The sequence below is a fragment of the Ambystoma mexicanum genome, chromosome 7q, assembly GCF_040938575.1.
Source record: "Ambystoma mexicanum isolate Mex_15411 chromosome 7q, UKY_AmexF1_1, whole genome shotgun sequence".
NCBI classification, from domain to species: Eukaryota; Metazoa; Chordata; class Amphibia; order Caudata; family Ambystomatidae; genus Ambystoma; species Ambystoma mexicanum.
In genome coordinates this window covers 1,024,645,374-1,025,676,082 of record NC_090941.1, presented here as the reverse complement: position 1 = coordinate 1,025,676,082, position 1,030,709 = coordinate 1,024,645,374, and the positions used below count along the sequence as shown (strand labels likewise).

Genomic DNA, 1,030,709 nt, shown 5'->3' with positions numbered 1-1,030,709 from the left:
TTCGGAATATTGCATTCGCTTATCTTACACCATGTATCACACATTTTCATTGTATACTGGCTTTACAGTCTCCCCTTTTGCAATATTTCCTTTGTGTTAGTAAGATAAATAATTTGTTTCGGCGAGTTGCATTTATCCTTTATAACTTTCCTAACTTGAGTAAGCCCTCGTGGTAAGCAAAGAGTGAACTAATGGGTACCTTGATTAGCTACAGGACCGATATCCATGGAAGTCCCTCAGCCAGACCTCCGCAGACCCACGAAAGATACATCAAAGTAGAGTAAGTGCAGGTGATGAGTCCTATGAAAGCACGTGCGAGTGTGGCTTGCCGTGTGTGTGGTAAGCGATCTAGAAATGACGATACAGGGAATATTCGCCAAGAGATTGTTGGATGAGCTGAATTTTGGGAGCAGGATGTTAAGTTGAGAAGTTAGATTGAAGAGTGACATTGTGTATGCCAGGCTGTTTGAAAATGATTAATATTTACGAGCATGATCTATGCTGTCCTTCCACTCAACAAAATGTTTTTTTAGGGTGGGGAAAGGATGTTTAATTGTATATCTATCTGTGATTTTGTATTTATTTTTTTGTATTACTGTTTTTTTATTCCTCACTTGCACTACTGTTTTCCATGCATTACACCTAAATGAAGACTCCTAGAGCGCATGATTCCTCGTCATAAGGACCTCCAGATGTTTTACACTACAGCTCCCATGATCCTTTACCATGGACTGCGCTGCCAAAGGTTCAAGAGTGTTGGAGCTGAATGCATCCCTACCTCATATCAATTATAGCTACTCTCACAACACATGGTCTGATATATATATGCTATTCACTTCACCCTAAATGCAGTGCACCCTAAAATATGCTCCCGAACCATAAAGCAACTTAAACACCCCACTATCGATGGGGGTGGGGTCATTTTGACTATTTAATGGGATTGGGGACAGGAGTGAAGTGATTTTTTTTCCCCAGAGGGTCCACCTCACAGAAGATCATTAAAGAATGAAACATGCCTGTGTTGATGCTGTAACATATCTGGATGCTAATGAAAGGAAAATTATGTCATGATTCTGTTAATGAAAGATGGCAGCTCTAGCCACGCAAAGAATGGCACGGATAGTTGGAGCCAGGAGCATGGACGAGGGAAGTTCTGTGTGGTCGCATACACGGCCTAACGTGATTTTGAATTCTGAAGCGCCTCATGCTACCGTCTTTTCCCATTTTCATTGATACTGTCCCATACCTCTGAAGTATGGGATGTAGAAATAATGGGGTTCCTCGGAAGACCACAACATGTTTGTTGTCTCTCCCAAGTGATTGATTTGGCACATTTAAATAGTGCACGATTAATCAATTGTCACCGTTTACATAATTATTCTTAAAGGTGACAATAGAGTTCCCCTGGATCCCATAGTAGGAAACAGTTAGCCCCTTCATTCTGAGTATCAAAAGCACACTGAGCCATAGTAGAAGTGTCATTGATCCATTGTGATTCCATAGTGACAAAGGGAGGAATGGATCCCGTTCTACTCATTCACGCCCCTCATAGAATAGAATTGAAATGCTCCAGATCTCACTTCCTTTGCTTTCCAAAATAGCTTCAATTGCTAGATTTGCTATCTCCGTTTCATATCATGGGGCCATGGACCTCAGCAGATTTCACAGTCTTGCCAAAAAGCTGCCAATTTAATGGCATATGGCAAGGCTTTCAAACATGCGTGCAAAAGGCAATTCATCTCGACTGGGGCGCAAAACTGCAAGACTGTCTCCAATCTTGTAGGCCTCTGCTAGAGGGTCTTAGGAAAACAAAAAAAAGCACATACCCCTCAAGCAGAGATTTAAATAAAAGCCAACTACTTGACTGTATTAAGAAAAGAATACAGTACACATCGAACAGATCAGAACCGTGGATATCCCATGCTAAATTAGGAATACCTAAAATAAATAAATAAAGCAAAAAAAAAAAAAGATCAATGGTCCTGGCCTTGAAGGAGGATCAAGGATCTGTGCGCACTGAAACATCGGACATAACTGCTTCTGTAAATTGTTGCTGAACCAAAATAGTCTGTTTGAAAATACTTTAAACAATATAACGGGATCAAAATTCTCCTGAGATGCAAATCCCAAAGTAGACTGACCAGGTGTTGGGCAAGAAATTGAATTGGCTATGCGTTCCCTTAAAATGGGCAAAGCATAAGCCCTGGTGGATTTTCCAAAAAGGTATAAAGAACAACTTGTTTGTAAACTTCTTGCGACATTGAGTGTACTTATTGTAAACAAAGCAACTCTCGGGACAGTGCCAGCAATGGTTATAGTCATCCGTGTGGCACGCTGCAAATCCCTGTCCCAAGTCTGTTTTTCATGCCTGACACCATGTTACAGGGCTCGAAGAGCAGCAGGCCTTTCTAAAATCAGAGTGAGCGAGAGGTGAAGGTGGAGGAACGCCGGCCAGGAGGAGGAAGGAAGCTGCCAACACGAGATCCATTAGAAAAAGACTGCAAGATCCTTACTGCTGATTGAGTTCCCTGAGCAGGAGATGCTGATGAGCAAAGAAAGACTATTTGGAGGAAGCGCTGTGGGGGAAGGGAATTATACAGGGTGGCTTTGTTACTCAAACTTAGTTATACTTAAAATAGTTAAAGTTGATTGTAATAAGTAGTCCAGAACTAGATCGATTGAACTGACCTTGTTGCCATATGCGTCTGCATCTTCAAGATTTCACTTCGGTCGCAGGTGTTAATGTTTAAAGGTATTTGTGCCGCGCACCATCACCACCAAAGAGATCCCCAGGCGCTCTGGTCGATCTGAAAAGGATAGTGTGGGAAAAGGGGGTTTGGAGGAGGGTTACTAGGGTGTAGTTGGAAATAGAAAAGTGAGATTTGTGATGTTGTGTAGGCAGCTCCAGTTCGGTTTGCACTGTTCGCTGAGCTTAAGTGTAGTTAACGGGTCTGTGCAAACTCCCATGTGCTGTGTGCCCGGTTATATGTTGTTATTCTGTTGTTGCAATTTGGCGAAGTGCGTGTGGATTGCTGTGCACAGAGGTGGTTGTCTGCTTTTCTGTATGAGAGTTGTATGAGAAACATTGAGAGTTGGCTTAGTGGGTTTTTAAATTTTATTTTATATTGTAATATTTTTTTTTTCCTTTTTTTAGTTTATTTTCCTTTTTTGGTTTTTGTCTCTCTCCCTCTTATACCTGTCTTTGCTTTTCTGTGCTCCCTCTTCCTGGGTCAGTGATGTTTTGGTTAGTCGACTCCAGTCCCTCCCTACCTGTCTCGTGTGGTGATCTCACCTACCTAGGTTTCTTCTGTGGGTTCGCATAAAAGCAGTCTGTCTGAGTCTTTAAAAGTAATATATAAGAAAGATGTGCAGTCTCTGGACCCTACACTTAAAACGGCTTTGCTTCCTATCTTGATCTTTTTTTTCACTGTCTCCCATTGCTTGTACAGTTAGGCAAGTGGTACTTATTGATTTCATGCTAACTATTACATAGTGCTTGATTGGTTTTCAATGTGTCAGCCACTATGCTGGTCAAAGGGTGTAGCAACTGACCACTCAGCAGAGGAAATCAAATCAAGATGGAGTACACGCAGTGGGAACAGCCCCATTTGTATTGCCTTCTTAAAGCACAAATGGACCTCACACAACCAGATAATCCTGAGTCAGCAGCAGCCACAATGCAGGTCCTTCCACACTCCGCCCCCACTCTTCCAATGCACCCGATTGTAGGCATTGCCAACTGTTTGGCTTTAGCAGGTATATGCGTGTGGACCAGAGGGTATGGTCGGAACCATGCAGACAGATGGAGTGAATCCCCTCAACCTCACCGCCCCCGCCCCCGCTTGCACCTTGTGGATCATACAGAGTGCTTGAATTGTACTCTCTCCTTTTAGAACCGATGACAGCGTAGGTAGTCCGACAAGGCATATTTGTGATCTCCTTGAATTGCTCCAGAAATAGTGTTGTAAAGGAATGTTGCAATTGCCATTCAATGTAGTGCATATATGATGTCTAAATATGAATGATAAAAAGATGAATTTGAAACAAAGCACATATTAAACAGTAAAACCATGCTTCTCTCATTTAATGTACTAGTACTTTGTCAGCCTTATCCTTTCATTACCCTACTTGTTCCCTGCAGATGTGCTGCTAGAGGAGCCACGAATTGGCGTGAAGGCTATTAAGCATACAGCAGATGGAAAGGTGATCACCCAGTCGATACGTTTGAACAACAACACCCTGACAGAGTTGTCTGGCTTCAGGGACATGATTGCGAAAGTTCTGGCAGACCCAACCCAACTCCGCTGGATCGACCTGTCCTTTAATGACTTGTCCACCATTGATACCGTAAGTTGGCAGTCCTCCAGTACTCTGGAGAATGTGTGGACTGTGTGAGAGTATAGAATGTGTAGGATCCGCCTTTCATTAAAACATATATTTGGGTCTTTGTGATTTGGGCCTCGAGGATCTCACCACAGGCTCTGTGGATTTAATTTGTCCTGGGATTTATTTCATCCAAAACAAAACGCTATCAATGCGGCCCAATTCATTGTGGCAAAGAGTTGGGCTGTATAAAGATGTGATAAGACTGCAAAATAGTCAGATGCTGCGTAAATCTATACAATGTCAGAATTGCAGCTTTTGATCACAGTAGCTTCACTCATATTTCGTACTTCTGTGGCCAATAAAATGAAAACAGTTGCATGATTTAAAAGTAACCCATTTTATTTATCAGTGTGACGGGGTAACCTGCCACCAATAATCACTCTGGGGACTGTAATACAGTCCAGAGTCTTTATTGGAACTTAACAACAGAATGACTGGGTGTTCAATGGGGACTTTTAGGATCTAACTGGTTTGTAAGCGGAATTGGTGGTAGGGACGTCCCTCTCTATCTTCGTCCATCGGTTTACCTCCCTGCCCTAGCCCAGGCATCCTTAACAGGGGTGTTAGTATGCTACTGACCGGTGACCCCTGTCAGTCGATCTTCTACCTTGGTCTATTGGTGGAATCCGTAAGACACTGGCTGTCTCTCTGCCTAGGGATCTTCTAACTATCCCTAACCTACCCCCACGTAGTGTTTTAGGGTTGTTGGGGATGGTGCTTCCTTTCGCGCAGTTCCACCGACACGTCGTTTACACCCTTTCTCACCTGACCTTTCACTACCCTGTGTCACAAGAGGTTCATCTCCCACCACATCACTATCCCTCCAATCTCTGACTCCTTCTTTCCACCTCCACCCTTTGATCTTCTTACTCCTGATCTTACTGTTAATCTTTACCTCCAACTACCTCTCTATCTCCCTCCGTTGTCATCTTCTGTTATAATCTCCCTCTCTGCTCCTCCTACTACTCTTAGTCTCCCACTCCCTGTCATTCCTGCTGCTCTCGCTCTACTACTACTCCTACTCCATTTTGAACACTATCCCTCTGCTACCTTTCTTCCCTCTAGTCTTATTCTTCACAGCCGTTACAACTACTACTACTTTTCTCTCTCTCACACTCGCTACTCCTCTTCTCCCATTACCACTATCAAGACTCCCAGCTACTACTACCTCCACGGTATTACCCAATTTGACCGAATATTATTGATCAAATGGGACATCTGAACAAATTCGGCCAGTACCATTCGCTTTGATTCGATCAAATTGGGTAATAAATACCGAACATAGGGAGCGGGGTGTGCCCCGCTCCCCATGTTCGGTATTTTTGGCCTTGGGTGGTTGCAAGGGTGTCCCACGCATCCGGAAGATTGGAGCCTAGGGTGGAATTTTTTTTTAAATTAAAGTGGACCCTGCAGCGTTGGATCTGACCCGCGTTAAAGGAACGGAACTGATGCTGCTGGGTCAGGAGAGGCGGTGGATGTGGAAAAGGGGGTGTATTGGGGGGATGGGGGACATACATTTGTTGAGTTGGGCCGCAGTAAACTTGTATTTGTGGCTAAATTTACTACGGTCAATTCCGCTGCAAACAATTCTGCCACCTCCAAACAACCCAGATCCACCTCCGCCACTACTACCACTAACACTCTGCTACTCCTACTCTACTTCTATTCCTCAACTCTCCACACTCACACACAAATGCTCAAACAGACCCCCTCTTTCCAATAGCCTCTGCACCCCAATCGCTCTCGCCTCCTCTGGTGTCTCAGACGTCCTCCACCACCTCCTCTCCTCACCCAACTAACCCACCCTACACACTTGCACACACCTCCTTAAATACCCCACCCCTCTCCCAGGTTTGGATACTCGCTTTGCCCAATCACTTTCTTGCTCCAGGTTTAGGACAGGGAAAAGGATTGGACACTTCACAAGGGCTTGTAAGCACCACCCCCTTCTTGCACCATGTTGTAATGTTCAGGGCAGCCCTCCCCCATGGTTTTTGGGCTTGTTCTTGGCCTCTTATCCCTGGTGGGCTGTTGGGTTTATAATGGTCTTTATGGAGGCCTTTATTTAATGAATGCACATTTCTATGGTGGCTTAGTGTATTATCCCCTTTCTTGTGCTCCAGCAGACATACACTGTCTGCTGGAGCTGCGTTTACCTTTGGGATGCTGCACCGGTGTAGTTGTGCTCTTGGCCTCCCTCTGTTTTTCTGCGTCCCGCTCTGCTCCAGCCAACATCGTGCAGGCTGATGTTGTGGCGCTCCTCACCTTTGGTTTGGTCGCAGCCTCCCTGATTGCAGCAGGGTTCCCAGCGGTTCCGCACCCAGTGTCCTCTCTCTGCATTCTCCCTCTGCCTCCAATGTTCCCCATGGCTCTGACGGTCTTCTGCCTGGTGGCTTCTCCTTCCAGCCCCGGAGCTGCTGATCTCTTCTCGCGGACGTTTCTCTGCAGGAGCCCAGTTTGGCGCAAAGACGCTATGACGCCAGTATGTTTTGGCTTGAAGACTGTCATTATAAAAACATGTTATGATAGTATAGCGCCAAAACATACTGACATATGTAACTGGGGTTAAGGGGCTCGGAGTGAGGTACTCGGCAGACAGATCCTGGCACAGGGTTAAGGGGCTCTGTGTGAGGTACTCAGAAAACCAACCCACATACACAATTCTTTTCGAATGCAACACGTTAACAGGCACAGTACCGGTCAACGTGCTGCATTTGAAAAGAATTATGAAGGTGCGCTACTATTGCACTCTCGGCTGGTGGATGGGGTGCCACGATTGAACATCGTGCAGCGCAGGATGTCAGCCGACAGATGTATACAAGTGCTGCAATGTTAGCCACGTCCAAACGTCCCTCGCGCCAAATCGCCTGTGCCAGAAAGGCTCCTGTGCCAAAATGGGCGTGCCAAATCGGCTCCTGCAGCGAACTGGCTGCGCCGAACTGGCCCATGTCGAAACGGCAGTGCCCAAAGAGGGTGTACCGCTCTTCGGAGCATGATGTACTGGCATGTCCGGTTCGGCGCGGGGACGTTACGACGCCAGTATGGTTTGGCGCAAAGACTGTCATTCTAATTATTTTTATGACTGTATCGCGCCAAAACATACTGACATATATAACTTGGAGTTAAGGGCTCAGCGTGAGGTACTCGGGAGACAGATCCAGCCCACACCCACACCCACACCCACAATTCTTTTCGAATGCAACACGTTAACAGGCACAGTACCTATCAACGTGCTGCATTTGAAAAGTCTGTTGCACTCTCGGCTGGTGGATGGGGTGCCGCAATTGCACGTTCTGTGGACCAAATGTGCCTATAATTCCTTCAGATCTACTGGCCATCTTAATTTTTCCTGTGGATGAGCCCACGGTTTCCATGTCCCAGTTTGAGCAGGACTCGCATGTATGCTTGCGGAATGCACTCTCCATCTCATATGTGCTCGCTCTCGCTCTCGCTCTCGCTCTCTCACTCTCTCACTCTCTCACTCTCTCTCACTCACTCACACTCCCCCTCTTGCTCGCTCTCTCGCACTCTCTGGCTTGTGCACCGTGGGGACTGCTTCAACAGCACCCAGTGTGCCAGTTGTCATAGTTCATATTTCTAAGGGTGCCTGTGCCGTTTTGAGGGTGATTGCAGGGGGGAATTCTATGAGTGTAATCGGTGCATGTTGAATCTCTATTGTTAAATGGGGTAAAAGCGAGGGATGAATAAGGCACTATGTGAAATAGCAATGCAAATAATGTAAGAAAATGGGGCGAGGGAAATATAGAAGGAAAAAGCACAGAGGGACGACGGGATAAAGATAAAGAGGGAGAACAAAGTTTAAACCAACCTACACCCACAGTTCTTTTGAACTACAAGACGTTAACGGGCACAGTACCTGTCAACGTACTGCATTTGAAAATAATTATGCTTTTGAATTTGGTGTGAGGGAGTTTAGACGTGGCTGCAATGTCAGCCATGTCTAAACGTCCCTCGTGCTAAATTGCCCGTGCCAGAAAGCTCCTGTGCCAGAATGGGTGCGCCAAATCGGCCGTTGCGGTGAACTGGCCACGCCACACCGGCCCACGGTGAAACAGCGGTACCAAAACAGAGTGTACCGAGGCTCCTTCCTTGCCTACACTCGACTCTAGGACGTTTTACAACAGTACTATCTAGACTGAAGAAAATAAAATATGGATTTAAATTACAACCATCACCCACGCAGCATGCGGCTTTATGCAGCCTCCCTTTACCATTCACCCACCCATTCGCACCTCCTAAAGGGCATGCCCATGACTGAAGCCAAACACACTGTTAGGGAGAATTCTCAGAAATTTGCTAATTCCCTTCGTCCTTAGAGACCCCCAGAGCTTTTGCTGGACTTTTGGACTTTTAATTTTTTATCCTGAAGAGAGTGAGACCTTTTTCCCACTCTCTTGTGCATGTTTGTTTGATTTTAAACTCTGTTTCTTTTGGTTTTGGAGTCTGACAAACTCCACAGGCATCCTCTTTTTACATTGCGACACACAGCACCCTAAGTGCAGTGTCACAGAGAAGTCCTTTGGATTTCTGCAAAGGTTTAAATACCTTCTCTGGGATAAACTACTGTTTTCAAGAGTAGTAGAATGAAATTGACTTTACTTACATTTTCCTCTTTATAGACCCAGCGCACACTATCTTACAATAGGGTGCTGGAGGTGTTACTTAGTATCCCCTTTGTCTAACTTCTCATGTAACATTTTTCAATTAATGGCTGGTGGCAGTGGTTTATATTTTTCCTAACATTGTTTGTTTTTACAGAGGGCTGCGTTCGCAGCTGCAGTATAGCACCCATGGCTGCCCATTTTGTCAAAATGGCCCCAGTCTTCTTTTTTCGCCATTTTTTGTTGGAAAGGTCCTTCTTGAGATTTACTCTGCGCGACAAACCAGGTTTGGTCCCTTTGTTGGTTTTGTCTTCGGCGGGATTCACTGGTGAAGTCTGCCTCTGGCTCCAGCATGTCTGGCAGGGCAGAAATTGTAATGGGTTCCCAAGGAGGTTCTCGAAACTCCTGGTGCTTAGTCTCCTTGGTTACAGGAATGCACCCAAAGGTGATTGGTCGTCTGGCTGTACTTGGAGGACAGCTATCCTGCTGTGTGAGTGACAGCTAGGCTGTGAATGAATGGGAGAAACTTGCATAAAAGGTGAGGTCTTTTGCAAGGAAGGCAGAGTCGACCACTGGATGAAGGAACCGGAGAAAGAAACTGGAAGGGAAGCTTGCTGCACCTCCCGGACCGTTGGTTTGCCTGGTAAAGCCCTGCTGCAGTGCTGAAGGTCCTATTTCGGCATCGACTAGAGAAGCCAGGAAAGGACAACTTCTCCCCTTTGGGTTGATGGGACCAATTGACCCAAAGGCGAACTCAACTGAAACCCCTCTCTCTGCTGGCTGTACTTCCATTGCTGCTGCAGGAACCGTGTATCAGGGGACAGGAACACCAGAATCGAGTGCATCATTTTTAAGCCGGACCCGAGCTCCCGGAAGATCCTCCGGACTCCTACCAAACAGGGCTGACCAAGCCTGAGCTACCTCAATAGAGTGCTGGACCCTAGAAGCAAGGAAAGACCACAAGGTGTCAAAGAACTGTGGTGGTGCTATTAGCAAGAAGCTGAAACCGTGAAGTGCCGCTGATCTGAACTGTGCCCATTGCTGCCGCCGACCTTCGAATCATAGTGCAGGAGTCCCCAGACATCCTCCCACTTATCCCCATGACTGAGGTCCAGGAACAACATGATCTGCAGGAACTACAACCGGAACAGAAGCCAGCTGGAACCATTTCTTCAGACCTAAGGTACTGTGAACTAAGGCGTATGTACCTCTTGTTGGTGTTTCTTGCTTGCTCTCAGTTGAGACTTGCGTTTGCTGCCCTTTGCAGAGTTTCTTGCAGCTTTGCCCTTCACAAGCCTCCCAGCATGTGGCCCAACAGTGATATATTTTTCAACAAAACTCTCTATAACATTGTGCACAACTTTTTACCTACCTTCAAGAAGTTCCTCAGCTCCCCTAGACTTTGCTCAAGTGACATTGGCTGTCTTGGCTCCCTGAAGACTCTTCTAACCTCTGACTTTGTGTTTTAACTATCCCTCCAAAAAATCATACATACTTTACTTGTATAGCTGGGAAAGTGTTCATCTACATTGCATTGGGGGGTTCAAAAGTGCTGACCTGTTTGAGAAACTTTTCTTTTCAGTTTTCATTGATTTGAACATAAATGCCATACTGTGCACCCACAGGGATGCATTTCAATTCACAAGTACATTTTCATAATATTTATCCCACCCTTCCCGAGCCTAACACCAACCTTAGCCTTCCTCTACTCCTCCTACGGGCATCTCTCCCTCCTCACCCCCCGAAGAGTTGTCTTCCTGAGGGCCAACCTGGTCAGACCCAGAAAATGTAGCTACTAAATGCTTCTAGGTTATCCACGTGTCTGCCTACTCTTCCCCACCTCTGTTTGCTGCTTCGTTCCATACCACTGTCTCGGCTTCCGCTCACTTCACGAGATCACTCCACCAGGTTTCTACTCTTGGTCTATTGCTTGCTTTCCAGCTCATTGCTATCCTGCGTTTAGCCAGTATATATGCCAGGTCTTTGAGTTTACTCACGTGTTTAAGCTTGTGCGGCCTGGGGAACCCCCCCTACCATGTGCGCCCACAGGGAGTTCACATCCAGACTAATCCCTTTTCCCGCCAGAAGGTGGGCTACCTCCCTCCAGAATCTCACTATTTCGGGGCATGCCCAGAACATATGTACCAATCCTGCGTTCACCTCCCCACATTTTGGACATGTCTGCGTTCTGGTGTTATTAAACTTGGCTGTCCTCTTCGGGGTCTTGTATGCGGGTGACATACAACTGGATCTGTTGCAACCTTACGTTCCGCGATAGTTTCTTATGATATCCCTGTACTCTGACCCACAGCCCATCCCCCATCGGTTCCCAAGCCTCTTCCTCCCATTCTCGTCTCATTTGGATTGCCTCCTTTCCTACTTTGGACATCATTAGTTCGTATATTCGGGAGACCTCATGGCCCCCATCTGACACATCACAAAATGTTTCTATGATGGTGTCGGGCTGTCGGGTCAACTCTGCTTCTGTCCACATGTCTTTAATCATTTTTGCCGCATATGTGATATATTGACCGCAATGTAGTCCTGCGTCCTCCCCAAGTGTCACAAACTCCACCAATTCCCCATCTCGCCACATATCCCCAAGGGTCGCTATGCCCACTGGTTCCCATTGCTTGGTCCTCCTCATTTGGTCATCTACCCCTTTCAGTGGCACCAGCGGCATCTGTGGGGAACATGTAAGCGGACTCCCCATCACTTGACAGGCTCTCCGCCACATTTTCTAACCCAGATCCAGCAGTCCGGTCCCTTTTTTCACACTGCGATTCTGAAACACACATCCATCCATTCATTCAAAAAATAAGGAGTGCACCCAGCCCTCAGCAATTTGGACTCCAGTGTGGGATCCTCCGATAACCACCTTGCCACATATTGAAGTTGGCTAGCCAAATAGTACACTTCAAAGTTAGGCAATCTGATGCCCCCTAGTTCGTATGGGTTTTGTAATTTCCATTGTGCTATTCCATTCCTGGTGTTATGCCATATGAACCCCCTACATATACTTTGAACTTTGGTGAAGAATAGTTTGGGTATCATTTATGGATGTTCGCAAAGAAGTGCAATAACACTGGCAGCACCACCATCTTTAGCAGTGCACTCTCCCCATCATGGTCAGAGGTAACTTGGCCCAGAACCTCATACTGTATTCAATTTTAGTCACCGCTTTCTCTGTGTTATGCTTGTGTCAACTTCAACACCATGGTCTACATCTTAGGTACATCATGACCTTATTTTGCTTGATATAATTATTTAACCCTCTCATGTTCCAGGTCACTATCTTAAGGTCTCCCATCACATCCATTTCTCATGCCACCCGGTTCCCTCCCCACCCCCCTTTCCTTGTAAAATGGCTTATGATTGTAGGCTCTTCCCCCTTTAACATCCCAGATTCCCCTACCCTCCCATCCCTTCCTTTAAACACCCCAGCTGTCTTGCCTCCCCCCTAACCCCTCTCCCCAAACTGATGCCCAGCTCCATCGCTTGATCTCAGGATACCCCACATCTAGCCCTTTTCTCGGGCCTAGTCGATACTCGGAACTCTGCAGGGGGATGCCAGTATCCAGACTAAACTAACTACTGGGGGTACTAACGCGCCTCCTCAACGACTCCCGTTCCCTCCTTACAGTCGACTTAGGCTTTATTTGTGAAACACTTGTCCTGGCCCAACATTCTACGGTCTATTTTCTAGTCCACAGTTAATGTCATTGCATTGGGTAACTTACACCCTCACCCAGGTCACAGTACTTCTCTGCAGGGCCCAAGTTCACTTCACCATGCTGTGGATCCATTGTTACTGCTCAATCTTTGTCCGATACGCTCGTTTAGCCTTCGGATCTGCAATGGATCCACGGGAGCTCTGGGATACGCGTATTCCTATGTGGTCATGTAGCTCCATCCCCCCACCCCCTTTGACAAACGTGTTAACCATTGTTTCCTTCCCGAACCTTTTCCTCTTTTCCACAACTTCAGTATTACCATTTAAGTGTGAAAAGTGATATCTTAATGCCCACAGTGTCCTAGCTATTGAAGTCACCTCAGGGTGTAGGAAATGGTTTATAGTCAAAAAGTCGAAAACAAAAATGTCGAATTTTTTTTTTTTGGTTGCTTTTTTTTTCGAAATGGGGTGTCCCCCCCGCCCCCCAACCCCCTTTTTTTTAATTTTTTTTTTTGTTTTACCCCTTTTTTTTTTTTTACCCCCGGAGCCCAAAAAAATATATAAATAAAAATTCGACATTTTTGTTTTCGACTTTTTGGATTCGACATTTTTGTAATTCGACATTATGACTGGACACCGTAGGAAATCTGTGTGCCATCCAAAAAGGATATCAACTTAATTTATTGAAATGAAGGAGTGTATTTTGAAGTGTATTATTATTGTTGCCAATTGCTCCCTTCTAAAGAAGGCTTATTTTAAAACGGACTGTTAAATTAATACATCAATATTTAATCAAGATACCTTGAGTGTAAGTGTTATTTGAATACCCTACAGCTCACATTGACCACTCTTGAGATAAGCCTGGCTGCTCAGTCACTCTACCAACTTGTGTAGTACAGGCCTATACCAAAGGTTGGGTTCCCTATTGCCAAGAGGACAAGGCTGGTGTAGTCTCCCACACGTTTACTGCATACAGTCTTGCCTAACACACGCACATCCCTCCCATTACCTGCATAGACCACTGCGATTAGCAAATCAAAGGCAGATAGCTGACAAACTAGACTTTTTGGTGCCTTGGGAATGGGAGTTAGAACTATGCCCCAAGCAGCAGATTCAAATAAACCGAGGGAACCCAACACCTGGGAGATAACGCATTGCAATGTGACAGTGAATTGTAACCGTTAGTTCTCTGGTTCGAATCCCCAGCTGATAAAAAGTTAAAAACAAAAACACAGAAAGTAAGGGAACGATGATAGATACTGCCGAAAAGTAAGGAGCCAAACAGCTGAACATAGCTCAGAACATTGGGTAGATTTATAGCTGAATGCCTTGGGGACCCCCCCCTACATCGCTGGTGCTGGATCTGAGGACGTGGAGGCGGGGAGCGGGGGTGGCTTCCAACATCTAGTACCACAATGGAGTATTGGGACAAATCTGATACCCCACAACTTCTTTCCCCTCACCTATGACAGGGGTATGAGGAAATAGTGAATTTCCCTCTAGGTTAAGCATAGGTCGTTTCCTTCGGTGATCTGAGGGTGGGTTATACAGGCTGGGGCAGATGTTTACAGACAAGCTCCCTCTCACATTTGAACGATGTAGGCCAGCCTTTATGGTTAACAACTCTGACAGATATGGATATATACAGCTACGGCATTGGGTGACCCGGGTAAACTTAGCTGCTCAGGGGAAGTGGGACGCTACCCACTTTGAGGATTGTTTCATAGGCTAACCCTCAGTAGCTAGGCCCGCATCTCTATACAAGGTGCTGAACTCTAGCAGGTTCAAAGTCCCCCTCATGGATACATGTCCAGATGGGAAGAGGACTTGGGGAGACCCATAGACGACTTGACCTGGTACAACATTTCGATAAGGGCAGATAAGTCGTCCCAAGCAGTGCAGCTCAAGGAGAATTGTTTTAAGTTGTTGTGCCGTTGGTACCTGACCCCGGTTGCACAAGATGAACCCTGAGCTCTCTCCCCAATGCTGGATGGGACGTCCCGGGCTCCTTTTTCCATATGTGCTGGGTTTGTCCTCAGACCCAGGGGTTCTGGAAGGAAGTGGTTGCCAAGATTAAGGAAATCTGTGGGTTTGAGTTGGAAATTGACCCCTTTATGCTGCTTTTGGGAAGCGAGGACTCGCAGGGTCACTACACATTGGGAGCCAAAAGGTTGAGGCTGATTACCCACTTTTTGGTTGCGGCGGGACTGGTGATAGCAAAGCTTTGGAAGGCCCAAGAAGCACCTGACATTAAGGAGTGGTGGGCGCAAGTGTGGTATGTGGGTGCCATGAGCAAAATAGACGGGGCAATGCAGGAGCGGATGGTGCATTTTTTGACTTGATTAGAGCCCATTAATCACGTTCATAAGTGATCATGACAACCCCAATATCCATCATAAACCACATGGCATCATTTTCACTGATATAAATTACCGGCTGATACCCGTGCCGTATGCTGACACCAATGTGATACAATGTGTACACTGTGTTATGCACCTGAAATTGTTCTTGACTTGGTTCATATTTTTTAACTTTATTTTGGTAAATTGTTTTAATGTTTATTATCTGCAGTATTGTCGCAAGAGTGTTGGGACGGCCTCTAGTAGAGACGTCTCGGAAGTAAGGAAATGTTGTTCTTTGTTTTCTGTCTTGCTTCCCATTAAAGGAAAACAATCGTTGTAACTGTTTTTGGTACAATGAGAACTGTGCTTTTAATAAAGTTTAAATGGCAAAAAAAAGAATTCCCCCTATTTTCTTCCAACTGTAGTGTCTGATGTCCACATTAACTAAGCAACAGATAGTCCCCTTCATTGGGCTGTTACTGAAAAGTTAACAACCCCATCCTTGGAGGGGCCTGGGCCCCTGTGCGCGATGGAAGGCTTCCAATGCCCCACTTCCCATTTGTAAAGTCTCCAACGTGGGGACATGGAAAAAGTCAATATTTTTGCCTGACTCAACTGCTTGGACTCTGAGGCTCAGAGGGGGGCAAAGCTTCTTGAGATATCTATTTAAGCTGATTCATTTGGTTTCCTGTTTCTTTTCACTCTATTTCCTGTTTTCCACCCCCCCCCCATTCAATGGGGATGTTTTTCCTATTCTGTTAATTATAACACATTTCCCCATCCTACCCCGTAGGATATGCAGAAGTACTACAACCCGCCCCCCCTTTTCTGACACAAAAACCTTCTTACACCATGAAAGACAACGAACTTGCACCAGGGCCATTTACCTGACATGTCCCAACACAAGGGCCAGGCAATTGACAGTAACTACACACACCTGACGGCCCTTTCCCTTCCCCACAGGGATGAAAAGTGGAGCCCGAGAGGACACTCTGAGCATAGCCGAATACACGAGGAAGCAGCTATTCTGTACCGGCAGCTCAAATGGAGGAGAAATGCGGTGAGACCTGGAGGGAAGAAGAGGCAACTGCCCGTGCCCTTTTCAACTCAGACCGGCGAAGCCTCCAAAAGGGAAATCATAAGACCGGGAAGTTCAGCTTGTGTGTGGTGTGACAGTGTGTCAGGGCCCCATGTGCCATTGACACCTGATAGCCAAAGCGGGGAGAAGCGCTTGCCGCCGTGGTGCTGTCTTTGACTCCCGAGACAAGAAACTCTAACAGTTCAGCACAGCCGGTGAGTTGGAGAGGACTGATAGGAAACCAAACTTTGCTGGGCCCAAGGTTGCAGGTGGCAACATTGTTTAACAAATACCTTGTTTAATTGAACTTTAAAAGAAACCCCAGTAAAGGTCCAGTGGCAGAGTGGTCCGGCACCGCAGGGTTGCTCATTCGAAGGACTCTGACTGGAATCCTTTTACTTTGCTTTGTTGAAACTACAAGAACCAAGAGGCCTTAGGGGAGGCCGACAGAGTGTCAATGTTCATACGAGGGTCTGGCAAAACCCATCATACACTCGAAAGTCTTTATTTTTTAAAACAAATGTTTTAAAACTTTTTATTAATTTCAACCAAACAATACAAACCAAACAGGCAGTGTATATATCAACAGTTCCATTGTACATTACTTACTTCTAGCAACTGCTTCCCTTATCCCACCCCCCATTTCAAGCATATTACTTTACACATTCCATTTCTGCATCCTGTGATAGGATCTCTCCTTCCATGGGTTCCGCTGGGTCTCGTATTGACCCAAACAGCTCTGCTATTAATGATTTCCAGGCCATCAGGGACTCTGTCTCCTCCTCCCCCCAGCATTGCTCGTTTCTTGCCATACCATGGTTTCTGCCTCCGCCCATTTCTGCAAATCTTTCCACCACACCTCCACTCGCGGTCTATGGCATGTCTTCCACCCCATAGCAATTCTCCTCTTTGCAAGCAGATATGACAAATCCCTTAGTTTACTCACATGCTTGAGCTTCTGTGATCTTGGGAACCCCCCCAACAAACAGGCCCACACTGTGTCCACTACAATCTTGACCCCCTCCGCTAGTTTTCGCTCCACTTCGCTCCAAAAGTGTTCAATGACCGGACATGACCAGAACATATGCACCATGCCCGCGTTCTCCTTATCACACTTGGGGCATGCTTGCCGTCCCGCATTCTCAAACCTCGATATTCTCTGGGGTTTCATATATGCCTTGTGCGTAATATACAGTTGTATCTATTTCAATCTCGCATTTCTAGATACCTTCTTATGATACCCCTGAGCCCGTTCCCACATCCCGTCCTCCATCGGGGCTCCTACTTCCGTTTCCCAATCTAGTCTCAACTGTGTGACCTCCTTCCCCACTTTCAACATCTCATATATTCTAGATATCTCCTGGCCCTCTTCCGCTATGTCGTATATCATATCTATGGTGGCATCTGGCTCTTAATTCTCTGCACCATTCTATGGTGTGTAATATACTGCCCCGCGTGCAACCCAGTTTCTTCCCGCAGCCCCTCAAAGGTAATAATAGATCCCTCCTGCCAAATATCTCCCATTGTTGCCAATCCATCCGGTTCCCAGTGGTTTCTGATTATCATCCTTGGCTGTTCATGTGCACCTGTTAATGCAACCAGTGGTACCTGCGGAGAGCATGGAGACATGTTCTCCATCATCTGGCATGCCCTACGCCACATCTTCCACCCCAATAACATCACCTTGGGGTGCCCTTTCATTTCTGCCTTGGGTACCCACATCATCTCTTTCAAATAAAATGGTGCACAATCTTGTCCAAACAGCCTGGATTCAGAGATCTCTTCATCGGAGAGCCATTTGGCAAAATACTGTAGTTGGCTCGCTACATAATAAACCTCATAGTTAAGCAGTTTTATGTCCCCTTTTTCATAGAAATTCTGTAGCTTCCATAGCGCCACTCTGTTCCGCGTGCCATGCCACAGGAAATCCCTGCACATACTGTTCAGTTTGGTAAAGAACTTCTTAGGTATCAGGTATGGTATGTTCCCAAAGAAGTCCAGGAGCCTAGGCAGGACCACCATCTTGAGCATTGCTCCACGCTCCATCATTGCTAAGGGCAACCTCACCCAAAATCGCATGAAATTTTGAATTTCTTAATGGCCACCTCCGTGTTGCGCCTATGCGCCTCTTCCACTGTGTTGTATATGTCTATCCCTAAGTACCGAAATGTACTGACTGCCCATGGTACCTGCAATACGGGTAACTGCTCCAATGGAATCCCTTTATACCCACCTAATGGGAACATGCTAGACTTCTGGGGGTCCACCGCTATACCAGACAACCCCGCATCTCTCCATTTCTTCTAGAATATATTGGAGATTTTCTTCCGGGTGCCGCAAGTACAGCAGCATATCATCTGCGTATAGGGAGATCAGATGTCATTTCCCTTTCACCTCAATGCCTATGGTATCATATTGTTGTCTCAAGTATATTGCTAGAGGTTCCAGGGCCAGTATGTAGAGCATTGGAGACCACGGACATCCCTGTCTGGTGCCCCTGCGAAGCTGCCATCTTTCCGATATCACTGATCCTGTCTCTACTCTAGGCAGCGGTTCACTATACAGTATTTTCGCCCAGCGTACATATCCAGGCCCCAACCCATAGCCCTCCAGGGCCGCCAGCAGCCATGGCCACTTGACCGAATCAAAGGCCTTTATTGCGTCCAAGTACACAATTGCCACTTCACCTGCGTTTTCGCTTCCACACGCAATGATTTGTTGGAGTCGTCTATGATTATTAGACATGTTCCTATTTGGGACATAACTCATCTGATCAGGGTGTATCAGTCTACCAATAACCCTCTTCAATCTATTTGCCAAGACAGCCGTCAATATCTTGCTGTCTTGATTCAGCATTGACAAAGGTCGATAGGAGCTACAGCTATGCCCAGGCTCATTAGGTTTGGGAAGCGGTATTCTAATCACTTCTCTCAGTGACTCTGGCAAGCATCCCGTCTCAAACGCTTCATTTAACATTTCTAACAGTGGGGGGAGAATCTCTTCCATGTATACATTATAAAATTCACTTGGGAGTCCATCTGCCCCGGGGTCTCGCTAGTAGGCAACTGTCTCACCACTTCCCCCAGTTCTTCTAGGGTAATTGGTGCATCTAGTTCCTCTTTCTCCTCCGCACTTATCTTTGGCAATCCTATATCCTCCAATGTTTCTATTATCGTAGCGTGACTGCTCATACTGTCGTCTCCATATAATGACTTCTAATAGTCTGCAAACTCTTGGTTGACTCCCTTTTGGGTGCCTGCCACACTACCGTCATCCCTAGTTATAGTTCTAATTGTAACTCTGGGGGTTTCGCTCTTATATAGCCACGCCAAGAGTCTTCCTGGTTTATACCCTCCCGCATGCTGTCTCATGCTGTCTCTCTACATATTTTTTATAATTGAGGTTACACAATCTATCCCAGTGATCCGCACATTTTTGCTGTAGCTTGATTATCAATTCCAATTCCCCCTTAGTGCCATCTTCGCCCCTTAAAGCCTCTTCTAGTTTCTCCTCCGTCTCTCATAGATCAGCTAGAATCCCACCCTGCAGACCTTTAGATTTTGCTATGGCTACCCCTCTCATCACAACTTTGAAGGCCTCCCACAGTGTTCCTGCCGAGTCCACACTACCAGTATTCGTCTCGAAATAGTTTACAATCTCCTCCCTCATGTCCTCCCTAAAAAAGGGATCTCTCAGTGCTTCCACTCGTAGGCGCCATGTCGGGATCCTTGCTCTCAGGGAGGTGGGGGGGTTCAGTATTGCCATCCGAGGATCAGGGGTGAGTGGTCCGAAAGGACCCTTGCTTTATACATTATTTGTGTAATCTCTGTTATTACTTCAGGTGTAGTAAAGACTTAGTCCAACCTCGTGTGTAACTGCTGCGGGGCAGAATAATGTGAATATTGCCTCTCCTGGGGGTGTCTCATTCTCCATGCATCTTCTAGACCAAAGTCACCCAGTAATGCCTGCAGCGCTTTAGCAGCAGGGGCGGGTCTATCCATCTTCCTATCCGACCTGTCCAACCTTGGGTTAAGTACACAGTTTAAGTCCCCTCCCCAAATCACCGCGCTCCCCACACACATGTTCAGATTAGTACACAATGTTCTGATGTACGCCACTGTGTTCTGGTTCGGGGCGTACGTGTTTACTATGCTTATCTCCCTATTTTCCACCAATCCCCTCAATATAACAATTTTCCCATCGGTCTCAGCTACCTCTTGCAACCATTGAAATAGGACATGTGGCACCACCCAAATAAGCACTCCCCTGGCATAAGCAGAATATGATGAGCCCACCATCACTCCCTTCCACTTCCCAGCAACCATATCCATTTTCTCCCGTGTCAGGTGGGTCTCTTGTAGCAGTGCAATGTCTATTTTTTGCCTACACAGGTACAACATGACCTTATTTCTCTTTAGATAACCGTTGAGCCCCCTTACATTCCATGTAAATATTTTAAGGTCCCCCATGGCTTATTGGAGTTCCATTCCACCTCCCACAGGAGCAGTCCAAATCTAAGTTCCATTCCATTCTGTATAGGCTTGTTCCCCGGTTTAAACTCCCCTTAACCAAAAACACATCAAACTCCCCGTTCTTCCCCCCTCCCATCTCCCTTCCCATCCCCAACATCACTCCCCTCAACTGTTGCCCAGTTCCATCCCTGGATCTCAGGCACCCCCGCATCTAGCTCTTTCTGGCTATCGCCTGTACTCGAAGCTCCGCAGGGTGAGGTCGCCCTAATGGCTAACTTCCTGCTACTACTACTATTGCACGGGGATTTGGTGCTTTCGTCCTGCCGCTCCTGTTTTCTTCAGTTCAACCACACATTGCTACTCAATTTACGTATGTATACGAACTGCTATATTCCAGTCCCTTAAAATCGACACAGACAAAGGTATCGCAGCCAAATCTCAACTTTACTCGGTCGCACCCCTTTATCTTAAACTCTATCATAGTCACTGCTGGAGTACCCGCTCTGCGTCATATCAATATACATGCAATATCCCAATCACTTATCGTGTTCCTCTTGAGCCTGCTCCGTATCTCGTTCTGGGCACCCTTGTAGGTCCAGCCATGTCGCTGCTTCTTCCGGAGTGTCAAAAAAGTACTTCCTGCTTTTGTGCAACACTTTCAATTTCGCGGGGTACAGAAGCATGTATTTGATTCCGGACATGCGTAATCTCCTTTTGATTGCCACATAGCTGTACCGTTGCCTCTGGACCAACATTGTATAGTCAGGATATGCCATGATGGTGCTTGAAGCCCTTTCAATCTTTCCCCCTTTACGAAAGTACTCCAAAATCTTCTTGCAATCTTTATAGTTCAGTATCTTTGCAATTATCGCCCGGGGAGGGGCCCCAGGCTTCGGCTTCCTCATATGGGCTCTGTGCGCGCCCTCCACTGCAAATCCTTGTGAGTTTTTCGGCCCCTATTTCTTGTAAGATTAGGTTCTCAACATAGTCTGTAGGGTCTTGGCCTTCCTCCCCCTCCGGCAGTCCGACCACGAGGATATTGTTTCTTCTTGCTCTCCCTTCCGCTTCCTCCGCACGATTCTCCAGGTTAGCTACCTGTTGCTTCAGTACGTGAACCTCCTTTGCATTGTTGGTGCTAGTATCCATGTTGGTTTTTACCACACTCTCCAGGCTGCTCGTTCTCTCTGCCAACGCCCTAACATCTTGTCGCAGCAGGGTGACTTCTATGCCTACTGCATCTATTTTAGCCTCCAGGGAAGTGCGCAAGTCCGCCATCGCTATCCCCCAGGAGTCCCTCAGCTCCATAATAGCCGCTAATATCTGGTGATTTTCAGTTGCTACGGTGCTCTCCACAGGTGCTGTTGCGCCTCTGGGCACTGTGGTCGCGGGAGATTGCTGCGTTTTGGCAAATGCTACCATTGTGGATTGTTTGTTTTTTTCTTGCTTACGGCGCCTCGCCCTTCCATCTTGCAGCCTCAGTTATGTGTCTGAGGCTGCTTGGTCTGTGGTGTATCAATCCTGCTCCTCTGTTTTGATGCGGCACCAGTGTATCACTCCAAGCCTGGGGCAATTATCCTAGAGGCACCCCTGTATAAGTTTGTGTTCGTTGAGCTATTTCTCCGAGTGGGTTGTGTCCTCCCACGTTTCAAATTATCTTGCTGCGTCTTGGAGACTACTCTTTTCCCCTCTCATAAACACCCAGCTTTTGGGCACTTTGCGCTCCTCACTTCACTGCTTATATCCGCAGCAGTCTCTCTTGTATCAATGTGCCTCTGCGTATTTCGTTGTTTAGACTGGTGCAGTAATGCTGCATTGGGCACTTTCACTGGCCATTCACCCATACTGGGTAGTGTCCACCGTACAACGGGTGCATCCAAAATATTCTCCCTTTTATAATGCTACACACTCTGCCACCCAGGCTCGGACCAACAACATCCAGGTGCTCTTCACAACCTGTCCTGAGTAATCTCGCCACGCCGTGCATCCAACTCTCTCTCCGTTTTGACATAAGAAACAATACACCTCACCGTTCGCCGGGCTTCTTCAGTGTCGCGGCCCAGCCTGGTTAAGGTAGTCTCCGATACTAATGTATCACTTTTGTCTTCATCGCTTGTTCTGCTCTCGGGATCCGGAGCGTCGGTTATCTGGCTCGCCCGCTATGCATTGTTACTGTTGCAATGCCTCCCCGTTCGGGCCCAGCTTCTTCGCCGTGTCAGCTGTGCCTTTATTACGATTTGTCTGTAGGGCTCAGCAAGTGCGCGTTCTTCAGCAATTACAGGCAGCCCCTCATCGACTTCAGGCATTCCGGTCTCTGCCCCGGGTGCTCATCTCCAGTCCCCTCCAGCAGCTTTCCTGGGCGACACCGTGCTTCGTCCTTGATACGGTTCTTGTCAAGGGCTCCGCCGTCACGGGGTATCTCACTGTCTCACTGCAGACGGACACGCAATTCGCCAAAGTCGGGTTCATCTATCATGGGACCGGTCTCTGTCTTCAGGCGGCCGCCATTTTCCCTTCTGCACTTGATCCTCTGCTGTCTTCTTCAGTTATTCTAGTATTAGTTGCGCCTTTTCTCAGGTGCAACAATGCATCAGCCTGCGCCCAGGAGCATCATACACACATTCCTTCAACTATAGTGGCTTAGGGTGCATTTTTATTGTGGGTTTATGCCGGATTATAATCGGATCTGCAGGAGCCTCAGTGAAAGCCCGTCCTCCTACATGGCTCCAAAGCCAAGCCCCCTACACTCGAAAGTCTTTGATACATTGAGGAAAACTGAGAGAAATGTGAACCCGACTGAGGGATGCTTGCAAATTGGGGGTAAACGGGGATTTAACTGTGAACACTGGTGACAAATGTGTACCCGGCTGAGGGATGTTCCCAGTGAATAGTTGTTCAAAAAGACATTGAGACTTTTGAATGTTATGTTTTGAGTGAATGGCCGTAGTGAACCCGACTGAGGGAAGCTAACACTGAGAGAACAAGGATCGGAACCCGGTTGAGGGGGATCCAAGGGTGAAGAGAAATCGCCCAACATGAAGACTTATTGATGATACTTTTTGTTGTTTATGGTTCATCAGGCCTTCTAAAGCAAGATACTTTGTTTCTACAGAGACTTTACCTCAGAACATCCTGTATCATTGCAAGGAACTATAACCTTGTGCTGGCGAGGCCCAGGAGTGTGCTGTGCTCAAGAGTCCCGCCTTGTCCCGTGCTAAAAACAGGGGAAGAGAGACTCCAGCCATACCATCCTGACTTATTATTTGGTGAACACTTCTTTCTTTTCTGGTGAACATTATCCCACACTATTTTGTAACTTAGAGGTAAGGATTGGTAATTGTTTTTTTTTTAGTATAGGCCCTTTTTATTTGACAAGACACCACTAGGACTGCCTTATTATTTGATGGCCGTAGCTTGCTCCCATCTTAGATTTAGGTTTAGATTAGGGGTTTTTATCACCCATTTATACAGTTTAATAAACACACTTGAACTGTGATCTCTTTTATCTGTCTTTACTGTTGCCACCATGAGTTCCTTGCAACCCAGACACATTACAGGAGGGTAAGAGAATATGTGCTGCCTGAAAAGGGCCACAAATTAGGGAGGGATATCCATTAAATCCTGAGGAACCCAAGATCCATTAGGGATCTGCTGTGCATCCTTGAAACTCACGGTACAGGAGAGACCTATTGTGCATCATTGGAAACCCAAGGTTCAGGAAGGCCTTGTTGTAAATCCTTAGCAGCCCATGGGCCAAAAGGGACCAATTGTGCATTCCTGAGAAATCCACAGTCCAAGAAGGACCTATTGTGCATCCTGGGAACCCAAGGGACCAGGAGGGACCTGCTGTACATCCTGAGAAACACAAGATCTTTTTTTTAAACTTTATTTTCAATTTAAATACAACAATACGTGAAATGTCAACAAGATTACAAAAACTGTATACATAATTACAAAACAGTATATAAACATACCCCCCAAAGTCACACGGTTCACATCATATAATATACAAATGTCAGATTCAATAGATGCTAGAAATGTTCACCAAATCTTCATAAATAACCCATTCTTGCCTTGTTTCCTATACAAAAATCTTTCCACATCCGCCAGGTTATGCATTTCATTCAACCATACCTCCTTCTCTAAAGTAATATCAGATTTCCAATGCTTAAGGATTATTTTTTTTTTCCACCATGGCACCTCTAAATAACCACCTCTTTTGGCATCGAGTGAGCTCCTCCAAGGTTGCATCATTTCCCAATATCAATGTTTCAAAATCAAACCAATCTGTTAATTCAAGACCTTCTCCAAGATTACACCTATGTCTCTCCAAAATCCTCGCACGTTTCTGCAATCCCACATCATATGTTCCAGTGTACCTGTTTCATGAACACAAGCCCAACATTCCGGAGCATCCTTGAAACCTCTCTTCCATAATCTATCCGGGGTCCAATAAACCCTGTTTATGATCTTAATTTGTCTCGTTCTTTCATTTAAACCCAAGGAACAAAGTTTGACATTTGCACACATCCTTGTCCATGTCTCTACTGTAATGTCAGGGCCAATCCTTCGACTCCATTAATCTCTCAGCAAATCATTGCCCTTATATTCATTCACAATCTGTTTGTATACCCGGCTAGCTAGGCCACCCTCTCCTACCAATGACTCTCTTCTAAGAAAATCCAGATTTACCTAGCCTGAAAATCGATTTTACCAATAGCAATCTTTAATTTCCTGTAATCTGAAAATCTGAAGTTTTCAATATTAAATTGTTGTTGACTGAGAAACCCAAGATCTAATATGAATCTGGTATACATCCTTAAAAAGGCAGGAGGCAGGGAAGGCCTACAAGTGACTGTTGAGAGGCTGAGGGGAGAGACCAGCAGCCAGAAAACTGGCAGAGGACTTGAGATGCAAGGTGCAGGCACTTGGTCCTGAAGAAGAGACCAGACTGCAAGTAACTGTTTCAAGAACTGCTCCAGTGGAATGTTTTTGTTGTGTTAGAATAGCATTGGACTTTTAAAGAGTAGGTTTGCAGACTTTTGCTTGAGGCCAAAACCTTGAAACATTTGTGTTATTATTTTAGGTTAGCCTGGAGGCTAAAAGACATTTTAAGGTTGGAATTTTACATTGGAAATCCATTCTGAGACTTTGTCTCTACATGAGATTCCCTAGTCTAGAAAGTAAAGGGCCTCATCATGAGTTGGGCGGAACGGGAAATCCCCATTCCCCATTGAGCCATGCCCCATTCCTCATTGGGCTCAATGGGGAAATTTTGCGCTTTTACCGCCGGCGGTAAACGTGCCGAAAAATGGCAAAATCTCAGCGGAAATCAGCCGAAGCTGTGATTTGGCAGACCCTTAAATCCGGCAGTAACAGCGCTACCACCGGATTTAAGGGCTACCACCAAACTCGTGATGAGGCCCATAGACTGCTAAGAGTAGGTTTCAAATGTTCATGTGTTATTACTTCGCCCTGCACATTGCTTACTTGTAGAACTCGTATGCGTTTATCTAGCTACAAAATCTTGAAGATACTAACGTAACCATTTCTGTTCAATCACCAAATGTCAGTGTCACTTGAGTTGTTCCTCGGCCTCACCCCATAACCAATGGGCATTGACAATTCAAACAGTGCGATCAGTTTTCCCCACAGGGATCCCTTTTTCATGGTGCTAGGGAGGTGCAGTGGCTACCCAATAGTCCCCCTAGGGGTGGTTTAAAGCGGGAGGACCCCATGTACAGGGACTAACTCCTCTGGGGATAAGGGTGATCACCTGGGGTACAGCCCAATGCATTTTGGCACTATCCAACTTTCCTTAGCCCTCCCTAATGTCCAGAGCCACTGCATTGAGAACAAGCCTATGTATTGTTGTAACATAGGGCCTAAGACCAAAAGCACAAGGACGATGAAGAACACAGGATACATAAAGATCTTGGACTATGATAACATTGGTAGGAGGTGGCCCCAAGTAGGCACGAGGATCAGTCACGAAGAAACAATAAAGAAGGACTTATGCATTCCACATGGGAGGAAATGGATACACAGTATAAAAGTAACAAAAGACTGTTAGATCAAAGAAGCTTGGCTGTGGAGCCGAACGCAGACGTAACGAGAAGCACTGTGGTGGCAGGAGCTGTGATATCCAGTCCTGTTGGAGAAAGCAGCCGGCACCAGAAGTCTCCAGTGCAAGAGATTTGAACTTCAACCAAAAGCTGTAGAGAAGCAGAGAGCAGCAGGAGGACGCAAAGGAAGTTCTCTGCCCGTGAAGGCAGACTTTATCCCGAAGCCAGGAAGATGTTGCGAAGCCTTGAGTGCAGAGGAGAGAAGCCCACAGAGCCGGAGAAGTGTTCCACCGGTCGCAGGAAGTCGAGGCAAGGTACCAAAGCCCTGTGACAGGTAAGAGGAGGCACATGAAAACCATAGTGGACGCAGGGGTTGACACAGAGGCTAAGGTGGCTTTTCTCAGCCCAGTATTAGCAAGGAAGTGTGAGAAACCAAAGGGTGTCTCACCTGCTTGTCCCCAGGGAGATATATATATATATGTGTCTGTCTGTCTCTCTCTCTCTCTCTCTCTCTCTGTCTCTCTCTGTCTCTCTGTCTCTGTCTCTCTCTCTCTCTCTCTCTCTCTCTCTCTCTCTCTCTTTCTCTCTCTCTCTCTCTCTCTCTCTCTCTCTCTCTCTCTCTCTCTCTCTCTCTCTCTCTCGTGGCCAGGGCACGACCATCGCCTTTGGATCCTGACCCTGGAGGCGGACGAGTGCAGGAGGATCACCTGGGTTAGGGTGGGGGTGAGGTAGCCAGTGGGGAGATGCAGTATTCCTTCCTTTCCCGTACCCATGATCCCTCCTATTTCATAGGATTTGCCAATATCCCAACCCCCCCTTTCCACACAAACACTGCACCGTGGAAGAGGGGCGACAGAGTAATAATGCTAACTCTGACACATCGCATTGGACATGTCCCTCTAATTGGGTCCGGCAAAGTCAGACACTTGTCTCTAAGTGCATATATCTGACACTAATTCGCTCTCCTCACATGGATAAAAGGCGGAACGTAGAGACACACTCTGAGCAAGGTGGGACGTGAGTAAGAGCAGAACTTCTTGGGCGAAGACAAACCTACTGGAACAGAGACACGGACCGAGGGTTGAGAGCCACAGGTGGAGAACCCCAGGAGGTTGTTGCCTCCAAAAGGCTGCAAAAGGCACGTGTAGAGTCCCAAACTAGAAGGCTGCATTGTGTTTCAAGGATGCCAGCGACCCTCCCTGTTGAACGGCAGAGTTGGGGAGGCGAGGCCAAGCTTGTGGTACTAACCTTGACACGTAAACTGGAAGACAGTAAAGACAAGAAACACACACAGCCAGTGAGTTGGCAAGCGACATGAGAGACCGGTGTGTGCTAAAGAAAGCTTGAAGTGGCAACAATATATCGCACAATTAAAGGCTGCACGTATGTGGATGAGATGCAAAGAAAGGCAGACCTGCGAATGAAACTTGAAGTAAATGATAGCTGTAAAGTTAGCAATACTGAGTAACTGAGTGGTCCAGCGAAGTGAAGTAGCCCTCTCAAAGGTTTCTGTGAAAGGTGAAAAGTTTGTAGCGATAAAGTGAATGAACTGTAAAAGCGAGGCGATTGAAATTGACCCAGAGAAAAGGGGAGAGTAAGAAGGGGAACTTTGGTGCATAATACAGTGAACTACCAAGACCAGCAAGCACTGGGGCAAATAACATAGGAGTGGGAGTTGAAAGCTGGAAAGTCAAATTGGTCCTGCAGAGGTCTGTAGAAAGAAATCCATGCTCATTTGAAGACATCAGGAAACGGTCTGGGACCGACTGAGGCAGACCAAAAGTGTAATAAGCTAGGAGAAGGGAACCCCAAATGGAGGTGAATTAGGTTTGGGTAAGGGAGCCCCTGCAAGTGTTGTTGAACCTTTGTTTTGAAAGGTCTGAGCCCGACAGAGGTGGACCACTGAGAACATTTTGGTGAACTGTGTTTTGGAAATTGGAAAGTAAGACTTTAACGTCGAAGGCCAGGCAGGCCTCGATCCACATCTTGAACTGCCTTTGTGTTAAGAGCCTGAACCAGAGTGTGTCATCTTGCATACAGGGACCGCCTCACTCTGTGCTGTCCAACGTGGGGAGGAGAGCTGACTCAGCCACATTTATTCTTTATATCTAAAGACTGACTTTCCTTTGCATACATATTCTCCTGTTCACAGGATATAGGGCAGGCATTAGGATTTTGTTATTATAGGCCATTTTGATTTGACGGACTCAACTAGGACGGTTTGATTTATCATTGGATGGTCAAATCTACTCCCATCTTAGCTATAGGGCAAAGTAGGAGTTTCTCCAACCCCATTGAAACTTCAATAAAGGTTTTTACGAATTGTACCTTTTGTGTCAGTGTCATATTTGTGATACCATGCCTCCCTACAGAAGTTGATGGGCATAGTGACAGGAGGGTGTGGGGCCCCAAGAGCAAGAAGAAAAGCATCAGAGGAAATGTTCCTCGGTGTAGTGGTAGTGAGGAAACCACTGAGCACCAGAGAAGGGTCTAAGACCCCAAGAGCAAAAAGAAAAGCATCCGAGAAGTCTTCCTCAGCACAGTATTAGTGAGAAAACCACTGGCCTCCCGAGAAGGGTCTGGAACCCCAACACTGAGAAAGAACTGTATTAAACAATACCAATCATTCTGCTAGTATCGGACAAAGAGCTGTGATAAAGATGTCAGGGGAAGGCCATGGCCAGTGACACGAATGCCATCCAGGTCTCCTGTCCATGCAGTAACCAGGAAGGACAGACCCTGCTTGGCTTCAAAGTGAGGAAGGGGCCACCATCCTCAGACCATGTTGCATTATTTTTTCCTGATTGTGGCTGCTTGCCAGGGCACCGGTAAAGGACACATGTGGGTGTAGAGCGTAACTTATTTTCAGAGGGTGGTCGCAACACATGGGTTTTTTTGAGGTTGGCAAGCTTGCTCATTTGGCTACCAGGATTTTATACAGGTTGTCACGTTCCCAGTTCAGACACTTACTCACAAGACCACAAGCACTTGGCTCGTATTGGGATTTTGTTTACCAGGGAATATTTCATGACGGATTGCTGGGTTTAAAAGGTAAGCCCAGCATATTTATTGGAACATTTCCACTAAGGTTATTTTTCTGGTGTTCATTTTGTTTTTTTAAAAGTCCAATGCCATTTTGTCTTGCACACTTACTTCTAAGGGGAAGGTCAAATTTAACTTCATATATATATATATATATTTCACTTTAAGATATATGTTAACTTACTGTGCATATATTAATGGGTGCCAGCTTTTTGATTTTCGCTGTGGGTGCAGAAAGTGTCTGGGCATATTTATTCTTGCAGCTGGTCATTTATTTCCCATTTCCGTGCTGCTTAAATGTGGTTAGTTGGGGGTCATGTGCTATATCACAACAGTCCTCAAGAGATCGACCATAAAACAAGGGGCTTTGGAGCACGCTGCTTACCTAAAGTGTGTGGTCCATGGCAAACAATTTTATCTCACTGCGCATTACCTAAAAACATTGTGAGTTCTCAAAGCCTGTACTCTTTTATACATGACAATACCACTTTCCAAACAGGACTAAATCAGTTTGTGATTGATGAACGTCTTTGAGCAATGGGTTGCAAGGATTTTAAAATGTAGAGTGGCCGTGGACACCGGCCATGGCCAAAGGTCACGGCTAGTGGCTTGCTAGTGTTCGGCCATGCCCACCAGTTGCAGGGAGATTAAGGTCAGTGGTCAAAGTGAGCGGGAACGGCCCAGAGCAGAGCTTGTCCACTTTTATTTTTTATTGTTAACAGTTCCTCTATTTTTTGCAACCATTTTCACCATTCCGTAACTCTTCTCTGTTTAAGTCAAAGCACACTTCTCCACTTTACCATCAGATAGCAGTTACAGGTAAACTGAAATCTGTTTAAACTTAATTGGCTGACAACCAGCGTGGCTGCAACCCTTTAAATGTTTTGCGCATTACTCCCTCCCTGCCTACTCTGTGCCCCACAGGGGCACATTTCTGCTACATTTTTTGGTACACTTTTACCACTGATTGAGGTGAGAACATAATGCAGCACAACTCCTGAAATTCAGCTAAAGCCAGCTTAACTTGGCGCCCCTTGTTTCGTAGCCTACGACCACAACGATGACATCACAAATCACATCACTGATGACATCACTCATTACATTACAACAGTAACTGGCATTAAGCATGGCCTTCAGCCATGGTCAGTGTGCATGGCCAAATATATTTTAACACATAAAATATGTTTCATGGCCTTCAGTTATGGACAGTGGTCACAACCTTCACCCACGTGCACTGAATATTTTAAAATACTAACAGGCTACCAACCATAGGTTTTGACCTTTACCAGTGGATGCAGCTTTCAACCATGTCCACTGTATATTATATTAAATGATCAGGCACTAGCCATGGACTTTAGCACAATACTGAGCAGTTTGTACATATTTTGGCCATGTCCACTGTATATTTTAAAATAATAAAATGCAATAAGCTATGTCCTATGGCCGTGCCCACTTTGTATTACACAACACTAAACGGCCACTAGCTATGGATTTCGCTGTGCCCACTGTATATTATATACACTAACCAGCCACCAGCCATGGTCTTCAACCCAATACTAGCTAGTGACCACAGCCTTTGACTGTGTCGACTGGATATTCCAACATATTAATGGGCACTAGCTATGGCCTTTAGCCATGGACACTGACTACAGCCTTCAACGTTGCCCACTGTATATTTTAAAACTGTGATGGGCTACTAGGCATGGCTTTTGACCATGCACATTGGTATTTTTTAACGCTAACCAACCACTAGCTATGGCCTTCAGTGCTGGCCAGTGATCACAGCCTTTGTCATGGCCAAGTCCACGGCCTAAATTGTTATTAAGGTAATCAAAGTTTTTATGTGCTAACTTATAAAGGATGTTATGCCTAATTCGATCATTGAAGTAATCAGTTATATACAAGGAAATTAGTGTTGTCACCACTGATGGCATCACTGATGTGATTTGTAATGTGTTCTCATACAACATGTAATTAGCGATGTCATCATTGTGGTTAAAGGCTGTGCAACAGAGGGCGGAGGAGCGAAATTAAGTGTGTGTGTGTGTGTGTGTGTGTGTCTGTCTGTCTAACCTTTCCCTCTTGCATTTGGAATTCATTTGGTTTAAGTACATACACATTACACAAGGATGAGATATATTTGTTGTTTTATTGTATTTAAAAGTGTGTATTTGGCCCTATAACATTTATTTACAGTCCATTTCCCCACATTTATTTACTGCAAAATATGTGGGGGGGCGGGATGCCCACCCCACATTCCTCAACTGCCCACACACCACCTTTCTAAATACTTTACCCCAACTTGGGCCGGGAGGATAACTCTGGGGCTATGCATTTCTCTTGGATGCAAGACAACGCATAGAGACACAGGTTCGAATCCTGGTCTCCAGTAATAAGCACGTTATTAAGGAACAATTATAATTTCCCCTCCAACCCCCAGTACATTGTTTTGTGGTAAAATAGAGTAAAAACAATTGAGGGGAAACAGGATTTTGGGCCGGGATTAGAGGGATTAGAGGAAATGGTCTGCGAGAAAAATGGGTAATACCTGTAATTGACCATGAGGTGCACTGGAGTGCAGTAAAATAAAAGTGATACATTGAGTAATATGCAGAAAACCTTAGAGGCCGTACAGCATTGAAAGTATATATTGTTTCGTCTGAGTTTTATATTTTGGGATATTTTTTGGGCAATCATATTGGTTTCAGCACACCACAAGGAAAACTGAAGCTGAAGCATCCATATATTTACAATGTCAATCGTGTTGGGTACAAGGCTGTGCCTTTACTGCTTTGCTTTCAATTGGTCTTTGGGAAGGGCAAACACTCGAGTTGCAAGTGGTAGTGTAACTCTTCTGAGTGCAAAAGCAATGTGTTGCATAGCCACTTCCACTAGGAATCGTGCCTCAAGATGGTACTGCCTAGAGATGCTTGCCAATCAGTGGTGGATCAGACGTCAGTCACGTCACCCAACTCATCAGTGAGGCAATTAGGCTCTTGCTATATGCCCTTCTAGAGTTCATCAGGTGCCGTCAGGAGTCATCCAAATATATTGTTGAACCCAGCTATGCTCCCTGTTCCACTGGCCTCTTGCTGCTGGTCGACCAGAAGGTAAAGCGCCATTCCTCTGAAAGCCCAACGTTGTCTTGATGTTCTGGTAGTTAAGTGGTACTTGTCGATTTACAAAAGTATTTGCTGCCATTTGAATCCTTTGAATGGTACTCTATTTATTGCCCCTGTCACACTGTCCTTTATGCTTCTTCTCATTAGCATAAGGGGTTTAAGGATTGATTGCTTCACTCAAATTCTGATAGGGTTATTGTTCCCTTCAGAGTGGACACAATTAGCCATTTGTTGGTTGTGCATTCTGTAGTGGGTGCCAACTAGCAGTACAAGGTGCCTGTCTATGTACAGTGTCTCCTGTATATTCACTGTGGGTCAACCCCATCAATGTGTATCCTACTAAATTAGGGGTATAGTATAGTCAAACGCCCCACCTTACCATGTGTGTCTACAAGGGTACTCGAGATTAGTGCTAAATAAAAGGCTCAGCAATGTTAACTACTTTCAACATCCTATTCAATTTTGCGTTTAGATTTACTTCTCATCACTTCATTACAAAAACACAGTAGAAATGTTTTTACATTAAAAAAAAAAAAAGACTATCGTAATAAAGTGCCTAGGGGTTATTAGTGTTCATGTGTAAAAATACATTGTAACAAAAGCATCTCGAATTTCCAGTGTGTTATCTGAGAAAGAGACTTTTTAAAAAAACATATTGGATTTCTTAAACAATCCTATATGTATACTAACAAACCACAAAAGGTTTTCAGACTGTCCACATCTAGTGCCACAGACTCTTCGTTGATCAAACTGTGACACATATGAATGTCATTTATAAAATTCTATACTCTGCAATGTCGACACTTTTTCGGCCTAGTATGATGGGATACACGTTTCTACTGAGTGTCACTCGGTTTTATTCATACTCATGGCCTTCATCAGGACTCCAGGAGCTATTTCTTAAGAGAGCTCCTCATATATTCCATCCCTGTTTGTTCTGCGGTGTCACTTTATCTTGGTTTCTCACACATGATATCTGGTGTCTATTCATGATGCTTCTTTCATGAATAGTACTTTTGCTTCCAGCTCCTATATTTAGTTCATAAGGCAAGCTTTTCTTTTTGCCGTCTGGAGGCCTCTGTGTACCTATAGATGAAAACGGCATCTAATAACTCATCATGCAGGTGACGTGTAGCGCTACAGTTCACCGGCATGACAAGCTTTTAGACATGCAGAACAGACCACGATGGAATATGAGGTGCTCTCTGTGTTTATGCTTATTCTATGTCAAGTCAGGGAAAGGGTTGGAAAACAAGCCTGTAGAAACTAGAGAAAGATCTACAAATCATAGATAAGTTCCTAATAAACAGTGTCAGGGATGGGACAACACAAAGTGGCATATCTTTGGTGTAGCCAACACCTTATGTTCGGTTTTCCCAAAATCATAAAGTATGTAACCTTGTCTTAAAGGGTCATTGCCACTATGGTGACACTCAATCCTACAAATCAATGTTCCATAGATGGGCCAACAGAAAGATCAGAAATCTAATCTTTACAAGGCCTTCACCTCCAGGCTAACCCACAGTGTTCCAAGGCCTGATCAACTAAAGACTTCACAAATTATATTCTTAAACGTCCAGCCCTAGTCTAAACAGAGCATAAGAAAAGTTCCCCTGGGAAGGCTCTCCCAGATGTTGTTCAGTTTTTAACTTTCTTCATTTTTCCTGGTTTCACGGCACACCTGTTATACCTCTCCCAGGCCTCTGAGTTTTCAGGCTTTGGCTTCTTGTCCCCTAGCTTTTACCGGGTTTTCTTTCTGTGCTTCTCGATGCATCGTTGGATGACATCCCAATGTCTGCTACTCCACAATACAAGCTAGGTCTCTTGCAGACCTCATGATTCTTAGACTAGGTTTCCAGTAGATCTCATATTCTCAGCATTAATGCATTCTGGTCTTTCCTAGTCCTCCTCAACATCAGGCATTTCTAAGACGTCTGGTTTGTCAGCTTTCACTTGTTCCCATCTTACATCAACCTCAGGTTCCTCGGCATTCAGTTTCAGGCCTCTCATAAACATTTTGTTTCTCAGTATTAGATTGTTTAGGTCTAACATAGACCTCTGATTTCTCTGTTGTCTGTTTCAGGTCTCTTATAGTCCTCTGGTTTGTCGGTCTTCATGTTCAGGTCTCTCATAGATCTCAGACTTCTCAGCATTCAGTTTCGGGTCTCTCATAGACCTGAAACTGAATCATCGCACCGTTATTGCAGGTCGGGGTAGCAAGTGAGGAATCAAGCAAAGTGGCCAGCTTGTACCAAGTATCAGTCTCCCTGTCTCTGAAGAAAGCAGCGAGAAACCTGTCTTTCTCCCAATCTGCCGCTATCTGTGCTGGGCTCATCCAGTGCCTTAGTAATGTGTTTATTTGTGCGAGCCCTTGTGACTGGCTCGAACTGCAAGGGCTTTGTGTTGTGTATCGGCATTGGGCATTTCCCCTTGTTTCCTTTAGTTGTCTCTTAAACGCATAGCAAGCAACTTCTATGCATTGGCTAATTGTTGCACTACTCTCATCTGGCAGTTCCGCAGCTTTATAGCTGCATTGCAACCTCGGTGCCACCTTCGATTCTCACGAGTAGCCATTCTCTGTTTTACTGTGTCCTGCATTCTCCCAGGTTTGGTGACCATAGTGTCATGGTTTCGCTGTTCGACCAGGTGGTTCAGATCAGTGTGCTTTCTAGTCCTCCTCTGCGGCTATGTTCGGGACATGTTCCCATCAGTCTCTGAGGGTTGTGTAAGTCCGAGAATGGACATGGTACTCTTCATTGCAGTCTTCGGTTTTATAACACAGATGGTGTCTGCATTGCCCGAAGGAGTGTTAAATGCATACTCCAAAGATGTGGTTTAAGAAGAGGAATTATTAACCCGCCTGGGACGTCCACATGGTTTTAGGTGGGGTGCTGGGTCTGCTGGACCCCACTCTGTCCACTTCTGGGAGGCAATTGGGTGGTGGCTGGAAGAGCCAGATCCCTAGTGGCCTGCCCCCTCACCTAAAAGGATTGGGATTCTGACCAACTCACCACGGTAACTGTCTCTTAGTTGAGGTTTCCTGTTCCAACCCACCAGCATAAGGTCCTTGCTCTTCCTCCGTGATTGGCACATTCCCCATTGATGGAGAAAGGTACCTCTTCGTCCTCCTTTAACTCTGTTAAAGACTATGGTGTCCAACCCTGACCAGCAGTGGACTCCAGCATGGTGTATTGTATGATGCAGTACTGACGCATAGCGCGCCAGGCTTTATCAGTTAAGTATGTTATGTTCCTGTATGCCTAATATGCACTTCAGATCTCTGATAATGATGCAATTTGTACAAACTAGCTCTAGTATAGATCGAATGTCAAGGCAGTATATAGAACCCGGCTGCCTCTGGCATAACCTATGCCCATCTAGCAAATTCAGTATTGCGTCTGTTCCTACTGCCAATGCTTTACATGTAACCACACTCCAACCTAGTGGGGAATGTTTATTCTTCAACCAACTGCCACAGATATCCTTGGACCATTTCCTTTTTGGATCTATGTAATCACTGCGACCACACACAATTGCAATGGCCGAAAATGCCGAATTTCTTTTTCTTTTTCATTAAACCCCCTTTACATCACATAGATATGTGGGGGAGGCCCCCACAGCACCCCTATATTAATAGAATATCCCATACCCCCCACATATATATGTAGTGTAAAGGGGGTGTTTAAAAAAAAATTAAAAATTGGGCATTTCGGCCATCGCAATTGTGAGGGCGACATTTTGGGCCATTTCCTTTTTTTATATCTATATCCATAGATATAGATCTTGCAGATAAAATAATTCACCATATATATGTAGTGCAAGGGCACATTTTAAATTGTGTTGCTTGTAATGTATGTGAGAGAGATGGATTGTTTGAAAATGTGTTTTTCCTAGGTTATATCACGATTATAAATCTAAATATGTCAACACCAGAGCGGTGTATGAGGTTCATCGTCACTGGATCCTGGGAATCGTAAATCTTAGAATGTGGGACAACAGAGCACTGCACTTAATAGACATATATGAGTACTTGCATGCTGTCTTATTAAGAAATAATTGGAAAAAAAATCTAATATATTTCTGTTCTGTTATCCAGGTTATTACTCGGTATCAAAATATGTATGTTCTCAATCTCCATGCCAACAGCATTAAAGAGCTTTCTGAGGTTGATAAACTGGCATATCTGCCCAATCTGAAGAGCCTAACTCTCCATGGAAACCCAATTGAATCGGAGAAAGGGTACAGGTACGTCCGAAAGGTCATACAGCCATGAATTTGAAAAGGGCACCTAAAGAACCTGAATGATAGGCTGATCCAAGCTTTTATTTGGGCTGCAATGTATCCGGGAATGTAAAACCAGTAGTAAACAGATGAGCTGTGTTAACTATTTGTTGCTTATCATACAGAGGACAACCTTGGTACAGGGAAGGATCGGGCAGAACACCAAGGAAGTATTGTTGATACCATACAGAAAGATTTATCTGTTATTTTACACTAATCTGCAACTACATGGTGACCTCTGCTAGTAGGGACTGGTTCAATTAATACAGTATCCTAGGCACTGCATGCCCTGAGACTTGGTTCAGAGAAGCTCTTAACCCAACCAGTCTGGGCATGTGTAGCTACTTCTGGCCCCACTTGGAAAACCTTTTGACTCACGCCTTATAGAGCAAAGGAACTCATTCTCTATACCGCTGACACCAAATTTTTCTTTTGTCATTTCTATTTAATACTTTTCATGTACATTACATGCTTGCCATTTTGCCACAGAAGCTTACAATTTTTTGTATCCTTTCAATTACATCACGGTGTAAGTAACTTTTCCAGTGACTCTTAGGCAATAAGCCCTGAGCCGTGGGTGGGCATTACCTCAAGCGGTAATGTCCCCCCCATCGAGGGGCTTGTAGCAAGTTGCGTTACGCCTAAAAAAAAAAAAAATAAAAAAAAAAGTTGCTTTGCAAATTAAAAAAAACAAATAGCTGGCCACCATGGATTGGGGAGAAGGGGCTATGCATAGTCCCTTCTCCCTTTCCATTGCAGGTTTGCTGACATCGGAGCTGCTCCGGGAACACTACCGTTCCTGGCGCAACCAACGGGTCATGGACGCAGAAGGTAAATGGGGAGGGGGCTGCCTTGTTGTGTGGAAAAAGGGGGCTGGGAATGGGATGCAGGGGCGTGAGGGTAACACACCTGCAGAACCCGACGAGAGAAGATGGCGGCCTCTCGCTCTTAGGAGGCTCAGAGTAGGAGCTGTGCCGTGTGGTAAAGCCTCTTGTCTGCGCCTTCTCATTGGCTGGGAGGCCACCCCCCTACCTCTGCGCTGGGGTACTAATAGTTAAAATCACCTCCTTTTGTAATAATTCCCCATAAGAGACCTTCATGCTTTTAACATTGAACTTTATGCTTGGCCTTGGCAAGTCTATTCATCTAGACCTTTTAAAAAAGACACGACCCATCCATTGGGAGGACCCTGGTCAACCAAGCCAACAATATACTAAGGATACCCCAAGCACATCTCAAGTCCCTCATGCACCCAAACTGTACATATATATATTTAATATGCAGAAATCTCTACCTATTGATCACCTGCTTACATAATTTGCCACGCTCAGCCCCATTATTTTACTTTTACACATCTTTCTCTTCTTATATTGCACCGGCCCCTGCAGGCATGGTTTTCACCAAAAGCACTGCGCCGTTAGCAACGGTGCCAGCACTTCTGTGTCCCCATTACCATGGAGTCCTATTGGACTCCACAGGAATTGAGACTTAGTTTCCGCCGCCTGACCCAACACGATTTCCACACAAGGGATTCAAGAAACACCAAAATTTGGCAGTATCCTTCTAGATATAATCAGGAGTTTGACCATTTTGGATCACGCTGTGGCAAAACTACAATGCGAGAGAAGTAGGACACCTCCAGTTCCATTTTCTTCTTGTCCTGATGAAGGCCAACCACATGCCAGCTTTACGAATCAGCTAATGAATGGCCAAAGCACTGTTGTGTCGACTCCCCTTCCCCCAGTGTGTAGTGTCAACACTGTAAATATTGTACTGCTATGTACCATGTTCACATGTTATTTGTTCAACAAAATCCCTAGATTCTGTAAGGGATTATACATGTCCACTTGTACTTAGATCCAGTTACTTTTACTGGAAAAACATCAATGTATTGTCTACAAATATTGTTATGTTATCAATTTTTGTGCCCTGTTGAAAAACAACCTTGAAAGCAAAGTTTTATGCATTAAAAGAATTGGGCAAAAAGCCAAATTGCCTATACTTCAATCTAGAGCAACGCCTTTCATTATGTAGGTTCGAATTTGTGAGTGTACATATGTTCAGTCACCCTGATCATTTCTTTGTATAGTATCAACCCACCTGGGGTACATCAGGGCCAAGCCAGGAGCCCTTATTTTCACTACTTCCTGTCAAGCCGTCATTGTGGCTAATGTTCTATAATGCTCGCCTTGGTGGCTGGACTGCAGCTGCTGCTGCTGCTCTTTTGGCCTATTGCTGGAAGGTCAACCCCACCAGAGTGCTGTCTGTCTCTTGTAAATAAAAGGTCAATTGGTGTGCTGGACATTTACCTTGCATGCTGTTGAGGCTTTACAATTGCTCCTCCTGAATGTGGCTTGGTGTTTGCATTCCTTCCAATGCTTCAAATAATGGGAGAGGATGCAGGGGTCGCCCACCTAATAGTGACTTTATCTGTGTAGGGGACATGAGCGCTCGCCCTTAAAGGTCTCCCCTCAGCCTGGGAAAGAAGTTGAGCACTCTCCAGATGTCCGGTTGCTGCATGGGTGAGGGACGTGCTTCCTGTGCCTCTCTGAGTATTGTATGTAAGCCTGTTTTCATGGCTGTCCTCTTTGGGTGATGGAAGCATTCCTTTGTAAGCCTGTCCCCAGATCCGTAACTGTGCTTCCATGATCAAGTTTTCTACTTTAGAGGAGAGGGATACTGGAAGAGTTAGTCCTCTTCTAGGTTTTGTGGCAGAATATAGGTAACCTGGGTTAGAAACCCGTTCTCGTTCTCTGGCATCTGAGCTGGTCGAAACGTGTTGGGGAAGGCGAAGGGATTACTGTTTTTGTGTTTTTGCTAGTGGCTAGAACAAAGCCACCTATGTATTGGTACTGTAAATGTTACCAGCTGTTTTTGGGTTATTTGTTCACCATTACCACAGGTGGCAGAATCCACGCAACCATCTGATTAAGTTTTGGTATTTATTTGATTTATTGAGCTTAAGGCAACAAGATTGTCCTCACATTTGGTGAGATCTATGTAATATTGAAACACATGATATTCTGGCAAAGCTTTGGATTAAAACCTGGTTTTTTTTGTACTTGATTGGAGTAGCGCAAATTATTCTGGCATACCAACTCATACAATATGAAGCTTTATAAATTGCATTGTAACGTTGGTAGCTTTGGCGAGTGCTCCTTTTGCATCGCCTAATCTATCTAGATATAGTTTGAACATGTTTTTAAAAAATCCACCAAATATGACACGAGTCGAGCAATTCACTCAATTTCCATAATAAATGTCAAAGTATTCAGGAACTTTATAATTCATTATGTAGGCATTCACTACATCCCTGTTAACCATGTCTCATTTCAGGAGCCTACATATCATTTTTAAAAAATGACCTATTTCGTCCAATACGGTCTTAATCTCTGCCTAAAGCATGAGATTATAAGAAGGAGAATGAAACCCACCTGGCCAACATCTAGCAACAGTCTCTGATAGTTGTGTCCCTTGTAGCAAAGTCAGTTTAACATCACGCCTGCTCGGTTAAGCAAAAAGCTTCCTTGTTCTAGCATAATTGATTAAGGACCCTTACGTTATAAAAAAAGCATGTTTAAAATTATTTATGCTTTTTGGGCTTACGTCCTTTTTGAAGGGAAACGTGTTGAGGGTATGTGAAATAGGTTCCAAGTGGATGAGAATAGGTATTGACCCGGTATGTCTGGGATTTATATGGTGCAGATCGAGCTAGCAAGCATTGGAGCCAGGGATATGATGCTCGATCTTCGGGGCTTCGCCAGGATGTTGTCCCAACGGGTGTTGAAGGCGACACATACAAGCCAGTAAAGTGTTCCAAAGTTTGGGAGATGAAACCAGGACTTCTATCTGGTTACCCACCTTGGTGTTGCATTCAACGCAACATGAAGAAAGGAGATTTTATGTTTTGCTAGGCAGAGGTACAATAAGTTGAAGTATCATCAACCGTATGTGGTAGTGTCCACTATTATGATGCAGCCCTTCGGGGGAATGAGAGCGAGGATCATTTTAATTGGGTAGAGGAACTAGTGAGAAGATGACGGCTTAGGCTTTTCACCTTGGTGTTGTGGGTGACTGACTGCCCCAGGGTGAGTGCAAAGTTTGGATAGATAGGATAAGGTTGATTTTGTATTTGACATTGTGAAATAGTACATCAGTGTGGACCTATGGAGTATTAGGACGCTTTGATTTGATGGCAAACAGGCAAGTTTCTAGTATCGGGTATTGGTTTGCGCTGTTGGAAATACACAGGTAATTTTGAGTATATTTAGCATGGGAGTGGTGGGGGGGGTTGTGGTCTCCTTTGATCACCATTAGAGAAGGAAATCCACACAAGGCCCACCATATGTCGGACAAAAAAAAGGGCAGCATTTAAGATATTGATATGGGCTCTAGAGTAAAGGAAGGACATGAACCAAGGTAATGAGAATTCAGATGCTCCTGCATCAACACTTCCGACAGGCCACAAAGCAAGATCTGGTTGGCTTGGGTGTAACTTGTGATGAGCTCTAGAAATAGTAGAATTTATGTTGTCTTCATGAACTACATCATGGGCTCTGAACTGGTGCAGGGATGTTTTGATATGATGTTCTAGCAATAAGCCAGATTGTAATTGGTCAGAGGGTCATGATTGGCTAGATGTGCCTGGAGCAATGTTCTCAAGGATCATGAATGCATTGGAGAGGCTGATAATTGGCCTTTCATGGTTTGGGATGGCCAGGTAAATTGTGGCTCTCTTGAGCTGCTAAATGAAAATAGCTTTTTTTTTGAGGATTCATTTCTTTTTTCAAAGAAGGGCTGTATGATGTGAATTATGGGACGAGCCACGATGTCTGAACGATTTAGCTACACATTGAACTGTTGTAGACTTCAACACAGCCTTTGGTGCTTTATTTGGGGATTGGTGTGTAATAAAACATAGGCACCAGTTTCTGATTTATTTTATCAAGCATTTTGTGGGTGTTTTTGGAAAAGCATATGAAGTGCTGGTGTGAGTAGTTGATGTACAAAGTTGATACTTCATTGCAGAATTGTTGGGATTCAGTCACTTCTTCATGTAGACGGGTGAGATTTGGACAGTATTATGTATTTCTGAATTGTTTATTGAATAGTGTGCAAGCTGTCAGCAAGCACCTGTGGTACAACATAAATGACCAAAATGGGTTTCATTTGCACTAGCTAGATTTTATTAAGGACATTTTCAATACAGTCAAGGTTTAGCTGGGGCATGCGAGAATACATTCAATCAAATAGTAGGGCAGTCAAACAAAAAAATTAATGGCTTCTCCCAAAACTGGGTCCTCTCCATAAACCCCTCTCTCATAAGCTTAGTTGTTACCAAACCCCTGATTGAATGGGTTCATTTCTCATTAAAGAGACCTACTACGATGACACTCAGCTCCTTGATCTTTGGGGTTTTTAACATTGTGTCTCAAATTCTAGGTCTTCGATCTCTTAGCACAATGTTTCTCAAATACCTTCCTGGTCTTCCCAGCATCACACAGTCTCTCAAAGGTGGTGTGATCCCCCTAAATATAGGCTTATGACTTCTTTGATATGGGCTCCTGCGTGGCACGGTTGAAGTCCTCCCCTTTTCTCATCTTTCAGTGTTCTCATCAATATGGGTGGCCTGCTGGATCTTGAGTAAAGACGACACTAAGCCCTCATTTCCCATCAAGGAAGAAGCTGCCACTTAGCTTCACTAGGTGGGGTGGCCTGTTCTGAACTATAGGTTGGTCAAATCTGAGGCAGTGGAAACTTGCTACCCAAGAACTCTCTGACCCATGGGTCCTGATCCTATAGGGGCCTGGCCATTCTCTATTTCCTCCACAACTGCAGGCTCTTTCTAACCCAACAACGTGTTCCTTACTTCTAGATAACTTCTGGTGGACCTCCTCTGGGTTATGCCATGTACTCGTTCTCGTTCCTCCTCCTTCTCCCCCCTCACATACCTCTTAGATGTGCAGTATGTGTTCCTCTATGCTTTGCCTCTTCTCGTCTTCTCCAGACTCCTCTTCCTTCTTTCACTGTTTTCTCCTTGACTCTCTTGATCACCCTCCTTACTGCATTTTTTCTGTTGGTCGTATTGCCATCTTCTTCTCCTACTTTTCTTATCACCACTGCTTCATTTGATCTTCCAAGTCTCTCCTCTGACTTTCCTCTTGCCATCTTCTCTGCTCCTCGTTGTAACACCTCGTCCTCGGTCTTCTCCACAGCACCTCCTACGCTGATTTTATGCTACCTCCTCCTTCTCTGCACTACTCTTCTCTGTCTTCTTCTCCCTCTTTGATCATATTACCACCTCATCTGCTGTTCCCTTTACCCCCACCTCCTTTGGTCTCTGGTCACCTCCAACCTCCTCTATACCAGAAGCCTCTCTTTTCTCCAGTTACCTCCAAACAGGCAGTGTCTTCTTCTCTAAACAGGGTATTGTGGGTGAATGTTGCATCCCCAGGGGTCATGCCTTCTTTGAGAGTCTGCACCTGTGTGTGGTTGTCTCTCCCGACGTGGGATTGGGTGGACATGTACACATATTTTTTACTTGGTTCAGGAGTGATTGGTTGGGGAAGGCAGCTTTCCCATGCTAGGCAGACCATAGCTGTTAAGGCAGGGTCTGTCTTCTTGCCTTTCAGACACTCTCCACAGTTGTGCGTGGAAGCGCAAGTTCATGTCATACCAGGAGGGCTTGCATTGTACCCCTCTCTTGCCACATGGTAGTGTGCCACATGTGGGGGGGGCCAGCCCCTTGACTGGGGATCTGTGCGGGGCAACTAACCTGGACCCTGCATAACTGAGCGGGCATTGGATCATTTTGCTGAATTACTGCCGGCTGCTTTATGGATGGGGAAACAAAGTATGCAGTTTAATGGAAGGCATTTATTTGCATTTATAAAGCACACAAACAGCCCGGAGGCATTGTGGCGCTGTTGCATGGAATTGGCTTAGTTACAGGTGGGTTTACATACTTTGGTACATAATGTGTTGCATGGATAGCGATATGGTTACATAGGGTTACATAGTGTGATGTATCTCGTGACATTGAAAATTACATATAGCTAGTTTGGCATGAGTGCACATCTTGACATAGCATGGAGACGCTGCAGGTTTAGCTGGAGCAGTTTAAGAAAATAGCCTGGTTTTGATGGCCTTGTGAAAGGCATGGTGTGAGGGGTCCGATCTGAGGGAGAGCGACAGGGAGTTCCATTACCTATCAGCAATGAAGGCGAACGTTTGTTTAGCAAAGGTAATTTTTAGAAAAAGTTCTTTAGGCATCTGCTTTACATGTGTTGTTTGTAGCTGAGTTTCGACAGGTTGATGATGAATAAGGTGGCTCGTGGTCCGTACCTTGACAAGTTCTGCATTTCAAATGAGTGATTACTGAGTTCAAAGGAAACTTCAGATGAAGGGTGTGTCCATTAGTAAGCTTGGTCTTTGATCAGTTAGTTCATTGAAATGGATTTTAGTTAAACAATGCAGTATGAGGAGGTGCAATTTAAGGGGGGGTTGGCCCCGAGGCTGAAGACTATAGGCAGTGGAAATCAGTTTGTCTTCAAGTATGGAAGGAAATCCGGGAAGATTGTCAAATGCATTTATGTCCCCACCCACAAAGCTACTGGGAGGAAGCAGGAAGCAGAAACATTTCTGAGGATTCTTGCATCAAATTTAAAAAATGGTGAGAAACCTAATTTGTTTTATCACGGGTGCGTTTTTAAGGTACACCTGCCATCTATATTGATGGGGGGGGGGGGGGCTTTCCCCCCACACACTTTTTTTTAATTCTTCCATCCAAATTCCAAAGGCCATATTTTGTTTGTAAGGCAGTTTTGCTAATTATTTTATCAAGGTTATGTTTACATCCCAACCCACTGTTAAAGTTTTGTATAGAATAGCTGTTTTGTTATACGCATGTGCTGATACGCTTTGTTCTGTCATGCTTTTTTTGGTTATGTCATGTTTGCAATGTCATGTCTTTGCTCAAGGCCGACAAGGGCTATGAAGCAGCAGGAAGGCAATGTGTAGCACTACACACACGCATACGCACACACCTACACGTAATACATCTTAGCGGCACTCAGTTTAACAGAAAACAACCCTTCTGCACCTACGATAATCCTCCTGTCCTCTATTAACAGGACTAGGTAAATGTAGGTAGACAATGCTGAATTATGCAGATCAACTCCCAAAGGAGGCCGGCATAAGGCTAAGAGTAACTGTCAAATCCTACAACTTCCCCTTTCACTTTGCCCAAATCCTCCTCACCTGAGTCTACGGTCGAGCTAGTAGAAGTTGCCCAATCCTGTCTTCTTCTGTACTTCTTTGGTTCCTTTTTTCTTTTTGGTTCTCCTTTGGCGTAAATAAGCACGTGGCTCCTCGGAGGCCACCGTGAGCGGATGGGAACCAAATCCGGTGATCTCCCAGGAGCTAGTCCCAAAACTCCAGGGGGGAAAAAAAGCCGTTGGCTAAAAAAAAAAAACCCTGTGTGGCAGATGTTCTTGAGAGACTGCCGGAATGGATAGTACCAATAGGAACGTTCCTAAGATGAAGGCCAATCTGTTAACTGTGGTTCCCGCTTGTGGTAAAAAAAAAAAGGGCTTGGAGTAGTAGATCTGCTGAAGTTAGTTATGCGATCAGATGACAAGAATCGACTTTGGAGTAGGGAAGAAACTGCAGGTTCTAGCTAGTACTGCAGGAGGCAGGCGGTATGTTGGACTAGCGGCTCCTTAGCCAGCGGCTCCGTAGGAAACCGGCGGCACCAAGAACCTCGGTACCGAGATAAATGGTAAACGGGAAATGTGAACGCTGGCAGGAGAACTGGAAGCAAACAGCACCTATGAAACACGGAAGACAGAACACGAAAGGAATAAGAAAAGGGTAAGTAGAAATGGCAGAATCAGGAAGTAAGAAAAGGATAGAAGGGTGTAGAATGGAAAAAACTAGTAATACGCAAGTAGAAACGAAAGAAGATGGGATAGGAACCGAAGGAGGGATAGAAGGAAACTCCTGTGATCTTACCAGAAAATACCGCTGAACAAGAAATACACCTGGAAGAGATGACACCGCGGGTGATTGCAGAAAGGGAAAAAGGCCGAAGGCAAGGAAGCAGTAAGGTTATCTGTTAAACAGAGTAATACAAGCAAAGGGGCAATGAACAAAGTTAATAGTTAACGATGATACAACGCACCGTTGTTACTGTGCGTGATGCGTATATACGCTCCGGCCGCCTTCTTGGTGGAAGACTAGACTGTAACCGGACGTTAAAGGCATCCACGTTAGGTGTATCTCCACCTATACCATAACTTCCATGGCTGGTGCATAACAGTAACTCAACGTCCCACACCTCCATTCCATTACAATCCAAGAAAGCTGCTAGTACGTCTCAAGAACTTCCAGGCAACATGATCCAGAGCCTTGCTGCCGTTGGAGACTGTGTTGAATCCAATAGAGTCATCACGGAATCCCTGGCAGGATTCTTCTCCCATTTGGCCAGGGGACGGCAGCTGCTACGTGATCCTGATCCTGACGGTGGCTTTATGAGGGAGGATCACATGGGAGGAGATAACTACCGGGGCAATGTAATGACTTCAAAGTTCAAAAGCCAAGTTTATTTGCATGAAGACAAGACAAGGTATAAACTCAATAAGAAGAATGTTTGAATTCCAACAAGACAAAGTGTGAAAGCAAAGCCCAATCAAGTATAGACGCATGAGATGCCAATGTGGGGAAAAGATTGAATAAAGATTTCCATAGAACAATGTACCATTGGGGGGGCGTGGCTAACTAGCCATGGACTAGGTCGTGTTCCTGTGTCATGCTCCTGATGATCTGACTTTCATACGAGGAACTACGCTAAAATAGGCTGTTCGAGCCTTGAAACTGAAGGACCAGGCGTCGGAATGTATCCATTGCAAGAACCTTGAAAGCCAAGTCATGCGAATCTGCAGATCGGCAGATAATTGACTTTAAAAGCTGCGGCCGGGTGAATACGTTGTTTGCCAAGATGGCGGACAACAAAGGGAGCGTCATCGAGGCCCCGCTACAGATCGAGACTCGCTGATAATTCGGAACGCTGTTGGCTCACTTGCTTTGTGTCGTAACAGCAGATCGGCACCCCCAAGCCCGGACATATGTAGCAACCGGAGTTGGCTACACTTACAACTCCGGCTGCCAACGCGGCTCTCTGCGGTCTACAGAGGCTGCAGGACCCAGCTGAACCCGTGCGGTGCGCGAGAACGCTCGCCTACAGCAGCAGGAGTCGAAAGCTCAGATTGTGAGAAAAAGAAAGCAGCGCCCCCGGGCCTGCATGAGAGAAGCGCCCGCAGACTGATACAGTGTATCAACAAGCGTTGTACACTGGCGCGGCTCTCAGCTATTCAGCGAGGCTGAGTGGAGTGTGACCACCGCCGGGTGCTGCCTGAAGAGAAGTGTGCGAAGGCGGAGGATGCAGAGAGAGTAGAACGAGAGGCTGCATGAGCTGTAAGATAGTGTGGCCCGGAGGGACATGGCCAGCAGCAACATGACCATGCATGTGGCATATGGAACAGCGCACTGATGAGACCGTGACGAACAGAGCAGGGAGACGGATTGAGTCCCCCTGCACAGTAACTGGGCATTGTGTGCACATGGCTGGGCGTTGCGTGCACCGATTGCATCAGAACACCCGCCCGACATTGGGACAGCAACGGATTGAAGCGTGCTGGGAGCTGGCCCTGGGGCATTACGCATTTGGAAACTATCCCCACCCACGGCTGACACATTCAGCAAATGCAAATGCAGATGCTGAGCTACATGGTGGAACTTGACCACTGCAGCGCAACGCAAAGCGCACTTGAGGTGGATACCCATGGACTGCCAAGCACAGGCGGCCTCAGCAGAAGATTGGGCTCCCTGTGCATGTTGGTCTCAAAGTGTCACGCTGCTTAGGGGAAAGGAGGGGGGGAAAGAGGCAAGGAAATACGGGCCCCTGTACTTTGCAATCAAATAAAGCTTGCGGAGGAGACGTGGGAGGACACAGCCCATTCCGGGTTTTGCTCTTGCGGGCCGCCCCATAGCATGGTCTACTGAGAGCCCCCAGACAAGATACGGAATATACTGGCATATAGAAGGGCTGATACAGGACTCAAAGTGGTATTGCAAGATGTCAGTGAAGGGGCCGAAAGCCAGGAGTAAACAACCCACTATGGACACCTTTGCCAAGGTACAGCGGACCCCTCTGACCCAAGAACAAAAAACGGGGGAGGCATCTCGAGATGATGCCCCTGCAGGGGAAAATCAACAAGTCCTAGCGGCAATAACGGACCTAAGCACCAGGTGGGGCACGGCAATGGCAGAATTACGGACGGCCCTGGAGAACAAAATAGATGCCGTGGGAATTGAAGTTACCCTCCTGCGGCAGGGCGCTGGCGGAAAGAACTAGTGGCCTAGAGAGCGCTGTGAAGACTAACACGGACGTGAGCACAAACAACGCGAAGGAGGTCCATGTGCTCAAAAAGGTGCCAACCTTGAGAACAGGGTGGAGGAAGCAGAAGGACGGGCGAGACGGAACAACATCCGGGTGGTTGGCCTGCCGGAAGGAGAAGAAGGCCAAGACCCTACAAATTACGTGGAGAACATGATCCTGCAGGAGGTGGGAGCGGACAAACTCTCTCAGGGGTTCACGGTAGAGCGAGCACACCGAGCCCTGATGAGAAAACCAAGGCCCGGAGCCCCCACACGGCCGATAATCGCGAAAATCTTGAATTGCAGAGATAGGGAGAAGATCCTGGAGATTTTTCGCAATGGCGGAACGATAGAGAGCCTCCTCTATGATCACAGCATACCCTGACTACACCATGCTGGTACAAAGACAGAGACAGTTATGTGGCGGTCAAGAGAAGGTTGCGTGCAACGGACATTAGGTACATGTTATTGTACCCAGCCAAGTTGAAAGTTTTGCACAAGGGTAGAGCACTGTTCTTTTACACCCCGGAGGAAACGGTGGTGTGGTTGGACTCGCAGGGCTGCCAGGCACCAGATGACAGTCAAGACGGCCAAGAGCACGATAAGTGAAGACATAGTATTATGTAAACTGCAAAGATAGAAGGGAGGGCATTCACATAGAGCTTTATACACTTGATGGATGGGGTGCGGCCCTCGAACTTAATGACTTTGGCGCACTATAATGTGGGATATATTGGCGCACGTAAACATGGGAGCGTTAGGTGTAGCGACTTTAAACAAATAGGGGCAGCAGGATTGCGGTTACCTACCCCCGGGGATTGGTAACAAGGTAGCCAGTAGGGCTGCCTCACCCTACTGAGCTGCGAGTATGGTTTTTACCAGAAAGAGCTAGATGCGGGGATGCCTAAGATCCACGGATGGAGCTGGGCAACAGTTGGGGAGGGCTTTGTTAGGGAAGGGAAGGGAGGCGGGAGGGCAGAGGGAAGGGGTGTGTGGAGAGTTTGTAGTAGTAGGGAGTTTGAATTGGGGGGGTTTGGGAGGGGAGGGAGGTGGGGAGTTTGGTGTGCACATAGTTATGTTTGTGGAAGTGGGATCTGGACTGCATCGGTGTGAGGGGGAGGGGGATTCTAATGGGTCATGGGGGACCTTAAAATAATTACGTGGAATGTCAGGGGACTTAATAGTTATCTAAAAAGGAACAAGGTCATGTTGTACTTGCGCAGACAAAAGATAGATATTGCACTGTTGCAGGAGACACATCTGACAAGGGAAAAGATGGAAACGGTGGTGAAAAAATGGAAAGGGGTTGTGGTGGGCTCGACATACTCCGCCTATGCTAGAGGAGTACTCATCTGAGTGGCGCTGCACGTCCCATTCCAAAAGCTGCAGGAAGTGGCGGAAAAGGATGGGAGGATGGTCATATTGAGGGGATTAGTGGAGAATAAAGAGAAGCATTGTGAATACATACGCCCCCAACCAAAATACGGCAGCATATTTTAGAACTCTGTGCCATAACCTGAGCATATGCATGGGTGGGGCGGTGATCTGGGGAGGGGATTTTAACTGTGTATTAGACCCCAAGGTAGACAGATCGGATGGGAAGATTGATAGACCTGACCCAGCGGCTAAAGCGCTGCAGACTCTACTGGACGACTTTGGTTTAGCGGATGTGTGGAGAACGAGACACCCCCAAGATAGGCAATACTCGCACTACTCTGCCCCGTAACAATTGCATACGAGGCTGGACTACGTCTTTGCTACGTCAGATGTGGTGATGGAGTGTACTCAAGCAGAATATAAAGTGAGGGTCCTTTCGGACCACTCACCCCTGGCTATTGGGGGGCAATACTGCCCCCCGAGGGCAAGGGTTCCGACATGGCGCCTTCGGGCAGAGGCACTGAAGGATCCCGTCTTCAGGGAAGATATAAGGGAGGAGATTATAAATTACTTGAGACAAATACGGGTAGCGTGGACTCGGCTAGCACGTTATGGGAAGCCTTCAAGGTAGTGATGAGAGGGGTAGCCATAGCAAAATCGAAAGGCCTACAAGGTGGGATTTTGGCTGACATACACGAAACGGAGAGGGAACTGGAAAAGGCATTGAAGGAGGGAGGTGCAGACATGGAACTGATACTGAAGCTGCAGCAGAAATGTGCGGAGCAATGGGAAAGATTATGTAACCTCAACTATAAAAAATACATAGAGAGACAGCATGCGGGAGGGGATAAAACAGGAAGGCTTCTGGCGTGGCTGTAGAAGAGCGAAACACCCTGACCCACGATTAGAACGATTGCGAGAGAAGATGGTAGTGTAGCTGACACCCAGGAAGGAGTTAATCAGGAGTTTGCAGAATATTACAAGTTACTATATGGGGATAAGGGGCGTAGTAGTCTTGGGGAGATCACAGAAACACTGGAGGACATAGGACTGCCTAGGAAAAGTGGGGAGGAAAGAGAGGAGCTGGATGCACCGATTACCTTGGAGGAGTTGGAGGAAGTGGTAAGGCAGCTGCATACCAGTAAGACCCCTGGGTCAGACGGGTTCCCGAGTGAATTTTATAAAGTATATAAGGAGGATGTGCTCCCCCCAATGCTAGAAATGTTAAATGAAGCGTTTGAGGTGGGACGGCTGCCGGAATCACTCATAGTTGTGGCATAGTTGTGGCTCCTATAGACCATTGTCAATGTTGAACCAGGACAGCAAGATATTGACGGCTGTCCTAGAGAATAGACTGTGCAGAGTTTTTGGCAAACTAATACACCCCGACCAGACGGGCTATGTCCCGAATAGAAATATAACTCACAATCATAGACGACTCCATCAGGTGGTCGAGTTGGGGAGCGAGAACGAGGGCGAAATGGCAATTGTGTCTTTAGACGCGGTTAAGGCCTTTGATTCGGTCAAGTGGCCATGGCTGCTTGCCGCCTTTAGCGAGCTACGGAATGGGGCCTGGATACATAAGGTGGGCAAAGATGCTATATAGTGAACCGTTAGCCAGGGTCAGAACAGGATCGGTGATATCTGAAAGGTGGCAACTAAGTAGAGGCACCAGACAAGGGTGCCCATGGTCCCCAATGCTCTATATACTAGCCTTGGAGCCCTTAGCGATATACCTTAGGCAACAATATGACACGATGGGTATCGAGATGGGGAGAGAACGACACCTGATTTACTTGTATGCCGATGACTTGCTGCTGTACCTGAGGTATCCGGAGGACAATCTCCAGTACATACTAGAAGTGATGGATAAATATGCGGGGCTATCTGGCATAGCGGTGAATCCCCAAAAATCTAGTATCTTTCCGCTGGGTAGTTATAAGGGAATCCCTATGGGGAGGTTACCGGTGCTACAAATACCATGGGCGGTTAGCACATTTAGGTATCTTGGGATAGATGTTTACCACACGGTGGAAGAGGAGCACAGACACAATACCGAAAGGGGTGGCCTAGGTCTGCCTCCCATTGTGCCATGGAACGGGAGTTGGAGGTGAGAAAGTCTTTCTGGAGGCGCTTGTATAGCACCGAGATCTTGCCTCAGGTTGGTAGGTTGTTGAGTGTTAGTTCTATAGGGGTGGGCGGGCGAGTCGCTACTTGGTGCGTCTGTGGGTGGGTGCACCAGTGGTGCAACTGGAGACATGTAAACTTGTCTTTTTCTTGGAGGTGGAAGGTTTCCTTGCATTGTTCGTAAGAAAGTGGTTGTCCTCCTTCAAAAAGCTGCCCCACTGTCTCCAGTCCCCCCCTTGATCCAGTTTTGGGGCGCTGTTCCGGGTGAGAAAGCTGGGTTCAGAAAAACCAATCTTTTGCTTCAGAGTTTTGTCCCAGATGGCAGTGGTGTGTTTGGTGGCTAATAATAATTCCTGCCATTGCTGCCTCATCGTTGGTGGGATCTGGGGTAGAAAGCGTAGGGGGAGAGCTAAGCGTGATTTTTCCATGTCCACCCATCTGGGGCGATTAGTGATCGTTTGCCATGCTTGGATACAAGCTAGTTGGGTTGCCATCTGGTATTTCTGTAGGTCTGGGACCCCCAGGCCACCAAGTTATGCATTCCCCAGCATTGTATCTCTAGGGATTCTGGCCTTCCTCCCCCTCCAGATAAATTGCACCAATTTCCTCTGTAGATTCTGGAGTGCTGGAGCCAGAATCATCACAGGGAGGGCGGAACATGCGTATAAGAATCTCGGAAGTAAGTTGATCTTACACGCTGTGATCCGGCCCATCAGGGAGATCTCTTGGGTCGTCCAGCGTTTCAGGTCTGATTCCAATTCTTTGAAGAGCGGAGGGAAGTTCACGCAGTAAATGTCTGTTGGGCTGGCTGGGAACTGAACCCCCAGGTAGCCGATAGCCTTCGTCTTCCATTTTATCTGGCACATTGGGATTAGATCCTCTCACTCGCTTGACAATATCCCTATCCCCAGCGCTGTTGACTTGTTGAAGTTAATGGTAAATCCTGTGACTCTTCCATAGCTGTTTAGTTCCGCTAAAGCGTGTGCCAGAGAGACGCGGGGGTTTTGTCATAGTCAGCAGGGCGTTGTCCGCGTAAAGGGCCAGTTTATGCTGCGAGGGGCCCACTTGGAGACCCCTGACTAGGTGATTCAGCCTAATCCGTTGGCCGAAAGGCTGTCATGAGTCCTCCCCCTCATGTCCCCAGCCCTCCAAGATGTCAGGCTGGAGCCAGGCCACAATCCCCTACATGGCCCTCAAGGGCCTCTCCATCCCTCCAAAGACCAACTTGGAGTCAGACTTGGCACTTGAGGCACCAGACTCACTCACTCCCATAGGATAACATTGGGGATTGGACTTGTAGTGCATTGATGGGGACAAGATGGATGCCCCCACATATTTTGGTTCCCAGAACTGCATGTGCGGTCTAGTCTTTTGGGTGTGGTTCAGCCCAGAGACACCTGGGATACCCAGAGACTATTTAAGCCACACCCAGGTTGAGAAACATGCTTTGCGTTTTCTGCAACTGCAGTGTGACACTCGCTGTGTTCGGATCGGTCTCCAGTAGGCCTGCATCTTTCTTCTGCGCTCAGCTCCTGCAATAACAAGAACACCGTTAGGAACAGCCTTACCTTGTGGCGCATCTGCCCATCATTCATTGCTCCTTCTGTTCTGTGGGCATCTTCGGCGGTGTCATTCCCATCCCGGCACGCCGCTTCCTAGGGAAAAGAACAGAAAAAAGGCATTAGTAAGCATTCTGCAAATCTTCGCTATTTTTTTAAATACTGTACGAGCTTCAAACGCTTACCTGAATCCCAGCCGCTCTGGGGGAACTCTGTCTCCGGAACTTCTCATCCATCTGCAAGAGGGAAAAGACACTCCAGGTTAGCGTGGAAACATCTAGAGGTGCTACATACCGCGCTTACCCTCCGCATTTGTTCTTCATAACCGGCATCCACGCTGAAAACGTTGTGGCACCTAAAATACACAGAAAAATAACTCAGTTCATTGCAAATACGAAAGGGGTGCATCGCGCATCACGCTCTCACGCACCTTCAGTGCTACTCATCTCAGCAGCACGCCGCCATCCCCGGACGCCGGCCATCATCTAAGGAAGGAAAGGAATGAAGTTGTAGAACTGTTCAAAAGACTCATTATACTTACCTGTCGCACTCTTGCCAGTGAAGTAACTAGGCAGCAACGAGCCCGCATCAATCAACGCGCCCTTGCGCTGAAAGCAGGACGGAGAGCACACTATCCAAGAAAAGAAGGTGAGCTATGGATCAAAGGGAAGTGTTGGACCCCGGGGAAGAAGGGGTTCAAGCACACAGAGATAATAGGGAGTTAAACTCTACCAATCCTGTGTTTCAGGCCCAGTCTCCAGTCGAATAGCCTCCAGGGAAGGGTTTGAGGTCGTAAGAGGTCAGAACAGGCTGAGTGACGGAGGGGGTTAGGATGCCAGTGTCCAGGGGCGTTGCTAGGGGGGGGGGGGCTAATGGGGCTGTAGCCCCTGATCTTTTGGTTGTAGCCCTGGATAGAATCTCAAGAGCTACAGCCAAATGACTAGCTAGCCCCTAGTCCCAACAGTTCTGACATCAGCTTAGCCCCGGGTCTTTTCCAGACCTAGCAACTCCCCTGCCAGTGCCCCTAAAGCAGTTGAACAGCTGTACCAGTGGGACGAGTAGTTGAGGCTTGAAGATCTTGTAAAATCTGGTTGTGTAGCCATTTGGGGTCAGGGTCCCGGGTTTTAAGGGATTTTATGGCTTCATCTACCTCCTCACTAGAGATTGGAGCGTCTAAGAAGTCTCGGGTTGAGTCCGAGATTTGGGGGAGTGCTGATTTTCGTAGATACTCTCTTTGTTCACCCATGTCTCGTGGCTGGGTGGTCATTACCTGTACCACATTCTCTGCTGCTAGGCGCAGTGTCTTGCTCTGCGTATTGCGTTCTGCCTTGCGCATCCCGGAGACTGATGATCATATTGTTTCATTTCGCCTTGGCCAGTTCAGCTACCAGCAATTTGTTTGCTTTGTTGTTTTTAGCATAATAGAATTGCTTGGCCTTTGCCAGCTGGTGTGCTGTATATTCGGCATAGTGGGCTTTGATCTTTTTCTGTGCTGTGCGAATGGCACATTGAGTTCTCGGGGACCACTCTTTCTTTATGGGTTTGCTCTGCTTTCCGGAGATCATCTTCGAGGGCCAGGCGGACCTGACGCCTAGCCTTGTGGAAAGCTACGCCCTGAGCTATCAGTTCCCTCCTGTACCACTGCTTTCATAGCATCCCAGGTGTTGGCAGGTGAAGTGTCAGCTGTAGGGTTTTCCTGGAAGAAGTTCCTGATCATAGTTGCGATCGAGTCCCTAAGCGGCATTTCATTGAGGATTGGATCATAGTGTCCATCTGCGCTGGGTTGGGCGGGATGGTTCCTGTATCCGGATTTCTAGGGTTACCCGGCCATGGTCAGACAGAATCCTTGGGCCTATGGTAACATCATTGGCCAACGAGAGGATCTGGGGGGGAAACCAAGAGGAGATCTACTCTAGAAAATGTTATATGGATGTAGGAATAGAAAGAAAAGTATTTTTCTGAGGGTTGGAGAACCCTCCATGCGTCTACCACCTCCAATGTTCTGAATAGCTGTAGAAGTGCCAGGGCCTAGGTGAAGGCTTCTGCTGATGGAGGGTGGGATTTGTCTTTTGTGGGGTCCGGGACTCCGTTAAAGTCGCCGCCAATGATGATTTATCCCTCCAGGAAGGAGGGAAGGGTAGAGCATAGGGCTTCATAGAAAGCGGCTTGGGCTGTATTCGGAGCATATATAGATACAATGGAGTATAATTGTCCAAGTAGCAGGCACTTCACAACCACAAATCGGCCATCCGGGCAGAGTTTTGTGACCAGTATCTGGGGATCCAACCCCTTCCTAAAGAGAATAGCAGTGCCCCCTTTCTTGGTGTTCCCAGATGCGCAAAACTGTTTTGGGAAAAGGCGGGAGCGTAACCACCCGAAGTTGGCTGGCAATAAATGGGTATCCTGTAACATGGCCACCGCTGCATTGTTGTCTTGAAGTTTTTTCACTATGGATTTGCGTTTGGCTGGAGAGTTTAGTCCTCTAACATTCAGCGAGATGAATCTTAGGGTAGAGTGATCTGGAGTGAGGAGCGAAGGTATCGCTGTGTCTGGGGAAGAGGCGTGAGATGTAGATGCGTCAACCGGCATCCCGTAAGTTATGTGGTCGCGTTCTCTCCTGCCATTGAAGTTTTTGCTCCGACCTCCAATGGGAGGGCGGAGATTTAACTGGGGGGGGGGGGCAGATTTGTGGGTCTGGCATCCCCCCTGGCCAACGTGGAAAAGTAACTATTTGTAGCCAACATGGCTAAAATTGTAGATATGTTCTTCCAAGGACTTAGTTGAATTGTACCTCAGAAGTGGGCCTAGGCCGTGGGTTAAGGCCCGCCGTCTTGATCGTCAAGGCATCCTTTCGCTTGCTGTGAACGACTGGGTTCCCTCGGGTGAGGCTATTTCTTCCTTCTGAACCTCGGGACTCTTGGCCAGGGATTTGGTTGAGACTTGGGAGATGTCGAGAGGCTTGTGTCGGTAGTGTTATCAGGATTCAGGGGCCACTGAGCTCCAGGCGGAGTCAGGTTCCACTACTCTCTTTTTCAACAGAAGCCTATCTGGTATTTCTCAGGGTGGGTAAGATCCTTATTTCAAGCTCTCATTTTGTGTCCTCCAGCACTTATTCTGCACACAGCCAATTTCTGGCTCCGACACCTTCGTCAGTGGGCTATATTATATCAGAACCCCCTTCAGGCTTTCAACAGGAGGGAATCCAATGGGATTATCTGGTTAGTAGCACCCACAACATTCCATCACCACCAAACTAGTACTGGCCTCATGAAGGTTCTTTTGGCCAGGATGAGAAGCTCTGGTCCCTACTGTTGCTTACATTTTCTTCTGGTCAAAACAATGAAAACTATACATTAATCCCAACTATCACTAGCACTCATCCGTATGATTTTATTTCCAGACATGTGAATTAAATGTCTTCCATTGTTGTCCCCCTGACTTTTCTCACTGTTCCCCTTTCCAGCTCTCCTTGGCCCGTTTCCTTTTCTCCCCAAAGAACAGAATCTTACTGCCACCCTAGGGGGGGGCCACAATATGCTGCTACACGATCAAGGCTCTGCACTTTAACATCACTCTGATAGTGCTACACAGTATAAAGACAAATAATATAACGTGACACTATGATGGATTTCCCACCGACCATAGATATTGATGGATGGTATTGACAAAACAGTAACGGTCGGAAAATATGTGAATAATAAGGTAGAAAGGGCAAGGAGGAGTGTGAAAGAGGTATGAGCAAAGTGTTGCTTGGAGGTGCGGTTCGAGAAGGGTACAAGCCCTACAGAGAAATAAATATACAACTTCCAAAGTAGAAACCCAAAAGGTTCTAATTTTTCAGTGATTTTCGAAACTAGTCAACTCGCCTGTCTGATGTACAACCAATCCTGCCTGTTATTAAAAGTGATCCCAGGCGACTAAAGACAGTTTAGTGCTGTACATAATTAGGTTGTCCAATAAACGAAGTTGTTTTTCATTTCACCCTACTGCCACTTGTTAACCTAACTAGCAACTGCAGCTAAGCAAAGTGGTTGGAAAGGTGTGGTTTTCATACATATTATTCCAAGAGAGGCCTAGTCTTCAAAATGTCCCAGGATTCTTCAAAGGTTTGCTGGCTCTGCTCAATGACCGCTCTGGCAGAAACCTCAGTCCTATATCCTCGGCAGGTCCCTTTCATCCTGAAAGCTGCCCTTACCCTTACCTTCGGGGTCAGCTACTTCTTTCTACTATATATCTTTTAGGGCCGAGTGGCCCGTCTTAAATCAGTATACTTCATTCACTTATATTGATGTTAACTTGCAAGTGCATTTCCCACCAACTTTCTTTATACATTAATTTGCCTATAGCTGCATGTTTTCTCCATGCAAGCAACAGGCGTGCAATAGCCTTAAATGGTACATCCATGTATCACATGCAGCCCCTACCACAGGATCAATGAGTTGTGAAGCGACTGCACTCTTTTACAATATATTATCAGAGTTTCATGCTATTATTCCCTCTTTCAGAGTCCCAGGCTTTCAGCATAAACTAGAATGAGTCTGCAGGTCCATACCAGTCCACCTTACCCTTTTGTTCTCCAACTACATTCAACTTTCATGCAGTGTATTTTAGACTGGTTCACATCAGCCTCCCTTCTTAGCAGCCCTGAATTACTCATACAGAGTTCTTCCCATGGAAACATGTCAAAGGTAATTCTGGATCAAAACGCCACCATGATTTAAATAGGCAGCCAGAGCCCATCATGCAACTGGACACCTTGTGTTATGAAATATTACTCCTCTAAAATGCTGCACGTAGACATGCCACTTGATGCCAAGCCCGCTTAGACCACACCATTCTTTCAACAGTTCTGATCAATGGTCCACTCTAATGGATCCACATGCAGCCAAGTTATCACAAAACATTCCTTTTCCCCTTCTACATGACCCCATCCTTGCATTTGTTCCATGTCACTGATTTCCCATCCTCATATCTTCTCCCTACTTCTTTTCCGCCTCAAACTAATGTCTGGATACCCGGGCCGGAGCCACAGTAGCCCAGACGCCAGACAAGCTAGGTGTCTGGCACCACTCCGATTGTGATTTGACATAATGTAAAAGTCTTGTAAGATAACGTTCTGCTTCCATATATTGAGGTTCTTTGTCTTGAGGGTAGCGTGTCAATATCTGGATTGCTGTAGTGATTGTATGTGGCAACGTTAACCTGTACTAGAAATATATACCATGTTCCTCTTCTCAGATGCCAATGTTCTGTTAATAGTGTGATTTTTTTTTTAGGCCCCAGCGTCACCAATAATGCAGTAGTTAATCATTATCTGAGCATCGATCAACAGGGATACTTTCAGGGCAAACTGTATCCTATACATTGAGGCTTCAAGGTGACCTTCAAAGTTTGGAGTCCTTACCAGCAGCATAATCACATGTATCATTTGCTCTTCCTGGCCACTGTTGCCAGAATAAAGTTTGTTTTTTGCGTTGTGATTCTTCAAACTGTGAATCACCTTAACTTTGTTTCATGGAATGTTAATAGCTTAAAGACTGTTGTGAAACTGACCAATGTCTTCTCTCATCTGAGGACATCTTCCTGCCTGTGACATTGCTCTCCTCTAGCAGACACATCTGGAATGTAATGAGGCAGAGAAGCTTCAACTGGGATGGGTCGGTCAAACCTTTTTTCTCAACATATTCATCCAACAAAAGAGGTGCTTCAATACTCGTCAAGAAAAATCTGCCCAAATCAATCATCTCAAGTAAGGCGGATAAAGGACGGGTAGTTTTGTGTTGGCCAGTGATTTCAACCAGGTATTGGATCCAGCCTTAGATCGCTCGAATGGCGACAGTACACACATTCCAAAAAAGAGCAGGTCTTTAGAGTGTCTGATGAATGAATTCAACTTGGCGAACATATGGCGCTTAGAACACCCGTCTGATCGAGACTACAGTTTTCACTCACTGTGTCATGATACCTGCTCCCGGATTGACTTTTTCTTGACCTCTGGACAAGTGACTTCAAGTTGTTATGATTCAAATATCGGTCTCATTGCCATATCAGACCACACGCCTGTATCCCTGCGTCTTTCATTGCAACATACTCCAATCAAATCATCAAGATGGAGAATGAATTCTAACATTCTGAAAAATGAACATATTCGAGATGAAGTTGTGGAAGAAATTGAAAGCTTTATTCAAACTAATAAGACTGGTGATGTTGCAGTCTCCACAGTCTAGAAGCAATTAAATGCTTTATCCGTGGTGTGCTGATGTCAAAAACTGGTAAGCAAAGGAGATTGAAGGCTAAAGAAGTCCAAAGGTTGTCTGCTGATGCAAAGCATCTAGACAAACACTTTGCTGCAAGCCGGTATGAAACTAAGACTGAGTTGAGGAATGCAAAATTTGAATTGAACAAGCCAATAACCGACCAGGTAGACTCTCTGCCTGAATAGGGCATAATCAACTACTTTGGAAATGGTGAGAAAGCAGGCAAACGCTTGGCGCACAGACTAAAAATGGCCAAAAGTGATCGCTTTATTACTGCAGTTAGAGGGCCAAACAATATCCTGAAGACACAATAAAAAGAGATAAACATGTTATTTCATAAATTCTATGAAAGGCTCTACAGATCTGACCTGACATGTGAAGATGTTGCGATGGAAAACTTCCTGAACTCATTAAACTTGTCTCAACTGTCAGATGACCAGGTGGCAAGTCTTGAAGGAGGATTTGATATAGAGGATATTCGCCTGGCCATTTCAAAACTAACTGTGGTAAATCACCTGGTACGGATGGACTGCCTACTGAATTTTACAAGATCCTGCCTGATTCTGCCTTAAAGCTTCTATTTGATGTTTACAACAACGCTTTTGATACTGGCTCATTGCCAGATACGACGCGCCATTCTTTAATAACGGTTCTGAAGATGAAAGATAGATCGGTTACCAGATGCGAAAACTACAGGCCAATCAGCCTAATAAATACTGACTGCAAGATTTTAGCAAAATCTTTAGCTGTGTGATTGGAAACAGTTATAACATCATTTGTCCATAAAAACCCGATCGGTTTTTTGTCGCAGGGAGGGCAGTGGCTGACAACATGAAGCGCCTCTTGCTATCAATTGAGAAGGGACACAGTCAATTGCCAATGCAGTGATCTCGTTAGACGCGGATAAGGCGTTTGACCGTGTGGAGTGGGCCTTCTTGTTCTCGTGTCTAGCTAGAATGAAATTTGGACAGGATTTTAAGCGTTGGGTACGGCTATTATACACTAATCCATCTGCAAGTGTGCTGACGAATGGCCTCATTTCAGATGCTTTCCAACTTCACAGGGGTACTCGACAAGGATGCTCGCTCTCGCCTCTAATATTAATTTTATCAATGGAGCCATTGGCAGTACTATTGAGAGCTGATGTCAATCTTCAACCAATAATTAGGAGTGATCGTGAGAACCAAATCTGGCTCTACGCAGATGATCTTCTGTTTGCCGTTCAGGAACCTGCAAATTGCATACTTCATATGATGTGAGATATCCAGCAATATTCTGAAGCTCTGGTTATAAGGTGAATTGGATTAAGTCAGAAATTATCCCAGTAAATAATCTCTGCCAGCGGTACACATGTGCTCAATTTCAGTTCACTTGGTGCCCGGAAAGGATGAAATATCTGGGCATCTGGATCGGTCAACAGGTGGTAAAGTTACCATCAATGAATTTTGCAATGTTTTTACCAAAACTCAAATCTGACCTGGATAGATGGGGACTTTTGAAATTGTCCACGTGGGGGAAGATCAATTGTATAAAAATGAATCTGGCACCACGGGTGAATTATATTTTATCTATGCTCCTGATCAAAATATCAGGTCAACATTTCAAAGAAATCGACAGAATCGTGCAAAAGTTCATTTGGGATGGAAAACCGCCAAGGCTTGCAATGTGGAAAATGCAACTCCTCTTAAAGCAAGGGGGAATGAACTTGCCAAACTTCGCTGATTACCATCTGTCATTTGCTACTCGCCATCTATGCAAGATCATCGACACAGACAAGGAGCAACCACATTATTTAACTTGGGAGTGCTATACAGTGTTGCAGCTGGATCCCAAAGCTCTACTGACGATCAAGAAAAATGCATCAAAAGGGAGTAATCCATTGACCGGATTCTTGCAGGACTGTTGGCATGGTATTTCTAAACGCATGCATGCAGAGCCTTATTTATTCCCCGATGCCTCCATCTGGCTTAATCCGGCACTGAAATATTGAAATATCAAGGTAATGTCCTTTTTTGGCCAAAATGGTTTATTACGGGCATAAAATATCTTAAAGATCTGTTTGAGGAGGGCAATTGGATCTCATATGCACAGCTGAGTCTGTCATTTAACATGTCAGAATGCACGTTTGCAGAATACAGGAGATTAAAGAACATTATTACAGCAAGTTTGGATGTGTCTCAACTGACAACTCAGAATGCCGCCTGGTCAGACCTGCAGACCAGCAGCTACAATGTATGGATTTCTAAAAGCTTGCCATAAGGGAGACCCGAGGTTGCCAGTCATATGGACTGGAGAACTGGGAGAAGATGTTGATCTAAGATGTTGGCAACGGTGCTGTGGGCATACACGCCTGATGAGTCTGGACTGGAGCCTTAGAGCCTAGCAGACAAAGCTGCTCTTTAGATCTTACTGGACGCCCGTAAGTGTATTCAAAAGACAACTCTTGGAGAACGAGCTTTGATGGAAGTGCAAAAAACGTGAGAGGCACCCTCAATCACTTAATCTGGGTTTGTCCAAAGACCTACTACTTTCTGGGAGGGTGTATGTGAGAGATTAGGTTTGGTTCTATGCTCTACTGTCCCCACGGTTGCCTCACTGTTGCTTCTGGGTGATGTGTCTTTGGTGGAAGAAGACTCATTCAGCAATAAAAATGTGGTTACTCTGAGCTTGCATGGTCGCTAACAAGATGACTTTGCGATCCTGGAAATCAAGCAGCTCCTTCTGTATCTCTGACTGGGTGGAAGAGCTGCTGACTATTTCTACCTACGAGAAAGCCGTCCATCAAAATGCAGGTGACATTGACAAGTTCTGGGACATATGGGGAAGCTTCCTTGATTTATATGGGTGATGTATGATTACATTTAAACATTCACTTTTCATGCACTTTATCGCTACCATTGCTTTAGGAATCATTATGCTCCTTCCAAGTTGCTGTGTGATGCTTCACAAAATCCTTATGTCTGATTATTGAAATTAATTGAAATTGGATTCATTGTTTATGAACTCTTACTGACTTTTATTCTTTTCTTTTTCCTTTGTTTTTCTCTTCTTTCCCTTACCTTCAGTAGTTAAATGTTGTTGGACCATCCATTACTGTTATTTCCCAGTTGTTTGGAATGCTTATGTTTTATTCTTATGTCAAGTATTTGACTGGCTGTTATACTTTGTTTCTGTTTGCTGTATTGAAAATAAAACTTTTAATGCCGATCTTTGCATCTTGCCTCAACAGTTGCACCTGTTCCTTCTGAGTCCCAAAGCTGCCAAGTTGCTATACCATGTGCACCAATCTTTTTATCCAACGACACTTTCCAGTGCAGGATTTGTAAGCCTGTATGTGTTTTTGGGAAAAGTAGTCCAAACGGGAAATGCTCTTAGCTGAAAAGCCAGGACTGTCTGACAGTGTTGCAAGTGATCTGATCTGTCCACTATAGAGAATCTGTTGTCCTGACAACCCCTTGAGCACAGTAGAAGGCTGGACAGTGCCACTAAAGTATTTTTGTATGGAGAATATCTTCCTATCCTTGGTTCTATATTCTCTTTGCCTTTTGTTTTTAATTGTTCAATATGGATTTCTGCTGAGGTACGATTCTTTGTTTTTGGTGAACGTTTAGGATACGCACCAAACTATCACCACTACCTCAGTAAAATGTATAGTGGAGGCAAACCCTATCAAAATGTTGAAGTACAACTTATTGGCCTTCATTACGAGTTCGGCGGTAAGTGGGAAAAGTGGCAGTAATGGAATTTCTGCCACTTTTACCACCCCGCCGAATTATGATTTCCAGAAACTTGTTAATTCCACCAGCGAAATTATCACTGAGATTCACTGGAATTAGTGTTGGGGCTAATTCCGCCAGCAGAATTAGCACCACTACCATAAATGGTTTTACAAGGGGGGGTTCTGGGAGTCCCTCTACTAGCACGAACACGGCCCATTGACCTGTTCTTGGGTGGATGGCCCCCGGGAGAGTCTCAAACAAGTCTTGAGCTCACTGTCCCTTTCACAGAGGAGAATTATCCCTGCAGATCAGTCTTTGTGCTGACCAAGGGCAGTCCAGCACTGAAATGATCCTTTTGTAGGGGTGGCAGACACAGAGCTCACTGACTCACTGCCTCGGAAGTATTGCATGGTCATATTGATGCCCTTGTCCATGGTTTCATGTGAGGCTGAGATTTGTTCTGCAAGTTCCCTCACCCTCTGTCTGACAAGGGTTTTAGTGGCATTTGAATGTACTGCATGCCGGTACAGAAGGTCAATTCAAGTGGCCACCCGCCTGGAGGCACCCTGAATTTCATTGCGTATGGCCTGCGTATGGCCTGCGAATGGCCCAATTGCTCCTGGGCGACGGCATGCATTTCTGCCTTCCGCTGCTCAATCCTGCCCAGCCACTCCCAAATGGCTTGCAATGTGTGCCCTGCACTGGCCCAGGAGATGGTCGGATCCCCATACCCTCGTTGCTGGATGCCCGGCCTGAGTGCTCCGTGTGGTCATCAGTGTCGTTTGAGTGGTCGAAGTGATGGGCACGGTGAGATGACAAGGAGGAGGAGGAGGGGGAGGACTGCATGGGCGAGATGTTGCTTATGGGGGGCGGGAGGGAAGTCCAGTGAGAAGTGCCTCTCAGTTGAACCAGCAGGACTGGAGTCAGTGGAGACATACTCAGATTGCATGATGGCAGTGGCTCCATGCATGGATGACGTCAGCACTTGAGCGGGTGTGTTGTACCCCTGAGACCGCAGCAGTGAGGGGGTTAGGGGCACCTCAGTTGCGGGTGGAGCTGCAACCGCCATCATTGCCAGAGTAGATGGTGGAATTGTGGCCGGTGTGCCAGTGCCCATGGAGGTGCCAGCTATTTTCCCTTGGACTGGGGTGTTTTTATGACACTCCCATTCCTGGCTGAGGCATGGCCTGTGGCCTTTGCAGCACTTGCTGGTGCAGGTGTGCCAGAAGTACTGGTACCTTACAAGGGTTCCTGGGTGTCTTGTGTGCCTGTTGGGAGACATGAAAGTGTGCATCAATACCTTGATGGACATGTGTAAGGTATGTTGTCATGTAGTGTTGTGTGTAGCATGGTGTTGCAGGGTGCTAGGCCTCCAGGGGGGCATACTGCATGTGTCTGACAGTATGGAAGTTTACTTCATTGATTGATCTGCATGCATTTGGTCAGTGTGGGGTTCTTCCTTGCTTGACAGTGCAGTCATGTGCATCATTTACTTACGGGGTCACGTGTGCACAAGTAGGGCAGGACAGCTGTTGCTTGTGTATCCTGTAGTACTATCAGCTGAGGCATGCCCTGCTAGGTGTGATAACTACATTAGGTTGGACACAGTCTCCATGGGGGCCTCCCAGCTACTGGTCTGTTGCAGTGATTGCTAGTTTGAGACACGTCAAGTGGTGTTCATTGCTTGACATGCGCTACATGTTTGGAACCAGTTTGGTTGAGGTGTCTGTGCATGGGCGACTGGTGTGCGGTCAAGGGGTGTTTGTGATGTATCATTCAGATGTGTGACATTCCTGGTTACTTGCAGTTCGATGGTGGTTGTGTTCTACGTCATGCCCTAGTCATCCTACTTGGTGGGAGTTTAAGGGGGGGGTTTCACGCTTTATTGACTCATGTAATGGCATGTGCTGTCACATAGATGGGTCATGCATTGTCAGGGTTACTGTCACCTGGATGCATGGAAGTGTGTATATGTCAAGATGCTATTGGGGTCGTTTGTTCTGCAATAGGTCCATCATTCACTCATGTACTCACCAGGTTCCCCCTAGCTGCTGGCTCAGACCTCTGCCGAATCTAAGCCCACCATTTGGAGAATGCTGCTGACTGTCTCCTCCCATGGGGTCAGCTGCAGCAGGTTTACTGTTCCTCCACCTATGACAGCTGGCTCCCTACAATGAAAGGAAATGAAGGTGTGGACACATGCCTTGAGGTTGTTCCACCTCTTCGTGTCCTCGGTGTCCAGTGGGATATGGCCTACTGCCACGACTATGTCCCTTATGTCCGCCCAGATGGCATTCTTCTGCTGCTGGTTGGTCATCCGCTGTTGGGACCCATACAACTCCTCTGAATGGGTAATGTGACGAATTGAGGGAATTTGTCACTTTTCCCAAAAGGGGAGCCCCCTTATAGTGGTAGTCATTTAGCTTAGTTGTCATGATCACCTCAAGAATTAAATATTTAAAGCCCCTTCAGGTGCAGGCCATTAGAAGAAGTGGCCGGCGTCAGTCGGAGCATCAGAGGCAGAGAAACAAAGACACCCGAAACGCTGCTATGTTTGAAACGGATTGCGGTCCTGAGAGGGTCTTTGAAGTTGGAAACCTGAAGTGCAGAGGTCCCAAAGCAGGAAGCAGTGCTTTGACAGGCTGTTTTGTGGGAGAGAGTTCTCCTTATGTGTGCCCTGTTCCGGTGGCTGGCGAGCACCAGAGTGCACAAGGAGCAAGGCAGGCTCCTTTCCTGAACGTTCAGGAACCGACAGAAGAAGGAGAAGGTGCAGCAGCAGATCGAGCGGACGCGTAAAATAATGACTGGTGGGTTTGGCCGTTGTTAGGTAACCCCGGGACGCTCTGTAGTCGACCGCTGACTGCTTCCAAACATTTTTAATACCGAACTAATGAAAGAAAGCTATACTGGTGTTATACTCATTTTGAAAGAAAGCAAGAGAAGAAAGGTCACAACTATCATTACCAAAGCAAAGCGGGGCCAATATTGAATATTAAACCAAGATAGTAACCCTCATTGTCAAAGTAAAGAGAGCAACACTTAAGGAGGACTGTTACCATCATTAACAAAGTAAAGAAGAGGAAATATTTGAGCAAGACAACAACCAGCATTGCCTAAGCAGAAGGTTTGAGGGGGTCAGAAATGTGGGGTGGACAACTTGGTAAAGGCTTTCCATAAGATGCCATTTTATTAACTCAAAAGGGTTTGATAAATGCGTCACTAGCCTTACCCTGAAGAGGATTTGCCTGCCTATCAAAATAAACTAAACAAAACACTAACAAAAGGAATCTGTCCCTCACACTTATTCATAGAACAAACTTATAAAGGGAATATATGGCAATTCAAATATAACAACAATAATAGTTATGTCCAACATAAACTTAACTGTTTCTCCCTGTAACCTGGGTGAGATCCCCTTCCCCAGATTCAAAACAGGCTTTTCAACCAACAGTTAAAAATAGAAAAGATCCATTTTGCAACTAATTTTTTATTATAAAGTTCTTCTCGCTGCAAAAGTCTTTCACTTGGACTTTGACCAACAGTTCAACTAGACAACAAGTCTTTGACTCTCCCCTTGTAGCAAAGAGTTCAACACAACTTCTTCTTTGAAAACAAAATACTTCCACAATTCATCAGTATCGACAACAAGGTTTTGTCAGGATGATGCCACAACAGTTCACAAAATACTTTAGTGGTCTTGCCACTTCCTCTTCTTCTTCACAGACTTTAACCACAACACAGTACTACAATGACATCTCCCTGATCCACTCACCTGCCAGGACTACCACTACAAAGTCCGTGCCCTGGTATACTCGCTTGCCAGGTCAAAAAGCTCCTAACACTGCTACAAGTTCTTCTGTGGTAAAGTGTACTTCAATTAGTTTAGTAGTCTTCTGACTTTAAACAACATCAGTACTGACTACTACTTCTGGCAAGACATGATGCACACTGGTGCTGTTTGTTCCACTCTTCTGATTGCCACGTGCAATTCAGGTTATACTCCTCTCCTCCTGAATGCTTTCTATCAGGACGGCTGCTCTTCTGCCACTCTTGTTTTCTCACTCTTACATCGACCAAATGCTGATAATGACTTTCTCTCACCCTTGTTTTTTGGCCTAGACAATGATGTTTAGGTCTTTTCCAACTATTGCCTCTTTCTCACTCTGGCAATAGGGGTTGCAATCAGCTTGCTTCTTAATTGCCTTCTCTTGGTTTTGATAATGATGGTGATTCTTGTTAACTTGCTTTAGTATTGCCCTCTCTTGGCTTTGGCAATGATGGTTATTGTCAACTTGCTTTAACATTGCCCTTTCTTGGATTTGGCAATGGTGATTATTGTTACCTTCTTTTAATATTGCTGTCTTTTGGCTTCGGCAATTACTTCAACTTTTTATAAGTACAATAATAACCTTCTTGTCTGTTTCCAGATTTCTTATTCTGCCACTTAAACTTTTTTATATCAGTTTGGTATTCAAAACTAGCATTTATGACTGCGGGCGATTATGGAGGGTTCCAGGTTTACACAATATTAGTGAACTCACTTGTTGCTGCAGATGCGTCCGCTTGCTCAGCGTACCGTAGTGCCTACTGCTTCCTCCAGTGCGTTCTGCACGGCAACCTGCTTCCTTTCACTTCCCGTGGCCCGTGCCGGTCGGAAGAGGAGCGTTCCTCGCTCCAAGAACACTCCGGTGCTCGCCTGCCACCAGAGTACAAGTTAAAATGGGGAAAGCTTTTCAAATTGACGCTTCCCGCCACAAATCCTCTGCATTCAAGGCCATCAAAGAGGCAAAAGCTTTTCACAGCAAATCTTCCTACCATGCAACCTCTGCATGCAAGGCCATCGAAGTGAGAGACTCTCTCTGGACCATTGTCTGCTCTGCAAATAGCGTCTCTGGCGTATCTGCTTTTCTTCTTCTTCTGCTGTCACTGCAACATGGAGTCTCTGCAAGCATTCCACCTTCCACAACGTCCCCTACTGCTGCTACTACTCCTCCTCCTCTTCCTGATGGCCTCCACCTGAGGGGGGTCTTAGATAGATTTATCATTCTCCTGTTGACTACAAGAGCTTTTATCACTATAGACGTGGGCAACTTTATAAAGGAGAGCCTTACTCCTGATAAATGATTGACAGTTTTCACAACCCCCAGGATGGATAGTTTTGACAACAAGCCATTACATATTCCTGCATTGCAGAAATCTCTCCCTCTGAGGAAGACAAATACTGCGTCTTTCCCAACAAAGACCTCCTATTTCTGTGGGGCCATTCTCCTCCCAGGTGATCCTCCTGGCTAATACCAACCCAAGGGTTAAGATCTGGTAGTGGCTGCCTTCCTCTGGTCACCTGGGAGGAGACTTTAGGTAGGGTCTTTGTGAGGATTGGTGTGAAAGTAGGAAATCAAAAATGGCAGGAGAGAAGCCCTCCTTGTGTAAAGTATCAAGGAGGATAGGAACATAACTTACATTGCATGTGGCAAACAAATCAGTGGAACAAACATAACCAAAGTGTATTGCATCCTCACAGAAGAAGTTGTGAATTTCAGTGTTGTTGAAAGTCAAAGACCCTTCTAAAGTTTGAAGCAAGCCTCACCACAGAGTACTTGTATTTATTTAAAATGCGCATTGACAAGGCCTGTAGGCATTAGAGTGCAAGGACACACATATAAGAACAAAAAAGATTAGGACGAGCAGGCGAGGCAGGTGTGGGACGAGGTAACTAGCAGAAAAGAAGTGTCTTAAGTGCTAAGAATTTCAGAAAGCTGCTACAAGCCCTCAGGTCAGGCGGAAGGTAATTCCATAGCCTGGGAGCTGTGTGGGCAAAGGAGTTCTGTGCAACCATGGCCAATCTTACCTTGGGAATGAGCAGGAGATTGGAGTTGTTAGATCTCTCTGGCAATCGGGCCAATTTCTGGGCGAGATGACTTGGAATGTTTCTGTGGAGACTTTGATGTACAAGACCGAATGTACGGAAGATCACTTTCTTTTCCACTGGGAGCCAGTGGAGATTTATCCTGGCAGTGGAGACGTGATCTGATTGTTTGAGACCCTCCACCACTCTCACTGTGTTATTCTGGATGACCTGGAGTCTTGCAAGTTGCCCTTTTCCAATGCCTTGAAGAAGGCTAGGGCAGTAGTCAATGCGGGCCCCAACAATCGCTCTCGCGATTGCTGTTCAGTTGGATTTACTAAGGAATGGTCTAATTTGGGCCAACAACTTTGACAAAAGCTTGATATTCATCCCCCAGTTTCTTTGTCTGGCCGGCAGTCCCTACAATCATCATCATCATCATCAACTCAGTCTTCTTGCCGTTAAGTGCTAGCCCATTATTCTTCATCCAGGATTCAATGAGACCAAACACCTGGTTAAAGGAGATTGTGTCTTTGGTATTGTCCTCAGTCAGGCGGATCAGACACTGGGTGTCGTCAGCGTAGTTGGCAAACAGGGCGAACTCCCTATCCAACATGTTAAAAAGGGGAATAGTAAAGACGTTAAACCGAGCGGGGAAGATGCACGCACCCTCTGGCACCACGCATGTCACCAGTTAACTCTCTACAAGGGCCTTGTTACAGTATACTTTAGCCATCCGGCCAGAGAGGAAGAATTTGACCCATTTTGGTGCGTTGGGGGAGAAAACCGCAGTGTCACAGAGTCTCTGTATCAGTATGTCGTGGCCCACTACATCAAAAGCAGATGATAGATCTAATAACATGAGCATAACTGTACTGCCTTTCTCAAAGGATTGTGGGATATTTGATTTCAGATCCAAGAGGGTGGATTCAGTGGCATGTGATTTTCGTAGGTCTGACTGTCTGTGGCCAAGAAGGTTATGCGTTTCCAGAAAGTCCTTAATCTGAATAAATGCCACCCTATTCAGAATTTTGAGGAGAAAAGGGATGTTTGTAATCGGGCGATAGTTCTCTGGTAAAGCTTGGTCAAGAGATGGTTTCTTCAGCAGCGGGAGATCCATGCCTATTTGATAACCCCAGGTACATCATCCTCTTAAAAGGAGCAGTTGACAAACTTGGTTATTATAGGCAGTAGCTGAGCTACACAGGCTTTAACCGTCACTGCTGGGCAGATAGCTCCCTTGCAAGTAGTAGGCTTAAGACTGGCCAGAATGGCTGCCATTTCCGTTACTCCCTGAAAGGAAAAAGGTGTGGCAATATTTGGGGGTAGATCATAAGACATAGGGCCTTGCAAAGAGTAGTAGTAGTAGTAGTGTTAGGGGGTTTTGTCCTGGCAGTCGAGTATACCAGGAAAAGGATTATTAGTGGTAGTCCTGACAGGTTAGTGGACCAGGAGGAAGACACTGAAGTACTGAATTGTGGTGGAAAGAAAATGGAAAGGCCATTACTTTGTTATGATGAATGGTGGTAAAACCATCCTGACAAAACATTGTTGTTGATGAAGAAGAATTGTGAAAGTATTTGTTTTTCAAAGAAAAGAAGATATATTGAAATATTGACTATAAGTATAAAGACAAAGGGCCTCATTACGAGTCACCCGGTATGGAAATAACGGTGGTGGTAGACCTGCGGCCACCGTTGTTTCCATACCGGGTGATCTCGAGTTCTGCAGGCGTAGGTGTCATTCCCGCCAGGTCTGACCTGGCGGGTTTAACACCACCCGCCTGCAGGCGGACGTGGAAACACCGGCACCATCACGAGATGGCACTCAATGGGAATGGGGATTTACTGAATTCTGCCTCTGGAATTCCTGGGTCACCGGGGTCGTAATGCCCCAGTAATTCTGGGAATCACGGAGGCGGAATGGTAATACGAGTCCGGCGGTAACCTGCCTGTTTTTCCGGCTCAGTTACCGCCGGACTCGTAATGAGGCCCAAAGTCTTTTTTGTTGTGTGGAATCTTTGGACAGTCCTTTTGAAGAGTGATGCATTGTGTTCAAGCAGAAGATAATCTAAATGCCAAGTGAGACTTTTGGAGTGAGAAGAACTTTGTGTTGTATTCAGAGCAGAGCTTGACTACTAAAAATAACTTTCTTATTTGGAACCTGGATTTGGAAAATCCTGCTTTAAACCTGGCGAAGGGGATCCGCCCCTGGTTACAAGGATACATGGTTAGAAATGTTATCTTTGAATATAACTGTTATTTTTGTTTAACCTGAATGGCCATATTCTACCTTTATAAGTTTAATGTATGTATAAGAGTGAGGGACAGATTCCTTTAGTCTTAGTTTGATAGGCAGGGAAACCCTGTTTAGGTTAGGGATAGTGAGGCGTTTATCACACCCTTGTTATTTAATAAAATGGCTACTTGTGAAAATCCTATATCTACTTGTCCGCCTCGCATTTCTGACTCCTCACAGTAGGTAACACCCCCATAGAAATAGGGAGAGATAGACCTCATTCTTATTCTTTAACAAAAACCCTTGAACATGTCCAAACAGTGTCTGTGTCCTTCTTCTGACCCACCACAGACACCACCTGCTGCATTAGGACAGTCCGCTCCTGGTCATTAAATGTAGGCTTCCTCATCCGCATTTCTGGCACCTTCCCCTTGCCTTTCCCTCCAGACATGATTCGCCTTTCCTCTGGGGATTGGTGGCACTCCTACAGATAAATATTGAATGGATTGTGTTTTTAATGAGGGCCGCCACAGTGCTTCCTTTTCCAGCGATGACGCTGTTTCCGCTGGCGCTAATATTCCTCTTGCAGAATTAGCGGCAAATAAACAACGGTAACTGTAATTCTGTGCGTACCCACTTACTCGTGATTCGGTGGCCATACCGCCGAACACCACAGCAGTAACAGTAATTTGACAAGAAAAAATTACCACCATCTTTACCGCCAAACTTGTAATGAGGGTCATTGTCTTCTATAGGATAACAGCAGACCAAGACTATGGGCCTCATTACGAGTTGGGAAGTATTCAAGCAGTAAATCTGCCGGAATACCACACAACGGAATTACCGTTACCACCACTTGGTCTGGCAGAATTACCGCTGGATTACAAGTGGCAGTTTATCCCCATTTTTATAGAGTCCATTGGACTCTATGGGACATTTTTGGTGGAATTAAAACGGCATTCATTCCTCCGGTTTTCAGCAGGAGGATTTACCTCCACCATGATGCTGGAGGTAAATCCCTGACTCCAGGGCCATATAGTATGGCAGTGCTGGAAAAGTGGCAGTAATTCCACTACCGCCAATTTCTTCCTGCACCGTCATACTTGTAATTAGGCCCAATATATTGACATTGAGTACACATTTTGAATACTTGTTGCATCATGTAATATAAACCATATTTATATTCTATATAGCACACATCTTTAGCATTTTGAAACTCTCCGTTTGCTCCTTGAGGCCTTTCCAAAGGAATTTCTGCATGTTACCATAATGCCTTAGAGGGCCATACACGCTCCAAAAGTGGTACTCTGATGCTAATCTGTTATAGAAACATGGTTCGCCAGTACACAACTGCATCTCAACAATCAACGTTTTGTGATGGTGGACACTGTTCATTAGATTGATATACTGTTAAAGCTGCATTTTATAGTTGACATGGATTGCAAATGTACTCAAAGCAGGATAGCCAAGGCCATTGTGAGACAAGATGAAATGTACAGAAAGATAAGGCTACGTTAATCGGTAGCTGAAACCTGGGTACCTACTAACAGATCATCAATAACAAATACATTAGCAGAAAGGGAATGACTTAATGGGAATAAAGATGTGATGCTTTCATAAATACTTTGTTAACCTGTAAATTATCCCCCCACACATAACTGCTTTTCATACCCATCTGTCCCTTTCAAGTTTCCCATGCATACTAGCAAGCAAACATTGAATTTGATCAAATGTTATTTTAGCTACATTTATAAAGAGTTTGAGCATCCTTGTTTGCTATCATGACAAATTGTTAAAACAGATACAACAGTGGCAGGTCTGGTCCCAATGTGCTAATGTTGACCCCTCTTTTCGTTTTAGAAGTTACGTCATCAGTCTGCTTCCAGGCCTGAAATCCTTCGACTTCAGTGGGGTAACTAAACAGGACCGGGCCAACGCAGAGGCTTGGAAACGAATGACTACGAAATCAAAACGTATGAAGAAAAAGAAGAAAGACTAATTGTGTGCGTCGCATAAGGCAATAAGGATATTCCAAACAATCCAGCAGTGTGCCTCTTATCACATTGTGATCATTTAGGAATAAACGGACAACTGTTTCATAGAACAAGACTGCGAAAATAAGGTTTACCAAGGTTAAGTTCTACCCTGCTACACAGGCTTTTATTCCTCCCACTTTAAAACCCTCCTAATCATGAGACTCTTCCACCCGACCCCAGGAGCCTCTACATAGAAAGGCGAGATTGGTATTGCTTTTAACTGACATCGATCCAGTGTAGGGACATGGGGCAACTTGGGCATGAACCCCAAGATGCATGTCGTTTTTTAGAATTAAAAAGGTATACTATGGAAAATGCTCCGAGTGCTTAGAGATGGCAAAGTAGAACATAAAGGATCATTGAAATTTGTTCTTAGGGTTAGTAATGATAACATTTAAATTGTGTGAAAAAGAAGATCAAATGTAAACCTGTTCTTACAATCTAAGGGTGCACTTTCCTGCAGCACCCCATTAGTACATTTATTTTCTTCTACTTTGGTTCAATGGATTTTTATAACCGGAATGTTACTAACACCATGATTTTTTACTAGGGTTCCTGCATCTGTGATTCTTTCCCTTTTTGCTTGTGGCAGCCATCTTGGGTCCTTTCCATTCTCTTGGCCAGATCATTGTGTATCCACTGTATCTTCTCCTCATGACTGGAGAACCAAGACCTCTCCCAACCGAAGTAGCAACTCCCTAAATTGCGAAGAAAAAAAAAATGATGTCTTAAGACCAAGCAATATTCAGACATTGTGAGGGGAGGGTATAGAAGGACAGTTTGAACTTTTTGTTTAATGCTCCACTACGTATGTATAATCTGCTTTTCTTCTAATCAACATTTATACTTTCTGACAGAAGTAAGTGCTGACAATGGTTCTGTTGCAGGGAATATAACCGTGAAAAGGCTAAGAGGTACTGGATCAAGTAAAACCACAGGAAGAGCCTCATTGGTGGTCGAAAAACCATAGCTAATCGTGTGCAAAAAGAATAATTCCTTTTTTACGTCACTCTTGTTGAATAATAAAGATTGCCCACGCCGATAGCTCAGGAAGTCTTCGTTCTATAAAAGACAAGGAGGTGAGCATTGTGCTATACGTTCTTTATTACTGCATTAACCTTTAAACTGAGAATTTATGGTTTTTACTACATGCCTTCGTGGAAAAATCAAACAGACATGTTTAAAGTTCGAATGCAAAGTTTAGGAAATGTTTAAGAAAAGTTCCAAGGGAACCACAAGCCCTATTATCCTCTGTGCTTTGGTAGTCCTGACCTTCCCCTCTCCACCTATCAGTACTCTGCCTGAGGTATAAGAGTCTTCAGCCCCAGGTCCCTTCCTCTTTCTTTGTCATTGATCCTGAACGTCAACAGTACTTGCAAACAAATGATCCCCACAATTGGATCTGTGAACTGCTCCTTAGAAGCAAAGTACTCTTTGGTCCAACGGGACAACTTGTAACCACACGTCTCCATTCTCCATCCTTTAAGTGCATCCAAGCTGCTTTCTGGTCGTCTGCTGCGAGGAATGGAAAGAAAACGATGCGGGTGGGAATGTACTAAAGCTTGCACATAATACTTTGCATGACCAGTCAAGTCTATTGCCATTCTGGGTGGGATATAATGCTCGTCTCCTTGTCTTTAATAGAATGAAGACTTCTTGAGCTGTAAGCGTGGGCAATCTTTATTCTATGGCAAGACAGGAGGCTTGCATTATACTTCATAGCTTGCTACCACCCTATTATTTATATCTTATATAGGCTTGAAATAAAATGTCTTAAAGGTCGACTCAGAAGACCAATCTGCAGATTTAATTATGTCTAGTAGCGAGACACTTGCTGCGAAAGCTCTAGAAGCCATTGCGCCCCTAGCGGAATGCGCACCAAACAAGGACAAGTCTATCCCCGCCCACTGCATCACTTCTCGCACCCACCTAACAATAGTCACTGTTGCTACGGCATGATGGGGCTTCCTGCGGGCTATAAGTAGTTGGGTCACCTCTTGCGGTCTAAGATGGGCTGTCACCTCCTCATAATCTTTAATGCATTGCGTCGCACATAACTTCCTATTCTCTGTAAAGTAAGGGTAGGAAATAACTTTCGAATCAGTTTTCGTTCTTTTGGCAATAGTAAAAGCTACTCCTTCTGGGTAGAAAATCTTCCTATCCATTTCTAAGGCTTTGATGTCCGACACTCTACGGCATGCTGCTAGACACAACAACAATGCCAGCTTCCCTGACAGTTGCGATCGGGAGAGGCTCTTGTTCTCTGGCCATCACACATCCCACAAAACCGCGTACTTGGGTTTTGGCGGTCTCTTCAACTTCTTTTTTTTTTAATTTCTTTTATTGATTTTATGCAAACAAAACAACACAAACCAGCATAATCATAATGGTTCCGTTACACATCAATTTATCTTAATCGCTGCTCCTACAACACCCCCCCCCCCCCCCCCCATGAGCCTATTTGTCAATCTCATTCAATGTCTGGCACATGCAGCCAGGTTTTGTTCTCTTCGGAGTCTGTTGGATCTGATATTACTCCAAACAATTCTGCTATTAGCGATTTCCAAGCCAACAAGGTGCCCGCCTCCCCTTCTCCAGCCAGGCTACTCGCCTCTTGCCATGCCACCGTTTCAGCTTCCGCCCATTTCTGCAAGTCCTTCCACCATACATCCACCTTAGGCTTGTGGCATTTCTTCCACCCCATGGCAATCCTACGTTTTGCAAGAACATACGCTAGATTTCTCAGTTTCTCAATATGCTTGAGTTTCCGTGGCCTAGGGAACCCGCCCAGTAAGCAGGCCCAGGCCGTGTCTATAACAAGAGTAACCCCCTTATCAGCCAGTTTCTGCGCCACTTCTCCCCAAAAACACCCAGTGGTCGGGCACGACCAAAACATATGTACCATGTCAGCGTGTTCTAGGTTACATTTAGGACACGCTTGTCTTCCAGTGTTTCGGAACTTAGATATCCTCAAGGGGGTCATGTATGCCCTATGCGTTACATACAGCTGTATTTGTTTTAATCTGGCATTTCTAGACACTTTTTTGTGATAGCCCAGGGCACGCTCCCACACCCCATCCTCCATTGGGGCCCCCACTTCCGCCTCCCAGTCCAGTCTCAGATGTGTCGATTCTTTCCCCACCTTAGCCATCACCATCTCGTACAGTCTCGAGATCTCATGCCCTCCTTTGGATATATCATATATTGCTCCCAAAACTGCATCTGGTTCTTCTATCAAAACTGTCTCTGGCCAGGTGTTCCTAATCATCCGCACCAACCTAATGTACGTGACATATTGGCCCGTATGTCGCCACGCCTCTTCGTTGAGTTCTGTAAACTCCTTAATGGACCCCTCTTGCCAAACATCGCCTAGCGTTGCCAGCCCCACCGATTCCCAGTAGGTCCTAATAATCACCCTCAGCTGATTATCCCCTCCTGTCAAAGCAACCAGCGGTATCTGTGGGAGGCACCGGCATGGGACCTCCATCAAACGACAAGCCCTACGCCAAGTTTTCCACCCAAGCCTCAACATAGCAGGACGCCCCCTCACTTCAGTTTAAGGCAGCCAAATCATTTCTTTCAAATAACACGGGGCGCAGTCCTGTCCAAGCACCCTGTGCTCAGGGGTCACTTCATCGGAGAGCCACTTAGCCACATACTGTAGCTGTCCCGCCAAATAGTAAACCTCAAAATGAGGCAGTCTGATACCTCCGTTTTCATAAAAGTTCTGCAATTTCCAAAACGCCACTCTATTTCGGGTACCATGCCACAGGAAGTCTCTACACATGCTGTTCAATTTACTGAAAAACTTCTTGGGTATCATGTATGGGATATTAATAAAGTAATGCAGGAGCCTGGGCAGAACTACCATCTTGAGCATAGCCCCCCCCCCGCCCCATCATCGCCAAGGGCAGCTTTGCCCAGAACTGCATGCTGTTCCTAATTTTCTCGACGGCTACTTCTGTATTATGTCTGTGTTCTTCTTCCACCGTGTGATATACATCTACGCCCAAGTAACGAAAAGAGCTAGTTGCCCATGGTACCTGTAGTACCGGTAGTCTATCTACAGGGGAATATGACAGACTTTTGGGGGTTCACCGATATGCCCGACAAATCTGCATACCTTTCCATCACTTCAAGTATGTATAGGAGATTTTCTTCTGGGTATTGCAAGTACAGTAACAATTCATCTGCGTACAAGGATATCAAGTGTCGTTCCCCTCCTACCTCAATGCCTATCACATCATACTGTGCCCTAAGGCATATTGCCAGAGGCTCCAGGGCTAAAATGTAAAGCATCGGGGACCAGGGGCACCCTTGTCTGGTGCCTCTACCAAGTTGCCATCTCTCGGATATCACCGCTCCAGTTCGGACCCTTGCAAGCGGCTCACTATATAACATCTTAGCCCACCTGATATAGCCCAGCCCCATTCCATACCCTCCCAAGGCAGCCAATAGCCATGACCACTTGACCAAATCAAAAGCTTTAACTGCATCTAGGGACACTATCGCCATCTCACCTTCATTCCTGCTACCCCATTCGACCACCCGGTGAAGTCGCCTATGATTGTGTGTTATATTCCTATTTGGGACATAACCCGTTTGATCAGGATGTATGAGTCTACCAATCACTTTCTGCAATCGATTGGCTAGGACAGCCGTTAGAATCTTGCTGTCCTGATTTAGCATCGACAAAGGCCTATAGGAACCACATCTATGCTCCGGTTTATTGGGCTTGGGCAGCGGTATTATGATCGCCTCTCTGAGCGACCCAGGCAACCGTCCTCTCTCAAACGCTTCATTAAGCATGTCCAGCATTGGGGGGAGAATTTCCTCTCTGTATACTTTATAGAATTTGCTGGGGAACCCATCTGCTCCCGGGGTCTTACAGGTAGGCAACTGCTGCACAACCGCCTCAAACTCCTCTAATGTGATTGGCCCATTTAGCTCCTCCCTCTCTTCTTCACTTATTTTGGGCAGCCCTATGTCTTCTAACGTTTCAATTATCTTGTGTTGGTAACCCGTCTCATCATCTCCGTACAGTACTCTGTAATAATCCGCAAATTCCTTGTTAACCCCCTCTTGCGTGGCCACCTCATCCCAGTCCTCCCAAATAATGGTCCTAATCGGAGGCCTAGGGGTCTCGCTTTTGTATAGCCAGGCCAAAAGGCGGCCTGTCTTATCTCCCCCCGCGTGCTGCCTCTCAACATATTTCCTATAATTGAGATTGCAGAGTCTTTCCCAATGCCCTGCACATTGTTGCTGTAGTTAGAGTACTAGCTCCGTGTCTACGTCACCGCTCTTCAATGCTGTTTCTAGCTCAGTTTCCATCCTCTGTAGGTCAGCCAAGACCCCACCCTGTAACCCTCTTGACTTAGCAATGGCCGCCCCCCCGCATCACCACCTTAAAAGCTTCCCATAATGTGCCCGTGGAATCAACACTGGCAGTATTCTCCTCAAAGAAGTTAGTAATCTCTTCCCTAAAGACTGGATCTTTAAGCGCCTCTGCTCGGAGGCGCCATGTAGGAATCCTCGCCCTCGGGGGGCAATATTGCCATCCGAGGATCAGGGGCGAGTGATCTGAGAGGACCCTAGCCTTATATTCGATTTGAGTAATCTCAGACATCACCTCTGCTGTAGCAAAGACATAATCGAGCCTAGTGTGCAGTTGATGCGGGGCTGAATAGTGCGAGTATTGCCTCTCAGTGGGATGTTTCATCCTCCACGCATCTGTAAAACCAAAATCAACTAGCAGTGTCTGCAACGCTCTTGCCGCCAGGCTAGGTTTACCCACCCTGCCATCAGATCTGTCCACCACAGGATTCAACACACAATTAAAGTCCTGTCACGCTCACCTGATTCCCACAGAGGCGCAGGTCTGGCTTCGAGTGCTGATGCTTCTTCTATGGTGAAGCGCAGGACTCTGAAGATGGACTCACTGGCTCGCAGGAATGTTCCCCTGTGCGTGAGAAGGGAGTATTACCTACTGACGGAATAATGCTCAAGCCTCCCACTCCCTTCCAACCCTCCACGATACCCTTCCTCGATTCCCCGTGAAGTCTCACCTTAGGGTCTGGAAGGATGAGTTCTCCATCCTGCTTCTGATGCAGGGGCGCGTTGAAACCCAGTTACTTCACTGGATTGAGGTTTGATGGGAGTTCAAATAAGCTTGACTATTCAGGTAAGGCGCTGCAAGAGTTCTGTAGCAAGTTCAAAAGTTCAAGCTTAATAATAATGTTCATTGTCTTATTGCAGCAAGCGCTAGCGCTTATGTCTTTTTCCCCTTAGGGGCCGGGGTTCGGAATGCCGGAGATATGGCGCCGACCCGAAGTGAAACGTGCTGTTCCAGTAAATGACATGTAATTTCTGGATGAGCGTTCGGGTAATGTCTTTGCATTCGCTCATTCAATGTCTTTGTCTTTTTTCCCCATAGGGGCCGGGGTCCGGAATGCCAGGAAGCGGCAGGACCCGAAATGAAATGGGAATGACCCAACAGGTAAGTCTTAGAAGGAAACAGAGCTTTTCCTATTCCCTTCCTTCTCTCACCTTGTGTTCTTGTCTTTTTCTCTCTAGGCTCTGGGAAGTGGCTGCGGATCCGGATGATCGCTGCTGAAGATGGAGGTGCCCAGGAAAGGCGAGTGAAATGCAGCGCTGTAGCGATCGAAGCAAAATGCTTTTAAAAGGATGTCTTCCCTTTCAGGATCGTCGTTGTGAAGTCTCCGTGATGCAGCTTTAGCAGGTAAGGTCTTCTTTTTCTCCAATTCTCTCTTAGCAGGTGACCCAGGATGCTGACAGGCGTGGCTGAAGTCCAGATGCAGGAGCTGACACGGTGAGCGTCCAGCTGCGAGGAACAGAACAACGCGAAGCGTGAGTTGCTGATCAGGCGTGGTTTAAATAGCTTTGGTAGAAGTTCCAGGTATGTATCCTTCCACCGATCAGGTATGTATCCTTCCCCGACCACACCCAGGGGAAAGTAGGTCCACAGGTAAAGTAGTTCTATTCAGGCCTCAAGAGGGCCTGGATGTAGCAGCATGGTCTGCATCAGGTAAGTGCACCTTAAAACACTTGAACACATGTCTAGCTTTATGAGCCTGGCACCTAAGTCGCCAGGATAGGGGTCCAACATGAGCCTGGCGCCAGGACTGTGTCCAAAGGGCCCCAGCTTTGGCCCGCTGGCACTTCCCTGGGGGAAATGATGCCTGCCTCTGGGGTTGCTGGGTCGGCCCTGGCTCCTTGGAGGTAGGCATCATGGCAAGTCCCCACCCCAGATCACTGCGCTCCCTATACACATACTAAGGTTGGTACACAGGGCTCTGAAATATGCTGCTGTGTTTTGGTTGGGGGCATACGTGTTTACTATGCATACCTCCCTGCTCTCCACCAGCCCTCGCAATATGGCCATCCTTCCATCAGTTTCAACTACCTCTTGTATCGATTGGAACGGGACATGCGGTGCCACCCAGATTAACACACCCCGGGCGTATGCAGAGTATGGCGAGCCCACCGCAGTCCCTCTCCACTTTCTCTTAACCAGGTCCAACTTCTCTCGCGTCAAGTACGTCTCCTGTAGTAGTGCAATATCTATTTTCTGCCTTTTCAGATACATCATGATTTTATTTCTTTTCAGATAACTGTTAAGGCCCCTTACGTTCCACGTTATTATCCTGAGGTCTCCCATAAGTCGTTGGTAAGCCCCCCCCGATCTTCCGCCGATTCCGCCCCCTCATGCACCGCAAGTGCAACATGCTAATTCCTCCAAATAGGCTTGAAACAAAACTTAAACTCCCCATAACCACACACACACACACTCAACTCCCCATCCCCCTACCCATCCCTTCCCCAACAACACCCTCCCCAACTGTTGCCCAGCTCCATTCCTGGATCTCAGGCACTCCCACATCTAGCCCTGCCTAGCACAAGCTTCTACTCAGGGCTCAGTAGGGTAAAGCTGCCCTAATGGCCGCTGAAACTAATAATCTATTGGGGTAGGTCGTCCACGTTCTGTTGCTCCTTTTTTAAAAAATATTACGCATACAGATGCCAGACAGTTACCAATTGCAGTTACACTCACTATATTCCAGTCCATGTCGAGCACCAGTCTCGGATTGTGCTCAAAGTTCAGCCAGTTACAATTTCTCTGAACAATCAGGATCCTCCTCCCACTCACCCTCACAATGTCCGTATTACAAAATCTTCATTCGGTATGCTCCTGCCGATCACGATCCGCTTCTTGTTCCGGGCAACCCTGCAGGTCTAGCCATGTGACAACAATCTCCGGGGTATCAAAAAATAGCGCTTTGTTCTTATGTAGCACCTTCAATCGTGCCGGATACAGCAGCATATATTTGACTCCTGCCGCCCTGAGCCTTCTTTTGACGGCGACGTAACTATACCTCTGCCTTTGTACCAGTATCGTATAGTCCGGGTATGCTGTGATGTTGGTGGATACTCTCTCTATCGTACCGCCCTTACGAAAATATTCGAGGATCTTTTCTATGTCCCTGTAATTCAGGATCCTCTCGATGATCGGCCTTGGCGGGGCCTCCGGCTGGGGTTTCCTCATTAGGGTGCGATGCGCCCGCTCCACCGTGAATCCTTGTGAAAGATTCCCTGCTCTGATCCCTTGTAGGATCATGTTTTCCACATAGTTTGTGGGGTCCTGGCCTTCTTCCCCCTCCGGCAGGCCAACCACACGAATGTTGTTCCTCCTTGCCCTTCCTACCACCTCTTCCACACGATTTTCCAGGTTGGCAACCTGTTGTTTTAAGACATGAATCTCCTTCGCATTGTTCGTGCTAACGTAGGTATTAATCTTCACCCCACTTTCCAGACCACTGGTTCTTTCTGCAAGTGCCCTGACATCTTGACATGACAGGGTGAGTTCCGTACCCACAGCATCAATCTTGTTCTCCAGAGCTGTGCGTAGGTCCGCCATTGCCAAGTCCCATTTAGCACTCAGTCCCGTTATAGCCTCCAGGATCTGGTGCTTATCCGCTTCAGGGGCGTCTTCCGCGGGAGTCACGACTATGCTCTGCACCGATGTTGAGGGGGTCCTCTGCGTTTTCGTAAAAGCCTCCATCGTGGGTTGCTTGGTCTTGACTCTCAACCCTTTCGCCGACATGGCGCTGCCCTCCACTCCTCTACGGCTCCGTCTTGGTGCAGCTGCTGCACTGTCCTTGGTCCGACAATTGTCTGGCTCCCAGGTCTCCTAACTCACATTTAAGATGGCACTTTGAATTGTCTTACGGGTGGGCTATGGCCTCGCACTCCTCATTCAACTTCTGTAGGCCTTGTCGCCCAAGCATCCAATGTTATCTCCTCCTGCAGTCAGATCGCCAAGGCTCCATTAGCCTATGCCAGGCCGCGCACTCTCACGGTGCTATCTCGAACACTTTTCCATATTTCCCTGTTGTACTCTTCCTGCAGGCAATCGTCCGCAGCCATGTCCTGCAGTTCCGGGGAATCAGTTTCGTTTCTCCTCGGAGGCCTCTCCTTTGTTAGCCGCCATCTTGGCGCCGAAGCGGCCACACAGCCGTGCCAACAAAAACATATATATCTCATGATTCCCTGGGACCATGGACTTCTCCCACGAACTCCACTTAGCGTGCAGCTTCCGACGCCCGATCCCCAAAGTTCTAGGTCCTCGTTGCAGTTTCAACGAGTAACTTTGGCAAAAATAAAGTTGGATCATCAGGAGCTCCTCACGAAGCACGTCCTATTCCATGGCCAGATAGCCACGCCCCACGGTCTCTTCAACTTTATCCCTCTTGGAAGCCGCAGGAGCGCTGAGTGTTCCCCTAATGCACTTCCTTCTACCTTGTTGTGACCCGCTCAAATTGCTCACCTCAAGACTCCTACCGTTCTGTAGGTGCAACCTTCCTGAAACGTACTTGCTAGGAAATTGAAGACATGTACTACAGGGGCTGAAATGGGATCCAAACTATGTTCTGTACACCATTGAGCCCAACTCTTCCATGCGGCGCCATAGCTCTTGATGGTGGAAGGCGCCCAGGAGTCTCTGATACAGTCTGTATCTGTAGTGAGCTGCGAAATTCCTGGCAACTCCCATCTCTTCCTGAAAATGCTGCAGGGCGATCAAGTGCAGCGTGCCTGCCGCTATCAACGGGTGAGTCTGGCCACTCGGCCCGAGAAGAAGGTCCAGCCGATTTGGAACTATCCTCGGAAAATCAGAAGAAAGTTCCATCGCTACTTGAAACCATGCCTGTGACTTCCAAAATGTTAGACCCATCACAACCTCTGCTTCCTCTCTGCAAACATTTGCTAGGGCTCTGGTGATTAATCAAGGCATAATGCACCGCCCGCTCCACAGATGCAGAAATGCACCTGTACCCGGGTCTATCCTCCAACTGAAGTACTTCTGCGTTTGAGCGTTCAGTCTGGATGCAGATAGATCTGTCTCTAGCGGACTCCATATTTCCTGTAATCGTTTGAATACTTGAAGATTTAACTTCCAATCGCTGGAGTCTACAAGATACCGTGAGTTCCAGTCTGCCACACTGTTCTGTGTCCCCGGTAGATACTCTGCAGTTACCCCAATTCGGTTTTGCAGGCAATAGTGCCAGAAATCCTTTGCTAGTTCTGCTAGCATCTTGGATTTCGTTCGACCTAACTTGTTTATATTCCGTATGGCTGAGAGGTTGTCCATCTTGAGTAGTACACAACACCTTATCTTGTCTTTCATGAAAGCACGAACTGCAAAATAACCTGCTAGCAGTTCGAGACAGTTTGTGTAAACTCAATTCATCTTCCGACCATTTTCCTCCTGTCTCCAATCGCTCGCACCTGGCTGCCCAGCCTGATCTGCTTGCATCTGACTCTATAACCAGGTCTGGAACATCTCCGAAGATTGCTTGACCGTTCCAAACTGCCATATTCTGCAACCACCGTTGAAGCTCTATGGGAGCTTTGTGATCTGGATTCACTAGCTGGTGGTGGTAACCTATACCTCCCTGTAGGTGTCTGATCTTGAGTCTCTGGAACGCTAGATAATGGAGCGGTCTGGGAAATATCACTTGAATGGGAGCTGCTAGCAGACCCACTATCCTGGTTCGACTCTGAAGCAAAATAATGTTCTTCGGTATCACTGTTCTGAGTTCTTTCTTGATTGCTCTCACTTTGTGTCCTGGAAGCTTGAGGGTTGCTCTTACGGTATCTATTGTGAAACCTAAGAACTCTATTCTCTGAACTCTTAGGAGCTGCGACTTGTCTAGGTTTACTAGAAAGCCGAGCGAGGATAGGAGTCTGAAAACCCACTGTACATTCTTGCTGAGCGTTACTTTGTCTGAACCCAACATGAGGATGTCGTCTAGGTAAATGATAATGCAAATTCCTTTCTCTCGTTTGGCTGCGGCCACAGGTCTCATTAATTTGGTGAATGCCCAAGGTGCAGATGCTAGTCTGAATGGGAGGCACGTGAAGCACCATATCTCTCCAGTCCACCGGAAGCGGAGATGCCACCGAAAAGCTGTCGCTATCGGAATCGTGAGATAAGCATCCTTGAGATCCAGGCATGCCAGCCAGTCTCCTGCAGGCCGGAGGTCCCGGAGCAGGTGGATACATTCCATCTTGAAATGGTTGTACGCGAGCCATTCGTTTAAGCTCTTTAATTATGATGGGTCTTAGCTTGTGAGGAAAGCCACTCCTCCTTTTGTATCGTACTCTATCGCGTTCTTGTCTACTAGTTTTAGCAATTTGCTCTGCAAAAGCACTGCTTCTTGCGGCATGTGAATGCGGTGAGGTTCTACTCTCTGAATGGGGTTGCTCGCGACAAAGCTTGCCATTCGCTTACAAAATGGAGAGTTCCCCCCCCCCCACTCGCATGCTTGGTGTACTCCCTCTGCAACCGCTAGGGAATCTCGCTTTGGCCGGGAAGAAAGTGTCCTGCTGTCTTCCCTCCAAATATTGGGCATGCAGCCCCTGGGGTCTATGCTGGACATTGTACCGACCGGACGAGCAACCCCTGTGACGTCCGGTCCCAGCAAAAACTTGCCCCGGAAATATTTTTCTTATGGAGCTCAGTTTTCTCCAGTGCAGAGTAAGTTCTGACAAACTTGGACATCTCCTTTGCAAATGCTTCTCCAAACAGGAGCTCTTTAGCGCCTTCTCCCGCCTCATAGGAGGCCAGGTTGCTGACCTTGCCATCTATCTTTAGTAAGACGCCCCTCCTCCTCTCCAAATAGAGGGCGCAGTTGGCATTACCAAGGAGGCACAATGCGCATTGCGCCCAGTTACCCAATGCATGGGCATCTACTGGGGTCCCTGTGTCTTTTGCTTTTTCGGCTAAATCCATAATTTAAGACAGTGGCCCTGCTAGATCAAGGACCTTGTCCTGACATCCCCTCCAAGCGTGATTGACACCGTTTCTGATGTCCCGTGCTGCTTTGGTCATGAAGGTGAACATCTTGGGATCGAGGTCCGGTGTTTCTGCCAGATCAGATCTTGAACATTCTGATCTTATACGAGATTGCATCTCTCTGTCTAGGGGTGTTCTAATATGCTGTGCCATATATAGTGCCACTCTGGGCGACGGCACGCATTCTGAGGACTTCGGGTGCCTAATGGCAACTCTGGGCGACGGCACGCATTCCGAGGACTTCGGGTGCCTAATGGCCTCTGGATCGAACAGGTCCCCTGTGTTCTCATCTTCCTCGGGAGCAATGCTCTCCACCGTGGGCTTTCTGGTGTCCTCTTCTTCTCCCCCTTCATCATCGGGCGAGTAGCCCTCGTCGTAATCCCCTGAATTATTCACCCCCGAGGGGTTCGTGGGGGGGTCTTTCTTGGCGTTCTGCCTTTTTTTGCCAGGAAGGCTTTTTTCAATCTGCCGACAGGGTCGTCTTGTCCTTGGGGAACAGTATTTTCCCTTTCCACAGGGCTCAGGGGATGGGGGGGGGTCAAAGAACCTCTGCTCTTCCAAGCTACTTTACACCCCTTTTTCTCAACCCCTTCTGACGGATGTCCAGCTGACGTCCCCTCCCCAGGGCTGTCTGCCCGTCTTTTCCTGGCTGCTACTTGCTCCTGCTGCTCAGCCATCCGAGCCTCTAGCATATCTAGCCTGTGGGCTATAGGTTGGACCCCTTGTGAGACTGCCTGTGTAAGGGAGTCTCCCAGTACTTTTTTTAAACTGAGGGATAACTGTGTCCTGCTGTGTGGGCTCTTCTTCCCACTCCTCCTCACTCCACTCAGGGGTGGTGGACTGTGATCTTCTGGGGTGTGAATAGTGAGCCATTTTCCTTGTGTTAGCAAGGCTAACCTTTGGGGAGTCAGCTAATTAAACGCGGCTCTGAAGCAGAGTTAATTGGTAAATGAGCGTGTGAGTAAATCTCTTCTTTCTTATTATATTATTTTTTTCTTTTCACTTGCTGGGGCTTCTCTTTGCTCTGCGTCGTTACGAAAAACGAATGCAAGAACGTTAGGCAGACCCGGAGGATGCTGGCACGCTTGGCAGGCTCCCACTCCCCCGGGTCTTAGAGACCGCTGTATTTGCTGGCGCGCCGAAACGAGTGAAGACTGAGGACCAGGGCCAGCTGCCTGATGCGGGCGGGATCGCTCGCGGCTCCGGCCCCGACACTTTACAACTAATTGTTACTCTGGGTATTCGCTTGTGTGCGCACTGTCAGCTGATCCGACAGCACAATCACCACACTTGCGTAGCCTCAGGAAGCGCCCTATGCACTTACGAGTGTACGAGCATGCGGTAACATTTTCATTTTTTTAAAAGCTGACCAAGCTAGCTGCACACCGCCTTGCTTGTATCTAGTACAATCGTGACAGAAACTACTGTCGTTATCACTGTATCTCTAAGAATAAAACGGACATATAAAAGTGCACTTAATCTTGTTTAGGCAGCAAAAAGAAAGGGAGTAAGGGACCTGGGGCTGAAGGCTCTTATACCTCAGGTGGAGAGGGGAAGATCAGGACTACCAAAGCCCAGAGGGTCATGGGGCTCGTAGTTCCCTTGGAACTTTTCTTAAACATTTCCTACACTTTGGATTTGAACTTTAAACGTGTCTGTTTTGATTTTTCCCCGAAGGCATGGAGTAAAAACCATAAATGCCCAGTTAAAGGTTCATGTTTTAAAGTGCTGATATGGCAGTAAAAAAGAAAGTGTAGCATAATGTGAGCCCCCTGTCTTGCCATAGAATGTGCCCAAAGGAGCGCAACCTTACGAAAATACACAAGAGATTCAATATTCAGTATTGAATGGTGTGTTTAGATGTCCGTAATAGAAATATCATCCGAAAACAGTTAAGTTTAATGGCCACTATACTTGAAATGAACAGTGAACAGTAAACCAGAGCACTGAGAACACCATCTTTGGCTGAAAACAAGATTATCAAAGAATGAGCCTGGATTCAGATATGATGTAATATGTGAGAGTGAAACAAATGGGATGACAAGCTATTAGAAAGTCAAAAATAGCAAGCAGGGAAGTAGTGAACATTAAGCATTGTGCAAGATAAAAAAAATGTAAAAAAGCTTGAATAAAGTGATGTACGAAGTATGTAAAAAGATAACCAGTATTGACAAAGCCGCTACCTCTGCCTTATTTTAAGTCACACAATCTCAGTAGCACAAAGGTCAGCCCATGTGCATACTCAGAAGCCCTGGTACATATCTGTGTCCCCAAATACAGCGATTCCATGTCAGGTGCAGTTTTATATTTATTTAGTGGTTCCTTAAAAATTCCCTGAATGTACTGCAATATAGCAGTACATTCAGGGAATGTGACCGAGATTATCTGAAATCCATAGAAGAAAAAGGTTTAAAAGTGAGTGAAAAACTTAGTTTCAATGGATCTTTATAATACGGTTTATCTTCCCTACTCTTACGTCCGGTCTTCTTTCCTCCATACTTTTGGGATGCCCCCATGGAACAGGTATGGAACCTGTTGCACCTGTTGCACAGCAGCATTTTTGGGTTTTTTCCGTCATGACCCGGTCAGACACATGCGTCACCTCCTCTGCGTGCTCTCCGTCCCTTTATCACATCAGACTTAGAGACTTATTATAGAGGGGAAGGCAGCATGGCACATGGAAGAAAGGGGACTTTGGACAGAGTACAGTTGTTACTATAGCGAGTGATTTTTTGTTGTTGTCCAACATTGGGTCTTTCATAGATTCACATGCTTGAACACTGACGTGCAGTTTGATTGTCAGGACCTCTTCGGGACGAAAACCCACAAACAACTCAAAGGCATGAAGACTGACACCAACCTTGGAGAACCAAAAACAAAGACTGTGTCACTCCTTTCAAGGGAGCCCCGGTACATTTCACACCTCCACGAGCAAAAGCTACCTCATGCATTCCCCATTTTCCACACATTCGCCATTGTCGAGATACCAATTAACCACCACTAAATACACCACCCAGAGGAGTAGACAAGGACCTGGCTGCTCCCGCCCTCAGACATCCAAACAAACTTGACTCACTCTCGCCCAGCACCCCTGTGGGAGGCAGGGTCAGCCGGTACATAAATTAGTGGCAAGAAACAACTTCAGACAACTGGGTGCTCAATGTGGTGTCCAAAGGGCACATGCTGAAATTCGTCAAATCAACACCAGAATATCAACTGCAAAAAAAGAACTCCCCACCTCAACCAACTTCAACTGGAAGTGGCCAAACTGCTAAAGAAGGTGGCTGTAGAAAGAGTGCCTCCCTGGCCAAGAGGAAAAGGTTTCTACACCCTGCATTTTCTGGTGAGGAAGAAGAGCAGAGAATGGCACCCCATTCTAGACCTGCACCGCCTCAACAAAGACATCAAACCCTCAAATTCAAAATGACCCCTGTGACGAATCCAGGGAATTCGTCCCTTCTCCCCAGTGGGGAACCACCCCTGTGAGACTAGGGAGGTGAGCCCATTAGGCAAACCCCTAAATAGGGGTTCTGGCAAGTGGGAGTCCACTGAGAGTGGCTCCCCTTAAGGGACAAGAACTCCCATTTGAAAGTTATAAGACCTCCCTTAGTCCCAATGCCCCACATATGTTCTGCATACATGAGAGCTGATGTTAGTAATTATGTATTGGGGCACTCACATATGCTTGGTTTGGCTGCTGGCCCCTCCCTAAAGAAGAAGCCCCAGTACCAATGGGACCGTATTCCCCAATCTAGAGATCGACATAGAAGAGACAAAGCCCTTACCTGGAGGAAGAGACTTGAATACAGCCAACCTAAAGTAAGCCGCACACAACAGATGTCGCCGATACAGTGCAGAGCTGATGCAGCATGGAGGCTAAACCATAACAGCTCCATGGTGGGCAGAGAGCCTATGCAACGCAGCCGAGCCGAGGTGTGCCTGGGAACCACAGATCCATGGTCTCTGCTGATGAGCAACCAACGCAAGTGAGCAAGAGTCTTCTGCCGCAGACAGAGCCACGGTTTACCCCGGAGGAGTCAGCAGCACAGCCTTTATGAAGCATACTATAAGAAGAGGGCGGTTGAGCTCTGCAGCACTATGCATGAGACGCTGGGTAACAAAGTCATTCAAGTAGCTCACCGGACACGGGGGCCTAACGAAGAAGAGAAAATAAACTTCAGCGAAGGGTTCAAAATTCCCAAACATAAAAGTGGATAACTGAAAGCCAGGAGATAAAGGAATGCCTAAAAGTGAATGAATGGAAAACCTATGCCCTAAAAGGGGAAGAGTGAAGACGAGAGAATGTTTGGAAAACGATTTATCTGAAAAACGTAATCTTCCTGAAGAAGACACATACCCGAGGGGGGAAAAGAGTGGATCGGCCAGAGGGCCATAGCCACAGACGGTGGCTAGAGAACCAGAAGTGATTAACTGAATTTGAATCCACAGGTCCATGTGGCACCACCAAACGTCATCCCATCCAGGGAGTGTGACAGACCCAAAGCGGTGGGCCAAAGCGAACCTTTGACCAAATCGAAGTATATTTCAAGCCAAGTCCTTCACACAGGGGGAAAAAGTTGAAAAGTTTGCATCGACTTGTGTGGAGGGGCATCAAAACCTTGAGGAACTATATGGTTTAGTAAGACTGTAAAAGGAAGACCGGTCCGAGAAAGACAAGAGGAACATATTTATTTTTGTTTGCATAAAGAACCTTTGTGATTCATTAGAACTGTGAAAGCAACAGAAAACCTGGGACATCGAGAAGGGCAATTTTCAAAGACATTGGTTCGGGATTTATGTCTGACGTCCTTTGCTTTTTTCTTTTATTTTCATAAAACATTTTATTGTTTTGGTTATAAAACAAACTTGATTGGTTACAATGTATAATAAGTTCTAAAGAAATATACATTCAGCAAGGGTATCCACCACATCACAAAATGCACAGCCCCCAGCGGCCAGATTGGGGCTTTCTGGTAATCCCCAGTTCATGGCGATGTTACGCTTTATAAGACCAATTGCCGTGGATACAAATAGTTTTTCATAACGTTTGTATGAGGTCTCACTCCATATCCCCAGTAGTGGCAGTTTCGGTTCACATGGTATCCCCATCCCCATAGTTGTCACCAATCCATCAAGGCATGCACCCCAGAAGTGGCAAATTCGCGGACAGTCAGAGAATATGAAAGAAGGTGCCCTCCTCCCCTCGCCCCACATCTTAAACAATTTGAGTTTTCAGTACAACCCAGTTTATAGAGCAAGGTAATACACCCAACGTAGTACTTTAAATTTCACAAGTCGGAATCTTGATAAGATCACAATTTCCCTGGGAAACATCAGTGGCTCCGCCCAGTCATCCAGTTCAATGAGTCCCACATCTGATTCTTGTCTAGTTTTAAGGTTGGATAGATCAGGTGTCGCAAATGAGGATATTGATATTTTATTTCTATCGCGCTCAAACACAAGTGTTTCAGAGCGCGAGATATAATGTAGAGGTGACCTTACTTATAATACGCTGTCATGACTGTGCCACTGGCACCCCAATTGGCACCCATTGTGGACTATTTGGGATTCATTCATCTACATAATCCTCCCTGGACAATATCTATTCATATTTTTATCTTTACTTTTCATTTACAAGACTTTGGCAATTATTTCAAAACTACATGTCCCATAATGCACCTTGTGGCAGTTCCCATTTCCTGGCTATTCCTATGCAGCAGTTTTAAAACTACAATCCCCAGAAGCCTTAGAGATCAGTGCTGCTTTCACTTTCCCAGGACCAGAGAGGGAGGAGGCAAATTACCTTCAGGTGTGCTGCTCCAAGTGCTGCTAATTAGCCTGCTTCAGCACAGGGCAGGTCAGTATTTAAGCAGCTGCCTGCAGGAGCATTGGTCTCTGGAATTGAGCTTGCTACCAGCTATTTCTTGCCTTGATCCTTGGATTTCTGTCGTGTCCTGTTGTTTCCAGAACCTGCTCCTGTTCCAGAGCCCTGCGCTCTCTGCCTTGCTGCCCTGCTACTCTGCCTTCACTTGCCTACCTTTTGCCCTGCACCTTTGTTTCCTGTACTGCAGACCTGGTCCCCTGCTTGCCGTCCTCTGTTCCCTCTGAAGGCAAGCGTCCCCAGCCAGCACGATCCTCCCCGCAATGAGAGACAATGAAGGACTCTCCCAAATCGGGAATGAAGCCAAGACAGAGTGCGGGTGAGCTTAAATGGGAGTTTATCAATCAGAATAGGGCATGCAAAGAACTCTGCAAACTCCGAGAGCGCTCTGTCTGACAATAGCAAAGACAGGCGTATATATTTACAAAAAACGTCATAAGAACCTACATACTATAGGGGGCACAAGTTTGATGGGATTGGGTGGCGATGACTAACTATAGGTGCTGCTGCGATGTGGTTGGTCTTTGGCTGGAGAACGTCACTGGTCAGCCTCGTGGGTTGGGCTGGGCCTGGCAGGTTGGCTGAGTTCATCCGGGCGGTGTTGTTGTGCCATCGCGGCCAGTGTCAGAGATGAATGTCTTTTCCTGACTTATTTGCCCTAGGCCATGCACACCGCAGTCATTCAGTCATTGCAATATTATCTTCTTTAGTAAATCTTCCAATAGGTTATTCTACAGGTTAATGCAACACAGGAGGAATGCACCTTGTGAGGGGTCTGATGGTAATACGTCAGGACATGGTTACCAGTGTCCTGTTGACCGGGGCCATAGGTCAAGGTGCTAAGCTTCAGGGCCTGGGACGGGCGGTACAGGTCTTTCTGTCTTGTTAGAAGTTGTTATGGATGTGCCGCTGTGTGTTGTCAAAGTGTTGGGTGTCCTGATTGCACAGGTCCATAAGTCTAAGATGATCCGGTGGGTTATGGGGTTTACGAGGGGGCGCCTTTGAAAGTGTGTGTTCAGGCAGAGGTTTACTGCGGTGCTGTAAATAATGCAGGTGGCGGGCCGCGGCCTTGGGTGCTGCAGAGGGGGCTACAAATCTTTGAAGCGGCTCCAGTCTGGTTGGGGGAGGTGGAGCAGCGTGGCGCGGGCCTCTGCTTTCATGTTTTGGCAGCCTTCGCAGGGTGGGAGGGGGAATGGCCTTGCACGTATTCACAAAGGTATCTCCCTCGTGTGTTGCCGACTCTAGGTAAAAACATCACACACATTTGAACACTCTATAATACTTATTCAAATCACTTTAAAACATGCATTTCAACTTTGCTGGATGTGTCTCGATTATACCCAGTCTGAGCACCTTATTCGTACACTATGCTTTAACAACTACAGTATTTGGTTATATGCATATACATTTGCAGTAAGTGAGGTAGTAGAGTAAGGTTGGTGGAGTACATAGAAAATGACCCGCCACTGTACGTGACGGTGGTGGCACATAAGGGGCTTAGACATACACACATGACCCGTGCATTCTCGCGCATCTTTCACATGAGCCCTCTGTATGGTTACATTCGTCTCCTCATGTACTCTAGCAGCATTAGTTCGGTTATGGCGCAAAACCATGGAGTGTAAGTTTCCCAGTGATACACGTACCAAATAGATCCCTGGAACGCTCCTTCATTATTAGTACCCAACTGCAGTGGTGTGGGCTCGCCATTGCTTATATCATGGAGGCATGCTTTCGATGTTTATACATTTTACAGATTTTTGTAATATAAGAGATTTTGTGGAGGAAAGCATACTTTGCAAGTGGTCTTGGCATTCATATGTAAAGGCTTTCTGCCATCTGAGGACCATTTCACTGTTCTCTTCATCGCCCTGGCCCACTGGCCGGGTCATGCTGGGAGCGATGATACACTGCGGAAGGTGAAATGTTACAATGTTAATGTATTATGCTAGCTCATGTCCGTCTTGTTCGTGGGAACGGGCTCGCAGCGGATCTGCCAGGGTGCTGCGGCGACAGGGATAACTGGAACTCTCCGAGGGTGGGGGCCGCGCTACAGTGCGCTGAGCTCACACCATCTTTAGTAGACAAAATGGTTTCTGAGGCCTAGATAAATTCAATACATGCGGGCAATGTCTTCAGCAGGTGAGCCATCCACCACCTGGGCCCTGGTGGTAAGGAGGGGACGCCCGATGAGCCATGGCCCTCACCTGGGGTGGAGATGTGGGCAAGGGGGGTCTTTTGGACCACTCCTCCCCTACATTTCCCCCCTTTCGTTACTTAAGTAACGAATACTTTAAGTCCTCCAGCCTTCTACACTCTGCTTCGTCCATCACTGCCTCGTCCCATGCAGGTGTGCCTTTTATGGGCATCCATGCTCTGCACACCCCCCGTAAGCTCTCCCCTCTTCTGGCATATTCATCTGGGGTACAAGTCAGGTATATACATCCGCCATCTCCCGCCAAATCTACCCACACCTCCTGGTACCATTCTAGTACACGGGGCTCTCTAATGGTGGTGTGCCATGCTTTATCTATGATATCTTTGTCGTGATAGATAGGCACTAGCTGATATCTTGGTGTGTCATCTGTTCCTGTTTGTACCTGCACTTCCTGCATGTTTTGTATTGTCCCACGGGTGTTGCCCATTGTCACCATCATCATTGCACCATTTGGTACTGCGTTAGCACAAACTCGAAGACCCACCTGGCACAGGCAAAAAATTAAAAGGAGGAACACCACAAGTGGCATCAAAAATTTCACAGTTGTTCCAAGCCATGAGGGGACCCAGGAGAAGATGTTATCGAACCATGTACTGTCTTCTGCTCCAGCTTCCATTTTCATTTTTTCTCCTAGGTTGTGGACTGCTTCGATCACATGGGACAGGGAGCCATTTTCTGCGTCTTCAGAAGGTACGAACGTGCAGCAGGCACTTCCTATTTTTCGGCAAACACCTCCATCCATTGCCGTCAACAGGTCCAGGACATACCTGTTTTGCATGGTCATCAGTCGTAAAGCCCTTAGTTCCACTTTTATTACGTTGAACCCTTCTTCAGTGTCGTTCGCCAGCTGAATCAATTCCCAGCGTGTTATCTGGAGCCATTTTGCATTTGCTCTTGCTTGGACACTTGAGACGAGTGAGGCAAAGAATGTTTCTGCTGAGCTGAATAATCGATACTTATCTGGGATCTGAGCCAATAGTTCTGATGATTCCTTTGATATGTAGTTTGATGCACGTCTGTTACGGGTCAGCACTTCTCCCTTGTTTCCGGAAGACAGGACGTACATTTGTGACTCCGCAGTTGGCTGGGCTGCACTTTGTTGCAGGCGTTCCTGTGTCTTTTTGCTCCCGTCGATGTGGCTTTCTGGTATTACCATTAGGGCTGAGTGCAGAGTGGCCATTGAGCAGCTGCCACTCCATGACGGGGGGGAAGGTGTAGGTATGCCTGGTTGCCGCATACCCAGTACGTGTCCATAAGGGCCGCTGTCCCTTTTCTCAGATCTGGGATGGTGAGGGTCTTGTTACAGTTCTTGTTTGTTCCCATGGAGGTCTTCCCCTCTCTTTTAAAGCATAGTTCATAGTTTATTTCGTTCTGTAGTTTGAAGGGTCTTTCAATGGCGGTTACCCAAGTTAGTTTTGAAATGTGTTCCTTCCATACTGGTGTGCATGTTTCTTCTATCCACTGCAATTTCTCTGGTGCCACACCTCTCAGTGCTTCAGCTTTACACATTACTTCTTCATCCTTCCATTTGTTGTCCGAAAAAAGTGTCCCTTGTATTACAAAAAACGGTTCTTTCAAACATACCACCCCTGCCGTCTTTGGATAGCACGTTTTCTCGTTCTGCAGCATTTGAAAAGTAACTTCATGTGCCTGGAAGATGTTCTTAATCCTGCATAACGTGAGATGAAGGAGACATTGGGCATCTATAATTGGCAACTCTTTGGGTAGCAATACTTTGGGTGTACCTGAAGCGTGAGGGATGAGGGAGCAGACATAACAGCTCTCGTTTGTTGTTTGTTTAGCTGTGGCACTCATATCCGCATACCATTTATTTGTTTGGTGGGGGTGTCGTGGGTCTTCCATCTTATCTAGACCTAACCCATAGTACTCATCATACTTCCTCCTCCCTGCTTCCCTCTTCCGACTGTTGTTCTTGTTCCTCATGTACTTTCCAACTTCCTGGGCGAGGGATAAAATAGACCCCCCTTTCTCATTCCCGCCCCCCGTGGTCCATGCATCATATAATATTTCGTGTATTGCTAGCAGCCTTTCCTTTTCGTCCCTGACGTTATCTTGCAGGTTGTTTTTTAGTATGGGGGCATGCTGGCTGGTGGGGGTGTTATACAACCATGATATGGCAGACGGGTTTCGGTCATTTAAACTTCGGGCATTGTAATTAGATATCCCTGGTGGAGGCACTGTGTTGTTTTGCATTCCACCCTGTGGCTCTTTCTTTTGTGAGATGACAGCATTGGATGGTGTGGTATGATAACCCCATACAAGTTTAGTTCCGTCCCATACCAAAAAATCACCCTCCCTAGTATTGACACTTGCAGTTGTATTGGTCCCAGTAGTGCTGTTAATCCCAGTACTGTTAATCCCTCCCCCCTCGTTCAGAGCGTTCTCACACACCACTGTGTCCTCCCCTCTTTCTCCTGTGTAGGTTGCGCAATCGTGGTCCTGCATGTCCTCTAGTGTGCACGCTTCTGTAATGAATGTGGCGGGGTTCACTGTCTTGCATCTCACCACATGGATGTTGGCGCTAGACAATATAATCTCGTAGGCTGTCGCCCGCTGTGTTGTCAGTGTGCTTTTTGACCTCTCAAGTATTGCAAATAATGAATGTTCCACAAACAATGTCACAGGGCAACCCATTACTATTGTGGCACTTTCTCACTTTTCGAACGCAGCTGCAGCGAGCGATTGCTCGCACGCGAAATGGCCTTGCATCACGGCATCCAAAGTACCACTATAGTAAGCCAATGGCTTGTGTCCTAGGGACGTCTTTTGTGTCAGTACAGCTGTCATGAGTGTTCCCTTGCAGTGTGAGAATAGGTAAAATTTGCGTCCATAATCAGGGTTTGCAAGCACTGGAGCGCTTGAAATTAGCTCTTTTAACGATTGAAATGATGTGCTCATTTCTTCTGACCATTCTATTTTTTTGTTCTCCTGTTGTGCTTCCTTGAGTGCTTGTAGGAGGGGCCTCGTGTATGCTGCATAATCTAATATCCATGCTCGGCAATAGTTGCACATCCCCAAGAATTTCTGCATGTCTTTCACTGTTGTGGGTTCTCCTACTGATCTTATTGCTTCTACCCTGTCGGGAATTATTCTTTTTCCATCTTTTGATATCAGCTGTCCCAAGTATAAGACCTCTGTCAGGCAGTACTGTAACTTCTCCTTGTCTACCTTGTACCCCTTGTTGGCCAGTAGAGTCAGGAGCGTTGTTGAATCCTTTCTACATGTTACTTCGTCTTGTGCACACACTAATAAATCGTCTACATACTGAATAATCGTACTCTCAACTGATAGGTTTCCCAAGTCTTCATGCAATATGCGGTTGAATATGCTCGGGCTTTCACAGTATCCCTGTGGTAGTCTGCAGTGTTCATATCTTTTACCCCCCAGTGTAAATGCTGTAAGGTATCTACTCTCTTCAGCCAGGGGTATTGAGAAAAATGCGTTTTTCAAGTCTACTACTGTGAAATGTGATGCCACTTTCGGGATGCTGCATAGTATTGATGCAGGGTTCGGGACCAGAGGGAACTCCTTCTGAATTACATCATTTAGGGGGTGTAAGTCCTGTATCATCCTCCAAGACCCTCCCTTCGCTTTTTTGATTGGATAAATACATGTGTTACATGGGGAGTTTGAAGGCACTATTATCCCTTCTGCTAGTAGTGCATTTATTGTCTCTTTTATCCCTTCTTCAGCTTCACGGGACAATGGATACTGTTTAACTCGGGGTAAAATTGCTCCTTGCTTTAGTTTTATTACCACAGGTTGTACTCCGTGCAACAGCCCTACATCATGGGGGCCTGTTGTCCACAGATTATTTGGTATGAGCCTCATGTCGTCATCAAAAAATGACGGCGGTGCTCCCACCACTGCCATCAATTGGACGGGGGTTTCCCTGGCTTGAATCAAAATGTCACAGGGCATCGCTATTTCCATTACTATCTCACCATCCCCTTCTGTGTCTGAAAAGAGATCCTCATCTGTTAACTCTCGTAGGGCGATGTTTTTTGTGCACAGCACTGTACGCCACTCACATCCTTCCCTATCCATTCCGATCGCAGCGATCCTTTTCGCTGACACCTGTACAGCGTGCAAGTCTAATTATACCACTGATCCTGGGGCTGTGTCGGGACACACTATGGGGCGGAAGAGGAACTCCGCTGGAATCCTCCAGTCCATTCTTCTTAGTTCTGGAATTATGAGGGCCAAAGTCTTTAGCCCTTCAATAAACATTTCCTCATTTTCCGGCAGCCCTCGTACTTCCTGTGTGATTGTGTAGGCTTGCACTACCAACATCGCACGCAAGGGGCATATCCCGGGTGTAGAACACACTATTCCTTTCTCGGTAAATGATATGGTCATGTTAAGTTTACTCAGGAGATCCCTCCCTAACAAATTTATTGGTGAGTGTTCATAATACAGTAAGGGTGTCTTTACAGTTTTACCCCCCACTGTTACATCCAAAGCTTCTGTGTAAGGAACTTCAATTACAGCCCCAGAGAACCCCTGCGTCTCTAACTTCCGGTTAGATAACGGGAACTGGCCCTCTCTGATACATGATTTCTCCGCTCCCGAATCAACCATGAATATGAACTGCTTGTCTCCCATCTGCGCCCCTACCAATGGTTCCTCTGCTGCATTGTAGGTGGTAGATAGAACTGGACACGCAAGTGTTCTCTGTGGGCTGTCCTATGCGGGGTGTCTCGTCGCCCCCCCTTGATTAAAGACACTCCCTGAAACCACTGATACGCCGCTATAGGGTGCTGGTGCGGGGGCCCCGTTTGCTGTTGTCGTAAAAGGGTTGCCTGGCGCATACTGCATATTGTCATTGTTTTGTAGGTGGCTCTGTGTTCTATACTGGTGTCTCTGTTGTTCATTATTTCCTTGGCCTGGGTTTATCGGTTGCTGTTGTCCCATCGGAAGACCATATGGGCTCCCCGGGTGAGGATGACCATAATGTTCTACCTCTTGGAACCCGTTGTTGGGTCTGCTTCTACACTCCCTAGAGTAATGCCCCATCTCCCGCAGTTCCAGCAGCTTCCTTGTGCACCTCTAGGACCCTGCCATCCACTTCCTCCCATTCCCCCGTACCCTGGTCCAACTCCTCTTCGGCCCCTGTACCCACCTCGTCCCCCTCGAGGGGTCAACTCTTGCCACTGCTGACTTCCGCCTTGCTCCTGCTCGTTCCACTGCCGCTGTCCTGTTCCCGCCCAATTAGTTGCCATCCTTCCTTGTATTGCTATCAGCCCCTCCTCCTCATCATCTCCCTCCCTGCTGTGTGGGAGCGCGGCTACTGCTGCTGCAACCTTCACCAACTTTGTCTGTACTAATTTCGCTTCGTCTGCCAATCTTTTCTGCGCCACCTCCTTCTCCCTTTCCTTTATTCGCTTACAATGGTGTACTATTATGCTCTGAATCTCAGGCCATCCCTTTGCTTCAATACCTGCTATCTTGTCGAGCGCCTTTTGCACTTCCTTTGGGAGCCCTCTTTTTATAATGAAGTAAAATAAAGATGTCGATTGATACCAGGGCGTGCCCGTTTCTGCTCTCCACATCTCTTGGACCCGGAAAATGTAATCCATAGCCTCCTCCCCGTCATTCATTGTACACTGCATTACTGACTGTAAGTCTGGCGTGTCTGGGAATGTTTCGCGTAAGGCATCCCACACCCTGGCACGCACTGTGTTAAAGGAGGCCCCATCATGGCGGTCACAGTCTAATGTTACTCCCGGGAAACCGGCCTTAACCCATACTCTCTCAGCCTGATCTCCGACTGCTGATACAAGCAAGCTCTTCACATCCCCTATTGCTAGGGGTACCCCGGCAGTGTGCTTCTCGAAGGCGTATATCCACTTACTTGCCCCTCCTGATAACGGGGGCAATAGCTTTAATAAATTGGCTTTATCCATCTGAGCCAATGGGATATAATTCGGCCTCCCTCCTCCCCTATGTATCAATGGGAGCTGTAGCCTTCCTTTTGTCGTTGCATCTACACCTGTTTTGGCTGCTGATGTTCCCAGTGATGCCATTTTTCCCACCCTGTTCCTTAATCGCCCCGTCCACTCATCCAGTGTTCTCAGTGAACATGTACCATCCACCCCTTCACTTCCCCCTCCCATTGCCATGCTCAACCTGTCGCTTTCTTCTACATCGTCCCTTATATCACATAGTAGTTCCTCTCTGTCCCCTATAGGCCTTTCTTCATTATCGATACCTCCCTCTCGTGCCCCTACTTCAGTTATTCGTGTTGGTTCTTCCTCAATTCTGAACAGTATCTCACCTTTTTTCCACCCGTCTTCAAGTGTTCTATTCTCACTCGGCGCTCTAGACGTGCGCCCTGATCTTGCAGCATTAAGTGCTGTTTGTTCACATATGTCTTTTATCCTTGAGAGCTCATCTTTCGCTATTGAGAGCCTTGATTGTAAATCATCTGTTAGCTTTTCTATGTCCACCCTTTGTGTACTTGTCTGGGCTCGCTCCCTTGTACTTTCATATGGTGGGGGTGCCGTTGGTCGGTGGGGTGTAGTAGTTGTCGGGGGAGGCACATAAGTGGGGTCACTGTACCCCTCTGCGGGCACAGGTTTGTTCAATATCGGGTACAAACTTATTACCTCTATTGGTGGCTCTACTTTTGACAATTCTTTAGCATCTTTCTGTATCATCAGTGGGTTGTCTGTGGTGGATGGTAGGTGAGGGTTTACTGCTGGCGCTTTAGGCGGTGGTATCTCTTCAAATAACCTCCAGAGATCCAATATTTCCCTCCTATTATGCAAGTGCTTCCCCTTGTATTTCAAACAGATGCATGTGGCCACCATATCCAGAACACTTTTATCCTCCCTCTGGCCATATCTGGGGTAGCCCCTCTCCCTTCAGCTCTGTTATCCATTGGTCGTGATATTTCTTAATCCGCTCCGCGTACCCTGGTAGATTCTTACAAATATGTGATAAGGGTGTTTCGGCCCCCATCTTTGTGTCCTCCTAGTACTTGTGTGTCCGCTACTATAATGTAGATGTATTACCAATATTATTTTTCGTTTTCTACTTCACATTCAATAATGGACTCCTTTGTGTTCTTCCCGCTGCCTGCACAATACAAAACTGGCTGTACACAGTTTCTATTCTATTCTATTTGGGGGGGGGGGGCACATACAAGAGCAAACCATCATTTATTTTGACAATATCAACCCGGAAATCAAAAAGGTACCCACTCACTTCACCGTGTCATTTTTGTCTTCAAAAGGTTCTATCCGGTCACACTTACCATGACCATTTAACTACTATACATTTATAGCCGTTTTACACATTCACAACATCAAATTGTCGTCTGACACATACGAGGTGCACACACCTCTTGGTAACACCCTATTCACAATTCAAGCTCCCCTCCCTTTCCTCCCTAGCCGGCTGTCCCTGTCCGTTTTACTTGGATATATGGATGCGCATATATATATATATATATATATATATATATATATTGGTCTGCTCTTCCCTCTTCTAGTAGGACTCTTTCTCTCTTATTTTCTCCCTAAGTTTGTGCTGACCTCACTTTTTATTTTCCCCCTAACCCTAAAGAAAAGAAAAGAAAGAAGTAATAGCGGTCACTAATATATTCTCAGTGCCCCCTTTTGCTGAACACTTTTATCTTATATTCCACTTCTTCATATATTCCCAGTACTAGTCAAGATAGCACTATGCGGCGCCGCCTTCCACCCCCTTTCGGAGCTAGGTTCCCGTCACTTTTATCTCTTAGTCACCTCTTAATCCTAATGGCCATATGCAAAGAAAAAGCAAGGAAATTTTAGAATGATCCTTAGTAGATCTGCGTACCCCCTCTTCGTTCCCTGTCCTACACTTCTTTCCCCACTCCCTTTACGCACTCAATACTCACGTGCCCGTCTTGAACCGATCGTCTCCGAAACTGGGTCCGTCCAGGCAGTGTTGCCGTCAGCTCAACAGTCAGCCCCGGCGAGCGGTACTCAAAGGGGATTTTTCAACCGGGATCCCGTACCCTCTCTCTATTGAGTGCGCACTTCTTAGTGTACCGGTCGCCGTTGGCGGCCAGCCTCCCGGAGCCGGCTCACCGTGCGTATCCCTTTTCGACCGGAGATTCTCGTGCCAAAAGGGGACAGTAATGTTAGGTCGGGACAAAATAATAATAGTAATAATCACGCTTTCGGGGTCACCACTGAAGGCAAGCGTCCCCAGCCAGCACGATCCTCCCCGCAATGAGAGACAATGAAGGACTCTCCCAAATCGGGAATGAAGCCAAGACAGAGTGCGGGTGAGCTTAAATGGGAGTTTATCAATCAGAATAGGGCATGCAAAGAACTCTGCAAACTCCGAGAGCGCTCTGTCTGACAATAGCAAAGACAGGCGTATATATTTACAAAAAACGTCATAAGAACCTACATACTATAGGGGGCACAAGTTTGATGGGATTGGGTGGCGATGACTGACTATAGGTGCTGCTGCGATGCGGTTGGTCTTTGGCTGGAGAACGTCACTGGTCAGCCTCGTGGGTTGGGCTGGGCCTGGCAGGTTGGCTGAGTTCATCCGGGCGGTGTTGTTGTGCCATCGCGGCCAGTGTCAGAGATGAATGTCTTTTCCTGACTTATTTGCCCTAGGCCATGCACACCGCAGTCATTCAGTCATTGCAATATTATCTTCTTTAGTAAATCGTCCAATAGGTTATTCTACAGGTTAATGCAACACAGGAGGAATGCACCTTGTGAGGGGTCTGATGGTAATACGTCAGGACATGGTTACCAGTGTCCTGTTGACCGGGGCCATAGGTCGAGGTGCTAAGCTTCAGGGCCTGGGACGGGCGGTACAGGTCTTTCTGTCTTGTTAGAAGTTGTTATGGATGTGCCGCTGTGTGTTGTCAAAGTGTTGGGTGTCCTGATTGCACAGGTCCATAAGTCTAAGATGATCCGGTGGGTTATGGGGTTTACGAGGGGGCGCCTTTGAAAGTGTGTGTTCAGGCAGAGGTTTACTGCGGTGCTGTAAATAATGCAGGTGGCGGGCCGCGGCCTTGGGTGCTGCAGAGGGGGCTACAAATCTTTGAAGCGGCTCCAGTCTGGTTGGGGGAGGTGGAGCAGCGCGGCGCGGGCCTCTGCTTTCATGTTTTGGCAGCCTTCGCAGGGTGGGAGGGGGAATGGCCTTGCACGTATTCACAAAGGTATCTCCCTCGTGTGTTGCCGACTCTAGGTAAAAACATCACACACATTTGAACACTCTATAATACTTATTCAAATCACTTTAAAACATGCATTTCAACTTTGCTGGATGTGTCTCGATTATACCCAGTCTGAGCACCTTATTCGTACACTATGCTTTAACAACTACAGTATTTGGTTATATGCATATACATTTGCAGTAAGTGAGGTAGTAGAGTAAGGTTGGTGGCGTACATAGAAAATGACCCGCCACTGTACGTGACGGTGGTGGCACATAAGGGGCTTAGACATACACACATGACCCGTGCATTCTCGCGCATCTTTCACATGAGCCCTCTGTATGGTTACATTCGTCTCCTCATGTACTCTAGCAGCATTAGTTCGGTTATGGCGCAAAACCATGGAGTGTAAGTTTCCCAGTGATACACGTACCAAATAGATCCCTGGAACGCTCCTTCATTATTAGTACCCAACTGCAGTGGTGTGGGCTCGCCATTGCTTATATCATGGAGGCATGCTTTCTATGTTTATACATTTTACAGATTTTTGTAATATAAGAGATTTTGTGGAGGAAAGCATACTTTGCAAATGGTCTTGGCATTCATATGTAAAGGCTTTCTGCCATCTGATGACCATTTCACCGTTCTCTTCATCGCCCAGGCCCGCTGGGCGGGTCATGCTGGGAGCGATGATACACTGCGGAAGGTGAAATGTTACAATGTTAATGTATTATGCTAGCTCATGTCCGTCTTGTTCGTGGGAACGGGCTCGCAGCGGATTTGCCAGGGTGCTGCGGCGACAGGGATAACTGGAACTCTCCGAGGGTGGGGGCCGCGCTACAGTGCGCTGAGCTCACACCATCTTTAGTAGACAAAATGGTTTCTGAGGCCTAGCTAAATTCAATACATGCGGGCAATGTCTTCAGCAGGTGAGCCATCCACCACCTGGGCCCTGGTGGTAAGGAGGGGACGCCCGATGAGCCATGGCCCTCACCTGGGGTGGAGATGTGGGCAAGGGGGGTCTTTTGGACCACTCCTCCCCTACACCTCTCTACGGCCCCTTGCTCTCTACCACCAATTATCTTGTTCCCTACAATCCCATTGCCAGTGTTACCTGTCTTTAGTTCCTGGAGTCATCAGTTCTGCCCTTGTTATCCCACTTCAGAGCTACAGTTTCCTTGTTTTCTCTCTGCAGCCCTACCCTTGTTATGCCAGTCCAGAGTTACTGTTCCTTGTTACCAGTGTGTAGTTTCCAGTCTCCTTACCCCTGCACTTAGATTCTAGTTTTCTTGCTTTTCTTCTTTCTTCCAGTTCTCTGTACTGGACCCTGCTCACTTTGACATCCCTTTTCCCTGGATATTTCGGTTACAGTTCTTGTCTTCAGTTGTGCCTTGTGTATTTCCTTTGTTCAGAGATTGGCTGCTGGGTTTCCAGCAGGCAATCTCTGCCCCCTTTCCTTTGTCGCGTTTCAGTATTGTGCCTTGTGTCATTGTTAAAGGTGTACTGGTTCCTGTTTCAGGAGGCAGTCATTGTTCAGTTCCTGCTGGACCCATATAGGTTTCAGTCTTGAGAGTACTGTTTCCTTGTTCGTGCCTAGGGTCCATACACAGACACCCACTGCTGTTGCTCCTTTCCATGAGCATTCAGAGTGGGGCCCTGTAATAGTAGCCAGCTCAGAAGGCTGGAGTTTCCCTGGTTCTGTGGGAAACTCTTCCCCCATTCTGCATACATCCCAAGAGGGGACTTCAAGTGTTTGTTTTACTTGTACTCTCTGCCTCTTTCTGTTCACTGCTTTGTTGCCTATCCGTTCTTGTCTGCAGGTCTCCTTGTACTCCTGCTTCTTGTGTACTTTTCTTCCTTCGGCCTTGTGGGCATGTCTCTGCCCGCAAGCCCCTCTGACAGAATGCAAGAGCCACGTTATTCTGCTTTCCTAGTAAGGGTAGGCCCACTTAAGCCTTAGGTACCTTATACCTGAAAAAGAAACCCATGCCTAAGACTGTAGGTTCACTCACCTTTGCCAAGAGAACTGCTAATCTTAGAGAGACATATAATCAAGAGAATGGCTTTTTGTATGTCGCTTATTATACACAGTGGCTCAGAGATCCAACAATGTTAGATTACAATGACCTATATGAGTATGACCCTGAGTTATTATCTACAGATGAAATGCTAGATGAGAATCACTTTTTTACAAACATTACTAGACCAGCCCATGAAGAATCCCCATAATATCTTTAATGCTGCCAATACACACATCAATTCAGACCCTCATGCCAATGCTGTACTAACCTCTCAGAGCCTGCATTCCACTGTGCCTTTCTCAGAGCACACCACTCCCAATTTAAATCTACTTGTTACTCCTTTTTCAGACACTTCTCATATCTCAGAAGGCATGCCGCAGGAATACATTAACGGGATCCCTGTTGCCAAAATGATTTGCTCTTGATCAGCTTGGCTAGCTACACAACCTTCCCAGACTGCTAATAACACTCATTTAACAGGACAAAGACATTCAGTGTCCCAGGGTTAGTGCAGCTGGTCCTGGCTACAAAAGACCAATCCAGACCATAGGATTTCTTAACGTTTGCCCAATGACTACTAACCATGATAACACAAAAGTCAGTCTTCACATTTCAACACCTTGCTCTTCTGCTACGCCAGAGTCTGACATTGTAGGTCTGAGAAATATTACAGGAACATACCAGTTACAGAAACAGTTCTTTTGCCTTAAAAGACAAACTGGAGACCTCTATGATGAGTTTGTCTGCTTGCATTATAAGAATCTTGCAACGGGCCACAATTTCCCAGACCATATGACACTATGCCAAACACCAGACATTCTGTCTTTAAATATCGACATGATAAGGCCTGGAATGGTAACAAAGAATCAGATACAGACCTATACAGAGCAGATGGAAGACCTGAACTTGGCATATGCATACCAGCTAAAGCTTGACACCGCCCGTTCACTTACCAGCCAAAGTAACTCAGACTGTTGTACAGCTAATGAAGAATTCACTCCTCCTGTTGGCAAACCAGCTCTAACTGCCATTAGATCACAAACCAAGTGTAATCTTCTGAGTGAAGATCCTGCTGAGTCAAATGATTGTCCAGTGTCTGCCCTTGATGTCTGTCCTTTACTCGCACTTACAGCCTCTACTGAAGTGACCAAGTCCGATATGTACTCTGCTTCTATGGACCTTCCTGCACCAGACCATGAGTCAGTCATTGAGACCAATCCTGAACTTAACCCAGTTCCTGTATGGAGTCCAGTTTTGACATCAGTCAATACCCCAGATCCATCAATCAACATTAGGAGACAAGACTTTGAAGTACAGCAAACTGAAAGCCTGCCCTTGCCCGATACTACTCAAACAACAGGGAAGACATGAACTTGAAAAAAGAGGACAGCAAACTCAAAGCCTGCCCTTGCCTGATACTACTCGGACAACTTTTTTCACGTTCATGTCTTCCCTGTTGTTTAAGATCTACTGTTAAGCTCAGTCATTGGTGTCATGCGTCTTGAAGACTTTCCTCCCATTCACAAACACTGTAGTATTCTTCACGGGAATCCTGATCTACATCCATCAAATTACTCTGTAGTGGAGACAGTTTCTATTGTATCTACTGAGGAAACCGAGTGCCAAGTGGATACTGTCCCTTTCAAGAACCCTTCCAGGTACTTGATGTCAGTGAAGATTCATTTGTGAACAAAGATGCACCCCTATTTACTCTAAGCAATGACATTCCTGTCTTGCCTGATTTGCCTTCCAATAAACGAATCAGACTGACTATTAATACTTTTGAAGATTTGGAAGACCTCCCTGAAGCAACCAATTCAGCTGAAGGCTTGGTTCCACCTTTCAGTACTGTACAATTGCCAGCCCTAAGGAAAACCTCTCTCTTCAGAAAAGAAGAAACCATGGAGCATACAGCAGAGCTTCACAGTTCCCCAGTCCATGAATGTATTGCAGTGTTTTGTGCCTCTGAAACCTTCTCTTTCCTGGATTCAAACACAAAAGTTCTAAAAGATACTGTGTTGCCTCCTTTACAGAATCTCACCTTGAACCCTTAAACAGGTTCTGGACCTTCATGATGGGCTACTATTACAATATTAGACCCTTCTGCAGTCAGACAGGCCTTGGACTTAGTCTTCCTTTTGGTCTACATACATGGGGCCTGGGAGGGGCATACTGTCACGACTGTGCCACTGGTGCATCAATTGGTACCCACCATGGACTATTTGGGACTCATTCATCTACACAATCCTCCCTGGAAAATACCTATTCATATTTCTGTCTTTACTTTTCATTTGCAAGACTTTGGAACTTTCTAATTTAATTTCACAAACTACATGTCCCATAATGCACTGTGTGGCAGTTCCCATTTCATCGCTATTCCTATGCAGCAGTCTTAGAACTACACTCCCCAGAAACCTTAGAGATCAGTGCTGCTCTCACTTTCCCAGGACCAGAGAGGGAGGAGGCCAATTACCTCCAGGTGTGCTGCTCCAGGTGCTGCTAATCAGCCTGCTTCAGCACAGGGCAGGCCAGCATTTAAGCAGCTGCCTGCAGGAGCACACGTCTCTTGCATTGAGCTCACTTCCAGCCCTTTGTTGCCTTGATCCTTGGATTTCTGCTGTGTCCTGTTGTTTCCAGAACCTGCTCCTGTTCCAGAGCCCTGTGCTCCCGGCCTTGCAGCCCTGCAGCTCTGTGCTTCCTGTACTGCAGCCCTGCTCCCCTGATTGCAGTCCTCTGTTACCTGTCTACAGCCCCTTGCTCTCTACCACCAATTATCTTGTTTCCTGCCTGCAGATCCTTGTGCTCCCATTGCCTGTGTTACCTGTCTTTAGATTCCTTGAGTCTTCAGTCCTGCCCTTGTTATCCCACTTCAGAGATAGTTTCCTTGTTTCTCTCTACAGTCCTACCCTTGTTTCATTTGATTTGATTTGTTTAATTTGTAAACACGCTCCTGACAAAATGGATCGGATCTGGGCGCAGGTTTAACATGCAGTAGAGTAATCTCCCGTCTATAAAAATCTGATCAGTTCAGAGGTTTCACAGGCCAGTGAGAAAACAACAATATTCCAATTAACAGAATAGGTAGGTCTTCAGAGCCTTTAAGAAAATTCAATAAGGGTTTTTTGTTCTCGAATAACTCTTGGGAGGCTAGTCCAAAGTTTTGGGCCATAAATTCCAAACCTTCGGTTCCCTTTATTCAAATATCTTGATCGTGGCACTTGCAGCAACATCTTATCTCAGGAGCGTAGTTGACGACCTGGAATGTAAATCTTAATTTTATCCGACAGATAGCTTGGTGCTAGTTGATACAGACATTTAAAGACAACGCAAAGGATTTTGAAGTCTATGCGTTCTTTCACGGCTAGCCAATGCAATGACCGCCTTAGGTTAGAGATAGGGGAAGATTTAGCCATCTTAAACACCAGTCTCACTGCAGCATTTTGGACTACTTGCAGTCTCCGAATAATCCCTACGACTGTTACCCGCTCCTTGTCTGCTATGAATGGCAAAATCTGTCTTTAACATGCTTTGGGTATAAAATACAGATTGAACTTTAGCACTAACCTGTGCCTTACTTTCCATGTCTTCTTCCCAGATACAACCCATGTTTTTATCTTCGGGGAGAAGTCCAGTTGTTATCCCAAAAAGCATGGTGACTGTAACCGTTTATGTTGCAATTGGTGTTTTGGACCAAGCAATGTTACCTCGGTCTTATTAGCGTTAATCAACAACTGATTTGCATACATCCATGTTTGTACCTCCTTTAAGCATTGTTCCACTAATTCGAACGTCTCTTCCGTTCTCTCTACTCTCAGAAATACTTGAATATCATCAGCGTATGAGTGGAATTTAACTTGATGTCTCCTCAAGATATCCATAAGGGGTTTTATATATAGGTTAAAAATGAGAGGAGAGAATGAAGAGCCCTGAGGAACACCACAGATCTGCATAAAAGAGTCCGAAAGGAAACCTCCAAATTTAACCTTTGTTCTCGGTCAGTTAAAAAAGACCTAAACCATTCTAAAGCTTGTGCAGAGACCTATCCGACCTTCTCAAGGCGTCTCAGCAGGATATTAAGATCTACTGTATGAAACGCGGCAGACAGGTCAAGCATAATCAAAAGTGATATAGCCCCCTGGTCTGCCGTCTCAAGAAGATCATCCCAACCTGTTAGTAACGCCGTTTCTGTACCGGATCCCGGTTGGAAACCAGATTGTAAAGGGCCCATTAGTCCCCCCTCCTCCTCCACATAATCCTGTAACTGACGTAACTATTTTCTATAGAATTTGTCCAGGCCATGGCAATCCTGCCACTAGCCTGTAGTTCTACAGGTTCGTGGCATCTAGTTTTGCTTTCTTCAAAAATGGAGTGACTATTGTTTTTTTCAGATTTGCCGGTACAATGCCTGTAGTTAGGGATTCATTTACAAATTCTCTGATAAAGGGAGAGATATCGGACGCCAGTTGCTACGGATGATGGAATCACAAATAAAGTGTCATTAGTGGGTTTCAAATTGGAGAGCAAGGAATATATGGTTTCCTCGGAGGCTCTTGTAAATGTAAAAGATTTTTGGGTTAATGGGCCCTCTGACTTGATGACATCATGGTCATCATTGTCTTGTTATTCCAGTCCAGAGTTACTGTTCCTTGTTACCAGTCTGCAGTTTCCAGTCTCCTTATCCCTGCACTTAGATTCTAGTTCTCTTGCTTTTCTTCTTTCTTCCTTCCTGTTCTCTGTACTGGACCCTGCTCACTTTGACTTTCCTTTTTCCCCTGGATATTTCTGTTACAGTTCTTGTCTTCAGTTGTGCCTTGTGTATTTCCTTTGTTCAGAGATTGGCTGCTGGCTTTCCAGCAGGCAATCTCTGCCCCCTTTCCTTTGTCGCGTTTCAGTATTGTGCCTTGTGTCATTGTTAAAGGTGTACTGGTTCCTGTTTCAGGAGGCAGTCATTGTTCAGTTCCTGCTGGACCCATACAGGCTTCAGTCTTATGAGTACTGGTTCCTTGTTCGTGCCTTAGGGTCCAGACACAGACACCCACTGCTGTTGCTCCTTTCCATGAGAATTCAGAGTGGGGCCCGGTAATAGTAGCCAGCTCAGAAGGCTGGAGTTTCCCTGGTTCTGTGGGAAACTCTTCCCTCATTCTGCATACACCCCAAGAGTTACTTGAACTTTCTGCCCCTTTCTGTTCACTGCCTTTGTTGCCTATCCTTTCTTGTCTGCAGGATTCCTTGTACTCCTGCTTCCTGTGTACTTTTCTCCCTTCAGCTTTGTGGGCACATTTCTGCCCGCAAGACCCTCTGACATATGCTCTCGTAGGACATTCCTTTGCAACGGGGAGCATTGTGAGATCTCCTATTTGTGTGTATAGGGCATGAGATCTCTGTAAGTAGTAATAATGTTCGGTGTCGGATAGACCATGGGTATGTTGTAACTCTGAAGGGTGTAATCTTACCCTTTTTGACCACATCATTAAGTGTCTGGATATTGGCATCAACCCATACCATAAATACATTGAATTGGTTTATTTCAGGCATCTTTGCAGGTTTATAGTCATTCCATCGACAGCCAAAGCATCTAATGCCATACCATCTAATAAAAAAGCATCTAATGCATTTTAAAAACGTTTTTTTAATGGGTGCCCCCCAAACACCTCTTTTTTAACCTTTAAAACCCATTTTTATTCAACTAAACCCTTTACCATCTAAAAAAAAAATGCATTAGATGCTTTATTTTAGATGGTATGGATGTCGATGCTTTGGTTGTCGATGCAATGACCAGATACCTCTGTTGCATTATCCCATAGTTGCTGTGCCAATGTGAGCCTGTTACCCCCCACCAATATGCTTATGTACCTCTTTCCATATCTGTAGCGTATGTTGGGTAATTTCTAGGAGGGATGTTTTCAAATATTTCCTGTTTAGGATGTGAATCGGTTTGGCTCCCTCAATTCGTGCTATTTCGGGCCTAATGCGAGGCAATTTGGGATCACCATGAAGTTAATCATTCATCCTCACCAGTTGGCTCACCCAGTAATAACATCGAACATGTGGCAACCCAATGCCTCCCTCCTATACCGAACGCGGTAGGGTAGTAAAGGCAGTCCGTGGTTGTTTACCACCCCACAGTAGTTCCCTTAGGGCCGTATCGATCTTGTTGAATTCTTGTCTAGGGATCACCAGGGGAAGGGGGGGCTTTTTGAAGGATATATATGTATTTGGGCAGCATCAGCATTTTAAACAATGCTGCTCTCCTTAACAAAGTCAGTGGGAGGGATTTCCAGTGTTTGACGTCATGTTGGAAGCGTTCTGTAACAGGGAGAAGATTATGAGAGGGAAAACCTGAGTGGTCTGTGCCAATGTGTATGCCTAAATACTTCTGTCTCTATCAGGTATGGGCAGCCGGGAAGGGTAGCTTGGTCATTGCCCTGAATTGGGAAGAGTATGGATTTGTGCCAGTTGACCTGCAATTCACTGAATGCTTCATATTCCTGAAGACATTTTGTCACAACCGGGCAGGAGTGAGCTGGATTGCCCAGATATATTAGTAGATCGTTGGCATATAGTGGGGCCCTGTCCTTCCATCCTGATGTACCAGCAAAAACCTACTCATGTCGGATCCATTCTAAGTTGTGTTGCTAGTGGTTCAATGGCTAGGGTGAATAGTAGGAGGGATAGTGGGCCCCTTTGCCTAGTACCATGGCCCACTGGGAAAGATCTGGAAGTCGTCCCGTTCGGCTGGACATCCGCTACCAGCGATTCATAGAGGAAGCAAACCTATTTAATAAAACTGCCCCCAAATCCCATTTTCCCCAAGATTTCCCATATGCTGTTCCACAACTCTGAATCAAATGCTTTTTCGAAGTCAACCTAAGGGCCAGCGGTTCCTGCAAAGCAGAGGCCTGCTCAATCGCCAGATGCAAGCACCGGATGTTCATGCGCATGGACGTATCCGGCATAAATCCACATGGATCTGGGTGAATCAGAGACGATATAACCATCAATAAGCAGTTGGCAAGTCCTTTGGCGAGTATCTTGGCCTCCCCATAAATAAGTGAAATAGGTCAATAAGAGGAGCAAAGCTCGGGAGTTTTTCTTTCTCTGGGAAAACCACAATACTGGCTCATCGGACATACAGCAGTAGAATACTGGTGTCCCTGCTGTAGCAGAAGTGATTGAACAAGGGCGTAACCAATTTTGTGCCCAGTTTCTTCCACACCTCCATGGGAAAGCCATTAGCGCCCAGAGTTTTCCCCAGAGTTGAGTTGAGTGATAGCATCAATCATTTCTTCCTCTATGATTTCAGCCTCTAATTGTAGGTTTTGTTGGTCTTCGAAGCAAGGGAGAGAGGCTGCAGCGCACAGTGGTGTCCGGTGGACCAAAGGAACCTAGTGGGGCATGATCTCGCTCCTCATAGTAGTCAGTGAGAGCTGCTGAAATGCTTTAGTCTTCCCTGATCATAGCCTTGCAGTGCCCATTAGTTCCCTGATCTGCCCATGACCCTCGCCCCTCTTTTCCAACAATGCAAGCATTTACCCAGCTTTGTCACCTGCATCATAGATGTGACTGCGTTTCTCCCAGTGGGCTTATCCTGCATTATCCAGGGAGACATTCCGAAGTACCTCCCTCGCTGTCAGAAGTGCTCTGTGACTCAGGGAGCCTGTACAAAGGAAATCTGCCTCAAGCCTGGCGTCCTCACACTCTGCCTTTTTTACCGTGAGAAGTTGGGTTTTTCTTTTTAGTCAAAATCCACGAAAATATTCCCCCCCTCCCCACTAGAGTACAGTTTTGTATCCCTCCCATGTCACTGGCTTTCCACCGTTCCATTATTGAGATTGAAATATTCCTCAGTTTAGGATGCTATGCTCTCGAAAAATTTGGGGAACCCAAAATAATATCCTTTTAGGCAACATCATGGGGTATGCCTAACCCTGTTACTTTTAACCTCTATCAGCAGCAGTGAGTGATCTGAAATCCCCCCTGGCCAGAAACCTCACTGAAATCACTTTGTGTGCATCTGGTCGGGGAAGGAAGAAATAATCAATCCGAGACTGGAATGCACGAGCCCCAGAGTGGAATGACAAACTGGGCTCTAATAAGTGCAGGTCCTGTCAGGCATCACTCAGGCCTAATGCTGTTGAGAAAGTGGATATGTGTGTCAGTGTGTTGCGATTCCTGCCTCGTAAGTGTGTGCGGTCTCGGGTTATGTCCAAAGTCCACCCCTGCCCCTATGACCTAAAGGTGAGCGTGGTGATGTAAGAGCAAACTTTGTATGCTGTCCAAATGTTCCATGAAAAGTGGTGGAGGGTTGTAAATTGCCAGTTTACCCAATGTAGCTCCCCAAAATTCACTGATCAAGAGTACTGCGAGGAGCCAGGAATGAGACATGGGCACAGAAGTCACGTTTGTGGTCATAGACTTTTATTAAAAAATAAGGGTTTGGAAAATGCCTCACTATCCCTACTTCTAAGAAGTATTTTCCTACCTCAAACAAAACTAAGGGTCTTTCCAATGTCAAGATGTCCAAAGCAAAACTGTCCTCTGTCTGAAATCCTGTCCTTGCCCATACATCATTCCAAAGTAACTCTAATGTTTAAAGGGGTAATGCCTTTATTCTTGAAAGGTGCACACATGTTCAAAGGAAATGTAAAGGTACTCCAACACAAAGGTTCCCAATGGATAAGGTTTACAGTTCCATGGGACGGCTCCCTTTCCCCAGATTGCTGTTCAGGGTTTCTCCCAACTCAGATAGGCATGATATGATGTGTTATTTATAACGCGCTTAATACCCAGAGGTTTCTAAGCGCGGACTCAGGGATCGAACCTGTGTTGCTCCGTGTCGTCTTACTTCCAAGTCGAGCACGTTGCCCCTGAGCTATCCTCCCGAGGCCATGTCCTTGGAGGTTTCCTAATAACAAAAATACTTTGTGTTCGAACAACACAGTTTTAGATATCAGTTCCAACTATACATAAAACCTGGTGTATTGCCCTGCCAGGTTATTTTCCCCTCCAATGTCTCTTTACTCTCTGTTTTGGGGTTTACCTGGTGTACTCCTGTGACAGGACTTCTTTGCATGGCTTGTTTTCTACGATTTGCAAACTTGAGCTTTGGCCTACTATATTCTCCTACCAGGGCTTTTAATGTGTTTCACCTTACACACACTTGCAGACTTATGGTTGCCTGGTATACTCTCCTGCCAGGGCTTTTAACGTGCACTTGCAGACTAGGGCTTTCCTGGCATACTCTCCTGCCATGGCTTTTAACGTGTTGCACTTTACACACACACACACACACACTTACAGACTTATGCTTACTGGGTATACACTCCTGCCAGGGCTTTTAATGTCCTGCACTTTGACAAATACATAAGTGTGTGTAAAGTTCACAAGGTGAGGGTCTTTCTTTCTATCCCCATAACCTCTCTTGGGTTTTACTCCCCTGGGTCATGGGCCCCATATTCATAACTGTTACAACTTTGCAAACGTTCATAAGGTGAGGTTTTCTTGCCACCCCTTGACCTCTCTGGGGGATCGCTTCCAAAAAATGATTCTCGTTACAGCTTTGCAAAAGTTCACAAGGTGAGGGGTTTTCTCCCCCCTAAACGTTTTGGGCTTTGCTACCCAAAAACTATTCTCTTTCATTCAATTCTCAATTATAATTCTTTGGTATCGTTGCCAAAGCAACCCAGTGTGCCTCTCTTTCTCTGCAGGACTCACCAGATTTCTGAAGCACTCCTTCTCCTCAAGGTAAACCAGGGCTGGCATCCAGGTGCTCCGCCTCCTGTTTGTGGGTCCACTGTTGTCTCTCACCGGCCTTCATGTCCTTTGCGTCTCCTGCCTGGTGTTGTCGCCTCTCTGTTTTCCTGGGGCTGAGGTGCTGTTCTCCAGATCCAACGACCACTGACCAGACTCGCCTTCTTTCTCTGATGCAGTCCCAGCGAAGCACAGCGGTTATTGTAGCCTTCCTCCCTCTACCATGAGCCGGTCGGCTCCACAGACTTCTCGACAGCAGCTCACCAGTCCCTCGCTCAATCTCAAGTGAACACGGGTCACCCAAGTAGCTTCTCTCCTGCTCATTCAGGTTCTGCCTTTGAAATCTTCCGGGACCTGTCAAACGCTCGTAACTACTAGAGTGCATTCTGCAGTTCTCTGCATTGTGGATCTGCATTACTGCCTTCAGCCTCATTGTCTCCGTATTTTTATATGTACTGACATGTATTTTCTTAGGTTTTCTCTCTACACGATACTGGAAGAGATCTTTAACAGGTTGTGTGGATAATGGAACTTTTACAATAAGCCATAAAAGCTTGGGATACAGAGGGAACATCCCTAAAAGGTAAAGGGGGTATGTGCCTTCACCTGACGAGGATCACTCCCCCCACCCATGTGGCCATTCCTCATATAACCACCACAAAGGTCAAGATCAGGTAGTGGCTGCCATCCCCTGGCCACATGGGGGAAGCCCCGCCCCAGGGAATGAAGGGAATACATCGCCAGATACATCACAGTACATATTGGCCTCTTGGGTCTTGTTGAACTGCCAGCATTTATGTAGAAGGACCAGAAACCCCTGAACACCCATTGAGAATCCTAAACGGATGGAGGTCTTATAATTTGATCTACGACAAAGTGTACATTCTGAACCCGCCATGTGCGTTTCAGTGAGTAGGACAATATCTTTGGAGTGTCTATTAAGAAATTGTAACACTAGCCATCGCTTAATACTAGAGCTCTGGCCATTTACATCCCATGTAAGAAACTTGAGGAGTTTCTCTGTGACTTTAGCTTCCATATGGGTCCGATTGTAGGCTTCAGAGGATATTGCCCGTCTGTCCAGTGGCCCCCATGGGGACCACATAAGCCATGTAGTGTGGTCTAGTGAATGTAATGAACCAATCGAAACACTTAAGTACCCCAAGTTCCCAAACTCCCCCCACCCAATACTCCATCCTAATCTGAAGTACCTGTCGCTCGAACATTCAATCTAGGTAATTACTACTAACCAATAAATGGGGGTCGGGGGAGAGGTGAGAGTACTTCCACGCACTGGCCCGATAGTCAAGCACAGCCTAAGCATGGAAAGAGTAAACCATACAGTACATTGTTGTGTCCTATTGTGGAGCGGGAAAGGAGCTTGTACCACAGTCTTGGGCCATCAGTCATCGTCCGTGGACGCACAGGGCGTCTCCTCTGCATTGATCGCATCTAGTTCTCGCGATCTCTCTGGCCGTGTGGGCTTCCTCTGTTGTCACGGCAACAAGAAGTTGTCCCTATGCCCTTTGGGATTAGTGTCCATCTCAATGTGTTTTTCAAACCAGTTCCAGGTCTCATGCGTGTCTATCAAGTGATGGGTAGCCCCCTTATAGTATATCTTGAGTTGAGCCAGGAAAAGCAGTCTGTATTGAATACCTGGGGTCTGCAGCAGTTTCTTGATCAAGCCGAAGGACTGCCTGGCTTCTTGTATCTCTCGAGTATAGTCAGGGAAAAAGCAATTTTGGAGCCTCAAAGGTGATCCATACACTTGCGCATGCCATCTGCAGTAGCGCATTGCGCTCACAGTAGTTTAGTCATTTTCCGTGCACGGTGCCGCACAGGCCGACTTGTAGGCATTTGATGCGCACTCTCTATTTAAAAAAAATATTGGAGAATTCTTTAGGCGCTACCGGGTCGGCAAGCCATTGTTCAAGAAAGAGCTCCATGCTGGGGCCTTCCGATTTCCCCGGGAGGCCCAGGCTGCGAATATTATTGCGCTGGGATTGGCCTTCGCTTTCATCCACTTGGCTTTCCATTACCTTGAGTTGTTGCGAGACTGTCGCCATTTGACATTCTAGTATCTTGATGGCATCTTCAGAGTCTGATATGCGCAGCTCGGCTTCCCCCACTCGTGAGGACAACGTATGTAGATCATGCCGTAGTAGCGACATCTCTGAGCCAAGGCCTTCTATCTTCCCTTCCATAGATCTAGAAGCTGCGATGGCACTCATCACATCCTAGAGAGAGAGAGGGAATTCCCCGTAGTCCCGCTCTTTTCCATCACATCACTAGGTGTCTGGACTCTGGGTGTAATGGGAGCATTCACAGTATATTGCCCTGTATGCCACTTTCTTAAGGTTATGTTTCACCATGGTCAGGATGCAGCCAGTGGAGGGGGAACCCGGCTTCGGCTGATGTCTCTTATAATGCGGGTTATCTAAAAGGCCTACACTGTGGGCATTTCGTTGCCTAGATGCGCCTGCGCCCCCCCCTCCCCCCCGGTCTCCAGGGAGAGCACAGGGAGGTTGTCAGTATCCCAGTGATAGTAGCTGCAGTTCAATATGGGTAGAATGGGGTCTCTCTAACAATTGAGGCTGGTGCCATTGTTGACGGGAGGACACACAGAATAATGGTTATTAAGTGCAAGAAATTAGTCCTTGGGTTATATAACGCTTACCTCTGGTGCCCTGCGGGAGTGTCTGGTCCGGATTCCCTTCTGCGTGACTTCTAATGATGTGCTGCGTGCCCAAACCACTCCCTATCCACTGTTGGGCTGAAAAGGCTAATTGCCCAGCGTACGGGTTAGTTAGGAGTGATTTGGAGGTCTGGAATATGATGGTTATGGTTCAGGCCTCTCGGGTGGTATCTATAGGTGGACAGATAAGAGAAGGTAAGTGCTGTGTTTTCTGCCTTCACCCCCACCCCCACGACTCTCGCCAGGGTGCACTGACTGGTTGATGGCCATGCAAGGGTTATTGCTCACCTTTATGTTCAAGTGGATGCAGAACGTCATATGGTCGTCTGTCTGCTAGTTGCTTCACTAGGTATGGAGGCCCAGACCTACTGCGGCGCTCGTGATGCCCAAGTTAAGTGTTCTGCCTTGCACGTTGTAAAACAAAGTCTGCGCGCATAATTTTAGACGTTCTGCTTTGCGCGTTATATGAATAGACACCGCGCGTAGTTTCGAGTGTTCTGCTGCTTCAGATCAAAGTTGTAATGCGAAGCAATGCACGGTATGGAAACGTCCTTAAACGGTCCGTTCTGCCTGCAGCTCCTGGTCTTCGATGGTGCCCCACGGTGAGGAATCAGCTGGAGCGTTGCAGAACGCCACTGCACTTCGGTCAGAGGTAAGCAGGAATGTGGGGGGGGCATACTGGAAAGGCTCTGAATGCTGGCAGGTGCTTACCGAGTGTTTCTTCTCTCGCAGGTGATGCTGTGCTGGAATAGAGCTCCGGAGCGGATTCGGGATCTCCTACTAGCTGGAGCGGCTTCAGAGTCCTGATCAGGGAAGCAATGATAGAACAGCCAAGCCGCAAAGCACATGGAGGTTCTGTGGACAGCAAGCGTTATGCTGCTTGAACTCCACAGCCAGAGAAAACGCCAAGCACTGGGTGTGTCCCAGGCTTATATGGCCCTGGGCTGCACCCAGCACCACTAGACACCAAGGATACTGTAGATGAGGATTGCCTGAGGCCATCTTGGTTTCCATATGGCATCCTACTCCGGGGGCCATTTTGGAATTGGCAGTTGCCCATATAAACAGACTGCAGCCTGCACTTGCGCCAGCCCGCAACCCTCAATGTCCAGGCACTGCCTACACTGCGCATTTGTTTTCTCGGGGTCCTGCTAGGGATCATGACATTTATCCCCTACGCAATTTCCACCATCTGTGGCCTGCCAAGCCTGCAATCCGGTTAGCTGATAAATGGTGTCAGTAGAGGGGGATCCATCTGGGTTGCCACCAAGACCCGGTCCGGTTGGAGGATCACAAGGCTGGTCTTTCCCATTGATCCAGCAGGGCCATCCTGTCTCCAGCACGCTGTCATCGGTCCCTGGGGTCCGGCACTGGTGTCATTAGCAAATCTCCCTCTGCGATGACAGGCAAATGAGTCCCAGCGTTCTCTATCACGGCAGGGAGAACATCTCCTTGGCTGGCTACTGTTGGTGCCTCTGTCCTCGATCAGGAAGGTGTTGTCCGGTGCACTGTGGGTCACCTAGACACTCAATCTGGTGCTCTAGGAGTTACCCGGCTGCCGATCCTGCACAATCATATTGCTGGCGCTGCTGGGTAGATTAGGATGTCTCGGCGCGCTAAGAGCAGAGAGGCTGGCAGCTCGATCTTCAACATGGTGCCTGGTTGAAAGATTGCTTCACAGCGTTCTCCCGTTCCTCAGCTCTCTGACCTGGACATCAATCACAACCAGGATGTACAGTGGGTGTTCCCCGACCCTCCGAGTCCTGTGAACTTCAGTTTACATGCAGGTTTACCAGGATATGTATTTATAGGATTATGTAGCCGTGGCAGAGCAGGCGGGTCTCACGTCTACATGCTGTAGCTGCTGGCCACGCCCCGCCCAAACACCTTTGATTTGATTTATTAGATAGCAATTGTCTCCCATAGCAATAGGTCTTGGTGAGGGATTTTCTTGTATTTTAATACAGTTTGAGGTGTATCTTAACATGCCCAGTTGTCCCAAGTCCTAGCTCTGATCCACCACACCACCCAACACCAGGTCACCCCATGGGTGCAGGAAGGGGACTTCCTAGAGACCATAGACATGAAGCATGCATACTTAACATCCTCATCCACCCAGCCCACAGGTGTTATCTAAGATTCACAGTAGGTGCTCACCACTATCAGTTCCAGGTGCTCCACTTCAGCCTCAAGTCTGCATGGAGGGTCTTTACAAAATACCTAGCGCCGGTGGCGGCACATCTATGAAGGTCCACGGTGGAAGTCTATTCATATTTGGACTTCTGACCGTTTGGTCCTGAACACAGAGAATAGGGCATGCAGAAGGAATGTGGGGGGGAGGGCACCTTTCAGATCTCCTGCAAGGGAACATGCTTCTGGAATGCAACCTAAGGTAACTTTGCCTTCAATAGATGAGCATGCAACACCCCTCGTGGGCTTTGTCCCATCAAACTGTAGGCCTCGACAATCAAGATGACCAGCCACCAAGCAATCATTGCCTTCAACGCCAGAGAACCACGTGTCTGTCCTTTAATAAAAAGCAGTTAAACTTTTCCGATTCCCTTTGTTCATCCAAGGTAGAAATTCAGGGCCCTGGCTACCTCCAGGGTGTGTAAGGCTCTAATAGAATCTCTATTCAGAGCCGTAATATAAAAAAAAACTCGTAAGGTTATCTCCTTGTTGATATGAAAACTAGAAACCACCTTTACCAGAAAACGTGAGCAGGTTCTTAGGACTATGTTATCTTTGTGAAAAACTATGTACGGTTCCTCCATACTAAGTGCCTGTAATTCACCAATCCAGCCTGCTGATGTCTTGGAAGGACGTTTCATTTTCACTCAATATACATCCATTCTGGCCATGGGCTCAAAGGCATTTATGTAAGAACCATGAGAACCACCTTGGAGGCCCACGTGGCGCAGGGGAATCTCCTGGGTGGGTAGAACCTCAGCAGGTCATTCCTCTTTGCTGCTGGATTCGCCATAGAGACTGACCATAATCTCCTATTAGTTAGGCCCCTAGTGAGGTCAAGTAGGTCCTGCAAGAGTCTACTGAGATGTTGCTCTCAGCTAATTATGTAATGAAGGAGAGTACATCGTCCAGACCTTCCTCTGTTAGATTCAGATTGCCGCCGAGGCACCAGTGCCAGCTCTAGTCCACTTACTGGCATACTGGGATCTTCTGTTCTTCCTTGCTGCCTTGATTATTTCCGTGTTCCTATCGGAGAGTAAACTAGATCCTTGGGTGCCAAGCCACTAAGGCAAGCGCTCATGGGTCAGGGTGCAAGACCATACGCTCAGTTATTGCACAGCCACTGTGGTAGGACCATGGTTCCTCTGTCCTGAGCGACTCAAGATCCGAAAACCATGTTCCGTTTGGCCACAGTCGGCCACTTAGTAGAAGGTGGCTATTTGCTGCCACTTTCAGTTTGTGCAAGACCTTTGTCAGCAAAGGAATGGGCAGCAGTGCAAAAAGCATCTGCCTGTCCCATGGGGGCAAGAATGCATCCCTGTGTGATGCATTCCCCTCCGCCTTACATGATGCATACAGCACAAACTTCTTGTTGTGTTGCAAAGTGGTCGAACCGTGGTGTTTCCCGAACCCTGGTGCAACACCTCCCTGTGAAGTTCCCACTCGTAAGGGGCCCGAGACTTCCAGCACAGTGCATTTGCCCCGATATTTTTCACTCCTGCATCATGCCCAAAGGGTCCCCTTCCCTCCATACTGTAGGAACATCCTATGGGATGGGGACAGTACTGGAGCATTTTGCACAGCAGCATTTTCTAGATTTCTCTGTCATGGGGTGCATCCGTCGCCACCCCGCCATCCCCAAGTGGCACCTACATGCACAGCCCCTCACTCAATCATCAGTCCCTTTCCCCACTTTGGACAGAACAGAACCGACCATAGCAGCTATGCCTTGTTGCAACTACATGCTTTTACATCTATCCAATCTCATGCCCAAGGGGTTCCGGCAATGTGCAGGTTTCCCGGGTACTTTTCTTCTGCCGACCCACACTGTTACTGTCTAACCTGATTGAGAAGAAGGGTCATGTGCCAAAACTGCAGTGTGTGCAGGTCATTTTTGAGACACTGTCTTCCTCTGGCTAGATCACGGGGAGGAAACTTTCTGATCACCTCTGCCACATGGATAGAATCAAGCCCTTCATGATAGGAGGAGCTTATTCAGGGACATAATGAAGGAGCTGCTCCCTTCCACTCAGAGTCACCAAATAAGCCACAGGACACTGGTACCTACAGGGTGTGACGAATCACCGGATGTTGTCACTTCTCCCTAGAGGGGAACCCTTTACCACGAGGCCAGGGAGGTGAGGCTGCTACCAATAGTCCCCCTGGTGGTGGTATAATGCGGGAGGATCTCATGGGGAGGCACTCTCACTGCCAACCCCAGGGAGAAGGACAATCTTCAAATGGATTGTGTCCCACCCCCCCATGTATTCCTCATCTTTAGATACCTTTCCCTTCCAGCTTCAGTAAAAAAAAAATCAGAGGGCACCAAGATGTCCCTCACAGATCCTCATTGTGCGTCTGTGGTGGCTTGCTTGCGCTTGCTCTCAGCAGTGTAGGAAAAACGGACCACTCAGCTCCCCTGCCATTGGCTGCCCTTGGTGCAACAGGCAACAGTACGCCTCGCTCGGTGCGCTCGCCTGGTGACCGCGCTGCATCACTTCTCCCCTTAGTAAAAGGTATAATTGCAACACTGGTACAATAATAATAATCCCAATATAAATACACAATTTTAGCCTTTTCCTCAAATCCGTGATAAAAAAGAAAGCTGCTTTTACCTCGGTATGACAATGCATTACTTACCGTAAAAGCATTTCTGATGGTTGTATCTGCTTAGATTCACATGCTGTGCATATTCCGACATCCAGTGGTCACTGCGGAGTATTGCATTTTGTTTTCGTAGTCGAAGAGGGAACGTTGACAAGGCGTGTCTGTAACACTATCCCTATAGTGACGTGCAGTGTACCCACAATCCCTCACGCGTCGAGGTCCCTCTGTTTGTATTTTTTCTGCCCTGAGGGAGCCTATTAGACGTGAGTGAGTACAGAAAAGAGAGAAAAGGTAAGGATGTCTATGTTCCTTCCATCCGAGCAGGGAGGAAGGGTGGGCGGATGTGAATCTAAGCAGATATAACCATCAGAAATGCTTTTACGGTAAGTAATGCATTGTCTTCTGATGTTTGTTAATCTGCTTAGAATCACATGCTATGCATAGACTAGCAAGCAGTACCCAGAGTTGGAGGTGGGTTGTGAGAAGGAACAGTAGAAAATGGATGTCTTAACACTGCTTGCCCCACCTGGGAATCAAATCTAGAGTGGGCATCTAGACAGTAGTGTTTTGTAAAGGTGTGTACAGAACTCCAGGTTGCCGCTTTGCAAATGGACTCCAGAGGGACATTTGCAATGAATGCTATGGAAGCCCCAGTGCCTCTAGTAGAATGTGCTCTTGGCTTGAAGGGTAGTTCTCTCTTAGCAAGAGCGTAAGAGAGTGATACATTGGACAATCCATCTAGATATAGTGGATTTTGAAACTGCATCTCCTTCTCTTCCTGCTGCCACCGAGACAAAGAACGGATTAGTCTTTCTCAGAGGTCTAGTTCTTTCCATGCAAAACATGACAGCCCTGCGTACATCTAGTGTATGCAGGCTTTTTTCTCCCAAACTTGACGGGTTCTGAAAGAACATTGGTAGTTCTATAGATTGGTTGACATGGAATTTAGAAATGAATTTTGGTGCAAACCTAGGGTGTGTGCGTAGAACCACCTTATCCTTGTGAACTGTTACAAATGGGTATAGAGAGCGCTTGTAGTTCACTCACTCTCCTAATGGAGGTGATAGCTATTAGGAAAGCAGTTTTAAGAGTGAGGTTCTTAAGGGATGCTTTGTGCATGGGTTCAAAGGGTGAGCCCATAAGCTTGGTAAGTACCACATTTAGGTCCCATTCGGGAGCTGGGTTAGCTATAGGAGGGTGTATTCCCTTTACTCCCTCCATGAATGCCTTAATAACTGGGACTTTCCACCATGACATTGTTTGGGAAGTGGTGTATGCGGAAAGTGCAGCTAGATGAACTTTAATGGAATTAAAGACCAGACCTGAGTCTAATAAGTGAGTCAGGAAAAGAACAATCTGTATGGGAGAGCAGTCAACTGGGTTGATGTGCTTATCTCTACACCAGATGACAAATCTTTTCCATTTGCTGGAATAGCAGAAACGAGTGTTAGGTTTTCTAGCCTCCTTAAGCATGTCCATGCATCTTTGAGGGAGTTGTAAATGTCCAAATTCTATGGCCTCTGGAGCCAGGCTGCTAAGTTCAGGGTCTGTGGGCATGGGTGTAGTGTTCTGCCCTTGTCCTGTGACAGCATGTTGTACAGGCAGGGAAGTTTCACTGGAGGAGATAGAGACATTTCCATCAAGTGAGCGAGGGCTCACATAGGGGCCACTAGTATCATGGTAACTGGTTCCTGGGGCATCTTGTGCACCATCTTGTTGAGAAGGGGAGTCGGGGGGGAAAAGCGTAAACAAATTTCCCTGACCATGCTATCGATAGACCATTCCCCTTGGATTGGTTCTGGGGGTACCTGGAGGCGTAATCTTGGCATTGGACTTCTCCAGAGTTGCGAACAGATCCATTTCTGGGAATCCCCATTGTGTGAAGACGTCGAAGACGATGTCTTCTTGTAACCGCCATTTGTACTCTGCGGGCAGAGGGCAGTCTCTGCTGAGTTCGTCTGCCAGCAGATTGAGTTCCCCTGGTACATGTTGTGACAACAGGAACATGTTTTGTTTGAGAGCCCACTTCCAGATGTTCTGGGACAGCTTGGACAGTCCTGGAGAGTGAGTGCCCCTCTACTTGTTCAGATAGTACATGGCTGTGGTGCTGTCTGTGAGGACCCCGTCTTCCCATGCAGGTGTGCCTGGAAAGCCTTCGGTGCTTTGAAGACCGCTAGCAGTTCCAGCAAGTGTATGTGTTTGGACGCAACGCTCAGAGTCCAAACTCTGTGTGCAGTCTGATGGGATAGGTGAGCCCCCCATCCTGTGAGGGATGCGTCTGTGGTTAGAGTGGCCTCCACTGCGAGGGTGGCAAATGGTTTCCCTATTACAAGGCTTTTCTTTGACCACCACCGCAGCGAGAGAACCAAGGCCTGCGAGATCACCACTAGATCGCCCCATTGTCCGCTGGCCTGACACCACTGGCTGTTGAGCCAATCTAGCATTGGGCGCATGCGCAGTTGCGCGTGAGGTACCAGATATATACATGACGCCATAATTCCTAGCAAACGCATTGCTTTGCACACCCTCACCTCTCGACCGGCCACATATTGAGGGATCTGAAACAGCATATTTTGGACCCTCTCGTTGGAGGGGAAGACGAGGCCGTCCTTTGTTCGAATTAGAGCCCCTAGGAATTGTTTGATCTGGCTGTGGTCTAGGCTGGACTTCTTCTCGTTGATGGAGAAGACCAGTTAGAACAAAAGGTCTACAGTCTTTTGGGCATTTGAGAAGCATGTTTCGTAAGACTCCCCTGTTATGAGCCAATCGTCGAGGTAAGGCTATACTGGGTTGGACAATCTACGCAGGTGGGCCGCTGTCACTGCCAGTACTTTCGTGAATACCCTCGGCGCTGACGCTATGCCGAAGGGTAGCACTCTGAACTGGTAGTGTTTGCCCTCTATCATGAACCCGAGGTATTTTCTGTGCGCTGGCAACATTAAAATATGAAAGTATGCATCTTTCATGTCCAGTGTTGTCATGTAATCTCCCTGCGAAAGTAGGGGGATTACTTCCTGTAGGGTCACCATGCAAAATTTTGAGATTTGACAAATTTGTTCGCTGGGCACAGATCTAGTACAGGGCGCATGGTTAAGTTTTGGGTACAATGAAGTACACTGAATAAATACCTTCCGTTACCTGTGATAGAGGCACGACCTCTATTGCTCCTTTTAGTAGCAGTAGTTCCACTTCTTAAAGAAGAATGGCGAGGTGTTCCGATGACAGGCGTCGTCCCCTTGGGTGTCTGTACTTGGGGGACCGACTGAATTCTATACAGTACCCGTGGGCTATAGTTGACAATACCCATCGGTCTGATGTTATTCCCTCCCATGCTGGTAGGAAAGATGTTAACCGGCCCCCGACCGGTGATGCATGGGAGGGGACCCGGATCTTCGGGTCATTTGGTTTTGGTAGCCGGGGAACCTCTGGGAGTGGGGCCCCGACCTTTGCCCTTGCCACGGCGCTGTCCTCTTTGCGTGTACTGGCCACTAGTTCCCTGAGTAGAGGACCAGTTGCCGGTAGTGTACTGCTGTTGTTGCTGCTGCTGTTGTTGGCGTTGCCCTCGAAAAAGGCATTTGTTGCCAAATCCTCGCTTATTGGGAGGCCTTGAGATTTGGTCTAAGGTCTTGAGGGTGTTGAACTCGTTCTTTGCAGTCTCCAGTGCGTCGTCCACTGCCTTCTCAAAGAGTTTAGACTCCTCTATTGGTTTGTTAATGAGTGCAACTGTGTTTCTGGCTTAAAACCGGCATACATGACTGGAATCTCTCAACAGTCCAGTATGGTAAACCAGAACTGTCTGGAGGCGAAAAAGGAGGTCCCTCTGCCTCTATCCATCTAGGTCTGTCCCATAACGTTGAGGATAAGGTCCCTTCGCCTTCTGAGAAACCTTCTCGCAGGCTAGGGCCTTCTTTCGACGGCGGGAGCGGTTCCTGCCTTCCTTCCGGCATCCTCTGCGCTTCCCTGGCACCTTGTGAGCGGTTTTCGGCATGTCACTCACCATCCGTTTCTGGCCATCTTTGGAAACTATACGCGCCAAGCTCTCGACGATTAGTTTCTCCATCGAGGGTTTGTCTGGCGTCGTGCTGGGCGGTGCAGTGTCTTTTTCAGCAACGATAGCGCTCTTACGCGGCACGTCACCTGATGTTTTGGTGGTAGCGCCCTTGTCTGCGGGTAGCCCAGTCGCTAGTCACGGTGGCGGGGAGGGCTTGCGACCCTTACGGTCGGTGGAGGTCACCGGTAGGCCTGGCGTCTCCGTTGGCGCTAGGGCTGACATGCCGTGGGTTGTGTGCTTGTGTTTTCTGTGTTCGTCAGTGTCACCGGGGTGTTCATCCCCATAAGCAGGGCGTGAGCCGAGCTTTGCGGGGCCAGGGACAGACGAGGAGCGGGAACGCTCCCTAGAGAGGTCTACAGCCTCCGACGCGGAGGTCGGGTTATCACTATCCTCGTCACACTCGGCGGCGGCGGGTGAGGAATGAGATCTAGACATAGCGTAGGCTGCCCACCTTTTGACCCTTACAGCTTACAGGCCGCACAGCCGTCCACTTTGTGGTCGAGGGTCAAGCAACAGATACACCGTTTGTGCTTGTCTTTCCAAGTGAATTTGCCCTTGCAGCGCGGGCAAAATCTAAAGGGAGTCCTCTCCATAGCTGAGGATACAGTTAAACATGATAACGAAACCAAAGGATATGGAGTGTAAAGAGAAAGGCATTCTCAGAAAGAACAAGAAATGTCCCACGACCCCACTCTCCCTACTGTCTTAGGCCGGCGAGGCCAGGCCACGTGTTCGGCAGCGCCGAAGGATCTCCTCCGTCAAAGTCACCACCATCGAAGTTCTTATTCGGCGGTGAAACAGCTTCTCAGCTACGACATCAAAGGAGTGTTCTAATGTATATGTTCTTAAATAACGACCAAAGCGTCGAGTAAATGTCTTTGCAATTTCTCTCGAGGAGCTCCGCGTAAAGGCGACCAATATCTGGGCAGAAAAAAACAATCTGAGGGACTTCGACGCGTGAGGGCTTGTGAGTACAATGCACGTCACTATAGGGATAGTGTTACAGACACGCCTCGTCGACGTCCCCTTTTCGACTACAAAAAACAAAATGCAATACTCCGCAGTGACCACTGGATGTCGGAATATGCACAGCATGTGATTCTAAGCAGATTAACAAACATCAGAAATATAATCACGCCCATCGCCCGTTTGCTTCATTTCTGTTTTAACGTCAGTAAGTCCCAGACTTTGAAAAAGCGTAATCTTTAATGGCTGGAAATTCTACAGTGGGGGTAGTCTGGGAGGGGCGATGAGGAACACATGGGAGGAACATCCATTCGAAAGAAAGTTACAGTTGGTAAATAACTTGTTCTTCAAATGGATTTTGTCCTCCCACATATTCCTAATCTTTAGATAGACTCCCAAAGCCGTGTTAGGTCTTGGAGAAGTGAGTAAGAATGTTCAGATTTACGATGTCATGGGCTGAATGTAGGACAGCTTTCCCAAATCCTCCTTCCTGGTAAGAGGATGAGTTCAGACAGTAATGCTTAGTAAATGTATGAATTGTAGACCAAGTGGCTGCCACACAAATGCCCTGAAGTGCAGCGGTATAGACTTCTGCCGAGGTGTGGTTCCTTTTATTCCATAAAAGCCAAAGAAGGACTCCCTATCGGGGAGATGCAGCCAACCAGGACACGAGACCGTGAAGCCCAGGAAGCACGAAGGAGAGGTGGTATGGCCAGAAAAGAGCTGAGAGCATTCAAGGGGACTCCTTTGCTCAGCGGCTTCCAGACGGTAATGGAAGGTTGGCAGACGGTGACACAAACTCAAGAAGCAGCATCCATACCATCAGTCCAAGGGTCAGGCAGGAGGTGAAGGCACAAGACACAGATGCCCGCGCAGCACACAGTTACGGTGAGAGACCCCAGGAAGTACTTGCCCCGCATCCCAGGAACAGGCAAGGTAACGGGAGAGGCACATGGACCGGTCAGGGATGGAAGGTACAGGAGGCAAAAACCCTGTACGGACATAATGAGCAGGACTAACCCCCTTGTGTCAGTACTAGGCAAGCAAGGCAGCCAAGGATACATAAGGAGAGAAACCAGGGTCGGGGACCCAAACCAAGAGAGTGATACAAGCCATCTTCCTCGTGGCCGTCCTTGCCAGTGATGTGAACCAAGTGGGCCAATCAAAGAAGGAGAGGCCTGGGCCACAGACCCTCATAACACTCAGAGTTGGAGAAGTCATTCCCCCTGCTTATAAGAGATTGTTTTATGATTACCAGGCGAAGACAGTCATTTTCCTGGTAACACGGACCAGGAGGAATGTCCAACAGGCCTGGGGAAGAAAGTAATTCCCCCAGGTTGTTTGAGAATGAACGCCAGGAGAAGGGAGGTATTCTCCTGCCCCACCAAGGAAACATTGTGTGGAACTTTAACCATGACCTAGGAGAAGGGAGGCATTCTCTTCGATCAGAATATTTCTGCTTTATTCCTTAGTTTATACTGTAAGGACCAGAGGTAGGGCTTTCTTGACATAGGACGGCGAACACTTTAACAGACATCCTGATAGTCACCTTAGATTTTTAGTTGAGGCAGGGAAACCTCTTAGGAATAGGGAAATATATATATTCTCTTGCTTTATTACTTAATAAAACTCTTTGGCCCCATACTTGCCACCTTTGTGCCAGAGTACTTTTTCTGCACCCTTACGTGGCCCACTGATGCCCACAGTACTAGAGGGTACCCAAAGGGCCTTAAATTCCTGCAGGACCTCTGCTGCCCTCAGAGCCAATGGAAAAAGATGACAAAAGATGACGTTACATGTGCGCATGGCACAAATAATGGAATACTTGGACCAGCCCATACCTAAGACACCACCAGCTGAAATAGAAGTGCATTTGGGTACATGAACAATGTTGAAGCACCTGTATCCATAAAGACAATCACTGGCTGAAGTTTGAATGGCTGACAGAGAATATCTTGCTGCATACGTATCGGTCACTGGTCCTCCTGCGGCCTGCCGAATAGTGAGTGACTTTGTGCGTTTTTGACTCTTCAGGCAGTCATATTCATAAAGATGAGGGGGCATTCCAGGGACCCTCATCAATCTCCAGAGGTCTGTGATCCACCAGAAGTAAGGAAATGTGCAGACTAATTACGACAGTGCAGGAAGTAAAGACTCAGAAGACAGGCCCTCTCGGTCTACGGTCCAAGCCTCTGGAACCTCCTACCCATCAACATCAGACTTGCCCCATCACTTCTACAGTTCAGGAAATCGCTAGAGACCTTCCTCCTCAAGAAATGGCCCCTCCTCAAAACCTAGGTCCACACACCCTGCAATCCCCACCCTACTGGGGACTCAGTGAACTGCTCCCCACGGTCTCCCCCACATGCTGCCAATTGCCCACCCTCCCATTAGCTCCCAGCTCCCTTTTTCTCTGCTTTCCGCAGTGTTCCTCCCTCTATGATTGTAAAGCTCTCTGCTGCTTCCTGAAGCTAGGTCCATGCACAATAAATACCCTAAAAATAATAATAAAGGGTTGGTAAATGCTTTGGAATCTGGATGCAAATCCAGGCTGAAATGCCTAAAATTTGACATCTTCAGGGCTCAGCAGCATTCCGCACTTGTCGGTGGTCCGGTCAGCCTCCACCTTTCATCGTGGTGAGAGAGAGATAACAGCCGACCCTTGGATATTGTCGGTTGTGAGAAGCACATTCAGAGTTCCAGTCCCTTACCTTCACTTCCCCAAGAATTTTCATCAAACCTCTCAGAGGGTTTGTAGAAACTGCTCTGTTTAGATTCCACAGATAAGGTGAACTTACCGAATCAGACATGGAGTTGCTATTGACCTTTCTTTGCCTTTCTGAATAAAGGCAAGGCAGGTTGGAGGACAATCTTTGATCTGTCTGGATTCAATGATTACCTCCCCCACAGAGAGGATCAAAATGGTTACATTGTGGCAGATTCTGACATCTTTGATGGAGGGAGACTGGCTGTGTGTGCTGGGTCTACAAGATGTTTATATGCACATTTCTGCGTTTGTTTGTAAGGCGCTCCTCACCCGACAGTATCTGGGCGTGACAAGGGTATGCAGTATTTAAATACAATACAGGTTATTACAGAATATTATTATTTACAGTACGTGCAAATTACAAGTAGGCACAACACAGTATAGTACAAGAGGTAATAGCAGTACATGAAGTAATAGTAGAACAGTGAGGTTACATTCTGATGTCATTTGAGATAAGCCAAGATTTCATATTCTTCCAGAAACTTTGGAAGGTCTGGTCTGTTCGGAGGTGCAGTGGAAGTGCATTCCAATGTTGGGCAGCTTGGACTGAGAAGCTGTTACCCCTGCTCTTTTCAGGTTAAATCTGGGCTCTATAATGCAGCAGGATTGGGCAGCTCTCGTAGGACGGGATGAGTGTTTTCTGATGATTTTATATTGTAAATACTGTGGGGCGGCATTGTTTAGGCATTTATGTGTGATAGAAAATAGTTTGAATTGAATCCTGTCCTTGATTGATAACCAGTTAGTTTCTCTTCTGGCCGCAGAGATGTGTACTCTCTTTGGAATGCTCAAGGCGGTCCTCAATGCATTATTTTGTAATATTTGTAGTTTATTGGTGATCTGTTTGCTAGCTCCCCACATAGAGGGCGTTGCAATAGTAGAGTTTCAACAATATTAAGGTTCTTGCTAGAGTAGTGCAACTCTTGGCGGATAGGTAGGGCTTACAGGCCTGGATCAGCTTACATGTGTACGCTGTAGCGGACAACGTGGCGTTCACTTGTTTGCCCGTGTGCAAGGTGGAGTCTAAGAAGAAGCCGAATGTTTTGGTCTCTTTGGCCACTTTGATACTAATGCCATCAATGATAAATTCCAAATATTGTGCATAGAGTTTATTAAGATAGGCTGGGGCACGTAGGATTAAAATTTCTGTTTTGTCGTCATTCAGGCATAATCCATGCTCTGCCATCCATGCCTGAATGACTGGCTATATTGTGTTCAGGAAAGCTAGATCTAAGTCATAGTCACCAGAGAGGGGTAGTAGTATTTGGGTATCATCTGCATAGTTGGTGTACATGATACCCAGGAGGTACATGGTGGGGGACGCACATGAACCCTGGGGGGACACCATATGTGATCAGAGATGGATCAGTGGCTGCTGATTGGGAGAAGACCCTCGATCTGTTCAGAAAGTATTTAATCCAGTCAGAGGCTTCCTGCAAGAAGTTGACCGCTGTAGATAGGTGGCTGCAGTGTGGTCCACCAAATCAAAGGCGGCCAATAGGACGAGTAAGAGGAGCAAGGTGCATTTCCTTTTGTCCTTAAGTGAGTCAATTTGCATTTTCAAGTCTATCAGTGCGGTTTCAGTACCATGGAGTGGTCTGAAACCAGATTGTCTTAGTCCTAGTAGCTTATTCGTCTCGAGAGTGCTGGATCTTGAGGCAAGCTGCCTTATCTATAATTTTTAGGAGGAATGGTACCGTGATAGGCCTGTAGTTCATTGGGATGGTAGGGTCTAGTGAGGCTTTCTTTAGCAGGGGAAGAACCCATGCATCCATTAGGTTAGTTGGGACTCTACAACTGCGAAATGATGCATTTATTAATTTAATAATAAAAGGAGCCAGGAATCTAGCAGCTTCTTTAATTATTTTGGCTGGGCATATGTCGCCTTGGCATCCTGAAGGCTTGAGAGATGCAATCATATTTTCCACCTCCGCAGTAGCGATTTGTGAGACTCTGAATTTAGGAAGGCCTTTAAGGTGATGTTCTTGAGGCTCTTGGTGCAAGTCTGGTTTGGATATATTGAGTCTTTTGGCTGCAATTTTGTTTTGGAGGTTGGCAGTTTTGTTTGACAGGGCATTTTGTATGTCGGTGCACTATGCTTTATCCTTGATGCAAGGATCTTCGGGGCTATGGGTGATTCCAGTTCTCATTGGATTACGAAAAGTTCCTTGGTACTGGAACTAGCTCGATTAATCCTGTCATTGTAAGTTTTTTTAGTTCGCAAGATTTCATTTTTGTATTGATTCGTCATTTCGATCTGGTTAAGTTTGTTTTCTTTGGTCGGGAGATTTCTCCATAGAACTTCTGGTTTTCTTTTTTCAGCATGCATGGTTTTTAACTCCGGGGCGTTGGGGGGTAAACCAAGTGTTGAGATGGGATTTTGGTTTACTTGTTCACATTTTAAGTGGCGCGATAGCATCTAGGGCTAGTGTCATGGAGGAGTTGTACCGTTCAACTAGCTCAGTTGGTGAAGCATTCAAGAAAGGTAATATGAGGGGAAGAGCTTGTCTGTGGTAATGTTGCGTTTGCTTCTTGTAGGGAGGGGAGGTGCTCTCTGGTTAATTTTGGTGTCTATTCGTTTGGTCTGAGTGGTGAAAGATATAAGATAATGGTCAGTCCAAGTTAGGGGTTGGATAGATGAAATTGAAGTGTCGGAATTGAGGTCAGCTACCCAATCTAGTATTCTGCCTTTCTAGTCTGTTGGTCTTAGAGCCCTGATAGCCTAAGTTGAAATCGCCTAGCAGCATAATTTGCAGTGTAGGCTTGATGTTGTCAGAGAGCAAGGTCATAAGGTCTTCTTCAAAGGAGCCAATCAGGCCTGGAGGTCTATAGATTAAATGCATGGTTAAAGTACTTGTCTTGGACATAGACATTTTAGCTGTGAGTAATTCGCAGGATTTGTAGACCGGCAATGAAGTTATTCTGAGCCCCAGACTGGTCCTGGCAATGAAGGCATTGCCGCCCCTTTCAATGTGACTGTCAGCTCTCACAGTAGTATAACTGTCGGGGATGGCCAATAGGAGAGATGGTCCTGCAGCCTCATGTAGCCAAGTCTCAGATACAGCTAGGAAGTCTAGGTCTCCTGTGGTAATTAAGTCAGCAATCTCTCTGACATGGGCCATGGGCGATATGGCATTAACTAAAGCACCTTTTAGGTGGGGGGTAGTTGCATCCCTAGGGTTAGTTTGAAGCTTTCCTGGGTTTTCTTGAGGGATGTTAAGGTTGAGTTGTTAGTCCTTCTCGGGTTATGAGGTGTGTCATTTGACTTCTTCTGTGGAGAAAGGTTTCTGTTAAGTCTCGAACCAAGCCTGGCATTTCTGTCCCTAATAGTGCAAGGTTGGTTAGGTGTGGGTTTCCCGGCATATGGGTTAATCCACTGTGAGGGAGTTAGGGTTTCTGTGGTAACCGAGTTAATGCTTATGTCGGTACTGGATGCCTTGAAGGTTTGGCTAAATTCGGGTAGGAATATCGTAGGTCTGATATTTATGTGGAGGGGTTAAGGGATGGCAGACATTTTTAGGGTGTAATCCCCGTTACTGGAGATGAGGTCATGTTTATGATTGTTTTTGATAACTCTAGAAGTGGGTGACTGGCAACTATAACAAAGGAGAGCGTGTGCTAGGCTAAACAGGGTGGCAGCTAGGAGGAGGCTAACAGCATACATGATAAGGTCAGGAGGCTGTTAAAGTACATAAGGCAGATGTGCAGGTGACATAGGGGAGTGGGGAGACTATGAAAATAGCAGGTAGTGGAGGCAGCAAGGCAGACTAATGCAGCATGACAGAGGCGCAGTAGAAGCATTTCAGGCCCCTTCGCCAAGGGTTAGTAAGATAGGCACATAAACAATATGGGCACTGGCAGTTGCAAGACGAACATGAGGCACATCAGGTCAGGCTAATACAGGTGCAGTTAGTTAAGGCACACAGCAATGTTGTAGGGCAGTTGACATCAAGTAGTGCGTTTGTGGATGGAACATGGCAATTCCTTCGTGCAATTCACATCAACACAGTGCATTATTTCATAGTAGGTAATATGCTATGATAATACATAAAGTGGTGTGGGGGCAACGCGCGTCGGCACTATCGGTTACAATGCAGTCATGTAGCAAATCGGTCAGGCTAATAGGAGTGCAATTGGGTATGGCAAGCGGCAGTATAATAAGGAAGTTCACATCAATGCAGTGGGGTAATATGTCAAATAGTGCGCTTGGGTACAGGGCGGCGCAGAACAGAAGGGCAGTTCTGATGCGCGAATTGCGTAAGGTAGTGCAATTGTAATATGGTGGTTGTAGCCAAAGAGTGTTAGTGGTAAGACTGGAGAACAAGCAGCATGGGTGATTGCATTATCGAAACTCTTACCCTTTATGGGCTGTAATGATCGTAGTTGACCCTCGTCCCTCCCGGCACTGATGGGCACGGACAGGTGAACCCTTAGTCTAAGGCCCTTTGACATGCAGGGCCAGCTTCCGCATCCGGTCTCTGCCATTGGTTAAGGTGGCTCCCCTGCACTGGTTGCTAGGCAATCCAAGTAAACAAAGCAGCAGTCCTCATGCGGCAGCCATTTTACGCATGGGGAAATGAAGAACAATGGGCCGCGGAGCGCAACTCGGCGTGGTTGCGGGTTGATCCAGTGGTAGCGACTTCTGGATAAGGGCTTAATATCCCTCGTTCTCAGAGATGTGCTGGCAAGCGGATGATGAAGCTAGCGGATGATTGCTAGTAATGGGGGAGCGCAGATCACGCTGCCGGTGTAGCTCCGGTGCTGTCTGGATGGTGGAGCTGCTTCCGCAGCTGTTGGGCGGGGGGGCTCCTGTCCAAGCGACGGTGCGCGGGGGAAATTGCATGGACAGTTCCTTCATTTCTTGATCCAAAACAATCACTACCATTACAAAGTTCTATCCCACGTTCAGTGCCGAAGGTTTTCAACAAGGTTATGGACCCAGTTATGTCACACCTGCGTCTCAGAGGGATCCACATATACCGTGCCTGGACAAATGGATGATTCAGGCTGCCACCCCCGAGTGGGTGGTTCAGTTAGTCAATAAGGTCACCTGACTGGCTTTTTTGCGCTGGGCCTCAATATGGCAAAAAGCGATGCCGATCCCCACACAAATGCTGCAGTTCATCTTTCCAGTTTGGGATTGTGCACAGAGAAGGGTATTCCAGCAAAAGAATTTGGAGCCTACGTTTGATGTGGAAAGAATTCCCACGGAATACAAAACTCCTAACATTTCAATGATTGCTGGATCAGAAGACTTCCTGTGTTATGGTTGTCCGCAAAGGAAGGATGCACACGAGACTGACAAAACGGTACTAAACTAAATTTTCGTTTTTAAAAGAATGAGGGACAAAAATTGATTTAGAAAGACTGCTTGGAGACTACTGCCAGTGGTCTCTCTAAATCAAACTGTCATGCTCCTGCCCCACGCGCAGGGTCTGACGGACGCAGCCAGGCGAGAGAAGTCACAGGAGTTAGTTAAAGGTTATTTCTTATTTGTGTGTCTATATGTGTGTGTATGCCTGTGTGGGAGATAAGGGAGAATGTTTGTGTTGGGGAATGGGGGATAGGGTGTGTGAAGTGGTGCGTCAGGGGACCAAAGTGGCAGTTCGGGGGTGAACCCCCCAAGATTTCATAGAAATCTCACCGGAGAGGGAGGGGATGGGGTGAGATCACCTTCCACGTTCTTTGCATATGGATCTCCTCTGGTAGATGCAGGAGGAGAACCTGATGGAAGGGGTCCCCGTTACACCTGCACCCTCTACCAGAACTCTCGCCACAGACTCAAGCCTTTTGCTGTGGGGAGCAGTCATTGAGCAGTGGGATTTCCATGACCTTTAGAAACAAGAGGAATGGCTTTGCTACACAGACAACACTATTGCCATGCTCTACCTGAAAAAACGGGGTGGGGCGAGATGAGTGGCCTTGTATGGACTAGACATTCATGCTTGTGAAACACCACCGTTAGATCTCTTCAGAATACAACACAGTAACTAGTGTGTACTACACGCATCATGGAAGGGAGAGGGGTCTCAAAAGGGGGATACATTTTTGATGCAATGGGGCGGGTAGATGCTTTATTCATTACCTCCCCCCCCCCCATTCCTTTGGTCTTGCACAAACTGAAAAGGTCATCTAACAGTGGCCTTATACTAAGGAACTATTATCCATCCCAGGGGTCTGGTGCATTCTGGTCTCTAAAGTCTCTCAAGAATGACATGGAAGACAAGAAAAAGGGACCTTGCCAAGAAAAAGGCTAGTGGGCATCTGGTCAGAGAAAGTGACAACAATGTGCATACACTGCCCCATGCATGCTGGGGGAAGGGGCCCACATCAACTCTGGGGTAGATTCGGATCTGGTATTGTACTGGTAGGCTGCCTACTTCAGATTGGAGGTGTCCTTGGGCCCTCTTGGCGTGGTCACACCCATGATCCCATCACCTTTTAAAATATTACCATTTGGGTTAACCTCTACACTTTGGGTATTTACTAAATTACTTGTCCCTTGAAAGGAAGTCTACATGGGAAAGAGACCCCTACTTGGGGTTAGCAGATGTTCAGTTGGTGATATCAGCTTCACATGAGTGTGGATTCCTAATCTACTTGAAGAAATCCAGATCAATTGCAGGAAAGAAACTTCCACCAGAGCTCTATGTGCCATGGACCAGGGGACGATCGTATCACTCGAGCACAGGGTCCACCTACAATCACACTTGTCAAGCAATAGAAACATGGCCGTAAGCCAACCTGTGGCGTTTTACGGCTACAGCAATATATCTAGAATGAGCTTGCAGAGCAATTGAATAAAGTCTTTTGATCAACTCAAGACCTTGGTCTGCACCTGAGAATATTCCATCGCATTTGTGAAAGGTGGGATTTCCCCCATGATCAGTGTTTTGCTCTCCCAAATCTCAGTGCTAAGATATATATTTTACGTATGAGTTTCCTTCCATGCACTACAAAAGCAGGAAAGCAATGTGCGTTTTGGAACACAAGAACTCACGCTCTCAATTAGATTATACAACCGGCCATTTATTAACTTAGATAAATGTTCTAGAATAAAAATACAGGATTAAAGAATTAGTCACATCACCGTTAGCCTTTGTTTGTACCACTTCATCTTTTGCCAAGAGCTTCACTGGGCAGCTTTCAAAACCCCAGGTTGGAAAAGACACTCGCCAAGGGAATGGACTGGAGAAGAAGGCACGTCTACCCCTAAGCCCGTACGTCGGGCCCCAGCCACTTAGTCGCTGCGTACGCTATATCGCCGGGGCACTAGATTTGTAAGCACTGCACGAGCCTTCATGGGCGACCCCTAGCCAGAGTGGAGCCTGGCATATGTTTCCTGCCCAGAAGGATCCAGTGTTAATGGATGTGATCCCCCCTGTGTCTCGCCAACTCCCGTTCGTGGGGGGAAGAGGTCAGGACTGCAGGGGAGCCTTTCGAGGCAACCAGTGGTGTTCCAGCACCCCCCAACCGACGCGCAGGTGAGGGCTCAGCGACATTTCAGGGATCAGGCGATTTTGTTTGCAGCGCCAATGATGTCTGGTTTTGGTGCCAGGTCCGTTTGCCTGTGGGGGAGGCCTCTTCATGTGTTGTCAGATCCACACCGAGGCCAGTCCCAGAGTTGTGCGCAGATCTTGTATTTTGTGGGGTTCCAAAGGTCTGAGCAAGTTTCCACTTGGTCACCGGATGTTCCTCTGCCTCAGTGACCGGGACTCAGGTCGCCAACTGCTGCAGTATACAGGATATTGGGCCAGATAGTAGAGCCTCAGACAGAGCGCTCTCAGGTTGTGGCCATTTCTTAAACCGCACAACAGCTCCCTCCGCCCAGTGGTCATCTTCATAGCTGTGATCTTGTCCACTGAGGGGGAAGATGCTCTTGGTCCTCATGTCACATATAAGACCTAGGAAGGTCAGACTCTGCATGGGCAATAACGGACTTCTCGAGATGGATAGAAAATCCCAGATCATGTCCATGAGGGCAGAGGCCATGTGCCGCACTGCCTCCGGAGATCTCACCCAGACTAGCCAGTCGTCTAGGGTGATGTGATATAAATGTGATGGCCCTGTGCCCCGAGTAGGGCTGCCACTGTGTTCATTAGTCTTGTAAAGACCCTAGGGGCTGAACTGAGTCCAAAGGGTAGAACCCTGTATTGAAAGTGAAAACCCATGATCCTGAACCTCAGGGAGGACCGATAGGGTTCCTATATTGGGACATGTAGGTAGGCATCCTTCAGATCCAGTACCACACCAGTCTCCCACACACACACAAGGTCCCCCCAATGCAGGTTCTGACCAGCCTTGTTCTTTTTGTGTATGGCGAAAATGTGTGAATAGTTGCTGTACCAATCTGCAGAGGGGACAAAGAAGGAGGAGGAATCAGAAGCAGGTGAATACCACTGAGAGGATCCACGGTTCTGTGAACTTTGCCCGCCAGTAGTGTACGTGAAGGGCAAGCCTGCCCCCCACCAGAGACTAGTGGATCCGGATGGACATGTCAACTTTTTCCCCCTCCGAGGCTGGTGCTGAGGAGGGGGACTGGAAAAAGCCCTTGTTAGCCACCTTGTACTGCTTGCGTCCGTGCTGGCTAGGGGGATCTGTCCGGTTGTCTGGACCATCTCTCTTGGAAGTCCCTAAAGCCTCCAAGGGCCCGACCTTTATCCGAGCACTGGCGTGCTTGGCTGTAGGTCTTGGGTGTGGACTTAGAATAGATAAAGATTTTGCGGCCTGGGAGCTATTATCAAGTTCCTCATCCGTTCTCGAATGGAATAAGTCGCCCCCTTCGAAAGGCAGGTCGAGTATGCGCTCTTGCATGTAAGGTTGAATTTTGTCACCTTGAGCCAGGTCATCCTTCTCATGTCTGTGGCAATACAAATGGCTCGGCCCAATGTGTCAATGTAGGCCACAGTGGACTCCATTATATCCTGGGCCACGATTTTGGCCACCGCCAACCCAGCCTTGATGCGTGCCTGGCTGTGGGCTGGGTGCTCTGGAAGGAAGTCTGCAATCCCCGGCCACAGTTTCTCTATTGACAGCCCCTAACATGGCATCAGCATTGGCCTGGCGCAGGCGGAGAGTGGCGTTTGAGTACATTTTCTTTCCAAGCGCTCCCAGGAACTTTTCCTCCTTGCCCAGGAGTGCAAACATCAAAGCTGCTGAGGAAGATGGTGGCTTGGAGTATAGTGATGCTGCTGCCATCACAGAGGAGTGCGGTTGGGGGTGTGCCGACAATAGGGAGGGAATCACCTTCTGCTTGCCTGTACTTAGTGTTGTGACGCTTGTTGGTAGGCTGGGTAGAGTGTGGCTTGACCCAGCCTTTTTTGGCTAAGACTTCGACATCCTTTCGAAGTGGAATTCCAGTTCTAGTAGGACGTAGTAACGTAAGTACTTCAGCCAGGACCCCCGCATCAGGTGGTTCCACCTGTGGCTGTGGGATGACTAGGTATTCAGCCAGACCCGCCAGTCTCTCATGGAATGCTTTGGCTGATGATGCGGTGTCCGGGTCTTCCTCCTCGTCTGTGTCCACTGTTGCATGCTGCAGATATGGGGAGCCGGAGAAATGCTGGACACAAGCAGATGTGGTGTGCCGATTATCAGTACCAGAGGCGGCTGAGCTGGAGCTGCCGTGATTGGGACGGGCATGGGAGCCAGGGGATGTAACTAGACCCAGGGGTGGTCCTGCAGTGGGTGCTTGTGGCTGTCCCAGAGGGAGCATGTCCTTGAGGATGGTACCCATCTGTGGTGATCTCATGAGGGCAAAGAACTTCTTGAAGAATCTGTCCTCGCACACAAGAGGTGTGCCTAATGGGATAGGAGCAGCTATGGGCATAGGGGTAAGGCCCTAAGGCTGCAGTGTCCTGGGCGTGCCCTGTCTCTCCAAGTTAGGGGATGTGTACCTTCCCTGTGAAGCTGAGGGCTAGGATGTGGACCAGTTGACAGGTGTTGCCCAATCCCACCTGGAAGCATGCTCCCCTGCCTGATCTCCGAATGGGAAGGGCACCGGGTGAGCCACCATTTTTGGCTGGCCTCTGCAGCCATCTCGTCTTGCTCTGCGCCGCGTGCCAGAGCCGTGGTGCTTGCTGAGCTGGGTCCGGCCTCCACCAATACGCTGAGCAGCGGTGGTGGCGACCTTCTCTGCACCTCAGATCGAGACCTGGTAGGCGGAGTGCCCTCAGCCATGGTGCCGGTAGTGCTGCCTACAGGCGCCCCCTCAGACATGGGTTTGGCACTAGGGCAGAGCACCACAGGTTGGGACCCCTCACCGGTAGGATCTTGCGACCCTCGACAGGTAGACCAGTAGCTGGGGCAGCCTCAGTATTCCTGCTTGTTTTAGAACCTGAAAGGTCCCTCCCATTTCGGCACTTCCCTGGGAAGGAGTCGCCCTTGCCGGGTGCAGATGAGAACAGGGCACCTACCTTGGGCCTGGTCTTCCGTTTCACGTATGCTTCAAGGTCCTCTGGAGGCAATCTTTCTAAGAGCACCTGCCTAGATGATTCATCAGTACGCTCGGAGTCTAGGCCTTGCATGCGGTACAGCCTTCCCAGCCGTGGTCTGGGCCAAGGCACCGCAGGCAGAGTGCTTGAGGGTCGGACGTTGGTAAGGGACCCTCGCAGGCTGGACACCTGCTGAAGCCTGCCGTCGTCGAAATGCGCCGGGGAGGAGCATTGCGCCAGAGGAGTACAATTTTCACGATGAGCAAATTTTTAAGCCAAGGCTAAAGGTTATTTGGGATAATATATTTCTGTATGTAATACAGTTGAGATTTTTAATTAATCCTAATGAAATGTGAAGATTTATGCATCTAATGAATCTAGTACTTTGGTATATTTATTTTTTACACCATGATACAGTGTAAGGTTTCTTTTAACAACCATAGACGATACAAAATTAAAAGAATTATCCAATAATGCAATGTCTCTCCGTCCCTGAAATCCCTACACTGGCTCCAGGTAGCTGCAAGGATCAAGTGTAAGACTCTCTGCATCATCTACAAGGCCTTCTGGGGCCGTGGCACTCACTACTGTAAACTCTCTCTTCCTACGTACCCTCCTCCTAGAGCCCTTCACTAGTCTACTTCCAACTCTCTGTGGGTGAGTCGCTTCTCACCGCCTTGAGCCGGATCTCCTTAGGTTCCGGAAGTTCCTCCCTTTTCTTGCTCCCTCTCCACCAGCCCACCACCCCCTGACCAGTCCCCCTGCCCTTGCTGCCTGACCCAACTTGCACAGCCACCTGAATAACCTTGCACTACCGGGCTGGGATTGCTCCCTGTAGTCCGAGCCTTCCTTGCACTTAACTCAGGGCCCTGCTTCTCTGGGTGCACTACTTCCTGTACCCTCCCCCTGCACATATATGATTGTTGTCATGTCCTCCCTTTGTTCCCCCTCCATTGCCTTGTTGCGCCTTAAAACACTTGTGTATAAATAAATCAACACCCCATAGTGTAGGGAAAGCTAGGCCTTATTCTTTAATAAACACCATTCTGAAATGTCCTTTACGTCATCCTCCTGACCCGCCACAACAGCTGTGCTGCTCCGAGGCAGTCACCAAAAGGAAGGTCACATCCATGAGATGTTATACCTGCTGCTTAGATAGAGCTAAATGCACTAGCAGCAGTCATGTGCTCACTGCGAGATTTCCCCAATTTGCTTTAAACAATTTTGAAAAGGTGACAGGGAATGCAAGTTGGTACCAAGAAAGGTGGGGCAAGGAACAAGTTACTTACCTGTAACTGTTGTTCTCCAGCATGGGTCTGGCATGGATTCACATGCTCATGAATATTCCCCGTCGTCAGGCTGGGAATCCTCGGTAAAGAAAAAACCAGTATCAGTTTCGTTTCTGATCTGTCTTTCGTAGTAGTAACCAATCACTGGTCTCTGCGTCATACTGACCATAGCCAATGACTGCCCTCTACCTAAGCACCGCCTCTGGCAGCCATCTTCAGATTTGGAAGCACGTGAAGTGGCAGTATGACCAAGTGAAGAGCCGCAGAGGGGTAGGCGGGAGGGTTCGCATGTGAATCCATGCCAGACCCATGCTGGAGAACAACAGTTACAGGTAAGTAACTTGTTCCTTCTCCAGCATGGGGTCTGGCATGGATTCACATGCTCATGAATAAAGAATACATAGCAGTACACACATGCACAACCACGGGAGGTGGCAAAGGCTCAACATTAAGCATTACATCAAACTCAACATTAAGCATCTTACCTCCTCACCAGGCTCACCTCAGGCGAACAGGTTGCGTAGCACTGCTTGGCCGACCCTGGACTCCACCCTGGAATCCCGATCGACGCAGTAGAATTTCGTGAAGGTGTGCGTCGACCTCCACGTAGCAGCCCTGCATATGTCCAGCAGGGGCACACCAGAAAGGAACGCCGTGGTAGCTGCAATCGCTCAGGTGGAATGGGCTCTCGGACGGCCAGGCAGCGGTCGGTTTGCCAACCGATGACAGTACATGATATAGCCGGAGAGCCATCTGGAAATGGAAGCCTTCGAGAGAGCCTTCCCCTGATTGACAGGTCCAAAGTTCACAAAGAGTTGTGACGTCTTCCGAAAACACTTCGTGCGGTCCACGTATAACTTCAGCGCTCTAGCCACATCCAGCGAGTGCAAAGTCCTCTCAGCCGGCGACGAAGGCGACGGGAAGAACACAGGCAACACCAAGGGTTCGTTGCGATGGAAGTCCGACGGTACCTTGGGCATGAAGGAGGGGTGCGTCCTGAGCACTACCCTCGTGTCGTGAAAAGTCAAGTACGGGGCCTTGCAGGAAAGGGCCTGGATCTCTCCCACACGTCGTGCGGAGGTGATGGCCACAAGAAACGCTGTTTTCCACGACAGAAACTTCAACGGGGCCGAGTGCAGAGGCTCGAACGGAGGTCCCATGAGCTTGGTCAGCACCACGTTGAGCTCCCATGCCGGGGCCGGGGCCGGAGCCTTCACCGGCGGGAACGATCTGAACAGTCCCTTCTTGAACTCTTTCACCAGACGATGAGACCACAAGGACGTCCGCCCCATGGTTCTGGTGTATCGGGAGATCGCAGCAAGATGAATCTTGATGGACGCGTGTGCCAGTCCAGCTTTGGCCAGCGTCAGCAGGTACGGCAGTACCTGGGGAGCCGTAATCCGTAGAGGGTTAATCTTCTGTGCGTGGCACCAGACAGAGAACCTCTTCCATTTGTGTCGGTAGCATTTAAGAGTCGAGGACGCCCTGGCCTTTGCAAAAACCTCTCTGCAGTCGGCCGGTATGTCGTATCCTCCAAACTCTAGCGCTGCAGGAGCCAGGCCTACAAGTTCAGCGATTTTGGATCGTAGTGGAGGATGGCGCCTCCTTCCCTGGAGAGTAGATCCACGTCCACCGGCAGCTTGATTGGCGGGGACGTTGACAAGTCCAGAAGGTCCGGGAACCATATCTGCCTCGGCCACGCAGGTGCGACGAGGATCATCCTGCACCGTGACCTCTTGAGCTGGTTGACGAGCCGGATTAGCAGTGGCAAAGGAGGGAACGCGTAGAGGAACAGGCCCTCCCAGGGGAACGAGAAAGCATCGCCCATGCTCCTCGCCTGGGGAAACCTGCTGGCGAATCTCCGGCACTTGGAGTTCGTCGCCGTCGCGAACAGGTCGATCTGGGGTGTGCCCCACCGTCGGAAGAGGCGATCCACTAGATCCTGCCGTAGTTCCCACTCGTGGCACGAGCGCAGCTCCCTGCTGAGTGAGTCGGCGATGGTGTTTTTTTTTCCCTGCCAGGTGAAACGGCACCAGAAACATCCTTTGGGCGACGGCCCAATGCCACAGGTCCTGCGCCTCCTTGGACAGTGCTGGGGACCTGGTTCCGCCCTGTTTCCTGATGTAAAACATGGTGGTGGTGTTGTCGGTGAAGATCCTCACCACCTTGCCCTTGAGGGACGGAAGGAAGGACCTGAGGGCCCAGAACACTGCACGGAGCTCCAGGACGTTGATATGGAGGGACTTCTCCGTCGGGAGCCAAAGGCCTCTCGCGTGCAGATTTTCGGTGTGCGCTCCCCACCCTTCCAGGGAGGCATCCGTGGTCACTGTCTCCTGGTGGTCTGGGGTCCGGAAGTCCATGCCCGCCGTCAGATGCGCGCGGGTGCCCCACCACCGGACCGCTCGGCGGAAACTCTCGTCGAGTGTGATCCTCTCCTCGAAGCCGCCCGTAGTTTGGATCCAGCGCGCGTCCAGGAACTCCTGCAACGGGCGCATCCGGAGCCTGCACATGGGAATGAGGTAGATGCAAGAAGACATCATTCCGAGGAGGGACTTGATGGACCTCACCTTGGCCGCGTCGGAAGCCAACATCCGCTGTACCTTGCCCAGGATGGACCTGGTCCTTTCCTCCGACGGGGAGGCCAGAAGGGACACTGTGTCGAGCTTCGCTCCCAGAAACAGTGCGTTTTGCGCGGGTACCAGGTGGGACTTGGCGTAGTTCACGGAGAATCCCAGGTCCGTGAGAAGTTGGACGGTCCTTGCCGTGTGCTCCACGGCAAGCTCCCTCGTCTTGGCTCGGATGAGCCAGTCGTCCAGGTAGGGGTAGACGTGGATCCCCTCGCGGCGCAGCTGCGCCGCCACCGGTGCAAGGCACTTGGTGAATACCCTGGGTGCCGACCGTAGTCCGAAGGGGAGGGCTTTGAACTGGTAGTGACGCCCTTGGACCACAAACCTGAGGAATTTTCGGTGCCCCTTTAGGATGGGAATATGGAAGTAGGCATCCTCCAAATCCAACGACGACAGGAAGTCTCCTTCCTCCAGCTGACCCAGGACGTGCTGGAGGGTGACCATCCGGAACTTCTGCGCCTTGATGAATTTGTTCAGACGTCGCAGGTCTAGGATGGGGCGCCATCCTCCCGTCGTCTTCTTCACGAGGAAGTATCTCGAGTAAACTCCGGAGCCCCGAAGCCTCTTTGGGACGAGTTCGATGGCGCCCTTCCTGAGCATCGCCCTTACCTCCAGGAGAAGCTGAGGGACGTGGTTGAAGGTGCGGGGGAGGGTGCGCCCTGCCTGGCGCCCGTAGAGCCCGACCGTTCGGCGCTCCCGGTGCCAGCGGACTCGCGGTGCTTGGCCTTGTGTTGGACCCCCGTCGCCGGGGCGTCCTCAAAGGTCTTAGAAGACCGCTCGGATTTCTTCCTCTTCTTCTCGCCTGACGGGCTCTTCCCTTCCAGCCAGTTGGCGAGACGTTGATGGCGGTCCTTCATGGTCCCCTCCGACATATTGCCGCAAAACGCACAGTCCTTCTCCACGTGCGTCTTGTCCTCATGTAAGCAGTAGAGACAAAAGGAGTGTTCGTCCTCCTTAAAGACGTTCTGCAGCTAGCATCCAGGGCAGACCCTGAACAGCTTTCCGGGCGTCGAGCTTCCCTTCTCCTGGGCCATGTCCGGGCCTGAGAAGCTTCTGGAGTCCTCCAAAGCGTAGCTCGACGAAATCTTCACCCTTGAGGGGCGCAGACGAATCCGACACGGGCCCCCGTTGATCGGATGGAGAGTCGGTGGAGCTTGAGGCTCTTTTGACCGAAAAAACGAAGTTTTTGAGCAAAAAACATGAAACAAATAGCACTAACGCTCGAGAGCAATACACATGAACGTGCGGTAAAAATCTGAAGATGGCTGCCAGAGGCGGTGCTTAGGTAGAGGGCAGTCATTGGCTGTGGTCAGTATGACGCAGAGACCAGTGATTGGTTACTACTATGAAAGACAGATCAGAAACAAAACTGATACTGGTTTTTTCTTTACCGAGGATTCCCAGCCTGACGACGGGGAATATTCATGAGCATGTGAATCCATGCCAGACCCCATGCTGGAGAAATGCATTGCCCCCTTATTGAGAGTGGAGAGGTATGCAACCCACTGTACATATTTCCAGTAAAAAATGATTTTAGGGAAGTCGGACTGCAATGCAGAAACCGTCAGAAATCCCATACCTTGAAATCATGCCCATACTAAGTGAGCTGAATGCAGAAAGCACTCTTGAATAGAGAAGCACATTGGATCCCTGAAAGTAGGCTGAATGTGGAAAGCCCTGGTGAATTTAGAGTGCTCCGATCCCTGAATGTGAAAATGTCATGGATCCTGAAATTGCACTTAAAGAAAACATGGGATATGCAGTGAACCTGAACAAAAATGTGAATCCCGAGAGGCGCTATGAATTCTTAAGCTCACCCTGTACACCAAGAAACTAGCATTCCCATAATTAGGGAGAAAACCAACGACCTTCTTTAAAGACTAGAGAAGATGGGGAAACCTTGAACCTCAAGACAAGGAGCCGATCCCACGGGGGCAACCCCGTGGCCAGAACATGGGGGCCAGGGAGAAACTCCTCAACAACCTTGCCACCAGGGAGGAATCAGCCACAGAAAACCCACAATGGCTACAAAAAGCCTGAAATGCTACTCACTGAGCCCTGGAAGTGGACACAGACAACCCCATAATCAAACCATACCATATTGATTAGTAAAATAAAATGCAAATAACTCATTTATTTTCTATCTCGTCATAATTCCATATTTAACAAACTTGAGGACCATCTATAATTTGTATGCTCTCTTTTTAGAACCTAGGGTGCTGTAGCTGATCCTAATCTACTTAACAATTCTTCTGCCCAAGCCTCCGTTACGTACTACCAATTTAATACATTGCTAGTTTTTTGCATTTTCTTGTTTGAAATAAAAAACATTTTTTAAAAAAAACACCCTCTCCCACTAGCTTTGACATTTAGAAATTAGTTTGCCAAGCTGCCAATGTCAAACATAAAATGCTTAATACCGGAGACCAGTTTCTAAGCGCAAGAACCAGATTTGAACTTGTGTTGCCATGCATTGCCTTGCTTTGCTTTCAAGACAAACGCTTTGTCCCTGAGCTATACTCCCGGCATGACTTCTTGGTTAATATTTGACCTGAAGACACAGGTGGGGAAAATAAATCAAATTGAAAAGATATCCGAGCACCTACATTTTGTGGTTGATGAGGATTTGCTGATGGTTTCAGTTATCCCCTACAGGCAAAGCGCAAGGTCAATTCACAGCAATCTATTTTTACTCAATTTTCATTTGCTGGTCCTTAAGTGTTGATGGCTATCCAGAAGCAGTTGCTTCTGTTTCAGCAACTCTAGTTTCCAGGTCTTTCATCCTAGAGTTCATCTGTGAGATTGGGTCAGTTGGCTTTCAGAGGGCAAAGTCCATGAAGCTTCTCTTTCATCTCAACATTCCTTTAATTTCTTCATCTTTTGTAGATTTATAATGTGGACAAACTCGAAACCACGTATCGCGATCCTATGTGTTACCCTGGTTCTTCCATTGCATACCGCCCATGTGTCTCGACTCTTAATTCTAATCAATAGGATACAATTGACAGAAATCTGAAGCACAGCGAAGATGGGAATTGTTGGAAGAGTCACATAGGGCGCACTGTGCTTACACAGTGTCTTGTTTGCCCTCCTTTCAAAGTTGCTTCAAAGTTTGATTCTCTGGTTTCCCTCATGAATTTTCACAGGTTGTGAATGTAAAGAAGCCAGATGAATGAGAAGGAATTTGGTAAAATGCAGAAACTAAACACAATTTCATAGCAGTCAGTGCAAAGAACAAGAAGGCCAAGAAAAGGGCTGGCATTGGTTGGGTGGATTGAGACTGATCTATCACATTTATTCCTTAAATGAACACATTTTTGGCAACCATCTCAGTTGCACCTTATCACAATCATTTTCACCCAATCAGGATTTGTCTTCACTTGCCCCCTACAGACAAAGGTTTAGTATTCACGACAGCTGGACTGCCTACAATGGCCATACACACAACTTACCCACGTTACCCATTCTGGAGAAATTATCTTCTGGGAATGGTCAATTTCAGAAGGTAGCAAAAAACGAAAAAAACAAAAAAAAACAGTGCTCTTGTGCTGTGCCCTAAATACCGGAACTCTCACCTGCTGAAGAAGTGTCTAGATCCAGATGATAAATCCATCGTCAATGTGACCACTTGTAAAGCTTGTCGCAGCCGAAAAATCAAAAGGCTACTCAACCATATTAAGTTTCCTTTCATCATTTATAAAAAAACAAAATAGGAATTGGGTTTTGACAGAGCCCACGGTATGTATTTTCACAAATATTAGTTGGGTTTTCTTCAGGAACTGGTCCTCAGTTTTCCCCTCTCCCAAACTCCAGGTACTCCTCCTTTGTGGTGAACAGCCACTCAAAGTCTAACAAGTTTATAATGCCATGCACTTCAATGGCCTTTACTTTGACATGGTCATCTCTGAAGTCTATGGGTAATGTGTGGATTACCCCCGCCCCCTTTGACTCTCCGACCAGGTACTCTTAGGGTCAGTGGTCTACAACCAAGGTCTACAGATTCATTTATTTTTTAAGACTAGAGTCCCCATGATCCCTCGCTATGGACTATGCAGGTTAGGGCTGACGGTAGTTGTAGTTCAAAACTGTATGTAGCAATTTGAGTGCTGAAAACAAATCGTTGCGTAAACAACCTTTTTTCGGTCCCTAGCCAACACTTTCCCACGTATTGTAGGAGTATAGTTTGTTCATAAATTTGCACCAGTCCTAAAATATGTTGGGAAGGGTGTTAAGTGGGTGAAAATAAATATCGTTAACCCACCAATGCTTATTTTCAGTAGTGAAAACACATAGAACCGTTCAAAACACACAAGCATCGAATGGCTGCAGACCTCTGCCTTATGTCTTCGCATGGAGGACACGCAAATGCACATATGGTAAGGCCTCCTTTCCTAGTGGCAATGAGTATTCTCGCTCTGCAGGCTGTCACTTCAAAGTATTCGGTTATAATCTTAAGCCTCTCACCAAGGTATGCTCTTTCTTAGGGCTGAGATCCTTGCAATTTTCTAAGCTTCCACCTGTGCCTTCTTCCACCTCTTTCTTCATTCTTTCCTCCCCTTCACCTCCTCTGCTCTTCTGCTTCCTGCCTCCATCCTCATCTCACCTCACCTCCTTCTCTTCCATCCATTCTCAGTTTCACCTCCTGTATCATTCCTCCTCTGTTCTCCAACTCCCCTTGTCCTCTGATTCCCTTAACACTCTTGTCTTTTCCTTTTTATGGCCACTCGGCCTCTCACCTTCGCCACCCCTTTGCCCTCTCCTTCCACTTCAAGGAAACTCCAATCCTTCTCCTTTCCACCGCCTGACCACTCAGTCAAGTCATGCTCTAATCTGTCATCCACACCAACTGCTCTGCACTCCAAACACCCACACCACCCCTCCAATGGGACCGGTTTAAAATAGCTCAGTGATGCAAGGGCAGGCCATATAATTGTATAATTGGGCTGAGGTGGGTAAGTAGTGCAAGCATGTCTGTAGATGTTTTTCCTGACTGAAACTGACAACTCCCCATGTGGTTTGTATTGGGCTCAACCCTAGCACCCCTTCAAGTGACTGCAGACTACATGTCCACCATCACAAACAGTTTGACAGCAAGCCTTAATCCGACAACCATTCTTGACGGCTACTGGTGCCATCCCCGTTGGAAACTGCAGATTCCTGCCATTATCAACAGGAGGTCGGGAGTATTACCAGGCAATTGCCTATGAGTGGGGCCCAAGGCAAGCTGTGTGAGTGGCACATACAAATACCTTACATTTTGCCAATGGATACTTTATAGGACCATAAAGCAGCCCACAGACAGCCATGCTAGCAGGTCTGAAAGCAGCTTGCTTCCACATTGAATTTTCTTTCAGGATTACACATCTACTCAGATATTACAATGGTTCTCAAGGACGTGGGACTTCCTAGGACTTCATATACACATGAGGTTAGGTAGCTACACCCACAAAAACAACCTTGCATCGCAGAGTGGGTTGCAGTCCCCAGGGTCACTCCACTGCCTTTTCCTAGCTTCATGCATCCTCTGAAGCAAAACCATGATCTTGTTAAGGCCCATCTACAAAGATGCTGCCAACACCCTGTACTCTAAACCCAAAACTAATATAATGGTCATATAGAGGTGTATTTTGAATCTGCTGGTCCATGATATCAAAATTATATGTGCCACCTTCAGGGTAACCTTCACACATCTCCCTGTAGCCACTGTATGTTCCGACCTTCTGCCATATTCCCAGACCACATGATGCCTCGTGTACATTCAACATACACCATTCTAGTGTAGATGCATACTAAATAAAAATAATTGTGTTGATTGGTTAGAAGTAACTCACTGATTGACTTGCTGTGTCATACAGCATAAAGGGCAAAAACTGAAACCCACAGTGCTCACACTGACATGGTTTTCTGCAAGTGACTCTGCTCACCCATTTTGTGTCTTGTGTTACACGTGTACACACACATACTCATTTTACCAGAGTTACTACTGAAAGGGCTGCTTGATATCATGGGAAATTCTATTGTATTAAAAGATCCACGCAACTCAACAGTTCAATGTGTGTACTACTTCATGCCATATAGAATGCAAATCTACAATGCCAACTAATAGCCCTCAAAGCGGTCAGTCTTCCTCATTCCATGGCATCGTCCACTTGTAACTGCAGAAATATATGTATATATATATACATACATACATACACACACACACACACACACCATGCCCTAGAATGATCTCAATCCATTTCTTCCAAATGTTGTGTGTTGCTCTATTGCCATGTTTTTTTCAGTTTGTGTCCAGACATATTCAACTTGTTTTGAGAACTTTTCTTTCTTGTTGCAAGTGCATTTTAATCCTTTATTATACAGAGATCTAGTCAATACAGTAAATGGACATCATGGTGGGATTGCCATTCAAAGGGAACCGTGGCTACCTACTGAACATTTAAGGCACGACCGGAAAAAATATTTAATTGCTGGGATTTGCAGGAATTCTTGTGCGTGCTTGACGCCATAAGATGAAACTGTCCCCAGATGCAACTCCATCAAACAAAGCACTGCCCACAGGGACCCATGCTATGCTGTACATCCATAAGGAGACATTTTATTTGTGGGCATCTCTACAGTTCGTATCAAGTTGCCATCAGAAGTAGGCATGGCGTCACAGAAAACAGCTAAGGTCGACGAGCGTGTGGGGGAAAGAAAAAAAAAAACTGAGGTCACGGGACGCAGTGCCACTATATATACTGGCCCCGACACGGGGCATGTAGAGGCGGACAGAGCAGCGCAGTGACCCTTTGCACTGGAAACCTTTCTGGAGAACAGCTGATGACAGATCAGGAATCCATGGGAGGAAGTAATCCATTATAAGGCCTGATGTATTGTTGCTGTACATTAGCATCATCACTGCTCTCTTTCTCAAGCCTTCAAACAGAACTGGCTTTTCTGTGCTTTTTCTCCAAACCAAGACAATTACGTCAAGTAACGAATCGTATTCTTAGAACCCCTTTCTCACATGAGAGCGTTCAATTCACATGTTCATGTGATTTTAGAAGCAGTCTGAAGCATCTATGATGGCTCAGGTGGTGCTTTCATTGGAGGAGTTTGTCATGCTATAGCTACACAAACTGATCAGCGTCATATGGTCAGGGTTCACACATTAAGGATATAAAAGACCTAGTAGTTATGTTTGGATAATTTAAGCCATTTGTTTAAAAAAGGCTCTGATACAAATCGTGTGTGCTGGGAGAACTAGATTCAAGCCATCAGCATCTTCTTAAAATGTTAACAAATGGGAGCAACCTGCTTTCACCAATTTTTTAAATTACTTTCAGAATAGCAAGAACATGGTTTAGTAATTGGAACATAACAATATTTCTTCATTTTAGGGATCAAGGAAAGTCAATCATTACCTTGTGGTCCAAGAAACCCTTTCTAATTATCAGCTTGATATTTAATTATATCTAGGGCTGTATATTTCTATTTCAATATTGGTGCATTTTCTTTGTTTTTTGCACCCAGGGAGGAAGCCACATCCAATCAGGTTGTTTGGGCCACAGGTTATCCCTACCAGTAGAAGTCTGCTTTCGAGCCAAGCAGTCAACTGGTCACATCCCCCGTTGGTCTCCCCCACGCTTCATGCTGCACTCACCAGTTCCCTCTCAAATTATCCCATTGCACAAATCAAGAAATTAGATCACTTAACTGCTCCTGTCCCACAACTCTCCACCAACACCCCATTCCGCTCCTTGCAGCCCTCACAGAAATGGAAAAGCTGCTTCTCCCGGAGACCAAGCCAGGAACAATAGATTTCCAGCCAGATACCTTTTCTGGGAAGCGTGATAAAATTAGCCATAGTAATTTAAACAGTAGCCTATTATCATTACAGACTTCCCGAACATCTGTCAGCTATTGTTGTCAATCTTTGAATGACTATCGCTAGGACAGGGTGCAAAATGTGCCAGCTAGTTTTAGACACTTGACGCTACTGTATGTATTTGTAGAATTGAGTTAGCAAGTGACTTTTTATATATGGCTAGTTGATTTCAACTTTACATTTTTATCGTCAAATAAAATCCAGATGCTTCCTATCAAGATTGTGTTTGGGCTTGTTTTGCTGTTCATGACATACTGTGACCGGGGCAAATGAAGCCCACAAAGTATTTAACATCTACATTTATACCAATGAACAAGCAACATTAGGTACACCATAGCACTCCAACATGCTATTACTGACGTTTAAGCAGACGGACAATGGAGCTTCCTCAAAGTACAGAACGAAGACAGACACGGGTAAACAAAAAGAAAACAGGAAAAAGACAAGGTATTGATGAATATATTTATCTACAGTGACGGAAAACAACCCAACCATTCAAAATCTAAAAAACAGGTGTGTTAGAAAGTACAAGCTTTCTGCCCATTTCGATTACTCTTACATACACACACACTAGTCTCAATTATTGGCGGTGTTCAGTTAAAAAACAAAAAAACAATAATCTGTCTCCAGGCCATTATATTTTTTTGACCGTTTACTGGTAAACTGCAGGTGCAAATGTATAGCCCGGTCCCAGGAGCAGGAACGTTATTACATTTAATAAAATAGAAATTCTTGCAATCCAATCTAAGTCAGGGGCTCCAAGTGCCGCCACTGGGGTCCACCAACAGATTTTGTCAACATGTTTCAACAGATCAGAAACAAAGGTCGCAAGTGATCTAAAATTGGGTATATGTGCATTTCTGCTGGCCATACATGATGGCTTGGACTGGTCAGTGGCTTTTAGGACACGTGCTCAGAACCCCCTATATAAGAAATCTTGCAACTTCCATCTCTCAAAAACATATTTCAGTTGGCTGCCCTCCAAGAGGTTTGCAAAAGAAATTTGACAGTTATGTTAATACGATAAATGGGAAGTAAAACAGTGAACCACCCTTTGAAGAAGCAAATAGGTGAGACTGGATTGACATTTGCTCCTTGCTCAGATTTGAAGTCTTTGGATAGAAGGACTACAAACAACTTAAATGGAAACCATACTCAAGTGACCCCCACTCTAATTAGCAATAGGGATGCAAAGCCGTTTGTATTCAACATAAGGTTCTCTGAATTGTAAAATCCCCCGACCCCCTGAGAGGTGAGGAATAAAGCTCCAACTAACTACGCATCACGTGGGCTAAGAACCAAGCAACATGGGTGCAACTGTATTTTTTATTAAGAGCTGAAGGTTCAACCTTATAGTTTGTTTTCATGGGTGAAAAAATGACTCCATGATTATTGTTCTTCCAAGTTCATGGTCCCCATTTTCTCCAAGCCCCTAGGAGTCCAGCATCTTCTGTGCACGAATTCCCATGAATTGTTAAGAGAAAAGTGGATCAGGACACGGCAGAACACCATTTTACAACTGTGTGTGTAGGGTTGTGATGGGCTGTGTATATACAAGCAATCGTGAACTGAAAACGTTTTCTGAAGGAAGTTGCAAGAGTTCTACTTTAAATACCTAATTTGTCCAATAGGAAAGTTGAACCATTCCACGAAGGCAGCAGGAGCCTAATGAAATCCTTGGTTACAACCGTAACATATGTTCTCAAGTGTAGCAGTGATGCCACGTAAGTTTTCTTCACATGTGGACGTTTGAGTCTGCCTTTCAAACTCCATACACTGGAACGGCAAGCACTTGAGGGATTACGTAACTCAGTAGGCTCCCATCAGACTGCTTAATTTTATGATTAGTAGTAAATCTTGCTATCTGTACAAGTTCCCTACTGATGACAAGGTGCCAATGTAGGAGAACAATTGAGAAAGGTTAAGAGTGGGGGAGAGAGAGCAGGGAATTGACAACGCCGATGGGACTCATGGGATCCCAAACTGTACAACCAAGTCTTCTTTTGCATCCACACGGATCTGTGAAAGCGCACTAAAGGCGTAAGCTGCAATCTTTGACACCTGAAAGAGAAAGATGCCGGGGTCAGTGAGTATTAATATTCATGCCAGACTTTGCATCCAAAATATATCACAGGACATATCAACCGGTACAAAATCGAAGGATAAAATACATAGTGATTTTTCTCTCAAACACTATTTTACAATTTATAAAGAGAAGGGTCCAAGGAAGCAATTTCTCAAATATGAAGGTTCACAGGGTCATTCTAAAACGTTAAGTAGCTGATAAACACACTTCAAATGAATGGATCAAGTTCTTGGAAGTTGGCAAACTAAAAAGACCCGATTGTAGGGTTTCGACCCCCATTAACACAAAGAGCACGAGCTGTAGCAAAAAAATAAAATTACCATTTGCATTAGAAAAACCTCAGATTTTATAGAAGCTTTTTTCACACAGTACATGAAGGAATATTTCTGACCATAGTCCCAATAGTAATTGTTCTCGTAATTTCCTCGCTCTCTCTCTGCTTTGCTGGCATATTCCTGCATAGTCAGACAGAGCTGGAAACATTTCTAAAAAAAATGTGATTTCACCTAAATGCTTTTAAAGTCGCCTCCTTGCACCACATCCTCTGGCGTGCCTACCCTCCAAATACATAGCGTCCAACCGTCACTCTGTTACGTAAAAGTTCTTTACGCTATACATTGCAGGTGGGTCATGGTATATATGCTTATGAGGGCACGACTGGTGGTTGTTGTGAAGGAGAGCTGGGATTAAAATTCAAACTCCGCACAAAGGTGGTTTCTCTGATCCCTTTCGGCCCACTCCCTTCTCCTCAAAGTGATAGGGTAGCAGATTAAACTGATGCTATACCCGGGATGTGTGTGAACGCATATATAAACAAGTTGCAATCGAACATGCTGCACATGATCTCTAGGGGAAGCAGCAAAGGAATAATACTTGCAAAAAAAGCATGGTAGGGCCCAGCTGGTTGCCCTACAATTTCCCAAGAACAGGACAGCCCTCAAAATTGTAGGCAGTGGATACACGGCTACATTTTGAAGGTCAACCAAATGTGTGAGGGAGAGCCCGGGTGAGGGTAGGGAGGGGAGAGAAGAGGATTTTCCTGGACAGAGCAGGATTAAGTCTACTGAGAATGTCTTGCATGACATTACTCTTCCAAATAAACTGCCAGAAGCATCAATCTATGCAGATGAGCTGGATCACAACTCTCTGTATCTAGTTTGTAGAGACTAAGGTAACGAGCATGCCACCCTTGCTTGTTCAGGTATGTGGGTGATTAGGACCTAGAAGACCTGGTTATGAAGCTGGAAACAAAGGACTTGGGTGCAAGCAAAATTGCAGTGTCCATGCTTTTAGGATCGGTGAATGAAGGGGGTTTGGTTTTCCAGATTTAAGAAAGTATCAGGCTGCCTTTTCTCGAAGAAGCCTGCATCACTGGATCAATGACGTTTCATAAAGGACCTCTATGTGGTTGTGCATAGAGAGGGAATCATTGTTCCCAGTGCCATTGGATTGCCTCCTTACCATGTCGCCTTCAAATGGATAAAACTTCCCCTACATTACATGCCATAACACAATGGAAATATGCATACTGCACTTTTGGGTCTAAATATTTGCTATCTTAGGAGTCGTGTATTTTTAAGAACCCAGCCTTTACAATTTGTTACAGTGCCATTTCCGGCTGCGTGTGGGCATTCGGAAACTCAAACATGTCCTTGACAGCAATGCATTAGTGGACTTTACGCTTTCTGAAATTTAAATACAAGCGTTATGGCTGTAGTAATGTCAAGATTCAATGCCCAATGAGGGATATTCGCAACCATCCCCTATTAACTCCAAAATTAATTACCCTCCTGGCTTATATACTATGGCAAAGAGCCACTCTCTTTCTGTAATTTACAGCCTACTTTGAGGTCTTTGAATCACCTCAGGAACGACTGAACGGGAATCCTGGGAGTCCGAGATGAACATAATTTCTGACTCTGATTGGCTGCTAATATGTAAAAGTATGAAAAGGTTTAAGTTGGACCTGGATTCACGCTATACACAACAGAGAATAATCCACTGTATTGGTCACCGTGGAGGCTGAAGGTGTAAACCTTCTTAGTCGGACACTTGTTGGTCTTGTAGAAAAAAAAAAGAAAGTGGCTGGTTCCAAAGCTCACATGTTCTGGTATTGTGGAAAAGTGTCAATATTGGGACGAGGTCCTTTTCCCAGATGGAGTTGGTGACTCAGTCAGCCTTACCACGTACTTCTGTATACTGGAGTTATTTCAGAGCGATTTAAGATTATCCACTGGAACCAAAACCTGGCTATGTCAAGCTTTAAATGTTGGCTCAGAAACAGATTCTTAAGTGGAAGGCCAGCCGAAAATCTAAGCTTGAAAACTGGATTCCAAGTTTGTTACTGCTTTTAGCTAGGGAGAAAGTCATATGTGAGAAGAGATTTGTTTGAAGAATACCAGTTGATCTGGCACACATTGAACACTTTATATGCCTAGATTCACTTATAATGGTCACGTTATAATTTGTGTTTAATTTGAAATGTCAAGGTTGCGCTCACCCTTATTTCCCATCTCGTACTCATGCTTAACTTCGTGTTGGGTTATGTTTGTTATGTTCCCCCTGTGGGTTGTATGACCTTTACAGTTAATCAAACTAGCTTTTAAGTTTATTAAGTGCGGATCGGCAATTCCCTCCTATGGCAATGCTGGGAAGTGTGGTTATACGTGTTGACTTCCTTCTGCTGTGTTGCTTATATCTTCTCGTTATTACTTTTGTTGTTCTGACAGTTAATACTGATAAATACAATTTCTTTAAAAAGTAAAACAAATAATTACTTTTGGCTTCAGGTATTCCATCTGATGGTGCATGCGTTTGGGTTCGGAGAGGGGAAAGGGTTTTCCATTGTTAACACTCAGGGACCACAACGATGGAATTTATCTGAGCATGGCAGAAAATCGACTGGTATGGTTATTGAAAATCTCACTTCCACTAGGTTAGAACACCCCTGTGTAGACTTACCTTTGCCTGGTTGTAAGATGAGGCCAGAATCAGCCAGTTTCCAACCTAGGGCTAAAGCTATACATCTTCCCGATGAATGTATGCACTGCTACCGCTGACATGACTTTTGAGAAGACTAAGATGTACTCAGTCTGTAGGGAAAGTACCTGATTCTGCAACGGACTCCGCCTGTGGCAAGGCCCATGCATTTTCTTTTAGCTCCTCCAGGATTGGGTTATGAAAATGCAATACATCCTAAAGGACCACTTAGCACGCCCAGTTGTCTAGCTGCAACACCACAACAATCAGAGCCAGAGGCACTATGTGAACACTTTCACTGACAAGAAAGGATTTAGGTGCTAGATTCAAAATAGGTTTGAGACTACTATTACTTTTTTGAACCAGGAACGGTCTGGAGTACAGCCTCTGACCTTTTTCGGATGTTCCAGAACCAGTTTAGCTGGACAAGCCAGTCAGTCCATAAAGCAACACTGGTGAAGATTTTTAAAATGTGGGCAATGATGACGATTAAGGGATTAATATCAGGCCCAGGAAGTTCTTGATGTTAAGAATCCAGGAGTCCAGAATTAGAGTCCACTGACAGGTGGCATATTTTTTGTCCCTTCACTAACAGCGATGACTTCTTGATGGAAGATGTGGCACATATCAAACAGACTTCTTTGATGACTCTGGAACAGTCGGTTTGCAGATTTTGGTTTTGCATGGGACTTGTTCCTCTTCCAGCTAATGGCAGATTTGTCCTTTAGTTCCCCACCCCCACAGGCTTTGATATTCTTTGATAACTTAAAAGCTTCATAGGGCAGAAACAGATTCCTAGATTGTGGAATAAAAGTCTAAGATATCATGGTTACTACCTCTATTTAAGCACTACTGCAAGCCTTCATCAATTGTACGAGCGAAAAGAGAATATTACCATTAAATGGAAGGCCTAGAACCATCTCCTACTATCCTGGCGCACGAAAGAAGCCAGGACAGGCATTTCTTATCTTTACCACTGAATGAACGCCAGCGCAAGAGAAGTGTGAAATTCCTGTCGACTTGGTGTTCCATAAAATGCAGCCTCCTTCCCTTTGGTGTTGAGTAGCAAGCCCACTCCCCCCTCTAATGATGCCCCACACCGACAGGAGGCATGTCTGGGGGTAAGATCTCCAAAGCCTGCATGGCTTTTCCAGGGACAAAGTAAAATCAGCAGAATCTGGAATTGGCACAGCTAGAGTTGGTGCCAGAACCAAAGGAGACAGTATTCAGGTGCTGAAAAATGATACTCCACAGGAGCTACCAAGAGTCCAGGAACTTGTCAGAGAGCCCTGTCTGCCACACTGTTACCCTCCACACATATGCCCGGTGAAAGTGAACAGACAGACTAAACAGGGTCAGGTATTGGTTTGAGTGTTGTAGGAGCATGTTTGTGAAAAACTTTGAAGACAGGTGGCCTCAGTACCTGAACATTAGTAAAGAACAGACTGAGAAGGAGGATGTTGATCTAGAGTGGGAAAATACTCTTGGTTTGGAGATAACCAGTTTGGTTTAGGAAAAAGCTCAGAATACCAAACATTCTGTTCCAGAAGAACAGGGAAATACTGCCAAGAGTTGAAATAATGCTCCTCTACAATACTTAATCTCAGTTCCAAGGGTTCATCAACCGAAGTTAACTCTGCAACAATCTGGATCGAAACCACTAGCAAAATATTTTCGGTTAGCCCTTAAGAGCTTTTCACACTTAACACTCCACTCCCTCTAGAGGGAACTGGGGCAGATTAATCTAAAACCAGTACACAGGATTACAAAGCCTGCTTAATCTGTAAGCCATCATGAACATTTCAACCTTTTTAAGGACTAAGGAAGCTTTATGAACAGTTAGAGATAATTTGGGAGCAGGATCCTCCGAGGAACACATTTCTTGTTTGAGAGTATTCCGTTTAAAAAGACACCTGATCAACTTAAGGCAGCCCCATGCTTAAAATATGGTTTGTAAAAGCTTAGGATACCTCTGCAGCACTTACCAAACCTTATTGGGCTTTACTAGGTCATTAGGTCTCACAAGAACCATGGTCTGAGAACCAGATGTTTTCACTTTGAGAGGGTACGTGCCTGCACCTAGTGTGGGTCACCCTAAATTAGGTGGACCAAGGCCCTGGAGTGGAGCTTGAATTCTTTGTAAAAGCACCAAAAGACACAGCCAGATTCAGTACCAAACCACCATTGTAATCAGATGGCATGCAACCTTTCACAAATGTGACAGTTGGTTCTGGTACCCGCCCCTCTTAGACATGAGCTACAGTCTTGCCTCCAGAGACCATCAAAGCCAAATCACAGCAACATTCACAGGAACACACCGAATTAAAGTTTCAAAAGACAAGGTGCAGGCTCAGCTGCAGAAAAACGCCAGCCACAGCCGAAATAGGTCTCAAATGGTGTTAAATATGGCAGGCAAAGAGGTGGCAACATTCGCAGTATCACACAGCAGTGTAAAACATCTTTAAGAGCACTAGGAAAAGAGGGTGTTTGAGGAAAAGGATACGCCAATCTCCCCTACAAAAGCATCAAGGATGGTAACAGTCACCATAGAAGACAAGTAAGTCCTGTCCGGTCAAAGGCAGAAAAAACAGGAACCAAGGAGAATAATTGGATGCTCTATTTCTAGAGGTAGCGCGCAAGGGGACAAGATGCGCAGAGCTCATTCTAAAAGCTTTAAATTTATAACACATCTTTAAACGTTTAGAAGCTTGCATTGTGGTGCTGGCAGTCAGATTGTGAGCAGGTCACAGAAACATAGGCAAGATTGCCTGGTTGATTAAAACATCTTAGGAAGGGATTAATATTCAAACAAGGCATTAGTAATTCATAGCAAGATCGCGCAGTAACAATATAATGCTTTCACATTGCCAGTCTGGTTTCACAGCACCCCCCAAGCACCTCTACACCTACCCCAGTACGGAGAATAGTTCTGAAAAGTGTAGGAGTTCTTCCTTGATGTCAAAGCCTCACTCCATATCACATACAAATAATTCCAGTAGCTGGGCGGAAAAAAACAATCTGAGGGACCTCGACGCGTGAGGGATTGTGGGTACAACACAAGTCACTATAGGGATAGTATTTCAGACACGCCCTGTCGACGTCCCTTTTCGACTGCGAAAAACAAAATGCAATACTCCGCAGTGACCACTGGATGTCGGACCATTGCACAGCATGTGATTCTAAGCAGATTAACAAGCATCAGAAATACATTTACTATGAAAGAAATTATTCATTTTTACATATGTAATGTTTTTTTCTTAACATTAAATATGTAGTGAAACAAGTAATAACTTTAAGAGAAGAGGTAACCACTTGATTAGAGCGCAGGAGGTTTAACAAGGAATCAGTTGTGGTTATCCTCATTATTGGAAACCCGAAATTGCTCTACATGGCCATTCCCAATGTGAGCTTTGAAAGAAGCTCACAAAAAAGCTTGAAGGGGTGTGTATGGGATTATTCCGGCATTCACATCATAGGAGTTTGTTCACAAAAATGCCCAAAATCGATTTTCTGTGGTAACCAGCACTGATTGGCTGCCTAGCAAGTGGCAGAATAATACACACGTATGTGATTGGTGGATGGGATCCCTCGAGCCTATGGTTTGACAATATACTGATGCAGAATGCCAGCTTATGGACCCCAACACTGGGACTTGCTTTCGAAGCACCAAGAAGGAAAATGAACCTGAAGATGGTGCTGAAAGCTCTGCTCCAGCATCACTTCAGTTCGAAAAAAAAGTCAATGGAGAAGTCCTGCACTGCTGCAAACCATAAGGTACCCCTCTCAGAGGCACTCCTTCCCCTTGATCCAGCATGGCCACACACCTCTGCAATGCATTTATGTGCTTTATGAACATCTAGGACTTGCCTGGGGCCGTTGACCCCAAAGTTGCAGCACTGCATCCTTGAAGGCCTAGCATGAGCTTTGCACCTTCCTAACACTGTTCATTGGGTGAATCATGTGGGGGTCCCTGGCACCAGCATGGAGACCTTTAGTAGTGGGTCCTGCTTCATTTGATCCTAAAGGTGACGTCATCCTGCACAGGCCACGCTCCGACATTCTGTACTCCGATGTTACAGAAACACCGTTTTTTCACCATGCCTCAGTGGGTGCCTCTGACTGGATGTGAAGATCTCTTGGTCCATTTGTTCATGCTTGAGGTCTCATTTGCTGGCCTGGTCTATCGGGATGGTAAACTGGTACATCTGCTGATGCTTCAAGGACCTCTGCAGGTAGATCTTTGAGAACCCCAGATGTGGTGCTCATGGGATGCGGTTCTGAACCTTGGATGCTATGGATCTCCGATGCTGAACACTCTCCACCTTGCAGACAGGCTCGATATCTGCGCCTGGAACTAACAACAGTGCTGCTTTTTCAGGTCTCTATTCTTGGGGTATCTAAACTCATTTCAGGACTGTGGTTCTGTTGGTATATTGCTACATGGCATCTGTGCGACCCTACCCATCTGGACCAGAACCACAGATCTCCTGCTTGTGAAGACATACACACTCTGCAATCTGCCTTGCTAAAGAGGGGTCAGTCGAACCAGACCACTGCATCGCTTCCTTAAGGTCCTCTTAGGTGCTGTGAGCAAGCCCCTCAACGTTCACACCAAAAAAAAAAACAAAATACAAAATAAAAAAAAACAACCCACTAAGGAAAAAGGCCCAAGACACCTCTTGCAAAGGTAAAGAATAGGGCTATCGGCAAAGAGCTCTGCTGCTGCCAAACGTTCTGCCAAAATCTGTATGAACAGCACTTTAAGAAGGTGCATCGGAACATCATTACATACAGTAGAAACCTGCGCAGCTGGTTGGTGAGACCCTATACAGAGTCCGTCTGCCTCATAGGGGATGCCAGGCCATTTGCCCCAGCCCCTTCTGTCCTTCCACATGGGTGATGCTGCAGTCGTCCTTGGTCATGAGGTGGCGACCAATTGGCAATTATGTACACAAACAATACATCTATCTATGAGGCAGTGCACCCGGTACAAGCAGACAGGGGCCAGAGGGAAAAGCGGAGGTCCTACTAATCCACAAACTTCATTTGATTCCAGACAGGCCGGCACCGTTCCAAATTCCCCCACCCTCATTCTGGGCTATAATTATATCCTTCCCTGCACCTCGCAGCACAAACCACATGACCCAGAAGTGAAGTCAGAAAGCCCTGCTTTCTGATCCGGGTTCCAACAGGTTTATGATCAGTGGTCTGTAGCTGGTAGGTAACTTGGAATTCAGGAGTCTTAAGGCATTTGGGTCGTGGGATTGTGTTGCACAAAGACGCTCAACCTTCCTCTCGTGGCCTTGCAAGGCACATTCTTTCCCAGAGCACGAAGGCTGTCAACTTTTAAGACAATGAAGGGTTTATAGATCTCTGTGGCTCTGGCCTCTCATCAGTGCCCGGAATACAACCTATTCCTGTCTTCATGTTTGCAGCCTAGACCTGTGATGCTGGATGCTGGCTACTGCGCCGTATTTGCACCTTGTGTTCCAATATGGCTGCTAATATCTCAGATGGCGTTTGTTTCCCATATGTGCACTATGTCTACGAAGTATGCAATAATATGATTGTATAAAGGACTTTAGGTAAAACCCCCGTCCACCTCGCAACCCCCCCCCCCCAGTCTCTTACATTACACTACATTGGTCATCTTGGCTGTCTGTCCATCATACAATTTGGAGAGTACGGATGACTCTTGAGGAGACATAATATAAGCGAGCCTAGCATAATATGAGTCTAGGATCTAGAAAAGAGATCCAAAAGAAATCTCCCTAACAAGTTAGGTAAGATTTTCTTCTAGTTGCTTTCCGGCCATAGACTTCAATGAGACAGCCTATCTTTTTGAAGCAGTCTGCATCCTGACATGACTTTTTGGAAGTAAGCAAATCCCTCAACTTTACTTGCTTTTACTCACTTTTTATGGGGAGACTTGAGCCGTCCTCCAAGACTATCAGTATTAGGAGACCCCAGTCTCCTTTAGTGGAATTCTTGTTATTTTTAAAGTGCATACAACATCTGTGAAGTGTGATAGGGACACTGTTCCTAAAACTTTCTTTCGCAACTTTGATGTGGCAGGAACAATGTGTCCAGGATGGGCTGGTGGTAGCAGATATATTTCTACTGTGTGTTTTACTTTTCTCTCGTGCACTTTTGCATTTTAACCGATAATGCCATTAAGAGTGCGATACACTCTTACATCACCGTGCCACGAGAGCTTCGCAAGTTCTTTGCCAATTTTGTGCCTTTGCTTTCTTCCTGCCCTTTCGGATCTGGAATTGCCATGCATAGAAAGCACTTTCCGGGGTAAGCCTCTGTTTTCATGGTCAAAGAAGCAGTGTGTGTGTGTGTGGCCAGATGCGAGGGCTGGGTCCGTCTAGACCCAGTCCACATCCAAGCCAAGGTGTGTCGGTTGCTTGGCAGGTGTGTTGGCCAGAGGCAGCCCATGCCAGTTTGAATGGTGCAGATTCTTACCATTGGTAGGCTTATGGGAGACTAGTCATAAACTGGCTAAAAGGAGGGAGAACAATTGTAGCCATTTTCGACAGATCATTGGTTAAGCTCAGAGCCCTACAAAGAAGTGCAGTCTGATGACGACCAGAGGACTGCCGCTGCAGTCAACTAGCACTGCCTCCAGCAAAATCCTGGTGAAGCCATGCTGCGCTCTACAGATCTCCAGAAGGCCCTAGTCTGTGCTTCGACCCCCAACCTGAGGGGAACCACAGGTCCTGACCTGTTTGAGGATCTGTGACTGTTCAGCCTTTTGACGTGTCCCTGGACCACCCAGCTAGACAGACTAGCTCCATTCCTGGGCTTCCTCGCTGCACCAGTTGCTGTTCATGTTCAGCCCTGGAACACTGCAAGAACTCCTCAGCTCTCCACTTGTGGAACAGTTGATCCCCTCAAAGTCAGTTAAGACCAGTCTGTCAAAGGCTGTGTGCTAGTCTGTATAGGTAGAAAGTTGCCCGCGTCACCTTGCACAGCAAAATGCTTAGCAAAATGCTGCAGAAGGGCTCGTCTCCCATGGGGTCGAGGAGGATGAAGATCTAAATTACACTACTTAAATCAGCTGCAAGTGCAGCAAAACGCAGCAGTCCGTCTGGCAAAGGGTGTTCCCTACAGCATGTCAGTCTCCTTCGCCTGACAAAACTTGCATTGGTTGCCAGTCGGGGCCCAGATCCAGTTCAAATACCGGTCCATTATACACCAGGCACTTCAAGGTAGGGACCGTTTGACAATGCAGTAGAAAGTTACTCCCTACTGTCCAAATAATTTTCTACGTTCTGCCTCGCAATCCCTTTTGAAAGTCCCACACTATCGTCTGGAGCGATGTGGTGGGCATGCCTTTTCTGTAGCTGGTCCTAAACTATGGAACAACCTTTTGCTCTCCTTATGAAAGATCCAGTATTTTGATCTCTCTAAAAGGAAATTGAACACCCATCTGCTGGCTTAGGTTTCTTTCAGTTCTCATCCCTGCATTTTTTCAGATTTTTATGAGCTATATAAGTGACTGGCCGATTGACATGAAGGATGCTGACCGCCACCTATAGGTGCTGTGTCCCAATCTATGTTTTAGGGACTTCAAACTCTGCCCAGGAACATAGGTGTTTCGGTTCTACGTAGTTACATCGAAGTAAATAACCTAGCCATCTTTCTTTCATAAAGGTCCCCCCATTCTTACTCTACCCAACCCCTTGCACATATACCTTCCTCCACCCCTTAAATACATACCTTTTTTTAAAACAATGTAATTTTGACAAAGTTAATTACCACAATACAATTTGCTCCGAAGAAACTGTACGGTTTTTCCTGCAGATTTATCTTTAACCCTTTTGTCTGAAAGATTATGCTGGCACTGCTTTGCAATGACTTGCTGTACTGAGACAAGTTTCACGGTCATAGTGCAGTGTTATTGGCCGTCTGACAGTGTGGAAATACAGGCAGAGTCTGTGAGATGGTGCTGAGTGGGATGAGCAGGAGGCAAAGGTTGAAACAGTGCAAGAGCGAGAGCTTTCAAGCCAATCCAAAAGGAGTCAACTGAGCTGCTGTATTTGCTCCTTTAAGCCCCCCGCCCCCCAGGTGAGGTCCAGGTGTGAGATCCTGTTGGTAATCCAAAATTGAACTGAACCTTGGTCAGAGGAACAGTGTTAAATTGCCAATGTGACTTGACGTTAGTCTGTCACTGAGCTAGGCCATTGGGGGTGTCTTGGGATCAACCACAGTAAATGTCACCCTACAGTAAAAGGGTACATTTCAGAGCTCCTTCTGCTCCAAGACATGCTATAGACTGGGTTTTCAGGCCTGGGCACCATTGCAAAAGTCCCTCTGAGATTTCTAACAAAGGGCGTTTTCCCACCATATGAGCAATACCTACAAAGTCCAAAACGAAAGTGTGTGACAAAACAAGCAGAGCTCCTTCAGCTGTTCAACAAATGCCACTGTAAAGAAAGAGTGAGGGTCTTGGCAGTAACTGGCTACACTTGCTGCTCTTTATGTGGTAAACCTGAGACCCAGGGCATTAGCTGGAGAAGCCATAAAATTAAATACTACTAGTGATCAATTGAAACTGCCACATGGAGCATCAGTCCCCTCCGCACAAAAAAAAATACTGACAGGGCAGGGAGCAGGCGCAAGAGTTGGGTCCTGTGAGATGGGGTTGTCGGCGAATGCATCCCAGAATGTTTTTCTGAAATATCTTCTGCACATCGCGCTTCTAATTTCGTTCTGGAGAACAACATCCCGAAAAAAATGGAAAAGGGCGAATGGGGAGGACGACATGTATTTCAACACACATGCCATTCAAGACTCTGCTGTGTTTATAGATAGATGACGGTGTTAAAAGGACAGCAAATGGCAGTGGAACATGGATCCCTTTCCACAGGAAACAAATCACTAAACCAATGTCAATGTAGGATACCCACACAGAACATTGTGGATTTTCATAGGATGATAAAGCTTTTTCCTCAAAAGAAAAAAAACGTGGGTCCATGCCAACTCTATGGAACAGTCATTTCCCAAAAAATGATTGTAATCAAGCAGAGGAAGCTACATGCACAGACATAGTTGGGAATCTTATCAAACACTTATCAAAACATTTTTTTTTAAAAAAAGACCAAAGCGGATCTCCACCTCTCTGCTGGTGGCATGTAAAAACATGCCAGCCATTAAGTAATGGAAGCTGTTCCGGATCATAAGGTGAACGCGAATGGAGGTTTATTGGGTGTCCTTTGATAAGTGTATATTATGACCTTCCCATCAACATGCTGCATTTAATGAATGACAGTTTAATACCAACTTTTCGGTCTCCTACTGCATATAAGAACGGCTTCTATTTTCCAACTCAAAGTTAATCACATGTATTTCCATTTTTACCTTTTCATTCAACACTACAGCCCAACAAATGAGGGAGCCTACAGGAACCATACAGTCCCTTAAAACTGAATAATAATATTCGTTAAGAAATCAACATTTTCAAATTTAAAAATGGATAAGAGGAAGAATGAACAATGAGCGACTACAATGCAGTCACTAACACTGCAGAATGGAAATGTGAATTGGCCAGTGAGAGAAAGGAGGATGCAAAATGGTTGAAACTGAAGGCGTAAAATACTATGTATTGAGGAAAGCTAGTTAAGGTGCTAATCTAAACCGATAACTAGCATACCTGTAAATTAACCAAAGCCCTTGGAAATTAAATGCAAAACAAATGCCCCAAGTAGTGCCATGGCTGTGTACTAGGAGTGCAAAGGCACAGTGGAGGCAGGGAGCACCTAAGCAGAGGTTGCCTGCAATTATGAGAACTGCTTGGTGACCTCAGGTCAGAGGCACGATTTGGGTTAAGCAGGAATTAATGTCAGTAAGTGCCATAAGAGGAAACAAAGGGCTGAATAAGAGCGGAAGCTTCTTTTCGCCATTCTATGCATTTCTCCTACTATTGCTTTGTGGGATCTAAAAGATTAGGCTATCACAATAGTTCAGTATTTTAAGCAGACACTAGTAACCCCAACTGTGCAGCTTGTTTAGAGTTTGGAAACATTCCTCACCCACTTTTAGTAAACTTACATAAGTGAGTTTACAGCTAAGAAGAGGCTTCCACATAACTTCCCCTTTTTAAATTTGCATGCCTTTAATTCTTCTTGTGGTCAGTGTTTTATTCACCCCCAGAGATGTAAACTGAGGAACAAAAAGATAATTTGATTAGCCTACCATCAAAACAATTTTGGTCGGGTGAATTCTGGTCTGGGCTCAGGTCTCCAGGCTGTAAAGTTTCTTGCTCCTCCTACAACAACATCTGACATCAGAATGCATTATTGTCTCTTCACTATTCCAACACAGTGTGGACAGATTATAATCTAAAAGAGTGAAGTCCTCTTTCTAGAGGAGCCCAGTGCCAACCCAACCCTGTCATCCCAAATCCTATTGCCACCTCATGCCGTCCCTAAAGCTTGTAACTACAGGGTCCTCATCCAAAGAATTCACACTACATCACTGAGGCCAAGCTAAACATTGGGAACACACTCCACTCTTTCAAAACTGCCCCCGTCAGCACTATTGTCATCAGAAAATATGACTAACGGTCCAGCCCACTGTGACAGTCAGTAAGCAAACCTTGTCAAGGAGGGACGGAGAAGAGAAAAAACTAAAACAAAAAAAAATAAGAAAAAAAAAAAGACAAAATAAAAATAAAAAAGAAAATCGCTCACAGTCAGGAGTGGTATTCATTTGACTCGATATCCAAAGGCCGTCCCCTTAAGGAGCAACACCAGCAAAGCAAAAGCAGTCCTCAAGGTACTCATATCTTACTTCAACTGGGAAGGCTTACCGGTGCAAATCCTGACCGCCCGGGAAGCAGTTCCATGCCAAAGCTGATGGAAGGACATTAAATCCTTGATGAACACAAACCACCTGGACCTCAATCTACCATCCTCCAGACGGATGGCCTCATGGAGTGGTTTAATATAACACTACAACGTATGCGAAGAAAGCTTGTTTTCGAAGATGGGAGAAACTGACAATTTGATCCATTTGGCTCTGCTCACCATCTGGAAAAAACAGCACAAACCTCTAATGATTTCTCTCCATTCACATTGGTGTATGGCTGGAATACTCACGATGCACTGGATATGCGGAAGGAGTGGGAAGTGCCAGGCAGTCGACAGACCACCAACCACCCAATGGTGCAGAATACACATGAATAGATGTAGAAAGTGAGGAGTCTGGCCAGGGCCCACCAGCAAGATGCTAAAGTCTGGCAAGGATAATTTAATAAAGATTCCAAGCTAGGTACCTTCCAGATAGGGGAACAAATGATATTACTGCTGTCCACCAACACAAACTACTAGGTACGGGGCACTGTCACAGAAGTTGTATCAATTTCAATTCAGCCTTATTCGACTTCCATCATTCGCATAACAATCTCTATATACAAAGCAGAAAATCTGTTAGTTTGTTCCTTATACAATTCTACACTGTTTCACCAATCTGCACCAAATTTGACAGTGACCAGTTAGGGCCCTCTGGACATTACTGCCTACATGACATTTGGACCTCCAACCCCTTTCCTTGGATTTCAGCCCCTTCTCACATGAGATGGAAGCCTGAAATTTGGCGAAACATCAACGCGGTCGTAGGATCGCATAAAGCTTTTTTAGCATCTCGATGCGAGGAACAAACCCTGAAGGCCTAAAAAAGCCACCTTTCAAGACCCTAGGAAACAGTTTGAGATATATGCACCACAATGCACTGCACACATTTTAATTTTGGGTCAAGATAGCCTTCGAGCCAATCACTTGTTCGCTCGTCAAATACGTCTGACCACGTACATTGTATAAGGCAGGAATCCTCCAACCTTTTCCAGGAGAACTGGTTCACTGCTTTAGATACTTCAATCTCATTTCCCCTACCCATAGAGGCCGGATCAGGCCATAAGCTACTCAAATTCAACACCGATAAATAACCACAGGAGAGAACAGCTCCCCCCCGCACCCCACCTCCCCCCGGAAGTGTGATAAACCTGGTGGAGTCATCACCGAGTTATCGGCTGCAACATCCTCCCATGTGACAGCAGTCGTAACCTGCTCCTGACCCTGGTGGCAGCTATACGAGGGATTATCACATGGGAGGAGACAATCTGCGGGAGATGTCATGGCTTCATTGGGTGAGACATGGTATCTCTATTTTCCCTTGAAGATAACCTTCCCAAGTCTAATACCCTAAAGGCCTAATGTCATACATCACCCATTTTCATCTAGAAAATAGGGAAACCGTTTGCCTCAAACCTATAGACCAGTTCTCCACCTCTGGTTTACCTTGTGAAACCTTTGAAAATACTCAAGTTGCCATAATCAATTTGCAACAATGGATTTCATGTCCCAGAATTCTCAAAATACTGGCACAAGAAGATCAAAGAATGCAGATTGAAGGAGGCTCAAAGTCCAGCAAGCTCTGTAGTGTTCACTCTTGTACATCTGAGCCCTGGAAGTTCAAAGGTCAGAGGCAATGAGACTGCAATGTCAGCTGCTAGCAGGAAAGAGCTGAGAAGGGGGAGGGCTGGGGCCAGCGTGGTTGAGCCAGGTGGCTTGCTGACGAAACAAAGGAAACTGCTGCACCGGAACACTGTGGAAACGCCAAGAACCGGTGAGGGACTCCTGAGCATTAGCAAGTGTCTCAATTTACCAGAGCCAAGAAGGAAGCAGACCAGACTTGTGGAGGCCGCGAGAGACAGAAGAAAGAAGCACAAGCGGTCGCAACAAGGAGACTAACAGAAATCCTTTACCAGCTAACCACGGGAGAATCCAGGGACTCAATTCAGAGCTGGGGAGTCTGCCCAAAGACAGCAGCGACCCTGCAGCGTATCGGCGACCAGGCCGAATGCAGATAATTGTACTCCGAGAGCAAATCGACATATTAAAAGGGAAAAGAACCACCAACATAACCCCTTATATATGAATGGGTGCAATGCAAGCAAATACAAAAACCAAAATAAGATAATATATCAAGAGGATACATTACCCAACACAGTTGATATGCAATTCTGGAGAAGGGCAGAGGCCCATGATTAAAAGTGTGTGAGAACAAGAAGCCCTGGCAGGAGAGTATACCAGGCCATAACAAGAAGCGTACAAAATCCAAATAGCATGAGTAAACAAAGTATTGTGCTAACTAGAAGAAGAGCAATCACCCTGGTAGAGAGTTATACCAGGAACCTTGAAAGAGACAAAGTTACAAAGTGTGATGTTTTGGAGCCATTTATTCTTTCTTGATGAACACCTTTTACCCACCATCCATGGTTAAGACATTACCCCTTAACTTTAATGTTAAGTGTATAGTACGAGGGTCAGAATAGAACTTTGGACACAAGACAATGTAATTTGGACATTCAGACAGGCAGATCCTTAGTTTTGGTTTAGGTAGGGAAATTCCTCCTACCAGAAGTTGAGATGCCTTTTCACAACCCCTTTTATTTGTAATAAAAACCTTTACCCAAAAACATAGCAAACATGTGTCAGACTTCATTCTGGACTCACAGAAGCCAGAACATGGGTTAGAGCATGCCTGTACTTCCCCAGTTCAGGAGTACTTCATATTCTTAACTAAAACACTGGTCTAAACAGGGCCCTCAAGTATTGGGCAAATACCACACTCCAAATGGAAAGGAGCATTAGGGGAGCTCATTGCAAGCATCAGCAGTGACTTTCATAATGCATTCTCGATCGTTAAAATTGATTGGCAATCTGCATAGGTGTAAATTGCAACACCATAAAGTACCGAAGATAGGGTCTGCAAATTTGTAAATCTCGAGCGCTGGAGTCATTGCTCCACTTCCATGACTGGCTACAAACTTTCACAGGTCCCCACTGTTCTTTTCTAAGGATGCACATGCTTCAGTAAGCTAGGCTTTCCATGGGCCATTCTCTTGAAATCTAATACCTAAATAGTAGTAAGAGACGACTTGCTCTAGCCTTTGGCCGTCCACCACCACAGCCAAGCTACACGACACCCCTAGGGGGGTCATTTGTGGAATGTCGCAATATGGAATCGTTAACGGCCTTGAACCAACATGGGGCCCCACACCCTCTCCTATTGGCTACTTTACGCTGCAGGGGATTTACATAGCCCAAAGCAGAGGGTGTCCCAGTGACATTCTTTTTTGGCACCACATCCAACTTGATTCTGCAGGGTTCAGGAGCTTTCGTGGACAAGGTGAAAGATTTTGAGGCGATTTGGAGGCTAGCAAAGCATCGGTATCCAACATATCCAGCGTGCCAACAGGTAAATCAACAATCCCAGTTAGGTCCTTCATTTCATTCAACAATGCATTATAAGGAGCTCCTTTACAGTAATTACACTACGGGACATCCATGACACAGGCACCGCTAACTGTCCAGATGGTAATTGGCTTGGTTGTCAGCTACCATTTTAACAGGTGAGATTCCAACGCTACCTACAAAGGATGGACTACTCAATTTGGCTACCCCCATTAGATCTTAGTTTGTAGCCTCCCGCTCCAGAAAATCTATTAGACAAGGGAATATCTGGTACAACAATGGTTGTAACAAGAGAAGTAGTACCAGGTGTAGGAGCAGGATCATTTGGTGAGGTAGAACAACCACCTACTTGTATCCTTCAATATTGGACTTGCCTGGATCTTGTAATGTAGGCACATAATCCTGGCTACTGCCTTTGGGGGGTATGTACTTCGATAACACTACATGCTACAAGACTGCCAGAGCCAGCAATCAATGCAGGGATCTTAAAATTCCTCCCCCTCCTACTTGTCCAGATATTTTCTCCACTTCAAATGCATCTAGCAGATCTTTTTTTACCTGCCTCTTGAGATCGTTTGTGTGGTTAAAGGTCTGGATAGATCGATTGTCTGTCCCCTCAATTGATATGGAATCCAAACGGCAAGAATGTACTGCCCTAACAGTACAATTATTTTTATTGGGCATTTCTAAGACGCTTATACATTAAGAAATTGTGTTTCAAAGCACCCACATGTCAAAGGGAAGAGAACATGGGAAAGCAAGACAATGGAATATGATCACAGCAATGAGCAAAATACAATAGCGCTCCTACTAGGTCTTGTGAACATTTAGAGCGTGCAAGTGCGGAGAGAGAAGGGACAGGGGAGGGGGCAAGAGCTAGAGATTCCACAGAAGGGGGGGTGCAAGAGAGCCAGTTGCAAATGCAACCGTTAAGTGCCAGGTAGGGACAACTTGGTGGAAGAGGGGTGACCAGCCAATAAAATAGTGAAGGCCTGTAAGACATCACAGGCCAGTTGGTGCTCGAAGGCAAGTGCAGGGGGAGAGTGGATGCTGCGGACGATTGTACATAAGGCCAGGATGCAGAAGGACATAAGGGCCAAAGCCACCAATCACATCGACTGGGGTTGGGAGGGGGGTTTGTTTAGTACGGGAGGAGAGAGGGACAGAGAAGGTGGTCTTAAAGTGCTTGGGGAACTTGAGGAGATTCAGTTCAAGTCAGAAAGAGGGAGGCTGTTCCAGAGGAGGGAGCTAGCCGAAGAAAGAGAACGGCCACCAGCTCTCTGCTTAGAGAAGCGCTTGTCAAGCAGAGAGCTGGAGCCGGAGGATCGGAGGGATCTGGAAGGAGAGTATTTGGTGAGAGCAAAATGCAGTTAGCATGGTCCCTGGCCCCTGACAGCCTTATGGATGATGCAGAGGGATTTAAATTTGATCCTTGCAGCAACCAGGAGCCAGTGGAGAGATTTTAGGGCTGGAGAGATACAGTCCCTGAGTTTGAGGCCAAGGATAAATCTTGCAGCCGTATTCTGGATTAGCTGGAGGGGGCGGCGAGAAGGTAGATTAAGGAAGAGGCTGTTACAATAGTCCAGCCTGAAGACTACCAGAGCTCTGGAGACATTAAGCTTCTGGGGAAAGGTGAGGAAAGGAAGAATGCCGCTGAGGAGGTAGAGTTGGAAATGGACCTTCTTGACAAGGTCCAAGATGTGAGGAATGAAAGAGAAAGGAGTTGACTCCCAGGTTTCTGGTTTCAGAGAAAGGGGAGGTGGGGGAAGAGTCCATAGAGGGTGGCTAGAGTCAAGGGAGAAAAGAGGGACCAGGAGTCCAGATAGGAAGAATCTCAATCTTGCTGGCATTGAGACAGATCCAAGTTGGAAGAGATGCAGAGGGTAGTTTGAAGAAGAGTTGGGCATCATCTGTAGAACACTGGAAGTGGAGGGAAAACATGGCGATAGGGTGAGCAATATGGGAGAGATAGATGTTAAAGAGCCAAGGCCAAAGGATAGAGCCCTGAGGAACATCACAGGTGGAAGGGAGATAGAAGTGGGTGAGGAGAAAGAACCCAGGATAACCTGGGGACGGACGGTCAGTAAGGAAAGTGGTCAGCCAGTCCGGTGCCCGCTCCAAGATACCAAGGGTATCATGGAGCTGCTTTATGAGGATGGAGTGGTTCACCGGTAACCAACAATCTCAGTATGTTGGGTCAGTGGGGGGTGGGGGGGTACCAACCTCTCCAGAAGTATCCCAAGGAAGGGAGTGAGAGATGGGGCGGAGGTTAGATGGACACGAGGGGTCGGCAGAAGGCTTTTCTAGGAGGGGACACACAGGAGTGGTTGTGGGAAGCGTGGAAAGACCCAGTGGCACGAGTGATTACAGAAATCAGCAAGTGCAGGGGCAAGGTAGCCGATGTGGTCCTTAATAGTTCTGGAAGAACAGGGGGAGACCCTTTTGGAAGAGGCCTTCATGGAGCGGACCTCATTCGATGTGATAGAGATGGAGGAACGAGTGGGAGGGGCTGCAGGTGGCAGGTGGATGGGAGGGCAGTGGGGGAAGCGACAACTCGATGTCCTGAGTTAAAGCAATGAAGTGGGTGGCCAGTGCAGTGCAGAGGGCCTGGGAGGGAAGAGGCGAGGTAGAGACTGTAGCTGGATTTGTTAGTTCCTAGAAGATTTTAAAGAGTTCAGTCGTGCTCTTCGAAACTCCAGAGATGCCGGTCTGGATGGAAGCCCTCTTTTTGGAGCGAACGAAGAGACTATCTTGCTTTTGGAGAAGGTGACATGTCAGTTTATCAGAGGATGAGCTCGAGGTCTGCCACTTCCGTTCAGCAGCTCTGCACTTGCGCTTCAGGGGTGCTAGATCAGAATTGTACCGAAAGTTATGTTTGGTGACAGGTTTCAGACGAATCCTCATGACAGGGGTAAGAGTATCGAGAGTGATCGCGAGATGGAGAATGTTGAGTCGGTAGTGGGAGGAAGGGGGGGGAGATGAAGGTGGAAGCAAATGCAGCAACTGACGCTCGTTTCATCGGACGGAGAGGCTGGCAGAGCTGGGGGAGGTTTGGTCAGAGGGCCGAGAGGTCCCAGGTGGGAAGAAAGATGGAAGTGGTCAGACCAGAAGAGGGGTAGAGAGCAAAAGGCATCAAGAGTGTGCCCAGCCAAGTGGGTAGGACCAGAGGGGAGAATAGAGAGGGAGAGAGGTACAGAGGTCACAGAAGAGAGTGGAGGCTGTGACCGAAGAATCAAGGTGAATGTTAAAGTCACCCAGAAGGAGGAGTTTAGAGGTGGAAGTTGGGAGAGAGGAGGAGAAATCAGCCCATTCTGAAAGGAAAGAGGAGCTAGGGCCTGTAGCTAGTGGCAATGGTCAAAAAGTAGGAGAGATGCCAAGCTTGCAGACTAGGATTTCAAAGGAGTAGAGCTGGGTGGGTATGAGGGGAGATGGGACCCACTCAGGGAAGATCAAGGCTACTCCACTGCCAGTGCGGTTGGGACGAGGCTTTGAGATGATCTTGATGATCTTGTAGCCATCAGGAAGAATGGAGCCAAAAGCAGTGACTGAGCTGCTTTTTGGCGAGAGTGAGGATATCAAGATCAAAGTCTTGAAGGAGGAGGCAGATGTCGGAAGAATGTTTGATAGCGGACCAAGCATTAAGTGTGGTTAAGTGAAGCCGCAAATTATGTTAAAACCCCTTTGACCGTTGGCCTTTTTTACTACTTTTCTTCCCATCTATGTCATATAAAAAGGTCCTTTATCTCAGTAATTAATACATTAACATTGTTGATCGTTTCAAAGAGTTTATAAACCTTCGGGCCTTCCCTAAGGAAGATAGCCATAGTGGCCTTCCTCCTGGCCATACCAATAGGAAAAATCACAGACACTTGAGTTAATGCAGTGGAATAAATAGCAATACCTAGAACCATGTAAAAATAAAAAAGTTGCATCTATTCTCATCTACAAGGTAAAAGAAAGCCGATGGACAAATGCAGTCCGTTATATCATGTCAACAAAGTGGAATGAAGGGAGACCAGTAATCACCAACTCCTGCTTCTGTATGCTACTAATCATTCATGGGGGTCTTCTTCATTTACAACTTCAGGTTTTTTTTATAGGTTCTGGGACTTAAAATTATCCATTTGACGCTACTGCATCCTTTTATACCTAGACATAAGTGCAGTGATATTCGAAACGTGTACCGGATATGCAAATGAGATTGCCCCCCACCCCTCCAAAGTGTATAATTCTTGCTTTCTTCATCCAGGGGATACTCATTTGTTGACAAAGTTGCCTCACCTTGCTTGTGTGTTGTTGTAACAACCAACAAATCTGGAGTTCATTGACTATTAATGTATATGGCGTCACTGGGTCAGCCTTGTATTTTCTCTCAACCATAGGGTCAACGGCGTTAGTGAGAACTGGGTGTGCGAGCAAAGGTGTTCTTTCCTTCATGCTGGACTTCAAGAGCAGAATGCATTGAGCAATCTTTCTTTTCTTGCCGGATGTCTTCAATGATATTAGAGTCTTCCTCCAATTCATTGGTCTCAATTCTGAATGTGTAAGCAGCCCTTCTTAAAAGGTTGCTGTAGAGGCACTGATCATCAGCGTGAGAGGACTTTCTGGGTGGTCTACTATATCAGATGAAGGTAGTGCCCGTTCTTCAAGCACCCTGGCAGGCTTCTTGCACAAAGCCTACAAAGTTTCTAGTGTGTGAGAGCTGGAATTAAGTCGGTAGGGGGCTTACAGCCCCCTCCAAGTTTAAATGTTGCAAGTGTCCTTAACATTTTTTTTTTAATTTATTGTGCACTAGCCAATTTGACTTTTAACACATTTCAGCGAATAATAAAATATACAGTCCACATTTTTTTTTTTTACATATTCTGAATACAGTAGCAACAAGCATCCTAAGTAAAAAACAAGAAAACAAGAATTCAAATCACTAGTAACAATTCAATCTAAAACTAACTTCAGTTCCCTTAAACACCTTCCAACCTCAATTGATAACGCCGACTCATTCCCAGAAGATAGTCTAGCCCAAAAATCATCGGAATTGATATAGGACTCATCAAGAAGAAATCTATTAAAATGTCCAGCCCTCATACTCCAGGTCCCAGAGCAACTAGATAACAAATGCTTGATAGACTGGAGTTCGTTACTAGGGCACTTAGCACAGATAGGTAAAGTCACCCCTTCCTTATCTCTAATAGCTAGTAATTCTAAGGTGGGAAGTAAATTTAAACAAAATATCAAGAAAGTTGACCTAAACCGAGGATTTGGGGACTTCTTTAAATAAGTCGGCAAGGTTGAAAGACGTTTATCTAATGCTGTCAGAGAGGCTGATCTTTTCGTTTTTCGCATATCATCAATAGTGTCTATCCAATCATTCAATTTAATTTTTTCTTTCACTTTTAAAGGGTTCTGTAAAAGGAACTCAGCATCGCAGTCACAGCCAGACAAGAGTTCTAAACATTTTTGCCCCAATCTACATAAGAAGACATTGTTCCCTAGTTGGTACTCTATAGCAGTTTCCTCAAATAAGGAATTCTTTGGAGGATCCAAGATTAGTCTGTAAAGAGTCAGCCACTTCCATTCTCCCCATGATCTAAGTGAGGAAAGACCAAGTTCATAGCGCAAACTAACAATTGGAACACAATCTGGTAGACCTAAAGTGCCCTTCCAGATCCTAGACTCTATTACATCCCAATCTATCTCCAAGGCTATATTGCTATAATCTAATCCATAAAGAATTATGGGAACTACCTTCCCTATGTAGAATCTTATAAGTGGGAGAATAGAGAATTTGCCGAATTTAGAATTGATTTTTTTCATCTGAGCACATAATTTCACTACTTTTAGATCAATGGATGACACCAAATTACTCTTTGTAGGAAAAGATCTTAATACAACTCTCAGATATGTTAATTCTGAAACAACCTCTACCGGACACTGATCCAACTTCCAAGCAAAATTCTTTACTATTTTGTTTGGTCTCTTGAAGAATAGGATCTTAGATTTTGAAGGGTTAATATTTAGTTTATTGCTCCTTGCATAGGATTCTAAAGCGGTTAGCAGTCGTTGTAGCCCCACTTTGGAATAAACCAGGACTACTATGTCATCCGCATAAGCTAACCAATTTATTTTAATGTTACCGATATATGGAGATATTAAACCAATATCATGCAACCAATTAGTTAGATCCGCCATAAAGAGGATGAAAAGCAAAGGAGCAAGTAAACAACCTTGTCGTACCCATCTAGTTATCCTAATTGGATTAGAGAGTAAACCCGATCTACCTAATCTGACCCGCATATAGTTATTAGAATGCAACTCTCTCAATATAGAAAGTAAGCCAGGAGGGATTCCCCAGGCATCAAGTTTTTTCCAAAGTAAATTCCTATCGACCAAATCAAAAGCCTGGGAAAGGTCAATCCAGGCTCCAAAAAGGGTAGGGCCACCCTTGGTAAATGACTTTACAGCCAGGCAATTTAGAACAAGCCCATTCAATGAAGTAGATAGACCCTTCCTAAAACCAGATTGCTGCTTTGGGATAATTCCCTTTGTTTTAGCCCAGGCTTCCAATTCCCCTAAGATGATGCCCAAAATAATTTTACTATCTGCATCTAACAAAGAGATAGGGCGGTAATTAGAGGCCAGGGACCTATCACCCTTTTTGTAGATGGGTATGACTATGGAATGTTTCCAGGAGTCTGGAAATCTCTTCTGTATAATGACATTATCAAAGAGTATTTTAGGACCTTCGCCCAGGTGATTGAATCCATTTTCAAAATCGAATTACTCAAACCATTCGGACCAGATGCTCTAGAGGCTGAAGATTTCTTAATTAACAATTCTAGGTCCAGGACATTGAAATCCAAATCCCAATTAGGTGTTAGAATCTTCATCCCACACTCTGGGGCCTCCGAATCATAAACCTTGGTAAAATGATCAAGCCACACCCCCTCCTGAATTACGGAGTCCTGTTTCTGATGGTGAACTACCTCATTCATTCCCACCATTAACCAGAAGTTACGGGAATTCCTATGAGAGAGAGCAGAGAGCATTCTCTCAGCATCCTGCTGTAGCACCATATGCTTATGGGCACGAAGCCAATTCCTATAGTTGTTCTTTAACTTAACTACTTCTGCCCTATAGGCTTCCATACATAAACCCGAATTCTTTAGGATAGATCTTTGATGCCTCATTTCAAGCTTTTGGGTACTGATTTGAATATTAAAAGAATGTTTATAGATCTTATGGGGTTTCTGTGAGACAGACTCCACTGGAGTCAGATCAGATAAAAAATTCATAAAGAGCCCTGGCATGCACGACTCGGATAATTGCTGAAACAATAGATCACTCACCCTATTTCTCAGGTCCTCATTTAATAGTTGACCCCCTTTGGGAAACCTTCTAATTACATTCCCAGCATTATTAATGAGGAGCTCTTGACCATAGCGGGGGACCTCCAAAGCACACTCCTAGACTAAAGCCACCTTCAACACAGCATGGTCATCAATATTACCATCCCCAACAGTCAAACTACGACAACTCAAAAATATTTCTCGATGCAAAAAGATAATCAATCGTAGAGAAGGAGGAGCCTCTATGCCAAGTAGCAGAATTTGGGATGTCCCCCCTGATGTTACCATTTAGCATAAAAAGGTTCCAGTCCTTCATAAACTCTGACCATAGTTTGCCATTACTGGACTTCTGTTTAAGCTTTCCCGACCTAGGGTCCAGTGTAGCGATACATTGAGAATTTAGATCCCCGGCAATAAAGATGTCATCTGCCGGGAAACTCTGATAGCGGGCAGGCATCATGATTCCAATATAGATTTACCACTATCCAATTAAAGCAATCTGAGGGACCTCTTCTTGACAGTCTCACAATTAGAATCCCCTGGAAACGTCTGCAATAATAACAGAGGATTTAAAAACTTCATTACTAGAGGAGTGTCCTTAATGAAGTTCTGTGTTGCCCCCAGCCGAACTCTGGAATTAGGGAGAGGAGCTCGATACAGAAATGAAGTTGACCACTGGAGCTAAGAAGGACGGACAACCAGAATTGCTCAGACTGCATCGCAAAACACAACCTTGTGTCGAGCCAGGTAGTCCTCTGCTTGGCGAGTTCCTTTGTGACTGGTGGTACCAACCAGTGAGCTGTCCTGCTTAGGGGCCATTGCCTGTTTTCGGTCATTCAAGTAAGCATCTTTGCGGGCCCGGATACATCTGTGCTTCACTGAAGAACTTCCGTCTGGGTTAACAGCGGTTAGCCCGAAGTGGTGCTGCCAAGGGCCTCGTGACCCTGATAGCCAGGAATCTGCAGTGAAGGTGCCGATTCAGCGCTGCCAACAGAGGAGGGGGGGCGTACCTACCAGCTGCAGGAATGATGGGAGCAGGGTCTTGACACACCTAAATGGGTGGGTATAGAATATAATTGAAAGCTGTAATAAAGGTGTTCTGGGCATACATGCAGCTTGAGAAGTCTGGGGACAAGACTGGAGTAGGGAGCGCAAGAGGGAGAATGGGGGGCTTTGGGTGTCTGGGGTGGAAGTACAAGGTAAAAACAGTAAGATAACAAGGGGAATCACCTAGACGCCATTATGGGCCGAGAACCACAGGTAAGTAAATCATTTGGGTTAACACTGACAGGCCCTGCATAGCGGGCAATCAAATTTCACAAGCACTCCGAAGCAACGTGGTGCTAGAGGAATGTATCAAGCTGGCTGTTCCCAGGAGACAGCAGTCGCTGGGAAAAGGGACCAGCATATAGATACAAGGTTGGCGAGCCAGGCTCTTGTGCAATTGCTGGGACCAAGGACAAATTAAACATGTTTCCGGTAGATACAGGCACAGATGGGCCTGCAGTTTCAAATAGCCCCTTGGCAGGTTGGCCTGGGAAGAAGGATGTGGGACGAGGGGATGACAAGGGAAGGAGCAAATCAGCAGGTGAGTTTTGGTGTCCCTGAAAGGCAACAAGTATATTGCATTTTCGCTGATGTCTGAGGCAACTCATTGGTTGGATGCCGTGTGAATGTCTCTCTTCCCATAGGCTCAGGCTATCTCGTGTCATGTGTGCTGACCAATGGCAGAATAATAAAGTTCCAGATGTAAGCGCAATTGCGTACTGCAAATAAGTCAATCTTGTGGCAGAGTGGAAAAGAATGTGGCGCCACAGGGGTGGTGATGAACAGGGGGGTCCAGATTGTTTGCTCCAAGCATCTCTGATAAACCTATGTCTAGCTATAGGGGACTGATGTTGTCCCGACTATCAGCTCTGTTGGATGTTTATTATTTTGCAACCTTAATCGCAACTGTTAACGACTATGCAAACAACGTTTAACCATATAAAAGATCTGACCGCAGTGGGTGGCGTTGTCAGCTCCTATACATCAGTTCTGTTCCACTGTGCGGTTTAATTTGTGCTTGCCCAGCTGTAATAAACAGCATTACTTCTTGCTTGGTGTATGCTCCTTTTTGGATTACCTCTGGTATTCCAGTGATGGACCCCTGATACACATCCATCAAGTCAACACCGAGGGACACTTATGGGACAAAATCTGGGTGCCCCTTCGACCGTCTGAGGTTTCCTGAGGAACTGCGAGATGAAAGGCAGCAAACAAACAACCCTGTGCAATGATCACGAAGGTGAGGCACCTGTGATTTGCTGTTGCCTGGGACGGTTTCTAACTTCCTAGGGGCTCCAGGTTTGAGATCACTTTCCTTGAACCGTTCCTCTCCCCACTGGGTTTGCATTGGGCACAAGCCCAAAGTCCTGCTAGCCTTAGCGCTATCCAGGGTGATGGTGCCTGGGTCAGTACTTCTCTGGGTTGTTCCTTAGGACCCCAGAGGTAGCAGCTGCTTCTCTGAGCTTTACAAACTGACTAAAGACTCTAAACTCCCTATTTCGCTCATTGCTTTTGCTCTTCACTGCCTGCCAGAGTTTTTCCTACCAATGCCTAGTGAGCTCCCCTAGACTACTTACCTCAAGAATCTTTGTGGGGCATCTAAAGTCGCCAAGAGACTGTAGGTTAGGGCTGGACTTCTGACGACTAAATATTTGGTGCAGAGTGCCTTATACGTATAAGGCCTATGTTCCGATGTGTGTGGAACAATATTTCTCCCCACTTTGAAGAATGCATTTACTGTCTGAATAGCAGCTTTTAATACAAAGGCAGTGTGTAACACCATAGTCGGTTACCAAACTAGGAGCTGTACCTTGATATAGTAGTGCCTCAGTGCAGTACTATAATACATTAGTTTTAATGTTATGCTTACAAGTGTGGGTCTTTTTACTTACCATTTCTGCTAAGTGATAAGTCTCTTCCTCCGTAGCTCTGCCTTAATGCTTGGTCTACACTATGACCGTGTTTAGCCCAACTGTGAAATAAACTTGCTACCCTTATGTTGTCTCCAAGTCATTTCACACGTATTGACATTGAAAAACCCACCCAACACGTGCCTTATCCGTTTTGGGGTACTCTTCTTTGTTGCCCAAATACTGCTGGAAGTAGGTTTAGGTAGCATCATGAGCAGGGCATATCAGTAGTAAAGTTATGGCTGCTGTTAGCACTGATCTAAACCGAACTGTAGAACTGCATGGGTAAGAGCAGGGAGCAGAAACCTGTTGGTTTCCTATTTTTTGCTGGTCTTTACTTTTTTATGCTGGGAGCATCAGCCTGTTCTTTTTAGGGTTTAAAAGTGTCAGTTATGCCACTTGTCCGGCTGATGGCGGCAAGTCAGTATCCCTTAATAAACCATAACTGACAACGTGTTAGTCTTATTTTGCAATGCAATTAGAAAAGCCTTTCAAGAATCTTTTGTTCTCGGTTTGTATGGTCTTTTGAAGGATTCTTTATTTTTAAATGCTATAAATATCAACCAGTCATTAAGAGACCCATGCACCCCCAAGTCAAACAAAGGGCTCATTACAATATCCCTAAAACCTAATGACAGCTGTGACTCGCCCACATAGCAGCCAAAAGGCTGGTCTAATTTCACCAATCTTTCTACCGCCTGTTGAAGGAAGGGCTCATATTGGTCACACACATGGCTGTGAGTAAGATACAGACCAGCTTTACAAGGTCAAAGGAGTGATCAGCACTCTTCGCTTCCTCTTTCTCTCAGACCACGAGTTGCACTGTTCATGATCTCACTCCACCTTTGAAAGGGCAGGCATGACCGGAGCAGCTCTAACACACAAACAACTTTTCCCTAAAACACATGCCCCCTTAAAAGAGGAAATAAATAGAATCAATTGGCTCTTTTCTAAAGATGGCCTGCTCTTTTTTTCCTTCTGCTTTATTAGTAATGTCTTAAAACACTTAGTAAACAGAAAGGAATATGGTCATTTACATATCCTTCTGGTGAAGGAAACCACAAATTCTTGGACTCAGTGAAAGGTCAAGAAAGACGACACGTGCCATTGCAGACAACAGTTGTACCAGTGAATTTGGAATAACTAAAGGTAAGGCAATTAAGAAAGGTTCTTCTTTTGTAACAAAGGCTGCAAATCCTTGTGCTAAATGACCCAAACTGTTTACAGGTTTGTCTCAAATTCTATATCGAGAACATTAGGGAACACGTTGCACTCAGAAGCAACATCCATCTCAGAAAAAGTACGCCAGGAATCATTCAATAATTTTGCCATTGGTCTCATCCATTATCACAAGTAAAGATTCTGGCCCAACTTAATGACTTGTCACGTTAAAAAGGGATTCTTTGGCCCATTTTCATCCCTTCAGGTTCATGCATCAGGGTAGATTGCCATATGAATTCCTGGTGGGGGCAGTCACAGGATTACTGCTCTAGCCAGTACAAAAGTTCTCTCCAAAAGTAATGTTTTGCAAGCTTGACCAAAATGATCAAGTCCAAAGGCGATGAGAGCAGTGATACTTTACCAAACTTCCAATCGCTTGGACAAAGCAGAGTGTGTTTTGCTCTTTGAGAGACAATCAGGTCAGGTATTCCAAAAAGTAAATTTGTAATGATGAGTGTTACGCTCACCTGGTATCCACGGGGACGCCACCCAGCCAGTTGGTCGTTGGTGCCCTTCCCAATGATTCCCTGGTGTGGTCTCGGTGTCGATGGGATTCCGCCTGGAAATGAAGACTATATTAGGACTGGGCGACCAAGGTATGTTTTCCCCCACCTCCCTTGTGTTTTCAGCCCCTCCAGGTTCTCTCTTCTCACCTGGTTGTCGGAATCGGTGGGCTCTCTGTCCTGCTCTCTGGGCAGGGGCGCGTTGTCTTTTGTGGGCGCAGGCGGTCTAGTTACTTCACTCACTGCTGCCCTTGTAGTGTCTTTCAGGTAGGTCGTATTGCGATTGATGGCATCGTAATTCTTACATGCCTTTTCTCTGTTCTAAATGTCTCCTTTTTTTTATCTCCCTAGGAGTGCAGAGTGCCCGCTTGGAGAACTGGATATGCTGGTTCTCACCAGGAGATGGTGCGCTATAGCGCTATGATGCGGTAAGGAGGCGTTTTGCATAGCGCAACAATGTATTGTCCTCACTGACCTGTGCTTTTCTCTTTTCGTGGGTCGCGGTGCGTTCCCAGCACAGATGGAGTTCCGGAGCTATGCCGGCCGAAAAGCAACCAACCAGGTAAGTCTTTTTGCGCTTTGTGGTTGTAATGTCTCCACTACCTCCTTTAATGATGTCTTCCTCCTTTTCTCAGGTCCTTCGATCCGGGCAGTGAACTCCACCAACAGAGCTGCTCAGGCGCTGTGAGCAGTGAAGGATGATGAATGCAGGTAAGATTCTGCTGCTAACGATGTTCTTGGTTTTTCTGCAGGTTCGGAATTTACCAGGCTCGTGAGAAAGCTGGACACTGTGAGCAAAGTAACGCGAAGCGTGTTGTCTTGTTCGGGTGTGGTTTAAATAGCCACTGTAAAGTATTGCAAGTAAAGTAGTCCCTAGACCACCACACCCAAAACACTAGACCGCATAGCTTGGTTCTAGGAATCAAGCTATGTGGATGCCTCCATGTTGGCTGAAAGCCTAAATAAAGTATTTCTTCAAGCAGATGTGTTTACTTACTGATGAGCCTGGAGCCAAAGGCGCCAGGGCTGGCCCCAAGAGGGCCTGAGAAGTGGATGCCAGGCCTTATTAGTGATCCGAGCCCTGATTCTACCTGGCCAATGGGCTTGCCAGTGGGGATCAGGGCTGAGGGTCGTGACAGTAAGTGAGTGGGTCTCACCAAAAGAGTGAGACAACCATGTTCTGGGAACCCTCTAACCCCCAGTTGTGCTGAAATGGTTTGGTGGGTGTGTTCAACAGAAACGAGAGCAGAATCAGGTCAGCTAGGAAGCATGAGAACAGAATATGATGTAGCATCCTGAGCAAAATGCTAAGTATTAAGGATTCAGAGTCGCCCAGAGGACATGGTTTGGAATTCTAATGGATTTGTAAACCACGTCTTCAGTGGAGATTGTGATGAAAGGAATTATAAAGAAAACTATTTCTAAAGGATACATTTCCTCAACAGCCTTCTCACCTTGACCAGCAGGAGTATCGAAAGATTTTCAATTTTTTGTGGTGCCTTGGAGAATCAGACTTTTCCAACAGTTCGCGGTAGTACAATGGCACCTTAGAGGCAGGATTTCAGGAGATCTCGTGAAGGGATGTGACCTGGCAGTTCAGGCTGAACTGCTCCTACTGGTGTGAGGCCAAGGCCTATTTGCATATGGTCTTTCCTCTTCTGCAAAGGCATGGCAGGCTGAAAAAAGATACTCTTGAGGGTTTTCCTCAGCAATGCAAGCATATTTTGATTCATTCAAAACCTTTCAGACATCACCTTCCAAGTTTTTTAACAGTCTAACCAAGTGGGAAGTTTACCCAAATGAAGGTCCAGAGGTTACTGTTCATAGAGACCCAAGCTACACCTCACTAATAACACTCAATAAGGCTGAAGCATGTCTAAGATTGCTTGTGGTCGCATGCAGAAGGGATGTGACCCAGCAGTTTGGGCTGTACTGCCCATTTGGAGTGGGACCAAGGCTAATTTGCACGGTCTTTCCTCTTCAATAATGGCATAGCAGGGTGAAAAGCGATGGGCTGAATGCTTGCCCTGAGCAAAGCCAGTGGTTTCCGATTCATTCAATACCTTTCCTAAATTCTTCAGTTTTGTTCCAGGGACAGCATACATGACCACACATGTTCCCAGTTTGTTTTCATAATTAAGACAATGGGGTTACAGACATGCAAATATAATGGTTTCCTATGAATTATTGCTTATTTAATTTGTTCTTACAAGAGAAGTTTCAAAGACATCCAATTTTAAATGTGGTAGATGTTGCTGCACCATGTTGGTGAAAAATATTGCTGACACTACTGCATGTAGTGTTGAGAAACAATCCTGACAGCGTCAACAAGCCTTTTTTACAGTAGGACAGCTTTGCCAGGGACAGTGAGAACGATGTACCATTGGGGACTCCAATTCCCATCTAGCTGAAGGGCAGATTTCTCAGAGCCCTGCCCGAGAGGGAATCACATATCAGAGCCTAAATGGTGTATGAGGAACCACAAGTTTTAGTTGCCAGCCTCTGGTGAGCGTGATCGCAGGGATCTCAAGCCTAGGCGTTTCTTACTCGGTTATATAAAATCAAGGCATTTCGATTTACTGAGTCTAAAAAAAAAAAGGTGTTTCCCCCTCCAGCACTGTGTGCCTGTTCTAGGGGCCTTCGTACTGCTCCTATGTTAAAAATCTAGGTGTTCTTCACTTAAACGCTTTATCCCACTTCCAAGTGTCTCTCCAATTACTGTTACATCCAGGTGTTATCCCCTCTAGCACCGTTTCAGCTCCATTTGTTCCTTTACCACAGCTGTGTCCCAGTTCTAGTTTTTCCTACGACAAAAAAAAAAAAATAATCCTTCTGCATACACCACTCAAACTCTGAACTAAACACAACCACACCTCTACAGCACAACAAACTGCACGCACTTCACTACACCACAACGAAACAAACCACAGACTCTCCCAACAGCATTAATGGCAGGTACCAACCGAAAAACACACCTACACTCACACTGAAGCTGCCAATAGCACATCACAGCTCTCTTGCTCTTTTCTCCAGTTTTGCCCTACCAAATTACCCCCCCCCCCCTCACTGTGCCAGTTGCTTTGCAGATCCGTCAGAGCACCAAGGTGCCACGCAACGGTTTGCGGTAGAAGTACCTTTAACATAACATAACAAGCATAAAATGAAAATCAAACTGTTAGGGCGGAATTCAATATTTGGGGGTTCTTTTGTCCCATTATATGGGGCACCTAAAAGGTTTGATGTCCCCCTCCACCTTTAGATTTTAGGATATATGGCTTATTTTTGTGGTGAGCAGGACTTCTACTGAAGCCCCTTTGTCATTGCCACAGTTTAGCATATGGTCCTACAATAGCCAAGATGGCTCACATGACAGGGGTGCCTTCTTAGGCCTTTGTGATTTTATCACCAGGCAAGAGTTTTGTAGAGTAGGCAAGTGGCATTTGTAATTTAATTTGTTTGGGCTTCCCCAGTGGGACAGCTGTTCTTACACATTAGCAACTTAATTTACACCTTTTGGTAGCCATTGAGGAACTAATGTATTTGTAAGTTGTGCTCGGATATTTCGTTATTACGAAGCTTCTTTTGTTTGTGGAAATCACAAGGCAGGCCCAAAATGGCCCTCCCCTCCAATGGTTTGGACTGGTTTATACTGACCTCTTGTCCTAGACAGGCCAATACACAAAGTGTGTAGGTGGATCCAAATGTTTAGCGATTTTTATGTACAGCCTAATTAGCTGGCCACCAAAACATGTGTGGGACTAACCGTTTGTGTGAATTTGTGAATTGAGGGCTACCTTAGGACTGCCCTCAAGTGTTTTGGCAGATATAGGTGAAGACCCTAATCCAAGTCTGCTGGAGTGATCTACATACTGCTGGAATCTTTACAGGTGAACTTACCTGCTGGGAGTATTTGTAGCTACGAAGCGGCTGCTGGAATCTTTGGACAAGGTTTGCCTAACTGGGTCATGTGTTACTGTTTTGGCTCCTCTATGTCCTTCCAAAGAGATCCTGGTCTTTCTCACTTGATGGCACATCCATACATGGGAAGATTTTTGAGTCGTCTTACCTCAGTCTTCCCAGATTAGACTCCTAGTCATGTGTGATGTAGGTAGCTGAAGTCATCCATCAGAGTGCGGGACCACCACTACCCTGTTTCGGCTGTTTGTTTGGCCCGTCCAAGCTCATCTCCACCATGGTTTCTGACGTCGGTCTGGTTTCTGCTGGCTGCCCAGTCTTGGCCTCCAAGCCATCTGGATCCCCTTGGATGCATTCCTCCGCCCTCTGGTGTATTCCTCACCATTGTTTTTGCTCCTGGCTGGTGGGTCTCCTACGTGGGAATGCACATTGCTGTTCATTTGGGTTGTGATTGGTCCAGGGTTCAAGTGCCTGGGTGAATGGATCCTAGAACTCGACCTGCAAGAGAAAATTTGCAATCACCAGGTTGTTTTGCTATTCCTGAAACAGGTTATCCAGACCTGCCACAGCGGGTATTTGCTGTGTCCCGGGCATGTGGGCGATTGGAGTACCCCAAGTCCGTGGTCATGGATTACTGCAGGCCCCTTTCTACCACTGTTTGCCACAGACATATATTGAGCCGAGTCCTGGTTTACTTCTCTTCTCCCTGGGGTTCGAGGGTCTTGAACCTGGAACTACAACTCTTTGTGAGTGTCTCTTCTGGCATCCCATGTGGTAGGTTGCTACCTTCTCCGCACCTGTAGGATAGAGATTAGACTTCAGTGAATTTTTCATAGAGCCATGGCCGTGCCTACAGACCTTGTTGCATTCTATCCTTTGTGGAACCTTTTTTGGATCCTTTATTGCCTTTCAAAACTCCACCTAAAGGACTTAACACTGGCATCGTTCCCGAATCCCCCTAAAGTCAATGGTGATTCCTTCAATGGAATTTTAGCTTGCACTATTAATTTTCTCTGTAGTTTGAAAGACTATTTTTTTACAGTCCTGTTAATTAAAACGATTCTTCAAGTTACGTTGTATAACTTAGTTCTGAATGTATCTTTTTTTGCTAGGATTGCAATTAGTGCTTCTGGGTCTGGTACTTTATCACTAATCTAATCCTAAATTATGATCGCTGTCCAGGGATGGCTGTTACACGTTAACCTTCTCCCTCGAGGAGGTATGTCTAATGTATGGTATGTATTTTTATCATTTATTCCATTTTGTACTTGAAGTATAGTATCTGTATTTTGAATCCCAATTATCATGTTTATTGTTTCATAGGGTTCCGTTCTCTACAAATCCATTAACCTTCTAAGTATTGTGGCTAAAACAAGTAGTGGGCAACAAATGTGGTGTTTTACTACGCGATTCTCTTTCCCTCAAAGTACTTATTTGACTTTACAGCTATTCCATATGTGAAATTACAATCATCAAATCAATCTCATACAGCATTAGCCGCCCCCCACACTCTTGCACTCCAGAGATGCACACTGCCCCTGTGGACTGAATTCTCTCCTCCAATTGCTTCCCTCAAACCCACTTCCTACTCGGACAATATCATCCCAGCCTCCATCATTAAACAATTGATGGGTCTGGCGCTCAACGCACTCCTCAGCATCATTAATGCCTCCCTAACAGAAGACACCAATGCACCCTCAAGAGTGGTCTCATAAAACTTTTTGAAAAAAACGACCCTAGACCCAGATGACCAGGCCAAACTAGTGGCCCATTATGAAACTTGCATTTATTGGCAAAATCTTGGGGTGGGGAGTGGGGGCAATATATTTAAAAAAAAAAAGTAGAAGTTTTCCCTACACAACTACTTGCCAGAATTGAACTACACCACTTCCCAAACTACTGTCAGTCGGGGTTCTGCCTCAAGTATAGCACTGCAACAGCCACTGTCCAGGTGCTGGATGATTCCCGCCCCCCATATCATGGATAAGGGCAACTCCTGCAGCCTCATCCTCCTCAGCCTATCGGCTGCATTTGACACAGGCTACCACATCCTGTTCTCCCCTCCTCGCCAACAACATGGGATTCCTCTGGCAATTGGTTTACCGCTTACCTCTCAGGCAGACGGCAGGCATTGCCTTTTAACGAACTCTCAGTCTCTTGCATAACCCCCAAGGCTCCATCCTCTCACCAATCCTTTTGCACCTTAACATGGAGCCTCTGGACACACTCCTCAAAGATCCTGATGTAGCCATCCATCAATACACAGACGATACTCAGTTGTGCATGAGATTAAAAAGCCCACAGGGCATCAGTCACCTCCGTGATTACCTAGCCATCATCCAGTCCTGGATGTCAACTGGCTACCTCAAACTTAACCCATCCAAGACCGACTTCATCCGTATCGGACCCGCTACTAAACAAATTGTCCAAAGGTGCTCCATTTTATGCACCTAAAAGGATTTTGGAGACTAGGTCCTAGACCCCTCAAACTGAATGCAGGTAATATGCCGGGCTGATCAATGGTTCCAGTATTACAAAAATCAGTGGCAGTATTTTACCATGGTTAATGTCAGGGACTGTTTCAGCAGTTATATAGACACTTGGGAAACAGGTGGGAATGGAAACAAGGTCATGGGAAAAGATGCAGTTGACTATCGCACATTATTAACCTCTTTAGTGCCAAGGACGAGATATCTCGTCCTTGGAAGTGCATACGCAGTGCCAAGGACGAGATAGCTTGTCCTTTTTGGCACCTTGTTTTGTGCGATCCATGCAAAGCAGGGATCACACAAAACTGTAATCCAACCCCCGGGCTATGTGAGGGGGAGGTCCCCCCTCACTGCCAGGGGGCTGGATTACCTTCAGTTTCACGTCGGCGTGCGTACTGAAAGTAAAATCACTGCAGCAGCCATTTTCGGCTGCTGCAGTGAAGAGACAAGGTAAGAGCCCTTCTTTCTCCGCATCGATCTCCGGATATATTTCAAGCCGGAGATCGAGGCGGGTATCGTTGGAAAGGGGAGATTCTCCCCTTTCCAACTATACCCATTATGTGGCATTTCTGTTCACGGATTGGGCGCGGGGCTTGCGATCCGTAAGCAGCAATGTCACAGGATCAATCCGTTTGTGACGCGGGGGAGGGAGGCTGCTTACTAGGTAAGTGGCCCCTTTCCCCCCATGGCCCCAAAGCGCTGGAGACCCTTGGGGGTAGATGATCACTGCCCCCTGGGGTGAAAAAGAAAAAAAAAATTGGGGGAGGTGGGAGGGGATTTGGAGCCCTGGGGCCCACTAGACCACCAGGGATATAGGAAAAAGTGGTGTCCTTGGAAAGGGGATGTTCTCCCCTTTCTTTTTTTTTTAAACTTTTGTTTATTCATTCAGCTTGGTAACACAGATACAGGTGAATAACAATAGAGCCTTCAGAAGCAAAACAGGGCAATCGGCACATTACATGCAATACATATCAATGGAATACATAAAGGAAAGGGTATCGACATATGCACCTGGGGGGCCCATAGAAGGTCGAAACGAAGGTAAATGAAAGATAGCTCAGGGGCCACCTGAGGCTGGGTTAGGAGAGGGAGCTGGGGATACGGAATCTGAGTCGGTGTCAGTGGAGGACATGAACGAGCGGAACTTCTGCCATATATCTCTAGGTCTGGAGCAGGCGGGTTGTTGAACCGCCCAGGATTCTTCAGTGTCGGAGGCCCACGTAACTGCTCTGAGCCACTGCGCGTGGGTGGGGGGGATAGGCCGTAACCAGCAAAGTAGAATTGTACGCACCGCTAGTAGCATACAGAGACCAGCCAGTTTCCTGGAGTCGCGGTGGAGTTCAGGGAAATCATGAAATAGGCATTTCATTGGAGATGGAAGGAAGGGGGATTCGAGGATGGTCGATGTAGTGGAGCACACTGAGGTCCAGAATTGGGTGAGTCGAGGACATGACCAGATCATGTGGATGTAATCAGCATCCTCATAGCTGCATCTAGGGCACCTGGGGGAGGAGTCGCTAGAGATGCGATGTAGCCTGGTCGGGGTGTAGTGGTACCTGTGGATCACCTTAAATTGGATCAATTTGAACCGGGAGTTGAAGGACACCCCATGGATCCGTGCACACATGTGGGACCAACGTTCATCGGTTATCTCGAGGCCGAGATCTGTCTCCCAGGAGCGCCTTAGTTTGGGGAATGTAGGGGGTGTCCTGGTTTGAAGTAAGGTGTATAGTCTGGAGATTTTGCCCCTCATTGGGTCAGGTGAGGAAAGTTCGGTGATTGCAGGTTCATCAGGCGGCAGTGTTGGGAAGTATGTGTACTTGTGCTTGAGTACTCTACGTAGGGATGAATACTGAAGCCAGACGGAAGGTTTCCGTCTAAGGGGGGCCGGGAGGTCAGGCCATTCTATAAAATTACCTTGTTCAAATATATCGCGCAGCAGTTCATAACCCGCCTCGGCCCATGTGCGAACCACGGAGGGAGGGACTCGTGGGACCCCAGGGAGGAAATTCCAAATTGGAAAGTTACCGTGAAAAGGATGGGTGATGCCCAATATTTGCCAAGATTTGGACAAGGCCAAGGATGTGCATGTCGCTGGGTCCAGTGAGTCTGATACCGCCGGGATTGGCATGATCACCAGAGATCGGATGTCGCGATCGCTGACTGACAGCCTTTCCAGTCTAACGTGGGGTGGGGGGTCCGATATGTTGAACCAGTGTGCAGTATGTTGGAGTTGAGCCGCCAGCCAGTACTTGAGGAAGTCTGGTGCCCCAAAGCCACCAGCTTCCATTGGGGCAGAGAGGGTCTTAAGCTTAAGGCGGACCGCACCGGAATGCCAGAGGAAGGAATAAAGAGAGTGTGTCAATGTCTGAAAGAATTCAACTCCCGGCCACAGCGGAATATTAGCAAATCTGTACAGGAGTTGGGGAAGTACCACCATCTTCAGTACCCCTATCCGGCCTGCAAGTGAGATCGGAAGTTTGTTCCAGCCCTGTATTTTTATCATAAGGTTTGTGAGGTATGACTGAAAATTATCTTCCAAGACCCGTTCAGTATGACGTGACACTACTACGCCCAGGTAAGTGAATCTAGATTGGGCCCATGCGAATCCCATGGCATCGGGAGGGGGGAGCGTGCTGGGTGTGAGCGGAAAAAGGGTTGATTTAGAGCAGTTCACTGTAAGACCAGAGATCCGTCCGAAGAGAGCGACGTCTGCAAGTATTGGGGCTAGATTAGTTTCAGGGGAGCGGATATAGAGAAGAGCATCATAGGCATATAGAGAGACTATATCTGAGCAACCGGCAGTACGTAGACCCCTATGCGCATGGTTCTGGCGAAGCATGTCCGCAAACGGCTCCATTGCCACAGTGAAGATTAAGGGCGAAAAGGGACAGCCTTGTCTGGTGCCCCTAGCTATTTGGAATAGGGGGAGCAGCGGTCCTCAGTGCGAACTCTGGCGACGGGGTTGGAGTAAAGTAGCCTGATCCAGGATACAAAGGTGGGACCAAATTTGCATTTATCGAGTACCCGCCAAAGGTAGTTCCACGAGACGGAATCAAAAGCTTTTTGCATGTCTAGGGTCGCGGCCACCGCGTGTACGCCAGGGTTCACTCTGCTTATAATGTTGAAAAGACGTCTCAGATTTAAGGAGGTGGAGCGGCCCGGGATGAACCCCGCTTGGTCAGGGTGGATGATATGTGGCATGTAAGGGACCAGTCGTAGAGCGAGTAATTTTGCGAAAATTTTAACGTCACAATTGATCAGTGAGAGCGGGCGGTAAGAGCCGCATTGAGTGGGGGATTTATTAGGTTTTAGTAGGACTGTTATGGTGGCTTCGCGGAGTGAAGGGGGGAACTGGCCCGCCTCCAACGATTCCTCCCAAAGAGCCACCAGGCGGGGGAGCAGGAGTGATTTGAAATGTTTATAAAACTCGACAGGGATACCATCTGAACCTGGGGCCTTACCCGAGGATAGAGAGTCTATAGCATCCGAGAACTCCTCAGGGGTGAATGGATTCTCGAGGGATCCGATGGTGTCGGGAGAGAGGACCGAGAGTGGGAGTCCATTCAGGTAAGCATCGATCTCTGCATCGGTGGCACTGTCAGAGTGTGCATATAGGGATTGGTAGAAGGAAAGGAATTCCGCATTGATATCTCCAGGGGAGGTGGCCATGGATCCATCGGGTCTCTGGATTCCGGGAATGGGTGGGGAGCCAAACTCATGGCGGAGGAGTCTAGCTAGGAGACGGCCAGGGCGCTCGCCCTCACCATACCTCCTCGCCCGCCCGGGATTATCAAGAAACCTCAGCTCGCGGTCCGCGAGGGCGCGGAAGGTGTCCAATTCAGTGCCGATTAACGCGAGGGTTACAGGGGTTGGATCTAGGGAATACTGAGCTTCCAGTGAAGATAACGTGGCCTCGCTCTCGGCGATCTCCTTGCGAATAGATTTGAGGATACCATTTTCCTTGGAGAGGGCAATGCCTCTGATGTAGACCTTAAAGGATTCCCAGAGGGTGGCCTGCGAGGACACGGAGTTGGTATTGATCTCAAAAAACTCCTCGATCGCCGACTCCATCTCAGAGCTAAATACCGAATCGAGTAGAGAATGCGGCTTCATTTTCCAGTATCTGGATCGATCCCGATCCGGGCCCCAGCATAGTGTAACGGTTACAGGGGAGTGATCGGATAGGGTCCTGCGGAGGATTGTCATGCCAGATACACTCCTTATTAGCCCGTCAGACACCAGCCATCTGTCAATCCGAGAGAAGGAGTCGTGAACCGTAGAGTAGAAGGAATAAGAGCGGGAATCAGGGTAGAGAAGCCTCCATGCGTCAAATAAGGACAAGCGGGGAAGAGAGGAGAGTGTAGTGTAAGCCGCTCTGGAGAGTTGACGGGGTCTGGAACCAGATCTGTCCAGATCCACGTCGAATATTGTGTTGAAATCGCCTCCCCAGAGAATCGGTATCAGAGGGAAGCCATCTAAGAGAGTTATAAGATCAGAATAGAATCCGGGATCATCAATATTGGGGCCGTATATATTCAACAGGACTACTTCCTTATTCTGTAGGATACCATGGAGTAGAACGTATCTGCCCAGGGGGTCGATAATCGTGGCGATGGGGTTGTATCTGAGACTTCTGTGAATAAGGGTCATAACTCCGCGGCTCTGGGTAGAATAGGTGGTAAAGTACCTTTGGGGACCCCATGTTTTAGCAAATTTTTCGCAGTATTCTGTGCATGCATGTGTCTCCTGAAGGAAGAGGATTTTAGTCCCATGTCGCTCGGCTTGAAGTTGTAGTAACCTCATTTTCTTATAATTACCCAATCCCCGTACGTTCCAGCTCATAAATGTCAGGGTTTCCTCACTCGACCCTCCAGGGATAGTCAGAGAAATACGGGTGGGTGGAAATGTGCTCCCCATTGACGGTGCTCAATGCGGATCAATTTAAAACGCCGACGGGGCCATGATGCTTCGGGCTCTGCCCTTTCTGCGAATACCAAGCTGCTTTTAACATTTAACCCCGATCCCCCCTCCCCCTCCCACATCCCTCCCCCAAACGAAGGGATGAACAACCCACACCCAAACAACCAGAACAAGCACGATGGCATCAACGCCTGGGGGGCCTGTGTACCGGCCTGGCGGCGATGCTCCGAACCATAAGGCAATTTTAGGATAAACATAGTGCCCACTAATATTCCCCGTTCCCACCCAGGGGAGGGTCCATGGGTGACGGTGGGGGGAATGGACAGCAGGTGGTGAAACAAGAGAACTGGAATGAAAAAGTATGTATAACCGATCCACTGGACCGAGAATCGTATTAGCTCAACTACGAGAACTGAGAGAAAATCCTAAGGAGAGATGAACAAGGGGGAGAAAAGCATTTGACGGGCATCCAGAGCCTATCAGGGAGGGGGGTGGGCCGAGCAGGAGATTGCCCAGCAACCCGGCCATATTGTGATAGGCCAGTGAAACTGGAGGCAACAATCACAGTGAGAAACAACAACAGTGATACCAACATTTTTGTCAAAAATGTGAACGAGGCAGTACACGGGAGACTCATCAGGTAATAGCGGAATGACAAAAATTCAGCCAAGAATTAAGGCAGGATTAAACGGTGTCAATTCAACAATTAGGGCGATCCGTTGCGGGCCAGTGTCAGTGACTGTCACAGGAACATTTCAGCCGGGAAAGCGTTCATCAATGAACCTGGATGCCTCCTCGGGCAGCGTGAAAAAGTAAACCTGGTTTGTGTGTTCGATACGCAGTTTAGCGGGGTATAACATTGCATATTTAACCTGGAGGTCGCGCAGCCTCTTCTTCACTGCCAGGAAGGTTTTTCGCTCACGTTGAACTGCCACAGAGAAGTCTGGATATAGGTGGATCCTGGCTGCGCCTAGACGAAGGTCCCCCTTGGCCCTCGCCGCCCTGAGGAGTGCATCGCGGTCGCGAAAGTTTAAGACCCTGGCTATGATCGGGTGTGGGGGTGCTCCAGGTTTGGGTTTTGCCATAAGTGAGCGGTGGGCCCTCTCGATCGCGAACTGCGGGGAAAGTTTAGGGGAGTCAAGGAGTTGGAGTAGCATGCCTTCCACGTAGTCTTCCATGGGTTCATGTATATCATCCTCTGGCACCCCGATTATGCGGAGGTTGTTGCGCCTCGAGCGGGATTCGAGGTCCTCGTTCTTCTTCTCTACCTCCGTAACGCGGGCAGATAGCGTGGAGACCTCCGCACGGAGGGAACCCAGACCGTCCTCGGCGGTGCCCACTCGTGTCTCGATCTCGGCAACACGACTATCAGTCCTCTCCATGTGTACTTTGATGGATGAAATCGTGCCGTTCATGTCATCGAGTTTACTATGAATTGTGGTGAACCCCTCTCGGATAAACTCCATCATCTTCTGGTAGTCGGATGGTTCCAGTACCGGTGAGGGGGAAGGTTCCAGTGATGACGCCTCAGCTCCGGGGGTCCCCGAGGGTTTCGTGAAAATATTGATCGAGGATTGTTTCTTGCCGGTTCGTGTTGACATGTTGCCGGCAGGGGGGGAAACTTAAGTACAGAAGAGAGAGGGCAGGGCCACAAGGGGAGACGCCAGGATCGTCAGGGAGACGTGTGAACGGGAGGCCCAAGCAGAGCACCAGGAAGGAAGGGGTATGGCGTCTCCGATGGGGGGGGCCCCGCCGGAGCACGAGGGAGCCGATGATCTCCGGGCGGACCCGAACACCTCACCGGAAAGTCTGTAGGGGTGGTCAGGGTCCGAGTGGTATTGAACAGTAGTAGAGGCAGTAGTAGCCGGAGTCGCAGGTGTTAATGTGGTGTAGGAGACCACCACAATACAATGCAGTGAGGCGGGTGGTGCACGGTGCAGATCACTGAAGGCGAGTGAAGGGCCCCCAGAACCCCCTTGGAGATTAGGCCCACCAGTCGGGAGATTCGGTGGGAAACCGTTGATGATGTCTCCGTGTAGATAAGCGTGCCGGGTACCACCTCCTGAAGGCTTGAGGGGGGGTTGGTGACTGGGGGAGAAACCACTGGAGAGGAATGCCACTGTGAGAGGCAGTAAGGCGGTCAGTGGAAGGAGGGAATCAAGGGCAACTAGGGACCAGGAGCAGTGGCACTTGGAACGTTGGTGGTTGGTGACCACAGCACACTCCGGTGCGGGAGGAAAAGCAGCCGAAAGGGGCTTGGCTAGGGTAAACTCCACGGAGTGTCTCAGAGATAGGTTATCAGGTCGGCGAGATCTGCCTCCGCAGGCCACGGATCCGGGAAGAAACGTTTATGGTGCGGCACAGTTGAAATGGAGCGGGCCCGGGGTGCACTCACCTCGTGCCAGGGGGCCCGAGAGATACCCGTGGCACCTGAGGTATAAGAGTCGTGGGGCCGGGGTCCGGGGGAAGGGGGCAACTCACCGCCCGGAGCAGGAACACCAGAGTCCCAATGGTGTGCAGCACGCCCCCCAGGATGGGGCAGCGGAGCGAAGCGCTCTGGAATCCGGAGTAGGGGGGCACCTTGGTGTAGAGGATGAGGCCAGCGGTGCCCGTAGCCGGTGGGGGGGGAGCGACCGCACAGAGCAATCAGAGCGCCCAACCCCCACAGTAGGCCGCAAGCCGCTTGTCACCGGTGCGGTCCCCCGAAGTCAGGAGCGGGGCCGGGGGAGCACCCGCCTCCGCCCAGCCCACGATGGAAGTTCGGCAGCACGCCGCCCAGGATGGGGCAGCGGAGCGGAGCGCTCTGGAGTCCGGACAAGGTGTCCACAGGATTCAGAAAACGGGGCCAGCTGCCCTCGTAGCAAGTGGGGGAGGGCGAGCGCGCAACCGAGTGAAGCGCCCCTCCCCCTCGGCAGGCCTCAAGCCGCGGGACTCCAGCGCGATCCCATGGATCCGAGTGCGGGGTCAGGGAGGCACCCGTTCCCGCTCAGCCCGCGGCGGGTCGTATCTCCGCAGCAGGAGCGGCACCGTGGGCGGCGGTTGGACTGTGGGTGCCCGGACTCCTCAGCAGCCCCTCTGGAGTGTCGGATGGTCGTGGTGCAGGGGCAGACAGGATAATTCCGACGAGAAGGTGCCTCACAGAACGGAGCCGAAAATCAGGCGGCCATCTTCGCTGAGCGCAACAGCGCCCCCCCAGGTTCTCCCCTTTCCAAGGATACCATCTACATGAGGCATTGCTGATCCGTGACCAGCAACCCACTGGACCACCAGGGAAATGTTTGTGACGTGGGGGAGAGGGGGGCTGCTTAAAGTAAGCAGCCCTCTTCCCCCCCCACCCCCCAAAGCATGGGGGCACATATGTGCACAACCCTGGGGGCAGATGGCTGATCATCTGCCCCCAGGTAAGGGGGGGCAAAAAAAAAAAAAGATAGAACGGGGATGGTGTGGGGGTGGGGGGCATGGGATTTTGTTTGCCCCTATGAAATGGTGGTGGCCCACACTAAGTGGAAAGGGGGGGGTACCTCTTGTAGCCCTCCCTGGGGGCAAATATTTTTGAGTGGGATGGGGGGCCACTAGCCACCAGCGATATATTTTAAAGAAATTGGGGGTGGCCCTCTCCCCCTCACCACAAGGGGAAATGGGGCACCCCTTGTAGCCCTCCCTGGGGGAATATATCTGCTCCTATGAAGGGGCATCTGCCCCCAAGGAGGGCTGAATGAGATGCCCCCCCTGCATTTGGTGTTGGGGGTAGAGGGTCACTCCCCAGTACATTAGAAAATTACCTGGCGGTTTAGGGTGCCCCTCAGCCCGCCCTAAAGTGTAGTGTACCTTTTCCATATTTTTTTATTTACGAAACTTGCCTTGGCGCAGAGGGGCACATTGGTGTGCCAATCTGGTGCCGGGGTGCCAAAACCTTACTGCCCCACCTACTGGGGGGCCTGGTCCACCATTTTTGGGGGCCCTCTCCCCCCACCCCAAATGGAGGGGGGTGTACCTCACGCAGCTGTTTGTAGGAGGCCAAGGGAGGCCTGCATGAGGTGCCCCCGCCACCCATTTGGGGTGAGGGAGGAGAGGGCCCCCAAAAATGGTGGGACAGGCCCCCCAGTAGGTGGGGCAGTAAGGTTTTGGCACCCCGGCGCCAGATTGGCACATCAATGTGCCTCTCTGCACCAAGGGGAGTTGGGTTACCAAAGGAAAAAAGTGAAAATGGTGGAACGCTTTTTAGGGGGGGCTGTGGGGCACCCCAAAGGGTCTGGGAATTTTCTAATGGGATGGGGCGTTATGGAGTGGGTGCCATGTCATGCAGCCCTCCCTGGGACCAGATATCTGCTCCTCGGAACGGACGCCTGAGCCCAGGGAGGAGTGCAGGACTCCCCCTTAACTGCCCCTGGGGAGGGCTACATGAGATGGGCCGCCCCTCCAATTTGGCCATGTGTGGATTCCCACGGGTGTCCTCTTTTTGGAAATGCATTGGGTTCCCCGTTTTCCTTGGTGGCTTGGACACCCGAGGCCCATATCTGTATGTTGTGCTTGTCTGGAGAAAGTGTCAAATTCAGGTGTCGAAACAGACTTGGCGTTACCTACGTTTTAGGCTTTCCCCTTGGCGCCCAGGTAGGTGCACCCACACATGTGAGGTATTGTTTTCATCAGGACACCTGTTGGGACGCGGGACGGTAGGCCATGTGTTGTTGGCAGCGTGTTTCGATGGGTGCGCTGAGTGAAATGTGCAGAACATGCGTTCTCCCCCACCCCCACATTTTGGACTTTGCAAGGGTGTCTGGGTAATAAATTCTGGGCCGATTTGCGCAAATCATACCTCTGCGGATTCCCACGGGTGTCCTCTTTTCGGAAATGCATGGGGTTCCCTGTTTTCCTTGGTGGCTTGGACACCTGAGGCCCATATCTGTATGTTGTGCTTGTCTGGAGAAAGTGACAAATTCAGGTGTCGAAACAGACTTTGGGTTACCTGTTTTAGGCTTTCCCCTTGGCGCCCAGGTAGGTGCACCCACACATGTGAGGTACCGTTTTCATCGGCACACTTGTGGGAACGCGGGAAGGTATAACATTTGTTGCATTTATTTGGTTTTCATAACGTTTTGTCCCATTTGCTGGTGCCCTTTGTCACACAACCCTTTCATTTCCCAAATGTGACCTACATTTAGTCGCTGCTTTAGGCACCCTACACTTTTGTAACCTGCACAAGTCACCTACCCTTGAAAAGGTCTGCCTGTGCTCTTTCAAAAAATGTGTGCTTGCCGTTCCTCACCACATTGGTTTTCCCGATTTACACATGCTATATGCGTCTGTTCAGGCTGTGAGCGTAAAACTCTCTGTACCATGGCTCAGTGTTTGGCTTGTGGTTATAGCTTGTTTTGTAAAACCCTACAAAAAATGTGTGCTTTCCTAACTGCAAGAGTCATGGGAATGTAGCGGAGCATTGCTTTTCTCACATTCATAGAAGCCATTGCCGTACCAAGCCAACCATACCTTTTTTTGGTCATTTTGACGCTTTTCCCCCCAATCTATGGCATTTTCCCCTACCTAGTGTTTGCCTGACCTACGCAAATCACACCTTCCTAAACTTGGAATTTTGTCTACTTTTCATAAATATATGCCTCCAATTCGGCTTTCCTACCCTTTTCTCCCATTCCGTCCATGCATGTCCAATTGGCAAAAATGGCCAAAATCGCCTCTCACAAAACTGTTGATAACCACATCAAAATAATTTTCTTTCGCTTCCACTCACCCTGTTCTTGAAAGCCAGGAAATTGGGGAATTCAGCACAGCAAACCATTCATTCCTAGCTCTTACAAAGAAAAGAACACAGGCTTCTTTGTACATCATTTTATTGGCATTTTTTTTTTTTTTAAACCCAAATTTTCCCCCTTTTTGCTTATTTTCTCTCACCCCCTACAGCAACCTAGGATTCCTGGGTAGCGTTATGACCGCCTACATATGGGGAAAAAAGGAGCCAAATTTGGCCGGGATACCTCATGTAACAAAAAAAGTTACAAGACATTGAATGGCCACATACCGAAATCACCAAAAAAGGCCCTGGCACTGGGGGGAAATACACATGGCACTTAAAGGGTTAAAGGCAGCTGCAAAGAAGAATAAAAAGAAAAAACAATGCTACGAAAACTTGAGTAAGCCAAGTGCCAAGTTAGTTTAAAAAGGAATTGTCAAAATATGCCATAGAAGGGGCAATATTGACGAGTGGAGGAGGACTGGGAATGCGGCAAGCAGTGGGTACATCACAGGCAAACGCCAAGTAGATCAAGGAGGAATGGGTTTCAGAGGAAGAGGCGGTTTTCAGAATAATCGAGGGCGACTAGTTAGAAGGGCTCTTCTGCTATATAAAATGTATGGGATGACAGCACATTATGTGCACATGCAAAAGCCAAGGATATGTATTCGATGGATCATTCTCAAGAGGGCGTGGGGGGTGGGCAGCGTATCCTCCTGTATATAGTTCACAAACTGGGGAAGAATTTGCCCAGGATAAGACATTGTATCAGAAATGAGCGCTGAGAGTGCAACAGGTACAAAGCAGCTAGAGCAAGTGCAAAATAAATTCACTACAGGGGAAATTGCAGCAAGACCCCATGCAGATACAATAATATGTAAACATAGGACAGGTATTGACACCCAGGATAGGAGGTGCCACTATGGTAGGAGGAAATCCTTTCACAGGAAAGGGGTATGCCTGTACCCACAATAAGGTAGCCCACAGGGCGACTTGATGTGCTCAGAATTATTAGTGGCACTAAGCCCCAAGAGGAGCCAAGTGTTAATGTGGCGATACGAGGCGAAATATTTGTTCTACTGGTAGACACTGGGACTACATGTCCATGAATGAAGGAAAGGTGTTAAATGGTGGGAATTATCAGAAGATTGAGGGTTCTTTGGAGCTACAAGTTGAGTTCCTTTTTATTGATGAATTATCAGTCTCTGTAGGAGATAATGGATCTTTGTTATATTTGCGACAAACACTAGTTAAACGTTTTTGGGAAGGGATTGGATGACAAAACATGATGATTTTATTTATTTGATCAAGGGCTAGTGTGTCCCACTCTTGGGATACACCATTTGAACGCAGGTGGAGGTATATTGGCATGCACAGGGCAAGTGGCTCTGCGAGTCGTTTTAGTAGAGCCAGAGGTCTTTTTATTATGAGGTGATCATTTTGATAAACATGGCTATTTGGCCTAGTGGAGAAAAGGGTGAGAATATTTGATGAATTCTTATTCAGACTACGGATACCTATGGATAAAGAGGGGGGGGGGGAGACAGACAATACCTATGGAATTGTAAGCAGCGCATAGTACAAAGGGAAATGGCAATGTTCAAAGGAATGGAAAATGAGAGTAGACCATGGAGAACAATGATAGCTCAAGAAAGCTTCTAGGTTTATTGCCGTCACTGATAATATATTTAGAGAAGACTATCCAATATGTGGAGATCCTAAAGGACCATCACTTCATCATTTGTTTTTAAACAGAATAGGGGAAATCCTACAGCGAATGATAAAAATACAGCAGCACCCAGTATATTTTCAGGAAGATTTGGAGAGCATGCCAAATGTCCTGTGGCCCATATGGCATAGGTCTAGTGCAATAAATAGGGAAACTAAATAAATAAACATGCATGCAAGTGATCGTAATATGACAAATATGAAGGTTTGTGTTATGATTAAACTAATTAGTGTAAGATAATAAACAGTTGACCTTCACAGCACAGGAATAAGAAACAAACCTAAGCGGTTGATGACAATTCAGGGAGTGAAGTAAATAAATAACACGAACGAACGCAAGATGCAGAAGGTAATAGAAGGTGCAACTAAGCGAACAAAGAGCAATTTAATGAGACAAGGGTCATGAAGATGATATGATATGGCATTTGTAACGCGCCTATACACAAGTGTTTCAAGGCGCGATGAGGCAGGGAGGGGGAACAAGGGGAAGACAGACAACGATCCTACGAGGCCAGATGTCATTTAGATCGCGCAGGGGTAAGGGGAAGGGAAAAAGTGCAAGGGGAAGGGGAGGGGGGGGGGGGAGTGCAGTACAAGGTAAGTAGTATAAAATAAATAAAATGGGGCCAGCTGGTGGCAAGTGCAAGGTAAGTGCAGACAAGTGCTGGGAGGGGGTGCTGTAGGGATACAGAGACAGTCCCGCAGTGCAGGGGTTGCCAGGGAGGCAGTGCAAGTGGAGAGTGGCTGGGCCCAGTACCGAGGTCGGTGAGAGTGGCCCAGTTGCAGATTCAGTGCAGTTTAGTGAAGAATTTAGCAGGGGAGAGGGAGAGAGAAAGCAGAAGCAAAGAGGAAGGTTTTGAGGTGCTTCCGGAACCGGAGATGGTTCTCCTCAAGTTTCAGGGAGGCAGGAAGGCTGTTCCAGAGGGAGGCCCCTGCCGCAGAGAGAGATCTACACCCAGCTCGTTGCTTCGAGAAGCGGCTGACCTTGAGGGAGTTGGAGACGTATGAGCGAAGGGCTCGGGAAGGAAGATATTTAGGAAGAGAGTTGAAGGTATTCAGGCCCCAGCAGGCCTTGTGGACAATGCAGAGGGTTTTGAACTTAATCCTCTCAGCCACTGGGAGCCAGTGCAGAGATTTCAGTCCTGGAGAGATACGCTCCCTGGCCTTGAGGCCAAGGACAAGTCTCGCAGTCCTGTTCTGGATGAGTTGCAGAGGGCGTATAGTGGATGCAGGCAGATTAAGATAGAGGCTTCCCTGAAGGAAGGACTGGATAAGGAATCCAGATTTGTAAACAAAAGAGCACAATGGCTGGTGCTAGCAATAACTGAATAAGTAGTGTTTTCTAATTTAAAAAAATTAAATGTGTTTTTATTAGTTTGCTCAAGAAACAACATGACAAGAAATAGCCAACTAGAGACCCAAATACCCACCCCTCACCCCACCGATTTACATCCACTATATTCATCACGTAACATTCCGCTTAGCGTCCTTCAGGCTCCGATTAAAGAGCTCAGTTCCATTGATCACCATACATCAAGGAATTAAGACCTCATCCCAGTAGTGTCCTGTCCCGCGATCTTGCCACTTGCTATCCCATACTAAGGAGATCATAGTGCTGCAGACCCAGGTGGCAAGCCTCCTGACGTGTCCAAGGCATCCTGCATCTCCGCTTCATCTGCCAGCTCCATGTCCCTGGAAATAAAGCTCTGAAAGGGTACCCAGTAGTCCTTGGGTCTGCTAGCCAAGTTGATCGTTATTATAAAGAGCGTCTCCCTACGTTCACAACTCTTCATAAGGTTTAACCAATGTTGATATGTTGGCTGCCCCCAAAGCCTGTGCCACCAGGGACCTGGCCACCACTGACGCCATACCCATCAGCCTCTTCTCACTGAGATTCAGATTCGTCCACTGCTAGCAACCAAATTTCAGGGGAGACCAGCACAGGTTTATATACCATCTCAGACACTGCCTCAGATACCCTCCCACAGTGGTCGCACCTGCAGGCAGAGCCATGCCATGTGAAAGAAATCTGCCGATATCTGTTGGCACCCCCTACAATTAAGGGATTTAAGTGGATACAACTTATGGTGACTGAGGGGCCAATAGTACAGTTGGCGCAAAAATTTGAAATGGATCAGGCGGAACCTATTATTAGATATGGATTAAGTCCGTGCACGGTTCCATTATTCGTCTGTTAATGAGTACCCCAGGCAGCCCTGCTATGATCTAGAACCGGAGGCTGAAGAGTACGGGCCATTCCATATAGATACGAAATTAACCATTTGGTAAAGGTTGGGTTGGTTATGTATTCCAACAGTGGGGAAGTAGGAGGAGCACGTGGGAAATCCAGCCATTTAGACCTCATCACTTCCCCGAGACGAAAATAAAGAAGCTGCGAAATAGGATTCCATTCCCCCTTAGCCTTGAGAAACGCCCATGAGATAAACCCCCCCTCTGGAGCGATATCAGCCAATGTATGTATCTGCATCTTAGTGAAGTGCTGTATGAAGATCGGTTTGTGAGTAAGAGGTAAGCCACGGGCACGATATAAGGACATAGCGGGGGGGGAGCCCCCGAGTACCATTGCCCCTGTCCCACCCACTTTGCGAGGCGATCCCAAGCCCTAAGTGTATCTTCCAGCGGTTGCACTTCGGACTTTGCGTGACGTTGCAGCGCAGCCCACAAAAACGCCCTGAGATCATCAGGGTTGGTGATCGCCCTCTCCAAGCCTGTGTGGGGAAGGTCCTCAGTGGGGGACAACCACCAGCCCACATACTGAGCTTGGGCCACTGGATAATACAAAAAATAGTCAGGAACGTCCATTCCCCCCTGAGAGCTCGGGCGACATATTGAGAGCTCTCCCGTTTCCGAGCTAATATCAGCCTATTCATCATGCTCCTTAAGTGGTCCCAAAAAGTAAGAGGGGGCCATATTGGGACATTATTAAAGACATAAAGCAATGTAAGTAGTATCACCGTCTTAGATAATGATATGCGGGCTGCCTGAAAGATCGGGAGCCGCTCCCAGGGGTCCACCCTATGTTCCAAGTATTGTAATGCTGCCAAGTAGTTATCCTCGTACAGCCTAACGGGGGATGTGGACACCCGGATGCCCAGGTAAAGGATGCCTTGTGGGCACCACGCGAAAGAATCGCCAATATCAAGCGGGAAGACTCTGGCGGTAAGGGGGGGTGGGGGGGCTGGCGGAGTACCTCCGATTTTGACAAATTAATACGTAGACCTGATATGTTTCCGATGTTCGTGATCTCCACCACCACTGGGCTCAGGTTATCTTGTGGGTGTTTAACGTATACCAACATATCAGCATACAACGAGATGACAGACTGGTGCTTACCAAGTGTCACTCCCCTCTGGGCATGATACTCCCTCAGTGCGCAAGCCACCGGCTCTATTGCTAGGGCAAACAGGATCGGGGAGAAGGGCAGGACTGTCTACCATTGGTACACACCATCGCAGAGGAGCCGTATACCACATTCGCACCCAGTGTAGATACAAGGTACCCAGGCCTGTACGATAGAGGACTTCAAACAAAAAAGGCCACTCCACGGAATTGAAGGCCTTCTCGGCGTCCAAAGTGACCACCACGATTGGGACCTCCGGATTCATGTTATGCATCATGGTAAACAGTCTCCACAGATTCTTTTGCGAAGAGCGACCGGGTATAAATCCTGCTTGGTCAGGAAGGACCAGGGCTGGCATATGGGGCAAAAGCCTATCGGCTAGAAGTTCAGCGATAATTTTATTGTCGGTGTTCACCAACGACAGGGGTCTGTACGATACCACCGCTTAGGGTCTTTACCAGGTTTAAGCAAGATGGTAACAAGGGTGGTTCTAGTACACTCAAGGAGAACACCCGCTGTACTAGCCTCCTTAAACATCCTACGCAGATGAGGTATAAGTAGGGGTGGAAAGGCTTTATATAGTTCAGCAGTAATACCATCTATTCCCGGGGCCTTGCCATTGGGGAGGGAGCAGATCACCCTAAGGCAATCCTAGTCTGTAGGGGGATGTTTAGCCGCGCTCCTTCCTCAGGATCTAACCACCCCAGTGCAACTCTAACACCCAATTTTATCGTGTCCAACCATACACTGGGCCGTATAGAGATTCTCATAATATTGACCGAATCCCCCATTTATTAACTCCGTGTCTCTGGTATACTCCTCCGCCGATGACTCCACTTCCAGTATAAGTTCTAAATACTTTTCTTGCCCAACCACCCATGTTAGGGTTCTACTTGGCCGTTCTCCCTCCCCATGTTGTGCAGCCACGACTGTCACAAATATTGTTATTGTTGAACACAGGAGGAGTGTGTCTACATTGCCTCAGCAGGGAATAGCAAATAGAATGGGAAGAATCATATTATGACAACAGTAAGTATTTAGTGAACAGGTAGAGAAGAAAGAGGCATCAGTTCACACCACAAGTGTGTGAACAGACTGTTGATCATCATTAGGGGTAAGAGGACCCAGGTGAGTACAGAAAAAAGGTAATAAGGGATACAGTCTTTCAAATAAATAGCATTTCCCCAAGATTGGTGCAAACAGGTGTGAGCTTAGAACAGCATGTATATGCAAGTATGGCCATATCTAACGACAAGGACAAAGACTTTGGATAAAAGGTGGAGTAACCTTTTTCAAATTCTGATAAATGGTGAGATGCCAAAAGGTTACATTTGGCAAAAGTATAGAAATGTTTAGAATAAGCAAAACAATGTATTACTTATGTGTCACATTTGCATACATTTAATAAGAACAGATGATACGGTCCAAATAACAGGGCTAGGTAAGATTAGTGTAGGTGGAGCGGTAAGTGGCGAAATTTGTCAATTATATCTCAACAGAATGAAAGACACAGCAAAGAAAGAAGATGACCACGGTCACACGCTAGCAGAATGAGGATTTAAAGCACAGAAAATGTTCGGCATGGCAGAAAAAACTAACAAGAAAGACAGGCCTGATTGCTACACTAATGATGCATCTTTTATGTGCACCAACGTTTTTTTCATGCATTCTGAAAAAGTGAGCCCATATTTAAGTAGGCTAAAAGGATCCATAAATGACTGCAGTAAAAAAAGAGAGGAAGGAGCAAGGGTCTATGCTGGGGAAAAAGCGTGACCACCTTGCCAGACTCAAATATGACTGCCTCTATTTTGGTTGTACAGAAAGCAAGAACCCATACCAGTGTTTTCTTCAGCTACGGATGCGCCAAGAAGACAGAAGAGGAACTATTGAAGACATCCTTTTTTGAAGTGTTTTGAATTTGTTATGTTGTCCCTTTATTATAATTTATTATAAAGGACTGAGAAAGTTGACCACAGGGGAAAAAAGGTTTCCTTTAAAATATTATGCAGTTTTTGAAAATAAAAGCCCATAAGAAAGTAGGACAATGCCAGACACAGATCTGTATAAATCCAGATCATAAGCCAAGTCCCCAATATCAGCCAGCATGTATTTAAATATAAGTTAAAGATGTGCGAAAAGAAAGAAAGGAGCAGCCATCTTGTTATATTAGAAATGAAGAAAAATGCAGTAGAGATTGTTGAGGAGGAAGGAATTTTCAAAAGAAACAAAAGTAGCTTTTGAAGGGTTGGGTTTGCAGAGGAAGTACTGACAAAAGAGACACTTATTTTTCAAAGCAAACTCATTCAGTTTTATATTACGGATGGATGGGAGAGACTTCTACACCAGGAGATTGACGGCAACCGATCCTGCGAGCAGAGAGTATATTGCTCACCAGCCCCTAGCGGCGTGTTGAATTTTGTATGCCTCACCAGCCCCTAGCGGCGTGTTGAATTTTGTATACCTCACCAGCCCCTAGCAGCCCCGTGACTACTGCATTTACTGCCCATCCAGTACCATACTAGCATTCAAGAGCATGGTTTACAAATGTTTCCCCCAGCTACCCACCCCACAGCACATACACCTTTCCGCTCCCTTTCCGCCATTTTCCTCTTTACTCTTTCTCTCTGGGCCCTCCCCACCTTGCTCCCTGCACACCTAGCCCTTACACCACCACAGAACATCATGCCTCACTCTACCTCATCCACAACGCCACACAACACACCCAATCACTGCGCCTTTAACCCACCTAGACACCTCTTTAGGCGTCAGACTAAGAACCCGCACTAAACCGGCGCTCTCGCTCCGCAGCTACCCGCCTTCTATTCTCAGCAGGAACCACAAGCTTAGCTATCACACCCACACAACATTCTCACACTCGCATCTTCATGTACACACACTAATCCCCCCACCCCCTATCGACCAAACATACACCCCGTCCTCCCTCACCCTTACGTGCCCCCGCCACCTTGCTTACCATGAACACCAGCAACCATGATCCATCACCAGCCAATCTGATCCTAAAATGTGCAATCAATGCACGCTCAATCCATGCCAATGCTATAGAGATAAATGACCTCATCACCACCCACAAACTAGACATACTAGCCATGGCTCCATGAGGCGTCCAACCCATCCATACACCTCGCCCTGCCCCAGGACTAAAACATCCTTAGACAGGACCGCAAAACCTCTAAAGGTGGGGGCGTCGCCCTCATCTATAAAAACTCACTTGACATCAGGATGTATAACCAACAACAGGACAACACTGCTGACCTTCTCTATGCTAAACTAGCTCTTTCCCCCAACTGCACCATTAACCTCGTAGTCACATACAGACCACCAGGCTCTCCCCCTGACTACCATAAATGACTCCTCCAAATCATAGGCAACAACCTAAAAAGCTCCACCAAAACCATTCTACTTGGCGACCTTAACCTTGGCTTAGATGACCCAAGGATAAGACTGCCGCACACTTAGCCAAGGATATGTCCCATATGGGGTTTGAACACAATCACCAGACCTACCCACTGCAAAGGCTGGTCCATCAACTGGCTAGCAGATCACAACTGCTCTTCGACCATCACCTCCATCTCAACCCTTCCCTTGACGGATCACTATCTCATCCAATTCTCCATCCCGACCACACCCACTCATAAATCCCTTACTCCTGCACCCCCCCCCGCCAAAGTCAGAAGCACCAATAAACTCACTGCGACCAACCTCGCTCCTCTTCTTGATATCCTTGAACTCAAGCATCCCTTTAACCGAGACTCCACCTCTCTCGCCAACATCTATAACAATACCCTCGCCCAAGCCATTGATTCAATTGCCCCGCTGGAAGATAAAGGGAAAAAATCCATGCACTGTAACTCTTGGTTCTCAGAAGAACTATCTGCACTGCGCACCAAGAAACGCAAAGCCCTATCCAACTGGCAATCTACGCCTAACCACTCCTCTCTTAATGAGTTCAAAGAAATCTCACGGACCTACAAAAATGCCATTTTTAAAGCCAAATTTGAATCATATAACCACAGGATTACCAAAGCCAACTCCAAATCCAGAGAAATATTCTCTATATTCAAAGAACTCACTAACACGAGTCCAGCCCTGACGAAATCAAAGATGAAGCATGGTGCACAGGCATTCAGACAGCCTTCCTTAAAGTCAAAACACTCCAAGACAAAATTGCATCCTAACGCAAAGCACTCAACACCCTCCCCATGCCCCCATCACTGCACCCCCACAACCCGCAAATACCCCTCTTTGTCTTCAGAGAAGTCACAGAGTTAGAAGTCTCCACCCTACTCAAAAATATCAAACCCTCCACATGCAAAGGGGATATATGCCCACCCTCCATCATCAAGGAGTGCTCAGAAGCTCTCACCCCGATCACCACAGCTTTCATAAATGCATCCTTCTCGTCCGGAAACCGTACCTCAATGCCTAAAAGAAGCTTGGGTTCGCCCGCTCCTAAAAAAACCCACTCTGGATCCCACCTCCCCTAGCAACTACCGTCCTATCACTACCGTCCCCTTCCTCCTCAAAATCCTAGATAAAGCCGCCCATAACCAAATGCAGCAATACCTCGAAACCCATGCCATTCTAGGCAGAAGACAATCAGGCTTCCGCAAAGGCCATGGGACAGAAACTGCCTTATTAGATTTAAAGAATCAAATCACCAAAATAATGGACACAGGCAAACCTGCCCTCCTCCTGCTACTCGGCCTCTCGGCAGCATTTGACCTAGTGGACCATGGCACCCTCACTTCTCACCTTTCCAATGCAGCCCACTTCTCTCACAAAGCAACCTCGTGGATCTCCTCTTTTCTAGAAGGCCGAGTCATGAAGGGTCATGAAGGTGTACTCTGACCAGGCCAATGCTCCACCGACTACTATAAGCTGTGGGGTCCCACAAGGGTCATGCACTGCACAGACTCTCTACAACCTCTTCACTAAACCCCTCTTTGACCTACTGGACTCCCTCGACATAGACTACACCAACTATGCCCATGACACGCAAGTCCTCCTCCCCCTCACTGGAGACTACGCCAAAGACACAGAAGCCCTCCTTAACATCTACTCCACGATCTAAACCTGGATGGCCATCAATGGTCTCTGCCTTAACGGGGACAAAATGGAGATCATCATCCTGGCCCCCAGTGAAATCCTTTCCAAGCTCAGCCAAGACTACTCACACAACAATTGACAACACTAACATACCTGTCTCCACCGCCGTGAAGACTCTAGGAGTCTACCTAGATGCTACACTCTCCGTGACTAGACAAGTCAGCGCCATCTCCTCCTCTTCCGCACTGACCACCAAACTAATCTATGCCATAAAGCCCTTCCTTACCACTCCCAACTGCCTCTCCATCGCTAGAGCCACTATAGGAGCCAGAGTAGATTACTGCAACGCCCTCCTAGCCGGCACATCAGCCAAAAATCTAAACAAGCTCCAAATAGTGCAAAACAACGCGCTACGTGCTGCTCTGCATATCCCCAAATTTGACCATGTATCACAGGCCCGAAGAAATGCTCACTGGCTCCCAGTCAAGGAAAGAATCAACTTCAAAATACTCGCCCTCGCACACAAATGCATCAATTTCAACGCTCCTTCCTGCTCATCAGAAACCTTAACCAGGAAATCCGCCCTTCGTCCAAAAAGAAGCCACCATGACAACCAACTCCAAGTACATAAGAAGAGCTAAAGCTGGTGGCATTGGCTTCCCTCAATAACCTCCCCAATTCTCTCAGCCGAACGTCTTCCGGAAGTCCCTCAAAACCACCGTCTTTACGTAATCTATTCACTCCCCTGCCCTCCGACATGTTCGACATGAACTACACCTTTAACGCCCGATGTCTGTACTGCAAACGTATGTAACCAAGAAAAAATGCCCCTGTAAATCAAAAATTGCATTGTAACCTTAACTAGCTTCCTTCTTGTAACCAGCCAAATGTTATACCTGTAACAGCGCCATGATGCCCACGGGCTGATTGTGCGCATTAAAAATACAAATAAATGAGAGAAAAGATCGAGAGACCCAACCAGATGCCCAGCCACAATTGTTTATACTTTGTGTTTCTAAAGAAAAGATTTCCTTGAGAAACTCCCCCATCCTTGTGTTCCCCAGAGACAATCGAGTGCCTCCCACCATTGCCTATCTGATTTTAAAAAGACTAAGAGTCTGAGTAATCGGAGACAAAAAACAATGGACTATTGGCCTATGTATAAAGGGCCCCTGAACTTGGACGAAAATTACCAGATCATGAAAAAGGTCAGTGGATGCTAAACCAAGATGAATTGGATGGAAGAAGAGTCAAAGGAAGAAAAATTAAAGGAAAACAGACAATTGGAATGTGCATGGGGAAGAGAATGGGAAACCAGGAAATGTTGTCGTGGGGTGCGAGGAAGGAAAAAGTGTGCAGTAAAATCGCACATGGACAATTTATTAAATGGGCTGGTGGGTTCCCTGAAAGGATGATTTCTCTCAATTCTCGTAGTGGCTATAATTGCCTGTTGTATATAATGTGTATTTAATTAAGTAATAGAGGTGGGATCCAGACAGAAGCAAACAAAGGTATTCTTTAAGGATACACGCATGTGTTAGACTACAAGAATGTACTATGATCGAAATGACTGTTGATTTTGTAGAAATGTTTTTATAATAGCTCCCATGTCGAAACAAAACACCACACTGAGGGGGGTGATTGAGACAGGGATGCATAGGTACACTGAATATGGGGGCGGGTGGACATTGGGTGTAGTGGTCGTGTGTTAAATAAGTGCCTAAATACAGACCAGAGGGGGGAGTGTAGACAAGGTCCAAGACCCCTCCCCCTTCAAACTGAATGCAGGTAATATGCCGGGCTGATCAATGGCTCCAGTATTACAAAAATCAGAATTAGAGCTTATTGAAGACAAAAATACATATTTGGGGCGGCATATATTTTTGGGGTCAGAATGACCCAGGTGATGGAGGGTGTCTCCGGTATTACACGTACATCATGAATATCGAAAATGTAATCTGTAAACTGAATAGAAAATGAGTTATGCTTAAAAGTAGATTGTTTTTTTGTTCGGTAGTGTGGCTGAGTCTAGGCTAAGCAAGTTCAATTAAATTCTAAGATGGATGCCGAATTTAAAATTGTGGCCTCCAAGCAGATGTCATAATAGCTGAATCATTCTGATGTTTAATATTTTTAGGCAGACGGCTGGAAATTGTATATTTAGAATTTCTTGGCAGTCAAGGCTGACAGTGATGGATCATAAATCCGGCTAAAAGCCTGTTAACACAATCAATTACAGCAAGTAGCTGCTTAACTAGCAACAAATATGCTGCGCTCATGAGGGGTTTTCACGGTATAGCCTGCCAAGTGAACTTGCAGGTCTCAGCGATCAGATATAAGGATGCTTTTTGGCAGGCGATAAAGGGTTTATAATGAGTTCCGGCTGAGTCTCACGCAAGCATATCAAGATTATGTGTCAGTCAAATAATGCTTGCCAAGATAAGTTATGTAGGCTTGGTGAGTGGCAGTTAAGTCACCCAATAATAAGACAAGTAGGGGTTTACTTTTGGCTGCAGGGACAAATGCAATCATATGTAATGTTGCATAAGCCGTAAAAATGTATAAAAGTACAATGGTTTTAGGAGCCCAGTGCTGCCGTTTCTGCTGTCTGGTGAACATGCATTAAAGATGACTTTTGAAGCAAACGCCCGGCATCCATCTCCCTGCTTGTCCAGCCTCCAGTGTTTAAGTCCACAGATGTCAAACTCCAAGGAGGGCGGAGGGTCCTCTTGTTCAATTTGATCTACAGCTCTCGGATTAAGCAAAATCTTTATGCTTCACCATTGACAGCGGCCTGTCCTTTCAGAAATAGATAGCCAAGTAGACACAAATGTCTTGGTTCCAATTGTCCACCCTTTGCAAAATCAAACCATTCATTCTGCTAGAGTTTTTCCAGACTGTAGTGCAGGCCCTTGTGGTCTTGCACATGGATGGGTGAAATACCCCTCCAACAGCTGCTCACTTGGCTCCCCTAAAAGTAGCCCACAACACTGCAGCACGTCTTACTACATTGATTTCGTGAAGTGGCACAACCTACAACAGTGGTATTGCCTTATTCCACACTGAGCCACTATATTTGCCAACGCAGTCAATGGCCACACTTCCATTTCACTATCCCACATTACTAACCTGCCTAGCAGCAGCCCCGGCCTCGGATTGGCCGCACTGCACTATACCCGCCCCCCGTCTTCACCGGTAGGCACAAGCCGAAGGGACAAGCAAAAGGGCCTGTGTGTCTGTCCATGGCTGGACGTCAGCCGGACCCGCTGGCCATTAACCCTCTCGCCACGACTAAGTACTCTTGCCTCCCAGAACCTCCTGCGCTGCCCAGCAGCATCCTGATCATTCCCTTATTGGGGCGGTATTGCACTGTATTTGGGCCAATATTGCAACTATTGAGCACAGTATTCTATGCCCATGCACCCAATCCCTCGCCACACACGCTACATGTACTTTGTCTTACCTACCACCCATGGCTGTCCAATCTCTCCCTGGAGCCCCTGCTCTCAGCAGCACAGTCAAACCTACTGCAAACTCCGACTCAGCCTACTCTACAGTTACTTAGTCCACATGCCTGCCCTTTCCAAGTAAACTCTGAGGTACATAGGCCGCATGTTACATTGATACGGTTATGCTCACATTGTATTTTAGTACTGTATTGATGATTAGCCCTCTGTGCAGCCCACTATATTGTTGTACACCAGCCTACGCTCGACTAGCCTACCCTGCTGATTTGCACTAGCCTATGCCCGACTAGCCCATCCTGCCGATTTGCACTAGCCTATGCCCACCTTGCTGATTTGTACTAGCCTATGCCTACGCTTAACTAGCCTACCTCACTGGCCTGCACCTACTCATGGATATGCCCATTCCCGACTAGCCAGTGGCGTGCAATTATACTTGCCAGCTCAGAATTAGGTTCCCTAGAAATACCCAGATGACCCTTTTACTGTTTTTCTACCATTAATCTACGAACAGATCACAGTTACAACAATGCCCCATGCTAGGCACTCAACCTGTCCTCTATCCGACAAACAACAGACTCCGAACCAGACTACCCTGTCTCTACGAGACCAGGATTAGTATTAATATGAATGCCTGCCTTCGTTACAACAAAACAGCCCTGTGCCGCGAATCGGCACCTAGACCAGACCATGAGGCATTGCCCAGAACTTTGAACCCTGCCTCCCATCCTCCCTTCAAACCCAAATCTACAACTAAACAACCCAGACCTGCTTCTAACAGACCTCCTGAGCCTAAAAAACATGACCACCATCTCCAGAGCTCTAATCAATGCTAGACCTATTATCCACAGATGACCTTGACATTCTAGCTGTCGCTAAATCGTGGCTGCATGATGCAGCAGGCCCAGCCCTTACGCTAGCAATACCCAACAATTACCAAATACTCCAAGTGGATAGACCCAACACCATTATAGCGAAAGCTAACCTCGCCATACGACTGACTCCACCTCCACTCAAATCTTGCAAAAACTGTCCATCTCTAGTTGCCGCACCTTAACCATCTACCCGCTATACAGACCTCTGGGGTACATCGTCACGAGGAGGAAATTTCTAGCCTTCTTGCCAACACTAAAGACTCCTCGCAAATATTAATACTGGGGGATTTTAACCTTGGATTTAATGATCCAGAGGACAAACATGCTCAGGCACTAGCTACTATCCTCTCAGAACATGGACTGACCCAAAAGGTCTATGCACTGACCCACATCAAAGGAAGGACCCGAACACTGAGTGGCTGACCTGAACTGCAAAACTTCGATTACTAAAGTAACTGTGGAGCGACCACCACCTGATTGTGTATTGCTAGAGGAAAATAGCCAAAGTTAAAGTCATGGCACCACCCCTTCCAACTAGGAGCAAAAACATTACGTCAGACAAGTTACTATCACATCTCCTTCCTTCCCTCCCTCAACTCTCTCCCAAGCAACTACAGACCTAACCACCTTGTTGAGGTAATTAATAATACCATGTCTAAGGCATTAACACATTATTGCACCGGTCAAACTGCGTTACAGTAAACAGTGTGCTCCCCTCAATGCCTGGTTTACACCCCACCTCAAAGACCTCAGACTACACAAAAGAAAACTAGAATCCCTTTGGCGCCACACCCCCTCGGATGAAAAGTTGCAACTGACTCACTTTGCAAATAATTACCAAAACGAAATAATTTGTACACAAAAAGACCTCTATAATGAAAGAATAACCAAGGCTACCTCTAATACTAAGAAACATTTTGTGATCCTCCGGGAATTGGACTCCCCCATTCCTCCCCTAGACAATGCACCGAAGGACAAACAATGGTGCACTAGTATTCTGAATGCCCGAACCAACAAAATAATCTCCCTCCAAAATAAGATTGCCAATAAAAAAAGCCTCCTTGCTCCCCACCGAGCCACAATCCACCAGCCCCATTGAATCCTCCAGCCCTTTAGAACCAGTTTCACCAAAGTATCTATCCAGGAAACTGATAAAATAATTCTGTCCCTGAAACCATCCAACTGCCAGGGTGACAACTGTCCCGCCCAAATCAAAGATGCAGCGAGAGACCTAGAGCCTCATTCATGACCAACACTGTCCCAAGTAACAAAAGAGTCCTGGGTTTTACCTCAGTTAATAAAACGGAGTCTGGACCCTTCCATCCCAACAAATTACAGGCCCATCACTACAGTTTTTCTCCTGAAATTAATCGACAGATTAGCGTACTTGCAAATGCAGAACTACCTTGAAGCGAACCACCTCCTAGGCTCCCGCCAATCCGGTTTGGGTTTGGTGCGACCTACAAATCAACAAACATACAGGTGTGCGGAAATTTGACCGAATCACCCACATCCTATGCCAACTACATTGGCTTCCTCTCCAGGCCTTGATACGGTTCTAGACTGCATGCATCATCTACAAAGTAGTCACGAGTAGCACCCCAGCTTACCTGCCAGTCGACTCCAGATGTATAGTGGCACACACTTTGTGCAACAACAAAAAAAATTAAAAAAAATCAACCAATCGGTTTGAAACACTACTCGCCCGCAAAGAGGACATGCAAAGAATCCTTTTGTCACGCACCCAGTATCTGTTCGGCATGCAACCACAATTCTCCAATTTCCCAAATCTCTCAAAACGTGGCTTTTTCAACACCTGGTCAAGGACTAATCCCAATGGATGTACAGACCGGCACACAAACCCCGACAGTGCTGTTAGATGCCAGCCCATATGCAACCTACCCACACACTGTACAGCTCTCCACTGCTCTTGAGCTAGGTGTACGCTTTAAACAAAATAATACATTTCAATAAAGTGTAGATTTGTCAGTATACCAGTGTTGTGTATTCTGTAGGGGCAACTATGGGGAATAACTTCACTAGCAGCTTGCCTCCTCCGTCCAGTTAAGTCTGACTGGCCTGACATATCCATCAAAGTTTGATCTTTCCTTTTCGCATCAGAGGGCTGTGAAGAAATCTCCCCAACAGACCCAAATCTAATCTCACAGGCACTGCAGTCTTTTAATGTACATTTCTGAAGAATAAATGGAAAGACTAAGTTTATGAAGAAAATACCTAACAGGAAATAACTTCAGTAGGCAGGGTGTATTCGTTCTGATGGGGGGTGAAAAAAACACTGAGAAAGGATGTCGAGGTAGACGTGATAGAGCGCTGAACATGCAGCAATGGCTTCCATTGCCATATCTATCATTTTCTCAGTCCTCCAGATAAGTGGCATACCTGTTTTACACCATAAAAGTACACAAATCCCAAGAAAAATATATTCATAACACATTAACAGCATTAACAGCACATTCCACAAAGAGGAGATCGTGTAGTCTGCTCAAAGTTTTTTAAAAGACAAAAACACAAATCTTCATTTGTAGTGAATACTGGGCACGAAGCTTTTCAAATTTGTATTTTCACTTGCCAGAAAATACCCTAGTCAGCAATCAGAACGACTGGTTTACACCCTGAAAAATAATTTGACCCCAAATTAAATAAGTAGCGAATAAAATGATGCGCCGACCTCAAATGCACATCTGGAGCCCTGGTTCGCTTAAAGAGACTGGTGTCCCAGCCCAAGTATGGCTGAGAAATTAATAGTTACTCAGCGTAGTGACTAAGGTACTCTTAGTCCATAGTCCCCTTTCCTCCATACTGCATGTCATGGGCGTCCCTCACTAGGGATGGGAGACGGAAACCTTTTCACCCTTCCTCCCCTTTAAATTAAGAGGGGCGCGGCTCTGGGAGCATACGCTCCCCTGACTCCGCCCACCGGTGCCATTCCTCAGTCCCTATTGATGTGTCAATATTTAACATTGACTAATGACATCAGTATGTGGGACGTATGGAGGAAAGGGGACTATGGACTAAGAGTATGTTAGTCACTACGGTGAGTAACTATTAATTTCCTCCATACTGCATGGGCGATTACAACTGAATGTAGCCCTAGGGTGGAGAGGAGAACCTCTCTAAGAAAACAGATTCCTTGGAACCGCCTGTTTGAAAGCTGCGCCCGACTTAGAGCCGGCATCCAAAGAGTAATGCTTACAGAAAGCGGGCGTGGTGGCCGCCCTGCTGAGGACCTGACATTGGAATGCAACGGCTGTGGCATTGGCTCCGACAGCGTCGGCATGCAGGTTAGCTAGAAGTGGCTTGTGCTGCCCCTCATAGGCCTCCTTGATGGCCAGAACCATCCATTGTGCTATGGAGACCTTGGGTGCCTAATACCTTGGCCCTTGACCTGTCCAGATAAAATTTCAGAGCGCGTCCGACATCCATACAGTGCAAAACCCTCTGAAACGTAGGTAAGACTATTTCCTCGTTTCGATGGAAAGCGGTGGGCACCTTAGGTAGGAATGCAGGGTAGTATAGGGTTCTGAAGCCACCAGAGCCTGGATCTCGCCGAATCTGCGAGTCAAGGGGAGGCCCCTAACAGAGCTGTCTTTTTTAAAAAACGATTGGTTTTACAACATGTTAAACATTTCCCCAACCAGAGACCCCCCCCCTCACCCCGAGAGGCGAATCCAAGACACTCCCTGGTCCATTCTTTTCACGGACGGCTCGTTGTGGTTTATTGCAGATCCAAAAGTTTCAGGTGCTGTGGGCACCATGCAATTCGAAAATCGTCCTTGAGAAAGGATAGAGTTTCTCCTCAGTCTTTGGCGAAGTTGTGCATGTTATTGTTCATGGCGTACATTGCCCATTCTAGGGCTACGAGTTCACCTATTTTCCGCAGCCAATCCTGTAACGTGGGTTCATGTGTGCTTTTCCATCTCTGCGTTATTATTGTCATAGCTGCTAGTGTTCGAACCACTCCCGCTTTTTCCTGGTATCTGGGTTCTCCAGTTGCCCCCTTCGAGTCATAGTAAGATCTGTTCCGGTGGTCTGCTTCTCCCTGGCCCATAGGCCTGTTCCTGCGGCCGCTGCAACTCCTTCCAGAACAGCTGGATTTTTGGGCACCTCCACCAGATGTGATCTGTTTTGTCCTTCCCGCACCCCCTCCAGCACTCCCCTGACGTTCCGGGGTATATCCTGTGGAGACGGGCTGGTGTGTAGTGGCAGCCTTCGATTATTTTATACCATGCTTCTTGCAGCTGGGATGCTCTTGAAAGCTTGGGAATTTTCCACCACAGTCTCTCCCATTCTTCCCTTTCAATGTCCCTTCCCAGAGTCTGCTCCCATCTCTGCATGTATGGCCACTGTTGCCTGTGGGTAGCGTTGTCAAATATCCTGTACAAATTGGATATCAAACCTTTGGCTCCATCATGGGTCAGCAGGAATTTTTCAAACTGCGTCGCCTTTCTAACTGCTGCCGCTTTAATTTCAGGACTCATTACCCAGTGTTGCATTTGCGTGTACCTAAGCCTCTCCCCTTCCTTCACTGCGAATTCCCATTTGCATTCCCCAAATGTGAGTATTTCCTCTCCCCGGAACATATCCCGCAGCTCCCTGCATCCTCCTTCTTGCCATTGTGTAAAGGCCCCCTTCTAAAGCCCAGGCGTGAAGTCCCCATTGTTAAATATAGGCATGAAGGGCGACGGGAAGGTTGTGATTTCTCTAGTTCCCACCAGTTTGTCCCAATTATCTGCTACTAGCTTAGTGATAGTGCCTTCATACATGTGCTACGGTCTATGCTGTTTTGGTAGCCACAGCACTTTTTTCAGGTCGTGTTGTACGACTGCTCTATCCATCGTTACCCATTGCTTATTCTGTGTGTTCTCCCCTCCTGGAGCCACTCCCTAATTACCCTTAGTTGCGTGGCCTCGTAGTACTGCTGGAAGTTGGGTAGAGCCAACCTTCCCTCCCTTCTAGGTGCCATGAGTAGGTGTCTGCTGATCCTAGCTCCCTTTTCCTCCCAGGGAATTCGTTGGTCAGGGCCTTTTCTCCCTGAAAAATGTTGCTGGCACCATCTGCGGGATAGCCTGGAATAGGTACTGCAGTCTCGGGAGTGTAACCATTTTTATTGCTGCCAGTCTGCCCATCCAGGAGACCCAGAGGTTCCTCCACTTGTGGAAGTCCTGCTTAATGCCTTTCAGTAGGGGGGAGGGAGGTAGTTGGCTGCAAACCACCATGCGAGGGTCGCCATGATCCTCACCCCTAGATACCCGATTGCCCACGGGGCCCACACAAATGTGGTGGCTGCTCTCAGTCTGTTGTCCCCTGCCCCCAGGGTGAGGGGCAATAGTTCAGACTTACAGACATTGATTCGCAAGCCCGATACCTCCCCGAACTCCTCTAGCAGGTCCCTGATTGATGTACTCCAGTGGTTTTGTTAGTGTGAGTAGCATGTTGTCGGCAAATGCTGCGACCTTATGTTGCTGTCCCCTGGATCTTGTCTGCCTCCCTAATTGCCTGTAAGAGGGGTTCCAGGTAGATTGCGTAAAGCACTGGGGATAATGGGCACCCTTGTTTATCCCCCTGCCGAGCCAAAATGGTTGTGACATGGCCCTGTTCACTGCCACTCTTATTAGTGGTGCCTGGTAGTTGGCTTGCACCATTTTTTTAAAATCCCCAACCAGGCCCATTTACGTTGGCTTGCACCATTTTTTTTAAAAATCCCCACCCAGGCCCATTTTCTCCATGACCCGAAATAGGAAGGACCACTAAACGCGGTCAAATGCTTTCTCTGCGTCTAGTGATCAGAACCGCGGGAGTGTCCGTCTTCCGTACTTTTTCCAGTAGGTGTGCTAACCTCCTGATGTTATCTGCCGTTTGTCTGCCTCTTATAAATCCCGCCTGGTCCGGGTGGACCAGGTCCAGTAGAAGGCACTATTTGCTAAGATCTTGGTGTAGATTTTGGCATCCACATTTATTAGCGCAACAGGCCTATAGGATGTCCTTTCTGTGGGATCCTTGTTGGGTTTGAGAATGAATGTCAGACTGGCCTCTTCCATAGATGGGGTTATGCTGCCTGTGGTTTTGAATGTGTTGAAGAGGTGTGTCACGTATTGAGTTAGTATGGGTGTAAACGTTTCGTAAAAGTCTGTTGTGAAGCCGTCTGGGCCTGGTGCCTTATTCAGTGGTAAATTCCCCACCATCCTCCTTACTATGTCATCTGATATCCCGATTTAGGGTATCCCCGAGCCTCCCTGCCGATTTCATCCATCTTCACCCACTCCAGAAATTCCACCTGTAAGTGGTCCTGGGGGTTTTGCGATGTATATAGGGTCTCGTAAAACTTGGCTATGGTTTCTTGGATGTACCCCGCCCGTGTGACCCGTTCCCCAGTTTGTTTTCAATGCCGTGATTGTCTTTTTTGTCTTCGCTCCCCCTCAATAGGCACGCCAACAGCACGTCTGCCTTGTTTGCTTTGGCGTAGTATTTTTGTCGGACGGTGGGCAGTGCACCTTACGCCCTTTTCGTTCGAAGGACCTCTAACTGCCTTATTGCCCGTCTGCACTCTCATGGAAGATCTGGACGGGGTTGCTCCCACTGTCTGCCTTGCTGCTTCTACCTCCACTTCCAGCTGTGTCTCCAATATCTTTAGTTGCCTTTCCCGCTGTTCCTTTGCTATCAGTCCCCCCTCCGAGTGTGGCTTTGAATGCGTCCCATCTTATGTCTTCTCTCTTGTCCCCCCTCCTGTTGGACTCGAAGAATTCTTTGATTCTCTTCTATTTCCTCTCCGATTACTGGGTCTCTCAGCAGAGACCTTGGGTATTTCCATCCCCACACTCCTCTTTCCTTGAGCCCTAGATTCATTTGTGTGGAGACTGCTATTCCGATGGAACACGTCTTCACTTCCCTGACTTGTCCCAATAAGCCTGCTGAAACCCATATATAGTCAATCCTAGATTGTGTCCCGTGCATGCCTGATAAGAACGTGTAGCCTTCTTAATCGCCCTTCAGCTCCTGCCAACCATCCAGTAGGCCTGCCCCCTTGATCCCGTCCCTTAACTCTGCTGAAATTACTGCTCACCCTCCCCTCCTTGCACCCCCTGACCAATCCCGCTCCCTGTGCGCAGTCTTCCAGTACGCCTCAGAATTTCCTCAGAAACAGCTCTTGGCCCCTCTTTCCTCGTAAATTGCTCTAACTTTCTCCTCAGGGGGGAATCGAGCCCCCTGACATGAGTCAGCCACCTGAATGGTTATTGCTTTGTCTACTTCCCATGCCTGCTGGTGATCCTCTTTCTCCCCTCCACCTGTGGCCCCACCCGTGCTCCCTCTAGGCGGCTTCCTCACCTTGTGCTTCCCATTGTTTGTCCCTACCTGCCTCTCTCCTCAATTCATTCCCTCCCCCCCGTCTACTCTGCCCCCCAGAGGGGTTCTCGCCGCCCCCCCCTCCCTCCCTCCGATCTCACGGGGCCTCACCGCCCTTACTAATCCCATGTTTCGCTCCGCCCCCCGTCCTTATTCTCCTTTTTGTGTCCACCACCCCTTTTCCATGTTGCCTATTCAGGGCTCCCCCCCATTAGATGCTCCCTCTCCATTTGTCTTTTCGCTCCTTTCCTTGTGCGGCGGGCCACGTAACTTGGTTCTTCTCCTGTTTTCGACTGTGGTCCATTCCCATGGTTTGGATCTTGTTCCATTTGCCGCACTTGGCGAACTATCGGGCTGTTCTCCCTTTGTTCCTGGCCCAGGTCGAGGTGTAGTATATCTGCTCCCTCTTGTAGTGTAGTTATTAGTCTCCCACCCCCCTGCCCACTCAGAGAAGTCTTAAGGGAAAAGTCAATTTGTATCTGACCCCTTTATCCTTAAGTATCGCCAGGACCGGACCCATCTGACGCTGTTTAATTAGGGTGCTGCTTGCTAGGTCCTGATGAAGCTCGATTTGTCGGGCCTGATAATCGGTTCCTGTTGTCTTACCGCTCTCAGAACTGTTTCCTTTTGGCCATATTTTGTGAATGCTGCGAGCACACCTCTCGGTCGGGCGTTCGTGCTTCTGTTGAGGCGTCCCACTCTGTAGACGCCATTATCCAGTTCCACTGCACTTGAAGTTGCTTCCCCTATAAGGTCAGCAAAGATGCTATGGATGACCCCCCCCCCTTCCGCTCCTTGTCCGCTACTGTTTCCGAGAGCATTTTCAGCCTTCGGTTGACTCTCCAGGACCTATCCTCAATATCTTCCATTTGGAGCTCCAGATTCCATGTTGCCACATCCAGTGTCTCAATCGCCTCGCTATTCGCCGTTGTGTCTGTCCAATTCCTGTAGGCCCCTCTCCAGGAAGTCTGTCCTCTCTCCCAGTAGACCCAATTTCTGTTTTACTTCCCCCAGGGCCGAGTTGAAGACCACTCATAGCAGCTGGAATTGGTTCTGAAATGCCTTAACTAGGTTAGCCTGTAGGGAGAGCATTCCCCCATGGAAGTCCTGGTGTGATATCGGGGCCAATAGATCCATCTCCTCCGGTGCGCCACGCCCTGTTGCTCCCTCCTGAGTGCCCCCAAGTGTTTTGTTAGGTTCTCTGGCCATCCACATTGTTGGTAGTGTTCGGGGATGTCTCCCTGGGTGGGCTCACCTCTATTTGACTTGCCTTTGGATTTGGAGTGCTTGTGGTGTCCCTTTGCCTCCAGATGTGTCTCTGGTTTGATCCTCGCCCCCGGCTTTCTGTTCTGATGGGAGCCCCTGCGCAAGTGGGCTCTCGCTGTGGCCCCTTCCTACCGTCAGTTCTCTAAGTGGTATTCCTCGTCTCCTGCGCCCCAATCCACGCTTGATGCAGTTCCCCCTGCTGCGAGTGTCTGCCTCGTATTTCCCCCTCCCTTTGCTAATCTTCTCCCTTCCTGTGACCGCAAGTGTTGCTTCGCGGATACTTATAGCGTCTTTCCCCTCTGTTCCTTCTCTGGGTCTCCTCTGCTTCTGCTGGGGGCCCGGGGCAGGGAAGCTGTACTCCCCCCCCCCCCCCCCCACCCCTTGCTGAGTGGCCCAGGGCAGGGGCAGCCCCCCGCAGGGCCAATTTGCTGGGGTTCTCGCCCCCTCTCTGGGGCCTTCGATGATGTTTATTTATTGTCCTCCGCCTGGTCTAGGGCCTGTGTCGGTCTCCTTTCGCCGTTTCCGAGGGCCGCAAACACCCCCCCCGGCCCCCGCCACAAATGTCGCCTGGTATACTTTCCTGGTGCTATTTTTCCCCAGGCGTCGTGTCTTGCACCTTCCCCTCAGGGTTTTGCACCTCTGCCACTACGGCTGTGCACCATATCGAACTTTGTGTAGTCCTAGCTTTTGCGGGGTGGGTCGCTTCACTTTGGGAGCCTGTTGGTGATGGGGAGCCTGGGTGTTGCGCTTTCACTCCTGTCCTCTGCCTCCAGTGGGGTGCCTCCGAGAGCAGCTATACGGCGATCAGTATTACAGGGGGAGGGGAGAAGGGGCTTACCCCAAGCTCCGACCCCGGATACCTTCTGTTCTGCAGTGGTATTCCTGCCCTTATGTCGGGCTGATTGTCTCTGAGGTGGGGGCCCAGCTCCTGATTATTGTATTTGGGGTGGGAGGGCCTGGGTGGGGGCAGGGGCTTCCACTAACCCCCTTCACTCCCCCCACCGACCCGCCTCGTATGTCTCCGACAGGCCCCCAAGCCTCCCGCTGTACCGGGTCTCCTCCACCTCCACGTGCCGCCCCTGGGGCCTCTGGACTAACCACTTGGCCCTCTGGTCTATGGGTGGCTCCCTAGTCAGTCCTGGGGAGGCACCTTCAGCTCCCTCCACTCTTTGCAGGCCTCCGCTTGCAGGCTTGATTCACCTCTCCTGTTGTGGCCTCAGCTCCTAGTCTCCTCCGGTCCCGGATTGGGCAGCTCCGCCTCCGTGACCTCTCCGGGTCCCAGTGCCCCCTGGACACCACTGCTGAGGTGATCCGGGTCTCCGTTGCTGTCCGCTTCTCCCCCAGCTGTCCCTTACTTGCGGCCGGCGTGGGGCACTGCTTCTGGTGTGGCTTTCCTGGCCGGGGCAAGCCGGCACACACAGCCACCCCTACACTCCGTGTACTGTCCCTTCTTGGGTCACCTTGGGGGGGGGGGGGGGGGTAAGAGCTCCCTCCGCTCCTCTTCAAATGGCGAGTGGTCTCCAGGATCTCCCCTCATTTGTGGTGGGCTGCCTTCTGCTGGGCGTGTTTCCCCTCTCTTCCTCCGCTCGGGCCGCGATCTGCCTGGGAGCCCCACCTCCCATAGGCCGACAAAACCTCTTTGCGCCCTTAGTTTGTTGTGCGCTCCGCTTTCTCCCTTCGTGGGGGCCCTTTTCGTCCCGTTTGTCGGTAAGCTTGTGGGGTGGTGGGCACCTTACACCGGCCGGGGACTGAAGAGCGCCGTCAGCACATCTATTCTGTGCTGGCGGCCATCTTGGAATCCAACAGAGCGGTCTTAATGGTGACCAGCCCAATGTCCGCGGATGCCATTGGCTCGAAGGGCTTGTGCGCCAAGGCGCCCAACACATTGAAGTCCCACACAGGGTGTGGTTTCTTGATGGGTGGGTAGAGCCTGGACTACCGGGTTGACTACCGGGTCCTTGACTACCGGGTTGAAAGAGGAGAATACCTACTCCTCCGAATTTCTGTAGGCCCCTATGGCTGGCAAATATGTGCGGCATGGGTCCACCTGCACGCCTGAGTGAGCAAGGTGAGCAGAGAAGGCGAGTACTGTTAGAGAGAATTCTCATTTTATGGCTAATTTCCCTCACCTAGTGAGTCCCCAGCAGCTTTGCTGGATTTCTGGAGTTACTTTTTTTCACTTGGTAATAGTGTGCCTCTTTTTCTCACTCTTACCTGTGTTTTTGCCATGTGTATTTCCTCTGCTTTTGTGATTGCGGACTCTGGAGTACACCACTTCAGTAGCCCCCTTTTGTGTGTTACACAGCACCTTCAGTGCAGTGACACAGTTGTCTCTTAGACTTCCAACCAACTCCATTTCTGAGGCCCACAGAAAAGGGTAAAGTTGACATTAACTTTACATAGTCATTTAACCACAGATCCAGTACACCCCATTTTACGTGGAGTACTGGAAAGGGTTAATCCTTAGCCCTTTGTATCTGTACCTCCTAGAGCACTGTTTCGCTCTTAACATTTAGACTTGGCTGGTGGCAGTGGTATCTACCCTAACTTTTCTACCGCGATTATACTATATTAACGTGGTATTGTTTTAGGCTATTATATTAGCCTCAAACTTAAGCCTGCTTGAACAAATACTTTTTCTTTTGGCTCCGGTCGGGTTTAGTCACCATTTTTTTTTGTTAAAGTCCTTCTTGTGTTTTACTTTGCACAGCAAACCAGGTTTGCCTCCTTTGTTCACTGTCTTTTGGCGGGCTTCTGCCAAGAAGCCCTCTAGGCACCTGGGTGTCTAGGCGGGCTGAATGTGAGGGAGGGGTGTAGTCACCCCCTGCACAGGGTATCCTAGGAAACCCAAGTTGCACTTTGCCATGATTGGCTGAGGTGGTTGTCCGGGCTGGACAATCCCCCTGCTGCGTGATTGACAGCCAGGCTGTGTGAATGGGGGATTTTCGCATAAAAGGCAGGTCTCTTGGGCTAGAAGTCAGAGTCACCACTGGAACTACAAGAGAAGACTGGAGAAGACTGCTGCTGCTGCTGCAACTACCCCGTCCCGGTGAAGCCCTGCTGCAGTCCTGAGCTATCTACCCTTCGACGACCAGAGAAGATCCAGTCCAGAGTCTTCTTCCCTTGAGCCTGGTGGGGATAACCAGCTTATCTTCCACAGCCAGAGGATCCTCTTCTTGGTCGAAATCGCTGCACACCACTGTAGTTCTCTGGATAGCCATCTGAAGAGCCGCTCCTGTTTTTAAGGCGCGCACCTTTTATTCACCGTCGCTGCTGCTGGCCTCATCCCTGTGTGGTGCAGACCCCTCCAGACGCAGGAAACTACCAGGAACAACTTCCGTGGCACCAGCTTCTTCATTGAATAAGGTACTGTGTTCCGCTTGAAGAATTAGGGTGAACCCCTTTTCTTCACCCCCAGGGCTTGCCCTTGTTTTCCTTCCTCCGTATAACTTTTGTTTCTTCTGTTGACAATATCTAAGTACTCCTGGCAACGTTGAATCTTGAACTGTCCGACTGTGTGATCCTCGACAACAGGAACCCGGCTCCACTCGACACTGGCTCCGGCCTATTGACTCTTGAATTTCCGTCTATGAGTGTTCTCTGATTCTGTCTGCCTTGACAAAAGTATTGCCTATGATTTTTGCCCCCAACTCTCTCTGGTTAACTCAGGTGCTAAGTGTGTTTTTGCCCCGGTAACATTTCTTGCCGCGGATACGCGTTTCCTTAGTAAGACCAAACTGTCATTACTGTCAAAAAGTGATTGCAAGTGTATTCCCGGTAATGTCTTTTGTTTCACAACACCGGTCCGTTAAAACATAGGGTACCTACCTTGAGTTAGAGTGTACCAAAGTGAATTGGTTGGTTGTAGTGTATTTTACGTGTGATTTTGAATTAATAGAAGTGTTGCGTTTATAACAAATGGTTTAAAAATAAATGTACTTATATTTTGTACCTGAAACCTTGAGTAAGTATTTGCTTGAATCATAGTAATTGTGGTCACTTTGTGTAATCTCAGCTACTGCTCATATACTCAAGATAAGCATGGCTGCTCTGCTACTGCTAGCACTTTAACATAGTAGTTGTACCTCACACAAGCCTCAAGATGAGGAGATTACACCTGCACTTTGCAGCCTCATGGAATCAGGAGCGGGGCTCCTAAGGTAAAACTTGTATTGTGTAACGGTCACCTGGTATCCACGGGGACGTCACTCAGCCTGTTCTGACCTCTTACGACCTCGAACCCTTTCCTGGAGGCTATTCGACTGGGCCTGAAACACAGGATTGGTAGAGTTTAACTCCCTATTGTCTGTGTGCTTGAACCCCTTCTTACCCGGGGTCCAACCCTTCCCTTTGATCCACAGCTCACCTTGTTTTGTTGGTTAGAGTGCTCTCCGTCCAGCCTTCAGCGCACGGGCGCGTTGATTGATGCGGGCTCGTTGCTGCCTAGTTACTTCAATAGCAAGTGTCCGACAGGTAAGTATAATGAGTCTTTAGAACAGTTCTCTAACTTCGTTGCTTTCCTTCCTTAGATGATGGCCGGCGTCTGGGGATGGCGGCGTGCTGCTGAGATGAGTAGCGCTGAAGGTGAGAGCGCGATGCACCCCTTTCGTATTTGCATTGAACTGACCTTTTTCTGTGTCTTAGGTGCCGCGACGTTTTCAGCGTGGATGCCGGTCATGAAGAACAAATGCAGTGGGTAAGCGGCGCCTCTAGATGTTTCCACGCTAACCTGGAGTGTCTTTTCCCTCTTGCAGATGGATGAGAAGTTCCGGAGACAGAGATCCCCCAGAGCGGCTGGGATTCAGGTAAGCGTTTGAAGCTTGTACAGTATTTAAAAATAAGCAAAGGTTTGCAGAATGCTTACTAATGCCTTTTTTCTGTTCTTTTCCCTTTTCCTTAGGAAGCGGCATGCCGGGATGGGAATGACTCCGGCGAAGATGCCCGCAGAACAGAAGGCGTGTTGACTGATGGGCAGAAGCGCCGCAAGGTAAGGCTGTTCCCAACAGTTTTCTTGTCGAAGCGGAGCGCAGAAGAAAGATGCAGGCCTACTGGAGACCGATCCGAACACATAGTCACGCTGCAGGTGCAGAAAACGCAAAGCATGTTTCTCAGCCTGGGTGTGGCTTAAATAGTCTCTGGGTATCCGAGGTGCCTCTGGGCTGAACCATACCCCAAAAGACTAGACCGCACATGCAGTTCTGGGAACCGAAATATGTGGGGGCATCCATCTTGTCCCCATCAATGCACTACAAGTCCAATCCCCAATGTTATTCTATGGGAGTGAGCGAGTCTGGTGCCACAAAGCCAAGTCTGACCCCAAGTGGGTCTTTGGAGGGATGGAGAGGCCCATGTAGGTGATTCAGGCTGGAGCCAGGCCACACATCTTGGAGGGCTGGGGACATGAGGGGCAGGAATCATGACATATTGCCACCTGTAGTCTTAATTGTGTGTAGTGGTCCCTAAGGGCACTGCACAGGATTCTGCCTAACAAGTACATCATCCAACGTGCACGTAAGAGGGTCGATCTCCTTAGAGTCCACTCAGTGACGGAACTTAGTCCATTTACTCTTGTACTGGCTCCTGGTAGCCTAGCACCCTGAATGATTTCTAGATTAGCCTTTGATAGACTCAGGTGCTTCAGTGGCACCTGTTCAGGAGCCACGCTGCGATGGCTAATTTCTGTGGGGCAGGGTGGATTTTGCTACCCCCCCTGCTGCGCCAGAAGATGAGCTGAGCCCATCGGAAGGTAAATGGGTGGCCTGTCCGGGAGGCTGAGAAGCTGCGAGAACCATGGTCTCGCCGGCGACCACGGAGCTATCAGAATGATGCTGAGGTGACAAGATTCCTTTATCTTGCATATCACCCTGTGGATCAGGGGTGTGGGAGGGAAGGCATACGCTGTGATGCTGTTCTATCTGGAATGTGTCGAGCTGGGGCCTTGCCCCTGCCAGGACGCAAACTGCTGGCACTTCTTGTTGTCCTAGGAGGCAAAAAGAGCAACTTGAGTGTGCCCTCATCTGCTGAAGATCTCCATCAGCACCTGATCGTTCAATTGCCACTCGTAATTGTCTGCTCCTGGTCTGCTGAGCCTGTCCACCTCCAAGTTGGACTCCTCCGGAAGGTGAACGGCCGTGAGGTAGATGTTGCTCTTCAGGGTCCATTCCCAAATGCTGAAAGCTAGGCTGCACAGTGGAAGGGACCTGTTACCCCCCCCCCCCCTGCTTGTTGACATAGTACATGCTGGTGGAATTGTCGGTCCGGATGAAGACGACCTTGCCCCCAATGAGTGTAAGGAAAGTTTTGAGAGCTAGCCAGATGGCTTTGAGCTCCAGCCAGTTGATATGCGACTCCTGCTCCTGTTGGGTCTATACTCCATGGACAGTGGATGTCCAGTGTGGCCCCCCAGCCCTCGATAGAGGAGTCGGTAGTGATGGTGACCTGTGGGGCCGGCTGCCGGAAGGGCTTGCCATTCCGCACGTTGCAGTCCCTGGACCACCATGTGAGGTCCGAGTGGAGAGAGTGAGAAATGTTCACAAGCTCCGCTCGGGAGCCCCGCTCCTGATTCCATGAGGCTGCAAAGTGCAGGTGTAATCTCCTCATCTTGAGGCTAGTGTGAGGTACAGCCAGTAGTACCGCTGCCATACCACCTAATAAATGTTGGTACCACCAGGTGAGGAAGTGAGTAGTGGCCCTCTTGATGGCTGCGATCTTGTCTTCCGAGGGGAAAAACTCAGAGCTTGTCTCCCAGATGAGGCCCAGGAAGGTCAGTCTCTGCGTAGGCTGCAGCTGAGACTTGAAGTTGAGCAAAAATCCCAGCTCATGGAGTGTGATCATAAGGGCGGCGGAAGTGTGAACTGCCTCCGGAGATCTCACCCCGACAAGCCAATCGTCCAGGTACGGGTAGACATGGTGGTCCTGGGCCCTGAGGAGGCCTGCCACTGCATTCATGAGTCTGGTAAACACCCTGGGGGCCGGGTTGAGACAGAAGGGTAGCACGTTGTATTGGAAATGACAGCACATGACCCTGAAATCGCATAAAGGAGTGATGCGGCTGCCAAATCGGGACATGTAGATAAGTGTCCTTCAGATCCAGGGAGCACATCCAGTCTCCCTTGCACAATGTCTCCGCTATGAGTGCTGGCATACCCATCTTGACTTTTTGAAGAGGGAGGAGGTTGAGGGTGGAAAGGTCCAACACAACTCTCAGGCCAGGCCGGTTCTTTTGTATGGTGAAAATCCTGGAGTAGAAGCCCAATCCTTACTGGGAGGCTGGTACTTCTTCCACTGCCTGACTCTGGATGACAGAGTTGCTGTGCCAATCTGGGGGAGGGGAGGTGGGAGGAGAGGGAGGGTGGGATCAGTAGGTGGTACCCCGTGAATACTACCGAGTGGATCGAGGGGTCTGCAAACCTCAGACGCCGAAACTGTGCGTGAAAGGCAAGCCTGCCCCCTCACCGGAGACACGTGGACCCAAAGGGACTCATCATGCCTTCTTTCCCTCTAAGACTGTTGCAGAGGGGGGGGGGGACTGAAAAAGCCCTTACCCCCTACCCTCCTTATGTTGTTTGCACCGGTGTGGACTCTGCAAACGGTCAGGCTGCCTGGACCTCCATTCCTGGAAGCCGCGGAACCCTCCAGTCATCTGCCCCTTGCTGGAGCTTTGATGTGACTCTGGTTGTTCGACTTTGTTTTGAGGAAGGCCCAAGTACTCTGCCAGACCTGCCAGTCGTTTGTGGAAGGCCTTAGCTGACAATGGTGTGTCGGGGTCTTCTTCCTCGTCTGTATCTACCAAGGGGTCTGTCTGGTCCGAAGCGGGTGGATGGGGGCTGAGGTGTGGATACCAGAGTCGGAGGCTGCAGCGGAGACTGGTACGGAACTGCCTGAACTGTGGGAGGCATGGGAGCTGGAATCGAAGGAGCCGGCGTGGGCAGCAAGGGCTGCCCGTGGGCCTGCAGAGCTGGAGCCATACGAGGAAGGACTGTAGGCACAGGCAGAGGGGCCGGAAAGAGCACATCCCGAAGGGTGACTCCCATCTGAGGAGATCTTATGAGCATGAGGAACTTGTCAAAAAACCTGGCCTTGCAGGCTGGTGGGGTGGCAGGTGATATTGATGGGGTAGCGGGCGGCTGCTGGGGTGGGTGCATACCCGATCTAGCTGTTTGCGGAGTAAACATGCGCTGCTGATGAATAAGCTATAGGCCACGTACCTGGTTGACACCAGTCCCCACCTTGTAACTCGTTCTTCCACCTGCTCAGTTCCTCAGGGGTGGTATCGGAAGAGCGGCCATCTTGTCTGGCACGGCAGCCATCTTGTCACACTGCATGCCACGTGCCGAAGTCGTGGTGCTTGGCTCACTGGGCCCGGCCTCCTCCAGGACTCTTGGCGATGGAGCAGGAGACATACACTGCACCTCAGGTTGAGGTATGGTAGGCGTCTCGCCCTCTGCAGCATTGCCGGCAGTGCTGCATGCAGGCGCCCCCCCTTGGCCATGTTGCCGGTACAACGGCGTAGCCCCTCGGGTGTATACCCAGTAAAAGAACCTTTTGGTCCCTCAGCACCATCTCCGGAAGGATCTACAGACCCCTCGGCCTGGCGGCCGTAAACTGAATTAGCCTCGGTACCTCTGCTGGTGCTCGGTAGCCCTGAGAGGATCCTCCCATCCGGATGTTTCCTTGGGAAGGAGTCGCCCTTGCAGGGTGCGCTGGAAAAGAGCAGCCCTCCCTTGGGCCTCGACTTATGTCTGACAAAGTCCTCCAAGTCCTCTGGAGGAGACTTCTCAAAGAGCTCCCTGCACCTAGCTAGTCTTTTCTTCAAAGCACGCGAAGAAAGTGCGTTGGACACGGTGCAACAATCCCATCCATGGTTGGGGCCAAGGCAACGGAGGCAAAGAGTGTGGGGATCTGATGTATGGAAGAGCCCCTATCAGGCTGGACACCTGCTGAAGCCTGCTGCATCGGCATGCGCCAGGGAGGAGCGTGGCACCAGAGGACTGAGAACCTGATTGATAAAAGAAGATACAAAAAGATAAAAAAGACAGAAGAAAGTGTCTGGGGAAAAGCGTGTGGTTTTACATGGCCAAAGTCAGCCTGTTCCCATCGACGCGGAAAAGGGGACTAAGGAGTGGCACCGGTACACGAGTCAGGGGAGCGCATGCTCCTAGGGCCACACCCCCCGCACGCCCCTAAATTTACAGGGGAAGAAAGCTTTTTCTGGAGAAAAAGGTTTCGTCTCCCGACCCTAGTGAGGGACGCCCATGCCATGCAGTATGGAAGAAAGGGGACGGGACGTAGGAGTATGCAAGTTTACGCTGGAGAACAAGGTTAAATTCAAGAACAAATGGTCCAGAGACAAGAATTGTCCTGCAGAAGGCGCATGGTCAAAATCATGATAATTATAAAGGACAGAAGGCATGAAGGCGCACACACGCATCATTTGACATTGTAAGAAAAGAGCTTGAGAGAATACTAGGAGTGTTCTAGCAGGAAGGGAAATATCTAGACTATACGGGCCTACAGAATTCTTGGCTACTAGCATTTTCTTACTGGCCATCAGTATCTATGCCAGTTATGAAGGTTTAAACAGATAACCCTTGAAATTAATTGTAATGAAATACATTTAAATTCTGGAAATTCTCATTAATATGAATCCAGTAAAATATGATAAAAGCGTGGCCCCTCCCATAACATTAAAAATGTACAAACGCCATAAGCACATCATTTATGAAACCCGAAGAGCCTACTCTTAGCCAAGAGGGCAAAAATAAACATGTGGCTTTGCAATGTTGCAATTGATGCAACTTTGCAATTGATGCATGCTGATGAAGTATAGCACCAGGCCAGGTTTGTCAGAATGAGAATACATTTGGAAAAACGAATTCTTCTGAATGGACAAAACTTAAAAAAGTAAGTCAGAAGTTGTGATGCAGTCAGCTTGGCTGGGCATCTGGACCACAATGGCCACTTATGATTTTCCCTCCAAATACATTGTGAAACTACCCGTTTTTGAAATTATGTAACCTCACTTCAATCAGATTCTGATAAAATGTACACATTACCTCAAGCCCAGCACCCTGTCTACTCATATCTAGTAGCCTGAAGAGAGCAACTGAAGCAGTCTAGTAAAAAGAAATCAGAAATAACGTCTGGTCAGTAAGCTCTTGGGTTTCAGTTGTGGTGCATCTTCCACTTTATGAAATTGCCAAATTGGCCTTTATTTTGGCTCAACCTTTTCTTCCTGATATTTAAGATGATCGGAGACCGCAACAAGGTAGCCACAAGCATAATAGTTGTGGATATCATCACATTCCTATGTAGTATTTCCCTGTGATAGTAGCGGTGGAAAAGCAAACAAACATTCTTGAAATATTGTTTTCCTTGCTCAAAAAAAGCACTTTCCGCATTCTAGGACTGTTAATTTACTAATCCAAATCCAGTCCCATATTATTTGGGGAACATGCTGAATGGTGGTCAGTGACCAGCTAGGAATAAAGATATATTTGAAAGAATGCCATTTCGTCCACCAGTGTTAACACTGGAATACGTGTCAACCATATCTTCTCCCCACCATGTCATGCCACATTGCGTCACTGGAATCTTGCAAGGATGTTGCATTATCCCCAAAAGTGGTTATTAGAAAAAGAATTTCAGAATATTTGTACAAGAATTCGCAATTCCTTTTGCCATTAATGGCCCAAAGGCACAGAGCCCAACGGAGTGTCAAACGGGTGAAGCCCCCCCGTTTCAAATCTTCCCATATTTCAAGAAGATGCCCCACACACCACTCAGACATTTTTCCACATATTAGAACAGTCCAAGTCCAGCAATCGCTTAACTCGCTGCCAGTAGAATTCTAGGGAAGAGCTCACTTCCCTTACAGGACGAACACACTGATAGTGATCTATCCTAAGGGCAACCTGCAGGATCTAAGAGGATCTTTATAGCAGACAATCCATGTGAGCTCATTAACAAAGTCATCCGAGTATATTTCCAGTTAACACAAACTTGGTTGCAATGCCCTAAAAGTCTCCACTCTATTGGAGACCCCAGTATAGTTCTCCTCTGCCATTTGTGAAGGCTGAGAGGCTTTATACTCCCTCGGCCGGAAATGCCGGTTTCTTCATTAAGATACTCTTCCCCCCTCTACCAGGGTACTTAAGAAAGTATGTTATGGATAGAGAAGGCCCTTCATCATGGGGGAAGAGAACGTCCATGTTTCAATTGATGTTAAATGTTTTATATCTCCCTCTTTCATAATGCAGCCAAACAGCCAGTGGTGGAGCTTGAAGAAAAACACACTAGCATGCGATCAGGTTGAAAGTCCTATGCCTCCATTCTCCTGCTTGTTTGAGGACCCAACATTGAGATTCCCCTGTACTTGTGTTGGCCTGGGAATGTCAGGTCTTTGACAGCCATTTCATCCTACACTAGTCGGTGTTCAGTCATTTTTTCAACACCACAAAATGTCGAATGTCAATAATGTCGAAAATATAATGTCGAGAAAAAAAAAGTTGAATTCCTTTTTTTTAAAATTATATATTTATTTTGGGGTCCGGGAATTAAAAAAATGGGTAAAACAAAAAAAATATGAAAAGGGGTTTGGGGGAACCCCCCCCCCCCATTTCGAATAAAAAACTGACTTTTTTCAACATCATTTTTTCCCAAAAATGACTTTCGACATTTTTTTCTTCGAAAAAATGACTATGAACCACACTAGTCACTATAGGTTTATGGCTGGATACACATACACAAGAAACAGCATTTCTTGTTTGGGGAGCATCAAAATGTAGGGCAGTTTGTTTCCAGATCTCATTTGCAGGACACCATCACTCCATACCTGAAGCTGGGTTAAACAACTTGGTGATGGAACAAAGCGGAGGTGCCTTGTGTAACCAGCCACTTTGGGACATGCCATCCTTTAGAAGAACAAGTTACTTACCAAACTGGTAGCGTTCTTGCGATTGGATGTTCCTCCACCGTATTCCACATCTTTGATATGTAATGTCCACAGCTGTGCACTTCGGAAAATTTTTCGGCAAAGGGCGTCCTGCGTCAATGACGTTGGGTGGATGTCCCTCGAAAGCCTCTGTCACAGGATGTTATAAATAGGACACACGGCGCCGGTAGCCTCAGTTTAAGTTTTTTGCCTCAGAACGTGTGGCACCAGTCTCATGTCTGCTTGACTGCACTTAGCCTTGCGGGAATGGAAGCTGCAATCGCATAGGAAATTCTCCAGAGGGGCAGGCTGGGAGGGCGATGTGGAATACGTTGGAGTAATATCCAGTCGAAAGAACGTTACCCGTTTGGTAAGTAACTTTTTCTCCTAATGGATTGTGCCCTCCAACGTATTCCACATCTTTGACAGACTCCCAAAGCCGTACCAGTAAATGGAGGAGGGAAAAGAATTTAGAGTACCCAATTAGATTGCAGAATAAAGAACTGCCTTCCCAAAGGCCTTATCCTGACCATGGATTGTATCCAGGGAATAATGTTTAACAAAAAGGTGTGTATTGAAGCCCATGTAGCGGCATCACAAATATTCCTAATAGGAACACCCCACTGGAGGGCGGTGGAAGTAGCCACGCCCCTAGTGAAATGAGCTTGCAACTCTTCAGGAGTGTCCTTACCCGCCAATCGGTAATACTCCGTAATGGTGAGGATAATCCATCTGGACAAGGTCTGTTTGGTAACAGCCTGGCCCAATCGGTGTCCAGCATATCCCACAAAGAGTTGATCGTCCACTCTGACCCTGGACAACCTAGAAATGTAAAAGCTCAGAGCTCTCCTAGGATCCAACTGATGGAGTCGCTCCTCTTCCTTGCCAGGACGAGGGTAGAAATATGGAAGAACCACCTTTTGACTCAAATGATATTCAGAAACTACTTTAGGTAGAAAAGAGGGGCGTACTCGCAGTACAACCCAGTCCTTGTGAAACACAAAGGGTGGATTACATGAAAGTGCCTGCAATTCACTCACTCTGCGAGCGGAAGTAACCGCAACCAAGCACACAGTCTTCAAGGACAATAATCTCAAAGGACAAGAGTGCAAAGGTTCAAACGGAGCACCAATGAGAAATTTCAAAACCAAATTCAAATCCAAAACCGGCACCTGGAAAGGGGACAGCGGGAAAACATTAGTCAGCCCCTTAAGAACCTGAGAAATCAAAGGAATCTTAAAGTAAGAACATTCTTCGGACGAGTGCTTAAAGATAGACAGCGCCGCCAGGTAACCTTTAATGGTACCCACTTGAAGGCCCCTGTGGGCCAAAGAAAGTAAGAAAGACAAAACCATAGGAATGGAGCACTGAAAAGGATCACCATCTGCACCAGTCACAGAATTTACGCCACCGGTACAGGGATTTTGTTTCAGGCTGCCTGGCCGAAAGCAACACCTCCATCACATCATCCGGGAGGTCTCAATCCTTATACCTCAACCTTTCAGATACCAAGCGAGAAGGTTCAGAGTCTTGACCTCTGGATGGAGAACCTGAAGCCATCCCCCCACCCCCTTAATGCATGGCCACTGTGTTGTCCGTCATGATCAGGACACTCTTCCCCCATTCAGAGGGCAGGAGCGCCTTCAGGGCTAGCCTGATGGCCCTCAGCTCTAACAAATTGATGTGGAGTCTGGACTCCGACAGAGACCAACAACCACTGGTGGTCAAGTCTTTGGCATGAGCGCCCCATCCTGTGATGGAAGCATCTGTCACTACCGTCACCCCTGGTCAGGGTTGCCAAAACTGTTCCCCCCGCTCATCAGGTGCCCTTCATTGGCCCACCACAGAAGATCATGGGAGACCGAGAGTGGAATCTTGCCTGAGAACTGACCACTGCATCTGGGAGCCCACTGCAGGGAAATCATCCGCAGCCGTGCCTCTGGCACCAGAAAAATGCAGGATGCCATGAGGCCGAGCAACCTTAAGAGTTCAAAAGCCGGGAGACTCTGGGCAGTTGAAACTGGTCCACCATCTGCGCAATGCGATGAGCCCTTACCTTGGGAGGCGAACACTTCCCCAAGGACGTGTCCAACACAGCCCCGATGTACTGGAGCTGCTGAGAAGGTGTCAGATGCAACTTCTTGAAATTCAGGGAGAAGCCCAGCCTGTGGAGGGTGCGGCAGATGACACCGAGATGATCCAACGCTAGCTCGGAAGAGCGCGCCCAGATCAGCCTGTCGTCCGGGTAGGGGTAGACGTGAATCCCCCATCCCCCCCCCTCGCCTGAGGTACGCTGCCACCACCACTGAGCTTGGTGAAGACCCTCGGGTGGAGGTCAATCCGAGCGGCAGAACCCGAAACTGAAAGTGTGAGTCACCAGCCGCAAACCTCCGGTACTTCCTGTGTGCGGGATGGATCGCCACATGAAAGTAAGCATCCTTGAGGTCCAGAGACACCAACCAATCTTTGAGGTTGAAGGGCCTGGAGGACTTGAGAAAGAGTGACCATCATGAATTTGTCCTTCCGGAGAAGTTTGTTCAACCAACGCAAGTCCATGATGGGTCTCAATCCCCAGGCTTTCTTTGGGATCCAAAAATAAGGGGAATACCATCCCTTTTTCCTCTCCGCTACAGGCACTAGTTCTGTCGCGCCTTTCTCCAGCAGGGACAAGATTTCCTGCGTAAGGAGCGGATCCGGAAGCTTCAAAGAGTTTCCCCAGTGGATTGTCGGGAGGCAGCTGAAGGAAGGGAAGGCAGTAGCCGTGGGCTACGGTATCCAGAACCCACACTTCTGAAGTAATGCCCACCACTCTTCGAGATGCTCAGACAGTCTGCCCCCAACCAGCGAACCATGGGACATGGCCTCATGACTGTTTGGAAGCGGCTGCGGCAGTGCCTGAAGGCAAGTTGCTTTGGCACCACAATTTCCCTGACCACCAAAGGGACATTTTCGCTGGCCCCCTTGACTGGCAGTCCCTCTCCTACCAAAGGAGGAGTAGTAACGAAAATAACCTCCCCTCCACTGCTGTCCCCTAGGACGTAAAGGCGGAGGTTGACGCACCGCATCGCTTAAAGATTTCGCCACAGCTCTTGAGGTCTGCAACCTCTCAAGGCTCTAGTCAGCCTTGCTGCCAAACTAATGTGCGCCATCAAAGGGCATGTTCAGAAGACGGGCCTGCACATCCGGAGGAAACCCCAACTTCCGCAATAACGCAAATCTGCGTATAACGGTGCTCGCAGCCATGGATCGGCTAACGCTGTCGGCCGTATCCAAACCCGACTGAAGGGATTCGAACATGGCATCCTTGCCTTCCTGCACAAGAGCAAGGAATCCATCCCTTTCTTCCCCCTCGAGAATATGCTCAGCCGCCAAAGAAACAATTCCACAGAGCGTGTGAAAACCTTGCGTTTGCCCGATTTCAAGGCCATGCTCTCAGCAGAAAATATCTTCCGGGTCCAACCGTCGAAGTGCTTGTTGTCCCTATCCGGAGGGATAGTAGGGGACGCCGCCTGCCTCGAGGTGGCCGTAGCCGCCTGAACCACCAAACTCTCGTGAGTGGGGCGAGTAGATTAATAGCTGGGTCGCTAATGGAAGGGCGGTATTTCTTTGTCAAAGATTTATTAACAGCCAGAAGAGATTCCGGGACTACCAAGCAGCTGCCACCCTTTGCTGCAAGGTAAGATGAAAAAACAGGGTCAGGAGACGGACCTTGATCCAAGATGTCCGTTAGATCATCCTGCACAAAGTCTTCAGGAGGACTGGACCAGCCCAGATACTCTGAGACCTGCGGCATGAGCCTCCTGTATGAAGACTCTGTATAAGCCCCAGGCTCAGGTCTACCAAATTCCACTTCCGGGGAAGTGTCCAACCCACTGGCATCATGGAGGGTCTGCCTCAACTCCTCCAAATGACTGTCTCCAGAAAAAAGTGGAGCCTCATCAAAGTCACCAAGGTCTTCAACCTCAGACCTTTCTTCCTCTTCATAAATGCCATCCAGAGGGAGTTGAAACCCAGGTCTGGGGACAAGAGGTCCTGGAGGCCAAAACTGGCCGCACAGACTTCCCAGTAGGCTTCCTTGGAGGATCCACGATATCCGGGTACTCCAAAGGCAAATTTTGAGAAAAAAATCCCCAAAGGCGCCGAGGGCGCTGAAGGCTTCAACGTCGAGAGTAGACAACCTCGACGTCAGCACAGTGGGCTGTACGAGGGTAAAGTGTTGACATCTGAGTCAGACAGACGGCGCTGACCGAGTCGACACCGGCACCTCAGTAGGTAACTGCAGACACGCTGGGGACGAGGACCGAGACCCAGAGACACGTCTCTTGCAACTCTTCGAATCCTTGTCCGTACGGGACCTCGAAGGCTCCCGATGCGAGTTGCATTGTGGTCCAATGCCCGAAGGCGTGCGAGCCACGGTACGAGACAGATCCTGGCTGGCTTCATGTGAAGGCGTGACCGGACCCGTGCCCTGCAATTGAAAAATCGCCAATATAGATTGTTTAAACGCAGCCCATTCCTCCGGAGTCGAGGACTTTGTTGGGCATGTAACCTTCCTCCGAGGACAGGGAAGGCAACCAGTGACCACGCTTCCTAGATTGCCGGGACGAGAAACATGAGTGGCGGGAACCACTCTGGGACCGAGATCCCCGGGACTCTTAGCGCGGAGAGTCGCCCCTCGAGTCGTCGGTGGAAACCCCCTTGGACTTTGAAGTCCGGGACTTAACAAGCTTAGAGCCCCTACCTACCTGGAGACTGCGGAGCCAGAGGGGTCGTAGAGAAATTCATTATCATGATGAACACACGAGGCGCACCGAGTCTCACGAAGTTAACACGTTTACGGAAAAAACAGTACTGAGGCTACAGGCGCCGTGCGTCCTATTTATAACATCCTGTGACGTCGCCCTCGATGGAGGCCTTCGAGAGACATCGACCCGACGTCATCGATGCAGGACACCCTCTGCCGAAAAAGTTTCCCCAAGTGCACAGCTGTAGACATTACATGTCAAAGATGTGGAATACATTGGGAGGACACAATCCATTGGAAATCCTAGTATATACAAAAATCTAGGGCAGAATTGGTACTTTATCCAGATAGAAAGGTATCTGTGGGTCAACGTAGAGGCACCACCCCTCTCCACAGTCCAGCCATTTGCATATATATATATATATATATATATATATATATATATATATATATATATATATATATATATATATATATATATATATATAGACTGCATACACCCATTAAAATAAAAAAAACAATGTCATGGAGGGCATAAACAGAAACTGTCTCGCCTCTGCATTGAGGTGTATTGTAGTGAAAGAATAACATCTAAACTGCAGGTACAATGGAACAGATGTCGCAAGACTCGAGGGTGGGGCTGGCAATCAAATAAGAGCCAGGGTCCCTGTCTCGTGTTGCTTGGTGTGAGCATTAAGAGCTATAATTGCAAATGGCTGGACAGTGGAGATGGTCAGAGCTTCGAGGTTGGCCCACAGAGACCTTTATCTGTATAAAGTACCATTTCTGGCCTAGATTTCTGAACATATGTGAGTTTGGCAATGCACAACTGTTTTTAATATCGGTATAATTTTTAGGGTGCCATCTGGGACATGGATCGGTAGCGTTAGGAATAAATACACTACTCTATGTAGAATGTTTAATTTTCATGGACACTAACTTGCCTATTCACACAATCACCAGATGTTGCCAACGCTAGATGAACTTTTATCTGTTGAACGAATTCAGGCTAGTTTGCGAACTATAGACAAAATTCCTCTTCAAAAGGGATAACAGTTCAATATTTTAAGTGAGCAGAGACCTGTCTGAATAGTGTGTTTACCTGGCGTTTAACAAGGTCATTGGTGTTCCAGATAGGTGAATAACATCAGTTTTGGCACAATACATTCCTTAACTAGGTGCTTCTCTAAACTCAGTTTGTGCCTATATCAGTTGCTGATCAATAGCATTAGGCTGTTGGCAAACAGAAGGATTGAATGCAATTCTCTTGCATCTTCAATGCTCCAGGTTGAGCTAGAAGAGAAGTAACCATCCCTTCTGACACATGCGGTAGGTGTCACAGATAGCCATGACGACTTTCATACATTAGGGCATATGTATTTCACTGTTTGGATGCCTGGTGACAACAGTACTGCAGGAGTGTTGTACTAACCACAAGATTGAGTATTCGGAGGACAGTGTCTGAAGCCTATCTGTTCAGAAACATCCTGGTATGATATCTTCACTTTTGAAATTGGGAACGTTTCTAATCTATTTGCCAGGACCCTAGTTAGGTGTAAGCTTTGGCATATATACTCAGGATGGCAACTGGCATATGAGGGCACAGGGAGAGGATTTTCAGGGCCTTCACCAAATCTAACATGGTTGCTCATCTTACTGTGGTGGCGACGGCCCCCTTCAATAGATGTTAAAACAAGTCTACCGTGGGTGCCAGGATAGGCATTATGAAATGTCTTCTAGAAACCACCAGTGAAGCAGCCTGGACCAGCTGACTTCCCTAGTTTGTCAGAAGGCATTTACAACTTTTTCCTTAAATATTGGAGATTTTATTTGCACTTCCCAGGTCTCGGATATATTTGGAGATGGGCCTTATTAAAAATGAGAAAACTGCATGAACTCTTCATCCCTTCAAATATCTACATAGAGTGTCAAACAATGCCTTAAAGAAGTGAATTTATGTTTTGACACTTCAAGCTGCACTCTTCCCCCTTGTTTTTAAGTGGAGTGGTTTGAATAGCCTTGGCAAAGACTAAGTTTGAATGCCAAAATGCGACCAGGTGTATTGCCTTTTTCATAAAACAGTTGCTTGGTCTTCAGCAGGAAGCATACTGCTTTTTTGTCTTTATAGTATTGTGTTGGCTCCTAGCCAAATGAAGGTAGCAGTAGACTTTCAGATGTGCTCCCTCTGTATCGGGAGGGAGCCACAGCAGGGCTAGGCACATTTTCCAGTATCTCTACTGGGGAATCAAATTTCACTTTAAACCGGTGATTGATCGGAATGGATGATTGGCCCTAGGGATACACCAGATAGCAGTACACCTCTGCCTTGGTCATGATATCTATTTTTAGTAGGAACATTTGGTCACCAAGAACACGAAGACTCATCTATCCCAAATACCTCTGCACAAAAAAAGTTGCAAATTAGTTCATACCAAATCAAGTAAAAAACACATTCCTCAGATTCTTTTAACAAAACCAGCATTTTCCTACGTTGAGGCAATTGGTTACTGTACTTAAGATAATGAGAACTCAAGGAACCAGGTTTCTACTGTTCAGTCACATCCAATTAAGACAATAGTCAGTCACATTTCAATCTAAAAACCTGTTGGGCTAGAGAGGTGCCAATCCGCAGCAAGACACTGCAGGATTCAGAAGCACTGACAGTTTCATGAGCAGCCCTAAGTCTTCCAACTGTAACAGCATTTAAGGTGCAGACCTCAAACAACATAACAGCCATTTTAGACTGTGGCCAGCTACACCCAATCTTTTTTATACCAAAGCACCTCAAGATATTTGGAGACTCCAACTATTTACGGACACTTAAAATCCGCTTTAGATTTCACACGTTCTGTGGTCCACAACCATCGTGGGCACTGGCAATATGTTTGAGAAGAAGCTTTGTTTTCAGTGGACGTGGCCCACATGAAAAATCTATAATCACAATTTAGAGTAGGGCGTGCCAAAAGGTGGTCAAGTACACAGGGGCCAATAGAGTAATGATTGTAGACACCCTCAATACGATTACTTTGAAGTTTGAGGGGCTCTTCAAAAGGTTGCAGAGAGCTTATTCAACCCATCATACAATTACTCAATGACCATCACACAGTGCTGCACAGATGCCATATCTTGAGGCAGCAACCAAATCCACAGTCGATTATTGGAGGTAGGTTACTTCTTGGAAACAGTTTCGTTTTGGTCAGAGGAAAATCCAGTTTGACAACATATTCCCTTTGGTGATAAATTCCTACTTTACATGCGCTTTTACTCTGGACTATGTTGAGCAGACCTCTAGAGTCTACCACACATCCCTCCCTCTTGTAAGCATATACAGTCAATATTAGACAGGGGGGGATATGGCTAAAGTGCTGGGAGCAGGACCGTGGGATGCTTACCTGCTGTATGTCTGCAAACAGGACTTGATCGCTGGCGAGCACTTGGTGTGGTTGGTTTGTTAGCGAAGGCAGGGGCGGCAACTTTTTCCAAATTGTCAGGGTATTACTCAATACTGCCAACCTTGTGCTGCAGAGGAAACCGATAACACAAGGAAACTGTTAAACGGAAGGAAGGCTGCTATTACAGAACATTGAAGCATGTCGAAATAAACACATCCTAGTGCTGCCCAATCACTTTGTGCATGACCCTTCCTATCACATGTACAAATCTCAGAAAAGCAGCAGGATCCTTTGGTGCAGCTCTGATCAGCCATTCTGCTGAATATTTCACAGAGTAGGCTTGTACTCATCAACCAGCATTTCTTGGCAGTAGATGTCCAGCTAGCAAATCTTACATTACTACCAGGGATTATGAAGCCGCTTCCTGGTAAACTACTCCCATTGCAGTTTTTTAAAAGTACAATTTAATCTCTCAGAAATGCAAGTGTTACAAAGATAAAAAAAGATGTATTGTGTGTTACAGGAATCAATTGTAGAAAAGTTTTTTTTTTAAAACTTTATTTTATATAACTTAGAAGACAGCTTCAAGAATATGCGGAATAGTGATAATGCATCAACATAATATTGCTTCATATTATTTGTTATCATACAGCAGTGGTCTTCAAACTTTTTTGGATAGGGGCCCCCCCTGAGAAAAATGTGGGCAGGCCGGCCCCCCCTCCCCAAAAATGCCAAATGGACAGTAGGTATTGCACGCCATCACCGTACCCTACTCCCAGTATAGCCACTGGGCTCACCCACCTGCTCCCATCACAGTTGCTGGGCTCCCTCATCCCACTCTTAGCCAGTCCTTGGGCTCTCCCCACCCCATCACACAACCTGGGCTCTCCCCGCCCTGCTCCCACCACTAGGCCTTGGTTGCCGCCCATCCTGTTCCCACCACAGTCCCTGGGTTCCCCCGTCCCATTCCCAACACAGTCTGAGGGACAGTGGCGGCTGGTGAATTTTTTTAAGTGGAGGGGCATAACTATTTCCTCCAAAAATGCCATAACTTTCGAGCGCAGCCAGGAAGACTGAACCAATCAAGGGGGGTTCGGAGGGGGTTCCCCCCGTGAATTTTTTTAAAAATAATGTTTTAAAATGTTGCATTGTAGAGCATACTTTAAATAAAAAAAATGGGTAAAAAAACCAAACAGTTTGCAATTGGTGCTGGGGGGTTAGGGGGCAGGCATGACTTTTTTATTGGACATCTATGATAGATGTCCAGTAAAAAGATACCATCCCTGTCCCCTGGGCCCCACTGGACCCAACCCAAACAACATGATTATGTGTGTATGATGCAAGGTGCTGGGGGTGCCAAGGGGGGAAAGCATGGTATTTTTTGACTGGACAAAAATTCGAGAAATCCAGTAAAGAAATACCCTCCCTGTCCCCTGGGCTCCACAACGCCTCAGGAGAGCTGATTTTGGTAGGTGGGTAGGAGGATTGTGCAACAAAGCCATTTATGCATTTTTAAAATGCCTTTGTTGTACAACCCTCCTTCCCTCCCTCTCCTGAACATCCGTGAAGACCTGCTCTCCAACCTTGATTCCAACACCCCCTGTGGCCTCATCTTGCAAGATCTCTTCTGCCTTTGACACAGTCAACCATGCCATCCTGCTCAACTGTCTGTGATAGCCTGGGTATCACTGGTCAGGCCCTGGCCTGGCCGACTTCTTTCCTCTCTGACCGACCCTCCCAGGTCCAACTTGGGTCCTTCCTCTCTGCTATCTTTTTCTCGAACTGTAGTGTCCCCCAGGGGTCTGAACTCTCTCCCTGGCTGTTCAACCTATACCTGGCACTTCTTGCCCACCGCTTTGCTGCTCTCTGCCCCAACTTTCAGTGCTATGGGGATGACACTCGGCTCATTTGCAGGCTACCTTCGGCCAGCTCTTCTTCTCTCATCACTGACTGTCTGCTATACAGGAGTGGTGTGCCGCCAATGACCTCTGCCTTAATGCCAGTAAGACTGAGATTCACCTCATCGGTACACCCGCTCCCTCCTTTCCGGGCGCTCTCTGGCCAGCCTCTTGGCCCTCCTCCTTCTGCAAGGCTAGAAACCTTGTGGTCATATTCGACTCGACACTCTCCTTACATCTCAGACGTCTCTAAGAAGTCACACTACCAGCTGAATCTCCTCAGGGGTATTCTACCTTTCCTCTCCTTCCCCCAGAAGCTGTCTCCAGAGCTCTGGTTCTCTCTAGACTGGACTACTGCAACAGCCTCTTTCTAAATCTGCCGGCCTCTACTCTCCGCCCTCTGCAACTCATCCAGAACAGGACTGCGAGACTTGTCCTTGGCCACAAGCCCAGGGATTGCATCTCTCCAGGACTGAAATCTCTGCACTGGCTCCCAGTGGCTGCGAGGATCAAGTTCAAAACCCTCTGCATTGTCCACAAGGCCTTCTGGGGCCCCAATACCTTCAACTCTTTCTAAATATCTTCCCTCTCGAGTTCTTCGCTCATCCACCTCCAACTCCCTTAAGGTCAGTCACTTCTCCAAGCATGAGTTGGTGGTAGATCTCTTTCTTCAGCTGGAGCCTCCCTCTGGAACAGCCTCCCTGAAACATGAGAACCATCTCCAGAAGCACCTCAAACCTTTCTCTTTGCTTCTGCCTTTTCTCATCCTCTCCCCTGCCCTGCTGACCTCCTGGCTGAAACTGAATCTGCACTGGTTACCTGGCCACCCTCTGTTCTCGGGCTCAGGTCCCTCCGCCTCCAGTCACACACACCTGCACTGCCTGCCTGGCACCCCCCCGCACCTGGGGACTGTTTCTGTATCCCTACAGTCCCACGACCAGCTCTTTACACCAGATGTCTGCACTTACCTTTGCACTTGCCACCTGCTGGCTGTTACCTTTACTTATTGTTATTCTATGCACATGTACTGCACTGTCCCTCTCCCTCCCCCCCGCACTTTCCCCCTTCCCATGCAATTGCGCAATCTGAATGACACCTGGCCTAGTAGGATCGTTGTCTGTCCTCCCTTTGTTCCTCCTCCCTTGCCTCGTCGCGCCTTGAAACACTTGTGTATAGGCACGTTATGAATGCCATATCATTCAGTTCCAGAAATTTGTTGAAACTAATAAGATCTTGGCTAATGAACAGTCTGGTTTCAGAATCAATCATGGAACAGAGACAGCGCTCCTGGATCTGAAGGCCAGTATTATAGAAATTATAGAGGAAGGTAGTCCTGCTCTTTTGCTTCTACTAGACTTATCCTCTGCATTTGATTTAGTTGATCATAATCTCCTGGCAGACAGACTTCTGAGCATAGGCCACTGCTCTCCTTAAGCAATATTAGGGCTAAAGTCATTTCTTGGTCCTAGAAGCACTTGTGTAGCCAAGGGATCCTCGAAATCCAAGAACGTTCCTGTTGAGTGTGGTGTCCCCCAAGGATCATGCCTGTCACCACTATTGTTTAATATATATATATATATATATATATTAAATGTCTATGTGAAATGTAAAAATACATGGGCATACTATTTGCAAACTACGCCGATGACACCCAGATAGTTATTAAACTATCTGGGGTCTATTAAGATGATCTTTTAACTATTAATAGAATCTATGAAGCAATCCAGAAATGGATGGCCCCGAAATTCTCTTGCTCTTAATGACAAGAAAACATCAGCACACCCCGTAGGCTAAAAAAATCTAGACGACTCTTACAAGACCTTTGAGATAGATGGCAACAAGATTGCTGTATCTGAATATGTAAAAACCTTTGGAGTGTTCTTTGATGCCCCCTTGACCTTCCAAAAGCACGTGGCCCATCTTAAATCATCCTGTGCTTTTCTTACACATCTTCTTTGGCAAATACGTCCCTATTTATCTGAAGCTAATAGAGCATCAATCGCAGCTGCGATTGTAAATACTAAACTGGACTATTGTAATAGTATCTTCCATTGACACTACCAAATCCAATATAAAGTGTCTTCAAAACAATTCAAAATGGAGCAGTTCGGGCGGTTTGTGGATTGAGTAGTCAATCCCACATTACAGAACCCCCGAAAAGGACTACACTGGCTCTCTATTGAGCAACGACTGACCTTTAAGGGGCTAGTCATAGTCTTTAAATGTTTATTAGGTAGTGCCCCTGAATATCTCACGGCAAGATTAAAAATGGTAACACCCAAAAGTAGCTTACGTTCAAATAATCAGATGTTATTTCAACCACGCACGATCACAAAAAAAACTAAGCAGAGCAAGTTTTGCAGCCTGGGGTCCAAGAAATTGGAATGTGATCCCAATTCATCTGAAACAATGTGCAACGCTGCAACAGTTCAGGAAATGGCTGAAGACGTTCCTGTTTGAAGGCTAAAAAAGAAACTGACATATGCTCCCAAAAAAAACCCTGCCTCTCCTTATGACACTGCCTGTCATTTGATTAAGAATGACTTCTGAACCCCACCTGCATTTATCTTGTTTTTTGTTATGTTTTTGTCCATGTGAGTGCCCTGAGACCTTTGGGTGAGAGTTGCGCTATACAAGAAAATACTTAGTTAGATAGATATCCACCACTTGCCAAAATCAGCTCAACGGACCAAAAAAAACTAACATACACATTCATACAGCAATAACTATCATTCACACGAGCATCCATCATCATACACTCACTCATAACAAGCATACACAGATTTAAATTAATTGAACAATAAACGTACCTTCTGCATTGGCCTGCGTGTGGGTGCTGAAACACCCTGCTCCAGGCTGCTCTGCCCGTATGTGCGAGGAGGCACAGGAGCTCCCCCTCGCACAGACATGCAGTGCCCCAGCCAGCATATCCAATGAGCTATGCAAGGCTGGCGAAGCAAAACGCCCCAGCCTTGCATGCTCAGTGAGCATGTGCTGCTGGGGAACTGAACTGTCAAAAAGGGAAATGGTGTTTCCCTCTGACAGTTCAGCCAGCCCAGGAGCACTCCCTCAGATGGAAAAAGCAGCTGAGGGGTGCATTGTTTCACTGGGCTGGCTCATTGGCTCCTCCATAATGGATCAGGGGGCCACTGGGCGGGTGCCCTCTCGCCATTATGGATGAGCCGCCAGGCTTGGATTGGCCTATAGGGCAATAGGGCAATGCCTGTACCAAAAATGCAAAATGGGAGTGCCAGTTAAAATGGGCCATCTTTTTGGCCAATGTGGGCCAGTTTGAGTAACTTCACTATGCAGTTAGTAATTAGGACCATTGTTGCTCAATAGTCTTTAAATATCACAATTTACTTTTTAACACAAAGCACCCCCTTGGGTACTATTCAAACGGTCTGACTAAAGGAATGAATATCCATTTACAACATGCTTCAGCCCACCCATTTGAGCCTCCCCTGCCCATTTCTTCCAATGTAAAAAATTAAATTATTATTATTATTTTATTTTTTTTTACATTTCTTGCTGGACTCTCGCGCCCCCCAGGGGGCGCGCCCCACAGTTTGAATACCGCTGCATTACACACAGCACTGCTGTAAGTGTACACATGCATTAATTTGGTTTCCTTCAAATGGTGCTGAAATGAATAGTTTCAAAAGCATTGAATTTTGTCATTTTTCATGGCATGCTTTAGTAACATACATGCAGTTTTCGTTTTGAGTGTTCATTGTGGGAGTTTTAGTGCAGCTTTGTAAGTGGGAAGAGTGGTTTTAAAAGTGAAAGAAGAAAATAACACATTGCACATTAGAATGGGTGATATGGCGAAGCATGCATGTTGTGGTAATATATTGAAGTGTCACATAGAATCTGGCACTTAAACATGCTGTGGAAAAGTTTCAAATGTGTTTTTATTTCTTTCACAAAAAATCAGAGTGCTGCTGAAATTGAAATGTGTTTTGAAACTGTTGAAACTGCCCATTAAAAGAAAACCTAAGCACACGGCATTGTAAGTAACTGCCACTTGATGTCAGATGGGACAAATGAGAGTATGATGGAGTAGGTTATGCAGGGTAAGGAGCAGGATCCCGGTTAATATGCAGTTGTAAAAGAGTTGGAAATGTACTTTACCAAATATATGCATACCTGTACTTTGTGTTGATGGATGCAGATCTAGTTGAATCTGGAAATCGAAATGCCATAGCTGTGTCTTTCAGGAGGCAGAGTGTGGATTTTGGGGGACTCGTGGATCCATTGGTTGCAGGTATATGCAGAGCAATGTGGAGTGGCTGCACATCTTGGATTTGATCATTTTGATGTGAAATGGTATGGAGTGCATGGCATCAAGTGGGTGGACTTTCTCCCATTTTGTGTCTATTTGGTCACACTCCAACAGCCTGATATTATCATTGTTCATTGTGGCGGGAACAGTTATGCCATGTAACTGGAATTTCACTGCAGTTTGCAATGATGGAGACATTTGGCAAAATGATGCACATGTTCCTGAACTCCTGAGTAATGTTTTCGCGCATTGCCCAGAGACAGATGTGGCTGCACTCCAGTTCATTTGGTCCACAAATGGAGAAAGCGAGTCGCAACGTCAACAAGGCTGTTTTTGCATTTTTGAGAGATGTTTGCATGATGTCTTTCGATAAGGAAAACATTACATTTCACGCCAAGATTTTTCGCAGAGATGGAATACATCTTACTGATGCTGGTAATCAGCTTTTTTATGCAAAATATCCTATATGCTTTGCAGCCCTTTTTGCAAATAAAGCAAACGTTTGCTGTAGGTGTTGCCTACCTTAAAACTTGAAAAACACTAATACAAAAGGTTCTTTTCAGAGCCTCCACTTTCCCCACGCAAAAGAGTGCAATGGTTTTGATGCCGCCACCACCTCCATTTTTTAGATGTCCACGGACTACAGCACTGTATGCAGACTTCGCAGGCTGCGTAGGGCCCTGCACCTTCTTTTGGTACTTCTATTTTTGAACTGTTAAAGGTGGATCTGAAACGAACGTTTTTTTTGTGGATGTTTTGTGTTATGATTTTTCTAGCTTTTTTTTTCTTTTTTTTTTTTACACAGGACACACAAGGTAGGGAAGGGGCACCAAATACAGGGACGAAGGGACAGGTAGGGAGAGGAAGAGGTTGGGTTGGCCTTACTTAGGTATGGGGCACTATTTCTTGCGTTCCCGGACCACAGCCTCGAAAGCACTTCCAAACTGCTCCCCCCTGCAGAATAGTGTCACAGTGCATACAGAGCAGTCCCCCTCGAAAGGCAAGGCTCTACTGCGTCATGTATGGCCTCCGATGCATCCGCAGGGATCCTCTGCCCCACACGAGTGCCTCTTGTGGTGTCAGGAGCAGATGAAGAGGATGTGACAGTGGATGTCAACCTGCTCACCCCTTTGAAAGGTACGATGCTCCGCACTGCTGCCTTGTGGTTCAACCTTAGGTGTCGCTGCATGGCGGTGGTCCCGTAGCTATACAGCCCAGGCTTTCTGCGACAGAGTACAACGTTGCACTCGGTGAATCGAACCTTGGCCGGACGTGCCTTGGGTACCCCCCAATGGTGATAAAAAGCCTCCACACCCAAGATTTACGCCGGCAACTGGTGACTGGGATTTCCACTGCCTCATTCTCTTAGTGTTCTTGATTTCCCCCCCCCCCCCCTCCCTCTGCATCACCACACCAGTCCCCCCCCTCCCCTCTCCAGGCCCTCCAGATGAAGATGGTGGTGATGGTGGTGGTGGGGGGGGGGGGGGCAGATGCAGCAGCCCTGGATGCCATTCTGTACCAACAGCACACGACCTTAAATGGCCATCTGCAGCAGGTGCTCTGTCCTGGACAGCCAGAAACACAAAGGAGCAGCAGTGGGGTGTGGCCTTTTATATAGGGTTGGTGTCGACGGACCGTGTGACTGAGACCTTCCTGAGACTCGAAGTGTCCGTGGACAAAGTACAAAATGTCACTAGATTGACCAGGACATGGTCTGGGAGGTCTGCAGGGGTGAGGTTTCAGCTTAAAACAACCTAGATTGGCCATAAATGCACTTCTAAACTATCCGGGGGTAAGGACAGTGTCCGGATACTTCTGACGCGCAGCGCAGGTGCAGTCACATGATGACGTCCCCGGACATCCGTGGATTGGACGGCTGTCCGTAAGAGACCTGTTGCACGAGATGTAGCGCGTGCATGCACCTAGGTGTCCACAGGATAGGGCTGGGGCGCCCGAATTAAAAGTGCGTCACAACTTTACGGACATCTCAGGACAGGCCCGGTGTTTGGAGGGCACAGGGGATTAAGATGCACATGCGCCCAGGTGTCTGCAGGACAGACCCAGGGCCCCTAAACTATATAAAAGGTGCGTCATGCGGACATATCCGGATAGGCGGGCTGTTCGGGGGCACCTCCATTTTGGTTACGGACAGTCGCGCCGTCTGCAGACTCCAAATGGGGCTATTTAAAAAAATAAAAAAAACTTTTTTTTAAAAAAAACACACACCACCAGTACATACATAGATATTTATTAACACTCAGAAATGCACTTAATTAGGGAACGGGTAGCAGAATGGTCAACATATATGGGGGAATTGGGGTTTTCCACAGATTGTTCATGAGGGGAGCATGGGATTGAGGTTTCATCATAGCGTCATTGATTGAAGGAATTTGGTGGGGTTGATTGGCTGGGAGAGGGGGAAGGGGAACAGGTACAAGTGAGGCAGTGGTGTTGTACATTGTCTGCAATATGCCTTTTGACAAATGTCATTAACTGTGCAAAATTAGCGTTCAGTTTGTACATTTTTTCAGACAGACATTTGCACTTTGGGGCTGTCTGTGGCCATCTTCTTCCTCATTTAGTGTGAACTCAGGGACCCTTTCTTCATATGAACTATGTACTGTTCAACAGAAAACCATGTTTTAGTGTCATGTGCAACAATTTACAATACTTTTTCCACTTTAACAATTGTATTCTGTACCATTAGAGGGATTTCCTTTGCTCATTTACTCATGGGGGACATTTTCTTCTAACCACTCCAGGGTGCTTGCCATTTCTGTAAGAAGAAAACAATACTGCTATGTCTTACAAGTCATGTGCATACAACAAACTGTTTCAGGACGAAATATAGTGCACTCACTGCTTTTTGTAAGGGTTTCTTCTGAGTAGCTTGCAGTTGCTTCTGAGTGTGTACGCAAGGTTGCACTGATAAAATACTGTTAGATGTACAGTTCACTTTTGTACTTGGTGCATTACATTATGTTGCGCAACCCATCATATTGTACTTATGGTTTTATAAGTGTGGAATTTGTATACATATTTAATTTTTAAAAGTGCTAAATGTATCTATTGTAGTTTAAAGTACATGTCTTTGTTCGTTGCAGGATATAATGTAAGGTAACCTCTATGCTTTTGGGCAGTGTGAATGCGGTCCATAGTCCGTGGACCGTGCGACTGTCCGCAGACCCTGCTGCTGTCACAATGGGGGAATAGGGGGAGGGGGCAGTATGATGTAAGGGACATATAGAAAAAATAAGGGTATCCTGGTAAAAACCCATGAAATTCAGTGAAAAACGTTAAAAAGGGACGTTATTGTTAAGTTGCACTAATAAAAACCTATGACATTTAGTGGCAAAAACTTTGTTAAAGGAATATTATGGTTACAAGTACAACTGAAAACCCCCAGAAATTCGCTTAGTTATGGTAAACTATCCCCTGTCTGGGCCAGGTGATTTTGTTCATGGACAGTTATAATATTAAAATTCAAAAAGGTGCTATGTAGCTGGACCTTACCTTTGTCATATGTTCTTACAGTACTTTCTTTAAGGTTTGGTCTCAGCTCATGGTGCATATACATGGGGCAATAAGCAGGCCTCAAACACACAAATCATGTGTATACCTGAAGATAACATTTTGTGTTATTAGTTTCTGATTCTGCTTCTTTTTTTGCTTACTTTAGTTTCCCTGGATGTGCCTCTGATTTGTATGCATTGTGGTCTTCATATGTATTGTTTGTAGTAGCACAAGAGTGTAGTAAGTCTTGAATTGTTACCTAGTTATAGCATGTTTAACTTTACTCAAACCTCTGATAAGGTAGCATTCATTATTTTACTATCCAACATTGCACGATTAGGACTATTGTACCTCTATGGTGCATGCTGCAACGATTACCTATGTTTATGAATGATTAGGTTCCTGTATTAAGAACAACACTGCAATAGAATTTTGTTTAGACAAGTACATTCTTCAATAGTTTAGGTAGTTCATGATAGGTCTCCCGATCACCCCTAACATCTTGTTACCAACATTATAAACACAACCCCTAGGGACTTTTCATGAAAAATACATTTCACATGTGATGTCATCAGTGATGTCAATGACAGTTGTGATGTCATCTTTAATGTCCTGGGTGTTATTCCTAGCAGTGCACAGTGGTGGTGTGAGTAATGGTTGCTTAGCTTACCTAACTGGCAAATTTCTGGGTTTTGGGTTGTACTTGTAACCATAATGCCGCTTTAAAAGTTTTTTCACTGAAAAAAAATGGTATATAGAGAGAATACATTACTCACCGTAATCGTTTTTCTGGTGCTTATATCTGCTTAGATTCACATGCTTTGCATAGGCCGACATCTAGTGGAAGCTGCAGAGTATTACAGTTTTCGAAACTCAAAAATGGACGTCGAAATAGGGCGTGCCAGTAATACTATCCCTAGTGTGACGTCCCCTGTACCCATGATCCCTCACGCGTGTAGGTCTCTCAGATTGTATTTTTCCTGACATGAGGTAGCATGAGGTGTAGCGCGAGTACAGAGTTCCCAAGCAGATACTTATCAGACAAGCTCATAAGCATCCACGCGCCTTCTCTCCAAGGGGAGGAAGGGTGGGGCACATGTGAATCTAAGCAGATACAAGCATCACAACTACGATTACAGTGAGTAATGTATCCCTTCTGAAGCTTGTGGAATCTGCTTAGATCACATGCTGTGCATAGATTAGCAAGCAGTGGGAGGAGGAGGTGGGATGTGAGAAGGTTCATGAGCGAATAAAATGTCTTAGAACCGCTTGTCATACTTGTGTATCTGTCTTGGAATAAGTCTCAATGCAGTAGTGCTGAGTGAAAGTATGTATTGAGCTCCATGTAGCTGCTTTGCAAATACTGTCTAAGAGGACATTTGCAATGGAAGCCAGAGTGGCTCCAGTACCTCTTGTGGAGTGGGCCCTTGGCGTAAAGGCAGTGTTTTATCTGATAGGGAATAGTACAGTTGGATACATCTGACTATCCACCTAGAGATGGCATTTTTAGAAATGCAGTCACCTTCTCTGCCTGGCGCTATGGAGACAAACAGTTGATCTGTCTTTCTTAGGGGGACTGCTCTTGTCTACCTAGTAGAGGACCACTCTCCTCACATCTAGTGTGTGGAGTTTTACCTCACCAGAGCTTTTGGGCTCCTGGAAGAAAGCCGGTAGCTCAATAGACTGGTTTGCATGAAATTTGGAGATGAATTTAGGTAAGAACCTAGGGTGAGTACATAAAACCAGCTAGTCCTTATGTATAATAAAGAAAGGATCCTGCACTGACAATGCTTGGATTTCAATAACCCTTCTTATGGAAGTGATAGCTACTAAGAAGCCAGTTTTAGAAGTCAAGTGTTTGAGACTAGACTTGGGCATAGGTGTCACGATAAATGCACCTGACCCCCTCAGATTATAACAGCCCCCTGGCAGCAGTGGGGCTAAAACCCTTAACACTGGCCCCAGAGGCCATAAAACTCCATCAGAAAAATACATGGAGTCAGTCCTGGCGCCAGGCTCATTATCAGGAATAAAGCAATACCAGTTTTGGATTAATCCAACATGGAGGCCTAATACACAGCTCAGTTCTTTAGAGCCAAGCCATGTAGTCTAGTGTTTTCGGTGTGGCTGGGCCTGGAACTACTTGGCCTGGGCTATTTAAACCACACCCAAACAGAACATGCTTTGCGTTATTCTGCACTCCTGCAGCGTAACGCTCACCGTGACCAGCTCCTACCCATCTGCTTCTCCGGCGGGCCGAGCCTGAAACCCTAGATGCGGATTCCATTAATAACCTGGAACAACAAGAACAGCATTAGCGAGCAAGAACACATACCTGGGAAGTAACCGGCCTTGAATCCATCCTGCGCTTTGCTTACCTCGCCCATCTCCGGAGTTCGCCGCAACCTGCAAAGGTAAAGAAACAAGGACAGCATCAACAACAATTCTTACCTGGGCAAGCAGCGAGTCCTGGCAGCACCCTGTGATTCTCTTACCGCACCCATCTCTGGGTTTCACCGCAACCTGCAAGGGAGAAGGAACAAGGTCAGCATTAACAAAGCACTTACCTGGGCAAGCAGTGCTTCGATCGCTCACCACTCCGGAACATCACCGCAACCTGTAGAAAGAAGAGAACACAGGTTCGCAATTACCACCAACAAACAGTACAGCGCTCCGCGCATCCATAACCCACTGTGGTCTTCGCCATCGGCGCAGCAACTCCGAGATCGCAACAATCCCTGTGAAAACAAAGACATTGTTAGGAAACAGCGTAGTGGAGCAAGATGCCGAGAAGACAGAAAACAGAGGGAAAGAAAGAGAAGGCAGAAAAGACATTATAACTCACCTGGAAGACAGCAAGCAGTGTCAAGTCACAACCGGTCTGGACCCGACATAAGGGCGCACGGCCCAGTGAAGCAACTAGGTCCACGGAACATCCGCACCAACCACGCCACGCACCCCTGCACAGAGACGCAGGACAGAGTTCAACGCACAAAAACCTAAGGTGAGCAATAACCCCAAGGGAGGGGATTTGGACCGGTGGGAGTCCATCCATCACAGAACCAGTATCTTAACCCTCCAGTCTCCTGTTTATAGGCGCTACCCAACGTCTGGCACATAACCAAGCAGAGAGGGGTCCGGGATAGCGCTTAGACCTCCATCCAGTATTGTGTGGCGCCACCGTGGATACAAGGTGAGCGTAACAATAGGCTCGAATGGGGTCCCATGAGCTTAGCGAGTACTAAATTGAGGTCCCAACCTGGTGCTGGGTTAGACATTGGAGGGTGGAGTCTCTTTAACCCTTCCATAAATGCTTTCATGACTGGTACCTTTCACCATTAGACCTTACTATGGGAAGTGGTGTAGGCTGACAAGGCCGCCGAGTGGACTTTTAGGGAGTTGGACGCTAACCCTGCATCTAGTAAGTGGAGCATGGTTAGAATGTTAGATGGAGTACAATCTATGGGGTTGATCTGCTTAGTCTGGCACCAAATTACGAATCGTCTCCATTTGTCATAATAACAGTGCCTAGTGTTTGGTTTTCTTGATTCTTTCAAGATATCCATGCATCTTTGCCGTAGATTGAGATGCCCGAACTCTGACTTCAGGAGCAATGCTGCCAAGCTCAGAGTGTGGTTGTGGGTGCACTGTTAGTCCCTCATGCTAGGCGAGTAGGTTGTACTGGCACCGGTGCTTGATGGGATCGCACATCGCCAGTCTGCATAGATATGGATACCACGGTTGTCTTGCCCACATAGGAGCAACTAGGATAAGCGTCATCGGTTCCTTTTGTAACTTGTTCAGCACCTCCCTCATGAGAGGATTTGGGGGAACAGCGTAAGCAAATTTCCCTGACAAGCTCATCCATAGGGCGTTCCCCTTGGAGCCTGGCTGGGGGAACCTGGACGCAAAGTCTGGGCATTGACTGCTAGAGCGTTGAGTTGCCCTGGAACATGTGATGACAGGAACATCTTCCGTCTGAGTGCCCCTTTCCAGATTTCTGTGCAATTCTGGATAGATTTGGAGAACGTGTACCCCCCTGTTTGTTGATATAAAACATTGCTGTGGTGCTGTCTGTTAGGATCTGAACCGACAGTTTTGTTAAATGGGGTTTGAATGTCCGAAGGGCTTTGAATACTGCCAGAAGTTCAAGCACATTGATGTGGTTCTGAGCTGCAGTGTGAGACCACAGACCCTGAGCTGTGTGGTGAAGGTAGTGAGCCCCCCCCCTACCCTGCCAGTGAGGCATCCGTTGTGACTACTGCCTGTATCTGTGTCGCAGAAGGGTTTCCCTCTCGTTAGGTTTTCTCTCGTCCACCAGCGAAGATTTTATACAAATGTTGGCGAAACAACCACTAGATCGTCCCCACTGACCGCTTGCCTGAGACCAGTCGCCAACCACTCCTGTATGGGACGCAGGCGCGCATGAGGAACCAGGTTATTGCAAGATGCCATCATGCCTATTAAATGCATTTCTTTGCGCTCCCTTATCTGGCGGCCAGCCTGATAATGTGGTTTTTGCAGTAACACATTTTTTACTCTTTCCTCTGAAGGAAAGACCAATCCTTCCTCTGTGTTTAAGACAGCTCCTAGGAACTGTTTTGAAGTGCTTGGCACTAGGCTTGATTTTTTCTTGATGGAGAAGCCGAATTGAAAGGAGGAGGTTGATTGTTGTCTGGATGTTTTGTCTGCAAATCAGAGGTGATTCCCCTGTTATGAGCCAGTCGTCCAGGTAGGGGTACACTGGGATTGCTCCCCTGTGCAGGCGTGCGCTGTCACTACCGCCAGTACCTTTGTGAAAATACCCTTGAAAGGATGGGGTTGACGAGGACCCAGAGGCAGACCAGGAGGCTAACATGTACTCCATAGATTCCCCTCTTAATCACAACATTCCAGTGGTCGATTCCTGTCAATAATCAACCCCTAATCAATGAAGTCTTAGCCAAAGCGGCGGAACACTTCCAAATTGACACAGGAGGTACAGGAGGATAGAGACATTGCATAACAAATACTGGGGGACAAAAAGACAGTAGGCCAGTTTATCCCGCTACTAAAAATCAGTCCAACGCAGGATACAGCCATCCTTAGAAGCACCCAATCTCATACGGGCCGTTAACCCGCATGCAGAAAAATTATTCAGCCCTGCACCATCAGACCCTTTATATACAAGAGGCCAAAGACCAGACTCATTGGTTGTTGCCACAATTAGAAAAAGAGCAGGCACACCACAAGACGCACTGAAGACAGCAAAGGACGAGTTTGACACTCTAAAATCTTTTGGGGCAAAATTCACAAAGGTAATCTGGCTACAATCAAGGCCAAGGTTCCTCCTATGGGAATAATCAAGGACAAGACTTCCAAGGTCGTCGTCTGGGCAGAGGCCCTGCTCGAGGTGGCACCCCACCTCAGAGCAAGTGACATTCCGATCCAGTTACCCTCCCATACATCTCCAATAGGACGACGCATTTCCAACTTCACCCACGCATGGGAGGGTATCACCTCAGACAGATGGGAGCTGTCCACGGTAGCAGGGGGCTACTGTGTAGAAGAAGTTACTTCTTACCTTGTAACGTTCTTTCGATGGGATGTTCCTCCGACGTATTCCTTACCTATGATATTTGTATCTCCAGCTTGCTGGCCTCGGAAAATTTTTTCCCAGTAGAGGGTGCTGTGCGTCGACGTCCGTCGAGTAGGTGCTCCTCGACGGCCACCGTATCGACGCCGACGTCATCATGCCTATAAATGGCCACACGCAGCGTCCGTTGCTCAGTTCCGTTTTGTAGAGTAAAGTAGTTATTGTATGAATGGTTACTACCCTTGAAGGAGCGTAAGCTGCAACCACAAGGGAAATGTTACTGCAGGGATGGATGGGAGGGGGGATAAGGAATACGTCGGAGGAACATCCCATCGAAAGAACGTTACAAGGTAAGAAGTAACTTGTTCTTCGAAGGGATTGTGTCCTCCGACGTATTCCTTATCTATGATAGACTCCCATAGCAGTGGTATGTGATTGGAGGCGGGAGTAAGAGATGCCATATTACCCTTTAAGAATGAACAGAGTGGAATGCAGCTTTGCCAAATCTAGTCTCTTGACTAGAGGAGGAATCCAGGCTATAAAATTTGGTAAAGGTATGTGCGGACGACCATGTGGCAGCCGCACATATGTCTCTAATTGGTACCCCTCTTTGAAGAGCTGAGGATGCTGCGATACCCCTGGTCGAATGAGCCCTTAGATTTTGAGGGGGCTCTTTCCCTGCCAGTTTGTAGCATTCCAGAATGGCTAAAATAATCCACCTGGAGATGGTTTGTTTGGTTATTGGTAATCCTAATTTATGTCCTGCGTAACCTACAAAGAGTTGGTCTGCTTGTCTAATTTTAGCAAGTCTACTGATATAAAAACTCAAGGCTCGCTTAGGGTCCAGCCTGTGTAGTCTCTCTTCCTCTTTCCCCGGATGGGGAGGAGGATAGAATGAAGGTAGAGTAATCTTCTGAGTAATGTGAAATTCCGAAACTACCTTTGGGAGGAAGTTAGGCTTCACCTGTAGCACTACTTTGTCCTTGTGAAAAGTTGTATGAGGAGGTTTACAAGACAGGGCTTGTATCTCGCTAACCCTTCTAGCAGATGTTAATGCTACCAATAAAACAGTTTTGAGGGTGAGAAACTTCACGAACAAGAATGGAGTGGTTCAAAAGGAGCACCCTTTAGGAGGTTTAAAACTAGATTTAAGTCCCATAAGGGAACTTGGAATGGTCTTGGAGGGTAAACATTAGTTAGACCTTTCAGATATTGTATTACCAATGGAATTTTGAAATACGATGGCTCCTCTGCAGTGCGCTTAAAGATAGATAGCGCTGCGAGCTAGCCCTTAATAGTGCCAATTTGAAGGCCCGAATTTGCCAAATAAAGTAAGAAGGATAACACCGCAGGTGTACCACATGAAAAGGGTTCGATATTCTTTTCTCTGCACCAGCTGCAAAATGTATTCCAACGGCAGTAGTATAGAGTCTTAGTTGCCGGTCTTCTGGCCGAAAGCAACACCTCCATGACGTCATCTGGAAGGTCCCAATCCTTGTACCTCAACATTTCAGATACCAAGCGTGAAGGTTGAGGGTCTTGATGGCTGGATGGAGAACCCGACCTTCATTCTGCGAGAGAAGATCCTCTCTGTACGGTAGACGCATTGGAGGACAGATGGACATGTCCAGAAGGTCCGGGTACCACGTTCTCCTGGCCCAATCCGGGGCAATTAGGATCATGGTCTTCCGAAACCTTCTCAACCTCCTGATCATTTGAGGAATGACAGGGACCGGAGGAAACGCGTACAGAAGTGGGAACTCCCAGTCCACTACGAACGCATCTCCTAGAGCTCCTCTCGGGGGAAATTCCCTTGAGCAAAATCTGTCGCACTTCCTGTTGATACTGGTGGCGAACAGATCCACTTGAGGGGTTCCACAAAGGGCGAAGATCTCTTGAAGGACTTCCTGAGCTAGCTCCCATTCGTGGGAGACTGTTCTGCCTGCTCAGAGCGTCCGCTGTCAAGTTCTTCTCTCCGGCTAGGTGAATTGCCGATGGAGAGATTCCTTCCTGAATTGCCCAAAACCAGAGCTGCATCGCCTCTCTGCACAGTGGCAGTGACCCTACGCCTCCTCTTTTGTTGAGGTAGTGCATGGCCACTGTATTGTCCATCATTATCAGGACGTTTCTCCCCTGTAAAGACGGCAGAAAAGCCTTCAGTGCCAGTCTGATGGCTCTCAACTCCAACAGGTTGATATGTAGTCTGGACTCCGATGGAGACCAACGACCGCTGATGGTCAAGTCGTTGGCATGGGCTCCCCACCCCGTGAGTGAGGCGTCTGACTACTGTTATCTCCGGCCATGGTTGCCAAAACAGTTCTCCTTTCAAGATGTTCTCTGGAGAGGCCCACCATTGAAGGTCGTGGGCTACCTTGTCCGGAATCCGGAGGAGATCTGTCATCCTCCCTGAGAATTGTGACCACTGAGTCCTCAGTGCCCACTGAAGAGATCTCATTCTCAGGCGAGCCTCTGGCACAAGGAATATGCAGGATGCCATGAGGCCTAGCAACCTCAAAAAGTCGTAGGCTGGGAGAGGTTGGGCATTTTGAAACCTGGTGACCATCTGCAGAATATCTTGAGCCCTCACCTCTGGTGGCGAGGCTTTTCCCAGGTAAGTGTCCAGGACCGCTCCAATGAACTGGAGTCTCTGATGGTATCATCTGTGACTTCTTTAAATTGAGGGAGAAGCCCAGCCTGTGAAGGAAGTGGCAGACATAATCTAGTTGGATCTGAGCTTGTTCCGAAGAAACTGCTCTGATCAACCAATCGTCCAGGAAGGGGTAGACGTGAATCCCTTCCCTCCTTAGACTTGCAGCCACAACCGACATTAGCTTGGTGAAGACCCTCGGGGCGGAGGTCAGCCCAAATGGCAGAACTCGAACTTGATAATGAGAGTTGCCAATTGCGAACCTCAGGTACTTCCTGTGCTTGGGATGGATAGGCACATGGAAATAAGCATCCTGAAGGTCCAGAGATACCAACCAGTCCTGAAGCTGGAGGGCCTGAAGGATCTGAGAGAGCGTTACCATCTTGAACTTGTCCTTCCAGAGGAACTTGTTCAATTCTCGTAAGCCCAGGATGGGTCTCAGTCCTCAGTCTTTCTTTGGTATGAGAAAGTAGGGGGAGTACCAGCCCTTGTTCCTGTCAGCTACAGGTACCGGTTCTATGGCACCTTTCTCTAGCAGGTCTAAAACTTCCTGCAAGAGGAGCGGATCCGGCACTTTCAGAGAGCTGTTCCCCGGTGGATGTCTCTGAGGGATGCGTAGAAAAGGCAGGCAGTAAACTTGGGCAACTGTCTCCAATGCCCAAGCATCTGACGTAATAGCCTGCCATTCCGTCAGATGTTGAGTTAACCTGCCCCCTACAGGTGTCTTGTGATGGGAGACCTCAGAGTGGTTTGGGAGCGGCTGATTCAGTTGCCGAAGGTAAAGCGGCTCCTGCGGCTTTCTTTCCTTTACCCCGTCCACCACGGGTAAATTTTCCTTGGCCTCTGAGTCAGCCGTCCTCTGCCTCTTCCATATGAGGAATAATAGCGAAAGGACCTTCCTCTCCAAGAGGATCCTGAGGGACGAAAATTAGTTTGTCGGATTGCAGCTCCTAGTGACTTACCTGCTGCTTTAGATGTTTGTAGTTTTTCCAAACTGTCATCCGCCTTTTTACCAAATAGGGAAGAACTGTCAAAGGGCATATTTAAAAGTCTGGCCTGTACGTCAGAAGCAAAGCCGGACTTTCTCAACCACGCATGCCTGCGGATTGTGGTACTTGCCGCCATTGCCCTGCTGATACTGTCAGCAGAATCAATGCCAGTTTGAAGGGACTCACACATTGCATCTTTACCATCTCTGATGATATTTAAAAATGCGTCCCTTTCTTCTCCTTCCGGTATGCAGTCAGCCGTCGATGAAGCACACTCCCAAAGAGTGTGGCTGAACCTAGCGAGCGTACAAGTTGCATTAATAGATTTTAAAGCCATGCTACAGGCTGAGAAGACTTTCTTAGCCATGGCATCATATTTTTTATCATCCCTATCCCGAGGAGCAGTGGGGTAAGCAGAAGTACTGCCTGATGAAGTTGCAGCCTGGACCACAAGACTCTCTGGAGTAGGGTGCTTAGATAGGTATTCAGGGTCAGCAGCAGATATCCTTTATTTCGCTGACAACTTCTTGTTAACCGCAGGGACAACTTCAGGAGTTTCCCAGTTAGTTAAAATCTTTCTTTGTAAAGCAGAATGAAAGGGAACCACAGGATCCTCCTGTGGACCTTTATCCAGAATATCTGTGAGGTCATCCTGTTGAAAAACAGGTGAAGGCGCAGACCAACCCATGAACTCCATAATTCTTGACATTAGGGTTCTATAAGGGGTATCAGCATGTTCCCCAGGGTCTGGTTTGACAAATTCCACTTCTGGGGAAGTGTCTAGGCCACTTGCTTCCTGTAATGCATCCTGAAGGTCTTTCAACCTTCTTTACTCAGAGGCAAAAGTCTCTGGTTCAGGTAATGTGGTCCTCTGCAGTCCAAAAGGCCTTTCTTGGTCAGAATCTTCCCTTTCTTCAAAAATTGAAGTTAAGGGGGGATGCTCTGGTCTGTGAAATGGTATAAAACCCATCTCTAAGGCAGAGGGAGCCATCATCAGAGGCCTTGAAAAGGTCAATGTCGTCGACGCCGATGTAAAAATCCTCGAAGGCGCAGACAAAGGCGTTGAGAAAACTGGAAAGAGGCCTCGAAGAACTCGAGAGGATTGGAATCCTGCTCGAGGATGTCGACGATGTTCTCGACGTCGTGTCGGAGGCTCTCGGTGTAACCGTTGGCTGTTGTCATGATCTCTGCTTCCAAAAGGTCAGGGTTTTCCCAACTCCCTTGGAAGCAGATCCATAACCCAGGTTCCGAGTGCCAACCAGTCCCAATTGGGACCTTTTGGACCCAGTCCTGGCGCCAGTGGCACCAGGCTCATAAATATGCCCAGTCCCAGCGCTGGAAGCGCCGGGCTCATAATGCTTGGGTGGACTTACCTTCAGCAGACCATGCTGCTTACTTGCCTGCCAGTTGAGCCTCTGATCCTCTTCTGTTTGGAACTACTTTTCCTGTTGGGTGGGGCTGGAGCCACTCCCTAGATTCAGAACACTGGAACTCTTCTGGAAGGCAGGAACTCTTTTCTTACCAGGAACTCTTTTCTTACTTAGGCGTGGCTGTGGAAGGAGATACCTAAGCACTACAGGAGGCTATTTAAACCACACCCGGTGGATGAATCTTGCTTTGCGTTATTCTGCAACCTCTGCAGCAGAACGCTCATCGTGTCTTCTGCATCCGGTCCTGGGCCTAAGGAAAAAGGCTTACCATCCTGAATCCAGTCTTCAGCAACACCTATAAAGACAAGAAAGAACAGGTTAGCATTCCGGCATCTGAAAGGCAAAGGCTTACCATCCTGAATCCAGTCTTCAGCAACACCTATAAAGACAAGAAAGAACAGGTTAGCATTCCGGCATCTGAAAGGCAAAGGCTTACCAACTCTTCGCACGCTCCGGAGGCCTTCGGCGCTGCATCCCGCATCTGAAAGACAAAACAAGGTGCGTTTAAAGACATTGGGGAACTTTAATACTCACGTGCCATTACTCCTTTCCACATCTAATCCAGTGGGTATTCCGGCACCCTGCAGCCGCTCCGAACTCGTACCTGCAAAATAAAAAGACAGTTAGAGCGCATAGTGAAGCAGGCAACAAGCGCTTACTTACGTGCTTCCAGGCGCTTCTATTCATCACACGGGCTCCATCTTCAACTCATTTCAGCCCGTCATCCGCCATCGCCGGAACCCTGCAAAACAAGAGGCATCATTACTAAAGACTTTAAAGACATTTGAATGACTCGAAACTTACGGTTCGTGCAGTAAACGACGGACAGCAGTCCTCTGAAGTCAAGAGGCCTGCGCTACCTATCCAGTGAAGAAACTGGTTACAGCACCCTGCCCCGAGGCAGATGGAGAGCTCGGCATTCACTTACCTAAGGTGAGAGCGTTAACCTTTGGGGGTCTACAGGAGAGGAGAAGAGGAAAGAGATAGGGACACCCCAATAACCCCAGTTCATTAACCCCATATTTTCTATCTGCAGACATCTTACTCTACACGTCAGGCATACAGTGCACAGAGGTCCAGCCCAAAGAGCCAACCGGGCGCTACACATCACCTTTGAAGATACGGTAGTCGCCCAGTCAAGACCGGCGCCTCTGCGAGAATCAGGTGAGCGTTACAGCTGTGGAGTAGCCGTGGGTCTTTCTTTTATCGGCGTCGACTCGATTGACGGATGCGTCGAAGAACCCTTCGATAACGGTGTCGATGGCGCCGATCTATGCTTCGAAGGGGCTTTCGAAGGGGCTTTCGACGATGGCGTCGAAGATGCTTTACTTCCCGATGGCTCATGGCGCTTTTGGGTCGACACTTTCGCCGGGTGCTTCGACTCGCAGCGTTTAGATTTTTTGGGCTTTTCACCCGGGGTATCACCCTAAGCTGACTTCGAGGGGGACAAGGCCGCTTTCTCGAAGACGCTTAGCATCTTTTTTCTGAATTCCTCCCACTCAGCTTGAGAGCTGTGTTTTGTGGGGCAATTTACTCTTTCAGGGGAACTAGAAGACGACGATAAAGGGGATCTTCTTCGTCTTTTTTTCGTGTCTCTAGACCTCGACGAGTGGTGGGAGCCACTTCGAGACCGAGAATGCTTTCGACGGTGAGGAGACGAATGTCTCGACTCTACCGCAGAAACTTTTGAGGAAGTTAAAATTTACTTACCTCTCTCGAGCTTCCCCTTACGCTCCTTCAAGGCTTTCGCCGTCATGGATAGGCATTCCTCACACTCCGAACACTGGTGTTCGATTCCCAGACACCACAAACAGATCCTGCGAGGATCCGTCAACGACATTTTCTTCCCACAGTCTCAGCATTTTTTGAAACCGGACCGAGGAGTCATCGGATCGGAGGAGGAAGCCATCGAGTACGAGTTGGTTTTCTCGAGGAAATATGAATATATATCGACTGATGAACTGAGCAACGGTATTCCGAGGCACACGAAGCGTGGAAAAACGGAACTGAGCAACGGACGCTGCGTGTGGCAATTTATAGGCATGATGACGTCGGCGTCGATACGGTGGCCGTCGAGGAGCACCTACTCGACGGACGTCGACGCACAGCGCCCTCTACTGGGGAAAAATTTCCGAGGCCAGCAAGCTGGAGATAAATATCATAGATAAGGAATACGTCGAAGGACACAATCCCTTCGAACGACTTCAACGTCCTCACGACCACCCCCACGACAGAAAATCCACTCCGAAGATCGGCGGATCCTTCGGAAGAAATAACTACACTTCTATTAAAGGACACCATAGAAGTTGTCCCAACCAACCAGGTAAACAAGGGTATTTGTGCCAAAGAAAGAACTAATGTGCCCTGTATTAGATTTACGCCCTGCAAACAAGTATGCCAAGCCACAAAAGTTCTGAATGACTACGCTACAAGAGGTAATCCTGCTACTAAAAAAGGGGTATTACGTGGCAACACTGGATATGAAAGATGCCGGTTTTGGAAGATTCTTGCGTTTCAAGATGGCAAACAAACACTACCAATTCAAAGTGCTGCCCTTTGGAATAGGGGGGCGCGGCTGCATCCCAGGCAGGGGGGTGGCGCGAGAGCCCAGCATGAAATTGGCAGGGGCAGCTCATATGGTCAGGCTGGACCATAAAACGGCCTTAGGCACCAATGAAAAAGTGGCCAGCAGTTGCAAATGGATTCAGTCCTTTAGTCACTGTTTGAATAGTACCCAAGGGGGTGTTTTTTGTTAAAAAGTAAACAAATTGAGATATTAAAAAATATTTATTCACCAACAATGGTCATAACCATAGTTAAGTAACTCCTCAAACTGGCCACATTGGCCAAAAAAGTGGCCATTTTGGACTGGCCTACACTAGCATTTTTGGTACGGTCATCGCCCTATTGGCCAGTCCAAGCCTGGCGGCTCATCCATAATGGCCGAGGGGGGCGTCCACCCACTGGCCCCCTCACCCATTATGGAGGAGCCGAGGAGCCAGCCCAGTGAAAGACTGAACACTCCCTCCGCTGCTTTTTCCGGCTGAGATAGTGCTCCTGGGCTGGCTGAACTGTCAAAGGGAAACACTGTTTGCCTTTGACAGTTCAGTTCCCCAGCCGCTCATGATCACTGAGCCATGCAAGGCTGGGGTGTTTTGCTTCACCAGCCTTGCACAGCTCATTGGAAATGCTTGCTGGGGCACTGGCTGTATGTATGTGCGAGGGGGTGCTCCTGCGCCCCCTTGCACATACGGGCAGAGCAACATGGAGCGGGTAATTTTAACAACCACGCGCCGTCTCCTGCAAAAGGTACATTTATGGTGATTTATGTTTTATTTAAATGTGTATGGATGCATTTAAGCTTGTGTTATGGGACTGTGGTGGGAGCAGGATGGGCGGGAGCACTGGGATAGTGGTGGGAGCAGGGTGGGGAGAGCCCAGTGTCTATTGGGAGTAGGGTGCGGTGACGGCACGCAATAGTTCATAGCCATTTCTACATACTGTCCATATGGCAATTTTGGGGGGGGGCCGGCCTGCTCAAATTTTACTCAGGGGGGGCCCAGGCCAAAAAAGTTTGAAGACCACTGCCCTAGGCCGAGGAGGGTTGCAGCAGAAAGATAGGATAGCATGGTCACTATGAATATTCATCGTCACGTTGAGATACATAGCCCACTCCATCACCTTTTTGCAAACAGACAATCAATGATAGACACCTTGCCATTGCTCCATGTAGGTGCAGCAGGCACATCTCACAGCCAACCAGTTAACATGAATACCTCCATCTTTTAAAAAATGAACCATTCACTTAAGCTCTTAATTTTCATGGCATTACGTGAAAAGGAACATTTCTTGAGCCTCAACTTTGCATCAACATCAGCAGATACAGTAGGTATTGAGGTCTCCACACAGAACAAAACAGACATTGGGGTTTAATAGAAGCTGTTCTCACACACCATTTCATATATACATTGCTGGACATATCTCCAGGAGGGCCACATATATTCACCACCAAAATTATATCTTTGACCAGAGATCCACGGAAATCACCAGAACATTATTACCATCTTCTAAGAATCTTCTCCTAAAAGATTTTAAAATCATTAGATGTAAATGTAAGCAGACCGCCAAATGGATGACACTTTTTGCCTTTTTTGCAGATTTAAAAAAGCTTGAATAGCCATCTCATGTGGTGGCTTCCTGCAGCCAAGCCTCTTGCAGCATGATTATATCTGCAGGCATTAAGAGATCAATAGCACCATCCTCCTGAATAGTAGGTAGTTATGAGCCCTGGTGTTCTAAGATTTAATTACAAGGGTAGATCAAGCTCTAGTAAACGCAGGTGGAAGAAAGGAACACAACCACTCCCAATGGCCTTCACTGAGGGATCACATTATAGTGGTACTGATAAAAGATTCACCACAACCACTTAATTCCTCAACATCTTGTCAGGCACTACCCTAGTTTCAATTTATTTCTGGGGGAACACACAACCGAGGTCAACAGCACACTTTCATAAGGAGTCAACGTTCGTTCTAATCAAAGTTGCAACCTTCGTAGTATTACAATGTACTCTAGATACATGAATTTCAAAACTGTTAGCTTGCTCTACATATATAAAGTCGTTACTTGTGACTACTCTCAGAGCCGGCACATTAGTAAAAATAGAAAGCCATCGGCTCCAATTTATAGCCAAGTCAGAATTAGAGAACAGACTAGTTAGCGTGAATTGCGTTGCTGAAGCGAACTTTGCATCTATTTGCAGGGCAGAATTTTTCCATTGGCCCACACTGGTGGCAATATTTGCCTTAGGGACCTGTATAGAACATTACATTCGCAGTTTATTATTCACCAAATGATTTATCTACTTTGTTTGAACAATCATTGGGACCATGACCTCTAGCCGGCTTTCTTCTTTAGATGATTCCAATACTTCATTTACGACTGCTTGATGCCTGTCCGCTGGTCGCTTTTTCTTTCTATTAGTAAGCAACCAGCTTGTCAAATTGCCCCCTCTTTGGAGGACCTTATTTTTCCTGTCAGCCCTTCACCATGCTTTTTTAAAAATTGGCAAGGGTTTTCCTTGTCCCCGTTTGTACTAGCATCCCCATGAACAATTATAATGCATCTTCCGATCTAAATCTCATGGACTTTGCTTTTTTCTTTTTCCTCCATTGCTCCTCGAAAGATGCACCTCCAACTCTTCATCCTTGTCACTGCCAAGTAGAATTTCTACTTTTGTAAACTCCAAATGTTCAATATTTGGAGCCCCAGGTGCAGTGACCACCAGAGAAACATTATGTGATGCTTTAGGAATCACTGAGGTAGAAGAAATTCCACCAACTTGACATTTTACTCAATATTTTCTAAAATCATACAATGTTTTTGCACCAAGCAATGAGTATTTCAGGTTATTTTCAGGAGAATTTGTAATGCAAAGCTCGTTGCCATCTTATGTGCATCTAATGAACAGATCTCATTTAGACAATCAATAGTCTTTTGATCAATACCAAGCTCTTCCTCCATCTGTAGTTCTGCCAGTGAGGGGGTTGACGTAAAGGAAGAACATCGGAACTGTCAGGCAAGAAGGTGATGACGACCACGGCGAGCGAACCCCAACATATATGTTAAATGGGACTTTTTAGGAGCCTTACTTCCGATAGAAAGAGACACTGATGGTGAAGCTAATTGGGCACAATCTGCTTGTATGGAAAAGCAGAGGTTTAGCAATGAGTTATTGTTATCCAGCTCTGCTCTAGCAGTGGCCCCGGGGTTGCTAGCAATTCCACACAAGCTGGGTATAGAATGATCATCAACTATCCCCACAGAATTGCCCTTGAAATATTCAGTAATTGTCCCATGTTTCCCTGTGGTGTCAGGCAGCAGCTGTTTACTGAGTTGATCAGCCGCGAACAGTCTTGCCTTTCCGAGCTCCATTGACTGCCCCCTTGTTCCTGATTCTCAAGTTGTAAACTTTATGGCCTGCCTAGCAAGGCATAACGATTACAAGAAAAATGTGCCTTACCTGAATAAAGATCTAGCAGGCTTTATATATGGAAATGTATTCAGCAATACGATGCACCAGAGCACCTGAGGCACACTGACACCACACTTCTGCCAATGTAGAGGCAAATAAAAGCTTTAGCTCACCACCCCAAGCAATTGTTCAAAGTTAGCTCTAATTAACACTTATCAATTCGTTAATGCTGGCTTTTGCCTCATGCCTTTAACTGCCCTTCCCGCGATTTGCGCCAGCACCATGTATTTAAGAGCAGTGCAGAGTCTCCTCTTCCTCCACAGGTGATTTTAGTTTTAGAGATCGATGAGGGACCACAAAGTGCAGGAGTCCAAACGCACAACAGAAATTATTTTCCCAGAGGTCGTATCTCCTGCCTTAACTGTCCTTAAGCGTCCTCCACCATCTGTACCATCTTCAGAGACAGAGGAGTTGGAAAAAGACATAGGGACCACCATGAGAGAAACCAGACGAACAGAAGTGCGAGTGTAAAGAGAGACAGATCAAAGAAGGGGACCTCAGGCAGAGCAGTAAAGGGGACCTGCAAGGCACACATTAGTGCTCAGCGAGGCAGGTCGGTTTGAGAGGGAAGCCCTCAGTCACAGGTGAGTGAGCACAAACTATTACACACAGGTGAAAGAGACGCAACTGAAGAATCTAATTATGAGCAAAATGCTTCTATATTTTGCATAAGGAAATCCAAAATTCATTACACTACTTTTTTTCCTCCATGGTTAGAAAAGTGCATCAACGCCTCTTTTCTTCAAATTACTCTCGTCATTCTGTGGTTTTTCATAATTGCTTTCACATAATAACATGAAGTTGAGAATGACAATATCGCACAAGGGTGCGATATTAAAAACACTAGTGTAGAAAACTGCCAGCACTGAGAAACCAAGAGGTTATCGATTGTGCATTGACTAAGCAAAAGGTTTACAGACACGACTGAGATCTCAAAGTGCTAGCCCTCTAAAAGGAAGATGATCAAGAGACGGATCAGAGCGAGCTCTCAAGACGAGACCATTCCGGGAAAGCGAGCGCTAAGCAGGCGCCAAAGCTGGGAAGCAAGGAAACTATCACGCCTAGAAACACTTGTGTACAGCCGCCTTATAAATGTCATTAGACTCGCAACGTCTTTGGGGCAGCGACCAGGTTGCAGCCCCGCCCGCCCCGAAATGTTAGCCGAGGGGCGTGGCTTTGTAGCCTTTAACAGTTCTAAGGAACAGGAACATGCTTCTGGGCGCATTTTGTTTTTTTCCGAGGCAAATATACCATCTGCTCAGCTCGAATTATCAGGCACGGCCTGTTTCACGGAGTCGCAGCCCCCCCCTGAGATACACAGGCTGCGTCCCTGGCTCTGCAGCCAGTGCCGAAATGAGCTGGACAATACATTTGTTGCCATCAACAGCATAGCCTAATGCATGATGGTGAATTTCCAACTGAAAGATCTCCAGTCACCTTCCAAATCTGAGAGAATTAAGGCGAGCAAACCAAGTACTCCTTTAAAATGTGTTCATACCCAGAACATCTAATAGCTTGATATGCTAATAAAGTTTGCTTTCATGTGCTTAGTTGAATTTTCTTAAAACCATACAGAACACCCCGGAGGTTACCGACGAATCTCCAAACCTATTTTAGTTTATGACAATTTCATTGTGCGTCTTAAAGCGCTGAAAATAAAGTAGGTAAATAGATTTGTTTACCTTTTGCATCTTATAGTTTTCCATTCAGGATGTGGAAAATAAGGTACACTGATGATATTTTGGCATTTACATGTCATGATGTTTTACTATACAATGTGTATTTTGCAAGTAAACTCTATATGACAGTATTATTTTAGGTCTTGACACCCAAAACTTAAATATTTGTTCCAAATAAAGCGTGGAAGAAGGTGCCCAAATTGCATAGTGGGTTAAAATCCCTGCTTCGCTATTAAGCTTAAGTGTGTGATCCCAGACAAAATAATGTAATCGCACACCGACTTCAACTGCAAAAATTGGAGTGCTTTTAAGTGAATACGTTTACACCCTTACAATAAGACAGTTTTAATACAATAGGACAGTTTTAATAAGTGTAGGGACAAATTGTGTATCCTGGTGCTACTCTGCTAGTGGCTCCAATACAGTCACCTAGAATTGCATTATTGCCGCACTGGCCCTCCCCCAGTCTCTTAACACTTGATTTGACAAGCAGACACAGTCTGACCAGCCAGTCAGTGCACCACAGATTCTCGTATAGCGGACTAACTGCGGTAGAACCAATATTACATTTTCTCCCCCTGCTGCTCCCAGCCACTGAGGTTTCTTGGGACGCCCAGAGTACTGCCCAACACTCTGCTATGTCCTGTTATGCTGTGATATGGAGTCTTTCTTTTCACACCATCTGCCATTTTCACACTTTATAGGACCTTCATTATCTGCAAGAAGTGGGCGCTTTCAAACTTAAGGATAGAGTTAATGGATTGTAACATTGAAGATGCACTAGAATAGTCTCATTACAATGAGTAAAGAAGTTAAATACCCCTACACAAGTAAGTTTGCCACTCCAACGTCTCTGAAGTTAGGGACCCAACATTTGAAGGTTTAGCCCCCTGACCCCCATCTAAATTTAAGCCTATGTGCACCTCTGGATGGGCGCACTTGCATTTTGTTAGGCAGAGAGGTGAGGGAAGCCTTTCCCCGAAAGTGGCGGTGTTAAAGTTTTACTGTGTTTGTTCAGAAAAATGTACTTGAACAAACGCAGTAAACCTTTAAAGCTGCTACTTTCAAGAAAGAATTCCATCACCTCTTTGTATATTGAGCTTTAAAATATACCATTTGATAGTTGGACCCCACACCAGTCCATGGTTGGGGGGTGGAGTTTGGACCGTGGGGTATCGGAGCCTCCAGGTTTGCCCGCCTATTTTCTGAAGTGGCCCCCCTCATCACCACTTAGCCCCCCTCAAATGTAGGTTTCGTTGCGCCCCTGCAGTTCATATATCATATATGGAGACATAAGCAGAGGCTGGGGCTGGTGTAAAAACAGGGTGGCAATCATGCACATTGTCGAGGCCCAGTGAGATTCAAAGTGAGAAAATGAGGAAACAAAGAGCGGGCTGAGGCATCTGAAGATGACAAATACGGGAAGAGCAAGAACCACATTGATTGTCTGGGGAAGTACAGGAGGGAGAAGTGTGAGCAACGCAGCAAGGGAAGGGACACACAACCCTGCCTAAACCACCAGCCCCAGAGCTCACACCAGGGGCGCAACAAAACCTAAACTGCAGGGAAGGGCAGGTCTGGTGTGCGGCCCATCAATCAAATAGTACATTTTAAAGCGCAATATGCAGAGGCGCTACTAATGCCTTTTTTGAAAGCAGCAGCTGTAAAGCTGTACTGCGTTTGACTGAATACATTCACCTAGGCTAAAATGAAGAGGCACCAACTTCCAGAGACTGGGGGAGGGGCAAACTTACTGCTGTGAGAATGAGCCGTCTCCTGTCCCACATACCGTTCCAATCACTCCTCTGGCATAAAAGTACTAAAGCAAATTTAAAAGCAGAAGGACATTATGGACAGTGGAACGAATGCTCAAAACCTGACCCGAGGGTATCTGGGTGCCTTTAGCACAGAGGATACAAGTATACTTTTAGCTTGGTTACAGTAGATGCAATATACAATAGGAAACAGATATACATTTTATACAGGAAGAGCATTTCTACATACTATGCAAGGAGTAATACAGTGGAGATCTATATACAACGGCAGCCATGGAAAGGTGTGCCAGGTAAGGTAAATGGTACAGGATAAGGGAAAGGGAGAATACATATAATGTATCCGGGCAAGGTTAGCCAGTCATAATCAGAATACGTAATAGGCAAGTCAGGAGGACATGTAACCTAGTATAGGGCAGGGGTTATCCCGAATGTTTGGTAACCAACCAGTTTATGGTGTTCCGCCTGAACATATGGAATGGTTGGTTGGTTCTCAGTGAGATGGGTAAAGAGTTCCAGGCTAGTGCTGCCTTGACAGGGAAGCTACTTCCTCCTGCTTTTTTGAGTTTAAATCTAGGATGAGTGGATTGTCCTTGTAGGTTGCGAGGAGGATTTTTTCATGATTCTCTCGGTGAGGTAAGTAGGGGCAGCTTGGTTGAGGTGTGTTAGAGATACCATTTGAAGCATGATTTTGTCCTTGGTAGAAAACCATGTGATCTGTTTTCTCAGGTGAGATATGTGGTCTCTCTTGGGGATACCATGGGCAGCTCTAAGGGCATTATTTTGCAGGATTTGGATTTTGTTGGTGATATAGTTATTTGCTCCCAAATACAAAGCATTACAATAATCCGATTTGGAGAGGATGAGGGCTCTGGCTAAGGTAGTGCAATTATCTTTTGAAAGGAAGGGTCTACATGCCCTGATCAGTTTACAAGTGTACGCAGTGGAGGAAGCCAAGGCGCCGACTTGTTTATTGAATGTAAAGGTGGAATCAAGGTAAAAACCTATGGTTTTTACTTCTTTGCCCACTTTGATGCTGTTACCGTCTATATTAAAGGCTGTGTAGTTCGGTCTTAATTTGTTGAGGTTGGCTGTGTTTCCAAGTATTAGCAGTTTGGTCTTGTCATCATTCAGGCATAGGCCGTGTGTGGCCAGTCAGGCCGGAATGATGAGGTATATTCTATTCACCTGGGCCACGTCCTAATCTCCCCTGAGTGGAATGAGGATCTGGGTGTCATCCACATAATTAGGGTAGGTGACACCCAGATCATCGAACAAGGGCTTGGTGAATATATTATACATGGTCGGGGATACACACGAACCTTGTGGCACACCACAGGTTATCGGGATTGGATCAGCCACTGCTAGGAGAGACGACTCATGGTCCTTTTGTTGAGAAACTATTTCATCCAGATGATTGAGTCTTGTGAGAACTGTGCCACCGATGCAAGGTGTTTTCAGAGAATATGGTGGTCAACGAGGTCAAAGGCAGCCGAGAGATTGAGTAGCAGCAGTGCTACTTTGCCTTGGTCCTTGAGTGAGTCAATTTGTGTTTTTAAGTCTATTAGGGCAGTCTCAGTGCCATGACACAGTCTGAAGCCGGATTGGCGGTCACAGAGGAGGTGGTTCTCTAGGTAATCCTGAATTTGGATGTAGACAACTCTCGAGTGTCTTAAGTAAAAAAAGGTACCGTGGTAATCAGTCTGTAGTTAGTTGGGATAGTCGGGTCCAGTGATTGTTTTTTCAGTAGAGGTAAGACCCAGGATTCCTTCAAGTTGCTAGGTACAAACCAGAGGTGAAAGAGGAGTTGATTAATTTGGTTATGAATGGTGACGGGTCTCTGGCGGCATCTTTGGTTATCTGTGCTGAGCAGCTATCTCCTTGACATCTTGAGTTTGAGGGCTGAGATGATTTTTTCTACCATGAGGGGGATTGTGTTGTGCAAAGTCTACCAGTGCCTTAAAATAATCTTTAGATAACCAAGTAATTAAATACTAACATAAATGGAATATAATTTCCAACGCTGCCGCCGCTGCTGCAGCAGCAAAACCCACTCCATAAATCTAGAGCCAGCCAGGTCTGAAGAGGCACGTCTCCTTTGTAACTATTGCAAGTGTGAACATATAGGGTTCTTGTGCTTCCGGCCGACCTACAGAGCCGTGGCTGGAAAGAACAGGACAACAAAGTCAAACGGCTGACGTAGTGCATGTGTGGTATGTATTTATTCTAACACTAACATACTTCCTCCCTCCACCATACAGAATTACTCAAGCCGCAAAAAAATTAATAAATACATTTCAAAAAAATTAGTACAACCACACGGCTAATCTGTGCAAATGATTGTGGGTGATCTAAATTTGTGAGCGAAGGGATCGAACTGCTACATTCATCCATCCATTTTACAAACATGAACAAGGGTTATCCAAGGGAAATGCTCTGGCACTGATGGAGTGCCCATAAATAAAGTGAGTTACCTTCAAACCGGAGTTACATTGACATTCTTGCTCCAGGATGTAGTGCCTTCATGTGGGGGCTTCCACAAACAGAACGGACAAACCCCGAGGCGGCTGATCTGGTTTATATCACCTGACTTGCACCAGTCACGTGTCCGTGATCAAAAAGAAGCGCATCATAGGAAATGAGAGAGCAAACATTCGGAATCAACAAATTGCAAAATGGGATGATAATTATTTAACAGTTATTTACTCAAAGTACAACAAAATAAGAAGAGACAATTGGGAGGTAGAACACTAACCTACTAGGTCTTGGGAGTGTTCAGAACATGCAAGTGCAAAGTGTATGGGAAGGTGCTGTGGTGCTCATGGAGAGCAGCAGGTTAAGTGCTATGGAGAAATAAATGCAACCTCCAGTGGTGGTGGGTGAGCTGAGGCACGAGCAGAGGATATACAGCAGCTGGGATGATCAGATGTGGTAGGTCAGGGCCCCGATGATGCGCAAGGGCCCTGCACACCAGTAAAGCTACTGTGTGATTAGCAGGAGAGAGAGGGAGGGGAGGAGGCAAAGAGGAAGGTTTTGAGGTATTTCCGCAACTTAAGCAGGTCCTGCTCAAGACAGAGGAAGGGGGAGGCTGTTCCAAAGAAGGGAGCCAGCTCAGAAAAGAGATCGACACCCCTGCTCACTGTTTAGCAAACCGCTTGCCAGAGGAACTCCGGTGTCTAGAGAGAGTATTTGATGAGAAAGGGTGGTCCCCAGCCCCAGACAGCTTTGTGGATGATGCAGAGGGATTTGAATTTAAATCCGTGCTGCGATCAGGAACCAGTGAATACTTTGTAGGGGAGGAGAGATGCAATCGCTGTGCTTGAGGCCAAGCATAAGTCTTGCTGCCGTATTCTGGATTAGCTGGAGGGGTCGCAGACTGGACGAAGGTAGATTAAGGTGGAGGCTATTGCAATAGTCAAGCCTAGAGAGAACCAGAGCCCGGGTAATATGGAGTCTCTGGGGGAAGGTGAGGAAAGAAAGAATTCCTTTCAGAAGGAAAAGCTCCTCCTTCTAGAACTGTCAGCTCCAGAGATGGCAGCTTAACTTCTGTGCTTTATTTTCCCTGATAGGATACGTTAATATCCTGCAAATGTCAGCTCCTACTACTCCAGATGCTAAAAAACAAAAAAGTGGAGAGAAAGAAGATAATGGGGAGAGTAGAGAAGAAACTCTTTGATATGCTGAGCAAAATGACGTTGGACATTGGAGAGATAAAAAGGCAGCTCTTTTGAAGTCAGAAGAAAAATTTACCACGGTTGTCAGAAGAGTGGACTCTGTTGAGGAACAATTGAATGTGGTGGATGAAAAGACTTTAAAGCTGATGGATCAAATCAGAGAATTGAAGGTGGTTAATGAGAAGATTACCTTGAAGCTATCAGCACAAGAACATTTTTCACAGAGGAATAATCTTCGTTTTGCTGGCTTGCCAGAAAATGTAGAAAGAGGTAATACCATTGACTTTCTGAATAAGAACTTGCCTAAGTTGCTGAATATAGATATGGCTATTTCATTGGAAATGGAGAGCTCATCGGTCTCTTGGACCTAAACCAGCCCTGGGAGAGAGGCCAAGACATATTATTGTAACATTCCTAATAAGATTCCCTGTGAAGGAGTTAGTGTTCAGGAAAGCTTCGGGGCTGAAAGATCTTGCCTGGCGAGGCAATAAAATAACGGTGTTTGCGGACTTGAGTAAAGGTGTAATGGATAAGAAAACATTAATGGAGGCAAAAATAAAAGCCTGAGAAAAAAACCTAATATACTACATGATTTATCCAGCAATTTTGAAGATAGTAGTGGAAGGTCGATTGCATTCTTTCACTGAGAGCAAACTGGCAGAGACCTTTCTGACTGATTTAGATCTGGACCCAATGGAAGGTACTTCATCAGGTTTGGAGCCCAAAGATAGGCTGAGGAAGAAAAAGGGAAGACCTGATTCACATTAGACTGTTGTCCTGTACAGTTGCTCTGTTGAACGTGTTCTTTTTTAAAAATTTTATTTCAATGTTTTACATTTGCAATTGTTTTTACATTGAAGAAAATGGCTGCCGCATGTACTCTGTTAATCGCAACAGATTTGGAATGTTTATATCCTTGAAGGTAAACCATGACTGCCTGAGCATTCCGTGTTGATACTAAGGAAAGCAACTTGTTGATTTGTTACGTTACGTGAGACGTAACGGAGGAGAAGCAGCCTTCGCATTTACTTCCAGATTGTCATGCCCCCTTCGTTTACTGAGAGCGATCCGAAACGGTAAATCTGGAGCGGAGCATAATCAGATCATTCTGCGAGCCTGCACCATCATGAGCGGCGAACGCGTGCTTTCGATAAGTTCAAATTCCTGCAGGAAATGCTTAAGGCGGTGTTCGAGGCTTCAATGTGTTCATGGCTTCGTCCAAACATGCAGTGTGTGCTGTCCCCGTCCGCTCCTCTGGGACAGGGGTAAGCTTGATGAAGCCGCTGCCTCGAATGGTATTGTGCCCACGGTTGTGCTCCGCATGCTTTCCCCTTGGCTACCCTGACAAGCGCTGGTTCCACCTTATTATATGTGGTCTCCAATGCTCCGAACATCCTGTTGTCGATTAGCCGAGTGAACTGCCTCCTCCTAATTTGCATGTTTGCTTTTGTGGACAGTGCTAGGTCTCGCTGCAAGGGAGATGCAAAAACAGCTGTATGGGGCTTTGGAACATTGGACCGGTATTAAGAGTTGGTGTTTGAGTACGAACCTGGAGCTGTTTCTGATTTTTTGGGGATGCAGACATTGGTTGAGATTTGTTCTACCCGAAAACATCTTGATATTTGGAATTCCAAAATTCTAACAAGAACGGTATTGAAAACAGCTTTTTGACTCTATGTGTTTGCAGCAGTATGCGCTCCACTCTGTGCATACATGTTCCCTTTCTGTTAAAACCGCTAATGCTATATCCTCTGCTGTGCGGACTTCAAACATTTGGGTGAGGTGCTACTGTGAAAGTTAATTTACATATAGACTTGGGAGAGGATTGATGTTATATATTAAGGGAAAGAAATGTAAGGACAACCTTGCAATGTCATTGCCCCTGTGACTGGACGTGGAACTGTCTGACTGATGTGACTTTTACAGTCATGATGTAATTAGAAGAAACCTCATCTGGTTGGTCCAAAAGGTCACAGTTGTTTCAGGGGGACTTCACCTTGCTTTTAATGGTTGCGGAAGGATATTGAACACATAAGTCTTCAATAATCCATGGTTCATTTTCCATGCTTTCATGGGGGATGGCTCTATGGTTACATCTGCTGTTTTTCTTCAGTTCTCCATCCCTCCCTTTTTTTATTTTTTCCACGTTTGAGTTCCTATGGCAGGGGTGTGGGGTCAGTTGAAGTTCTATTTCTTGAATCCTGACACTGAAGTGGACAGAGATTGTTTACTATGTTGCGGTTTTTTTGTGGCCTTGCCAGGGCGATGGGGTTATGCGTAAATGGTGAATGGTGCGTTTTGGTTGCGTCATATGTAGAGCGGATCTATTTAAGGGATACTGGCCTTTCTATCTTCTTTATATATTGTAAGTTTCCATTGACGCGTAACATGCCCTCATTAGTTACATGCTATTATATGTTTAGCTCATTAGGTCTCTTTGTATTTGATCTAAAGAGGTGAAGTCATTATATACATGGCGTGTCTGCTTATCATTAGTTGAGACTGTATAAGTTAGTCGGGGGTTTCTCAGATAATTCTTTCTATGTTTGATTAGTGGAGCTAACATGTTTTCCTGTACGGGAATGAATGCGGGAGATTTGATGTACAGGGGGTGTCAATTTTTTTATTTTACTATTTTTTTTCGATATTGGGAATGTTTGGATTATTTGGGTACAGTGGGAGGGTGGGTGTACATGGGGGCTAGGTTTGCTGGTAGTTAGGGTACAATAGGGTTTAGTATCGAGTGGTTTGCTGGGTGACGTGTTGATTAGATTGAATCCTTGTCTCGAATTGCTTATGGGGTTAGGGGCAATCTTCGCTGATTTTATTTGATGGGAGGTGGATTTGTAGGATATTTCAATAGGAATGTAGCTATGAGAGTCTTTGAAGGGCTCCCCCGAGCTGGCGTAGTGGGAGAAGGCACAGCAGGTGCCCTTTTGTTGTTGGCTGTGCCTGCAGCAATGGGGCACGTTTGATAACAATAGGGTGCTGATTATTCACATGATTACCTCCCCAGTCCGACGCGGGAGCGGGCGGTTTTCATTGGAATAGGGGGAGGCAGGCGCCTTTTTTAAAAAATGTTAAATTTTTTATTTTTAACCTGTAGCATATTAGTGGTTAAATTAGTATAGGCCCTCAGATTAGTGGTTTGAGTTTGTATACATCTATGGTTAATGTTCTGGAAGGTGAGGGGTTCAGGTTAGGCATTAGAGGCGTTTGTATTTAATAGTTAAATAGATAGTTGTGAGGTGAGTTGTAAGGTCGTGATTGATGTGGAGTATTACATTTTAGGTATGTTCCATGAGTATGTATTTACTTGGCATGGACATATAGAGTTAGTAGAGAAGGAAATTCACATGATTCATACTAATATCAAAGGGACAATATTATTGTAATATTTATAAGGTTTGGGCATAGAGTTTCGTTTCTGGTGGGTATAGTTCAGAATATGGTACTTGTATATATTTATGCGTATGTTAAGTCTGATGTTTATCAGACTGGATGATTTGTGCAATACTTTTGCTTTATGTTTGTTTGCATATATGTGTCTTTTGTTGTTGTGTCTGTACTTTCCTTACTTGTTACTTTTCACTTTTTGGAGCCCTGCCTTTGACCTTGATGGTTGCTGCATTCATTGTACTGACCTGAATTGGGAGGTTAGGTTGCGTTGACTTTTGTCTCATGGAATGTTTAGGGAATTGGGAATGTTGTGAAAAGACGCAAGGTTTTGGCAAGGTTGTGGAGAAGTAGAGCTGACGTGGTTTTCCTTCAAGAAACTCATCTTGATGAACCAACTGAAAAATACTTAGCCAATTCAAAGTATTCTAGGGTTGTCTCGAATTGCTATGATTCTAGATCTAGGGGGGTAAGTATTTTGTTTAGGAAAGGCCTGCTGATTAAGATTGAAAAGACGGTTGCGGATGAGGAAGGTAGATTCCTATTGCTTGATGTACTCCTTGATGGGGAAAAAAATGACGATTGGTTCTGTGTATGCACTGTGCTCGCCAGCTGTATCTTTTCTCAGTCAATTAGGAGTTTTGCTGGATGGTATGGAGGGTGAATCATTTGTGTTAGGTGGTGACTTTAATTTAGTGATGAATAGTAGGTTGGATCGAAAATCGGAATGTAGATATGAGAAGTTTAGTGAGGAATTGAAGGCGTTTGTATTTGAGTACAATCTTATAGATATATGGAGGGAACTTCATCACGATGAAGATTTCTCCTTTCATTCACCTGTTCATGACTCTTTCTCCAGAATTGATTATTTCTTTATTAGTGATACCTTGAGTAGTCAGACAGTACCGACGAATATACTGGAAAGGGGTATCTCTGATCATGCTTTATTGGATCTGCAGTTGAAAGATGGGGAATGCAAGCCAACGCACTAAAGGATAACTTGGTTACAGAGGGCTTTGAAATATTAATTGTACATTACTTTGAGGAAAATATAGGCTCGGCCAGTATTAAGTCTGTTTGGGATTGTTTTAAGGCAGTCTTAAGGGGAGAACTGATAAGTAGGTCTGCCCATGCAAAGAAGAATAATCAGAAATTGATCAGTAATCTGGAGGCAGAGATCAATGAGTTGGAGGGTTTGTGCTAATGATTGTTTAGGTCAAAACAAGCTAAAATTGCATAAATTAGAAGCGGAATTGAGGATTCATTCAAAACTTGACATGTAAAAGTTTGTTTTATTCAAAAACAGAAGTTTTGGGAATCTGGTGATCGGAATGGCAAACTATTGGCATATAAACTTAAGGGGTTGGTGACTGATACCTGTGTCCCTTCTATTAAAACTGATGATGGCACTACTTTACATAGGAATAGAGACATGTGGATATTTCAAGGATTTTTATGAATCACTGTATTGGGAAGACAGTGACCCTACTGTTGATAGATTGGAAAGGTTTTTTGAGAAAATTTCACTCTCCAAACTGGCTCTAGAGAAGCAGACTTTACTTGATTCTGCAATTGAGGTTGCTGAAGTTAGTATGGCCATATCACAAATGAAAGATGGAAAAATTGCCGGATCCTGAAGGTATTGTCTCGGAATTTTATAAAAATGTGATGTTCAATCGGCACCTATTTTGTGTGATCTTAATGAGTTTATAGCATCGGGAATGATGTGTGATTCAATGAAAGAAGCATTGATTGTGATCCCGAAACCTAATAAAGATCACACTAGGTGTGGAAATGACAGACCTATTTCAATGTTGAATGTGGATCTTAAAATTTTCACTAAAATTTGGCCCAACAGATTGAGATTATGTGTGGGGGATCCTATTGATGGTCTCAGGTGGGTTTCATTCCAAGGTGATATGGCTATGACAATATCAGAACTGTGTTAAATGTGGTTGGTGAATGTTTTGGAAAGGACGCGAATTAAGTCATTGGGTTTTTTGATGCTGAAAAAGCCTTCGATAGCGTTAACTGGAAGTTTTTGGAATATACTTTACTGAAAATGGGATTTGGCCCTATTCTCATGAAAATGGTAGAGTATTCATAGTGATGTTAGGGCCCGAACATTGGTTAATGGGGTAGTTCAGATTCATTTCAGTTATTGAGTGGCACGAGACAAGGTTGTCCGTTGTCACCTTTAGGTCCAAGTAGAAACCTAGGGTTTTTACTTCCTTAGCAACTTAGATCTTGATGCCGTCAATAGTGATGGAGTTGTATTGGAGGGGGAGTTTGTTAGTGGACACTATGATTAGGAGTTCGGTCTTTTCGTCATGTGTGGCCATCCAAGTTTATATAATTTGGTAAATTTTGTTGATAAGCCCTACATCTTTGTTGTAGTCTCTTTAAATAGGGATAAGGATCTGGGTGTCATCAGCATAGTTAGTATATGAGACACCCAAGTTGTCCAGTATATCGAAAAGAGGCTTTGTAAATATATTATACAAAGAGGGGGAGACGCAAGACCCCTGCGGTACACCACATGTGATAGGTACTGGGTCTGCTGAAGAAGAAGGCGAGAAGACTCTTATAGTCAGTTATCTAAGGAGTTTATCCATGTGGAGGCCTCTTTGGAAAGGTTGGCGCCGGACTTGAGGTGGTTGCATAAGACTTTATGGTCAACCAAATCAAGTGCGGCTGAGAGGTCTAGGAGTAGGAGAATGGAGATTTCTCCTTTGTCTTTTCGGTCAATCAGTTGGTTCTTGGGATCGAGGAGGGCCGTCTCTGTACCATGCCTAGGCTTGAAGCCGGATTGTCGGGTGCCTAATAGGTTGTTGATCTCCAGATCGGATTGAATCTGGAGATCGGCAGCTCCATCTAAGATTTTAAAAGGTGAAACGGTACTGTTGTAATTGACCTGTAGTTGGTCGTAACGCTGGGGTCTAGGTTTTTAAAAAATATTTTTTTTAGGAGGGGTAGTACCCAGGCATTTTTGAGGTTGGTGGGAACAGAACAGGATTTGAAGGAGGAGTTGACGAAGGTAGTGACAAAGGGGGCAAGGTGCTTTGCAGCTTCCTTGATAATGGGTGCTGGGCAGGTGTCCCCAAGACACCGGGAGTGTTTGAGTGATCCAATGATAGTTTCTGCCTCAGTGATCGAGATTGACCTAAATTTAAATTGGTTGGGTGGTTTAGTTAAGATTGTTGGCCAGTTCCTGGCAAGAGCCATCTTGTGGATGGAAGTTTTTTTGGCTGATATTTTGTTTTGGAGCGTGGTTATTTTATTGCAGAGGGCATTTTGTATATTTGTGCACCATATTTTGTTTTTCTTGCATGAGTCGTTGGGGGCAGGAGGGATTCTAGTTCTCTGAGAATAGAGAAGATTTCCCTGGTACTTGAGTTAGCTTTTTTGATTCTGTCGTAAGTTTCTTTTTTTCGTTTTGATTTCTTTTTTGTATCCGTCTGCAGGGGAGGTAAGGTGATATTTGTTTTGAGTTGAGGGGTTCTTTTCCCATCTAGCTTCTGTCTGTCTTTTTTCTTTGCGAAGGGCTTTTAGACTACGGGTAAACCAAGAGTTGAGATGGGCTGCCAGTTTTCCTTTGCTCAGTTTTAATGGGGCGATGGGGTCTATGGCTGCGTTGATAGTGTTATTATACAGGTCGACCAGTTCTGTGGTATCATTGGGAAGGTGGGTGTGACTGGTGATAGGTTGAATCAAAGGTAAGAGGTTGGTGACAGTTATGTTCTTTTTCCATCTAGTTAAGGCTGGTGGAGCCATGAGCTTAGATATGTTAGTTAGGGGTCTGTCTTGGATGGTAAGTGAGATCAGGTAGTGGTCTGTCCATACACGGTTCAATGGCAGTGCTGCACGAGGTGCAATTGAGATCTGCAACCCAGTCCAGGGTGCGGTCTTTGGTGCGAGTGGATCCAGTGTTCCTAATAGTAAGGCCGGCTTCAGCAATAGTGTTGGCTAGGATAGTGGCATTCTGGTCTTTACGGTCGTTAAGGGCAAGGTTAAATTCTCCAAGTATGAGGATTTGGGAACCAGGTTTAGCATTGGTATTCAGAAGAGTTAGGTCTTCTTCGAAAGATCCTAGTGGGCTTGGAAGTCTGTAGATCACGTGTATGGTGATGGTACGTGAGGGAGATATTCCCAATTTGAGAGTAACTCCGCTGATGGGAGGGACATGCATTCTATTTCTTTTATAGCTAGGTCTGATTTGCAGATGAAAGCTGGGCCACCCCCTTTGGATGTTTCTCTGTCTCTTCTAATGATTGAAAAGTTTACTGGGACAGCTATAGCAATGGCAGTTCCGCCTGCTTTGTGGAGCCATGTCTCAATAACAACTAAGAAGTCAAGTTGGTTACAGGTAATATCAGCAATTTCTGAGGCATGGGCAACAAGGGAGCGAACGTTGATGAGGGCTCCTTTGATTGTGATTTTCCTTGGAAAGGCCTAAGCTGGTAGTCTTAGTGGTCCACACGGCTCTAAGGGTGCTGGTCAGGCATTTAGAGTTAGGAGAGAGCTCAGGTTTGGGCATGTTGTGGCAGGGCAGATTTGGAGGTGATAGAGTGTGTCCTTTTATATAAGAGGGTGAGGGCTTAGTTAGTCTAGATCCAAGTCTATGGTTTCTCTATTTGGTGGAGCATGGTTGGCTAGGTTTGGGTTTGTTGGCTGAACAAGGGAGCCATTGGGGTTCTGAGGTTTGTTGTATGTGGTCACTCTTGGTGCCAATTGTTTTATGACTGGAAATAGTTAGGGGATGAGTGAGCAGGCGAGTGTTAGGGTTATTGGGTTTCAAACCAGTTACCGTCAACTGTGGTAGGAAGGTGGTTGGTGGGACGTTTTGGTTTAGGGGTAGTTTGGTAGCCATGGATAAGTTCAAACGGCCTAAACGTGTTTACATTCCTGTTCAACACAATGACATCAGGCTAAGGAATATGCCTGTGATGGTAGTAGAAGGTACGAGCATGGCTAGATACAAGCGGAAAGGCCGCCAAACAGCGCGGTGGGCTATGTGGTACAGTGGTCTATAGTTCTGACTAACTACTTGGTATGGTTGCCGTGAAGCAAGGTAATACTGAGTGCTAGTATGAATGGAAAAAGCGAAGTAATTACATAGTAGAGGGGGTAAGTACTGGAGCTAGTACATGGTGCTGGTTTGCCAACGCAAGGGTACTGCTAATAGCTGTCCCAGTACGATTGCAATGGTAGTTGCATATGAGGTAAAGAATCATATAAGATGCTAGCAGCAGGTGCAAAGTGGGCCTACTAGGTACAGTGGTAGTAACGTACTGGCGACATACAATACTGGTTGGACATTTTGTTACAGTGGCAGTCAAGTAATGATACCAGCATAAATGAAAGTGATCACAAATTACATAGGAGATGCAAACTTACGTATAAGGTGGCAATAGGTGCAGAATGGGCCTATTATGAAAAGGAGGCATCCGCACACTGGTTGCGTAAGGTAGCCGCGTACTGGCGACTATGTAGGCGAGTGCAAAGGCAACCACTGAGTAATGCAAAGTCAGGTACAGGTTCGGAGTGCAATTGTGAAAGGCAGAGTGCGGAGGAATGATTCACGTGCAGGGACCAAATACAGAAAGGCACGGTTTGTTCCAAGTAGAATATATACAATCCATGTTATTTAAATGATGTTGGTATGTCATTGATTTGGTCACAGGGTGAGATAATTGCAGAATGAAGGTACGGACACAACCAGGGGCTAAGGCAGCATGGTACAAGGCCACGTTGTTGCTCTGATTGTGCCGTGGCTGACGAAACAATATAGTAAGCAATAATACAAGGTAAATGCATACTTTTAGTCCTATCAAACAATGTTAATGTTACTGGTTACATAGGGCTCAAAATGATTAGTAAGTGCCCCAAGTAGGCAGGGCAACAACAATGGGGGGAAAGATGCTCACGTTTTCTGGCAGTTGGTAAATTCGGGAGACATGGGACACTTTTAAACAGCTGAATGCAGTGTCAGACCAGCAATGGGTAGCCTTTTTGAAGAGTTGTATGGGAGTAGGGAGGAGACACATGGAGGGACTGAGGATGCAGTAATCGAAGGTTGGGTGGATGAGCAATATCTGCCAATTGATATGAGGAGATTACGGCCTTGATTGGGGCATGTAGTAACTCCCGAGCAGCAGGTCCACACCTTATACAAGGCCGACTCAGTAATCTGGGGGAAGATTCAGAGGTATTATAAGATCTGGGGTGTTCCCATCTTCCTGGGAAATGGCTAATGTAGTTCCCATCTACAAGAGGGGGCCCAGAAATGACCCCAATAACTATAGACCTATCTCGCTGATTGACGCAAATTGTTTTCCACAGTACTCTTGGGCCATTTAAATGAATGGGTCAAGACGGGCTTTGGAAAGGCAGTAGAACCCTCCAGCAGTCTGCTTGGGCGTCAAAGGAAGGGTCGATTTTTGTACCATAAATAGACCTATCAAATGCATTTGATAGGGTTGACCGTAAGATACTTGGACCAAGTTGCAAGACTGAGGGCTGCCTTGTGATCTACTGAAGATACTGATGAAACTATATTGCAACTCCGCAATTAGAATAAGATTAAATAAAGATGGGGATCTATCCAGGCGTGTTGAAGTACAAAAGGGGGTATGGCAGGTGTGCATTCTAGCTCTGTGCATCTTCAGTCTGTACATTTCAGACGCCTGGGAATACCTGGAGAAGTATGGTTTTGTGTCACCAAAAATAGGCAATGTGAGAGTTCAGTGTTCTTACACGGATGACTTCCTGCCATTTGAGGTTACAAAAATGGGTCTGCAAGGACTCATGAATGGTTTTATGAAGGATGCTGAGGAAAATGGTTTAAACATTAACCCAGCAGAGGCCACCAGGGTGCGCAGGAAGATGGCTGCCTGAGTGCTCAGCTCCCTCCCCTACCCTGGCAAACTTGTGGAGGAGACATGTGGATAAACAGCAGTTGCTTCCCCATGGGACTGCCTCCCTGGACGGGGGTGGGGGGTGGTGCAGCGGTTTAATTGAGCCCCTGGGTCTGATGTGCATTGGGTCCGACCCTGTTGGCGGGGGCCAGTCCTTGTGGTGGCGAGCCCTGTCGGTTCAGAGGAGCTTGGTGGAGACTGCCCCGAAAAAGGAAAAAAAAAGACATTTTAAAAAAAGAGGCCGGACGGGGACGCCTGACAACGGGCCCGGACCCGCGTTGCTGCTGGGTGCAGGCCTTGCACCTGTAAGGTGAGAGGAAATCACCCACCCGCCTGGAGGTCGCTGCGGGTGCGCGCTGTCCTCTTCCATGGGAGGGGCGGCTCTGTGGCTCTGCAGCTGCGGGAATGCCGAGACGGACACCGGCGGCTGGAGAAAGGGAGGTACACGGCGGGCCCAGGGAAGTGCCAAGACTTGCGCAGCCGACGGGTCCTTGCTCGCCACTAGCAGGAAGAGGAGGCATCCACCCACCAGGGGGACGCAACGGGTGGGCGATTTGTGCTCCAACCACCCCGGCCTGCTTTACTACGGTGCCGGCATAGACAATGTAGAGAAGAACCTGAGGGGAGATAGCCGCAGGTGGGTCATGGAGTGCGGGGGCCCGCCAAGATTTTGAGGCCCCTGAGCCCTCAACTGAGTGATGTAAGGGGGGGGGGGGGGACTGTCAAAGGGATCTACGGCAGCCGTCGGGAGCTGCAGCAACCCTGAAGCTGCACCCATACAGCTTCCTGACCACGAGAGAGCGGTGTGACGGAAGGAGGAACAAAAGAAGCCTGTTGAAAGGTGGGCGACTCCCCTACTGTGTGGAGGGTGAAACAAGGAAAAGAGGGGGCCTCACGCAGGTGGAGAGACGAGACAGGAGAGGCCTCGGGGTGGGGGGGGGGGCCTGCAGCGAGGCTCACTCCACTGGATGCTAACACAGGAGCACACAGGGGCCTATTCTTAGAGTATTGAGGGGCCATGAGGGGCACCCCTGGAGCAACAAGGACCCTGGACCAGGAGGGACAGAGGCCAGTCCACAGGAGGATCACATAAATCCCCAGTTCCCAACACTGGTGGTGCTGGGTTGCGAATATAATTGAACATTCCAGGCCCTCATGTGGAGACTTGCGAGTCTGGTGATACCTAAAGCTGGAGCAGAGCCTACGATTCCCCCCAACCACCTCCCAGGGACACCAGAGGGAGCGAACAAGGACACTTATGAGCTAGCGGTATACCTTGACGCGCTCCCACTATCAAGGCACAGAAACAATGGCAGAGGCCACTGGAGTCACAGGGCCAGCACCAGCGAAACTCGGATCCATCAAGAGCAATATACAAACCATCCTAGAAGAGATTAGAAGGATGAGGACGGACATGAGGGTGAAGTTGGCAGACTTTTCAGCTAAGGTGGGCACTCTGGAGGACAGAATGGATGGAGTGTAAGGTAAGGTCTTGGAGACACAAATGGAGGCACGCTTCATGGAAATGGAGAGACGTGAAGGAGTGTCGCCTTAAGGTTCACAACATTGGGAATAGGGAGAGGCAGAATAACCTCCGATTTTTCGGACTGCAGGAGGTGGATGGTGAGACCCCAGTGGGCCTGGAACAAAAGATTCAAGAAATAATAGGGATGGTCCTTGGTTCCAGGGTAGGAGAACGGTTCACCATAGACATGGTGCACCAAGCCGGAGGAGGATCCAGAGGCACGCACTCAGTCCTGGCGCGCATGCATTATTACAGGGACAAGGCGAGGATCCTCGAAAAAGCAAAGCGCATGAAGGAGGTGAACTATGCTGACTCCAAGGTGGCTATTTGCCAAGACCCATCAGCCCAGACGTTATTGAGGCCAAAGAAGGGTATTACCCAAATTGACCTTTTGCACAATTGACCCAATTATAGTGGTCCTAATTAACCTTCACAATTGACCTTTATGTTATTTTAGTTATTTTATGTATGTATTCGGTTGGTTTGGATTATACCCCAAAGACCTCCTGGGGGTGTCCTCAGAGCTGGAAGGTCTGAAGGGTGATCCCTGGTGGCTGCTGGTAGGACGGTCTGCTGTTGTGATTGTTTGACATTGAGTTAGTGGAAGGGGGGTGAGGGGTTTAGGTGTAAGAGGTTTACAGGGGGAGGAGGGGGATCCTGGAGTTGGTTGATTGTTTCACATAGAGACGGGGTGGGGGGGTTTCTCCCCCCACGCGGGTTGACAGGAGATGGAAGGGGATAGCAGGGCTGCTTAATATGGGGACATGGGTAGGGGCGGCAACCTTGGCAGTTCGACAAACGTGCCCAACATGATGGGAGCACAGGATTGAGCGCTTCAGATTGGGGTGGGGAGGTTGGAGGGGCGAGTGGGTTAGGTGTGGGAAGGGAGATTGGAGAGGGTAAGGTACTTTATGCAGCAAATCACATGCGCAACAGAGGTCAGGTACAATATAAGGAACATAAAGAGCGTCCAGCGAAGGGTGAAGAAGGGGTATGACTGAGGTGGCGATAGGTATGCTGAACGTGAAGGGGTTGAACTCACAGAATAAGAGATCTTTAACTAGCAACATGTTCAGGAAGCAGAAACTCACGATCCTCTTATTGCAAGAAACCCACTACAAGCGGAGGTCGGAATCACTAATAAAGGGCAAGGAGATGGGCAGGAGCCTCGGGGCATCCCATAAATACCCCAAGAAGAAAGGGGTGGTGTCATGAATGCACTAGAAAGCACCCAGGAAATATCGCGACAGACATTGGCTCTGACAATACCCCCAGCATAAGCAGGTTAAACAGTGCAGCAAAGGGTTAAATGTTCCTGGTAGAGGGGGAGGATAATTGACAGTGTTTTCTAACCAATCACAGCAGGGATTCAGGCTGTTGTCTTTTTCTCTTGTTTTGTGGTTGCTAGGGAACGGAGGAGCTGGAGGAGGAAAACGACGGTTACGTTTGGGCTTACTAACAAGAAGCCGGACGAAACGAAACCAGACACGGAAGTAGAGATATATGTAAATATATAAAAATAGAAGCGAGCAGAAGTTGCACCGTTGCAGTGTTTGTTAAGTTAAGAATATATTTAAAGAAGCGTCCCACGGAAACGCCGTAGAAGAAAACTCGAAGCAGCAAAATTCCCCGACTGAGTGTCGGAGCGACTGTAGAGGTGAGAGCTCTTTGAGGGGAGAGAAGCAGAAAACGAACCTGCGTAGCTACTCCGAAGACACTGCAGAAACTCCCGAGTTGTGTGACAGGCGGATCACAACAACGGGAAAAGGGGGCAGAGTTTACTCGGAGTCGCCGAGAAGGGAGAGAACAGCTGCAAAGTGAGGCGGGACTCTTCTAGTCGTCGCCCGAAGTAGGAAGCTGAAGAAAGGGGCGGAGAGCAGCCGCCGAAGCCGACGCAGCACACAGCTGATCGGAGACGAGAGACGCTTCGTAATTGATGAGGTGAGAGGAATGAAGCCGGCAAAGGGCGGGGCCGCTAAAAGTGTTCATTACATGCTCGAGCAGTTTAACGAAATACAGGGGGAAGCTTGATATACAGCAGAAGTGGAAAGACAGCGAACACATCCGAGTGTAATAGAGAGGGATTATAAACAAGGACTGAGAAGTGAGGTACAAGTGGTGAAAAGACAAAGAAGCTTTACAAAAGCCAAGTTAAAAAGCCAATTGTTCCAAAGTCAAGAATGAACTAGAGAGTATCAAGCCATAGCCCAAAGGCCCTTGGGGAATAACATGAGTGCTACTTGAAGAGAACGTAACAAACAGCCAAAACAGAGAAAGATAGTAATACAGGAAAAGAGACTATGAGGTGTTTGTGAGAACAGAGACTGTGAGAAAGATCTTAAGAACTTGAGAGAATAAATTTAAGAGGACTACCTGAATTATCCAGCGGCGGTACCTGAAATAATTATAAGCCGAGGTCACCAAAAGAGTTAAAGACGTATCCTTTTATCTCTAAACCAAGAGAAGTAAAGTTAATAAAAAAGTGTGTTTGAAATAGAATAACTTCTACTTCCGGCCTCAGTGTCATTATTACAGAACTTGCAAAGTACCGTCTTACAAATTGGGTGGGCATTCTGCTGCACTAGTCCTTTTGATTGACAGGAACCCAGGTCAAGAGGATGTTTGGGGGAAGGTTCTTAGGTGTAAAGGGTATCCACGAGGGGACACAGATCACGCTAGCTACGCACCTAACACTGGGCAGGTGGGCTTCCTGCGCCAGGTTTTCAGGATGATGGAAGGTTGGGTGGAAGGGACAACTCTTTTGGGGGGTTGAGGGAACTTCAATCTGGTGGTTGACCCCACGCTAGACTGGTGGTCAGCAAAGGAGGCAGGTACTAAGGCAGTGACCAAGGATAACCTGGCCTTTCGGGATCATTTCTGGGTGGACGTCTGACGGAAGCAGTGGCCGGGACTGAGAGGTTACATGTTTCACCCACCATCCCCCCACATCAGACCTATACGAGGTTGGACCTCTTCCTGGTCCCGAGGGAATGGAAGGGTGAAGTGGAGACACCTAGGGTCTAGGTGTCACACGGTCCAACCATGAGCTGTTGGTGGCGAAGTGGCAGCTACCAGATGCTTTAGATGGAGGTGAAATGACACCCCGGCTAGGTACCGAGATACAGGCCCATTTCAAAATTAATAACGGTGAGACGGGCAGGGCTACGGTTTGAGAGGCTGCTAAGGCACCTCTTAGGGGGTTACTCATCACTGAGGGGTCTTGTAAGAAAAGGGAGAGGGGGCTAATTGAAAGTGTGCTCCAAGAAGAATTGAAAGGGTTAAGGTCCCAAATAATCCAACCGGATGCAGACAGGGAGAAGCTCCTGGGTTTCATGAGAGAGAAGAGACATGGACTCCACACGATCTTGATAGAGGAGGTTGTGAAGAAAATTAGATACACCCGACAGCAGTTATATATAACGATTCAGTTGGGACCCTCCTGGGGAACAGGGAGAGAGGTTGTAGCGTGGACAGGAGGACAGAGGGGATACGGAAAGGAGACAAGGGAGCCTGTACAGTTGAAAGTGACACAGGGGTAGTTGTGAGGGAGGTGTTTAGGTTAGAAGGATGCAAGGAAGCCAAGGTGAGCATAGATGGCAAGGGAGCCAGTAAGGAGGAAAGAGGAAAGTTGATAAGGCGAGGAAGGAGCCTATCAAAAATGTAAGAGGTTGGGTTGAGGCCCTTGTATCAGGATGGTACAATTTGATTGACATTTATGATGGCCCCGGAGGTGGAAAAGGAGGCAAGCAGGGCCTCCCAGCGGGTGCCACCATTTGTGTGTGAGGAAGAGTGAGAGAGCAAAGTGGCCAGATGAGTCGATAGGTCAGGAGAAAGAACGACAGGATGTTAGTGAGAGTCTCTCTGGTGGAGGAACTGACGTAGGTGTCAGCGATGGGAAGGCATGGGCTGGTGGCCAGTATGTGCTTCTTGAGTTTCTTCCTGCCTGACGCAGTGAGAGGTGAAGGATAGGAGATGGAGAAGCAGTTAGAGCAGATGGGGAAGATAGAAAGTGCCATAGTGAGGGGCACAGAGTGTGGTACACTTACCCAAACAGAGCAGTTGAGTTATTTGGGAGGTGGTATGCGAGGCGGGAGCATGCGCACAGGGTGACACAAACAGGATAGGAAAGAAACAATGGGAAATAAGAGGGTAATGGAACAGATAAAAGACCGGATAGAAGGCATAGGGGGCAACCAGTCAGCACATTTCCATGAAAAGCAGGATGTGCGCACAGCTAAAAAAACATTTTTAAACAGCAGAAAACAATGCAGAATCTGCACCCAGTTAAAACAATTTTTTAAAAGTCCAGGAGGAAAGTAAGTGTTTTGGCCTGGTGCTTGGAACAAACAAGAAGAGAAGAGGTGCATTCTGAGATAGTATAGCGATTGTCAGGAGAGGCACAAAGTCCAGAGGATGATGCAGGCAAGTATAGCAATAGGCCACACTTCTGTGATAGCTGGGGGGAAGGGGGATTCCATAGCCCAAGTACACCTGGATGAGGTACCAATCCCCCGGGTGCATAGCGTATGTCCCCGGACATATAGGGGCCCTTAGAGGTGGCCCGGCTGAAGTCTGCCGGCTTCGGGATTGACTCAGATGAGGAGCCACGAGCCAATCACTACTGGAACAGCCGACACATCAATGTCCACACCAGTGCTGATCCCTGGGACAGCCATGTTGAAAAGCCTGCGAAGTTGAAGTAAACGGAGGTGCACAAAAACGAGAAGCACACTCCTTGGTGTGCTTCAGCAATTTCAAAGTTCGATTTATATTTAAATCGCTATGTGGTCAGTTTGCAAGAATGGAAAAGCACCCTCAATTACTGAAAGCCTGTGGGGCCTACCTGTGCCTCTGTAAATGTTCATAGTGGTCCCGGGGGCACTCGGGAGACTCGTGGTGGGGAGAGGCTTTCTTGTGATGCTACAGATGTGTATGTCACAATATTTGGGAGTGCATTACTCCAGATGGGCAGTCACGGGGTGACATGCCCCAATTTGGAGTGCGATCTAAAGCACTTGGAGGAGACAATCATCTGTACTGTGGAAGGTTTATTGAGTAAGAAACCAGAGGGCACACCTCTAGTGTGTATGTGTGTGCGTGCATGCATGGGGGGGTATCAAAATTATAGGGGGATCCCAAAATGTGTGGAAATCCTCAAATGCAAAGGAAAAGAGAATGTGCTTGCGCCTACATCCCAAACGGCTGGGCGGATTTTCACAAAATCTGCGCCAGTAGTGGAGATTTAGTCCCAAAAGCGTGCTTTTGTATATTTGATGTGAACCAGTCAAGTAATTCATTTAAAAAAGGGCAAAAATTAGGTAAAACAAATGTGTGATAGCTGGGTCCGGTCCGCAGATTCACTTCCCGATTCAAGGTCCGTTGACACATCTGGAACAATCAGGTAGCAGCGTGCGGTTCATGCACATCGTAAACACTCGATTGGATGGCGAAAAAATTGAGGTGCACAATATTTTTGGAAACGGTCACTATGTTGGATCGGCAGACATCTGCCAGTGTCCTAGGATAGCCCAGTGGGGAAAAAGTATGTGAAACACATTTGATGTTATTTGGTGGCCGAAAGAGGGCCTAGAAAGGGAGCAAAGTGGAAAAAAGTTGATAAGGAGCTGTTTTTAAAAAGGTGAAAAAAAGGCTCTGCAGGTGGCGCCATGTCCACAGAGACTACAGTAGTCTGCGGACACATCGGGTCTTTTAAGGGGGATTAGCCAATAAGGTTTTGTGGGTCTGGAGGAGGAATTTAAGTATACAGGAGTACGGGGGAGGAAGTGTTTTCTTTATTGTGTGTAGTGAAGATTGCTATGCTGTGAAGAAGCAGAGCGTGTGGATGGTGGGATATTCCTGGATCCATTTCATTGAAGCATTATAGTGAATCTCATGGCATCTCTGCTACTATTGCTTCTGACGTAGTGGAAGCTTTGCGGTATGCAGATTGTGGGTTAAACTGGGTAAGGAACAAGTTGCTTACCTGTAACTGTTGTTCTCCAGCATGGGTCTGGCATGGATTCACATGCTCTTGAATATTCCCAGTCAGGCCGGGAATCCTCGGTATAAAAAAAATCAGTATCAGTTTCGTTTCTGATCGGTCTTTCTCAGTAGTAACTAATCACTGGTCTCTGGGTCATACTGCCCCCAGCCAATGAATGCCCTCTCCCTAAGCCCCGCCCCTGGCAGCCATCCTCAGATTTGGTAGCACGTGAAGTGGCAGTATGACCAAGTGAAGGGTTCGCATGTGAATCCATGCCAGACCCATGCTCGAGAACAACAGTTACAGGTAAGTAGCTTGTTCCTTCTCCAGCATGGGGTCTGGCATGGATTCACATGCTCATGAATATAAGAATACATAGCAGTATACACATGCACAACCACGGGAGGTGGCAAAAGGCTCAACATCAAGCAATACAACAACTCAACATTAAGCATCTCTTACCTCCGCACCAGGCTCACCTTAAGCAAACAGGTTGCGCAGCACTGCCTGGCTGACTCTGGACTCCTCCCTGGAATCCCGGTCGACGCAGTAGAATCTCGTGAAGGTGTGCGTCGACCTCCACGTAGCAGCCCTGCAGATGTCGAGCAGGGGCACACCAGACAGGAACGCCATAGTAGCAGCGATCGCTCTGGTCGAATGGGCCCTCGGAAGGCCTGGCAACGGTCGGTTTGCCAACCGGTGACAGTGCATGATGCAGCCGGAGAGCCATCTGGAAATGGAAGTCTTCGAGAGAGCCTTCCCTTGATTCACAGGTCCAAAGTTCACAAACAGCTGTGATGTCCTCTGAAAACTCTTCGTGCGGTCCTTCAGCGCTCTAGCTACATCCAGCGAGTGCAGAGTCCTCTCAGCTGGCGACGAAGGCAACGGGAAGAAAACTGGCAACACCAAGGGCTCGTTGAGGTGGAAGTCCGACGGCACCTTGGGCATGGAAGAGGGGTGCGTCCTCAGCACCACCCTCGTGTCGTGAAAAGTCAAGTATGGAGGCTTGCAAGACGGCCTGGATCTCTCCCGCTCGTCGTGCAGAGGTGATGGCCACGAGGAATGCTGTCTTCCACGACAAAGTTCAACGGCACTGAATGCATAGGCTCGAATGGGGCCCCCATGAGCCTAGTTAGCACAACGTTGAGCTCCCACGCCGGGGCAGGGGCCTTCACCGGCGGGAATGATCAGAACAGTCCTTTCATAAATTCCTTCACCAGACGATGAGACCACAAGGACGCCCGTCCTGTAGCTCTGGTGTAACGTGAGACGGCAGGCAGATGTACCTTGATGGAAGCGTGAGATAGGCCAGCCTTGGCCAAAGACAATAGGTACGGCAATACTTGAGGGGCTGCAATCTGCAGAGGGTTAATCTTCTGTGCACGGCACAGAGAACCTCTTCCATTTGTGTCCATAGCACTTGAGTTGAGGATGCCCTGGCCTTCGCAAGAACCTCTCTGCAGTCGGCCGGGATGTCGTATCCTCCAAACTCTAGTGCTGCAGGAGCCAGGCCTGCAAGTTCAGCGACTGTGGGTCGTGATGGAGAATGGCGCCTCCTTCTCTGGAGAAAAGATCCGCGTCCGTCGGCAGCTTGACTGGTGTGGACGCTGACAAGTCCAAAAGGTCCGGGAACCAGATCTTCCTCGGCCACGCCGGTGTGACGAGGATCATCCTGCACCGGGACCTTTTGAGCTGGTTGACGAGCCGGAGTAGCAACGGCGGGAACGCATAAAGGAACAGGTCGTCCCAGGGGAACGAGAAAGCATCGCCCATGCTCCTCGGTTGGGGAAACCTGCTGGCGAACCTCCGGCACTTGGAGTTCGCCGCCGTCGCGAAGAGATCGATCTGGGGTTCGCCCCATCGTAGGAAGAGTCGGTCCACTTGATCCTAGCGCAGTTCCCACTCGTGGCACGAGCGCAGCTCTCTGCTGAGTGAGTCGGCGATTGTGTTTTTTATCCCTGCCAGATGAAAGGGTACCAGAAACATCCCTTGGGTGACGGCCCAATGCCACAGATCCTGGGCTTCCTTGGATAGGGCAGGGGATCTGGTTCCGCCCTGCTTCCAAATGTTAAACATCGTGGTGGTGTCGTCGGTGAAGATCCTCACCACCTTGCACTTGAGGGACGGAAGGAAGGACCCGAGGGCCCAGAACACTGCACGGAGCTCCAAGATGTTTATGTGGAGTGTCTTCTCCTCCGACAGTGAGGCCAAAGGCCTCTCGCGTGGAGACCCCCGGTGTCTGCTCCCCAACCTTCCAGGGAGGCATCCGTCGTCACCGTCACCTGGTGGGCTGGGGCTAGGAAACCTGTTCCTGCCGTCAGATGAGAGCGGATACCCCACCATCGTATCGCCTGACGGAACGCTTTGTCGAGCGGGATCCTGTCCTCGAAGCTGAACGTCGGCTAGATCCAGTGGGCGTCGAGGAATTCTTGCAAGGGCCGCATCCGAAGTCTGCAGTGGCGCACGAGATAAATGCAGGAGGCCATCATTCCGAGGAGGGACTTGATAGACCTCACTCTGGCCACGTCCGTGGCCAGCAGACGTTGCACCTTTCCCAGGATGCTCCTTATCCTTTCCTCCGACGGTGAGGCCCGCCGCGCCACTGTCGAGCTGTGCTCCCAGAAACAGGGCGACTTGCGATGGGACCAGGTGGGATTTTGGAAAGTTGATTGAGAACCCCAGGTCCGTGAGCAGCTGCACGGTCTTCGCAGTGTGTTCCACAGCGAGCTCCCTTGTCCTTGCCCGTATGAGCCAGTCGTCCAGGTAGGGGTAGACGTGGATCCCCTGCAGGCGCACCGCGCCGCCACCGGTGCTAGGCACTTGGTGAACACCCTGGGTGCCGATTTTAATCCGAATGGGAGGGCCTTGAACTGGTAGTGCCGCCCTTTGACCACGAACCTGAGGAACTTTCGGTGTCTCTTCAGAATAGGGATGTGGAAGTATGCATCCTCCAAGTCCGACGACAGGAAATCGCCCTCCTCCAGCTGTCCCAGCACGTACTGGAGGGTGACCATCCGGAACTTCTGTGCCTTGATGTATTTGTTCAGTCGTCGCAGGTCCAGAATTGGACGCCATCCTCCTGTCTTCTTCTTTACGAGGAAGTATCTTGAGTAAACTCCAGAGCCCCGAAGCCTCTTTGGAACAAGCTCGATGGCACCTTTCCTGAGCATCGCCCTTACTTCCAAAAGCAGTTGAGGGACGTGATTTTCCTTCCTGGCCACGGGAGGAATGCGGGGGCACTTCTTCTAGAACTCGAGGGCATGTCCCAGGGCCAGGGCGTCCAGCACCCAACAGTCGGTGGAGATGGACTCCCACACGCCGACGAACTTCGTCAGCTGGCCTCCCACCGGGGTGCTTCGGCGGGGGGCCCTACCCAACGGTCGGTTCAATCTTGCTTGGAGGCAGCTTTGCCTCCTTGACCACCTTGGCGACGACGGCGGGATCCACCCTGTCTGCCTCCGGAGCTCCGAAAGGACGGCCGTCGCTCTTGAAGCGCACCCAGTGCACGGGTCATCTCCGTGTCCGTCTTGATCGGGACTCATCAACCGCCTTGCCAAAAAGGTTGTTCCCATCGAAGGGCATGTCCAAAACCTTGGTCTGTACGTCCTGGCGGAAATACATCGCCTTGAGCCATCCTCGTCGTCTCAGGCAAACGCCGTTGCCCAACTGACGGAAACCGGTGTCGGCGATGTCTGCAGCCACCGTAATGGCGTGGTCCGAGGCAATCTCACCTTCCTGTAAGATTGCCAGGGCCTCAGCCCCCTTGGCGTCCGGAAGGAAGTCCAACAGAGGGGCGATCTTGAACCACAACTCCCTGTCGTAGCAAGCTTGATGGTCGTCGCTGCAGATGAGATGACCCGTCGTCCCATCGCATCCAGCTTCCTACCCTTGCCGTCTGGCGGGGAGGTTGAAGTAGAGGCCCATGCCCCCCCCCCGCTTTCTTCTTTGCCGCCGCCGAAATGACAGAATCCTGGGTAGGTTGCGCCCTAAGGCACAAGGGGGCAGCGTCGGGGACCCGGTACTTCTTCTCGTACCGGTCCCTCTTCGCAGGAGCCGTGGCAGGGTTGAGGAGGGCGAGCCCCTCATCCCAGATGTCATCAAGAAGCGGTACAGCGAGGACCGTCTTCCTTTTAGCCTCGTGCCGTTGGTAAAGGAACCCTTCATTCTTTTCTTCGGGGCAGAGCTGGAAGAGCTCGGATGCCCTGGAAATCATAGCATGGAAGGATCCAATCTCGTCGGGCGGGGACGCCCGGGCAGGGGGCGACCGGGGACACGTCCCGTCGTCGCCTCCGTCGTCATCCGTACCCGTCGTAGTCATGTCCATGCCTGTATCATCCCCGTGGGTAGTGGACCGGGGGGAAGGCAGATAAGGCCGCAGAGGCGGGAGAGGAGGCCTAGGATGCGTCGTCGTCCTCTTAAGTGGTGGGCTCTCCGAAGGTCCTGGCTCCGGTTCCCCCGTCGGGTCTGGCTCAGGTACCTCCGTCGGGGAAGGGGCAACCTAGTCCTTACCTCCGAGCATAAGGACTGGATGGCTGACAAAATGGCCGCCGAGGTGTCCTGCGGCGCCGGAAACAACGGGAGCGAGGGCTCTTGAGGAGCCTCGTCTGCGACACCGTCGCTCTCGTCGTCACCCTCGTCGGGATCCCTCCCGATGGGCTGGGCCTCTTCCACAACTTGGATGAGCTCCTCTTCAGAGGTCGTGTCCGTATCCACGATGGCCACCAGCCCCTCCTCACCCTTTCCAACTAGGACTTTGTGGGGGTCTTCTCGATGGGCCTGAAAGACTCCTCCCTCCGCGGTGGCAGGGAGACTCTGGTACCCGAGGGCGCCTCCACTGGTGTAGCCTCCATAGGCTGAGCCAGGGCAGCCGCGACATTCTCAATCGAAGTATAGCAGGGTGAATTAAGGCCAACGTCACCTTCTGTACGCCTGGGGCCTTCACCTTGGGGGGAGGGTCCGAGCCTCGCTCCCCCTCTGCCGGAATCTTCGAGATCGACCGGGGCCTCTCCAGAACTCCAGAAGCTTCGGCGGGTTCTCGGACTTACTCTTACCCAAGCCAGAGCGTTGGCTCGTGGTTGATGGCGCCGGGGAGGATGCGCCCTGCCTGGCAGCCAAGGAGCCCGACCGTTCGGCGCTCCCGATGCCCGTGGACTCGCGGTGCTTAGCCTTTTGTTGGGCCCCCGTCGCCGGGGCGCCCTCACAGGACTTAGAAGACCGCTCGGACTTCTTTTTCTTCTCGCCCGACGGGCTCTTCCCTTCCAGCCAGTTGGCGAGAACATGTTCCCACAAAACGCGCAGTCCTTTTCCTTGTGAGTCTTGTCCACATGGAGACAGTAGAGGCATAACGAATGCTCGACCTCTGAAAACGTTCTGAAGCTGGCATCCAGGGCAGGTCCTGAACAGCTTCCCGGGCGTCGAGCTTCCATTCTCCTGGGCCATGACCGGGGTAGGCCTCGGAACTTCTGGAATCCTCCAAAAGCGTAACTCGATGAAATGTTCACCCTTGAGGGGCGCAGAAACTCCGAAACGGATCCCCGTTGATCGGATGTAGACACGGTGGAACTTGAGGCTCTATTTAACCGAAAAAATGAGAAAATGTCCGGAAAAAGGCACGAAAACGCAGCAAAAGCTCAAAAGCTACAGCACGAGGACTCCCAACACTTGAACGTGCGGTAAAAATCTGAGGATGGCTGCCAGGGGCGGGGCTTAGGGAGAGGGCAGTATGACCCAGAGACCAGTGATTGGTTACTACTGAGAAACAGATCAGAAACTAAACTGATACTGATTTTTTTCTATACCGAGGATTCCCAGCCTGACGACGGGGAATATTCATGAGCATGTGAATCCATGCCAGACCCCATGCTGGAGAAGTGTATTTGTAAAATGGGAGCGGGCACGCCACCAGCGGCCTCTCCAGCAGTCCATCTAATTGCGATCCCTGGGTTTTTGAAAATGATATAGCCATGTATTTAAGCTAATGTGTTGATGCACACAAGATGACAATACTAAAACATTGTCCCTTGGCCCCTAGGTCTCAGGCCGCCATTTACCCGCCGTGCACAACCAGCAACATGGACAGGGTAAGAGCCCTCTTCCTTCATTTACCCAATTTGCTTTATGTGATAGAATTACCACATTAGAGGTTGTAACCTCCCTGTCTCTCTTCCCCCCCTCCCTTCCTGTCATCCCCACAGGTAGAGGAGTATTATCTATGCAGATTAATGCTGCACCAGTAAAGGAGAGGGCTTGTACTTACCAGCCCACAACTAAAGCCCTGATGAATGTGGTCTAACCAGCTTTCACCACAGAAACCGGTCGGCTATAAAATGACCTGACCCAAGAGTACAACAAGACTACCTGGAGTCAGTGCATTTGGTTCTTTGGATCCCCAATATGAACAACTCTCTGGATCCTCATGTTTTTAACGAAAATATTGAGAGAAATAATTGAAAAAATTGAGAAATTGATTGAATAGACAACCATCCTTCTCGTTTCTTGTTCTTAACATTAGCACCCGCTTAATAGAGAAAACCAATTAAAATGATGTTTCTATTCATCTAGCAAGCGGCAAACACCTGATCCACTATGATCAACTAAGTTTTTTAGCACGGCACAGTGCATTCACACATGCTTTTAAGGTTACTTGGAGACATGTTGCTCTTCCAAAACTTATACTTCAACAAAAAACTGTGTTTCTTAAGTGTGAACATCAAACTGGGTAACCCACAGTAGGCAACCCCGAAAAGGTCCTGATTGTTATATACAGCTCCTTCCCCTACACCAGAAGACAAATCTTTTCCATTTGATAGAATAACAGTGACAAGGCTTTCTAGCCTTCCTGAGAATGTCCATGCATCTCTGCGGGGGTTATAAATGTCCAAATTCTATGATCTCAGGAGCCAGGCTGCTAAATTCATGGTCTGAGGGCATGGATGTAGTGTCCTGCCCTTGTCCTATGACAGCATGTTGTACGGGCGGGGAAGTTTCACTGGAGGAGATAGGGACATCTCCATCAAGTGAGCGAACCAAGGCTGTCTGGCCCACATAGGGGCCACCAGTATCATGGTAACTTGTTCCTGGTGCATCTTGTGCACTATCTTGTTGAGAAGGGGAGTCGGGGGGGGGGGGAGGGGGCATAAACAAATTTCTCTGACCATGGTATCAATAGACCATTCCCCTTGGATTGGTTCTGGGGGTACCTGGAGGCGTAATCTTGGCATTTTGAGTTCTCCAGAGTTTTCGAACAGATCCATTTCTGGGAATCCCCATTGTGTGAAGACGTTGAAGACTATGTCTTCGTGTAACCGCCATTCATACTCTGAGGGCAGAGGGAAGTCTCTGCTGAGTTCGTCTGCTAGCAGCTCGAGTTCCCCTGGTACATGTTGTGACAGTAGGAACATGTGTTTGAGAGCCCACTTCCAGATGTTCTGGGACAGCTTGGACAGTCCTGGAGAGCGAGTGCCCCCCTGCTTGTTGAGGTAGTACATGGCTGTGGTGCTGTCCCTGAGGACCATCACTGTCTTCCCTTGAAGGTGTGCCTGGAAGGCTTTCAGTGCATTGAACACAGCTAGTAGCTCCAGTAAGTTTATGTGCTTGGATGCTACGCTCCGTGAGCAGTCTGATGGGATAGGTGAGCCCCCCATCCTGTGAGGGATGCGTCTGTGGTTAGAGTGGCTTCCACTGCGGGGGTGGTGAATGGTTTCCCTATTACCAGGTTTTCCTTTGACCACCACCGTAGCGAGAGAGCCAAGGCCTGCGAGACCACCACTAGATCGTCCCATTGTCCGCTGGCCTGACACCACTGGCCGTTGAGCCACTCTTGCATTGGGCGCATGCGCAGGCTCACGTGAGGTACCAGATAAATACATGATGCCATCATTCCTAGTAAGCGCATTGCTTTGCGTACCTTCACCTCTCGACCGACCACATATTGAGGGATTTGAAACAGCATGTTTTGGACCCTCTAGTTGGAGGGGAAGACAAGGCCGTCCTTTGTTCGAATTAGAGCCCCTAGGAATTGTTTGATCTGGCTTGGGTCTAAGCTGGACTTCTTCTCGTTGATGGAGAAGCCCAGTTGAAACAAAAGGTCTACAGTCTTTTGGGTATTTGAGAAGCATGTTTCGTAAAAATCCCCCGTTATTAACGAATCATCGAGGTAAGGGTATACTGGGATGGACAACCTGCGCAGGTGGGCCGCTGCCACTACCTTCGTGAATACTCTCGGCGCTGATGCTATGCCAAAGGGTAGCACACTGAACTGGTAGTGTGTGCCCTCTATCATGAACCTGAGGTATTTCCTCTGCGCTGGCAACATTAAAATATGAAGTATGCATTTTTCATGTCCAGTGTTGTCATGTGATCTCCCTGTGAAAGCAGGGGATTACCTCCTGTAGAGTCACCATACGACACTTTTGAGGTTTGACAAATTTGTTCGCTGGGCGCAAATCTTGTACAGGGCGCATGGTTAAGTCCTTTTTGGGTACAAGGAAGTACACTGAATAAATACCTTCCGTTACCTGGGATAGAGGCACGACCTCTATAGCTCCTTTTTCTAGTAGTTGGTCCACTTCTTGAAGAAGGATGGCGAGGTGTTCTGGTGACATGCGTCGTCCCCTTGGGGTTCTGTACGTAGGGGAACTATTGAATTCTATGCAGTAGCTGCGGGCTATGGTTGATAGTACCCAGCGGTCTGATGTTATACCCTCCCATGCTGGAAGAAAGGATGTTAACTGGCCCCCGACCGGCGAAGCATGGGAAGGGACCCGAATCTTTGAGTCATTTGGTGTTGGTGGCTTGGGAACCTCTAGGGGTGGAACCCGACTTCTTCCCTTGCCACGATGTTGTCCTCTTTGGTTGTATTGTCCACTGGCGCCTTGGTTAGAGGACCAGTTACCTGCAGAGTGTTGCTGCTAGCGTTGGCCTTGAAAAAGTTTGTTGCCATAACCACGTTTGTTGGGAGGCCTTGAAATTTGGTCTAGCGTCTTGATTGTGTCAAATTCCTTCTTTGCGGTCTCTAGTGCCTCATCCACCGCCTTACCAAAGCGGTTTGCATCTTCTATAGGTTTGTTAATAAGAGATGCTTGTGTTTCAGGTTTAAAGCCTGAATTACGTAGCCATACATGGCGTTTCGAGTAGGATTCCTTGGACTAGGGAACGCCCAGCTGTCTCTGCAGCATCCAGAGTATTTTTAATGATGTTTTGGTTGACCAAGGTCCCTTCAGTCACCGTGACTAGAAGGCGAGTATGTAGGGGTTCCGGTACCTCCTCAATGTCCTTACGTAGTTTGCTCCATTGTGCATCTGCGTAACTTGCCAGCAAAGAGTTGTTGTTGGCAATTCTTGCGGAAAAGGCAGCTGAGGCTGTAATCCTCTTTCCTAGGGCATACAATTTTTTAGCCTCTTTATCTGGTGGTGCCTCGCTAGTTGACAGCGGGACCCCTGCTCTCTTCCTGGTATTTGTCACCAATAAGGAGTCTGGTACAGAGTGGCCCCTGATGTATAACGGGTCCGATGGAGGACTACATTTTTCTATCCTCGGGTTCACTCCTCTGATCAACGCGGGAGTGGATAGTGAAGGAATAATTTGTCTCTTTACTGAGGCGAGGAGGGGAATGGTTTGGCTGACGGGGGGTTTCTCCTTAATGATCTTTTCTACAAAGTCGATGTCAGGAGAAGTTTCCCCGGTCTCGATCTCGAAATGCACTGCTGCCTTGCGTAGGAGTGCATTAAAGGTAGGTTGATCGTCTATAGGTGATGCATTCCTAATAGGTGAGTCTTTGGGTGGGGACAGGTTTATGGTTTCAGCGTCTGCAAACGCTGATGGGACTGCCAGGGCTGTGAAGCACCTTCTTCTGGGTCTTCTCCGAAGCCCCCCATCACCCATATCCGGGTTGTCTTCAAAACCTTCCTGCTCTAGGTTTTGTTCCCCTTCATTGCCTAAGAATTCATCATCCTCCTGAAAGTGGGGGTCCTCTCCAGTGAGGTCATAAATCTACATCCTCTTCGGGGGGGGGGGTTCAAACAGCCTGGGGTACTTGGCCCTGGGATCCTCCTGAGGTCCCCCTCTTGATCTCTTGGGTGTTGGAAGGTTTTGAGTCTCAATAAACCTCTCCATTTTGTCCATACAGAACTGGAGCCTAGGGTTTCTTGAGGTACCCCGGAACGGTCAGGGGGAGAAAAGGGAGGGCCTTCCGCTAGAAAACACTTCGACCCATCCCAGAACATCGAAGAGATGTTCCCCTCGCCTTCTGAAAAGACTTCTGGTAGGCTAGGAGTCCCTCTCGACGGAGCGGGCGGTTCCTGCCTTCCTTCTGACCTTATCAGCGTCTCCCGGGCCTTATGAGCGGTAACCGACGTCTCTGGCTATCGGTGGAAATAATCTGCGCCAGTCTCTCGACAACCAAACTGTCCGTCGAGGGTACCTCTGGCGTCGACGTTACAGGCGTTGCTTGCTCTACGCCGACGGGTGCTCTCTGGCGGTGCGTGTCGTCTGGCGGTTTAGTGATAGCACCCTTATCTGGGGGTAGCCCAGTCGCTAGTCGTGTTTGCAGTTGCGAGGGGGGCTTCAGGCTCTTACGGTCTGAGGACGCCGCCGGTAGGACCTGCGTCTCCGTTGGCGCTAATGCTCTCTTCGTCTTCGACGAGGAAGAGCCGTGGGTTGTGTGTTTATGGGAGTTTTTTCTGCGTGCGTCCTTGTCGCCGGGGTGTTCATCCCCATAAGCAGGGCGTGAGCCGAGCTTGTCGGGGCCGGGGACAGACGAGGAGCATGAACGCTCCTTATAGAGGTCTATGACTTCCGAAACGGACGTCGGGTTGTCACATTCGTCGTCACTTTCGGCAGCGGCGGGTGATGAATCAGACCTAGACATGGCGTAGGCTGCCCACCTCTTGACCCTACGGTCTTTTAAAGTCTTCGGCTTAAGGAGCTGACAGGCCGCACAGCCGTCTACTTTGTGATCGAGGGGCAAGCAACGGTTAAACCGTTTATGCTCGTCTTTCCAGGTAAATTTGCCTTTGCAATGCGGGCAAAACCTAAAGGGTGTCCTTTCCATAGCTGAGGATCAGATTGCATGTGCCGAACAACCTCCTCCGTCGAAGGCACCGCCGTCGGAGATCTTGATCGGCGGTGAACAGCTTTGCAGCTACGACGCCGAAGGAGGGATGCAAATAATAATATAAGTTAAGGCCGACCAAAGGTCGAATAAAGTTTTTTGCAATGTCTCTCGAGGAGCTCTGCGTATAGGCAACCAATATCTGGGCGGAAAAAAAACAATCTGAGGGACCTCGACACGTGAGGGATTGTGGGTACACTGCACGTCACTATAGGGATAGTGTTACAGACACGCCTTGTTGACGCCCCCTTTTCGACTACGAAAAACAAAATGCAATACTCCGCAGTGAGCACTGGATGTCGGACTCTGCACAGCATGTGATTCTAAGCAGATTAAAAAACATCAGAAATATGGATACATACTCACCGCAATAGTAATTCTGATGCTTTTATCTGCTTCGAATCAGATGCTATGCAGAGTATTACAGTTGAAAATCGAAAAGGGCAGTCGGTAGGTCATGCCAGTAATACTATCCCTAGTGCGACATCCACATCTTCATGCGTCAAGGTCCCTCAGATTGTTTTGTTCAGACATAAGGTTGCATGAAGTGTAGCGTGAGACCAAGCAGATCGATAACAGAAAAGCTCATATAACATCAATGCACCTTCTCTCAGGGGAGGAAGGGTGGGCGCATGTGAATCTAAGCAAAATACAAGCATCAGAAATACGATTACGGTGAGTAATGTATCCCTTCTGAGGCTTGTGGAATCTGCTTAGATCACATGCTATGCATAGATTTGAGAGCAGTGTTAGGAGAAGGTGGTGGATCGTGAGAAGCAGCAGCAGCAAATAGATGTTTTAGAACCACTTGTCCCACCTGTGCATCTGCTTTGGAATAGGTGTCAATGGAGTAGTGCTGAGTGAAAGTGTTTCCCGAGCTCCATGAAGCTACTTTGCAAATGCTGTCTAAGGGGATATTTGCGATAAAAGCCAGAGGAGCTCCTGTGCTCCGTGTGGAGTGAGCTCTTGGTGTAAAAGGCAGTGTCTTGTTTGATAATAGATAGCATAATTGTATACATCCGACTATCCATCTGGAGATGGCATTCTTGGAAATGCAGTCTCCTTCTCTGCCTGGTGCTACGGAGACAAACAGTTGGTCTGTTTTCCTAACATGGTCTTGTTTACGTAGTAACGGACCGCCCCCCCCTCACATCCAGGGTGTGGAGTTTTACCTCAGCCGAGCTAAAAGAAAGCCGGAATCTCAATGGATTGGTTCACATAGAATTTGGAAATTAATTTAGGGGAGAACCTAGGATGAGTACGTAAAAACAATTTATCTTTATGGGTGATAAAGAAAGGGGCCTGCACTGACAATGTTTGCAATTCAGTAACTCTTCTTATGGAACTAATATACACTAAAAAGGCAGTCTTGTATGTCAGGTGTTTAAGACTTGACTTATGCATAGGCTCGAATGGTTTGGAAATTCAGGGCTGGGGGGAGGGGGTGGAGTCTTTTTTACTCCCTCCATGAATGCCTTAATGAAATGACTGGAATGTTCCACCACAATACCTTACTTTGAGAGGTGGTATATGCTGATAAAGCCGCCAGGAGCGCTTTATGGAGTTGAATACTAACCCTGAATCTAACAAGTGGAGCACATAATTTAGAATGTGTGATGGAGTACATTCTATGGGGTTTATTTGTTTAGACTGGCACCAAATTACAAATCTCCTCCACTTGTCGAAATAACAGTGTCAAGTGTTCGGTTTTCGTGCATCCTTGAGGATATCCATACACTGCTGTGGTCGATTAAGGTGTCCGAACTCTGACTTCAGGAGCCATCCTGCCAAATTTATTGAGTGTGGTTGAGCGTGTACTGTTGCCCTCCCCACCCCCATGTTGGGTTAACAGGTTTGTCATGGGAGTTTGATCGGATCGCACATCGCCAGCGTGCGCAGATATGGATACCACGGTTTTGTCTCGCCCACATGGGAACTAGGATGAGCGTCATCTGTTGCCTGAATCTTGTTCACTGTTCTGCTCATTAATGGAGTCGGGGGGTAAATTTCTCTGACTAGTTCATCCATGGGGCTTTCCCCTTGGAGTCTGGCTGGGGGAACCTGGACGCAAAGTCTGGGCATTGCTTGTTTTCTCCTTTAGAGACCAAGTCTAGTGGGGGGTAACCCCACAGAGAAGATGTGGTCTACGACAATTGGCCTAGTTGCCTCTTGTGTTCCTCTGGTAGGGGATCTCTGCTCAGAGAGTCTTCTAGATTGTCGAGTATCCCTGGAACATGTTGAGAGGATAGGGATATCCCCCTGTCTGAGTGCCCATTTCCATATTTTCTGCACCAACTTGGACACACTTGGAGACTGTGTGACCCTCCCACCCCCCCCAGTTTGACATAGAACATTGCAGTGGTGCTGTCAGATTTTGAACCGACTGGTTCGTCAGTTGCACTTCGAATGCTTGAAGGTCTTTGAATACTGCTAGTAGTTCCAGCAGGTTGATATTGTTCTGTGCCATGATGCGAGTCCACAGACCATGTGCTCTGTGGTGAAAGTAATGAGCCCCCCACCCAGAGTGATGAATCTTGTAATGATCGCTTGCGCTTCCGGATCGTGGAAGGGTTTTCCCTTTGACAGGTTCTCTCTTGACCACCAGTGTAGGTTCTGAACTAGTGTTGGCGAAACGACCACTAGATCGTCCCACTGACAAATTGCCTGAGACCACTGTTTCGCCAACCACTTCTGCATCGGTCGTATGCGCAGAAGTGCGTGTGGGACTAGACATATGTACGATGCCATCGTGCCTAGCAAACGCATTGCTTTGCGTATGCTTATCTGGAGACCGGCTTGATACTGGGGTATTTGCCGAAGCATGTTTTTAACTCCATGGATGGAAAGGCCAAGCCTGCTCTTGTGTCTAAGACAGCTCCTAGGAACTGTTTTGTTGTGTTTGGTACAAGACTTGACTTCTTCTCGTTTATTGAAAAACCCAATTGGAAGAGGAGGAATTGGAAGAGGTGGATTATGGTTCTTTGCATATTTTGGTTGCAAAGATGGGGTGTTTCTCATGTGATCAGCAAGTCGTCCAGGTAGGGGTACACTGGGATTGCCTCCCTGTGCAGGTGCGCCGCCACCACCACCACCGCCAGTACCTTGGTGAATACTCTTGGAGCTGAAGCTATTCCGAAGTGTAGCACCTTGAATTGGTAGTGCTGGTTTGCTAACTTGAAGCGCAAGAGACTTATGTGCGCTGGGAACATTGAAATATGAAAATAGGCATCTTTCATATGCAGTGTTGCCATGTAATCCCCTCCCCCGCGCTTTAGCAGGGGGATTACCGCTTGTAGCGTGGTCATGCAGAATTTATGTGGCTTTACATAAGTGTTTGCAGGGCGTAAGTCTAATACTGGGCGCATAGTTTAGCTATTTCTTTGGCACAAGGAAGTATGTTGAATAAATACCCTTGTTTGCCTCGTTGGATGGCACAATCTCAATGGTGTCTTTGAGGAGCAGCGCATGGACTTCTTCCATCAGGTAGAGCTGTTCTTCCTTTGTTGTCTTCCTTAGGCGTGGGGGATGGTTCGATTGTTTTTCGAGGAGCTCCACACAATAACCTACCTCTACTGTTAGCACCCACTTGTCTGTGGTTATTCCCTCCCATGTGTGGGTGAAGTATGAAATCCGTCCCCCTACTGGGGAGGAATGGGAGGAGACCTGTAGCAGGATGTCATTGTTTGGGAGGTGTTCCTCTACATCTAGATGTGGAGGTTCTCCCCCGGCCGTGGGATCTGCGCTGGCCTTTTGGGTAACCTTGGAATGCTTGACCCTGGTTGTTCCATAATTAATTTTGACTTTGTCCGTATCTAGAGCCACTTGGGAATTTTGGCCACGAAAACGGCGAAAACTGTTCCCGCCCATCTGGCCAGGTTATTAGTCTGTTGCCCAAGGGATTTGAGGGTATCATATTCCTCGTTGGCTGATTTCAAAGCATCCTCTACCGCTTTGCTGAAAAGCACAGTCGGTTCCACTGGCATGTTGAGTAACGTTGCCTGGGTCTCAAGCTTAAAGCCAGACTGGAGTAGCCAAGTGTGGCGCTTGATAATGGTTCCTTCCGCAATAATACAGGCTGCATTATCTGCAGCGTCAAGGTTGTTCTTGAGAATGCAGCTGGCAGTGGCTTTGCCTTCCGCTGCGACTAGGGCAAGTCTAGTCTTTAAGGTCTCTGGAGCAGGGTCAATGAGGGCAGTAATCTCATCCCATTTATGGCAATCATAGCTCGCCAACAGTGTGGAATTGTTGACGATCCTAGTTTGAAACGCTGCCAAAGTCGCCACTTTCCTTCCCATGGTGTAGAGCTTCTTGCTCTGCTTATCTGGGGATCCTCTAAGAGGCTAGTGTTGTACCTGCCCTCTTTCGGGTAGTTGTGACAATTAGCAAATCAGGCTCAAGTTGTCCCAGGATATATATTAAAAAGGGTCAGATGGCGCTGGGCGGAACATTTTTTCTACCCGCGGGTTTACTTCCTGTGTTTGATTGGGTGTCTACAGTGAGGGTTGGATTCTTCTCTGGATCGACTTTAAGATGGAGATTAGGTGACAGCTTTTTTGTCTCCCTAAAGATCTTCGACAAAATCTTTGTCTTGCCGAGTCTCCTGTGTTTGAATACCGAAGTGCTCAGCTGCTTTGATTAATATGTCGTTGAATAGGGGCTGATCATCTACCAGAGAATCGGGCACAGAGGAATCCTGCTGAACAGGTGAAGACATAGTATACACACCTCTGCCTCTTCATCATCATCATCATCATAATATTGATCAGAGTTTTGGTAGTCCTCATTGGCCCCTTCAGTGTCTGTATAAATGTCAAAGGTCAGCAGTAGTACGAGGCCCTTTTCGCTTTTGGCTGGGATGAAGACAGTGGCTGAGTAGTGGAAGACAGGGGCTGAGAGTAGGAGGTGTAATCTGAAAATGCTCTACAGCCCGAGGGTTTGTCCTTGAAGAAATTTGCAAAAAAAGTCATTCTCAACATCACCCTATCTATGTCCTCCACCGTCCATAGGGCTGAACTGGGGGGGCAACTGGGGGGGGGGGATTAGACTTTACATCCAATTTCGACGAGATGTGTCAACTTCCGGAATTGGAAAAGGCCTCCGCCTCATCTGCAGATGTAGATGTAGATGTAGTTTTATGGGCGTCATTTTTCAGTTTACGGGGCCTATCATGGGGCGACCAGGATCTCGAGTGCCCAGAGGACAGGGAATCTACAGATCTCCCCCTAGACGCTGTATTTGGGACGTTTGGTCGGCGGCGCCGACAACGCCTCGGGGTGTGCGCTTGGTAGCGTGTGAAGTGGAAGTACTCTTGCCGCTGGGTGTTGTCCTCTTAACAGAGCCGCCGGCCTGTCTACAAGGGTCAGGGGCTTGCACTTGGGAACTTGGCTGTTCCCTGTCGCCCTCGCCATCTAGATTTTTTTATTACATGTGGGGCAGAATTTAAAGGGTGTTTTATCCATGTCTGGGAAAGAAAGCCAATGACTGCCTCCCCCTCCCCCCCCACCCACTTTCCCTGCTATAAGGGCAGCGGCCTTCCAAGGCCGAAAGGGTCTGTTGAATCTTGACTTCGTCCATCGGCACTGTCTTGTCTTTTCCACCGTGATGAATTTTTCGATGACATAAGGGAAAGGACAGAAAGAGTAACTATATTTAAACTTATAAGCAAATGGTGTCAGCAGAAATGTGGACTCCGCGAGAAGCAACAGCTCACAATGGCAGAAAAATACAATCAGAGGGAGCTCGATGCGTGAAGGACCATGGGTACAGTGGACATTACACTAGAGATAGTATTAGTGGCACGCCCTGTCGACGTCAATTTTCGAGTTTCGAAAACAACTGTAATACTCTGCAGCTTCCACTAGATGTCAGCCTATGCATAGCATGTGATCTAAGCAGATTCCACAAGCCTCAGTATATATATACACATACACACACACACACACCTTGATATTTCTACTTCCCTTTGAATTTTTAAAGTGTGCCTTAGTGTAGTATTGTAAAAAAAAAAGTTACTTACTTTTATATTTACCTGTGTGGATCTTTTTCTTTATGATTTCTGTTAACTGAGTGCATAACAGTGTCCCCTTCCTCCTTCCTTGTTGCTTGGTTTACGGTAATCAAGAGTTGTTTAGCACAACTGGGGGGAGGGGGTCCATGCTACTGTTGGCTTTTCCAAGTTCTGCAACAGGTAGTCACTTCGAAAACTCTCCTTTGTGCAAAACAGATCAGGGTAAAAGGTAATCTTAGTACATTTCATGAGAAGCCAACATCATTCCTCTCCCATCCCGTACCCCAGTGCCATCTCCACCATCTCAGGATTTCCAGCCGGACAATTAGGAGGTGAAAGAATTGGCACTGCCACCCATAAGCCCCATTAAGGCCGGCAACAAATGAAAATGCAAAATAAATCGTGGGAACCAAGGGGCCACATGACCTGGACCAAAGGCCCAATACGTGAACACACAAAGTCCAGGCATGTACTACTTACTTAAGTTTATAAGTTAGAGTATTAGCTATTCTGGCCCTCCAACAGGTATCCCTTGTGTGGTAGCTTACCCTAGCAAGTGCTGGTGTGCTGCTTATCTAGGGTTAGGGGATAGAAGCAGCTATTCCTGTGGAGATCATCTTCTACACTCCGACCATAATGCTACTTCCTCATTATACTGTGCACCGGACAGGTTTTAAGACTGGTAAAAGATAGTTTCTGGGGCACTCTGACCTACACACACACACATTTCACTCCCTCCCTCCTTCCATCCATCCCTCTAACGCCATCCGGCTCCAAGGTCTCCACCCACATTTTGAACTATAATTTATTCCTCCCAGCACCCTGTGATACAAATCATATCATTGTAGTTCAAAGACGTGCAATGTCAGTTCTCTTTCAACATTCAGGACCAGTTACTTTGGGGTTGGTGGTCAGAGGTCACCTGGTGCCATGGAATTCAAGGATCTTGCGGCTTACTCAGTTATACAGGCTTTAACTTGTAATCGCCTGGGGGTGAGCCAGGTCATGCTTTGGCCAGTGTGAGATAACATGCACACCAGGCACCGGTCTATGTTGGCGGCCTTGCAGGGTACATTCCTTTCGGGTAAAAAAACATCTCTGCCACACTGTTAGAACAATTAATGAGCTTGTAGCGGTTGGGGTTGTGGGTTGCCCTCATGGAAGCTCTGGTATGGCATGGCTGGAGTTTCCCCTCGTCCTGCAATTAGGACGTAGTGCATGAAATGCTTCGTTTGCCATGCAGGCTTCGTCTCCCAACTATGATTACTAATATCTAAGCAAAAAGGCAATCTTGCTCATGCCCTGCCCTACATTATGTGGGTCGATTATAGTGTGGTGAGGCCCTACCACCGTCCCTCCTCCCTCCAAGCCCATCATAGTGCTTCGAAAGCAGCTCGCCTTACTCTAGGGGGGTGGGACAGGGTCGCACCTTCCCAACATCCCCCGCTTCATTATTTCTACAGTAACAAACTCCTTAATACCCCTGTGCACCTGCCGTCTCCTCTCCGCTTATGGCTGTGTTCCCTGCATACTGACCGCAAACTCCTCCCCTCCCCCACATGCATTCCTCAGGTGAGCAAATCGTAAATGCTTGCCTATACCGCACCAGGTCCACCCAAACCATTGTGTAGTAGTTCTCTAGATCCGGGGGTAGAGTAATAATAGTGTGGTATAGGCTGTCAACTTCATCACCATACGGGATGTGGAGCATTTCATACTTCGGCCCACACTGTGGGATATCAGTCTGTACTTCACCATCTTTTGTCTCGCTACGTGCTTTTGAAACCCTAATTGATACCATCATTCTTACACTTTGGTGCTGCATTGGCCCAACATCGGAGGCCCAGTTGGCAGGTGCAGAAGATAACTAGGGTGAACACGATAATGGGCATCAACATCTTCATGATCGCTCAGATCCAAGACGGGCCAAGTTAAATGCTATGGTGAACCAGTCACTCTCCTGCGCTCCTACCTTGTCCCTTCTCCCTCCTTCATGCGAACACCCAGGCTATGCACGGCTGCAATGAGGTGGTGCAAACCCTTCCTTCCACTGCTGTTAACATGTCCAGCACGTAGCGGTTTTGCATCGTCATAAGTCTCAATGCACACAACTCAACATTGATCACACTAAACCCATTCTCTGTCATTTGCAAGCTGGACCAGCTCCCAGCACACAATCTGCAGCCATTTGGCGTTTGCTGCGACCTGCACTCCGGGCAACAGTAGAGATGCAAAAACGGATTCTGTTGAGCTGAAGAGTTAGAACTCCTGTGGTATTTCAGCAAGCAATGCGCAGGAATCTTTGGATATGTAATTCAATATTTTCATCCTCTTTAGTTGCTGCAACTGTCCTTCACAGGCATGATGCCAAGCTCGTGTTTGACAGCGGGTTCCTTTCTTTTTCAAATACAGGGGTGGGGGGCAGGTGGACTAATTGGCGCCTCGGCAGGCAGTGCAGCGTGACTAGCGAACAATAGCCCCTCCATGATGGTGGGAGGTGCAAGTATGCTTGTTTGCCACAGACCCAGTAATAATACATCACGGCTGCCATTCCCTTCTTCATGTCTGGAATCAGGTGAGAATTATTGCAATGTTCTTTCAAGCCGACAGACTGTGCCCTTACTGGGGAAACAACGTTCATATGCTTCTTCCCTGTGCACTCACACCAGCTTTTCCATTGTTGCAATCCACGTCAGCTTTGTAATATGTTTTGTCCTTAATTGTGACCGAAATTTTCCACCAGCGCTATAACTTCCTTGTCATATTTTACCAGTCCTTCTGCCAGGCAAGTTATTGTGGTTTCATGCCATTTGTTATTGACATATTTACGCCCTTTCACCACCAAATAGGATAGCTCCACACACTTGATCGTTGTTGCACTTCACAAGATCTGGACCCACCATTTGCAGTTGCACACTGTGTGCCTGGAACGTTCCTTTTATAGTCATTGTGCCTCTATAATTGGGACTGCTTGCGGTACTAACACCTTGGGAGAGCCCGGCGCAGGTGGAATGAGTGAACACACAATGGCTTCCATTCACGTTGTTTCTTGCCACACCACTCATGTCTGTATACCAACTGTTGGTAAACTCTGGGTGCCGTATATCCTCAATCGCATCGAAACCCATCTCTTGAAACATACTTCTGTGGTGCATTCATTTTCTTTCTTCTATGCACGCTCTCAGGGGTGCCGGCCTCAACATTGCTATCAAAAATGTCAGTTTTGAATTATTTAACAGTCCTCATATTGGGAATCGTACCATAAGTCGCCACGATTGTGGCGACATTACTAAAACTGCACCGTAGCGCAGTACAAAAATCCCGACCCCCATTACTGTGTCGAAGCAGAGCAGGGGTTGCAGGGGTGTTTACCGCTCTCCTTGGATGCAGTAACAGGGGTCGGGGGTTGCGGGGGTGTCCCCCACTTCCATTGCACTAAGCAGGAGATAAGATTTTTTTTTTTTAAAATAAAGGACCCTGCAGCTTCAGTACTGCCCCACGTACGTGGGAGGAGCCGATGCCACGGGGTTACAAGGATGTAGGCGTGCACACAGGAGTGCGCTGCAGTAAAGGTAAGTTTGGTGCTGGGGGAATTGCGGTTTTCAGGATTGGGGGCCGGGGCAGGCGTGCAGAAGTGATCTGTCTGATTACTGCGCTGCGCCGTAATTGCTGTCGACATTTTCTTCGTCGGAATTACGGGGGCGCAGCAGTGATCGCATAGATTTCTCGAATTGATGAAAACTATTTACTATTACCCTCATTGCCAATTGTGCACACACGCTTGCCGTCGGTCCTCCTATAAACATCACCAATACTTTTATCATAATTATTGCTACTCCTATATGTATTACCATTATTATTATTGTTAACATTCATGTTGCTACGAATAGGACATGCATTACTCACCATAATAGCATTGATGATTCTGTCGGCTTAGATTCACATGCTGTGCATATAATCCGACATCTAGTGGTAATCGCAGAGTATTGCATCTTTCTTTCAAAGATGCAAAGGGGAAATCGACATAGGAGTGACTAAAACTAGTGATGTGTAGTGTACCCGATATCCCTCATGCGTCGAGGTCCCTTCGATTGTGTTTTTTCTGCCGTAAGGGAGTCTTCTACTCACCGTGAGTAAGATGTCTATGTTCCTTCTAATCCATGAGGGGAGGAAGGGTTGGAGCATGTGAATCTAAGCAGATACAATCATCAGAAATACTATTACGATGAGTAATGCATGTCTTGATGGTTGTTAATCTGCATAGAATCACATGCTGTGCATAGACTAGCAAGCAGTATCCAGAAATGGTGGTGGGATGCGAGAAGGAACTGTAGCAAAGATGTCTTAGCACTGCTTGTCCCACCGAGACTCAGACCTAGAGTGTGTATTCAGGCAGTAGTGTTGTGTAAAGGTGTGTACAGAACTCCAGGTTGCTGCTTTACAAATTAACTCAAGAGGATCATTTGCAATGAATGCTATGGTAGCCCCTGTGCCCCGAGTAGTGTGCGCTCTAGGCGTGAAGGGCATATCTCTCTTGGCAAAAGGGTAGCACAGTGTGATGCAGTTTACGATCCACTTTGAAATAGCTGATTTAGAGACAGGATCCCCCTTCTATACCAGCTGTCACAAACGGAAAACTGGTTTGTTTTCCTTAGTGTCTTTGTCTTTTCCAGGTAGTAGATAACTGCTCTCCTCACACCTAGTGTGTGGAGGCTACTCTCTGCCACGTTAGTGGGGTTCTGGAAAAAAAGGTGGGTAGTTCTATGGACTGGTTTACATGGACCTTTGAAATAAATGTAGGCGCAAATCGTGGGCAAGTGCGCAGACCTCTTTGTGAATGCGACGAATGGGTCCTGAACTGAAAGGGCCTGCAGTTCACCATCTGTCCTCATCGATATGATCACCACCAGGAAGGCGGGCGTGTAGGTAAGTGCTTTAAGGCTAGCCTTATGCATTGGTTGAAAGGCCCCATTAGTCTGGTAAGTACAACCTTCAGGTCCCAGGGTGATGAAGCCTCTTTACTCCTTCCATAAATGCTTTAATTACTGGATTTTTCCACCACAAAACCACCTTCTGGGACGTGGTGTATGCTGAAAGCACAACTAAGTGGCCCTTTAGGGAATTGAAAACCAGGCCTGAATCTATCAAGTGGGTTAGGCACAGGACAATATGTGTTGGTGTGCATGCAATATGATTGATGCTTTTGCCATTACACCAGATGACAAAGCGTTTCCATTTGCTGGAGTAGCAATACCTGGTGTTAGGTGTCCGTGCTTCCCTGAGTATGTCCATACATCTTTGAGGGAGTTGGAGATGCCTGAGCTCTTTGACCTCAGGAGCCAGGCTGCTAAGTTGAGTTTGAGGGCATGGGTGCAGTGTCTCCCCCTGGTCTTGCTACAGCATGTTGTAAGGGTATGGCAGCTTCCCATGAGATGGGAGAACATCGGGACTACAAAATCATCCGGACTGGCTCTTGAGCTGGTCCAGCTTGCAAATGACAGAGAATGGCTTTAATGTGATCAATGTGGGGGTGGGGGGGGTATTTGTGGACAGGGGGGCCTAAACAAATTTCCCTGACCATGTTATCCAGAGACCGTTCTCCTTGGAGCGGTTCGGAGGGTACCTGGAGGCGTAATCTAGGCATTGTGCGTTCTCCAGAGTTGTGAACATGTCGATCTCTGGGAAGACCCAGTCTGTGAAGACGGGAGTACAATGTCCTTGTGTAGTCGCCACTCGTACTCTGCGGGTATGGGGAAGTCTCTGCTGTGTATGTCCGCCAGAAGATTGAGTTCCCCTGGAACGTGTTTAGACGGGAGGAACATCTTGTTCCTCAAGAGCCCATTTCCATATGTTCTGTGACAGTTTGGACAGCCCTAGAGAGTGAGTGCCCCTTCATTTAAGGAATACATGGCCGTAGTACTGTCTGAGAGGACTAGAACTGTCTTCCCCTGGAGGTGTGTTTGGAAAGCCTTCAGGTCTTTGAACACTGCTAGCAGTTCCAAAAAGTTTATGTGATTGGATGCTACTGCTGGGGACCACACACCGTACACCGTCTGATGAAGAAGGTGACCCCCCCCCCCCCCCCCCCCCCCCCCCATCAGAGATGCGTCTGTGGTGAGTGTGGCTTCTACTGCGGGGCTGGTGAAGGTTTACCCCTGCAGAAGGTTTTCCCTTGACCACCACTGCAGAGACTGAACGAGGGCTGCCGAGACAACCACATCATCCCACTGGCCGCTGTCCTGATAACATTGGCTCGAGAGCTACTCTTGCATAGGGCACATGTGCAGACATGCGCGTGGAACTAGGTACATGCAGGAGGCCATCATTCCTAAAAGTCGCATTGTTTTGCGTACAGTCACCTCATGACTGGCTACATAGCCAGGGATCTGGAACAGCATGTTTGAACCCTCTTGGAGGGGAAAGATTAGGCAGTCTTTGGTCCGTATTAGAGCACCCAGAAACTGTTTGACTTGGCTGAAGTCTAGACTGGACTTTCTCTCATTGATCGAGAACCCTAGGTTGAAGAGATCTACCGTCTTCTGGGTATTTGTTTGGCATGTTTCCGTACGAATCCCCCGTTATTAGACAGTCATCGGGTTAAGGATATACTGGGCTGCACTGCCTGCGCAGGCGAGCAGCTACTATCGCCAGTACCTTCATGAACACCCGTGGAGCTGAGGCAATGCCGAAGGGAAGAACCTTGAACTGATAGTGGGTGTCCTCTATCATGAACCTTTAGTGCTTTCTGTGTGCTGGCAACATTGAAATAGGAAAGTATGCATCTTTCATATCCAATGTGGCCATGCAATCCCCAGGCTGCAACAGTGGGATTACCTCCTGCAATGTTGCAATTCTGAGCAATTCTGAATATTTGCAGTTAGACTTGCGCCCATCAAACAAGTGTGTCAAATACAGGGCGCATGGTGAGATCCTTTTTGGGTACAAGGAAGTACACTGAATAAATACCCTTGTTTACCTGGTGAATGCGGACGAATTCTACGCTGCCCTTTTCCTGCAGGATTTGCAGGTGTGCTGGTGCTAGGCGTCTGCTCTTCGGTGGGTGGTATCGAGGTGGCCGTTGGAACTCTATGCAGTAAGCGAGGGTGTTAGTCTTTAACACCCACTGGTCTGATGTGATCCCCTCCCATGCGTCAATGAATGACAAGCGTCCCCCGACTGGGGAGGCATGGGAGGGGACCCGAACCGGCGAGACGCTTTGCAGTGGAGGCCGGGGAGCCTCTTGGAGTAGAGTTCCTGCCTCTACCCTTTCCTCAGCTTTGACCTCTCTGCTAGTATTGGCGGTTTCCAGAGGAGCCTTGGCCGGACCACCACAGGGTACTTCCAGGGCCATATTGACCATGGGGAGACCGGGAGAAAGATTGACCACGAAAGGAACGGCAAGAATTAAAGCCTCCTCGCTGGTTTATTTATAAATATATAGCACGCAAACAGCCCAGGGGCATTGAGGCGCTGTTACTTGTAAGAGCTTAGTTACAGAGGTACAGGAATGGTAGCAGTCGTTGGTACATTATAAATACTACAGACATAATTCTATACTTACAACTAATGCAATTGGTCATTACATTACAGCTTATGCAGTGGGTCATATGTATAGTATTCATGCTGATACAAGGGACCTTATGTGAAGAGGATGGTTTTCATAGCTTTACGGAAAGCGATGAGGGAGGCCTCACCTCAGGTTGTGGGAGGTAGGGCATTCCAGTGAGTGGGTGCAAGATATGGGAAGCTGGAACCACTCGCTCTCTCTTTTTACTAGTGGCACATACAGCATGTTGGTATAGGGTGATCTGATTGGCCTTGTAGAGGAGACGGGGTGGATCCTTTGTGAGAGGTAAACAGGAGCAGTGAGGTGAATGCACTTGTGGGTCAGGGTCAGAGCTTTGAAGACTATTCTTTCCTCTATTGGGAGCCAGTGGGCTAGTTCGAGCCTCAGAGAGGCGTTCTCTTTTAGCAATGACTTGGGCTGCACGGAGAGCACTATTCTGTATGACTTGTAGCCTCTCCAGGTTTTTATTGGATGTTCCTAGAAAGAGTACATTGCAGTAGTCTAGACTGGAGCCAGTGATGGCTCTGGCTATGTTTGTGCAGTTCTCTTTGGAGAGAAAGGGCCTAACTGTGTTAGTTTAGCGTGATATGCAGCTAAGGAGGCTATTGCGTTGACTTGTCTGTCCATGGATGGGTTGGAATCCAAATAGACTCCAAGAATTTGGACTGAGTCAAAGACCGGTATTTTGATGGTGTCGATGGTGAAGTGACTGAATTGGGAGTCTAGATTTTTTAGTGTGTCGGGGGAACCTATCAGGAGGAGTTTGGTTTTTGTCGGAGTTGTGGCATAGTCCATTGTCTGTCATCCAGGCTTGGATGGTGTTGTAGAGGTTGTTGAGGGTCAAGGAGTCAGTGTCGTAGTTACCAGTGAGGGTAAGGAGGATCTGGGTATCGTCAGCATAGTTGGTGTAGAAAATACCCATAGCGTCGAGGATGAGGCAGAGGGGTCGTGTGAAGATGTTGTAAAGAGTGGGGGAGAGGCAAGAGCCTTGGGGCACACCACAGAGTATGGTGAGAGTAGAGTATGAAGGTGGGTGAGGCGGAGGCTAGGTCAGAGAATACTTGCATGGTTCCGTCTTGTAGGAAGGAGGTGATCCATGCAGTGGCGTCAGGGGAGAACTTGGCAGTGGAGGAGAGGTGGTGACATATGGTTAAAGGGCTTGGCCGTGATTTTTCAGCATCTCATGCTCTTTCTTAGCATTCTCCAGGGCGTCATCGACAGCCTTGCCAAATAAGTTGGAGTCTTCGTCAGGTTGGTTTATCAGAGAGGCCAGTGTTCTTCAGCCAAGCGTGTCACTTAAGAAGAGTCCCCTGGGCTAGAGTAGCCCCACCTGTTACTATAGGAACTAACCTACTGCATAAAGTATACCATGTCCTCCTTCCATAGAGCCACGTGGCCCTTGCCTACCACTAGTTCACTCAGTCACACCCTTCGCTCTGCCATCACCTTCCCCACCTACACCCAACAGTAGTCCAACCATTGCAGCAACTCTAAACACTGTCAACAAAGCTTCACTTAGCCCCCTTGAATGGTTACACCGCTTCACCTCACGTCCTACACCACTCATCCCACACTCACTCCACACTAGGAACCAATGACTAGGCACTCGCTTCCACAACCATAAAGTCACCATCAAACCCAAAAACTCTCCTCTCAACACCAGCAGCGCCACAGCTCAACCCCCTTCTTAATGTGATGCTCAAAGACCCTATCTCCCCGTCAGCAGTGGCCAATATCAATGGAGCCCTCGTCAATGCACGCTCCCTCGTGGCCCACGCCACTGAAATTTCTGACCTCGTTATCTCAAACAGTTTAGACTTCCTGGCCGTTACAGAAACCTGGCTTCATCAGGCAGCAGGACCCGCACTCTCTCTAGCCCCACTGGAAGGCTAAACCATCATCAGAGCTGACAGATCCTCAGGCAAAGGTGGAGTGGCCTTTATTGCCAAATCCCATCTAGCCCCTAGAACCTTGCCCCACATAAGCCTCCCATCAGTAGAGCTTATCAGTGAAACTAACCTTGACGCTGTGCCACACAATACTCATGCATCTTCTCTACTGGCCCCCTGGTCCCTCGCCCTCCTTTGACAACGATATCCTGGACTTCCTATCCACTCATACCAAACTTGGATCCAAGACAATCCTCCTAGGAGACCTCAATTTCCAGGACCCCAATGATTCTCATGCCTTAGCAGTGGACAATACCATCTCTGACCTAGGCTTTATACATAGAATCACTACACCCACTCATTCCAAAGGCAGTATATGGTGGACTGGGTCTATGACCTTAACTGTTCCATCTCCATCACCCAAAATTAACCTGTTGCATGGTTAGACCATCACCTCATCCTGTTCTCCATCCCCGGACCTCCTTCGACCAAAACCACTCCAGTACCCCCATCGCTATCCAGGAACTGTCGTGACATCACCATAGAGAGCTTCCAACCCCTCATTAGCGACCTCCTTAACGAGACTAAATGCCTTAATCTCGACCCTCCAAACTTAGTAGACCTCTACGAAAGTACACTCAAATCTGCTCTATATACTGTAGCCCCTCTCAAACTCAGTTAAGCCAAACCACTGGCTCATCTCAACAAATGGTTCACCCCCGAACTAAAAGATCTCAGAAACGTAGAAAGATCAGCAGAAGCCACCTGGCGCAAAGCACCTTCCATATCTAACAAAACTGCTTTCACGTCAGCTTCGCATTCTACAAATCGGCCATCCTATATGCTAAAAAAGACACTTACAACTCCAGAATCCAGAATGCCAATTCCAGAACCAAGGAACTTTTCAGCATACTAAAAGAACTCGAATCGCCTGCACCACCCACACAAGACTAACAAAAATGCAGAATGGTGTACACAAATCCAAGAAGCCCTTGCAGATAAAATTACCTTACTCCAAAATAAAATCAAAGCTAAAAAGGCAAGTCTCACTGCGGATTCCCAGCCCTCCCACCACAACCCAGACAGAACCTCCCACCCCTGCACTCCTTTCTCCCTTTCGCAAGTAACTCCCAAGGAAGTTGAAGACATCATAAAAAGCCTCAAACCATCCCACTGACAAGGCGATGTCTGCCCTGCCACCAACATCACCAAGGACGGAGCAAAAAAACTAGCCCCTTTCACCACCACCCTGGTTAACTCCTCATTCGCTTCTAACCAGGTACCTAATAACCTCAAGGAAGCCTAGGTTATGCCATTACTAAAATAATAAAACCTTGACCCGAACACCAATTATAGACCTATCGCCACCGTCCCGTTCCTTGTAAAAATTCTGGATCACGTAGCTTACCTACAAATCCAGAAACATTTAGAGGAGAACAACCTCTTAGGACTTATACAATCTGGTTTCCGACCCAGACATGGAACTGAGAATGCCCTCCTAGATTTAAAGATACAAATGGGCGAGAAGGACAAAGGCAAATTAGCAATCCTACTACTACTTCACCTATCTGCAGCCTTCGACCTCGTCGACCACCAAATCCTCACCAAACACCTGGCCGCAGCAGCCTTCTCCAGCGATGCCTCCGATTGGGTTGAATCCTTCCTATCAAACTAGACCACCAGAATCTTCTCACCCTCTGCCTCAGCTGACCCAACTCCGATATTGTGTGGTGTCCCACAGGGATCCTGTCTCTCACCCACACTATACAATATCTTTACGAAGTTCCTATTCGACCGCTTGGACAACTTGGGTGTCGTCTACAACTACGCAGAGGACACTCAAGTCCTCATACCCCTCACTGGCTGCTATGACCATGATTCCAAACTGCTTAACAATATCTATTTGGAAATCCAAGCCTGGATGGCCACCAACAGCCTTTGTCTCAATGATGATAAAACAGAGTTGATGATTGTGGGTACTCAGGCACGCCTGAACAAACTTGATACCAGATACTCCTCCTTCGTCATTGATAGCAACATAATCAAAGTATCCAAAGAGATAAAAACATTGGGGGGTTTACCTCAATTCAACTCTTAAAAAACAGGTCAACAGTGTTGCATCCTCCAAGGCCTACACCAATAAATTGATCTACAGCTGCAAATCTTTTCTATCCCCAAGTAGTTGTCTAACACTGGCCAGAGCACTTGCGCTTTCAAAAAATCGACTACTGTAACACTTTTCCTCGGCTCCTCGTGACATAACCTAAACAAATTCCAGGTGCTACAGAATAACTCACTCGGAGCAGCACTTAGTCTCCCTAAATCATGCCATATCTCCACACACAGATATAACGCCAACTGGTTACCCATCCGTGATAGAATCACGCTATGCACCCTGGCCATTACCCACAAATGCCTCACCAACACAGCCCCGAAATACCTAGTTGACAAAATCTGCTTACACCAACCTTCGCGCACTACCAGATCATCGCACTCACACAACCTAGTGGTCCCAAGATATAATCTAAAAACAGCAGGAGGGGCCAGCTTCCCAGTCCATGCTGGCAAACGATGGAACTCTATTCCCATCCCCCTCAGACAGGAACCCTCCTTCCTTATTTTTAAAGCTAGGGTAAAAAACTGGCTGAGTAACAAACCTCCCCAGTAAGAAGTACTCACTAGGCCTGCCACACACTGTCTTTACTCTGGCCAATCGCCTGTTAGCCTATCGCTGTATCTCGTTTCCTGCACCCCAGATTTCGACCCATATGTAACCAGGGTCCATTCTGGTCTATGTATTTATTCTTGTTTCTAAACTGTATGCTCATCCATGTCTGTAACCTTAAGTTTTTTAAGCGCCCAGTTACCTCAGGGTTAGGTGCGCGATACAAATATTCAATACAAAAAAATACAAAATACATCCTGCAGTCTCGGCAGCATCTAGAGTGTTCTTTAAAATATTATGGGTCACCTGCCTGCCTTCAGTCACGACCGCCAGCAGGTGTTATCAACTGTGTTCTGGGACCTCTTGAAGGCCTTCCTGTAGCAGGCCCCATTGGACGTTTCTGTAACTAGCGAGGAGAGTGGTATTGTTCGCTATTCTGGTAGAATAAGCCGCAGAAGTAGTAATCCACTTCACTAGGGCATAAAGTTTTTTGCAATATTTACCTGAGGGAGCTTCCGCTATGGATAGTGGAACTCCAGCCCTTTTTCTTGTGGTTTTAACAACCAGGAAGGCTGGTGTGGCATGAAGCAGGCTGGAACAATCTCAACCCGAGGGTTGACTGCCATTGGAGGGAGGGTGACAAAGAAGGAGTTAGGCTATTCCGCTACTCAACTCAATAAATGCCTGTAGTGGGAGGGTTCTCCTTGAGAATATTCTCAACAAAAGAGCCATCAAAAGAGCCATCCTGTGTAGCGATCTCAAAATGGTCTGCAGCTCTTTTTAGGATGGCATTAAATAGCATATGATCATCTACAGCCGATGACTCGCTTTGCTGAGGTGAAGGTGGGTCTAGGATCCTGCTTCCAGTCCTGGTCAGCTGTATCCCGATCAAAAGGTTTGTACTCATATATATCCTCCTGTTCTGAGTAAAATACCTCCTCTTGGTGGGCTTGTTTAGGAATGGGAAGCTTACGCAACTTTTGTGGAATGGGGCAGGAGTCTTCCTCTCTAGGTCTCCTGGAAGTAATGCATTTATCAGAGAAATCTATAAATTTGGACATCTTATGCATGTAATTCTCAAATCTGACTGGTCCACAGGGAAGATGCAGAGGATTCTGGAGGTGGAAAAGGCTGCTCAGAAGGGGAAGATTTTCCGGACAAAGCCTTTGAGAGATACCATTCGTGAATTGTTCAGCCTTACAACAACTTGTGGCGATTGCTTAATATTTGTTATTTAATTCTGCACTGAGTATTTCAGTTATCTTTTCGAATGTGGCTGCATATGGATTCCGGATTCTGAGGCTGACCAGTATCCTTGAAATTCAATAAAAATAAGAAGATTGACATGTGTTTCTCTGCCTAAGAATAACAGCGGCTCATCAGGAGGGTTTTGGTCATAATTCTGACTTTAAATCTGAAAATGCGTATTGATTTATGTAGATTAGTAGTTACAGTAATACAAAATTTGTGGTAACTACTCTCTAGCTATTAGGTTAGTGCAATTGCAAGTTAAGGGCAGTACTTACAGATTGGTGCATTTATGACATCCAATTCTGATTTGCAATGTTCTGCCGTTTCAATTCAGAGCCTCTACGTTTTTTTCTCTTTTTAGAAGGGTCTCGTGATTCTAAGAATGAATATACATATGTTTTCAGTTTCCCTCAACTCCTATTCTTTCCTCAATTATATACAAAATTATGTATTAAATACTTGTTGCTCAAATTGCACTTATTTCTCAATCTCCCCGTTTACCATGGCAGAGTGGCAGTATTCGGTCTTCAGCTTCCCGTAGTGGCAGATAGACGCGCAGCATGATAACCAGCGTGTCTATTCATAATGGGCGCTTATTTGTATGCGTGATGATGTGATCAAGTGTTTCCACGCGATTGCGTCACCACGCTGCCGCCATCTTTGGTTGGGCTTGGTTTCCATCGGCATGATATATTTTATTTGTATCGCACTCGTACACAAGTGTTTCAGAGTGCGACTAGGCAAAGGAGGGGGAACAGGAGAGAACACAACACGACGACGACGATCTTACTAGGCCCAGTAACATTAAGAATGTGCAAGTGCATGGGAAATGAAAAGGGAAAAAGTGCATGGAAGGGGGAGAGTAGATAAAGAATAATAAACACAAATAAATAGAAAATGGAGGCAATAAACAGTGGTAGTGCAGCCAGCAAGTGGCAAGTGATGTGTTTAAGGCTGCAGACTGGGTAAGTCTGATAAGTGCAGAAAAAGAAGAACCATGGGGGGTGGGGCTGTATGGGTACAGATACAGTCCCCAGTGCAAGGAGTGGCCAGGAGGCAGTGCAGGAGGGTGGCAGGGTGAGCAGGTACCTGGGCCAAAGGGACACAAGGTGGGCAGGTGCACAGTGCCAAGAGAGCAGATCAGCAGGGGAGAGTGGGAGCAAAGGCAGAAGCAAAGAGGCAGGTCTTTAGTTTCTTCCAGAACCGGAGATGGTTCTCCTCAAGTTTTAGATTGGCAGGGAGGCTGTTCCAGAGGGAGGCCCCAGCCGAAGAGAGATCTACCCCGAGCTAGTTTCTTTGAAAAACGATTGAACCGGAGGGAGTTAGAGGTGCGAGGAGCTCGAGAGGGGAGTTATTTGCAGAGGGATAGCTGAAGGTATCAGTTGCCATAATAGATCCATACGCAACTGTGTTTCTATTTCACCCTAATTTTGAGTATTTCGATTTCTCTTTGATATACATAATGCATTCAAAAATATCATTTTAGGTCAAACTAGAGTCTAGTAATTACCCATGTTTGACACAATAGTACTGCAATGATTTTGTTCTACTAATACAATTGTTAGAAGGCGACTGAAACTACCAATACATTTCATTGTACAGTTATACACATGCTTTAAAGCAAATTGTTCATCTCTGTGTCTTCGTTTAGGCCACTTTGGCATGTGTCCAGCAGACATATATATAGTGCCTCTCTGCATCTCAAAATCTTCTCAATGTTGCCTCCTCGTGGCGGCATGCATATTTTTTACTAGCATTTGAGAGAGGCTGGGGGGCTTCTGAATATTCTTCTCGACGAGAGGTGGTGCCCCTTTGTACTCCTGCTGCGGAAATAGTCGTGAGACTCTCGCATATTTTTGGCAGTTGAATACTAGATTTTGACGCACCTTGCAGCACTGTTGCGGTGGACGCCTCTACCGAAGCCTTAGGTGCCTGTGCGCCCTTGGACAGTGAATCAGTGACTGTATTTGGGGGGGGGGTGGGCCCTTGTGAGTAGGAAGCCCAGTTGCGTACCGAGAAAGCGGTACGCAACTGGGCCGAGGGAGGGGAAGTGGTGCACCAAACTGCAAGCTTCGTAAGACATTGAAGTTTGACGGGACTGTTGGCGTTACACGCTTTGTCATGTCCGTCGAGGAGGTCTTGGGGGGTTGTATTTTTGGGCTTAGGTGGTGCCCTTGTCGCCGGGGTGTGAACTCCCCATAATAGCGCCAGTGGCCTGTCTGTCGCGGATGGGCATCTGGGAACGAGAGGGTTCCGCAGAAAGGTCTATGGCTTCCAGGTCTGAGCCATGGCTGCGGCTGGAGTCCTCATCATCAGAAGCGACAGCGCCAACTGGGGAACAACTTTTGGCCTGCATTGCGTAGGCCGCCCACCTTTTTGTCTGCCTGTCTTTTAACGTCTTGGGATGAAAAAGCTTGCAAGAACACTCATCGTGGTCACAAGGTAAACACCTATTGCAACGGCGATGGGTGTCCTTCCAAGGGAATTTGCAGTTATACGACGGACAAAATTTAAAGTGCATCCTCTCCATAGCAGAGGAAGATGGCAGCCAGACCAAATAAGGAAAGAAGAGAAAAGGAAATGCATTCTCGAAAAAGAATAAACCCAAGGCCCCACTCGCCCTACTTTAAGGGCCTGGCCGGAGGACCGATGCCACGCGGTCGACACGTTGATCGGTACACCAGTGGCTGAGCTGTAGTGGATGTCTTCGGCGGCAGGTAGTCCATGAAGTAGTCATCGAAAAGAAGTAGTCACGAGACTAGACGACCATAGGTCCTGGGACAAGTAACAATATTGAGCAATCTCAACTCTTGCGAGCTCCGCATAAGGCGACCAACTAGTTGGGCAGAAAAATACAATTGGGGGACCGACGGGCGAGGGATTTTGGGTACACTACACGTCACATTAGAGATAGTGTTACAGTCACAGCCATGTCGATGTCCCCTTTCGATCTTCGAAAGCAAGATGCAATACTCTGCGATTACCACTAGATGTCGGACTATATGCCTAGCATGTGATTCTGAACAAATTAAGCATCAGAAATGTAAATACACTAATATTGCTAACATGAATATGTACTGTCCCTTTAAGTATACAGTGAATGACCTCCCCATATAACATGCTCTCCCCAATAATGCCCCAGGAATACCATCAATATAATACATATACATAAACCAATAATGGTCATTGCACGGTAATAGGCCCGCGTATGATCATTTGTGCATTTACACTTCAAATCCCTACTTAATAAACAGTTATTTATTTTGGTGAGGTTCATCTTCTCTCCTGAAAGGGATGCACAATGTGTAAGGGTGAGTGCGAGAGTGAGAGAGGAGAGAAAAGAAAAGTGTGGAGCTAGCCAATGAGCTTTGGCCTGTTAGAGTGTGACACTGCACACTCACTGTGCCTGAACAGGCCGGTGAGATAGATAGGGTGCAGGTACTACTGCCACTGCTTTAAGATGACTGAAATGCCAACGTGCTGTTTGAAGGTGCCCTGCGGACAGAGAGGTACACCCAATATCGCAAGCCCTTTACCTTCACAGTGAGGGGAGTGCAAAACACCACTTCGTATTGCCCGTGGAACAAAGGGTTGTTCCACCTATGCACATAATTGCGAATGTACACAAAGTCACCAGGCAGCGGCGGTTGTGTGGTCATGCACTCAAGATCTGTCGCCATCGTGGTTGCTACATTCGGTTTGTCTGCCGTCTCAATTCTGGGAGGTGCAGCAATCTGTCGGGAGACATTTAATTATTGGCGTTAGTGTGGTCAAATAATCTTTGCACTCATCACCCAACACCGTTGCTACCATATGTGCGCCTGAAGCTCTTCTTACAGGAGATATGGGGGTGTGCATAGGCCGAATAGTGACCACCTCATGAGGTGACAAATAGTGGTCTTTGCGGGGCTGTGTGCGTAGAATGAAGACTACCTGTGGCAAGCAGTGCACCCATTTCTTTTTCAACATGGTACACAGTTCGACAATTTGCTTTTGAGGAGCCTGTTCATCCTCTCCATAACGCTGTTGGCCTGTGGGTGGTAAATTGAACACATTCGGTGCCTAATGGTAAGTAGTGCTGTGACGTGCTGAAACCGTGCATTGAAAAAATATGTGCGTCATTGTCTGACCTTAAAACCTCCACACATCCCATCGAGGGAAAACCTTGTGTACCAAGAATCTGCTTCCACCCACCTTGAGAAAGGGCAAACCACTACTATGAGGTACCTGGAGCCATTGCAACGCTACACGTCGGCCTAATCTGTGCAATTCACGGAAACGGCCCAGTTGGGCGGGGAAATGTGCCCCGTAAACGTCCTTGGTGTTATCCATGTACTGATATTTTGACATGTTGTGCAATGTACAAGCATTTCTGTGATGTACTCTTGAATATTTGGTATGAACCAGTCATCCTGTATATCTACTGCGATGTACTGCTTTGAACTGTGGGATGGGTAGTCTAACCGTTCAAATGCTCTTAGAAGCTCCTGCTGCATTATTGTCTTCCCAGAGCTCTCTTGTCTTCACAATAGATCTGTTGGAACCTCAATTTCTTTAACTGAGGCCAGTGTGGGGGTGGCGCGTACTGACGCCGTCGTAGTATTCTTTTACCATTTTCTGATATGAACTTCCCCAGATAGAACACCTCCTGTTAACAGTACTACTACTTAGCCTTGTCGACTCTGTACCCCTTATGGGCCAGCAATTGTAGGAGTATAATGAAATCCCTTTGGACTTGCTGCTCACTGTCACTACACGCTAGACTGGGTAATCATGCTGGGTACCTGAATGTTCCCTAAATCAGTGTGCAGCATTCAGTTAAAGATGCTCAGGCTCTCACAGTACTCCTGAGGCAACCCTAGTGAAACGCATTTGGCCCAGTGTACATGCTGGGAGGTACCTTGACTCAAGATGCAATGGAATCGAGAAGAATGCATTCTTCAAATCCACGACAGTGAAGAATGTGGCTTCTTTGGGGATACTGTGTAGAATTGTCACAGGATTTGTAACAACGGGAAATTCTTTCTGTACCACATCGTTGAGGGGGGCCAAGTCCTGAATCATTCTCCAATTGCCCCCTGTTGATTTCTTGACAAGCTACATCGCTGTGTTACGCAGACGTGGATGGCACAATGATCCACTGGTCCAGTAGGGCCTGTATTGCATTTCTGATACCCTCCTCCGCCTCCCTTGATAACGGATATTGTTTAACCCTGGGTAGCACCGCACCTGGCTTCAGCTTTATATGCACAGGAGTCACCTCTTTCTGTAGTCCCACATCATGTGGATTAGTAATCCACAAATGCAGAGGCACGTGTTGTAAGTCTTCGTCAAGTCATAGAGGTGAAGTTAGTACTGCCATCAGGGGGCACTGCACCCTTTGATACTGTAGCATTATGTCACAAGAGATAGAAATCTCTAATCTCTCTCCTTTTTTGTCATTGTTCTCAAACAGCTCATCTGTCTCTTCCTTGAACTGTACTGTGATCTATACAGAGCACTGTGCGCCACTCACACACGTGCGTGTCTATTCCTAGCTTGACAACCCTCTTGTCAGAGACCATCAATCCATGAAAATCCAGCAACACTATTGTTCCTGCCATCACCTCAGGTGACAACTGGACGAAAGAAAATCTGTAGGCACTCGCCAGCACTGCTTAGCAATCTGAGGCACCACCTCCACGAGCACAGTAATACCATAAATGAACATGTCCAGGTCCACAGAAATCCATCAAACCACCACCTCTTTTGTCAGTGTGAATTATCAAAATTGCCCTTATTGTGCACATCCCAGGTGTGGAGCAAACTATACATTGATCTGTGAATGATGTTGTCATGTTTAAATTTTTTCAGCAGGTCCCTGCCCAGAAAATTAACACAGGAACTTTTGGAATATAGTAAGGGAGCCTGCACCACCTTCCCTCAAACCTTTACGTACAGCTCCTCAGTGTATGGAACTGTGGAAATAGCCCCAGAGAATCCCTGCAGGTCAAGAAATGTGTCTAATAGTGGGAAATTCCCCTCCATGATGCATGATTTTGTTGCACCCGAGTCCATCATAAATATGAACTGCTTTTGTTTCCTATCTCCACCCCCACCAAGGGTTCCTCTTCAGGGTGGATGGTCGTTGACAAGACCGGACATGCGAGTGCTCTCTGTGGGCTGTCCTAATCGGGATGTGTGTTCGTTCTGGGGACCCTTGAGGGGTTACCCCCATCCCCCAGACCCCATCACAGTTGTTCCTCCAAAGGGTGGCGGTGGTCACGCTCGGTACCCTATTGACCGGGGGTAAGACTGCCCTGCTGTTGCATGTGCCACATTTGTATGTCAGATGCTTGAGGCTGCTGGTTATATGTTTGATGTTGCCCCTGTACATAACCTTGATTCCGATACCCTTGACCCTGTTGAGGATACCCTGGCCCTTGGCCCTGCTGCTGTGGCCAGTCATTATACCCCATTGCAGACATGCTCCTGCATTCCATTGTGAAATGCCCCCACCTCAAACAATTCCAACATTGTGATGGTCCAAACCCACCCCCTCTGGGTTCAAATCACCCCCGCTCGGAAGCCCCATCTTCTTCACTGCCACTTTGGGCTCGGATACTGTTGCCCCCCGCCCCACTGTCCTTGTCCTCCTTCAGGCCAGAGCTCAGCAGAGCTCTCTGTCCCCACCACCTGTACTGGCGTCGACACAGGTGCCTGGACAACAACATTTGCCAATTTATTTTCTACCAGTTTCGCTTCCCCGTTTGACGCCTTTGGGCTGTTTCCCTGCCCCGCTCCTTGATTCATTTGCAATGGTGCACTATTATTTCTATATTTTTTCTATTATACTATCTCCAGTCATCCCTTTCCTTTAATATCCACAATCTTATTAACGTCTTCTGCACTTCCTTTGGCAAGCCCCTCTTTACAATAAAATAGAAAATGATATTGAACGATCCCACAGCCCTCCCATTTCAGCTATCCACATCTCTTGTAATTTACAAATTACTTTAGCTGGGTCATCGCCCATTATACACTGCATCAGGGACTGTAAATCGGGTGCATCTGGGAAAGCCCTTCGTAATGTATCCCACACCTGTGCTCCAATTAAGTTGAACGATGCTCCATTGTGTGCATCATCCCCCAGGAAACGCAGCTTTTACCCACACATCCCCAGCCTAGTCCCCAATTACAGCAACCATCAAGATCTTGATATCACCCACTGCCAGGGGAACCCCTGCTGTTTCCTTTTCAAACTCATCCACTTATTCGCTCCTGCTGGGAGAGAGCCTTTTTTATCCATCTGGTGCCAGGGCACCTACTATGTCCTCCCTGCCCCATTATACTCCCTGCCCCACATACTATGTCCTCCCTGCCCCACTGTCCACAACCTTCTTCATAATCCCCTTTTCCTTGCCAACGCCATCCGGCCAACCCTATTCTTCAACCTGCCCCCCCCACGAGTCTTATACTTTTGGGGGAGGGGGGTAGAGGGCAGAATGGGGTGGGATATCCTCAGCCGCCTCTTCACCCGGTCCCATTCCAAACGTGCTATTGTCGGACCAGATGCAACTCAGTTTCCTGTGGTTTGGAAGGGTTCTGCCTGACTGCCTCATTTCCGCTCTGACCTTTGCGACGAAGGGAGTGAGTTTTACTGCTGCTGCTTGCATTTGTGCCTTTAAGAGGCTGGACCATAAAGCCCACTTCCCAAGCGAAGCTGTTTGGAAGTGGTTTGCCGTGTAAGCGAGTGGACGTGCTTTCCATCAATCAACTAAATCTAAAACACTGCATTGCTAAGCTCCCTTCAACATCCTATAAGGTGAGCTAAAACTTCAATAACGATGCACTCATCTGAACGTAATTGAAAAGCCTCAGCAGTTTAATATATAAATTACATTTTAAAAGTAGCTCTATTTCCTGTTGTCCCGCACTTCTGGCGGCGACTGGTGGCTACTCTCTGCCTTCAAATACATTGTCTATGACGTAAGGAAATGCTCTCTATAACACCTGAAACTCCTTTTCCAAACATTTTAGTTACTGATGTAAACGTCGCAAGCGCTACAGATTCTACAACTGTTTCAGATGATTGTAGGCAGACAGCCTTCAAACCCTAATACCTGCAACAGAGGGAAATACATTCCTGCTTTTTGAAGCTTTTGAAAAAAGCTATCCCTTGAAATCCCTGCTCATGTAGCGTTGATCTTTTCACTGCGTTAAGGGCGACTGTGGGATGCCTGCCTTTGAACCTTTACACGTGTGATGCAAGAAACACGTGCTGCTTTTTGAAAACGTAGCACAAGAACCGTTCACGGAATTACAGCTGCACTTACTACTGATTTCGCCATTGCACGCGGGTTGACTGTTGGCTGATAGCCTTTGAGCCCCTATATGCACGCAACCAAGAAATGACTGTACAATTCGATATTCACTGCAATAATTGACCCAGCGAAGCAGCAGACAAATGGAGTTCTGGAGCCCACTGAGGTGCGCAGAGGAAAGTGCAGATAAGAAATACATCAAGGCAGTGGCGAATGTCTTCTGCTTTAAACCCCCCAGGTACTCGAACACATTTGCAGGTATGATGAGGAGTGAACGTTGTGTGCATGGCGGACCCTGTGGGGGTACAGTTGCTGGGTGGGAAATTGCTAACTGACAGGTCTCTCTACCCCTTCCTTATGGAAAGTGTAACATTCCCAGAGAGTTCACCAAATAAGAGGCAGGTGGAGGAGACTCAATGAATGCACGGATCAGCAGCTGCAGATTGTACTAGAGCCAGTAATGGAAAAGCACAGGAGGAGAGGAAAGGCGCCCCGCGTGGACAAGCTTCAAATAACATGGCAATCAGGAACGCTGGTGCAAAATCCAAAGGAAAGGAGCACAATCTAATAAAGGCAAATGGAACCTTAACTGAACCAGGGCATAGTCCTCGTCATAGCTCCATAGTTTGGAAATAGGGCAGTGCAGTAGTTTTGAATTGTCGTCCTCCCTCTAGTTTTCGCCAACACCATTCTCTCCTGTCCCAAGAGTATCCACTCAATCCCTCTCTTCCCTCCTTCTCAATGAACAAGTTACTTACCTTATCTGGTAAACTTTCGATAGGATGTTCCTCCGATGTATTCCACATCTATGACAGGTAATGACCACATCTGTGCTGCTTCAGAATTTTTTTCGGCATAGGCGTCCTGCGTCGACACTTTGTCCCTCAAGGGCCTCAGTCGAGGGTCGACATCACCGGATGTTCTATATAGGACGCACGGTGCCCATAGCCTCAGTTGTAGTTTTTTCCCAGAACGTGTGGCACCAATCTCCTGCCAGTATGACTGCAGAAAGCCTTGCGGAAACGTAGGCTACAATCGCATAAGAATTATCTATAGAGAGGCAGGCTGGGAGGGTACGAAGTGGAATACATCAGAGGAACATCCCATCGAAAGAACGTTACCAGATAAGGTAAGTAACTTGTTCTTCGATGGGATTGTGTCCTCCAACGTATTCCACATCTATGCCAGACTCCCAAAGCAGTACCAACGTATGGAGGTGGGAAAAGAATTTACAAATTTAGAATATTAGAATGCCCAATCAAATTGCTGAATAGAGGACTGCCTTACCAAAGGCCAAATCCTGCCCATGGATGGAGTCCAAGGAATAGTGTCTCACAAAAGTATGTACAGAGGCCCATGTGGCTGCTTCGCAAATATTGCGAATCGGAACTCCCCCTCTGTAGAGCAGTGGAGGCAGCCACACCCCTAGTAGGGTGAGCCCGTAAGCCTACTGGAGGGTCCTTTCCCGCCAAACGTTAACACTCAGATCGTCAAAATGATCCATCTGGACAAGGTCTGCTTGGAAACAGCCTGACCTAACCGCCTTCCAGCATAACCAACAAAGAGCTGATGGTCCACTCTGACCCAGGACATCCATGAGAGATAGAAACTCAAAGCTCTCCTAGGATCAAACCTATGGAGCCTCTCCTCTTCCTTATCACAACCTTCGGAGGTAAAGAAGGCCGCACCCCAAGGACAACCCTGTCCTTATGGAACACAGTGAAGGGTGGCTGTGCCTGCAACTCACTCACTCTGCGTGCGGAAGTAACCACAACTAAAAACAGTTTTAAAGGATAACAGTCGCAATGGACAAGAATTTAAGGGCTCAAACTGAGCTCCCATGAGGAACTTTAAAACCAAAATAAAATCCCATCCCGGCACCTGGAAAGGCGACGGTGGAAAAACATTAGGTAGCCCTTTTAACTGTGAAATCAAAGTAACCTTAAAATAAGAACATTCCTCAGACGAGCGCTTAAATAAAGACAGCGCCAGGTAACCCTTAATGGTACCCATTTGCAGGCTCTTGTGGGCTAAAGAAAGCAAAAAAAGAAAACCAATGGAATGGAACATTGGAAAGGATCCACATTCTGTACCCTGCACCAGTCGCAGAACCTTCTCCAATGGCAACGGTACAGGGATTTCGTTGAGGGCTGTCTGGCCAAAAGCACCACCTCCATCACGTCTTCGGGGAGGTCCCAATCCTTATACCTCAACCTTTCAGATTCCAAGCATGAAGGCTGAGACACTTGACCTCTGGATGGAGAACCCAACCCCCCTCCCATGAGAGCAGAGCGTCTCGGTAGGGAAGACGGTGCGGAAGGCAGATGGACATGTCTAGAAGGTCCAGGTACCACGCTCTCCTGGCCCATGCCAGAGCAATGAGGATCATCCGGGAACCGAAACACTGTAACCTCCTCAACACTTGCGGCATGACAGGGACTGGAGGCTCCTCTTGGAGGGAGGAAATTCCCGCGTTCAGAATCTTCCACACTTCCAGTTGGCACTGGTGGCGAAGAGATCCACTTGTCGGGTTCCCCAAAGGGCAAAGATCTCCAACAGAACTTCCTGAGCCAGCTCCCACTCGTGAGAAACCGTGCTCTGCCTGCTTAGAGCATCCGCCGTCATGTTTTCGTCTCCGGCCAGATGAACTGCCGAGATCGACATTTCCTGCTGGATGGCCCAGAACCAGAGCTGCATCGCCTCCCTGCACAATGGCAGTGACCCTGCCCCCACCCTTTTTTGTTGAGGTAGTGCATGGCCACCGTATTGTCCGTCATAATCAGGACTTTCTTCCCCCGCACAGACGGCAGAAAAGCCTTCAGGGATGGCCTGACAGCCCGCAGCTCTAACAGATTGATGTGGAGTCTGGACTCGGACAGAGACCAACGGCCGCTGGCTTGCAACTCGTTGGCATGAGCTCCCCAACCCATGAGGGATGCGTCCGTCACGATCGTCACCTCCGGCCACGGTTGCCAAAACGGAGCTCCCTTCATCAGATTTCCTTCGACGGCCCACCACAGAAGATCCTGGGTGACCGAGGGCAGAATCTAAACGGGATCCGACATCCTGCCGGAGAACTGCGACCACTGCGTCTTGAGAGCCCACTGCAGAGATCTCATTTGCAGCCTGGCCTCTGGCACCAGGAAAATGCAGGATGCCATGAGGCCAAGCAACCTCAAGAACGCGAACGCCGGGAGACTCTGGGCATGCTGAAACTTAACCACCATTTGCAGAATGTGATGAGCCCCCACCTGGGGAGGCGAACACTGTCCCAGGGATTGTCGAGCACTGCTCCGATGTATTGGAGCCGCTGGGTAGGTGTCAAATGAGACGAGGGAGAAGCCCAACTTGTGGAGGGAGTGGCAAGTGACGGACAGATGATCCAGGGCTTGCTCGGGAGAATGCGCCATGATCAACAAATTGTCCAGGTAGGGGTAGACGTGAATCCCCCCTTTCAGTGATACGCTGCCACCGCCACCATCAGTTTGGTGAAGACCCTCGGGACGGAGGTCAATCCGAACGGCAGGACTCGAAACTGAAAATGCGATTCGCCAGCTGCGAACCTCAGGTACTTCCTGTGCTTGGGATGAATCAGCACATGAAAGTAAGCCTCCTTGAGGTCGAGAGACACAAACCAATCCTGAAGTTGAAGGGCCTGGAGGACTTGAGAAAGAGTTACCATCTTGAACTTGTCCTTTCTGAGGAGCTTGTTCAACCAACGTAAGTCCATGATGGGTCTTCCTCCGTCCTTTTTCGGGATAAAAAAATAAGGGGAATACCATCCCTTGTTCCTCTCCGCTACAAGGACCAATTCTATGGCACCTTTCTCCAGCAGGGATACGATTTCCTGCTCAAGGAGCGGATCCGGACGCTTCAAAGAGCTTCCCCGGTGGATTGTCGTGATAGTAGCCGTGAGCTATGATCTCCAGAACCCACACATCTGAAGTAATGGCTCGCCATTCTCCAAGATGCTGCGCAAGTCTGCCCCCGACCGGTGAACCATGGGACATGGCCTCATGACTGACCGGACGCGGCTGCGGCAGTGCCCGAGGGCAAAGAGGCAACTGCCCGAGCGGCTTTGGTACCTCGAGTACCTTGCTTTCCACCTCTGGTACTTCTACGGTGGCCCCTTTAACTGGCAGCTCCTCTCGATCTACCAAAGGTAGAGTAGTTCCGAAAGGAACCTCCCCTCCACTGCTGTCCCCTAGGACGAAAAGGCAGAGGTTGATGGACTGCAGCGCTCAAAGACTTTGCTGCAGCTTTGGAGGTCTGCAACCTCTCAAGGCTCTCGTCAGCCAAACAGATGGACATCATCAAAGGGCATGTTGAGAAGCCGGGATTGCACGTCAGGAGCAAACCCCGACTTCCGCAACCACGCAAACCTGCACATCACGGTGCTCGCAGCCATGGACCGGCTGACCCAGTCTGCCATATCCAGACCCAACTGAACGGATTCACACATTGCATCCTTGCCATCTTGCACGAGGGCTAGAAAACCCTCCCTTTCGGGAATATGTTCAGCCGCCAAAGATGCACAATTCCATACACCAGAAGAAAACACCTTCGCCCAACCATCAAAGCGCTTATCGTCCCCATCAGGAGGGATGGTAGGATACACCGCCTGCTTTGCTGGGGCCATAGCCGCCTGCACCACCAAACTCTCCGGAGTAGGGTTTGGTGACAAGTAGCAGGGGTCACTACTGGCTGGGCGCTATTTTATTCAGAAGCGACTTACCAACTGCCGGGAGACTCTGGAGCAGTCCAAGCCGCCGCCACCCTTCTTTGCAACGCTATGTGAAATGGCAACACCGGGTCAGCGGGTGGACCTTGGTCCAGGATGTCCGTCAGATCATCCTGATCAAAATCAACAGGTGGAGCAGACCACCCCAAGTATTCAGTCACCCTGGACATGAGACGCCTATAGGAGGATTCGGCATGTGTACCTGGCTCAGGCCTGCCAAACTCCACCTCCGGAGAGGTGTCAAGACCACTGGTGTCATGCAAGGACTGACGGAGTTCCTCCATCTGACTGCCCAGACAAAAGGTCATCAGGGACAGCACGAGGCACAACCATCTCCCCATCAGACCCTTCCTCCACCTCTGAAATATAACCCAAAGGTTGGAACAAATCCAATCTGGGAGGAGGAACAGAGTAGGGCTCAAAAACAGGCCTCACAGACTTACTGAGAGCCTTCCTCAGAGTTTCCACAGCCCTCCGGGGCACCTCCAGCAAATCCTCCACAAACGGCAAAGGCGCCCAGGGAATCGGCAGCGACAACTTCTTTGAGGGCAGAGCCCCGAGAGCATCCCTCGACGGACACGGCGCTAATGGCGTCGACGCTTCCTCGAAGGCTTCACAGGTTTTGACGGTCTCGATGGCGTCGAGGACCGGGACCTGGCACAGCTACGGCGATCTTCCTTGTCTGATCGGGACTTCTACGGCTCCCGACGATCACGCCAACTGAGCGAGCCCGAAGGCGTACGAGTGGTGGAACGAGCCCATTCCTTGCCGGCTTCTTTCAAAAAGGCGCGGATGGAACAGTTCCAATGCGATTCGAAAATCATCATCTGCTGGCGGAATGTAGCCCATTCGGCCGGCGACGAAGACTTGATGGAACAAGTCAACCGTCTGGCGGAGTCGTCCTCTGTCGAGGACGGGGAAGGCGAATGGTGACTGCACATCCTAGAATGCCTCTAAGAGGCAAAGGAATGGCGGGAACCACTCCGAGACTGAGACTCTGTACTTTTGCCGATGCAGAGAGTAGCCCCTCGAGTTGACGGTCGAAAGCCCAGCGGAATTTAAACTTATGGGGCTGGCAGTCATCGGTAGGTTGGCTTTCGCCGAGGCACCAGAGGCAGATGTCGTGCAGGTCCGTGATGGACATTTTCGAACCGCAATCCTGACATTTTTTAAAGCCCGACTTCGGGGTAGTAGAAGAAGACATTGCTATTGAAGAGAAGAATAGAGCGTGCCGAGATTCTAAAGCAAACACGTTTGCGGGATAAAAACGGAACTGAGGCTACGGGCACCGTGCGTCCTATATAACATCCGGTGACGTCGACCCTCGACGGAGGCCCTCAAGGGACAACGTGTCAACGTCGACGCAAGACGTGTACGCCGAAAAATTTTCCCAAGCAGCACAGCGGTGGTCATTACCTGCCATAGATGTGGAATACGTCGGAGGAGACAATCCCCTCGAAAAATACATTTCTTATTCCGTCATTATCCATCCTGAGCAAGAAGTCCCCCGAGTTCCAGTCTTCTGTTCCTTTTTCCGACACCCTTACATCCCTCACTTCTCTTGATACCAGCACCCTGTTCAGCTCTGCTCGCAACTCTGCCAACATTTCTTCTAACTCTCTTTGACACCCGTGTGTGCCGATACTTCAGGCGGGTGTGCATATGGGGGTGGGGGAGTGGTAGACTGGTGTTACAGATGCTCAAGTGGTCCCTATAACAGTGGGTATGTAGGTTGGATTTGTGTACCTTTCTGTGGGACACGCTGTGAAGGGATAAGATTCCCTGCGCTCCGCTGGCACCACACCTCTACTTCCATAAGCACTTTCCATCTTTCTGCATCCGTGCCCGCGCTCCGTCCCCTTGGTAGTCTGTGTCCTCAAACATTTGCCAGAGGTCCAAAATGTCTTCTGTAGCTGTTTGCCCTTATACTTCGCTACCAAGAATGTGAACAAATGTTCCAAGAAGCTCTTATTGTGGGAGCCCTGCTCTGGCCACGGGCAGGGTATCTCCTGTCTCCGCCATCCAATGCTTATGGAATTTTTCCACCCTGTCACGACACAGTGGAAGGGCCTCGTACTCTATTGGTGTTTCTCCCCCCATGCTGGTGAGGTCCATGTTTTACTGACCACTGCTGCTTGTGACAAAAGGAAAATCAAACGCATGCTTTTGTGCCCCTCAAAATCGCACACACCTAACATGGTGTTGTGTGTATGTAAACCACTATACAGTGTCCTATCTTATGCCTCCATAACGTTTAGAGGCTTGGGTTAGGCAGTCTCTACTTGACCGAACAAACCAACACGTTCATACCGTATACCCAGCAGTGGCATATTTAGGCATTCTGCTGCCCTCTGCCCAAATAAGTGTCTGCACCCTCCCTCCACGCCCCCAGTTTTACTGCACTTTCACCAGATTCCGCCCCTTCAACAAACTCTTCGTTGTCAAAACTACATCCCTTCACTCCCATTGTGTCCCTCATTTTGGCTCCATAACATTATAAGGATGTTTTTAAGGTTGCAGGGATTAGAAAGTTATTGCTTCCTCCCTATTAATTCAAGCCTGTCATCTTCTATGTTATGTTAGTTGAAAAAGTGTTTTCAGATCTCTGCTGCTCAAGATTTGGAGAAGGCAATGTGTTCTACAATGAGTGCACTAGAGGTAATTGTTTACTGCTAATAGTCTACTTTCGGTAAGTCCGAAAATAATCTTTTAGAGGAAGTGTTAAGAACTAAAGCTGTCTGCCAACTGGACACCACTGAGTAGGTTAGAATGAGGAATTTAGCTTTCAATCCTAATACCTAATTTCTCTCACAAATTGCCTGCTGTCACTCTACGAGAAGCACCTAGACTGGTCTGTAATATTAAGGCAACATAACATTTCTACATCTGGTCATGTCAAATGGTAAACTTTACATATGAAATATAGGCAAGTGGTACAGGCACATCTATCAAAAATGTTGACTAAAAATAACTCAACCCCCTTTTCAAGGTTACAGCTCTGGAATTAGTAGGAGGGAAAATGGAAATGAGGCAAGCTACTTGCTACAGCCAATGTACCTCCAATCCCTCGGGGTGGAACGCCATTAAAATATGGCAAAAATCACAATTTGTAAACTCTGCCTGGGCATAAACACCCCAGTAGACCAAAGACAGTTGGAGAACGTTTTTGGAATCTTTGGCTGTGCATTATCACAGTGGAATAATGGATAAGGGCGACCTTCGGTTCTATGTCATATTTCTGCTTTTTGTAGGTGGCCTAACAAAAAGACTGATCTTTTGCAGCTGATTTTATTCGGCACGCAAAAAGCAAAAATATGACATTGCTTTGCCTCCTACCCCCACCCTCTCTGGCTAGATGTCCTTGTAATCAGGAGGGGGGGGGGGGTTCACCCCCAAATCCACCTTCCACAGACGCCGCCTCCCTCCCCACCCAAGAAGTCCCAGAAACATAAAACACAAACAAGCAACACACAGACGCACACGCCATCACTTACCTGTTCTCCCGCAACGGCTCTTCCGGGTCCTGACGTGCTAGTCAGTCCTTGTGCGCACTCGTGTGTGGAAGAGGCATCACAGTTTATTTTAGAAAGACCGCTCTGGGCGGTCACAGAGCGGTCTTTCTAAATCGATAATTTTTTTGATAACTAACTTGATTAAATGACATGCTTAAATATGAAATTAAGATGCTTGGAAATGTTCACTTCGGACCTAACATTCATGTGTGGGAGGCAACAGTATTTTTCAGATGCACAATGCAGACACCTTTTATAATAAATGAAGTGGTACACTGAGTTTACATCATTGCTGTTTGTGCAATTGTTCAAAATACCCCAAACCTCAAGAGTAAAACAGAGCAATGGATCGGGCGTTCCAGCACAATATTACCTTTGTGGGTGTGGTTTAGACTATGGGTCTTGCCACCTTGCGTTTAAGGTAATTTACAATGTTTATCAACTCTGTAGAGTTGGTTGGACGGTACAATAGATAGGAACATTTTGAGATGTGTGGGTATAGATATCCTGCTGTCGTTGTTCAACAGTAAAAGTTCTACCTTGTATTTAAAATAATTTACAGATTACTTATAGGCATAATAGTTAAGCATTGTGTGACATGCTTTGCAGTTTGTTCTCCTGATAGTACTGAGCGTGCAGCAGAATGTGAACAAAGACACAAACCCAGCAGGGCTGCCATTTGCCCGCTTAGCACTGAGCAGCTTCTGTAAAGATGGCAGAATGGATATCTTTATGGGACCCCTTTACAGCTGTGAAACAGTGTGTACCTTTGGCACACAGTTTTTCTTCCCACCCTTCTATGGCTATGGGGATCCTTTTCCATCATTTCTAACCTTTAGTTTTCGGACGGGAAGCAGTCTAAAAAAATGCATGTCTTGTATTGGAATATGAAAAAGATTGCTTAACTGTGTATGTGTGTATTGATTAGAAAGAACTCCAAAGATAACGTGAAGTGGCACCAATAAAACCAATTAAAGAGCATTTTGTGAAGAGAAGAATGAACAAAGCTATATTATCGGTCATATATAACTCTGTGAGAGTTGTATGACTGCATCACTAGATGCCTAAAGCACGCTGGGTTTGGGTCCACATTTCCTTTTTTAAAAAAAGGAAAGTCACCCTAAAAATAAAGTTTTTGCAAATATCAAGCATATGGGATACATTACTCACCGTAATCGTATTTCTGATGCTTGTATCTGCTGTGCATAGGCCGACATCTAGTGGAAGCTGCAGAGTATTACAGTTTGTTTTTCGAAACTCTAAAAGGGGTGTCAATAAAATGCTGCTCCTCTAGTAATCTGCCGCCCTAGGCCTGGGCATATTCGACCTTGCTGTAAATAAGTCTATGGTACCCCATGTTGACCTTAGTCCCATTACAATAAGTGTAGCACTGCCGTTCACTGCGTGAAATCCTTAGAACAGAACCTAAAAGTACAAAGTGCCAGAGAACGCATCTGTGGCTTGGAAAGAAAGAGGAGAGGATATTTGCAGGAAAAGTCACAGTGGTTAGGCGGGCAATACATGCATGGGGCTATTTCACAACGACAAGAATACAGGGATGACTGTGCCCTACAGAAAACACCATACTTGGTGTCTACATATGCAGAGTGAGGAGCAGGAGAAAGGAAGTTTATTTTTCCGCAAAGCGGTCAATTCATTTTAGTCAGATTGCCATAGAACATCATTTTTTGTGGAAACAATCCCCTAAACTGGGAGTGCGCAAACCTTGTCTATATTAAATATGAAATTAAGATGCTTGGAAAGGGCTGCAGCCGTGTGGTAAGTTACGTGATCTATCACCTATAATAAATGCATAGATTAGTAGGAGCTGACCTCACTGACTGCACTCAACAACCTACTGAAACATTACACCGTGCTAGTAATTGATAAGTACTTGTTTTATTCAGTGATTAATATCAATAGATATGAAAACAGAGGTTTGATCCTCCTAGGAAATTAAACATGTATATGATTATAAACACATTGAAGTTTTGTACCTCATGTACTTTAAACATTCATCAGTGAAGTAATCCCTGTCACACCTATATACAACAGTATTGAAGTCATACTTCATATTAATTGTGAAAATAATCATATACATGTTTAATTTTCTAGGAGGATCAAACCTATGTGTTTTCATATCTATTGATATTAATCATTGAATTAAAAAAGCACTTATAAATTACTAGCACGGTATAATAATGTTTCAGTAGGTTGTTGAGCGCAGTCAGTGAGGTCAGCTCCTGTTAATCTTGCCATAGGACATGCAGGTCCTTGCAAAACACATGCTGGACATGCTTGGGGTCTCTACATGGTAGGTTACTTTTTTGCATGTCCCAACCACAAGACAGAATGCCTCCAAACTTCACGAAAGGGATGTGGTTTTCTGTGGCAGCAATATATGATATGATATATGGCATTTGTAACGCGCCTATACACAAGTGTTTCAAGGCGCGACGAGGCAAGGGAGGGGGGAACAAAGGGAAGACAGACAACGATCCTACTAGGCCAGGTGTCATTCAGATCCCGCAAGTGCAGGGGTAGAGGGGAAGGGGAAAAGTGCAAGAGGAAAGGGTGAGGGGAAAGTGCAGCACAGGGGTAGAAGAATGACAAGATCAATAATAAGGGCCAGCTGGTGGCAAGTGCAAGGTAAGTGCAGACAAGTGCTGGGAGGGGGGCTGTAGGGATACAGAGACAGTCCCGCAGTGCAGGGGTTGCCAGGGAGGCAGTGCAAGGGGAGAGTGGCCGGGCTAAGGACCGAGACCGGTGAGAGTGGCCCAGTTGCAGAATCAGTGCAGTTTCAGTAGGAATTTAGCAGGGGAGAGGAGGAGAGAAAGCAGAAGCAAAGAGGAAGGTTTTGAGGTGCTTCCGGAACCGGAGATGTTTCTCCTCAAGTTTCAGGGATGCAGGAAGGCTGTTCCAGAGGGAGGCCCCTGCCGCAGAGAGAGAGATCTACCCCCAACTCATTGCTTGGAGAAGCGGCTGACCCTGAGGGAGTTGGAGGCGAATGAGCGAAGAGCTCGAGAAGGAAGATATTTAGGGAGAGAGAGTTGAAGGTATTTTGGCCCCAGCCCCCAGAAGGCCTTTTGGACAAAGCAGAGGGTTTACAAATACATACACAAAGCCAATCCAGGTTGTGGCCTACAAAATAGAGGTGGTACCTGCTGCCCCCCCCCCCCATGTAAAAAAACAGACCTAGTATTAGTGGGAAATCAAACACACAACTCTTATTCCATCACAATCTACACTTGCACCCCTCAGGTACAACTACTACACATTATGAGTTGTGAAAATAAGAAATATAGTCGGTACTGTATTGCGATGAAATGACAATGACCCAGTGGCCAACTCAAGCATGCTACTGTGAAGGCTTCTTTGCTGACACCCACCCCTTCCTTACCTGTACTGTCTCGCCCGGTCCATATATTCGTGCTGTTCCATGCCCTGGGAGTCAGCAGCTGAAACATCGATTATATTACTGTGAACAAAAACAGACAAAATGATCAGTGCCTTAATTCATACAAGCTGACATGTGTGATAAGCAATGCCCGCAGTGCAATATACATATCATTAATGTGGGTACTCAAAATAACCTTGCCATTACTCCAAGAGCAACTACGGGTAAGACTGGTGGCTCTCGTTTCTTTACAACTGGATAACAAAAAGTCCAGTTTTTTAAAACATTTATATTTTACTAAGCCGACATATTTAAAGGCTGATGAGCCACTGTATAGTAGGTGAACCCCCACCTTCCTAATCCATATGCAATCTGCACAAACAGTCACACCCCTCGACAAGAGAAACTTGCACAGGAATCAGAACTCACTTTGCTGAAAATGACCACCTTTCAACTGTACGTTATTTGTTTTACACACTGTAAAATGATTTAACAATGAACAGCGTAAGCACACCCACATACAACTCCCGGGAGAATTACACAGCCACAGTAGTGGCTGTGTAGTTATGGTTAAGTTGCTGTTTCCATAGGAAGAGCACATTTTGGGCGGCTTATAACTCCGCTCGCCCTGGACGAATCCACACCAAACTTGCAAAAAAAAGTATATGGCCCACTGTGAATTATTTTGCACCATTAGATGCGGTTTGGTCCGGGGTTGGCGGTGGGGTTTGGGGGTTTGTGGGGCTAGAGTTACAAGGGGGGTCCCAAAACATCTTTTTTTCCCCATAGACTGAATGGGGGAAAAATCTTTGCGCACGCCTACAGCCCAAACCGCTGGACGGATTTTCACCACATTTGCAGCAGGAGCAGCGGCTTGGTCCCAAAGGCGTGCTTTTGTAAATTTGGTGCCAATCCGTCCAGTAGTTTTCTTTAAAACGACCAGAAAGTGTGTAAGTGTGTCTCAAAAAATTAGTGATATCTATGTTCGCTCTGCGGACACTTCCCTGTTCGCTCCACGGACAAGATACCGATTGGCTAATCCATAGCGTCATGTCTGCGGACATGTGGCGCCTTCACTGATTGGATGTTGAACGGCGTGAAGTGCGTCTGATTCTTTCGCTACGCCCGCCACCTTTCATGCGTGTCTTGGTGTACACGAACATCACTGCTAACACATAAAACAATACACCATTGCACTTGTTAACTTTAGGAAATACTGTTTCAGAAGGTGAGGATTAATGAGGCTGGGATGGGGTGTGGCAGCAGGAAGTCAAAAAGTGGGGTTTATTGTCACCAAAGTCATACGGTAAATTGGAAGATGCTGCTCCATATAGTGTCCACTAAGTACAGGCGAAGGATTACTGCATCTGTGTTATAATGTATTTAAAATAATATTGCAGACAGACTGGCGTCCTAGAGTTTGAAATCTGAGGCAGCCACCTGCACGGTTTGATGGAAATAGCGGGTCTGCAAGTGTATGGGAGTACCAGTTCTCATGCATGCATTCAGATATGTTGTTGCAAAATCAGAATGTATTTTCACTCTGAGTGAAGGTCACTTGGTTTGATTTTTTGGTTGCGAGCTCAGTAGGCCCACGCATGGGACTGAACCCATAACGGTCAATTGTTTTCTGACCTTGAGCCAGAGGGAAAATTCCGTAAGAATGCAGGGAGTGAAAGTTTGGAAAAAATACCATTTGATAAGGTTGCGTATTGAAAACGTTTGTAAGACTCATGTAATATCAGTTTAAGAAAATTCTTTGGTGCACGCACATTGCTGTCTGGGTTTAACGAAGACAATGGAGACGGTAAATATCGTCTAAGTTTATTTTTGATGACTCTACACCGGTACGAGTTTACATTTTTTATTACCACAACAACAATATGGCATTGTAACTGAGGTACTATCTTTCTGGGTAGTTGGCCTTTTTTTTCCTCGCCGTTTGTAGACGATCAGTAGGTTCATCCATGTTCACCACTATTATTTCTTTAATATGTCATGTATGACCACATCGATTTGTGTAGCAGTTTCCACGTTATTTTTGTCTTTTTTGAAATTGTATGATGAAGGTTGGGTATTGATACGCATTTTCTGTTACGTTTTCCGAACAGCTACATTCTGCCGTACTGTGATTGCCATGGATTCCAAATGCCAAGTGATGGTTTCTTTCCACACCAGATGCACATACTCGTGACCGGCTGCCTAACCGTTAAGGTTTTGTGGGACGACAGGCCCGGACCCATTTGTCCATACGCTGGAGTGGCCATTAGGAGTAACATAACATATGGTGGTGTAGGCCGATGTTCATGCCGACGTCTTGGAAATCACTGTGCAGCCGAAGCAGTTGCTTTATCGAAAACAAAGTCTTGGCGTATGCGAAATGAACAACGTGTGCATCACGATTAACATTTTCAAAGGCAACCCACGAAACAAAGTTAATATTTGATTGAAAATGGGAATAGTCAGATGGTGTCGAACAGTTTATTGTGAAATAAAAGTACTTTACAAAATCTAAAATGTTAATGTTTTCTTTTACAAAGCAATTATTTCAAAATGTAATGTGCTACATTGTACGTCACTGTGTGTTCATTTTCAGGTTCTGCGTCACGGCACGTATTTTTGCTTTTTGCAGGCTGCCATGGAAAGCAAAGAGGGGCCATGTATGGAACAACCGCCTTCCCTTTCTATGGTGGCCATCTTGGAAAAGGATTTTTTTTTGTAATACAGGACGCCACAGGCATCTCGAATTATAACGCGAAACACTTTTTTAGTAGCACACCTTACTGCTTTGCAAATCTAGATTGTTAATGGCAAATCTTCTTGTGTCTATGTCCTTTACTGAGAAATATAAATTAGATGGAGTGTATGTGACTTTTAAAAAAATATATATTTTTACACTGTGAAAGGTGGTACTTACAGAAACATTTACAGAAACATTTACTTTGTTTACAGATGGATTTTTTTTTAAAGAACAGCTAATAAGGAAATTTACGAACGGAAATGAGGAAAGAGGCACCAAAGAGTAATATGGGGGTTAGGTGGACGGGGAAAAATGTTGTGCGTTTGTTACTTGTAAGGTAGTGGCAGTGTTTCTCATGCTCCTTCATTAAGCTGTGGTGCTGTTTCTTGGGTAAGAGGGATGCCCTTAGCTCCTGTCGTTTTCAGTAACTAGTACTTTTGCTAAAAGTATGTACTGTGTACTATATTATTAATGGCTGACTATGAATAAGTAATCGAGCTGTGCAAGGGAAATGTTGAAGGTGGAAGGTTCCTACATCAGTAAAAAATGTATTCCCACACTGTCCACGAGGCATACATCTTATTGTTAAGTGTGTACAGATTCTCGTGCATGTCACAGTGCTGTGCGCCAGCATATGGTCATGTGGCATTCTCCGCAAGGTATGCAATGAAGTCAGATGTTACTTTACATTATGGTTACGTGCTACTACTACAAACCGATCAACTTTAGCAAAAAAACTTTGTTAAAGGGATGTTATGATTAAGTAGCGCTACAAAAAACTATGAAATTCAGTAAAAAAAAAACATTAACGGGACGTTATGGTGCGAAGAAAAACTGAAAAACCCTTGAAATTCGCCAGTTATGGTAAGCTAAGCAACCATAACTCGCGCCACCACTGTGCACTGCTAACACTAACACCCACAACATCAAAGATGACATCAGAAATGTCATTGATGACATCACATGTCTGGCTCCCCCATTTTTCCTTTACTAACATTTCTAGGCCACATGTTTTTCATCAGTAACAGTCAGGAATTAAAAATATAAAAAAGGTACTATATTTGTAGACTTATCCTTCAAGTATGTTCTTACAGTAATTCCCTTAGGGTCCAGTCAAATCATGCAATACATATGCATAGGGTAAGTAGCACCTTTGAAACAGAGCAATCATTTCTCTGCATAAAGATAATCAGTTTAGGTTATGAACACTTACTGCTACTACCGCCGTTTTTTCCTTACTTCAATTTTCGTGTATATACTCATATTTGTATTTGATGTCTTTATGTTTTGTCTATAATAATGCCATTATGTAGTAAGTGGTTTTCATTACCTACTTATCACATGTTTCACAGTAGCCAAAACTCTAATAAGAAAACAGTTCAACATGGCAAGTTACACTGTTCAACATGGCAAGTTTATGAATATTGCACCTCCATCATGTATGCTGCACACAATGCCTATGTTTCTACATGAGTACCTTAGTATACTGCATAGAACGCTACATATATCAATGCATTGCTTAATGCACTAATTAGCACTTCATATTCATTCCAATGATCCTTGACACTTTTTGGTCAACATTATAATAAAAATACCTTCTACAGAGTTTTCATTCAAAGTAAATGTACATGTGATGTCATCAGTGATGTCATCAATGGCATTTCTGATGTCATCTTTGATGTCCTGGGTGTTAATGTTAGCAGTGCACAGTGGTGGCGCGAGTTATGGCTGCTTAGCTTACCATAAATGGCAAATTTCAAGGGTTTTTCGGTTTTACTTCGAACCATAACGTCCCTTTAACAAATTTCTTCTTAATATATATATGATACATTACTCACCGTAATCGTATTTCTGATGCTTGTATCTGCTTAGATTCACATGTTGTGCATAGGCCGACATCTAGTGGAAGCTGCGGAGTATTACAGTTTGTTTTTCGAAATTCGAAAATGGGAGTCGACACAGGGCGTGCCAGTAATACTATCCCTAGTGTGACGTCCACTGTACCCAAGATCCCTTACGCGTCTAGGATCCTCAGATTGCATTTTTTCTGACATGAGGTAGCATGAGGAGTAGCGCGAGTACAGATAATCCAAGCAGATAGACAGAAAGGTAAGACTACAAGCAATCATGCGCCTTCTCTCAGAGGGGAGGCAGGGTGGGTCGCATGTGAATCTAAGCAGATACAAGCATCAGAAATACGATTACGGTGAGTAATGTATCCCTTCTGAGGCTTGTGGAATCTGCTTAAATCACATGCTGTGCATAGATTAGCGAGCAGTACCTGAAGGAGGAGGAGGTGGAATGTGAGAAGGGTCATGAGCAAATAAGTGTCTTAGAACCACTTATCTGCCTTGGAATGGGTGTCAATGCAGTAATGGCGAGTAAAAGTGTGAATAGAGCTCCAAGTAGCTGCTTTGCAAATGGTGTCAAGGGGTACATTTTCAATGAAAGCCAGAGTGGCCCCAATGCCTCTAGTAGAGTGGGCTCTTGGCGTGAAAGGCAGAGTTCTTTCAGAGAGTGAGTAACACAGCTGGATACAGTTAATAATCCACTTCGGGAGTGGCACCTTTAGAGACGCGATCCCCCTCTCTGCCTGTAGCTACGGAGACAAACAGTTGATCTGTTTTTCTTAGCGGTCTGGTTTTATTTACATAGTAGAGGACCGCCCTACGCACATCTAGGGTGTGTAGTTTCACCTCAGCCGAGCTTTGCGGGTCCTGGAAGAAAGCCGGAAGCTCGATGGACTGGTTTACATGGAATTTTGATATAAATTTAGGTGAGAACCTAGGATGTGTGCGTGAAACCAGTTTGTCTTTATGGACAGTAAAGAAGGGATCCTGCACTGGCAGAGCCTGAATTTCACTGACCCTTCTTATAGAAGTAATAGCTACTAAGAAGGCCGTTTTATAAGTCAGGTGTTTGAGACTGCTTTTATGCATGGGTTCGAAAGGGGGGCCCATGAGCTTGGCTAGCACCACATTAAGGTCCCACCCTGCTGGTGGGTTTGAAATAGGAGGGTGAAGTCTCTTTACTCCTTCCATGAAGGCTTTAACTACTGGTACTTTCCACCACGAAACCTTGCTATGGGAAGTGGTGTAAGCCGACAGGGCTGCCAGGTGTACTTTCAGTGAGTTAAAAACCAATCCTGCATCTAGCAGGTGGAGCATTTATGTAACAATAGTGGAAGGAGTGCAATCAATCGGGTTGATTTGTCTACTCTGGCACCAGATAACAAACCTCTTCCACTTGTCAAAGTAACAGTGCCTTGTGTTTGGTTTACTAGATTTCTTTAGGATGTCCATACACCTCTGTGGCAAATTGAGATGTCCAAACTATGACCTCAGGAGCCATGCTGCCAAGTTCATTGAGTTGGGTTGCTGGTGCACTGTTTGACCTTGGTGCTGGGACAGTAGGTTGTACCAGGCTGGAAGTTTGATGGGCTCGCACGCCGCCATCCTGCGTAGGTGTGGGAACCACGGTTGTCTTGCCCACATGGGAGCAACTAGGACGAGTGTCATCGACTCTCTGTTCATCTTGTTCACCACTTTCCTGATGAGGAGTTGGTGGAAAAGCGTACGCAAACATCCCTGACCAGTTCTTCCACATGGCGTTCCCCTGGGAGTCTGGTTGGGGGAACCTGGATGCAAATCCTGGGCATTGTCTGTTTTCGCTTGTGGCGAATAAGTCTATAGTGGGGAAACCCCACTGAGAGAAGATATCTTCTACAACCTCTATGTGTAGAACCCATTCGTGTTCCTCTGGGAGGGAGTCTCTGCTCAGAGCATCTGCTAGGGAATTGAGCTCCCCTGGAACATGTTGTGATGACAGGAAGATGTTCCGTCTGAGTGCCCATATCCAAATTTTCTGGGCAAGCTTGGACAGATTTGGCGATCGAGTCCCTCCTTGCTTGTTCAGGTAGAACATGGCTGTAGTGCTGTCCGTCCGGATTTGCACTGACAGGTTTAGTAGGTGGGGCTCGAACGCCTGAAGCGCTCTGAATCCTGCCAGAAGCTCTAGCAGGTTGATGTGGTTCTTGGCCACTGAGTGAGACCAGAGACCCTGATCTGTGTGGTGGAGATGGTGAGCTCCCCACCCCGTCAGACATGCATCTGTAGTGACTACTGCCTGTACTTCGGGATCGTAAAAGGGTTTCCCCTGTGCGAGATTCTCTTGTCCACCAGTGAAGGCTTTGTACCAGTGTTGGCGAAACGACCACTAGATCGTCCCACTGACCACTTGCCTGAGACCACTGTTTCGCCAACCATTCCTGCATGGGACGCAGGCGCGCGTGGGGGACCAGGTAAATACATGACGCCATCATGCCCAGTAGACGCATTGCTTTGCGTACCGTTATTAGTTGACCGGACTGAATGCGGAATTTGCAGTAGTATATTGCGAATTCTTTCTTCTGAAGGAAAGGTCAACCCCTCTTGAGTATCTAGGATTGCTCCTAGGAATTGTTTGGAGGTGCTTGGCAACAGGCTTGACTTTTTCTCGTTGATTGAGAAGCCTAACTCGTGGAGGAGGTCGATAGTCCTTTGAATGTTTGTCCTGCAAATTCCTGGGGTTTCCCCCGTTATGAGCCAGTCGTCCAGATAAGGGTACACTGGGATTGCCTCCCTGCGTAGGTGTGCAGCCGCCACCGCCAGTACCTTGGTGAATACCCTTGGTGCCGAAACTATCCCGAAGGGCAGTACCTTGAATTGGTAGTGTCGGCTGTCCACCTTGAAGCGCAAATACTCTGTGCGCTGGGAACATGGAAATATGAAAATAAGCATCTTTCATATCCAAGGTTGCCATGTAATCCCCCTTTTTTAGGAGGGGGATTACCTCTTGTAGCGTGGTCATACGAAACTTTTGGGGCTTGACATACTTGTTGGCAGGCCGTAAGTCCAATACTGGGCGCATTGTCAAATCTTTCTTTGGCACAAGGAAGTAAGTTGAATAAATACCCTTGTTTACCTGGTGTCCCGGGACGAGTTCTATCGCGTCCTTGTCTAGCAGAATGGTGATCTCCTCGAGGAGAATCTTCTGATGTTCTAAAGAGCGTACTCTTTGTCGTGGAGGATGGTTCCGGGGACGCTGCAGTAGCTCTATACAATATCCCGTGGATACTGTTGACAGCACCCATCTGTCTGATGTGATCCCTTCCCAAGCCTGGGTGAAGTTGGAAATGCGTCCCCCTACTGGGGTTGCGTGAGAAGGGACCCTGAACTGAGCGTCACTGCTTTGGTGGAGGCGTGCCGCCTCCCTTGCTAGGACTGCCTCTGCCTTCATCACGACCTCTCCTATTACCCCTGCCGTAACCCTGGGTAGACTGTTGGTTGTTGTTCCACTGTGTACCCTGCCCCTGGGAATAGTTAGATCCTCTCTGGGAATTTTGGCCAAATGGGCGACAAAAATTACTATTCCCTCTTTGGCTAGGGGATTTATTGATTAACTGGCCAAGGGACTTGAGTGTTTCGTATTCGTCCCTGGCATTCTTCAGTGCGTCTTCGACCGCCTTACCAAACAGATCGGTTTCCACCGGTTTGTCCAACAATGATGCCTGGGTTTCTGCCTTAAAACCAGACTGCCGTAACCACGCATGTCTTTTGATAACAGTGCCTTCTGCTATCAATCTGCCTGCGTTGTCCGCAGCGTCGAAAGTTGCTTTCAAAATGCAACCAGACACGGCTCTACCCTCTGCGGAAATCCGAGCTAACTGGCCCTTTAAAAGTTCAGGATCAGAGGCTATGAGTGCCGCGACTTCTTCCCACTGATGGCAGTTGTAGCTGGCCAACAGGGTACGGAGTTTGCAATCCTTGCTTGATAGGCGGACGTTGAGGCTACTTTCCTGCCAAAACCGTATAGTTTTTTGCTCTCCTTGTCGGGAGGAGCTTCGGACGATAAGGGTGTTCCTGCCCTCTTATGAGTGTTGGTGACAACTAGGGAGTCTGGCTTCAGATGTCCTCTTATATAGAGAGGGTCAGACTGGGCCGCCCTGAAAAGTTTTTCAACCCTGGGATTGACTGCTCTGGTGAGGTTCGGGTTCACCAGGGACGGGTCTATTCTTCGCTGAATGGACTTAAGGATAGGGATGGTCTGGGCAACAGGCCTCCTTTCTCCCACTAACTCTTCTGCGAAGTCCCTCTCCTCCTGGACACCGTGGGTGTCAATATGGAAATGTTCTGCTGCGCGTGCGAGAACCTCGTTTAGGAGGGGTTGGTTATCAACCGGGGAGTCGGTAACCGGGACTTCGTTCTCTACCGGGGAATCTACTCTGTATGTTTCCGGGTCCTCCTCTCCCTCTTCCTGGTCCTCATCATCCCCATAGTAGCCCGTCCCGGTTTGTTCTTCTACCATGCCAAATTCTTGGTCCTCACCAAAGGAAGCCTCTCCTTGATACAGCGAGTATGGTCTTGAGTAAGGTTGTACCTCGAAGGGGTCCGACCTCATTGGTGTTTCAAACCGGGGCTTTTTACTCGGGGGGGGATAGGATCATTAGAGCCTGAGGGTGTCGCCCCTTGTGGATCATAGGAGAGGAAATGTTCTGGATTTTTATCATAAAAATCAGCCAAAGAAGACATCCTTGAATTGACCCCATCTATGTCTTCACTCGACCATTTTCTGGAACTGGGAATGACTCTCAGCAAGTCTATGGGATTCATCTTGAGTAGATTTACTGGTTTTACACATATCAGCAGACCTGGTTTTGTCTGTCTGTTTAGGGGGAGTGGTGTGTTTCACAGGTGTAGAAGAGAGCAAAGGCTGCTTCTTCTGCTGTTTTCCCCCCTCCCCGTGAGTGGAAAAAGGTTTTCCCTGTCCTTTAGTGGCTCCGGAGGTTCGACACCTGGCGTCGAGGATCGGGTCCCTGTCCTTCGAGCGTGGGGCCGCGCTGATTTTGACTGCGGGCTCTGACTCTTGGAGCGCGCCCTGGGGGTGGAAGTCGTCTTCGTCTTCCGACGATCGAACTTCTGTTAGCCTAGGGAGCGAGGCACTCTTGGCAAGAGTGGATGATTGCCTGGAGTCATGCGGCGATCTTGATCGCGAGCGCCCAGAGGACACCGAATCGGACCGTTCTGTTTGTGCCTCTTTCCAAGAACTCGACGTTGTCGAGTCTCGGTTGGACTTTGTGTGTGTAGTGTGTGTAGTGTGTGTAGTGTGTGAAGCGCTTGTGTCGCCGGGGGTCTTCCCCATAGCCGCCCTGCCGGACGACCTTCCGAGGTCGGGGACCTGCGCTCGGCTGTCTTTCGACACCGTAATGCCCTCGCCGTCCGAAAGTACGGCGTCGCTGAAGGCGCCCTCCGCTGCCATGGCATCCTGCCTGGCGTGGTGGGCCCAACGCTTCGAACGGTCCTTAAGTGTCTTAGGTTTAAACCTACGACACGCTCTGCAGTTCACTTCGGAGTGGTCCCTCGGCAAGCAGAGATTGCAAGTGGCGTGCCTGTCGACCCAAGGGTATTTGCGATTGCACTTGGGGCAGAATTGAAAAGGGGTACCCTCCATACGCACCTTGAGGCAGCGGGCTGTTAAGTGTAGGAAATGTATAAGGTGTACCTATATACCACGAGTAGAGTATGTACAACCCCCCACTCTCCCTACTTGCAGGGCCGAGGCCAGAGGCCTTCCAGGGCCCGGGCCGAGGCCAGAGGCCTTCCGAGGCCCAAATCCGTCGTGCAGCAGCCGACGGTCGATTTCTTCTCCAGCCGGCGCCGAGTGTCGAAGTTAGACGTTAGACGTTGGGGTGGGGAAGGATGTCAATAGATTAATATTTTAAATATTTTAGCAAAAGTATGGCTAAGGCCAGGGGACTCCGCAAAATGCTTCCGACCAGTATGGCGGAAAAAAACAATCTGAGGATCCTAGACGCGCGAGGGATCTTGGGTACAGTGGCCGTCACACTAGGGATAGTATTACTGGCGCGCCCTGTGTCGACGCCCATTTTCGAATTTCAAAAAACAAACTAATACTCCGCAGCTTCCACTAGATGTCGGCCTATGCACAGCATGTGATCTAAGCAGATTCCACAAGCCTCAGAAATATATATATTTTTTTATATATATATGTGGGCACAGAATGCCTTCGCTCAAGCCCACTGTCAAATATATAGGGAGCTTCAATGTAGCCCTGATCAATGGGCTGTGATTGTCTATTATGAAGGTCTCCCTCTTTTTTTAATGTATATTCGCAAAAATTATAATTCTCAGAGCTAATCCTGCTCCTGACACTGGCAATCACAAAACCGTTATGAAGAGGATAACCGAAATGCGCTCGTGAGCGCTAGGATGCAGAGATCCAGAGAAAGGAACCTGCAGAGCAGAAGTTCCCTCTTTTGACCGCGGATGGTGCCACGGTCACACGAGAGCTCCGAGCTGCTTTCCCGGGCTCAGGTGACTCGAGCTGAGTCGGGGGAAGTGAAACGAGGGACACGCGAGGGATCACAGAAGCGAACCCTCGCGTTACACGTGTCGGGGCTCAGAGAAGCCAAATCAAGCAATTCTAGAAGCGCGTAGTATTCTCCAACGCCAGCAGGAAGCAGCTGGAGTCAGAGAGGAAATCACGGAGGCCGAGAGGACGCAATGAGTTCCTCAGAAACGTATAAAAGCATTCAACATAATGGAATTGAAACGCACACACAAATCAATACAATGACTTAAAAATAAGTGAAACACGACAATACAAAGAATATAAAAGAGTTCCAGAACATGATGCACTTATCTCTTGATGTGAGCAGCAAAGAAAAAGGGAGTTGCATCATGTTAAAGACTGTTTATCTGGGGACACAGACACTCATTGAAGGACCCAGGTCACGTGTTGGTGGCCTCGAAATGAACTTTCCACAAGCCTTCTGAGAAATTGAGTTTAATGTTGTTTCAAGGGCTTAAGGACATATGAGATTTTCTACTTGTTATATTGGTTATATATGTTTTTCTAGTGCGCCTTTCTCTATGCATATGTTATATGGTACTCTGCACTGTAAGAAAAAAATATCTTGCTGCTGAGCTTTTTCTTTATATATTTAAAGAAAGAAAGAAGCATAATGTGAGCCTCCGGTCTCGACATAGAATGGAGGAACTACCCAAGGATATATCTACGGAAGCATCCAAACCTAAGGGGAACATAATGGGGGGGGACGATAATAAAAAAGGTGCTAACCTGATCACACACTTTCTTAAACCGCAAGTGTAAAAAATCTGAACTCGAAGTGTCTGACGTGGAACTAGATCTAAGCTCGTTGACGGAACACTTGTGAACTGGTGGAAGAAACAGTTACGCTTGGGAGTACGGTTAGGACGACAACACAGGTTGAGATCTCTGACAGCAGGTATTGGCTAAGATGCATCCGTCCTGTGCAGGGGTTACGTAGCTAGCTAATCTGGGCCAACAAGGCATGGGGATAAAGGTCTATATGTGAATATGAGGGGTGTAGGAGGGAATTCCTGTGGCCCGCAGCCATCTTGTTTGGAGGACAGGAGGCCAGAGGCTCGGGCTACTAATGTAGAACCTAGGAGGGTAAATATATTAGAAGGTGAACACTCTGGACACCACAGGAGGTCTAAGCATACATTCGACAGTTAGAAATAGTAGCTGGGTTCCTGCTCCGTCACCTATAGTGTGCCCACTAAATATAGAGCATCTGGTTTCCCACACCTTTAATAAAAAAACCTGCTAGTGTATATATATGGTCTATTTGGACAGACTAATGATGATCAGAATACCCCACTAAATAGGCAAAATGTTTTAGCACTCTACAATGAGTTACAACACCTGCCCCCTAGAGCTGCAACGGATACAATACAGGTGGAATTTGTCATTGATCAATGTCTGGGTTTGGTCAAAATCTATTTTGCTTCCAACATAATTAAAACCATGGTGCTAGATGAAGGAGCATCACTTTTATCCATGGGATTTCATATCTTCTTATCCCTGGGATTAAACCACAGATGGCAACAAGGGAAAAGTGAGAGGCCCGTCCAAAAGATACAATTAAAAAATAGGTCTGAGCCACTGATCATACATGTGAGCTCGGACAAGTGTGCAGAGTGTTTGACGACATCTGCAATGGAGTGATCTGTTCAGAAGAAAGGGTCAGAGATTGGGATACTATTGTCAACTCCTTACACTCAAATAATCCCAAATTGAGTTCAGGGAATTGAGATTCATCTTTTGAGTTTCATCTACGGGAACTCCACAGGTGTTTTACATCTGCTACAGTCCACGGTTAGTGACATCTTTGGAAATATGGTGTCTTATCTGCCTACAAGAAACAAGGCTAGTGGCGGTACCAATCTTCTATGGATTTGTTAAATCTGCTAGAGCCAAGAAAGGCTCAATTGGGAGACCCTTTGATGGCCTCAAGGGCGCTGTGCGTGCCAATATTGGAGTGGTGGTTGAGGAATGGGAGACAGGGTGCCACGACAGAGTTGGATTGAGAATAAGATGGTTCCACAAGACAGCTACCCTCCTTCACATGTACAAGGTGTGAATATCCACACTAGACACAGATAGACAACTGTCCTATTTTATTTAGTCAGAAGTACACATTTCATAAAATATATTTTTTAATTATATACAAAATGTTTTTTCAACATACTAAAACACATAAAAATACAGAGTTTAATGTCCACAGGCAATCTTGATCAAAAAGAGACAATGATACCCAAGTCAGGTGGTGTTGTCAAGCTGAAAGTGAGATTAGTAAGGGAGGTGAGGGGTATAGTTTTAACAATGCATTAACCCTCTTGATTTTCTTTACCATTGACAAAAAGATGTGGAACTTATTAAAGACATTCAGAATTATAAAGAGTAAACTATATAACCACATCTGATAGAGTTTTTATCAGCAAATCAGTTTAAACCAGGGATCTAATAAGGGGACGAAAAATTCAATTCAACATTGAAGAAATTTGTGACGTTTTCCAACTCGTCAAACAGTAGTGACTATGGGTCGAACAATAATCTACCGACCAATAGAGGTGGCAATTCACAAAGGGGCTCATTTTTTCAAGGGCGGGGCAGACGAGGCAAAACCCGCCAGTCAGGTAATCACGGCATGCGGACATGCCAATGGCAGACGAACCCCCCCCTTAAGCTTGGTTATCATCTTTAATTTAAGTAACCACAATTTAATATCGATTGAAACTAGTGTGCTAAGCAAAGGGCTTACTTTTGTCCCTGTTGCAAAGGCAGACCGTTTCATAACTGAAATGCAAAAATGTTTCCGCATTCGAAGACTAAAATACTTTTTTAGAGATGCTCAAGAGAAAGACCCAAGGACACAGAGCATATCTGGGCTAAAATCCCTTCATCTTTTACACCTTTATCTTCAATGGTTTCTCTGGAAATAGTTTGTTTTGCTAATAGAATATTACAGGAAATTAATAATTTGTTCAGTACCAAAAAATCACTGCAGGGTCAACCTCTCAAGAGAAGAAAGTGCACTAAAAAATCTAGAAGACAGTATATGGTTTGTAACAAAGCCGGCTGATAAAGGCGGGAGCTTGGTGCTCTGGAGCACACAACTTTACAATGCAGAAGTCAAAAGACAACTTGAGGATAGAAAATTCCATAAACAACTTGCTGGCAATCCCACAAATAGGATCCTTGAAGAAATTGTCAGTCTTATGACTCATGCGTTCAATGAGGGTTGGATAAATTAGGACGAAAAGTCCTTTTTGGTTAAACATAACCCCATAATACCTGCCTTCTATTGCCTTCCAAAAATGCACAAACATGCCACTACACCACCAGGACGTCCGATTGTAGCCGCAATCGGATCAATACTTGAACCGCTATCGATGTATGTGGACATTTTCTTGAGACCGTTTGTCGAAAGAATACAATCATACGTTCAGGACAACACAAGTATGATCAAAATCTTAAATAATCTTGAGATAGATGCTGAAGACACCCTGGTAATGCTAGATGTACAATCATTATACACTAGTATTCCACAGACGCTGTGTATTCAAATCATGTATACTTACCTTGAAAAAAAATTGATAAAACAGTTCCATCTGAATGTATTGCCGAATGCATCAGGCTGGCTTTAATCAATAATTTCTTTATTGTTGGAGGAGTATTTTACCAACAAAAGCACGAAACAAGTATGGGTGCAACTTTTGCCCCAGACTTGGCAAATTTGTTCCTACACATTAAACGTAACTGCAGTACTAAAAAGGACTATGACATCAATAGTAAACTTACTGCCAGATTAAAAGAAAGTGGGTTTCCGGCCCACACCATTAGCAGATCCATGAAATGTGCCCGTAGTGTAAACAGAGAAGACTGCCTTGTCAAACAAACAAAACTGAAAGAGGACAAAATTACATGTGTATGACATGCATTACTTACCGTAAAAGCATTTCTGATGGTTGTATCTGCTTAGATTCACATGCTGTGCATATGGTCCGACATCCAGTGGTAACCGCAGAGTATTGCTTGTCTTTCGAGAATCGAAAGGGGACGTTGACATGGGCGTGCCTGTAACACTATCCCTACGTGATGTGTAGTGTACCCAAGATCCCTCACGCGTCGAGGTCCCCCCAATTGTATTTTTTCTGCCGAGAGGGAGCCTTATGACTATCGTGAGTAAGTACAGAAAAGAGAAAAGTAGTAAGATGTCTATGTTCCTTCCATCCGAACAGGGAGGAAGGGTGGGCGCATGTAAATCTACACAGATAAAACCATCAGAAATGCTTTTACGGGAAGTAATGCATGTCTTCTGATGTTTTTTAATCTGCTTAGAATCACATGCTGTGTATAGACTAGCGAGCAGTACCCGGAGTTGGAGGTGGGTTGTGAGAAGGAACAGTAGTGAAAAGAGGTCTTAGTACTGCCTGTCCCACCTGAGAATCAGATCTAGAATGAGCGTCTAGGTAATAGTGTTTTGTAAAGGTGTGTACAGAACTCCAGGTTGCCGCTTTGCAAATAGACTCAAGGGGAACATTTGTAATGACTGCCATGGACGCCTCAGTGCCTCGAATAGAATGTGCTCTAGGCTAGAAGGGCAGCTCTCTCTTAGCAAGAGTGTAACAGTGTGTTGCATTTGACAATCCACCTAGGGTGAGGGCGCAGAACCACCTTATCTTTGTGAACTGTTACAAAGGGATCTAGGATTGAGAGCGTGTGTAGTTCACTTACTCTCCAAATGGAGTTAATAGCTATTAAAAAAGCAGTCTTATAGGTGAGGTCTTTAAGACTTGCTTTTTGCATGGGCACGAAAGGAGCCTCCGTAAACCAAGTCAACACCACGTATAGGTCTCATCCGGGAGCCGGATTAGAAATGGGAGAGTGAATTCTCTTCACTCCCTCCATGAAAGCTTTAATAATTGGTATTTTCCACCATGACACTTTCTGTTGTGATGTAGTGTAGGCTGAAAGCGCAGCTAAGTGCACCTTTATAGAGTTAAAGACCAGGCCTGAGTCAGGTAAATTAGTTTGGTTTAAAACAATGTGTGTGGGAGAGCAGTTAATTGGGTTAATGCTCTTTGAGTTGCACCAGATGACAAACCGTTTCAATTTACTGGAATAGCAATACCTGGTTTTCGTTTTTTTTGCCTCCCTGAGAATGTCCATACATCTCTGAGGGAGCTGCAGGTGTCCAAACTCTATGACCTCAGGAGCCAGGGCGCTAAGTTCAATGTCTGCGGGCATGGGTGAAGCATCTCCCCTCTGTCTTGCGACATGTTGTACGGGCAAGGCAGTTTGACTGGAGGAGATAGGGACATCTTCATCAGATGAGCAAACCAGGGTTAGCGGGCCCACATGGGGGCCACCAGTATCACCGTGACTGGTTGCTGGTGCATCTTGTGCACAAACTTGTTGAAAAGGGGAGTCGGGGAGTCCGGGGGGGGGGAGGGCAGCGTAGACATTTCCCTGACCATGTTATCCAGAGTCCGTTCCCCTTGGAATGGTTCTGGGGGTACCTGGAGACGTAATCTTGGCATTGAGCGTTATCCAGAGTTGCGATCAAATGGATCTCTGGGAAGCCCCATTCTGCGAAAACATTGGAGATGATGTCTGTGTAATCGCCATTCGTACTCCATGGGCAACGGAAAGTCTCTGCCAAATACGTCTGCCAGAAGATTGAGTTCCCCTGGAACATGTTGTGATAACAGGAACATGTTGCGTTTGAGAGCCCATTTTCAAATGTTCTGGGACAGTTTGGACAGCCCTGGAGAGTGAGTGTCCCCTTGTTTGTTCAGATAGTACATCGCTGTGGTGCTGTGAGGATCAGGATCGTCTTCCCCTGCAGTTGTGTCTGGAAAGCTTTTAGTGCTTTGAACACTGCCCACAGTTCCAACAGGTTTATGTGGTTGGATGCTATGTCTGACGACCAAACTCTGTGCGCTGTTTGTTGAAACAGGTGAGCTCCCCACCCTGTAAGAGACGCGTCTGTGGTTAGAGTGGCTTTCACTGCGGGGGTGGAGAAGGATTTCCCCTTCAAGAGGTTGTCCCTCAACCACCACTGCAGCGATAGAACGAGGGCTGGCGAGACAACCACTAGATCGTCCCACTGTCCGCCGGCCTGACACCACTGGCTGTTGAGCCACTCTTGCATTGGGAGCAGGCGCGCGTGAGGAACAAAGTAGATACATGACGCCATCATTCCTAGCAGTCGCATAGCCTTGCATACCGTCACCTTTCGACTGGCTATATACTGAGGGATTTGAAACATGTTTTGAACCCTCTCGGAGAGGAATATGAGGCCGTCCTTTGTTCGAATTAGAGCCCCTAGGAACTTTTTCACCTGACTGGGGTCTAGGCTGGATTTTTTCTCGTTGATCGAGAACTCCAGACTGAATAAAAGATCTATCGTCTTTTGGGTATTTGACAGACATGTTTCATAAGAGTCCCCTGTTATGAGCCAGTCGTTGAGGTAAGGATAGACCGGGATGGATTGCCTGCGCAGATGTGCTGCTGCTACCGCCAGTACCTTTGTCAATACCCTTGGTGCAGATGCTATGCTGAAGGGTAGACCCTTGAACTGATAATGCTCGTCTTGTAACATAAATCTGAGGTATTTTCTGTGCGCTGGCAACATTGAAATATGAAAGTATGCATCTTGTATGTCCAGTGTTGCCATGTAATCCCCCTGTGATAGCAGTGGAATTACTGTCTGCAGAGTGACCATGCAGAACTTTTGTGGCTTTATAAATTTGTTCGCTGGGCGCATGGTTAGATCCTTTTTGGGTACAAGGAAGTACACTGAATAAATAACTTCTTTTCCTGTGACTGAGGTACGATGGCTCCTTTCTCTTGCAGTGTTTCGACTTCCTGAAGAAGTATCCGAAGATGGTCTGGTGTCAGTTGTCTTGCTCGTGGAGGTCTGAATGTTGGGGACCGGTTGAACTCTATACAGTACCCGTGGGCCACGGTCTTTAGCACCCACTGGTCTGTAGTTATCCCCTCCCATGCCTGAAGGAACGATGTTAGCCAGCCCCGGACTGGGGAGGCATGGGAGGGGACCCATATCTTCCGGTCATTTAGAACCTGAGGCCGGGGAGCCTCTAGGGGTAGAGATCCGTCCCCTTCCTCTGCCACGATGCTGACCCCTTTGGGGATACAGGGTGGTGTATCCGCCGTTTCCCTGTGGAGAGTTCCAATTGTTTCCAGAGGAGTATTGTTGAGGGAAGCGTTGGCCACGAAAAAGACTTTTGGACCAGATCCTCATCTTGTAGAGGGTCTTTGTGTAATTTGGTCCAGTGTTTTCAGGGCGTCATGCTCCTTTTTTGCAGTCTCGAGGGCCTTATCGACTGCCTTCCCAAACAGGTTGGATTCTTCCACGTGTTTATTTATAAGTGACGCTTGCGTCTCTGGCTTGAATCCAGAGTTCCGTAGCCACGCATGTCTCTTCAGCAGTGTGCCCTGAGCCAGGGATCGACCAGACGTTTCGGCAGAATCCAAAGTGTTCTTAAGTATGCTTTGGTTCACTTGCCTTTCCTCAGTGACACTGGTGAGGAGAAGAGTATGTAGAGGTTCGGGAACCTCCTGTATGCCTTCCTGTAGTAAGGCCCACTGGGCATCGGCGCAACTGGCCAACAAGGTTGTATTGTTAGCAATACGTGTTAAAACGCTGCTGCGATCGTGATCCTCTTCCCAAGGGTATAGAGTCTTTTACCTTCCTAATCGGGGGTTGCCTCGCCGGTTGAAAAAGGGACCCGTGTCCTCTTTCTTGTGGTAGTCACCACCAGAGTCTGGGGTGGAGTGACCGCCGATCTACAGAGGTTCTGAGGGAGAAGGACGAATGTTTTTCTATTCTTGGGTTAACACCTCTTGGGAGAGCAGGTGTTGATAAGGAGGGCGCCAAATGTTGCAATCATAAAGGAGGAAAAATCAAGAGGGTTAATACATTGTTACTATACCCCTCATGTTCTTTACTAATCTCACTTTCATCTCGACAACACCTGACATGGGTAGAATTGGCTCCTTTTGATCAAAATTGTCAGTGGACATTAAGCTGTGTATTTTTATGTGTTTTAGTATGTTGAAAAAACTTTTTGTATATAAGGATTTAAAAATGTATTTTATGAAAATGTGTAGTTCGGTCTAAATAAAATAGGACAGCTCTCTATATCTGTGTCTAGTGTGGATATTCAGACCTTGTGCATGTGAAGGAGGGTAGCTGTCTTGTGTAACCTTTCTATGTATTACATGATTTTGGTCCTCATCCACAAAGCCCCCGAAAAAAAGGACCACCCAGCTCCCTTGTAGCTTAGTTTAGTTTTTTTGAGAATAAGATGGGCCAGGTAATTAACTGCTTGTCCTTAAATATTTATTTGAATCCGGCTTAAGTAGAAGTGTGTCATTTATGTCAGCAGTACTGGAAAAATGTCATGGGGAAATATGCAGGATATGTTACGGTGCTGGGAGATTTTATTAGCGTGTGTTCGGGTGGTTTTTCTTACACGACAGTCCCGTTCTGATGCTTGGAAGAAATTAAGAGATTGAGCCAAGTATATTAGTGGAATTTTGGAGGAATGGGATGCCTAACCCTTGAATGGATGTATCGCAGGATATAGACCACCCCAGGCCATTATACATGGCAGATTGAAAACAAATACTCTGGATTACATACTTGTGACTACAGATTTATTCCGAGGTGTTCTAGTTTAAAAATATTATTTGTATTATTTATTTTGGATGGTTTCAAAAAAAACCTTTACAAAAAAAGAAGCACAGAATAGTCAAAGATAAAAGAACATGAATCGACAATACTAAAACTGCAAAATACAAATTCCAATACATCAGTACATCAATTCATCACATTCATAGTCTTGATAAAAACCGGCCACCGCTAGGCCCTCTGACACAGAATTTAGATTTATGCAACACATCCAGTAATAAATCAGTTGTATAACTTCATTGCATCATTCTGATCAGAAAAATGTAAAATACATTTCTAGACATAATTAGTGCATCGCATTCAAGTAGTAAATGTCGAAGTTTCCATTGGTCCCTTATCACAGAATCTACAATTGGTCTCCTGTTAAGTGATAATGTGTCTCCTAAGTAAAATTTCTTTTGTTAATAACAAGTAATCTCAGTAGGATTGTTCTATAGTACTGATTTGGGAATTGAGACAGGATAAACAATGGAATTCCATGGCTTTAATGTTCGAGTGCCAAGTCGTTCAGGTAGGGGTAGGAGTTGAATAGATCCCTGGTACTCACCCAATCTTGATTTTAGGGCTTTCCTGACTTTCTCTGGATTCGCCAGAAACGTATCCCTGTCCCTTTGCACCCTCCTTAAAATGTGACAGCACCTGACTTCCAATGAGGAAAGAAAAGCCACTGCTCATCCTTAACTTGTAATTGAGCATCCAAGTCCTTGTATAGGGAATTCAGACTTGGGGCGATCATTTGAGAATAATGGCAGGAACCGCCATTGCACCGGAACTCCCATTGAAATGTTCCCCAATTTGAATCCGATTGCTGCCAACGGGATGCCGTTTGGAACCTTCAAAATGTTACGCCATCATTAAGCCTCAATGATTTCTAATACCTTAAAAATAGATCCATCCACCAACTCCAAACCGTGAATCAGCTTGGGAATTATGTTACCTTCAAAGAAATTTAGCACTGGTCTGATCGAGAATCGGCCATATTTCCTTATCAACTTTCAAGTCTTGATTGGTTAACAATTTCCCTTTATTCATAATAGACCATCTAATATTCTTCAACGCTGGCTGTGCACCTATCAGAAAGCCCAGATAAATAAGGGGATCAATCATGCAATAGGCTTATTTCCCAACTACCAGAATTTGGATTTATACTTTTTCCCCCCAGTGAGATTGCCAAGACCCAGGTCTTTCCAGAGTTAAGACCATTATCTTTGGCAAATTGGGTACATTTTGAAAGCAAATTTTGAAGACCAACTCGGAAATTATCAAATAAAAAGGGAATAGTCTGTGTATGCCAGCCATTCCACTTTCATCGTCCCAATCTCCGGAACAATCAGACGCCCCGGTCAGATACTTCGCTGCGTCTGACACATAGGTTTAAAAAGGCACAGCGCCAGGGTACATCCTTGCTGTAAGCCAATAAAAGTCCTAATAAGTCTTGATAGGACAACCTCTTTATTAAGCCTAACACATACCTGAATTGTCATAAAGCCCCATAAAATGTTTTAACAGCCTCCCAGGCAGGCCCCAATTTACAGATTTTCCCCAAAGTCCATTTCTTGGAACTTTATCAAAGGCCATTGAGAGGTCTCTAGTGGCCAAATTAGCTCACCGCTTTGGATTACCCCAGCCCAATTCTTTAGGTTAGTAGCGAGACCCTTACGGAAACCTGTCTGAAAATTACTAAGTCTCCGCATTGACTTTGCCCATACCTCCAGATAGGCCAATAAATCAGAAGCAAATATTTTACAGTCTGCATCTAATAAGGAGATGGGGTGATTTTCTAAAAACATTTTCTTTATCAGAATCCCAATGTCTTCAAGCTTTAACTCTGGATTCCATAGTCAGATAAAAGATTGGTTTCCCACCAACGGCACGTCATACGTCACAGTTAAGGAACCGCCATAGATATCCATAAAAAAGTAAATCCATTGAGTTTCCGTAATCAGATTTAGTTCGCCGATTTGAAACATGGGCTCCAAATTATTTATCAAAGCCCAAAAGGCCCGAACATCGTGAGTTTTCAGCATGCGTTCCGCATCCAACTGGAGGAGGGCAGCCTTTTTAGATTTACAGAAATAACTTTGTTTTAGCTTTTTCAATTCCTGTAAAATATTGAAATTTCCAGAATGTTTTAAGGTCCTAATTTCACTTCGCAATTCCCTCTTAGCAGCCACCATTTGTACATCATACAAATGTGTAGTCTTACCCGCTACTCGGGTAGAGAATTTGGGGTTAGATTTCACACTCCCATTCAATTCTCCCATAAATTATCAAAATTCGAGGAATCAAAAACCTTGAACTTACAGTCTAAGGAAGTCCCTCTAATAACATGGTCCAACTCGGTATTCATGATCTCAATTTTTCGATTAGATCATTGAATGGATTTTCCTGCACAGTTATTAGTCACATGCTGCATAGAACCCTGTGGTTTAAAGTCCACTAGACAATTAAATTCAGCGCTCAGCATCACATGGTCACTCCAGTTGTTGAATTCAATTTTAAACTCGGCACATGGGTTTAAAAGACAGGAATCTATAAAAATGTAGTCCAAAGTAGAAGAGCTCTGACACTGCTGCTAGGTTGATTGTACCTGCGCCTTCCCCTGGATAATTCCGTTAATCAGGAATAGGCCCATTACTTCCATATATGACCACCAAAGCCACCATTACGGTCCTTGGGGACCTTAGATATATCCTCGGTCACATCCCAGTTATCCTCTAATGTTACTGGCCTGAAACAATTAGAATTAAAATCCCCTGCAATAATTCTTCCCTCTGGAAGGAGTTTGACAATGCATTTATTGAGCCCCAAAATAACCTCCACATATAGTTCAGCCCCTCCACTATGTCATTAGACATTTAGTATTAATAGGCTCTTATATAGATCTTTAGTTGTCAGGGTGACTGCCAGCAATCCCCAAACAAAGTTTGGAAGTAAACCCCTCCCCCATCCAACCTAGAGGAGCCTCGACAGCAGCAATCAGACCCCCTGAGGCTCGCCCCCCCCTTTTCTAGGTTTAGCAAACAATTGATAGCCATCGAGGAGAGGAGCATCCAAAGACCAAGTCTCCTGAATTAAAATAACATTAGCCAGCTTTAGTGCTTTCATAGCCTCAGTATTTCCGAACAAGTTTTGTCTCTCTCCAACTCCCTCAGGGTCGGTCGCTTCTCCAAACAACGAGTTGGTGGTAGATCTCCTTCTTCGCCTGGGGCCTCCCTCTGGAACAGCCTCCCTGCCTCTCAAACCTGAGGAGAACAATCTCTGGTTCCGGAAGCACCTCAAGACCTTCATCTTTGCTTCTGCCTTCTCTCTTCCTCTTCCCCGCTGAATTCCTGTCCGATACTGCAATGGCCACCTGGGTACCCTCTGATCTCTGGCCCAGGTCCCTGCCCGCCCAGTTGAACACCTACACTGCCTCCTGGCAATCCTTGCACTTAGGTCTGTATCTGTAACCCTACAGTCCGCTTACCTGCACTTTTAGACACCTGCTGTCTGCACTTACCCTTGCACCTGCACTTCTTGTTTGATCCCACATGTAGAACTTCACCCCTCCCCTTTCCCCTGCCACTTCTCCCCTCCAACTCACCCGCACTTGCGCAATCTCAATGTCACTGGGCTAGTTAAATTGTTGTCTTTGTCCTCCCTCCGTTCCCCCTCCCTTGCCTTGTTGTGCCTTGAAACACTGGTGTATAGGCACATTATAAATGCCAAATCATATCATCTCATATCATATCTCTAGAATTCCAAGAGACACGTTTCATAGGTACTTCTTGGGAGCTCTAAACCAAATTCACCATGGGAGTTTACTTTCCCCCAAAGCGGATGGGGCCATGTTCAAATTGGACTTGCCATCCTTTTGCTCCACAAGTAACTTCATTCATCTTGAGCCAGGATTATTGGAGTCAATCCTAATGTGAAGTTCTCCCCCTCCAGGCAAATTGTTGCCTTCGATTTCCCTTTCCGATACAATTTGGATATCAAATCCCAGGTCTTTCAATTGTGATCTTTCAGAGAAGACCAGTTCTTTAACCAGGTGCGATCCAAAATAGAGATGACAACTATTCAAGTCTTCTGTCATGATGTCTACACCCCCGGGCATCCAGACCAAGTCCAACCCCGGAAGCAGGCATCATGTTACCTGGAGCAAACCCAGCAACCCATGTTAGGGGCTATCTGGGTACAGTCCTGGTGCCATAGGCACCAGGCTCATATGTTAAAACTTACCTGATGCAGACACCATGCTGCAAGGGATCCAAGCCCATGTGAGGCTTGAAGGGACTATTTTATCTTGGGGACTATTTTGTTACTCGGGTGTGGCTGTGGAGGAATACTTACCCGGGACTACTTTGAAGGTTACCTAAACCACACCCGAAGAGCAGCACATGCTTCACATTATTCTGCATCCGCCAGCGCAACGCTCACCGTGTCTGCAGTCAGCATCCAGCATCCTGCCACGCCCGCCTCGAGTCCAGAGTGCCTAGAAAGAAGGGAAAGAAGAAGAAAGGTTAGAACAAGAACTTAACTGGATTTCTTACCCGATTTCAGATTCAGCGCATCTTCGAACCAGAAACAGACTTCATTTTATACGCGTCGCATCGCCAGCAGCAGCGCCGCGCCATAAACACCGTTCCTCGCAGCATCTCTACGATCCGGTGCGGTCTCCATCACCTGGTTGCCGCATTCCAGCGCCTAAGGGGGACAAGAAAACAACAAGGTGAGCCAAGGGAACAAACAAGGACAATCTCTTGCCACCATATGCTTACCTGATTTTACCGCAGGATGTATTATCCACCAGCACGCCAAATCTTCCTACGCTGCACCTGCAAGGAAAGAAAGCAGTGAGTTAAACCTTGGCATCATTTACCGGACAGTGTTACAAAACACAGACTCTTACCTGAACGCTTTCAGCTGCCACAAGACGATCATCTTTTGGGTCTAAGCTGCAAAAGAAACAAGGAATTGGACAAGAGTGATTAATCGGACATTTTGAACTCATTAGAACTATATACTTACGGCCTTTCGCCCGGAGGTTTGGAGCCAAGATTTGTCCAGAACTCTTCCAATATCCTCAAGCCAGTGAAGTAACTGGCCATCAACGCGCCTCTGCATTCTTCGCAGGATGGAGAGCTCATCATACAAAACTATAAGGTGAGCTTTGTGAAAGGGAATGTCAGAAGTGATAAGTGGGGACGCAGTGAGGTGTTAATACTCAAATCCACAGGTGGCTAATTCCCTTTCCCCGTCTTTAGGAGACTACTTCTACGGGTCAAGCAGACGAAGCTAGGTGGGCCAGTCCAGTCCGTCATCTCTGCACTACGCATCACGTTGGTGGAGACCGTGGCTGTCCAGTTCCGCTCGACACCCCTGTGGGAGCCAGTTGAGCGTAACATCTGCTCAATTGGGGAATTCCACTCGGTCAATATCGAGTGATAATAGGTTCAATGACGAGATTTCTCCAAAGATAGCGAGAACATTCCCTCTAGTCAAGCAAACAGGAACTTCTGTGCCCAGAAGACTGCTCAGTGAGTTTTGGCGGATTATTACTTTGTCTGCAAGTGGAGGGTATGATTGGAGGCCCGATTGCTCAGTTGTCACTTTTCTCCACCTCTCACTACGCTCACTCCTAAATCCTCCCCTCCAGAGCCCTGAATTACACCACTCATCCGCACCCTGAAAAAAACAATGCAGAAAAAGCTTCACACTTGGTAACTGTCAAGACAATTCTTTGATCTCCAACTCTCTCACAACTCTTCAAATGTATTTCTCTACTCTGCCAAATGGGACTTCTAACTTGCTGTCTTTTCATCTCAATCCTCCCAACCTAGGTGCCTCCAAAAACCTCAACACAATTCTCTCTGCCCCAAAACCCACTTCCATCTCCTATACTCTGTCTGGAAATTATCTTGCTCTCTACTTGGAGTCTTTAATTTCTACCTTTCACAGTACCCTTGCTAAGTACCTTCTATACCCTCCTCCTGCTCACTTTTCTCCACCACTCCTACCCTTTTCTCCCACTACTATATCTTCCTTTGACCCCCCCACCAACCCAGATGTGATTATTGCCCTACTCAAGGTCAACCTTTCTTGTGCCCCCCACTGTCCCTGCACATTTCAACGTACATAGCTCCCAGTGATGGTATCATCTTCCTTATATCTTCAACGCTCCTCTCTGGATAATGCCACTTTTCCTTCCTCCTATAAGACATCTACCATCTTCCCTCTCCTTAAGAAACCTGGTCTAGAGCCTAACTGTCCTGGCAACTTTTGCCCTTTCTCTTCTACCACATCATTCCAAAAACAGAGTACAAATTCCTCACACTTTTCAACCTTTCTTGCTTTTCCTCTACCTCCTCTGCCTGCCACCAGATTGGGTGGGTAGCTAGCTATGAAACAAAGGGCTAAGTATAACCATCATCTTGAAAACTATCCATGGACTCACCTCACCCTACCTATTTTCTCAGATCACTCCCTACTCCTTTTCTTCCTCCTCTCTCATTAAGATCATCCTCAGCTCACCTTACCACCACTCGAGCCCCCACTCTCTGTCTCCCCTGGAATGTTCTTCCTCTCCCTACCACAGCAACTCTATCACTTTAAATCCAAACATAAAACTTCTCCTTTCTGAAGAACAGGTTTCCTAGCACTCCAAGCTAGTGCATCACCCCATTTTCCACACTCCCTACCATTCATGGCCACCCCTATAGCACTTTTCCATCACCACTCCATCCTTAATTCAGCAGTTTATTCACCATTCCATTTCTGTGGCATTCTGTCCTGTCCTCACATCCATGGTTTATGCTTCCACCTTCCCCTGCAATATCTGGTCCTCAAGTCACATTCTCTCAACCCGTTGAAAAAGGCACATGTCCTCCGCTCTTATCAAATGGTACATTGTGTAAGCATTTGTGCCAAAAATACATTGCTTTCCTTGTGATTTTTATAAATAAATCACAAGCATAACCCAATTTGTTACATACAGGCATCAATGGATTACTTAAACCCGTGTTTCAGTCTGTCTTAATTCTGAATGCATTTGCCTTGAAAACTCAAGTCCAAAATGTATACTAATGTAAAGTATGCAGATTCCAATCTCAATGATTTGTGGAGGACATGCATGTACTGTGAACGCCAAACATAGTTGTGGCTTCAGCCTGTTCTCGAAATGTTAGGTTCTGCTCTAAATTTCTTGTTGCTCAAATGTACATAAAACATTACTGATAAACCAACTACGCTCCCAAGATGTTCTGTGGTTGTGACAAGAGTGTCAGAGCACAGGTACACATGCTTAGATAACTGCTGGTTTTCATCATCTTCTCATTTCTATTGGCGAATAAAAGAAAAGGACTCTTAAAGCCTACAAATGAGTTGCTTGACAACCCATTTGTCTTGCGACTTAAAAACATGCATTGTGTCATACAAGGCATCAGGATCTATGTATTGTGGGCTGGCTTAATGAGGTGCCACACCCACCTTTGAGAGCAGTGCTTATGATGGTGTACATTGACAATCCTATTCAATCTTGGCAGGTTTTTACAAACTGTATAATTGGAATAATCAGTCTTAATTACCACTTGGATTGAGCCGTCCTGTACTGTGTGATCGCTTAGCTGGAGCTGAATGAGAACAATCCAATATATTATGTGTTACTACTGACTTCTGCAATTGTATTCGCTCTCCACTCTTGCTTCTCCACTCTTTTTGACTGCTTACTCTCTGTTCTCTCCTCCTTTCCCTTCTCCCTTTTCCTATCTCCTCCCTTTACTTTCTTTTATGCACTTACTCTATCATAATTGTCCCAGGACCTAATATGATAGCAACCTTGTCCGTTTCCTCCACCCTCCCATTACTGTTTTTTTCCTCCCCACCACCCCTCCAGTACTATCTGAATGTCGTCAGGCCTAGTGTGATAGTCGCTTGTTTTGTTCCTCCCCTCCCTTTCTGCACCCCTCTCCCTCACCTTTTGTTTTTCTCCGGCTCTACCAGAAATGTCGTCGGGCCTAGTACGGTAGTCGCCTGTCTGTTTCCATTTCCTTACCACTCTCCCCCTCCCCCTCCCTTCCTTATCTATGTCTTAGCTCTTGCACTATCTGAAATGTCGTCAGGCCGAGTACGATAGTTAATTTCACATCCTTACTGTTCATGGCCTGCAAGAATGTGGTTGTATTTTCCCTTGTTCCCTCCCTTGCCTTGAAGTGCTTTGAAACATTGTGTATAGGCGCTATATAAATAAACGATCATATCATATAGCGGACTGACGTTGCAAATCTGGACCTTGTCAGTGTAATCTTACTCATGGCTACAGATAGGAAATAGCAAACACGTCTCATACTGTAGATCACATCTTATCTACTGAAGTATGGGAAAACTCTGAGGTTAATTCATGGATTATATGCGCCGAAAAAAAACGGGATTTGTGCGCCATTCTGCCTGCAAATACCCATTTGTTAAACAAGGGATTTGCGGGCAGAATGGCGCACAAATCCCGTTTTTTTCTGCGCAAATAATCCATGAATTACCCCCTTTATGTCTAAAAGAAAAAAAGACATGGGTGGAGGTTTGTTAGGGGTAATTCTCATTTATGGCTAATTTCCCTTACCTAGTGAGTCCCTCAGCAGCTTTGCTGGATTTCTGGGGTTATTTTTTCCACAAAGTAAGTGTGTGAGCCTTTTTCTCCACTCTTATAGTGTATTTTTTTTTGTGTATGTTGCATTGTTTGTGCTCATGGGCTATGGAGTGTCACCAACTCCCTAGGCATCATCTTTTTACTTATGTCACACAGCACCTTTAGTGCAGTGAGGCAGGGATGTCTTTTAGACTTCCCTTCTGAACTCCATTTCTGGGGATGACTACTGTCCCCCAGAAACATGTAAAGTCACCATTGGCTTTACTAGTCCTTTTAAAATACAGATCCAGTACAAGCCATCTTACAATGGAGTACTTGAGGGGAATATCTTTCCCATGTCCTTCTGTAACTCAAGGGGCACTTTGTGTCCCCCTTCCCGACTCGTGACAAACGTGAACATAAAACCCGCTACCCCATATCGTTTTTATCGTGGGTCCTAGTGTGGTTTTTTGCCATTTCGTGTTGGAAAGGACTTTCTTGTTTGCTTTTCACGGCAAACCAGGTTTGGTTTCCTTGTTCCCCGTCCTTAGGCTGGCTTCTGCAAAGAAGAACAAGTTACTTTCTTACCTGGTAACGTTCTTTCGATGGGATGTTCCTCCGATGTATTCCACATCTATGACAGTATTCACAACAGCTGTGCTGCCTCAGAAACATTTTCGGCATAGGCATCCTGCGCCGACGTCGATACACTGTCCTCGAGGGCCTCCATTGAGGGTCGAAGTTACCGGATGTTATATATAGGACGCACAGCGCCCGTAGCCTCACTCTTTTTTCCCCAGAACGTGTGGCACCAATCTCCTGCCAGTATGAATGCAGAAAACCTTGCAGAAACGTAAGCTGCAATCACATAAGAAATTCTGTAGAGGGGCAGGCTGGGAGGGTGCAATGTGGAATACGTCGGAGGAACATCCCATCGAAAGAAAGTTACCAGGTAAGTAACTTGTTCTTCGAGGGGATTATGTCCTCCGACGTATTCCACATCTATGACAGACTCCCAAAGCAGTACCCACGTATGCAGGTGGGAAAAAGAATTTAGAATTTTAGAATGCCCAATCAATTGCTGAATAGAGGACTGCCTTACCAAAGGTCAAATCCTGCCCATGGATGGAGTCCAGGGAATAGAGTTTTACCAAAGTATGGACAGAGGCCCATGTGGCTGCTTCACAAATATTACGAATGGGAACACCCCTCTGCAGAGCAGTGGAGGCAGTCACACCCCTAGTAGAATGGGCCCGTAAGCCTATTGGAGGGTCCTTTCCTGCCAAACGGTAGCATTCAGAGATCGTCAAAATGATCCATCTGGACAAGATCTGCTTAGCAACAGCTTGACCTAAACGCCTTCCAACGTATCCCACAAATAGCTGATCGTCCACTCTGACCCGAGACATCCGTGAGAGATAAAAGCTCAAAGCTCTCCTAGGATCCAACCTATGGAGCCTCTCCTCTTCCTTACCAGGATGTGGAGGAGAATAGAACGCCGGAAGAATTACCTTCTGGCTCAAATGAAATTTCGACACAACCTTCGGAAGAATAGAAGGACGAACCCCAAGGACAATCCTGTCCTTATGGAACACTGAAAGGTGGCTTGGCGGAAAGTGCCTGCAACTCACTCACTCTGCGAGCAGAAGTAACTGCAACTAAAATTACATTCTTAAATGTCAACAGTCTCAATGGACAAGAATGTAAGGGCTCAAACGGAGCTCCCATTAGGAATTTTAGAACTAAGTTCAAATCCCATCCCGGCACCTGGAAAGAGGACGGTGGAAACACATTAGTTAGCCCTTTCAGAAACTGAGAAATCAAAGGAATCTTAAAATAAGAACACTCCTCAGCCGCGAGCTTAAATATTGACAGCGCCGCCAGGTAACCTTTAATGGTACCCACTTGCAGGCCCTTGTGAGCTAATGAAAGCAAAAAAGACAGAACCACAGGAATTGAACATTGAAAATGATCCACATTCTGAACCCTGCACCAGTCATAGAACTCGCCAACGGTACAGGGATTTTGTTGCTGGCCTTCTGGCCGAAAGAAACACCTCCATCACGTCTTCAGGGAGGTCCCAATCCTTATACCTCAACCTTTCAGATACCAAGCATGAAGGCTGAGAAACTTGACCTTGGGATGGAGAACCCGACCCCCCTCCCATGAGAGCAGATCGTCTCGATAGGGAAGACGGCGTGGAGGGCAGATGGACATGTCGAAAAGGTCCGGGTACTACGCTCTCCTGGCCGATGCCGGAGCAATGAGGTTTATTCGGGAACCGAACCTCCGTAACCTACGCAACACTTGCGGAATGACGGGGACTGGAGGAAACGCGTACAGCAGTGGGAAGGACCACTACGAACGCGTCCCCTAAGGCTCCTCTTAGAGGAAATTCTCGCGAGCAGAATCTTTCGCACTTCCGGTTGACACTGGTGGCAAAGAGATCCACTTGCGGGATCCCCCAAAGGGCGAAGATATCCAAGAGAACTTCCTGAGCCAGCTCCCACTCGTGAGTGACCGTGCTCTGCCTGCTCAGAGTCCGCCGCCGCGTTTTCGTTGCCGGCCAGATGAATTGCCGCCATTGAAATTAACTGCTGATGGCCCAGAACCAGAGCTGCATCGTCTCTGCACAGTGGGAGTGACCCTGCCCCCCCCTTTTTTTTTTTGAGGTAGTGCATGGCCACTGTATTGTCTGTCATAATCAGGACATTCTTCCCCCGCACAGACAGCAGAAAATCCTTCAGGGCTAGCCTGCCAGCCCGCAGCTCAAACAGATTGATGTGGAGTCTGGAGTCCGACAGAGACCAACGACCGCTGACTGTCAACTTGTTGGCATGAGCTCCCCACCACGTGAGGCGACCGAGGGCAGCACCTGAACGGGAACCGACATCCTGCCGGAGGACTGCGACCACTGCATCTTGAGAGCCCACTGCAGAGATCTCATCCGCAGTGTGGCCTCTGGCACCAATAAAATGCAGGATGTCATGAGGCAGAGCAACCCCAAGAACTCTAACGCCGGGAGACTCTGGGAATGTTGAAACTTGTCCACCATCTGCAGAATGTGATGAGCCCTCACCCAGGGAGGCGAACATTGCCCCAGGGATGTGTCGAGCACTGCTCTGATGTACTGGAGCCACTGGGTAGGTGTCAAGTGGGCCTTCTTTAAGTTGAGGAGAAACCCAGCTTGTACAGGGAGTGGCAGGTGACGGACAGATGATCCAGGACTTACTCTGGAGAGCACGCCCTGATCGACCAATCGTCCAGGTAGGGGTAGACATGAATCCCCCCTTTCCTGAGATAAGCTGCCACCACCACCATTAGCTTGGTGAAGACGCTCTGGGCGGAGGTCAATCCGAACGGCAGGTCCTGAAACTGAAAATGCAAGTCGCCAACCGCAAACCTCAGGTACTTCCTGTGCTTGGGATGAATCGGCACATGAAAGTAAGCATCCTTGAGGTTGAGACACCAACCAGTCCTGAAGTTGAAGGGCCTGGAGGACATGAGAAAGAGTAACCATCTTGAACTTGTCCTTCCTGAGGAGCTTGTTCAAACCACGCAAGTCCATGATGGGTCTCAATCCCCAGTCTTTTTTCGGGATCAAAAAATATGGGGAATACCATCCCTTGTTCTTCCCCGCTACAGGCACCAGTTCTATGGCGCCTTTCTCCAGTAGGGATTTGATTTCCTGCGCAAGGAGCAGATCCGGACTCTTCAAAGAGCTTCCCCGGCGGATTGTCGCGAGGCCTCTGCCAGAAAGGAAGACTCTAGCCGTGGGCTATGATCTCCAGAACCCCCACATCTGAAGTAATGGCACGCCATTCTACAAGATGCTGCACCAGCCTCTCTCCCCCCCCCCCCCCCCCCCAACCGGTGAACCATGGGACATGTCCTCATGACTGAGTGGAAGCAGCTGCGGCAGTGCCTGAGGGCAGATTCAACTGCCCGAGCGGCTTTGGCACCTCGGGTACCTTGTTTTCCACCTCTGGTACTCCTACGTTGGCCCCTTTGACTGGCAGATCCCCTCCATCTACCAAAGGAAGAGTAGCATCGAAAGGAACCTCCCAACCATTGCTGTCCCCTAGGACAAAAAGGCGCAGGTTGACGGACTGCAGCGCTCAACGACTTCGTCTGCAACCTCTAAAGGCTCTCGTCAGCCTTGCTGCCAAAAATATGGACACCATCAAAGGGCATGTGGAGAAGACGGGACTGCACATCAGGAGCAAACCCAGACTTCCGCAACCACGCAAACCTGCGCATCACGGTGCTCAACGCCATGGACCGCCTGACAGTCTGCTACTTCCAGACCCGACTGAACGGTTTCACACATGGCATCCTTGCCATCCTGCACGAGGACTAGAAAGCCATCCCGTTCCTCCCCTTCAGGAAGATGTACAGCCGCTAAAGATACACAATACCACAGAGTGCGAGTGAATCTTGCTAAGGCACAAACGGAGTTGCTGCCTTTAAAGCCATACCTTGTTGTCCCTATCCGGAGGGATGTAGGGTACACAGCCTGCTTCACTTGGGGCCGTAGCCGCCTTCACCACCAAACTCTCCGGAGTGGGGTGCGTAGACAAGTAGCAGGGGTCACCACTGGATGGATGGTATTTTTTCAAAAGCGACTTACCCACTGCTGGGAGACTCTCCGAAGCAGTCCTAGCCGCCGCCACCCTTCTTTGTAAGGCTATATGAAATGGCAGCACCGGGTCAGTGGGCGGACCTTGGTCCAATATATCTGTCGGGTCAGAAGAACAGGTGGCGCAGACCACCCCAAGTACTCAGGCCTGCCAAACAACCTCAGGAGAGGTGTCCAGACCACTGGCGTCATGTAAAGACCGACGTAGGTCTTCCATTTGGCTGTGACCAGACAACAGGTCATCAGGAACCTCAGGAGACACAACCCCCTCATCTGAACCTTCCTCCACCTCTGAGATGTAGTCCAAAGGCTGGAATAAATTAAGCCCGGGGGAGGGGGATTGGGGAGGGGTGGTGGGAGGGGGGGGGGGGGTGATGACCAGAGAAGGGATCAAAAACAGGCCTCACTGACTTGCAGAGGGCCTTCCTCAGAGTTTCCAACGCCCTACAGGGCACCTCTGGCAAATTCTCCTCGAAAGGCATTGAGGGCACCGATGGAATAGTCGTCGACGACCGAGGCTTCCTTGGAGCCTGAAATGGCACAGACTAGGACCGGGACCTCGACCTGGCACGGCTATTCCGATCAACCTTGTCCAATCGGGACCTCGACGGCTCCCGATCGCGCCGACAACCCGAGCCCGTAGGCGTGGGAGCGGTGGCCCTAGCTCGTTCCTTGCCGGCTTCTCTCGAAGGCGCGGACGGAACAGTGCCCTGCGATTCGAAAATCGCCATCATCTCCTTGCGGAACACATCCCATTCTGCTAGTGATGAATTCTTGTTGGGACAAGCCACCCGCCGTCTGGCGGAGTCCTCTGACGAGGACGGGGAAGGTGACCAGTGACGGCACTTCTTTGAGTGCCTAGAAGAGGCAGAGGAATGGCGGGACCTACTCCGCGACCGAGACCCCCCCTGGACATACGCCGACGCGGAGAGTTGCCCCTCGAGTCATCGGTCGAAAGCCCAGCAGATTTCGACTAATGGGGTTTAGAAACCCTACCTACCGTTAACGTCTTCGGCAAAGCCTTCGAAGTCAGGGACTGGCAGTCATCGCAGTAGTCAGTGGCGTGGCTCTCGCCAAGGCACCAGAGGCAGATGTTGTGCGGGTCCGTAATAGACATTTTAGCACCGCAGTCCCGACACTTTTTGATGCCCGACTTCGGGGTAGAAGACGAAGACATATTCCCAAACTTTTCACAAACGAAGTAGAAGAATCGAGCGTGCTGAGATTCTGAGGCAAATATGTTTGCGGAAGAAACGGAACTGAGGCTACGGGCGCCGTGCGTCCTATATATAACATCCGGTGATGTAGACCCTCGACGGAGGCCCTCGAGGACAGCGTATCGATGTCAGACGCAGGACGCCAAAAGAAATTCTGAGGCAGCACAGCTGTGGTGATTACTGTCAGATGTGGAATACGTCGGAGGACAATCCCCTCGAAGCCCTCCTTTGTCGTCTGGGTGTATAGGTGGGCTGAATGTGAGGGTGGGGTTGAGTAACCACCTGCACAGGGTCTCCTTGGAGACCCAAGTCACACTTTGTGTCGATTGGCTGAGGTGGTTGTCTGGGCTGGACAACCCCCCTGCTGTGTGATTGACAGCCAGGCTGTATGAATGGGGGATTTTGGCATAAAAGGCAGGACTCTTGTGCTGGAAGTCAGTCGCCACTGGAACTACAAGAACCGAAGAGAAGTGGAGAAGAAGACAGTTGCTGCAACTCCTGGATCCCGGTGAAGCCCTTCTGCAGTCCTGAGCCATCTACCCTTCAACGACAGAAGATCCAGTCCGGAGTCTTCTTCCCTTGAGCCTGATGGGATCAACCTTTCACCTTCTACAGCCAGAGAATCCTCTTCTGGGTCGAAATCGCTGTACTGAGTTGTAGTGGTCTGGATAGCCATCAGAAGAGCCCTCTCCTGTTTTGAAGGAGCGGACCTTTTATTCATCGTTGCTTTGCTGCTGCTGGCTTCATCCCTGGGTAGTGCAGATCGCTCCAGACGTCCTCCTTGTCCCCACGATTGAAGCATCAGGAACCCCGAGTCTGCAGGAACAACTGCCGTAGTACCAGCTTTCTTCATCCGAATAAGGTACTGCGTCTCTCCGTCTGACCTTGAGGAATCGGGGTGAACCCTTTCCGAAGGCTTTTCCTTTCTTCCTTCAATTTTATAACTTTTGCTTCCCTTTGAAAATATCCAGTACTCCTGACAACTTTAATCTTGAACTATTCTAACTGTGTGATCCTCGACAACAGAGCCCCTGCTCCATTTGACACTGGCACAGGCCTATTGACTTATCGGCCTCATCGAAAACATCCTCCGATTCTATTGCCTTGACAAAAGTATTGCCTATGATTTTTATCCACCATTCCCTTGTTTTAATTCCATGTGCTAAGTATGTTTGACTTAGAGTGCATTTCTTCTCACGGGTACGCTTTATTTTCGTAAGACCGAACTGTCATTACTGTCAAAAAGTGATAGCGTATTAACCCACGGTAACATCTTCGTTTCAAAACACTGGTCTGTCAAATCCTAATGTACTTATCTTGAATTGACCTGAACAAGAGGAATTGGTTGTGTGTAGTATATTTAAAGTGTGGTTCTCTTGAATAGAAGTGAAGTGTTTTGTGAACAGATGGTTCAAAAATAAATGTCAGTGTTTGCTTGAGTCACAGTAATTGTAGTCCTTTGTGTAATCCCCATCACTGCTCATTTGCTCTTGAGATAAGTCTGGCTGCTCAGCCATCGCTACCACTTTACTGTGTAGTACAGGCTTGTACCAAAGGTGAAATTGTACTATCACTTGTAGTCTTAATTGTATGTAGTGTTCCCTAAGGGTACTGCATATGATTCTGCCTAACAAGGTCAACTGTGCAGAAACATGCTGAATTTCAGATTGGCGAGTTACACACAAAGGTTTGGTCAATTCTGATTCCAAATTCTGCTATAACCTAAATGTGCATGCAGAAAAGGGGCTTGTGTCCAGGTTGGCTAGCTGGGAAATATTGTGAAAATCCAGTGAAGACCGGTTTTATTTTATTTTTTCCCCACAGCACCAGCTGGCAGTCTAATAAATTGACTTCCCTAACTGGTGTCCTGCAAAGAAATGAAAAAGGACCACTACAAAACAGGAGAGCAGCGGTCTTCTTAAGATGCAGTCTCTTCCCTTTAATCGCCCACAGAGATGCCACTCACCCAAGAGCACCAATTGGTACAAATTATGCTTCAAATAGTTCTGTCGAATAACCCTTATGCTGCTGCGACAGAGGGGGAATGTTTTAACACAAAAAGTTAAGCCACCCCCACACCCTTGCCATGCCTCTGTGGTATCCGTGTAAACAGAGAACTGTTACATTTGGTACATTTCACAGCCGAGGGTCGCAGATACTTGCAAAAACGCTAACAATGTACAGGCAGTTGGTTTCAGTGTAGGCATTTTCCAGGTACTGTCATTATGGTACTACCCGCCACAAGATGGCAACAGCTGGAAGATGGTATTAGTATCTACGATTATTACTGAAGGTTTGATTTTGCCAATGATTTTTTTAACAGGAAAAAAGTGCAATGAATGGAATGAATAGATGCCAAGACACAAGTGGCAGAAGGACAACCTGGTTAAGATTTCCTTTTTGTTGTTGTTTTCTTTACACAAGGAACAGGTTTGCAACTGCAGATAAGACATTACCTTACAGTAGACTACCTAGAAATAACACTGATATTATACATCTTACCAACAATAATTCGATTAGTCTTGTCGGCTGTGCTAGCCAGACACTATCAAACAATAAAATACAAGAATCGATGACGATACAAATAATCTTCTCATACGGAGCACTGTCAACCGATAACCTGGACATTTCACATGAACAACTCTAAGACCGGTTGTTCATGTTCAATACATTTAAAGAACCTAACAAAATACAATAACCCTATCCCAGAAAGTAGTTGGATTAGTTTTGTTCAATCCAACTTAATACCAAAAAAACTCCAATCTTCCACAAGCAGTAATTGACACAATGTATACATGAGTTCCTTGAAGATGATATTACCGTCTTGATTATACAAAGGAATGCCTCTCGTGCTCGGGGACCTCACAGTTTTGGTAGAAAAGTTAGAAAGCAAGTATTGTTCCAAGCATTTCATATAGTCTTGATACTTATATCAACAGTAACCTTAAAATGGTTGGACGTGTTAAGAGGAGATGTTGTGGAAACATGTGCTTGGCTGTCCTCAAAGTCTTTAAATACAGACCATAAGACTTTAACTGGGCTTGATTTCTTAACACGCCATGTTGAAAATGAGATGCATTGCTCACTATTTCAAGTTGTATTTTGCCCCTGAGGATACCCTTCCTAGTTTAATTGGTAAGCTTTTTGTACAGCCAAATTGCACAAATATTCCCGTTTCCGTTTGCTAGACTGTTCCGATTTTCATAATGAAATTGGCCTTCAATTTGATCCATTGCAAATGCACCAATTGACAAAACTAAAATGAATAAAAAGGCTTTTGGATTGAAGTTCAAAAGCAGCCTATTTAGCAAGTAAAATAAACTAGGCAGAATTTTCAAGACAAGGTTTTTTTAAGCACCCGCAATGTTATATTACAAAGACCGCGTAATTTTAGACTGTCGATTCATTGCCTGGTTACATTTTAATTAACTTCCCTCATATATGGTAGTTGGACCTATGTCACAAATTCCTAGGCAAGAAAGATTCTATAGACTCAATTTGCGGAATTTGGAACCCAAAAGGCACTTACTCACCTAATGTTTTATCTTGAAGCCCTTATATGTTAAACTGCTGTCTAACTATCTACAATAGGAACTAGGAGCAGGAAAGCATGATTTATTAGGCCTTTAAAATTCACACAAATCAAATTAAACGTAGGCACATATGATTGCACACTTACTGTAAAACTGATATATAATTTGACTGTTGGGAGAAGTATATCAGTAGCCAGTGTAAAACAGTGTAGCCGGATGCATGAAGTTCAATAATGATACTTTAAAATAACAATAGAACAGTTTCCCAAACATGCAGCAAGTCCAGGGCTAAGATGGTGTGGGGCCTTATGCCCTAAAGTCATCTGTACCGAAGTTCTTATTAGGTAGGTTTAGAATGTGATTAGGTAGTGCCACTGGTTATGATGCAAAGGATCAAAAAGATAAGATCCTTGGACAATAGCTGCTTAAGTAGGGAAAAAGGGAGGCAAAAAAAGGTACCAAGAGATTAGCAGCGATTGACAGGTGGGTAGGTGAAAAGAACGGTAGTTCTGAAATAGAGTTATCAGAGCAAAATGTATACAAAGAACAAGTTACTTACCTATAACTGTTGTTCAGCATGGATTCACATGCTCATGAATATTCCCCGTCGTCAGGCTTGGAATCCTCGGTAAAGAAAAAATCAGCATCAGCTTAGTTTCTGAACTGCCTTTCTTGTAGTAACCAATCACTGGTCTCTGGGTCATAGTGCCCCCAGCCAATGACTGCCCTCTCCCTAAGCCCCTCCCCAGGCAGTCATCCTCAGATTTGGTAGCACATAAAGTGGCAGTATGACCAAGTGAAGAGCTGCAGAGGGGAAGGAGGGAGGGTTCGCATGTGAATCCATGCCAGACCCATGCTGGAGAACAACAGTTACAGGTAAGTAACTTGTTCCTTCTCCAGCATGAGGTCTGGCATGGATTCACATGCTCATGAATATAAGAATACATAGCAGTACACGCATGCACAACCACGGGAGGTGGCAAAAGGCTCAACATTAAGCATTACATAAACTCAACATTAAGCAACTCTTACCTCCTCACCAGGCCCACCTTCAGGCGAACAGGTTGCGCAGCACTGCTTGACCGACTCTGGACTCCTCCCTGGAATCCCGGTCGACGCAGTAGAATCTCGTGAAGGTGTGCGTCGACCTCCACATAGCAGCCCTGCAGATGTCCAGCAGGGGCACACCAGACAAGAACGCCGTAGTAGCAGCGATCGCTCTGGTCGAATGGGCTCTCGGACGGCCGGGCAATGGTCGGTTGGCCAACCGATGACAGTGCATGATGCAGCCGGAGAGCCATCTGGAAATGGAAGCCTTCGAGAAAGCCTTCCCTTGGTTCACAGGTCCATAGTTCACAAACAGCTGTGATGTCTTCCGAAAACTCTTCGTTCGGTCCACATAGAACTTAAGCGCTCTAGCTACATCCAGCGAGTGCAAAGTCCTCTCAGCCGGTGACAAAGGCGACGGAAAGAAAACTGCCAACACCAAGGGCTCGTTAAGATGGAAGTCCGACGGCACCTTGGGCATGAAAGAGCGGTGCGTCCTCAGCACCACCCTCGTATCGTGAGAAGTCAAGCATGGAGGCTTGCAGGATGGGGCCTGAATCTCTCCCAAGCGTCGTGCGGAGGTGATGGCCACAAGGAACGCTTCCACGACAGGAACTTCAACGGAGCCGAATGCAAAGGCTCGAATGGTGGCCCCATGAGCCTGGTCAGCACCACGTTGAGCGCCCACGCCGGGGCTTGAGCCTTCACCAGCGGGAACGATCCGAACAGTCCCTTCATAAATTCCTACACCAGTCGATGAGACCACAAGGACGGCCGTCCTGCAGTTCTGGTGTATCGGGAGATCGCTGTCAGATGCATCTTGATGGAAGCGTGAGCTAGTCCAGCTTTGGCCAGCGACAGTATGTATGGTAGCACTTTAGGTGCTGTAATCCGTAGAGGGTTGATCTGTGCACGGCACCAGACAGAGAACCTCTTCCGCTTATGTCCGTAGCACTTGAGAGTTGAGGATGCCCTGGCCTTTGCAAGAACCTCTCTGCAGTCAGCCAGGATATCGTACCCTCCAAACTCTCGTGCTGCAAGAGCCAGGCCTGCAAGTTCAACGATTCTGGGTCGTGATGAAGAATGGCGCCTCCCTCTCTGGAGAGAAGATCTGCGTCCGCAGACAGCTTGACTGGTGGGGATCCTCAGAAGTCCAGAAGGTCCGGGAACCAGATCTGTCTCGGCCACGCTGGTGCGACAAGGATCATCCTGCACTGAGACCTCCTGAGCTGGCTGATGAGTCGTGGCAACGGAGGAAACGCATACAGAACGGGCCGTCCCAGGGGAACGAGAAAGCATCGCCCATGCTCCTCGGTTGGGGAACCTGCTGGCGAACCTCTGGCACTTGGAGTTCGCCGCCGTCGCAAACCGGTCGATCTGGGGGTTTGCCCCATCGTTGGAAGAGCCGATCCACTTGATCCTGGCGTAGTTCCCACTCGTGGCACGAGCGCAGCTCCCTGCTGAGTGAGTCGGCGATGTTTTTTTTTATTCCTGCCAGATGGAAGGGAACCAGAAACATCCCCTGGGCGACGGCCCAGTGCCACAGATCCTGGGCCTCCTTGGATAGGGCTGGCGATCTGGCGCATCCCTGCTTACGGATGTAGAACATCGTGGTGGTGTTGTCAGTGAAGATCCTCACAACCTTGCCCTTGAGGGACGGGAGGAACGACTTGAGCGCCCAGAACACGGCACAGAGCACCAAGATGTTGATGTGGAGAGACCTCTCCTCCGGGAGCCAAAGGCCTCTTGTGTGGAGATCTCCAGTGTGTGCACCCCATCCCTTCAGGGAGGCGTCCGTCGTCAGTCTCCTGATGTGCCGGGGTCTGGAAGTCCGTGTCCGCCGTGAGGTGTGAACGGGTGCCCCACCACTGAATCGCCCGACGGAAAACCTTGTTGAGCGGGATCTTGTCTTTGAAGCTGCCCGCCGCTTGCATCCAGCGGGTGTCGAGGAACTCCTGTAGAGGACGCATCTGTGGGCCTGCACAGGAGCACTAGATCGATGCATAAGGATATCATACCGAGGAGGGACTTGATGGATCTCACCCTGGCCACTTCCGTGGCTAGCAGGCGCTGCACCTTGCCTAAGATGGCCTTCGTCCTTTCCTCTGACGGAGACGCCAATCGTTCCACTGTATCAAGCTTCGCTCCCAGAAACAGTGCCACCTGCGACGGAACCAAATGGGATTTCGTGTAGTCGATGGAGAAACCCAGCTCCGTGAGTAAGCGGACGGTCTCCGCCGTGTGCTCAAAAGGCGAGTTCTCTTGTCCTTGCACGGATGAGCCAGTCGTCCAGGTAGGGGTAGACTTGAATCCCCTGTAGGCACTTGGTGAACACCCTGTGTGCCGACTTCAATCCGAATGGCAGAGCTCTGAATTGGTAGTGGCGTCCTTGGACTACGAATCTGAGGAACTTTCGGTGTCCTTTTAGGATGGGGAAGTAAGCATCCTCCAAGTCCAACGACGATGGGAAGTCGCTCTCCTCCAGCTGTCCCAGCACGTGCTGGAGAGTGACCATCCTGAACTTCTGTGCCTTGATGTATTTGTTCAACCCACGTAGATCCAGGATGGAGCGCCAACCGCCCATCTTCTTTCTGACGAGGAAGTATCTTGAGTATACTCCGGAGCCCCGGAGCCTCTTGGGGACGAGCTTGATGGCACCTTTCTTGAGCATTGCCTTTACCTCCAACAGCAGTTGAGGGACGTGATTTTCCTTCAGGCCACGGGAGGAATGCAAGGACACTTCTTTCGGAATTCGAGAGAGTGCCCGTGGGCCAGGGCATCCAGCACCCAACGGTCGGTGGAGATGGACTCCCACACGCTGACGAACTTCGCCAGCCAGCCTCCCACCGGGGTGCTGTGGGGGCCCCGACGATACGGCCGGTTCAATCTTGCTTGGAGGCGGCCTTGCCGCCTTGGCCTCCGTGGCGACGACGCCGAGATCCTCCTTGCTTGCCGCAACCTCTGTAAGCCTCCTGGGACGAGGAGCGGGCCGCCTGGTGGTTCGTAGAGGAGCCACCGCCTGACCCCTTGGAGGCCCCATGTCTGCCTTCATTGCTGAAGTACTCCCAGGGCTCGGGCCGTCTGTGTCGGCCTTGATGGCCTGCAGCGACTCATCCACCGTTTTCCCAAACAGGTTGTTGCCATCGAACGGCATGTCCAAAACCCTGGTCTGCACGTCCTGACGGAAGTCTGTCGCCTTGAGCCAGCCACGTCGTCAAAGGCAAACACCGTTGCCTAACTGGCAAAACCCAGTGTCAGCAATGTCCATTGCCACCATTATGGCGTGATCCGACGCCACCTCACCTTCCTGCAGAATCTCCAGGGCCTCCACCCTCTTGTCCTCTGGTAGGAAGTCCAGTAGGGGAGCTATCTTGTACCATAGCTCCCTGTCATAACGGGCCACAATCGCTAAGGCGTTGGCCGCCTTAGTTGTCGTTGCTGCCAACGAGATGACCCGTCGCCCCATGGCGTCCAATTTCTTACCCTCGCCGTCAGGTGGGGAAGTAGAGGTTGAGGCTGTCGCCCCCGCCGCCTTCTTGGCTGCCGCTGAGATGACCGAATCTGGTGTAGGTTGAGCCCTGAGGCACAAAGGGGCGGCGTCGGGGACCCGGTACTTCTTCTCGTACCTGTCCCTCTTGGCAGGCGTCGTGGACTGGTTCTTCCGGATCGCAAGTCCCTCGTCCCAGATATCGTCAAGTAACGGTACCGCGAGGACTGTCTTTCTCTTGGCCTCTCGCCGTTGGTAGAGGAAACTCCTTCTGTTCCTCGGGGCAGAGCAGGAAGAGCTCGGATGCCCTGGCGATCATGGCGTAAAAAGGAGCCAATTTCGTCGGGCGGGGAAGCCCGAGGGAGTGGTGATGGAAGGTCCGTCCCGTCGTCACCAACGTTGTCATCATCCGTCCCCGTCGTATCGGTCACCGTGTCATCCCTGGGGTCTGGTGAGGGGGATGAGGGCTCCACAGGTCGTGGGGGCATGAAGGGCGGGGAGGGATGAACTCTCCTCTGCTTCTTCGGAGGGATTCCTGACGGGCCCGGTTCTGGATCGTCCACCGGGGTTCGTGGTAATCTCGTCCTCATCTCCGTGCATACGGTTTGGATCAATATCAAAATGGCCGTTGAGTTGTCCTGAGGCTCGGGCAATGGCTGCGATGGGAGGGAAGGCTGCTCCTCCACTGGGGCCTCGTCGGCGCCACCGTCGTTTTCTCTTCGGGATCCCTGCCGTGGGATCGTACCTTCTCGAACCTCTCGTTGAGGTTCTTCACGGTTTCCACAAGCTCCTCCTCAGAGGCTGAATCCGTGTCCGTAACGGCAACCGCCCCCCCCTCTTTTTCCGCGGGGGTCTTGTCGATGGGCTGGAAAGAGGATTCCCTCCGTGGTGGCAGGGAAACTCTGGGCCCCGAGGTCACCTCCACAGGTGTAGCCTCCACAGGCTTCACCAGGGTCGCCGCGACTCCCTCGATAGAGGCCTTAGCCGGGTGAATCAAGGCCTTCACCACCTTGGGCACGCTTGAGGCCTTCACCTTGGGGGGAGGGTCACCGCCTCGCTCCCTCTCGGCTGAATCCTTCGAGATAGACCGGGGCCTCTCCAGAAGCTTACCCGGGTTCTCGGATTTCCTCTTCCCTGAACCAGAGCGTTGGCTCGTGGTTGATGGTGCTGGGGAAGGCGCGCCCTGCCTGACAGTCGAAGAGCCCGACCGTTTGGCGCTCCCGGTGCCCGCGGACTCGCGGTGCTTAGCCTTCTGTTGGGCCCCCGTCGCCGGAGGCGCCCCCACAGGACGTAGAAGACCACTCGGACCTTTTCTTCTCACCTGCTGTGCCCTTCTCCAGCCAGCTGGCGAGGTGGGTATGACGATCCCTCATGGTCCGTTCCGATAAGTTCTTGCAGAACGCACAGTCCTTCTCCAGGTGCGTCTTGTTCTCATGAAGGCAGTAGAGACATCTCGAATGCTCGTCCTCCTTGAAAACATTCTGTAACCCGCATCCAGGGCAGTTCCTGAACAGCTTGGATCCGGGCGTCGAGCTTCCCTTGTCCTGGGCCATGTCCATGGTAGGCCTCAGATCTTCTGGAATCCTCCAAGAAGCGTAACTCGACGAAAACTACACCCTTGAGGGGCGTAGAAAATTCCGAAACTGGTCCCCGTTGATCGGAAGTATAACGGTGGAGCTTGAGCCTCGATTTAACCGAAAAATGAGAAAATCTACTTGAAAAAAGCGCGAAAAACGCAATAAAAGCTTGAGAGCTATAGCATGAGGACTCCCAACACTTGAACGGGTGGTAAAAATCTGGGGATAGCTGCCATGGGAGGGGCTTAGGGAGAGGGCAGTCATTGGCTGGGGGCAGTATGACCCAGAGACCAGTGATTGGTTACTACAAGAAAGACAGTTCAGAAACAAAACTGATACTGATGTTTTCTTTACCGAGGATTCCCAGCCTGACGACGGGGAATATTCATGAGCATGTGAATCCATGCCAGACCCCATGCTGGAGAAATATATGTACTTGAAAAATAGAGGGAAGGCAGTCGAAAGGAAAAAAAAAACATCATGGAAAAAATCTACCAAATACATTATGGAAGTTACCAAACCTATTTGCCACGACTGTTACGTGAAAAAATACAGCAGCAAGACTGAAAATCTATTCAGCTTGGGGATTGGTCCAGGAAGGAAAGGCAGACAACAGTGCGATACAAGACTTGGTGCTGGTAGGGGACAAAACATAGGCAGGGAAGTGCAGTGATATTCAAATAAAGAAAGCAAATGTATTAACAGTAAAGGCCACCCTTGCATTTGCAAACACATACGTGTATGTGAGGATTGCCTCTGTAGAAAGACGGGTGCTTGGACTGGTCACTTGATCAACTAAAAGACCAGTCAAGGAGAAAATCCCTGTTGCACATAGTTGTAGATTGATCCAGCGGAAAGAATACTTCGGACCAGCAAGGTTAACCTTTTTGGTTTAAAACACACATTTGAAAGCCACACCCCAAGCGCCACCTTCTCTGCCTCACAGAATCCTGGTTCACTGAAAATATTTAAATGCTCCGTTAGCCCCTGATACAAAATCATCCATTAAAACCGGAAGCAGAGTATTTCTGGCATATACTAATGACAATATATTTATTGTGATCTTCGGAAGACCTGGGCCTTTGAATAGCAGTGTAATAAAGTAAAACTCCTCCTTCACCATTACAGCGATATACTGAAATTCAGGTTTCGACCCTGAATTCTTAAAGGAAAACCCAGAGCGTTCCCATTTATAGCTCACCCTTCCTACCACTCAAGCACTTACCAGAAACAGTTTGCCTGACACAGCTGATCAGGAACCCTGACCTCGAGATCAAAACAGCAATACTCATCCTTTAAGCAAGGCACCATCAGCAAAACACTCACAAAATAGATTGACACCATTACTGAAACTGAAGAAGGCCCCCTGCACGGAATAAAGGAACAGCACACTCAGTGCTCTAGATAAGATTTGGAAGTGGGAGTATTTTAATCCCTATAAAGTTGTGAGTAAAATGATTTTTTTTTTTAAAATTAGGAAGTTCAATTCCCAATCGGAGTATTTAAAAAAGGGTAAAAATATGTTTTAACTGGACATGAAAAAGTAGCAAATACACCATTTATCTGTAGGGCTGAGGGCTCCCATCTAATAAATGCAAAAGCCAAGTAAAATCCTTGAATGCAAACTTATAAAACCAACAAAGGAATGCATGAAAGCACACAACTTTTCCCCATTGATTGATTTAGGATACTGTGATGCTAGAAATGTATCGGAGGGACAGGGCCTCTGTATCCTTGTCCTTTACTGCTTTTTATCGTGTGTTCCGTCATGTTTTCCGCGCAGGTGTTCATGTGGGACTCCTGGCGGTGCAGCTCTCGTTTGGTGAACGGACCCATGGGATACCCTTATGGCACCCATGGGTGGGGGTACAACCCTGTGCCCCTAGGGTATGTTTTTGGGCACCAGTGGGTGGCCCGCAGAGCAGGGTATGGGCTGGTGGCAGCTGCATGCTGAATTTGACAGGTGCGCGGAGTATCCTCCATTTTGGGATACCCCGGCCCTGCCATTGGGATCCGTTGATTCCTGATGGAAAACAAGATGGCCCCGGTGGCCTCTTGCTTTCTATTACCCATTAGCTTGTTTTCCCAAAGTCCTGGGAAGCCCCGACTCGGTCCCTTCCCCCTGACTGGCTGTTGGGTGGAAATGCCATATATGGTGTTGTTGTGAAGGCCCGGCTAGACTAGCTGGAGCCTTCCCGGTGATGTATGTTGTGGGTACCTCCTGTGGGTGGGACCTGGGTGAATAGAATGTGTGACGAATATGCATTCTGTGTTGTGGGTGTCTAGTATCTGGTGGTTGACACAATGACCGAGACAGCCCTGCCCGAAACCGGTATGAATGCAGCTTGGAGTGTTGAATGGCTCTGTACTTGTCCCAATACACATAACTTGTTGCGAGTGTCTGGAGAGAAGTGAATGGCCTGAATACCTTGTGTGCCCGATTGGCTGCCTGGCTGCCTGAATGCCCGTAGTCGTGATTGGATGCTTGAGTGTGACCCAGCGGAATGAATGGGAGATCAACAGTATATCTGGGGACCTCTCACTGCTAGGAATCGTGTTCAGAAGCTGAAGTCCACTACGACGAGTAACTGGATTAACTGACGCTTGACCTTGAAGCCCTGCTGGATGAGAAGAATTGCTGTTGCTCTCCTTCACAATCTGAAAGCTTCTGTGCCTCCAAGGACAGACCCAGAGAGGACCTGGTAAGGCGCCCTCTTCCCGAGCTACGAGGGACCATCGTGCACAGCTGATCTTTGCCAACGCTCCCTGGTAGACAGACCTTCGACAGGCTGCCGACCCGATACGGGGACTGCTGCGGAACTCCAAGAAGAAGCACTCTGTTGTCCGCCACTGTCGACGACCGGCGTCGCCGACCGGAGCCGCCGTGCTCCCGTTTGCCTAAGAACTTCCATTGATCGACGCTCTCGTCTGTATCGTCACCCACTTGTCTCCCGCTGGAGAACGCCTGACCGTCGAAGCGCCGAGGAGCATCCACCGGTGGGTTTCCCGCCACCTAAGGACCACAGAGATGCCAACGACTCGACGCCCTTGCTGGGCCACAGTTCTTCATCATCTCTTTGCGGTCCAGAACTATCGTCACCGAGGTGCCCCTTGTTAGGCAGAAACCTGTGCAGTTCCCTCTGGGACCACTGCAAAAGATTTAAGACTACAGTCGTTTGGCAGTAAACCCACTTGGTAGCAGTCTGTTCCACACAGATTCACTTGGTAGCTGTGGCTGAGCAGTCAGACTTCCCTCAAAAAGAACACAGTAGAACAAGCAAACACTGACCAGAGCTTGGTGTAAAAGAGATATAATAATTTATTTAAAACCACATCTAATAAAACACACATGCACTAATATTAAGCAGTTCAAAAACACGGTCCCTAAAAGATATACACTCCCTTAAAAGAATATTAGACAAGTCTTAAGTAAAGCCCCACTTATTTTCAGACAGCGGCGAGCGCTTAACGCAGATGGCACTCTAATAATTCGGTTTAAAAAGGGAGAGAAAGGCAGAGTATAAATTGAAACAGATCCCAACACTTTCACAAGAACACAGCAAGAGAGGAAGGCAGAATCAAACCGTGAAATTAGAGTTCAGAAAGCCGGATCCACTTTAAGAGGATCAGAACGAAATGTGTCCAAGGTCACACGGTTGAAAAGTGCACAAAAGTCTCGAAAAGGTTCAGAAAGATTTGGACCAAAAGAGATGGACTAGTTAGATGGTCAAGGCGGCCAGCCCAGTCCAGAAGGTTAAGGGATTATTATTACCTTGTAGCTATCTTTAGAAAGGGAGGCCTGGCGGACACAGTACCTTAAAGTGGTGAGAATACTCCAGCGGGGGCAGTTGTTCCTGGCAGCGGATGCAAGTCGGTGCTTCGTCCGGGGGAAGAGAGGATCTCATCGGGGATGAAGACAGGAGTCCATTGCACTGCCAGGGAAGAAACCAGCCACGGAGTTCTCAGTTAGAAGGAGCAGTCCTTTTATTCGCGGTCCAGTGTTAAGTGGCTATCCGGTTGCCGGGGTGCTTGGCACGGGCAATTCGACCACAAGACGTCCTGGGATGCAAGGAAAAGAAGGTAAACTGGTTGTGCCCACCAGTCAGGGGAAGAAGACTCTCCAACCGGGAGATCTGCTCCGTCGTCGGTAAGTGGTAAGTCGGTTCCGCAGGGCTCCACCGGTGGCGTCGTCGTAGCAGGTCGGCTCAGCTTCTGCCTCGTCGGATTCTCAGGTCCTGTGGCGAATTCTAAAGTTCCAGTCCCAAAAGCCCTGCTTTTATGCAGCACACCCCCCATTCACTCAGCCTAGCTGTCAATCAAACATGCTAAGTGGGCCAATCACACAAGAGTGCGACTTGAGTTACCAAGGTAACTCAGTCCAGGGTGCCTAAACCCCCTCCCACAACCCCTGTGGTACCCAGACAGAGTGGCACCACTTTTGGAGGCTTCTGTGGAGAAGCCCGACAAAAAGTGGAACAAAGGGCTCGACTTGGGTTGGAGTCACAGAAGAGAACACAAACGCCATTTTAGAATCGAGTTCTGGCAAAAAATACCAACCGGCGAATGAATATTAAATAAATAAACCGGCGGTATGTTCGAGGCTATGAGAATTAAATAATTAAAGTTGGTAGCCTTGAACAATGGGAAAATCCCATAGAGATATATTCGCGGTCGAATATAAAAAGTAGTATCCACTGCCACCAGCCAAAACTCGATCAGGGGGGACGGAGACGTGCCCCCTCGACTAACAGACCCCAGAGCAATCGAATTGCCCTGACCAGTACATCCACAATATAATGGTTTGTACTGGTTTCTGTTCATAATTTGGGACTAGTAAAGCCAATGGTGACTTTACATGCCCTGGGAGTCAGTAGTCAGTCCCAGGGTATGGAGTCTATGGTGGGGTGTCACTATGATACCCCTGTGTCACTGCACGGAGGGTGCTGTGTAACACACATAGTAAAAACACTTGAGACCCTATGGAGTAAAGGACCCCATAGCCCATAAAACACAAACAGTCAAAGGAACACCACAAATCCTGTCCAAGAGTGGGAGAAAAAGTCTCACTCTTGGCAGGAGAAAAAAAACAAACTCCAGAAATCCAGCAAAGCTGCTGGGGGACTGACTAGGTTAGGAAATTCAGCCTAAACAGAGAATTCTCCCTAACACCCCGCACGCCTCTTCCTTGCAGGACGCCAATGCTCTGTCGTCGACGAGCACCGCTAGGAACGAAGCTGCCACTTCCCTGCGTAGTTCACCCTGTTCACCGTCGGACGTTCGACGACCCCCGACTCCCGCCTTAAAGGGAGGGCACTCAAGAAGGGCCGTCGATTCCCCGACACCGAACGCCAAGTTCCGACACCTCTCGACGGTCCGTGGCTCCCGCCTGAAAGGGAGGCACTCAAGAAGGATCGGTCGACACATCGTCGGAGAACTCTACTCCACCAGGTACATTGGAGGGGGTAAAACCTTAATAGGAAGGAGTAAGATTATCGAACACTATATGGACTGGGCTTGTGCTATATATCTTTATTTACAGGTTGCCCAGGTTGGGGGGTGGGGGGGAGCGATCTCCACACAGAACTGTGCCTAGTGGTAGGGGTCAGTATTCTGCCTATTGTTTCAACCATCTTACGTTCCTGCCTATCTCTATTGCTGGTTTCCTCGTTATTAATCTGTGTGACATTTTAAACCGTACAGTTGATGCACTTTAATGAGATTTGATAACATTAGTGGTACCACTTTAGAATTGTAGATATTTATCATTATTGGCTTCCGAGTACAAAGTGCGTTATTGTGATCGTGTACATACCTTTGAATATTAATTGTATAAAGACTTTTCAGTAATACAGTGTGTGGACATTCCTTTGTGGGGGTTCGGGGACTACACTGTACTTAAGAACCAGCCTGCATCACCTCCTGGGAAGCTAGGCCTTGATTGCTCGTCCATTGCTACTGTAATGGAGAATCTTGGCTGGGGTCTTCTGTGCCTCTCCTCTACCATATATAGAGCGGAAGTACAGACACCCCCTACCAGTCTTTACAGATACAAGCATAGGACACACAAACCCCATGCCCACCAAACTGCTGTGGGCCCATATGAGGGTCAAAGAACGCTGGCCAATGTCGTAGCACCTCCATTAAGAAGGTCCATGTGGCAATGGGGATCCTACCAGAGATATCTGTAGCAAACAGATCGAGCACCATTTGATGTAAGCTTTTTGCAGACATGCCAACTTTTCTGAACAGCGAGTTGCATGCACTATTCACACATGCATGTTGCCAGTGCGTCCAGAACAGGAAGTGAATGGGTCAGGTAGCATGGGAAGGAGAGAATGGTACAGATGAGGGACATCATCATGGGCGAGGGAGAAGGGCAGGGTGCAAATAAGGTCAAGAGGATAAGGTGATGGCAGATGGAGTGCAGGGGTGTCCCCCCACACTTGGAGTCAGAGTGAGGGCCAAGATAGGACAGCGTTTGCAGGGTTGTCTACCAAAGACACAGGCAATTGGATCCTTGGTGTGCCGGATGTTGCTGGAGTGTCCCTTTGCTGTGATGCCTTTCTGCAGTGCTGAAATCGGGCCCAGGAAGGAAGGCAAGGCATTCGAAAAAAAATAAAAAGGAGCTAATCGACACGGCATACAGTCTACCATAAAACCTTTACCGAGAACGGACAAGACTGGTTTGGGGTGCCCAGGGATTAAGGCACTGCTCTGGGCAACTGAACACATGAATCAGATTGCCCTTTCTTCAAGATTAAAAGTATCCCTACTGTTCTCCCAGTAATCCTTTTTCACATCAATATCTACTTGTGATCCCACCCCAGACCACCCCCAATTTCTCTTTACGGATAATGTTCTTTCAAATTCTTAGGACTAGACTAAGATTTACCTGCAATTGTAGAAACTATCTGAAATTTAAAGTAACTGAGGAAACGCTACAGACTGCCTCAAGATTACGGGTTGATAGAAAGCAACCTAATGTTTGTGCATGTAGCACTTTTGCAAAGCTCCTTAATATAACATTTCATAGTATGTGAGGCATAAATGAACCACATATGACAGCACAGTTCATCGTTACAACTGAAAAGCAGACCGCATATTAACCGGGTTAGCTGTTCCACATTCTGCTCAAGTGGGCACTGGAATTACCATACTAGTGGCTATAAGTCAATGGTGCACATCTGTGGCCCCAAAGATCAAACCTTTTGGGTTTTCAGTATATATACACACACTGAACATGTCAACTATTTCCCAGTTGGAACCACTGTTTGCAAATTGATCACATGGACATTCATAAGACACCCTGAAAAGCAACCCTAGAAGGCTCAGTTGTAAGACTTACACCAAAATTAGGTGCAAACGCATGAAACCTTTGTTCGAGAACTCTCCAAGATGTGCCTGTTAAACAAGATTGGATGCAGTAATTCTGTGGGAAACTACACCAGCCTTGACCTCTTGACAATAGGTAAGCCACCTATTGGTATAGGTCTGTACTACACAAGTTGGTAGATTGACTGAGCAGCCAGACTTCACTCAAGAGGGGTAAATGTGAGCTGTAGGGAGGCCACACAGATTCACAGTTACAAGTATACAAATAACACTTACTCTCAAGGTTTTCTGTAAAATATTTAACGGTCAATTTTAATTGAGCCTTCTTTAAAAAGGGCAATATGCAACAATAAAAATACACTTCGTGACATGTTCTCAGATCTAAGATAAACAAGTAGATACTCTTTTGGGATGCCTTACAAACACTTCGTACACAAGGAGGGGACTTCAATTGTTAGGACAATGTTTGGCATTAATATATCACTGTTTGAAATATACAGAGGTTGTGGAAAAGGAGAAAGTAAGCTCGGAAAAGGTTAACAGATTCTCAGAACATGTGAATACTTTTCAATCTCCCAATGAAGTCTAGATTAGGTATTGCTGGGAAAGATCAGTTATACTTATGTACCCCCTATGAGGGACAGTTAGAACCAAAGTCAATGGGTAAGAAGAGTCTGCAGGGAGCCAGGACAGCCAACGTCATTTTGAACAATGTCTATGGAGCTATGGCACTTTAGATCGCACAAATGTCTTGCACAATGTTTTTAGAGAGTTTGTAGTAACAGTTGGTCCACAAGCTGGGAGGCTTGCGAAGGGCAGAGCTGGAATCAACTCTGCAGAATGCAGCTACAGCAAGTCTCCAGTGAGAGCAAGCAAGCTACAGACACAAGAGGCAAGTACCCCTTTCCTCAAGACAGTACCTTAGGTTGGAAAAAGAGGATCCAGCTGGCTTCTGTTCCTGTTGCAGTCCTGCAGATCCTGGGTTCCTGGGCCTCAGTTGTGGGGACAAGAGGGAGGACGTCTGGGGACTCCTGCACTGGGTTTGAAGGTCGGCAGCAGCTACCGGCTCTTTCCAATTCAGCGGCACTTCGTGGTTTCAGCTATCGATCAATAGCACCACTGCGGATCTTGGACACTTGATGGACTTCTGGAATCCAGCACCCTTATGAGGTGACTCTGGATTGGGTCATCTTGCTTCAGGAGGGTCCTCAGGATCTTCCTGAAGTTCTGGTCCAGCTTAAAGACGATGCACTTGTTTGTTTTCCTGACGCCTGGCACTCGATTCCAGCAGCAGCAAAGAAGTAAAGCCAGCAGGGAGTGGTTTTCCAGCAAAGTTAGTCTAAGGATTAGTTGGTCCCACCAACCCAAGGGAAGAAGTCGTCTGTTCTGGGCTTCTCTAGTCGATACGAAATTAGAGCTTCAGCACTGCAGCAGGGCTTCACCGGGGAGTTCAATGGTCCAGGAGGGTACAGCAAGCTTCTCTTCCAGTTTTTCGTCAGATGTTTCTTCCAGTGGGCAGCTGCCATCTGTTCAAGAGAACTCACCTTTTATGCAGGTTTCTCCCATTCATGCACATCCTAGCTGTCACTCACAGCAGGGTGGCTGTCCTATAAGGACAGCCAGCCAGCCAATCACCACTGGGTGCTTTCAGGTAACTGAGGAGACTAATGACAGGGGGTTTCTGGCACCTCCCTCGCTTCCTGCCCTGCCAGGCACACTGGAGCCAGAGGCGGGTTTCAGCACTGAAGCCCGCCAAAGGCAAAACAAATAAAAAGGGTTCAACCTGTTTTGGCACGCAGAGTAAAACCCAAGAAAGACCTCACAAGCAAGAAATGGCGAAAAGAAGACCGGGCCAATTTTGACAAAATGGGCACCCATGAGTGCAACACTGCAGCTGAGGATTCAGCCTGCTGTAAAAACGCATAATGGTAGGAAAATTAAACCAGTGCCACCAGCCATTAAAAGTGGGGAGGGCAACATAAAAAATGTTACTTGAGTAAGTAGACAAAAGGTGCTATTAAGTAACCCCCCACCTCCCCCAGCACTCCACATAGGATGGTGTTTGTTTGTTTTATTATTTATAATGCGCGAGTGTACCCGGAGGTATCAGGGCGCAGCCTTTACAAGAATTTTCGAAGCTTAGTTACAGTACACATAGAACATACATAGTAAGAAAAGAGATAAATCAAAATTATTTACAAAGTAGCAGTGGGGCCAACAGGCAGATATATACATGGAGCAGAGGGGCACACGTGGTTACAGTGTGTGCGGGTAGCGCTGGGCATTTAAATGACTTGGCGGGTGTCCCGTTTCAGCCATGAGATTACCTTGGTACGGAAGCTCTGAAAGGGCAGGTCCATTCTAAGATTGGGAGGTAGGGAGTTCCAGAGTTTGGCTGCTTTTACCGCGAAGCTTTTGCCCTCAATGGTGGCACGTTTGTATTGGGGGACGGATAAGCAGTATTTGTAGGCACTTCTAACGGGTCTTGAGGCAGCCTGTCTGTGGAATCTATTAATCGGGTAGGTGGGGGCTGCATTATTGAGAGACTTATGAGTGAGGGATGCTGTTTTTAAGAGAATGTTATCTCTGGTGGAGAGCCATTTGTTCTGTAGGCTAACTCCTGTATGTTCTCTTCTGGAGATGCCTAGAGCTGCTCTAAGAGCGTTCTGTAAGGTTTGCAGTTTATGGGTAGTGGCATTGGAGGATCCCAGGTAAAGGGCGTTACAATAGTCAAGGCGAGACAATATGAGGGCTCTGCCGAGTGTAAGGCAGCTAGTCTGACAGGAATGGTTTGGCTGCACGGATTAATTTACACGTGTAGGCGGTGGAGGATGCCAAGGAGCTCACTTGTCTTTTGAAGGAGAAATTGGAATCTAAATAGAAACCCAATGTTTTGACCTCCTGACCGACTTTAATGTTGTTCCCATCGCTCATGAAGGAGTTGTAGGCCGGGCCAAGTTTCTTTAGGCTGAATGAAGTACCTAGGATGATAAGTTCTGTTTTATCATCATTCAGGCATAGTCCATGAGTGGCCATTCATGCCTGGATGATGATGTACACCCTATTTAGCAAGGCCAAATCATTTCCATAATCTCCAGAAAGCAGGAGGATGATCTGAGCATCATCTGCATAGTTGATGTAGGTGATACCCAGATGATCCAGATCATCGAAAAGGGGCTTGGTAAATATGTTGTACAATGTAGGGGTGACGCAGGAACACTGAGGTACACCACAAGTGATAGGTATGGGGTCTGCTGCCGCGGTAGGGGAGAAGACCCTCATGGTCCTGCCGTTAAGGAAGGAGGTAATCCAGGTGATGGCTTCAGCAGAGAAGTGAGCTGATGTGTGGAGGTGTGAGCAAAGGACCGAGTGATCGACCAGATCGAAGGCTGCAGATAGGTCAAGGAGGAGTAGGGCGGCTTGCCCGTTGTCTCGGAGCGTGTCGATCTGTGCCTTCAGGACAATAAGTGCCGTTTCAGTCCCGTGTAGGGGACGGAACCCCGATTGTCTGGAGCCTAAGAGTTTATGTTCTTCCAGGTGCTTCCATATTTGGACATAGGCAACCTTGTCCAGAATTTTTAGTAGAAAGGGAACGGTTGTTATGGGTCGGTAGTTTGTGGGTATGGTCGGGTCCAGAGTAGTTTTTTTCAGAAGTGGGAGTACCCAGGATTGTTTTAGGTTAGAGGGGATGGAGCCGGTGGCGAAAGAGGCATTAATCAATTTCGTAATGAAGGGGGAAGAGGTCGCGGGCAGAGTCTTTGATGAGCTGTGCTGGGCATAGATCTCCCTGGCAATTGGAAGGTTTCAAAGTCAGAATTATTTTTTCGACTTCAAGTGTATTGACTTTGGAGAATTGGAAACGGGCGAGATATGTAGGCAAGAGCTTATCCAGTGTTTTAGAAGGTAGAGTGTTGTTCAAGGAAGCTCTTTTGCTGGAGATTTTGCTTTGAAGGGTCGCAATCTTATTTGCTAAAGCTTTTTGTATTTCTGAACACCTGTTTTTATCTTTGGTAGGATGGAGAAGAGTTGGATTTTGAATGGGTTATGCGGGAATCAAAGGAGGCTCGTTTGGCCTGGTAGATTTCTTTTTTATAAAGAGCAGCTGATTTGGAAAGTTTGATTTTATTTGCAACTGAGAGGGATTTTTTCCAAGTAGCCTCACAGTTTCTTTTTTGCTGCCTTAAGTTTAAGGAATGGTGTGTACCATTTGTTAAGGTGCGATTACGGTTTGCTGGATCTGGGTTTAAGGGGCGGCGATATGGTCCAGCGAGGTAGTCATGATCTTGTTATAATCTTCAACCAAGGACTCTGGGTTCAGGTTGTCAGGGAGTGTATTGAGTGTAGGAAGTAGGTTCGGGATGAGTCTTTCAGCTGTCATGTTGTTCTTATTTCTAGTAAGCGTGGGTGGGGCCCTGATGGTAGGCGTGGGCGGTGGTCTGTCAGTAGAGAGCGTGAAAGATACCAGGTGGTGGTCGGTCCAGGACAGTGGTGTGCGCTGGGTCTACAGAGAGAAAAGGTAAGTGAAGTCAATTTCACTTTTCTACTCTTGGAAACAGTAGTTTATCCAAGAGAAGGTATTTAAACTTTATGAGAAATCCAAGGGACCTCTCTCCGTGGCACTGCACAGAAGGTGCTGTGTCACAATCCAAAAGTAGATTCCTATGGAGTTTGTCAGACTCCAAAAACAAAGCATACAGAATCCAAATCAGAGCAAAAATACATGAGAGAAGAAAAAGGTCTCACTCACTAAAAGATAAAAATTAAAAGTGCTAAAGTCCAGCAAAAGAGCTGGGGATCTCCAAGGTGGGAGGAATTTAGCACTAAAATGAAGATTCTCCCCAACAGTGCCCGCGGCCTGCCAACCAGAATTTCACAAGAACAGTTATAATGTAGAGGGTCGATTAGCACAGCAAGGTCTATGCGTGCATACTCAAAATTGAAAAACTGCTAAAACACAGTCGGACATCCTGATGTGTACTGAACAAATTTCACCAGATTGCCAAATTTCACCAGATTGCATATCCCTTCTCTTTCGCCAACTAGAGGGCAGAGTAATATTAAAATCCTTCATATGCCAGACAGAGACCTTTCTGTGGATGGCCCTCATCAGCTCCAGGAGTTAGCACCACACTAGCCACCACTTACACACCATCAATGTTATCCTTTGACCCACTAGACCAAATTCAAGCTTCACAAACATTGGTGAAAATCTGCCAGCGCCAATAACCCAGATCTATGAATGCAATCAAACCATTGTTGGGGGGTTTAGGGGGTGGGAGGGGGGGTTGAGGGGTGGGGGGGTGGGGGTAACGGAACCATGCAACATTTAGAATGTCGTGAAAACTCCATTGCTCCAACAAACCCCAGGACCCTAACTGCAGACAACTGGGAATTTAATGTAGACATTCAAAAAGCAAAACACTGGACGAGCCCAGAGGACTACAGCCCTCAACTTCCACTACCCCACTGGGACTGGACAGCCAGGATTGTACATTTCCATTCAGCTTTCTGGAGGGATTACTCCAAAATAGATGTACATTATAGACCATCGGTGCTTTAACATGGCTAGGTGTCCTTTTTCAACAAAACATACATGAATATACTGTTGCCATTATGGACGCCCTGGTGTTCTTTTATTGGTGTAAATCTGCAAAATATTGTATACATTAAAAAATAATTCATGTTTACGGTCTAGAGGTATCCATTTGTGTAACCAAGGGACAAAGATTGATGGGACATAACGTGTTCTCTAGAATGGAAGACTGGACAGCATTAGCAGGCAAGGTGTTAACTGGATTAACCTGCCCATTCTTCGACTATAATGCAAAGAGGTTTCTTTCAATTTCAATCTGTACTCTGACGGGAAGCTTGGTCAGTGACCATATCCATACAGTGCACACTGCCAATCGAATTACTGCTAGGGCCTTGTACGCGAGCAGCAGAAAGTAAAGAGCAGGGAAAGGAATTTATTGCAACAGATGGGCATTCAGCTGGGTGCACAAAGGGGTAGTGTACAGTTTCTCAGTGGACGAGCATTCCATGCTTGGGAACCAACAGAAAGAATCTTTAGTCAAATCTGGCAGAGCAAAGAAAAAGAAGGAGGCAGCCAACGGTGTATTAGGACTGGAATGGCACAGTGGAGCTGTACAAATTTCATTTTGAATTATTAACAAACATGCTGGTGCTGAATATCAAGCACTATAACGAAACAGGCAAAGTTTTAAAGCAGATGTGGCTATGAACAGACAGAGGGGAAAGAAAACGCTCAATGCTCGTAAGGCATGGGCGAGGGGATCTAAGCAATTTCATATTCCAAGTGAAGAATATGACCAAAGCCTGGATACACCACTACAATGGCCTATGTTGAAACAGTTGCAATCAGCGACACTGCCAAGACGCATATCCTAAGATTACGCTATGGTTCCAAGGAAGGATTTGGGCCAACACAATTGCTCTGGTTTTTGCAATAGAACACAAGTGGTCCTTAAATTTATGTCCGTCACTTTTTCAATCTGTTGATCCACTCCAACCCGGACAAGACATTTAATATTCCATGCAAGGTCATCACCATTCACTAACTGAAGACGCTTGCAATAATGGGGAACATTGTGCCTCGTGTCCCTGGAAGCTAATCTCAGATTAAGGAACTCACCAGATTCATAAGATTCACCCTAGTAACCAGCCAGAAGTCTAAAACCAAGGCAAAAAACAAAATCAAACCAATTGAAAAATTGCATGCAAATTGGGATCTCAAAAGCTCAGCTACAAGGTTAGATTAGATGCCTGTCCGAGTGGGGAGAATACCATTGCTGGAGAAATACTGTTCAGGTAAATAATTTCTTCCTTCGCAAGAGATACTCTTTGAATTCATAAACTCTGAATTATGTATTTAGCAAAAGCTGAAAATATTTGAAAAAAGTGCTTGACCAACTTTCGGGCGTATCCTCGCATGACATTATTATTAGGGTATTCGAGTATGGACCTAGCTTTTGGAAGCAACGGAGCCCTTCACACCCCATGGGGATTGGGGGGCAGAATACACAGCGAGGGAAGATTAGAAACCAGGGAGATTGGAGAATAGGGAACGAGTGGGCAATTTGGCTACAAGGAATCTACTAACAACCAGCCTCAAGTCCAATTTCAGTGGGGAATGGACAGTTTGCGGACTTGGGTGCTAGAGAGGAACCATTGTTTGAAGAGGAGGGCTGTGTGTTTCTTCCTGAAATGCAGACGCGATGCAGTTAGTCTGGTCTTGAAGGGGAGTATTTATGTATTCATTTAATTAATTTGGAAGGCGCTGAAAGCCTGTGGCCATCGGGCTGCCCATAATACTCACATGGCAGGACGACAAAGGAACAGGACAAAAAGGGACCGTACACTTCAGGGGGTTGGGGTAATCACTTGAAAATACACATTTTCTAAGCTTTTCTGAAAGTTCCCAGTGTCTCTTCCGACCTCAAGGTAATGGGGAGAAAGTTCCAAAAGATTGCTGCATTAACTGGAAAAGATCTGCCAAGTCCATTAGTACGTCTATAACCAGGGCAGATAATCTGCTTCTTTCCATTACAGTGCAGATTTCTTGGCGGACAAAATTGTGGATTGGATGATTTTAAAATAAGCACCGGCTTGTCCAGACATACATTTTAAAACCATAGTTTCGGTCTTAAACAGGATTCGTTCCTTGACAGGAAGCCAGTGAAGGTTATGTCGGTGATTGGAGACGTTAGCATGCCTAGCAACCTTTTTGCCGATACGTACAGCACCGTTTTGCAGAACCGGACTTTTTATTTGTCATGAGTTTGAGGCTCCAATCAGTAGGGAGTTACGGTTGCAGAGTCAAGCAGAGTCTTTGGAGTCTCTGGAGACTCCGAGTCCGGAGTCCCAGTGAGTCTATGGTCGTCCCCAGTGTTCGCACTAAACTGAATGGCTCACTTCATCCGATGCCTGCTTCTACTCAACTAAAGACGTGCGCACAAGCGTGTTGAGACCTCGAATTGGGAGAGGAAACACAGAGCTCGAGTACGACTGAAACGGAGGAAACCGCTAAGAGTGCACCGCAAGCGTCAGAGGTTAAGTGTTGTCAGTGCTCGACGTCATTAACATTGCCTTCACAGGCAACTCAAGTAAGTCTATCTCGGCCTCTGAGTGCACCTCCTTGCGGCCGATTTAGGCCACTGCAGCTACCGTGGTCTTTCATGGCAAGCCTAATGAGTTTATTAACTTTGAAACAAACTTTGCAGCTGAAGCAGCCCCTTTCTTTTCTTCTTCTATTGTCACTTGCTCTGACCTGTTACCCGAGTGCTCATCTGTGACGTCCTTGGGCGCCGGCTTGCACACCCTTAATGCTGTGCGCGGCCTGGTGGACACTCAGCAACGCATTGGACTGGTCGAAATCACAGGGAATCTTGAGAGCGCATACGCAGAGGACTTGACTCGAGCAACCCAGACCTGTATAATTACGACCCAGTCCAATGGCGGACACACTATAAAGATAGAGAGGTACTCACTGAGTTCCCACGCCGCGGGTCCTTGCCTGACTTGCCGGCGGTCTGGCAGCTTGCGTGGGTTCTGCAGTTCCAAGGCAACCTAATAACAAGCTTGTGAACACTGATCACCCTGCTTTTGAACACAGCTCTCAGGGCTCACCATCTCTCACAGCCCGGAATTCTTTAACTAAAGTGCAGGAATTTTTGGGCATTGGTCTTTTCTGTGCAACGTAACGCTGAGCCTGAAATTGATGACGTCTTTCATGCACCACTGTTCGATGCATATGAACCTCGCATGCCCTTTGAAAATGACGTGCTGCTCACTGAAGGTTCATCTGAGCCCCCACCAGCTTATGTCATGAATCCAATTGCGATAGAAGAAACTCACTTAACATAGTGAACACAATTTTACAAGTTCTTTCGCACTTAAATACAACAAATAAAATGGCCAAACATTAAGAAGCGTGTCTTGACACTGGAAAACGAAATTCGACCAAAATCTCCAAAAGATGGCATTCCTGAAATACCATCTAAAACAAGATGGATACGTGGCCCTAACAAACAAAGAAGAGTCAACTCAAGCCCCTCACCACACCGGCTATGCTCATAACGACATTTGAGGAAATCAATAACACACCAAAAAGCATCTGTGCTTATAAAAGTGCAGCCTATCGGGCATAGCGACAACTTTTCCAGCTTAACAACATCTAACTCTACTGACTCAATTATGGAGCGCGAATATCCTGAAATTCGAAGAACCAGTGCAGGACTCGTACAACGCAAGTTGAACGAACAGATGACATAACAGATGACATAACAGATGACATAACAAAAAAGGTCTTACAGGATGTGCAACTAATCTTAATGTCTACCTTGGCAATAACATTCTCGCCATTCATTAAACTATATGAACAAATAAATGACAACATCAAAGACTTGTCAGAATTGGTGGCCCTGATGAATTCTAAAGTGGTAAACCTTGAAAGTGACACTATTCAAATACACCTACCACGAAATGAACACCAGGATTGAAAATTCGCTCATCAGTCTAACGGATCAGAAAAAAAACCTGCAATGTGGAAAAAAGATTGTTTGCTTAAGTGGCAAAAGAAGCCCTAGCACTGCTTGGAATGAAAGAGCACACAGTGGGAAATAAAAGCAAACAGACTAATCAAAAGCCGTCATTTCAGCTAAACAACAAAGAATTAACGTCACAAGAGGCCCTGATAACAACTGAAAAAGAGCAGATCCCAGATTTGCAAACAAATAATGAAGCCCAGGTCCAGTCTTCGAAGAAAAGAAGTAGTGGAACTATGTTCCCTGCTAGCCTGCCCCGCTCCTCGCAAACCCCATCGCCCTACCCCCTCCTACACACAATAAAACCCCCCAAACACATTTGCCTGCTGTTTAAGGGAATGTCCAGTGCAGTGCACTGAAAGTCCACGTTTCAACCTCTTACTACACTGTTATTTTAAATCGAAACCATCCCGGTACGGTTTCTTTTTAAAATATAAAGTATGGGAGCTGTAAAACGATTTTCAAAATTAGAGGAGCACCGCTCCCAACCGCTCCCGCTCACTTCGACCACTGCCCAGGTCACACGGACAATAAGCAGTCCTGTGGTACCTATAATGCAAACATCTAACAAGATGGTTATTGACCTTAATGAACATCACGACTGTCCAAAGAAAAATAAAGTAAAAGATGCCACCAAAAATAAAACCAATGTGGCCGGAGTTCTGTCACCAACTCAGACGGGACTGAGAGACAAACCAGATGGAACTAGCCTCTAACACATTGGATGACCCAATCGTAGCATTGGCCAACACTGAAGCCTTAACCATGAACTCTTCATTTGCCAGTGCCGTGCAAAGTTGCAATGAGATCAAGAATCCTGCTTTACCTGACCATCAAACGTCAAACACCTCAGGAAATCTAGTGGGACCTAATAAAGCCAACCTTGAAGTCGATGGCTTGTGTTCCTCAGAGGGCAAAAACACGCCTGAAAGCTACTCAATTTTCAACAAACGTGCTTTACCTTTAAAGCAAGCTATGACAAGAAACCCTGAACAATAAAAAACTAAGAACCAACGCTCACAAAATCTTCTAAATTGTAATAGCTCGAGGAAATGTTTGCGCAACTTAAAAACCATTAACCTCACGGTAAACACAAATGGTGTTGCCAAACAAAGGCCCAATCAAACAGTTAATGTTGCAAAAACACTGCATAACTGCCCAAATGAGGAGACTTAATTGTGAAGACTCCATAAACGATTTGACGAACATGTCTATATATGATGATGATGACTGGCTCCTCAGGAAAAACTGCCACTGGTTGAGACAAAAGCTGATCCAAAAATCAAAACTTTGGCTCCTCTGAATACAGATGCTGATAAAAACGAATGCACAAACAAAAAAGTCCTCAATTGCATTTGAAGTTCAGAATAAACCAACACAAACAATGATAGCAATTGAGCAGGGTCCTACTACAAAAGTTGTCCCTTCACGCTGGTCCGACTAACGCCTGATGTACCAACTACAGAAGCCAAAAGCAATCAAAGTTTTGTGACCCTGAATGAAAGATGGAGCAGGCTCGACCAACGACATGGACTCCTGCACAACGACACCTCAAAAACAACAGCATCTGCTATAGAGGCACCGACTAATCTAGCCACACCAGAACAATCACTAGCGGACCAACCAGATAACTACAAAGGCGTCGCAGACGGAAGAATTTGCACTTTGACTCAACCGGTGTCTTTCGCTATTAACACCATTGCAAAACCCAATTTTACACTTATGACGTTGAGTGAGAGATGGAATAAACTTGACCAACAGCACGGATGTACACAACAGGATGGTTCAAGAGCTTGCTTTACCATGGCTTTACCTAACACGGCAGCGAGACCAATGTCTCCCTGTACAAATAGATCTAAAGTAAACCTCCATCAACTCGCAAAAGCGGTCTTTAAAGTGTGAAGTTGAAGCTCACCGGGCAGGAAGTGATGGCAAAAACCACGATCCTGCATATTGCAAAAAAAAGACAACAAAAATTAGAACGTAGGTCACATTCTACTTTTAAACTAGGCCTACCAACAATCTATTTCTAAATCGACAGAACGTGCTATGTCTACTCCATCACATTCCCAGCCTTAGAACGATTGTATCTGACGACCTGAAAATCGTAGAATTTATTGGAGAAGCCGAAAATGACAAAGTGATACTTCACTTAAACTCTAAAATAGTTTATAGCATACTGCTTGATGCAACTGGGGCCTTATTATAACTGGGCTTTGACATCTTTGAAATCAGTGATAGACCTATCGGCTCGAAAGACTGCAATCAAAACTCTCACATTGTGAGAAGTGACCGGAGTCAAAGTCCCAAATCACTCACACAAACTAACCTCAAGACTTAAACTCAACTCTAAGCCTGTAACCCTAACAAAAAACAATAACTGTCTAGCAAATGAGTGCGAAAACGCAAACAATTATGTGACAAATTAAAATAACGGTTGGATGTGATATAAGTTCTAAAGCATTTGATGTAGACTCAACTACAAGTTCTGAACAAAAGTTTGAAGATTGGCATTGGCTTGCTGAAGCCTTTGAAGAATCCCAAAAACACTGCACTATAATGCAAAGCCTTTATGGAAGAGTCTTTGCTCAAGTTTGGAACGTGGAATACAAGAGGCTTCAAACACTTATTTTAAAACAACTGGATGGGAGAGCAATCGATGCGGTGGCCACAATGGCCACTAGACACCAGGGATGTGTTACAGAGGTGGGGGGAGGAGAGCAGCTTACGAGGTAAGCCCCACATTTCCCCCCCCCGTGGCCCCAAAGCATGGGGCCACATGTATGGAAACCCCTGGGTGCGGATGGGTGACCATCTGCCCCCAGGGGTGGGGGGCCAAAAAAAAAAGAAAAAACTAAAAAGCTGCACAAAAAAAGGGAAGGGGGAGGGTGTGGGGTCCTCTAGGCAAAAGGGATTTTTTTTGTGTGGATGTGTCCTTGGAAAGGGGAGATTCTCCCCTTTCTAACAACACCCTGTTTGTAAGCATTGCTGCTCCCAGAATCGGGCACAGGGAGACAGCATCCCTGACAAATTTGCACAAGTCAGACCTTTGCGGATTCTCACGGGTGTCCTCTATTCGGAAATGCATGTGGTTCCCTGTTTTCCTTGGTGGCTTGGACACCCGAGCCCCATATCTGTATGATGTGCCAGTCTGGAAAAATCGTGAAATTCAGATGTCGGAAAAGACTTGGGGTTAGGGGTGTGTTCGGCTTTCCCCTTGGCGCCCAGGTAGGTGCACCCACACATGTGAGGTACCATTTTCATCGGGACATGTGTGGGAATGCTGGAAGGTATGACATTTGTTGTGTTTGCGTGGTTTTCATAACGTTTTGACCCATTTGCTGGTGCCCTTTGACACACAACCCTTTCATTTCCCAAATGTGCCCTACATTTAGTCGCTGCTTTAGGCACCATACACTTTTGTAACCTACCCTTGAAAAGGTCTGCCTGTGCTCTTTCAAAAAATGCGTGCTTGCTGTTCCTCACCACATTGATTTTCCTGATTTACACATGCTAAGTACGTCTGGTCAGGCCGTAAGCATAAAACTCCTGTGTACCATGGCTCAGTGTTTGGCTTGTGGTATTGCTTGTTTTGTGAAACACTACAAAAAATGCGTGCTTTCCTAACTGCAAGAGCCGGGGGAATGTAGCGGAGCATTGTTTTTCTCAAAATTCATAGAAGCCATTGCCGTACCAAGCCAACCATGCCCACCACATACCTTTTTTTCAGTCATTTTCCTGCTTTTTCCTAAATCTATGGCATTTTCCCCTACCTAGTTGTTGCCCGACCTGCGCAAATCACCCCTTCCTTTGTCTACTTTTCAGAAATGTATGTCTTTCTGTCCACCAATTCAGCTTTCCTACCCTTTTCTTCCATTCCGTCCATGAATGTCCAATTGGCAAAAATTGCCAAAATCGCCTACCTCACAAAATGGTTGATAACCACATGAAAATATTTTTTTTTCGTTTCCACTCAACCTGTTCTTGAAAGCCAGGAAACTGGGAAATTCAGCACAGCAAACCATTTGTTCCTAGCTCTTACAAGGAAACAACCACAGGCTTCTTTGTACATCATTTTATTGGAATTTTTTGAAAAAAAACAACATTTTTGCCCTTTTTGGTTATTTTCTCTCACCTCCCTACAGCAACCTAGGATTCCTGAGTGGTGTTACGACCGCCTACATGGGGGAAAACAAGGGGCCAAATTTGACCGAGATATCTTGTGACAAAAAAGTTGCAAGGCATTGAATGGGCACATACCGAAGTCACCAAAAAAGGCCTTGGCACTGGGGGAAATACCCATGGCACTTAAAGGGTTCAATACTTTTGCAGCAGTTCATGCACCTCTTGCTTCAATGATTAATATGTCAGGATGATTCTGCATTAATCCACAAAGAAATTTAAGTGGTTCTTCAAGTTCTAGACTTTTAACCAAACCACAGTACTTCCATAGCTTCCACCTGGTCATCTCACCTCCCAGACTTAAGGCAAAGTTCTCTGAACTGATGTACTCACCTGCCTGGCCAGAATCAACTACTGATTGCAAGTACTTCTGTCGTAAAGGTTGAACTCAAAACATCAAATATAAGAAGCACTTAATGGGGAAACGAGAATCACGCTGGTGCTGTTTGTTACACCTGCGTGACGGCCACACTCTGCAGGTTATGCTCCACTCCCTTTGAGCCTCTTCTTTCAGAAGGGGAGCCTTACTGCCACTCTTGTTTCTCCCATTTTCCACTAACCAACTTCTGATAAGTTTTCTGTTTTAATTTCACACTTCTTTTGCAATGTGGGTTTAAGCCCTGCTCTCTTAGGACCTCCTTTTCTTAAGGGCAATAGTTTTTACCAAGAGTACAAAGTATCAATGCCTTCTTTTGGCTTTGGCAATTCATGTTCTTTAATTGCCTGGTTATGTTTTTCTTTTGACTTTTCTGTGCTCTTCTAAAATCAGCTTTTTTGGATAATAGAAGAATTAACTTACTGCTTCAGTATTCAAATTGATTCTTCTTTACTTGTTTTACTTAGTTTACCATGCTTCTAGGGTTAAGGCCCCTGGACTTGGCCAGCAGGCGGTTATGGAGCGCTCCGTGGTCACCTACTAGTGGACTCACCAGGTATTGCATGCGCATACATTTGCCTTGCTGCCTCCGGGTCCTCTGCTTCGGTTCCCCGTGCGGTCCGGGAATATCACAGTCTTCTGCGACAGGCGTCTGTCACCAGCAGGGCTCTTCTGGCTCCTACAACATGTCAGTGTTCACCTGCGACCAGTGCTTGTAAGACAGGGGGTGGGGGTACGTTTACAGAAAGGTGCGCTTCCGCTGCACGAGCTCTGCAATTACAGTCTTGAGCATACAACACTCAGGACCGGCATCTACTTTACATGCCACTGTGGTCCCGATATGTCTGCTCACACAGGACCTCTGCTTCTGTTACCACGTGGAGGTAGGAAAACTACTCCACCTTGTACTACTGCTCCTTTTCATGACCTGCAACCGAGGGGGCTTTTTTATCTCAGGCCTCCTCAGGTGTAGATCATTATTCCCAATTGACTGCAACTTGCAGTCTTGTGCCTCTGCAGTTCTCTTCTGTATTACTGGCACGCCCTGTGTCGACGCCCATTTTCGAGTTTCGAAAAACAAACTTTAATACTCTGCAGCTTCCACTAGATGTCGGCCTATGCACAGCATGTGATCTAAGCAGATTCCACAAGATATATATATATATGGGATACATTACTCACCGTAATCGTATTTCTGATGCTTGTATCTGCTTAGATTCACATGCTGTGCATAGGCCGACATCTAGTGGAAGCTGCAGAGTATTACAGTTTGTTTTTCGAAACTCGAAAATGGGCGTCGACACAGGCGTGCCAGTAATACTATCCCTAGTGTGACGTCCACTGTACCCAAGATCCCTCACGCGTCTGGGATCCTCAGATTGTATTTTTTCTGACATGAGGAAGCATGAGGAGTAGCGCGAGTACAGATAATCCAAGCAGATAGACAGAAAGGTAAGACTACAAGCAATCATGCACCTTCTCTCGGAGGGGAGGAAGGGTGGGTCGCATGTGAATCTAAGCAGATACAAGCATCAGAAATACGATTACGGTGAGTAATGTATCCCTTCTGAGGCTTGTGGAATCTGCTTAGATCACATGCTGTGCATAGATTAGCGAGCAGTACCCGAAGAAGGAGGTGGGATGTGAGAAGGGTCATGAGCAAACAGGTGTCTTAGAACCGCTTGTCCCACTTGTGTATCTGTCTTGGAATGAGTGTCAATGCAGTAATGCTGAGTAAAAGTGTGAATAGAGCTCCAAGTAGCTGCTTTGCAAATGGTGTCGAGGGGAACATTTGCAATGAAAGCCAGAGTGGCCCCAATGCCTCTAGTAGAATGGGCCCTTGGCGTAAAAGGCAGAGTTTTTTCAGAAAGAGAGTAACAGCTGTATACAGTTGATAATCCACTTCGAGATCGCGCCTTTAGAGACGCGATTCCCCTCTCTGCCTGTAGCTACGGAGACAAACAGTTGATCTGTTTTCCTTAGCGGTCTGGTTTTATTTACATAGTAGAGGACCGCCCTACGCACATCAAGGGTGTGTAGTTTCACCTCAGCTGAGCTTTGCGGGTTCTGGAAGAAAGCCGGAAGCTCGATGGACTGGTTTACATGGAATTTAGATATAAATTTAGGTGAGAACCTAGGGTGTGTGCGTAAAACCAGTTTGTCTTTGTGGATAGTAAAGAAAGGATCCTGCACTGACAGAGCCTGAATTTCACTGACCCTTCTTATAGAGGTAATGGCTACTAAGAAGGCCGTTTTATAAGTCAGGTGTTTGAGACTACTTTTATGCATGGGTTCGAAAGGGGGGCCCATGAGCTTAGCTAGCACCACATTGAGGTCCCATCCTGGCGGTGGGTTCGAAATAGGAGGGTGAAGTCTCTTTACTCCTTCCATGAAGGCTTTAACTACTGGTACTTTCCACCACGATACTTTGTTATGGGATGTGGTGTAAGCCGAGAGGGCTGCCAGGTGTACTTTCAGAGAGTTAAAAACCAAACCTGCGTCCAGCAGGTGGAGCATGTATGTTACAACGTTGGAAGGAGTGCAATCAACTGGGTTGATTTGTTTATTCTGGCACCAAATAACGAATCTCTTCCACTTACAAAGTAACAGTGCCTTGTGTTTGGTTTCCTGGATTCTTTTAGGATGTCCATACACCTCTGTGGTAAATTGAGATGCCCAAACTCTATGACCTCAGGAGCCATGCTGCCAGGTTCATTGAGTTGGGTTCCTGGTGCACTGTTTGACCTTGTTGCTGGGACAGTAGGTTGTACCAGGCTGGGAGTTTGATGGGCTCGCACACCGCCATCCTGTGTAGGTGTAGAAACCATGGTTGTCTCGCCCACATGGGAGCAACTAGGATGAGCGTCATCGATTCCTTGTTCATCTTGTACACCACCTTCCTGATGAGAGGAGTTGGTGGAAAAGCGTACGCAAACATCCCTGACCAGTTCATCCACAGGGCGTTCCCTTGGGAGTCTGGCTGGGGGAACCTGGATGCAAATCCTGGGCATTGTTTGTTTTCGCTTGTGGCGAATAGGTCTATAGTGGGGAAACCCCACAGAGAAGAGATCTTCTACGATATCTCTGTGAAGGACCCATTCGTGTTCCTCTGGGAGGGAGTCTCTGCTTAGGGCATCCGCTAGGGAATTGAGCTCCCCTGGAACATGTTGTGATGACAGGAAGATGTTCCGTCTGAGTGCCCATATCCAGATTTTCTGGGCAAGCTTGGACAGATTTGGCGAACGAGTCCCTCCTTGTTTGTTCAGATAGAACATGGCTGTCGTGCTGTCCGTCCGGATCTGCACCGACAAGTTTCGCAGATGGGGCTCGAACGCCCGAAGCGCTCGGAATACTGCCAGAAGCTCTAGCAGGTTGATGTGGTTCTTGGCTACTGAGTGAGACCAGAGACCCTGAGCTGTGTGGTGGAGATGGTGAGCTCCCCACCCAGTCAGGCATGCATCTGTAGTCACCACTGCCTGTACTTCGGGATCGTAAAAGGGTTTTCCCCTTGCGAGATTCTCTCTTGTCCACCAGTGTAAGCTTTGTACGAGTGTTGGCGAAACGACCACTAGATCGTCCCACTGACCACTTGCCTGAGACCACTGTTTCGCCAACCATTCCTGCATGGGACGCATGCGCAGACGCGCGTGGGGGACCAGGTAAATGCATGACGCCATCATGCCCAGTAACCGCATTGCTTTGCGTACCGTTATTTGTTGACCTGACTGATAATGTGGAATTTGCAGTAGTATATTCTGAATTCTCTCTTCCGAAGGGAAGGTCAACCCTTTTTGAGTATCTAGGATTGCTCCTAGGAACTGTTTTGAGGTGCTTGGCACCAGACTTGACTTCTTCTCGTTGATAGAGAAGCCTAATTCGTGGAGGAGGTCGATAGTCCTCTGAATGTTTGACCTGCAAATTCCTGGGGTTTCCCCCGTTATGAGCCAGTCGTCCAGATAAGGGTACACTGGGATTGCCTCCCTGCGTAGGTGTGCAGCTGCCACCGCCAGTACCTTGGTGAATACCCTTGGTGCTGAAGCTATCCCGAAGGGCAGTACCTTGAATTGGTAGTGGCGACTGTCCACCTTGAAGCGCAAGTATTTTCTGTGCGCTGGGAGCATGGAAATATGAAAATAAGCATCTTTCATATCCAAGGTTGCCATGTAATCCCCCTTTTTTAGGAGGGGGATTACCTCTTGTAGCGTGGTCATACGGAATTTTTGGGGCTTGACATACTTGTTGGCAGGCCGTAAGTCCAATACTGGGCGCATTGTCAAATCTTTCTTTGGCACAAGGAAGTAAGTTGAATAGATACCCTTGTTTACCTGGTGTCCTGGGACGAGTTCTATCGCGTCCTTTTGTAGCAGAATGGCGATCTCCTCGAGAAGGATCTTCTGATGTTCTAAGGAGTGTATTCTTTGTCGTGGAGGGTGGTTCCGGGGACGCTGCAGTAATTCTATACAATATCATGTGGACACTGTTGACAGCACCCATCTGTCTGAGGTGATCCCTTCCCAAGCCTGGGTGAAGTTGGAAATGCGTCCCCCTACTGGGGTTGCGTGAGAAGGGACCCTGAACTGAGCGTCACTGCTTTGGTGGAGGCGTGCCGCCTCCCTTGTTGGGGCTGCCTCTGCCTCTTCCACGACCTCTCTTGTTACCCTTGCCGTAACTTTGGGTAGACTGCTGGTTGTTGTTCCATTGTGTACCCTGTCCTTGGGCATAGTTGCCTCTTTGTGAATTTTGGCCGCGTGGGCGACGAAAATTACTGTTCCCCCTCTGGTTAGGGGGTTTGTTGGTAAGCTGGCCAAGGGATTTGAGAGTCTCGTACTCGTCCTTGGCATTCTTAAGTGCGTCTTCGACCGCTTTCCCAAACAATAGATCGGGTTCCACCGGCTTGTCTATTAATGAAGCCTGGGTTTCTGTTTTGAACCCCGACTGCCGTAACCACGCATGTCTCTTGATAACAGTACCTTCTGCTATCAATCTTCCTGCGTTGTCCGCGGCGTCGAAAGTTGCTTTTAATATGCAACCAGACACGGCTCTCCCTTCTGCCGAGATCCGAGCCAACTGGCCCTTTAACGGTTCAGGAGCAGAGGCTATGAGCGCCGCGACCTCTTCCCATTGATGGCAGTTGTAACTTGCCAACAGGGTGGTGGAGTTTGCAATCCTTGCTTGGTAGGCGGACGTTGAGGCTACCTTCCTGCCAAACCCGTACAGTCTTTTGCTCTCCTTGTCGGGAGGAGCTTCTGACGACGATAAGGGTGTCCCAGCCCTCTTCCGAGTGTTGGTAACCACTAGGGAGTCTGGTTTAAGATGTCCTCTTATATAAAGAGGGTCAGACTGGGCTGCCCGAAAAAGTTTTTCGACTCTGGGGTTGACGGCTCTGGTGGTTAGGATTCACCAGGGATGGATCTATTCTACGTTGGATGGATTTAAGGATAGGGATGGTCTGAGCGACCGGCCTCCTCTCTCCCACCAACTCTTCTGCGAAGTCCCTTTCCTCCTGTACACCGTGGGTGTCGATGTGAAAATGTTCTGCTGCGCGAGCGAGAACTTCATTAAGGAGGGGCTGTTTATCAACTGGCGAGTCGGTAACTGGGGCTTCGCTCTCTACCGGGGAATCTACTCTGTAAATTTCCTGCTCATCTTCTACCTCCTCCAGGTCCTCATCATCCGCATAGTATTCAGTCCCGGTTTGTTCCTCCATAATTGTAAACTCCTGGTCCCCTTCAGGGAAAGGCTGTCCTTGGTATCTGGGGTGTGGAGTAGAGTATGGAGTAGAGTAAGGCTGCACCTCGAAGGGTTCAGGTCTTTCGAACCGGGCCTTTTTACTTAGGGGGATAGGATCAGAGGAGCCTGAGGGTGTGGCCCCTTGAGGGTCATACGAAAGGAAATGTTCTGGGTTTTTGTCATAAAAATCAGCTAAGGAAGACATCCTTGACATGACCCTGTCTATGTCTTCACTGGACCATTCTTTGGAACAGGGTATGACTTTAGTAGGCAACTTAGAGGACTTATCAAGGGTACCCTTGCTGGATGTTGATGTCCCAGTAGATTTATGTTTGCCTGTCTGCTTAGGGTGGAAGGATGGTCTTACAGGAGTGGAAGGCTGTGCTTTCCGCTGTTTCCCCCCCTCCCCGTGCGTGGAAAAATGTTTTCCCTGCCCTTTGGAGGCCCCAGAGACTTTCGACGCCTGGCGTCGAGGGTCGGGAGAGGTATCTTGTTTCGAGCGTGGGGCCTCGCTGGTGTTAACTGCGGCCTCGGTCTCCTGGAGCGCGGCCTGGGGGTGGAAGTCGTCTTCGTCTTCCGACGATCGAACTTCCGTTAATCTAGGGAGCGAGGCACTCTTGGCAAGAGTGGATGATTGCCTTGCGTCATGAGGCGATCTCGATCGAGAGCGCCCAGAGGACACCGAGTCGGACCGTTCTATCTGTGCCTCTTTCCGAGAAGTCGACGTCGTCGAGGTTCGGTTGGACTTAGTGTGCTTAGTGTGTGTAGGGTGTGTAGCGCTTGCGTCGCCGGGGGTCTTCCCCATAGCCGCCCTGCCGACAACCTTCCGAGGTCGGGGACCTGCGCTCGGCAGTCTTTCGACGCTGTAATGCCCTTGCCGTCCGAAAGTACGGCGTCGCTGCCATCGCTGAAGGCGCCCTCCGCTGCCATGGCCGCCTGCCTGGCGTGGTGGGCCCAACGCTTTGTTGAACGGTCCTTAAGTGTCTTAGGCTTAAACCTACTACACACTCTGCAGTTCGCTTCGGGGTGGTCCCTCGGCAAGCAGAGATTGCACGTGGCGTGCCTGTCGACCCAAGGGTATTTGCGGTTGCACTTGGGGCAGAATTGGAAAGGGGTACCCTCCATACGCACCTTGAGGCAGCGGGCTGGTAAGTGTAGGAAATATATAAGGTGTACCTAGATACCAAGAGTGAAGAGTATGTACCACCCCCCACTCTCCCTACTTGCAGGGCCGAGGCCAGCGGCCTACTAGGCCCGGGCCGAGGCCAGCGGCCTACTAGGCCCGGGCCGAGGCCAGCGGCCTACTAGGCCAGGGCCGAGGCCAGCGGCCTTCCGAGGCCCAGATCCGTCGTGCAGCAGCCGACGGTCGATGTCTTCTCCAGCCGTCGTCGAGTGTCGAGGGTCGACGTTGGGGTGGGGAAGGATGTCAAATAATTTTAAACTTCAATAATTAACAAAAGTACGGCTAAGGCCAGGGGACTCTGCAAGATGCTTCCGACCAGTATGGCGGAAAAAAACAATCTGAGGATCCCAGACGCGTGAGGGATCTTGGGTACAGTGGACGTCACACTAGGGATAGTATTACTGGCACGCCTGTGTCGACGCCCATTTTCGAGTTTCGAAAAACAAACTAATACTCCGCAGCTTCCACTAGATGTCGGCCTATGCACAGCATGTGATCTAAGCAGATTCCACAAGCCTCAGAAATATGAGAATGCATTACTTACCGTAAAAGCATTTCTGATGGTTGTATCTGCTTAGATTCACATGCTGTGCATAGGTCCGACATCCAGTGGTCACTGCGGAGTATTGCATCTTGTTTTTCGTAGTCGAAAAGGGGACGTCGACCAGGCGTGTCTGAAACACTATCCCTATAGTGACGTGCGTTGTACCCACAATCCCTCACGCGTCGAGGTCCCTCTGTTTGTATTTTTTCTGCCCTGAGGGAGCCTTCTAGACGTGAGTGAGTACAGAAAGAGAGAGAGATATATAAAGGAAGTCTATGTTCCTTCCATCCGAGCGGGGAGGAAGGGTGGGCGCATGTGAATCTAAGCAGATACAACCATCAGAAATGCTTTTACGGTAAGTAATGCATTCTCTTCTGATGTTTGTTAATCTGCTTAGAATCACATGCTGTGCATAGACTAGCGAGCAGTACCCGGAGTTGGCGGTGGGTTATGAGAAGGAACAGTAGAGAAAAGGTGTCGTAATACTGCCTGTCCCACCTGGGAGTCAGATCTAGAGTGTGTATCTAGACAGTAGTGTTTTGTAAAGGTGTGCACAGAACTCCAGGTAGCCGCTTTGCAGATGGACTCAAGGGGAACATTTGCAATGAATGCTATGGATGCCCCCGTGCCTCGAGTAGAGTGTGCTCTTGGCTTAAAGGGTAGTTCTCTCTTAGCAAGAGTATAGCAGAGAGTGATGCATTGAACAATCCATCTAGAAATAGTGGATTTTGAAACCGCATCTCCTTCTCTTCCTGCTGCCACCGAGACGAAGAACTGATTAGTCTTCCTCAATGGTCTGGTTCTTTCCATGTAGAACATGACCGCCCTGCGTACATCAAGTGTGTGCAGAGTCCTTTCTCCCAAATTGGAAGGATTTTGAAAGAACGTTGGTAGTTCTATAGACTGGTTTACGTGGAATTTAGAAATAAATTTCGGAGCAAACCTAGGGTGAGTGCGTAGAACCACTGTAACAAAGGGGTCTAGAATAGAAAGAGCCTGAAGTTCACTTACTCTCCTGATGGAGGTGATAGCTATTAAAAAAGCAGTCTTAAGAGTAAGATGTTTAAGGGATGCTTTGTGCATGGGTTCGAATGGAGAGCCCATGAGTCTGGTAAGTACCACATTAAGGTCCCATCCGGGAGCAGGGTCAGCTATCGGTGGGTGTATTCTTTTTACTCCCTCCATGAATGCCTTTATAACTGGGATCCTCCACCACGACACTTTGAGTTGGGAGGTGGTGTATGCAGAAAGTGCCGCTAGGTGGACTTTAATGGAGTTAAACACTAGGCCTGAATCCAAGAGATGGGTCAGGTATAGTACCACATGTGTGGGAGAGCAGTCAATAGGGTTGATGCTTTTACTCCTGCACCAGATGACAAATCTCTTCCACTTGCTAGAATAGCAGTGGCGAGTGTTCGGTTTTCTGGCTTCCCTGAGGATGTCCATGCATCTTTGCGGGAGTTGTAGGTGTCCGAACTCTATGACCTCAGGAGCCAAGCTGCTAAATTCATGTTCTGGGGGCATGGGTGCAGAGTCCTGCCCTTGTTCTGAGATAGCATGTTGTACGGGCAGGGGAGTTTTACTGGGGGAGATAGAGACATCTCCATCAAGTGAGCGAACCATGGCTGTCGGGCCCACATTGGGGCCACCAGTATCATGGTCACTTGTTCCTGGTGCATCTTGTGCACCACCTTGTTGAGAAGGGGAGTCGGGGGAAAAGCGTAAACAAATTTCCCTGACCATTGCATCGATAGACCGTTCCCCTTGGATTGGTTCTGGGGGTACCTGGAGGCGTAACTTAGGCATTGAGAGTTCTCCAGGGTTGCGAACAGGTCTATTTCTGGGAATCCCCATTGTGTGAAGACGTCGAAGACGATGTCTTCGTGCAGACGCCATTCGTACTCTTCGGGCAGGGGGAAATCTCTGCTGAGTCTGTCTGCCAGCAGATTGAGTTCCCCGGGTACATGTAGTGATAGTAGGAACATGTTCTGTTTGAGAGCCCACTTCCATATATTCTGGGCCAGTTTGGACAAGCCTGGAGAGTGGGTGCCCCCCTGCTTGTTGATGTAGTACATGGCTGTAGTGCTGTCCGTAAGGACCATTACTGTCTTGCCTTGTAGGTGTTCTTGGAAGGCTTTTAGCGCCTTGAATACCGCTAGTAGCTCCAGTAGATTGATGTGTTTGGATGCTACGTTCGGAGTCCACACTCCGTGAGCAGTCTGATGGTACAGGTGAGCACCCCATCCTGTGAGGGATGCGTCTGTGGTTAGAGTGGCTTCCGCCGCGGGTGTGGCAAAGGGTTTTCCTTTTTCCATGTTCCCCTTTGTCCACCACTGTAGCGAGAGAACCAAGGCCTGCGAGACCACCACTAGATCGTCCCATTGTCCGCTGGCCTGACACCACTGGCTGTTGAGCCACTCTTGCATTGGGCGCATGCGCAGGCGCGCGTGAGGTACCAAATAAATACACGACGCCATCATTCCTAGCAAGCGCATTGCTTTGCGTACCGTCACCTCTCGGCCGGTCACATATTGGGGGATCTTAAACAGCATGTTTTGGACCCTCTCTTTGGAGGGGAAGACGAGGCCGTCCCTTGTTTGAATTAGAGCCCCTAGAAATTGTTTGATTTGACTGGGGTCTAGACTGGACTTCTTTTCGTTGATGGAGAAGCCCAGTTGGAACAAAAGGTCTACCGTCTTTTGGGTATTGGAGAAACATGTTTCGTAGGAGTCCCCTGTTATGAGCCAGTCGTCGAGGTAAGGGTAAACTGGGATGGACAACCTGCGCAGGTGGGCCGCAGCCACTGCCAGTACCTTTGTGAATACCCTTGGTGCTGAAGCTATACCGAAGGGTAGCACCTTGAACTGGTAGTGTTTGCCCTCTATCATGAACCTTAGGTATTTTCTGTGCGCTGGCAACATTGAAATATGAAAGTATGCATCTTTCATGTCCAATGTTGTCATGTAATCTCCCTGTGAAAGCAGCGGGATCACGTCCTGTAAGGTCACCATACGAAACTTTTGGGGTTTGATAAACTTGTTCGCTGGGCGCAGATCTAATACAGGGCGCATGGTTAGATCCTTTTTGGGTACAAGGAAGTACACTGAATAAATACCTTCCGTTACCTGAGATAGAGGCACGACCTCTATGGCTCCTTTTTCCAGCAGTTGTTGTACTTCTTGAAGAAGGATGGAAAGATGTTCCGGCGTCAACCGCCGTCCCCTCGGGGGTCTGTAGGATGGGGAACTGTTGAATTCGATACAGTATCCGTGGGCTACGGTGGAAAGTACCCAACGGTCTGACGTTATCTCCTCCCATGCAGGAAGAAAGGATGTTATCCGGCCCCCGACCGGTGTTGCATGGGAGGGGACGCGAATCTTCGCGTCACTTGGAGTTGTTGGGGGCTTGGGAGCCTCTGGGGGTGGATCCCCGACCTCTCCCTTTGCCCCGGCGTTGGCCTCTTTGGCTGTACTGGCCACTATTGGCTTGGTAATTGGTGGCAGGGTATTGCTGATGGTGACCTTGTTGTTGTTGCCGTTGGCCACGAAAAAAGCGCTTGTTGCCATAGCCGCGTCTGGTAGTGGGCTTAGAGATCTGGTCAAGAGTCTTGATAGTGTCGAACTCTTTTTTGGCCATCTCTAGGGCTTCATCTACCGCTTTTCCGAAGAGGTTGGCGTCCTCGACAGGTTTATTTATTAAAGACGCCTGTGTCTCCGGTTTAAAGCCTGAGTTGCGCAGCCATACATGGCGCTTTAGGAGTATTCCTTGTACCAGGGAACGTCCTGCTGTTTCTGCCGCGTCCAGAGAGTTTTTTACAATGCTCTGGTTCACTTGTGTTCCTTCGCCAATAGTCGACAGTAGGCGTGTACGTAAAGGCTCCGGTGCTTCCTCTGCGTCTTTGCGCAGTTTGGCCCACTGCGCGTCTGCGTAGCTCGCAAGCAAGGAATTGTTGTTGGCAATTCTTGCTGAGAAGGCAGCCGAGGAAGTAACTCTTTTTGCAAGGGCATATAGCCTCTTGCCCTCCTGGTCAGGGGGTGCCTCACTGGTGGAAAGTGGTACCCCTGCCCTCTTTCTAGTATTAGATACAACTAGGGAGTCCGGTATGGAATGTCCCCTAATGTAGAGCGGGTCTGAGGGTGAAGGAGCGAAAAGTTTCTCAATCCGTGGATTGACCCCTCTGATCAATGCGGGAGTGGACAGCGACGGGGTGATCCTCCTTTTAACTGAGGCGAGGAGTGGAATGGTCTGGCTGACCGGGGGTTTTTCTTTAATGACTCTTTCTACAAAGTCTAATTCTGGAGAGAGTTCTCCCGTGTCCAGTTCGAAATGCGCTGCTGCTCTGCGCAACAGTGCATTGAAAGTAGGCTGATCGTCAATTGGAGACGTGTTCCTAACTGGAGAATTATCCGGAGGAGTTAGATTTAGGGCATCAGTGTCGGAACACACTGATGGTGATTGCCAGGGGTGCGAAGGTCCTTCTCCTGGGCTAATCCCGAAGCCTTCTTCTATAATGTCTGTTCTGTCTTCTAGACATTCCTCCTGGTTCTGTCCTTCGTTGTCCATGAAATCATCTTCTTCCTCGAAGTATTGTTCCTCCCCAGTGAGGTCATATACATCTTGGAAGTCTGAGGCTGTGTCCAGCAGGGGATCGACCAGCCTCGGTTTTTTGGCTCTGGGGTCGTCTTGAGGCCCTTCTCTAGTTCTTCTGAGAGTTAGAGGGGCTTGGGTACTCATAAACTTTTGCATCCTCTCCATACAGAGGTGGAGTCTCTCCATAGTTTCATGGGGTACCCCAGAGCGGTCTAGCGGGGGAAAACTCGAGTTGTCTACCTCGAAATGGCTCGACCTCTCCCAAAGCGTCGAGGAAAGTGTCCCGTCGCCCTCCTCAAAACCCTCAGGTGTGTCGGGAGACTCCCTGACTGAAGGGGGTAGTCCCTGCTTTCCTTCGGGTGTTTTCGGCGTATCCTTTGCTCTATGCGTAACGCTCGACGAAATCTTCGGCGTACGCTTTTGGGCGTCGGCTACAACGATCCTGGCTAAGCTATCGGCGACATTCTTGTCGGCGGAAGCTTGAGTTTTCGACGCTATGGATATCGAGCGCTGTACGGCGGTCTGCGCCTTCTGTTGATGCGCACCGGCCGATGGTTTGGTGGTGGCGCCCTTGTTTGCCGAAAGCCCAGTCGCAGGTCGCGGCTGCGGTTGCGAGAGGGGCTTCGAACCCGAACGGTCCGAGGAGGCCGCCGGTGGAACCTGCGTCTCCTTGGGCGCCGAAGCTCTCTTCGACTTAGACGAAGAAGAGCCATGGGTTGTGTGCTTATCTTTATGTGAATCTTTGTGTGCGTCAGTGTCGCCGGGGTGTTCATCCCCATAAGCAGGGCGTGAGCCGAGCCCGTCGGGGCCGGGGACAGACGACGAAGCGCGTAAGCGCTCCTTAGAGGGGGTTACGACTTCCGTGGCGGAGGTCGTGTCATCGCGTTCCTCGTCACTGTCGGTGGTAGCAGCGGCGGATGAACCTTCGGCCTTCGACATCGCGTAGGCCGCCCACCTTTTAACCCTACGGTCTTTTAGAGTTTTAGGCTTCAGAAGCCGACAAGCCGCGCACCCTTCCTCTTTGTGATCGAGGGGCAAGCAGCGGTTACACCGTGAGTGCTGGTCCTTCCAAGTGAATTTGCCTTTACAAAGTGGGTAAAACCTAAATGGTGTCCTCTCCATAGCAGAGGCAATAAATCGCGATAAACACCCCCAGGGAAAGGAAGGGGAAAGGGAAAGGCATTCTCAGAAAGACCCAGAGATGTCCCACGACCCCACTCTCCCTACTGTATGTGGCCAGCGAGGCCAGGCCACGTGTTCGGCAGCGCCGAAGATTTCCTCCGCTCGACCCTCCGTCGACGATTTTGCTCGGCGGAGAACAGCTACACTGCGTCGAGGGAGTGCTGTATTAATCTTCGTAGAAGAAACGACCAAAGGTCGAGGGTTGCAATGTCTCTCGAGGAGCTCCGCGTGAAGGCGACCAGAAGCTGGGCGGAAAAAAACAATCTGAGGGACCTCGACGCGTGAGGGATTGTGGGTACAACGCACGTCACTATAGGGATAGTGTTTCAGACACGCCTGGTCGACGTCCCCTTTTCGACTACGAAAAACAAGATGCAATACTCCGCAGTGACCACTGGATGTCGGACCTATGCACAGCATGTGATTCTAAGCAGATTAACAAACATCAGAAATATATATATATATATATATATATATATATATATATATATATATATATATATAAAAAAAAATAAGGGGTTTTGTGTTGGGTAGGTGGGCTACGGGGGGTTTCCCCCCACATACGTTACAATTGACCTTCACAATTCGGTCAATTGTGAAAACGTCAATTGTAATTCGAGCAATTGTAACTCAAACAATTCGTATACAACCGTATGGTCAGTGTGTGGCGAGAGTGGAGAGTGGTTGAGTAGGGAATCATCAATAGCTTCCAGGTATCGTTTTGTGGATAGCCACAATGTGAAGTGCAGTTGTGCGATTTGTCTTTCTTGGGTCATCCACCTTAATACGGAAACTTGGAGTGGTAAGATCGAGCTTGTCAGGGCATGGAGAAACAGAACGCTGTGGTGAACCAAAATAAGTGCTCAGGCTACGTTGGGTCCTATTATAAAAGATATTTAAATCAAAAGAAAACAACTAGCCCTATCGCTAGGAGGGAAGTCGCCTACCTAGAACAACTAAAGCTAAGGCTGCACGTCAAGCCCAAACTAAAAGTCTTCTGTCCAAATCCTAAACAGCTAACTGGCCCTACCACTTTATAAAACAGCCAACTAAAAGAATTAACAGTGGAGACTTGCACACTAGCCTCAGTATGGGCTTCTGCCTGGCCCCACTTGAATTAAACTTCTTCTCAATCGCAAGGTTCCTTGAGAACACAATGACAGTCTTTACAATCTTGTCTGTGAACGCTGATGAACCCCGTAAGGGGGTGGGGGGGATACGATTCATGCTGCAAATGAAACCATAAAGGCAATAAGATGACTGCGATAATAAAGGAGACTGATGGTGTGATTTCGAATGATGTGTCCAAGAGTTTGTCCTTTTTATTATTATAGCAGACAATGGATAGGAAAATCACTACTATTTGGCTTTAGGTATCACTTGTCCCGAGAGCTCCCTAAAATAGACATGCACGGAAAGACTGCTGAATCAGCGCTTTGGAAGACTCCGGTGCACTGGGTGAAGGCCACTTGGTCCTCCATCTTGGATTACACTGGATTAAACCAGCTCGACCAATGGAACCTTATTCGCGACCGGAAGCGCATCAGGGGGCATTGGTCCCACATGCCTCACCTGAATAGGACTATGCCAGATATTGTCAGACTAGAACGACTGACTCGGAAACGGAGGATCTTATGAGGACCGAAAACAGAAGATGGCAATGGATCTATAGAACGCACTTTATTGGTATAACTTGAGGGGTGGGGCAGGCCAAACAGATGACATTTATTAGGAGGGAACAGACCATGAGGAAATATTAGGAGACTTGGAGGCGAGTTTGGTTAGTTTGGGCAGTGGTTTGATGGGGTGCTATTTGTTTGGATGGTTTGCAAACCAGCAATAAACATCTTGCTTTGTCCATTTCCAATGAGACTACCAAGTGCTTTTGTCTGATTTTCCATTCATAGATGGTGCCGACCGCCAGACCCCATGAGCCTCCAGCCAGACAGCTCCACGAGTGCTCGAAATGACAAGGGAGGAGACCAACTTGAAAATGTCTATAGGGTGCTCCTGGAGGAGATGATCAGGGATGGTAGGATTGCATGTGAAGCCGCACAGGGAACTGAAGGTCCTGTTAAGGACCAGAGAATGGACAACGCAGGAGGGGATGTGTTTACGGAAAATTCTACAATGGGATTGAGATTTTGGGCTGGTTCCTGGTTATGGTGACAAATGTGTCCTTTCTCCCCAATGGGGAGCCTCCCCCTTTGATGTTAGGGAGGTGAACCCACTGCCCAAGAACCTCCCTAGGGGAGGTGACAAGTGGGACCTCACTGGGAGAGGCTCCCCCTTTGGGGACAATGACTCATTCCACTGAGGTACTCCCTCCGCCATTGCCCATGATGGCCTACATGAGACTGTCCTTCCCTTGTGGTCGCAATTCCAGGGTATGCTGGGGGTTGCGACATCCGACTCTGCTCCTATCTTCTGCACAGTGCCACAGGGGGCTTGTTTATCCTAGTCTTTATTTAATCATTACATCAAGCCCCTAGGTGTTCAAATTGAAAAATTGGAAGTCTCTCACTAACTACGCCGATGACTTCCAGCTAGCTATGAAGCGGAGTGGACATTATGAAGCAGATCAGGAGAAGCTGGACAAAATCTACATTTTTATTAAAGCATGGATGACCACAAATTGGCTATGCTTGAACGCGGCCAAGACTGAAGTTCTGGTCTATGGATTTAAACAGGCCAGAGAAGCTTTGTGCCCAGTTTATAAGAGAGCTTCAACATGGATGGGGGATGCATCTCTGTTGACAAAGTTATAACTCTGGGCATATATATGGAGGCTTCGCTTAATGTGGATGCATACCTCAACTATGTATTGAACAATTCCAACTACTACCAGTGGGTTCTCAGACAGGTGTGCCCCCCTGGTAACCCAGAATAATCACAAGAAATTGGTCTACACAATTGTCCTACCCAGACTTGATTACTGCAACTCCTTACTGGGTGGGGCAAGCAAGGACTGTTTAGGCAAGCTGCAAAAAAATTTAAAATGATGCAGGCTGGGCTGTTTTAATTATTGCTCGGAGAGACCCGGTATAAGGGGCACATGGAGAGCTTCATTGGCTCCCTGTCACTGCCAGAATCCAGTTTAAAATACAATCCCATGGCCAAAAATTTCTGTTTGGTATGCACCATCATAGCTAAAGGAGAAACTGGAGGTTTACAAACCTGCTGCCTTACCGTCCCAAGTAGGGGAAAAGGTCGATCTTTCCCGGTCCGGCTGGCTCAAGCCTGGAATAAACTGCCTGAATGTCTGGAGAAAGAAAAAAAAAATCTTGCTTTTAGGAAAAATATATAAACCAGATTTGCTTAGGTTGGCTTTTTTTCTGCCCCTCCATCTTTTCCTTTGTTCAGTTTGTCATCTCCGAGTAGCGGCTTGATGCCTATGGGCTTTGGTGCTCAATAAATACATAGATAGAAGAGAAAGCTAACTTGTACCAGAAGCAAGAAAGAATCTATCCCTTTAAAAGGAAAATATCCAATTAACTGCAACAAAGAGGTTGAAGAAGTGCAGCACAAACGAAGGCGAGCGTGAGAACTGCATACGCAGTCAAGGGAAGGCCCCTGGAAGTGTAACACCGGAAGGAGGTGGTGCTAGAGAGAACCGCAAAGTCTGAAGTTCAGAACTGCGTATGCTTTGCGAAAAGCAAATGCGAGAGCCGGCGGATGCAGATTCTGAGAATCAGAGGAAACGGTAAAGCCAATATCCGGTGGGGGCGTGACCACGAGACAGTTGTGGGGGCAGGTTGCCTGCATAAAAATGCTGATACCACAATGCTGAAGCCAACCGTCCCGTTGCCAGAAGGTATACCCAGCTGCTGAGAGAGCGTGGAAAGACGCTACCAAGGGCTAACCAAGAGGGAAACAGAACAGAAGAAGGTCCCAGAACACTACAGGCCCCAGAGACATTCCACTGCAATATTGGAGATAACGCAGAGAACAGAAGGCTGCCGAGGACTAATCCGAGAGACTCTGGACAGTATAAATGACAAAAAAAAAGTTGATGAACTTGAACTATAGTATTGAAAGCAAATTCCATACCTCAACTAACAGAGGGATCAGTAAAGGTTGGGTAAAACTACCCTGTGAAGAGGGGAAGGTAACCAGTCATTCAAGAAGCACAGAGCAGAACATTTCAGGGACAGAATACTATCAAAGAAAGACAAAGGCAGTCCATGGGATAAAAGACATTAGTACCCAGCGTGCACTGTACACCGAGAATACTACGTGTGGATTGGCTCTTTTCCGAGCCATACCACACAGTATTCGTGTGTACGTTAGTGCGTCCCTCACGTGCCGGGTACTCTGTTCCCGGCGAGGGGCATGGCAGCTCCTTGGCAGCTCCTTGGCCAATGAGGCGGCTCGATACGGGGCAATCCCCGCTCCGAGCCTCCCCATGGCTGGAGGCTGCCTTCATCCCCCGTCGGGGACGTTTTTTTCCTCCACCCGCCTCCTCCGCAAACTATCACCTCCCCGCCCTCCCAACCCCACTTACCTTCTTTTTTCTTCTTTTCTTGGGCGTGAACATGCTGGAAACACTTATGTTCCCAGCACGTCAGCTCCCAATGGCCGCCATGGAAAGGGAAAACTGACTATCTTTTCCCTTTTCCGGCAGCCATTTTTTTTTTCTGTTTCAAAACGCAGCAGCGTTTCGAAACAGAATAAAAATGTCATTAGTACCCCGATCGATAAGCCCCCTTGGGGATTCGCTACGATTGGGCGTTGAACTTACCTGGGGCGGTACTGGCCCGCCGCCTCGGGTCTTATTGCCACACTAGAGACAGCAAGGCAGAAAAGAGTGAACTAGGATTACACAGGAAACAAAATACAAATAGGAAGTAATACTTCATAATACTACAAAGGACCCCTTTACTTGGGTAAAAGGATACAACAAATATCAAGAAGGGAAGTATAGAAAGCAATCCTCAAAGAGGAGGGAAACACCAAAAGCCTTGTAAGAGTTAGAAGAATTGATGCAGAAGGTGACCAGAGACGATCTGAAAATTATTTATTAACAAGAAAGTAAGGGAGACTAGCAGAAGAAGCAACCATCAGTAGAAGGGAGCCATTCTCATGACCTTAGCTTGTTAAAATAGTGGTAGGTTCAGTTAGTACTAGTTTTGGACAGCAGACTTATTCATTTGGACATTTCCTGACGATCACCTTAGTTATTTATATAAGAAGGGACACCCCGCATAGCGATGGGGAAATAGAGGCCTTACTATTATTCTTTAATCATTTTTGGAAATGTCATCCTCATGTCCGCGTCCTCCCGACTCACCACAATATGTAGTATTGGTAGTAATTTTTGCCTTGTAGTCCTCACTTTTATCCAGAGATTATCCCAGCAAAATATCAAGGTCAGGGACTGAGCACAGGTTAGAGCAACAGGTTGGGTTGGAGGAGGTGGGGGAGAGGGGGGGTCAGGGAGGGTTGACTTAAAGCCTGCAAGTAAATGGGGACAGGTGGACAAGTGTATGACGACTCTTTATCCTTGTCAGGGTCACTCTGCTGGGTCTTTGGTTGATCTGAACCCTTTTTCACTCCAAGTACCACAAAGGAATGCTGTCAAAGGAAGGTATGGCGCAGGAGTGTCTGGTTAACTGGGCAAGTCACAAGTGATCGTAGAGTTAAAAAAGAAAGAAAATGGGCCAACAGCAATCAAAACAGGCGGAGGAACCCCCAAAGGGGTCCCCCATCCACTATATGTTTAGGTAGTTAAGTGATTTGTCTTGTGGCTATTTGGATTCATGGCACTATCGGACATAGCAAAACAGACAAGACAATCCTTGATTGAAGGAACATTTAATATAGACAAAATGGGTTCCCTTAGAACGGTGCTTGAGAAGGAAGGGACTAAGATACCAGCAATACAGTGGGGAGCGTTCGCCATGTGGCTGGAAGAAGCCACAACTAGGAGCGGCGACTGAAAAGGACTGAAGGACATGAATGACTGGATAAGGGGTGGTACGAGAGATGGGACTCGGTTATGCCCCCAGATGCTGGCAAAGGAAAGGCCAACAGAGCCAGGACAGGCAGACGCCAGAAGATTGGGATACATTACTCACCGTAATCGTATTTCTGATGCTTGCATCTGCTTAGATTCACATGCTGTGCATAGGCCGACATCTAATGGAAGCTGTGGAGCACAACCAGGGTTACCTACTGGTGGAGTTGCCTCACCAGGGGCCTGACAGGGCTGACCAAAGTGGGGTCTGCAGGAGCATACATGCCCAGGGGGGCCGCCACCATCGTACAACCCCTGCAATATATCGGGCCTTGCACATTCTTAAAAATGCCACTAGTCCTGCAGGTCGAGTTCCTTAGTTTTTTTTACTGGACCTAACCGAAATGCACTTGCCCCATAATTAATGGTGAGAAAATGTACACCTGCTTTCTGTGAAATGGCACATATTTTGGCAAGTCTTTTGGGGGTTGGACATTTAGGTGCAGCACTGTGGCCTCAAATCCCCTTTTTTTTATGTGCCCACGGTGACACGAAAGCCAACTCTGCGATTTGGGTGCAGCTGCAAACCTTTGCAGCCTATTTCTAAACTGCACTCGCACCTAATGAGCGACAGCAATTTGCTGCATCTTTACTAGTTTCAAAAAGCAGGATTGTGGAAAGTGTTCCACTAATGCCTCCAATGTCGCTCACATGCATGGCACAGTTTGCAATAATTCTAGTGAGGCAACAGCGATTACTACTGCCACCACACTAGGAATGTTCCCTTCTGCGCCATCTTCCCTCGCACTTAACCAATATTAAAAGGATTTTCATTTAGTGGGACAGCACCTCCACTACCAAGTAGGGCTACTTTATATCAGTGTTTTATTACTGCCTCTTTGCTGAGAGCTGCTGTACTTTTAATGGTACAGAACCCCTCAAAGGCACTGCTATACTTAATGAGACCGTACTAATCCTTTTCAGTATAATATGTCAGCACTCAACAGGGCAGTTATGCTTTCAATGGGACAGAACATCCATTTCTTAGAAGGTGCACTATACTGTTTGGGTGTCATACTGTACAAAGCTCTGCACTTGCAGACAACTGCAGGTTTTTACACAGGAGGTACTTTGTGCTCATTGTATGCAACACTGTACACCGGAACACTCATGAGGGTATGTCTTGAAATACAGGGTACCATCTTTAAACTGCTGTACATTCGTGTGCGGCAAAGGCCTGATCTGAATATAAAAACACTAAAGTGCAGCAGAAAGCCGGATTTTGAGCTCCATGTAAAATCACGAAAGTGGGGTTCCCTGATGGAGCGACACTTTTCTTATTTGCCCCATAGGTTTATAGTTTAGAATGTGGAGCAAATAAGTCGTCTCCCCCCCCCCAGACAGTTTTCAAGTTGCATGTAGTGCTGTACACTAGAGTACTCCAAGAAATGCCCACAGTTGTATAGCTAGGTTGCAGCAGATGGTTTATATAGACCCACTGAGTGATAACAATATGCATGGTGCAGTACAATACAAATAAAGTGACGCAATTATACATCATTCAATGTGCAGCTGTACACTGGAGTGCAGCTGGCCATTTATCCCGCCATACTGAGTGTACGCCTAAAGTACACAGTGATGGGTTTAGTTTTTAAGATGGAACACATTATTTTCCACTTCTGTGCACGCAATATCTAAATTTCATTTTTACCTTTGGATTTTATTGCAGTGCCACTAAGTCAGCATGTGCCTTCATGATGGAGGAATCCGAGAAGAGACATGGTTATGTGCGTACGGATTATCATGGGACATTTTTATTGTTCTGTGTGCACTACTTTCCAATTACTACTGTAGCTGGCTACTGTGTAATAAATGGTGCCAACTGCCTCTCTCCTAACCCCATACCCGGATATGGTTTCTCTTCATGCACGCTACTGGCATGGTCGCACTTTAACACCTTGTGCCAGTGGTAGACTGCCTTACCAGAGTGCCCCATGAGGCAGCAGCAAGGAGTGCCGGTCCACCCAGGGGTGCCTCACTGGCTACTGCAGACGAGAGGCAGGCAGCTTGTTGATTTCTGAAGGCAGTCTGTGTCCTTCCAGGGTGACACTGGGCTCACAGACTCCAAGGCTTGTGAAACGTGTAGCTCAACGCTAAATCAGAGTGCTGAGTACATTTATTTTATTTATTCATTCACATTTTTAGAGCACTCATCAGCCCGAGGGCATCGTGGCAATGTTACATATATAAGACATAGCTGGATACAAAGGCAGGCTTAGTAATTACATAGACAGTTGCATTTAAGGTTCCTCTTGGAGTTACATGGTACAGATGATGGGGTATAATTTACATTTACGGTTCATCTTGGTGTTACAGACAGGGTAAAGTGGATAGTATATATTCACATATATGTTTCATCTTGGGGGTTGCAGAATGCATAGCGGTAAGCGTGTAGCATGTAGGTAAAGTGGCTCAAGTGTTAGCAGGGCGGGGCATGCTATGGCGCTAGAGTGTTGTGGAGGTTAAATGAATAGCGTGGTTGAGGGATTAGCAAAATGCGAGTAAGGAACAAGTTACTTACCTGTAACTGTTGTTCTCCAGCATGGGTCTGGCATGGATTCACATGCTCATGAATATTCCCCGTCGTCAGGCTGGGAATCCTCGGTAAAGAAAAAAACAGTATCAGTTTCGTTTCTGATCTGTCTTTCGTAGTAATAACCAATCACTGGTCTCTGCGTCATACTGACCACAGCCAATGACTGCCCTCTACCTAAGCACCGCCTCTGGCAGCCATCTTCAGATTTGGAAGCACGTGAAGTGGCAGTATGACCAAGTGAAGAGCCGCAGAGGGGTAGGCGGGAGGGTTCGCATGTGAATCCATGCCAGACCCATGCTGGAGAACAACAGTTACAGGTAAGTAACTTGTTCCTTCTCCAGCATGGGGTCTGGCATGGATTCACATGCTCATGAATAAAGAATACATAGCAGTACACACATGCACAACCACGGGAGGTGGCAAAGGCTCAACATTAAGCAGTACATCAAACTCAACATTAAGCATCTTACCTCTTCACCAGGCTCACCTCAGGCGAACAGGTTGCGCAGCAATGCTTGGCCGACCCTGGACTCCTCCCTGGAAGCCCGATCGACGCAGTAGAATTTCGTGAAGGTGTGCGTCAACCTCCACGTAGCAGCCCTGCATATGTCCAGCAGGGGCACACCAGAAAGGAACGCCGTGGTAGCTGCGATCGCTCTGGTGGAATGGGCTCTCGGACGGCCAGGCAGCGGTCGGTTTGCCAACCGATGACAGTACATGATACAGCCGGAGAGCCATCTGGAAATGGAAGCCTTCGAGAGAGCCTTCCCCTGATTGACAGGTCCAAAGTTCACAAAGAGTTGCGACGTCTTCCGAAAACACTTCGTGCGGTCCACGTAGAACTTCAGCGCTCTAACCACATCCAGCGAGTGCAAAGTCCTCTCAGCCGGCGACAAAGGCGACGGGAAGAACACAGGCAACACCAAGGGTTCGTTGAGATGGAAGTCCGACGGTACCTTGGGCATGAAGGAGGGGTGCGTCCTGAGCACTACCCTCGTCTTGTGAAAAGTCAAGTACGGGGCCTTGCAGGAAAGGGCCTGGATCTCTCCCACCCGTCGTGCGGAGGTGATGGCCACAAGAAACGCTGTTTTCCACGACAGAAACTTCAACGGGGCCGAGTGCAGAGGCTCGAACGGAGGTCCCATGAGCTTGGTCAGCACCACGTTGAGCTCCCACGCCGGGGCCGGAGCCTTCACCGGCGGGAACGATCTGAACAGTCCCTTCATGAACTCTTTCACCAGACGATGAGACCACAAGGACGTCCGGCCCGTGGTTCTAGTGTATCGGGAGATCTCAGCAAGATGAATCTTGATGGACGCGTGTGCCAGTCCAGCTTTGGCCAGCGTCAGCAGGTACGGCAGTACCTGGGGAGCCGTAATCCGTAGAGGGTTAATCTTCTGTGCGTGGCACCAGACAGAGAACCTCTTCCATTTGTGTCCGTAGCATTTAAGAGTCGAGGACGCCCTGGCCTTTGCAAGAACCTCTCTGCAGTCGGCCGGTATGTCGTATCCTCCAAACTCTAGCGCTGCAGGAGCCAGGCCTGCAAGTTCAGCGATTTCGGGTTGTGGTGGAGGATGGCGCCTCCTTCCCTGGAGAGTAGATCCGCGTCCACCGGCAGCTTGATTGGCGGGGACGCTGACAAGTGCAGAAGGTCCGGGAACCATATCTGCCTCGGCCACGCAGGTGCGACGAGGATCATCCTGCACCGTGACCTCTTGAGCTGGTTGACGAGCCGGATTAGCAGTGGCAAAGGAGGGAACGCGTAGAGGAACAGGCCCTCCCAGGGGAACGAGAAAGCATCGCCCATGCTCCTCGCCTGGGGAAACCTGCTGGCGAACCTCCGGCACTTGGAGTTTGTCGCCGTCGCGAACAGGTCGATCTGGGGTATGCCCCACCGTCGGAAGAGGCGATCCACTAGATCCTGCCTTAGTTCCCACTCGTGGCACGAGCGCAGCTCCCTGCTGAGTGAGTCGGCGATGGTGTTTTTTATCCCTGCCAGATGAAACGGCACCAGAAACATCCTTTGGGCGACGGCCCAATGCCACAGGTCCTGCGCCTCCTTGGACAGCGCTGGGGACCTGGTTCCGCCCTGTTTCCTGATGTAAAACATGGTGGTGGTGTTGTCGGTGAAGATCCTCACCACCTTGCCCTTGAGGGACGGAAGGAAGGACCTGAGGGCCCAGAACACTGCACGGAGCTCCAGGACGTTGATATGGAGGGACTTCTCCGTCGGGAGCCAAAGGCCTCTCGAGTGCAGATTTTCGGTGTGCGCTCCCCACCCTTCCAGGGAGGCATCCGTGGTCACTGTCTCCTGGTGGTCTGGGGTCTGGAAGTCCATGCCCGCCGTCAGATGCGCGCGGTTGCCCCACCACCGGACCGCTCGGCGGAAACTCTCGTCGAGTGTGATCCTCTCCTCGAAGCCGCCCGTCGTTTGGATCCAGCGCGCGTCCAGGAACTCCTGCAACGGGCGCATCCGGAGCCTGCACATGGGAATGAGGTAGATGCAAGAAGACATCATTCCGAGGAGGGACTTGATGGACCTCACCTTGGCCGCGTCGGAAACCAACATCCGCTGTACCTTGCCCAGGATGGACCTGGTCCTTTCCTCCGACGGGGAGGCCAGAAGGGACACTGTCGAGCTTCGCTCCCAGAAACAGTGCATTTTGCGCGGGTACCAGGTGGGACTTGGCGTAGTTCACGGAGAATCCCAGGTCCGTGAGAAGTTGGACGGTCCTTGCCGTGTGCTCCACGGCGAGCTCCCTCGTCTTGGCTCGGATGAGCCAGTCGTCCAGGTAGGGGTAGACGTGGATCCCATCGCGGCGCAGCTGCGCCGCCACCGGTGCAAGGCACTTGGTGAATACCCTGGGTGCCGACCGTAGTCCGAAGGGGAGGGCTTTGAACTGGTAGTGACGCCCTTGGACCACAAACCTGAGGAATTTTCGGTGCCCCTTTAGGATGGGAATATGGAAGTAGGCATCCTCCAAATCCAACGACGACAGGAAGTCTCCTTCCTCCAGCTGCCCCAGGACGTGCTGGAGGGTGACCATCCGGAACTTCTGCGCCTTGATGAACTTGTTCAGACGTCGCAGGTCTAGGATGGGGCGCCATCCTCCTGTCTTCTTCTTCACAAGGAAGTATCTCGAGTAAACTCCGGAGCCCCGAAGCCTCTTTGGGACGAGTTCGATGGCGCCCTTCCTGAGCATCGCCCTTACCTCCAGGAGAAGCTGAGGGACGTGAAGCTCTTTCCTGGCCACGGGGGGGACGCGCGGGCACCTTCTTTGAAACTCGAGCGCGTGGCCCCGGGCTAAGGCGTCCAGCACCCAACGGTCGGTGGAGATGGACTCCCACACGCTGACGAAGCTCGCCAGCCGGCCTCCCACCGGGGTGCTTCGGTGGGGGCCCGACCCCACGGCCGGTTCAATCCTGTTTCGACGAGGCTTTGCCGCCTTGACCTCCTTGGCGACGACGGCGGGGTCCGCCAGACTTGCCTCGTCCTCTGTAGGCCTCCTGAGACGACGAGCGGGCCGCTTGACGGTAGGTGGAGAAACCGCCGCCGGAACCTTTGGAGGCGCTCTTGCCTCCGCTGCTCCGAAAGGGCGTCCGTCGTTGCTGCAGAACCCCAAGGGCCCAGGCCGTCTCAGTGTCCGCTTTAATGGCCTGAAGGGAATCGTCCACTGTTTTCCCAAACAGGTTGTTCCCCTCGAACGGCATGTCCAGGACTCTGGTCTGTACGTCTTGACGGAAGTCCGTAGCCTTGAGCCATCCACGCCGCCTAAGGCACACGCCGTTGCCCAACTGGCGAAACCCAGTGTCGGCGATGTCCGTCGCAATAGTGATGGCGTGGTCCGACGCCACCTCACCTTCCTGTAGGATCTCCAGGGCATCCGCCCTCTTGTCGTCCGGTAGGAAGTCCAGCAGGGGAGCCAGTTTGTACCATAGCTCCGTCGTAGCGGGCCACGATAGCCAAGGCGTTGGCCGCTTTAATCGTCGTCGCTGCAGACGAGATGACCCTGCGTCCCATAGCGTCCAATTTCTTTCCCTCGCCGTCCGGTGGGGAAGTCGATGTGGAGGCAGCACCCCCCCCCCCGCTTTCTTCCTGGCCGCCGCAGAGACGACGGAGTCCGGGGTAGGCTGCGCCCAGAGGCACAGGGGGGCCGCGTCCGGGACCCGGTACTTCTTCTCGTACCGGTCTCTTCTAGCTGGCGTCGTGGAAGGGTTCTTGAGGAGGGCGAGGCCCTCATCCCAAATGTCGTCCAGTAGAGGCACCGCGAGGACCGTCTTCCTCTTGGCCTCGCGCCGTTGATAAAGGAATCCTTCCTTTTTCTTCTCCTCAGGGCAGAGTTGGAAAAGCTCGGATGCCCTGGCGATCATGGAGTGGAACGATCCAATCTCGTCGGGCGGAGAAGCCCTGGTGGGAGGTGACGACGGTAGATACTCGTCGTATACCTCGTCGTCCGTACCCGTCGCTGCCGTGTCAGTCCCCATATCATCCCCTCGGGTGGACGGGGAGGAGGGCTGGACGGGGCGCGACGGCTGAAAAGGAGGTGGAGGGTGAATCCTTTTCTTGGGCGGGGGAACACCAGAAGGTCCCGGTTCAGGATCCCCCGACAGGAGAGGTTCCTCCGTCGGCAACGGTAGTCTCGTCCTTATCTCTGAGCATAAGGACTGTATAGCCAACAAAATGGCCGCCGAGTTGTCTTGCGGCGCTGGCAGAGGGGAATCTGACTGGCGATCAGGGGCCCCGTCGGCACCCTCGACGATGTCGTCGTCACCTGCGTCGGGATCCATCCCGACGGGCCGGTCTTCTTCCACGCCAAGGCCGTGGCTTAAGACCTCGATCAGCTCTTCCTCCGAGGTTGAGGCCGAATCTACGACAACGCCCTGCCCCCCCTTTTTCTTCCCCGCCGGAGATTTCACGAGGGCCATATCGATGGGCACAAAAGAGAACTCCCTCCGAGGTGGCAGGGAGACCGAGCCCCGAGGTCGCCACCACTGGTGTAGCCTCCACAGGCTGAGCCAGGGCCGCCACGACAGTATCGATAGAGGGCTTGGCCGGATGGATTAAGGCCTTCACCACCTTAGGTGCGCTCACCGCCTTATCCTTGAGGGGGGGGACACTGCCTCGCTCCCCCTCCGATGGGGCCTTCGAGCTCGACCGGGGCCTCTCCAGGAGCTTCGCCGGGTGCTCGCCTTTCCTCTTACCCGACCCAGAGCGTTGGCTCGTGGCTGATGGTGCCGGGGAGGGTGCGCCCTGCCTGGCGCCCGTAGAGCCCGACCGTTCGGCACTCCCGGTGCCAGCGGACTCGCGGTGCTTGGCCTTGTGTTGGACCCCCATCGCCGGGGCGTCCTCAAAGGTCTTAGAAGACCGCTCAGATTTCTTCCTCTTCTTCTCGCCTGACGGGCTCTTCCCTTCCAGCCAGTTGGCGAGACGTTGATGGCAGTCCTTCATGGTCCGCTCCGACATATTGCCGCAAAACGTACAGTCCTTCTCCACGTGCGTCTTGTCCTCATATAAGCAGTAGAGACAAAAGGAGTGTTCGTCCTCCTTAAAGACGTTCTGCAGCTGGCATCCAGGGCAGATCCTGAACAGCTTTCCGGGCGTCGAGCTTCCCTTCTCCTGGGCCATGTCCAGGCCTGAGAAGCTTCTGGAGTCCCTCAAAAGCGTAGCTCGACGAAATCTTCACCCTTGAGGGGCGCAGACGAATCCGACACGGGTCCCCGTTGATCGGATGGAGAGTCGGTGGAGCTTGAGGCTCTTTTGACCGAAAAAACAAGGTTTTTGAGAAAAAACGTGAAAAAAATAGCACTAACGCTCAAGAGCAATAGCACGAGGATCCCAACACATGAACGTGCGGTAAAAATCTGAAGATGGCTGCCAGAGGCAGTGCTTAGGTAGAGGGCAGTCATTGGCTGTGGTCAGTATGACGCAGAGACCAGTGATTGGTTGTTACTACGAAAGACAGATCAGAAACGAAACTGATACTGGTTTTTTCTTTACCGAGGATTCCCAGCCTGACGACGGGGAATATTCATGAGCATGTGAATCCATGCCAGACCCCATGCTGGAGAATTAAGGTTCTGCTCCGAGTGCATTGGGGAGGGCATTCCTGAGTTCAGGAGCTATGTAGGGGAAACCAATGCCACCGGCGTTGCCTCTTTTTAGGAGTTGGTTAGCATGGTGTCTCCTAGTCTCCTAGTGGGGCGGGCAGAGATGTTTTTAGATATGATATATGATATTTGTAACGCGCCTATACACAAGTGTTTCAAGGCGCGACGAGGCAGGGAGGGGGAACAAAGGGAAGACCGACAACAATCCTACTAGGCCAGGTGTCATTCAGATTGCGCAAGTGCATGGGTAGAGGGGAAGGGAAAAGTGCAAGGGGAAAGGGAGAGGGGAAAGTGCGGTAGAGGGGTAGTAGAATAACAAGATAAATAAAAGGGCCAGCTGGTGGTAAGTGCAGACAAGTGCTGGGAAGGGGGGCTGCAGGGATACAGAGACAGTCCCGCAGTGCAGGGGTTGCCAGGGAGGCAGTGCAGGGGAGAGCGGCTGGGCCAAGGACCGAGATCGGTGAGAGTGGCCCAGTTGCAAGATTCAGTGCAATTTCAGTCAGGAATTTAGCGGGGGAGATGGGGAGAGAAAGCAGAAACAATGCGGAAGGTTTTGATGTGCGTCCGGAACCGGAGCTGGTTCTCCTCAAGTTTCAGGGAGGCAGGAAGGCTGTTCCAGAGGGAGGCCCCTGCCGTGGAGAAAGATCTACCCCCAACTCGTTGCTTGGAGAAGCGGCTGACCCTGAGGGAGTTGGAGGTGTATGAGCGAAGAGCTCGAGAAGGAAGATATCTAGAAAGTGAGAGTTGAAGGTATTTTGGCCCCAGCCACCAGAAGGCCTTGTGTACAATGCAGAGGGTTTTGAACTTAATCCTCACAGCCACTGGGAGCCAGTGTAGAGATTTCAGCCTTGGAGAGATACGGTCCCTGGGCTTGAGACCAAGGACAAGTGTCGCAATCCTGTTCTGGATGAGTTGCAGAGGGCAGAGAGTAGAGGCAGGCAGATTTAGATAGAGGCTGTTACAGTAGTCCAGCTTAGAGAGAACCAGGGCTCTGGAGACAGTGAGCTTCTGGGGGAAGGAGAGGAAAGGAAGAATACCTCTGAGGAGGTGCAGCTGGTAGTGTGACCTCTTAGAGACGTCAGATATGTGAGGAGAGAAGGGGAGTGAGGAGTTGAAGATGACCATGAGGTTTTTGGCCTTGCAGGTAGGAGCAGGAAGAGGGCCAAGAGAGGCCGGCCAGAGGGCTGCAGGGAAGGAGGGAGTGGGTGTGCTGATGAGTAGAATCTCAGTCTTGCTGGCATTAAGGCAGAGGTCATTGGCGGCACACCATTCCTGGATAGCAGACAGACAGACAGATGAGGGAATGAGAGGAGGCTGAGGGTAGCCTGAAAATGAGCTGGGTATCATCCGCATAGCACTGAAAGTTCGGGCAGAGAGCAGCGATGCGGTGGGAAAGGAGTGCCAGATACTGGTTGAACAGCCAGGGAGAGAGGTTAGATCCCTGGGGGACACCACAGGTAGAGAAAAAGATGTCAGAGGAAGGACCCCAGTTGGACCTGGGAGGGTCGATTGGAGAGGAAAGAGGTCAGCCACGCCAGGGCCTGACCAGTGATACCCAGGTTATCACAGAAACGGTTGAGCAGGATGGCATGGTTGACAGTATCAAAGGCAGAAGAGAGATCGAGCAAAAGGAGAACACACGGAGTGTTAGAGTCAAGGTTGGAGAGCAAGTCTTCACAGATGTTCAGGAGAGCAGTTTCCGTGCTTCTGGCAGCTCTGAAGCCAGACTGATGGTCATGAAGACTACTAACAGATTCAGCATGGAGATTAAGCTGGGAGATGGCCAGTTTCTCCAGGAGCTTGCCCAAGAAGGGAGTGATGGAGATTGGGCGATAGTTAGCCGGGCAGGAGGGGTCGGAAGAGGGTTTCTTCAGAGGGTGCACAAGGGAGTGTTTAAGGGGGGATGGGAAGAACCCAGAGGCGAAGGAGTGATTGCAGAAGTCAGCCAGGGCAGGTGCCAGGGAGTCGATGTGGTCCTTGATAGTTGGAGGAACAGGGGTGAACCTGTTTTGACGAGACTTTCATAGATCGGACTTGTCTGGAAACCTCGTCAGCGGAAAAAAGGGGAAGGCAGAGAAGGAGGGAGGAGTGGCTGCAGAAGGGCCAGAGGAAGAGCAGGGAATAGAAGGAGGGAGGTGATAGGAGGAGAGAGAGGACAGTATGTCCTGAGTTTTTGAAATAAAATGAGGCCAGTGGCATGCAGAGGTCCTGGGAGGGGACAGGCGAGGTAGAGACAGCAGCAGGGTTGGCCAGTTCCTTGCAGACTTTAAAAAGTTCAGCCGAATTGTTAGATGCCGCAGAGATGCACGCTTGGATAAGGGCTCTCTTCTTGGTGAGAACTGCGAGCCGGCATTGCCTTTGGAGCATGCGGCAGGCCAGTTTGTCAGAGGATGAACATGAAGCACCCCATTTCCTCTCAGCCACCCTGCACTTGCGTTTTAGGATGACAAGATCCGAGTCATACCAGGAGTTACATTTGGCTTTGGGCTTCAGGTGGATTCTCATAACAGGGGCAAGGATATCAAGCGTATCAGATATAGCAGAGTGGAGATATGGTTTCTGATAGGTAAGATGGGGCTGAGAGATTAATGCATTTGTGCGCAAGGGTGAGAATTTTTAAATTGATCCTTTCCTTGACTGGGAGTCAATGGGCTTCACGTCTGGCCTGGGATATAATGGTCCATTTTTGGAATGTGAAGGGCTACGCAGAGCACGTTATTTTGCATTTGTTACTTCCATGGTAAAAAAAAAAAACATGCGAAGCTCCACGAGTCCCAGTAAATATTTCGAGCAGATGGCGCGCGTCTGTGTTGTAAAATCCTAAATGCCATCTATTTGAAATTAAAACCACTTTCTCTCTTCACATACAGCCCATGTCCACGGAGGCGGGGGGGTGGGGAGGCTAAATAACACTGTTCGAAGTTAAATGTGCCCTTATTTACAGAGAACACAATCTGCCCTGTCCATATCTCGAGGCTTTCACCCTAGAACGTCTGCTTAGGCCATTTTCTGTGATATTGTTCGCAAGTAGTTAATGCATTGTGGGTGCAATCATGTTGTGCGGAAATGCACACAAGTGTCGTGTTGCCAGCGTCTAATGGTGTACCCCAACATGCCAGCTCCGATTGGACCATATTTATTAAAAATCTATGGTCAACCTACCAAACGTATCTGTTGCTGAATGAGAGTTTAAAACAATGGATAAATATAAAAAAAAACTCTCCAGAGTAGATGGAATATTTCCAAAGTCCCCCGGCTCCCATACGCACTGCTCAATAGCCCTCTGAAAACTGTTTCTTTTTTCTATCGGCATACATCACATAGCTACCTGTTCATTATTAACGTTTTTAAAGAACTTGTATGCGGACTTAAACGTGTCTTTCATGTAGGTTCGAGAAAGCTAAAGTTTCAGATTAGCTTTTTTGAGGTGTTGGCATGCCAGCGCTTGCAGGTGTTCTTTCCCCTACAGAAACCTGCTACAGGAACGTAAAGGGCATCCCCGGCGAGGAGAGGGCTCTCAGAAGAGCAAGCAAACTCGTGATCTCTCTGCCGTCCTGTATCTAGATCAGACAGATGGCACAACTGCAAGATTTATTTTCAAACTGTTCAAATTGAAGGTGGAGGAAATGAACCCCGATAACGCCAGTGCCACTTTCCACAGGACTGGTGGGAAAGGGGAAGTGCGAGTTTGTCAGTTCTCACAGCTGAGCGAATACGTTTCAGTCTTTCCCAAAATGTTAAGGAGTCTATTTTTACAACAGTTTACCTTCTTACCATAATCTTTGCCTTATTTTCCATTTGTGCGCTGAAATGTACCTGTGTGAGGTCCAGGTCCCCGACACTCTTCTGGCTGCGGGCAACCCGGCACTCAGCCCATGGATCTGCGGCCGTGCTTGCAGTAGCCAACCACTTTAAATGCAATGCCACCCACACCCCTCACCCCCAGTGGCCAGCCACGCACGGTTTGCCATTGAATGCAAACAAACGTACTCACATTAAATGTCAAATCGCCCCTCCTCTCTCGTCAGCAAGGACAAGCACCATCTAAACGCAGTGGCGTCGCCAAGAATCATTTAGAAGGGGCACAGTCGGGGGCCCACAGACAAAAGTAGGGGGGCGCCTATGAAAGGTAATCTGTGACATCAAAACACTCCTACAGAGGCTTTTGTGCACACCAACTACCCACACCCCACCTGCCTCCCATCCCCCAATCAGAATGCAGACACAAAACCATTCAGGGACTAATGGCTCATCATTAGCAGTTATGTGCTCTACATCCTGATGGGAGGGGCTGCAAGCTGCCCTGCACACTATGGAGGTCGCTGTGCAGAAGCCGGGCAGGAACAGCTGAGAAGTGGCTCGTGCTCATGCCGATGCCAGAATGCAGGCCAAGATGTAGAGGCACAGGATAACGTCAGATGGGTCAGCAGATATATCATATGCCACAGGGAGGCTATGGGGACAACAGCAGCAACCAAGACAGTGGGATCAACAGGCATGAGGAAAAACATGGTCAGCAGGTACAGGAAAATTTGAATAATCAGGCTCCTACAGCCATGGTACCGAACTTGTTAATTTGTAATTATTGTAAACAGGAGGGATATTGGAAAAATGAGAATCCGCTTAGACGCCTAAGACAACAGCAAACAAGGTGCAAACGTCCAGAGGCCAAAACTGGGATGTCAGAGCCAGAAGCAGAGTGCTCCCGCAGGGCCAATGCCCCAGTTTCTGAACCCAAATACTAATCCCTTTGTTGCTGGACATCCGAGACGGTAAGGGGGAGGGAGGCAACCAGAAGCGGAAGAGACTAAGCATCAACGATCCCAGTTGATCAAGAAGGACAGTATGTACCATTTAAGGTTCAGTGCCTACCGATAGCAGGTTTGGTAGATACTGGGCAAACTGATCCTCTTAGTTTATTCGCAATCTCTCTCTCATGTCTCTACATAAGGGGAGACCGCAAGAGCAATAGGCATATTGAATACCACGGTCATACACCCGGTGTCAGAGCCTCTTACAGTTATGCTACAGCCCATTGCTGATCAACATGCTTTTCTTTTAAGTGCCACATCGCCCGTGAATTTATTGGGTAGAGATTTACTGTGCAAAATGAAGTACACTATTTATTGCACCCTGAATTGAGCGTTTTTGAATATCATCTCAGACAATGCGGTAACAATGGCTACATTTAGGAAAGACCGCAGGGGATGGGGGAGGGGGGAACGGAAGTCGAGGATTGGTCGGAGGATAAATGGGAATTGACCGATTATATACCAGGGTGTATGGGAGCCACTTATGATAACGAGCTAGGAGATTATATCTCAGAACCTGTAAAAGTAGATCAGTTAAAAAAATTGCACCAGAAACCCATGTGGCAGGAATCACTCACCCACCACCACCACCACCACCACCACCACCACCACCACCACCACCACACCCACACCCCCCTCCTCTCCAGTCAGTGCATCTTTCCCGAGTCAGGGAATAGTAGTTCAAGCCAGCAGAATATTCAATACTCCTATTTTTCCAATGAACAAACCAGGGAAGGCGGTATACCGTATTGTCCAGGACTGACGTGCTATTAATGGCGTGGGAAGAACTGGTGCCAAATGCGGCAACCGTACTGCCATGCATTCCACCGGAGGCCACACATTTTACGGTGGTTAACTTCTGTTCTGCTTTTTTCTCTATTACGATACATAAGGATAGTCTGTAGCAGTTTGCATTCTCACATGGGAGGAGGGGTTGGGGGCAGGGGACCAGTACACGTGGACATGTTTGCCCCAGGGCTTTACAGAGCCGCCAAACCCACATTTCACAACACTGCAAGAAAGATTTAGAGGATATAAAAATTGCCAGGGAAGTCAGTATTGATACAATATACGTTGATTTGTTAATGGCCTCTCCCTCATATGAGGCTTGTAAAGATACCAAGGTCCTGCTAACAGCATTGGCAGAGCAAAGGCATAAAGCTTTGAAAAAGAAACTACAGTTATGCTCCGCAGGGTGCATTATCTGGGCCATGACATTATGAAGGGATGCTGGCTGATATCCACTTCTCGGAAAGAGACAGTTTATAATATACCTAAACCTCAGAATGAACAAGTTACTTACCAACTGGTAATGTTCTTTCGACTGGATGTTCCTCCAACGTATTCCTCATCTTAGATATTCATGACCAGCTTTAGCTGCTTCGGAAAAAATTTCTCGGCAGAGGGCGCCGTGCGTCGATGGCGTCAAGTTGAGGTCCCTCGAAGGCCTCCGTCGAGGGTGACGTCATCAGGTATATAAGTAGCTTGCACGGCACCCGTTGGCCTCAGTTCTGTTTTTCCCCTTGCTCGTGGTGATAGTCAGTGTAGGTCAACATGGTTCGGCCTTGCAAGAGTTGAAGTAGAGATCACCTTGGAAATTCTACAGAGGGGTAGGCTGGGAGGGCGATGAGGAATACGTTGGAGGAACATCCAGTCGAAAGAACGTTACCAGTTGGTAAGTAACTTGTTCTTCGAATTGATTGTGTCCTCCAACGTATTCCTCATCTTAGACTCCCAAAGCAGTGTAAGAATTTGGAGGAGGAGGGAGTAGAATTTTAATTTCTTTTTACAGTGCTGAATATAGTACTGCCTTACCAAAGGCAATTTCCTTAGAGTGGGAAGTGTCTAAACTGTAAAAAACTTTGTGAAAGTATGTTTGGAGGACCAAGTCGCTGCATCACAGATCGACTTAACGTGGACACCCCTTTGAAGGGCTGTCGATGAGGCTATACCTCTGGTTAAGTGGGCCCTCAAGCCTTCCGGCGGGTCCTTACCAGCAAATCTGTAGCATTCAGTACTGCAAAATACAATCCATCTAGAGAAGGTTTGTTTAGAAACCGCTTGACCCAATTTCCTTCCAGTGTAGCCAATAAAAAGTTGATCATCAACTCTGAGCTTGGAATATAAAAGCTTAACGCTCTTCTAGGTTCCAGCCTGTGGAGTCTGGAGTCTTTCCTCCTCCTTACCGGGATGCGGGGGAGGATAGAAAGCCAATAGAATGATTTTCTGATTCAGATGAGAATCTTGACAACTTTAGGCAAAAAGGGGGTTTAACCCTTAAAACAACCCAGTCTTTGTGCAATACAGTATAGGGGGCTTGGAAGATCGTGCCTGCAACTTGCTCAATCTTCGTGCAGATGTTAATGTGACCAATAAAATGGTTTTGAAGGTTAAGAACCTATGTGTGCAAGGGTTCAAATGGGGCACACATTAAGCATGTTAGAACCAAATGAAGGTCCCAAACTGGGACTTGGAATGAAGAAGGTGGGAACACATTTGTGAGCCCTTTTAGGATTTGGATTACCAAAAGAATTTTAAAATATGAACACTCTTCCGAAGAGCGCTTAAAAATGGAAAGCGCTGCCAAATAACCTTTAACGGTCCCAACATTGAGACCCTTATGTGCCAGTGATTAAGTGGAAAGATAACACCTCTGGGATTGAACATAGAAAAGGATCAACATTCTTTTCCCTGCCCCAGTTGCAAAACATTTTCCAACTGCAACGCTACAGAGACTTTGTTGCTGGCCTCCTTGCCTAAAGCAACACCTCCATGACGTCATCCGGGAGTTCCCAATCCATGTATCTCAGCCTTTCAGATACCAAGCATGAAGGTTGAGAGTGTTGCCCTGTGGAAGGAGAACCTGACCGTCCCTTTGTGAGAGAAGATTCTCTCTGAGGAGGACAGATAAGGTCCGGGTACCACGTTCTCCTGGCCCAATCCGGTACCATGTTCTCCTGGCCCAATCCGGGGCAATTAGGATCATGCGGCTTCCGAACCGTCTCAACCTCCTGATTACTTGAGTAATGACGGGGGATCGGTGGAAACGCGTAAAGTAGTCGGAATTCCCAGTCCACCGCGAACGTGTCTCCTAGAGCTCCTCTCAGAGTAAATTCCCTTGAGCAATACCTTTCGCACTTCCGGTTGACTTCGGTACCAAACAGGTAAACTTGAGGGGTCCCCCAAAGAGCGAAGATCTCTTGAAGGACTTCTTGAGCTAGCTCCCACTTGTGGGAGACTGTGCCCTGCCTGCTCAGAGCATCCGCCGTAGTGTTCTTCTCTCTGGCTAGGTGAACTGCCGATAAGGAGATTCCTTCTTGAATTGCCCAGTACCAGAGCCGCACTGCCTCTCTGCACAGAGGTAGTAACGCTACACCCCCTCTTGTTGAGGTAATGCACGTCCAGTGTTATCCGTCATTATCAGGACATTTTATCCTCTGACCGAGGGCAGAAAAGCCTTCACAGCTAGTCCGATTGCCCTCAGCTCTAAAAAGGTTGTGTAGTTTGGACTTCTGATGGAGACCAACGACCGCTGACTGTCAGATTGTGGGCATGGACTCCCCACCCCATGAGTGAGGCGTCCGTCACTACTGTAATCTCCGCCCATGGTTGCCAAAAATGTTCTCCTTTCAGAATATTGTTCTCACAGGTCCACCATAGAAGGCCTTGTTGAACTCCGCTCGGAACCTGAAGTAGATCGGTCATCTTTCCTGATAACTGGGACTATTGAGTCTTTAGAGCCCATTGACGGGATCTCATTTTCAGGCGAGCCTCTGGCACTAGGAAGATGCAGGATGCTATGAGGCCAAGCAACCTCAAAAAGTCGTAGGCCGGAAGATTTTGGGCATTCTGAAATGTGGACCATCTGAAGAATGTCTTGAGCTCCCATTTTAGGAAGCGAGCGCTTTCCCAAGGATGTATCCAATACTGCTCCTATGTAATGGAGCTGTTGAGGTGTCATTTGTGACTCTTTTAAATTGAGGGAGAAGACCAGTCTGAAGGGAGTGGCAGGTGACTTCCAGATGATCCAGGGCTTTCGGGAGAACACGCCCCGACCAACCAATCATCCAGGTAGGGGTAGACATGGATCCCCCCCTCTGATACGCTGCCACTACCACCATCAGTTTGGTGGAAACCCTTGGGCGGAGGTCAACCCGAATGGCAGGATTCGAAACTGATAGTGCGAGCCACCAACAGCAAACCTCAGGTATTTTCTCAGCTTGTGATGTATTGACACATGAAAATAAGCGTTCTGAAGGTCCAATGACACCAACCAATGCTGAAGTTGAAGGGCCTGAAGTATCTGAGAAAGAGTGACCATCTTGAACTTGTCCTTCCTGAGGAACTTGTTCAAGTATCTCAAGTCCAAGATGGGTCTCAGTCCTCCGTCCTTTTTGGGAATCAAAAAATATGGAGTGTACCAACCCTTGTTCCTCTCCGCTACAGGTACTTATTCTATAGCACCTTTCTCTAGCAGGGTTAAAAATCTCCTGCTGTAGGAGCGGCTCTGGAAATTTCAAAGAGTGTCTCCCTGGTGGATTGTTTTGAGGCTGCGTTAAGAATGGAAGGCACTAACCTTGGGCTATTGTTTCCAGAGCCCAAGCATCTGAAGTAATGGCTTGCCATTCTTGCAGATGCTGAGAGAGTATGCCCCCCCCATTGGTGTTACATGATGCAAGTCCTCAAAGCGGTTTTAGGGAGGATGCTGCGGTTGCTGATGGCAAGGAAGCTGGAGCCGACACTGCGCTTTTACCTTGTCCACCACGAGGGATTTTCCTTTGGCCTCTTTGACATGCCATTCCTCTCGCCTTTCCATTTCAGTAGTAACAATATGATCGAAGAATTTCCTGATGAACGAAAGGGCTGAGGTTGCCAGAAAGCAGCTCCCAAAGACTTGACAGCTGCTTTTGAGGTCTGCAACCTCTTAAGGCTCTCGTCAGCCTTGCTGCCAAAAAGGGGAGACCCGTCAAAAGGCATGTTCAGGAGATGGGACTGCACATCGGGTGCGAAACCAGACTTCCGCAACCACGCAAATCTGCGCATAACTGCACTAGTAGCCATGCACCTGCTGACGCTGTCTGCAGTGTCCAAACCAGATAGAAAGGAAGCCTTGCAAGAATCCCTTCAATCTCTAACAAACACCAGGAATCCTTCCCTTTCCTCCCCTTCTGGTATATGCTCCGCTGCCATGGAGATGCACTCCGAGAGTGTACGAGAATTTTGCCAAGGCACATGTGGAGTTGGCTGATTTTAAGGCCATACTCCCTGCTGAAAATACCTTACGTGCCCATCCATCCACACGCCTGTCGTCCCTATCTGGAGGGATAGAAGGGTATGCTGCTTTAGAGGTGGCTGCCTGGACAACCAGACTCTTGTGAGTGGGGTGGTGTTAGGCAGAATTATATGCAGTACCCTTTGGGACCACCACACACAATTAAGACTACAAGTGACAGTACAAATTCACCTTTGGTACAAGCCTGCACTACACAGTAAAGTGGTAGCGATGGTTGAGCAGCCAGACTGATCGCAAGAGCAAGTGAGCAGTATCCAATAGTTACACAAAGGACAGCAACTACTATGATTCAAACAAACACGGACTCAAGGTTTCCATGTAAAAGAATATACATTTACTCTTTAGTTATATAACATTTGACTATCATGAAGCAGTTTAAAAATCACTATCGTAATACACCACACCACTCCCAATAAGTTCCAGACAAGTTAAGCTCACAAAATGAAGTGGGAGCAAAATGGCACTCCAGCAATTTAAAAAGGAGGGAAAGACAAAGTTAATAGAAATTGAACCACACCAACGGGTAAGTACTGAGGGCAATGGAGCAAGAGGAGCTACAGCGATTGAATCAGGTAGAAAAGGCTTAGGGCCAAAGTCAATGGGTCAAAAGTCTTTTGCTCAAGATCACACGGTTCAGCGTAGTTTGCGGTAAAGTTCATGCCACGGATTCCGGACAAGGTTGGTTGGCAGAAAAGTTAGTTCAAAGAGAAGAGAAGGACAAGCCCTCGCATTGGAGAAAGATTTCACACACTTTCACCACGGTTGAACGAAACAAACAACTGGATTTGCACATTACCTCAAAACGGAGAAAAAGCTGTAGCTGACGTGGACGTTCCTGGTAGTTACTGCAGGCTCATGGTTCCTGAAGCGACTGTCGGACTGCCAAGAAGTAGTTAGAATGGAGGGTCCTGCACTACCCAGGGAAGAAACCAGCAGCAGAGCGAAACAACTAATAAAAGGTGCGCTCCTTAAAACCCAAGCAGGGTCCGACCTTCCTGGCTATCCGGCCCACTGTAGCTCTGTACAGCGAATTCGACTAGAGGAGGGGTCCTGGCTTGCAGTTTGGACGAACTGGTTGGTCCCACCAGATCAAGGGGAGAGGTTTCCTGGAGGATCTTCTCTGTCGTCGGATTCTGAAGATTCGGACCTGCAGCAGGGCTTCACCGAGCGATTCAGTCGTCGTAGAGGTCCTCTTCCATCAGCTCCCCGTTGGTTCTTTCGTTATAGTGGCGACTCTGCCTTTCCAGTCCCAGAGACCTGCTTTTTATGCCGTTTTCCTCCATTCACACAGCCTGGCTGTCAATCACACAGCAGGGTGGCTGTCCTGGTAAGGACAGTCACCAAGCCAATCAAACAGGAGTGCGACTTGTGTTACCAAGGGAACCCATGGCAGGGGTCTTAAGACCCCTCCCTCACATCCTGCCTACCCAGACTTTCAGGCGCCTTAAGGAGGGCTTCTATGCAGAAGCCCGCGAAAAGACGGCGAACAAAGGGACCAAACCTGGTTTAGCGCGCAGAGTAAAACACGAGAAAGACATTTACAAAAGAAATGGCGAATAAACCCAGCCGGAACCGAAATAAAATATATTTGGTCAAGCGGGTTTAAGTTCGAGGCTAATAAAATAGCCTAAAACAATACCATGGTTACATAAGATAACCGCGGTATGAAAAATAGGGTATTTACCACTGCCACCAGCCAAGTCTTGATGAAAAGGGAGCTAAACAGTGCTCCAAGAGAAACAGACAAAAAGGGGTAAGAATTAACCATTTACAATACTCCATGTAAGATGGGTTGTACTGGGTCTGTGATTTAAAGAGACTACATAACGGTAATGGAAACTTTACATGTACTTGGGAGACAGTAGTCCGTCCCAGAAACATGGAGTCAGTGGGAAGTCTAAAAGACAACCCTGTATCACTGCAGTGAAGGTGCTGTGTAACACAAGAATGATGCTCATGGATATGTGAGGCTCCAGAGCCCAAGATCACACAAATGGTAAAAACACACACAGCAAAACACATGTAAGAGTGGGAAAAAGGCTCACACTCTTACCAGGTGAAAAAAAGAAACCCTAGAAATCCAGCAAAGCTGCTGAGGGACTCATTAGGTAAGGGAAATCTGCCATTTATGAGAATTCTCCCTAACAGGTGTTTGGACAGATAGCCGAAGTTGCTACCGGAAGGGCGGTATTTTGATGTAAGGGACTTAGTCACAGCAGGAAGAGAGTCCAGGTTCTCCCAATTCCTGACCACCCTATTTTGCAAGGCCATGTGGAAAGGTAAAACTGGATCAGTGGGTGGGCCTTGATCTAGAAGGACCGTCAGATCATCCTGGACAAATTGAGTCTGGTCTAATCCAAACTAAACGATCAACCACCTTTGTCATTAGTTGACGGAATGCCTCAGGTGATGTATCCAGACCACTAGCATTGTGTAATGTGTCTGTGAGATCCCTCATTCTACTCTCTTCAGAGAGGAGACCTTCTGGGACATTTGGAGTGCCATATCCCAAGCCAAATGGGACCTCCTCATCCTCAGACCTTTCCTGCTCTTCAAAAATGGAGGATAAGGATTTAAAGTATTATTTCCTGGGCAGAGGAGTGAAAGTCTTCTCTGTAGGAACTGTTTTTGAAGAGGTTGTAGGCTTTGCAGCTTTTTCTTTTGCTGCAACCTGTTCAGATGACTGAACTGGAACCTTAGGAATTTTCGGCACCGAAGGCTTCCGAATCAAAGGAGTCGATGAAATGGGAGCAGTCGACTGAATCGGTCTCGAAGGCATCGAGGCGCTCTTCGAGACTTTGTCCTTCGAGCTATGCAGGACCTTGAATGGCGTCGATGACCTTCGAACGGTCATCTCGACTCGAGCGGTCTTTCTTGCTTGGGATCCTCAAGGGTACCCGATAAGCTCTTCTTCGATCACCCAGGCTCGAGAGCGTGCGAGTGTCGGTACGCTCCCGGCCGGCTTCAGAGGAAGGCGCGGTCCGAGGCTTAGCCTTTTCAAATACTCTCATCATTTTCACCCTGAAAGCTTCCCACTCTTTGGAAGAAAGTGTTTTGTGGGGCATTTCATTCTTTTGGGAGAGTCGTCTGACGACGAAGTGGATGAGGAACGGTGGTGTCTCTTTGACCTTTTCGTCGAAGACTAGGGGTGGTGGGATACATTTCGGGATCTTGACCTATGTGTCCCATCACGTCGAGGAGATTCTTTATGAGTTCTCGACTCGCCGTTCAAGGATTTTGTTTGTCACCCACCTGCACTTTTCCCTTCCTCTCTTGCAAGGCCTTACTGGTCATCGCCTGACGCAGGCCTCCATGTCATGATCTTCACAGAGGCACCACAAACACAATCAGTGTGGGTCAGTTATCGACTTCTTTGAATTGCAATCTTTGCACTTCTTGAACGCTGAACGCGGGGTAGTCAGGGTCAATGAAGATGACATCTTTGATTCGATTTTCTTTCGAAAAAGATAGCTTTGTCACAGAAGTTGAGGCGCACAGAGTCTCCGATAGCAAAACGTACTGCGGAAAAACGGGACTGAGGCCAACGGGCGCCGCGCAAGCTACTTGTATACCTGATGACGTCACCCTCAACGGAGGCCTTTCGAGGGACCTTGACATGACGCCATCGACGCACGGAGCCCTCTGCCGAGAAACATTTTCAGAAGTAGCTAAAGCTAGACATGAATATCTAAGATGAGGAATATATTGGAGGACACAATCCATTCGAAATATATTTCATTTATTTACTTTGTTTATAAAGCCAGCAATATGAGCCCGGAGGCATAAAGGCGCTTAACAGGACAAGCAACAATCAACATAAGAAGGGAGGACTAGAGTCTGAGGTAGTGGGAATTAGAAGAATAGAATACTTTTCAGTACTCGTTTGTAGCTAGAGGATGATGCACACGCTCTCAATAAAATGCAAATGTGAGCTTTCCTTAGGGCAGTAGGCTACTGCCAGCAACAGATCACTGGATTTGCCAAAATAGGTAAAACCACTTCAAGACTATACTCGATTGAGCACTATCGAACTATTGCAGTGGACAGCAGAAGAGGCATTCACAAGAATAAAATGGCTGTTGGCGGAGGCACCCGCAATGAGTCTGCCCATTACAACAACAAAAAAAATGATTTTCTTTGTATTGCCATGAGAGAAAGGGATTTGCTTTGGCTGCGCTTACCCAGAAGCATGGGATCCATCATAGACCAGTAGCAACAAGAGTTGAACCCGGTTGCGGCAGGAATGCCACCCCGCCTGCGATCAGTAGCAGATGCAGCTCTGGTAGTCGAACAAAGTGATAATATTGTATTTGGGTCACCACTAGAGTTGGCTGTTCCCCATGCATTGATATCTTTATTACTGAAGACAGAAATTCAGCACAGGTCAGTCTAAAGAGTTAGCAAATTCGAAATACTTTCACTTAAAATTCTTCAAATATAGCTTTGACTAGATGCTCTGTTCTGAACCCAGCATCACGGTTAGCCACCCCACAGGAGGGAAAGCTGCACCATTCCACCCCACATGATTGTGTCATGCCAGATTGTCTAGTAATGCCCCACACTGACATCTCCAATGTACCAATGCCAGACCCAGATATCCAGTACACCGACAGGTCACGTTTTAGAAATCAGAATGGCAGGTGGTTTTGGGATATACGAATATGCACCGAACAAGAGGTGGAGCGTGGCAAACTGCCCCAGGGGACATCAGCAAAGGTGGTTGAATTAGCGGCCCTTTACTGAGCCTGCCGGTTGGCAGCTCTTTGATGCTGCCAATGCATTGGAGGGACAGGGCCTCCATGTCCTTGTCCTGTACTGCCTTATGTGTGTTCTATGTTTACTGCACAGGAGTCCAGTTGGGACTCCTGGCAGTGCAGCTCTTCCTCTTTTCGGTTGTGGTGAATAGAGACCCTTGGGATACCCTTATGGCACACATCGCTGGGGGGTGCAGCCCTGTAATCCTAGTGTATGTTTTTGGGCACCTTTGTGTGGCCCACAGAGCAGGGTATAGGCTGGTGGCAGCTCCATGCTGAATTTGACAGGTGCTCTGAGTATCCTCCATTTTGGGATACCCAGGCCCCGCCATAGGATTCAGTGGATTCCCAATAGGAGACAAGAGGGCCCCTGAGGCCTCTTGCTTTCTATTGCACGTTACCTTGTTCTACTAAAGCGCTGTCCCTTCCCCTGACAGGCTGTTGGGCGGAAGAAACATGGTATTGTGGGGGAGTCAAGGCCAGACTGGCTGGAGCCTTCCCAGGGACTATGTTGTGGGTACACCATTGGGGTGGGACCTGTGTGAATAGAGAGTGTGACCAATATGCATTCTATGTGGTTTCTGTGTGTGACACAATGAGATAGCCTTGCCTGAAAAGAACATGAATGCAGTGTGGTGTGCTGAAAGGGTGGGTGCCTGCCCCAATCCACATTCCTGGTTATGGGTGTCTGGGTGGAAGTAAATAGCCTGAATGCCTGTGAGCCCGATTTGCTGCCTCTATGAATGCCCTTCTGTCTGAGCTCTGCTCAGCAGAGTGAATGAGGGACAGATGTGTATATCTGGGGATCTCTCACTTCACAATTTGTTTAGAAGCAGAAGTTGATACTTGAAGCTGCTTATCCTTGAAGTTCAGCTGGAAGAAGAATTGCTGCTGCTTTACTTCGACCAAATCTAAAAGCTGTCAAGACTGTCCAGGAAAGATCTACGAGAGGACCTGGCTAGGAGACCTCTCCCCGAACTACGAGGGAACAACGCGCTCCCTGGAAGCTTGTCACGAAAGGATGTCAACCGGAGAAGGGGTTCACCGAGAATCTTGAAGTAAAGCACCCAGACATCGAGGCCATCGAAATCCATTGCCGTCGACCGGGGGTTCGGATGATATCCATAACTGCTGAAAGCCAAACAAGTCGCGTTGCCCAGAAGCGGGGACAGCTTGATGCCGTGCTGCTCAACGACCAGAGCCTCAACGCTCCACCTTTGCCCAAGAACATTTGAGTGAAGGGCTCCCTTGTCATCACTGTTGCCCGCTTTGTCCCGCCAGAGAAAGTCAGGGGGTCCTAGGAGCTTAGCAAGTACTACATTTAGGTCCCACCCTGGAGGCGGGTTGGAAATAGGAGGGTGGAGTCTTTTTACTCCCTTCATGAATGCCTCAATGGCCATGATTTTCCATCAGGACACCTTATGTTGAGAAGTGGTGTACGTGGATAGAACATGGAGGTAAAAACTAGCCCCCAGTCTAGTAGGTGGAGCATGTAATGAAGAATGTGTGATGGAGTACATTTCATAGGATTGATTTCTTTTGACTGGCACCATATTACAAATCTTTTCCACTTGTTAAAGTAACAATGCTTCGTGTTTGGTTTACATGCTTCTTTGAGAATGTCCATCTATCTTTGAGGTAGTTTTAAGTGTCCAAATTCTCTGATTTCAGGGTGTAAAATTGTGTCTCCCCCCCCCCCCCTGTGCTGTGAATGCATGTTGTAGGGGCAAAGGAGTTTCATTGGATCGCACATCGCCAGTTTGCATGTGGAAACCAATGTTGTCTCGCCCACATAGGGGCAACTAGGATTAGTGTTTATTGTTCCTTGGGGATTTTGTGGACTACTTTGCTCATTAGTGTAGTTGGGGGTCAGGGCAGCGTAGGCAAATTTCCCTGACACGTTCATCCATAAGGTGCTCCCCTTGGAATTGTGTTGGGGAAACCTGGATGCGAAGTTTGGGCATTGCAGTCTCCCCATAGTGCAAAGATCTTGTCTACAATATTTTTGTTGTGCTGCCACTCGTGCTCTTCTGGTAGAGGATCTCTGCTTAGCGAGTCTGCCAGAGAATCGAGACCCCCTGAAACATGTTGCGATGTTAGCAACATGCCCACTTGCAAATTCTGTGCGCTAACCTGGACAGACTTTGAGAGTGTGTGCCCTCCTGCTTTATGTAAAACATGGCAGTGGTGCTGTCCCTGATGACTTGAACTGTCTGGCCCGACGGGTGCACTTGGAAAGCTAGAAGGGCTTTGAGCACCGCTAGTAGTTCCAGAAGACTTATGTGATCTGCGTCCACAGCCCATGCGCTGTGTGCTGAAGGTAATGAGCTCCCCACCCGCGGAGCGATGCATCTGTAGTGACAACTGCCTACACTGAAGGACTGTGTAAAGGTTTTCCTTTTAACATATTCTCCTTTGTCCAGCAGCGTGGAGCTTGTACTAGGGTTAGCAAAACTACCACTAGATCGTCCCAATGACCACTTGCTTGAGACCACTGTTTCACTAACCATTCTTGCATTGAACGCATGCGCAGTCGTGCGTGTGGGACCAGGTAAAAGCATGATGCCATCATCCCGAGCAAACGGATTGCTTTGTGTACGGTTATTTGGCGACCGGATACAGAGGCATTTGCAGCAGTATGTTTTGCACTCTTTCGTTTGATGGAAAGACTAGACCCTCTCCTGTTTTTATGACAGCTCCTAGGAACTCTCTGGTCTTGTTTGGAACGAGACTTAATTTCTTCTCGTTGATTGAGAACCCCAATTTGAACAAGAGATTGATTGTTCTCTGGGTATTTATCTTACTAATTTGGGGGGATTCCCCCGTTATCAGCCAGTCCAGATAAGGGTACATTGGGATGGATTCCCTGCGTAGGTATGCTGCCACTACCGCTAGTACTTTGGTAAATAACCTTGGAGCGGAGGCTATGCCAAAGGGTCGTACCATGAACTGGTAGTGTTAGTTCACCATTTTGAAACGCAAGAAACCTCTGTGCGCTGGGAACATTGAAATATGAAAGTATCCATCTTTCATATCCAAGGTTGACATGTAGGCCCCCTGCTTCAGCAGTGTGATTATCTCCTGTAGTGTTGTCATGCAGAACTTTTGTGGCTTGACATAGGTGTTCGCCAGGCGCAGGTCTAGGGCAAGGAAGTACATTGAATAAATACCCTTGTTTACCTGGTTTGCCAGAACTATTTCTATGGCGTCATTTAGAAGCAGCGCCTTCACCTCTTCCAACAGCATAAGTTGTTCTTGATGGGAGGTGTGCCTTTGTCTTGGCGGGTGGTTGAATTGTTGTTGGATCAGCGCTATACAATAACTGCCCACTACGGTTGAAAGTACCCACTGGTCTGAAGTGATCCCCTCCCATGCGTGGGTAAAGTGTGATTAACGGCCTCGTACTCGAGTGGCATGGGAGGGAACCTGTAGCGGGTGGTCATTGCTTGGGAGGGTGTGTGGGGGAGGGGTGGACAGTTGAGCCCCCTCGAGGAGGGTCTGCCCCTACTTCGTGACCTTCTCTGGCCTCTTTGAAACCCCTGTAGTGAGGACTGTCCCTGTGATGAACCCCAGGACGAGCTTTGGCGACCTTGATTATAATTTGATGCCCGTTGAGTTTCGACCTCTAAAACGGTGAGAGTTCAAATGGTTTGTAGTTGAGCTGCCATAATGATTTGAGGGTGTCCTATTCCTCTCTTGCGCTTTTAAGAACGTCCTCCACCAATTTGCCAAACAAAGCATCGGGTTCAATGGGCATGTTAAAGAGGGCTGCCTCCGTTTCAAACTTGAGGCCGGAGTGGCGTAGCCACGCATGGCGTTTAATCAGTGTGCCTTCTGCCACAATTCTTCCTGCATTGTCCACTGCATCCAAGTTGTTTTTGAGGATGCAGTTGGCTACTTGTTTCCTCTCTGCAATGGTGAGCGACAGTGGTGTTTGAGGGGCTCTGGGACCAATTCGATTTGTTCGGCGATCTGATCCTACTTTTAACAAATGTAACTGGCTAATAAGGTTGCGTTATTAGCAATTCCAGTTTGGTACGCTGCCAATAAGGCCACCTTCCTTCCAAAGGTGTAAATCTTCTTACTCTCCTTATCAGTAGGGGCTTTGCTCTTTCTTTCTTGTTGTAGTCAACACCAAAGAGTCGGGTTTTCACTGTCCCTAATGTATAAGGTTCTGTGGGGGCCAGTCTGAACATCTCGCGTTGACTGCCCGTGTTAAATTTGGTGCGAGCAGAGAGGGTTGGATGCTTCTCTGCACCGATGGCAACAGGGGGATACATTGGGGTACTGATTTTTTTATCCCGAGGATGTCTTCAACAAAGTCCTTGATGACCTGGGATTCTTGTGTGTATCTTGAAGTGCTCTGTAGCACTCAGGAGCAGGTCATTATATTGCAATTGGTCACTGTGATCTGGTGACTGGTTGACAAACGTCATCGTAATACTGATCCACGTCCACCGTGTCCCCTTGGTCGTCTGTCTGTATAAGTGCCAGGGTCCTGGGGTTCTTGCATGTTATACCTTGTTCCTAGGGCCTGATGTGAGGGGGAAACCTGTGTGAAGTTTAGGCAGGCTTTTTTGGCGGTAGGCTGGGTGGCTGGTGCCCCGCTCTGAGTAGTTTGTGGCGTTGTGCAGGACCTCGGGTGAAATTAATAAAAACATGACATCCACCTCATTACCTTATCAAATTGCTCAGTTGTCCATTAAGAGGAGCTTGGCAGGGCAGAGGTGCCAGGAGTAGGAGTGGTGGGTGCAGGTGATGGGTCTGGGGTAGGGTTTTTTTTTTTTTTGATGGTGCATAGCGCCTGACAGAGTGGCCTCTGTTGTACTGAAAATCCTGCTTTCCGTAGTTTGGGCTTTTTCCCCTTGTGGCGACGAAGACGTACAGCCCTTTAACAGGGTATCAGGCAAGTTTTTTTTGATTAACATGCTCTTTTTCGAGCTCCGGGTGCCTTTCTTGGAGGCAGTCGATGCGTCTTTCGATGCCTGGTTGTCTGCGCCAGAGGATTTAGAGGGTTTAGACACTGTCAGAAACAGACTTTACTGTCTGTTTCAAGGGCCTGTCGTGTGGTGATCGCGATGGCCCAGAGGACAGGGACATTTCGGACCTCCCCCTAGACGCTGTGTGTGGCCTTTCGGTCGGCAGCATGGTCGACTCATTCGGCCTTGGGATGTGTGCTTTGTGTGGTGAGACTTGGTCGTGCTACTGCTGCTGGGTGTCGTCCCCGTAGCAGAACCGCCGGCCTGACTGTTTGGGTCGGGGCTTGCACGCGGGCATCCGATGGATCCCGATCGACCTTGGCGTCACTGTAAAGGTCGATGCTGCCATCGCTGGAGGCTTCCACAATGTCCAGGCGGCCACGGCCTGCATGGCGTGGCATGGTGGCCCCAGTGTTTGGTTGTGTGGTCCTTGAGTGTTCTCAGCCTCAACAGTTTGCACAACTTGCACTGTTCCTCTGCGTGATCCCTGGGTAGACAGATTGCACACCCGGAGCAATTCTTTCCATGGGAATTTTTCTATTACAAGAAGGGCAAAACTAAAAGGTGTGTTTTCCATTATGTATGGGGGTTGAGGGGGTGGCAGCCTGGCGAAATATGCGAGAGTCAAGGGGGGAAAATGCATTCTCTTAGTGAGACTAAAGTATGAAGCTCCCCCCACCCTCCCTACTGTGAGGGCCGAGGACCGTTGAGGCCTTCTGAGGCCGCGACAAGGATTGTTAAGATGGGCTGTTGTCGTCAACGATAGTAATTTGTCATATCGAAGCAGTCGCCGAAGATCTTGCGGTAGAAAGAGTATCGAAAGGACAGAAATAAATACTATAGTTAAAACTTTTTCTAAATAACGGAGACAGCCAAGGAGGAACTCTGCAATAGGCATCCGAGGAAGGCAGAAAAAAACAATCTGAGGGACCTCGACGCGTAAAGCACCATGGGTAAGGTAGATGTCAAACTAGGGATAGTACTACTGGCACGCATGGTCGATGTCCCTTTTTGAGTTTCGAAAACAAAAACTAATACTCGCAGCTACCACTAGACGCCGGCTATGGTTACAGGTAAAACAGAAAACTCAGAAATTCGACAGTAATGGTAAGCTAAGCATCCATAACTCACGCCACCAGTGTGCACTGCAAGGACTAACACCCATGACATCAAAGATGCCATCACAAATCTCACTCATGACATCACATGTGTGGCTCCCTCCGTTTGGTTCACTACCATAAGAAGGCAAGGTGCTTTTCTTCGCCAACAGTCAGGAACAAACCATTCAAAAGGTTCTACATTTTTGTACGGCACCCTGCTCATATGTTCTTACACTACTTTCCTTACAGTTCACTCACATAATTTATACATACACATGTACGGGAAGAGGAAGCGTAAAACACAGCACTGGTTTCTGTGTATGAAGATAATCAGTTATGTTATGAACAGTTTCTGGTAATACTGCTCCTTTTTAGCTTAATTCCCTTGTACATGATCATGTTTATAAGCATTGAGGTGTCTTCATGGTTTCTGTGCAGTAGTGCAATTATGTAGTTATAAAGGCAATGGTAGCTACTTACATGTTTCACAGTACATGACGCTCTAAAACCAATGCATTCATGATTTCACTATGAAACATGGAAAGATTTTGAAGGTTACACTTCCATGAGGCATGGTGTAGGCAATGGCTATGTTTGCACATAAGTTCCTTCATGTACAGTGAAGAAGTGTGTAATACAATGGTGTCTATAGCAATGCATTCCTCCATTTCCTACTTATCTCATGATAGTTCTTGCAATAATCTTCATAGTTTTCTGCCACCATTACAATAACAATCCCTTGCTTCCTATTAAAACTACATGCACATGTGATGTCATGAATGAGATTTGTGATGGCATCTTTGATGTCATGGGTGTTAGTCCTTGCAGTTCACACTGGTGGTACGAGTTATGGTTGCTTAGCTTATCATAACTGATGAATTTCGGTTTTACCTGTAACCATAACGTCCCTTGAACAATGTTTGTTAGTGAATTTCATAATTTTTTAGTAGGGCACTGTAAGCATAACGTTCCTTTAGCATAGTGTTTTCGGTAAAGAGGATAAGTATTTGGTACGGCAACCGAACCATAATGTCCTGTTAACCGTTTGTTACAGAATCCTTGGCTGCCCTCATGATAAACGTGTGGAAAGAGCAAATTGTCTGGTGTATGCATCCATTTGCGCTACCCCTTACTTTTCCGAATACTGTTTGTGTATTGTAGCAATTACAGATGTACATAGTAAATGTTGTGTCAGTAGGCTCTCTTTTTGTATTAACAGTCCATGATAAATCTGTGCCGCACACTACTAAACGAGAGGACTACAGATGAGCAATATGGATGTTTCCTACGGAGACTGCACCTGGTTGGCGTATGTGCAATAAACACTGCAAATATCCGTAGCACTCCATTAGTGAATGCATGTCCACATCTTTGAAAGCACTTTTAAGTAGTTGTGGATGCGCACGTGTTTCCGTTCCACACTTGGACCCATGCATAGGTCATCCACTGTATGCTGGTCACCTTGCCGCTGCCACCAGCCCTACGGATTCTTGCAGTAGGCTACCGCTTTTAAAGAACTGCTGACAACTTCGTGGGAGGCTCTGCAAACGTACTAATTTGTGACTAAAGCATGCCTAACTGTATTACAGCCACTGCTAAACAAGGCACAGCAACCTGTAGTGTGACGTGGGAGTGTTAAAAGTTGCATTACTTTATTTATCTGCCGCTTGCCTTTCCATGACCCATGAAACAGATACATTTTTTCTGTACTTAGCAGTATGACGGAATGTATCAAGAGGTCACCTGCCGGTCGTACAGTTGAAGAAAACATGTAACTGCAGGTGGGACAGTTTGTAGTAAGTCTGCAAAATGGCAAAGCTGGTGCACCTGCCTCACGCACATACTAGTGCATGTAAAGGCAAGTAAGGAAACAGCACAATATGCAGAGCGCAAACAATCTTCGTGGTGGTTACAAAAGCACTGTGGCTGCCTGGATCGCACACAAATTGCTTCCTGCTGCATGTAATGAAGCGCTGTTTCACGTTGTTGTAAACATGCTTGTATTCCACAATGTTTGTAGATCCGTGATTGCTACCCCCAACACTAATGGTGTACCATAAAACTTTCGTAGTGCATGTCACGACAACTGAAATTAAAGGACAAGGGACCAGTGGGCAGGCTACCGCCCTTCTAACAATTACATAGGGTACTTTCATATACAGCATTTGCCACATCTGCTCCGGACAACAAGAGGGGCACTCCTGTAGGGCAGTGGAGCTGTAAAACCACCTTTTCAAACCATATGCCACGCTACAGACCATTAACAGCAAAGGGCATTGTATTGTGCATAGACTGCAACGCGCTACTGTGCAGAGGGAAAGTACTTGGAAGTGCGTGGGAACGGTCCTTACGGGAGCATTACAATGACTGCCGCCTATGTAGGTGACGGCCACCCAATAATTCTGTCTCCCGGCACATGCCCTATAGTATCCATACAGGTGCTACCCCTGCTGTACCTGACCTTTCCTGCCGTTCCATCTGTGTCGTGTGAGAGAACACCATAATAAATTAAAATGAACTGGGAAAGGAAAAAAGGTAAATCAAAGCACCTTTCACAGATCAACACTAAATTGGCAATGCACGCATGCAATCCGGGGCGGGAGGCATGGCAGTGTGGTAAACACTGTAGTTCAATCGGTTAGAAGGGGGGGGGATTGCTGTACAAAGTTTTCTTTACGTGTTGCAGAGCGTTTTCAAGAGAGTCAGTGCGCAACACGAACTACAAAAAAATATCACCACTTTCAAGAAGGGCACCAAGCCAATTTAGATGGGGTGTGCAGAAATCAGGATGGCAGGCATAGTAAGATGAATGTTTTAGCCGGGGAAAGGTATTCGTGCTGTCAAACGTCATATTCCCATGGGCGAAGTATGCCATAGGCACATGTCGAACAAAGGCACAAACACACTTCTTTGCAATGTACCGCATTGTCTGCATTCACGAACCAAATAGGAAAAGACGCTGCCACATCAGTGGCTGCACAATGCGATCGAAACGTATACAAGACATCGGAAACAAACGCATGAACTGGGCAAGTGCCTCCATCGCAAACGACACTGAAACTTGTGTAACATGTGGTTTAATTTTCCCTCTACAATGAACAATAATGTCGGCATGATTGTGCGTCACCAAGAGTCACACAGAGAAACCAAAATCAGGTCCTTCATTGTAGGTACTCCATAGCACTTCACATGCACATTATAGATTGCAAAATGAGTGGCCACTGCACAGTTTTTTCCATTCACTTTCAGTCAATGTATGTCGGAATCCCCTAAAACCTGCATGCTGTGCCTCGTGAAAAACACAGCCATAACCGCACCATCAGCATTTCTGTCGAGAAATACACTGTGTAGCAGTCTGTCTGTACACACCACACCCACAAACCTTATTGCCCAATCCCATAGCCCCTGCAGGCCCATTTCTATGGACGTCATCTTCAAAGGGGGCGTATGTGACACGTGCCACCCTGCAACTAACGTGATATTCGCTTACTTTACGTGCTGAGCGCATGCGGGAGTGGGGGAATAACTTTCAACCAGGCGATAGTACGTCCTTCGTTGTGGTGGCTCTTAAAAGAGCCTTAGGGGGGGCTTTTATTTTTTAAAGGTGCTTCCCTGGAAACACTGCGATTTTCATACGTAAATGTGTGATTTCAACATAGGGTCACATTCTTACAATAGGGTCTTCAGTGCAGTTTGTAGATTGTGAAACGTTTCATTGCCACTATCCGACAAAAACATGCCATTTGCCTTTAAAAGGTGCATGTAACGCGAACCAATGTTCTCATTCTCACAGGAGAACATCCTAGCAGCACTCAAGAAGTCGCACATGCTTCTGTTGAGACCCCTTCCGACTTCTGGCCGACGACAAGAATCATTGCAATACTTCCACACTATTCTCGGGGGGTATACATGAGAAAAGCACCTTGGCAGTAGAAAAAACGCGCTGCACTGCTTTCATCATAATCTTCAGTTGGCTAAACACATGGGAACAAGGCACGTAACCCAAAAACAAGCTCGAAAGTGCACGATCACAAAATGTACAGTTGCCGAAGAGGCCACGTGTCGACATTCTACAAGCAGTCTGCCGAAACAGCACGATGCGACACTACACCACAAAGCGTTCACTTCCTCCAAACCGAAATGGCCAGACAAGTCTTCTTAGAGGGCGTACACGAAAGATCTTCCACAAAGCCATCACCCACGACAAAAACTGTGCATCTTGCCATGTTTGCCAGCCACAGTATACAAAGTAATTGAAAAAGTGAATGCCGCCCTTTCCTGTGACGCACACCCAGAACGCCTGATTGGCCAAAGGCCATAGTCCCATTCCCATTGGCCACCATGGTAAGAAGCACAAAATGTGCCACGTGCCTTTCCCTAATGACCGCGAGGGCCGCGCCTCGGGGAAGCAGGAGACTATTTCTCCCCATTGGTGCCGTTTCCTGTGACATACACCCTGAGCACCTGATTCTGGTGCAGATTCTGGCACGTGCGCCTCCCAAAGCAGGGCTAGGTCCGCACACCTGTAAAGTTGGAACAGTTCTCCTTCCCTTTGTATCTTCTCTGCAGCACTGCTTCATTGGGTTGCGTGTAAATTGGTGCACATGCATCCACCAATCGCATCGAAGCTGCCATCACCCAACACGGTCACTCCTGTACAATACTTGAAATGTGCCACTACACATTTACAGTACAAATAACTTACCATTCCAAAGCACGTCCACTACAAAGTTCAATGAAAGTATGCACAATTTCTCCATGCGCACACATCCACATAACCACGAGTAATCCTGAAAGTATCGCATAATGCACTACCTTTTCGTGATAGTGAGGGGATGGGGTAAACAATATCAAACTGGGTAGGGGTTGCAGTCTTCCAGCGCACATGTATAAAGGTCTTTTATTTTTGACGTGCATGCGAGCACATTATTTTGTATTTTCCCTTTATATGCATTTGTTTGCTTCTCCTCACATTTTTCCTACATTCTGGTCAATGCTTCTTGCAGTGTAAAAGAAAACGGCATTGCCAATGGCACTCAAATGCCATTTCTACGGAACCACTACATATTTTGCGACCTCATGATCTCAGTGGGTGGAGAACATGCCAGCAGTCTGCATAAACTCACGCATAATTCTGTTTATAGCACACCTTCTGACCTCTGGCTGGGGACAAATTACACCATCATGGACCCACACACCTCTTGGCGTTATGCTTGAGAAAAGGACCATGGCAGTAGGAAAAATACGCATCACTGCGGTCAGCAACCTCTTCAGGTGACGGACTAATCGTCCACACGACATGTAACCCAAATGTAGACTTCCATAGTGCAGCACGACAAAGTCAACGTTCGTGACAGACGCCACATATCTGCACAGGCGAACCATCCCGCCGAAACTGCAGTCACCCTGACAAGCCCAGAAAGCATCCACTCCTTCCAACCCGGAATTACCAGCAACGCCACTTTGCACACAACACCTGTGCAGATGGCGCACAAAGGTATCACTGACGATAAGCACTGGGTGTCTCTCCATCTCGACCACCCTCACGACACAGTATTGGGACGAAATGGTACCACCTCTTCGTGTCAACTAGGCCCTAAGTTCCTATTGGCCCATTTCCCACAATTCCATTTGCCTTTCCACCCTGCTCAAAATGGCAGGATTTGCACGTGCGCTTCCCCCCCCCCGCCCCATCTACAATGAGGGCCGTGGCCCAGTAAAGCTCACTCAATACTTCTTCCCATTGCACGGTCACTTTTTGCAGCACTTCCCCATTGGGTGCTGTCAAATTTTCAAACACGCATGCAGCAATCACATACAAAACCTCTGCATTGCACACAGTCATTTCTATACACCACTCCATATTTACTATTAAACACTTTCAGTACACATTCCCTTTGATTGCAAAGCCCCTCCGCCACAAACCTCTGCTAAATAATGCACGATTGTAGCATCCACAAAGATCCTAAGACTCACCAGCACACCTTTGGCCATGCACACACCATTGCAGCCCTTTCCACACCCTCCACAATACACTACACTCAAGCAAGCAACCATGTGGGCACCTAACATTATGCACGAATGAAACATACATAGCAGCACTTACACCAAACTTCCGCCACACCATAAAACACCCATTCACAAAAACGTCTGACTTAGCAGAATCCACAAACATACCACAGCCTGCACCACCTCTACACACTGACATTCAAAGTATCGTGTCACTGCCAACGTAACCACAAAATGTTTACAACATTGCCCATACTGCAAGCATTGTGCACACAGCACACTATCCAAGCACATATAAGCTGCCCTTCAACCATACCCTCTGCCATACTGACAATATGCAAACACTACACCCAGTGCCCACACTGCATGACTTTTCACTGCAGCATCTCCAACCACAGCGCACCGCCATAGAGCTATGCAGCAACAAATAGCAACAGTTACCATAATGTACAAAACAAAACAAAACACTCCCTCCTGCCTCCCTGTGCACTTTCAATCACATTGTTAGGCAGAAACCTGTGCAGTTCCCTTGGGGAACACTGCAAAAGATTTAAGTCTACAGGTATAGCAGTAAACCCACTTGGTAGCAGTCTGCACCACCCAGATTTACCTGGTAGCTGTGGCTGAGCAGTCAGACTTCCCTCAAGAAGAGTTAGGCAGTATGCAAAGTATACACAATATGTACTCAGACGCAATAGCACAAGCAAACACTGACCAGAGCTTGGTTTCAAAAGTATATAGTTATTTTTTTTTTTTTTTAAGAACACATAAGTTGAAAACACTCTAGCAAAGTATAGTAAAAACACTTAAAACACAGTTATAATGAAAGCAGTTTCAACCCTTACTCCTATCTAGACAACTCTAAGTTAACTCCACATAATTAAAACAGAGGTGAGCGCTTAACGTTAGATGACACTCTAGTAGGTTTAAGGAAGGGATAAAAAGAAACAGAAATGGGTTAAACACACCACTCTAAGGTCCAGAACACTTGCAATAGGCTCAAAGAAGCACAAAGTCACAGGTGAGCAAAAGTCACTAGGCAGGGCCCACTCTTAGAGTAGCCGGAGCGAAAATGTGCCCAAGATCACACCGTTATTAGGGATTCAAAGTCTTGCAAAGAGTTAGAAAAGGGTTTAGAGTGGCTTAGAAGTTTAGCCAGGGTATTCCAGGCACTCCCAGGTTCGAAAGCCGGGGGCTAAATCTACCCCGTACAGTCGGTGGCAAGGGAAGCCAGGCGGAACACGGTACCTTAAGCGGAAAGGATCCTCCAGCGGTGGCAGTTGTTCCAGGCAGTGGCAGCAAGGCTCGACGTCGGTCAGGGGAGAAGAAGTTCTCGCAGAAGAGCAGAAGAAGAAGGTCGTTGCACTGCCCGGGAAGAAACCAGCCGCGGAGTCCTCCGGTCAAAGGGTTGTACCGACTTTCGTGGTTGGGGTAAAAGTGGTGGGGTTCCGGTTGCCGGGGTGCTTAGCACTGGCAAGGCGGCCACGAGATACCTCGAGAAGCGAAAAGAAGGCGAAAACTGGTTGTCCCCACCAGTCAAGGGAAGGAGCCACTCCGTTAAGAGTTCTCCTCGGTCGTCGGGAAAAGTGGTGAGACGGTTCAGCAGGGCTCCACCGGGTGGTGTCGTCGAAGCAGGTCGGCTCAGCTCTTCCCTCGTCGGATTCTTGGTCCTGTGGCGACTTCTGAAGTTCCAGTCCCCAAAGCCCTGCTTTTATGCAGCAAACCCCCATTCACCCAGCCTAGCTGTCACTCAAACATGCTAAGTGGTGAGCCGGCCGGCTCACCACTTGGGCCAATCAGGACGGAGTGCGACTTGAGTTACCAAGGTAACTCAGTCCAGGGTGCCTAAATCCCCCTCCACCCCTCCTAAGTACCCCAGACAGAGTGGCACCACTTTGGAGGGCTTCTGTGGAGAAGCCCGCCAAAAGTGGAACAAAGGGCTCCACTTTGGGTCAGAGTTACAGAGGCGAACACCAACGCCATTTTAGAATCAAGTTTTGGCAAAAAGTCCCAACCGGAGTTATAAAAATAAATATATAAACCGGCGGTATGTTTAAGGCTACCGTAAATAAATAATTAAATGTGTTAGCCTAAAACAATGGGAAATCCCATAGGAAAATATTCGCGGTCGAATATAAAAAGTAGTTTCCACTGCCACCAGCCAAAACTCGATCAGGGGGGACGGAGACGCGCCCCCTCGACTAACAGACCCTGGGGCAATCGAATTGCCCCAGCCAGTACGTCCACAATATGATGGTTTGTACTGGTTCTGTTCAGGATTCAAGACTAGCAAAGTCTTTGGTGACTTTACATGCCCTGGGAGACAGTAGTCAGTCCCAGGGTATGGAGTCTATGTTGGGGAGTCCCTAGGACACCCCTGGGTCACGGCACAGAGGGTGCTGTGTAACCCACATCACAAAAATACATGAGGCCCTATGGAGTAAAAGACCCCATAGCCCATTCAACACAAGGTTTAACCAAGAAAACACACTTCAACATGTCCAAGAGTGAGGGTAAAAGAGTCTCACTCTTGGCAGGAGAAAAAAAGAAACCCCAGAAATCCAGCAAAGCTGCTGGGGGACTCACTAGGTAGGGAAATTCAGCCTAAACAGAGAATTCTCCCTAACACACATACTATAAGCGTACTCACTTCCATTCACAAAGTATTGTGCTGCTGCCAACCTACCCACATTCTGTTTGCAACACTGGCCTATAATGGCTCAAATGTGCTCCACAACCATTCCTTAAATGTCACCACCTCTAACTCATGCACACAAAATAAAATACATTATTGCCGTGGGTGGCCTCAATGCCTAGGCTCTTGAGTGCATGGCCTACGGCCTTCGCACATGCACCCAATAGTCTAGGCCTTGTACACACCCACAGCAACGTAATGCCACCATGCATGTCACTGTGTCAGCAACTACAACAATCCACATACACACCACTGCCACCAGCACTCCTGCCCAACCTGTACACCGCCATGCAGCAACAAATTGCAACAGTTAACATAACACCGATGTGGGCAGCCAACATTATGCACATACATAACATATGTAGGTAGCAGCCCTTCACCCCCAACTCCCCCACACCATAAAACACCCATTCACGAAAACAGGTCGGAAGTACCAGAATCCAAAATCATAACAGCCTCCACCACCCCTACGCACTGCCATTCACAAAGTATTGGGTCACTGGCAACCTCTGCACAACAGCTTCATAACATTGGACCTACTTCAATAAATCTGCACACAGCAGAGTAACCAACCACATATAAGCTGCACTTCAACCATACCCACTAACATACTCGCATTACGTACATATTGCACCCTGTGGCCACACTACACAACTTCTCATTGCACCATATCCTGCCGCACACCAAATACTGTAGCATTTTGCAACTATCACCACAACCATGGAATGCACAATACACGCTTTGCAACTCACTTGTGGTGCTGTAGCAGGTCGACAATGTGCTCCACACCCATTCTCCAAAGACCACCCTGTGCCTCATGCACTGTCAAACCTGCATTGCTCCAGTGGGTATGCTCCTTCTGCACATTCATCGTATCATAATGCAACCATGCATGTCAGCATGTTACCAACTACCACTATACACATCAGCACCACTGGCACCAGCACTCGATCAGATGGATGAAATCAAAGACAAAGGTAATGCCGTGATCCTACTCCTTTTAGACCTCTCAGCGGCCTTCAACCTGGTCGACGATAATATCCTCTGTAGCAACTTAGCCACCGCAGCTCACTTCTCCCCCTCGGCAGTCACATGGATACAATCCTTTCTGGCAAACAGAACCATGTGGGTTTTCTCTACAAAAGCTGCAGCAGACCCCATCCCCATCTCATGCGGGGTCCCTCAAGGCTCCTGTGTCTCCCCCACTTTATATAAAGTATGTACAAAGCCCCTATTTGACCAACTGGACCGTCTGGGTGTCACCTACACGAATTACGCAGATGACACCCAGATACTCCTCACCATCACAGGCAACTACCATGCAGATGTCATCCGGAACAACGAAATATTCTCCATCATTCAGGCATGGATGGCCTCTCACGGCCTTTGCCTGAATGATGAGAAGACCAAGCTCCTCCTTATCGGCTCCCCCAGCAACCTATCTAAACTTAATCCCAACTACAAAAACATCATTATCGATGGTCACACCATCCCTATTGCCAAAAACGTGAAAACTCTCGGTTTTTACCTTGATGCCAACTCTAACCTCACCGAACAAACTAACATGATTGCCTCAGCCTACACTGGCAAGCTTATTAGGGCCTATCGATCCTTCCTATCATCTAATAGCTGCCTCACTCTTGCTAGAGCCCTCATACAGTCCAAACTGGACCATTGTAACAGACTGTACCTAGGTGCTAACGAATCTATAATTAACAAACTACAGGTACTGCAAAATAACACTACGTGCAGCACTTAACATCCCTAGTCGAGAGCACATCTCCACTGCAAGGAAATCGTGCAAATGGCTCTCCATACGACAAAAATTGACTTGAAAACCATTTGCCTCACATACAAGGCATTAAACCACCTAGCCCCACCATATCTCACCAATAAATTTACCATAAAACCCGCCACCAGAACCATTAGATCCTCCAACACCCTATGCTTGACAGTGCCCAGATTCTCCTTAAAAAGAGCTGGAGGGACGAGCTTCACAATACTTGCCTCCCAACTCTGGAACACCCTACCACTCAACATTAGAACTATTGAGTCCTTCCAGATTTTCAGGAAACATGTTATAGGTTGGCTCCTAAACAAAGTGTAGCACCTCAGATATGTGGGCACAACTCCCTCTGCTTAACTATGTCTGCAAACTCTATAAACTGTTGCATTTTGAAACTATAGTCCCACCCACTGCTCAACTATGTTTGTATACTCTGTAAACTGCTGTATATTGAATTTGCTTATGTCACACTATGTAACCATCTTCTTTAAGCGCCCTTCTACCTCTGGGTTTGGAGCGCTATACAAATAAATAAAACAAGCAAACTCCTAACCAACCTCCACACCGCAATGGACATGCACAGCGTTACATGCAACAGTTACCATAATGTATAAACATTACACTGTCTCCGGCACCCCTACGCCCTTCTATTCACATACTATTGTTGTACCCACTTCCACTCACAAAGTATTGGGTCACTGCCAACTTAACCACAAAATGTTTACAACATTGGCTGTACTGCAATTATTGTGCACACAGCACACTATCCAAGTGTTGGAATTGAAATAATATTATGCCTCCTATCGCAGTAATTGAATGTGTATTGGCCTACGCCAAGTTGTCTAAAATATCATGTGAATAGACTCCGCGGCAAGGTCTTGACCTTAACGAAAAGTAATGTAAGTCGCCATCTTGGATTTAGCCGCCATTTTAGGTTCTCTTGTAATGTGGAAGTCACCCTGAACATCAAAATGGAGGCTGAAATAACATTCTGAGTGAGATTCTGGCCGTTGTGACCTCCGCACACACGAATAATTAATATGCCTGCAGGCCACTTGTCGGGGTCGCGAACTGAGACCTTGTCCTATCACTGACCTATGTGTTAATGAACAACTGTATCAGCGGAACTGATCAAAATGCATACATTATAGGATTGACCTGGCAAGGAACCCTAGGCCTGATCCCAAGAATAGTTAACCCGCGAGGGGGTTGGCCAATGGCTGGATAAAGGATATAAAAGCCCAAGTATTCCAATGTACGGTCTCTCTACTAATGCATCGAACCCTCGTTGAAGTTTGTTACGTTACTCTGAGAGCCGAATAGCTATCCATTTGTCAATTGACTTTGGTAACTGTTGTAGCTTTTTAATAAAGCACGTGTATGTCCTTTGTAACCTGTGTTGGTGTGTTTCTTTTGGGCTTCCCAGCCTCATATCAATTTTTATGTTTTCACACAAGTACATATAAGCTGCCCTTCAACCATTCCCGCTGCCATATTGACAGTATGCAAACACTGCACCCAGTGCCCACGCTGCATGACTTCACTGCAGCATTTCCAACCACAGCGCACCGCCATCGAGCAATGCAGCAACAAATTGCAACAGTTACCATAATGTACAAACAAAACACTCTATGCTGCCTCCCTGTGCACTTTCAAACACATACTATGGGCTTACTCACTTCCATCCACAAAGTATGGTGCCACTGGCAACCTACACATTCTGTTTGCAACACAGGCCCTACTGCAACCAATCTGCACACACCACACTATGCCAGCACCACCCTCTACCGAATGCAGAGTCAAACATGCGCTCCTGCGGTTGGTATGTTGCAGCCCTACGCTCTTCAGTGCATCCCCTAGACCCTTCGGCCATGCACCCAATAGCCTATTGCTACCACAGATCCACCTTCATTCACCCATGCATACCACCATGTGCCCAACTACTGCATTCCATTTGCAGCGCACAGCAACCTGCGCTCCCACCCAACCTATGTCATGTGCAATTCAGTCCCCTCCTGCAATCGACCTGCCACCACTCCCTATGAAAAGAGGTCGGTGCAAACAGCTTGCGGCAGAAGCTATGGGGCTATTAGGACAGCTGCCCCGAATCATCACACAAAGTACTTGCTTACATATGTCACATTAACTACTTCTCACTCTCCCACCCGTTCCCTCCCTTATTGCCGCCAACGCATTCTATACGGTACATTTTCCAGACCCTTCCGCCGCGCACTGTCCTCCGATACACCATGGCGGCTTTCCCAAAAAAATGAGGACTACCGGCCACATCCAAACTTCTCCGACAGCACGCTGTACTGCCAACCAATGACACTTCTGTCTGTAGAGAACAGGCAAATGGGTCCGCAAAGCGGACCCAGGTATCGCTAATTTTTTGGGACGTGCATTTCAGTTCTTTGCAACAAAGGTACTGGTCAGATTTCCACCAAACACACAAAAGCACGCTTTCTGACCCAAGACCCCGCTCCTGCCACACATTTGGTGAAAATCTGTCCAGCCTTTCGGCCTGTAGCCATGCAGAAAGTTTTTCCCCATTCAGTCTATGGAAAAAAAAAAAAGTTTGTCCCCCCCATAACTTTGACCCCAACCCCTCCCCCCCCACCCCCCCCCCCCCCCCCCCAATTTAGAGCTGGTCATACTTTTTTGCAAAGTTTGGTGAAGATTCGTCCAGGGGAAGCGAAGTTATAAGCCGCCAAAAAAGTGCTCTTCCTAGGAGTTTAGCAACTTAACCATTACTATCCATTACTGAAATGAGGCGTCGGAAAGAGCTTGCAACCGAGTCTGACAGTGCTGGGCTCCAACATCACAATCTGCTGCAACTTCGCCCGAGGAGCAGAGCCCCGAGAAAACATAGCGGCCGCTGTGTAAACGCGAAAGACTGGGTGTGGAGGGGGAACCGGAACGTGCTGCTGGACGGGGCCTGCGAGCTGCAGAGGTGGGGAACGAGGGCCACAACAAGCTGAGGAGAATCCCCCTGTGGGCAGCGTCGGCTGCGGGAAGCTGTCGAGAACTGGAGCACAAGAGACACACCCGGCCCAGAGCCACGTAAGAGCCAAAACCGCACCAGAGGGACAGTACTGCAGCTGTGCAATCTAGAGCATGGCTCAATGAGTGGGGGATACATTGAAGCCCTCAGGTGCTGTGAGGAGACACAGCACGGCCCCCTGAGCACCTGCCAGGACAACTTGAGAGTCTGAAACACAGACTGCAGGAAACACATCCGTCGTGGCCTGGCCTGGGTGTGGAGCGAGGTAAGGGTGCTGCTGCTGGTCTCCTACTCGCTTGTGGCTTCCAGTGGCACTGATCGGGTAAAATAAGTTTAAGGCCAATCAGAGCGTGAGGCTAAGCTGGCTCAATTGCTTAGCAACATAAAAAGGAGGCGGCCATGGTCTTGGTAATAAGTGTCTTGCACTAGGTCCTGATGTGACGAGGTTGTAGCCTGCAAGGCGTTTTAGGCGGGCTTTCTTGGCAGCAGGCTTTCTTGCAGTGGGCTGAGACTGCTGCCCCACTCTGTGGGTTCCCCTGAAAATTATGCAGGACTTCAGGGTGGTAGTCAAAGAAATGTATAAAACATGACATTCTCCTCATAACCTGATCGAATTGTTCTGTGGTTCATTGTGAGGAGCTTGGCAATACAGAGGGAGTAGGAGAGGCAGGTGTGGGCTCTGGGACAGGGGTTTTCGTACGGTGCATAGCCCCTGAAAGGGTACCCTCTAGGGCAGTGTAATCCCTGCTTTTAGTAGCTTGAAATTCTTTAACCTGGGGCGTCGAAGACGTATGGTTTTTCAACATTCTGGCCTTTAATAATGTATCTAAAACATGCTTTTTAACCAACTCGCTCATTTATTTTAGCTCGTGGTGCTTTTTCTCAAAGCTGTCGATGCGTCCTTCGACGCCCGATTGTCAGCGCCCGAAGACATTGCGGTTTTACATGCAGTGTCGGAAACTAACTTTACCATCTGCTTTGGGGGCCTGTTGTGTGGTGATCGTGATGGCCCAGAGGACAGGGAAAGTTCGGCCCTCCCCAGCGACGCTCTGTGTGGCCCATCGGTCAATCACGTGGTCGTCTTTTGGCCGTGGGGGGGTGTGCTTGGTGTGATGCAACTTGGTAGTGCCTAAGCCACCGTGTGTCGTCCCTGTAGCAGAACCGGCCTGCCTGCCTGTTGGGGTCAGGCACTCGCAAACGGGAATCTGATGGATCTCAATCGCCCTCATCGATGCTGCCAACGCTGGAGGCGGCCTCGATGTCCATGTCGGCCACTGCCTGCATGGCGTGGTGGGCCCAGCGTTTGGTCTTGCGGTCCTTTAGGCTTTTTGCCCTGAACAAGACTTGCACTGTCCCTTAGCGCGGCAACATTTAGAAGGGTGTTTTCCATGCTATATGGGGATGGCAGCCTGGCGAAATAGATGGGAGTAAAGGGGAATATACATTCTCTTAACGAGACTAGATATGAACCCCCCCCCCCCGCTCTCCCTGGGGCCTTCAGAGGCTGTAGACAAAGGATCATCGAGACAGGAGTTGCTGTCATCGAATGAAAATGGTCCTTGAAGCCACCGCCGAAGATCTTGCGGTAAACGGTTACTGAAAGGACAAAAAGAAATACTAGAATTAAACATTATTAAGTAATGGCATCACCCAAAAGGAACTCTGATATGTGTCCAACTACGATGGTGGAAAAAAAACAATCTGAGGGACCTCGACGCGTGAAGGGCCATTGGAATGTGTACACACACTTTACAGAACGTGTTGGAGAAAAAGTGTGCCGATTAAACCAGTGGCACATCCTCCACCGTATGGCCCATTTGTGGGGTTACAGATTTATTTTGTACAACTTCCATAATTTAATCCGTGGCAATACCTGCTAGTAATAGTGGATGTTATTTCAGGGTTGGTGCAGTCCAACCCTTGTAGAAAGGCTAATGCACCAACAGTGACAAAAATAGTGATTCAGGAATTTGTATCCCTATTTGGCATACCTGTATGCATTAACAGCGATCAGGGAACTCATGTCAATAACATCATTAAAACACTGTTGTCCTCTTTGAAGGTTCAGCATAATTTACATTGCCCTCACCAGCCCCAGTCAGCAGGGGCAGTAGAGGGACGTAACAGGGTTTTGAAAAATAAACTGGCCAATTTGCAACAGGAAACAGGGTTGAAGTGGCTAGAAGCCCTCACACCAACTGTTTAGCAGTAGGAGTAGACCAGCCAAGAAAACTGGTTTAAATCCATAAGAAATCCTCTATGGAAGACCTACGAGATTGCCTGTAGCACACCAGTGAAAACGGTACCAGATCATTTGCAATTAACCGATGTTAAACTGTTGTAATGTGTCAAGACGTTAATGTCTTCTGTCAGTTTCATTCACAATCCGGTTCCAGCTGCACTGCCAAGGGAACCAGACTCCAGGTCACTCCTTACAGCACAGTGAGTCTCCTGATAAAAGGTTCACCAAAGAGACTGCACTGGCCCCCATGTGGAAAGGGTCCTACCTCGTCCTGCTCGCCTCCAACTCAACTGTAAAAGTTCAGGGGCACCCAACATGGGTGCACGTGAGACACTCCAAACAGGCGATAGCCCCCGCAGTGTAGTTCTTATTAGCTGGCAGATGTGTTCATGTGCATTTGCTTTCGCTAATCTAATTGTTGGAGAACAGGGCTCCATGTTACGCTCACCTGGCTCCCACAGAGCCGTCGATCTGAGCTGGACAGCTGCGGTCTCCACCAGTGTGACGCGTAGGGCCGAGATGACGGACTGGACTGGCCCATCTAGCTTCGTTTGCTTGGCCCGTAGGAATATTCTTCTGTAAATGGAGAAAGGGAATTAACCACCCGTGGGGTTGCGCGTAAATCCCCCCCAACCCCGCTGTTCTCCCCACAGATCACCTTTGATGTCCCCTCATAGTCTCACCTGATGGTTTGAAAAGATGAGCTCTCCATCCTGCATTGAGCGCAGGGGCGCATTGATAACCAGTTACTTCACTGGCTCGAAGGAATTGGCGAGTTCCAGAACAATATTGACTCCGAAAAGTATGTAGTTCATAAGAGTTCACATGTCTGACTTTCACTCTTGTCCGATTACTTGCAGTTTGCAGCTTGGCCCCAGCGAAGAGTTCCTCGTGGTAGCTGATGAAGTTCAGGTAAGGATTTGGCTTCTCCTACACAGTTCAATAAAATAAGGCCAGAATGTAACCTGTGGCTTGCTCCCTTATTCAGGTGTGGAGAGAAAATATGAAGTTCGGGGAATAATGCCTCTGGCGGTAAAATTAGGTAAGTCTATTGTGGTGAGAAGAGTTCCCCTCGTTTGTCCCTTCGTCTCACCTTGTTGTCCTTTTGTTCCCCTTAGGGGCTGGGGTACGGTGAGGATGCAATGGAGACTGCGCCGACCCGTGAAGAGGAATAGTACCCCCGGCGGTAATCGGGTAAGTCTATGGGGGTAGTTACTATTGCCTCTGTTTATTCCCTTGGCTCACCTTTGCTGTTCTTGTGTTCCCCTTAGGTGCCAGAGTGCGGCGGGAACGTGCAGAAGGATGCAGTAGATCGTGAGGATGCTGCGAAGGCCAGTGAGTTCAGCGCGGCGCTGCAGCAGGCGAGGTGGCGCGCGTAAAATGCTTCTTCCAGCTCGAAGGCGCTGTGGATCCGGAATTCAGGTAAGGATCGAAGGTTTTGCTCTTATTCTAACCTCTTCTCCTTCTGTTCCCCCCTTTTTCTAGGAGCTGCAGACTCGAGGCGGGCGTGGCAGAAGACTGGATGCAGGCTTGCAGACACGGTGAGCGTTACGCTGCTGGATGCAGAATAACGCGAAGCGTGTGCTGCTCTTCGGGCGTGGTTTAAATAGCCTCCAAAGTAGTCCCAGGTAAGTATTCCTCCCCAGCCCCACCAGAGTAAAAAAAATAGCCCCTAGGTAAAATTGTCCCTTCCAAGCCTCATTTGGCTTGGAGCTCTGCAGCATGGTCTGCATCAGGTAAGTTCTACTCTATGAGCCTAGCGCCTATGGCGCCAGGACTGACTCTCTATATGAGCCTAGCGCCATAGGTGTCAGGACCGCACCCAAACAACCCCTAGCAGGGGTTTTTGGGCTTGCTCAAAATAACTTCATGCCTGCTTCCGGGGTTGCTGGACCTGGTCTGGTTCCCCGGGGGTAGGCATCATGACACTCCATTGTACAAACTATTCTAACAAAGAAAATCTTGACGAACATTGTGACATCGGCTGATGTCAGGGCCTGGCCATGGTATGAGAAGGGATGGATTGTACATTGGCCAAAAGGAACTTGTGATCGAAATGGATCGTGAGAATGCGGGGTGGATCCTTGGTTGGGATTTATACCACGGCCAGCCGAACTTCCGGTGGGGGTAGTCCCATCTCCCTGTGAGGCTCTACCGAATTGGATGAGTGAGGAAGATTATTTTAAAGTCCTGAACTCCAAATGGGAGGAGCCCAAAGCGAGACGCCAACCTGGCCTTAGAAATAGAGAAACAAACTCAACTACTAAAATGCCTACTACTGGAACACTGATTGTGTTGAATCCAGAGCCTTCACATGTTTCCGATTTAAACTATTACTGCCATTCTGTTCTTTTTACTAGGAGGAGAACCAACATCATTTAAAAAATCATCTATTGGTATAAACAATGGACAGGAACCATGGTAAGGACAGCTGAGCAAGAACTGGGCGGTAATAGAAGCGTTGTTCACGATTTGTTAAATTTGCCCATTGATATTATCATTAAAGGTTTATAGTTGGACAAGATTTCAGCCCGAGCCGAATAGTTGCTTTTTTAAATAAAGTTATGTAGACAAGAAAAAAACACTTGTAAATTAAAAATTCACTTCTAAAAATATGAATTTCTATTCTTTATTGCATTTTCTTTTCTTTGTTTTCTACAGAGAAGGTTTGTGTAAACCATGTAAGGAACACATTATGAGAAAATAAAAAACTTTCAATAACCGCACAGGTTGCATTTTTGTGCATTCATAGGTGTCACTTGTTGGGTAGGGCCAGAGTAACTAAGACTAGCCCAAAAGTATAGGATGCATGTATGCAATCACTGTGAAGGTGAAGGGAGACTGGGATGTGTCTACTTGAACTTTCAAATGTTCATTTTGGGCTTGCCCGTCTTTAGCCTTCTAGCTCTAGCAAGGCACTGAAACACAAAAGAAGTGATTACATCAATTAGAAGTGCTGAAGTGCTTATGAATACAAACCTTATGGATGCTAAAACAATGCTTTCTGCCTGTGGTATTGAGTGGGGATGAGGCATTTGAAAAATGTGTTCATTAATAGATAGTATTTTTCTTTCTTTTTCGGGTGGGGTATGTTTGTGGTGTTTTGGGGCATGGTTCTCGGCTGACCAGATAGGAAAGGTACAGTGCTAATTTCACTTGGCATGTGCATGCTTATTTTACTCGTTTGTTTCACTTTCACATCCTTTTGGTCCAATGTTTATAAATTGGAAGCGTGCATCTCATTGTCTTCGTTACACAAATCTCCCTCTTTAACTATTGTTGGGAGGAATATTTCTGCTGTCACAGAGTGGCGTTTTGGTTAAAAAAAAAAAAGGAAAAATAAAATAAAAATAGCCACGTACTTTATTAACATCTGTCACTTTAACTGGCAACAGGAGAAGTTGGAGGGAAGTTATTGTAATCTATGTTTCAATATTACAAGCACATCACTGCCGCGGGCACACTTACCACTAAGCCATCTCGCTTGCTTTATAAACTTGGCCTGCAGGCTGAATGTAGTTTTTTTGCTGCAGTCACACTACCTCCTGAGCTATTTTATTACATGTTTGTAACTTGCTGGGATTCTGCAACAGCTAAAATAATCCACTTAATTATATTATTGGAATTGGTGGAAATGGAACCTGTAACTTTCAGATTTCACACACAGGTCATCAGCACAGCAATAGGCTCCTAAAGAAAATACAATTTTCGAAAATACCATTTTCCAATAGTGGCTTCATGAACTATTGTTCCAGCTTACTGGTTTTCAACTGCAAAATACAAAGAGACCAAAGATGCATGTAAAATGTTAAGAAATTTGCTTCAGCTCAGCCCTCCCCAGCAAATCACCCGATGAAAGTCTGTCTGTCCAGCACACGTAGGGCAGGGATATTGTTTGCACTTTCACACCTCTGCTCTGTCTGTATTCAATCAAAGAAATGACTGCAGCATTTGTTTAATTATCCTTTTAAAAAGGACAAACATGACATGCCCGAATGATTCCAGGCACACAGTCAAGAAGTACTTAATATTTTCTGATACGGGGAACTATTCGGCTCTCGAGTGATAAGTATTCGGCTGAAGTCGAATCTCTCACTTTCAGCCGGAATTCGGCCGCACACATACTTGAAGCCAAATTTCGGTACACCCCTAATAAAATCAGTGATTGTGGTAAAACCTAGTGTCAAGTTGGACAGAACCGGATACACATTTATGGTATTAAATGCAACTCTAGCAACGGTTTGGTTTACTGTTCCTTTGTCTGCTTTCCAGGTGACTACACATTACCCAAACTGCCAGGCAAATGTTGAGTGGGGCTAATACCGCACTTGCAACGTGGGAGAGAATATATACGATACATTACTCACTGTGATCATATTTCTGAGGCTTGTGGAATCTGTTTAGATCACATGCTGTGCATAGGCCGACATCTAGTGGAAGCTGCAGAGTATTACAGTATTACAGTTGGGGTTAAATTGAATGACTTGAGAAGGCCAGGGGCGCTATTTTCTGAGGCAGAGCTGATGGGTACTGAGCAACCAGCACGTGATCTGGTTGTTGAGTCAGCTTGCCCAAGGGGCCCTGCAGTAACAGATGGAGTGCTGGAAGTCGGAAGAAACCTGGAATGGGATATGGAATGTTAAGAGTTGCAAGATTATCTGCACAACCAATTGATATAAAAGATCAGTAACAAAACAGCTGGATACGGGTTAAGAAGGATTCTGGGATACCTAAACGCCATTGGCCATGGTGAAACTTTGGGAAGTACAGCGGTTGGTACTGTGAAGATAAAGAGTGCTCATTTACAGCACATGGGCCACTAAAAGGCCACCGGTCAGCGGAATACTGCCTGGACCATGGGCAGTATGCAACTGGGAGTGTGTGATGCACCACAAACTACCCAACAATGCTGCTAGATACTGGATTGCTGCCCCGGAGAGGACACTTGAGCTTTAGTTCATTATTGGTTTAACTTGGGAGTTATGGCCTTTACAGCCCCCGCCGTTGAAATGCTTGAGCAAATGCAGTGAGGGTCAAATAGTGTTGGTTGGAAATAGTGGGTGTTGGGAGGGCGAGGAACAAGATATAGTTTGGTAGGGAGAAGGTTGTTTCGAGGAAAGAACCAGTGTGTAGAATTGGTAGCTTCACCAGAATCGGATGTGCATTTCACCATCCATACAGGTACCAAGAAGTTTGCTGTTTTCTGGCCAGCTAGAGAGGAGGATGATGAAGACAGGGTTGGAAATTGAGCGGAGCTTTGAGCTATTTGGCTGCTGCTTGTAGCCTAGAGGAGACTAGTTAACTTGACACCAACAGCTACCCGGAGCTACATTTGGCTCCACGGGCCAACTGATGCTGAACAAACACCTATGTGAATTTAGCTCTGTGCATTTAAGACAATCTATAAAATAAACATTAGGATACATGTATATGGCATTTGGGGTCATAAATAAATGGACAAAATGAGTCTACATCTTATGTGGAAGTTAGACTTGTGAAAAGCTATTTACTAGCTCCTCGTTCCCTAGACATAGCGCCTGGTCACTGCTTAGCACTTGATATCCAAGAGCTGCTTTTAGCTCTAGCTTCCAATCTTAATTTCGATTCTGTGAAGGTCTATGCAGAGTTTTTGAAAAGGGTGGCTAAAACTGGGGCCACAGAGATTCAAGGATTTAGAGAAAGTACAAACTGCAGCAAGACATTTAACAGATGTGACCAAGAGCTTGCAGGTGCTCCAGACTGTAGAATAGAGAAGTGGACCGTCGAACAGCCACCATGTGTAGTGAGGGAGATGTTTTGTCCAGTTAAAGAAGTGTCTGAACAACTTCACATTACCACCACAGTATGTCTCACAGCATTAACTCTTCTACAGGTGGGGGTAATCTGGTGTTGCCCACAGTGCTGTAGCTAGCCAGGAGCTGTGGTAATACAAACCCATTCAGCTCGCCTCCTCCTGTGTTTGGCCCAGACCTCAGTCCCTATTTTGTCCTGCTTGAAATGCAGCAAGAAAGTGAAGTGCTGCAGCAGGAGCTGGGAAGATTGTTGCCAGCACCTGCGAACTATGAGGTCGATGGTGTATATTATGGAAAAGGTAGATGGTTTACCCGCACAAACGAAAAGCAGGAATGGACCATAGTCAGGGGTAAATTAGAACAGAATTCCCTGTGCAAATGAAAAAAAGGTGAATTAGGGAATGTAGCACAGGGGTATAGAAAGACTAGCTAAATTAGTTGCACAGTAAGCAGAAAAGGAGGTTCTGTGAACACTGGGGGAGGGGGAATATATGTGATTCATGGTGTAAACGTAGCCATAATGTCAATAAGATGACTGCGATCATAAAGGAGACTGGTAGTGTTATTTCAGATGATATATGTGCCTGGGAGTTAGTCATTTTTCTTATTATTATTGTAGCAGATAATGAATAGGGAAATCCCCACCATTTGGCCTTGGGTAACACTTGCCCCGAGAGCTCCCTAAAACGGACATGCGCGTAATGACTGCTGAAACAGCACTTTGGAAGACTCTCCGTTGCACTGGGTGAAGGCCACGTTGGCCTCAATCTTGGATTACGATGGATCAAACAAGTTCGAACAATGGATCCTTATCGACAACCAAAGTGCGTCAAGAAGCTATGGTCCCACACCCCCCACACGAGAGGAAACCATACCAGATATCGTGAGAGTAGAGCGACTGAGCCAGAAACAATGGATCGCGTGAGGAGGGGAAACTAACAGGAAACAAAAGACAGACTATGTATGTATGCATGCATGCATGCATGCAATGACCTTCGTTATACCCGAGGCATAGGGAAGGCGAAACTGATATGACATGTATTATAAGGGACCAGACCATGAGGGAATATAAGGAGAAGGCGGCTTGGAGGGGGGGTTGGGTTAGATTGGGCAATGGGCTGATTGGGTGCCAATTGTTTGGATGGTTTGTAAACCAGCAATAAACATATTCTTACTTTGTCCATTTCCAATAAGAGCCGAGACCTTTTGTCAGAATTTACATACATACGACTCACTAGGGTATAGCGCTAGCCCTACTGGCATTATGCAGTTCATCTGTGCTCCTCATAAGTGCATCTAATTGAATGCCTCCAACTGGCTTGAGCGTTGAATGCGTAAGATGTGAAATGCCCCTAAAGAGGGGTGATCGATATAGGATAATTAGTCTGCTTCTACTCCACAAGGTTGAATAGCTAGGTTTTTAGTGGTTTCTGTAAAGTCAGATGGTATTCAGTCATCCTGATTTCTTTGGGAATCAAGTACCATAGTTTGGTTATGAGGGTAGAGAAGGCTCTTCTTCCTAATTTAGTTCTCATATAGGGTCTAGTTTTAATGAGCATATTCATGCTTTATCTCGGAGATTAATTCCTCCAATCAAAAACCACCAAATAACAGCCAAGGAGAAATAATTCTGTGTAATGCTCTGTGGTCCATGCATAAAGCTTTGAAATGGATTACTTTTGGAGATTGGTAACCAATGAAGACTTCTCAGGTTTGGGGTGACGTGTTTGTTGCTGGTTAGTCACAGAAGGCTCTTGCTGATGCGTTGTAATTTCCTGGTGAGGTAGGCTGGCATTTCCAGGTATATGTTATACTAGCAGGGAGATGACACGTGTTTGGTGTGGGAAGTTTAGGTATGAGAGGATGCCTTCTGGTTAGGCATAGGTGGTAGAAGCATTTCCTTACTATTGTGTTGACCTGTGGTTGTAGGGTGTATATGCAGATTCCCATTATTTATTTATTTGGATTTGTATAGCGCACATCTGCCCAGGGGCATCATGGCGCTGAAGGCAATCTTACTTGTTACAGGCGTACATGGAGTAAATACAGATACAGTGCAGAGCATTTACGCATATTTACTTACAGTTATGCTTATTTAAGTACCGTTGAGTGGTTACAGTAGGATAGGTTGGAGTTAATTAAACAGTGTGGTTTTAAGTACTTTACGGAAGGCGTGGTAAGAGTTTTCGTTCCTTAGCGCGATAGGGAGTACGTTCCAGTTTTTGGGTGCTAGGTGTTGAAAGCTAGACCCACCGGCTTTGCTTCTTTTGAATGTGGGTACATAGGTCTGGTTCGTCAAATGTGACCTAGTGGGTCTGATGGATGAGTTAAGAGTGATTCTTTCAGAAAGATAGGGGGGAGTCTTGGCGGAAAAGCATCTGTGGGTGATGGCCATGGATTTGAATAGTATCCTTTCTTTTATGGGTAGCCAGTGGGCTTCTTTCCTGGCTTGAGAGAAGTGCTCCCTTTTAGGGATGCTTAAGGCTGCTCTTAGGGCATTGTTTTGTGCGACTTGCATTTTATTTTAGGTTTTGTGCAGTCGCGCCCAGGAAGAGAGCGTTGCAGTAATCCAATTTGGTGTCTACTGTGGCTATGGCCAGGCAGTTTTTTGTGGATAGGAAGGGTTTAACAGCGTTCATCACTTTAGTGGTAAGTGCAGCAGAGGAGGCTATGGCATTGACTTGATGTGTCATGGAGAGAGTAGAGTCAAGGTATACTCCTAACGTTTTAACTGCAGTGGAGACTGTGATGGTGGAGTTGTCTATGTTAAAGGATTTGTACCGTGGTGGGAGTTTGTTTAGAGTTTCTTTGGTGCCAACTAGTAGGATCTCTATTTTGTCCCCGTTTAGGCAGAGGTCATTGGCTGCCATCCAGGTTTGGATGGCTGTATAGATCTTGGTTAATGCCGCTGCGTCTTGTTCATAGATCCCTGTGAGAGGGAGCAGGACTTGCGTGTCGTCAGCATAATTTGTGTAAGCTATGTGACGACGGTCCAGGTCATTGAACAGTGGGAGGGTGAAGATGTTGTATAAGGTGGGGGCAGTGCAGGACCCTTGTGGGACGCCACAATGGATAGTGGTAGGGGTAGCGCTCGCCGAGTCAGAAAAGACCTTCATGAGTCGACCCTCGAGGAATGATTTGACCCAGGAGATGGCTTCTGGCGAGAAGTGGGCTTCACTTTTGAGTTGCGTGCCTAGAATATCGTGATTGACCAGGTCAAAGGCGGCAGATAGGTCTAGCAGGAACAGGAGTGCAGGTTTGCCTTTGTCCATGATGTCATTTAGATGGATTTTGAGATCTAGTATGGCCGATTCGGTCCCATGTCCCTGGCGGAAACCCGATTGCCTTTTTCCTAATATGCGATTTTCTTCCAGGTATTGCTGTATTTGTGCGTACGCAACTTTGTCGAGGATCTTAAGCAGGAAGGGAACGGTTGTGATGGGTCTATAGTTATTGGCGTTTTCAGGATCTAGAGTGGGTTTTTTGAGAAGGGGGCGCACCCAGGCTTCTTTTAGGCTGGTCGGGACTGAGTTTGTGTTGAAGGATGCATTGATGAAGGTCCATTTGTATTATTACAGTTGAGGGGTCCGGTTGCGTTACCACTCCTTGGGGCCAGATGAGTGAAATCTATGTTTGGTTGCCTGTTCATGGGGGTGATCAATATTTCTGTCGGGTTCAGTTTTAGATTATGTGTCATCCAGGCGTTTATTCTCGCTCATGAAGGCATTTACTGTGAGCGGGGTCATTGATGGTTGTCATACTAAAAAGAAGCCAGGTATTCTGCCATTTGCCAGAAAGACTTGGTTCATGACAGAAGGTGCACCCATCATAAATAATCCCCTCCCCTTCCTCTATTCCCACCCCAGCTGAAAATGTCACTCATTCCTCATTAGCACTCGAATGGGGGGTTCGGGAGGAGGAGCCAGCTAATCAGATGGCTAGGAACGCGGCCTTGAACCGCCGGTACAAGTCACCGTTCCATGCCACCTGACGGCCGGCTCCCCCACCGCCATCTTCCCCCACCCTCCGTTCCAGTTTTTTGTTTATTTATTTTTGTTTGCCTCCCCCCCCCACTTACCTTATTGCAGCAGTGAGCGTCGCCACCGCCACATCCGCTTCTTCCCCTTTCCTCCAGCAGGCTGCCATGGAAAGGGAAGAGGGGATCTGTACAGAGCCTGACTTCCCTTTCCATGGCAGCCATCTTTGTACAGTACTTTCATTCATTGAATAGAATGCGCAAAGCGTTCTGTTTAATGAATGAAAATGCTTTTTTATTTTTAGCATCCCGGGTTACCAAAGCGGTAACCTGGAGTGCTAATGGCGTTAAGCCCCCGTTCCAGCCCTTGGAAATTGCTTGCATCCTTCTCCTTCAGCAGGGGATGAGCCACAAACAATACACAGCCAAAGAAATGTTGGCAGTCACAAACGGGTCTGCCTGACGCTTGTTTTAACCTGTACTATACGATGTTCATTTTGGGTATGTATTAAACAAATCTGGAAGCAGAAAGCAATGATCACCGTCTTTCAGTACGAGTTTGGGTCAACGAGGATAGTCCTTACAAAAACAGATCTAGGCCCATTTAAAAGTAATCAAAAATCCCATGTGTAAAATGCTATGGTGATACAAAAGTATACTCATTGGACTGCACTGGAAGGTGCTGTGTGCAATTGTAAAAATACAAGAATTCAAAAAGGGCAACAAAGTTTACCAGTACTGATAGTCTGAAGGACTGGTCAGTCTCCCCATAACAAATGAGCAAAAGGCTAGCGAAGCTGAAGGATTTAACCTCCCTTCAAAAGGTCAGTAGAAGAGGAAAAAATTGAATTCAAAAAGAAGGGTGTGCCATTGGAAACTGTGGAGGGGAAAGATGCAAATAAAAAAATCTTTATTAACATTTTGCGCAACACCTAGACCATCAAAGCTATGGTAGTGTTCCTCCAGCATAGAGACCCGCATGGAGCCCCAGTGACTTGTCATGCAGCTCTTATGTCCAGACTGTGAACCTAGCCATGGCTCACCGTTGTGCTATCTTTATTACGAAGCAGAATTCATCCCAGGTAGGTTTCGCATTCCTCTGGAGCCTTTTCTGGATTATCTTGCCCAACCTGGCAAGTAACCACAACCTCTCGGGCTGCGAAGTTTGGACACCCCTCAAGTTTTCAACAGGGCAAGACTGACACTTTTTGCACCTTTTCCTCCTCATCCTTGGGGTTCCCTGGGTGATGTTGGTTCCACTCCTTCTGGTGCTGGCCCTGCCCATACGGAAGACAACCACATCTCCAGATGTTGTCCCAGGAACCAACCTTTGTATGCTCAGCATGCATTGCTTTACAGCTTGTTCGACTTGACCCCTTCCTTGAAGTCCATGGACTCGCCTTGGGGCTTTGGTTCTAATGATCCAGTGTTAGGGGGCTTCAGCTATCAGAAAACAAGTCTGCAATCTCCAGGCTGAGGTGCGGTGAATGGTGTTCAGTGATTGGATAGCTTCATTGTAGTCCCCTCATCCTAGTCTCCTTGGCCATCTGAGCTATTCCATTGGTCATGCTCCATGTGCAGACAGGATATCTTGACTCCGGCTTGAATTGGGCCTCAAGCTCGTCTCTGCAGGGACGGAGGATGGGTGGAATTTAAACCCTAAGGAGTCTTGTATCTCAAAAGGTCCTGTTGAAATTTGTGGGACTAACATTATGACCCCGTGTTCACATTGTCTGAAATCAACATCCATATCATAAAAGTACAATATCTATCCATCAATCCTTTTTGTTCAGTGTTTCTATAAAGACATTTTTTTTTTTTTTTTTTTTTTTTTTTAACAAGTGTGGGTCTTCCCCATTGTTTTTATTTTATGTGCTCACTTAACTTTTTAACCAATATTTGCGTTCTAAAGATTTTTGCCTCGACAGTTCAGTCATAGGTTGAAATATATATACATATATTTCAACATAGAAAAGCGCACTGAGGCACCCGGGCAGCTCTCCACAGTTCCACTCCAATCATGAGAATAATGATGTCCCAAAACACGAAAAAGTTCAAAATACCATGTAATTTTATTAAAAGGCACAGAAATAGAATGCATAAAACCACAAGCAACGCGTTAGGCCTAAAACGACAGTATTTTTAACTTTTCTGTGCTTTGGGACATTATTCTCATGATTCGAATGGGACTGTGGAGTGCTGCCCCAGCGCTTCAGTGCGGTTTTCTATGTTTAATACACACACACACACACTTATAGGGCCGCACTACATTTAAGTGAGACGGACTGCCATAGGATTCCACTGTAGAGTTTCTTTATTTTCCTTTGGTTAACTCACAGTTAACAAGGCAGGGGGATACTTTTTATCCTACCTGTATTTTCTTAGGCGAGATCAGCACACCCAACCTTATGTAGAGTGCTGAGGGGATTGCATGCATACCTTTTCTTGACTCTCCTGTAACTCTTTGGTAAGTGGGACAAGCTCTCTGGTCAGGCTGGTATCAGTATACATTATTGAACGACTTTTGTCGCAGACGGTCTTCAGAGCTGCGTTAAAGGGACTCAAAGGTCACCATTTACCCAAAATTGTGACTGTACTTTAAGCCCTGAACAAGAGGACATGTCCTTTCTGATCTCTTCTTCTACCTTTCTGGTTGGGTGCAGGATTCTCTCGTTCCCCTTGTTGTCTTTGACAGACTAGCCAAGGAAAGCCTGCAAAGGGTCTCGGAGTGACTGGCAGGACAGGAAGTGGGGGTGGGGACCTAATCTCCCCTGCCCTTTGTCCAGCAGTGTGGCTGACTGAAACCAGTTCAGAGTGGGAGGATGGCTCACCCCTCCCCCACCGGCTTCCCTGTCGCCCCCCACCGAAGTTTAAATGGTGCATGGGTCTTGATTGGTGTACTCTGTTCTTTTCTTGGATACATTCCGTGGTCCTGGAGCTGAAACTCAGTCGACCACTGAAACAGAACATTTTGAAGGACGCCACCAGCAACTTCAAACGACTGCCAGAACCTGCCAAGTAACCGCTGCCGTCATGACCTCAACTTCTAAGTGACAGGGAAGATCTGAACACATTGACTTCCTCCCTTGGACTGGTGGGCCTAACCAGTCCCAAGACTAAATACAATTTGCGCCATCCTTGAAGAGCTGCAACCTCCTCAGCCTGCAATTCACCAATACCTTGCTGTACATCGTCGCCTGAAGCACGGTTTTGCCTGGAACTTTGTGAGCATCTTCCTAAGCTTGCAGTGACTCAAGCCAGCTCACCAAAGTCCCCTCACCAGAGACGAGGACCAAGAATGTATTAGAGTGTACCACCACGAACAAAGTTCCCCCCTGCCTCCCCCCCCCCCCCCAAGCCTGAAAAAGGCACCAACTAGCGCAAAATATGAAGATCCTTTGCTGGGCATCCATCTGCACGAGAGCCGTCGCCAGATCCACTGAAGTCCCTTTCTTCTGTTACCAAGACAGTCACCAATGGCCGGGTCTGCAGTCGCCTCACTGCTGGGTCAGTCATGCAGCAACGGTTATCTTCACTTGAAGGTATGGTCCAGCTCTAGGTAAAACTTACCTGGAGTTTTCTTGTACCCTCCTGGGAGCTGCAGATAGCCTGTATCTCGCACCCCTCCAAATCTCCATATTGTTAGATTGGGTGGACAACCCACTGTACTCCAAGTGTGCCTTAGGACATCGGTCCTTGGGTTAACCCTTCAAGGAAATATCTCAACTTCCTTGACCTGTGAAACAATTACTTCCCTGCAAAACGAAGAAGAGATCCTGATAGTCTGCCACTCTGAACTGTGTACTCTTGTTTTCCCGCCTTTTCTGCCCATCCCCAGTCACAGGTAGCCCAGTGTCCCCTCTGAGCATTATGAGACGTTCATAAGATTGGGTTGGACTCTTTAAAACCGGCTGCAACAGAGTTACTAAAAGCTATGAGTTTGGACAAGTTTGCATGTATATTTCAGATGGTTTTACTTCGTGATTTGTTACTGATAAATCTATTCTGTGGTTTATTCTACAGAGAATATTTCAAGTGTTTTTATATGATTTTACTGCGTTATAGTACTTACTTTAAAGTTACAGTGTGCCTCAACGTACATATTAAATAACTAAATACGAAACATGAAGATGGGCATGCATGTTGGAGGGGCGGGGGGGGGGATTTGCTAGACCACGTAATTTAAAACACATTAGCAAACTTAAAGACCTGGCTTACATCCTGGCCAAACGGAAAATAGCTATGGGCTGGAAAGCAGCCCAAAGACCCAGACTAGAGGTCTGGTGGAATGACCTCCTGAAGTGGGCAGAGGCTGAGACGATGGCATGGTACGAAGCAGTCAGCAGGGGAGGGGAGGTGAGGAGGAAACGGGACCCCTGGTAACAAGGAGGCAAATGGTAACTGCGATGTCGGGACTTCCCGAGGTCGAACCCAGTGAAGACAATACGCCTGAAAACAATAAAGGAGATAAACCCTAAGTAACGAACCTTAAACCATTGAAGTAGGAGCTCGAGTTAAGGGGGTCGGAGGACTGTGAAGCGTAACGTGTGAATGTAAGACAAGATGTGCATTTATGGAAATGTCCTATATGTTGGTTAAGTTTGATGTGTTTAAAATAATAAAAAAAAATGTTTTTAAAAATTCGAAACATGAAGGACCATCTAAAATTCTGACGAATTCTGAAAACCAGGCTCTTCAACGGAGAACCGGACGAACACGAATGAGCAACACACTCCCCCAACACCCCCTGGACTGATCAAGACGGAGGAATAGACCCTACCACGACAAAGTGCAGGGAGGTGGAGAGAAGTTGGAGTGGGAGATAGTCACAGGTAGACCCACTCCCTTGGAGGGATCGACAGGGAGGCTAGGGAGAGAAATAGGAGCATCCTAGGTTGAAAGACAGACAGAGGGCATTAGAGCTGAAAGAGAAAGAGAAACGACCCAACAAATAAACTACAGGGCCCAGGGAGCTCAAGGACACAGGGAAGAGGTCCTCCCGCTACCCTTCAAGGGGCCCATGGAGGCCTTTGCGGCTACACAGCAGGATACGCCAGGGTCAAAGTGGTCCAGACATCCATTAGTCTGAACACGGGGGGGAGGGAGAGTGAAGGAGATTTCACCACAAAAAAAGTCCTGCAGACGGCCCACAACTCTGCACAGAATACAGGAGGGAGACCCACCCCAGCACACCACAATGGCCGACACTTGGGTAAGATGGAGCGCCACCACTAGCCAACCCACACAAAAAAAAAACTCCACTTACACCTCTCAAACTTTAAACAAAATACAACCGTACCTATACAGCACAACAAAGCGCAAGCACTTTACTACACTGCAAAAACTAAACAAACCACACAGCCTCGCACAACAGCACATGACAACTACCGACAGAAAAATCAAACTCCAGCTCAGCGAACTGTGTAAACTTAACTGAAGCTGCCTACATCACAGCTCTCCTGCGCTTTCCCACTCAGTCCTACTAATGTACCCTAACCTCTTGCTTTTCAGATCCGCCAGGGGACCGCTCCGGAGGTGACAGTGCATGGTATAAATATCCTTCAACATAACTTCTAAGTGTATAAGTGTTTTCTTAGACTAAGTGCATGCATGCTCCTAGTACTTTGCATCTCATTATAGCCCTCCTGTATCCTTAGACTAGGCCTGGCTGCTCACCATTCTACAAAAACCTTCTGTGGTTCTGGCTAAACCAAATTAGTGTAACCCTGATCACCCAAGGTGGGCTTTCCTAAGTGCCGCCTCAGACAGTACTTTTGTTAAAAAACACAAAAACGACAGTTGCAATTGCTAGTCAGACAACTTGTGCGTTTCGCTCTCCCCTGCTTCTCAAATATTTAAGGGTTCCTTTGCCAGTCTGAACTAAAAAATAGAGCTCCCACGAAAAAGGTTTCAGAGATTAACTAATTTTGAGGGATTGTCCTTACCATAGAGCTAAAATAATAATTATTAAAAAATTCTTATAATGCGCAGTATGCCCTTGGGCCTCAGTGCACACAACAAAAAACAGTACATACAATACACTAAAGTGAGAAGGCAGAGTCAGATGAGCGTGAGAACTATTATCCGAGAAGGGTAATCTAGTCTTTGGAATTAAAGAGAAAGGTCTTAGTGGCTCTTAAAATTAGGGAGGCCTGAGACTTCTCAAGTCAGGCGGGATGGAGTTCCAAAGACCAGCTGACTTGTGCCACCAAAGTTCTTTTATCTGGGCGGATGTGGTTTATTAAGTCCGTTAGTACAGACAGGGTCTGTGGTCTGGGCCTTCTGTAGCCTCTGCATCAGATAGACAGGCACGTTCCATGCAAGACGCATGTTAAAGATAAGATTTTATGGGAGATGCGGTGGTGGCCAGGCTGCCAGTGCAAGATCTCCTAGCCTGGGTAACGTGATCTGTTCCGGCCAGTCCACACACAGCTCCATTTTGAGCCACGTGTAACATTCCTCTGAAATGATGAAAACGCATGGTGGCAAGTATTTTTAGCTATTATTAAAGACTAAGTTATGTTTGCAAGGAAAGATGCTGTATTCTTCTAGAAGAATACTTGAAAGATGCAGCACTTTTAAATGTTGTGCAACTAAAAATTAAAGTATAGATATTGTAAAATAAACAGGATGCTGTAACGGAAACGTGATGCATCAGAGGAAAGTGCGATTAGACATAGGAAAAAATAAAATTTTACCAACACACATGGCTATATGATTTCTCTAAACTAGTGGATAATAAAACTACTCGGATCGTAGGGCAAATTTGAGAATTTTGGGTAGCCGCTGAAGAATTCACAACACAAGCAATACAAATGTTAATAATGGGAAGTTGATAATACTCAAGAGGGAAATTGCAATGCCTCAGCAGCAGCTAACGTAGACGATTGGAAATGGTTTCGACACCAATACAGATGAAGGGCGAAACTTGAGCACTGGCTCACTTAAAATTAATGGATACAAGTAAATCTTAAAGAACGCTTCTGCCCTTGAGTTTTTGTCGTGACCTGGTTTATTCCAAGGGATTTATTTGCTCCTCTCGCCCTGCCGACACTCAAAATTTCCCCCGCAGCACTTTTAATACTGGTTGTTCCAAAGAGGCTGACAAGCAGCAGCACTAATGAAACATCAACCAGTAAGTCAGTGCACAGAGACCAGGATGACATTTAAGCGGAGCTGGAGGCAATGAAGGTTTTTACAGCTTTACAATGAAGACCATCAAGTAGTCTGCACAATTACGGGTGTCAGAAATTGGATGTTTGCTGTCTCTCAAAATTGTCACGGCCATGCCACAGAGTTTACAGACCAAATCAAACTGGAGAGCACCGCTGGACAAAGTTAAGTGGAGTGGATCAGTGCTTATGGTAACTGCATTCTTTAAAATTAAAAACACAGTATTTTGTTGGGAATTTTGCCACTTGATTCATTTCTGCTTTGCATGTGCATACGACTATGGGGAACTGATAAAGTAGACACTGCTTGTTATTGCTATGCTGGACCTGCAGTTATGTTATTTCCGCAAAAGCATTACATCAACAACAAAAAACACACCTCCTTAGATTACAACACAGTGGTCATAGGCCCTGCGCCCATCTGATCCTAGATGTCAGAGCATGACAATACTTACAGTGCCGTTTTGGCAAGGATGGATGACAGCATAGCCTGCTCATCTGTCCGTGTGGAGGTGATGGTGTAATTTTGCTCTGATCCATTGGTTGCCTTGTTGAGCAAGTTGGATGGAGGAAGTAATCGCTTTGTTTCATCATCGTCCTGAGGAACAGACGACCAATTAATGGGGTTAATGCTCTAAATAAAGTCATCACCAAGGTCACAAAACGCATGCAATGCATCACGATCGGCACTAGGAGGCTTTTTAACAGATTCCATGTTACACTGGTTAAAACATAACTGGAAGACAAGAGCATTACACTGGCATATGACAAAACAGCAAAGGTTGCTTAAGAAGTCTCGGACGGCTTTCTAGCGCAAACGCAGACCACCCACGATATGCACTTATTTATTGGTGTATTCATTTACGATTTAGTAGGTCACAAACTGCAGATCTCTCTACAACATTCACTGTTAGTTCATTATACAGCAGACCCTTGATTGGTCTGGGTTTTGAAAAGACATGGTTATGTGCAGCTTTTTTTATTTTCACATTTTTGACACATTATTGAACATAATAAACAAATAGAACAAATTAAGAAGGAAAATAAACCGATAATGAACCCTTGTGTAATGTGTCTTGGAGGAAAACTAAATAAGGGTACATGGGCACCGAATGAAAATGAATATATTCTGCTAAATTGAGATACATCATGAAAAGAACATGAGTAAGCAGTAGAAATAGATGGACTTTAATGTGGGGTTCAGAGACTTTCAGATCTCAAGCCGCATCAAATCAACTGTCCCCATCAGACAAAATGAATTGTCAAAACGTGTTCAGTTAGCTCAGCGTTTTAATAGCAGAAGCAAATCAGATTTCAGGAAATGTTTGAGGGATGGCCTGTCCTGTCGAGCAATTGGAGAAGATGTTGTCCCAGAGAGGTAGAGGCCATGGTGAATGTCAGTGACTGATCATGTGTCCGAGGCTTCATGCAGTGGGATAACCTACGTTTCATATCTAGCCATCAACCTGTAGTTACTCTTCCATGCTTTCGCCTCTAGGTCTATTAAGTCGTTTCCACTGTGCATCCAACTAAATACACACATTTAACGGGAACCATGTAACTAGCTACCAATAAATCTTTATTACAAATCTTGTTTTTCTTTGCACACTCAGAAGTGGAGCCTATCGGCATTGTTCTTGTCCCGTGGAGCTTTGGACACAGGTTAATAGCAACATTTACTCAGGTAAAAACAAGAGTTTTCTTCTGGTCTCATCAGTGCCCACAGCCAAAAGACATGTCACTGACTAAACGAGGGGCCTGCAATCTTTCGCTCCCCGGAAGTAGTACTTGACTAGTTCCCATCAGTCATAACTGGCATTGTAAAACATTTCAGGTGTACACCCCAGCGGTTGACCAAAAGCACTGAACAGGAAACTAAAAAGTGGAAGGAGTGGAACAGTCAAATGAAGCTCAGAGGAGTTGAGCAAGAAATGCGACGTTTGCTTCCCTCAACTTGTTTGAGAACTTACTGGGTACATTACAAGACAACATCTTTGAGAATTCTGAAAATGCACAGCATCTTAGAGTAGAAGGGAGGATAAGGGATCTAATGCAGGCCAGGAGTTGTTTATCAAGTGTCCAATTGAACCAAATTATTTTCTTATACATTAAAATATACAGTCTAAGACCCATCACTTCACAGTGAGACTTATTGCCCTGAACAAATTGTTCCAAGAGTAGAAGGCACCTTTCAGAAAGTCACTTTTCAGTGAGAACATACAGTTATGCATTACTGTCATGCAACTACATTAGACCTATGAGATTATGGGAGTGCTAGAAGAGTTGCGACGGGACTCGATTTTGGGATCGGGTCGCGGCAAAACCCAGAAGGGGTTTTAAATAAATAAATACACAAATAAATAACCTCCTGGGACTGAGGGGGATTTCCCAAGACTGTCCCAGGAAAACCGGGACGTCTGCTCACCCTAATGCTAGGGAGTGTGCAAGTGGTTGTACGTTTCTATGCTAGGAGGTGTCTGCAAGTGCACATCTGGGAATGAATGCAGTGTGAATGGTGTACATGGGTGTGACTGCGCATGTGAATGAGCGCACAGACTAAATGCTATGGGTGCTCCTGTGTGAATGTGTCTACATCTCTGTATCTGTGTATATGCAAGCTTGGGCCTGGGGAGGGGCAATGGAGCATGACAATCTTTTGACTAGAGCATGGCATGTTTTAAGGCGTTTTTTGGGCAAAGGAAAGCCAACTTGAGTGTTTTTAAGTGATGGTGAGGCTGGAGTGGGGGGTGAGGGTGAGATGAATATTACAGTGGGGCTGGCCTGGCTGGGTCTTACTGTGGCATGGAATGTTGTACTTGCATTAAGGTCAAAGTCATCATGAGCGTTCTTACATGGGGAGGGCACGTTTCCTTATTTTGACTTGGCTTTTTATTTTACTGGTGTTAACGTCAAAGGCAACTTTGTTATATGGGGGTGGGGGGATTTGTGTAATGACATGCTATTTATATAGCGCTTTCGCCAAAGCACTGTACAGAGAACATATTTACAAAAAAGTATTACACATCCGAAGTTTGCACTCATTTAATGACCTTTATTTATTGACGGAGCCTCACATCGCTCTTACAACTTGGTGAGCAGGCTAAACAATAGAGTAAGAGAGATAACAAGGTGCAAAAGCAACACAATAGTAGAAGGTCCGTAGAGGAGGGTAGAGATCGGGGGCGGGAGGGTGTCACTACGAAGTATGAAAGGCTGTATTAGCCTTGCCAGGATTTGAACCTGCGAATCATGATTACAAGAGCATTTTTTCTTACTGTGGCATTGCATTACTGGTGTTAAGGACAAAGGCAACAAAAGTAATCTTGCATTGGTGTGGGGGCATTCGTGCAGCCTGCAAGGCAAGGTTTTTTTTTTTTTTTTACTGTGGCAGGCATTTTTTATTGCTGTTAGGGAGCAAATACAACATGATTAGAGTTCTTATATGGGAAATGGGGGATTTGTGTAGCAAGGATATATTTTCTTACTTTGGCATGGCTTTTTTTCACTGGCATTAATGAAAAATCAATAGGAATAGGTTCTTACAAGGGGATACTGGCATGAATTGACAGAGCCAGCATAGACCTGCTTTGTTATAGTATCGTTACTGGCATTATGAACAAAGAAAACATGAACATTTACCTATGTGGGAATAGTGGCATATATAGATGCACCAGAATGTACATGTGTGAGCACAATCGATGTGAACATGCCTTTTTACACTTGCAGAGTACTAGCATATAGTGGGCAAAGGCATTATGAAAAGGTGTTTGAAAATGCTCCTATGTATATTGTTGGTGGCTTGGCTTTTAACATACTTTTTGTGTCTTACCCTGCAAAACCGATTGTAAAGTGTGTGGCTTTTTACCTTATTCATCACAGAAAGTGTACTGTAAAAAGCACTATTTTAGTCCATTATTTAAAAACCTCTCTCAAGGGGAACCTCCCCACCCCCCCTGATTGGTTTGCCCTCCCTCGCTACTGTCACTCCTATGCATTTGGCTGGGGACAGAACAAGTGCCCTTCCTTCTGCGGGCTCTTCTTAGTGTGGGCGCTACTACATTAGCTCCAGGCCCCAGAATCAAGGCTACACCCTCTGGTGAGTTGGGGTGAAAGATGGATCTAATGGGCCAAAGGAAGGCGTAATATCTACTCAGCCTCCTGGTCGTGGGGAGAGGCGGGGGGAATCAGTAGCAAAATAGGTGTAATGTCCCGTCTCACTAACAGTTTTCAAAACTGCCATCCAGCCCCCCACCCCCCAAAATTTTGAGGCCGGCTCCGCCCCTGGCTGCGTACAAAGTTTAATAAAAAACGGAACGCACCACCAAAGCGCGAACAGAATTCACCCGTTTTTCTCCTTTCGCACTACATTTTGCATAAGTTAAAAATTGCAAGTAGGGGATGCAACAGCACGTAAGGGCCAAAATTGGCACTTAACTTGCATGCAATTTCCACTTTACAAAACGACTCCCCTACGTGTCACCTTTCATGGTGTTACGTGCATTCATTGTACGTTACAGTACCATCTAAACCTGACATTTGTGGAGCACATTTAACAGTGGACTCGGCTGCTTGGCTGGCCAAGTTAATTTGCTAAATCCCCACAAATACATATTGAATTTCTGGCCTGCAGTTTACAGTAGCAACCCATATAACATTCAAAGGAGGACAGCTGCATGGAAAGAAACATGACTTGTGCCAAACCTACGTGAACAAGCTAGCACAGTTTGCTTCTGAAACAAAACAAGTACTCTCCTGGCTTTTTATTGTCACTTGTAGCCTCGTACGTCCAGGGACAGCGTCACACGAACAGTAACACCTTTATATGTCAAATACAAACTACTATGCCAGAGAGTGCCAAATAGTAGTATATTTATTTTAATTTGTGTATATGTCACCACACACCAAGGTCTCAGGGAGCCAGGACATATAAACAAACTAATAATGAAGAGGGGAAAGGATGAGCTCAATCAATACCTTTATTGAAAAGCAAGGTTTTCAGATCTTTTTAGAATTTTAGTACAAGAGAGATTTCGGAGGTCAGCTGGAAATGTATTCCAAATTCTTGGAGCACAAGTGTCAAAATCAGAGATCCCACACTTGACAAGTTTGTAACCAGGTTGTCACAACAAAATGCTATTAGAGCGAAGAGTTCTAGTGATTGGTTTCACATGCGGTGAACTCAAATAGCTGGGAGCACCACCATAAACGCATTTCTGTGTTAAAGACATGACTTTATGTTGAATGCGATGAGTGTTCGAGCCAGAGAACGCCTGAACGAGGTGATGCTCGGTTTTCCCAGTGCATAAGTACCTCCATTTTGAAGAACTTGCAGCTTGCTCAAGTTCTTCTTGAAGATGCCAATAAACAGACAATTGCAATAGTCGAGCCTAGAGTTTACAAGCGCGGTGGCTAGGAGGGCTCCATTTTCGAATGATAGACATGGATGGATTTGACGTACCCACACGTGGAAACACGCTGAGCAACATGATTGGGAAAAAAGCAGCTGGGAGTCGAATAGACTCCCAGTGTTTCCACGCAGGATGCAACCTTCATACGGGTGGCAGCAATAAAGTACTCGTATCTAGAGTCCAGTTTATTTGGACCTACTCCCATTCATTTCCACATAGAGCAGAAGTCAGAATTTCGGCGCAACGCACAGCAAAAACCGCTGGACGGAATAGGACCTGGTATGAAACCACTTGGGCACAAACCATAGACTCTATTTCCGTGAGGTATCTGGGGTTATTCCGTCCTTAAGTAGCTAAAATATTTGATGGGGAAGAGGGCGCTTTATCTCCAACGGTGCTTTGCAGCAGCGAGGCTTTTCAGAAATGAAAAAGACGCAATTTTTCTTTTGTTTGATGCAAGAGATGACCAGGGTTATTTCCAAAATAACGGTTCTCAGGTTGCCAGAAAAGAAAAGTGAAAAAAAAAAGCGACATTTGGAAGAGGAAAATAGGATGAAATGGCATTAGGCTAGAGGTAGGGGACCAAGTTCAGAGCTCAAAGCTTTTCTCAAAACCGGGGTTATGGTAGAAAACGGGATCGTGGCTATACTAACCGCAGTTATGTGAAAAAGGTTTTTTTTTACAAAGCGAGTTAAAATGCGATTAATACAACAACAAAAAAGTAATGTTACAGATACAGTGAGGTGGGGTAATTGGTATATGGCTTAAGACTATGGCTACTAGATTACTTTAAGGAACCGAATGGTGCAATATGGAAAGTGGGCCCAAACAAAACCTATTGGGGCAACTGGTCAAGGAACCACAGCGAAAGGTCATGGCAAATGTGGCCAAATGTAACCTAGTGGTGTGACCATGACCAAAAGCCTGGGCCACTGGCCATAGCTAGTCTGCCCGTTTAAGATGCCTATTGGAGCAAAATGTAGAGTGGCCACCACCAAAGGCCGTGGGCACTGGCGGTAGGCCATGGCTAATGGGACTGTAAGAAAGCTACTGGGGTAACATGTAAAGGGGCCATGGCTAACGGTCATGGGCGAAAGCCATGGCTAGTGAGCGGGAAAGAATTAGTATTTTAAAAGATCCAGTGGGCACAGCCAGTGACAAAGGCCCTGGCTAGTGGGCCCGAAAGACATGCAGAGTGGCCACGGCCGGAGGCAGAGGCCACCTAATGGTTCCAAATGAAACATTGCGGGGTGGGAGGGGAAGACATGTACAGGGGACATGGCCGAAGGGTGTGTCCACTGGCCTGTAAACAAAGGATGGTATAACAAAACACTTGAAATTCACAGAAAAATCCTTAGTTAAGGTGCACTGAACGTCTGTAGATCCAATGCAATAAAACCCTTGAAATTTAGCAGATGTCAGAAATGATGACAGGCTCAGCTCGGCACATTTCGGCTGCAAAGCCTACAAGTAAATACATATTACAAAAGAAGGGATTCACAACGACATACAAAATGACATTATGGGCACATCAACGGGAGCATAGCGAGTTAAGCTGGTCATGGCTTCCCACATCCGTTGAATTTCAAGGGTTTTGTTGAGTTAACTTATCTGCTTAAGTATATAGGGCACAGCACAGTGGGCGATAGACACCCCCTCAATAGTATTACAAACATACATTATGGCGAGTTCTTAAGAGCAAGGTGGTATGGTTTTCAAGATTTGGATTTCATTCAGACTAGTAAAGAAATGAGCTCCGGTTTGTAGAGGCTACGCTAAAAACAATATTACTCAAGCATTCAAGAAACCCAGAGTAGAACTCTTCCTAAAATTGTCTCTGAATCCAATACAATGAGATTCATCACCACTTATGGTCTACAGACCAATAAAACCAAAGGCATCAGAACACACAAGCATCTCCTGATCCAACATTTGCTCTTAAATGCCATCCATGAAGAGAACACTTAATTTCTCCTCCCGAAGAGGTACAAATCTAGGAGATGTATTTATCAGTTATTTCCTGTCGGACAACCACTCTAAAAGCACAATTATTACAATTCTATCTACTTCTTCTGGATCCTGCTCCACTTGTAAAAAATAAATAAAAGAATATTGCTGTCGCTGTATTTCAGATAATGTGCATTGGAAGCACTATTAGAAATTGTACAGATGAATATAGATTATGTAGTGTATGGACGCCTCTGCACATGTCCAGAATTATATATAGGAAGCACTGTGTACATTGAAAATATACGTTTTGGACCACATTGGGGCAATTAACATTGACAATAACTACTCAGTGGCTATGCATTTCCACAAGCACCATAACCACAATAGTAATTTACTCAAATGGGTGGGTCTAAGCAAAGCAGCATCATCTTCACGAGAAGGTTATCGAGAATCCTTGCAGAGGCAACTGGAAAGTAAACAAATTATCTGATTTAATAGCAAAACAATATGAGCTTAACATCTGAGAGGGATATCACGCTTTCCTTTAATCTGCAATCCAGTCATTTGCAATTATTCTGATAGGGTATATGTAATATTTATTCCAAGTGATTTTATTTAAAGCATTATGCTGTATAGGTTATCTCCGTGGTGGGGATGGATAAAGAGACGTGTTGCAGAGACAACAGACACGTAAACTCAAAAAAGTATTTAATAGCAGAATAGCATATAGTCAACCTCCAATTGCAATACTATGTTTATCCATCTACTATAGTACTTCACAATCTTTTACTTTTCAAATTTGTATGTAAATGTAGCTACCAAGAAAACTAATTTTGACATGTAAATAACTAACCCATACACTTTTTTTCATGTGAAATATTTATTGAACTATTTTGCTAGACCGGTTAATGGTATTGAATCCTTCTATGTATGCCAAAATACAGACTGCATTAATAACCTTTTCTGCCATCGTCGTACCTTATATTCCCTATTTTCAATGAGGTATCTGGAATAGGCTGGTAAATAATGATTATGGATTAGGAACTATTCTTTAATGTGTATTACTATAAACTGATTTTACTTTTATAAGCAATTTGCACTTCATAATCCTTTTTCATGTACGATTTGTAATTTAATTGTATTTTCTTCTACATCTAGCAGTGTGTACACAAGTCTTGTTTAGATATTGTTTTTAAGGCTGCAACCATGAAAAAGCTCCAGAGGCAGCAAAACGTTGGTCGCCCGATTTGAATTAACTAAAATCAATAAAGGAAGCATCTTTTTTTGAAACAGAGGTGTACGTTGGCATCATTTGCTTCAATGCCCACTTGGCTGACAGATCTAGAATCTGTGCAAGTGTGCCCGCCCTCTTCCTTCACATAGCCAGCATCTGGATTTATATATATTCACTGACAAAACAGTGCAGTTCAGTTCACCAGATTTAATGCAACAAAATCCTTGAAATTTAACAGATGTGGGAAGCCATGAGCAGAGCATTCCCGTTGATGACCCCTCATAATGCCATGTCACCCATATTGCCCCATTGTTTGTCATTGTTCTGTGCTCATGGGCTTTACAACAGGTATGCACAAGTTAAGCTAGTTATGACTTCCCACATCGGCTGAATTTCATCGGTTTTGTCGCATTCAACATTTAACTGCACTTTAAAGTTTTTCGGAGACTTTCAAGGGTTTTGTTATACCATAGTTTTTTTAATCTTATTTTTTTTAAGGGCCACTAGCCATGGTCTTCAGCTGTGTCTTTGTATAGGTCCCCCAATAGGTTTCTATTACACCCACTAGGTGGCTATGGCCTTTGGCAGGGGCCACTATACATATTTCTTTTAGGCTCAGTACCCAGGGCGCTCAGCCGTGCCCACTGTATATTGTAAAACACTACCTGGCCACTAGCCATGGCCTTCGGCCGTGTCCATTGTACATGTTCTCCACCCCCCAATAGGTTTCTTTTGGACCCACTAGGTAGCCACAGTTTCGGCCGTGGCCTCTATATACATGCCGTGGATACTATACATTATAAACTATTCTAACCATTCTTAATAACACTTTCATTTTTCTAAGAATTGTTCCCAAACTTTCCATTTGAGATGGTGACCCTTGACAATCGCTTGGTTAAGAAAATGACATACAAACCCATACAACAAACCTCTCCACTGTAAAGCACAAATATGGATATAAAGGTTTTAAGGTGCAGGGGTACCCAGTTATCTGTTTAATATTTTAAAAACTACGCTTTGTGCCCAAATTGCTCCTTATTTGGTCCACATATGCCCAGCAGCCGTCCAAAAACCCGGCACTTTTTTGCTGTGGGAAAATTAATGGGCTGAAAACATGTGTTTGTTATTAAGAAAACATTTTTATTCTATATTCAAGATTTGCAGTTTGGCGGGAGGGGTCCCTTGACATACTCTTTTGAACATTTCATCCAAATCCATCAAGCAAGTCAAAAGTTATTAGCAATAGAATTTTCGGGAAAAATGGCTGCTTTTTCATTTCTGAAAATCTAGTCGGCATCTCTGCTGCAATAGCACCATGGGAGATATAGCAATAATTTTGGGAGAGGGGGCACCCCCTTCTCCTTCAAATATTTTAAAAACTAATGGACACAATAACCACAGACTCTACCCAGAAATCGAGCCAACACTTCGTGCCCAAGTTGTTTCATATCTGGTTCAATTCCATAGTGTGGTTTTGGCTGTGCACTTGAGCACACATTTAACGTTTCCTCTATGAGAAAGTTAAGAAACAGCCTTTAATATATATATTTTTTTTTACACTGTAATACCTCTTATTTTTGTTTAATGGATCTTTCCCAAAATGTTCAGTCAGGAAGGAGGGGGGTGAAGGAGAAAGTCAGTGAGTACAATTTATGTTTGTTTATTCACTTTTTTGGTGCAAAATTTCAGCCAAATCCATTTTAAGAGTGAAACCTTATTAGCAATATTCATTTTTCGGGTTTTCTATGGAATATATTTTAGACAACAGTCTCCACTGTCGCACTGCCTACTTAGCAGTTTAAGATGGGAGCCATCCTCCGACTTCTAAACACCATATTGCTTCCAAACCAGTGTTCATCAACAACAAAGTCCAGAAACAAAGGAACCCACAGGCACTCGTTTCTGTTTAGTACAGTAAGCATCAATTCCAAGATCATCTCAAAAACAAAAGGTGCAGCCATTAGTAAAAAAGAAAACGTAAAACTATGCCACACATTCCGTTCTAACACAGGACTTTATCAAGCAAATCCATAGTCTTGTTCTTAGCGCCACAGAATGTAGGCAAAATGACTTATTTGCTGTTAGTCGTGTAGATCATAGGATTAGAGGGACTATGCCGTGCACCAGAGAGCACAGCAATTTGAGTTAACAGGGTCAAGCATCCACTGATCAGTGGTGGGGCGAACAACGTAGCACCTTCCATGAGAACGTGTTGTGAGAGCGTTAAGCTCAACTCCAAAGAATGGGAGTTCAAACAAGAAGTATGCATTTACTGGGAATACTGACACTGCGATTGAGGGTGGGGGGGGATCTGGTGGGTAGAGACCATTCCATATACTCCAAAGTGCAATAACCAGCATTGTATGAGGGGAATGAGGATAAGCCGATACTCATCAGTACAGGAAAGACAGCTAGAGCAACAAACTGTTGCATTGTGGTCAAAGGTATTAAACTCAGCTACACCACTCAGGAATCCTCAGGAAGACAAGAGTGATCGAGCAGTGGAATCTATCTCAAGCCACTCCATGATACACATACTTTCTGCCCTGAATTCTACTTTGAATGTCTGGCAGAGTCAAGCCATATAAGAGAAACGTATGTAAGTTGAGCTAAGACAAATATAGCGTGGCAAACGAGTCTAGGTGATCAACGCTATGAGTAAACCGGTTACAGCGACTTGTGTTAAGTACTTAATTGTGTATTAGTTGGGGGGCGGGGGAGTGGCTTGCAGCCATCGTGTAGGGCTACCTTGAGGAGAGCTCCTGCCTGATCATTTTATCCGGCTGATACAAGGCAGAAATACTGAGTTCCAAGGGCCTAAGTGGCTACAGAACCTGCATGAGTGCTGGTGGAACAAGCTCCTGGCCTGAGAAGGCACCAGCTGATGCGGATCACTTGCGGAAGGCTGTCTGTGCGGAGAGACTGGCTCCTGGAATCGAAAACAAAATGGTGACCGGAGCGATGCTGTGGCAAGCACTGTAATATGAACTGCAGGGCGTGACCAGGGCCACTTGAGTCCCACACTTGTGGTGGGACCCGATGGGAGGGATTAGTGAGGCGATGCTCCATGGAATAGCAGAGGGCCACCGAAGTGAAAATGTGAGGGCATAAGTGGCAGTAACAGTCTTTTTGGTGGCGTGGGGAGCCGAGACCGGGCAGAACCTCCGGCAGTGCAGAAGAAATATTGGAGGGAAGTGGTTCTGAGAGTACTGGCCTGCTCAGGGGTGGGGGAAGAGTAGAGTGCAAAGGGGAGCCATCCGCTTACACGGATGGAGCAGCAGCATGCGTGATGCGAAAAAGCAGAGAAATAGCAGGCGAACAAACCCTCCCGGGATAGTGCACTCCACCCATGCTACACATGCCCCTAGTTGTTGGGAGAGGGCGCACACCCCTGCCACCCAATAAGGAAGACTACATGCAATACGCCCTGATATGGCAATAACAAGAACACAGAGTCCGTGAACCAGCAGTATCAAAGGGTGCAATAAAACGAAGGGAAGTAACAATGGTGGGTCTCAACTGACTTTATAAGGCTCTCACCGCTGGGTAGCCTCGGTCTCCTAGCGCTACCTTCAACAGAAGCTCTGATCCAAGGGTACACTGGTACTCATCCCCAGCACTGCAATAAGAACCTTGCGTCAAGGGTCCCCTGCTGGCAGTACCCTAGTAGGTTGACTGAGGCTTTCAGCTTTGCATGGCGACAAACGCTGGGCCTGACCACCTAAGCTGGTAGCCAGCCCAGGTGTGCACCAATCTGGACAAGGAAGCGAGAAGGGGGCTGCTGCAAGAAAGACCTACCCTGCTTGGCAACCTAACCATCTCCCGCCACCACTGAAAGGGTGCTGCCTCATTTGAACACAGACGCTTGCGCGCTAAGATGTAATAGCTGGACCTAAGGGGTGCGTATCCTTTGCATGCTGACTCACTTAAAAACATAGAAACCCACCCGAATCTGTCTAAAGAGGGCATTCCTGGGAGAATCCATGCTTGCATCCCCCTCTCCCGCCCCGAGACGGGGATGAGGCAGTTGAGCCACGACCAGAGTTGTGGGGGCACATCGCCACCCCAGGATACTCCTAAGAAGCTGCCGTCTAAGATACAGTCGAGGAGTGGGCCACCTAGGAACAATACCACAGCGTACTAAAACTGCTGAATGCCTTCAAGAGCAACCAGACGACACTTGACGGCTACACTGCTATCCAGCTGCAAAAGACCGGACAACATGGCAACGGCATGGGACAGGCCCAAGGAAGCCGGAGATGGACAGACAAATTCTGCTGGCTATAGCGGAGCTGAAGGCCTCGCTAGGCTCCACAATAGATGCAGTCATAGTTTCGGTGGGACTGTTTGTTCTACCCCTCCGACGATAAGCCCCCATGAGCCGACATGAACCCACTATAAGAAGATCCATAGACTAAATGGGAGCCCCGGAAGCGGTCGCTTTTGGCCGCTTGTAGTCCCGACCCGAAGCCCCACCCTTCCCTTGGGGTTTAACCCCCCCTTTACGCCCCCATTTGACACCGGATTCTCAGGAAACAGAAACTGGAGATAGTTAATGTTTTAATGTTTTAATGTTTTAATGTTAAAGTTGCTAATGTTATTGATCCGAGATGCTATGCAAGTTATCCTCTAATGGCAGCTGAGATAACTGCCCTGTGGTTGTACTTAATAACAAATGCCAATAAACAAATTTTAAAATAAATAGTTTCGGTGGGACTGTTGAGTCAAGACGTGACGAAATTGTCCAAGAGGACTACTACCCTGGACAAACAACTGAAGGAAAACACTGCAATGATGCGGGACGACGACATCCAGATTCATATCCTGCGACAAAAGGTCAATGTACTAGCGAACAGAGTGGAAGACGCGGAGGGAAGAGCTTGACTGAACAATGTACGCATCGTTGACCTACCAGAAGGAGAGGAAGGTACAGATGCCACAACGTGCTTTGAGAACATGTTCTTGCAAGACATTGAACCAGGGAACCTCTCGCAGGGGTTCACAATAAAGAGGGTGCATAGGGCCTGCACCAGAAAACCGCCATCTGTAGCCCCCCCCACACCCTATTATTGCAAAGGTCCTGAATTACAGGGACTGGGAGAAGATCTTATCCTACTCAAGGCAAGGAGGTGTATTACGAAGAGGGTCGGCTGACTTTGCGGTATACCCGGATGACACCTTTCAAGTTCAGAAAAACAGGGCGCAATTTCCATTGGCCAAAATAAGGCTTTGCAACGCTGGCTTGAAGTAGATGTTAATGTACCCTGAACGCCTCAAGGTCCCATACAAAAAACGTGCCCTATTCTTCGACCACCCCAAATAGGCTCAAGAATGATATATGATGATAGGTTATTTAGAACACACCGAATACCCAGAGGTTTCTAAGCGCGGACCAGAGGATCAAACCAGTGTTGCTCCGTGTCGTCTTGCTTCCAAGGCAAGCACGTTGCCACTGAGCTATCCTCCCGAGATAGACAGGGAGAGGATCAACCCACAGATACTTCAAACACAGACGTAACCACAGAGGAATAACCGGGCTGCGGATAACCGCACATCGCCCAGCCACCGTTCCTTGGAACTAAAGCAGATCCGGTAAAGGCCTTTGGACTCACCGATTTTTGCCTAGATGGCTCAAATGACAGAATTCACATTCCAGTTTTACTCTGCAACACTGAACGAGAAGACCTCTCCTACAGCTGCCACAAACTCAACCACAAAGTTGTTCTTTTTTGCCATTGCTTTTCTTGGACGCTTGTTTCTGCACCCAACCACTGCGCACAAACCTTGGGACTCTCCCGGGAGGGAGTTGAAGAGCAGATACGCCCACGCACGGGCATCTACGCGGGGCAATTGTTAGTTAGGAAAGTTGGAGGAGCTAAAAAGGAATTGGGATTGCTGGTAATAGAAATTGTAATGCATATGTCCATGGAGCCAGCATTTTTCTTATGGGGTTCTGTGAACAGATGGCCGGGGGAGCTAGACGACATGTTACATTTGCTAAAAGTTTTTGATGGTGGCTAAAGGGATACAAATGTTGACCCGGAATGTATGGGGGCTAAACAATTTTGTGAAAAGGAACAGTGTTCTCTTATCTTCGAAGGCATAACGTTGATATAGCACTGTTACAGGAGACCCACCTTACAGTAGAGAAGCAAGCCTTGCTAGACAGAAAATGGGGTGGATGGATGGTAGGCGCCACGTATTCTGCATATGCTCGTGTAGTATTGACCTTGATTGCGCCGACGGTGCCCTTTAAAGTAACACTGTTCAAAACAGAATGAGGGCAGACTGGTGCGTACACAGGGGCTTTTATAGAATGTGGACATCTGCTTGGTAAACACACATGCACCTAATCACAACACAGCAGCCTTCTTCCAGACATTGTACACAAGACTCTGCCCGTATAGAAACTAATGTCATCAGGGGGCAAGGGGGACCACATTAAAGACAACATAAGTGAATATCTCTTGCATAATAACGGCAGCGTGAACAGTGCAGGAACTCTGTGGAAAGCCCTAAAAGGTGGTCAAAGGCAATGCAATCACCAAGTCAGGGAGGCATACAAGCCACGCTTTGCCGGGAACCGTCTTCCGCTGAAGACGCACTGCAAGCACTAATGCAGTCTCATATTGCCCATGGAGATAGGCAGGCAAGGAAAAATAAATAGCTTTGTGTCAGCAATTCCTGTGCTGCTGGGAAAGTTTGGGCCTAAACAGTTATACCAAATATATTAGAGGCAACACGCGGCCGGGGATAAACCGGCCAGACTTTTAGCATGGCCAAGTAAAAAAAAAAAAAAAAAGACGCCCATCTACCTCAGTCCACACAAAATCGGGCGACACATGTAACACCCAGGAGGGCATCAATGCAGTTTTCTAGGACTACTTCTGCAGCCTATATCGAGACACTCCCAAGCACACCTCCATAAATATAGACAAAGTCTTGGGAGAAATAGGTGTCCCAAGATTGAGTGAAGATGCAGTTAACGATCTAGACACCCCGATCACGGCTGAGGAATTGATGAACACAATAAGGTCGCCACCCACCCGGAAAACTACACACACACAGCCCCCCCCCCCCATCTTCTAAACATCCCGACAGAGGCTTATGATCTCGGTATCCACCTGCCCAGCCTAAGGCAATCAATAATAGTACCCTTGTTAAAACCGAACAAACCGCCACAGGATTGCAGCTCATACAGACACTCATCTATGCTTAATAAGGCAAGCAAAATCTTGATGAGAACATTAGCTAACAGATTGAAAAAGGCAATGCACACGCTGGTACAGCCCGACCAAATGGAATATGTACTGGCAAAATGTCCTGGACTCAGACGATTACAGCATAATATGTACAGTACAGCCTCTTTGGATACACTGGGCGCCATAGCAGCTTTGGACGCTATAAAATCTTTTGATTCCATCAAATGGATCTGGTTATACGCCACTTTACGCAAGTTAGGCTTCCGCCTGTACAATTCCCGGTGGGTGGGAATAATATACAAAGACCCAGTGGCGAGAGTCAGGACAGGCAGGCACTTCTTCAAGACCTGGGTGCTGGAGAAGGGTTCTAGGCAGGGCTGCCCATTGTCCCCCTCTGCTGTATGTTCTGGCAATGGAACCGGTGGCTGCGTATCTTCGGTCAGAGTATATAACAGCGGGTATACCAGTTTTAGGGATGTACCACCCGATCTCCATGTTTGCCGACGACACACACACTCATATGTGCAAAATCCGGAAGATAATCTGGAATTTATAATCCAAGCACTGGCCTGCTTCCCTAAAATCTCAGGCATTACAGTCAGTATGGACAAATCGTCCCTGTTCCCACTGGCTTGATTAGCTAAAACGCAACCTTGTAAACACCCTGTGTTGGCCCTAAAAATGGAGCACCACCACATTTCAGTACTTAAGGTTAAAAAACATATTCCATGACCCGGCCAGGGAACACACAAAAAGCCCTATTAGGTGTTAAGAACTCTATGGCATTCTGGACCAAATGTCCCCTTTCATTGATGGGCAGAGCGGCTCTGTTAAAAATGGTGGTCCTCCTGCGACTCCTACATTACTTTGTAGTCCCATATAATATACCCAAATCCTCCTTTAAGACGGTAGATACCTTGTGCAGGGAATTTTTGTGGCATAATGGCAGATGCAGAATAGCACTTGCTTCACTACAAAGACCCTACGAGGAAGGCGGTCTTAGAGTACCTCATTTTGAACTGTCTTACATCGCTGGGCAACTGCAATTTAAGGTAGCTTTGTCCACCAGCCATCCTACCACAGACACTAAGTTACTTCAACCCGAAGTGCCGTGTGTCTTCCTGAGGGAGGTGTTGTGGAGCAGGCGGTAGCAATCGGATGGTCACCCTTATTTGAGAACATTTGGCGTTCACTTATGGGATAGGGCAATGGCATCTCGGCACAGATCCCTTTGGCCTCACTTGTCTCAGACATGACCCAAGCGCATCGGGGCATTCGAACACACTGGGAACCAAAGGGTGTTGCCACGTTAGGCGACCTGCTCACAGGCACTGCCTTCACATCCTTTCGTGAGCTAGTAGACAATACAGGCCAACATCATGGCCAATTCCTGCTACATCGATTCGTAACAAGTATGACTGTAAGCAGATGGGCCATGTTTGGGGAAATAGTGTAAGCACACCCCATAATAGACACCTTGTATGACATTGCGGAAGGCACACAAACATCTCCAGGTTGTATGCATTTCTTCTTGCAAACAGACCCTCGACAGAGGCCACTATAAGAGCTAAGTGCGGGAAGGACATGGGAACTCTGAAGACACGCAGTGGGCACAGATACTGCGCTACCACAGGGTATCCCGAAAAGCGAGATTGCAATTGACCCAACTTTACGTATCACACCGGGGATACCTGACCCCCCCCCTCAAGATTTCTAAATTCCCTGGAGCATTTGCACAATGCCCTAGATGTGCAGCCCAGGACACTGGCATGTCACACATGTTCTGGTCCTGCCCTATTATAGGGCAGGACTGGGAGAGACTAGCAGACAGAATGCACAGAGTTAACCTGAATATACGCCCACTAACCGCCACAGCCTGCATGCTTGGTTGCTTTACACATCCCATACATTTAAGTCCAGCTTCTAGGATGAAAGACTTGGCATTTGAACTAGCTAAACGGAGGATAGCCATGACATGTAAGACCCCGACGGGTCCCCACATAGAAGATTGGTGGCGTGATCTCAAAAAATGGGCCCTGGCGGATGCAACCGCTTGGCGGCGAGCAGTGCACATAAGCCTCTCGGACACCAATGCTGATATAGCAACATGGAACACGCTTACTCAATCCCAGTTTACGTCGACAACACTAGAAACAGAGACGGAATAGGCAACCCGAACGTCCACTAACAGACTAATCATAACATGGGAGTAGAGAGCTGAACACCAGTATTACAGGCAACAGGAAGGAGGGTGTTTTGAGGGAAGGAGGGAATGTTGGGGACCAACAGATGGAATTTGGGTACTCTCACACGATATCACTAATGATATACAAAGATGCTCTGTAATCTATAAGATTCTCTTTCCTGTGTGTACTATGTAAATGTACAATGTTAAAATCAGTACGTTTTTATTTTTTTTAATGGTGTATTCGTTTTATACTAATCGATGTAATATTTGATGTATGGTTTTTTTAATTTCTATATTGACGTGTAGTGTGGTATATCATTGTTTTTATTAGTTGTATAATCAAATGTAGTGTGGTCAAGCCGTGAGTCTCCAGAGCGAGAGGGGCTCCTTAAATGTGTGGCTGGACCAGAGACACCCGCAGTGAGGAAGGGTGTGGGTCCCCGTGAAGCCAGAAGCAGCAGAAGTTGCGTGACCCCCACAGAGCAAGGATTACATAAGCTGATGCGCAAAACCTGGCGTTCAAATTCATTGTGCGAGCACGGCCGGCAACTGTATCCAGTTTCCTATTCACTCGTGTATAGTCAGAAGCGAGCTGAAATAATTTGTCCACCTTTTATGGAAAAAGTAGCACTCACGTGTACTGGATAATTCCTTTCTACTTGCGTGAAGAGCAAACACTGCTAACACATTGTTAAACCATTAAAGACTGTAAACCTTATGAAGAAGTGGTCACGTGTCTCTTATTAAGAGTGAATGTTGCAAAGGCCATTGCTGAATACCAAACGTTGATAAGACCATTGTTTAAAACTTTAATCTTTGTAAAGATTAAAAGTGGTCGCACGTGCCCAATTGTGATTCCTGAAGGAAGACTGAACTCTATACTTTACGTTCACGCCGTCATGATCCTACTCATCTGCCACCCAGCACCGCTACATACACACATTCAGAGTCTGACTTGCAAAGTTAAAACCTGCAAACTGCCCCTGCATTTATTCGTTTTACCACTGCAGTTTTGGACAAATCTAATTGCATGTTCCATTCCGGCTTTTGGGTTAAACCAGCAGATGCATTCTGGGTCATGTATGCTGTCGAAAAGGCAGAGGGCTGGAGGAGGCATACTAAATACATTTGTTTGCAGCAAGCTACTAAGAGCTGCAGAGGGCCTGATTGCATTCACCTGTTCCAAGCTACTGCAGGCTAGGCTGCAGAGAGCTGGAGAGGCCTTAATTAGAAACCACTGCTGCAGGCTACTGAAGCCAGGGCTGGGCCGAATTGAACACAGCTGCCAGAGTCTGCAATCAGCTGCACCCTGCTGGCCTGCTGGCTGGGAGGGTCTTTATAAGCTCACTTTGAACAGAACTGGGAGTTTGTTCTTGTGCTCCTGTTACCAGTTTTTGACCTTTCCTGGAAATCCTCTTTTTGCCTTTGAATCCTGTTCCAGTTGATGCTTGCAGCGCCCTCTCCAGTCTGCTGCTGCCTTTTACCCTGCTCCTCTGAGCGTCTGCTTGACTGCTCTACCGCACTCGGTTGCCTTCTGCCCGGCTCCTCTGGGCTCCTTTCCTTGCAACTTGCCTGTTCTAACTTCTGATATCTTTCTGTCTTGCTTTTCTCTCTTCTTTGTTCAAACTCAGTCTGTTGAATTTACCCTGTTTGTTCCTCGCCTACGATATTTCCAGACTTCAGTCCTTAGTTCTAGTGTCTGTATCCTATGCCTTCCTGTACCTGGTTATTTCTTTCAACGCTGCTTTCTACTTTTATTACATCATGGTCCACTGTGGTGCCTCCACTTGAATCCATTTTCCAGTGTAGTGTAACCCTGGGTTGGTCTCAGTTCAGATCCGATAAGGGAAAGACTTCTGTTGCCTTCGCCTAGTCCGTTGAAGTCGCACCTGCCTCAGTATATGGTCTTCAGCTTTACCCTTGCACCGAGTACAACTGTTTCCTCGGCACGCCTAAGTCATGACGCTGCTGTATGACTGTTGTTAAGAGTAACCTGCTGGTACCCATCCCAAGGGCTTTCCTTAATCGCTGGAGACCCCTCATCATAATCCAGTACACCCTTATTTCTGGAATTACCATTGAGGCTGTTCTGAGGAAGTGGAAAGTCCATCTTTCACCAAGGAGAAAAGATTTGCTATTGTTGGAACCTGGGTTAACAAAACTTTGCTTAGACATTGAATCATCGAGAACTGACTAAAGACCATCTTATCTACAAGGATTTTCCGATTTCTCTATATTGGTTGAACATAGATGCAGAATTCACTGAATCCTGGGAAGGGAATGCACCCACGTTACTTAGAGGTTATCAAGAAACTATGAATGTTGTCTGCCATTTGAATCGCCATATATTTTCTTTGTGTATGTGTTCCTTAGTGTGAGGCCCAGCCATCCTGAGTGTTAACCTTTAGCTTTGGTTAGGCAGGGAAATCCTCAGCAGACTAGAGACAATGAGGCATTTCTTTATTTGTTTAATAAAAATGTTATGTTTTGAAGAAAGTTATCGGCCTTGCATTGCAGACACCTCACACGTATAAACACCATATCGCTTCCAAACCAGCATTCACCATCATCAACGAAGTCCATAAACAAGTAAAGACCTTGGCACTCATTTCTGTGCTGCGTGCAGTAAATTGCAAAGGTATTTTATTGCATCAGTCACATCAATTCCGAGATCATCTTAAAAACAATAGTCCAGTCATGGGTAACAAAGAAACCCCAAAACAATTTTAAAAAATGCCATGCGTTCCGTCCTAACACAGGACTTAAACAGGGTAATTCACCGTCTTGTTCTTAGCGCCACATAATTTAGACAAAAGGACTTAATTTCCCTTTTACTCGTGTAAATCACGCGATTAGAGCGAGGAGTAAGTAATGAAGTCTTTACAAAATACTTTACCACAATATATGTGCATTACAATCCTATGTGCATTACAATCCTATCTATTTGAAAAGGGAAAATGTGCTTGTGGCGGCATCTGTAGCGAAGCATTGTTCCTTGTACAATTCCACATCGTTTCACCAATCTGCACCAAATTTTGCAAAGTTAGCCGTTAGGACCCTTCGGACATTACTAGCTACATGACATTTGGACACCCCACCCCTTTCCCCAGACTTCAGCGCCTTCACACACACAAGAGGGTTTCCTGAAATCAGCTAAACATCAATGTGGTCGTAGAAGGACCGGTCCCGACACGAGAACAAAATTCGAGGTCCAGACCCCAGGATCAGATTCAGGATATGCTTCCAGACACAGGAGTACAACAATCAATTGATACAGTGGTGGATGCTGATGAATCAGTTAACTATCCAACACAATTCCTCAACTCCCTCAACCCACCCCCCCCGGGAACTCCACCACATCACCTACGACTCAAAGTTGGGTCACCCATCATGCTGCTTCACAATCTTGACCCAGCTAGGCTGTGTAATGGCATAAGGCTATGCTTTACAAAAGCGTAATTGAAGCAAAAGTGTACACCGAGAAAGGTAACAAAAAGGTTTATAAACGAGCCTTACAATGAATATGTATATTAGTAATATTGAACTTCGGTCCATAGCTGTTGGCACAGTCGGCATCATGCTGCTCAGAAATCCCCATGTTCTCACATAGTTCTACGTTTCATACTTTAAGAATACTTTGTGTTGTGTTTATGACAAAACATTTTTAAAATTGAAATAAATCGAAAAAGTTTAGTACATTTTCTTCATCTTTCTTATAGAAGCTTTCCAAAAAGCAGCTATTTCTAACAAATAGTACCTATAAGAAAATAGAATCCTGAGCAACGCCGGGTATATCAGCTAGTTTACACTAAACATTGAGTAGAAAACATACAGAAACTATAGTACAATATTAATTTGATTAAAACACCATTTATGAAGATCTACATGAAAGTGCAAATTTAGGGGAAAAAAAGTGGTTTCTGATCAAATGTATAATACGCGACTTTTAAAAAGTTTCAGAGACCAATATCAGAGAAATGCACAACAGGGGGGTGCATAGTTCAGCTGGACCTACTTGAAATGCAATTGCTGAACTTCAGGGGTTTGTTGCATTAAATATGATCACCTTAACTCTCTTAACCAAGGATTTTTAAACAAATGTCAAGGTTTTGTTCTTATGTATTTTTCACATTAAATCTGATTACCATAACCCTCTCCCAACCAAAGTTTTTTTCACTGACTTAGGATTTTTTTATATCGTTTCTTCTGGGTCCATTAGCCATGGCCTTCGGCCGTGGCCACTGTACATGTTGCACCAATAGGCTTCTCTGGTGCCCACTAGCCATGATCTTCGGCACAGAAACCCATTACCCCCTGCCTAGGAGATGTGATCATGACAGATGTAAAATTATGTTTTTCTCCCCATGCCCACAGGATTCACCCAATAATGGCAACAAACCACACATACAGTGTCATTGAACTAGCCATGCCTGCGTGATTCCCCCGGTATTTCCTCCCCATCCCGATAACGTTCACCAGAACACACTAAGTCTCTCCTCCTCCTCCTCCTCCTCCTCCTCCTTCTCCTCCTCCTCCCACCAACGTCCCACCACTCCGTTGCTTTTTTCCTCTGTGCCCATTACCCCTCAGCGGTCGACCTGATTGAAATGGGAACAGCTGAATTTCAGGGGTTTAGTTTCGCTACATCCGATACCTTAACTCTCTCTTAAATGGTTTTTCACGGGTTTTGCTATACCTTGGTTTCCTCAGGGCCCACTAGCCACGGCCTTCAGCCATGACCAGTGGCTATTGGCGAACATGTTGCATAGTTTAAGGTCTCACTAGTTACAGCCTCTGTACGCGTTTCACAAATGGCTCTCTTTTGGGACCACTAGCCATGGCCACTTCGCACCATTAATGTGTTACCAAACACCTATTGCCCCTGCCCAGTAGATAGAAAAATATCTGCAGTGCTTACATAGAACTCCTTATTCACGCAATTGTACGGTAATCATTTCCATAACAGAAATTCATGCGGTAGTGTGGCGGGTCACAGATTCCCACGATAATGGGACAAATTGCTCAGAATTAAAAAAGTCTTCCAAGTTCTCACAGGCACTCAACATATGTGCCTTCGATTTTCCAGGTACCCTCACTCAATTGCTTTTCCCCCCTACCTAACCCTCTCCCATTACACCCATTACATCCCTTCATGCAACGCACATTTATTTCTGAGCTCCTTTTGCAGCGTTACCGCTAATCTTGTGAGATTCACGCAGTCTTCACTTGATCAATCGAAAATGTTCTAACCGTAACTAGCTGTCCAACCCATCCACAAATCTGGAACTTCACATGGGGTCTTCCTTCCCACTCCTGACCTCTAGCCTGATATTAGTACTATTGGTATTTATATAGTACCTACAGCCAGGCCATCCGCATGCTGTCAATCAAAACAATCAGTGTTCCCTTTGGAGCGACTACATAAACGGAAGAGTTTTGAGTCTCATTCTGATCTTGACAATGTTAGCCTCTGTAAGGTCGCGGGAGAGTTCATTCCAAAGTTCTTTGGCATCCATTTTCCTCCTCCAAAAAGAGTTTTGAGTGCCTTCATTTGCAGTTTCATCAAGCAAAAATAAATAAATTTAAAACATGTTTTGACTTCATTTCTGAAAAGCTTCTCAGCCTCTCTACTGCAAAGCACCATGGTTGAGCGAGATTACATAGTGCGACAGTCACCACACTATAGTTAGGTTGCATGTTGAGTACCATAGGACTTTGACTTGTACGACGGTTTGGGATGAAATTATGCAGACAAAAATTGTATGAACGACATTTTTCTTTTTTTTGATCTGAGTAATAACCGCGCTACCTGATAACAAAAAAGGCAGAAAAATGCCATTTGGAGGAGGATAAATGATTAAATGGCAGCAGGCTAGAGGGGGGAGGGCTGCAGGGGAGAGGACACCATGTGCAATTAGGGAGCAGGAGGGGGCCACGAAAGAAGTTTAGAGCATGAACGATTTCATGTAGCCATGGTTATGTGTAATGATAACCGTGGGTACATAAGAAAACGCAAACAGAAATGAAAGTGCATCACACGGAAACAAGTGTTTGGGGGGGGGGGGTGAGAGGGCTGGCGAGGTGAAGAGGCCTTGAGGGGAGAGGGAGAGCAGGCACAGATGAAGGGGCAATGCCCCCCCTCCTGGATAACCATAACAGCTACAAATAACCGCAGCTATTGGTAGTACATCATGGCTATTACACCTGCCGTTATGGGGAAAAAAGTAACAAAGATATATATTTGTACAGCTACAGTCAGGTAGAGGGTGAAAAACAACTAGCCATAGCTAGTGTGCTGGGTAGTGTTTTAAACAATAGAGTGGGCACAGGAAAAGGCTGGTAGTGTTGTAAAATAAACAGTGGGCCCGGCCGAAGGCCGTGACCACTGCTATGGCCAAAGGTCATGGATAGTGGCCTGGTAAGGTTGTAAAATATACAGTGGACAAGGCCGAAGGCCATGGCTAGTGACCTGGTAGTGTTAATATACACTGGGCACAGCCAAAGAGCTTGCTCCCTAGCTGGGGGGGGGCTGAGGGGGACCGTGGCTTATTGTCCCAATACACATGTAAAGTGGCCTTGGCTAATACCGGGTAGTGTTCTGAATCATACAATGGCCACGGCCGAAGGCAATGACTAGGGCCATAGTAGTGTTGTAAAATATACAGTGCAGAATGTTCTGATTGCCTATAGATCTAATATATATATATATATATATATATATATATATATATATATATATATATATATATATATATATATATATATATATATATATATATATATATATATATATATATATATATATATATATATATATATATATATATATATATATATGCTCCATCACATTGCCGGAATCAGGCTTCGCCAGATTATCTGCTAAGTAGGCTCGGGAGGATAGCTCAGGTGAAACGTGCTCGCCTTGGAAGCAAGACGACACTGAACACAGGTTTGTTCCCCGGGTCCGTGCTTAGAAACCTGTGGGTATTAAGCGCGATATAAACATCAGATCATATTTAGCACGACCATTGTGGAGCAAATGACTCCCACGCACTCTCTAAATGTGCACTTGCCACTAGCCATTGCCTAGTTATTACCCCCACTGTGACGATCAAACCTGGCCCCCTCTTGATAACCTTTTTCCATTTCAAGCTCTCCCCAATAAAAACGCTTTCGTTTCCAATCGCATCTTGTGATTTTCCTGCGGGAATACTATGGCACGATGAAAGTGATCTCGGACTCAACTGTCTTCAGACCACTCTAAAATGCCCAATTAACCATGTGGTCCTCTCTTCGCCCTACCAGCCCCCAGTCTAATGTTAACTCGTTCCATTCCCCGCTCCAAATATTTTAGTACTTTTCTTTTTTTGCATTCGAACGGGAAACGCTTGCACCGAAAGAAAACAATGTTTTTTTTCATTCCCGAAAAGTCTCAATGTTGCAATGCACCCTGGACTGGGAGTGCTCGACCGGGGGGTGGAGGGGGGTCTTTCAACGTCCCGTTTTTAAAAAAACCGAATAGAATAGACGGATTTACACTAACACCCCCCCCCCCCCCCCACCCAACATATTTGTAAAGGATTAGCTGCGATAATTAAACATTCTCCTGACAGCACTTCTATCAAATACTGAATCGGAATACATTCTAAGCCGGACAAACGGAGGGGAAGCAATAATGCAATCTGTGTCCACAGAAAAGTTTGCATTTTTCCAGAATCTTTGCGATTGGATCAGATCATTCAAGTCAATGGTTACAGAATGTCTGCCAGCAATGAGGCAGCGTAGCCAGAAGAATGGCTGATGGGTTGGGAGTTAGCCTCCATCCGATCAGTTCGTGGAATAGAATATCATTTTTATCAGATCAACTAAACAGAATAAGTGCGAAACCATTGGCAGTACTCCACGTAATGGCCAAGGTATTTTACAGGCACCACCTAACCTGTTACTTAGGCTTGCAAATGGTTCCAGGATACGGTTTTACACAGGAGTGGAGGTCTGTACGCCCTGCAGTGATCTGCCCAGGAACTTAAGACGTGGCAAATGGTCTTCTTTTGGCAACCATGGTACTTACTTTAAAAAGGGTCAGAGAGATACATTTGGACGTCAAATATGCAAAATGGTATAAATGTGGAGCAAGCAAGAGCAGACTTTCCTGAAAAAGGCTACACTTGCACAGGTGAAGGCAGAGTGCTGCACTTGCACAGGAGTGCTTAAAGCTAGATATGTCACAGATCCCGAAAGTGAAGGGGTGGGAGAAAGGCTTTCCACATCCTCGACCAATTCTCACTTCTGTAAATAGCACTGAAGTAATAAAGTGCTGCGAGGTGAGTGTGCCCCATAACACGCATTACTTGGCACCACGAAAATCTAAGATTAGGCATGGGTAGGTTACAAGTGCCAATATTCCGTGCATACGAGGGATGCAATAAGTTGTACTTCCTCATAAGAAACTTTCCGGAACAGCTGATGTTTTACCAACTTTAAATAGCATGGAGGTCTTCCGGAAAGCATTAAATGGAAAGAGTGGTAACCAAATTGTTGAGGGGAAAATAGGGTCGCATCAACTAACATTTGACCCAACTTAAGAAAAATGCATTATAAAAAAAAATACATGTACGGTCTTACATCTCTCCATCTAATGAGGGCAAACTACTAAATGCTCGGGGCAGAGCCCTATCCCATGGATGCTGCAAATTGGCGAGTCAGTGGCAACACAGATTTTCTTTAACTCTGGCAATCCATCCATTGACCATTAACAATCTCTTTGAGCAAGCCTACTCCCACCACACCGTGGCCCATCTTCGCGAACTGATAACACGAGCTCTCCCACCGACCTCCCTAGACCATACATTGCATTTTTTCCATATTAATTACCTGAGCCCTCACGTTTCATCCGTTTTCCAGACTCTATTCTTTCATCCATTTCTTCATTTGGTTTCCTTTCTTTTTCTATTTAACATTTTTTGTGCAATCCTTTCCCTAGGTTACACTCATATTTTGTATCATCAACCTTCCGAAAGTGCACCTCTCCCCCACACCTCCCCATGCATTCCTTTCCACTGCTCACCCCTTTTCTCCTCTCAGCCTTAAGTGACTCCCCATTTAACATGTGCCTAGCATTTTCTCTGGCGCTTTTCCCCTGAAGTGGAACTGGCTGCATATTTGCAGAAAACATCCTTCCCCATTGGCTCTCCCCAATCATGCTTTATGATGGCTGCATTCCTGAGCTCTTAATACTCACACCACCAACAGGCGACAGGGACCCATTATCCGATTGTCACCCTCACACTTATGGAAGGAGAAATATGTACCCTTCCCCGTTGTGCAGTTAAGATTTTGCTCTTCGCTTCAATACAGAAGGTTAAAAGCATTTACTGTTGTCCATAATATCAGTTTATTTTTAATGGGTGTATGCAGTGCGTGGATGTATGTGAACAGCTGGACTGTGGAGATGGGCTGAGCCTCTACGTTGGCCTACAGAGACCTTTATGTGGATAAAGTACCAATTCTGCCCTATGCTTCTGTATGCATGAGTTTGGCACTGCAGAACTGTTTATGCAGAGAGGGCATGAGGAAGACACAACAGCAGTACTCTAGATTTTGAAGTGAGTATTTTACTATCTGAACTCAGGGGTCGAAATTGGGATTTGTTCACCAGGAGCAAAAAGCAGATCCAGGGTATCAGGCATAACCAGCTGGGCAGGAGCTACCTGTGGGAAACCAGGAGCTAGTATGTAGCGCACAGCAAATCTAATTTTGCACTAGATGCGCAAACTAACTTTTTACCCATTTTAGATTATCCACTATGCTCTGAATGTCCCTTAGGGGAGTTCTTTATTCTCCTCAATATAGATACCCAAACTTACACAGTTAATATCACATAGCTAGGTTTGTATGGCATCACGTGCCACAGGAGTCAAAAGCAGCATCTGGTAGTTGGTGGTCTCAAGCTAACCATGCTCCCCTTGGCTATAACCAGGAGCTACATAGCTCCCAGCTCCTGGCAATTTCGAAACCTGTGAACTTCTTGGGAGTACACATTTAAGTGTCTACTAAAGTGAGTATTTCATCCAAGTAAAAATAGGTTTAAACTGTAAAATAAAAGTGTAATAATAAATAAATGTATATTTCTTTGCAACAAGCTACTTCTTCATTACAAGCAAAACCGATCATTTGCAAACCGATCTGTGATGGGATGCAAATTGTGTCCCACATAATCGGTGAGGTCTGATATGGACAGTTCTGGGGGGAACCAGTCTCTGCCCCTTGGAGGGGAAAAAGGATGGGTTTATCCCAGTTCACCCGCAGGCCACTTGCCCCATGACATTCTTGCAGGGTGCAGTGAACCCACCTGCGACTTCCTGTGGTCTGCGGATGTAAATCAAAAGATCATCTGCATATAGTGAGACCCTACCCCCCCCCCCGACCCCCATGCCTCCAACAGAAGCCTGACCAAGTCGGATCAGTTCTTAGGCGGATGGCCAACGGCTCAATAGCCAGTGTGATTAGAAGGGGAGACAGAGGGCACCCCTGTCTAGTCCCTCTCTGTAGGATAAAGGTCCGGAGATTTCCCCCCCCCCTCCATACACCCACAGCTCCGCCATCGGAGACGACTATAAATGCTGCACCCACCTCAGGAAATTCCCTCCGAAACCTATGCAAGCCATCACTTCCCATAGGAACCCCCACTTCACTGAATCAAAAGCTTTCTCCAATGGTTCCTTCAGTGTATGCACCTGTGATGGCCATAAATAACCTACGGATAATCATCCTTGTGGACTTATCAGGCATAAAGCCACATTGGTCCAGGTGGACCAGAGAGGAAATAACTGAGGCGCTCCGCCAATACCTTCGCTAAGATCTTGGCCTCCCCATTAATGAGGGAGATAGGCCTGTAGGAGGCACAGGAGTCCGGGGGCCTACCAGCGATTCGGATTGCGACAATGCGGGCTCTGCGAAGGTTTGGATGCAACAGGCCAATATCCCCAGCATGAGTGAATAACCTGTGTAGATGCAGGAGCATTGTCTCAGCTAGGTTTTTCCAGACCTCGACGGGGAATCTGTTGGGTCCGGTAGCCTTCCTGGATTTAAGATGAATTAGGTCCACTGCCACCTCTTCCACCATGATGTCCGCCTCCAGGGTGTCTCTAGGCATCACCTCTCCCAGGAAGCGGGTGACCTCAGTTGACCCCCCCAGCCCCCAGTCTGCCTGGAGAGGTATAGCTCTTCATATGTGGCGAACACCTCTCCTATCTCAACACCCTCCATGACCAGATTCCCACCCGGGCCTATCACTTCCCTCACATGCCTGTGTCTGTCTTCTCTCCGCTCCAGCCAGGACAGCATTTTCCCAGCGCGACCCCCAGACTCATAGATCTGACTCCTTTTAGGCCAGTGTGCATGCCTAGCCGTGTCCACTGTAGTATTCCAAAGTACCTCCTGGGCCCTGAAAAGCTCCTCTCGCCGAACCCAAGTCCCCCATTCCAAGTATGCCTCCTCTGCCGCCCTCTCTTGTGCCTCTGCCGCCCTCACCACTTGTTGGACAGCTTTATGAGCTGTAACTAGGGAGATTATCTGCCCCCGAAGGACTGTCTTGTAGCCCTCCCATAGCTCCTCTGGGCTGTGCACTGTACCCATGTTTATGTCAAAATATTAACTTGTCTTGGAGACCAACCCGTCCAGGTACCCTGGAAAGCTTAAACAATAGCTGTTCATACGCCACGGCACCCTTGCTTTCGTCCTCACAGTTTCCAGCTCCACAACCAAGGGGGAGTGGTCAGCGATACCCCTGGCCAGGAAAGTCGCTGCCCTAAACTTATGCATGTCTCCTGTTTGGATGAAAAGGTAATCTAACCTAGAGCTTAACTACCATGTTCACAACGCCTCCAGTCGTCCCCTCACAATGGACATCCTGCCCAAACCCTCACACACCCCACACAACATATCAGACACACTGGTGCCTAACCTGAGCCTGAGATTGGTCAGACTCAGATCCCGTACCCTCCCCATCCACTACCATGCCACCCCTACACTCATACCACATAGAAACTGCCGACTTAGCTCACGCACCATCAAAGTGAACACACACCACAACTGCTACAATACCTCGAAATGCCACAACACAAAGCTAACATGCCACACTTAGCGGCAACTCCTACACTCATCGTACCGCCACACCCAAGTCAGACCCTCTTACCATACCTATAAAGAACCTGTGCCCCACGATATACAAGTGCGCTTTAATCAATGTACGTTCTCTCAATGCGCACGCTCTAGAAGTTAATGACTTAATAACCACCCAAGACTTAGACATTCTCGCTATCACAGAGACCTGGCTTAACGAAGCATCCGGCCCAGCCATCACGCTAGCCCTACCGCAAGGGTATGCCATCCTTAGATAAGACAGGAGCGCCAAATTAGGAGGGGGGGTAGCTCTTATTTACAAAGAAACACCATCTATCAGAACCATACCCCACCAAAAAAATATTCATATCATATACCACCCACCTGGCTCCACTGTCAATTTCATAGGTCAAGTCAATCACCTCCTAGGAAGCAATATTAGGAAATCCACTAAATCACTACTTATAGGAGACCTAAACCTAGGAAACGACCCCATGGACAAAACTGCCATCTCTCTAGCCGAAGACCTCCACGACTTAGGCTTCTCACAAAAAATCACATCGCCTACTCACACTAAAGGATGCATTCTAGATTGGATCATAGACCATAATTGTAACACAGCCATCACTTCCAATATTAGCCTCCCTTGGACAGACCACAACTATCTCCAATTCGACATCCCAGTCTCAGTATGCACTAAAGTGCCTACCACAGCATCGGCAACCTTAACCAGAAGTGCCAAAAAACTCACTGCGGATAATGTCAGCGCACACCTCAATCTGCCATGCCTAGCGCCCCGTTCTCCTCGGACCCTAACATCCTAGCAGAAATATTCAAAGACACCATTACTATGGCTGCTAACTCCGTTGCCCCACTGGAAAACAAAAAAGAGAAAAAATCCTTCCACTCCAATTCCTGGTTCACAGAAGAACTCCAGACTCTGCGCAAAGACAAACGCCAGGCGCTCAAAAACTGGCAGCGCAATCCTTGTGACACCACTAAAGATAACTTTAAATCCATAGCCAAAAAATACAAAGACGCCAACTTCATTGCTAAATCTGAAGCCTACAACCACCGTATCTCCGCTGCCAACTCCCACTCTAAAGAACTCTTCAGTATCTTTAAAGAATTAACTGTACCACCCACATGCCCCGATGAGATCGTCAAAGACGAAGCATTGTGCACAGGCAGACAATCAGCCATGCTTGCAAAAATAAACCTCCTCCAAAATAAGATGTCTCACCACTACAAAACCTTACCTAAGCAAAGCCCTCATGTACAGACACAACCTAATGTAAAAACAAGCAACCTGCCCAAATGCTCATTCACCGAAATCTCAGAAACCGATGTCATTGACATCCTCAGACACCTCAAACCTTCGCAATGTAAGGGTGATGTGTGCCCCCCCAAAAATCATCAAGGACTGCGTAGAACCGCTCGCCCCTCTTCTCACAGCATTCATCAATGCTTCATTCAAAATGGGCATAGTCCCAGACAGCCTTAAAGAGGCCTGGATGCGCCCTCTTTTAAAAAAAAACACAACGCTAGACCCCGCTAATCCCAATAACTACCGACCCATAACAACAGTTCCATTCCTCCTGAAAATACTAGACAAGGCCGCCCACAAACAGATTCAACTATACCTTGAATCGAACGCGATCCTAGGAAAAAGACAATCTGGGTTCCGCAAGGGGCACGGGACCGAAACCGCCCTTCTAGACCTAAAAAAACGAAATCACTAACATCCTGGACAAAGGCAAGCCCGCTCTCCTCCTCCTCCTTGACCTTTCAGCAGCGTTTGATCCGGTAGATCATATCACACTTACCAGTCATCTTACGCATGCAGCGCACTTCTCCAAGGACGCAGCGTCATGGGTGACCGCTTTCCTAGAGGGCAGAGCTTTGAAAGTCTTCTCTAACACAGCTCATGCAGCACCCTCCATCATCCACTGCGATGTCCCACAAGGTTCATGTACTGCCCCCACGCTCTATAATCTTTTTACCAAGCCTTTCTTTGATAAACTGGACGAACTTGGGATCACATACACAAATTACGCTGATGACACTCAGGTTCTCCTTCGCTGACGGGGCACTATCATCAAGATGCCACTACCCTACATACAAGCATGGATGGCTACTAACGGCCTCTGCCTGAACGGGGACAAGACCGAAATCCTCATTCTAGGACAGAAATCCACACTCTACAACCTCAACCCGCTGTACCTCAATTTCAACATAGATAACTGCGTCATCCCAGTATTATCTTCAGTCAAAACTCTGGGCGTTCACATAGACGCTACCCTATCTATGGACAAACAAGTCCGCGCCATAGTCTCGGCCTCCGCACTGAGTACTAAACTCATCAATGCAATAAAACCATTCCTAACTAAGGACAACTGCCTCTCCATCGCTAGAGCAACCATAGGAGCCAAATTAGATTACTGTAATGCTCTCTTAGCCGGCACCTCCAAAAAAAAAAAACTATCTAGGCTCCAAACAACTCAAAACGACGCTCTTAGAGCAGCCCTCAGCATACCGAAAAGAGACCACATCACACAAGCCAGGAAGACAGCTCACTGGCTCCCAGTCAAGGACCGCATCTCCTTCAAAATTCTCACAACCACTCAAATGCATCAACCTCTCAGCACCCTCATACCCATCTGACACCTTATGTAGATCTCAATCCACCAGACCGACCAGACGACAATATACCAACCAACTAACAATACCTCACATCAACAGGACTAAGGCAAGAGGTATAGGCTTCCCCTTCCTTGCACCTAAGCTGTGGAATTCCCTCCCCACTGACCAAACATCTCTCTTCTCCTTCCACAAAAAAAACTACACTCTTGAACTAACCATGCGTTCCCAGTTATCTGCCTCTCTATGTATGTAAAAAAAAAAAAGAATAATCTCGTCCAATGTAACACAGACGGACCTGAATTTTATGTAACTAAGTATAACACTAACAAGCGCCACGATGCCATCGGTCTGCTGTGCGCTCAACAAATGTGAATGAATAAATAAAGAAATAAGCAGTTATAATAGAACAGTTGCTTCCTGTGGCACTAGGTATACTACTAATCAGAACCATGGAGCTGAGTGGATGAAAGCAGGAGAACAGGCTCCTATGTACCAGTTTCCTTTTTTTGTTGGGATTATTTTTAGTCCGTCTTTATTTTTGGGAGTATTTGCCTATGCCTAAGGACTAAAAGTGGCTGTTACACCTCGTATGCATGCTTTTGGTGCTCCCTCTCAAGTTCACCTCATCCCATGTGAACACTTTTGCACTCGGCCGTACTGCCCCCCCCTCCCCTAGTCCCCCACCTCAAAAACAAACTAACACTATGCATGCTTCTCTAGTCCCGCCCCACCCCCCACCCGCCCTATCATCTCGCCACCCCCAACTATTCCCCAGCCTTATGTCATCCTTTACTCAGTGTGCCTTGCTCTGTACAGCCATTTAGGCTTTATGGGGGTTAAGCATCAGAGGATGCAAACATCACTTGAACTAGTGCGTTCCACGCTGTGACATCATTGCTAACCGCCCTCTGTCCCCTGTACACTGTCCTATGCAACACCACGGTCTCTGCCTCCGTCCATTTTCCCAAACCCCCCCCCCACCATGCCTCTACCCAGGGTCCTTCCACTGACTTCCACGCCAGTGCAATATTACGCCTGGTCAAGATACAGATAAGGTCTTTCATCCTCACTGTGTGGGCCTCATTGCGCTTACGTGGAACAACTCCTGCGAGCATGCCTCAGGTGGCCATTCATGCAGGACAATCCCTCCCCTCGAGACTTTATGTAATGTCTTGCCAAAACCTCCTGCCTTCCGGACATGACAAGAACATGTGCAGCATATCTGCCACTTCACTTGCACATCTCAGTTCTCCCGCCCCAGGAACTGTGAGATGGCCTGTAGGGGACATGCACGCCCTATGTGTAACCTGTATCCATTTAAATTGGGTGTTCGTTGACACTTTCCGTGTACATAGCAACTGGTCCTTCCCCATCCGCAAAGGCTCGTTCTACACCCTTCTCCCACTTGGCTCTTACTTCGAATTCTGGTCTTTTTTTGTATTTATATGGCAGATTATAAAACATCAGCCTTTCAATAACATGAATCAATTTGTCACGCAACATGAATAAGAATCTACGTAATATAAACATAAAAGGAAAGTCATCTACAAATACAAAAAGTCACTCAATTATGATGTAAGACAAGTCATAGCATATGAGAAACCATCAAAAAAGATGGCAATAATGTTTGAAGATTGTGTCAATTGTTTAACATGTCATCAACATTCATCAAACGATAATTCTTTCGGTAGAAAATAAATCCTCCCAGAAGTATCTAGAGTCATAATAGTGAAATTTTTCAAATGAGCTTTGAAATAAAATGTTCTCACCGAAAATAGCTAGGGACAAACAGTGATTAAATGTCTTAGGGTTTCAGATTCTTGTAGGCAGAAGCTGCACATGCAATCCGAATTTGGGATGAGTTGCCATTTTTACCAGGACTTCCTTTGTGCGCCACAAGTTAAATCTGAATCGCAGGAAGGCCCGTCTGTGGATTGGCCCTGGAAATTGTACCAGATATGAAGGTAACGTACCATGCTTCTTCTGAGCAAATGAGTGATCTTAAAATCTAGTTCTGATCCAGTCTTGACGCCATAGTTGCTCTTTTGCACATGCTGGGTTTGTCAGGAGGTTAAATCGAGGTGTCAGTCGCATTCAGGATTTTTTCTTTTTTGGTCTTCCATGACATTTAAACTGGTGGTTTGAAGAGTTCACATAACCAGCTAGCATAGATAATAAAGATGTAGAGGTGGATGGAAGTTGGCATTTCCTATACAATGAGCAAAATTTCCAAGCATACATGCTATATAAAAAGTAAAGCAGGCCTAATTGATAACCAATGATGGGCATGGGTTGGCAACGGGGAAGCATTAGAACACTTCCAGAAGCTCCCTTCAAGTTTCAGCAAGAATGATTAAGGCTTCCAGGACTTGGTCTCTGCTCTGTATAATATAGTTGGAATTACTTTATAAAATGTCAAGTTAGGAATGCACAAAAAGTTCCCATATTTGGTGTGAATTATTCGATCTTGAGATATGGCTGTAGACATCTTGGATCTAAGTTCTGCAACGCAAGTCAGATGGATGAGCGTTTATGTTGAGGCCCAAGTATCGATATTCATCTATCACCTGAATGTTAGTGTTTTGCAGGTGCCATTTCTAAGAAGCCTTAGTATTTTGCCTCTTCTCATGATGCAAAATTTGAGTTTTACCATGTTGATTGTCAGCTGTTTATCTTGGGCATATTCATCAATTGCTGTTAAGAGTCTAAGCCTTTCAGGGTCTTAGACAGCAGGACTAAGTCATAATCATAGGAGCCATGTGATTGTATGCACACGCAATTTTGGTGAATCTGAAATAAGTCCTATGAACTTTTTATTAAGGTCTGACATGAAAAAATAAAGAGGGCAGAGGCAAGTATACAACCTTGTTTCAGCCCTTGAAAGGTGGGAATTGGAAGTGATAATTTTCCATCCAAAGAAAGAAATTTTAACTGAGGTATTGGTATGAAACTGATTAAAGTAAAAATAGAAGGAGGGGCAATCATGGTATAATTGTTTACGAAATAGCAATTCTCTAGGCACGGAGTCAAAAGCAGTTTTAAAATCTACGAACAACCTATATATTGGCTGCTTTCGTAGAAGTCCATGGGCTTTAATAGCACTGATGGTAAGTAAGTGGGCAGCGGTGCCACGGCCAGGAATGAAACCTGACGGAAAGGATCTGTAGTTTCTGGTCCCTTACCCACAGATTAAAATCTCTCCGAAGGATTCTGGCAAAGATCTTACCAGGGGCGTCAAGGAGAACAATGGGTTTCTAATTGGATGGATTTTGCCTGTCCCCTTTTTTAAAAATTGGAATGATTATGGACTTTAACCTTGAGGCTGAAATGGTCTTTGTGATCAATATATGCTCGAATATCGATAGGATGTTGTTTGAACATGCAGTTGTTAAGACAGTCTGGACCTGGGGTTCTATAAGAGCTTGATTTGGAAATAAAGAATAAGTCGTCATCCTTGTCAAATTTCAATTCAATATGAACTAGGTGTCATGATGCCTGCCCCCGGAAGACCAGACTAGGCCCAGCAGCCCCAGAATCAGGCATCATGCCACTTGGAGCATGCCCAAAAGCCCCAGTTAGGGGCTGTTTGGGTACAGTCCTGGCGCCTATGGCGCCAGGCTCATTATTGATAACTTACCTGAAGCAGACCATGCTGCATACTCACCTGAGGCAGACCATGCTGCATGAAAACTCAAGCCAAATGAGGCTTAGGAGGGACTATTTTACTGAAGGGACTATTTTGTTACTTGGGTGGGGCTGTGGAAGAATACTTACCTGGATCTTCTCCCAAGGCTATTTAAACCACGTCCGGACAGCCACACGTGCTTTGCGTTATTCTGCTTGCTGCAGCGTAACGCTCACCCTGTTTTCAGCAGCTCCAGTCTTCAGCCACGCCCGCTTCAGTCCTGGGACTCCTGAAACAAGAAGACAAAAAGGATAAAGTTTAGAACAGGAGTTTTAACTTTAATCCTTACCTGAATCCTGATCCATTTCGCCACGGAACTGAAAGACAGAAGTCTTTGAAGCATCGCTTCGCATTCCTACGGCGCCGCGCTGAACTCACCTGCTTGGTGGTACTTCAGCATTCCATCACGCTCTCTCCATCTCGCGGCCGCCCTCCGACACCTAAGGAGACAAAGACAGCAAGGTGAGCAAGGGGACTCTCAAGGCCATACAAGCTACCCCCAAGGACTTACCTGATTTACCACGGGAGGTACTCACCTCATTTCGGGTCGGCTCAGTCAACTCTGCTTCATCGCCGTACCCCGGCCCCTAAGTGGAGAAAGCAAGGACAATACCAGTTACCCCCCCCCAAAACTTACCTGATTTACCACGGGGGTCTCACCTCATCTCGGATCGGCACAGTCAACTCTGCTTCATCGCCGTACCCCGGCCCCTAAGGGGAAAAACACAATAGACTTACCTGAATCTTACCGAGTGCCATTTGGAAATCTTCGGGTGGATTAATCGGCAACCTGCAAGGAATCAGACAGAGTGAAGAGCAGACATTTGAACTCTTATGAACAATTGGACTTTAGAGTCAATACTGGAACTCACCAATTCCTCTACGCCAGTGAAGTAACTGGTCATCAACGCGCCCCTGCGGTCGACGCAGGATGGAGAGCTCATCCTTCCAAACCATCAGGTGAGACTAAGGAGGGGACATCAAGAGTGATCAGTGGGAAAACAACGGGAGTGGGGAAGGTGGGTTGACACTCAATTCGACGGGTGGTTAATTCCTCTTCTCCTTTGCAGAAGAATATTCTTGCGAGCCAGACAAACTAGGCTGAGCGGGCCAGTCCAGTCAGTCATCTCGGCGCTACACGTCACGCTGGTGGAAATAACAGCGGCCCAGTTCCGGTCGACGCCCCCGTGGGAACCAGGTGAGCGTAACACTAGGATAGGCTTGAGACGGGTTTGTGTATTCACTAAGGGTGAAGTATATAGAGCAGTGTAATTATTATGCCATTGTTGCTCAGTGACAGCATTTATTTGGATTGTTTTATGAATTGCCGTATTCAATAGGGACCATATTCCAGTAGAGGTTTTAGTTGCTATGGCTTTAAGCATAGATTCCCGATCTTTGTGCAGTAGCAGCACCTTTCTTGCTCGTGTCCAGTTCTTATATTTGGTGTTAAACTGTCTGATCTGGTTAAATCAGAGTCGAGTGGGTAGCATAGAAGCTCTTCTAATAGCTTGCCTAAGAGCAGTATTCCTTCCTTGTATTTCCTGATCAAAGGTATGTGTGTTTATAGAAAATGTGTGGAGGTAGATCACAGTTGTGTAAACATTTGTAAGGCTGTAACGTAGCATCCTGCAGCCGTTGGTGTAATCAACGGGTAATGTAAGGTTAAACTATTAGCGGTTTTAAAGAATTCTCTGACCATTTAAAAGGTTTTTTTCATTGGACACTAGGAGGTTGCCATCATAAGGGAGTAAAGTTGGATTATATGGCTGGTTAAGTCAAGTCCAAGTGAGGCATAGTTGTTCATGCTAACAGATATAGTGATCCTTTACTTCCAGAGAATCTGCAAGAGCAAATACCTCTTCATCATATATCGTATATATGTAGTCAATAATGGCCTCGGGGGGTGGGGCGGGGGTATGATCGCAGACTCAAGGTTGACCAAATCTAAGGTAGCTTCTAGTTGTTGAAAGACTACGTTGATATCCAGGGCAGCATGACTCCAAAATATGTAAATTAAAGCAATTGAATGCATGTGGCTCTTCATCTTAACTAGCTGGATGTAATCACTCGGCGTAACCCAAGGTTCTAATATAAGTTCTTGTGAGGTTTTTGTGGTGACAAAAAGGCCTGCCATTGGAGTTTTGGCTGGCACAATTACAAGATCAAAAACATCACAGATCGGGGGAGAGGAGAGAAATGTCTCGAAGAGCTACGATATCGAATTCATTGAGGTTGCTCCTCGATGTATTCATGGGGTGCATGAAACCCCAGGTAATCCAACTAACAAGCTTCTAAGTGTGGGCACTGAGGGATTGTTACGCATGAGTCATGGAAGCACTATTAGAAGAGTTAAAGATAAACAAAGAAGCCTGTGAGTAATGAACAAAGCGAGAATCTGACGGCAAGCAGGTAATTTTAAGTGGCAGAAGGGAAAGTGGTTGTTGCTGGGAGCAGTCAGGAGGAGCTGAAACATTGGGAGTCAAGGCCAAATGATCGGCTTTTAATTCATACAGACATGCTCAAGCTTTCCACACGGTGTGGTGGACTACACCAGAACAAATCCATAATCTTTCTGCTGATAGATCAGTCTCTTAGGAATTCTACCCTATCTATATCTGATCAGGATATATCTTCCAGACTAAGAACATCCATGAATATATTAAAGATGCTAGACCTACTAAGGTCATAAGTTGGATATGGAGTGGCCGACACTGAATAACTAAATGATGGAACAGTCTGGGGTGCAGTTGCTCTTTAGCTTGAGAGTTTCCACTGATGTACATGATTTTAGCTTATTATGCGGTAAGGCGATGGTATTATGCCTACACATTCAGGGATTTGAGTCAGAGGCGGCCACTTTTGTTGCAAGATGACCCAGACTTTGTAAAGTCGGAGCATATGATGCATTTGAAGCTATTTGATTGTTTGAGGTTTGTTTTGTGTAAAACTCAAAGAGTAACTGACTTCTGTATTTCTTTTAGTCTCTGATCGAGAGTAAGAAACTCAATTTTCTCATAGAACTGGTGCTGCGATTTCAGAGTCCAAGCTACAGATTTAGATGGCTGCAATGGAAGAATAAGAGATGATTTGGGTTGGTGCTGTTTGAATGCAATTGCTACTAGGTCATCAAGTGGTTGATATTGTAATTTTTTCCTGCAGAGGTTTACAAGCTACTAAGCTTTTTATTAGCAGCTAATGCTGAATATTTCACGATGACTGTTGTCTTGGCTAGTTAAGTTTGTTTATTAGGAATTGATAACGAGCGAATAAAATGCTTTTTTGTAGTTGTGAAGAAGTCGAGGATATATTTGTTTTTTTTAAAGAAATTGATGATTTCGCTGGCTTCTTCTCGTTAGTCGCAAAAATGTTGAACGTCGGCTTGGCCAAGATTGAGTCAGAAGATACAACTTGGACAGACGAAATGGTTAATTCTTGTGTAGATTCTAGCGAATCAGGTGCAAAATTGATCACAGTAGATTCACGCACGGAAGGCTGTGTAACCCCAATTGGTATCTGTTGTATAGAGTCCACTGAAACCTGTGAAATGCCATCAGGAGTATGAAGGAGTTCTATACTTGGAGGTGATGTTTCAGAGCTGCAAGATTTTAGCATAGGATTGAAAGTAGGCAAGACCGGTGTTAAAAGGACTTGAGGTGGTTTGGAACATTGAGAAGAAGGAGCGTCATTAGGTATAAGCTGTGCGATAAGGGGTGATTGATTATTTTTTGATCCAAGTTCTCAGATAGCGGTGTTAAAGACATTAAGGCGGCATTCATGGCGCTGCGGGTGATGTCCAAAAAAGAGGTAGTTGGCAATTGAGACAGATTTATTTGATGAACAGAAGAGGGAATGACAAGCCTTCTGGGGATCGGGTGAGTAAAGTATAAGGAGAGAGCTGATGAGTGATGCGAATATGAGTGATTGCAATAGGTTAGAGACGCACGGAAGGGTATGGGAGCATACGCTTTGGGGTACATTTAAAGCACTTTCTTTGTGCATGTTCATTGGAGTGTCGCAACTAGGCAATACGAGGGCAGAAGTCGATATGTGTTTGAGGATGTCCGAGTTGGAGTGTAAAAATACAACCTCTTCGTGATCGACTGTGACCCCTGCTAACAGATTCGAAGAAGTGCAGACAAAATGTTCAGTGTGTATGGCACCAGCTGTTGTAAGGGCTTCCTGTTGGATAGACGCTGGTGGTTCACGCGTGATGCGAACAGGAGTAGGCACTCAAGGTGTCACAACGACTGAGGCGGTAAGACTTCAAGAGTCAAAAGGAAACCAACCGCCAATATAGAGTCGGGCAGGGACTGCCAGTCGTGTGCAGTGGCCGTTGCAGACAGTCTTTTCAGATGCATTAATCACGGATGGTTGGATGTGGTCTTTCACTAGTCGATTTATTGACTAGAGTATCACAGGGATAAAATGCACGAATGTCTGTTGTCAGTGACTGTGCTCTGGGACAAGACACTAAAGAACAGTTCTTGATAGCAAGGAACCAAGGGATTCCTGGGGGCGTGTATTTGCGCGAACGTTGGGGGTAGTAATTACTATTTTCTCGGACGGCATAGCCGTCTTGAGTGAGTAGACCCCCAAAGACATGCTAGAGTTCACTATTATGTGTGATAGTGAAACAAGTGTCAAATTTAGACACTAAAAAATGAATTGGATTGGTCAGTTTTTGTTAAAGAGATTTTCTTTTTCTGGTGAAGAAGAACATCCTTCGGCATCATCTTCGGCACAGTCTTTGTTTGACAAGATTAGATAGTTTCATGTATGCCATAAAACTTACTGGTTAAGGGAGTTCCTCATAGGAACTGAGTCCATGTCCCCAAAGAGGAGTCTCTCCCAGCAAGATCCCATTTGCCTTCGACCCCTATGGAGGGCGATACGAGCAGGCTCACTTCCCCAGCCTCGGGGGCTCCCCCTTGGAGAAGGGACAAATTCCCTCCCAAAACTGTCCCTGGATACACAGGGACCACGCTACCCGAGAAGGGTAGTACAAGCCATGGCCAGCATGAGCAGGGCCAATAAATGTTACACAGAATGGGATGCTTGTGAATGCTAGTTTAATTCTAGTGTTATTGAAAACCTTCAAGGAAGTGTGCAGTTGTTTTGCACGATTTCCTGATACATCGTCATTTATAAATCAATTGTGGATTACATAACTTGTCAAATAGTTTCCTAGGGTCCCTTGAAATTTGAAGGACCCTGCAAAAGATACTTGTTCAGACCTTGAGAGCTGGTCTCCCGGAGGTCGTGATCGCTATATATTTACATACCTCCTGCAACAATAAATGTTTACTTGGTGAGACAGGAATCCAAAAGCCATCTGTGCGGTTTGCCTAGAGCAAGGTATAAATAGGTTTCCTAACACCGTGAGTGGGTTTACCGAGCCGGAGCGCTTTAGGTGTCCAACTCTGTTGTTAGCCTGCGTGGCATTTAGAAGGGATTTGTACTGGGCATCAGCTGACTCGAGGATTCAAGCTTAATATGGCTGCTATGCTCCAATGTAGCAGAGATGGCACCCAAGCTAACTGTGTTGCGTTTTTGAGTATGGTGATTATGCTCCGCCTTGGTTGAACAGGAACTTTTGGGTAACAAATGTCAGAACGTAAGGGCAAGAACAACTAGCTAAACATGGTGTGTTGCAGCAGCACAGGCAGGGCATGGTTTTAATGTTTTTACAGATGAAACTTGTAGGCAGGCCTACACCAGTTTTCTAGCAGGATAAGTAAACGTACAAGCGCCAGCATGCAAAAAGATAATGGCTGAAAACCAGGAGTAGTTGATCTTATGACGTGACCTACTGGCAACTAGAAGTCCTCAAATAACCTCAATTGCTGCTGTGCCAATAAGAAATCTTGGCCTAAATAACAGACATTCAGCAAGCTTGCATGTGGATCGACCTGGTAAGTGAATACTAGTGCGCCCGGTGTGTAAATGTTAAGATGGGCTGAATGGGGATAGCTAGAGCACACGCAGCTGTTCTGGCGCCCTGACAGGAATCTGTTGGATTCGTTCCAAGTGTGCACACTATTCATTTCAGAGAGACTGACATGGGACACAAGGACAAACTGTAATGTCTAATTTCAAATCTTGTACTGTTCATCAAACTCAAGCGTCAACATACAAGATATTACCCACCTCGAGACTTGATTGGAGCTTGAAATTGTTCTATTGAAGGCTATGAGGTTCCTCCTAGGGATCCCTTCACCTCCCGCTCCAAGAGCCAGGACGCAAAGGAGCCCCCAGGGAAAACCCCCAAATGGGGGGAAAAACCCTGTGTTGGGCTGCTAGGGTCCGTAGAATCCTGAGGACAGCTAGGGTGATGTTCCTCAGCCAATTGGTGATGGTCAGTGGAACAGGAAACTGGGTGTAATAATACAAAAGGTAACAGGCTAGTAAATACGAGAGTAGAAAGGATAAGGAATGAGAATAGAGTGGAAACAAGGATTACCTGGGTGTTATTCGGTCAATCCTAAATGTAAGAAAAAAGGCGGGAAGAGGCTCACTCCTAATCTAAATGAATTAAAGAAGGATAAGGTTATAAATCTTCAAGTCTTGTGCAAGTGGCTTTGTCTTGAAATACAAAATGCTTCCCTTACCGCCTGAGCCAATAAACCAAAGGGAAATCCCTTTCCTGTACTTCCAGGTAGGATCTCCTACTTCTTCTGGTGCTGTGGCTAGAATCAGAAGTGCTACGGGGAAAATAGGATTAGAAAAATGATAAAGAATCTCCAGAGAATGATTGACAAAAGTAAAGGGCCGTAAGAATAAGTACGTAGTAACGCACCTGATAGAGTCGCTGAAGAGGCTAGCAGACCCCGTAAGGGTGGAGAGACCATTGGCTGGAAGCCCGGTGGGTTTCACTAAGAAGAAAATAAAGAACGTCACAGCTTATTAGAGATAACAGCGTAAAGAAGTGAGGAAAGTAAGTAGTAGGAGCAGATTTAAATCTACACTCTACAGTTTACGGAGCGTACAGCTACTCAGAAGGAGAGAAGCAACGTGCCTTGCCACAGGTTGAGTGTCCGGATATACTGTGCGGAAGTCTGGGGGCGTGGCCAACCTTCGGTTGAGATCCGGTAAAAACGCTAGAGCGTTACAGCTCGTTCCGCAAACACCCAGAACAGCTTGCGCCGCGTACGAGAGTCGGGATATAGAACCGACAACCATATTAGGTGTAACTTGTAGGCAGGCCTACACCAGGTTTCATAACAGGATAAGTAAACGTACAAGTGCCAGCATGCAAGAAAATAATGGCTGAAAAACAGGAGTAGTTGATCTTATGACTTGTGACCTACTGGCAACTATGTGGTCCTAGAAGTCTTCAAATAACCTCAATTGCTGCTGTGCCAATTAAAAATCTTGGCCTAAATAGCAGACATTCAGCAAGCTTGCATGTGGATCGACCTGGTAAGTGAATACTAGTGCGCCCGGTGTGTAAATGTTAAGATGGGCTGAAAGGGGATAGCTAGAGCACACGCAGCTGTTCTGGCAGCCCGACAGGAATCTGTTGGATTCGTTCCAAGTGTGCACACTATTCATTTCAGAGAGACTGACATGGGACACAAGGACAAAACATACTCCCATGCACTAAAGAACACAGGCCCACATTGACAAATCACAAATGTTTACGGGAAATCTTTCGAGTAGTACCAAGGAGACAATGGTTTGGAGAAACTTGTGTAGCAGGGTCTTTGCATACTGGGATAGTATAATGCGTTTGACAACCCGCTGCAAAGTACACCACTCATTATGCACGTTGGCCTAAACATACCCAAAGTAACCTGTATGTCCACCATTTCGGACACCGCCCTATGAGCTTGGCTGGGCACCTTGGCTGGGCATGTGCCAACGGCAGAAGTGGGATCTGAAAGGCAACGCGCTGCTGGAACACCATACTAGGAGTGCACGTTCACAGGACCAAAATTGCAAAGTCTTCCTTCAAACTAGGACACTTTCACAGGCCAAACATCTCTAAAATAAATGTTCCGACTTTTTTTCAGAGAGAGAGAAAAAAACTTTAACAAGACTCAATTTTTAAAACCACGCACCTCGCAGAGTGCATGGGTCATGCTGCAAGAGAATGGCCACGGATGCTTAGTTCTATAAAATGTAGGCCAAACAAGTGCCATGCTTCGAGAAGAACAGTCTTTCAATGCGAACCTGAAGCAGCATCAAGAAAGTGTACCTTTTATATTTTGTTGCTCACCCGAAGAACCAAAAAGAGAACCAAACTGAGAGCCTATTTCGGGTGCCCGCACATACACGGAGTATGTGTGTGGGAGGGCAAGTTTAGCAGGAGGCTGGCATGGATAATTAAAAAGGGTGACATGGGTCTATATAAGCAGTGTTTGCACATTTTGGTGCAAAGACAATTACTACAAGAATACATATTTACATAATGAACATGGAACCAGTAAAGCGGCATGCCCAGCCCTCTCCAGGTTCACCCTGGCATCTTAATACCTTAAATGTTAATTAATATGCATTCCCCAAATGACCCCTCATGCCCTCCCTAAATCACTCATCTCTTCAGCCAGTTTCTTTAAACGTTTATTATGTAAATATGTATTCTTGTAATAATTGTCTTTGCACTAAAATGGTTCCATGTAATGTCCCCTCAAAAATATCGCCATGCAAAAATAATTGCCGAAAAATTGCCGTTTTTTTGTGGGGACATTACTACATGGAACATGCGGGGGTCACCAATGCACGCTTTTTTTTTTCTTCATGGAGAGCGGGGGACCCCCGCAACCCCGGTCCCTATATATATATATGGTCAACCATATAATATCGCCACAACCTTTTCCCGGCGATATATACGGCGACCATATATATGGGGATAATATTACCCGATACAGCTTTACTTGCTGAAAAAACGGATCTCGGGTCTATTGACTTGAATAACTACCGATTTAATGCATGCAACTGGTGGAAGCAAGCGTGAATAAGCGCAGGGTGCAAGACGTGGGACAGAGTTTCTGGAGCATTTAAGAGTCGAGAGATTGTAGGGTAGAGGGATGCAGCCACAGTGTGGCGGGGATAGGCCATGGATACATTTACACACAAGGAATAGAAAGAAAAATGGACCTATTTTGCTTAGAGTGCCACCCAGCTGGGTGATGAAAGTACAACAAGATGGGAGGAGAATCTAGGCAGGTTGTAGAGGGTGCTTTATTTGAGCAGGGTTCGAAATTACTGGAGGCTGGGAGCTATTTAACTCCTGGATATAACCTACAAGAGCTGTTACTACCAGAATCTACTTTTGGCTCCCAAAGTCCACTAGTGCCATACAAACATACATGCAAGATTAAATGTGTGTTTGTGAGTGTGTATAATGGAGCTTTATGACAGGCCTAGAAGCATAGTAATGGACTCACGTGTCTGCATCTCATGTGGAATTTATGATTTGTAGCACACTTTGCATTATCTCCGCATTCTGCACCAGCAGCAGAGAAAGAACAAGCAAGGTGGCATCACAGAAAAAGGAGGTGGCGTCGGATATGAAAAGGCGTTGTGGCAGTAAAGAGGAAGAAAGACTGATGCAGTAACAGTTGTTAACGTAATGGCACAGACCGAAAAATTGACAGGTATTAAATGCAAAGAGGAAATGCAAAGCGAAGGACTGCAACGAGGCCTGAAAGGAGACTAAGAAATCAACAGGAATACTGTGAAAGACAGCAACATTTCGTATGAAAAGAAAGGGGTTAATAGCATTTGCATTTAAGGATGAATGCCAAAGTTTGGGAATAAAATGACAAGTTACGATGTCTTTCAGGACCTGTGGAGTGGCCATTTCTGGCAGGTGTGCATATCTTCAGGTTAAATTAATTACAAAAGTAGCATTTTTCAAACCTCCCAATGTTATTGAATATTCTTGTCGTACTCATTAAATCTTACTGTTCTACTCAATTATTTTAAGCTATTTATTAAAAGTTACACCATCCTAAGAACACACTCACGAGACTTTAATAACTACAGCTGAACTCCTGGTCAGACGAAATCCCGACACCCTAGAGCTACTTCATGCCCTGGTCCAGGAATACATCGACTCATGTTCACAGAAGCAAAAGAGAAGAAGCAAAGCCCAGGAGTAGGCTGTGGCAGTAGTCTAGTCACAGAGGACTAGGGTGGAGATTTGTTTAGGAGGTTAATGCCAGCTGCATTTGCTGTAATGAAATTATGTAGCTTAGAGTGAACCACAAGGTTTCTAGAATTGCCTGAAGGAGTGAGAGTCGGGAGCCAATATGGCAGGCAATGGGAGAGGGTTTTAGCATTGGGATGTCATAATGGCATTAAAGAATGGCCACCAGGCAACCTGAGACAATGACCAGCAGACTGATTCAAAGTAATAGCTTTGGACAGAAATATCCATCAAGCACAGTTAGTCTACTAACTATGCACACGATCATTATGACTAAGAATCTGTGTGATTTTTCCGCGGCTGATTTTCCCACGACAGAAATGACCGCAAGGGATATGTACGCAACACAAAAATGTTTGTGCATTTCCCATGCGGACATCCATTGAAAAAAATAAAAAAAATAAAGAAAATAAAAAAAGCCTCACAGATTCAAACATACCCTCACTCACACCCCCAACATACCCTCACACACACCCCCACCCCTCCTACCTACCTTTCCTTCCGATGCGCTGTGTCCCTGCGGTGCCAGTTCCCTTTCACTTCCATGATCTGGAACCGGCACTGCAGGGTCTTTTTTTGTTTTGCTTGGGTGAGCTGCAGGAGTGTCCCCCGCAACCCACGCCTTCTATAGTGTATAGTATAGTTAGCGGGGCGTTGCGGGGGACAGCCCTGCAGCCTGTGCGTTTAATTTATTTTTTTATTTACCGACCCCACTGACAAACATACCAAAGTTCGAACTTTTGGTAGTTTGAACTTTTGGTGGTATGTGTTTTAGGTCTTTTTGTAAGGCCGGTAAATTATATTCAGTCATTTTGGCCTATTCCTAGAATAACTATTCTATGGAATTTTTTATATTGAGCCAACATGCCAGAAGGCCTCAGGGCGCTCACAAGACATACGACGAAAAACATAGCATTCGGGGGGGGTGGAGTGAGGGGGGGAAATCACCTCACTCGTAATTAGTCAGTCCCTATATCAAAAATAAGGGTTTTCAATTTCCCCATACAGAACCCACAGCTGGCGGCATCGATCGTAAATTTGCAACCTCCTTAACTGGATTTCTCTAGTCGGAAGGAGATTCCATCGTGCCCCAAGCAATGTTCCCCGATGAGATTTATTCGTGAACTGAGCCAGAATCTTAGATAATGAGCCTCTGCGTCTATGTTCATGAACGAGATAGTTAAGAGGGATAGGAATGGAAGGCATCAATAGTCTGGTTCCAATCAGTCAGTCAAATAAGGCCTTTTCGACCCCAATTGGATTACAGACCAAAGTCTCCAGCTTCATACCGATATGACAAAGGATAAGCTCAGATCTCTCTCAAAGAAGATAACACAGTACAGTGAGTCACATTAGGGGTGGGAGCCATAATTTGAGTGAAAGAAGCCCACTGTACCCTTACCCAGAGAGATGAAAAACCCAGCTTGAATCGTATAGCTGGTAGTGGGACAGAATTAGGAAGGCCAAGGATTCTATGCCACAATCTGCCCTCGATTGTATTCATAATTTTATGCATTCTGTCCGATCTCAATTCCAATCCATATGTCAATTTCGGTACGATTTTCCCCCCTCAAAAAACAGAGCAGGTTTGAGGGAAACAAAAAAAAAAAGAAAAAAGAAAAAATAAAACACCCACGACCAAACCTATGGTCGATCTTAATCATCTGTGCTTCCAAAACCTTTGCCTTGTGGAGCAAAACCTCAGTAGCTATGTTGGGCCCTTTATTGGCAGCAAAGTTAAAGCCCAGATATCTGGTAGTCGCAGATAGTTTCAGGGGCATTCCACCAACAGTGCTAACGTGCCCTTTGCTTTTCTGGAGGAAAGGACCTTAGTTTTATTAGGGTTAATAAGGAGCCCATTCAATTTAGCATAGCTCTCAAGGTTTTTTAATGACCTCTACAATCGCACCCTAGTTAGGTTGAAAATCAGAAAATCTGCATATGTGAGCCAGACAATTTTTGCCTGTCCCACCTTTGGTGCAATTAACCCTCCCTTCCCAAGGGACAATGCAACATCCGAGAAATATTGGTTGAACAGCCAGGTGGCCAGAACACATCCCTTTCTAACACCCTGAGATCAGACCGTTTGGGTAACATCGCCCCTTTGGCAAGGCAAACTTGTATTCCTCAATTCTCATAGACCCTGCTGATAAGTTTCAAGGGGCCCCCCCTGGCAGCCCCCACTTAAGCAGTTTGGCCCATAGTCTGCCTCTATCCACACAGTTGAACGCGGCCGAGAGATTGATTGAGGCCATATACGTGCAGCCCTTTGGTGACCTCCAAGCCTCTTCCTGCACACACTTGAGGACAAGCCCGTTAATGTTGGTTGAGTGACCCTTCCAAAATCCGCTTGACCAATTTCAGACTGGATGTACCAATCGGGTCCAACCTTCTAAGTGTGAGAGCTGGAAGGCCGAAAAGATCTTGCAGTCGGCGTCAATCAGCGAAATAGCCAGATAGTTGGTTGGATCAGACCTGCTCGCACACTTGAAGATGGTACCACATGAGCGGTACTACAGGAGTCAGGTGTCACCCCAGTGGAAAGTGTGTCCTTAAATTCCAAGTACAATAGATTTGCCCAGATATTTGGATCTTCCTTAAAAGTGTTGTTAGTGAGGCCATTAGGCCCCGGTACTCTAGATCTTTTACTCTTAGAAATCAAGGAGTAGATGACATTAATGTCCAATTGGGGATCCCACAAGGGGTGATCAACCAACTCGGCTACTTCCTCAGATATAATAGTAGGATGCCCAAACCTTTTCTCAAAAAAAATGTACCCATTCTTGTTCCGCAATGGAGTTCAGTTGGGAGACTACATATTTTGGGTCCTGCCCATTTACTAAGTGCCAAAAGGCACGAACCTCTGCATTTATCAAGATCCCCAAGATTTCAGCATCTTGCTGTACAAAATTGTGCTTCAGCGACTTACATAAGTTCTTATATGACTGCTCGATATTTCTGGCCAAGTCAGAGAGTTCTCGTCTAAGTTGGTACGGTGAATAGGTGTCAATTGCCTCCTCAGTGTTTTTTGCAACAGCAAGCTACTCATTGCAGCAGTGGGTATGGCTAGCGGGTCCCTTTCCAGTACTGCTAGCTCCAGATGAAAACCCAGAGACAAGACAGCCAATAAGTGACTGAAATTCACTCGCATTAAAGCAGCATTAATTTTCAGTCTAGAGTGGATAGGTCAAGTACATCCCTTAGTTTCTGGTTCAAGAAACCGATATTAATATCAGTCCATTTTACTGAATTCCCGGATACACTGGCAACAACCCGGGGTTGCAGGCAAGATTCCTTGGAGTTCATTAGCCAATCAAAGGTTGGCGTTAGGATACAATGGTCACTCCAGGTATTTGCCAACACATCAAAAGATGTACAACAATTCATTAAAAACAGATCTAGATAGATATATCTAGAAGGGAGGAGCAAATGACCCTACGCCAAGTATGCCAATCAGATTCAAGGAGATGTTCAGATTTCTTCCCCACTAATGGCTGAAGGCCTCTTGCCCCCCGCCCCCCCAACCCCTCCCAGGCCCACCAGCCAAGTTTGCCCCAGCTGTCGCTTCTCAGTTAGGCCAACGGTGATCCCAAGTGGAGTGTTGAAAATCACAGTCTGCATTCAGATCTCACACCAACAGAATTCTCCCATTCATGAACCTCCCTCCCAGTCCAGTCATTAATAATATGAAATACCTTCTCCACAAACCCATTCACCAGACCAATGCCCTGGTGCCAATATATGTTAATGACTAAAAAGTTTACCTTACCATCCACAGATGAGAAATCAACCCCCAGCACTCCAAAAGGGCAGGTTATCAATTATAAGCCCACTCAGACCCAAGGAATTTGGGCCAATTGTGCAAAAATACTATAACCATCCAAAATAGGTATAGAGGTCAACCAGGATTCTTGCAAGCATATAAAATGGGCTGATCTCAAATTATCCAAACAAAGCGGGTTAGAGAAAAGATGGATATTTCCCAGAGTGTTACATGATTTTAACACAACCGCACATCTCCCCATGTGGTACCCACACATCCTGAGATTCTACGGGACCAGTTCCTGCCACAATGAGGAGATTATGGTAGACCAATCAATATCTTTCCCTCCACAGTACCCAGTCCCAGAGCCCACCTTGTCAGCATCTGCTTGCAAGTGTACAGAGTTTTGTTTATCCTTTTTAGGGCAGGAACCCCCTTTCTCCCCATCCAGTAACTCCACTGCAAACCCAAGATTTAGTAAACCTTCACCTTCAGGAAGAATCAACTCCTTAACTAGTGGAGACTTTAAGTAGAGTACAGATGTCAAGGCGGTCCTTCGCAGGGAAGGCCACACTCTGTGTCAACCGATGCCACCAATGCCAGAGGAGCAATCTGGGCGAAAATGGATAAGATATTTGTGCAATTGATGCATACCTGGTAATTAGAGCCCAACATACAGGTCATTTTAACTTGATGGAGCCCCTGATTGACACATTTATCCATCAACCTCAGACCCAATGCTCCTCTTGATTTAAAACTCTGTGGGTCTGTCGTATGTAGATTTAATGGATTCATAAGGGGCCCACCCACATTTGGTATATGGTCGTTGGGGTGTCCCTCGGGACATAGATAGTGGGGTAGTATAGTCTCTGTAGCAAGTCATTCATCCCAGAGGCTACTCTCGGGTAATTAGACCATGGTGGAATATCTGCTAACTCCGCCAATACCCTTGACTTGCCACTCCCACAACCCATCCCAGAGTTTAAAGGAGCCTACTTCAATGTCAGCATTGGCGATACGTTTTATAGACTTACTTGCCCCCGGATTCTTTGATAGGGCCAACCGGCTAAGTAACACAACTGGTCCTATCCCAATTGGTCTCTGGATAGGTTGTTTCATCCCCTTGGTTCCCCCAGGGGCAGGCAGTTTCGTACACCGGGGCCCCGCCCTGGCAGGGCCGAAGTTGATGCACCTTCCGGTGGGCCCCAGATGGATTCAGTCCGAACAGGTATGGCCCCCACATTACACAATTTATCAGGTTCCCCGACCGAGAGATCTGGGGGTTGGGAAAATACAAATGTATCCCTTGGTTCATGACCAACCCCCGCCCCCCTCCGACCCCACCCATTGTCCAGTACACAAAGAACAAGCCCCGCTGATACCTATATTCATAGAAACCTTAGGCGGGGGGCAGAAGCCATCTGAGTTACACCAGGGTCAAACGGTCCATAAGATTGCGGTCAATTTGGGCATTAGGGTGAACATACGCAGCTTTAGGTAAGGCCTCCAGATTTAGGGGTCCATGTCCGACAACCGGAGACAGTCTGGAGCGAAATAAAGTTCTGTGGGCCGCTCTAATGCAGAGTATACGGTTCCTTTTAGCCCCCTGTTTGCGCTTCACAAACTTGACCTTTTTGACTTTACTTGCATTGGAAGGTGGTAGAGGGCCCATAGATTGTGGTACTGCCACTGAATCATACACCATCCCCACAATCCCCCCTCCCCCCTCCCACCGGACATAATTCATTGGTTAAAATCAATCAGTGGGGAGGTGGGCCCAGAGCTCCAAGGGGGCTAGAGCTTATTGAATATAGGCTCAAAATAGGACCCACATTTGAGGATGGGATGGTGGACAAGTCAGGAAGTCAATGCAATTAATGCGAGCCTGTTGATCCAATCCACAGACTGTGCAATCTTCTCAGTTTTGGATCACATGAAGCCTTTTTAAATTAGCTTGACGATTACAATCGGCAAGTTTGGTATTTATTTTTGCTGCTACAATTAAGGCCCTATTTTTCTCTGACAAATAAGAGCGAATTTGCCATAGCAGATGAGTCATATAGGCACATGAGGAGCTCAAATATGCAACATGCTTCTTAAAAGTTAATTGAGGGTAAAAAGAGACCGAGTGTTTTGACATGTTCTGAGACAATATTATTGCCTTCAATCGAAAAGCAACCATATTGGGGGGGGGGAGGGGGCCATTTTTTCAATTTAGCACCAGGATTTCTGTTTTTTGTCATTTAAGACCTGTGAGTTTTTTGCCACCCAACTTTTGATGGCGCCAAAGACCTCCCTTACCCCAACTAGATCCCTTGAATATGACTCGGATTGTTCCATGATGATCTGGTTGTCGTCTGCGTAATTTGCAAACTGCACACCCAGACCATCCAGGAGAGCACACAAAGGTCCTGAGTAGATATTAAATAAGGGTGACGGGCACGAGGCCTGCGGAACCCCAAAATTAAGAGGAATCGGCTGTGATTGACAGTCATCTTTTACCACTCATGCCACCCTAGAGCCAAGAAAAGATTTAAACCACTTTGCTTCATTTGAGCACTTTCCCAACCTGACCCGCCTATCTGTCAACATCTCGTGATTCACCAAATCAAACGTGGCCGAGAGGTCGAGAAATAAGAGTACTGCTTGGCTGCCCCTGTCAATGACTCCAGCAATATCAGATTTCAACCCAAAAGGTAGCATTGAACTCCCGCTTTAAGCAAATCCATTTCAATTACTTACACCAAATGTATTACACCCCAGTCAATAGATGCAAGCATCACCCGAAGATAGTAGCAACTCGTGACAGGTGTGGAGCACCAGCAGCCGATTTCCTCCACCTTGCCTGGAGCTGCCCAGCAGTAGCCCCATTCTTGTCACAGGTACTCCAAGAAACAGAAGCAATAATCGGAGAACAACTAAGACCTATACCCACAGTAGCATTACTCGGGATGACGAAACATCCATCGCCTGAAACATGGAAACTAGCGAATGTCCTGCTCGTACTAGCACGCAGGAGAATTGCCATGACATGGGTTCAGGGACCAGTCCCGACAATAACAAAATGACAGAAGGACATACTCTATTGCCAAGATGTGGAATCAGAGTTCATCAAGACACTGCCCCTACATGCACGCCCCTCGGACATCTGGGGCCCATATGTTGCATATCTGATCTCCAACACAGGCGACAACTTCTTCCTCAACCCCAATGCAACCAGACAGTCGAGAAAGAACATATGTCTCTACAAACTCAGAGTGTAGAAACCGACAAACCACCATGGGAAAAAAAAAAAATAAAGACTCGGCACGGTCCAACGGTGGGTTGGGGGAGGAGGGGTTTGAATCGAGGGGAGGGACTGGGGGGGAAAAGAAAAAAAAAAGAAAAAAAAAATAAATCGGACTGGCGCAAGTTGACTGACACGATGTTGGGTAGTCCAGTTTGTAACTGTAAAGTTGAAATTGCAAAAATAAAGTTTAAAAAAAACATATATATATATATATATATTAGATTTCAAATCCAGAAGTCTCAGTGCCATGATTCATACGAAAACCTGATTGTCCTATAACAAGAATTCCTTGTTCTACGAAATCCCGATATTGTAGACCTGCCACTTTGTCAATGATCTTCAAATGGGAACATTTGTTATTGGCCTATAACTTGGCCGGTCACCAGGATTTCCTCTTTCCACAGGAGCGTTATCCGCACTTCTTTTAGACAATCTGGGACAATACCTTCCGAAAAAGAGCGGTTTATAAAACCAGTAACTCAAGAACAAAAGAAGGCAGGAATTATTTAAAAAGAGGCCAGGAACACTTCATCCCCCCGACCCTCCTTAGGAGGTAGGCTTCATTTTATGTACAATTTTCATGACATCAGCTTCTGATACTTGCTTAAATACCAATAATGTGTAGGGGTCTGAAACCATCTTTGTGCAAGAATCGGGGGTTAAAGATGGTGGGTCTGGCAACCCATGTAAACAATCTGCGATACATATTTAATGTAAGATTTCCTGTATGAAGCCATCATTAATTTTTCGGCACCAATTGTTATCAATAGCAACCTGCGAGTCATTCAATATGCCTTTTAATTCTTGTAAAATAGAAAATAATTCTCTACAATTTGATTTGACTGAACTAATCAGTTCATTTAGTTTCTCCTTAGTTTTGCTGTGGACTTATAGACCCTCAACGTACAGTCAGAGGGATTTTTCCTCCAACTACGTTAAGCCATTCATTTAATTTTCCTAGCTTCCAACACCTCTGCTGAAAACCATTGATAATTATTAGTTTTCTTTTTGCACATCATGTGCAATGGTGCCAAGGTAGGCATAGTCCTAAAACAACTAAGTGATAGCTGAGGAACTACTAAGGACTCAAAAGGCCTCACGGGTGACATTGTGAAGACTCCTTGATAAAGTAGCTTTCATCCCTGGCTGACCATCTTTAATTGGCCAATATGTTAGTGGAATATCAAACTGTAGGAAGACATGATCTGACCAAATACCGTTTAGAACATCTATGGTGAGATTCAGCAATGATAGTGAGCTTGGTCCAGGTAATCATGGGCCTCCAAGAAACAAGAAAGGAGAAGAGGGTTTAACAAATGGCCCCAGAACTGCCAATAGTTGTTCTTCAAATACCAGTAGGGGGGGGGGGGGTCGTAAAGTATACAAATATTAAATGTAGTTGCTGAGTTTGAAACCAATTTAAAGAACAGATTCACTGTTTGAGGAATGGGATGCTGGATATAAATATATTTAAGAATTCAATCAATGTGTCGCCACCACCACCTCTTGAGCGAACACGATTAGAGTGCAGAATTTTATATTCTGCAGCAGTTGCTATCTGGGCAGCGTGTAAACATGCATCCTGTAAACATGTTCCAGTTAAAACAATCAAATCTGCCTTAAATTCGGCTACAAAATCAGTTAACTCAGCTGCATGACATCCTAACAAGCGTGTATTAAGAAGTACTGCTTTTACTGTTAGGGAGGAGGCTGTTCTAAATGACTTTCTGAAAAATCCACTTTTTCCTTAATCATGTGGGAATGATTTATAATAGCTATATTAGCCACTTGACTGACAGCCAGCGGACATGCTGTCTGACTAATTCCCAGCAAGGGCTGATTTTGAGTTACTACAAGAGTAACTTGTAATAAAAAACATTAGGCAGAATTAACAAAGCAGCTAGGAGATTCACAATAATAGCTAGCTAGCAGGCGCTTATTCCCAAAGACTCAGAATTCTGGTCTGACTGTATTGCGGAGGCACTTCTACAATTGCTACTACATGCATAGTCCCACCTACTAATCCCACAGAGGCAGCTACACTACCTGCATCGTCATCAATCACGATGGGCATATTGTCACATCAAATCTAAACCACCACAGACAATCTGACCTTCCAGCCATAACCCCAATTACTGCATTACATTTGCGCGCGAGGCACATAAGACTTCCAGCTATTATGCATTTAAATTCTTTATCCCATTTTAAACACAGCATCCTCAGTACCCGTTAACGAGCAACTGGAAACCTCTCTGCATTAAGTTGGAGAGATGTAAAGTCAGCATTTCATATCAGTCATGAACAAGGAGGAGTGGGCATATGAACCAGTGAAGGAAATATCAGCTTGCTAGGTTGCATGTCTGTTTGATTGATTAGACAGATTATTTAATGTGAATTTCATTGTGCCAGGCCTGTTCTCCCTGGAAACCTGCAAACCAGGAAGTGACGAGCATTAAAACATTTCCCACAAGGTGTAGAACTTTCATTTTAAAAAAAAGTTGGTGGTTGGGAAGAACCTGGCCACATATCCAGTACCCAAAATAAGCATTTTATGTAGAATCTTATTGACTGCAACTCTGCAGTATTCAGAGGTTAAAAAGCATGGGCTCAAACATTTCTGACAGCTTTTGGGTTTCTTAAAGAGTGTATAGGTCCAGAGCTTGCCATCTATAGGTAATTCATCTGCACCCTTCAGTGATTATCCCACTTACATCTCATATCTCTGGTGCAGCGTCTGCTAAAGTAGAGTCATTACGTGGGTTAGCAGTTCGAGTAGAGCCCTTTGAGGCTGGAAGATTGCATTGAAGGTGGCTGGTGTAAATCTATAATGGCATAGTCCTGCTAGAAAAAACACTAATACAATAAAACCCAGTGCAACTTCCAGTGGTCAAAAAGAGCTTGCTTATGAATTTCGATCTTGGACGGATTTGATGTTCTGACCTTTTGGTAAAAGCAGAGTCATCCTACCCATGTATGGCCCAGCCCCATAAAAAGAAGAGGCCTGCTGTTTGTAACACACGTTTTAGACTATTGCTGTGTTGCCCGCCGATCCCAAGGGTTTATGCTCCAAAGAGTAGGCTCTGTGGCCAGCACAACTGAAAGGGCTCCCATCCTCTCCAAATAACGGCAGATTACGGTCAAACGTTTCACATGTTCACCAGCAAAGCTTCCCAAGAAATATTTTTGGTTCCATTTTCGAGTTTATGGAGGAGAAAGAAAAGGGAGGTGTCTCAGGGTGTCAAAACTGAGGAACCAAGGTGGAAAGCCTGCACCAGACACCCGGAAACCCTGCCTCTATATTCTACGCCACAGTCAAATGGGTCATGATCCTTGCCACACTGAGAATTGAACTTGGGAGGCTGGAGCCTCCGGTGTGCGATACTTTCTTCCCAAAACTAATCCCAGGTTTGGACTGTTCCTTCAGTGGCTGGCAGCAGAAATCAGCCGTTCACATAGCTTCTTGCCCCACGGTCACTTAATGCGGTGATAGATGCGCCCTCATGCACTGGGCAAGTCAGGCTGCATTCTTTCTTGAACATGGTGGAGTCATGTCTTGGCATCTACTGAAGCAGCTTCTGCTCTTTTTCGCTACTTGCCCTGGAGTCATTGGACCATGACAATGGTTGACTGCCACTTTGTGGGGAACACCACCTCTGTGAAGAACCTTTTCTTTTCAGGTTCACCTAGACATTTCACATTTTTTACTATTGTTTTTAAATCAGCGCATCTTCACTCCATTTCTTCATCTCTAATGTAAAGAAGTTCCTCTTTTACATAATCGCACTCAAAGGCTCCTCAAGGCAAACAAGGAATCTTTACAAAATGAACTCATTCCTACATATAGTCTGTTAAGTGCCCTCATGCATGGAGATCCTTTACCTGAGACTTACACGGCTCCAGCCCTTCTCTTCTTTCCGCTAGTTTATATCCATGCAACGGGGTAGAGGTGAGGAGGTCATCCGTCTGGCAATCAGGTGAGGTCTTACTGGTAGCATATAAGGGGCTTACACAATCTTCATTTGCGCCCTGCCCCTTTGCCCCAAAACACCCACATTTTAGTTAAATTTCTCCTTGTGCATTTGGGGGTTCCTTAAAATTAAGAATACGTGTGACCACAGAGCATGGCCGTCATATATCTGTTGTGTCAGTCCACACAAAAGAGAATGGCCACTGCCCATTTATATTCTATTTCCCATACAATATCATACTGTAGTCCAGTGACTCTTATGCAATGAACACTGAGCAAGGTGCATCTCTGAACCCCTGGCATGCAATCCTTTAGGTAGCACATACATGCAACCACACCAATGCCTGCAACATATTGGCTTTTTACACTTCGAAATTCCATCCATCCATCCATCCATCCATCCCTGTCGCTGTACAATTTGGAAATTCGATTTCAGGAAATCATTAATAGTGAGAAACTATAATCTAGTTTGGTAGGGAATGACCCATTGAGCATGGCACCTCAAAGTCCGACTCCTCCTCCTGGTTCTACACAGTGTGCAATGTTGCCTTGCTACTTCAGCTCCCATTTCCACCGCAGGACTCCTCTTTTCTGAAGGACACTGGGCTTGATTACTGTTGTCGGCCCCTCTTTACTGTAGTAAAGTTCTTAGCCAGCAATTTCTGCCAAAACATTTCACAATGGTCTCCATACTCCCACAGTTACTCAATTGCTCAAATAGGTTTCCCCCCCACACCCCCTTTGTGAAAAAAGCAGTTTTCTATTCATATATTCCGGTCTCCATTATGGTCTTCTGCTGCTTCACAGCCCCACAAGGGTGCTCGGGAACTGTTGGGAGGCGAATGGCCCAGTAGTTCATAGGTGGAGGGGCATGGACAAACTTCCACTTGCTCTGCTACAACACTCCGTCACTCATTGAATGCCTATTGCTTATTACCTTCCATTAAGTCTCCGCCATGACAGATCTGTGGAAAACTAGCAGGAGCCATTTTGCTCAAAGGCCTGGTGCTTGACTGAATCAATTTTCTCCTTGGATTCTTAACTTTTCTGTGAGTGGATCATAGTTGGGAGAGAGGTTAACATTTCATGTTGCAAGCTACTAGCCATGCATAAAAAATAAATCTATTGCCACTTCAATTCCTACATGAACACAGCACACCATTTCTTACTAGACAAGAGCGAATTAACAAAGGCTAATTGTGAGGCCTGGTTGAGGTGCTTAATTTTTCATTTCCAATACGGGCCGATTTAACCTTTCGGAACTAGTGGACAAAAAGCCTGGAGTGGTCTAATCAAGCAGTCAAGGACTGACTAGAGCCAACAATAAGTTCAATCATATACACGTCTGTTCACTGAACGCAATCGATCGTCTGTACGTTTTTATTTGCTAATAGATACATTCATAGTATGGTTATTAATCATCAAGTGCGCACACAAAAATGAAAACATCTACTATATGTATTCATTCAAACACTTCAATAATTTCATAAAACAATTTTAAAAACAACTCCTCTTTCAGATTCAGATTCTTTCAATGAATTGCATGGGATCGGGTCTCAGTGGCATCCAACAAAACCAATGAAACTTTTCTCTTCAATCAATTCTTGCTATATGTGCCTCTGAATTAAAGAGTTTCAGATCCCATAATTTTTGTTTTATTTTTATAGCACTCCTGGCCCGAATGCATCTGGGCGCATATCTTCGGTTACAGTACATCAAGAACAATAGAACTCAGGAAGAACATGGAGGGAATCATACAGAATATACATTACAACATACTTAAAGAATCCTTTACACTGTATTTACAATGAGAATGCACGGAAATAGGACGTAATCATGGAAGGCGAGTTTAATGTTGAAGTGGATGGCAAAGGTTGTGGGCATCTTGAACCAGGAGCTATAGTTTAGCTTTGCTCTTCAAGTGGAAGGGTCTGTTTTGAGTGAATGGGGGAGCGGGTTCCGCAGTTTGGTGGCAAGGACCGGGAAGCTGGCACCCCCCTTCCCCCCACTGTCTGAAGTTTAAATCTGGGTAGAGAGAGGCAGTGCGCTTGGGCTGCTCTCCAAGGCGACTGGTAGTGTGTGGGGTGAAGCGGCTGGCCAGGTAGCTGGGTGCCTGATTGGCCAAGCATTTCTGTGTGAGAGCAAGGGTTTTGAGGGAGACTCTCTGGGTTACAGAGCCAATGTAGGCTGTGTCTGGTGTCTGATATATGCTGGTTCCTGGGGATATTTAATGCAGCCCGAATGGCATTATTTTGGGTGACTTGGAGCTTGTTGAGATTACGTTGACTCGTTCCCAAGTTGTCATGATCTCTGCTTCCAAAAGGTCAGGGTTTTCCCAACTCCCTTGGAAGCAGATCCATAACCCAGGTTCCGAGTGCCAACCAGTCCCAATTGGGACCTTTTGGACCCAGTCCTGGCGCCAGTGGCACCAGGCTCATAAATATGCCCAGTCCCAGCGCTGGAAGCGCCGGGCTCATAATGCTTGGGTGGACTTACCTGCAGCAGACTATGCTGCTTACTTGCCTGCCAGTTGAGCCTCTGATCCTCTTCTGTTTGGAACTACTTTTCCTGTTGGGTGGGGCAGGAGCCACTCCCTAGATTCAGAACACTGGAACTCTTCTGGAAAGCAGGAACTCTTTTCTTACCTAGGCGTGGCTGTGGAAGGAGACACCTAAGCACTACAGGAGGCTATTTAAACCACACCCGATGGATGAATCTTGCTTTGCGTTATTCTGCATCCTCTGCAGCAGAACGCTCATCGTGTCTTCTGCATCCGATCCTGGGCCTAAGGAAAAAGGCTTACCATCCTGAATCCAGTCTTCAGCAACACCTATAAAGACAAGAAAGAACAGGTTAGCATTACGGTCTTCAGTGACAGCTCTTCACTTACCTGGTCCATCGGCTGTCACCAACGCCTCGCGCTGCATTCCGGCATCTGAAAGACAAAAGCTTACCAACTCTTCGCACGCTCCGGAGGCCTTCGGCGCTGCATCCCGCATCTGAAAGACAAAACAAGGTGCGTTTAAAGACATTGGGGAACTTTAATACTCACGTGCCATTACTCCTTTCCACATCCAACCCAGTGGGTATTCCGGCATCCTGCAGCCGCTCCGAACTTGTACCTGCAAAATAAAAAGACAGTTAGAGCGCATCGTGAAGCAGGCAACAAGCGCTTACTTACGTGCTTCCAGGCGCTTCTATTCATCACACGGGCTCCATCTTCAACTCACTTCAGCCCGTCATCCGCCATCGCCGGAACCCTGCAAAACAAGAGACATCATTACTAAAGACATTAGTATTACTCGAAACTTACCGTTCGTGCAGTAAACGACAGACAGCAGTCCTCTGAAGTCAAGAGGCCTGGCTCCCCTTATCCAGTGAAGAAACTGGTTACAGCACCCTGCCCCGAGGCAGATGGAGAGCACGGCGTTCACTTACCTAAGACATCTTACCCTTCGAGTCAGACATACAGTGCACAGAGGTCCAGCCCAAAGAGCCAGCCGTGTGTTACACATCACCTTTGAAGATACGGTATACGCCCAGTCAAGACCGGCGCCTCTACGGGAATCAGGTGAGCGTTACACAAGTAGAGCATGTTGCAATAGTCCAGTTTGGACATGACAAGGGTTCTGCCAAGGATGGTGCAATTGGAAGTGGAGAGGAATGGAAGGCAGGCTATGATAAGTAAGCACGTGTAGGCAGATACTGAGATGACGGCATTGGTTTGTCTAGAGAGAGATAAGGAGGAGTCGAGATCAATGCCTAAGGTTTTAGTATTGTTGGAGACCTTAATGGCATTGCCATCGATGATAAAAGATTTGAAGATGGAGTTAAGTTTGCTAAGTCTGTGATTAGAGCCCAGGATGAGAAGCTCTATTTTCTCATCCTTCAGACAGAGCTCGTGTTGTGCCATCCATGCCTGGATAACTTGATAAAAATCATTTAAGGCCTTGGTATCAACTAGATGGTCACCGTTGATAGGGATGAGTATCTGGGTGTCATCTGCGTAGTTGGTGTAGAGGACACCCAGAGTCAAGAATATCGAAGAGCGGCTTTGTGAACACGTTATATAGTGTAGGTGAAACGTACGATCCTCGAGGTACCCCACATGGTACTGGAGATGGTTCAGCGGAAGCAGAAGGGGAGAAGACCCTCATAGATCTATTGGACAAGAAAGATCTTAATCCAAGTGGTAGCATTGTCCGAAAAGTGGGCTGCCGATGTAAGGTGCTGACAGAGAATTTGATGGTTCACCAAGTCAAAAGCTGCCGAGAAATCTAGTAGTACTAGGAGGGCAAGCTTTCCATTGTGTTTCAGGTCCTCAATTTGGGTTTTAAGGTCGATCAGGGCAGTTTCTGTTACGTGATTCGGACGGAAGCCCGATTGTCTTCAGCATATTCTTCTATTTATTCTTTTAGAAGCCAAGAAGTAAGTATAAAGATGTAGACAGCGCTTGTAACCAAAGAGGTCGCTTGCCAAACCGATTTCACATTGGAGCAACTAATCTCAGGCGCAGCGTGGCACAGTCAACAAGCAGACTAGTGATGCATTTGTCAAGTGATCGGAAAATGAATGGAATGTCATACGCGACCCTTACAAAGTCAGCCTGGACCATTGCTACTTTGTGTCAGGTCGAACACCTGAAAATGAAGAAAGTGATTATGCATTGCAACCGCTTGCCTTGTTGCCGACCCCTTCACACAATCTACACCCGCTAAAAACATTCCAAGTTAGCCGTTTCTCCAATTCATGTTGAATTATCACATCATGAACTGACAGAGGTTGAAGCTTCAACGAAATTGACCGATTATCTTGCACAAGATCTCGACTTCAGTTTCCAAAGTCTTGAGGATTTGTCTACCAACGTGGACTCACAAAAATCAGTACTGCAGGACGATTGGCTACTAAAGGAGCAAAAGTACATTGTGTTTGATAGCTGCCTGTTAGAGACTGTACACATGCTCGAATGTGAACATACATTCAGGGCCAAGATATGCAGGGAGCCTTTGGTGAATGTGTCTCGCGTATTACAAGGCACCAGCCTGAAAATCCAAGCAACCTGTGTCCACCTCGATAATACATTTACATGGTCTGCTCAACCGATGCTCGGCAAAGTGCCAGCTGGGAATCTACTTTGTTCAGCAGCTTTACTGTTCAGCGGATCGACTTTCAGCAAGATTTCTAGTTTGTCATGTCAGTTTGTGGGTCTCGAGTTCCTTGCTAAAACTCAATACTACAAATACCAAAAGGGAATTCTTATTCCCTGCTATTAGTCATGCTTGGAATGTTGAATAGAGGTCAATGGACAGTACATTCTCTGGCAAACGTTTCTGGCTAGCTGGTGACAGTGTGACAGTCCACGATTTTTCACATAGTACTGCACTTACAACTTTCAAGACATGGAAAGTAGAGAACAAGATTAGTTGTACTTGCCCATAACAATAACGTAGCTAGGGATCAAGTGAGAACCTCAGGAAAAGTGGGGGTGCCACGTTACTAAAAGGCCTTTACAAAACGAAGCAAACAATGGGTGGCCAAGCCAATATACAAGCAAATGGATTTTGAATCTGTCAAAGATCTGACATTGACTGTGTTGGCCATGAATACTCATGAACTGGAAGCGGATTTTGCTCCCAGGACCCAAACAATGCCACAATGTACTCCAAAATCCCAACTTGCCATAATGCGTAGTTCTAGATTCAAATGATTTGTAGCTCTGTAAAATGTGTTCACATTCACATCTGGAGGGGTTATCGATGCCAAATCATAAATGGCAAAAAATACATTTTGAATTCAAAAGAAACTGCAATTGAATATTACACCCCTTGCTCAAGCTCCTCTATATTAAATGTGTTATCCTGCATCGGAGTTAGTGGTTTATACTGTGCCGAGTATATGAGTTTCACTAGATCATACAAATATGCTGTCCAGTTCATTCTATTATGTGATTTAGTACAGAAAAGAAAGTCACGAAAGTTCTCTGTAAGGAGTGAATGTTGGTGCCTTTGGAAAGGTCAAGACAGAACCAGTGCTCTAGACACAATGAGGATCTGGGCGAGGGTGAGATCATTAAATGCACAAGGCTCTGGGATAGCAGACAGTCAGTGACATTCAATGTTGGCTTTGTTAGCCTGTGCCACCTAGGTATGCTCAGACTTCTGAAAACTGCTCTGTTGGCTAGGGCACACCCTGCTCAAATAGTGGGAACCAATTCTTCCAACACCTCATGCCCCTTCTTGACTTGACACAGACATCCCAAGAAGAACCGTTTTTTTCATTCAGCAGCAAGATCATTCACTTTCACCAGTTACCGCCATTGTAAAAACATGTTGACACTGCTCAGGGATGTGCTATGTCACCTGTGTTGCATGATGGTTACAGAGAGGGCTGACCCAGGCGCCTTTTGGAAGGCCACAGCGCCAGTAATGAGATAACGCAGTGTCTGAACATGCACCGTTCATTTGTAAGAGTGTACATAACAGTATTACATTGGGCGGGACGCTACAATTGTTTTTTGCTCATCCGTCCATTGATTGCAGCGTTTGTAAGCTAGGATCATCTCTCCACATAGGCAATGCTAAGGTCTATATAACTCTCACAAGTTACATTGCGAAAGACAATAATATGCTAGAGCCGGCTACTCCATCAACAGGTAATCAGCTTGATTGAATGAAACAGTTCTGGAGGAAGGTGAGGTTAGCTTTATTTGGAATTTGCTTTGAGGGATGATAGACACTTGTGCATTGCACCAACACACAATTTGTGAATGTAGACACGTTAACGTGGCGCAACGTATCTTTACATGACTGTTTCAAGCTGTGCTTCCTGTTCTGAAACACTACCACCTCAATGCATTTATTTCCCTGCATTCTTTGCCGAAATCGAAAGCTGAACGTCTGCCTTTGAATCGGACAAGTGCCTTAATGTAATTTGGCCTTGAACGCTAGGCAGCAATTGCACGATGGACATACATTGTGGGGAATACATTTTAAAAAAAATAAAATAAATATCTTCAACTATATTGAGAGCAGATATGTACCGCCAAGTTAGTGTGAAAGTGTGGGATACATTGTACAGAGCGGTTGCTCGTGGACTAACCATGGAATTTCCAGAAATTATGTAAATTCAAGTTTACATAACATTTTTATTGGGATTAAAAACGAATAGAGTGCGGTGCTGTATGCATAATAATTGATGATGGGTAAACATTGGTGCGTATGCACTGATTGCTTTTCGAACAGTTATCTTGCAAGCTTTGTTACAATGACATCGCTCCAGGGTTCAAGCTGAATGGTTGCTACGTTCGCTCTTCGTTTTCTCCATGTGGTTCTCCATCCCCTTGGGAGATACCTACTTCACAGCGCTCAAATTGTGTGCAACTTGTGGTCTCAAGTAGTACACCTTGTTTTCATTTGTGTGTTAAATATTGGTTGTGTTGTGCTTATGATTAGGTTTCAAACAAACAATGATGAGTTATACAGTAACTTGTTATATTAAAATAAAGAACAGCTACTGAAAGGTATTTTTATTGCGTTTTGTTCGCAGATACTTTGTACCGTACTGTCCGTGCTATGGCTTCCAGGTGCCAGCAGATGGCTTCTGGAATCAGCACCGGACGATTACCATAAGCAGTGTTTTTTTCAATCAGCATTATGTGGGACGATCGATATGGCCGTATATGTCCATTTGCGTTTCCGGTAATAAGGAGCAACATGTCGGGGGGCGTGGCTAGGAAGCCATGTAGGAGGACGTGTCCATACTGGAGCTCCTGCAGATCCGTACAATATCCGGCTGAAAACCGCACAATGACTGAAATAAATCTGCTACAACTAGAAGGATCGTGCATCTCTAAGCTTAGGAGCACGCGTGGATACTCTGTGGCACGGACCCGTGCATTAAGAACATTGCCGGAGGCTGCGGAAGATTTTGGGCGAGATTGCTACGAAGAAAAAGATGGCCGCCGCCTGACAGACAAAGAGAACAAAGACATGGCTGGATCGGGTGCCTATCTACTTGACTCCATGCGCGATTGCAGTAAAGGTGCACGGAATGAATAAAGTGTTGGCCGTGGGGGGTAAAGACATTGTGTACATCCAACAGACACCCTGTTCGGGGCTCAAGAGGTGTGCAGCCTACATGAGGAAGCGGCTCCGGGACCCGACTTGTCACTGAAGCAGCCGGTAGCTGGGGCGCTGCATCAGACACACTGTTTGGAGCTCTGGAAGAGTGCAGCCAGTGGGAGAGAGTGGCGCTGTGGCTCCAGGGCTTGAACTGGCACTGAAGCAGCCTGCAGCTGGGACGTGCGAAGAGCGGGGATGAGACCTAGCCGGGCCTGATCGGTGATAGAGTGTATTGTGTGTGCAACGGGGGGGGGGGGTCGACAAGAGTGAGCCTTGTAATTGACAGAAGGCTCCGGTCTTTAGCAACAGCAGGGGCGGAGGACTGCTGGGACACTGAGCCCTGACACCGACACGGGTCTTCCCGGAGGGCTACAAATGTATCGGGTGCTCTTAACACCAAGCGCGACCTATGATACACTGTAGCTTCAGTGCCCGTGCACTCAATTGAAGTGTGGCTGTGTGTGAACATAAAGCTTGACAGGAGGGGAGAGCCGGCAACACTTTATTGGATTTATGGTCTGCTGGAAGCCATGGTGCAGCCCATACGCTGTGTTGAAGGGTGCCTATTGTAAGGTGGATTCATGATGGGATGCTCAGACTAGCGGGGATAATAAACTGCACTACAGAGACAGTACGGCAGGGTTCACAGGTGCAGTGCCGAGTCCAGTACGAGGAGCGTGAATGAGCAGTCAGCACCCAACCTGAAGCGCCCACCAGAGAGCCCATAAGCCAAGAACCACGATTCACTAACCCAGGGGCAGTTATTGCGCAGCCAGCCGAGACAGCACTCCTGCCCTAAGGAGTGCTATAACAAAAGCCACAACACTACTCAGAGAGCTCCTGAAATCTGGATTTAACCTGCAGTAACAAGATGCCTGCTCCTTCACAGGGGGCCCACGGACAGATCCAACACGGTGGGCTACAAGCAGCCGAGGCCTAAGTGAGGAGGCGGGCCTAGTGCTCTCACGCTGCTGGCTGTCATAGATGCTCGAGGGTGATGAGACCCTAGGGGCCGGAACGGGCAACAAGAGGGTCCATCCTGGACAGAGGATGGATGTCAGCACACTAATGGAAAGAGGCGGTTGGTAATGGAGCGTATGTGTTGTTTTGACACGCTGTTGGCCCGAGCTGCACTGATGGTGCATGCGTGGGAGTGCCTGGTGACACAGTGACATATGTAACCGGGGTGCAGATCACCACAGCCAAGACGGTACGTGGGAGGGCACGACCCACTTGAAGTATATATTGTGTTTTTTGCTAAGTGGCAGGCGGCGCGAGAGCGGCCTCAGCGGACATTGACAGTGGTGCGCAGAGTATAAGGAGCACAAGAGGCAGGCGGTCCGACCGTGGCCAGCAGCAACTTGCAAGAAACAGTAAGGACAAACTGAAACGTGGGACGACACAACCCACCCGTGGATATAGCTCAACGCAAGTGTATCCATATGGGGCACCTCGAGGATATTGATCCGAGTCTGGTTTGGATCGTGGGTGACGTGGTGGGATAGCGACGCAGAATTGCCGTGCCATGAACGAATAGCCTTGGATATTCGACCGGGACCGCAATATGACGGGGAGAGTAATCAAGGGCAAAAGCAAACAACCCCTGATGGAAGCGTTTACTAAAACACAGCAGTCTCCAGCGGCGTCAGCACATAGCGGCGCAAATGCACCCACGGAAAGTCCCCCAGGGATTGAAAACCAACAGATACTTACGGCTATAACGGAGCTAAGAGCCTCATGGGGGATGGCAATGGCAGACCTGCGAACCTCCTTAGAGGCCGGGATAGATGTCAACCTGCTACGGCAGGACATCAGGGCACTGGCGGACAGGATGAGCAGTCTGGAGAGTGCGGTCAAAACCAACACGGACACCAGCACAAGTAATGCTAAGGAGGTCCACATATTAAAACAGCCAAGTGGCCAACCTAGAGAATCGTGTGGAAGAAGCGGAAGGTTGTGCGAGACGGAACATCCGTGTGGTGGGCCTACCGGAAGGAGAGGAAGGCCAAGACCCCACTGATTATGTCGAGTACATGATCCTGCAAGAAATAGGGGCCGACAAACTCTCGCAAGGATTCACAGTGGAGCGAGCCCACAGAGCCCTCATGGGAAAACCGAAGCCTGGAGCCCCTCCGCGCGCAATAATTGCCAAGATACTGAATTACAGAGATCGCGAGAAGATTTTGGAGTACTTTCGAAAAGGTGGAATGATCGAAAGAGCTTCGGCTACTATAACAGCTTACCCTGATTATATCATGCTGGTCCAGAGGCAGCAGTATAGCTATGTGGCTGTAAAGAGGAGACTGCACACGGCAGGCATCAAATATATGCTTCTGTACCCTGCCAGACTGAAAGTACTGCACAAGAGTAGAATGTTGTTCTTTGACACCCCGGAGGAAGCAGTGACATGGCTGGACTTGCAAGGCTGTCCAAACGAGATGCGGAACGGGCCCAAGAAGAGCACGATAAGTGATTGGGATGTTACATGTATATTGGGGTATCACATAGCAGGGTACCCCAGTAGAGACTTGCTTAAGACATATAGATGGGAATGGATGGGTAGCATTGTAACCAAGATATGGCATCCTTGTTTTCGCTGAAGCTTGACGGACTGGAATACAGAGTATTGAACACATGAGCAAAATGTATAGCGATGCGTGGTTAAATTGAAGTTAATGGGAGCAGCAGGACACAGGCGCCTTACACACAGACACACACCCCCCCCCCCACACCCCCCCCCCCACACCCCCCCCCCCCCCCCCCGAGTAGTAGTAGTAGCAGGAGAGCCATTAGGGCGACCTCACCCTGCGGAGCTTCGAGTACAGGCTATTGCCGGAAAGAGCTAGAGGCGGGGCAGCCTGAGATCCAGGGATGGAGCTGGGCAACAGTTGGGGGGGTAATGCTGGGGAGGGGAAGGGAGGGAGACTAAAGGGGTGTTTGTAGTTAAGGGGAGTTTTAGTTGGGAACTGAGCCTATATAGAGATGGAGGCTAGATTTGGACTGCACTGGTGGAGGACGGGGGGGAATTCTGATAGGCCATGGGAGATCTTAAAATAATCAAATGAAATGTCAGGGGGCTTAACAGCTATTTAAAGCGGAACAAGGTGATGCTGTACCCGCTTAGACAAAAGATAGACATCGCACTGTTACAAGAAACTCACCTATCACGGGAAAAGATGGATACGGTTGCTAAAAAATGGAAAGGGGTGGTTGCGGGTTCGTCATACTCTGCTTATGCAAGGGGAGTGCGTATCTGGGTGGCGCCACATGTCCCGTTTCAACTGTTGCATGAAATAGCGGAGACGGATGGAAGGATGGTTATAATGAGAGGACTGGTAGAGAATAGGGTGATAAGCATTGTACACATATGCCCCGAATCGTGGCATATTTCAGAACGCTGTGTACCAACCTAAGCGTATGCATGGGGAGTGCGGTGATCTGGGGAGGGGGCTTTAATTGTGTGTTAAACCCAAGAGTGGATAGATCAGACGGGAAGATAGATAGACCCACCCCAGCTGCCAGAGCGTTGCAGACATTACTGGATGACTTTGGCCTGGGAGAAGTGTGGAGAGCAAGACACCCCCAAGAGAGGCAATACTCGCATTATGCAGCCCCGCAGCAGCTACATACGAGGCTGGATTATGTCTTTGCTACGTCAGAGGTAATTGCAGAGATCATGCAAGCAGAATACAAAGCTAGGGTCCTTTCTGACCAATCACCTCTGGTTCTCGGATGGCAATATTGCCCCCCCCCCCCACCCACTGAGAGCAAGGATTCCGACGTGGTGCCTCCATGCGGAGGCACTTAAGGATCCCTTTTTCAGGGAGGATATGAGGGAGGAGATTATACATTATTTTGAATTGAATACTGGTAGCGTGGATTCGGCAGGTACATTATGGGAAGCCTTCAAAATTGTGGAGAGGGGTAGCCATTGCAAAATCTAAAGGCCTGCAAGGGGGGGGGGGGGGGATCTTGGCTGACCTACAAGAAACAAAGGGAACTGGAAGTGGCATTGAAGAAAGGAGGTAATACTAAGGCAGATATGGAACTAATACTCAAACTGCAGCATGAATGTGAGGGGCTCTGGGAAAGACTAACCTCAACTATAAAAGATATATAGAAAGACAGCATGCGGGAGGGGATAAAACAGGGAGACTCCTGGCGTGGTTATACAAGAGCGAAACCCCTAGACCCATGATTAGAACGATAAAAAGGGAAGACGGGAGCACAGCTGACACTTAAGAGGGAGTTAATCAGGAGTTTGCAGATTATTACAGGGTACTATATGGGGATGACCACGCAACGGTAATAGAAACATTGTAGGATATAGGACTGCCCAAGATGAGCGCTGAGGAAAGAGAGGAGCTGGACGCACCAATCACTCTGGAGGAGTTCGAAGAAGTGGTGAGGCAGCTGCCCACTAGCAAAGCTCCGGGGGCTGATGGACTCCCAAGTGAATTCTACGTAGAGTGATTCGCAAACTAATACATCTAGACCAGACAGGCTATGTACCAAATAGGAATATAACTCAGAACCATAGACGACTCCAACCGGTTATTGAATTGGGGAGCGGGATTGAAGGCGAAATGGCAGTTGTGTCTTTGGACGCGGTAAAGGCCTTTGATTCGGTCAAGTGGCAATGGCTGTTGGCGACCCTGGCGGGCTATGGATTAGGGCCTGGATACATAAGGTGGGCGAATATGCTATATAGTGAACCGCTGGCCAGGGTCAGAACAGGATCGGTGATATCAGAAAGATGGCAACTTAGCAGAGGCACCAGGCAGGGATGCCCATGGTCCCCAATGCTCTATATATTAGCCCTGGAGCCCCTCGCAATATATCTCAGGCAACAATACAATACTATAGGTATCGAGATGGGAGGAGAACGTCACTTGATCTCCTTATATGCAGATGACTTGCTGCTGTACTTGAGGCACCCGGTGGAGAATCTCCAGTATATCCTGGAAGTGATGGAGAGATATGTGGGGCTGTCTGGTATAGCAGTGAATCTTCAAAAATCTAGCATCTTCCCATTAGGCAGTTATAGGTAATCCCTGAGGGACGGTTACCGGTAGTACAAATACCATGGACTGTTAGTACCTTCCGGTATCTTGGGATAGACGTGTACCACCACACAGTGCAAGAGGACCACAGGCACAATACCGGAGGTAGCCATTGAGAAAATCGAGAAGGGCATGAAATTCTGGGTGAAGTTGCCCCTAGCAACGATGGGACGAGGGGCAATGCTTAAGATGGTGGTACTACCTAGGCTCCTGCACTATTTTGGGAATATTCCATACCTGATACCCAAGAAGTTCTTCACTAAACTGAACAGCATGTGTAGGGACTTCCTGTGGCATGGTACCCGGAATAGGGTGGCACTATGGAAGCTGCAGAACTTTTATGATAAAGGGGGGATAAAACTGCCTAATTATGAGGTCTATTATGTAGCGAGCCAACTGCAGTATATCGCCAAATGGCTCTCAGGTGGATGATACCACCCCCAAAACCAGGTTGTTTGGACACGATTGTAGCCCATTCTACTTAAAAGAGATGATTTGGCTGCCCAAGACGGAAATGGAAGAGCGCCCCAAGATGATGCTTGGGTGGAAGATGTGGCGCCGGGCAGGCCAGATGTAAAATCCATACCCATGCTCCCCGCAGGTGCCACTAGTGGCACTAGCAGGCGGAGAAGAGAAGCTAAAGATGACAATAAGGAACCATTGGGAACCGGTTGGGCTAGTAACAATGGGGATGTATGGCAAGAGGGGACCATCATAGACTTTGAAGCGCTGGGGGAGGAAACGGGGTTGCATACGGGCCAGTACATTACGTATCACAGAACGGTGCAGAGAATTAGGAGAACATGGCCCAAAACAGTATTGAAGAAGAACCAGATGATGCCATAGATACAATTTATGATATAACGGAGGGGGGGCACGAGATCTCCAGACTGTATGAGATGATGATGGCTAAGGTGGGGAAGGAATTAACACAACAGAGTAGACTGGGAAGCGGAGGTGGGAGCCCAGATGGAGGACGGGATGTGGGAACGTACCCAAGGGTACCATAAAAAGGTGTGGAGAAATGCGAGATTGAAACAGATACAATTGTATATTACACGTAGGGCATACATGACACCCCAAAGGATATCCAGGTTTGAGAACGCAGGACGACAAGCATTTTCTAAATGCGATGAAGAAAATGCGGGCATGGTACATGTTAGGAAAGATTTCGTAATTGTAGGTAATTTTCCTTCCATGTGGCAACCCCTAAACTTTTTGCTGTTGTTTTTCACCTTGTTCTTGACTTTGCCAGAGAAGTGCAGCCTTCTGCCGCACTCCTCTGGGCTTTCGCTCCTTTCTTACGGGGAAACTGACATGCCCTTAAGACAGTCAGTACCGGGGAACGCTGTTTCCCGTAGTTTCTTTCATCATGTTGCGGCTTTCATGCAACATGACACAAGAGGGCACTGTAAGCTAAGTTACAGCTCTCTTGGGTCTCTTGCCTTCTACAGGCCCTAGATACTCGTTTAGGATTGTATCTGATTGGTGCAAGTGATTCAGGGACGGGAATGGTGGCAGCGATCGTTTGTGTTTTGAGCTCCTTTTGGCGTTCTAAGCGCGTTTTCCGCGCTTAACCCAAAATGGTGGCCTGGCTCCCAAAATGGCCAGACCAGGAGGCTCCTTTGTCCTGTCCGCTGACCGTCTTGCTCCCTTCACCTTCCCCAGGTCGAGCCGACCCGGGGCCTTCCTTATTTGGGCATGTACTTTCCCGCAAAACACGGATGCTTTCGCGGGCTTCTACATGTCTTGTGTGTGCCTCCAGGATGTGGGCTGGGATGTCTGGTCCCAATACACATCCTGGGTGCCAGAGAGTCTAGGGTGGTGTGAATGCCTGGGACCACCGTGGTCCGTGATTGGTCCACGAATGGTGTGAGTGTTGATGAGCGGATCTCCCATTGGGTCCCCTCCGTTTTGGCGCGAAGGGAACAGTGGATAAGAGGGGGCTGGAAACACCACTACCATGTCGATCTCCTGAGTTATCACGAACGGAGGAATACAGGAGCCAAGTATCCTGCAACCAAGAGGCTGGACCGAGGAATCGCTGGTGACCCGCTGAAGGACTTCTCCTCTGCACTGCTGTCGCCTTGTGAAACCCTTTTCACCTTTGATCGAACCAGAAGGCCTGTACTGGTACTTCGTCCCTTGGAATAGCGGGAACAGCTATTCTCGGCATCTTCACCATCTCCTGCCAGTAAGCCTTCGGAAGCGTCTCTGGGCCATCCAGCTGACTGACCAGCTTACACGGGAGTCTTGCTCTGTAACCGCCGGCAGGTTGTGTAGTATTTCGAGTCCTTGTCACTCTCACACGCTTCGTACACTTGGCGTTCCCAGGTCTGAAGTGAGTAGTGTACATTTGGCTCAGATACACACGGCCGCTCCGTTGCCCTGCTGTGGTAACAAACGGTGCGGGTTTCTTCGATTGGGACGTCTTTTTACTCAACACGACGAGGCGTTCCCTGTTCTTCTGAACCTGCCAGCTGCTGAAACTGACGCGGAGAAGCCTGGGTCTGCTTGCATCGGGGACCGGTGAGTAGCATAGCTAGGATCTGGTCGCCCTCCTGCAGGAGCCCATTGCTTTTCCCCGCTGTGTCAAACAGCACCCTTTTCCGTACTCGCGCTCTGCTTCTGCCCACTGTGGAGGCTACGCTTGAGTCGCGGAACTTGTTCCTCTTCTTTTGTGCACTAAACTGAACTGCCTGATTTCCCCTCGAAGAGCTTCTCCTTTTGCCCGTTGGCACCAGCGTGTACAGGTACTTTTGAGCACAAGGCTCCACTCTTCGCAGGGCTCGGACTTCCATCTAGTTAGGTGCCTCTGAAGGCGAACTGGGTCTAAGCATTATTTCGCACTGCCTGTCTTCCTTCCCTTTTAGGTGGACTACCCATTTCGTGCATCTAACGCTTGAGACTGTCGTATTTGTATATATATTGTGTTGGTTTACTATCGTTATATTGTGATTTTCTCGCTACGGTCATTGTTTTAAAGGCCTTGGAATAAATGTGTATATATTTTTAATATAACAACTGTTTGGAGTAGTTTGTAAGTGATCTTGCTTTGTGTGCTCATTGCGGGCTTTCAGTCACCCTCACCCCTCTTGAGACCTAGTCTTGACCGCCGCGATCGCTACCTTGATTGGTCTGGCTCGTCCAGAGGTTACCCTGTTCCAAGTAATTAGGTTGGCCTTCTGAACTTCTGCGCCACCAGGACAGAGTTCAGAAATCCGTCTTAACAGTACACATGTTTTGGTCATGCCCGGTCATTGAGCGTTTCTGGGGAGAAGTAGCTCAAAAACGAGGAGACGGGGGGCGTCAAGATTGTGGTGGGTACAGTATGGGCCTGTTTGCTGGGGGGTTTCCCCAGATCGCAGAAACTCAGACATGTGAGTAAATTGAAAGATCTAGCATATGCGCTCGCGAAAAGGAGAACTGCCATGGGGTGGAAGACATGGCACAGACCGCAGGTGGAGGTGTGGTGGAGGGAGCTACAGAAATGGGCGATGCGGAAACCATGTTTTGGCAAGAAGCGAGCAATGTAGGAGGAGAGGAGGAGGCGGAGACCCTGATGGCCTGGAAACTATTGATAGCAGAGTTGTTTGGGCCAATACAAGGCCTGGAAGAACCTATGCAAGGGGAGACCCTACCACAAGATGCAGGAACGGAATAAGGATAGTAATAGGCTCGGTATGGGGGGGGTGGGATAAGGGAAGCAGTGACCGTAATTAAGCATTGTATAACTGAGCTGTTGATATGAACACTGCACGTTTGGTTTGTATTGTTTGTATAAACAAATAAAAAAAAAAAAATTAAAAAAAAAAAAGGAGCAACATGTCAGCATTCATGATGTAAGAAAGCGGAGAAGCGAGGGCATTGCGTTTTGAAAGCGCAAAAAAGACATGTCTTCTCCCACACAGAGCACCCAGGGTGGTTATTGAATTGTTTTGCTGTTGTGCCATATGGCACGCCAAGGACACAAAAGGACAAAGAACATTGAGCGTTCATCGTAATCTGCGTAGCTCAAGTGTCATGCGATTTTTGCCAACTCTAACTTGCCTGCAAAAATGTTAAAAATCGTTTGGGTCCAGGGGTTTATAATTTCACGTGAACATTCTTTGAAAAATAAAAGAACTTGCAACATTGCAGACTATTGTTGATGTATCATTGAAATATTCTATACGGAAATGCCATTTAGGGCGAGCCAGAGAAGGTACGCTTTGTGTGTGGATGTCTGTGATTATCTTGGGTTTATCTTCCTGTTTCTGCAGGCGTGGAAGATGACGTGGCACATTAGGCTACGCTAGCCACGAACGTAATGAAAATAGGTGGAGCAGATTGTTGGGACAAGTGATGTCAGCTTTGGGGGCGGGGCGGGCGTTTTGATTTATTGACACAAGCGCACTTGAACTTAGGGCGATCGATCCACGGATAAGATGAGCACAATATGGCCACGCACAACACGTTGCTTTAGCATGTGTAAAAGTGAGGAAAACTAAGGTAAAATGCATTAAAAAAAAATGTACGATCGATCACCGTATGCTTATAACGATTTGAACGAACAATCGGGACAATAACATTTTTGAGCGCACTATTCCTTTAAATGCCAACTCAGTATTCATCAGCTGAAAACAATTCTCATGTTACATTCCTATACACAAAGTGAACTATTGGTTGATTATTCATGCAAATTATAACAATTACAGCATACCACACAAATGTAATAGGCCAATAGTTACAGTTACATGACCATATATCTATGCAAACATGAAACTTGTGCTTTACAACTTGTCAAATCGTGCATAAACATTAAATACACTGCTTCCATAATACACTGCTTCCATAATGCAATTGAATTTCTGTAAAACCATTGAATGTACAGGACATTTTGAAAGACTTCAGTAAAAAATGTTAATCTTAAACATTCATCTCTTGAAAATAACAAATTGCTCCATTCAACACAGGTATTCAAATCACAGTTGACTGTCAGAATAACGTATCCATTTGGGTTCTAGCTTCATCAAATAACAGTCTAAATCTCACCAAGGTGTGGATGTACCCGTTGTACTAACCATTCCAAGTCTGTCAATATTTGACTCTTTGCAACCCTGCTGTAGATACATGATATATGTTCCATGATCCTCAGTTTAATCCGTTTAGAGTAGAGAAACATGTAGCAATCAAAATGAGCATCACTGCACCACACAGACTATGCTCAGGCCCAATGCCCACGAGAAAGGTTCAAAGAACGCTAGGTGCCCTCAAACAAAGTACAATCAATTGAGTGTTCACTTTAATTTGTACGTTTGACAGAGTGCTCTGGTCTGGCCTTGCGCTACTCTTCATACAGCAAATCTTGGCTCTCCAATGTCCGTTTAGGGGTCCAATGATGGTAAATAGACAGAACCTGCCACCACTTATGGCCTTCCAGAAATGCACTGACTGCATATACAATTCGATGCGTTGAGCAACTTCCCGCCAAGAAAAGGGGGCAGCAGGGTGAACCTATGAGAATGAGTTAATTATTGAAGAATGACTAGGTGAACAGCTGGGCCGGAAGCCTGATGGGTTATCAGGATATTCCTCGTGAATATTCATGAGAAAAATCCATTGCATCATTTAGAAACATTGCAGAAAGGAAGGCATAGGAACCAACAAGCACTTTTAGCGAATAGGCGAGTACCAGCAATTGTCAGCAGGTCGGCCGTGCCTTTAATAATACAGTATTGCCATTTATTAGCAGACTCAACAGAGGCAAAGAATTATAAAAGACCCGGAGTCAGAACTCCCATTTTACACCGTGTGCAGGTGCGATGCACACTAGTATGCTGTACACAAGGCACTATTCATGACCTCTCCTGTTCCAAACATACCTTGCTCCCGCCTTTTAGAAACATCCCGTATTTTACAACAGAAGGCTGTTTTACTGGTAGTATATTGCAGCATTCCGAACAAGGAGGGATAGAAATATAGCTTTACTACTACCCTGGATAAACAATCCAGGCTGTTTTCTTTGGGATCCCTTGACTATACTCTTAAAATTCAGAACAAGGACCGATTTATGGTGTGTTCTGCCAGGTCTTGATTTGCCTGGACATTCGATTTCCATAACGCACAGGACGTACAAATGACCAGAACCTTTTTCTGGAAAGAACAGCTTAAAAACAAATATGAAAATCAATGCTATTTAGCATACAAGACCTAAACTGCACCTCTAGCAAGAGACCTTCGTTGGTTCACTTTTCCTAACTTGTTAACCCACAATTCTTCAGGTTAGCCCTCTTCCAGTGCTGCATTACGGACACAAACCTAGAATGTACCGAAGACAGACCCTAAGCTTCTCAAGTTAGCTCCAGTGATTGATGCCAACTTGTGTACGATTCCAGTAAGCACAGCCTTTTTTACATCTATACAGAGTCCAACAGCCTGGCACTGTGTCCTGGGATAGGGCATAGCATGCATATCATTAAGGACTATGCCTGCCCCAGAGAGCAAGGGGCAACCAAGGTCTCTAGAACTAGATGTCGCCAAATGCTTTGGTTTCTGGATAGGAAGACACTGTCTGCCTGTGGTAACCTCTAGGAGGAGACTGGATTGTGAGCACTGCCAGCAAATATTCGCAACATCTCAAGACACACTGCTCGGAGATGTCTGTATGTGATCCCTGCGCTGGATTTGGACTGGAGAAGGTGGGTACACCAGTCAGATAGCACAGTGTCAAGAAAAATAAATAAATAACTGACCCAAACATCCACACCACAGAGCGGGCACCTACTCCATTTTGCTGTATTCATGCTGCAAAATGTGATTCTGTAGACCACTACACAGGGCACTGATTGTGATTAAACACTGTGAATGATTTGCCAATCTCACTTTCCTACTACAGCGACACAGTCTAGATACATAGAGCTGGTCAGACAAATCAATACAAGTACAGACGCAATGTTCCAAAACGTAGCATTGGGCTTTTTCAGGACAACAGGCCCACACATCAAATTGCAGCATCCACCAGTCATAGAGACTGCCGTTTACATACCTTACAGTACTTAGCTTCTAAAACGTAAAGTATATGTTGCTGCCTCCGTGGGGGCATTGTATTGATTCGAAGATAATGAGTGTTATACTGGTGCACCAAATACCCTTCTAAGAGTTATAGGGCTGCACTGTTTTGGGCGACCTTTATAGTAGATATGTTTAAAGGAGCTAGGAGGGAGGTGGAGAGTCATAATTACTACTTCCCATACTGCAATTCCATGTAAAGTGCCGGAGCGTGCGCACCCAGCAAGCAAGTACATCAAGTACTGTTTACTGTCCCGAAAGACTTCGTGGGGTTTGTGCTGCTGTTGCCTGAAAATTTCACATTGGAGTTGGGAGCGTTGTGCTTCTGCCGCCGCGTTGCTGTTTGTCCACAGGGAGGACGTCCTTTACAGCAACACCGGATTGCCTAGACCACAGAAACAGAAAAAGGTGACTGTCTGTGCACGTTGCTAACACGAGTTGTGTTGGGCACGTTGCCAACAACGGGTTGTGAGGGGATGAGACAAGAACATTAATTGACAGTGCGTAATACTTACTTTTCTTTTGCTGTTCAAAGGTTCTAACCCGCTGTCCCCGCGCACGCCACCAAATAAAATCACCTGCATCAGCGCACCCGCACCCGCACCCAGCAAGCAAGTACATCAAGTAAGGTTTACTGTTCACGGTGCGGGGTCTGTTAAAACAAGTGTGTCATCGAAGGTCAGACCAATATTTGATGCGTATGATGGAGGTATAAATTGCAAATTGTATGCGTTAAGGTGCTCAAAACAGTGCTGATCTGACTCACAAGTGGGAAATTGTATAAGGATATTGTTGAGTGGTTGGGGGGAAGTTCAACACATGATACTTATAGCACCATTGGAAAGCTTTGTGTCTAACTGATTGGGTGCGTATTTGGTAATATCTGTAATCAATAGGTACTTGTGTTTTGAGGTTGACCAGCATGGTTAAAAAGCTGCGAAATGGGAAAAGGTGTCTAAATGGGTCTCCCTCTATGTTAAGTGAAGGAAACATGTCAGAGGATGAGATATCTCAAGACACTATAAAATCAAAAAAAAAAAAAAAAGGGAGAAGTGCTAGCAAGACTTCAAGCGATAAGGAACTAGCTGTAGTCCCTTCAAATATACCTAGTTCACACCATCGTTTGATTTGGCAAATTGCAATGACGCATCAAACAAAACAGATACACTGGCTCAAATTCACATGAAGAGTACTGATGGGCTCACATATCCACTACATCCTATATGTAACATAGCCATCACAGATAGCTCGTTGCTGGGTGCGGTAGGCGATGGATATAGTCTGCCTACTGATGATACTTCACTGGTAGCACCAGTAGTTCTTGCTGAACTACACAGCAGAACCCGTCTATCAAATGGTCCCTCGACCCCCGCAGCCAGCTTACGTGGATTGAGAGAACAAGTACACTTTCATGCAGCAATTGCGGCCAATCTCAATCAACTAAAAGAAACAAGGAAAAACGAGATGGGTTGGGGAGAGACACAAAACAAAATGCAAGCTCGCCTGCCCCTGACTTGGTGAGCAATCCATCTGATATAATGTATCCGCACTCACCTGTTCTAGGGTCTGACCCACTTCTATCTAAACGACTCTGATACAATCCGCCAACCAAATTCATCCCTACCACTCTTCCCACTTGAAGATACGCTGGTTGATCTTAATCAACAAGAGCTACAAAATGTCCTGGTATTGGCAAGGATTTTAAATTTGCTGGACAAAGGGCATGAATACACCCATGGAGCAATTGGTGCCCTTAGTACAGCTACCTCTGATATTGCCTCTAGATTGACTAGAATAGAAGGCTTTATGATGGCACAGGAAAAATGCCATACATTCTGGGCCGAACAACTTCTTAGAGGCACTCCAAAAAACGACATCAAATTGTTGGAGCCGATAGGAGTGGCAACCAACTGCATTGAGTCTGTGTTAAAATCACAATCTACCCAAACTAACCTTGGGGATATTCCCAATACTTTGGAAATAAATATAGATTCTTGCTCACTTGATAATAAAATAAACCAGCTGCCGCCTTATGCAGAAATTGCAAAACTTCAACACGATAGAATTTTGGTATTGGAATAAAATTGTTCTAGCTGCAAATTTCGTCCCTGTTGAGGTTCTCTGTGGAGAACAGCCTGTACACGGGGATAAATATGCTCCTCTATCCCACATCGGTCTTGATAGTCCTTCGGCTCTTACGGATCTGATTGACTTAAATGAAGGACCTAATCTGAAAGCACATGATCCTACTAAAACCACATCTGCAGAGCCGAATGAAAACCAAACACCATTTTTTATGTCCCGCAAAGCAAAAAACTTCATGCCAGAGCGAAAAAGAGACAAGCCCATACAGGAGCACAAAATGGTATAACACAGGCGGGGCTCACTTCAACAGAAAAAAATGGGAACGAAAAAAAAAAAAAAGTTGTTTATGTTAGGAGAAACATTTAAAAAAAAAATGTAACCAAAACAAAGGATGAAACGATCATTGACTTAACCCAACTAAATATGGAAAGCCAGGTACTTTTGGCGGTCAATGAATGTAATGTTAAGGGGAAGTCTGCATCCGCACTAGTAAAGGGGTCCAATAAAACACTAGAACAGAGGTGTAGTGAAGACATCTTGGAAGATGTTAAAGATGCTGGCAATATATCTACACCCCTTCTTATACAAACACATATCCAACGCTTTTTTGAAAAAATGGATAAGAAAATAACTTCTCTAACTCAACCATCTCATGGTACTGTGATCAACACTGAATACACTGATCTGACCACAAACGCATTGAATGTTAATGATACTAGTCACACACAAAATGAGAAAAAAGAAATGGACTCAGCTATGGCATCTGGGCCTGGTAATAAACAGGCAACTACGATACGACTAGATGCCCACGTCAAAGAGAAATCCATTAAAGATATTCCGACACATGATGGACATGGTCTAAATAGTACGAACAGTCATAAAGAAGTGTCATCTGAGATGAAATTGGTGATGGGCTGGACGGTAGACCAGTCAAAGGTCGATAAACCAAACCTAAATCGGGCCTCTCTGATGGAAGTGTTTCATCAAATTCCAAACCTACGAAACCTGGCATCAAATGATATTGATTGGATTAGGCTCCCATATGTCCCCAATTGTAGGATGCTGTGTAAATATCAAAACATAATAATTGCTTCTCTAATATGGCAACATGTTAAAGACTTTGAAATGTTGGGTTATGAACTATCGATGTATTATTCAATGGAAGATGCAAGTAGTTTTGTTGACTATCAGGCTCCACTGTGCCAAAATGAACCTAATGTTGAAGTTGAGAGAGAATGAACTTGTAAGCATGCATGAAAAAAATAAGAGTACAATCGGAGGCAGTGGCTCAAATTGTCACAAGTCTTGCATGGCTTGAACCATTAATGAAAACTCCAATTGGTGAGTTGCCAGGAAAAGTAAATTTATAAAATGATGTATTGTTTATAAATTCATGGATTTGCTGTGGACTGAAGAATTTGAATGCATGGTTTCAGAAATTAAAACATAGTAAATTACCTGCTATAATTATTGTACAGGAAACCATGGCACTCCAGGACATTTACCTAGAAGGCTACACGGCATTCTGTGCACACGCCATGAGAGGTGTATCTGGGCGTCCATCGGGTGGACTTGCAATTTTTGTAAAACACATATATTCTGTCAAGGCACGGCAAGTGTTTACTGCTACTGACATACTCGCAATAGAAATTACACTAAGCACTATAATGAATCCACCCATACTTTTAATTTCTCTATACTGGAATCCAACTGCAACCACTGTAGATACCATAATGGAAAAACTAAATCATGTAATGACTGAAGCTGTAGAAGACTCTCCTAATGTTATGATCATTATAGGTGGTGATTTTAATTCTAATCTCAGTGCAAGTAGTGTGGCCCAAGCAACATCTAACTATGGATATGCTACAGCCTCTTTTGAAAGGGGACAAATATGGTCAAATTATTTCGATCAATGGGACATGCAAATAATACCATATCCTGATAAGGATTTACTATTCACTTGGTCTCGTGGTCCTAAAAATTCTACTATTGACTATATTGTGATATCTGGACCTCTAGCTAACACTGCATCCTTGTGTAACATCATAAACTCCCACCTAAGTGATCACTGCATTTTGGAGTGTTCCTTTGAATGTACTCATCCAGTATATAACTTTTTACCTGCCTTGTCTTTACTGGAAATTGATCGGCTAGCTTTATCCATACGTTGGAACACGAGATTGTATAGGAAATTGAATTTCTTGGTGAACAGGGACAATGTTAAAATGAATCCTCAGTTAATGACTATATCCGAGGTAAAGACCTACGAATTGCAAAATGCTAACATGATACATAGGCATATTGAATGGTTGGCAGCACAAAAAGGAAATGATACACAGAAAAATCAAAAGGGATTGTACAATGCTGAAATTGCTATTAGGAAAAAGAAGAAGAACTTAGCACTGCGTACTCTGCTGAAATTCCATAATGGTAAACCATCTTATTGCACAGAAAAAAAGGCTATTTTGACAACTTATAAACACGATATTAAACTAAAGCTTGATAAATATCAAAAGTCTAACCAGAAAATGATTTATAATCTCATACAAAAAAACAAGAGAACTTTGGGCAATGCTAAGAAATCCCTTAATGAAAGAAACATCACCTTTGTCCTCGGCTGTTAGTGGGGAAGTCTGGACAGATATTTATCGTAACAAATATGCACTGCCACCCAAATTCAGACATCAGCAGACTTCGGTTAATATGTCAGATTTGCCATCAAAATGCCCATGGGGAGTGGATGACATTGAAACTATAATAGGGAATTTGAAACCTTCAAAGGCTGTCGGCCCGGATGGCATTCTCTCCCCCCCCCCCCCCATGTGTTTTAAAATTGATCCCAAGTTGTGGCTGGTATTATTTTGAGGAGCATAGAATGTGTGTTTCAAACCAAGAGAGTACCGGTGTCCTGGTTATCGGCTATTGTGATTCCTATACATAAAAAAGGTCCACTCAACGATCTATCAAACTTTAGACCGATAGCCCTTATAGATGCAACAGCAAAGGTATTTGCTGCCCTAATCTTAAAAGATCTAAATACATTTATTGTAAAAACAGAAGATCCTGTCTCGTTTCCAAACAGGTTTTAGGAAAGGAATGGGCAAGCAACTAAACGCTAACATACTGGCTCATCTATTAAAGCTAACCAGGATGAAAGATCATGGCCCGATTTATATGGCTCTTCTGGATATATCTGGAGCATTCGACTCAGTAATAAGACAAATTCTCTGGAGAAGAATGCAAGAGCTTAAAATACCATCTCAAATTATAGCCATGAATGTACTATTACATACCAACACGAACTAAAAGATCAAAGTGGATCTCTTACTTCCTAAATTGACACATATAGGAGTTAAGCAGGGATGCAACCTTGCAGCTACCCTGTTTACTATTGGTGCCCTATGGTCAAGATGTAACTCTTTCGCGGTCAAATTGGGGGTTCTGCGTTTGGATTGGATGGCTTTTGCCGATCTAATACTATTCGATCTCACCCCATTCGGACTGCAAAACAAATTGTCATGTTTGGTTGAATTTTGTGACAATCACAACTTGAAATTAAATACAAAGAAATAGAATATTATGGTTTTTACCAACAAGAAAAAGCTAATTAATTACCAATGGAACATCAAAGGGCTGTCTATTCCTCGGACACTAGTCTTGTTATATTTAGGGTACAATCTAACAAATGCTGACTCACTCGCAAAATGTAAGCTGGAAATCATTACCAAAGCTTCTCCACTAATTTCCCAAATGAGACTAATACACATGAAGCTTTGTCAATTTTCACTAATTCCACTGATTGAATACTATACACTTAAAGTGGAACCGATAATCATCTATGGGCTAGACTTATGTTCACTTGAAATTGGCATAATTCTTATCAAGACGCAAGGTAAAATATGGCAGCAAGTTTTGCATTTACCTATGTCACTTCCAAACTCCATAATTATTCACGAATTGGGACTTACCTCCCTAGCTAGGAAATACGGAGTAAAATGGACAGTTATGCAAAAATGCTAGATCCAGTTTCAAATTCCTTGTACGAAGACCTGGGATACATGTTAAAACAGGGTAGCCCAAAATCTGTATATGATGTTGAACAACAATGTGGAAAAACACTAGAAAAAATTGCTATGGATACAGATTATTTAATCAAATGGCCACAAATTGTGAAGCTGAAACTACAACAATATGATTGGGCAGTTACAGCAGACAATTGGTTCCTACACATTATATAAAGAATATGCCAAATTTCGTCATAGTCAAAAACCCGTACTTGAATCTATCAAGCAGGTACCCTGTCAAAAGATCTGCGCATTATATATGCGATTTAAATTCAACCTTTTCAGAACAACAGCACGGATGAAAAGTTGGCAGCATATCCCACAACTATCGGTAGAAGGTTGTAGATTTTGTAAAACACCATTAAATGAGACTCTGGAACATCTGGTAGTATACTGTCTCTACTTTGGAAAAGATAGGCAAATACATCTAGGGAAATATGTGGATGAAGAAGCCATCTATGATTTGGAATTCCTGTGGATACAATGTATGTGGGGACACAGGAAATCCTTGATTATCGACTTGTATCATTTTTTAACTATCCTTGAGAGAAAGCTGGAAAAAGATAAATAATCATGGACTAACATAGCTGAAGTGGCCACCAAAAGTTACATTGTAACTGAGTGCAAATCGATCTAAACACTCTAAGGTTTGATCATGATGTCGATAGACAGGTCACAATTATGATTCACTGATATTTTGACACCCATTTTTATCTCCCTTTGCTATCTTTGATTAGTACCATGTAATTATTACAAAATGTCTAATTCGAGCAAGGAAAAGAAATAAGAATATTGGTTTTACGTTGCTTTTATAAAATGTGTTTTCTCTTATTTACCAATGTTGTAAAGATATATTATCGAAAAACAACAAATAAAATAAAGAAAAGAAAAAAAAAAGTGCCGAAGCTCTAGTCAATTCTATATTTCATGGCACTTTCTGGTATGGCGTGATTTGCAACAGCGTGTGAAATTTGACATGTGTTTTGTTGGCCAGCTCGTGAATTTGCAGGGTAAATTACGTTTCAGGATTCTGGCCGACACCAAGGTTTTTCTCGCGGGGTGCCCAGGGCGTCTGGCCAATTGAAGGGGAGCGTTTTTACCTTGAGTTGCCAAACATAAGATTTCTATTTTAGAATAGTTGTGACCTAGGTTATCAAAGGCAAGCCACTCAATCTCTGAAGGCCTTTGGCCAATTCGGAATTAAAGGACGGGTAACGTCTGTCCATGTTGAGGCGAATCTGTGTATCATCTGCATGAAGTCGGAATCTCTTCAAGAACGGTTTCAAAAGTGGGATTAGCAGCTTTAATATATGCATTATATAGCGGGGAAATGGGCTAACCCAGATGGGACCTATACTTTTGCTGGGTTTCGGTTTAAACATGCCCATCTTTGCATGGATAGTGCGATTCTTGAGGAAAGATGTAATAATCCACACTGACATCCTTTGATGCTTACTGTGAACGTTTCAGCAGAGAATGGTACACCGTGCTGTGTGCGTTGCTATCCAGTGCTTTGAGAATCACCATAACTGGTTAACATATAGTAAATCAAACAATTCAGTGCATCCCTTCAGTTTGGCAAGAAGGATGTCAAGCTTATGTTGTGTATATGCAGTTCTGGTAATTTCTCTTTGCGCTTTCCCCGACTCAGCTGTGGTGGTGGCAATATCGACCCACAAGACCACCAGGGAGGAGCTCTCTGGGTTCTTCTGGGCCACCTCCCCAAACCAAAATAGGGCTTCTCTTCATTTACGTGGTACAGGGACAGTGCAAAGCACTGACAGGAGAGCATTGCAGGCGTTGGTCTTAACTGCTGGTTCCACGTATGATCTATGATATTGCGTTTATAACGCACCTGTACACAAATGTTTCTAGGGGCCACAAGACAAGGGAGGGAAGACAAAAGATCTTACAAGGCCTTGTGACATTCAGATTCTACAAGTGCAAAACGACAGTTGAAGGGAGAAGGGGGGAGGGAGGACGGGGGGGAATAGTGTAAGGGAGAGAGTTGGGATGAGGGGAGGTGGTCAGTGCCAATAAGGCTCTGGTTAAGTGCGACCAGGGCAGCGTGGCTCTGTGTAAATTCAGCAGGGGGGCAGTGGAAGTAACAGATTACAGGTATCCAGTCATTTCATCGAATGACAATGCATCTAACAGCAAACAATCAAATTCTTTTCGCCAAAATACCATTGCATAGAATGGCCGTTTAATTGAAAAAAATGTGATGGTTCCATCGAAATGTAAAGTTATGATTAGGGTTAGATTAGAGGATACATTAGGGTTGGGGCTAGGTTTAGATTAAGGGTTACATTAGGGTTAGGGGTGGGTCTAGGGTTAGATTAAGGTTACGATAGGGTTAAGGTTGGGGGTTGGTGCTGGGGTTAGCTTAGGGTAACGTTAGGGTTGAGGCTAGGGTTATTTTAAGGGTTACATTAGGGCTAGGGTGGGGGGTGGGGGAACACCCCAATATACAGAAAAACTTTAAAATGGTACAAGGAGCAGGCAAGTTCTGACATTTCAGCACTGGACAGCGCCATGTAACGTAAGTTGCAAAAAAAGCATGGAAATGCTACTTTTTACATGTTAAGTGCATTTCCATTGAAACCAGTCCATGTATGTTGTCAATGGAATTGCACTTTTACATGTAAAATATAGGTTGTGGATGCTTTTGCATTCAACGGTTTGTATTCAATGCTATTTTTTCGACGTGATCACTATAAGCCCAGATTACAGCCTCTAAGTGCGCAGTAGGCCAGGCAGGAGTGCAAGGAGACTTGTCAGAGGAGCCTGGTACCCAATGAGACTCCGATTGTACCAAGCAACTAGTCGGCGCAGCAGACAGGAAGGTTAGCAGGGGAGCGAGAGAGAAGGCAGGTGAAACAAACAAACAAACAAACAAACAAACAAACAAACAAACAAACAAACAAACAAGGGTCTTGGGCTGCTTTCTGGAACTTCAAGTGGTCTGGCTCAAGTCTGAGAGGGGCAGAGGGAAACACCTGCAGAAGAGAGGTCTACCCCCACCCCCCAGTTTCTGTCTGGAGAAGCGTCTGACCCTTATAGAGTCAAAGATGACACCAATGCCTTTTGCCTCACAGGAAGGCAAGGGTAGAGGGCCCAAGGAGGGTGGCCAGAGTGAGGTAAAGCGCAAGCAGGGGTGCCAATGAGAAGGATCTCTGTCTTACTGGCATTAAGACAGATCATTGGAAGAGCACCAATCCTCTATCGCGGTTAGAGAGTCAAGAATGAGCGAGACAGGAGAGGCAGCTGAGAGAAGCCTGAAAGAGAGCGGGGTGTCATCTGCATAACACCGAAAGTTGGAAGAGAAGGTGGAGATCAGGTTGGCCAAAGGGGCCAGATATACGAACCAGGGTGATCAAGCCCTGGGGGACACCACATTTAGAGAGAATGGTCGTGGAGAGGACGGACCCAAGTTGGACCTGGGAGGGTCAGTCCAAGAGGAAGGAGGTCAGCCACGCCAGAGCCAGATTCTTGATGCCCAGGTTCTCACAAAGTCGATTAATAAGGGTGGAGTGATTGACCATGTCAAAAGCAGAAGAACGGCCAAGGTGGAGGAGGACAGAAGGAGCGCTAGAGTCAAGATTAGAGAGATCGTCATGTGTGTTCAGGAGAGCACTTCCCATGCCTCTGGCTGCTCTGAAGCAGACTAATGGTCGAGGAGGCAACCAACAGATTCAGTGTGGAGAGTGAGCTGGGAGATGGGCAACCTTTCTAGGAGTTTGCCCAGGAAAGGAGTGATAGAAATCAGGCGATAGTTTGCCAGACAGGTAGGATCTGCAGACAGCTTTTTTTTTTTTTTTTTTTTTTTTTTAGGAGGGGGTGCACAAGGGAGTGCTTGAAGAGAGAAGGGGAAAGATCCAGTGGTGAAAGTGAGATTGCAGAAATCGGCCAAGGCTGTAGCGAGAGTGTCAATGTGGTCCTTGATGGTTCTCGAAGGGCAGGAAAGCACCTGTTTAGGCTAAACTTTCATAGATCGAACTTTTCTCAAAACATTGTCAGGTGTCGAGAGAGAAAAGGAGGAGAAAGGAAGAGGAGAGGTGGCCAAGAGGGGGCCCCCCCCCCCCAAGAGATATTGAGGGAGAGTAAAGTGAGGAGTGTATGTCCTGGTTTTAGTGGTGAAATGAGAAGCCAGCGCCGAGCACAAGGCCTGGGGGGAGACAGGAGAGGGGGAAACTGCAGTAGGATTGGCCAGCTTGTTCAGCCATGTTGTTAGAGGCCCCATTGACAAAGGCTTGGATGTGGACGCACTTCTTGGAGAAGACAGTCTGTATTGCCTTTGGAGCAGGCGCCAGGCCAGTTCGTCAAAGGATGCGCCTGAAGCCCTTCACTTCCTCACAGGCACCCTGCACTTGTGTTTCAGGGCTGCAGGATCAAAGTCATAACAAGATTTGCACTTGAAGTAAGGATAACAAGATTTGCACTTGAAGTAAGGATATCCAGAGTGTTGGAGATAGAGAGATGCAGGTTAGAGGGCTGTGTCAGGGTGTGAGTCAGCCATGGGAGTAGGAGGAGCAGAGAAAAATAGAGGCAAACGCGTCCCACTGACACTTGCTTCAAGGGCCGAATGACCGAGAAGGAAGGTGGCAGTGCTGTGGTAGGCTTTGCATGTGGGACACGAAGTGCCAGGTGGGAGGAGAGCAGACAGTTGTCAGTCCTTGAGAGAGAAGTGGTGAGACGGTTAGAGAAAGGTGGGGGGGGGGGGGGCAGTTGTCCAAGATGTGGCCGGCAGACTGTTGAACATGAAGCAATTATGGAATGAGAAAGTCGCAGAGGTTGCCGAAGAGCCCAGAGGAGGGATAAGAAGCATCCAGGTGAGAATGTTTAAGTCTCTGAGGAGGAGAAGCTGAGAGGTAGAGGAGAGGTCAGCCCATTTGGAGAGGAAGAGGGTGGCCTAGCCAGGTGGCCTGTAGATGGTGGCCACAGTCAGTGAGGCCAGGACAGATAGAGAGCCTGCAGATCAGGCATTCAAAAGGAGGAGTAGGCCTGCGTAGGAATGACAGAATGGGCTCGCTCAGAGGATTTTGTATCCCTGCGGGAAGAGAGCATAAAGGCTTGTGACGGAGCTGGCTGCGAACCATGTCTCAGTGAGAGCAAGAACAGCCAGGTCAAGGTCTTCAAGGAGGTGGCAGATGTTAGGTGAGTGTTTGATAGCACAGCAAGAGTTGAGAGTAGTGACATGGAGCAGGTTGCCACATTTGAAAGAATTCTGGGGGTGGGGTACAGGAGAGTGGGTACACCCAGCGGAGGTTGTAGAGGGGCCCTAGAGTGGGCAGAAGCAATAGACTGTGGTGGCATAGGGGTCAGAGAGGAGGAGGTAGGTGCCAGAGAGGCAACAGAGGAAGGCAGTGGCAAATGAGCCAGAGAGGTGTTAGAAGGAGTAGCAGGAGAAGAGAGTAAGTTGATGAGATGCGGGAAGGACCTATTGAAAAGGAGGAGATTGGACTGAGGGCCCTGTACCAAGACGGTCTCATTCATATAGCCATTAATTATGGTTTTGGAGGAGTGGAAGGAGACCAAGAGGGTCACTAACCGGGTGCCACCATTAATGAGAGCAGAGGAGATAGAGAGAACATGAGGGGCCCATGAGGGGTCCCATTTGTCAGGAGAAGGACGACAAAGAGGATGTCGGTAAGAGTCTGTCTGGAGGAAGTTCTAATTTGGGCATCGGCGATAGGGAGGCCTGGGTAGGAGACCAGGATATCCCCGCTTGACCTTTTTCTTGCAGTCTTAGCAAGAGGATGGGGTAGTCGATAGAGTAGAAGTTAAAGAAATAGAGGGCACCATAGGGGGTACGAGGAAGACAGTTGGAGGAGGTGGGTGAGAAAGAGCACAGCACAGTGCTGCGCACCACAGGGAAACAAGAAGCAAGACAGGGCACACAACAACAGGGAACGAGGCACAGTAACAGCAGTAACCACAGAGTGGGAGAGAGCCTAGTGTAATAACAGACAGTAACAGTGTGGATTTCAGAGCCGAGATACAATCCCAGGGCTTGAGGCCAAGGACAAGTCTAGCAGTCCTGTTCTGGATTAGTTGTAAAGGTTAGAGATTGGAGGCAGGTAGATTTAAAAAGAGGCTGTTGCAATAGTCCAACCTTGAGAGAATCAGAGCTTGGGAGACTAAGCTTCTGCGGGAAGGAGAGGAAAGGCAGAGTACCCCTAAGGAGGAGCAGTAAGAAATTTGACTTTTTAAGAGATGTCAGAGATGTGTGCAGAGAAGGAGAGTGTGGAGTCAAAGATGACCCCAACATTCTTAGCCTTGCAGGTATTGCAGGAGGAGGGCCAAGGGAGGCTAGCCAGATAGTGAGGGGAAAGGATGGCGACGGTGTGCGAATGAGGAGGATCTCAGTCTTGTTGGCATTTAAACAAAGATCATTGGCGGCACACCAATTTGTAATGGCGATTAGGAAGTCGGAGATGAGGGAAGGAGAGGAGGTGGCTGAAGGAAGCTTGAAAATGAGTTGGGTGTCATCAGCATAGCACTGGAAATTTGAGCAGAAAATAGAAATGCAGTAGGCGAGAGTTACCAGGTATTGGTTGAAAAGCCAGGGTGAGAGGTTGGACCCCTGGGGAACACCACAGGTAGAGAGGGAGACAGAGGATAGGAAGGACCCAAGTTGTACCTGGGAGGGTCGATCAGAGAGGAAAGGGGTCAGCCAGGCCAGAGCTTGATCGGTGATACCCAGGTTGTCACAGAGACGATTGAGCAGGGTAGTATGGTTGAACATATCGAAAGCAGAGGAGAGATCAAGTAGTATGAGGACATAGGGAATTTTAGAGTCAGGGTTGAGAGCAGGTCTTCATGGATATTCAAGGGAACAGTTTGTGCTTCTGGCAGCTCTGAAGCCAGATTGGTGGTTGTGGAGAGAGCAATGAATGTTAAGCTGAGAGATGGCAAGCTTTTACAGGAGCTTACCCAAAAAGCAAGTAATGGAAACTGGGCGATAGGTAGCCAGACAAGAAGGATCAGTGGTGGGTTTCTTGAGGAGAGGATGCACAAGGTAGTGCTTCAAAGGGGAGGGGAAAGATCCAGAAGCAAAAAGGAGAGGTTGCAGAAATCAGCAAGGGCCGGAGCAAGGGTATCGATGTGGTCCTTAATGGTTTTAGATGAACATGGATGGACCTGTTTTGATGAGGCTTTCATAGATGGGACTTGTCTAGCGACCTCATCAGGGTAGAAAAGGGCAAAGGAGGAGAAAGAGGGTGCGAGGGTGGTAGCTGAAGGTGGGTCAGCAGGCAGAGAAGGAGAGGAGGAGAGGGTGGACAAGATGTCCTGGGTTTTAGAGATAAAGTGAGAGGCAAGGGCATTGCAAAGAGCCAGGGAGGCGAGAAGAGGGGTGGAGACTGCAGCAGGGTTGGCCAGCTCCTTGCAGATTTTAAAGAGTACGGCCGAGTTGTTAGGTGTCGCAGAGAGAGGGGCTTGAACGTGGACTCGCTTCTTGGTGCATACAGAGTCAGTATTGCCTTTGGCGCAGGCAAGTTTGTCGGAGGATGAGCAAGAAGCCCTCCATTTCCTCTCGGCCGCCCTACACTTACGTTTAAGTGTAGCTAGGTCAGAGTCATAAGAATTACACTTGGCTTTGGACTTCAAGCAGATCCTCATGACAGGAGCAAGAGCATCAAGAGTAGCAGAAAGAGAGGAGTAGAGCAGAGACAGGGCTGTGTCAGGGTGTGAGTCAGCCTGGGGTGGAGGATGGGGGCGGGGGGTTGCAACGAACGCCTCAACTGAGACACGCTTCGTGAGCCGGATGTCCGAGAAGGTGGGTGGCAATCTTGGGGTAGGCTTGGCTTGAGGAGAGGAGATGGAAAGATGAGGAGAGGAGGCAGTGATCATTCCAGGAGAGAGGAGTGGTAAGGGGGGATTGATAGGGGGAAGACCAGAGGAGAGCAAGACATCAAGTGTGTGACCAGCAGAGTGAGTAGGGCCGGAGGGGAGAATAGAGAGGGAGAGTGAATCGCAGAGGTCACGAAAGAGCACAGATGAGGAACAGGGAGAACCAAGATGGATGTGGAAGTCACCAATGAGGCGGAGTTGAGTGGTAGATGCCAGGAGGGAGGAGGAGAGGTCTGCGCACTTGGAGAGAAAAGAGGTGATTTGACCAGGGGGCAGGAAGAGAGTAGCAACAGTAAAGAGTGGCTAGGAGCAAGAGAGGGTCTGCAGATAAGGCATTCGAAAGAGGAGTAAGTCTGAGTGGAGATGATAGAGGCAGGAATCCATTCAGGGAAGATCAGGGCTACAGCCCCCCCCCCCCCCTCCGGGGCGGGTGGATCTGGGGGCGGAGAGGATCTTGTAGCAGTCAGGGAGGAGAGTGTCAAAACTTGTGACAGAGCTGGACGTGAAGCATGTCTCGGTAAGACCGAGGACATCAAAGCCAGTTCTTCTAGGAGGTGGCAAATGTCAGAGGAGTGTTTGACAGCAGAGCAAGAGTTGAGGGTGGCAAGATGAAGAACGTTGCCTGTCTTAAAGACCTTCCAGGGAGGGGTACAAATCAGAGGTACACCCTGCGGAGGTGTGAAGGGAGCTTGAGATGGGGCAGTGGAGGAAGGAAAAAAGGGCAAGGTAGCCAAGGGAGAAGAGTAGGAGCCAGCTGGAGATGAGAGAAGTTGAGGCGAGGGAACTGCCTATTAAAGAGAAGGAGATTACATCGGCCACCAGGGGACGCACAGATGACTACTGCCTCTGTGAGCTCTGCCTCCATGGTGCGGGAAGCGGATTGAGCCCCCACTTCTGGATCCCCCTCCAACAGGGAAGAAAGTGGTATAAAAGTTGTATGAGAGGGCCCCCCCCCCGGGGAAAACCCAGCGAAAAACGGCAGAGATTTCCCAGAGAAATCACTGACTGAAGAGGTCGGTCACTCAAGCTGCGACACTGTGAAAGTGAAACTAAATCAGCCAAACAGTGCCCGCGACTCCCATAGACTATTGAGACGCTGCGTTGGACTCAGCCCCCGACCGGTCCCCCGAACACAGAGAAGAACCCCCCTCTTGAATGCAGGCAGACGCGGAGAGCTTGCTGGACTTCCAATTCCCCACACTGCGCTGACGGACCCCGGTCACGCACCCGTTGGACTCATCGACCCGCATCAATGTGCCCACAGACTTGAGGACACCTAGACGACCACAGGACGCTTGAGTGTACCACAGCGCTGCGGCGCAAGAGTAATCAAAAGAACGGTGAGCTACTGCCGCCAGCCCCTGGGGGTGAGATTAAAGACCATAGAGCCCGTCGGAAGTCACTGGACCAACAGAGCCCTCCAGATCTGCCCTACACCGTACACCCGGGCGGGGCCGGGCGGAAGCCCATATGTGACAGATAAAAACTGCAATTTCGGTGAATGCCTAGCTGAAACTCAGTGTGGAACCTGGCATCCTACCCACTACACGTGCACAACGAGCAAAGTATCTCCAGGTGCATCCTGAAGCCGTACCAAGTCTGCCCAGTTCATATTCCACGCGATCAACACCACCGCAAACAGTATTGTCCCCAGCACACACAGGTCTCTGATTAGCCAGGTTAGAGAGAGGGGTGAGGAAAACAGGACAATTCTGTTCCCTACTCACAGGGAAGAGTCACTGAGTCGGTAGTCTGTTGGATGCAACTATCGCTCTGTTCTCGCACGCAAAAGGAGAACCCTACCCATAGGATCCCTTGAAATGCAATGTATACTCTGCCCTCGACACCCCTGATGTCAGGATATACTGGGGAATCCCCATGAATACAGGAGTCAACGTAGAGTCCCCGCTCCTAAGAGATCTGGATGGAACACTGCAACGCTTCTACGTTGCGGAGGCCCCCAACCTGCCCGAGTGTTGCATGTCTCAAGCTCCTCTCTCCTGGAATCACTCTGGATACATCCACTTTCATTCTGGAGCATTGATATAGTTGTCATTCGGCCGAAGACCACCCCACAATTGGTAAAACGAGATCCTCTGTGTGCAGAGCCCAACAACGGACAATAAGCGAAACTCACAACGGTTTGGCTTCTCGCTCAGAGATACAAGCATCCTCACGCTGCCACAAGAAATTGGCAAGAGCCATGACGCTCCCAAAGGCAGTCAGCAGAGCACTAAATAAAACCCAATAACAACCCGATGACTGGGACAGTTTAAGAGGTTCCCCATTCGAACCACCTGATGAGGTCCGCCCCCGGCCCTTTAACAGATACGCTCTCCCTCCAATTAGTACTGTGGACTGATCAGAACCCTGCTGGCGATCCACAGTGGCATTAACGAACCTCACCTCCTACCTTCCTACCAAACTAATGTATGCTCCCTGAAGTGCAAAGGTTAAACACGAAGACCTCCAGCTAACTTCACAAATACAGTTCCCTAAGGGAAATGCCTTGTTGTCTTTGAATATATGCCTCTTCGAGAAGGTTGGGCCCCCTTTCAGTAGGGGCGTGTGCCCTCTTCTCTCCACACAGAAGGAGGACAGACTAGATTGGGCAGTACTCCCGTACACCTCTCTGAATATCACCTCCTTAAGTGCCTTGAGCCCTGTGCACATGGACATCAAAGAAAAGCTTGCATCATATAAATGTTGCCAGCACTGCACTCCTAGCACTCCCCCTCTTAACGTCGCTATGGCATCTTCGGGACCGGAAGCAGCCGCAACCAAAGCGGACGTAGTGGATCCATGATCCAAAATGAAGAGTAGGAGAGCTGACATAAGTGGGAAAACAGACAAAATAACTAATAGGATCGACAAAATGGAGGAACGGCTGGAAGAAGTGGAGCATAATCAGACCTCCCTATCCACACTTGAAATGTCACCCGTTTAACCCACCTTGCTCCCTACACTCAATGCATACTGTGCACACCCCCCTGTGCACACTCACCTGCGCATGTAACCACGCATACTAACATCACTCACTGTTGATACACCCTGTAACCTTCCTGAAATGTGTAACTAACATGTAAGCTTAAAGTATCCTTGAACACGCGCCCAGATACCCTCGGGTCTGGCGCGCGCTATAAATAAACAAGCAAATGGATGCCAGGATCACAGATATTGAAACGAGGCAAGAGGAATTTCGCCTGGAGGTCAATGACTTGGAGAACCACAAGCGACGCAATGATATGAGAATGCATTACTTACCGTAAAAGCATTTCTGATGATTGTATCTGCTTAGATTCACATGCTGTGCATAGGTCCGACATCCAGTGGTCACTGCGGAGTATTGCATTTTGTTTTTCGTAGTCGAAAAGGGGACGTCGACAAGGCGTGTCTGAAACACTATCCCTATAGTGACGTGCGTTGTACCCACAATCCCTCACGCGTCGAGGTCCCTCTGTTTGTATTTTTCTGCCCTGAGGGAGCCTTCTAGACGTGAGTGAGTACAGAAAAGAGAGAGATATATATAGGAAGTCTATGTTTCTTCCATCCGAGCGGGGAGGAAGGGCGGGCGCATGTGAATCTAAGCAGATACAATCATCAGAAATGCTTTTACGGTAAGTAATGCATTCTCTTCTGATGTTTGTTAATCTGCTTACAATCACATGCTGTGCATAGACTAGCGAGCAGTACCCGGAGTTGGCGGTGGGTTATGAGAAGGAACAGTAGAGAAAAGGTGTCGTAATACTGCCTGTCCCACCTGGGAGTCAGATCTAGAGTGTGTATCTAGACAGTAGTGTTTTGTAAAGGTGTGCACAGAACTCCAGGTAGCCGCTTTGCAGATGGACTCAAGGGGAACATTTGCAATGAATGCTATGGATGCCCCCGTGCCTCGAGTAGAGTGTGCTCTTGGCCTAAAGGGCAGTTCTCTCTTAGCAAGAGTATAGCAGAGAGTGATGCATTGAACAATCCATCTAGAAATAGTGGATTTTGAAACTGCATCTCCTTCTCTTCCTGCTGCCACCGAGACGAAGAACTGATTAGTCTTCCTCAGTGGTCTGGTTCTTTCCATGTAGAACATGACCGCTCTGCGTACATCTAGTGTGTGCAGAGTCCTTTCTCCCAAATTGGAAGGATTTTGAAAGAACGTTGGTAGTTCTATAGATTGGTTTACGTGGAATTTAGAAATAAATTTAGGAGCAAACCTAGGGTGAGTGCGTAGAACCACTTTATCTTTGTGAACTGTAACGAAGGGGTCTAGAATAGAAAGAGCCTGAAGTTCACTTACTCTCCTGATGGAGGTGATAGCTATTAAAAAAGCAGTCTTAAGCGTGAGGTGTTTAAGAGATGCTTTGTGCATGGGTTCGAATGGAGAGCCCATGAGTCTGGTAAGTACCACATTAAGGTCCCATCCGGGAGCTGGGTCAGCTATCGGGGGGTGTATTCTCTTTACTCCCTCCATGAAGGCCTTTATAACAGGGATCCTCCACCACGACACTTTGAGTTGGGAAGTGGTGTATGCAGAAAGTGCAGCTAGGTGGATTTTAATGGAGTTAAACACTAGACCTGAATCCAATAGGTGGGTTAGGTATAGGACCACATGTGTGGGAGAGCAGTCAATAGGGTTGATGCTTTTACTCCTGCACCAGATGACAAATCTTTTCCACTTGCTAGAATAGCAGTGGCGAGTGTTCGGTTTTCGGGCTTCCCTGAGGATGTCCATGCATCTTTGCGGGAGTTGTAAATGTCCGAACTCTATGATCTCAGGAGCCAAGCTGCTAAGTTCATGTTCTGGGGGCATGGATGCAGAGTCCTGCCTTTGTCCTGAGACAGCATGTTGTACGGGCAGGGGAGTTTTACTGGGGGGGATAGAGACATCTCCATCAAGTGAGCGAACCATGGTTGTCGTGCCCACATTGGGGCCACTAGTATCATGGTCACTTGTTCCTGGTGCATCTTGTGCACCACTTTGTTGAGAAGGGGAGTCGGGGGAAAAGCGTAAACAAATTTCCCTGACCATTGCATCGACAGACCGTTCCCCTTGGATTGGTTCTGGGGGTACCTGGAGGCGTAACTTAGGCATTGTGAGTTTTCCAGGATTGCGAACAGGTCTATTTCTGGGAATCCCCATTGTGTGAAGACGTCGAAGACGATGTCTTCGTGCAGGCGCCATTCGTACTCTTTGGGCAGGGGGAAATCTCTGCTGAGACTGTCTGCTAGCAGATTGAGTTCCCCGGGTACATGTAGTGATAGTAGGAACATGTCCTGTTTGAGAGCCCACTTCCATATATTCTGGGCCAGCTTGGACAGGCCTGGAGAGTGGGTGCCCCCTTGCTTGTTGATGTAGTACATGGCTGTAGTGCTGTCTGTAAGGACCATTACTGTTTTGCCTTGTAGGTGTTCCTGGAAGGCTCTTAGCGCCTTGAACACAGCTAGTAGCTCCAGTAGATTTATGTGTTTGGATGCTACGTTCGGAGTCCACACTCCGTGAGCAGTCTGATGGGATAGGTGCGCCCCCCATCCTGTGAGGGATGCGTCTGTGGTTAGAGTGGCTTCCGCCGCGGGTGTGGCAAAGGGTTTCCCTTTTTCCATGTTTTCCTTTGTCCACCACCGTAGCGAGAGAACTAAGGCCTGCGAGACCACAACTAGATCCTCCCATAGTCCGCTGGCCTGACACCACTGGCTGTTGAGCCACTCTTGCATTGGGCGCATGCGCAGGCGCGCGTGAGGTACCAAATAAATACACGACGCCATCATTCCTAGCAAGCGCATTGCTTTGCGTACCGTCACCTCTCGACCGGTTACATATTGAGGGATTTGAAACAGCATGTTTTGGACCCTCTCTTTGGAGGGGAAGACGAGGCCGTCCTTTGTTTGAATTAGAGCCCCTAGGAATTGTTTGATTTGACTGGGGTCTAAACTGGACTTCTTTTCGTTGATGGAGAAGCCCAACTGGAACAAAAGGTCTACTGTCTTTTGGGTATTGGAGAAGCATGTTTCGTAAGAATCCCCTGTTATGAGCCAGTCGTCGAGGTAAGGGTAAACTGGGATGGACAACCTGCGCAGGTGGGCCGCTGCCACTGCCAGCACCTTCGTGAATACCCTTGGTGCTGATGCTATGCCGAAGGGTAGCACTTTGAACTGGTAGTGTTTGCCCTCTATCATGAACCTGAGGTATTTTCTGTGCGCTGGCAACATTAAAATATGAAAGTATGCATCTTTCATGTCCAATGTTGTCATGTAATCTCCCTGAGAAAGCAGTGGGATTACTTCCTGTAAGGTTACCATACGAAACTTTTGGGGTTTGATAAACTTGTTCGCTGGGCGCAGATCTAATACAGGGCGCATGGTTAGATCCTTTTTGGGTACAAGGAAGTACACTGAATAAATACCTTCCGTTACCTGAGATAGAGGCACGACCTCTATGGCTCCTTTTTCCAGCAGTAGTTGTACTTCTTGGAGAAGGATGGCAAGATGTTCCGGTGTCATGCGACGTCCCCTCGGGGGTCTGTAGGATGGGGAACTGTTGAATTCGATACAGTATCCGTGGGCTACGGTGGACAGTACCCAACGGTCTGACGTTATCTCCTCCCATGCAGGAAGAAAGGATGTTATCCGGCCCCCGACCGGTGTTGCATGGGAGGGGACGCGAATCTTCGCGTCACTTGGAGTTGTTGGGGGCTTGGGAGCCTCTGGGGGTGGATCCCCGACCCCTCCCTTTGCCCCGGCGTTGGCCTCTTTGGCTGTACTGCCCACTATTGGTTTGGTAATTGGTGGCAGGGTATTGCTGATGTTGATTTTGTTGTTGGTGTTGGCGTTGGCCACGAAAAAAGCGTTTGTAGCCATAGCCGCGCCTGGTAGTGGGCTTAGAGATTTGGTCAAGAGTCTTGATAGTGTCGAACTCTTTTTTAGCCATCTCTAGGGCTTCATCTACCGCTTTTCCGAAGAGGTTAGCGTCCTCGACAGGTTTATTTATCAAAGACGCCTGTGTCTCTGGTTTAAAGCCTGAGTTGCGCAGCCATACATGGCGCTTTAGGAGTATTCCTTGTACCAAGGAACGTCCTGCTGTTTCTGCCGCGTCCAGAGAGTTTTTAACAATGCTCTGGTTCACTTGGGTTCCTTCGCCAATAGTTGACAGTAGGCGCGTACGTAAAGGCTCCGGTGCTTCCTCGGCGTCTTTTCGCAGTTTGGCCCACTGCGCGTCTGCGTAGCTTGCAAGCAAGGAATTGTTGTTGGCAATTCTTGCTGAGAAGGCAGCCGAGGAAGTAACTCTTTTTGCAAGGGCATATAGCCTCTTGCCCTCCTTGTCCGGGGGTGCCTCACTGGTGGAAAGTGGTACCCCTGCCCTCTTTCTAGTATTAGATGCCACTAGGGAATCCGGAATGGAATGTCCCCTAATGTAGAGGGGGTCTGAGGGTGAAGGAGTGAAAAGTTTTTCAATCCGTGGATTGACCCCTCTGATCATTGCGGGAGTGGACAGCGAAGGTATGATCCTTCTCTTCACTGAAGCGAGGAGTGGAATGGTCTGGCTGACCGGGGGTTTTTCTTTAATCACTCTTTCTACAAAGTCCAATTCTGGAGAGAGTTCCCCGGTGTCGAGTTCGAAATGCGCTGCTGCTCTGCGCAACAGTGCATTGAACGTGGGCTGATCGTCAATTGGAGACGTGTTCCCAACTGGAGAATTGTCCGGAGGAGTTAGGTTTAGGACATCAGTGTCGGAATACACTGATGGTGATTGCCAGGGGTGTGAAGGTCCCTCTTCTGGGTTACCCCCGAAGCCTTCTTCTATAATGTCTGTTCTGTCTTCCAGACATTCCTCCTGGTTCTGTTCTTCATTGTCCATGAAATCATCTTCTTCCTCGAAGTCTTGTTCCTCCCCAGTGAGGTCATATACATCTTGGAAGTCTGAGGCTGTGTCCTGCTGGGGATCGACTAGCCTCGGATTTTTGGCCCTGGGGTCCTCCTGAGGCCCTTCTCTGGTCCTCTTGTGAGTTTGAGAGGCCTGGGTGCTCATGAACCTTTCCATCCTCTCCATACAGAGGTGGAGTCTTTCCATTGTTTCATGGGGTACCCCAGAGCGGTCTGGCGGGGGAAACATAGGGTTATCTAACTGGAAATGGCTCGACCTCTCCCAAAGCGTCGAGGAAAGTGTCCCGTCGCCCTCCGAAAAACCTTCAGGTGTGTCGGGAGACTCCCTGACTGAAGGGGGTAGTCCCTGCTTCCCTTCGGGCTTTTTCGGCGTATCCTTTAACTTATGCGTAACGCTTGACGAAATCTTCGGCGTACGCTTTTGGGCGTCGGCTACAGCGATCCTTGCTAAGCTATCGGCGACTCGCTTGTCGGCGACTAGTTTGTCGGCGGAAGCTTGAGTTTTCGACGCTATGGGTATCGAACGCTCTACGGCGGTCTGCGCTTTCTGTTGATGCGCATTGGCCGATGGTTTGGTGGCAGCGCCCTTGTTTGCCGAAAACCCAGTCGCAGGTCGCGGCTGCGGTTGCGAGAGGGGCTTCGAACCCGAACGGTCCGAGGAGGCCGCTGGTGGAACCTGCGTCTCCTTGGGCGCCGAAGGTCTTTTCGACTTCGTCGAAGAAGAGCCGTGGGTTGTGTGTTTATGTGGATCTTTGTGTGCGTCTGTGTCGCCGGGGTGTTCATCCCCATAAGCAGGGCGTGAGCCGAGCCCGTCGGGGCCGGGGACAGACGACGAAGCGCGTAAGCGCTCCTTAGAGGGGGTTTCGACTTCCGTAGCGGAGGTCGTGTTATCGCGTTCCTCGTCACTGTCGGTGGTAGCAGCGGCGGGTGAACCTTCGGCCTTCGACATCGCGTAGGCCGCCCACCTTTTAACCCTTCGGTCTTTTAGAGTTTTAGGCTTAAGAAGCCGACAAGCCGCGCACCTTTCCTCCTTGTGATCGAGGGGCAAGCAGCGGTTACACCGTGAGTGCTTGTCCTTCCAAGTGAATTTGCCTTTACAAAGTGGGCAAAACCTAAACGGTGTCCTCTCCATAGCCGAGGCAATAAATCGCGATAAACACCCCAAGGGAAAGGAAGGGGAAAGGGAAAGGCATTCTCAGAAAAGACCCAGAGATGTCCCACGACCCCACTCTCCCTACTGTATATGGCCTGCGAGGCCAGGCCACGTGTTCGGCAGCGCCGAAGGATTTCTTCCGCTCGACCCTCCGTCGAAGATTCTTTTCGGCGGAGAACAGCTTACAACTGCGTCGAGGGAGGGATTATTAATATTAGAGAAAAAACGACGAGGTCGAGGAGTTGCAATGTCTCTCGAGGAGCTCCGCGTGAAGGCGACCAGAAGCTGGGCGGAAAAAAACAATCTGAGGGACCTCGACGCGCGAGGGATTGTGGGTACAACGCACGTCACTATAGGGATAGTGTTTCAGACACGCCTTGTCGACGTCCCCTTTTCGACTACGAAAAACAAAATGCAATACTCCGCAGTGACCACTGGATGTCGGACCTATGCACAGCATGTGATTCTAAGCAGATTAACAAACATCAGAAACACATTTTTGGTGTTCCGGAAAAGGAGGGGGGAAACAGAAATCGATCTGACGAGAACCTTGCACACTGATGAAACTACTATTTTAAGATGATCCGTAGATTAACCCAAACTCTAACACATCCATCGTGCAGGCGGTTCGGGCAGTGGCCCGAGGACAATATTGGCCCGATTTCACAATTATGCAGATATATGATATGGCATTTGTAACGCGCCTATACACAAGTGTTTCAATGCAGACAAATCACGGGTCATCGACAAGGCCAGGTGAGGCACGCAGATCCCCTTGGGCACAGCAAGTGTATCCATTTATCAAGATCTCTCCTCTCTCACATTCGAAAGGAGACGGAAATGCTTCCCACTCACTAGATTCCTGTAAGACAAAGCAATGAGATATCGATGGGGTTATCCCTTCTCGCTGACATTTGAATAGGAGGGGAGCGCGGTAAAGCTGAAAACCGAAAGGGACATTGGCAGCTGCATAAAAGACCTGGTCGGTTAACAGGAAGGAGGGACAGATTAAGGACAGAGTGGAAGGTCAAAGGACCAAGGTGAAGAAAGATTCCAGGCTCAAGAAAGTTTAGGAGGATGAATGCATCCCCGGATATTGAACATTGAACTCTGCTTTACAGACCAATACCGCTGTTTGGAGATTGACCCGAGAGAACACTTCACTGCCCTTCCATAAAAGGAAACCTGCTTGGTCGATATTGTGTATATCTCCAACCAATGGGCAACAAGGATGAAGACGCCAAAATCTGTAGGTGAAAACTTCTGGTATGAAAAGGGGGGGCCTATAGGGGGCTCCATTTTTTATTAGTGGTGTTATGTTAAAGGACCAAAAGGGGTAAGAATTTGGTAGTCCGAGACCGACTGGATGACATTAACCCAGCAGGATCAGACGCCGCAGAGGGACGATGGGTGCCTGGGGGAAGAGGGGGCGATTGAAACAGGTAAATACAGTGCTACATGCAAATTCATAGCTTGGATGTTGAACACTTACTGGTTTGGGCCGAAGATTGGACATTTGGACACAGACTAGGTCCATGATAACTGACAATTTAGTGGGCAAATCCAGATTTCTAAGGGCTGGCACCTTAAAAGTTAAGGGTCTCAATTGCCCCACTAAAAAATCACTAGTCTCTCGTGAATTTAAGGGCTAATCTGGACATACTCTTCCTGCAAGAGACCAGATACGTACAGGGGAGGAACGGAAGGTTTTTTATGCCAAGATCTGAACTAAATACTAGGGGTCGGGCCCGTTACGAAAAGCTGGAGTTGGTATCTTGATTAGGAAATGGCTCAAATTTGAAATCTCAAAAACATGGTCAGATCCCGGAGGGAGAGCCATTGTCCTGGTGGGCAGACTCCACAACACTACCCTCACGTTAGCAGCTCTTTACGCATCCAATACGGGACAGCCCAGTTTCCTACAACATATGGTCCCAAGGATTATGCTTGAGGCCGGGGGAGAGGGATTATCATCCTGGCAGGAGATTTTAACATGTGGGCAGAACCCGCACTTGATAAGTAGGCCAGCAACCCAGATTCAAATGAACCGCACAATGGCGGCCGAACTGAAGTGACCAAAATGATGGACCTATACGGGTTACACGACATATGGCACTACCTCCACCCTCACCAAGCAGGTTATACGTTCTTCTCAGCTCCACACTTGCAAGAATAGATTATATATACACACCTCATCTCCAGAATAAGTGACGCTGCATCTGCCTCAGAGATTTCCCCGATCTCCTGCTAGTATAAACCTTCTTGCTCTCACGCACAAGAACTCGAAATGGCAGTGCAATGAGTCGCTGTGGAAAGACCTTGTCTTTCGAGAACAGCTAGCAAAGGAGATCAGAGCATTTTTGATTGGAACGATACAGGGGAAGTATCCAAAAACACAGTTTGGGAGGCTGGGAAGGCGACCTGGAGAGGCATACTGATTAAGGAGGGAGCCGATAAAAAAAAAAAGGGAAAGAGCATTGATAGAAAATAGGCTCAGAACAGAGATAGCTCAAATAGATCTTCGGGCGCAATCCAACGAAGGGGGGGGGGGGGGGGGGGGGGGAAGAGAGTAAAAAAGATAGCTGAGGCTGTCCAAAAGAGAACTCCACCGCTTAGAGGAAGGTCTAGTCATACGTAAGCTCCAATTTCTCAGGCAGAAACACTATGAAAAAGGAGACAAGGCTGGCGCACTCCTTGCAGCTAGATTAAGAGGGCAACGAGCTGAGCAATGGGTTGCGACTATAGTGTGTGGAAATGAAGCCCAACCAACCAGCAACAGAAACATTCCCGAGGCCTTTGCTGACTTATGAACACCTCTACAAGTCCGAGTCCAAACAGGAGGGAGGATGAAATAAACCATTATACAGTGGAGAAGCTTTGCTGAAAATGTTGGGAGGGTGGGGGACATGACCTCTGAAGAAAAGGTGCCCCAAGGTGCCCCATTCAAATGAATGGGGACAAAATAGTGTGCCATGAAAGTTGGGAGGGGGGACAAACACCCCCATACCCCCTAAAATTACACCCATGCCGTTATATAAATGAGGTTGACATGCCCAAACTAGCACCAGATAAAGCTGAATCTCTTGAATCCCCCATAACGGCCGATTGAGGTAGAAAATGCCATAAAAAGATTACCAATAGGAAAGGCACCCGGAAATGATGGGTATACTGCAGGGTTCTACAAGACCTTCCTTGGACCCCTACTCCCCTTCATGGTTGACCTATTTAATCATATCCTGCAGACAGGCATAGCACCCGAATCCTTTCCACAGGAGCTGATCTCTGTAATCCCAAAAGACGGCAAAGACCCAAAGCACTGTGCATCGTATCGCCCCATATACCTCCTTAATATTGATGCAAAAATGTACACAAGTGCTAGCAGCGAGGCTGGAAACCCATATGCCATCACTGACACATTCTGACCAGGTCTTGTTTATCATCGGCCGACAAGGTGCTGTCACAACACGCAAGACCCTACACTTAATACATGAAGCGCAAAACATGCCGAATGTCCCCTCACTTCTGTCTATCGATGCTGAGAAAGCGTCTGACAGAGTGGAATGGGACTTCCTCGAGGCAGTGTTACGCAAAACAGGGCGCGGCCCGACACTCAGGAGAGGGGTTAAATCGGTCTACACTTCGCCCCAAGCGTCTGTCATGGTGAACTCGAAATACTCTAGGTGGTTCACCATCGAAAGGGGTACGCGTCAGGGTTGTCCCCTCAGCAATATGGTTTGTGCTTTTCCTCGAACCCCTTGCCCAAACACTCAGAGCAGATAGCCAAGTGGAAGGCCTGAGAGTACACGGAAGAGAATACAAACTAGCACTATATGCTGATGACATCCTGCTCCATATACAGAACCCCCTGACCTCAGTGCCCAGGACTATACAACTTACTGAGACCTACGGCTCATTGTCAGGGTTTTAAATCAACTAGTCAAAGTCTATCCTTTTCCCCCTACAAGAACCCGCTCCCAACTTGGCCGGAGAACTCCGTCAATTGGGCCTGGTGATGGGAGGCTCAACGCTACGATACTTAGGGATAAACTTAACAAGAAACCTAGACGAAATGTACAAGGCCAACTTCCCGCAGCTCCCCTCTGCGTTCCACGTCGATTTGACAAAATGGCGGCCCCTCACAATTTCTTGGATGGGTCCATTGAACGCTATCAAAATGGTGTCTCCCTTGTTTCTTATATCCCTTCCAGGTCCTTCCCTTGTAAGTTCCAGATGGGTTTTTTTAAGAGGCAAAGAGTGCGATGCTACGTTTCCTCTGGGAAGGAAAGAAACCGAGAATAGCATATGAAGTCCTTATACTCCCTAAGATGAAAGGTGAGGTGGGATTCCCTGATCTCAAGTTATACGATCAAGCAGCCCAATTGCGAGTGCTGATCCCACACTTAAGAGATAGGAAGGATCTGCAATGGGTCCAACTAGATAACGATTAACTAACCTCGGACACACTGTCAGAATGGTTATGGGTTTCAAGACCCAGGGGGGCGTGGCTTGAGCCCATGGAGTGAGGCAGCCTTTGGACGGAGCTCCCGTCGTGATCCTAAAGCAGATCCTGTTAAAGTGTGGCTTATCATGAAATACTGCCACTATACACATCGCTAGACGCATGAAGCGACCCCGTCACCTCCGAGAGAGATCCTGACAAAAATCGGAGTATATTTGAGGCAAAACGGAAGGCTGAAAACAACGGCCCTGTGGCACAAAAATGGCGGACTGAGCCGCGACCTGATCCTGGAGGAGGAGCTGTGCGCGCTGGGTTGCCCTGCTGTGCCTATGAGCTTTTGGGGGAGCTGGTCCTTCTGAAAAGGGTGTCTCCCTGGAGCACGGGGGGGGGCAGAAGTGGCATCTGGCATCGGTGTGGGGGCCTCCGGACACCCGGTGTGTGACCCGCTGGTGCACAGGGGGCTCAGGGAATTGGCGCCGCTCTGACCCGCGTGTACTGAAGCGAGTTGGCCATCATAAGCAGGCGAGCGGACCCTGCGAAAGGACAGGCGGACCCAGATCGAGGTGGAGAGGTCGCGCTGCGCTGCCCGTTTGTGGTGCCAACGGACTGGCTGGACACTAACCACACTGAGGACCCGTTACGCTGTGGGTGATGCTGCGGGACCCACGACCCACTGAACCCTGGCAAACGCAGTGCTGCAGACACTGAGACCCACCGGCTGCTAGGTACGTCTGCTAGGTACGTGTTGCAAGGGAGACAAAGCAGCTGAGCACCCGCAAGAGGAGGGGCGCGAAGGGTGGCCATATAACCATCGAACCACCCAGCCCGGACCCAGGAAACAGGGCCCCGCCGACTGACTGGTGAAGTCAGGCCCCTACAGACTAAACACATGAGGGCTATGCCGCACTCCCAGATATTGACCTGATACCAGATCAGCAGCGCAGAGGAGCGGACCCAGCCCCGACACGGAGCACAATAGTGCGCGAAATGATCCCCCACAGCACAACTGGATTGCCCCTTAGAATGCGCATTCCAGAAAGTGGCAACGTAATAGGAGGACTTTCATCAGGGGGCAGGAATCAGAAGGGCCCCTCCAGAGCTCAGGAGACCGAACGCCTTCCAAAGCGAGTATGGTTAACATTGAGACCGTGCACGCTGCAAGCCGACCCCTTCCTGCTATATCCGAGGGCCGAATCAGCGGAGACAGGAACATCCAATCCGCCGGGCACTCGGGCAGCATCCTACACAAGCGAAGTGTGACTCAAGCAGCAACTAAGGGACACCCACAACCGGAGCTCCCATTAAGGTACGCAGGCCCCTGCGGAGAACCCCCAACCACCGCACAAACTCTTAGATCGGGGCGGATAGGCCTGACCCTGCGTGCCCGGGCTGGCCTTGCCAGCTCTACTACACTCCACCTAACAGACGCCAGCAACACTGGAGCTGGACACAAGGACACACCTGTTAGGGCCCCCCCCCCCGACCCAACCAATACTCCTAAGCTTCCAGGTGCCAACTCCAACCTCGGGCTCCCACCTCCTTTCCGACCTTATGTCCTAAACCAAGGATACTACACAGAGGTTCGCTGCGTTTCCGGCTCCCGGCGTGGCCCCACCCTGGAAGCAGGGGCAACACCCACTGCCCTGAGAAGCTAGTTGATAAAGCATGAAGGCGTGGGAAACTCACAGCGCCCAGACCTAACCGAGCCGCTGGTAACGCGTTGGTGTGCCCTCGCCTGCCAATAGGAGAGCTATCTTTGGGATGCTAGGATTTCCCTCGACACCTGCACCACTCAAAGCCGTCTTCTTAAGCTACCCATCCGAATCAAATGCTCCTCGGGACGCCGACCACCACAATAAAAGAGCCCGACCTACTGAAGCACTGACCACTTCACAGTCACGACCGACTAGGAATTCGGCGATTGCATCACCCCACAGGTGAAGAGGCCTGCCCCACAACCCGGCTCGCACTATGACACAACAATACCAACTCCAAGTAGACGCTGCAGAAGCGACCCAAGAGAGACACAGTGGGATGTCCTCCACACGGAATAAACCCAAGTCGACAACAATAATGGACTCCTTCACATCGGCCAGACCCAAGCAGCAACTGCACCACGAGACCAATACAGTCAGTGACCCCCACCCGAAGATCATCCTAAGGACGCGCAAGTACTGCAGGCCATCGCTGCGCTCAGAACGTTCATTGACACTAAAATAGACAAGGTCAAATCTGACATGCAGTTAATGCGCCAGGATGCCTGCAATCTCGCCGAAAGAGTGACCACGGCGGAAGCAAGCCTTCAAGACACTGCGGAGACCACCTCGGATCTAAAAGCTAAGGTCCGTGAACTTGAAAAACAGGTCACACGACTGGAAGCAAGATCAGGAGGCGGCGGAGGGGAGGGCCCACCGCAACAATATACGCATACTAGGAATTCCGGAAGACATGGAAGGAACAAACCTGGCGCTACCCCCTTTACGCAAATCGATAGGTTTTTGGTCCAAGCGCCCTCTGTCTATGATGGGTAGAGCGTCCATCATTAAAATGATTGTCCTCCCCAGGTTCCTCTATGGATTCCAAAATGTACATTATTATATTAAAGCCCCCTTCTTTTGCTTACTCGAAACGATATTCAGGGACTTCCTATGGGGTAAAGGCAGACACAAGATGGCGCTAACCACACTAACTCTCCCATGCAGACAGGGCGGTATTCAACTCCCTGACTTAAAGAAATACTACTTGGCAGCCCAGCTCAGCTTCGTAGCCAAATGGTTGGCTGACGAAGCCACTTCCGAAACAGCATTACTACAGCACCCAATCGCCCCAGTGTGGCTGAAGGAACTCATCTGGGCACCCAAACACCTTCTGAGCGAAGCATCTTTACTGGTCACCCTGGGAAGGCACATATGGTACAGGGCAAAGTTGTCCCTTTACTTGGGACACATATGCCCCAGATAGTCCGTTGATCTCAGATCTATGTAAGACCAGTGTCAACTTAGCGACAGATACTGGGAAAGGAAAGGGGTCTACACGTGGGGAAACTTATACAGGGAAGGCTCATTCCATGACTTCTCTTCCCTGCAATCTGAAGATGGCATACCCAGCGACCAATTCCTGCGTTATCAGAGGATTCGCAAACTGGCACGAGCCAAATGGGATGAATGGCCCGAGGAACCCGATGCCAACCCCTTTGTAACACTATTGTATAACCTGGGAGAGGGCTGGAAACCGGTGTCCCAAATATACAGCCATTTAATGGACAAGCCTAATCCCTGCAGCTCCGACCTGAAATCCAAGTGGGACAAGGAACTGGGGTGCGAAATGACCGACAAGGAATGGGAGAGAGCCCTGGCATTCCCCAAAGAGGTATCCAGGAATTCCAGGTTTAGATTAATCCAATTGAACGTGCTATACTGCACCTACCTAACTCCATATAGACTGGCGAAGTTCAATAAACAACCTCACCACAACTGCCCCTGGTGCAGCAGAGACAAGGCAGATCTCCTACACATGTTCTGTGAATGCACCAAGGTCCGGCGGCTTTGGACCAAGGTGGAGCAAACCTGCAGGAGGACAGGCATGTCCAGATACAAATGGACCCCCAGTGAATGCCTCTTGGGAACCTACCCTAGACTCGCTAAAATCAAACACACTGAAGCGCATGGACATGGCGTGCATTCTAACTAAAAGGACCATTGCAATGGCATGGAAACAACCAGGTGGCCCACAATTCCAAGCATGGTATGGGGAGTTGGAGCGCTGGGTGGGGGCAGAAACTACAGCTTGAGAAGACAGCGTTGCTAAATCCCCCGAAAATGCGAGTCATGCACTAGACGCTTGGAAAGCTCTGACGTGGGCGATGTTCCACCCTTCTGATGGAGAAACCTCCTTGAACGATTTACTTCTATATTGCCTGAATTTGCTACCCCCAGTGGCACCTATATGCTACTGCCTGAAACAGAACCGGACACCCACTTCCACATTCCTCCCCCTGCCCTACCTTCCCCTTGCCCCTCCTGCTCTACCCTCCTATGATCCTCCCACTCTGAACTGTTCATCAAATCACATGGAGACAATCACTGTTATTGTTAAATATTTATGTTGATTTATCGTTTATACCTGGTTATACATTATTCAAGACACGCTTTGTCGCAGTTGGCCACCAGCGCCATACTGCTGTTGTACCCGTGAAGTCCCGTCAAGTCCCGCTTTGCAGCGGATTTTTGGAGCTCATTTACTTCTCTTGGATTACCTTCAAATCAACGTGAAAGCAACGTTTTCTGGTCAAACTACGAGCCCCAGCAGGTGAAGATACGCTGTTAGAAGCCATACATAACAGCTACTAGTATAATTACATGCTGATACAACTTTGTTTCTCTGTGTTTAGGCTTTCTGTGTAACACCCACTGGGAGGGGCCATAAATACGAGGTTGCGCGCGTACCGCGCGCACTCGTGAAGCCCTGTCAAGTCCCGCTTTGCCGTGGTGAGGGTCTAAGACTGTGGGCTTACTACCCAAACAATTGCTCTTTCCATACTTGCATAGGTTTAATCCTATTGAGTTCACTGACCCAATTTCACTATGAAACGAGGCATTACCTCTTTAAAATCGGGGATGCCCACTGTAACTGCTTTGCACTGTACAAATGGCGAAAGCCTCCCTCATAATTCCCCATCCTCCTTAACTAAAAAACCTTGTCTAAGCTCTACACATCGCATGGGCATTATGAAACTCAAACTAAAAAGTAAAGCTGAACTATTGTTAGGGATGGCCATTCGTCCGTTTTGTCGTGATTCAAGTCATGTGGACTCTTTTGATCTGAAAAATGGGAACATCTCATCAGCAGTCCCTGACTGTCTGGACAAAATACCTGCTGGATCAAAAAAAGACTCTTCACATGGACATACTACCAGGTTCAATGCAGTGGATGATGTAATAACTGGTGAGACACCAAAGTCCATGCCATCGACCGTTTCTACGGTTACTTTTGCAAAGGAAAATGTGTCCCTTACAGACAGCATTTTGCTAAATAACACGTTAACTGGTTCAGTTGTGCCATCTGCCAAAGTACCCAACACCTCTGCCTTGTCTGCCAATGACATTTCTAATTCTAAATTGTCTACCATGTCGAATACTAGAGATATGGCTGTAATTGACCTTGATACAAATGCTTCTTGTTTTTCAGCACACACCATTTCTGAAAATTTGTCCAAGTCTCCAATTTTATTCACAAACATTAGTGCTGCCAATTCTGTGGACAAACTTATTTATTGCTCCAACACCTCGAAAAATGGGGGGAAAAAAATGTACTGATGTTGGTTTGGTTGAAACCCAAAATGTAAATACTGGCATTGCTCTGACTTCCATGAACACTGCTATTCTTGCTTTAGCCAAATTGTTTGATGTATTAGCGAACAAGGCTGACTTGCATTCTAATCAGCTTAATCAGTTATTATCTGAGCAACTCACGATTTCCAATAAGCTTCTAAGTCAATATGCTACATTACCTATTATCCAAAGGTCAGTAGTCTCCCAGACTTCTTTTCAATCTGATGCTTCTGTGCAGTGTTATCAGACCATTCCATGTATACCAAATCCTATAATCGATCGGATGAATGTTGTAAATGAAGCCTCAGAAGACCAGCAAAAAAAAAAAGAAAAAAAAAAAATTACTCGCTTTTTGGTGATGCAAATACAAATCCTTCTGATGCAGTGAAGTTGGGGCCCAAGAAGGGTCTTCATCCAAAAAAATCTAAAAACATCAAATCTGTGGCCAAACGAGCAACTCAAACTAAATCTTTCAAATCCAGTAATAACTACCGCAAGTACTTCTAAAGCTATAGCAAAAAAATATTGCCTTCAATCGCTGGTAAAGGAGGCAAAGCTATTGCAAGCTCCAGCTGCCTCTGTTATTGCTTATAGCCCTTTAAGTGATTTGATAAGTGCTGCTGCTGATATTTCCACCTAACCTCCAATGCTCTGCCCAATCCATCTAAGCAAAAACCTTCGACTGCAGGTCCCAAGCGCCCTGCAGTTCATTCACCGACACTCAGTTGCAGACCTTGCAGCTAAGCAATATAATCTTAACCGTGCCTCTGTGTTGTCTATTTTTAGTGAAATTCCCAAGCTCGATGACATTGGCACCATCGACATTGAGCTAGTGGAGTTTATTGATTATTCAAAACGGTCCTCTGTGATTCTCTGGATCAATTCGAGGGTCGTAGTTAATGCAATCTGGGCTGTCAAGTCTCACCTTTTTGAGCTTGGCTTCATCCTTTTGACAACTTCTGACTCCTCAGATTGCCCATTAACACAACAGGATACATATTCAAAGCAAGACACAAACAAAAATCAAGGTACCTCCTCCCACACATACAATTGTGACCCCAAAAGTAGCCAATGTTAGCATTCTAAATCTTTAGAATCTGCTTTGTCTTTGATAAGTTGGAATTCCAGGGGGCATAGGCATATATTGAATAATCAGGCCTTGCAGTTCCTAGACCATGATGTAATTCTGAAAACAAGAATCTTGGCTTACCAGCGTTCCATCATGGAACAATTATGATGTTCTTTTGATACCTGCAGTCAAAGGTCGTACGGGGCGTCCCGCCTCTGGTTTGTTAACCGCTGTCAAGCAGTCTTCCACCTTAAAGGTCGAACCTTGGTTTTCGCCAAATGCATTTTTACAAATGACTAGTGGACAAAATTACTCATGTGCTGCCATCAATGTTTATTGGAATCCTTTGGATATTTCTGATGATCGGTTTCTCGAATCTGTGAACAAAGCCATTGATATTATAATTCTCGATGGACTTTCGGACTCCATCATTTTAGCTGGTGACTTGAATCTTCACTGCTTGGGTCCGAATTGTAAATCTGAAACACATTGTCTTGCTAAGTGGACAAGCTTTGTTGAATCCTGAAACCTGTTCATCCTAAATGGTGCATTTCCTCGGGATATCCGGCCTAGATCTACTTGGCATCGTGCTCGTAGCCAGGGAATTATTGATTTCATATATGTCAATGCACGTATGTTAAATAAAATAAAATCTTACCAAATAATCGACACAGAAATGAGCGATCACAATGTGCTAAATGCAATTTGGCTCTTAAATTCTAAAACAGCACAAGAGAAAGCCTCTTATCTTATGGGTTCTTACAAAGTAAACTCAGCCAGAAATCGACTAACATGGACCGAGTCATCTCTGGAAGCCTTTAGGTCTTGCTATGACGCTGAGCTGAAGAGCAAAGCTGTGCGCAAACATAACCCAGATGTAGTGTATTATGATCTCATGCAGCTATTTCAACCAGCCTCAATCAGACAAACAAAAACTAACACCGCATCTGCACATCTTTAACCATGAAATCAGAATTAGGAAATCCCTGGATCGGACTGAAAAGAGGGAAGCCCTCAAGCTCCCTGTAGATATACAATTAGCTGCCCTAACCCTTATCAAAACCAGATATAGAAATTGGGTAAGAGGCATGAAGGCCAAACTTGATCAAACTGATGGAAGCAATATGGTGAAACTATTGGCATCTAAAAACTCTGCTCAGTCATGGATCATTATTAATCAAGCTACGGCAGGCCACCAATTTGCTATCCAAACTAATGATGTGACCGAGGAGAGGTGGGTCCAATATTATTCTAAACTATTTGCTCCACCCCCGGCACATTCAAGTCTATCTATGCCTGACTCACAACTTTCTTTCCATTTATCTTTTGACAAAGACGACATCTTGTATTTCATCAAATAAGCAAGTAACTCCAGAGCACCTGGCCCGGATGGCTTGTCAAATACACAAATGAAGCAATTCCCGGACATCTGGGCAGATATATTATACCTTATTTTTGAGAACATTAATGTTTCTCAGAAAATCCGGATGTCTTGGAAACAATCCATTGTTATCCCCATCTATAAAAAGGGTGATTGGGCAAATCCGGCTAGCTACAGGCCCATTTCCTTGCTTGATGTGCCTGGGAAGATCTTCTGTCGCCTAATCCTGAGAGAGTTGAATACTTGGACTAAAAACTACTTTAAGAGAGATCCCTTACAAATCAGGATTCGTCAGTGGTCTGGGCACTCTTCCCAACATCATTACCATTAATTTGCTTTAGTCACAATATGCTTGTCGGAAACAATCTCTATACTTTGCATTTATTGATTTCCGATCAGCATTTGATTCCATAAACCGTGACCTCTTATTCAATAAGTTAAAATTGCTTGGTTGTCCATCATCCCTCTTGGCACTAGTTATTCAGCTACATACGGATACCTCCATGCGAGTTAGGCTATCTTTAGAAGGTCTCTTGTCTTCCTCCTTTCCCACTTTTTTGGGACTTAAGCAGGGTTGCATTTTCGCTTCAATACTGTTTAACTTATTTATCTTTGATATGGGCCCATCTTTTCACGGAATTGTGTCAGATGCTCCTGAATTGGGAGGTCAGCGTATACCTTGGCTGCTGTACGCTGATGACCTAGTTTTAATATCTCAAACTCCCAAGGGACTCCAGAATTTGTTATCCGCCCTTTCTGATTATGTTGAGAGGAATCGGCTCATAGTAAATTTGAACAAATCCCAGATTTTGGTTTGTAGACCACAAGGAAAATCCAACTTGGCGGATGCAACAGGAACCCATGGAATTAGTTTTGGAATACAAACATTTGGGGCTTTTTATACAAAATAGTGCTGGTGATAAATATTTGATTACCTTACAGTCAAAACTTCTGTCTCTGACCTCACAGGCTAAGACACTTCTGTAGAAGTACGGGAAATTTACTTTAAAGCATCTCCTAATGTTCTATGAGCAAAACGTCATCCCTATTCTTCTTTATGGTGTTGAATCAAAGCTGTATTCAAATGACAAAATGTGGAACAAATTGGAGGCGGGTTTTTGGAAAAGGGTCTTACATTTACCGAACTGTTCACCTATGCCTACATTACGATTCGAATTAGGTTTGAATTCATTATCCAGTAGAGTCAAGAGGAGAAAGTGTTCCTTCTTTCGTAAGTGCTTGCTTGGCGTGGAAAATAATAACATAATGAGTACGGTTGCCCGCCACTTGTCCTCTTCCACTCTCGCTTTTCCTTTAAAATGGCGAAATCTAGTATTGAATACCTTGGTAGAAGCGGATATCCAATTACAGCTCCTAATTGAAAATCCAGCCCGTGCTAAAACAAAGTATTACCTTTGGGATTGGATACAAAATTATGATTTTTGTATAAAATACTAAGATTTCAACAATAATCATTTTGGAAATAAGCGGCTGGGTCAAGTGGCAGGTTATTTAATGAAATGTCCTTCCGCAAATGTACGGAATACATTTCTGCACTTGAGACTAAATTTATGGACTACTAGGGAAGTATTGGTGAGGCGTAAAATCATTACTGCGGACTTAAACTTTTGTCGTTTTGTGAATCCCATTTTGTTAGGGAAACCTTACAACATTTGATAATATCCTGTCCTAATTTGAAGGACATGCGGGATACATTTTTTACTAATTTGTTGAATTTGCATGAGGAACTGGATGAAAACCAGATATGGTGTATTTTACTTAATAGCACAAGATTTTCGGTCATAAAGTCTCTGGTGCACTTCCTGGAAGCCATTTTGCCTGATGAAATTTATTTACAAAAATAATTTTGAATTGTGAACATTATTTGTAAATATTTAAAGTTATTTTTCTTCTTTTTTTCCTTTTCTATGCTTTGTTTTTGTGCTTTTTGAGAAATGAATTGAAATGTAGAAGATTTTAATTTTTAAATTGTTCCACATTGTTTACTATTGTTAAAATTATTGTTATTTATAATGTTGAATGAATTTCGAAATGTACACGTTTGATCATTTTGAAAAGTTGACTTGTTCAGCTGTTTTTTTTTTTAAAGTACCTACAACAAATGGCAATAAAGAAATTTAAAAAAAAAATGGGTGCCACGATCCAAACTCTTGCGAATACTTTGAGACCACCCCATCCTCAGTACTATATGGAATGAAGGAGCAGACATGGCAGATGTCACAACTTGGCCTTCTCCCTTAAGCCATGTATGGTCCCCAGGGATTCGGGAAGAGATTCCAGAACACTCACGATACCAATCCTGGTTTGACGCAGGCTTGGAGAGGGTGGGCAACTGTGGAGGGAGGGGGTATTTTTGACAGTCCAAGTTAGAGGAGGCCCTCCAAATGAACCCGATGTCGGTCTTCCTTTATTTAAGGCGTAATGTCTAGAGAAGACTGGTGAACAAAGACAGAGGGACCTCACACCGTTTGAGAAGCTTCTCGATACAATGACTGAGACTAAGGGTTTGATTACGCACATGTACCGAGCATTACTAGAAACCGGCTTGAATTCAATCACAAAGCTCAAACAAAGGTGGGAGCTAGATTTCAGAAGAGAATTTGACCTACACACATGGGCAAAGATATGTAAAACACCCTCACAGGTATCAATTGCTGCACAGTACAAATTGCATGCTATTAAATTATTGCATAGGTGGCAATATGATCCCTATAGACTGTCCAAAATGTGCCAGACTACTAGCCCTAGGTGCTGGCGAGAATGTGGAAATAGAGCCAATTACTGGCACATGTGTTGGGAATGCCCTCGGATACAGGTGTACTGGGAATGCCCTTGGATACAGGTGTACTAGAATGAGGTCCTGGGCTGGATTAAGCAGGTGTAGGGTATCTCTAGAGAAAGAACATCTCTCCTAGTATTGTTTGGTATAGAAGAGGAGGTGGAGGGAGTATCTAGAGTAAGGGGAATAGCGGCCCCCTTACTTTTAGCAGCACGAGCCGGACTGGTGATCAGATGGAAGGCACAACAATCCCCCCGCCATCTAAAACATAGCAAAAAAAACAAAAACAAAAAACAACAATTGTTTTTTAAAAAAACAGTGGAACTGTCAGAAATAGGGTATGGGGCAAGCCCAGGAGACAGTATATTAGAAAATGAGGAGAAAACTACAGTTCCCAGCATGTTTAGGGGCGAGTTGTAGTCTATGGAATTCGCGCCGTGAGACAGCTGAAGCCATTAGGAGAGTATTTAGCCGTTGACCGCCCGTGCACAGGTGCTGATAATTGAGGTTGTGCAGCACGGGCGATCACGACAGCGTGTGAGGAACGTTGAACGATCTGATGGCGAGCTGGTGAGAAACATTCACGGAGGCGCAGGCAACACGACAGTAAGAGCGAGAGTTGCCGGCCCGCACATGCAGATCCTTGCTGGCGGACTCTGGAGGCCACGCGAGTCACGCGGCAGCCTCCCCCTCTGGGCCACGGCGGTGAACTTCTTCATACCGCTGCCTTCAGAGTATGCACGGCAGTAGCTCCCAGAGGCTACGGCGTTTCACGGTCGGCATGTCCTGATGTCCGGGTGTACTCTCGAGGCACCCGGACCCTAAGATAAGTAAAGTATTCATGTGAATTTTGCGAGCTTCATGTTATGTGCTAAGTATTCAGAGACTTCACGAGTTATTGATGTTAGGTAAACCAGTGTGAGTAGCACGGGTTATACCCGGAGCATGAGGCAATACTCGCAGGACAGAGAGGAAATCTTACTAATGGGAAGGGGCAAGGTTGTTCAGTCCTACCACAACGGGAAAGTCACGATTTCTGTTTTTGCTTCTGTTTGCTCATGTTAAAATGTCAGCCCACGGGGCCATAGGTCATGTTGAATTCATGTAGGAAAGATTCCCTTTAATGTGCCATACAGTTTGTGTTGCTTCATGTCTGCTATATGTGATACCCACATGGTCAGGGTCAGGGGTATGGTGTAGGGTAATTAAGAACCCTAATCCTTACATGGGTGTACTCAGGAGTTGGACAGGCTAGGCAGGCGTTTCAGTACTAGGTGTCTGATATATATATATATATATATATATGTGCGCATGTTCTCTCTTCCCTGCCTTCCCTTTGTCATTCCACCCACTTTCCTTAACTCCGTCTTCCCCCCCATTGGCTGCCACGTGGTTATCTGTGCATTTACATCCAGACGCCCGTGCAAACCACGCTGGGAGGGTCGATCTATTCGGCTTCTGTGGTTCGGGAGAGGGGGTTGAAACCCTTGCATCCCTCATTAGACTTGACAGGATCGGTATAGCTACAAACATATGCACAATGGAAAGGATCACAGCTGCTCTACATGACAAATCAGCCCAACATGAACTAATGTGGAATGACTTTGTGGAAGAACACGCTCCTAACCCTGTACAAAACTCTATATAAAATGCGTCTCTGAAGGAAGATGGAGCCCATAGCTCTTCCAAGTGTACTTGTACCGTGACTAGCCCAGTGATTTGAGAAGAACCCTGCTAATAACATTGTAACTGCCCGTAAGATTAAGCAAGTCGACCAGGTCAGAAAGATGGCACCAAATGGGATACATATGCATGAATGATGTACTTCAACTGTACGCATGACCTGTTCTGGGTGGTTGGGGGGGATTGGCTTTAAACAATGTACGATGGCACAGTATCTCTTGAGAATAGTATGAAGCAAGCTTTGGAAAATTTAAATTGATACAATAATTATGCCAAATAGATGTTATTTTTTTTTCTTATGTACAAAACTAATCAAATCAAATTTGAAAAAGAAAATGAAAAAAAATAAAAAGGAGTTTGGCCTAAGGGCCTTGCACCATGACAATTCCATATAGGTACACATAAATGATAACTCTGGAGGAGTCAAAGAGTCCACAAGGACTTCCCAGTTGGTGCCACCATTAAAGGGAGATGTCAGAGCACAGAGACCATATGAGGGGTCCAGAGATCTGGCAAAGGAACGAAAAAGAGTATGTCCGTGAAGGTTTGTCTGGCAGAAGCACTGGAATAGGGATCATCAATGGGGAGACCTGGGTTGGACGCCAGGATATCCTTTTTAAATGTCTTCTTACCAGACTTGGTGAGAAGGGAAGGAAAGTTGACAGTGAAGCAGTTTCAGTAGATAGGAGGGACAGAAAGTGCAATGTGGAGGTAGACAGGGGAGAACTATACAAGCGCAGCGGTATGGAACAGTCACTGGGCTGGCAGTTACAATTGAGGGTCAAAGTAAAAATGGAAAACACACCCAAATTTAACTTTCTAACAAACACCCACATTTGACTTTCAATGGCAAATGCTAAAGCACCATAAATAAAACAAGAGGTAAAAGAAAGAGGTGAATGCTGAAGTGAGAGCAATAAGCGAGCATAACAGGTAGACCAGTAGAAATAGGCAGAGGGGAGTGTGAAGGTTCAGGAAGGGAAGAGAAACGGTAAAAAGTAGGACGGAGCTAAACCCATGGAGAAGAAAGTAAGGAGTCTTGGTAGTCCAGTTACTTGGCTAAATGAGCTGGCAGCCCCAGGGAGGGTCTGGCTGTTGTAGTAGCGTCATGTAGCGGCCCGGTAAGTGGACAGGGAAGCTGACAGGGGCCTTCGAGGTAGTGGACCAGCTAAATCCTGCCGGTCCCCTATTGGATGTTTAGTAGGTCCACACAGCCAATCACGGACCACAGAGGCAAGAAGGCAGCTCCCCCGCTCTGAAATCACAGAACAAACAAAGATGTCAGCCATCTTAGACATCAGCCCTGTAGATCGATGAGGCAGTCCCCAAGTGCCATCAGGCCTAGCAATTTCGGGCAAAAAGGCAGTTGCAGAGTGGTGATGAAATTTCTATGCAGCGCGGTCTTCAATGCAGCAAAAATAAAGGGATTGCCCACCTTTAGAAGATTTTCCCAAAATTTCGCTTTTACACATTAAATTGCTGAAAACCTATCATAAGGCCTAAATCAGTTTTCAAAAATTGACTAGCAGAGTTTGCTAATTAATTTTATCTTGATTAGCAAATAACCCCATTTGATTAGCAATTTCAGTCTAATGTTTTTAATGCCACCAGAAGATACTTGTACCCAAGATATAAAATGAGCAACAATACAGCAATTTTGTGTTCCTGCTGGAGACATTGGTGAGGTAAGTCAGGCCTTGCAAATTCTTTAAAATTCCACTACACCTGCAGGTTGAGTAACTTAGTTTAACCACTCGACTGAAGAGACATGCACTAGACCCATGTCAACGGATGACAAATTTAAATTAACTTTCTGTAAAATGGTTCATGTCACCACAAACCCACTTTAGTTTGGCACACCGCTGCCACCCAAAGGCCAACCACACACACAGGTAAAACTCATTTACTGCAAAGTAAAGTTCATTTAAATGTTTCCAACATCCCCTGCAAATGGTACTGTCCCTTCTTAAAATCTACTTGACTATGCAAGTGGGTGAAAATACTTTGCGAGCCCTGGATGAGTGTCTGTAAAAAGGGTAGCTGCATGAATGGACACAAATAGATATGATAAAAAGGCACTGAAAACAGTTTGGCCAGCCCTCTACTGTGGGTGCAAATATATAATGCAATCATAATCAGAGCAAAGTGAGCGCTGGAGGACAACTACAGTGTACAGTTTTGCAGTAAGTCTGTAGATGTACAGACTGGATGAAACTATTGATCACTACTTTAAGTAAATATCAAGTTAGCTTTGTGTATTCATTATGAAAAAGATTAAGCAGAGCGGATGGCGTAGCAGGCAGAGAACTGGGCAAACTAGGCAGAATATTGTATGCAGCAATCTCACTTTCAGGGTAGCGGGTATAAAGCATGTGTGATATTTTGACCCATTCCGATATGCCCCACTGCACCACTTTACAAATGGGGAAAGAAGCAGGCAAAAATGGATGCACCAACCCATGTGCGCGCTAAAATCTGCAAAACTGCGTATGGGTCACAATCACAAAAGGCTGCATACCCCTGCCACACACAAAGTGGGGGTGAAAACAGATTTCTTAATACAGGTGCATACCAGTGGGCTCTGTTTCATTTAACATGAAGCAAGGCCACATAATTGGGCTAAAAAACGAAAATGCAGCTTTGCAACCTTCAAAGTGCTGTTTTGGCGCTCGATCCATTCATTTCCAGTGAATCATTGAAATTAAACCGGTACTGAAATTACAGATCATCCAGGTGGCTCAGAGGAGCCGGGCCTCACTGACTGACAGCAGCTAAGAAATGTATTTCATGAAAAAGGCAGCCCAGAAATATTTGTTTTCAGTTCCACAGGAAAAATGCAGCTAAAAATGGAAACATGTAACAATTTCAGCTGTGCAGAGAGAACTCCAAGCAAAGGCTGGATACATAGATCTAGACTGCAAACAAATCCCAGCACTTAAGGGAAGAACTGGTGCTGAATAAAATGTATGTGCTGCAGAGGAAAAGCTGATGTAAAGGACTCCGTTTTATGTGCTTTTTCAGAAAGGAAGTGCAAAATCGCCTGTATAAAAGCATGTTTTTGTTGAAAGGCCTAATTCTTTAAATGTCAGAATCCAACTATAAGCTGTGTTCATGTATATGTTTTAATGAAAGATGTAGGTAACAAAGTCAAAACCCAGTCTTGAGTTAATTAAATATTTAATTCTGAACAGACAGCCTCAGCCTGGGATTGGCTAACACCTCACTACTGGCAGGAAAGGACTAATTACTGCTGGGAGGTTTTCACATGCTCGTCACAAAGAACTCAGACTTTTGTCTGGGACTCAGCTAAAGACAATGGCAGGCTTGAAAACTCATCCCTACAGGGGAGGAGTAGTAAACTTCACTCTCAAGGAGGAGGACCCCCCCCCACCCCGATCAAAGGAATTTGAAAGCTGTTGCCAGCTGAAAGACAAGTAAAAAAAACTGCTAAGGATTTTTGGTGGTTAAATGCCCATTTGTAATCAAGCTTTAAAAATCTGTAACTTTGCCACATGAAGGAGGACAAATCTAAAAGTTGGTAGTTGTAAATCTAATTTTATGCTCTTTTTTTGAAGACGTCATTGAACCCTGTACTACATAAGGAAAGAAAGTTATACCGAAATACTAATTGTGCCAAGACTATTGATGTTGCAATTCTAATATTGTATACCCATGTTCTAGGGTCGATTGCACAGATATGTACTGAATTAGGAATTGTTAGGCCAAACCTTCATGATTAAAATTAACAAAATTCCACAGAGACACAAATCCAGCTCTCACTGACGTGGGAATTGGATGTAAAGGTAACCCACAAAATATGTAATGTATGTGTCAATTTTTATTAGAGGGCATAATTATAGAAATATTTTATGATGTGACTTGGGAACTCACAGTTATTTGGATCACAATTTAACTTTCCCACAAATACAAATGACAGCTCTTTCTGGCTGCCAACCAGAAAAAGGCAAGTGCTTTTGACCTATCACAGCCTTGTGGGTGTGGATTGTAATTCTGCCCCTCCAATAAACTGAGTGATGTCACTTGGCAGGATAAATAAGGGAACTTCACCACACAGACACTGAATCCTGACTACATCCCGATTCGGCGCGACACGATGTTCCAGAATTCTTCATCTTGTCCTGATCCAGACTACTTTGCAAAACCAACGCCATCAGCATTTACTGAACTCTTTCCAGCTAGGCCCTAACCCTGAAGCCATCCCAAAAAGCTTCAGAGAAATAATTCTGATCCAGTTTGGCTTGCTACTATTCATGCTTGCCTGCTGAAACTCACCCTCCCGCTAATCTACAGTGTCCAGTGACCAGAAGGGCCAATCCAATCTGAGGTGCAGTCCAATTGACCAGCACTGCCCAGATGACCATCCCACCAGAAGTGCCCTGCTGCCTGTAGACCCGATCCGTGATGACCAGAACCAGGCAGTCCAATCTTAATTTACAGTGGACTAAGTATAAACAGGAATCATAGTCACCCATTGTATATTTGCCTTGTGCTACCCCAATCTCAACCCATCGCCTCTTTATCTTAAGAACTTGTAATAGTGTCCCACCAGTCTGAAACCTTGCTTTGATTTCTTGTAATAGTGATAATTTCTTCAAAATCCTTTTGTCTTGTGAAAATCCCAAACCCTTAAAATCATCCCACGGGTAATCAGACTGAGTCCTCCAAGGCGGACACGGAGGTGCTGGGGTTGGTTTCCGCGGACCACTCTGGAGCTTACTGTGTTTCAAACTGGTAACCAGCATGAATACCCAAGTTTAGAGCAGAATTGTCATTCATTTTCGAGCCTTTATTTTAAAAAACGCCTCCCATTCAAATCAGCATAACTTCCTCAATTTTATAGCCAATCTCACAGAGTCTTTGAACTGTTTTTTCTTTTTTTTTTTATAAAAAAAAATAAAAATAAAAAAATTAAAAACAAATTGCATAGCAACAATTTGGCGGGATTTCGCAAAAGTTTTACATGAGTATTTTCCCATTCAAAGTATTTCCAAACTCCCATTCTGATTTAAAGTTCTGTTGCACATCTTGTAGCTCATATTTGTTAGAACCTGTTCAGTATTGCTCCCATAAGAATTGATATCAATTTAAGGATTTTTGCACACTTTTCATTGTTTCACAAAGCCATTTTCAACTGTCATTTTAAAAAGTGTAAAAGTTCCAAAATGTTTCTCTCTTGTTTGGGGAGGGAAGATTGCATTCAAACCCTATACACTCTTCTTTATTCCCGAACACCTGCTGCTTACTTACCTCCGTGTCGAACTGCTCATTTGTGAATTAAGAACTTTGCAGGGGGAAATCCTAACCTAAGCGCCATCTTTTCACAAGCCAAAACTGTTCGTTTCTCAGCGTTTTATATTCTGGGTTCCTAAAAGTGAAGTCAATTGCCTTACTTTCCGATTTGTCTTGTCACCATATTGGTGTTTGCTGCCCCATATATTAAAATGTGTGCTTGATTTGAATTTTAAATAATAAATATTTACCTTTACCAACCAGCCCGATTACTGGTCCAGTGTGACCTGGGGGTATTTTGAGAAGGGTGTGATATGAGTGGTATATCACTCATAATATTGAACCTATAGACACAATAAAGAAGTATTTCAGCTGTGCATTACATTCTAGGCGAGACCCAGGTGTATTGCCCGATTGAAATCCTTAACAAGCAATATGGTAAGATAGAATGTCAAGGAGTATGTGATCAGCTCATGGGTTGAGCACCGGTTGCAAGTGATATGTAACCAGCAGGCCACAGAACTAGGTTTGCCCTCAAAGCATTTGGCTGCGTGGTCATGTACATTTTCAAAAGCGCCCACTTGTCATATGATGCATCTTCCCCACCAAAATGAAATCAAGCTGACACAGATTTAGATGCACTTAACTGTAAAGCATGGAGAAGATGCAGTGTTTTACAGTACCAATACTGTAATTATGCATTTTGTAACCAGCTACATTTTTAGAATAGGAAATGATAGCATTTTTTAAAAAAAAACTAACATACTGGTCTTCGGCAGACAGAAGACAGCTTATTAAACAGTATTATCCAGATTATTTCTGGTTTGCAATTATTTGAAAATGAAAATGTGCAAAGCACTCCCACACAGGCCTTTTGGCACATGAGCGAAGGGGATGATTACTGCTGCACTCTCTATCATTTAGCCCCTTTGAACTTGCAGTCAGAGAATCAAGGGCGGAGAGAGCTCTGAAGGCAAGAGAGGAATCCTGGGTGAGCTGTGCTTTCATTGAACAGGGTATTTCAAATTTAATTAGCAAACCTACAGAATTGCATAGCAAATTGCTCCGCGACACTGCTTATTTGATGCCTTGTATAACAAGGAGGAGCGGTGGCCTTGAGCTGCACCCACCTTCAGCAGCAAGATCCGCAGCAGCGCGGAAACAACGCTCCGAGAGAAGCAGTAGAAAGTAAAGTCAGGGCACGCTGGGTCCGACGAGCGGGGATGTGGAATAGAAGAGAAGCAAACAGTGTAATAGCCAGCTTGAATGTGAGGGGCCCGGCAAGCCTGCCGGTCCCCTATTGGCTGTTTAGTAGGTCCACACAGCCAATGGAGATGGGGAACCAGAGGCAAGTAGGACAAAGTAAAGAGACTTAAACCCATTAAAATGTCTTCATCCTTGGCTTCCACCACTCTATATGAGGTTTAGCTGCTGGCCCGACACCTCCTTAAACGTGAGCAGACATTGCGCAAAAAGGTCAGCATCCCTTATTCTGGTTAGAAGTAGCTTCAATTTGCCTATTTTCATTTTGAGCCAAATTAGCCAGGTTTTATACTACCAATTCAGTGCAAGCTTTCTTGATATCCATGACATAAGAGGGCTGTGCTGCACTTCCCGCTCTCCACACTCTTAACTGCATACTTAAGAGAAGTAAGTCTAAAATTGCTTTCCACAAGTGGACTAAACCAGATGTAACTACATCTATACTCAAACAAGGTCTGTGTTAACGGAAGAAAATTAAAGTCTTGAGCAGGGTAACTCAAATGCAAGCGTCCAGTTCAAGTTCCTTCTTTAATGGAGGCACATCACTATTAACAGTCTGCAACACGATAGGCAGAGGGCAAGTGCTGACAAAAGCTTATTCAGATTGCCAGTTCTGAAGGGAATGGCCCTCTATGGTGGTTCCTTAAAGTCAAGAGTGGTATAAATGACACCTCAATCATTGTTTTATCTGACATTTCAAATGAGTGGCTTTCCACAAGCGACTCTTCAGCCCTTTTTCCCAACCAACACACATGCAGACATTACCACATTGCATAGCCGTTTCCTTGCTTTAAATTGACCAAACTTCCATTTATTGGTTTAGATATAAGAGCCGTTTGGGGGTGAGCAAAAGGTGAAGGGAATCTCTAGTGGCATCATTTAGAGAGTGAATTATGCTCTGTATCGGTTGCTAAAAACTGGGTAGAATGTTGCAGTAGCCAACTTACATAATTATTGGCGTTGCACCGAGATGGGCTGTACATATACATCCTGAGGAACACTAGGATTAGCAGTAGCAGAGCTAAGAAGCTCAATTAATGAGGTCTACATTTTCTCAGTTAGGCTCTGACATATGCAAAGAGGTTGTTGGAAGGGTCCACGAGTTCTGTATATGAGCTGTTGCTTTTTTGACTAAGTTTCCAATCTCACAGGCAAGGCGGCCTATGGCATCTGAAATTCAGACTGAGTAATGGTGGTTTATTAGTACTCTGGTCCATGATGTAGTACTCCACCAATTGATTAAACTCTGATTTAACTGTTGGTAAACCCAAGAGTTTTTCAGAAGAACTCTACGTCACAGATCACCTTCCACACACACCTCTTTTCTGTTTACCTATTCCTAATGGACCCGCAACAACCGCTGCTTTAGTGTTCCTTCCCTTACATCTCTAGTCTCTTCACATTTGTTCCCTCTATCACCTCTCTCCTTGTCATGCTGCGTCCTCCCCCATGCAGCCAACACAGTGTTCGGACCAAATCTACAGATCTCAGATTCTCACTTTTGGATGGGTATTTAGGAGGAGCTGGCGCAGCAGAAATAAACGAACGCCACACACACACGCACGCACGTCTGGTTTCTGAATTATGCGCATTCATTGTCCCATGGCAAACATATACCAAACAAGCAAATAATGTGTACATATTTCATTGCATGTTCCCTTATCTTTGATCATTAACAATATCTAGACATCCTTATTACGATTATTCCAGGGCTCACTAAGGAGTGAGGATCTAAGGAGAGCCACTATAATAGTACCACCGAAAGCAAACAAACTGCCTGATAAATGCAGCTCCTACAGACCCATTTCCCTTATAAATAGCAAAGCTAAACTACTAGCAAAGGTGTTGGCTAACCGACTACAACAGGTTATACACTCATTGATACATCCGGATCAGTGCGGATTTATGCCGCATTGGTCCACCAGGCAGAATATACACAGACTACATAAGGCGCTAGTGAAACTATCCGAGCTTCGAGGTCCCTTAGCCTTGCTTGCATTAGACTTTGAGAAGGCCTTTGACTCGTCTATTGGGAGGCAATCTGGGAAATTATGCGTCGTATGGGTATCGGCCCGCAATTCATACGCTGGGTCAAACTGCTTTATAACTCCCCAGAGGCAATAACAAAAGGTGAATGGGTATGTATCGAACCCCTTTAAACTGGGGAAAGGAACGAGACAAGGCTGTCCCCTGTCGGCCTTAATCTTTGCGTTAGCAATCGAACACCTGGCAGTACTACGGAGAACTACACAGACATGGAGTGGCTTCAACTGGTCACATGGCTGGGAAGATAAGGTGTCCTTGTATGCGGACAACATGCTGATATACTTAAAAAAGACCCATAAGGCCAACAAACTCTTGGTGAACAAACTGGCAAAGGTGAAGAGTAGGAATGACATCCTGGGCCTCTGATCCGCAGGGGGTGATCCACTACGCGGACCACGAGAAAGTACGCTTGGCGACCACCCACCACCTGGAAATAATGATGGCGGCCCTGAGGGATCCGACCAAACAACGTTCATACATTCGAGAAGCGGCCCTCCCGCACCTGTCCTCGGCGGCCAGGGAAGACCTTGAAGTGCCGATTACGACCGAGGAGGTGGAGGCAGCCATTAAGAGCCTAAAACCTAGAGCCCCGGGCCCGGATGGATTCTCCACCCGCTTCTACAAAATCCTTTGGCCCCAATTAGTGGCCCCCCTGGCCCGCCTCTATAACTCATTCGTGGCCACTGGAACGGTCACCCCAACAATGCAAGAATCTATCACAGGCCTTATCCCCAAGCCTGGGAAGGACCCCCATGACATTAGCTCGTATAGACCCATTGCCTTGCTGAATCTGGACGCCAATACATACTCCAAGATCCTGGCCAATCGTCTATCCTCCCGAACATCATAGACCCGGATCAAACGGGCTTCATTCACCATAGGTCGACGAAAGACAACATCTGCAGAGCTCTGGACCTAATTGAAATAGCCACTCGGGACTCCCAACAACTAGCTTTACTGGCACTTGGCGCAACCAAAGCATTTGACAAGGTGGACTGGTTTTATCTGAGCCTCACTCTAGAGGCCTTTAGCTTTGGCCGGACTACCAGCCCCCTAGGACTAGGCTGAGAATCAACGGCCGCTTATCGGACTCGATCTCCCTCACGTGGGGAACGAGACAGGGATGTCCTCTGTCCCCCTTGCTCTTTGCTTTGGCCATGGAGCCGTTGGTTCAACCCCTGAATCAGTGGCTTGAGTGCTGGCTCTGCGCAACATAAAGTGGCCCTCTATGCGGATGATGTTCTGCTCACCATTACAAACATTGAGGGATCCATGAGGGAGGCCTTAACTGAAATCCACAACTTTGGGATGGTCTCAGGATTCGCGATTAACTTCCAAAAGTCACCGGCGCTGGGGGTGGGTTTAACCCCGGCTGAACGAGAGTCCTTGGAAGAGAGAGGTCCTTTCCAGTGGAGCATCAAATCGATACCCTACCTTGGGGTTCAGATCCCCGCACATCCAACGAAAGTCTATCGGGCTAACTTCCCGTCACTCTTCGAGGAACTAGAAAAGGATCTGACGCGCTAGCAATCACAAGAGATCTCCCTCCTAGGCTGCATCACGGCATGCAAAATGAACTTACTTCCTCGCTTCCTCTATGCCTGTGCCGCCCTCCCGATCACCATTCCGCTCCCCCCCTACAGCGGCTCCAAAGAAAGATGGTGGACTTCATCTGGAGGGGGAAGAAAGCACGCTTCCCACGGAGGACAATGATGGCCAGCACGAGACTGGGAGGCCTGGGGTACCCGACCTCCGTAAATACCAAATGGTGGCGCAACTAGCCCACCTCCAAGCATGGGGGCTTGCTACAGGTCGGCCAAATTGGGTGGAAATCAAACAATCCTGCCTCTCTCTGCCCCTTCGCTTCCTCCCGTTCCTACCTACATACTTACGTCGAAGCTGGCCAGGCACTCTAACAGCCACAAAACAAACGATAAAGGCTTGGGAGTGGGCTCGCAGACACCGGGGTGTCCCAGGAGACCCGAGTGCACTCTCACCAATCTTCCTCAACCCAGCCTTTTCCCCCGGGGCCCATCCCAAAAACTTTAGAAACTGGGTCGCAGGGGGCCTCACCACTCTGGGACAACTCTTCGAGGGGAATTCCCCCCTAACCTTTGAACGCTGCAAGATGACATTCCAGTTAGCAGAAACGGATAGGTATTCCTACGCCCAACTTAGGCACTGGTGCTCCCACCCGCAGACCCGTGCGGTGGCCACGAGACCCCTCACCTCACTAGAGCCGACGGTGAACGACCTACCGGTCCGGGGAAGGATCTTTGCCCTACATAGACTGCTGCAGGAGGACCCCCTCCAATTTAGGCCTTCCAACATGTCTCAATGGGAAACGGACCTTGGACACACCATTGAGGATCACAGGTAGGTGGACTACTGGACAAGAACGCGGACGACATCCCGCTGCATTACCAACCGGGAGTGTGCACATAAGCTACTCCTGCGCTGGTACTACCCCCCTCTACGCTTCACCACTTCCAACCGGCACTAGACCCCCACTGTTGGCGACTTTGCGGCCTTCCAGGATCCTACTTCCACATGTGGTGGACCTGCCCCCGAGTGAAGGAGTTCTGGACTCTCTGCTTAGCTGCCATAAAGGATGCCACCCAGGTGACCATTCCGCTCACGCCCTCCTAGGGATTCCACTGCCAGGCTCATACCCTTGGTCGGGGAGAAGAGCTGCCCTGGTGTCCCAGTTCTCGTTAGCGGCTAAGATCAAGGTGGCCCGCACCTGGAAGTCTGCTGACGGACCCTTGATGGCCCTTTGCTGGGTTAAACTCTGGGATATTTTGATAGCCGAGAGGGTCACAGCGGCCAAAGCGGGACTGCTTCACCGATTTCGAGACATCTGGGCGCCAGTACTGGACTATGACCTGAACTACCCGGCCATGACCCACAAACCGCACGTGATTGCAAAAGCCCTTCACGCTATGGACGACCCGCTACCGCCACCAGACCAGTCTGATTAAGGCCTGAGAACTATGTTTGTTGGGGAACGCAGGGGATGGGAGAGGGGGACTCTGGGTTTGCACGATTTGAGAAGCTACATGTAATGCATTTGTATAATTTCTCCTGTGTGTTGATGTACAAATAAACACATTTTTTTTAAAAAAAAGACCCACGTTAATCTTGCCCCACTGTGACGCGTTTATTGAAAGATATAGTATTTTCAGTGGTCTCCGTGTCAACTGGTCTAAATCCACATTGTTTCCATTGAGGCAAGCGGAAAACATAGTGCCAGCTGACTGCCCATACCTCGTAGAAAAAGAAAAATGTAGGTACTTAGGCATACAGATCACGAATAATCTTACAGACTATGTGCCTAAAAACCTACACCCAGTGACGGTGAGATTCAAAGAAGATGTCCGACATTGGATGTCCCTACCACTGACACTGTTAGGACGAGCAGTGCTTTTCAAGATGGCTCTTCCCCGCTTTCTCTATATACTGCAAACCGCTCTGCTACCCATAGCGCCAAGTGAATTTAATAAAATAGACCCAACATTTAGGAAATTACTATGTAGCGGAGGTCACCCACGTTTAGCACTCGCCACCCTTCAAAGATCCATATCGGAGGGTGGGATTGGACTTCCCCGTCTACAAACCTACTATTGGGCCAGTCACACGACAGTAGTGAATGACAAACTTCATGGGGACACCACACTACTGCACAATAGAATATCTATATAATCCCATTTTTTTGGCGCAAATAATCCATGAATCAGGGTAAAAATGTTTTTGTTGTTTTTTTTTTTTTAAAAACGATGTCTAGACATAGCCTCAAATTCTCAGATAAATCAGTCCTTGCATGCAATTTATTACCTAGTGGAAAGTTTACATAGCCTTGCTTCTCAGGACACAAATTACCTTGGCTTGTTGACAAGATAAGCCTCCCGCCTTATTTCTTCCTTGATGAATAGACCCGTCCAACACTCACAGGTGACTTTGAAGGATTAATACGCCCATATTGGTTATGTGCAATGTGAAACTTCATTCCCAGCACGAACACTTTCCCAACCCGAGTATTCATCCAGCTTTGCCAACAAGCTAAAATGGTTGAGCTTCTGATACAACGTTGAAGACAAAATGGCACCCAACAGTCATCCACACAAGTTCCTCTTCCAGTTCAAATGCTGCCTCACATGGACAGCAGCTCAGGCGCGCTTTGCCACCATGCGAGGCCACTGAATTAGAACCTTGGTACTGCCAAACCACTTACCACCTTTACCGGGGCAATATTTGCAATAAAACTGTGCCATGTGCGCAGTGCTATACCATTTGCTTGCTGCCATTTTTCTCACGTTGCAACCATGGCCCTCCATCAATCACTTCATTACACCTCTTAGGTCTTTAGGGGTGATGAAGCGGGTGTGGTGTGTAAGCAATTTCCTTTACTCCCTAGATGCTATCCTCTGGTCTTCTCTTCTCCCTTCAATACAAGGAGCTGCAACCCGGTTTACACATATTTATTACTCATTTCTCCAACAATCTGGCTTCTAGTTCTATGTTCTTTTGAGTAAGTTAGATAGAATTGGCCTCTCTCCTAACAAACCTCCATGGGGAGTTGGGTGCCGTTTTTCCCTTATTAATCGTGTCCTTTGTTAAGTATTTCAGCAAGCCTTCGGCCAAGCACAGTTACGTCATCTCAGGTTTTGCTTAATGCCTTCCCAGGCAAAGAACGGTATACGTTAAGGTCACCATAGCAACGTAAACATGTCTAGTTAGTGCTCATGCACTATCTGATAAACCGTGGTCTGCCTTTCACAGCAGATCTCTCGACTCGAGCAACGCGTGCGATATAGCACATCAGGGACGTGCCACATCACCTCTAAGTACCATGCACAATATACCATATTAGTGATGTACTCAAACTAACCCATTTTGCACAAAATATTGACGCACACTTTTTGGTGTGCTTTCATTCCCACATGCAGCGTCATTACTTATGTGAACCGAGCATTCAACAGGTCCCTTGAGTTTCCAGCCCAGGATTCACCCCATCTCCTTACGTCATCGCCGCTGGGCGTTTGCATCCATTGCATACCCATGGTAAGCAACTATACAACAGGTTTCCATGTATTTACTGAACACCTTTTTGGTGAACCGTTGCCTTTCAGCCTCATCATGCGCCCAGTGCAATATGCCCTCTGTCATAAACAGTTTATTGGGTTACAGGAACGGAGCAGATATGTCCTCATCAACTCCCAGTTTATAGCCAACCTGACCTGCCTACAGCTTCCTTGTAGATGGCCAGGGATCGCTACATCGACTACAACCTCTTAAACCCCAGGTACATACCGATAATTGTGATTGGATATCTTAAAACATCACCTTGTCTGAAGATCAAAGAGTTGTCAGATATGAACATCTAAAAGTGATACACTGTTGTAATGATCATGTATTCATAGAGCCCACCCTGAAGGATACTGTCCGAAATGCATTGGGAAAGGGTCTCTGCACAGCATTAATGAAAAATTAAAGCGAAGACTTCTTTCACAACATTATGGGTCTACTTAATTTTGTACGACAACATGAATATTTATAATATGCAGTAGTTTTCACTACACCCACTAGCGTCTTCAGGTCTGGTGATAATTTCACTGGATTTAAGCTGTTCTCAACATCTGCATTTCATCTTTAATTTATAAGTAGGCGGCAAAACCAACAGCCCCTTTAAGCCCAACAACTTGTCAACACACCAAGGATAGATGTAGTTGCATGAATTATGGGGACCCAAGGTGGACATTGGATGTGGCTGGTTTTAGGAGTAGCCTGGATCCGAGAATGTATCGGGAGGAAGTCAAATGATTGGTTGGGCCACGCAAAGATGCAGCGCGAATCAGCACAAAGTTTTTTTGGGTCGGTGTGACAAAGCAGTTTACATATGAATTTTCTTCAAATTGCTCCGTGGGTTGCAAAATGAATTTCTGTGCACTCCAAACTGAATTCTTTCACACAGGGGGAAACATTTCAAGTTGCAAGCTACTAGCCAACCTTAACTATACATAAAAGCAGCACACCATTTCTTATTTGCCAAGTGCAAGTCACTACGAACCAATGGCGAGAGCAAAATTTGCACCCTGAAAGTCTCATTCCACAGAAGTCATCCCCAGTGAAGAGATGAGGACATGAAGTTGCCAAAAACTGCCATCTAGATTAAATAGCAGAGAAAACCATCAATTAAAGAGCAATGACTGGAAGGGGTTGAATTAACTGGTGGCACTGCTCTCGTTACCCATCTAGATCATAATTGTTCATCCAACATGCCATTACATAAGATGAAAGGCAAATCATGCTTGGTTTCATCCCAAAAGGGACATTGCAGCCGAAACCGCTAGGTCACATCCCTTCTACACAAGACCACAAGCAACCCCAGACATGTTTCAGTCTTTCTGGGCATCGTCAGTGAGGTGCCCCCCACCAGCCTCAACCTATTATTTGCCATGCTGGTGCCCTACCGACAGCAGGGGAAGCAATTTACGTGTGCTTCAGACACCGCTGTTTTATTTCCTAGAATATTATCTGCCAAAAACAGCCGAAAGGTTGGGGATACTTCCTTATTTACACAAGAGACGGAGGGTATTTATCAGAATTGGAAGCTTCATTAAGTGAAATTAAGAAAACAAAAGTGTGGACACGGCTACAGGTCAGAGTGTTGCTCAGGCAGATGACTACCCAAAGCGCTTAATTTTCCTGTGGTATGTGTAGGGTACTATAGCTGTGGCACTATATCTATAGCTGTGGCACTGTCTAGCGATAGTATGCCTTCAAAAGCGTGAAAGGTATAATGGGTCACACCTCCAGGGACATTGTTATCTCCCTGGAGCTTGTGGCAGGAGCCACGTGACTATTCTTAATAAAAAGTAATTAGCGTATTCCCGCTCGGCAGTCCTTGTGTAACTAACCATGGTTTGTATGGAAGCCAGTGCCCCTGCTGGGCAACACCAGCGTCATATGGTCCTACAGGCCTGGGTGCCACCAGGTCATGGAGGATCCTGTGTTTCCACAGGCTAACTGGGTGCCCCCAGTCTTGGAGCTGGCTGTTGGCTGCCATGTTGGATGCTCCCAACATATGCAGGGTGATCCCTGCATATCAACATGCTGCGTGACCGCAGCCCATGGTCCGCTGGGTGCCCCAAGCCTTGGTCTGCCCGGCCTGGGTGCCCCCAGGCCAGGACATAACAAAAGGGTGTTGAGCACGAACCATAGTTCAGACTTGGCCAGTAGACAAAAGTAGCAGATAACTATGCTATTAAATTGTGCCATAGCTTGGTTTCTATTATTAATTGTACTACTATGCCAATAGAAATACCTCTGGTGGTATCTGTGAGACTCTCCGCTATGGCTAGGTCTGAACTATTTAAGTCTCTTTACCGAGTTTCTAAAGATGACATTTAAGCCGTGCTGTTTAGCCCTACATAGGTTGAATTATGTAAATCAAATTAAGCAGGAGAACGTTAACTAAATGTGTCATTCACTGCCCGAATTTACAGTGGAATTCCTAGCGTTATGACAAAAGCAGGAGTAAGTAACCCCGACGGCTTTCGCACAAGCGTGAGAAATACAACAGACGAGGAGGAAGTCCGGAGTTTCGGATCACAAAAGAAGCAGCCAGCCAAATAAAGTGAAACTTTGGGCAACAGAAAAAGAGGGAGCTCAACTACCCACCTGCAGCCCATTAAGATAATGGTTCTTCGGAATACTTTATAATCACAGCTTGTGGGAAACAGAGACTGGGTGTCATGGTAGGCTCCAGCCTCCATCACATCACTCCCAAACACACCGCTTACCGTTCCACAACTTCAGTGTGAGCCTAGTTGTAGAGCAAGCAGGGGTATGCAGCTACCGTGCCGTCCAGAAAATGCATGTCCCTTCCACCTCAATTACTACATCCATTACTGTGCTCACCAACTCTCCATAAATGATTTCACCTATTCCTACCTCTCCCTCAACTCCAGCCGTCTTCTGCCACTGCCTGTTGACTGATACTCGACCCACCTCCCCCTTGCCTACTTACACACGACCGCCCCCCCCTTACATGCAACGATTCATAAAGTACATCATTTCCCTCTCTCGCCTCCTATTCCCCAGCTACCCCATCATCGTGGCTAGCAGCACTAAACCCGAATAAAATCTACCTTGTACACCCCCAACCCTAACAGGGCCCACTATGCCATGGCCCACTTGTTATCTTCCCCTCCTGTCACTTCCAAAATTCCTGACATCACAACAGTCAGCCCCCCCCATCAACCCACAGTTCCCCTGCTTGCCTGGTTTCACTCTGCTACACCTGACTCTCCTCTCCCGCATGACCATCCCCCTCACCTGAGCGTTGCCCTCGTTCTCACTGCTGTAGCAGCACCCCATGGCGACTCTGCCTCTTCCCCCTCTCTAGCTGGGGCCGCTCGCCACCTCCCGAACTTCAAGTCCCGCAGCGCAGCTGGCAGCAGGAGGGCAACATCACATGACCCGCATCGGCCGCAGGGACAACACTCATCAGCGGAACTTCCGGCACCAGCACCACCACAGCCTGGGCTACAACGCTCTGGCCTCACGAGGTCCCTGTAGAAGAACCCGCCAACGCGGCGGCCATCTTGGAACGGCAATGCTTTTCATTATTAACCGCAATATTATTCCTAAAGAGGAATAAAAAGAACACAAAAGATTTGAAAATTATCATTTAATTCTCCATGCAACTTAGTAACGATATTATGAAGGGAACAATGTTACAAATACGATCTAACTTTAAATACAGGTTAACTTTCACACTTACGACTTTACGTTTTCTGGATAACTGTTATCACAAAACTGTTAACAAAATTCAGATATTTTACACGTTTTCAAAGGTCACTTTTAGTCAATTAGTTGGTTTGCACCGCAAGGCAAATGTCACATGGGTTATATGGCTGCCAGCTATTATGGCTTATTTCGAGTTGTGCAACTATTGTCTGCCTTTCCCAACAATCAGAAATAAGACAGTTATAATACCACAAGTCCTGTAAGTCATGTGGTGGCCTCCCTTGACTTCCTTGGTACTTGGTGGCATAGGGCATGTTTGAAAAGAATGCCCAAACAATAGAGCTGATTTACTTTCTTCAGTGGTCGAAGTGTACAAAAGAAGTAGTGGAACTATATTCCCGGCTGCTGGTCTGCCCCACTCCCCACAAATCCCCTCCCTGCAGCGCCTCCCACACACAATCCAAACCCCAAACCAACATACCTGCTATTTATGGCAATGTGCAGTGGAGTGCACTGAAATGCAAGCTACAACTTCTTCCTACACTTTTATTTTAAAACTAAATCTTTCCAGAACGGTTGCATTTTAAAACAAAAGTATAGGAACAGTGAAACTTAAAAATAAAAAGTATGGAAACACCGCTCCCGACCGCTCCTGTTCACTTCGACCCCTGACTTTCTTGGTCTGCAAAAAATGGTAAAACATAAAACATGCAGGCTCTTTTTCGGCATCAAGCTGTTAGTGGTGCAAACCCCCCTTTTAAATGTCTGCCCACCCCTGTAGCCCTCTGCCCCCAGAGGCAATGTGGTGTAACTGCATTCTAGCATCACTTATTGGGGAGCCCACCGCACGTTATGTTACTTGCCATTTACATACATGCCAACATTCTCGACCACCTGGGAGGGAGATTTTGAAACAGAAAGCGGGAGACAGGAATTTGCCCATAGGATTGTATTGGGGATTTAATTATTTTAGGCGGGTGTAAGTAAAAAAATAGCACTATTTTTCATCAAAAAATCGGGAGTCTCCCGCCTAAATCGGGAGGGTTGGCATGTATGCATTTATATAGCGCTCTATATATCATTGGTATGACCTCAAAGCGCTGGCAGGTTGAACGCCCTCGGGAACCGTAGTTCTGGTCAGTAGAGAGAGATAGTGTTGTAGGGTGCGTGGGTGCACCATATGTGTGCAGCTGATGTAATTGCCGGATGGTAGCTGCATACATGCCAACCCTCCTGATTTAGGCGGGAGACTCCCGACTTTTCCGTGAAAAATATAGCTATTTTTCACGTTCTCCCGCCAATAATTATTCTATCCCCAATGTAATACTATGGGGAAATTTACATCTCACGATTTCCATGACGTAATCTCCCTCTCTGGTACTTCGGCATGTTGGCATGTATGTAGCTGCATCCTAGTGTTAGGTGTGGTGCTGAAGTTATCAGTTGGATGTGTGCAGTCTGGTGGGTGGACACCCAGACTGGGCTCTGGCTGCGTTAGGACTGAAGGACGCATATGTGAGCAACTAGGCCGGAATGTGCTCAGCTAGCAGCGTTTTAGTAGGGTGATGAGGTGTTCATGGGGTTGTATTCGTATGTGAACAGCTAGGCCGAATTAGTCAGGGGTATACCTGTGTTCTAGTTGAATGATGGTGTAAAGTAGAGAGTAAGCGTAGTGATGTGATATGATGGTTATCTTTCAAGCACCTCAGACCAGGCACGTAAACAGGATGGCAGGGAACAGGGCGACACACAGACACATAGAGACATGGGGCTGGGCTTACAGTGACAGGAGGGGGGATACGGAGATATAGCAACAGTATGGGAAGCAGGAAAGCAGGGTACACAGTTATACACGTGTGGGGCATGTTAACCATACATGCCAACCCTCCCGATTTAGGCAGGAGACTCTCGATTTTTTCATTAAAAACAGTGCTATTTTTTACTGTCTCCCACCTAAAATAACAATATACCCAATGCATTCCTATGGGGAAATTGCACTCTCCCGATTTCGGTGCTGAAATCTCCCTCTGAGGGACTTTGGAATGTTGGCATGTCTGATTTTAACCTTTACATTCTGTTCTAACTTGATGGGTCCGACTTGATGGTCGTGCAGTTATGTAATACCTCCGTCCCCAAGTACCGCTCGAGCAGAATGTAAAATACTGCCCTAGCAATCTTTGAGGCCACAGGTGGGAATGTCGTCGTCAGCCTGGTATCGGGAACGCCAGAAGGACCCCTGAGTACTGTAAGGCAAAGGGTTATAATCAAAGAAACACTCAAAAAGGCACTTGGCAATTGGCAGAAGGAGTAAACAAGATGCAGTGACACCAGCTTACCTAAAAGGGGTGGAGTGTAGGTAAGGAACCTATGCAGGGGAACCCACAGCAGGCTGGGATGATGTAATCGACACTCCTGAAAGCACCTGGTGGAGCAAGACTGGATCCGTGGCACAACGTGAAGCAATCCGAGGGTTGCAAAAACAGAAGGGCAATCCAAAAGCAAGTCCAGAGTACAAATAGGTGTCAGATGTCCGGGAAATCAGAGAGCACGCCAGAGTCCAAGGGTAATCCAAGAGCAGTTCCAAGAAGCGTTTCAGGGTCGAAGCAAGGAGAGAAAACAAGAAGCAAAGGTAACGCCTGGCAGTCCTCCGTAGAAGTAGCTGTGAAGCAAAGAGTCTTGTTTGCCGGCTTCTTTTGAAGAGGCGAGCGGTATCACGTGACGCATCACGTGACTGCTCGCGCACGTTGCGTGGAGCGCAACGCGGCCAGCGATTGGGGCTGTCGGTACGTCCTGGTATCCTGGCGTCGCCGGCTGTGCAGGAGGCGCCATGGCAACCGCCAACGCGGAAAAGGGCGAAAAGAGGCAGGTCCGCCCAACATGGTATTCCGCCTGCCGTGTTTCCCCCGCTGGTGTGAATGGGAAATACGACGGCGAGAAGCACCTGATGAGGGAGACAGGTGTGAGGGGGGAAGTGAGAAATGGGTTGTGTGAGAGGGCGTGACAGAGCCCCCCCCTCAAAGGCCCACGACCGCGTGGGCTGGAAGGATGCTCCCGGTGAAACCGGGCCACCAGGCGAGGAGCGTGAACATCCCGGGAAGCAACCCAGGAGCGGTCCTCAGGGCCGTACCCCCGCCAGTCCACTAGATACTGTAATCCGCCCCTGTGCATACGGGAACCCAGAATAGTCCGCACCTCAAATACATCGGAGGACGAGACAGAGACCGGGGCAGGAGGGGCAGCCAATCGGGTAGGGCCAGGGCATGGTTTAAGCAGGGAGACGTGAAAAACTGGGTGGATCCGCCAGGCGGGGGGCACCGCCAGGCGCATAGCCACCGGGTTCAGGACTTTGACCACCTCATACGGACCCACAAAGCGAGGGAGAAGTTTGCGACACCCAGGGATGTGTAAATGGCGGGTAGAGAGCCAAACCCGATCCCCCACCTTGTATGCAGGTGCATCCGCCCTCCTCCTGTCAGCAGTGGTTTTCATGGAGGATTGGGCCTCACGCAGGTGGACCAATGTTTGGGCATGGACCGAGACCAAATCCCGAGCGCAGGCCGAAGCGGCGGGGGTATCAGAGGAGGAGAAGTCCAGAATAGGAAGAGTACGGGGATGTTGGCCATAGAGGGCGAAGAAAGGTGAGAACCCAGTAGCAGAGTGCAATGTATTGTTATAAGCAAACTCGGCGAGATGCAAGAGGTTAAGCCAAGTGTCCTGATACTGTAACGTTAGGCAGCGTAGATACTGCTCCAATGACTGATTGACCCTCTCGGTTTGCCCGTCGCTCTCTGGATGGTAAGCAGAGGAATAACGAGCATCAATACCCAACAGAGAGGTGAGGGCCCGCCAGAATCGGGAGGTGAACTGTGTGCCTCGATCGGACACCAAAACATGGGGCAGGCCAAAGAGACAGAAGACAGACCTAAAGAAATGCTTGGCTAAGACCGGGGCTTAGGGTACCCCCTTGCATGGTACAAAACGGGCCAGTTTGGTATAGGAGTCGACAACGACCCAAATAGTATCGAAACCCTGTGTACGTGGCAGGTCGGTAATCAGGTCCATGGAGACCGTGTGCCAGGGACGTGGAGGAACCGGGAGGGGAAGAAGAAGACCCAAAGGTCGGCCCCTGCGTGACTTGCCCTGGGCACAGACTGAGCAGGTATTGACGTAATTTTGTACGTCGCGTTTCATAGTCGGCCACCAACACCAGCGTTTGAGTAATTCCAGAGTACGATGCTGCCCGGGGTGACCATTAATGGCAGCATCATGAGACCACTCCAACGCCAGGTTCCTGGTTTCACTTGTGGGAAGAAAAAGCTTCCCGTGTACAAAGGGCAGCCCATCCTGCATGACCGGATCCCATTCTGTTAGTGACTGTGGATAGCGAGAGACCCACTGCCGTATGGTGGACTGTAATGAAGGTGATGGTGTGCAGACACAAACTACATGAGTCTCACTCAACAAGGTTTCAGGGAAGGATGGGAGAACCTCCCCCCCAGGGGAACGAGACAGAGCGTCTGCTTTCCCATGCCCGACACCTGGTCTATGTTTGACCACGAAGTCGAACGCGGCAAAGAAGAGATGCCAACGTACTTGTCGGCTGTTTGTACATTTCAGAGAGGCCAGGTCTTGGAGATTCTTATGATCGGAGAACACCACCGTCTGGTGTTTTGCGCCCAGAAGGTGGTGTCTCCAGGTCTGTAGGGCGTCCTTAATGGCCAATAGTTCTTTTTCTGTGACTGTGTAGTGCAATTCGCTTGCCGTGAACTTACGAGAGTGAAAGGCAACCGGATGCAAACAACCAGTGGCAGGACATGGTTGGGACAGTACAGCTCCTAGTGCATAAGAGGATGCGTCTGCCTCGAGGACAAACGGGAGTTCAGGGTCAGGGTGTTGTAACACCGGAGCAGTGGTAAACATAGTTTTCAGGGAGTCAAAGGCGTTTTGTTGTGTCACGGACCAGACATAGGGGACTGAAGGGCTAGTGAGCGCAGTGAGTGGTGCTACAATAGAGGAGAACCCAGCTATGAATCGTCGGTAAAAGTTGGCGAAACCCAAAAATGATTGCAGTTGCTTGAGCGTGGTCGGAATTGGCCATTCGTTAATTGCCCGGACTTTGGACTGATTCATAGAGAGACCCCTAGGAGAGATATGGAACCCCAAGAACTCAACCTGACTGGTGTGGAAAATGCACTTCTCGGGTTTAGCAAATAGTGTGTTGGCTTGAAGACGCAACAACACTTCCTTGACATGCGTGATGTGTTCATCAAGGGAGGAAGAGAAAACCAATATGTCATCCAAGTACACTACCTTGAAGCGTTCAGGATATCGCAAAATATGTCATCCATGAAGCGCTGAAACGTAGCAGGAGCATTACAGAGGCCAAACGGCATAACTGTATACTAAAACAACCCTTGTCGTGAGCAGAAGGCCGTCTTCCATTCATCACCCTCCCGCATGCGTATGAGATTGTATGCTCCCCGCAGATCCAGTTTGGTGTAGATTGTGGCATGAGTGAGTTTGTCTAACAATGGGGTAATGAGAGGTATAGGATAGCGGTTTTTTACCGTGATGGCGTTCAAACGCCTGTAATCAATGCAAGGACGGAGATCCCCTTCCTTCTTTGGCACAAAGAAGATAGGACTCGCAGCTGGGGATGTTGATGGGCGAATGTGACCCAGACGCAGGGCCTGCTGTATGTATTCTTGCAGGACTCGCTCTTCTGTCTGGGTTAGGGAGTAGATCCGCCCCTTTGGGATGGGGGCGTCCAGGACTAAATCAATGGGGCAGTCGTAGGATCGATGCTGAGGAAGACCTTCCGCAGAGCCTTTGTCAAACACAGCCCGAAATTCAGAATACTCAGGAGGCATGTTGGTCGTGACCGCCCCTATCATCTGAGTGCCCTGGGCGTCAGATCTGTCTTCTATGGTTAAAGAAGCGACTACCCCTAGAATGTCTGCAGGACCGGAAACCCGAGGTGACTCGAGCAGACAGTAGTATTGGCATGTTTCTGATTCAAAGGAGACCTGACCCGTGCCCCAGTTTATCAGAGGATTGTGCCTCTTTAGCCAAGGAATGCCCAGGATAACACCAAACTGAGGCGTGGCTATGAGATCAAATGACATGGTCTCTCTATGGACTTCCTGTATAACTAATTCCATAGGGGCTGTCTGTTGTAAGATTGGTCCAGAGGCTAAGGATGTCCCGTCTACTGCATGAACTGGTTCGGGGTGTTTCTTTTTGATCAGAGGTAAGTTTAGCGAACTGGCTAGCGCTATATCTATAAAGCAGCCTGTAGCTCCAGAGTCGATCACTATTTGTACTGCATGGGAGACTCCTGCAGCTGGGTTTAAGGAAGCTTGTACCACCACAGGTCGGACGGGGCCAAAAGCTGGATCAGAGGTATTTTGTATAGGACTCGCCCCAACCCCTGATCTCAAGGGCGAGTCTTCGGAAAACCCGGAACTTTGTTCCTTGGCCGGCGGGGACATTCCTTTACAAAATGCCCGTTGAGACCGCAGTAGAAGCAAGCGTTGTCCGCCCTTCTGCGCTCTCGTTCGGCATGAGTAATAGGACTGCGTACCCCGCCGATCTGCATGGGTTCAGGTAAGGTGCCAGATGAGGTTGAAGGTGAGGTATGGGATAATCCTGCTTCCCCCTTACGTTCTGCCCGCCTGGCGTCGATTTGCAAGGTCAAATCGACTAGGTCGATATAAAGTGAGGGAAGATAAGGCACCACAGATAAAGCATCCTTCATGGAACCACACAATCCCCGATAATAGATCACTGCTTTCTTGTTCTCTGGCCAGGAAGTCTCAGTAGCGAGTTGGTTGAACTTGGTAATATATTCAATGAGGGTGGATCGGCCTTGAGTAAGATCTAAGAGTTCCATGTCTCTGGATTGGGCTTTATATCTAGTGTCAAAAACCTTGGCCATTTCTTGGGTCAATAACTCGAAATCATACAGAGCAGGATGGTTGCCCTCCAACAATGGGTTAGCCCATGTGGTTGCCACACCCGACAAATGGGATAGAAGAAAAGCCGCCTTAGAGACTGGATCAGAGAAAGCCTGGGGTCGGCATAAGAAATGCAGTTTGCACTGATTTATGAAGGTGCGATATTTCAAGGGATCCCCCTGATACCTCTCAGGGGCTGCTAGAGGAAATGGGGTCTGAACCACCACAGACGGGGCTGGCAGAGTGGGTGGTGTGACGGGAATCGTGTTTTGGGATGGGGCAGCATCGCCGAACTCACCGTCAACAGGTAAGGGATGTCGTGTGCTTTGCATGGCATCAAGACGGTGGTTCAGTGCAGTGGTGGCAGAGGCCAAGTCAGTGCGGAGGGCAGTGGTGGCAGCTGCCATATCTGTCCTAAGCGATGTCACTGCTTGCATTAAAGCAATCACAGGGTCCCCGGCTGAAACATCCATAACTGGACGACCATAAGGCTTCACAGTCTGTTCTAACTTGATGGGTCCGACTTGATGGTCGTGCAGTTATGTAATGCCTCCGTCCCCAAGTACTGCTCGAGCAGAATGTAAAATACTGCCCTAGCAATCTTTGAGGCCACAGGTGGGAATGTCGTCGTCAGCCTGGTATCGGGAACGCCAGAAGGACCCGTGAGTACTGTAAGGCAAAGGGTTATAATCAAAGAAACACTCAAAAAGGCACTTGGCAATTGGCAGAAGGAGTAAACAAGATGCAGTGACACAAGCTTACATAAAAGGGGTGGAGTGTAGGTAAGGAACCTATGCAGGGGAACCCACAGCAGGCTGGGATGATGTAATCGACACTCCTGAAAGCACCTGGTGGAGCAAGACTGGATCCGTGGCACAACGTGAAGCAATCCGAGGGTTGCAAAAACAGAAGGGCAATCCAAAAGCAAGTCCAGAGTACAAATAGGTGTCAGATGTCCGGGAAATCAGAGAGCACGCCAGAGTCCAAGGGTAATCCAAGAGCAGTTCCAAGAAGCGTTCCAGGGTCGAAGCAAGGAGAGAAAACAAGAAGCAAAGGTAACGCCTGGCAGTCCTCCGTAGAAGTAGCTGTGAAGCAAAGAGTCTTGTTTGCCGGCTTCTTTTGAAGAGGCGAGCGGTATCACGTGACTCATCACGTGACTGCTCGCGCACGTTGCGTGGAGCGCAACGCGGCCAGCGATTGGGGCTGTCGGTACGTCCTGGTATTCTGGCGTCGCCAGCTGTGCAGGAGGCGCCATGGCAACCGCCAACGCGGAAAAGGGCGAAAAGAGGCAGGTCCGCCCAACATGGTATTCCGCCTGCCGTGTTTCCCCCGCTGGTGTGAATGGGAAATACGACGGCGAGAAGCGCCTGATGAGGGAGACAGGTGTGAGGGGGGAAGTGAGAAATGGGTTGTGTGAGAGGGCGTGACACATTCCCATTTCTATCCAGATGCGATTCAGGCTAATGTTCACAGCTCGTGGAGGAAAGTAAAATAAAGAAGGTACGTGCGCCGGCAACGGCGCAGTGCCAGTAAGATACCCGGCATGAGCGTACATGTGGTTCCTGCATGTCAACAGACATGAGGCCTGTAAAATCCTCCCCACAAGCAGGTGGTAAGGTAAACACCACATTGACGACGAGGATTTGAAACATCTCCCACGCGGAGAGCCCAGCTTCTGCTCCAACTCACTGAGCGTATCACCCATGCAACGCCATGTGCCGGCAAGGCACGGTGGCACTTGCAGCGAGCGGCCATGCCCGCCAACAAGCCCCAGGCAGTGCATGCAATCACAGGGTTCTGTGCGAAGATGACACCAGCAACAAACAACACATTGCCAGGAGCAGGAAGAGGCCGTATGACACTCAGCGAGTGAGAAACAAGTCCCGCTGATCGCGCCAGAGCAGACCGGGAGCCACGGCAAGCCCCGTCCACACCCAACAAGGAAGCACTGAACACGGTCAGCAAACTCTCCAAATCAAGCAAGTCTGCCCCAGTGACACTGCGACTTCAGCCGCATCAAATACACCAACAACACAGACAACAGGAGCACATACAGCGCACATGGCAGCACACTTCCATTAATGGACACAAGGAAAGTGCGCAGTCCTGTATTTCACTGCCAATCTCACCAGGCATACAGCATCTGGAGCCCCCAGACCAAGACCATCTGAGCAGGGCCTGGAGGAGAGCAAAAAACAAAGGACACCAGCCAAGCACACCAGCAGGACACGCCCGCCTAGTGCGCTAAACAGTGAACACTCACAAGACACGCTGAAGACGGGGCAGGAAGATGGAAATCCCACAAGGTGGCTCAAATGAAAGGGGCACCCCCAGAAGCACTAGTAGAGACACTGCAAGACAGGAAGGGCCCATGCCCGGTTTGGATGCCACCCATGGCGCATTTATGAGGCCGTTTGACCGTTATGCCACAGGGGCAGCACTACTATGGGAATTGTGGCTCCAGCAAATTTACCTCAACGTCGGGGCTAAGAAAACCACAGACGCAGAAGAACAGTAATGTTGCTCATGCTCAAACTCATCACAGTCACACTGAGACTTTGCAACACCCTACGTGACAGAGGACCAGCTGATGACTACGAAGCAGCAAAGAATGGGAAATTCAAACCAGAATTGAACCCAGACTACAAACTTTTCCAACTAAGTATGGCCCGGCAAAGATTTGGGGAGAAGATCGATAATTTTTACACCAACATCATGGAGATGACCCTGAGGTGAGTTCCCAGATGAAAAGTTCACAATGCGCCAGCAGATCATCCATGGGATTTCCTCTGAGAAACTGCAAAGAGCCATTAACTCAGAAAAGAATATCCACCTGAACCGGATCCTGGCAATGGGTCTACAGAGAGAATGCACCGACGAGCAGGTTGCAGCGATGGAAGCAGCCATTAGCAGACTCCCAATCTACAACCTCAAGGAGGAAGAGAATATAGCAGCCATCAGGCCGAAGCCGGAAGGGAGAAGATCCGCAAATGGCCCGCCATGCCGGCATAATAGACGACAAGAATCCTGCAGATGGTGTGGGGGCCCATGGCAGAGAGGAGAACCCTGTCCAGCACTGGGGTTCACATGCCGAAAATGCAAACGACAGAATCACTTTGCAGCTGTCTGCCTGAACCCATCCCCCCAAAAAGAAACAGAGCAGTCAAGCACCAACACACCTCGAGGGCGAGTGAAAGGGAAGGCGATAGCCGCAGCGGCAGGTCTAGGGCAATTCAGCAACAGTGAAGAGGATGATACATCCGAAGAAGAGTCATCCCGGAAAGGCCACCAAGTCAGCCCAAGAAGTGCACCAAACAAATTCACATGATCTCAGCCATAAAACCGGGCAAGAGAAGCCAAAACAAGAGGAAAACCGCTCAACCAACCTGTCAAGCTTATAAGGGAATAGGGGTCTCAATCCCCTCTTCCGAATCCACAGAAGCCAAATAGATTGACCCCTCCACCCGTGGTTTGCACGGGCGCCTGAAGACTGATATCACAGGAAGCCACGTGGCAGCCAATGGGGGGAAGATGGAGTTAGGGAAAAGGGGATGCAGTGACAAAGGAAAGGAGGGGAACATACACAAGCAAATACATACAATACAGCAATATTCCTGAACCTGTACCTCTTTTTCCTGAACACCTAACCTGACCTCCTATACCTGTAATGGCCTTGTTACATTGTTACATACGAATCATAAGAGCTTCTTTAAACTCCACTTTGCACCTCACAGAACATAAGCGGATAACCTAGAACATGGACTTTGAACATAACATAGGGATTGAACATCACGTAGGACTTGGACAGTCATTTCTTGAACACACATAGATTGGCTTACAAGCTAAATGGCACAAACAAAAGGGTGTCCCTTTTTATGAAGACACGAGACACATGGCCCGTCGGGCACAATGAAGCCACAAACATTGATTTAGGAAAAAAGACACACACGAACATGCCCTTGTGCTGAGCGGACCCATGCGTGTTCTTTACATAGTCTCTATATCTTTCCCAGTGCCCAGTTTTATCCGTTCAGAGTTTTATAGCATGTTTTCTCCACATGGCGTGTCTAATGAATGGCATGTATCTTAGGGCGTGTTACCTCACACACCCACTACAGCGTTGAAGTAGTCAATTAATAAACAAGTAAGCATATAGCAACTCAGAATATGAACACTGGGGTCAAAAACACTTAACTGATGGTCCGGATGCCTCACAAGGACATCCGGACCCTGAAGAGCAAAGCCCGAAGCTTATGGGAGCCTGCTTCACTGCCGCGGCCCGTGGTTATTCAGCTGTTCGTCACCGTCGCGGCCCGGGGAAGCTCCAAGAGTCCTTCGGCGTCTGAGAATTTCTGCATGCCTGCTCCTAAACTGCCGCCGCCCGTGCTGAAAATCATTAATTACCTGCACCGAGGCATGGGCGGCGGCGAGTTTTAACAGTTGCTGCTAATGAGCAGCTGTTGTAGCGCGCGATAGGAGAACTACACACCTCCCAACGCCTCATGGGAAATGTAATTTATCACCTCTTCCAAAGTAAGAAGCGCTGACCTGAAGCTTTCTTCAGATTCCTGACAGTACCTCCTCTCTCAGGGCCCCTTCCAAGTTTTGCCTTCTCTGGATGTTGCAGATGAAATTGTCGCATCAATCTGGGTGCATGAATCGCACTAGCCGGTTCCCAAGAACAATCCTCTAGTCCATATCCTACCCACTGGATGAGATACCATAAACAATTCTGTCTCCATCTTGAGTCCAGTATCTTCTTTACTTCATGTTCTGCCTGTCCATCCTTGATAATTGCTGGAGGTCTCTGTACTCGCGTTCCCGGAGCTGCAGGTTTAAGCAAAGACACATATAACACTGGATGTATCTTTAACGTATTAGGCAACTTTAATTTGCATGCCCCCGTAGATATACATTTCACAATTTCATAGGGTCCAATAAACCTGGGGGCAAATTTACGGGGTCCCTTTAAAGGCAAATTGTGTGTTGAAAGCCAGACCTTATCCCCCACTTTATACTGAGGAGCAACTCTCCTATTTCGGTCTGCATATTTTGTATATTGTTCCTTAGCCTGGTCTAAATTGGCTCGTGCTTTCTGTCTGAGGTGTAATAGTACCTCTTTTCTATCTTGAAGCATAGGAATATTCTCCATATCAGGTAGATGTTCTGGTAACATATTTTGTGTGTGACCATACAAACACACATTTGGAGACATACCCAATGAAGCGTGTTCAGTGTTATTATAAGTAAACTCAGCCAACCACAAAGACTGTACCCAAGATTCACGACCCTCACTTAAATAACACCGTAAATATTGTTCCAGCGTCTGATTGACTCTCTCTGTTTGTCCATCCGTCTGTGGGTGATAACTGGTGGACAGCGCACACTCAATGCCTTACATTTTACAAAAGGCACGCCAAAATTTGGAAGTAAATTGAGGGCCTCTATCAGATACAATACTATGAGGTAGCCCATGTAATCTGACCACATGTTGCAACAACAATTCCGCCAATCTCCCTGCTCCTGGGATTCCTTTACAAGGTATGAAATGGGCTTGTTTAGAGAGATAATCCACCACCACCCAGATTGTGTCATACTGATCATCCGGAGGCAAATCAGTAATGAAATCCATGGATATATGTGTCCAAATCTTCTCCGTGGTGGGTAGTGGCATGAGTAACCCTGCCTTTTTTTATGGTCTGACTTACTGCGTACACATGTTTCAGACTCTTGAATGTACTTCATAGAATCTTGTCTTAACCCTGGCCACCAGAAATATTTCTCCAACAACCCTTGGGTCTTTTTGCTTCCTGAATGTCCTGCTAAAGGTGAATTATGACACCAATGCATCGCCTTCCTCTGCAAGGCGAGCGTTGGTAAAAACAATTTCCCTGCATAATAAGGAAGCCCATTGTGGAATTTGTCTGCAGGATTTTTTCCCCAATTCAATTGGACCTTTCCTTTCATTTCTTGTTTTACTTGTCTCAGTAATTGAGTCATTACTGCTCCTACAACCTTTTCCACAGGAATGATAGTCTTCACTTCGGTTACACTGCTTTCCATATTTTGCTGCCTAGATAAAGCGTCCGCCTTACCATTTTTTCTCCCTGGTCTAAAAGTGACTACAAAATTAAACTCATTAAAGTACTGTGACCATTTTAACTGCCTTGGGCTTAATGTATGAGCTGTCTTGAAGTATTGTAAGTTTTTATGATCAGTGACCACTGTAACCTGATATTTGGCCCCCAACAAGTAATGTCGCCACTCCAGAAATGCTGCTCTAATCGCCAATAACTCTTTATCAGTGATTGAATAGTTTTGTTCGCAGCTAGTAAGCTTGCGAGAGTAGAAAGCTACTGGATGCCATACTCCTTCTTCATCCCTTTGAGACAATATTGCTCCAACAGCCACGTTAGAAGCATCTGTTTCCACTTGGAAAGGTTTTTCTGGGTTAGGGTATACAGGAGCTGATGTAAATGCTTTCTTTAACTCTTGAAAAGCTACTTCTGCCTCGGTGTTCCAATCAAACTTAGTGGCTTTCCTCAATAATTTGGTAATGGGGGTAACGATTTGTGAAAAATTTGATATAAAGCGCCTATAAAAGTTTGCAAAACCCAAAAAGGACTGGATATCTTTAATGCACTGAGGCGCTGGCCATTCCGTAACTGCTTGTACTTTTTTCTTGTCCATCACAATACCAGAGGGAGTCAAAATAAAACCAAGAAATTCCACTTGAGTGGTATGAATGGCACATTTTTCCAGTTTTACATACAACTGATGGTCTTGTAATTTTGTTAACACTGCTCTCACATGCTCTATGTGTTGCTTTCCAGAAGAGGAATAAATTAAAATGTCATCAATATAAACCATAACAAACTGATCTAGAAACTCACTCAACACCTCCTGCATAAAGTATTGAAATGCTGCCGGAGCATTACACAAACCAAAAGGCATCACAAGATATTCAAACAAACCAAACTTAGTCCTGAAGGCTGTCTTCCACTCATCCCCCTCTTTCACTCAGATTAAATGGTAAGCCCCTCTCAAATCTAATTTGGTATAAACCACTGCTGTTTTTACTTGATCCAATAATACTGAAATCAAAGGCAATGGGTACCTGTTCTTCACTGTCACCTTATTCAATGCTCTATAATCAATGCATGTCCTAAGTGTTCCCTCTTTCTTTGGGACAAAGAACAAAGGTGACGACACAGGTGAGGTGGAATGTCTAATAAATCCCTTACTTAACATGTCATCCAGTATTCACGTAAATGCTGGTTTTCTGTTTCAGTCGAGGCGTAGATTCTGCTACAAGGTAATTTCGCCCCTGGTTCCAATTCAATTACGCAATCATAAGATCTATGGGGTGGTAACCTGTCTGCTCCCCCTTTGTCAAATACTTTAGCTAAATCTTGGTACTGATTTGGAATACTCCCAGCCATTGCTCCCACCATTTGTGGTTCTGCCACCTTGTCTGCCAAATATAATGCGGGTCTCACCTCCTCCTCCATGTGACCCTCACATTCCACTCCTGCAAATACCACCTCCCGCTTAATCCAATCAATCCTGGGATTGTGTTTAAGTAACCAAGGCATGCCCAGAATGAGCCCGAATTGAGGTGCCGCTATTAAATCAAATACAATTTCCTCTATATGTCCAGACTCACACCTCATTAGAATGGGTTTAGTTTGTTGACATATGGGTTCTGAAACCAATGGTGATCCATCCACTGATTGCACCCCCTCAACCTGAGCTTTTTCCCTTAAAGGTAAACCCAATCTTTTCGCCAATCCAATGTCAATGAAATTACCGGTGGCGCCTGAGTCCACCATTGCAGACACTAGCTGCTTAGTACAGGCAAAAAGTAAAGTCACCAAAATGTACAAATGGGAATTTCTTTTCCCTGTCGTATTTGCACTCCAATTGGGGAACCTATTAATTTCTGGGCCTGTCGCCTGCGTTCCCCCTAAGGCCGGCCCAGTCCTTTTCCCGTCTCAACCTTGCTTCTATCCACCCCTGCTCCTTTCTTGGGAGTATTCGGGCAAGTTCTAATAAAGTGTCCTGGTTGTCCACAATAAAGGCACAAGTTATTAGCCTTCCGTTGCTCTTTTTCTGCAACAGACAAGGGCCCCCTTATTCCACCAATTTGCATAGGTTCTCCTTCTGTATTCCTGTTTCCCTTACCCCGATCCAACCTAGCAAAAGACAACACTTCTGGTTTTTTCTTCTCCCCCTTGCGTTCTCCAATACGATGATCCAATCTTAGGGCTAAGTCAATCATGGCGGTACATGTACTAGGCTGAGGTTCTACTTGAGCAATAGCATCCTTCAATTCCTCTTTGAGCCCTTGATAAAATAACACAGTCTGTTTATGCTCAGGCCAATCATTTTCAAACACCAACCTGTTAAATTGGGTAACATACGAAACCAAGTCACGTGTTCCTTGTCTTAAAGCTAACAATTCTTTGTCTTGCGCCAAAGACACCTCTCGGCGATCAAATAACCTACCAAACTCCACTAGAAAACCATCCCAATTATATAATAATGGATCATCCTTTTGCACCAAAGGCATAGCCCATGCTGCCGCATCTCCAGTTAAATCGGAAATAACAAATGCTGTTCTAGCTTGTGTTGTCTCAAACGCCTTAGGTTTGCACAAAAAATGAAGTCTGCATTGTGTTAAAAAGGTAATGTATTTCTTAGGGTCTCCTGTGAATCTTTCTGGTGCGGCTAATGGCACACTATTAGAGGGCTGCACAATTACCGTAGGCGGGACTCTACCAGTTTGCCCTCCCGTAGAAGTTCCAGCCCCATCCAGCGGGGTGCCTTGTGCGACCAACCCCTGTACCTGAGCTTTCAATATACTAGACTCTTGCCTAGCTTGTACCAATTCTACTTGTATGTCTTGTAGTGCTTTTAGCACATCTGCTAAAGGGGGAGGATTCGTATCCATTTGGCCTGGGTGGTTCAATTACCCCGAAATCGGGGGCAGGTAATTCTGTCAAGCTTATAAGGGAATAGGGGTCTCATTCCCCTCTTCCGAACCACAGAAGCCAAATAGATTGACCATTCCACCCGTGGTTGGCACGGGCGCCTGAAGACTGATATCACAGGAAGCCACGTGGCAGCCAATGGGGGGAAGATGGAGTTAGGGAAAAGGGGATGGAGTGACAAAGGAAAGGAGGGGAACATACACAAGCAAATACATACAATACAGCGATATTCCTGAACCTGTACCTCTTTTTCCTGAACACCTAACCTGACCTCCTATACCTGTAATGGCCTTGTTACATTGTTACATACGAATCATAAGGGCTTCTTTAAACTCCACTTTGCACCTCAGAGAACATAAGCGGATAACCTAGAACATGGACTTTGAACATAACATAGGGATTGAACATCACGTAGGACTTGGACAGTCATTTCTTGAACACACATAGATTGGCTTACAAGCTAAATGGCACAAACAAAAGGGTGTCCCTTTTTATGAAGACACAAGACACATGGCCCGTCGGGCACAATGAAGCCACAAACAATGATTTAGGAAAAAAGACACACATGAACATGCCCTTGTGCTGTGTGGACCCATGCGTGTTCTTTACATAGTCTCTATATCTTTCCCAGTGCCCAGTTTTATCCGTTCAGAGTTTTATAGCATGTTTTCTCCACATGGCGTGTCTAATGAATGGCGTGTTACCTCACACACCCACTACAGCGTTGAAGTAGTCAATTAATAAACAAGTAAGCATATAGCAACTCAGAATATGAACACTGGTGTCAAAAACACTTAACTGATGGTCCGGATGCCTCACAAGGACATCCGGACCCTGAAGAGCAAAGCCCGAAGCTTATGGGAGCCTGCTTCACCGCCGCGGCCCGGGGAAGCTCCAAGAGTCCTTCGGCGTCTGAGAATTTCTGCATGCCTGCTCCTAAGCTGCCGCCGCCCGTGCTGAAAATCATTAATTACCTGCACCGAGGCATGGGCGGCGGCGAGTTTTAACAGTTGCTGCTAATGAACAGCTGTTGTAGCGCGCAATAGGAGAACTACACACCTCCCAACGCCTCATGAGAAATGTAGTTTATCGCCTCTTGCAAAGTAAGAAGCGCCGACCTGAAGCTTTCTTCAGATTCCTGACACAACCTGTCGAGTCCTGGCAGCCGGGATCCCCACCAAGGTAGTGATAGACTCTGGAGCGACTGTAAATGTCATGCTGCTGGCAGAATTCAGGGCACCAAAACCACTGTCTCCGCTCCAGAACAAATCAGTACAAGTCTTTGCATACAGCTGCAAAACGTCTCTGCCGATAGTAGGATTGTTCCAATCAGACTTGACCCACAATGCGACCACCTGCAGGACCCGCATATATGTGGTTGTCGTCCTAATTGAGACCCACATGAGCTGCAAGACAGCTGAAAGGCTCAAATCGATCCATTTCTCATTCAGTGTCAACCAGCCAGACATCGATAGACTCCTGGAGAAACACACCAAATTATTTCAAGGAATCGGGTGCCTGAAGGGGCGGAGAGTTAAGCTGCACATTGACCCGACCGTTGAATCCAGAGTAGTAAGATGCTGCTGAGAAGCTGCTGAGCTGCTGAGAAGCAGTTGAAGCTGGACTCGAAAAGCTTGAAGATCTAGGGATCATTGAGAAAACATCTGGTCCCACCCCATCGGTGTCCCCTATGCTAGTGATGCAGAAACCCAAACAACCCAAGCCATCCGCATATTTATAGATATGCGACTACCAAACGTAGCAATACGGTGTGAACGTAACACAATGCCAACCATTGACAAACTAATCATAGACCTGACAGGAGCGACAGTATTTAGCAAGCTCGACCTACTCTCTGGCTATCATCAAATACGCCTAGCAAGTGAATCAAGATACATCACGACTTTCTCATCCCATCTTAGCATCCAGGGGAATAGCAGGCTCAACTTCAGGATATCCTCAGCGGCCGAGGTCTTCCAGAATGAGATCCAAAGGGTGCTGCTCGACCTAGCTGGCACAACGAATGTCGGTGACGACATCTTAGTCTATGGTAAAACTCCATGAGAAACAAGTCAGAAGCTTTCTGGGCATGGCTACATACAGTGCCAAGTTCATCCCTGACCTGGCCACAGTCGCGGCCCCGCTCAGGGAACTGGCCCGAACAGAAGCTCCGTGGAGTGGGGTGAAAAACAGGAAAAAGCCTTTTAACAAATCAAAGACTCACTATCAGGGAAAGCAAAAATGGCATTTTCAGACACGGACTGAAGCACAGAAATATTAGTGGATGCCAGCCCAATAGTCCATGGGGGCAGTGTTGACCTAAGTGGACCAAGAAGGTACCATATTCCCCATTGGGTTCACAAGCCGCAAGCTCACCAAAACGGAAAGAAACTATGCCCGTAATTCCGCCGACGAAAATGTCGATGACCATTATGGCACGGCAAAGTAATCAAATAGCTCACTGTGGCCGCATCCCCCTACCCCGCTCCCCCCAGACACTTACCTTAACCGCGGGACACACAGAAGTGTGCAGCTGACTCCCCTTGATCCTGCCGACCGCCATTGCCAAGACTAAGAGGAGCGGGAGACACCCCCACTTCGATTAGTCGCAGTAATGGGGATCAGCATTTCTTTACTGTGCAAAAGTGTAGTTTTAGTCCGGGGCAACATTCTAGAGTCGCAGTAAATGTATAGTTCCCATAGAAAAGGAAGCTGTGGCGATATTATGGGGGTGCCGAAATATCCAGGTGTACCTTCTGGGTCAGCCAGCTAAAATATTTGATCCCGACCTTCAAAGGTTCAGTACTATACCCGCCAACTAGATTGGAAAAATTGATGCTACACTTGCACCCATTTGACATAGAGGTCAAATACCGAACATGAGCAGATAACCCCGGAGAGTGCTTGTCCCGGCACCCACGACCGGCAACAAGACAAGAGCGAGAACACGCACATGAGACTGAGAAACACGTATGCCATGTAGTAGTGTGCGCCCGCCCGAAAGCACTGACCCTGCCAGAGATAGTAGAAGAAACAGAAAAGGACTTGTGTTTACAATGAGCGAGAGAGACAATACAGTCAGGTGACTGGAGAAACCTCCTGTCGGCCATGACCAACCACACCACAGCAGCACAGGAGAAATTGCAAGCCCCATTCGGGATGAGAAATGAGCTATCCATATCCGCAGAAGGGGTCATCCTAAATGGGCACCGCATCGTACTGCCTGAGGTGCTGAAAGAACGGCACTCCTGTTGGCACATGAAGGGCACCAGGGAATAGTAAAGACTCAGGCGTACCTGAAATCCTGTGTCTGGATGGCAACAATCCAACAGAGGGTCCTGAACCTTGTTTAAGTCTGTGTAGCGTGTCAGGCCTCACAGCGGCATATGGCACTGGAACCTATAGCCAGTGCCCCTACAAGCACAGCATTTTGGGAATCAATCAGCGTGGACTTTTGCATAGTAGCGGCTGAAAGCTATCTACTCGTGCCTGTATATGAATTCAGACGATATCCAGAAGTCTAACCTGTCAAGTCCACCGACGTTGCGTCGGTCATAACTGCCATGGAAAAGATGTTTGCAGTGCATTTTATTTTTATTTAGTTATTTTATTTATTTGTTACATGCTGCAACCAGAAGGCATCAGAGTGCACTAAGTAAAAACCTAGCAAAATGAAGAGTGACAATGGACCACCATTCACCAACCGAGAGCTGAGGAATGTTCTGGAGAAACTCAACATTCAACAACACTGAATCACTCCGTGCCGGCCTCAAGCTAACAGTGATGTAGAAAGGTTCATGGGATCCCGCAACAAAACCACATGAATCACCAAGGACCAACAACAGCTGTGGCTGCCAGTGGTATATCGGTTCCTACGAAAATTAAAATCATAACAATTATACAGATACAAGCAAAGGAATAGCGCAAAGTCCCTCCAATATCTGGAATCCAGGAAAACAGCCAATCCCAGCAATTCCCAGTGTGTTATTGTGATTACCTTTTTCATCAAGTCCTTCAAACATTGAATGTGGTTTTCCACAGACTGGGATTGGTCACTCAAGTTAAAACAAGACATTCCTACGATATCCTCCTATTCCTGAGGGAAACAAAACGATTGCTACCAAGAGTGATAAAAAGATTACGGGAATTCGCTGAGGCCTTGGGATTTACAATTAACTTTAATAAGTCCAAAGCCCTCAACCTAACAGATAATCAAGAGGAAATCCGTGAACTAAGCAAGGCATTTCCACGAATCTGTGAAGAGCAAACATTACAATATTTGGGAATAAAATTAACAAGGAATTATGAGACACTATATGGAGCAAACATCCCCCCATTATGGAAGAAACCTAGAGAGGATTTACAGAGATGTGACACGCAAGAACTCTCGTGGTCCGCTAGAATAGTCGCAGTTAAAATGACAATCATTCCTCGACTGCTATACATTGTTAGTTCACTTCCAATAAACATACTGGCCAAAATGATAAAAACACTACAAGACGAGATTATCACATTTATTTCGAATAAAAGGAAACCCAGGATTTGGAAGAATATGCTACTCTGGCCGCCGTGGACCCGGGAATTGCACCCATACTACGGTGGTCAGATTTAGGCTCACAAAATGCTTGGAGGAAAATAGAGCAAGGGGTCACTAGCATTCCATTACATATGTTACAATCAATACGAGCATAGAATAGGGGGTCAGGGGGTCAGATGCTGAAGACAACAAAGGAGTCGCTACTAAAGTGGGACTCCACACTGAAATGAGGGGGTGGTCATTCCGGGATTGGGACCACACAGTCCAATGTGCCACAATTCGGACTTCTCCCCAGGTATAAAATGCGCCTATTGGAAAAGGTGGGAGGGAGACGATACATTGAAACTAGAAGACTTTTACAAGGACGGTATGCCGCTTTTATTTGAGGAATGTGAACGTAAATTTCACATAGGGGAAACAGAAAGATATAAATATATCAAATCGTACACTGGCTCACCCAAAGAGAGGCAAAGAAAGCGGTACCCGAACGCCAATGGGATTGGAACTGACTATGCGAGTAGGAGTGCCAGCGAAAGGGATCTCGAGGTTATACAGACTGCTTGATAGAACACAATACACACCGGATCTACCATACATGAACAAATGGGAGAAGGACCTGGGTATTGCCATCACAGAAGAGGAATGGGGACAGATCTGGAGGAGGGCACAGAGACTGTCCAAATGCACTGCTATAAAGGAGTCGGCCTATGAAATTTGCCATAGGTGGTACCTGACACACCAGAGACTGAATGCAATGAACAAGGACCAGTCCCCACTATGTTGGAGACAATGCAGGGAAATAGGGTCACTGGGTCATACGTGGTGGACATGTCCTAACCAAAAACCTTTTGCAAAGAAATTTTAGGCCACATCAAAGAGATTACAGGGACGCACTTACCTGAATCGCCAGTAGTGACACTCCTAGGTGCAGACGTAGATGGGATATACGCAGCAACAGATGGGAATGCTGCACTTATCATGCAGCTCTTGGCGGCTGGCACAAAACTGGAAAGCACCAGAAGGCCACATAATTGCATGTTGGTGGGTTAAAATTTGGGGAGTATTAGCAATGGAGAAGGTATGCGCTCTCAAAGCAGGGACCTATAGAACATTCCTGAAAATCTGGCTCCCTTTTTATGAACATGCACACATTTGAATCACAGTCTGGGGATAGCCCTATAAATTAAAAAATGGACCTTCTCATTCGATGTAATGGTGGCCACAAAGGAAAACCAAGCCATGTTAAAGCACATGGTCCTCTAGAAATGTTAGCTGGAATGTAAGTAAATGTAATGTTAGTGCACGAAAAAACAATCAGAAGTTTTACATGGTTAAAATGACAAGCAGCTTCAACTATGTGATTACAGAACATAGTATAAACGTTGGTGCATGTGCTTGAAGTGCGTGAACACAACTGGAGGCATTGGGAGCCTGTGGGGGCTGTGGGGCGGCATTTCACTCTAAACATGCGGCAATGCAGAGAGATTAGCATTCTAATGGGATGCACTGAAGGAGGCCTGGCCAGAATTTGTTTGATTGTCCTGGACAATGATCTATGCCCCATAGCCATGAAAGCACAAATGACCACAAAGATGAAGGGCCATTCACACCTCTAGGTGAGGTAGCGCTTACTCAAGAAGGCTGCATACAACTATTTTCTCAAGGCTAAAGTCGCAAAGTTGGTTTCTGTAATTTAAAGTATGTTTATTTTTTGTGGGAATATATAATTTTTTCACATCATGCTTAATAAAATGGTTAACTATGTCAAAGAATAAATGGCAGGTGATGTTGATTGCACACAGATGTCTGCAGAAAGTGCATCAACTGACTGGGGACCCTTACAAATATATTCTGCTGCATTAACTAATTGAGTATAAGCGAAAAATAAGGTTGGTAGTAACAAAAATGTAATTCTGGAGGGGAAAGCAGTACAGTGAAAAGGTGATGGATACAAGGCTTTGAATTAATTGTTTTTCTTTTTTTATTAGCATTAGCTTCAAAAGAAGCTTTTTACCAGTGACAGTTTAGATCCAAGAGAAAAAAAAGCAAAAAAATGACTAAAATTCCATAACAATAAAAGCATGTGATACAACCATTTAAACAAATTGCTACCGAAAGAAAAGAAGGAGGAAGATAAGAGAAGAACAAAAGAAGGAAAAAGACTCCAACCGAACAGGATTAGCGGCTCCTGCTGTCCAATTATACAAAAGTAAACTTCTTTGTCACTTCTCTCCTTCAAGCTTTTTGAAGATGATTGATACCATCTCTAACAAGGCAAAGGTTACAGATAGCCTTGAACCCTGTAGAAATTGAATTAAACATTACCACTATAATTTCTTTGCACAACATTTTATGCTATAATTCTCTAGTATATCTGTTAGAGAAGGGGACAAGCCATTAGCAGATGACTCTTGGTCCTATCCCCAAAATGTGCAGATTAGTTTCAGTTGTTAGGCCATGTACCCTCTGCACTGGAACACAGGGAACCACAGGCCATTTGTGGGCTTGTGGTCTAGCTGTCTAGCAGTTTAGGCAGGGCTGCACACATTAATGGCAGGGCCAAGGCTGATTTGCAGACAATGTCATGGAAGGCTGACCAGAACAATGCCAGTGGTTATGATTGATTCAGAGACAAACATACATCCTTTTTTAGTTTTGCTTACTAGGTGTAAGTCAGAACTCTTGCAGTGGAACACAGATGGGATGGAGATAGGATGTGAGAAGAAGCACACATCCTATGGGTGTGTGTGGTCATTTACCCACCCAATGACTAGCAATGGCTATGTGAATGCCTTTGGCATTACTACTAAGTACCTGCCCCTCACTGCCAAAACATACTCTTTGGCAACTCTCTGTGCAAGTTCTATCACAAAGTAACACCAATCTTTGTGCTGTATAGGACCTGCCAGTGTGTTACAATTAGGTACTCACGAATGTCCGGAAACAGCAGAGGAGTAGAATAGCTCTGAGGTATATAGGTAATTCCCCCAAAGTGTTCAGAGGCCAGAGAACTGGACTCAGTGCACTCCGGGGGCAGTACCCTTGGGAAACCCTCGTGGGGAAGAAAACCCAATTGTGTCTCGTAGAGGATGGTGTCTTCCGAGTAGCTGTGGAAGAATGGTAAGTACTGCAGGCTGATGGAGGAACGATTCCAGGAATCCGCTCGGGAAGAAGGGTCGAGCAGCAATGTAGAGGAAGTCGAGTGCAGCAGGCTTGTGGACGGAACGGTTCAGGAATCCGCTCGGCGAAAAGGAACTCGAGCAGCAACGTGGAAGGAAGTCCGGTTGAGCTCTATGTAGTAGGCAAGGAGAAAAGTAAGAAGGAAGCGAGAAAGGAAGTAGAGTAGAAATGAACCGCACACGAGTGCACGGGGAACGAAGGCAAGAGGAGAAACGGGGAAAAAGTAAGGTAAGGAAAAGTAGAATAAGTTGAGACGGAACTCAGACAAAGTGCGCAGAGTGCAAAAGAGAGGATGAGAGGCTTTGAAAACCTCAGCGGTAGTATTGCAGAAAGTTAGAAAAAGCACCAGCGCGAAGCGAGGTGAAGCGAACAGAAGCGACGCGTCTGGCCCAACCATAGAGAGGAAGCTATAGAATGGGCAGACGCGGTCGCCATGTTGGAAACAACTAGAACGGTAATCGTCGTGTGGTAATAGCGCTGATGAGCCGCCATCTTGAGTTCCATTGTTGGTATCGTGAATGACTCATTCTCCATTTCCGCCATGTGTGTCGAGCTGAATTCCTGACACAGTGTTATATCTAAGCAGTCTTTTGAATGTTTAATTACTTAATTGCCACTGTAAACGAGCTCCTGGTGTGATAGAAATCTCTTAATGTGTGTCTTCAGCCAGTTGATTTTATAAGCAACTAGCAAATGGTGCCCGTACTTCGCACGGGTTCTGTAGACAGACACGATAGCACTGTCATCAATTGTTGACAATCGCAGAGCAGATGTGGAGTGGAGCAGCATAATGGGACCTTCTGTGTGCTCTCCCACCTGTCGCCTCACCCTGGCATGGTGCAGTATGTTGCAGTGCATTGCGGTGCAGATATTTCGTAAACTGAGCGTCCTAGGGACTTGAAACGTGGGTTTTGAGCCTTTGGGTTTGTTCCTGGCATTGAGACGGTTAAAATGAGCTTTGTCCGGTAGTCCAATGACCACATTGATGTTTTGCACGTTGCGGTGCATATATCTCGGAAACCGTGCATCCTAGGGCCTGGAAATGTGGTTTACCTTGAACTTCTGTTCCTCGCGCCCAGAGACTTGAAATTAGCTCTGCTTGGTCCTTCTACGACCACCTTGATGTTTTGCCGCTTCCAGCCAACCGCCTCACGTGGCACAGGCTTAAATCCAGGGATATCCACATATAATGTAGCCAGTGACATCCGGAGAGTCCTAACAGGTAACTGTGCAAAATATGGTCCCAATTGGCTGACGGTGTGGAATTGTATGAGGAACAAACAAACACACAGATTTTCCATTTTATATATATATGTAAATATATGTGTCAATGCCTCTGTTCCTTGCACTGGAGTCCTCTCTAAAACAAGCATTTTCAAAGCCAACAGTTTTGGCTTGCGCATAGGTATTAGACAGATATTTTCCAGGCAATGACATCATATGCCCAGGTACTCGCAAAGTTTCCCAGCTGTTCCCATATCATGCCCAGGTGTTACCCTTATGGCAGTGACTGGCAACTGCCTATCCATGCCTAATCAAAACCCCAAGCTGTTGGCTTTGTCAATGCGTTTTGGTTTCAGTTTGTCTCCCTAAGTAAACGTGTGTATGCCCGGATGTGGGTGTCTTGTTTGCTATGCCTAGGGAATCAAGCTGCACCTCACTGGTTGATCCAACAAGGCCCTACCTGAAATTGACAAGGCTAGGGTGGCAAGTATGGACCACTTTCAGATCTTCTTCTCAAGCGTGCTTACCAGTGGGGTTCCGACCTATGTAGAATGTATCTTTTTCTGTGTGTAAGGGTTCCCTGAACTGCCAGGACTTTTCATGATTCAAACTGATAAGTACTGAATTGATAACCTCATACTGTTTGAGTAACTTAACAGTGTTTATATGCAAACAGAATATATCATGTGTATTGTGAGTCTTGTTTGGAAAGTATGATGAAAGTCCTGCGTGCTGGGTGTTTAGGCAGTGCCGGAAATAGAAATGATTTGCTGTGGGACTCCATCAGTGATTGTGGGAGGGGGATGGGAGGATTGCTCCCACCCCCCACTAAACCTTTGCCTCTCAGAAAATTAATCATGGACACTTGGAAAATAACACAGGAGCGAGGCCGTTCCCTATAATGTTGCTGGAAAAATATAAAATATTAACATCTTTTAAAACAAAAATACAGTATTTAAATATTTCCTGAAGAGTGCAATCAGAGGTGGATTTCACATTTGGACAAGGGACAAATGGCCATGCCCCTTCTCCCTGCTCTGCCCCTCTCCCCTCAAACACAGTCCGTGCTGCAAATGTCCTCCCAGTGAGGACTTATCTTTTTAATGTGTCTCAGAGGCAGATTATTTACAACAGGAAGTGATTAGAGATGGAAAAAGGTAACTGGCAGTGACCATTGCTGTGGCACTTTTTTCTTAAAATTATATAAGGTGTGATTGTTGGGTGATTAGAAATTAAGGTGATACAGAACAAGCTGTGTGAAACAATGACCTTGTATGGGATTTTTTGTAAATTATCATACATCTCTATGCTGGAACTTGTAGGCTTCCATTCAGGATGAGGAAAATAAATCTACAATCATAGGGTGTAATTTTCCAAGTCAAGCAGAGTGGAAAAGTGGTGATAAAAGCATTTATAGACACTTTTTATGTGCTGAAGGATTTTGTATGTTTTGGCAGTCGAAGTTGGAAAGCAGGTCGGACTTAATAAGTTTGCCTGCTCTTACAGGTCCCCCTGCCCAATCCGATTGGTTTTTCACAAGCATATATTTTTATGTTGGCTGAAAACCAATGGATTCCTTTGGAATCAGACTGACTTTTACACCTGGTAAAAGCAGGCAGATTCCAAAAGAAACCATTGTGGAGTGCTCCAACAATCATTAATTGTGCTAGGGATTTGCACTTTTCCAGACACCTAGTAGAAAAGTGACACTCAAAGGCGATATTTGCCAGTGTTTTATTCTTGACTTTTCCAGTACTTGGTGGAAACACTTAAAATTGCATGGAGGAGCCCTTTTGCAAAAAACTGCAAACACGAGTGGTCCCCTCTGTGCAATTTAGGGTACAAAACAAAATGACTCCCTTACTGTTTTTCATTAACACATTTCCGCAATGTTGCATACATTGTGAGGTTGGTTTATCATGTGACTTTTTAAAGTCATCTGTATAAAATTGAGTATTATTTTAGGTATTGAAAACCAAACTTCAACACATATTTGTACCAACTTGAGCTTGGAAGATGCGTGGTCAAGTTTCTGAATTTTAGGATAGGCTCAAATTCTGGCTTTACCACTTTACCAAATTGTGTGATCCTGGGCAAATCATTTAATCACACTGTGTCTTACCTGCCAACATTAGGTGCCCCTAGAAGTTCACAGTATAAGCTATTTAAAAAAAGTCTCACTCATGGTTTAAGTGATGGGCAGCGCATGTGTCAGGACCTGCCAAGAACACACACACACATCTTTCTTAGAAAATATCAGGCCACATTTATTGAACAAAATTGTTACATTCAATAGCAAATCAAAGTTAACACATCAAACAAAAAACCTTAATGGACAATTGCATATAATAACCAGTAAGTAAACAGTTTGTAGCAGACAATGACGTATAAGGAAGTTGCAGGGGAGCAAGGGCCCCTACTCCCTGCCAAGCCCCACCGGAAACGATACCAGGAAGACAGAAAACCCTCCACCTGCACCATCAGCCTCTTGACCCCAAGTCTCCCACCCTGGCCCTCTTTCCTGCATGCTAGCACTCTCTTGTGCACTCAACTGAATTAAAATGTTTTGCAAAAATGCAACAAAAAAATAAATTGTGCTTCAAAATGTTATTTTTTAAGAAACAAATTTCTTGCTTCAGTATACTGGAGGGGTAGGGGATTGTCTTTCACAACAAGGTGGCGGAACGGAAAGCACCTCCTCCAAGGCCTACTTGGAGTAACCACAGTGTTAAGGGAGGCATTGTTGGGAGTACACCATCTGAGATGGAACAAACACTGGTGTCTTGCTCCTCAGCCCTCGCAGAGGAGGAAGCATCACCCTTGATTCTCCCCAGCCAGGCCAAGAAAGACATGGTGAGGGTTTTTGGGGGTAGTTGGGAGTGGAGATAAATGGAAATAGTGGTCAGGGGGAGATGATGCAAGGTGACTGGGGGGGGTGAAAGGTGAAGGAGAAGTAGATATAATATAATATAAAAGGGAGAACAGATAGCCAGGGAATATAGGTAGATTGATGTTGTAACACTTGATTGTCTTTTGCTTTATGCTGTATTTTATAGAGCTGTGCAAATGCATTTTTCTGGATCTGGGAAGACATTTTATTACTGAATCAAGGATCTGGGAAATCTGGATTAATGTCAACACTTTGTTTAGGGTACTCCTACACCTGCACCCAATGGAAATTGGGCGCCCATGATCACAGACCTGGCCCACTCAGATGCAAATTCCTGGAGCCGGGCCTGGTACACACCCTGAATATTGCTGGAGGCCAGGAAATCGCCTTTCCTTCCCAGGGAAATTATTCTCTGCAGCATCTCAATCTTGCATCATAATCTGGCCACATCTCGGTTGAGATTCCTTAAATCCACCAACAGCCAGAATGTGCCTGATCCCTTGGGGACTAGAAACATAATGAAAAAGGACCCCAGACCCTAACAGTATGTGGGCATAATCCTGATAGCCCTCTTTTCCAACAACTACTGGACCCTCTGATGAAAAGTTAATCTCTTGAGCCGGTCCTTGGAATAAGGAGTGATGATACGCCCAACAGTGTGGTATGGGGGGTCAGTAATTCCATCTTGTATCGTAGTGTCACCATCCGGTGGCGCATGGGGCCAGAAATATTGCAACAGGCCTTCTGCTGTCCGTCAGGACCTCTGCGCATCTTGATCCCGACGGAACATGGTAGGATTCGGATCAAACCTCTGCTTAAACCTCTGCCTGCTCCATGGCTGTTAAGAATACAGAAACTTGCCAGAATTCTGAAGAACTGTGCATCTGGATCTATAAGACAGCTTGGCGTTTCACCGGACACGTATCTACATGCTTGTCTGCCTTAAAGTCCTTATGTATTTTTTCCTCCCATAAATCCCGAAACAACTTGCCACCACCAAAAGGAAGCTTCAAGGTTGTAGCCTTATGAGATCCCCGAGAGTGGCAGTCCCTGAGATGGAGATGATGTCTGCTGGAGACCTTCAACACCATGGCCTATCCTGCACCCCATCAAAGGCCAAGTCAGATAAGAATTTCACCTGAAAAAGTGCATAGCCACAAGGAAAAGAGCACAGTCACCCTTTTCCACAATTGCCATGGCCAGCTTCTGAAATCTACTCCCCTCCCCCGCATCACCCCCTCAATACTCTCTTCTCTGGGCCTTTTAGGACCCATACATACTCCCTCTCAAAGCCAATTCGGTCCCAGCATAAGACTTCGTAAAGGCTGCTTCTGCCTTCTGGTCTACTGGATCTCGCACAGCTGCCTCTTCAGCCACCATGGACGACCTTCCCCCTAGCCAAATTTGCCAATAAAATAACAGATCAATCTCCTCACCCAAAGATGACCCCTCTTATCTCGACAGATACAATTACACTATGAAGCATGGCAGTGCAATCCCCTCACATTGTCCTCGATATCCAAAATGAGGTAACCCAAGTTTGGGGGACTTTCTAAATTGCATCACCTTTGGGTACGCCGAGGTATCATTGGCCATGTGCAGTAGCCATCTTGCCAGGGCCTCCTTATCTAGTGTCATGAGGTCACCCCTTGGCAGTATCTCTGGGCACGTTTTCGTTTTGTGGTGCTTTGCGCACCGAACCACATTCCCATGAGCGTGCGACGCTGCATGAACGCCAGCTCATCATGTGACTGATGCACACGCTACTGGACCCAGGGCTGGAAACGCAATTGTAACAAATACAGCAAAAGAAGAGGGGGGTCAATGCTGGACAGTGCAGGTTAGTGTCCTGTTGCACCGTCTCCTCTTTTCCTTTACGTTTCTGATTTTCCTGACCTTTTGACCCTGGATACTGTTCTATGGATTGGCTCTGCTTATCCTTCTATTCGGGTTTAGGATTTGTGACAAAGCTTTCTCTCAGACTCTGGCACTGTACCTGGACTTCTTTTGGATCCTCCATCCTTCTGTTCTGTTGTCTCGGTTCCTTGCCTGTAGCACCCGCGGACTTCCTGAACTGGTGTTCCCAGTGCTCAAGATTTTGAAGTGCAAGTATTTTACAGTTGGGAGTAGAATGATTTTTTAGAGAGTAAAAAAGTAAGTCCCATTCCTAATGAGAGTATTTTCTAAGCAAGTAAAATATGTTTTAACAGCAAAATAGAAACATGTTTTAATAAATCTGTTTGCACCAAGTCATTCATGCACATTAAAAGATACTTTTTTACTGCTTCAGATCAGGCTGTAATAACAGTGTTTTCTTCCTGAAGCACAACATGTACTATTATTTCAAACATATCCACAGAGCTTTGATGGTGAAAGCAGAGAGTACAGGCACCTTATGTGTCCATTTCCTATTTTTTTGTTGGGTGTATTTCTACTCCCTATTTTTATTTTTGGGGGATATTTGCCTATTTTTAGGGAGTAAAAGTGGCTGACACTCCCCTTATCTGAAGGGCTGGGTGTTCCTCTAGAGAATTGCTTGCACTACCTGTGTGATATGATATGATATTTGATTTGTATCGTGCTCATACACAAGTGTTTCAGAGCGCGACCAAGCAAAGGGAGGGGAACAGGGGAGAACAAAAATAGCGATCTTACTAGGCCCAGTGACATTAAGAACGCGCAAGAGCATGGAAAAGGGAAATGGGGAAAGTGCGTGGAAGGGGGAGAAGTGGAAAGTGCAGACAGAGGAGAGACAAGAATAAATAATAAGTGAAATAAATAAATAAATAAAACCGATGAACAGTGTCAGTGCAGCCAGCAAGTGGCAAGTGCATGATTAGTCAGATGGGGTATATCTGATAAGTGCAGAAGAAGAGTGGGGGACTGTATGGGTACAGATCCCAGTGCAACGGGTGGCCCGGAGGCAGTGCAGGAGGGAGGCAGGGTGAGCAGGTGTCTGGCCCTGAGGGAAGCCAGATGCACGGTGCCGCGAGAGAGAGAAAGATTAACAGCGTTGAACAGTGTTGGAACTGTACACCCCGGGTGTGGACCTTGATGGAATTGCTGAACTCACTCTAGGGTCCTTCCTCCCCACTGGAACTATGGACCTTGCCTGGACTTGTACCTTGTAGTTGCGCTCTCGTGCAGGCTGAGTTAAGTTCACCCTATACTGATTTTTCTTTGGGTCCTTGTTCCTTTTGGGTAGTATCCTGGTCTATTGACTCTCCCTGGCATCTCCTTATGTGACTCTTGTCTTTGGTAATGTATCCACACAACTCCCATCATTATCTAGCTACTGGCTGTTAGCTGCAGGGGGCTTTGGATAGGTGTCCATCTAAACCTGGTGATCATTCTGTTCACCTTTCCCCCTGAAGATGCCCAATGCGTTACCTCTACCCGGGGTGGGTTCTCCCCTGCAAGGTGACACCTTAGCTCTTGGTGGTGCGGTGTACTCCTATGGTTTTGTAGGGGCTATCCTAATGGCAAGCCTCTATTGCCCATGTCTTCAAGATATTTGCTGGGTGCACTACCACTGTTTGTTGCTTTTTATTATTTATTTATTTATTTATCTGTATTCCTTTGTCAGGCACTTTTCCCCTTTTCCTCTCCCATGCACTTGCGCGTTCTCAATGTCACTGGGCCTAGTAAGATAGTTGTATTTGTTCTCCCTTGTTCCCATCCCTTGCCTCGTCGCGCACTGAAACACTTGTGTACGAGCGCGATACAAATAAAATGTCAATATCAATATCAATATGTGCCTTTGGGTTCCCTGTCCTCCTTGCAAGAGCTTGTGTGATGAGAGAGGAAGACAGAACTCTTGATCATCGGCTCCCCAGCACGCCTCGCCAAGCTTGACAAGTCCTTCAGCTCCGTCACCATTGATGGCCACCACATCCCCGTGGTATCTGCTGTACAAACCTTGGGGTCTACCTGGATGCCTCGCTCAACATGTCGCAGCAGGTGAATCACATTAAATCCACTTCAGCATACGCTACCGAGCTGATCAACGCCAGAAAACTGTTCTTCTCCCCCGACAACCGCACCAATATTGCCCGAGCTCTTGTTGGATCGCAACTGGACTACTGTAACTCCCTACTTTGTGGCACCTTAGAGAAAAGCATGCGTAAACAGTAAGTAGTCCAAAACAATGCCCGCCGAGCTGCCACTGACTTGTGCAAGCATGACCACGTATCTGAAACACGGAGATCCCGCCACTGGCTCCCAGTTAGAGAAAGAATACAATTCAAAACGCTTTCTATCACTCACCTAGGCAGCCAAGTAGCAACATACCTTAACCAAAAGTTCAAAAGACATGCCCCCTCAAGACCTCAGCGCTTGGCCTACAAATACTGCCTGCGGACCCCGTGATACAACCGCAAAAGAGCAGGAGGAGCAAGCCTCCTACTTTGCGCTACCACCATCTGGAACAACCTTCCTCCCCATCTGCGGGCTGAACCTTCTTACCTGACCTTCAGAAAGAAACTGAAAATCCACCTTTTTAACTGATCAACACTGCACTACTTCTCCTCCTGGACACAGTAACTGCGCTGAGATGCCCCTGGTCTGTGTTCGCTGCTATACATGTATAAATAAATAAATAACTAACAACCAGACGAAGAGTAAGACTGTGGAAGAAGACATCACTTTCTGGCTGACTTCTTGCACTCTTAAGCCTCCTTTAATGCTTGCTGCACAATCTTCAAAATCCTCCTCTCAAACATAGAATGCTGGCGCTTACGGTTCCTCTGCCTCTTCAAAGCACACAAGGAGAACCAGAGGACTTGGGCCCATCTACAGAAGGCCCGTAGGCCTTCTTCCTCTCAGAGTAGCTGTGCTCATCCTGCAACTTTGGCCTCAGCCACCCAACATGCCAAGAATCAGCAGCAGAATTCTCAAGAAAACCCACGCCAGCTGATACTGACACAGGAGAGCTCTGTTAGAACATTGACACAACCGCGACCTCGCCAAATAGACTCCTCTGCCCGCCACCCCATCAGTAGGGGTGGCAACCAGTGATAAGGGAGCGTTACCAACGTCGTGCCCTGGCAACAACTGAAAATCCAGAGTGCCACCAACACCCACAAGTCTCATAGACCAGCAAACCATGCATGCAATGATCTAAGTAGGCCCACTTCTCGGCCTGGACCAATAGCAGCCAAAGCACAAGCTGCCCAGGCAGTTCCAACACTGGCACAAGTTCTACCAGAGCTTACCTCTCTTACCCTACCTATTTCGTTCCACCCACCAGAGGCACAGAGTCATTCTCGATCCAGGGCCGCTGTTCTAGCCACACTTTACAGTGCTGTTATTTTTCCAGCGAGGAGTGTGTAGAGGACCTCAACCGGTCACCCACACCACGTATTGGATGCAGGAGATTGGTTCACACTTTTTTGCCATACCGTCGCCCAAGTACAAGGGATGGCACTGGCATGTGCCCTCCAATATTTCCCTATAAAGCCCTGCAGCAAGTAAATAAAGGCCCCTTTCTAGAGGACAGGAACATTTTAAAACTGGCTGGATTGTGATTGGGGCGAGATGTGATATCTCCAGGAGAGAGTAGCAGAAGGCTCTTAATTGGGAGTAGCGTTTCCTGCCTCCAAAATAAGTACTGCAACCATGTGATGTCACTTCCTGTGATGTCACTTCCTGTGATATGCGCAAATTCAGGGCTGCCGCAATCAATTTGCCACACTTCGCCCCACAATTCGTATGGGCCGGCCCTGGCAACCAGGAAGAGGCATGTGGAAGTAATGGAACTTTATGCCGCAATCCCATTTCTAATTACCCACCATTGGCACGCTCTAAGGGGCAATCACCCACTCATGAGTAGGCCTGCAGGCATCTCAGGTTAATCGCATCTCAATGTGCCTAATGCAAAACAAAGAGAAACTGGAGCTCCAAGCCTGGGGACATCTAATCGCTACCAGGGTGGTGTGCGTGCCTCCTTCGAATCCCACTGTTTTGCTGGTTTCCCTTTCCGGGGGAAATCGCGCCGAATTCCAGCTCTGGGCAGCATACAGCAGATGTACCCACCAACCTACCAGCCATGCTCATCTTTATGAGGACAGAGGGTAGAAAGTCATCTGACATCTGTGTTGACAGCAGTAGGGGCGAGAGATCACATAGACGGGCATCACGGTACAGGTGCTGTATGGCCCACGGGGATACTCCTGCCTATCGGATACAGTTGGGCGGTAGATCTGAGGCCTTTGCCAGCCAGGCGCCCCAATTTCAAATGCATACCTTACACCTCAACTATTTACCAGTTTATTTGAAACCTGAAGACCTGTTTTTTTACCCACACGTTTTTATTAAAACTCATATTATCTTCTTTGGTTTCATCGTAGAATGAGGCTGCTAGGAAGAGTAGGACGTTGTGATGGCTGCTGTAAACAAATTGCTGTGATGCAAGACCCACAACTGCCAGTTCTTTCTTGATGAGCCCGGCAGGAATGTCCTGTGACTATGCTCACAATGTTATAGGGGTGGGAATTCCAACTAACCCCATATTTGCATTTTTGCTTTATGGCTCCAGCCCAGAAGCATTACTTGGACTGCTGGTAGCGGCGCGCAGTCTTGGCGAGTCTTGTTACATCTTTCATTCTTTAAAGTTACCACTGTAGCTATCTATGAAGCTCCTTCCATTTGTTGTTTGAGTTGTTTGATGTAATTTAGATATCCTTCATGTCCTTAAAAGGAAGAGACACAAAGCCTATTTTATTGACGGTGACGACTAGATTCATGTTAACCCAAAGGATACTTGGGTTCTAACTGGAACTGCGTTCAAAATGTTTAAGGAGACTTCTTAATAAATAAATTGCTGTCAGCAGCAGGGCACCAGGCAAGAGCTTGAAGTGGGAGTATTTTATTCCCTATTTTTTGAAGTTGGGAGTTCAATATTCTTGTATGAATTTCCAATCCCAATGGGGCTATTTTGTAGGCCAGTACAAACACTCTAAAACAGATCTTTGTGCAATATATCCTTCTTTGCATCTAGTAATTGATGCACATTAAGATGCATCTTTACCTCAACGTTCTATTCTGATCAGGCAGTAATTTTAGAGCTGCTTACTGTGGCACTGCTCTGCTGGTGCCAATGATCCGCACATACCCATGCATGTGTGTGAGGGCGGAAGCAGGGGGCAGGTTCCCATGTGTCCATGGTGTACCATTTTCCTTTGCAAGCATTTTTACCCCCGGCTTATTTTTTTGTTGGGAGTATTTGCCTATTATTAGGGAATAAAAGTAATTGACACGTTGTAGGGCTTGTCAGCCAGGCCACACCCGAGCACAACTGCTCACAAGAGAGCATTAAGCATTATCTGACCCACGCAACCACTAAGGGAACTTTACACCTTATGTTAGGATTGTCCACCTCCTAACCTTAAGCCTCTCAGGCTTATGCACAAACTCACTCTAACCAAAGAGTGAAACTACTCTTACAATCTGTATCCTATCTCAACACAACTCCAAATCAAAATTATCCTTATTAACCGTATATCCAAAGAGAACACACAAAAGTTTGAAATAGCGTAAAGAGACTAACACAACAAAGAGTCTTTTATATATCTAAATGCAAATAATTGTATAATGCGCATGTTGCAACACAGATTCTCCAGGAATTGAGGGTTGTCCTAGATGCATATTGAACCCACGCCCGGAATGGCCAGAACTGAATCTGTGGATGGGAAAGAAAATGGGGTGTGGGAAAGGGTGGAGGGGGAAAGGTAGGGTAGGTAGCACAGAGGCAGGGTACATGAGTAGAACTGGAGGCTTGGGAGAACGCTTAGTTCTTCAATGTATGGACTCTCAGTCAGTGGATTTCTTGGAGAAGAAATTGGATGAACAGTAATGAGCTCCTAGCAGGGAGGTGCTTTGGCATGTCCAGGTACCTAAGGTACAATTGAGGTGTCTATGGATGAATGGTTGACTCGAGCTGTGCTCAAGCAGTCCCTTGAAGTGTGGAAGCACTTGAGTTGTGGAATGTCCTATCTCTTTTCCCAACTCACCAACCGGGTTGGCTCATCATGGCACTGCACTGTCTTGTGCTTTCTATCACAGTTGAGCCAATGGCTGACTCTGTATGTAGAGATGTGGCTGGAGGGAACCAGAAGTAGAGAGGCAGACCACTGTGGAACGGCAAGTCAAATCCTTGCGCTCCAAACATGCTTGACAACAGTCCAGTAATGAATTGGGTGTCAAAGGGCAAAAGGAATACATTTCCTGCCTGCATAATGTCCCATCCTTAGGCCAGGAGGGCTGTGAATAAGGCAAACCCGACAGCAAGGTAGTAACATCAATATTTCTAGTGCCAGTAGACTGCCCATGTCTGTTCCACCACGTAGATAGGTTACTATAAAAAACAAGAACAACAATGCTTAACTTCCTTTTTAGATGTTAAAGTAACAATGATACGAAAATGAGTTTTCTTGCTGTGCTATCCTATACGTGGCTGTCATTTCTCCCCCTATAGTGACAATATTCCGAAAGATTTCAGAAAAACAGTGTTATGAAATAAACTTCAATTCGGGGTGCAGCACCATGTTCTTAAGGCAAGTCCTGCTCTATAGGATAAATCAGAATCCAGAGACGGACAAAGGTGGCATTTTGGGTTGAGAATTTCTTTATTGGAACAGCCAAAACCTAAGCTGTCTCTAAGTTTCTCAGCCCTACTCTAAAAGAAAAAAAGGGGTCTAAAATGGTGCTCGTCGGATATGCCTGACAAAGTAAGCAAGGTCTACCATTGTATTACTGTGTAGTGCCCTATAGACCACTGTGATATTGTGTAGTGCCTCATGGTCGCCCAGAGACCACTGTGATATTGTGTTGCGTCTTAGGGTCGCTTGAGACTTTACTCGCTAACTTATCTCAACATGTACAGCTGCCACACACTGTACCTCTTCACAGGTATAGTCTACACCTTACTGACTAGTACTACTGACTACCCCGTGCCCTCAGGGCAACCCAACAGCCACTCCATGGATCTCAGACACACCACCACACACGCCACTCCTCCCGAGATCTTACTCAGACAGTACAGACTTAGAACACGCACACCCCCTCTAGCTCTCCTCTCCACACCTATGCAGGTTACACCTAGAAACTCACGCCTAGGCTCTCGCACTCACGCCAAGACCTGCTGCCCACCATACACCACAACCCGCAAGCACCGTATCAGGTCCCCTAAGCTCGCTCCAACCCCACACAACCAATGTGAAGTCAGACATCACTCGAATAACAAGCCTACTCACACTACCAAAAACCGTACCCCCAGTACCAACCTCAAGCCACCACTACCAAATAAGCTCCAACACCTTAAATGTGCTCTATTAAATGTACGCTCACTCAATGCCCACGCCTTAGAAGTCAATGACATCATCACCAACCAAGACCTAGACATATTAGCCATAACAGAAACATGGCTGCACCCTGCCTCTGGCCCGACTATCAGTTTAGCTGTACCATCAGGTTACACGATCCTAAGACAAGACAGATCAGCTAAAATGGGAGGTGGAGTCGCACTAATCTTTAAAGACACCCTAGCCTTAAGACAGACTCCTACCACAGGGGAAGACCTCATTGACATCCTCTCAGCCAAACTCACCCTCTCCCCCAAAGACACAGTAAACATTCATGTCATATACAGACCCCCAGGACCCACCAATAACTTTAAAGGCATAGTCAACCATCTTCTTGGAAAAAACATTAAACAAACTTCCAAAACATTGTTTTTAGGAGACCTTAACCTTGGATATAATGATAAACTTGACAAAGAAGCCATCACCCTCACCAGAAACCTCACAGATCTAGGATTCACACAGATAGTCACTGCCCCGACCCACAACAAAGGCTGTATCCTAGACTGGGTAGCTGATCACAACTGTGGCTCCACCCTCAGCTCCAACACAGCCCTTCCATGGACTGATCACAACTGCCTTCAATTCTGCATTCCCATAACCTCCTACTCCACTCCTCTTATACCAGCACCGGCCATGCTAGCCAGAAGTGCAAAAAAACTTACAGCAGAAAATATACGTCCCCTTCTCAACATCCCTTGCCTAGCGCCACCGTTCTCCTCTGACCCCAGCATACTAGCAGAGATCCTCAAAGACACACTCACCCATGCCATCAACACCGCAGCCCCTCTTGAAAACAAAAAAGAAAAAAAAATCATTTCACTCCAACTCATTGTTCACGGAGGACTTATCAAATCTACGCCAATGCAAGCGCCAAGCCCTCAAAACATGGCAGGCCAATCCATGTGACGCCACCAAAGTAGACTTTCTCAGTATCGCTAAAAAATACAAACATGCCATATTCCAGGCGAAATCAGAAACCTACAATAAACGTATTTTGGAAGCCAACTCCCACTCAAAAGAGCTTTTCACCATCTTTAAAGAGCTCACCATCCCCCCAATTTGCACAGATGAGATTGTTAAGGATGAGACCTGGTGTAACAGCATTCAAACAGCAATGTTAAATAAAATAGACCTTCTTCAAAATAAAATAGCAGAACACTCTAAGGCACTGCACGCCCAACAAACCCTCTCCGTCAATAACACCAAAGACGAGCACACCTCCAAATTCGATTTCTCCCCAATCACCGAGTCAGACACTCTCCACATCCTCAAACAGCTCAAACCATCTCGATGCAAAGGAGATATATGCCCCCCTAATATCATCAAAGAATGTGCCACTCCCCTCGCACCAATCATCACAGCATTCATTAACGCCTCATTCAAGACTGGCAAAGTCCCTGACAGCCTTAAAGAGGCATGGGTGCGCCCACTCTTAAAGAAACCAACCCTGGACCCTGCTCAACCTAACAATTATCGGCCTATTACTACCGTTCCATTTCTCTTAAAAATCCTAGATAAAGCTGCACATATGCAGATACAGGCCTACCTAGAAAACAACTCTGTCCTAGGCAAAAGGCAGTCTGGATTCCGCAAAGGTCATGGCACTGAAACCGCCCTACTAGATCTTAAAAATCAAATTACCCTCATCCTAGACAAAGGCAAGCCGGCCCTTCTGCTCCTCCTAGACCTCTCAGCGGCATTTGATCTAGTCGACCACGCCATCCTCTCCAACCATCTCACACAGGCCGCACATTTCTCTAAACAAGCCACAAACTGGATCACCTCCTTCCTCGAAGGTAGAGTGATGAAAGTGTATTCCAATACAGCCAACGCAGAGCCTACCACCATCAGGTATGGAGTCCCTCAGGGCTCATGTACGGCTCCTACCCTCTATAATCTTTTCACCAAACCTCTCTTTGATAAACTGGACGCACTTGGGATCACATACACCAACTACGCTGACGATACCCAAGTACTCCTCCCGCTCACAGGACTCTACCACCAGGACGCAGCCACTCTCCAGAATATATACGCAACCATCCAAGCATGGATGGCCACAAACGGTCTATGTCTTAACGGAGACAAGACCGAAATCCTCATCCTCGGCCAAAAACCCACTCTCACAAACCTCGACCCCCTCTTCACCAACTTCTGCATTGACGATTGTGTCATCCCAGTTCTACCTTCGGTTAAAACACTAGGAGTCCACATTGACGCATCACTCTCCATGGAAAAGCAAGTCAACTCCATTGTCTCTGCTTCCGCCCTGAGTACCAAGCTCATCAATGCAATCAAACCATTCCTAACTAAAGATAACTGCCTATCCATTGCCAGAGCCACCATTGGAGCCAAACTAGATTACTGTAATGCGCTACTGGCGGGCACCTCCAACTCCAATCTCAATAAACTTCAAATAACACAAAATAATGCACTAAGAGCAGCCCTCAATATACCTAAAAGAGACCACATCGCGAAAGCCAGAAGGGAAGCACATTGGCTACCTGTTAAAGAGCGCATTACATTCAAAATACTTACCACCGCACACAAATGTATTAACCTGACTGCACCTTCATACCTGTCCGACACGCTAGTTAGATCTCACACCAATAGGCCAATGAGACAATGCCACACTAACCAACTTAGGGTCCCACGCATCAAGCGAGCTAAAGCAGGTGGAATAAGCTTCCCCTACATCGCACCTAAACTATGGAACGCATTACCTAGCACGCTCAGAGCAGAAACCTCTCTCACCACCTTCCGAAAAAAACTGAAAACCACCTTGTTCAACTAATTCCCCCAACATGTGTATGCTCACCCTCTCCTCTCTTCTCCTCCTCACCTATAGCTATACACCTATAGCTACTACTTTTCTCTTGCAACTAAGTTATGACCTCTATGTATGTATAACAAGTCATGTTCATATCTGTAAACTTTTCTATTGCAACTAAGTTATGACTTCTCGGTATGTATAACAAGTCATGTTCATATCTGTAACCAGCGCCATGATGCCCTATGGGCTGCCTGTGCGCTTAACAAATGTGAATAAATAAATAAATAAATAAATAAATAAATAAATAAATAAATACCATCCAGAAACCTGTTCTTCAAGCCTGATTTCTATCCCCACCGCTATAAAACAAAATAAGCCTAAATTAGGCATTTGCCCAAACAAAAGAATTGTGGATGGTTTCCGACCCTGATGTCTCTTTACCAGAAAAGAGGTTCCTTGCCCCGTGGCACAGTTCAAGTAAAGACACCAAATGTCTCTTCAACCTTCCCCATCTCACGGTGCATGTACGTCTTTGGATAGTCTCTTTCTCCCTGGGTTACCAGGGTTTTTGTCTCAGTCTCCGGTCTACTTTCACCCTTGTGAACCTCCTGGTTTGCAAGCCCACACCAAGTACCATCCTTGGGCTCACTACCAAGGAATCACTGTCTACTTTCCACAGTTAGTTGCATCCTGGTTTTTACCCCTCCCTGGGGTTGGATCTCAAACCCCGCCTTGGGACCTGCTTTCTCCCATCCCACCTAGGAAATCTGGTTTCTCCCACCCCGCATGGGGGGGGGGTCTGTTTTCTCCACACCGGCTAGTGGACTGGTTTCTGCCACCCCGCCATGGGGTTTGGTTGGGCTTTTCTGTCCTCCTCCAGGTTCCCTGAAGCTACCCTGCACCTTCTGTCTCTGTGTAGTGCTCCTCCGGGCAGATGCTCCACTAGGTTGACATGGCTTCTTCCTTCCGACTTCTTTTTGGTGTTTCGCGTTTAAAAGAGCTGGCGCTTCCTTCCCGATGTCTTCATGCGCTGATTCTGTGTCAGTTCCTTGGTGCGTCGCTCATTTGCCACTCGGGTGGTTTTCACTGCTTGGGAGACTTCTGGGACGGACTTCTCCGATTCGTATCTCAGCACGATCGCTGAGCATTCCACAGGCTAGGCCGCATCTAAATCCACCACACTTGCAGGGTGCTCCCTTCTTTCAGACTTGGATCTCACGTGTGGTCTGTTTGAAGTCTTGGTATTGTACTGAAGGTGCTGAATCAGCGCCTGATAGGAGGGCAAATCTACAACCTACGGCAGTAAGTACGGTGGGATAGGGCACCCAAAAGGGGTGGAGAAAACTCGGGACAATCAAAATACAGACATAACATAAGAAAAGATCAAACAGGGGAATAGGGGGAGTGCGGTTGTCTCACGTATATTAACAGCTCAAAGGGCCCATTTATAATAGGGACTCAATAAAAACAGCCTATCCTAAAATAGACCATATATAACAGGGGAAATCCCCCCACTGTCTGGGAAACCCTGCTCCAAACACATGATCTCCTATTCATGGGCCAGAGGGGGCAGGGGACAGAGCTCACGCTGCGCATCACCGGCAAACTGAATCAGCTGCAACCTCACTAGGTGATGTCAACGCGAGGCAGCAAGCCCAATCCAGCAGGCACTCAGGGATGGAGGGGAGTGGGACCCGAGCCAGCGATCCTTTCACATGGCCACGAATGCCTATTGGCAGGTGATTATGTGAAAGGAAGCCGAACGGAGTGGCGTTCCTGGAAGAATCAATCAAACGTTTAGTTCTGTGTCCCTGGGAGGTGGCTAACGTTCAGAGTATCCACTACAAGCCCTGCAAAGGTCAATATTTGGAAGGTACTGTGTGATTGTCTCCCTTCCCACCAGCAGCAGAGTGTCTTGTGTCTTTACCCCAATGGTGCTGACTAATAGCAGATTAATACAGCCCCAGCAGTCAGCACAAATGCTATATTACTAATTGCGAACTGTTTCTGGGTGCGGTGAAAATCGGTGTGGCGCCACACAAGAAGGATGTCTTGGTATACTATTGCTCTGGCTGCTCCAGGCACGTTCCATAAACATGCGTATAGCACTAAGGATATGACATAACCAGTGGTCGAAGTGGGCATGGATCGGTCGGGAGCGGTGCTCCTCTACTTCTTTTAATTAGGTTTTACCGTTCCTATACTTTTATTTTAAAAAGAAACCGTTCCTGAACGGTTTCGTTTTAAAATAAAGGTGTAGGAAGAAGTTGACACTTGCACTTTCAGTGCACTACACTGAACGTTCCCTTAAACATCAGCTGCATGTGTTTTGGGGTTTGTATTGTGCATGGGAGGGGGCGCATCAATGGAGTTTGTGGGGAGCGGTGCAAGCCAGTAGGGAACATAGTTCCACTACTTCTTTTCGTACACTTCGACCACTGGACATAACCCAGCCAATGATTGTCCTTGGTGTAAAGACTGGAGGGGGGTTATCTGTACTCCTGCCCTCTATATGGCATAGTAGAAGCACAGAGCACCCCAGACAAGATTCTCTAAGCGGTAGCAATGGAGGAGCAATCAAGGCTTAAGCTCTCAGGAGGTGATGCGGCTGGTTCTTAAGAACAGTGTAGTCCCCAAGCCCCCACAAAGGAATGTCCACACACTGTTAGTGATAACACAGTTCTTTTTATAAAAAGGTTCAGAATATATACATACACAATAACACACTTTGTGCTCAGGCATTACTATAATGATAAATATGTACAATATCTATGTGGTACCACAGTTGACTCTTGACTCCTTTAAATTGCACCAACTGCTGACAGTTGTAAATGACATACAAGTTTAATACAATGTGAACCAACACTAGTGTCACAACCTGAGATGATACACAATCTAAGGCGCTACAGATACAACTCCCACTTTGGGTGTTCCTTCACTCTGCGAAAGTCTTGAACGCGATGTAAATAAAGACTTTCCCCCCAAGAGCACAGCCTGCAGGAACTTAATACACCTGTCAGGCCGGGGGCGTGTGTGAAAAGGCACTACTTCTCTATCCCACTACAACCAGATTCAAGGTACCTGACCGCGTTTACGTATTCGTGGACCAGATTCAAACACACTTCAGTGCCCCAAGGGCACTATGAGTCGCCCAGCATCTTCAACAGCGTGATCCAAATGGATCTGAGTAATGTACACATGTACAGCACAGTGACCCAGTATGTTGACGATTTGTTGATATGCAGCAAGAGAGAGGAATAGTGTAGAACGGATTCAATGTATCTTTTGACTTTGTTAGCAGACAAGAGATATAAGCTTGACAATGCAAAAATACAATAATGTCAGGAAGAGGTTGCGTACCTGGGACAGATAATATCCATAAAAGGGCGCAGGATAACACCAGAAACAGTGCAAGCCATCCATTCTACCACATGCCCTTGCACAGTGAAAGAAATGCAGTCATTCTTGGGGCTATGTAACTACTGTAGGGCATGGGTTTTGAGTATTCCATATGCACAAAACCATTACTACAGGGACTCAAAGTGGCACAAAAAGAGAAGAGAGAGCTTTAATGGACAGCATAAATGAATGAGAGCTTTAAATAGCTAAAAGACGCATTGCCTCATGCGCCAGTGCTGGCAACCCCAAACTACAGAGAGAAATGTTATTTGTTGTCACACTCAGATGTCTCAGTGATGACGGTGGTCCCCACACAAAAGAAGCCACAGAGACACAAGCATGTAGCATACTACAGTGGTTCCTTAGATCCTGTATTGCATGGTCACTTCCCCTGCGAAAAACAGCTTGTGACTGCAATGTTTGTCATTGAAAAGGCAGCCACAATTGCACTGGGGTGCCCTGTAGTATTGTAAGTGGAGCATGCATTAGTTGACGTCCTCGAGAAATCCAAGAGTACACTAACCACACAAAGGGCACCAGGTTACGAGGTAATACTGACTAACCCTGCCATTGAAGTATTGTGGTGCAGAGCGGTCAACCCAGCTACCTTCAGCACAGAGCCCATAGAAGAAGGAGATTACATACATGACTGTGTAGCACACATGGACCGACTAGAAGGGAACATACAGGTAAAGAAAGGAAGAAGAGATAGCAGGAGCATACATGGTTTATATCGACGGGTCATTGAGTATAGACCCGGAGACAGGGTGAATACATACTGGAGCAGCATTGGTGTGCACTATAAATGGGGAAAATGTAATAGCATCTCAACTGTGATTACTATCACACTATTCGGCGCAAGCAGCAGAATTGGTGGCAATGATCCATTCATTAAAAATGGTGAAAGGACATGCCACCAACATTTTTTCTGATTCTGCTTATGTTACCTCAACAATACATTCAGGATTAACACGATGGGAGAGAATGGGGTTCAAAAGAAGTGATGGGTCCCCTGCACAACATACATAATTGCTTAAACAGTTAATTGAGGCACTAAAAGCACCCGCGGAGGTGGCCATCATAAAATGCACCGCCCAGACAGGTAAACAGGACCAAATATCATTGGGGAACAAAATGCGAGACAGGGCAGTGAAAGAAGCAGCGTACTTACCGGAAGGGTGTGTGAAAAGATACCCAGGAGCGAAATAAAGGGCCCCACTAATGGCGACAGAAAGAGAAGTGAGTGAGAAGGAAGGAGGGATGAGAATTACAATAAAATACCAATCCTTTAAATTATCAAGCTACAGGGAGAGGCACCAAAAGGGGAAAAAGAGCTATGGATAAAGCACAGGTGTTCATTGTCCCCAACTGATCTGATATGGTGGCAGAATAGCACCAGGAAACCAGCAATGCACTGGAAATAGCTAAGGTGGCATTGTAGCAGCTGCATTTCCCCACCCATACCTCCAAGGCAAGTATACAGCAGAAATAAATGAGGGGTGGTACGTCCCTAACCTGCATTAGAGAGTGGCAGAGTTTGTTGGGAATTCTGTGAAGTGTCAAGAGTATCTGTGTGGTGTGAGAAACCTGAGGGTATTCTCCCAAGTAGATCTCGGGAATCCCCTATTCAGGTGGCCATGGCAGAAACAGGTCTCTCAAAGTCCAGCCCTAGTCGTAGAGGAAGGGGAGAGGATTACCTGGGTACGGGAACCCATGGTTTATGCTCAGGGGAATGCCCCCGGTGAGATGAAGTACTATGCCGAGGAAGAAGGAGAGGCGGACGATATCCCGGAGGCCTTTGTAGGCTATAGTATATCTGCCTCACTTCCTGCCATTAAATCTCTCCTGCCCTCTACTAATGACCCCTCGGTACAGAGCAAGTCCCCTAAAATCTTAAACCCGGTTGCACCCAAAGATTATTTATCCCAGAATCCCGATTTTCCTACGTCCTACCGGAATACTTCCAAATATTCGCTTCCACATCCCTCTAGTTATTCTTTCCCCAACACCCAGTCTACTTGGACTAGACACTACCATTGTAGTGGGAAGAATTCTTCTTCTACACTATGGGGTCAAGCCATTGAAGGAGAATTCTGACATAATCAGAAGCCTCACATAATGGACCTCAACGAGACATTGGCTAGTATTCTCAAGTTGGTGGCAGATCTTCGTTCTAACATGGCCACGGCACATGCTGCCACTCAACAACAAATTAACGCATTACAGGCCGGTGTGCAACCTACTTCCATGCCTGGGCCATTGCCTACGGCTGCTTCCAGTTCTGGTATTGAGCCATCGAGATCAGATACTGGTCCTGTGTATGTTACATTGCAGTTTCCTTTGGCTCCGCCCGAGAGATTCCATGGGGATCCAAAAAAATGTAGGACATTCTTGACCCAGTGTCGGTTGCATTTCTTGTGCCGACCTGGATCCTTTCCTGACTCTACTACTAAGGCCGCCTTTTTATTGTCCAACTTAAAGGGTACTCCAGCAGCTAGGGCTAAACCTCTGCTAGAGGAGGGTAGTCATCTTTTGTATAACTGTGATGCTTTAATCGATGCTATGAGCAAGGTATTTGACACCCGCTATAAGGCACAAACTATGGAATTGGACTTGTTGAGCTTACAACAAGGTGACTTAACGCTCCTGGCTTATTTAGGCAAGTTTAATTAATTAGCCGCCAAAACAGGGTGGCTGGATGACAAGAAAGCCTTGTTGTATTACAATGGCTTATCTGACTCTCTTAAATACACCCGTGCTATGGTTCCTGTTGACCCTGTTACATTTACGGAGTAACTGGATTTGGTATTGCAAATAGATGCCCTGAAAGGCAGCAAGGAAAGGCAAAAGAAGGGGCTTCCCTCCTGCTGCTCTCTTGGCATCAACCCTGACTGTGGGGAAACAGGGATCCATGCAGATAAGGGCCGCCACACGTGGTCCGTTGTCTTCTGAAGAAAGATAACATCGGAAGCGAAACAATCTTCGTTTCTACTGAGGTTCCTCTGAACATTTTTTGAAGTTATGCACCAAGACACCTACAAAGACGCAGGGAAACTGGAAAGCTCTGCAATAAAGGGAGTCCCATTGCCGGGCTATTTCCCAACAGTGGACTCTCAAACTGTGATACCATTCACTATCGAAGTGTGTTTTCTTAATGTTCAGAGTAGTCCCTCTTTGGCTACTGTGGTGCTGGATTCAGATGCCACAGGGAACTATATTGATAGTCAATACGCTAAGGATCTGGGGATGCCCATTGATGTTAAAGAAAACCCTGTGATCATCAATGCCGTGGATGGCACCACCTTGTTATCGGGTTTGGTGACTGAACAGACTGCGGATTTGTTTATGGAAATCGCGCAGGGACATACCAAAGTAATTTCCTTTCATCTCATTACAGCTCCCCAGTTTAAGCTGATACTTGATATACCATGGCTTAGGGTGCACAATCCTGTGATTGATTGGTACACAGGAAGCATTGAATTCTTGTCCGAGTACTGCGAAAAGAACTGTTGGGGTTCTAATGCACAGATCAAGAGTCCTTGTTGGCCTTCATTGGACTTCGCCCCAACTATTGGGGCAGTGATCACCGGAATCCTACCTAAGGAATACCTGGAGTACCACAATGTTTTTGACGAGGGTGGTGCTGCGGTCTTACCTCCCCACAGACTATATGATTGCCCCATCGATCTTGTCCCAGGAGCTAAGATCGCTTCAGGGAGAATCTATTCTTTAACACAAAAAGAGGACTTCATTCTTAAAGATTACATAGACAAGTCCCTAAAGTCTGGGTTCCTTCATCCATCACGTTCCCCTGCGGCTTCTCCCCCGTTTATTGTCCCCAAGAAGGAGGGAGACCTCCGCCCTTGTATTGATTACAGAGCTCTCAATGCTCTAACTGTTCGGAACCAGTATCCTATACCACTGATCTCGGTTTTAATGGATCAGTTGGGCTCTTCAATTGTTATTCACTAAATTGGATCTCAGAGGTGCTTATAATCTGGTCTGAATCTGTAGCCATGACGAATGGAAAACCGCTTTCAAAACTAAGTATGGGCTATTTGAGTATTGTGTAATGCCCTTCGGACTCTGCAGTGCACCCGCAACTTTTCAGTACAATGATGTCTTTCATGACATGATGGCCCAATTTTTAGTCGTTTATTTGGATTTCATTTTGATTTACTCTCCATCCTATGATGTTCATGTGCTTCATGTTACCAAGGTCCTACAAAGGCTACGAGACAATAAGCTCTTTGCCAAATTGGAGAAGTGCACATTTCATGCCACTGAGGTGGAGTTTCTTGGCTACGAAATCACTAGCAAAGGAATCCAGATGAGCAAATCTAAGGTTTCGGCAGTTCTGGAATTGCAAGTGCCTACGTCCTTGAAATCCCTTCAATCATTCCTGGGATTCGCAAACTTTTATAGAAGGTTTATCAAGGATTTCTCCACTGTAGTGGCTCCATTAACGGCTCTTACAAGCAGTAAAAAACTCTTCAGGTGGGATGAGGAGGCCAACCATGCATTCCTCACTCTCAAAACCACCTTCACCACATAGCCCCTGTTCTTCAACACCAGGATTCCTCTCTTCCTTTCGTTGTGGAAGCAGATGCCTCAGACATTGCCCTTAGAGCTATTCTTTCGCAACGATGTCCAGAGACTAGTGGTTTGCATCTTGTTGAATATCATTCAAGAAAACTAAATTCCTATGAATGGAATTACACGATCACGGAGAGAGAGCTCTTGGCAGTGCGAGATGCCATTCTGGCCTGACGACATCATTTGCTGGGTACTGCTTTTTCCTGTCCAAGTGAATACTGACCACAGGAATTTGTTGGCTTTGCAGTCGGTGAAGTGTACCACAGCTCGTCATGCAAGATGGCATGAATTCTTCTCCATGTTCCACTTTGTCATCACATACAGACCTGGTTCCCTGCACACTAAAGCTGATGTTCTGTCACGTATGCATGGCATCTCGTCCATTAAAAGAACAGATGGTCCGCTCCTCTTGCCTCATCAGGTGGTCTGTAGTTGTACATTACAGCCCTCTCTACATACTGATATCCAAGAATGGATGAATTCAAATCCATCGGAGATCCAGGAACTCAAGATAGACATCATACGTTCCATGCCGTATGCACATGGTCTATTGTATATACCAGACTATGCTACACGTTGTAAAGCAATGCAATGGTGCCATGATTCCATGGTCGCGGCACATCCCGGCATCAAGAAAACCTTGGACCTCCTTCACCGTTGGCGCTGGTGGCTAACCATGCAAAAGGATGTCACCAAATACATTGCTGCGTGCTTTGTCTGCGCTCAGTGCAAGAGTTCATATACTAAACCTGTTGGATTGCTTCGCTCTCTACCAATACCCAACCTCCCTTAATATATGATATCCATGGATTTTGCGGTCGAGTTGCCCCCGGTCTCTGGTTATGGTACTATATGGCTGATTATTGATTACCTGACCAAGATGGCGCTGTTTGTGCACTGTCGGGGGCTACCATCAGCGCCTGTTCTGGCTAATTTATTCTTGAAGAACGTTTTCCGGTTCTTTGGTCTCCCCTCTGTTATCATTATGGACAGGGGATTGCAATTTACTTCGCACTTCTGGCGGTCTCTCATGGTGTTATTTGGTATTGACGATAGGTATTCCAGCTCCTATCATCCTCAGACTGATGGACAGACAGAGCGTTTGAACTCCACCATGGAGCAATACCTCAGATGTCTAACTCATCAATACAAAGAATCACGACTCTCTGTTCTATGTATGGCAGAATTTGCTTATACCAATTCACTCCACTCTTCCACCCAGTCCTCTCCGTTTTTTGCCCTTTATGGCTGCCATCCAAGGTCCTTGCCTTTGTCACCTGTCTTGCCTGCAAAAAATCCGGCTGCTACATTATGTGTCCACCATTTGGTTGCCCTCCAGAGGGGTGTTAAAAAACATTTGGGGCATGCACAGGAACACACCAAATAATATGCTGACGTTCACCGATCCCCTGCTCCTGACTACTCGGTGGGCATTAAAGTGTGGTTGTCAACTAAGAACTTACATTTCTGGATGGAAGGTGCTTTTACCATGCTTTCTCGGTCCTTATGAGATTTTGGCCCTGATCAACCTGGTTGCTGTACGCCTGAATCGCCCTGCCAAGTGGAGAGTGCACCTGGTCTTTCACATCTCACTTCTCAAGCCCTTTCATCCAGCCACCAGGCTTCCCTCGCGGCCACCTCCCGTACAGGTGCAGGGTGAAGATGAGTACGAGGTCAACAACATCCTCGATGATAAGGTCTCCAAGGGAGTATGAGTATATTTTGTGGATTGGAAAGGCTATGGTCCTGAGGACCAGACATGGGAGCTTGTCAGTACCATCCATGCACCCTGGTTGATTGCCGAGTTTTAGGCCTCTCGGAAGGGGGATCTATCTTTGGGAGAGGGAACTGTCATGGTTAAAGGTCCTGAGCGCTGTGTGCCGAAATCAAGACCCGTGGTTATTATTAACCGTCATCATATTAATGTGTGCAATAAGCAGCTCAGTAAACGTTTGCCAGTCACAAACAATCATACTCATCAGCGTTCACGATTCTGGAAGACGCTTTTCCATGTTAGCTGGAAGCTACCATGGAAACTGTGGCATCCGTTGTTAGGGGGAAGGTCCCGACATCTTGAATTCAGATGGCAGGCTCACGTGATCAAGCCTTCATTAGTCCCGCCCTACACTTGCATTCTGCTTCTGATTAACTTTGTTTCTGGTTGTTACAAAGTTTATGCTGCCAAACCTTGCTCTGTTTCCTGACTTGCCTTTTGCCCGCTCCTTGTCTGCTTTGGTAACTAGTTTTGCACTTCTTGGTTTTCGGACCTACCTGCTACGCTATCTTGACCACACTCTGCTTACTCCTTGGTACTGTCTTGACCCGCCTGCTCTACGACCCGGATTACCTTACTGGACCGCGCTCTGCTTACTCCTTGGTACTGTCTTGACCCGCCTGCTCTACGACCCGGATTACGTAATTGGACTGCACTCTGCTTACTCCTTGGTACTGTCTTGACCTGCATCCATGTCGACACAGATTTCACACGAAATTTAAGAACCGCCTTTCTCCACGGAACTTTACATTGGACTGCCTACTGATCTAGCGTTCAACACATGGAGTAGAGACTCCTGTGGGTGTATTGAGGTATTAGGCGTACTCGTTTCATCGGTATAGGGTGTTTTGGACACTAGGCGTCTGCGTGCTGTGGGATAGATTTTGGGATTGCCTTACCTGTCACAAACTTCCTTCATTTTTGAAAATTCAAGAACTCATGGATTCATCCTGGTAAGCCTGATTTCCCCTCTTGTTACTTTTTCTGTTCTTATATTCTTTTGTGCACTAAAATACTGTTTCCGCTTGTCTTATTTTCAGACCACCTGATACCATAATGTGCATCCTTAGACCTGACCTCTTGATTGACCTGCCATAGTAGCACAGGTCAGTTGAAATCTCTGCCTTGTGCCGTGAGTGTCACTAGGTAATTATAAACATTAATCATACGTGTTTTCTTTGCAGCCATTGGTGTCTCGGGGGAATACAGTCTTTCAATTAATTGATCCCTCTGCATGTTACTCGGTACATCCAGGGGGATACATTAGTGGGAAGAATTCTTCTTCTACACTACGGGGTCAGCCAATTGAAGGAGAATTCTGACAACCGGGTACCCATCCGTAACATGGTTATAAAGTGGAAGGTGCCACGATTCTGTGGTCTATTCGAGGTGGTGCACTCGAATAGACTGCCAACTGCACTTTAGTTTAGTTTAGTTTATTTTCTTATATAGCGCGCCTACCAGAAGGGTATCTGGGCGCTTAAGCTTAGGTATACATGGTGGGTTACAGATCACCACATAAACAGTCACAGAATATAATTACAAGTCAAGGGTGAAGTCATATATTTACATGTACAAATGCAGGCATATAAGGCAAGTAACAATCTAGGTATCGGGATGAGGCATATGAACACATTTACAATATAATTTACAATCTTTACATAAGTAAGCTTTAGAGTAGCAGAGTGTGCAGGTTCACTATACAATGGAGTGTAGGGTGTTGTGAAGGAGTGCTGTTTAGGGTGCAGATTGGGTGAGGAGCCAGGATTTGGTCTTGGCTCTGAAGGTCCAGAAGGAGGGTGCTGCTCTTATGTCAGGGGGCAAGGAATTCCAACATTTGGCCGCTAACACTGGGAAAATGGAGCCTCCTGCTGTTTTTAAGATAAAGGAGTGACGAGCATGGGTCCACTTATCCGGCGTTCGCAAAGACAACTGCAGCGCACCGGAACCACCAAGCGTCACCTGATGGGAAGTATCCATTAAAGTCCTTGGACATTTTGTGCTGCACTTAGGTTGTATATGAGACCCACCAATGGACAAGATGATGGGCAAACAAGTAGTAGGGAAAAAAGAGAATTATTGTAAATACAATGGGAACTGCAATACTGGGTGTATTTGTCTTCTCCTTCTTCTTTCCTTCTGGCTCCTAATACAAAGGAAGAGTAAGATTACACCTGCTTATTGTGAAAGGGAGACACACACTAAAAGAAGTGTACATACAAATGAAGACTTGTATAACGCAATTGGGGAAGGAGAGGACTTAGCTTCCAAAAGCAACTGGTATAGGGAGATGAAGATGGTGGGGCAAAGGAGCTCTAATAGCACTTGCTATGTGTGCTGCCTCATCCCACACATGGCAGGGACACCAAAAGAATACTTGCTGTAAGAGGTGACTGTAAAGGAAGGGGGGATGCATTTGTCTCTAAGCAAAACGAGGGACTATTCCAGGGACATGGAGTAGATGTAAAATGGAGTGATGAGGGGGAACAGATTTTCGAGGATAACTTCATACAATTAGAAAGCATGATCCTTATAAAACATCCTAATATATGGTATTGGAATACAAAACAGTAGGACCCCAGAAAGGCAAACAGTTGCCAGCTACCCATTAAAGAAAATGGTGCAAAACAACACTGGGGCAGGACATACCCCGGTGCCACATGTGAAATACCACAGGGTGTTCCACCCCCTAGACCCTGGGGATCACTTATTCGGGTGGCCAGGGAACGGCCATCATCTTTGGATCCAGACCCTGGGGGTAGATGAGTGTGGGAGCATCACCAGGGTGAGGGGTCTTCTGGGAGTGGGGACGAACGCCTGATGGCGAGACATGGTATCCCCTCTAAGGAACTCATGGTGGCAACAAGTAAGGCAGACACAAGTGATCACAGTTCAAGGGTGTTTATTGAACAATGAATGCGGTATGCAAGTTGGAGAAATGCCTATGCTAAACCTAAATTTAAGGTGGGAGCAAGCGTCTACCATCAAATGAAAAATAAGGCAGTCCTAGTAGCGTCATATCAAATAAAAAGGGCGTATACTAAGAAATCTATTGCCAAACCGTACAAAAAGGGTGTGGGATAGTTTTCAAGAAGAAAGAAAGAAGTGTTCTCAAATGAAATGTCAGGATGCGGTAGCCTGGGTGTCCCTTCCCCACGTTTGAGCATGGGGTAAAGTGGGTTCTTGGAGCACAGCACACACTCGAGCTTTCCTAGCACGACAGTCGACATTTCTGTGCCAGACTATTAGGAGCATCGATGGCCAAGTCTCGTTTCCTTGAAAAGTCTCTTGCTTTCAAGGGCATGACATATTCAAACAACAAAACAAAAGTTCCTTTAACAAAATGAAAGTTCTTCAAGGTGATACTGGTTCACTTCTGGGTCCCCCTATTCTGGGCGCTGACCCTTTCTCAATTGTTAACCACAGTTTCACGTAGGGTGACGACTTCACCCCTGGTTTACCCTCTTCTGGGCGCTGACCCTTTCTCAATTGTTAACCACCGTTTTACATAGGATGATGGCTTCAATCCTGGGTCCCCCTCTTCTGGGCGCTGACCCTTCACGTGTCGTACTCTACGAATTATATAACAGTTCTTTTTTCTCAATATCTTTGCAAACAGTTCATAGTGGACATCCCTCGGCCGGGTTCACATCTGTCAACACACGGATTCTTGAGACTTTAGATTTTGCCCCTTCTCACTGGCATCCCTCGGTCAGGTTCACTCTTGCCTTCTCTTTTACTCACTGGCATCCCTCTGTCGGGTTCACTCTTGCCAACTTCACATTTTCTCTTGTCTTTCAATAATTGCTGGATTCACTTCCCTTACTTTCACCACTCTTTGGGGTGACAACTTTTCACCCTTGGATCCCCATCTGCCGGACTCCGACCCCTCTCAATTGTTGGCTTCCCTTTACTGGGTTCACTGTGGCTCTCGATTATGGTGATAGTGCCCCAACCCTCTTGACTTTCAATTATGGTGGCATTCATGTCCCTTACTTGCTCACAGTTTGTAGAGCCAAGTCTTTTGATTGTACAGGGATTTTACTAGACCTCCTGTATGACCACTTTGGGTGACTCTCTTATGGTCTTCTGGTACATGTAGTTTCACTCAGATAGGGGTCGACCAGAGTCTCTTGAGTTAGCACCTACATGGTGCCGGTTTCCCACTACAGCAGGTCTCCCATCAACACTTTTCACAATTCATTCACATTCATGGAACTTGGTTCAAACTTGCCACTTTGCGCTTCTCATTCAACACAGCCTGGTTCTTATCGGTTCTCCCCTCGACTCACTGGCTGTGATGAACCGCTTGGCTTTCGGCTTCAGTGGAGTCAAGGCCAGTGCCACGGTTGCTTTCTTGTTCCACCTTTTATCCATGTGGGGAAGGGAAAGGGACGTCAGGTGTGTGTGTGATTCAAGTTAATTGCCTGACTTTGCCAGATGTTGGGTTTGTGTGTCATGTCAGGTGAATAGGTTGTATGATAGTACGTTGTCTGTGCTGTCGCGCGAAAGAGTTTGTGTCGGAAAAGGGAAAGGTTGGAATGTCAGAGTATGCTACAGGGTCGGAAGGGGAGGAGGTGTTACATGGAATTATAGCCTTGGTATTTGGGTTTGGGGTGATCTCAGCAGGGTAGGTATTGGTGGGTTTTCCCAGGTGATCCTCCCTTGCTCGCCCCGCCCCCCCCAGGGTTGGGATCTGAGATTGCCAGCCCTCCCAGGCCACCTGAATAAGGGTTTACCGAGGTCTACTCTGGGTATTTCCTCCTGGTTTCTCACACCCCTCTTTACAAATACCCCGTCCCATCCTATATTACAGGATATTCCAACTTCCCAGATCCCCCTTTCCTACACATACACTGAGCTGAGGAAGAGGAGGTCTGAGGCTGAAAGGAGTACCACCCATGCAATACATTGGACATGTCCCACTAATAAGATCAAGCAGGGTCAAGTACTTGATCTTAATTACAAACACCTGGTACCTATTAGCTCTCCCCACATGGTTAAAAGGTGGAACACTGAGACACTTAGACATACTCTGGGCAAGGCAATGCAAGAGAAGGAGCAGTTCTTCCAGGGTGACAGCAAACCAGGCAGAGCAGAGCGACAGGCCGAGGGACGGTACCAAGGTACGGAGAAACCTTGGAACCCTGGCAAGAGATCATTACCTCTGAAGGGCCTTGAAGGTTGTGCAAGGAAGTCCAGCAGGAGAGAAGAGACAAACCTCTTTTGTGTTTCAAGGATACCAGCCAGCCATCCCAGGTGAACGGCAGAGTTGGAGAGGTGCAGCAACAGTTCTGGTATCAGCCTTGACTTCAGGATCAAATCCGCGAAAGACGAAAATGAATTAACAGAGCTGGTGAGTTGATGAAAGCAATGAAAGTCTGGTCTGTGTTAAATGAAATTTGACGGCAACAGTATCCGATTAATGAAGGTTGCGCATTTGCCGATAAGATGCGAGTGAAAGCAACGCATTGTAAAGAACTGTAAATTAAAGATACAAAGTAACAGTGGTCCTGCGAAAGAAGATTGCCCAATCGAAAGTCTCTGTGAAATGTCTGATGCCGTACAAGCAGCGGGAAGAGAAAGAAACTGAGATGCAAGATTTGAACTGTTGTTAGGTTTGATCCTGGCAGCGGGAAACCTGGATGTGAGAGATGTCTTTGAACTAAGTATTGTGATCGAAAAAACATTTACCAAGAGCCTTGCTGTAGGAAAGAAAAAGTGACATTTCAGGAAAGAAGGTCGAAGTGGTCATGCCGAGGTAAGAGCAAAAGTCTTGCAGTTTCGAATGTCTTCGACAGCGGAAGGAAAGTGAAAGGAATCTTGATCCTGACAGAAGGAAGCCGATAAAGGTGTGATTGACGCTTGGGGAAGGTAACCCCCACGAATTGTGATTGAAAGGTTTCAGCCCGGCAGAGGGAAACCTGTGCTGAATTGTGGTGACCAGAAGGAAACAAACTTTTGTTGAACTGTATTGACTTTTTGTGGAAGGCCAAGTGGGCCCTGGTCCACAAAACAAACTGCATCTTTGTGTCTGAAGCCAGAGTGTGTCGCAAGGTCCAAGGGTGCCACCTTCCGTGATACAAAATGTGGGGAATGGAGTTTATTCAGCCATTCTGACATTTCCTTTGAACACTGATTTTTCTTTTTGCATTACACAGTCACTTTACACATGTATTGTATTATAAAGAGGGCAGGCATTAGGTTTATTAGCATAGGCCATATTATTTTGACTAAGGACTGACTAGGACTGTATTTTCTTTTCGTTTGATGGTCTAGAATACTCCCATCTTAGTTATAGGGCAAGATAGGAGTTTTCCAACCCCTTTTAAACCATCAATAAAAGTTTTGAAACTTGCAGCTCTTGTGTCAGTGCCTACTTGTGATATCATGCCTCCCTCACACACACCAAACCCCTCATGCAAATAAGAGGTTCAGTGTATTACAATGAGAAATGGGAAAGGCAGATGGTGCAATAGTGTGCAGAGGGATTGGTGGGGTTTGAGGAAAGGGTGGTAAAGAGGGTGAATGGAGAATGTGGGGAGATATGAAAAAGAAATATTCATGCCTTATCCTGGATAGATGAAAAACAGCACACCGTTAATATAAAACCACTCACACAGTATAATTTATGCTTCAGGGGGAATGGAAAAGTGTCGCTAGGGATGAACACCGGTTGTGAGAAGGTGATGAGGGTCGCAGCGTTGGAGAGAGAGACTGCTGCATTGACGGACTACTGGTGGGTCTGTGCAACAAAAGCACATGCCCAGCTGTCACCTGACTGGGGTGGAGTGTGTGCGCTGGTAACCTTACACAGCCCTGCATTGGTGGTGCTTCGTGCAGATTTGGTACCATTTGGTAACTTTTTGGCCTGAAAAAGAAAGAAGGCGAGTACTGGGCTTCACGAGACGCAAGAAGAGCGGCTGAAGGTAAGATGGAAGAGGGCGAGCAACTAATTCTCAGCGGAGTCCACCAATAATTTGAATGTCATCCTGCCACATTTTAGATTCTTCAATAAGGCATCTGTCTTCTTTACCTCCCTCCTTTTGCCCGGGGTGCAAACAGCCACCAATGCAAAATGGATACAGATTACCAGGTATGAATTGCTTCAATTGGCTAATGCAACAGAAAAAGGATTGAACGCTGTGCGAGAGGAGTTACAAGCTCTGCTTCTAATGACGTACAGAACCGCTTCATATTAGACCTCATGACAGCAATGGAAGGGGGTGTGTGCCACAAGATTGGCAGCACCTGTGTCATGATGCCTACCCCCGGAGCACCAGGCCAGGCCCAGCACCCCCGGGAGCAGGCATCATGCCCCCGGGTAAAAGCCCAGCGGCCCCTTATAGGGGCTCTTTGGACTCTGTCCTGGCGCCTTTGGCGCCAGGCTCATGTTGGACATCAGTCCTGGCGCCATAGGTGCCAGGCTCATAAAGGAAAGTGTTTGGTGCACTTACCTGATGCAGACCATGCTGCATACTCACCTGATGCAGACCATGCTGCATGAAGACCCAAGCCAAATGTGGTTTAGGAGGGACTATTTTACTGAAGGGACTATTTTGTTACTTGGGTGGGGCTGTGGAAGAATACTTACCTAGGACTTCTTCCAAGGCTATTTAAGCCACGCCCGGACAGCCACACGTGCTTCGCGTTGTTCTGCATCCCAGCAGCTGAACGCTCACCGTGTCTGCTCCTGCACCTGGACTCCAGCCACGCCCGCCTCGAACCTGGAACACCTGTAAGGAAAGAAGAGAAGAGAAAGGTGAAAACCAAGAACTTATTCAAACTTCTTACATGCATCCGGAATCTTCACGTCAGCATTCTTGAAGAAAGACTTCCATTTAAAAGCATTGCGTTGCTCGCTGCAGCACCGCGCTTCACTCACATGTCCTCGAGACATCTCCCGGCTCCATCGCGGCTGTCAGCACCGGTCGCCACATCTCTGCACCTAGGGGAGAGAAGAAGAGACAAAAGGTGAGCAGAGGGAACACAGGAGGAAAGCCGAATTTTCAGCCATAATACTTACCGGCTTTTCTTGGTGAACCATTCCACATTTCGGGTCGGCGCCGCTTCGTTGGCAGGTACCACACCCCGGCCCCTATGGGGAAAGGACAAAAGACATTACTGGGGAATTATAAAGACATTTAGGCCCTCATTACGACCCTGGCGGAAATCGGAAAACGATGGCGGAAATGCAATACCGCCATCGAATAGCGCTCGGTGCGACTATGACCCGTCACCGCAAAGTACGAAGCCATTAGCGACACCGTAGTGAACGCCAACGCTAACTGCATCAAGTACGCGCGCGCCATGCCAAACCGTAAATACCACCATGGCGCAAGGGTACGCGAATTCCGACCCTAGCGGACATGTACCTAACGCCATCAAGCATGGCGGAAAGCACCATTCCGCCATGGTGAGAAGTACGGCATCGCGAATCAACCGTAAACGGCCCCACTGAGTGCCTGTACACCGCTCCCTGCCCACAAAGTCCCCGTAGGTGCAATGAAGTCACAATGCAACCAGTGAAATGTACAAGTCACCCATGCATGCCAACGAACAAAAGATTCACAAGAGGGGCCAATGGGAGCTGCAGGGCACAGATGGCACGAATACAGAAGCCATTCCAATGGACATGACCACAGTCCCCCCCCCCCCGAAACGCACGCAAACACAGGCACCTGTGACCAGCAATATTCCGAAAATCACAACATTCCACCAGTCCACCTGGCTGACCGGCGTCTGTTACACAAAACCCAATCCCCCGCCCCTGAGCATGACAACATTCAAACAGTCATATTGGCAGCCCCCATCCCTGACCTCACTGGGCTCCGTAGGCAAACGCGCCCAGCACAGTACCACGCGACTATACTCCGAAGCCTGAACCCAATGCAGATCTCCTCACAATACATCGCTCCCCAAATAGGAATATGCCACATCACTCGCAAAGAAGAACGCTACACGGCCCATATCAGAATAGAAATTTAATGCACAACTAAATCACCAAGCTCATACAGCCATTAGTCCATGAACTCCAAAACACATATCACCATCGTGGGCTGCATCCGCAAGGAATGACCAGCTACTACTTGTGTGACGCCCTGTTCCATCATGGTACACAGAGCCACATTCACGTACGAAAAGGCAACATGGAAGCGCACAGAACCGCAGGCCCGTCCCAATGGGGAGGCACTAGTCCAGCTGAAAGGCCGAAATGTTGCTCCGAGCCACTAGTACTGCGTAAGGGCATGTGGCCCATTGGCGATCGTCCCATAAGATCGTAATGCTGCTCCACTGATTAACACGAAGCAGCAGGTGTCGGGAATAAACGCCATCTGCAGGAGTGGCATACAGATGGCAGTGGCAAAAGGGGAGGAGATACCTGTCAACCAAAAGAAAAGAAAAAGAACAGAATGGCCATCAGAACTACATTCGAACAACTCACTTCAATGATCACACTAAATCCACAGCCATATGCATGCTAGCCCACTCCAAAGGATCATCACCACCCCAAAACCACTTGCGACTCATAACTATCTATATCGAGGTGTAAACACCATCACAAACGAGTGTACCTGTGCATGCGTCTGTCAAAACAGATTCCATCAGATGGGAATGTTAACGTGCATGGACACAAGTGTCTGAAGGCGCGTCGAGACAGGGAGGGCTCAACAAGGCCAGATAGACGATGGTCCCACTATGGCAGCCCTGCATCACATAGCGCAGGGGAGGCGGATAGATTCCAAGAAGCCCTGTACATGGCAAACCCTGTATCAAATCACCTGCCCATGCATCCATTCATCATTCCCTCATCCTGTCATTAAAACGCCTGAATATATACTCACAAAACATTCGAAATTTCCATTGAGTCTGTGCGTTATGCAGCCTGCAAAATCCACAGTGCCCCAGCCCGTAATTCCAGTGTTGTGGAGTTACATGTATTTGGGAACGTCCGGCCTCATCGGCCACGTCACTATTGCGCATCCCAAACTATTCATATCAATCATTGCTTCCTCGCCATGGCCCCTGTCTCAAGGACATTTAACAATAGAACGTTATATTTGCAGTCAGACCTGTGGGCATCTCCTCTCCGCTAGCTGAATACCGAAAGCGCCGGCCTTCGAATTCCTCATTTGCAACATCACGTCGAAAAGGCATCTGTGGCCGTTTGAAATCACAAATTATTCCAGCTAGTGCGGCTGTGTGTGAAAATGGCAACTGCCATCACACACTAATGGGACGCCCCGCCCGTCGTTGCAACTCGGTACAGTGATGCATGAGGGCCCACCGTTACTCGAGTACTACGTTCCACTGACCCATCACAAGTCTGTTCGCGACTGCAAAGATTGTATGTGAAACAATGGGACCATAGCCGAATGTACATATCAACAAATGTTACACGGCCATCGGGTACAAATACATGATTGCAATAGCAAGATGCCATTCCTCGATTCGCAGCGTTGTGTGCGGGACGTGCTCGCCCAAAGGGGAGAGCAGCTTGCACAGGTGGAATGATTCACCACAGGTGGAGGCCATACAGCCTAAAAACACATAAATTGCACACCCAGTCTCCTCCCACAACCACACCCACTCCGAAATGCTACCGGCAGGACTCGCGATGTTGGCCCTGGGGGACCTGATAGCACTGCAAGTACTCCAACTCCAAGAAGAAGACGAACACCAACTACAACCGGCCGCACGGAGGAGACGCAGGAGGAGGAGGAGGCCAAGGCAGGGCCAGCAAGGGCCGCCAGCACAGCCACTACCACCACGCAGGCAGCCCGCAATCCCACGCCTCCGAGCACATCCGTTCAACCTCACTGATGAGCAGATCCACACCCTCTACCGTTTGGACCGGGACACCATAGCCGCCATTGTGGACATGACACAGGCTGACCTTGTCAGCATGATAGATAGCCCAACCGCCATCCCACCCCTACTGAAGGTGGTGTCTGTACTCCACTTCCTGGGCACAGGCACCTACCAGCACACAGTCGGACAGTTGCATGGCATTTCTCAGCCACTGTTCTCACGGACACTATCGCAAGTGCTCGATGCCCTCCTGCAGCACGCAGACGACTACATCTCTCTACCACGCTCGGAGCAGGAAATTACCAACACAAAAGTGGGATTCCATGCACTTGCCGGCATACCGGGTTGCATTGGTGCCATCGACTGCACCCATGTGGAATTGGTCGTCCCACATGCCATGGAGGCCCAGTACCGCAACCGAAAACAATTTCATTCCCTGAATGTACAGATGGTGTGTGACTCCAACAGGATCATTACACATTGTTGTGCCAGATTCCCTGGATCAACCCATGATTCTATGGTCTTGAGGAACTCTACTATACCACGCTACATGGAGCGACACGCAGGGAACAGATCCTGGCTACTCGGTGAGTCTCTTTTCATGCATGATGATGTGGGGTATGTGATGCGGCAATGACCTGGCAGGAAGGGGGGGGGGGTGTGCGTACGTAGCAATGGCATTCCACATCATACGTTTATCGTCCACATACAGGTGATGCTGGGTATCCACTGAAGAGATGGCTCCTCACACCAGTCCGGAACCCACGGGACCAGCAAGAGGAGGACTACAACCATGCCCACTCACGTACCCGTGTAGTCATTGAACAGGCATTCGGCCTACTGAAGACTCGTTTCCGCTGCCTCAGCAGGTCTGGCGGGCACTCCTGTACCGCCATGAGAAGGTTGCTAAGATGGTCATGGCATGTGTCATGCTCCACAACATGTGCGTACGTAGAAATGTGCCCATGCCCCCTGACGCAGAACTGCAAGCACCTGATGATGGTCATGATGAGGGTGGGGATGTGGCAGCACCTCAAGGAGCGTGCGAGGCACCGGAGGGCCGTGACATTCGTCAGCATCTCATTGATGCATGCTTCTAGCACTCACGCCTGGTGGCTGATACATGGACACGGGACTCGTGGCACTGTGTGTGTCTGGTACATGCACAATATGGACTGTACGCCTATGATGGCCTAGTACACAAAGATCATTGTCCACACATCTCATTGGTTGATCGTGCACTGTTTATGGCATATGTGATATCATGTTGAACACCCTATCGACCCGCCACCCTAGTGAGCCCAACACACCCCCTCCACCCTCCTACCTCCCCCCCGAACACCAGTGTCCAAAGATGCTCATTGTCAGTGGGCTGTCGCTATTGCAAGCCCCCTCTGCGGGTGTCAGGGGCACCCCTGCCTGTGGAGCGCAGGTTCCTCCCAGATCTACGTTGGGGGCTGCCCTGGACGGAACTTGCAACGGATGATGTCTCTGCCTGCTCACGTCCATGCATGTCCCTAAGGGTTTGTGAGAGCTCAGTGAGCACACGGCGCACTGCGGCAAGTTCGGCGCATACGTCTTTGGACGTCGCATGCAGTTCCCCCCTCAGGCTCTCGGTGCTACTCTCCATTTGTGCCCTTAGTGTCTCTGTGCTTCTCTCCATTTCTGCCCTGAGTGTCTCAGTTGATGTTTCTATGTCTGCCTTAGTGCGCCCACATTCATCGGCATGGTCCTTGAGGAGCGTGGCCAGTTGCTGCTGTTGCACGATTAACTGGTCGAGGGACTGTTGCCTCTGCTGGGCCATGGCCATTTGCGGGGGTGTCACAGAGGGGCTGTTGACCTCATGTTGCCTTGCCACAGGGCTTGTGGGGGATGGCCAGTCGTCGTCTTGTGGGTGCCCCTGCGTGGTATCCTCATGTTGTATGGGATGGGACAGACAGGGGGAATGGGACAGGTCATGGATGGATCTGACTTCGACATCCCCGTCTTCTGTGTCGGAGCATGCTGCCATCATTGGGGTGTCACCTATGGTGCTGCTGCCACCAGAGGCAGTGCCTTCTGTGGCATCCGTTGGGGGGACCTGTGGTGGTGGTGTTGTGGGCATGCTGGCTGCTGGGGTGCCTGTTGATGTTCCCTCCTCTGTGCTGCCACCCGATGTGTGCTGCTGCCGTGTCTTGATGCGTGCAGCTGAGGTGGAGGGTCTTTGGCCGTTGGTCTTGGCCCTCTTTGCAGGTGCGCTGGTAGGGGTGTCCTGATGCTCGTCGTTTGGATCAGACCCTGTGGTGGAGTAAAGGAGGGCGAGGGTTAATAATGGGTCTATGGGTATTGGAATGGCATTGTATCACATGCATTGGGGTGGTACCTGAGGGTGATTTGGGTCAGGGCCTTGGAGGTGCTTTCATTTGTGTGTGGAGTGAGGGTGCAGTTGTTTGGCAGCCTGCAGTTAGGGTGTGCCTGCTGCACGTGTAGTGGGTGTTTTAGGGGTTTTTAATTATTTATGTATTTATTGTGAGTTTTAAAGTGCGCTATCAGGGCGATGTGTGTGGACGTTCTCCTGGACATGTGTTTGTGTTGCACTATGTGGACACATGGTAGTTCACATGATTGGACATTGTGGATTTAGCATTGTTTTATCTGGCCCACCTACCTGAATCTTCGGATGTCTGCACTCCTTTCTCCATCCCTCCGACTCCCTCTATGCTCTCCATTCCGATGGTGGAGGCACAGATTTCTTCCCAGGGGGTCAACTTGATGGGTGATTCTGGACCTCCCCCGGTGGCTGTGGCAATGTTGCGGTTGGCAGAGAGTATGCTGCGGACGCGTATCCGCAGGTCGTCCCATCGCTTTCGGCATTGCTGTGGGGTGCGGGGTGCGGTCCCCACCGCACTTACCCGCTGTCCCACCAGAGCCCATATGGCCTTCTTGTTCGCAAGTGCCGTCCTGGTCATTTGCGTGGAGAAGACGACGGCAGCATTCTCCTGGAGGGTCTCTGTTAGCACGGTGAGTTCCTCACGGGAGAAGTGGACCTGCCGCTTGCGGTCGCACGCTTTCTTCGCTACTTTTCCCATTTTTCTTGGTTTCGCTAGGGTGGATGACGGGTTGGGGTGTGTCTCGGGGTAGTGTTCTTAGTGGTTGTGTGGTTTTTGTGGTTTTATAGGTGTACGGCGGGATGTTTCCCGTTCCGGGCCCATGTTTTTACTTCCGTTTCCGTATGTTTCCGGTCACCGTACTTTCCGGTAGGCGCACTCTGCGGTGTCCGCTGTGATGGGTGGCGGTATTGCACCTAGGGCGACGTACGGCGGCGGTGTGGCCCGTTTTGGGGTCATTTCCGCCATCGCGGACTTTGCACTTCCGCCATGCCGTGGTGCTCGTGCCCGATGGGTCGGAATGGCCCGCACTTTGCTCCTTCGTGCAATGGCGGAAACGCTATTTACGCTGTTGCGGTCCGGTCAGTCACTTTCCGCCAGGGTCGTAATGAGGGCCTTAGAGGGGTCGCCCTCCTCACTAACTCACCTGATTTTACCATCGGCAATTTAACCCCTCAACGCATCGCCTTCGTTCTGCACCTGAAATAAAGGACAGATCACAGGTTAGGAAGACAACATAAAAAGAGGCTCACACTTGAACTTTTGAATCTTCATACTTACGGCGTATCGGTCAGAAAAGTCAAGGGGATTTTGCCAGCGCCATTCTGAAAACCAGTGAAGTAACTGGACGAACGCGCGCCCCTGCTCCAGAAGCAGGATGGAGAGTTCATCCTTCCAAACCATAAGGTGAGCTTAAACCGGGGGTTTCGGAGGAAGTCGGAGAAGAACGAAGGGGGAAAGGGGGGAGAAAGCACACTATTCTGCAGACAGTTAGTCCCCTTTCTCATCTGCAGAAGGATATTCCTACGGGCCAGACAAGCAAGATTTGGGGGTCCTGTTCAATCGGTGGTCCGAGTTCTGCGCATCACGCTTGAAGAGGCCACAACAACACAGACTAGACCAGCGCCTCCGTGGGAGCCAGGTGAGCGTTACAGAATGCGAAGCCTTCCTACAAATTCCCACCCAGGCGCTATGGAAACTTCTGAGACTGACCAGTTGGCCCAACTACTGGGGGAATTACAGGCCGAAGTACACGCCGCTCGTCAAGAGACTAATGCTCTCAGGAGGGAAGTGATTGTAACAAAGGAAAGAGCTGATGACCTGGCTAGACAGCTTTTGCAAGGTCAAGCTGGACAAACTCCTTTACCCGGTTCCGGAGGGAACCCCGCTCCTGTGCTATCCAGTAACCCGGTGCAGATTAATCTACCTGGAAACATGCCGCTGGCCCCACCCGAACGCTTTGCTGGGGACCCCAAACGATTCGCCGTATTCATGAATCAGTGTCGTTTGCATTTCCTATGCAGACCTCGGGCCTTCCCTAATGACTAGACCAAGGTAGCCTTTGTATTGTCATATCTCAGCGGCAGTGCTGCGATTGGTCAGTTCCACTGGTAACTCAAGATGACCCGATTCTTCGTGATTTTCAAGGATTTCAAGCAAGCATGGAAAGGTTATTTGCTCGTCACTCCCAGGGGCAGGCTCTGGATGACGAACTTCTATCTCTGCGACAGGGCAATCAAGACCTCCTATCCTACATTGCAACCTTTAATAGACTAATTGTGGAAACTGGGTGACCAGAGGATAAAAGAATGACGTTATTTTATCGAGGTCTACGCGGAGAACTTAAAGATGTCCTGGCCCAAGTTGTAAATCCGCCCCAAGAATGCTCAGAATATATAGACTTAGTGGTCCAATTGGATCACAGACTGCAAAACAGAAAAGCAGATTGTTCCAAGTTTGAGACCCGGGTGTTGGTCAAGACCCACGCTAACCTCAAGGGGGCTGAAGCCTCTGAGCCAATGCAAATCGGAGGGGTTAAAGGACCTCTAACTCCAAAGGAACGTGAAAGAAGACAGCAGATGCAATTATGTCTTTATTGTGGGTCCTCTGGACACTTTCTATGAGATTGCCCGGCAAAGCCGCCCAAGAAGGTGGTAGGAGCCGCTGATAAAATCCATGAAAACTCTGTATCGGGAAACGACCACGCCCGACAAGCGTAGGGGTCCGCTTGCCGAGCTTGAAAACTAACTCTCAGACCTCGCATTTCATTGTGCCAATGGTCCTCGTAGATCCGGAACAGCCTAACCGGTTGCATGCAATAAAGGCATACATCGATAGTGGGGCTATAGGAAACTATGTGGATCGTGAATTGGTCTCCAGGATTAACCTCCCTCTGCGTCCTAAAACCAGCAAAGATGTCATAACCACAGTTGATGGAACCGAAATTGCCTCTTGACCAGTAACACATTCCACAGCTGAGGTGACACTTGTAGGTCCGGACGGCCATCGGGAGGCAGTTGTGTTTGATGTAATCAAGGTTCCACAGTTTCAGGTTATTCTCGGAATCCCTTGGTTAGAGACACATAATCCTCGAATTGATTGGCGAGCGAAGAGAATAACCTTCCCGGATTGTGCACAAACCTGCTACCCAGAAAATCTAAAGATCAGTCTGGCATCAGTAACCTCTGTCTCCATGCAACTACCTCCGGAATACCAAGACTTTCAGGACGTCTTCCAAAAGAAACAGGCCAACACGTTACCTCCTCACAGATCGTACGATTGCCAAATCGATCTGGTGCCCGATGCACAACCCCCTTGTAGCAGGATTTATGCCCTTACTGAACTGGAGAATCTGCATTTGAGACAATATTTAGATCAATACCTAGCCTTTGGTTTCATTCGCCCGTCAAAGTCTCCGGCATCCTCGGCTTTGTTCTTCGTGCCAAAAAAAGAAGGCGACCTTAGAACTTGTATCGATTACCGCGCATTGAACCAGATAACTGTTAAAAATCGTTACCCTCTGCCTTTGATCCCTGAACTCCTTGACCAGGTGAAGGACGCTTGCGTATACACCAAGTTAGATCTCCAGGGGCTTATCATCTGGTACGAGTAAAAGAAGGCGACAAATGGAAAGCGGCCTTCCGTACAAAATATGAACTATTCGAATACCAGGTGATGCCTTTCGGGTTGTGCAACGTGCCTGCTGCCTTCCCATTCTTCATGAACGATGTCCTTCGGGAACTCATCGATGTCTGTGTTGTCGTGTATATCGATGACATTCTGGTGTACTCCTCTTCGGAATCAGATCACAGAAAACATGTCAGGGCCCTCCTAGAGAAATTGCGCCAGCACAAACTGTTTGCAAAGCTGGAAAAATGCGTTTTCCATACCACCGAGGTTGAGTTTCTTGGATTCCTCCTGACACCTAAAGGGGTCCGAATGGACTCACGGAAAGTGGATGCCATCCTCAAATGGCCATCACCTAGTTCGGTGAAAGGTGTCCAAAGCATGCTTGGCTTTGGCAATTTTTATCGCAGGTTTATCCCGGAATTTTCACGTGTGGTGCAACCCATCACTACACTCTTGCGGAAAAATAAACGTTTTGAATGGACTGAGGAAGCTGAACAGGCCTTTCAGGAATTGAAAGCTAAATTTACGTCTGCACCTATTTTGAAACACCCGCGTCCCGATCTCCCATATATAGTCGAAACCGACGTGTCCAGTTTAGCCATGGGAGCTGTCCTGTCTCAGAGAGACCCCGAAACCAACCAACTGCACCCCGTAGCATTTTGGTCCAGAAAGTTCTCGCCGCCGGAGATAAATTATGCAATCACCGATAAGGAATTATTAGCCATTAAGTCCGCCTTTAAGGCTTGGCGGCATTATCTTCTAGGCGCCAGGCATACCATCACCGTGATCACTGATCACCGAAATTTACAATATTTAAAAACTGCCAAGGCTCAGTCTTCACGACAGCTCCGATGGGCTTTATTCTTTGCTGAGTTCGATTTTGTAATCACTTACCGTCCCGGCTGTAAGAATGGCAAAGCGGACGCGCTATCTCGAATTGGAATGGGAGAAATGGACACAAACTCAGAACCTGTGCCGATAATTCCGGAACAAAGAATTTTGGGGATAACCACTTTACAAACCCTTGAAGACATTCAAGCATGGGTAAAACTATTCCTGGACTCTTCAGCCTTGCAGGATTGGATCAAAAGGGGGTTTGACTTTTCAATCAACGATGGCTTACCTTACTTCCAAGGACATTTTTTTTTTTTTAATACAACGTTTTTTATTGTTTTTTACACATAAAGAAAACATACATCTCGCGCAGCGAGGTAACGGTTATGTCCCTTTCCCACCCACCAACAAATGCATTCCACGTACCCATTACAATGAAGCTTCTTAGCACTGCCAATTGCATTTGTTTTGCCATTAGTATGTGATTTTCGATCTCTGTGCATGTCCTTGGATGTTAGCCCAATTCCTGACGGGGGCTACCTCTCAGTATGCGTCTTCCCACTTTTGCCAAATTTTTGGGCCTTTCTCAGGACAGCCCCTGGCTGTGTAGACTCTCTTCTCCATTGCAATACAAATGTTCACATCCGTGGTCCATTGCTCATAGCTTGGTGCCGTTTCAGAGCCCCAGAGTTGCGCTATATTTCTCTTGATTAACGCAGTGGTTGTGAATAAGAGCAGTTTTTCGTAGCGTGACAGTTCGACCTCATCTTCTATCCCCAGCAGTAACAGTTTTGCATTTCTATGGATCGTTCTACCCAGTACCCTTGAGAGATCATCGCAGCACTGCTGCCAGTATTGTTGGATTATGGTACAGTCCCATAGTATGTGATAGTATGAGCCCTCTTCTCGTTTGCATCTCAGACAGGCTGAAGAGGTGATCTTACCCCATTTGAATAGTGCTACCCTCGGGTAATATATTCTATGCAGTACTTTAAGTTGGATCAATCTTAGCCTGGAGGAGATCGCCGTTTCTCTGGGGAACATCAGGGCAGTTACCCATTCCTCTGGGAGTATGTCACCCACGTCCCCCTCCCACTTGGCTTTCAGGCTCGACAGCTCCCCGGTGGCAAAGGATGTTATGGCACTGTACATGATGGATGTGACTTTGTTTTTAATCATATCCAGAAATAGGTTACGTTCTAGAGGGGTATAATCAGGCATGTCAATCATCTCAGGGAGATGGGCCTGTAGTGCATGCTTGAGTTGTGTGTAGTGATACTGCTCATTTATCGGCAGAGCGAAGGTAGTGATTAGGTCTGCAAATGGTATTATTTCGTTCCCTTTCACTACGTCGCCAATTTTAGTGATGCCCAATTGGGTCCAAGAGTGCCATTTTGGAAGTTTATTCACTTCCGGGAGTAGTTTGTTATTCCACAACGGTGGAGCTGGGGTCAACTTTTTGTCCCAGCCTAAGTATTTGTGGGTGTCTGTCCATGTTAGGGATATGTGTGACAGCATGGAAGGGGCAGCAGATCAGTCTTTTTTCCGGTAGAGGTATCTTAATACGGATCGTTCATATCGGTTGGGATCTTGTTCTCTGTTGTGTGGTAATGTGGTGTCCGCATGGAGTCTGTCGTTCACTATTGCCATCTGACTAGCCCAGTAGTAGGTTTGCAATCGGGGCAGTCCAATTCCGCCTTCCCATATAGATCTTTGTAGTGTGGTTAATGCTAAGCGAGGGTGACCTCCAATCCATAGCAGTTTTCTGAGCGTCTGATCTATTTTATGGAATTCGTTGGGCGCTATAGGTAGTGGTGCGTTTTGAAGTATGTAGAGGAAACGGGGGAGCGCCATCATCTTAAAGAGTGCGGCTCTGCCTAGTAGTGTTAGTGGTAGGGACATCCAGTGACGGACGTCTTCCTTGAATCTCGTCATTATTGGGTACAGGTTTTTGGGCACATATTCTGTTAGGTTATTCGTAATTTGGATGCCTAGGTATCTGAATTGGTCCTTTTCCACACAGTATGTGGGAATAGTATGGATTTAGTCCAGTTGACGCGAAGGCCGCTAAACGCACCGTATTTTATTAGTAATCGCGTCACTATGGGGCAGGATTTGTGTGGGTCTTTCAGATATACTAACAAGTCGTCTGCATATAGGGATACCCTGTCCTCCCAGTCGTCTGACCATCTGAAGCCACTCCATGTTTGTGTAGATCTTAATAGAATTGCTAATGGCTCAATTGCTATTGCAAAGATTAGGGAGGACAGGGGGCAACCCTGTCTCGTGCCCTTGCCTAGTTGAAAGGGATTGGAGACGTGCCCGTTTACCTTTGTGACTGCTTCGGGGCGGTTGTATAGCAGTTTGACCCAACTCATGAAGTACGGTCCTATGCCCATGCGTTGCATAATAGCCCATATTGCCTCCCAGTAGATAGAGTCGAACGCCTTCTCGAAGTCTATGGCAAGTAAGCCAGGGGGTCCTGTATCTCAGGTAGCTTCTCCAGTGCTGTGTGTAGCCTGTATATGTTTTGTCTAGTGGATCTCTGTGGCATGAATCCACACTGGTCTGGATGTATTAGTGTGTGTATGACCTGTTGCAGGCGGTTGGCTAGTGCCTTTGCCAATATTTTGGCCTCGCAGTTTATGAGAGAGATGGGCCTGTAGGAGCTACATTTATCGGGTGGCTTATCTGCTTTGGGCAGGACTATAATTGTGGCTTTCCTTATGTCAGGAGGGAGACAGCCCTGTGAGTGTGAGTGTTGTAGTAAACGAAGTAAGTGTGGGGAGATTACATTTGCGCCTATTTTTTTCCATGTTTCAATGGGGAAGCCGTTCCGGCCTGGGGTCTTGCCCGATTGGAGTTCTGACATGGCTTGGGTTAGTTCTTCCTCAGTGATTACCTGTTCTAGTAGAGTAGACTGCTCTGTGTTTAGGGTGAGGAGAGTGATCTCCTCCAGGATGTCCATTACGGGTGGTGAGGTTGGTGCTTTGTATACTCAGTGTAGTATTTTGCAAAACCCTCCGCTATGTCTACGTCTGTCACTAATAGTTCTGATTCTTCTGTTGTCAGTTGCCTGACCTGGCTGAAACCCAGGTCTCTACGTTCCAGCCATGCCAGCATTTTCCCGGCTTTGTCCCCTGTTTCGTATATCTTTGCGCGCATCGCAGTATGTGCCTGCTTTGCATTGTCTAGGGCTATGTGTTGAAGTTGTGTCTGCGCTAGTTGTAGTGCGCGATGCGTTTCCGAATTGTCACGGGTTAGGTGATCAGTCTCTGCTTTTTGCACTTTCGCTTCGGCATGGCGTATTGCTTCTAATTGTTTTTTCTTATGGGCTGTGGTCCAGGCTATTATTTCCCCTCTGAGCACTGTCTTGAATGCCTCCCATAACGTTACCGGATTATCCACTGAGTCAGTATTCATCTCAAAATATTCTTCAGTGGTCTTTTGGACATGTTCAACTAGCTCTGGGAAGGCTAGGTAGTAGCTGTTCAATCGCCAGCTGGGTGGGGGGAATCGACCTGCTGGTGTTAAGTGTTATTATAAGTGGGGAATGATCCGATATACCTCTGGGGAGAAATTGTGCCTCACGTGCTTCGTGCATGTTATTTAGTGGCAGCAGAAAATGGTCCAGCCTAGACAGCGAGGCGTGTGCACCAGAATGGTATGAGTATTCCCTTGTGACAGGGTGCAGCATTCTCCATACGTCTTGCAGCCCCAATGCGCTAGTGAATGTGGCAAGTTTTGTACGTGTGTTCGGGTTTCTGGATCTTCTATGCGTTCTATCAAGGTCCACGTTCATTACCTCATTAAAGTCTTCCCCAATCAATGTAAGGTCTGCAAGATTATTCATAATTAGAGGCGTAATGTCATTAGTCAGGGGGGTTAGTAGGTTAGGAGGTGCATACACCGCCAGCATAGTCACAGAACGTTCCCCAATTGTACCTGTCGTGAGCACAAACCTCCCTCCCGTGTCTTGCGTAATAGATGCGGGCACAAAGGGGAGTCTTTTGTGTACTAGGATCAGTACCCCTCGTGACCCCATGGTAAAACCGGCGTGGAATGCTAGTCTGTAGTTGGTGCGTCTAAAGAATGAGCAATTGGTACCGGCTAGATGTGTCTCCGACAGGAATGCCACATCCGGGGAGTGTCTATTCAGTGTTTGCAGTACTAGACGTCTTTTAATACAATTGCCGAGCCCATTTACATTTCATGTCATCACTCGGATTGTCCTGTTTTTGTTCACGTTAGTGATTCCCGCCATTTGACACGTGTATGGATGACAACTGTGTGCGTCGGGCCCTTGATAGTATTGTGGTGTTTCATACTATAATAATATCTGCCATGGCTAAGGGCAGGCTGGTTTCCTGTCAGGACATGTGTTTCCATTTGTGTTGTGTGGACTGCTGGCAAGAGTGGAGTGACAATTGGTGTGCTAGGGATGGTATGCTTCTTAACATTATAGATGGTGTGGGTTCCTGGAACATAACTAACATAAAACAAATACCCACCCTCCCTCCCTATACTCCTCCCCAACATGAAGTATCTGTCGCCCTAACTCTACTGGCGCCAAACAACTATATCGCCAGATTAACTTAGTGTGAACTGTTTACACCTCCCTCTCGACTTACTGTTCTTTAGCAAGTCTGGTGTTTCGAGTCTCAAGTCTTGAGGTGAGGGCGTGGCTTTGGCCGATACAATAGGTACTTCGGTGCCTCGCGGGCCGCATGCCGTATTTATATTGGTGTGGCATGATAGATGTGTCTCCGACAGGAATGCCACATCCGGGGAGTGTCTATTCAGTGTTTGCAGTACTAGACGTCTTTTAATACAATTGCCGAGCCCATTTACATTTCATGTCATCACTCGGATTGTCCTGTTTTTGTTCACGTTAGTGATTCCCGCCATTTGACACGTGTATGGATGACAACTGTGTGCGTCGGGCCCTTGATAGTATTGTGGTGTTTCATACTATAATAATATCTGCCATGGCTAAGGGCAGGCTGGTTTCCTGTCAGGACATGTGTTTCCATTTGTGTTGTGTGGACTGCTGGCAAGAGTGGAGTGACAATTGGTGTGCTAGGGATGGTATGCTTCTTAACATTATAGATGGTGTGGGTTCCTGGAACATAACTAACATAAAACAAATACCCACCCTCCCTCCCTATACTCCTCCCCAACATGAAGTATCTGTCGCCCTAACTCTACTGGCGCCAAACAACTATATCGCCAGATTAACTTAGTGTGAACTGTTTACACCTCCCTCTCGACTTACTGTTCTTTAGCAAGTCTGGTGTTTCGAGTCTCAAGTCTTGAGGTGAGGGCGTGGCTTTGGCCGATACAATAGGTACTTCGGTGCCTCGCGGGCCGCATGACGTATTTATATTGGTGTGGCATGATAGCCCATTAAATGGGCCGTGACGGAGTAGTATTTCATGTTAGTGTCACTGTTTCAGCCCATTTCCTCTTGTTGTGGTGGTTCCTGCATCGGAGGTTGTGGAGCTGGGCGCCTTCTGTCTAGTGGCTCACGCCGGTTCCTGTTTCTGCTTCTGTTGCTTGCAAGTCTGCAGTCGCCTTCAATGTGTTTCTCTGCCCAGTTCCCCGCTTCTTTTGGGTCAGTGAAGTGTACCGTTGTCCCGCCGTGATAGATCTTGAGCTGGGCCGGAAATAGCAAGCCGTATTTCACGTGTAGGGTCTGGAGTTGTCTTTTGAGGTGATCAAAAGACTGCCTGGCTCTCTGAACCTCCCTTGTGTAGTCAGGGAAGAATGTCACCTTGGATCCATTGAAGGTCAGTGTGCCTTTGGCCCGTGCCGTCTGGAGTAACGCATCTCTATCTCTATAATTCAACAGTTTTGCAACTATGGTGTGTGGAGGTGCTCCAGGTATCGGTCTTCCAGTGGGCACACGGTGCGCGCGTTCGATTGAAAAGAATTTCGAGAATGTCTGGGGCTCGAACATATCAGTTATCCATTGTTCAAGGAACAGTTCCATGGAAGGGCCTTCTGTTTTTTCCGGTACGCCCAGGATGCGAACGTTATTTCGTCTTGATCGGCCTTCACTGTCCTCTGCTTTCTCCTCCAGTGTTTTCAGACGTGCCACTACCCCAGCCATCCTTTGTTCCATAGTGCGCAGCCCATCCTCAGTCCCAGAGATCCGCTGTTCCGCTTCCCCTGTGCGGGAGGACAGTTTCTGAAGATCATGGCGGAGGAGCGAAACGTCTGTGCTGATGCTATCCATCTTTTGTTCCATGGAGGTTCTGGAGTTTGTTATTGCAGCCATGATATCCTTCAGGGATATGTTATGCTCTGTTTCTAACATGGTGTCTGATTGTTCGTGATCCAATTGTGTGCTCGCCGTGGCCGTGGTGAATTGGTCCATTTTGCTTTGACTTGTCAATTTTCTTGTTTTATCCTTCCCCATAGCAGCTGGCATGGTCTGTAACGTTAATCGGTGGGCAGGTTGTTGCGGATTCCGCCTATTTATCCGAGGTGGGTTGCGACCGTTCTGGGAGCGACTGTTCCGCTATAGAGCTTTTTTCCCTGGTCTGGTTGTAATCTGCCGGATACTGTGTTAGGGTTGATGTGTAGCTTGTTTTGGCCTTCAGGGGGCTTGTGTCTTGTCCTTTGGAGTGTTCACGGGTCTTTACCGGCACAATATGGGTAGTGTTTTGTTTCCTGGTCCTCTTTGTTTTCCTGCGTGAAGGCTGGTGTATCGTATCGTCTCTGGCACTGTCGCAACGCGCCAGAAGCCGGGTTTGGTGACACCTTGGGATTACACGACGTTCCACACCGCACCCTCCAGCACGTCTTTGGCGTAACTGTATCAGCGTTCCCACACAGGCAGGTGCGTCGTAAAACAGTGTCACCGTGCACTACTATGTTCTGATCGCCTTGCCCAGTGTTGCTTATTTTGTCGAAATTTGGTCGCTTCCGTTATGCTCGGTGGGAAGGTGGTGGTAAGTCCAGCAAGTGTGGTTCTATTGGGGCCACAACAATGATTTCTCTTGGTCAGTGGGGGGGATGAAGATGCAGGTTACTCGGGGTCCGTTGAAGTCAGCCCGCGTTCGCCCTCGTTGAGGATGAAAGATATTTGTGCGTCTCAATATGACATATCTCTGTAGTGGGCCCACCGGCAGCGAGGGGGGAGCACGTAAGTGTGTTGCCTGCTCTCCCGCCCCCCCTTCTCCTTACCGCAAGATTGAGGTAGTAGCTGTCCGACAGCGAGCGGGGGTCACCTCAGGAGTCTGGTAGGCGCTCAACGCTAAGTGGAGCGCTTGTGGAGCCCCGGCGGCTCTGGGCGTCCCGACGGCGCCAGCAGGCAGAAGTAGTGTACGGGCGCGTACGTCGTTGCGTTAGTGCGAATCTAACTACCTGTGAACGACAGCCACCGGTGCCGCTTCAAAGGGTGTATCTCTTCCGCCCTTCGATCTGCCGTTGGAGAGAACTTTCACGGCTCCAAGGGTTTCACCGGCGGGAGGCGGGGAGGCACCCAGCGGGGTCCCGCTCCCCGCAGTCCGGGAGCGGCACTGGGGGTGGTTCGGTTCTATTTTGGGGTCCTTTGCCCGCCGTGTAGGTCAACACAGTACCCCACACTCCACTCGCAAGCCGCCGGTACTCGGGCAGGGTTTGGTGGTGGCGCACGGTGTCCTCCGTTCATCCGCGGTCTGCAGCGGCCATTTTGTGTGCTCTGTGGGGCGCAAGCTTGCTTTCTTGAAAATCTCGCTAAGTGGGTCTTCCGACACCGATTTTCACCAGGAGCAGGTAGGGACGTGCAGCAGAAGTTCCCACATCGAGTAGGCACTTTGGGTACTTTTAGTCTTGCAGGAAAAACAGGATTGTTTCAGGATCTGGCTGGCGGCCCGGGAGCGATGCAAGCTCACGTCCTCATCGCTCGGCTGCTGGCCCAAGGACGTTTATTTTTGCCAGAAAAGGAATTGCAAGAACTGGTTATTTCCCGTCATCACGATACTCTGATGGAAGGACATCCTGGCATTGCCAAAACAGAGGAAAAAATTAAACGACAATTCTGGTGGCCGTCCTGGCGAAAGGATATTAAATCTTTTGTGATGTCCTGTGGAGTTTGCGTCCAAAACAAAGGTAAAAAAACAAAACCCGCCGGTCTTCTTCAACCCTTAGACATTCCACCAGCACCTTGGCACACCTTGTCACTAGATTTTATCACGGACCTGCCCTCTTGTAATGGATACAATACTATTCTGGTTGTGGTGGATTTATTTTCCAAGATGGCCCATTTTATTCCGTTGAAAGGATTACCTTCAGCTTTTGTTCTTGCCAAGGAATTCCTCGAAAATATCATCCGTCTGCATGGATTCCCGTCCATACTAATCTCCGATCAGGGAAGCCAGTTTATTTCTCATTTTTGGAAAAAGTGTTGTCAACTGGCACAAATCGACGTAAGACTCTCAACCAGCCACCACCCACAGACCGATGGTCAGACGGAGAGAACGAACCAGACAGTTGAACAATATCTACGATATATGTTGCACCAATCGGAGGGTAATTCGAAGGATATTTTATGGGTGGCTGAATATGCATACAATAACTCGATACACTCTGGAACTGGTCAGAGCCCCTTTTATACCCTATATGGACATCACCCTCATACTTCAGACTTGGACTCACCTTTGAGCCTCGAAATGCCCGCAGTGGACCATTTGCATTCTACGATTACTCAAGCCTTCAAGGATGCTACTGCACACTTACAACATGCGAAAGGGAAATACAAAAAGAATGCGGATCTGCATCGAAAGGAGGCGCCTCCATACCAAATAGGGGATCAAGTATGGTTGGCTACCAAAACCTTATCGCTCAAGGGACCTCAGACTTTTAATCCAAGGTATTTAGGCCCTTACTTGATCAAAGCTATAATTAACCCAGTGGCAGTCAAGCTAGATCTACCAGCTAACATGCGGATTCACCCCGTTTTTCATGTGTCGCTTTTGAAACCAGTGCAACCAGGAACCAGATTAATAAAGCCACCAGAACCAATCCAGATAGATGGGGAGCCTGAATTCGAGGTGAAGAACATTTTGGACTCTAAGATCTCAAAATCAAAACTTTTCTATCTAATTGATTGGAAGGGGTACGGGCCTCAGGAAAGATCTTGGGAACCCAGCGACCACGTACATGCACCTCGGCTAGTAAAAAGGTCCCATCGGAATTTCCCGAACAAATCGAAACCTCCTGAGGGAACGACCTTGGGAGGGGCCTTGGGGGGGAGTGCTGTCATGATGCCTACCCCCGGAGCACCAGGCCAGGCCCAGCACCCCCGGGAGCAGGCATCACGCCCCCGGGTAAAAGCCCAGCGGCCCTTTATAGGGGCTCTTTGGACTCTGTCTTGGCGCCATTGGCGCCAGGCTCATGTTGGACATCAGTCCTGGCGCCATAGGCGCCAGGCTCATAAGGGGAAATGTTTGGTGCACTTACCTGAAGCAGACCATGCTGCACACTCACCTGATGCAGACCATGCTGCATGAAGAACCAAGCCAAATGAGGCTTAGGAGGGACTATTTTTCTGAAGGAACTATTTTGTTACTTGGGTGGGGCTGTGGAAGAATACTCACCTGGAACTTCTTCCAAGGCTATTTAAGCCACGCCCGGACAGCCACACGTGCTTCGCGTTGTTCTGCATCCCAGCAGCTGAACGCTCATCGTGTCTGCTCCTGCACCTGGACTCCAGCCACGCCCGCCTCGAACCTGGAACACCTGAAGGAAAGAAGAGAAGAGAAAGGTGAAAACCAAGAACTTATTCAACCTTCTTACCTGCATCCGGAATCTTCACGCCAGCATTTCTGAAGGAAGACTTCCATTTAAAAGCACTGCGTTGCTCGCTGCAGCGCCGCGCTTCACTCACCTGTTCCCGAGACGCCGCCCGGCTCCATCGCGGCTCTCAGCACCGGTCGCCACATCTCTGCACGTAGGGGAGAGAAGAAGAGACAAAAGGTGAGCAAGGGAACACAAGAGGAAGGCCGAATTCCAGCCATATTACTTACCGGCTTTTCTTGGTGAACCATTCCACATCTCAGGTCGGCGCCGCATCTTTGGCAGGTACCGCACCCCGGCCCCTATGGGGAAAGGACAAAAGACATTACTGGGGAATTATAAAGACATTTAGAGGGGTCGCCCTCATCACTAACTCACCTGATTTTACCACCGGCAATTTAACCCCTCAACGCATCGCCTTTGTTCTGCACCTGAAATAAAGGACAGATCACAGGTTAGGAAAAACAACATAAAAGGAGGCTCACACTTGAACTTTTGCATCTTCATACTTACGGCGTATCGCTCAGAAAAGTCAAGTGGATTTGCCAGCGCCATTCTGAAAACCAGTGAAGTAACTGGACGAGCGCGCGCCCCTGCACCAGAAGCAGGATGGAGAGTTCATCCTTCCAAACCATAAGGTGAGCTTAAACCGGGGGTTTTGGAGGAAGTCAGAGAAGAACCAAGGGGGAGAGGGGGGAGCAAGCACACTATTCAGCAGACAGTTAATCCCCTTTCTCATCTGCAGAAGGATATTCCTACGGGCCAGACAAGCAAGATTTTGGGGGTCCTGTTCAATCGGTGGTCCGAATTCTGCGCATCACGCTTGAAGAGGCCACAGCAACCCAGACCAGACCAGCGCCTCCGTGGGAGCCAGGTGAGCGTTACAGTTGTCCTGTGCACCTGATACAAATCATCAGAGGTATTGTTCCAAAGTCTGATTTGTTCTCTCCGTCAATCCGTTTGACTGCGGATGGTATCCTGAGGACATGTTTCAGTAAATGCCTAGATTAGAACAGAGAGCTGAAATGTAGAGGTGTATTGAGAGTCTCGATCTGATATAATGTTGGTGGGTAATCCGTGCATTCTGAAAACAGTGGTAAAAAATATGTAAGCGATCTCAGAAGCAGTCGGAAGAGACTTAGAAGGTGTAAACTGGGCCATTTTAGAAAAGGCATCCACCGTGACCATGATTGATCACAGTGCATTTTTCAGAAGGAGGCAGTTCTACAATGAAATCAGTGGCTATAGTGTGCCGCGGCCGAATAGGCAAGGTAGGTTGTGTCAGTTTACCATTTGGCCTGTTCATAGGCGTCTTTGTGCACAGACTTCACAGGTTTGACAGAATAAGGCTATATCCCGACTCATCCTAGGCTACCAGAAATATCATCGTACCAAATGAAGAGTAGATAGAACACAACAATGTCCTGGTATTTTAGAATTATGAGACAAGGCCTATACTTATTTCCTCAAGGATTCTGTATGGACAAAGAGATGTGAGAAACCTGAGGCGTTTGTCCCAGGCTATTCCCGGGGATCCTTTGTTCAGGTGGCCAGGGGAGGGCCATTGCTCTTGGATCCCAACCCTGAGGGCGGACGAGCGAGGGAGGAACACCTGGGCAGGGGGTCCTTGGGGACTATGAGAGACACGCCCTCAGACGAGAAATGCCACTCCTCCCATTCCAATACACCCCAACCCGATATTCCCTCAGTTGCCATGGGATATTGTCAACACAGTCCCATCATACCCCAGTACCTTTCTGTAAGGAAAAGGTGAAACCCTCAGGGAACACAAAGACCATCCCTAAATTCCAACATGAGTTTTACCCCTCTTTCATGAAAACCCACTTTTCAACAACCATACATTCAAAGCCCTTTTCCTGTCAAAAATCTACAACATCTTTATCCCTTTTTTGTAGAACACCACAATTGCTATTATCCCATTGCCCTATTGAAATACCCAGGGACTGGGACGTAGAAGAGGCAGATGGGAGTCATGAGGGTTACCCATAGGAATCAATGGGCTATGGATTCTTATTGGCAGTCCCCATGTTGTCCGGGTAATGAGGTCAGACAGAGTCAGGCAGGCAGGGGCAACTACTCACACCTGACTCCAATCAACTCTAGCTGGGAGTATAAAAGCAGCAGCCAGAAACAGCATTTTGACCCAGCTGGGGAGCTGAAGGATGCAGAGAAGCCAGAGGGAGACCATTCGTGCTGGAGAGAACCTGGAAGGCCTGGAGGAGGAAGAGCTGCCCAGACACTGGACCTGTGAGCACAAGTGAGGCTGCAGAGTGGAGTGGAAGCTGTGTCTCAAGGGAGCTAAACCAAGGGCAGCTGGGGTTACCTGGTGGTACCCATATCAGAGGTCCAACCCTGGGCCATAAAAGAGAACCCATGCCTTTTTTTATAAAAAAAATAATAATTGTGTTTTGATTCCTACAAACAAAAATGAGATAGAACCTTTCTCACAAGTACAAAATACAATTTAGAAGAAATAAACCACAAAAGAAGAAAAAGAAAATCAAAGAAAAGAAAAGGTAAAAAGAAAAATAAGAATTACATAATAAAATTCATCCATTTCATCACATCACATGATACAAGGTCCAATTTTGTCTATTTTAGTTTTGTTTCCTCTTTGCCACGTGTTACCATTTCTAATCTTTTCAGTATTATAGAGAGAAAACCAAATAATGGTAAAATCAAACCCTGCGATTGGCCACCGAACAGACTACACCACCAGTCATCATTTCCTACAATCATGTCTAAATGTTTCCCCCCAACTTCCTTCAGGGCAGTACAACCCATCACCAGATGTTTCGTGGTTTCTCTCATTTTTCCCATTCCACACAATCTACAACTCATATTCCCCTCCGAGTCCTTCCACCTGCTCACTCTTTCCAATGTCGGTAGCTGGTTTAATCGAAAGTGGAGGTTTAAAATCCACTTTTTTGGACAAGGAAAGATGAGTATGTATTTTGGCATGTGCCCTTTTAATTGATGAGCTTGGCATATTGCTTATAATGGATATATTTTGCCAACTCATCAATGGTTTTTCCCCAGTTGTGTTGGAATAAAAAGGAATTCGCCCTTGCAGGATCTTTGGCGAGTTCCTCTTTAGAGGAGCCTACTTCAATCGACAAAGCCTTCATTTGATCCTTTAATTTAGTAATTGTTAAACCTGAGATACGCGTTTGGCCTTCACCCCATTTTTCATAGAATGATGAAGTGGCGGATTGATCAACTTGCTGTATTCCATCATCTTCCTCCATATAGCTATGTTGGCCAGAGAAACAAGCCCAAACTTGTGTCTTATCACTGAGTTTGGTACAGAGCTAGCTAGCCCTAGTGTGATTTTCCAGAGAATACCCTGAACTGTATTCAAGTTATCACCCACATCGTTTAAGTTGATGTCTAATCCGCAAAGTATCGTTGGTTCCACTTGCATCATGAAGAATTGGATCAGAGGTTTCAAGGAAAAGAAACACAGCTGTGCGTACACCCGTTTCAATTTTGTTAGTAAGGGGCTATATTTTGCATTGGTGTGCTGTATCCCCCCTTGTTTTGAGGTGGTATTTGAGACCTCATAGTCCAAATAAGTCAATGAGTTTACCCGCTCAAGTGCATCATCCCCCACCCACCAGGTCAATGTTTTCGGGCATCTTTTTGTTGACAAAAGAAGAACTCTCGATTTCTGGCCTTTACTTTTAGGTTATTTTCTGCTGAGTATTTATGGAACAGTGTAAGTTTCCGCTGGAGGCCAATTGGAGTAAGATCAAAAAGGACTATATCGTCCACAAACGCTATCCAGTCCAGGGACACTGCACCCAGCCTGACTGGATTTGTGAGGACCCCCTCCCATATTTTTCCTATGTCAGTGGTGTATAGGTTGTACAGAGTAGGGGCCACTAAGCAGCCCTGCCTTAGCCCAACAAAGGTCTTGATGGGATCAGTCATTGCCCCCTCCCTGTCCAAACTCACTCTCAACATTGTACCCTTGTGCAGAAGTGCCAACAGTTGCACCAGATTGACTGGAACACCCATCGCTCATTGCCAAAAAGCTTATACCAGAGCCGTCCTCTACTAACTGTATGAAATGCGTTTGATATATCGATCGATGCCATGTAGACGGTACCTACTGTTTTTTCTTTTACTGCAGCCCTCATGTGGGCCATAGTAAATGCATTTAATGGAGTGCCCATCCCAGCAAGGAAACCAATTTGAAAATCAGATAGAAGTTTACATTTTGTGATCTGAGATTTTAGTTCTTTTAGGAGCAGGGTTCCAAAGATTTTACTGGACGAATCCAGTAGTGCAATTGGTCTAATATTTCTGGGTTTTAATTTATCCCCTTCTTATAAATGGGGACAACAAGAGATTGTGTCCATGTTTCTGGGACCTTATAAGTAAGACAGACATGTTTGAATAGGACCCAGAGGGGAGAGCCCAAATCTCCAGGTTATTTTTTTTAATTATCGGAGGAATGTTATCCGGCCCTGGAGCTCTCGAGGGTTTAGCTTTGCTGATTGCCCATCGGACATCCTCCACATCCCAAAGGTATACTTTGTCCATTCGTATGCGGCTTCATTTCCGGGTAAAGAATACTTTTCCCGTAGTTATTGTTCCCAGGCCTTCGCTTTAATCACGCAGGCCCCTGCTATTGGGAGTTTTTTTTGTGGCGCCCCCAAGAAGGACCAAAAGTTGGCTGCATCATTCCCAATCAATGACCCAACCGTCTCCTGATTTCTCTTAATTAGCGTTTCACGTCTCAGTCACTTCAGTGCCTGTTTATAGTCTTTTATGATTTTTCTCTTTCCATCAAGAAATCCTGTTTGAGTAATGGCCGTTCTACGGTATGCTCTAATGGCAGATCTTTTACTGGCTTTTGCCTTCTGGACTCTTGTGTCATAATTATTGGAGTAGAGAGGACTCCTCTGAATTTGGCCCCTGACAGAGAGTAGCTTAATGCAGATTTGGAGTTTTCTGGTATAGTTACATACATTTTTCCCCCTGATTCTAACATGGCCTCCAGTTCTTTTCCTAATATGGTCATGAAAGATCTGCATGCCTTTGCGTAGCACCTTATGGCCACCCTCCCTAGTTATCATAGTAAAGGCTAAGGAAGGCTCAAAATGGTAAGTGCCCAAAGGCATGTGTATAGTAAGATTAATGGGAAAGTGATCACTCCGTAGGGTATCTTCCCTAGTTAAGGAATCACATGTTTTGCCCAAATCTGCAGATAGGAACATGTGGTCGATCCAGGAGCTTTTCTCTCTTCCAAGTGTGGAACTCCTCCATGATTTCTTCAGCTGGGGTGCAGAGACACAGATCCCAGCCCACCATAAAGTTGTACCAGATTAATCCCGATTGTTCACTCCTGGATCTGATGTTACCTCTTTGGGCAGGCCTTTGTTCCGCTTCAGTTCTTAAACAGGCTGTGCAAATGTCTCCTGCTACAATGATGTTTGAATTTCTGTATCTCCCCAAACAATCTGTAACCAGCACCTCCAGGGAACCATGTAGGGCCATAATTTGAGTTTTTTCTTGATTTCCGTAGACATTCACTATCAGCAAGTTTACTTGGATCTGAGGGATGAAGATGTTAATAGCCATCAAGTCATCGGAGGTCACTTCTACCTCATGATGTGTACATTCCCAACTTAAGTCTACTGCTATTGCCAGCCAACCTTTAGGTCGACCCTCGTCCCCTCGAGTTGCCGCTTTACAGTAGGTTGAGAATCTTATCAAGTCAAATTTGTCAACGGCCATGGTTTCCTGCAGTGCTATCACATTTGCCAGTCTAATACCAGTCATGGTATTTCCTGTTAGTTTATGAAAATTACACTTATGTTTGATCTCTCAAAGTTGCTGCTGATTTGACTTCACTCTTTTGAACATTTCAATTGCTCTTTCTAGCCAAGCCCATTCATCCTGTCTACTCTGTACATCCCTTTTTCCTCCTACCATCTCCTGTATTCATTGTGATGTTGTTTCCATCAGTTGGATAGGATTTAGAAAAATCTCTGTTTCTTCGTGCGATGGTAGTTCCTCCAAATGGAGGCCCAAGGTCTTTAGGGCCTCTCAGTTATTCCAAACCAATTGGGCAATCACATTTGAGGCAAAGTAACAGACCGACCTCTCAGCACCCTTCTTTGGGATGGCCCCTCTTAAGATGTCATCTGAACGTAATGCTTTAAGCTGAGGAATGGCCTGAAAACCTCTGATTATTTGTCCCCTATTGATATGTGGAGATTCACTTTCAGTTGGTTCAGCTTTCCAGCCCATTTCTGTTCCTTCGAAGATGTTTTTGTCCGTGTTATTGGGGTCTTGAGCCATTTCCGAGTCTCAAGCAGATTTAGGTTCTCCTCTGCTATTTGGAATAGGTGACAATTGGTCGAGGGCACTATTCCTTCCTCCCTCCATGCTCGGAACAGGTTGCGGTTGACATTCACCTGCTTCTGAGGCCCCTTGCTCCAATTTAGAGGTTTCTTCTATAGGTGTCTGTAGCATCTGGAGCAATGGAAGCGCGAGACAACTGAAGGCTCGAGAGAGAGAGAGAGAGAGACGCAAGGAATGGAACACACGGACCGGGGAGAACGACGGTTGGAGAGAGGAAGATGGAGAAGCAGATGAAGGATGCGCCCATTCCCCACTCCACGTTACGCCCCTTTAGAAATAGTTATGTTTAAATAGAATAATAATATGGACCGTTGTAAAGCTACTACTGTTACCTTCCCAATATAACTATATGGCAATTAAAATACCTCCCATTTACTTACCTGCGTGAGCCCCTACTTCAGTGGCGACGAGGAAGTTCCAGGGCCATTGAGAAGGATCTCCAGCCGACTACAGGTAGGGACGGAGGAACGTATGGTGAAAGGCACCATCAAAATAAAAGGAAAAGAAATAGAAATGATTGCACGCATGCGCATTGAATAAGCAAAGTTTTGTAATTGACAGCACTGAGAAGCAAATCACGCGTCAGCTGACTCGCCGGCCATCATAAGGTCAGGCATCTATCAATTAAGGGGTAATCATCACACGCTCCTCTTCCTACTTGCAGCAGTACATTAAGGTCAGGCATCTACCAATTAAGAGGTACTCGTCACACGCTCCTCTTCATACTCGCAGCAGTACATTATTGAAATATTGGGTAATCATCTGGCGATCATCCTCATCCTCGCAGCAGTATTTACAGAAATCCTCATTAGATCACCCTCATACTCGCAGCAGTACTTCTATAACAGAGTTACTGGATACAATTGCAAATTAGCAGTGAGCAACTACTACTCATCATCCTTGTTCAGTGGATGACAATAGGTACAGTGCAAGGGAGAAATTCAGATAGTACCATACATCACATAGAAATAACATTAAAAGTAAGAATAAAGCAACACGGCTCACAGAGGCAGTGGAGACATGTCCATGCATGGTGTACCAGTCCCTCAAATGTTCATGCCTGATATAGGAGAACCCATATTACCTTGGAAAAAGTAGCTTAAAGTATTTGAAAACTATGCCAGTGTGGTGTGTGAAACCAATTACAGTGTAGAGAGAAATAAATCATTATTGCTGCACTGTCTCGGTCCAGCTGGTCAAGAGAAGTATGAAGATTTGCCGGATTTGTCAGCAGGTGAAAGTGGTGACATGAATGAATATGAGAAAGCAATTCAAAAATTGAACAAACATTATGAAAAAAAATCAGTACAATTCTGGAGAGGTACACATTTGGGAAGAGAGTTCAAGAAGAGGGTGAATCAGTGGAACAGTATGCTACAGCATTGAGAAAGTTAGCAAGAACATGTAAATTTGATCAACAGTTGGAAAAAAGGATAATAGATCAGTTCATGTTAGAGTGTGGGAGCAGTAAAGTCAGAAAAAAACTGTGGGTGGAGGATGATCCCTGATTAAATGAAGTTTTGAAAATGGCTAAAGAAGTAGAACATACAGAAAAATGTGTGAAGACTTTAGAAAGCAGACTAAAAGAAATGTCGATCAAAGCAGTGGTCAGTGCTGTACAACCAGATGTGGAAAACAGTTACAGCTGTTGAAAATTAGATCAAAGGAGCAAACACCTACCGTCAAATGGATAGGAAGGTTTGAAAACAGGTCAATCTCTGAAAAGAGAGATGTCCTTTACAGAAATAGAAGAAAAGAAATAGAACACCAAAATAGAGGTGGATATGCTCAGAGAGGAAGAGGGAGGACTCTGGCAAGAACTTGCTATAGATGAGGGAGCCCGTCACATTGGGCAAGTAGTGTGACATGTCCTGCGTTGAAGGTTATCTGCAGAAACTGCAGAGGAAGAGGTCATTTTGCCAGGTGTTATAGAGGCAAGCAAGTTTCATCAAATACAAACTGGGTTTGTGGTGACTATGAAGATGAGGAAGAAGAATGTTTCTTTATGGTTTCAGATGAAGGTGAAGAAATTCATAGCCGAGAGCAACCATAGAAGTGAATTGACATCCCATAGTGATGATGGTAGACTCAGGAGCCAAATATTCGTTGATTTCAGAAAAAATATAGAGTTGTGGACCAGAATATCTGAATGAGGTAGATATCAAACCAAGGGCATGTGGTGGAGCAAAAATAGAGTTGATAGGTTGGTTCAGTGCAGTATTCATTTTCAAAGGAAGACAGGCGGAAGGTCGCATCTATGTTTCAAAGAATGGGACATCTTCGTTGTTGAGTTGGACTCATCAACAACGTTTAAAAGTTCAAAGAATGGGACATCTTCGTTGTTGAGTTGGACTCATCAAAAACTTTTAAAAGTTTGTTTGGGTCCGAACGCGAGTGATTCAGTGTTATTAGTGGAAGATACAGGAGCTAAAGTGGGTTTGGAGAAAATGCAAGATGAAATATTCAGAGAAAATGTTATTGGATGTGTGAAAGGAGTAACCCATCACATCTTGCTCAAATCAGGCACTAGACCAGTTGCTCAGAAATTACGCAATATACCACTATCACTTAGAGAAGAAGTTAAACTTGAACTAAAAAAGTTGGAGGATCAAGGGATAATTGAATGCATAGATGCTTCTGAATGGGTGTGTCACACGCCGCGGGAGATGGCGGCTCTGGCAAACGCCATCGCGTTTGAGCCGCCATTGATCTGAGCCGCCATGCTCTCATGCACAGTGTGCTGTGGTCCAGTCTTCCGATGTTAGTTGACGTTGGAAGCCCTTTTTCCCTAGTCTCAACCCGGAAGCCTACGCGTTGTAACCTTCGCGCGTTAGGCTTTCGGGTTGACATGCTGCTGTTTTCTCTTGTCCTGGCTCCCCTGCCTGCCCTTCTATTTAGCATCTTTACCCTGCCCATGTTACACCCAGATTTCAGCGTCCTACTCTCTGGCATCGTTGGCGGTTACAGCCGCGGATGCGATTTTATACCACCAACAGGGAGCCCCCAGCTCAGAGGAGCGGTCTAGTGGTTTGTGAGAAGGACGAGAGCGAGACTCCTCCTTCTATTCCGGAAGTACGATATGAACGAGAGTTGCCAAGAGTACTACGTGTTGCTACGATTCATCACAGCTCCGCTCCGTGAGTTACTGAAACTGCGATACATGCCTCTCATTGAGTTAGATTTGGGGAAGCCTTTCTTCACTTTGCTTACATTTCCTACAGGACTTTCCTCTATATATCCCTATTCAGTCCGACCCAGCCGCTCCACCCGGCTCAGTCTTACGGACGAAATACTCAGTGGTCCTCTTACCCTTTGGTCGATCCCGTCTTGACACTACCCCCGAACTCCCAAGATTCAACACACGATCTCTGCATCCTGGCCTACCCAACAGGTAGGGATCTAAACATTCAGGCTTTGTCCCCCTTCACTTCTCTTCTCACAAATTCTTATGCAAACACTTCCCTTCTGTTTTTTCTTTAACCAATAGTAGACCGGACCGCATCATCAGCCATCAGAGACTCTCCATAACATTCCTTGGGATTCTCCCACAGGTACATCTCACTCATGCAACCTTGAGTACCATAAGGCGAAGGGTGTTATAACTATCTAATTCTATCTATCCTATTCCCACAGAAGAGTCTCACCTTAGCCAATTCATCGCGACTCCATCTGGTTAAGCTTTCTACTCCAACCGTGAGGGAACTACGCGAACCACCTACGGGACTACACCCACACCGGGTTTTTGTCCCTCTAAGAGGGTTTCCCGGAGAACCCCTTTTTTGATACCTGTGTTGGAATGTTCAGGAAGGGGTCTCCGGTAAACTTTCACTCCTTCCGGATAGACCGAAGACAAGGTAGGACTTTTCCATTGTTGCTTGCAAAGTGCTTCTGATTTGTATCGGCAGTTATTACAGATAGCAACGCCCAAAGAAAGATAGAGTACGTTTTTAAATTTATTTGAACAAGCTTTTTGGCTGGCAACAATGGAACAACAGATACAGCAATTAGTCGCAGCGATGCAGAACATGTCTGCTGAGGTGCAATTACTGAAACAGGAGAACGCCGCTCTTAAACAACAGGTAGGGCGTTCTGCCCAAAGTTCAGAGGTACCCCCGGGGCCTTTACCAGGAGGGCGCTTTGACGGCAATCCACATGCCGTAAAGGAGTTCCTGGAATCTTGTACGGTCCAATTTACTTTCAAACCAGCCTTTTTTCCTACTGATAGAGATAAAGTAGGGCACATGATTGCCCAGATGACCGGAGCCGCACCCCATTAGTCACCAACAACAATCCAATCCTTGATTCATACCCTGCTTTTTGTAATAGTATTCGAAGCATGTTCAGCCGACAGGAAGTAGTAGTTGCTTCCCAAGAGAAACTGTTGGATTTAAAACAGGGTAGTCAGGATATACTTACGTACATAACAGCATTCAAAAGAATGGCCGCAGATACCTCCTGGGCCGATGACGCCTTAATTACACTATTTAGACGTGGTCTGTCAGAAGACTTAAAGGACGAACTGTCCCGTGTTTCCAAGACCAACAAACCTCGCAGAATATATTGCCTTGGTTATGCAAATGGATTACCGTCTTCAGGAGAGGAACAGAGAAAGATGCAAGGGAAAAGGGTCTCAAGCTCATCTAGAGGTATTTACCTCCCCTAAGTCAGGCCCTTCAGACAAACCCATGCAATTAGGCACAGCTAGAGGTCCATTAACCCCAGAAGAGCGAGCCCGAAGAAGAACACTAGGCTTATGCATGTATTGCGGGTCTAATAGCCATACTATTAGAGAATGTACTCTGATCCCTCCCCGGAAACCGGGGCAGGGAAACGCCAGTACCCGACCGTAAAAGGGACGACGGCATCGGGTCCTTTCACCATATCTAGTCCCTCTTCTCACATATCTGGTGGTTTTTCCGCCCATTCATCAGAGAGCATCATGATCAGTTTGAAAATCTCTTTGTCCTGGAACAACACTTCTTTACTTAATGTTCCTGCCCTCATTGATAGTGGAGCTGCAGGAAACTTCGTAGATGATACCTGGGCACTCTCTCATAACTTTCCCCATACCGCAAAAGAAATGGCCATACCTGTGGAAAGCGTGGACGGGAGTCCGCTTACATCAGGACCCATTAAGGATCAAACCTTGCCCTTGTTGATGGTGGTTGCTTCACATCAAGAGAATATAGAGTTTGACATAATCAAAACAGCCCATTACCCAATCATCTTAGGGCTGCCCTGGCTAAGACACCATAATCCCTATATTAACTGGGCAGCAGGCACAATTTTCTTGGGTTCTGAACGATGTGTACAACATCATCAATTGGTAAACTCCCCCAAGGTAGAGCAAATGCCAGATCCCGGGGTCTCGACTACTGTAGTCAACGAGGTCTCTTCCTTGCCTCCAGAATACGAACGTTTTCGTCCCGTATTTTCTCACCCAGTGTTTTCAGAACTCCCACCTCACAGAAGAGATGATTGTGCCATAGACTTGGTCCCAGACACCCCCCTTCCTTTTGGCAGGATGTATATTCTGTCGGCAAGAGAGAAAGAAGTTTTAAAGGAGTACTTACACACCCATCTCAAGAACGGATTGATTACAGAATCCACATCCCCGGCAGCCGCTTCGCTTTTTTTTATTCCGAAAAAAGACACATCGGAACTTCGTCCTTGCATAGACTTCAGAGGGTTGAACAAAATAACCATCCCGGACAAGTATCCAATGCCTCTTATTCCAGACATACTAGAAGCAGTGCAAGGGGCCAAATTCTACACCAAATTATACCTAAGGGGAGCGTATCATCTGATTCGCATCAAAGCTGGCGACGAGTGGAAAACGGCATTCAGAACACCCTTTGGTAATTTCCAGTATAAAGTCATGCCCTTTGGACTTATGAACGCTCCAGCAGTTTTTCAAAGATTTATGGACCACATCTTTTCAGATATTAGTCTTCATTACGTTATAGTTTACTAAGATGACATTTTAATTTTTTCTTCCTCTTTGAAAGAACATCAGTCCCAAGTGAAGGAGGTCTTACACCGATTGCAGGAAAACCATTTGTATTGCAAATTATAGAAATGTGCGTTTCACAAGACCACCATAGCATTTCTGGGTTATATTCTCTCCCAAGAAGGGATTGCTATGGATCCTGCAAAAGTTTCCGCAATCACGGAATGGCCTCCTCCTCGTTCTATCAAGGAGATACAAAGATTTCTAGGCTTTGCCAATTTTTACAGGCATTTCATTCCACACTTCTCTTCTTATAATAAACCCATCACTCAATTGCTAAAAAAAGACACCCCATATCTTTGGAACTCCGAGACACAGGAAGCATTTGACCACCTGAAGATCCTCTTTACCCAGACTCCGATACTTAAAGTCCCAGATCAACAGCGTCCTTTTATTGTGGAATCGGATGCTTCGAAACATGCCCTTGGAGCGGTTCTACTTCAATCGGACAGTCATAACATCGAAAGACCTGTAGCCTTCTTATCCAAGACCCTCTCACCGGCAGAGATCAACTATACAGTCTTAGAAAAAGAACTTCTAGCCATCAAGCGGGCCTTTGAAGAATGGCAACATCTCCTTTTAGGAGCACGATACCCTATCGAAGTAAGAACTGATCACCACAACCTCCGTTCTCTCCAGTATGTACAAACCTGCAACAGCCGACAGGCACGATGGGCGCATTTTTTCTCGCCCTATCAAATCAAATTTTCCTTCATCCCGGGAAATACCAATCTCCGGGCCGACGCTTTATCCCGCAAAGATCCTGCAGGGAAGATCCCCTTCCGAGCAGAACCTATGTTTCCAAAGGCAGTTTTTGTTCCTGTAGTCCATCACTTCTTGCAGACACTGGAGGACAAGACTGAGGAACTGCTGACAGCAGAACCAGAAAATTGTCTCATTAGGGGATTGACAAGCAGCAGAGGACTCCTTTTTAAAGGGGAACAAGTTTATGTCCCGGATATAACTCTCCAGAAAGAAGTATTGAGACTTTGTCACGATTCACTTGCAGCTGGTCACCGAGGAATCTTCAACACTCTCGAGTTGGTTCAGAGGCATTTTTGGTGGCCCTCTGTCCGTACTGATGTCCGGGATTATATTGCGTCATGCACGATATGTCTTCAGACTAAATCTCCCCGGAGACCACCTATGGGAAAACTGGTCACGACCCCTATTCCGGGAGAGACCATGGCAAATAATTACAACAGATTTCATTGTGGATCTACCGAGATCGGAAGATTGTACCGCTATCATGGTAACCATAGATACATTGACCAAAATGGCTCATTTTATACCTTTGCCCGAAGTTCCTTCAGCAGCCCAGATGGCTCACATATTTTTGGAACGCATTTTCTCTCTACATGGCCTTCCGGATACCATAATTTCGAACAGGGGTCCACAGTATACTTCCAGATATTGGAAACAACTATGCTCCCTTCTAGGGATATCCCGAGCATTGAGTTCTGGGTTCCACCCGCAGACCAATGGTCAGACGGAACGCCTCAACCAGACGCTGGAAGGGTATCTTCGGTGTTATGTCTCCTCTGCGCAGGACAATTGGAAACGTCAACTACCGTTGGCTGAATTTGCTTATAATAATGCGGCTCATTCGGCTATCAAAGCAAGCCCTTTTTTTGCACCTATGGCTTTCATCCTACGGTCTTCCCAGTTGCCACATCACCGGACGCACAATTCCCGGCTCTTGAGAGACTGGTAGACTCCATCCAACTAGGACATCGGACTGCTCGCCTGGCTCTTCACAAAGCCCAGACTTGCAGTAAAACTCAAGCAGATAAACATCGTTCTCCAACTCCACAATTCCAAATTGGTGGACGGGTCTGGTTGGCGAGCAAATTTGTACCGAGAAGGCTTGTCCCGTCCAAACTGTCTCCCAGATATTTTGGTCCATTTTCCATAGTGGCAAAACAGGGTCCTGTGGCCTATACCTGGCAGCTACCCAGATCTTGGAGCCGTATGAATCCGACTTTTCACGTCTCCCAATTGAAGCCAGACATACAGAACCGCTTTCATCCTACGGCGGTATCCGCCCCTCCGCCGGTGATGACCGATACGGGTCCCGAATACAAGGTCTCGGGTATCTGTGACTCTCGGTATCATCGTGGTGTCCTTCAATACCTGGTGGACTGGAAGGGTTATTCTCCTTCTGAAAGGTCGTGGGAGCCGGCTTCGGCCGTCCATGGTTCCCGATTGATTCGCTCCTTTCATCTTCTTCATCCTGGCAAGCCTGGTTTCGCTTCTTTGGGAAGGGGGTATACTGTTACACTCAGATTTCGGCGTCTTACTCTCTGGCATCGTTGGCGGTTACAGCCGCGGATGCGATTTCATACCACCAACAGGGAGCCCCCAGCTCAGAGGAGCGGTCTAGTGGTTCGTGAGAAGGACGAGAGCGAGACTCCTCCTTCTACTCCGGAAGTACGATATGAACGAGAGTTGCCAGGAGTACTACGCGTTGCTACGATTCATCACAGCTCTGCTCGGTGAGTTACCGAAACTGCGATACACGCCTCTCATTGAGTTAGATTTGGGGAAGCCTTTCTTCACTTTACTTTGCTTACATTTCCTACAGGACTTTCCTCTATATATCCCTATTCAGTCCGACCCAGCTGCACCACCCGGCTCAGTCTTACGGACGAAATACTCAGTGGTCCTCTTACCCTTTGGTCGATCCCGTCTCGACACTACCCCCGAACTCCCAAGATTCAACACACAATCTCTGCATCCTGGCCTACCCAACAGGTAGGGATCTAAACATTCAGGCGTTGTCCCCCTTCACTTCTCTTCTCACAAATTCTTATGCAAACACTTCCCTTCTGTTTTTTCTTTAACCAATAGTAGACCGGACCGCATCATCAGCCATCAGAGACTCTCCATAACATTCCTTGGGATTCTCCCACAGGTACATCTCACTCATGCAACCTTGAGTACCATAAGGCGAAGGGTGTTATAACTATCTAATTCTATCTATCCTATTCCCACAGAAGAGTCTCACCTTAGCCAATTCATCGCGACTCCTTCTGGTTAAGTTTTCTACTCCAACCGTGAGGGAACTACGCGAACGACCTACAGGACTACACCCACACCGGGTTTTTGTCCCTCTTAGAGGGTTTCCCGGAGAACCCCTTTTTTCATACCTGTGTTGGAAGGTTCAGGAAGGGGTCTCCGGTAAACTTTCACTCCTTCAGGATAGACCGAAGACAAGGTAGGACTTTTCAATTGTTGCTTGCAAAGTGCTTCTGATTTGTATCGGCAGTTATTACAGCCCAGCCCTAGCTGTTTATCCGTCCTCCCTGGGTCCTGCCTATTCCTCCCTTCAGTCCTTACTCTCTGTCCTTATTTGAGTAGTTACCTTCCTCGCTTTTTCCTCATCATTGGAACTGCTTCCCAGTACTTTTCCCCTTGCTACACCGCTTGCCACTATTCAGCCTGACATAGTGTTCCCTTTACTCCAGATCTTACCCACGCTTGCTGGATTTTACCACCTTGATTCATCTGCTGAAGATCTGTGGGTCACAGCCTGAGAGGGTTTTTTTATGCCATCCGGCTTTTTCCCCTGGACTAGTTTGCTTCGGAAGAGGGGGCCCCCCTAGACAGCTTATTCAAGGGTCAGGGTGGCTTCCTTCCGAGGTAGACCCTACCATCACTCAAACAAAAAAAAGGAGGCGCTGTGGAAGAGGAGGTTCGGGGAAGAACTGGATTTCGACACAACAGGTGAGGAGGCGGAAGGGGAGAGGGGCGGACAGGAGGAGATCAAGTTGAAGAGTGAAAGTTTGCAACGCCAAAGTATAACAATGGCCACTCCTGGACAGATTCAAGAACTGGTGAATGCTGTTCAAGCCATGAATCTCGAATTACAGAATGTTAAGGCTGATAACGCCGCTCTGAGGCAAACTATAGCCAATCGCGAAACTCGTGACTCGGATTTGCCGCCCATGAAGTTGTCTTCAAGAAAGTTTGATTGAACTTCAAAGAAATTGGAAGAATTCCTTGAAGCCTGTTCCATATACTTTGCATTTCGTACCCAGACCTTTTCCACGGACCGTACTAAGGTAAGCTTCATGGTATCCAACATGATCGGTAATGGCTTAGCGTGGGCTACGCCTTTGGTTATAAACAACAACCCGGTCATTCAGGACTACGGGGCTTTTGTAACCCTACTCAAAGAAACGTTTGAGCAACCCGAGATCACCCATTTTGCGGCAGAGGAACTGCTTGATGTACAACAGGGGACTTGTGACTTGCTTACCTATATTACTACCTTTAAACGCCTGGCTACGGAAGCAGGATGGCCTGAACATGCACAATATACCATATTTCGTCGTGGCTTGAAGGAGGAAATTAAGGATGAACTAGCTCGTATAGCTCGCCCAACCACCCTGTCGGATTTAATGTCCCTTGTTCTCCAAATTGACTATCGCCTGAACGAACGAAGGTTAGAAAAGAGAAAACACAAGACACCAGTAGTACATCCTTCTAGTGCCCATTCTCTGCCTCCTCTGCCTGCTCAGGGAAACAAGGAGGAACCAATGCAGATAGGAACGGCACAGGGCCCTCTGACTCTGGAATAAAGGAGGAGACGTAGGGAGTCCGGCCTCTGCATGTATTGTGGGTCCAGTGCTCATCTGCTGCGAAGTTGCCCGGATGTTCCACCAATGAGAGCGGGAAACGAACAACCTCGGACCTAATGAGGACGAGTGTCCGAGGTTTATCTTACAGTCCCTATGTGACTGTTGCATCGTCTACTGAGACAATGGATTCATGCCTTATGGTGGTTGCCGTCCAGCTAGAAACCCCAACTATGCTTCTCTCTACCATGGCTCTCCTTGACTGCAGAGCTGCAGGCATTTTTATGGATAACCAGTGGGCACACCAACAAGGTCTCTCCCTTCTGAAACGTGAAGATGTCCAAAAGGTCGAAGGAGTCGGCGGCTCCCCTCTCTCTTCTGGGCCCATAACGCATTCTACTGAGCAGTTAAGAGTACCCATACTCCAACATTCAGAGCAGTTACAGTTCGACCTGATCTGGGCTGCTCATTTCCCCATCATCATTGGTATTCCATGGTTCAGAAAACATAATCCGCTCATCGATTGGACCCATAACACCATGGCTTTCCAATCCGAATTTTGCAAGCAACATTGCTTATCACAGATGCAAGGGGAAATGGTACATGTCATGACCACGGAATGTAAGGAGGCTCGGGATATCTGTAGCATCCCTCCCGAATTGGCGGACTTCCAGGAAGTCTTTAGCAACAACCCAATTCTTGAGCTACCTCCACATCGTCCGGAAGACTGTGCCATTGAACTAGTTCCTGATGCCGTGGTGCCTTTCGGGCGCATGTTTCCTTTATCCGTGACAGAAAAACAAGTCCTACGCCACTATTTGGATTCCCACTTAACTAACGGTTTGATTCAACCATCAAGAATCCCTGCTGGAGCCTCACTGTTCTTTATACCCAAACGCAATTCATCTGAATTAAGACCCTGTATTGATTACAGAGGCTTGAATAAGGTCACCATTCGAGATCGCTACCCGATGCCCCTCATCTCCGATATACTGGAAGCCATGGAAGGTGCAGCCGTTTTCTCAAAATTGGATCTGCGGAGTGCATATCATCTCCTCCGAGTTCGCAAGGGAGACGAATGGAAGACTGCGTTCAGAACTCCCTTTGGACTATACGAATACAGGGTGATGCCTTTCAGCCTAGTCAACGCCCGGCCATTTTTCAACGTTTTATGGACCAGTTGCTCTCCGACCTACCTTACGTTAGTACCATTGTTTACCTCGATGACATTCTGGTCTTTTCCTCTACCCAACAAGAACACACTCAGCATCTCAGAAATGTCCTCCTTTGTCTCCAATCTCAACACCTCCTGGTAAAACCGGAAAAATGCTTATTCAATGTAACCTCGGTCCCCTATCTGGGTTACATTCTCTCCCAGGAAGGCATAAAAATGGACCCCAGAAAGGTGTCTGCCATCGTGGATTGGCTGACACCCACTTTGTTAAAGGAAGTCCAATGGTTTTTGGGTCTGGCCAACTTCTATAGAAAATTCATCAGCCAGTTTTCACAACTAGTGCTACCCATCATAGCCTTACTCAAGAAGGAGGCTAGGCCTTTCGTCTGGACTGACCAAGCTAACCAAGCGTTCCAGAGTCTTAAGAGGATGTTCTGTACCGCTCCCGTCTTGTGCCAGCTGGATCAGTCGCTACCCCTCATTGTTGAAGCAGATGCCTCAGCAGGCGCTATGGGAGCTGCACTCTTACAAGTCAAGAATGGTAAAGAACATCCAGTAGCCTACCTCTCCAAGACTTTTTCCCCTAGTCAACGAAACTATTCCGTAATCGAAAAGGAATTGTTGGCCCTTAAGACCGCGTGCAAAGAGTGGAGACACCTTTTACAAGGCAGTGCACATCAGTTCATACTTCCCATCGATCACAAGAACTTACAGGTCCTTAGAAGCATGGAACGCGTAAATTCCACACAGGCTCGCTGGGCCCATTTCTTTAGCCAATATGACTTCACGATCACATACATACCGGGTACTCATAACGGCCTAGCTGATGCCCTCTCCAGACGAGACACCCTTGAGGCACAATCAGCTCCGTCCTCAAAGTATATGTTTCCCCAGAACAGAATTGTGGGAGTGGTAACTTCCTTTCTCCAGGAGGTAAAATCCAACACCACTCCTGATCTGGAAACAAAGTTGTGCAGTCATCAACAGCGATTAGTCAGATGGTCTGATGGTTTGTTATTGGTTAATCAGAGGTTATATATCCCTTCTAAAACCTTACAGTTAAAGATCCTGAGATAGGGCCACGATCACGTTATTTCAGGTCATCGAGGCTCGCAAGGCACACTGGAAATTATCTCACGTTCTTTCTTCTGGCCTTCTCTCTCTCGGGACATAAAGAAATATTGCAGAACCTGTCAAACCTGTGCCAAGAACAAGAATTCTATCCTTAAGCCGTATGGCCTACTCGAACAGCCCAAATTACCGGTTCGACCATGGTCCCAAATCTCAACCAATTTTATCGTTGACTTACCCCCGCCTCAGGGTTTCTCCTGCCTAATGGTTACTGTGGATTCTTTTTCCAAACTCGCTCACTTTACTCCTTTCCCTGGTGTACCGTCTGCTTCTGAAAAGGCTGAGGCGTTTCTGAAGGATATCTTCAGGTTACACGGTCTTCCCGATAAGATCATATTCAACCGTGGTAGTCAATATACATCCCGCTTCTAGGGAACCCTGTGCCAGTGGTTAGGCATTGAGCGGGCCCTCTCATCTGGGTTTCATCCTCAAACTAATGGCCAGACCGAATGACTCAATGCCTCCCTGGAACAATACCTCAGGTGTTATACCAACAGGTTACAAAATAACTGGGTAGCCCTTTTCCCCACGGCAGAATTTGCATATAACAATGCCATGCACACGGCTACTGGCCTCAGTCCTTTTTTTTGTACTTTTGGTATACATCCAAATGGCATAGTTTTCGGTGCATAACCTTCCCACCAACACACCTACTATTGAATCCACTTTAGCAGACATTGCTTCAGCTCACAAGATCGCTCAGCAGAGCCTCCTCACAGCACGTAAGTGGTACAAGGTGCTAGCAGACCAGTCCCGTTTGCCCTGTCCCAGGTGGAAGGAGGGGGATCGAGTCTGGTTGTCGACTAAGTTTCTGACCCGGTGGCTTCATCCCACCAAATTAACCCCCCGGTATATAGGACCCTTTAGGATCACAAAGAGGGTGAACCCTGTCACCTTTAGATTATTCCTTCCTAAGAGTATGAGTCGTATTCACCCGGTGTTCCACTCTTCCCTTCTTCGCCCGGTAGATCCTGACACCCCGTCCTCTAGGAACAGGGGGCTAACGGGTTGTCTTCCGTCCACCCCTGAGGAACATGAGGTAGCAGGTATTTTGGATTCCTGTTATAGAAGGGGCTGGCTGGAGTATCTAGTGAATTGGAAGAGGTACCCCCGATCAGAGGATTCCTGGGAACCTGAAACATCCGGGCAAACCAGGTAGCGTGGGTAGGGGAGAGGGGCATAATGTCACACGCCGCGGGAGCTGGCGGCTCTGGCCCCAATGGCGTTTGAGCCGCCATTGACCTGAGCTGCCACGCTCTCACGCACCGTGTGCTGCGGTCCAGTCTTCCGATGTTAGTTGACGTCGGAAGCCCTTTTTCCCTAGTCTCAACCCGGAAGCCTACGCGTTGCAACCTTCGCGCGTTAGGCTTTCGGGTTGACACGCTGCTGTTTTCTCTTGTTGTGGCTCCCTTGCCTGCCCTTCTATTTAGCATCTTTACCCTGCCCAGCCCTAGCTGTTTATCCGTCCTCCCTGGGTCCTGCCTATTCCTCCCTCCAGTCCTTACTCTCTCTCCTTATTTGGGTAGTTACCTTCCTCGCTTTTTCCCCATCATTGGAACTACTTCCCAGTACTTTTCCCCTTGCTACACCGCTTGCCACTATTCAGCCTGACATAGTGTACCCTTTACTCCGGTTCTTACCCACGGTCGCTGGATTTTACCACCTTGATTCATCTGCTGAAGATCTGTGGGTCACAACCTGACAGGGGTTTTTTATGCCATCCGGCTTTTTCCCCTGGACTAGTTTGCTTCAGAAGAAGGGCCCCCCTAAACCGCTTATTCAAGGGTCAGGCTGGCTTCCTTCCGAGATAGACCCTACCATCACTCAAACAAAAAAAAGGAGGCGCTGTGGAAGAAGAGGTTCGGGGAAGAACTGGATTTCGACACAACAGGTGAGGAGGCGGAAGGGGAGAGGGGCGGACAGGAGGAGATCAAGTTGAAGAGTGAAAGGGTGTCACCAATGGTGGTAGTCAAGAAAAGCTCAGGAAAGATTAGGTTGTGCATCGACATGAGAATGTTGAACAAGTGTATTATCCTGTAAAGGCATCCACTACCAAATATACAGGAATGAATTTCTACAATAGGTCCAGCCAAAAAAAATATGACGTTGGATTTAACAGCTGCATATCATCAAGTGAAATTGCATAAAGACTCTAAACAGTTAACAACATTTATTACCCCGGAAGGGTTATATCAGTTTCGGCAGATGCCTTTCAGATTGATATCAGTAGCCTCGGTTTTCCAGAAAGTCATGTACAGAATTCTAGATGGAGAGAATTGTGTAATATTTTTCCAAGATGCCATACTGGTCTATGGAATCAAGGAGGAAGAGCATAACAAAAGATTGGAAAGAGTTTTCAGAAAACTACACGAGGCAGGTATGATATTGAGTAACGAGAAATCGAAAATCAAAAGGAAAGAGATTGAATACTTGGGACATGTCATATATGGAGAAGGGATTGCACCTAAAAAATAGTTAGCAGAATGAATAAAATCGATGGCAACCCCTGAGAGCAAAGAACAACTCAGAACATTCCTTGGCATGGTGGAATACTATGCTAAATTCATGAAAGTATTTTCAAATCATAAAGTTAATTTGAGAAACATGCTGAAAATCAATAACAAGTTTGAATGGGATGAAGAGTGCGAAAGTGAGTTTTCTTTCATTAAAGCAGCTTTAACTAAAGCTCCAACACTCCAAAACAATGTGAGGGGAAGGAGAATAGTGATCACCACGGATGCCAGCAATGTGGGGCTGGGTGCAACTTCAGTACAGTATCATGGAGGAAAGGAATTGGTGATAGCCTTTGCATCACTTTTACTCAAAGGTGCGGAGCAGGCATATGCCACCATAGAGAAAGTGGCTCTGGTGATTAAATGGGCTACGGAGAAATTTAGGAGTTTTATTTGGGGTGTCAAGTTTGAAATTCGCACCGACCATAAGACCCTTGTTAAAGTATTTGCCATGAAACGGTTAGACAAAGTGTCAAGTAGGTTTCGCAGATGGGTGTCTAGACTGCAAGAATTTAATTTCAGCATGGTCTATATTCCAGGTGTAAAGAACTGCTCGGCGGACTGCTTATCAAGAGTAACCAGCTATGATGATATGAGTGAGGATATAGATGAACAAGAAATGATATGAGGAGTGGTTGATGCGGATATATCCAAACAAGAATGGGATGAGGAAATTACCAGGGACAATGCTCTTCAGCAAGTAATGAAAAATGTGGAAGAAGCTAATTGGAATAAACACAAAATAACAGAGGATGGAGTGCTGTTGTTCTGGAATGTCAGACATGAACTATATGTCCAAAGTGGATGTTTAATGAGAAGCGATAAGTTGGTCCCACCGGAGGGCCTCAGAGACAAAATCATCCAGTTGGGACATGAAGGTCATCAAGGAATGATGAAAACGAAGGAAAGGATAAGAAACACGTATTGGTGGCATGGATGTGATCTACAAGTGGAAATAAGAATAAGGAACTGTATCCTTTGCATGAATAGTGACAAAGTGTGTGTGGGAGCAAGTTATCCAATAGGTTTGAGGGACATCCCTGAGAGGGTCTGGAAGACAGTTGCATTTTGGGTCCAGTTTGGAGTGATGGAGGTGCTTCATATTGTATTGTTATGATTGATATGTTGATGAGATGGGCGGAAGTTACCATAGTGCCTCATTTTACGACCCGAATTGTTATTGAGTTTGTGGAGAAAGTTTGTGAGCGTGAGGAGTATCCTGAGGAGATACTATCCGACAATGGACCTCAGTTTAAATCCAAAGAGATGAAGAAATATTTGGATGAGAGGTCGATTGTTCACAAAAGTGTGTGCTAGCTATCATCCTCAGTCTAATGGGGTGGTTGAGAGATATAATAGAGTAATAAAGGATGCTATAAAGTTAGCATGGTCTAATGGGAGAGATTGGAGAATAGAAGTAAAGAAAACGGTGTTAGCTCATAGATATACCACACATTGTACCACGGGTGTCTCCCCATTTGAGTTAAGCAGAGGAAGGAGAGCGAACACCAAGTTGTATCCGGGATGGATGAATGCAGTAGCTGGTACGGGTGTTGATCTGAGCGATGTGACAGAGAATATTCAGAAAAGACAAGTTGTCAACAAAGAACAATATGAGAATAAGAGATACAAGAAATGTGAGTTGCCAGAAGTAGGAAGTTGGGTTAGAATCAAACTTCCAGTAGTACTGAGAGAAAGTGGTTGTTGTTGGTCAAAACCCGTGGAAGTAGTGGAAGTGTTTAAACATGTGTTGAGGACTAGTGATGGAAGAGTATGGAACAATGAGAGAGTGATGTTTTGAAGGAAAGAGTAAAAGGAAATTAGTTGTATGGAATGGATGGAGGGTTTAAGTCTGCTGAGCATAAATTTGATTGAAGTTTTGGGAGGAATGATGAAGTTAAGAACCTTTCCTTGGCATAAGATACAGATATGCAACAGAGGTGGATGTTATCCAGAGAAGTTATGAAGAAGTCATCGAGTGCTGGCAGAGCATATAGTAGACCTAGACACTTATTAGATTATGAAGAATTTTAAGTGTGGAGATGTTCTAGATTAAAGAGAGGGGATGTGTAGCATCTGGAGCAATGGAAGCGTGAGACAGCTGGAGACTTAAGAGAGAGAGAGACGCGAGGAGAACGACGGTTGGAGAGAGGAAGACAGAGAAGCAGATGAAGGATGCGCCCATTCCCTACTCCAGGTTACGCCCTTTAGAAATAGTTATGTTTACATAGAATAATAATAAGAACTGTTATAAAGCTACTACTGTTACCTTCCCAATATAACTATATGACAATTAAAATACTTCCCATTTACTTACCTGCGTGAGCCCCTACTTCAGTGTCACATCCACAGAAGACTTGTTTGCCCCATTTCCAAAGGTTGTGCATCCACCGTAGGAGCTTCTTGGTTTCCAAGAAAGGTAGTGATTTTTTATTGCTTTTCTCGGATAGCCCTTTCGCTTCTTTTCCTTTAGCACCTACGTGGGCTTTCAGCGCTCTTTTGTGATGCATATTTGTTTCACATTCCCCCAAAGTAAGGGCATCCAGAAACTGTCTTGAATTATTCTGCTTATTCACGTTTGGTGCTGGTAGATTTTTCTCTTTTTTTCTTTTGAGCTTTGATTTTCCTCTTTTGTCTGCTGACTTTCACCCAACCTTCTTGCTCCAGATGTTGGTTTGATGTATCTGTTTGCAAGTGTGTTGAAGGTTCCAACAGCTCCTCCTCTTGTCCCGTTACCTCAGTCCTAGCTCCGTCTAACTGGCCACATAGATCAGCAAGTGGCGAAGGAGAATCAGGTGGGTCAAGAGCTTCTATAGGGTCGCGGACCTCCAGTTCGGGTTCACACCATCCTGATCTGTCTCCACCCATAGACTTGCCTGGGTGTGAAGTAGGCCTGGCTCCAGGAGTTTTACCTGATCTTCTTCCACACCTCCTTATCTCCCGTTTCTCCTTTTTAACGAGGGATACCTAGTTACTTGTCAATTCCAGCAGTGTCAGCAACTTGTTCAAGCCCTGCTCCACTATGTTAAGTTTAAGCGCATTTCCCTGGACGACCTCTTTAACATTGTCATATAGAGGCAGTAATGATTCTAACACCAAGTGCAGAGCTGAGATGGAAGCTGGATCCAATGTGTCCATTTGTTTATTGGATTCCCTTCTCATGGTCATATTTTTGGGTGTGAAGTAGTTATCATTTATTGTTTGTCTCTGTACCTAAGGTAGAGACATACGTTCCATGCTGTCATCTTGCATTGAGATATTTAGGGGACTTGACCGAAGCTCTAGGTCGCTCAGAGGCCTTGCAAACAAGCTACAAATTGTCCAAAACAATGCGATCAGAGCGGCCCTTAACATTCCTAGGCGCCAGCATATATCTGACACCAGGCGCAACCTGCACTGGCTCTCTATCCCACATCGCATCTCCTTGAAGTCCCTGGCTCTCACACACAAATGCCTCCACAACCAAGCCCCTCGCTACCTGGCAAACAGATTCTCTTTCCACAATTCCACCAGACCTCGCAGAGCGGCCCAAGCCAACTGCCTTGACATCCCGCGTTTTAATCTCCAAAGATCTGGTGGAACCAGCTTCCCCATCCTGGCAGCCAAACTTTGGAACTCACTCCCCAATGACCTTAGAGCAGAACCTTCCTTCCTGAAATTCAAATACCTTACCAAAGCTTGGCTATCCGCCCAAGACTGCTAACACCAGCTTACTGCCCTACTTGCACTTTGACCTACTCTGCATCCCTTATTAACTATCCTGTAAATCACTGCCTTATCGATATTCGTTTGAATGTATATTTTGTAAATTTTGTAAATCTTCCTGTAATAATCCTGTAATACTCTGTCACATTGCCTTGTCATGCTTTCATCTTGTTGTAACTAAGTTAAGCGCCCGGTTGCCCCTGGGCCTGGTGCGCTATAGAAATAAATAAAATACTAAATACTAAATACTAAATGCACAAATGTGTTCCTTTCTTTGGTCTTTTGTACTATTTTGTTGTTGACTGTCTTTTGTGTTTGGTTCGGGTCCCGCACTGTCTCTCCTGAACCTTCCACAATGTCAGTACAATAAGAACAAGTCGCCCTTCTGTGGGTATCCGATGTTAGTTCTGGGCTTGAAAAGGTTACGTGGGCTTTGCCTACTTTAGTAGACAAACTTGACAGGTCCCTCATTGGCTGGATATTGGGACTGCCCACTACCACTGAGTATGAAATTGAAGTGCTTGATGGAGGACCTCTCTCTCAATTTGCACGTTTCCCCTTATTTCAGTATTATTTCCAGTGGACAGTTGATTTACATGTTGACTCTTTGTGGTGGCTGATGTATTTAAAGACACCCCAAGAGTCCTATTTTGCAAAAAATCACCATTAATCAGAGGGTCCAGGGCTTCCTCCCTCTTCCCTCCACGTTCCTCATGGGTGTTCAAGGCTGCCCTTTTCTAGTATTGTCAATTTGTCGCTCCTTAGCTTTGAAGTCATTTCAGCAATCGTCATGCACGTGACTATGCAAGAGAGCGGTCTCCACTGATTAAGGGAAAAGAATAGTCAAGCATTACAGACCTGTTTTGCAGGGAGTTATTCTGAGGGTCTGGTTTCCACCTCCTCACGCAGACCTTCTTTTCCTGTAGTATCAGAGCTGCCACAAGCAGAAACGGGGCCTGATGCGGCGACGGAGGGACGAAGAACATAGAAACCGTGCCGACGCCCGCTTCTTGCTGCGGACTGCCATAGACTGTCCTTTGCTGGTACTTCGTGCCGGCGCTTTGCGCCACCAGCGTTTACACGCCTTCTATTTGTTAAAGGCACAGGGCAGTGCTTCCAAAGCTTGCACCCACTGAGGAAGATAAAAGCAGCTCCTCTGCTCTCAAGAAGGACTGCTGTAGACTGTCCTTTGCCGGCGGCACTTCGCGGCACCAGCCTTTAAATACACACACACACACGCGCCTTCTATTTGTTAAAGGCACAGGGGAGTGCTTCGAAAGCTTGCACCCACTGAGGAAGATAAAAGCAGCTCCTCTGCTCTCAACAAGGACTGCTGTAGACTGTCCTTTGCCGGCGGCACTTCGCGGCACCAGCCTTTTAAATACACACACACACGCGCCTTCTATTTGTTAAAGGCACAGGGGAGTGCTTCGAAAGCTTGCACCCACTGAGGAAAACAAAAGGCAGCTCCTCTGTTCTCCCCAAGGACTGCCGTAGACTGTCCTTTGCCGGTCCTTTGTCCTTGCTGCTCCCAAACCACGAGGATGCCATTATCAGGGAGTTAGCAAAGTGGGAGCAAAATACACCACAATGCATTCTGGGACTGGAAGTCCAAAACTGGTTCTTTGTGAAAACGGAGAAGGGTCCGAGCCCAGCTGAGGGAAACCTTTGTGTAAAACATTAAGGAGGGGTCCAAAGCTGGTGGACGGAAAACCCTAAGAACTTTTGGGAGAAGTCGGGAACACGGAGAGGACCCGGAAAGCCAGAGTGCATAAAAAGAAGCCTTGAGAGACCGGGGAAGAACGTGCAGCGAAGATGCCAATTCAGTGCGAGAGAGAGGCTGTGGCATGGCAAGGGAGACGTATCTCCAGGCAGCCGGTGAGTTGAGAGAAATTGTGCAAGGCCGAACTGTGTTGAACAAAGGTTACTGTAACGCTTACCTGGTATTCACGGGGACGTCATTCAGCCTCTTCTGACCTCTGATGACCTCGAACCCTTCCCTGCAGTCTACTCGACTGGAGACTGGGCCTGAAACACAGGATTGGTAGAGTTTAACTCCCTATTGTCTCTGCGTGCTTGAACCCCTTCTTCCCCGGGGTCCAACCCTTCCCTTTGATCCACAGGTCACCTTGGTTTCTTGGAAAGTGTGCTCTCCGTCCTGCTTTCAGCGCAGGGGCACGTTGATTGATGCAGGCCCGTTGCTGCCTAGTTACTTCACTGGCAAGTGTCCGACAGGTAAGTATAATGAGTCTTTTGAACAGTTCTCTAACTTCGTTCCTTTCCTTCCTTAGATGATTGCCAGCGTCCGGGGATGGCGACGTGCTGCTGAGATGAGTAGCGCCGATGGTGAGTGAGAGCGCGATGAGCGATGCAACCCTTTCGTATTTGTATTGAACTGAGTTCTTTTTCTGTGTCTTTTAGGTGCCGCAACGTTTTCTGCGTGGATGCCGGTTATGAAGAAGAAATGCGGTGAGTAAGCGCGGCGCCTCAAGATGTTTCCACGCTAACTTGGAGTGTCTTTTCCCTCTCGCAGATGGATGAGAAGTTCCGGAGACAGAGTTCCCCCAGAGCGGCTGGGATTCAGGTAAGCGTTTGAAGCTCGTACAGTCTTTAAAAATAAGCGAAGATTTGCTGAATGCTTACTAATGCCTTTTTCTGGTCTTTTCCCTTTTTCTTAGGAAGCGGCGTGCCGGGATGGGAATGACACTGCCGAAGATGCCCGCAGAACAGAGGGAGCGATGAATGAAGGGCAGAAGCGCCGCAAGGTAAGGCTATTCCTAACAGTGTTCTTGTTCTTGCAGGAGCTGAGCGGAGAAGAAAGATGCAGGCCTACTGGAGACCGATCCGAACACGGTGAGTGCAGAAAACGCTGCAGGTGCAGAAAACACAAAGCATGTTTCTCAGCCTGGGCGTAGTTTAAATAGTCTCTGGGTATCTCAGGTGTCCCTGGGCTGAACCACACCCAAAAGACTAGACTGCACATGTAGTTCTGGGAACCGAAATATGTGGGGGCATCCATCTTGTCCCCATCAATGCACTACAAGTCCAATCCCCAATGTTATCCTATGGGAGTGAGTGAGTCTGGTGCCACAAGCGCCAAGTCTGATTCCAAGTGGGTTTTTGGAGGGATGGAGAGGCCCTTGAGGGCCATGTGGGTGATCGTGGCCTGGCTCCATCCTGACATCCTGGAGGGATGGGGACATGAGGGACAGGAATCATGACAGTTAAAAGTGGCGAGAGTGTCACTGATGAATGATTGGTGAAACCGTGAGTGAGGTGATCCAGATAAAAGTGGAACATTGGGGAAGACAGGATGAAAGACCCCCTTTTCTACAAAATAGCAGAGTGGTCCGGCACCACATAGGTGCCCAGTCGAAAGAGCTCTGCCAGGAAGTTATACTGCAAATAGAACTTTTGAGATTGAATAGAAAGATTGAAGTGGTTCTGCGAGGGTTTAAGAAAAATCCGTAGCACAATCGAAAGTCTTCTATCCGAAGAGAATGAAAGATAGGCTTGCGCTCCTTAGGGGGAAGCCTACAACAGTGACAAACATATAGCACTGAAGTTACTCAAGTCAAGGGACATTATAATACGTGAAAGGAAGGTATGAGCCTGAACGAGGGGGGGAGGGGCTATGGTGTCTTTGAAAGCAAAGGGAGTCCAAGCCCAGCAGAGGCAGACCTCAGGGTGAATGATCCACCCGATATGTGCTATGAGCGAAAGGAAGAGAACTTTAAGTTGCTAGCTCTTTGTTGAACAAGACTTTCTTCGAGCAAGAGACTATTTGTGCTGTTGAGAGACTCTGGGCTTCATTACATTACGGTCCGGAATCAATGTTGCTGGTAGAACCGTACCGGCACCGTTTTCCAGACCGCCACATTCTGACCCGCCATGGCGGAAACACCATCAAAGCAAAGTGATCCCCACGGTGCTACCGCACCCGGTAGCACACTGACCGCAAACAGTGGGATGACTCAGCAGAGCTCCCTGAATTACCGGCACGGCATAATACTGGGTACATTACGAGTACCACGTACACGGAAGCACTGCCATAAAATTGACGGTAGCACTGTGAACACCACGCCTGTAATACCGGCACAGCTGTCTAGGCGCTAAACAGTCCCAGGTGAGCTGCAACAAGCCCCAGGTGTGCACAATTAGGCCAACTGCACACCAAAGGCGACTGGGAACCTACAAAAAGGCCACACCCAACCCAGCTTCGAACACAACCATGCTGGTAGTCCACCTAGCAGCAATTGGGATAGGGAACCTGCAAGCAGCAGTAGAGTTAGAAGCAGCACTGAGGCAGAGGAGGAGGCAGCGTAGGCACACGAGGCAAATGAGTAACCCGGTGGCCATTCCAAACATCAATGTACAGCAAGTACCACCCCGCAGGCAGCCACCAATACTCTGCATCAGGGGCTCACCCTGGAACCTGACCCCAAGTCAAATACACACATTATACTGGCTTGACAGGGCCACAATATTATCAATTGTCACTCTCATCGAAGAAGACATCAGCAGCAGCATCAACATCCGGACTGCTATCCCACCCCTGCTGAAGGTAGTCTCGGTACTGCACTTTCCTGCCACTGGAAGCTGTCAGCACACTGTTGGGGAGCTGCTCAGGCTGCCAAAACCCTGTTTTACAAGGATACTCTTCCAGGTACTGGACGCGCTGCTGCGCCATGAGTCACAACACATTGCCCTACCCTGGACCCCTGAACAGGTCAATGCAACCAAAGTGGCCTTCCATGCCCTTGCTGGCATGCCCAATGTCATTGGCGCATTAGATTGTACGCATGTGGAGTTGACTGCCAAACATGCAATTGAGGCGGTGTATCGCAATCAGAAGCAATTTCACTCACTCAACGTGCAGATGGTCTGTGATGCACAACAACTCATCACGCGTTGCTGTGCACATTTCCCGGGGTCCACAGACGACTCAATGGTTTTGCAGAACTCCACGTTGCTTGTGTACATGGCACGTTATGCGGAAGAGAGGACCTGGCTGTTGGGTGAGTAGAACTACCAATGCATGACCTGTGTGTATTGGGGGGGAGGGGCAATACACAACCACCACAGTGCCCCTGGCTTTTGGATGAGTAGAACTACCAATGCATGACCTGTGTATATGGGGGAGGGGCAATAGACAACCACAGTAGTCCACCCAGCTTACCGCTGCAACAGGCAAATGGTAGTATGCCATGTCACGGGAATACATACCCTGGCTAATTTAAATAATACCTTAGCCATGGAGTGGCACAACATACAATGCCAACATGTGGGTGCGAGTATCTCCACTGATGAATTAGTAGTTATACCCATGTGCACGATGGCTACACATCGTTCAGTGCGCAGTAGTCACCTCAGTCATGTGGGCTGCGTCGGCCTGACGCAGATCTTGCCAGCGCCTTACAATACATGAGGCACCTACTACATCTGAACACAGCATCGTGTAAATTGCAATGAATGAGACATATAGTTGCCTAGCAGCACATCACGAATTGAGACATCAGATGAAACAGACCCTGCAGGAATGTGTGACCAAAGGGGGCAGAGTAGAAATGTCCTTCAAAGTCATACCAGATCATCATCTGTGGGTTGTACTGAGTTGTGTGCTGATCTCATACAGTCTGTACATGCAATCATTTGGAAAGAAATAGCACAAACATGTCTCCTTACTGTCACTCCCATGCAGGTGATGCCAGATATTCACTCACGCCATGGCTCATGGCACCAATCCGACGGCCACGGAACAGGCATGAGGAGGCCTACAACCGGGCACACATAAGGACACGGGCCGTGATCGAGCTGAACTTTGGACTGCTGAAGGCCAGGTTCCACTGCCTCAGCCGATCCGGCGGGGCATTACTGTACAGCCCTGTGAAGGTAGGCAACATTGTTCTGGCATGTGCCATGCTGCACAATATGTGGATACGCAGGAACATTCCACTTCCCCCGGACATGAAGCCAGAAGATGAGGATGAAGAGGATGATGACGATGGTGATGGGATGGGTGTACAACCAGGACGGGGTGCCACTGATGGACTACATGCACGGTGACCACTTATTGACAATTATTTCTGATGAACTTCAAATGCACATGGTACACACCAGTTTGTTACACTTACATTAAATGAATGATACACACACGGAAGAAGATTGTCCACCCGTAATTCACATTTGCAAACCACTGTATTGAGAAAAAGAGTAACTAGGAACAGGTGCAATAAGAGCAAATGCCCACACGTGACCTCCCCAACGTACCCACCCACTGGCCAGGCCCCAACTAGCTATCCCCACTATGGACCACCCCCACCTCCCCAATGTACCCACCCACTGTCCAGGTCCCAACTAGCTATCCCCACTATGGACCACCCCCATCTCCCCAATGTACCCACCCACCGTCCAGGTCCCAACTAGCTATCCCCACTATGGACCACCCGAACCCCCTCAACAAACTCGCCCACCGCCCCAGCCCCAACTAGCTATCCCCACTATGGACCACCCCCACATCCCCAACGTACCCACCCAGCACCCAGGCCCCAACTAGCTATCCCCCCTATGGACCACCCCCACTTCCCCAACGTACCCACCCACCGCCCAGCCCCAAGACACAATGGTATCATGTCTAACTTCAGTGTTTCAGGGTGCACCCTATTTTTTTCCATGCTTCGGCCCACAAATGTCCCTTGGTGTTGGGCCAGACAGCCGCGTGGACCTCCTCCTTGCAGGAGGCCCATTCGGCTGAATGTGCCCAGTTGATCGGGAGTGGAAGTGTACACCTCATTTCCTGACCCTGGTGCCTCACTGGAATGATGGTCTCTTGGGGTTTCCGCAACAATCAGATTCGGGCAGGTCTGGAGGTGCTGCTGCACTGGAAGGTGTACTTGGAGTGGCAGCAGGGGGTATTTCCTGTGATGCCGGCAGGTTTGCAGGCTTTGCAGGGGGGATTTCTTGTGGTGCCGGCAGGTTTGCAGGTGCTGCAGGGGGATTTTCCAGCACTGCCGGCAGGTTTGCAGGTGCTGCAGGGGTGGTGGTCTCCTGAGCACGGTGTACCGGGACCGTAGTTTCACCACGGGTGTCGGAGGTGCCTGCGCCGGATGCCAATGGTCGTCTTCGACGATGGGCACGTCCAGTCCCCCTTGACGTCCCCTGATGACCCCTGTCAGTGTCAGATGATGGCCCTGTAGGGGATTGTGAGGCATGCTGTTAGTACAGTACACAGGATGTGTACTGTACAGTCACATGCAAAAAACTCCTCAAGCATTATTTGACTGTGGTTACATGCATTGATGTGTGCGGCGGCCATGTGTGTGTGTCAGGGGTTCCACTTTGGTGCATGCCATCTGGCTGGATGCGGGGGGCACACAGGGGTACTTGGTGTGCTAAGCTTGATGGGGAATTTGATATGTGGCTCTCTGGGCATTGCTGGGGGCACATGGGGGTACTGGGTGTGCTAGGCTTGATGGGGAATGTGATATGTAGCTCTCTGTGCATTGCTGGGGGGGCACTTGGGGGTACTAGATGTCCTAGGTTTCATGGGGAATGTGATGTGTGGCTCTCTGTGCATTGCTGGGGGGGCACATGGGGGTACTGGGTGTGCTAGGCTTAATGGGGAATGTGATGTGTGGCTCTCTGTGCATTACTGGGAGGGCACATGGGGGTACTAGGTGTCCTAGGTTTCATGGGGAATGTTAAATGTGGCTCTCTGTGCATTGCTGTGGGAGGCACATGGGGGTACTGAGTGTGCTAAGCTTGATGGGCAATGTGATATGTGGCTCTCTGTGCATTGGTGGGGGGGCACATGGGGGTACTAGGTGTCCTAGGTTTCATGGGGAATGTTATATGTGGCTCTCTGTGCATTGCTGATGGGGCACATGGGGGTACTGGGTGTGCTAAACTTGATGGGCAATGTGATATGTGGCTCTCTGTGCATTGCTGGGGGGGCACATGGGGGTACTAGGTGTCCTAGGTTTCATGGGGAATGTTATATGTGGCTCTCTGTGCATTGCTGGGGGGGCACATGGGGGTACTGGGTGTGCTAAGCTTGATGGGCAATGTGATATGTGGCTCTCTGTGCATTGCTGGGGGGGCACATGGGGGTACTGGGTGTGCTACACTTGATGGGCAATGTGATATGTGGCTCTCTGTGCATTGCTGGGGGGCACATGGGGGTACTGGGTGTGCTAAACTTCATGGGCAATGTGATATGTGGCTCTCTGTGCATTGCTGGGGGGGGCACTTGGGGGTACTAGATGTCCTAGGTTTCATGGGGAATGTGATGTGTGGCTCTCTGTGCATTGCTGGGGGGGCACATGGGGGTATTAGGTGTCCTAGGTTTCATGGGGAATGTTATATGTGGCTCTCTGTGCATTGCTGGGGGGGCACATGGGGGTACTGGGTGTGCTAAGCTTGATGGGCAATGTGATATGTGGCTCTCTGTGCATTGTTGGGGGGGCAGGTATAACTTGATTCACATTCATGGGTTTGCACTTTCTGTACTTACCAGCCTCGCCAGTTGTCACTGCTCAGGCCTCGGCTCTGCCGACTCTCTCTATTCCTTCGAGGTGCAGCACGCTGGCTCACCTCTCCTCCCACGGTAGCAGCTTCCGTTGTGAATGTGGTCCGCCTCCTGTGGCACTGCATTGCTGTCTGTGGGCTGACAGTATGTTCCGGCCCTCAGCCGCAGGTCGTCTCACCTCTTGTGGCAGTTTTTTACCGAACGGGGGTCACACCTACGGCTGATACCTTCTGGGCAGCCTCTGGAGCATGGGCATTACATTGATTGAGGCACCTGTGTCGATCAGTACCTGCGTGAATAGGAATGATACTTCACAGCCTGGTTGCCTTCTTTTTTGGTGTCACCCTAGGGCCAACGCCAAGATGAAGAATACTTCTACATTGCTGTCATCGATAGTCGCAATCTCTGCATCTTGATGCCATCTGCTTCCCCCACCGATTGTGCGCCTTGGACTTCTTCTGACAGTGTTGCCACTCTGACGCGTTGCCCTTCCTGCTGGGGTTGCAGCATGGGTCCCAGCATTATCGTTCAGTGGGAGCTGCAGACATTGGCAAAGTGCCCCATCTTGTTGCACCTTCCACACTTGCGGCCAGCTGCTGGACATGCCTCGTCGTGAGGTAGTGTGCCTCCACAGAACTCACATGGGTGCCTGATCTGAGTTCTTGGGCCCTTCCAGCTCAAATATTCTCATTAGGAATATCCCAGGATCTTTAATATTTTGTTTTCACAGTTGGCTTGCGCTGCATTTTTGGATTATTTGTCCACGCAACTCAACTTCCTCATCAGGAAATGCGCACGTCATTACTCTGGCATGTGAAGAATCTGTCGATTGATTCGTTGGGGCCTTGAGCCTCTAGCCCCAGCTGAAAGCTCTCGTAGTCGATGTTGACCATTAGCATGAAGTAGTTTATTAGTGTCCTGCCTGCGTCGCTGTACGATCCAACATTCTGAGGGAGGGTTTTGAACAGTTTATGTACATCGCTCCCTGCATAGAAGAGTTCACTGCGAACCGTTGGCCCTGCTACATGCCTGGGGTTTTGTGGTACCAGTCTCACTGCCATTTTTTGTGGGGCAGGGTGTGTGGCTGCCGTGTACTTTGTTGGTAGGTGACACTATGAGACCAGCGGCTGTGGTGTCTCGAGAGATCAGGCATCCCTGCGCTCTCTGGCGGACTGGGGCTGTACCTTATGCCTCCCACTGTGTGGTGATTTCCCGGGTCTTCCCTTCCCTGGCCTGGCCGCACAAGCACTCTCCTTTAAGAGAGCCGCGGCCAGATGAATGTCACTCTGGTGGTGGCAAGGCCAGGTACATGTTCAGGATTTAATTAGTGATTGAAGTAGGTCAGCCGACACCTGTTTCGACCCATCAGGGTCTTTCTCAAGGCTAAATTGATTCTTGGCTGCCCATGGTTCATCGGTGACTGGCTTGCTGGTCACTATCCAGAGACCAGCCAAAGGGAACAGCAGCCGAAAGGCACAGCAGCCCACCAGGGCCAACTTCTATAGGATCGCCCAGCCACAGATACCTTTGGCTCGCTGAAAAACACTCAACTGAGCCAAAGAACTGGCTGCCTTTTGCCAACAGGATCGTCCAACCAGCAAGCCAAGCACCCATTAACCATGGGCAGCCAAGAATCAATTTAGCCTTGAGAAAGACCCTGATGGGTCAAAACATGCGTTTACTGACCTACTTAAATCACTAATTAAATCCTGAATATGAAAAATTAGAAAAACTTCATCTTCCGTTTTATCAGCGCAAGCATTACCGGGGTCCAACCCTTTCATACTATTTGTCAGAATTTTGTAGAACTTAAATTGGCAAGGAAAAAGGTACAGCCTATGTAAAGTTTCATGTACACTTAACCAGGGGTTCTCTAATGTAATATCATATCAGCATGTGTTCTTTGTGTGTATCACACATTCACTCCCAGGGCAACCCCCCATTACATAAAAGGCACCCACCATGGGTGTCCCTGATGTCTATACTGACAAGCCTAACTGGTGACCGGATGATTTCGTCTCAGTTGGACCCCACTTATAAAAAGTTGAAGGATCTCATGTAGTGAGGCAATGCATTCTGAAAGTTGTAGTCTTGGCTGACTGCAATTGAACAAATAGGGCGTAGGCATCCGATGCCAACGAGGACTGGAACAGTTGCCCTCCACCTGGTCACCCTACCAACAGGGCCAAGTGGGTCTCCGCCACCTTGAGATATTGGTCAATCTTTTCAGGCATGCATGTAGAAAGGAAAGAATGTTTCGATGAGTACTGGATATTATTCTTAGGACTAGACACATCCTACTTGTAGGGCTGAACGGGACCCCCGCCACGAGCTCACACCCCCTGCTTTTTACTGCCCCACAATTCTCCCTATTATGAAAGGATATGCCTCACTTTTTAGCCACAAATTTGAATATTTCACAACAGCCTTTAACTTTCTCCCGTCTAAAATGTACTTTTCTGATCCAAGTAAATTGGGGCGTGGGCATGCTTCCTTTTCCAGGTGCAAACTCTCCCTCTAAAGTGTCCTCCTACTTTGGACCGCCTGCTCGCAATTTAGCGAATTTGAAACACTTTTATATAGGCGCGTTCTACATGCCATAACATATCAATGCGGGAGGATACGGGTGGGTCCACAGGGACTGGTACACGGGGGGGGGGTGGGCAAGCCAAGAAACACAGTGCTCCCACTGTCCACATTTTAGGTTCCGTATTTCCTCGGGTTAAGTTCCGTATTTTTTCCTTTAAGCAGTGTAACTTCCCCACATTCTAAGTCAAAGGGTGAATTGTAGCAATACATTGGAATTCGAGTTAAAGTTTTTTGTGTTGTTTTTTTTCAGATTTCGAGCTTTTTCACTTAGCAGCTGCCTGGAGGGGCAGGCCCCGCAGCTGTAAAATAGGTCCCTTCCCCTATAGAGCTAATTACAGTCCAGCTTTACTGCAGGAATCTCAGGCAGGCTTATGGAGGGGGGCTGTAAAGCTCACAAAGCCCAGTGTCCCGACAGCTCCCCAACACCAGTGCTGGAACATGCCCTTTCCCGGCGTAGCCTAAACAACCCAGCGAGGAAAACACCTCTGCACTGGCTCGGCGACCAGGTGGACTTTACTGCGGGCCGGAAGTAGCCCCACACACCGACCCCAAGGGAGGTACCGCGGCTGAACAACACGCCTATGTTTCGGAATATTTGGGGGAAGCATGCCAAGAGAAAGCAAGCAGCGCGGGCTTTTGTAACTCGGGCTGCGGCGCTGAAGCCATTCCGAAGCCTGGCCTGTGTAGGCCCCCAGGGCCTGACTGTGGGCTTGGAGCCATGGCCGGCCCCTCCCGCAGCTGGAGGAGAGCACAGGGGGAGCCTGTTTAAAGCCTCAGACCTCCAGCGAGCCCCTGGCGAGGTAGCCTGTGGCCATCCATCTGCAGCTGCTGGCCTGGGGGTGCGGAAGGCGTGGAACGGCCTACCTGAGTTTCCAGGGAGACACTGCAAAAAAGGTCCCAGTGAAGGCAGCTACAGAAAGAGCGACAACACGGAAAGGTTCACAACGCCCCTTGCTGCACAAGCCTTGGTGCAAAGCAGCGCGAATTTAGGTCCACCAAGGACTGTGATTGAACGGTAAGGCAACTTAAAACTCTTTACGATTCAAATTTAACTTAAGTCGACCTGAATTGGTAGCAATTAAGGGCGAAGGCAGTTGCTGCCAACTGATCACCCGCAGTCCCATGCTTGGAATCCTTTTTTCCTGTCTGGATGTTGGGCAGACAAGGCAACGAGCTACATCCTGTGTGATTTTAACATTCTGGATTGGAAACAGCAAGGATTTCGTTTCAACGCCCAGGGGGGAACAACAAATGCTGAATGACTCAGTGCCCTGACTCAGCATAAAAAAACTGCTCTCTTGCTTTTATTGAAATCTGGGATCATTCTGTCTGTGACCGCCTTCTGGATACTTGTCGGGATCCCATCCTTTTGTCGGATTGGCGCTGTTGGCAGGTGAGGCGCCAGCATCTCCCCCCATCATGGGCATTGCAACTATCCTCTCGTTGGCCCTTCTGGGCAGCCTGCTGGCACCGGCCACCAGCTTCCCCTTCATCCTGACCCAGCTCAGCACGAGGAAGACCAGCTGCAAGGCGATCCCCAGTAGCATGACCCTGTGCCATGCTGTGGGCTACAACGAGATGCGGCTGCCCAACCTCCTCGGCCACGACAGCATGAAGGAGGCGCTCCAGCAAGCAGGGTCATGGGTGCCACTGCTCTCTAAGCAGTGCCACAAGGACACCAAGAAGTTCCTGTGCTCCCTCTTCGCCCCGGTGTGCATCAGCGAACTGGACATGCCCGTGTTCCCCTGCAGAACCCTCTGCGAGGAGGTGCGGGGTGGGTGCTTGCCCGTCATGGCTGCCTTCGGCTTTCCGTGGCCAGACATGTTTAACTGCAGTCAATTTCCACCTGGCAATGAGCTGTGCATCCCACCAGCTGACTCTGAGGACCAGATGCCACCAGCGAAGGATGGTGAGTGAGGGTGCCTGGCACTGTTCATTGGTTACCGCACATGACACCACCTCTCATGTTAATGTATTAACTGGGTAGTAACCCATCCAAACAAAATGTAGTAGGGTCTAATTCTCTGCTTATAATGGGGGGATTGTGTTCCTTCGTGGGTTCCTGTAAGCAGTATGGTCATGGGGATTCCAGTGTTTCTTACGACCCCCGGCAGCAGTGTTCAAGGCATGCTCCTTGCTAGGGACCTCCAGCTCCAAAGCAATTGGAACACGAGCTGTGGTGATCTGGCGGGAGTTGGATTCCCCTAGATCTGACTGTTTGCATCCTGTGGCTCTCCAGGTGTGTTGGAGTATGACTCTCGCAACACTTTTGCCGTGGCTTCGCTGGCTAGGGCTAATGGGAGTTGTCCAAAACATCGGTAGAGCGAAAGTTTGCCAACCCCTGTCATGAATCCAGCCGAACGGTGTACTAAATCTAACCACTTTATATTCCATTTCATTTACTCATGGAGCGGCATTGGGCGCACCTCTCATTCCTAAAGTCATCTGGAGTCTCTAGTAGATGTTCCAGTAGGTTGAAGACCCACCATAAATTCCTGTAGAGGATTGTCTCAAAAGAGGCATGATTGGAATTGCCTCAATAGCAAAGTACTTCTTGTGTAGGTGGAAGGCCTGCGAGCTCCATAGAGATGACACTGTCACATAGTCTTGGGAGGATAGCTCAGGGGAAACGTGCTCGCCTTGGAAGCAAGATGACACGGAGCAGCATCTGGTTCGTTCCCCGGGTCCGGGCTTTGAAACCTCTGGGTATTAAGCGCATTATAAATAACCTAATGTATCATATCACGGGGCCAGAAATGGTGCTACCTGCCCGTGTGCAACTGGAAGGCGCGCTGGTGATTACTTGGTTATCTGCACTGATATCATGTCTAGAAAAGAGGATGCCAGCAGCTGCAGCAAAGGTTAGGAAGGGTCCCCTGAGGCACGTTACATGCACTGGGTTCTCCCTCAGGACTTGTGTCCACACAGGGTTGTCCAAATCCAGGCCTCGAGGGCCGGGATCCTGATGGGTTTTCAGGATATCACTCATTAATTTTCATGAGGAAAAATGTGCATTCATTTAGAATGATTGTATGCAAAATTATCTCTCGAATGTTAATGAGGGTTATACTGGAAACCCGATGTGGATCTGACCCTCGAGGCCTGGAGTTGGCCAACCCCGGCCGCCTGGAATTTTTACAGACACTCGAGGATTTAAAAGGGCCTGCGATATTGGGCATTTCGTTTACATCTTTTATTCAATTCGGAAGGCACCGCTTCTCATTATTTACATCTGTTTCGGGGGGTTAAGGGGTGAATGTTCCCCTTTCAAGGCGCTCTGGAGTTGAGCTAGTGTCTTCGTTCACTGAAGTTTGATGTAAGAATGTGAACGTGATGCCAATTAGAGTTTGGAGTCTTCTCCATTGGAGCAAACACAAAAGGCAAAAAACAGCATATGCTGGCGCAAGTACCCAAGGAACCAGGTGAAGCAGAAACAGCCTAGCTCCTGCTCACTTACAATGCCCTTTCAAGGAGGGGCGTGTGTAGGAAGAGCCACGCCAGGCTAGTCACCACCAGAGTTCTGGAAAGGTCTTAAAACAGGCATCCAATGAGATTTATACATTCGACCAGAGATCTGCCACTTACTCTATCTAAGCTGCCTCACCTTGACCCCTCCAAGGATTAAGCTTATTACAGGTCATAGAGTTGCTGGACCATCAGTAACGCATCTCTCCCCCCAGAGCCTTCCCTTCCCAGGTGAATTCCTGCTAAGCTACAGTTCTCACTGTCCAGGAATTTACAGGAGTGCAGTTTTGGGGGATTTGCACCAAATCTTGCTTTAATAGAAACCAAGAAAGGATGCTTTGCAGGTGCGAGACTCTGTTAAAGGGAAGGTAGAGTATAGACTTGCCAAGAGTGGGCCTGCCCCAAGCAGAGGAGTAAGATTGGAATAGGTCCTAGTTCAGGTACTGAAAATGGTCCCATCCCCATTTGCACACCTGCCTTGCAGTCGCCTGGGGCCGAATGACAATACCAGCCCCTGCTGTGCACACATGCATCACGTCCCACTGTATCTTATGACATGTTGGTAGCAGAATGATTAAAACAACCATTGCCAAAGTCAACAGTTATGAATTTTGTGTAGCCAATGTATTGGCATTTGGCTGGCGCCCCCATAATGATACAACATGACCATAAGGATGGGCGAAATTGTATAGACACATTCCACTTTTGACTGGGCCACGAAAATGAAATGCATGCAGAGAGAGTTGCCGAACAAAAGGCACTGGTCTATGGAGAATTGCACTTTTAAGTGCTGGAATATTATTTTTCCCACAAATAAAGTACAGGTAGGGTATATTGGGTGAATTACACTTGCAGCAACTTCATAGCCTATGTAGCCTTCCAACCATAACTAACACTCGCCTCAGTGATGTTCTTTCCATAGACCTCGGTGGTGGGCCTCCTCCCTAGGGTGAGGGGACAGAAAGAGGCTGACCCTATTTTAAGCTATGATACGTTACAAAATCAGGGAAATCAAACGCTGGATGCCCGAATTGGGAGTTGTAGCAGGAAGCCAATATTATTTTAATACTCCTGCTCTTTGAACTCAAAATCAGAATTTTTACAACCTCAAACAAACAATACATATAATATTAGAACAGGGCGTCCAGTTACTAGTTGGACATCCCTTCTTTTCTCTAGTAAAAATAGGGTCTGCTTCTCCCTGTCTCCTCACCCTAGAGAGGCGGCCCACCACAGAGGTCCAGGGAAGGAACATCACTGAGGCGAGTGTTAGTTATGATTGGAGGGCTACATAGGCTATGAAGCAGCACAAAATGTAATTCACCTAGTAAGCCCTACCTGCAGTTTATTTGTGTGACCAAACGTTTGAGGGTACCTACAGGGTTCAATAACCTGCTGTATGGTCCCCTTATGTGTACCCATCAACATAGTTTCCACAGCTATCCGCGCTTGATCACCACTGTATCACTAAATGCTAGCAGGCAGTGGGTGACATGCAATGAACGCTTTAAGGGTGTGTAGTTTGAACTAGCTGTAGGAAGACATTACTTCTAAATCGAGTCACAGAAGATGCACTTGGTTAAGACATTTCCATTACACCAGGAGCCGAGTTGGAACTGCAGTTAAACCATTACCTTAAAGAAGATTGCTTCAAAAGACAAAGCGCAACCCCATAACAGCACCCTGTAGTGTGATATCCCTGCACGACAGAGCTAGCTCAAAGAGATTCGAGGGTGTGTGTGCGTATTTTGGGCTGGGAGGGGCAAGTGGGGGGTGGGAATGACCATATGTTTTAGCATGCCCTGGGGCAGTTAACGGGTTGGTAAAAAGCCAAACACCCAGAGGCTTTGTGTTCCTCTTTGCATCCCATCTGTACTCCTATGCCAAAAGTTTTGGCTAATAGGTGGCACTAGAACTCCACTAAAACTTCACCCAATAGCCAAACAAACGATTGGCATTTTATTTGGAGGAGATAGGGCTTCTTAAAGATGGAAACATGTGTCAAAAAAATCTCACTGATCTGCTGCATGGCTGTGTGCAACACGGAGGCCAGAAGTTAGTCTTGGCAAGGCTGGCTGAGTCTTCCAGCCTTCCATGGTTAATCTAAATGCATGGCCTTGAATAGGAATGAGGGATAACTGTAACCGCTATCAACACTAAGAGTAAGCATTACACACAAAAATCCTAAAAATCTTTTAAGGGACTTAGGAGTTTGCATTGCACACAAACTGCACAAAAAATAAGGCAACCCTAAACTCTTTCTAAATGCGGTCTCCCTTTGTAGGGAATGTGGCAATTTAAAAGAGAGCAGAATTAGCCATTTCAGCCAAGTCACACAAAGCACAGCGCCAACCAGTGGCCATCACTGGATGCTCACCTCCAGTTTGGAGCCAGATGTCATGCCTTTGCGCCTTTGTGTATATGGTAGTGCTGTTTTATATGTACCATTCCGCTCTCAAGGATGTAGACCACTGCATACATGTTTCACTTCCCAACCGGTTCTCCCAGCAATGACTAAGAGGCTGCTTAGGGACGGGTGCAGAGAGCGATAAGGATGAGTGCTCCCGCCCAATTTCCCCCACCCTTGCACCCAGAGCATCCACTGTTAGAATCAGAAGAAGGAACAAGAGGTGAGACCAGCAACAACAAAATAAATATGGCTCGTAGAGCGAAGTGCCCATTGAGATGCAACCTTTTGGACTACTTTTCACCAGGGTAGCGATGGCCATGGTTTGGTGGTGTTTGATCGTCTGATAATTGATTGCGGCAAACTGTCCAAAAAAAAAGAGAAAAATGCCTGCATGCGATCAATTATCAGAGGATCACACGCGCTCACACCAATCCAACCCCACCAGCCCCTTCCCCCTCCCCTACTTACCTGTTTGCTTGCCGCCTGGTCCCCTTCACCCCCGCTGCATCAGATCCTTCCCTCTAACGTGGGTCGGATCCGACGCCACAGGGTCCCTTTTTTCTTTATTTGTTTTTCTGGTCTCCCATCTGCAGTGTTGAGGAAGCGGGGGACACTCCTGCAACCCCCCCTAGGATAATACATACTGATGATAGGGAGTGGGGGATACCCCGCACCACATGTTTGGTGTGTATTAGCCCAATTGTTCGCTTTTAATCGATCAAATGGTACTGGCCAAATTCAGTCAAATGTACCATCAATTATAAACAATTATGCTAATTCCGATGGCCGTAGCACAAGTGGAGCCAAGTAAAGCAGCTGCGACCCATGGCAACTCCCAAATTGTATTCAATGCCACTCCCGTGTCTATTCGAGTACAAAGGATTTCCTATACTCCTTTCCTTCAACGTTGCATCTACCTTTTTATAAATGCAAAGTGTGGCGGCTGGTGACTTTTTTAACTGGAGGGGCATAAATATTTCTCCCAGATAGCGATAGCGATCAGGCATAGCCAGTGAGCCCGAACCAATCAAGTGGGGTTTGGCGGATTGTCCCCCGAGAAACGTTTTAAAATAATGGGTTAAAAAGGTGGATTTTTAGAGTACACTTTTTAGAAAGATTGCGTGAAAAGCCAAACAGTTTGCAATTGGTTTTGTAGGGTAACTCATGAAAAAATCCAATAGATGTAAGTCACAAACAGTGCACAGGAGCATTTATCCAACACATTTTTATGATGCCTTTGCCCACAATATGTGCCAGTATAAAACATGTTCAGACTGGCTGTGCCCATACATTTCCATGTTGACTGCACCATTATACCCTATTATTCACATATAAAAACATACTCGTGTTTGCTTTGCGCATAGTGCCAATAATGATACTATAAGAAAACATGCCCATGTTTGTTCTGCCGATATATTTATTTATTTGATTTATTTGTATTTGTAAAGCACACTAACAGCCCACAGGCATCAAGGCGCTGTTGCAGAGATTGTCTTGTTTGCACATATTTGTTTTAGTTACGTAGGTATGCTTGGCTCTTGGTTACAGTGAGCATGAAAACAATGCTGCCTTGGTTGCGTGGGGAGATATTAGTACAGGAACAAGATTTAGCTCTTGGTTACAGTGAGCGTGATATCTTTCTAGTGTACTGTACAAACGTAGGCTGATATGAGAAACAGCAACATTCATAGGGTGAGGGGTTTAGGTGAACAGCAGGGTTTTGATTATTTTCCTAAAAGCAAGGTGAGATTCAACCTTTCTGGCTTGGGGAGGGAGGGCATTGCAATGTGTCGCTGGCAATACTGGAAAGCTAGATCCTCCTGCTCGCACTCCTAGTTTTAGGAACAGAGATCGTATTGGCATAGGCCATTCTGGAGGGTCTGGTGGGTACCTGCTTGACAACCCTTTGCACCAGGTATAGGGGTGCCCAGTTGTGAACACATTTGTGTGTTAGGGCGGGGGCTTTAAAGACTATCCTCTCTTTGATGGGGAGCCAATGAACTTGCTTTCTGGTCTCGGAAATGTGTTCCTTTTTGGAGATGCCAGTGGCTGCCCTAAGGTCATTATTCTGACTGTCTGGAGTTTGGAGAGGTTTTTGTTGGAGGTCCCTAGGAAGAGGGCATTGCAGTAATCTAATCTGGATACGATTATGGCTCTTGCAATGGTAAGACAATTTAGCTTCGAGAGATATGTTCTTCCAGCGTTGATAAGTTTGGAGTGATAGGCAGAGGTCGAGGCAATGGCATTGACCTGCCTGTTCATAGAGAGGTCCGAGTCCAGGTAGACACCCAAGGTCTATACAGCTTGTAATACCCGGATAGACGAGTAGTCAATTTTAAAGGAGCTGTATTGTTTGTCCATTTTCTTGAGCGTGACCGGTGATCCAATTATCAGAAGCTCGGTTTTATCCCCATTGAGGCATAACCAGTTTTCTGCCATCCAAGTTTGGATAGTGGAGTAGATGGACTTGAGGGTAGCCGAATCGGCTTCATAGTCTCCTGTAAGGGGAATGAGGACCTGTGTGTCATCATCATAGTTGGTATATGTGATGCCCAAGGCGTCCAGGATCTGGAACAAACAGGTTATAGAGGGTGGGAGATATGCAGGATCCCTGTGGGACTCCACATTTAATGAAGCTTGGGTGGGCACAGGCTGAGTCAGAAAATACTTTCATAACCCTTTCCTGAAGAAACGAGGTGATCCAAGCTATGGAAGTGGGGGAGAAGTTAGCGGCAGTGGACAGATGGTGACAGAGAGTATTGTGATCCACTAGGTCAAATGCCGCTGATAAATCAAGGAGCAGAAGGAGAGCAGGTTTGCCTGCATCTCTCAGATCGCCCATTCGATTTTTTAAATCTAGGAGAGCAGTTTTGGTGCCGTGCCCTGGACGGAGTCCCGACTGCCTAAGGCCAAGCACATTGTTTGCCTCCAGGAACTTTTGGATTTGCAGGTAAGCTGCCTTGTCAAGAATTTCTAGAAGGAAAGGGACTGTCGTAACGGGTCTATAGTTTCCCGGGACAGTCGGGTCAAGGGTAGGCTTCCTTGAGACTAGTGGGACATAACCAGATTGAAAGGAGGTGTTAATGAACGCTGTGAGGAGAGGGGCAAGGGGAGGGCCTAATCTTTAATAAATTGAGCTGGGCAGGAATCCCCCTTGCAAGCGGATGGTTTAATTGAGTTCAGGAGAGTGATAACCTCTTGTTCTCTCATGTCCTTAAAACTCAAATGATGGGGAATCACTGCTAGCACTGGTCTGTGATTGGGATATCTGGTGACTAAGGGCTTGTTGATGGGCTAGGATTTTGTTCTAGAACAAGTTTGTCCAGCATAGCCGTTTGGATTTTATTGCACCATTCTTCATCCTTGTGGAGTGTTGGTGGAGGGGTAGTGGGTGTATGGCAGTATCCTCACGTAAGAACACACGCCAGTTGACATTACCATTAAAAATGCATGCCACAGTATGAAAACATGTCCAAACTGGCTGCACTAAAATGCCAGTTGAGCTACAAAGATGCCCAATAAAAAATGTGATACCACAATAAGAAATGGCTAGACTGGTTGCATAAAAATGCCAGTCTTGCTTTGTAATAACACTGACCATGCATGCGTTAGCCAAGATGCCCAATGCAAAATGTCCTATACACAATAAGAAATTACTAGACTGGCTGCATTGGAATGCCAGTCTAGCTACATATTAACACTTATCATGCTTGCTTTATCAACCATGCCCAGTAAATAAAATGCCATGCCTGCCCTGTGGTGCACCAGCGCCTTGCACTCAGACATAATCACATAAATTATTAATGCAATTATGTGTGAGTGAGAGACGCTGGGAGGTCCAGGGGGCAGATGCGTGTCTGGTGCTGGGGTCCCAGGGTACAGCCATGGCATTTTTCTACTGGGCTTGCATGCTGTAAGGAAGGCATTGTATCAACCGTAAGACAGACACAAGTGGCCACAGTTCAAGGGTGTTTATTGAACATGAAAAACGCCTATCTAATCCTAAATTTACAGATAGGATCAAGCTACGACCATCAAATAATAACGCAGTCCTAGTGATGTCTTGTCAAAATAAAAAGGCCTATACTAATAAACCTATTGCCAATCCTTACCTCTAAATACAGATAGAGTGGCAAACAATGTTACAAAAAGAAAGGAGTGTCCACAAAATGATATGTCGGGATGTTCAGACTGTCGGCCTCCCTTCCCCACGTTTTCCGCACGGGATAAGGTGGTACACTCGAGCTTAGCACAGTCTCTGACTTATCTAGCAGAAGGGTGCATTACAAACATTAGCATCAGGGACTCCTGTGCACAAGTCACTTTGCCTTTCAAAGTCTCTTCTTTCAGAGGGCCTTATGCGACAAACAAACAATACGTTATTTTCCTCTCAGAACTTCACACATACTCACTTTCTCAGGTGAGTCACTATTCACCTCAGATCCCCTCAATACAAACTTCGTAGGATTTTCATGTGTCTAATTTCTCAGGTGTTTCACTATCCACCCCGGATCCCCCTCAGCTGGGCTCAGATCCTCAGCCGGGCTCAAAATGCTCAATCAGTCTCCCTCCGCCGGGCTCGGACTAATTTAATTCACTTTTAACACAAACTATCTTTATCCCAATAGCTTTCGGGCTTAGTCCAACTTTCTCTGTTTTGATATCAACTTGTTTGGCAGTATTAAGATTGAAGACTTTCGATTGTGCACAGGATTTTGCCAGACACGTCGGAGGACCACTTTGATGTACAGTTCTTTGCCACTCTTTCACCTTTCTCCACTCTCAATTGGATACCTTACAGAGACCTTTGAATGAGCACACACGCAGTGCCGGACCACTTGTCAAGGATATCGTATCTTGGTTTCAAAGTTCAATCACTCATCTATTGCTCAACTTTTACTTATGCTGGTTATCACATGCGTTTCATACACTGTTCGCTTCAGCATTCACCATACAATGCTGCTGCTTGCAACCTTGGCTTCACCCAGTAAAAATATGCCACGCCTGCCCTCTGGGCGCCCCAGTACCTCATACACACACAATGACTGTGATTGTGTGTATGCGAGGCGCTCGGGGCCCAGAGGGCAGGCATGGTATTTTCTTTAAAAGACATCTATAAGTGTCCATTAAAAAAATGCAATCGCTGTCCCATGTGCCCTGCAGTACCTCAGACGGAGAGCTGATTTTGGCCGGCAGGGAGGGGGATTGTGCAAGCACCCCCACCCCCACTTGCCAAAATCAGCTCCACTTACCAGCACAAACGCATGCACACACATTCACACAACATTCACACAGGAAGCCCTTTCTCATTCACTCGAGCACCCATCATCATGCACTCACTCATACAAACACACACATTTACACAACATACACACAGTAAGCGCTCTCCTTCACAAGAGCACCTATAATCATACACTCATTCATAACACAAGCATACACGCATCCATAGACACATTTAAATAATACATCAATTATGAACATACAAAAACACACACATTTACACAACATTAACAAAGCAAGCACTCTCTCATTCACACGAACACCTATCATCGTTCACTCACAAAACAAGCATACACGCATCCATACACATATTTAAATAATAAATAAATGATGAACATACAGACGCACACATTTACACATCATACACAAAGTAAGCACTCTCATTAATGCGAGCATCCATCACCATATAACCGCTCATAACAACCCAAGCATACAGGAATCCACAAACATATTTAAATAATAAATACATGAAATTCTGCCGCTGGTCCTGAAGTTTCCCCCCGAGCGCTCCAGCCCCTGCTTGAATGAACAGGAATCGGGAAGTTTCCTGTACATGCGTGCAGGGGCCTGAGCGTGAGTGACGATTTTCCCACTCCAGCCTGCTCTGTCTGTATGTGCGAGGAGTTGCAGGAGCTCCCCCTCGCACATGCAGACATGCAGTTCCCCAGCCAGCATATCCAGTGAGCTATGCAAGGCTGGGGAAGCAGAACGCTCCTCGTTGAGCTAGAGCGGCAGCCCAGGAGCACTCCCTCAGCTGGAAAAAGTAGCTGAGGGAGCGCTCAGTGTTTCACTGGGCTGGCTCCTCGGATGTCGCCTCCTCCATAATGGGCGAGAGAGGGCCAAGACGTGGTGGGTCGACACACCCTCAAACGAGTCGCAAACAACACTTCAAAATGCCATTCTAATCATGACACAAAATAGTAATTGAACTCCCTGTAGGGCGCACAAGACAGATTTATTTATTTATTTTATTTATTGAGTATTTATAAGGCACCTATACAGCAAATGGTGTTTCCAGGCACCACAAGACAAAAAAGAGGGGGAGGGACAAGGTTGATAATAACAATAATGGTCCTACTAGGCCTTGTGACATTCGGATCGTGCAAGTGCAGTAACGAGAAGTGCAAAAAAGGGAGTTGGAGGGGGGGAACTGCATATAATGTGTGGGGGGCAAAAGGGAGGACCCAGGGATTAGGCAAGTGCAGAGGGGAGCAAAGGGGGGGGGTAAGTGCCAAGGGGTGCGTGGGTGAGGACCACTGATTAAGTGCGAGGACAGGGGTGTACCAGACTCAGGAAAGGATGCCCAACCAACCACGCTAGTCAGGGAGGGCGCCCAGAAGGGCAGTGCTGATTTGGGGGAGTGCTGGTATAGACTGGTCAATGGGGCCTGGTAACCTGTAAGACTCATAATGGACCAGGCTGCCAGTCGCAGCGGCAGATGGGGACATTAGCAAGGAATGGAGACAGGGAAGGAAGTAGAGAAAAGCAGGGTCTTGAGAAAGTTCTGGAACTTAAGCATGTCCGGCTCAAGTCTGAGAGGGGCAGGGCGGCCATTCCAGAGTTAGACACCTGCCGAAGAGGGAGATTTACCCCCCACTCTCTGCTATGAAAAATGTCTGATCTGCAGAGACTTGGAACTAGAGGACCGAAGGGCTCTAGCAGGGACGTATTTAGGGACAGAGAGTTGGATATAGTGGGGTCCCAGGCCCCAAAAAGCCTTGTGGATGACGGAGAGGGTCTTGAATTTGATCCTCGCTGCCATCAGGAGCCAATTTAAGAGCTGGAGAGATGCAGTGCCTGGGCTTCATGCCAAGGATAAATCTTGCAGTCAACTGGATTAGTTGAAGGGGCAAATGAAAGAAAGAGGCAGATTGAGGAAGAGGCTGTTACAGTAGTCCAGCCTAGAGCGGACCGGAGCTCTAGAGACATTGGGCCTCATTATAAATGTGGTGGTCATGGTATCAACGGTGCCGGTAAGGCACCGGCACCGTTCATACCGGACCGCCGCATTACGAGTTATGCTTGCGGGTTCCTGACAGCACGCCAGGTCTTACCTGGAGGGCTGTGCGGCACCTGCGAGCAGAACTCGTGATTGCACCGGCACCGTTATAAACGGTTCCCGGTGCAACCTTGCTCCCCACCCCCATTCTACCCTACGGGGCAGAATGGGGATCAGTAGCCCGGCATTACCGCCACCTGCGAATGGACAATTACCGGTCCATTCATCTCGTAATATGGCCCAGTCCCGTGAGGCAGTGCCAGAAGCGACCATGGCTGTAACCGTGCCTGCCATACAGGCATGGCTACCGCAATGATCTTAATGAGGCCCATTGAGTTTCTGGGGGAAGTTGAGGAAGGGGAGAATGCTTCTAAGGAGGTGGCGCTGAAAGTGGGCCTTCTTGGCAAGGTCCATGATGTGAGGAGAGAAAGGAGTCAATGATGACGCCAAGGTTTTTGGCATCACAAGATGGTGAGGGGAGAGGACCCAAGGAGGGTGGCCAGAGAGTGGGGGGGAAACTGGGAGCAGAGTTCCCAATGGGTAGGATCTCAGTCTTACTGGCTTTAAGACAGAGATCATTAGCCATGCACCATGCCTGAATAGCAGTGAGACAATCAGAAATGAGAGAGGAAGAAGAGGAGGTAGTGGAGGGGAGCTTGAAGGAGAGCTGTGTACCATCAGCATAACACTGGAAATGCGAGGAGGAGATCAAGTGGGCAAGAGGGGCAAGATAGATGGTGAAGAGCCACGGCGATAGGACAGAGCAAGCTGTAGGTAGAGAGTGAGGTGGAGGAGAAAAAAATGGCCCAGTTGCACCTGGGAAGGACGATTTGATAGGAAGGAGGTCAGCCAGTCCAGTGCCAGGTCCATGATGCCACGGTTATAGCGGAGCCTTTTATGAGGATGAAATGACTGACCATGTCAAAGGCAGAGGAAAGATCGAGGAGAATGAGAACAGAAGGAGAATTGGAATCAAGATGTTAAAAGAGGTCTTCACGGGTGTTCAGGAGAGCAGTTTCCATGCCTCTGAATGCTCTAAAGCCAGACTGGTGGTCATGGAGACAGCCAACAAGTTTGGTGTGGTGGATTATTTTGGAGATTACCAACTTCTCTAAGAGTTTGCCCAGGAAGGAGGTACTGGAGATAGTTAGAAGGGCAGGCTGATGGCTTTTTTAGGAGGGGGTGCAAAAGGGAGTGCTTGAGGGGTAGAGGGAAGGAGCCAGTGGCAAAGGAGCGGTTGCAGAAATCGGCTAAGGCAGGGGCTAGAGAAGGAATATTGTCCTTTGATAGTTCTGGAAGAGCAGGGGAGCACCTGTTTGGATGGGACATTCATAGAATGGACAACTTTAGATACCTCGTCCGGTGCTATGGGCAAGAAGGAGGAGAGTGTGTGGGAGGGGATGAGGGGGGTCAAAGGAGGCCTGCAAGAAGGCGAGGCAGTAGGGAGGGGTAGAGGAGAGTGAGGAGAGGATGTCCTGTGTTTTGGTTGTGAAATGGGAGGCCAGTGCAGTAATGGGGGCCTGTGAGGGAAGAGGAGAGGTGGAAACTGCAGTAGGATTGGAGAGTTCCTTGCAGATTTTGAACAATTCAGCCGTGTTATTGGAGGCTCCAGAGATGCAGGCTTGGATATGGCCCCTCTTCTTGGAGCAGATTGAGAAACGGTTTTGCCTTTTGGAGCAGGCGACAGGCCAGTTTGTCAGTGGATGTGCCCGAAGGCTGCCCCTTCCGTTAAGCATATCTGCACTTTCGATTCAGTGAGGCTAGGTCGGAGTCATGCCAGCTGTTGCACTTCGAGGCAGGCTTCAAGACCGGGGCAAGGGTGGAAAGGGTGTTGGAGATGGAAAGGTGAAGGTTGGTTAGCAAGGGCTGTGTCAGTGGGGGAGTCAATAGCAGGGGTTGAAGGGGGGATGAAAGTGAAAGCGAAAGCAGCGACTTGACACTCGCTTCATCTATCGAATGATGGAGAAGGAGACTGGCAGTGTGGGCAGCAGCTCAGCCAGGGAGTACAGGAGCTCCAGGGGGGAGGAGAGCATGGTCAGACCAAGAGAGCGGTGTAGTGAGAGGGTTAGAGAAACGGATGTCTGCTGAGATGAGTGCATCCAAGGTGTGTTCGGCTGAGTGGGTCTGACCGGAGGGGATCATAGTGAGGGAGAGAGAGAGTCACAAAGGTCACGCAAAAAGAACAGTGGCCTCTTCAGGAGAATCAAGGTGGATGTTAAAGTCTCTGAGGAGGAGAAGCTTGGTGGTAGAAGTCAGGAGAGAAGAGGTGACGTCTGTCCATTCAGAAAAGAACAGGGAGATGGGGCCGGGGGGCCTGTAGATGGTGGCGAGAGTAAGTGAGAGGGTAGGAGAGACACCAAGCCTGCAAAGGATTGAGTGGGTATGATAGTACCAGGGACCCATTCAGGGACGATCAGGCCCACTCCGCCTCCAGACCGGTTGGGCCTGGGCTTGGAGAGGATCTTATAGCCCTCAGGAAGAAGATTGTCAAGAGCCGTGACAGAGCTGGCATTCAACCACGTCTCGGTAGGGGTGAGGACGTCAAGGTCCAGGTCTTCAAGAAGGAGACAGATACCAGAATATCTTGAGTGTTCAACAGCAGAGCAAACATTCAGGGTAGTTAAGTGAGGCTGATTGTCCCCTTTGAAGGTTTTCCGAGGAGGGGGTACAAGGGTGTGGTACGCTCGTCGATGGTGGCGAAGAGGCCAGAGGGAAGGTGGCAGGAGAAGGGAGGAAGTTAATGAGAGACAGGAGACGCTGATCAAGAAGGAGGAGGTTGGGTTGAGAACCCTGGGCCATGACAGTTCCATTGTGATAGACATTAAAGATACACCTAGAGAATGGGAATGGCACAGCAGTGCTCCTACCCCAAGAATGTTACTCAAAAATTAAAAGGTGATGTGTTGTTAGCTGAATGATACTGATGGATTCCACAGCCTAAAAGTTCCTGCTGTCATTAGCTCAAGGTGAGCCCCTTCAGTGATTCTGTACCTCTTTACATGTCTCCCCGCCTCCCAAACACAGGCCTGCATCCTAGGATCCTAGGACAGTACACATTGTCTTGCATGGTACCTTAGCCACACCATCCCCAGTGCTGCCCAGCACACCCAGCATCATTGTGAAAAAGAAACACAAACAACTACCAAGAAACATGGTGTCCAATTCACAAGTTCCTATGCAGCAAAATACAAACTAATCATTGAGTATCTCTGATATAAAGAGACTGCCGTATAGTATGTTCTGAAATACTTTGACTGGAGATGACCACAGTAACCTCAATATGCACTTGTGCGCATCTTTTTGTGCATTCCATTTGCACACAAGTATATGGAAGAGGTTCCACATGTCCACATTTCCTAGAAATCTTTGTGTGGATGTGTGGCTCACTCCTATTCTCAAGAAGGACTCCCTTGATCCGGAGGTTGCAGGTAGTTTTCACCCAATTGCAAATGTCCCTTTCCTCCTCAGAATTCTAGATAAGACAGCGTGTTTGCAATTCCAGGACTATATTGATACCAATCACCTGCTTAGTGGTGGGCAATCAGGCTTTCGTTCCTGGCAAATTGGCCTAACATGGTGGCACCGAAACCACCATGTTAGGCCAATTTGGTCAAGATTGTTGATGGCGGCAGGGTTTCCATGCTTCTGCTTCTCGACCACTTGGCAGCATTATGATATGATATGATAGGTCATTTATAATGCTCTTAATACCCAGAGGTTTCTAAGCATGGACCCGGGGATCGAACATGTGTTGCTCCGTGTCATCTTGCTTCCAAGGCGAGCACGTTGCCGCTGAGCTATCCTCCCGTTCTATTTAGTAAATCAATCTTTGCTGCTGGAGATGTTAAATGAGATTGCCAACTGTTCAGAATCCTCCATTTCTTGGATGGCCTCTTTCCTTGACCCTCGGACAGCGAGGGTTTCTGTTGGCGAATTCAAGGCACCCCCCAGTGCTAATGTCTTATTGTGTACCCCAGGGTGCCTGTCCTTCCCTTACTCTCTTAAATATATACACCCCCCCCTTTTGACCTAATGGATAACGTCTCGGTTAAGTATAACAACTATGTCGACGACATCCAATTGGTCTTTCAACTGACGGGAATCATGACTTGACACCAACCACATCAAATATATATATGTATAGTTTGATTCAAGACTGGATGGCCATACATTCCCTAGAACTTAGTGATATGATATGATATGATAGTTTATTTATATAGCGCCTATACACAATGTGTTTCAAAGCGCTTCAAGGAGGGAGGGGACATAGGAAAAATACAGTTACATTCAGCAAAAGTCCTTGAAACAATACAGAATGTGAAAAAACTATCATATTAGCCCTGTCGACATTTCTGATAGTGCAAGTGCATAGAACGAGTAAGGCAAGAGGTAATGGAAAGGAAGGAAAACAGAGCAAGCAGTAACATTACTAAGTCTGACGACAATTTACGCAGTGCAGGTGGTAACAAGAGGCGGGGTGGGGGGGGCAAGTGGAAGGAGGGGGGAAGGAGAACAAGACACGCTACTGAGCAAAAAGTCAGTGACAAATTGAAAAGTAGGGGAGGGGGGAGGGGGAGAACAACAGGGGGGGGACAGACAAGCTGCTATCAAGAGTCACGGGACAGATGATAGGAGTAAGTGCTAGGAGGCGGAGTCTAAGAGGGGGGAGAAAGGAGGGGGGAGTAGGAGGGAAGTTGAAGAGGATGGAGATGAGGAGGGGGTGGAGCGCAGAGCAAGAGGGGGGGCAAGCAGGGTGAGGGCACACAGATACTCACGGGGGGGCAAACAGAATCTCCGGGGGGGGGCAAACAGACACTCACGGGGGGCAGGGGGGTGTAAACAGATACTCAAGGGGGGCAGGGGCAGAGGGGGGGCACACAGATACTCAAAGGGGGCAGGGGGGCAAAACAGAGTTGATGCTCGTGGACTCTGCTTCCAGTTTAGGATAGTCGATTCTGTGATTACAGTTGCCCCACTTGTGAAAACATTGGCAGTCTATCTTGACTCTTGACTTACCATGAAAAAACAGGTTGCCCATGCCAAGGCCCCTTGTGCCTATACTACCGAGTTGCTCCGACAAATCAAGCCAAATCTGACTAAAACCAACAAGTTCCTTGTAGCATGTGCCTTAATTAATTCTAACCTCTACTATTTTCACAGCCTTTTAGTGGGCACCTTAAAAGCCAACTTAAAAACATGCATTTTGCTCTAAATGGAGCGATTAGAGCTGTTTGTTATGTTAACATGATTTGTAAAGTGCGATGAACGCCCAAAGGCACCTTGGCGCTACTAGAGAAACGAAGAAACAGTCTAAAAAAGATGAGTTTTCAGTACTTGGCAAAAAAGGAGATGGGAGGGAATGGCCGGCATGGAGCAGGGAAGGGAGATCCATGAAGTGGCTACTGCAACCGAAAAAGAGTGTTCACCAACCTGGCTCAGCTTAACCCTATGGATGGGAACCAGAAGAGCATTAGTCGAGCAAAGAGCTCGCCCAGGGACATGAGGGCGGAATTTTGCCTGTAGGTATTCAGCTCCTTGACCATAAAAGGCCTGATGGGCAAGGCAAAGAGCCTTGAACTGAAGACGCTGGGCTACAGTGGAGCTCACGCAGCACAGGAGTAATGTGGGCACCACGAGGTGTAGAGGTGGCCCCTTGGGCAGCTGGGTTTTGGAGGACTTTGTTGGCTGGTGAGGGTTGATCATGTCTCTGTGACTAGAATATCCCAACACTGGCTGCCGTTTCATCATCGAAGATCTCATCAAATTCTATCCTTTATGCACAAGTACCTCCTTGGAAGAGCTGCTGATTATCTGGTGACGGCTGCACAAGTCTACCAATTTAAGAACTCTTCCTTCAAATTGTAGCAACAAACGTATTCCCCCCCCTCAACTAAAACAAAAGAATATTGGCGACACAGGTTTGGTGCTTGCACGCCAGGTTTATGGAACCCCCTTCCGGCAATTATACAGGCCATTCCATGACCCCTGAGTTTCCGAAAGGCCATAAAAACCTACTTCTTTAATTACAAGATTAGTCTGCTTTTTTCACTTATGCTTTCCTGGTTCTTTTCCTCTCTTCCATGATTTGTTTGTTTCTGTGTGGGCACTGAGGCCTATGGGCGTATTGCACGTTAATAGAATATAACTGTAATAATAGTATGGCAAGACAGCTGGTGGAAATCTGGAAAGTCCGTCCATAGCCTCTCTATGTAACCAAAAGTCCCGGAGAAGATGTCGGAATCAAACCTTTTCATTTATCACATTCATTTGATCAAAATTAATATTCTGCTTAAATGTCTATTAGTGTGTATGTGTTACCATGTTACACCCATATTATATTTTGCTGACCTTTTCTCACTGTTGATGAGCCTCATTTGGGCCAGCAAATCTCTCACGTGGGCATACAAAGGCCCTATTCTCTCAGGAGAGGGGACAGGGGGTAGGCACTGCCAGTTTTCTTACTTTATTTTTGGGCTTTGATAGGCAATTGATTATTAAAGGAAATGGATTCATATATCCACATACCCAGTATCTAGTGTGATGGACAGCCCCTGGAATGGAAGCGGTGTCTGCATCATTAAAAGTCTGTCTTCTCTTTTGGTTACCATGTGACCTGGTGAGCCGAAAAGTCAGAGATGGAGGAGGAGGAAGTAGGAGGGCGGCCGATGGTGGATGAGGACCCACTCTGTTAAGAGCTCAGAGCACAGTCCCCATCTCAACAGAGCATTGCAGTCAATGGAAGCCAGATCATGGGGTGCCATCTCCATCTCCAAAGAAGAGACTTTGTCAGCACAGAAACTCATGCAAAGTGAACACCGTCAGACGTAGTGACTCCACAGCTTCAGAACCGGGTTTGCAAAGATGAACGAAAGGAAAGATTAGAACTATTGTGGGTGCCTCGGGGGGCACCGAGGGTCAACAGACAATTGCTACATAAATCATGGCTGCCTCGGTCGCGGCAAAGACAGCTGCAGTAGGCACCCTGTGCAGACCCTCAGTTCCTTGATCACACGGCTGAAGGGGGATATCTGGGATCACCCAGATGCAGCAAAGCACATGGGCCATCTATACACATAGGCCAGGGGCACTCGGCACAAACCAAATAATGAGCCGAACACCAGAGTTGCCACGCAGGGAGTCTGCCAACATACTGCCGCACGTGCCGGGTCGAGTTCCTTTTATTCAGAGCGTGTCATGACATAGTCATGACATGACATCTTAAAGGGGACAATGCCACACTCATCCTTTTTCATGACAAAGAAAACAACAAAAACCATGAAGATCAAACATGTGAGCTAACATTACAACCGTGGATGCATTTCAGTCTGGGCAAACAGTCCTCTCATTAACTGGTGATCCTAGATCCCTGGATCAAACTCCTCACTCTGTGGAGTCTTACTTCAGTCCTCCCTCGACTGCTAGTGACACTCCTGATCATCTTCCTGGATGCAAAATAGGAAGAAAGCATACTCCTCTTCTTCCATTACGGCCCCTCTTTCTTCTGGTGGTGCCGGCTGAGCCACAGATGGTCTGGCCGGTTGCCTTCCTGCTCCTTGTCGGGTATACTCCTTTTGAGATGGTGCTTGGTTATGGAGCTAATGGTGCAGCTGGTGATGGTGCCTGACAGACGCTCGCAAAGTGGACGGCCTTTCTGCACCTCCCACATGTGTGTCCTTTGGCTGGACACTCATGTGTGTGCGGCAGGTCCTATTCACACTGTGGGCAGAGTGAGGCACCTCCTACCACCAACATCAGTGCCATGTGCCTCAGCCTTCCATGGAACGCATCCAGCCTTTCTCCTTCGTCCTACCTTGCTGACCTTAGCCTCATGGGCATGTAGTACTCATTCAGTACCTCGATGGTGGCTGCATATGAGAGATCCCTAGGCCGCAGTGTCTTAAACAGTTTTTGGACTGCGGGAGTATAGCAAGGTGGGCCGTTTTGCCCTCTCACTGACCTCAACAGCCTTTCAACCCATGGGATCCATCGAGGTCCAAGGCTCGATGCGGGCCCCACGATGTCAAATTCATTCAACGGTGCCAGTTATCCCCGTTGACGGTGCGCTTTATCAGCCACTAGAGCTCCATCCCGTTGTCTCCCATGGCGATAGCAGGTGTTTATCCCCCCGAGCCGTCGGTGAGTTCCTCAAAGTATGTGGACCTTGTGTATGGTTGGGCACACCTTTTGACCATTCTTCGCTATCGGGGCGCTGGTACAGCCTTTCCGTTGGAGGCAAACATACACCCAAAACCCAGGGCACATAGGCCGGGGGCACCCAGCACAAACCAAATAATTAATCGGACACCAGAGTTGCCACGCAGGGAGTCTGCCACCGTACTGCTGCATGTGCCGGCTCGAGCTCTTTTTATTGAGCGCGTCATGACACATCCTAAAGAGGACAACACCACAAGAACCATTAACTACGGAACATACTCTGATATGGAGAGTCTATCTGAGGTTGAGGTGGATGAGGCAAGCGGACAGAGTCAAGCAAGGTGGGAACACCATGGAGCTTAGTGCGATAATAGAAACGCATGCTGCTAACGGAGTTGAATAAGCACCGTGAGGCAGTGAAAGAGAGGCTCATGTCAAGTGGAGAGCCAGCAAAGGCGCTGTAGAGAAACATTGACAGTGAAAGGGACTGATGCATGCTGGGAAATAAATCTGCTGTTCTTCAGAGAGGTCAATTATAATCCTTTCACACGTGTGTGTGTGTGTGCGCGCGCGTTCTCTGGGGAGGTGTCACTCTTCTTATGACACCTCCACTTTGTGTGGAATGCCAAGGCTTTCACAGTGATCTATGGCTCACACCCCTGCCTGTATAAGCATGTGTTTTGAGCATGCCCACAGTGTTCCACTATGAGCTTCCGATAAACCATACAAGCAATGCAAATAAGAGATGACCACGCCACATTGATGATGGGATATTAACCGCTTAAGTGCCAAGGACGAGTATGCTCCTCTTTATGAATAGACTTGCATAATAGCCTGGCAGTTCAAGCTTGCGGGCTTTATTAATGTAATTGGTATTTTACAGGTGATCCAGCCATCGTCAGCAATGATGCTTCTAAGAAAATGTGGGCCTTCAACTCGGGCCGATTGATAGATTCAGCCCTTAATAAAGGGATAGCGGGCTGCCCGCCCAATTCCCAACCCCCTTATGCACCCAAGAAACCTGGAAAAGGAGGATCTGGGTGGAAGCGAGGGAAGAAAAGCAAAAGGGAACAGTCTTCTGTGGGGGTCACCACGAAGGTACCCTCTTCCCCCCTGTTCTCCTTTGGTGAGCGGGGCTGGGCTGCGCTGGTGACAAAGACCACAGGACGTGTTCAGTATGGTAAGAACTTGAAACTTGGGTGGCAGATCACACTGGCTCTGGCATTTGAGATGGTGACTTTGCACTTCTGGCTGTGAAAGAGGCCTCATGGCCTGAGAGCTAGGCCAAAGCCTCCAAACAGTTGATCCACATGTATGACTAGTCATCATGTCTGATGGGGAAGGCTATTGATAAGTCCCAGTTATGTAGCTTTTGGTATGGTACTGCGGCAAGACGTTATTACAACGGCAGGCTTTTTTCACAGTGTTCTTTTGCTGAAAATCTACAGCTGAAAAACTCATTCGAAAATATGGGCGTTGGGTGGGTAAGGTGTGAGGTATAGGGACTACAAAATAGAGAAGCGGGTTTAGAGGGTACCCCCCCAAATATAGAAGCTTGTATGGTGCACTAAGTCCTGATACAGAGAGCTGCAGTCCTTTAGTTCAAGGGTACAGCTCTGGCCCGGCGGTTCATTGACTGTTGTAGGTTCCTAAACGGTCTCTGATGCAAAGGGATTGGTGTGACTGGAATAACCCAAGACTCAGATGTCAGCATAGCAGTGCCGCAAGGACTGTGAGCAGCAATACTGTGCTAAATCTGGAGGAACCTAAAAGTTTAGCTCTTAACCAGATGTCTATATTCAATTCTGAAGCAGGACTTTATCACTATGCCCTTCAAATCAATCACTGAAGGTTCCCACTGATTCTAGGTAGGGAACGAGTTGTGGGCAGGTTCCTATGCCGGTGCATGTCCAACTCCGGCAGATATAGGTTTCAGCTTTCGCTGTGTAGAGACCCCCTACTCCAGAAGCCTGAGGCACAAAAAGCTGTGCACAAAAGGAGAGGTGCCATGCAGCGGAGAGTATTGCGGGTGGGGGTGGGGGGGAAGACTCCCAAAAGGGACCGGGAGCGGGACAGGAACAAAAGGCTGCCCTTGCAGATGAGGCCTTCTCTGCCTGGAATCTGCAAGGATGGCCTTTTGTAGCTGCCCTTTAGACCATGCACCAGGTTTCAGGATAAACGTAGACAACAACGTAACCCGAGAAAATGAACAAGAGCATCCGATTGTGGGTGTGAGCTGGCACGTGCCGGCCACTCTCTGGATGCGAATGCTCTTTCATTCTCACACAATCCACAATGGCCTTCTAGAGCAGAATCCATCGTTTTGATTTCTGCAACTGATAAGTCCTGGTTTACTCATTCTTTTCAGTGCCACTATCGAGCCGAGGCATCCAAGTATATCAATGATTACAATACTATCGTTGTCCTCTTGTGGCATTCAAATATAGACATTCAATACATGTGACGATGAGACTTTTAGGAACTGATAACAAGGTGCAGACAGGAGAATCCAATGTATAAGCTTTCAAAGAGTTTCACAAACCAATGCATATTAATTATTCACCAGCTATACCTTTAACGATTTTGACTGGTATTGCTTTGGTAATAACGAAAAACAAATAAAGATGGAATTGTATTTATCTCTGGTGCACTACGCCCATTGGGTGCACGGGCGCTACACATGGTTTAAAAATCTCGTCCCAGGCTCAGATGCACTCTTATGTTCTTCCAGTTGCACTTGTGCCAAAAGGAAAAACATCTGTGGAAGCGAGATAAAAGCTCTTTATGTCTCGCATGTGCTACCACATTGCTGTGCATTGATATGATATGGCATTTATAACGCGCCTAGACACAAGTGTTTCAATGCGCGATTCTAAGACCTTTTACTCTAGAAACTGTTTTTGTCCCGCTAAGGGGTGCAGGCGAGGCATGTACCCCAACGATGTGGTTGTTAAGTAGTCTTCAATAAAAGAGGGAGGCGTCCAGTAGGGTGTGTTCTTGTAGTGACCATGAAAACGGAGTTTAGATTTGACATCTATAGTACCCCCTGACTGCACCAAACTTTACAGACAATTTAAATTCCTTTTTCTGCCATTTCTTTTACAATCGTACACATCTTTTCACTAATGAAGATCCAGTAATTGAATTAGGAAGCATTTTCTCAAGCAGTGATGTCTGTTTTTTCTGTGTCTCTCATAAGTGGGATGCGTGTGTCCAGTATTTATGCAAAACTGAAGAGTGATGGCTGGAAGCTTTGGAATGAATCATTGCCTCTTCTCAGCACCCATCCACCTGCCTGATCTTTGTGGGTTGTTTGCGCCGGAGCCTGGCCAGCCTGCTAAGCCTTATCATGGCCAAATGGACACACGCATTCTAATCCTACTCTGTGATCTCCAACACTCTGAACTTGGGTCCACCGAGGGCGTCCCCACTACCAGCGCTTTGAGAATGCTATATAAATGACAATTACAATACGATACAATAACCAGTGACCTTTCTCTAGCAAACCATCCAGGGCTTCATTTTTCAGCCTGCATAGACGTTATAGAAGGGGCCCAAATGTATCAGGCATGGCCCCACCCAAGAAAGAAGCCGTGTAGACAATACCCCAACCACAGCACCATGTTCGTGGGAAGTTTTATACATTGGAGAGATATTTCACACAGTGCTAAGGGTTCAACATTTCTGGGAGCTATTTAGATCATAGTTGTTCCATAGAAGAGCCTGGTTGTCTGGCTTCAGATCTATCTCCCCCATCTCCTCACCTGATTCTTCGGAGGTTGGCTTCTTAAGAGCAGCTTCAGTCTTTCTACAGTCCTTCTTCTTCTTAGGAGTCTTGGCCTTGGGTGTCCGAACCTTCCGCTCGTGTAAATAAGGTCTGGCCCCTTCGGAGGCCACCTTGGCAGAGATGGAAACCTGTCCTCGGGGGGCGGGGGGGTGAGGGACCGCAGGGGGCCAGCCTCAATACCAGGGAAAAAGCACAAAGGCAGAAAAAACCCTGGTAACAAGATGGGTTCAAATGAGATGGTGCAGGTTTCCAAAGATAAAAGTCCAGCGGATGAAACAAATCCGTACTGCTAGATTCCCAATCCTAGTTAGTTAGAAAGTTCCCAGGTAAGCAAAAAAGAAAGGGGGGGAAAAAATATACACCAGGAAGGCAGAAAAGGGAAATCTATAAAGAGGAAAGAGAGTAGTATACTGTAAATGACAAAAAAATAGAAGAGGTATAAAAGTCAAATAAGTAAAGTGCGTAACCTAGGAGCAGTGAATAGTGTGTCTAAAAATACAGAGAAAGGAAAGACTTGCCGCACGAGTATAAGTACGAGCAAGATACGAGCGGCGAATGGAAGGCGCCGCAAAGGAAGAAACTGAAGTCGCTGGAGGAGCGCGTAGCCGTTCACGACCAAAGCGGGAAGTCAGTAAGCAAAGATGGCAAGTGCCACAAGAGAGAGAGGCCGAAGAAATCCGGCAGAGCGAGGTAAGTTTATAAGAGGAGGAAGGAGGAGTTTGCAGTACGCGATCTAGGCGGCGCCGGCTGCCTAGGGCAGAGAAGGCCGACCCCGAGAAAAGGCAGACAAAAGGAAACGAGCCGAGGTAGAGCAGTTGCCGCAAAGAAGTGGAACGCGGCTCAATAGAGAGAGAGAGGAGTAGGAAATGGGGGAAGGAACAAAAGGCAAGGGAGAGTACACGGCACAGTAGGAAAACCTCAGGAGGAAACAAGAAGGTACGCAACACAAGCAACGGAGCGATGAAGCTGGAAAACACAGATACAATGCACCGGCTAGTGGGCGGGGTCGGAATTTATAGGAACAGGGGCTATGTTGAATGAGGACTAGAATGCAGCACAGAGAAAGTCAATGTCTCCAACGGTTCCATATCTTCCACCCCCTGTTCCTGACACAGGTTGGCTTGACACAAACGGAAAGCAGGAGATACTATTGACTCCTGGTGCCATTTAAAACTTAGTGAGTGTGTGTTATTATTTGTGGGTGTGTCACTGTGCATAAAGGAGCATTAGGCCACTTTTAGAAGCAAGTGAAAGAATAATGGGTCACATGTAAAGGACAAAAACTGATCATTTGTATCTCGTGCGGATGTTAGATTCGCAAACGCATGTGTACTCACTACTGGTTCGTCAGTGGTAGCTCCTGCCTATTGAATGATGCCTGATACCCACAAGCTACTTTTAGCTCAACAAATCTTTAATTCCAATCCCTGTTGTGGGAAATGTTTCTTGCTTACTGACTCTTAGCTAACAGAGTCCCGATGAGCCCAAGCCTGTATTGGTATTACCCAAATTGATGAAAACAAATTGAACGAATTGTACATTTGATCGAATTTGGTCACTACCATTAGTTCAAATTTTTTGTCCCCCGCATCCTTAACATTGGTAGCAGGGGACAAAAATTGATCAGGTCCCTGTTTGTAATGAACAGTCAAAGTGGTGGGGGCGCGAGCAGTTTCACTGTGGGCAGTCCACCCGCGACCAAAGGTTTTGCGGGCAGACAACCCAGATCCCTTGGATTGAGGTGTGAATAAATCAGTCTTTACTTGATTTAGTCTCGGGAGGATAGCTCTGGGTGAACGCACTCGTCTTGGAAGCAAGACGACGCAGAGCAACACTGGTTGGATTCCCGGGTCCGTGCTTAGAAACCTCTGGGTATTAAGTGCGTTATAAACAACCCATTACAATAACAATTACAATGAATCAAATAAAGAAATGAATAGCAGCCTGGCTATGGGAGCATCAGTTGTGAGACCTGGGCTTACTCTACTCAGCATGCCCCTGCACCTAGACTGTGACAGATGAGAAAGGCAGGCTCTAGCCACCGAAGGCATTCATACGTCGAGATGGGATAAGGAAACTAAAGCACAAAGAGATGAGGGATTTGCCCAAGATCAAGCCAAGTAGTGAAGCTCAGATTGGGCTGCAGATCTACTGCAAAAGTCGTAAACTTGTGCGTCACTTCCGTTTCCTCACCCTGTTTTCTTTTTAATTTGATAGCACTTCATACGGTTGTCAAGTTTATTTATTTCTTACATTTGTCAGGTGAGAGACCTGAAGCAAATTGAGAAAGGTATTTGCCCAAGATCACACAGTCCTTTCTGACGTTATTGCTCTTTAAGGAGCAGTCATGTAGGGATTATTGATCAGGTCACTTTAGAAAAATGCGCTTGCAGTGTAAATTCTAGGTTTGCTGGATGAATTGCCTTAAAATGGTAAAGCTTGCTTTCTTGGTAACTGCATACTCTGTCTCAAAGTGAAAGTTGATTCACAGTGATCCATGGTTTGTGGGAAAGGTTTTGCTTATGGAAAGATTTTGCGGGGCTGGCTTGAAATGATAAGGCATATCCCATCTGCATGAGACCACAATCGGCATTATCAGTTAGACATAGCTTGTATCTCTAGGCAGAGCCCTTTCTAGACCCATGTCTGGGCTTAGGCGTCCCAAGAGGCAAGCCCATTTGTAAATCAGGTTTTGCCCCCTCCTAAAAGGGCCAGCCTAGCCTTAACTGCTAGGCCACATCCCTTTTGCACGAGAGACAGCAAGCAACCCGAGGCATGTCTCAGTCTCTTTGGGCATAGTCAGTGAGATGTAGCTTGGGTCTCTATACGCAGCAGGTGTAGGACCCACATCTGGGCGTACCTGGGTCATTCCACTCGGCGGGGGGAGCTTTAGGCAAAACTGAAGCGGGAAGGCTTGACACCTTTCCCTTATCATTGCCCATCTTTCAACAGATGATTTTTCTGCAGAATAGTGACCCTTCACACCATCTCCCAACCATCTGCCTGACCCTTTTGCTGCCATGTCCATCACCAGAAGTGCTCTCTGTGGCCCTCCCCCACCTTAAGTGTGCATGTCTGGGCCCCCTTTCCCCATTGTATTAGTGCTTCTTCTTCTTCTTCTTCTTCCCTGAAGAGATGATGTTTGCCGTTAGTCACCCTTGTCAATCACGCAACTCTGCTAAAGCGCGTAACACATTGAAAGAGGAACCTGCACTGCGTATCCTCCGACCCCCTTTTGAGGTGAAGCAAGTCCAATATACTCTTCACTGCCACCCCGATGCTACTCATCCTGGCTATTAGCAATTCCCTCTGCAGTCTGAACTTGGTGCATCCCATCATTTAGTGATCTACCGTTTCCGGGCTTCTGCACGGCTCACAATTCGCAGATGTGACTCTACCCATATTAAACTTCCATCCTTTCCAACCTGCATGGCCCTACTCTTAGCTGTTCAGATTGGGCAACTCACTCCACAGTAAAGCACTGGAGCAGCGGTAACTTTGTCCACAGCAGCCTCTAGGCAAACTCATGACTCATCCCTGAGACAGCTACCCAGCTGTAAAGCATGTCATTTGTTTAAAAACAGAACCAAAGACTCCTCCCACCCACTGATTAAGCACTATTAATCCCCCTGCATATTCCTGTTTTCGTCTTTCTCAGAGGACAGACTCCTTTCCCTCCTTAAAGGCCCGCCGTAGAGGTGCTTGAGGTGCCCCTTCCATAAACCTCTCCGAGGCTGCAGGAGCCTATCCTGTTCTTAAAAAGCATCTTCTTTTCCCTACCTAGAAATGTCAGACACCCTGCAACAGAGAGCACTTCAATTCGTGCCGCGCTACCCAGAATGCACTGCTCCATGGTGGCATGCACAGAGCGGTGCAAGCAGCGGGCGTGGCAGCACCAATGGCGCCCACAGCATGCAGAAGCGCCTGTGAAGGGAACACATGAAAAAGATTTCACCATGACAGGGGTATCTGGAAAATGTCAATTAAGAGAGCATACAGAAGAGTCCCTACCTCCACTTTCTCTTCCCCTGCAGTAGCACCTGCAGCTGCTGTTCCCACCTCTTCCCCTGCAATAAAGCGCCCGCCAGTAGCACCTGCGGCTGCTGCTCCCACCTCTAGCCAGTAGTGCCTGTGGCTGCTGCTCCCACCTCTTCCCCTGCAATGAAGCGCCAGCCAGTAGCGCCTGCGGCTGCTGCTCCCACCTCTTCCCCTGCAATGAAGCGCCAGCCAGTAGCGCCTGTGGCTGCTGCTCCCACCTCTTCCCCTGCAATGAAGCGCCAGCCAGTAGCGCCTGCGGCTGCTGCTCCCACCTCTTCCCCTGCAATGAAGCGCCAGCCAGTAGCGCCTGCGGCTGCTGCTCCCACCTCTTCCCCTCCAATGAAGCGCCAGCCAGTAGCGCCTGCGGCTGCTGCTCCCACCTCTTCCCCTGCAATGAACCGCCAGCCAGTAGCGCCTGCGGCTGCTGCTCCCATCTCTTCCCCTGCAATGAAGCACCACCAGCCAGTAGCACCTGCAGCTGCTGCTCCCACCTCTTCCCCTCCGATGAAGCGCCAGCCAGTAGCACCTGCGGCTGCTGCTCCCACCTCTTCCCCTGCAATGAAGTGCCAGCCAGTAGCACCTGCGGCCGCTGCTCCCACCTCTTCCCCCTCCAATGAAGCACCAGCGGCCGCTGCTCCCACCTCTTCCCCTGCAATGAAGCGCCAGCCAGTAGCGCCTGCGGCCGCTGCTCCCACCTCTTCCCCTGCAATGAAGCGCCAGCCAGTAGCGCCTGCGGCTGCTGCTCCCATCTCTTCCCCTGCGATGAAGCACCACCAGCCAGTAGCACCTGCAGCTGCTGCTCCCACCTCTTCCCCTCCGATGAAGCACCAGCCAGTAGCACCTGCAGCTGCTGCTCCCACCTCTTCCCCTCCGATGAAGCACCACCAGCAAGTAGCACCTGCGGCTGCTGCTCCCACCTCTTCCCCCTCCAATGAAGCACCAGCCAGTAGCACCTGCGGCCGCTGCTCCCACCTCTTCCCCCTCCGATGAAGCACCAGCCAGTAGCACTTGCGGCCGCTGCTCCCACCTCTTCCCCCTCCGATGAAGCACCAGCCAGTAGCGCTTGCGGCCGCTGCTCCCACCTCTTCCCCCTCCGATGAAGCACCAGCCAGTAGTGCCTGCGGCCGCTGCTCCCACCTCTTCCCCTCCGATGAAGCACCAGCCAGTAGCGCCTGCGGCCGCTGCTCCCACCTCTTCCCCTCCGATGAAGCACCAGCCAGTAGCGCCTGCGGCCGCTGCTCCCACCTCTTCCCCTCCGATGAAGCACCAGCCAGTAGCACCTGCGGCCGCTGCTCCCACCTCTTCCCCTCCGATGAAGCACCAGCCAGTAGCGCCTGCTGCTGCTGCTCCCACCTCTTCCCCTCCGATGAAGCACCAGCCAGTAGCACCTGCAGCTGCTGCTCCCACCTCTTCCCCTCCGATGAAGCACCACCAGCCAGTGGCACCTGCAGCTGCTGCTCCCACCTCTTCCCCTTTTGCACCGTGCTCTACCTACTGCTCTACCTACAGCTTTTGTCCCAGTACCCCCTTAGCACCCGATCCCCTCCCTCTAGCTGAGTGAAATACCGTGGAGGTTATTTTGGGCGGGGCTGTGAAGAGGTGGGTATGATTGCTTTGACTAGTTCATACTCCATCACGCTCCAAAACCCCTCCTTTCACGTTCCAAGAATTGCTCCAAGTCTCAGCGACGGTTTAAGGGTTTTTATTGATTTTGTTGGGCCCTATGGCCACCCCACTCTCTCACATCTTGTTTAGCACCTACCCACTAAGCCCCAGTTAGAATGTAGCCAAAGTTAACCCCCACTATCGAATCTCTTGATTTACACTGGATGTGATGGCCTAAGGTCAGGGTGCCTTTTCTGCCTAGTCTCCCTGAGGGACTTCTTAACTGCCCCTACTCTATCCAGTGGTTAGTGTTATACAGGGATAGGGATTTGTGACTTTCACACACCCTGCTTGAGTCGGTCACCTCATGCCACGCTCTCAATCTCCTCTCCCGCTCTCCTTCTTGCACTATTCTCCCCACTCCAACTCTTCCAACTTCTAGTCTTGGGTCTTTCGCTCCCTCTAGGCCTCACCTCCACCCTCCTATGTAAACTCCTCCCTACTATTCCCTTCCCCATAATTCTACTCTTGCCTCCGTTGCACAACTCCCTCTTCCACACTTGAACTACTCCACTTCTGCCCAGCTCCTACTCATTTACACTTCTGTCAATCAGTTGCAAACACTTCATAAACACTATTTGCTCTAGCGCACCTAGTCACACTTGCCACACATATCACGCACTCTCGCACTGCAGTACCACTTGCACTCACTAGCCAATAACTCACCTTTTCCAGAACTCTCCTCCACACGCCGCTTCACCTTCCTTCTTTCCTCCTGCTGGTCTCTTGATACACCACCTCCTCTGCCCTCACCCTAGAAGACCATAACTTCCTGTCCTTTTTTATATGTCCCCCTTGTCCTTTCATTTGTCTGTTTTCCCTGTCCAATCTAGCTGTGTGTTGCCCTGTTAGGGGGGTGTTACAAATGGTGAAAACATGACATTGGGGGCTAGGCCTCACCCAACTTGCTCCATGCAGGCTTTCCGCGGTGTAGCAATGGTGGCCCGAAGGTGTAAGGGAGCATGTGTCCATGCACCTCTAATGTAAGCACAGTTTGTATCATTGGTTGTATGTTGCTGTTTACTCCCTGATGGTCTAGAGAGCCTATTGCCAATTTCATGCATTTGCCACCGGTGAAGGGATCACTGCGCGTTCGCTCTCCTGATCACGTAGGCCGCTCTCTGTGCTGTGTCCCCGATAGCTGGACTTGGCTCAGGACACCAGAGGGTTGTGCACACTGGGGTGGGTGCAAATATCTGCTCTCTTGCTGCGTGGGACGTGCACCGCTGAAAGGGGACTCTTTGTCTGCTGTTGTTCCTCTGGGCTCAGCTCAGGTTCATGGCTTTTGAGCAGCTGGTCAACTGCTGGTCAACTGTTTTTCTATAACGCAGCTCTCTACCATCCAAAGTAAGAGTCAAACTGAAACAGTCTAAGATGAACATAGTCCCTGTAATGTCCTGCTATTTTTTGTCATGTTTTGTATAAGCAATAAACCCTAGTTTTGGAGTCCTCTTTGATAGTGTGTATACATGGACTAATGGTCTGTGTGGTTGCGCCCCCTCGCTGACTGCTCCCACTTTCCAGGGCAGGGAATCGTTGGGTGCGAGTCCTCTGCTGTCTTCTGCACTCGGCAGGGCTTCTGGGCAAGGGGTAAGTGTTTCTTGGAAAATGAGGATCTGCGGTCTCGCGATTGTTGGCCTCCCGCTCTTTCTCCAGGTGTCTGCAAGGGCCGCCGGCTCGCTGTTCCCTTCTTTCTGTGAGAATCTTGCCATTAGATCCGGGTCTCAAATAGTTCCCCAGGTCCATAACTCTGACTCGGTGGCCCATCTAAAGATTCCAGGAAAAAATAAAGAGTTTCCAAAACAAGACATCGACTGCTCTTTTGCTAAATGGGAAATTACTTTCTACAGTGGAGTTCGGTGTTTCCTGCAACAACACTATGGTTCCATGTCCAGAGGCGTCGCTAGAGGGGAGTGGGGCAGCTATAGTCCCAGGTCTTTTGGGTGTAGCCCCGGATAGAAGCTCAGGTGCTACAACCAAAAGGCTAGCTAGCCCCGAGTCCCGACAATCCCGACATTGGCGTATCCCGGATCTTTTCCAGACCTGGCAACACTCCTGTCCATGTCCCTACCTTGGAGGTATTTACTGCACAGGCCTTTCCCGTGCAGCAAATGCCACAGGGCATTTTTCCTCGTACCTATTTTCGTGGTTTTTTTTAGCAAGGCATTCTGCATTATAAAAATACATAATTATGTACGGCTAAAATGACATTTCACTAAATTATATACCAGACATGTTTTGACCTAGAAAAGATGAAAAGCTGAGCTGGTTCTGACCAAATTGGTTCCGGCGACTATAAAGCTGTTCGGATTTTAACAAGATGTGTAATAACCCACTTGGATCATCTCGCCAGGCCAATAGATGACACTGATCACTACGTTTCTGAAAATGTTATTAGTTCTTAAAGCAGCTGTAAAAACAGTCCTTCAAGATTAATTTTAAGCTTTGAAAGCCAGTGAATCCTTGGAATAGCTCGGTGGGTTAAGAGTTGCAGCTGAGCTGCAGGTGCAGGTTTCACATAAATCATTGCAGCAGGCGCGTTAACCCACCAACCCGACATTCTAAAAGCATCTCACGTGGAGAAAAGTTGACAGCGATTCTTTAACCGTTTATAAAGTGTACATCAATACCAGAATACTCTGTTGCAAATTTTAAGAAGCGTTGCCATTATTGCCAAACCAAATAAATGCCATGCGGGCAAGAAAGTTTAACAGCTGGTTTAGGCATATCTAGTATTAAGCTGGCTCTTCTGTATTCATTTTGTCAGATGACATAAGCGGCTGGCTTGCAACGGATTTCTCTCCGTTTCCCCTAGCCTTTCATAGATACAGGCCTGTTATTACATCTGCCCAGTTCATCTTTGTTGCTGCACTTGTTCAGCAGATCACACAGCAACATTATGGCTATCTAGCACACTTACGCAGTAATCAGACCCCCAGTCTGTAGCCATTTCGTGATCTCTTAAAATGCTACGAAGGTATAGATATATATTTTTTAAATGGCAAAATGTGCTGTTTTTGCAAAAACACCCAAAAACGGTTGTTTAAACTCCATTTACAATAAGAAAAATCATAGGTGGGCCAGAGGGAGCACAATGAGCAGGGGTGGACGGGGATCCAAGAGGCCCTGGAAATAAGTGGCCCCATATTGCACATTTTCAGCAAGCTCAACCCCTTTCCTTTGGAAAATGTGAAAATGCAATATATTACCATAAAGAGGAGGCCCGGGTGCAGAGGCCTAGCAGCCAATCTCCAGAGTTCCCAATAGGCCTGGCCGCCCCTTCCAGCAGGGCTTTGCAGGCTGGAGGTCATTCCCCACTCCCATCCTGTTTCTTTTAAGCCACCTATTTGGCTGGTCAGATAGCACAGTGAGCTAAGCGCTCGCCCTCGACATTTGTGTGCTTACTGCTGTGGCAGGTTCGAATCCTGGCAGGATCAACTCATACTTTCATCCTTCCAAGGTCTATAAGTTAGGTACCACCGTGTGGGATAAACATGTCTTCTGGTATTACAGCGCTCCGAGAGCTATGGGTGTGTAGCGCCATATAAGAAATGCCTTATTGTTATCATGGCAGGTGCACGTGTGTAATTAGGAGTGGGAACAGTTCCTTTCTCTGGCACCTTACAGCTCGCTCGGAGGGGGCCCGTTACAGCATAAACCTTGCTTTTAAACTTAACAATTGAATAGTCTGCGCTGTGTGCTATTGGTTGCCATAAAAACAACGTGTTCAACTTTTTTCCACAACTGCACTTTTTATTCACCTCCTGCCTAAATGGGAAGATCGCTCATGGGCAAGGCGCGCACCTTTTGAAAGGGATGATTTTGTACAACATGGGTTCGAGCGCTTAGATGCTAGGAGAAGCGCTACATAAATTACTAATAATAATGAAAAACAAGATACATTGCAGTGTCAAACAATGACTAAAAGACTTTTCTTGTGAGGTTGGAAATAATCAGCCAGTCCTGGCTGTTAGGTTCACATCATATGCATTCTGGGCATTGTAGGCACAACTTTATAATGTCAAAAACTAGAAATATACAGGAAGGCTAAATGGCACACACTCAAGAACATAGGACTTAAGAGTGATAACGGTATGTTAGGTGAGAAAAGTGTGCTGCGCTTTATCTACGCTACAAGCTTAAGAGGGCTTTCCCATGTGTAGTCTGGACTATTGGGTGTCGCTTGCGCCACCTATAAGCCGAAACTATTGCATTGGAGTACAGCTAGGGAGAAATTAATTAATTGGAGCTGTAAACATGCTACTGGTGTAATAAAAATGTCTTACCAGGCCTGCCTTCAGCCACTCTATTTATAAGCACTCTGTGTGTCCTTCACGGAAGCCCTGTTAAAAACAAGCATTGGCAAAGCCACTGAAGTCCTGTTTAAAGGGATGGTCTAGTAAAACATTTTATTTAAAAAATAGATAGGCCACATAAAAAAAAAATATACTAGCATCCTCCGTTTTAAAACTTCCTATGTAAAAGTTTGAGCTATTCAAGCTCAAAATTCGAAAAAGCAAGCACAGGGGCGCAGCCATTTTGTGAAATGGAGGCCCTCCTGTGCTGGCTTTTGCGGCACTAATGAAGGAAAAGCCAGCCAGCTGTAGTAAACAAAAGCTACCGCTGGGTGGCTTTCCCTTCATTAGTGCCGGGACTTGGAGGACGCGGACCGGAGACCAGAGCAGGAAAGCTGCAGCTGAATCTCGGTAAGTGCTGTTTATTTTTTTTACAAAAAATAAGCACTAGCTGCGTTTTTTTTTCTAAGTTTTCCGGGCTGGAGGAGCCCGGAAAACTTAGAAATAAAACCGCAGCTTTAAAAACGTTGTATTTATGTTTGCGGTCGCTTTTGAAGCAACCGCAAACATAAATACAACGTTATTGTGTTGGAAAACGCTGCGGTTTTAAAACCGCAGCGTTTTCCAACACAACCGCGTTGTGTCTGCCTGAATCTGCTTTACCATTTGGGGCTCTCGGGCTCCCCATGGGGAGCCCGAGAGCCCCAAATGGAAAAGCAGATTCAGGCAGACACAACGCGGCATTGCGGAAAACAACCGCGTTGTGTCTGCCTGAATCTGCTTTCCCATTTGGGGCTCTCGGGCTCGGGGAGCCCGAGAGCCCCAAATGGGAAAGCAGATTTAGGCAGACAACGCAGCATTTAGCATTTCCCATTTGGGGCTCTTGGGCTCCCCACGGGGAGCCCGAGAGCCCCAAATGGGAAATCAGCTGCAGGTAGAAACACTATGCGGCATGTAAACATAACCGCGTGTGTTTCTGCCTGCTGTGGCTTTCACTTTGGGTCTCCGGTGCTCCCTGGGAGCACCGGAGACCCAAAGTGATAGCCACAGCAGGCAGAAACACACGCGGTTGTGTTGGAAAACGCTGCGGTTTTTCTTTCCGAGTTTCTCAGGCTCCTCCGAGCCGGAGGAGCCTGAGAAACTTGGAAAGAAAAGACGCAGCGTTTTCCGACACAATAACGTTGTATTTATGTTTGCGGTCGCTTCAAAAGCGACCGTAAACATAAATACAACGTTTTTAAAGCTGCGGTTTTATTTCTAAGTTTTCCGGGCTCCTCCAGCCCGGAAAACTTAGAAAAAAAAAACGCAGCTAGTGCTTATTTTTTGTAAAAAAAATAAATAGCACTTACCGAGATTCAGCTGCAGCTTTCCTGCTCTGGTCTCCGGTCCGCGTCCTCCGAGTCCCGGCACTAATGAAGGGAAAGCCACCCAGCGGTAGCTTTTGTTTACTACAGCTGGCTGGCTTTTCCTTCATTAGTGCCGCAAAAGCCAGCACAGGAGGGCCTCCATTTCACAAAATGGCTGCGCCCCTGTGCTTGCTTTTTCGAATTTTGAGCTTGAATAGCTCAAAATTTTACATAGGAAGTTTTAAAACGGAGGATGCTAGTATATTTTTTTTTATGTGGCCTATCTATTTTTTAAATAAAAATTTTTACTAGACCATCCCTTTAAAACAAGCATTGGCAAAGACAACATTTTTGGCTTGTGCATAGGTTTGAAGCTTTTGCTAGGCACTGCTATTAGATGCCTAGTTACTCGAGCCCTTTTGTCCCTGCTACCAACAAAGGGTCGTTAATACCACTACGGCGGTGCCTGGCAAGGGCCTTTCCCATGCCTACACAAAAGGCCAAACTGTTGGCATTGCCAATGCTTGCTTAAAAGTTTGCTGGAAAGGCCCTCTTTACACCATTGCTAATGTCCCTGGAGTATCTCTTGCTCTGAAGTCTTGGTGCAGAGAAGGCATCCTGGCACAGAGGTCCGCTTCCATTGAAAGGAATAGGCAGGAATGTGTCCTGTCTGGGATTCCTTTTCGTGAGAAAGAAGGAGGACTCTTGGAGGCTAAGTGGTGGCAATCTGCAGCCTCGAGCGTATGGGTGATGAATGGACTTTCCTGGCTCCTTGCTTTTGGATGTAAGAGGGGGCAAAATGAGTATCAAACAGGGAAAAGGAGTGCTTTAACAAATGAGCATGGGTGCTGCTTTAGACTTGAGAGTGGTTTCCTACGCTGGCAGCTTGGCACTGAGCATGGGCGTCCGGTTTTATAGCACAGTACCCCACGCTAAATAGAGCCACCTGGCTAGTGCTTCACAGCATCAGGCTGCCCCCTCCCCTTGCTGGATTGATGCCCCAGACAGACAATGGTGGGCCACATTAGGAGCATTATGATTGCAACTCCTCAGAGATCACCAAAGACACCGGACTACCTGCTCCCATTCCCAAACCCTGACTTTATCAGCCATCCATGGACAGATGGCTGGCCTGCCGGCTGCCACGCTTCTTTTGCTTAACATGTTTTTATAATGATTTATATTTTAGAAGGTTGGTTTGTTATGTGATTTGTGTATTTTTGTTATGTAATCTTTAAAAAGAAAGATATAATGTTAGGCCTGGGATGACACTGTTTTAACACATCAGTATTCACTGGAGATGGTTAGATATGTGATTAAGTGCCTAAATTGCAGATCAAATCCTGGCTTCACCACTTACCCAAAGTGCGTGACCCTGGCATTGTAGTGCTGGGTTTACATTATGGGGCATGTTCTAGAGTTTCACCCTTAGTGCTATATTATCTGCAAACTACCTTGGAAAGAGCATACATAATGAGTGAGGTAGGGAGTGTTTTATTTAACTAATCATACTGCATACTGATGTTTGTACTGGGTGGTAATGGCCAGAAGAAAGGGGCATCATAGTTATTATCATCACCTGCTAAACGCCCCGGGTGGGGTAATAGATGGAACACATGGGATTCTGCAAGCTTGCGACCGCTGGATCCTGTTTATGTGAAAACATGGAAAGTAGGCCACCATGCATTTGGGAGCCAAGGTCCCAAGCGGATTCTCTCTTCCATTTCCAGGGCGGAGCGAGGGGGCGTAGGGGGGATTGGAAAGGGGCAGGTATGGGATGGAAGAGTCCATGGCAGAGCCCCTTTCGGCATGGCCACAGTGGCGTGACAGCCAATTTGGAACCTCTCCTTCGGCGAGAGGGTGATTTAGGCGCAGCCGCTGATATTTATCGCACTTGCGCCAAATGGGCACATAACTCTGACATATATAACAAGCATTGGCACATTGGCAATGCCAACAGTTTAGGCTTTTGTGTCAGCAAAGGCACTTGCCAGGCACACCCGTGGTGGTATTAATTGATGGTAGCAGGTGCAAAATGGTGCAAGTACCTGGGCATCTAACAGCAGTGCCTGGCAAATGACTAATACTTATTCACAAACCAAAACTGCTGGCTTTGCCAATGCTTGTTTTGAGTGCAAAGTTTGATGGTAAGGTTTCATTGAAGCCAGCTCAAAGAGTTTCCTGTTATGCCCAAACCTTGCCCGTAAATCCCATAGCGTGAGTCTTTCCCTTTGGAATTTCTGAAACACTACATTATAAACCGCTGATAGGATCCTCTCAGGTGTAAGAACTTGGTTTTTGTGGTATGGCTCTGCACACATTGCGAACAAAACCACCTCTTTTTTAAAAAAATAAACCAGCATCTTTACAGATCGTGTGCACGAGTTCCAAAACACATCTCACCAGCTTATGTTAACACAGTCCCACTCGCAACCATCACACTCTGGCATGTTAGGCAGAAAACCAGTCAGGACGAGTGCTCTACAAATCCCCTATGGGTAACCTAAGATGATTGGTTAAACCACTGACCATGCGCAATACTGTAGCATCAAATCACCCTTAGGCTGCCTCCTGTTGAAGGAACGCTCAACCAACATAAACTATGTGCACACAAAACCTGTGTCTGGGCGCTTCCTCTGCTAATCATCTTTGATTTGCAGAGCGCACAGTGCCCGACAGCCGACACTTCTCTGGAAAAAAATATACATCTGACTTGCATAACTATTGAGACCTTAGGACCAGTGCAGTGAGTACCTTGCACTCATAGAGGGATAATGACATTTATAAATACTATGATTTGTATAAACGGAGAGTGTCCCACGTCAAGTAGTTCTGCACATTTCAGGCAACCGCGCTTTGCGGTTTTAGTAGTTTTGTTTATCACCATTATATTTACAAAACAAGCGTACGTTAACCCGAGTTAGAAAAACGATATTATCATTTGTTGTCGCTGAATAAGCTCGTGTGGGCAGGCCCCGCTGTGTGTATCCTACATGCCCGCAGCATTGAGGAAGGCCGGGGAGGGTAAGTTGCGAGGGAGGGAACCGTTGAGTTGAATGTCTTCCTTCCAGACCCTCCGACCACTCATCCATTCTCTTGTGATGCTGCATTCTGGGAGTGGCGAATGAGCAAACCACCACACACTGTAGCCTTTTCATACCTAATGTGTCTCGCAATAAAACAGCACAACATGAGTGCTGCTGTACCAACATCAGCATTTTTCCATGTTCAGGCTTACAAATGCTTTCCCCTGTTAGTAATGAAATCCTTACGAATGCCAGTTGGGCTCACTCAGGCTGACAATAAAGACTGGCATGCTGTCACTCAAAGGCACCCATCTGCTGATGGGAGCTAATTAATATAGTGACTACGGGAACTTAATGGAGGATCAGGCCAGGGGAGTTATTTACTCGAGGCACGAGATCCTCGAGCAAATGATCACACAATCTCGAGATAAAGTTCCTTCATTGATAGTCATATTGTAACGACGTTCAGCGTCTTGCTTACCTGACAGTCAATAGACATCGATCTTGCGGCTTGCCAAGGCCTCATGCAGCCTGCCCTGCTGACCTGCCTGGTTGCCAATGTGTGCACTGTGCGCGCAGACTGGGCTGCAGCAGGGCACGTGTGATGCCAATCTGCTGCCCAGCCCAGGTGGCCCTCAGGCTCAGGCGCAAGCCCAGCCCGGCTGCTGGGAAGAATAAAAATCATTACGGTGCCTGCCTCGGTGGTGGCAGCCAATTCAAGGCAAACAACCCAGGCGGAGCGGGGTTGAAATCATGCGATGTGCTTAATGTTGTGTGCATGTGTATCCTTCCGCTCAAAGGAGGCCCTACAGGCCGGAGGCCTACCTAGGGATGTCCCGGTGGGGCAGTCCATCCCTGACAATGAGCCTGGGAGGAAGAGGTGGGCCAGAAAGCAGATGGGGAGTGGTGAGCTAGAGAGCAGAGTAAGCAGTGGGCCTGAGAGCGGGCGAGCGGTGGGCCAGAATGTAGAGAGTGGGCCAGAAGCCGAGCGGGAGGGGTGGGGCAGAGGGCGAGCAGTGGGCCAGGGAGCGGACGAGCAGGGAGCCAGAAGCCGAGCGGGAGGGGTGGGCCAGAATGTAGAGAGTGGGCCAGAAGCCGAGCGGGGGGAATGGGACAGAGGGTGAGCAGTGGGCCAGAAGCCGAGCGGGGGGAGTGGGACAGAGGGTGAGCAGTGGGCCAGAAGCCGAGCGGGGGGAGTGGGACAGAGGGTGAGCAGTGGGCCAGAAGCTGAGCAGGGGGAGTGGGACAGAGGGCGAGCAGTGGGCCAGAAGCCGAGCGGGGGAGTGGGACAGAGGGCGAGCAGTGGGCCAGAAGCCGAGCGGGGGGAGTGGGACAGAGGGTGAGCAGTGGGCCAGAAGCCGAGCGGGGGTAGTGGGACAGAGGGTGAGCAGTGGGCCAGAAGCCGAGCGGGGGGAGTGGGACAGAGGGCGAGCAGTGGGCCAGAAGCTGAGCGGGGGGGTGGGGCAGAGGGCGAGCAGTGGGCCAGAAGCCCAGCGGGGGAGTGGGACAGAGGGTGAGCAGTGGGCCAGAAGCCGAGCGGGGGTAGTGGGACAGAGGGTGAGCAGTGGGCCAGAAGCCGAGCGGGGGGAGTGGGACAGAGGGCGAGCAGTGGGCCAGAAGCTGAGTGGGGGGGTGGGGCAGAGGGCGAGCAGTGGGCCAGAAGCCGAGCGGGGGAGTGGGACAGAGGGTGAGCAGTGGGCCAGAAGCCGAGCGGGGGTAGTGGGACAGAGGGTGAGCAGTGGGCCAGAAGCCGAGCGGGGGGAGTGGGACAGAGGGTGAGCAGTGGGCCAGAAGCCGAGCGGGGGGAGTGGGACAGAGGGCGAGCAGTGGGCCAGAAGCTGAGCGGGGGGGGGGTGGGGCAGAGGGCGAGCAGTGGGCCAGAAGCCGAGCGGGGGAGTGGGACAGAGGGCGAGCAGTGGGCCAGAAGCCGAGCGGGGGTAGTGGGACAGAAGGTGAGCAGTGGGCCGGAAAGAGCAGGAGCGGTGGGCCGAAGGTAGGGAGCAATCTGCAAATTGGGAGTAAGGATGGGGAAAGAGTACGATAGACTGTGAGAAAGGTTGCAAGATGGATCAGGCATGAGAAAGAATAAAGGACTAGATTGCAGCAGGATCTGGAGCGCATATGGTGTGAGTTGGGAACACGGTGGGAGTGGCAGGGACAGAGAAGAGTGGTGGCTTAGCAGTGTGATTGAGCAAGTAAGTATGGGCAGTACAGGCAGAGGCAGTGGTTTAGTTGTTTAAGATATGATGGAGGATTCTTTGAGTGAGGGGTGGTATGGCGTGCAGTTGCTTGGGGGACAACGACAAGTTAATTATATAAAATAGGCTTGAACAATAAACAAAAACAGTAGAGCAAAGCAAACACTACTTTCAAAGTGTGGACATCTGGGACTCTATTTAACTTGATAGCAGAAACTACATTAAAAAAAGTGCAAATAATGACAACCTGGATCTTTTGCAGCCTCACACACACACCGCATCTTTTTTGCAACCTGTTTCTCATACACCCTGTCGGTTTAGCACCCTCCAGTCAAAAAGAAATGTCATGAACAAAAACTGCAATAAATCCAGTTTTGTGGCCCAAACTGTGCTTTTTTATGTATCGCAAAATGTTGAATTTCATGGTGCATTGTTTTTGTGTGTCTGAATAATGGCGTTTTATGTTCCCTTTGGGAATGCAGATCTGGCAATAACGGGCTGTAAGGATGATTTGGGCCTGGAGACCATGAGTGGGGGTAACTCTCACTGGAAACTGGTTAGCTAGAATGTTCTGAGAGGGGGCTACATTCCAGAAACGCTTCAAGTGTAGAGAAATGATCCCATAGCATGTCTGACACTTCCCATCCAGCCCTGGCTGTACATTCAGGGGTGGTTTGCATTCTGGGATTTGCAGTTTAGCTTTCCCCAAATGTGTGGACCGCAAAGCAAATGCAGATTGGCATTGCCTTTTAGCCAATTACTGACCACTAGTCTGGTTCTGTCCCACAAGTGCCACCTTACTCTATATATTGGTTGTAAAGCAGGGAGGTATATTCCCTCCGTTCCTGCTGGTCAGGTGGGAGTGGTTCATTATGTGGTAAATGTTGCTATGCATTCTGGTAGTCATAGTTTTACTTTTAATTCATCATTGCAGTGCTGTAAGGGACAGAATGCAGAAAAGGAGGCAGGCTTGGATCCCCTATTCACACAAGCTATTGCAATAACTTTTTAGATTTCTGAACTCTCCTATGGGTTAGTTGTATTAGTAATAAACCTTGCTTGTTTTTTTCATTGTTGAAAACAGGCATACAGCATATTACTTATGCATTCAGGGCTCGCAAAATCTACTAGCCTACTAGCATTGGCAAGTAGTTTTTATGAAGGGCAAGTACCATTTGCATGATACGCGACCTTGCTGGCGAGTATGGGGATGTTAGAAACTTATTTTCATTTACTTCAAACACACTATTCAGTAAATAGCAAATACAAGTTTCACTGTGCATGCTGGACAGCATTGCAGCAAATATGAAGCGTGCTTATGGCGAGATGCACCATTTTACAAAAAGCACTGGTAAATATTGTGTCACCAGTCACCTTGAGGCAAGTGAAGGTCGAGTATGCAAACTAAAGAACTCGCCCAGCAGGTCTAGTGGGACCTTTAAGAACTTCAAAGCCTGGCATTGGTGTAAATAAAAAGTGCAGTTTGGGGAAAAAGTATTTTTTTTCCTTTCAAACAAGCAAGCAACTTTTTACTTATATATACAGTTTACATAGTCTCTCACAAATAAACCTAATAGCTGGTGAGACCTGTTGTGTGGGGTTTGCTTTAAAATGTATATATGGCCCATCAAAATGAACAACTCTAACAGTAGCACTTTGTATGAAGAGTTGGAATTTTGCACATGAAAGGGTCACTGACAAGGAACTTGCCCCATGTCACTTTTGCTTTAATCATTGCCTACTGGCCAGGGGTTGTAAATCCAAGGAACACCACAGAATTAAAATGCAATTGACCAGCCTGACAGGCTGCCCCTCCCACCTTAAACCCACAGAGACGGCTTCTGCTGCTGCACCGTTGGCTTCTGAGTCTTTAAACTCAGATTGCCGACCTATGGGAGAGAGAAAATCCAGATCAATTGTCTGTAAATTGGCCACGGGCAGTCCGGAATAAAGCCATATGGGTGACCACTCTATTTCTAGACCGCACTTGAACCACTAACATGACAACTAGGTATTTTGAGATTTTTGTTTAACTGTCTTGCAATGTCAGGTCCACATTGTTTACTTGGGCATTGCTGCCACAGAGCAGGTGGAGTGTTCCCCAAACTGGAGGCATGTGCAGTCTTCAAGGGACCCTTGTCCCCATGCGCAGTGCTGCAACTGATAGGCGCTATAGTCTCCAGAACCCCCCTGTCATTATTAAGCGTTCCCCTAACAGTACCGGCTGGCAGAAAACTTGCCAACCTTACAGATTTTAAGCAGTCCTACGGCCTACAGATTTGGGTGACAGATCCTACTGCTTTTTACAGTGGCAAGTAGTTTGTGACTCGAAGGCAGGTTCCAGGAGAGAGCATGCAACACATTAATTAGTCTGTCTGTACAGTGGGCTGGTAGGTGATTACTTTGATTGGGTGAACCACCTGTGAAGGCAAGTGGCAGAGCGTTACACAGTATCTGTCTTTCAGACTGAGGGGGTATCAGTCTCCATGTCATTCAGTGTTCAACTTGCACTGCAGGAATACATATGTGTTGCCCAGACTGCTGCTGTGGCAAACGTTGCTTACCAGCTCTGTGTGATTACCTTCAGATAAATTAGGTAATTCAATTTCGTGTTAATTTACCATACGGAATTATACATTTTTAACATGTGAACATCTTCCCATGTGCTGTTTGGTGGGTTGTATATTTTAAAATGATTCAATGGTGCCAACAATATATGTTTTGTATTTTCCTGTGATGTCTTTGTTATGCAAATTATTATTTATGAAACTTGAAAAATCCTCCATCTTTTTGGTCACAGAATGTTGGCAAGTATGGAACGTTGTGCAACGGGCATCGAGGAAGCTCTGCCAGCAATACACATTGCTGTAGTGTACAATTAATCTGTTACAGATTCACATGCCCTGCATTATCCTGCCATCTAGTGGTTAGATATCAAATAGCTTTCTTAATAGCAAAAAGCAGCCTATGTTCCCGTTAATCTGAATGTTTGTGCCTCATTCCGAGTGGGGCGGTCGGGTAAGAAAGTGCTGGAAGTAGACCAGGTGCCCTACCTGCCAAAAAAGTGTAATGACGGAAAAACCTCTCCACGAATGGGGATTTACACTGTTCCCCGGCACTCGTAATCCGGCGGCAAAAGGTGCTGGTAAAGGTAAGTACCAAATGCCAGTATCCTGGCGGCTCTACTGCCAGGGTACCAGCATACTCAGAATGAGGCCATTTGTCCGGTATCCCAAAATTCCCCTGCCTCTGTGCCATCCACCAAATCCTCAGTTTAGTGTATGCGGTTAGACAGGAAGTTGACTGGAAGACACTGCGATTGTGGCAAACTGCATGTTGCCCAGTGCTTAATTTGTAAAAAAATAAGTGCCAGTGCCCAAAAAATATTGGCCCCCTAATGCTGTACCCGGGGCCGGCGGGCGGCGTCTGCAGAGTGGGCGCCAGGTGGCCCGTGACGGCTCAGTGCTAGACCTTGTTAAGCAAAATACATGCAAACGTCATTTGATACTTGGAGGCAACCATGGAAGTGACTTTAGAATAAGTTGCCACGATTAAGCCAAGTATCAAATATAACTGTGGTGCAAAATATCTAAATTGCACTTTTGAGCAACTATATAGTATTTGTTTTTATAATAACATGATGTATAAACATAAGTTGTGAAGTAAATCACTTATGGAGTTGCAGATAAGACAATTGTGATTAAATGATTTGCCAGGATCACACACTTTAGATAAAAGTGAAACCGGGATGTGGACAATTTAAGCAAATGAGCACCTCTTCCCAGGTTTAGTTAAGGTTTTGCAATTCCATGAGCTTAAATTATACTTTAAATACATTTATTGGAAGCGAACCACTTTACATAATTCAATTTACACTATATATGTCCAATAGACTGAAGCACCTACACCTCTGAGAGAAACAGAACTGCCTGTGAGCAAGCTGAGCTAAAAATATGTTGAGCGCAGGTGATGCAGACAGGAACAGCAGAGCAGTCACATGACCACGTTCGCAGGAGAACACCTCCACTCCAAAGATCAAGGTATCAGTCAAAGAACAGAATTTGCAAGTAATGTGCTGAGGGAAGCACCCCAACTCTATTCAAACAGACCCCAAGCGAATAAACCCGAGCAACAGACAAGGCGTCCCTTAACTATTGAAGCATTGTAGACGTGCTCCTCCCCGCCCTGAAAAAATAAATCAATTTGTAATCGGAAAAAGCAAGAACATAAAACATAAGAATGACACCCCTTTCCTTCGTTTCAGGACACAATTCCAAACATAACACATGAAACTGAGGACAACTAGTATAACTGGAGACTTTAGGAGCATTCACTGATCTTGCACACCTGCACGTTTCAATGATTGTCATACCAGCACATGTTGGGACAGTTTCATGTGCACATTCTGAGCTGCTTAATGCGCACATGTATCTGCTCCCAAAGCACTCCCCACTATCGCGTTATGTTTAAGCACTGTCCTGTAGACTTCACAGCGCTAGTCTACGCCTCGGCATACAAAACAGGGTTGAGTACCATCTTTATGTTGCTGCCTAAATCAACAATTATGCAATAACAGCGCCTTTTCTTAAAGCATTAGGCGCTGGTGGGACACGTGGGGAAGTGCCACATCAAAACGTGCTGTGGTTATTAGTATTCTTTTATTATATGTGCTAGCTCGATGGAGTTCCTTTTCATGAGCCTGTTGAGTGTCTGGTGTGGAGCCTGCCTAGATATTGAAAAATACTGCCTGATTTAACTGTCACCACCAGACTCCTAATGAGCTCCTAAGGAGGGGGGGGGGTGGGGAGCGTATTAAACACAACTGCAAAGACACAGGTGTGTGACTAGCTTTCTCTCGGCCCTGTTCTCTGCAAAACAGTCTCTAGACAATTGTCTGCTGTTCATTCGAGTGTCTTTCTTCTTTCATTTGTCCTTCTAGCTAGGTCTTTCATCACCATAATAGGCTTCTTCTTAAGTTTCCTTATCTCAGTCACAGGGGGTCGAGGGGCGCAAGTTCGCAACATGTACATTATTATTGCGGCGGCGGGCCAAAATGCACGGCAGCCGCCGCAATAATAATGACTAGGCAGGCACTAGGCACTAGCCTAGGCAGTGAGTAGGCAGCACGCCACGCATTTGGCAAGCAAGGCCACCTCGCGGCCTGCTGCCAACTCGGACCATCCTGGCCTGCAGCGGGTGGCTGTGCACGCACCACCGTGACTGCGGTCAAAGTGGGGAGGGGGGGGACAGTCATAGCCAGCCAGGGCGTCGAGGGGCACAAGCCACGCAACAAGGGCCAAGGTTCGTCTTAGCCCAGTGCTGTGCTTGTTGTTACCGTACATTATTATTGCAGCGAGCCACCATATCCACAGCGGCCGCCGCAATAATAATGTAACTAAGTATTTGTGCTGACAGCCCCCCCCCCCCCCACAACATTGCATGAATGACACATCAGTTATCACGCAGTCCATCCGACACCGGGCAGAAGAAACTAGACTGTCTCTGAAACTTACTTAGAGTGACGCATTGAAGCAGGGCCCAGGCCAGGCTGCCCCTAGGAAATTAGGCCGCACAGACCTTCACAAGGTTTCACTTCAAGCAGCTGCTAGCTAGGCCGCAAATCAATGCGCACAGGACTGCACATGCAGGTAGGGAGGGGGCTCTGAGTCTGCTGTCACGAGCCGACTAGTCTGCAACCATGCCTTATCAAGAAGTGAAGGTGGCGCCAGGCTGCCTCCAACAGACCCACGTGACCCCACCCCACGTCACCATGTCATTTCACTGGCTCACGAGAACAGCCAATGAAAACTTGTACATTCTGTGTTACCATGCAATATTTGATACATTCTTTCTGTATAGTAACAACAGAATGTTGGTTTTCATTGGCTGTTCGTTGTTGTGCTCCCAGCCCCAGCCAGGCCCTGCAAGCTCTCTGAACGATTTATGATATTCGAATACATTTGCAAACTGAAACGTTAAAAAAAAAAGAACGCAATTACACGTGGGCCAGCCGGCCCAATGAGTTCCGGTGCCCAAAATAAAGTTCCGGTGTTGACCGCCGCCAAACGCCGGCACAAATTAAGCACTGATGTTGCCTAAACTCCAGCTGGCGGAAGTCTTTGCCATTGCAGTTGAAGAGATAGATTTGAATATCGTCGATTGAAGGGCAGGTGGGTGTTGTGAAGAATGTAGTGTTACATTTTTGTGATGTAGATAAAAAATGTTCTAGGCAGTGGTCGAAGTGTTAGAAAATAAACAGTGGAAGGATGTCGCCCCGCCCTCTTATCTGCCCCAATTCCCAAACCCCCAAACTCACTCTGACCCCCCCCTCCCAGAATTCAAACCCCATACCTGGATCCTTCCTTTCCACGACTCCACCCTGTAGCCCTCAAGCCTGTGTTTTACAAAAGTTGTAGCAAAACTGAAGAAAACAGTTAAAGAAAATGCATTTAAATGATCCCCATTAGTGTGTCATTGTCCCCCCACAGCATGCAGCTTTGTGCAGCCCCCCCGTTCCAATCACCCACCATTTGCACCTCTTAAAGTCCTGGACATGCCCAGGACTATAGCCATATTCACACCCTCCTCCCATCACCTGCAGACAACGCTGCACCTACAACCATTCATATGCGGATGCCGAGCTGAGCTTTTTGCCTGCTTGTGAATGGGTTTCAGGTCCCAAGCAGTTTATTGAAGTAAACAAGTGCCTGCAAGCTAGCACAGTGAGGTGTTACACTGGCCCTCAATGTAACTTTGCTGGTCCGCTAACAACGGTACCGGTAAGCTTGCTGGTACCGTTGCTACTGGACCGGCAAAGTACGAGTTATACTCGCGGGTGCCTTCCCGCCCACCTGGTCAGAACTGGCGGGCATAGCGGCATCCGCGAGCACATCATGTCGGATGCACCGGCCAGGGGATCCGACCTCCCCATATAGGGCTCAATGGGAATGGGGACCATTTTTTTTTCCGGTGCCCACGGATGGGCAATTACTGGGTCCGGTGGGGTCGTAATGACCCGATAATTGCCCATTCGCACGGAGGAGCTACATTTGGCTTTCCAGGCCAGTTGATGCTGTACGGACACATCTATGTGAATTTAACTCTGTGTGTTTTGGGACAATCTATAAATACACATTAGGGCACATCTGTACCATATTTAAAGCATAATCGGTCCGAAATAATGGAGAAAAGTATATGTTTACATCTTATGTGGGAGTTGGATTTGCAGAACGCTATTTAGTAGCTTTTTATTCCTCAGTGGTTAATGCTGGATACCCAGGAGCTGCTATTAGTACCTGCTTATGAAATCTTAATGTTGATCCCTGTTTAATATGCCATTACAGAAGCTCTGTTGTGAAATTCAGGACTAAGTCCCTTTTCCATGTCTATGCAGCAGACAGACGGGAGGAGCACCAGGACCGGAGCGTAATGCTCCGGTTCTGCATGTAAATGGAGGATGTGGGGAGGCAACAGGGAAAGGCTCCCTGTTGCCTCCCTGCAATGAAAAAAGAAAAAAAAAATCCCCACCCAGAGAAGGGCCTCGGTTGGCTGGGACAGCGTGCAGGGATTGTGTATTCTCGCCTGCTGTTACAGCTACCTGATTGGTTGAGGGCCCTTCCCTTCAAAAGCTCAGAGCAGTTTAGCTCAGAAATTGCCACACTGTGCCTAAATATATAACACAACTTTTGAAAAGTAATGGTTCAATCATTCCCCCCAAAAGTATATACAGTGCGGATAAGAAGTGTAGCTCCTGTCCATTTAAAAATGTCCAGCTACTTCTGCTAGGAGGGGTTAAGAAATGCTGGTACAGTTTCACATTTTCCAACTCTTTTCATTATAGCTTGATTGGAGGGCAGGGGGGCGGGAGGGTTTAAAGTAAATTTCAGACCACATGACCAGCCATTCTTCGTTCTCTACTGAGCCTACTATCAATACTGACTGGGCACTTACACGCAGGTGCACACAAACCCAAGCAAGCTTTTAAAAATCTTAAAACGCATCTGTATATTTCACACCAAAAACCTTCACAACTCCCAAACAATAATTGCTAGCTGGGACGCTTTCATAAAACTTAAACATATTTTAAACCTCAAGCTATTTAAGGCCTAATGAGATTCTGAAATGTAGCGAAAACACAATATGAAATGCCCATGAAGTTCACTGCTAAACCCGGAACCTGCATCAGTTTTGTACTTTGCAAACTTAGACCATAGAATCTGTTAGCAGAGCAGAGTGTTTAACAGAGCATGACTCACCCCAGTTGGCTGTCAGCAGTGGACATCAGGATTTATGGGGGTGCTGCGATTAGTCAGCGTAACTGATACACATAGGAAAAAGAGAATTGTCGTTTTCACCAGCTTTAGGTCCATAGGAAGGCCTCATATTCGCCTTATCTGGAGGGCTGACTGTGGTATGTAAGCTGGCTGCAGAGGTGTAGGGTTCTGATGTCTGTTGGGATGGATGTTCAATTGACATGTTGGTTGGCTTAGTTATTAGGTATATTGTATGTTGAATCTTAGAATGTTGGCGTGCTAGTGCGGGGAACAGCCCAACATCTCGATGGGCAGGATGGTGAGCGGTGCACACAAGCATGATCATCACCTGGCATGGCATAGCAAGGCATGTACGCCATCACAAAGCATTAGAAGTCATAGCAATACGTGAAAGAGGCCTAACCAGGTAAACACCTGGTTTCCTCTCTGCACACCTCTCAGTTTGTGTAACATTACCACGCTCTGCCCCAGCTTAACCAAAACCCTCACTCAGAAAGTAGTCGACTGAAAGTGCAATTAGGGCTGCATTCTTCTGGTAGGCCTTATCGCTTGCCCCCAATCGCCTGACCAAGGTCCTCACCTTTTCCTCAAAGTTACTCTCTAGAGCCATTATTGTTACTCAGAGTGATAGTGTGGTGGCTTTGGCACCCGCTTTTTAGTTCATAACTGGTGGAACATGCTCCAGGTCTGAGTCTCTTTCGAGGGCTAGGTGGGCAATTGTCATAGTCTCGTAGACACTGCCGGTGCGTTTCATCTGTTGGACCTGCAGGGACTTTGTTGCTGATACAATGGGACTCATTACGATTTGGCCAGTAAACGGTAAACGTGCCGGTAATAACACATGTATCTACACTTTTACCGGACCGGCCAACTACAACTTTGCCGGTAGGAGTTAAGGATTTACCTCCAGCTAACAGCTGGAGGTAAATCTGACTCTTACCAGCAAAAACTGCCCATATTACTGGCACGGCAGGTAATAGAGGAAAAATCCCTCCATCGAATCCTATGTGACTCCATGCAATGGGGATTTACTGCCGGAATACCAGCAGACTTGTTATGAGGCTCAAAGCTCCAGCATTACCAGTTCAGTTTTACAAACTTTGAATTCCTCTTTAAATGAATGAACCATGGCAAGCTCAAGATGATGCACCACCAAGGTCTGTTTCTTCACTTTTGGTTCTTTCCAAGCTACCATAACATAAGGCCCCCTCCCGCAACCCTCCCTCCCACTGCTCCACGTTGAGTCTTGGCACACCTGTATTTCTCTTTGCATCTTCAACTTCAGTAGCGTTCTTGTTTTCTCCTGTAACCCTGTACCTCTTTCCTCCCATCACCATCCTGTTAGCCTTGTGCCCCACTTGGTCTCTTCTGGTTTTTCGATGCTCTTCTGACGCCTTGTAAACCAGTGCCCATTCCCTTCCATCTTTGTCTCCTCCTCATTTTTTGGATCTTTTGTTGCTGAGTACTCTTCTACCTCAGAACGCTCTTCATTTCCATAAATCTTCTACTTCAGAACACCCTTCATTCGCACCCGGGTAAGGGCGCTCATCCAGTCAGGTGGCTGGAAACACGGGCGAGAATACACAGTAAACCGCCCGCATTTTCCCAGTCGCCCAAGACTCTTCCCCAGCGGCTGCCATCTTGATTGTAGGGAGGTAACAGGGAGTCTTGATGCTGAGGGATAGCCATATTCATAGGCCTCCTCTTCATAGCAAGATGCCTCTATCCCAGACTATCCTTCATGCCCAGGAATCTTCGGTTTCATATCATCCTTCTTGCCCAAGACTCTTGACCAGAGTTTAATCCAAATCTATGCGAAACTTTGTGAAAATCTGCAGAAATATTTTTCATACTTCTATGTAGTCGGAAATTCAAAAAGTATGGAGGGAAAATCTGGAACTGTCTGTACATTTCAAAACCTGCAGGTGATTTCTAAAATCTGCAGAGAATTTTTAAATTCTTTGATCATAAGAAATATGTATTATCTGCAGACCTACCGATTTGCATTGTCTACTCTTGATTCTTCTATCTCAGAACATGCTTCTGCCCAGGAATCTTCTGTTGTAGAACGTACTTCTGCCGAGGAATACTCTGATTCAGAACATGCTTCTGCCTATGAATACTCTGTTTTAGAACATATTTCTACTTCTGCCCAGGAATCCTCTGTTTTAGAACATATTTCTACTTCTGACCAGGAATCCTCTGTTTCAGAATATACTTCTGGCAGGAATCTTCCATTTCAGAACATGCTTCTGCCCAGGAATCTTCCATTTCAGAACATGCTTCTGCCCAGGAATCTTCCATTTCAGAACATGATTCTGCCCAGGAATCTTCCATTTCAGACCATGCTTCTGCCCAGGAATCGTCTTCCATTTCAGAACATCCTTCTGCCCAGGAATCGTCTTCCATTTCAGAACATGCTACTGCCCAGGAATCGTCTTCCATTTCAGAACCTGCTTCTGCCCAGGAATCTTCCGTTTCAGAACCTGCTTCTGCCCAGGAACCTTCTGTTTCAGAACATACTTCTGCTCAAGAATCCTCTGAGTGAGGACTGCTTACACAGGGCGGTTGGTGCCGGCCCCCCGGAGTGTGCAGATAGCATTAAGGTTCTCTCTCTGTTCTGCAGCGCTGTGGCTGCAAATCAATGTTGCAGAATGGCAGATTAATTATTTATTTACACTGTAAATTTACACTGTAAATAATCTGTCGCTTTACAATGTAGAGTCTTTTATGTGGCTCGGCCTGCCACCCTTTTACAGCCGGGCGCATCCCCCCTCTGTATAAGGTTCCCTTATGCCGTAGCTCCACGCACTCTACGTAACTATCCAAAATCCAGGAGGCTGGCGGGGCGCTAGCAGGGTGGTCCGCTAGTATTTTAATCTGTACGCAAACAGAGCACCAGGATCTTATTGTAAGGCATAGCCTAGCATAGCAACAGGTTTAATGAAGAATGTCATTGGCTGTTTGCCAGCCAATGACAATCATGAGTGTGGGTGGGGTCGGGTCATGGCTGCACGCGTGTGCCACCTTCTCTCACTTTGTTTGTTGAGTCTTGAGTGGTTGACTGCAGGACTCCCAGCTGCCCAGAGAACAGCAGGCCCACTTCACGTGCCCTGCGGCCCAGTTACCTAACCCTCGCCAAGCGCCAACTCTGGTAAGTTAACTACTCGCCTCATACTCCTTTTTTCGTGCATTTAAGGCCTCTCGGCTTACATCCACTCTTGGTGCTGGTGCAGCATAGTGTGCCTGTGCAGCACTCCTTGCTTCCCAGCATGTGCTTTTAAAAATCACATACGCAGACATCTGCACCTACCTTTGCGATGTTACTGTGTTAGAAGTTCCAGTTACAAATGGATACAGTTCCAGTTGCTGGAATCTCGCACTTTAGATGTTACTTACGTGCTTATTGAAGATTGACTACTTTAAGTAAAGCGCAAGATTACGTTATTACTTTACTAGTTTGTGCCTGTCCGACCCGCCTCCGTAGACAATGGTGCTCTGGCCCAGGAACAACATGGAGCCCTGCGGCCCTGACCTGGGGAATGCAGGGCCTAGTAGTTGTCGTTGATGCAGGGCCGACCTTAGGGCAGGGCGCGCCGGGTGACTGCCCGGGGCGCGCTGCCCTCTAAGGGTGCCATTAGACCCCCACCACGCCAGCTTGGGGGAGTCTTTGAAGGGCTCCCCGAGCTGGCGTAGTGGGAGAAGGCGTGGCGGGTGCCCTTTTGTTATTAAATGCGCCCGCATCAGATGATTACCTCCTCGCTCGGTTGCGGGAGCGAGGCGGTTTGCATTGGAATAGGGCGATCATGCGTTGCATGCGCGCCCTATTCCAATGATTAAGCCCCTGCGAGGCACTGGAGCAAGAAGGTAATTAACAAATGTGGCGCATCCGGCCTCCTCCCTCGCTCCCCGCCTCCATGTTTTCCGCTAACACTCGCTGGAGCATTGCAGCTGTCTTAGTCACGTCTTCTGGTGCTATCACATGCAAGAAAATCGCACCAGGAGTGGATAACTCATCAATGTGGCCTCTGCAACCTGTTCCTGGTTGACATGACTACTTTGCATTCTTGAACGGATTAATGAATTTCTTGACACAGAATTTGCTCGCCAAATTCTGAAATGTAAGTGCAGTGGGATGAGGGAGGGGACAAAACTCAATCATCACAACACTAATCATTCACCATCATGTAACATAGTCCTCCAGTTTGTCCCAGAACACAGGAGGTTACAAGAGTGTCAAATTGAGTAAATGAAATGCGAGTTCCTAATAATTTGTTTGGACTTTTTCGTACAACGCATCATGGCACAGATTTGATTTTTCTATCCCTCGGAAAGGTGTTACGCTTGTTTTGGCGATCGCCAAGCTTCGAAAAGCTTAAAGTGGCCCAGGGCGCTGCCGCCGATAAGGCGAGTGACCGTCTGCACATAGTTTCTGGGCATTTTACCATAGTAAAAGGCCAAAACTGTGGTATTGTACAAAAAGACAGTATCTAAACGGTCGCAGGAACAAAAAGTTCTAAAAATGCTACCACCAATGGTTCGAACACCAAAAGTTCGAACCTTTCGAACCTTTGGTGGTAGCATTGCAGGTAAGTAAAAAAAAAAACGGGGGCAGCAGGGGTGTCCCCCATGAACACCCCACTCACTATACTGTGTGGTCTAGTGAGCGGGGTGTTGCGGGGGACACCCCCGCCGCACAACCGTAAAATAAAAAAGAAAAAAACGGGGGTTGTGGGGTGTCCCTCGCAACACCTCGCTCACTATACTTTATAGTATAGTGAGCGGGAGTGGCGGGGGATGCGGGGGAAACCCCTGCAGCCCCCGAAAATAAATAAATAAATAAATAAAAATAAAGAAAAGGACCCTTCGGCGCTGGTTCAGGATCACAGAAGTGAAAGGGAACTGGCGCCGCAGGGATTCAGCGTGAAGAAAAAGGTAAGTGGGGTTTGTTTATGTTGGGGGTATGGGTGTGGGGCGTGTTGAGGGGGTGGGTGGGGGGGTGTGTTGTGGGTGGGGGTATGTATGTGTGTTTGCATGAGAAAGGTGCAAACTTTTGGTGGTTCGCCCTTTTCTCATGCAAACTTTCCGGCCGCAGGAAAATCAGCCGCGGTCGGATCACGTAGATCCAGACCTGTGGCCATGCAGTTATAATTTTAGGCACACATTTTTTTTAACCGAAATTTGACATGTGGTTTAAAATATGGAAATTGTCGGTAAAAAATAAAATGTGTGCCTGAAATGATAACTGCGTGGCTACACGTGAATGTCTGCAGTTTAAGACCCAGGCAGCCCTGGAAGGAAGGGAACGTGTGAGTGACTTGCTTTCCTCGCCCACAATTTGTATGACCATTGAAACCCTGGTAACCACAGGATGTTGCCAAACACACTCTTATTTCCTCATATTTTTATTTTGGAAACCAATGGAATCCACCAGCAACTGCCACGGTCGTCGTTCTACCTTCCAACGCACTTTCCGATAAAGACGGCGCTGCACCTGTGTGGCTGGGCCTACCTCACAGGCAGGGAAGGCCAGCAGAACCCGAGACTGGTGGCAAGGTTTAGCGCGCTTTCAACGCATTCTAAATATGTATTGCTGGATCTTGGATTACGTATGTCTACACTTTGAGGCCCGAAGCAACCCATGCAGTTTTGAAGAAAAATCTCCAGGCATACAGCAATGGGAGCCGCGCATTGAATGCACACTATAGCCCAACCCACAATGCACTGCAAACTAGAACACGTCACTAAAAAGGGCCCTTTGGCGCACAGGAGCTCGGAGCTTGCTCGGATGCCAGGGGCCATGGATCCTACTGTGGGGGTGCTACCTGGCGCAGACAGCAGCTGCGTGTGGGGAGGGGGGCTGGCAGGCTGCTGGTGCTCTCTGGGGTCCCCTATACACCACTTCAAGGGGTTACATCAAGCAGCAGCTCTCTTTCTTCTCGCCCCGCTCCCTGTTCTCAATCTAAGTGACTGACACAGATTTGCGCATTTTTGTGCGCTTATTCTTCAGGTGGCAGCACCCGAGTGGTGGTAGTAGGGTAGTGTTATATTGTCAGACTCTGGCAAGGCAGGCCAGACCATTGAGCCATGGTCTGGATTAACTGGCGCACAGGTAGCCATGCATGACACGCATGACTTTGGCACAAGCCCAGGAGGGCTCAAGTCTCAACATCCCATGCCGAGGGTAAAGTTCAAACAACAACAAGATACAACACTCGATGAAAGGTTGAGTACGTGCATGGCAACTATTTACATGAATTACAACTGCATACATATGACTGACATGTGGTTACACTTTTATTAGTCCTTGACTTTGGGGCAAGCCGGTAAAGCCACACCCCGGGGCACCGGGGATCACATCGGCTGCAATTCATAACTTGGTGGCTGGGTGGTCCGTTAGCCACGTTCAGGCTTCTCCAGTCCAGAGTGGCAGCAGGCAGTGGGCTTGGCCAGGCCACATCTGGGCTTCTGCAGGCCGTAGTGTCTATGCAAAGGGGCAGCTCCGTGCGTCGCCCAGGTACTCTCACAGGGTTCACTTTAGAAGAGATGCAGGGTAGCAGTTTCCAGTACCCATCGTTCTCCGTCGCTCCCTCCTGCAGACTCCGGACCTTGCCGTCGTCTGGAGTGTTGCGGGCATTGGGGTGGCAGAGTGTCACACACCTCCAGATAGGCCCATATGCACAAGCACCCTCTTCGTGGAGGGCCGCGGCTGGGTCAGGGCTGACATGATGGGTGGTCAGTCAGCAGCAAGGTGGCTGCATTGATGGTAGTGGGCTGGCCTCAGGGAGGTATCACTGAGGCTCCCCCAGACAGGAGTTGGTAATACTGCTAAGCAGCATCTATGGTCGCTCCTTCACTTCCACCCTAGGGGGGTGGTTATTTGGCTGCTGTCCATGTGGCTGTGGGAGATGTCGCACCTGCCCTTTCCTTCTTCGGCGGGAGGTGTGATCAATGTGGTGGAGGGAGAAGAGGCAAGCACCCGGCTGGAGCCTCTCTCCTTCGCACGCGGCAGGTTGCCGCTTTTCTCTTTCTTTTGACCCCTTGAGCTGCTGTGTGCTCGACCGCTGCTACCCGCTCTCTCCCCCAGGCGGATAACTTAATGGGGCCACATAAGGCCACGCCTCCTCCCCAGGCGTGAGATGTTGACTCATTCCATAGGTGGGGCCGGGGGAAGCTGTCATGATCAGGGGTCATGTTGCAGGGTTGGGATCAGGTATTCAGGGCAGGAAGGGATATTGGTGTAGATCTGTGGGGGCTAGGTGGGTATTAGCATGGCAAACCCGGCGTTCTCAGATTCCTCAGTACCAAAGTACAATGGGCTCCCATGGAGATCCAATGGTTTACCATTTCCCTTAAGATGGCCGCCCTGTGGGACACTGACTAAGCAGCATTTGAGATCTAGTAGTTGAGCATGGAGGACTATAAAAGCCCCGTCCCTGCAGAAACAGCACTTCACGTTAGTTCCGCTGACAGCTGTGTAACGCTACCGGCGCTCAGCTCCCAGACCTGAAAGACAATAGAAAAAGTCATGTTATGAACTTGTTAAGTTAACAGAAGTACCACAAGCCTAAGTTTTCTAGGCACCTGACAAGAATAATTTTCGGCAGCAGCAGTCCTCCGACTGGTGACTTCATTTACCGTAGTTCAGCAGTTCAGTCAGCGATCATCTTCCATAGTCGCAGCTTCATTGTGGAATCTTCTGACCTCCGAAAACCTGCAAAGACAAGGTACAATAGTTAATGAAAAAACATTTAAGACACTGCAGCGAGTGAGATGAAAACTACACGCTTACGTACCTGAAGCTCTGGCAAGCTCTTCCAAGCATTCCAAAACCTTTCCTCACAGAGAAGGCACCATAGCTTGGTAACGAAAGCATGAAGTGCTGCGCCCCTTTACAAACTGCGCGCGCATACTTACCACAAATAGGCACCATAGCTTGTGAACGAAGGCACGTTGTGTTGCACATCTTCCACAAACACGCGCGCATACTTACCTCAAGAAAAGACTTCATGTTTCTTCTTTGTCGACGCCTGTGCTCTTCAAGTGAAACTTTTCTCTTCAGCGAACCTGCAAAAGAAAGAGTTGTTAAATCAACATCAAGAGAGAGCTCTCTTACCATAGAACTTTTTTTTGCTTTTTTCTCAAAGACTCCGCACCCAATTGTCTAAGAAATAACAAAGATCCCTCCAAGAATCTGGACACTTACCTTCAGAGGCTTTTTTTCAACCTTTTCCAGCCAGACATCTTCTTGAGCCTCACCACCAACGCACCACTGCACGAAAGCAGGATGGAGAGCTCCCTAATAACAAAACACAGGTGGGGAGGTGAACGGGGCACACAGAAACATTAAGGGAGTCAGCTGGGTGGAAAAAGGGGAAAGGATGAGCCATAGTATAGTAACCGCATAATATTGATTCCAGTATCCCTCCTATTTATTCTCTCCTTTTGTGACAGGGGAAATTACTGTTTAACCAGCATTGCCAGAATACCAGGGCCCCAGACCATTTACTTCTAAATTCCTGATTCTGGTTTTCAAATCTTGACTCTGCTTTTACTTGCATGAATCAGAGCCGCTTCTATCCTTGGATTTCCCTGTTGCTCACAAGCATTCTGCACTCTACCCCCACCCCTCCTTCCTCTTGGGTGTGATCTTGCAGACATCTTGCACCACTCCCTTGAAGCAACCGTGCCCTTGGAGTAAGGGTCTGAACCACCCTGAACCAATTGAAACTTGCCCTGAAAGGTTTCCTCCCATACAAAGGAGGTAAGACCCTCAACCTACCCCCAAACCACAGACTGGAAATCACTCTGCGTCCTCTGTTTCACAAGATACTCAGGGATGAAATTATTCTTTCTAGACCTAACTGTAGGACACAACCGGGCCATGGATTCTACAATGCCCTGCTGGAATGTCTGTGGTCCCCTCAAATTGAAAAGCATTGTGTCCTTTTGGTAATACAAAGGTTTGGGAGGCCCTTTACCGAGAAGGAACACCGACAAATAATCTGTTCTAAGGGTAGGTTTCCACTCAGGAGGGATGGATATTTCTCCTCTGTGAAGAGCACAGTGAGCTAAAACTTGGTTGTAGCACCCCCCCCCCCCGAGTGCATGAAATTCCAAAGAACAGGTTGAGCCATGTTCGTTCTCGGTAGAGGGGTTCCCATACTCGTTTCCTTTGACCATACCTCAATTTATATCACAGGTCAGTCATTCGTTTTCTCTTCCCCCCCGCAAATTAATTCAGAATCCCCTTTCACACTAAAAAAAGTAATGTTGCCACGTTACACCCAGCCGGTGAATGTATATCCATAGCACTCAACTCATATGCTTTTTCTGGGTGTCACTCGCCTTGCAATGAGTTGCCTTACCCGCTAAGCCCCCTTATACGCTTATTTGCTTCGATGGGCTCTGCCAGCAAAACAAAATCGGGTGTTTTCACCCGCCTTGGTGAGAGAAAAGGTTCAGAGCTGTGTATATCTCATCTTTGCTATACTCCCCGGGGCAGTGGGGCAGTCCCCTAAACGTTAAAGCTAGCTGCAATCCCATGGGGCTGCCTCCATATGTGGCATTGGCTGCAGTCCCAGCAGTAACCCCCAAAGAATGGAAGAATGTAGTCCATCTGTGGGAAGCTGGGAACAGCGGGCTCCCCTGATTCAGACCTTCGATTTTTGCAAAACCAGGGAGGTCACTTTGGCCCCTATCAGGTGCATTTCGTGAGAGAGGGGGCGTCCTGGATTCCGGGGAGGTCTGACCACAGGTGGTCATTAAAGTCATTTGAGATGTTACATCAATAACACTAGCCTCACAGCCCAGCCACTCCTCCCCACTCCATGGGACAAGGGCAGGAAATCCCCATATAACTGCACAGGGGATGGAAATCTACAAAAAGGCCACAGCGAAATACATTAATAGGCACAAGACAAAGGCCTTCAAAACAAACCCCTATGCGTGATAATCCTGGGCACCAAAATGGGGATGCCGCCGTGAACTTATCCCCCTAACGTGGGCCACAACACACAACTACCACAGCTCACTTACCTCACACATGGCCCGTGACACTAACCTGACCCAATGTTAGATAGCCGAGCTCAAAACAGGCATAATCCAAACTATAAGCTCAGTCCGGAATCAAAATCTTTGACTGGCTGGCGACGGTACGCTGACATCCGACTCTACGCTCCGATGGTACGTTCTCTCTCTGGAGCGTACCGTCACTGCTCTCTACAACATGCAGAAAACGAGGATTGAGATGCAGGAAGAACAAACGGTCACAACTCACGTCACCCCCTGGGAACGCCTCTCACAGTCCTGACATGACCAGATCGCATCAGGATACAGACTTGGCACTTCTGACTTCCTCAAGCCATGACACGATCACGTGCATCACGCCGACGTGCCCCTTGAAGATGACGGCCTCCTGATGCATTCGGCACTGTGAATGCAGGACAGCTCCATGGCAGCCCAACCGCCACGATGACTTCACTGGCCGGGGATCCTCTCTGCTGGCATGACGTCACCATTGTCCCTTGGACCACCTTCCTTGCACCATGAAAACTCCCAATACTCAACCTCTCAACGGGGCGCAGGAAGAAGGGGCACAAGCACTGCCGTCCTCCAAGCCACAGCGCCGTCCTCCAGGCTGTGGTGTCACGTGCCCCGCCAGTGAGAAGTCACGTGGCACACAGGAAATAAAGGAATCACTGGAACTGGCGTCACAGGGTCAGTCCGGGTTTATGCAACGATCGAAGTAGTCTGTGTGTTCATTAGCTGCGCCCAGTTTCCCGCGCTGCGCACCAGAGGCCTACCCACCCGCGGCCTAACACTGAGCCCGGGGCTCATAGGGTGGGATATCACACTGGCGACGAGGCGGAAAGAACCCGTGCCTCTGCAACGCACAGCCGATCGTTTTCCCTCCGCGTGCCGCCGTGACGCGGAGCCGCGTATCATCCCTCCGCCTGCTACCGCGGATGACCAACTGCCTTGCACAAGGCCGACAAGCAGCAAGCTCTTCCTGACGCAATATCCCTATCACATCACTATCACATCACCCTGAAACGGGGAAAGGAGAGTGTAGCGACAGCGCAAGTACCCGGCACGTCGGAGAATTTTTCGAACAACGACACAACCAGGAAGGCCGACACCGCAAACTTTCTAGAACATGTCCAGCCCGAACACCAGCCCCACGAGAGCCAGCACTGGCCTATCATCCAGGAGAAGCCTCACCCTGGACCCTCCGGATCCAGCGCAGACAACTTTCATGCCGCCGTTTGATCCTTTTACCACCGGGGCAGCTATTAGGTGGGAAATCTGGCTACAACAATTTGAAATGCATCTAGATGCAAGAGACATTACCATAGCGAGGAAGAAGCGCACGTTCCTCCTACTCAACAAATCGTGGCAACAACGACAACTACGAAGCGGCCAAAGCGGCGCTCACGAATATGTTCAAGCCCGATCTCAACCCAGATTACGAACGATTCCACTTTTGTATGGCACGACAACGCGAGAAAGAGACTGTAGACAAGTTCCATGCTCGCCTTCGAGAAATGGCAGTAGGTTGCGAGCTCCCAGACGAAGAATTTGCCATCCGTCTCCAAATCATTAATGGGATATCCTCAGAAAAACTGAGAAGAGCCATCCTGTCCGAGAGGAATATGACTCTCGCATCCTAGAAATGGCGCGCCTCCGTGAACAAACGGAAGATCAGGTAGCGACCATAGAGGTCGCGATCCAGAGATTGCCGCTAGACAGCCCTAGATCCTCCGAGGATATCGCTGCCATCTCTAAACACCAGAGCAGTCGCATGAAACAAGGCCGAAAGTCCAGCGCAGGGACAAGACAGGAACTGCAAATGGTGCGGGGGCCCATGGCACAAAGGTGAATCTTGCCCAGCATGGGGATCCACGTGCAGGAAATGCAACCGCCTCAACCACTATGCCGCAGTATGTCTGAACCCGCCAAACAGAAATGACCCAGCGCAACAGCCTGCACAAGATCGCAAGAAAAAGTTTGCACCCAGAGAATCCTGCCAACAAGAGCGAAGAGGGAAAGCAAGAGCCGTGGACGACTCCCAAAGGTCTCCGGACACGAGCAGCAGCGACGACAGCGACGATAGCTCGTCCCCAGAAATGAGAAACAAAAACAGGCGGAAAAGGGGGAGTAAACGGACACACCGAGTACACTTGATCTCGGCTGTTGAGCCGCACCGGTCACGACAGAAAAAGAGACCGTCATGCACTGTTCTGTCCAACGGAGCTCCGTTGAAAGTCATCATCGACACCGGCGCAACCGTGAATGTCATGCCGGTGACAGCATACTGCAAGCTCCACCCGAAGCCCACTCTTCATGAGAAGAAGGTCCGGCTCTACGCCTACGGAAGCAAGAAGCCTTTGCCCGTACAGGGGTCGTTCAAATCGGACTTCACATACAAAAACGCCAACCACAGGGCACGCATCTACGTGATAGACGCCGGATGCGAGACGCTATTGAGCTGCAGAACCGCAGAGAAGCTGGAGCTGATCCATTTCGCATTCAACCTTCAACAGGATGAACTCGATAGCCTGCTAAGACGTCACAAGAAGCTGTTCCAAGGTATCGGATGCCTGAAAGGAAGAACCATCAAGCTCCACATAGACCCAACCATTGAACCCAAAGCAGTCAGGCATCGAAGGATCCCGTTCCACCTAAGGGGAGCGGTGGAAAAAGAATTAACCAAACTAGAGAAAGCAGGGATCATAGAAAAAACGTCAGGGCCTACCCTGTGGGTCTCACCCATGGTAGTGGCTCAAAAGCCCAAACAACCCGACGCAGTATGAATCTGCATCGACATGAGGCTTCCCAACGCAGCCATCGGGAGAGAACGTCACGTAACACCTACGATAGACGAGCTCATTGTAGACCTCACAGGGGCAACGGTCTTCAGTAAACTTGACCTCAGATCAGGCTATCACCAACTGAGACTGTCCAAAGAGTCGAGATATATCACTACATTCTCCTCTCACCTCGGCCTGATGAGGTATAAACGACTCAATTTCGGAATATCATCGGCCGCGGAAGTGTTCCAGTACGAAATCCGCAAAGTCATCACGGGGTTGGAAGGCACCACCAATATCAGCAACGATATTCTCGTATACGCATCCAACAAGAAGGACCACCACAAGCGACTGGCAGCAGTCCTGACAAGATTAGAAGAAGCAGGACTAACACTTAACGCTGAGAAATGCGAGTTCAACAACAATGAAATATGCTTCTTCTGATATATCTTCAGCGCCAAGGGCGTATCCCCCGACCCGTCCAAAGTACGAGACATAAAAGACTCCAAAGCACCCCAGTCAGCCTCCGAAGTGAGAAGCTTCATGGGAATGGCGACGTATTGCGCACGCTTCATCCCTGATCTCGCCAGCACGGCAAGCCCACTCAGGGAATTAACGAAGAAGGACCAAAAGTGGGAATGGACCACCTCCCACCAACAAGCGTTTCAACAAATTAAAGACACCCTATCCGAATCCACCACCATGGCGTTCTTCAACACAGAGAAGCGGACTGAACCTCTGGTCGACGCCAGCCCGGTTGGCCTCGGAGCAGTCCTAACACAAACCGACATCGAAGGGAACGTGGTCCCCATCGCGTTCACCAGCCGAGCGCTCACAAAGCCTGAACAGAACTACGCACACATTGAGAGGGAAGCACTAGCCATCTTATGGGGGTGCCGTCACTTCAAAGTGTACCTGTTGGGCAAACAAGCAAAAGTCCTCACAGATCACAAACCCCTGATCCCGATCTTCCGTGGATCCTCTCCCCACTCGCCTGCACGCATCGAGAAATGGATGCTGCAGTTACAACCGTACAACATCGAGGTTGACTATCGCCCAGGAACTGACAACCCGGCAGACTACCTGTCCCGCCACCCGCCAAGCGAAAGAGACCGACGAGCATGTCTGTCACATAGTAGCCTGCGCGAGGCCACAAGCCCTGACCCTACAGGAAGTAGCCAGTGAGACAGAAACGGATGCATCCTGCAGCACACCACTGCCACCATCCAATCAGGAAACTGGAAAAACTATCTCACGTCGATGGCTCAGCGCACCTCGGCGGCCCAAGTCAAGCTCAGGGCGCTATTCGGGATCAGGCACGAGCTCTCGGTAGCCCCAGAAGGCATCATACTCAAAGGACACAAAATCGTACTGCCCGAGTCCCTAGAAGATAGGACTCTCCGCCTAGCGCACAGTGGTCATCAAGGCATAGTCAAAACCTCTGCATATCTCAAGTCCAGGATGTGGATGCCGAACATACAGCAAAGAGTAGTGGAACTAGTCGAGTCATGCGCAGCATGCCAAGCATCCAGAAGACCAGAATACCCGGAACCGATCAGCAGCGCCCCAAGAAGCCGCAAACGCTGGGATGCTGTCAGCATGGACCACTGCACAGTGGCCGGCGAAGGGTATCTTCTCGTAGTGATAGACGAATTTAGCCGATACCCGGAAGTAGAGCACGTACCATCCACCAACGCGGAGACCACAATCCTCGCACTAGAGAAGATATTCGCCACTCATGGAATACCGAGGAAGGTGAAAAGCGACAATGGACCTTCCTTCACTAGTCAAGAGCTGCGCGAGTACTTCAACGAAGTGAATGTCAAGCACCAACGGATCACCCCAAGGTGGCCCCAGGCGAACGGTGACGCGGAAAGATTCATGGGGTCACTCAACAAGGTCATCAGAATCGCCAAAGAACAAGGGCGCCCGTGGCTAAAGACAGTGTACCGGTTCCTGAGAACACACCGGCAAACCCTGCACTCCTCTACGGGGATCAGCCCGGCAGCCCTCATGCTGGGCGTGCCCATACAAGCAGAACTACCCATACACCCCCAGTGGATAGCTCCGGAACCAGACATCCCCACCATGGACGCCACGCGGCTGAGGCGAAATGAGCAAGAAAGTGTCACCAGACGAGCCCGCCACCGGGAGCTGACACCAGGAGACACCGTTATCAGCAAGAATCGAGCCCCGCCTACGAAAATGTCCCTCAACTATGAGCTCCAGCCATGGACAGTTAGTACCACAAACCACAGCATGGTCACAGCCACCCGAGGGGGAGAGACAGTAACGAGGAACGTATCCCACTTCAGGAAGGTACCCCCAGAACTGTTGGAAGAACAACCAATGCCGTCGAGGGAGGAAGCAGAAATGCCGCACTCACCCCCCGACCAAGAAGTGCCGAGAAATCCAGCCACTCCCCGAACGTCGGACAGTCCACGCCAGCAAGGAGAGCTAAGTAAAGCTGAGACTCCCAAGATGGACGCCCCAGAGAAGAGGAACACCCGGTATCTTCTGAGAGAGAGGCCTAAAGGGTCATCCCGCCTGAAGGGATATGTCGTGGACAGAATAAGCCAGCCGATGTGTTGAGAAGATGAACTCGATAGTTAATAGGTTGTGTGCATTCGAGGCTTAAGAAAAGGTATGCCAAGGACCAGTTAAAAATGTGGGTAGTTGAATTAGTTTACCTCGTTTATTTGTTTGTTTGTGCAAACACCTCCAAGTTGGGGAGGAATGTGGTGTCACGTGCCCCGCCAGTGAGAGGTCACGTGGCACACAGGAAATAAAGGAATCACCGGAACTGGCGTCACGGGGTCAGTCCAGGTTTATGCAACCATCGAAGTAGTCTGTGTGTTCTTTAGCTGCGCCCAGTTTCCCGCGCTGCGCACCACAGGCCTACCCACCCGCGGCCTAACACTGAGCCCGGGGCTCATAGGGTGGGACATCACACAGGCCTCCCGGCAGCCGCAAAAGTGGACCCAATGCTTGTCCAGAGGGGCATGGGAGAACGAGGCACGGGTCCTCCCACGACCACAGCAGCAAAACTTTCACCTCTCCTGTGCTGTAGCTGTCGGCCTCCCTGCTGGTAGGAAGAAGTACGGTGGCGCAGGTCTGCGTTCTTTCTGCGGCACACTGGGCTGGAAGTGTGGAAACGGCTCTCAACCCCCCATCCAGACCAGGGGAGCGCCAGCCAGGATGACGGCTCACTTCCCAGTGCCGCCACCCATACAGCAGAACTGCCCCTCCTGGCTCCACAGCAACGCAGCGCCTCGCAGCATATGAGGCGCTCCAGCCACGGACCACACCAGGAGAACCAAAAAGGGACCACGAACTGCACACAGCGGATCCACTGGACCGGACCCGCCTGGGTGTGGGGGTACCACACGGGGCGGTGTTCCTGGAGTACTGCACCCCCCCCAGCAGTGCCATTGACAAGGCAATCCACCTACCATCCCATCCTCGTCGCCAGTGTAGTAATGAAGACCTCCAGTACTCGAGGTAAGTTCTTAGAGTCTTTATTGTCCTTGTCCTGTACTCCTCAACAAGACACTGGGATGGTAGGGGACACAAGATCACAAGGGAAACACCGGGCTCACACCACGCTCATCTTCTCTGCTCAAAGCTTTCTCTCTCTGACCAACCGTCACCCAGCAGAACACTTCCACCCAAACATTCCACTAGCAGATGACCTCACACACACTGCTACTCTGTAAGCCAGATTACTACACATTCTTTGCACTTGCAGTTCTGCAATTGTAATGGACAAAGCCGTGGTGTAGAAAGATTTGAAGGGGCCTCACTTAAAGCAATGAAAACGTGCCCCTCCCCACCACACATACCTCTGCACAAATGTCTTCTGAGAACCATCACTGGTGATTACACAGCCGACACTAAAGCCTTGAACGACGTCTACCTGGTCATCCAGGCCTGGATGGCAAATCAGGAACTTTGCCTTAATGACGAAAATATATAATAATCAAAGAAATCAGGATGTGAGATCCTACAAATCAGCTATGGTTCTGAACAGAAAAGTTTATTTCAGAAAACCACAAGTGTTATAGTTCAATTAGTTTACATAGCTTTCAATAAGCACGAAAGGCTCAAAAGGAACGGACAATAGTGATTGAGTTTGGTGGAAATACAGTTTGAGTATTTACCTCTTTTGTGTAGAGGTACAGAGTTGCACCTAAAGGCACAGTGGTATACAACAGTTAGAGGAACATGTACTTATACAATAGTGCACCCGGGACATAGGGTGGTCCAGGGTACCGTAAACACAGGGAGTACACAACATAATCTACAAGACATACACGAAAAAGGGTATTTGCAGTTGTGTCACTGAGGATCGACACGGGTGTGTTTCGGCCAGGAAGGCAGAATTGTTGCCTGGATGGTGTTGGCCTTCTTCAGGATGAGCACCAAATGTGGTGTAGTCCGTTTTGTCTGCTGCTGTGTTAGCAGAGGTGATGCTATACAGGTTCATCCAATGGAAATGCTGGATGGTAGGTGCAGGGAATGCACTGGGGGAGCCGTGGGTTCCTGAGGTAACGATTTGGTCAGGATCCAGTCGGCAAGAGGAGGGCCTAAGAAGGTCCCTCGTCACGAGCCATGAGAGCAACGTGCGTCGTCGGGGGATCTGTTGCTGTAATGGTAGCTGTAGCTGATTGTTATATATGTGCCCCCCTGGGTATATCAGGACTCCGCCAGGCACCTTTATTTTTACTTGATTAATGACGAAAAGACTGAGATCCTACTACTAGGATCAAGCCATCGTCCAAACAAAGTGGATCAAACCTACAAGTCCTTCATCATCGACGGCAATGATATCAAGGTCTCTAAAGACACTAAAACTTTAGGCATCTATCTGGACTCCACGCTCTCTTTGAACAGACAAACAAGCGCAGTAAGGTCGGCATCTGCCTACACTTGCAAACCTATCACCGCCTGCATACACTTTCTAAACTCTGTTAACTGCATCACCCTCGCAAGAACACTCATTATGGCAAAAATGGACTACTGTAGTGCTCTCTTCTTAGGGACCAGTCAGTCCAACCTCAACAAATTGCAAACTGTACAAAACAATGCCCTAAGGGCAGCCCTAAACATCCCGAGACGATCCCATATCTCAACCGTCAGATCTGACCTATGATGGCTCCCGGTAAAACAAAGAATTGCCCTGAAAACTCTAGCCTTGACTCACAAATATGATGTATTACTTGGTATGATACCACCGATATCTGATCACAGGTCACTGCCTCACTGTAACCCAAGGCACAACCTGCACCCATTGTAACTAAGTCTCCTTACAAGTAACAGTGCCACAATGCCCCTGGGCTGCCTGCGCGCTATATAAATGTAATAAATAAATAAAATAAACAAATGCCTGAATAACAAAGCCCCACCCTACCTTTCCCCTCGCCTTACACTTCACACCTCCTCTCGACCTACTAGATCAGCCAAAACTCACAGCATAACCTTGCCTAGATTCAAACTCCAAAAAGCGGGTGGTGTGAGCTTCCCTGTCCTAGCCTCCAATCTTGGGAACACTCTGCCCACTCCCATCAGAACTGAACCATCGTTCAAAACTTTCAAGAACCACGCCAAATCTTGGCTGTTCTCTCACAAATTATGAGGCTCCTCACTCAATCCTGCTTTCCACGTGTAATATAGGTTAAATGTATATACTCTCCATAATGTACTTGTATTATAATTTGTAAATGGTATTTTATGTACTTTATGTATATTGGTATAAATTTATTATGTGTTTACTGTTATTTGTAACCTGTTTTCAAGAGTATGCGCCCGGTTGCCCCTGGGCCTGGTTTGCGCAAATAAACTAAACTTCCAAACTTCAAATTCAATTTTCTACTATGCACATATGCGGTCCACCCTTTTGCATAGTGTGGGGTTGCTGAGAAGACCCCCATCTCACTGGGAGGTCCATCCCATCTCACTGAGAGGACCATCCCATCTCACTGAGAGGACCATCCCATCTCACTGAGAGGACCATCCCATCTCTATTAGAGGACGATCCCATTTCAATGAGAGGTCCATCCTCCCATCTCTATGAGAGGACGATCCCATCTCTATTAGAGGACGATCCCATCTGAATGAGAGGTCCATCCTCCCATCTCTATGAGAGGACGATCCCATCTCTATGAGAGGTCCATCCCATTTCACTCATATGGCCTTCACAACTCGCTGAGAGGGCCTTCACATCTCGCTGAGGGGATGATCCCATCTCAATGATAGGACGATCCCATCTCAATGAGAGGACGATCCCATCTCACTGAGAGGTCCATTCCATCATTCCATCTCATTGAGAGGTCCATTCCATCTCACTGATAGGGCCTTCCCATCTCACCGATAGGGCCTTCCCATCTCACCGATACGGCCTTCCATCTCACTGGGAGGTCCATCCCATCTCACTGGGAGGTCCATCCCATCTCACTGGGAGGTCCATCCCATCTCACTGGGAGGTCTATCCCATCTCACTGGGAGGTCCATCCCATCTCACTGAGAGGGCCATCCCATCTCAATGAGAGGTCCATCCTCCCATCTCAATGAGAGGACGATCCCATCTCACGGAGAGGTCCACCCCATCTTACTGATATAGCTTTCCCATCTTACTGAGAGGGCCTTCACATCTTACTGAGAGGGCCTTCACATCTTACTGAGAGGGCCTTCACATCATACTGAGAGGGCCTTCACATCTCACTGAGAAGGACTTCACATCTCACCGAGAGGACCTTCCCTGTAAATCTCACTAAGGGAACTTTGAATCCCACTGAGGGAGCGTTTGCATTTTATCCTGTGTAAGGCAGACCTCCAACCAGACAATAAAAACGCTCCTCTGAGGGGAAAAAGCTCAGTGCACCTCGTGGCAAGGAAAATGAGATTTATTTTGTATACAGAAAGGAAATGGTGGCAGTAGGTCCCGTAGAACCAAACTGACACAGAGATCTTGTTTAGTTCAAAGCAGTCACAATGTTTTAAAGGAATAAATCATCATTCGTGATGAAAACACCCCCCACCCTCATTGGCTACCACCTATATACATACTACATGTCTCCTATAGTCCCTCAACCGATTGGTCACCCTGTAATCTACCCCGGTCCGCTAAGATATGGTTCTTCTACTTCGTCATCTTAATTCCCAGCTACCGGATTGATGGGGCTGCTTGATAGATTACCTTTCCTGCGAGCCTGGTCACATGGGGTGCACCTGGTCATTAACATGCACTCATTGGATAATTTCGAGGTTGAACTGGCCCTTCAGAATAAAGGAGTGCTTCTTTTGATTCCATTCATGTGAGAATCCCCACCATGCCTCCCCACCGCAAGACTACCATTGTTGGTATCGCCTCCTGCTCCTCATACCACAAATCACGAGTTGTTTCATTCTTTGCTCTCCCCTTATCAGATACTCCTCCTCAGACCACACTTATCAACCGAATTCTGATGGATTTAGGAGTTCTTGTTTATGGCCCTTTGGCAGTTCAAATGGCATGGCCATTATTCCGGGGGTGTTAGTGTCCTTAATCTACACCAAGTCTGTTGGTAGCTCCAGACCTCTGCCCTGGCTCCCATGGGATTGATTTGATATGATATGATAGGTTATTTATAACCCGTTTAATACCCAGAGGTTTCTAAGCACAGACCTAGGGATCAAACCTGTGGTGCTCCGTGTCGCGTTGCTTCCAAGGCGAGGATGTTGCCACTGAGCTATCCCCCTGAGATTATCGTTGAGATGGGCGTAGTCTTGCCTGTACTCAGCTATTGACATTCCTTTCTGGTTTTGCAGACCTACAGTTTGATACAATTAAATTGCTGTCTATTGAACGCACATTATTCTCCATGTTCAGGACATGGAAAAGGGAAAAAGGATTTGAACGGACACATCTCTACCAAGCAGTGTAATATGTTAGGCCTCATTTTCTAAAATGGCAGTGCTTCAGCATCTCCCACACTCAGCGTTTTGGCCTCCATTTTCATTGTTGCGCAGAATATTTCACTACCACTACACAATATCACTCAGGCCCGTTACCTGAACCTACCTATATGTCTATGATCATCATAAGCCAACCATATTGTGCCTGCTTGTGAGTTCCAGCCCCCTGCAGCTGCGTATGTTCTCTTTCTCATGCGCTAATATATTTTTGAAGCCTAAATCATTTGGGAGAGGATGGGAGCTGAACGTGCATCACAACACCTGGCAGCAAGCACATGCCACTGGAGGAGCAACTGCATGTAAATTAATGCAGCTGGCGCATGTCCTTCTAGCTTGTGCACCACATAATGAGGGGGAAAGATTGGTATAGAATATGTTCAGTCATGCAGATTTTAATCGATCTCAGCATTTCAACTATCACCCGCTAAACCAATGAGCTTTGCCGTGGCGTTTGCGTGAAAAGCAAGATACTTAAGCGCTGTGGTTCAGTAGAGAGAGGGCCTACGGACGTCCCACTGGCATTCATTGACTACATACGTTTTCACAATATGAAGCCCCATGGTTGGTCCTAATGGTTAATGGGTAATAAAAGCTTCCTCATAGATGCAGTGGACTTTTAGTTAGTAAATAACGCTGTGTTAGCCTATATAAAGTATTCTACTTTAAACTAAGGGCTGTCAAGTATTTAAACAATAACTCTCTACGGATAGGGTTTTAATTAAAGTACTTATGAATTGAACTTTATTTCGTTTCCCTCACTTCCCGCTTAAGAGTTTTGCTTAAACTGCTTGACTACTGCTACCAATAGGTAACCAAAGGGAGGCTTAAAGATGGAGGCAAAATTCCAGACTCCTTCCGTTTCACTGTTCTTTAGATGCATGATTATGGGTGCTTTGTGTGAGAAACTGGAAGGTGTCTGACCTACTAGTCCCCAGTGATCTTTCATCCAGGTGGCCAGGACACAGCCATCGTTTTTGGATCCAGTACCTGGGGGTGAACAAGTGCAGGAGGGGGACACTGGAGGGTGAGACGTGGTATCCCCTTCCCAATAACACCTTTTCCCCATCCTACCAGGTAGGATACCTTGGAACTCAAACCCTGCCCCCTTTCCCATCAAAAACACCTTTTCACGTGCAGCTCACTGTGAGAGAAAACGGACTAACACCCGAGCCGTATGCCTGACATGTCCCAACACAAGGTTCAGGCAGAGTCAGGCAATTATTGATTATTACACACACCTGACTTGCATCACACTGCCCCACACGGATGAAAGGCAGAGCATGAAAGCACACTCTGACCAAGGCAAAACACACGAGGAAGCAGCAGTTCCGAGGTGGCAGTTTTTATACGAGGATAAAGACGGCAAGAAAGGGTTGCAAGGAGGGAATTGCCCTTGGCCTTTTCAGAGGAAAAGAAACGCTACTTTCACGAGCCCTCGGGAATAAGAAATGTAAGACAGGGAATTAAAGCTGAAGAAAGGTGCATTGTGTGTCGAAGATACCCGGGGCTCTCCCGCATCGATAGCCGATGCAGGGATGAGCGATTGCCGCCATGGTACTTTCCTTTGCCTCTACAACAAAGCCGCTCCAGTAAAGTCAACACAGCCGGTGAGTTGGGGAGACTGATAGCAGACCGGTCTAGGTTAGAACCATGGTTGCAAGCGGCAACATTATATGAAGAAATCTGCAAAGTGCAGAGTGTAAGGCTTTTGTGATGAGTGACTCAAATATAATTGAATATCCAAGGAATGACTGAACATTTGAAACCAAGGTAGATGCCATATACAGAGTGTTCCGGCGCCATGTGGGTGCTCATTCGAAGGTCTCTGTTAGGTATCCAACTGAGAGTGTAAAATTGTGAACTGTGAAATCGAAGTGGTCCTGCAACGGGTCAAGCCAAACCCTGTGCACATTCGAAAGTCTTTGATAGCTAATACGAACTGTAATTTGTCCGAGCACGGCTGAGGGAGACTAATTGTGTAAACGGGATCAGAGCCTGGCTGAGGTGGATCCGGGGTGATCTGTGAGTCACCTGAGAAAAGATATTCTATAAGCATGGAGAAGAGGATCTGAGCCCGGAAGAGGGGGGATTCAGGGTGTAGAGTGAATCCCCCGACTTGAATATTTGTGAAGGAACTTTTCATTGTTTTGGTACATCAGGCCCTCTGAATCAAGAGACTTTGATAACGTAAGAGACTTGGGCACAGAAGGCCCTCATATTGGAAATGAAACTGTGTCCTCGTGCCGAAGAAGCCCAAGAGTGTGCTATCCTCCAGTGAACCCCATTGTCCCGTGCTGAAAACCTGGAGCAGGAAGGCCAACGGCCTGAACATTCTGACTTATCATTTTGTGAACACTTCTTTCTTTTTCATGAACATTTCCCCACACTGTTTGTAAATTAGTGGTAAAGATTGGCAATCGTTTTTTTTGGTATAGGCTCTTTTATTTTGACAAGACTTCACTATCTTTAGATTTAGGTTTAGATATATCACACCCTTGATAAAGTTCAATAACTGTGGTCACTTGTCTGTCTTACTTTGATACCATGCCTTCCTTACATTTGCCCATAGATTTGGAGAAGGAAGGCAGGAGTGATCCATTTAACACTGCGATTCCTGTGGGAAATTGTTGACTTCTGTGCAATCAGAAATTACTCACTCGATATTACTGCACAATCGGCGTGCCTCTCTTATGAGGCCACATACTTTAGTGCCCCAGCAGCAGGAGACCGGGGACCACTGAGGTCCTATTACTGAGCGCAATCCCTGGAAGTAGGAGATGGGGAGCGCTGAGCTCCTATCACTGTGTGCAATACGTACCCACTGTAATGCGCCTTCACTGCCATTCGTTTCCAACTGTGCCTAGCACGGTACAGACCAGTTTTGAAAGCCTCACCTGTATTGTACCATCACAGTTTTGCCTGTTATATTGATATCCTTTGAGTGTTTCACCTGTACTGCACTGACACATTCTGTTGTTACTGTCTATTGGGGTCGCTCTCCATGCCATACTAACTCTGCCTCGACTCTCTACTGATCCTTTTTGCTAGGCTGTAGCCTATTGTACTGTCATGCGGCCTCTAGCGCCTTACACGCAATGCCTGTTTTATTGTGAAGCATTGCTACGCACTGGTGCATTGTTGCTCACTGCGCTGTATTGAATGTCCTGTTGCCTTGAGTTACTCACATGCTTTGTTTTGCTATACTATGAAGAGCCAAACATACATTGCATTGATTTAGGGGCCAGTTCACTATGTCACATCTGCCTCTGCCCTGATTTACTGATGCTCTTAGCGCTTCTAGTGTTATGCCCCCAGTACATTACATGAAACGCTTGACTCATTGTGATGCCCTTTACATGACTCATTGTGATGCCACGCACTGGCTCATTGCTGCCCCCTGCACTGCATTGATTGTCGCTGATGTTTAGAGTGACCCACTTGCACTGTGTTACTTTACTGTATTGTTCCCAAAACTTTGCCAACCATTAGCCATCATAGACATGAAAGGGCAACACCAAGCTCTAACTATCCTATTTAGTTGCTTGGCCTATCTGAACCTGCTACTAGCCAACTCCTGTTACACATGAACTCCCATACCTATCCCAGTGCGCCTACCATTCGCCTGTTACTGTCATTAAACCTACCACCCTCAGCCCTTATAGCACCATCAAGCCTCCTACCTCCTTGTCTCGACTATGCATTCACTCCTACCCAAAAGAGAATGTTACTAGGCTTAAACGCCAAACCTAAAGTGTTAGATTTGCCTAAAGCCGCTCCTCTCAACAGCATAAGAACTACATCCACCATTGACCACCCTGGTACTACTAATGGCCCTCCATACCAAGCACTTACACCAACTGTATCATCTACCCATCCTTGCTCCACACTACAGAAACCACAGACTCAGTTCTAGATCTATACGACAACCCCTTACCGCAATCACCCAGGACACTGCCACAGTAATCACCACAGCCTACCCTTTAACCGCACATGCCTCTGAACCCAGTCTGAGAATACCCAATGATAAACAAATTAATATCAGATCGCCTATGAAAGCTCCCTCATCAATGCCAGATCCTTACAGGCACATGCCTTAGATATTGCAGATCTTATAACATCACATGACCTCGACTTCATTGCTATCACTGAGACCTGGCTGCACACAGCATCAGGCCCCTCACTTTCCCTTGCCATTCTGGACAACTACTCGATTACCCGTGCAAATAGAGATGCCAATTTCTCCAAAGGAGGAGGCATTGCATTTATACACATCAATAGGTCTGAGAAAGATCAATAATCCTCCCTTGCCCTCAGCCCAACTTTTATCTGTCAAACTATCCATGTCACCCACCTCTACTATCACTATCCATCTTGTTTATCGCCCACCAGGTCCCACCAACACCTTTGAAAATGATATCTCACAACTTGCTATCTTCCAATACTAAGAATAAGTCACAAGTCATCATCCTTGGTGATTTCAACCTAGGCCTACATGACTCCAATGACCAGAAAGCATGTGCCCTTAAGGACACTATGGGCCTCATTACAGGTCGGGCGGTCCGGAATTAACAGTGGCAGTAAACCCGCTGCCACTGTTAATTCCAGACCGCCCGATCCCGAGTCCTGCAGGCGGGAGGTGATCTTCCCGCCAGGTCTGACCTGGCGGGTTGAACACCTCCCGCCTGCAGGTGGACGTGGACACACCAGCACCATCACGAGATGGTGTCGGTGTTTCCACTTCCCCATTCCCATTGAGTCCTATTGGACTCAATGGGAATGGGGATTTACGCCATTCCGCCTCCGGGATTCCCTGGTATTTCCGGGAGTCACGGAGGCGGAATGGTAATACGAGTCCAGCGGTAACCAGGCGGGTTTACCGCCGCGTTTACCGGCGGACTCGTAATGAGGCCCAATGACTGAACTAGGGTGTTCTCACCGCATCTCTGAACCTACCCATAAAAAATGTAGAATGCTAGACTGGAGCTGACCTTATGTAATATCGACACCCTTTCTAACACTCCCTGCGCTTCGACCGACCATCACCTTATCTTGTCCAATATCAAAGAAACTGCCACTTCCATCCCACAAACCCTAGCACCAGCCATGATGACTAGGAACAAACGTAATCTAACCTTAGATAAACTCATCCCATTGCTGCAGCCTATCACTAACCCTACCAAAACCACCTCAGACCCCACAGTTTTAGTTTATTAATACAATCACACCATTCTCAAGGTGATTAACACACTAGCTCCCATGAAATTACGTAAATACAAACCGCACACCCACCTCAATACCCGCTACACGCCACATCTCAAGTCTCTTAGGAAAATCAAAAGATCCTCCGAGTCATTATGGAAAAACACCCCTTCTTCAGTAAATAAGGCCAACTTTACCGCAGCCTCCATTAACTACAAAATAGCCATTATCCAAGCTAAAAAAGACAACTACAATGACCGCATTTCCAAAGCTGAGTCCAACACCAAGGAACTCTTCAACCTCCTGAAAGAGCTAGAATCTCCTGCACCACCCCCGACACATGCATTAAAGACACCCAATAGTGTACCAATTTACAGAATGCACTCCAAGACAAAATGATTATGCTTCAAAACAAAATAGTAATGAAGTAATCTCTTATATCCAATGCTGACCCCATTTTGAACTCGCACTCCTCGACCAGGAACACACAGCCCCAATTCATTTTCTCACCACTCTCCATTAAAGAGGTCGAAACCATTATCCTGAAACTTAAACCGTCTAACTGTCAGGGAGATGCATGTCCTGCCCCTCTTGTCAAGGAAGCGGCAAAGGAACTAGCCTCCTTTATTACAACAGTTATTAACGCTTCCTTCAAATCCAGCATAGTACCCAATAACTTGAAAGATGCCTGGGTACTCCCGCTTCGAAAAAAAACATCCTTAGACCCGAACAACCCAGTCAACTACAGACCTATTTCGACGGTTCCATTTATGTTAAAAATACTTGACCGAGCTGCATATCTGCAAATACAGCAATACCTGGAATCAAATAACTTATTAGAGTCTGAGGCAATCAGGATTCAAACACAGACACAGAACTGAAACCGCCCTTATCGACCTTAAGACGCAAATCAAGACTCTGAAAGACAAAGGCAAATGGGCTTTGCTTCTCCTACTCGACCTATCGGTGGCTTTTGATCTGGTGAACCATAAATTCTTATGTAAACACCTATTTTAAGCCACGCACTTCTCAGACCAAGCCAATGCCTGGATTGAGTCTTTCGTCAACAACAGATCCATGAAGGTCTTTGCGCCCTCTGCCTCTGCTACACCTACCCCTGTCACCTGCGGGGTGCCCCAAGGTTCTTGTGTGTCTCCTACTCTCTACAATGTATTTACCAAGCCACTCTTTGAGGAGTTCGACTATCTGGGTGTCACCTACACCAACTATGCAGACGACACCCAGATACTCATCCCCATCACTGGTGATTACACTGTGGACAGTGGGACTCTCAACAACATTTATCTCATCATACAAACCTGGATGGCGAAGCAGAAGCTCTGTCTTAACAACGATAAAACAGAGGTGCTCCTCCTAGGCTCGCCAGCCAACTTGAACAAATTGGACGCGTTATTCACCTCTTTCAACATTGATGGCAATCTAGTTAAAGTCGCCAATGTGGTGAAAACACTAGGAATCTACTTAGACTCTGCATTAACACTAAATAGGCCAACTAACGCCATGGCCTCCTCATCCCACAATACCTGTAAGCTTATCACAACCTGCCGACCTTACTTGTCCTCAACTAACTGCATTACAATAGCTAGAGCCTTAGTCCTCTCTACGCTCGATTATTGCAATACACTTTACCTTGGCACATCTCAACATGACCTTAATAAAATGCAAGTTATGCAAAACAACACCATTCGAGCAGCTCTAAATATCCCAAGGAATGATCACATCTCTGAAACTAGGCTCTCGCTAAAATGGCTTAACATCAACCAAAGAATAGCATACAAAACCCTGTCCCTTACTCATAAGTGCCTGTCCAACCAAGCTCCCATTTACTTGTCCAACACTATCTCTCGCCACACATCTACACGACCTATCAGAACGGCTATGAGGCACTGTGTCAATATACCTCGATTTAGGCAACAACAAGCAGGCGGGGCGAGTTTCCCTGTCCTTGCGGCCAGAAAATGGAATGCCCTCCCTCTCTCCTTGAGAGAGGAACCGTCCTACCACCTATTCTGGAAAAAGACCAAAGCATGGCTCCACGAGCAAGAATCCATACCTATCATTTAAGCACGTCTTGACATACATTTCCTTGTAAATGTCTTGTACTTTGCAAATCTGATGTATATACTAAAACGTGTACAATTTGATGCTCACATTATGTATATCTGTAAATGCTGTTATCATTGTTGTTCGACTTTATAATTTTCCTGTATTCTTGTAACATGTAAGAATATAGAGTCCAGTTGCCTAAGGGCGCGGTGCGCTCTATAAATAAATAAATAAACTAAACTAAACTAGAAGGACGCAGGGGACTACTGACTCCCATCACTGTGTGCAGTTCGTACCAGTAGGCAATAGAGGGACGCTGAGCTCCTGTCACAGTGTGCAATCCCTGGAAGTAGGCAATAGTGGACAGCTGAAACTCTTGTCACTGTGTGCAATCCCTGGCAGTAGGTGACAGGGGGCAAATGAGCTCATGTCACTGTGCAATCCCTAGAAGAAGGTGCAGGGGACCGCTGAGCTCCTACCACGGTGTGCAATCCTTGTAATTAGGCAATAGGGGACTGCTGAAACTCCAGTCACTGTGTACAAAACTTGGTAGTAGGAGGTGGGGCCACTGAGCTCCCATCACTGTGTGCAGTCCCTGGCAGTAGGAGGCGGGGCCACTGACCTCCCATCATGGTGTGCAATCCCTGGCATTAGGAGACAGAGAACCACTGAGCTATCACTGTGTGCAATCCCTGGCAGTAGGAGGCATGGCCACTGAGCTCCCATCACTGTGGGCAATCCCTGGCAATAGGAGGTGGGGCCACTGACCTCCCATCACTGTGTGCAATCCCTGGCGGCAGTAGGAGGCATGGCCACTGAGCTCCCATCACTGTGTGCAATCCCTGGCAGTAGGAGGCGGGGCCACTGAGCTCCCATCACGGTGTGCAATCCCTGGCAGTAGGAGGCAGGGCCACTGAGCTCCCATCACTGTGTGCAATCCCTGGCATTAGGAGGCAGGGAACCACTGAGCTATCACTGTGTGCAATCCCTGGCAGTAGGAGGCATGGCCACTGAGCTCCCATCACTGAGTGCAAACCCTGGCAGTAGGGGGCGGGGCCACTGAGCTATCACTGTGTGCAATCCCTGGCAGTAGGAGGCATGGCCACTGAGCTCCTATCACTGTGTGCAATCCCTGGCAGTAGGGGGCGGGGCCACTGACCTCCCATCACGGTGTGCATTCCCTGGCAGTAGTAGGCGGGGCCACTGAGCTCCCATCACAGAGTGCAATCCCTGGCAGTAGGAGGCGGGCCATTGAGCTTCTATCACAGTGTGCATTCCCTGGCAGTAGGAGGCGGGGCCAATGAGCTTCTATCACTGTGTGCAATCCCTGGCAGTAGGAGGCGGGCCCACTGAGCTTCCATCACAGTGTGCAATCCCTCGCAGTAGGAGGCGGGCCATTGAGCTTCTATCACGGTGTGGATTCCCTAGCAGTAGGAGGCGGGGCCATTGAGCTTCTATCACTGTGTGCAATCCTTGGCAGTAGGAGGCGGGCCCACTGAGCTCCCATCACAGTGTGCAATCCCTGGCAGTAGGAGGTGGGTCCACTGATCGCCCATCAGAGTGTGCAAACCCTGGCAGTAGGAGGCGCGGCCATTGAGCTTCTATCACTTTGTGCAATCTCTGGCAGTAGGAGACTGGGGAACCCTGCCCTCCTATCCCTCTGTGCAATTTGGCTTTCTGGCGTCCCTTAATTACCAATATTTCTCTCTCCTTCAGACAATCCATGCCCTGCCTGTGTGAACCGAGGGGACAGCGAGAAGGAGTTCCTGGAAAACTTCTGCACCAAGGATTTTGGTGAGCCTCTCCTGATGACAAGTTAAATGTGTGACCGGTGGGTTTGTATAAGGGCTTAATGCACCTGATCCAGAGGTGTGTGTTTAAACCGGAGGTCATGGATGAAATTATAACATCCCTCTTTGATTTGTTTGATCTTTAAATGATGACACCTTTAAGTAGGAACAATAGAGGCATTAGTTCTTTTTAATTGTGTTATACTAAAGCCATGCATTGATAAGATGTTACTAGTGTCTGTTTTTATTTAAAAAACGAGGAGACACTCCTTTTATGCAAACAGATGGCAGCATTTATTTATTTAGTTATTTGTACAATCAACATGTTTTTTTTTAAAAAAAACTTCTTTTCACTAACTGCAAGCTGGTCCTTGACACACAGCTTCTTTATCTGTGAACAATCAATTCCCTTCCGAGTATGTGAATTGCCTTCAGGTGATGCAGTTCTAGAGGGGTCTCCCTGCCCCTGCCCATTTGGGAGACACGCGGGAGGACCGTCCTGCCATTGTGCAATCCTATAAGAGGTGAGTCTGGCTGGGGTCCCTGCTATGGTGACGGTCCAGTGTAGGTCACCTTCAGGCGACGGGGCCAACTTGCTTTCAGTTGGGACAAGGGAAGTGTCACCTCGTGTAAAGTTCAGACTCCCAAAAGTCAGGTTTATAATAGAAGAACCAGCAGCACCACAGCAGCACACCAACCACAGCTACTAAGACACTCAAGGCTGTGAACATGTTCCTGACCTCGACATTTCATAAGGAACATGAAAGTAGCAAGCCTGGGGTGGGGACTTGAGAACAGAGGTGCAGGAGAACAGGTACATGCACAACTGTGCAATCATTTTGTAATGGTAAATAAAAAATTATTTTGGAGCACAAAGAGCAGTTTGGGCCTTTCCTATGTAGATTCGCAAATGCCTCCTTTTGTTCAGACAAAATTCCCCAACCATTAAAAAATGTTGCAGTTTCTCCATTATTAAAAAAGGTTGGATTAGACCCCTCCGACGCGGCTAATTTAAGGCCTATTACGAACACCTTGTTCCTACTTAAACTTGTAGACAAGGTAGCAACCATCCAACTGCAGAACCATGTGCAGACGGCTGATATACTTCATACTAAACAGTCAGGTTTTAGAAGCCACCATGGCACTGAAAGTGTCCTTTTGGACCTACAGACGTTTATGCTTTCCAAGTTGGAAAAAAGTAGGTTGGGGCTGCTGATGCTGCTGGACTTATCAGCAGCCTTCGACCTGCTTGATCACGAAATCCTTCTCGATAGAATGCAATCAGTCGGGGGCCTTTCTGCAAATGCCATAGATTGGTTGACATAGTTTTTAGAGGGTCGACAATCCCAAGTACATTGGGGAGACTGCATTTCCGAACCACAATTATTGACTTGTGGAGTCCCACAGGGGGCATGTCTTTCTCTGTTACTGTTTAATATTTACATCCTCCCTCTCTGTACCGAATTGTAACTTTTTCAGATCTTCTTTTGTAATTATGCCGATGACTTCCAATTGGTCCTTGACATTACCGGTAATCATGATACTGACCAAAATTTGGTCGACACAGTGTATCAACTGATAAAAAAGTGGATGTCTACCAACTGGCTCTGCCTAAATGACTCAAAGACTGACCTTATGCTCTTTGGACCCCGTCAGGTATTAACTAAACTGGACCAGGTGTACTCAAGCTTCAGGATTGATGGCAGCGACATAAAAGTTGTGCAAAAAGTCAAAACGTTAGGCACGTATATGCAGAGTAGTTTAGACTGTGATGCCCACGTCACAGCTATTTCAAAGAGCACTAATTACCATCTTAAAGTGCTCAGGCAGGTTGCCCCACTCGTTTCCATTGAAAATCGCACTAAATTGGTGAGAGCTGTTATTCTACCACGTGTGGATTACTGTAATGCACTCCTATGCGCAAAGCTGATATCTATGGACTCCAAAAAATTCAAAACAAAGCCATCCGTATCATCTTTCAGATGAAATGCTCTGAACCGATTACTGCAGCACGACAAAAATTACACTGGCTCCCTGTTGAGGCCCGCATTCGGTTCAAGCTACTTGCCATCTGTCATAAATGCGTCTTCGGGACTGCACCTATCTATCCGAAAGATGTTATAAGCACCTACCAACCCACAAGAAGACTTAGATCAGCGGAAGATCTTTTACTAGTCCAGCACCGTGAGAGGCGTTCCCGCGGACTTGGCAGAGCTTTCCATATCCAACGCGCTAAAGCCTGGAATGCGTTACCAGCTGCTCTGCGCAAGACCGGGGATCTTTTCATGTTTCGGAAACAATTGAAGACTCATCTCTTTTATTAGCACACTACCTTCTCACTGGTAGCCTGCCGCCTCTGTCTCTCGGTGCCTGGATCCCTACGGGGTTTGGCGCGGTATAAGAAAAAATAACATAACATAACACATTTGATGCGCTTTAAAGTGATTTAAACAGAATCCGTGGATTCGTTAATAACTCTTATGCAGTCACCTGCGTCCTCGGGTAGTGGCCTCTCTTGTTTTAAGCCGAATAGACTACTGCAATGCCCCGTTCTTGGCTCAACCAGTGGGGCTTATCCATCGATTGCAGGTGCTGCAAAACCTGGCGGCCTGGGTGGCTACCAACTCACCGTATGGCGCCCATATTACACCTGTTTTGTGCTCTCTCCACTGGCTCCCAGTGGCCAGACGTATGGAGTTCAAAGCTCTTTGCCTAGTTCACTGGGCTTACTATCATCGGGGCGGACTATCTCTGTAATATGTTTTCCCCCTACCTCCCAGGTCAAGCTCTTCGTTCTGGCAGTCCGTGCCTAGTCCTGGTTCCTAGGTTTCGCCTCTCTGGGGTTGGGGGTTGGGGGTGGGGCGAGCATTCTCTATTGCGGCTGGCAGGCTGTGGCATATACCCCCCCCTCACCCTCAGATGCACTTCGAACCATCTGGAATGCCAACGTCTTCTAAAGACACTACCTGGACATGGACTAGCCATTCTGTGTATTCCCAACGCCAAGATGCCTTTGGGTGAACGAGCGCTTTATAAAATGAGCTAACATAACATAACTCTGAACCACACCCACACAGTGCTGACCACCTGCACAATCCAGAAGCGCACCAGCGCCAGGTTAATTTGCAGCCGGACAGAAGATTGGAGGGCAGAAGCAGGCCTAAAGTGAAGCAAATGCGGATAGCACCAGGAATGGGAACAAATTACATTAAGATCATTGAAATGGGGCCAACATGAAATAAAGACATCTGGTTCCATTTGCCTATTAGCGGCAATCTGGGACGCTTTGTGCATAAGGTTTGAAACCATGGCAACTAAACAGGAACAACATGGCTTTTCCCTAATTTTGTTGTTTGGATAACTAGGAAGAAAGCCAAAGAATATTGCGCCACTTTTAAAATGTGAAAAAGGGGGCTGTGTTCCAGGTAAACATCGGTGTGCCCTTTTTTTATATTGCTTTAGGGGGCAGGTATAGTGCAAAAACTAATTTGCTCAATTTTTGGCCACGTGGAATGAAACAAAACGTGTTTGCTTTATTCACGCGTATCCACCTGTTCAGCGTTAAAGATAGTAAAATGAGCAAGAAATCAAGATTGATGCAATAAATCTTCCCCTTTCAGAACCGATCACACATTCTTCAAATCAAAGAAGCGACCTTGATCAATGAGTTAAACTGCGGTCTACCGTAATCTCCCCGATATTGGCTTCCTGAGACGGTTCTGTCCACCAACCAGACCATTAACAGTTGGTTGATTTTTAGCAGCCGTGAAATGGAGTGCGTTTATGGGTTTTATGGTCAGATCATTGGTGGTTTCAACCAGAGAAAGCAGCAATTGGCTTTCAAATCTTTTCGTGCAGCTGAACCTCATGCCTCCATGTTGTGATGTACCTTTTATGGCGGAAAGAGAGGCGCTAATCCAAACCCAAGGATCATGTTTGATCACTAGATCCAGGAAGTGAGCCAGAAAGTGACAATGCAAATCTCCACCCCTTTGTTCCATACACCGGGTGTTGGAAATAAATCAACCCACCTGCGTCACAGCAAGTTCTCAACTCTCCTTTGGCTCATATTGGACGATGAGTGTTCGGGAGATGTTCTACAAGTCCTCTGGTGAGGATTTGAGAGGACCAACCAGAATTATCTGGAAGGGGTTGCCCCAAGATCATTTTTCACAATGCAGTTTTTGACTGAGCAATGCGGCCCCAATCTTAAGAGGTGAGAGAGTTGAAGTACAGTTTACACACAATCATAAATAAATGGCCACACACTATTTGTACTGAAACCATACTCTATAATGTTCTACAATACAGGCAAGTACTAAAAAATGGAGATAGATATTAAAAACAGCAAAGTGCCAATAGAAAAGAGACAGCAACAATATAAAACCCATATACCAAACAATGTTTCAAGGTAAGTTACTTCTCAATAATACGTTAACATTTTAGAGAGTTTGAATGTTCCTCCACAGACTCAAATGTGATAAATTCCATTGGAAGCTCCTGGTTCTAAGTAAAAGGTAAGTACACATTACCAGAGTCCAGGGGTGGGGAGGAGGGTGCCTAGAAGGTCAGGCTGGCGGTGATGGAGCACCCCAATAGAGGCGATCTAGACCCAGGATTCACGGACAAACGCCATGAGAAGGAAGACTGAAGAGAAGTCTACAGGAAGAAAGTGTCAGAGAGCTTTGCAGTGACGACCTCGTGGAGAATGGTCTGACAGTGTAGACCCCAAATGTTGGAGGAAGCCACCAGCGATGGATTCAGAAGAGGAAGACTCCATTTGGGCAGGCTGCTATGGTATATTCAAGAGATGCACAATACTTGGGTGCATAGTTCTTTTCTGGTGTTGGGTTTCCGAAGGTCATGATGGTGCTCCCCGGTAACAAAGACTGTAAGCCGCCCATCTTGCGTCGGGAGATTGAAACAGACAGTGGAAAGGAGGTCAGAGGATCACCAAGATTTGACCTCACGTTGGTGGACCCAGCCACATCAGTAACAGCGAGAAAATGAAATACTGACCTTTTTAGGACAGGTTATCTGAGGTGCCAGTCAGGGTGTAAGACCTACAGGCAGGACAAAGGACGATCACTCGAAGGAAGGCTGCAGTGGAAGTCTTGCCAGATAAGTCCTGGGCTGAAGCAGCACTTGAAGACAGCAAGTAAAACACTGTCCGAACTCCAGCAAGGCAGCATGGCCGGCCACGTGTGTGGTGATGCAGCTTTCTGTCCAGGAGCTTCCATGGAGCATGCAATGGCTGCAGAAGGAGGTGATGCAACTATTTGTACCGGATCAAGGGGAAGAATGGCCTGGAGCAGATTTTCTCTGGTCCTTAAGGGGCAGAACCTAGACTTCAGAAGGATCCGGAGTAAGCGGCACAGCTTCCAGCAAGGAACCCTTACTGTCATTGTAGTCTCAGGTCTTCAGGACCAGGCCCAATAGTTGATGCTGGAATTGCTTCGGTCTTCCCTAGTTTTATGCAAACACACCGCCAATCACAACCTATGCCACATTCAAAGTTTTGGCGGCCAACCAAATGGTGGTGACAAGCTTTAATCACAGGTTTGTGGTCACCAGCGCAGGCATGCAGTTATGTTCATCTGAGGTGTCTCAGAGACCCTTACCCAGCTGAAATTGGATCCTATAAACTCAGAAAAGCCTTTGTGAGCTCTGAGTCAGACTACTTCTAGACACAACAACCGAAATGAGCGTTTCCTGTGAAACCATACAAGAAGGGCCACAAAGAAAACTGTCCGGTCCTAAGGCAAAAAAGCACACTGTAGCCATGTTGCTCATGTACCAAGTGGCTACCAATTCGATAAAAAGCACACAATAATGTGCAACCCAATAAAAGGTCTAGTTGCCACAAGCCTGTAACTCTGACACACTTTCTCGTTGAGAGAACTCGCTCAGGGGTGCAGGAATGCCTTTTACAATACCTCTGCCCCTGTAGCCACAGGAGTCACGTGGGGCAGCATATTAAAAGTGAGTTGCATTCACCAGAACTAGTCCCACTGTTGACCAAAGCTGGCCAAGACAAAAAAGGCAGCGAAAATACAAGGGGGCTCAAACAGGTGAGGAAACTGGATTTTCTGCCCTAATAAGGAATATCATTCTCAATTTCATAAATGGCTTAACATGCACCTATTCTGACATTGCACCCCACACATACTTTCTATCCCAGCTACCAAAACATCATCAATGAAAACACCCATCTATAATGTGTTGTATTTAAGGCCCGACTAAAATGTGGTATAGCCTACAATGTGCCAGAGCAAGAATATGAGATGCGTTAGTCATGCAAAGACTGAAGAAACACTTTGATACCCTGTGACAGATTACCATCTGGTGGGGTGTAGAAGCCTTACTTTTGTACATTTTTTATTAAATAATCAAATGATGGCGATAAATCATCTGAGAGTGATAGTTCCCCCTTTCCTAAAGCTTCATGTCAAAAGCATAGTTCACACATGTGCCCTGCTGCATCCGTTTCTTGATCTGCAGCACCTGCCCTTCAGTGGCACAGGTCAAGACCAAAGTTAGCATTTGCCTGTTATGACATCTGCTGTGACACAAACTCACTGCAGACCGAGGTTGCATTTAACCCGATGGAAAAGCTATGTGGATTCATGGCCAGTCTTCTTGTCTTTGCTTCAGCAAGTGAGACAAAAGGCAGGGAAGATGTCTCTTTTGATTCTCTGGGAGGATGGGTATCACCTCCCCTCAGCAGAGAAACTCTCAACAGGAGAGCTGCTGGGAACCATACTTCAAAGAGGCAGACTCTTAACAAAGGCCAGCCTCACACCAGGGTGTTGCATAACAGAGGGCCTTTGAAGCTGCAGGTGTGGGAAAGGAGCGGAGTTAGAGTAGCCAGAAAGGGCAGAAATAAACTCGGGGAAGATTTCACCTTCTTGCCTTTCTTTGGGGCTCTCTTTTACTCCTGTCCCCCCATTTCCTGCAGACCAAGCAAGGAATGTTTGAAGCAAGAAAGCAAAGGTCACTTGTCACAGTGTCAGGTATTGGACTCCTTACAGCAGGCTTGCTGTTGTCCCAGCCCCTGTGTCTTTTTACTCCTTCCTTGGTTCATTTTGGAGTTTCAAGAAGAAGAGACACATTTGTTGGAGCTTTTTTAGGAGTGCAGTCCATTCCAAAGTCCCCCGGTTGTGAGGTGAAGATAGAGTGGTTCCCAGGCAGATACTAGCTCGACCCCGAAACATTCCCAAGGAACATTGAGGTGTCTTGCTGTTGGACCAAGGTCTGCACTCTGCCAACTGCACTAGGACCCAGGCTCCTCACTCGAGACAAAGGACTGCTGCAGGTGCCAGCTAAGCCTACTGGACTGGAAATGAAGGGAAAATGGCTGAGCTTGTCCCATAGCCCCTGGACTGGGCCTCACAGCCCCCTGAGAAACCTAACACAGCTGGATTCCTGTTTTGCATGCTTCAAACCATCCTCTTTCGACCGGGTTTGAAGCATTCGAAGCACGCAGGACCTGTGGCGCTGCCTTTGGTGCTCTCATCCTCCAACCACTGCGTGCATCAATCGAACTAGTCAATACAGCATCAAACCAGCCATACTCCTCGACACCTTGGCTCAAACAGAAGCTCACCGTTGCAGAAATTTTTGAACCGCTGTGTCACTCAACAGCACCTCGAAACACCAGGATCATCAAACCAAACCGGACCTCAACTCATTGTCTAGAACCAGCTCGCCACCTGGATCAATGCGACTCACCGCGCTTGAAACTGGTTTCATCCAGAAGAACAGCATCGGGAAGCCCAGTACGACGCTGTAAACCACTAAGAAGAGATGAAGGTACACTTGAGAGGCTCAGATCCCTTGGTCCACTTTAAGGACCATAGTGCCTGACGAGTCACCCTTTTGCACATTTATCAAAGAAATATCCTTTTACAAAGTGCATTGTTGTAATTCTTTCCTCCTTCACCCCTGCTACAGTACGCAGAGTAATTTACCTTCTATCTTCTGCATTTTCTGTGTTCACTCCAAAGGGGTGTGTTTTTTGTTAGTGTTTTTCTAGACAGGTATTTGCATACTGGTTTGTTTCATTAAAGTATATGTATATGTTTTTAAAGAACCTTGATTGGACAATCCTTTATTTTATTTTTTAGTCTTGTAGTATTGCTGTCTGAGTTGTACTGTAATCAAATAGCACCCCTCATAAGAGTACAGCATGCCTTTGGCCCATTTTACCACTTTTGTCTCTGCCTGTTATACCTTTAGGATTGGGTTCACGGTTGGTTTGTAGTAGTGTGAAGTCTTAGTAGGTGGTTTAGCCACTACTTACCTCTGTGTCATTTCTTCACACACCTCCATGGGCGTATGGTGGCACATATCAAAATGTAAATACACAATGTCAAGTTCCTTGGTCGAATATGCGCATATCGCCAGATGTATATTACCCCATTTGTCAGAAAGATATTAATACAGCCTGCCATGTTTTCCAACCTTCTTGTCCACAGCCATCAAGATGACCATACGGGTAGTGTCTAGTCTGGATGGAGACCTGATGGTGATTCCCGAGGTTCGGAGCCGAGCACTGTACAGGCATGAGGGCTGGACAGAAGATGAGCTCAAGAAGACAGTTCTTTGGCTGACCGATGGTGACATATGCAGCTGTGAAGAGATGAAAGAACCGGGCGCCATCATTCTGGCGTTAGGCCACAAGGTGGATGACCGGCTGGTCATTTCCTGGGTGAGGAAGTGGCAACGCAGTGAGAAAGAGCTGAAGAAGTTTACAAGGGCAGTGCGGAAAATGCAGTGCTAGTTCATGGAAGATTTGGAGGGGGTTGGCCAAATGGGGCTAGCGGCTCGGGCTTCACCTCCCAATAAAGCTCCCTAGAAGGGACATCCCCATCAACTGAAGTCAATTTCTAGGAAAGGATGACAATCCTGTCCCTTCATTTCTTTTAGTGTCTCACCTCTACACAAACCCACACTCCACACCGCTGTTATAATTACTTCCATTAGTATTATTTTACTGCTGCTGCTGTGGGACAAACAAATCTTCAAGTCTGGCCATTGTCTCAACAACATCATATTTTATAGGGTGCCGTGGTGACATCTCTTGTCACGATGGCACCGTAGCTGGCTAGATGGAACCAAAACTGTTAAAATAGCAGAGCCTGCCGATACACTATCTGCCTGAGTCATGGAATTATTTGCGTGAAAACGCAGATTTGCGTGCCTTTCTGCCCGAAAATCCCTGTTTGAAGTATGGGGATTTTCGGGCAGAAAGGCGCGCAAATCTGCGTTTTCACGCAAATAATTCCATGAATCAGGCAGTATATTTTGGATCTGTGGATCTTTGCAGGTTCCGATCCCTGCTGAGGGAGCTATTCATCATCGCAAGCTTGATTATGTATGCATAAGTCACTTATTCATTGATTCATTTGCATAATATATCCAATACATTCTGTAAGTCACTGTGAAATCAGCAATGCAATGCTGATCAGAGGTACATTGCTGGCGCCTACTGAGAGGCTCTTTCGCTTTTCTTGGGGAAGAATGGGAAGCAGGGTTTGGGGGCAACTGCCAATAAAGAGGACAAACCCGCACAACTCGTAGCAGCTGTGCCACCGCATTTGGTGAAAAAAAGGTTTCCTTATGTTTTTTGCAGCATTTGTAGTGTGGCGGCGGGTTCGGCAATAATTATGACCATGATTACAAGTGTTCAAGTATAGTAGGGTGGTGTAGGAGGCATGGGGATATGAGGGGGATTGCCCCCCTAAAAACAAAGTCGCACAAAATAATGTGGAAACAGCCGCTGTGCCGATGGGCCAGATCCAAAGAGTAATCCAAGTAGAGATACGGGGTGAGGGCGGGTGCATCTTCAGTTTCTTTGTTTGCTCCGCCTAGTGGAGCACTCACCAGTGATGCAGGTATTTCGGGGACTCTGGATTTGCGGTTGTACCAACTAGGCAAAAAGGAGCCTTTGCAACCACTGTGCTTAACAACATCCTGTTTCTGAATGTCATGGTGTGCTGAGAAAAGGTCCCTTATCTGTGTGCAGCATTAACTAATAATTACTTTCATAAGTGATCTAAAAAGAGAACTTTGATGTTAACCAAAGTCCCACAATTTAGGACAACAGTCAAAGGAATTCTGGTGAGAGGGCTATGGAATACTTCTCCTAGTCAAAGTAAACCAGGTTGTAGAAACCATCCTCTTGTTTGGTACCCCATCCATTACATTGATAACAAATCAAACAAATATTTGTGTACCCTTGGACCACCCCTAGCCAGAGTGGCGCCCTACAGGAGTCGGTGATGAGGACATTTTTCAGAAACTCTGCAGAGCAGAAGACCGGGTCATGGATTAGGAAAGATAGATGAAAGTTTAGAGGGAATAATGATTGATGTCAAACGATTGAGGGATGCCCATTGGCTGTTCTTTTTGCATGGGTTGGAGGCCAGCTATGCACACTGGTTTGTTAGATGCCATCTTGCTAGACCATGAGGTGTATGTTTTCAAAAGGACAGAGTTCCCTTCCAGATGTACAATTTACGCATCAAAACAAAGTTTTGGGTGACGTTTTGAGGTTAATGGGAATGACGTTTTCAAATCTAGTTCATGGGTCTAGCCAAACGCTTCGTTATACGCATGCAAGGACTTCTCCAGGCGTTTCTCCAATGGGTGAATTAATCTTGGGCAGTGTAGGGGGCGAATGGTGCTATGCATGGGCGTAGCTTTGTTTTTGCTAATGTTGAGAAGGCATTTTTATCTTTCATCAATCCAGCAGGGAGAAGTGTGTTCCCTACTGTGCTCTTTCCAGGCTTCCTTGCTGCGCTGCCAATGTGGTAAACTATATATGGGCAAAGAGGGAGATTTTAAGTCTGGGATACTTCTGAGAGGATCTCGGCCAAGGCGCTATTCCAGAATAAGTCCCTGTACGGAAAGTGGTTCTACGAAGCATCGACCATCGCAACACCACCTCCCTTTTATTGCTAAATTTGTTGCACGCTTGCTTTGAGAATGATGGGATCCATAGAAGCGATGTTCATCTAACTCCGTGTTAAAAGCACATATTGTTTCAGTGGATCAATTATTGTTTACCATTTGAATGATTATTTTTAAATAAATTATCTTATAGATACTTTATGTTGTTTTCTTGTTATGTTTTTGCAGCATCCCCGGGGGAATGTTCTGGGATTAATGTTATGTTATGTTAAAGGTTCTTATACTGCGCAATGTCCCCACCTGCGTGGTCTCTTGATGCTCTGGCGGTTCTGTAAGGCAAGAGAGTAAGGGGGGTGTAAGTTAGTAAGACTGATCAGGAGGAAGAACAAGGGAGCTGTGATGCGCTGTTGGCAGCTTCAGTTCGGGTTACTCTGTCTGCTGAGCGTAGGTGTGTTTTCAGTTGGTATCCGTCATGTGCTGTTGTGCAAGGCGATGTGTGGGTTGTTTCGATGTTGCGGTGTGGTGAAGTGCGGTTTGTTGTGCTGTAGGGATGTGGTTGTGTTTAGTTCAGAGTTTGAGAGGTGTATGTTTAGGGGGGGGTGTTTTTTTTTTTTTAGTAGAGCTGGTTAGTAGCGGTTTCCTATCCTACCCCACTGTTTTGATTGACTGTGGCCCCTGTGACTTCCCATGTCGTATATTCTGGTGTGCTACATTTACCACTACTATGTTGTGTGCAGATATGTGTGTCCTCAATGGGCTATTCAGTGGCGGTACTCCAGGAGGGTGTGTGCTCCCTGTGCCTCGTGGTCCATCAGTTCCGAGATCGGGATGCCTCTCTCTCTCCACATGTATTCCTCTAAGGCTCTCTGTCAGTGTTCAGTCGCCTCTCTACGTCTCTGAACTTCACTGCGGTCCGGCATACTCCACAGTCCTTTTCAGTTGTGTGTGCATTTCAAGGGGTGTCAGTGTTGTTCATTCGTTTTGTCCCATTCTGAGTTGAACAGCCAGGTTTTAGAAGTTTTCAGAATTTTAGATTGTCCTTCATGGTTCATATTTCTCTGGGGAGGGAATTCCAAAGTTTTACCTCCAATGTTTTTCCTTGTGTATGGTTTAGGTTCTAGGGGGATGTCGTCGCTGGATCTGAGTGTTCTAGTCAGCTGGTAAATGGCAATTTTCTGTATGAATTCCACTCCTAGGCCATGGATTGCTCTCTGTGTCATGCACATTGTTTTGACGGTAATTGTTTTGAAGGTGATTAATTAATTGACTGGTAGCCGATGTAGCATCTTTAGCACCAGGGTGATGTGGTCCCTTCCTGAGAGTTTGAGGAGAAGTCTGGCCGATGCGTTCTGTATATGTTGCAGGTTCTTCAGTAAATAATCCGTCATTCCGAGGTATAAGCTGTTGGTGTGGTCTATCCTGGACATGATGAGGGAGATGATGGCCAGTGTTTTGTGCATGAAGGAGAGAAATGGTAGAATCGTTTTGATCATGTGTAGATGGAAGAAGCATTTCTTGATTATCGCGTTAACCTTTGGTTCTAGTGTTAGCTCGTTGTCAATTAGGGATCTAAGGATTTTTCACAACTTTGGATGGTGTGGGTGCTGTTCCCAATTCAGTGTGCCATGGGATGTACTGGTTGCACCCTTGGTTGTTGGATGTAATCATGATTTCCGTCTTGCCTGGGTTGATTTTGAAATTGTTAGTGTTCATCCATTGATAGATTTCTTTGAGACAATCTATTAGCATTGTGTTCTCCTCTTATTCATTGCCGATTTTGTAGATGATTTTGGTGTCATCTGCGTCATTGTAGTAGTTGAAGCAGAATCTTTTGATGAGGTGATTGGTGGTGTCATATAGATGTTGAAGAGGAGCAGAGATAGTGAGGATCCTTGTGGTGCTCCCCAAGCAGTGTCCCGCGGTGCAGATTTGAATGGTTTTATCCATACTGTTTCTGTTCTTTCAGACAAGAAATATTTAATCCAGAGTAGCGCCATGCCGGTGATCCTATTTCTTCCAGTCTGTTGATGAGGATGTTATGGTTGGCTGTGTTGAATGATGCAGAGAGGTCGAGTAGTGTCAGAGCTGAGTTAGTGTTGGAGTCTGCGTTGGTCTTTAGGTCGTCCCATATAGAGAGTAGCACCATCTTTGTCCCTCTCATGGGCCGTAAGGTCAACTTGTGCCTTGCCCAGTAGTTGGTGATTTTCCACACGTTCCAGTGTTTGTTTGTAGACATAGGCCTCCAATAGTTTTGCTGGATAGGGAATGTTTGAGATCTGTCTGTAGTTTGAGAAGTCCTCCACATCGCCCGTTGTGTCCTTTAGTAGTGGTTTGATGTACGCAGATTTGAATGCTTGTGGTACTCTTCCCCGTTGAGAGTGAGAGGTTGAAGAGGTTTAAATAGCATTCCAATGGTGTGCTCTGTGCAATGTTTGATTTACAGATGTCTGGTGCGCAGGGTTCCATTATGGATCCTGCCTTGTTGCTCATTTTTACCAGGTTGTGGAATGTTTCTCTTGACATTTGCGCGAAGCTTTTCATCCTGTTCTGTGGTCCCAGCATAGTTAGGGGATGGAGCACGGTCTGGTTGATTGGTCTACTTTGTATGATCTGGTGTGTCAGTGATATTATTCATAAAATGATCTGCAAGATCATCGCATAATTTTTGAGACGGTAACACTGTTTTATTGCATCCATGGGGATTTCCCACCTCTTTTACAATGTTGAATAGTTCTTTATCAGTGTTGGTGGCTTTTGTGATCCTGTCATCATAGTATTTCTTTTTGGTTTTAAGACTTCCCTTTTTGTATTCTTGGTTTTGTTTTTGATAAATTATTCTTTTGGCTTGGTGGTTCTTTTTCAACTATTCTTGTTCTAGTTTCTGGTTTATTTTTTTCATTGAATTGACATGGAGCGTAAACATCTTGCCACTGCTTTCTTTCGTGATGGGATGAGGGTTTTTTCCGGGGAGATGCTGTCAATTGTATCTGCAATCCATTTCTGATTAGGTTTGCTTTTTCGTCTAGGTCAGTTGTGTCCAGGGTTGTGATCCATGATTTTGAGGATTCTAGTTGTTCTTCTAAGTTGCTTCTTTTCATGTTATTCCAGTTTCTTTTCTAGATTGGGGGGGGGGGGAGTTTTTGGACCTGTTGCTTTAAATGGTAATTGGATCACGAATGGTATAATGAGGTGGTTGCTCAAGAGAATTTCTATTGGTAGTGCAGTTGAGATTAGTCTTTTATTGGTGAAGATTGTGTCAAGAGCGTGTCCTGCTGTGTGTGTTGCTCCTTTCACCATCTGGTGTAGTCTCATTGTCTCGAGCTGCTTAATGATTTCTGCGAGTTTGCATTCTCTTCTTCGAACCAAATGTTTAAGTCCCTGAGGATGATCAAGTCATCATGTTTGATGGCCAGGTTTGTGATGGATTCGGGCATTGGGGAGGAGCCCTAAGGTGAGACATGGTATCCCCCTTTTTCCAACACCCCCCCACTCTACAATTTCTCCACCTTCAGGGGCTACTATGAATCCTGTCCTGTTACCCCCTCCCCAATTCCAACATGTACCAAGATAAAAAAAGGAGACTTACGAGATAAGGAACAAGGGAATTAAACATATTACCCCGTTATTTACTGCAATATGAGTAGCCCCCTTTTTATGACACTAGGTTACCCGAATTAATCATAATCTCAACAGAACACTACAATTCCCATAATTCCCTTTCACCACTGAGTTATCCATGTAATGAGACGAAGAAGAGTCATCCAAGAAGCATACAGATTACCCCTATAGACAACATGGCAAAAATAAGTGCAACCAACTTTAGAGAACAGCAGTGTTGCACTAATAGAGTCAGGCAGAGTTAGGCAAGGCTAGACAACTACTCGCACCTGGCTCCAATTGGCTTTTCCACCAAGCATAAAAGGTGGAGCCAGAAGATACACTCTGAGCGGGTTGGGTGTGCCGGAAGGACCGTGAAGACCAGGAGGAGGAAACAGCAACTAGGAGAACTCCGGTGGGCCTGGAGGAGGACGGACTGCCTGCCAAGGCAGTGAGCCTGTAGGTAAAAGGGGAGGCTGCAGTGTGGCGAGGGAGCCGTGTCTCCAAGGAGCCAAACCAGTGACAGCTGGAGTTTGCTGGCAGTATCCAAGCTAGTACTCGTTCCCTGGGTGAGCTAGTGAAACCCAGGTGTCTGAGGGGCGGGTGGTGAAACCCTGACCTCAGCAACATCCCATGAAAGAACCTTATGCTTCTGAGGTCGCCAAAATGCTGCAGTGGGGAGCTAGCAAAGTGGGAACAAAATGGGAATAGTGCATTGTGGGACTTGGAGTTCGAAATTTGGGCAAACTGAAAATGTTGACTTGTTTGTGATAAGCAGAGCGAGGCTGGGTACGAGAAGGAACAGCTGTTCCGAGGCTGATGCGAACCAGGGTGTGGAAGGTTGAAGGCCAACGGGCTGATCAACAGTTGAGAGGATCAAGACAAAGACAGTCAAGATTTCCATGCTTTTGGGAGGCCATGAGCATTTGAAAAGCAAAGCTGAGCGCACGGAGGAAAGAAACCTCCAAGTTGCCAGAAAGCGACCCTCCTGGGTGAACGGCAGAGTTGGGGAGGAGCAAAAGAGCCATTGGCAACGGCCTTGAGCTGCAAGAAAGAGATTTAAAAAATCAAATGAATATAGCCGGTGAGTTATCGATGGAAATAAATCTGGTTGATGTTAAATGAAAAGTGACTGTAATTTTAAAGTGGCGGGTTGTGCGAGTGCCGATAAAACACGTAAGAAACAAACAATTGTTGAAAGACAAGTATGCAAATTAGCAGAGTGGTCCTGCAAGAGGAAGTCGCACATTTGAAAGTCTTACAAAGTTTTGAAAGATATTACCAGCAGAGATCAAAGGAAACCTTGAGTAAGAAAGAAAGTTGAATTCGAGAAAAGTGACGTTTGTAAACTGTGAAATATGCCAAGAAGGCAGAAGTGAAATATAAGAACTTTGGGAAAAGGCCAAGAAGGCAATTGAAAGAGATAATAACTACAAGTACCAAGAGGCATTGATGCTGCAAGAAACGATTGTGAATTGAAGGTTTGTTGAAAGAGAAGTTGAAGTGGTCATGCAGAGGTCTATGTAAATTCCTTTCAGTTTCGAAAGTCTTCGACAGTGGAAAAATATATGAGGTAAAACGTGGGGAAGGGAACAGCCAGGAAGGAAAGACCAGTTTGAGCCCAGCAGAGGGAAGCCTGTGCAGAGGTTTAAGAAATTGAACGTATATGAACTGAGTATGATGGCAAGGCGGACGAAGCCTAGCGAAGTTAGGAGCCTAAGATTGAACTCTTGAATTGTACCAGTAAGCCAAAGTGTGCAAGACTGACAGAACTGTGCCATCCACCCATCTGTTATTATTTTGAGAGACTCTCTAGAGCCTGTGAGGGTGAACCTGGGGAAGGGAGTTGGTGCTGAAGCCATTCTGACATTTCCTTTTGAGACACTATTTTTATTTTGCATTCCCTTAACACAATTGTTCTAAGAAGGATGTCAAGGTTTATTTTTTTATTATAGGCCTTTTTTGTTTGACCTGACTGACTTATTTCGTTTTACCGGTTGAGATTAATCCCATCTTAGAGTTCGGGCCAGTTATGAATTCTACCATCCCAATCAAAAGTGTAAATAAAGGTTTTCAAAACTTGTATCCATTGTGTATGTGTCTACTGCTTGATACCATGCCTTCCTCATATATGGTGTCAGGGGTGGGATGTGACTCAAATGAAACAAATTGGTGAACCCTTATATACGAAGAGTCCCATCCTAAAACCCAATACCTTACCAAGAGTGTTAGGACGAGAGCCGAGGAATTGCAGCTCTCTCAAGGGTAATTTTAACACCCTTCACCTTGAAGAAAGACAATATACTCCAGCACCCTTTTACATCAATGGGGTGAATTCTATAGAAAGATCATGGGAACCCACTAAAACCACCACATGTCTTCCTCACTGTGTCCTGTTTTGTTCTTGCTTTTGTCTTTGTCTGGTCTTGTTGGTGAGTTTCTTAATTATTCTCAGGGTGTAGGATGTGTTCTGCTAGGTCTGTTTTGTCATTGAGTAGATCGGCTACGTTTCGTATCGGGTCCTTGACTGCTCCTGGTTCCTCTTCTGTGTGTCATTGCCATTGCTTTAGGTTCCCTTCAGTTTTGGTGATGTATGAAGTGAAGGTGGCGGTTCCCATCTTTCTCCTTTCACATGTTTCTGCCCTTTTCTTGTGCGGGCCTGGTATTCTGTGTATGTGTGTATAGTATTTTCAGTAGTTGTATGTTGCTCTGGCGAGTTGTCCAACGTGAGGTATGGTGTTAGTATAAAGATTTTTGTCTTGTTTTAGAGTTTGTTCTACTTTTTGTCACACTTATGGGTGTAATACCAGTGCTACATTTATACAGTATTAAGATGTGAGGAACCTGAGGGCATCCTCACTTCTTTTGCCACTGCATTCTCTGCTCAGGTGGCCAGGGAAAGACCATCGCTTTTGGATTCCAACCCTGGGGGCGTATATGCTAGGGAGGATCACTTGGGTGGAGGGAGTTTGGGGAGTGGGGAGAAGATGTCCTCGGGTGACACATGGTATCCCCTATTCCCTTTTCACAATGAACCTTCCTTCCCAACAGCCTTTGTAGGTTATTGTCAACAGTGCCCCCTTTCCTCCTTTCAAAGTGGCCCTCAGAAATGCCATTGTTATACTGGGACGAGGAAGAGCTCAATTAGGAGGATACATCCTCATTTGGGCGGGATAAATACACATCAGCCGCCTCTTGTTAATGCAGATAAATATCAGCCCTGTACCAAAACGAGGCTGAAACATCAGGGCGTTATGCAAACCTCCATTCATTCCCACAACCTTGGTACTGGGATGGGGAAGAGGGCTTTGGAGAACTTCAATTGTAATAGCCAGGCATGTCCAGCTAATAGGTTTCATCATGGTCAGGCAATTAAAGTAACGTCATTTAACAAGTCCCAGGTGTATAAAAATGGTGACCGGCCAGCAGAGGGAGAGAGACGGCCTGGAGAGAAGGATGTGGCTTGTAGAAGTGGAGCAGGCTTGAGAGAAACCTGCTTGGGGGAAGCCGTGCTGAGCAGGAGTGCGAGAGAGATGCCAGGGCCAGGATTGGCTGTGAGAGGATCGAGAATCCTACTGTCTTCCCTGCCTGGTGTCCACCGCAGGAGCTGTGCGGCACTGAAGCCTCCTGATAGCTGCAGGTCTCTGAGAGAGCGAGAGGTGCTCTCAGTAGCTCCCACTGGGGAAGAGCGGAGCTATGCGCTGCAGGATTCTAGGATGACGAGCGCTGCTCGCTGTGGCTCCTGTGAGGAAAAGGTGGAGCCAATAGAAGCCGGGAAGCAGAACCGAGACACCCAAAGGAGCGGGCGCATACCGGTGAGTGCGAAGAAGAGAACGCTCGTACTGGGGCGCTCAGAGGGCTGGAAACAAGCATGTCTGAATGCCAAACAAACTAAAAACTATTACAAGTGCTATAGACGGCCAAACCGAGTGTTTATAAATACCAAACAAGCTGCAAGGTAGTACAAGTACTTTTGAAAGTGGCAACAAGCATTATTGAATACTGAACTAACTGAAAGATATGATGAGGATATTTGAATACAGCACGTAAGTGATGAGCTCTTATAAACAAAGCGAAAGCAAAGTGGTGCAAAGGGGTGAACAGCACAGAGTGAATTGTGTGGCAAAGTCAAAAGACTGCCAAGGAGAATGTGAAATAAGTATTGACCCAAGATATAGGAGCCCAAAGAACTACAGGTTAAGAGAAATCCTGTGTTGGCAAAAACCTGAAGAATACAGAAACATAACTAAGTGCATAGGGTTATCGGATGCGTCACCTGTGATAGGTGGACCGTGTGGTCCGACAACTGCGCCTAGACCGAGTGACCCCTACTTGGAAAAAGCCAAGGAAAGCAAATGTAAAGAAGCTGGTGTTTTGCAACAGTTGTTGAAGAAAATAGTAAATGAAGAAACATACTAACTTGCGTAAACAATTGAAAAGCCTGGCTGATCAAATATTTTAACTGATATTGGTTTTGGAAGCTGAAAGAGCTGAATTCTTGGGGAAGGGAACCCTGAGGCCTTTTTATTTTCTATAGCTAGAAGATTTGAACTGGTATTTGTTCCTTTTTTTTTTAAAGCTGGAAATCTGAATTCGTGGGGATAGGAGCACCGAGACCTTAAATAGGAAAAAGCCTGGATGCAATTGGTATTGTTTTTGGAATTGGGACTAGGAGATCTGAATTGGTATTGTCCTTTTTGCAAGCTGAAAGATTTAAATTCTTGGGGAAGGGAACCCTGATACTTTGTGAATTGAGTTGAACTCTTAGAGAGGAAAACCTAGAGACTTTGTGAACCATGTTGAACTCTTGGGGAAGGGATCTGCAAGGGCTTTTTGGAACTGTTATGAACTTGGGGAGGGGGAAGCTGAGTATAAGCCAAGAGCTTGAAGGAGCTAGGCACTTTATTTGTTAACACTATTTCTTTTGCTGCTGACATCCCTACACATTGTATATAGTTAGTTGTGAGGGCAAGTATAGGTTTTGGACATAGACAGACTTTTGATTTGAACTTACTGATGCAGACTATCCTTGGTTTTCTTTAGGTGGGGAAATCCCACCTTAGCATAGGGCAGGTTAGGCCTTACTCCATCTTGACATTTAAGTAAAATAAGGGAACAAAGCGAAAGGGATGGGTCACACGGAACAAATGACTCTTAAGTCACCAAGATATATGTGAATTTGACTTCAATTATATGGACAAAGGAGGGAATAGGCCAGGTCAAGGAAGATATAAAAATAGCATATTTTATTAATCACATATCAAAAACATAGATAATAGTACACAATGCATGACAAAAATACATATAAATTCCCAGATCAAATATGGTACAAAAAAGATAAAGTGCCTGTCTCACGCAAACCCCCACTGCAGTTACTGGTAAGAACAGCATAATGTAAATGTACTGCTGCTCAAACAAGTGGGACTGGAACTCAAATAAGTCCCTAGATGAGTGCAAATAGTCATCCTAATATATCAATACATCTAATATTGAATTATCGAATCAATGCATATATGAGACATACAGTTGGTTCTAAAAGAACATGCCCAAAAAATATTAGAAATGCAACAGATTTAAAAAAAGTGCTGCATGCAAAATTCCAAATCATATCCAGCTTAATAGTCTGGAATGATCAATACATTAACCATGAATGTTGTCAAGGAAGCTTGCAATGCAACAGATGTTAGAATGTTGCATGCAATGCTCTGCACTATTTGAAACCTAATAGCCAACCACCGGTACCGTGAAAAGTATAAACATTCTTATACATATCAAGGTATCACTAAAAAATATTAAACAGTAGTTTCGACATACTCAAGGTTGTCTAATTCGTGCATCTCTAGAAAGAGAGGGCCGAATTGACAATCTTCTTAGTCAGGACTAGAAAGAAACGGTTGTATATCAATAAATCAACTTTCTCCAGCATGGGGTCTGGGATGGATTCACATGCTCATGAATATTCCCCGTCGTCAGGCTGGGAATCCTCGGTAAAGAAAAATCAGTATCAGTTTCGTTTCTGATCTGTCTTTCGTAGTAGTAACCAATCACTGATCTCTGCGTCATACTGACCACAGCCAATGACTGCCATCTCCCTAAGCCCCGCCTCTGGCAGCCATCTTCAGATTTTTACCGCACGTTCAAGTGTTGGGATCCTCGTGCTATTGCTCTCGAGCTTTAGTGCTTTTTTCGCGCTTTTTCTTAGGAAAATTTTCTCTTTTTCGGTCAAAAGAGCCTCAAGCTCCACCGTTTCTTTATCCGATCAATGGGGACCCATATCGGATTCGTCTACGCCCCTCAAAGGTGAAGATTTCATCGAGCGATGCTTTTTGAGGACTCCAGAAGTTTCTCAGAACCATCTCGATCATGGCCTAGGAGAAGGGAAGCTCGACGCCTTGAAAGCTGTTCAGGGTCTGCCCTGGATGCCAGCTTCAGAATGTCTTTAAGGAGGACGAACACTCCCTCTGCCTCTACTGCCTGCATGAGGACAAGACGCACGTGGAGAAGGACTGTGCGTTTTGCGGCAATATGTCGGAGCGGACCAAGAAGGACCGCCATCTGGATAATAAAATATAGGGATAATAAACACCATCGCCGACTCGCTCAGCAGAGAGCTGCGCTCGTGCCACGAGTGGGAACTACGACAGGATCTAGTGGACCGCCTCTTCCGACGGTGGGGCACACCCCAGATCGATCTGTTCGCGACGGCGACGAACTCCAAGTGCCGGAGGTTCGCCAGCAGGTTTCCCCAGCCGAGGAGCATGGGCAATGCTTTCTCGTTCCCCTGGGAGGGCCTGTTCCTATATGCGTTCCCTCCATTGCCGCTGCTGATCCGGCTCATCAACCAGCTCAAGAGGTCACGGTGCAGGATGATCCTCGTCGCACCTGTGTGGCCGAGGCAGATATGGTCCCCGGACCTTCTGGACTTGTCAGCGTCCCCGTCAATCAAGCTGCCAGTGGACGCGGATCTTCTCTCCAGGGAAGGAGGCGCCATCCTCCGTCACGACCCAAAGTCGCTGAACTTGCAGGCCCGGCTCCTGCAGCGTTAGAGTTTGGAGGTTACGACATACCGGCCGACTGCAGAGAGGTTCTTGCAAAGGCCAGGGCGTCCTCAACTCTTAAATGCTACGGACACAAATGGAAGAGGTTCTCTGTCTGGTGCCACGCACAGAAGATTAACCCTCTACGGATTACGGCTCCTCAAGTACTGCCGTACCTGCTGACGCTGGCCAAGGCTGGACTGGCACACGCTTCCATCAAGATTCATCTTGCTGCGATCTCCCGATACACCAGAACCACGGGACGGACGTCTTTGTGGTCTCATCGTCTGGTGAAAAAATTCATGAAGGGACTGTTCAGATCGTTCCTGCCAGTGAAGGCCCCGGCGTGGGAGCTCAACGTGGTGCTGACCAAGCTCATGGGACCTCCATTCGAGCCTCTGCACTCAGCTCCGTTGAAGTTCTTGTCGTGGAAAACTGTGTTTCTTGTGGCCATCACCTCCGCACGACGGGTGGGAGAGATCCAGGCCCTTTCCTGCAAGCCCCCGTACTTGACTTTTCACAACACGAGGGTAGTGCTCAGGACGCACCCCTCCTTCATGCCCAAGGTGCCGTCGGACTTCCACCTCAACGAACCCTTGGTGTTGCCTGTTTTCTTCCCATCGTCTTCGTCGCCGGCTGAAAGGACTTTGCACTCGCTGGATGTGGCTAGAGCGCTGAAGTTCTACGTGGACCGCACGAAGAGTTTTCGGAATACGTCACAACTTTTTGTGAACTTTGGACCTGTCAATCAGGGGAAGGCTCTCTCGAAGGCTTCCATTTCCAGATGGCTCTCCGGCTGTATCATGTACTGTCATCGGTTGGCAAACCGACCGCTGCCTGGCCGTCCGAGAGCCCATTCCACCAGAGCGATCGCAACTACCACGGCGTTCCTATCTGGTGTGCCCTTGCTGGACATCTGCAGGGCTGCTAAGTGGGGGTCGGCGCACACCTTCACGAAATTCTGCTGCGTCGATCGGGATTCCAGGGAGGAGTCCAGGGTCGGCCAAGCAGTGCTGCGCAACCTGTTCGCCTAAGGTGAGCCTGGTGAGGAGGTAAGAATTGCTTAATGTTGAGTTTTGGATGTAATGCTTAATGTTGAGCCTTTGCCACCTCCCGTGGTTGTGCATGTGTGTACTGCTATGTATTCTTTTATTCATGAGCATCTGAATCCATGCCAGACCCCATGCTGGAGAAGGAACAAGTTACTTATCTGTAACTGTTGTTCTCCAGCATGGGTCTGGCATGGATTCACATGCGAACCCTCCCGCCTACCCCTCTGCGGCTCTTCACTTGGTCATACTGCCACTTCACGTGCTACCAAATCTAAAGATGGCTGCCAGAGGCGGGGCTTAGGGAGATGGCAGTCATTGGCTGTGGTCAGTATGACGCAGAGATCAGTGATTGGTTACTACTACGAAAGACAGATCAGAAACGAAACTGATACTGATTTTTCTTTACCGAGGATTCCCAGCCTGACGATGGGGAATATTCATGAGCATGTGAATCCATGCCAGACCCATGCTGGAGAACAGTTACAGGTAAGTAACTTGACCCTTAATATTGATGGATGAACATCTTAATTTTCTTCCATATGTTCTTCCATTTCGTAAATCTTCTTCTGTGAACATTTGTAGTCCTTATGTTCTACACTTGTCTGATTCTTCACTTGTAAGGTCCAGAATTGGGTAGCAGGTAGAATTCCTCATCCATCCAATTTGGGAAAAATCACAGATGCTCAAATGAGTCAATCTTTATAGTTCGTAGCAAAGAGGAACCACCCTCCACCCAGGTAAAGGGAGAGAAAGCACTCAACTCAAGGGCTACAATTTCACAGTTGAGAATTATCCCATGAAAAAGCCACGTGACATCTTGCTCATTCGTTTTTCTCGCATTTGCTGCCGCGGATGTGGTCCTTAGATGAAGATCCAAAGAGCAAGCAATTTTAGAAAACCGCCGCCGCCATATGTACGATGAAAAGGCGAAGGAGCAACAGACGCCATGCGATTGTCTGAACAAGTGAAGTAAAGCTTTTGAGAGTTGAATTGGTTGTCTGTGTCTTACTTCATGATGTCTTCACAAAAAAATAAGCATAATATGTGTCCCACTATACAAAGTCTTTTTTTTTCTCATGACAAGGGACTTGCATGCAAAAAAAGTCATTTCAGAGGAGATTCCAAAACAGGAAAACTGGTGCTGTCACCTCTACAAAAGAGCCTTTGGTTTGCAGTTCCCAGAATCCTACAACAGGAAACTGGCAAGATTGTGAAGACCACTAACGGCAACTACATAGGAGCATATAGGGTATGGAAAGTACAGACTGTAAACCTATAGAAGCAACCAATGCAGGCATTCCTTCAATACACTCATAGAGAAGGGGCAAAGCATGCAGTACACCTGGAATGGTCAGTGCACACAGGCCTTTCCCCTTCCCTGCTGCTCTGCTCGCACTTCATCCTTTCAGTATGTGGGACCTGGAGCGCCATACCATCATTGCCACCCCACCCGTGCACCTCCCCGTAGTCACACTCGCTTCCCCAGCCTGCTCCTGTCGAGCATCGTGATTGGCTGGGGAGTGCTGCATATTGGCTGCCTGGGTCAGATCTGGAGGTGAAGCCAGTGCAGCCCCCTTCGAAGGTCCACTTAAAAGGCCCTTGCTTGCCTGTCTGGGTTTGTGGCGGCTTGGCAAGCTCTGCTATCTTCTGCATTGGACTTCTCCAATGTCTCCTACTCCTTCATCTCCTGTTGCAGCTTCGACTACAGCTCTTTAATCCTCGTTAATTTAAGGAAGGTTTTAGCAGACTCTGAGCATTCCTCCTACCTTCCTACCTTCCTCCTCACATTGATCTTCTGTAGAACTGTCCTGCAGGTCCGTCTTCTTCCTTCTGCATGTTTCTTTCTTTTCTGTCTTCTTCTTTGCCTTCTTTTCATGTAAATAGGGGCAAGCCCCTCTGGAGGCCACGTTGTCTGGAAGTCAAAAGCTCCCGACAGCGGGGATCCCCGGGAGCAAGCCCCTCGGCAAGGAAAAAGCCTCCTGGCTGAAAAAGCCCTGATTGGTCCGGATACAGGATAGATAGAAGTCTGGATAGCTGACGGTCAAGTGTCCTTAAAATGCTTGGTTCCCTGTGGAATGGGAGGTAAGTGATTGTCCACGGCTCCACAAGGAAGTACAGGCCAGAGGAGGTTACGGAGCACCGATGGCAAGACTTGTCCAAAAAGGTAAACAACAGGCTGACTGAAGGTAGCAAGAAAGGACCGCAAGAAATGAACAGGTAAAGGGTTAGCGGGAAGCCACCAGCAAGAGGCGAACCCAGGGGGGGAAAAGGAGACTGAGAGACAGGAGAAATCCAGAGTAACACCGGGTACCCGGGGGAAATCAGCTGAGAACCGAGGCGAGACCGGGAAACGGGAAAGAAACAAGAACAAGCAGGGAGGCAATCTGAGATGAACAGAGCCAAAGGAAAGAGAGGGAGAGCAGGCAGGCAACGGGCGAAGGGACGCCCGGACACAGAAAGAAGCCACGAGCTCAAAGTGTGAAGACAAACTAGCATTAGCCTATGTGAAAACGAAGGCGCAATGCATCCAAAAGCCGCACTGACTGCAGGATAACAGTGTGGCGGCCATCTTGGAAGAAAACTAGACCGTTCAGGTTGAACGGCAGAAAAATGTGGTGGAGCAATCAATGGGGTCTCCAAAGCTTCCACATCTTCAATGAAGGACGGATGACAGGTTTGGACCCCTTCCTGCCAGTTGTCTCCTTGACTTCATTGACTGTACCTATTCTATTGTAATCTTGGGCTAGTCCACTGCTCCACCTCCTCACACACGTCTTGGATGATGCGTCTCTCTCACGGACTGCTCTACTGCGACTTCAGTCCTTTTGCTGCACTTTCAATCGAACTTTACCATTGTCATTGTTGCCTGCTGCCGATCTGTGTCTCCACTCTGACTTTCTTTTATGATGCCTTCTTCTGCACTGTCTCTGAGGCATGCTTGACATTCCTTACTTCTCTTCGCCTTATACCTCTGTGTGTTTACATGATGACTAGCGGTTCCATAAGGTATGGCCCAGCCAGTCAGTTCTTGCTTACCCCATCTGTGCCCTTCTCTCACTCTACCCACTCCTGCTCAGTTATTCTGCCCCTTCTTCACCCAGCTGTTACACACACCTTTTTTCTACCTCTTGCTACTGCTTATTGTTGCTTCCCCTTCACTACTTGTTGCACTCTATAATGCCGGTCTCCCCTTACTGCCCTGTGCCTGTACCTGCTCTCTCACGACTCCCCATTTCTCTCCCCCTGTATCTCTCTCTCCTTCCTACCCTTCCTCTCTTCCTGCTCCTCGCTAGGAATGTTTTTTGTTTGCCCCCTGTTCCATGTCCCCTTCCCCTTCCCACCCCCGATTTATGTCACAGCACTTGCACGCTCCAAATGTTTCAAGAGCTAGTAGGATCGTATTTATTTTTTGTATTGTACTGGATTGTATTGCATTTTGAATCTGATGTACCTCCCCCTAACATATACAATTGTGTATAGGTGCATTACAAATACTCAATAAATTAAATGAATAAGGGGTCAGAGTGTACAACCTAATCACTATTATAGTGTAGACAAGAACATGTTTTACTGGCCACAGATTCCTAACGGTTGCATCGAAATGGTGAGTGTTCAGGGTATGTGTGCACAGTAATAATTCCTACACAAAATATTGATTCATACAAATAGAACTGGTCAGTGTGTTAAGAGAATTGACACCAACTGCAGCTGGCGGTTCGATGGACTGAGCACTAGGACCAACCACAGATGTGGTAGTCACAAATGCATTTGTAGCTTTTATACCCGCAACAGAGAAGGGGCATGATCTGCAGCACATCACTACCACTGCAGGGAAGGGCATGGGGTTAGCTGAGTATCCAAACCAACCAAAGAAGGTGTTTGTGTACTGTGAGAAACTAGAGGGTGTCTCACCGTCTACTCTCCGGGGATCTCTTGCTCAGGTGGCCAGGGCACGGCCATCGCCTTTGGATCCAGACCCTTATGGTGGACCAGTGCAGGAGGGTCACCTGGGTGAGGGGTCTTCGGGAGTGGGGGTGAAATACCCAATGGTGAGACGTGATATCCATCCCTTTTGAACACCTTTCCCCATCCTATTTTTTAAGATATGCTGATTTTCCGACCCCCATGCACCCTTTCCTACACAAACACTGAGCCGAGGAAGAGGAGGTCTGAGCGAAGAAAGACTAACACTCCAACATTACACCAGACATGCCCTGTTAGTACAGTCAGGCAGAGTCAGGCAATCGACCACAATTGCATACACCTGATACCTTTTGATGTTCTCCACACGGATAAGAGGTGGAGCACTGGGACACACTCTGAGCAAGGCAAGGCACGTGAAGGAGCGATTCTTCCTGGGCAGCAGCGAAGCAGGTGGAGCTGGACGGTAGGCAGAGAAGCAGAATCAAGAAGTGGAGAGACCTTGGACATCCCAGCAAACAATTGTGATCTTCAAAGAATCTTGAAGGCTGCACAAGTGGCCCGACGAAAGAGAACCATGAATCCGGCATTGTGTGTGAATGATAGCAGCAGCCCTTACGGGTGAGTGACCGAGGTGAGGAGGTGAAGCAGCAGCTGTGGTATCAACCTTGGCTCCTAGATCTGAAACCATTACAGCCGGTGAGTTAAAGAAAGCTGTGTAAGGTCAGTCTGTGTTGAAGATAAAATTTACAAGCAGCAATAGTGTATCACGAGAATGAAGGTTGCGCGTATACTGTGAAGACACGAGTGAAAGAAAATTTTATTATGCCCCCAAAGCATAATTGAACTGTGAATCGAACAAGCGAGACATGAAGAGATAACAGAGTGGTCCGGTATATCGAAAGTGTCCAATCGAAAGTCTCTGTTTAAAAATGGTGAGCAGGAAAAAAATGGTACCATCCTTCCGCTTAGGGACAAATTGTGGGAATTCATCCCTTCTCCCGAAGGGGGAGGGGAGGGCAGAGCCCCTTCCCCCACCTGTGATACTAGGGAGTTGAGCCTGCTCCGCAACACCCTCGCTAGGGTTCGAAGCAAGTGGGACCTCACGGGAGATACTCCCACCCCCTCCCCCTAGGGGACAAGGACTCCCGTTCCTGTGAGGAACTCCCTAAAGCTGTGCACACCGTGGCCTGAATGGAAGCTCTAAAATACCAGAGACTTTTAAACAACAAGACTGGGATGAAGAAATACTTAATAGATGTCATTAATGTGAGAAACCTGACAGTGTCTCACTTGCTAGTCCCCGGGGATCTGTCATCCTGGTGGCCAGGACACGGCCATCGCTATTGGATCCAGTTCCTGGGGGTGGGCCAGTGCGGAGGATCACCTGGATGAGAGGTCCTCAGGGAGTGGAAGTGGGACACCGACGGTTCAAACCCACCCCTTTTCCAGCACGAACACTTACCTACACTGTGACAGACAACGGACCAACACCAGGGCTGTTTACCTGACGTCCCAACACAAGAGTCAGGCAATTAACAATAAGTACGCACACCTGATGGCCCTTTCCCTTCCCCACAGTGATAAAAGGCAGAGCACAAAAGCACACTTCGTGCAAGGCCGAACACACGAGGAAGCAGCTATTCCGGACCGGCAGTTCAAGCGGAGGAGAAAGATGGAGAGACCTAGAGGGACGACGAAGAAGGAATTGCCCTTGCCCTTTACAGCTCAGATCCACGAAGCCTCAGAAATGGAAAGCATAAGACCGGAAGTCCAGCTGGTGTGTGGTGTAATGGGTGTTAACGGCACACAGTGCCCTTCCGCACTGATAGTCAAAGCGGGGGAAAGTGCTTGTTGCCGTGGTGCCATCCTTGACTCCCGAGACAAGAAACTTCTTTGCCAGGCACAAGATTAACAGACGCCTCTTTCGGGTGAACAAAGGAGTTGGAAAGAGCCAGGCGCCGCTGTACCTTCAGCCTTGACCAAAAGGAGAAAAGGACGAGAAATAGCCTACGCAACTGGTGAGTGAAACAGATCCCAGAGACCGGTTTACGCAGGGCATAGAAACATTCATATACTTGAAAGGCTTGATGTGTTCCGTGAAACCGCGAGTGAAAATAAGAGGCACTGGGCCTCAGCACAAGTTGGGAGGTAGCCCAACTTGTAACAGGGTTGCCGCCGCATTTAAGGGTCCACACAATCAGGAGTATGGCGTGTTTAGCTGGGGGTAAACACGCTGGAAAAATGCTGATTGTCGGCACAGTAATGCCGTCAGCGGCAATTTGTGCCAAAAATTGCCCATTGGGTCCAAGCCTGACTGGGGGCTGTAGAGAAAGCATGGGGAGAAAACTGATAGAACTGGGAAACTGGCAAATGTGAACCCGACAGAGGAAGGCGTGCGAGTTGAGGGTAAAACATTGATATACCCGTGAACATTGTGACGACATGTGTGAACCCGGCTGAGGGATGTCCACAATGGATAGTTGGTTAAAAAGACATTGAGACTGTTGAGCAAAACGTTTTTGAGTGAAAGGCCGTAGTGAACCCGATTGAGGGAGGCTGACGTCACAAGAAGGATCGGAGCCCGGCTTGAGGGGGATACAAGGGGCGAAGAGCAATCCCCCAACGGGAAAGATTAACAAAGGAACCTTTGTTTTGTTTATAGTTTATGGTTCAGCAGGCCTTCTAAGGCAAGGGACTTTGCACGAAAGAGACTTGGCCCCAGAAGGACCTGTCATCGTGGAAAAAACTGCAACCTTGTGCTGGCGAGGCCCAAGAGTGCTCTGTGCTCAACTGTCCTGCCTTGTCCCATGCTAAACATGTGATGATGGCAGACCCTGGCTATAACATCTTGACTTATCATTTGTGAATACTTCTTTCTTTTCTTGTGAACATTATCCTACACTCTTTTTGAACTTAGCTGCAAGGATTGGCAATAGTTTCTTTTTTTAGTATGGGCCCTTTTATTTGATAAGACACCATTGAGACTGCCTTATTATTTGATGGTCATAGCTTGCTCCCATCTTAGATTTAGGTTTAGATTAGGTGTTTTTCCAACCCATTTATACAGTTTAACAGCTTTGAATTGTGATCACTTGTGTCTGTCTTTACTGTTGCCGCCATGAGTTCCTTTTATGTGTTGTCAAGAGTGGGTTGTGATTCAACTGATAAAAATTGAAACCCATGTTAATAATTGTGGTACCACCAGAAGGGGAAAATAAAGTAGTTGATCTCCTAGACTCTGACCGTGTATCCACATTGAAAGAGGTGTTGTCCTCTAAACTACTTGTCCCACCTGGTCAACAGAATCTGTTCTTTAATTGTTGCTAGATACCCTTCCTCTCTCCCATTATAACATACAACCGTGGGACCGAATAATTCTAAATGTTTGGCCAGTCTTTTCTTTTATCAGACCCACTGCATTCAATCCTCCTCTCCGAGCCTTTTTTTTCAATGGTACTCAGTCATCATCTGTCGCAGGACCATCAGGATTAAAGATTAATTTACCCCAGTCCACTCCTTCAACAGACTCAGAAGACTCTGAGGATTTTGAGACGTTATCCGAGGGGATCGAGAGTGGTTACTTTTCTGATTTGGACACCACAGAGGGAACCCTTACACTCCTGGAAGAAATGGCTGACCTAGCCAATATCATTGCCCAATTGGCTGCCCATCCGATACAGGCTGAAAACAGATGCCAAGAAAATCTAACTAGATTAATTGAATTGCAAGCAAGGCCCTTACTACCACAGGGCGAACTTCAACCATATCTTGAAGGCAAAGATTTAGGAAATCTTTTCCTAAACTTCCAACGCCTGACTGAGCAACTGGGATGGGAAGAGAACCTTAAAAGATGCTATTTTGGTCCGTTGTTGAAAGGCAAACCCCAAACTTCCTATCAGCTACTCAACCTTGCACAGAGAGCCATCTTTCTATCCATCAAAAAAGGGTTATTAAAAAGAGTGGGGCAATTCTCAAGATGGCCGCCAGCGAATAAGGATGTGCAGTCCTTTGCTCTGCTCCTGGCCGGAAATTAAGCAGGCTGTGTATACTTTAACCCAGGTGCCGGCTGGGCAAGGAGAGATACCCGAAAACAGGGAAAATTAAGCGCAGACCCTCACTGAAGTTGCAGGTGCCTCTAGCCCCCCTCCCCAGAAGAGGAGTGGCCCGCAAGAAAACAGAGACACGCTGAAGTACAGCCTGCCACGGGAAGCAAGCTCTGCAGGGGCTGTGAAAGTGATGGTGAAGCACACGGAGAGAGACCCGGCCCCCTGAGGGAGCGGAAGAAAGGGTGTGCAGTGTTGGAGACTAACAGCGGTCTGGGTGAATAACGTGAGGGAAGCATATCTGACGGTGAGGAAGAACAATCTGGGTGTAGTCTTCCTACAACAGAATAGCACCCGAAGATTTAAAGATCGCACAGCGTGTCTCCCGGGTAGCTTGGCAGCAGTATAACGATCAGAGGAGGAGGAGCTAAGGCTTAGTGGCCCGGGACTAATGCCTGGAGCAAGTGCAAGGAACGGGCACTAGGGATATTGGCTGGTGAGGTGCTCCCTCAGTGTTGGGTGCAGCTAGAGGGGTGAGGACGACAGTGTGTGCAAAGGTGAAGGTATGGCAGACTCGTGATGGCGCTCACCCCCTCTGCAGTATGTGTGATGAGGAGATAGTTACCCATTAGGTGGCTGGGCGCTTGTTATGCTCACCTGGCTCCCACAGGGGCGTCGATCTGAACTGGACAGCTGCGGTCTCCAACAATGTGACACGTAGTGCCGAGATGGCGGACTGGACTGGCCAACCTAGCTTCGTTTGCTTGGCCCGTAGAAATATTCTTCTGCAAATGGAGAAAGGGAATTAACCACCCTTGGAGTTGAGCGTTAACCCTCCCCCTCTCCCGCTGTTCTCCCCACTGATCACCTTTGATGTCCCCTCTTATAGTCTCACCTGATGGTTTGAAAAGATGAGCTCTCCATCCTGCATTGAGTGCAGGGGAGCGTAGATAACCAGTTGCTTCACAGGCTCGGAGGAATTGGTGAGTTCCAGAACAATATCGACTCTGATATTCCCGGCAAGACGCCGTAAGTATGTAGTTCGTAAGAGTTCAAATGTCTGACTTTCACTCTGTCCGATTCCTTGCAGGTTGCAGCTTGACCCTAGCGAAGAGTTCCTCGTGGCAACTGGTAATATTCAGGTAAGGATTTGTATTATCCAGCAAAGTTCGATAAAAGAATGTCAATATGTAACCTGTTGCTTTCTCCCTTATTCAGGCGCTGAGAGAAAGTATGAAGTCTCAGGGAATAATGCCTCCGGCGGTAAAATCAGGTAAGTCTATTGTGGTGATGAGGTTTCCCCTTGTTTGTCCCTTTGTTTCACCTTGCTGTCCTTTTGTTTCCCCTTATGGGCCGGCGTTCGGCGAGGATGCAGTGGAAGCTGCGCCAACCCGTGAAGAGGAATAGTACCGTCGGTGGTAAAATCAGGTAAGTCTATGGGGGGTAACTAATATTGCCTCTGTGTATTCCCTTGGCTCACCTTGCTGTTCTTGTCTTCCCCTTAGCTGCCGGAGTGCGGCGGGAACATGCAGAAGGATGCGGTAGAATGTGAAGATGCTGCGTAGGCCGATGAGTTCAGCGCGGCGCTGCAGCAGGCGAGGCGACGCGCATAAAATAACTTCTATCTTCCAGCTCGAAGGCGCGATGGATCGGGAATTCAGGTAAGGATCAAAGGTATTGCTCTTGTTCTAACCTTTTCTCCTTCTTTCTCCCTTTTTCTAGGAGCTCTGGACTCGAGGCGGGCGTGGCAGAAGACTGGATGCAGACTTGCAGGCACGGTGAGCATTACGCTGCTGGATGCAGAATAACGCAAAGCGTGTGCTGCTCTTCGGGCATGGTTTAAATAGCCTCCAAAGTAGTCCCAGGTAAGTTTCCTCCCCAGCCCCACCCGAGTAAAAAATAGTCCCTAGGTAAAGTAGTCCCTTCCAAGCCTCTTTTGGCTTGGAGCTCTTGCAGCATGGTCTGCATCAGGTAAGTTTGCAGCATGGTCTGCATCAGGTAAGTTTTAATCTATGAGCCTGGCGCCTATGGCGCCAGGACTGACTCTCCATATGAGCCTGGCGCCATAGACGCCATACTGCAGCCAAATAGCCCCTATCAGGGGTTGTTGGCCTTGCTTGGAATAACTTGAGGCCTGCTTCCGGGGTTGCTGGACTTGGTCTGGGTCCCCGGGGGTAGGCATCATGACAGCGCTAAACGCATTTAGAGATATATAGAGATGCTGGTAGGACAATGGAGATAAGGTGTCACCTGAATCTGGAATTAGCTGGACACCACAACCAGAGAAGAATAAGAAATACAGGTATGCACAGGTAATGAGAAGCCTGGTGAGATAAGAGGCTATTCGGTACAGCTTAAACCTAATAGAAGACACGTTGGAATATGGATTGCTGACAGGAAGGAGGAGACCGTGGGAAAAAAGGAGTAGAGTGTCATGATGCCTACCTCCAAGGAGCCAGGTCCGACCCAGCAACCCCAGAGGCAGGCATCATTTCCCCCAGGGGAGTGCCAGCAGGCCCAAGCGGGGGCCCTTTGGACTCAGTCCTGGCGCCTTAGGCGCCAGGCTCATGTTGGACCTCTGTCCTGGCGCCTTAGGCGCCAGGCTCATAAAGCTAGACATGTGTTCAAGTGTTTTAATGTGCACTTACCTGATGCAGACCATGCTGCCACATCCAGGCCCTCTTGAGGCCTGAATAGGAACTACTTTACCTGTGGGACTACTTTCCACCCGGGTGTGGTCGGGGAAGGATACATACCTAATCGGAGGAAGGATACACACTTGGAACTTCTTCCAAAGCTATTTAAACCACACCCGATCAGCAACTCACGCTTCGCGTTGGTCTGCTCCTCGCAGCTGGACGCTCACCGTGTCAGCTCCTGCATCTGGACTTCAGCCACGCCTGTCAGCATCCTGGGTCACCTGCAAAGGGAGACAAGAGACCTACCAGCTAATCTGCACCACGGAGACATCACCAACGATCCTGAAAGGGAAGACATCATTTTTAAAAGCATTTTGTTACGATCGCTGCAGCGCTGCATTTCACTCGCCTTTCCTGGGTTCCTCCATCTTCAGCAGCGATCATCCGGATACACAGCCACTTCCCAGAGCCTAGAGAAAAAGACAAGAATAAGAGGTGAGAGAAGGAAGGGAATAGGAAAAGCTCAGTTTCCTTCTAAGACTTACCTGTTGGGTCATTCCCATTTCATTTCGGGTCTTGCTGCTTCCAAGCAGGACCCCGGCCCCTATGGGGAAAAAAGACAAAGACATTAGATGAGCGAATGCAAAAACATTACCTGAGCGCTCATCTAGGACTTACCAGATCTTTACTGGAACTGCACGTTTCACTTCGGGTCGGCGCCATATCTCCGGCATTCCGAACCCCGGCCCCTATGGGGAAAAGACATCAACATCAGCGCTTTGTTGCAAGAAGTCTCCAAAGGAATCTTCATTCATCACCTGAAAAAAGACAATGAACATTATTATTTAAAGCTTCAACTTTTGAACTTGCAACAGAACTTTTACAGCGCCTTACCAGTATAATCAAGCTTACCTGAACTCCCATCCAACCTCAATCCAGTGAAGTAACTGGGTTCAACGCGCCCCTGCGTCAGAAGCAGGATGGAGAGCTCGTCCTTTCAGACCCTAAGGTGAGACTTCACGGGGAATCGTGGAAGGGTATCGTGGAGGGTTGGAAGAGAGTGGGAGGCTTGAGCATAACTCAGTCAGTAGGTAATACTCCCTTTTCACGCACAGGGGAATATTCCTGCGAGCCGGAGAAGCCAGAGTAGAGGGCCCTTCCTGTCCATCTTCAGAGTCCTGCGCTTCACCATTGAAGAAGCATCAGCACTCGAAGCCAGACCTGCGCCTCCGTGGGAATCAGGTGAGCGTTACATAGAGCCGCAAACATAGTTTGACACACAAGATTGGAGGTGGGTATCACCTATTCATTTGTGGCCAAGTGGTGACTCTGAATCCCCTATTGAGATTAGAATTACGTACAAAATGCGGGAAAGTTCTTGGTGGCGTGGCATATAGGAAACTTAGTGGGACGGAGGTGCAGACAAAAATAGCCCATAGTAGGGGCAGAGCAAGCCCCAGCTGACGCGGAGAGCAGTTGAAGAGGCGGGAAAACATATAATAAAACGAGAGAGTGTGGGCTATCGACTCCTAATGCCAAAACCTAAAGAAAAGAATAGCGGAGAGATCTTTGTTGATAACTAAACAAAGATACTATATGCGTGCTAATAAGGCAGATAAACATTTAGCCTGACAATTGAAAGGATTAGAGGAAGCTAAGTTGATTCAGCGATTGTTGCAGCCGGATGGGTCAACAGTTACCGAAACTGAGGCAATAACTGACAACTTTGCCCAATTTTACAAATTACTGTATGCGTCAAGCCACCCAGATGGTCAGGAGATACGTTATATGGGGGATATAAAGCTGCCAAAAATTACGGTGGAGGAGTGGGATGATTGAGATAGGGATATATGAGAGGAGGAAGTGGTAGCAGCAATAAGAGCACTGCCAATAAATAAAGCAGCGGGACCAGATGGGTTCCTGGCTGCTTTTTATAAGAAATATGTTAGGCCGTTGGCCTCAAAGTAAGTGGAACGTTTCAATATGATAGTAGTAAATGAGGCTGTGACACCAACTATGTCAGAGACGAAGGTGGTGGTGTTTGAAAATCCAGAGAAAGACCCGATGAAGTGCAGGTCATACCGACCCATCGCCTTAATGAACACTGACGCAAGTTGTTCACAAGCTTTCGGGCAGCACGACTAGCACTGCTTCTCCTGGAATTGATGAATACTGATCAATCAGGGTTTATACTGGGTAGACAGACCTCTGATAACATTAGGAGGGTGACCCCCCTAATTGAAAAAGTTAATTGTAAACAGATCCATGCAGTTCTATTTTCACTAGATGCGAAAAGGCGTTTGATCGTGTGGAATGGCCCTTTCTATTTTCCGCGATGGAACAGATGGGAATGGGCACCAAGTTTATACGCATGGTGCAGGCAAATTATCAGGCCACTAAGATGCGAATGGTAATTAATAACCAAGTCTCTCGTAGTATAGAAATAGGGGAACACGGCAGGGGTGTCTGCTATACCACTTCTATATGCAATATATCTGGAACCATTCTGGAACCATTCTTGCATAGAATCAGATTGAGGGTGACAATACGGGGCATTCCCTTTGGAGGAGAGGAACATAAGACAGTCGCCTTTGCAGACATGTTGGTGACACTGATACATCCCGAACAATGGATACCAGCACTGTTGGGGGAACTGGCCGATATTGAGCGGGTGGCAGGCCTTAAGGTTAACATGGGGAAAACAGAACTTTTGGAATTGGGATTATCTGCACAACAGAAGGAGGCACTACTCTCCTATTCTCCATTTATAACGGCAGATAGCTATATTAAATATTTTGGGGTCAATATAACAAAGACGGATTTACAGCTATTTGATAGTAATTACCTACAACTATCACAAAAGGTAAAAGAAGATCTGGGGAAATGGACTCCGCTACAAATGTCATGGTTAGGAAGAGTAGCTACTGTTAAGATGGTGACTATACCTAGACTACTTTATAATTTCCAGGCTCTTCTAATTAGATTCCAAGGTCTTCTTTCAAGGCATTAAATATAGAGGTTACAAAATTCCTTTGGAGGAACAAAACTCAGAGTAGCACTACAAATACTAATGGCACTCAGAGAGGTTGGGGCAGTGGGCCTTCCAAATTTTGTAAAATATTATGAGGCTGCCCAGGAATGGTTTTACGGTAGGACAAGAAACCTTGGGTAAAGATGGATAGGGTGGTGGCTGGGTGTCCCTTGGAAGGGGTACTATGGCTGTACAGACAAGACAGGCCTTCAAATACTCAGGACAGCCAGATACTTGCAGTGGTATTTGATATATGGAATCGATTATTAGATAAGGGAAGTCTCTCTACACGCCCTTCCCCGTTTACTGCTCTATTTGGAAACCCGCAATTCCATCCAGGGATGGTACAGGGAGCGTTTAGACAATGCCGGAAAGTAGGGTGTATAAAGATATGTGATGTGATACATGGAGGAGATATTTATACGATTTCGGATTGTAAACAGCTTGTTGGTCTCTCGGAGAAAGATAGGTTGGAGTATTATCAATTAAGACATTGGATAGCTGGGTCAGGGGGAAGAGCCCCAGCAGGGCGAGATCTCACCAGGTTTGAAAAATTCATCACCACACATACAGGTAATAGGCAAATGGTGTCTAAGATGTACTCTATATTGATGGAAGAGGAGATGAGACATATTTGGGGATATATGCGTAAGTGGGAAATTACTTTGGGGTTGAATCTCCCGAGAACTCATTGGGAGCATCTATGGACAAACATCCCCAAAGTGACATGGTCAATTCAGATCGGGGAAGTGTGGTATAGGATTATGTACTAATGGCATTATACCCCTGAAAGATTGCATTAAATGTTCCCAACGATTACAGAAAAATGTTGGAGAGGCTGTGGAATGACAGGGGACTGGAGACTTATATGGTGGGATTGCCCAATCCTGAGGAAATTCTGGGAAGAGGTCACTATTCAGATAGAAATGCTGGTCTCCCCTAAAAGGATATTGACACCTGATTTGAAAAGGCAGTCTGGCTTGCTAAATTCTCATGTGTCCTGAATAAGAGACGCTGTGTTTGGTGGGGGGGAGGAAGGGGAAGTTGAATTAAAATTTGGTTCAACAGTTAAAGCTCATGAGCAAACGGAGCACAAAGATGGGGACGGATGGGACGGGGTTTGAATGGATCCATCATTTACCGTTCTCATATACGTGTCTGTAATTTATGTTCTTGAGAAATAAATAATTTTGATAAAAAAAATGTTTTAAAAAAGGATATTGACATCTAGAGAATGGATGTGTGGCTTGTTCGACCCAGAGATTTGTTTACCCGGTATGACTCTAAACAAAGCTTTTATGTTAATGGTGATAGCAGCAGGGTTGGTTATCGCAAACGCTTGCAAGCAGAAAAGATCACTATGGGTAAGAGACTGGTTAGTTAAACTGTAGGGGTGCATTGCCATGGAGTGGATGACATACAACCTTCAGAGTGAACAGGAAACATTTCAACAAGAGTGGGCGGCGGTTTTGGACTGCTAGAATGGTGACTTTGTACAACAATGATGTCCACATAATTCAAGATTATTGAATATTATGTAAGCAAAAATACCTGTAGCCTTTCTGTACGATGGAAACATGCAATATTGACTCTGCCTTGGGGTGGGAGTGGGGAAGAGGGAGTTGGGTGAGAGGGGGGATGTTGTTGCTTTGAAAATGCCAATAAAAACACTTTAAAAAATAAATTCAAATAAAATTAAAAAGAGTGGGGCACACCAGCAATTTTTATCAGCATAAATTACAAGCCATTATGTTAAATCCGGGAGAAACTCCTTTAGAACTAGGTGAACGTGTCAAAAACACGGTGGCCATGTGGACTACTAACACATCTTCAGAATAACTGACAGAGATGATTACCCTAGAACAATGTATTAATTCCTTACCCCTTTTTTGTAAAAATCTGTCCTTCAGTTAAATCGACCAACCCTAGCCATGGTCATTGAAACTGCGCAAAACCACTTGGATGCGGCTAACCACTTCCACTTGGCCCATTGATGGGAAGAACGGAAAGATCATAAGCTTGTACATCAACCTCAACTTCAAGAAATAGATAAACAAGGGGGGTCATATAGGGTCAAGGAAGGGATACCACGAAAGAGTAGAATTCAGGAAAACTGATCTGAAGGCTAAGGATGAAGGCAGAAGGGAGGAATTAAAGGAAGCAGACCACCTCCTCCGGTCTGTTATTCCTGTAGAGAAACAGGACATTTAGCTAGACACTGTCCAAAGAATATAAAAGACAAATCTATGGAAATAGGCTGTTTGAAGGGTGAAGAGTGGGAAGAACCCGAGGAAGAGCTAGAGACCTTTAGCATCTGTCTGTGTCAAACTCCCACCAAATTCACATATGAAAATGCTTGGGTGAATGGGAGACAAGGACGGGCCTTAATCGACTCATGTAGTAAGCAAACTGCTATATAGGACGATTTAGTTACAACAAAAGCCCTAGACAATGTGGCCCTAGTTAGAGTGACGTGTACATGGGGACAATGAAGTATACCCTAAAATACCAGTGCACATTGAAATCCAGGGCGAATCCAGTGAAATATCATCAGCCATAATTCCTGGGCTCCCCGAAGTAGTTATTCTAGGGCGGGTCTTCACCATCTTTTCTACTCTCTTACAGGAATCTCCACCTCCCTTCAGAGATTTTCAACCCCAGAGATCCTGGCAGACGAACTACTACTCCCAAAACTCTCCAAAATGGGACTGGGAAAACTGAGCCAAGGAAAACCAAAACAGCCCTTTGAACGCAATTCATAGGTTTTTGTACAGAGACTGATGGTGTCTCACTTGCTAGTGCCCGGGGATCTGTCATCCAGGTGGCCAGGACACAGCCATCACTATTGGATCCAGTTCCTGGGGGTGGACCAGTGCGGAAGGATCACCTGGTTGAGGGGTCCTCTGGGAGTGGAAGTGGGACACCAACGGGTGAGATGCGGTATGCCCTTTCTTATAACACCGGTTCCCCATCCTACCCCGTAGGATACTCAGAAATTCTACCCTCCCCCTTTTCCAACATGAACACTTTCCTACACAGTGACAGACAACGGACCAACACCAGGGCCGTTTAGCTGACATGTCCCAACACAAGGGTCAAGCAGAGCCAGGCAATTAACAATAACTACACACAGCTGACAGCCCTTTCTCTTCCACACAGGGATAAAAGGCAGAGCACAAAGGCACACTTCGTGCAAGGCCGAACACACGAGGAAGCAGCTATTCCGGACCGGCAGTTCAAGCAAAGGAGAAAGGCAGAGAGACCTGGAGGGACAACGAAGGGGGAATTGCCCTTGCCCTCTACAACTCAGATCCATGAAGCCTCCGAAAGGGAAAGCATAAGATATTTGGCAATTGCCAGGAAAGTGTGTCGGAGGCGGCATCACGCAACGCAGTCCCTAACGCGCTGTATCGAGGTGCGGCTTGACACGGATTCCTTTACTACTTCCTACATTGTGCACTCACGTCGCAGGGTCCTTTCCTCTAACGGACCGAACGCGGCTCCATCGCAGCACAGATCCAGCATGTCCCTCTCTACCCCTGTGCCCACGGGAGCTGTCGCTGGAGCGGTGCCACACAGGGCAGGCGCTGGTGTGGCTGAGGACTCGGTTGAGGACCCGACCTGCGCGGCCCCACACACGGCCTCTGCACGACAGTAGAGCACTGAAGTGCAATCCTTTTTTGGGCTGGCTGCGAGTCTGCGGCGGGTCACGGGACTGCTTTCCTCAGCCGGCTCTTCTTTTACAGGGGCTGTCTGCCGAAGCCCTGGAGGTGATTGGGGAGCAGGGAGCGATATCTGCAGGGCACCTCTTCACCGTCTCTGGCTTCCACTGAGCGTATGGTGGCCCATTGTTTTTGTGCATTGCTATATTAGCGCAGTGCACCTGCAGTGTTAAGTCACAGAATATTACATATTGCTGAAGCCCTGGCTTCCCATTGATGCTTTGTTGCCTGTAACCCTTATTAGCTCCCGCTCGCTTGAGGATAGTAGGGCTTAACATCAGCACTATTGTACCATCCTGCTGTACTAGAGCAGGTTGGATACTGTTGCCTTTGATATTTAATTTGGTCCCAAGGATACACGCCCAGGAGACTGCGTGCTTAGACCTTTGATCCTGGGCGCCCTGACACATCGATTTTAGGTCAACTGATTCTATTGTGTCATCATTATGGTCCTCGGGTGAAAGGAATTGGTTGGATATCCACTGAGGACTGTGGTTAATTCTCCTCCACCTTTTCGGGGTTAAAGGGATCATCAACTCTCTCTTCATAATCCCTGTGCTTATCACCTAATTTAGTATTGGAGAGCTTCCTCCTGCGGAACAGAGGACCTTGGCGGAACCCAATTTTTACCTCCGAGCTGACATGCAGCAGGGGAAAAGGTCCTCCCATTCGAAATAAATATAACCTGCGGAAAATCAAGACTCAACCCATAAAGGAGAACAGGGAGACCTATACGAAGGGTGCTAAACCTAAGAATAAAGCGAAGTACTCCAAGCCAGTGGACCAAGGCGCTATCACTGAGTCTTTTCCTGTGAATCCACCTCTGGAAATAAACTCAACCACAATCGAGGAAACTGCAGTTCCAGGCCTTAGTGGTAGTATCTTATTGAATTCTACCAATTTTGATGACATCGATAACAACTCCCTACTAGATCTATGTTTAAATATACAGAGAGGGATGTCATCACAAACACCACTTACAGTAGTAAGTGGCACACTACCCCACAATGAAAGTAACACAAGTATCCCACATGGCCTACAAAACTCCATTGGAAGCAGTGGACGATTGTCTGCTTCCCCTAATTTAGCAATGGCTCCTAAGGAGGATGTACCCGACAAAGAGGACGATGATATTGATTGTCAATACCCTGGCTCTATTGAGATTGCTGAGCTTCAATCATCAGTTGCTGCATCACAATTTGCACTGAAGATGTTACTACAAATGTCAGGCCGTATCTTGACAAACACTAACACCCTCACTATGGCACTAGATCAGAAGGACCATCTCCGAGAAGAGGCGGAAGTTAATCTTTCTGACGCCTTACACATAGTGGAAGGAAGTGAAGAACAGGAAAATACGGAAGAAGTGGAAGTTAAGCCATCAGAATCCATTATCAGCGTTGAAGCCTATGATGGACCCCAGGTAAATGCAGGTGACTCAGAGACGGAACAAAGCCCCCAGGTTTTCTTCTCACAGAAGCAACGTAGACTGGCGAAGAAGGCGGTTAAAAATAAAAAACCTAAAATAAGTGCCTCACCCACTATTGCTGTCCCATGGATAGGCTCAAAAAAAGCCAGGAAAAGACTAGCTAGAGCGGAAGTACGGGATTCAATGACCAAAGGCCGCCTTACCAGCTGGCTATTGCCGGAAGAGAAATTGACATGTCCTGTCGAAGACGAGGACCTCTTGGAGGCAATAGATCAGGGGCCTGAACCAAGTTCGCCAGTGAGCCCTGAGCAACAATCAGCATCTGCAGACGAGGGAAACATATGGTGTCTACATTGCCTAAACCAGGGAACGATCCTAAGGACATCAATGAGAATCGCATCTGCCTCATTAAGAACTTATATCAGAGTGGCAAAAATACTTGGCTTGCGAGATCTGAGCTATTAGTCAGACTCAACTGCGTTCCCCAACTCCGAGTACTCAAATCAGATGACTTCTTGTTTGTTGAACCTCTGAAAGGTCCTAACCCCAATGTCTCTGCCCTACATTGCACTTTTCTGTCGACAGCGCGGATGATTAGGAAATACAAAGAGGAATTTAGGGCAGTTGACGTTGATATCGACATGGATCTGAACGAGATTGACCCTAGTATCGGCCCAGAAGATACTGCACCTCCAGTTCCCGAACCTAATTGTCTTAAGTCAGCCGAAGTGAAAAATCTTGAACTTTCTGAAGTGCAACATGTACTAAAATGGCTGATGGAATCTCTCGCGGGAGCCTTACACAGCCATTGAGCCTTTTCATTTCTTACCTGGAACGGTAGAGGCTTTTCCCATCTACTGAGATCGGAGGGTTCCGTCGACCTTTTGGCTAAACACAGCTGTATTTGTCTCCAAGAGGCTTGGGCAATGGACCCTCTGTTATTGGACGGATTTGTTGTATATCAGTCATTTGCAAAAAGAGGTACAAGGGGCCGCCCCTTTGGGGGTCTACTCATGGGGGTGGTTAATACGGTGGTCTCTCGAAGGATTCATTGTAACTTAGAGGACTTCCTCATAGCAGTAGAGGTGGAGTACGATGAGGAAAACTGTCCCCTTAGATTCCTCCTTATTAACCTTTACAATCCACCAGGAGCAGTTGTTAGAGAATCCTTCCAAGAAGCATTCCAGGATTTAATGTCATCTTGGACAATGAAACCTGGGAATGCAGCAGCAGTTGTTATGGGGGACTTTAACTGCCATATGACAGGCGAGGGGCATATCTCGTCTAACTCTAATCCTAAGGTAAAATGCCTAATGACACGAGAAAAGGGAGGTAGAGGGGCTAGGTTGGTTACAATTGTTTGTTTCTTGGGACCTAGATTAACGGCCGTACGCCTAGTGATAGGCCGGGGAAACATACCTGAACAAATGGGACAGCTTCCAGCACTTTGGATTACATATTTATGTGTCCCGAGATGCAGTCGAAAGTTGCTGATATGAAAGTGATTAATAACAACTGGAGTGACCATGCGATTTCTCCGTCTACCAAGTAATGCCATTCCTACAATGAATATTGGCAGAATAAACACTAATAGTGCAGGGTCAAGAATAATCTGGTCAGAAGAGAATATTAGATCGGCTTCGGAAGCCCTCAAACCCAGTTTTTCTGCTAGCTTTTCGGATTTTAACATCATGACCATTAATGCTATTGAAGAATGGATTCTGGCATTTTCGGGCAAACATGCTGTGGCTAAAATGGGCTTTGTGTTAAGAACAGAGGGCGTTAGTCCTACCTACAATAGAGAAATTGGAGATTCTAAGAGAGGGCTGATAGCTGAAATTCGTAGCATCAAGACCTTGAACCTGCCAGCAGTCCTATACTGTGAGAGAGTAAGAAAAGCTAAAAATACATATAGAACCAGCATTAAGAACATAAAAAGGGCAGATAGAAATAGTGCCTATCAAAGGCTAGTGAAGACTATCTGCACTATGAACTCTCGCAGTATTTGGTCACTCCTGAAGGAGACTAGGGACAATGGCAAAGGACAATTAGCCAACCCTATTAGTGAGGAGGTTTGGGTAAAATTCTTAGAAGGACGTAACTCAGGGGAGATTGAGTCCCTTAATACATCCCTGCAGAAGTCCCCAATCTATCCTCCTTTTGAAGTATCCTCTGTGGTCGTCCTGAATAAAATAAAAGCCCTTAAGTCTTCGAGAGCCCCTGGCTCTAACGGGCTGGCTAATGTAGTAATTAAGAATTGCCCTGAATTTTGGGCAGATTTATTCTCTGTGCTTTTCGAAATGATCTTAGCGCAGGGCAAGGGAGAATCCCCCAATCCTGGCAAACAGCAATCCTCATTCCTATTTTTAAAAAGGGTAACTGTTCTGATCCTAATAACTATAGGCTTCTCTCTATATTGGACATAACGGGAAAACTTTTTGCTTCACTGCTGTTAAGTGAAGTACAGAAATGGGTAGATGAGGCCAACATACTTAGCAAATTCCAGTGTGGATTTCGGAGGGACTACTCTACTTCACACAACCTCATGGTGATGGACATATTTCGTACACGGGCGCTTAATAGGGGGCAGCCTCCGTTGTATGCTTTATACATTGACTTTAAGGCTGCCTTTGATTCCATCCCTAGAGATAGATTGTGGTCAAAACTTGGAGCTATGGGATGCCCAGAAGGTCTCTTGTACTATCTGAAACTCTTGCACCAGAACACCACGGCTCGACTAAGATTAAATCAAGAAGGCAATATGACCAAAAAGGTGATTCAAAATAGGGGGGTAAAACAGGGATGTGTCACCACACCCCTAATCTACAACCTTTACGTCTATGACATACCGGCAGTACTAGCAGAAGTCGATAATTGCCCGCCGAAAATTGGTGAGGCCCCTTGTGCAGTACTAGCATACGCCGATGACTTGGTAGTGTTTGACAACACCATTAGAGGGCTGCGGTGCTCCGCTACCACTTTATGGGAATACGCTAGCTCTAATGGGCTGACTATCAATCTAGATAAGACCAAAGTGCTCAGATTCACTGGGAAAAGAGCATCCCGAGTTAACCTGATGATGGGTAGGATAAATATACCTTATGCACCGTCCTACCGTTACCTCGGAGTAGAAATTGAGCCTAACAATGATTACCGTTACTGCAGACAAGGACGCAAAATCAGGGCGGCGCAAGTCACTGCACTGATTTCCACATTTTCAAGCAAGCAGGGTGGTTTCACACTTTGGGGGACATGACACCTATATATTCAAGTGTTTACACCTATGATCACTTACGGCCTTGAGGCCCTCCTCTCTTTTGACTTAACTTGGCTCCAGGTGATGGAAGGTAAATTTTGACGTCGGATACTGGGGTTGCCCCCAGGGGTGGCGATGGCCTTGATAAGATTAGAACTGGGACGTCCATCACTAAAAGTGACAGTAATCAAAAAGAGGGCTGGGTTCTACCTCAAGATGACTAGTTGTTGTATTAATCCCTTATTGTCTGTGATACACCAGAAAGTGGCCAAAAAACATACTACTTCACCCCTATTTAAATAAATGACAAAATTCCTAGCAGATATAGGCTGGACACATAGAGGGGTGGCCTATACTAAGGAGGTGCAAAATGCATTGGGAACTGGGTGGACTTTTGGGACTGTCTTGAGAACTTTGCATATCTGAGTACTTTAAAGAGCTATCCGTTTATCAAATATAGATTATACACCTTCATGAAGCCCCAAGCGTATTTGAATCTCTGTCCTACCAAAAGACTCAGACGTTTTATCACCTTGTTTAGATTAGAACAACTATCTACTCTGAGGAATCTGGGAGCCAGGGAAAATATTCCTGTCCAAGAGCGAGTTTGTCGCCTTTGCAATTCATCTGAATCCTTGGAGACAGCCAAACATTTATTAACGGAATGCCAGATATTGACTAGTACAATTGTATTACATCTTGGTGAATTTGTACATAACCCTGATACCATCTATGAAATGTCATTCTGGCTATATTGCACAAACACTTGTAACATGCACTTGTTCATAGCCCTCTATAACATATGGCTAAAAATTGAATCAAAGCTGGGCCCTCTGATTTGAGCAATTTGAGAACTGCAATGTTAAGAAAACGTACTACACAGCGGGGCTTATTATTGGTACATTGCTAATCTTTTTTAACACATGATCCCGATGTGGGTAGCTTTGGACTCATGTATACGACTATTTTAAGTGTCTAAGCCTGCACATGATTTTGGGAAAAGACAGTACTGTTTACTTCTTCTTTTTTTTGGGGCTAATTTTGAAATATTCTTCACGTCCTAAGTGTCATAAATCACCAATGTATCAACTGAAAAGGATACGGTAACCAAAAAGGATACAATTTGGTAGGGCTCTTCCGGATCCTATTTTCACTTGACTTGATTATAGACAGGTCAAATTAGACCTTCCAAATGATACAACTCTCTGACTGGATGAAACAGGCAGAGAGATGGATCACTGGAAAGGGCGTGGGAATTGCGGAGGAAGTATGCCTAGGATAGATAAAGTATCATAAGAAACTGTCCCAATCGAATTACTAAGATACACAATTTTAGCATTAATTCAGACACTGACCTTATGGCAAAACTGAAGTAATCCACGAAAGTTCCTTGAAGAAACCCAGGAATTGAACAAACGACAAGGAAGGGAAAATTAGTAAGGGAGACTTATCCCGAACGGCACGGGGCTCTCGCTAGATACCGGGTTGGTGCACCACTAGATAGCGTCCAAAGTACTGTGCACAATGACCTTCCAATAGTTCATGAAATACTTCCTTTCCCACGATGAACAAAAATTAGAAATTCACCTGTTAACTGTCACAGGTACCAAAGGTTCAGAAATAGTTCAGAAAACCACGTGCAGGATTGCACGCGATAGAATACACGCAGCCAGGCCAGCCGCGCTTGAAAACAGCGTCCGCGTGTAGATATTTAGCACGCGAACAGGATACACGCAGCTCAGGACAGCCGCGCTTGCAGACAGCGTCCGCGTGGAGATTTGGCATGCAAACAGGATTCACGCAGCTCAGGACAGCCGCGCTTGCAGACAGGGTCCGCGTGGAGACTTGGCACGCGAACAGGATTCACGCAGCTCAGGACAGCCACCCTTGCAGACAGCGTCCGCGTGGAGACTTGGCACGCGAACAGGATTCACGCAGCTCAGGACAGCCGCGCTTGCAGACAGCGTCCACGTGGAGACTTGGCACGCGAACAGGATTCATGCAGCTCAGGACAGCCGCGCTTGCAGACAGCGTCCGCGTGGAGATTTGACACGCAAACAGGATTCACGCAGCTCAGGACAGCCGTGCTTGCAGACAGCGTCCGCATGGAGACTTGGCACGCAAACAGGATTCATGCAGCTCAGGACAGCTGCGCTTGTAGACAGCGTCCGCGTGGAGATTTGGCACGCGAACAGGATTCACGCAGCTCAAGACAGCCGCGCTTGCAGACAGCGTCCGCGTGGAGATTTGGCACGCGAACAGGATTCACGCAGCTCAGGATAGCCGCGCTTGCAGACAGCGTCCGCGTGGAAATTAAGCACGCGAACAGGAATCACGCAGCTCCGGAATTAGCGTGTATAGGAAACACGCTCAAATAGGCCAAAGAAGTTGCTGAAGGGAAAGCGAAAAACGCAGGTCCGGAGTTCAGCTACCAAAACGCCAAAATTGACTTAATCAGAAGCAGCGATTGAAGTTACCACGCTGCTTATGTACGCACTGCCGTGATACACGTGACGGACCTAAGTCACGTGAATTTTAACGACGTGAAAAATGCAGACGTCGTTTTCCGGGCAATGCATCGAACAACCTCCATCTTGAGTAAAATAGTCTAGTGGTTCTATGGGCGTAACTCATTTTGTATGGAGAGGTCGTTCCTGGTCCAGAGGTATGTCCAGCAGGCATGACACTAAGATTTTATGCACAATATTATTTTGATACATGATATATTATTAGCAATTTATTTAAAATATTTTCCTTCTTCCCTTAATAATATTTGCTTATTGTTTTTTTTTTTAATCTAAATGTATAATTGTGTATTATGTGTAAAGCTTGAATTTTCTTTCAAACTATATCACATTAAAGAATAAATAAATAAAATAAGACAAGGAAGTCCAGCTGGCGTGTGGTGTGACAGGTGTCAATGGCACACAGGGCCCTCCTGCGCTGATACTCAAAGCGGGGAGAAGTGCTTGCCACTGTTGTACCATCCTTGACTCCAGAGACAAGAAACTTGTTTGCTAGGCACAAGGTTAACAGGCAACTCTTTCGGATGAATGAAGGAGTTGGAAAGAGCCAGGCGCAGCTGTACCTTCAGCCTACACTGAAAAGGAGGAGAAATATACTACGCAACCGGTGAGTGAAAAAGATCAAAGAGACCGGTTTATGCAGGGCATAGAAACATTGATATACCTGAAAGGCTCGACGTGTTCCGTGAAACCGTGACTGAAACTAAGCAACACTGTATCTGTTCAAAGTAATAAAAGAGAGCCCAAGGGCTATGCGTGTGCAGTAAAACCGAACTGTGCTGGGCCAAAGGTTGCAGGCGGCAACCTTGTTGAACAAAGAACTTGTGTAATTGAACTTTAAGAAACCCTAGTAAAAGGTTCAGAAGCAGAGTGGTCAGGCATCACGGGGACGCTCATTCGAAGGACTCTGACTGAAGCCCTTTTGGGTTGTGTTGTTTTGTTGAAACTGCGATTACCAGTAGGCCCTGGGAAAGGCCGGTGTAACTGGCATTCGTAGTCAAAGTGGTCATACGAAGGTAAAAAGTTGAAGTAAAATCCTCGTACTGTCGAAAGCCTTTGACAAACAGGACAATGTGAAACTGGTGTTTTCACCCGGACAAGGTAAACGCTGTGAGAACATTGTGTTGAATGAACTTGGAGAAAGCCTGACTGGGGGCTTTAGAAAAAGCCTGGGGAGTAAACTGATTGAACTGGGAAACTGGCAAATGTGAACCCGACAGAGGGATGCATGTGAGTTGAGGGTAAAACAGTGTTATACCCATGAACATTGTGACAAGTGTGAACCCGATTGAGGGATGTCCACAATGGATAGTTGGTTAAAAAGACATTGAGGGTGTTGAGTGATACGTTTTTGAGTGAAATGCTGTAGTGAACCCGATTGAGGGAGACTAACGTCACAAGGAGGATCAGAGCCTGGCTGACGGGGATCCAAGAGGCGAAGAGGATTCGCCCAACGTGAAAGATTAACAAAGCAACTTTTTATGGTTCAGCAGGCCTTCTAAGGCAAGAGACTATGCAGCGAAGAGACTTGGCCCGAGAAGGACCTGGCATTGTGGAAAGAAACTGTAACCTCATGCTGGCGAGGCACAGGAGTGTGCTGTGCTGAAAGGTCCTGCCTTTTCTTTTCTTGTGAACATTATCCCACTCGTTTTGAACTTAGCTGTATGGATTGGCAATAGTTTATTTTAGTATTGGCCCTTTTATTTGACAAGACGCCACTAGGACTGCCTTATTATTATTAACAGGGGAATGTTGATTTTCTGAGCTGCTTTCCCATCAGTCAAGAAGGGGAAACCACAGAGATAAGGGGAAGGGTATTTGAAGAATCGAGGGAATTTGTCCCTTCTCCCCAATGGGGAGCCCCCCCAGCCTGCGGGGCTAGGAAGGTGAGCCCGCTCTGCAACACCCTCCCTATGGGTCAAGGCAAGTGGGACCTCACTGAGAGGCACTCCCTCTTAGGGGACATGGACTCCTGTTCCTGTGAGGAACCCCCTAAAGCTATGCACACGTGGCCTACATGGGATGCTCTACAATACCAGAGACTGTTTAACACCAACATTGAGAAGAAGAAACACTTAATAGACGTCATTATCAGATAGAAAAAGAACATGTCCCTTTAAATGGAAATAGCCAATCCACTGGGGCGAATACGTTGAATAGCTTGACTTTGCTGTCACTATTCTCTCCTCAGCAGCACTACGCCCTGCTCCACATTTGTAGTCCATCCTCCCCACTACTTCTTCTCAGATGCACTCTTTTTACTCAGTACCACCATACACAGCAGTTACTCCTTACACAAACTCTCCTAATCACACTTGCCAAACTAACAAACCCACTCGCACGGAAGTACCACTTCCACTCACTAGCCAATACCCTAACTTCTCCAGAAATCACCTCAATACTCCACCACTCCTTTCTCCCTGTGGTTGGTCTCTTGGTCGTCCACCTTTGGCCTTACCTCAATAACCCACACTGTATAGTACATTTGGTGTCCCTTTTTTCCCCCATGCTGGATTGGTTCTTTGGGCAATTGGCCCTGTGTTCCCCATCCAGAGCGTGTCGTGTTCAGCAAAGGTTACAAGTAGTGAGCTAAGCTCCGCACACTTCTTACGGGCGGACCTGCCGAGGAATCGCAATGGCAGGGCAGGAAGTTTAGTGTTTGAGTTCATGTTTGGGAGCGTCGTTACTGGTGCCCCCATCGCTTTTTGCTCACTGTACTTTTCACAAAGGAGGAATATCCATTTGCATATCAGTCTTTGTCCCACCCACAAGCGCAGTATAGCACCGAAATGCCAGCCAAACCTCCTTTGAAAAAGAGTACCAACAGCAACACTAGACACGTGTTTCAGCTTTGTTGGGCCTCATCAGTGAGGTGGAGCTGTGCCTCTCTGAGCCCAGTGAGCAAGGGCTCCACGTCTGGGTTCCCCCAGGTAACCTAGCGTGACCAACCCCAAGTTCCTTGCAAAAATACAAAAAAGGGAGCAGGCGCCCTCTCTAGAAAGAATATGGCATGATAACCTGTTCTGTGTTTTTTTCCCCACTTTGAGAGTCTGCAGCCATTGCTTTTTGCTCACTGTACTTTTCACAAAGGGGACATAGAAACAGAAACCTAAATAAGGGCTGTGAAGCGGCTCACTCTGCCTAATTGGTAACCGGCTAGTTTGGAGAATTTTAACAGCATCTAATCTAGGTGACATGAAGCACCGGTATCTGGACGAGGAGGGTGCGCTTTGGGGAATCCTCCATTTACCTCATCCAGGTAGCACATCACATGACTGGCAGGGATACACCAAGGGTCAAAAGGGTGTTTGTCCAATGTGACCACAGAACAGGTGTGCAGAGCACCAATACCAACTGCTGAGAAGTGTTTAGATGGGGATGAGCATTGATGAGAACACAGTAGGGAACACGGTGTGCAGCGCATCACCACTGACATATGACTCAAAAGAGACTTGGGGTGATTGAAGGTTGAGGGGATTGCACCCAGAGCAAAAATGAAAAACCACAAAAAGATCCCAACAACACTACACTGTTTTCAAAATTATAAAGTGAAAGAAAATTAGAATTGGACTGGATCTAAAATTATAATGACTAAGTTCGAATTGGATTGATCTAATCAAACATCCACTAAAATGTAATTACAATTCAAACAGTTGTATTCAGTCTAAAGGGGACAATAGATTATAAGACAGAATTGTTTATTGAATTTTACAGCATAAAAAAATGGTAAAAAATACATTTCGTAAATTATTTAAAGTGACAAGTGCATCATAACATCAATTTGATACTTATATTGAAAAAGAAATGTAAAAGAATTTCACATGGATAGTTTTGGTAGGTGCAAATTTCCTCACCAAAACGTAGTATAGAATAGTAAGTATCTACTAAATAGCAATTGTACTTTAATATCAAGCGAAAATAGTTTTAAAAGCAACCTATTTCGTGGCTCCAATAAACGTAAATGCAAAATTGATTTTACTGCTAAACATTGCAGTAACCAAAACCCAACATGTTTCGTTCTATAACGTGTTTTTCATACACATGAAAGAACTTCTTCAGGGGATTTAATTCTTATAACATCATGGACTGTGCTCAACATTCATTATTTCTTAAACCAGACGCCCACTTTCAAAGGTACCGGAGATAAATTCATCACTCCTCTGGCGTTAACTCACCTACAAAAGAGTGTAAACAGCCTTTATTAGTGCTGTTCATCAATTAATTTGGTACTCGTCAAGAAAGTAAATCACTCAAGGAGCATTTACTGCAAAGTTTTCAGTATTTTAATAAAGCAGTGGGTCAGGAAGCCTTAATATTAGACATGTACCTGTATTCACGGATAAAGGATAACAAAGGCATGGTCTGCCAACCTCTCACTCTTCAGACCACAATCATTCTCCTCATTTTCTCAAGCCTGTAGCAAGATCCTTAGGAGAAACTAAGTTCTCATCAAACACCTCAACAACAGTCGGCATCCCTTAGAAGAAACAAACTATGGGCCTCATTATGACCAGGCGCTAAGTGTTTAACGGCGCCGTAAAAGGCTGTGGCGCCGTTAAACGCCTAGCGCCTAATTACGAGGTCCGTTTGCGGGACCGGACCGTAATGGCTGGTTTTACCAGCCGTTAAAGTAGGGACCCGCAAAGGGACCTTGGTGCTAATTACGGTACCGCAATTTGCAGGAACCATAATTAGCGCCTTCCCCATTCCCATTGAGCCCTATGGGGCAAAAATGGGAATGGGGAAGGGCCATGGCTGCAAGGGGAATTACCGCCCCACCAACCGCCATGGCGGACTCCGGCATGGACCATGGTGCTAATAGCACTATGGTTTAGCGCCGGAGTCCTAATGAGGCCCTATGTTCTCTTCGAACACCACCATAACAGTCATCATTCATTTCAACAAACAACATTTGCTAATTATAACAACTATATTCTGATTGCACAGGCTGGATAGAGTCTCTCCTACCGCGTAAAACATTACTCTGTTGTTCAAACAAAACACAGCTCCTACATAGTCTCGGGTACTACGGTACCGGTAAGCATGCCGGTACCATAGTTCACGGACCAGCAAACTAAGAGTTGTGCTCGTGGGTGCCTTTCTGTCTGCCAGGTCAGCCCTGGTGGGCAAAAAGGCACCTGCGAGCACAGCATGTCGGATAGACCGTTATAAAAGGTGCCGGTGCATCCCACCTCCCCATTCCGGTGCCGAATGGGAATGGGGAGCATCTTTTTTCCGGCGCCCGCAAATGGGCAATTACCGGGTCTGGCAGGACCACTGGTCGAAATGGGCGGGAGCGGTCAGGAGCGGTGCTCCTATACTTTTATAAAACAGGTTTTACCATTCCTATACTTTTATTTTAAAAAGAAACCGTTATGGAACGGTTTTGTTTTAAAATAAAAGTGTAGGAAGAAGTTGAAACTTGCACTTTTAGTGCACAGCACTGGATGTGCCCTTAATGAGCAAGTGCATGGTTTTGGGGTTTGTATTGTGCATGGGAAGGGGTGTGGCAATGGGGTTTCTGGGGAGCGGTGCAGGCCAGTAGGGAACATAGCTCCACTACTTCTTTTCGTACACTTTGACCACTGGGCAGGACCGTAATGATCCGGTAATTGCCCATTTGCGGGTGACGGAAACAATTGCAAGTTTGACGGCAGCCTGCCAGTTTTCCCAGCAGGCTACCGTCAAACTTGTAATGAGGCCCATTGTGGTTTAATGAAAAACAGTGAGTGTACTTATTCATTGTTCTAAATTGATTTCGAACATTCATTTCTTCGTTTTGTCTAACCACACCATACACTTGATTTGAAAACTTCCCAAATAATGTCAAATGAAACCGTCGGAAGGTACCAAAAACAAAGGGAACTTTCTTTAGTGAAAAAATGTCTCAACCTGTTGATACGCGTTCTACTTCAGTATTAGTATTGGTATGCCAGTGCTTAATTTGTGCCGGCGTTTGGCGGTGGCCAACACCGGAACTTTATTTTGGGCACCGGAACTCATTGGGCCGGCTGGCCCACGTGTAATTGCGTTCTTTATTTTTTTTTTTAACGTTTCAGTTTGCAAATGTATTCGAGTATCATAAATCGTTCAGAGAGCTTGCAGGGCCTGGCTGGGGCTGGGAGCACAACAACGAACAGCCAATGAAAACCAACATTCTGTTGTTACTATACAGAATGTATCAAATATTGCATGGTAACACAGAATATACAAGTTTTCATTGGCTGTTCTTGTGAGCCAGTGAAATGACATGGTGACGTGGGGTGGGGTCACATGGGTCTGTTGGAGGCAGCCTGGCGCCACCTTCACTTCTTGATAAGGCGTGGTTGCAGACTAGTCGGCTCGTGACAGCAGACTCAGAGCCCCCTCCCTACCTGCATGTGCGGTCCCGTGCGCATTGATTTGCGGCCTAGCTAGCAGCTGCTTGAAGTGAAATGATATGATATGATATGGCATTTGTAACGCGCCTATACACAGGTGTTTCAAGGCGCGACGAGGCAGGGAGGGGAGGAACAAGGGGAGACAGACAACGATCCTACTAGGCCAGGTGTCATTCAGATCGCGCAAGTGCAGGGGTGGGGGAGGGGGAAAAGTGCAAGGGGAAGGGGAGGGGGGAAGTGCAGTACAAGGTAAGTGGCGTAAAGTAATAAATAAATAGGGCCAGCTGGTGGCAAGTGCAAGGTAAGTGCAGAACAAGTGCTGGGAAAGGGGGGGGGCTGTAGGGATACAGAGACAGTCCCGCAGTGCAGAGGGGTTCCAGTGCATCAGTGCAAGTGGAGAGTGGCTGGGCCCAGGACCGAGGCCGTTAAGAGTGGTCCAGTTGCAGAATCAGTGCAGTTTCAGTGAAGGATATTAGCTGTTCAGCAGGGGAGAGGGAGAGAGAAAGCAGAAGCAAAGAGGAAGGTTTTGAGGTGCTTCCGGAACCGGAGATGGTTCTCCTCAAGTTTCAGGGAGGCAGGAAGGCTGTTCCAGAGGGAGGCCCCTGCCGCGGAGAGAGATCTACCCCCAGCTCGTTGCTTCGAGAAGCGGCTGACCCTGAGGGAGTTGGAGGCGGATGAGCGAAGGGCTCGGGAAGGAAGATATTTGGGAAGAGAGAGTTGAAGGTATTTAGGACCCAGGCCCCAGAAGGCCTTGTGGACAATGCAGAGGGTTTTGAACTTTATCCTCGCAGCCACTGGGAGCCAGTGTAGAGATTTCAGTCCTTGAGGCCAAGGACAAGTCTCGCAGTTCTGTTCTGGATGAGTTGCAGAGGGCGGAGAGTGGAGGCAGGCAGATTAAGATAGAGGCTGTTACAGTAATCCAGCTTCGAGAGAACCAGGGCTCGGGAGACAGTGAGCTTCTGGGGGAAGGAGAGGAAGGGAAGAATACCTCTGAGGAGGTGCAGCTGGTAGTGTGACTTCTTAGCGACGTCAGAAATATGAGGAGAGAAGGAGAGTGTGGAGTCGAAGATGACCCCAAGGTTTTTTGCCTTGCAGGTAGGAGCAGGGAGGGGGCCAAGGGAGGCAGGCCAGAGAGCTGCAGGGAAGGAGGGAGTGGGTGTACCGATGAGTAGAATCTCAGTCTTACTGGCATTAAGGCAGAGGTCATTGGCGGCACACCATTCCTGGATAGCAGACAGACAGTCAGAGATGAGGGAAGGAGAGGGGGAGGCTGAGGGTAGCCTGAAAATGAGCTGGGTATCGTCCGCATAGCACTGGAAATTAGGGCAGAGAGCGGCGATGCGGTGGGCAAGGAGTGCCAGATACTGGTTGAACAGCCAGGGAGAGAGATTAGATCCCTGGGGGACACCACAGGTGGAGAAAAAGATGTCGGAGAGGAAGGACCCCAGTTGGACCTGGGAGGGTCGATTTGAAAGGAAAGAGGTCAGCCACGCCAGAGCCTGACCAGTGATACCCAGGTTTTCACGGAGACGGTTGAGCAGGATGGCATGGTTGACAGTGTCAAAGGCAGAGGAGAGATCGAGCAGAATGAGAACACACGGAGTGTTGGAATCGAGGTTCAAGAGCAGGTCTTCACGGATGTTCAGGAGAGCAGTTTCCGTGCTTCTGGCAGCTCTGAAGCCAGATTGATGGTCATGAAGACTACCAACAGATTCAGCATGGAGGTTGAGCTGGGAGATGGCCAGTTTCTCCAGGAGCTTGCCCAGGAAGGGAGTGATGGAGATAGGGCGATAGTTAGCCGGGCAGGAGGGGTCGGAAGAGGGTTTCTTGAGAAGAGGGTGCACAAGGGAGTGCTTGAGGGGGGAAGGGAAGACTCCAGAGGCGAAGGAGTGGTTGCAAAAGTCAGCCAGGGCAGGAGCCAGGGAGTCGATGTGGTCCTTGATAGTTTTGGAGGAACAGGGGTGAACCTGTTTAGACGAGACTTTCATAGATCGGACTTGTCTGGAAACCTCGTCAGCAGAGAAAAGTGGAAAGGCAGAGAAAGAGGGAGGAGGGGTGACTGCAGAAGGGCCAGAGGAAGAGCCGGGAAGGGAGGGAGGGAGGTGAAAGGAGGAGAGCGAGGACAGGATGTCCTGAGTTTTAGAGATGAAGTGAGAGGCCAGTGCAGTGCAGAGGGCCTGGGAGGGGACAGGAGAGGTAGAGACTGCAACAGGGTTGGCCAGCTCCTTGCAGATTTTAAAGAGTTCGGCGGAGTTGTTAGATGCCGCAGAGATGCGGGCTTGGATAAGGGCTCTCTTCTTGGTGAGAACGGAGAGCCGGTACTGCCTTTGGAGCAGGCGGCAGGCCAGTTTGTCAGAGGATGAACATGAAGCACGCCATTTCCTCTCTGCAACCCTGCACTTGCGTTTTAGGGTGACGAGATCCGAGTCATACCAGGAGTTACATTTGGCTTTGGGCTTCAGGCGGATTCTCATGACGGGGGCAAGGATATCAAGAGTAACAGATATAGCAGAGTGGAGCATGGAGAGGGCTGTGTCAGGGTGGGAGTCAGCCGAAGGGGCAGGGGGGGGCGAGAAGGTAGCAGCGAAAGCCTCAACTGACACACGCTTCATGGGTCGGATGACCGAGAAGGTGGGTGGCAGTGAAGAGGGTGGCTTTGCCTGTGGAGTAGGGAGGGTGAGGTGGGAGGATAGGAGAAAGTGATCACTCCAGGAGAGAGGAGTGGAGAGAGGGACGGAGAGGGGAAGGTCAGAAGAGATCAGAGCATCAAGAGTGTGCCCAGCAGAGTGAGTAGGCCCAGACGGGAGAATAGAGAGTGAGAGAGAGTCGCAGAGGTCACGAAAGAGACCAGTGGGGGGACTGGAGGCATCAAGGTGGATGTTGAAGTCGCCAAGTAAGAGGAGTTGAGTGGTTGAGGACAGGAGTGAGGAGGAGAGGTCAGCCCACTCAGAGAGGAAGGAGGAAATTTGTGAAGGTCTGTGCGGCCTAATTTCCTAGGGGCAGCCTGGCCCGGGCCCTGCTTCAGTGCGTCACTCTAAGTAAGTTTCAGAGACAGTCTAGTTTCTTCTGCCTGGTGTCAGATGGACTGCGTGATAACTGATGTGTCATTCATGCAATGTTGTCGGGGGGGCCTGTCAGCACAAGTACTTAGTTACATTATTATTGTGGCGGCCGCTGTGGATATGGTGGCTCGCTGCAATAATAATGTACGGTAACAACAAGCACAGCACTGGGCTAAGACGAACCTTGGCCCTTGTTGCGTGGCTTGTGCCCCTCGACGCCCTGGCTGGCTTTGACCGCAGTCACGGTGGTGCGTGCACAGCCACCCGCTGCAGGCCAGGATAGCCCGAGTTGGCCGCAGGCCGCGAGATGGCCTTGCTTGCCAAATGCGTGGCGTGCTGCCTACTCACTGCCTAGGCTAGTGCCTAGTTATTATTATTGTGGCGGCCGCTGTACATATTGGCCCGCCGCCGCAATAATAATGTACATGTTGCGAACTTGCGCCCCTCGACCCCCTGTGACGGTCCCCCGAACGCTCCTCTGCACTTTTACCGCAGTCACTGGTGCGTGCGCGGCTGCCCGCCGCAGGCCAGCATGGCCCGAGTTGGCAGCAGGCCACGAGGTGGCCTTGCTTGCCAAATATGTGGCGTGATGCCTACTCACTGCCTCTGCTAGTGCCTAGTGCCTGCCTAGTCATTATTATTGCGGCGGCCGCCGTGCATATTGGCCCGCTGCCGCAATAATAATGTACATGTTGTGAACTTGCGCCCCTCGAACCCCTGTGACTGTCCCCCCTTGCCCCGTCTCCCCTTCCCACTTTTACCGCAGTCACTGGTGCATGCGCGGCCGCCTGCCGCAGGCCAGGATGGCCCGAGTTGGCAGCAGGACGCGAGGTGGCCTTGCTTGCCAAATGCGTGGCGTGCTGCCTACTCACTGCCTAGGCGAGTGCCTAGTGCCTGCCTAGTCATTATTATTGCGGCGGCTGCCGTGCATTTTGGCCCGCCGCCGCAATAATAATGTACATGTTGCGAACTTGCGCCCCTCGACCCCCTGTGACTGAGATAAGGAAACTTAAGAAGAAGCCTATTATGGTGATGAAAGACCTAGCTAGAAGGACAAATGAAAGAAGAAAGACACTCGAATGAACAGCAGACAATTGTCTAGAGACTGTTTTGCAGAGAACAGGGCCGAGAGAAAGCTAGTCACACACCTGTGTCTTTGCAGTTGTGTTTAATACGCTCCCCACCCCCCCCCTCCTTAGGAGCTCATTAGGAGTCTGGTGGTGACAGTTAAATCAGGCAGTATTTTTCAATATCTAGGCAGGCTCCACACCAGACACTCAACAGGCTCATGAAAAGGAACTCCATCGAGCTAGCACACATAATAAAAGAATACTAATAACCACAGCACGTTTTGATGTGGCACTTCCCCACGTGTCCCACCAGCGCCTAATGCTTTAAGAATAGGCGCTGTTATTGCATAATTGTTGATTTAGGCAGCAACATAAAGATGGTACTCAACCCTGTTTTGTATGCCGAGGCGTAGACTAGCGCTGTGAAGTCTACAGAACAGTGCTTAAACATAACGCGATAGTGGGAAGTGCTTTGGGAGCAGAAACACACTTCACTTATGTGCGCATTAAGCAGCTCAGAATGTGCACATGGAACATGAAACTGTCCCAACATGTGCTGGTATGACAATCATTGAAACGTGCAGGTGTGCAAGATCAGTGAATGCTCCTAAAGTCTCCAGTTATACTAGTTGTCCTCAGTTTCATGTGCTATGTTTGGAATTGTGTCCTGAAACGAAGGAAAGGGGTGTCATTCTTATGTTTTATGTTCTTGCTTTTTCCGATTACAAATGGATGTATTTTTTCGGGGCGGGGAGGAGCACGTCTACAATGCTTCAATAGTTAAGGGACGCCTTGACGGTTGCTCGGGTTTATTCGCTTGGGGTCTGTTTGAATAGAGTTGCGTTGCTTCCCTCAGCACATTACTTGCAAATTCTGTTCTTTGACTGATGCCTTGATCTTTGGAGTGGAGGCGTTCTCCTGCGAACGTGGTCATGTGACTGCTCTGCTGTTCCTGTCTGCATCACCTGCGCTCAACATATTTTTAGCTCAGCTTGCTCACAGGCAGTTCTGTTTCTCTCAGAGGTGTGCGTGCTTCAGTCTGTTGGACATATATCGTGTAAATTGAATTATGTAAAGTGGTTCGCTTCCAATAAATGTATTTAAAGTATAATTTAAGCACATGGAATTGCAAAACCTTAACTAAACCTGGGAAGAGGTGCTCATTTGCTTAAATTGTCCACATCCCGGTTTCACTTTCATCTAAAGTGTGTGTTACTGGGCAAATCATTTAATCACAATTGTCTTATCTGCAACTCCATAAGTGATTTACTTCATAGCTTATGTTTATACATCATGTTATTATAAAAACAAATACTATATAGTTGCTCAAAAGTGCAATTTAGATATTTTGCACCACAGTTATATTTGATACTTGGCTTAATCGTGGCAACTTATTCTAAAGTCACTTCCATGGTTGCCTCCAAGTATCAAATGACGTTTGCATGTATTTTGCTTAACAAGGTCTAGCACTGAGCCGTCACGGGCCGCCTGGCGCCCACTCTGCAGACGGCGCCCGCCGGCCCCGGGTACAGCATTAGGGGGCCAATATTTTTTGGGCACAGGCACTTATTTTTTTACAAATTAAGCACTGTGGTATGCCTAGTACTTACTATTATTTTTTCATTGGCATCTCATCAAGTATTTTTCCGTAGTCGATGGAGATCCGACTGATTTTACCCGAGTTAGCAAGTGCATTTATAATATTTTAGAAAAAAGACTGGTTGTTAGGGAGACCAGTTACCATTGCGAGTAACCTACAAATACCTCTATGCTTGTTGACTACTATGGAGCCGGCCATCTTGGCATCAGTGTGTGTTGCTATATGAAAGCAATTATCGAGTTTGGACACAACCAATTTGGGTAATCACTACCAAACACTTGCGCAGGATAAAATGTATTTGATGGCCCACTTGGCCCATCCTTTGGCAGAGGTTTCCCTTCCAAGATGGTATCTGTCTTTATCTACGATAACCTTCCCGAGATGGCGGTTTTCCAGTTCGAGGATGCGCTACGCCGGATACCTTCATTAGCAGGGCTGCCTCTAGAACTCCTTGCTACTCAACACTCAAGTTGGTGTACTTGATGCTGTTTGTTCTGCTTTCCTGGCTGCTCTTGCTGATTGCCCTGCATGGTGTCTGCCTTACCTTGACTGCCCTTCTATGTTGCTGCGCTACTGAGGTTAGTTATACCTGCTGAACTCTTTATGCTCTGCAGCAATTGTGCACTATTTCATCTGATCAAGATTTTATCCCCCTTTGGGGTTTTTTCATGTCAGAAGGTTTTGCTATCTAATGGCACAGTGGCTTCAGGAGAGGGGAGACCAACCTTCACCAGATCCAGATGGGAACACCCCCAGGTAAGATCTGCACTTGTCAGATTGAGGCACCAGCATCTCCTGGCCTGTGTGGTGGATCAGAGAAAGTATGCATACTACTGGACAGGTTTGTTAAACACTATGTTTTATAAAAGAAAATGCCTCACCTAGTCCTTTTTCAATGGGAGAGATTCCCTATCTAATAACTCAAAATAAAAGGTGCTTGTCAGGGCGTTTTACATACATGCACTGTGTCTGGCCTCTGCACAAAACCTAACCTGACCCTACCATTATTTAAAGGAAAAAAAAATGTCAACAACTGGTCTGCTTGCCGTTCACTGGTGCATAAACCCCTCTTAACCAAATGTCTCTGGAAATTGCCCCTCTCTGTTTTCCAGGTTCGCAGTTCCAATGAATAAAAAAAAAGTTCTTATGTAAATCACATAGAAATGTTCCTCTGGTCTTTCTCAGACCTGGCTCCTTGTTTACAGTTTCAGTAAGTCATAAAGTTCGGCATTGTTGTCTTATAGCTGTGAAGGCATCATGAAGTAGACACAGACAACAGAATAAAGTTTAGGCTATCAACATTTATTAACTTAAAAAGAAGGTTGTAAAAAGGCCTAATTTGCCCTATGCTAAGGTGGGATTTCCCTACCTAAATAAAACAAATGATAGTCTGTGTCAGGAAGTCCAAAGCAAATGTCTGTCTGTGTGCAAAACCTATACTTGCCCTCACATCTGATTGTATACAATGTGTAGGGATGGCTACAATGTGTACGGATATCAGTCTCAAAATGAGAAATGTTCTAATTAAAGTTCAGAGCTTCCTCAAGCTCTTGGTTCGAAAGGGGGTTTCCCTTCCCCATGGCTCAAAATAGTTCTTGTTACAAAAAGAGGGGTTCCCTTCCTCAAGCTTTTAAGTCTCTCAACTTTCCAAAACAACACAATTCCTTGGGATACTTCTCAGGTCTTCTGGCGTGGTTACCTTTCACCCATTTCATAAAGTTCAGTTCCTCAATTTTAGTTCACACAAATTTTCCTTTATTCAGTCACAAGCTTGTCAGTGGGCCTCATTACCAGGTTGGTGGTAGTCATGGCGCTATTAGCGCCATGACTGCCGCCAATAACGGTACCGACTCCTCCTTGGTTCAATGGGGACTTACCGGTCTATTCCGACCTTGGAGGGACCGGTAAGTCCCCATTGAAAAAAGCAATCCCCATTCCCATTTGAGCCCCCATAGGGCTCAATGGGAATGGGGAAAGCGCTAATAACGGTACTGCAAATTGCAGTACCGTTATTAGCTCTGTAGTCCCTTTGCGGCTCCTGATAAAACCAGGTAAAACCTGGGTAAAACCAGGTAAAACCTGGTAAAACCAGGCGCCCATAGCGGGATCCGCAAAGGGAACTCGGAATAGGGCGCAACGGGATTACCAGCACCGGTGTCCTTGCTGGTGCCGGTAATCCCTTTGTGCCCACCTCGTAATGAGGCCCAGTGACTTGAGTGGCTTTTCCTTAGGTGGGTGTACTCAGTCTAGGCGCAGTTTTCGGACCACACCCATTACAGGTCACACATCTGACACACCGTACTCGCGGCTGCTTCATAGGCACCTTGCCACGGTTTCAGTTTCACAGTGATGCTTGGCTTATTCTCATTTCATATCCTCTTGATGCTTTATCACTGCTTGCTTTGCCACCATTCACTTGTTTAGTAGTTTGCAAAGACCAACATAGGCTCCCAGTACACTCTCCCACTAGGAAACTTGATCACTGTTTCTGTTCTTTTACCCAAGCCATCATATGCTTCCCAGTACACGCTCCTGCTAAGGAACGTGTTCACTGTTTCAATTCTCTTGATAAAAGTGTCTGGTGCCCTTGGCCAGGTTTCATTGAATGTTTACTCTTGCATACAGGATTTCTTTTCACAACCATTGATTTCTTTCAGTAATACTTAATCATATCTGCTTGAATGTTGGCAATGTTTGCTTGACTCTTGGCAATGCTTGCTTGACTCTTGGCAATGCTTGTTTGCCTCTTGACAATGTTCATTTAGCTCTAGACCATGCTTATTCAACTCTTTCTTCATTCAATTGTAATGGCTTCATTATTTGCCTATTTAAGAGTTCCCGGTCCCCTTTTTTCCGACCGTTAATGTATTCAAGTTTTCTTAGCTTCCTTTCTGCAACTGACACACCCCGGGGCCCCCCTCCCTTCTGAGCAGACTCACATGTTTCAAGTCACGTGTCTTTCGGCTGCAGTACGGCGCAAGAAAACCTCTTTCGGTTCTTGCTGCTTTGTGCCACCTTTCCACAGCCTCAGGATTCCTTCCGAAGAACTTTGGTTTGCCCAGCTGCCTTCCTTGGAGCACCGGTAAGCACTGTCATCACTGGTCTGCTGCTGCAAATGTCCGGGGAGATTCCCACTGCTCCCGGCATCTCTGCAGCATTCCACAACGCTGGTTCTGCTTCACCCGGCTTAATCGTGAGTCTCGACCTGGCTTCTCTTTTGTTTCCACTCCTTTACTGCTGCAACTTCTCCGGGTCTCTGTGTCTTGTCCCTTGTTCCGATGTGTTCCAAAGAGGAAGTAGTCCTCTTCTTGCCAGTTCCAATTAAGATGTCAGAAAGACTAGACCACTTCTTGTCAAACAAACAGTCTTCCTTCAGTGTTTGATGCCTCTTCCTCGTCCTAGTACCAAAGTGATGTCTGTGTGTATGAGAGTCAATAAAGAGAGGATTTATGGCTCTGGTTTGTCTCTTCCTCATCCCAGGACCTGACTGGTGTTTACAGGGGGATGATTTACTGGAAACATAGGGAAGGGATTGGTAATAACCTCCAATGGCCTGGGGGATATTGGACTCGTCAGAAAAGGGAAATTGGGATATTGTGTCTCACTCAAGGATGCCTCATCCCCACTCCTCAAGTCTCCTCCACCCAGGTTATCCTCCCTCGCATATCCACCCCCAGGGTCAGTATACGATAGCAACACGTTTCCCTGGCCACCTGGGAGGAGGATATATTGGGGAAAGAAGTGAGGGTGCCCTCAGACTCCTCACGTAGCCCAAAAAAGATTAAAGTTCTGTGTTCCTCTCCACCGTTCTGGGCACTTTCACAAGTCTTTTCTCTATGTCAAAAACTTGTTTGGGAATGAGTTAAGGTAGTTTCAAAATGTAGCTGTGTGTCACCCCTTCGAGCTGGCTATCTTTCCCAGGTGAGATCATTTTTGGTGGTCCCGTTTAGACCAGTGGACTTAAGGGACTGGGTATAGTTACTCAATCGTTGTCTTTGGTCTTGGTTATCTGATTGGTCCAGACCATTACCTCTTGGTTAACTGTCTCTTTCTGGAAGATTACGTTTCTCATATATACCCCTCTCTGGTCTTTTCCTCATTCTTACCCTGCAGCTATCCACTTCTAGGATATAATCTTTTGGTTCATCTCTTCTTGTGGATCCAAATATTTGTGGGTTTCTTTTAGTCCCCTGTTCTATATGGGACTCTGGCATTACTTCCCAAAGGACTTCATTTTTGTCTTTGCCAAGACTCTGTGAACTCTATAAAGTTCTTCCCTATGGGTTGAACTTAGTTTGGAGCACACCTCAGGTGTTCCAAGACACTATTTGATTCCTCACTTGGTGTTCTTCCTGCACTCTAGTCCGTTAACTGTCGACGGTCCTACATGAAACGTTAGATGCATATTCAGGTGACTGACCATATGTTTCTAGACCCTGCCTCTATCTTTGGTTTTCTCTCTGGTGTCGGCCTCTGCCTCTCAGTCGGGTGTCTCTCTCGGGCAAACTATGTCCTACATATAATCCCCTCTCAGGACTTATCCTCTTCTTTGTCCTACCCAGCTCTGGGGTATAGGCTTCTCGTTCCCCTCTTTTTAGAAATCCCAGGGATTCATGTCTCTTGGTTTCAAATATCCCCTTTAGCCGTTCAGGATTCTCATACCCCTTTGTTGGACTTTCTTGTCTATTCTTGGTTAGGTCCCAGGGGTTCCTGAGCTACTTGAATGGCTTTGTTACTCTTAGTCTTTCTCGTATTGACTTCTGCATAACTCAGTCTCCTTCCAAGTGGGAGGCAGTTGCTCTGTATGCAGCGAAACCCTCTGGCGTTGTATGCTGGTTCCTGGCTCCTTCTTGCATATGCCTTCTCAATGGCTGCTTTATCTCCGGCAACCTCCATTTTGGCAGCCAGGCCTCCCACCTTGGTCACGGTTCAGTCTCTCAGTTCAGGCGGGAAGGACCTTGGGTCTTTGGTTCCCCAGCACACCTGGGCTCGGCAGCATTCACAGGCTCTTCGCCCATCATGTAACTGTTGTCGTCCTGTCTCCAGGCTACGTTGGCTCTGCAGTGTAGTGGCAGTCTCCATTCTACACAGATTCCTTCGGTCTGGCGGGCTTCATGTCAGCTCCTCTCTCTCCAGGTAATAATCCAATCTCAAAACTGAGGCACACCGTCCCATTGGTCGTGTTGCTTCTTCTTTAAGGAGGGGTCACAACCAAGCCAAGCATCTGAGAGTGTCCCATTACATTAATACTTTCATATGCTTCCATATATGCAGAAACAACGTGGGACATTGGGGCTGAGGGGGATGTTACCAGCTTGTTCATCTGTGAGCCGTTGTCCCCCTAGTGAGATCCCACCACCCAAACCAGTAGGGAGGGTTCTGCGTAGCGCACCTCCCTAGGCTAACAGGAGGTGCCTCCCCCATGGGGACAGGGGACAAATTCCCCAGATTCATCACACCTGCCAAACACCCGCTATGGACCAAGTGCAGCAACTTCTTGGGGTGGTCCAAAACTTGACCGTAGAAATACAATCACTGCAACAAAAAAACACTGCCTTAATGACATTTTTTATTGGATCCTCTGTGAGAAGCCTGAGGGTATCCTCACTCCTACTCCCCCTGGATTCTCCGTTCAGATGGCCAGAGAAAGGCCATATCTCTTGGATCCCGACCCTGGGGGTGGTGAAGCGAGGAAGGATCACCTGGGTGGAGGGTCCTTGGGGATTGGGAACAGGGTAACCGCAGGCGAGACATGGTATCCCCCTTTTCCATGTGAAAGCCAACCTAACCCTCCCCCAGCCTTTATAAGCTATTTTGCAACAGTTCCCCTCAATTTTCCTCATTCAACCTAGTATAGTAAGAAACAAGGAAGAGGCGACTAGGAGTAGCGAATACTAGTAACCTATTTTGCCACTCTAGTACTGGGACGAAGAAGATGCCTGCAGAGTATTCTGAAGGTCAGACATGTCGTTCTAATTGCAGGTAGTCAATTCTAATAAAAGACTCACACCTGTAACCTGTCAAGTGGTTGCAGGTGTATACAAAGTGAGGAAACCAGCAACACAGAGCCCAACAGGGAGTACAGTTTGGAAGGAGGCAGCCGTGGTGGGTCCTGCAGCGCAGCCATGATGCTGGCAGAAGACCCAAATGATTTGTGGTGCCCAGGAGCAGTCGGGCCGTGAAGGAACCACAAGTTTGGGAGCCTCCATGGTCGAAGCCATGCTGGCAGAGCTGCAAGCGGAGAAGAGGAAGGAGGAAAGCTGCCAGCGTCCACGGAAGCAAAGCAGAGCTGACGGGGAGAACCGAAAAGCCACAGGAGAGCGAGCAGAGTTCGCGAGCAAAGGGACATCAACGAATGAGGCTGATTACCAGCAGCGCAGCCGTCCGGAAGGAATGCACAAGATCAGTGAGTGATGAAAAGCAAATCACTCAGACCGGGGTACTCCTGGGAGCAGAGGGGAATGAGAGGCAAGAGCCGAACAAGTAACATTTTATGAAATTGATGAAACAAACTGGAGGCCATAGTTTGGGTGAAATAGAAACGGCAAAGCAAATAGAACAAGTATTGAATACCACACTAAATGAAACGTTTATGAGCAAAATTATAACAAATGAGAAATGCATATGAACTACGTCTATTGTTTTGTTAAAGCCAAGAAATTAAGAATAGAAGATTGCAAGAGAGCATAACGGCAAGGCGGTAATGGAGTGAAATAACCACTACGTGAACTCTTGACACAGTGTGGCAAGCGCAAGGATTGGTCCAAGTTATGTGATACAGTGTGACAAGACGAAGGATTGGTCCAAGTTGTGTGATACAGTGTGGAAAGGCCAAGGATTGGTCCAAGTTGTGTATCAGAGTGTGGCAAAGCCAAGAGGCTGACAAGGAGAAGCCAAGTGAATGGGAGTATCCACACAGGAACAAAAGCAGAACTTGTGTAGGTCAAAAGGCCTAAGTTTCCTGTTTGTACGGCCTGTAATGGGTGGACTGTGTGGTCTGAGAACTGCACCTAGACCAGAGAACCCTCAACTGTGTAAGCCAAAGACCTTGTTTAAGCAATCCAGGAAAGAATAAGTTGAAAGAGTTATTAAGTGAGGCAGAAGGAAAGATAACCTTGTTTTGAACACTGAGACAGAGGCCAAGCAGAGGCTGGCACGTTGAAGTCTTGGGGAAGGGAATCTTGAAACTTGCTGAACTTTGATGTTGTCTTGAGGACAGAATCCTCAGGCCCCTTTTCTGTGAAACTGTGTTGCCTTGAACTTGGGGATGGGAACCCCAAGGATTTGGTGAACTGTTTTGAACTTAAGAACGGTAATGCAGAGCCTTTTGTGGAACTTTCTCGAACTTTTGAAAGGGAAGCTGAAAAGAAAATTAAGAGCCGGAAGAAGCTCTGAACTCTTGTTTTATCAGCATTACTTTTGTTATTAACATCCCTACACATTGTTTAGCTTTAGTTGTGAGGGTTAGGATAGGTTTTGGGCACAGGCAGACTTTTAAGTTGATCTTTCAGACTCAGACTTTCCTGACTTTTGTTCAGGTAGCAAAATCCCACCTTAGTATACGGCAAGGTAGACCTTCAACCATCCTGACATTTGAGTTAATAAATCCTTTTATTTTGGGCTGTCAAGTTGGAAGTTTAATGGAAGCCTGAAACATCTAAATGAATTGTCAAGTGCATGTAATGTTCAATTTACTCTTAAAGCACATCAATTTGCCACAGATCGTGCCAAGGTAGGTCGTATGATTTGCAAAATAAGTGGTAATGTCCTAGCCTGAGCTTCCCTTTTGGTTACAGCCTGCAGCCCCTTATTAGATCAATATGATGCAGTTGTCACCATACTGAGGTGTCAGAGTGAGACTTTGAACCTTTGGAGCCCCTCTTTTCCAACTCCTCCTCACCTGAATCTCCGGTGGAGTCCTTCCGTCTAGGCTTTCTGGGTTTCTTGCTCTTCTTTTGATGCAGATACGGACGTGACTCCCCAGAGGCCACCGTGACCGGATGGGGAACCAAGCCCCGGGAGCCCCCCGGGAGTCAGTCCCAAATGTCAGGGAAAAAGGCCGTTGGGCAAGAACAAAACCCTGTTGAGACAGAGTCCTTCCGTAGGTTTCAGGCAGTGAATCCGTAGCATAAATAGTCCAAGGAAACTGAACACACTGTTCCCAGTATCCGGGAAAGGAGTCCTTTAGAAGTCCAGCTCCTATTACCGGTGGTGAAGGTAACAAACAGAGATGAGAGGAAACGGCAGTCCAAAAGGAAATGCAACTTGACTGTGGAGCTCGCAGGCGTCCAGGGGCCGGACAGAAGCACTCGCAGGCATCCGATAGCCGGACAGAAGAGCACTCGCAGGCGTCCAATGGCCGGACAGAAGAGCACAAAGGTAAGATAAAGGAAAAGCGAGAGATTAAGAGAGGGAGGGAGAGATAGGAAGGAAAGGAGAGCTGAAGACAGGAAGAACCAGGACACGGAGAGTAACAGAGGGGAGATAGACAGAGGTGTAAGGCTTACCTCTCGGTGCACTTTAACAGAGACAAACCACAAGAAGATAAACCCACTAAGATGGGAACCCCAGTGAGAAAAGAACAACTGTATGCAAATACAGGAAAACTGATAGTATTAAAGAATAGCACAAAGGCTCGGAAAACTAGCGTTGAGCGTAAACAAGGTAAACAGATACAACGCACTGAAGCCTCGGTCCGTCCCACGTAAATACGTGCCGGCGGCCATATTGGGAGAAGCATAGACCGCTAAAGACGTTCCCAGCCGCCAGACTGGGCAGGTCTCCAGCAACTCCAGATCTTCCACGGGCGATGCATTACAGTATGCCCCCTTCTATGACCGGGGCCACCTGGTTTACACGGATACAATCTGTGGAACCTCTGAACCAGCCTTGGTGCACTGATATGAGCCTTGGGCTCCCAGGTCCTCTCAGAACTGGGATAACCCTTCCAGTGTACAAGGTACTGTAAGGTTCCTCGTTGATAACGGGAATTCACCAGTCTAGCAACCTCGTATTCCTGGGATTCCTCTGGTACATCTACCCGTGTCTTCTTGATAGACCTCCGGTAGGGATCTTCCACATGACCCTTAAGAAGAGAAGAATGGAAGACCGGATGTACTCTCTTGAACTGAGAATGTAACTTCAATTTGTAGGCAACGGGATTTATCCTGTCCTCAATCTTGTATGGACCTATATATCTAGGTGAGAACTTGCCCATTCGTGCCCAGCGAGGTAAATACAGAGTGGACAGCCAGACCATTGAGCCAGGATTCCATTGAGGGTTAGGCCTTCTTTTTGCATCAGCATACTTCCTGTATGTCTTACGGCTTTCCTCCAAAGTTTGCAGGGCTCATTTATGAATCCGTTGGATCCTGGAGACAAGCTCGTCCACCGCCGGTGCCTTGTTACCACCAGAAGGTAATGTCGGTAGTGGGGGTGGTACCCATAGGTGCATTGAAATGGACTCATACCAATAGCAGTGTGAACAGTGTTGTTGTACTTAAATTCTGCCTTAGACAACATAGATGCCCAATTGTCTTGTTCTTTATTGCAGAAGCACCTCAGGTATTCTTCCAGAGTGGCATTAAGTCGTTCTGTTTGTCCATTAGACTGGGGGTGATATCCCGATGATACTGCCCTGTGAATTCCCAGCTCTTTGCACAAAATGGACCAGAACCTTGAGGTGAATTGTACTCCTCGTCGGAAATGATGACGCGAGGTAGTCCATGGAGCTTCACTATGTCCCTGAGAAACACAGAGGCAGTTTCAGTAGCAGAAGGTACCCCAACAAGGGGGGAAAAATGAGCCAGTTTGGAAAAGGAATCGACTGTGACCATTATAGCTGTCTTTCCTTGAGAAGGAGGCAATTCAACTATAAAGTCCATTGACAAATTCTCCCACGGACGAGAAGGTAAGTCTGCTTGCTGCAACAAGCCGAGCGGCATTTGCCTAGAGACCTTGGAACTTACACAAACTGAACATGATCTGACGTATGTGTTAACGTCGATCCGTACAGAAGGCCACCAAAAGCTTCTAGTGAGTAATTCAAAGGTGGCTTTTTGCCCCTTGTGACCGGCCAAGGGGAGGTCGTGACAGAGATGAAGGGCTTGCTCCTGGAGGTCCTTTGTTGGAAGGAAGAGGGCTGATTCAAGAAACCATAATCCTTCTCTTTCTTGGAGGCCCATAGACAATAGCTCTCGTCTAAACAAGGTCTTATATGCACACTGCACATTCTGCAAAAAGCTGTTGATGGTGGTGATAATCTTAGGGTTAGGTAGTATTCTATCCCTTACAGTAGGTGTAGATCCGATCTCTAGTTCTGTGTTGGCCCAGCTTCGAGAAAGTGCGTCTGCTACCCCATTCTGGGTACCAGGGATGTAAGAGATGAGAAAGTCAAAATTCGAAAAGTAATAAGCCCATCTGGCATGACGTGCGTTCCGGCATTCCATCTGCTGGAGAACCCGCAGATTTCTGTGGTCCGTGCGAATAAGGAATGGCTGAGATGCTCCTTGAAGCAAGTGCCTCCACTCTTCGCATGCTCGTCGCATAGCCAGTAGTTCACGCTCGAGTACGGAATAGTTCCTTTCACTGGCCGTCAGAGTGCGTGAATAATAGGCTATAGGACGTTCTGCACCTTCGTTATCTTCTTGTAGTAAAACTGCTCCTATGGCTCCAACTGAAGCATCAGTTTCCACTATGAATGGTTTAGACTGGTCTGGTTGTATAAGCACCGGAGCAGTAGTGAATAGTCTTTTCAGTTCGGAAAAGGACGACTGGGCTGACGGGTTCCAATCAAAGATGCTGTCCTTCTTAAGGAGTAAAGTCAGAGGGAGAACCATCTCAGAGAAATGTGGAATGAAACGGCGATAGAAATTCACCAGACCGAGAAATCGTTGGATCTCCTTTATGGAGGTAGGTTCTGGCCATCTGAGCATGGCCTTTATCTTATCGGGATCCATCCGGATACCTTTGGAGGACAGGATAAACCCAAGGTATGGTACTTCGGTAGCCTCAAACGTGCATTTCTCGGCCTTGGCGTACAAATGGTTCTCCTGCAGCCTTCGTAACACCTCCTTCACTTGGTTCCGATGATCCTGAAGAGTTGTGGAATATATCAAAATGTCATCTAGGTATACCACAACGGAAGTACCCAGCATGTCGGAAAAAACATGGTCTATGAACCTTTGGAACACCGCTGGGGCGTTGACTAGTCCGAACGGCATCACGCAATATTCGAACAACCCCAGCGGTGTTCGAAAAGCAGTGTTCCACTCGTCCCCTGGATAGATTCTGAGAAGATGATAAGCCCCACGTAGATCGATCTTAGTGAAGACCTGACAGTCCTTTACTGCTTCGATGATGTCTCTTATGAGGGGCATGGGATAACGGTCAGGTACCGTAATCCTGTTTAATTCCCTGTAATCAATGCAAGGGCGCAACTCTCTGGTTCCCTTCTTGGCAACGGAAAATAGAGATGCCCCTCCGGAAGACCGTGACTTCCTTATCAAGCCGTTCTCGAGATTCGAATCCAAATACTCCTTCAGGACTGACCGCTCTTGTTGTGACAGCGGATACATTCTACCAAAGGGCAAAGGTACTTCTTCCTTGAGGTCGATTCTGCAATCTTCGGGACGGTGAGGTGGGAGGAGTTTGGGTACCACATCTTTGAAAACTTCTTTGTATTCCTTGTATTGGGTAGATATGGAAACGGCTGACTGGTTTGTAGGGAAGCCAGAGACCACTACCCGATGTTCCTTAATGCAGTTCTTGCTGCAATAGTCTGAATTAAAACTCAAGCGATTAGCGCTCCAGTCGATATCAGGGTTGTGCTGTCTTAACCAGGAGATTCCCAGTATAACCGGAAAGTGTGCTGCCATGATGACATCAAAGATGATCACTTCTGTTTGTTCTTCCATAACGACCTGTAGGGGCAAAGTCTCCATGGTTACTGGTCCTGAAGACAAAGGGCGTCCGTCAACTCCTTCCACTGGAATGGTTCTGCTCTTGGATCTGAGTGGAATGCCTTTGTTCTGTGCCCAAGAAGCGTCAATAAAATTGCCCGCCGCCCCGCAGTCCAACATGGCCAACACTGGAATAGAGGAATCAGCAGACGGGCTTAGGGACGCCTGGAGTATCATCAATCGGTTGTCTTCTCCTGCTTTAGTGGTTGTTGCAAGGGTTTGTGCCAACTTCCCCGTAGTCTCCCTTGCGTAGACTCGGGGCAATGCGTTTCCCGAACGCCGAGATGGGATCTGTGTGCAGTCCTTCAACTGGTGTTCCGATGAACCACAATACATACAAAGACTAAGTTCCTTTCTGCGCCTTCTTTCATTAACGGACAAAGGGCCTCTTGTGGCACCTATTTGCATTGGTTCCTCGGGGAAGGGACGATCCTTGGCCTGGGGAGCCATCTGGTTGTTCCATTGAAGTCCTCGGCCCTTCTTCCTCTCGTTTCGTCTTTCATTCAAACGGAATTCGATCCGGAGGACCAAGGTTGTTAATTCAGAAAAGGTGTCTGGTCTTGCCACTCGTGCCAACTCGTCCTTTATATCGTCGTGCAATCCTCGACGGAAGATAGTTTGCTGAGCAGTATCAGGCCAACCTGCCAAGGCAGCTAATCCCTGAAAGTGTGAAATATATGATTGGACGTCTTGGTTGCCTTGCTTGGCATCCAGTAGTGCTTCATATGTTGAGTATTGGACTTCAGGTCTTTCGAACCTAGTCTTAAAGTCACGAATGAATTAATCATAGTCTTTCACCGAGGGATCTTCTGAAGTAACAAGGGGGGTAGCCCATTTCAAGGCACTTCCCGTGAGATTGGAAATTAGAAAACCAACCCGAGACCTTCTGGACTCGAAGTTCTTCCTCCTGAATGAGAAGTAGACAGTGCAGGTATCAAGGAACTCCTTCATTCCCTTGGGATTGCCATCATACTTGTTCATGGAAAAAGGCATCGGGGGTAATTCACCTCTTCCTTCGTCTCTGGTAGCCACCTGTTGCCGAAGGGTCTGGTTCTCTGCCTGTACGTTCTGCATGTCGATCCGCAACGCCTGGATAGCATTGCACATCTCCTGGACTTGTTCAGGAGTAGCCATGGTCTTACTCTTTGGGCGTTGTATACTGTGAGACTTTGAACCTTTGGAGTCCCTCTTTTCCAACTCCTCCTCACCTGAATCTCCGGTGGAGTCCTTCCGTCTAGGCTTTCTGGGTTCCTTGCTCTTCTTTTGATGCACATACGGACGTGACTCCCCAGAGGCCACCGTGACCGGAGGGGGAACCAAGCCCCGGGAGCCCCCCGGGAGTCAGTCCCAAATGTCAGGGAAAAAAGCCGTTGGGCTAGAAAAAAACCCTGTTGAGATGGAGTCCTTCCGTAGGTTTCAGGCAGTGAATCCGTAGCATAAATAGTCCAAGGAAACTGAACACACTGTTCCCAGTATCCGGGAGTCCTTTAGAAGTCCAGCTCCTATTACCGGTAGTGAAGGTAAGGAACAGAGATGAGAGGAAACGGCAGTCCAAAAGGAAATGCAACTTGACTGTGGAGCTCGCAGGCGTCCGGGGCCGGACAGAAGCACTCGCAGGCGTCCGATAGCCGGACAGAAGAGCACTCGCAGGCATCCAATGGCCGGACAGAAGAGCACAAAGGTAAGATAAAGGAAAAGCGAGAGATTAAGAGAGGGAGGGAGAGATAGGAAGGAAAGGAGAGCTGAAGACAGGAAGAGCTAGGACACGGAGAGAAACGGAGGGGAGATAGACAGAGGTGTAAGGCTTACCTCTCGGTGCACTTTAACAGAGACAAACCACAAGAAGATAAACCCACTAAGATGGGAACTGCGGTGAGAAAAGAACAACTGTATGGAAATACAGGAAAACTGATAGTATTAAAGAATAGCACGAAGGCTCGGAAAACTAGCGTTGAGCGTAAACAAGATAAACCGATACAACGCACCGAAGCCTCAGTGCGTCCCATGTAAATACATGCCGGTGGCCATATTGGGAGAAGCATAGAACGCTAAAGACGTTCCCAGCCGCCAGACTAGGCACGTCTCCAGCGACTCCAGATCTTCCACGGGCGATGCATTACAGTCAGACTCAAGGACCTCTTTACGACGGGAATGAGATTCCTCGGGAGCCACAGACGTAATTGCCCTCCAACCCTGAAGGAAAAGGCCAGCCGGTTGGATATGACAACACGGTGGAGCAGTTCCCCCAAAGGCAGGAGTGCTACTTGACACACACCCTTCCTAAAACAGAGAGCACAAGGACACAGGAGATGCAGTAAGGGAGACAAGATCAAGTATAAAACAAGTGAAAAAACAAAGGGAGCATCAGTAGCACTGATGAAAAGGCTTACCTGTTTATTCAGAGTGACGAGACCTGAACACGGGGTCTGGTGAAGGCAGGTTACCAGTTGACAACCCCAGGTAACACCAGATTTGTCTTTGTTTAAAGACAAATCTGGTGTTACCTGGGGTTGTCAAAACAATCCTGAACCAGAATATGGCTAAGTACCTAAGGAGTCACTTGCAGACTTAAAATCATAACATACGAAGGAGCATGGTCCTACGCATATAAGGGTTCGTAAGGCAAGTGGAACAAAATCCAGGTTCTGGTGCTCCTTTTAAACAGGATCTGTTAATTCTCCTTCCGATGTCTGGCAAGATGTGCATCGCCGCAGATTAGAGGAAATGGCCTTTCTGCATTCTAGGCACGGTGCTAGATCCGGACGCTCGGCCACTTCTAATCTCGAGGTTCCAAGAGGGGCAAGCGCATCACCGTGCCCCCAGTTTACAGGGCAACATTGAGTCAACGTTGAATGGATTAGAGGAAATGACCTATCCGCATTGATACGTACTGTGCCAGATCTGGATGCTCTGCCACCTCTAATCTCAAGGTTCCAAGAGGGGTGAGCGCCTCACCGTGCCCCCAGTCTCCAGGGCAACGTTGAGTCAACCTGACACGTAAAGGGTACTCCGCTCGTGGAGGCAGACCGGGGCCGGGGTTCCTAACAGGATGTTTGATTGACCCAAATTAACGTATTCTGCCCAAGAAGCCTTGCTTGACTTAAAACAAGGAAAATTGATATCTTAACGTAAGTCGAAACAACTGGCCAACGAGACAAGGTGGTCAAGGAAACCTGATTTGCGCTCTTTCGCAGAGGTCTGCAGGAAGAATTAAAGGATGAACGTGCGAGGGTCCCCCGACTAGTTTCTTTTGCAGACCTTGTGACCTTGGTTTTGGAGCTGGATTTTAGATTGAAGGAACTCTGTCTAGAGAAAAAGAGATACCGCCTAAAAACATTTCAGCTATGTCTAAACTCTGAAATTCCTTCTACTTCTTTAATGAATGATCCTGAACCTATGCAACTAGAAGTGATCTGGGGACCCCTGTCTGCAGAGGAAAGACCATGGCCCAGAGTGCTAGGATTAAGTGTGTGCTGTTGAAATAAGGGTCACCTAGTTCATGACTGCCTGGGTTAACCCTAAGAGGAAGTCTGGAAAGAAGACCTCCCAATCCTAGAGCGGACAGAGGAACGGGAGAACAGAGGTCGTCCCCTCCACTTGAATCAAATTAGCTCGACCAGTCTGGATGTTTTACAGATATACCTTTTTGTGATCGGTGTTACTCTTACCACTACCAATCAACAATCATTTTCTACGCAGGTTTGGGTGGATTCAGAAGCAGCAGTCCTGTTCATGGTTCATAAGTGGGCTGCTGAACATGATATCCTGAAGCAAACCAAGAAAATCAGAGTGGAAGGACAACCACTGATTTCTGGTTCATTCCAAGAGCACATGGTTTTCCTTTGTTTGGAAGTTGCTAATCATATTGGAAGCTTGGTGTTTGCTTTGATTAAGGCAGCTCACCTCCCTGTGATTTTGGGGTTACCTTGGCTATGTCTGCATGTGCTGAGCATGATGAAGGTCCGCTTCAACCTCTGCAGGAACATCTTGATTCCGCTTTTGATGTTGCACAAGATGTTGTGGTGCCTCTTTGTAGGATTTTCATTTTATCTGAACCAGAAAAGGCTTCCCTCTGGCCATATCTGATAGCCAATTTGACGAATGGGCTCTTTAACGAATCCAAGTGACCAGCTAGTTCCTTGTTATTCTTTAGCCAAAGAAGAACACTACAGAATTAAGACTGTGTTTGAACTACCAGGGGTTGAACAGTTTGACCATAAAAGATAAGTACTCGTTCTGTTTGATATCTGACATCTTGGAGAAAGTACGAGGCACTGTTAACGTCACTAATTTAGATCGGCGGGGGGTCTATCACCTGATTCAGATGAAAACCAGAGATTAATGTAAAATGGCATTCAGAACCCCCTTCAGGCATTTTCAGACTCTGACCCTGGGGGTTGCTATCTGAGGGAGGACCACATGATGGAAGACAACCCGTGGGAAGGTGGAGTAGACTTGCTAGGGCAAGTCAGGCATTTCCCTGTTTCCTTAGCCTCTGGTAACACCCACTTGCCTCCCTATTCCAGTATGGCATATTCCCGTTATTATTCTGGGAAAAGAGATCTGAATCAAGGTGGCAGTGATTCCTAATCTTCCCACACAACTACTTTCTGGTCTGAAAGTTCCCCACTTTCCCCAACGGTTGTCCTGGGTTGCGCAAAGGAACCTGGAATGTCAGTGCCAAGTCCTTGTAAGAGGTTAGAATTACAGAAAATCCACACCCCAAGGAAAGATACCAGGAAAATACTCTCCTTTTAACAACAAGAATAAGAAGATATATAGTGCTAGCCCACCTATCTGGAATTGGGAGAACCCCAAAGAAAACATACAGTCCTTTGTGCCCCATAGGACAGCCCAGACTTTAGGGGAAGGGTATGTGACGAATCTAGTGAGGTCATCACTACTTCACCGGGGGACATCTCCCCTCATGTGTCCAGGGAAAAGCAGCAGTTACCTGACTCTGGGGGGGGTTATCAGTGGGAAAACCACATAAGGGAAGCCAACCCTCGAGGAGGCAGAGTAGACTTGGTAGGTGAAGGCAGTAATTTCCTGGTTTCTTTGACCTCTGGTAACACCCTCTTGCCTCCCTATTCCGGTATGGCATACAGTAGTGTGGGTGTAGAGCCCCCAGTCATGAACAATCACCAACTGCATTTACATTCCGCTTTGCTTAATGACACTGAGACGAGGAAGAGGACTGGAGTAATGATGATCACTAGAACCAGAAAGCAAATGCCATGCTCTAGTTGTTGGAAAAGTTGCTGGGATATTTAAAAACACCACACCTGGAGAGATAGAGGGACTCCCTTCTCCCGACGTCGATCGGGACACCAAAGGAGAGCATGCTGCAAAGCGGAGCAGAGAAACTGCTGCAGGTGCCATCTGGAGAAGTTTCAAAGGGGAAGGGTTGCTGCGCTTGTGCCACGGACAGCAGGAGCTGTCAAGTGAAGAAGAATGCAAAGCAGGAACCGGAGACCAGACGAAACGCCCTCTCAGCCGGCAAGCAAGCCGCAGTGAGAACAGGGAGACGCGAAGGACAGCCGACGGAAACAAATGAGCCCAGAGACTGAGGTTGGGATGCCCGGGTCGCTTCATGGCAGATGCTGCGTACCATTGATGATCCGGAATACCGGGGCTATTGAGCAAAGAGACTAAGACGAATGAGGAGGGGTCACAGAGCTAAAATATGAAAAGTATAATTAAAGAATCGTGGGACTATATAAAAGAGAAGGTGATTAGTGATGAGAAGTGTGAGTCTGGGCTGTTTGACGAAGGAACAGTGTAACCAGCTATCACGCCAGTCTGCTTCATGAAGATCAGTTCGATGCCTTTTTTACGTCTCTGTCTGTATCAATGTCCGTCCGTCTTGTGATCGCTCTGAGGCCTTTGGGTCGAATGGCGCTATATAAAAATAAATATAGATAGATAGGTAGTCTGGGACCCGCACCCAAATACCGAACCAATTAAGAATGTCCAAGGCGTAGAGTAAATCAGGCATACAGTGAGCCTGATACTCGCACCCAAGTGATGAAATAAGAAAGTCGAGGCAGGAGAGTAAACCAGGCATACAATGACTCTGGGACACATATTCAATCAATATTGCTAAACTTGGAAAAGGGGTATAGCAGTTTCCAAAATGTGTGGAATCTAGGAGAAGGGAGTCTCCCTCCCCTTTTTGCTGAGGGAAAAGTCAAGGAAGCACAAAGGAAAGTCAAGGAAGCCCAAGGGAAGAAGCACATCCCATGGCCTGTGAATTGTGAAACTGAAACCGTAAACTGTAGAAAAGCTAAGAATGTTCAGGGAAAGACGCATAACCCTGCAAGTTGTACATTGTGGAGCTGTGAAATCTGTGCAGTATGGAAAATCTAAGAAAACTCAGGGGCAGATGTATAATCCATGAACCTGTGAATTGTGGAACTGTGAAAATCTGTCACGATGAGCAGACCAGATCGCCCCAGCCCAGCAGCAGTGGGAACATTGGGGCACATTAAGGGCCCTGACTCGATCAAGCCTCAAAGGAGGGCCACCTGGACCTAGTCCTGGCGCCTCTGGCACTAGGCTCATGGAGATAACCTCAAAGAAAACACAGGTGTAATCGGTCTGCCACTGAGTGTTTGACTTCTGTGCTAATTGCAGTTAAGGGCGTGGCTCTAGGCCATTAGCTTGTGCATTAGTCTGCAATCATGGGTGTGGCAGAGAGCTTCTGGAAATATTTGTACAATGGGAGTGTCAGGGCGTGGTTGGCTATTTAAGCCCCACCCAAGCCATAAAGCATGCTTCGCGTTATTCTGCAGTTAGCAGCGTAACGCTCTCTGAGGAACTCCTGCCAGCAATCTTCCACAAACCTGCAAAGAAAATCCAGAGACCATCGGGACTCGCATACTCACCTGCTCTGACTTACTTGTGCCTCCAGCAATGACCCGGTTGTTCGACAAGGACGCCAGCTTTCATCGGTCGCCGGCACCTGCAGAAGCAAGAGAAGGAAAACAAGGTTAATCGCTGAGCCCATTCATTGCGCCCTGTCACCGCCGCGCATTACTCACTGCTTCCGTCGCCATCTACTGGATTCATTCATCATGCCGGCTCACAGGTACCTGGAAAAGAGAAGGAAAGAACAGGTTAGATCACGCAAACCACACCTGAGCTCGTGCTGGCCCCCTAGACAAAAGGCAGGCCACCCTGACCCACTGGCTCAGCCGCTCGCACGTGTTGCACCAAACCAACGCACACCGAGGAGGGATTAGTGCCACAACAGCGACACGAACCACAACAGTGAAACGAACACGGACTGCGGCACGCAGCAAAGGACAACACAGATAGCAGGACACAGACAACATACAATACAATGGCTTACATGGACAATAACAAGCAGAGCAACACAAGCAACACGAGTTGCGACCACAGCAGTACTGGGTTGTCACCCGACTTCAAGGGTCAGTGAAGTAACTGGATCCTATAGGACATTGCGCCCCTGCTGAGACTAAGCAGGAATGAGAGCCCACCAACCAAATGTACAAGGGGAGAGCGGCCCGGAGTGGGGAACACATGTGGAAAGACAGGGTGGGGGGTCACAGGTGGCAGGCACAGATAGTCTCACTCACCAACCTTTCTCCTGTCGTAGGAGCTGACCCAAGGCCAGTCCAGGGAACAAAAGACGTGCAGCGCTTCAAAACAGGGAAGCAGACACTCCACGCATCAGCGCCCGACATCCCCTTAGAGACAAGGTGAGCGCAACAAAATCTCAAGGGAAGGGTCATACCTCTTTAGATTGTGGAATGGTATAACCCAAAGGAGATAAAGAGAGAAATTGTATATCTTGAGTTGATGAACTGTGCAAACCAGAAGAAACTCAGGGGAAGAGTCATCCCCCTTGAGATTGTGTAGTCTGTTAATGTGAAACTGAAGGACATTGAAAACATCGAGAAATCCAGGGGAAGAGAAAAACCACTTTAACTGGTAGAGCTTAGTTAGTTTATTTGACAATTTGGAACTTTATGTTGGGACTTTGGAAAGGAGCTGCAGGTGATCAGCTAAAAGCCATTTTCCCCTTCAAGTTCTATTGAGTTTATGAGGATCAGGTTAGGATTCTGGATGCAGGACAGAGAACTTGACGTTCTTTTGTTGAGGTAGGGAACCCCCTCCTAGACTTAGGGATAGGTAGGATGTCCCCAACCCTCTCTTTAATGTTATCAATAAAAGTCTGTAACAATCACCATAATGCCACTATGTCTGAATCTTACTCTTCATCCCTTTGTCATACCTCAAGGAACCTGGCGGCTGTGGACTAAATGGAAGCTGCGTCCTCCATTACTGGTTCCTTCACGTACAACGAAGCACAGAGTACGAGTCTAGTCTTTTTTACGCATTCCGACGCCCGTTTATAAGCCACTCACTTCCGGGGTCGGATGCGTTGCAACGAACAGTTTTCCTGATCGCCTGCGCTTCAGTACTACTTGTACTCGCTCCTCAGAGTTTTTGCCCTCTCTTTCTCGCCTCGTTTTCCTTCCGCCCTTGCCCTTTGTATTTCCACCTTATCTCTTCGCCTCCGTCCCCTTAACCCTTCTCCTCCTACCTTCCGCTCCCTTCTCCCTCCTGTCCCGTCCTCCTGTCTGGTGTTCTTTTACTTCAGCCTTACCTTCTTTCATTTCCTCCTTCCAGTCTTACCTACGAGTTTACTTCCGTGTATCGACCACTTTCTGTGTAACGGACTGCCTTGCTTTATCCCAGTGACTTTGTTGTTCTTCCTGTGCACCGACTCCTGCTTGCCTACAGTCTGCCTACCTTTTCCTGTACATTGTTGTGGCGATCCAAACTTACTACTACTGGACCTACTCAGGTTATCCGGATATTCCGAGTTCACTCATCTCTTCAGTTGAAGCATTCCTTTCTGGGGTTTTTTATGCCGCCGGCTTTTTCCCCACAGTATTACGGCTGAGGAGGGTAGCCACAGTTCACCCATTGGGTGTCACTGTGGCGTCCTTTCACGGTCGTCCTTCCCTGCAAAAAAAAAAGGGAAAGAATCGAACACAAGATAATCCGAAGCTTGCTTCACATCGAAAGATCAGAGGTGAGGAGGAAGGGGAGGACAGGGGATCAGACTCTTCACAAGCAGAGGAAGATATCTCTGACAGATTGCAACGCCCGCAAATCCCTATGCCTACTCCACAACAGGTGCAGGAGTTAGTGGCAGCTGTCCAGAACTTGAACTTAGAAGTTCAAAATCTTAAGGGCGCTAATGCCGCCTTACAGCAGAGGATGGCGGAACAGAACCCACCTACCTCGGATCTTCCTCCCTTACCCTTAGTCTCGGGGAAGTTTGAAGGGACGCCCAAGAATTTGAAGGAGTTCTTGGATGCTTGTAACTTACATTTTTCATTCCGTTCCCATGCATTTGCTTCGGGACACGCTAAGGTCGGATTCATGATAACTCACATGTCAGGCAATGCTCTGGCCTGGGCTACCCCGCTGGTCAACAGAGCAGATCCCGTGTTACAAGACTATGAAGCATTCAAGACATTGATGAAGCAGACCTTCCTACGTACTGAGAGTACGTATTTGGCCTCGGAGGACCTGTTGGACATTAGACAAGGGAACTCCGACTTAATGTCCTACATCACGTTGTTCAAACAAATAGCCGCTGAGGCGCGCTGGCAAGAACAGGCACAATACTCCATATTCCGGAGAGGTCTGCGAGAAGAACTCAAAGACGAACTAGCACGCATAGAAAGACCTCTCACCTTTACAGATCTCATCACAGCTACATTGCGAATAGATTTCCGATTAACCGAACGACGATCAGAGCGCCGAAAGACAAAGATGGGGATCCCGATACCTCCTGTTTCCCTCCCTCTGACATCACCTTCCTCGACACGCTCCACGCGAGAAGAACCTATGCAGATAGGCACGACCCGTGCCCCTCTCACGGTTGAAGAACGCAGAAGAAGACGAGAAGGAAGTCTGTGTATGTACTGTGGATCTTCGACGCATTTACTTCGAGACTGCCCAGGTGTACCCCCGAGACGCTCGGGAAACGGGCACCCTCGGTAAGTTTGGGGACTCACTACGGAGGGATGAGTCCTAGTCCCTTTGTGACCCTTTCAATCACTACATTGGAAGGAAGTAATGATGACCGACTCATGGTGATGGCAGTTACCCTACTTATCGGCAAGACCTCCATTCAGACCCAGGCTCTCCTGGATTGTGGGGCCGCTGGCAATTTCATAGACACTCAGTGGGCCGAAAGCCACGGACTCATCTGAGTAGCCAAGACCGAAGATCAGAAAGTAGAAGGTGTTGATGGAGAACCTTTAAGCTCAGGCCTGATTACTCATTCCACAGAGATCCTCACTGTGTGCATCATGGAACATTCTGAACGTCTATCCTTTGACATTATCCGAGCAGCACACTTCCCTCTCATTCTGGGCATAGGTTGGCTCCGTCGACACAACCCTTCTATAGATTGGACCAGAAACCTTTTAAGTTTTCACTCAACCTTCTGTAAAAAGAACTGTCTGCCCAAACCTACCTTTACTACTATCCAAACCACCAACGGTACGGAATCAAAGACAATACCTTGTTTACCTTCCTTTCTCAATGAATACACTGATGTAGTGACAGAGAGGATACCTCTTGAGCTTCCTCCTCACAGACCTGAAGATTGCAAAATTGATCTGCATCCGGGGGCTTTGGTCCCTTTTTGTCGTATGTTTTCTTTGACACTCCAAGAAAGAAGATATCTGCGAGAATACCTTGATAAGAATCTGGCCAATGACTTGATCAGGCCTTCTAGATCTCCTGCAGGTGCCTCTTTATTTTTTATTCCCAAGAAAGACACCCTAGAACTGCGTCCGTGTATCGATTACAGGGGACTAAACAAGGTAACTACAAAGGACAGGTATCCCATGCCTCTCATCTCAGAAATCATTCACGCCGTTCAGTCGGCCACGATATTTACTAAACTAGATCTGCGGAACGCTTATCATTTGCTTCGTATTCACTCTGGAGATGATTGGAAGACTGCGTTTAGGACCCCCTTTGGACTTTATGAATATCAAGTAATGCCATTTGGCCTTGTCAATGCCCCTTCTATTTTCCAACGCTTCATGGACAGACTCTTTTCTGATATCTTGGGTCATTCAGTACTCATCTACTTAGATGATATCCTTGTTTTCTCTCGCACCCAAGAAGAACATTTTGCCCACGTCCGGGAGGTATTCCACAGGTTGCAAAAAACCCATCTTTCGGTTAAACTTGAAAAATGTGTCTTTTCGGCTAGATCCATTTCCTACTTAGGTTACATCCTTTCCTCTGAGGGCATTGCAATGGACCCTCAAAAAGTCAATTCCATCCTTGACTGGCCATCCCCTAAAACGGTTAAGGACATTCAGAGATTTCTTGGCCTTTCTAACTTCTATCGAAAATTCATCCCAAATTTCTCTCTACAGGTACTTCCTATGACCACTCTTCTGAAGAAATCCTCCTCTCCATTTCAATGGTCTCCTCAGGCGGAGAAGAGTTTTCAACAACTAAAACAGACCTTTTGTTCAGCTCCTGTCCTAAGACAACCCGATCAGTACAGCCCTTTCATCGTGGAAACCGACGCCTCTTCAGCCGCTGTAGGAGCGGTCTTGCTACAAGAACACCATGGTAAGGAACACCCGGTGTCCTATTTCTCCAAAACCTTGAACATCAGTCAACGGAATTACTCGGTTATAGAGCGAGAGTTACTCGCAATGAAATTAGCCTGTGCTGAATGGCGTCACCTCCTCCAAGGTGGGGAACATCCTTTTACCCTTCGGACTGATCACAAAAATCTGCAAGTGTTACGTGAATTTGAGTGCTATAACACTAGGCAGGCAAGATGGGCACATTTCTTCGCCCAGTTTGACTTCGAGATCACCTATATCCCAGGCGAACAAAACCTGGTAGCTGATGCCCTGTCCCGGCGCAGTGATTATCTGTCTGAATCGGAATCCACGAAGGAGTTGATGTTTCCTAGAACACAAAGAATTGGAGTTATTTCTACCTTTTTACAATGCGTCAGGGACAATTCAAGAGGAAGATTCGAGGATGAAATGCATGACAATCGGTCGGAGTATGTCATTAAAGACAGACTTTATCTGGTAAAAGATAAATTGTACTTACCCACGCCAGCTTTAAGGAAGACGGCGTTATCCTGGTGTCATGACTCAAGGTTTGCCGGACATCGTGGTATTCGTTGTACACAGGATTTTCTAATACGACACTTCTTTTGGCCCAACATGAGAGAAGATACCAAACAATATGTACAATCTTGTACCACCTGCCTTCGGAATAAATCCACCACGCAATGACCTCTGGGATTGTTGGAACCCTGTGCCATTCCTACGGGTCCGTGGTCCACTATATCTACTGATTTCATCGTTGACTTACCAGAGTCACAAGGTTGTACCTGTATCATGGTGGTGATTGATTCTTTCACAAAGTTGGCACATTTCTCACCATTGCCCAAAGTACCTTCTGCCTCCAGTATGGCGGAAATATTCTTGAAGGACATATTCAGGTTACACGGTCTACCCACTAAGATCATTTCGGACAGAGGCAGCCAGTATACATCCCATTTCTGGTCCGCTCTCTGTAAAGGCTTGGGTATAGAGAGAGCTCTCACCTCGGGATTCCATCCACAATCCAACGGACAGACGGAACGCCTTAACGGGACATTAGAACAGTATCTCCGGTGTTTCGTTAACCAACAGCAAGACAATTGGGTCCAGATACTTCCTATGGCAGAATTTTCTTATAATCACGCCAAACACTCTGCCCTCGGAATCAGCCCTTTTTTCTGCACTTATGGTTACCATCCCCGCACCTTACTTCCATTAGTTGACATAGAGAGTTCTGTTCCTTCGGCCGAAGCCTCATTGACAACTATCCGAGAGGCACATAACCAAGCTAGGCTGAGATTGAAGGAGGCCCAAGAAAGAAACAGGACCCAAGCAGATAAACGCCGCAGACCAGTTCCAGAATGGGGTGTTGGTTCTAAAGTACTCCTGTCAACCAAATTCCTACCACGTTGGGTACATCCTTCAAAACTATCCCCGAGATATATTGGGCCCTACAAAATCTCTCGGGTCATAAACCCTGTGGCCTTTCGTCTTCAGCTACCATCAAGCTTACGCCGAGTTCATCCGATGTTTCACACTTCTCAACTAAAATCTTTTTTTGAAGATAGATGGACCCGTAAGACAAGCAGCAACTCTGTACCCAACGACCCTTCTAAAGATATCTATGAGGTGGCCCAGATATGTGACTCCCGGTATCATAGAGGACGCTTAGAATACTTGATTCGTTGGAAAGGATACCCTGTTTCAGAAAACACCTGGGAACCTGGATCACATTTGAATACCCCCTTGCTGTTGTACAATTTCCATCGTAATTATCCGAGCATGCCAGGAGGCGTGGACCTTAGGAGGGGGCATACTGTCATACCTCAAGGAACCTGGCGGCTGTGGACTAAATGGAAGCTGCGTCCTCCATTACTGGTTCCTTCACGTACAACGAAGCACAGAGTACGAGTCTAGTCTTTTTTACGCATTCCGACGCCCGTTTATAAGCCACTCACTTCCGGGGTCGGATGCGTTGCAACGAACAGTTTTCCTGATCGCCTGCGCTTTAGTACTACTTGTACTCGCTCCTCAGAGTTTTTGCCCTCTCTTTCTCGCCTCCTTTTCCTTCCGCCCTTGCCCTTTGTATTTCCACCTTATCTCTTCGCCTCCGTCCCCTTAACCCTTCTCCTCCTACCTTCCGCTCCCTTCTCCCTCCTGTCCCGTCCTCCCGTCTGGTGTCCTTTTACTTCAGCCTTACCTTCTTTCATTTCCTCCTTCCAGTCTTACCTACGAGTTTACCTCCGTGTATCGACCACTTTCTGTGTAACGGACTGCCTTGCTTTATCCCAGTGACTTTGTTGTTCTTCCTGTGCACCGACTCCTGCTTGCCTACAGTCTGCCTACCTTTTCCTGTACATTGTTGTGGCGATCCAAACTTACTACTACTGGACCTACTCAGGTTATCCGGATATTCCGAGTTCACTCATCTCTTCAGTTGAAGCATTCCTTTCTGGGGTTTTTTATGCCGCCGGCTTTTTCCCCACAGTATTACGGCTGAGGAGGGTAGCCACAGTTCACCCATTGGGTGTCACTGTGGCGTCCTTTCACGGTCGTCCTTCCCTGCAGAAAAAAAAGGGAAAGAATCGAACACAAGATAATCCGAAGCTTGCTTCACATCGAAAGATCAGAGGTGAGGAGGAAGGGGAGGACAGGGGATCAGACTCTTCACAAGCAGAGGAAGATATCTCTGACACCCTTACATAGCTGTGTCAGGACTGGGATGCGACTCTGCTGACACAGCTGACACACGCTGGGGGACCCTTAACACTACCGAAAGTGACAACCATGTTTACCTAATGGTCACTACATAAGAAAAGAGTTGGTTAATCAACGCAACCCATTTCAGCAGGTCAGAACCATTGGGTCGGACCCGGCTGAGAGACCTTAAACCCCATGGCCACCAACACCTCAGAATGGGGGTTACATTCCAGATATTGAGCTCCAATGCCATTTTTCCACTGAGACAAACTGTAGAGGGGAACAGTTATAATCTGTTCTGTCCCCAAGACTACCTTAATGATAGGGCTATCATTTCCTTGGACCTACATGTACATCTTTTCCCTAGGTGGGTTACTTACGTCATACCCCAAAAAGAAAGGGACACCAAAAGAAGGGGGAAAATGGTTTACCCCTTCTGCCTTACATTGGGGAGGTGAAACTGATCCTTTTAAATATTCGGCCAGACCCAATCAAGATCCAAAGGGAAGAAATTCTGGGTAGCCTGGTATACAAAGCCCTATGAGAGTCTCCTTCCACCGAGACACGAGAAGGTTTTTTTCCATCCCTTAAATGAGGAGGCTCAAATTGACCTTGGTTAGTACCCTGATAGATACCAAAAAGGGTTGTAGGTGAAAGGGTCGACTGCAATTGATTCGAATACAATACTTTCGAGTCAAAAGGACTGGGAAAAAAAAGGTCGAATGTTTTTTTTTTTGGGGATGCCCCCCGCCCCCGAAACCCCCGTTTTTGGTGTAAAAAACACTTTCTTTTCCTATACGGAAACCAAAAAATAAAAATACATTTTAAAAAAGGCATTCAACCTTTTTGTTTTCTGTCCTTTTGTTTCGAATCTATTGTAATTCGAAACATTGTATTCGACCCTTTGACTGGACACCACCAAAAAGTATTCGCTCCAGAAACGAATAACCCTCCCACATCTCCAATCCACTGTTGAGTTTTCAATCCCCCAGAAAAATCAGACCGTGGGTGATTCGACCATGGCATTTCTACCCTTGTTTCCTCAGATAGTAACATTGAGAAGTCCAAAGGGCATAGGAATCTTAGCCCCAGTCAGGTAGAGAGTAACATGAGCAAACCAGTTACTCTACTCACTGAACCAGAGAAGCCCAAGGTCCATCCTTCTAGGGAAGACAGTTCTCCATCAGGAAGGGGGAAAGAATGAACACAATACGACCTTAAAAGCCCTGCTATAATAACCATTCCCTAATAAGCGCCATGCTAATCCTAGAAGCTAGGTCTAAGCTATGTCTAATACCTTAAACGCCCCTTGTATAATAACCATTCCCTTCTAAGAGCTATGCTAATCCTTGCAGCAAGGTCAATGCTATATTTTATGCTGCCTCTATGATAACCATTCTCTATTATGTGCAAAAATAATCCTTGAAGCTAGGTCTATGCTATATCTAATACCTAAGCAGCCATGTTATGTAACAGCCATTTTCCATTAAGTTTGATGCTAATCCTTGAAGCTATGTCTATGCTATATCGTATAATTGAAATTCCCCTGACATAATAACCATTCTCTATAAAGCACAATGCTAATCCTTGAAGCAAGGTCTATGCTATATCTTATACCTTAAATGGCCCTGCTATAATAACCATTTGTTATGTTCTGCTTACTTGAGAATCTTGGTATTCAGGATTCAGTGGGGCAGAAAGGATTAGGTCAAAAGAGGAAGAGACATGCTGCACTATCAAATGACTGTATTTGAAGAATAAACTTGCTAAATCATACAGCCAAATCGGAGCAGTTATTGCATGAAGATGGTGAATAAAGATGACAGCAGTTGGCGATGAGCATGACCCTCCTGCTAACCTCAGTAAACTGGACGCTCGGTCCACTATTTATGAGCCCTCCAGAAGAACTTGCAATCAGAAGGTCAGAGTTTGCATTTTATTGCTGACTGAGAGAAACAGACTTTACTGGTAGAGGCTTGCAGTGCTCTCAAAGTACCTTACTTGTGCGCTCCAACTGCAAACATCATTTCGTCCCAAAGTTCTGGCTTGCACATTCGTCGTTACGAGTTTTGTTAAAGGAAAGCACCTAGACACGTAATGAACATGTTTGGAAAGCATTCTGGTTGCATCGCAACAGAGTGAGCACAATGATACAGTTCCACGTCTCGACGTGAATATCCAGCATGGCTTTTTCATCACAGTACTAGTCATGTGGCATATGGGAATATAGAAGTTTAATTGAAGAATCTCACACTTTGTGTCCAAAACCTATACTTGGTCTCACATCTAGAAATAAACAAAGTGTGGGATTCTTCTTAACCAAAATAGTGTTCAAAAGTAAAGTGCAGTTATCATACGGCACAGAGCTTTGATTTGGACTTATGGACACAGCCTTTCCTTAGTTTTCTTTAGACTGGAGAAATCCCTACCTAGGGCAAGTTAGGCCTTATGCCATCCTGACATTTTAATAAAGCTCTTTGAAGCTTGAATTCTGTTGTCTGTGTCATCTCTTAATACCATGCCAGTCTCACATACATCAACAACATGTTTTGCCATCAGGAAAATTAGTAATATGTGTGGCATAAGATGGTATGTAATGATAACTGCCATGAGTAAGTGTCAAAATATATATTTTAATATGCATGTGTTACCGTGTGTTCTCTGAATAAAGCTTAAATAAATACGCTGAGACTGAAATAGGTGTTTTCTTGTTTCTGAAACAACTTTTATTTGCATTAACTTTGTTTTCTTTTCTATTTTAGGAAAAAGGGTACGTTTTCAGCTTGGTGGAGCCTCTGTATTGGAGTCAGCTTTGTGCAGCGGACTTGGATCTTCCTGGTAAGTCTCTCCGGTCAGAAATGTTATTCTCTCATTTTCTTTAATACTTCTTTATAGCTTCTGTCAGTACATTTCACTTCAAACCTCTTAGACTTTTCTTGTGTACACACTTCTAACGTTTCCAACTCTTGTTACTAAACAGTCTCTGTTATTATCAACTAGTTCTAGTGCTTTCTCCTCCTTCTGGATTGTAAATCCTTATTCCTTTAGCACCTTGTTTAGTATTCACTTCAGCGTTTAGCTTTTAGCCACAATATGCAATCTTTTTCTTTTCCTTCTCCTTTAACTTTTAGAAATTCAGTTCTTTCATATTACTATTATACGCTCTTTCAGATAGGACCAGGTTCCTTTCCGTTTTAATGAAAAGTCCACTCTAAACTTGTTCGTGGATCCGCCCCTAATCTCCTCACTCACTCTGATACTCTTGGGCTCACACGTATCTTCGGTTCATTTTCAATGTTTACCCCTGCAAGGGATTTGTGGCGTCTATTTTCATAAAGTCTCTGTTTATCTATATACGCTTCATGCACGATGCGGCTTCTGCTTTCCAGCCGTACCCTCTTTCATGACTCGGCCCGGGCTAGTAGCTCTGCCCCTCAGCTGACTGTTTTATTAAACTCGGCGACACCGTTGTGTACACGCAGCGGTTCCAAGTGAGTTCCGCCTCTGTCACTCGGCAGCCCTGCCACTCGACTTCACTGCTCGGGACAGCGAGCTTCCCACTTCGTATCACGCTCCCCTCCTGGCCTTCGCGGTAACGATCTTCGGATCGCTGGCTTCAAAAGAGATTTTCCCCACTGTACTGACTTCAACTTGTGGGTCGCTTCTCATCTCCCTTCTCCCCTCTCTGTTTCAGCAGGACAGACTCCCTCTCACCTCGCCAGGCTGTTCACGGCCGTAGTCCTCAGCTTGAGTGGCATCACACAGCGTTTGATGATCGCTCCATAAACAACATCAATAACTTATTTCGGCATTAGCGCAACGGCGCAACTCTTACTCCTTAAAGTCAAAACAGTCTTCTTTGTTTTCTCCGCTCCGGGCTTTCTCACATATTTTTTTAATAAGCCCAGCTGTAACCGTCGTTTTCCTCCTCCTGCTCCTCTGTTCCCTAGCAACCAGAAAAAACAAAAGAAAAGGTCAACAGCTTGAATCCCTGCCGTGATTGGCTATAAACACTGTCAATTACCCTCTCCAGCTGACAGAAGTAATTAACCCTTTGATGACCGGTTTTCCCTGCTTATCCTGGTATTGCCAGAGTCAGCGCCTGACGGCAGATCTCCTGTGCACTTCACAGTGGATTCCTTACAGCATGGCATGGCATCTGGTAAAAAAAAAGAGAGAATGATATGTATAATATGCAACAATGAATTCATGAACCATGTGTGGAAGCAGTGAAACTATTCAGATAATGAATAAAAAATGACCATTTAGCATTGTACTTGGGCAAAGAGTCTTGTACTTTAGCCACGCAATGTTCCATTCTTTGTATGTGACATATATTATTCCACCAGCCTCTGCAACTTAGAGACTGAGAGTTTTTCCAATTGGTAGTGATGAGTTTTAAAGCACTACATATAAAAAGTTTGTACAGATTTCTCTTTGAAGATTGCATGTCGTGGGAATGAATAGCAAGATGACCTAAAACAATGTTCATAAAGGAAAGGGGGATGTCATTCATAAAAACATCATTAAACCTTTTGGCTTCCAACATATACTCTGCGCTTAACATGCATTGTGTACCCCTGTCTGTTTGTCGAATATGGGAAGAAGATTTGGGCTTAGCTCTAGATGAACACACATGGTCCTTAATTTTTTCTAAGGTCAAAAACATTTCAGTGTCTGCTAACATTACACAACATTTATTTTTCTTTATTCACAGGGCTTTCCTCACTCCCGTCAAATTAGACAAATCTAAGAGTGGTCTGATGGGTAATTGTTGGACCTGCGATTTCGCCACAGCCTCATACGAAAATATGGTTTTTAGCTGTCCATTTGTTTTCTCATTTTGGCAGGAGGTTTGGAAATATCTTCAACTGATTTTTATGAATATATTACTCTTAATATAATAAATATGTATTATGCGTATATTAACGGAACCCCGCTGGCACCAGCCACGCTGTCATCCTACAAATGACTCTCTCTGTATATGCTCCCCTCTCGTGAGCCCCACAGCAGCAGGGTTCCATGAGGGAGCAGGGGCAGCTGATGAGGAAGCCAAGCTTACACATCCCCTCTTCTTCACAGAGCCTCTCCAGCAGGAACTCAACACAGGAAACATGGACCTATTGAAAGTAGTCTCTAAGTTAAGCAGGCCTGCGGCAGTTCCTTCCACTCCTGGAACTAGCCGGCTCCACACTTGTAACACCCTGTGATAAAGGAACGTGAGCTTCACGTTGCTTTCTTCTGCTGAGCGAACCTCCATCTGAAGTGCTTGGCAAGGAACTAGGACTATTGGAACTAGAACTGTTAGAAGACTCCCTCCTCTCAACCATCACTCGTTCCAAATGTTGTGCTCGGTCTTGACTGGAAACCTAAAAAACTCCTTTACTCTGATATGGTCCGACCACTTACACGGCCCAACCCTAGGGGCTAAAGGCAACTTGATTATTACTGTGTCCCCAATACACGGTGCCACCCTTTCTTTCACTCCACTCCGATCATACAGCTCATTGTTCATTAACTGGCTTCTTTCGATGTTCCCTCTCACACTTTCCACTCTCTCCTCTGTTCCACTCTCTTCTCTGATATGGAAGGGCGCCCCATCCATGTGGGAAAGAGTTTTGTGTTGGCTTTATGACTCCTACTGAGCTTGAAAGTGGAGACACCAGTGGTGCTGTGTGGAGTAAACCTGTGAGCTCTCACAACCTCCTGTGGGGCAACCTTCCAAATGTGTCCATTTGCCCACGCCCACCTGATTGCTTCCTTCAAAACCCTATTAAAGAGCTCCACCACCCCATTGGTCTGTGGGTAATAAATGGCACTGGTTTTGTGTGTGATGGCATGTGAACGGCAAAAGTCACTCCATTCCTTTGATCTGAACAGGGTGCCATTATCAGTCACAATCTCTCTGGGATATCCCTCTCTCTCACACAATTCCTCAAGAAAATGCAGCACTCTCCCCGAGGTCACACTGTTCATCACTAAACCCTCTGCCCACCTGGTGAGTAGGTCTAACACAACCAAACAGTATGATTGTACTCCATCACACAAGACAGGGCCCAAAACACCCATGCCAATTTTATCCCACGGTTGTGTGGGGATATCAGTTATTTCCATTGGACACTTCAAAATCACACACACTTTATCCCTTCTTTTGCAAAGGATACAATCCCTAACTGCTCTTTCAATTTATAGGTCGCAGACTGGCCACCAGTAGTCATTGCAAATTCCTTGCTTCGTTCATGCTATGCCCTAATGACCTTCAAGGCTCAATTCAACCAAACCTGCACTGTGTCAATTGCTTACAGGCCAAGAGTATTATGTACATACATATATACATTTTATGCAATTGGAAAATAAACATGTTGAGGCATGGGATAAGTTGAGATTGGTGTGGTCGGATGATCTAAATATATATTTTACAGACGGGGAATGGAAGGCTATTCTTAGGGTAAGTGCCAATGTGGGTACGGTTTGGAACTTGCGTCTGATTAGGCAGAAAGTGGTGGGTAAGGTGTACTGGACACCAGTTAAAATGTTTAAACTAGGGCTACAAGCTGATAATCTATGTTGGGGATGTGGAAAGGAAGTTGGTACCCTGATACACCTTCTCTGGGATTGCTCTAGAGTTCGAGATTTCTGGGTTGATAGGATTGATAGGATTGATTTAATTTTAGATGTAGTTTTACAGAGATCGGGTGGGAACATCATCTTATTTTTACGTCGAGGTAGGTGTAGGCATTCTTTGAAATATGGTGGTTGGATAAATAAGGCTTTATTGGTGGCCATGAGACTGATCCTTTGGGTTTGGAAAACTAGGAAGAAGCCTACAGTGGAGGATTGGCTAGTTGATTTGCGCACCTTATCAAATTTTGAAAAGCTTTCCTTTAGAGCGAAAGACAAAGAAGAGGTATACAGTCTCATTTGGGGTCCATTCAATGCCTTGTATGATTGACTATGTAGGCTATGGATTTGTATGAGTTGTGGGTAGAGATGATACAGAGGTAGGGGGTAAGGAAGGAAAAAGAAAATGGGGTATGAAGTGAAAAAAGGAAGACAAATAACTAATAAAAGGGGGGGTTCTTTTTTTTCCTTTTGGCAGTTTTGTTTGATGTCTATGTGTTGTTGGTGTTTGTGTGTGTGTGTGTGTTCTATGTTGGATGACTTTAATTAACTGTTGTATTTTGCTCTTTTATTGTTTACATAAATGAAAAGTTTCTTGGTACGTCGGGGGGATTATTTGATTATGTTGTTTGCTTATTGATATGTTATTTCATTATGAGGTTTTGATTTGTGTTCTCTGGTTAACTATTCCTTTCTGTATTTGACTATTCTGTGATTTCTTTAACGACATGCTAACAAAGAGATTTGAAAAAAAAAACAACAAAAAAAAAACCAGGCGCTTCCTGATTCCCTCCGGCGGGATGACCTCATCCCCTCTCCACAACAGTCCATTTTGAAAAGATAACTCATCTCTCACTTCCCATAGGCTCCTGAGACCAACAACTGATTTATGTTGAGACCTCCTCTTAGTACTGCACTGATGAATTGAGGCAATTTGTCATAATTCTGCATCTCTCTCCCCCCTCCCTTCTTCCTGAGAGATCGAACTGTCATTGATCTCAAAAACAACCTCATACTTCTCATCTGCCTCATCCTTCTCAACATTGCCGGACATCCTTGACGGGCAGTTGGCAGCATGGTTCTCCACTCCTGGAATTTATTTAACGATGCAGCCATACTCCAGGAGGCGGGAGATCCACCTTCTAATCCTCCCAAAAACCTTATCTAAGCCTTCCGAAGTTATAATCTCAACTAAGGGTTTATGATCTGTGTGCAACTCAAATCTTGTCCCCACACGAAGTTCTGAAACCTTTGTGCAGCACACTTTGCAGCCAAAGCCTCCTTTTTAATGGTGGTGTAATTTTTCTCCGCTCCCTTCAAAGGTCTCGAGGCAAAGGCTTGTGGTGCAGCCTTCCCGCTGGGTCATTAAAGCTCCCAAACCCACGTTGCTAGCATCGGTTGTGATAATTGTGGTAATTCTGCAATGTGGGAGCTTTAGCTAAGGCATCTTTTATGAACGCAAACACTTCTTTGCAAACGTCATCCCACACAAATCCGCCTTTGCTTTTGAGTAGTTCCCTCATATTAACTGTGTGAGGGGCAAAGCAATTAATAAACTCCAAATAACATTCAGCAATTCCTAAAAATGTTCGCAACTGATCCCGTTTTGTCGATCCAGGCATCCCTTCAATGGCATCTGACATATTATTTTTGGGACGGATGCCTTCCTTCGATATTACGTGACCACGGTATCCATTCTCAATTCTGTTAATTTAGCATTTCTCTATGCTGACGGTCATCCCTGCTTTGTACAATTCTTTGAACACACCATCAGTCTCTTGTTGTGAGTTTCAAAGTCTTCTGCATAGACCAATACATCAACCTGGAAGAAAAGGACTCCCGCATCGATTATTCTGTGCATGATCTTCTGAAAAACTGACGCCGCAGAGATGAGTCCAAAAGGCATCTGCTGATGCTGAAACAGACCCTCGGTGTTATGAACGCTGTCAAATGCCTGGACTCTGTGTGCAATTTCACCTGGTGATAAGCTGAAGTGAGATCCAACGTTGAGAAGAAACTTGCTGGACCCATGGTGGAGATGATATCTTGAATGTTGGGCAGGGGATGTAACTCTGGCACAACACATTTGTTCAGTTCCCTCATGCCTACAGAGATCCCTATCTTCTCTGAACTCTTTCTCACCACCGCCATTGGCGAAACCCACTCTGAGGCATCAATCCTCTCGATTATGTCTTGTTCAACCAACTTCTTCAGTTCTGATTTGACCTCATCTCTCATTGAAAGAGGAATGTTTCGCATTCTCTGCGCTACTGGTGTACTTCTATCTTTAAGCCTTATCTGGTCACAAATCCACATAGACATCCCACTTTGTTCTGAATTATTTCTTGCGCTACATTCTTTCCTACTGGTGAAACCTTCACTGATAAGACTGCATCCTCGGCCTTGGGATCAAGTTTGACTGATCATTTATTTTGGTGTGTCCAGCTTAGCAGTGGCATAGCTCCTTTCCTTGAGCCATAGGGCCTCATTAGAAGTTTGCCGGTCCGGTAACAATGGTACCGGTAAGCTTGCCGGTACCGTTGTTACCGGACCGGTAAACTACGAGTTCTGCTCGCAGACGCCTTCCCGCCCGCCAGGTCTGACCTGGTGGGCATACCGGCACCCGCGAGCAGAGCATGTCGGATGCACCGGCACCATTCACGAATGGTGCCGGTGCATCCGACCTCCTCATTCCCATTAAGCCCTATGGGGCTCAATGGGAATGGGGAGCATGTTTTTCCGGCGCCCGTGAATGGGCAATTACCGGGTCCAGTGGGGCCGTAATGACCCGGTAATTGCCCATTTGCGGGTGCCGGAAAAAAAATGATTCCAGCGACAGCAGTGCCGGTTTTTTCGGCACAGCTACCGCCGGTCTCATAATGAAGCTCATAGACTTTTCCAGGGGTGTTCCTCCCTTTGAAACCCAGGGTTGCGCGGAACCAACCTACTAAGTCTATGGTCGCTCCCCCATATGCTCTTGGGCAAATGTCAACCTCATTGAGATACTCGGGTCCTATCTCCTGCCAGATTTTCTTTGGCATCAAAGTATACTTGCCACCTGAGTCAATCATCATCATCGTGGAAACGCCATTTACAAGAACAGGCATGTTTGGGCTATCAATCTCATCATCTTCATCCATATCAGATGGACACTCTCCTCCTGCTCTCCCTCACTGTGATCGCTCCCAATACAGTTGGTGGTTTTCCTGACTTGGCAGCACCTCACTAAGTGTCCTTTTCCCTTGCAATTTCTGTAAATGATCCTTAGAGCAGGGCATTCTGGTCATTCGCCCAGTGGGATGCACTATCGCGCCTGAAGCATCTTCTTGTGTCGGCACGGCCTCTTCCTCAAGAGTTAAACCTTCCTCTGCTCTCGAAGTTCCTTCTTTATCTGTACGGTTTCTCATTTTAGAGCTTCCTTCTTACCATGGAACTACTACCACCCACTGGGGCAATTGCATCTGTCAGGGTCACAGGAGTCATTGCCTGTTTGGATATGTCGGATTTTACACCTGACTCCTTCGACCTAATCTCCAACATTTTGCAACATTGTTCAGTGTGCTTCACTTCTTTTGCAATACGTAAAACTGTGTCAAGGGGTGGGCCATCCTCAGACCATAGTTTCTCCCTAACTTTGCTACAACTACACTCCAACATAAACTGGTCTCTCACTCAGTCTCTCATCTAAATGTTGGTTAAACTTACATGTTCTCACCATTTTCCTTAGCACCGCAATATACTGCTCTACACTCTCTCCCTCTTTCTGCATGCGCCCCGTAGCAGCAGGGTTCCACGAGCGAGAAGATTCAGCTGACGAGGAAGCCGACCCTACAGTTATATAGCAAAGGCATGTGGGTATACATTTCAAATGGCAAATGTGCTAAGTGATAAAAAGGATGTAGCTCTAGTAAATGACGATATGAATGGCAGAGATGTATCAGAAAAAGAAAAAGCGTCCATGGAGGGCATGCACAGAAAATATATCCTTATGATATGCGATCCAGATCTGGATTCGCTAACATTGAAAGACCCGCATGTCAGGTGACAAATGCTGGGGTTCCTAGGCATTTGACGATGGACTCTGGCTCACTACACACTATAATTTCAGGCGACATGTACAAATGACAACTGGAGGACGCAGTGTAAATCTTAAATCCCGTCACAAAAATACCCTGTGCATATTCAGGCCATCACATTGGAATGTTACGAGGGTTTGTTGAGAGATTCAGGTTCAAGGATCGAGAAATTGTTGGGAAAGTGAATGTTGTGGATAAGGGACGTCCAATTTTAAGCTGATGACACCAGGCAGAATTTAGGATGGACCTGAAGCCAGGAGGTGTGGGACAAGTGTTGGCCATAGATTATAATTTTAAACAGCAAAAATTGGTGCAATTGTCCCTCAAGTATTCTCAAAAAGATAGGAATTCTAAAGGGATACAGCATAGAGTCAGGAAGATACCTTCAAGGCTAATGGGGCTACTGCAAATTCTGCCACAAGACATGATGAAACAAAGGGTTCATACGGCAGGTGGAAAGTTTGTGGTGGGTATCTGCAATTGTAATAGTTTTGAATCCTGATGACTCTATCAGATTAGTGAGAAACGGTGTCCGCGGTCTGTGGAACACTCGCTCCCCATGCACACTCAGATCGATTGTCCAAGGACAAACAAAATTCAAAAGAATCTTTAAATCTAGTTTAGTTAAGAAACTCAATTATAACACAGTGGGGTGCCTCAAGTACTTTGTCTGTCGTCCAACTTTAAAGTGTTTAGAATAAAAAGTTTTCAGACTTTTGCTCTAAATATCCGGTTTATATTATATAAATGCACAAGGACAATATTCATATCATATTGTGTAATGCAGTGATTGTAAGTACATAACATCATCACAATTCACAAAAGTAATTAGGTTAAAAAATTAAGGGATTTGGAAGAACAAAAACGTTATAAAGAATTAATATTATGTAAAATCAAAAGCTCAAAGCGTTTCGGGATATATTATCCCTTCTTCAGGAACTGGATGTCGTGTTGGTCCAATTGTTACCTTCTTAGTGTGTGGTTTTGTTCACTGTAAGTAGACAACAGTAGTGGTATCAGTGAATTCAAGCCGCAAACTCTACAATTTTCATTATAAATACATCCTAATTGGACTTATTCAAAGGGATACCGTGCATTTTTCCAGGTCTTCCCCTTAAGGAGGCGATGTTTGGCATGCTCTAAGAGGCATTTGCAAAGATTCTATGGAATGAAACTTCTGAGGATCTCCAACTTGTCATTCACGGCAGGTACAAATAAGTTCAATTAGGATGTATTTATAATGAAAATTGTACAGTTTGAGGCTTGAATTCACTGATACCACTAGTGTTGTCTACTTACAGTGAACAGAACCACACACTAAGAAGGTAACAATTGGACCAACATGATATCCAGCTCCTGAAGAAGGGATAATATATGCCGAAACGCATTGAGCTTTTGATTTTACATAATCTTAATTCTTTATAATGTTTTAGTCCTTCCAAATCCTTTACATGTTTAACCTAATTACTTTTGTGAATTGTGATGATATTATGTACTTACAATCACCTGCATTACACAGTATGAGATGAATATTGTCCTTGTGCATTTATATAATATAAACCAGATATTTAGAGCAAAAGTCTGAAAACGTTTTATTCTAAACACTTTAAAGTTAGACCACCGACAAAGTATGTGGGAGAGCCCACTGTGTTATAATTGAGTTTGCATGGGGTGCGAGTGTTCCACAGACCTGGACACAGTTTCTCACTGTTCGGTTTAACTAGGACCTCGTGCCAGGGTCGTCACACACTCCCGTGCACCTCACTACTATCATTACATTAGTTCATTACTCTGAAGATTAAGGCGTGCATCTGTACATATTCTTTTCATCAACAGATTATGCATTGACATAAGGGGAGCAAATGACAATATCGTGGTTGACACCCTTTGCCCAACATCACAGAGATGATACTAGTTATTGGAAGTGCTTATGTGTTCTCGACTATTGATCTATGCAGCGCTTACCCTCAAATTGAACTAACAGAGGAAAGCAAACTTTTAACTACGTTTAATTACACCTTGTGGTTTATTTCAATTTCATAGAATGTCATTTGGATTGCCCTCTGTGGCATCTGTATTTTAGAAGCTGATGGGAAAATTGTTCCATGGATTGCGAGGAGTCGTGTATTTTCAAGATGACATTTTAATATATACAAATGATGAGACAGCACAATCTCACACTGAAGCAAGTTTTAGGAAAGTTAAAGGAATGTGGCATGACAGTGAAATGATCAAAATGCAAATTGTTCCAACAGGAAGGTGGAATATCTTGGACATACACTGTCGAAAGCTGGCATCAATCCCCAAGAGTCCTTGGTAAAAAGCATTATTGCAGCGCCAAAACCATCTGATAAGAAAGAGTTACTATCATTTTTGGGTTTATGCAAATTCTATACAAAATGTATGAGACACTTTGTAGCAATTGTGGAACCCATGAAAGAACTCTTGAGAAAAGGAGTTAAATACGAATGGAATGGGAGACAGGCAACTTTCAAAAGAGCAAAAGAATGCATTATAAGAACCCCTGCGCTAAACCATTTGACATTAGGAAAGATACAATGATCACTGTTGATGCCAGTAACAGAGGTCTTGGGGCAGTACTTACACAAAAGGATGAAAGAGGGAGTAAAGTGACAATACGTTTTGCATCCAGGACACTAACACAAGCTGAGACGGGTAACTCAGTAATTGAAAGACACGCTTTAGCATGTGCTTGGGGTGTTTAACACTTTAGACAATTTGTATGGGGAGCCCTATTGCTTCTGAGAACTGATCACAAGCCACTACATAAGATATGAAAATTATGATAGGTTATTTATAACGCGCTTAATACCCAGAGGTTTCTAAGCGCAGACCCGGGGATCGAACCTCTGTTGCTCTGTGTGATCTTGCTTCCAAGGCGAGCATGTTACCCCTGAGCTATCCCCCCCACCCCCGATTAAAAAGAGATTGTGCAGAGAAGGCATCTCCCGGGCTTTTCAGACTCGTTTCAAGATTGATTGGATAAAATTACAGTAGTAAGTATAGAGAAGGGCAACAAAACGTAGTTGCAGATTGCCTATAAAGTTCGCCGATGGAGGGGGAAGAAGGTCAAGCGAGTGTGGTGGATGATGGCTTGTCCATAGTGTAGATATGTGTCTTAACAGATAGTGTGGTGACAAAGGCTCTATGGATGAGGGCCCACTGTGATGATGAGCTACTACAGGAAATGTGTAAATATGTGCTTGAGTGGGTGCCGCCCAGCAAGAATCAGAGGTCTGAGGTCAAACCATTTGGAATGAAATGTGAGGAACTGTCCACGGAAGGTAGTATGGTGAGATGGGGCGAAAGAGTAGTGCCTCCTGAAAATGGAAGGAGGGACATTGTAGCCAATGCGCGCAAATGGCATTCTGGGATTACCAGCACCACATCTCTAGTGAAGGAGCACTTTTGGTGGCCAAGAGCAGATCAGGATGTGGATAGGTTTGTCGGAGAGTGCCCTCGGTGTAATGAGAGTGATATGATTTGAATTTCAAGGACACCACCCTTGGGTATGTATAGGCTTCAGATGGAACCATGGGAGAGGCTGGCCCTGGGCATTATTGGCTCAGTTTATGCGCTTAGGGCTGAGAAGAGAAATGCATTGGTTTTAGTTGATTGCTATGGTTACTGGCCAGAGGTAAAGTTTGTTAAAGAAGTGACCACTGAAACGGTCATTACTTTTCTTCAAGATATATTTTTAAGAGAGAGTTTACCGAAAGAAATTGTCAATGGTAATGGGGCACAGTTGGTGTCAAACAAAATGTTAAACATTTTTAATGAGAGGGGTTCAAACATTTTACTACACTTTTTATATCATCCACAATTCAATGGCTTAGTGTAGAGGTTTAATAGGGTGGCTATAAACATGGTACAGTTGAGTAGGGAGTCCAGGTTAGACCTGCATTAACAACTGACCAAGATGTTGTTTGCTTAAGAATACTTAACGTGCTAAATCATACAGCAGATTCTGTGCAAATGCTAACCCTTGAAGCTAGGTCTATGCTATATCTGATACCTTAAATGCCCCTGTTATAATAGTCATTGGGCATCATAACAAGTGTGCTGGTATGCAAAGAATGCTGTTAATTCCTGCTCCGGCATTTTTTCCAGACTGGCACACTTCAAGTTTGCCGGTTGTGGCCACGGATCTCCCTGCAGGCCTGACCTGCTGGCTGATCAGGCCCCTACTGGCAAAGAAATGCCTGAATCACCAGCACCGGGAATACTGGTACTGGTGACTCAGGCGATCCCATCCCATGGAGTCCTTTGGGACTCCATTGGAACAGTAACTTAATGTAACTCTGCCACACACAATATCCCAATAATACTGGGATATCGGGCATCAGAGACGGCAAGGCAATTTGCCAGTATCCCGCCAGTAATACTGGCGGGATACTGGCAAACTCTTAATGAGGGTCAGTGTCTCTTAAGTGCTATGCTAATCCTTGGAGCTAGGTCTATGCTATATCTAATACCTTAAATGGCCCTTCTATAATACCCATTCTCTATTAAATTCAATGCTAATCCTTGAAGCAAGGTCTATGCTCTATCTTATACCTTAAATGTCCCATGTAATAACCATTCTCTCGTATGCACTATGCTAATCCTTGAAGCTAGGTCTATGCTATATCTAATATCTTAAATGCCCCTGCTACAATAACGATTCTCTAATAAGTGTGATGCTAATCGTTGAAGCAAAGTCTATGCAATATCTAATACCTTAAATGTCCCTTATATAATAACCATTCTCTCTTATGCACTATGCTAATCCTTGAAGCTCGGTATATGCTATATCTAATATCTTAAATGCCTTGATACAAAAACCCTTCTCTATTAACCAATATATTAATCCTTGAAGCTAGGTCTATGCTATATCTAATATCTTAAATGCCCTGATACAAAAACCCCTCTCTATTAACCAATACATTAATCCTTGAAGCTAGGTCTATGCTATGTCCAATACCTAAAAAGAGAGTTGTATATTTGTATATGTTTTCTATGGTGCCAACATCACTGCTGTTAGGGTCGAAAGAAATGTGTCTGCTGTGCAGCCCTGATCTAAAGAAGTCCACCATCAGTTATTTGGGGCCTCATTACGAGTTTGGTAGTATTTCAACAGTAAATCTGCCAAAATACCACCAAACAGATTTACCGTTACTGCCACTTGGTTCGGCTGAATTACTGCCGCATTACATGTGACGGTATGGCAGTGTTAGTCCCCATTTCTTCGATCCTTCTGAGTGCGGATTCCGTCCTGGGCATTACAGTGAGAGTGTCCTTGTCTTTGTTGTGGATGTTCTCACCAGGCTTTACGATCAGGGCGGCATAAGGGCACTCATTTTGCTTGACCTCTCAGCCACCTTTGATACTATTGACCATTCTATCCTGCTTGAATGCCTCGCCAGAGCTGGCCAATCAGGTGCTGTGCTGTCCTGGTTCCATTCCTTTTTTCGCACCGGACCGGACTCAACCTCTTTCTCTTTCTACCTTTCGTTCCACCCTGTCCAACTGACTTGTGGGATCCCTCAAGGCTCTGTTATTTTTTCTGTCTTGTTTAACATCTACATTCCACCTCTGATCAAGCTCATCCTCTCCCACGGCTTCGTTTGTTATTTGTATGCAGACGATACGCAGATCATTGTGCGCTTAGATCTCTCCTGGTCTGAGACTGCTGACCGGTTGAGACTCTGCTTTGAGGACGTGGGAGTTTGGTTGAGGCTAATTGGTGACAAGACGGTGATATTTGTAGTAGGACCTCTGTCGTCAGTCGCTCTTTGGACTCCATCTTTTTGGTCGTCTTCTCTTGGCCCTTTCCATCTCCTGTTCCTCTGGTTAAAGATGTAGGATTTAAAGTCCCTGCCTCTCTTTCAGCCGGAGCCCAGGTGAGCGCAGTATGTCAAGCGGGCTTCTTCTATTTAAAATACTTTGGAAAGTTCTCCCTTTTCTAACATTTCATTTGCGAGCCCTGGTTGTCGCCTCATTGGTACTCAGTTCCCTGGATTACTGCAACTCCCTATTTTTGGCACAACCTGTTTATCTCTATAACGGTTTCTTGTGCTGCAGAATGCAGCTGCCAGATTAGCGACTCAATCTCCATATGGTGTTCATAGCACTCCGCTTCTCCAGTTGCTACACTGGCTCCCAGTGGCAAAGCGGATTCAGTTTAAGTCACTGTGTTTGGTTCACTGTTCCTTTGATAAGGTTGATGGCGAATAACTTCAGTTGAAATTCTGTCCTTACATCCCTAATCACACTCTTTGTTAGTCTGATGCCGTCCTTACATCCCTAATCACACTCGTTGTTCGTCTAATGCCATCCTTACATCCCTAAACACACTCTTCTTTGGTCTGATGCTGTCCTTACATCCCTAATCACACTCTATGTTCGTCTGATGCCGTCCTTACATCCCGAAACACGCTCTTCATTCGTCTGATGCCGTCCTTACATCCCTAATCACGCTCTTTGTTCGTCTGATGCCGTCCTTACATCCCTAAACACACTCTTCCTTCGTCTGATGCCGTCCTTACATCCTTAAACACACTCTTTGTTCGTCTGATGCCGTCCTTACATCCCTAAACACGCTCTTTGTTCGTCTGATGCCGTCCTTACATCCCTAATCACACTCTTTGTTCGTCTGATGCCGTCCTTACATCCCTAATCACGCTCTTCGCTCGTCTGATGCTGTGCTTACATCCCTAAACACGCTCTTCGTTCGTCTGATGCCGTCCTTACATCCCTAATCACGCTCTTTGCTCGTCTGATGCTGTGCTTACATCCCTAAACACGCTCTTCGTTCGTCTGATGCAGTCCTTACATCCCTAATCACACTCTTTGTTTGTCTGATGCCGTCCTTACATCCGTAATCATGCTCTTCGTTCGTCTGATGCCGTGATTACATCCCTAATCACACACTTCGTTCGTCTGATGCCGTCCTTACATCCTTAATCACACTCTTCGTTCGTCTGATGTAGTCCTTACATCCCTAATCACACTCTTTGTTCGTCTGATGCCGTCCTTACATTCCTAATCACACTCGTTGTTCGTCTAATGCCATCCTTACATCCCTAAACACGCTCTTCTTTCGTCTGATGCTGTCCTTACATCCCTAATCACACTCTTTGTTCGTCTGATGCCGTCCTTACATCCCGAAACACGCTCTTCATTCGTCTGATGCCGTCCTTACATCCCTAATCACGCTCTTTGTTCGTCTGATGCCGTCCTTACATCCCTAAACACACTCTTCCTTCGTCTGATGCCGTCCTTACATCCTTAAACACACTCTTTGTTCGTCTGATGCCGTCCTTACATCCCTAAACACGCTCTTTGTTCGTCTGATGCCGTCCTTACATCCTTAAACACACTCTTCGTTCGTCTGATGCCGTCCTTACATCCCTAATCACACTCTTTGTTCGTCTGATGCCATCCTTACATCCCTAAACACACTCTTCGTTCGTCTGATGCCGTCCTTACATCCCTAATCACGCTCTTCGCTCGTCTGATGCTGTGCTTACATCCCTAAATACGCTCTTCGTTCGTCTGATGCAGTCCTTACTTCCCTAATCACACTCTCTGTTTGTCTGATGCCGTCCTTACATCCGTAATCACACTCTTCGTTCGTCTGATGCCGTGATTACATCCCTAATCACACACTTCGTTCGTCTGATGCCGTCCTTACATACTTAATCACACTCTTCGTTTGTCTGATGTAGTCCTTACATCCCTAATCACACTCTTTGTTCGTCTGATGCCGTCCTTACATCCCTAATCACACTCGTTGTTCGTCTAATGCCATCCTTACATCCCTAAACACACTCTTCCTCCGTCTGATGCCGTCCTTACATCCTTAAACACACTCTTTGTTCGTCTGATGCCGTCCTTACATCCCTAAACACGCTCTTTGTTCGTCTGATGCCGTCCTTACATCCTTAAACACACTCTTCGTTCGTCTGATGCCGTCCTTACATCCCTAATCACACTCTTTGTTCATCTGATGCCGTCCTGACATCCCTAAACACGCTCTTCGTTCGTCTGATGCAGTCCTTACATCCCTAATCACACTCTTTGTCTGTCTGATGCCGTCCTTACATCCGTAATCACGCTCTTCGTTCGTCTGATGCCGTGATTACATCCCTAATCACACACTTCGTTCGTCTGATGCCGTCCTTACATCCTTAATCACACTCTTCGTTCGTCTGATGTAGTCCTTACATCCCTAATCACACTCTTTGTTCGTCTGATGCCGTCCTTACATCCCTAATCACACTCGTTGTTCGTCTAATGCCATCCTTACATCCCTAAACACACTCTTCTTTCGTCTGATGCTGTCCTTACATCCCTAATCACGCTCTTTGTTCGTCTGATGCCGTCCTTACATCCCTAAACACACTCTTCCTTCGTCTGATGCCGTCCTTATATCCTTAAACACACTCTTTGTTCGTCTGATGCCGTCCTTACATCCCTAAACACGCTCTTTGTTCGTCTGATGCCGTCCTTACATCCTTAAACACTCTTCGTTCGTCTGATGCCGTCCTTACATCCCTAATCACACTCTTTGTTCGTCTAATGCCATCCTTACATCCCTAAACACACTCTTCGCTCGTCTGATGCCGTCCTTACATCCCTAAACACGCTCTTCGTTCGTCTGATGCCGTCCTTACATCCCTAATCACGCTCTTCGTTCGTCTGATGCCGTCCTTACATCCCTAATCACGCTCTTCGCTCGTCTGATGCCGTCCTTACATCCCTAAACACGCTCTTCGTTCGTCTGATGCCGTCCTTACATCCCTAATCACGCTCTTCGCTCGTCTGATGCCGTGCTTACATCCCTAAACACGCTCTTCGTTCGTCTGATGCCGTCCTTACATCCCTAATCACGCTCTTCGTTCGTCTGATGCCGTCCTTACATCCCTAATCACGCTCTTCGCTCGTCTGATGCCGTCCTTACATCCCTAAACACACTCTTTGTTCGTCTGATGCTGTGCTTACATCCCTAATCACGCTCTTCGCTCGTCTGATGCTGTGCTTACATCCCTAAACACACTCTTTGTTCGTCTGATGCCGTCCTTACATCCCTAATCACGCTCTTCGCTCGTCTGATGCTGTGCTTACATCCCTAAACACACTCTTCGTTCGTCTGATGCAGTCCTTACATCCCTAATCACGCTCTTCGCTCGTCTGATGCTGTGCTTACATCCCTAAACACACTCTTCGTTCGTCTGATGCCGTCCTTACATCCCTAATCACGCTCTTCGCTCGTCTGATGCCGTGCTTACATCCCTAAACACACTCTTTGTTCGTCTGATGCCGTCCTTACATCCCTAATCACGCTCTTTGTTCGTCTGATGCCGTCCTTACATCCCTAATCACACTCTCTGTTCGTCTGATGCCGTCCTTACATCCATAATCACGCTCTTTGTTCGTCTGATGCCGTGATTACATCCCTAATCACACTCTCTCTTCGTCTGATGCCGTCCTTACATCCATAATCACGCTCTTCGTTCGTCTGATGCCGTGATTACATCCCTAATCACACTCTTTGTTCGTCTGATGCCTGTTTTATTCATATCCCACATTTTAAATATGCTCGTATTGGGGGCTGTGCGTTGTCAATTGCTGCAGCAAAGTTTTGGAATCGCATTTCTCGTGCTCTTTGGCTCAACAAAGACCACCTGTCATTTGGACGCCTCTTGAAAAGACATATTTTCTAGCAGGCTGTTGAATTTTCAGGGTAACTGACCTGCTTGAACTATTCAGCGCCAAGATGCCTCTCTGGTAAACTCTGCGCTTTGGAAGTCGTGATAACATAACCTGTATGGAGTCCATAGGACTCCAGGGGGATTTCGGCGGAATTACAACTGGCGTTCTTTTTTGCCGGTAATGTGGCAGAATTACCTCCAGCATTTTGCTGGAGGTTTATGATCACCGCACAGCCAAAGCCGCAGCTCAGCAGTGCGGTAATGAGGTGGTAAATCTGTTACCGCTCGTTTTAGCTGCACCTTTCAACTTGTAATGAGGCCCTTTTGATTCTTGCAGACATCATTTTACTATGTTGAGAATGAAGTAGGCAGGAGCAATTTGTTTAATTTATTTTGCCCTCTAAACAGACCGTCTCATTTAAGGCAATTTATCATGTGAAACAAAAAAATGTGCATTTTTTTTAACGCCACTAAAAAGACCCAGAATTTAGTATTCTACCCCAAATCAGTGCCAACTGGCACTATCTGATGCACAGATCACGTAAGTGCAGAGGCTCGTTACGGGTTTGCCGGTAACCCGCCAGTAATTCCGGCGGGTTAACCGAAAACCCGCCTTAGGGTGTTACCAGGATATTACGGGTGCCAGCAACAGCAGTAAGTTCCCATTCCATGGAGTTCAATACTCCATGGAATTAGTTTTCCGCAATTACCGACACCGCAGCAATTCTTTGATGGTAGGGGCCGGAACTACCGGCAGGTCAGACCTGCCAGTGAATCAGAGAAGGAGGCACAATGAGGACAGCAGTAATGCAGACGCGCAGTAGCCACCTATTGCTGTTTCTGATTAGGCAGGCATGCCCACAATGCCAGCTTTCGGCTGCAATGTTTTCTTTTTCTTGCAATTAAGCATGGGAGAACTGTCTAATAGACTGTTCTTTCTGATAGATAAGGGAAACGAGCGACAGGGAGATAACGCCATTTGCCCAGGATCACATACTTTGGTTAAATGGAAACGCCATGCTTAGAACTCAAGTCTTCTTCTTGCCACTCTACTGTCATCAGAAGGGACAGCACACTAGGATCCCAGCCTTTGGTAGAATGCCACCACCTCTGTGTAAAAGCAGTGACACCTTCTATTGGAGGGCAAGTGGAGTATCGATATATAGTATGACTGAATGAATGACATGAGATTCCGGTCCACCCATGTTTGAAGGCGTGGCCTCGTGTGATCTTCAAAGCTCCTGTTGTATGTATTCCCTCTCCGTAATCTTTTTGTCAGTGAAAGAAAAGTCGTGGCTCCTGGCCACATAAACATTTCTATTGTGTACTGACATCGCAACAAACAAACATGTTGATGAAAAGAAGTAAACAAGCCCTGCAGAACGGCATCAGCCTGTATAGACGGAAACAGGCTGCACAGAACTGCATCAGCCTGTAAAGAAGGAAACAGGCTGCGCAGAACAGCATCAGCCTGTAAAGAAGGAAACAGGACACGCAGTACAGCATCAGCCTGTAAAGCAGGAAACAAGCCCTGCAGAACAGCATCAGCCTGTAAAGAAGGAAACAGGCTGCGCAGAACAGCATCAGCCTGTAAAGCAGGAAACAGGCCGCGCAGAACAGCATCAGCCTGTAAGGCCGCGCAGAACAGCATCAGCCTGTAAAGAAGGAAACAGGCCCTGCAGAACAGCCTCAGCCTGTAAAGAAGGAAACAGGCCCTGCAGAACAGCATCAGCCTGTAAAGAAGGAAACAGGCCATGCAGAACAGCATCAGCCTGTAAAGAAGGAAACAAGCCCCGGAGAACAGCATCAGCCTGCAAAGAAGGAAACAGGCCGCGCAGAACAGCATCAGCCTGTAAAGAAGGAAACAGGCCCTGCAGAACAGCCTCAGCCTGTAAAGAAGGAAACAGGCCCCACAGAACAGCATCAACCTGTCCAGAATTTTTTTTTCTGAATAATGTCCATTAGTTAAAACTCATATAACGCACCAGTGAGATTATACACTCTAACCATTATTATGCATTTTGTTACGTCACGTTTCGGTCGTAGTTGGGCTTCCCATAGGTTTAAATTCGCCACTCGCTTGAATTACTGGAAATTAACAGGTAAGCTCCCCCCTTCCCCCCCCACGTCCCCCGACCTCCCCATGAATTATAGGAGTTAAAACGCCTGGTCGCATAATACATTTTACCCACTTAGATCGTGCCGTAGATGCTTGTTTTTTTATTCTGGTGATGGAGGTTTGCAGCCTTTAACTGTCTGGCAAGGCTGATAACTTCTTATGTGCTGTGGGATGTAATAACTGATTTATATAGCGCTTTTATCCAAAGCACTTTCCATTGACCATATTCACATACATTATTACCCGATCGGAATTGCTACTCACTTTATCGACCTCGGAAGAATCCTGCGACCTGCAGATCAACCACAGATCACAGCAACGAGTGCTCAACCCGCTGAGCTAGCTGACCGGCTTACCTGATGTCAGCAATGGGCAGCATTTGTGGTTGGGGCAATTAGGGAGTACGCAGTGCCTTAGCAAAGAGAAAACCTCAGGCCAGGGTTACACGTACATTAGATGAACCAAAAGCACCCCTTAATATATTGTGTAGGACCATTGGGTCGATTTGAGACTTATATAACCGAGAACCAGGCACGCGCCTTTACAAGTTCTTGCAGACGCGTCCCACAATCAGGACCCCAGCATTCAATAAACCAGTGACCATCAAGGATAGGGTTAAGCCACGGAAGACCCCAGAAGAGAGGCAGTGGCTGCTGAGAAACGGGGTGCTTTGCTCCTGGCTACCTGGTCCCCTCTTTACTTTCAGTCCGCAGCCCCCACCAGTCATTGGCCCTGCACCACGTCCCCGGGTGCTCTCCTGCCCCGCAGCCCCCACCACTCATGGACCCTGTACCACGTCCCCGGGTTCTTGCTGCACAGGGCATGATATAAATATATAAATAATGCAGCATTGCACAGATGGACGCGGATATCCCATGAATGGTACCGGCCCACGTTGGTCCACGTTGATGTTAATGTAAAATCATAAAGAGAATGAAAGCGGTGTTGAAGGGAATCCAGGTGGAAAAGGCCTGTTCCCTTCCCAGCTGGTCTCGGGGGCCATTGTACCGCCGGGCCAAGCTGGAGGCAACCTGAGCGCCCCGGCCCTCTCGGGTGACGGGAGACTGCGGCCTGCCAACACCTGCCATCCATTATTGAGAGGGCGGCTGCTGAGGACTGGTAATTGAGCCCGGCCACAGGACAAAGGCGCCTCCCCTTGCGGGGGGGGGGGGCTTGGGGGGGGGGTCTGTAGCAGAAGCCATTCCAGACCTGCCTTTCCTGGACCTGGACGCGCCACCGACTTCAGGTGCTGCCCTCCGGACCAGCTTCCAGCAGGTAGGGGGCCTTCACGCTTGGGCCTTTCAACCTGATGTCTGGCCGCATTGATCCCAAGTAGATATCTTGGGTCCGCATTGAGAGGAGTTTGGGCAGTCATCTGGCCACTGTCCTTACATTTACCAAGTGGGTGCTGAGGGGGGCGGGGGGGAGGGGTTCAAATCACCAGTGAAGATCCCCGCTTGGGCAGTCGTTGGCATCTGAACTGAGGCTGCTCACAATAATTTTAGCATAAGTTATTTTACTTTGGCTAATAAGCAGAAACCTAGCTTTAGGAAGCGATGGAGCGCTGTACATTAGCCATAGTGAGGAAGGTAGGACTAATACATGAGACAGTTGGGGGGGGGGTTTCCTGCATAGCATTTATTATCTGCATCCCATTTAGGGTATGTTATGTTATGTTAAAGGTACTTATATAGCGCACCGTCACCAACAGAATTGGTCCCCAGGCGCTCTGGCGGATCTGCAAACGAGAAGGTGGGATGGGTTAGTAAGGTGAAGAGGGAGTAGGATAGTGAGAGGAGTGGTGTTCTGTTGGCAGCTTCAACTCGGTATACACTGGGTGCTGAGCTTTGGTGCGGGTATTGGATCGGTGTCAGTCCGCGTGTGCTCTTGCTCCGGCTTATGTGTTGTTGCGGTGTGATGAAGTGCGTGCTGCTTATTGTGCGAGAGATGGTTGTGTGAGTTTTTTTGAGTGAGATAAGCATGCAGCGGGTTTGAGTTTATACTGGTTAGTGGGTTATGTGACATTTAACATGCAAGCATTCACAGTTCTGTCCAGGTGTAGCACTTGCTGACCTACATTATTCTGTCTAAGTGTGGCACTCGCAAACCTTCACAATAATTATCTAGATATGGGGCAGGCGAATGTTCTCAATTCTAAGTGTGGCATATGTTAACCTTCACAATCCTGTCTAGATGCGATGCCGGCCACATTTAGGAATTCCGTCCCGTCTAAGTGTGGCACATGCTAACACCCATGTTCTGTCTAAGTGTGGCACATGCTAACACCCATGTTCTGTCTAAGTGTGGCACATGCTAGCACCCATGTTCTGTCTAAGTGTGGCACATGCTAGCACCCATGTTCTGTCTAAGTGTGGCACATGCTAACACCCATGTTCTGTCTAAGTGTGGCACATGCTAACACCCATGTTCTGTCTAAGTGTGGCACATGCTAGCACCCATGTTCTGTCTAAGTGTGGCACATGCTAACACCCATGTTCTGCCTAAGTGTGGCACATGCTAGCACCCATGTTCTGTCTAAGTGTGGCACATGCTAGCACCCATGTTCTGTCTAAGTGTGGCACATGCTAACACCCATGTTCTGTCTAAGTGTGGCACATGCTAACATTTACAGTTTCATCTAAGTATGGCACATGCTAACACCCATGTTCTGTCTAAGTGTGGCACATGCTAACACCCATGTTCTGTCTAAGTATGGCACATGCTAACACCCATGTTCTGTCTAAGTGTGGCACATGCTAACACCCATGTTCTGTCTAAGTGTGGCACATGCTAACACCCATGTTCTGTCTAAGTGTGGCACATGCTTCTAGATAGGATTGTGAGTGTTAGCATGCGCCATACTTAGATGAAACTGTAAATGTTAGCATGTGCCACACTTAGACAGAACATGGGTGTTAGCATGTGCCACACTTAGACAGAACATGGGTGTTAGCATGTGCCATACTTAGATGAAACTGTAAATGTTAGCATGTGCCATACTTAGACAGAACATGGGTGTTAGCATGTGCCATACTTAGATGAAACTGTAAATGTTAGCATGTGCCACACTTAGACAGAACATGGGTGTTAGCAATTCTAGATCCTATCTAGCAGAGAACAGGAAAGGAAGGGACCTTGATCTATAAATATGTTTAACACTCCATTTCCCACAATGCATTTCTCTTTCTATCTTAAAGGTAGCAGCATCGAAGTTCGTGGGCAATGCGAGTATGTTGGCCATTTCCAAGCTTTGTAGGCCTTGGGAGCATACAGGTATTACCGAGGACACCAAGGGCCTGATTTTTAGGGCCTTTCATGATGAGCCGTTGTACTCGAGCACTGAAGTCCAATTGATTCAATATAAGTACTAGTCTGCTGGTAACGCGCCGGTGCTACCGGCGGGTTACAGGCAGACTCGTTTTACCGTTTCCGCAGTCCTATATCCTGGTTTTACCGGGATATTATGGGCGGCGGAGGAACAGTAATTTCCCATTCCCCAGGCGTCCCGGAACACTGAAGCACCGGCACCATCATTAATGGCGCCGGTGCGTCAGTGTAAAATCTGCTGGTAGGGGCCAGGATTACGGGCATGTCTGGCCTGCCGGTAGTTCACTGCCCCTACTGGCAGACTTGTAGTTTGCCGGTTCGGAAAAGATGCCAGTACCCGTTGTTACCTGCACTTTTTTACGGACCGGCTAACCTGTAATGAGGGCAAAGTTGTTGGACATTGACAGTGCTATGAATGGACCGGTACTCTCCGGCTCTCCGCGCCAGCATGCCTGTGTTATTGCGTGCTTGCATTACGGGAGCCTTCCATGCTAGTGGAGAGTGCGGCCACTCCGACATCATGTGTGCAGAGGGCAGTGGAGGAGGTAAACGATACTCGATTCCCAACCGTGTCCGGTGCCCGAGGATAAGGAGACGCCCCGATCTGAAGCAGATTCCGTAACAAGGCAGATTTAAGGTAAAGGGCCCCGTAGGCAAGATTGACAGAGGGCTCAAGGTAGGCAGAGATTAGCCGGGTAGGCAAAGCTTAGAGGGGGAGGAGTTAAAGGCTATCACAAGGGAGACATTCATGAACTTCAGGGAGAAATGGTTCCTGTATAGTAAGTAACCTGTTAACATCACTGATCATCACCTCATTATGAGTTTGCTGGTCTTGAAAAAAGTGCCAGTAACAAGACTTTCCAGACCAGCTCATTCCGAGTCTGCTGGTAGGGGCTGTAAACTTCCGGCAGACTCAGCCTGTACCGGCAGATAAATCACGGACGCACCGGTAGCAACGGCGCCTCAGTGTTCCCATTCCCGTGGAGTCCCAGAACTTACCGTTCCTTCCCTCTACAGGGCTCCGATTCTGCAATTAGTGCTGCAAGAGGTCCAGGCTTCCACTAGCTTTCAAAAGATACCTGACCAGTTACCTAGAGATGGGGTGGGGTTCATACAGTGCATAAAAGAAAAGGAGAGGTTAGAGGGAGAGGGAGTGTGCACCAATCCAGGGGGCTTATTTTCTAAGTCCCCGGAGCGCACACATAGGTGTTAAAAGCAGACAGGAAACCCTTACGTCTGGTTTAACACAAGGGCGTTTGTTACAGGTGGACTGGGGGCTTCGTTCCCACCTCCCTTTCCCAGCTGCCTGCAAAAACGAATATTATACTCCCGGCATGTCATTCTCACACTGCTGAAAAATCATTGGATTCCTGTTTATTGCTCCTGCTAAAAGCAGGTGGATTCCGCAGGAATCCCCCCCCCACCCTCCTCCACAAGTGTAAATTGTGGGCGGCATTTACGCGTCTTTCGCCCGGTTTAACAGTTTTTTTATTGCACTTCGTGGTGCAAAAACATTGCATAGAGGCGACGAAAGTGCACTGAAGTGCAAATGTGGCCGTTTCCTCTCTGCAATTTACACTTTTCAGAAAATGATGCCAGCAGGTAAACAAAAGGTTGTAGCACAACTCAATGCCATTTTGTTCAGGCAATACTGAAACAGTGAAAACTCGGGGACACGTTAAAAGGATGTGTTTTGAACATGTGTGCGGAAATCCACGTGTAGTGTTGTAAACGGAAAAAGTATAAACAGAAAAATAATTCCAAAAATGAAAATATTGGTTGATTGTGAAAAGGGGGATTGAGAAGTGTGGGCATGTAGGTGGTCAGTGCATGTGACTGGAGAGTGTGGTGGTGCATACGCAGTGGCTAGAGGGAGCGTGCAGTAGGTGAGGCTACGAGGGGAGTGCAAGTATCCCAGAGCTGCCCAGGATCACACATTGCGACTAGAATTCCCAGATTCTTGATGGTCCGTGGTGAACCATGCCCCTTTCAAGGTGCCTAGAAATGCATGTCAGCTGGCAGTATGGCACATTTCCAATGTTCACATGACTTACTGGGGTATTACAGACAACTTTGGGTGACGTTTTGTTGACGTCATCGCGGTCCACTGGATTTGCGTGTAGTGCAAAAAATCTCTGGGTTTCAAAGGTTTCCAGGAATATTTACTGGACCAGCTGCAGATAAAACTCACAGTATGCACAGGTGTGTATATAAATATTATTTTTTCACAGGTGGCCTCAAGAACACACCAACTCTAGAGAGATGGGTGTTCCCTCCCTAACCCAGTTGTCCCTAAACCCCAGGATGGTCACTAGATCTTGGTAACCCCTTCTAGCCACCTGTCTCCAGATGATGACCTAATCTATCTAGACTCCCTCAGAGAACAATGAAGAGGGCCCCTGGCCCTGCTCTAAGATTCACCAAGACGGGATTTACATGGTATCGTGCCCTTCAGCCGCTTCAGCCACTTAGCTTCAGTTGTTCTTATCCTCCACACTCTGTGTTTCATAACCCTAGCTCTTTTTGTTACTCTCCCATTTCTCCTCTTACTCTCCTCTGTCCTACTCCATCAAATGTCTCTCCTTCCTCTCCCCAATTCTCACTGTTCTGTCCTTCTGCTGTTTCGCTCTCTTCGTTCTACCTCCACCCTTCCATCATACTCCCTGTTTCTCCTACTCCCTATCTCCTTTCTAAAACTCATTGTCTACTCCACTAATACTCTTCCCTACACTCTACTACTACTCTCTCCTGCACTCTACTACTACTACTCTCCCCCTCTACTACTACTCTGCACTCGACTACTACTCTCCACAACACTCCACTACAACGCTGTCCTCCTGATCTGATCTTGACCTCACCTTCCTGCTTACTGTGCCCCCTTTTACCCTGCCCCCTCCTTCTCAATTGGCCTTCAATTTCAGCTGGTTCCCCTGACCAACGCGTGCCTTTCCTTTCTGCAGTGGAGGAGTGACAAGCATCAACATGTTCAAAAGGGACCTCAAGTCCCACCCCTTTTTCATACGCTGGTCTGCCAGTCTCTGACAATGGCGACCCACAAAGGTGAATGTTCCAGTACAAGTGAGTCCTTCCTGGCTGGGGAAAAACGCAGATTTGATGTGAATATCGCTGTGGTCCCACACAAGTTGGAGTAATGTTCACTGAGTGTGGGCCTCACTGTGTGTTCCGCTCTGGCATGGTGCCATTGCCAGTTGTTCTGCCGGGGCGGGAGAAATCCTCAGACCCTCTCCACGTTTGCACTGATGTTCTATCTGTGGCGGGGTCATGTAGTGGCTTGCTAGGATCAGGTTGCTGCGTGGTGTGAGACAGGCATGGTATCGAGAGATGACACAGACAACAGATGTGCAGTTCTAAGCAAACATTAATGATCAGGATGTTGTAACGCCTTACTTGCCCTATACTATAATGGGATTGTCCCTACCTAAAGAAACTAAGGAAAGTCTGTGTCTGCAAGTCCAAAATAAAAGTCTGTCTGTGTCAAAACCAATGCCTGCCCTCACAACTATAACTAAACATGGTGTGGGAATCTTCTCAGCACACATACAAGTGTTCAAAAGTAAAAGAATAAGTTACTTTCAGCTTGAGTTCTTCTTGGGTTCCCTATCCCAACTTCAATACAGTTCCAATAGAGGTTTACTTCAATAGTGTCTGTCAAGTTCTGAAATTACCTTCTCCAGGCTCGAATGTACCAGGATTCACACAGAGAGGGGTCTTGGGATTCCCTTCCCCAAGTTCAAATGTAACACAGTTCACACAAAACAGACGTCCTGGGACTCCCTTCCCCAAGGCTTTAACATAGCACTCATGCTGGTTTCGTCTTCTAAAAAGTTTGAATGAAAACACTGGGCCGTTCTGACCCACCTTCAGGTTAGCTTCACCAATTGTTTCACAGTTCTTTACAGTTTGTTCACCATTCAGGGTTCCTGGTCTAGGCGAAGTTGTCAGACTACACGGTCCACCCATCACTGGTCGTGCAACCATAAGTCTCCCCAAAGCTTCTGCGTTGGGCTTTCACTTTCTACACTGGTATTCCGTGTAACACTCTTTTATACCAGTTCTTGACTTGTCATATACTTGTGACTCTTTCTCACGTTTGCCAGAATAATAGACAGCCTAACACTCTTTTATACCAGTTCTTGACTTGTCATATACTTGTGACTCTTTCTCACGTTTGCCAGAATAATAGACAGCCTAACACTCTTTTATACCAGTTCTTGACTTGTCATATACTTGTGACTCTTTCTCACGTTTGCCAGAATAATAAGCCTAACACTCTTTTATACCAGTTCTTGACTTGTCATATACTTGTGACTCTTTCTCACGTTTGCCAGAATAATAGACAGCCTAACACTCTTTTATACCAGTTCTTGACTTGTCATATACTTGTGACTCTTTCTCACGTTTGCCAGAATAATAGACAGCCTAACACTCTTTTATACCAGTTCTTGACTTGTCATATACTTGTGACTCTTTCTCACGTTTGCCAGAATAATAGACAGCCTAACACTCTTTTATACCAGTTCTTGACTTGTCATATACTTGTGACTCTTTCTCACGTTTGCCAGAATAATAGACAGCCTAACACTCTTTTATACCAGTTCTTGACTTGTCATATACTTGTGACTCTTTCTCACGTTTGCCAGAATAATAGACAGCCTAACACTCTTTTATACCAGTTCTTGACTTGTCATATACTTGTGACTCTTTCTCACGTTTGCCAGAATAATAGACAGCCTAACACTCTTTTATACCAGTTCTTGACTTGTCATATACTTGTGACTCTTTCTCACGTTTGCCAGAATAATAGACAGCCTAACACTCTTTTATACCAGTTCTTGACTTGTCATATACTTGTGACTCTTTCTCACGTTTGCCAGAATAATAGACAGCCTAACTCTCTTTTATACCAGTTCTTGACTTGTCATATACTTGTGACTCTTTCTCACGTTTGCCAGAATAATAGACAGCCTAACACTCTTTTATACCAGTTCTTGACTTGTCATATACTTGTGACTCTTTCTCACGTTTGCCAGAATAATAGACAGCCTAACACTCTTTTATACCAGTTCTTGACTTGTCATATACTTGTGACTCTTTCCCACGTTTGCCAGAATAATAGACAGCCTAACACTCTTTTATACCAGTTCTTGACTTGTCATATACTTGTGACTCTTTCTCACGTTTGCCAGAATAATAGACAGCCTAACACTCTTTTATACCAGTTCTTGACTTGTCATATACTTGTGACTCTTTCTCACGTTTGCCAGAATAATAGACAGCCTAACACTCTTTTATACCAGTTCTTGACTTGTCATATACTTGTGACTCTTTCTCACGTTTGCCAGAATAATAGACAGCCTAACACTCTTTTATACCAGTTCTTGACTTGTCATATACTTGTGACTCTTTCTCACGTTTGCCAGAATAATAGACAGCCTTTCTTATCTTTCACCTTGTAACACTCAAAACAGCTCTTCAATCCTGTAAATGCTTTTAGTTCTGCTTACACTCCGTTTCACTGGCAGAGTGCCTTTTGATATGTCTCTTTGACTTGAAGTGTTCATTTACCAATAATCACATCGTAGTTTACTAAAGTAGCAACTTACTTTCAGTTCGGTATTCAATATATGTAGCATTTACTTGTGCTCACTTAAATAGCAGCTTTCATTCAGTTCAGTATTTAATAGATGTAGCATTTGCTTGAGCTCGTGGACCGTTTCTTATTTACGGTCCCTTTGGAGGCCTCCGGTTCTTCTTAAATGGGAAACAGTCCGCCAGTTCGCCGAGTATGTCTCCACACACACACACCGGCTTTCTGCTCTGCTTCACACGTAGTCCGTGTCCACTCGGGTCCCAGCGACTTCTGCAGCTCCAGCTGCACCCAGGCTTGGGCACGGACGGCATTTCTCGTTCTTCTGCTTTTCGGCAGTGCCTGCTGCCCGCCTTCCATTATGAAGGCTCCCGGTCCTGCAAAGTTCCTCTTGCAGGTCTCCCGGGATCGTTGCTGGCATCTCGACTTCCTGATCTTGTCCCAACACGGCAGATTCTCTCCTCTCTCTCCTTGTGTAGTTTTGGGCTCCACCTTTTATACTCTTTTCCATTATGAACAGGCTGCAGTTGAAGGGGGTTAGACTCAGTTGCCTGAACTTGTATAATCCTGTTAGTGTCACATGCCTGATCTTCAGTACTGGATGCCTCCAGGCCCCTCTTCCTCGTCCCAGTACTAGAGTGGTGTTTGCAGTAGGAAGTGTGCACTACTCTTAGTTACCGCTTCCTCTTCTCAGCATTTGATGGGAGAAATGGGATAAGATTGACAATACCCCATGAAGACTGAGGGAGGGTAGGGTAGGTCAGTTTTAGGGAAGGGGGATAACATGTCTCGCCTTCAGGCACCCTCTCCCCAATCCTCAAGGACCCTCCACCCAGGTGATCCGACCCCAGGATCGGGATCCAAAAGTGATGGCCCTTGCCTGGCCACCTGAGAAGAAGATCCCTGGGGAGTAGTTGTGAGAGTACCTTCAGGTTTCCCACAGTGGCCATCTCTTATTTTCACTTGCTCCCTTCTTACCCTCTCTGGTCGTGCGCTGGGGGCTCTGGTGCAATAGCTGCTGCCATTGTGGGGTCTGCGAGACACAAAGAAAAACACTGGCCTAAATGGTGCTTTGCAGATATGGGGTGACAGATAGAGGATGTTGACAAGCACCTGAACACCGAACAAACCAGGGTTAGGTGGACAGTGCAGAAAGGCATACACGTAGAATGCACTGTTGAAGTCTTTCATGCATGGTCTCTGCTGACAAACATGTTGGCTGCTATCCAGAGTGGATGCTCTAAACTCCCCATATTAGGATGCTGGTGTCACTCCACACTGAATGTTGGTCACTCTGGGAATGAAAGACTAAGAGGAAAATGTGGCGAGACCCTCGAAGACAACCCAGGTATGGTGTCCAACCCCTTTCCCCACATTGTTATTGGGTTGGAATCGCGAGATCCTGTCACTATCATTTCTGGCTGGCAACTATCGATGCAGTGGTTGACTGGGAGATGTTTGCCACGAGAGGATTTAGTGTCGCCTACGGAAGAACCTTAATCTCAGATCAGACTCTCTGCCTCAACAGCCACCTGGGGTGGGTGATTCTATGTGAAAATGTAGTCAGTAATACGGTCGCCAAAACAGCTATTTTGAAATACACAAAATTGCAAAGCTGTAATCCTAACAATGACCGAAATCTTTAATAAAACCTTCACAATCACCCTAACTACGTTCCTAAACCTTCCCATAGTTCTAATTAATACCCTTAACTCTTATAGAACGGTTCTACGTTATTTCGCCGACCTATTTTTCAACGTGGGACTTTTCATCCTCAGAGTTTTCATCACCAAAAACCCTGTTTTTTGTTTTTTTTATTATTTATTATTATTATTAAGATCCCCCCTTACTTTTATAATCATACCCCAACCCCTACAAAACACCCCCCAAAATAAAAAATTTAAAAAACTGGGTTTTTGGCGATGAAAATTCTGACGATGAAAAGTCCCACGTTGAAAATATAGGTCGGCGAAATGCGTGTATACCTATCGAACACTAATCCTTCTGCGTGCTAAAGCATTTTATTTGCATGTTACTCCATACAAAATCATTGGCAAATGAACAGTGAACCTAATTCCAACCCCATCACCAGCTCGCCATAAATGATATAGCCCGTGCCCTAACCCAAGCCCTTACTCTAATCCTAATTTTAGCCTTACCCTAACTGCAACCCTAACACTTACCCTAATGCTTACTTTGCTCTAACCACTAGGTTTATCCTAACACCTATCTTACGCCAACATCACAAGCCCTCCATCTCTTTCTTTAGCACTTACCCAAACCATTACTCTATTAGCCCCAGCCTTACTATTTACCCTGACAGTTAATGTACCCTAACGACTAATCAAACCCCAACATCACCAGCCGTGCTGCATCCCAGCCTGACCCTAACTCTTACCCTAATTCTAACCAAAATCTTTACCTTAAACCTAACCCCTAGCCTTGACCCAATCGCTATCCTCATCTTCAACCAGGAAATCATAAACTCACTAACCCGTTCTTAACCCTAACAAATACCCTAACAGCACCCCTTGTTGCCTACTCTTCAGCTGCATTTTCTGACTACTTTTTGCTTGGTAACTTTTTCACTGCAGAGGTTTTTTTCACCACTACTTTTTCACTGATTACATTTGCAGCTGGCAGGATTTTCACTGGACACCATCAATGCTGTAATCAGAGTTGGAAATGATACAAAGCAGTGATTCATTATCAAGAGGCCTCTATGCAAAGGAAGGGACAACTATCATCACCACCTTTCACAGTTAGTTGGGGATCAAGGAGTAAGGTCCCCTCATGGTTAAGCATGATATGATATGATAGTGTATTTATATAGCGCCTATACACAATGTGTTTCAAAGCGCTTCAAGGCAAGGGAGGGAACAAGGGAAAATACAATGACATTCTTACAGGCCATGAATAGTAAGGATGTGAAATTAACTACCGTGCTAGGCCTGACGACATTTCAGATAGTGCAAGAGCTAAGACATAGATAAGGAAGGGAGGGGGAGAGTGGAAGGAAATGGAAACAGACAGGCGACTACCGTACTAGGCCTGACGACATTTCAGATAGAGCAAGAGCTAAGACATAGATAAGGAAGGGAGGGGGAGAGTGGGAAGGAAATGGAAACAGACAGGCGACTACCGTACTAGGCCTGATGACATTTCAGATAGAGCAAGAGCTAAGACATAGATAAGGAAGGGAGGGGGAGAGTGGGAAGGAAATGGAAACAGACAGGCGACTACCGTACTAGGCCTGACGACATTTCTGGTACAGCCGGAGAAAACAAAAGGTGAGGGAGAGGGGTGCAGAAAGGGAGGGGAGGAACAAAACAAGCGACTAACGTACTAGGCCTGACGACATTTCTGGTAGAGCATGTAGTAGAGCCCTTAGTTAACAGGTCCCTTCTATGCTTGCGCAGCACAGGGACAGCTATACACCCCAGCATTGTATATACACAACCACATAGTATTAAAGCAATAGTAGTAGCATTGTACTATAGCAGTAGAGTTTGATAGGGGACATACAAGTGGGGAGTGCACAAATGCCAAAAGCGGTAATCCTGCCATAAGGCTACTAGTATGCAAGGAGGGAGGGACTACCCCACACACTCCCGACCACCTATCTTCACAGCCAGGTAATGTTGGACGGGGACCAAGTCGTGCATCAGAAGACGCTGAATGTAGTCTCGCTAGAGATATATGGATGTAAGGAGTCAGGAGAATGAAGATAATAGACCACTTGTAAGGAAGGCGGCAAAGGCAGACGTGGCACTACTACAGGAGACCCAACTGGTGGACGACAAGGCATCCAACCTCATGGAATGTCACAATAGCTTTGCCTCCAAATCCAGAGGCCTAAACGTAGTGTTCAACAAGAGGACAAACGCGCGAATAGTCCGCAATAGGAAAAACACGGATTGCAGATAACTAACTGTAGGCGTGAAGCGGCAAGAACGCAGCAGAGGTAATACACACCATGGCGGGAACATCAGTTTGGCCAAGACCCCTTCCAGAGAGAGATACTGAGCTTACAATGGATATGAAGAACTATCCGATGGCACAGTCAAACATCTGCAGATTCTGTTCCAACGACATACAACCTCCAAAGGAGACAATAAGACATCTACTCATGGCATGTACAGCGACTGCAGCACTTAGACAGTGCTATCTGCCAATGATACCGGGTTTCAGCACACTGCCAGAAGAGCAATTGTGGTAGTGCAGACTAATTGGGGGAGATAAAACAACGTGGCAAATAGCAACTGCAAAAATGCTAGAATACATTGACACGAATCTACTAAATGTTAACAGCGAGCCGTAAAGAATAAGCCTCCGTCTTCTTCCTTCAAAACAGAAAACAGAAAGACGAGTTCATTGTAGTTTACTATAAAGCTTCAGTATTGTAAAATCACATTTTGATCAAACAATAATAATTTAAAAAAAATATTTAAAAAAAATACACACCATGGCGGGAACATCAGTTTGCCCAAGACCCCTTCCAGAGAGAGATACTGAGCTTACAATGGATATGAAGAACTATCCGATGGCTCTACAAAAATGGAAGCCTGTCGGGCACCTAGAAGATCCTTAATGCCACAGTGGTCAACTACTCTGGCTGTCAGGCCCGTGGCGGCGACTCGCACATTGATGAATCCACACTCTCTTGTAGATTGGTGGAGTCGACCATTGAAGCTACATCTGCAAGCAGGCATATCTCCGGCCACTCCCTGGTAACGCTTATCAGTGACACGCAGGGAAAACCACCCTCCTCTTTGGAGCCATTACACGTACATACTAAAAGATAGTTCCCCCATAGAAAGGAGAAAAATAGACAGCAACTTCATCCCCTGCAATGGAAGCTTGGGTCCAAAAGGCAAAACATGGCATGCCCTGAAATGAGACTTGCAGCCAAGGTTGATTTCTCACATGGCCTACGTCAAGAAAAATGTGGGGAAGGAACTCAAAGAGCCAGATAGCAAACACACATCTAGAGAGAGACTTAAACAACTGAATCAGGGCCCCGAGGCATGACATTAACTAACTACTAACTAGGAAAGCTGAGCATCTTGTCTTCAGACTCTGGCAAAACTATTAGGAACATGAGGAATGGATGTCTCCTGGTATATGGGCTCAAACAGAGATAGAAGACAAACAATCCATATAGTATCAAAGATTTGGAAGAGGGGCATTATAGAATCACTACCCAATGTGTACAGTACTACAGCAGGCCAATCCTTATCAAAGACAGAGCTGCCAGCTAGTTAAGCAACCTGAAGCTCCTGCAACTTGGAAAAGAGGGAAAGCTTGAAACAGGCTTGAAAGAAAGACTGACATGGTTAAAGCTCTAATAGCCTATGAAGAGCCAGAGCTTGTGGACTTCATGGCCAGCTCTAGCAAGCATTTCAAGATCAGCAAGGGCCAATCCTGGTGGACCTGTTCACCGCTAATTTGTAGGTCAGTAACTTTGATGATCAGTTCAAGTGTGCCGGCTTCATGCCATTGCAAAGCTTAGCAGGGGACCCGCATGCTGCTAGAACTATTGACCCATCTCATTGACAAACGTGGTCATTAAGATCCGGACAAAATCTGTGCCTGCCACCTTAACGGTGTAATTGGCAAAGTGGCAAGCAGTACATAGTCAGATTTATTTAAGGATTGACATGGCCAAGGCCTCTGATGGCGCCAGTGAGACCTCATCGAGAATGGAATGGGAATGTTTTGCGTCGATGCAGAGTAGGGGTTCGACCACATATGCTGGGATTTTCTGTTCATGGCTATGGACCTTATGGGCTTGTAGAAAGCATAGGGCAATCGGCTGACTTTAACGCATGTGTAAAGGTCATGTCCGCATTGAGAAGTGCATACAACACAACAACGCCAATCATATCTGGGAAGGTGGACACTTCAATGATTGGATACTGTAATAAAGTCCCTGGGTATCAATTTCCTCCAGAACATGTACAGGAAATAGTTATGTCGAATGTAGACCTCCTGCAGCAAAGCATGATGGACTGCGACCGGTGGCATGCTCTACACCTGGGACTATTAGGGTAAGGTAAATCCACCTAAATGATCATCCTTCCTTGGCTGCTTTAAAGTCTCTTTATTGTAGAAGCACAGGTAAAAAGGCTCACCAGAGAAGTTTCAGAATGCAACAGGGATCAAGGGCTGCAACGATTGATAAGGACGCTGTACCATAGTGGGCCAATATGGAAAAAGTGGTATGCAGGGCGACACTGAGCTGAACTGAGGATCAAGGCACACAGACATCAATTTATTTCAAAATCCAACCCTGAACTCTTTTCATGCACCAATATGGTTTATCCCCTACATTATCCAGTATGGGAGAACGATATCCAGGCCAGAATAGATATCGACAGTGAGTTTACATAAGACTAAGCACTGCAGGAAGAAACTGCCTTCTTCTTCTTAATTATCGGATGCATGGGCGGACCTACGCAGGCGCTTCCCCATCCTAAAGGATGATGTGCACCAGACCCACCAATCAATACTTAGCCCACATAAACTCACAACTCCTCCCACCGCTCCGTCTGCCTCACAAAATCCAACATCACACTGTTCCTCCTACTGCCTCTCTCCCTGACACCTCCCAGCAAAGCCTTCCCACTCAGCTCAGACACACCCAGCGCAGACAATCGAACCCTAATCAATTCTCTCTCCTCAACATGTCTCTCACACCTAAGCAGGAAATGTCCACCAGTCTCAGGCACCCCACACACCGCACAGTCCCTCGACTCACGCTTCCCCACTCGAAACAAACAATCATTCAGTCCCACATGCCCTATCCTCAACCGATTCAGCATCACCTCCTCCCCCTTCCTCCATTCCAGACTCCCCACATCCACCTTCACCGACACTTTCCCACAAACACAAAACATCCACCTGCCCTTCACCCCACTCACCCACCTCTCCTGCCACTCATCCATGACCCGTCTCACCACCACCGCCTTCACCTCATCCACACTCAAAGGTAATCTCACATCAACCGCTCCCCTTCTCATACTCTCACCCGCCGCCAGATCCACCAACTCATTACCCAAAATGCCACTGTGACTAGGGACCCACGCCAACTCCAAATCCATTCCCCCGAGCACGCACCGATCGATCTTCCCCCTGATGTCCATAATCACGTCCTTCCTATCACCATCCCCCGCCACAATCGCCTGCAATCCACTCAATGAATCTGAAAATATCACCACCTTCTCTAACCCCAACTCGGACACCCTATCAATCGCCAATGCAATCGCCACCAACTCCGTACAAATTGACACAGCATTCGTCAATCGTCCCACCTTATACTCCCCAGTGCTTTCCAGATAATACGCCATACCCACTCTCCCAGACACAGAATCCTTCGAACCATCCGTAAACACCTTGCATCCTTCCTTTCCTGCCACATATGCCTGACCCAAAGCTTTAATCTCGCCCCGCAATCCTCTCTTCTTCGACACCACATTCGCTAACTCCAAACACACCTTTGGATACCCCATTATCCACCTCGGCCATCTCTCCAAATCCGTATCCGTCACAGTGATCAAATCGCCCACACCCCACTGCACTCCCTTTTCCCACATGTGAAACCCAAAAGTGCCCCCTTTCCTCCTCCACCGTCCCTATAATAATCAAACCTCCAATTATACTTCAAACATTCACGCACCGAATGAGCCACACTCTTCGCACTGCACTTTACCGACCATCTCATATTCAACACATCCCTCCTCAACCCCAACGGCATCTCCCCCACAAGCACCTGAACCGCATTTGCTGGAGAGGATCTCACCACACCCGAACACACCCTCAATGCCCTCGCCTGTACCCTGTCCAACCGCTACTTCTGACTCGCCGTGAAACCCACTGATACCTGACATCCGAAATCCATCACACTCAAAATCAACCCCTTATACAACATTCGTAGACACTTCTGCTGCGCACCCCACTCTTTCCAAGTCACCGCCCGCAACAAATTCAACCTTCATTTGCTCTTATCCACCATACCATTCACCTGCAAATTCCAGTTTAACTTCCTATCCAAAATCACCCCCAAGTTACGAAACTCTTCCAAGCTTTTTACCCTCTCACCTTTCAAAACCAAGTCCAACCCTTGCTGCACTCTTCTCCTTGAGAAAACCATACTCACGCTTTTATCCACAGACATCGAAAAGCCCCATTTCCCACACCACTCCTCCATACACACTATCGCAGCTTGCAACCGATTCTGCACCAACAAAAAACTCTGCCCTCTTACCCATACCACACCATCATCTGCAAAGAAATCCACCTGACACCCGAAACCCTCCAAAGCTCGAATCAACCCGTCCACCATCACATTAAACAGCATCGCACTAATCACACTCCCCTGCGGTGTCCCATTCTCCATCTTCCAAACCTCGGACAACACCCCCCTCACTCTTACCTGAAAGGTCCTGTCAGCCAAAAACGCCTTGATACACCAAAACATCCTCCCCTTCACACCCATCTCCAACAGTCGAACAAGCAACCCATTCTTCCACACCATATCATACGCCTTCTCCAAATCCAAAAAGAACGCACCCACCATCTCCCCATCACACAACGCTTCCTCCACTCCAGTCACCAACCTCACTAACGGATCTGCCACTGACCGATTCTGCCTGAACCCACTCTGAAAATTGCTCAGACACCCATTCGACTCCAAATAGAACCCCAAGCGTTCAACTACCATCCGTTCCATAACCTTACACAACACGACAGTCAGCGCAATCGGCCTATATGACTTACACTCCGTTGGGACCTTGCCACTCTTCAAAATCGCTACCACAATGGCTCTCATCCATAACCTCGGTAAAACTCCACTCTTCCAGATCTCATTGAAGAATGCTAACACCTCCAATTTACATTCCACCAACAACTTCTCCAAAAATACATACATGACCCCATCCACCCCTGGACTTGACCACTTCCCCTTCCGAATCGCCCCATCCAACTCTGCCATAGTAAACAGAGTCTCATACTGCTCTTCCCAAGGCCCAACATTTGCCAACAGCACCCGGATCTCCTCCTCAACCACTCCCATACTTAGTCTCATTGCCTCCGGGAAGTTCTCTGAACTGTGCACTCCCGCAAAATGCTCCCCCAGCAAATTCGCCTTCTCCCCATCTTCACTGACCACATCCACCCCTTTCAACAACACAGACATACCACCCGGCGGCTTCATCAACCCGGACATCCGCTTGAACTGCTTCCAAACCTCACCCACGTCAGAATTACTCCCCAGAGACCCACAATAGCCCCTCCAATATCTGCGCTTTCTTTCCCTAATCACCCTCTGCACCACCGCCTTCGCATTCTTATATGCCAACAAATCCTCCAACATTCCTGTTCTCACCGCCCTGGCCCTCGCCTTCTTACGCGCTGACACAGCCCGTGAACATTCCACCGACCACCAAGGAACCTCAACCTTTCCCCCCTTCCCCTTCTCTACCTCCGGAACTGCCGCTACCGACGCCGCTCTCATTCCCTGTACCAAATGCTCATTCCATTCATCCACCCCCCCATCCCGATCCCGGGGAACAATCAATTCCTGACACAATCTCTTATACAACTCCCAATCAGCCTTCCTAAAATTCAACCGACTCCCAAGCACCCGGGATCTGACCCCTACCTCACCCCTCACAGTCACCAAAATGCCAGAGTGATCACTCCCCATATCCCCATCCTCACGGACCGTCCAGTCACATTCACCCGCAATCGCAGCAGACACCCAGGTCAGATCCAAACACGACAACTTCCCAGTCCTCACATCCAAACGTGTGCCCGAACCGTCATTCAGCAAAAACAGAGTCAATTCATCCGCCATACCCTCCAACAATTCCCCATTTGCATCCGTCCGATCACTGCCCCACAACGTATTGGCACTGTTGAAATCACCACATAAAACACAAGATCCCACATGTCCCCTTATCACTCCAGACAGCACATCCACCTTCACCACCTCACATGGATTATAATAATTAAACACTAAGATTTCTGATCCCCCTACCCGAATCCCCACCCCAATAACCTCCACTGCTCCATCTACCACAATCTCCCTTGCAACCAACCCCTTCCGAACTGCCAGAGCAATCCCCTCCCTCTCCCCTCCGTCCTATCCTTACGAAACAACTGCAAAATTCTCAGGCCGACACCCCACTCTGTTTCCGCACTTTAGTAACCTTCTTAAACACATCTTGTTCTAACACATCTACAACGTTCAAAAACCTCCTCCCTGCTTCCACCACTCCTTTCGTAAGATTCGACACACTGACTGACAAATTCCCCTGAACCAGTTCCAGCACATTTACTATAAAACACATAAACTCAGTTTTCGGGACAACCACCATTTCTACGCCTTTCACCTCTCTCACCACTCCCTTCCTTCCCGCAGCCTCATCCACCACCGGCTCTCTCCCAAACATCTCACTCACTACTGAAACCGGTTTCACCTTTGCCACAGCCTCCGCATAAGTTAAACCTTCCGCTGTCCTCACCTGCACCACGTCTCTCGCCACCCTTTGACTCTCACACCCCCTAAACGCAGTAGAGTCCCTCCCCTCCCCCCCACAATTCACACACTTCTCCGGAGTTTCCACCTTAAATTCTTTAATATCATGATCTCCACCACACCTCCCACAGTGCCTCTCATTCCTGCATACTCTCGCCACATGTCCAAACTGCTGACACTTATAACATCTCAAAGGCATTGCTACATAAGCTTTCACACGGAACCTCTGATATCCCAAATCCACAACCTCCGGACACTCCGCTCTCGCAAACCTCACTGCCACAGTTGTGGACACCACATCCTCATGTGTATCTCTCCTCCCCAGCCTTCACGCCTCCACTACCCCCACCTCTGCCAGCTGTTCCTCCACCTCAGACATATTCACAGTCACCGGTACCCCATACAACACCCCCTTACACGACACACCACTCTGATCAAACACTCGCACCGCGCGCCTACCCAGACAGCCCACCTCCAGAATCTTAGCCTTACTATCATCACCTCTCCCCTCCACCAACAACCGACCCCCAGTCACCACTTGCACCCGAATGACATTCCCCACAGCCTCTTTCAGCCATCCAGCAATCACCATCGGATTCTCCCCCTGAAACGTCTTCCCACGGCTATCAGGCTTCCACACACTGTCACACTCCATCTGCCCCTCCCCAGGCACACCGCTTCCTGAGGCCCCCAGCCCCTCCAAAACACACTTATCCTGGGTCCCCAACCCTGAGATACCCCGGTCCGTCCCCCCTCCATCATCCCCTTGTGGAGACCTATTGCGATGCTGCCCCTCACTTCCCCCCTTCCCCCTCTCCACAGATGTAGACTTCATAGTCAGCGTCCTCCCCCTCTTCTTTTCAGCCTTCCCACCCCCCTTTCCCATTCTTACCGCCTCCTCTGAGCACACTCTCCCCCTGCACCCACCTAGAGAGGCCGCTCTACTTCCTCAATCCCAGCACCCTCCACCCAGACACCGCTCCGCCCTGCCTGGGTCTGCCCACTTCCAGAGTGCCAAAACGTTTATCTCCTCACAAGCGGCTCCCACACGCTCTCGGCCGCTCAGGCTGCCAGTGTCGTGTGACCCGACGCCATTTCTCCTCACGTCAGGTTTTTTTACTGTCTAGTTCAGGAGGCCGCTGAAGGCTTCCTCGCCGCGCGCCTTCCCCGGCCAAGTGTTCAATTCCCATCCGAGAATCGGACCACACCCATTTCGTGGGTTTCAACGTCCGCTTCGTCCGGAAGAAAATGCCGACTCCTCACATGCAGGGTTGCAATTTACAGATATTTCTTTATTAGGGTGAATATTATGACCAATCAAAACAGAAGAGTCCATTATTCACTTAATAGGGCATTTTAGTGAATCTCTATAAGATATGTTTAACATTTGAAATTGTGGACATTATGATGTTCCCATAATGCTCTTTGCTTTTATGCAAATCGCTAGGATTGGGTTCTATGGAGGGATACTGTGTTGCAAACTAGCGGGGCCACGCCCCTTGGCCTCACCCTCTCCTTCTCACAGCCCCGCCCCTCCAAAGAGGTGACAGTTCCCCCAGTAATGTTTTGCCCTTCCCAGTTCCGGATATCGAGGGGCATTATAAATATCAAGTGTTAAATTAACGGGTGGGGTTGTGGGGGAGTCAATTCACCACGACGTACAGAAAATTCAATTTAGGAACAAGAAATACCCGTAAAAAAAACGGAAGTGATCACTGATGTAACTACTGGATGCGTAACAAACCCCAAAACACTGGAAAGACCTGTGGAGTCACTTGGTACAGTCCGATGATCTCCACTATCCAATGGATGGTCAAGGGAACTGTTTTCAAAAGACAGAGATGATATGGGGACAGATATGGGGAGGCGCCTCATTGAAAGGCAATGGAAGGTAGCAATTGCAGACATGAGTGAAGTAAACACAGACCTGTACACAACTACTACAATAGAAAATATGCCTAAAGCTATAGTGTACACCCCGGAAAATGCACAGACTCAATCACGAGTCAATCAGTCTCGGGGGGGATAGCTCAGGGGCAACGTTCCACCATTCTATCGCATAACCTAAAACAATCATCACAAGTCATCCTGCTATGGGATCTTAACCTAGGCTTTAATGACCAAAACGACCCACTGGCAAGCAGAGTGGCTAACTTACTCTCTGAATTAGGCTTCTCACAAAAAGTACTTCACCCAACCCACAACAAGGGCAGAATACTTGATTGGGTGGCAGACCACAACTGTAATGCCTCCATCCTATCGATCTCCCCACTAATCTGGACAGACCACCACCTTATAACATTTGCCCTAGAAACGGTCAGACCTACGTCCACCTCAGTCCAACCAGCACCATCCATCTCGACCAGGAACAAGAAAAACATCACCCCAGACAACCTACTCCCGCTCATCCTACCCTCACTTAATTCACTACCAGACAACCTGGACCCTGAAACTCTAGTGAATGAGTACAACAAAATTATGTCCTCTGCCTTGGACATAATTGCACCATTCAAAATAAGACGCAGCAAACCCAAAGCCCACCTCAACTCCTGGTACACCCCCCATCTAAAAACTCTTCGTACCAAAAAAAGACAATGCGAAGTCGCATGGAAACTACAACCATCGGAAGAAAATAAGAGCACTCTGAGAGACATATCTACCCTCTACAAAAAGGAAATACTGTCGGCTAAACGGGAAACCTACAACACTAGAATAGCCCAAGCCAACCACAGCATGAAGGAACTCTTCATTATCCTAAAGGAAATAGAATGACAACTGTGTCAAAGACAAAATATGGTGCACTAACATTCAGCAAGCCCTAGCTAACAAAGTGACAACTCTCCAATCTAAAATTGCCATGAAAAAATCCTCGCTCAGTCTAGATACTAAGCCCAAAACAGCTATCACCCCTCCCAAAAATAAGATCAACAACCCTCGCTTCAAGCTCACTAAAGTATCTATTATTGAGACAGAAAAAATCATACTGTCACTCAAACCATCTGCCAGGTGGATCAATGTCCAGCCCAACTGATAAAGGACGCAGCTTTATCTCAAAACTCATTAACGCCTCATTCGCAACAGGTTCCATACCTAGTAACCTAAAAGAATCCTGGGTACTCCCATTGCTTAAAAAACAGACGCTATACCCAGCCATACCCACGAACTACCGCCCAATCACTACTGTGCCATTCCTCTTAAAAATCATAGACAAAGTGGCGTACTCACAAATACAGAACCACCTTGAATCTAACAATTTACTAGGAGTATGGCAGTCTGGCTTCCGTCCCCAGCATGGGACTGAAACTGCCCTCTTAGACCTAAAGGCGCAAATTGATGAGCTAAGGGATCAAGGCAAACCAGCCTTACTCCTCCTCCTGGACTTATCAGCTGCATTTGACCTTGTTGACCACAAGGTCCTTTGTAGGCACTTGGATATAGCCGCGCACTTCTCAGAAGAAGCCACAAATTGGATCCAGTCCTTCCTCAATAACAGGACCATGAGTCTTCTCCTCAGCGGCAGCAGATTCCATCCCCATTACATGCGGCGTGCCCCAAGGATCTTGTGTTTCTCCCACACTCTACAACATCTTCACGAAGCCCCTTTTCGATGATCTGGACCTTCTTGGTATCACCTACACTAATTATGCAGATGATACTCAGATTCTCCTACCACTCACTGGTGATTATGATAAGGATTTGGCCTTGGTGAACAGGGTGCATCTCATCATCCAGGCATGGATGGCTACTCACGGACTATGCCTGAACGACGACAAAACTGAAATTATCATCCTGGGCACACCTCCCACCCTCAAAAAACTGGGCCCCAACTGCTCCTCTTTTAACATTGACAACAACCAAATTACAACCGCCCAAGTGGTAAAAACCCTGGGCTTCTACCTGGACTCCACCCTCTCTTTCAACAAGCAGGTCAATGCGTTGGCTTCCGCCACCGCTTACACCTGTCAATTGATAAGAGCAGGCAAACCCTTCCTATCAAACAACAGCTGCATCACTCTCGCGAGAGCGCTCGTGCTATCAAAGCTGGACTACTGCAACTCGCTCTATATTGGGGCTAATAAGGAAGTTATCAAAAGAATTCAAATTTTGCAGAACAATGCGCTTAGAGCAGCACTTAGTATTCCCAGGAGAGCCCACATCACCGAATTTAGACGAGGCAATAACTGGCTTTCTACTCAGGAGAAAATCCAACTAAAAGTCGCCTCTTTGGTCCACAAATGCCTAAACAACGCCACACCGCAGTACCTATCTGAGAGATTCACGAGATTAAAACCTACAAGACTCACCAGATCCGCTAACTCCAACAACATATCTATACTTAGAGTTAAATTGACTAAAGTTGGTGGCTGCAGCTTTCAGGTGAAAGCAGCTCAACTCTGGAACTCCCTACCACCCTCCCTGAAGACGGATCAACCCTACCTCACTTTCCGACACAACCTCATAACGTGGATCAAAAATGCAGACACACAATAGATCATCCACTGCCTGGTCTTATTCAATCCCTAGGAGCTTCTGATTAGGACTGTAAATACATGCATCTTCATTTTCGCCTGTTGTATATTCCTGTATATTTTGTATATTATTTCTTTATATGTTTCCTGTTTGCTTTATTTGCCATGTGATCCTGTAACCAAGCTTTGAGTTGTCTTATAAAATGCGCCCGGTTACCCTGGGTCTGGTGCGCAATATAAGTAATAAAAACAAACAAACAAACGTGCTCACCTTGGAAGCAAGACGACACAGAGCAACACAGGTTCGATCCCCAGGTCGGTATTAAGCACGTTATAAATAACCTGTCATATTTCATATCTTGAACACATTATTGGAACGTGAGCACTTACACAGATTGTTCGCACACCCAAAGGGTCAACTGCTTTTGGAAGATGTCACTGCACAAGTACATACAAACATAGATATCAAAACCGGCTATTTTACTGCCATATTTAAAACACTGCCAATATTATAAGGTCAACCCGGAAGTAAAAAACCGAGGATCCAAAGGGAGAAGCTGCTGGAAAAATTATAGACCTAAGACTGTGGAAAGGCCCACATTAGAGGTCTGGCAGACAGAGATGTCCAAACTCACCTCTATGGAAGGAATCAGATCCAGCAGGAGTTTCCGTGTGAGAGAATCCCAGTATTAAGAGATCTGGTAAGGCGTTATGGCATATCCTCACTGATGGCATTACACCACAGCATCCCTACTGGCACCCCCACTACTGCCCCCAGCCACCCTGCTTTAGTTTCAGACTTTAATTTATCATGGCCATCCTATGCTTGGCTGTTAGGTTAGGAGGTGACATGTGATTTTACCGCTCCCATTACATCCACATACATCTATAACGACAACTTAATAGCTTTTAAATAAATAACGACTGACCTTTTACATCGGCTATTTTCTACATGCATCCACCTACCTTCTATGGTCTCACAGTGCCCTCTAGTGGAATTTTGTTTAATACTATTCCATTTCTTGTGAGTCTTTTTTTTCCTTTCCTATCATTGGGGGTGGGAGCAACTTTTTTTTTAAAACTGTACTTTTTTTTTGCTAATATTTTTCAAATCTAACCCCTCTTCCTGGTGTTATTTTTTACACTCTTAATGTATGTAATTCCTTATTATAACCCCTTAATTTATTGTCTCACTATCTTTTCGTGCAATGTAATTAATCAGTGGTTACCGGTTAGGAATTCTGTATGGACTGTTTGGTTCCTGCTCCAATGGAGAGGATTGATCACAAGGATATCCAGACCACCTGGGAGAAGGTTCACTGGTCAGTGGGGGCACAGGCCAGGATGAGGTGGTAATTGTGATATTCTCCCCTGTCCCCCAGACTGTCTTCCTTCCCCCTTACTCCTCTTCCTCAACGTCCCTTTGCCTTACCACCTGCTCTCTCTCTAGTACCAAGATGACTCCATCACTGAATGGTCTTGAGTTGTGTGTAATTGGTCATGAATGTTTTAGTTGCTATGTGGATGTCCATTATGTTTTTCTGGATAAAATAAATCGCACATATACCATTTTCTAAGTATGTCTGTGCATTGGGAACTGGGCGTGCGCACAGTCCCATACGGTTTGCACTCTCAACCCCACCCTATTCCAAAATGTGGCAAATCGTCGGGTTTTAGGAAGAGGAAACATTAGCTCCAATAAATGAAATGAGGAGGATGGCCTTCAGACTGAATGGTGTTTCACATCCATAAACACATCCTCAATTCACCCATGCTCGCCACATTTTTTAGGGCCTTATGGCTCGTGCATATGGCCTACACTCCTGTGTTCTGCAGACATATTCTCTGCCTGTGCCCATGTTGCCTGTTGGTCCACAGAAAGTGTGTCTCATGGCCGGCATGGTTCTGGCCTACATTCCCACATGCAGTGGCCGACCCCCCAGCCTGAACCCTCACCTAATATGGAGGAGCCACCCAGTCAGCCCAGTGTAAACACTAAGCACTCCCTCAGCTGCGTTTTGCTCCTGTGCTGGCTTAAACTGTCAAAGGGAAACGTTGTTCCCTTCTGACAGTTTGGGCCTCATTACGACCCTGGCGGTAAGGGGTTTACGCCAGCGTTAGCTGCGCCGACCCCTTACCGCCAATTACGAGGTCCCCTAGCGCCATGGTGCTTTTAACACCTGCTTTTAGCGCTAAGGGACCATGGAGTTAATTACGCCACCGTAATTTACGGTGGCGTAATTAACGCCTTCCCCACTCCCATTATGCCCTATGGGGCAAAAATGGGAATGGGGAAGGGTAAATGGGGATTGGGGACTTACCGCCCCGCCAAGGTCGGAATGGGGCGGTAAGTCCGCCAACCACCATGGCGTAAACGTAGTTTACGCCATGGTGGTAAAGTCACGGCCCAGGCGGTAACTTACCGCCTGGGTCGTAATGATGTTTCCCAGCACTCTTTGCTTCCTGGTTCCTGTTCGTGCTGCATGGGGGTCAGAGAGCTTTCAGGGGAATGCCACGGTGAGAAGCATCAGGAAGTAAGAATGAATTTAAAGTTTACATTTGTGTATGTATGCGTGTATCTTTGTGTAATGAGTGAGTGTATGAAAATTGGGCGCATGGAGTGCATGGTGTATGGGTGTCTGTGTCAATGAACGAGCAAACGCGGTGTGGAAATTAGTGAATGTTTTTTTTTAAAGTGTTTGCGCTAGTGTTTGTGCTGGGCTGGTGAGCACATTTTGGTGGGGGAGAGGGCACTGGAAAGGTTTCGACAACATTTTTTACTGGGCAACTACAATAGATGTATGTAGCATTTACGTATATTTATTGTCTTTTAAAGATAACCTATGTAAATTAAAGATAGTATAGTCAAATAATAAGCAGTCCCAAGCATAAGCAATATAGTAGTTTAATATAGTCCGAGCATCCTACTCTTCCATTCACTTCTGGAATTGTAAAGCCCACAACCAATCAACAATGTACACTGCCACTTCAAATATGGCACAGTAAAACTTAAAGAATGACGGCCTCATTACGAGTACTGTGGTCCAGTAAATAGTGGAGTTAAAGTGGCAGTAATTCTGTTACACCACTTTACCGCAACATTACCACACCACCGTACTAGGAGTTTTGGTGGTGAGGTCGGGGATGTACCTCCAGCAAAAAGTTGGAGGGAATGCATCCCCTTTAGAGCCCAAATTGTTGGATTTACTGCTCCCATGGACTCCAGAAATTGGGAGCAATACCACCGTAGCACCTCTCAGTATCCTGTGACAAGTCCATGCTATAGGGTGGCAGAAACGGTAATTGATTTTGGCAGTAAATCGTGGATTTCCTGTGGATTTCCTGCTAAACCTATAATGAGCCCCCTACTGACAGTAAAGCCTTAAGGATTGGTGAGCCAGTAGAAAACTGGTGTAATCCCAACCACCGTAAACCCATTAAATGGAAAGGTATACAAAGTCTGTCAAAAGCCTTTGGGCCTCATTACACGGTAGGTGGTGGACCAAGGTGCTATTAGCACCTTGGTCCATGGCGGTAAAATACCGGCACCGCCTTGGAGGAAAGGGGAATTACCGCCCTATTCCAAGGTTGGCGGGGTGGTAATTCCCCCTTTGCCCTTCCCCATTCCCGTTTTTGCCCCATAGGGCATAATGGGAATGGGGAAGATGCTAATTACGGCACCGCAAATTGCGGAACCGTAATTAGCACCCTGGTCCCTTTGCGGGTTGGTTTTTAACGCCTGCAAAAAAGCAGGCGTTAAAGTACCAACCCGCAAAGGGACCTCGTAGTAAGGCGGTAAGCGTTAACGGTCACCAGTACCATTACCGGTGACCATTAACCCTTACCGCCTTCCATGTAATGAGGCCCTTTGACTTTTAAAACACTCTAAAGCCATGGATACAAAAGCATATGTAAAGCTATTGCAATCCACCGGATGGATTCCTCCCTTCCTTTCACGAATGGACATTTGCTTGATTTGCTTCTTTCCTTTTGGGGTTTAGCAAATCTCTTCTGCTGAGCTTCCTGAACTTTCTCATTGCCGATGTCACGCCTCTCCTCGACTTACCCTCTTTCCTTAACCCATTGACTAATTCTGGGACCGTCATCCTCAAAACCATCTTTACTGCATGCATTACAAGTAGCATATCATTATGGCATCTAAGTGTAAATGAACATGAGTAATAATTACAGAATAATAAAATGGAAAAAAGATAATATAAAAATAAAGTAACAGTTATAAAGCAGGAGACAATTTAAATTAGACAAGAAGTGGGAATTGAGGATACGACATAAGAAATTGGGCCTCATCACGAGTTGGGCTGTATTCTGGAGGTAAATGCGCCAGGATACCACCCAACACTATTAGCGTAAAGGCAACTTGGACTGGCGCAATTTGCGCTGGATCCCGAGTTGCGGTGGCGCTGTTAATCCCCATTTATTTTGAGTCCACAGGACTCTATGTGGCTTTTAAGTGCTATTACCACTGGCAGTAATAGCACCGAAAATGGGCGAAAATCTCCAACTTTCCACCCAAACACGGGATCGGGCGGAGCGGTAATACGGCAGTAATAGCATTACCGCCGCATTTCTACCACTCCGCCTAACCCCTGATGAGGCCCAAATTGTCAATTAATACTGTGTTTTTCTTTGTTTCTTTTTCTTTCAACATTTTCCTTTTCTGACCACTCTTTCCATTCTTTGGTTTCTCTATGTGAGTTGGTATTCAGGACAACGTTTTGATTTTGTTTTGTACGAAAAACCCACTGAATGTTAATTTCAGTTATTTTTGCTCACTGGATCTAACATTACCAGTAGATATTTCTCTGAAGAATGCTTGAAACATGTTATGTAAGGTTACATAATGATAGCAGGTTGCAAAATTATTAAAATCATACATGAATTCAGTGATAAAATACTACTATTTTAACGTTTTTGTGTACGTGTATATAATATTTATTTATTTATTTTGGCATTTATAAAGCGCACCTAACCCTGGGGCATCTGGGCGCTGGAATATCCCTGAGGCTTGGCCCTCGCAGGTTATTGCAACAACACATCATCAGTAGGGTAAAACTAACCTGTCTCACAACAGTCTAATCCCAGCTCACGTTCCCTATTAGTGGGTGAACAATCCAACGCTTGGTGAATTCTCATTATAGGAAAAACATTTAATGATTCCTTACAGAGCTGGAGGAAAGGTGAAAAGTCCAGAGACAAATCCCCTCTGTGTTATGGAGGTGAGTTGCTAGGTCTGGAAAAGACCCGGGGCTAAGCTGATGTCGGAACTGTCGGGACTGGGGGCTAGCTAGTCTTTTGGCTGTAGCTCCTGAGATTCTATCCGGGGCTACAACCAAAAGATCAGGGGCTATTGCCCCCTTAGCCCCCCCCTAGCAACGCCCCTGTGTTATGTTCACTTAATTTCATTTACTGAATTTATAACGCGCTTTCGCCAAAGCGCCGGACAAATTAAAAAATGGTACAAAGGAAGTGTAAGGTATTTCACAAAAACAATACATGATGAAGTAAGGAGATGGGCTTTGAGAGAGAGAGAGACGGAAAGAATACAAGGATGAAGAAGAACTGATACAAAGAGGTAGAGAACTACAAAGTTTGGGGCCTAGCAAAGAGAACAAGCAAAAACTAGAAGGGGCGCAGGTGGGTTTAGGAGTAACCAGTAAGAGGAGCGACTCAGAATGAAGAGAGCGAGCATGGTAGCTTTTGTTTATTACAGCTGGCTGGCTTTTGCTTCATTAGTGCCGCAAGGGAAAGCACAGCGGCATCCATTTCACAAAATGGATGCCTCCTAGTGCTTCACATTTTTCACTTTGAGCTTCATTTGCTCAATACTTTACATAGGGACTTTGTTTAAAAATATTTTTAAGATATATTTTTGATTATGGGCCATTTTTTGAGCCAATAATATTTTAGAGCACAGTATTCCTTTAAAGAAAATACACAAGAAATTGAATAATAGACGAGATTCAAAAGATAGCCAGTAATGGAGTGTGTGTTCATCCCAAATTATCAGACTGCAAGCAAAACTATTGATTGTTTGTGGGTGCAATCCGGTGAAAGCTCAAGACTCAAGGTATTCCTCAGCTTCTGAGACCTCTTCCTCTGTTACATTTCCCAAACTGCTTATATATCATAGATATTTCAATGAACACAGCCTATTCTTCTAAGAAAGAACGTGCGGGAGTGTTGCGAAGTGCAGAGCATGATGGAAAACCCAACTGCAGGAATTTGTAACCTTTGGTTCTCCAGATGTATTGGACTACAAATCCCATCAGCCGTAGCCAGAATTGGCAATGCCTTGGATTCCTGATTGTACCCTCTTTCTGTGCTGGGTACTCGCCAGTCGGGTACTTTGGTTTCATTTCACTTGGCAGTATTTCTGAAAGTTGTCTCCTCAATGACGCGGGAGATTTGTTTTAATCTCTGTGAATTTGGTGAGCGGACGTGTTACACAACATCTGGTAATTTCTGGTTGAGCCAGTATGTCACTTCACAGAATACATTATGCATTCATTACATTTCTTATCAGTGTCCGTCACATAATTTAAATAAACTCTGTTATGGGAAGACAATGCACAACAGCAGTTTGAGAAATATGCTTTGCAACATACACAACATAGTGAATAGGCCTTGTATTCTGGTCTTATAACACATGTGGAGAGACCATGATTTTGTCCATTCTGTCCTTCTATTTACTGCTACTAGATTCAATTATTTTGGGTGCTCGTTCTCCCCTTGGCCTCTTCAGACTTGGTTGCTCCATCTTGCATGTGCTTTCTGCATCGTTGATTGTTCAATACTTGGCACTCACTATTATTCACTCCTTTACTTAATCTAAGAGAAATATGTCTTACGCACATGGCTTATCCTCTTCAACTCCTTTCGTTCCTTGCAGTTGCTTCTTGCAGTGGCATCCTTTATCCTAAACCAAGAAAATACATGTTGTTCTCGCACAAAGCTGTATTGCTGCGCCTTTCAGCTCTGCAGCCTTGGTCTCTCTCCTCGAGATTTCTTGCTTACTATTACATGATGCCAACGTCCATTTTCTTAACATGGCTGGTCTACTCACGTTATATTTCCAACTTTAGCAAGCTTCTACGTTGTCTTGCCTACCTTGGATTTCTGCGTAAATGCATCTACTACATCTCTTGTCACTTATCTTCTACGTGCATATGATTTTCTTCATATTAGCATATATGTTTACTTCTTGCTTCAGGTACATCTTTCATTCTTTGGACATCCATTAATTAGATTCAGTGCATCTATGTATCTTCTCTCTTTGTGATGTTGCTGCTTTTCTGTCCAATTTTACTTATAGTTCTTTTATTTCCAGTGGTGTCTTTAGACTCATGTCTACCATTTCAGTTTGAGGATACATTCAGTACGGTTGTCTGAATGCATAACGTCTCTCATACCTTCAATGTTGTATTGGGATGATACCAGGTGTCATGCACAGTGCTTTCTTGCTGCTCTTCCAGTGTGACAGAGGTGAGGGGACAGACTCTATAGATGACGTGTACATCTGCCTCTCTACATTTGTTTGTATGATATCGGTGCTTTGGGCCGCCAAAATTTGAGAATTCCTTCCTCCTGGGAGCCTCAAACGATCTGCCAGGTCCCCTTCTTTTTGGGGAGGTGCCACACCCTGCTGTAAGATTAGCACTTCGTCGGGATTACTATCCGTCAATGATAGAAATAAGAAAAAAGTGGAGTTTTTTACGTTTCCCACCCTCTCTCTTCCATGGGCTGCCAAGGATCCCTTTGGGCATCGGTAGTACAAACATTGCAAACCTTCATTATAATACTGCCTCTCTTGGCAAAGGGCAAATAAAATTAGCACAAAATGATAATTTCACGGTTCTATGTAATCTGGTCGAATCTTTTTGGTTGAATCTTTTTTGTTTTGTTACTTTACTGCAAATATATGCAAGGGAGACACCCCACAGCGCCTTCCACACCCTCCCCTCATTAGCTATTCACCTAAAGCCACCCCCACATATATTTTCAGCAAAAATTGTTTTAGAAAATTTGATGAAATCGGATTTGACCAATTCTTCCGCTGCCAAACCATCCCTTACTAAATGTCACTACTTTAGCCTCTGCTAGCCATTCCTAGGTCTCTTCTTTGCCCTTTCTCTTTTCATGAATCTTATTCTTACCATTTCTCTTTCTGTGAGACGTTTAAGCCCCCCCTTCCTGGCTGTTTCTCTGGTCTCCATTTCATTTTCTGCGGGTTTCCTTTTGATGATCTTTCTATTTTGGTCTCTCATTTTCGCTTTCTTTGATATCTTTCATGCCTTCTACCTCTGGATTCTTAAGAAGTTCTCCCTCTCATCTCTTTCTTTAATTCTTGTTTCTTTAATCCTCTCGTTCCCACCCTTTCTCTACGCTTTCAGGCACACTCTCGCCATTCACACTTTCATCTGTGTCTCTCTTTTTGATTTTTTCTCTCTCTCTATTTTTCCCACAAACCCACTCTGCTGTTCTCTAGCCATTTTCTTTTTCCTTCTCATATTCGCTCCCGGCCATCTTCCTCTCTGATTCTCTAACTCTATCCCTCTTTCTCTGTTTCTCTGTTCTCTGTCTTATATTCTCTCTACCATATTACACACCAGGGCTGGCTGAAGGTATGTCAGGGCTGGTGGGGCCCCTTTTCAATATGATGCTTGGGAGCCCCCTCTGCTACAGTTAGGAAAACCAGTTTGTAGCACCCATGGGGTCCTTAAATTACAACAGAGTCAAAAAAATGAAGCAGAGGTCCAGATTGTCAAGGGGTGGGCAGCCAGCGGGGAGCTGTAACACTAAATGCCCGCTGAATTGCACTTTGTCAGCATAGGGCTAATATAGAGAAAACCGAAGTAAAAAGGCTAAGAGGTGAGAACGACTGTGCTGTATATTGAAATGCCCAAAAGAGGTGATAGCCCGAAGGTGCAAGCAAAGGCAACCTGTAACGTGTGCGTGTAAAGGGAACCAAAAAACAATGAGGCGAGAAGAACCCTGCTGGATACTGAAGAGCCCACGGAGGTGACCGCCTGCAAAGCTAGCCTGTAACGTGCATGCTGTAAAAAGTACATTAACATCCTAAATTAAAGATCTGTGTTGCTATGTCATAGGACTATCAGCAAGGGGCAGCTGCTTAGGGTCACCTTCAGGCCCGGGACCCACTGCAAAGGAAAACTTTGAAAGGCCGTGGCACCGTACTCACACTAGTACTCATTTTCACTTTCTATTGGCGCTCTTCTAGATTTGTCCAATTTGTCTCGCCATCTGTGTGTCACTTTTGTCGTTTCTCTCCCAGGGCCCAGGTGCCTCTCTCTCTCTCCCTCTCTCTCTCTCTCTGCTTCCCTGTTTGTTTCATGGTCTATGTATGCCTATTTCTCTGTCTCTATGCCTGACTGCAACTTGTGCCATAGACCACTCTGTGTCCTGCTCTTTTTCATCTTTCTCTCGCGCACATTCATTACCCTTTTCTCTGCCACCTTCACCCTATTCCCAGTGCTTTAAATAGAAAAAAGTACAGGTACTCACCAAACTACAAAGCCGGACATTCCGGTTCAGCGATTTTGGCGCCAGCCGTTTTGGCACGGTACCTTGGGCAGAGGTCCCTTTTAGGCAAATCCTGTTGTTTGCAGGCAATGCCCAGTGAGATTAAATGATGTGCCAAGGAGACCACACTTTGGAAACGCAGTTCATCTGAGATCCTTTGACACAAACTTCCAGTTTGTTGTTATGCACTGTGTTAAGGTACTTTGAATATCTATATAAAATGAGACTTTATTTTTCTGTGTAACAAAATAGCAGATATCATAGCTGTAAACTAACCTTTAGAAGGTGTGGACATTTAGCTCCACCCCTTTACTGAAATTAGGCCCACCTCTAAAATTAGTAAGTGTGCCTTTTATCCATAAAGCAAGTTTATTGTACAACGGCCGGGAGGGGGGCTTAGATGACATCTAAGAGTCAAACTAACCCTGGTCTCTCTGAACCCCACAAAGAACACATATTATATACAGTTTACAACAGTTATTACACTCCCTAAGGTAGCGTTATGAAAACCATCCCCGCAAACATGATTGGTTGCCCTGTATAGAGAAATCTAACACCCACACATTTCATTGGACACAGACATTATAACACAAAAACATATAATTACAAGGTTTACATTTTCAACACACCCCTTGCCAAAAGCCTCTCCATATTTGGTAGCAGTCTTGCCTCTTAGTTATAAAATAACAGAATTCCTGTTAATGATGCACACAGACCTACCCATAAAAAGCACATAAACGACTGTTCTGGAATGATTGGGCGGCTATCTGTTCGCAAATATCGGTCTACAAGTCGTTCACCGAATATGCGAAATTCCGTCATAAGCAATCGCCAAGACTACTATATCTGATACTCTGCCCCTGTGCTGAAACCAGAGCCCTTTACATGCGATTCCGCCTAGATCTATTGCATACAAAATCGAGAACGAAATATTGGGAGAGTACGGTTAATAGTACTACCAGTACCAGCTGTAGATTTTGCAATAAATCTGAAGCAATCGAAACTCTAAAACATCTTTTTTTAGTATGTCCATTCTTTGAAACTGAAAGAGTGAAAACAATTAACTCCTTTAGTTTGACAGACTCGAGCTTTGTAAGAGAATTAATTTGGTCGCGTTGTATGTGGGGTTCTTCAAATGCTATAATTTTAGCAACAGTTCGCTTTGTGAAAATCATTGTGGAGGCATTGTCAACGAGTTCAGAGACTGCTCTATATTAAGCCACAACTTCCAGTGTTTGGGTCAAGACTATATATATATATATATATATATATATACATATATATATATATATATGTATATATATAGATATTTCCAAGCTTTCTTTTATGTGTTTATCTTTTGCCATATATCATGTCGTGCAAAAAAAAAAAAAAAAATCCTTTCTTCTGTTTTCTTTATCTTTCTTTGTTTATGTGAAGTATTATATGATATTATACACGATATCTGTAGTTTGATGTTCTGTTTATTTAGTTTATCTTTTTAATCTCATTTTAATTCTTTGTAAATGCATAGAAAGTGATAAATTGTTTTACATGTAAACTACTGAATGAACTAAATGTTGCAAAGATGCAAAGATGTTTATTTGATGTAACTTTTATGAATAATGCTATAATTTTGTAAAGATGCGTATGCACCAAAAACAAAATTTTGATCAATACACTTTTTTAAAAAAAAAAGCACATGAAGACGAGAGAAAGACACATAGATTACCTTTGACCTATTAGTGTTTGTTAACCGCATTGCCCAGACCTGTCCGGTGTCCGATTTTTATGACTTCTACGTGGCTGACCTTTTCCTATTCACATGAGTTCTGCCCACTCTCTGACACAATCGTTCTCCTAAAATGTATTACTACTGGTCTACGCAAGTGCCCCAGGAGAGCCACCTGCTTCAAACAACCCCATGAATTCACAAGATGTCTATCTCTTGCAACAATGAGCTCTCCAGTTCACCAGAGATCATATCTTCCCTTGCCCTCCGGCACTTGAGCCATCTGCAAACTGACCGCAACCACCCCGTTGACCAGCTTATGAAACCTGTTCCCTGACTGCTGACGGGCCATTGCAAACCTTTGCCCTGATGGTGAAAACACCCTTCTGATTGATCCACAATGCGGAGACCCATGATACACAGACCAATCCCACCTCATATATTTCATGTATTTTACTACATTTGAAAAACACTTTGCATACATGTGTACCATTATGTGTGCATTTTATACCTATTATGATCTCCTCTCATCACAGCTAGTCATACAATTAAACTCCATGTGCACATATTGATCGCCGGCTTTACCTGAGTGTGGAGGGGCCCTCCGTCTGACAATGTTTCAACGTTATTTTTCTGAGCGCATGCAAATATATAAATGTATTGCCGCTACACAAAATAACCTAAATGGAACTCTTATCACATTTACCATAAATATTGTAATATTTGTAGCAATTTGCAAAAGTGACAGAAATGACGATGATGAAGTGACCACCCCAGTCAGGGGTATGGCATGCGAAGTTCAAATTATTCCAATTTCCCAACATTACCCCTTTAGTTAATCCATTAACTGACAGACCAATTTTCAAATCATCAATCTCACTATTTTTATGGAGCAAATCTTCACAACCATTTTTCCCATAATCCTCTGCTAGACAACCCCAATTTGACTCATCATTAGTTCCGCAATCTACCCATTGTTCTACACATTCATTCCAACCTGGGGCAGGATGGAAAACGCCCCTTCAATCATTCCAAAATCAGTTTGAGTGCCCATGTTAGAGAATTGGTCCTATGCCAAGCCTTAGACGGGGTTATAAGAAACATGACTGTAGTCCTAGGCATCTGAGTCGAGCAGCATCAAAGACATTACTGACAAGAGCAAAAAAGTACTCGAGAAAAAATCAAAACAGGTGAAAGTACTTTTAAGATTATGTTCATCCATGACGGCATCCAAGAGAAAAGAGAGTCCAAAAAAGTATCATCCGTGATTCCCGCCTCCCTCTCCATGGCCCCCTTCAGAGTTTGCAGTTCAGTAATTGTCCGAGCCAAAGTTCCATTATCTGAGTCATTAGGAGACATATGTGCAGTAAGGTTTGCCCAATTTATGGCACACCCCACCCTCCATAGCTGTTAGGAGGTCCATGATGTAACGATTTTGTAGGGCTACAAGACGCAAAGCCCCAAGTTCTATTTTGATGGCACTGAACGCTAACTCAGAGGAATTGATGAATAATAGCAACTCCTAATGAGCTCTTTGGAGCCATTTTGCATTGACAGAGGATTGCACGCCTGGGGCCAATAGAGAGGATAAAAAAGTTTCAGTACGGATAAACAGTCAAAAATGATCAGGAATGTTCCTTAGAGCCTCAGAAGATGCTGCTGACACATAGGTAGATTTTTTCGATCTCCTCAAAAAGTCAGTTTCTTCAGAGTCCTGCAAAGTTTGTAAATTGTCCATGTCTGATGACACAAGGGATGCAAGGGGTACAGGGGACAAAGGGGGCACAAATGTGGATTCAGACAGTGTCAGGTGGCTCTGCGGAACCACGAGGACGAGCACATGCAAAGTGGTGATGCTGCATACACCTCTCCAGGCTGGAGGTAATAGTTTGTACGAAAATGGCCCACATGATCAGAATAAATCGAGAATCACTGCCGTGAAAACGCAGAGTGGTGCTGCAGTTTTGATTTATGCCCACAGGCACAGTGCGATTGCCCTTAAAACACAGAAAAAGTGTAAGTAACCAGATCTTAACAGGTTTCTCAGGCTCCTTGAGCCATGTCAAGAAATTCACATATTTTCTCCAAACATTTCCACATGCCAAATTAGTTTGTGCCACCCCTACGTCAGAGAGTCCCACCATCCTTCCAGCCTTGCAATTCATTACCCCTTGCTCCCATCTGTTGTTCACAAGTATCAAACCCTCAAGGTTAATGTGTACTCTTTGTGTACAAGGAACATCTTTGCGATCTTCCCCAGCTGAATTTGACCATTCTTCATCGATTGGAAGGACAGAAGCTGCTACAGATTACCCCTGAAACTGCCCTCAAACCCTGCATAGGACTAGGTGCACCAGACAATTCCTACTAAAACAAGTCTACATTTTAAGATAATTTTATAATAAAAAAAGACAATTTATTAAAACAATTCTTAGGTTTCCGTGCGCTCTCCTACCCCTTGTCAGCTGGAACGAACCTGTGATTCCTTAGATTCTACTTAACTTAATTATTAGTTGACTCCTGTTCCTCAGACATCAGTGGTGGCGTACCAGTGTCCCTCCGAACATCGTGGAGGTGCACCCAAGATTTAAGCCCTTCTACTTTTACAGCCGTAGGAGTGGAGAAGATGACCTCATGGGGTCCGTGGAATCAACGGTCGTTCCAGCGACGGACAAAAGACTGAACAAAGACCTTCTCCCAGGTGAGTAACAACGGATGTTGATGCTTGTTTGGTCCCACACCGCCTTCGATCTTGTTTTGCCAATGAGATGCAGTAACCTGTGACGACACAATTCAGATACTCTTGGTTAGAGCCATAAGAGAGTCCCCAAATTAATTTCCCAGTATTTCCACGGACCTATGTACATTAGTACCTATGCGTGCGGGTGAGAGAGGTGTAAACATTCTATGATCCGTCACCACCTCATGGGGGCTGGGGTGGTGATCTTTTCCAGGCTTATTCCGCAAACAAAACAGTGCCAGGGGAAGGGAGTAAAGCCATCACTTATGCAAACCAGAACACATTTTTTGACAACTGAGTTTTCAACAAGCCATTGAGACCCTCCACAATCACATTGGCCTGAGGGTGGTACACCGAGCACAACCTGTGCCGTATCCCCAAAAGTGAAGTAATTTTAGTGAACAAAGCGTTAAAGAAGTGAGTCCCATTATCGGACCATAACACTTCACCAATACCCCACCGTGTAAATACCTCCCTTACCAAGAATCTGGCCGCTGACTTGGCATCGGGGTGCATGCAGGGTCCAGCCTCAAGCCATCGGGAAAATGGACACACAACCACAATAAATAACGATAGGTGAGGCACCTTTGTACCATATCAATGAAATCAGCATGTCATTCTTTAAAAGGACCTGAAGGTCAGAGTATGACCCCGCTTACCACCCTCATAGTATTTCCTGGATTGGACTCCTTACTGAGTGTGCAATTACCAATAAACCTACTCACCTGCTGGGCACAAACCAATCCTCCTGAAGTTCTGCTGCACGTTGTCACTGAGGAGTATGTGCCGGGAAATGCAGTGCTCCAAAGCCACAAGAAGCAACTCTATGGGCATCACTACCTTCCCCGTCAGGTCCTGCGTCCACAACACATTTGTGGGAAAGAGCATACACCCCATTTTCGCCGAAAGCTCCTTTTACCCCTGTGGTGCTTTCCCTGCAGTTCAACAATTTGTAACAAGGCGACTGCAGTATACGGGACTGGCAATTGTGCCTGTTGGGACATCATTTCATTTTTTGGGCTATCTGGGAGGGGCAAGTAAGCTGCAGCCTTTGCCGATCGGTCCACGGAATTATTACCAAGTGCTACAAAATCAGTTTTACTAGTATGCGCAGCACATTTAACAACCCCTATCTCCATAGGCAATGTTAGCGTGTCAATTAATCATGAAAGCAGAGCAGCATCCCGGACAGGAGTCCCGTCAGGACTTCTAAACCCTCTTCTCTGCCATCTCGATAACCCTGAATGTATTGTTGTGGTAACATACAGAGAGTCAGAGTAGATAGTGACTGCCTTCCCCTTATTTGTTTCCAGCACCTCAATAAGCGCCACCAACTCGGCTGTTTGCGCAGAGTAATGTGATGGCAATCGCTTATCAATCTCCACCCACTACTTACCACCCATAAGACTTACAACCGCTGCTCCTGTATGTCTCTCACCAGTGCCCTGATCAATCATTGATGATCCATCAACAAAAAGTGTTCCTCCTGTCTCCAAAGCATCTTCTTTAACACTTGTATTTTTTCCCTCATCTCCCTCATAGGTAACACAATCATAAACATCATCATCAGGCTGCACTAGGTCAGCCAAAAAAGTTGCTGGGTTTACTACGTGACACCTCACTGGTTGTACGGAAGCATTTGACAAAATAACCTCACACCCAGAAACTCTCTGAGTAGTCAAAGTTGATTTTGACTTCTCCAGAATTGCAAAAACGGCATGCTCCACATTCAGTGTCACCATCGTAATGGCTGAGGACCTTTGTATTGCAAATGCCGCTGCCATAAGAGATTGCTCACATAGAAACTGACCACGTATAACTGAGTCTAACAACCCACTATAATAGGCCAAGTGTGGCCTAATGATGTTTTCTGTGTTAGGCTGCTGTCATTACCTTCCCATCTGTATGGTAAAAAAGAAAAAATAGCTTTTGGTAATCTGGTGTCGCCAAAACTGGAGCATTACTGATTGCAGTCTTGAGCTCCTGAAAACAAGTTCTCATTTCATCTGACCTCTTGATCTGACTCTTCTCTTTCTGTACTTCCTTGAGAGCTTGCAGCAGGGGCCTCATGTAACTAGAGTAGTCGAAAATAAAAGACCCACAATAGTTACAGAGCCCCAAAAACAGCTGCATCTGATTTACTGTAGTTGTTTGATGTGTGTTCTGAACTGTGGTGGCTCTCTCAGGTATTACCCTTCTCCCTGCGGATGATAGTACCTGTCCCAACTACACTACTTCTGTTTGACAATATTGCAGTTTTTCTTTGTCCACTTTGTACCACTTCTCCACGAGCAGGGTTAGGAGTCTGACTGAGTGTCCTCTACCCTGCTCCTCTGAAGCACTACAAACAAGTAAATCATCCACATATAGAATTATAGTACTTGACATTTGTAAGTTCCCCAAATCCATCTAAATAACTCAGTTAAAAACACTTGGAGATTCACAGCACCCCTGGGGTAACCTTGTGTGTTCAAATCTCTGTCCACGATACGTAAATGCAGTGAGGTACTGGGAATCGGGGTGCAAACGAACCGAGAAAAAGGCATTTTTCAAATCAATAACTGTGAAGTGAGTCGACCCAGTAGGGATGTTACATACAATGGTAGCAGGATTTGGTACCACTGGAAAGTTTGCTTCAACAATGTTGTTCAGAGGCCGCTAATCCTGATCCATCCTCCAACTAGACCCCTTTGCCTTCTTCACAGGGTAAATGGCTGTGTTACATGTGGATATGGAAGGTTGTATAATGCATTGCTTCAACAACGCAATAATGGTCTCAAAAATCCCTTCATCTGCCTCCTTAGACATTATTTTATTTGCACCGCCCCTAAACTTTTCAATAGTCCCACATCATGGAGATTGCTGGTCCATAAGTGACTCTGCACTTTCTCCAAATCCTCCTTCCAGTATGACAATGTTTTTCTCACGATTAATATAGTCTGTTGTACCTCCCTTTGCTCCACCATTAACTGACAAGGCACCTCAATCTCAAAAACCATTTCACCTGCGTCTTCCGCATCCTCAAACAATTGCTCATCGGACACGTCTCCTAATGATGAGGTCGGATCAATACACAACACTGTGCGTCATTCGCCTCCTTCCTCATCGGTGCCTGAAAGAACCACCCTGTCCTTCACAACCATGCTTCAGGAAGTATGGTAACAATAGTCCCAGGTGTTATCTCCTGTGACTCGGCAGACCAGAACAGAAATTCTAGGGATATCTACCATATCCGATCTCTTATTCCAGGTACCCAATTCAACACTATAATTACCCATTCAAGAATAATGCAGAATGTACTGGCACCCCCCAATCACGCTGTCGCTGCATATGTGGGTAAAAGCAATGCTTCTCTCAATTGGTACAATCCTTGAGTTGAGCATACTATGGCGTCCTTTGACAACGTGATCGACATATTAAGCTTGCTCAGGAAGTCCCTTCCCAAAAGGTTTGCTAGAGTATCTTTACAGTATAACAAGGGAGCAGATAAAGTTTGATTACCTACCTTGATACGCAAATCTTCAGTGTATGGAACCGATAGGACAGCCCCAGGAAACCCCATTGCTTTGCCTGATAGGGGGAATCCACCTTCTTTAATACAGGATGTATTGGCCGCCGTGTCGATCTTGAAAGAAAATGTCTGTTTACCTACCTTTACACCTATCTGGGGTTCCTCTTCCGGATCTGTAGTAACCGATAGAATTGGACATGTCAGAGATACCTGTGGGCTGGCCTATTCCTGATACATTTGAGCACCAGAATGCGAAAAAGGGTTTCCTCTGAGTACACTTTCTCCAGTGTAATGGGTGACTGTCCCATTCGGTAGAGGATTCTTCTCCCAAGCCTGTACTGGTGCCTCGTCTGACATGATTGGGGCATGAGTCTGTGTCATTCCAGTTCCCTGGTTCTGATCAACCTGTGCTTGCTGCAATGGCACAGCGTTTGGAGCATAGGGTGATATTTGGACATTCGTCTAGAGGGCACCTGTGTTAAAATACTGTGGCCAACTTCGACAATCCTGTGACAGGCATGTTGCTGAGTGGCAGTTTCCTTTGTATTACTCTAGTGGGATGTGTACCTGACTGGTGCTGGTCAGTTCCCTCATTCAGGGATAGCAGGATTTAGCTTGGGTTATTCGGGTCTTTCCCTGCCCATCCAGTGCAGGGTCTTTACTTATCTAAGTTCCTCTGTGAGATAGCTGCAATGAGGAAAAGGGTTGACAGGGCATCCTCCCCCCGACCACTGGTTAGAGAGGGCTAAATTGGATGCTATGGGATTCTTTGTATTACTCTAGTGGTATGTGTATCTGACTAGTGCAGGCGTATTCCCGTTCAGGGTTTGCTCGGTTTAGGTCGGAGGATTTTGGTCCTTCCCTGCCCATCAGTGTGGGGGGTTCTTACCTATCCTCTAGGTGTTAGCGGTATGTGGACATGGGTTGAAAGGGTGTCCGCCTCCAGCTGTCTGGATCGGGAGGATTAAGTGAAGTTTTAGGTTCCTCATTGGGAGTCTAGTTTCCTTATGGGTTTGTGGTTCCTAGTCCTTTCCTTCTGGTTATGGAGCAAATAGCCAGGTTTTGAGTAATTTCCTGAATTCCAGATGATCCCTTGTGTTGCATATGTTTTTAGGAAGGTTATTCCAGGTTATTGCTGCCAGGTGAGAGAAAGATGATCCTCCAAATGTTCTTTCATTGTATGGTTTTAGTTGCAGGCGAATATCATTGCTTGAACTGAGTGGTCCTGTTCGGTGGTAGATGGTTATTTTCTTATTTAGGAACTAAGCTCCTTGGTTGTGGATTGCTCTGTGTGTTATGCACATTGTTTTGAACTTTATTTGCTGTATTATTGGTAGCCAATGTAGCATTTTCAGAGCTGGGTTAATGTGTTCTCTTCCTGGTTGTTTAACCAGGAGTCTCGCCGCAGCATTTTGGATGCGCTGAAGTTTCTTAAATAATCATTATGGCATTGCTAGGTATAGGCTGTTGGCATAGGGTACTCTGGACATGATGTGAGCGATGATGGTGATTATATTATGGGTGAAAGAGAGGAAAGGTAGGATCCTTTTTGCTGTGTGTAGGAGAAAGAAACATTTCTTGATTATAGTGTTTATTTGTGGCTCCAGTGTTAGTTTGTTTTCCATCAGGACTCCCAGGTTCTTTACTGACGTTGATGGGGTCAGTGCTGTTCCTAGCTCCGTTGGCCATGGGATGTAGTGGTTGCTTTCCCCACCTTTGGATGTAATCATTGTTTCTGTTTTACCCGGGTTGAGTTTGAGACTGTTGGTGTTCATCCAGCCATAGAGGTCTTGTAGACAGCTTTCCAGCATTGTGTTTCCTTCCTGGGTATCTTGTATCTTGTAGACGATCTGGGTACAGTCAGCATAGTAGCATGTGAGGACGTGTCTTTTAATGAGGCTGGCTGATTAGTGGGCTCAAGTATATGTTGAAGGGCAAGGGCATAGGGATGATCCTTGTGGTATTTCACAGGTGGATTCCCTTGGAGTGGATTTGAAAGGTTTAATCGATATGGTTTCTGTTCTATTTGTTGGGAAGGATTTAATACATAGTAAGGCTTGATCAATGATTCCTATTTCTTCCAATATCCCGATGAGAATGTCTAGTGGATTATGTCGAATGCTGATGATAGATCCAGAAGTATTTATGGCGAAAAATCCCGGACAATTACAACAAAGGGAAAGGTCCAACTACTTCTCAGAAGCATCATCACAGGCCTTAGCAGACATTCCTGATCGATAGCGGCTGTTTAGCCACACCAAGACTTTTTCTGACCTCCCTCCTGGCACCTGGCATCCAAGCAGCAGCAAATGCCAAACTGATCCAGGTGACCACATATGAACTCTTGCTCTTCGTGAACACGTCCGCGTTTAGTGCCATTAAGGAAAAATTACGGACACCAAGGCCAGTAACTTTGTAAAACCAGTACATACTCGACCTCTTGACAACAATGGAGAGCAGAGTATGCCGGAAAATTGGGAGTACCTACGGCACATTTATGTCTCCCAATGACACAGAAAATGGCACGCTTACCAGAACTATTACTGCCCTGCATAAACTGAAAGTGATCATGGAAACTGAGACTGAGATCACCAACGACTCATGGATTGATTCTTTATCTGATGGGTACTGTGAGAAACCTAAGGGTATCCTCACTCCTACTCCCCCTGAATTCTCTGCTTCGATGGCCAGAGAAAGACCATCGATCATTGATCTCGATCCTGGGGGTGGAAAATCGAGGGAGGATCACCTGGGTGGAAGGTCCTTGGGGATTGGGAAAATGGTGCCCACAGGCGAGACATGGTATCCCCCTTTTCCCTGTGAGAAACAACCTAACCCAACCAGGGCTTTATGGGCTATTGTACAGCAGTTCCCCTCAATTTTCCTCATCTAACCAACTACAGTACTGGGACGACGAAGAAGCGACTAGCAGTAGTGAACACTAGTAACCCATTTCACCACTCTAGTACTGAGATGAGGAAGATGCATACAGAGCTCAGTCAGGCAATCCTAATTTACACTCACACCTGCAACGTGTCAAGTGGTTGCAGGTGTATAAGAATGGAGGAAACCAGCAAGAGGGAGACCAACAGGCAAGCCTGTTTGGAGAAGTCCAGCTGGTAGGCTAGCTTGTGAGGAGGTAGCTGTGGTGTATCCAGCAGCGAAGCCAGGATGCCGGTAGATGATCCAGAGGTCTTGTGGTGCCCAGGAGCAGGCGGGCCATGAAGAAACCAAAGGTCTGGGAGCCTCCATGGTCAGGGACATGCAGCCGGAGCTGCGGTTGAAGGAAGGGAAGCCAGACAGCTGCCAGCGTCCATGGAAGCAGAGCAGAGCTAACAGTGAGAACCAAAGAGCAACGGAAGAGCGACCGGAGCTCACGAATGAAAGAAAGTCAGCGAGCAGAGGTGAAAACCAGTCGCACAGCTGCATGGTAGGACCGCTGAGGACCTGTGAGTGAAGTGACAAAGTCACTCGGACCAAGGCGTTCCTGGGGCTGTCAGGAAAGAAGGCAAGTGCAGAACAAGTGAAACAGTATGAAATTGATTGAACGAACCTGAGGCTGCGGGTTGGCTGAAACTTAACGGCAAAGCAAGTAGTAATTAACTTATTGAATACCACATTGAATGAAACCTTTATTGAATACCGCACTGAACGAAACCGTTACAAGGAATATAATACAAAAAGCGAGAAATACATATGAGATGCCAACAGTGTTTTGTGACAATTAAATAAGTGGCAAGAAAGCCAGAGTGGAAGAATTGTGAGAGAGCATGACCGGAAGGTGGTAAAGGAGTGGAATAACCTCCAAGTGAACTCTTGTAACTGAAAGCAGTGTGGCACCTGTTGTGTGACAAAGGACCTCATCATGAGTTGGGCAGTAGCCTTTAAATGCAGCAGTAATGGTTTTACCGCCACATTTGAGGACTGGCTCAAAGCTGGGGGTAAACACGCAGAGAAAATGGCAATTTTTTTCCTGCGCAATTAACGCCAGCAGTATTACTGTGCGGTAATTGCGCCGAAAATTCCCCATTGGGTCCAATGATCCAATGGACCCAATGGGGAATGGAGACTTACAGTTAGCGCGCAACCCGTGATCCGGCGGTACGGGTGGGCGCTAAGGCAAATAAAGTTGGGCGGTATCCCAGTCGGAATACCGTCCAACTTGTGATGAGGCACAAAGTGTGGTAAACCTAAAAGGCTGACAAGCATCATCCAAGTGAGTGGAAACTTGCACACAGGGTTAAAAGTAGAAGAACCTGTATGGGTCAACAAACATAAGGTTCCTGGTTGATTTCCCTAGGCTTAAGGAAGAATCCGGGAAAGAGAGAACAGATAGAGGAACTTGAGGCTTTGGAGAGGCCAACAAAACATAAAATGACCCTCCCAATCCTGAACTCCGAAAAACTAAGGAGGAAGAGCCAGAGACACTTTCAGACTTAGCCTTTGCTCAAAGAAATGATGCCTTGCTCGCTGAAGCATTTTTACAAGTTCTATCAGAACCTAACGGTCGTGATAAAGGGGGGCCTTTCTTCTTTTTGAAACATGGGCTTCTTTATAGGGGACACACCACTTCAGAAGACCAGATAAAAACACAGTTGGTGGTCCCTAAAAGTCACAAGCAGGTGGTCCTAGAAATAGCCCATTGACACCTGACAGGGGGTCTTCTGGGGCAGTCCAAAACTCAGACCCAAAGAACAAACAAATTCTACTGTCACAGAATCTATGCCAATATCAAAAATTGTATTCAGGCCTGCGAAATCTGCCAGAGAACTAACACACACAGGCCACCACCAGCTTGCTAAATCCACTACCAATAATTGAGGTCCCGTTCTCCTGGATTGTTCTTAAGTGGTGGGCCTGTTTTGGGTTAAGGTGATTAAAGGCCCATCCGCAACACCTGCACACCGGTGACAGCATGCAGAGTGTTGCATACATAGGACCAAAATATAGGCAGTGAGGAGCAAGACCAGAGCATGTGAATATAATCAGCTTCCCCTCTCCACATCTAGGGCAGCCCACCATCGACCCTGCTTTGAAAAGCTGCAACCTGGCTCGATACCTGGCAGGATAGTAATGGTTCCTGTTCAGGATCTTGAACTGAATTATCCTAAATCTTGAGTTTAGTGACACATTACGAGTCAAACCACACATCTCCCTCCATGCCTCATCAGGCTGTTCCACCCCAAAGTCTGCAGCCCATTTATCCCGACACTTAGATGAGCCCCAGGCCTGTGGCTCGTTATGGGTTAATACAATGTAGAGAGCACTGCGTGGCAACCACCTGAGCCAATAATATATGAAAGGACTGGGTGGGAGTCGAGCCCCAACTGGACCCCGAGCCAACATTTTCTAAACGCCCTCCTGGCGTCTAAGGTACTGCAGCCACCATGTCGCTTTGCACTGTGGGGTAGATAGGACCTCTTGCACCTCAAAAAAATAACCCTCAACATACATATCCCCCAATGTCTGTATCCCTTCTTTCCTCTAGGAGCCGACAATTTCCCCGTCAGATTTTGGTAGGAGGTGCACACAATGCCATAGGGAATTTTCCTACTATACAGGTGCAATATCCCCAGTATCTGCCAGAATTTATTCCATGCCAGCAGCGTTACCCCCACTGGGTCAAACTGACATTCGTCTAAATACCCCTCTGAAATCATCAGGGATCTAAGATCACTGCCACCAGCAGCATGTCTCTCAATATTTACATGAGGGTGTACATCCCCCATCTCGAACCAGTAGGAAACATATTGACCTTGCACTGCTGGCCAGTACACCCAAAGATTCGGAGCTGCAAACCCACCTGCCTCATACGACCGAGTCAAGGTGAACCACTTGAGCAGTGCCATAAGAATTTTGTGACTGCCGCTTTGAGGTCTTTAATGAATAAATGGCCAGGCAATAACAGCACATTCTGGAACAAGTAGAGTAACTTCGGAAGTGCTACCATTTTTTACAGGCCTATTCTGCCCGCTAAGGTCAATGATAATTTCGCCCATTGCTGCAGCTTATCTGGCAGAAGGGACATATAACCCTTGAAGTTACAGCTGTGTAAGGTTGTAGCCCTCCTAACAACATCGACGCCCAGGTACCTTAAAAAATGCAGTGCCCAGGTGAAGTCCATCAAATCGGCAAGCTTAAGTGTGGCCTCCGTTAGGAGAAATAGTATTGACTTGGTATAGTTTATGTGAAGTCCGGAGAATCTGCCAAATTGTAGAACATCTTGCATTATTGGCCCAATGTGTATTTGGGGTTGACGTACAAACAAGATGACATCATCAGCATATAAAGAGATTATTTCTGGGATGCCCATTATCCAAATTCCTCCCATCCCTCCCATATGAGTGCCAGAGCCGAATACGGTCTGCCAGAGTCTCTATAGCAAAAAGCAATGTGGACAGCGGGCATCCCTGTTGTGTGCCCCAGCCAATGCATATATTGTCCGATAATAGTCCATTGGTGATAACCCTAGCCACCAGTGCTGAAAATGTGGACCAAATCCACACTTTGTCAAGACCATGTATAGATACTGCCATGACACAGTGTCAAAAGCATTCTGCATGTCCAGCGACGGCGCAACCGTCTGGGACCTGGGGTCAATTTGAGACAGAATATTTAAAAAACGCTGTATATTGAGGGCCATAGAAAGTCCAGGGACAAACCCAGACTGATCCAGATGTATCACATGCACCATGAGGGGCGTTAACCGAGTAGCCAATACCTTGGCCAGGACTTTAACATCAGTTTTAAGGGTGCAAAAGAAGGAGACTGACACACTGGTGGCATGCTGGTTGGCATAAACTTGTGTTGAAAAAATAAAGAGAAAACCTTATTCTCCCCTAACTCTAAGAGGGGTTTCCCTACCTCAGCTAAGGAACTAAGGATTCAGTCAGAATGTCCAAGTAAATGAAAAGAGTCTGCTATTGTGTATCAACATGCCTACTTCTGTCCCTCACACTTGTAACTTAAGTGGATCTTCTTGGCCCAGAAGAATGTCTCCCTTCTTCTGGACAATGGATTTAAGTTCCAATTGGCAGGTGGGAACTTTGCCTAAGAGAATGACTCCCATCCCCAGGTCTTGGTTCCTTTCAAAAATGCAAAACAACGTTCCAGCTTGTAGCGCTGTAAAGTTCTCAGTTCAAACTCGAAAGATAAAGTTTCAGCTCAAACATCAACATTCCATTCTGCCCATAGTTTTTCTTACTATTGGGTTCCTGGAGAATGTCTCCTTTCTCCAGGTATCTTGTTCTCAGTATTCTCACAGTGCCAGGGGAATGACTCCATTCCCCCTGCCTGCCTTGGCTTTGCTTCGTGGTACACAACACCACAGGTTTTGGCATCCTTCCCCTGATCTCGCTTGGCTTGTAGTTTCACCGTAGTAGGGGGGAATGTCTTCCTTTGCCCATGCCCTTCTCGGACCCTTTAACACAGTTCACGAAGGCTGAGGGAAGGACTCCCTTCCCCAGGCCCTCCTCAGCCTTGATCATACAGTTCACAGTACCAGGGGTATATTTCCCTTCCCCTGGCTTGGACCAACTTGGTTCACTAACCTGCCAAGTATGTTCTTGTTCACAGGATCTTTTTCACAGTTCACGAAGGCTGGGGGAATGACTCCCTTCCCCAGGCCCTTCCTAGGCTTCTTACTGCAGTTCACAATATTTGGGGCTTCTTACTTTAGGTGCAGGTCCAAACCCTAGTTGGCAGACCTGGTTTACTTCCTTGCCAGGAACTGCGACGAGGAAGAGTGATTAAGATGCCCTTCCTATGAGAGGGCGGGTCCCAGACCCATGTTGGCATACCTGAGATGGTTTCTGGCCAGGTACTGCGACGAGGAAGAGTGATTATGATGCTCTTCCTATGAGGATGAAGGCCTTGCCAATGCTCTCCCCGTGGTGTGCGTCTTGTTCGTGTCTCAGCTTGTGTCCTTCTCAGCTTTGCTCACTTTCCCATATGTCACAGTGGCTTTGTAACCCTTTTCCTCCTCTTGACAGTGTGTTAGTTCTTGCCCACACCTATCAGCGGCCTTCGGGTTCTGAAGTGCATCTCCCGGATCCTTCTGTCTCGTCTGCTCTCATCGAATGGAGTGGGAGCTCCTTTTAGCAGGCCGGTAAGCATCCTGGACACTGTCTTCGGTTTCCTCTGCTTTCCAGCTCTCACAATCCCAGTTCCTCAGGGAGGACTTCGCTCTCTGTTTGGTTTTCCCTCTTCTATTTTGCATTGGCCTTGGCCAATTAGAATTCCTGAAACACTAGACTGCTCCATAGCAGTTTGAGGATCCCTCTTCAAACCTCCATGCCTCCTTCTCGTCCAAGTACTTCCGTGAGAGCTCTCTCTAAGGTAGACATGACTCTTCTTAGTCACAGTACCTTTACCATAGATTCTCTTGGGTCGACTATGTTCTTCCTCGTCTCAGTACTGTTGCTACTATCTACATGGCACATTTACATGGGATGGCAAGGTAAAGGTCGGTTGGGTGAGGGGGATTGAGGTGAAGTATACCGCGTTCTCCCTGTATAGTCGTCCCTAGTCCCACAGGGGGGGTCCCTTTCCATGAGATCCTCCCGCTGAGTACCACCCCAGGGGGACTATCGGGTAGCGGTTTCACCTCCCATGCCTCATGGGAAGGGGCTCACCCTTGGGAAAAAGTGATGACATCCAATGATTTGTCACACAGTGTTGATGAGCGACAGTGGTCTGTAAGAGCTACAATCATCTTCATTCTTGTGTGGCTTGAGGAGAACAGTGATGATAACCTGCCGGATATAAGGTGGGAGGAGTCCCAAAACACAGGCTTACTCCCAGACCTTTAACAAGTAGGGGCCCAGCAGCGATTTGTATTGTTTATAGAATTCAGCCCTGAGGCCGTCAGTGCCAGAAGCCTTTCCAGTTGGGAGGGCATCTATAGCATGGATAATCTCCTCCTCAGTTATTGGTACATCCAATTGAGCCCTGACCTCCGGTGCTAAATGGGTCAGGGGCAGGTTATCCAAAAACCACGCTATCTCTACTACGGAGCTGTCATCCCACTGCACCACCACCCCCTAAAACTCATAGAGCGATTTGTTAACATCCCTGCCCCTAGCAGATCCCCTAATTGTTGGGATACAAAGGTTCCCGCCATCTTGTCTGATAGTTCTCGCCAACAATTTTCCTGGACACTCTCCCTCTCCATACCACTGCGCTGCTGCCGGGGCATCAATGAATTTCAATTCCATTTCAGCATTCCGGCACAATTCATCTATTTACCCCTTAACTTGAGCGAAAGTGGCTGCAGGATGGTGTGCCCTCTGGCCCTCCTCAAGGGTATGAAGAGTGTGCTCACATGTCCTAATATCCCTGCGAATCACCTTCAGGACCCCGACCTCATTGGACATGGCATTGCCACATATATACACTTTGAAAGTTTGCCACAGAGTACCCACATGAGCCACTGATACAGTATTATTGTCAAAAAAGAGCTTTATGCACTATGTTCTGCAATGCTAGCAGCTTAAATCTCCATTTGTGAAAGGTATCAGAGTCTACGGCCAGACACAAGGAGATAACAACTGGAGAATGATCTGAATAGGTTCTCGGAAGAATTTGAATCAACTCTACTTCACCACGGAGAGAGGATGATACCAGTCACAGGTCTATCCCCAAGAAGGAATCGTGCACCCAGGAGTATAACATGTACTCCCTGGACCCGGGGTAAAGCATCCTGCACACAGCCATAAGCTTCATACTACCCATTACGTCCAAGACAGTGCAAGCAGCTCTGGAGAGTCCCCTGTGGGAGGTAGTGAAGTGATCCAGACCAGTGTCCAAGATGGTGTTGAAACCCCCTCCCCATAGAACAAGAACCATGGGGTAAGAGCCCACTATCTCAATAATCTCAACGTAGAAATGCGGGTCATCCACATGATAACAGTTCTCTGTGTCCCAGCTTGCTGTGTACAACAACATATCTCCCCTGTGCATCAACGTGCATTTTGAGGTGGTGGAATGGGAGTGACTTATGTATTATTGTCAGTACCCCATGCGACTTAGAGGAGTAAGATGTGTAAAATCTATTCTTGCCCCATCTTCTTGTAAAGCACCTGTTCTGAGAGTCTTCTTGTGATGTGATTTTTATCAAAACCCAGGGTGCGGGGAGAGTAGCTACCCTGGCACAAGGTAGACAATAAACAGCAGGAAAGAAAAGAGTCCTATGATGTAAAGACCCTGCACACCACTATACTGGAAAGAGTGAAAACTTAAACAGGATTAGCAAAGTACATTCGAGAAAGATCTCAGAGAGAAAGGTTTGTAAAACACAAAAATAATTTAATTAGACAAACAAATTGATATTGAAATAAGAGCGCTACACATTGTGGGATTCCCCCGTCCTTAGGGATTAAAAATGATATCATCATTCCAGAACATTTACATATTCCTGATCTAGAAAGTAAACAGACACATTTTTCAACAGGAGTGGTCTTATAAATGTCTCCAACTAAAAATGTAATAAATCTTAACATATAATATCTAAAACATCCTACCATGGTCAGGAGTCCTTAATCACCTGGATTATGTTGTGAGCAAGAGCCCACTGTCTTATTTCGATATCAGTTTGTTGGCTTAGTTAAATAATGTTTGTGTTTTCCAAAAATCTTCTCCCTGAGATCTTTCTCCCGCAAAAGTGGGAGATAACTTCGGGCTGTCGAGGATTGAAAGCAGAGTTCTCACCACAATGTCTCCATATCTCCCTTGACATTGTCGTCCGGGATACCCGCTATACGGATATTGATGCAGCGAGATCGGGGTTCCCGCTCATCACACTTCTTAAGGGCTGTATGAACTTGTATCACCTCATTCTCTGCTGCACTCCCCCACACACCGCCTTCTGCAATCCTCTCATCCGTCTTCTCCAGCCGGGCCTTGATGGAGTTAATAATGCCTGTAATGTCATCTAGCTTGACATTAACCGCTGAGATCCCCCTGCATGCACTGCATCATCTTCTGGATCTCGGATCCCCCTGTCGGGGCTCCAGGATTTTCCACCTCTGTCTCATTCACCGCACCACCGTGTTTTTTGACGAGGTGCATGCGTAGACATCCATGGTGCCCTGTTTAGTTTCCGCACCTTTCATCATCTTCCGGTTAGATATTAGGGAGCGGGCAGGACCACAAAGACCAGGATGTGTGAACCAAATGACAAGCCAAATGAACCCCAAACTCCACAGCCCTCAGGAAAATGCAGAGAAACTTTGAAGTATTGCCACTATTGCCTGCAATGCAGAGATTACAGCACCCGGGGCAATACAGTAGGCAGTGGTCGGAGCAATGGGATATTGCACTAAGGCTTTATAGTCCCAACTGGGCTGTATGCAGTGAGGTGTTAGGGAGCACCCTGCCCATATATCCAGAACAGCAGCTGGAGCACGCTGAGGAGGCCTTCCAAGGAATCGCTGCCAGTGGTGTTAGTGCAGCAGAACTGGAGGAGATCCGTCTAGTCCAGCACTGCTGTGCCAAGTCCCATGCTTACAGCAAATGCTTTTCTTATTTGTTTTCTGTCTCCCTCTGCGAGGGACTTGGCATTGGTTAAAATGCTTGCTATACCCTTTGAGACCACAATAAAAAACATTCGCAGACAAGGAACGAAATCCACCAGGCCCCAGCGCAGGAATGCAGGAAGGATCTGCCCTCATGGATGTCTAGGGACACAGCATAGGGCTGGGCTGGAAAATGGACCCAGCCAACAGGTGCAGCCTCTGGCCTGTAGGATATTTTGTGTAGATTTGGGGTCTGGCGGTATTTTCTTACCGCCAAAAAAAAAAATAGTAATTTGGCGATGATGTATCTTTGCATTTAGATTGGGTTTGGCCTTACCTCTTTTCAGTGACCATGTCTGGTTACACTATATTAGATAATTTAGTAATATACATTATTGGTGGTAATTTCTAGTCTTGAGCATAACTTTCCTGTTTTATTTATGACCCCAACATACACAAAACCTTCCTTATTCTTATAATATTCTTGTGATCTATAGAGAGCCTTGGACCTACATTCAGAAACACCACAATTTCACATAGAGCGTCATCAATAGCCTGTGGTGTTATCACGGATTTATTTACATCAGTGAACTATGCTTCCATATGCCTCATTACTGATTCATTCATGGACCCCCAGTAATCTATATTTTGTATTAGATTTCACCCAGACACCATGCACTGGGTGAACACGCATACATCTATTTATCACTGCTAATTCTATTATTCCATTTGCATGGGAAACATGACAAATGTACTACCTAAATATCTTCCCTGTGTCATAAAATGTTATTCCAAAGGCACCAAGAAAAGAGAAAAACAAAAACTCTTTGCACGTTCTGTTTTTATATTGTGTATATTAGAAACAATTGCAATTCAAAATAACATCTTACCAATTACATTGTGTTGTTCTCTGTAATAAAAAACAAGAAAAGAAACAATACAAAAACAGAGCAATATTCACTTTGCAACATTATCATATAACAAATTAAATGCATGGGATTTCTTTTGCTTTGATATCCTAACTGCCCAGCATTTCTAGAACACATTCGCCAAGCAATCGCATAAAAATAACCTCACTTCGAACTTGGCTGCTTACCAAAAGATTTGTGGTTTTCTCCACCAGGCGATTTCCTTCAGACGAGCGGCCCGGTTGGCAGGGGTTGCCTTCGTAATCTCGGTGTCTAAAGTGTGTGTGGCGAGAACATACGGTTCTCAAGCCAATGTTAAGACACCAAGATCATCCGTCTCTGGAGCCCAGCAAAAGCGATCTGATTTTCCCTCTGTCATTCTTTCCCCAGCAAAAAACTGCCCCGTCCCATTCTGCTTACGTGGCATAACTGCAGATACACTTCCTTCCAATCATATTAGCAGAAAATGTATTCTGTTAACACCCTCATGTCCCAAACAATGGTAGCTTCAGATTATAATAACTGTATCTTTTTTGATTTCCTGCTGCCTTCCTGCCTTCTGCATTCAGCACAGCAAGAGAAAAGAAGAGAGAAAAATGCACGTTAAAAAAACAAATTTCAGAATATGTATTTTCACCTCACTTTGTACAAGGGACTACATTATAATGTTAATGAGTTAGCATTAGTGATTAGTACTTGTTAATTAAATCAGTCAGTTATATAAATAATATTCAATAATGTAGTCCTCTATGCATGAGGGAATCCAGAGGAAAAAAAATGATGCCCTTTTACTCTTTGTAGAAAGAAAAAACATGATGCACATTTACTCTCTGTAGTTTTATATTGGGCTTTGGCTGCATTATCAATTCCATACATTGCATGCCCCCAGCCACACATTCACCTGTTATACTGGCAACATAGGACTGGCTCTATGTGTATGCCACATTATTGCTGGTAACAAGATGCCATCACATTCAGTGAGTTGCAATAAACTTCAAGGTGCTATACTTCAAAGTACTATAAATTATACTACATTATCCCTCCTGTTCTGACAATTTGGCAATGGTCCAAGCCACAATAGGAAGAAACCCAACTTGCGCTCCTTTTTCTTTTTTTCATAGCAATTCAACAAAACGAATATTCACATTTTTCACAATAAATCACTGTTTAACCACCATAAAATCAAAATTCATCTCAAATGAGTCCATCAGTTCTAATAAAATATTTTAAATATTTCTTCCCAACTGAAGTGTCCATATTCCAGTGTTTTGTTTTTCTACTTGAAGTTAATCATAAAACAATAAAAAAAAATTAAAACAAAGAATTAACATAACAAATCAAAATAATTAATTAAAATAATAAAGATGTGGAACTCCATACTTCCAGGATACATCCAAATTAATGCACCCACAACGCTGCAAGTTTATTGTTCCTCTACCGTTGTCCGCCTCTGAGACGTCCCGACGAGCAGCATCACATCATCTGGTTCATTTGGGCCATTCTTTTATCCTGGCACTCTTGGATGCTTTTTCCATAGGAGTCATCTCTTTTGGCATCCGGTTACTTTGTCTTCACCTCCACCCGGAGGCAGGCATCACTTGATCTTTATCCTGCGGACTCCAGGACTCCATCGCCTCCCGTGTCCTCCGGTCCTGTGACCCGCGACCTCAAAACACAGGTTAGTGTTCTAAATCAAATGGAAAAGAAACAGATTAAGTATATAGCAGAATACTAATTTCACCCTTTTTCCCAAAATAAAATATCTATGTATTCAAAAATATTTCGCCCTTTTTCTTTCGCTTTCTGAAATTAAGCACATGTTAGAGAGAAAACAAACATACATAAAGCATCATTGATCATTTAACATCTTGCAACTTTGTCAAAATAATTTCATTAGTTTCAGCCCTCTTTTAATGATCATCACATATAGGGCCTGATTCATGGATTATTTGCGCCGAAAAAAAAACAGATTTGTGCGCCATTCTGCCCACAAATCCCTGTTTTACAAATGGGGATTAGCGGGCAGAATGGTGCACAAATCCTGTTTTTTTCGGCGCAAATAATCCATGAATCAGGCCTATAGTCTTTTTATTCACATCTATTCCATTACAATAATCACTTCTATTTTTATTTCTCTGTTATTGGGCCCTATAAATAGACTCATGTGTTTTCTTTCATGTTTTTAAGGGACCTGATCTGTTTCTACACGCTCAAGCCTCCTTACCTCATGCTTGGGATACCAGGGCTTAATTTGGTTAACATGAACAAATTGTTCTGTTACCGTTTCACCTTCAGTTCTCAAAATTTTGTAAACAGCTGGAGATACTTTATCTATAATTTGAAATGGCCCCTGCCAGGCTGCTAGAAATTTAGAATTTTTCTGTTGACCTTTTCCAAATGAAATTTATACACCTGATCCCCCACACTATACTCTTTCACCGATGTCTTTTCATCATAATATGACTTTGCACTGTCAGCAGCCCTTTCTAAATTCCGCTGCACAAAAGCAAATGGATGTTGTAAATGCTTCCTCAGTTCTTCCATATATTCATGAACTGTAGATGCGCTTACAAGTGTCTGCTCATGTGTTCTGTATAGCAGGTGTTGCGGCAACACCATCTTCCTTTCTGTCACTATTTCATGAGGGCTGATGCCTTTGGCTTTGGCAGGAGTTGATCTGATTGCCATCACAACCAGAGGTAAACGTAAAACCCAGCTGGAACCTGCCTCTGGTACAAACTTCTTTAATATATCCACAACAGACCTATTACATCGTTCAATTCCACCAGAAGAGGCGGGTCTATATGCAATATGTAGCTTTCTTTTCACTCCCAGTATTTGCCACACCTTACTCATTAAAGCGCTTGTGAAATGACTTCCTCTGTCTGATTCCATTCTTTGTGGTAACCCAAATCCTGAAAATATATGATTTACCAGTAATGTAGCTGCTGTTTGCGCACTACAATCTGGTGCAGGAATACATTCTACCCATTTTGACATTAAACAAACCACACTCAAAATGTAACGGTTCCTCCTGCTTGACCTTTTTACAGGCCCTACATAGTCTATTTGTAAATCTTACCATGGAAGAGTTAAGCCTCTTTTCATTAATGGGGCTCTATGCATTGGTGAGGCAGGTTTAAATTAGGTACATACTACACATCCTCTAGTATATAATTCCACATCTTGGGACATATGTGGCCAGTAAGCATAATCTTTCACTATCTCTAATGTTTTTTGTGAACCTCTGTGTCCTGCAGTTATTGCATCATGTGCATGGTGTAGCATTAGTCCTCTGAATGAAAGGGGTACCACCCACTGTATTTGTCCTGTTATGGACTCTCTAATCATGAGTCCATCCTGTAGCCTAATTCGTTTTTTATTCTTTAATAGCACTCTCAACCCTTCTTTTCCCACACAATCATTTTCTGTTAAAGGGTTTTGTTCAGGGTCTATCAAATGATTATAATAGATTCCCAAAATTGGATCATGCTTTTGTGCCTTAATCAGATCTTGATCTGGTGTATCATAACTCCATTGTACTACTGGTTGATCCACCTCTTTTGGAGATTTAGAGCGTGTAACTACATCAATTTGTATTTCACCAAGTAAATGCTCAATAGGTAGCAACTCTCCCATCACAGCCCCAATTTTAGCCAGGTGATCTGCCTTATCATTCCCCTCCTTATCCTCTCCTGGAGTTTTTAAATGTCCACAAATGTTCCTCCAGAATATTGTCAAATCATTCTCTGACACCAATTTGTCTATGGCTTGTATCATTCTTCCATGTTTAAGGGTTTTTGTTATTATATGTAATCATGCCTCTTGCTTTCCAGCTAGGCAAATATTCCACAAAGCTATTTCATGCATAATCAGAATCAGTCACCAGGACAATTTCACTAAATGTATTATCAACTGCAGTAGTAATTGCTTTATAAATAGCTGCCAATTCCGCTACTTGACTGCTCCTAGCCCCAATTCTCATCCCTATACTGGGAATGCCTTCACATTTCAACCAGACATTTCCTATTCCTGACACCAATTGTTTATTACTGTCATTTTCAATGTGAAAAGCACAACAGTCAACATATACAGTTGGCAAATCCTTGCATGTCTTTTCATCAAAAGCTTTGTGCAGTGATTGCCCAAACTCCTGTAAACTAGATTCCACTTCTTCTTCGTTTGATACATGTTCAGCTGCACAGTCATGTAGATCTGCCAAACCTTGAGCGACTGGGCTCTTTTTATTTTGGCCATACCTCACTTCTACAGGAAAACCTTGCAATACCAGTGTCCATGAAGTAATTTTTGACTGTGCTAGGTTGCCTGACCTAATTATTTTACTCTCTAAAAACTGCAAAGGTTGATGATTTGTCTCAATAATTACCTTTTCTCCCTGAACAATGGGGCGGAAATGCTGTAGCACCCACACAGTGGTCAAAAGGGCCTTTTCACGTTCACTGAATTTAATTTCAACTTGGGAAAACGCCTTACTTGCATAAGCAATGGTTTTGTAATTCAAATCATGTTTTTGTGATAACACTGCTGACATACAATGTTCAGAGAAACTTATTTCTATAAAGAAATCCCTATCCTTTATGGGGTATGCTAAACATGGTGCCTTTACAAGACATTCCTTTAATTTAGCCACTGCCTCAGACTGCTCTTTTTCCCATTTCCAGGGTGTATTCAACTTTAGTAGTTTAGTCGATGGTTGAGTAATTTCAGCATAATTTTCAATAAACTTTCTGTTATAGCCCGTCATTCCTAATAAACATTTTAACCCGTTCACACTTTTAGGATCTTTTAGCTTTTATATGGCCTCTACTTTCTTCTTTTGTGGGTTTAGTCCATGTTCAGTCACTTCATGGCCTAGAAAATTCACTTTTTTCTTGCACCATTGTGCTTTTTGTAAAGATACTTTGGCACCTGCCTTTTGCAATTGCCCAAGAACATGTCTAATTTCATCAAAATGGCTTTTCAAGCTTTCATTTTTTATCAGGACATCATCCACGTAAACTATGGTTCCTCTTTCCGCTGCATCAGGCATAGCCTTTCTTAAAAATATGCCAAATTCACTCCCACTATTGACATACCCGAATGGAACTCTTATCAAATGAAAATGAATATAAATTCTGAATCTCCTCTGCCACTGGCATGCACCAATATCCAGATGTGAGATCTAATGTAGTAAATACTTTTGAGCCATGCACCTGAGCCAGGCCTTGATCAATGAATGGCAGTGGCCATCTGGACACTGGCACTCTTTATTTAATTCTCTCAAATCTGCACATAAACGCCATTGACCATTAGGCTTTAACATACCTAAAATAGGTGTGTTGGATGTGCTATGAATAGGTCTGATAATTCCCAGAGACTCTAAATTAATTATTTCTGCTAGTGACTCTAAACATGCCAGTGGTAATCTATACTGGCGCACAAATACTGGGCTTCTACTACACCCTTCCGGTAGCGTGGCCACATGTAAATTAGTTAGGCCGCAATCAAAAGCATCTTTAGCAAAGACATAAACTCCATAAATATTTTTCTCAATTCATTTTTATTTTCATCGTTATTGCATGCATCTGCTGATAAAATCTGCTCCTCCACCATTTTTGAAAATTCTGGGAAATCTTCCAGTGGAGAAATCTCTGTGCTTTCTTCTAACTGTGTGGCTGTGTCTCTCTGTAAAGCTGCCACTTTTAAATATTTTGGTATATCAGCTTCCACTTCAATGGGCTGATTTTCTGTTTCATTTTCATTTAAGTCAAATGTTATATAATCCTTTTGATGACAACACACTGGCTCATTTGAATCATAAGAGTACACAGAATGAATTTTAAAGATCCCTTTGGGCTGAGAATCCAGGTATTCTGGAAACACACCCCCTGCATCTACATACCTTTCAGGGATATTTCCAATTACCATGTTATTGAAATCTGCAGTATAATGTGATTTTTGTATGGCCATTCCTAATGAAGAATTTTCCTCTAAATGAACATCTTGACATCCTCTATTATTCACCATCATTTTTACAGACCCTTCACCAACATCTACCAATGGAATGTATTCATAATCCAGGCCTTGCTGTTTTATGGATTCATTCAAGCACACAAATGCATCAGAATCTACCATCTGCTGTCCATTTTTGAACTTCAGCGTTATTGCAAACTGCTTGGTGAATGCAGGGATAATAGGATCCTTCCTCAGCTGTAATTCAATTGCATATGGGACCAGCTGTGCGCAATGATAAGCCCTTCTTTTGTCTTCAAATTCAGGTGCCGGCCCACCTAGCCGTGACCATATTTTTTGATCAAGAACATCTACCACCATACACATTCTGTGCATGATATCATTGCCCATGTAAAAGTCATTTTGTGTCCCACTCACTATCCACACATTATGGTGAATTGTTTTCTGTCCAATACTAATCTTCAGCATGCATCTGCCTGCAATTCGATTTTCAAAGTCTGGACTGTCCAAACCAGGGACATATTGGTTTTTAATTCTAAATTTTGGGATCTCCTCCGTCTCCATTATTTTTTGCAGTTATTTCTCATTAATAAAGCTTCTTTCCTGTTCAAGCACTAAAGTGGCTTTTATTATTTTAGAATAGTCATTTATACCAATGTGAACCCATGGTTGCTCATCTTCCATGTGTATTTCAGCAAGAGTAGTAATGTTTTTTCTGTTTCTGTTTTAGGAGTAGTATTCTGTTTGCATGTCTTCTCTTTTAAATACAAACGTAATGTGTGCTCATCTATTGCAGTTTGCCATTTTTTCCTAGGGTCTAAATATATTTGTACAGATTTTTTCTCATTTTCACTTTGCATTTTATCTTGACACATCAAGATAACAGTGACGCTACGTATACAGCTATTCTGGAGATATACCTCTACTGCATCATTTGTTTTGGCAAGGGTGTGACATTCATTTATATTGCTGTTTTGTGATTTTAGTTTTAGGTCTCAATGGTTTTTTGGTTAAGGACCACAGTACTCCATTCACCCCATCTATGAGAGGAGACAATCTTTTCAGGCAATCTGTCCCCATCAGAAATGGAATTTCACAAACAGATGTGATCAATACCTCCTGTTTCATTCTGTGTTTTCCTATTTTTATGGCAACCTCGGTAAGACCTATAATAGGCACCTCCTCCCCGTTAGAATTATGCACAGGACCTTCATTTTGCCTCACTGTGATCTGATTCTGTGGGGATCTCCCTTCATTGATACTCTTTACCTATTCTTTGGACATAATTGTGGCCTGTGCGCCAGTGTCAATCATTGCAAATGTATTGCATTTCTCTTCTACAGTGATGGGAGCATAATACCTGTCTTCAACTTCCTCTAATACACATAAGAAGTGTGAATTCTTACTGATTTCAGGACTCACCTTTTTCAGGCCTTTTTCACTTTTGCCTTTTTCACTTTTGGCTAAGCACATTGGTAAATGGAAAGACATTTTTCCCTCCTTTCTGTCCATTTCTGTGTGAGAGACTTTGTTCATTTCCCCATGTTCAGAGGTTTTTTTGAGTGTGGCCACCGTTCGCCCATCCATCCAGGGATCATCAGAGGTCACATTACAATCCTCCGACTGAACATGTGTAACAACATCATTTGGCAATTTGTCATTGTCTAACTCTGTGCATTTGTAATCATTTAGTATGGTACCAGTCCTTTTAACTTGTTCAAAAATATGTGGCTCAAAGAACTCTTCGGGTGATTGAACTGTACCCTACTTTTGAGCATTTTGTTTTTTGCCTGTGTTTGGTTATTGTTCTGATTGCCCAGAGAAGGAGTTATAGCATCCCCACTTACTCCCTGTTCACTGGTACTCCCCATGCATGAGTAATTTTTCTTAAATCTGTCTCTTTGTTCTTTTGGAATTTCAGGTTTTCCTGTTTCATTTGTACAAATCTCCAATGTTTGATTTAGCTCTATGTTAAACCAAACTTCCTTTTTTATAAGTATTTGCACTTTCTGTCACATGTTCATTTACCAGTATCTTTATTTTTGAATCTTTAGACATCTCAGAGTCATTATGCAAAATCACGTCAGGGCAATTTGTTTTCCTAGCATTGCAGGTATCATTCCTACTTAGTCACTTACTATCAGAAACCCCCGGTCGTTGCTATGGCCTTCTGCCCCCTCCTTTGATGACTGTTTTTGTGCTCTACAGAGCTTTCCTATTTGCTCAGCCAACATTTTCACTTGGGCCTCGAGACACTGGAATCTTTCCATTTCTCTAGAATCCTCTCTATGTGGCCTAGATCGATATTGGTTGTTTTCCCCCTGATTTAATCTATTCTGATACCTCTCAGGGGAATGATTTCTATTGGTATTGTTCCTGAACTCTTGATTCATATGTGGAGGGGAGTGGGGTGCACCCATCCTTTGATTGTAGTCTCCTGTTGGTGGTGAATCATTGTATTGACGTGGAGCGTAATTCATATTCTGCCTCATGTCCTGTCTCTCATATTGTGGGTATGTTGATTCCCATTATCAGTAAATCGATCCACATATCGGGGTCTATCATGATTACCATACATCATGGTGTTGGGATCAAATCTGCTCTGTGTCCCCAATGTCTGGTAGGGACCCTTATTTCTTTGATCCTGACTTTGTCTCTGATTATTATTCATACTTGACATATCAGGCCGATAGCCTGCCCAGGGCCTATCTCCTAAGTACCTAGGACTGATGTAGCTCTCCCTATTACTAGGATCATGTGATTGAAACATTGGTGCAGGAAGTGACGTCCTTGGTTGATTACCCCATTGATCAGGTATCAAATTATTTTTACCTGGACTTTGAGCAGACTCAAGGGACATTTTGGCTGACCTAATTTCCATCACTGTTGCTGAGGGTTCTTTAGATTTTGGTCTAGTGTCTTTCATTTTATCACTTTCTCTACCCTGACAATAGAGTACCTCATATAGTTTTGTGCTTTGGTGTACAATCCATTCAAGTGATTTGTCACGGTCAAATTCACGGACCAATTGTGATATGATGTCTTTCTGTAGCCCATAGAAGTAGGCAGTTTTAAACTCATTAGAATTGGAGTCAAAAGATACATCAAAGTGAGAAAAAGCTCTTTTTAAGTCTTGTAAAAATTGGCAAGGTGATGTATTAGGCCCAGCAGTAATCATGTAAGCAACTTTCTTCACCTCCTGTAATGACTGGAAAGGAGAAAAATGACGTCTATTCTCTTTTTCAAACTCAGCCCATGTCATATTCTGCTGTTCATTTAATCCTCTTATGATACTGGCTGTGTGAGCATCTAGAGTTAAATGAAAATACTGTCTGTGTTGTTCCTTAGGTATCTGGAGGGCTTTAAATATGTCACGCACTGCCTCTAAGTGATCATCTATGCAACATTCCCCTCCCTTTTTAAATGGTTTGATCAGAGCTTTGATGGATTTCATTATCTTTATGGGGCTACTTGTTGCTATTCATGGAATTGCACTACTTGGTGATTCAACCCTGGTTCCAGGTGTATGGGATTAGTGGGGGCCCCCAATAGGTGTGTCAAATCCCCCAAGGGCGCTGCAACGAAGTTCAGTCACCAGCCCACTGACTGGGGCACTAGCTCTTTGGGTAGAAATAGGATTCACCTCAACTCCATTGAATGTGCTGCCCTGCCGTCTGTCCTAGGACCTGGAAATGCACATTTGCTGTTCCAAATCCTTACACTTCTTAAGGAGCCTATCTGCCTCATTTCGCAAATAGTTGTTTTCATCACTCATTTTATTAATTACCTCCTGCATATCACACATCTGCATTTGGCATTCATTGAATTCTTTGTTTCTCTTGTCTTTTTCTTGAAACATTTTAACCATTTCCTGTTCAGCATTTTGGAGATCACTTTCTTTTTCACAATGTTCTTTTTGTAAAATCTGCATTTCCAAAACAATCACATCTTTGTCTTATCTAATATGGTCTACCAACGCTTTTAAATGTACCAGTTCTTGTTCACTATCCTCAAACTGTTTCTTGCTTTTAGACAATTGAGTATCAAGATCTCTACATTTTAACTGTCTTTTTGACATACCTCCAATTCTGCTCTTAACATTTCCTCTTTCTTACTTGCCCCATCTAGATCAGCTTTTAACCTGTTTATCAGCTTAGTATCATTTTCTTGCATTTGCAGGGACCTATTCACAATAAACCAGATCTTGGCGCATAGCCGTATCAGACAATCTTTCCCTGCATGTTTATTAGCTGCATTTAATAATCTCAGAAGGCAGACCTGAATTATGCTGCCTTCTGCAAAAATGTTGGTGGTTCTTTCTGTACTTCACCAAATATGCGGTCATGCCATTCTGTGGCATTATTTGATGACCATGTCCCATGTGCATATAACTTTGCCTCCAGATATTGCACTAGTTCTGAGAATGTGGCTTCTATTTGAGACATTCTGAAATTCACTTTTAGTGTCACACTGCTATTATGAAATGGGTTCCCTCTAATGCACGGATGGTAGTGTGAGACACACTTGCCACGCCCCGTAGGTGCACTATTGTCAGACTTGCCGCGTAGTGAAGTGTATTGAGCCTCTGTCCACAAATCACCCACAGAGAAATAGATAAACACTCTCTATGCGAGCTTTGAGGCCACAGGTGGTTGTTGGTTTGTAGAATCAGATGGCGCCAAGGACTCCAGAGGCTGTTGGAAGGAAGTCGAGGTTAGTACAGGCAAAGACAGTGCTTTTTTTAGATGTGAATAAAGAATTTCTTCTCACCTATATGCAGTGGACGGGAGCCTGAGGAATTGGTGCAAAGGAGCGCCGATGATTCAGGTACCTGGAGGCAGGAGACCACCCGTAAACTCGTGAGGTTTGCAAGGAGGAACAATAGAGAGGTCGTAGACAATCCAAGGGTCAAAATCCAGGTCGTAACAAGTGAACAGAAGGGAAATCCAAAGCAGTCCGTTATACGTTCGCCAAAAAGTCCAGAATACCAGTATCCGTGCAGAGAGTTAGCAACCGTATCCAAGGAGCAAGAAAATATCAGATCCGTGATGCGTAAGCCTGTGGTCGAAATCCAATGAGGTCAAAACAAGTTTCAAGAACGCCGAGCAGTGTTTAGAAAACAGCTGTGAAGCGGCGAATGATTCAAGGCTCCCGGCTTTTATGCGAGCCGCTTCTTGATCACGTGAATAGCGTTCCGTGCACGTGATCGGGAAGTTGACGTGAGACAAGGGAGCAATCGCGATCGGCTATTCCAGCCCGCTCGCAACCTCCATGGTAGTTGCCATTGGAAACGGGGAAACAAACCACACCGTCTTCTGCGTGCGAATCGAAAGCCTTGATGATGGCGACTCCTCTGCACCCTGGGTGATTGGACATTTCGAGGACTGGACTGGGAACCGGGAAGCCTGATGGTACTGTGTATCGGAGTGTTATGCCAGGTACTGCATGGGGGTGTAACTGAAACTGACCTATTGTGCATAACAGAGCCCCCCCTCAATGGCCCACGACCACGTGGGCAGGTGGGATGGTCTGCATGGAAACGGGAGACAAGCTTCGGGGCATGGACATCACTTGCGGGGACCCAACACCGCTCCTCCGGACCATAACCCGCCCAGTCCACCAGATACTGGAGACAACCACGAACCCTACGTGAACCCAGTATACTCGACACTTCATATTCCACAGAGTCACCCACAGACACAGGACTAGGCGTAGACCTAAGGCGAGTAGGGGCAGGACAAGGTTTTAGCAAAGAAGTATGGAATACAGGGTGTAGGCGCCAGGAGGCGGGAACCGAAAGGCGATAAGCCACGGGGTTGATCACAGCAGATATCCTAAAAGGGCCCACAAAACGGGGTAGCAATTTGCGACAACCAGGTAGCCTGAGGTGACGAGAGGAAAGCCATACCCTGTCTCCCACTACATAAGAAGGTGCCACGGCCCTCCGCCTGTCAGCCGCAGATTTAGCAGAGACTTGGGACTCACGAAGGTGAGCGATAGTCCGGGCATGAACGGCCGATAGATCACGTGCACAGGAAACAGCGGCGGGATTGGCAGACTGTGTAAGCTCTGGAACAGGCAGGGTACGGGGGTGCTGACCATACAAAACGAAAAAGGGAGAAAAGCCAGTAGAAGAATGCAGAGCATTATTATACGAAAACTCAGCAAGATGCAGCACACTCAGCCAGGACTGTTGGTGCTGCAAAATGAGGCAACGTAAATACTGCTCCATGGCCTGGTTCACCCTCTCCATTTGGCCGTCTGTCTCAGGATGATAGGCGGAGGAAAAACGGGAATCAATGCCCAAGAGGCCTGTGAGCGCCCGCCAGAACCGAGAAGTGAACTGGGATCCTCTGTCCGAGATTATGATAGTGGGTAACCCAAAAAGACAGAAGATAGATCTAAAGAAAAGGTCGGCCAGGGCCGGTGCTGATGGAATGCCAGTACAGGGAACAAAGCGGGCCATTTTAGAGAAAGAATCGACCACCACCCAAATGGTGTCGAAGCCCTTGGTTCGAGGGAGATCTGTCACAAAATCCATCGACACTGTGTGCCAGGGTCTAGGAGGAATAGGTAGGGGAAGTAAGAGTCCCACCGGACGTCCCCGGCGATGTTTGCATTGGGCACACACGGCGCACGTTTTGACATACCCATCAACATCGCGTTTCATGAAGGGCCACCAACACCATCGCCTGAGGAGGTCCAGTGTGCGCTTCTGTCCCGGATGACCATTAATGGCACTATCGTGGGACCATTCCAGTGCAAGGTTACGCGCATCGGCTGTAGGTAACCATAACTTGTTCTGTATATATGGCAGCCCATCATGTAACACTGGATCCCACTCAGAGGTCTGTTCGGGATGTAACGAAACCCATGCACGAATGGACTCTAGAAGCGGTAAGGGCGGAGTACAGAGGCAAATGACGTGCTGATTTAGTAGTTTTTCAGGGAAAATGGGCAAGGATACCCTACCAGGAGAACGAGATAAGGCGTCCGCCTTCCCATGGGACAAACCCGACCGATGTTTTATCTGGAAGTCAAAAGCTGCAAAGAATAAATGCCACCGCACCTGCCGACTATTAATGCACTTGAGTGAAGCTAAATCTTGGATGTTACGGTGATCTGTGTATACTGTGACTGCATGTTTTGCTCCTAACAGGTGATGTCGCCAGACCTGAAAGGCGTCCTTGACGGCCAATAATTCCTTCTCTGTTACCGTATAATGCGTTTCTGAGGGAGTAAATTTACGGGAATGAAACGCCACCGGGTGTAGCCGGCCTGAACAAGGACAATGTTGGGACAACACCGCACCAAGAGCAAAGGAGGATGCATCCGCCTCTATAATGAAGGGGAGTTCCGGATCGGGATGCTTCAGGACAGGGGCGGTAGTAAATGCGGTTTTTAACGCATCAAAAGCCTGTTGATGTTGTTCCAACCAAATAAAAGGTGTTTTGGGGCTGGTCAAGGCAGTAAGGGGTGTTACAAGAGACGGGAAATCCTGTATAAAGCGCCTGTAAAAGTTGGAAAACCCAAGGAAAGATTGTAATGTCTTAATATTACAGGGCTTTGGCCAGTCCAAAACTGCACGGACTTTGGATTGGTTCATCGCTAAACCCCCAGGCGTGATGTGGAATCCCAAGAATTCCACACTTCCAGTATGGAACTGACATTTTTCTGGTTTAGCATAGAGTGAGAAACGGCGAAGTCGAGACAACACCTCGCGGACATGTAGTACATGTTCCTTCGGGTTCCGTGAAAATATTAGGATGTCATCTAGATATACCGCTACACAGATGTCCAGCAGGTCATGGAATATTTCATTCATGAAACGCTGAAACGTAGCAGGTGCGTTACAAAGCCCGAAGGGCATGACTATGTACTCAAACAGTCCGTAACGAGTGCAGAAAGCCGTTTTCCACTCGTCTCCGGGGCGAATTCTGATTAAATTATAAGCTCCGCGGAGATCGAGTTTCGTGAAGATGTTGGCATAACTCAACCGGTCTAACAATGGCGTGATTAGGGGAATCGGATACCGATTCTTAATGGTGATAGCATTCAAGCGTCGGTAGTCCACGCAAGGACGTAGGTCGCCCTCCTTCTTGGGGACAAAAAATATAGGGCTAGCTGCCGGAGAGGTGGAAGGACGTATGTGGCCGACTTTCAAAGCCGCTTGAATGTACTCTTTCAATGCCTGTTCCTCTGAGGGGGACAGGGAGTAAATACGCCCTGATGGAATGCTGGAATCAGGGATGAGGTCAATAGGGCAATCGTAAGTACGATGTGGTGGTAGTACCTCAGATGAACCTTTGTCGAATACCTCAAGAAAGTCTTTATATTCCGTAGGAATACTTGTAGCAACCGCCCCGACCATGTGAGACTCCAAGGATGTGGACGCTTCCTCGTGTAGGGTGAGTTGTGCGACAGCCCCCAAGGCCCGTGAAGGAGAGTCGGTGTCGTCAGGAGCGGTGAGGCAAAAATTCTGGCATATTTCCGATTCAAAATGAACCTGCCCAGACTTCCAGTCGATCAATGGGTTGTGTTGATGTAACCATGGGAGCCCTAGTATAATCCCGAATTGGGGCATGGTAATCAGGTCAAAGGATAGGACTTCCTGATGTGTCTTTTGTATTGTTAAGGTGATCGGGGCAGTTTGTTGTCGTATTGGGCCGGATATCAGTGCTGTGCCATCCACCGCCTGTACTGGTTCTGGATGTTGCTTGGTAATCAGGGGCAGATTCAACGACCCAGCCAGATTTATATCGACATAATTGCCAGTGGCACCAGAGTCGATGTAAATCGAAACGGTATGAACAATGTCGGGTGTGGGTGTTAACGTGGCCTGTACCAACACCGGCCTGATCCTACCAAATGTGGGGAACTTGTCCGAGGTATTTGTGGTATTGCTCGATCCAGCCCCCGGATCTAGGGTCGAGCATTCCGAAAAACCGGATTTTTTAACTTGGGGCGCCTGGGACAGGACTTTACAAAATGCCCACTGAGGCCACAGTAAAAGCAGGCATGGTCAGTTCTTCTGCGGTCCCTCTCTAGTTGCGTGATTGGGCTACGAATACCTCCTATTTGCATAGGTTCACCGCTGGAATCAGCGGAGGGGGAGGACGAACTAGTGATAGGGAACCCTGTTTCAAATTTGCGTTCAGAACGCCTTGCATCGATCTGTAAGGCGAGATCCACTAAGTCCGTATGAGATGTGGGCAAAGAAGGAACGACAGACATAGCATCCTTCATGGTATTATTGAGCCCTCTGTAAAACACAACTGCCCTTTTGGGTTCAGGCCAGGATGTTTCAGCGGCCAGTTGGTTAAATCGGGCGATGTACTCTATGAGTGACCCCTTTCCTTGAGTTAGCTCTAACAACTCGAGATCCCGGGATTGGGCTTTGTGACGTGTGTCGAATACATGAGACATTTCTGTGACCAATAACTCAAAATCATATAGGACAGGGCTGTTGTTTTCTAGGAGGGGATTGGCCCATGCTGCCGCAGTGCCGGCCAGATGGGACAAGGTGAAAGCCGCCTTTGTGGTAGGATCGGGAAAGGCCTGAGGTCTACAAAGAAAATGTAACTTGCATTGATTCACAAAGGTGCGAAACATTCTGGGGTCACCGTGGAATCTCTCTGGGGCGGCCAGGGGAAAGGGCGTAGGCATGAGGAAAGGAGTTTGTGGCGCTACCGGGGGGGCAATGGGTTGGACCACTGGGGGTTGGGCCGCGGCTTCCCCGAACTCTACATCAGCGGGCAACGGGTGTTGTACACTTTGGAGCCTATCTAATCTCTGATGTATGGCCGCGTTAGCGGCTGTCATGTCTGCCCTCAAGACTGTGAGTGCCTGTACCAATGCAGCCACTGGGTCCTCGACTACCTGCTCCATACTCAACACAGCGCAACGGCTTCACAGTCTGTCAGACTTGCCGCGTAGTGAAGTGTATTGAGCCTCTGTCCACAAATCACCCACAGAGAAATAGATAAACACTCTCTATGCGAGCTTTGAGGCCACAGGTGGTTGTTGGTTTGTAGAATCAGATGGCGCCAAGGACTCCAGAGGCTGTTGGAAGGAAGTCGAGGTTAGTACAGGCAAAGACAGTGCTTTTTTTTAGATGTGAATAAAAATGTCTTCTCACCTATTTGCAGTGGACGGGAGCCTGAGGAATTGGTGCAAAGGAGCGCCGATGATTCAGGTACCTGGAGGCAGGAGACCACCCGTAAACTCGTGAGGTTTGCAAGGAGGAACAATAGAGAGGTCGTAGACAATCCAAGGGTCAAAATCCAGGTCGTAACAAGTGAACAGAAGGGAAATCCAAAGCAGTCCGTTATACGTTCGCCAAAAAGTCCAGAATACCAGTATCCGTGCAGAGAGTTAGCAACCGTATCTAAGGAGCAAGAAAATATCAGATCCGTGATGCGTAAGCCTGTGGTCGAAATCCAATGAGGTCAAAACAAGTTTCAAGAACGCCGAGCAGTGTTTAGAAAACAGCTGTGAAGCGGCGAATGATTCAAGGCTCCCGGCTTTTATGCGAGCCGCTTCTTGATCACGTGAATAGCGTTCCGTGCACGTGATCGGGAAGTTGACGTGAGACAAGGGAGCAATCGCGATCGGCTATTCCAGCCCGCTCGCAACCTCCATGGTAGTTGCCATTGGAAACGGGGAAACAAACCACACCGTCTTCTGCGTGCGAATCGAAAGCCTTGATGATGGCGACTCCTCTGCACCCTGGGTGATTGGACATTTCGACGACTGGACTGGGAACCGGGAAGCCTGATGGTACTGTGTATCGGAGTGTTATGCCAGGTACTGCATGGGGGTGTAACTGAAACTGACCTATTGTGCATAACAACTATGATCACTTTCCTGGCCTGCAACGCACCATATATATGTAGGATATTTTGTGTAGATTTGGGGTCTGGCGGTAAAAAAAACAAAAAAGTAATTTGGCAATGACTTATCTTTGCATTTAGATTGGGTTTGGCCTTACCTCTTTTCAGTGACCATGTCTGGTTACACTATATTGGATAACTTTGTAATATACACTATTGGTGGTAATTTCCAGTGGTGAGCATAACTTTCCTGTTCTATTTATGGCCCCAACATACACAAAACCTTCCTTATTGTTATAATATTCTTGTGATCTATAGAGAGCCTTGGACCTACATTGAGAAACACCACAATTTCACATAGAGCGTCATCAATAGCCTGTGGTGTCATCAGTGACTTATATACATCAGTGAACTATGCTTCCATAGGCCTCATTACTGATTCATTACTGGTTCATGGACCCCCAGTAATCTATATAGTAATCTATATTCTGTATTAGATTTCACCCAGACACCATGCACTGGGTGAACACACACATACATCTATTTATCACCTCTAATTCTATTATTCCATCTGCATGGCAAACATGACAAATGTACTACCTAAAAATCTTCCTTGTGTCATAAAATGTTATTCCAAAGGCACCAAGAAAAGAGAAAAACAAAAACTCTCTACACGTTCTGTTTTTATATTGTGTATATAAGAAACAATTGCAATTCAAAATAACACCTTACCAATTACATTGTGTAGTTCTCTGTAATAAAAAACAAGAAAAGAAACAATACAAAACAGAGCAACATTCACTTTGCAACATTATCATATAACAAATTAAATGCATGGGATTTCTTTTGCTTTGCTATCCTAACTGCCCAGCATTTCTAGAACACAATCGCCAAGCAATCGCATAAAAATAACCTCACTTCGACCACGGCTGCTTACCAAAAGATTTGTGGTTTTCTCCCCCAGGCGATTTCCTTCAGAAGAGCGGCCCAGTTGGCAGGGGTTGCCTTCGTAATCTCGGTGTCTAAAGTGTGTGTGGCGAAAACATAGGGTTCTCAAGCCAATGTTAAGACACCAAGATCATCCGTCTCTGGAGCCCAGCAAAAGGGATCTGATTTTCCCTCTGTCATTTTTTCCCCAGCAAAACTCTGCCCCGTCCCATTCTGCTTACGTGGCATAACTGCAGATACACTTCCTTCCAATCATATTAGCAGAAAATGTATTCTGTTAACACCCTCATGTCCCAAACAATGGTAGCTTCAGATTATAATAACTGTATCTTTTTCGATTTCCAGCTGCCTTCCTGACTTCTGCATTCAGCACAGCAAGAGAAAAGAAGAGAGAAAAATGCATGTTTAAAAAACGAATTTCAAAATATGTATTTTCACCTCACTTGGTACATGGGACTACATTATAATGTTAATGAGTTAGCATTAGTGATTAGTACTTGTTAATTACATCAGTCAGTTATATAAATAATATTCAATAATGTAGTCCTTTATGCATGAGGGAATCCAGAGAAAGAAAAGAAAATGATGCACTTTTAGCCTCTGTAGAAAGAAAAAAAGGATGCACATTTACTCTATGTAGAAAGAAAAAAAAATGATGCACTTTTACTCTCTGTAGAAAGAAAAAAAAATGATGCACTTTTACTCTCTGTAGTTTTATATTGGGCTTTGGCTGCATTATGAATTCCATACCTTGCATGCCCCCAGCCACATATTCACCTGTTATACTGGCAACAAAAGACTGGCTCTATGTGTATGCCCCATTATTGCTGGTGACAAGATGCCATCACATTCAGTGAGTTGCTATAAACGTCAATGCGCTATACTTCAAAGCACTATAAATTATACTACAGGCCAGAATGCAGTTGCAGGCTGCCACAGCACCCGCTATGAGCCGCCGGCTCTGGGTCGTGCCAGGAGCCCAGCCTGCCCCTCAAGGTCAACGGTCCCCCAGGCCACCTCCTCCAGGATACTCCTCCTAAGCGGCCACTCCGCCACACTGACCAGCTCTCCCTCAACATGCAGCTCCAGCCACAGGAGCAGCCGACCTCTGAAGACAGCGCTGTCCATTCATGGGGAGGTAAAGACAGACGGCTCACGGGCCCGGTAGCCTTGCCTCACCACACCTGTACCAGTCTGGTAATGCGTTCACGGCACTGGTCCGCTGAGCTCCCAGTTATGAGCAGTTGCTGAGGCGCTTCTGGAGCCCTGCAACAGATGGAAATAGTGTGCGATGTGAGCATTGAGAGCTCACTGCCACAGAGCCCTAAGCAAACATATCTTGGCAGCCACGCAAAAGTGCCCCTCTCCAGACCATTGTCTTCCTCTTCGTGGTGCCAACACATCCTATCCCCATATAGGGCATTGCCAACAGCTGTTGGAAATACTGTGGTTGCGGTGTTTCGCCTCAATTTTAGCATCTTGATGGGCAACAGTTGACAGCTATATCAGGTTCTCGAGGATTCCACTTCTGACACCACATGTCACAGGTGGCACAAGAATCACTCCAAATGGACTCATCGACAAACAGGCAAAGGGACACTCAGGAAGACGCAACAGGAAATCAGAACCATTCCCAGGGGAAAGAATAGCTCCCTCCCCCAGAGAAAAGCGACAAAAGACTCAAATCAGCAATGAGATTAGGCAAGATGATGAAGAGCTGATATGGAGCAACCAGGCTAACTCTTCATCTGTGGAAGCTCAGTACCAGCATTTTAACTGTCCTCATCCTCTGTTTCCACACTCATCTGAGATCTCGATTGTAGAGATACCTATAAGAAGCCCTAACACCGCCCTCTAGGAGGGAAGCCAACAATGGGAAGTCTGGTGCAGTCAAAAAATGTCCACTTTAGCATTGATTAAAGAAGAACTAGCCAATCTGTGTGTTTCATTTGGGCAAAATGAATAGAGAAACTAACAGCATCTTGACAGATGCTTGAACACAATAATTTTCATAGCTGAAGGCCAGGACATTTCTTCCTTGTCAACCGCCAAAGCCGCTCCAAACGCAAAGGAAAAAGTGGATGTCCACTGCCAAATGAGTAGCTGCCAGATAACTATCTGTGGGGCAAATCAGACCATCTCCCCCAAGTCGAACTCCCCACCAGATGCGGTAAGAACGGCACCAAATGATACCTCTGGCTCAATTCCGATTCCTGTTTCAGAGACTGCCCCTGCGACGACCCAGGAAGTCCCTACTTCCCAGTCCAGAATGAGATCTACTCTGAATAAATCTGGTCTGGCCTGTGAAACACAGGCAGGCAGGGATATGATGGCCAGTTGAGTCAGGACCAGGAAGAATCTAGGGTATCGAATGCCCCTGGTGAGCCATTGTGGGCTAAAGAAGCAGAGAAGGCTGAGAGTACAGAACAAGGTCGACAGACATTTTAGCCCCATGCAGAAATCACAATATCATTTGCTGCTTCAGAGGCCTATTTCACGGGAACAATGACTCATATAAGAGAACTTTAACTAAGACTCTGAGCGACATTTTGGCCGTTACTGATATCTCTTTTAAGGTTTTTACAGTAACAAGGATTTTATCTGATTGTATGTTCTGCGGGGGGGTGCGTTTTATTCTCTCCAATGTACACTTGCGCACCTGTGTGTTAAATTGTATTTCAGCCCATTCCCAGAGAGGCATTGAAGTGTACCAAGATTTGAAACATTTGGTTTGTCACATGCACAATACTTGGCACAAGCCGCTTTTCTTATTTAAGGAAGCTGGCATAAACAGCGTTGAGGAGGGTCACAATATATATACAATTCAGCCCTCTTTGATCTTGGATTTATCCAAGTCGGAATTGGACAGTAAACTCAATAAAGTAACAAGTATTCGTTCTGGTGGCTTGTCTAAGCATGCCACGAGACAGTTTAAGGGTGCATGAAATATACCCCACCGCTGGGGCTCTGAGCAGGATTAACACCCCGGGAGTACAATGGGGCACAATCTCCATGATGGAGGACGCCGGCATGATGACAGGAGGGGAATAAAGGCAAAACAAATCACCTGACCCGTTGAGCCAACCCCATGACAATCCGCTTTTTAAACCCTCAACCCACTGTAATCTTTAATGCTGGAATGTGGCTGGCTTTAAGAGCAAAAAAGATGACGTGGATTGGCAAGAATTTTTGGAAAGCTTTGAAATCATCTTCTTTCAAGAGACTTGGCTCTTGCAATCAGAGGAGATCTATGGTTATAAGGCTTTCACCTGCCAGGCAAAGAAAACATCTAGGGGCAGCCAATAGGGGGTCTACTAACATGCTTTAAAAACTTGTTAAGAGGAACTAAAACCCTAATTCCTTCCGCATCTCCCGATCTTTTAACTGTTAAGTGGGAGGTTGACAACCAAAACTCACTTGTCATTGTAAATATTTATGTGAGATCTTTGGAGGATGCCACAGCTGCGGTACTAACTCACCTCGAGGATCTAGAAAAAATGAGGTTTTTGTGCACCACCCAACACCTACATATTGTGTTAGCAGGTGATTTTAATATGCAGTTGGAAACATTTGAAGAGTATGGGTATCTATATAAGGAGTACGATGAGTTCTTCAGTATACCTCGGCCGTGTAGTCGACCTTGTATCCCCAAGACTACCTACGCTGGCAAGCTAATTCAGGAGCTGACGGTAATGGGATACCGACATATGCCTCAGGGAATTACAAAACCTATATTGACTTCATTCTGTTGCATGTCAACAGCGGGGGGTTGGTAGCTGATTTCCAAGTTATCCTGTGTATCAAAAGTGATCACGATCCCCTTGTTTTATCTTTCAATCTACCTGGGAAGCCGCCACCCACCCTGAAGGGCAAAGGTAGGCCGAGGATCCTGTGGCAAGTCTTGGTTGAAAGCAACTGCATACGCATCATTAGTCCTGCTCCTTCAGTCTCTGCTAGCTGGTCCTTAATTATCCCCTAGTGTAATCTGCCAGCAGCTGGTATGTGTGTTAAATCCATTTATGACTAAACCAGGCGCTACAGGGGCGATAAGCACCTCGACCACAAACAAGTGGTTTGACAGGGAGTGTCACCAAAAGAAATCTGAACTGTCTCAATTGTGAAACTGACCGAGAGTACGAATGCCACCCAAATAAATCTAGGCGAGAATATAAAACCTTGTTGGAAAGCAAGAGGGAAATGTTCCGTAATAAAAAATGGGAAGAACCCCAGCTAGCGACTAGGTAGAAAAACACATCCGCCTTTTGGAAGATAGTGTGTGCGCATACCAAACGGCCGTCCTGTGTCGCTGCCCCAGGTATCCCTGAGGAAAGCTCGTTCTCGCACTTCAATTCCCTTCACCAGGACTCTGAAGCACAATCACTGGCCAACTCTGAACAAATGGGATGGTAGGCACTGTTGCCACATTATGAGCTGGCTATCTCCTTAGAGGAAGTGGAGGAAGCAATCGGCACACAGAAGAGGGGGAAAGCGCCTGGACCTGACGCAATCCCGGGGTAACTCTTTATTACTGAAGTAAGAATATGGGGCCCTGCTCTACAACATTGGTTTTCAAACATCACAAGCCCCCATCGCATAGCCGAGTATTGGCGAGGTGCAGCCATAGTCCCCGTTTTTTAAAAGGGGGACAAGGGTGATCCCCAAAATTATAGCTCTATATCTTTGATTGACGTGGCCGCTAAAATGTACAGAAAAATGTTAAGAAAACTGAAGGCTTAAATCCTCGAAAGTAACGCTCTCTCAGATCTGTAGGCAGGTTTTAGACCGGGCATTGGCCCGGTGGACCAAGTATTTAGGCTATCTCTACTCAGGGACAAATATGTGAGACTTAGGAACCAAAATCTCAATTTGGTGTTCATTGATTTACATGCAGCCTTTGACTCAATCCCTAGATCTAAGTTATGGCTGCACCTATTTCAAAGGAGAGTCCCTGTCAATCTGCTGGCAACCATACGCAGCCTGCATGTAGGAACTTATGCCTGTGTACCCATTCCAGCGGGCAATGGCCTATCCAAGCACTTCCTGGTATCTAGGGGCATCAAGCAGGGGGGCGTTGTCGCCCCAACTCTCTTCAGCTTATACATAAATCAAATTGCTGAAGAGATTTCCCAATGTGACATGGATGCCCCTATGCTAGGAGGGAGGAAAACTGGCATCCTGTTATATCCTGACGATATGGACCTGATTAGCAAGACAAGAGGTATTCAGAAGCATGACATTTGTTCGCTTTGATATCAGCAAGGTTGGGCCTTGTAATTAATCTGAACAAAACCAAAGCTATGCTTTGGTCCAGAAAATGCAGGAAACCCCTTGCCCCAGTTCGTCTGCGGCCGGTTTAGAACGAGAGAGTTGTATTCTATGACTATCCGGGAGTCCGTCTTGATGAAAGAGGTTCTTCTCGAAAACAGAAAAATCCTGACTTAATTGTTCAAGGCAAGGGGCGGCGGTCCGAGGTTTCTTTAACTATTATGGGGGTAATGCAGTGCCCCGTGCCCTGGAAGTTCTAAGGACCTGTGCAAACTTGTCCGCTATGTATCGCGTGGAAATTTGGGGCCACTGATCTTGGTAGGATGGAACCGAGGGAAATGGCAATGTTGAAAAATCTCCTTGCCCTCCCAAGAAGTGCCCCATCTATTCCTTTAAGATTAGAACTGGGGGTAGATGGTCTTGCTTGTGATGCTAAACTCCGACCCTTAATGTATTGCCACAAACTTTGTACCTACAAGGAAGCCCTCTTTGATTTACTAGTGCAAGAAGGCACTAGAGCGCTCCCATGGGTTAGTTAAGTCTTAGACCTTACAAGGAAACTCGGCCTCTCCCCATGATTAAACCTGAACCCCAGGACCATATGGTAGCGAAAGACTGCATCAAGCAGAGATATAGAGACTGATACTTCAAGATAACATTATCAGAGATCGGCATGACTGGCACAAAAGCAGAATACATCAAGCAGAAGCACTCGTTTGGCCGAGAAGAATATTTATCTTGTACTGATGACAAGGAAGCATGTACTTTGTTTTTATAAGCAAGGTTGGGTATACTTCCATTGGCAGCGGTCATAAGCAGTTGGGGCAGAGGTGATCTTCCCCTGTGTAAAATATGTGGGCAGGGAGATGAAGACCTTGAGCCCTTTCTGTTTACGTGCCCCCGATATAGGAACATCCGTTACAAGTAGGCTTGTTCCTACTTATAAAATGTATATCCTAAGGAGAACGAAGGACTCGTTGGAATTTTTCTTGTGTAGTCAAAATCATGCTGACTTCCGAACCCATTTGGCCTTTTTGAAAAACACCTGGTGCTTGAGAATTAAATGTATTTTGTAATTGTAAATGTCTGTTTTATGGTCTAACCCTGTAATTTAAATGACATTCCTGCTTTTAAGGTGATTCTGCCGAAATAAAGATTATTACTACTGCTAGTACACTCCAAATCTCAGAGACGGTTCAAGGGTTTTTATAGATATTTTCATGGGCCATAGGGTATTTCCCCTCTCTTTCGTCTTATTTAGCACCTGCACCCTAACCCATCCATTTCAGATGCCAGGTTAGTATATACAGAAAGTTGACAATTTACTGTCTTATACTAGGGATGAGGACCGAAAGGCAGATTTTCCGGCTTCTCCAAAAAGACTTCCTCAGGGATTTCCTAATATTCCCTACTTTAACCAGTTGTTAGTGTTCTACTGGGATTTTGGAAATTGTGCCTTACAGACACGCGGTTAGATTCAGTCCCCCTTCTGTCATGCTCACTCTCTCCCTCCCTCCCTCCTCTACGCTTCCTTCTCTCCACCCACTTCTTCTCACTAATATTCTGTTCCTATGATGTATTCCACTCCTTCAGGGCCTCATCCCCATCCTTAGATGTTATTCCTGCTCCTTGACCGCTCTCTCCTCCACACTACTACTCCCTTATCCACATGTCTACTCCCTCCTCAGCACTCCTACTCCCTCTTCCACACTACTACTCCCTCCTCCAATTTACTATGCCCTCCCCCTACTCCACCCTCAAGCTACTATTCAAACAGTCTTCTTTCTTCATGTACCATACACTTCACATTCACTTCTTAAACTAACTTGTCTAGCTACACTAACATGACATTCACACTGCAGTACCTCTCCAACTCTTTGGCCAATACCACACTTACTTCTGAAAAGGCCTCCTCACTCTGCTGCTCCTTACTCCTTCCTGCTGGTCCTTTGGTCATACACCTCTTCCTCCTCTGACCTCACCAGTATAAGCCACGCTGCCTGCTTCCTGTTGCTTCCCTATATCCCCCTCCCTCTGTTGAAATTGGTTCTCTCTCCCTGGCCAATCTGGCCTTGTAATCCCCACCTGGGGCATGTTAAAGAAATAAAAGTTCATAAGCCCTATTTACTTTTTCTGCACGGGTCAGCTTTGGAACAGCAATGGCAGCCTCGGAAGGCAACTGTTCGTGTTTCACTGACTGGTTTCAGGTGTCCCTGAAGTAAGTCCCATGGCAGAAGGCTGGTGTTTCTCCCCTCTTAGTCCCTGGTGGCCTAGGGAGCTTGCAGGTCATTGCACGGCTTTCCAGCATCGCTCGGCAGCCCCGCTACGGCCTCCTGTATGCTGTGGATGGATGCAGCTTCTCTATGCTGTTCTCTATCTCCCTGTTGTGGATTACTAAAACCTGTGGTACATGTCCGCATGGGTGTTGCTGCTTCCCTTCCTCTTTGTGGGTCTCTCTCTCTCTCTCTCTCTCTCTCTCCATGGCTGATCACTGTTGCGAATTAGCAGTGATCTGGTTTCAGCTTTCTTATCACAAATGTAGGGTGCTGGATCGGGATTTATACACTGGTGTTTCTTCCTGGTTGCTTGCTTGGATGATGTGCTCCTAAAAGAAACAGAGAAACACTGGCAAGTATCTTGTATTGGAGGCATGCCTTGAGACAACGGTGTACTACTACGTCTGAGATACATGCTGGCACCAAGGGGGTGGGGAGCAAGAATTAGGGCCCTCTTAATTGCCACCATCCTTAGGGTTAGTACTGGCACTGAACTTCTCTCTAGACCTCCCGCCCTTAGCTGAGAAGGGCTTTTGACCTCTGTCACAATGCTAGGGTACTGGTCTGGCCTCGGGAGGTGGTGTGAATGGATTAGGTGTGACCTAACCACACATTAGGTGGCTACACCCAATCTAGCCACACAACCTCCCGATAGAGGTACGTTTTGAGGCTTTTTTGAAAAGTGATAATGGAGGATGCGATGCAGAGTGGGTGTGTCGGGCTCTGAGTACCCACTAAGTGAATGTTTGTTTTTGTGTGCATGTTAGTTTGCAGAGTGGAATGCGTATGAGATTTGGGCTGACTTGTCTGTTGTTTGGGTGATGGGTTTCAGTTTGGTGTGAAGGTAAGATGGAGATTTGAGGTGGATGGTTGGAATGCAATGCAGAGGCCTTTGAAAGCAATTATCTGGGGTATGTGAATCCAGTGGAACTGGGATGATGTGTGAATGTTTGGGTAGGTGCAGTATGTGTCTTGCTACTGCGCTCTGTATGGTGTGTAGGGAGGCATGGGTGCTTTTGAGGCACCCAGTGAGGAGAGCATTTTCATAGTCCAGCTTGGATAGAGATAGTTCGAGGACTGTTGTGCGGAAGCCAATATGGGGGAAGCGTGTGTTTGATCTTCCGTAGGAGGTGTAGTTGTAGATTGCATGTTTTGGTGAATGTGGTGTGTGAATGAAAGGTGGGGGTCAATGGTGACGCATAGGGATTTGACTGGTGTGGAGAGGGATATGTGTGGGGTGCCTGTGGTGGGTTCTTTGATCCAGGGGTGAGGTTGTACAAGTGGGCAGATTAGATATTTCCATTTTGGAAGGGTTGAATTTGAGGAGGTGGGTGGCCATCAAGGTTGTGATTGTGGAGAGACAGTTCTTGGGGGTTTGGTGTTGTGAGGAGGAGGGGATTCGGAAATTTGTCTGCATACTGGTAAAGACTGGCAACTTGGTTGCTAATCGTTTTTCCAAGAGATTTGTGATGATTGCTGTGGAATCATCACAAAATCCCTACCTAAAGTCTCCTGCCAGGTGGCCAGAGGAAGGAAGCTGCTACCTGATCCTATCCCTCTGGGTAGTATTAGCCGGGTGGATCATCTGGGAGGAGAAAGCCCCCAAGGAAACAAGAGGATTCCTTTGCTAGAGATGCAGTTTTTGTCTTCCTCAGAGAGGGAGATTTCTATAGTACCAGAGTATTTAATGGCTTGTTGTCATAGTCAATCTTCCTTTCCCAAAGTTTACACCTTGAAGGTAGGGCAAACTCTTATGGCTATCAAAGAAATAATATATGTGGGAATCAGAACACTAATACCTTTACTTCTGGTAAATATAATGATCCCTTAAATCTCAAACAAACATCAATTCCTCTTAAGCTCTTCCCAATGATAATAAACAGAATAAATCTCATAATGTTGAAGTTTGTAGTTTGGGAGAAAGAAATAATCAGAACATTGGGGACTTCAAGTCCCACAATGCCCTAGTTACTGGGACGAGGAAGAGGGACTCAGATGCACTAAACTACAAGATGCAGTCTAGTGGTTCTTATGATTCAAATCTGAGCCGGACATTTGAATATATAAGGCCCCCTCAGGTGCAGGCCATTAGTACAAGAGGGTGGAGTTGCAGAAACCACCCATTGCTGTTGCAGGAGAAGCAGAAGTGGAAGACGAAGGGAGACGCCGGAGACGCCGCTATTGTTGAAGCAGGTATCGGTCCTGAGAGGGGTACCCAGGCTCATAACCTGAATTGCAGAGGTCGCACAGCAGGAATTGGCATTGAATCAAGCTTTCCCTCAGAGAGAGAGACTCTCCTGCTGGCGTTCATTGTCCCGGTGGCTTGCGAGCATCAGTGTTCACTAGTAGCGAGGGAAGCTCCTTTCCTGCTACGCGTGTGCCGCAGGACTCGAGAAGCGGTCTGTCGTGCAGAAGAAGAAGAAGAAGCAGAGCGAGCAGTGGCAGTGGTTTACACAGAGACGTGTACAGAAGCTGGTGAGTTTACCAGAAAAGCGTAATCCCGGTATGCTGCGCCTGCGACCGCTGACCAGTGACAACCATTTTGCATACTGAACTCATCTAAAGAAAGCATGTTGGTGGAATACAAACTTTGTAAAGAGGCAAGAAGAGAAAGAGTTCAATCAGTGTTATGAAAGTTAGCACCAATGCCAAAGTGAAGATGCGGCAATACAGAAACAAGCTAATCATAACCAGCATTGCCAAAGTAAAGAGGGGGGCAATCCATACAGAGCTTATAAATTATGTTGGCTGAATAACAAGAAAACATTATTGCAGGAAGATTGTAACTGTTGTATCCAGAAAAAAGAAGAGGCAATAGTTAAGCAAGATAACAACAAGCATTGCCTAAGCCAAACAGAATCAAAAGTAAGAAACATTATCAGCAGTTTGTTGATGTGGAAGTGGGAAAACAGAAGTGGCAGGAGAGGGCCCCTCCAGGTATTAAGTGTTCAGGAGGAAAGCAGCATAACCTGCACTGCCTGTGGCAAACTCAAGAGTGGTACAAACAACACCGGTGTGTAACATATTTTCCTAAAAGAAGTTGTGAATGTTGATCTGGTTGAAAGTTAAAGACTTTCCTGAAGATTTGAGGTAGACCTCACCACAGAGTACTTGTAGTAGTGTTCGGAGCTTTGCCCTGGCAGGCGCGTATACCAGGATAGGGACCTTTTAGTAGTAGTCCTGGCAGGTTTTTGGACCAGGAAGAAATCACTGAAGTACTGCATTGTGGTTTCAGTATTTGTGAAGAAGAAGTGCCAAGGTCACTGAAGTGTTTCATGAATTGTTGTGGAATCCTCCTGAAAAACTTTGTTGTTGATACAGAAGAATTGTAGAAGTGTTTAGTTGCTCAAAAACAGGTTGTGTTGAACATGTGCTATGAGAAGTGTGAAGGTATCATGAAGTACGACACAGACAAGAGATATCAAGTTGAACAAAAGAATATTTATTAATTTAAATGTCTGGAAGGTTGAATGCCTAATTTGCCCTATGCTAAGGTGGGATTTCCCGACCTAACTAAAACTAAGGAGACTCTGAGTCAAAGAGTTCAACTTAAAAATCCTTCTGTATTCAAAACCTATCATTGCCCTCACAACTACAATGAGAAGTATGGGAAAAAGTGAGGAATGTTTGAGACAGGAAAGTAGTAGAAGGAGAAAATCAACAGAAGAATTGTAACTGCAACACATGGGATTCAACCCTGTTATTACTGCATCAAGGGATTCAACCCTGTTACTTCTGCATGTTGTTGGGATTTAACCTAGTTACTATTTGCATTAAGAATTTTTTACTGGGAACTAGGGTGCGTGCCTGACCTACTTTTTCCATTTTCTCTACATGATTTCTGGGCTCTAGAGGCAGCAGCACCGGGGTTACCATGCCCCACTTTAGAGGACCACAATGCTGGTACCCTCCCCTCCCCCAATTCGGGGTAAGAACAGTGTTTTGGAGGGGTGATGGTTCCTGGCCACCTGAAATGACTGAACTTTATCACTACATGTACCAGAATCCTTTGAGACTGAAATCAAAAACTAATTAGCAGCACCTGAAAAGGTTACAGCCTCCCTGAATAATGTTTGAGACAGGAAAGTACTAGGAGGAGAAAATCAGCAGAAGAAATGGAACTGCAATACATGGGATTCAACCCTGTTATTACAGCATCATGGGATTCAACCCTGTTACTACTGCATGTTGTTGGGATTTAACCCAGTTACTCTTTGCATTAAGAATATTTTACTGGGAACTAGGATGCGTGCCTGACCTACCTTTTTACAATGAGAATTAGTTAGGGATGTAACAACCAAAAGAAATAGTGTTTAAGAAATGTTCTGAGTCCCTTCCATCTCGCAGCCTCCTTTCAGCTCTCTTTCCCAAGTATAAAAACTGTTCCACAAAAAGCCCCAGAGTTGTCCTTTGTTTCAAATTCAAGAGTATCTAGTTTGGAAACAATCCTTGGGGTTCTCCGCCCCAAGTTCAAAACATCAAAGTTCAAAGCACACAAGGAAGGTTTATGAAGTTTCAGTATTCCCTTTTCCAGGTCTTCCAGTATTTCACCAAAGTTCACAACTCACAAGAAAGGATTAAGGAAGTCTCAGGGTTCCCTTCCCAAGACTTATATTCCATCACAGTTCAAAACACACACAAGAAAAATGACCTTGGCTGTCTTCTTTATCCATTATTTGGGCTTTGCACGTTTACTTTGGTTTCCTAGCATTCTGTGATTTACTTAATCTTGAAAATTCAGTTGTTCCCAAAATGCAGGGTGCAGTGAGTTTTAATGATTGCATAGTTCCTTTCACTGCTCAAGGCAACATGCGGTATTCTCTGCTGTATTATTAAGTTTGTGTTCAATCCAATGTTCTGTTGGTATTCATTAGGCACATGTTCTGGTTTTCATTCACCTCGTTATGGAATATTCATGTCTTTGGCTTTAGAAGAACTTCTCAATGCTCAGAGACTTTGAAATCGTTCTGCTTTAAGAAACGTGACAACTGTGATACAAAGTATTTCTAATTCTTTAAAGTTCAACAATAGAGAAAGGTTTGGAGCGGAGACCTTTGAATACGTGCCTTCATAATGCACACGATTACTCAGCTGCTAGATACAAAGTAGCTCGCTCAGGCATAATAGAATGTTCACTCACTCGCGCTTTGCGTACCGGGTTTCCTATTGTACAGAAGCTCACTGGTCTCTTTAGAAGCTATCCTCGCCCCTTCCACATCACTAGGCCGGCTTCTCGGCAATGGGGAAAGAGCACTTTAGTTGAAAGGGAAAAGGGTAGCCTTCCCACCGCCTCCCTTTTCTGCTGCCAGTCAGCTCGACGGAGCTCTTGCTCCCACGCTGGGCTGTCTCAGGTCACCTCTACCCTGCAGTAATCAGCGTCTCAGTGTGTTGTGCACTTCAGACCTTCTCATGGGAGTTCCCTTCAGTGGCTCGCCTCTCTTCTCACTAGGTTCTGTGTTTGTCGTATCAGTCTCCTTGCTGCTGCTCCCTGTGTTGCTTTTTCTTCCTCCTCCTATACCCCGGCAACTCTCTAATAGGCTGCAGGTGTGTTCTCTCAATCAGCTCTGCCTGACCCTGGTTAGGAGGACATGCCAGACCTTCACACCACTTTGCATGCCTCTTCTTTGTCCCAGTACCAAAGTGGTGTGAATTTATGATGTTCATTACTCTCAGTTTGCCCATTTTAAATGTTCAACTGGTAGCAGAAAAAGATATACGTCATTTGTTGGATGCACTCAAGCCCACTAATGATTCTCTGTTTCCCGTTTCTGCCTATGTAGCTAAACGTCTATCGTCATACCTGCTCCTTTTCTGGCTAGGTTTGTCAACAAATCTTTGATGTATGGGATGGTACCTCTTCGCTTAAAATACTTTGTAGCTACACCCCTTCTGAAAAAATCTACCTTGGAGTCAGAGATCCTTGAGACTTACCAACCAATGGCGGGTATTCCCTGGCCCGCAAACATTCTTGAAAAAGTGGTTACTGGCCAGTTGCATGACTTTGTAGGGTTGAGAAATGCTATTGGATAAGTTCCAATCGGGTTTTAGACCTGGATTTGGAACTGAGACAGCCCTTTTGGCCCTACAGGATGACCTACTGAAGACCACGGATTGAGGTGAGCCCTCCCTTCTGGTGATGCTGGAACTGTCCACGGCCTTTGATACGGTTAGTCATCATATTCTTTTAGACCGATTGCAGGAAGTAGGAAGGGTGTCTGAGCAAACCATTGGTTGGTTCAGATACTTTCTGACAGATCGTTATCAGCAGGTGAAATTGGGTGGTTTCCTGTCGGATATCATTAAACTGAACTGTGGAGTCCCCCAGGGATCATCCTTCTCACCATTACTGTTTAACCTGTATATTCGTGCCCTGTTAGAGATCTCGAGACGACATGGGATGAATTTTCATTCCTACGCAGATGACACCCAGATCTTCATCAGGATTGGCAACTTTAAAAAAAAAGAATGTTAAACAATCTTTTATTGATTTTAATAAACAAACACAAAACAAACCAGACAGTGAATAATGGTCATAACATCAGGTATCATATACTGTATCATGTTTTATCCATTTAGTCCCTTTACCCCCCCCCCCTCCCTTGCTTACTCACCACCTACGGCTGTCGTATCTTGGAGCGCCGTCCTCCCCTCACCTTCCAGAGAATCCTCATCCTCAAGGTCGGACTGGGTCGACTCTGACAGAGTAGCTACCAAGTGCCTCCAGGCTCTCAACGTTTCGGCTTCCTCTTCTCCCCCTCTATTGGCTGCTTCACTCCACATCACTGTTTCCATGTCCACCCATTTCTGGAGGTCGTACCACCACGTGTCCACCCTTGGTCTATTTGTTCTTTTCCGGCCCATGGCAATTCTACGCTTGGCCAGTATGTAGGCCAATTCCTTGAGTTTGCTGACATGTGCCAGGTTACGCGGCCTCGTAACTCCCCCCACCATGTATGCCCACAAAGATTCTACCTCCAGTTTAATCCCTTTCTCAACCAAGAGATGGGCCACCTCCCCCCAGAATTTCCTTATTTCAGGACACGCCCAGAAGATATGTATAATTCCTGCATCCCCCTCCCCACATTTGGGGCATGTTTGTATCCCAGCATTCTTGAACCTTGCAATCCTCTCGGGGTCAGATATGCCCTATGAGTGATATATAGATGGATTTGCTGCAACCTCGCATTCCTGGATACCTTTTTTATGGTATCTCTGAACCCTCCTCCACAACCTGTCACTCATAGATTCTCTGGCTTCCTCTTCCAAGTCTTGTCTCAACTGGAGCACCTCCTTCCCCACCCTTGACATCAATAGTTCGTAAATTCGGGAAACCTCATGGCCACCGTCTGACATATCATAGAATGTTTCTATGGCCGTGTCGGGCGGATCCTCCAGCACTATTTCTGACCACGTATCTTTTATCTTCCGCAGCAGCCTAGTATATGTGATATGTTGTCTGCAATGTAGACCAGTGCCTGCCATCAGTGTGTCGAGCCGCACTGCCTTTCCTTCTTGCCAAATATCTCCCGACATAGCTATTCCAATCGGTTCCCACTGCTTATGGACTATCATCCTCAATTGCCCGTCTACTCCTTTCAATGCCACTAGCGGTTTTTGTGGGGAACATTGGGTTGGGTTCTCCATGATCCAACATGCTCTTCGCCAAATCTTCCATCCCAAGTCTAACATTCTTGTCTTCCTGTTTTGCTGCGGCTTCGGCACCCATATCCACTATTTAAAAGAAAACGGGCTACACTCAGCCCTCAACAGTGTGGACTCTGATGTTGGGTCTTCCGATAACTATCTAACCACATATTGTAACTGGCTGGCCAGATAGTACATCTCAAAGTTGGGCAATTTAATGCCCCCTTTTCATATGTGTTTTGCAGCTTATGCAATGCTATCCTGTTTCTAGTATTATGCCATACAAACACTCTGCATATACTTTCAAGCTTGATAAAGAATCGCTTCGTAATCATGTATGGTATATTCCCGAAGAAATGCAACAACCAAGGGGAGCTTGGCCCAGAACCTCATACTGTTTTCGATATAAGCCACTGCCTTCTCAGTATTATGCTTATATTCAGCCTCGACCGTATGGTATACTTCGATCCCCAAGTACCTGAAGGTTCTGGTCTCCAATTGTATCTGTAGTACCGACAGTTCCTCCCGTGGTATCCCCTTATATCTGCCTAGTGGGAATACAAATGATTTCTTGGGCTTTACCGTTAAACTTGACAGCGCCGCATATCTCCCCATTACTTCCACAATATACTGTAAATTCTCCTCAGGTTATCGTAAATACAACAACATATCAGCATACATTGATATCAAATGTTGCCCTCCCCTCGTGCTGATTCCCACCTCCCCACATTGCTGCCTCAAGTATATCGCCAGGGGTTCCAGTGCTAAAATAAACAGCATCGGGGACCACGGGAATTCTTGTCTAGTACCTCTACTAAGCTGCCAGCTGTCTGAGATCGTCGCTCCCATCCTAACACGAGCCTGGGGCGTGCTGTACATCAGCTGTGCCCATCTCAAATACGTGGGCCCCACCCCATACTCCTTCAAGGCCGCCATTAGCCAAGGCCACTTGACCACGTCGAAGGCCTTCACCGCATCCAATGAGATTATAGCAACCTCTTGTGGGTATTCCTCCGTTTGTTCTATGACATGATGTAGCCTTCTAAGATTATCCGATATGCTCCTGCATGGTACATACCCGGTCTGGTCGGGATGTATGAGTTTGTTGATAACCGGTCTCAGTCTGTTAGCTAACACTGCCGTGAGTATCTTGCTATCCTGATTAAGCATGGACAGCGGTCGGTATGACCCAAAGTCCGTGCATGGTTTGTTGGGTTTGAGAAGTGGGATAATAATCGCTTCTCTCAGGGGCTCCGGCAGTATCTCTCTATCCAAAGCCTCATTTAGCATTGTCAATAGCGGGGGGACCACCTCCGCCCTATTTGTTTTATAGAACTCACTGGGGAATCCCTCCGCCCCTGGAGCCTTGCTAGTAGGTAAAAGCTTAATCGCTGCTTCTAGTTCCTCCCCTGTAATGGCAACCTCCAGGGCCTCCCTCTCCGCAGTCCCCAACCTGGGAAGGCCAATATCCGCCAATATTTCGGTCACCTCCTCCCTTCACACTCATCAATATCCCTATACACATGCTGGTAAAACTCCACAAAGCCTCTCTTTACCCCTTCTTGGGTATCCAGCATATGTCCATCCCTTCCCTGTTTTGCTCTGATTGTTTGCCTGGGTGTCTCGCTCTTATAGAGACAGGCTAGTAGTCTGCCCGGCTTGTCTCCACCTGCGTGTTGTCTTTCCACGTATTATTTATAGCTCAAGTTACATAATCTCTCCCAGTGCTCCCCATAATCCTGTTGCAACTGTATTATCATTCTAGCCTCTTCAGGGGAATGCTCACCCTTTTGCATAATTGCCTCTATCTTCCTCTCCGTTTCTTGCAGCTCCTGTATTATTCCCCATTGCAGACCTTTTGATTTGGATATTGCTGCTCCCCTCATCACCACCTTAAATGCCTCCCATATTGTGCCAGCCGATTCTACACTTCCTGTGTTATGCTCAACATATTCCACTATTTCCTTTCTCATATCCTCCCTAAATATTGCATCCTTCAAAGCTTTGGCCCTCAGTTTCCATGTGAGGATCCGTGCCCTAGGTGGCGAGTATTGCCACGTTACAATTAGAGGCGAGTGGTCGGAGAGGACTCTTGCTTAGTGTTCCGACCTCACCAGATCCCCCATCAACTCTGATGCAGCAAATATGTAGTCTAGCCTCGTGTACAGGTTATGTGGGGCGGAATAGTGGGAGTAATGCCTGACCTGCAGGTGGTGCATCCTCCACACGTCTATCAGATTCAATTCACTCAATAGGGTCTTCAGGGTTTTAGCTGCCGGGGTAGGCTTGTCCATCTTCATGTCTGATCTATCGACCTTGGGGTCTAGCGTACAATTAAAGTCTCCTCCTCATATAACTGCCCCCCTCCCCAAGTATGGGCTGATTTTGTTGTATAAGGTCCTGAAGTAGCCTGTTGCATCTTGATTCGGGGTATACATGTTGACAATGCTCAGCTCCCTATTTTCCACTAATCCCCTTATTAGTACCATCCTCCCACCTGGCTCTCTGGTAGACTGTAACAGTTTAAAGGGGACATGCGGTGCAATCCACATAATAAACCCTCTGGCGTATGCCGAATATGTCGCCCCTATGGTGGTCCCCTTCCATTTCCTTCCCACCAATTCTTATTTTTCCTTTGTTAGGTGGGTCTCCTGCAATAAGGCAATGTCAATTCTCTGTCTCTTCAAGTACATCATGGCCTTATTCCTCTTTAAATAACTATTGAGCCCTCTGACATTCCATGTCACTATTTTGAGATCCCCCATCCTATCCATACCCTGTTCCGCCCTTCGCCCCCTTCTCTCTCCACATTGATGTGTGGGTGCAAGCTCGCTCCCTCTCTTTTAACACCCCTTCAGACTCCCCAACTCCCCCCAACCCCCCCATCCCCAACTGTTGCCCAAACAACCCCAACCACGGCCCAGCTCCATCCCCAGATCCCTCAAACTGTTCCCCAACTCCCTCCCCTGCTCCCCTCCCAACAAACCCCAACTGTTGCCCAACTCCTCCCTGGATCTCAGGCTATCCTGCATCTAGCCCTTTCTCTGTGATACCGTTACTCAAACTCAGCAGGGGGATACGGATCTAACGGTATCCTAGCTAAACTACCTATAGGGGATGATAGTGTCTCCCCCAGTGCTATTGATCTATTGCAACACCTTCACCAGGATTTTCAACTTTGATGAAGCATTCAGTAGATTGGGGCAGTGTTTGGATGAAGTGAGTGGGTGGATGTCCAACAATCAACTTCAACTAAACGCAGCCAAAACTGAACTTGTTTTGACCTAGACACCTTTTATCAGCGGTCAAGAGACGGCCTATTCCGACCCTCCTGGGGACGAATCTAAAATTCATTTCTAGGGTTAAGAATTTGGGCTGCGTTTGGCAGGATGATCTGGGCAGCGAGGGCCAGGTTGGAACAAAGGATCAGGCGGTGCATAATGTTCTGAGACTCCTACGACAGGTACTTCCTTATATCCCTAAGGAAGATCATACCTTGGTGCTGGGTGCTCTGACTAATGCACATCTTGACTACTGCAACAGCCAACTGCTCGGTATTCTGCTCAAACAAATTGAAAGACTCCAAAAAGCATAAAATGCAGCAGTAAGATTGATCTTTGAGCTAGGTAGAACTGTCCATGTTTCACCATATCGCAGCGCTGTACACTGGCTGGCAATAGAAGACTGCATTAGATTTAAGGTAGTCTGCCTTATTTTCAAGTGTGTTAACAGCCTTGCCCCAGTATATTTAAGAAACTGATTCAACCATATCAACCCACAAGAAATATGCAATCTAGTGATTGTCATCTTCTGTTTATCCATCATTCAGTGTACACATCAAGGGGAGATAGAAGATTTTCCGTCTTTGGTCCAAAATTGTGGAACTCGCTTCCTTTAGAAATTTAGAAATTAGGACCCTTGAATGATTGCTTCAGTTTCGTAAGGCCCTGAAGACATTTTTGTTTAGATATGGTTCCCTTATCCATTTTCCGTGTTTTGGCTTTGTTACAGATCTCGGCAGTAGATAGACCACTAGACAGACTTATGAGGTTTCAGCTGAGGTTTATTCACTTATTCAGCGTTTCGACAAACATAAGGAGAATTTCTTTTAGTCTCTTGTGTCCAGTCTCACTTTTCCCCCTCTTACAAATGAATGGGAATCGTCCAGGTTCCGGCATAATAAATCATGTTTGGCTTTTCTTAAGAGACCAATCCGTTTACTTATTAGAGTGAAATTGACACTCTTCTCGCTCTCTGGATGGTTCGTTATACAGTTCAGTGACGGCTGTAACGTTCGTTCAGCATACGCTATTCACTTTGTGGTATACAGCAGCAAACACTCTCTTTTCCTTATTTCGATCACACGTTTCTTGTTTACTTCTTACTTCTCTGATGACTCGTAGCAGACATAGCCCCTCCTTCTGCTCGACACACGCGGTAAACAGCTGATGGGTCTTTGGCCTCTGGCTCGTACCTGATAGGCCGTGCAGGCCCGGCCTCTTCTCAACACGTCACCCGTATGGCTAGGCGTTTCGCTGCGGCTCCTCCTACCGAGAGGTGGGGGCTAGGAGCGGGTCCACAGGTAGAGCCACACAGGAGGTTCGGCTGACGACTGACAGTATCTTTCAACTTGTCGACTTGAATTCTTCCGATTCAGTTTATACAGTCTATTTTGTTTCTTATTTTTCTGGCACCAACAAAGCCAACAGGTTTTCTTAACCTACGCACAACAGGTGCAACTCAGTATTTTCTTCAACGAATCTCAGTTTCTCTCTTTAATACGCCCATTCAAAAACCGGATCGTCTTCTGGTGCCACGGTCTCCTGCCAATTTTCAAAACAGAACATCAAAAACAAAAGTCACGAGTATTAAAAAAAGCACCACACCGTACCAAAGCTTATTCCTCATTGGAGGAAGGAAGTGTCTGTCACATAATAGCAGATCCACCTCTCATGACATCATCCATTAACTCTCTCCCAGGTTTCTTGCTTTCAGGAAAGGGACCTAACTTGGCTCTGATTTCCTTTCTCTTCCTCCGTCCGCTTGCTTCGCTTTCTGGGCTTGACTATGCGTTACATCAATGTCTGTTCCAACTGCGTCGCTATACTGTTCAGTCCGTCATGTGCGTGATACAAAAAGCAAAAATTGAATCAAATCAGTTGCCTCTTCCTCGTCTCAGTGCTACCAAGTGTCTTACATGTTTAATTGAAGGGAGCTGACTTGCAATAGCCCATAAAGGTCGGTAAAGGGTTAGGTAGATCATCATTAGGAAAAGGGGGGTACCATATCTCGCCTGAGGTCATCCCTCTCCCATTCCCCAAGGACCCTCCACTCATGTGATCCTCCCTCGCTTCTCCACCCCCAGGGTCCGGATCCAAAGGCAATGGCCTTCCCCTGGCCATCTGCGCAGAGGATCCAAGGGGTTTAAGAGTGAGAACACCCCTCAGGTTTCCACAACAGAAAGACGAAGACTTGGTTAAAGTGTAAGTGGAAGACTTTTGGAGCAAGAAAAACTTAACAAAAACGAGTTTGCTTATTTGAACTTTTGAGTGAAAATCCTGCTTTGAATCTAGGGAAGGGAAACCGACCCAGGTTACAAGGATATACAGTTATTGGGTCTAAGTTCCCCTGTTATTTCTGGTACAATTGAATTGCCATACATTTGCCTCATGAGTTTGATGTATGTGTAAGTGTGAGGGACAGATAACTTTTGTTAGAGTGTTTTCCTTTAGTTTATTTTGATAGGCAGGGAAAATCCTCGTTAGGCTAGGGATAGTGAGGCGTTTATCCAACCTTTTAAGTTAATAAGATGGCTTTTTGTGAAAAACCTTTATCAAGTTGTCTGCCTCTCATATCTAACCCCTCAGAGATTCAACATATATGTAGGTTGAAGAGAGAAGGAGACGGGAAGGAACCTTGTGGAGCCCTGTAATTGAGAGGGGTGGGGTCAAATCGAAACGGGGCATGTAGAGAAAGTGTGTTTCGTCAATGAGGATGGAAGTAAACCAGTCAAGACTTGTGCCCGAGAGTTTTATCCTATGGGATAAGATGTTTAGGGGAATGGGAGTGGTCAATAGTGTTGCAGCGTACGGACAGGTCGAGGAGTACGGGGAGGGCTCTGTGTCCTTTGTCAGTGATATTGTGGAGGTAATCCAGGATGTGAAGTGTAGTGGTGAAAAGAGAAGGGATGTTGGAAGAAAACATCAGTAGGTGGGAGGGTACATTCAGAGGGAAGGGAGGTTGGAAAGACCCATCAGGAAAAAGCTGGAGGATGTCTAAGAGAGAGACAGATGGGTGAAGAGAAACAACAGAAGGAGGTTAGAGGAGAGATAGGTGAGAAAGGAGGCTGACAAGAAATACTGTGAGAGGATTGGAGGAGGCATTAAGGAGAGGGTGTAGGTTGGAGAAAAAAACATCAAGATGAGCTTGGAGCAGAAGATATTGAAGAGAGGAAGGAGATTTGGAAGCAGACACCAGGAAGAGGTGGAAAGAGATATAGGAGAGGGGAAGGAGGTGTCAGGAGGAGATTGAGTAAACTACTAAAGGAGAGTTGGTGGAAGATCAGGGGAGGCCCGCTTGATCCAAAAAAAGGTAGTTCCTCAGGAGGGTGGAGGCACAAGCATGTAATGGAGCCTCCAGGAGGTGTATATGGAGGGACAACCCCTGAGAGAAGAGGGTGGAGGTGTGACGAATCTATCAATATCGTCACTGATTCCCTGGAGGGAAGCTTTCCTTACATGACAAGGCAAAGGCAGAGGCTACCTGGCTGTGACCCTTGGGGTGGTTACCTGCGGGAGGACCACGTATGGGAGGACAAACTCCAGGGAAGCAAACTAAAACCCCTAGATCAGAACAATCCTGTACCTGCATACCTGAGTGACACACATTCCACTTTTTCCCATTCCTGTATGGCCTATTGTGATGTGCAGAAGGAACACTCATGTTTTTCCAATCATCAGCCTTATAAATCCCCTCCCCATTTTTAGTACTGAGACGAGGAAGAAGAATGGAGTAATGAGGACAACTGGAAGCAGTAAGCCCACACCACTCTCTAGTCATTGGAAAAGGCTAAACAGTGCCGATACATTCAAATATGGGACATGTGTTCATAACAGGATGCTGAATGCTCCCAGCGTTGGTTGGGACTTGGGAGGAGGGGCAACAATACGCCGAGGCAGAGATGATGATGAAACCGGCATGCGGCAAAGTCGGAAAGAAAAAGGTTCGCTGCTGCAGTGCAAAGCGGGGACCAAGGAACCGGTGAGATGCCTTTCTAGTCAGCAAGTGGAGAGAAAAGAAAACAGTAACATGCAAGGGACGCCGGAGCTGCCAGTGAAGACCGGTAAACCCAGGGAAGGTGAATGGGATGCCGGGCACTTTAGGGCGAATTCTGCGTACTGTTGAAAGCACTAGAAATCCCAGATAAGGGAGCTGAAGTGTTTGACACAAAAAGTGAGACTGTTGAAAAGGGGTTGGTGACCCAATATGTGAAAAACCTCATTTGTTGGCTACATAAGAAGGTGAAGGGTGAGCTGAAATGTCCTAGCCGGAGAGTAAACCAGGCAATAAGCGACTCCCATCCATAGACGAGGATGATAAGCCCTGCCAGGAGGGTATATCAGGCACAAGTTATTGGAATGTGATACCCTGGCAAGAGAGTATACCAGGGATAGGAAAAGGCTAAGAAGGCTCAGGAGCTGAAGCCCCTCTGTGAACTGTTGATAATATAAGGGGAGAACCTTACCACTTTTTAATTAGAGATACCCCGGCAGGAGATTATACATGGGGTAGGAAAAGGAAAATATAATAAGGGAAGGACCATGCCCCTTTTGGAAGATGTGATACCCTGGCAGGAGAGTATACCATGGGTAGGAAAAGGAAAATATAATAACGGAAGAACAATACCCCTTTTTGGAAAGAAATTCGTGTGAGTGGAGAAAACTTAGGAGAAGGTATCAAGTGAACAACCAAAAGGAATCTAGGGCAAGGGAATGTCGGCTTTTCTGATGGAACTTTGTTGATCTTTCTTTTCTGCACTTAGATCTTTACGTTTCAAACTCTTGAAAGAAGCTGTAGGTGTACAGCTAGGAGACATCCCTATTTTCACCGTTTATTAAGTTTAGTGTGTGAGGATTAGTTTAGGATTTTGAACACAGGAAAGAGGATTTTCTTGATGTAAAAGCATCTTGACACAGACGGTTAGTAGTGTTGTTTAGGTAGGTAAATTCCTCTTAGAGGTATGGATAGGTAAGATGTCCCCAAACCCATTTTCTTTTGTGATAATAAATGTCTGTATCCAGCAGCAAAACATGTCACTGTGTCCGAGTCTTACTCTTGAGCCCTTACAGAGGATATAGAGGGTTACCCATAGGCAGGAGAACATGGCGACCCATTGTTGAGGAAAGTAAAGACAGAGGGCCTCATTGCAAGTGTGACAGTCTGGAAACAAGGGTGCCGGTAAGCTTACCAGAACCCTTGTTTCCGAACCGCCACACTGGTCTGCCTGCTGGGGACGTTGCGCCTGACAGGTCCGACCCTGCTGGGCGCATCGGCCCGGTAGGCTGAATCGTCACAGAAGCAACGGTGCTGGTGCTTCCGTTTCCCCACTCCCATACAGTCCTATGGGACTCTATGGAATGGGGACTTAGGAAATCCGGCACCAGACTTTCCGCGCCGCCAGGACTTGTAATGTCCCGGTGGCACCGGGAAGTCAGGCGCCGGATTTCGTGCTAAGGGGGTTGGCGGCAACCCACCAGTCGCACCGGGGGGTTACCGCCAACCTCTTAATGAGGCCTAGAGTGTTGGGAAATAGGGTTAGGAGGCAAGAGAGTAGAAGTAAATCACTGCACTCCCATAGAGAACCGGCCTCTTGGTGGAAGTTCTGGGGTATGCACACTACTGCAATACCCCAGCTTCTGCCTTTAAGCAAACCTAAAGTGCGGGAGCATGTAGATCCCAGACACCCCAAGGGGAGTCCCAGATCCGAGGATGAGAAGCAGAGGGGCCTAAACCAGGGATGTGATGCATACAAGTAAGGTGATGCAACAAAGGAGATGAGAAAAAAGTGCAGGGCTGTGAGTGACTGAAGTGTTCTTCTGGGCCCGGAAGGGAATGCAGATTTAGAATCACAATCTGAAAAACTTGAACTGTTATAAACAAGGAGACACCATCCTGTTATCATTGCAGTTTTATGTTGCATTTTCTGATTTGCCCCAACTCTGTAATGGGCCCCAATAAAACTTGGTTAAACTCTTACTTCTTCTCTTTGCCTCATGGTAATTCTACTCGTCTTTGTGACAGTTCATGGGTAAGCACTGGTAGTACATATTTGTGAGGTGAAACAACTTTTAAATCAAATATTTAAGATATGCGTGATTTATATTATCTCCCTTCTCCTGGGGGATGCTTCCCAGCACAACTCTCTTCAATAGGATATCATCAAATAGTCTATTGCTATTCCTTGTAATAGCTCCTTCTGTTCTTTCAAGGGGTCTTCACAGCTGTTATGCATTTGTACCCCCTGTTTCTTCAAACACTTTTCTTCTTCTCGGGATGTGTAGACAAAGTCTCTGTCTTACTCTTACTCGGCTCACAGTCTTGCCACTCACGGGAGCATGTATCATGTACTCCTAAGTATTTCTTATACCTTTGCCAATCACTGGGATGAGCATACAGGGTCCCCGAATGAGCTTCATTCTTTATATTCTTTTTGTCAATCACTCGGATGAGGAAGCCGGGTCCCAGAGTGATCTTCACCCTTTATATTCGTTTGCCAATCACTGGGACGAGGGTGCAGGGTCTCTGAGTGATTTTCACTGTTTATATACTTTTGCCAATCACTGGGATGAAGGATGCAGGGTCCCTGAATGATCTTCACTCTTTACGCCTCACTCCCCGGGTCTCCTGCTCTCTCTGTACCTGTGTTGAAATGGTTCTGCGTCACTGGGTCGACGTTCTCTCTCTCTCCCCTATGTGGTCGGCCAGGGTGATTCTTTGCTTGCTTCTATGTTGCTCTTCCGACACACTTTGCTTTTCTTTGGTGGTTTCAGGGATTAAAGGGTTTTTCCTTTGCTTCCATTTAACGCCAACACCTTCTTCCTTTGGTCTGTTGGACGAGTTCTCCACCCATGAGTCTGTTATTGGGGACGTATCACCTACTCAGCACGCCAGTGTTAGGGCTCTTTACTGGCCCTTCTCGAGCGTCCCTCCAGGGATTATTATAGATTTCTTACACTCGCCTGGTCTGACAGCGTGCTGCTGTCCCTTCTTCTCTGCATCTGCTTTTGGACAGGCAAGGCAGTGTCTCGTTTCCCAGCCTCCTCGATCTGGCTGGTTTGAAACCTCTGGGTCTCACTTCCTGCTCTCTTGACCCTCCTCTTTTTATGATGCACTGTTGGGGCTTCCCCAGTTTCCAAGGAAAGTCATTCCTATGTGTTGGGTTAATATTCACTATGCCTCCTGTTGGCTTCTTCATGCCAGTACTTGACAGAAACACACTCAGCATTACTCTCATGTTCTTACTCTTCAGAGTATCAGGTTGAGATTGTTCTTCTGGTATTATATTACATAGGACCCGGCAAGGGACAATGAGATTGTTACAAGCGAGTTTATTGGCCCTCGCCGGACACTTAACAGCCAGACAACTTCGTTGTCGGCCCGGTCGGAACTGCGTCCTGGACGCCATGGAAAAGGTGAAGGGACTACATGTAGCAAACACTGGGTTATAAAAGAAGACATTGGGCTTCATTACAAGTTTGCTGGTCCGGTTACAACGGTGCCGGTAAGCTACCGGCACCGTTGTTACCGGACCGGCAAACTACGAGGTATGCGAGCGGATGCCTTTCTGCATCCGTCCTCCCCATTCCCATTAAGTCCAATTGGACTCAAAGGGAATGGGGAGTAATATTTTCCGGCGCCCAGGAATGGCCAATTACCGGGTCCGCCGGGGCTGTAATACCCCGGTAATTGCCCATTCCCGGGCTCTGGAAAATTCATGACTCCGGCAGCAGCCGTGCCGGTATTTACCAGTACGGCTACCGCCAGAGGCATAATGACCCCCATTGTCATTAATGATGCACACAAATACAGTGTTCATCCCCCACCCTCATTGGCTACCACCTATATACATACTAGGAGTACCCTTATAATCCCTTGACCAATTGGCCACATTCTAATATACCCCTGCCCTCTAACACGTGGTCCCCCTACCCTATCATCTTGGTTTCCAGCTACTGGATTGGCGAGGTACATGGAATGTTACCCGCCCCATTGGCCTAATCATGTTGTGTGCACCTGGTTGACATGCGCTCAGTGAATAGCTCTGAGGTCAAATTGGTACGGTTTCCTTGATGCCAGGCATGCGGGAACCCCCACCACTCCTCCCCACTCAGGACTAACTTTGTTGGCATAACCTCTTGCTTCTTGTATCACAAATCACGGGATGTTCTGCTGCTCGCTGCCCCTTTATCAGGTACCCCTCCTTGGTACGTCTTCTTACTGCCTACTGAACAACATTAATCGGTTCAATTCTGATTACATTTTTCCAGTTAAAAAAAGATGGCCATTCTCCCGGGGTGGAGTCGGGGGGGGGGCCTTGGTACCCTAAATCTTGACCAAGCATGTTGGCAGCTCAAGACCTCTACCCTGGCTTCCATAGGTGTGTCCTTCGGGATGGGCGTAGCCCTACCCTTGATTTGCCGTTCACATTCCATTCAGGTTTCGCAGGCCTACAGCTGGAAACAATTAAACCATTATCTGGCTGGAATGAATGCTGTTATTCTCAGCTTTGCTGCTGGGGCTTGGGAATGGATGGATAATTCAAACTGTCCATTCGGTCACACTGCTCTATTCCCAACAAAATGTACAAAACGCTAGGCTTCTCTTTCACTTCTCTTTCACTATGGTTTTCACTAGTGTTTCCTGCACCCTGGCTCTATGTCTGTATTCCCATCGTCACACATCCTATTTCACTACTGCTACACAACGTCACACATGCCCTATACCTGGGCCTACCTGTGCTTCTATGCTTGCTTGCAAAACAAATGCATTTCTCGTGCCCATCTCTGCTCATGCTTCCCCCCCCCCCCCCAACCAGGCACATCCGCTTTCTTCTGCGCTAATAGATTTTTCTGAGTCTGGATTATTTCGGGGAACCTGGGAGCAGGACGTGATAATGTACCTGGATAAAAGAAAAGCAGAATTAAAAAGCATCAAGGAGGGAGGAGGTGAAACCATTAAAGGTATATATTTCAGACAGGTATAGAGGAATAAAATAACCCGATAAAATATCCGGGTACTAGTCAGGAGGAGTGTCAATGGGTCTAGGGGGGGGGGGAGAAAAATGGAAGAGCAAAAAGGCTACACAAATGCAATAATGGGGGGGATATGGCACCAGAAGGATGCAAGCCACCACCATGCACCAGTGTGGAGAGGGGAGTATTGACAACACTGGCAATGTTATTGCAATTACTGCCATGGAATATAGCACACTGATGCCATTTGCATGGCCTCTTAGCACTTTCTACTATTTACGTTGGCTCTGCTACTGTGCCCCGCTGAAGCTAATCTGCAAGAGTGGAACACTATAAACACCATGTGGTTAGAAACTATTTTCACTGTTGAAGAAACCTAAACAAATCTTCAGAATTTAAGAAAAGTGTTGTCTCAAACATTACTAATCAGACTCTTGTTATGTATTCACTTGTTCATTGGGGCCCCCCCATTCTGAGGATGTTGCAACTTTTATGTAGCTAGCGCTTAATACTTGGAGTTATTCTGCTTCCAAGCACTTTCCCAGAACCGCACAACGCGGTCAGGTAAAGGATTGGGGATTGGAACTCTGGTCTGCTGGTTCCACTGTTAACAATATAACCCACCAGACCACAGCAAGTCCTTCAATCGGAAGAGCGTCGTGTGGGAAAAGTAAGGGCGAGACCAAGAATGTTGCTTGCTGTATGGCAGAATCACAAGAACCCGTTGAGGAAATAGGTTATGGGAAGGCAAGCAGAAAGAATGCTTACAATAAAAAAAAAGAGGTGCCACGCTCTGGCAATAGTAGCCTCAAAGACTACATGGGTACCCCAGATCCTGGTTGCAAACTGGAAAGGAAAGCTTCAAGTAGACAACTGAAGTACTGGAAATTCCTTTTGTGAAGTTGTAGAGCCCACCAGAACCTTCAGCCCAGTGTTTCCTGGGTTCTTTGATGCATTAGAGGGCCTGGAAGACTCATCCACTGGCCCAGAGGAACATATTTAATTTCATTTTGTCGTTTGCCAGTCAGATAGCACAGCGAGTAGAGTGCTCCTTTTGATATCAGTGCAGTGCCTGCCGATGCAGGTTCGAAACCCGGCAGGGACAAGTTCAGCCTTTCATCCTTCTGAGGTCAATAAATGAGCACCACGCACCCTGGGTAATAATAAGCAGCGCTCAGATGCCTGAGGGTTCATAGCGCTATATAAATGCCTAATTATTATTCTTATAGCACCTTTCACTATAATTATGGTCCCAACACGCTGTTGGTTGAATGCTCTCAGGAGGACCGGAGTCCAAAATATGGGAGAAGCGGTAGGTGCTATTAGGCGTTTGTGCATTTCGGCCATTATAGTTATGACGGGGTGGCCAAGACCCTGCTAGTCACCCATGTCTGAATGGCCTGTGGATGGGCGCAACAAAGTTATACTATGAACTAAAGAGTGATGCATTGTCTTGAGGTGGATAGAAATTCGGTAAGTTACCACAGTTTGAATTTTTGTCGTGAAAGGTAGAGCTTCATTCTTATGGCAAAGGTACTGTGCAGTAGTGTTTGTATTATATGCAAGAGTAGGGTGTGTGGAATGAGCCTGTGCCTTCCACTGTTCTGAAGGTGCGGGTGCGAGAGGAAAAAATGGGTTAGCTGTTCAAACAGCAATGTGTACACCCTGGGTTCCATCTATGTACAAAGAGCAGTGCTAAGTCTCACATACGACCCAAGTGTGAAATGAACCAATACATACTTGCCCTCTGTGAGGATCTTAGAATGATGCCTTGCCATCCCTAGTTCCTTCAAGTTCAAAAAGGACCCCCTTTCAGGTCTACTTGCGGCGGCAAGGCCCACCCTCATGTGCTTTAGAGTTACATCCAGTGCCGTCTACGAACGGATCAGCTGTACCTGATTGTCCTCCTCTAGGTTGATCCCATTGCTTTCCTGCGATGAGTGGCCCACCGTCCGAGCCCATATAAGTGCAATACCTGGCCCACTCACAGGATTCTTATCATGGGCAAGTTACTAAAGTATCTTCTGGAGTCCCCCTTATGGGGTGGGTAGGACCCCAGGTGGGTTTGAGGTGGCAGAGCTCAGAAGAGGCGGAAGAGACAGGGCCAGCAGCAGAAAGAGGAACAGGTGTGAAGGAGCGTGCGAGGCGATGGGATGGGGGTGCGATGACAGCTGGATGGAGCATGTGTAGGAGTGGGTGTGGAGAAAGGGGCGGGGACAGGATGTGGGAGGGAACAGCCA

General features: G+C 46.9%; 3 protein-coding genes across 4 annotated transcripts in view; 2 read left to right on the top strand and 1 right to left on the bottom strand.

The window, feature by feature from the left end:
• LRRC51 (leucine rich repeat containing 51) overlaps positions 1–74,718 on the top strand; it is a 142,041-nt gene extending 67,323 nt beyond the window's left edge. For both annotated transcript variants that reach the window (XM_069640306.1, XM_069640307.1), the window contains exons 3-5: positions 4,142–4,347; positions 36,896–37,044; positions 73,499–74,718. In XM_069640306.1, coding sequence (XP_069496407.1) covers positions 4,142–4,347; positions 36,896–37,044; positions 73,499–73,637 — 494 coding nt within the window. In that variant the 3' untranslated portion in view covers positions 73,638–74,718. The remainder of the gene's footprint in view (positions 1–4,141; positions 4,348–36,895; positions 37,045–73,498) is intronic.
• Positions 74,719–153,053: 78,335 nt separating this feature from the next.
• On the bottom strand, positions 153,054–627,689 carry LAMTOR1 (late endosomal/lysosomal adaptor, MAPK and MTOR activator 1). The gene is made up of 5 exons (XM_069640301.1): positions 627,379–627,689; positions 493,347–493,489; positions 345,988–346,065; positions 244,226–244,352; positions 153,054–154,666 (listed from the first exon to the last, which is right to left on the bottom strand). Exons 1-5 carry the CDS (start codon positions 627,418–627,420, stop codon positions 154,574–154,576), a joined length of 483 nt encoding a protein of 160 aa, XP_069496402.1. The 5' UTR covers positions 627,421–627,689; the 3' UTR covers positions 153,054–154,573.
• A 115,118-nt stretch (positions 627,690–742,807) lies between these two features.
• Positions 742,808–832,387, top strand: LOC138528543 (secreted frizzled-related protein 2-like). The gene is made up of 3 exons (XM_069640300.1): positions 742,808–743,429; positions 821,204–821,281; positions 829,755–832,387. The coding sequence occupies exons 1-3, from the start codon at positions 742,940–742,942 to the stop codon at positions 830,057–830,059; spliced, it is 873 nt and encodes a 290-aa protein (XP_069496401.1). The 5' UTR covers positions 742,808–742,939; the 3' UTR covers positions 830,060–832,387.
• The last annotated feature ends 198,322 nt before the right edge of the window (positions 832,388–1,030,709 follow it).

Bases quoted from the DNA above. Each gene is read 5' to 3' on its own strand.
- LOC138528543 (XM_069640300.1), top strand. From the start codon at position 742,940: ATGGGCATTGCAACTATCCTCTCGTTGGCCCTTCTGGGCAGCCTGCTG. The intron at 743,430-821,203 runs GTGAGTGAGGGT...TCTCTCCTTCAG, and splicing joins GATGCCACCAGCGAAGGATG to ACAATCCATGCCCTGCCTGT. The intron at 821,282-829,754 runs GTGAGCCTCTCC...TCTTGTCCACAG, and splicing joins CTTCTGCACCAAGGATTTTG to CCATCAAGATGACCATACGG.
- LAMTOR1 (XM_069640301.1), bottom strand. From the start codon at position 627,420: ATGGGGTGCTGCTACAGCAGTGAGAACGAGGGCAACGCTCAG. The intron at 346,066-493,346 runs GTAAGTATTGTC...TTTTGTTCACAG, and splicing joins ATCCTTGCCAAAACGGCACT to TAATATAATCGATGTTTCAG. The intron at 244,353-345,987 runs GTAAGGAAGGGG...TTTCCTCTGCAG, and splicing joins GACCGGGCGAGACAGTACAG to CACAAGGTTGGCAGTATTGA.